The sequence below is a fragment of the Colletotrichum abscissum genome (assembly GCF_030869225.1).
Source record: "Colletotrichum abscissum strain IMI 504890 chromosome Unknown Scaffold_17.1, whole genome shotgun sequence".
In the NCBI taxonomy this organism is placed as follows: domain Eukaryota; kingdom Fungi; phylum Ascomycota; class Sordariomycetes; order Glomerellales; family Glomerellaceae; genus Colletotrichum; species Colletotrichum abscissum.
Genome location: NW_026850065.1, coordinates 1 through 984,605, shown reverse-complemented (window position 1 = coordinate 984,605; position 984,605 = coordinate 1). Strand labels below are relative to the sequence as shown.

Below are 984,605 nucleotides of genomic sequence, written 5' to 3'. Positions count from 1 at the left end.
AATCACGTGTCTATCTCAGACATCGTGTATATAGACCTTTTCCTTTTGTCTATTTCTACTTTAATATGTTAAGCCACTTTTACCACACTCCGTATGCCCATTGCTGCGTGCCATAACTCGTGACAGTATGACCGCCACATTGACGAGCCTTAACGCCGCATTTGATAAAAAGGTAGCTATGAATGAGCTCATGTAAGAAGGTAGAGATGAGAAGTCGTCGGTTGTACTGCTTGTCCTTCAAGATTGGATTCGATAAGACAATAAGAGTCTCGAAGCCTCCCATTTTAGAGCGTCGCAGGGCTGTAGTGCCGATGATGTGGTCCTTGTACTGGGCGCTAGATGCATGGGACCAATCCCAAGTGACGCGCTGTGATAGACTGTTGTGAAAGAAGATCTCGTTTGCGGCGGAGAAAATGCTTTCCAGCGCATCATTATCGATGGAGAACTCGGCATGCCGAGATCGTGGTCGGATGAGTGATCTCAGGATTCGTTCATGCTGAGAATCCTTGGTACGACGTCGGCCAAGCTGCAACCGATTTTCGACAAGTCTAGCCGCAACATCGTCGTCGAGTAGCCTTAGATCGTCCTCGATGGCGGCGCTGTAAATGTCTGTATCGGACGAGATGGACAAGCCAGAGGCGGTGCGCTCCATTTGCGATGAGGTGACATCGGCTTCAGCCGGCTCGGGCGTTGGCGATGTTTGTTCTCGGATTACTAAAAAGGACAGGTTCTGAACGGGAATCGATCCCCGCGGTGGACAAACAGGATCCAAGTCGGACGTGAAATGTGATACACGGGCCCTTTTCTGGAAGGGCATGTCGTCGTGTGCGTACTCAGAGTTGCCGTCGTAGATGTCGCGCTCATGAGCGTGACCAATCCTCCTTTTGCCACCCACAACGTAGAGATCGGAATCGAGGACGTGGCCCTCACCTTGGGAAAGTGGCCTTGCCTCCCCGCCGACCACCCAAAACGCCATTGAACATTCTTGAGATATTGCAAAATGGAAGGAAAGGGCGAAAATGGTGGGAAAGGGCAAACTTCGGGAGGTCGGAGGTGTGATGAAGTGTGGCAGGCCGGGGGGGGCTCAAGGTGAAATACGGGCGACCACTGTTGGTATGGGTGTCATGTGCGCCGGAACCGCATTAAAGAGGCCGGTGGAGAAGGATGCCCGGCGCCGGCGGCTGGAGGTTGCGTACGGCAACTAACGAGGAATGGATAGCTCGGGAGGACCATGTAAAAGAAACGAAACAAAGGTTCAGTTTCGAGGCACGACGAAGTGAGGCGAGGGACTGGCACAGCAGGACGATTTCTGAGAGCCAGTCTGTTCTGCTGGACAGACATAGCTGCATGGAGAGACCCAGCTCAGGGCAGGACAGCGTTGCATGGCCCGTCTAGGCCCCCCTTGGCTTGCTCATCTGCAGAATCCCAACCAGCGGGACGAGGGCGACTCGAAGCAACCGAGAGGTTTGGGTGGACGGGAGCCGGGCAGCGGACACCGTCGTACGAGCGGTGTGAGGGAGCTAAGACGGATATGCGTGTGCGGCGTTGCGCATCGCAGATTTAGTGCGAGGTCCATCGCTGCCATCCCCCGACCGGTGCAAGGAACGTGGCGTTTCCAGGCGGGTTGGCGTTGGAACTCGACGAACCTACACAGTAAGCTCTGGGTACGGATAGACTTCCCAACCTTGTCCACCGCTGCTATTGCCCGCCTCAACTGTGAGATGGTGCTTGTCAGGCAAGACATTGATAGTGCGTGCATGCATATGATGATATAGCGGGCAGGGTAAGGTTATGCTGCTGTCTCGAGTTGTGTGCAGCAACAATACCTAAACAGACGGTCAGCTCGACCGCTTCCTCTTTCTCGTCCAGTCTCACCCACGGTGCAAGGTATGAGGGTGTGGAAGTGTATGCACACGGAGTATAGGTATTGCCCTCTGCGTGCGTGTATGTATCCGTAGCCGCCAAACAATGGGAATTGCAAGTCCGCCCCAAGTCGATGGTTCGCCGACTGCACACGGGATTGGAAGAAAGATCCCAGGTTGAGGCATGCGAGGGCGGTGGGGTTCGTGACAGGTGGGCGAAGCCATCGGGGGAGGAGGCGAAAAGTCGAGGACGAGGGAGCGGGTGTTCATCAAGATCTGGATTCGGCAAAGGGGCTGGAATTTTGCCGCCCATGATTGGTTCTGCAGCCTCGGTCTCAGTCGCTCATTGGTTGCCTCATCTCCGTGCATCTGTCCCTCCCACGTCGACTGTCGTCGCCTCCTTTTAATGAGGCTTTCCAACCCTCGGTTTTTCAAGAAATTGCCATCCACTGAAGCAACCGCCCAGCCGCTCCTTTGCTGTTTTGTTGCTGTCGCCGACTTGACAACTTGTCCATCATCCATGACGGCTCGGCGAGACCCACGGAACATCCTCCGATGCAAACCCAGTCGGAAGGCAAGGGAGACCGTGACCGGGAATCTGACTCCTGCACCTCGTCCAGTCGGGCCTGCGTACTGCATCCAGACAACACTCCTTGGCTGCGCCGCGCTGCGCTGCGATGCTATGCTATGCGATGTGTTTGCGATGCACCAAGGATTCCGACAAAATATTGTTGATGCATCAAGCAACAAAACAGCGACCACCCAGGAAACGAGGGTCCAGTTGATTGACAGCGGCATTTGCTGGTGCATACGTGACACTCGGGGACGAAACAATGCTTTTCGCCCTGTCTTCGTCAGGGATGTGTCCCGGTTATTGAATTCGGTGCCGATCTTTGCTGTCTCAGCCGGTGTTTTTCAGGATCTTGCTTGTTCGCCTCTCCATGTCCACCAAGCAAAAGTCCAAGTCCAACCGAAGAACGATGTAATCTCGCAATGCTGGCTTATGAGGCCCGCAACACATTGACTACTTGCGCCTGTCAATCTTGATTTTTCGGTCTTCTAGGCTCGGACGAGACGAGCACAGACTGTGGGCAGGTCGAACTCTATCTGCTTGACTCTTCTCTGCGGCTTCGACGAGACTCCATGGAACCTATATCCCGACTTCCCCTCTTGGTAGAAGTGGAGAAATTGGAGGTCTTCGTCACTTTGGGGGATGATGCTGTGATGCCGTCCCAAGAACATTAATAATTCGATGAGGGGGTGCGTTTCGTCTGCCGTCGATCGGTTGCGCACTAGCAGCTCGATTTCCACGATCAGCAGAAATCGCAACGTACACTCCTCCGCCAAGTTGAAGCCGATGGGACGCACGCTTCGACTGGACATCGTGAGTTGGACTCGGAAACCCCCAAAATGGTAGATGATGGACGGAGGAATACCAAGGTCTCGGGTGCTGCGTTGCCGATGCACTAGATGGTCCCTGAAGGCTGACAGACCCTGAAAATATTGAGGCGCTCAGCTCGTCGCAGATATCCTGGAATACCTTCATCAATGCCAAGGTGTATGAGCTGGTAGCAGTGGATTCGGCCCAGACATGCCGACACACGGATGATAGAAGAAGGAATCAAAGCAATGGCCATCTGGAGGCTGGCTTGCCTTGTCAGAAGGAGGAAGTCCAACAGGGTCCATTGACAGGGGGTTCATCATGAGGTGCCTGGGCACTGTCTTATCGCTTATCTTTATCACCTATCACCGATTTTAGAACTAACGGTTTTGGGTCTAGGCCATCGGAAAATAAGTGGATCTGCGAACGATTCGGTCGTGCCTGCTTCATCTAACGACATCTCGTTCCTTCCTTACAGCATAAGAGTCCGCGTGCTTCACGTTGCCCGCACAACAGATGCTCGCACACTCGCCATCAAACCTCCCACATATCTTTTTTCGCTTCTCTGTCTGAATCTCTATTGAACTCCGTGGCTTCTGTCTATTTACGGTAGTCAAGCAAATGACTGGATAGCAGCACACGGTACATTTCTTTCTTGGAATTTTGTCCTCTCCATATGGGTACTTGTGAGTAGCCTGGCATCTACAAAATTGTTCAGATATAACATCCCTCTCGCCATATTTTTAAGCCAGAATATATGCGGCATTCATGTTCAAATGTCGTTTTTCCTTCCTCGATACCGTTCACACGCTGGTGGTTCAACTATCGGATAGTAGATACACTCGAGACCGTTTGTTACCCATGTTCGTGATGTGGACTCAACATTCTCATGAATTCTGAGTTCTCGGAATCCTCATCGTCATGCTAATGTTGCTCCTGGCTGAAAACGTAAGTACAAAATGGATCCGCGTAAACGATGTAGTAAACCTCGAGACCAACTTGTATGGGACCATGGGATGTACTATGCTGAACGGATGATAACCTGAAATATCTTATTGCCAATGCCAAATTATGAAAATTCAAAGCCTTGTCTTGAGGTTTGGGGAAGGAAAAAGATAAAGCATCCTCGTCGCCTGATTGCCTCTAAGGGCAGTTTACAGCTGAGAGGTGTAGGGACCCACATCCATTCTACACCTTGGGCTTTGTTGATATCTCGAGTTTGGCATCACGTCTGCCCAGCTGAACGGATTTTTGTTTTTTTTCTTAGAAAACAGAATCGCACCGCATTGAAAAATTCTTCCTCATTTCCCACTTCGCAGGAAGTCACGCTGCTGGATTTCTCTCTCACACAGCAGCAGCTATTTCACTAGCTTGCCTTGAATCCTTCTCCTCTCCCGTCTCCTTCTAACCCTTCTCATTGCACGATATCCATCTCACATGCAACCTTCTCGCATTCCTCACTCTTCTTTCTTGATACCAATCACTTTTGTCAATGAGCTACCCTTTTGTCTGCTTCTTGCAAAATTCCTCACCCTTCTCCCCCAGGAAATGCGCCTTTCTGGAATTATTCCAGAGATACTCATAACTATCCTCACCTTCACCTTGCTTATCCAACTTACTGAGCTTTTCAAGCATTCACTTGAGGACTTCCAAGATTTCAAGCACAAGCAACTTTTTCAGTACGTCAAAGGTCTCGGGGCGCGAGACAGTCAAGCAATCTACGGACTCGCCAGAGCACTTCTACATTGGGAGCGTCATTGAAACAATTCGCCCTAGGTATCAAGTTTGTACCGCCAGTTCGGCATACTCACGTCGCTTCACCTTGACCTTTGGGAAAAGTTGACATTCCATCACTTGTCCAACGACTATTTTTGACCGCTTTCCTTCTCCCTGTCTAGGCTTGAGTTTCCTGCGATACCACAGACGACAACAGAGGTTACTCGCGAATCGAATACTCTCGAACAGCAGCGATAACTGCCCTGCCTCATCGGCGATCTCTTTTGGAAGCACGATTCTACTGTTTCATCCCACTTCTTTCATCCTTGCCCAGAGACAATCCATCTCTTTCAGCAGAAAGCAGATCTCACGTCGCAAAAGATGTCTGACAATCAAGGGATCAAAGAGGTGAGATATCTTTGTCGCTCATTAATTTTAACATTGAGGGTATCATACTAACCTTGTCTAGCGACCTTCCAAGCGGTCTCTCACCCCGAACAAGGCCCTTTATGCTTCGTTCAATGAAGCTCATCGACACATTGCTCCTCCAACTCCCAAGATCCCCATTGAGTTCGATGGACAGCTAGGCAATGGAGAGCAGCTCACGGAGGAGCAAGTCGAAGACATTTTAAGTGCCTCGAACAATTCCTCTAGCCAGTTCCAAGACTCTAAGGGTCAGAAGGAGCCGAAGAGCCTCGAGCTACTTGCCGAGCCGAATGCATCTAGCCACCAGAGCAAGGTCGATAAGCAAACTTCGCCTTCTACTGTCGTGTCTCAAACTCAGACGACAGACCATGGTCCTCAAAGATCTTCCTCTCCATACCTGTCGGATGAAGAGAACGCCTTCATTGATTATTCGAATTTGTCCTTACATGAGTTCAAGGAGCAGCATGACCGACAAGATTCCATCGATGATCCTTTCGACAGCCAGCATGCCGCCACTGAGTACCCAGATGCCTCCTCATTCTACCCAGAGGATGGTGATGACTACAGTCTAGCTTCCATTGACCACGGTTCCATGAACAAAATCAAGGTCGAGCCAAGGTCCTCGCCTATTTTGGCCTCTTCTCCTATTCTCTCGCCCCCAGTCGCAGCAAGTCCCTCATGGCATACCGAGGAGGCAGACCAATCTTCCCACATTGACGACGTCGTCAAGAAAGAGACTCCTTCTGGTTATTTCAACACAACTCACCTTTCTGGCTTGAACGGAACTCAGTATCCCATCTTTCTTGATCACGAAGCCTTACAGCCTGGCAACCAGAGCAACCACTTACCTATCTTCATCGATCGTGGTGTTCTACCCCCTCCCTCGATCCCTGCTGACCAGCCTGTCCCTACAGTCGAGCAAACATCAGAGTCTGATTCCGAGTATGATGGAGACGCCTCTGGCTATTCCGAAGATGAGGTCACCACCCTGGACAAAGGAAAGGCTCCAGTCAAGTTGTTGAACCCCTTCCATGCTTTCTCCAACGCATCGTCCCATGCTTCGGAGCACAATGCCGAGCAGTCTGAGCCTGGCAAAGAGAAGGTCTTTCTACGCCCTCATGCTGAGAAAGAAGTTTCTCGTGCGCTTCACCACGTTACTGGTCTCAGCCAGCCATCTAGTGGTCTTATCGGGCGTGTTCGTCATTCCAATCTTCAGAATTCACGTCAGTCACCTTATCACAGCAGCTCTCATCAGCAAAAGAATGACTTCTACCATGCCCCAGCTATTCAGCCCGACTGGCAGATCACCCAATCCGGTATCAAGGTTCCCGTTCCTGTTCCAGCCCCATTCACCGGAGATGAGATTGGCATGCAAGCAACAGAGCCATACAACGCCATCGATCACACGCGCATGGCCACAGTCGCCTCAGAAGATGGAGAGGAGCGGACCGGCTTGGAGGGAGATGAAGACTGGCGAACTGTCACCGATGACCGCGAGTTCCCTACAGGCTTTATGGGCAGAGTCATGACTGGTAGCAGCATTGCCAACGTCTCAGATGCACTTCTGGTTCAGCATCAACAACAGCATCCTGTCGCTCACCACACTACTTCCCACAAAGGCCGGGAGCCCTCCACCACCCGGGCGAGAGCATGGTGGGAGACGTCGACCCCTCTACCGTCGATCCCCTCTCGTTCTGCCTCTCCTTCCTATCTATCGCCTCCTGCGCGCGCACTGCAGAATAGACAGCGAAGACAAGACGGCTGGGAGGAGATCGAGCTCGATCCCATGCCAGCTCCCTATCCAGACTTCTCTTGGGATCGCGTCCGGAACCATCGAGCACAGGTTCATGAAGAGGCAGCCGAGCCCAGCCGCAACGAGTATGCCAACCTGCCGTTTCCCCTGGTCCCCCGTGAGGACGCAGCCAAGCTTCAAGCTTTCCGTCGCGCAAGCGGCCTCGAGGACCATACTCTTTCAGGACACATCATCTCCCCCGGCCGGCCTTATTCCTCAAACGGCGGTAGCCACGTCTATCCTCGCCCCGCCTTGAGAAAGAACTCTACAAGATCATTCTTCTCCCGCACCGAGAACCAAGGCATCGATCGCCGTACCATCTTCATTGGTAAGTATCCAGTCTCCGCATTTCTATGCCTTACTACCCTCCCAATATCTACATAAAGCCCTCCCCTCCTCCCTCGCTCTATTGCCTTCTTTCCTCTTCTTCTTCCCATAAACAACACTGTCCAAACCGAGGGTTGGTCACCCAATCTATAAACAACCAAAAAAAAAGACCTCGGCTCCAAACCTCTCCCACCTCCTTCCAAGATCCCATTCGAATCTCTGTTCGAATTTTGTTCGAAGAAAAAAAGCTCGAAGATACTTCGGGGGGAGCAAACCCCCCTGCTCGAAGCAAGTCCTTTGTTTTTCATTTTAGGCTCGCAGGAACTCGCTGGCTAACCTCAACTGCTTCCAGATCGCCAACAACAGCCCTTTGGGCGGCCGAACCGCGAGTACTTCCCGACGCAGTACTCGTCGGTGTCGCGCCCCCAAACCACCACCGACCAGGCGAGGGCGAGGGAGAGGGTCTCCACCCCCAGCAAGATGGCAAGCATCAGCCACCAAGCTGCGGCGGAGGCCCTCGCCATCGACCAGTCTGCGGGCCGCCGGGCCTCTCCCCACCTCTACTCCTCCGAGGTGATGGAGAGGTACCGTGCTCTCCAGGCCGTTCGTCAACTCGGCGGCCGGGGCACGGATACCGAGCTCGCGGACATGGCGGCGACCGTCCGGGACCAGACCCCTCTCTCGCAGGGCGCGGTCCGTCGCCAGGCGGTCTTCTACTACGCGGTGATGGGGGCGACCCTGTTGCTGCCGTTCGTGGGGGCCGTCACCCTCGTCTGGTCGTGGGATCGGGCGTTGGCGGGCCTCACCGGCGGAGAGTGCACCGGCCTCTCCTTCCACCAGAGACGCAACCTGCGCATCATGCTGCTTGTCGGCATGGCGCTGTGGGTTGTGGCTTTCGTGGGGGGATTGGTCGCGTTCCTCTCTCTGCGCGGTTGAGCACCGAAGTGTGTCTACGGTCTTTTTTGTCGTTTGTACGAGGATGTAAGTTGCCCCTTTTCTTAGCACTCAATCTCCTCGTGAACAGGATTCTAATTTGGATAGCAGACTACGATACCACGAGAAGTGGGGGGTCCCTGCCTAAGGGCATACCTAGTTTTGCCAACGTCTTTTGCGGTTTTGTTTCTTTTTCTTTTGGGCGGGCGCGAGAAAAGATAAATGGAGGGCGGGGATTGTGTGGTGATGGCGATGGTGGGCGGCCGAGGGGGAGAAGAAGAACCCTGACTACAGGGGGGAAGGCGACACCATTAATACCATACGATCTCGTACCTCACCGAAGGCCTCGTAATACACATTCCGTCGATCCCATATCTCGTTTGACACCCTTCGTGACACATCTGCCCGTGAACAGCCTCATGAAGCGCCTCAACCAAGGAAGTTCGGTAACGTTAACAAGCCTGGTCAACAGCTGCGGCGCAACGAGCGATGAGATACAGCCTCTGGATCGTAACATCGATTAATCTTCGGTGGGCCTGTAGGCTATAGTATGCAAAGCGGCGCTCTGGCATACCATACACAACCTGCACGGCTAAGGGGCTCTTGTTCAATAGAAAGGCCGAGGCTCCGGGTCCTTGCTTGGGTTGGAACACAAATCTTGGACGCAGCTCTCTCTCTCTCTCTCTCTCTCATCACGGAAATTCCGAGGGTACCCGGTCTACTGGGGTTGGTAATGCTTCGGGCTGGCTGCACCAAGTCGAACAACATTGACGATACCTTGCTTAGTCCAGCCGTTTGAGCAAGGCTGTGGCAACCTCACGTGTCGAGTACATGCAAACGGCACAGAGCCCTCTGGAACCCGAGGTTAAGAACGTCAATAAAGAGGCTGTTCACGAAGGGTACGCAAGTGGAACAAGTTCTTAAATGTGCTCACTGTATTATAGAAGCAACAATATGGTATCTAAACGCTCTAGCCGCCTTCAAAGGGGAAAGCCTACCCCTTTCGAGAGAACCACGCACTCAACCGCGACGGCGGGTGCTGGGACCCCTCTTGGCGGGCGTCGAAGTAGCCGACGAGGAACCGGTGGAAGGGGCAGCGGGGATGGGAACTTTCTGCTTGCCCTTGGCCTTCTTGGAGGGCGCATTCCAATAGTACGCCATCTGGGACGCGAGGACGGCGTTGAGGAGGAAGCCGGCAATGAAGTTGTACAGGATGAGCTTGTCGTCGACCTCCTGGAGTGTGGTGAAAATGCGGGAGAGGGAGCCGGCGAGGTAGTTGAAGACCTGTTGATTACACGTATTAGCACCTGAATCCTTCGAGGCTTCCCACACGGGGCGAGGAGCAATCGACTTACAGCGAATGCACTAAGCTGCCCGGTGCCGCCCTCGGACCAAATCGCCAGGATCTGGGGAACCTTGCTAGCGACGCTCAACACGCCCGCGCCAGCCTGCAGGTATCCCAACGTCTGCATATCGACCAAGCTCCCGGCAAACAGCGTTCCCAGTGCAACAGCCAACGCCGTCACAAACACGGCAGCCAGGCTCGCGCGGCCGGTATAGTTGAGCACCAAGACGGTGATGATGACATTTTGACCCATGATGAGCGCCGTCTCGCCGTAGGTGCTAAAGGGGAACTGGTTGCGGTAGTTGTAGGCCAGCGAGACGAGGTAGGAGGCCGTCTCGAGGAGGTACGACAGCACCGAGATGCCCTCGCCCGACTGCGACGAGGTGAGCTTGCGGATCTGCGGCAGCTTGACAATGCTCGAGACGCCGACGATGCCGAGGCCGATGCCCTTGGATAGGCCGAGCTTGATGCAGTCTACATCCTCAACGTTGATGTCCAGCAAGAGTGACTTGTAGCAGTGCTCGCCGATGATGGAGACGCCGAGGTCGCGGATCGGGGCCGGGAGGTTATGGGTGACAGGCTGGAGGGCGGAGCGGACGGCGTCCATGATTGCGGCTGGGGTGTCTGACGACGGGGAACACGGGACAAGCTTGTACTTGGTATTGGCTCAATCTATGCGTCGGCCGTCTTCGGATGTCGCGTCGTCAGGCTATATGGCAGAAGTTGCGACAAATTCACTGGGGAGAGCAGGGCAGTGAAGTGAAGAAAAAAAAAAAGTCAGCAGATGTTGAGAGCCACCCGGCGGACACGTTGAAGGAAGGGTTGAGGTCACTGTGAACCCTGAGATGGAGGTAAGGGGGCAGTGAATTAAACCAGTCGGGGAATTTCAAGTGGAGAGCTTAGCTGCAGGAGCTGACCAATCTCAGGCCTGTGAAATCCTAGCTACACCACCCCACGTCATCCCTGCGCAGCACTGTCCGTCCGTCAAAGTCCCATTGAATCGCGAGTGAGCAGTTCCCAATTCGCCGTATGAACCAACTTGGGATACAATCGTCGGATTTTCGTTGGAAATTCCTCTGCATACCTTGTCGAAAGCTTCCTCTAAGCCGATGTCGTTTCCACTCAACGCCTAGAAACCATGAAACCCAAATGAACTCGAAATACCGATAAGTATCAGTAACGCCAGCAACAACCCGCCTATCTTGATGACGACAGAAAGCTGTTCACTTCTTTCTCTTCTCCTTCTTTTGAGAAGCATTGAAGCTCTTGATGAGAGCAGCGCACTTGCTTAAGTTTCCCTTTGGCTCCCATGTATTCTGGTTCGAGCCGTATCCCTTCCACTTCACCATGTACATCTGCACCTTGGTCTTGGGGTCAACGCGTGCGCCAACGATCCTCTCAACGACGTAGAACTCCTCAGAACAAGTAGGAGAACTCGAGGTGCCTTTTACAGGGCTCTTCCTCGTAGCCTTCTTGGGGCGAGCGACGCCTCGGCCGTATGTCGTCACGGCCTGTCAGGGTGTCAATCTTAATGCGGTCTTGAAGTTAGGCGTGAGGGTACTGCTACCTTTTTCTCAGTAACTGCCTTCTCTACGGTAGAAGCACGAGTAGACCGACTAAGAGCAGTGGCTAACGTATCAGAGAGGTTAGAACGGGTAAAAGTAGGCGAAGACGACCAGAACGCAAGTGAATCCACTTTTAGACTTACCTTTGGTGACTGGTCCAGCGGGAATCGGGTTACCAGTAGGTTTCTTGGACTTGATCGAGACAGCGTTGGTAGTCTTTCTGGGACGACCGCGCTTCTTAGGAGCTTGCACCGGCGGAGGGGAACCATCATCTCTCTCAGTATCACTAGGACCGTGATCGTCGGGACCGTCTTCCTCATCAGAGTCGGAAGCATCTAGAGGAAGTCCTTTCTTCGTAGCAGGCGCGGCTCTGTTCTTGATCGAGGCTCGGACACTCTGAGCAGACCCATCCAGAGGCTTTTGGCCTTCAAGCAACTTACGTCTCTTGCTAGCTTTGCTGGTGGCGGGTTGACTAGACTGGCGCTTTCTGCTGGCCGACTTCTCGGAGGCACCAACAGGCTCGACCAAGTCGGACTCGATCTTCGGGATCAGGTCATCTTCGTCCTGATTCTCGGCGCCGTTCGCTTTGCTGTATAAACCTTGGCGTTAGTGAGGGAAACAACAGAGGCGCCGAAAACTCACGCTGCAGCCGAGGAGGCGGCAAGCTCGTTCTGGGTCATTGCAACCTCTCGGCCCTTGAAGACCAGTGGCACCGACATCGTAAATGGGGACGGTCGTGACGAGATTCTTGAGTTGGATACCTTGTCTAGAAAGAAGGTGGAATATAGCGAAGCTGCCCGGAAGGATCAGAGTGAGAAATTCGTGCACCTTCGTCTATCTTGAGTTAGATAGCTTGGGTAGTGATGGAAGGAGGAGGAAGATCCTATCCACCCACCTATTCACCCAGTCTACTCAAGTTGGAAGTAGGGCGAGGTTGCCGAGTCGGAAAACCATTACCCAGGGAAAGAGCCTCAACGACCTGACTGAGCCGAGGAAGGTCCGAGGGGGGGGGGGGGGGGAAAACCAAAAAGGGAGGGGGTTTGTTGGGGAAAGGGACCCTCGGGGGGGGGTTTGTGGGGGGGGGGAGCGAGAGGCAAAAAGGCGCAGAGGGAAGGGCCCGAGGGCGCGGGGGGGGGGGGGGGGGGGGGGGGGGGGGGGGGGGGGGGCAATCCAGAAAAGGAAGGCAGTTGCTTGGGAAAGAGATCCTCTCGGGCGAGTTTGATGGAAGGTGGACGCATACCTACATCTCTTTCTTTCCCTCACACCAGGCCTGGGGTTCTAAGTTAATGTAAAGTGAGTCCGTCCGATGAGCTGACCAGTTGAGCCATCTGGTAAGTGCTCGAGTTGGAATTTAAATCAGTAAATTGGATAATTCAAGCCAAAAGCTAACTAGCCACGGCGAACGGGCATATCAGTAGTACCCCAGCCTCGAGACAATTCCACTCGTACCTACAATTGATTATTACCTCAATACCGTGCTTCAAAGGACCAGGATGCCAACAATGCACCGGAACCGTCCAGTCTTGATCAGGTGTTTATTACTAGAAGGTACCTTGCCTGCGGGAGCGAGATGCAAGGGCGAACAAGAAGTCTGGGATGGGAACAAAGAAACCATCTTGAGGGATCTTTGTGAAAATATACTGAGCACGAGCAACTGTTCACTACTCACTGTCGTCTGACTAACGGGCGAAAGCAACTGAGATGTGCTCACCTCTCTCTCAACGCAGGTCTGGAAAATCGGGATCAAGTACAGCTCGCGCCTTTACTTCTGAACTTTAATTCTACTAGGGGCGACCTTAACTTGACATGGCCAGGCCTGCTGGGGCGCAAATCGGTCTGGGAAAGCCTCAGGTAGGGTTGGATGGGAGTCACATCAGAAGGTAGAAATAAAGCCAGCCGGACCTTTGCTCATATCAATCCATCGCGGAATCAAGACCACCAAAAGTTGTTTTAAGCTAAGGTACCTTGAACGACTACGCCAATGCCTGATGCACGTATGCTATTCTTTGACAAGTTAAGCCTGTCCCTATGCTATGCTTCATCTTAATCGTCGAGCTCCTCCACTCGCTTATCTCCAAAATCATGAAGTTGTCCTGACCTCGCCGCCTGCTCCACGGGGTTCTGTATATCAACGACGCCTGTCTTCTTGAGCCTAATGATCTGTTAGCATGTGTCAGAGTTGTGGGGCAAGTGCCATCTTGCCTTTCAAACAGGACGTATAGTCTCTCTGCCTCTCTCTCTTTTTCTTCTTCTGTCATCTCCGGAAGTTCAACGTGTTTTTCCTTGTCAATGAACTGTCCCGTAATGGGATTGACAGGCCGCTGCTCCTCGCCCGTGCTGAACGCTTCAGCAGCACTGGCAGGAATGGGAATGTTTTTCTGGAACAGGAAGCCTGATGCAAAGCCGTAACCAACGTTCTCAACAAACTTTGAAGCATCCTGGTCTGACATGTCGAAGAGAAGATAGGAGATGGCCTCCCGAAGGTGGGGGGTCAGGGGGTTGGTAGAGTTGCGCAATAAGCGTGATGTCAATGAAGTACCGCGGCCAAGAACCTCCTTTCTATCCTGCTCAGTAGGAAGAAGCTTCTTCCTAATAGACGTCTTGGCAGCGTCAGGAGCGCCATCGTGCACACGCCGCAAGACACCTATCAGCGGCGTTACCAGCTGCTCCAGTTCATTATCGGGATATGCCTTCAGAGCCGCGTCTAGTATCTCAATAAAGCGATCCGCTACCTTTGCAGGTTCACTCTTCGGATAAAGAGCCCCCTGGACATCTTTGTCCTCTAACTTGAGATCCAGCAAAGCGTTGACAAGGGTATTGAATGGCGGGTCGAGCGGTTTGTTGGAGGGAATATCATGCTTCCAAAGTAGTGCAACGATGTGTGGAATGGCGCCTGTAAATGCCGCCACTTCGGAGGGGCAAAAATGCGAGACGTTGAAAAGTAGCTTCAAAGTCTCGTTGAGCGCCATGTCTTCCATGGGATCGGCTGATACATGGGTCTGGGAACTTCCCAGGCGCTTTTGGTGCTTGGAAAGATTCTCAATCACGATATCGGCCAACCTGTGTTTCTGAATCAGAGCAAGAAGATCGATTTTGGTTCCGTAGGTGGTGAGGAACAAGACCCTGGAGACAAGGAATTCATGGTCGAAGCTGTCATTCTTCAATCTCCTGCAAGCTTGGTCCTCGTAGCCAAGGTCAACAAATGTTTGGCGAGCCTGAGGATTCAATAGCATCGTGTTGGCCAAAACTCTCAAAGCTGCCCTTGCCGTAGAGTTTGACGGGCTTACGAAGGCATGTCTTGTGAGCATCTCGATACCCTGTAGTCTATTAGCATCAACAGCACTCGTAGGAGGCAGATGGGATGACCTCTGGTGTAAAGATAGGATCAGCGTTGGTAGGGTCCCGCCCATAGATCTTTAGCTCTTCAAGAGCAGCATCACGCTCTAAGATGTAATTTTAGCTGGATGACTGAGAGAAGTATTGCATCGTAGATCAAACTTACGATGAGGGAGCAGAGTGGGTTTTTTCAGGTCGTCTTCCAACTTCTTCATAAGAGCAGTGACAGCCTCAAGTTTTGCTGAAGAATTGTCAGCGAGACAACTTCATGGGCCTGGTCTGGTCGGGCAACCTACCAGGGCCGGCCAGGTTGGCCTGCATGGCGAGGGGCTGTGACATGGTACGGCGGGCGGAGCTGAGCTTGTAGTCGGGATCGGCAACGGAGCGGAGCTTGGGCGAGCCCGGCCGAGCAAAGCTAGGGGCACTTGATTTGCGGCAGACCCTACGTTCCTTGACGCTCAGCATTCTCTTCAACTTGGATGCCATGATGGGCAGCACACTTCAGAAAGGAGTGTGAGATGCAAAGACAAGATTGGATTACCTTTTGGGGATCACAAGATGGAAGGAAGATGTCCACTTCCTGCAGTGGCGAGAAAAGGATATGCGGTTCAACGGATGTGATTGTGGCACTCGATCTCGAATTCAAGTGGCTTGATGTCTGACCGACCTCGACGATTTCGGCCTACCTTAGGTTCGGTAGTGCATCCACCAAAAATAGCTGAATCTGTCCAGCTGCGATTCGTGTAGGTGATGTAAGTTTGCCAACACCCAGTCGACCTTGTTCAATGTGCAAAGTAGAAGATATTGTTGATTTGTTGGTGTTGTCGTTTGTTAAAGTGAAGATGTGGCTGTAGTGGAATGTCGAGGTATCTGGCTGAGAAAGGGGAATGAGCCAGATGGAAGACTGACCGTGAGACACCAGCAATCCTTCCTTCCGTTCCTCCACCGTCGTTACACAAGAAGAGGGGCACTCGGTGGCCCGCCAGGCAGTTGGCAGTTGACGCGAGCGAGCAGACCGTGCACTTACGCAGTACGGGGTGCGCAAGCCACACCTGTGGCAGGAGTGCCTGTCTGACCTTACGTTAGTAAGCATCATGCTCAAAGCTGTGGGGCACTTTCCGTGTTGCTATGGTGCGGAACGCTTCCATTTGGAGGGCACGGGGGAAACTACGATGGATGCGAATTTGGAGACTGCGGTGGATGCCATTCATTCCACTGCCCCACTCTTCGACGGTCGGCGGCCCAACCCCCGGGCAACCAGGCAGCGCCAACGACGGGGGTACACGACATGCACGGGCCACTTGTTTAAGTGGTTTTCGCGCTCAGCTCGCGTTTTTACGTGAAATCGTGGACGTGTTTAAGCATCCTCAAGCGCTAGCCAATTAACCAACCCGCTCCACCCTTATATCGAGAAGAGAAGGTCGTGCTGAGGTGCAAAAAGTCGTGTACTTGCGCGAACTGGCTACGGATACCTGACCAGACAACCCCGGCCCCGTGTCCCAAGTTACACTCCGTAGTCGTCCGTACACGGCTTCGCTCCTTCGACCGTCTCCATACCTCACTCTCGTTTCCGCCGGAAAGCCCACCTCCTCCCATCACTCTCTTCCATTTGCATAGTGAGCGAGATTTGTATATTGCCTTTGGTTTTACGCATACGCATCGTCATTTCCTTCGTTTTCCCTGCCTGGAGTCCGACGCACTTATGCGCCAGTCGCCATAGAGCAGAGCTTGCCCGAGTCTGGTAATCCCTTCCCACTCGACGGGAACCTCTTCGCAACCATGGGATCTGTTGAGGTTGTCTCGAGCCGACTAGAGTCGTTACCCCCTCGCCCACCGACACCACCTCGCGAGACCAGCCTGGCTGCCGATGCCACCACTTCGAAGCATCTCCTCGTCCTCCCTCCTTCCTCAGACCCTCGATCAAGTCTCCAGACTCCACCGAGCGTATACTCACCACTTTCCGGAGCTGACTCCACGAACCCGAGCGGACGAAGAGCAAGGAAACGTGTGGGCTTTTCTGCCCAGGCGCAATACAACGAAGCACCAAACTACCCAGGTCTAGCTGTTGCCAAATCCCGATCATCGCCCCTATCGGCGTCGGCCTCGACTCAGCCCAAACCTGTCAAGGGCATCCTCAAACAAACCTCTTCGCCGAGTCCCCTGAGTTCAAGTCTCAAGCCAGACAGCTTGACGACATCAGCAAACATATCAGACATGTTGGAGTCAACGGTGAAGCAGCTCGCCGGAGCAGACAGGGACTCGAAGCGGGATGCCTACACAACACTGGTCATGACGCTGAAGACGTCCAACAACCTCCCGGACCGAATCGCCCTTCAGTCTAAGATGAGCCTCTTCGTGCAGTTCATCCAACGAGACATCACCTCCAAGAATGCCACCAACGGAGGACCAGATGCGCCTCTTGTCAACAACGCTATTTCTCTTCTCGCTACTTTTTTGCATTTCCCCGCCATTGCCTCGACGATACCCAGCGATTTCGGCATTTTCTTTATAGATCACTGCATTCGATCCTTCGAGGATCCTGCAACACCGAAAGATGTGGCTCGGCATCTAATGCAAGCTGTCGCTACGCAAGACTTCTCCGCAAAGGTCTTGACCTCGGATCGCGTCCGCCGCCTCATGAATGCCCTCCGCAATATCGAAGACAACCTAAAGGGAAAGAGCATTGTGATGTCTCGAATTCTCATCTATAAACGCCTGGTTCAACAGTCACGCCAGTTGATGGTCCTTCACTCCGATTGGCTGAACGACCTTTTCACGGACATGCTGAGCAGGGTCAAAGAGCTGCGATCTGCTGCAATATCTCTTGGTCTGGAAGCGGTCTACATATTCGGGAAAGAAAAGTCACTGTCTCGGAAGGTGATGGAGCTCTTTGATACATCCATTGAAGAGATGAAGTTCGCAGAGTATTACCACCAGCAACTAAAAACCATGGCAAAGGACAAGGACGACAGGCAACTGACGGCTTCAGTCCCCAAGATCTGGAGCGTCATCATTGGTTTACTGCGCTGTCCTCTTGACAAATGGCAATTCTTCAACCAATGGCTGCAGCTCATTCAGATGGGCTTCAACAATAGCGATCACCCCCAAACTAAGCAGGAAGCGAATTTTGCATGGAACCGTTTCGTCTGGTCTATGCATACCGAAGGCCAGTCTTTCGTCAAGCTTCTCCCCATACTTTACCAGCCACTAGGCAGCCAGTTGAAGTCAAAGTACACAAACAAACACACACGAGAGGTCGTTTTTGGCAGTGTGTGCAACCTCCTTTACTACGCCTTCAAGCCGGGAACGAACAGTGCTCTTCTCGACACTTACTGGGACATTTGCGTCAAGCCCTTGATAGAGCCACCCAAAGCGCAAGCAAGGAACCCCGACGCTGTTGATGAGCATATGCGGCAGGTAACACTAATTCTCACCGGTCTTTTTGACTCGACAACACCTCGGATTTGGAGGGAGGAGCGTATTAGAGAGACAACTCTTGCCCGGCCGAACGAGCTGCCAGCTATCGATCCCAAGTGGCTCCGACGCAACGCTGCTCGTGTTTTTCAGACTATGGAACCTATCATGGATAGACACTTTCTCGAGCTCTCGGACAAAAACAGCCAAATCCATCGCTTGTGGCGCACTTTGGTGGGGGCCATTGTATCGGCCGCCTCCAAAGAGATCAAAGTTTCTGTCGACACCGCGGCGTTCATTTCCCAAGTGTGCGGCCTTTTGCTCAAGCATTGGGAGACTGGCTTGACGGAAATTGAAGATCCTACTCCTGAGATGGCGACCAAGTTCCTGGACAGCGCTCGCGAGCTCATCATAGTCGCTGTAGAGGCCCTGGGTCTTCGGCCTTTCACCGAGAAGATGATCTCTCTTAGTCGTCTTCATACCTTCACACCTGTGTCAACGCCGTCCCATAAGCCGGCGAAGAACGCTGGTGACGCCCGGACTCCGCTACAGCATTTGATCGGCTTGGTCTCTCGGCTTCCCCCGGGTGTCCCCGATGGGGAGGAGTACGTCGAGTTCTTCAAGACGCTCTTTGCACCTTTCTTAGTCCAGAAGTCAGCAAACTCTCGCTTGGAGCTGGCACAAGAGATGCTGTCGGCCACTCCAATCTGGTCGCCGCCGGTCAATCAACTTCCCTATGCACCATGGGTCTTCGCCGCGGAGTGCCTATCGGCGACCTTCAGCTCACCCCAAAACAGCACTCCAACAACTAGCTCAATAGCTGAGCCGTCACTCGGTCACGAATACCGCACCGTGGTGCGTTTCCTGGAACGAGGATGGAAAGAGACTTCCAATCTACCCTGGGAACCCTGGTGTTCGCTCTTCGCGAAGTTGTCGGCCCGGTCTTACCAGGAGACTGGCGAAGCTGGCCGCGCTTTAGGCACTATCGAGCCGCTTGCCAAAGTCGTCCGGGAGTCTATCCCTGCCGACCATGCCTTGCCGCTGTCGACAAAGACGCTTCTTGCAACAACTGAGCTTCTCTCCGTTGCTAGCCACCCATTGGACAGACAGGCATTGGAAGCTGCTCGACGCAGGTTATGGGGTACAGCAGTTGCGGGACCTAGGTCATCCTCTTTCGATCCGTTTGATAACTTTTACAAACTGGTCAACGAGGTGATGGAACGACTCTACGAGGCCGGCGAGCGTGGAGATCTGGACGAACTTGCCACCCAGCTTCTCAGGGCGAGCGGTTCATTCCTTTCTCGCTGCAACCCGGAGCTTGTTTGCAGAACTGTATCGAACTTGGAGAGTGGGCTTGCCGTGTGGATCCGGGACTCGCAGGGCATTTTGAATGCCCGACAGAGCCCTGCTGCATCTGAAGCTGTGAGTCTTACTACTAACAGGGAAATCTACTTTACTGACCAACAGCAGGTCAAGCTTCTCTGGGAGACCGTTTCCAAGATCATTTTGCCTAGCGGCAAGCCAGAAGAAGTGCAGCTCGAAACATTCGAGGAACTCATCTGCGCTGCCTTTGAAAGCAAACACCGCCATATTCTTAACTCTGTCGCAGAGGCGTGGAATCGGATTTACGAGAATGCGGAACAAATCCAGTACCCTGAACATCTCAAGGCCGTCTTACTGGGCATTCAACCGGTTGTGACCCTCGTTCTTCCAGGCTTGGAGATCGCCAGTGTGGCGTCTACGGACCAAAATCGCTCGTTCGTCGAATCGCAGGACGACATTGAGATGCTCACCGTATCCTCCACACGCTCATCTCGAAAGAAAGCTCAGAAGTCGGCCACGTCCAACCAATCATCGCCTCTCAGCTCTGTCAAGCTGTCGCTCTCTGCGAAGAAGCAGCTGGACAACACTACACCTATGAAGGGTCGTGAAAGGTCCCGGCGTAGCGCTGCAGCCAAGGCGCGGTTGAGACATGACGACTCTCAGATTCAGTTCGCGCCCATTGAGAAGTCTCCTTTGAACCCGGCAGTCAACGCCGAGTCTCAAGTTCTCACCGAACGCCAGAAAGAAATCAGGGAGAGGCAGAAGGATGCCGCGGCCCTTTACCCAGAAATGCGGTCAAGCCCTCAACAGCAACAACCACAGGTCATTGAGAAGTCGACCGCCCCTAAGATGGTTGTCGAGACCCCTAAGGATGTGACACCTAAGCGCAACGCTAGGTACGAGGAGTTTGTCAGCTCGACCCCGACACCTCGCCGAGGTCAGACGATGGCCATGGCAGACAATGATCAGGAGATGACGGATCCTCCTTCTTCACCTCTGGAGCCCCGACCTTTCCCTCTGCTGCCTCAGATCAAGTCACGCTCTAGCAGTCGCAGCGAGTTAGAGAACTGGCAGTTTAGTTCCTCTCCTGTGTCTGGCTCTCCATCTCCCGATGCCGCCGTCATGACCGATGAGCCTACAGATCTCAACTTGGCCGACAGCGCAACCTCCCAACGTGTCCCCCGAGCAGGTAGCCCGGATCTATCAGCCGTAGATGACTCGTTTCAGATGGTCCCCTCAAGTGCCGTGGAGGAGCCGGAGCTCCCACCGCCTGCCTTCGAGACCGCAAAAGAGACGCTGCAGCCCGATCAATCTCAGCATGATATTGCGGAATCGTCCGCAGAAACTCTTCCTGACCCTGCGCCATCAACCCCCAAGAACAACCGAGTGACTGGCGTAGAGGAGCCCAGATCTGGCCAGGAAGTCTTTGTCGACGCGCCCTCAAGCCCACAACCCACAGTACTTACCAGGTCTGCCTCGCGCGCAGCTGCCATCAAGGACCGCTCCTTTGAGATGAGTGACGGAGACGAAAACAGCATGTTGAGGCTTGTCGTCGAGCTCGACCGTAGGCGGTGCGAACTCCCGATCAACGATTGCCCTGCCATTTCTCCTCCAAAATCTAATAAGGGTCCCAGCAGCGCCAAGAAAGAAAAGGTTCCTGTGCTTGACTGCATCACAGTCCGAGGTGAAGATGACGAAGAGGAGGACGACGAAGAAGAGGAGGAAGACGAGCCAGCGGAGCTTGCTCTTTCACAGGTCCAGACAAGAGCCCGTAAGAGCAAGTCCCATTCGCCCGCACGACCCTCAACTCCTGTAACTCGTTCAGCTGCTTCATCCCCGGACAAGTCAGCTAGGAAGCGGAAGAGGGGCGGTGCTTCCAACGTCGATACCCGCCACAAGAAGAGGAAATCTACTGGTCCCTCAGAAATTATCGAGTCGTCCCAGATCACCATGTCTCCGGTGCTCGGGGAAGAAACCCCCCGCCGTCGTCGCAGCCAACGCATCAATGCTAACGACAGCCCTTCGAAACGCTCCGTGGATCTGGATGCCGAAGTCAACTCTCAACTGGTTAATGAGCAAGAGGAGGCGGACTTCCGGGCGAGTCAATCATTCGAGGAGCCGGAGCTGGAGCAGACAACAACCATGGCACACGAGACGGCAGAAGACTCCATGGATGTTGATGTCGCCGATGCCACCACTGTCGCTGAAGTAAACCCAGTCCCCGAAACTCCTGTCGAAGAAGCCGCCAAGGATGTCAACATGATTAATAATCTGAGCGGCGTTCTCGCCAGTCTTCGCTCAGCAGCACTATCACGGGAGGAGGTGTACAAGATGGAGGACATGCTCATGGATATCAAGAGAGAGCTCTACGCCGCCGAGGCTCGTGGGCGAGCTTAACCAGAGTTCTACTACCACTACCGGCACTGACGCGGAATGCCAAAATCCGACAACGACCCGCTACCGCTTGTCATCATTTCCCTTTTGTTTCTTGCTTACTGGCCTCGCGAGGACACTGTCAATACGCCTCCGCCACGCCATATATACATGTACATTCAGGACGACGATGGGTGTGTCAGCAACACCCGCCATGCATTGTTGGCGTAGATCTTTGGTTTTATGAGTTGAAGACGAAGAAAGCAGAAGAAGGAAAGGAAAAAAAAAACATTACTTGGTTTTGGTTTTTTTTCCTCGTTAACTTATTCTTGTATGGAAACTGGGTATAAGGGAAAATTCATGGCATGAAACTGGATTGAAGTTGGGGAGGAGGGGCAAGGGAACGAGGAGGGGAGGGAAGGGGGGGACATACCATCCTCGACTTTATCACGTATTAGATTGTCGCAAACGCATCTGGAGGTTCACCGCCGCCCAGAATAATGAAAAGAGACGAAAAGGAGAGCAAAAAGAGATAATGATGAGCTGTCATAGCACACTGGGTATCCTTTGCACCTGTGATCAAGGGTTGTATGTGTAAGAGCGTGTGTGGTTTTTTTGCCGCATCAAGCGCATCAAGCGTGATGTATTCAAAAGGGGTAGTTTCCGGGCCTGCTTTCCCTTAACGCGCGCGCCTGCTGGTTCATGATAACTTTCGGCCTTCACTGCTTCCACGTCTGGCCGTCTAAATATCCCCTTCTAAGCTCAGAATTCTTCCTTTGGTCAGGTTTGTCCCGAGATTCTTTTTTCCAGTTATTGCCTTGACCCCTCCCCGCCGCCTCTCTTTCTCGTTCCCTTTGGCACCCCACCTAGTCGACGTGACTTGGACCCTCTCTCCCTCTCTCTCTCTTTCTCACAGCTTTCCCCTCTCCATCGCCCCACCCCGCCCCTTCATCCCCTGGCATCAGTTCGAGCTCGCCGTAATGACCTGGGCGCCCTCGAAGGCGTCGCCGGGCTCGAGCTTCTGCCACTCCTTGACGGCGCCGGGCTCCACGCACAGCATGTTCTTGTAGCCGTCCTTGGGGGCGAAGTCGGCGATGCCTTGCGCCTTGTCGACCCAGGGGTTCCAGACGACGACGTTGTCGAGGTTGTCGCGGACGACGGAGAACACGGGCTTGCCGCTCTCGAGGACGGTGACGGGGGTCCGGGGGCCGCCGGTGGGGGTGTAGATGCGGTCCGTCTCTTGGGTGATGGTGACGTCGCCGGATTGGGACTTTGAGGCGCCGTTGTCGACTTTGTCGGTGTAGGCGGCGCCGTCGAGGCCTTGCACTGAGATCTTTGTGATGTCCTGTTTGGTTGGGGCACGTTGCTGTTAGTTTGTGGACTTTGGGGGGATAGAAGCTTGGTATAGAGGAAGGGAGGGGTGGGACGTACGTTGACGCGCAGGTAGGTGTGCATCAGGACCTGGCAGTCAAAGGCCTCGTCGCCCTCGTTCGTGATGACCAACGACGTCGACAGCGTCTCGCGGTCGAGCGACACGCTGTAGATGGCGCCGAACTTGTACCCCCACTTGGCCTGGGTCTCGGCGTCGAGGTTGGCCGAGGACAGGCCAAAGTCGAGCTTGACGGAGGACTCTGAGCCGGCGGACCCCTCGCTGGTGGATTTCCCGAGGAACTCCCAGCGCGAGCTGCGCGCGAAGCCGTGCTGGCTCAGCTTGGCGGTGGGCGGGTGGGCGTCGGAGGGGGGGCCGAAGACGGGGAAGACGAGGGGGATGCCGCCGCGGACGGGCTTGGAGCCGTCGAGGACGGTGGACTCGGAGAGCCAGAGGCGGTCTGCGCCGGCGGCGGATTTCCACGAGAGGACGGTGGCGCCGTGGAGGAGGACCTCGACGGACTCGCCGGTGGGGAGGGTGGCGGAGACGCGGGTGTTGTTGTGGGTGATGTCGACGGTGGCCTGGGGCGGGAGGCCGGGCGTGGTGGCCAGGGCGGTGGGCTTGTTGGGCCGGTCGACCATGTTTGCTGCTGTGTCGCGGAAGGTATGGAGGTTGAAGGTGGGCTTGGTGATTGGGAAGATGTAGAGAGGCGGGAGAGTCGTTGCTGTGTGTATGGGACGATGCTTCTTCTTCTGAGATATGTTCGCGCGGGGTAGGATTTCGAGGCGTTTGTTGGAATGAAGATTATGGGAGATGCGGGGGGCGGCTACTCTTGAGCAACGGGGTTGATGTGAGAGTTGTAGATATGCAAGAGGTTCTATCCGAGATGGGAGGAGAAGAGGTTGTGATCGGGAGGAACAGTTTGGGCGTTGGTGGAAAGTTGGGTACAATGCAACAAGCAACAATCGGATACAATGGCAACGGGTGGATGCCGGCTGCCAGTGACAAGGTCCCAGCAGATTCAGAAAAAGTCGTGTGTAAGCAGATGTCAACGGGGGGTCTGTGTCTCTAGGTAATGTTAGTCAGGCACGGAAAAGTACCTTACGATGCTTACATAGGTAGGTCAGTAACATACCTTAGCTAGCAGTCTTAGGTAGCGGAAGAGGAGGGGGAGGGGGAAGGTCGGTCAGCTTGCTGCGTTGGATGTCTGCGTTGTCTACCTTAGGTCTGAGGGGGGAACCTGTGAGAGAGGGAGGAGGGGGGCAACCCGGAGCTGGGTGAGGGGGAGGGGGAGGGGCAGCCCTGTCTAGCGTGTTGTAAGGCGTGAAAGGGTGCCCTGTGCTGGAGGGGACCTGGGAGTAAGGCAATTGTTGCTCATTCCGTCATGTCTTCCCCACTTGTCATCGTCAGCTCCCCCCCCCCCCCCCCCAAGAGGAGCTCTTCCCTCTCTTTTACCTTAGGTAAGGTACTCCGTACTACTTCACTGCTTCTGCTGGCATGAAGGATGAAGGTGTTCTTGCGAAGGAAAAAGCTGCAACCAGTCACAAACGAGGGATCTCCCCAAGCTGCGGCATCTCTGGAGCTCTCTTTTGTTTGTGAATCCGAGCCAGGGGTCAAATTTGCCCCCTTTCTTCTCTTTCTTTCACTCGTTCTTCACTCTTGAGCTCATAGTCGCGAGGCCACCACACCCCCATCTTGTCCCGCCTGTCATTCTGAAACGAGCTTCATCCTCAACCAAGCTCCCCTCGACCACCCCCCCTGTTTTGTCAAAGCCTCGGCAAACAACGACAAAACGAATATCTGCACACTTTCTGTATGAGTTATAGAGGTCGTGGAATAGGCAGCCCACTCGGGTTGTAGCCGAATCTGTCCCTCGCAATGATCCGAGAAGCGTGAATTTCAATCATGTTCAGCCCAGCCCGCTGCTTACGATCTACCTCTTGTAGGCCAACCCATATTGACTATCGGGCACCTCGCCTCAACAGAAAAGACCTACTTTTGAGAGAATAACACAAGATGAAATCCTGTATGTCCTCGATAACAAGATAACTGGAGACAAAAGGTTCTTCTCGGCCGAAACGCGTCAGGGGCCCCAGAGAAACTTGCACGAAGCAAATAGTGGAGGATCGAAGCTCCCGTTTGGTTTCTGTGGAGATGAAGAAGGAGGTAAGGGTATCACCGTATCAAGGATTCCCGACCGAAAGGGGCCCCGATGAATTGGGTTTCTAAGCTTCGGCTGCATATTGCCTTGCTGACCGACCAGCCGAGAATGCTAGGTTATCTCGCTCCCGGTTCAGGCCACCAAAAGATAAACACGATTCAAGGCCGGCACATCGAACGGATGAACACATGAACAGTGAGCGAGCGGCAATAGTCGTGTGAATAACCCCTTTCCCATATCTATCAACGAAATAACCCCCAACAGCGTACATGAATAATACATATAAAAAAACAAATCATGACTTTTGCACCTTGAACCCGATACTATCCCGATCGTCCCTCACCACCCGTCCCCATTCCAGGAGCAACCGAAACAGGTAAATCTCCATGTCCTCCCTTCGCAGAGCCTTGTCCACCCACCGCGCCCCCTGCGTCGCGATCCACTCGGCGTCCTCCCACCGCGCCTCAAAGTCCACCTCCCGCCCGTTGAGCTTGCCGCGGCCCTTGAGCCCGACAAAGTACGCCACCGTGCTGTGGAGGGCGTGGAACCGCGTGTCCACGGGCACAAAGTGCAGCCACGGGATCAGCCGCTCCGAGTACCACTCCCCAAACACCGAAGACATGAGCGGCACGCTGCCCGGCGACCGAAGCGTCCGGAGCATCTGCAGCGGCGGCGCCGTGTCCTCGTCCAGTAGCATGACGTAGCGGTGGTCCAGGGGATCTTCCCCGGAGGCGGCGACGGGCTTCTGTCCCAGCTCCGCCCTGGCCGCCCCGCAGCCCGGTGTCTTGACGTCGCACGCGTACTCTGCTATGCCTATATCGAACGGGAGGATGGCGTTGGCCTCCCGCGCGCGGACAATCTCGTACGCGTACCAGCTACCCTTGGACGGCGCGCCGAGCATCATCGTGACGTCTTCCGCAGCCGTCGCGTTGTTGACGAGGTGGACCAGCCGGTGCTTGTGGTTCCCGCGCAGCGCCTCGTCGCTGATGGGCTTCTCGCCAATCTTGCCCCGCCAGTACACGCTGTCCTTGCGCTGCCTAAAGTCCTTTTTGTGCTCCGGCTCGTCTTCCGTCAGGGGCATCAGCGGTAAGAGGATGTCGTTGAAGCCGTCGGCTTTGAATCGGCCAAAGATGGGCAGCAGCTCCTGCGCCGGCTTGATAGGGGGCGCCGACGTGTGGAAGCTGTGGAGACGGGTCAGGTCTTGCTGGTCGCAGAGGCTCTTGGACTGTGGATAATTCCACATGAACTGCTCGTCTTCGTGCCACTTTACGCACGAGGTGCAGAAGTCGCGGACGTTCCAGTGGAGCCCTGACCTTCCTGGGGTGTTGGTCGGGCACACGGAGGCTTCCATGTCCCGCCATGCTTTGGTCGATTCGTACATCGCCTGCTTGGACTGAGGAATCGCCGGTGAGCCTCCCACGGCCTTCGACTCTGCGTTTCTCTCAACGTTGCCTTCAGGGGATGCCATTTCACCAGAACCTCCGGCCGAAGCATCCTCCATCGAACGCGACGATAGAAGCTTGAACTTCTGCTTCATTCCCGTGAGTGTATATCTATTGAGCTCAGACCACGGTGTCAGGACCCGAGGCTGGTTGCTCAAGTTGATGGGCAACTTCATGTCGGACAGATGCTCGGCAAAGCCCCCGATCATGGCCACAAGCTCGTCCAGAACCTTCTTGTTTGCGTCATTGCCCTCGTAGTTGTGGGTAACCTGCTTGTTCTCGATCGTAACCATGGCGATATGAGGCTCTTTTGGTACCCTCTCATTGTAGGCTTGCCGGATCGCCTCTGGCTTAACGCCCCAAAAGGGCAGGATATCGCTCTCCATCTGCTCAAAGTGGTCGATGATGACAGATTTCCGAGCCTTTGCGAATTCGTACCATTTGTCAAAATTAGGAGGCGGGTCTCTCCCGTAATGCCGCTCGTGATACACGTCGACGGCAACGTTCAGGTTGTCGCTGGTCATGGCATGGCGCATCCATCGATCGGATTCGACTCGAACATCGTAGATGAGTCTATTCAGTGGGTGCTGTTTGACTGTTGCCGACTTGAGGAGCCCGTAGATCGTCATGCCGACGAACATGGAGACCATGAGCACGAGGATCAATGCTCTGGGTATGAAGAGGAGCGAGCGGACGTTGGTGCTGTACAGAAACATGCTGTAGCCGAGGACCAGAAGGTACAAAGGCCCGATGGCGCTCAGCCTGGATTCCATTTGCCATTTTCCAATGTGCATGATGTTTTGGGTGGCAGCAGTGAGGCCGCAAATGAAGGTGATGATACTAGTAGGGGTTACGGGATTTGTCTCATAGACAAGGATGCTCAGCGAGGTGACGAGAACCGCAAAAGCGAAGCTATCGATGAAAATGTCAAAGATGTACAGGGAGTTGATCCCGCTAAAGGAAGTGGGATATCCCTCGCTAGCGGAAACGAGGGGTGAGATGAGGATCTGGAAGACTTTAATAAAGACTCCCGAGAGGGCCAGAATGGTGCCAAGGGTCCTCAAACGCAGCTTCGTTGTCTTGGTCCAAGCCAGAATGCGCCAAAACAGGGAGACGATGACCGCGTCCAAGAACAGTCCGAGTAGTTGGGAAGCAAGAGTGGTCATCCGGCTGTCCGATAGAGCGGAACAGAAGAAGGTTGACCTGGGATCTTGCGAGATGGCGACAAAAGTGCCGTAGCTGAAGAGGCAGGCACTTCCAAGCGCCAGCGTTCGGGAGCCGTTTGCCCATACTGCAATGTCGTCGCCAATGCTTGCCCATGGGTCCTCCTCAGGGGGTGGTGGTCGGGCTCTTTGATAGTATAGAATGTGATAGAGGACTAGATAGATACACAAGAACGACTATTGGGCCGTGTCAGTCTCGTCATTCACCTGACGATGGAGGCATATCCGCAACTCACCTGCACTCCCGGCACAGAGCATTGTAGCTGGGCGGTCACACGATGAAAAACCTCGAGACGGAGAAAGATGCAAAAGATGAGCAACGGGGCAAAATATCGCCGCGGTCTAGCAGGGATTGTCTGCTCAAAGGTGCTCTTGGAGCCCGCACGCTCATCTGAAAGGTGATGTCAGCACCGGCTACAGGGAATCCTCCCACAAGGTATACGACGGAACATACCGAATCTTCCGTCCGCGCCAGGAAGCCATGCGGCGAGATAGCTCGCCAGCCATGTCAAACCTCCCGATAGCAGAAGTATTAGAACGGATGAGAGACGTGGATACTCTGGAATACCATTGCGTCAGCGGGAGAAGCTTCTTCCCGTTTCCCACGTGGTGAACGGGGATAAATAAAAGTCTTGGCAGACTCGGCCCGTACCGATCAGAGAATGTCCCTCAACGTTGGAAGATATCCAGAGAAAGGAACCAACAACACTGTAGTTGTGTCAGAATTGAAACTGCGTAGTATTGGGAAGAATTGAGGATCTTCTTACCACAGCGCCGTCAGATGTATTTGCGCATCGCGTGCCATTGAGGGAGACTTTCACCAGCCCAAGCCTGGGTGGTCGTTTCGCTTAACAACGCAGCCTCAAGGGTTCTCATGCGTTCAATGTGAACCAAGCGAATCGTCTTCAATTCAACCGATCAGGGGAATTTCAATACATTTCTCACCGTCGTTGAAGGAATTGATGGACAAAGCCTCCCGGCAGGCAGTCGTCGTCCTTCCTTCACAGGGGTTGCCAAGTTGTCGAATTCTTACATAATCCAATTAAACATCCCCCCCTAACAGGGCAAAAGACGCGTCCTTCCTGGCCCGTTACCCCCTAGCACCGCCCCCCTTGAACCGCGTCAAGCTCCCACCCTCCACTTCAATCCCGACCGCTCCGCCGCCGACCCAACTTTCCGCCGTCCGTCCCGGCACCGACATGTGCTGACATCCCACACCACCACCATCCTCCGCCCAATCTCAAATTCCGCAACGTCGATTGCCGAACAAACCACCCAACCACAGCTCCTAGCAACCCTCCCCCTCAATTCTAGAAACACTAACGACAACAACTCCCCCCCAGATGGCGCAACAATGGCCGGCATCAACGAAGCCCCCCTCATCAAACGCCTCGCCGTCCCCGGCTCCTGCGCGCTAATGGGCTTCCTCTCCGTCTCCTCCCAGATCCTCTTCTACGTCGCCGACGACTCCCTCGCGCCCGGGCGACTCACCCGCTCCGAGACGTACACCTTCAACGCCCTCCTCGCCTGCCTCTGGTACACATACTACAAGTCCTGCACCGTCGACCCGGGCCGCTACCCCTTTCCCGACGCCGCCGTCGTCGAGGTCCCCGAGCCGGACGAGTACGGCCTCGTGAGGCGCTGGTGCAAAAAGTGCGCCGCCCCGAAACCGCCTCGCGCGCACCACTGCCGGCACTGCGCGCGCTGCATCCCTCGTGAGCAACGACATCCCCTTTCTGGTCTCACTTAAGCAGAATGCAGCACACTAACAAGCGAAATCTTCCCGCTAGGCATGGACCACCACTGCCCCTGGACAGGAAACTGCGTCTCCCTCACGACATTCCCACACTTCCTCCGCTTCCTCGCCTATACAAACTTCTCCCTCTGGTACCTCGCCAGCCTCCTCTACGCCCGCTTCGCCGCCATCTGGGACAACCGCCTCCTCCCCTCCTACCTCGGCCCTTCCCTCCCCATCCTCGTCCTCCTGACCCTCGACACCTTGATATGCTTCTTCAGCTCCCTCGCCCTCGGCATCCTCTTCTTCTCCACCGTCCGCGGCTGGGTCCTCAACGAGACAATGATCGAAGGCTGGGAAGTCGACCGCCACGCCGCCGTCTGCGACCGGAACCGCAAGGACGCTGGCGAATTCTGGTCCATGACGGGACCGGACGGGAAGAAGCTTCGGCTCGAAAAGGTTGAATTTCCGTATGACGTGGGAATTTATGCGAATTTGTCGCAGGCCATGGGCACCAAGAACCCGCTGCTGTGGCTGTTCCCTTTTGCAAGCAACCCACACATAAGCAAGGACGGTCACGGCGTAGGATGGGAGTGGCCCGAGAACGGGCTGAATCGCAAAGAAGGGATGTGGCCGCCGCCGGACCCGGATAAAGTGCGGCGCGCCGCGCAGGGAGGCTGGCCATCGACTCGGGACGCCGAGGATATGGTGGTGCCGAGATACGGAAGCAAGGAGGAGGAACTCGATGCCTTTAGGACGCGGCAGGACGCGGATCGGCGGCGGTGGCAGGATAACCGCTCGCGAATGATGGAAGAGTTGGAGGAGGTGGAGGGCTACGATATGATTGACAGCGACTCTGAAGATGATGGCTATGAGGAGGGCGCGGATGGGGAGCCCGGCTGGACGAATGCGGACGGCGAGCGGCTACAGGATTTCGGCGTAGACGAGGATGAGGATATGACGGACGATGAAGATGTGCCTCTAGCGGAGTTATTACGTCGCAGAAAAGTCCTCCAAAAAGACGGAGAGGAATGAGCATCACTGATCATAGACAAGATCAAGAAAGAAGTAAACAGAAATTTTCTCTTTTTGGGGACTATTGCCCACGGTTCTATACTACCTTCAATCGCCCTAAAACCAACAAAGAGGGGGCATCCAAAGACGGCTTCTGCGCTGGCCATGAATCCCCTTGACTCCCGAATCTACCAAACAGAAAAAATGTGCACACAAGACAGGATCAAATCCGCCTTTCCATCCGGGGTTGCCCTGATCCTGTATGCTGAAAGAACTTCAAAACAGCTTTGTTGATCGTGAACCGCTTGCCACTCTAGAAAGCAATCCGCCGTCCTTCCTCCACCATCAGTCCAAAGAGCAATCGTGTCGTGCAATCATGAAGCATCATTCCAAGGGTCCAGATCTATCGACCCAACCTCATCCCTGACCCTTCCACACGAAAATTCGATTACCAATCGTCATCGTCGTCCTTCTTCTGCATCGCATTCTTGCGAGCGAGCAGAGCATCCGCCAAGCTGTTGCCCAGGCTGGGAGTCGGGGTGTTGCTGCGGCTGTTGTCGGAGCCGCTAGCTCCGTTGAGGCTCAAGCCCGAGTCGCGCGGCTGAGCAACGGCCGGCTTGCGTCCAGCAGCAGGTCGCTTCATGGGCGGCTGAGGAGGAGTCGGCTTGCCACGGGCGGCCGCTCCATTGGCCGAAGGAGGGGGAGGGGGCGGGCGAGGAGCCACGACGGGCGCGGGAGCCTGCTCCTCAACGTAGGCGGCAGGAACCCAGGCTTGGGCGCCACCGTTCTTCGCGAGCCACCAACCTGTCACAAATGTTAGTTTTTTTTCCGATGAATTTCAAGTGAGATAGTTGCTTACCGTTGTTCTCCTTCTGGACGACCTCGATCAAGTCACCGGCTCTGACCGTCAACTCGTTCTCCTTCTGGCCAGCGAAGTCGTACAGGACCTTGGCCATGATCTTCGCCTTGGCGGGGGGCGCAGCGGGCGGCGGGGGAGGAGGCATTCTGGTCGCTGCAGAAGTTGATGATTGCTGTCTGGTATGTGAAGGAATTGAAGTGGCGGCGGCGGCGGCGGCTTGTGGTTGTTGACGTCCAAAAGGTCCAGTCTTGGCTGAGCTGATGGCAGCAGGAGGTTGAGGAACCGATCTTGCAGAGGAAGCAGCAGGTCGGGGTTGAGGAGTCCGGTTGGTGTTTGTCAGCCGAGAGGGTCTACCGTTGGGGCCACCAGGCTTGATGAGCTTGCCACGGGTAATGGGTCGAGCGGCAACAGGCTTGCCCTTGGGTGTTGGCTTGGAGACAGACGATGGAGGCTCGCCCGGTTGAGTGTGTACACCTCCGCTCTTGTAGAAGTCCACGGCCTGTTGGGAGTCTTTGAGGACCTTGACCGTTTGCATCTTGCCGGGCTTCTTCGCGTACTCGATCACTTCGCCAATCTTGAGATTAAAGCCGCCAGGCATCACACGCTGCATTTGCGTGAACATTTCGGTCTTCAAGACACAGTTCAACAAAGGATCAGCCTCCTGGGGCGAGCCCACACCCAAAGAGAACCAGTCATCACGAGCTGAGGAAGCTCCAATGAACTTGATGGCACCAAGAGGCATCGAGCGTTCAACGGAGATTTGAGGCTGGCCATTGACAAGCATCTGAGCAACAATATAGAACTTGCTGCTGGTGACAATCAGGATACGGGGACTTGGCTTACTGGATCGGCCAAACTTGGCCTCCAGGATCTCTCCGCGGCAAGAGAAGACAACCTTCTCGTTGTTGGAGATGCCGATGGCGTTTCGAATCTGCGAGCCAGGTCCCATTGAAGCGTTGATTCCCATATAATCACCCAAGAATCTTCGGGAGCCGAGCAGACTGAATCTCCTTCTCTCCTTGCGGTTTTGGAGAACCCTGTGACCCTGGTCACGCAATTGCAGGTACTCGGCTCCGGTTCTCTTCTTACGCCAGAAACGCTGGATACGAGTAGCAGACTCAGCTCTATAGGCCAAGTACGCGCGCCACATGCGCTGAATACGGGTGGCCATGTTGTGCCAGTACCGGTCTCGCATGTGCTCGAGCGCAAAGAGGGTCTCGGGTGACTTGATAAAGGCCTTTGTCGTTCCCATCTGCCATTCTTCCTTGGGAATGCTGGTGTCCTTGAGAATCTGCTTGGCTGCATCCTGGTATGATCCTTGCCAGGTGTACTCGCCAGCGTATGAAGTCGCAGGAGAAAGCAAGAAGAAACGATCCACAAACTTCTCGAATGTCTGACGGTAGGCAAATCCAGCACGACGAATGCGAACGTTCTCCTGAAGACCAAGGTACTTGACTTGGTGAAGGACGTTGGGGACGTTGTACTCGGAGGGCGACTTGTTCTCGTTAGGCTTGATGGTTCGGATATAAGAAGGCTGGCACTTCATGAGAGTTTCAACCAGCGCATTCGCGGAGGCCCTAATACGGTCACCGGCGGAAGGGGGCTGCTTGCGGTTATCCTGGTCGACTTGGTTGGGGAAGATTGTGTGGACGAAGCGGTTGCTGCTACCAGAGAAGAGGTTGAGCAATCCCTTCAGGAGCAGATCCTTGTTCTTGTCCGTAATTCCGTCCACCGTGTAAGCTACGTCACCAGCATAGTGCTTGATGATGAAGCTGCCTTGACGAGGGGTCAAGTGAGGGTTGGACATGCCGTTGATGCTCTGCATGAAGGTTCGGTCAGATGCAGCAGGATCCGCATGGGCTGTCTTGGTAGCGTCTTTCATGGCGGAGAGGACGCCAGGAGGGCGGATACCCTCGATGAGGTCACACACGATCTTGTTGTCGAAGTACTTAATAGGTGTCCACTGAATCTGTTCGCGTGCGTACTCGTCCTGCTCGGCCTTCAGCGTCAACTGAATGAAGATCTGTTGCAGCTTCTCGTTGACGTAGTTGATGCAAAGCTGCTCGAAACTGTTTTTCTCGAAAATCTCGAAGCCGTAGATGTCGAGAATACCGATATTGTTGCTCGTGGCCTGCTTGGCTTTAAGGGACTTGTTGACACGCTCAACGATCCAGTCGAACAAGTTGCTGTAGATGGCCTTGGAAAGAGCGTCTCGAGTGGCGGCGGCCTGGGCTGGGTTCGTCGGTGACTCGATCACCTCGCCGTTTCGCGGAGTGAGAATGCGAATGGTGATAGCCTTGATGAGCTGCTCGGGCGTCACCTCCAACAGGTATGCCAGGAAGTCCACTACCGACTGGTCGCTAACTGCGGCGTATCCGTCCTGGCCTTCGTGGAACTGAATGTTGCCAGCCCATAGGATAGCAGACAGCATGCGGAAGATCTCATCTTGTTCGCCTTGGCTAAGACCAATAATCCTCATAGCCTCGAGCGTATCGTTGAACTCGGCCAAATCGTCGATTCCGTCGACCTCGAGGCACTTCGATCTGCTAGTATAGACGTACGTCTCGGGTGTCTGGATGCCGAACTGCTGTCGGTAGTTCTGGGAAGCTCCCTTGGTGAACTGGTAGAAAATGTGGAAGTTTCGCTCGTTGGTAATCTGGCCGACGACTCTCGACTTCTCGAGAAGGTAGTTGGTGATGTCTGCACCGACGGGTTCACCCTGCGCATTGAAGTGAATCTGCAAATACTTGCCGAAACGCGACGAGTTGTTATTCCTCAAAGTCTTTGCGTTGCCGAAAGACTCCAGTAGGGGGTTGGTTGCCAGCACCATGTCCTTGATCTGCTTGATGTCGCCCGATTCTCCTCCTGAAACGTTGGCGATGTACTGCATGATCCGCTTGGCGGCTTCCGTCTTGCCAGCACCAGACTCTCCGGAAATGATGACACACTGGTTATCTTGATACGCCTTCATGTTGTAGTACGCAGATTCGGCAATAGCGAAGACGTGCGGGGGCATCTCGAGACGGTTCTTGCCCTTGTAGCTGTCGAGTACCTGGTCGGTGTAGATACCTAGGTCCCGGAAGGGGTTGACTGACACCAACACATGGCCGATGTAGGTATAGATCTCCTGGCCCTCGAATCGCTTCTTGAGATTGTCGTTAATGGCTTCGTTGGACACCTTACTGAGCAACGTAAGATCCGAAACACCAATCTCCTTCTTTTTCGTGACCTCGTATGTGGCCTTCTTGGGCTTGCCGCCGCCAGCCCCTCCGGACGGTCCGGCGGGGCCAGTCTTTGCGGATTTGTCCTTGGGACGTCGTGAGATACCCTGTAAATAGTGAAAGCGCAAACAGTCAGTCCTCTTTCCTTCTCGTGGTCGTCGGTCGTGGATTTTTGGGGTCGCCGCAGCCGAATCGGAGCGGTGCGCGCGCGCGGGGCATGAAGCGTCTCACCATGCTGGGCAGTTCTCAATGGAGGGAATGCCGGTATCTGTTGATGGTTTGCGCAAGCAAGCTTTGGAAAATTCGTGAATGCGCGCTGGCGATGAAAGAGCGAAAGGTTTGCTTCTCTGCCTAGGTTTTTTTTCTCCGTCTGGCTTGTTGCTTGCTGAGTGAGAGACTGGAAAGAGCGCGCACCAAAGGTGACGTTGCGGTGCGGACGGAGGGATTACGCAGGTGCAGTGTGGCTGGTTCTTGCCCGAGATCCAAATCCAAACGTTGGCCGACTGCTCTGTCCAAGTGGTGCCTGACGACCAGTCTCCGTTAGTTCTAGAGGGGGCTTGGAAGGTACAATCAGCCAATCGCAAGCGGCATAACGACCAAGCACAGCCTCAGCCCGGAGAATCGGTGGCGCGAGGTTCCGCGTAATGCCCAACATTGCTTTAGCGCCCTTTAAGCGAATCTCCACTCCTCATATCCTCCACCTCAGTGAGCCGTCTCGCCCCCTGTCCATCCCGCAGAAGAGCGGGAGATTATCTTGGAACCTTCTGCCCAAAAAAAGACTGTCCGGATGTGTGTCCCTGTTCTGAATAACGGCTCTGAGGTCATAGCTTTTCTTACCCCTCCAGCCCATTGGCGAAAGAGGGGTCGCTTTGTGTGTGTGTGCCGTTCATAACCTGCCTGAAGATAAAATCTTCTCAGGTGCCCGCCATCTCAGAAATTTGGAGTCTATGTACAGCGCATAAGGTCAATTTAAGGCCTGGACATGGTTCGTCCCAGACTGTGCTCAATACTGCGCTGAAGTATTTGTTTCACGCTTAGAGTTTTCTAGCCGCCATCGAACCGACTACCTACTACCTACTCCGTACACTACCGGCACCTCGTGGAAATCATGACGATCCGCGCCGATGTCGGCTTAGTCGCTCTGCACGCTGTCCACTCACATATTCATCACTCTTGATCAAAAGTCTACTTTGCGGCTTGGTGGGTTAGGCGTTGCGCAACATCTTGAATAAAGTCTCTTGATGCCACTCTAACTGTCTTTGTCGTCAAGCCGCTACGGCTTATCAGAATGGATCTCATAACGGATCCTCATTAACCCATATCCCTATTGCCAGTCATGAAAACGCTCGTCATACGTGCCATCTTACATTGCCCACCATTACCCCATTAGCCCCATTCCTAAGCCTCGCACGAAACGAACGTCGTCGGCCTGTCGCTCCAGAGCCATCCTCATCCTCTCGCCATACTCTTTCTCGGCCTCTTCTACTCTTGCCTCTTCCTCCGATTTAGGCTCTGGCTGTTCAAAGTCGCTCGCGGTAAACCCGGGCTTGCCGGAGAAGCTGACGAGGCCCAACTTCTCGCCTGTCCAGAATAGTATGTCATCATCGTTAACATTATCTTGTCCACCACGCGTTTGCGTCGACAGGATCTTCCTCGCAAGGTCATCAGAACCAGGCATAGAGGCGAATAGAGATGGACGCTCATCCACCTCGCTGTGTCCGATCTTGTGCCGTCTCACCTCAGTGAAGCCATCGCGCTCGAACCACTTGAGAAGTCCCGACCCATCCGAAAATACGATGCGAGTACCCTGGTTGGCGACAGAGAGAATCTTGGACTGGGAGGACGTTTGACGATTCTTCATGGTGGAGTTCTGCATGAGATCTGCAGACGAACCTCCTGGCCGTGGGCACAAGCCGTACAACTCCAAAGAACCCTTGGTGTTATACTCGCCTCCGGCGATCAAAGTCCGGCCTCCTTCCCTCGTCTTCGACTCCATTACTTGTTCAACGGTCAAGTCGCTCCTACGACGTGTCTCGCTGTCGAGTGTGGAGAATGGGTACGGCAGAGACGCGAGACTAGCCAGTCGAGCTCCCGAATGAATCGAGCCCATGATTGAAGGGAATGTGCGTCTGTCGTAGTGCAGGATGTTGGAGAAGCGACCTGCGACATATATGTCGTCCGAGAAGGAGTATTCATCGCAAGCATTTGGCAGGTGCAGGATGCTCAATGGCGTAGGTTGTGATAAAGGAGCATAAGGCGGCAGCGGATCGTCGAAAACGCTGCCTCGCCTACGTTGGAAGAACCCACTTGGCGAATCGACGGCTAACACATCTATCCTGTCGATGATCTCACTCGGCGACCTGACTCGCGCCCTGTAGTCGTAGAGATGGATTCCCAAAGAGGTTCCTACGGTCAAGGGCAAGCCTGGAGCGGCGGAAGAAAGGGCTGTGATGGACCATTCGAATGTTTGTTCGCCAACGACCTCGAGACGGTTGAGATCCACCTCTAGCAGGTGGCCCTGTACTGCGACAAAGGCCTTGTCGGAGAAGTTGTCGACGCTGACGCATTCTGTCACTCCGGTATCGATCTTGCGTGATCTACCCATTGTCTGTGGTCCGTCGAGATATAAGATGCCCGCTGAGCTTTTGGCGATGGTGGCACCCTTCTGACCCCTAGTACCCTTTACGTCCCACAAGCACATGGAGCCGTCATCCAATGGCGACACCACAAGTAATTCGTCGGTTTCTCGACTCGGGGTGTACAGAGCCATCCCTCGGACATCCAGCGTATCCTCCTCGGTCCCGTCTCGGATTTTGGGCTGCTGTAGCCAACTTGTCGCAATCGGCGCATACCGCTGTATGTACTCATTATACCAAAAGACCGGCTCTGTCGGAAACGAGGGGTCCCAATTCGCCATGTCCTTGTACCGCTGTAGCTTGCGCTGTTCCTGTGTCTCCTCATCGTAGAAGAGGGGGTCCGGTTCTGTGTCACCATCTTCTTCCTGACTCAGTTGTACGGCACCGTTGCTGAAGAGAGGGTAGTCAGTGATGTCGTCGTCGCGAAAGGAAGTGATGCGCCGCCGTCTTTGCAAAGCCTCTAAAAATGGCGACTCGTCAAAGGTTCTCGATCGCCAGTGATTGTTGTCGAGAGAAATCTTCTGGAGCTTTCGGCATACGAGCTGCAAACCGGGGAAGTCGTAGGGCTCTAGGACTGAGGGGCACCGAGCCATCAGCTAGGAATTCCGGTAGCACGCCTGCCTCTTGGCAGAATAAGAAAGGCTTACTCACAGGAAAGAACGCGCAGCAGGATCTCGTCTGGAAGCTCGTCCAGCTTCTTCGGGGGCGCCGACGACACCATTGTGCCGTGGGGTTTTGTGAAAGAAACTCTCGAGTACTCTGTAGTCTCGTTGATTATACTTCTGGCTGGGTTTCGGGGAGATAGAGGGGAGCCCGGACGGGATCCATGGAGAAGAGGGTCGAAGGATGATCCTATCGTTATCGTTATCGGGTATTGCCTGTGCTCTAGCCTATCATGGACTAGTGCAGATCCGGGGGTGGGCCGGATAGAAACGCCTGGACTCTTGAGTGGGCTGACCTGTCAAAGCTCCAGGCCAGTCGGGTTGCTTGGGCTCTTTTTCTTTTGTTTCTCGCTTCCACCTACGCAGCTCCCAAAACATGTGGGGTGTTGTCCTGCTTCTGGCTTTCGTTTCCTGGCCGAAACGATTCCTTTAAGACTCCTGCTACTTGTTTGCTTCACGTAAGCGATTCAATAGCTGCAGGATCAAGGCGGTGACCAAGCAGGATTATACGCGGCACAGCCACGTCTCCGGTGAAACGGACTGTGACACTGGGACAATTGCAGACCCATCTCTTCCCGCTCTTGAGAGCCGTTCCCATGTTAACCATGACATGCTTGGCAATCAGCCGATGCCGCAAGCCGTCCTGGTGATTCAGAGTGCTTCTGAAAGTGATTGCCCAATTACCTCATAAGCACACACACAAAATTCCAGAACAGACAAATGAAGTATCGAAATCTCACCGTTCTATTCTCCCCATCGATATCCAGTATCGGGATACACAAAAGGTTTAGGTAAAACAAACCCAATCAATTGAATCGGTTTAAATGGTCAATCATGTTGATTTTTTTACGACACTTTTCTTTTCGATGTAATAGTCCTTGTTACACTATAAGCTCAACCGTAATCGTTGGCTCATTAGTAGGCCGTTGGAAAGATCCTGATATATTTGTCAAAGCATAACCACTACAAGACAAGGCGTGGGATTTCAGGAACGCAGGAAAAGAACTCGAATATGGCGAGACAAAATTATGCACATCTGCAACTCCACGAGCTGAAAGGGGCATAATAATCATAAGCTGTACAGAATCAGATGACTATTGAAGTGCTTCGAGATATAGTGATTGTCCACAGCCAACCCCTACCCCAAAAGACTAAAGCTTTGTGTTTAGACAGCCAGAGGTAATATAGGCGGATGCTGGCCTTTGTCTCGAGCTAGATGTTAATGTGCGTTCAAGGAGCCAAAAATAAGTCTGAGGCTTACGGTATCATTGTTCGGACACTTCGTTCTTCTTTATAGTGTGCAGTCGAGTTGCTAGCCTACGTTTATTCGAGGAAATACTTTATTTATCCTTTTTTCCTGGTGACAGCCTGATCCTGACCACCCTGCGTGTAGTCATGCGGCGCAGAACCAGAGCTGACTGCATGTAGATCGCACATAGCCGTAATACTACTGCCTACAAGAAGCCACAATTTCCTTTTTTTAGAGCCGAAATCCGGCCCACAACCTTCATGTCCTTCGTCGCTTCTTAGCCATGCCGAACTATAGTTGTAGCCAGATTCCCGAGCCCCTCAAAGCATACGGCGACATCACAGGACTCGGAGTAAGTGAATGATTTCAGATTAATATGAGTCTGTCAGCAGCTTCTTACGACTCCCTCAGGTTGTTCTTGCTTTCACGATTGCAGCATGGTCGACGATCCTAATATTAATCGCTTATTATCTGTTCGGATTTGATCCAAGCCTGAATCCGTATCGCAAGATGACGAATCAGGGCGAGGAAATAGTTCCAATAGCAACACGACAACCCAATCCTGCCGATCAAATGATCTACAAACACACAAAGCGTCTCAGGGGTTGGTTTGGATATCACCCAGACGAGACGAGTGGTGTTGAGCAAGCATTCCACAAAGTCCGTCACTGTCATGGTATCTTTTTGAAGGTCACTTGCTAATGCATTATTTTTCTTATGCTAGTGTATTCTTACACTTGCTGATACACAGTTGGTCACCGGCTTATCCATCATGTTGAGCGGGTATTTTGCCCTCACGCAAGGCCTCTCTGCCTACCACTGGCAGATGGTGCTTTGTCTCGCATGGTTCTCAACCATGACCCATCTCTCGGCGCTAACTTTCTTACGAACGTACCTTAACAATCATCCGGCCGCACGTTTATGGCGAATATTGCTCATGTCTCTACTCACTACCACACTGTCAGTTGGTTTAATCCCTACAGGTCACTTCACCTTCATCACTAGGTATACGTTCTCATCTTGGCTATCTCCCGATACACCAGATCGCATCGACCTGGGAACTATTATATACCCAGACGATTGCGATAATTTCAAGAATTCTACCCCGAAAGACTTACATTGCTGGCTGTCACACAGCCAAAACTTCCATAATGGCAGCAGCCCATGCGTGACGTCTGGGCTGAACACTTGTACCGTGGACGGTAAACCTGTTAATCAGTCTACACATACAGATCAGAAAGTAACACTTGACTTTCGGACTAAAAGAGACGGAAAACATAAATCAGGCTCACCTGGAGTTCTTCCCGAATCTCCGGCAATATGCTTCTTCCGTGGGGGTATGATCACTAGGAGTGAATCGTACTTTTCTCTAGTAGTGTCACTTACTTTACTCACTTATGGTTATACCATAAGGGTATTCAAGCTCTTTGAAAAGATCCCCGAAATATTTTCCTGGCTCGGAGAAGAAAGACTAGACCACGGATACCAAGCTCTTCTTCGTGCATTGAAGCGAAGATTATCAGCAAAACCCCCGTCAAACGCCGTTTTGATAGCTTCGTTGTGCGTACCACTACAAGCTTCCTTATACCACACATTGTGTATATCATTGCAGTTGTACACTTCCATGATAGCAGAGGTGAGTGACATTGCCTCTTTAGTACTTTCAACTTGCGAACGGAACGTCTAATTTGTAACCTCAAGGTCTTCTCAATCTCTATATCTGCGATTTGGGGCACCCTAAACATTTCTACCTAAGGTAGTACACGCGATATGGGAAACCCTGAGGATAATGATTGGGCCTTTGGGCAAGTGATTTCACTCGTTCTTTTGTCTAGTCCCTTAACCCAACTATTTGAGGTGGCGTACAAGACCGCTCGCCCCTGGAATTCCCGTCGACAAACACCATCGGGCATCCGCGTATCTCGTCCAGACACTCCTGGCTCGACCCCTGGTTCATGTAGGAATCCCTGCGAAATTCTTCTCGGGACGCTTAAAATAACAATGATAGCCATTGAAATGTTGGCATCATCAACTACAAGTCGTCCTAGTGGCCCACTGGCCTCCGATAGAATCCGCCATGGAGGTTCGCAGAGCAATGGTGTATACAACCAAACTGGTGAGATATCTCAGTCCGACCAACGTATGTTAAAGCGCATTCTTGAACTTGTCATAAGGTGTAATCAAAACTGAACAATCTTAGAACAAGCTGAAACAAATGCCGTGCCGCCGCCCTTCAATCAAACGTTTACTTTCCACATGCATGGGCAGAATGACCTTGACCAGGTCGAAAACGCTCAGTCGTACCTTACAGCGCAACTCATCATCACCCAACTACTTAACGAGGCCCATTTCGATCGTAAGGAAATATGGAACGATTCCTTACTATTCGTCATAGCAGCACCGATATTCTCCATACTTGCTTCATTCTTCATCAATATCTATACGCTCGAGGATGCGCCATTCATAGGGTTTGAGAATTACATTGCAAAAGTTCTGATCACTGCTGCTTTTCTACCACTTCAAATTCAAATGTACATCTTTTTCATTTTTCATGTACATCGTTTCGAATTTGAAAAAGGGATAAAGTGGCCGAGGATCACGGGGGCAACAATGTCAGTGCTATCGAGTTCTATGATTTCCGGATATTTGAACCACTACTTTGGGACGGTGGTGGCATGCTTAGCCATTGGTGCAATGTGCGGGCTGCAGTTAATGACAATCCTGGTAACCACATCGCTTAGGATGTGGTCCCTACGCGGCCGTTAAGTCCGCCATCATGAGAACAGAGGAAGTCTAGCAATCCGAAATACTCATCGAAAGGACATTCAGTGTGCGTGTTGCCTTTGTGATAGACACTAGGCAGTCGTGGGTCTAAGGCTTGATATATGTCCACCTGGCTGTCTCACTTTTGAACCTTTCGATGATTTTTAGCAAGGCGACAGTTGTAGTGAGGCGTGAATTGTAAGTCAGCAGGTCTTCGCTCTTCCTACAATCACCTTGATCACAATACTGCCTAGGGACGTGCCCCTTAATCACATGAAACTCCTCTACTTTTGAGTCACTACGTCACGTTGTCGAAGAGAGTTTCATAAGACAATCATTCATTTCCTCATACTCTTGGGCAATTGTCGTAGCTTACGCCACATCATACCGGACAATGTTGGAAAAGAAACCAGACCGCTGGCGCCGAGTGAGCGTGCTGCTGTTGAGCTTGTTCCGATAACCCGTGCGTTGACATTATGTTGGGCCACATAAGGTTGCCTCCCGATTCCTCAGATCTAGCAGTAGAGTCTAACCAGCAGCACAGTGCTCGGGTGGAGCGGAGATGCCGCATGGCATAATCCTGGAGTTCGGATCCGGACCAGAGCCGCTGACACAGTTCCGAGGAAGGACATCGGCAGGTATCAAGATTGAGGTGCAATTCAGCACTCACATACTCGCACCCTCACATTCTGAACGTAAGTACGCATCGGCTTCACGAGTAACACGATAGGGTCCTGCGACATTCATCCGCTTCCTGCGCATCTGTATGCAGGCGAAAACTTGGGTCTGCTTGGACACCGGTTTCATCTCTCTTCATCCAGGAACAGCACTCTCGCGGGAGGACGTAGTCCGAAGACAATCCAGACAGACGCGGGGCACTGGAGAAAATGAGATCAGACCAAGATGAGTGCTGCAACAGATGAATCTAGGTTCCGAGCCAGCCTCTCTAGGTCAGAGCGGAGCATCGTGGGGTCCTCTTTGCGACCCGGGCTGCAGGTGTCACATCTGATGAATCAGAGATATCCTGCTTCGACGGTGTACCATATCTCAGGCTTGACGTATCCCCAGATACATCTGGACCCCCCGTGACAGGGTAAGCCACATGCGTTTTTCTGCCAAACCTGTGCTTGATGCCTCGTTAGCTGGGGGTAGTTCGTTCTGACACGGTCCACACAGCGACCTAATTGTCAAGCTTAGTAGTGCGACACGAGTCGGTGATTCAGATGATAGAAAAAAGATCAGAAAGTGAGGGGATCCGCGACGACAAGAGCCATCAAGGCTCCTGAAAGCCCCTCGCGAACCCCTCCTCTTGTCGATCTCAAACTGCTTCAAGGCTGGCACTTTAGATCGCAAACTGAGTTTGAAGCAGTGTTTGCTAGGTACGATACCCGTTGCCGGCTGTTGCGAGCATCACACACAGGCGATCGACCTCTTCACTGGCTGGTCTTATTGATGTCAGTTAACCCCTGCTCGGCGAAGGAAGCTTAAACAATCCACTTGGCGTAAAGCTTGGCGTAAAATGTGGAGATTGACTCGAGATCCTTGAAGAGGCTGACTTGGGCGTTGTTGGAATGTCTGTGTCAGTGACGATCATGCAGGTGGGTAGGGTTGGTGCTTCATGCGGGCATGAAAGCCGTTTTGAGGGCGGAGACCCGTGCCAATGTCCAGCTTTGCTCGTTTCACTCGGACCTGGCATTGTAGTGTCAAACTCCGAGCGACAGCCACTGCAGCAAAGAGGAGGAGCAAAACAATTCGAATATGCTTGGCGACGCTACCGGTATCGTGAGACCCAGGCAAAGCGAGGGGGGTCGGGCGAGGCTGGCTGATAGCCCACGTCATTTCCGTCTCGCAATAGGCCCCATCGATACCAGACAGCGCTGACGGGCTTGGAGGGTTCAGACCGCCGATGATACTCGAAGCGGAACGAGTCGAACTGGGGGCGAGTCAATCCAAGTGTGAAAAGTAGATGCCGAGTCTGTCAGCATTGAGTGAGAAAAGGAGTAGAGTTGGAGATTGTGTGCCGAATGCCGAGAGTGCCGGAAGGCAAATGTTGGGCCAGGGGTCGGGAGCATCGAGGTGTGTGGGTGGTCCAGAGAGAACGAGAACGAGGCAGGAACTCAACCGTCAGCCTCGCTGGAAGGAGGACGTTGAGCCAAGATTTAGATGGGCTGATGACGGGAAGATAAATGCGAGATGCTTGAACTCTTTAAGCTTGAACTGGGGAGCGAAATATGGTTGATTAGGGATTTTGAGTATGATGAATCAAAGACAGGTGATCTGTAAACATAATCGTACGATTTTGACGCGCAAGACCGCATGGATGGGCTCATGGAATGCTTCTTTGCTGGGAGGTGTGAGCGTCTGACACGCTGCGCAGAAGGGAGGACATGGAAGCAGAGAGACTCTGGGCCAAGAACGCAGTGTCATTGGACTAGAGGGCTGCACATGGCTTAGACTTCCCGCTAGAGCAATCGACAGCCATCAAGCAGCCATGATCCATCTGAAGGATTCAGGGATAGACAGGGGAAGGGTGAGACGGGGGCGGATGGCAGGATAACGACGCTGCCTGGGTGCGAACCTTGCTCGGGCGACAGGTGGGTTGGGTCATGGATGGAATCAAGATACGTAGGCTGACAGGTATTGACACTGTTGAGTAGGGTTTGGGCGGGCTTGTGTATCAAGCTAGAGGTAGCATGGCGTTCTATGGTTCCTGGCGTAAGTTGTGAGGGAGAGAGTGAAGTGCGGGCTGGCAGAGAGCGAGCCGCGAACGTGCTGAAGGTTTCATGACGGGGATAAAGTGTGGATGAAGGGCCGATGTGCTGGGATGACAAGTTTGGAGATTTGCGGGTGATGCACGGGCCAAGACGACCAAAGGAGGAAAGAGAAGGGGGCTTGTCCCTGCTGCTTCGATCAACAGGCGTAGTGTACGGAGTACAAGTACGTACTGCGTACAAAAACGCAGGAGCGATGCTGATGGGGACCTGCCGCACCCTCAACGCATGTGTAACTCTTGTCCCATGCCGCCAAGCCCGAAAGAGACTAGTGGGAATGTGGGGGTGACCCCTGGGCCCTGACGCCCTCCGTTCCTCCCACCTGTCCTTCCGTCCTTTATTTTTTCTGTGCCTTCTGTTGCGGTGCGGTGACCGCTCTTACCTTACCTTACCGTGCTTGTCTCGTAGAGTGGTAGAGTGGGCAAGAGCTTAACCGGGGGAAGGCACGATGCATATTTTAGGTTGGAAAACGGAAAGGGTTCCCCGGATCATCTTTGAAGGGAGAAAAGAGAGTTAGGCGAGAGAGTCAGTCGATACCGTACGGAAGGAACCTTCAATCTGGCATGGAAGAGACGGTGAAGAGTGTTTGGACCTTTGAACTCAACTTTCGAAGGTGCCCTTGTGCCGTGGGTGCGTGATAGGTCAACTCCAGGGAAGCTTCGAGGGTGATGCTTTCTCATGAGGGTAGCTCTAATTATTCACGTAGCCAATGGCTTCCCGTCGTTGTGTTGCAAAGTTGCAATTCGCAGCAAAAGGGTAATGAGAACTATGTATCTGGCTTGGCCTCACATCATGGTTGAGCCTATTCAAAGCAACATTCCTATCGTCTTCCTTGCGAGATGGGGAAGCAATATCGAATATTCCCTGCTAGCCACATGCTGGGCAGCTGGGCAAAGACCCCCAGATAGAAAACAGCTCACCTTCAGTGGCCGGATCACTCTATAATTGCATCGGTAGTGCAGCGGCATGCAGCTGTAGCGCATCTCGGTAGCACGATGCCATCACATTGGAGTTTTTAATAGTGTCTTTTTTGCGGGTTGTCCTTGTGATGGTATTCAAGAATAGTTCCTCAATGCCCCATCGTTGTGCAACCAGCGAATCCTGTGTCACCAAAATCCAGCCACCGCAGCTCTCCCGTGAGGTGTGGTGTACGGAGGAAGGAGTGGTGCTCGCCTCACCTGGTGGTCGGCGACTTCCCTCAGCACCGTTAAGCGCCCAGCAACATGGGCCCGGCCGAAACGGGTCTGGCGTCCGTGTTCCAAAATTAAAATCAGCCAACCACCGGCCGCCGTTGCGTCTCCCGTCACCTTCCCATCTGTCCACTTTGAGATCCGTTCCTCTAGGCGGGCGGCAAGAAGGAGGCAGGTGGTGGCCAATTTGACCGTCAATCTGAGTTTCTGTGGTGCCCGACACAACGTCGCTGAGAGGAATTGGACAACGACCTCCCGACCGCAAATCATCATTCGTGCATACTGCTCCGTAGTCGTACAGCTGGCCAGGTAGCTAAAGTACCTTGCCAATGCCATGCCATGCTATCGAATGGCCCATCAGCGGAGAACCAGACGACAGGCCATCCAGCATGGAGAATGGGGGGATTGGATGGCGGATATGAGGACCTCGACTCGTCATCCTCGTTTGGTTGTTTTTCCTTTCTTCCCTTTGTTTTCCCATTCCCTCCATGATCCATCCACATTCCATCCTCCTCCCAGCAGTCTGGTAACCTATTGCCATTTTCGGTCTGAATGTCGTTGGTTCCAACAAACTTTCCAACAAGACAAAGCTAAGCGCAACCGCCATACCCAACTCTTGTTTAACAGACGCCAACCCGTACCGATCAAGAGAAACGACCCTTGTTCATCGCATTCACTGTGTAGCGTAGCGTAATAGCGCATACCCACACTTTGCATTCGAGCCGCATTGTCAAAGGGGAACAACACAGGCAACGCTGCACACAAAAGCGCAAGAGAAGGGGAAAACGGCCCCTCCCCTGTTGCAACCGAAACGTCAGAATAGCCTCGGGGCCCCCTCGTCAAAGCGCCTCTAACAGAAGTCGTCTCAACTCCGCCCACCACCTGTCGCACCTGGCCCTGCCGTCTGATCAGTCTCGCCTCTCGGATCGGACTGATACAGCTCCCTCCAACTGCGAAACCCCTCCAACGTCTGATCTACCGAATCGTCCAGTCCACCATCGTCAAACCCCTTGTCCCGTCCTCGACAGTCGACAGTTCGCCCCCCCGCCACCAAATCGCCCTTTTTTCATAATTCACATCGCTGCGCGGGACGAACACTAACACTGGTACCCTGTTCAACGGCTATTGACGAGGTTTCATGGACACCTGACATCCGAAAGATTAGTCCCGACATCATCACCCACCCCTCCATCCAATCCTGCACCAAACCGCACCATCGTCAAGCCCCCTCCACCACTTTTCGTCGCCGGATCCAAGTCTATCCATCCGACAGCACCAGGCTCCCCCGTTCATCCCGGGCATTTCTCTTTGCCAAAGAACCGATTCCCGCCCTGTGCAACCCCGGTCAATCGAACCTCACGCGGTGCCAAGTCCACAGACGCCATCGCTCGAACTTCGACTGCCGTCCCGACTCGCCTCATCTCTTTATGACTTTCCCCCCACCCGCCGAAAGCTTCGTCTCGTCTTCCTCCACCTCTTCTCCTTCACCCTCATTTCTCTCTTCTTCTTCTTCTTCGTTGAGTCTCGCTTAGGTCGAAGAGTCAAGAGTCAATTCCCGAGCCCTTGCGACCAACGAGATTCCTTCCTTTCCTTCGCTGCTGGCTCAGATCATTCTTTTTAACCTTTCCAACTTTGCTTGGCTGGAGTCTTTTATTTTCGCTTCTTTTGCTCGTCGACTGCACCACTTTAGGTATTATAAGAGACGTTTTTAATACGGGGACTGAGAAGTAAAGAGATTGGAAACAACAGACTTTGGCATCGATACGAACGTGGTTATTGGATTTGCTGGGATTATTTGCTACACCATCGCCCGACGCCCACACGAGCCACTACCGATACACCCAAGGCCCGACCCCAACCGCCAACTCGTCGGTATTGTCGCAGGTCGACACCCTAATACAGCTACGAATAGGAGGGCAATCGAAATCGAAGCAAAATGGCGGGTGACCTGACCTTCGGGGTTCTGGTCAAGAAGCAGTTTACTGCTCAGAAGTTGGCCTTCCACTTCCTCTTCTGGACCTTTCACTTTGGCATTTTCGCCTATGGATGGTAAGCCTCCATTCGCACGACGTATTCTGTCGACAACTAGACACTAACCCCTCTCTAGGTGGAAGCAGGCAATGGACGCGAGGCTGGCTGGTCTGAACACTTTGCAGTACTCGGTCTGGATTTCGAGAGGTGCTGGTTTGGTCCTTAGTGTCGATGGAATGCTTATCCTACTCCCGGTCTGCCGAACGGTCATGCGATGGATTCGACCTAAGCTTCGCTTCCTGCCTCTTGACGAGAACCTCTGGCTGCACAGACAATTGGCGTATTCCATGCTTGGTTTTACCATCTTGCACACTTCTGCGCATTACATCAAGTAGGTTCTAAACTCATACGGCACAGTACCCACTGACTGACATGTGCGCAGCTTCTTCAACGTCGAGAGAACTCAGATTCGTCCCGTCACGGCTATCCAGATTCACTACGCCCAGGCAGGTGGTGTTACCGGGCATGTCATGCTGCTGTGCATGCTTCTGATGTACACCACTGCACACGCTCGTATTCGCCAGCAGTCATTCGAGACGTTCTGGTACACCCACCACCTCTTCATCCCCTTTTTCTTGGGACTGTACACCCACACCACTGGCTGCTTCGTGCGCGATACCGCCTTGCCGTACTCTCCATTTGCCGGAAAGGATTACTGGGACCACTGCATCGGTTACCTCGGCTGGAGATGGGAGCTTTGGACTGGAGCTTTCTACCTCATGGAGCGTACCTACCGTGAGGTCCGCGCTCGCCGCCGCACCAAGATCACTCGTGTTGTTCGCCACCCTTACGGTTAGTCTTTGCTGTGCCACTCATACTACTCGTGATACTAAATGATTTTCAGACGTCGTTGAGCTGCAGTTCAATAAGCCCTCGTTCAAGTACAAGGCTGGCCAGTGGCTCTTCCTCCAAGTGCCTTCTCTTTCGAACTACCAATGGCACCCCTTCACTATTACCTCTTGCCCGTTCGATCCTTATGTCTCGGTCCACGTTCGCCAGGTCGGTGACTTCACTCGGGCTCTTGGTGACGCTGTTGGTGCTGGTTCCGCTCAGGCAAAGCTTTACGATGGCGTTGATCCCATGGGCATGTACGAGGTTGCTCTTCAGAACGGCCAGCAGATGCCTGATCTCCGCATTGATGGCCCGTACGGTGCTCCCGCCGAAGACGTTTTCGAAAACGAAATCGCTGTGCTCATCGGCACTGGTATTGGCGTTACTCCCTGGGCCTCCATTCTCAAGAACATCTGGCATTTGCGCAACAGCCCGAACCCGCCAACCCGTCTTCGCCGTGTCGAGTTCATCTGGGTCTGCAAGGACACTGGCTCTTTCGAGTGGTTCCAGACCCTACTGTCGTCACTTGAAGAGCAGTCCAATGAGGCAGCTCGCGTTCCTGGCAGCTCTGGCGTTGAGTTCCTGAAGATTCACACCTATCTTACTCAGAAGCTGGACATGGATACCACCCAGAACATTGTGCTCAACTCGGTTGGATCAGACCACGACCCTCTGACTGAGCTCAAGTCCCGCACGAACTTTGGTCGACCCAACTTCTCCAAGCTTTTCACAACCATGCGTGATGGTATTCTGGACAGAACATACCTCAACGGCTTGGAAGGCAGTATGCGCACGACTGTCGGTGTCTACTTTTGCGGTCCCTCAGTAGCTGGTAAGTATCATACTCTCATCTCTCTCAATACTCTTGCTAACGAATCATGTAGCTCGCGATATCAAGCAGGCTTGCAAGGATGCCGACGTCCGCGAAGTCAACTTCCGATTCTGGAAGGAGCACTTCTAAGCGTGGAGATGGCTGAGATAATGAAAAGTAAAAGTCAAAAAACGAGGAGCCTTGGCGAAAGCCTCGAGTTCTGTACGTGGAGGAGAGTCTCATACCAGGAGACGACGACATCTACAGCTACCAGAAGCTTCTCAGCAGTGGTACCGCGGGAAGCAGCGCTCCGAGAGGAGAGCTGGCCGAATAACGGCGAGCGGAAAGGCGTTGTCTGGAATGCATTAAGAAACCCCCTCAGCGATGTGCATCATCTCATTACTTTTTGCCGCCATCCGCGCCCTCACCTTATTATTTCTTATGATGGGCGGGGTTGGCAGGCGGTCAATGTTCTCTCATATATATACAAAGTCCATATATCACATTTTTTCAGCTATGGCAACTTGTTCTATTTTCCGGGTTCAAACTTTTTATCATGATCTGTAAGGAAAAAAGTGTTCATGTGGCCTAGGAATGGTAGATAGGATAAGTGATGACGATATCATTCGATCTTGCACAGCCACTGCCACTGACTGGTGCGAACCGCTGTCATAAGATGACGTGAACGCCGTTGGCAAGAAAAAGGTGCGATTACTGAGCGGTGACAACGTAGCAGGGGGCATGCTCGCAATGGGACGAGGATACAGATGGCATTAAGTAGCAGGGAAGAGCTAGGACGGAGAGATTCCATTCCAGCGAAGCTTCCCACCGGAGTGCGTCCGGTCCACGACTCGCCTCAGCGTTCACGGTGCCGGCTAAGCCGTACGCCGTCTTGTTGTTGTTGAGCGGGAGTCTAGACTCCTGGAGTCTTCGCTGGGCTGGTGCCGTTGAGTGATGTTTGCGTTGATGCATGAGCCTGATCGTGGTCTATGTGATCAAGTGAGAACTTGGGTCGCCCTCTCTGAGGATCGAGTGGAGACGCGTAAAGGGTAGGGGACTCGACCCAGGGGGGGGGAGAAGCTTGGGAGGGACGGAGGGACGGCAGCTTACCTTTTCCTGTGTTGTGGTAGGTGTGGTACGTGCAGGGCTTGGTGTGGACGGTTGTGGTTGCATTTCAAACCGTTGATGTTTTGAGTTTTTTTTCTCCCTCTTGGGCTGCTGGTGAGTGGTTGCGTGGCTTTGTTGTGGGACTGGACGACTAGCTACCTAGTGGAAAGTCCGACTTGTTGTCGGTGATAGTGTGTACCTTGCTGTTTATGTATGTGTGATGGTGGTGTGATATCGCAAGAGGTTCGAATGGTTGGGGTGCTGTCCTAATCTTGGGATGGATATGAGTGAAGTTCAATTGTACTTGGGCTGCTTTCGTCGCCTTTGGTCGTATGTTACGTCCCCCATGAGGTCACTTGCGTTGTAATCAGCTCCTGGTAGAGCGGGAATAGGGGGCTCATGAGAAGGTTTGGGAAATCTGGGGACGGCGGCTATGACGGGTTGAGACAGGATGTGACGGCACACTTTGGGTTGACGTTGACGTGTTTTCTTGACTGAAGCTCAGTCGTGGGCCGATGGGGTCGCCACCGGAAGGAGGTGGAGGGTTCGAGTGAGTCGCGTGGAAGGTTGGGTGCAGAGACTTGGCTGCGAGTTGAGGCGGGCGAGGTAGGCAGCGAGCGGAAGATGAGATGGATAGGATTAGAACTATTGCTGCCGCGAGTCGTTCGGGAGGATACGGTGGGGCGAGCGGACGGACGGGCGGAAGGACCGGGTGGACGTGAGGGTTATACGGATGGTGTCCGGGTTCAGGTGGAGTTCGGACGGGCTCCGTGTCGCTAGCCGTGTGCCTTACTCGTTCCTTTCCACTTTTGGTTTTTTGTTTATTACTTTCTTCCTTTGCCATGCTGTTGAGTAGTCAACGCCTCTTGGGTGAGAAGGCTCAGGATAAGTAAATGGCCTTTAGGGTTCGCTCTTGAGAGATACGGGTGGTTTCTATCATCCCATCGGCACAGAGTAGGTAGGCAGGTGGGCTCGTGCTAGTGCTCGTGCTCTCAAGATGTCTGCTTGGGACGGACGGATTTAGATCATGTAACCGTGCGAAGTCTTTCAGTCTCGGAATGTGGTTATGGAGAAAAGTTCGTCCCAAAATCGTGAGAAATTTGTTGGAAACAGCTTACGTGGTTGCGTTGGTTGGTATTTTTAGCCATTTTCCCGCTTTCATCTCGGACGGTCTGGTCTGCGTCGGCCAGGGGAGTAGCTTGCCCGATGATGAAATGAAGACTGAGTCTTGTTAAAATTTAGCGAAGGATGTAGATTGATATTTAATTTGTGTTTGTGGGAGATTGGGGCCGTGTGTGATGGTACGGACGACGCTTCGGGAGTGAGGTTATTATGCCTCCTGGCTGTGATTATGGTAAAATATGTTAATTCGATGGGGTTGTGTTTACAGCTCCGTGGGCGTAAAGGTGGTGACACCTACATTTGGACGACAATGAAATTGAGGCAAAGCTTGTTTTAAGAAAATGATATACCTTCTGGGAGATGGTAGGACTTCTTTGAGGAAGAAAGTTGTCTTGGTGTTCCATGTCCTTGTCTAAAGGCGGTCCTCCCAATTGACTTATTGAGCCCTGGCGGTGAAATCCATAACCTGGGCCGTATAGATCGTTTTGACTCCTGGACACAAAGACTTGATTCAAACGTAGAAATCATGAGGAGAGAGGGGAGAGAAAAGGAAGGGGGGGTGGTTAGTCACACCGAATGTTCCATGGGTTTTGACGAGGCTTCTTCTACCATGAATCTCACTTTCGTAAATCTTGCCGTGCCGATTGCCTCAACGCACAAGGGTAGACGACAATAATATGGCTTGGACCAAGTTGTTTCGTCTCTACAAAGGATCCATTGAGGTGAACAAGAACAAAGTGATTGATGGCCTGGCTGCTGAAGACTCTTCAGAGCCACATAGAGTCTTCTCTCTGATGTGACCCTGTCCCCAACATGAGGCCTATACGTTTTCCAATGTCTCCAAAGTAGTAAGGTGGAAGGGAGTAAGGCGACCGAGCTCAAGGTGTCCTGCCACCCCAGAAAGACTCCTTGTTTGGGGAGTAAGACTGAAGTCCAACGATGACTTTGGAATCTCAGGCTCTCAAGAGCCATATAGAGACTTGTCTTCTGCCGTGTTCTATCGCTCAAGCCAGACTATAACCTTTCTGATCTGCCTCGACGCACAAGTCTGGGAAGAGTTATGCCAACTCGGCTAAGGTCAAAAATGCCATTCTGACTTCTTAAACGTACTATGGAATGAGGGGAGTAAGAATAAGAAACATCGATAGGATGAGTGCCAAGTGTTCTTGAAAGTTCGAAAAGAGTCAGTGATGGAGAGGCCCACGTTGGTCATACTCAACTCCCGAAACGGGGACGGTGGGAGCAGCGGATGCTGGTGGACGTCGTGCGAATGAGCCAAGTGGATTAGATAGAGTATGTCTAAACCTTTGTCTCTTTTGCATCGTTCGACTTCCTCTCGCACGTATTTGTGGCGTCGATGTGTGGGATAGAGACTGGAGTTAGTGAACAGGGTATTGCATGCTGCCTTGGAATAGGTTAGATGGCTAAGGTTGAGAGGTAAGATATAAGGGCCGACTGCAACTAGTCACATACAGAATGAAGCCCCGAAAGACGAGCATAGACGCCTAGAACCAACTAGTGGTGCGGCCAGGCTAGAATTCCTGATTAAGACTGTTATGAGCCTACTTATGGTAATTAGTGATACATCTCTATCCTGGGGACTATAGCGAACACTTGCAATAGCGAGCTCTACTTAAACGTACCTGGATTTAATAAATTCGAGTCGAACGAAGCAGAACACATCGGAGTAATAAAGTACAACCGAGATGGGCTCGTGGTAGCTCAGCCACCGGCTCCTGTCGGAGGTCCCAATTCGAACCAGCAGGCACCGAGGCTGCCTTGGCACTATCGATGAAGGTACAAGCAAAAATCAACGTCCATACTACGTACCCTTACTTGGGCCGTGAATGTTCGTGGGGAATACGTTCGAGCCGAAGCGAGGTGACGCAAATGAGACTATAAAAGTTCTTTACTAAGCGGCTCTTATTAAGTCGCGATTATTCGTAATAAATACTTTTATATTAACTAATTACTTTTAACGACTTCCGTCCCTGTGGACGTATAAAACTGTGTCCTTAAGATATGCCCATATTTAAAGAACTATATCGCGTTTTCTGTATATAAGAGGGTGAGGAGACGAACTTATTATAAAAAGAAGAGGCCATACCTTAGTTAGTAATACGACGAACTGCGCTATATTTATTACGGCCAGCAAGGTTTCCGAATCTAGGTAGCACGTTCAAGCTAAAGCAAAGTCAAGTAAACAAGGTAGCAAGCGTCCTTAAGCAGCCTTAGTAAGTACCCCTCGTTAACGTCGTGGTTGTCAGTAACGAATACGTTCGAGCCAAAGCGTGGCAGAGCGAACGAGATGATGAGTGTTCTTAGACAGCTTTGATAACTGAAAGAGATGTTTGAGGTTAGCACCCTTGTCCCCTGGTCTCTTACCTTTGACGTCCTCTAAGACTGGCTCGGTTTGCAACCATTGCAAGTGGTCGCATGGGCTCCTGTTGTTATCATCTCTGAAGTGAATTGAACGCGTTTTATAGCTGGGGAAACGATTGCTATCAGCCATCTTATGAGTTGTAGATACTCGCTAGTCTCATCCTCTCACTAGCGACATTGGATGTCCTCCATCCGGCCTCTCGTCTAAAGCTTCCTCGCAAGACACCTCAACCTCACATAGCTAATCATCTCCCCATCCCCCGGAATCTTACAAACATGTCTCAACACCTCCACAATCTCCTTCACAGTCTCCTCCCTCTGTCCGCCTTCCTCCGGCACCGCATCCAACAGCTCCTTGCCCATCAACCTTACCCACCCTTCCACGCCGCCCTTATCAGCCGTCGTCGGCCTCCACTCCCGCTCAACTTTCAACACCTCCCACCCGCCGACCTCCTTCTCGAGCACCGTCTTCAACCACTCTTCGTCCGGAAAGAACCAGGGGTCTACGGCGGCGGCCTTCTCCATGCCCACGCGCCGCGCGACGGCCATGACGATGGCGGTGCGCATCTCGGCTACGTTGCCCAGCCCGCCCATTTCGAGGGCGAAGGTAGCGCCTGGGAGGAGAGCGTCGCGGATGGCGGTGAAGACGGGGATGTGGGAGCCTGGGGGGCGGAGGATCCAGTGGAGGGCTGCGTTGGAGAAGGCTTTTGTGAAGGTTGGGGTGTGTAGGGTTGGTGTTGAGGAGGTTGTGAATTTTGTTGCGTCGAGGACTGTATGGGTAATATGTTAGTCAACGTTCGAGTTGCTCCAGTATGTCTGGGCAGTATGATGAAGAGAGGAGGGAGTAAGTAGAGCTGTACCTTCGAATTCGCAGTTTGAGAGGCCAGCTGCTGACACGGCGTTTTTGGCGGCGGAGATCATGCCTGGGGAGGCGTCGATGCCGTGGAGGGAGCCTTTTCCTTGGGAGAGGACCTTACCGAACTCGACGTCGAGGACGCCGTCTATTTGATCATCAGTCTGATGTTCCATTACGCGGCCGTACTGGCATTGGGTCTGATGGATGGACGTCAAGTGGAAGGGACTTACCACCGCACCCGACGTCGAGGATGACATCGTCCTTTTGCACGTCGAGCCACTGCACCACCTTGGTCGCCAGCTTGGGGACGAAGGAGGCGGAGTGCTGGTAGGCCTGAACGTTTACGTTAGTCCCAGGTCGATTGAGGACGGTATGCTTGAGGCATTGATGGTGAGCAGGTAAGGGTTACCTCGGATGACCATTTATCCTCTTTTTGTTCAGCCATCGTTGATTTGCAAGATCGGTGTTGATGAGCTCCCCAAAAGCGTGTGTGCCTGAGATGAAACTGGTATCTGCGAGAGTGAGAAATGCTGGCTTATATAACTTTCGATGTCTCTATCGACTTACACGCAGTCTGAAGTTTAAGTGGGATGAGTGAAGTTGGGAGGATGCGACGACCGTCCGAGATCGGACCTGCTCGACGGTCGCACACTGCCCCGCATCTCCCTCCTACGACTAACCTTCACGGCACGGGGATCCGACGTTCAAGATTGCAGCTCACAAACATGACATGGAATTATATCCGGAATCCAATTTGGGGGCTCATGACTGGGTTCTGTCCAATGACCTGATTTACATTATACGTCGGTTGCGAAACCGGCGTAGGAAAATGACTTGTTCTTCTTGTCTTTAGTTGACACAATCATTAGCTACGATAACTTGTCTGCCTCATCACATTGGCTCCAATCTCACAAACTTAGTCAATGTCCAACAGCTTGTACTTTTCATCGCCCAAAGCATCCTCCACCCTCTGCATCAGTGACAGCACCTTCTCCTCCTCCAACCTCCTTCCTACAACCTGAACGCCGACGGGCAGGCCGTGCATGTCCTTGGCATCGTACAGCTTATACGCACCGTACGCCACGCCATTGAGCTTCTTAATGTTGAAGTCCGCGGGAAGCTGATCCAGGTCCTTGTCCACATGTGTCACGGGAAGAACGCCGGCGGTGTAGTCGAGCTAGATAGTTAATTAGCCACTCACAATCCCCCAAAAAGATGGAAAAGGAGCCACAGAAACTCACCAGGTTGAAGAGAAACGTGTATCCGCAGCTACTACACGCATCCTTCATCCCGTCATGCGGCACAGCAGGCGTAGCATTAGGCGGCGTGATCAAAAAGTCCACATCCGCCTTGTTCCACCACTCAAACCACTGGTTCCGGTACGCCTCCCGCCGCGCGACAAGCTTCCAGTTCTCAAACGCCGACTGCGGCCGCCAGTCTCGGACGAGGCCCGCCCAGATATCGTCGCGGCGAACGTACTTCACCCAGAGGTAGTAGAGATACCGCAAGGGACTGGCGAGGTTCATCAGGAACTTCATCTGCGCGGCGCCCGGGTCGTTCCACTCCCCCGTGCGGAAGAAGGTGCTGAACATCTGGCACCCGTCGGCGTTGAGCGCGAGGGCGGCGATCTTGAGACCCTCGTAGGGTGAGGGCGGGCTAATCTCGACGATCTCGTGGCCCTGCTTGCGCAGCGCATTCTCCACCATCTCCAGCGCGCGCCGGCATGCCGGGCTGGGGTCTACGACGCCGTCGGTGCGCATCACGCCGACGCGGAGCTTCTTCTTGTCGGACAGCCACGTCTTTTCCGTCTCGGAACGCCACGCCAGCGGGTGGACGCTGTAGTCGTACTCCCACGGCTTCATCCCCACCACAACGCGCGTGAAATACCGCAGGTCGTCGAGCGTCCTCGTCATGGGGCTGTACACGGAAGGCACGCCCTCCTGGCCCGGCATGCTCGTGCAGAAGCCCAGCTTCGGCCACCGGCCCGTGGAGCAGCGGAGGCTGTAGCACCCCGAAAAGTGCGCCGGCGCCCGCACGCTGCCCGCGACGTCGCTGCCGATGCCGATGCGTCCGCCCATGGCGAGGAGCGCGGACTCGCCGCCCGTGGAGCCGCCGGGTGAGTAGCGGCTGTTGTGCGGGTTCGTGCAGCGGCCCCAGACGTCGTTTGTGGACTCGAAGCTGAGAAGGGTGATGGGCAGGTTGGTCTTCACGTAGGGGACGGCGCCGGCGTCCTTGAGGAGGCGGACGACGGGCCCGTCGGCGGCCGTCTTGTTGCCCACGAAGCTGCTGAAGCCGACGGTGGTGTCGTAGCCGCCGACGACGATTGTGTCTTTGAGGCTGACGGGGATGCCGGCCAGCGGGCCCTTGAGGTTGACGGAGCCGTCGGCCACCCACTTCTCGGCGGACTCGAGCATGACCTCGGTGAGGCAGTTTGTGCGCTCGTGGGCCTTGAGGGCTACCTTACCGTAGGTTTTGAGAATGTCAATGGGTTGGAGGACGGTCTTGTGGACATCTTGGACGAGTTCCTCGATGGGTTTGTCCAAGATCTGGCGGTCTTGTTGTGAAAAGGGGCCTTTGTAGGCCGTGAGGCGGCGAATTCTGTCCGCGCGTTCGGATTGCTTGAAGTTGCTGTTTTCTTGGTGTTAGTTAAACCTCGGGGGTTTTGCGGTTCTAGGCACGGGTGGGATGACAGACCAGTCACGACGGTGTTGGAGATAGTCGAATGGATAGACCATCTTGTATGTTTGGAGCGTACTTAGTACTAGGTATGTGTTGCAAGGTTGTGACTACGACTGTGAGAGAAAGGTGAGGCTGGCTTTAACTCTATGAAAACCCACAATGTCGAGTGAGAAGAGTGTGGAGGTTTGTTGAAAGATGATGGATGCAAGATGAGAGCTTGGGACTTATCAAGGGAGAGGAGAGAAAGAGAAGAGCCCGGCGTTGGGGTCAAGGTACTTACACGCTCGGTCACGGGTAGCCGGCGGAGTCGCGGGGAAGCCCCGCTCCCCTTATCGGCCGCTGGGGTAAAAGGGCGTAAGGCGCGCTGTACAGACTCTAGAGCCTACTAAGGGTAGGGCACCTTAAGGTGAGGAGAGGTACCTCGCCTGCCACCTTATCTTTGGCCCGCTGATATCCGCCTGAAACTTCCCTGCTGGGCAAGTGAATGCGTCGGTGAGCCGGTGGACCACAACCAACAACACCAGGGCCTCCCCGCATGTTGGGTCCAAGGTGAGCCGAGACGCAGTCCAGCTGCGGTTGCATGTTTCATTATCAAATCGATTCCTCTTCCGTGGGTTCGTGGTATTTAGAGGTCCATGTGTCCCACGGGTTTCCGCAGGTATGTAAAAGAGTGGTGGTGCTTGTGGCTTACCCCGGGGTTTACGCCATGACTGTCAGGTCATTTAAGGCAAGCGTGCCTGGTATTAGTGGCATGAGCTACGTTGAATGTAAGATGAATTCATCTCAGGTGCGAAAGAAGAACTTTCCATGATCATTTTTTGTTCCCGAATGTCCAGATGCCGCTGCTAAATGTACTTCTGCTAACTCCAAGACCGCCGCTTTACAAAACCGGTCTTCTCTCGTTCCTGTAGTGATCCGCAATCAAGAACGCCAACTCGAGCGCCTGCTTCTCATTGAGTCTCGGGTCGCAGAAACTCGTGTAGTTGGTCGACAAATCATCCTCGTCCAGCCCTTCGCTACCACCCAGACATTCCGTCACGGCATCACCAGTGAGCTCGAGGTGGACGCCGCCGAGGTAACTCTTCTGCTCCTTGTGGATGCGCAGCGTCTCCTGCAGCTCCTCAAAGATGTCGCGGAAGCGCCGCGTCTTGATGCCGCCGCCCGTCGAGACCGTGTTGCCGTGCATGGGGTCACACTGCCAGACCACGCAGCGGTGGTACTCGCTGTCCTCGACGGCGCGGATGTGCGCCGGCAGCAGCGAGCGCACTTTCGAGGCGCCGTACCGCGTGATGAGGGTGATCTTGCCGGGCTCCTTGTCCGGGTTGAGGGCGCGCAGCAGGGCGAGGAGGTCGTCCACGGGCGTGGTGGGTCCGACTTTGATGCCGATCGGGTTGGCGATGCCGCGGAAGAACTCGACGTGGGCGCCGTCGATCTGCCGGGTGCGGTCGCCGATCCAGAGGAAATGGGCCGAGGTGTCGTAGTACTCCTTCTTAGTCTCGGTGGGGCCGCTGCTGCTGTCGTTCCGGGGGCCGTTGCCGTTTGCTGTGGGACGCGGGACGGGCGTCTCCAGGAGGCGGGTCAGCGGCTGCTCGTACTCGAGGAGGAGGCCCTCGTGGCTGGTGAAGAGGTCGACCGTGTCCAGCTTGTCGCTTCGGTCGGCGCCGATGGTGTGGAGGAAGCGGAGCATGTCTGTGAGGGAGAGGACGGCCTCGGAGTACTTCCTCTTGAGCTCCGGGTCCCGGACATGGCCCAGGCCCCAGTCCAGTGGCTTGTGGAGATCGGCGATGCCTGATGAGAGGCATGCTCTGATGTAGTTGAGGGTTGCCGAAGAATACTGGTAGGCCCTTTGGTGTTGGTTAGCTCTGGTGGTGACACATGATTTGTCTTCATTGCATGACTCACTTCACGAGTCTCTGCGGGTCAATTTCACGCTCATCAACGTGGAAGCCGTTGAGAATGTCGCCGCGGAATGAAGGCATCTCCACACCGTCAACCAGTTCTGTAGGGCTCGATCTGGGCTTGGCATACTGGCCAGCCATACGGCCAATGCGCACCACGCGCTTGTCGGCACCCCAGACGAGAACCAGACTCATCTGCAGCAGCAGCTTGATCTTTGACTCGATTGCATTGGGCTCGCAGTAGTCGAACAGCTCCGCACAGTCACCGCCCTGGAGCAGGAAAGCCTCGCCGAGTGCCACATCACGGAGGTGCTGCTTGAGTGCGACAATCTCCTTTGGGTGGACAATGGGGGGTAGCCGTCCCAATTCTTTGACGGACTTTTTCAAGCCGGCTTCGTCTGGGTAGGCGGGAGCCTGCTTGATGGGTTTTGAGCGCCAGGAGTCGGGCGACCATTCTGCGGAGGAAGACATGGTGTGATGTGTTGTGTTGGTGATTGTGTTGGTGACTCAAGATGGAGTTGTGGACAGTCAAGTGGTGCCGGGCTGGTTTGTCGCCAAAACTGACGTAGAGGGAAGCTGGAGAAATAGTAGGTAAGTCAACTTGGGGAAGAATTCGCACCGGCTTTCAAAATGATTCAACTTGAAAGTCATGACAAGAGGGCAAGAGTCCTGGCATATGTACCTTGGTGAGTCAACAGCAAACTGGATGACTGGTTCAAAGGCGCATGGTACAGTAAGTGATCGAATCTGGATACTCCGCTGTACCTACCTTACTAGGAAGTGAATTGGACCGGTGAGTGGGATGAATGCGAGCAGAAAAATCCTTAATAACGGGCAAGGGCCTGTTCACCTGCAACGGTGTGCTTGCTTTGCTTGAAATTGACCAATGGAAACGAGAGGGACGGAACCGAAGAGAGCAAAGCAAATTCAGGAACCAGACCATCCGTCAAACCCTGCGTGTTTGTGTGTCGAGTTTGTGGTGTGCGTCGCCGTCTGGTGCTAAACCTGAGAATTAAAGTTGTACATTGTCCTCCTCCAGGGCAACGCTATGCCGAGGCGTACCGACCTACCTCGAACGCTCACCATCGGTGTAAGCGGCACGCCGCACACCTCCCCTCACCTGCGGAAAGGAGTGGGAAGGTAAGGTACGTACCATAAGGTAGCTCCCCCTCCCCGCCCCCACCTAAACCTGCCCCACCACAAATTCGATTCCAACGGGAAAGAGCTGTCTCTGCGCCGCCGCGTGGTGCCCGACTGTCCACACAACGTCACAGCTCTTCAACCACACGATCATAGTCTCGCCCCTCGAATCCTGATCCAAAGGCCCCCGAATCGACCGAACATCCAATCGCCGGTATAATCCCTTGCACAAAATGTCTGAGAAGCAGCCCCCCACCGTCGTCGAGGGTGCCACCGCCGGCGATGTCGAGGAGGAGGTCCAGCCCGCAAAGTCAGCCGAGGACCGCAAGGCAGCGTCCGCCCTCGCCAGCCTCGATGCCGGCGGCGACGATTCGGGAAGCGGTCAGGTCGATGTCGATGCCGCCCAGAAGGCGATCAAGGGTCTTGGTGGCGCCACCGCTGCCAAGAAGGAGGTGAAGAACGTTAAGGTCGATGCCGCCGATGTTGCCCTGCTGGTTAGTCAACCTACCTACCTGATACGCGCGATGGAAGACGGTCGAGAGATGGGAGCCCCCATCATGAGAGGATGTTGAGACTTGACGAAAGTTGGGAATGAGACAAAGGAATACAAGCTGACAAGGACATAGGTTGACGAATTGGAGCTCACCAAGCCCAAGGCGACGGAGCTGCTCAAGGCCAACGACGGAGACGCTGTCAAGGCGATGAAAGCGTACTTGCGCTCATGAACGATTGAGGCGGCCGATGGCTGGCATGGTTATAGACTTCGGAGTAAAAGTTTTAGGTTATGTTTGTTGAGGCCCAGGATTACACATGTTATTCAATGGTTCGTCTCTGTCCGCTTTTCGACACAATTCCCTACTACGGCAAGGCTAACTTTTATGGTCTTTAGATCAGATGACCAAAGTCTCAAGCTTCAAATAGAATTGGACGCCCTTCCTCCCAAGTGGACTGCATGGGACATCCCTCGTTTCTACCAAGACTGCGTGCTCAGCGTGATTCGACTTGAACCAGACTACGCCCTTGACGGCTTTAACACCTCGATGAACGTCGGCTTCTTGCCGTCACTGACATTGATACACAAAGCTGAACCATGAACAGCACTCACATTGACTCACTGATGACACGAAATCTAGTCTCCCCTCGTCCTGGGCATGATATCCTCCATCTTGACGCACTTCGGCTCCCACAAATCCGTCTCATCGCCCATCCATATCGGACTCCGCCCCGGCATCCCACGCCCAGGCGGCCCGGTATGGTTCCCGCCGTACCCAGGTCCCCGACCCCGATACGGCGGCGGCGGCGGCCGACCATATCCAGGCTCCGTCCCGTTCCCTGGTCCACCCTCCGGCGGTGGCCTCGGTCTCCTGCCACCCCACATGGACCTCAACAACGGCCACATGGGGATATAGCACCGCTCATCCCACCCGCAAACATCCCGACACCGGATGAACTCCCCTTCCCAACCGACCCACGCCCGGAGTCGCCTCACCCCATCCGCCCACTCGCCGCTCGCAGCCTTCAGCTCCGACGTCTCGACTCGCTCGAGATCATACCACGCCCTCTCGATACCGAAACCAACTTCAAGCAACACCCCGCAGATCCCACCCATGACCTCCTCCACGGCGCCCCTCAGATCCCGCTCCCTCACGCTCAGCGGTAGATCAACCATCAACCTCGTATACCGGTACCGACACCGCGAATACGTCTCCGCAAACAGCGCGCCCTGGACATCCCACGTCTGCCGATCAATCTCGCGCGGGTACTCCAGAAACGAGACGAGGAACATGTGGCTCTGCCCACGCAACTTGTATAACCACTCTCTCACCGCCGTCACATTGCTCCAGTCACTGCCATCGCCGCCGAACCTTGCACCCTCCTCCATGACCATCAAATGCCCAGCCGTCCGCTGCACAATCTCCCCCATGGAACTCACCCACTCCATCCCACTACACCCCCCCTCGCCCACAAGCGCGTCCCTCAACATCACCTCCGTCTCCCACCTCATCCCCGCCGCCGCCTCCGCCGTCACATTCTCCAAATGATGCATCCTCCTCCGCCTCCCAAGCTTCGCCAACGCCTCACTCCGGTTGCCAACACTCTTTCTATCACTCCAATACCCTTCCGCAGTAAGATTCAACCTCGCCCGTTCCTCCTCCGCAACGGACCCCCAGAACCGATCCGCGTACCAGCTCGTGATCCCGCACCCCAGCACCCGCGCCCGCGTCTCCCCTTTACCCTGTCCGAGGCCGTTGGATCCGTAGTGCCACGTCGCCGAGGCGAACCATCCCCACCCTTGCGTCTGCAGGAACGGCTCCCGCTCGGCGGGACCCATGATTCCACGCCAGTTGGGCGGCATCGGTGGACGGGAAGGGCTCACGGGGCGGTCTGTTAGCGTAGGCTGGGGCGGGAGCGGATACACCGACGTCGGAACCCCTTCTTCTCCATGCAACCTCTCACCAGCCTTCTTCATGGATCCCTCAACCTCATCCCTCTCCGTCCTCTTCTCCCCATCATCATCGTCGTCCTCCTTCCTCAACTGCGGCGCAGTAACATTCCCCCTCCCAACCAACCTCAAACTCCCACCGCCCCCAAAATCACACCAAATCATCTCGAACCCCGTATTCATCCTCACAACCCCCTCAAACCCCCACCCGGGCCCCCGTAGCCCCTTCTCCAGCAACCAGTCGCAGAGCCCCATGGCCCTCTCGTACTCGGGCTCCAACCCGCGCCACGGACCTCCTCCATTACTCTCCGGGCCGGACACGTTGCCGTATAAATGCAGCATCTGGGTGTCGAGTTGTCCCAGCCCCATCAGCGCCGCGGACTCGCCGTCAAAGTAGAGCGCTTTCACGGGCCGCGTGGTTTGGTACGTGAGCATGAAGCTCTGGCGTGTGCTGCCCATGATGCCATAGGCCATTTCTCTGCAAGGATCCTCCCGTGTTAGCTCGCCGAGCCCAGGTTAAGGAGGTTACCTTCGCCCATGAGACTCTCATCATGACCACGCGAACACACTACACACCAATCCACATCACTCAAAATCACCACCCCCATGAGAGTCCACGCACGGACATGGGGAAAAGTGCTGCCGACAAAAAAAGAAAAAAATCTCACATATCAAAAGCAAGCCACTCCGGACTCGGCACATCCTCCTCGTCCATCCGCCCGTGATAAAACAGCGTAAACGCGGGAACCTCCACCGCCGCCATCGCGTGCCCGTTGGGGAACACGGTGTTGCTCCACTGCTGGAGCAGACCGTACGCCGAAGCGAACAGGTGCGGCGCCGGTGACGAGTAGTTCAGTCTGGCATACCATGACGATGGGCCACCATCATCGCTGCTCTCGGGCGATGAAGAGCCGGGTCCGTCTTGCGATGTCGGGTATGATGACGATGATACGCCCACGGGTTTCTGTACCTCATCGGCCGCGAAGGCGTCGGCGGCGGCGACGTACTGAGCCGCGAGCAGCGACGCCGTCAAGGCTCGCAGTGACCGCATCTTCTTCAGAGTAGATTCTGTAGAGTGCAAATAGAGATTTATGAGCAATCACAACAAAGAAAAAGAAGCAAAAAAGTCTAGACTATCATCTTCGCCACAATCCAAATGGGTATCAAAGCTCAGAGTCTCATGTGTGTCGGATGGATCTTCCTTATCAATCAATCAATGCCACCCTCGAGTCAAGTCAAGCGTGTGGTCTCTAGGACGTGGGACGTCGGGACTTTGGTTGGCCCAATCAAAAGAACGCGCGGCCAACATGCGTCACCTTGCCAGATACGGACAAGGGTCAGGGGACTTGAGATATCCTCTACTGCAAACAAGCATCACGTCAAGCTTGCCAGCGGGAGGGGATTTTAAATCTGAAATGAAAGACGAACAATCAAAGAGTCCTTTCAAATTGTGTTCCAAAGACAATCAACGCTGCCCTCGCAGCGCAGCGTATGTTCTGATGTACAACCAATCTAATAACCTAAACACCTTGATCCAGTCCCTTGGGAATCCGTATCCCATATCCGGTGTCAACGCCGTCTAAAACCAATCCCGTCGCATCTGGGCCGAGGCCTGAGTGGACAAAGAACCACAAACCAATTGCAAAATAATCAACATCTAGCGCCAGGCCTTGGCCAAGGGGCTTCCAATCTTGGGCGCAAACTGCAAGCTCTTTCTGCGAGCCGCCATCAGGCGCTGCATGACGCTCTCGTCCTTGTCTCTGTTGAGAATGCCCTCGCCCATCTGGACAAAGGTATTCTGCTTAGGAGGGCAGGTCTGCATGTGCAGGGTCTTGGTGGGAGAAGAGTCATACTCAGTCATCCCCGAAGGCGTCTCTGCAGCATACCGAGCAAGAGCCTCAGGCGCAGGCGTGACGGGAACCGGAGAGATCAGGCCCTGCCAGTCATCGTCGTCGTCCTCAGCCTCGTCTGAAGGGGTGTGCATCCACACCGTGCTATCACGTCGGTTCATGGGCGTGTTGGGCGCAGTTTTGGCATCGCGACCAGCCTTGACGGGCGTGGGGACAAGCATGCCGTCCTGGTTGGCGAGCGCTGTGGGCTCCATGCTCTTGCGACGGCGCGCGCCTCCGCGGGGAACCATGGAGGTGTCGATGTAGTATGGCGCCTCCTCGAGCCACTCGTTCTCACGCTCACAGCTGTGTCGATGGGTTAGCCAGACACCATTCAAAAGGACTTAGAAGACACTTACTCAAGAACCCAGCTCACGCCGACACACTGCACAACACCATTGGACTCTCTGACCTTCTCCATAGTGCGCTTGCCGCCATCCTTGTAGACGACGTGGGTGATGCCAATCTTTGAGGCATCCGAGTTGCCAGCAGCACTTGGGTTCCAGTTCCAGGTCTTGACGCATCGCGCTCCCATCTGACCGAGAAGCTCGACAAAGATACCGCTGGCGTCCGCACCCTCGGTGGTGTGCACATCCACAAAAACGACGGCACCACGGAGGAGACCTGGGTTGAGGTCCCGGCGGGGAGTACGCGCCGGTGTTCCGAGGCTCGACCAGACATCAGACTTGGCCGGAGTGACGGGGGCAGAGTCGAGCTCGTTATCGTTCTGCTCGTCCTCATCCTTGTGAGTCTTGCCAGGCGAGTAGGAGATGACGGTAGCACTCCTGTTCAGGCTTGGACGGCTGACTGGGAGTCGGGAAATGCTGGCAGCACGCTTCTTCTTGGGACGAGGGGTCGACTCATCGGCAGGTTTCAAAGGAACCTTGGAGACAGTGGAGAACTCGCGCGCCAGAATGCGGTTAGGAGTCACTGGGGGGACATACGCATCGCCGCCGAACATGGCGGGGTCAACGGGCATGTCGTTCTCGTCGCCGTACTCTTGGCTTGCCTCAGAGAGAGTGTCATCAAAGCTGTTGGACGTGTTGACAATCTCATCAATCTCCTCAGGCTCCATCAGAGACATTTCGTTGGCCTCAGCCGCAAGAGCCATGTCCTCCTCAGTGACCATGAGGTCGTCAAACTCGGGATCTTCGGCTTCAGCAGAGGCGGAAATCTCGGCCTCAATAGCAGCCTCAATCTCATTCTGAGCGTCCATATCGGCGCGCACAGTCATCTCATCCTCAAAGTACGTGCTTCGGAGGGGAGAATCCTCGGCGCGAGGAGTGGCAGCACCCGAGCGTCCAGGAGTGACGGGGCGTCTCGGTGTCTTGGAAGGGCTAGCAGCAGACCAAGCGTTGAGTTGGTCCGCCAAGGGAGTGAAGCCAACACTGGAAACCCGAGACTTGGCCATGCTTCGTCGAGAGTTCGCGGGGGTGGCAAGAACCATGTTGTGAGCTGAAGAAACTCTGGGGCTGTTGGCGAGCTCATCATCAGAGTCAGACTCCATGTTGCCGTACGGGTCCATATCCTTCTGGCGGAGGCCAAAAATGCCGCTGGGGGCATGAAGAGTGAGCTGAGGTGCAGCTGCGGCTTGAGGCTGGAAATAAGGCTCGTCGTCGACCATCATAGGCTCCCCGTCCGAAGTCAAACCCTCCTCAGTAGCCTCGTCAACAAAGACATCATCCTCTGCAGGTCCCTCTGACTGCTGAACATGGTCAACCTCTTTAGCCGGCTTCAGTTCTTCAGTGGGGGCTTCCAGAACAGGAATGTTTTTCTTGAGAACGGGGTCGGCATGCCTTGGCAAGACAGCTGAAAGGCGACCGGGGAACTGCATCGGCTCTTCCAAATGAATGGACTCGTTGAGCATGGCCTCGGCGACTTCATCGAGCTCCTCGTCATCCTCGGCATCGGCATGCGACTCTTCAGCCATGAGCTTCTCGGAAGATCGCTTGACAGGGCGCAGAGCAGTGGGTGTGGACAGCAACAGAGGCTTTGTGGCGGGAGATTGCATTTCTTCCAGTCGCTCCATGGGCTTTGCGGTCATACCCTTGATAGGAGACAAGGGTCGCTTGGCTGGTGACTGAAGCAGAGAAGCCTTGAAGTTGGAAACCTTCTTCTCGCCCTCATTGGTCGAGGGCAGAGCAAAGGGCTTGATGGCGGACTGCGGACGCTTGGCCGGCGACTGAAGCAGAGATGACTTGAATGAGGATGCGGCACCATTCTCGCCGCTCGCCTGTAGTGATGCTGCAGGCTTCAGAGACACTCCCTCAGCACGCTTAGCCGGGGACTTCATCGAGTCCCGGTAAGGCGAGTTGGGAAGTCTCTTGGCGGGAGAAGCAAGAGCATTTGTGACTTCATCCTCTTTCTCCGTAGGCTTGGTGGAGTTTTCGTCATCATGGAACTGCTCTGAGTCGGAAGTCTTATCGGCAGGCAGCAAGTTGAGCTTCTTGGAGGATCCGAGGGCACCAGTGGGCGGCTTTGTCGGGCTCTTCATCATTGGTCGCGGGGGTGTGTCCGGGCCGGCCAACTCGTCATCGGAGAAGTCGCGAGGCATTGGGACCTGAGTAACCTTCTTAGGGCTCAAAGGAGTCTTGTCCGTCTTCGTGGCGGTGGAGGCGGCGGCGGCGGCGGACTTGGTCGATCGAGGTGCCTTGGGAACGGGAGGCTTTCGTACTGGTCTGCCCCTGAGACCAGTGGTAGCTGCGGGCTTCTCGGTCGTCTTCTTGCTTGCGTCAGGAGCGATGTTTTCCTTTTCGGGTTCTTGGAATGTTACCGTCTTCTTGACGGCGGGCTTTGCTGCTGTGACTGGTGCGGCGCGAGTACGCGTCGTCGTCTTCTTCACCGGCTCCGCTGCCTTAGAGGCAGATTCTTCAGCTGCCACCTTTCTAGGCCGGCCACGGGTAGGCTTTACTGGCTCATCTTTGGGAGCTGAGGGAAGTGTGCCAGAAACCTGGCGCGCAGCAGCTCGTGCACGAGTTGCTCGGCCAGGAACACCACTTGATGATGAGGATACTGTTGCCGGTATAGCAGGCTCTTCTGTCTTCTTGGGGCGGCCTCTGGTAGCTCTTGTGGCACGAGGTGCGTCCTCGGATTGCTGTGCTTCTTCGGTGTGCTCTTCCTCCTCAGCATCATCGGCTCGTGTCTTTCTCTTCGCTGAGGTCGATCGCGTCGGGGCAGAAACGCTGGCTTTCGCCTTGGCCGCAGCGGTCACGATCTTGGTAGCTCTAGTGTTGGTCGTGGTATCGGCAGTCTTTGCAGCTCTGGAGCGCGTAATACGCTTAGGGGGTGATTGAGGCTCCATCTTGTGTGTGCGTGGGGTTTGAGGGCGAGTGCAAAAAAAACAAAGATGAGGTAGAACGGGTGTTGGTTGTGTTTGCTGGTTGGATTAGTACACTGTGGTTGTCGAGAGTATGTTGTCGTTTATTTACATGATGCTGCGATGGTTGAACTGGAAGCTCAAAGTCAGGGAAGAGCGGGCGGAGGGTTTTGTTGATATGGAGCTTCGCGTAATTGCCGTTGCCATGTCAACCTCCAAAAGGGGTCCACTTTCGGAACGCCGCAGCCCTTTCCCGGGAAAACTCCACAAAATGTCAGGTGCTCGACCCTGGAAACCCTTGACACCTGGCGACCCGGTATCTGCCAGCCGTCTACTACTTTTCTTCTGTTCGCTCGTCAAAACAACATCGCTAACAAGAAGAACACGCCCGATCCTAGTCTACACCGCGTCATCGAATAAGATGTTGGATCTCCCATCACGCCAGTGTGACCTCTAGCAAGCAGTGCATCAACACCTGATTGTGTTGTTGATAAACAACGATACAATTCATGCGTTTACCAACGGCATCTCCCACGCGACCTGTACCACATCCATCAAACGCGATGCATGTCTGCTACACCAAACAGCCAAGCCTAGACTGCCGAGAGAGCGCTCGCCGTGACATCCACAAGAAATGACATACTTTGCGAGTGACGATGACCTCAGGTCGCTAACCTCTTTGATAAGGCTCTAACGAATGGAATTTGGCTAGTCGCGACGTTAGAACCAGCATCGCTTTGTTACCTACACCTATCCAACGCTCACCATGCTTGCTCCTGGTTCAAGCAAACGGCGTGTCGACCGTCTGACGTCGAGGTGGCTCAAAGGGGATCTTGCTGTGGACTCTTCTGGGCCACGCTGAAACATTCCACCTCGCGCAGAATCATCAATCGCGCCTGGCCGAAGCACGGCGTACTCATCCTCGTCCCGTTTTGACGTATCCAAGAGATCTCAGGCAATAGAGAGCATCTCTCTCCCCGCACTCAATCTGCAACCTACTCTATTCCGGCCTGCCCCTTCTGACAAGGCACACCCTAGACACAGGCTTGTCTGCCCGCACCAGCACTCGCTAATGCGGTGCGGCGGCACCTTCTGACGCCATGGGGCCCTTAAGCAAAACTCCGGTAGTGGCTGGCTCGGGATCGACCCTTCATTGGACCCTCGGGAGGCTCATGCAGGCCATAGGGCAACCCGAGGCTCAAGGAACATGGCAAACTCAAGCACAGTTGCATACCTGGGGCTGTACGAAGCAGGTCGTCTCCTCACAAACTCCGTATATAGTGCGCGCTCCGCCTGGAAAGGGCTCGGACAGACTCAGAGGTCCGCATGAGTAGGATATCGTTCCATACTTCCCGACAGACTTCCATCGGGGTTACGTTGTCGTGTGTTCTCAGGGCTGGGCGGCGACCTCGGCGAGCAGCAGCAAAGACAGCCGCAGCAGAGCATGAGAGTCAGCAATGGGATGGCGCAGGCACGCACACACACACACACACACAGCAGGCCAACACATCGCACCAACACCAACCGTGTTAGCCTCCGCCTCTTCCGTTGCCGCCGATCGATTCCAGGCACCGTTCTTGGCCCTGCTGTGTCGACGCATGCCTCGTCTCACCCACACAAATCTGTCGCTGCCATTCGCCCACCACTCGATGGCGGGGGCTTTGAAAGGAGGCAGGAGGCAGGAGGCAGGAGGCAGGAGGCAGGAGGCAGAGTGCCGTATTGTATACGATGGCATGCCGAGGAATTGCGGTCAGCACGGATGGAAGACATGTCACATATTGTCCGGATTGGGGAAGACGATGGCAGGGGAATCAGCATCAAACGCCTCAGGAGGCTTGCGACTGATGGCTAACCACCTCAAGGAAGGGCTCAAGTCTGACAGTTCGGGCACGAGCACAACACTTGCACGAGCACACGACAGCAAGGCGACGTATCCGTACTTTTCCCTCTACGGATGCACATGATTTGTACGAACAGAGAATGCGGCATGCGAGATGCCACACCGAGTGACCAGGTTCCATCTCATAAAACGCCGCACCCGAGACCGTGGAACCCGCCGCTTCAGCACTGCGGCGCTTGACCTCATCGCGCCCTGGGCTACCGTGCTCTCTCGCCCTTCTCTCTCGTTTTGTACTAATCTCTCACAGGGTTTGTCATCTCCTTGCATCATCCGGATCCGGGCGCTCACTGTCTTCTCATCTCCCCGTCGGCATCTTGGACCGAATTCTGCCCTATCGTACTCTTTTACGGATCCTCTCTCATCTTCGGCACCCGCGTATCCCTAAGGCTCCACATTGTTTCCAATGAGCTTCTGATCGCCCCAGAAAAAGAGGCCGCCTTTTTTGCCTTTTACAAATTCCCTCTTTGGGGCACCAGACCACAACTCTGTACGGAGTACTAAGACTCCTTTGGATCCTGACCTCACATCATCACTAGCCAAGCCGGGTGATCCGGATCTTCCCATTCGCTCCATAGCCACAATTTCCGCGTACTCATCTCATCCCGCCTCAGCTGCCCAGCACGCCCAGCTTATTAGGCTCTGCGGGTTACACAGTACTCATCTCCCTCTTATTCGTCAGTCCATACATGAAACTTTACGGATACGGCACACAGGGTCAGATCAAAGATCACCTCAATCAAAGACCTTGTCCAGGTTCACGGACAGACTCAGACTCCACTGTCGTATCGTGGAATGCTCCGCCGTTGGTAATCCCTTTTAATAGCCGCTGGATCACGCTCTCTTTTCGCTTGAGTACCCTGAGATTGAATATCTGCCTGTCTCCCGAACCTTAAGTCCACTTCGTTCTCGCAGAACGTCGTCACGTCTGGGAACGGTCATTGGGAGCTCAGCTACTAATCCTAGCTCTCACCATTGACAACTCATCCCAACACCCACTTTGGATAACGCAGGAACTGATCCTCCCGTCAAATCGCATCGCTCCTCCATTAGCAACCAAGCATTGGCCAACAAGGGGCCCTCTTGTAGCAAAAAAAAAAAAAAAAGACCACGGCATCCCGACGTCTCAGTCCGATTAAAAAGAAGGACCGCGCTCACACTCAAAAACTCTCCAATTCGACGTCATACCGGCAGACACCAGGCGTAAACCTTCTTTAGCTCGACGGGTCCGTGAAAAAGGCCGAAGCTTCCTCATCCCCGTCAAAGTCGCCGCACCGCACAGCCGCTGGGCCATGCCCACAAGGTCGACAATCGCTGGATCCTATTACTAGTAGTGTCCATCCGTCGCCCATCTCTACCGTCCCTTCCGATCCATCCTTTTTCTATTTTGGAGTCTGGGTTATCCGTATATCTTTCACAACCCCATCCTCTTTTTGATACCCCCTTTCAAGCTTCCCTTCTGTTCGCCCACTTACAAACCCACCGCCTCTGGTTCGACTATTCCAATAGGCCTAGGACCAAAGGAGGATTCACATACAATGATGCTCTCATCCCTATTGGTAGTGGCAGCTGCCGTTGCCCCGGTGTGGGCGGTTGATCCCGTGAAGCCAATGGCGGCCGGGCTCATCATGGAGGCCCTGGACCCCCGCGCCCTCCCGAACTCGCCTTCGGGAGGCTACGCACCCGCGATCGTCGACTGCCCGTCCGCCCGTCCTACAATCCGGTCCGCATCGGCCCTGTCGCCGAACGAGACAGCATGGCTCCCCCTTCGCCGCAAAGCCACAGTCGAACCCATGCGCGAGTTCCTAACTCGCGTCAGCATTCCCAACTTTGATGCCGGTGCCTATATTGACCGTGTAAGCTCATCATCATCGCAATTGCCCAACATCGCCCTTGCCGTGTCAGGTGGTGGGTACCGGGCCCTCATGAACGGCGCCGGCTTCCTTGCTGCCGCAGACAGCCGGACCCCCAACTCGACATCATCTGGCCAGATCGGTGGCCTCCTCCAGTCCGCCACTTACGTTGCCGGTCTTTCTGGCGGTGGATGGCTCGTCGGCTCCATCTTCACGAACAACTTCTCCTCCGTGGTCGACCTGCAGCGCGGCTCAAAGGGATCCGCTGTCTGGAAATTCGATCGATCTATCTTCTCGGGCCCCAAAGAATCCGGCCTCTCCATCCTCAACACAGCCGAGTACTGGAGAGATGTTGCCAAGCAAGTCGATACCAAGGATCAAGGCTTCGAGGTTTCCATCACGGACTACTGGGGCCGCGCTCTCTCCTACCAGCTCATCAACGCCACTGACGGCGGGCCGGCCTACACCTTCTCGTCCATCGCCGACGAGCCCGACTTCCAGTCCGGCCAGCAGCCCTTCCCTATCCTCGTCGCCGACGGCCGCGCCCCCAACGAGCGCATCATCTCTCTCAACGCTACCGTCTACGAGTTCAACCCCTTTGAGCTCGGCACCTGGGACAACACGGCCTACGGCTTCGCTCCCCTCCGCTACCTCGCCTCCAACTTCTCCGCCGGCCGCATCCCGGACAACGGCTCCTGCGTCCGCGGCTTCGACCAGGCCGGCTTCGTCATGGGCACCTCTTCCTCCCTCTTCAACCAGTTCATGCTCCAGAACCTCTCCTCCGCCGGCCTGCCCGATTTCATCCAGTCCGCCCTGACCACCATCCTCAACGTCCTGGACCAGGACAACAACGACATCGCCCAATACGTGCCCAACCCCTTTTACGGCTACAACCCGCGCACAAACGTAAACGCAAACCAGACCCAGCTCTCCCTCGTCGACGGCGGCGAAGACCTCCAAAACATCCCCCTCCACCCCCTGATCCAACCCAACCGCGCCGTCGACGTCATCTTCGCCGTCGACTCCTCCGCCGACACAAACTACAACTGGCCCAACGGCACAGCCCTCCGCGCAACCTACGACCGCGTCGCCCAGCCCATCGCAAACGGCACCCTCTTCCCCCCCGTCCCGGACGCAAACACCTTCATTAACCTAGGCCTCAACCGCCGCCCGACGTTCTTTGGCTGCAACGCCTCAAACTTCACCCTCTCGGGCAACCAGCGCGTGCCTCCCTTGGTTGTTTACCTCCCCAACGCTCCCTACGTCGCACACTCCAACGTCTCGACTTTCGATCCCAGCTACGAGCTCGACCAGCGCGACGCAATCATCCAAAACGGCTACGACTCGGCCACCCAGGGCAACGCGACCCTCGACGCCCAGTGGCCCGTCTGCGTCGCCTGCGCCGTGCTCTCTCGCAGCATGGCGCGCTCCCGCGAGACCGTGCCCGACGCCTGCGCGCAGTGCTTCTCGCGGTACTGCTGGAACGGTACGCTCGATACCCGCGAGGTGGACTATAACCCCACCTTTGCGATTGGCAACATTGAGGCCAATAGTCCCGCCGCGAGGACCGGTGTCAGTTTTGCGACTGGGGTGTTGAGTGCGGCGGCGGCGGCGCTGGTGCTGGCGATCTAAGAGTTTGGTTTTTGTCATGAAATTTTGCGCATTAACGGCCTTTTCTTTGATACAACATTACGGAACATCACGGCTGGCATTGGATTCATTTTTTTCTGAAACTACGTTGTTCCTCTGAGGATAAGGAGGTCATGTTTGGACTCTTCTTCACCACCGTCGCTCCCTTGAGAGCAGGAAGACAGGATACTGCTCTGGAGTTGGTCAGCATTAGGATCACGGACATATTCACTACACCGGCCAGGGAGGGGGGGGGGGGGGGGGGGGGGGGAAAAGAGGGGGGGGGGGGGGGAAGAAGAAAACGTGGTGTGAAAGAGACATAAAAGAAGAGTAGGGGGGGACAAGGGGGGGGGTGGGCGTGGGGAGGGGGGCGGGGGGAGTGGGGATGGGGGGCGGGGGGGGGGGGGTGGGGGGGGGGGGGGTTAAAACCAGAGACGTTGGAGAAGAAGCAAGACCTCTGTTTGCAAGACTCATTAGAGAAATGCTAGTGTGTGTGAGAGAGAAGAGAGAGATGCGTAGTCTTTAAAAAGGCGAATTTGGGGATATCCACTAATGCAAACGTCCTTCCATGTAAAACATGACTGCATCAACAGGCTGCATGTAATGCCATTTGAAGAACCACGGCTCCTGTGCTCCTCCCCCTCCCGTTTTCCTGTGATATTTCCCACGCCGAGCATACCACACGCTCTACTCCTCGCTAGGCTGTGTGAAATCTCTCGCCCCCAATACCGGGCCTCCTCCCAAATCCTATGTAGATTGACCAGGACGCCCGGTTGTTTGCTGTGGAAAAATAATATGTATGACTCTCCCGACTCCGACCGTTCGCCTCCCAGACCTAACGAGGAGGTATGAATGATGCAATGTCGTGAAAATCAGTCATTAACGCGTAAAAGCAGGCCCAGCAAAGGGCTCTGAGAGGAACAGGAGTTTCGGCGGAGACAGGTCGGTTTGATCACTCATTGAGTAACTCAAACTGTGGCGCCTGACAGTGAAGTTTTAAACCTACGCAGCGTCTGGTCTGTTCCGTAGCCTCGTCGTTTCCCCCTGATGGTGTCCTTTGTCGAAGTAGGACTAAGAGAATTGATAAAACGTATAATGCGGCGTCAAAGCACCGTCAAGTTATTTCGACGCCCGTCTCGAGTGACCCAGCTTCCCGTCTCTTGGATGTCTCAATCCACCAGAAACCTATCTAGATGGTCGAAAAGGGCCGTCAACCCTCACATCCTTGACACCCTCGGGCATCATTCTCAGCCATTCGGTCCAGTTGTCAATGTCGATCGGTTCGTCTCCTATCCGGAATGACAGTACCAGTTGCTGACCTTCTGTACCGAACGGAAGGCTCGTCCTCAAGGGACCAATGTTAAGAGGTGCGAGAAGAATTGAGGGTAGTCGAGCGTTTCCCGACATTTGCATATGGAGCGGAGATGGAAAGCTGGTGATCGTTTCCTTTTCAGGGTTCCTATCCTGAACGAGAGAAGGATAATTGGACAGTAGTTTTGAGTGAAGCTCTGCGGCAGAGAAGGGGCTCGTGAATCGTTGTGAAGCGCGTGTTTTTAGGTGCTCGGTGAGGACTTTGGTAAACGTGCATCGATCCAGGGCATCGAAGTGCTCCTCGGATACAGCAGCAGCCACCAGTTCCAAGACACCTTGCTGGCGGTGCATCTTGGAAGATGGAAAGAATGCGGCGTCCATCACAATCAGAGTGTCTGAACAGGCCTCCTCAAGCACCTGCTGAATACCACTCCACCGGATAGTCTCGGCCTTGTCCTTGTCTTTTGAGCTGGCAAGACGTTAGGTTCCAAGCCTCCTGAGAAGGCTACTTGAGAAGTACTCACCTGGCGAGCACCATTTCCCGGTTGCCGTCTAAGTAGGAATGACCATTGTAGTAGACAATCTTTAGAACGTCCCGTTGATCACGGTCCTCCACAAAGTCGGTAATCTTGCGCGAGAGCCATCTCCAAGGGCTTTTGCAGGCCTCTGAAGCAGACGGAATAGTTGTGATCGAAAACGTATACCGGTAATACTGGTCGAAAACTTCTCCAAGTTCTTTGACGGAGCTTCCAACGCTGAAATCAGGGTCGTCCTGCCAGTACAGAAGCAAGGCCTGCGCACTTGAGTAGCGGCTCCGACTGGGAGTAGACAGAATTCTCGAAACATTGGTCTGTAAGTCAGATTTAAGACTATCAATACCAGGCAAAATTGGAGGCTTGTCGAGCCTGGGGCCGGTCGGGAGTGGCGTGCGAATGCGAGACTCGCTGAGCCGGTGACCACCAGGAGGCGTTGGGGAGTCTATCTCCATCTCCTCGGGGTCCTGCGTGAACATTGACTTCACATTGTTGTTGTTCAGGGCCGGCGCTGGGCTGAGGGGCCGCTGGCCAGCCATAGACGGGGCGATATCCTGGATGCTGGGACTGTGAGACCTATGATATTTCCTGACGGCATCCTCCCATGTCATGTTGTGATGGCTAGGATGGCACTTGGCAAGGGCAGGATTGTCAGCAGGGGTGAGCACTTTTTGATAATAAAGACGTGAAGGGGTCACGGGTGACTTACTGCAACTCTCCTTCTGCGGCAGTCATTACAGGCGCCCAGCTTTCTGATGAGTGCGGCTTTCTCTCTCTGTTGCTGGGACAAAGGACCGGTTCGCCTCCTGCTCGCGCGGACCCGGTTAGAGACGTCGGAGCCATCCTTTACATGGAATATGGATGTTAAGTTAGGAGAGGTGTCGGCACTGTACGATGTGTTGCTTGTGTCCACGGACATATTGGTGGCAGCGGATGCCGCCGTGGCCTGAGTTGATATGGACGAGTTGGTGTCCTTCCTCAGCGGAGGAGAAGCCGACTGACCGGGGGTGGGAGGAGGTTGCTGGGACTGGTGCTGAGGAGTCGTTTGCTGCTGCTGCGGTTGATGCTGCGCTGGCAATGACTGCTGTTGTTGGAGCGGAGACTGTTGCGATTGAGGCAGCTCATGATGAGACATTGAAGGTGAGCCAGTTTGGGGTCTGTTTCCAGACTCCTCGCTGCCATTCTTCGGAGGCGCCTCTAACAGACTCGGAGCCGGATGCATGCTTGCAAGTTGTGTTGTCTTATTCCCTTTGTCACAGCAGCAACTACCCTTGACCCATCCTCGGTGTACGTTGGTGTAATTGTATGTGGCGGAAAAGATGAGAGAGAAGAGAGAAGAAGAAAAGAGGTTCGAGAAGAAGAGAGGGTGGCTAGTGGAATTCCCGCGCCCCTTCTCTTCTCATACACACACGCACTTGACTCTGTCTGGCTGTCGCGCCTTTTCTTTGAAGTTGGGCAGATTGTGTGGTGGTGCCCCACCGAGATTCACCGACGCGAAAGAGCGACCAGAGAAAAGTGAGGGGTAAAAGAAACGGGTCCTCGGAGGCGGGGAGCAGCCAAACAGAGAATGCGCCGAGGGCAAATGATGCCAATTGAGACCCGGAAACCGGAAGAAACCACCGCAGGGACGGTCGAGAATAAAAGAAGGACAATCAGACTTGGTTTCGGTGGACGACCGTCTCAATTCGAGGTGTGTGAAGGTGGGAGGATGAGGGCCGAGGCCAAGGTGCACGAATAAAAATAAGGTCGGTCGGTCAGGATTTAAGGGTACGTGCACCGAGCACCGGAGAGGGAAAGAGCGAAGAAAGCACGGGCCAGGACCCCCGGCAAGGTACGGCGCTGGGAATTGAGATCGGGAGGTGAGGTGGTACTGAACCTCTGGTAGTGCCCGTACGCAGTAGTGTGGTGGTGGTGGGCTGGTTGTGGTGGAGGTAGTAGTGGACTATGGTTTGGTCGCTGGTGGTACCTCTGGCTGGTGCAAAACCTTCTCCAATATGTCGATTGCGTGGATTTGGATGTTGTTGTTGTGGTGGGAGAAGAGAAAAAGCGACGAGGTATGGATACTTCTGGCAAGGTACCGATCAGTTCAGGCCGGGATGGGGATGGGGATGGGAACGGGTGAAGGGGACGGGGCAAGTTGGGCCTACGTAGGTGGAAAGAGAGACATACATACTTACAGTCTGGATGGATCGATGGATGGATGGATGGAAATCTGTTGACCGGGCCGGTACAACTAAACCTCTCTCCGAGTTTCTTGCAGTCAGAGATACACGGAAAACAGATACGGCGGTTAAAAAGCCCTTATTGGTAGGTAACGAGCGAGTATCGTCGACTGAGGTGAACCGAGTGACTTGCAGAGGTGCAGCACAAGGCAAGGTAGGAGGGAGAGGGACGAGACTGAGAAACGAGACAACCCTGCGACAGGGATCGTGGATGTTGTGGATTTTGGGTTCACAGAGTTTCGATGCTTGGGCTTTGGTGCTGAGTGATTGATCCAGGTGAGGGTTGTGACTTTTATCGAGCGGGTCTGGGTCCGGGTTTCGGTCTGATGTTTTTCTTGTGTTGCTGCTGCTTGCCGACGCTGAGCGGTTTTACTCTGGTTCTTTGATGATGCTCTGTAGGTAGTCGGCCTTCTTTCTATGTTCCGTTCACCGGGTCTTATGGTTCAAGGTATCTGAAGATGTTTGCTGCTTCGTTTCCGTCCGTCTTTACTCTCTGCTTGCTAAGAAAGGGAGTTAGAGAGCGAGACACACAGAGAGACAGAGTACACAAGCCAAGACGCGTGGTAGGTAAGGTAAAGAAATCCCCGCAGAGTCGAGGCCCCCGGTCCTTTCCTCAAGTTTTCTGAGTCGTTGCACTGGCAGGTGTGGATATCTCAAGAACAAGAGGACCGGGTTCCTCTTCTTTTCCAGCATCACGCTTCACCAAAGTCTCCATTCGTGGATGAGTGTGAACATCATCATATTTTCTTCTTCGCACAAGGTTTTCGCTCACCTCAACTCTCCGTTGCACCTTAGGTGACTACGTCCATGCGAGATTCAATGCAAGGCAAGCTTTGAGGTCTGAATGGCTCAATCGTTTTTTCGGGGAGATGGATGTAGGATGATAGGCACTTGCAAGTTGAACAAGAAATGAATAAGAAACTATGGCAGAGCACGAGAGAGAGAGAAGAATGGGCTCAAGGAAGCAGTCGTCGGGTATTCATTCGTACGGAGCAGAGAAAGGCAGGTGCGCAGTAGTAAGTCGCACGACACAGCCCAGCCGAGCCTAGTCGTGCCAGTCTTAACCTCCAAGTCAGCTTCCATTCGATCTGGCCAGCCCACCTCACCTGCTACCCCATGGTGCACCTCAGGTTTGTCTACATCGCCATCTGCATCTGCATTCTGGGCTACCTACCTTAGGTAGAGAAAGGTATGTACTCATGAAGTACCTCGTCTCCGTGGTGGCTGCTGATATACCCAAGGCAGGTACTTTGCCTCATGCTATTTCTTTCAAGTCACTTGGACTCAGTCACTCAACCTAATGGAAGGAAGGAACTGAGGTGCACTCTTTCCAACTCACCTCAACTAACCCGACCTTGGAACATCTCGGAAAGGAAGCCGCACCCGCATTTGTACCAGCCACTGCATATTGAGGTAGTTATTGTTCCAGCGTTCTTTCCCATTACCTACCTACCTTACCTTACCTGACATCCAGGAATAGCTAAGGTAGCAAATGGAAAGTCGACAACCTCACTTGTCAGGCTTCGCGGAGCGCTTGACCCGGCACCGTTTTAATTTTTTTTCCTTAACCCTTGGAGGGGAAGGAGGGGGAAACAGCGCCTGGCACGTCAAAGGAAGGGTCCAGGGGGGCCACTGGGGGGTGGTGACCTTTCACCTCCACACGCGCACGCACCAGATTCTGCAAAAGGTGGGAAGGTGCGAGGTGTGAAGTGGGATGGAGCGATGGGCCACGGGCAGTTTGCTGCGCCGTGGCGGGGACACCTTCCCTATCCAAGACCTCAAGGTACTCCGTGCCGTCATTTTGGCAGGGAAGTGACTTTGCCCGACGGTGAGCTTCCATGGCACGCATGGAGGACGGGAGACCTGTCTCGGGTTGGCAGGTGAGAGAGGAAATACGACGGTTGCTCTTGCCGCCAAACCGCCAAACCGCTAAACCGCCGCTCTCTGCTCCGAACCTCTAGTCTTTTTTTTTTCTCCCATCGGCGTTTTCTCGTCTTGTCTCGTCCGCCTACCTTAATACCTGACCACCTCACCTAATCCAGTCTACCACCAACCGTCAGCCTAGGTATCACCACCACACAGAGCATCCGTACCTTGACCTGTTACCTTGGCCAGCCAGTTCTTGTCTGCTCACCCTTCTCCCCCGCGATCCACCTTAGATCTTAACGAGATGCTTGAATCGAGTAGAATTATGGGGTCATTGCTGAAGCGTCCCAGACTCCCAGCCATCACTGCGACAGTGTCCACACCTTCAGCTCCAAGTCAAAGGGCAAGGTAGAACTACCATTGCATGGGATCGGAGAGGGCAGGGCAGAAATGTCCAGGACACTGAAAGATCCGTTGTCTTGGGCATGCACACATATCCGTACGCACACATTCACAAGGACAACTTCTCGCATTACGATCTGGCATGGCCTCACTTAGACCCGAAGAGTCGACAGATGCGCCCGATATTCAAAGGCATCCAGGCGTTCGCGCAGGATTCGCAGCCCAGTCAATAAAGCCCAGCCCAGCCCAGCCCATCAATTGAGTCGCGCGGCCCGGCCGATGATCTTCAACGAGCCAATATGCTCACCGACCGAGGAATGGTGTGAACGTCTGTTCTCGGTGTCTCGGCTAGGGGGCGTCTAGCCATGTCCTGTCCGCTTGGCATGTGCGGCTTGACTACGGAGAAGCTCGGAAACCAAACAGCAGCTGAGACCCAAGTCAATGACCTCTGTCGCCGCAAAACTACACTTCACGAGATTCCATCCCCTTCCATACAGCCAGCCGTTTTGCGCGTATTGCCTAACCCTGCCTCTTCACTGCCTGACTGATGGAAGCGAGGAACGATATCAAAACACCCGCATCCATGGAGCAAATCATGACGAGAAGGACAATGGGGAAGCAACTCTGGCGATGCAACACCAACCGGGCCTGGCAGAGAAAGACATGTCATGCGCACCACGTGGACCCTGTCCTGTCCCTGTCACCGTCTCCTTCACTTTTCGCTGTACGGATACGCTGTGCCTCCTCGTCTCATGGTTAGGTCTCGTCCCGCCCGCCCGCTCCCTGCTCTTCCGCCCACCGAGTAACAAGATCGGCTAGCTGAGTCGCTGGTTCACCTTCAGGCTTCGGGCTCAAGCCTGCAACTGCAAGTCTCCAACAAGTTAACAACTGACCACCAAACCCTTTACTGCACCTCCAATGCATCCAAGCGGGGGCTGTCAACCCCCACAGCCCTGGGCCAATGGCTCGGTTCCTCTTCTAATTATCCGCGCTCTAGTCGGACATCAACAACAGCCCAATGCAGAGAGAACAATGAACAATATGATTCATTGGAGACCTACAGACTCGAGATCAGAGCACTATCTCGTTACGCAATACCTCAACAACCCATTGGTCTATCCTCAAGGATGTGCAAGATTGGACTTGAGGTCGGCATCTACCTTGCTTGGGCTCGCCAGGCTAACTTGCCCCAATCCAGCCTGAAGCTGTCTCTCGACAGAGTCGATACCTCTCCTACTCACTCACGATATCCCATCCGCTGCGCGCTGCCTGTGAGTCGGTCACATCCACCGATTTTTGCCCCACGAACAAGAACCGAATGCTGCGTCCATCCATCCTCTCACTTTCTCACTCCTTTCGCCCACCTGTTCAACCAATGAGTCTGACTTCACCGGAAAATACCGCCAGCCTCACCGCAACTCCCTTTCCGATAGGTCTCCGCTCATCCCCCCACACTAGCACTTGAGTCTTTCTTTCTTTTGGCCTGATTCACGAATCATCATCCACCTCACAATCCCGCTGCATCTGCACTTCCCCTCGAACGAGATGAAGGCCGCAACGTTTTGCTGCATGTTTTGCAATGCTTTTGTCTACTCAGATGGCCATGCGATGCAACGGCCCAAGTCAAAACATGCTTTCCCTTGTTAAGTTTGCCAGTTGCAAGGATCACGGGTGAAAGACGCTGTGTTCATCGCGTCGTTGCTTCTTGAGTTGCCTTGGCTGGCAAAGGCGGCAGTATTGAGAGTCGCATTTCGATTTGCCAGCCACCCTTTGCCAGTTACACCGTGGCTATGCCTCTATTGTGTGTATCAACGTTGCAACTCCGGCATTCCCATCGACAAAGGGCCGGCGTCAAAACACCACTGACCATCCAGCCGGCAAATATCCACTTCTACGGTATGCCTGTATTCGTCCTTCCAGACCTCTCCTGCCGTGTCGACGACCTGGCACAGTCAAGGTGTGTCTATGATTAGCGGCATATGCACGAAAGACGTGCGTACATACTGGTGGGATTCGCGCTTCAGATAGCCGTCGCGCCGTCTGTTCTTGTCGGCCTGCATGGCATGTGCAGGAAAAACAACATCAACATTTACAGCCGAACCTCTCTCAGCTATGGATTCTCTACCGCCCCAGACATTGAAATTCGCCTTCTCAAAATGTCGGTTTGGACTTTTGGAATAGTCCAACCAGCGCGACTGTTCAGCACATCATCAGGATCGGACCGAACCACCTTTGTCCATGGCGCCTGCCGTCCTTGCACAACATGAAAAAAGAGGTGGCGGGAGCGGGCAGCGGGTGCCACATCCATCTCATCGTCGGGACCCGGTGAGCTCAATGTCCCCACCCCTCCGAGCTCATCACTTATCTCGGTCTGCATTCCTCCGGCCATTGAATAGATGGGACCAGAGCCGGGGCCAGAAGCTCACTGGCTGACCTTGAGGCCCATCTGCCCATCGCCGACGATTGGGCAATGATGAAGTAAGAGGTCAAATCCCGCACGGTGAAGGAACGGCAGGCTGGCGGATGGCAGACGCCAGACGATGGTTCCACCAGCGGCCAGTGGGATTGGCCAGCCTCCGATATCGCCCCATTCCGCTTTAGGACTGACTCGGGAACCTCCCGCCGACCGAAGCCGCTTCAGCGAGGTGTGACAATGGGCGGCAACGCGGGCGCGAACGGCCTCTGAAGCGGTCGGCGCCCGGCGTCTAGCCGACTTGATGGACCACGCCCCCAGCCTCAGTCACCTGGCACATTTTGAATGGGGGTGGATGTTGAATGTTGCTTCAGAACGTAAGACAAGCCTCGGCAGTTGCTGCAAAATGCGGGACTTCTTATACTGGTTACCCGCCTTTGCTACCATTGCGGAGGTGACACACAGGCTCGCGTACCAAGTAGCCGGTGAATCGTTGTCACTAGCCCTAGTAAGTTTGCGGCTCAACTCTCACCTGACCGAGTCGCCTGCGGTCCCAGACCTTGGTGATTGCTCACCTAATTTAGAATGGACGCCACTCTTGACATTGACTCAGTCACAAGAGTATACCATCGGCTGGTTGTGATATACTGACTGACTCCTTCCAGAGTTACTCCTGAATATGGCTCAATTGTCCCTATTCACACGGTCATCATTTGTGGACATCAGCCTAATAGACCATGTGATCTCCTCGAGATACATCTTCACATGTGATTATCAACCACAGCCTCGAGAATGCCTTTGGTTATTTTCGTATTTCCCTGAGATTATTAGCATGTGAAACGGGCAAGGAATAATATGGAAATTTACAGCATGCTGCATATATCTCCCTCTTTAGGGTCCCTTGCCAAAACATGACATATCATATCGTATACCAACAGACTGATATACCCCTTACAGTAATCCTTGTTCGTCAGGTATCCACCGGCAGCTCAAAAATGACTACGGATAACCTGCTGTTCACAATAATTAGAGTTTCCAAGTGCCCCAAGGCAGTAGTGGACCATGAGATGGAATTGCTGATTCGAATGATGGACCAGATCAAGTGAGCAGTGAGCGAAGTACCAGGGTCCTTGAAGATACCATGTTGCCCGAGCTGAATGCGTCTCGGGTTGGTTCTACCTCGGATACTGCTTAACCAACGAAAGGTAAGAGACACTACAAATATCATGGTTCAACTTGATAATCAGGATGCAACCTTACCTTGGGTATCAACAATACAGCCGTGCGTTTCGACGTATCGGTCACTCAGTGGCCATAGCTGATGTAACATGGATGTAACACAGTAGTGGCAATGTAATCCCCATACTTGCTCCTTGGACAGGCGACGTCTACTCGCTATATCAGTGTACAGTAGTGGCAATCAGGGTTCGCTTCTACTCTTGATGATTGTCGCCCTACTCATCGTTGATGAAAGATCCAACCGCGTTCGTGCGCCAGTAGTTTGGACCTTTCTTGTATAATGCTGGCCACGGCGATTCTCCAGCACGGCATGAGTCGTTTGAGTCTCATGAGGCACTACGATTCGAAGGGGCGTGGATTTGAAGGGGCGTGAGATTGACGACGGGAGAGTATCTGAGATGGGGATATGAATGTTAGCGAGGTTGGAATAAGCCCCTCGCCCCCCCGCGCGAAGCTGCTCACTCGGATATCTGTCCAGATTCCATGCGAAGGCGATCTCGTCCGAGTACTCCGTGTGCAATGGCTCGCAGCTTTACTTGCTAGTTGGCTTGATATATGACATGATATCCTGTGACTTATTTCCTCGTGATGACTACTCCGGGTTTTCACGAGCGTATCTACCGTCGGAGGTTTGGAATGACCTGTCGTTTCCGGTAAAACTAACATAGGCTTGCCTAAGAAAATTCCGGCCATGGTTTTGGCATTTCATTACTGTGGGCGTGGAAAGACTGACCTGGCACAGGAGGGGGGGGGAGGGGGAGGAGAGGGAAAAGGGGGTTCATCCATGTGAAGTCGAAATCAAAGACGAAAACGTCAGATCAATGACAGAGGGGACTGAGATTCCACTCTGACTCTGTTGAGTCCCCTACAAACCCTTTGCACGAATCCCCCCCGAGTCGGCCTGTTAGTGGACGGCGAAGGATAATGGACAAAGTAGTAGGCAGACACCCTGATATGGCAGGTGTATACTCATCGAAGCCGCGGTGGCGTAGTAGCACAGGTCCAAGATACGTCACGCCAGCGAACCGTGATGTAGGACATTTGGTGGGTTATTCGTGCATCGTTATATACAAGGCTGAGCCTGAAGTAAAGAATCGTGAGTTTTTGTTTTTTACCGAAACGCTGTCTTCGCACACGCATGTAGGTCGACCTTGATTTCCGTCTGATTCTTCTCCGCCTTGGTGATTTGTTTGGCTTGTACGATACATTAGAGGGTCTTGTAATCCACCAAACGGTGGTGATGTGTACGACTTGAGGGTCGTCATGATCAAGTATCGCATGATGGACAGATAAGCAGGAGCGTCCTCTGTCTCCATCGAGCCCCCGTGCGCGTGGCACGGCTAGTTGGAGCAATTGCTTCCAAGTCCTACGGTCCGGATACCTTGACCCAAATGACCTATACAAGGGAGGAGAGCCGGGTGGGAGGCATCGAACGGCTAGAAGGGCGGCTGGGCGTGATGCTGAACATGGATAACCGATATACGATAGCCAAATACCCGTCTCCTTTGTCGGCTGAACAATGTACCCAGTTCTAGACACATAAATTACTATTACTTTCTCTCTTATAACAAACCGGAAGGATTGAGTGTCACGATTTTGGGAACGGCTTCTGTCTTCCGGTATTCAGTCGTCCTTCGAATGCTGGTGCTGGAGATCGGGACGAGTTTGTATCTAACCACTTCACCAGTAGTGCTCTCCATCATGATCTCGAACCGGAGTAGGAGGTAGGGACAAGACCCTATCGCTCATGAGATATCTCTCCCTTTGCGCAAGCATTCGGATATTTGGTCCACTTACTAGGGGAATATCAAGGTCATCTATAGGGCGAGTATACTTGGTCGAGGAAACGTAATGAGATGGGCATATGGTCCCCAGGCGCGAGAAGGCATCGCTTACATTCTAAATTCCAGATTTACCTGAAAGGTGGAATACACGAAAGTTGCTTGGCCATATTTCTCCTCGCCTTAGTCCTCAGATCTGTTCAAGGCAGGAGCGAAGTCGACATTGTTTACCTACCTACATCACACCCCGCGCGCCTTCCCTCGCAACCACCACAACAACCCAGTAAACAACAACACACCTCACCATCACCACCATCTTCATCAGCAACCTTTCTCGAACCACAAAAACAACTACATATATACCATCTCTATCCACTCCTAAATACCATGGACTCAAAATTCGACCACCCAAAAAGATAAAATCTCTAGAAAAGTTCTCCTAAAAGTTCGGAGAAGGGGTGTTGAACCCCGACCCTATGAAAACCCCACCCCCCTAGGGGAATTTTCTACTCGGTATTTTACCGCTCGGCTAATGCGTTCCCGGGGCGTCCCCCGGGGCAGGTATTCGTAGGAAGAAAAATGTTGTAGATGAAGGGTTGACCGTCCGGGTGAGGGTGGCTTGAATGTTGGGATGAGAAAAGGGGGGGGGGGGGGGGGGGGGGCGGGGGGGGGGGGGGGGGGGGGGGGGGCGGGAGGGGGGAGGGGGGGGGGGGGGAGGGGGGGGGGGGGGGGGGGGGGGGGGGGGGGGGGGGGGGGGGGGGGGGGGGGGGGGGGGGGGGGGGGGGGGGCGGCACTGGGAGTGGTGAATGTGTGGGTGGGGAGCCTGAAGTTCCAAGAAAGAGACGGCCGGATACCTTCTTGATGAGCAGGTTACTGGGATCGAGGCACCAAAGGATAGAAATTACTTTCTATTTTTCGAATCTGTTCTACCAAATAAGCAAATGAACATGCCGTCTATGATGGCCGCTGCTGGGAGCCATCCAGCCTTGCGCTACCTTTCACCTCAAGCATCATCACAAAAACAGATAACGTCCAGCGTCTGTCTACCTTTATTCATTAAAGGGGCTTATTCGCGAACCCCAACTCCTTATTCCCGCCATGAAACACCACAAACTGCGACTTTAGGAAAACGTCCCCGTAAATCGCAAAGGGCAAACCCGCAGAGCTCTGTATACCCCCAAAGCACGTCGTCGAAGTCTCAACCGTCTGCCCGTCGACGGGAGCAAACTTCATAAAGTCACCCGGGACGACGGCCTGGTACTTGCCCATGTCGACCGTGAAGGACGGTATCGTGTCCTTGCAGTTGAAGACGAAGCCTCCGTTGGTCGCGTCGTACTTTGCGCTCGCGATGCGTTGGTAGTACGCTGAGACGATGGCGTCGGGCAGCAGCATGAGCGTCGTGCCCGTGTCCGCGATGGCGGCGTGAGGGGCCGAGGTAGGCGCGCTGCCGTTGGAGCCGACGGCGAAGCCTTGGGCTGTGAATTGCCAGAAGCCTTGCGTCGTATTGGCGGGGACGAAGGTGATGTCGCCAGTGTACTCTGTCGAGTCGAGGAAGCCAAAGTTGTAGTTTCCAGCTTGTGATTGCGAAATTAGTGAATAGTTCCGAAGGGGCCTTGACGTGAGAATTTGAGACTTACCAGCTGCCTTCTTGAGGTTTGCTGTGAACAGTGGCATGGCGAGATTGTTCATTGCATTCTCGAAAAAGGTTTTCTGCTTGGCAGGCTTGACGGTGTTGATGTTGCCAAAGGCAAGTCCGACAAGACCAGACTGGTTCTTGTTTCGGGAAAATGACGAAGACACTTGAGTAGCAGACTCGACTGCTTGGCTCTCTACAGTCACGCCGCCGATCGTGACAGTGTCCATGAAAACATTACCTTGGGACGAGCTACCGTCGCCATAGGAGATCGACCAAGAAGCACCCTGGAGGACTTTGGCACTTGTACTGGCGTTGATGTTATACACTGTCTGCCCCGCGACTTGGGTTATGGGTGTCTCGCTACTGAAAACCCATAGATCCGAGGACCCGGTATCGAAGTTGAGCGGGATAGTCTGGGGCGGTGTGCCGATCTGGACAGGGCAGAGATACTGGCTGTCGAACTCGGCGGGAATCGCCGCAACCTCTCCTTCAGGACTGTAAGCTTAATCCCAAGAAGCCGACATATCAACTTACCACCTGGAGGTGTCTTCGTGCCATTGCCTTTGTTACCTCCACCTCCGGGAGTGGTGGTTGTACCATTGCCCTTGGAACCACCAGCACCAGCATTGCCTCCTTTCCCTCCCTTACCCTTTCCTTTGCCGCCACCCTTACCCCCTTTACGACCGCCATTGCCTTTGCCTCCGTTCAGCAACCCAAGCTCTCCGAGGATTTGATCGATGAGCCCCAGTAGATCGTCGGGAATCTGCTGCCCGAACTTGGAATAAGCTCTGGCCAGTGCGATGGGCCCTCGCCTGTTTCCATAGTAAAAGTCGGGATTGGGAGCCTGCTCGATTCGGAAGGCCGCGCCGCCTAGAGTGGAAATTTCTAATTTTCGAGGTGCCGCATCTACTAGATGAGAAGCAAAGGGAACGAATGCTGCCACTGCAGCTGGTTTGGTGAAACGCATGGCCACTTGGGGTAGATGAAAGGTCTGGCGAAGGAGTGAAGCCAGATGAGAAGCTCACAGAGCTTTCAGCAAATAACGATCTTAGAAGAAGAACAGTATGGAGATAGTGACACAAGGAAAACAAAAGGCTTGGAAGCGCGGAGCGTCCTGGAGAGATAAGCACACAAGCTTTTGCCAAGTTCGCTTCCCATTGTAGCAACGCATAGATCGACCTTCCCAGCCGTTTCGAAATGCTCGAATACCTAGTCACCAGTTGGATCGCCATCCAGGCAATGACGAATCGCGAGACAGAAGGAGGAAATTCCACTTTCCGGGCCTGGCGACGAGGACCTGATGTAGGCGCCAGGGGCTGAATCGTTCAAGTCTGCCTGCCATCAACGAGTCGACAGTCTCCCAAAGAGGCGCATCCGTAGATGACCTGCGACAGTCGATCATTCAGCTCAACTCAAAGCGTGGTTCCTCGCGGACACTGTACGCCGGACTCGTGAGGCGGCCTCTATGGCCGTATGCTTGGCTTCCGAAACACTGTAAGTCAGGCATGCGACCCCTGTCCGCAAGGTCAACCAAGTCGCGATGCCGAACTCCCGTGACGATTTGTTGGGTTCCCAGACCCCTGTTTGTAGCCGCAGCGCATCCAGCTAAGTCAAGGCTTTACTTGTGATGTTGAACGAGGGCATCCGTAACGTGGGAAAGCGAAAAATTAATGATCAATCATCTGAAGTTGCTCAGAGACATGCGATGAAAAGAGCGGGAGAAATAGATTGCGACGTATCTTGACAGTCAAAGTCTAATACGGAGACGAGAAGAACAAGGGAGTCGGAGAAGGTGTGGCATAGCTGTGACGAGATTTATGCAAAACTGAAACCGCTCTCCATCCTTCTGTTGACAGCTGTTGTGACTTGGACGACTCCACTTGAGTCGTCGGCCGAATCCCCGGACATGTGCGACGGTTGTGAGTATTTGACATCACGGAGAGACAATGCAAAAGCCGGTTGATGCAATACTGATCGGACAGTAGGAGAAGTTGTCCGTTCCTTGACGTCGGGACAGCGGGGTTCCGACGGCTTATAAGCCCGGCTTGAGTTTGCGACTAGAGATACTTGCAGAAGTCAGCCCGTTGATAAGGCGTATCAAAGAGGCATCGTCAAACATATTGGTATACCTAGGAACCGAGCGAAGGATAGCGCCATCACTTGGCGAGGTCGATCTCTGCAAGCTAATCTCTCCAAGGCGTCGCTGCCTTGATTTTCCGTCCGAGATCCTGTTGGGACACATTCATCTTGCCAGGTATTGGCCATCCATCATCAAGCTCTCGGCTGACTGGCCAATACCATTTCATCGGCCGATGATTCAGGGATCGAAGAAGCGATGAGAGAATGTGCATGTGTGTATGTGTTCATGGGTAAGGTGAAATGAATGGTGGCTTGACAGCTGCCCAAATCTTCAAAAGGTGGAAAGCTCAAGGTGGAAGTAGATTCCCGAGCCAGGCACTGCCAGGATGCTGCTTAGTCACCACAACATACCCCGCTACCCCACTTGCCTGCTTGAATTTCTGAAATTTGCCAAGAGGCAGTGACAGTCCAAAAACTCACAAAGACTCATCGCCCGACCATTGCCCCCCCTATCACCGAAAGGCATCAGGTCCCCTTACGCGTCTTCGTACGTGTCAGCCACTGCTTACGATGTGAATGACTTCCTTTCCACGTTGTTCTACCAAACTCCATCTATGAGTCGCTCCTACCTGCGATTTTCTTCAATACCCCGTCACTCGTTGACTTCCTGCCGTTTTTTCGTTTCTCTCATTTCCTTCCTAGTGATGATTTAGGGTCTTGATTACTTCCCTCTTTCGCATTTATTACCACGCAACGACTACATGACTACATACAACGATACACGACGATAAAATGCCAGAACACGATGCTCTTATTCTATCATTCTCACATTTACCGGATTTTCCGCGCGCTCCCGATGCTCTCCAAACGCTGAAGAAGGTGGCCTCCTTGGTCAAGCCCATCATGCGAGTTAGGGGGTGGAAGGTGCGAGAGCTAGCTGAGTTTTATCCGGATCAAGCAAACCTCCTCGGTATGTCAATCTCCTGAAAGTTCCATCAATCTACTAATTATGGTGTATTCAGGTTTGAATATCAACAGAGGTCAAAGAATCCTCGTCCGTTTACGTTATCCCAATGACCGATCACTCTTCCTACCTATAGAGCACGTAGTTGATACGATGCTTCACGAACTTTCACACATTGTATTTGGACCACACGATGGCAACTTCCATGCGCTATGGAACCAACTTCGAGACGAACACGAGTCGCTCATTCGAAAGGGATATACGGGTGAAGGATTTTTATCAGACGGACATCGCCTGGGAGGCGGCCGGATACCTATGCATGAAGCTAGACGACTTGCTAGAGCATCAGCTGAAAAGCGTCGCACCCTGACAAAGGGGTCAGGCCAGCGCCTTGGTGGCTCTGGACCCAGCATCGGTTCAGATATCCGGCGAACCATCGTGGGCGCAATAGAGCGCAGAAATACCACGCTGCAGGGATGCGGTAATACGAATCACAATGATAGGGAAATTCAACAAATCTCCGAGACAGCTACGAAGAACGGCTTCCGTACGCAGGCCGAAGAAGACGCGGCTAATGAAGCTGCAATTGCGCAAGCTCTCTGGGAACTGGTACAAGAAGAAGAGCGCCAACGGTACGGTGGTTACTTTATTCCGCCAACAGCGCAAAACCCTACTGGTAACGGTGGAGGATCCGTCATGGGAGATAACGAAAACAGGAGCAGTAGTGTTCCTCCGCCGATCCCAGGACCAGGAACGAAACCTCCATCGATACCAAGGCCAGAGACTCGGCCACCAGTTGTGTCTGCGCCGGTGCCCCAACCAGCTCCGCAACGGGGCTGGACATGCGGAGTCTGTACTCTCCATAATCCTTCAAGTTTTTTGTGCTGCGATGCGTGCGGCACAGAACGAGGTCAGGATCCTCAGCGTCAAGTGTGGACACCAAATGCTGAAAAGCGCGAACGCGAACGCCAAAGGGCATCAATGGCCGCAACGACGAAGAGCACGACACAGCCTGCCACTATCGATCTCACAAGTAGCCCGCCCAGAGCCAGTAGCAGTAGAAAGCCTGGTAGCACCAATCAACGCGCCGCCGAGCCAGTGAAACCCCTAACCTGGCAATGTTCGTATTGTGGGACGATGATGGAAAGGCAGTGGTGGACATGTTCGACGTGTGGAGTGATGAAAGACAATTCAGTCTGAGCGAGCGGGGAAGAGGCGAATTACATGGATGAACTCCGGCGGCAATGGAACGAGGAGGGCACATGAGCACGTGAAGGGGTCCTTTCTCTGGATCCTCAGGGTCCAAATGACGAAATGGCCGATGATACCCTTGCAAGCGAAGGGATTTTGCTATGCCTGTACTGCATCATGTCGTCTGTTGCTTTGAGCGACAGATGTAAGGCTGCGTTACGAAATCGAGACGCAATGACATAATATCCCGCGACATCGAAAAACGAGACGCAACCCACAACCTATTGTGACCCAGTGCTAGGTACGCTGTCATGGCTGACAACTTACAAGGAAAGTAAACGGGGAGGAATCGAGTCATTGTGTGGATTGCACACGGGTGGCATGCACCCAGCACATGTCAAGACAAAGGTGCGCCATGATATGGAATCTTTCAGTGGCACGAACGAGCTACCCTCGAGCTACACTCGAGCTACTCTGCTTCTGTCTACGAGGTTGAACGACGTTTGGTTGCGTTCTGAGGATTCGGGAGAGAGGCCGACGACCAATCAAGACTGCTTATGCCAGGATGACGTCAACAACGGGCAGGGCAAGCACGCAGACACGCTCGGGCAGCAAAGCTCTGTCAAAAACAAGGGTGGTGCTGCACCAGGATGATTGGTTCTCACCACCAAGGGCAGGGTCAGATGATCTGCGTTGTACCGCGCAGCTTAAGAGTCTCTGGTGGCACTGGAGGCGCACCGATATGGAGAAGACGACCAGGGCCCTGGTCGTGTCTGTGGCCATCCCGGTCTAGGCGTCTTGAGTGCCTGCGGGCTAGACCCGTTCGAGTTGTAGATCTACGATCGATGGGGAGACCGTGAGGTCTAGACGCAGGGCAAATTTGTCACCGACAACGCCAGTCGGAGATAGTCAAAGCCCAAGTCTTTGCGTTTATCCGAATCCAGCGTAGTAGACATCACTTCCAAGTATCGAGAGCTTATGAGTGGATGAGCCAATGCGGGAAAAAGACTCACCGAACGATGATCTGTGCCGCATCCACGGGGGACGAAGCGAGACCGAATGGCCTCGAATATGCAATTGGAGAGCATCGCCGGCTACACAGCATGATCGCTTCTCGACAGAGGACTCCCAACTACAGTCTACAGTTCGATGTATGGACGAGGACAGGCGAACGTCACACGCGTCAAACCGAACTGACGGGATCGCCCGGGTACGCGACGGGTATAGAGAGGGTTGAGGCAGTCAGCTCCTTGTCTGTCATTATGGCCTCATATTTCTGCGGCAGATGGGAACAGCGCAAGGAGTTTCAACGGCGCGACAGTCTCGACAATCGATCTGCCACCAGTCGATTATTGGCGAGAAAGAGATCAGCTTGCGACAAGGTTGATGAGCAAGACCACGCTTAACTGCAAGCTCGCTACCAAGCTGCGTCTCCCTCAGGGTCTACGAATTGGTACACGGACATGAATCCCCAGGCTTTAGCTAGCGCCAGACGTTTTCCATCAGCTGTCGATGCCTGTTCACCAACTGCTGGTCCCTGGTCGAACCCCAATGCGAAGGGACGAAGGGCCTGAAATACCTCGATTATGACCGTGGATCGGTTCTAGAAATCAGACTGAGACTGACAGGAACAAGCGCAACATTCTGTTTCGACAATTAAGAAAAGACTGAGACATTGGCGGAAGTAACCAGTGGCTGAACCAATTTCTCGACGGTTGGGGGTGCCGAGCGACACACCTGACGGACCCGGCCAGACACGCGGATCGTAGCAAGACAAAGAAGGGATCAGCACACGAGAATGTCGCTCACAGAAAAGAATGTCCCGAAGGTCGACCAGGAAGCAGGTGGTTGTGGTGGTGGTGGTGGTGGTGTGTGCTGTGCCTCTCTTACACAGTAGGTCAGGGTCCTTCTCTCCAGCGGCATGGGGCGCCTATCTTTACTTCACTTGGGGCAATATTCCATTCTTGCTAGCTCTTTCGAGTTGACCCATCCGGACCCCATCATGTCCCATATTCGAGGTTTGCCTCGTCCGTTGAGGGATCCTCTTCTGCCGTCATCGTTGTGGTTTTACGGCCCACGCAGCAGCAGCAAGGCGAATATTGGTCCGGCGCGTAGTTCTGTCGCATTTGGAGGCCTCGGTTTGGGAAGCACGACAGCAGAGCAGCAGTGGATTATGATATCCATCACAGTCCGATATTGGCCTCTCTCTCCACGGTGGAGAAGCAGCTGGACAACACATCGACGACGCCGTACACGAACCTGGCCGGAGCCTCAATCCGTCGTCCGGGCTTGATTAACATTGTGGATGCTTGTGGGCGTACGCCGGCAACAAGACGGGAGGAGATGGTGCCATGCGCATGGAAGGGGGAGGTGCAGAAGATGTGAGGCGGTTTAGTGCATAATGTGGGTGTACTCTGATGTTACACGAAAACCGACATTTGGCGAGTACTTGGAGGGCACGGAGTACCAAACCACGAAAAAAAAAATGACAATCTGCGGCCTCACTCAGATGAGGTATGTGATTGACGGACGAATGGCATGGATTGGGCCGCAGAGACGAACGGGAAGATCCCCACGCGGGAAGGGTCTGGACAGAGTTGAAACATGGAAGCAGGTCGGCGCTCGCGGTGCCTGGTGTCTCGAGCAGCTCCTTGTCCAAGGGGAATCCCTCACGGAGAGCAGTTGAATGTTGGAAATGTCGGGCGATTTTAATCAGCAAGAAGTGGGAAAAGAAGGCAGAGCGACAGGGCATGACGAGTTTGACGGGCTGGGCAGAAAGGAGCATCGCTGCCATGGCTGGTGCCTCAGCTGTGGGCAGACCGCAGGGCGAGCGAGCGATCCACTCTGTACCTGCGAAGTGCCTTGTCTACCCACTCGACTACTGCGTACTCCGTATGCGATGGATAGGTACCGCCATTTCCAGAATCCCAGCGGGCAGGTGTTGGGGACGGCCCACTGGAGGATAGTGGACATGGAGGGCGTCATGGGTGGGCAGACCGCTCAATGTGCCTGTCCCCGTTCATCGAGATGGCCTTGTACTGCGTATTGCGGTGGTGAGGTACCTAGCGGGTACTTGGTAGCCAGGATTAAGTAAGATACTTGGGGATACGTACCTGTTGTCGAAATCAGATTTCGATGGCTTCCTGATTGAACTTGTGCATCCGCCATCCACTTTCCCATCCACCTCATGGCCAACTAAAAAGCCTGCTGTAGGTCAGAAGTATCTTTGTACCTGGCAGGTCTGGATACAAGGATATCGAGCAAGCCGAGGGTGTGATGCTTGGATGCGTGACATGACATGTAGCAAAGAAGGGCACAAGCTCTCGTACCGTTCAAGTCCCGTCCGTACCTAAGGTAGGTAGGTATGTTAAGGTGCACCCCGTTTCACGCATCCAATCCCACAGTCCCGTTCGTTCCCCCCTCTGGCGTCTGGCCACCGCCGCTGTCACAGCATGACGATCGCCTTCTCTCCCTGAGCACCAGACTTGTCGCGCACGCTGTCTGGAACGCCGGCCAAGCGCATTGGAATCAGTCCAACAGAGGAACGGGCAGTGAGAGTTTTTTTCTGATTAGTCGCCTCCCGCTTCCCCGCCCGCCGGCACAGAACTCGCGAGACTTGGGATGCCCAACGGCAGCAGTCAGTAAGTACCTGGAAGACGAGAGCGAGGAAGAGGCGGCGGCGGGGGGGAGCTCCAAGGTAAGGTATGATTCGCATCCAGCAGAAACATTGCCCAGTCCGAATTTGCCTTCAGGTTTGTCCCCTCCCTGAACCTTTCCCCTCCTCTGTTTTGGTCTGCTCGTCTGTCCTCGTGTGCTCCTATCTGTACCTGTGTAAAGCAGGTGGTCACTACTTCATTGTCTAGAGTAGGTAGGTAGGTAGGTACTGTCCCGGTCCGTTCATGAACAAAACCCACGAGCTCAATCATCGATCCACACAACTCAGGTCCAGTCCGGTTCTGGCCCAATTTGTCCCACCGCTCATCCCACTGCTGCCACCTCTTGGGATAATGCTCCCCTTTCATCCCCCCCAGTCCCGGTCGCGGTCCCATCTTACTGTAGCTTACGGGCTTGTTCCCCCGGGCCTCAGCTTTGGTGCGTGCCCATGTTCCTCCATGTTCCTCCCCCCCGAGTTACCTTACGGATACCTGCCTAAGCAACTAAGCACTCTTAAGCTACCTACTGCGTATGCTACCTGCCTTACAAGCCCCCCCCCCCCCCCCCCCCCCCCCCCCCCCCCCCCCCCCCCCACCCCCCCCCCCCCCCCCCCCCCCCCCCCCCCCCCCCCCCCCCCACCACCCCCCCCCCCCCCCCCCCCCAGACGTTGCATGGGTTCGACCACCACTCCTCCTGCGTCTTGATGCTTGATCACCGACGACACCACTGGGCAGGGTAAGGGGAACCTTTCATATTCACTCAAACAAAGTTTGGACTATGACGGCCCCATCCCTTGTCCTTTCCTGCCAATCCTGACTACGAAGTACTACCTACGGGATACACACGCTTCCATACACTGCCCATGTCGTACCTTCAGTCAGCTCGGTTCCTGTCTTTTCCCATTGAATTCCCGTCTTCCATCCTACTGTACCGTTTGTTTGTCTATCCGATCTCTTCAGGTCTGTTTAGCCTGACTTCCATGACTTGACCACCCTTTGGTTTGTCTCTGCTCTACCTACCTACTCTGTCTCTCCGCATTTGTTCTCTCGGTCCAAGCAGTGTCCATCCATTGTGAGTGAGCTTGAATCCCCCCGTCCCTTCTTTAGTTGTTTCTCCTTCCCCAGAACCCCTCCCTCCGTCATCCAGATACCTACCCTAGATCCAGTATCTGCACCTACCTAAGGTACTACTCGCTTTTGCTCTTTCTCTCTCTCTTCCAATTCCGTGTGCCCCCTTCGGAGCCAAGACGACCCAGGGCGCACACGGCTCCTGCAAACTACTGCACACTGGCGTCTGTAGCTGACGAGCGGCAATTGTTCCCCTCGCTTCGCTTCCTCAACCTCAACTCGTCGTCACTTCGCACCTGCTTTTCTACATACTTTTGTTAATTACTTACATTTCGTATCTTCATTTGCCATTCCCATTCCCATCTCACTGTGGCGTTTCAAAGCAGCTTCCTTAGCCCTTTCTCACCAGCTTCTGTGCTATGTTCTAGACCTCCCCACACCACTTCCGGAATCCAAGCCGCCATCCGACCATCTCATTCTCTGTCTCTCTTGTCCGCTCATCTATCCATCCGAGACTACCTACCTTACTACACGAGACACACACACACACACACTCACGCACACACGTATGTACACTCAATCTCACACCCTCTATCTCAGGCCCCATCTTAGTAAGCCCCGGCCGCTATTGCTTGTTGTTGCACTTCCACCTTTCTTCCCCACCTCCGACCTTCATCTCTGCCGCCTCTTTTTCGAAGCCGCCGTTTGCAGTCGAATTCAAACCGAGCGGGAATCTCTACACCTGCGCCCCAATATCCTATTCTCCTTCGCCTTGCCCGGTGCCCCAGTTCCTCGTTATCTAGGTAGCTTCCTGGCCCTGTTTGCGCCTTGGTCAAGCCCGGCCAGCCCCAGCCGCCGTTGTCGCTTCTACCTCTTGCCACTGCCACTACTACTGCTTGTAGCTGCCGCTTTTCTTCCCGCACGAAATTGGGAAGGCTTGTAAGCTAACGGACAAGAAGAAGAAGAAGAAGCAGCAGGGCGCTTGAGCCTTTTCTTCATCGTCCCTCAGTGCCGAACTGCGCCTCGACTGCTCACAATTAGAGCACATTCCCAAGCGAAGCGTCCATCCGGAGACGGGTCCTTCCTCCGGCGGTCCAGAACGCACGCCCTCCACGCAGACAAGGCGCCGCGCCATGCTCTGCTCCGCCTTCTGATCCCCCACGATTCTCTAGCATTCTGCCGCCGCCGCCGTCGCCGCTTGTTACGTCCTTGTTACTGCCTGACTTGCTCACACCGACAAACCTGCTTCCAACTCCTCCGGCTCTGTGGGCACCTGAAGACGGGGGTTGCAACTTCATCACCCACCCGCGGTTCGATTTTCAACTCTGTAAACCTAACCTAACCTATACCACGCTTCTGCCCCCAGGTTCACCTGCGAGCCGCAGCTTCCCATGCGTGGGCCACCGCCGAAATGCCACCTCCCGAACCTGTTATCACCAGCAGTCATGCTCGAGACAGCGGTCCAGTAGTTTCACCTCTCAAAACTGCAGTACCATCCCACAAATCCAGTCCCCCGGAATCACGGCCTTCTACCGGAGAGAGCGGTTTCAACTTTGACGCATCACCGTCACCACCAGAAGATTCCGGACCTATACGCAGCGATGGCGCCCCGAGTACGACCAGCAGCGGCCGCTTCTTTCGCGAGAATTTCAAAATGGGGTCCGGTGAAGGCAAACGCTCACATTCAGCTAGTCCCTTTCGCATATCGATGCCTTTTATCACGCCCGGACAGCTCGCATTTTCCGCCATGCAGTATTTGCCAGTTCCGATACTGGTTTTGAATAATCTCAAGACTGTGGTTCTCGCCAACGAAGCTATGGGGAGGATGCTTGGAATGACAAACGATTCGGCCGAAGACAACTCATACATTGCCGAGAGATTGAGAGGGCAGTCCTTATCACAGGTTGGTATCGATATGATCCAGGAAGGTCGTCCAGTTTGGGTGGGATGGGAGGCGTTTCTGGATTCCCTCGTTCTCGAAATGGGCGCAAATCAGACATCAAAAGACGCCGCGGATATGTTCGGCCAAGGTCAGGGTGGCGAGGCGACGCCGACCCCGGATTCGCTCGCCCCGCCATTACCGGACCATCCAACGGGCCCATGCTTGGTTAAAGATGCTGTGGTGGATGTCATTATCTCCCGCAAGGAGTTGGGGAAGCCGGGATTCGATCCCCGGGCCAAGGGCTGGGGATCGGATCACCAAGTTTACGCCAAAATGATTGTTACAATATGGGAGATTGAGGATCACCAAGTCTACTTCACCCTGACTTTCACCAGTACAAGTTCTCCACCATCTCAGCCAGCACTGGGCCGCAAAGCGGTCGCGCGACCCAATATGCTGGAGCAAGCAGACCGCAAGACGATATCCAACTCGAACCCACCCTCCGTCAGTTCCAGCCACGACTCGAGCTCACCATCTTTCCGCGTTAGCCCGAGCGCTGTGTCGCTCTCATCGAGTCCGTTCCCGCCCATGGGTCCGCCTTCCACTGCCGTCCACGCGAGCTCGCCCTCGATTCTGCAGAAGATGATTCTTATGAAAGACGCCTTGCTCGACAATACGGAAATGCCCATCCTTGCGATGTGGAAGGATGGCAGCGTGACATTCCCGAATCGCGCCGCTCGAATACTATTACGGCAAGAAAGCGACCTGGAAAAATCATCAGACGGGTTCGATTTGCTACCGGGTTGGACAGTTTGGGACCAGGACTTTGAGAGAGAGTTGGATGTGAGCGAGTATCCCATTTCGGTACTGCTCAGAACAGAGACGCCTTTCACCAACATGCGCGTTGGTATGATTGACCATATGAATAACAAGATTGTCTACGACGCACTCGGGGAGGCCATCCGAGATGACAGCACCGGAGAATTCCTGGCCGGCGTCGTCACCTTTAGAGATATCACCAAGATGAAGGAAGAAATCGTCGAGATCAAGGAGAGAGACGAGGAACGCTTCAAGCTGATATGCGATACCATGCCCCAGCTTGTCTGGACGACTAAACCAGATGGTTATCACGACTTTTTCAACACTAGGTGGTACTCATACACGGGCCTCACTCCCGAGGAGTCAATGGGCTTGGGATGGAAGCATCCATTTCACCCGGACGATATACCGGAAAGTGCTAGGCGATGGAAGCATTCTTTGGAAACCGGCAACCCTTACGTGACGGAGTACCGATGCCGCAGCAAGACCGGCGAATGGAGGTGGATGTTGGGCAGAGCTATACCACAGAGGAACAAAGAGACAGGCGAGATAGAAAAGTGGTTTGGAACTTGCACCGACGTCAACGAAAGCATCGAGGCCAAACTCGCTGCTAGGAGTACCCGACAGCAGCTACTGAGCGTTCTTACGCATTCTCAGGTCACCATCTTTACTGTCGACACTAACCTGAAACTCACCATGTTGGAAGGTGCGTTGATGTGGGACAGCAATGGGGATGACAGCGCCGCAAACCAATCGACTTGGTTCCTCGGCCAAAACATGTACGAGGTCTTCAACCGACTCAACCCCCAGCTCAAGACTGGGGAACGCCCCAAATTCCTCCGCCCCGTCGAAGATATCTTGGCTGGCGGAAAGACGGAAGAGGTGGCGGAGCACGGCATGGATGGACACTGGTACCGGACGAGATTCTTGCCTATTCTCGGCAAAAAGACAAAGGATGCTATCGTGAGCAACGAGACACGCATCGAAGGCGTCATCGGAGTCATCATGGACGTGAGTGAGCTCAAGGAAAAGGCTGAAGATTTGGAAGAGGAATCTCGTGAGAAGAAACAGGCGATGGCGAACGAGGCGGCCGCAAAGGAAGCAAACAGGCTCAAGAGCCAGTTCCTCGCCAACGTAAGTAAAGTGTGGTATGGCAGTCCAAGAAAGCAGGGACTAATCAGTTGATAGATGTCACACGAGATCCGAACTCCCATTACTGGCGTCATCGGAATGGCCGAGTTGTTGAGGGATATGGAACTTGACGGCGAACAGACCGAATACGTCGAAAATATCCAGAGGTCGGCGAATGCTCTCTTGACGGTCATCAACGATATCCTCGATTTCTCAAAGGTCGAATCCGGACGTCTCGATATCGAAGAAGTCCAGTTTTCCCTCTCAGTCATTGTCACGGATGTCAGTAAGATGCTGAGTTTTGCTGCAGAGCGAAAGAATCTGGACTTCCGATCCGACATATCGAAAGAAATCGAGAGGGATCTGGTTGTCATTGGTGATCCCGGTCGTGTACGCCAGATCATTACGAATCTTTTGACCAACAGCATCAAATTCACCAATCAAGGTTATGTCAAGTTTTCGGTGCAGAAGGAGAAGGAGACGTCGGATAGCATTGTCGTCAAGTTCATCGTCGAAGACAGCGGTATCGGAATTGAGGAGGAGGTGCGGAAGAAGCTATTCCAGCCTTTCAGCCAGGGGGATGCTTCGACAGCGAGAAAATTTGGTGGCACGGGCTTGGGTCTGACGATTTGCAAGAACCTTCTCGAGTTGATGCATGGAGAAATGACGCTAGAATCCGCCCTGGGCAACGGAACAGTGGCAACATTCTGGGTTCCCTTCAGCAAGCCCCAAAACCAAAGGGCACCGCTTGTCGAGATTGGTTCTCTTCCGGACAGGCTGCAGTCTGAAATGAGCGTCTCTTGCCACAGTTCCGAGTTTGAACAGCTTCTGAACACGCCGCCCGCCTCTGGAGAGTCCTCGCAATTCCTAACCGACAAACACAAATCCCCATCACGACGACTCTCGGTGCGGACACCGCCGGCTTCGGACGAGGAGTTGTTGCCACATGCTGAACGTGCCAAAATCCGCGTTCTTGTCGTCGAGGATAAGTGAGTGTTGATTTCTATCGGCCACGTTACGGTCTATGCTAACCATTTCTCAGTGCGATTAACCAGCAAATCGCAACCAAGACGATTATGAAACTTGGCTTTACGGTGACAGCAGCATGGAACGGAAAAGACGCCCTCGAATACATGTCGGCAGCACAACAAGGCAAGCACAGCAAGCCAGATATCATATTGATGGACGTACAAATGCCAGTCATTGACGGCTACAAGTGTACACATCTCCTGCGCCACCACCTACCGTACAAGGCCTACGTACAAGATGTACCAATTGTGGCGATGACGGCATCGGCGATTCAAGGCGACAAGGAGAAGTGCACCCGAGCAGGAATGGACGATTATCTCGCCAAGCCAGTCAAGAGCAAGACGCTGGAAAGGATGCTTGTCCGATGGAGCTTGATGAAAAGGTCGCAACAAACAACATATAGGGAATCAGATGGGTCCATGTCTGATTGCTCAGACACCGCTGCGCACTGCAGCAACGCCGACATTCCTGGCGTAGCACATGACCACCCAGATCCTACGCCTCCCGACTCAACAGAAGCCGTGGCGCCTTCGAGTCGCAAACGAGAGCAAAGCCAGGAGACGGATCGTGAAAGTCGGGGCGATCCGGTGACACCCAGGCCTCTTACCAGGAACAACTCGTATGAGCCGTCACCATTCGACTCCCCAAACGTGGCGGAATCCATCAAGCCAATAAGGCGCTCCGAGACTGATGAGCTTGCTTTGCAAGCACAGCAAGGCAAGCTTATGGAGGCCGCCGGCGGAAAGAAGCTTCCGCGACGGGGAGAATCCTTCCAGACGGTGGTGGCCGGGGATTCCTTGACGGAGGAAAACGTGGAAAAGTTGGAAAAGGAGGAACACAAGCGGAGGTCATAGACATTGGAGAGTTCTCACAGCATCCTACTTTTTTTTTCAAGTGCTTTCCAAGGGGGAAGACACTCACTACCACACAGCGAGGTGCATGGCGCGCCCGGTCACTGTTTTTATGCTCACAAACGTAACACACAAGAGGATTGTACATATGGAAACAGAGAAATCAGGAAGGACGAAAGATCGGGGAGGGAGAGGGGAACGCGAACAGGTCACGTTGCATCTTGGCATTTCGATCGGCGTATAGGGGTGGGTTGGATTTTGACGAAGCAATGGGAAGAACCGGAACTGCTGAAAACACAAAAATGCGAGCGACGTGGGTTTTTGTGGTTATACATATTCGGAAACCGATAGAATTGGGGGGCACGGGAGTCGAGGGGTTTCTTGATGAGATTCTGTCTGCCTGCTGCTTACGAGCCCAGGCTTGTTCTTTTATTTTGGTACAATTCTAGTCGATAATGACAGGAAATCGAAATCGAAACTTTATACAAACGAAGTTCTTTGCTCCATGTCTTTTGTTGGTTTTGAGATATGTTACGGTGTTGAGGGGTTTGGTTGGTCCCCCCCCCCCCCCCTGGATTTGCTAGGTGTGAAGGTGTAGGGTCCTCGGGAGGCGCTGTCGTCATTTCTTTTGTCTCGATGTTTTTTTTTTCCCCATGGCATGTCTGATTGTCTGTCCACCCAGGGAAACGAAGCGACACCGAGTGAGAGTTTGTGTGTTTGATCAGATCTAGACTTTTTTAGTTGATGGTGGAGGGTTGGGTATCCGAGCGTGCCGTGGATGGGATGATGAATTTGGGAGGAGGGGGGGAAGTTCGGAGTCTGATCCGGTGAGCATGGATTAGGGGTTCTCGTCAACGCCTGCGGCAGGGGGAGGGGGGCAATTGGGCGTTGTATGGTGAACAGAGTATGGTGTACATATGTAGGTATGCGGGTGATTTTTTACTCTTTGTTTATTAGAGTTTCTGAGATCTGGGGCTTGGCGTGGGAGGTTTGGATGTTTGCAGGGCTGTGCTAGGGTGGATCGTGAAGGGTACTCTGGGATTGGGCCTGCCTTTTCGAGTCGGGGTGTGTGTGAGTGCGAATATGTAGGAGGGGGGGCGGGGGATTAGAGTTGGGGATAAACAGAATGGATTTGGTTTTCTGGGATGGAGGGTTCCGGAGGGTTGGGTCGGTGTGCTTTGTGTGGGCGGATGGGTGGATGGATGTGAGTGAGTGTGAGTGTGAGTGTGGATGGGGAGATGGGAGGTGGTGCGTGCCGTGGAGTGACTCGAGCGGGTTGTGTGGTTTATGGCGATGTATTCATCGATGTATCGTGAGGATGATATGTTCAGGTCTGATCTTGTTCTTCGCCCTCATCACGATCCATGAAGCCTCACAACCTCACTACTCCCGATCCTCACCGCCGGATCCCTCTCCAACATCCTCCCGAGCAATTCTTTCTCGGCATCCCCACTACCGCTCAACGACGTCCTCAACTCCTCGATCTCGTCCAACCACGCCTCCATTTCTTGCTTGACGGCTTCGTCTTCAAATACGTGGGGCAGGATCCAGGAGCCCGTGGGTAGAGGGACGTATCCGAAGCAGAAGAGGAGGGTGACGCCTAGTCCCCAGATATCGGAGGCGTGGGATTTGTGGCGGTGGAGGAATTCGGGGGGTGCGTAGGGGGGTGTGCCGGAGGGGGACCAGATGTTGAGGGAGGGGGAGGGGGAGGTTGATGACGAGGGGAGGGGGAGGGCGGCGCCGAAGTCGAGGAGGACGGCGTGGGGTTGTGGGTGTTCTTCTCGTTGAGTAGAGTGGAGAGGGGGGGAGAAGAAGATTATGTTTTCTGGTTTGACGTCGTCGTGGATTATGTTGCAGGTCGAGTGCAGGTGAGATAGGGCTGATGCGATTTGGGACCAGATTGCGAGGGCGTCGGAGTGGGAGAGGGTGCAGATTGAGGTTTTTGGGTTGATGTATTTTTCTAGGCTGAGGCCGGCTTCGTGGCGGAGGGTAATTGTTGGTGGAGAGGGGGAGGAGTGGAGGATTCGGGATATGTTTGGCTGTTTGGGAGTGTAAGTTGGAATGGAAGTGAGTTTGGGTGGAAGTAGGCTATGTTTTGAGGAGGTGGAAGCGGGAAGGTATGGGTGTATGGTAGGTAGGTAGGTAGGTAGGTAGGTGTAAATGGTACGTACGTGACCTCTGGCGAGGTTGAGAGCTTCGACTTCTTTGCGCCAGCAGTCGTGGGTTCTTGGGTTGTCGGGGAAGGTGAATTTTTTGATGACTGCTGGGAGGTTTTCGTATGTCGTGGACTCGATTACAGAGTGGTATGTTGTTGCGATTATATTTGAGGGCGTGTTGACTGGGTTGTCGATTTGGGAACTCTCTATGGCGGTTTCCATGGTTGGGGCTGGAACAGACATTAAATGTAATTCCGCCTGATTATCACAGGAACTGACTTCTGTATCAGTACTCGTTACAAGATGAGACTTCGGTATAGGACGGGATCGGATGTCAAATGCCAAGGTATTTGAGGAAAATGAACTGGCGCGGCAAGGCCGAAGAGATGCCGTTTTCGGGCCCAAGTGCGGGGTGACTCACACCGATAGCATCCTGCGGGGGGTGTCCACCCGGGCCGCTGTGGAGTACCCGAGTCCGGGGTACTTTCGGATGAAGCGGCACTCCACGGGGAGTCGGTCCGGACGCCAAAGGTAACGTCAACCTACCTGACCTTACATTGCCTACGGTAGACATATTCTTGGATTATCCGTACTGCAAGCGATTTCTCGTGCGCATAGCATGACAAGGTATGCTCTGCATGTATCCCGAACCACCGCCAGTCAGCTTTAGCCATCATGCAGGCAACCAACGGGCAAACCAACATGAGCAGCATCCCGACCAACCGGCCGCATAGGATAACCGCCCAGCTCCAACCAATAGTCACGGCACAGCCCCATAAACACGAAGAGCGTAGCCCCTCGGATGTTCCCCTCATTTCTTGCCATTGCGTTCTCACCCCCAGCCCAACTTTTTACCAATCTTTGTCTTTCTTCTCCTCTCACGACTCAGCAGCCAAACTCGCTACTGTTTCACACAACCAACAAATTTCTCAGAAACAGAGGCATCACTCGCGATGGCTGAAGCCCTCGGGGTAGCTTCAAGCGTCATCGCTGTCGTCGACTTGACAGCAAAGGTCGCAGGAGCCTCGATCAAGCTCATCAACCTATGGAAAGAGATCAAAAATGTCCCAGATGCGCTGCTTGAGAAGGCCGAGCGGCTCAGGGACTTTGAATACTTTCTTCTGGAGACAGAGAGCCAGGCTGCCGATAGTCCTATGCCCCAACGAGCTTGGAACAGTGCTCTCTTGCAAAAGTATATCTCCAGAACCCGGGCTGCGTTGAAGGACCTGCAGGAGATGGTCGATCAGCTGTACGCCCGGGTCACAGATCCACGAAAGTTCAAGAGAAATCTGGCGTCGGCAAAGGCCGTTCTTCGAAAGGAGGACCTTTCTGCTTTGGACTCGAAGCTCAATTTGGCGTTGGAGCTTTTCAAGCTGGCTCGCGAGCAGTATTTGACGCATGTGAATTCTTTCACCAATCACTCTACTAGGAAGCTGACTGTCTTTACCAAGATCACTGATGTCATACTCTGTGATGCTTCAATTACAGCAGTCGTCTGATATTAAGTCTATTCAGATGTCCCCTGGACAAGTCGCTAGTCGAGGTCAAGCTGAGGACACCTTGGTTGACTGCGGCACGAACACCAACCAATCCCTAGTTGTTAAAGCGCCAGCAATGGCGAGCTTTTCCCACAGACGAACCATGATTGGCAGAATCGGCCTATCTTGGAAATCAGACGTCGGCTACAAACTGCACGCGCAGCCACCTAGTTGGCTTACGGGATCAGTATATTCCGTCCTGGCGCAGAAAAGTTTATGGGGCTGGCAACTGAGCCTCAGATCTTACGAAGTCGTGGAACGTCTGGACAGCGAATTATACACAGACATCCGGAATGATGACTGTCCTGCATTGTTCAAACGATTGCATGATCAAACTATGTCACCGTTCGTTCGAGTAGGGAATGGATCAACTTTGCTCGAGGTATGCTTCTTGCTGCTTTCATCCTCCTGATTGAGACGAAGATTCTGACCCGAAATTCTTGGCAGTTTGCGTTTCAACAGGGTTCTTTGAGTATAATCAAAAAGCTACTAGAGTGCGGTCTAGGATCGTGTGTGCTAGAGTCTTCAAGATCCAATAGGAGGTGAAGACAACCTTCTCTTTTTCTCACTTCAATCGTCTGACAATTGATAGCTATCCATGGTTTATCGACTCGTTGGCATACCTCTGTATCTGTAAAAGAGTAAGCTGGGGGACAATACATACAGCGCTTGTCGAAATTTCAAAATATGGCCTGGATGATTTCCTAGAGGGCCCTGAAGTTTTTGACATCTATTCCGAAACGGTCCCAGCGATCACAGGGTTTCGAGTTTTGTTGGAATATGCGGGTCGCCGTCGTTACCAATCTTTTCCATTCAGAAAAAGGCTGCAACATTTCCGGACAATAGTCCGGATGGTCCCAGATGGTCAGTTATCTTTGGATGAGTTATATTTCCTACTGCCAGAGACTAAGAATCTCACCATTGATGATCTCGTGTCATCACGATCAACGGGTTATTGCTCCCTCTTTCACTCATTGGTTTGTGGCTTAGTCCGCCAGACTGCTAAGTCGTACGCGATCGACCGAGAACCGATGTCACAGATACAATGGTGCGGACTTCTCAGAACCTGCCTCCAACTTGACCCCGCTGGTCTTTATCATCTTGAAGAAGCCGAATTCTGCTGTCACACACCTGCCAGAATTCAAACCCCGTTCTCATTGCTATTTGAATATGCCCCGCATTCTATGATTGGTTTTGTATCAAGCGGTCGATGGCCCTCATTTCTCCAACGTAAAGAGAGGATAATGTCAGTTTGGCTGGATGTTTTGACCTTGAATGGCACTGATCTCTTAGAATATGGGCGCAAAGAAAGACGGCTTTATGATGAAGGCCTGATACTTCAGCATACGTATTACAAACTTTTTCACGTGTCGTATGGGCAACGTCTCCTTGGTATTACTTATGGAAAATCGAAAGATGATTGGAGGTTTTGGTGGGTTGCCGAATATGAGCATTATGTAGGCGACTTTTGGGAAATGGTTCATCAGGTGGATCTGGACGTGAAAGTCCCTGGCAGCTGGGTAGACGAGTGCGATTATGATCATTATAGTCCCTATCGAGAGGAGAGACCAAGAGGGTTATGGTTCCTCGAGGAGCACATGCCGTTGATATGGTCTGAACATCGTGAGGTAAAAGCACCGCTCTGAGTATGAGAATGGAAAACTCCCCGACTTTACTAGCTCAAGGAATCAAAACGAATGAGCCCGAGCTCCGAGTAGAAATCACATGGCACGGCATACACATGAGAGAGCCAAACGATACCATCATTGTCTATTGAGTTCGTGCCTGAACCGGGAGTGACTTGGACCAACACGCAAAATACCGCGGGATTGTAAGCAAGATGCGACGGGCTGAGCGACATATGGGACTGCCAACATGTCTAAGTACTAGTAGACACTTTTCAAGTTCAGAGAACGCTTCAGACTAGTTCGCTTCTGCATCACACGTTTCAGGCTCTTCTTTTCGTGTACTCGACAGCAATATCATACCTGAGGCTATTGTGATTTTATACAAGCAGTGATTTCTCCGTGTAAGAAAATCATTGACTAGATAAGTGTTGGTGTTTGACTTCCCATGCCTTCAGATCCTGTTGGTTGGGTCTTGAGCCCGGCCGGTTTGCGGATCTTAAGCCGGCTTTGAGTGGCCATCACCCCTGTCGACATATGCAGGTTTGCCGCCGAGGCAGCAGGGCCGTCCCGCACCCTTCACTGTGCCGCAGGGCTATGGCAGAGGCGTAGGATGGGAGCCCTCTCGATCCCCTGATCTCGGTTGATCAGTGTTGGATAGCCGATTCTTTTTCTCTTCCTCGAGCAGTTGCAGATACTTTCGAAAGGCTTTCCTTTCTTCATGTGTCCTTCGTCTTTCGTGTCATCCTTACTCGCAGCTGTCAATATTTGCATAGATAGAAAATTCCCCAGGTCACTTTCCTCATGTCTAATTGAAGAAGCTAGACAGTACATCCGGACGCTACATTCTGTGTCTTCATGGAGGCCATTGGTGCTGCTGCCAGCGGCATAGCCCTGGGCCAGCTGTGCATAGGCATCTCCAAGGCCGTCCACCTCTGGCACTCGATCGAAGATCTCCCCGTAGACATCCAAGATGCCGTCGACCGCCTCGAGGCCTTGGGTCCCGTCCTGGAAGACATGTTCACCATGATCTCTAGCTCCGAAGACGACTACGGCGGTCCGGATCCGAGTCTCCAAGTACCGGCTCGGCACGCGAGGGCATGCATTGCATACGCCACCAAGGCGCACCACGCGCTCAAGGATATGGTCGAGAAGCTAAAGACTGCTACGCATAAACCGCCGAAAGCGAGTGTCCATGGCCGTGCGAAGCGGAAGCTGAGACTTGCTTGGGCTGGGTTGAAGCGTGATGATGTGGTCAAGCTGGAACGGAGGCTGGATTCGGCTGTTGGGATGGTTCTTATGTGTGTTGGGTCTTACGAGAGGTTAGTCAACGGCGGCTGGAAGAAGTCGGATTCGAGATCCGAGAACATTTGCTCACTTTCTTCCTATTACAGGGCGATGATACAAGCATCTCATGGTAGAATAGCCGAAAATATGGCCGCGAAGGTAGTGAAAAGTCAGAGGAAGCTACATGAGGCGAGCGAGGAGAGAATTGCGCAAAAGGTATCGCACGATGTGTCGGAACAACTAGAGAGATTGGCGAAACAACTTCAAGCGCCGGAAAATAGCCGCGAGAAAGAGGAAGAAAGTCCAAAGTATGTCATTGTCAGGTCAAAAGCGGCCTGGATGGGAGCGAAACTACCGTCGTATCAACCCACTGCGAGGGGCCAGCTCGCGACCGTTTGCTCGAGAGAACAGAGCGAATGGGGCCTATCTGTCCAGTTCCCAGCTTGGATATCCCGAGCTGTGTGGCAGATACAGATCAGTTGGAGTATGACTGGCGGGTGGCAGCAGAGTCTGCGCTCATTCAGCGTCAGGCCGACAGATAGCGACATCTTTGTGGCCGTGGGGAGGGGCAATGTGACAAGCATGATGGCCATGTTCAGTAAAGGGGACGCATCGCCGCTCGATAGAGACGAAGACGGTGGGTCTCTACTATATGTTAGTTCTGAAGCCCCTGCCTTGAACGTCCTTTGGAAAGTTAACGTTGCGTTGCAGTATGCTACTTTCAGAGAGCAAGTCGAAGTATGCCGGACGCTTCTAGACCTTGGCCTCGAAGATCTTATAGATGATGGTGGCGGGTCAAACAAGTAAGCCCGATTGTCCCCCAAGTGTAGCTGCCTCTAATGAGCATTAGCTTAGACAGAAGTCCGCTCGGGAGTTTGGTCGAGTCCCGTAGAAACTTAGCATACCAGTCCAACGACAACCATCTCAGTCTCGTTTCTCTTTTTCAGTCCCGCAGCGCTAACGTACCGACCCTCAACATAGAGCGTATGTTTGACTTCAACAACGAAAACTCCTATAGCGACGACTGGCTGCGCATCTTCCAGAATAAGTTTCTCCCGGGCTATCACCAACTTCCGTTGCGAGACCGCGCAGAGGCCGTTCGATTGGGAGCGTTCATAGTGCTTAGCCTTGATACCTACAGGCACCTGCTGAGAGAAGACGAAAGAGTGCTTATAACAGCGGAGGAGATTAGCGGCTCGGCGGAGGTCGGATTTTCACTAGTTCACTCTGACGCCATCGCCATGGGGAAAAGGTTTGCGGACGAGGTGTCTTACGGCGAGCATCTTCGTTGTGAGGAAGAGAACGACCATGCATCAGAGGATGAAGATGACGAAGAAGAATCTAAGGAAAAGAGGAGAAGGGCCATGCCTCGTTTCCACCCGTACGACGACACATGGAGACACTCGGTCAGCGAGACCCTCAGAGCCGCGGATCGAATACACTTGCACAGAGTTGAGACCATCGTTCCTTGGGACGGGTACCGGGTTCCAGTCTGGACAGGCACGCCGTTACTCTCAGTCATCGGCGGGACCCTCTGCCGCATCTCGCCCATAGTTCCATGGGATGAGTGGGACGATGTCTTCCGAAGGGTCTTACGACAGTGGCTGAGGGCCATACGAGACGCCGGCATCGATCTGTTACAATACGGTATAGATGAGATGCGAACGCTGGATTCCGCCACCGCTGCTGACCTTAGAGGGGCGTTTGGCGCCGAAGCCATTGTGGCCTCGCGAAGACATGTGCGCAACCCACTCAAGAGGAGAGAGTCGTGGATGAGAGCGGCAGACCGAGAGCATTCGGGGAATGATCTTTACTGGATTCCCGTGCGCGTTATCGGCTTGAGTTATGGGTCGCGACTCGACGACTGGAGGCTTTGGTGGGCGCCAGAGTTCGAGGCATTCGCTGCCGATTTCTGGGCTCTTGTTGATCGGCCGAGACCAGTCATGCCAGGCAGCTGGGTTGAATCATGAACATTAAGTTCCCCACGATGAACTTATGTTGATGTAAGACGACTGTTAAAAGGAATAAATAAATAAATACGGGAAGGAAGCATGTTGTTTGCACCCGGCTCATTCTGACCCGGGTACCCGGGGGTACCCGTACGGACGCTAGAGATGGGGCCGGATCATGCACCAGGGTGGAGAAACCTACCCCTCGCCGGTCCCTCAGGAGCTGATTGCCGTTGCCCGTGGAGGTAGGTAGGCACGAAGCTCGCTGGAGCTACCATGAGTGCGGGGCAGTAGGCACGTCACCTTATCACCCTTAGCTCTTGAACTCTCTCTTATTTCCATGCTTACATTCTCAACCTGACAAGTAGCCTTGTCCAAAGATCTCTTGTTCTTACACTTTACGAAGATTCGCTCGCTCGTAGCTCTCAGCAGACATCGCATCGTGCAATGGAGTCGGGAGAAGCAGACATCCGCCCTCCTGGCAAGGCAGGCTCCTGGTACTTGGGCGACCCCAAGGAACTCAGGGAGCATCTCGATGGATTCCTTTCCGATGTGCCCGATCAAATCGACGGAACCGAACTACCGGTCCCTGGCGCTCGAGTCATCATTGCCCCGTGAGTTCAGCTTACACCGTCTTCTTCTTATAATGTCGACCGATAAGCAAGTACATATCTGCTAAACTAGTATTACTTGATAGCCACGCCGGGTACGATTACTCAGGTGCCACGGCAGCCTGGGCCTACAAGGCCCTCGACCTCAGCAAAGCGAAACGCGTATTCATTCTCGGGCCCTCTCATACCTTCTACTTAGTAGGCTGCGCTGTCAGCGAGTATGAGAAGTATGGTACACCTTGGGGGAGCCTCAAAGTGGACGAGAAGGTCACATCTCAACTCTTCGAAGACCTTGAAATCCCTGCGATTCCGAGAAAATACGACAACGCGGAACACTCGTTGGAGATGCACCTGCCGTACCTCTGGATCCGGCTGGAACAAACCTTTGGCTCGCCCGAGAACTTTCCGCCCGTCGTACCGATACTGATCGGCGACAACAACAAGGCAGAAGAGAAGGAGGTGGGCAAGTGGCTTGCCGAGTACGTCAAGGACCCGGAGAACGCATTCATCGTCAGCTCAGACTTTTGTCACTGGGGCTGGCGTTTCGATTATCAGCCCTACTGCCCGGACGGGACACTCAACAGCAAGAAGAAGCTCTCCAGATTCGACCCCACGCCCGACGGGCCGCCCATTCACGAGACAATCAAGATGGTGGATGACTTGGCGATCGAGGCCATCAAGACAGGGAAGCACAGCGAGTTCTGTGATAGCATCAAGCAGACCAAGAATACAGTGTGCGGAAGGCACCCGATCGGGGTGACAATGGCGGCACTTGAGGAATTGGGCGACCACCGGTTCACGTTCATCCAATACAACCGTAGCGAATTGATCCAGCGGCCAGGAGACAGTAGCGTAAGCTATGTTTCGGCCTATGCAGTGGTATGATGGAGGGTAATGGCGTTAGCAATGAGTTTATACCAGGGAAGAAGACGGAAAGGCTCTGTTCTGTATCGACTACATGGGTAGTAGCTGGACGAAAGGTCGGAAGATTCGGGCGTGACAAGAGGAGTTTTGATGGCTTAGACGCAGGTTTCATATCATTTCCCAAAGCAGAGGTAGAGATATTAAGCAAAGAAGCTTCTTCAGCTTCTGGTAGCTCTAGAATTGGAGATCATTGACAACACCGTCTCAAGTGCCGGAGGTCAAAGACATGGGCCTAGAAGCCAGGTGACCAGATGGCTTCAATGCTGGATGAGTAATGCCTGGGGAGGGGTGAACATCAGTAGGTAGGTATGCATAAATCCTCGAGGTCTGATGTTGCTGACGAGCAGGCCACGACTGAACTAACGGGCCTGTTGCGGACGAAAGCATGAACCCAAAGCGGACCGAAGAAGCGGAAGGGAGGGCCGCCGTTTGTCTCGATTCCCACTCCCCTTCCACCTCCACCTTCCTCCCCCCCGCCCGCTTCGGGATGATGTAGATGCGGATACTGAGATTCTAGCAAGGAGAGAAAGAGAAGAGGGTCAATCCTGGGGCCGTTCGGTAGCACAGCCCTACGGTCTTCCTGGAACCGGCTGGCGGTGCGGCACTAAGGGAGGCAGAGGCGGTGGATTTGTGGGTGTGTGTGTGCGGTGTCAGCTTCCGCCCAAAGCGGAACGCATTGCGGATCTTTTGGGCAGCCGTGGCAGCTTGTGTTACTTACCGTCAGTGCCAGCGCAGCGACTCTTCAGGCTAGGTCGGTGTTGCTGCAGGAATGTGAAGGGCTTAAAGCTTGTTGTTCAACTTGAGGAGGGGGTTTCTATTCCAAGCTGTCGTTCGGCAAGGTTGCCGAGTGATGTCCAGGTTTGTCTTTGGATATGAACCCCGCGCGATATGGTTATTTGCTTGTGAAGTTAAGAAATGACTGGAAGAAGTAATGGCTTTTTGACCTTAAGATAGTCTGGACGGCCCGTGATGGAGTGAGAAGGATATTCCCCGTTGATGACGGTGAGGAGAGTTTCTTGCGGAAGCCAGATCTCGACAAGACTCTAGTTGGGGGGGTTGATCAACCGAAAAAGGACCAAGGGAGGACGGAGTACGGTCATCCTGGGGCTGAAGGTGCTGTAGAATGCGGATTGGTCCAGAGAAAATGAGCCGGCGGCGGGATGGCTTACGGATCGCAGGAGAAGGCTGTGTTGATGGCAACACGATGGGGTTTGCCGAAAAGTGTAAACTAGGTAGATTGCTTGCTTGGGAGGGTTTTCTACAGCTGGGTTCCTTGGCGAGCTGAGTGAGGCTTGTTATTCCCCTCTTTCTCTGTGTCTATAACTCATGGATATCATGTCTCTGTTTGAAGCGGTGGATTGCGTCTTGGCACTTTGCCAAAGTTGTCCTTGCTGGAATTCTCCATAGTAAGCTGTTAGGCAGCTATGTTTTCCCTACTGCTCGACGGTAGTGGTTTTCCTTGATTCCTCGAAGGAATGAGAAGGCTTTGGGGAAAGTGGGTTGGCTGTAAGCTGAACTAACCAGCCTGCTGATAGCCTGATGGCGAGCTTACGGCTTGCATGGAACCGAGTCTAATTGGGGCGAAGGAAGATGAGGCCTTGTCGGGGGGATGGGCCAGCTTTGGGTTGAGTGAGTGTTCCTGACACGATTACACGCCGCAGATCCGCAAGCAAAAAATGAGGTGAATGAGTAGGTAGCCCGAGGCAGTCCGAAGCCCGTTTTCCTTTCTCCCTCGCTAGGCGAGACTAAACAGCTCAGCCGTAGACAGGAAGGGGAGAGGGAGGGGAAAGAGGCTTGCAGTTGCATGTGTTAGTTTCGCGCTTCCGAGACCGTAAGCTGAGAAGCGAGCGAGCGGGGTGGTGTTGAAAGTGGCCGGAAGGATCGATAATTCCCTAGAGTCGATGGGCGATGGGATGATTGGGGAGCTTGTATGGATTGGTTGTTTAAGAGGCTGAAGTCCCCGTTTACCGGTTCGCGGTCGTGGTCGTGAACTTTTCCTCGCAATTCTCCAATTCTGTTGCTTGGTGTTGCTTGTTTTTGATACCTCATCATCCGTACGAAAGGCGCATCGACCTCCTCACAGGCGTCATCGCACCAAAAAAGTACCTAAACACCACTAAACTCGATCATCGGCGTCATTGCTTCGACCAGCCGCAGACACAATTGCCTGTGACCCTAGCGACAGGTTCAGAACGGCTGCTGTGGAATTGATCGACATTGCTGCTCCAGCAGGTTCATTCGACTGCAACCCACAAGAAAATCCCGTGTTCGCGGAGACAGAACAGAAAAAGCGGGAAAACGAGAAACGGGAAGACGGCAGCGAAAGAAACACGAGGTGTCCGGTTCCCAAACGAGTGGAGAGATCTGGATCGTCGAACGATTGATTGGCATTTCGCAACCTTTGCGCTGCAACCTCACAACTGACGACGCCACGACGAAGAGCAGCGACTGTGAGGTTTAGCTACAGTAGCTAAGCCTGCCGCTACCCATCTGGCTTCGGCTGCTTCTATTCTTACCAGCCAACGAAACGCCGTCGAGCTGGGTGCAGTTGAAACCACTGCCACCACCACTACCAAGAGAAAGAGGAGACAAGAGACACATTTGCGTGGACTCTCTTGAACTTTGAGGGAACCATTTCGATTGGCTCACGATTCCCGTCGTCAACATCCCTGTCGACCTCTTCGCCTTCGACACCTCCATCGTAATCGCCTCTGAACGGGTCGTCACAAGCCACCAGGACGAGGCCCGCCGCATCATCAGAAGAGGCAGCCCTCTTCACTAAATCCAAGGTTAGCCTTTTTTGAAGAGTCCCGACAGTGGCACGAACGGACAGTCAGCGACACTTTGCAAGCATTAGGGAGCAAGTTGCACGTTGGAAGCCAATTCCAGAATAAGAAGGGTGAAAAAAAGGAGGTATTGCTTCAGTCAGCAGCACCGACCGGCCAGCGAACACTTGATCGAAGCATCCATCGAGCCAATACCACCAACATCAGACAATCTTGAAGAAAGTCGCAGTAATTTTAGGACGCCGGCATTGGACCATCTCCCGCCAGCGCCTCAAGTTTATTCGCCTCCATTCATCGCCCGCCGCTTGTTACAGTTACAGCGCACCCGAAGAAGAGAAGGCAAAAGTCCAAGCTTCAGGGTCCAGTCCTCGACCAATCACCTGCCACCGACCGCACCCGCCTGAGTCGAGACAGCCCAGGCTCACTCACGTTCTCACATTCTCACACGCCATTGAGGTAGTCTCACACAGCCCTGAAAACAGCGTTTTTTTTTTCCAGGTTTTCTCACCTCACCAGTGTCACCACAGCCAACAGTGGGTGAGAGAGTGACAGACAACGACGTCCCCCCTTTCCCTCGCGTTGCATCGTCGGCCCCTGCCTCGATTGGGACCTTTTTCGTCGCATGCAGGTACCTCGCCAAGCCCGCCCATCCACGAATACACTCACACTCAAATCTCATTCTCACTCTCACTCTCATCGCTCACTCATTCTTGCGGAAGAGTGTGTATTGTAGCTTACTCATCCGACTCTGAGTCGTCGACGCCGTTGACGAACGACGAAATTATAATCTCACAGACACACACTCACCCCAGGCGAGAAAAACACTAAAAAAAAAAAGGAACGGCCCTTTCGTCAACCTAGTTCAAATAAAAAAACAACTGAGCACACTCACGCACACAAGCTCTCTACTCCATAGAGTGGTTGTTGCCAATAAGCCGGGGCCCCTCCAATCATCTCTCCTACTGGAGCCAGAAAGCTACCTAAACGGCGATCGCTCCGCGAGCCAGGGGCACCCCAAGCATCGCGCCCCCGTCCCGAACAGACAATTCGAATTTCTGCTACAAAGAAGCGCTTCAAGCCACACGCTTAACGCCCACGTTCCTGCGTCCAAGGCCCTGTGCAATTGTGGATTGTGGCCCATTCGCCTCGTCTCGCTTCATCGCCCCCCCAGTCGACGACCATTGACCCAGAAAAAACGAGCCTGAGACTTCTGTCGTCCAAGCCTGAGAGCGACTCTGTGTGAAAGTCGTACCTGGACCTGGACTTGGACCTGGACCACACCGTCACTTTCGACGCTACAACCACAACGCCAATTCATCTCATCCGCCGCCGCCCCCCCTTCTTCTCCTTCGCCCTTTCTACCCGTACTCAACTTGCTTCTTTTTCTGCCACAATCAACAAAACATCAAATCAAAAGGCCTTACACATCTTCCTACCTACCAAAGCCATCGCGCGCGAGACCACGACGACGTTCATCCAACAAAGCAATACTACAACACATTGCATTCGCCCCTGAGCGTCTACCAAACTCGCATCATCGTCGCGCAAGGAAGAAGCCTTCGCGCTTCGCAGAAGCAACATGAGTGTCAGTGTTTCACCCCAACCCTCGCACTTCCGGTGTTTCGCCCGCCCGTCCTCGCCTTGTTCAACCCTCACTCTGCACGCTGCCCTGCCCTACCAACGTTGCATTACGTCCTGTCGTCCTCTTGTCAATCGCACGTTGCTGCGTTGCCCTTCCCTTCTCGAAGTCGAGAAAGTCCACCCGTTCCCGATCCCGTTCCCGTTGCCTTGTCCGCACACTCTTCGCAAAGCCGCAACATCGCAAACTTTGACTTCCTGCGATCACCAACCTTCTTTGCACATCATCATACTTGCTTCAGCCTGGTTGCGTTGCATTTGCCCATTTCGACTGCTCTTCCTTGTTGACGATTGACGTCTTTCTTTTTACCCTTTCATCCATCCTACCTCCCCTGACCTAATTGACCCGACCGTTCTTCCTGCCACCGATATCCGTCGAAGAAAACTAACATAATGGCGCAGTACGGGTATGTTTCTCTCTCCCATGGAGCCGACGGGACACACGCCTACGAGTACGACCTCTCCGAACGCGGAATACTGACAGACGAGCATAGATACGGTGGTCGTCAAAACCCCTTTGACCAGCGGGACGATGGTCCCGCTGGAGGATACGGAGGAGCTCCTGCCAGAGGTCCTCCTCAGCAGGGCTTCGGCTCGGGACCTTCTCCCTACGGCGGTGGTGGAAACAGAGGGTACAACCAGGGACCAGCTATGGGTAGGGACCAATATGGTACGACCTGACCGCGACGGTCGTACGCGCTCTTTTGCTGACATTTGTCTGTCCGACCAGGCGCCAACGTCGAGATGGAATCCCTCGCCCAGAACGCCAGCGGCTTCGGCCAGTCATCGGATCCTAACGCCATCCTGAATGAGTGCCGATCCATCGACCAAGGAATCGACGAGATTGAGGCCAACCTGAACCAGCTGCGCATGCTGCAGGAGCGTACCCTGACCGATGCCGACACATCAGCAAACTCATCGACGGTCCGCCAACTTGACGCCCTCTCCTCCGAGACGATGACCCTGTACCGCGGCCTTACCGATCGCGTGCGCCAAGTCAAGTCCTCGCCCGATGGCCAGTCTGCCCGAAACTCGCCGCAGGTCGGCCGTATTGATCGCCGCCTGAAGGGTGCTATTCAACAGTACCAGCAGGTCGAGTCGGCTTTCCGCAAGCGCACCCAGGACCAGATGGCCCGCCAGTACCGCATCGTTCGCCCCGATGCCGACGAGCGAGAGGTTCGCGAGGCGGTTGAGGATGCTGGTGCCGGTGCCCAGATCTTCCAGCAGGCCGTGATGCAGAGTGGTCGCCAGGCCCAGGCCAACGCCGTGCTCAACGCCGTGCAAGATCGCCAAGCCGCCCTGATGAAGATCGAGCAACAGCTGAACGAGCTCGCACAGCTGTTCCAGGATATGGACACATTGATTGTGCAGCAAGAAGCCGCCGTTACGCAGATCGAGCAGAAGGGCGAGGAGGTCGTTGAGAACCTTGATAAGGGCAACCAAGAAATCGGAACTGCAATTACCACCGCCAAGGCAACCAAGAGGAAGAAGTGGTGGTGCCTGGGTATCTGCGGTAAGTCTACGTTTGCTGCAGAGTGGTCGGGATATCTTGCTAATTGTCTACAGTCCTTATTATCATTATCATCGCTGTCATCGTTGCCATTTACTTCGCCATTATCAAGCCCGGTCAGGCTGCTCCGGCTCCCGCTACCACCGCCCGCGCGAAGCGCAACATTGGCATGCTCGAGCTGCCCGACTTCTCGAACACGGTCCCTGTCGATACTGGCGCCGCGCACCCTCAGATTCTGAAGACGACGAGCCGCATCATGCGCCGCATGGTTCAGCAGGGAGCTACCTGGGAGCCGACCGCCACTGTGCAAGACTCCGCCGTCGTCGCCCGCTTCGGTGGCAAGGTCGACATGCCTGCTGTCCGCAACTAGACGGCCCATCGTATTATTCCCGACTCTGTACAAAATACCCATCATACCATACCGCCTTTATCCACCGCCTCATAACACACTTGAGGCTTCTCCAACACCACCAGTATACCGTCCCTCCGACTCGACGTCTGGATTGATTTCTCACTAACATTACCCATTAAGAGCTTCTCGCCGCTTTTTATAGACGGACGGATTATATGGAAGGTTAATTTCATATCTCTTTTTGCTGCTGAGTAAGGGGCAAACCAAAAACGAAAAATGAGGGGGAAAAGAGTCCTGTGGAGCCCAAAGCAAAAAAGGACCACAAACTTATCTCGTAGGGTGTTTTTGTATACCCATAACCAGACTTTCTTTACTTGTTCAACCAAAACCATCCGTGCTTCCTCTTTTCTTGTGTTGCGTCTTGGATTCGAAAGGTTCTCCTTTTTTTTCGGATTCTTCGAGAGGAGGCAAAAACTATCGAACACACTTGTGCAGGCGTTTTCTAGCTAGCTTACCTTTTGCCTGCGACTCTGATCGTTGTTTGCTCCTTTTTGTTTTATTTGTTGCATCAGGGGCGTTGGCATGAGTGGTTCGTAAATATAGTCACCTTTTTAAACTTGACGCTTTTAATACTTGGGCAGCTCTTGATTTAGTGATGTCTTCACGGGATGTCGTTGTCGTAGCTCCGCAAAACTGTGGTCAACTATGAGTGTGCCATTTGTGAGGTTGCCTATACGTACGAGCTGAATGAGGATTTGATGCCCTTCTCGAGATGAGTCACCGCGACGGAGCGTCCGAGTTATGTGCACTTTCCAGAGGGCTTTGGTATTAGTTCTCGGTTTTTTGTCGCTAATGAGACACATGTGCTTGGGATGAAGTCATTTGACGTACTCATGGACCTCGATACGCGAACACTGTATACGAGGCAGGAAAAACCAGCTTTATGATTCCTTTTGTATCTAAACTAGACTATTGTTCCGACTTCCTCTATCTACCGTTATGTTTATTAGCGTTTGGTATTGAATAGATGAGTGGCTTTTGTCTTCTCACTTATTTTCTCAGTACTAATATTTTCAGCGCTTTTTTTAAATTTTATACCTCCATACCGAGAACCCAAATCGAGTCCATTACATAGCCCTTGGTCTTCACTGGAAACAGGCCTTTTTGAAAGCATTCACTGCTAAAGGGGGGCCCAAGGGCATTCATGTACAACCAGCGAGTCTCCATCTCATTTTTACAACGATTACAAAGGCACACGCTTTTGAAATGGATTTGATTTAACCACAGAACGCAATGCAAAAACTCCCAACTGTTCGTCCAACGCCGCTCGGTCAAGCTGTTAAATTCGACAGCCCTCGAAGAAAGTTTAGAAGGCGGGTGGAGGTTGAAGGCCCGGTGGGATAGTTTACAAAATGGCTTGCGCTGACTGGTCGACACTCGTCTCTGTTGGCCTGTGCGTGGTCAACTCTAAAGACAAACCGTAGCTAGCGCAGAACTAGGTGTATTTGTTCCTCCATAGTCAGAATAATTACCTCCAGAGTTGTTTGGTAATCCGTAGAGGTATCCGTATTCCCTGCCAATTTTCACGCCGCGCGGGTATTGTGTAAGTATTCAGGGCGTGTATTAGCTACAGATCCTTTAAGTTCATCGTGTTTTCGAAGTGTAAGTCAAGTGAGATGCTGTGATGCCGTAGTCGATGAAGGCTGTCCTCGACGCCCCACGCACCAGCAAGAGATGCCCGGATTGATTTCTCATTGACTAGGGCTACATGGGAAGTTTCTGAACACAGAGACGTACTTTATAGTCAAAAGACTTGGAATTTGAGACGATGGGGTTTTTGCCGTGCGTACAAGTAAGTGTACTACCTACTCAATCTGCGGTACGTATGAGATATCCCTTGTGATATAGGTTTTACCTGCAGTCTTTGTAGCGTATAACGTTAGTTTCCCATCAAAATGTCGTCCTTGGTCAACAATGAGATGGGGATAAGTCATGTTTCCGAAAACCCCAAAGAAAGTTCCGTCATTTCTCAATAACAACTATGGACTGTCGCATAACCGAGTTCAACTTTTTAAGACGTTGGCACTCATAAGACACTGGCCCATAGAAACACATTCTTAGACATTGCGTCACGCGCGCGGTTGCTTCGCCATGACTTTTAAGCCTCTACTTCCCTTGGGAGAGATCTGGAGGCCATGGAAACATTGCAATATTGTTCACTAGATACTGAACATAGATATTATCTTATAGCTAGATCGTTAATAGCCAAGCCACTTTTGTCAACTCTACTGTACCAGCCTACCTCGTAGACACGCCAAGACCAGAACGCGAAGCTCACGGCTGAATGGCATGAGAATACGTGATGGGGGTCACGATGTACGTTCACGCTAGAGACATATTGTCCCGTAATCACCTGCATTTCAAAGCAAAGTTGGTTCCTCTTTACTGGATTACAATCTGCTTACAAACTTGAACAAATTGCCAAGAGTTGAAGCTATCGTGACTTGTAGGCCTGTAAGTTGCAAAGAAGGCTTCAAATTATAAGCTCCATGATTCTCGCGTCTCGGAAGTCTCATTCTTCAGACCAACACCTTCACCGTGAATCCACAGTTCATCCCATCGCTCACCACATCTTCCTTCTCTCTATCCATAATCAAACTCCTAACTCAACCTCAATCCCAACCACCCAACATGCTCTTTACCAAGCTCTCCGCCCTCGCAGCCCTCCAGCTCCTCTCCCTCCCCGGTGCCCAAGCCCAAACCAACAACAACGTTTCCGCGCCCACCACCACCGTCCCATCCTTCACCTGCGACCCAGGCTACCCCGTCTCCTCCGCCGAGCAATCCATCATCTTTACAAACTTCCTCCGCAAATTCTACCTCGAAAAGGGCGTCTACCGCGCCGGGCGCGAACACACCCTGCCCAACGCAATCAACCACAACCCCAACGTCAACGGCGACCGCGACGCCAGCCTGGCCTGGGTTGCACCCCTCATTGCCGAGTGGGATGTGACTATTACCAACACCGGGTTCGCGGATAACGTCGGGTGGAGCCAGGTTAAGGTTGAGGGCCCCGGGATGGGGCGGTATACTGTTGCTGTTGATATTTGGCGGTTCGAGGGGAGGTGTGTTGCTGAGCATTGGGATGCGTTGCAGGTTGCGCCGCCGGCGAATAGGACGAATCCGTTGGAGTTGATTTGAGGTTGCCTGGCTGAGATGGCTGAGGCGGATGTGCCACAAGAACTAGAGGTTTGGCAGACTAGACTGTGTTCACGGCGAGATGGAATCCACATAGCTTGGTATTCGCACATAGGGCTAAGTCATAGGTATCAGAGGAGCAGACAATATACTGGTAATAAATGGAGTATCCGCTGTCTTCCATAAAATCATCAAAGAGACTGATCCTAGGGAATCAGATCGTTACCAGCAGATGTCGGCAACTTCTGTCTGGAGCATTAAACTGATGTTTATGACATTGATGACAAAATATCCGGGCTCCAATCACATAGTCGGAGCCAAGTAACTGATTGTGTCGGTAAGGTGGGTTGGAGGGCTGGGAAAGTGCCACCTTCTACTCCTGCACTACGTCTACAATTCAAAGTGCTCCTAGGGGGGTTTACCAAGACCTCAGCAATATGAAAATAGAAGACGACTTGCATGTCGGTAACTCTGGGCCAATCGGAGCTTGCTCCTTGAATTCAATTTTGATGTTCACTTGGCTACATGTCTCTAATCTCTTATACTACTTACCTAGACAAGCAGTTGGGGCTCTAGCCTTTGGCCCTCGAGCAGATCATCATAGCCAACTCGTCCTGGATGTCCTACAAACTGAGCATCGCTAAGTCGACTATACAATTATAGTAATTCGCTTTAAAAAGACTCAATTCATTCAGTGGCGACAAAGCTTTTATATGGTACAGGTCTTCGAAGCTGTCCTATTCCGAATCGTCAACGTCATTGCGAATGCCTCGTACTCTGTCGGGTGTAAGCGACACTATTGAAGAAAGCCGGTGGGATACCTCCAATTAAGTGCCGACCCAATGTCACACTGGGCAATCTTATATGCTGAACTCTATTCTAGCAAAGGAGTCTTTCTGGACGTCCGAGGCAGCCGGTGAAGATGTAGTACTTAAAAGCTTCTCGCCGTAGTCGCACAAACTGTAAACACATGTGAGCGATCAACTCACGTAATCTTCCTCGTCGCATACATACACACACACAACATTTGATTCGTGGTCATGCTGAATAGCTCTTACTCGATGCAGCAGTTCACCAGGGCCCTATTGGGCGGCCTCTTATCAATCTCCCCCCTCGCAGTAGAAGGCTACTCGTGCTCCTCGCCCGCCGAAGCATGCCTGATCCTCGCCTCCACGCTGCCGCCTGAAGTGTTCACGGCACCGAACACGACCGACTATCAGTCGGTTCGGGACGGCTACTGGAGCCAAACCGCCGGAGGCCTGAGCCCGGCCTGCATCACACGTCCTAGGACCACCGAGGAGGTGGCGTCCATCGTCAAAGTGCTCTCGACCTGCGGCAACGATGTCCGACTCGCCATCAAGAGCGGCGGCCACGGCTCGTCCCCGGGTTGGTCCAGCACCGACGGTGGCGTCCTCGTCGCCATGGACGCCATCAGCGAGACCCGAAACGTAGCAGACAAGGGCTACGCTCTCGTCGGCTCCGGAGCCCGCTGGGTCGACGTGTACAAGACTCTCGAACCCCAAGGCGTGACCGTCATCGGGGGCCGCTTCGCATCCATTGGCGTCGGCGGCCTGCTCCTCGGCGGCGGCATGAGCTACTTCAGCGGACTCCACGGCATGGCGTGCGACAACGTGCTCAACTACGAGGTCGTCCTCGCCGACGGCACGGTCGTCAACGCCAACCTGACCTCCGAGCCGGACCTCTTCCGCGCCCTCAAGGGCGGCGGGAACCAGTTCGGCATCGTCACGCGCTTCAGCCTCAAGACCTACCCGCACGCCAACCAGGTCTGGGCCGGCATCCTGACCTTCTCGCTCGACAAGGCCAAGGAAGTCTTTGCCGCCACGCAGGCCTTCAGCGCCAAATACGACCCCCAATCGCACATCTACCTCAGCATGGGAGGCGGCGCGAACCCGCAGCTGGACTTCCTCAACGTCTACGTCTTCTACAACGCCTCCTCGCCGCCCGCGGGCGACGCCAGCCCCTTTGCGGGCTTCTACGCCGCCAAACCCACGGCAGACAGCACAGCCACGCAGAACTTTTCCGCCCTCATCGCGTCCAACAACAATGGCAACCTACCGCTCAAGCGCTGGCTCATTGGCGGCCACACGTTTCCCAATCTCCAAGGGCAGCAGGGCGCGGATCTCTACCTGCAGCAGTGGCAGAACTTCCGCGACAAAGCCAACGCCACGGCAGCGGGCGACCAGGCGCGCATATTCTCCATGGCGCTGGTTCCCGTCCCCGCGGCCGTCACGCGCGCCGGCGACCGCGTGGCCTCTGGCGGCGGCGTCAAGAACGTGATGGGGCTCGATGCGGACGCTGGGGATGCCGCGTGGATCGACTACACGCTCGCCTGGGCGGAGGCCAAGGACGACGAGAGGATGTTCGGGTTCGTTGAGGGTATCAGCGCGGACGGGGACCGGCTGGCGACGTCGTTTGCGCCTGGGGTGAGGAGCTCGAATGCTGTTGAGGGCGACGGTGCGGTGTCTGCGGAGAAGGCGGCGTTTTATAGGACGAATCCGCGGTACATGAATTATGCGCTTTTGAATCAGCCTGTGCAGGCGAGTTATGGCGAGGAGAATGGGCGGTTTTTGCGGGAGGTGCAGAGGCGATATGATCCTACTGGGTTGTGGAGGAGGGATGGTGGGTTTCTCTGGGAGTAGGTAGCTCTTGAGCTACTGATAGCCAAGAGTTGAGGTATCAATAATAAGTACAGAAGCATAGTCCAAAGTCGAACAAACGAGCAATCATCATTTCAAAGACCGATGAGCACAGTGACGGCCTCGAGACAAGAGAGGTGGAGCTAGACCACTGAGCGGTGGGAGGGAGAAAGAGGGATCAAACCTCTGGTTTCTGCGCATTATTCACCCTAATGTGCATTGTTCTATTACTTTGGGTTCATCTTGGACCCTCAATCGTTCACTACTGGTCACATTCTCACGTTGGAGGATCCGTGGCGAATACAGAGACGACGAACGGCAATGCGTTACAGTGAGGGCTGAGTGCGGTGGTGCTTAACCTTGGAGGCTGATACCGTATAGCTAGCAAAAGATGTCTTTCTTAAAGGCGGTGATGTGGAGAACTTCGCGGGAGTTGCCAGCACCAGATATGGAAGAAGGTCCCACAATGGCCATGGGACTTCGGAAAGGCTGGTAATCTTTGCTACATTTATAGCTGCTTCTGCTGCTGATGATCCGTTGCCGTCTTCTTGGCTCGACCGAACATTCGAGCATATGCCGACAACCATGGCCGCTTACTCTAAGGGAAATTGCCATCAGTTTAAGCAGCTATTTAGCCTATGCAGCAAGTCTTTGGCAAGATTTCCGAAAGGATGATCGTCCTGTATCAGTGGCCATCTTGAGTCGCCTTTCCAAAGACCAGGAGCACGACTTACACATAGATGCGTTCCTTGCTTTCCGGCTAGCTGACGCTTTAATTCCTACGCCTTACTGTTTCCCTTCCATCACTTAGAATCGTGTTGAGAACCAGACTGAAGTGATTGCGCATGGACTTGGTGCGCAAGTAGAAGGAAATAGAAAAAGATGTGGAGAAATAACGGTGCCTCGAGAAAATCCATTGCAGTATCAATTGGGCAAGAACACGTGCAACGAAATTCACTTTCAAATACGTATCTCGTATTCGGGTCGCCTGTCAACGACATATTCCAAGCTATGGACTATCAAGGTCGCTTCAATCTCAAAGCAGAGCTACTTGCTGCCATCCTAAGGTAGTTGGTAGAGAAAAGCATCTATACTCCGGGTTTCCATCATGATTCGTGATTCGTGAATCGTACAAAGGGCCAGCTACTGGCCCCCCGCCGCCATGGTCTATGCTAGCAGTAGGCCAATCCTCTATCATTCTCTATAATCTATCAGCATCAATGGTTGGGACTCACATGATATTGGCTCTTACCCTTCACCTTGATATTAAAAGTCTCGAGTCCTCCGTGGACCATGTCGAAGGCCCAATTATGTAGCTGTCAAATGGCCGAAATTTAATGAAAAGGTGCACGCATGACAGCATCACTCCTCGGTCGGTTCAGCCTCGACATCAGAAGGCCTCGTCTCACGCGCCTTCTCAGCGCGACCCTCACCAGCCTTGACAACCCGCCGAAGGACGCTCATCTTGCGCTCGAAATCCTCGAGCAGCGGTCCGTACTCCTCGCTCACAGACTTCGCCACACCGCTATTAGAGCTCGGCAAGCTCTCTGCTCGATCCTTCTCCTTGTCACCCATCGTTGTGGCACCCTCGCTTTCGACGCCCTCAATCTTGAGCACCAGCCCGCCCTCCTTCTCGCCCTCCTGTCGAGATATGCTGGCGTCGGTCACGGCGAAGTCTGCACTGAGGCTGGCGACAGAGGACACCTTCCACTGGCCGTCTTCGCCGGGTAGCACATCGAGGAGGACGGCTCGGTTCGGGTTCGGGTTCGGGTTCTTCCCGGGCCCGGATTTGGAGGTCGAGGCCGAGGGGGTCGAGATTTGGTTCGAGGAGTGATGTGCTGCGAGGGCGGTTGTGAGGGTATCCGGGTCATCGTCTAGGAAGATGTACTTGACGGTCGGGTGATGGGTGGTGTTGGCCGTGGAGTTGGAGACGAGGGTAAAGAAACCGGCGGGATCGAGCTTGGGCAGAAGGGCTTCGTCGACGGCCTCGTTCTCAGCTGCGTCATCTGCTTCCAACGTGGGGATGATGGCCGTTGTTGTATCGGTGCCAAGCTTGTTGTCGGATGGCGAGCCGGCAAGGGCGGCCTTCTGGCCTTGTGAGAAGGACGAAGACAAAGGCGCCTGGGCGGGCTGTTCGGCCTCGGGGCGCGGGGACGTCGGGACGTCGGCCATCGTCAGACGGTATAGTTCCTCCGTGGTCGCGTGATCCTTTCGAGGGGGAATGTATTCCCAGGGTGGTCGGGGTCGGCGAGGCGGGCGGCGGGTAGTTGAGGTGTTGGTATCGACAGTGTCCCTCGCGTCGCGCTGACTGTCATCTTTTCCTGGGATAGTATGGGAGCTGCGGTCGGAGGTGGTCTCGAAGATGAGCTGCAGGGTGGCACGGGAGCTAGCTGGATAGCTGTTGGGCGCCATGGTGGAGCGGTTCCAGGCTGCTGGGGACGGCTTATCGCTATCTCCACGTGACAGCGGGGTGCCTGATCTGGCATGTGATTGCGAACCTCCAACTTTGAACATCAGTTCAACAAGTAGAGGTATAAGATCGGGAAACTGCATTGCCCTCAACAGTGATCTCGTGTCAGAGACATATATAGGAGAATATTCTACGACAATTCATGATCCTCTGACTTCTTCTTCGCATGCACAGTCAAGCTAAGGCCATGCTTTCCTCACCTCAGGCGTTGGTCTCAGGTCAATGGAACGAGACGTGATTGTTGAAAGCGTCTTTGCTTGTCAGTGCCACTAACACTATAATATTGATCAATCTTGATCCGAAGAATTCTGGACCCTAAGTGGGAATCTTTTTCTTTGGCTCGCGATGGGGCGGCTGACAGGACCAGAAAGTCTGTCCGCCAGTCCAAAAGAGCCTTCGTAAGGGTCTTGGGTATCGCTAAAAAACAGTTCGCCAAACGCCAACCATGTCAAATCATTTCCATGAGAAACCCCTAGCTCTCATTTGTCTCATTCTTTGGATCAGTGAACTCGAATTCTAGCATATGTCAGTTGGGTGTTGAGTCAAAGAGAATGTTGTCAAACATATGAGATGAAACTTACTTTGACGGCACATTGGGCATTGGCCCTTTGCTGAGTCCTGCTTGATCCACTCCAGGATGCAATGCTTTGACTTGTGTCAGCATAGGCAATACGGTGATAAGCAAAGACAAACACTTACCATATGGAAGTTGTGACCACACTTGCCGGACACTAGTGTTATTAGTTACGCAATGGTGTTATGGGAGGTTGGAAAGAACATACGGATGCTGCAGTCATCGCCAGGGTATTTGCAGGTTGGACATGTGCCGTCAAAGTGGACTTGGCAGATACCACAGACATCGTCTTCTGGGATATCCCACCGCCACGTCGCGACGGTGTTCCACCGGGTGATCTTGACCTTCATGAGGGATGTTGTTGTCGCTAGGGTTTGATATCTGGGGACTGTGATTCGTTTGTCGTCAGTGTTTTCAGACAAACACTGTTGCGAGAAAGAGCGATATGCTTGAATGAGACCCTCTGTTTCTTTGCATGAAGTGGTAATCTTGTTGTCGTGATTTTAGCCCTGGGGCTTTTGTTTGTTGGAGTTGGGAAGGCGGGACCACGGCGGACTGGCAACTGCCCATGGAAGGTGGGACTTGTGAAAACTGCGGGGCAAAAGGGCCCTGCAGCCAGTCAATCATGTCAGAACCAGATGGCGACATGGCCCAAGCTCCCCGCATTCACACCAACCGTTCCAACTTCCGGAGTACGTACAGCTAGTCGGCCACCGCACCTTGTCGCTTTTTGCTTCGTTTTCCCAGGCGGTTTGTCGCGATGCTCCACTTAAACGGAGTCACTGGTGACCGGCCGGACCCCGACCTCCTCTGTCTCCGCCCGCTTATCACTGACTGGGAACCAGTGGACGCCCCCCGAATTCCTGCGACTCTGACAATCCCTCCAAGGTAGAGGGTACCCCATTCCCATTCCATCCAATCCTTGCGGCCTGGCTACATTGCTCCTTCTCCAAAAAATCCCGTCCGACACCACCACCCATAACCACCAGTCCACCACCACCAGTAGTGACCACCGACCGCGGCGTCCAGAACAAACAACCCTCAGCAAAAGGGAAGAAAACGGTAGTGACGGCAAGCCTCATTTAGAGCTTTCCCCTCTTCCACATTACCTTCCAATTACCTTACCTCCAACCCCGCACTGAAAACCACCACATGCAATGCCTCTGCGGCTCAAGCATTTGTGGTGATTTTCCTCTTTCCCTCTGACCCTTCCGAAAGGTAAAGGGCCCAGCGTTCCGGGCTCCCGCCCACTGCCGTCGTCACCGACTAATATCGACCGACACCGCTCCTCCCGACCCGGCAATCCCTCCCAACCTGATCTGACATCACCCGCCCATACCAGAACCAGTTGATCCAGACACAGTCAAAATGGTTACCATCGCTATCCTACGACCCGCGCGCGGCACAAAGCTGTCGCAATTCACTGCGCGCTCTCTCCAGGCCACCGCCGCCTTCGCTGCCCGCCGCTCCTTCTCCTCCTACCTCGTCACCCCCAAGGAGCTCGACGAGGCCCTCAAGAAGAATCCCCCCTCCAAGATTAGCCCCGAACCGCGCACCATTCCCCTTTGCGCCTCCTGGTTCCTTCCCAACGATGGCCGCACCGGCATTGAGGTCTACCGTCAACAGCGGATTCCCAAGGCCCGTTTCTTCGACCTCGACAAGGTCATTGACCGCCGTAGCGAGTACCCCCATATGCTGCCTTCCGCCAAGGACTTTGCAGCGGCCATGAGCGAGCTGGGCATCCGCAAGGAGGACACCGTCGTCGTCTACGACACCAAGGAGCTGGGCATCTTCAGCGCCCCGCGCGTCGGCTGGACCCTCAAGATCTTTGGCCATCCCAAGGTCCACGTACTGAACAACTTCAAGCTCTGGGTCGAGCAAGGTCTTCCTACCGAGTCTGGCGAGCTCTATAATGTCGAGTGCTGTACCTACCCCATCCCCAAGTTGGATGAGGGTAAGGTCGCTGAGTTCGAGGAGGTGCGCGAGATTGCGCTGGACCACAACAAGGAGGGCGCAGAGGGTGTACAGATCCTTGATGCGCGGTCTCCCGGCCGTTTCGCGGGCACCGATCCGGAACCCAGGCCTGGTCTGTCGTCTGGCCACATGCCCGGCTCCATTAACATCCCGATGACCGCTGTCCTGGATCCCGAGACCAAGACGTTCTATCCCGCAGAGAAGCTCAAGCAGATTTTCCAGGAGAAGGGTGTCAACCCTGAGAAACCCATCGTCTCGAGCTGCGGAACCGGCGTAACTGCCTGTGTCATTGAGACCGCTCTCGAGGAGGCTGGATGGGGCTCTCCTGAGACGCGCAGAGTCTACGATGGAAGCTGGACGTAAGTTCTATTAATTCTTACCAATACCTGGACTTTTGATAAGCTGACATGTTTCATAGTGAATGGGCACAGCGGGTCAAGCCTTCTGACTCACTCATCAGGAAGAACGAGTAAGAGATGGAGCGAGAGAGTGCAGCGTCGAGTTGCGTCTAGTTGCGATACCCTCACTACCCCACTTCTGGTTTTCTCTGGTTTTCATGTACGATATCCGGCACATCACAGCTTTGGAGTTTGCATTGCGCATGGGAGAGGTTCGTCAGCCTTTTGGTCGTTTTGGGGAGGGACGCAGGTGGCTGGTGTACATAGCAGGCCACGCTAATGGATCACGATTATGGACAATTTGTGTGTTTGGATGCCTTGCAGTGCGCATATGAGTGAGGAGAGAGAATGTGTGTCGACAAGGTACGTTCCGGTACTATGGGTATGTTCATAACTGACAAAGCTGCAATTTCTCTCCAACTTGATGCCCGAGAACATCCTACCCAATTGAAGTGCGAGACCACCCAAACACAGTGAGCTTGCACGCGTGACACACTGTACTCTAACTCGGTGTGGTTCGGTGAGCAAACCACCTAGGTGGAGACCCCCACCCTTCACCTTGGATTCCTGCCTCGAAGCTCAGGCCACCCTCTTAGGGCTCGCCAAACCCGTCCAATGAGCCCGCCTTGAGCACAATCGCAAAATATTCAGCCGGCCCTGACAGCCACCACAGACCCCCGCAAAAAAAAGTTGTACCCGAATCGCGAAATAACTTCCTCCCCCTTCGAAACACCACGCAACCGGACTAACCGCAGCAGCAGTCTCTTTCACTCGCGCGCTCAACACACCTTACCCGACGACACAAAATGGCTGACCGTGGTGCAAGCGCCCCCGCCCGTGGAGGTGGTGGTTTCGGAGCTCGTGGCGGTGACCGTGGCCGTGGACGTGGCCGTGGTCGCGGACGTCGCGGCGGCAAGAGCGAGGAGAAGGAGTGGCAGCCCGTCACCAAGCTCGGTCGTCTCGTGAAGGCCGGCAAGATCAGCTCCATGGAGGAGATCTACCTTCACTCCCTGCCCATCAAGGAGTACCAGATTGTCGACTTCTTCCTGCCCAAGCTCAAGGATGAGGTCATGAAGGTGCGCACACACAACACTCCAATTCGACCGGGAACCGAGATCGATTTTCGCAGACGACGACGCAACAATCGCCAATGCAGATGAAGATTTGGGTTCTCGGGCGTCATTTGGGATATCAATGCTGGTTTTTGGAGAGGGAGGGAAATGCTAATTTGTGGTTTCTTTTCCCCAATTGCAGATCAAGCCCGTCCAGAAGCAGACCCGTGCCGGTCAGCGCACCCGTTTCAAGGCCATCGTCCTTATCGGTGACTCTGAGGGACACGTTGGTCTCGGAATCAAGACCTCCAAGGAAGTCGCTACCGCTATTCGCGCTGCCATCATCATCGCCAAGCTTAGCGTCATCCCCGTCCGTCGCGGTTACTGGGGAACCAACCTCGGTGCCCCCCACTCCCTGCCCACCAAGGAGTCTGGAAAGTGCGGTTCCGTCACCGTCCGTGTATGTACACCCCGAAATCGACTCTGCGTATAAAACGAAGATGGGAAGACTGACTAGATGGAATCCTACAGCTCATTCCCGCCCCCCGCGGTACCGGCCTTGTCGCCTCCCCCGCCGTCAAGCGTCTCCTCCAGCTCGCTGGTGTCGAGGACGCCTACACCTCCTCCGCCGGTTCCACCAAGACCCTCGAGAACACCCTCAAGGCCACCTTCACCGCCGTCTCCAACACCTACGGCTTCCTTACCCCCAACCTGTGGAAGGAGACCAAGCTCATCAGATCGCCTCTCGAGGAGTACGCGGACACCCTGCGTGAGGGCAAGAAGTACTAGAGGATGTGCGAATGATGGGGAGAACGTCGGCGGCGAGGAGATGAGAAGAACAAGTGTCGGCTTCGGGATTTCTTCATGGAGTTGCGTGTGTTACACTGCATCGTTGGTTGGCCAGGGCATGACATTAAGGCTAAGGGCAAACTAGCTCCGGATCTGAAAATAAAGATCAAACATTGAATGCAGCCGACGGGTTTTTCAAAAAATAAGTACGGGCATGAATTTTACGATACCTTCCAGACAACGTCCCCTCGGCCGAGTGATATCATGTTGAAGCGCCATTCTGCGGAGCAATTTGGGATTCGAAAAGGATGGGTCGAAGTAATGATTCGGCAGCAGCATCGCCGGCAACTAAACGTTTCAAAAATCCTTGATCAAGCGACATAGGGACGTCGACGGGCTACGGGACAGCGCATTAGATATTGACCATCATTCTACCTACTGCGCTGATACTTGGAGAGTTTCTCGACATACACCTACTTGGTCATGTTTTCTATCCTTGAGGATGTACGGCAAAATATAAGTTCTCGAGACAGAAGGTACAAGCCATACTAGGAGGGAAGGTAACGATAATCTGGCTCTGTTTATAGATCTAGGCCCTGCGTACATAATGCAGCATACGAACACTCGCTCGATACCTGATTCACATTGACACCACCCAATCACAAAGCGCACAGTTGAAACGTGCACATTTCAATGAAGTACGAGGGATATGTTCATGATAACCCGGATCTAAAAGTACGAAGCACACGTAACCAACTCCCGCCCAAAACGTCTCAAGCAAACAACGAACAAGAGATACCCTCTCGTCTTAACCCAACCAACGAGGCCTACTTCTCCGAATCGCTACCCTCCTGAGCCGCGACGTTAAATCGCACTCGTCTCTGCCGCGGTGGATGCCGTGGTGGGAACAGCGACTGCCGACCCGTCGCCGGCGTCGGCTGAGTTTCCTCCGCACTAGCCCCACCCGCTGCCGACGACGTCCTTCGCCCCGAGGGGACCCAGGCCGGAACGCTTCTCGGCACCAGGTCCGGATCAATTTCTATCAATTCAGGGGTTTCAGCGCCGGGCGTCTGGATCGCCTCACGACTGATCCACCCCGTTCCGCGAGGCGCAATGCCGTCGTTGGGAAATAGCTCTTCTGTGAGACAGAAGAATTAGTAAATCAAATCACACTTATGTGTCGGTGATGAGTGTGGGCGCAATTCGGAGGACTCACCATTAATCATCGCCTCCGCACGCCTCTCAAGATCCCGCCTCTGCGACTCGGTATCGCCACCCCAGTACTCCGTCACACCAGGGAAAAACTCGGTCCTCCGATCGTCGCCAACATGATACGGCACAGAAAGCATCTGCGCTATCTGCGTCTGCCGAATCTCGTCCGCAGTAGGCCTCACGCTCTCCGCGAGCCTCGCCATCTTCGTCCGCAGCTCGTCGGCCTCGGCCTGCTTCCGCAACCCCTCGTCCGTCACGCTCCGCCTGATCTCTTCCTGCCGCTCTCTGCTCTGCAGATGCACCGGCCACCGGTTCATCGAAAAGAACTGCCGCTTCTTCTTACCGCACACGCCGGGAGACGCCCAGTCCCAGATCCGCTCGCGGTGCAGCGTCATGAAGCGCTTGTCGTCCCGGCGCCTGTGGAACCACCGCGGCCGACTGGGCCACAGCGTCCCGTGGCCCCGCGAGAGCTCGTCTATGATGCCCCGCCGGACGACCTCGCGCGCTTCTTCCTCCGTCATCTCCTCCGTCCACGTCTGCGGCTCGCCTGCCTTTACGACGCTCTTGTACGACACCCGCGGCGTGACCGTGTCCTCCTCGCCGGGCCTGTCCCGCGAGAAGCTGCTGCCCCACATGCCCAGGACGTCCTGCAGCTGCGTCTTGCGGTACTCCCAGTCGTTGCCGTGATTGAGGCGCTGGTTGATGATGGGGAGGTTCACGACACACCTCGCGAGCTCGACGCCGAGGCGGTAGCCGAGGGTCCAGAGGAGCTCCTTTGTCAGCGTGCGCGTCAGGTTGATCTCGTCCAACTTTGCGAAAGCCGAGGGCCATTCCCACGTGACGAATGGGTTTGGAACGTTGAGGCGGTGGTACAAGAGCTTGTTCTGGTCCGTTTCTTGGGCCCAGTCGGTGCCGATGTCCCAGTTCATGCGGTGTTCTGGGTGCCAGTCGTTTTTGGGTCGGCTTATGGAGACCTCGCCAGTTTCTGAGCGTTCGTAGCTGAGAGGTTTCGTTTTGTTAGTATCATTTCTTTTACACTTTCATCAGATGAGGAACGGATTTACGTGAGTCTTCCATATTCGGCCAGCACCTTGCTGTACTTATTCACCAAATCATCAGTGAAGAAATAGTCGCCCGTTCGAATCCCGTCGTTAAGGGCACCGGCAACCCGCGGCAGCGTGTTCTTGCGATCCTGCCCCGCAAAGAGACACACCTGGCTCGGCTGGTTCAGCAGCGCCTGCATCCGCGCGACAAACACGTCAAAGTCGCGCCCCAGCTTCGGGAGCACCGACTGCTGGGCCTTGACCGTCGTGGACGGCCCGCAGACAAACTTTAGCCAATCCACCTCCCATGGTTTGAGGGGGCGACAGTGTCCGCCGTTCTTCTCCCGGTGGGCAGCCAGGACCTCCTCCACGTCCCACGAGGGCGCCCCCTTGAGCCCGTACTCGATGTTCTTGATCACGCCCTCGAGCATCTCCCGCGGATCTTTATTGTACGCACTCGTGAGTTTCTCGCGGAGGATGCGCAGGTGATGAAAGTCGATGAGCACCCTCCTCTCGCTCTTCCTCAAGAAATGCCAGGGTGTGACGGGACCGTACAGCTGCTCGGGGAGCCTCACCGTGTCCTTGTCGACCCCCATGTCCTCCAGCATCTTCTCGTTACTACGCACCGTTTTCTTCCACAATGTATACGCGCGGTCACGATGGGCAGCCTGCATCTGGTTATGCCAGTACGTGATACCGAGCGGGTCAAGCTTGGTCCCCGGCGGCGGCGCCTTGACAGAGTGAGGCTTGTACACGATATCCCGCCTCGCATCAGCCAGCGCAGCCGCCTTCTCCCTCTTGGTCAGCGGCAGCACCAATTTCCGAAAGGGACTCGCGAGCGCCACGTTCTCCTCGCTGTTGAAATGCGAGAGACACTGCTGCAGCGCCGCGCGCTTTGCTCCGCGAAAACGGGCGAAGCGCTGCTGCGTCTCGCCCTCGGGGTAGAACTTCTGCAACTTGCGCGTCTTGCCCTCGTCCTCGTACGTGTTGACCTCGCCGCCGACGTACTCGTCCATGAGGAGGTAAAAGTTGGCCTCGCCGTGGAGCTCGTCCGAGGTCGCCTCGGGCCCTCCCGTCATGCATTTTTCGAACCACTCGTCTTCCGTGAGCGCCATGTTGAAGTCTGGCTCGTACCCGAACCTCTGCCCGCGCTCTCCCGAGCCGGGCGCCTCGTCGCTGTTCGGGTCCGCGGCCCACACGAGGTTCCCGTCCTCGCGGAACCACTTGAGAAATGCCATTCGTAGCAGCGGTCCGGGGATCTGGTAGTCGACGTCCTGGACGGACTCGGGCACGCGGTGTAGGAGGTAACGAGGCCGCACGGGATCCCTAGCCCTCTTCTCGACGACGATGTCGCGCCCGTCGAGTAAGGGTGGCAGTCGCGTGCTGACGGCGCCCATTTTGGGGAAATCGACGACGAGCTTCTTCGTGCCGTAGTGGTGCTCTTCGAACAGCTTGTGGGTATGCAGCATGCTGATCGCCTCGCGGAGGTCGACGTACCAGTCCTTTTTGGTGACGCCGTCCATGCGGATGCAGTACTGCAAGAACTCGCCAATCTCGGCACACTTGCGCTTCCAGTCGAGGGTGCGGTCAGTGTCCTCGTCCGCGAGGAAGTTTTTGATGCGGACGAGCTGGAGTTTGGGTGCGGGGACGCGCCAGCCCTTGTAGTCGATCATGCGCAGGTCCTCTTCTGTGGTGGCGGGGTCTTGTTTGAACCAGTTGATGAGCCACTGGCTGTCGTAGGGTCCGCTGCGGAGGTCTTCAGAGATCTCGCCGTCGTTTCTGGTGGTAGTGGTAGCAGCAGCATCTGCATCTTCGGGTTCGGGGTCGACCATATCGACGTCGGATGCCTCTGATGCGGTGCTGGGCGATGCGGATTCGGAAACATAGATTTCTCTAACGGGAGTGAAGATACGAGGGGGTTGTGTCGATGGAGGGGCGAGGGCAGAGTTTCTCAAGAGACGACTGCCGCGTCCAGATCGGCTTGCGGGTAAACGATGCCCAGTGGATGATGATGTGTCGGCGACGGTGATATAGGGGGCAGTCGTATCATCGCGCGGAGGCGTTGCCCTGGTGTCCAAAACGAAAGGGGATTTCACAGGACCTTGAGGCTTTGGAGGCGACTCCGTAAATCCCGAGAAGCGAACAGAAGCTCGTCCATCTTCACTGCCTCTAGGCAGTCTTTCGGTGGTAGTCGGACGGCTCGTCTTTGGTGGCTGACCTCTCTACGTCAGCTTAATTCTCAAGGGCAACTCCTTGGGTCTATCTGACTTACACGTAACCGTGAACCTTTTCGGCCCTTGTCTTTTTGACTGCTGCGAGAGCCCTCGCCTCGAGTTGATGTTACTGTCTTTAATTTAGACTTTGTCCGAGTCCGACTAGTCGTGGCCAAGGCAGCTAACGCACTCGGGGGCATCCTTTCACCCTCAGAATCATCTCTTTCCCATTCCTGAGCTGAGTCATCCTCGTTATCTTCCTCCTCGTCTTCCTCTTCATCATCGTCATCGTCTGGTGGAGAGTTCCGTTCAGGATGCTTGTACTTCGTCGACCTCCTGATGAAATGGTTGCTGCTGTAATAGGGGTCAAGGGTCTGCGGCCACTTCCAGTTTCCGGGGTTATCGCGGGCACGCCACTCCGTCGTAAAGGGGTTCCTGGGTGCCTCTCCGCCCTCGGCAGGGGCTCGTGGCACTGTCTCAGGCTGGACCGGCTCTTCGTCGACGAGGAGGCTCGACTGACCTGCGTACGTCGAAGGACCGTACGTACCTTCGGGTCCGTCCAGACACCCAGTGGTATCCGGGCCGCCGGTGCCCTCTCTCTCCTCTCCCACACCATAAGCAGGACGGCCTTGGCCTTCCACCAACCCAGATTCGGTCCTCATCTTTGCTGCGACGGCTTCGATCTCGGCCCGGGAGAAGCTGGTGCCCTCGAAGCCCAGGACCTTGGCCCACCTTTCTAGATCGTCGCCGCCTTCGACAAGCTTCCTGAGCATGATATCTCTCTTCCGGTTTTCCAAACTCCGACCGTCGTCTTCGGCTGCCTTGGCTTGCGCGGCGAGATCCTCGACGCCCTCTTCTTGGGTCACCCCCCAACGAGCGTCTCCGAGGTCCGCATCTTGAAGCCACTCGTACCGTTGACCGTACAGACTTGCCATGAGCCCGCGGAAGTCCGCATTACTATGAAGAATCGCATCGATCTTGCGTGTGGAGATGAGTGTCTCTATGTGTTCGAAGAGGCGATGGGGTTCTGGGTTATCGAGTGCGAGACGTGTAGCTTCCCACGTATCGGAAGGGAACCTGTGATATTGCCTTCTGACCATATCGGCCAGTTCAGCTTCAGTACGGTTAGACTGTGGACATCACGATTTTGGCTTAAGGTGACACTCACGCATCCTTGCTTGCGCCATCCTGGCTGCTGTTGCTTGTGCTCAGAGGTCTCTTGTTAGACTTGCGAGATCAACAACGGTAAAGGCAAGGGAACAACCCAGGATGGGGAGAGAACAGAACGCCAGACTTGAGAGGGAAAAGCCCAAGCTCCCAGGTAAATAGGAGCTGTGACGCTGCAGGCAACTGTTTGAGAAGAATGGTCACCTTGCGCAAGATAGGGACATTGGGGAGCAAAACCTGACAAAAGGAACGGGGAAGTTTGAGAAAGCAGAAAGTTGAAGGGAACTCGAGTTTCCGCCCGACTTGCGAAACACTTCCATTTTACGATTTTCAAAGAGCCAGATAGATTCTCTCAATGACTTAATCTGTCGCATTATGGTCAATGTAAAGAGCGCATCACAAGGAGGCATTGCGGTCTTTCCATGCGACCACAAAGACCTCCAACAACGGCGACAACAAAGAAAGGTAGCTGACAGAGGGAGGAAAGGGATAGATGGTCAATGTTTCAACAATGCATTCGGGACGCGATATTGCATTGCCTGTTCCGGTCGTGCTCTCTCGCTAGAATAGCTTTTCTATTTGCGACAGAGCACACGGTCTGTTTCTTTGACGTGTGGTTTTGTGATTGTCGCAACAGCAGCTACCTGATGTTGGCGCGAAGCCGCGAACCCCAGCAACTATGACATGAGGTTTGAGACCAGACATTCGGATGTTGACAGGTCGCATGTACTAAGGATCGAACAGGAGAAACCTTGGTTCTCTCCTGTCATCTCCAAGCAATGGGCTTCCAGCAAAAGTAGAAAAGGCTTTCGCAGACTTCTGCAAGTAAATCAATGCAGCAAAGACTCGTTCCTTCTTCTGCCATAGGAACTTTCCCTTCACGGCAAGAACAATGTCTCGTCAGCAGAGTTCCGATGATTCTAGCTCCGACAGCATGGATGCTCACATTCGCGACTCGCCTGTTGCCGTTTCGCAATTCCCGTCACAGCCAGAGTCTAACTCAGCCCATGTCGAAGATGGCAGCCGCGAAGAGGCTGACGTGTGCAGCCCAGAAGAAGCTGCCCGTCGTCTAGAAGTTGAAGCTCACGAACGAGAGCTCGACGAGCAAATTCGCATAGAGATAGAGGCTCAAGAACGCGAGGCTCTATGGCGTCGCCGAATGCAAGCCGAGAGTCCCAGCAACAATCCCCAAACTTCTCAGGCATCATCCCAAACACCACCTCTCGTCATCGGCGCACCGCTGGGCAAGAATCTCACCGTCATAGAAGCCGCGCGTCGCCTCGTCGCTCAATGGGAAGCAATCCACGAGTCAACCCTCTCATCGACCCCAGACGCTGCCGGCCCCATCCTCAAAGAACTAATACAAGCCCGCGCCCAACTCGATGCTCTCACAGCCCACCAACGACAGCATCACGGAGAAGAAGACACACACGTCCCTCTCCTAGACAAAGACCCAGTAACGACACCCCTCAACTCGCTCCAAGCACACAAGGACCAAGCCATCGCCTCCAGAATCAAGTTCCTCACAGACTCCCTCCAAGACTCCTCCTATCCCCCGGAGCACGCCAACATCACCGCCGCAATCTCCCTCTACCGCGCCTCCCGCATCCCATACTCTGCCAACTGGACCCTCATCTACGCGGGCCACCTCGTCGACTTTGCGCCGACCTACGCCTCCTTCACCGCAGACCGCGCCACCCGCCTGGCACGCTACAGCCGCCTTCACGGCGAAGGATGGCTCTGGATCGAGCCGCCTCTGGCCCGTGACGCCGGCGGCGGCCCCTCGCCCTTCTTCTCCGCGCGCAAGAGTACTTTTCTCCCAGAGACGGACTCGACATACGACATGGGCCACTACAGCGTCACCATGTCGTTCCGCAGGATGAAGTCCCTCGCGTACTGCGGCGCGGAGCCGCTACTGAGAAGCATGGCCGTGTCCAAGAAAAGGAAGCACGAGGAGTGCAACGACAACGACGAGGAGGCGGCAATGGCAAACTTGAAAGACTGGCCAGTCGTCGCCGAGAACGAAGAATACGACGACCTCGACGCAGCTTCAGACTCGGACTTGCCTTGCTTCCCTCCTCGCTATACCAGAAATCCCAAATCGCGCACACCATCATCTTCCTCTCGAGCAGGTATAAAACCCCCATCCGCCCTCCGCCGAAACCGCCCGTCGCGCCACCCACACATGGCCCGCGACCCCTCGGCGCCAACCCTCCACTTCCGCACCCTCCTCGACAGCGGCGCGACGCTGCCGATGCTCTACAACCGCGACGCACGCGCCCTGGGCATCGAGCGCGGCTCCTACGCCGCCGTCTCCCGCATCTCGATCGAGACGGCCTCGGACACGGTGGCGACATGGCTGTATGAGATGGAAGTCGCCGTCGTTGACACGGTCACGTGCGAGCCCCTCGTCTCGGCGTCGTCGCCCGTCTGGCCGGCGGAGGAGCCCATGCTCGGCGGGATCACGCTCGTCATGGTACGCGGCTCACCCAAAGCTGGAAATGGTTCTTTCGCGTCGCCTCGTGGAGGCACGGACGCTGTGGCCAAGACGACGGCGGAGGCTGGGACGACGTTTCTTGAAAAGGCGACGAGTCTGGTTGATATGGCCGAGGGCCGCGATTACGGCCGGCTTTCCGGGCTTTTGCCGTTCAAGGTGTGTTATGTGCAGAGCACACCTGGGCTCCGGACTATCTGGATGGGCGAGGACCGGTGTGATGTGCTGGGTGCGCATCGGATGCCCGGCCAGATGCGGTGGGCGCCGGGAACGGGGAAGGTGTGTGACCCGGGTCATCCAAGGGAAGTGTGGAAGACAGTCTGTCGAGATGATGGCGGGAGGCCTGCGGTGCTTCGTATGGAACATGAAAAGGCGGCGGCGATCTCTGGTTATGGGGAGAAAGGGGCAAGCTTGGTTGATGTTGAGGAGAAGGGATGGAAGGGACGGAGTGAGGTCACAGTCACGGATGAGAATAGCGTCAGGGCGAGGCATGTCATTGAGCCTAGGACATTGGATTCGCAGCGAGAGAAGCAACGCAAGAAAGTTAGATTATTTCAGTAGGTGGTTAAAGAACAGCGCCATTATTCTGTGACCAAGAACCGACGCAGAACGCATCGAACAAGATGAGAGTTTCAAACGTCAAAAGAAAGCACGGGATGCTATAGTCAGTCTTCAGTCCCAATGCCAAAAGAGATACAAACAGTATCAAGACGACTACAACACTGCAGAGCCTCCCGTCGACCCTGCAATTTGGTTCGATTTAGCAACACCGAGCTCTTCGCAACCAGGCTCGTCAGGTTCGTCAGGTCATAGATCCTCACAATCCGGATCTTCGACGGGACAGTGAACGATGGATCAGATAGATGCTTATGGAGTATTAAATACTGAGTAATTGCTTTATGCCCACATGCCCTTCACTTCCCTCATGACAGTGCGTGCCAACTCTCTTTTCCCAAACCTTTTGCTTTCATCAAAAGACTTGGATGATTCCAGCCTCCCAAGGTAATGGCGTAAAAACATCCTACACCCGAGGAAGAAAAAGTCCACATTGAACTTCCATAAATAACACAGTTTGCGTGGATGCCCGTACTCTGTACCACGTCCGCAATCTGCTGATACCGATAGCATAAACTACTCTTCATACGCTCATATATCCATCATTACACATCGTCAACATCAACCAGCGGTGAAGCTGTCAGGACTCAGAAAAGGGGGGGGGGGGGGGTCCGCAAATCATTACCCCGAAAGCATTGTCGAGTGTCGACAACCCCCCTGATGCTGTTCTCATGCAAATCTCGGCAGCATCCGCCCTCAAGGGTCCCCGAATAGGTATTCCGTCATCTCGCCTCGCCCTGTTGCTGCACGGGGTTCGATTGTGACTCTGTGAGTTCCGCGTGTCATGAACAAAGTGGAAACGCAATGCCAAAAAATGACAAGTCTATCGATAATTCGATGTGTCCGTAAGGCAAAGAAAAGAAAACGAGGCTTCTGCGTGGCGGTCAAGAAATCAAGGGGACGGATGTTCCAGGGATATACGAATAGAGTTGGCAAAACGTGACTAGCCAGGCACTCGCTTCGTGTCATCTCTGCTATCAATAGCATCGATAATATCCGTAATCCACCGACAAACAGACGCAGTAAGCAGTGAAAGAAAGAAAAAAAACACTTTCTGCCATGCCTCCTTGCATCAACAAAGAACCAATTGCTTTTTGGGGCCGTCCGGCTGCCTTAGGCCTCTTGCTCGTGCGTGCGGGTGGCTGTTCGGAACGGGATTCCTAGTATAGGGCGACTCGGAAGGGGGAACGGAGATGACAGCCCGATTCGAGTCCGACGTTCTCTTTCTTTCGAGGCGGCGGGCTGGGCTTCGACATGGGAATATCGATGCCTCTGCGGCCTGCCCATCGCGATCTGCCGGGGGGGAGTACAGCAACGCCAACGGCCGAATTGAAAGGCGGCCTCGAAGGCTCGATTCGCTCGAAGCTCCCCCCAAGAAACCCACTTGCACACTGTTGGTCGAATACGAATCGCCCGCCTTGCTTGCTCCTGAGTCGTTCCCCGGTCTAGTGATCACAGAAAATCGAACAATGACTGAATAAGCCAGACGGACTCCAATCCACTCGAGTCCTGTCGCTCCGCCCAATTTCCCCAGTATCAGTAAATGCGTCTTTTGGTCTCTGGACCAGCCCGCCAACGCCGAAGTAACGAGCTGGAAGCCTAGGAACCTCACTCGCCGAGACCCGGCCACCCAAAGTATCGCGCAATCGGAGAATTAGGGCGGAGTCTTTTCCCCCAAGGGCCCCAGACGCAGGAGATTGTAGGCCGCGAAGAGGGATTGACGCGATTTGAGCTAGGCCTGGGGCTGGTTCTGAGTTCATGGCCCAGTGGCCAATAAGCGGCCTTGGACAATGCATTTCGCACCCGTCCCAGGCGTCCCTATGGGCGTATTTCCCAAACAACCAGGCATGCCGTTCGCGCGAAATCTTGTTTTGCGTGCAGGCTTACGGTGGGGGAGCCAGACGATGATGCGTGGTGGCTTGCAGATGCGAGAGTGCAAATCTGCCAATTCCAGCTCAAGGCCCCCGTCCAGTGTCAGTCCAAGGGGGCCGCCTAGTCGGCTTGTGGGAGCCGTGTCGCGCGGAGATGTGGAGGGGGAACGCGTAAAGTGGTTTTGTTGTTCTCTTGGTTCTCCCTATTGAGTCCTTTCCTGTGGCCCTGTGGGAGGGTGTTCGTCGCCAACTTAGCGTGTGGTTGGTGTGCAACTCGGGCGAGGAATGGAATGGGCTTTTTGGACTAGTTCTCATTTCCATCCGAGATCTCGAGGGGAGACCCCTGGGAATATTGAACAACTGGCAGACATAAGCAATCAAACTGTCTGCTTGCAGTAGAAGCATGAGCTAGTGTGAGTGTCTCTCAGACCCAGAGATAGCAAAGTCGCGATGTTTGCAACGGCATTGACTGGACACGTCCCCAGCCTCACAGGCTACAGAGCGATCTTTATCACTCTGTATGGATGCTCGTGAACATTACCATTTCGATAGATGCCGAAGTCGATGTCCCGGTTGTGCAGCGCAGCGCTGATATCACCGTAATGCCCCTAGTCTCAAGCGATGCCCGTGGTAGCCTTCTCTAGCAAACAAATCCGAGCAGTGTTCCATTGCCCCTTTGGTCTGTGCGATATGGCATCAGAATGTCTCAGCCCCGTGCACCGGAACATGGCTGGCTCAACGAACGAGTGGTGATTGACTTGCCACGGGTGAAGAAACATAATAAGACCTGACGAGAGGCCGTGTTTGTGTTTCGAGATGATATGCTTTCTGACAACAAGCAATCGACAACGCGATAGGGGGTTGCGCGGTTTGTTGGCTAGTGCCACAATCCGTGCCCTAGAGTTGAACCAGAACGAAGTCGTCAGCCGCGAATCTTATGCCCTTTCGAGGCCATTCAGCTGCTCAAGCACCCGCAATGCTCGGTGCTTTAGACTTGCTCTGAGCCCGCTGATTGCTCCTTGCAGCCGCCGAGGCAAATTCGCCTAGGCGATGACCCCAGCATGGGCTACACAATAGCGCTGTAGACCCGGCTGACACCCTCCTCAAGGACCCGGAATAGGCAGGCCGGTCGGCGCATCCGGTACCCCGTATGTGGGGATGCGACGGGGATGCAGCTTGTCTTCATTGCAGGATTCGGGCCCTTGAGAAATCCATCACGGACCGAGGGGTATGTAAAAATGCAACAACTCCTGCGTGATGCCTACAGGCAGGCAGGATCAAAGGGTAAGAGGGTCGTAGGAATTGGCGATCAGAGTCGGCAGCCAAATCAATGGTTCATATTCTTCCTGTATGCTGAGCAAGGCCGGAAACCAGCTGCTGAGGGCAGTCTCGGAGGACTCAAACCAGTTCGTAACTCCCGTGGAGTAAGTAGGGGTAGCCAACCTTCTATGTCGACGGACAGACTATATCTCGTGACTGGGCCGTGGTCCATAGCGAACGATGTGGTATCTGTTCGTGCCTACCTATCCGTACAGCCCGCTACGGAGCCTGAGACAGCGTAATCGTGTGCGACCAGACCAAGGCATAATTAGACAATAGTTTCTCCTAGAAAGGTGAGAGGTCCTGACTGTTCTACGGGGGCCCCATGCTGAACAATTTTGGAGATGTCACCGCACATGCCTTTTGGGCTGAGCTAGGTGCCAAGTGACATGTTCGTAGGAATTGACGATGAATGCACGTGTGTCAAAGTTGGTCTTTAGAGCCTCTGGAAGAGCACTGGCTACGGATGATTGGCTCAGTAGGTGTCAAGATTGATGACGGCGACTACCAAGTTTTGAGGCGGACGTCCGTTCTTCAAAAAGTAAGGTGGCTGGAGTCTCAAGGCTGAAGGAGATTTGAATCAGGCGCCGTTCGTTTGTGCGCTCGGCACCCGCACCTGGAGCGGCGCGCGAGCTTGATGCAGATCTCATCTACCGTTTCCGTGGTGAAGCGAGGAGCGATAACGAACCGTCAGAACTGCATCTTGAAATGCTGCAATTGATGGGTACGAAATAGTAGAGCTGCGCGCTACCGACGCCTCCGCTGGCACGGGGCAACGGTGTCGGCTATCAACGTTTGCCGGTCGGTCAAGAATCGGGTTGACGCCTCGCGTGGATGCAGGTGTCCCCGAGGAAACTCTCCACTGTGCGGGGATATAGCCCTTGGGAGCTTAAGGAGCTTCGCAATCGTCCCCGATTGAAGCCCATGGTTGGCCGTCCAGCAAGGAAGACCAAGTGGCTCAAGTGTACAATTGTGTCGCATCCCCAAAGGCAAAGGTGTCTCTCCTTCGAAACAAGTGTTCGACTGACTGTTGCCCTGTCTGGGTCAACAAGCCCAGTGTCATCCGTATCTGTATCCGCATGGCCGCATTCAAGAACTGCTTTGAAACCTCATTGTAGCTCTCTCAGAGCTTCGGCAGCTGGTCGTTGCTCGCGCAAATTCTATGCAGGCTCGCGTCATTACATGGACTTCGATGCAACTCGCCTGGCCCTATGTAGCCCGTCGTAGACCCTGGACGGCCCGATGTGAGGCTTTGCTACCGCTTGTGTGAGGAAAGGGAGGAATTTTGCAATCTGTTAAATTTGAGATAGCCAAGGAAACCGTGTCTGCCGGTGCTTGGTTCGTACTTTCGGAAGTAATCACGAGTTGTAGTTTGCAAGGGCGACTGATCATCCATCGCCGATGATATGTCACTGTGGCTGGAATGGCCAGTGACACGCGAGACAATCCGTGCTAGCCTACTCAAGAGTTTCTCTGGTGAAGCCCGAGCGCAATGTCTAGCCAATGATTCGAGGCATTCTTCGGAGGCTCGACAGGGTTCGTTGGTAAGTCGCAATTTGGGCGGTTGGTGATGGTCCCGTAAATTGAGATGCTTCACCCGAAGCAAAAGTAATGATTCAGACAAAGAAGCCACGCGAAATAGTTGCGAGATCTGTCTATTCATTTAGGCCCAAAGTCAATCAGAAGATGACGAACACTTGAGAGACCCGGCATTTCGGACAGCTCGCATTTCGCTGATGCTAACGATTTTGGTCCAAGCTTCTGGCTCCCTGCCATGGAATCAAGTCATGTTGAATTCCCGGATTGATTGATGTGGTGCCGAGCTCGACGGAGGGTTCCGCATGTGATATGGATGGGTCGATGAGCGAACTGATGCACCGATGGACACTAGATACGGCTTGGAAGAATCTGAAATGGGGAGGTGGTGCAACTCTTCGCTGTTAACGAAATCGTTTTGGAATGTCCATCAGACTTGAAACGCCACGGAGTCGTAATTGTGATTGTACGTAGTAGACAAGGCGTTGCAGCGGCGAATACGACCAAGGCACTTGGATGTGGATGGCAGGTGAATTAAGTTTGCACGGCTCTCCTTACAGGCTCGCGTGGGCGACCAGTGGTGGTGATTGCTGAGAAGCTTTGGGCATTTCCTCTTCCTGTTCCTGTTCCTGGCGACGATGCATACGCCGCTTGCTCCAAATGGGTAGCGTGCAATGAGATGGTTCCTACGTTGGGTTGACAACCTGACATTGGGTCGAATGGATGGGATGGCAGGTGGTCAAAGTGCAGCTGTTTCGTTGAACCCATTCCTAGTGGTAGCGTGTGACGCTTTGATTGTCGAAAGTGTTCTGCACGATGAGTTCATGGGCCAACCGTCGCTAGCATGGTAGATGCTTGCAAAAAGATTGAGACGAAGTCCATCTCGGCGGCCACGGTTACCTAGCCCAAACGAGTTCGCAATTGCGTGTTTCTGTATCCGTATGTCCTTGCTGCTTCCTCGTATCGATTGTCGTTCATTACGGAATAGTAGAAATCTGATTCCAAGTCTGACCACTTTGAAGTGCGGATTGTACAGCTAGACTTTTATTGAGTCTCCGTTAATGACAGGCCTGTCGATTGGTTGCTGAGAGGCCAGACGAAGGAGTAATGGTAGAGCGTTGGCAGTACGGAGTAATAGCTGCCGTATTAAGGATCCAAGCTTGCTGAGGCCCAAGCTGGAATACTACAAGTGTCTTTTCGCCGATGGTCGTTGCTTTTTCTCCTATCTTGTTGAGCCTAGCATGGCCCGGATAGACATGTCCGGCAGAGACGGGATGTGTGGGATATTGTGAGAGACGGTACGGCAGCAAGGGGAAGCTCGATGGGCAAAAATCTCTTCGTGACGGTGCCATCCGATTTGCTCTGATGGGGTCGCGAAGGGTCAACTGGATTAATGAAATGGAAGCTGTTCTTGGCCTGAGACGCAACTATCAATGTCAGAGCTCCGGCGAGAGGAGGCGCTACCGGGACAGGGTCCGCAGCAGAGCATAGGGGGAGAGGAGACGTCGGGTGTTCGGTGTTGCGTGTCATGGGATGAACCACAAGCTGTCAGTGACACCGTGCTGATCCTGCTCGGAGTAGACGTCCGTGGGCAGATGATGGTCAGTTGAGAATGGTTCAGAGTAGGGAAGTTGCTTGTCACGACGAGAGTTTCCGTAGCAATTGAAATTCTCACATTGGCGAGAACGTTCTTGACAACTGAATTCAATGGGATAGATGGACCGTATGGTTGCTTGGTATCCGTACTTTGTGGAGAACATTACTGTGCAGGTGCAGAGCTGTCTTATTTGCACAAGACACAGCTCCCTATGCAAAGGATAAGGTTTGCATTACTAAGACACGACATCCAGGGATCGAAGGACACAACGTGCACAAGATCTGGCGCTAGTCCGAAAGTAAACAGATGGCTCGGCCGATTGGACGGAACCGGGGACGGGAATCGGAACTTGTACCTTCCTTAGCGCGCCTGAGGCCTTAACGTTCAGCCTCGCGTCTTTTGTGCAGTTGTGGATCTGCGCCGGGGCACTTCCTCCACGGCTTACCTAATGGCAGCTCGAAGCCTCAAAGTGTGGCTGACGGGATGGCGGAAAATCAACGACATGGCTTCGTCTCTGTTTGACAGCTGCGTTCACTTGTCAGTCTTGATTCCATGCAAGTGCATTCCTGTCCATACACAATTCTTTCAATCCTTCCATAAACCTTCTAGCCGACTCCACGAGCAATACAACCCCTGTATCCAGACCTGTCAATTTCTCTCTTTTCGTCCGCCTCGCCATGTCCGAGACCCATCACCACCGCTCTCGTTTGTGGGCAAAAGGTCGAAACTCCAGACACTATCGAATGCAGCAACCTTGTCAATTCGACGACGCCCTGAGGCAAACCCATCATTTCGTTTTACTACGTACTACGGATACCCAGTACCTGCCTGTCCACAAGGGCGTAGTCTAAGGCACTTAGTCAAGACACCGGCTCCATCACGAATAAACCATGTGAGAATTCAACGTCAACAATCCCTTTGCTCCAAGTGGAATTAGGAGCCAGGGCCCGATACGGATCGCCCAACAAACCTCCTTGACAACTAAAGCCTTCCTCCGAGCAGCCGATACATATCCGTGACCGCCCAACGCCGAATTGCTAGCGAAAAGAAAACTGCAATTTCGGGCTGCGAGGCCGTCGCGCCACACGGCATTGAGCCGGTAAGCCACATTGCTGTGGTCTCAGCCCACTTTGGCCGGCAGCTTGAACGAGAGTTGCAGCCTGCCGCCAAACCTATCATTTACGATTTTAGGCGAAATACCTTGAAGCATCAGTGCACTTCAAGCCGCCAGCTAAGACCTGAATCCACCGAGAATCCTGTATTCTGCGAAACGTGCCACGGTATTGTCATTCAGCCAGCGAGCGGTACTAGAAGTGGACGTCTTAACACGGTATCGGGAAGTACCGTACCGTACCAAAACCAGAGGCCCTCATGACGTGACGTCTACGGATACACGGTTCTCTCCGCCATTCTGGGCCAGTCGCAGCGGTGTTCGAGGCAACCTCACGCATACCATTGCAGGAAATATTGGCTTACCAGACCCCACGGACTGACCGCTACGTTCCAGCCTTTTAAGACTTTTGCCTTTTCGCCGCCCAAGTGGACAAGTTTGCGGCAAAACCAGGGTCCAGGTGGTTGGGGAGGACCACCGAGTTACCGACAAGCCTCGGGCCTTCCAACACTTCCAAGAGTCACAACGGCGGTCAAACCGCCGCATATGCATGAGGCAAAGAAAATTTCGTTCCCGATCTCTGAGAGACTGTGCGGAGTGCTTGCATGTCGTTGCTGTCGAGACGGTGGAATGATGGGGTCAACACTGAGGAGAAAACTGCAGAAATTTTCTTCTGATATGGAAACTCGAGTGTACACTTGAGCCGCAGCTGCCGCAGGCCGTCAGCCATTGACAAATCATATTGAAGCAGATGGCGAGCAAGAAGCTAAAAAAGTGTCACGATGCGGGACTCGGTACGCGATCGCGGGGCGGACCAGGGTCGTGACGGCGGCACGGGTTGTCCCCAGTCTTTTTTGGCGTCGTGCAGCAGCGCACCGGTTCCTTTCTGGCACCTCCGAAGCTCCGGGCCACCATGGGGTGCACGCTCGCGTGAGGTCATTCCACGAGTCATCCCGCCGGTGTTCATCACAGATGATTATTGGTGGCATCCGGTCGTTGCGAGGTTAAGGCTGGGGATTGCCTGTTGGCGTCGAGATCATCGCCGAAGCTTGCGAAAGCACCAAGCAGAGCGAAGAGCCCATGAGGGGCTGGAGGGGTGGCTGAAAAAACGGAGTCTCTGAACAGATTCTTTCCATGGTCACCGACGACGTGCAGCCTACGGCAACCAGCGGTGATGGACATTGAAGCCAAAATGGCTCAGGGACTTCTGCACCAAGAGGGGTTTGAAGGGGTTGTTGCCCAACATTCGAATGGGGTCGCGATGATCGCAGCCTGCAAATCGGGGATCGGCGCCGAAGAAGGGATGTGTGGCTTATGAGCAACCGCGTTTGCTACCCCGAGTCGTGATAGTTTCGTTGGACACTTCGCTCAGACCATGACTTTCTCGACAAGACGACGCATGCTTCACATTGATACATTGATGGAGCTCTTTGGACAGAGCCTCAAAGTCAACATCATACTGGAACAACCCGCAAAAGTAAAATCCAGGGTCCAGGCCTTCCCGACGGGCCCATGGTCCTTGGCCCCGGTTTGAGGCTTCAAAAACTTGCAGTTCGTGATGGATACTGGCAGGCCCCACTGCGGGGACGCATTGTAGAAGAAACGCTCCCGGACAAGCGTTAGCAAACACCTTGGAACTTCGAACTTGATCCACACCTGCATGACCGTGGACGTGGAGTCGGGGAACCTTGGAGGCGGGCACACAGGGCGACAAGATTTTGACGCCAGTGAGGACGGTGCATGCAACCACTTGTACATGCATCGAAGGCTCGCATGCAAGCAAGGACGAGGGAGGAGAACAGAAAGCAAAAGCCCCATACGCGAGATATGGTGACGAGGCGAAGTGAGGGGGAACATTGGAGCAAGTTGCGAGATTTCTGCAAGACCAACTGCTGGGGCTGGAAACGCGGTCTTTTGCTGCAGTAGCAACGTCGGCGGTTCGAAACTATGTCGGTGCGAGATCACGGAGACCGACACGGGTGCGGGCACGTTCTGCAAACTGCAGATCAAAGGCTTGGATTCACCAACCAGCCCCAAAATGACGGCCCTGCTGATCACAAATGACACACTGGTCAATTGCGTGCCTTGATATCCACGGAGACTACATGTTAACCATGGGGCCAGCTCGCCTGTCAACTCTCCAGGCTGAAGACGTGCAGAAAACCGATGCTTGATTTACCTGCCCCTCCAGATTGGTAATGGGCGGCACCACAGCGTCACCACGTTGAATTGATTGAGGGGAGGGGTCGGGGGGTTCCACGGACCCGGTGCTCCGGCAACTTGCGAGGTCTCGTCCGAGGATCGCTGTCGCCCATCGCGTAGGGGTGGTTTGAATGTCGCGTATCGGCGCGTCTGCATCTGAGGACCCATTAACCTCGAACATGTCTTCACTCCGCGTTCAATCCGGGCCACACCCCGCGACGTTTTGCACAGAGTATCCTGTAGGGATCAACGAGAGACGGATCCAGCATCACGCAATCCACCACATCATCCTGTCTTGCTTTAGCCGCATGCAACAATCAAATAATCATCAAAGGCCAATAGACTCGAATTACCAAAGAGGCCATACAAGGAGCTCCCAGGCTCCCCAATGGCGCGAGGGGGGGAAGCTTGGGGAAGTCGAAGTGGTGGAGTGGGAACGGCAGAGCGAAGCGCATTATCTCTCGACCAACAAGACGCTATATCCCAGAGTTCGCGATAGACGAGCAGGTGGGATTCTTGCAGAATTCGGTCACGAAAGTTTGATCCAATTGTGGCGTATCGGGCTATCAGTTGGCCGGCCATGCCTCGGTGTGCGTGGCACCAGTTGCAGTGGACATGCTAGCATGTGGTGGTGGTGGTGAGCTGGTTCGGGGAAATAATTGCATGTTTTCCTTGATTTGCGGTTTCCTCGAGGTGGTGTACGGAGCTTGATGCTGGTTCGCGACGTTCCTGAGCTGAAGATGTGGAAGTGTGTGTGCCTCTCTTTAACAGGGTTGGGAGAGGTGCTGCGGGTGAGGGGTAAACGAGGACAGAGGCCCCCTTGTCGGACCGGGGTCCTTGTCGCCATCGTCTCTGGGGATTTGGAGTCTGCGCGCTTCTACTCGTCCAGCCACCTTACGCGAACTGACAAGGCCACGGTAGGGCCTGGCCGAATCGGGAGGACCTATTGCTACTTGATGCAACCGAATAGCTCGCTAACTGATGCCACTGCTGCTGCTGTGTTGGCAGAGAGCCCGGTCGAGTTGATAGAAGGCAGGTTTCAAGGGTGCAGTGCATGTGACGGCTCCATTGGCAGTTGGGCGATGGACCTGGAGGCGACGCAAACCGTATTTGGCGGCCATGGAACAGAACGGTTGCTCGTGTTTGAACGGTTCGAGAACGGCCAGAGTCTGGGGAACAGGACGACTGGATTGCGGCCGCGGTTGTGTGGCACGGCCTGGGGGCAAATGATTGGACACATGACTTTCTCTTCCTTTCAACTCTGAAAATAGGCTGCCAGAGAAATTGGGGGATCTTCAGGGCGCGGATGGTCTCTCAATCTGGCCAAAGGGGGAGGTCATTGCCGACGGGAAGGTTGCGTAGCCCACCTAGTGTGAATCTGGGGGATGGCGGATCGACATCTAGATTTGGTGACAATGGCGAAAGGGAGGGAAGGGGGAGGGGAACGCGGCCGATAGACATCGCGTCGAGGGGTATTTCGAGGACCGCGTAAAGTGGTCATTCGCCAACAGAGACCACGCCATGAGAAGCATCATCAACTTTTTCTTGGACGGGGCTAGGCTTAGGTGATTCAGACCTAGTTCGGGGAGGCATTGGGCACGGGTGAGAAGCAAGGGCCTTGCACTGACCTTTGTTCGTCTGATGTTACAGGTGGCTGTTGCTTTTCTTTGACATTTTGGGGGGCCTCTAAAGGGACAAAGCGGGTGTGAATACTGTGAGAGGGAGAGAACCGATCTAGAAGTATTTTCGGCATGGTTTGAAGCCAAAACGCTTTGAAGCCGATCTTGCTTACGTTCTTGATAGGTCTTTGATTCCAGCGGCCACTTGCATCATTGGAGATCATTTTTTGGTCACTGGGAGGTGCTTCGTAGATTGAGGAGCGGGCCCTGAGTCGCGGATGACGCTTGGCGCCTTTTCTGTGCGCTCTCCGTCTCCAACGGCGCCGGTAGAGCGGAACCGCGGCTCAGGGGGTGGTCAGGGGGGTTTTGCGGTTGGCGTTAGAGCTTGAACGAGAGTCGGGAAAGGGAGGATTGAGAGTAGATTTGAGATTTTGGAATCTCTTAGATCACGAGACACTGTCGAAGGGGGAATGCCACATGAAAGTGGTCTCGGACTTGAAGTCTTTTGCGGTCACGGCTTTGACGATGCTCATATCGGACGGATGCGAAAGTGGATATTGTTTTTCAGGTGTTGCAACTTTGCGAGACAGGCACGTTCGTCAGCCGCCGCCCCCCCTATTAGTAGACACGGAATATAGCACGGCCCGGGGCAGATTGCTCGATCATCAGCCGATTCTTTTCGTCTTCGCGGAGGTGAGGAGGGCTCCCACCTGGCCCTTCATGACCAGTATTAAGGATGAGAGAGGAATGTGTGTACCTTTGCCAACCAACATCAAATCAGCCGAATCAGCCAATGTAGGGGAAAGGAGGCGAGATAGGTATCATGATTCCATGTTTCTGGAATGCGAGGAAATCACCCCCGTAGAATTTGTATGGCTCTATAGGCGCGCGTCGGAACTGCCGCCGCAACCCGGCACATCTAGACGCCGGACACGCTTGCTGCATAAATCGGGGGTGGACGGGCGCCTGCTGGCTTTAGGGGAGCCGAGATGAGATAGGTATCCGTACTCAGTATATGGGGGGGGGAGGAGAAGACCGGGGATGAGACGCGGATCGGGATAGGGATGGGATGATGGAATATGCATTGGCTGTGCTGAGTCAGTAGAGGGGGCCGGGTTATGTGGTTTGGTGTGTCGGGCGACGCGGGTATAATATCCAGATGACGACGATGGTGTCCATTCACCGCGTTCTGGCTGTACGAATGCCTGACTGACTGACCATCTAGAGCATTTGGGATGCAAGCTAAGCGCGGAAATAGCTACTTTCCTGAGTACCTTATTATTAAAGAAAGTTAATTCTTTCTAAGTCACAAGTATAAGAATATAGTTTTAATAAAATAGTATAGTACTTACTTAGTATTTAAATTAAAATACTTTTTTAAGCTTATTATAAAAAAAAGATAATTATATTACTAACTACTTACTATCGAGGTCCGTAAGTAGTATTATAATTTTAATTATAATAGTTTTATTTATAATAAATAAAAAGTCTAATTATAAGTCTTTTAAAAGCTTTTAATTAAGAGCTATAAGAGCCTCTAAGTTAAGTTAAAATACTTATTAAAATATTAATAACTAAACTAACTTTATAATAACGATTTTAATAAAATACTTAGTAAATAATATTAGAATCCTCGCTAACGTTAAATATAATTTATAAAATATAATAACGTAGCTATAAAGTATTATTAATATATTTTATATTAAAAAGAGTATTATTAATATTAATAAAATAAATAAGGCCGTATTAATATAATATCTTAGCTTCTTTTTATAATTTAAAAATAATTATTTTAAATAGTATTAAAAATTTATTAAAAAGCTCTCTTAAGTACTCCGGTATATTTATTACTATTTTTATAATAATAAGATTTTTAATACTTATATATAAAAATAAATTATTTATTTTTAAATAATAATACTAGCTTATTAATAAGCTATTAAAACTACGATTCTAGCGATCCCTTAACGAGGGAGAGGGTAAAATAAAAAAAAAAATAAGTAAGAAAAGGGTTAAGGTTAAATAGTACGGAATTCGAGGGCAGGGTAGCGTCTACATATACTGCGGCAATCCTCTAGTAATGCAAAACGATAGAGTTAAACAGTGGGAAATGGCTGCTTGTCCCGGCCGCTCGCTCGCTGCTGCTGGTCTCGAATAGTTTGTTTCTGCTCGGTTGAGACATTGGGCGACGAGTGGCAGGGAAACCAAGCGGCTCCGGGTTTCTCTCTTTTCTTTTTACCGACTGCTCTCTATTCCACGAGTGGGAAATCTGATGGCCGATGGAGGACTGAGACCTGGAGCGGTGACGATCCCGCGTGGGGCGGTAGTTCTGATGGAGTGGTTAGGTATCTGAGAAGGATGGAAAAAAGCAACTTTATTGTACGTGTGCTCCATGGGCCAACGCTGGCCGCTGGAACGGGCTGCGATCGGGGTTTTGCAAAAAAAAGTTTCTTTTCATCAGTACCATTGGTTCGAGTCCCTGTCCCTTTGAATCGCCTTGGCACTTGGCTCTTCGTTTTCTGTACCATGAGCCGTGTGGTTGTCTCGCGCGGCATGCCGGAAGTTATAGCTTGTCTTTTTTTACGAAAGGGAACTGCATACATCTCACGGTCCGCTGGGTGGCCGGCTTATAGTGTCTGCATGTGTAGAACCGGTCTCCGCTGTTCTCAACTATCCACGGAGAGAAAGTGCAAAGTAAGAGAGAGGTTTGTTGAACGCTATCTAAGGATCCGCAACCACCACGTCTTGGACGGGAAAACGGGGAGAATAGCAGCGGGAGAGAGAGAGAGAGAAGCTATGGCTTTTTAGTTGACGACTAAGGGAACTTTCGCGGGTCAAGGCACTGGTCACTGCTTCCCTGGTGGTCACTGCTGCTTGTCCGGTGCCCTTGATCAGTCGAAGAAACGTCCATCTCAGAGACCGACTCGCGTGGGGAACGGCGGACCGACAGAGACGGTTGCTCAAAGAAAGGAACAGCGACGATCTCGTGGCATTTCAGGGGAAGCGCGGGAGGGGGGGGAAAGGGAAGATCAATGGATTGCTCTAAAAGAGGAACAATGAGAAGAAAGATTTTGTGGCGTCTTTCTTTCTTGCGGCTTGAGGGTTTTGAAACGGAGACAATCGCTACTCTACTGCGTAGGTGACGCCAAAGCTCAAAAGGATTGGCGATTTTTTGGGGTTCGTTTGGCGCTGAGCGCTTGTGCGGATCTGGTCTGGGAGCCTGTTGACGAACGAAGTTTCGCTCCTAGCCTCGATTGCTTACGGATGGCTGGCTGGCTGGTGTCGTGCCTATGTGGTTCCTGGAGGGTACCTAACCATAGGCTATCCGCGTAGGAAGGGCTGTTCCTGGCTTCCGAGATGCCACAGTCTTACGACTTTTAGTTGCCAAACCTGTCGAGACTCTGGCACTGGCCATTGTGTGAGTGGGGGGGGGGGGGGGGGGGGGGTTGTAAAGGGGGGGGGCAAGGAGGGGAGGGGACCAGCAGGGGGGGGGGGGGAGGGGGGGAGGGTGTGTTGGGCGGGGAAGGGTGGTGAGGGGGGGGGGGGGGGGGGGGGTGGGGTGGGGGGTGGGGGGGGGGGGGGGGGGGGGGGTGGGGGGGGGTTGTTTAATAAGGGGGAACCAAGGCTAAGTTGCGACTACGCCATGCGGCTGTGAAGAAGGGGAATAGGTTTTGTGCCAAGGCTGAATGGTGTACGGAGTACGGGTGTCTGTCAGTGTGAGAGGGGTTGAGATGGGGTAAAAGAGAACACGATGGTGACGTTGACGGTTGAGCGCGGGCTGTATGCAGGCAACTGAGTAAGAGGCTGAGTGGTTTTTTTTTTGTTTTTGGTGATATCCGCTGGTCTATATGGAGCCCCTTCGCGAGAAACGGGATCGAAACGCCATCGCCCGTCACCATCGGCGACACACGATCTTGACGCGCGGGGAAAGTCTAGGTTGATGAAGAAGAAAACCTGGAATGCTCAAACGCGATGCACGAGAGCGGGTTCTTTTCCTCGGTTTTGAGATTGTGTTCAGACCATTGAGTTCTGGGACGGGGCCTAGGAGGTGGTTAGGAGGTTAGGAACTCAATCATTCCAATGGTATCTTCGTCATTGACTTTGCGGAGCCAACCGGGCAATTAAGGAATCATGGCAATTTTTTAATCTTTTTTTTGGGCAGTTGTCTGGCCAGAATAGTTTCAGTAGCGTTATGGCGGGTACTATCTGCGAATTGAGACTTTCCCAGTCATGGAATTGGAGAATCACTCGCTGCAACGGTAACGTGTAAATTATTCCATATGGGCACATTCGGTTCCCATTCTCCATTTCCATCCATGATGAATTATTGTTCCATCTCGCTTGCAGTAATAAGTCTGACCGCCTAGGATCGTCAGGTCCCCTTTTCTGAGGCGAGATTTGCAACCCGCAGAAAGTCAGTGAGTTTGTATCATTAAAGGAAGGCACATAAAAAATAAAATAAAATAAAAGAGTCAGTGCCCACGCGCGTTCAACGGGCGATGCTAAGAAAAGATACAAGGCCGTTGACTGGACGGAAACACGACGCATTGATATTTAATAGAAAATCCCGTCTGCCCGTTCTTTTTCGTCTTTTTTGACGTTCGCGTGCTCCCGCGTTTCTGGCATGTCTGATTGGACTGTCGCGGTGTGGGGTAAAAGTCTTTTTTGGAGATTTGGATTCGGGGTGGGGGGCACTTGCTCGACTGGGGGTAGGGAAGGCGCGCTGTGACTGGTGGGCAAGTGCGAGAGCCACCGAGAGCTCGGGAAGCCCTTTCCTTCTTCCCCTTCCTTGGTTCGTGGTGGGGCTCAATTGGGGGGAGCTGATTGGACATCGAAAGACCTTCCCCTGTAAGGGCCAGGAAAGCGTGTCTTTTTTAGTTTAGTGGAAGCGTGGGGCAGGGCGTCTTTTGAGGCTTGGAGATTAGGTGAGAGTGGTACATGGCATATTGCACTGGGCTTTGGGAAGAGCCGAAGGAAGTGAGTGCCGTAAGGTATGGAAACTACCTCACGCTGTAGGAAAGCGATCGCGATGGACAATGGTAACGAAAGCGTGGTGGTGCCGAGTTTGGTTGAAGGCACTGGCGAGCTTGCAAGCGTGAGGATCCTCCGACGTGGAGACTTTTCGATACTCGAGAAGAGAAAAGAAACCAGAAGCAGAAAAAAGCAAAGTCGGGCGTTTCCTGTCCGTTCCCTCCGCGACGAGTCGTGTCTCTCCCTACGCAAAACCCCCTCCATGTGGGAAATATGATATTACTCTGATATACCATATATATACACATATAATTCTGAACGCATAGATCTTTGAGGGACTCTTCCAGGCCTCGAGGCATTGACGAACGACCAATATTCATCTCGAACATTTTCCACCTTTCTATTCGGCAGGAAAGGGACACATACTCACATTGAAGGACCAGGTGGAGAAGGTACCCGAAAACGTACCTAGCGCCGGGTGGATTTTCACGGCATAACTGCGCCGTGCTGTAGCAGCTGGAAGAACCAGGAACTATTCCACTCCGACGTAAGCGTGCCCAGCCCTAGGATTAGGATGTGTGGATTTCACAGGTCCGTGGACAGGGGATAGCCTCGCAAAAAGGATGGAGCGATGGACATGCCTACAACGTATGTACCTAACGGCCGGGAGGTTCCATGCTCTTAACTGGCAAGGAGAGGCGCGTAATGAGAGAATATGCACGATGCATCTGGTTTCTTGCTTTTTTGTACAGGCAATCGGTGCATTCAACTGCATCCGTAAAGGAAGAGGACCAGAGAGTTCCGGGACAACTTGGACAAGTATGACAAGTCACAAGAAGCCCTCAATTCGTGTAGCTGGATCTGGACCTGCAGAGCCAATCTCCAACGAAGAACCAATTGGCAACCTTCAAGGCGACCAATTGTGTTCTCACCCCCCGGTACGCCTTGAACCGTTCCCATCGTTGTGCATGCAACTTGGTAAAGTGGTTGCGCCTCTTGGGGCCATTAGGGAGGAACATAAAAACGCCCATTGCATCCGGATAACCCAAAGCACATCCAATTAATGAGGTAAGCCAACGCCTTGCTCCACACAACCGCGATTGAAAAAGTATCGAATTGGCGGCTCTAGGCGTTTGGTTGGGTTTCTGTCGGACGCGCGCTGCGGGAAGCTTCAGCTTTCCACGCCCCGAAGTCTGGAAGGCTGAAAGCGAGCGTGGTGAGATTGGATTGCGAAGACGCGCTCGCCGAAAATGGATACCGCGACGAGGATCAGACCGTACGATGGATCGATCAAAGGGTAGTTGGATGACACCGGACAAGTCTCCTGCTAGCCCTTTTTTCGGTTTCCAATCGTTGACATGAAGCAGGGGAAGCAGGATGGAAGCTTGGGAAAAAAAAAGGTCTCTTGCACAGTTGCAAAGTCTCAGCAATCCTTCCCCCCCCCTTTGCCCCCTTAGCGTCCGTTCCTGCAAAGGCCGGAAGTATCAAGTTTCCTGGGGGTGCGTAGGCCGGGCGCACGTGCCGAGAATGGGTAATTGAACTGTGAGAAAGACTGCAGCACTGGCACTTGCACTGGCTTTTCCCAGGTTTAGGTAGTCTTGAATCACACACACACAGCACACACACACAAGACAAGAAATCCCGTGCATCATTTAATCGAACCCCTACTCCATTTACGATGGGCCGTTTTCGAATCTCGATACGTCCGAGTGTCGTGACGGACGTGTGGTTTTCGCGTTTTTGTAGTAAGAGCATGCATGCACCTCAATGACTTGTGGTGGTGGACAGTCGGAGGTTGCGGTAGGTTTTACTTGAAGCTTGAGAGCCAAGCCCAAGACCGGGGACAAGGCAGGTGAAATTTACACAGTAGTCATCACGAGCCCGTTGGGAAGTGTTCCGTTACGGGGTACAGGTGTAGATGATTAGATTCGGCCGTGAGTTGCCATTGATCGTCTCTTCATCTGCGTTTCTGGTAAGTGATCTGAGGAAAAATGCTGGGTTGCCTGAGTGGATGGAGACAAGAGTATTGTGTGCGTCCGAAGCAGTCGAGGCGGTTCAATCCTACGCAATATGATTGCACAATCGCTGGTTTGGTTGGCGACGATATGTCAGCGTAATCCATTAAAAAAAGAAAAAAAGTGCAACAACCAAAGAAAAATACATCGTGACATCGTCATCCCTTCTTTCCCAGCCCGGCCGCGGCCGCCGTGGCCCGTCCTCCGTCCCGAAACCGCCAACCACTGGGAACTGTGGGAAGGTGCAAAAGTGTGGCTGGGGGTTGGGTGTTTCCTTCTAGAAGCTCGACCGCTGAGTGGATGACGGCCGGTGCGGGTGCTGTTGACATTTGACGACAACTGCAGCCTTGATTGGGTCTGCCTTCTCCGTTGTCCACCTCGCGTTTCTTACGGCAGACCACCTCACCTCACGTAACGGATACCTAGTTATGTCTTCAGTTCAATCGATTCCCATCAATTTCTCTCTGATGGAGGCCCGTCCCGACCAAGGCCCGCGCTTGAAATTTATGCGCACGATGCACAACGCACGAGGATTTGACAGACGTGCATAACAAACATACACACACCGCCTGGGTCTAATGTGGCTTTCTTTTCTCGCAATGTCCGAGATGTCGATAATAAATAATAAACAACAAACAGTCTCACGATCCACCAAGATAACAACAGCATGGCCGGCTCGACCACGACCCGGGCCCTGGGAAAGGAGGCCACGTTGAAGGGCTATGTGGAATGACGGACATTATATCAATCGCCGTCCAGGGCATCGGATCCAGACATGCCATGCGAATTATCCTCGAAAGCTTATGTCACCCATTTCATTATTGCACATTACCTACGAATACTGTATCCGTACTCCGTACCTTGCGCATCCCGTTGCACGACACGCCTGACACGATCCCGGATGCACGACCGAGACACACAAGCCACTCTTATTTCCGTTTCTCGTTTTCTCAGCTGCGTCTCCGTACCTCGTACCTCACTTTGTCGATTCCGAATAGTTCAACTAAACTAAACCCACCAAGTGATCCACGCCTGGTACTATTGCACAGTACTTCATACATACTGCGTACACCCGGGCTTCGACAAGTGGACCACATAGACGGCATATCGTCGTCATTTTCCAACGCTTCATATCGCCAAAAACCAGTGCTGGGGCGGTCCCACGAAGTATTCCCACCATTGCTGCGTGTTATCCACCGGCGACGCTGCAAAGTGTACGGATACCGTGGTACCTTGGTCCCAAGCCCACGGGTTACGCCGTGAAAGCAAATTCGAACGCCACACCACACTGAACACACGAACCAGGAAACCCTGCAAAAACCATCTGAATCCGTACCGCGTCGTGAGCCAATCCCAGCGGGGCGTTCTATCCTTCCCGTTAATCCCTGCTCCCAACACCACGCACACACGCCTCTGCGTGGTATCACTGGCTTTCCATCACCTATCCATGCCTCGCCTTGCCTAGCACAAACACGACCCATTACACGCAGAAGCTTGGTGTAGATAGAACCTGAGGAAGAAGCGGCTCCAATCTTGCTTTTCATATCCCAGGATTATCTCTTTCTACGCCAAGAAAGAGACTGAATTGGACCTGGTCCCGAGAGCCACCGTCCGTCCACTCGCCCGCAGTCCACACACACCATACACCGCTCACGTAACTCTCCCTGCTTGAGTGTACTTCATACGGGTCTTCATCGTACTACCTGACACCCGCTCGGCACGCATTGGCACAGTCCTCACTCCTCAACCTCCCACCTCATACCAACAACGGCACAGCACAACTCAATTCCGTCACGTCCACTGGTCCAGTGGGAACAACGCAGTAACCAACTACCTTGTTCAACAGGCGATCCCATACGCACCAATCATCCGTCCCGAGCGCGACTACCACCCTGCTGCCAGTCTGCCACTGCCTCAGCCTGGGCCAAGTCTGACTCTGACATCCAGCGAATTGGCCTTGTATGTACTCCGTTCGCTCTGGGTAATCCGTAAGCCCTGAAAGAGAACGTTACCGAAGCTCCATCTCGGGCTTCTAGAGTTCCTTCAACGGAACGGCCCCAGAACCGGCTTCTACGAAACGAACAAAGACGGGCGCTGGTTGTATTTGGCATGCTTCACTCCTGAGCTGCCGCAGCAATTAGCACTAGCATCAGCATCAGCATCGGTATTGCTTGGTGTTGGTTTTCTCGACCGGCCCAGTCCACCCCGTCCATCAGGCTGTTCCTTTGATCGAACTTGGTCGGCGCCGTCGAATGACATTGCCCCATTGCCTCCCAATCCCCTTCCCCTCTCTCTTCAGAACCTCGATCCGTTGGCTTTGTTCGTTTGAAGTCTTGACGCCTCCTGCCCAACCTTGTCCTGTACAAGCTACTGCTTCCTCTTGCGGGCCGTATCTTACGGGTGATACCTTACGTGGAAACGTACCATATTCTCGGACACACAAAGAAACAGAGGCAGAGACAGAAAAGACTCAAGTTGGGGATAAAGCAAAGGCACATTGGTACCGAGTTGCGCTAAGCCCAAGCATTATTCGAGAACAAGGAAAACGCGCGCGGAGCTGCTGCACAAAACCGGACATTTGATATTTCGGATTGGCATTGCTACCAGCCAGCCAGCCTACGGTTACGGATTACCACCACCACTGCCACTGGAACTCTGTATCTGTACGGTACCTAGCTTGCCCCTTCGCCCTGTATTATTCGGGGAAGAGAAAGGGTGTCAAAGGTCTCGCGGGGGTGGGCCAGGCCAAACTAGGACCAAAGCTCGTCAGGAGCTGCTGCTGCTGCGCACCACCACTACTTGGTGCGCACCACAAGCACCACCAGACGTATCCAATCGAAGGCCAGTTCGCTCATTTTCACACTTTCTGACGATCCACTTGAGCAAAAAGGTACTGCTCAGCGCTCACTCTTTCTCGGCGGGCGGCGCTGTCGACAGGCATTCGGCTTGCTGGGGGTGGCGCGCGCAGATGACCGGGAGACAAGACAGGAGACACGACGAAAGGCACGGCGAGCAGCAGGAGACCGTACCGTACTTGTTAAACGTGCTTGGACAAGGCAGACAAGACAATCAGACAATCGTCAGAGAAGAGGCAGTCGACAGAACAAGCAAAGCAGGCAGGCAGGCGAGCGGCGAGCGGTGTCGACAATTGGATTGTATACCTGCTGCGTCGACGCAGTCATCCTCATCCCTCGCTTCTTCCCTCGCTGCGGGCTTCATTATTAGGTACCCCGTACCAAGGCATCCATCACGGCGACAGGCAGACGAAGCAGAGACAGAAGAGAGACAGCATTGTGGTGCTACTGCTGGTCGGCAAGGAACCTACCTAGCTCACTCAGCCTGCTTCGCGCGCAGCTGCACTTGCAGGGCACATCTGCAAGGAAGAAAGAGGGTCGGCTCACTGCGAGTAAAGTGAGTCCAGCGTCTCCATCCAGTCCAGTCCGTTCCTCGGTATCCGTAACGTATGCGGATTCCATACAGGCAAGTAATACCACCCACTGCGCGGGCTACAGAACAGACGCATAGGGCAGCCTCAGTTTCGTGACTTTGTGCTTCGTATGGAGTGGTAGTTGCTGACCTGAGGTGTTTGTATAGTAGTCGTCTGCTGGATTTCCTGATTGTACCCATCAGCCAGCATCAAAAGTAACAAAAGGCGCATCAGCCCAACAGCAATAGTAACTTCAGCAGGCAGGAAGCTATCTACCTTACTACGTACAAAGTACCTATTTCTAAGGTAAGGTAGGACAGGCGGTCTTGGAGAAGAGGTACGTCGATTCCATGTATCTTTATGCTGTGCATTAGGTGCGGAACTACCTCTCGGTCATTCACGCTTCCCCCAGTCTCTCCCCTTCCCTGTGCCTAGCCTGGGCTCTTCCCTGTCGATATCACAACAAGATACTTTGGCTGTATATGCGAGAGCGGCGGCAATAGAAAGTACCGTGCCGTTTCTTGGGATCCACCTGGGGGAGGGGGGACTTTGCACTTGCACTTTGGTCGGCACCAAAACCAGCACCAGCGCCAGCACCAGCAGCAAGTATTTCGTACCTTTCCAAGTATTCGCACCAGAACCACCTGCTCATTCGCACCTGCTCTCTCACACACCCCTCCCCTCCCCTCCGTCCTCCCTCTCCACCTCACCCTTCCTTCCCGTTCCCCCTTCTCCTCTCGCTCTGTCTCTCTGTCTCTCTATCTCTCTCTTTCCTTCCCGTGCCTCCCTCGTTCATCCGCCCCACCCAACCTCTCTCCTGCTCCTTCTCTCTCACACATACTACGCAGTAGACAGGAAGGTAATAATCGTCAGGGAATACCTAGGCAGGCACGAAATACACACCTACCACAGCCAGACATTCGCACCTCCCGCCCACACACACACATCCTCAGAAAAAGGGCCAAAGCTGCACCTTTACGTAGGTACTTGGTCCTTGTACCCATCCAGCAGCGGGCCCCAAAGTACCTTTTTTCCCTCCCAACTTACTGCAAAGGAGGAGTCCCAGACGTACCGCAGTACTCGAGCCGGCCGGCCTGTTAAAACACCTTGGTTCTCTTCCAATCCTTTTTCATCTCCTCGGCCCTCCTCCAACCCTTTACCTACCCTCACCTCCCCCTTCTCTCCTCCTCCTCGTCCCTCCCCATCCATTCATTCCCTCCTCTTCCTCTCTCCCCGAAGACAGTCCTTCCTGACTCCTTTGCTCGCCGAAAACGAATAAAGGGTCTTTCCATTCTCTACTCCTCTACCCCCCAATTGAGAATAGGAAAAAAGAGGAAGGTAGGAGAAAGAGAGAAGACTTAATCTGGCGACGTCCCCTCCCTGACTGAACCGACTCGTCTCCCTCGACTCCCAACTCACCACCACCACCACCAACCACGCCCAAAGCTGTCAAGGTCGAACCAGCTTCATCTTGCACACGCCCCCCTTCTCCCATCAACTCCCCGACAATCCTCGACAGTTGGAAACGGTTCGCCAATTCCCAGCTTTTCGAGCTTGCAGAGTGTGACCGGAAAAGCCACAAGAGAGCAGGACCACCGCAACAAAGAGAAAGAGACTGGAACTCGATTTGAAGATATAGTGAAGAAGACCTTGATTGGTATTTTCTACACTGCTCTTTCATCAGACAAGACAAGAAAAAAAAGACTCCCACGTCCCTCCCGTTCCTTGCATCCCTCTCCCGACCGTCCGCCCTTCCCGCGACGACCAATCCGACCAACCCATCACCCCCTGAAGAATTCCTCGCCTCCACGACGACCAAAGGAACTCGACTCAGACGTGCAACTTCCACGACGCAACAAAACCCACACACCCATCCTCGGCCCTCCGACGACTACCACGAAAGCTCCCTTTCGTTCCGCCGGCCTGCCATCCCGCCCTCATTCCTTCCAAGAGCCCCTTTGCGATCTTGGATTGTGTCGGCCCCAAAGCTTCTCGAGCAACCCCGTTCTCCAGAAGCCCGATTCTTCATCCCCGTGGATTCCCAATCTCAGGTTCCCTCGACAAGGAAAGAAAACTACAGGAGAATCTTTTTTTTGGTTCACCATTGCTTTCTCTCAAGGCTTGTCAGACCATCGAGAATACCTCATACATGATCCCACCAGGATTATAGATCATCCCTTTTTGTCCTTCGGGCACCATCTGTGAAAAGGTACGTTTTTTCTTACTACAACAATGTAATTCAGATGAAGATGTGCGCCTGACCTACCTATTCACCACCGTCAATCCACCTGCCCTGACCAGTCCAGCCTGATGACGGGATGAACCTTGGTCTCCATCTTCCAAACCTTCCCCTACCCAGAGCTTTCTCCGTTCACCACCATCTCCACTACAAGCACTCATCATCCCCTTTACGTTACCGCATCTGTCAAGAGCCCGGTGTCTAAACTTCACATCTTCCCTCCCTCTACAGCTTTTGCGTGCCGTTGTGGTATTTCTACTCGGCGATCCACGTACACAAAGTTTCCCCCCACATTTTACCAAGAAACCAAAACCACCACCAGTCCGAGGTTAGGATAGCTCGAGGGGATACGTTCATTCGTCGCTCCCCCAATCCCATCCTCAGGAATTGTCTCAATTTCGTCTGTCTTGACAGTCAAAGTTGCACAACAACCGTGGCGGTAAGCCTCGCCATCACTTCACACTCCAGCCCTTTTCCCTTCCCAGTTCCTGAGCCTCTGCCCTCTACTCACTCCCTTCTGCCCCTACGGTCCTCTCACTGCCTAGCCCCCCAGTCAAGAGACGCCAGTCTAGATGATTCTCCATCTCCCCTCGTGCCAATCCGTCTCCTCACCACCCACTGGTCGAATCAGGGCGACTCTATCTGAGTTCGAGATCTCCCCCCTTTAGATCGGCACCAAGCGGTATTTACAGAAGCCGGTTGCTCCTTCATCGCGCCCGTCGTCAACCTTCAAACAGCTGCTTGTCTCACTTCGTCCACTACTCTAGGCTCCCTCGAGCGCCTGCAATCGTCTAAAAGAACCGCGAGCTAACCCAATCTTTTCTCTTCTTTTAGAGCCATCCACTCGACCTCTCTCATAAACGGCCAGTTTCCCGGCCACCTTTCCGTCCGTCAATCTCACACGAGGAACTCGGTCTCGCACCATTTCGGCTTCTCATCCAGCCACAGTCACTCTTTTGCCGGACCCTGTTCGCTTTCAACACGCTCCTTCTAATACTAATATTCTGATCTCTCGGTTGCACCATTCCACTCTTTCACAGCACCGATTCTGAAGACTTTTTTTTTACCGTTTCTTTTTTAACGTCCTTCCGTCTCCGACCACCAAAAAAAGCTTCCTGGAGAACTTAATCGTCATTCTTTCCCGTTTCGGAACTTCGACCCGTCAGCCAACCCCCCTCATACCCGCCTTCGACTCACTACATCACAATTCAAAATGGCGTACTACCAACAACAACAGCAGCACTCCGATCCTACCTTCTTCACAGAGGACCACGACGAACCCCAACGGCCGCGAATGGGCACTCGGGACGCCGCCAAGATGATTGCGAGGCAACGGCAGGAGATTATCGCCAGCGAGCTTTCCCGGATAGCTGGTGACGAGTACTTGGAGGATATCATGAAGCACATGAGGCACATGGAGGTAAGAATGAGAGGAAGGAGCAGCCACTGGCCTCAGTTGGATCGGCTTTACTGACACCCGACTTCAGGATGAGACGATGCCTGATGCCAATCTTATCGATATGCAAAGAGAGATCCAATGGTACATGAGACCCTACCTCATCGACTTTCTCATCGAAGCCCATGCCGCCTTCGCCCTCCTCCCCGAGACTCTTTTCCTCACCGTCAACCTCCTCGACCGGTACTGCTCAAAGCGTGTCGTCTACAAGCAACACTACCAGCTCGTCGGTTGTGCCGCTCTCCTGATCGCCGCCAAGTATGGTGACAAGAAGGACCGCGTGCCCCAGATCCACGAACTCAACAACATGTGCTGTGGCTTGTACGACGCCGGCATGTTCACCCAGATGGAGATGCACGTCCTCAACACCCTCGAGTGGACCATTGGGCACCCCACTGTCGACTTCTTCACCCAGCTCATCGTCGCTGAGGAGCACGACAAGGTTGAGGTTGAGCACATGGCTGCCTACATCTGCGAGATCGCCCTGTACCACCGCGACTTCGTCTCCACCAAGCCTTCCATCATGGCTCGCTCATCCCTCGCCTTGGCAAGAGCGATCCTTGGCGAGCCCGAGATCAACGATGGAGAGTGGGACCACGTTGAGAACGTCACCCTGCTGACTCTCTCTCAACACCTGCACAGCCCCTCCGTCGCCCTCGCAAGGAAGTACTCATCATCACACTTCTCCGGCGTCGCGAAGAAGCTTGCGTCTTTCATGGCTCACCAAGCTAGCATCGCGCGAGCCCAGTCGGGGGTCCCTCCGAGTCCGCCTTCTGAGTCCGCCTCAAAACACTCAAACATCTACAGCACCCCCCACAAAGGCCACGGAGCTGTCGCAGGAGTAGTAGAAGGATATATGACCCCGCCCATCACCCCTGATGGCGCCGCATATGGAACCGTGAACAAGGACGCATACCCCATGCCGCCGAGATGTCCGGTCACCCCGACACCGCAACCCAACACAGCGGCGTACGCGCAACAACAGGTGCAGCAGCAATACGCCCCCTTTGTACACCAACATACGACGGGTCACCACATGGCCTAAACGTCGACTAACACGGGTCGAACCCCCCGCGGAGTCCCACACAGCGAACCAACGCTACGATACGGGCAATCGAAGCTTTCCCCTCATTATACCCGTGGCAGGGCAATTGAGCGATCTCCCAGGAAGTGGATTAAAAAGGAAAAAAAGATTGTTTGCCGCATGCATACAGAATGGTTTTTTCATCAACACGTCATGGCATCGAGCGATTTGATTTTTATGCAACAAAGTCCATTTTCACTCAGCAGAAGTGTCCCAAAAAAAGGAATACGGATCATACCCCAAACAACCCCCGAGTTATTTTTTCTCAACAGCATTCAGCGGCTTTTTATTACATACACAACACACCTCAACGAAGAGTTTTTACGTTCGCGAGATGGTCACCCCAGGACGGGTGAAGGATTGGAATCACAGCGGTCATCCTTCACGGTAATTTGAAGTTGGGATCCAGGCGACGAGATATCGACACCCCCGACCCATCATTCACAACACACCAATGAAGGGACACCAGCGAAGGTCAGATTGTAGGGTCTCAGGATGAGATTCGACCCGAATGGGAATTCTTGAAGGAGGAAAAAAAAGAAGCACAGTGGATTTTTTTCGACGGATTGGTGGGACCTCGATGGACTTTAACCCGATGGGAAAAGGACTCTTGGACTCGCTCAAGGAAGGGAAACATGCGGCCACTGAGCACACGAACACCTCCTGGCCGGTTTACTTTTTTCGCACCTTGGAGCCAACCATTTCGAGAGTGGTGGACAGATTGTTTCCTTTTTCTTTGATCATTGAAGGCCGGATATCCCCTAATTGGCCGACAATGGATGCAAAGGGATACCAAAGGAATCGGTTTCTGGTCCGCACGTTACTTTTGGAGACAAGGCTGGATTCGTTCTCTTTCGATGACCAGAAGGAAATTTCTGGATGGAGAGAAGGAAATGGGGGGACGACCATGAGACGGTATCTCCCTACCCAGCCGGGGCGAGAGCCCTCGAGACTTTCGCATACCCGCATTTGGACTCCCTTACGTGTAAGGTAGTTGTACAAAGGCACAAAAAAAGAGTAAAAATTCTCTGCTACTTTTTCGTCATATCTTCTGGTCCCTCTATTATTGTGTGCCATGTCTTTGTGTTCGTGTCCTGTGATGAAGTCTCTCAATGATGAATATGGTTTGGCTGGTAGCCTGGTGCTGGGCCTCTGTGTGACATGGTCCGTGATGGTTACACACAAGGGGGGAGGGTCGAGCTCCTTGAAAGCCCACACGGGAAATGAATTGCCCACCCACGTCCATCCCCCTGCCCCCCTCCCTCCCCGGGCTAATCATAGCTGTTGCATTAGTGACGCGGGATGGAGCGGCGGGAGGCCTACCATTGGACTTTTTTTTTGTGATGATGTAGGTTTATGCGTTGGATAAGGTATGTCACTTCATTATGCGAGTGATTTTGAATGGGGGGGGGGGGGGGGGGGGGGGTGTTTTAGTTGTGTGTTGGGTGTGGGGGGGGGGTTCTTTGTTTTTTTTTTTTGTGTTGGGAGTTGTGTTTGTGTGTGGTTGAGGTGGGTTGTTATTCATGGTGGTGGTTGGTGGTGGGGGGGGGGGGGGGGGGGGGGTTCCTTGTCACTTGTGTGTTGGCTTTGTTGGAGTACGCATTCTTACGTAGCGGGTGCATCCCTCCTTGTGTAGATGCTTTTATCGTTTCTCTGCTTTCCTCACGAAAAAAAAGAGAAGAAAAAAGAATCGGTATGCGAAGAGCTCCTGGATCCCTTCCTCCCGAACCCGACGTGTTCTGGTTCATCTGAAGATGGGAAAGCTTACTTTTGATTGGATTGATTGATCTTCGTCTGAAAATGTGGGAGCGATACATTTTTTTTTCGCTTGGGAGTGACATTACTAGAGACGTGGAGGACGGGGCTGATCCTGTTTAGGGGGTGGATGCTTGTATTATTTTGGTGGATTATCTAAGGCGTTCGATGCAGGGAAACGGGAGGGTACGGAGGTACTTGTGGACTTGACCATTTGATGGGGGCCGGGGGTCGGGATGTGAGCTGTGCGTTTGGGCGTGGGGCATGGTTTTTGATGGCTTCTGATGTCTTGTGAGGTTGTTTTGCTGGATTGGCTTATTCTGGGGTCGGTATTTGAGGTAGAGATAAGGGGGGAGGTTGGAGATTTGGGATGCGTGGGATTCAGGCTTGGTTTGTTGTCAGGGTCGTTTTGGTAAGTGGTGGTGGTGGTGGTGGTGTTGTCTCTCTCCCTTTTGTGTAACGGTTGTAGGGTGCGCACGTCTCAGGGAGGACTTTTCTTTTCCGTCGGTGAGCGTTTTCTTTTTGAAAGGGGTTTGGTTGAGGCCTGCTGAAATAAAGATTGAATAGGCAGCATTAAGACCCTTGAGGGGATGTCCGCGGGGGGGGGATAAGAGTGATGATGGAAATATTTTCGAACGATTGAGAAGTTTTCACGGTTCTAGCATCACTGGAGACTGGTTTTTTTTTCCTTACCTTCTTGCCAGTGTTGGACTCAGATGAAGCCCTACTAGAGAATAGCGGTTCGATTACTGATACAGTTGATGGATTGCGGTATTCTAGCCTTCCAAGGTTTCCAACCTCCTCCCTTTTTGCCTTCACTTCATCTGGGCTTGCCTTGCGACGATGGAGGGAGGAGGGCGGGGTTGTGTTTGCGCATTGACGGGTTTTATGCAATGGGGGTTGGGGGTTTTGGGGGGGGGGAAGCAAGGGACAACTCTGAATGTTTGATGCGTTGGCCTTGTGGTGCGGGATGTTGCGCTTCGGGGAATCCCATGTCGTTCGGCCTGAACCTTTTCATTGACGACCGAGACTGGTTTTTTGGTTGTGAAGTAGAGCTTGGGTTTTTGCGTCTTGAATATGTGTGGCGATGTGGGTGGATTTGAACGGTGGTGGTGAGTCACGTTCGGGACATCGTAGGCATGATGCGAGATCCAGAAGTAAAAACCCGCCCGGGGCGGCTGGAGCGTAACGACGAGAAGGGTTGGGGGGATCCCCGGACGATAGTCTTTTTCAATGTAGTCGTTTTTTCTTCGGGCCTTGGATCTTGAGAGGTCGGGAGGCCTTTGCGGGACGGGGATATTCGTTGTTGGAGGAGAGCCGTGCTGAACCGTTTTACGGGTTGACGCGCGTGAGATGAGATGATCGATGTTGTATGCCGTGTTTCCCACATGGTTTCGGTCCCCGTTCGTCTGATCTCGTTGGAGTGCCTGCGCCTTCAGAGAGGGAACGGCATCTGTGGAAAGGCGTATGGTGACTGCGTTCAGGGGAGCCCATGGCTCGAATGGCGAGCCGGCATCAGGTTCTGGCGTTTTGTTATGAGCTGCAGACTCTTGTCCTTTTCGCTTTGGAGATGACTTTGCTGTTCGACGGGACGCTCTTCACGTTGTCCCGCGTTGTATCAGGGTGCCTGGCTGAGGCACGTTACCATGTACGGGTCTACCGTCGACATGGACCAGCGTCGCCTGTGATTGCTTTGGAAGGAAGCTGACCAGGTTCTACACTGTCTTTTCGCTCGTGGTGGTAGGTACTTGCTTGCATTCATATCCGTGGAATAGAAAACGGCCTGTGGTTAAGGGGCAATAAACCCATGGATCGTGTGAAGCTGGAGAGTTGAGGAGGCTTCAAAGTATTTGAGGAGGGTTTGGATGGGGGGGTTGCTTGTGCCGCCTTTCTTCGATTGGGGTATGGACCTGATCGAGTCCTGGCGCCGATTGTTTCCGTGTCCTCGGGCGGAGAAGAAGAGCATATCAATGCTTGGATGAGACGGTAGAACGGAGGATGTGTGGGTCAACGTCATGGCCTTCTTCTTGACGTCGAGACCGGGTTGGACCGCTTGAGCATTACTCCCACGTTGATAGTTGGTGAAATTCAGTTCAGACAAGTTGATAATATCAAGTTGATTATATATGGCGAAGCAATCTGTCTGGATGATTCTCGACTTGGGAAGATGTGCCGTTGGCCTCGTCGAGTTTGGCCTCCCATTTGTTGTGGTTCTCTCGAGTAGGCGGGATGGCACTCGGAGAAAGTGCTATGCCGTCGTTCCCGTTTGCCGTTGAGATCTTCACGTTACTAGAGAAAAACCTTTCAGACTCAACGCTCATACTCGGAATTGTCGGAGACGTTTGATTGTAAAAGGTCAAGGACCAGGAGACGTTGTTGATGTCCGCGGCAGACCCCGAAGGAAGACACCTTAATATCTGCGAGTAGGCAATGGTGTGCCGCTCTTGATTGCTAAATACTATCACGGAGCATTGACATTGCGCAAAGAAATGCAGAGTACAGGAAGGTGACTCGATAAATTGACTTCGCTGAGGCGCGACGACGTCTTTCTTTGCGTATTTAGATATCGGGACTGAACAGATACTACGTAGTAGCCAGATCATACCTAAAGAGACGTAAACTAGTCCTGATCGTCGTCTTGGAAGAATATGACACCAAGAAAGCTGCTTGGTGCAAAGGTGTGTCTTGGGAATGGCTTTTCCTTGAGGGTATTCGATGCTAGATATGGGGAGGCGAATGTCCGTGGAGGCATGAAAGCAGACTTCAGCAGATGATTAATTCCAGAGCGCTTGGTTCAGCGCAACTTCCTAAAACATACTTGAAAGGTACATGACCAAGCCACCGCTCCCATCTCCTGGCAATAGCCAGATGTCTGGTTCTGCCCATGCCCCTGGCCGCCAGATATGCGCCCAGATTTGGTGATGATTGCCCATGGCTGCATGTTTTGGTTAGATCATGAGTGATCTGCCGGCTTCTCTTGTGAGTTCGGATACGCGTGTCTGGAGAGAGTCTTTTGAGACAAACAAATGACGGCAGCCGCGTACCTACAAAGGTTCCATGGGGCATACCTTCGTACTAAGTGACAAATGCCACAGAAAGTAGCCATAGAGGCTTCTACGAGGCCAATCAACATAGTTAGCCGACATGATCATGTCAGCGTGATTGTAATGTACGGGTAGGCCTGAAGAGGTGCAATCCTATCCCCAGTATCACTGCACCGAACAATCTGCAAGTCTATGTCGTAGCACCTTGATCGGAAGCTCTGCGAGTGTTGCAACGACCGATTTGACGCTTCTTTGAGAATGCCCAATCCAGATTCTGGAGAATCAAGATGGCCCGAGGTCAACGTTTTGCTATGACCATACAAAGACAAATGAGAAAAATATTTACACGGAAGAGGCTCACTTGTGGAGATTTGATTAGAACTTATTAACTTCAAGCACACTACACCTCATGGACTCAGATATAAAGCTTAATGCTGGGTAGTTCATGTACAAATGTCGGTTCGTCGTTTCGCATCGAATAGAGACAAAGTTCAGGGCGAACTAGAACGGGTCTTAAGAGAGAAACTATCCAAGAGGCATGGAAGCAAACGAAGGTACATGTAAAAGGTGGGAGGTCATGAGAATTCAGGTGGTCAAGCTTTTGGGTATCAGACCACGCAAATTATTCGCAAGACGAGCTAGAGCAAATTGGAAGCCGACCCATACACCAAGCGAGGGGACCTAGATTTGTGAGAGATAAGAAGCCAGAATGTCTATACCCCTTTGCCACTTCACTAACATCTCATGTCCCTTCTAAGACGCTGGAATTCCCTCATTGACCTACTCCTACGGTGATTTACGAGTTGATAACTGATCTCGGAGTATCTGTCCAGAATAGTACCCCAAGTCGATCATTCGCCCATTCTCGGACCAGATAACATTACCCTTCTCGCAATTGAACTCAAAGGGCTTGGGTGTCTTGAGAATCTATGATTCGGCATCATTGACTACACGTCTAGGACAGGGCCTCGACTGGGTGTCGAGATCAAGGGACCACACTCAAGCCTGGAAGGGGTTTTCAGCCTGCCTCAAGTTTTCAGGCTTATGTAGAGAGAAGGGACCGTAGTCACGGTTGCTCTGACAGAGTTTTGTGAAGTAAACAAGACGAAGAAGAATGGATACAATGGCATTCTCGAGGAGCATGGAGACATGTAGCCACCTATCATCTCATTGCTTCGAACTCCTAGCCAGTAAACACCCAAGATACATCTGCTGGAAATAGCTTGCCCCTCGTCTTATTGTCTACTTAATTTATTATACGGATAAACGAAACCAAGAGCATCTCTCCGGTCCTGCGCTCAACAATCAGCTTGCCAACCTCGGACGTGGTGAATGCTGACATTATCGAAGGAGCGGGATCCCAGAGCACCAAATGATCAGATCACGCCACCTGGGCGGAACTACAAACCCCACGTTCCGAAGACGACCCGAAAATCTTGTGAATCAGTCAATAAATTTGGGATTTGGATTATTTTTTCGACATATCAAACATCGCTACATAGAGAGCAAAGATAGTAACTTCAGGTACTGGCGCCTTTAGGAGGCCTTCACCGGAAAGCAATACCGAATACACCGACCGGCACTCCCCAGAGGCAAAAACTCTTCAAGGCCGGCCTCAGGAAAGAGTGAGACTAGGAGATCGCTCTCTCGGACTTATCACGTAATGGGTGCCTACTAGAGGGAAGTATCACATTCGCTTGGAGCAGGACCCGCTGGCAGCCCATTCCTTATGAGCCCGTAATCTTCCGGCAAATTCTCTGCCGCCAACTCACGACTCACATGCCTGCTTCCTTTGAAGAGTTATCTCAGAGGAGGAATTCCTCGACGGTCATTGCTGCGCGTGGTCCTGGGTCTCCATCTGCCAAGAAGCTTTGACTTGCCATGCAAGAACTGGGGGCCAAAAGCTCGTAGGGCTGGGAAGCCAAGAGTTCATCAAGATGTGGCCGGGGCATGTTGGCGCTGCTTGGGAGAATCTCGTGCGAGTCAGAAATCAGATATCAATTATTCCCTCCCGAAACCTTTCTCCGGGGCCGACTTTGTTTCCCAGTCCCAAGTCGTGAGGCCGAGACCGGGTCGTCGGGCGCATCCTGGTGCGAGGGCAGCTGCTAAATCACTGAGAAGAAGAGATGTTATTGGGAGACGTCCGGTGAGCTAACCTCGGAAAAGACCCAGCAGTCAGGCTCCCTCTAGACTCTAGCTCGCCAAGCAACCGCGCAACTCAAAGATGAGACTTTAAAAAAATTCTGTTGCCTCCTGCTCGGATACCCTCTTACCAATAGCTCCCCGCGCCAGACCCCTTCCGCGATAGCGCCCCGGCCCGCAAAGCCAAGTCCGGCCAAGTCTGCAGTCTGGCCCATCTAATCTAATCAATCAGATAACACCATCCCGAGTATCCCTCACCCACCCATCCCACTGAAATGGTGTCGGGAACCCGGCACTACGGGTCTGCTCTCGCCAAGCCCGCAGCTGCTTTGTGCTTTTCGCAGGATCCTTCGCAAAAAGTCCCCTCCAGGGCTCTTCCGTCCCGTCTTGTCTTCCCACCCCAACGCCATCCGTCCTGTGATCTATCTGGCCCCTCATCCGCCGCCATCATGGGTCGCCTCCCGACCTCTCGGTTCCTGGGCGCAAGAAAGCACACTAGACGGCCCCGACTTCGGTCTCCTGCGCGCTGGTGGTGGTGTGTGTGTGCCTGTTATTCCACTCTGATCTCTGCAAGTATGGACGAGTAGCCGCATCTTATCAGATCACAGCCTGCTGTTGAAAGGGGGACGTGGTGTGCGTGGGTCAAAGGTGAATCCTTCCGGCCGCTAACTTCGTGATGGGATGGTGTAGAACTTAGCGAGGTCGCAAAAAGTGGCACGCTAGAAAGGCGGCACGTATTCGCGCCCTCCTCTGGAAGGGTCTTTAACTACAAGGCGAACCCCCCCAAACCACCGGCCGCTTTTCTCTTCTTACTCTGGATTTGGTCATTAATCTCTTCCTGCCGCTTTCCGCTTTGTTTGTCTTTGGTGTAAAGCGCATCATGGCAGTGATTTCGCAGCTTCGTGAGGCCCTCGGCCGCAAGCCGGCCCCGGTCGACGACGCACCCATGACCATCACCACGGCGCCGGAAACCGCCAACAACAATGACGACAAGGAACTGGGTGAGATCCCGCCCGACGACGAGAAGCCGGGCGAGGAGCAGAGGGTCAGCCAGGAGGTTCAGCATGGTGTCAAGTTGGCGCAGGCTTTGACCTTGACGTGGGGCAAGAACTCGCTGATTGCCATCTTCATCTTGTAAGGACTCTTTCCCTCGAACCTCTCGCATACCCTGGCGAGACTCGCATCATGAGGAATGGCATGACTGATATCAGGGTCATTTACTCCCCTGTGCAGCATGTGGTTTCTGTACCTCACCAACGGATTCCAGAGTTCCGTGCTGTCCAGCTTGACGCCGTATGCCGCCAGCGACTTTGAGTCGCACTCGCTCCTCCCCGTCATCGACATTGTGTCCAGCGCCATGACGGCTTCGGTGTACATCCCGCTGGCCAAGATTCTGGATCTTTGGGGCCGAGCGGAGGGGTTCTTGCTCATGGTGCTCTTCGCGACGCTGGGTATGATTATGTTGGCCGCCAGCCAGAACCTTGCCACGTACTGTGCCGCTACCGTAAGTTTCTAGACTTCTTCCCGCACTTTGATCGCCAAATTGGCGCAAAGAAAAGAGAAAACAACCAAAATACTCATGCAGGAAATCTTGAGGTCTTTTGGCAAGTGGGCTGGTCCGGTCTCACGTACAGCATCGACGTGATCACGGCGGACTCAACCCACGTCAAGAACCGAGGGCTGGCGTTCGCCTTCACCTCCTCGCCCTACATCATCACGGCGTTCGCCGGCCCCAAGGCCGCCGAGGGCTTCCTGAACAACGTCAACTGGCGTTGGGGCTTTGGCTGCTTCTCCATTGTCTTGCCCGTCGTCGCTGTGCCCATGTACAGCATCCTGAAGTGGAACATTCACAAGGCCAAGAAGCGCGGTACTCTGGTGCGCGAGCCTAGCGGCCGTAGCTTTGTGCAGAATGTCTGGTGGGGTCTGATCGAGTTTGATGGTATGCTTTTTTCTTCCCCTTTGAATGAGGGCTTCTTCTCCGCCATTGCTCAAGCCTCGAGGACATTGCTGATTAGCTTCACTCAGTCCTGGGAATTGTCCTCTTCGCCTGCGGTCTCGTCACCTTCCTGCTCCCCTTTTCCCTCGCAAGCACCGCCCCGGACGGCTGGAAATCAGCATACATCATCGCCATGATCGTCACAGGCTTCGTCGTCCTCGCCCTCTTCCTTCTCAACGAGCTCTACCTTGCGCCCAAGCCCTTCCTCAAGTTCGAGTTCTTCTCCGACAGGACCGTCATCGGCGTCTGCGTCCTCGACATCACGTACCAGGTCGCCTACTACTGCTGGAACAGCTACTTCACCTCCTTTTTGCAAGTCGTCAACGATCTCTCCGTCTCCAACGCGGGCTACGTCGGCAACACTTTCGACGTCGTCTCGGGCGTGCTCCTCTTCATCGTCGGCTTCTCCATCTCCAAGACGGGCCGCTTCCGCTGGCTCCTGATGGTCGGCGTGCCGCTGTATACCTTTGGCCAGGGGCTCATGATTTACTTCCGCCAGCCGGGTCAGAGCGTCGGATACCTGGTCATGTGCCAGATCTTCACGTCCATTGGTGGCAGCGTCTTTATCCTGTGCATGCAGGTCGCTATCCTGGCGGCCGTGGACCACCAGCACGTCGCCGCCGCGCTCGCGCTCCTGAGCGTCTGCGGCAACATTGGCGGCTCTGTGGGGAACACCATCTCTGCGGCCATCTGGACCAACACGTTTGAGAAGGCTCTGGAGCGGAACCTTCCCGAGTCTGCGCTGGGGAGTCTGGCGGACATCTATGCGGATCTCGATACGCAGCTGAGCTATCCCGTGGGAAGCGATGAGCGACTCGCCATCCAGAACGCATACGGATATGCTCAGACGCGGATGCTTGCCGCTGGAACTTCGGTGATGGTGTTTGGGTTCATTGCTATTTTCATGATTAAGAATTACAACTTGAAGGAGATGAAGCAGACCAAGGGTCTTGTGTTCTAAGAGCCGGCTGTATCTGGGCTCTGGCAGAAAGACCTGTCAGTTCATGAGCTGTGTATGACTTGATTGACTAAATCAAGTTGGTGAGCATCAAATGGGGGCTGAGGAGATAGATATATGAAGTATATGATGAATGCATAAATTGAAGTTGGTACAAAATATGGACAACTGTTGCAACTGCGAATCAATCTTCTCAGTACGGAGTAGGAATGATGGGCTATGTTGTTGTTATGCCCTGAAAACTGACATCGATGTGGAAAGGGGCGCAAAAGGGGGTTTGCTTGAAGATGGGTATTGATATTGAAATGGGATTTCATGCATCGGTGTGGACGGCATCGGCAGTGACGTTGCAAGCCGGCGGGAAACAAAACAAAGCTCGAGGTACGTACACGGTACACGGGCACCGGTCGATAACGGGTGGGCTCGGTGATGACGACGACCAATCACCGCTGACGGCCGGATCAAGCCCGGACCCTTCGGTGCTGCTGCAGCCAGTGAAACGCCAACGGGTGGATCCACACACGGCGGAGGCTTTTCCCCACGTCGTTTTTGGGTGGAAAGAAGCTGCACTGCTGTGCTGGTCTCGAGTGCTTTGCCTCTTTGCGGTCTGTCGCTGACCTTTTTTTCTTTGCCGCCGACGCGAGTCCACTTTCTGACCTACCTTACCTGACCTCGTCTTGAGAGTCGAGCTATCTGAACCCCCATCTCCCCAGAAGCTGTTGGACGTCAAAGATCAGGAATTTTCAACACTCCCCTCTCTCCAGCAGTACTTCTTGGCTTGTTAACTGGGTTGAAACCGACAAGATGTCAGCGGACGACCAGCAGTTTTTGGACGTTGTAAGCATCATCCGCCCCCACACCAAACACCTCCAAGCTTGTGATCACGAGAGCTCTCTACTGACACCGCCCTCTCGTTCCCACAGCTGTCCTCGCTGCCCAACAAGATCCGGGGCTACTCCGACGACCTCGCCAACCTCATCAACCCTACCGTCGATAAGGCTGCACAGGCCGTACGAGAGACGCTCTCCTCCTCAGAATGGCTGCCCGACTCGGTGCGGCCGAAGCCCCCCGTCCGCCATATTCCTATTGAGGTGATAGCTATGAGCCGGTACGAGAGGTTGCACGGTTGGGTAAAGGAACACAAGCTGCTGACCGGTGCCATCGTCGCCGTCGTGGGAGTCGTGGCATACCGATCATACAGGAGTAGCAGGTTCTGCAAGAAAACGCGCCGGGCGAAACGGGCTAGGAACGGCGGCCGTCTCGAGGTTGTCGTTATCGCTGGCTCACCGACACTACCCTTGACAAGGTCGCTATCACTCGATTTCGAGAGAAGGGGATTCATTGTTTACATCGTCTGCAACGCCGAGGAGGATGAGAGCATGGTGCACAGCTTGGCAAGGCCCGACATTCTGCCTTTGACCATTGACACAACGGATGTGAGTAGAGTCGGCATGCAGTGTAGGCCTTCACTGACGTATGTAATAGCCTCCCAGAGCTGGCGCTGCCATCGACAGCTTCGCGCAGTATCTTCAATCACCACACGCCCCGGTACCGCGAACGAGGCCCAACCATCTCCAGCTCAAGTCTGTCATACTCATCCCGTCGCTCAACTACCAAACGTCACCCATCGCCACTATCCCGCCCTCCAGCTTCGCAGACCTCTTCAACACCCACCTGCTCCACCCCATCTTGACCATCCAAGCCTTTCTGCCGCTCTTGACGACTCGCCTAAGCCCGCCCGGAGAGAAGTGGACGCCGCCAAAGGTCCTCGTCTTCACGCCGTCCATCATCTCCTCCATCAACCCCCCGTTCCACGCCCCCGAAGCAACCGTCTCCTCCGCCTTATCAGCCTTCACCGAGGTCTTGACGGCAGAGCTGCGACCCCTCGGCATCCCCGTGACCCACATGCAACTGGGCACCTTCGACTTCACCGGCTTCCAACCCGCCAAGCACACCCACCCTTCCCAGAGAGGTCTCCTCGAAGGCGGGCCCGGCATCGACGCCGACGCCACAGAAACCCTCATGTGGCCCGAGAACGCCCGCCACGCCTACGGACGCAACTTTGTTATGCAGAGCACCTCCGCCATCTCGGCCGGCCGCATCCGCGGTCTGAAGGGCAGCTCCCTCCGCCACCTCCACAACGCAGTCTTTGACGTCATTGACGGGTCCATCACCAGCGGCACCGTCCGCGTCGGTCTCGGCGCCGGCGTCTACGGCTTCGTCGGCCGCTGGGTGCCCCGCGGTCTCGTCTCGTGGATGATGGGCATCCGCCGCGTGGACGAGCTGTCGGCGTGGCAGACCAGCTCTTATGATGGGTCGCTCGACGGTAGTGATAACGACGAGGGCCAGGATTTCGTTGCTGTGCCTGATGAGAAGTTGGATAGCAACGTGTGGAAGTCGTCTTAGAAGGACTTGGTCTTGGCCAGCGTCTCTTGCATCACACCAGGATGTACTTTCACAGAGGGTGTACAAGCAACCGATGGAATGAACCCTAGGCAAGATGCTTAACTAGGCAAAGGGACTAACGGCCTTAGCCGGCTGATAATAGCCGACGACTCGGGCTACCGAGAGACGCGCTTAGGCGACAGGGTTATGAGCAATCTATCTAGCCTGCGTCAGCGAGCGAAACCGAGACTTTGCTCACAAAAGGCTTATGATTGACGAACTCCACTCGTATCCAAATGGAATGACATCCGTATCACTACTCGTTGGATTCAGCGTACATAATCATGATAGTAATTCAACGTTGTATCGTGGTTGAGCCTGCGGCTCTCTACACCCCTTCTCTCAAATTACTCCTATATCTTAGCCTCTGCGATTGTTTTCTGTGTCAACTGTGTTAGGAGGAACTTCGGCCTCCTAAGCTTGATTTCATCATGAATGTTATGCGTTGCTCAGGTTCCTTCTCGCTTGTTCCCGAATGGGCTGATGATGAAATGATTTATCTCTTAAATGTGCCATTCTTCCAGGAGGCGTTATCTAGTACTTCTTGCAAAGACGTGATAAGCTGGTTCCTAGGGAAGGGTAGCTGATCCTTCGGAAGCGTTTAAAGGAGCTTATTTCAGTATCTCTTACAAGTCTCTCATGACTCGCATACGCACAGCAGTTGAGTAAAGGGGATGGAAAGCTTTGATGAAAAACGTGCTATTCATGCTTTGTGACCCCGTCCATATTTGCTAATGTTGATCATGATGATAGACATACAGGACAGATAATGAGAGAAGCATTTGTATGTTGAAATAATAGAGGTGGTTTGCCTGAAGGAACCATAACACTTTTTCAAGCTTTGTGTTCTCATTCGTCACGCTTCGTACCCTCATTCGTTTCGCTTTATGTCCCCGTTCGTTATGCTTCACATCCCCATTCGTCATACTTTGTGTCCCCGTTTATCACGCTTTCCATTCTTATTTATCATGCTTTCTATTCTCGTTCGTCACACTTAGCATCCCTATTCATCAGGCTTTATATCCCCGCTCGTATTTGTCAACGATTGCTGAATTGATGAACGTGTCTGAAAGATGACGGTGGTTATCTTAAGATAAAGAGATAGTTGTTGCTAGAATGATCTCTGGGAACAGCGACATGAATATGGCAAATTCTCACTATCGGTCAGACAGGACATGGAATCACAAGGCTTGAGCAAAGGAGTTGATGGCATTAATCGTCGGTTTGCCTTGGGAATTCTTTGGAATGTTTACGTGAGGTTGGGCGGTATTTATATCAGTGCAGGTAGGTCTGGTAGATTCTGGACCAACAGGAGAAGGGGCAAAGGCTGACGGTCTTGTGCGAGCCATCGGGAAACGGCATGGGATAGTCAACAGTCGTACTCAACTGCCTCGTGATTATGAGAGACGGGACACAAGCAACCCGACAAAGGCCTCTCATCATCAGACAACGCGCCCGACATGACGCCACCTCAATTGAATTCCTATTGAGGAGTTCGAGAAGAGGGGGTTCGTCAGAGTGAGAGATCATTATCATCACGACCGGCTCATCAAGGCCGTCCACTAAACTCGAAATTGGAAGGATCATGTCCTCTGGACCATTTCCCGCCCGCTCGCTCGTATTCGTCAACGATATTTGCACGATGAACGTACGTCACGGAGAACAATGGGTGTTGACATATTATGGACCTTGAACCGTATATTAAGACAAAGAGCTGTTTGCTCGACGGGACTTCCTAGCTTTTAAACCCTTTTGCCAGAACATGCCAAGGGGTTGAGGGAGTCGATAGCATTAATCACCTTGGGGAATGTTCAAAACGGCTGCGTGAGGCTAGGCGTTTTTATACTACGTAGTGTCATGTACTTTCAAGACGAACCAGAGACAGGGAGATAAGCGACCTTATGCTTTGGAGGGCTAAGAAATGAAGGCATAAGGTAGAAGAGACTAGAATGGCTCATTGTCCGCCCGTTGCCTGCCACATAGTGGCAAAATTACAGGGCCGGGTGTTCACGTTCTTCACAACCTAAAGGCAGTTCTGTTCCTTAGAACCGCATGCTTGCCTACTCGTATTCGTTGACGATGTTTGCACGATGAACGTGCGTGACAGAGAACGGGGGCCGTTTGTGGGGTAATGGACCTTAGCTGACATAGTAAGACAAGGAGACGTTTGTTCGCTGGGTGAACCCCAGAGCCCAAGGGCTTCTTCCAGGTGCCGAGGGAGTCGATGGCATTAATCACCGTTGCCTTGAGAGGTATTCGGAGCTGCTGCGCGAGGTTGAGGAGGATTTATATGAGGTGGGTGGGTGGATTGAGGGCCATTGACAGGGGGGGAGAAAGGAACGAATGAGATGGGTTGTGATGATGACGAGAGTGGGATATATCAGGGGAACCAATGTCACGACGAAGAGGACCTCACAGTGGCTGTGGCAGTTGGGATCATTCTGTTCAACCATCTATCCGACTAGGATTGCTTATCCGTTGATCCTTAATCACATCACCGCTGGCCGTCAGCACTATCGTCCCTCTTCCCAAACCTGGCGCCGAAACCTCCAATGTCCCTGCGGAAGAATTTGCCAAAGTTCTTGAGATTCTCATTCATGGTCGCCTTCTCCGTACCCGCGATGCCGCCCGGACCGGTTCCCTGCCCCAGGTCCCTCGCCGCGCTCAGAAGCTTCTCACCCAACGAGGTCGCGTCAAACTTGCTCGGCAACCCCGGCATGGCGCTGCTGGCGCTCGTGAGAGCGGTACTCGCGTTGATGGCCCCAAGACCGGAACTGCCGAGTCCTGTGGTTGCCATCAACGGCGTGAGCAGCGGAGATTGCTGGACGAGTTTGTCGCTGAGGTTGCCCTCGCGGTGGATGCCGAATAGTTCCACAAGGTGGCCCTGATCGGCTTTGCGGACGCCCTTGAGGTCGAGAATCTTTCTAAAGTTGGTATCGGAGCGATCGGCAATGTGGATCAAGTATGCTTGAACCAAGCCCTCTGGTGGCGAAGGGCGGACTTGCAGCGTCTTGAGGAGGGGGTCTATGCGGTTCATTGTCTGGTTCACTCGTTTTACATAGCCCGCTGGAGCCGCGTGCGGTGTTGAAGAAGACTTGTTGTGATATGACAGCAGATTTTCGAATGCTTTTGTCAAAACGTACTTGTCGAGCAACATCTAAATGGGGGTCAGTATATGTGTGAGGACTCGTGTGTGGTGGGAGCATACCTGTTCAGCGCCGACCTCGGAAACTGGGCGACATTGTACAATGTTGCTAATGTAGGCGTTGACGAGATGGTCCACCAGATTATCGCAAAATGCCCTGGCGTATTGCTGCTTGACCAAAAGGCCCAGTATCTCCTCGGCTTTGCCGTTTACGGAAGATAGAAGCTCACCAACATATGAGCTTTGATCGCCCACAGTCTCCATGGTGCTCCAGCCTGTGTTACGCATCTCACGCCAAGATCCCTCGCAGGCGATCTCAACGTTACGTACTAACGTCAGCACAGCAGCGCTGGCCACGCCAAGAAAGGCGTCGGCTTGTGATGATAGGTCAACTTTTCCAACAAGGTCATTGTCGATGCGCTTTTTGATGTTTTCCTCCAACTGGGTAGTATTCGTAGACCAGAAATCTGCCGTGTTCAACACCAAAATGACGTCTTGAATTGGCGGACCTTGAGGTCCAGCCCTTTGCAAAATGTGCAGAAGAACTTGTTGTGCGTATTCGTCGAGGTACTTTGCCAGCGTTTTGGAAAGATCCAATAATCTGTCACTCGTAGACAATTTGGCGCATTGTGATAATGTGAGTTTGTAGAAGTGGAACAGTTCAATGGCTGAGGAAATGACGGCTTGCGTAGAAAATTCTTCGTCTTCCGGAAGCAGAGGCTGATTTCGGTATTTTGGTATCATTGTAGCAAGTTGCTTGTCTTGCGACTCCACCCACAAGCTCAAATACGGTTCGAAAGCAGTTGATATCGAACCATGGAAATTCGATGCTCTGTCGTCGGATGAGCTCAGGGTATCGATACTGGCGCGCGGTTCGTTGGCAAACCGCCTCTCTAGGCCATGCTCAAAGTCCAACGTCTCCTGTAAGCAGCTCAGAAGAAGGTTTACGTCAATCTTCTGCCCATCCGTCTTGCGCATGCTTCTTTCGAGGATGCCCTTGAAGTCGTCTCGAGTGCCGTCACAGAAAGCCATGGCCAGTAATTCGTTGGCGCGCCAATGGGCCGGGAAAATAACAGCGTGCTCATCCTCATGAGTCTTGAGCATGCGTTTAAACCATGCATACCTGCGACCGATATTGTCCAGGTTCCCGGCCTCGTCGTTGCCCCTGAACACCTGGCGGTACTCGCGTAGTTCCGTATTGACGTACCAGTTCATCAATCGCGTCCGAGCCATGTCGCCCAAGGCATCCATGACCAGACAGGCCTCTACCAGTGTACCCCTGCGCTGTGCGACCTCTCCCTTGGCAAACGCAATCTCGAAATCTTCGCAGACCTGCTCCAACAATTCCCGCTGCAGCTCCGAAACGCCTCGGCTCAGCGTGGCGATCTGTTCAATGCTCCGGTAGCTGTTGAAGTGCTTCATAAGCTGCAGCACAGCTTGTAGCAGGCTCGCGCAGTCTCGGTATTGCCTCGTCTTGGCCAAACCTCTCAGCTGTTCGTATGCCGTCGTCAACATTTGCAGTCGTTTCAGCGCGGTCATGCTCAATGTGAGGTTCCGTTTCGTGCCATCCAATCGTTTTATATCGGCCGTCATGGAAGTGATGTTCTGCTCGGTTTGGATTGCTCGGGATCGCACGGTCTCGATCTTGCGGAAGAGCTGGGCGAGTTCGGCTTGGGCAGACTGCATGCGCTCGAGGCTCGAATCGGGACCGTATGCCTGGGCGACCTCAAGGCTGGAGATTTCGACGGCGAGATCATTTTTATGGATCTGTAGTGTATCGGAAACGCGACTGATTGAGGTTACGGTTGAGGGATGTGGAAAGAGGTGGTTTAGGTGCTCGATAGGATCATAGTCGGCTGCCTCAGGGTCAGATATGAGCTGCGCCTAGCGAGAGCGGGAGTGGAATTCGTACCAGCATCGAGTGATGTTTTCCCGCTAATTGATGTCCCGTTCATGCTGAACACCCGTGTTGACTTGGTCTGCGTGAGAAGGTGGTGATCTGGCGGGATTGGACGGGACAGTTTGCTGCATGTGTCAGATTCCCTGAAGAGTTGAGCTGCGTGTCTTGGGAGCTCCGAGTCGAAATGGCGTCACGTGTTGGGACAGGACGCAGGGGGATCTGCGACGGGACCTACCGTGACCAATCGGAATGCGCTCCGAGAAGCTCCTCAGGTTCTGGAAGCAAGCGGCAGGCGCCAGACGCTGTGCAGTCCCTTTTTTTCTAGATCGGCCCACCTCGAAAAAGTCTGGGGAAAGAAAGGTCGAATTTTGTTCCCTTCTTCAAGCAAACCTAAAGACGACGTTCAGATGGAAAGGACCAAGGTCGGGTAGACATGGATCGCTCCTACCTACCTTACCCCTTGCATGATGCCTGCCTTCCTTTACCTAGGTACCTTACCTAAGAGTACCTGCCTAGTAGTACCTGACTGTGCAATCATTTTGGGATAACATCGGCCATTGGCGCATGCAATAGTGGCTGCAGCAACTTCTCATCTTTACTTCTGCATCACGCGCACTTCCTCTTACAATCTTTGACCTACGATGTTTCTCCTTCTTGTTTCTCGTGCACCGTTTCTTTGGCGATGAGCATGCATTGTTTGCTATCCTAGGCAGATGAGAACGAATTACTACGCACTCAGTCTACGGCTCCTTCTCGCCACCTCCACGCCGTTTCGAGGACGACATACACTGGTCTGCACACAGTTAGAACAAACGACTACGGAACATTTATCCACAATAAACTCGGCGTGCGACGAATTTCTGTACCACAAACCACCGGCCCAACCTTCAGGAACACGCCACATTGACGAATTGATATGGTTCTAGGGCTTTCCGTAATACGGTATCTCGTCAGACGGTAAATTGAACTACCTCCAAGCGGGCCATTGCGTTGGCTTAAAGTAGGAGGCAGTCGAACAGCTTTCCTTAGAGTGCATCAAGCTCATCTTGACTAGAGCCAGACTCATCCGCACTGTTTCGCTGCCACGTCGAAGAATTTGATCATGGGCTTATCGTCATTCCAGTCCAACTCTTACGGATAAGGTTCGACACGAGGAAAGAGATGCTTTCCGTAGACTGGGAAGCCAATATGAGCCGATATGGTAAATTTCTCGAATACATCCTGCAATCCATGTCGACTCCACTGCATGTACCTCCATGTCATCGCGACAAAGGGCAATTGGAACTCTATCGACCGAAATCCGCATTGCTGGAAGCAACGCCACAACCTATAGACTGGGGTGCGCCATGTCTTACAACTCATGTCATGGTGGGGGTTCCTGGGAGATGAGGTGCTACTCTGCCAACACATTGGAGCTCTCCAGCCACTTGCAAAGGCTCGTGTCGCATCAATCTCTACTCGCATGAATAGCCAACAGGAAAGACGATAAATCACAACACCCCTTCCTTGCTACACAAATCGGTTGGAGACCACAGCCAGCTGATAACGCGGCTCACCATTTGCCGTATTGCCTGGTGCTTGGATATCCCGACTCAAGCCACGGACCTCCAAACAACGGACCAACGCATGTTCCGATAGTCGAAGTTTCTGCCCACCATTTCAGGGATGTCTCGATCTGATAACTGACCAACCATGGCGGCTAACATCAGACGACGGATGACAGTCGAACACCACCACCTATTCAACGTCAACTTTGTCGCCTGGCTAGAGTCGTCAGCCAGGAAGGATGCTTGGGGACACTCGCTCATGCGGCCGCTTATGGCACCAGTCTAGAACGACTGGTGACGAACACATTTGTCTGACTTGTCAGAACTCTGTCAGGGCGAGGCGTTCACATGCACTCCGTTTCATTTCGACACCATCTCGGTCTTTGCGGCAAGCGTGTCTCCCGAGACCGAGCAGCCCAGCCTCCCGATATCCTCGAGAAGGGCCCCCACGCCCGGTTCTGCTCGGCACAACCCAACATCCCCGCCGCCCCCCGTGATCCCCGATCTTTCCGATCCGACCCTCCTGGTGTCGTCACTCCGGAGGCGAACGGGAGCCTAGAAACAGATCACACAGCAGTCAGCACACAGTACCTCGGTTACGAGGCATTTCACTGCACTTTCAGGCTTGCTTGCAAGCCGGCGCAAACATGGAAACAGACACTAGTTACCTTTGTTGCAGGCATCCAGCTCCTCACATCTGACAATGGACTTGTTGCTCCAACAGGTTCCATTGTGCCGCAAGTCAGCATTTCCCCTGTCCTATATCGCCCCATTATTGTCACCTGCCATATCACCTGCCACGTCCCCGTCACGCATACGTCGTTTTAAGCATTCCGGGTTGGTCTTCCCGAGGAAATTCTTCAGCAAAAAGCACATCATCCCGTCAAGGCTCAACCCCGATAACCGAGTCATGTAAATCTGGGCAAATCCGCCCCTCCTCGCCCCCCCTCCCATTCTTTCTTGGGCCTCTCATACCCTCGTAACCCCGAGAAGCACTGTAGATCCTGTGGTCTCCCCCCTCCTCCCATCCCTCATCCCCGCCATCCCGCAATCGGCCGGGGCGGCCAACGCCCGACGTGCAAAGATGCCCACTCAACCACTTTCTACAACACACCGCACTTTGCCTGCCGGGCGGCCATGACGGACGCGGACGCGGACGCTCTCCACTTCTACCACGATACTACCAAACCAAAAAAGCGCGCCGTTCATTCTCCAACACGGCGCCGTCGCATCTCGGGAAGAAAAAAGATGCCAGAGATTCTGCACCGCTGCCAGACCAAGGCGGCCCGCCCTTCTCCCACGTGGAAAAAAGCAAAACACAATCGAGGCCAGCTAACTTAACCCGCCTTCTCTCGAGTCAGTGCGCCGCATCGGCTTCCCGCTCTCGTGCTAGGCGGGCATGCTGGGTGCCTTCCATACCCTTGATGAATTCAAGGCGTTGCTTTCGTCGAGGCTAGTGAGGAGCCAGGCAGCCTCACGCAGAAGAAGAGCGTCAGGAGCTGAAGGAAGCCACCCTGGGCAGTACGGGTTGATGGGCCTGAAAAGCACGACGGACAGAAACGAGGCGTCCCTTGATCAAGTTTCCCGGGCGGAGGCGCGCGTCAGAGCCCGAGTGCTATATCGGGCCTCAAACATACCGTCGTCGTCACGGCTCCCCAATCCCCCTGGACCTAAGACGACGCCATCGACAAACTAGCACGTAAGACGATTGCGCCTGGGACCGGCCCAAAAGGCTAGAAACACCTCTGAAGATGGTAGCCGTGACTAAGAGCAGAAACCGAGCCACGAACAAATTTTCCCACGAGGCACACTAATTAGCACACACCGACACCCCAAGTGCCCCAGCGTCCCGACTACTCCGTCGCTGATACACCACACCACAACTCTGGACATGAAGCATGACCCAGACCGCAAAACACACCGCAACATTGATTCTCATCGAGGAATCTCACCTCATCTCACCTCATCCCTTCACCGACACCCATGTTATTCGGGACCATGAATTCACTAGGCGAGAGTCCATCGTCATCGACAGTGGACTGTCTGGTTCAGCACGACCCCGTACCTGTTCCCGTGATGTGAACCCACGTGTGCAGCACACCCACTTTCTGCCGTCATTTCTGCTACCCCCCCTTCGTTTCCAAGAATCCCATCCAGAGTCTGCTGTGCACCCAAAATCCGAACCTGAAAGTGAACCATGCCCCCTGTCAAGCCATTACACACCATCCCGATGCAGCAGCCCGCAGTCTTTGTATCACCCACCATGGTGTGTCTCTGGTCAGATTTCAACTGTTGCGTTGGAACAGCATTGGGATAAGTCACTTTTGAGAAAAAATACTGATGGAACTTTCTCTTCTAGTGTGTTGTAACCCAACCCCTGGTTGTGACTTTGGCGGCGACTACATGTGGTAAGGTACAACGCATACCTACTTGGTCGACGTCCTTAATCGGGCAAATAGAATAAGCACACCATCCTTACGGGCAAAATAGGACAGAAGTACGACAACAAGACGAAAACTTGGAAAAGAAAACCCCCAAATAGCAACCAATCTTATCAATCTCTTGTATTTCCGATCGACAGAGCAGCCTGGCTTGCGTTCTCCTATTGGGTACCACTCGACGCCCACACCCCTCTTCTCCCCCGAAATCCAACCTCTCACATTTAACCCCGTTTGGGTGATCCCGAATGGGAATTGCAGATTCATCACCGCGAAAGACACGCATGCGCACGCATTTAACATCCTAACACATCCTACAGCACAGCAGGGCTCTCTTGACACCCCGTCGAATGAAGAAGTGTTGATGCGCGCCTCATATGCAGGACCATGACTCTCTCCCACATATTTGTCCTGAATGTGCAGGAAAAATACGATTGATCTAATTCCCATCCAAATTCATGTCGAACCAACACAGCTGAATCAAGTAGAAAAGAAACTCAGCCATCTGTGACAGCAAGTCAAGCTAGGCCAACAAACAGGCCAGGGTGTGGGTGTGTGTATGTGGTCACAACACGACAAAAAGCCACATGAAGTCGGGAGCAAGAAATACCGAAGAATTACCAGCTCAGACACACCACCCACTTTTTTACTTGGTTCACATTCACCTTTCGGTATCACAATATCTGACTGACCTTTCTGTACTTCCATTGGATTGGATGTTACATGGAATGAATACGAAAGATCCCAAAAGAGTAAAACCCCTCTACCAAATAGACCTACTAAGTACCTTGGTTAGCAACACGCTGCATCTCAAAAAAGGGAAGTGAGCGTTCTTACAACGCCCGTAAACAACAAGAGGTCGCAGAAACGGGCACGGCGAACGGGCTGACAATGATGGAATCACATTCCGAATCGGTCGACCTGCATGGTTCTCCATCCCACCACCACCAACCCTCCATTGGATATACCTGCACGGTAGTCCCCCCACCCTAACGTACATCGCATGCCGTAGCACCCAGCTTGCCAGCGTCCTCCAATTCCATTACCTTAGAGCGAAATCCACGCTTAAACTCCAGAATAGCAATGGCTCTCACACTCTGTCAACCGTCACGGTCACACACACACATCCCGTACAATATCCCGGTTGTTGATCGACAAACAAGAAACCCTGGATTGGCCCTTGCACTCCCCCCCTCCCCCCTTCCCTCCCACCTCACCCGGTACGGTAACGGTACGCAGTATGCCTGCGGTCGCGCAGACCCCCAGCCCAGACACGGCTTACCGAATCGCTTCCGTCTCCCGTATCTCGGAGTGGGCTCCGATCCAGCGGGCTTTCCCCACCCCGGCTGTTTCCCTTTTGCGAAGTCTGCCCTGCTGCCCTGCTGCCGCCCCCCTTCACCCCCATCCATGATCCGACCCCCCTCCAAGTGGTACCGGTATGGGTATCGTATCCCTTGTTGCCCTTCCATTTTCCCACTTGGAGCAACTTCTCCCAATTCCCACTTGGAGGCATCGCAACAGTATGTACTGCGGACGTACGTACAGTAAGAATATCATTGCCCCGCGCCGATCTGCGTGGGTTGCCTCACTCGCACACCCACGCAAGAATGGTTGCCCGCAGAAGAAAATGATTACCCACACACCCACCTCACATCAAGACCCTCCACACCACTCCTTCTTGGCCCATCCGAGGGGGACTTCCCCTCGGTGCCCTTGTGCCCCTCAAAGACCCCTCCATGAGGGAGGACCGCCCACTGCTACAAGCCTACAATGCCGTGCGTGGGTGCAATACTGCAGCACTGCAACCCACAACCCACCACACACAAAAAGTCTCACGATGGTTAAAGGAGGGGCAGAAATTCTGAACCAAAAAAAGGTCTCTGTGTGCTCCATTGAGTTTGCTCCAGGCCTCCGGCTTTCTCGTCCTAAGAGCCCGTGAGAGACTGAGAGACCAGAGTCGCCCACGCGAGTCAACGGCGTCCCACGCGCCCAGACGCCTACCAAGAAATACAAATTGGTTTCCCATCCACCAGATATCTCCGCCCAATGCCACACCCCCCTCATCTCGCTCTCTTCTATAATGTGAGTCATGATGCAAAACCGTCGTGAGGGTAGAGAAATCGTGAGAAGCCATATGATGCCATGCAAAGTCAGCTACACCGCCACCCCTGGTCCACGCGTGGGATATCATCAGCCGCCCCAAATTTTTAAGTGTCCTTTCCCCGCCCCCAAAAATCCAGTCATGCCGCCGCCGCCTGGTGATGCGTCGATCAAAAAGATCCAAGGGGGAATCATTCGTAAAAACTGAGCAAATGTCGAAAATCGAGTAAGAAACAAGACCGTGATGCAGGTCGCCGAATTAAAAGGGAAAAAAAAGAACGCCATGTCGCCCCCCTTGTCAGATGCTGTCGATCCCCTTACTCCGCGCAAATGCAATTATCGTCTGTCTGTCACTGCCTTCCGGCCCGTGAGGCCGAGGTTTGCCGACACGTGTCGGCGGACTGTTGCTGAATGTCTTGGACGCACTCTAGGTGATCCATTCTGAGGAAAATTAGCCCATCAGGAACTATGCAGAGCTCTGAATCCGGTGGCTATGAGACTCCGTGAGCTCTCCTTTGCATCTGCTGGTCCGCTCCAGTAGAATAGTCCCTATCAACTCGTTAGCACATGTATCATTGCATGGTATGATTGGGGCAAAACATACTCCTAGGCTCTTCTGTTTGCAAAATGCAGCCTTCATCTTCACCGTATCCGGGTTATCGTAAGTGACGAAGCCGCCATCTGCTCCGACGCATTGGGCCCCGATAGACTTCTTGTCAATGACTTCCTTCGTCCCCCGACGGGGAAGTTGGTTGTACTCGAATGTCCCATTGCTCCCGCCACTTCCCTTGAACTTCTGTCCCGGCCCAGTGGCATGAAGAAAGCTGCGACCGTAGAGGGGAATGCCGAGGAGGATCTTTTGCGAGGGAAAGCCTTGCGAGACCAGATACTGCACGGTTGATGCACCCGAGGTTTCGTCCTTGCTCATTGCATACAATTGCGCGTGATGGCCGCTTCTGTGTGTCCACGTGCCGGCGAAGTCGTACGCCATGAGGTTGAGGTAGTCGACGTAGTCGGCCGTTCGTTGCAGATCGATGTATTGCAAGATCGCTCGGCTGGCAGGTAACGCAGCAGTAAGGAGATAATGACTTTCGGGCATATGAAGGCGAACAGCCGCCAACAGAGCCAGGAAATGGTGGCCCTGCTGAGAATCACAAGGATACTCCCACATAACTGATCGACGATGTGAGCTAACAAAACACTAATGCAGAGGCAGGAAGAATCGAGCAAACTCACTATCAATGCCATCCAAGCCCGACGCGTCGACCAGGCCTCTCGCAGACCGGGCAAAGTTGTCTCTGTAGAGTGTGTTCGCAGCTATCACGGGGAACACGGCACTGGAATTGCCGCCCCCGATGGATAGAATCACTTGCAAATGGGGATGCTTTTGCTTGAGGTGCATGAGAGACCCTAGGCCACCCTGGACGCCATCGACTGGTGCGCGGGCATCGGCCCACTCGTCGCTCAGCTTATCGAAGGGTTAGTTAGTCAACTCATACGAACAGCGGAACCGGGTATACTCACGAAAACACCTCCATCAGGCGAGATATTGGCAAAGGCGTAATACACATGGTTGATGCAGCCATAGTTCATGGCGCCCGGCGTGTCGCCTTGGTATATCCGTTCGTTGGGGAAGTAGACCGCGTTGGTGTACATGACGTTGGAGATGCTAGTTGTTCTGCGCGACTTGCGCGAAGACGATGAAGAACTCATCTTGACTCTGGTTGCCATAAGACTGTTCAAGAAAGAGAGGCAGGGTTCGAAAAGTCGGAAAGAAAAGCAACTCTGGCAGTCAATGTGACAAGGGAACGGTAGTAAGGACAGTATATGAAGAAAAGGACTTGAACCCAAAGCTGCATGTTTGAGCAATGAGCTGTTCGGTCAGGCAGCAAGCGCGAACCTCTGTGGCTCCAAACAGCATGGAGAAGTGTCTATATATCTAGCTAGACACCGCAGCACGGGAGTGACAAGCCAAATGCGACGGTGAGCGAACGCGGGACGGGCAAGGTAGTCTAAGGCCTTGTTCGAGGCGGTGGAGACCAAGGGACGGGTATCAAAATTACAAGAGGGTCCAGGATACTTTGAAGCCATGATGCATGACATAATTGGGTTGGGGGTGAAGGATGGATCATGGGGGGGTGCGAAGGGAGTGAGTACTTGGATGCATTTGCGCTTGCAGGGGGATGGATGGTGTTGAGACTTTTTGTCAAGTCATATATGAGAGATCTGGACGAGTGAGAGAAACGTCCATGTACCAGAGACGAAGAGGCGGAGAAGGATGAGGAGATGGCTGCCAAAGCCAAATTGCAAGGCATCGTAATAGTAGGGCGGCCATGCCCGGCCACTGGCGCCGTTGTTTTGATTAGTTCGCTCGCTCGTCGGCGTCCTGACTCTCTCTTCTCTATGTCTGTGAGTTAGCACCAGCGCGAGTCTGTTCCCTCAGTTCAAAGCCGGCCTTCGGCCACGACCACCGACCCTTGGCGGCAGTTGACGATCAGGGTTGCAACGAACAGGAATGATCCCTGCACATCGCACCGCTACTTTGGTCCTTCTTCCTCGTCCTCCTCGTTTTTGTTCGTCCACTTCTTCTGCGTCTTCCAGCTGGATTCTCCACGCTCGCCAGGCCTTGCATGCGGGTCTTAGCTGTGATGTACCTAGGTCCTAGGGAACCAGGCCAGCGCCCCAAAAGTTCTCGACGCCCATGTCCGTGCCTTGTTGTGTTATTGTTCAGGCGCGAGCAGAGTAGTGAACAGCCGCATTCCTGCCGTGGTTACTCTCGGTCGCCAATGCGAACATCGCCGTTGTGCCCATGGCAGGGCGGCAGGGCAATAGCGGGGGAGAGCTTTGGTCTAGCGAGCTGCAATGATGGGCTCAGCAGTTGTGGTGCCTGTTTCTCTGACAATCAGACGTCGGGCTGGTCGGCAAACTAGGTACGCTCTAGGAGGATCTTCAGTGCTCCACGGCCGGCCATCCAGCCTCGTTGCGTAGGAAGTTCGTTCGACTCTTGTACACGGACGTTGATATTGCCATAACCGGATCAGGTTGCCGAACCACGGAAAGAAGCGATGTGAATGAACACTTGCAGCAAGACTAATTTCGGCATGAAACTGGCAGAAGACTTGGAACCAGATTCGAGACATGCTTGTTATTTCCGACTAGCTCTGGAAAGCGCCACCGTCAGCCACGAAGCGACATTGGAACCCGATGGTCATTCGGTCATTTGATATTTCTGGTAACCTGGGGGAGATTGTCGCTTAAAGGTGAGAAGCCTTCGAAGCCAGGATGCCGAGGCTGGGGAAAATACCCCAGTCCCTGGATGTGGCTTCGAGCTGTAGGATTGATCGAATCCATGGTTAGGAGTACCGTATTAGTTGTAGGCAACTAAGCAGGGAAACCGGCCTGGAAAAAAGAAAGCATGGCTGGAGAATCCACGAGGCGTTGCTAGGCTAAGACGACGAGACGTGCGGCAAGACAGCGAGGCGGTATTTCTGCTGTGGTGTACCAAAACTCTAAAACAACCTGCTTCCCTGCGATGGGCCGAGTAGCATGCTGTGCCACGCTCCCACCGACGTTTCCGAGGAGTGTATCCCGCACTCGCTCCCGATCTCCCAGGGTCAGTTGCTGCCCGTGGCCGGATGAGCGAGGGCCGAATTCGCTATGGACTGAATTGAGCCATTACAGACAGTGGTCATCACACTGACGTGCAAAGAGTGGATCGACTGGCAAATCGATATGCACTGAAACCTTCGGGCGGCACGGCGGTGTCTGTTGTTTTTGAAGTGGGTAGATCCCAGCTCCTGCGCCGGTAGGCCGGGGGCTGGTCAGTGAATCACACACGGACACGCAAGGAGAATCAACTTCAGGCGGTGAAGTTGAGCGTCGAGCAAGCCGGGCTGGGCAGAGGGAGCGTCTGCGTCGAGGTTTGAGCATAAGTGACAAACTGGAATTGTGTCTCTCAGGACGGCCGTCTCTGTGTGCGATGTGACCAGTAGCATAGTTGCGAGAGTTGATGGGCAGGGGAGGGGTCGTCGAGGGGGACATGTAGCAGCAGCTTGGCTGCGTGATGTGCCCCACCAAACGATGGAAACAGCCGACAGAGTCGATGGGTTGAGGTGGAGGATGGGTGCAGAAGGACTGCATGCCACGCTGGCAGCACATGACGGAACATTGGAAGCGGCCCTGACTGTTGGGAAATCCGACGATTTGGATAAATGAGGTCATTGCATGAGGGATGGCCGAGTTGGGTATCGATGAATAGGTGACAGTTGCATGGTGTGACTGATATGCGAGGGCGGATTGTTGTCTTGTTTGCCCATTGTTGGTGCCATTCGGGGCCAATGGCAAGTCGACGACGAAGCGGACATGGAGGTGCTGTCTTTGATGTGCGTCCGGCGCACTGGTCGTGTCTTGTCGAGTTGCGTCGCCGGGCAAGTCGTATGGGGCCCACGAAAGACACAGTGCTATAAGAGGACGTCTGTATTGTGTGTGCCCATACTGTCTCTGGCATGCAGATCAAGAGTGAAATAGAGGTCTCAAACGTTGATCCGTGATGTGGTTCCCTACCGTAGGCATTTCGTGTGCCCACGCAGCACCCTGTCTTTGGTGTCTGTACGTACGAAGATATGCGGGCAGGGCTCCATATGTAAGTCAGTCGCAGTAGTCGGCTTCAGCCATTGGATGCCATGAGGGGACAAGTCGATGGATCCCGGGCAAACTCTAGTCAGGGCCTGAAGAAGGCATCGTATTGTGCGTTCTGTCTCCTCCGTATCGGAGCGAAGCATGTCAGAGACTCGAGGTTGAGAAGACGCCAAGACGATTCTGGCCTGGTTTAGACGATTGCAAGGCGCGCGCCTCTAAACTTGGCGGTATGGCAGATGAAAACATGGCAGAAGCGCGCTATAACAACTGGTGCCTGCGAGTGGAAATGAGGGGGTAAGGCGACGGGAGAAATGCTCTGAAGAGTGACTAGGTAAGCTATTGATTGGAATCGCCTTTGAAAGGAGGCAGAGGAGACGGGAGCGTGGCCGAAGGAAGCAAGAGAAGAGAGCGACAAAAACGATGTCGTTGGATTTGTGGCTTTGTTGGAGCAAACATTTCATCGGCCAAAGGGCAAAGGGGGCGGGGTCAGGATTTGCTCCCACTTCATTCCATGTCCCAAATGCCAGAACCTGGAGGCACAGTATTCCGTAGGCAAGTACGGAGTACTGTGAAAGGAGACCAAGGGTCCGGTTTGTCTCCGCCTGCCTGTAAGGTGTGACTTTCCACACCTGCAGCTGCAGGAAGGAGGAGGTTGGAGTTTGGATTTCGGAGGAAAGAAAGTTGGGAAGGTGTAAGTACCGCAGGCTGGGTCCATCTCTGTCTCGAGTTCTCAGACAGGTGGGCAGGTGGGCAGGTGGGCAGGACCGGCAGGTACCTGCCTCGCCTCGCCTTCCTCAACTTACCTTAGTTACCTAATGAAGATACTTGTATACTGAAGCAAGTCAAGCGATTGGGTGAAAGATGGAAAGAAACTCGATACACCTCACTGAAGGTACCTTACCTTTTGGATACAATGAGGAACCATCGGCAAGCAGAGCCCCTCCTCCATCTGGGACAGACTGGGACAGAGGAGCCGGCGATGGAGTCGAATGCAAGAGAAGAAAGAAAAGAAGAAGAAGAGAAAAAGGAAGGCGCATGTCATTATGCACGGGTCAACGTCCTGGAGCTAAGCCGTCCGTGATGGATCGATTTTGAACCCCGGCCTGGGAACATTTGGAGCTTTGGAGGAAAGGACGGCCGAAGAAGGTGGGTCCTCCCTACTTGACTAAATTGGAAGTGTTCCAAAGGTTGTTCGTTCCTTCCATCCCACTTCAAACTCTTTTTCTTCATCAGCATTTGGCAGGTCCTCACCAGGTTCCGATCTTTCCATGCCTATGTAGATTCCACCATTAAAACGGTCCATCCTTAGGTATCAATCCTACTGCCGTTTGCTGCCGTTTACCTCACTCAGCATCCGTTCCTTACCGTTGCTTTGCCGGCCGCTTCCATTCAAGCAGTAGGAGAAAACCTAATTCCTAAGGTTGCACCCATCTCATTGCGTGATCCCGCCGGGCCGGCTGCTGAAGAACAGGAGGGGTAATTTCAACATCCACGACAGCAATGCCGCCTCCCAATCGCATTATCCTCTGGCTCTGGCATGTCCTCGGGTAACGGCATATTTATTGTATTCTGGCCCTCCATTGCCTGCAGCCGATTAGATCTTGGCGATCTTTGTTGTCTCCTTGTCCTAGAACAATCGATTTCTTTCTGCTGAGCCACTGCACAACTCTCCGTCGCCAACACTGTCTCCGTAATGAGAACATGGCCAGTCAGACAGAAGTGGGTATTATGTTCCCTGCGGACCGCTTCACACATTTCCACGCTATCAAAATGCTGCTGATCGAAAGAGTTGGAACCTATGAAACCGTCGCCTTGTACACACTTTTTTCGTAAGGGAAGTTAGTATGCTGCTCTTCTCCAGCGCTGGAAGCTGCACCTCGCCGGATCGCCGCGAGCCCAACTCCATCTTATTCCTGGGCATGTAGCCCAGATGGATATCGGTTCGGGCCAACAGGCCTGTCAACTTGGGACAAACATTGAACTGTGCCGCTTTTCGAAGCGGAGCAAAGACCCCCTGCTATCGACTTGTTCCCCCTTCCAATCTGTGCTCTCGATTGGTCTCGAGGACCTCGGCCAGCAACCAATTGAGTTGTTTCGTCCGTTGGAGCATTGCCTGATATTGCTGTCTCCTCACGCAGTAAAATGGAGCACACCCGAGCGAAATGGAACCAACCGATCAAATGCAATTCTTCAGGATACTCTCGGCTCTCCCACCCTTCCGACGTCTCATTTTCTGTCACGTTGAGACGAGCGTTGGCACTTTGACCACGTGTGCTTGCTACAACAACTTTGATTTTGCGACGACGCCAAAATCCTACAAGAAATCTATGCTTTTGGCCACTGCAGTGAGATAGCCAAGAACTGATTGCTCTACGCCGTGCATTAGCGGTAAGATTTCGTGACGCCTTCTGACTCGCGACTGGGACCCCCTTGCTAACTCCCCTGTTTATCTAGCTTCCAGAAAAAAATCGTGGATCCGTGGAGGTACCTGAAGCCATGTCCAGCAACGACGATCCAGCTTCCCAGCACCCCGCTGCTGCTATTGAGGCGGCCGATGGACCAGCTGACGAGAGTGAATTCGAGCCTGTTAACTGGGATGCGTCCTCGGTCGACTCTGTCTCGCTCAGCTCCAGCGTCTACGCGCACGAGTACGAAAATGGTCGTCGCTACCACAGCTATCGCCATGGGCGCTATCCCATGCCCAATGACGAGACAGAGCAAAGTCGCGAGGACATGAAACATACCATGTTGCTCGAGCTGACCGTTAGTTACGCCCTGCCGCTCGTCTGGTGATCCTCCCATAGCTGACGATAGATACCCAGGATGGAAAGTTGATCTACGCACCCATTGGCGAGACCCCTCAGAGAATCATCGACATTGGAACTGGAACTGGTAAGCTCCACAAGTCACCACGGTCTCCGAATCCTGACTAATATGTTACTTAGGAACTTGGGCAATTCAAGGTATGCCGGAACCTTCTTATCTGAACTACCAATGATGGCCACTAATACGGGCTTTGGAGTTGCCGACCTTTTCCCTGCCGCTGAAGTTCTTGGGATCGATTTGTCTCCAATTCAACCTACTTGGATCCCCCCGAATGTAAAATTCCTTGTCGACGATGCCGAGGATGAATGGCTCAACGGGGATGACTTTGATTACGTCCACCTGCGTTCTGTAGCCCCCGCGCTCAGAAAGCTGGACCGTGTCTTGACCCAGGCATATGAGTAAGTCTAGTACCAAAACTCTTCCTGACATCATATTCACAGAAATGACAGGCACATGAAGCCCGGTGCTTGGATCGAGTTCCAAGAGCTTCACGGCCAAGTCCACTGCGACGACGGTACCATGCCTGAAGATGACAAGCTCGAGGAATTTTACGAGCTTACCGTCGAAGCCTTTGCTGGCCTCGGCATCATGTTTCACATTGCACGAGACCTGCGGCCCCATCTCGAGGCTGCAGGATTCAAGGATATCCACTGTGAGGTGAAGAAGATCCCTGTCGGGACCTGGCCCAAGGACAAGACCATGCGGCTCATTGGGCAATACATGAAGGGCGTCGTTGCCGATGCTATCCCGGCTTTCGCCGGTAAACCCTTTGAGGCTCACGGCATCTCGAATGTCGAGAGTCAAGTGTGGCAAGCGACGGCCAAGAAGGAGCTTGAGGACAGGACTAAGCACCGGTACCTCAACTTTTACTTCTGGTACGCGCAAAAGCCTGAAGACGCTCCCGAGCATGATGCTGGCGCAGGCTCTTCGGGTGAGGATGACACTTGAAAGGGTTGGGTGGCATGCATTGATGACATGTCTTTGATATATGTTATGCGTATCTGTTTGATTTTTTGAGGGCACCAGATGCCGATGTAGCAGCTCAACTTCTCTTAATTAGAAGAAGACTTCAAAGGAAACACTACTAGTCCTACAAATGAACCGTGGCCAGCTTGCATTCGGATCAATGTGACGAGGTGGATTGTAAACCTAAAGGAGGCCAGAGGTAATCGGCTTAAGCCAGATAGCGTAGGTATCGTTTTCATACATTTCTCCGAGACTCCGTATCTGCAGAATAGGCATAAGACTATCGCTGCAGTCACTTTCAAAAAAAAAACTAAAGCAGGCATAAATGATTGTTAACTTCCGAGGTTGTCAGAAGACGGAATGAGTCTACATGCGGGACGGGAAGCCGAGTTACCTCGCCGGAGGCCGGGCCCACTCGGACCCGAAAGACACATGCCCCACCACAGAGCCAGCTGACTAATTATATGGGTCCTCAATCGATTGAAGCTTCCAGCAAGCTTCCTCTTGATTGTGTCGCATTTCAATTCAAGCTATCAAGCACAACTCTTCCAAAGCTACTAACGCTCTTCGTCATTTATCCAATCACAACACCTACGCTACATCACCCAGCTGCGATAATTCCACGGAGCCCCCATACGACCCAGCACTTACAATTCAATTCGATTCTCAAACCACACCTAAACGACAACGCGATTTGAACGAACACCTTACTTTCTCGCGACTTTCCACAAGCCTAGACAGCGACACAATCCTCAAGCTCAACCACCGACCCTGCAGCTCTCCGGGGCGCCCAGCAACCCGCCCACCATGACAGCCGTCGCCCCCCGTCCAGAAACAAACCACATCCTCACCCACGCCGCGACAGCAACCTCCTTCGCCTTCACCCCCTTCCTCCGCCAAACCTACCGCCACGAGCTCTCCTCGGACCGCCCGCAATGCAAGCCCTTCCTCGCGGGCCACTGCCCCCTCGGCGCCGCCTGCCCGGACCGCCACGCCTCCTCCAGCTCCTCGAACCCCACGGGCGGGCCGTCCCTGGTCTGCAAGCACTGGCTCCGCGGCCTCTGCAAAAAGGGCGAGTCGTGCGAGTTCCTGCACGAGTACAACCTCCGCAAGATGCCCGAGTGCAACTTCTTCATGCGCAACGGCTACTGCTCCAACGGCGAGGAGTGCTTGTACCTGCACATTGACCCGCAGTCCAAGCTGCCGCCGTGCCCGCACTACGACAAGGGCTTCTGTCCGCTCGGTCCGCGGTGTAGCAAGAAGCACGTGAGGAGGAAGCTGTGCGTGTATTATCTGGTCGGGTTCTGTCCCGAGGGTCCCGGGTGCAAGTACGGTGCGCACCCGCGGTGGAGGACGGATTTGGAGAAGCCGAGTGCCAAGGTTGAGGGCGAGGAAGGGGAGATCAAGAAGGATGGGGAGAGGGAGGATGGCGAGATGTTTCAGCAGCATCGGGGGGACAGGCAGCGGGATATGCATGATGATCGGGGGCACGGTGGAGATCGGAGGCATGGTGGTCGTGGAGGCCGGTGGCGCGGCGGCGGGAATAAGAGATACCGTGGACGTGGTGGCCACTGAGAGAGGCTTTGATGGACGAGGTGATGGGGGCATGTCTGGACGTGCGACTTTGCTGCTTCGACTAGGACTGCGAGGTTGGGTGAAGTCTGCGAGGGCTTGGGGGCCGCTATGAGATAGCTGGCTGAACGTGGCACCATTGCTCGGATGCTGGGCTGTAACGTATTCAATGATACCAAATTCTATTATTCACATCGATAATACTGCTCTAGATTCGGGGATCTTAAGCATCGTTCACTCAATGCCGCTGAGTAGCAGTTGCATTTGCGCTGACCATGACTACCATGAGCGTACACGACTTGGTTCCATTTGATACTAAACAATACAGTAAATCTAGGACCTCTGAGCGTTGAGATGGTTTCATCTTGCTAAAGGGGCGAGTATCTCTTTTCTTCTTTTCGGCTACTTCTTGATATTTACAGTCTTCGGGTACAGTTAAACCCCCTTTTTTGGTGTGACATCCACTGCTCATTCGCTGCCACGCACCGCAACATTATCTAGATACTCTTCAACATACTAAAGATCCGAGCCCGAGGTGTGTTCTATTTTACCCCAAGGCTTCTAGGACCAAGTAAGCTCCCACGAAGATGACCATGCACCAGCAGATGTGAAAGACTGCAGACCAGTGACGTGGAGAACGCGAGAAGACGAGTCAAAGGACCAATTCGCTCCGTCCAGGGCCTTTCCATTAAGAGATACCGAAGAAACGTCGCTCTGGACTCCCAGAACGGTGACGTTTCCGAGCGGGTTCGAGTCCTTGAAGTCGCCAGATGGAGTGGCCTTGAGCGACTTGTCGGAAGAGGAGAGCTGTTTATCATGTTAGCGTCTACTTCGACCTCTTTGTTTTTGAACTGTGATGGAAGGGGGGGAAATCATTACCTCTACAGTCAGAGTAGCCTCTTGCTCCAAGCTCTCGCCGTCGTCAACATAGAGGCTACCCGCAGCAGCACCCTCGCCGTCCAGCGCAACCAGTAGACCCCAAGGGTTCGCCCGGCTCTCAGTTGTCGTCAAGGCGGGCTCTTGCGTCGGGATAACGTATCCGCCACGGAGGTAGACCGGAATATGACCCAGGGGCGCATCGATCGTCACGTTCTGTCCGGGTGAGACGCCGGTGACGGCGGACTGGTTATACCAGTCATACCAAACGGTGCCCTTACCGACGCCGGGGAATACACCGCCGACGGTGCTGGCGCCTTGCTCGAGGCAGGGGGTGACCATGACCGCCGGGCCGAGAAGGAACTGCCGATCCGCGCCCGCGAGCCAGGGCTCGTCGGAGAACTCCCACGCCAGCGCGCGCATGACGGTGTCGCCGAGGGTGTGCGCCTTGTAGAAGGCCGTGTACATGTACGGCAGCAGCGCGTAGCGGATGGCCATGGCGGAGCGCGAGGCCTCGGCGACGGCGGACCAGCGGTAGGGCTCCTGCGGGATGGCGGCGAGGACGTTGTGGTTGCGGTAAAAGGGGAAGAAGGCGCTGAGCTGCATCCAGCGGGCGCAGAGCTCCATGTCGGTGTTGCCGTTGAAGCCGCACGTGTCGACGCCGAACATGGGCACGCCGAAGATGCTGAAGGACAGGGCCTGCGGGATGGAGAAGAACATGTAGGCCCAGAGGGAGGCGTTGTCGCCGCCCCAGTGGCCGGCCCATTTGCCGGAGCCGGCGAAGGTGGAGCGGCCGATGATGAAGGGGCGTTTGCCGGGGAAGACGGAGAGGAGGGCGTTATAGGTGGCGTTGAGGATCTGGTGGCCGAAGAGATTGTGGAAGTCGTATTCTTGGGTGCCGCCATGGTGGGTTGCGTTGGGGGAGACGGCGTGGACGGCGAGGTCGCCTTGGATGTTGTCGATTACGTAGGGGGGGTGGTTCACGTTGCGGACGCCTGGCGTGGGCTTGGTGCGGAGGTATGAGGTTGTTGATGTCGTTGTGGGAGTGGCAGATGCTGCGGTTGCTGCGGTTGAGGAGGTGGATTGGGCGGCTGCCAGTGAGGCAGAGAGGGCGGAGACGGAGGCGGCCTCGGTGCCGTTGGTCTTGTTGAAGCCTTCGGGGTACTGGAGGACTTCGTTGCCCGGTTCGCCGGGGAGCGAGAAGGGAGGGTGGACGGGATTGAGGGTGAGGTTCCCACTGCCGCAGCTTCCGACGCAGAAGGAGGAGACTTCGGACATGTCGATCCAGATGCCATCAAAGGCGACCTTTTGGAACCAGGTCACCATTTCGGTGGTCCACCACTCAAACGTCTTACTGCGGCCAAAGACGGCGCCGACCCAGTCTGGGAAGACGGTGTAGCCGGGCCAGACAGCGCCGACGTAGAGAGATCCGTCTGGGTTGAGCATGAAGGCGTCGGCTTCGACGCCGCGGTCGTATGTTGGGTAGGCGTCGCTGGCATTTTCTGGGTTGGGGGCGTAGATGGCGGAATCGACGATGGGGACAAAGTGTTGGCCGTTCTTGTGCAGGTTACCGAGGACACGGGCAGCGTCTTCGTAGCCCCAGGAGTTTTGGTCGTCTTCGAAGTCGCGGTATTGGTTCATGTAGTCAATATCGGCTGGGAGCAGTTAGTTCTGAATTGTGGGCGACTTTGAGACGGGTCAACTCACCCCAGAGAGTTTCCAGAGGAATCTCAAACTTGGCAAAGTCATCTGCAATCTCCTGCAGGTTGTCCCAGCTGGTATAGCCCCATCTGCACTGGTGGAAGCCGAAAGTCCAGTACTGCTGCATGGCAGGCAAGCCGACGGTGGTCTTCTGGTAGGACTTCATCACGGCGTCAGCAGTCGGTCCAGCGTAGAAGTAGAGGTCAATGGTGCCACCCAGGCCTCTCCAGGTGATGTTCGACTCCCGAAGCAAGATTTCCTGGGCGTGAGCGTTACGGAGGAAAACCCCGTGGGTGTAGGATTTGTAGTCGGCATTCTTGTCCGTGGCATTGGCGACGTAGACGGCCGACTTGGTATCGGCATCGACTTGGTAGTAGCGGGTATCGAGATAGACCGGGTGAGAGCCATAGATGTTTCCATCGATTGGGTCACCGGCATCAGCCGCGTAGAGTGTGCCTATTCCTGTGAGTTTTGGTACGCCTTGGTCCTGTACAGCGGTTACTTACGAGTCAGATTGTTGTTCAGCTTGAAGCCATGGATAGCTTCACCAAGTCCATACAGGTTGTAATTCTCAGGAAGCGGCGAAGCAAACTCGAAGAATTGATCTTCAAATACAAGCTTAGTTCCTGTGGTCGTGAACAAAACATCTCCAGTACTCTTCCTGGACACGTTGAAGCCGAAAGTGGGCTCGTTTGCCCACTTGAACTCCAAATCGCTGTCTGAGCCATCAGAGCTCGCCTTCCCGTCTGCAGCGGGTTTCGGGACGAACTCTTCAGGAAGAATGAACCAAGTGTTGTTCTCAGCACCCAGGTACCGCGGCAGCACCTGTACGTGAAGACGGTCCGTTGCGAGGTAGTCGACAACGAGTGTCAAAGCCTCGACGTCGTTCCCGTACAAATTGCAAGCTGAGCCGGCGAGGTCGAGGTTGGCGGTGAATCCGTGTGATGTCGTCTGGACGTTGGAGGCCGTGTATCCCGGGCATACGCTCTGCGGGTCCTTGGCCTCCGAGTCCTCAACGTTGGGAATGAGGTGCGCTCCCTCGTCTGCCGACGCGGGGACGGTGAACTGCGAGTGGCCGCTACTGATCGTGGTAGAGGCCAGGTACTGCCGTGCAAACGGCTTCCCGAATTCCGCGACCCTCGCCATCGCGCAGAGCGCCATGATGGCGACTGCCGACAGGAGAAAGGGCACGCGGGTGAACATGTTGCCGTTGTTGCGCTGTGTGTCGTGTCGTTTCTCTCCTTTCTCGCTCGGGTATTGCTTTGAGCGGCGGGTGTAGAGCATCCAGAGACACTGAGAGAAGATGAGGAAGGCGGCGATCCAACAAAGTGTAGTCGTCGAGACAAAGGCGTTCGCCGCCGTTCTTATACCCCTCCATCCTCCCCAGTCCTTCCAGTTAATGAGCGTCATTTTTCTACCGATAGTGAGAGTATTGCAGCGTTGTAGTCGCAGTCAATTGATTACCAAACGAATACCTGCTTCAATTGGTCTTACAGGAAGAAAGAAAACGAATCATCATCGTGAGAAGAAAATCGTCGGCCAGACTGCGGTGTAGCTTAAGCTTCCCCGCACAGACTAATGCGGAGGGGAGAGACGAATGCCGGGGGGTAAAGATGGGGGAGAGAGATGGAATGACGGTTAGCCCCGAGGAAAGATCGTTCTCTGGGGTAAAGAGAGGAAGCTACGGTTGGCCGTAGGACCTAAGTTTGTGCGAACTTAATCGCGAAGCGGTTGATGTGGGATGGGAGAGGAAGCTAACGTGGTGGAATGTTGGTGTATGTGGTGACGGAATGGCGCCAGAAGTTGGGGAAATGTGCGGAGTCTTGCGGAGTTTACGCAGACGGCGCGGCTCTCCCCATCTCACATCGTCCCATGGGGTTGTCGATCGCCGAAGAAGCGCCCGGCAGCGTGTAAGTGAATTGCTTGTCGCGACCTCACGTTTATACCTGAATGTGCTGCCTCTACAGATACTGATTGGATAAAATAGTCGCTGAAATTGCCCTTGTGAGCTCCATCGCCTTGCAGCAAACCATTGGGGCTTCTAGCTGGCTAGGGATTCTTCTTCTTGGAGGTGAGTAGAAACTGCTGGGTTCACCGGCTTGTGGGGTACTCCCCGAGCTACTCATAGCTTCCTGGATACAATGACAAACCGTTGAAGTAATGTTGACTCAGGGAACTGACAGTAGTCTACGAGATGAGATGTGAGTCCGGCAAAAAGTGTTATGAGCTTCTTACAAGACCATGAATCTGGAGCCTAGCGACTGCCTTGGAAGACCTTTCTTCTTTTGCTATACAATGCGCCGGCGAATCGCGACTATGGGTTCGCCAGTCAATGGTATAGGGACATCAAGGTTGAAACCGCAGTTGTGAGGTCGAAATAGCTAGCTAGTTGTTCGGACATGAACCTTCGCTACCTCGAGAAGCAATGTCTGGGAATCTGTATCTCCAATGTCATTGAGGTATGAACATTCGTAGAGTTACCGGAGAAAGCATTGCGCAGTGGTTAAAGATCATCCGCTCTCGCAATGCTTCGTGCCAGATACTCCAGAATAGCAATCGAAAAGCAGTGAGATCTGTAGGAAAAACAACGGAAGCCATTACTTGAGTCATATCCTATTCTTTATCAAAAGAAATCCAGAAAAAATGGAAACAAAACCGAGCTCTTCGAAAACTTACTTGGAATTTCTCAACGAAATCGAGACGCGGGATATATACGAAGAGCCCAAGCACTACGTCTTCCTGGCCTGGCCACTCAAAACAATGCTCACCGATGCCGCTGTGGCGAAGTGCTTCGCTGACATTATTCAGCCATCCAAGCCGGACACATTTCTCTGTCACTGGGTGAATGAGGAGTATCTCAAGCATTTTGCGTGGAAAGAGAAGACCCTATTGCCATGGGAAGACAGCCCAAAGCTGGTAATGCTTCTCACACGCCTGGAAGCCGCTCGACTAGGGGGTTGGTGTCAGCATCAAAATGTCTCCAAGGCACCTGGATTCGAGGCGTACACTCCAAGATTAGTTAAAGAGTTCCAGGAGATGGCGGAGGCTAAATATGGCATAGCAGGTGGTAACAGGGCCCTGTACTTGGGTCTTGGCGTTCTCTCGTACGAAGTTGGAGGTGATCAGTACAAATGGCCACGACATTTCCTGGGATGCCCGCAGGAATTGGGCGTAACGTGGACATCATCGGGCTGTCAGTTCTGGAGAAAGGAGGCTCCCCAACAGACTCGACTGACGCAGATGTTACTCCAGGAGCACAACCTGAAGCCCTCAAATACGGGACTTTCGGCTGCGCAGCAGACTCAAGGCCAGGCCATCTCCGAGAACATACAATCTGACATGGCCAATTTAAGAAAAGGGCTTCCTTCGCCTTCGGCAGTCTTACCGAGGGTACTGGACCTCAACATCCACGGTGAAAACGGCCAAACACAGATGCCTATGCATCTTGGTATCATACAACACGGACTCCAGCAGATATTCCCCGCGATTTCAGTTGGCCAGCAAATCACCATCGATCAGCCAAGAGGCCTGAAGCGGGAGAGAGACAAGATGGTGACGGGGATCAAGGCAGAGCCTGATCATGAGGAAGCACAGGACCCTCCTCGAAAACGCCGTGAGATTTGAAGAGACCCCGTTTCGTTCGGGGTCGCAGAGGTGTTGGACTTGGTACTCTGGTCACGTAGATATCAACAACTTACGGAAAGTCTACTTCAAACCGTCCAAAGGAGGAGTATTGATACGTAAGGTACTTGGGAGATGTGATTCTCCTAACGCTAATTCGGTTTCGGTGTTGTTTTGGCTGAGTTCCTGTGGGGCGGTCGAGACGAGGAATACTGCTCTGTATCTCTTGAAGACCGGTCTCATGTCGTCGATTGGCTCGATTATCTGCTGTTAATAGTCATTCATGGCCAAAGTTGGGCCGAGTTATTAGATAATATCAGCAGTAGCCGACGCCGTGCAATAGGTACTTGGTAGTCAATTAAGCCTCATGAACGACTCTAAGCCTACAACTTTGTCTCAGTGGTAATACGCGGGTTCTTGTCACCCTGGACCATCTGTTGAAGAGAGAAGTGAAAGGCTGACGCGGAAAAGGTCGACTCGGTAGTATCAATAACTGTTGCCTGGAGAGAGTGCCGTCCGTATTCGGAGACTACTTACACAGTCCGGCTTCCGGCAGCCAACGGATGTTATGTCAACAGAGACATAATGTAAGAAAATAACATTGAAATTTCGGCAAAGTTTCAATAGAGGATGCATCACACAGCACGTTAGTAGGATGTCCCAAGAAGGATCTCCATTCTGGCCAAAGGCGGACATCGCTAGTGTCAGCTGAGGCACAGCGTTTGACCACAGCCGGTTATAAGTCACATCAACTGGACCAAACCGCAGGATCGTCTCACAATCATGCTTTCTTTTTTTTGGCCTAAATGGGCGTCATAAGCAGTGAGACTACTTTCGCCTGGAACCGAAGACTCTGTGTACTCCTGCAGTTTCAATTCTTGAGATAACTCCTCGCGCAATCTGGTGACTCGCTATCAACTATACCGACCAGCAATTTGGTCAAGCTGCTAATGACACCTACCTCAAACTGGAATTGAAATGAATCCTGACTACTCACGTAGCTTTCTTTTTCCATGCCGCTCCAGAGATAACAAATCGGAAAGAGGGATATCGAAGCATTGGGGCACAATAAGCTCGATCTTACCAACAATCAGCCCACTTTACAATGACTTCGTCGAGACATAGAAAAACGCTTTGCCGCCCAGAAGCTGTGTCTATTCAGAAACAGCATGAACTTCTCTATATATAAACGAAACAACATTCACAGTCATGTAACGACCAGACTGCTCCTTCAAGCGGTGTATCCTGCTATGCTCGACTGTCGGCGGGTTCACCCACGCCGCCCCGGTCCTCGAGCTCGGCGCTGTACTCGCAGCCCGCGGCCACGAAGTCCACTTCGGAACCAACTCCGGCCAGGAGCACTGGGAGTCAGACTATCCATCCATCACCCGCGTCCACAGCTTCGGTCCAGCCATGCCAAATGCCGACGCCGAAGCGCACTACGCGCACATGATACAGTGGCGGCTCAGCGACAGCGTCGGATCCATCATGGAATCCAAGTATCTCTTCGACTCCTACTGGCCGGACACTTGGTTCCATTTACGCGAACTCATGCTCGACACAGAAATCAAGCCTGACATGATTATCGCAGACTTTTTTGTCGAGGCCGCGGCCAAGGATATGATGATTGAGTTTGGCGTCCCCATTGCCGTCATGTGGCCGCAGATGCCGTATCTCCTGGCGCCTGTGAGCTATATTCCCGGCCAGCCGGGCTTCCAGGTCGATTTCACGCCCACGTCGGAGAAGGCTTCGATTTGGTTCCGTATCAGGAATGAGATGGTCTTGTTCTGGGCGCTGCCGCATGTTTTTGCGTGGACCAGCTGGACACGGGAGATGACGAAACGACAAGTCGTGAAGCATTCGGTTCCAGTGGCGCCTAAACCGAACCAGCTTGTGTTTGTCAACTCATTCTTTGGACTTGAGCCGGCCAAAGACTTGCCACCACTTATGCAAGTGGTTGGGCCGATCTTGGGGGATGAGTACCCTCCGCTCGATGAAAGCTACCGAGCGTTTCTAGAGTCTTATGATAAGACGGTGTATGTCGCTCTAGGCACTCATATTGTACTTCCACCAGCAGAGCTCCTGAAGATACTCACCGGTCTTGTCATGGCTATAGATGCAGGGCATATCAACGGCGTCATATGGTCCATTGGGAAGTCAGCAAGGCAGAATGTCGACAGATCAGCACATGTCAAATCACCCAACGGTGGCAAGCTTCCAGTCGGTGATATCATGGATGAGAAGCACGCCGATATCCGAGTCCCATCTTTCGCTCCCCAGCGAGCCGTTCTCGATCATCCCAACACCAGGCTCTATCTTACTCACGGAGGCGGTTCCAGCGCAAATGAGACCCTATCTCACGGAACTCCCACTCTGTTTCTGGGCTTCTTCTTCGACCAGCTCGCCAACAGCGCCCGCCTGGTCGAAGCAGGCGTCAGTCTCGCCCTGGACGAGTTTGACTTGACTACCACTGAGATCTCAGAAAAGATCGGCCGAATCGTATCCGACGTTGACGGATCCTTTGGCAGGATCGTTGAGCGTATGAAGAGGATAGCGCGCGTAGCATCCCGGCGTAAGAAACTTGCTGTCGACATAGTCGAGGAGGTCATCTTTGATCACGAGTTGCGCTTGGTAGGCGGAAGAGCGCTGCGACCGATGCACCTTCAGACGGCAGACATGCGGATGCCGGTGCGGAAGGCTAGGAACTGGGATCTGTGGCTCGTCTCCGTCTCTATGTTGGCGGTCGGGGGTGCAATCTACTTCATGGCCGCGAAGTATGCTCGGCGATTCGATTTAGGCATCTTTAGATTTGTCTCGGGTATCGTGTACGACGTGAATTGAACCAGAGACTTGGCGCGACAGCTTGATTTGCAAAATGATGCGATCCTCGAAAACAATGGGCGTCGAAGGAACGAGTGTACACATTCCACTGATCGGGGCTATTGGACTTGTCAAATTCGTGAGTTTCTTCGAGATGAATTCATTTGTGTCATGTGTAGAAAGAAGGAAGAAGATATGGTAGGCCGGTTTTAGTGCTTATTGATGGAAGACCAAGTGTTTACGGAGTCTACGCCACGAAGGATGCCTGCAGATCGATAAATCGGCTCTGCTTTGGCCTTGTCTTACACGGACGTAGACATTCCAGCTCATGTTGAACCTCCGGTCTGGAGCGGGGGCGGCGGAAAGCTACAGCCATGAGCAGATCCGGCCTTTTAATAGCAACCCTTCGATAAGTATATATGGGATGGGGAACCGCAAACTTTAAAAGAACTCATTCAAACAACTTTTATGGATTACTGAACAAAGTCAGCATTGGCTTCGAAAAGTCGATTAAGAGGGAAAGGTTGTCGATATTCCTGCACATCAACACCGGCTACCTTACAAGCCAGCTCTACACTGTGATGGGAATTTCAAACGAACTGATTGTCGTGCGGCTGGGCAACCCGGATGTGAAGACTCTCTTATCAGCATGCCTATTCCTCATACTTGCCTACGGAGCATTGAAGGTCCTCAAGGCATTATGGAATGGCCTCACAGGCCCGTTGGCCAAGATACCTGGGCCGTGGCTCAATAGGTTCACGGCTCTGCCCTGGATGGTGGCAGTCGTTAGAGGCAAGGCGTTTGAGAAGGGGATCAACTACAACCGTAAATACGGTGACATTGTCCGAGTCGGTGAGTTGTAACACGCGTCTCTTAAACATGATGACCTTTGCCGACACCTAATTGAAAAGCCCCCGATCTCGTTCTCGTCTCCGATGAAAAGTCCGTCCACCAGATTCTAGTAGGAATGGACCTCCGAAAGAGCGTCCTGTATGAAAAGTTCAGCCAAAACGAAGACGGCGTCACGCTCTTCACCATGCGAGATCGGGCGCAGTACCGCACCCGGCGAAGGCTCTTCTCTCATGGCTTCTCCATCAGTTACCTCAAGGGCCTTGAGCCGCTGAAGCTGAGTTGTATCGAGGCGCTCGAGGAGTTCATCGACAATCAGTGCGTCCGGGATGGAGGCGAAACCGTCATTGATGCTTGGAACCTCATGGGCCGCCTGGCGTCCGACATCATGAGCGCAACTGCGTTTGGGGGCTCGTTTGAGTTGGTGAAGAATGGAGAGCATCCTATCCGCAAGAAGTTCTCTGAGAGCTTTAAGAGGGGCACAATTGTAAGTGTCACTCTAGTTGGTGGCGAGACGAAATGGCTAACGATTGGCGGGGAAAAGTATCAACTCCTGCCCTTCTTGAAGTATATCCCCTTCCTACCCAAATTTCGGGATCCCGAACTTGCTCAACTCATCAGTGATATCATCGAAAAGAGACAAGCGTCGACCGACAAGCTGGCCAAGCCTGACCTGCTACAGCTCCTCCTCGACACGCATGAAGAGAACCCAGAGACATTGTCGCGTATCGAGGTGTTTTCCGAGATGCTCGTCTTTTGGCTAGCGGGCAGCGAGACGACCGCTAGCACGCTCACATTCGCAATGATGTTCTTGCTCAATGACCCCCCTTCCTACCAAAAACTTGTCAACGAGATTCGGGGGAGGTTTCCGTTATCGAATTCGCCGGTTTCAGACGACCAAACGACGGACTTGCCGTTCTTGCACGCTGTTTTGAAAGAGACAATGAGGCTTGCTCCTCCGGCAACTGGCGGTAGGATTCCTCTTTCCTAAAGTCTGAACGTATGATTTACTGACAGTTTATCAGGGCTTCAAAGACAGACTGATGAAGATGTGATTCTGTCTGATCACTTGATCCCAGCTGGGGTAAGCCGCCTTTCCTACGAGACACTTAAGTCAAAGTCCATCTTTCCCGGAGCTTGACTGACACCGAACAGACTAGAGTGACTGCAAACACCACCGTACTGCACTGGGATGAGAAGCAGTGGCCTGACGCAGAGAAGTTCGTTCCCGAGAGATGGCTGTCTGACTACAAGGGCACGGCCGCCAACGAAAGAACGGCATACTACCCCTTTTCTGCGGGATCGCGGAACTGTATTGGAAAACAGTAAGTCGCCCAATGGCTCTCACCTTCAGCCTGGTACTAATCAAGTGAGAAGATTCGCGTGGACGGAGCTGCGGCTCACCCTTGTGTCTCTACTTCGGCGGTACGACCTGTCTCTGATGCCCAATCAGTCTCATGAACTTGTTCATTTCACAGTCCTTCATCTGAAAGCGGGAAAGTACATGATTGGCATCAGACCTAGATCTTAGCATTCTGATTCGGAATACCAAAGCCTTCGATATGAATCGAAATGATGATATTATAGTCGTTTGATGTAACACATTTTCTTTATCTTAGTCCTTGGTATGAGTAGGCGCGAATCCATCCATTCATCATGAATGGCTCGAGCAGGTGAGAATGAAAGTCTGAACCTTTTGACTTCAATCTCGACCTTTTGGCGCGTTCACGGTATAACAAAGGCGAGGTTCTCCTATAGCTGAGCGTGTTGGTTTCATAAGAACTGAATACGTTAGTGAATCGTGAGGTATCTATCGCCGCCGAGTATCAACGGGTAACAGTGAAAGCTGCAGCACTGCCTTTTGCAGGGGAGGTGAGGCCCTATTCAAAGTACCTTACGGGTATGCGTATGTACAGGGGCGCGTTGCTGGAAAGCTAAGTGGGCCTTACGTAACAACCTGCACTTGAGAAGATTACCTAATTTTCTTAGAGCTCCAAACCCCTACCTTCCGACAGGGAATTTTTTTCCTTTTCCTCGTCTTGCTTCCGAGAACTTCTCAATTTCCCTTCTCTCCCCTTCTTTTTCCTTCACCATGGCAGCAGCCAGAGACAGTTTCCTGGACCTGGAAAAGCATCGCCTGCAGCTTGAAGACTCTGTTGCTAAGCTGCAGAAGGCTCTGCAGCACTGGCAGAAATGGGACGCTGAATACGAGTCCTTGAGAGAGGAAATCGAGTCGGTTCCCCAGCCTGCCAGTCGGGAGGCTCTTGCGCGCATTCGCAGAGACTTCGAGGGCGAGGTTGTCGACAAGAAAGAGATCAACGACCTTTTTGGGCGCATTGATCTGAAGCCTGCCGACCAGATTGTCAACCTACTTTCGCGTCGCATCGACTATGTTTCCAAGAACATCGCCACTCTTGAGAAGCAGCTCGAGACTGCGGAAGAGAAGCACGCTGCCGCCAGCGTTCTCAGCAATCCTGATGTGCGGGATGAGGATGGCTTGCCTATAACGGAGATCATTGAGGAGCTCGACGAAGAGGGTAATGTGCTCTCCAGCCGATTGCAGCAGCCTGGCGATTCGAGCGCTCAGATCAGGGAGATCCTGGAGAAGGCAGGCGTCAAGGACATCCCAACCAGCCAACCCTCGCAGACGGAGAAGACAGAGCCCATCGTGGAAGACGTCACCGACGAGCCTCTGGCTGAGGCATCCGAGTCAACATCACCAGCACCGGATCCCGCGCAATCTGTAAAGGAGTCGCTACCCGAAGCAGAGGTTGACGACTCTGTGCCAGCCAAGAAGTCCGTCTCATTCGCCCAAGACACCAAGCCCTCTGCAGAGCAACAGGTGTCGAGGAACGCTCAACGAGTTGAAGAGATCATGCAAACCGCCAGGAGCCAGGAAAACATCAGCCGCGAAGCGCCCGTCATTCCCGAAGACGAGTCTGAGGAAGACGCCTTTCTTCGCCGAGAGATGCTGAAGTACGGCATGGAAGAGGTGGGCCAAGTTGTGGCTGAACTCAACCTTGAGGATGACGATGGCTCTGCCGACGATGACGAGGACTGGGAGTATGAGTACTCTGATCTCGAGGACGACGATGAAGAAGACAAGTTTGGTCGGTCTACTTCCAGCGTCTTGGACGACGGGTATCATCAACGGATGTTGGAGCTCGAAAAGCGACTGGGGGTCAAGTCTCGCTTCACTCAGAAGTCAGAAGCAGATGGCCAGGAGTCAGACGAAGACCAACAGGGCATTGGTCGCATCATCGTTAACTCAGGTGACAAGGGCAAGACGGTCGAAGCTGCCAAGCCGTCGCCTGTACCTTCGACGTCTATCCTGAGGACCTCTTCCCCAACGGACGCGGACGAGAGCAAGAAGAGCGTCCGGTTCGCACAGAGCCTGGACGTCGCCCCAGATAGCGTTGCGGACACTGCTGCCACGCCGCCGACTGTTCCCCGACCACCGCCAGAGCCCATCGTGGAGCCTCTCAGCGACATTGTGGAGCGTACCGGCCCCGCCAAGCAAGCGGAAGCCAAGTCAACCCGCAAGGCGTCTCGGTTCAAGAAGCAGAAGGCAGCGCCGACGGTTGTTGATGACGGTTTCGTTCCCATGGGCCCGCGCGATGTGCCGTCACGCTTCATCGACCAGGATAGGCCCACAGCCCCGACGGGACCTGAGGGGAAGACACTGGCAGACGCAGTCGTCGAGAAGGAGAGCAAACCTCAGGACGAGAACGCTTTTGACGAGGACTTCATCGACCAGGACCTCGCCGACGAGTATCACCGACAACGTCGGAACTTCATCCAGAAACAGGGTGGCTTCCTCCAAGAGGATACGTCCGTGGTCCGGCCTCTTGATGAAGCTGATGGTGGTCAGCGTATCAGCAAGTTCAAAGCTGCACGTCTCTCTAAGCAGTGATCTGGTCGGACCCAGAAGAATAGGTATGTGGCTGATTGTTTTCCTAACCTCAACTCCCTCCCCAAAATGATGACCAAGACAATTATTTATACAGTTATCCCTATCTCAATAACATTATGTGGATACGGTTCTAATTTCTGATTTCCTTCTTTCTGCTACTCACGTTTGACGATCTTGTCCAAGGAATCTGGCTAACAAGACGCAAAGTTACCACAGGATACGCCAGCTTCACCATTCGTACCTCCTTGGATGTCCCAGGCTCAGCTCGCCGTGACACATCATGCTAGGTAAGACGACTATTTACTAGCTTTCATTTCCTCCCCCTCGACCTGATGACCAAGACAATTTTTTATACAGTTATCCCTATCTCAATTCCAATGTGTGGATATGGTTCTAATTTCTGATCTCGATGCTATTGCTACTTTGTTGTTTGCACTTCACTTCATCGTCAAGAGTCACGGCTAACAAACGAAACGTTGCAGTTCCCGAATCCAGTGATCACACTGACTGATTGTCCCCCAATCCATTGTTCCCGTCCAGATCTGACCCTGCAACGCCATCCATTCGGACGCGGAGAGGTGGATAGAACGGATAGCAAATTGGATTGATAGAGACCTTACTTTGGGCCTCCCCCACGCGGTCAGCGATTCTGTAGTTCATGAATCCTGTCGTGTCTTGCTTCTCATACTTTGCTACTGTCCACTAATTCTTACAGTGTTGGTTTCTTGTGATGTCGTGGGCAAACTTATTGCGCGTCTTCCCCCCAACTAGCGTGCATCGATTGGGAGGAAATTGGTCTAGTGTGCGAAACGGACCGCTTATCAATCTGACAATTGATGGGTCGCAGCAATCAATCTGCTTCACCATTACTAGCGGATCCAAGAGCAATGGTCTACGCATGGGCTCTCTGATGCCGTAACCTATGGCTTCTGCCATTGCAGTGGTTTTGGCTCTTCGTTTCACCCCTGACATAGCTTTTCAGCTCAGAAGAAGCATTTAGATATGATTCAATACAAGATCATGGCGGTTCAAAGCATAAATCTTTCCCTACATCAATCTGTCATGAACATGTGTGTACTTTTATTGATTTAGACTCATTTCTCGTGAAAAAGCGGGATCTCTTAATGTCTAGCTAATCTTGGCATTGCTGAAGTCCATCTCCGGGTGCTCGGCCTGGAACTTCTTGAGAATGTCAAACTTCTTCTGCTCGTCCGAGGTGGGCAGCCCTTGCTCCTTTTGGCGCTGGTCAAACATCATCTTCTCCACCATGCCGCGGGTCTCGCCATCGAGGTCGGACAGCTTGCTCGTGTCGGGGGTGATCTTGGAGACGTCGATCTTGGGCGCCGTGGTGACGACGTGCGCCCACCACTCCATCTTGTTGACCTTGTCGAGGTGGATCTCGACCGTCTTTGTGCCGTCGGGCGCCGAGGATAAGGTCCAGGTTGAGTCGTCGACGAGGATGGGGTGGGAGAGGTCGCCCTGTGATTTTATCGTTGTGTAAGCGAACTTATCTTTCATGCATCGTACTTGCTGTAGCTACGTAGGCACAAGGGAAGATGGAGAGAAGAAAGGACGAAGGAACTGCGGCGTACGCTGACGATGGGCTCTTGGCCCTTCACACCGGCAGAGAGCTTGGTCTTCTTGATGTCGATGACGAGGTCTCTGCTCTTGTAGTTACCGGGGACGCTGAAGGTGATGTCGACGTCGGCAATGGTCTGCTGCCACTTGTACGGCAGCGCATTCTGCTCCTCCGTCTCCTTGGCGCGGGCAGCGGCCTCCTCGGCGGGTGTGAGCTCTGTTTGAACAGCATTTGTCAGCACGGAATTCGTAACGATGATTTGTTTTCGAGTTTGAATATCTGATAAAATATGTTCTAGTAAGCAGAAACGTACCTGGCTTGTCGTTGTCAGCCATCTTGTTGCAATTCTTTGAAGTGGTGTTGACAGTCGAAGGCAGTGGAACGCAAGCGCAAGAAAGGCTGATGGAATATTTGGAGGGGTAGCTGCTAGCTGTGAGACCCCTGCCCCTCCCACCCCTGCTGTGGTCTACCTAGAAGCTCCAACCAATCACCTCGGCTTAATATATCCTTCCCCGTCAGCCTTGCACGTCAACTTGCCGTTCAGTTTTATCGCGGTTGCAGACAAAGCATCACCGTCTTTGCCCGAGCAAGAGGCTCCATTTCTCGACACCTGCCACATCTTCCTTCCTGCCGTTGAAAAGATCGGATTAATCGAACTTGATGTCCGATGCCACCTTGAGATAGGCCTCAATTGCCCGGACTCTCTTCTCCATCTCCTCCCCGGGAGACCACATCTCCCCGGCCACCGTTCACGAAGAACCCTCCTCCCAGACGACACATCAACACCGTCCTCCAAAAATGGCCACCCGCCGCGCCTCAACCTCCGCAACAGCGGCCCCAGCCCCCTCCTCGACAAACGACATCTGCCCCGTCTGCAAAACAATGCGCTACCTCAACAAAGACCTCGAGTTCCTCATCAACCCAGAATGCTACCACCCAATGTGCGCAAACTGCGTCGCCCGCATCTTCTCCGACGGCCCCAACCAGTGCCCCTACGCCGGCTGCCACAAAACCCTCCGCAAAAAGGGCTTCAAGTCGGCCTACTTCGGCGACCTCACCGTCGAGCGCGAGGTCGACATCCGCCGCCGCGTCGCCGCCGTCCTCAACAAGGTCGAAGACGATTTCGAGACGCTGGCCGACTACAACGAGTACCTGGAATGGGTCGAGACGCTCACGTTCGACCTCATCTCGGGAACCGACGTGGAGAAGAAGGCGGCCGAGGCGAGGTTGATGGAGTGGGAGCAGGCCCACCGCGCCGAGATCGAGCGGAACCGCAGACTCGCAAAAGAATCCGAAGCAGACCGCGTCGCGCGCTTCGAAGCCGAAAAAGAAGAGGCGCGTCTCCGCCGCGCCGAGGCGATGCAGGAAGACGCGGCCGAGAAGCGCAACGAGCAGCGGATGCGCGAGGACATGCTCAACGGCCTAGCGAGCAGCGACGCCGGCGAGGCCAAACAGACGCTCAATCGTGTCCTCCTGAAAAAACGCGGCCAGAACCGCCTCCAGTCCGCCGTGGGATCCCTCTCCGACGCCACCTCCACCGGCGCAGGCGGCCTGTCGATCCGCGGCCTCAAGCAGCAAAAGAAGCGCGTGGTCGAGGACAACAAGCCCTACGACCCCTTTGGCGGGCTCAGGCTCGACATGGAGAGGTACAAGATGGGGCCGTCGGAGGAGTACCGCAACCAGTGGGTCGACGAGGCGAGGAAAAAGGACGATATCGTGGTCGGCGGGTACAGCGCCGACGAGTACCTCGGTCGGGCCATGTTCGAAGCCTTTTCCGGGTTGGCTGTGTTTATTGAGGATGAAAAGGGGCCTGAAAAGGTGGCTACTGCCGAGGCGGCTCTGGTCGCGAGTCCGGGCCAGACGACACAGAAGATGGATGTGGACGACGTCTTTTGAAGAATACGAAGACAGCTTCTGCACTTTTCTTCTGTCATTTGACCTCTTATTCTACTTGCTTTGGAATGGATCGGAATGCATAGCGATGGCGTTTGGGGTTCATTGGGGCACTACATGCAAAAACAGGATAAATATCTGAGAAACAGACGGGTTAAAGGGGCAATAAATACCCAAAATCGGTAGCAAAGCAAGTTGTGTGGCCACGGGAAAGTGTGTACCTGTATGCAAGAATTACATCTAAGTTATGGCTCACTAAATAATACATCTTTTCAGACTCGTACTGCGACGGTTGCCGGCCTCCGCCGGTCCCACCATCCCAACTTTGGAGCTTTTAGTTTTCGTGTGATAACCCTGTTGCCCGTCTACCTTAAGCATCGTTCGATTGTACAAAGCAGAAAAAAAGACCCTTGTGAACGCCACGCTTTGATTTGAGATTTGAAGAAATAGTGACCCCGGGGTTGGACTGGGCTGGTGTATTTGGGAACAGTTGGTCAGAGCTTTTGGGAGAGCACTGCTATTATGTCTGCCAGGGGCTTTGCTGGATGGGTCGGGGGAAGACGGGCGTCGTCTCGAGATTATCCAGTCCGCCACCCATTGGCTGTTGATTATGTTGCCAGCCCATGCCGGTCTGATGGTTGACAAAGGAGCCCTGGCGGAAGGGGTTTGTGGTGCCTGTTGGTTGAGGCATGATGGCTCCAGAGCTGGTTGCAGGCCGCTGCTGCTGGAGTTGAGAGCCGGTGAAGTTCTTAGCGAATGGGTTGGTACCAGTCATCATCGGCTGCAACGGAGCAATCGTGGGAAGTTGCTGTGTTTGTTGCTGAGGTTGAGGCTGAGTCTGGAATGGTGAATTACTAGAAGCCGGTGAGAATGGCTGCTGGGCTTGAGGTGAGGATCTGGCAAAGGGGTTTGTAGACTGCCTCTGCATGTTGGGGCTCGCCGGGGTCGAAAATGCCGTGTTCGTAGACATGCCCGTTTGCTGGGCCATCAACATAGATGCCCGGAAAGGATTGGTGATTTGCTGGCCGGCCTGAGGGCTTAACATGCCTGCGTTGCCTGTCGGGAAGCTTGCCACAGAGTCTTGCGGTATTGAACCAAGTGTGCCTGGCTGATACGGCTGAGGCGAGAAGCCTCCGAACCCAGCTCCGGTGAAGCTGGGCTGTAATGGCTGAGCCGCTGGCTGCTGCTGTGGTTGCTGGGGCGGCTGCTGTTGCTGCTGAGGCTGGCCGAACGGATTTGTGCTCTGCGGCTGGTACGGGTTAGAAGCGAAGCCTGTCTGTTGCGGCACAAATCCTGTCGGCTGAGGCGCAAAGCCATTCTGCTGGAATCCAGTGGGTTGCGGTTGGAAGGGACTGTTGTTGGCGAAACCGGTCTGCATCGGCATTTGCTGCTGTTGCTGGTGCTGTTGTGCGTTCGGCGCCATCGTCGTCTGGTTCTGTTCGATAGACTCGAAGAAGTCGATAAGATCGGGAGCAGGACCCTTGGCGGTCTCGGTCTTCGGCTGCGACAGGCCATTCGTGCTCGGGAACGTGCTGCTCGGGAAAGGATTGTTTGCCGCAGGCTTTGAGTCGAATGCGCTAGTCGGCTTTGAGGCTCCTCCCACCTTGTTCTTCTTGCCCTGCTGCTCAGCAATGTATTGTCTCCGGTTGACTTCGAAATCCGGGTCGCTCAAGTACTCCTCCAGCTGGCGGCCCAAGTTAACCGGCGCATGCTTCAACTTAGGAACCTCGACCCTTGTTTGGTGCTCGTATTGGCGTGCGACGCTGAGGTATTGCACTACGAAATCGGTCTGCTTGGTGAAGGTGCGGTAGATTGCCATGGCTCTTTCGGCATCGACCTTGGACATTTCAAAGAAGGTGCCTTTTCATGTTAGTTACAAGGACATGCTACGGCGTATGGGTCGCCTTACCGAGAATGTTAATCATTCCCTGGTTTAATGCCTGGAAGAGAGCCAGCACATCGAGCACCAGCAGTCTGAAGACGGTGACTGTAATTTCGTTTTCGATTTCGCCTTCAAGAACCTGTGTGGCGTCAGCAACTGTCGCGCTTGGAGACGCTTCGCAAAACCGAGTCGGGGACTAACATCGCATTTCAAAAGGGCCGAAATCTGACTCTGAAGAATCTCCGTCTCTCGCAGGAGGCCCTTGTCGACCGAGAGCTTCTCCAGTCTAGATTCCTTCGTCCGCACCCAATCGCACTTGGTTTCTCGGTAGGCTTTGGATCTCGCGGCGAGGTAGCCGGCGTAATGCCGAATGTTCCGTCCTTGTGTCTGGGCTGTAGGGTAGTTTAGAAAATAAGTCCAACAAACCTCGGCCAGTACTTGATTTTTGCAGGAATGACTAACCGTCGGTGAAGCTGCTGATAGCAAGCGTGTTCGGGTGCCTCGACAGATAGGCAAGTGTGACATCGGGCGAGCCTTCACGGATCATCAGGTGGACGGTGATCAAGCTCTTGAAGACGACGGTCCATGTTGAGTCTCGTAGACGGAACTGCAGGGCGCGGAAGACCTCCCCCACGCCCGCTTCGCCGGCATGTGTCGCAACGAGAATGTGTTCGATATATTTCGTCTTGGGCGGCGCGGCCTAGGAGATGGGATTAGCACTATGACTGGGAGAGACGCGCTGAGCTGCCCGACGTGGGCTCCAGCATCCCTTTGACCTACCTTTATCTTGGTGGCCCCTTTGACGGATTTTTCGAATGAGCTCGACATTTTGTCGCTCGGTTAAACAGTTCAATCAAGTCGAAATTCTGTGATAATCAGGGTCGACAAGGTTGGCGACAGAGAGGAGGGTAGTCGTGGTTGGCGGATCGGATGAAAGTCACGCGAAAGTGGAAAGCGGCGATGGAAGAGTCCGGCCGTCACGGGCCTCGATCAAATGTCCTTGATAGAGCTGACCCCTTCAGTGGGTATTCCAACGAGCAGAGACCACGAGCTCGACAAAGGGTGATATTGGGTCGCTGGCGACAGCGAGGAGGATTGCGTGGGTGCGTCGGTGGTGACGGGGGCGCGACGACGTTTGGTTGCAGCCCAGGGAAACCCTCAACTGGGCGAAATTGGGTCCCAGCAAGCTTCAATGCGAGAGGGATAGTTCGGATCCGGAGTATGGACCTATGGCCATGACAAGGTGTTGGAGGGCCTGCGGATGGGGAAGCGGATTAAGGATACAGGATTGGATATCGTTTATCGTAATGTAGGCCTGATTTGGCTTCGTTGGGTAGGCCGGGAAATGAAGGACGCAGCGTCAGTATTGACGATGGCCACGTTGGTCGGGAAGTGGTGGGATAGATGGATGGGGTGGACCGCGAAGGAGGACGGGCCACGGTCTTGATTTGGAGAGGTCGGCTGGTCGGGCTTGGGCTGGGCTGAGCCTACGTAAGGTTGCTGGACAGTGGTCACTGGTGTCGTGGTAGTGGAGGTGGGCGGGAGGATGGAGAGACGGGGGGAGAGAGAGAAGAGGTGCCGCCGCTGGCTGTGCTGGCCGTGCTGCTGGCTCAACGTGCGCTTGTTCGGGTGTGAGTGGCCGGCGTTGTCTCTAGCGAGTTCCGTTTGACAGCCCGCGATGCTGATGAAGTTGTGCTGGGACACCTTCAGTTCTTGGGTACCTTAGTTCTGCTGGTCCAACGGGAAGCCACCTCAAGTGCAGGTGAAGGGTACGTACCTTCGGTTAGGCCGGTGATACCTCTTGGTTAATACCTTACTTTAGGAATCCTGGAACCTTGCGTTCGTACTGAAGCACGGATTGAAGTACGATGCTGCTGGCAACTCGGCAAACGTCCCCGTGGCAGCTTCTAGGTAGTTCCAACTCGCAACAATGAAATGTATAACTTGTACGTATCAAAGTGAGGTGGCCTTGGCGTTGATGGGTGCGATTGGGACTGCGACATGACCGCTAAAGAGATTCTCCAAGGGCAGATTCCATTCTCCCTAGGCAGTCTCCTGCATATCACTCAATCGATTCCATCACTCTTGCAGACGCCAGACAGCAGAAAGCGAGTTGATTCAGTTTAGCGCCTCTTTTGGCGTGTGTGAGGTGGATCGCAGAACGGGATCCCGAACACCATCTGCCTTGGCCCTTACCTAGGGGCCAAGCCATCTCACCCTTAAACCCTCCACCGGCGTCGAGGCTATGCAGCTGTAAGCCTGTGACTTATAGAAATGTGTGACCTGTGAGATGCATGCTGCCATTGTCCCGTCTTTCCCCCTTGATGCTCCATGCTTCGTGACACGGACGAACACTGGCAGTCCCAATGAGCCGGGATCTTCCAACGACCTGTAGGCTGTGGGTGTGTGTGGGGAACAGAGTCGGAGCCTGGTGAAGCAAGCATCGTTGTATTCTGCCATTGCTGATGATGGATCTGGTCTGATGAGGGCTTCACTGATCCGATCTTCTTGATAGCTTCATCAGTAAGCCTACCTTCAGCTGTGTACCTCAGTACGTTTCTATCCAACGGTTTATACTGAACGCTCTTGATTCAATCTTCACCCCTCGTGCTCGGCGTAACTTCAAAGCTTTGAACGGCACCATGAGTTATTGAAACACTTTGGGGAAACATGGGGTTCGCTGAATCATCAAACGGAGACATCCATCTCCTTCACATGTACGGAGTAGAGCGTAGCGGCACGATGGTCAGTTCTCGGACCCTTTATTTTCTTCTCTCGCCCGTCATCGGGGTCTTGATTGATTCATTCCAGTCTGGGAATGGCTGGCGAGCCGCTCAGGGCGCCATCCCCGTCAGTGTGTATGCACTGACGAGGTCAAAAAAAGTCTACCATACAAAAAGATGTCCAAGATTTGGTGTATCCCATCCGCCACCGACGGCGGCCAGTCGCGATTCAACTTCGTCCATTCTCATACCGCGCCTGCAAAGCCCCGAAAGCTTCACCGACGCGGGAGACCCATCCGATGTTTCTCGCTCCCAACCGACCGCAAAATCTCTGGCTGTAGCCGTGTCAGGAAGAACGTATCGACGTATCCGACCACGAGCTGCGCCATCACAATGGGAGAATATTGTTCGCGCCAAGGCAGAGAAACCCCCTAGGCCTCACTCGAAGCCTCGAGGCTCCCGGTTGTCGTCGAACAAACAAAAAGACGCCACGCCCACAAAATTCTTCCATTTCGTGAAAAATCAGATTTGCCTTTCATCGCGTCCGATACTAGTAACAAGGTCGTGTCGAACGCCTATGTCATGGCCCCCTCCGCCCTCGACACCTTTGCCCTGAAGCCACCAGAAGGGGAGAGCTTGGATGCTTCAGACGGAGGCAGCAGCATCATGTTATCCACGTGGCTATCATCACCTGCAAAATATCCAATTAGCATTCTCGTCGTTTTTTTTTTCGAGTATGCGCAGTTGCGCTGAGAGAGAGATTGGGGAGACCAAACATACACTTTTTTGAAATGGAGAAATCATAAAGAGGAAAGGAAGGAAATTTTTAGGAGCTCTCTGAAAGATTTTTATACGGACGCGAGGATCTGCCCCGCGCTAATCACTTTTTTGGTGGGGACCTTCTGCCTGAGGTGCCAGCAAGCGCCGGCTGGGGGATCTGAGGAAGGCGCCATGCTGCAGCAACCCACCTGTGTCGCATTGGATGGGTGGGCTCCGACATCGTTCCACCGTCTTGTTGCAGTGAGCTAGGGACTTTAAGCTGTGATAGCTTCAAATGTCACAAAATCATACCTGATCTCAACCCACTCATCATTCCTTCTGATCACGCCATTGTGCCCTGCCGGAGCTCCAATTTGATCGCCACACCTTCCACATTTTACCCCAAGCTTTTGCGCGGTCGCTTGTCTTCAATCAGCCCTGCTAGACCTTCCCGATGCTTCGCCAATGCTGTCGCAGTAGAGCGTTGGCTGCGCTGCGTCCGCGCACATCACAATCGCAACCCCTTAGCCGAAGTCTCTCTCTTCTTCAAAACTCAATATGTAGTCAGACAAGTCTTCCTGGCCGTCAGGCTCGTCACCTGTCAACGGCGAAACCTCAGCAGGCGCAAGACGAGTCAAAACACACACAGCTGTCAGAGGAGTTCAAGGAGTGCTGTGAGCAAGTTCAAGAATACCAGTGTAACTCCTGAAGCTTCTGCTAACTTTCGAAAACAACAGTCGCACTCCCTCAAATGTCGTCGCCCGATACATGGAGTAAACCAGGCTCCTCGATCATCGTCAGCGGACACATCGGCCGAACGAGAAAGGTCGGCAAGAACCTGGCATTCGCCCACCTGGAGCGCAACGGAGAACGAATTGGTCAAATCTGCGCCAAGGGCGACAATGCGGCTACACTAGCAAAGATTCGCCCCTTCAGCGCCGTTTTGGCAAAGGGCGTAACGACAGACGCATCGAGCGCGACACGATTCGAAATTGACATGGATTCGATACAATACCTCAACCCATTTCCGAAGGACATCATCGTTGGTCCCGATACCGTTTTCCCGCCAGAGCAACGTCATCTCCAGCTGCGCTTCCACAAGGAGCTGAAGGAGAGGCTGCGGTTCCGTGCGCAGCTCAAGTCGTCCATGGGGCAGGCGATGGTGGACAGGGAGTTCATGGACGTCGAGACGCCCATCCTCTTCAAGTCGACTTCAGAAGGCGCAAGAGAGTTCATTGTGCCGACGCGGCGACCCAGATACGCCTATGCGCTACCACAGAGCCCCCAGCAGTACAAACAGGTGCTTATGGCTTCTGGAATGGGGGGTTACTACCAATTTGCGCGGTGCTTCCGTGATGAAGATCATCGTGCAGACCGTCAACCCGAATTCACACAGGTGCGTGGCTCGTGCTGCTAATGAGTACAGGTAGCTAACATGATGACAGCTGGATATGGAAAAGTCCTTTGCTACGGGCAAGACCATCATGGAGGACGTAGAATATGTCGTCGGCCGTGCGTGGGATGCTGTGAGAGAGCAGTACGTCATGGAAGTGGGAGAAGACTCATTCGCGCCGGTCAGGAAGGCATCACTCGAGGTATGCGATCGCTTTCCATTCCTAATGCAGCAAAGTAGAGTTAAGAGCTGACAAAGAATAGGACTGGAAACAACGTGTTCGGGACAGTATGAAAGACGACGCCAAAGCACCTCTCTACCAAGAATACCCTGCCATTTCTGCGCCGTTCCTCAGAATGAAGTACACCGACTGCATGGACTTGTACGGATCCGACAAGCCGGATCTGCGCATTCCCAACAGGGTCAGTTGCGTCCCATAGACGCCTCTAAGCATCACAAGACTAACAGCGTCCAGATATGTCGCGTTGACGAAAGCCTCAACAAGGACTTTGTCAGCATGATCACAGATCTCGACGCACCAATCGTCGAAGTCTGGAAGATCAGCCCACACGAAGACGCTGATAGGCGAGACGTGTGGAAGTTTGTGACGGAGTTCATGGAGAATCTGCCCAAAAGCCTATCACAAAACCCAGACGGCGCTCCCACAGCCTTGATGTTCGACAGCAGCAAACCGCTCAACGGCTTCTCCGCCCTTGGACCCGAAGGCCTAGACAGCATTCTAGGCTCTCTCCCCGAGGAAGCCGGCTTTTCATCGCTCGAGAACGGAGACATCGTCCTCTTCCAGGCACGCAAGAACCAGCCCCAGCAAGGAGGCTCAACCAAACTCGGCGAAGCGAGAATCGCCCTATACCACGCTGCCGTGGAGGCCGGCCTCCTAGACAGGGACGACACCTTCAAGTTCCTCTGGGTGACCGACTTCCCCATGTTCACCCCGGAAGAAGAAGGCGACGTCGGTCAGGGCGGCACTTCGGGCTTCTCGGCCACCCACCACCCCTTCACGTCCCCGCACTCCGAGGAGGACTTTGAGCTGCTCTTCAAGGACCCGCTCCGGGCCAAGGCCGACCATTATGACCTCGTGCTCAACGGCGTGGAGCTCGGCGGCGGCAGCCGGCGTATCCACATTGCCGAGATCCAGGAGTTCATCTTCCGCGACATCCTCAAGATGAGCCAGGACAAGATTAAAGAGTTTTCGCACCTACTCAAGGCGCTAAGGGCGGGGTGTCCGCCGCACGCGGGCTTCGCCATCGGGTTCGACCGGTTCGTGGCCGTGTTGAGCGGCTCGTCTTCCGTCAGGGACGTGATTGCGTTCCCGAAGAATAATAACGGCGTGGACGAGTTTGCTGGCGGGCCGGGCAAGATGACGAAGGAGCAGTTGCTGACGTATAACCTGCAGTTCCGCAAGAAGGAATGAGCAGGTTGAGGACTCTCACTCTCCTCCATTTTGCGGGCGGTATCGCGTTCACTGTCATGTACTGTACTGTTTTGTAAAATCATCTCACTGTAACAATATTAACGGCCGTGGGCGCCTGGTGTGGATAGACGCGATAGAACACCACTTATAAGGATTTGGACAGTTGAAGCAGGGGATATTATTGTATTCCATATTCATCACGGTGACTCCATGGCGTGAACGCTCCTAATAACACAATCAAAAGAACCTCCCAAGTCATCATCATCCTAATTCAGTCTTCCTTTCCTTTCCATGATCACATCCCATCCAGATGCTATATCGTTCTTCAGGATCTCTTCCACTGCCCAGCATCCTCGGCGCCCTTGCCAACAGAGTTCAGCGCGCCCGACAATCCCTGTCCGAGGTTGGCAATCCCATCACCTACAGGGCGGCCAGCGGACCCGGTCGCGCTGGTGATGGTGTCGCCGACGCCCTGGGTCGCGGCGCCGGTGACGTTGCCGACGGTGCGGGTCACGCCGCCGACGGTGTTGCCTAGGGCCGAGGTGACGAACTTGGCGCCGCCCGTGACGCCTGCGTTCTGGTCGCTGTTTCCGACGGGCATTTTGGGGAAGATTGGTTTGTGTTGTTGGGAGGCGGGTGCGAGTTTGTTTAAGAGGGAGACGTCTTTTATTTTGGTTTGGTTGTGTTGTTTGTTGAAGGTTGGCATGCGGTTGGTTCGTCTGCCTTTGATTGTAAGAAGAAGTATCAGATACGATGGGGAACGAGGTTGAGGTGGTTGAGGCCCCTTCTTATGAATGATTTGATGGATTGCTTTGTGGTTAAGGAAGGTGATGTGAGCTCCCGTCTGGGCTGTTCCAGTGTGACGTCAGAGGTGCAGGTGCGGGATGGAAAGCTCAGGGACCACCCCCCTGTCCTAGGTACCGGTATCTGATCAGGCAGGCGGGGGTGTGAATCGCACCTATCAGAGCTTCCACCTTTCCACATTTTCGTCGTCAGATTTGACATCACACATCGCCGGCACCACGTCGTCTCAGACAGGGATGTGCGGCCGTCCGGGGCTGACGACATTGTTCTAGCTTGTTGGAGAACACATACCGAAGTTGAAGATCGGCTTTCTTGGAGCTATGATTCCTGGTGACGGAGGCATCGGTTTATGGGATTCGTGTGATTGGGGAGGGTAGTTTTGAGTTCGGGATCAGCTATGCAGGGCTTTTGGCGATGTGTTCTCCTGTGGCAGTGCTCTGGGATTCAAGGAGGGTGGCATGAGTAGATGGGATATGGTCTGGTCCTGACAGATGTAGCAGCCTCCCTCCATGCGCATGTGAATTTGTTCTCTGCCGGGCTTTCTATCTGATGTCATCCCCATCGCCCAGTGATATTCCGAGAGAGCCATGCATCGATACGTGATTTGCATGAGTGGTGGATGCGGAACAACATGGAGCTTTGGTCGCAATGTTGACCTCTTTCTTTACTTTGGCTTCATCAGAGACGACTTGCCTAGCACGCCTGGGCATCGGAGCGAAGGCTAGAAGGCCCTAGGCACGGATCAGGGACCAGCGGACTCGAGATATCTAGACGTGATGTCGATTCGCTGACAAGCTGCTTCTCTGATAGGTTCCCTAGCTACTTCGCCTTCGGAATGAACATGCCAAAGTGAATGCCGAGCCTGGACGAGTCTTCCAATGCCACGGTGGAGTGAGTCATATCGTCAACTCTTCATATGCCCAAACCCTCCCTAATGGGAAGACGTTTTCTTCAAGATTGCAATCCGCCGCTCGTCTTGGAGAACGTTTCGCACGTGGAAAGTTGATGGCCTTCACCAGGCTAACACGGGAACCCGTGGCGCCACGATCTGCCAGATCGACGCCGTTAAAGACAGGGCCAGCCGTGACACAGACTAGCTTTTGAGACCCGTTGCGTTCTCAGGCGCTAGCTGGACGCTCTGCAGCTGACGATGTCTCAGGCGCAGAGCCGCTAGCTCGCTTGCACACTAACGGCAGAGTAGCGAAGGCATCGAGCCAAATTTGTTCTCCGTCTTTGACACCATTCTTGGGCGCTGAGTGGACAAAGCCGGAAAGTCTTGCTGAAACGCCAAGTTGCGTATCATGCGACTGCTGATGAAACTTATGAGCAGAAACGTCTTGACCAAGTGGCATAGTACACGATTTCACAATGTGAAAGAGCGTCCATCAATGCAAAGAAATGTCTAATCTCCTCCAACATCGTGAAGTGTCTCGCATTGGATGAGGGCATATTGTTGATTGAAGCAATTGCACTATCTAAAGTATTCATCGGGGTCTCTGATAAGCTTTATCAGATGGGCAGAAGGACCGTCTCTTGCTGAATTTGATAATAGTTCAGAGGCGTCCTACCCAGCTTAGAGCGTCTTGTGTAGTATTCCGGGATGTATACTTGTTCCACGATGAAGACTAGTCAAGTCACGCTTCGTCTGGTCATGCCACGCTTCGTCGAGATTGGCAACAGCATATTCCGTACGAAGAGTTCCATCAACTTCTTTGTCGTCGATATTCGTGAAGGCAACGTAAGCTGGCTTCTCGAAGACCAACGATGCCAATGCGAACTGAATCTTATGGTTCACTTTCACAGCATTTGGCAAAGGCTTCCCTGCAATGGTACACGTAGGAGGAAGGAAAGCTCAGCTCGTCATCCTCGCTGGCTAGTTTCACCTGAAATGTTAAGAAAAAGTAGATTTGACGATGGCTTTAAATTATGTTGCCAACCGGAACGGAAACCACTTGAATACAAAGCGTGTGAGCTGGTAGCTTTTAAGGCATGCAGCACGTCTGTATTGTCGCTTCTTGATGTTTATAACGATGACTCCTCTCTCTTGGAAATAAATCCAAAGAGAAGGAGAAGGGTTGCTTATATATGCCACCAGAAGGGCCTTCGAAGTAATCTGCACTCCGATATTGCCCGCTCTTGCTTGTCCTATCTGTCCAAGTGAAATCCGACCTTAAGGCTACTATGACCAACAAAAGTCACTTCGATAGGCCAGAAGATTAGTCTCGACGTGTAATTGAGCATCTTGGAGGTCCCAAAGGCCTGATCGGGCGTTGAAACAGATCTATGGCTTTTCTTCGAGATCTCATCTTCGTACAGGGACGTACTACCAGTCCAAATAATAGCAGAGTTCGCAGCGCCTGTAGGCTATGCTCTCGAATTGTCTCCGAGGAGTTCGCTGATGGTGTCAGCATCATTAAGTCCCGATACATGAGTCAAGAAGAGATGATGCCGAGCATGGATATGAAGGATCGAGAAGGCGACGGCGATGCTGAACTGACTTGAAAGATGGCGGACGAGCACACAAGCTGCGAAGAAGCGTGATACTATAGTCTCTTCGAAAACACCGCCGCATGAGAATCATTCTGGATGATGAAAGCTCAATACTGAGTATTTATACGTAGAAATCGCGTGGTGAGAGTGGATGGATAGACCACCCCCCAACATTTGAAGGGGCGGGCCAATGATACAGGGGTTGAGTCGTCGAAACTGAAGAGACCTTGGATACAGGGTAGCAAGCAGATCCAGATAGTGAAGTGTCAGTTGGGTTGAGTCCGATATCATCATCTCTGTCTTAGAGCTGAAAACTCATGATAGCGTGAGAGAGATGTTCGTTGTTTCTTGTGAAGGGGTGTGCATACGAAGCGTTTCTTGAGACACTAGAGAGAGTCAGATGAACCAAGTTCCACTCGGATGAAAGAAAACCATGCAGGAACCATAAAGTATGCTAATCTGGACGCTGTTTCTCCGACACACTTTCGCAGTTCCCACCTCAACTGTAGCCATTATCGTAGAGGACCAGAGCTCAGAGCTAGGAGTTTTCCAACGTTTTCGTGCCAGCGGTTAAAGAGAGACAACTTTCCATCTTGAAGTGATGTCTTTGTTGAGATCCCATCAAGTGTACTGCTGAGTAAAGCAGAGTTGGCTTGAATGATGGCCGGTGACTTAACATAGGCCAACCGCTGGCAGTACCAATTCAACCTCCTTCTCAACGCTGTTCTCATCTGGCGTGTTAGCTATACCAACAAGGTCGTTTCCACTGGTTATTTTGCACCGCCCCTAGTGTCTGAAAGCGAGAAGCAAATACCATCTTTAACTTCAATAGAAAAAGCCTGATTCTGATGAGGGGTTAAAATCGGGTACACGCTAGAGGACCACGTAACGCCTCTCAAAGCTAAGGCATAACCCGTGTGGGATGTAAGCGAACCCAGGTATCAGACACGTCCGTCAAGGTCCGTCGTAGCTGCACGTAAAGCTGGGTACGAGCTTTCGGAGCATTGGTACCGAGCTGGCAAAAGCTTGGGTAGCTACGGGGAATGGACAATCTAATTGCGGCTCGCGCTCATCATGCATTGGGTACCCGCGAGGACCGTAAAGAAAAGAAATGCCGTCATAGGCTGGTGTGCTTAAAGCAATTGAGTTGGTGGTCTGAAACGGAGGCATCGAGATGGTCGAGCTTGGGGCGTAGAGCGGCGGCCCCATTTTCCCATGGTAAAGTCTTGGTCATGCATTGAGGTACTCATTCACATTAGCATAAATCGATTGCAATTCTTCTCCTTCTCTCTACGTGAGAATTTCTTTTCTTTCTTCAAGACTCTTCAAACTCTCTCCCCCAGTCATCATCATGTTTCCCGATAATCTCACCTCCAGCGGCAACATCTCCGGGTTTATGGTGGTGAAAGATGCATCCGCAGCGCTTCTCTCGCCATGGACGACATTCGACAAGGTCTACAAGTCGGTCATGGGCTACCCTGCCAGCGATTTCGAATTCGTTTACGGACAGACACCGCTCTCGACTTTCACTGAAGCCATGACTCTGGTGGTGCTGTATCTCGTTGTCGTTTTTGGCGGCCGGGAGGTGATGCGCAACCGCAAACCGCTGGAGCTGGACACGCTCTTCAAAATCCACAACTTTTTCCTGTCTCTCCTCAGCGGAGCTCTACTGGTTCTTTTCGTCGAACAAATCGCACCCAGCCTGTGGCAGAAGGGCATCTACGAATGCATCTGCGGACCCACAGGCTGGACACAGCAATTGGTCGTTCTCTACTACGTGAGTAGTATTTCAAACCACCTCTAACTAAGAACATGAGCTAACTCTTCCTGGAAGATCAACTACCTCACAAAGTACTACGAGCTCATTGATACCGTCTTCTTAATGCTCAAGAAGAAACCCCTTACCTTCCTCCACTGCTACCACCACCCGGCCACCGCGCTCCTCTGCTTCAGCCAGTTGATCGGAGGCACCCCGCTATCCTGGGTGCCCATCACGCTCAACCTGACAGTGCACGTTGTCATGTATTGGTATTACTTCCAGACCGCGCGGGGCGTCAAGGTGTGGTGGAAGCAGTGGATCACAGTCTTGCAGATTACCCAGTTCGTGCTGGACCTTGGTGAGTCAAACCGGTTTTCCCCAGCTCATTCGACATGCCATTGACGCAAATAATGATCATACCGATGCTAATCTGCGCCGACAGGTTTCGTCTATTTTGGCTTCTACGACGTCTTCGCAGACACGTACTTCAAGGAGATCCTTCCCCACGTCGGCCGGTGCGGCGGCGAGTTCTACTCAGCCGTGACCGGCGGTGCCATCCTGACGTCGTACCTGATCCTCTTCATCATGTTCTACATTTCGACTTACAAGAAGGGCGGTCGCAGCAAGGCGGCCGCATCTGCGTCGAAAAAGTCCAACCCGGCCGCCGTCTTCAACGAAAAGCAGACTTTGGCGGCGGCAGTGACCTTGGGAGGTAAAAACGCCACGGTTGAGCTCGAGACCTGATAAAGTTTCACAACTCAGCTCAACTTCTTTTTGCGTTTTTATTTTGGCCAAAGCATGAACCCATAGAATACCATAGACACGAAAGCATTGTTGGTCGGGTGGTCCTTGAATTGAGCCCGGTGCTCGGGCCAGAGTCTCCAAGGCGTGAGGGGGAGACGAGAGGAGACGAGATACCTTGTTGGTGCTATTGGTGGCGGTGACGGTGACGGTGATGTTGGTGGGCTTGAGTATTGGTTGAGGTTCGAAAGCAGGGCGGGAGTTTACTCCGGATTGTGGAACAAATGACATGAGTTTATTGCAAGAGTGTGCCCATGTCTGACTGTATGCAAAAGTGAAATGCCATGTCTGATGGTGAAAGATGGTGGGATGGGGTGAGATGGGGAGGAAACATCTGAAGTTGTGCGGCCTGCGGTCTGCCGGAGTGAGGCGGGTCGATGGATTTAGAATTACGGGCCTTCAAGGTGTGTGGTCGGATCGTCTGGGGAATCCTGGTCCGCAGATCACGCTAGTACGAATACGACCAAAATCCAACATGCTGACTCTCGAGGCCATTCTTCCTTTCCTCTCACTCAATAAGCGTTCTCGAGCACTTGAGTTGCTAGATTTCTGTCCATCAGTTTGGCTCATGCGTGGCACTAAGAATGAATGGAAAATATGTTACTGGCATGATCAATTGCCTCGTGCCTCCGGGACTATTGACATACTGCCATGATGCCACAGCCATGAAAGTGGTGTGCGCCTTAGTCCGGAGTGAGATAATTGACGGACATCACGTGCAATGAAAGCTGGAGGTATCTTCAGTTTTGCCAAGCATATGTTGTATTTGCGATGAGTTCAACCCATGAAGCTCTTGGCCTAAGTGCCGATAGCAGGACGACTTGCTCCAGGTGGGCAGCATCAAAGTGGCGAAGCGCGGGCAAGCCTCCCCTTGTTTCAACTCTGAACTTCTTTCAACCTCCCACACCAAGATCATGATCAATAATCCAGTAAACTGGCAGAAACAAGCAGGTGCCATGGCTTATGAGACATGGGCAATCGTGATAATACCAGCCACTAGTAAAGGGACGGCGTAGCAGAATCCCTTAGCTACCTGACTAGAGCAAGGTCAATGTCGACGATGAAGAAACAATGGAGTGATAAGAGAAAATGAGTTCAGAAAAGAAGAGATGCCTGTATGGGGACTTGGAGGCAAAAGTTACAGAAAACGGTAGCGCTGCACTTCAGGATTAGGGGTATAACCATCTTAAGCTTCTGAGCAGAAGTCCTTTTTGTTTCTGTAACTGACGAGAAGCTGGTTGATTGTTCCCTATAACCCACAAGGAACATGTTTGATATTTCGTTTAAACACCCACTGTCCTCGACTCTGATTCATCACCAAGACCGCATCGAAGTCTGCCCCCACTGCTGACCCGAAACGACAAACGGATACACAAGACTCCCATGATTCATCCCGTGGACGAAAAGCACTGCAACTGCACGGATAGGCCAAGCAAGCGATGAATTTGCAGAGTCCTATCTCTCTCCGATAATGACGAGGCCACCAACTGCCATCTCTGGACTCCATGTTTCAAGTTCCCATCCCAGTTCATTGTCTTCGGTCCCGACAAACAAAGACATCGGCCCCGGTATTCCGTCTAGTTTGGAATTCCACGGCGACGGCGCCGCGAATGGCACCCTCTTCCGCCACACTTCCCCTCACCATGTGCTAGCGCCCCTTCGGCTGCTGCTTTGTGCTTTGTTCGATCCTCAACAACAGCTCACCAGCCCCATGGTTCTATCGGGGGATCCCCGCGGTTCATAAAAAGACGATGGCTGTCAGAAATGGTGTGCTAGTAATGGCACTGAAACTTGGCCGATCTAGTCCTTGATCTGGCAAGCGGTGCCAGTCTTGCCCGTGAGCCACATGGCATGCTGCCTCCTGTCTCACAACCGATACTCTCTACAGACCCATACCTACCGACATCGGGCAGTCTTGCTTGCTAGTTCAGCCCATCACTTTGGGGTCTGACGTTCAGCGACTCCGTAGAACGCCTCGGTAGTAAGTACGTTCAACGCGAGGCTATTCCTAAATCGAGCTAATGAAAATTCGCGCGCAGCTGAGGATGTTCTACCAGTGTTTTCGGGCGCCGCCGATGATCTAGACAGTCAATCAACTGCAGGGTACGAACTAGTGATGAAGCTAAATCGAAATGTGAGTGGTTTCTGGCCCCTCCTCTTAAGCAGAAGGCGGTAGCTTTAAGATATGTGGTCGACCTGCGATGCCCAACAGCACCTCTTTTCTGAACTCGGAACCTACCCAAATATCAAGTACACAGATCATTGTGCCGTCCGATACACTAGCTTCCAAAGCTCTTCCAGGATGCGAGATGACAAGAAGATGGAAAACGATGCCGAAAAGCGAGAGCCCGTAGCTGGAAGCGGTGCACCCAAGACAAAAAGGCCCTCACTCGGATCTAGGCCATCCTCAGAGTTCCTCGGCGAGGAGCGCTCGCGAATCTCAGTCATACACTCCCACGCCACTCCACTACCTGGCCGCGACGACAATCTACGTTCATCCTACTCAGAGGAGAATGACAACGATGGGGAGGAAATTCTGCCACAATCCGTGACGGAAGAATGGGAAGAAAGGGCTCGCCTATCACAGGACCATTCCTCTGCCACTGGAACCGTGGCGAAGAGGGCGACGGATGTGACAGACGAAGAGACACGCAAGAGGAACAGCGAACTCTCGATGGCATATCAGAGCCTCTACAATGAAAACCAATGCCGCCGCCACGATTCCATCAGATCCTCAGTTACCCTAACCGACGGGCCACGACCGCCACCGATCCCGCGACGGATATCATCTCTGCGACAACCCGGTGCCGTACGCATGATCCCTAGCGAAGACTCGATCTCGCCCACGCAAATCCAAAGCGCGTCCCCCTTCGCCATAAAGAGAGTCCCGTCACACACCGTCTCAGACTCACGTATGCTCTCTAGAACAGACGACGTAGAACGAAACGCCTCCTCATCACCGCAATCCGAGTCCGTGTCAATCATCTCGTCCATCTTCGCCCCGCAGCTTCGGCACCTCGCGAGCCATCCATCTCTCCACGGGTCTACATCAAGTAGTGAGCCGCGGGGGATTGGGCAGCAGGGTCTCACGCCTGTCACGGAACAGAGACATCCTGGCAAGACTGATGCTCGGATTAGCCGTTTCACAAGACAATTTGAGCCGGGTATTGACGATGTTGATGGCGGGGACTACCAGCGCCAAGTGACGTATCTCGATATGGCGAGGGCGGAGAAGCAGGGCGCCGTGATGTCGCCGTCTTTGAGCGACCAGGTTGAAGGGGAGCAATGGGTAGAAGGATGGCGGCTTGCGGTTCTGGTAGTTGGGATTTGTCTCGCGGTGTTGTCCATCTCGGCAGATCGAACTCTTCTCACAACCGTAAGTGGCCATTTCGTTTGACGAACCTCCCAAACTGACAGTACCAGGCCATACCGCAGATCACATCAGATTTTCAATCCACCGCAGACATCGGCTGGTACGGCTCAGCTCAGCTCCTCACGATCTGCGCCTTCCAGCCTGTATTTGGCAGAGTCTTTTCGCTTTTCTCCGTGAAATGGGCATACGTCCTAGCCATAGTCATGTTCCTTGCTGGATCGCTCATCTGTGGCCTCGCCCCCGACTCTCTTGCGCTCATCGTTGGCCGTGCCGTGGCTGGCTTTGGAAGCGCTGGGGTCCTCACTGGGAGTTTTGTTATTATCGCAACGGCGGTCCCCGTGAGAGTGCGGCCGGTTTGTACGGCCATCGTCGGATTGATGTAAGAAACCTCCATCCAAAGAGAGGGAAGTTCAAGACGTATTGACGCTTATGCAACGACAGCTTCGGCCTCGGCGCCACGGTCGGTCCTCTGCTCGGAGGTACCTTCACTGACCTTGTCGTGAGTGATCCCGCAGTTCCGAATGTCCGCAAAAGAAAAAGGAAAAAAAAAAGAGAAAGTGACTGACCCCCTTCCCAGACGTGGCGATGGTGTTTCTTCATCAACCTCCCCATCGCAGGCTTCACCCTCATCGTCTTTCTCTTTTTCTTCCACCCTCGGCAGGAACCGCAACACCAAAAAACCTTCCTCAACAAGATTCTTGACCTAGACCTGATAGGCAACGTACTCCTCCTCGGAGCCTGCATAATGCTCTTCCTAGCCCTCCAGTACATCACCCAAGGCGAAGCCTTGTCAAGCACAAAAATCATCGGCCTCCTCTCAGGCACCGGCGCAACGGCCATCGTCTTCGTGGCATGGCAGTGGTGGAAACAGGAGGGCGCGCTCTTCCCACCAGCTATCATCACCCAACGAACTGTAGCCGCCTCCTGCGTCGCAGCCTTCGCCACGTACGGGGCTCTCCTCATCCACCTCTACTTCCTCCCAATCTGGTTCCAAGCGGTCCGCGGCGAGGGCGCCGTATCCTCCGGCGTGGACATGCTCCCCTACGTCGCGGCGATAGCCCTCTTCTCCCTCCTGGCAGGCATCTTCGTCTCCGTCGTGGGTCACCCCCCAGCCCCGGCCATAATCGGAGGCATGATCGCGACAGCCGGGTGCGGCAAGCTCCTTGCGCTCTCGTCCGACACGCCGACGCCGCACTGGATCGGCTTCGAGATCCTCGTCGCGGCGGGTTTCGGGATGGCTATACAGCAAGGGTTCACTGCCGTGCAGGCCGTGCTGCCGCCGGACGAGGTGCCCGTCGGGATGGCGGCGGTCGTGGCGTCGCAGGCGCTGGGCGGAGCCGTTTTTGTGTCTATCGGGAATGCGCTGTTTCAGGATCACTTGCTGCGGGCTTCGGCTCCCGGGGTAGATATCCCGGCAGTGATCGGGGCCGGGGTGACGGCGTTCCGCACGGTTGTGCCGGCTGAGGCGCTCCCGATGATGGTTTCTGTGTATAATGATGCTCTCCGCGTGGTATTTACTGCTGCGATTCCATTGGCTGCCATTTCGGCCATTGCGGCTTGTTTTATGGAATGGAAATCTGTAAACAGAGCGAGGGCTGTATGATAGTCCGGGCGACGAGACGGAGGAGGGGTTGATTATAATGAGCACGTCACTTAGCGTAGCGAGATGGTTGACTATGATTTGCAACAAGCTTATCTCTATGCTTTTTTTTTTTTTTTCCTTTTTGAGCTATTCCCAATTTGCGTTTCGTAAAAGACGACCCCTGTGAAAGCCGTCTCTTTCTGATGAGGGGATCGATGACGATCGCAGCCATTCCGGCAAGGGCCGCAAGGCAACAGAATTAACCCTTGGTATCCGTGGAGCTGGTGGAGAGGGACCTGCAGGTGTTTGCAGCAGACCTTTCACATAGCGCTCCTCTACGAAACAGTTTGGGCAGTCCTTACACCATATAAGTGAATGGCAGCTGCGCTGGGAGAGTCTTGTATTGCGGTCATTTCCATACGGCGCGAAACCCGTCTAGCCAAGCCCGTGTGCGGCGTGATTCGTTCAAGGCGTCTAAGGCTGGTCAGGGATTCGAATCCCTCGACCCCCAAAATCAGTCGCCAAGCGCTGCATGTCTCTAGAACCCTGGCTTCAAGGTGACCTTGAATGCCCAGCTTGGGGCATAGGAAATCGAAGCATAGCCGTTGTGCCTGCATGGAGTTGCGAGTTATTAATCGCAGCGTTCCGTCCCGCCCCAAACCAATGCTTTTCTCGCGTTCTCTTCCCCGTCGTGCCGAAAACTCTCTCTCACCTTTCTTCAGGATTGCTCGGGGCAGCACCCATCGTTGACAATGCATCTGCCGCTGCTACCATGGCGGCTTCTCCTCGCAACGGTGCCGCTGGTCACGGCGGTGGCGGGCCAGAGGTGTTACTGGCCCAACGGCGTCGAGGCGACGCAGGCGGTAGCCTGTCCCGTCGCCGGCGGTACCGAGGTCGCGGCGTGCTGCTTCCAGAATCATTATTGCATGAGCAACGGCCTCTGCTTCTCGCAGACGGAGCTGAGCTTCTACCGCGGCGCGTGTACGGATCAGAATTGGTCGAGGAGCGGGTGTCCGAAGTACTGCGACAAGGAGGAGATTACCGGCGGAGGTAAGATCCTCTTTTGTGAAGGGAGGAACTGAGAGTATCCTCTGTGTGGAGTTTCGGTACTTTCAGTTTCGTCATTGGGCTGACTTATAAAATAGTTCCCGGTCGGCATTGCGGTGTTGCGTTATGCGGCGACAAGAAATTCGCATGTCAAAACTCCGGCAACTGCGCAAACTACACCTTTGGCGTTCCCGCGGGCCGGATGCTGCTCAACGAGTATCTGAAATCAGACCTCGGCGACCTCGCGACGACGACGGTGACCGCGACCGCGGCAGTAGCAGGACAAAGCACCGGGGCCGCCGCCACGTGTTCCGCGACCGCGGCAGAGTCCAGTAGTAGCAACGGGATCTCGACGGGCGCGGCGGCGGGAATCGGGGTGGGCATCGGCACCTCGCTGGCGCTGGCGATCGCGGCGCTGACCGTCATGTTGTTGCGCGAGAAGAGGAAGACGAGGGCGGCGCTGTCGAGCCAGGTGGATTCTTCCGGGACGGGCCCGTCGTCGCCGTGGGCTAAGTCGGAGCGGACGGCATATGTGCCGGTTGAGGTTCACGAACAGCCTGTGCCGAACGAGATGTCTAGTAACCATGATAGGAGACATGAGCTTTCTTGATGTTCGAGGCTTGATGGTGGCTGGAGGGGTTGGTAGGGTGAATATTCGAGTAGAAATGGGTTCCGCAGGCCCTGAAACTGGAAGGTTATCTACGTAGCCATAGCTATGAAATCCATGACTCTGTAGTTCTTTTCAAGACTGTGCACTAGATCCTGTTGGCCGATAGGCCACCTCCCATGTTCCCAGATCACTATCGCTCAAGATACATGATTCAGTCTGTCACGTCATCCAATTTTGTCGAATCTGACACCTGGTAGGGTTCGGCGGATGGAAATTAAGATATGTTCTTGAGAGCCATGGTACATGGCGACTCTCAAGTTATACCAATATTAAGTAAGTCTGAAGCCGTTAAAGATCGCTGAGAAGATGCAAAAGACACTGTTGTGAAAGAGTTTCATCGTAAGCTTCAATCACATGTCCAAGGACATCGTTGGTTGCCAAATCGGCGCGGTCGTTGTAATCAGTCGTCTTGCTTCCATCTAGGGCGATGATTGTTCAAGGTAAGATACCTGTTCGGATCATTTTAACTCCCATGGAAAAGTTCAATCTCTTCCTCGTCGCCCGTTATTTCAACCTCGGAAATCCCGAATTACCGCGAATTACAACTCGACCACGAGAATCACTTCCAACCAAATCAGACTTCTATACAGCTGCAGTTGCGATTCAGCTCAGACACAGGCTAGACAAGAGTTATTTCGGTTGACGCGCCAACGAGGCGAAGCACACGCAGGCGCCCCGGCGGCTACGACCCCAAGGCCAGCCAACCACCGCTCACCCGCCCTCACCACCATCACCATCGGGCGCCGTTTCGAAAAGGGTTCGTTAGTATCCGTAGACGGATTCCTGCCGTCGCGACAGCTTGCACATGAAGCGTTCATCATACGCTTGGCCCCCCCTCCTCTCGTCCCCCTTCTCACTGTTCGCGCTTTAGGGCTGAGGCTAAATTGCATGGGATGGAACGTGGCGTCGCCGGGCGGTCGCGTTTGCGCTTGCCACGAGGGAGGCAGACAGAGAATTGTCTCAGGAGAAGGGAAGGTAAGGCTCGTGCTGTCCCCAATCCCCAAAACAAGCTTGTTCGTACATGGGTTTCTCTGCTCAATGAGGCATCGTGTGAAAAGCGAACCCCCCAGGTGGCGCGCTGCATGGTAAGCTCGGTTGCCGCCTACAGTACCATCGTAGCCGGGGTCTGACGGTGTGTTCACCCTTGCGAGCTGAGCTCTTATTCAAGTACTCGGCTGGCAGCCCAATCTCATTTTTTGCTCGTGTTTTCTTTTGACCTTGATGCCATTCTTTCCGTTCAATCTGTGATCGTCGTGCGCGTTCGCCTCGCCTTTTTCAACTCTCCTGGCAGGATATCGGAGCCAAAAAAAGAAAAAAAAAAGGAAAGAAGAGAAAAACGACAGAGGATTTAGGAATGGCCGATCAAATCCAATACCGTCCCCACGCGGAGGCGACGGCGCCAGACCAGCCGGGCCTCGAAGCGGCACCGAGCCGGTACTCCACCGCGCCGATCCCGTACGACCCTTCCGAGTTCCAGAGCCCGTTGGAAAAGTCGACGTGGACGACAATCACGCAGGCCCATCACCCGGCGTATGCTTCCGCCGCGGCGGCAGACGCGCCGCCGCCAGAGAGACGGCGCGTTCTCGGACTGACGGTGCCTGTCTTCTGGGGCCTGGTGATTGCGCTGGTGGTTGTTCTTGCGGGGGGTATCGCCGGCGGTGTGGCGGGGGGTTTGGCGGCGCAAAAGGCCAACAGTTCGGCGGTGTCAGCGTAAGTTCACCTGTTTCTTCCACTTACTAGAGCAAGACGAGAACATAGTTGACTGAATCTAATGTCCATATAGAGGCCCGTCTTCAACAGCCTCAGCAACAGCAGGCTCGCAATCGGCGCCTACAACCTCAAGCGCAAGCTCAGGCACAGAGTCCCAATCTTCCAGCTCGACAGCCACCTCATCCACCGCGCGCTCAATCCCGACGGGCATCCGCTCCGCGCCAACGGACGGAGGCTGCCCGAGTATCAACACGACGACCTACACGCCCACCGACGCCGGCGGCAACGCGATGAAGATCGGTTCTGGGTACTCGACGCAGACCTTCCGCCAGCTCTGCGAGGTGAATTACCCCTCGGGCGCGGCGTACGGAAATCCGGCTCTGTACGATATCCTCAAGGTGTACGTCTCGACGTTTGAGGAGTGTATGGCGCTGTGTGCGGCGCATAACCAGGCGTACGGGAGTAATCTCGCCAGCGGGGATGTCAAGGCGGGAGGGTATTGTCGGTCTGTTGCTATGATTAAGTTGCCGGGGGAGTATTGTTACCTGAAGAATGGTACTGGTAAGATGGATACGCAGGGGCACGCCAAGGATTTTGTCAGTGGTGTTGTAATTTCTGGGCTGCCAGATGCGTAGGGTATTGGGTGCGTGGAATATGGGTGCCTTTGGCCTTTGGGAAGGGGAAAGGCCGGAATAGCGACATTTATCCAACGGCGGCCGTATTTGTAGCCGACTCTTACTGTATACACTTTAAATCTTATGACAAGTGGTTAAAACATCGATCTGAGGTCGCTCTCGTGATGCTTGCCTAAGGTGCAAGTATATTGCAAGGCTGGATTTGATGTACCAAAGATTGTCACCAAGAGTTCGCCTACAGTTGCAGTTTCCTTGATTGACTTAGTGTTCTTCGTCGCAATGCAGAACTGTTGGTCAGATTGCAATAGTCGTTTCTGAAATTCGAAGATGTCGAGAATGATGGATGTGAATTAGTCGACGTGAAGGAGCATCTTCACTATCTGAAAGAAGATATTGAATACACGTTCTCGGAGGAGGTTGAGCATGCGTTGAGAGATCTTGGTAATTCTAATTCACTCGGCTTGAGTGATTAGTAAGTCAGAAATATTCCCGAGCAAGCGCACTTGCGAAACGTAAGACTCGTAGCTGTGAGGAAACAACTCAGAGAAGCATGTGGCGTGGTTGAGGTTATGAAGCAAATGAGTAAGGTATCTTCGGGGGAAAGAATTCATGGCGCAATATTGACTCATCCTTCTGATCGCGTGCGCGATAATTTTAAATACTTGAACGCAACGATTGGGGGAATATCGCCGACTACAACGGCCTTGACTCCAATCCAGACAGTAGTCTTATGAGGCAGGAGCTTCATTGACGTCAACAATTCCAAATTATTGCTGATGCGATTGATAAGATTCCCAGCAGCATGAGAACCCTTGTAGATATAAAGTTCCCGACACCGGTGACCACCTCAGTCCACAATTCACGAGAAGACGAAGAGAGAGAGGTACCTAAGGTAGGTACACGGCACACCGTGCAGCAGATTTGTGGCTCGGAGCCGAGTTGCGTCACTCGGAAGAGCCTCGGCAAGTGGGGGCTACCGACGGAACGGGGAGTCGGCGACTCGGTGCTTAGGTAATCCACACAATCACGACAGAGAAACAGCACTCCGATCACGCATCCAGACCACATGTGGTTTGGCTTGGCCGTCTGACAAGACGCTATCAAATGCACCCTGAATCGTGCGGCAGGCCCCGATTAAAAATTTCTGGAATTCTGGAATCCACCACCACCAGCAGCGCAACGCATCAAGTCTCCCAGATCCCGGCCACCACCATTAGAAATCATTTTAGCTGTGCTGTTGCTGCAGAACCACTGTCTGTACTCCGTGCTACCACTACCATCCCGCGTCTGCCGTCACGATAGCGGTCCACGAGTTTCCAAGCCTTGATTGGAAGCAAACCCCGTCGCCGTCGCCGTCCTGCCCCCTTCCATTCGTTTTGCCCCTCCACCCCTCCTCTCTCTCACACGCCCCCTGGCGTACTGTGAGTCTGTGGCACCCCCTCCTCCCCTCTTGCTGTACATATATCTCTCTTTTTCTGATACCCCGCCATTTTTTGGAGAGGATAGTGCGTGTTCCTGAACGCGCATATCACCGCCAAACTGTTCTCTTCAACCTTTAGACGAACAATCCTTCGCTCAAGCGCCACTGGTCTATCCTTTGCCGCAGCCACCACATCCCTCAAGAAGAACTCTACGAACCCTGTTGATTTAAAGTCAAGTGCCCGCAAAATGCACAACAAGGTTGTCAGTATGTCACGACTCTCCGCTCCTGCATTGTTGCCCCTCCTGCCGAACAGCAGAGACAAACATGCCTCTCAAGCCGTGATGGCTTCAAATCTTGCAATGCGCCTTGCTAACCTCATTCTACAGTCATTGGCTCTGGGCCTGCTGCCCACACCGCCGCCGTCTACCTGGCGCGCGCTGAGCTGAAGCGTAAGCCTCCTCCCACTTCCTCCCGTCCCCCCTACTCCAGGACCATCTCACTGACGATACTTCTCCCCTCCAGCCGTCCTTTACGAGGGCTTCATGGCCAACGGCATCGCCGCCGGCGGTCAGCTCACCACCACCACCGACGTCGAGAACTTCCCCGGTTTCCCCAAGGGCATCATGGGCGGCGAGCTCATGGACAACATGAAGGCCCAGTCCGAGCGCTTCGGCACCACAATCATCTCCGACACCGTCGCCAACCTCGACCTCTCCTCCCGCCCCTTCAAGTACTCGACCGAGTTCGAGCCCGAGACCACCCACACCGCCGATGCCGTCATCCTCGCCACCGGCGCCTCCGCCAAGCGCCTCAACCTCCCCGGCGAGGAGAAGTACTGGCAAAACGGCGTCTCCGCCTGCGCCGTCTGCGACGGCGCCGTCCCCATCTTCCGTGGCAAGCACCTCGTCGTCATCGGCGGCGGCGACTCGGCCGCCGAGGAGGCCCTCTACCTCACAAAGTACGGCTCCCACGTCACCGTCCTCGTCCGCCGCGACGTCCTCCGCGCCTCGCAGATCATGGCCAAGCGCCTCAAGGGCCACGAGAAGGTGACGATCCGCTGGAACTCGGCCGGTAAGGAGATCAAGGGCGGCGACGACGGCCTCATGAGCCACCTCGTCGTCAAGGACACCGTCACGGGCGAGGAGGAGACGCTCGAGGCCAACGGCCTCTTCTACGCCATCGGCCACGAGCCCGCGACCTCGCTCGTCAAGGGACAGCTCGAGACCGACGAGGAGGGCTACGTCGTCACCAAGCCCGGCACGCCGCTGACCAACATCGAGGGTGTCTTCGCCGCCGGTGACGTCCAGGACAAGAGATACAGACAGGCCATCACCAGTGCCGGTACCGGCTGCATGGCTGCCATGGACGCCGAGAAGTACCTCGCCGAGCTCGAGGACGGCGACCCCAAGGACCCTTCCAACTGACTAGATCATCACCTCTAAACTCAGGAAAAAAAAAGAAGAGTCGTGAATGGGCTATTTGTGAGCCGCATAATGATATAGAAGAGCCTCTAGACTAGATATGCCGGCAAAAAGCACGAAAAAATAGACTTTTGAATTCAAGCGTATTAAAATCATTGTAGACAAAAAAGGGTGGTATTCTCCCATCGCCTCGGAGTCAGATCCGAGTCGACCGAAGCAGATCTCGGAGATATATGCCCCTGACCGCGTCCGTCGGTCCCCTACATATGGCCGGGCTTTCCCGGATCTGCACTCCTTGCGGTCACAGCTGCTCTCTCTTAATGTCTTTCCTGTTCCTTGATATTTGTTACACTACCACCCCGAGCTAAGACGTCAGCGTGGAGGCAGTGTTATTATTCAAAGAGCCGCTGTTTCCCTCTTCAAAAACCGAGGAGTGCGAATGTGGTCGTGTGTCGTCCCAAGTTTCTATGAAGCTTCCTGAGCTCAGGTACCCCCGTGTTTTTCCCTGCCTAGTACCTAACTCAAGTAATCTTCGCTGCAGAATCCAAGTCATCCCTTCGCCCCCCTCCACATCTCGGACTCCTTCTCATCCAAAGAGTCTGCTCATGCAGAAACCAGACTCCTCCAACTCACCACTCCCCCCCAAAGGCCTCAAGCCCACCGACCCCCACATGAAGCTTAAAATACCCAACGACTGGTCCTACCGATACCTAATGCCCCAGAAAATCCAGCGCCCAAAGAAACGATGCAGAGACACTTCTGTTCGCCAGCGCATGAGTGTCGCCTCGCTCGACCCACGAGGAACCATGCGGTATGCGGCTCGAACGCTTGACGCCTTGCCCAAAGCATTCCTTTTCATCCACTCGTTGGTCCTTTTTTTTGCCGCATCGTCCGTTCCCACCCCCATCCCACCATCCATCCCATCCTAACTTGTCAATGGACCCGACTCGTAAAGGCACGGGAATTATTAGAGAGTGAAAAAAGTCTCACTATGGGCTTTCTCCAATGAGCTCCCGTGGGGCGGGGTAAGGTGAAGTAGCGCAGGCGTTTCAAGCCACGCATCGCCCATGATCAGCCCATTATGTACCTTGATCTGTATCTCGTACCATGTGCCGTGAAATGGAGAGAGAGTGAGAGTTTCTTCTTATACTTGAGTTCGCCTTCTTCGTCTGCTTCTTCCCATCTCCACTTTGTGTCAAAAGCGAAAACAGTAAACCAAGGCCCGACGACATCTTCCTCTTCCCCGGCCCAACTCCAACTCAGAAGCATTCGGAAAATAAGGAACAGAACCCACCGCCCCCCCTTCTCCCCAAGATCGACAATATGCCAAGCAGTAAGGGGTATTCGTACAAGAGCAACAGCCAGGTAATTTGAGAACCCAAAGCCAATCCGAGGTTCTCGTGAAAGTAGCAAAATACTCACTGCGGGGGGGAATAAATAGGGTAACTACTCCTGCGCTCGCGACTACGGAAACAGCAGCAGCAGCAGCTCTGCGAACCCGAATTCATACCAGTATCCCAGCGCGTGAGTATCAATCATTCTTACTGTTGATCATCCTCGCCCAGTCTTCGATCCAACATCTGGGGATGTACGTCTTGCGCGGGGCGTGAGAGGAGGCCAAAACCCGAGAGACTGACGGAATCCTGCTAAACGATGGATAGAAGCGGCTCAATTCACTACTCGACCCCCAAGAGTGAGAGGTATGAAAACGACGGCAACGGCGGTTCACCGTACACCTCGGCCAGCGGATACCGAACATGCTCCGGGTACGGCAAAAAGTAAGCTTTGAGGGAACCTTACCTTGAGTTGGGGGTGTTTACTCCGCACCTTGCGTGCTTTGTGACTGACTTGGTTCAAGTGTTGGAATGAAATAACGACAAGGGAGAACATTGTAATGCGTGACGACGGAGCGATTAGGTGATTATATTTGTTGGAATTGGGATGCTGGACTCTTTCTTCTTTGCCTCTAATGGGATGGGTACTATGTTGTTTAGGGGTTTACGCGCAATTGGGATACCTGTAGCGAGATGCGGTAGCATATGAAATCTGGTTTCGGTTCGGAAGTGTAGGAACGAGAGGCGCGTGAGTTCAACAAGTGAGTTGGTGCTTGAGGGATGTCATTTGCTTTTTCCATGCAAGCTGATCCCTGAAACGTGGGGGCTAGCTGTGCGAGTGAGGGGTTCTCTGGCTCTCATCCCACCTCACTCGACTACCGGTCACATCGATTCATCGACAACGCGCCTGGGAGTAGTCTACTGCTTATATGCTCTGCAAGCTAGAAGCCATTCCCAAGTTCTCAATCGCAGTCCCTCTGATTTTGTCTCTTTGGACATGATCACTAGGCTCTTCTGTCAACTAAGATGTTTGCCTATTTGATATGAGATCCACCCAAGCATCGACAAGGACCAGGATGATCCCAGACCAAGTCACCAAAAGTGGCAGCTTGGCTGGCAGCGGGGGAAAGTGGACAAACGCTTATCTTGTCGGGGAAAAGCAATACACCAACATCGTGCTGCCCTTCGTCGCTGCTTCTCTACGCTACAAACTTGGTTGTGTTCAGGTATGCGCATAACGGGCAATAAGAAGGAGAAACGATGCAATCACATGTCCTTGCCTGACTCGACTTTGGAGCTTTGACATGGGTCCTGCGGGAAGGCACATGAGAGCTTCTTGCAAGCCACAGGCAACACATAAAGTTAGATAGTCTTGCCCTTTCCTATTCGAGATATCAAGGAAAGAAAGCTGACCAGCACATCTCAAGTGACGGATCCTACTACTACTCCAACCCCAACGGCAGCACCTACTACAACGATGGCAACGGCGGCTCAACCTACACCTCTCCCGGCGGCGAGAGAAGCTCGTCCGGCTATGGCAGTGGAAGCTCCGGTAGCTCTGGCAAGAAGTAAAGTGCTGGCACCTGCACAGCTTCTGATGGTATCAAGAGAGTAAATGGGGACCCGTCGGAGGACCAGAATTGTATGGAGACATCGGGAGGTCTCAGTTCAGTAGCGACGCCGTCATTAAACCTTATGAATTCACATGCCGATATGACCTTTCATTCGCCCGCCTGTCCAGTCGTTTGAGAAGTGATATGCAGGAGGTTGAGGGAGACGTGGTCTTAGGGCCTGCTTTATCGGGATCTTCAGCAGAATGCCTCTTTGTCTTCCTGACCGGTCTAAAAGACAACGCCGCAACGACTATAAAATATTGAGATGGGAGCAAGGTCAGCGGCAGCACCCACACATGTGCGAGTGATGCACATGGGATGAGGCCAATGGTTCTGTGATCCTACTTCATAAAATCAGGATGAATATGTTTCTGGATCAAGATTGAAGCAGATCCCTGGATATCAAGGTACTACCGACCGTTTCCCGTGACTGACGTATTCGTCACTAATTATATATGTGACGACGACGGGGTAGCTCTTATAGGGATTAAGGGCCTCTGCTTTCGAAGCAAGTAGTATAAGATGAAGACAGTCTACTTGGATAGACGACAATCATGGCGTTCCCATACGCAACAATTGTCGAATTGGTACTCTTCCTCACCTGGCGGGTTCTTGTTGCCCCTGGCTGGAAAAGCGGTGTTTTCACAAGAATCTTCACAAGCAAGATGGTTCTGGACGAGCTACTCGCGTCTACTAGAGTCTCATTTTGCGCACGGAGGTTCAGTACGACCGCTGGTCCTGCTGTAGGTCATACTCTCGGATCCATGTTTATAGCTGTTACAGCGTTATCTTGGTATCTGGAGATTGCCTCAGATAATCAAGATGCTCATGCTTTTAAACCAAGCAATTGAGACAACGAGAAAGTGGTTCATGCGGATAGGATCCCGAGATACTGATTATTTTCCGTTACTGACGTATTCGTAACTGACGATGTGCTTGATAACGACGGGCTCCTATAAAAACTAAGATATCCAGGGCGTACCTCTGAACTCAAGCAAGACAGACCACATCCCTGGATGCCAAGGTACTGGTCAATTCCCGTGACTGACATATGTGTCACTAACGATTTAACAACAGCCCGGGTCCTTTGCAATCCAAGATGCCTATACCTCTAGACCAAAGACGATGCGTATAGTACTCGCAGGTTCTAGCAATAGTTACTATCTTTAACATATTCCATACGGCGTATGTGAGATATGGACAGTGATGAGATAAAGGAAAAAGGCATGATGTGGGCATTCTTGGAGTCCTCGTTATTAGCGCTATCTCTAGCGATAGCGCCCGAGTGTAAGGATAAGGAGAGGATAGAGAATCGAACTTGGCCTAGAATTGAATGTCCGCTTTACAACCTGAGATGAAAGAAAAAAAGATGTATGTTACAAGACTGCTAGATGTGAATGTGCGACCCTATCGTGCCCTTCGTTTGAAGATTCAGTAGGGCTTAGGAATGTATGAAAGCTCGCGCTTTGCTTCGAAAAGAACCTTCATCTCATGGCTTGGAAAAAAGAAGATTTTGTTGCAAGACTGCTAGACGTGAAAGAGCGACTCTATGATGTCTTTCACCGGTCCCCTCCTCAGGCGGTTGACTACATAAGCTGATTGTACTTCCCTAGTAGCAATATAGCACCTTATGACACCGGTCACAATCTCACTGGATCAAGCCACTGGCCTTGAGATTCTTCATGAGTTTCATTATTGTTACATATTACGTCGAAGGTGAGCTCCAAACCAGCTCATCTCTGAATCTTGCGTCGTCTATATCGTGATACTTATTCTCATGTTTTCCGTCATCGCCTACTACCTACCCCCTGTGGTAGCCTCGCCGGACAACACAGCTTCCTCTCGGCAGCACGCCAAATGGCATGCCTCTGAAAGTTCATGGTCCCTCTCAGTACCTCTCCCTCTCCTGCCTCCTCATCTCCTCCCGGAAAGCATTACCACCCTGGGGCTCATGGTGCGGGAACGTAGCCGAAACCGGGCTTCCCGCAAGACTTCCCAGGGCATCGCTATCCCTCCTCGCATGACCGAGACCACCGCCACCATTGGTGTTGAGTCCGCCAGTATGCTGCCTCTGCTGCTGATCAGGCAGCGGCTCGTCGCGGTACACATACCCATCGGGGCTAATCTCCCGCTGCCTCAACTGAATCCCGCGATCCTTGCGCCCGCCGTGGAACACGCTCTGCCTAACCTTGGCCCCCAGCCTCTGCGCCCGCGACTTACCGACACCGTACCCGTGTCTCGACCGGCTCATGATATTCCCCAGCCCGATCTTGCGCGTCCGCCGGTTCCAGATACACCCGCCAACGACGCAAATGATGATGAACCCAAACACGGTGGGGAGAGCGATGTACAGCTCCGCGCCCTTGGGCATCTTCGCGGCCTCGGGGTGCCACTCTGGCCGCTTGGCGACGAGGACCTGCGGGCCGGTGATGGCGTCCTGCGCGGTGCCGTCGACGGTGTAGGACATGAGGAGCTCGATTGTGGCGTTGTCTTGGCCTGAGGGGATGAGGCTGGAGGAGACGGTCCAGGCGTAGTAGCCGTAGGAGGCCGGGTTCGTGGTGTCTGTGTCGGCGTTGAGGACGATGTCGCCTACCGTTGTGCCGTTTACGGATTTGCCTTGGATTTTGACGTTGACGTTGGTCTTGTTGCCTTTGATGAGGACGGTGGGGTCCCAGGTTACTGGAAGATGGGATGGTCAGTTTGATATTCGATATGCTACTTTCATCGCCTGTACGGGGAGAGGCGAGTTTCAGAAGTCGGTGTTTGACTTACCATAGTAGGTCCCATCAGTATAAAGCGTGCTCCCCTTGTTCGGATCGCAAAAGGGCGAAAAGTCCCCCTTGGTGTTACTGCACGGCGCAAAGGCCCCCGCGCCGCTCTTGCTGTCGGCCGTGGCGACGGGCGGGGTGCCCGTGCTGGTGGTGACCTTGACGAGGTGCCAGTCGGTCAGGGTGAAGACGCTACCCGTCAAGGCGTTGGGGGCGGCGGAGGCGTAGGTCGCGGTGCCGGAGATTGTGGTTGGTACGGGGGTGACGGTCGTGGGGACGCCCTTGTTGTTGACGCTGATCCAGGCGGCGGTGGGAGCGATGACATCGGCGCGGGCGACGAGGGTTGGCTCGGGGGCGGCGACGGGGACGGGGACGGGAGCGGGGATGGCGGCGACGGGATTGAGGAGGAGGGAGAGGGCAGCGAAGGCCACCGGGGCGAGGTTGGACGTGTGCATGTTGAGGGTTTGGGAGAGAGGTTGGTGGATCGAGAGTTGGTGAGAGCGTCACGACCTTTCAAGGGACGAGCGAGTGGTTCGATTCCGGTGGGTTCAAGCAATCGAGCGCGTGGAGTTTCGTCAGAGCTCAGAAACGAAGGTGATGTCTAGTCGTCAAGGAAGAGACAGAGAGTCAATTGACAATCCTAAACTCTCGTCCAAATGAATGGATTCAACGACTCAACGTGTGGGAGAGAGGTGTTGAGTTGACAACCGAGAAGGAAGACGAGACGGGATGACAGGACGGGGAATGGTCCAATGTTTACACAGGAACCACAAATGGGACGAACGGGGCGGGATTTTAGCATAAAAAAGTTGGTTGATCCCCCAGGTCGCGCGGAGGCCAGACGTGAATCCTTCGAGCTTCTCAGTGGATGGTCGACCGTCGACAGGGGGAATGAACCCCACTGCCCAAGATTGGCTTCTCCAAAATACAAAGTTCAGGGGGGGAAGCGCGCGATGAAAACAGGCTTTGATTCGCGCTGTTTGGGGCCTGGGCTTACGGACTTGACTTGCCGGTTTGCCGCGATGCAGGAACCAACTTATCGAGTAGTTGGAAACATTCTTAGCGGTGGCCTTGGCTGTGATTGGACAATTCGGTTGATGTGCGGCGACGACCGTCTTACACGATACCACGACTCCATCAACACCTTTCACACCTTTAAGAGAACATCGTGATCTTGAGAAATCGGCGCTCATTATTAGAGTGAAGAGAAACTCTTCCGATCAGCGCTATAGTATAGACGCTTCCTCCCATTATCAGTCCCCGTTATCAGTCCCTCCCCAGTCCGTTTGGTCATGATTCATTTCCCATCCCTCGTAATTCGTAGTATCGTGCCGTCAAATCGATGAGCCCGCCATGTGTCTCAACAACACCCATCAATGCGGCCTCATCATCGGACCATGGAACGTCCTATGTCTCCTCACAGGCACCCTAGCAGCAGGACCCGGCGACAGAGCCCCCATAGCCCCCTCACCCTCCGTCTCCATCTCCGCCATCCCCATCCCCTCCACCCGCTTCCCCCGTCCTCTCACAACTCCCAGTCCCTCATCGGGCCTCCCATCCGTAATCACAACCGGCACCCGATTCTGATGCGGTCTCCCGACCTCCAACGGCTCCCGGAACGCCTGCACCGGCCCGGGTCGCCTCTTAAGCCCCATCTTGATCCTCTGCGCGTCAATCTTCTGCTCGTCCGTTCTTCTGTCCAACGTCCTGTCCGCGGCCGCCTGTGAGTCGAGGGCGTCTTTCAGCTTGTGGCCTGGACACGTCGCGTTGGGACACCTGCCCGGGAGGATCTCGGTCTTGACCTCGCCGTCGAGGAAGGGGCAGTTTTTGGGTTTCGGGGTCGAGGAGAGAGGGGTGGTGAAGGTCCATTTGATTTGGCGGTAGGACCAGAGCCACGCTGTGCAGCGGTGGTAGTGCATGTGTCTGTGGAGGCCGCAGCTTTCGCAGAGGGCAATGGTTTCGGTACACATGGTTTCTCGGTTCGAGTTTGGGGGGTTGTGATGGCGAGAGATGGTGTGGGTGACCTGCGACTTGGTGCTTCGGTGATGTGTATTAATTGTACGGCGGGGAAAAGAGCAGGCGAGTGGTTGATTTGCGGTCTCGAGGGTATGGAAAAGGAGGAAGCAATTTCCGGTCGAAGCCTTGAAATGGTGAGAATGGGAATCGTCGAGGTGTTGTCGTCAGATGACAATAGGTGGTTGCCACGAGTTTGTCGAGGTGGAAGGTACCTTCTCTGAGAAGAGGAAGAGCAGCAGACAACGCAGGAAAGAGCGACCTTGATGTTGAAGATGGAAGGAGGGCAGAGGAAGGGAAGGTGTCTATGTTTTCCATCATCTTCGTCCCTTCCTTCTTGGAAATCACAAGAATCACATCAGAGCCGGGTCATCACGACTGACCGGCCAGTCACTTGATCTAAGATGTCGTCCAGTCTCTGAACACTTCCATCCGGAAAGAGGAGGACATCACCGTCCATTTATGCTTGAATCAAGAAGTCTAAAATTTCTTAAAATTGTTAACAAAACAAAGCCAAGCCAACTCCGCATAGAGGCCGCCCAAGTAAGGACAAATACCCGTTTCACCCTGTAAGTAAAGATGCTTTTACACTTTTGTTTATGCCTCCTCTGTCACTTATTCCCCTCCTACCTGTATCTTTACTTAGTCCCTGTCTTTCTTGGACTTCTTGGCCTTCTTGTGCTTCTTCTCCCCAAGAGCCTCGTCGTAAATCTCGGCTGCCGTCGGGCCGGCTTTGCGCTTTGCCTTGGCCGACTTCACGCTGACCACGCCGGTCTTGCCGTCCTTGACGGCCTGCTCTGCTTCGGCCCAGGCAGGAGCGTCACCGTCAACCTCATAACTAAGAGTTTATGTCAGTATAGTGCTCTCAAAGCTACGCAATCAAGAAAAGGGGCCTTACTGGTCAAGCGGCAGGGAGTCGATGAGCTCGCGCTGCTTCCTGCGAAGCTTAGCCAAAGCCTCATCGCCTCCCTCCTCAAGCTCGTCCTCGAGAGATGTCTCGAGGGGAACGAACTTCTTGTCGACAACCTCATCGTCGTGTACCCCAGAAGCGTTCTCCCGGCTGACACCAATGGTGTTGTTACTAGGCAGCTCAGCCTCAACGGCGGCGTTGACCAGGGATCCAAAGTGCGTTGTGATCTTGCGGAGGATCTTGATGAACATAGCCAGCAACTGCGACGACGGCAGGGATAACTCAGTGGAGATGACGTCCATGTCCTTCCTCTGCAGACCGATGGCAAGAAGGATAGCCTGCTGGACACCAGTCAACTTGATGTCGCCCTTGAGCTTGCCAGTGAAGTACAGGCCAGCGAGTGTGGGAACGAGATCAAGGATGACGTGGTAGTCCAGCATGTTGTTGGCGTACGACTCGAGACGCTTCAAGTCGAATGGCGTCAGGAACCTGTCGAGCTCCACCTTTGTCAGGGCCGTGGGTTCAGTGCCGTCGAGCTTGGCGCCAATGCTGGCAGACTCGTCGATGCTCAGCGCAACGACTGACTGGAACTCCCTGAACTGGTACGACAGCAGAGACTGGAAACGACGCTGGAAGTCCCGGGAGAAGGCACCAAGCCATGACCGGTCGGCGCCGGTGTTCTCCAGAGGCCGAATCATAACGCACGTGTGCTCGCCCGTCAGGTCGTTGGCCGTCTGCCGGAGGTAAACGGGCGCAAATGAGGCGCGCTTCCAGAACTTGTGGAGTGGCTGCGTCAAACCATAGCTGACACCGACGTAGTCCAGGGCAGCGGGCCTAATCTCGGAGAATCTCGCAAACAGCGGCGGTAGCTTCTTGATATCTCTGATGTGGACGTCGTCCGCGAGCAAAGAGGTGTTTGACAGCTCTGCGTCCGTAACTCTGGGAAGGGTCTCCTCCATGGCGAGGTCGGCGTCCTCGGACAAGTTGGTGAACTTTTGCTCGTAAAAGTCGGTCAGGAGTTGCAGGGCCTTGGTGCCGTATCCCATGGACACGTACTCCGGGTTCGTCGCTATCCTCACGACGCGGGCGCCGGAGAGAGAGGCAAACTCATCGTCCTGGTATTGCTGGCTCACGAGCCAGGGGATCAAGTCACCGGAGGGGCGCTGTCCTCTGCTCAACTGGTTGATGACGCTTTGTCTGCTAATCTTTCCTTCCAGTGCGACCTGGATCACACACAGGGGCTCAGGCAGCTTGCCGTCAGATGTCGGGGCGATGAGGACGTAGAGCTCGTGGGCGGGGGCGTCACTCATCAGCTGGAGATCATCTGGAGAGTTCTTGTAGTGACTGGCGACGTAGAGGGCGACCATCTGCTGCAAGAACTTCTCAGGGATGGGGTGGAAGGAGAAGAGGGTATCTCTGTTGACCTTGAGCAGCTCGCACTGCGAAGGGTCGGGGCACCCCTGAGCGCTGGCCTTTGCCTTGGGGAGGGTGGCATCCAGGCAGAGAAGCTTGTTCAGCCACTTCTCGACCGAGTCGCCTTGGGCGTATCTGATGGGCTCAGACAGGGTGATCTCGCGGAGGGACCGGCTGGACTGGCTCGAGCCCTGATCCTTGGAGGCTCTGCCCGTCGTCCTGTCGGCAACCTCTGTGTCCTCACCGGTCTTGGCTCCAGGTCTTGACTGCTCTCTGAGCTGCTTGATCAACTTCAGCGACAGCGAGCGACCGGTACCCTCGTAACCGTTGATCGTGGAGGCCATGAAGACCAGGTAAGGGCCCATGAGCTTGCGCACCAAAGGCAGGGGAATAGCGGCAGCCTCATCGATGACGACCAACTCCGCCTGTCCGAGAACGTGGGCATCCTGAGGTCTGATGTACTGAATTGTCTGGCGATGCGCCCGGTGGATGTTGACTCTGACAATAGCCTTGTTGAAGTCGGGGTTCGTGGACTGAATGATGGAGTAGTCGGCGTGATCGGCGTATCCGAGCGCATCGAATCCCTTGAAGACGAACTCGAACAGCGTCTTCAAGTTCTCCGGGGACGGAGATGTGATGAAGATGTTGCTGTACCCGTGCGCGACAGCAGCCGCAACAGCGACACCCATGGCCGCCGACTTTCCGCGACCTCTGGCGGCCGTCAACGTGACGGTGCTCCGAAGAGTCTTCTCGGCAATGGCGTCGACAAACGTCAGCAGCGCCTTGGCCTGGTCGGTCGTCTTGGCGAGGGTAACCAGGGAGCCGACTGGTTGGGTATCTTGCAACGACTCCTTCATGTCCTCGAGCTCCTGCTCGGCCTCTGTCTTGTTGAGGTCCTTGTCGGTGGGCGGGAGTTTCACGACGCCCTTGCCGCCCGAGATGGGCAGGACGTTCATCTCGTCGTCGATGACGAGGCACGAGTCGCAGCCGCCCAGGGAGAGGATGAAGCGCTCGTTGAAGCGGGCGACGACGTCGTCGTGCGCCTCGGTGCGGTAGCGCGAGTGGATGTCCATGGACATTGTGTAGAGCTGCTTGAGCGAGGACATGCCCTTGAGCAGGAGGACCACCAGGCCGCCGCCCTCGACCGTCTCGATCGTCCTCGCGAGGATGTTTGGCGTCATGGCCTCAAAGTCTTGCAGAATGCACATGCCGAACGTCTGTCCGAGGACCTTTTCCGTCTCCTTGTAGTAGACGTAGCGGATGTTGTGGAGGGACACGAAGAGCTCGAAGGGGTCGGAGTCGTTGGCTTCGCGGGTGCCGCGCTTGATTTCCTTCTTGATCTTGTTCTCGCGCTTCTTTCGGTGACTGGATTTCGAGGAAGTGGTCGGCATGTTAGCTTCTCCGTGTCTACTGTGTAAGTGAGCCCTGCTCGAGCCGGAAGACGCACCTCGTGAAGCCCAAGAGCTTGGTCTTGTACGCCCACAACACAGACTTGTTCTGCTTGATGTTTCTAGCCATCAAGTAGTGGAGGTTGACAATGACATCCTTGGAGTGGTCACCGACCACCACGAAGAAGCTGCGCTTCTTCTCTTGGTACCCATTGCTAATGAGACTCGGGATCCGCTGGTCTCTGTATTGGATTAAAGTCAGCAATTAAATACATGTAGGGGTTCATATCATAACGAGAACTCACACTGCCTTGCGCGACATCTTGAACAGAGCTCGCAGGGGAGGAGGGACGAGGGGGAGTGAAGGCGGAAAATTGGCAGAAGGCGGGCTTGCTGAGAAGTCGGGTCGGCGCAAACCAGCTCTCAGACGTCGAGGAAATTCCCAAAAATTTGGCGGAGAGAACATTTTCTGCCGGGCGGTGGGCTTTCGAGGTGGGTGCGTCTTGGTGGGGTGCCGCAACTTTTTCGTTATAGTCACGCCCCCTGACTGGGAACGCCACACCCCCTCGGACGATCTTTAAAAATTAACGGCCTGCCAGTCACTCAGAAGATGGTTTGGTGTACGAATACTGTAGAATAGGTATGGTAGACGAATTTAAAAGGGGCTGTGAAGGCCTTGAGTTATTTCCGTTTGATGGAACTAGTAATACACTTTTTTGTTGTACATGATATCTCTCCGTCTCCGTTTTTTCCTTCTTCATGTTTCTAGCGTCCCCGGATCCTGCGTCTGTCTCGCTCTCAGTAGGTATCGCGGCACGGTCATGAGTGATGGCTCTGGATGCAAACAGTTGGATGATTGCTATCTGATGCAAAGCTATCCCCTCTCTTCTCTATATGAAGCCCGAGAAATGTGTGCACAGTCGCGAAAAGGAGATGAAATACCATCAGCGATGAATGCCCGGCCGAGAACACCAATTATGAGGAGAAAAAAACACCCGCGTCTTTCCCAGATATGCTCGAGTGGTAGAAGCCGAGTCCAAAGGAGGAAAAAACACAAGGACGTGAGAAAATAAGAGACCGACGGGGCTTTGCTTGTTTTATATACAAAACCAAACAACCGAACCCCCCCAAAGCCGAGCTTAGATTCTGTCCAGCTTGCGGCGCAGGTTGCGCGTGCGCTTCATCAGCTTCTTGTACTTCTTCTTCTTCATCTTGAGCTTGCGTTGGCGCTTGACGCTGAGGGCGTGCATGGTATCGTGGCCTTGCGCCTCGTCAAACTTCATCTGGCGCAGGGCCATGCGCTCGAGGAACGAGCGGGGCGCGTCGCCGCCGTCCTGCATGATCTTGGGGCTGTGGGCGAGAACCTGGACCTGGCCGTCGGCGTCGGTCGTCTCCTCGATGGTGAACATGGCCTTGTAGACGCGGTGGTGGGGGGTCTCGTCGAGGAGGTCCTCGACGGCGGACTCGGCGGCGGCGGCGTGGGATGTCGCGGCGTCGGCGGTCTCGCCCATGGCCTCGGGGGCCGGGGGAGGGCGGAAGGGGACGAACTGGCCGGCCATGCTGTTGAGCTGGACGTAGACGCTCGACTCGGTGCCGTCGGGGTTCTTGAAGTCGATCTTTTGGACGGGCTCGCCTGACGCATCCGTCTCCTGGTGGCCGATGGTCATCTTGGCCATGGCGCCCTCGAGGTCGTCGGTCGTCCGCGATAGTGTTGAGATGACGTCGGTGACCTTGTTCGCCCTGCTCCGGGGCTTAAAGATGGCGGCGAAGGCTTCTTCCGTCACTGACTTGGGCATGCTGTGGGTCACAGATATCGGCCGGTGCAGCGAGAAAAAGGTTGACAAGCCGAGAGCTGCGCATGGTTTAGTTAGCAAGTTTTACCACAACATCCAGATTCCGCATAGCTACACACCTTCTTGGGAAAGATGTTGTGTGCTGGGCACGCTGGGCAGCTTCTGCGCAGCCTCCCTATCGGCGCTGTCCTTGCTCTTTCGTTTCCGCTTCTCGCCGTTGGCCTTGCCGCTGCTGCTGGAGCTCGATGATGTCGAGGCATGGACGGACTGGCCCTGGGCAGGAATGTCCTTGGATCCGTTGTTATTCGGGTTCGAGGGGCTCGAGGAGGACCATCGTCTCTGGTGGCCACCGACGGGTCTCTGCTGAAGGGTGATGGTGGCCGTCGCCGCTCTCGGAGCGGAGGTGGTGAGGGAGGCGACGAGAGGGGACTGCGGCGCCGAAGCGACCACGCGCCGCACCGATGAGGGCAGCATTGTCGCCGGGTGCAGACCTTTGGGGGTATTGATCTGGACGGGTTCGAGAAGGAGGAGGAGGGGTGGTTTTGAAGGTGGTTGAGGCTGACGCAGATGTTGCCGACAGAGTCGGTTGATGGTTGGCAAACCCGGATTTGGCCGCAGGACGGGAAAAGCTCACGGGTTCCACTGACACCTTGTTACTTAGGCATCCAATGGTGCACAGACCACTGACACTCCTTCCCCAGAGCTTTCGAGATGGAAGACGGAAACTTGAGATGAAACAACCTTTCAGTGCAGGAAGTGTCAGTTGGCGTATTGTTATTCTTTTTTGAGAAATGACGTTGCTTGGGGCCTCAGAGCGATATAACGCCGGTAGCGCCTCTTAATTATCATCGAGATGGGATTCCAGTCTGATTCACTCCGCCCCGTCACGGGTACACACAGCTAAGCGCCCACCACACATGACCCGGGCAGAGTCCGGTCGAACTCGCCCAATTCACCGCCCGGCCTGTTACACACCGCTCGACTGGTCCAGAACAAAATCACCCAAGACTTCTTGTCCTCGGAAGTAAACTCGCGCATGTATTTGATTGTCTTTAGTAAGAAGATCCATAACGGCCTTATCTCACTACCCCTCGAGTGAATATCCCACTTCCCCCGCTTCCTCGCCCAGCTTAACCAGCATTCTCCGCATGTTCTCAGCCCTCGCCCTCTCCTTCTCATCCAACACGCCCAAATCAACCTTATCCACCCAGCCCTTGAGCCCATGTTGCAATACATTGCGGGCTCGGAGGGTGCTCCCGTTGACATGTCCCGCGCTCCCATGCAGTGTCATGCGTTCTTTATTCGCAACGTATGCGCCGCGGTGAAGGATATTGTTGTTGTAAAAGACAATGTCGCCTGCCTTGAGTTCCACGTATAGTTGCTCAGGGATCTCCTTCTCATAAGGATCAGCGTTGCGCTCAATGTCTGTCCTGGCTCTGGTATGCGAGCCTGGGACGACGATGAGACTGTTGTCATCGTAGAGAGCCAGGTTCCACTGCGCCGAATAAGCCGGCTTATTGAGCCGATCGAGCTCCTCTTCGGCGGTAGCAGTAGCGGGGATATCATCTCTATGCCACCGCAGCTCAAAGTCCTCATCAGGCCGTATGAGCAAATTGAACAGCTCCATGACAAGATCGTCATCGGTGCACTGCAGCAGCTGTTTCGTAGGCTCAATCACGGCATCCGAAAAGTACGTCTTGATGAAGGCGGCGTTATTGGGCATGTCGGGGTGCATCATCCCCTGGACGCCCCAGATGCCGTCCGGGGGCGCTTCCGGGGTGGCGACCGGCCACGGCGGGAACTGCTTGGGCAGCGTCCGCACGTTTGGCCATTTTCCGGCGCGGGCCAGTGCTGTAGCGTTTTGAGTGGCACTTCGGAGGTCTTTGAGTTGGTCTTCGGTGAGGATTGAAGGGATGACGACGAAGCCGTCTCGGTTGAGGCGATCAAGCAGGCCGGAGGCGGTCATCTTTGCGTGAGTGTCTTTGATCGAGTGCCTTCGAGCTGGAGGGAATTGCTTCGAATGCCTTGTCTCAAGAAGACCTTTATCTCAATTTGTCACTTTACAACAACACTTTCAGGTGCTTTTCAGCCGTTCGGCGCCAGGTTGACTTGCAACGTTGCAGCGGCCGACTCCGTCGCCGAAGGATCCCGGTTAAGGGTGGGGAGAATGAGGGGATGGCAGTAGCTCAGTTATCTATTGCTGCGAGTGGTGCGATGCCAGATAGCAAACGCGGAACTATGAGCTAAGTGTTTCCACTTGGTTGTCATGCAATGAGGATCCAGTCAGATATATGGTTGCCGACACATATGAGTACTAAGAAGAGATGAACGAGTACAAATTACAGCGTAGGAAACTTGAGGCTCCTCATCTTCCCCGCATCCATCGCTCATTGGCAGGGCTGAGCTTGTGGCCGTCTTTGAACCACGGCAATACCTCTGTTACTGTTCAATGTTAATACTTCACACTTTGTTTCCCAATGTGACTGTTCTACTGTATACCTTAGTCGATCTGAACTAGTAGGAACATTCGCTTCTTAACGGGCAACAATGGCAGGCCTATCATCATGCTTTGAGGCAACTCTTCACGTTGAGATAGAATAAGAATGGTGCAGTATATTCCCACCGGCCCTGCCCATGACCATCTTTTCCTCACTTCAATCTCGTCTATCCTGCTTCTAATGCTCGAAATCTGAAGCCATAAATCGCTATACGACGCTGGAATCACAGCGAATTCTCAGTTCCCCCGAGCCATCCTCTAGACTGCTTCCCTCAATTGGCGGTAACCACTTCAAGCTCATCTTACTACCCAGTCCCCAATAGCCATCTATTGGCTGTTCAAGAAACTGAGGTACGAGTTCCAGCCAATGCTGATGACGTTGACAAAGAGCACACGGTGGTGAAGCGGCACGAACTTGAAGTTCACTACCTGGACGAACGGCCAGAGCATGTAGTTGGACGTGAGCGCAGTCTTGTAGTTCTTGTCAAGCTTCTCCTTGATAGAGCCGCCCTCGAGCGTGGCCATGGAGGACAGGAAGACGCTGATCATAACGGGGGCAAAGACACCCTGGTCAACGGCGACACGGGCGAGCATCTCGGCGTTCTTGTTCTTCAGGACGATGTTGTTCTGCAGGAACTTGAACCAGGTTGTGGCGACGGGGCCAAAGATGACTGAAGGCATTTGGTTAGTGGAATCGAATTCATCGGCCAGAGCTCAGATCGACGATGAAGGCGTCGTCGCGCGTGAGTTCTCTTAGTGCAGGTGAGGTGAGGTGGAGCTTACCACCGCCGTAGAGGGCCATGCGGCCTGTGCGGGCCCATTCGTGCTTCTCGAGGCCGCGCTTATCGACGAGCTGCTGGGCAGTGATGTCACCGGTCGCGAAGAGGATGGCGGTGGTGATGCTCTGAGTGAGCAGCGGGCGAGCCGCGAGTCTTGCCTGATACCTAGAGATGAAGTGTTTAGCGATGCAAAGCTTGGCGATATCAAGAAATTTTGTCGGCAAAGCATACCAGCCGAGCATTGTGGATGTCTTCCGTCAGAGGGATAGAGAGAAGCTCAGGTAGAGAAGTCTGTGGGCTTGGATCTGCGCTTCGAATCCAGGGGCAATGATAAAATGAGCGGAATTGAATGACGGACGGCCGGTACAGGTCGGCGGGTATCGAGAAAGGAGGGAAAGAACGTGAGCGAGCGGATGGTGTTGTGAGTTTGTTGTATGAGACAATGTGAGAGGCGACAAGTCGATTCCAAGATTTGGCAGTGAGCTTAGCTCAGGGAAGGTACCTGAGGTGAGGTACCCAGCAAGGAAGGTGCGATCGTCAGGCCGACAAGCTGCACGTGACGCTAAATTGTCTCCAAATTTTGCCTTTTTAGACTGGTCCGACGCAGAAAAAAGTCAAGAAAGTCTGGAAGATGGTTGGAATAAGAAACAATCACAGCTATGATGAAAAGGCAACAGAGCTCAACCGGATCTTGGCCAACAATTTGAGGAACGCTGTCCTCAAATGGAGCGGAAGCTTGGGATTTAGGGGCTCCCGGTAGAGAGACTTTTCCTCCAGGTTGCATACCGCATACGGGTTTTCCAAACATAGCACTCCGACTAGCTATTGGATGCAATTATCGGGGTGATATTCACTCGGCGGCTACTCACTGAGATACTTTAAATTCTGCCCTGACCTAAGGTACACCACTACCTCTTAAGCTTGTGCACTGGATCCCGTTGATGCAATTGGAATAGATTTAGTGATAGCCTATTCGTGAACGGGAGAACGCTTTGAATGAGCAACATTCAAGTAACTTGAAGAGTGATGACTGTAGTAAGAGCCAGTTGTTTGTCTGACGACTGAATCATTGATTCCGGTATCAACTCAGACTGGCGGCCGAACTCTGCGATACTCGGACCAAATCAACGGAGGGGGCAGCTCCTTTTCCCATGCTTCCCACCTGTCCCACTCCTCATTAGCATAGTCATCTGGATCCCAAGCGTCATCAACCCAGGCACCAGGTACCTTGCTCGCCTCGTCCTGGACCATGTCCCAGAATTCTCCTGCATAATCTTCGTACTCATATGTCCACCACAGCTTCCAGTGGCTTGGACAAGAACCATAAGTGATGCCGATAACAGATAATCGAGTTATCCCGGAAGAGTTTGCTACCCAAGGGGCCCATCGCTGCCGGACATTCGTAAGACCTTGCTTGAACATGTGCTTTTCTTCACGCCCGTATTCCAGAAGGTCTACGTTGCTGGAAGATAGCATAGCGACCCACTCGAAAAGTACTCCTATCAGCGATTCACATACTTGTCTCGCAGTGCTTAGAATCAAGGGGTTTCCATCGATTGACGATGTGATGACTGCAAGCAAGGGTGAGCTCATGGACTTATATCCTGACCAACCAAAAGTTGTGTCGATGTGATGTAGACTTGGACGGTCCAGCCTGATGCCGTCATGGAGTAATCTGTTCCACCACTGTCTTGATATGGCCCACTGGTCAGGATCTGGGTGGCGGGTCTTTCTCGAAAAGTTGCCAGCCATCCCCATGACGAATGAATGAAAGAGGGAGTATCCTTCAATATTTCTGGAATATGCAAACATTCCGGAGTGTACATCAAGATGTTGAGCTTCCGGAATTAAGACACAAATTTCCCGCGCCTCCCAGCCGCATTTCGTTGCAGCTAGTCTGAGATGGAACAGCCGTGTTGGAAAGGAAAATGGTGTCTCGGTGAGATTGTTGCGTTCCAAAAGCAATTGAAGGAAAGATAAGCTAATGCCGAATTCAAGAAGAAGTGAGACTTGCTCCGAATATTCGAGGAAATCATCGAGGAAGTTATCTAGAAACAGCTTTCGTAGCGTAGGTTCCAAGTCATGATATCGATATGAATGGCTCAACCAACTAAGCTCGTAAAGTAAAAAGGGATATCTATGTATTGTCAAAGATGTTAATATGGTATTCTCGGTGTCACAGCCTAAGGAAGTAAGTTATTACCTATTCTTCACTCTGTTATCCCACGGGTCTTGCAGAAAACATGCAAGTCCTCTTTCTAGAAAAATATCTATTACTCTGAGAGATTTCTGTTCGACTGCGACCTGTGATTGACTCAGCCTTATCAGTGGCCAAATCTTCATGTCATTGCCAGAGCGAAAATTCTCACATGCAGTAGACTTCTTCCAAATTGATTTTTTGCGAAGGGAGTCATGTTGCTTTCAGACAACAAGTGGAGAGTTCCAGAGGGGTCGTCATTTTCGATGCAATCATATAATCCGTTGCTAAAGTTTCTCACAATTTCGTAAGCTCTCAGGTTGAGCTGCCAGCCCTGATAACTTTTCTGGGCCATGACTGAGTATACAGACCCAGAGAGCCAATAAGGTGCCTGGATAGAAAATTGGAAGCTGTCTTTGTCTCCAAAACCGAGTCGAAAGGTAGGCAATATCGAAGCTGGGGTAGAAATGTAGCAGAGAGCGGGTGTGGTTGATGCCCTTACTCTCTCTTTCTTTCTTGCCGCCGTCAGCGTGTTTGGAGCAGCTGGTCTTCTAGACCGCTCTTCGATGCTCATTGAGGTTCTAAATGTCGACATCGCCCTAGAATATGTATGGTTACAAAGCCGAACCTAAAAGAGTGGTATGTAAGGCAGTAGCTCACATAATCCACTGCATCTGTGCGATGGAAAATAAACCGAGAGCTGCATCAAGCTTCGTGTCCAAGGCTTTCAACTCGTCTTTCCGAAACACAACCTTGGTTGACAACAGCTTGCTTCTGAAGCCGTCTTTTCGGGCAGTCAACTTGGCTTGTAAATCGTCCACCATATCTTGAACCTCGTCAAGTGCACGGCGGACCTTTTCAATGTGTTGCCGCAAGCGGTAGTTCGTACTCCAGAAGGCTTGTGGCAGCGGGCTACTTTGTATGTGGTCTTCGGCATCAAGCAGGAAGTCCTCTAGATCTCTGACACGTTCCGCTTTCTGTAGAAGCATTGTTGGTACTTCCTTTACCTCGTTCCACAGTTTCATGAGCTTGAGCGTGGCGCTGCCGACTTTGGCGGTTACGTCGACCATGGCAATGACGCTGGCAGCTAGGCCAAGAGCTTCCGCCATATTGATAAGCTGAGTGTTGAGTTCCGCTTTTACCGATCCAGAGTTAGAGGTTGCCGAGGAGTCGAGCGCCGAGAATAAAACCGCAGGTGAGCAGGAAACGAGAAAGGAATGAATGCTTTGGGTCTTCGTAAAGCACAGTAAGATTCGAAGAGAAAAGAGGAGAAAGGTCAGACGAGAGCGGGAGGGGCAGAGTCCGTAGCCTTATGAACCTCAGTGTCATGAGGCGGTGCTGGGCTTATTGGTCCAGCATAGTGCGCCATGCATGTGGTTGCGTCTAGACTTTCCATCATTTGATTCGATCGCTTCGCCCGCAACACCATCTTATCCTGCCCATAGCTGACTGGCGTTTGCATGGGGTAGACACAAGGCAACTCATTACCTTGGCTGAGCCTCACGACTTTTCATGAGGATATATTTGATAAGCTAACTATAGTCTCTTTTCCCTTCTTTACAAATCTGCCTCTAGTTGGCGTCGATTCTGTCTTTGACACGTTTGACTCTATGCTTATACTCCAACTCATAGAGCGCATAAGAAGATAGAAGGGGCTGTAATGAGAGCTATCGAGAAAGAAGAGACTATTTGTTTTAAGCGTGGTCCATGCTTGAAATGTGTAGGAACTCGGATCTCTCGCCCTCAGTGTCGTGCTAAGCACTGCATAAGGGTTCTCAAGAGACAGTCTTGAGGCGGAACTAACGCCTCAGCAAAGTATCTCCACCTGCTCCCTGCTCACACATTCACTTAGTACTGATCAGTAGCACCATAGTCTACAACGCACAGTGGTATTAACTCCCTTGCATGATCAGAGAATTGCTGCTCCGTTGCGAGAAGTTCGGTGTCTTTGGTAACGTAACTCTTGTATGTCGTGAGGTCGTGAAATGTAAGCTCTAGTGAATGTCCTACGAAATAGAGGTGGGTTGGCAAAGACCGCTTCTAAGAAGAATATACTCTTATACAGGTGGCCTGATCTTGCGATATTCAGACCATATCAACGGGCGATTTTCTTCAAGTACCCACGATGGCAACATCTTCTCATCGTCAAAAACTCTATCATCCACCCAGCTACCTGGAATTTGGATGGCAGAATCCTCGAGCATTCTCCAACAATCACCCGCGTAACATTCATATTCAACCGCCCACCATATCTTCCAATGTTCCGGCAAGGAACCGTAAGTGATGCCGACGTATTCAGCCCGATAATATCGTTCACGTTTCTGATGACGCTTACGTGGCTCGGAGCGATACTGAACCATCCGAAACGTCCATCCAGGAAGCACACAACGCCTTCGCACGCTATAGGTCATTTGCGACTGACGGCCATGATCTATAAGATCCACCTTGTTGCGGTATAGTGTCGTCACCCAGACAAGTAAAGCCGATTGTATGATTTTGTCTGCTTGATCTGCCGAGCAAGGCTGCATGTTGGTAAGCATATACCACATGAACATGTGCATCGGACTGTTTCTCCTCTGGTCTCTGGTAGCTTTTATGAGACTCTCAGGATCCAGTGAAATGATTTGGTCGGCTAGTCGCGCATACCCAGTGACGGATTCCGACTGGGCGGGATCGCCACGGGGTGCTCGAGCAGACGAAGCCCCGATTCCCACTGCTGCCAAGGTCATCACAACTGGGTCTTGTCTTCCGAGTCGCCAGGACATTAGGAGCTCTCTAGTGAGGCTTCCGAGTTCCGTAAGCACGGAAGATGTTTGTTCCAAGGTCCAGATAGAGCCAAGGATTCCAGAATATGCAAATGAAACTCTGGCACCAAAAGAAAACCATTTTGGATCTGACACTGGAGACTTGGAATGAAGCAGTCTGCTGAAATTTTCAAAGTTTGCAAGGCCTGCTATGAAGGCCATAATGTCAACTGATATACCAGTGTCTCCATTCAGCGCGTGTGAGGCGAAAAGGAGAGCCAAGTCGGATGGAGAATCTGAGCGGGCAGTTGGAGGATGAGACCATTGATTGGTAGCGTTGTAAATGAGATGACTTGAATATGAGTTTCTGTAATGCATTAGCATTGAAGTGCCAATAAAATCATGGACTTTGAGGATGATGAACCTCAGCTCCTTGAAGTCACCGCTATAGGAACCAGCGCACAGCCCAAAGGTGAGAAGCCATTTCGCAATGTTGACCCATCGGTTTTGGGCGCAAAGCTTACATCGGATCAGTGCCAATTGCTCTTATCTCGTCGAGCTGGTAGTTGGATTCACGTACGGATAATAAGCTTTCCCCGCCCTCGTTTTGAACAAATGGTGTGAGCGATTTTGATCGCAAATGTTGCATGAGAGCCTGTGGATCGTCGGACTTCACGGCATCTTCAAAGCCGAAGAAGCTCTCGATCACCACATAAGTTCTAAGATTGATTTGCCACCCAAGTATGCTCTTGTGGCACATGGCGGAATAAACCTTGCTGCCGAGCCAACTGGGTGATCTGAGCGAAATCTGGAAGACGTCGTCTCCAAACCCAAGACGAAGCCTTCCAATAGCGGTTGTGCCTTGAGCCATATCAAGGTTGTCTTTGCCAGCTTTGTTGGCAACAGCTGGTTTATGTTGCTCAAAGAATTCTGCCACCTCGACTTTTTGGGATGATTTCTCTGTGACTTCCGAAGGACTCAAACAATTCGGGAGCCGTTCCAATATGATGGCCGTGGAAAGCATAGTCAATTTTCTGCTCACCTCAGATCAGCCAAGCTCTAGAAAGAATTCAGTACCTAAATATCCAGTATTCACTCACGTGCAATAGATTCCTTGAGCCACCTTGAAAAGTTCCAAAGCTCGATCGAGCTTTCGTTCCATGTCTTCTATTGTATCTTTCTGCAAGACAAATTTTGCAGCAGTCAATTTGCGTCGATGCTTCCGCGGATCAGACATCTGAAGACTGAGGTCATCGATGGTGTTCTGTATATCTGCCAACGCGGCGCGGGCTCGCCGGAGCGACTTCTGCATAATCCCATCGTTGATGACCGACTTGGATACAGGACTGCTCGCAGTCTGAGTTTCGGCGTCTTTGAGATAGTCGTCTAGATCTTGAAGTTCTTCGGCCTTTTCGAGAAGAACGGCTGGGACGTTCTTGACTTCGCACCAGAGCGATTTGATTTTGAGAGTCAGACCTATGGCCTTGCCTGTGACTTCGGCAACGGCGATAACGCTTGTCGCGAGACCGATTGCTTCGGCCATCTTGTGTTGGTATAAACTGAATATGAGCGACGGAGGCGCCTTGGGCGCAAGAGTAAGTAGGGCTCTGTCTGCTGGTTGCTTCACGAGGTCGAATAGCAAACGCCCGTCACTTATGTTGGAAACTTTGCAGGTTTAGGCCGCTTTCTAGGAGTTTTTCGGAAGAGGGGAAAGAACGGATCTCTGCGGCAAAGGTTGTTGCGATAGGCTGCTGCCGTCGTCTGTTGGTTCAGAACGTCGTATGCAGGCGGCTGCACCTAGCCACGCGCCTTGGCCGGGTTTTCTGGCCTTTCACTGGATATCATTGGACTGAACGACTCCGTTTCCACCTGAATAATACAGTGATTGGTTATCTGAGAACCTTCGTGCTGATCGATTTGGATCACGCTGCCAAAGTGCCACTCTTATGTGGCATCCCCTGAAGAGGCGCGGTCCATATCATGCATGGTGCTCTAGACGCAGTACGTAGCATCGTCAATTGCTCGCGCGGCTGAGTATGAGCTGATTATTGAGTGAATGCGCAGATTGAAATTGAATTGTGATGCACGATATCCTATGGTATCTCCTGAACGATCAAATACCCCAACGCCAATACCAGAGAATCATGTCACAGCAAGCCAGAAACGCCTTTTCCCAGAACCATACACGGCTGACTGCCATGGCGTGGCATGCCGTTGACGTGTAGAACCCAATGCGCCACCAAAAAGAATGATGCCCAGAAGCAGCCAGGCTAGGATACTTAGAAGATAGACATCGAAGAGGATGGCCATCCAGAGCCGTTTCGTGCCGCTCCCGCTGCAACTCCAACACACCTCAAGCATCGCCGCTGCTCGCCGAGGTTTGTAACGGAGCAATGCGAGCACACGTGCCTGCTGCACGCACCGCAAGAGTGATCAACACCGTAGCTGTAGCCATCGTCAATATCCATCCCGCCCGCCGCGCCATCAGAGACACCGAGACCAGAGCCGCAGTCGTCGCAGCTCATTGGCGACAGCGCGCTCTGGTCTACGGACGGAGCTGAGGCGGGGCACCTGGGCTCGGCCGATTTGATATTCCAGAAGCTGTGAAGGGACTTCTGGCTATTGCGGGCGGCAGGAACGGGTGTGGGTTCGGACTGATTCGTCTCGTGGCCTGCGTCGGCTGGGTACTGGTTGTGTTGCTGTGCGGAGTAAAGCATGTTCAGAGTACGTTCTGAGGTATGCTGTCAGCTATGTTGCCCTTCTTGATTGACGCCATGGACCAGACTTACGATGGATTTGCTCCTCCGAGGGCCTGTTGTCGCGGAAGCGCTTCATTGTGCGACTCGAGAGATGCGATGGCGTCGCATGTGCGCGAGGATAGATGGGGCTGGGAGAGATTGGTGACTCGAAGGATTCGATACTGGATTCGGAGCGAGCTGGCGAGGGGAAGAGGGTGACGAGTTCGGATTCGGAGCGCTTGCGCTTGTGAGCCATCTTTGTCTGGAGATCCAGGTAGAACTCTTGGAAAATAAAAGGCGGTAATTTCGGTGCTGTCTGAGATAACCGGGGCAGAATGATCGAATTGACGATGTTGTATTTGTATCAGAGTCGGGAAAGGATGGTACAGGCCGACGGGGATCAGATCGAATGGAATATCTCCATTTGCCTGTGACAAGTTGAGTATGCGAGATAGAATGATGCTAGGGAGTGCCGGGCGCGACGCGTCTTTTGATGGTCGAGGCGCGTTATGTACGTGATAGCCCCGCTGGACTTTAAGTGGTCTGGGCTTACCTAAGGCGATAAGGCAGTGGACTCAGCAACGATGCATGCATGATTTTAGCGAATACGGCAGCAACTTCATTTCCCAGACGCTTCTCAAACTATATCAGAGTAGCAAACGTATTCAGGAGGTTAGATGCTTGATGGAAGCAGATCAACAACTAACGTGATGTATGGATGCTTCCATCCCAACGGAAGCTGTGTTCACCTGCCGTTGCGGGTGCTCGCTCCGTCCCGCGCGTGCACGCGCCACGTCCGGCCCGGAGCCTGGTCAGCGGTCCCGATCCGCCAGTTTCAAACGGTAGCTAAAAAACAAATACAACCAGTGCCGAAACAATGCTGAATCCCACAGACATATCACCGATCAAAGCGTAGGAACTGCCATCATTGAAAATCTACATGAGCTCAATCATCTGTTTCTCTGCCTTTGCCTTGTCCCATCCCAAGCCAACTTCCTCCCCTGTACCGGGCCAGCCAGCTTCCCGCATGATCTTTTGCCTGAGACCATTGCCGTACGTCTCGTCAAGCTCTGTTTCTGCGGACCGGTATCTCTTCCCAATGTGGCCAGCCCATTCCATTTTTTGGCATCCAGTTCATAACCTTCCATTGCTCTTGACACATTTTGAAGAATGTATTGATGCGATAGGTCGGCAAATATCTCCAATTATGACCGAGTGTATATATGTCGACATCCTCCTCACTCTCTTCACTATCCTCTCCGTTACTTTTATCGTCTTTTTCATCTTCCGCCTCGTCTTCATCATCTCCGCCCCATTGGATATGATCCGCATCGGGAGGGATCGGTGCCTACCCGCGTGGGAATTCCTCTCTAACTCTGCCCACAATGACGATGTTGTGTTCCGTCTCAAGAAGGATATCATAGCCCTCTTCTTTTTCTTCGGCCAGCACTGCCAAGGTGAACATGCTGGATGTGATCGGCACTCCTCCGCCCTCAGGAGAGTAGCCAGGATTGGCACCAATCTTGTCTTGAGGGACAGGCCGCACTTCCTCATTATACGCGCGGCTTTCTTCATGGGTCCTTCTGCAGAAAGATACGTCTGCGAAGTTACAGGGTGTATTTGATTTCATGCAGCTGATCCGATCGCTAGTGAAATACCGGAATGTGCCGCATCAACTCAATGACGGTATCATTTCGGCCCAAGATGGAGAAGGATTCAGACGTAATCCGAGGCCATCCTCCGGAGGGAGGGTACTCGAGAGAACAGACACTGCCAGGGTGTACGCGGGCGAGAAGTTCATAGTAGGATGTGATGGCAGCCACAGTGGCCTTGAGAGAGTATTCTGCTTGAGAGGAGTCGGAAGAAGACTGAGCCATGATCGTGAAGAAAAGAGTTTTAGCTGGTGGTTGTGATGAAAGATGATGAGATGAGAGTAGATGATGGTCGTTAGCTCAGAATGCTACATGGAGGGTGCAACGAAGGAGCTATAACTGAAGTAGATGGTCATTGACGAAGGGAGAAAAGGGGAACAGAGCTTAGCCTCATTTTAGAATTCCGCTCTGAGATCCGGGCTTTGGGGTTCTTGAGCACCGATAAGGCTTAGTAATTTTTCGAGGTAGTTTGATGAAGCTGCGCTTAAATGCAGGAGCCCACGATCTGACGAATGAATTTCTGGAGAGATGGCTACTTTTCCTTTCACCTTCTCTATCCTCGAATAAATACTTGGGCGGCGACAATATATAAACGACAAGATTCTAGCTATGATCAATCAAGGTGATCAGATTCCACGAAGGAACATTCCATAGGAATAAGATAGCCAGAGGAAAAGGCGGTTCAGCTTCTTCCACTGCGGGTAGCAACCTTAATCTTTGATATCTACATATGCCAACATTAAGTCTGCACTTAATTATTATACATACGGACGAGGTAAGTCCTAAAATCTTACTCTCATACTATGATTTTATGGAGAATTATGGTGGCTGCTCTCGTCTATGGTGTCGAGCTCGCTCATTTGCTGCGACCCGCCCTTCTTGGGCGTGAGCATTGAGCCTCTATACTCAGCCGCAGCTGAACTCAAATGCTTCTTCTTTTCTGACTGTTGAAGGATGAACCGAACAAAGAACTGACGAAGAGTCGGTATGCAAGCTGTGAAAATTCCAACGTAAAGCTCAAGGTCCGTCCAAATGACGCTCGGCATCATGGCCACTGCGATGGAGTGAAATGCATCAGTACTCAGGCTTCATCGTGTGGAGCGAAGCAATCAGGAGCTTACCGGTAGGGTTGAGCGGATCTTTCCTAAAGTCCAAGATTGCTTTGATCCGGATGCAGCTTACAACTGTGAGACTGAAACGAATATGTCAGTAACCTGCGGTGCTTTATGAGATGGATATTAAGGCAAGGTACTCACAACAGACCGAGACTGAACATGAACATGATCGCAAACTTCTTGCGGCGAGCCAGATTCATGCCCCAAACTTGGGTCAGGGGTAAAATGAGCATCCAAACATCCAGCGCAATGTTTATCCCCGCGTGTGCCAGCGCGAGATATACAATGTTCATACACTTCCCAGTCGCATCCCCTGTCCAGAATGTCCATGCAAGACTCACAGGATTGCACTGGAACAGGCCAACGAAGATGAAGATGATGCCGTTCATGAGGTTGAGTACCTGCGTGACCCACAACGCAATGGTGATCTTTTCGCCAGGCAGATGAAAAATCCGAAGGTACATGAAGAGAATCGATGCCTTGATGATGTCGATGCAGGAATGATATAATGTTTGTAGTGCATAGAAGCCCTATAAGATTTGATGTTAGCAACAATAGCCCCGGGTGCAAGTCGTACAGACGATTTGACGTCCGCGAAGAAGTGGCAGGCGTTGAATACCTTGAAGAAATGGGTAATCTGTGAGTTACTGAGAGTCCATAGATCTCTCCCGGCACCGTTATCCTCGACTGTTCAATAATGTCAGCGCACTTTTGGAGTTGAGAATCCCTCGGTGGCTTACGAAAGACGTGCAATGACACGTACGCCACAAGTATAATCTTCAAACATCATATTAGTGTCTTGGTCAGGCCTTTCCGGACTGGTCGGCGACCTACGTATGCCACAATAATAGTGTAGTCATCCCAACCCCACGGCGATAACCGAGCAAACTTCGTTATCAGCCGAAGGATGATGGCGAGTGTTGGAAGCATCGCGAACAGAACGATCCGAGCTACTTTCGTGGCTGGTACCTCATTGTGCAGAGGGAAATCACACGCGGTCCAGGTGATATTTTGCGTGACTGAAGTAGACGTGAGACGGATAACTTCCGCACTGGGGCGGATTGAGACCTACTGATGGCGTATTTCAGCGGGCAACTCATAATAACACATCCTTCCACGAATTTGATGAAGTCGTCATCCTGACACAGACATGTTTGATCATTCGTGGGGCAGTTCGTTTGATTGAGGCCTCCGAGGAGGCAAGGCAGCTTCACTTCAAATTAACACCGCCGTATCTAGTTGCCGATGGGGTGGTTCCAGTCTTCTTACAGCGCATGGGGGATTATCGTCGAGTGAAAGACCGGGAACATCGGGTAGAGTTGGCTGTTGGGCGAAGATTGTCGTCACACCGACGAGAAGGGCCACCAAGGTTGTCCGCATGGTGTCAATCAACGGCGGTGGCTCTGATAAGCAATCTCGAAGTTGATCTCTGATGAACGCCAAGAAATCGAATATGGCGCGTCCTTGATGGTTTTTGTGACGACCGACAAACACTTTTAAGGGAAAGGATAGCAGCACTAGACAGGTTCGAGAAGGGGGTCTTCCATTGAAACCATCACCCGTTGCACTCTGGCAACGAGAACCACGCATTCCAGACAAAAGGCCCACGAGACATACCTGCAAGAGGGCCCATCTCGGCGGCGTGGCTGTTCAAAGAGCTACCTCTCCCAGGCTGACAGTCTCGCTTGATTCCGGCCACCATCATTCGGTTTCGGTGAGGTGTCTGGGGCGAGACTCTCGTCAAATAGCAACCAGGGCGTCGATGGCTTGGAGAATCAGCCCGGATGGATCGAACGGGAGCGGGCTTGAAGTCGCATCGGGCCTAGTTTGCCGTGGCGGGATCTTCATCGGTTCCATCCGGTACCTATAAATGAGGATCATGCCTCGAGATCCCGTTAGCAGATGTGATGTCTCACCCGGAATTGCCCTGGGCAGACGCTAGTTCACCCGCATTATGAGTTCGATCGCGCGCGATTCCAAGGCGATTATGCTCTGGCCATGACATGTGAGCCGCACTGTAGCACAAAATTGAGTTTCGCAATCATTATTGTTCTCAGAAAGACGATTCTAATGCATGCGCTGGAGCAGACTTGAGTGAAGTAAACCTCGGGAAAGCGATCAATCCCCCCATCGATATGTGTAATATTTGTGCCATCCACTTTCCTGCGATCAAGAGGTCTCCTCCACCTCCTCTTCATCTGGTTTTTGTGCATAAACCACGTGGCTATCAAAGACAGCGTCAGTCAACTCTCCCATAAATAAAGACTAGTCGAAGCAATTGAAAGGAGACTTACATCGCAGTATGGGCATGGAAGCTCCCGGCCTTTAGCTCCTTGCGTACCTCGGCTAGCAGTACCAAGACTTCCTCTCTGGTCCATCCATGGACGCCACAGAAGGTCCTCAAACTAAATGCTTCCAAGCCATCCATTAGCTGAATGAGGTTCATCATACCAATCTCTTTGTAGTGAGGATCTTTGGCCCATGGCCCGATGGGCATCTTGAACTTCTGGTGGACGACATCGACGAATCCTGTTTCCTTAACCCAGCCTTCGAGCAACGGTCCGATGCAGGGATCACGGCCAATCTTTCTGCAGGCCTCGATCAAGAGTTTACTCCACCGATCAGTGTGGTGCTCTTCAGTCAGTGTTCCGTCCTCCGAGACATAATTGATGTCGTAGTCTTGAAACTCGACCCAGCCTCCAGGCTTGAGATTTCTAGGACTTTGGTCAGTATTGGCCTATCGACCGTCTAGAGGAGGCATACGCGTAGATTTGTTTCATGAGCTTGGGCCAATCGACAATAGAACCGGCCATGTATCGACAAAAGATGAAGTCGAATTTCTGCTCGTTTACCCAGGAGCTTTCAACGTCGTCAATTTCAAACTTGACGTTCGGCGGAACCCTGAAAATTGGTCAATGGGAAGTACTGCCTCAAATCCACAACACTTACCAAGATGGCTGAATCGCGCTCAAATCGTTTCCTAAGATCTGTGAAGAGTAGACTTTTATGAGCAATTAGTTGGTTAAGGACACAAGCATAGCGGAGCGCGTACCTCTGCGTTGGGAAAGACGTCTGCTGCCTCGATGGCCCCTTCATACTCATCTGGTTAGCAACAATCAACCAACTTGATCTCGGGCGTTGCTTACAGATGCCAGTACCGGTGCCAATGTCAAGAATCCTATGGGTGGTCTCGGATGGAATTGGAGCCAAGAATAGCTTCCTGCCGAGGATCTTCACCATGTAGGTGTGATGAAAGTCCAGTCGGTCCATCTCTAACTGTATATACGAAGTAAATAGTCAATGATTGTTCTTGCTTTCTGGGCGCATATATTCTCAGGGTTTCGGAATACCTCGTCATTCGGTCCCAAATATGCTGGTTCTCTGTTAGTCACTGGTAGAGTCTCTTTGCCCTGAGCCCATGTTGGTGCGAAATTAGACCCAAGCAGGTGTATCGAGTCACTTACCTCCCGCACGAAATGCATGATACCGTCGGCCGTATTCGGTGGGATAGTCTATCGCGCTGGAGGTTAAAGACGCCGTGTAGGTCGAGCTAGTTACGGCGTTAGTGTTGCGTCACCAAAATCATGAGCAATATCTTCTACATTTGATCACTGATACTGGAGCCCGATCCGTTAATCTAGAGTAAGGCAGTTTCCAAGTCAGTTGACCCAACTTGATCGGCTCGAGAAACAAGGCTACGAACGCTAGCTGTATCATCGACCTCTAGAGTAGCAGCTTCGTTGGCCGAGGTCAGGGCCTGTTCACGATTAGGCGATGCTGTTTGTGACCTGTCATTCGCCGCCACCGGGCTGGGTGAAGAGTTGGTCATCTTCGATGTCAATTGCTGGTGCTATGTTTTGAGATGTCGGGCAAGGACAAGCGCAATTGGAGACTGGGATGCAAGTATCACCGGTCAATCCGTGACTTAAGTAGACGAGACCTGGGTAAAGAGGGGTTCTCAAGGGTTGCGAGTCCCTCGCCGGAGGATACACCGTTGTTGGTGCGAGCGCCTGGATTATGCATGCAACATCACTTATACGATGTTATCTCACTTGCCTGGTTCCATTTCCCTGCATGGAACAAGGATGAAGAGCAAATCAAAAACCTACCAGTTGCCTCGCAGTGGGACTCCTCAACGGCGCAGCCAACATGCAACGATGTGTGAATGCGGGCAGCCGGGACGCGACCAACAAGACCCAAGATGGGACCTCATCCCCGCATGTGGCAGAGCGAGAGAGAAAACAATCACTTGCAATAGCAATACCTAGCAATGGAGTTCGAAAGCTGATTGCGTGACTCGAAACTTAGCAACTTTGAACAGTTTAGATGAAACTCTAGACCATTACGACAAGTTTCAACTTCTATGTGCCCAGCATACCTGCGAGAGTGTCGACTACCTCACCAGTTCGACGTGAAATCAGACTGATGTGCGCCTCTTCTTGAACGACTCTGAGTTCCGCACCTCGAATCATCCCCGCTGCCTCCTGTGCCATCCGCAATGGGACGTTGACATCCTTGCCCGCATGCCAAATAACCAACTTCCCTTCCTGTACAACCAAATCCTTCAACTCGAACCCCCAAGGACTCCCAAATAGTTTCGCTTCCCATGCAAATCCGCAACTACTCTCACGAAATGCCTCGCGCGTGCTCTGCTCCAACACCCGCAAGATCTTACCATCATCGGCGTACAGTGCCTCCCGATCCTCAACCGGACGGCTCTTGAAGGCATCAGCCGTCGCTCGGGCGAGCCTTTCCGGGTGTTCAGCATCTCGAGCGAGATTCCCCACTTCCCAGTCGGCGATGCTCTCAATGAGACCCGGTGACCACGGCGCAATGCTGAAGAGCAGGCGGTTCATGAGCATCATGCCGCTCAGACCTAGCTCTGACGGAAACATCCCGGAGACGATTGCCACGCCAGAGAGCCGTGGTGGTGGAATAGAGTGCAGGCATGCGAGGGCGTACGGAGCACCGCCGGAGATACCCAGAACGGCGAAGCGCTGGATTTTGAGGTTGTCTGCTAGGTGAAGGACATCTTGCGGGAAGGAGAGAATTGTGCGGTTGGGTTGGAAGGTCGAACCGCCGTAGCCCGGGCGTGTTACGGCGACAACACAGATGTTGCGCCTGGTGGCTTCTTCATGGACGGGTTGGCCTTCGTGGTGTGAGCCTGGGAGGCCATGGAAGTGGAAGATTGTTGGTTGGTTCGGTTGTGGGGTGATGCCGAATGTGGTGTAGCTGAGGATGCGGCCATCTGGGAGGCGGAGGGATTGGTCTTTTGACATGAATGCGATTGCGGAAAGTCGTGTGATGAACCTCTCAAACTATTGACTGCCGTCCTGGTAAGTTGAATTGACGTTGGATCAATCTGAATGCTGATGCGCGCTACCTGGGCCAAATCAAGTGCGACACGATTACGTACACGAATCCTTCGATACCAAGCCAATGACAGTTTCTCATTCTGTCGACGGCCTTTGATTCCGAGTATGAGATATAGGTCTATTGAGGCGCAATCGAACGGATCCTATTGGAATGGGGTGGGGCGATCAGTCCTAGCGGTCCTTTTAAAGCTGATTAAGTCTGGGGATCTACGGGAGAGCTAATCGGAGTAAGATATAAGGAGAAGGGCCTCGATTAGAGATAGGAGCTTAGTAACATAGATTTTTATTTTAATTATATATATACTTTTTTAAGATCGAACTAGAGCCTTTTTAATGATTTATTTTTATATATAATAATATAAAATAATTAAGAAGTTTACCCTTCTAATTTAGTTAATATTATCCTCTTTCCCTTAGTTATAGCTCCGTCGATTAAGACCGTATTAACCCGATCGAAGGAGGCATCTTATATTACTTTTGTAAGTATTAGTAGTTCTTTTAAAGCACCGTACCGCGAGAGTCCCTTATACCCTACACGTTTTCACTATTACTTAGCAATGCTAAGAAACATAGTGAGATGAGATGTCGATTCCTTGATATATCTGCATTAAATTGTGTGCATGATGTTGATGAGAAAGTTTGTCACAAGCTTCGAATGAGACGGTTCTTCAAGACTCGACCCTTATTATGCATCTCCCAATCCCTCCCTTGCCACTGTTCACCTTCTCACACTCTTCCTTCACCGATTTCAAGTCCGCCAGGTCCACTACTCGAAAGACGCCCTTGACCTTGCCAGTAGCGATAAGCTCCCCAGCCTTCTCCAAGTCCTCTCTGTTCTCGGGATTGCCAGACACGAATTCATGCTTTATATTGGTGCCGCGTAACAAGAACGAATACCAAAGCTGGGCTAAGTGCAACACCCAGACAACCCAGAAGGGAACCAGTGCTGGCCCAAGGAGCTCTTTTGTCAAGGTTGGCGGGGGAATAGATGCGATAGACATGAGTATGCCCGTCTTGGGGTTGAGAAGAGGTATTCCGGGACCCATAGTATTCCACTGCGTGTTGAACATGAAGTCCACGCTTCCTTTGGGTATCACAGAGCCGACATCCGTAGTGGTGTAATCAATCAGTTCATCAACCATCCCCGGAAGATGCTGCTCAACGAGGCTCATCTTAGGAGTCGAAACCGTGGAAATAATCTTCCTGGCGCCAAAGACGTTTTTGGCAACTTGGATCGCGCTGAAGCCTCCACCGCTCAGGGCTCCGGGAATGAAGACGGTCTTGCCTTCCAGCGTTTCCTGTCCTGTGATGGCGAGTCCGCGTCTAATGGTCTGGTACGCCGTGACGGTGTATCCCAAAAGAGATGCAGCCTCTTCGAAGCTCATATGCGGCGGCTTGGGCAGGAAAAGTCTCTCCGGCCCAACGGCGTACTCGGAGCAGAAGCCTGGGTCGGGGATGCTGAAGGCTGGCCGCGTGAAGCACAGCCCGTAGACTGCGTCGCCTACTTTGAGGGTTTTTACGTCCGCGCCGACAGCTACGACGATCCCGGAGCCCTCGCAGCCAATCTTGATGGGAAAACTGAAGACAACAAGTTGTTAGCCCTACAGATGAGGTTTTGGCCCATGGGCCAGTACTCAACGTACCTTTCTTTGCGTAGCGCAACGATCGGAGAACCCTGAGATCTCTGGCAGTCGCCCTTCATGACAGCTCCAGCCTTTACTCGAATTATCACGTCCGTGGGGCTGGTAATGGTCGGCACCGGCACTTCAGCTACTTCCCAGCCGACAGGGCTGCCGTGCTTCGGCGCGACGAGAGAGCGCATCGTCTGAGGGAGGAGGACCATATTTGAAATTCGTCGTTCTGAAGTCGATGGTGTCTAAGATGAAATCATCACGAATCGAGGTTCTTTTAAGTTTGGATAAAGGCAGGCAGCAACAAGTGTGCGACGGAGTCTTCAGGTCTCGGTCGGCGGTTTCGGTGGGGCATTCGGCGGTCTCGGCGGCACGGCCCCACCGAAAGCCCCGAATGTTTCGGCCGTCCGGAAAGGCTCGATCGCGGGGTTACACGAAGCAGAGGAGTGATGGTCTTCGAACCATTCAAAATGACGCTGAAATCAACCTCGATAGTCAACCCAGTAGATCCCACACATTTCTGACGCGTCGCGTAGAGGATGGCTCCAACCCCCTCTTCACGCGATCTTGCCCTTTATCGGCTTTGGTGGCAGGATGAGTCAAGGGGTAGCGGTCGCCCTTGCAGAAAAGAGGGAACGTGACGGGGAAAGTTGGATTGACGACGCCATCGGACTCTGGCGCGGAATTCTGCATCGCAATAACGCCCAGCGGGGAGGGAGGACTATTCCCGCCGCATTTCTTTTCTGGACACTTTCCGCCCACGGCAGGACCGCAGGAGAGAAGGAGGAGCCGTGATGGAGGGGGTCCGCGCCTGGCTCTTGGAAGATGGAAGATGTAACTTGCGGGAGGTGCGATTGTCCCTTTACTTTCTAGATGTTATTTAGAGAAAGAACTACCCTCGAAAAGCGTTCATCATGGAGAAGCAGCCAGCAACTGCACCCGCCTTCCCAGTTTCCTAGACTTGGGCGCCGACGTCATCGTTACTGAAGTCCGCATTGCCTCCAGCATCACGAGGACTCCTGTGTTCAAGCCAATATTGGCTGTCAGAAACCTGTCGTCCTCTTCTGTCTCTTTCTTTCGCTTGTCTGCCCTTGATTCCCCATATACCACTTTGCTGCAATGGCGCTGCTCAGGATGTTCGTCTTGTTGAGCATAGCAGTCTCATGGTGTTCTGCAGCTTTCGACCCAACTTCGAAAAACAATGTTGTTGTCTATTACGTAAGAAGACTCATTTTCAAATCGTCTTCGTGACTCTGGGACTGACAATGTAACAGGGGCAAGGTCCGAATCAGGGCGACCTAATAAACCAATGCCAGCAGCCCGAGATTGATGTAATTGTCCTCTCGTTCGTGCATCTTTTCCCAGCCCAGGCAAACGGATACCCTGGAACAAACTTTGGCAATCGATGCGGCGGCCAAGTTTACCCAGGTCCTGGCTTCAACGGTGTCATCGACCCTTCCAAAGATCAGTTGCAGTCAAATTGCCCTAGTCTCAACGCTCAGATTCCAGTATGCCAGCAGCAGTATGGCAAGAAGATATTGCTGTCACTCGGAGGTGGCGTGGTATCATACCAGCTTACAGGCAGAAACGAGGGTGAACTCCTGGCAACTTACTTGTGGTACATGTTCGGACCGAAAGATCCCAACTGGACAGGGCCTCGTCCATTCGATTACAACGGGCAAGCGGTTGAGGTTGACGGATTCGATATGGATATAGAGCATCCATCCACAGGTGTGTTAACATCTTCGCCGTCCCCTGGTCGATGCGTTCCATGAATGGCAGCTGATGCTTAGCTACCTGCAGACAATTCGGAAGGCTACATTGCCCTAGTGACCCTTCTGCGTACATTCTATGCCACAGCTTCGAAGCAATACTACCTGACTGGCGCTCCTCAATGCGTCGTTCCAGATGCCAACATGGCTGCGATGATCTCCGCCGCCAAGTTCGACATGATCTTTGTCCAATTTTACAACACCCCTAGTTGCTCAGCTGCGACTTGGGCAGCTAGCAACCCATCCTACACCCCTGGTTCAACGTATCAGCAAGCCGGGTTCACGTTCGATGCCTGGGTTCAATGGCTATCGAACACCCCAAGCAGAGACGCAAAGGTGTTCATCACCCTACCTGGTTCTTCAGATGCCGCCAATGCTGGGAACTATATCACCCATCAGCAGGCAAATAATCTCATCAGCGCGTACTATTGCCGGCCATCTTTCGGAGGCGTGGCTGTTTGGGAGGCAACTCGCGGTGACGGCAACCCCTATAACGGCAAATCTTTCCAGGCCACCATGAAAATTTGGCTGCAGGGAGCTGCAGCAGACACGCGACTCGCGAGCTGCCAAGTAGGTGAACGAATTCCAGACAGAGTATCACCCCGCTGACAAACAAGTAGGCACCATCAACAACGACAGCATCTTCTATCCAACCGACGACATCGACAACACCGACACAGCCCAATCCCGGCGAGCCTGGTTCTTGCGGTCCCGGTGTTGGATCTTGCGGTAGCGGATACTGCTGCAGTGCATATGGATATTGCGGGACGACAAGTGCTTACTGCGGAACGGGTTGCCAGCCGGGCTTTGGCACATGTAGCGCGGGAAGCAGCTCCGGAGGCAGCTCCGGAGGCAGTTCAGGAGGCAATTCAGGAGGCAGCTCTGGTGGCAGCTCCGGTGGTAGTTCCGGCGGTAGCTCAGGCAGCGGTGGGAGCTCAGGGCTGCCGGTCGCAAGAGACGGTGCGTGTGGTGCAGGAATAGCTACTTGCCGAGGCAACGGTGACTACCAATGCTGCAGCAAGAATGGATGGTGTGGTAATTCGGATCTCTACTGTGGTGCTGGGTGCCAACCCGGTTATGGCATTTGCAGTTGATTTCGAGAGCAAAACTGGGGTCCGGTACATAGATATCTTTGGCGTGCTTGTACATGAAAAGGAATGACACCATAGTAATACAAGAGCTTAATCTTAGGTGATAAAGCTGGAGCTTGTAATTGACTGTGAATAATGTCCATGGTATGGACCGACCACACCTTTGAGAGGCTGTTACGTGAAATGGGAGGGTGATGTGCGCATCAAGCTCTTCCCTGGGCAGCGGGCAGCGAGCACAGATGCCATTCTCCACCTGCTGGGATCTTCCTCCACGACTCCACAGCCTCCCACCGTTCCACTCCATCCATCCTACTGCACATCGCCGATCCGATATTCCAACTTCACTGCCTTGCTACGCACGTATACACTTGCTCTCGAATTACAACTACCTCTTGTTAGATGACTTGGACCACAACATTGGATGACAACTTATTTCCTGGAGACGGCGAGCGAAGGCCTCGGATGGGACGTCGTCGAACCTTCAGATTCAAAGCCCGTTACTGAAACTCTCTAGTTGCCCGCGGCCCGAAGATTACTAACTAATTGTAGTAGATGCTGGCGACATGCATACTCGAAACACAGATGACAGATCCGGGCTCCTCGCCATACGGCAGTTGACAGACGCCGGAGTTTTCCCCGAATGTTACCTCATTCGCGTCTTACGACCAAACCTCTCGGCTCTCGGTGCGCCATTCGATAATGGTGGGGACACTTGGAAAACCTTCTGTGTTGTCGTTCTGTCCGTCCCATCTCGCCAGACCACTAGAAACCTCACAGGCGGCTAGACTGAGTCCAATGACTCGCCAACATCTGCTTACTCCTTCTTATTCCCACGCGTCCAGGACTACTGTGGTATGCCACCGGAACGTCAATAAGAAGCTTCTTGTAATTCGCCGAAAAGCTAATCGGCTGCCGGGCTGACGGACTGGCGTTCGACTAATCGGCCCCGAAGATGGCGGGAAAAGATGTTTCCTATTACCGGCCAGGTAATTGGACCTCTCTAAAATCGATACCCACCCCTTTGCACATCTGTCGCACATGTGTCGTCCATCGAACAAAATCATCACGACTTGATTCATGAAGTGGTGGTTCCCCCGCGTATGCACGACAACCCTACCGCTATTGCTGCCGACATCGCTGCCGGTCTCTCCGCTAGGTTGATGCGGCCAACGGCCGAGGAAGATGTCATCCCCATGCGTTGGGACCTCGAGCTAATCTTGGAGCCATTGGAGCCAAGATGGGAGAACTAGCCCCATCGTGAAACCCGGCTTCGAGAAGATTTGCGGACGGCCCGCTCCTCAGGGGCTCAATGCCGCAGCTTTCTTTCTTGTCAATCAGCCTCTAGCCGAACATATTGCGGGAAAGGAACCATAGCCTCGGTGCGACCTAGACTCACAACGACATCACAAACCATTACGTGATGTTCTGGCTCCAGTGCGCTGCTTGTCTTTTGCATGCCGCTAACCTTCGGATGCCCCGCAAACGATGACTCGAGTACCCTACGGATATGGACTTTTGGCAGGGGGGCTAATTATGCCGACAACTTTCGGTATGACTGCAGCATGCGATTGTATGCAGAGACATGTGTCTTTCGCCAACACTGTATTTGCGCCTTACTGCAACGCTGCGAGATACCGAACTCCACCGAATCTCCCCGCTCAAAAAGAAAAAGAAGGAAGGAGATGAGATCCGTGCCGGCTCGCTAATCCATGCATCCCGTCTTTTCGATGGAACGTTCCCAGAACGCGCGTTTAAATCCTTCCAACGAAAAGCCGACCTGCCACACCAATATGACCTCACGTCAAGGATGGGGGCGACGTGCTCCAAGATAACTGCCCGAAACCTCCAATATCCGATAGCTATTATGCGTAAGCGGAGCCAGGAGGACGGCAAATGCAATGGAAGCTTTCCATCTCTTCAAACCCCAAGCAGCCGCGGATTCCATCTTCCAATTACCAAGACGATAGTCGGCGCACGTTCCATGGGCTAGATTTGGGTCGAAACCTTCACAGTCACTTCCGACAAGCACATCCATGTATCCCGAAGCCTGAGGGAATACGAAGTCTTGTTAATATGAAATGGCCCTTACTTGGACAATTTCCAGTGCCCGGAGTGCAACATCCGGCACCGCTACTACGGCTCGTCCAGGAGGTCTTACGGGGTTTGATCAGGAAACCTCGAGACGGTTACACGGCGCCCGCGGCATTCCCGCCGTCTTCTTGCAGAACCAGATTAGCTCCTGAGAAGCATACGTTGCCAATCTTGGGTGGGAGTTTCGCGCGAAGCATCAAGAAACTCTGCTTTGTCCTCAAGATACAGGAGGTTGTCGGCCACCTCCGCCAGCTCAGGGCTAATCCGAGCAGCTTCTTGACTCCAGATGCACGAGCCACGTGCTCCCCATACTTCTTTTCAACTATCCGTACGGACTTTTGAAATAGAAGAAAAGGCCGGCTTGGGTGATCCCGGAGCCAACAGTAGCATCTCGTGTTCGATTCGTCCATGTACGTTTCTACGCTGACGAGAAGACAGTCCCCAAGCGCAGAATTCGCAGCGAAGATCAGATGCCAAGCTTTCTTCTTTCTGCCCACTCCCTCCCTTCGTTGGGCCTCTCATCCCTCAGCTTCGCAGCCACGAAAGTCTCTTTTGGGGTTAAGTCGCCCGCCCTAATGCCGACGACCAAGTCATGTCCCAATGGCACCTTGCCAGGGATCGACGCCTTAAGCAGCTGCAGACATGTCCCTCACCGCTTCCATGGCCGATCTTCTGCCGCTCTCGCATTCCATGTCGTTCAATATTTGGCTTCGCTCTCCACTGGCACCATCAGCAGAGTTTTGGCTGCTCCCTCCACGTTGTCAGCCAGCAAGGGCCATCTTCTTCCAGCAGGAGACTGGGGGACTGGAATTGCCCTTTGAAGGATGACCATTTTGCTCACATGCTTTGCGTTTTCGCGATTGGGGGGGGAAACAGCACCCACTAGCGAACGTTACTTCTGATCCTCATCTCCCATCGGAATGGCCGGGGCTGCATGGTTTCTTCTCTGGCGTTAACGCTTACCCCGACTGGGCTTCGCCTTGGAAGGATGAAGCCGCCGTTTACTTCCAGCGTGGGTTACCTGCGGAAGAAGGCTGGTTTTCTTCCATGCTGCAGTGAAAAAACGTTCTAGTGCTAGTTGTGTGTTGGCTCGTTGAAGGCGACGCCATCCGTACCGTTGTGCGTGTACCGTTCCCTGACTCGCCCATGAAACACGACGTCTTGGGTCCGATCGCAACGCTACTCTGAGTGTTTGCTGCTAGCCTAAAGTGCTCGCCTCAAAAACACCAGCCCTCTGCGCATTCTAACTCTCAGCCCCCTTCCTGTGCTCGTCCGCTCTCCGTTCTTGAACCGGCCACGAACGAGCCCAACTTTTCGAACAGTCAGATCGGGACCCTGCTAGACATTTTCCGAATTTTCACTTCCAATCGTGCATGACGTCGTGGAACCACTCTTTGTTGACCATGCTATCGGTAAGTTCTGTTGTTTAATCCCTTTTGTCAGTTCTTTTCCCTTCTCATCTCAACTATCCACTAACATCCACCTTCTCCGATCATGAAGCAAAATACGGAATAATATCTGTTAATGTCTCAGCCTCGCTGCTATGATGTTCAGGCTGGTCAATCATGATGACCCTCCTCTCCCCACACTTCAAGCTCGAAGAGGTCTCCGAAGATGACATGGTCATTGCATCTCTGGCCTGGGGCTTCACTCTCGGCTTCGGCTGGCTCACAGTATGGACGGCGATCAAGCAGACCACCGCCATGTACAGGCGGCAAGGCGATCGTATCTACCGGAACTCTTACATCTGGATGATTTGGCTAGAGATCCTCGTGTGTACCATCTTCAGCATTATATGTTGGCTGCATCTCAAGGGCATCATACCGCCAAGGTAAGTCATCAGTACTACTTCAAGATGTTGTCGATTTGATACTTACTGCCGACATGTTCAGCTTCGCATTCTACTTTTGCATCTGTAAGTTACTTTGTACGACCTTGTCTGCTGGGCCATCCACTGACCACCACAGTGACCACTTGGGCTCTCCAGGTTCAATTTCTTCTCCAAATTATCATTAATCGATGCGCCATTCTTCTTACCAACCAGAAGCGGGCATGGCGACTTAAAGTGGGCGTCGCCGTACTGATTACCGCCATCAATATTTCCGTCTACAACATTTGGGTGCCGGCTCGGTTACAGGTATCAGAACGATATATCGAAATCAACGAGTGGTGGGATCGCTGCGAAAAGGTCATTTACCTGATCGTCGATGGCGCGCTCAACATTTACTTCGTCCGCATCGTACAGAAGAACTTGGTCACCCACGGCCTGACGAAGTACAAGCGACTGACGCAGTTCAACATGTTCATCATTGGGTTTTCTTTGAGCATGGACGTGCTCATCATTGCGATGATGAGTCTCAACAACACATTTGTGTAGGTGGTCTTGCGCGAAACTCAAATTCTCATTGTGGACATGGCGATGGATTTTGGGTAAGTGTGTACCGCGTACTAACGTTGCTCTATAGTTATATGCAATTCCACCCTTTGGCATACATGGTCAAGCTCAAGATCGAGATGTCGATGGCCGAGCTGATTGGAAAGGTTGCTCGGAAACGCGATCTCGGCATTCTCTCTGCTGCCGACTTCAACGGCAACAACCGAGACTCGTACCAGCCATCCGAGTACAGCTTGCAGTTACCCACTTACGCGAGAGGTCGCCCCGTTGGTGGCATCGATGCTACGATCAGCAGCCAGCCTCCGAATCCCATCGAACTCAACAACGTTGCGAAGCCAAAGATACCCGCACTGCGAGGCGTTAACGTCGCTGCCGTCAGCTCCGGCCCAAGCAGTAGGAGACCTTCGATAGGTGCCGCGAACGCTACCGATGCAGATGGACAGCCCAAGATGGCGATTTACAGAACGCGGGAGGTAGTCGTCGAAATCGAAAGGGTCCCTCCCAATCAAGGCCACCAACCGAGTACGAGCCAGGCGAGTCAGCTTACCCTCGACGACTCTTTCGATATCACCAACTTTGAGGACGATTCATCGATCAAGGGTCTCTCGGCGGCTCAGAAATCACTGGCATTGCCAAACATCCAAGCCCCGTGGGCTACACAAGAATTTAGCACAAAGATATGGGACGGCACGAATTGCGACGAGGATCCCACCCTGCCGACAACGATCGCGAAGATTGGATCATGGCCAAAGGACACCTGAAAGAGGGGTTACAAATCAAGCGCACTACACTATCGAAACCACACAGCCGAGGCACATCGTCTGGCCAAGGTGGACCCCGACCACGCTCAGACTGAACCGAGCGGGTGATGCGGCGGGCGAAGCTTGGATGACGACTAAGGAACGCCACACATCACCCAATCGCTAGATCTATCGCTGAGTGGGATACCCTAAAAAGAAATCGGTTGAACGCCTCCTCTCCTCCCCCCTTTGTACGCCACATTCCCTCGTGCGGCTGTCTCAACCCTTTGAGTCTCGACGCTGTAGCGGAGGGAGGGGATGGAGGATTCGATATGCCTGAGACCCCCGTTCCTCGTAAGGCTCGATGGCGTTCAGTTTCAGCACTGCGGTTTCACAAAACGTTGCTGCAGAGAACTAGATCCGTAGATCCGATCTAGAGAGTCATCATTGTCGACTCGACGGGCTGAACTTTGTGGGATGAACGATTTAGTCGGGGACACCTATGGGCGTGCTGCCGAATCTGAGCCCAACACAGCACTCCATTCCCCTCCGACATCTCCACGAATACAATTACCAACATGTTATGAAATCAAAATTAGACGAAGGCGAGCATGGCAGGCAAGACCTCGAGCTAGGTATAACCAGTTGCCTCTGAAGTGCTACTTTCACCGGTTACGAGCGACGGAGTAATTACTTGGATCTTTGATTTGGGCTGCGTACACCAAAAAAAGCCACGGTCACCGAGCAAGGCGTTCTACGGCCGGAACAAACTTTTGCGAGATATTCTTTTTTGTGATTTTCATTTAATGATACATGGGCACAGGAGCGCGAGCTCCTATTGTTATCTTTCAGGAATACCCCCGAGCTAGGATAAAAATATGAAATTTGGTGTTGATGAGCCACTCGTGGCTTCATCGTTGATAAAAAAAAAAGATCTCCAACATGCTTCGCACATTGTGATGACTGAGGTTTTGTGAGTGAGTGGCATCCTGTGTGCGGCTCTTTGCTACCTCAAGGAAGGGAGTCGGAGAACAGGTACTGACACGTCCGCGGGGGAATATTCGGAGCCAGCGGGATGGCACGGGTATCCTGGCCGTTTGTTGCACCAGTGTTTTCCCTTGGTGAACGTTTCGACTATGTTGGATTTTATGGTGCTTCGTAGGCTGGGCGCGGCGGCTGGGTCCTGTACGGAACGGTAGCACCCGCTTCTCCCGTTCCCCCCTCACCACGGTTTTGTGAAAAAAGGCTTTGTAATGGGTGATGGTTTCATCGTTTGTTGGTTATCTGGTCTTGGTGGCTATATTTGCTTCGGGTACGGTACCTAGGCTGTAGGCTGTGTGTAACATGATGAGAGGTAGGAAGTCTCCGAGCTAAACGACTGTGGAACCTCAATGTGTAAGTTCTAGTGGTATGCTTATCTTACAAGCATATATGACTGAGTAGGACTGGATCTATAGCACGAATAGTTGAGACTCAGATCTTCGATTCCAAGCGGGCGGCAAGCATGGTCACGATGGGATATGCTACCTCGATTATACTAGCCTCCCTCAGCCTTCTAGATAAGCAAATCCAAGCGAATGGTAAATGATTTCTCCCAAACTGACTCTTCTACATTAAATCTGCCTAGTCTTGGCTATCTACTCTTACATCTGTCTTATTCTGCATGCAGGCTACCTCAAGTCAGGTCAAGAGCTTCCGATCGTTGGTTAGGTCACTTGGCCTGGAGCATCACAAGTCGTGGCAAGATCCTTGAACGCTTTCCTCTTCGTGCAAGCTTCGCTACTCTAGTTTTATCCCTGTTGTACGTGTTTCTTTAGAACTATGCGTACCGTGTTCTGATGAACGCAGACAGGCCACCTGAAGAGCCGGCGTCTGGGCGACCCACTTTCGCCGGCACTCGGATCCGGAAACAATGAACGGCTCCGAACGGAGAAGCATTCGCCGGCAGACTAGAAAAGAAGTCCCGCACCTCAGCCTCGCTTTTCCCACTGCTATTTGAAGATAGGGTAAGTGATTCGCTGGAGCAGGTTAACTGTGCCTCTTGTGGATGAGTTAAAAATGCAGTGCATGATGCAACGCCCAACATGTGATGCAACGCCCAACAAGTCAACTACAGTTTTCAAGCCGACCCCCTTCCCCCCACCTCCCACCTCTCTACTCATCTCCTCGCCTTGCCCAATAAGTGAGCAGAGGCCAGCACTCCAGCATTCCAAAAACCCTCTAAATTGGTTGAGAATGCTGTTCCGGACTTGATCTAAGACTGCATCGAAGATGTGAGTGCTGCGCGCAAATGGAGTGTAAAAACCACCAGCCTGCACCAGCGTCCAAGCCCTCACAGCTGGTGGACAAAAATGAGGTCGGAGTCGCAGCATGCCAAGCGTCCACAGCGACGCGCATCCAGCGTAACTCGCTTTGTTTGAAGAATTCGAACTACATTACCATCATCTGGAAAGTCCAGAGAAGATGGCCAACTTTGGAGAGGATCCGCCGCTAACGTTTGTCTTCAGCCTATTCGAGAAGGGTATTGAAGACCCTCCGCGTGAGTTAAGAATGCAGTGAACTACACCGCCTATTCATTGGTCACGCAGAAAGGAGCCGAGTAAGCATCCCCTTCGAGATCTCTTTGGGCGGGTTAAAGATGCAGTGAATGTGAGTGTGATGCAGCTGGGCTGAGTTGGCAACGCCATCACGATTGCCTTGGACGCCTTTTTTCGGTAATGACGGAGGGGCTGTGGTACGCGGATGACTTTGGCGGACATGTTCAGTCGCTCAGGTATGGTTGCGCCAAGGCTGGAGATTCGTTCGTGCAAACCTTTGGTTCACTTTGTCACTTTCTAAGTCTCGGTGCCCCGAATAGGTCACCAGTCTGACATCACGCCAGGCCCTGTAGCCGCCAGTCTTTGCTTTACTCGCATCGTAACGCAGCTAGGTTCTAGAGCCCTCTATACTCCTTTCGTTATTGCGGCATCGAGCTCGCTGTTCGGTTCTAAGATACTGTTTGATGTCATTCGGGTTTCCAGAGCTCCTCGGTGTGTGTTAAACTCCTACAATTTCTACTATAGCAGTGAGCCTAGTAGATGTCAGGCGGTGCCAAAGACCCACTTCCACCGGCGAGCGGCTCCGGTCGTCGTGTAACGGAGCGGGAGGCCTCTGCTGACAACTCGGGGGCAGAAAACCTGGGCCCCATTTACAGTGACCGACTTGCCTCCTTTCTCCGACGACACGGAAACAACAATCTCCTTTTCGTTAGCTATAAATGCAGTGCAATGAAGAGGATGGAGTGGCTGGCCCGTCACACGCCCTTTGCGTGAGTTAAGAATGCAGTGCAAGAGGGGAGCTGAAAATAAGTTCTGACAATCAGAATCAATTTGCCAATGCCCAAGTGTCTAGTAACGTCTGACTCGCGATGATGAGGTTCAATCGCCGAATTAAGCCCTTCAGATAAATAACATCCGCAGGTGAATCCTCTCTAGTTCACCACTGTGCAGCATCTTCTCGTGCCAAAAAGCCCTCAAATCATCGTTTCAAGGGGGGCCATCACAACGGGTACTCTCACCGTCGCTGCTGACTCCCCCCCCCCCCCCCCCCCCCCCCCCCCCCCCCCCCCCCGCTGCGGAGCCCCGGCGTGGGGCGGAGAAATGACAAAAAAAGAAAGAGGGGCGCGCGTCCGCCGGCGCCCCCCCCCCCGCCCCCCCCCCCCCCCCCCCCCCCTTCGTCTACGGAGTGCCTTAGCATGTGGAAGACCGTTCGAGTGAGTTAAAATCGCAGTGAAATATAGGGCTGCGGTCACAGTCTGCACCGCCGGCTTTTACCTTGCAGCCAGCTGAACTCTCAAGGCTTACTCTCTCCCATCTCTGCGCGTCTGCTCCCAAACAAGGTCTCAGATGACGACTCCTCCCTCGTATCGCAAACCCCTCTAATTGGTCACCCAATAAACTCGACAAATCCCGTCACGAAGCCCGGGCGACCTCGGTGCACGCGGGATACCGCACCGGCTCCCTCCCGGGAGCTCCGCTGAGGACCGGTGGGATAGTTATCGAACCAAGAGACTTCCCGATGGTGGCACAGATGGTGGCACAGCACCACCAGCATCCACCCAACAGGCCTCCCGACTTCCGAGTCCCTTGGATGCAACCATCTAATTCTTAGTGCCTTCCTTACCTCCCCGATTGCCGGTTGCCGGGCAGCGGCCAGTCCCCGTGGCTGCGGCCGATCCGACGCCAATGGTAGCCCAGCACATCAAACCATTCAGTAGACTACTGCACGTCGGACGGATGTAACGACGTGGGCTGGCAAGCTTCCGTAGCTTGAGGAGCCTCCAACCAACGGCTCAACGCGATGTTTCCTTCTCCCTTTTTTCCCTTACGATTTTTACCCATTCTCCACACAAAGGAGGCTCCTCCTAGGACTATAACCACGCCATTATGGACCATTACGGGGAGGATCGACTCCCACCAGACAACGGGACCAGTCTCCCAATCAACGGCCCAAATATTAATAGGATCGACCGCGGGGAAGAAAGAGAGAGAGCATGGTGGATGCACAACTAAACCTGCATTGCAGGCTTGCGGCTGGAGCACTGCCGGGATGCGCAGAAAGGCTTTCAGCTTTTTCGTTTGTTGTCACACGTCAGACTGGAGCCACCGCGCCCATCAGGATCCAGAGCAGGGAAACAATACACGACAAAAAGCAGGGAAACGAAGAAGAAAGAAAAGGGATGGGATTTTCTTGGACTCGCTAAAGACTTGGTAGAAAGAACAAGATCCATATTTACTTACCTCCCCGTCCCCCTTTATGTCCAGCTCCAGTGATTCTGCTCCTTTCTTTCTATTCTCAATCCGCAGCCGCCATCACCAGTGACTGAAGCATAAAAAAACGAACATCACGACACCTCAACTCCTAATACCAAATCACAACCACACCCACACACCAAACCACCCCAAACATAACCGCAAACATGTCTTCCACAGCAGTATCAACAGGCACAGCCGCCGCCCCCTCCGCAACCTCGACCTGCACCGCAAGCCTCTACGACACCCCCGAACACGACCGCGTCTGCGCGATGCCCTACGGCGGCAACCACACAGACATCATGTCCGCCTGCTGCAACGACGCAGACGTGGTCGCCTACTACGACAACTGCGGCCTCTACTGCCTCGCCCTCGACCAATCCGTCAAAGACCTCCAGGACTGCCTCTTCGAGCAGGGCGCGGGCTACACCGAGGTCTTCTGCCGCGACAACGGCAACGTGAACGCCTCCGCCACGGCGACGGGCAACGTCGACCCGCCCGCTTCGGCGCAGGCGAGCGTCGTTGCGTCGGGCGGTTCCGGGTCGGGAAGCGGTTCCGCTTCGGCGAGCGGGAGCGGGAGCGGCTCGAGTTCTACTTCGTCGGCGAATGCGGCGGCGGGGGTGCATGTCCCTGCTGGGGTGAACACGCTGGGACTTACAATTGGCGCTTTGCTTCTTTCTGCTGCGACGTTCGGCGCTCTTCAGATCTAAGAAGAAGATCAATTACTCGAGAAGGAAACAAAGCTTTGAAATTGGGGCGATGGAAATGAACATGGCTGGGCTATGGAGGGCCCGGATATGAAGTGACAAACGGCCGATCAACATAATGAGATCACATCACAACAGTACGATATTACTCGGTAAATACGGCCGAAGGCAGCTAGCTACCAAGCCCAGCATAATAGCAGCAGAGCACGGAGAAGAGCACGCGATATCCCGTCTGCGTTCACAGGAGGAAATTGTATTTAGCATGTTGTTTAAATCAAGTTAGTACCGAAACTTTTGGAAAACAAAACCGCCTGCGGCGTTCACCGTTCCGTGGAGCACTTGAAATCATTGTAAGCTGGCGAGTGTTCCTCGCGAATTCTCACCCGAGGCTCACAGCCCTGAGAGGCGCCCAAAGTGACCTGCAGTCGCATAAGCGGCACCCACCTTTTGTACATAGTAATTACCTTGGGAAATGCACCATCTCACAACCTGCGCGAACCTGCTAGCGCCCGTCTTTCCTCTGGGATTGGATACCTATTGGCCGGTCCTCCATTCCAGTCTAGTCAAAGCAATTTACGATGCAAGGTCTTCACTGCAATTTAAACTCACTCAAAGTGTCTGCGATGTGCTCACCTGAGATGGGAGGCAGGGAGCAAGAGTCAGCGGCGGTGGCGGCGAGAGTGGCGACTGCTCCCAACTTACTAGAAGGAAGCGGAGGAACGTTTGGCACGGGCAATGATCGAAAGGAGCAGATTCGACTGCGAATATGTCGCCTCATGGGCTGATTTGTTTCGTGATTGAACCTCACTATCGCAAGCCAGCACTACTACACTGTGAACTTGGACGCCGATCCGCATCTCCGCTCTCCCGGCATTCATGTCGCACAGCCTCTATATCCTGCAGCGTAAGCAACGCTATGGGAGTATACGAGTTCACTGCATTGATGATTACGGCGGAGAGCCCGGGAGTGCTGAGGCAGGTGACTCAGCTTTGCTGGGTGAGTTTCACCCATACGGGCGGTCCATCGAACGCCTTCTTTCGCTCATGACGAGAAGATATTCGTCTTCGTGGCCTTCAAGAAGGACGCGCTGCACTTGAAGGCTGCAAATGGGTCCAAGGTGTTTTGCCCCGACGAGCAAGCGAATGCCTCCCGGTCGGTGATTCCGGACCACCGCGACCGCCGGCTGCTGTTAGAAAGTGGGCCCCGGGCCGTCCCCCCGCACCCGCGAGACTGAATGGCTCGCTGCTCACCTTGTTCGTTCGACGCATACATTCATTCTTCTGGGAGGAAGTAAATCAACGCTCCCAGTGATTTTACTTCATTCGTGGACAAGGTAGGCGCACTTATCACACCAAGGAACGCCATGACCAGTGGAACCAGTCAACCAGGTAGATGCCACAGTACTAGGACTTAGAGGAGATAGAGGGACCTTTGGTTTATGGTATGAACCATACTGCCTGACGTTCTGTAAACAGACATATCCGGGAATTTATTCTGTCGTAACATGCACGATGGAGAACTTGGAGGAAAGCGTGAGAAGGTGCGAGGCTAGATTGCGGGTAGTGAAACTATCGACAATGTAGTAGCAAGGCCGTAGAGAGACTTTACCCAGTACCAGAGAACGAATCCCCCTGCTGGACTGACATGGCCTGGGATGATCCTGAAGCTTAATAGAGCCGTCATGCACCACTAACCACAAACTTGGATTCAGACGTCTCCAGACAGAAATGTTGCGTCAAAGATGCATTACCCTCGGCTACCATACACCCTCGGCTAGGACATGATGCCAGGCCCACACGAGCCCCGAGAGATGGCAGTTCGCCGCTGGGCCCTTCCCTATTGCGGGAGAATGCTAAACGATACGGATGACGACGGTCTACGGGCCCAGCACTCTGGTAACCATTGTGCGAGGGCGTCGGGGAAAAGCAATGACCCCCCTTGCGGGGAAACAATCTGGGGAAATCGCAGCGCACCCCAGAGAATCCCCACATTCTCCGCATTCCGAACAGCATCTAAGCATCTTTCTCGAGCTTCTTTCATCTCTACCCCATGTCGGCAGTTCATCTGATCTCGACTTCTGCTGAACATTCTTCCTGCCATCCTTGCCATGCCCATGTTCCCCCCCCCTCCGCGATCTCCAGCTTGGCTCCAGCCGGGCTGCCGGGCAGCCGGGCCTCTGCCGGCCACTTGGCTATAAAGATCCCATCGTGTCCTCCCGCCAAGACCTGATCTGAAGCTGGATCTCGGGCACGGCATCGCATCTCGAGAGGAAAGTCGAAACACCAAGCTCAATCAAACTTCCGTCATGCAGTTCGTCTTGACTGCCAGCGCGGCCGCGCTGCTGCTCGCGGCCTCGCCCGCTCTTGGTGCCGGCGTTCCACCGAGCGGTAATGCCACCAACCCTGTCGTCAACCTTGGCTCGGCTGGTTCTTACCTAGGCGTGGTTCAGAACAACGGAACGTATGTCGGAACTCTAACTCTAACCTTGCACCCTTGTCCTTCCTCGTCTTTGATCCTCCCGAGACAAACTACATAGCTGACTCTGAAACTTCTTGGGTTCGCGAAAAGTGTCGCCTCCTGGAAGGGAATCCCGTACGCCGAGCCCCCCGTCGGCTCGCTCCGCTTCATGCCCCCCAAGGCCCTCGCGGCTCGGGGCTCAGACGTAATCGACGTGACAGACAACGCCCTACGGTGCGTCCAATTCGCCGGCGCGCCGTACGGCGTCGTCAACAGCAACATCGTCGGTCCGCGCTCCGGCCCCGGCCAAGAAGACTGCCTCAAGCTGTGGATCTGGAAGCCCGCCAAGGCCAAAGCCGGCGACAAGCTCCCCGTCATGTTCTACATCCACGGCGGCGGCCTGCAGTACAGCGCGGCGCCCAACAACGACTTCAGCGACTGGGTCGGCCAGAGCCAGGACTTCGTCGCCGTCAACGTCGGCTACCGCCTGGGGGCCCTCGGCTTCATGGCCCACCCCGACCTGCCCTCCGCCAACGCCGGTCTGCTCGACCAGCGCCAGGCCCTCCGCTGGGTCAAGCAGAACATTGCGGCCTTTGGCGGCGACCCCGCCGACGTGACCGTCATGGGCCAGTCCGGCGGCGGCTACGCCGTCGTCTCGCAGATGGCGCTCTACGACGGGGACAACCAGGGCCTGTTCTCCAAGGCTGTGCCCCGTTCCGTGCAGAGGTCTCCCAGCTTCCGCGTCGACGAGCTCGCGGACCGCAACGCAGAGTACTTTAAGCTGCTCAACTGCACGGGCGGACAGGCTCAGTTGGACTGCTTCCAAGGTGCCTCTGTTCCTGCACTGGTGAACGCCTACAACGCCTTGCTCAAATACAAGGCTTCTTCAGGGTATGAAACCACCACCTTGAAACTCCGATATGCTGGCAAAAGAAAACAAGTCCCTCTGCTAACGTAATTCTCGGACCTGCCAGCGAATTCAACAACCTCACCTTTGGCAGCTCAGGCGCCTTCCTGCCCATGATCGACGGCGTCACCCTAACCGACTCAGTCTCACGGCTCTTCAAAAAGGGCAAAGTCGCAAAGGTCAAGACAGTCGTGGGCTTCGTCAACGACGAGGGCGCCAACACGGCGCCCCGCAACACGAGCGCCCTCGACCCGACCACGAACGGAATCTGGAACCTGACCGACAGCCAGGTCAAGCAGGCCGCAAGCTACTACCCCAACAACTCCACCTTTGGCTACGCCGGCCCAGACAACTTCTTCCTGACACTCTTCAAGTCGTACATCATGGCCCTCAGCCCGTTCGGGGAGCAAGGCATCACCGGCTCCGAGCGCCTCGTGGGACGATACATGTCCAACGCCGTCGGCGAGAACAAGGTCTGGGCGTTCCGCTTCAACGCCCCCGGCGTCGGCACGAATTACTCCAGCACCACCAACCCGTACCCGCTCAACTACGTCGCCCACTCCGCCGACAACAGCTACCTCCAGAACGCCACGGCCGTCATGACGCCCTTTGAAAAGAGCCTCGCGCTCGAGTGGCGCGCCTACATCGGCAGCTTCATCCGCCGCGGCGACCCGAACAAGGAGAAGCTCGCCACCTCGCCCACGTGGCACAGCTACGGCGCCCTGGGAGCAGGGGAGTCTGTCGAGTCCCCCGTGAGATTGGTCCCGCAGTTCGCGTACCAGAGTAACGCGAACGCGAGCTTGCCCACGAGCACGCAGCTCGAGGTGTCGCAAAAGGCTCAGCTCGAGAGGGTGGATTGGTGGTTGACGGATGCCATTTTGGATGCGACTCGCGTGTGAACAAGGAGGGAAGTAGTTAGTGCAGCCGTATTCAAATCCTGTCTCTGCCTGTTCCATCAAATGTGCTTAGACAATAGATAACTCCCTCAGTCTCGAGGTGTGAGGCGTCATAGCCTTCTATCACGAGCCCAAGGTCTACGTATAGTTAATGTTGAATGACTAGTACTTAGCTATCTCATATTCTCACTATCCTGTAGTGTATTCAACAGGTATGGAAATTTTAGGATGATCCAATTCAGCAAGCCAACCGCACACCACGGGAACGATAGCTCGGGGGAGCATTGAGGACGCGGACCGGAGGTGGGTGTATTCTCAAGTTCTAGACCTCGCGGTCTCATCTGATTTATTACAAAGTGGACAAGCTTGAAGATCAATCAAACAGTAATCTTCAAGATGGAACGTTCAAAGTCATGTTTCATTACATTATCTGAGGCCAGGCAATATTCATACGTCAAAGCCCGCCTCTTACCAAAAACTTTCAGTAACCGTAAGTGCAGAAACGAGAACCCAGCATCCGTGATCATAATTCATACATGATGATAACGTCGTGATAACATGAACTTCTTTCCTTCTAGACTTGAGCCTTCGCCAAGCAATCGCCATCGTTCCCATCTTCTCCAACGCAGACAATACCGTCAAACTTCGCGGCCGCTCGCCGCCCTATGATACTGCTGCGCTTCATGTTCCGGCTTGGCACCTCCTTCTTTTCGTCACCATAGCGGCTGAGTCCTTCCATAGGGTTGATAGGACCCGGACCCATCATCGGCGAACCTCCCGCACTGTTATCGGGAACCGCAGAGTTGGCGGGAAGCGCGAGTCCATTGCTGTCAGACGACCCAGAGTCCCTTGCTCCAAGACTGCTGCCGTATGCACCATCAGGGGGGGCCTTGGGCAGCGCATTGATGATACTCTGGATGAGAGAAGCAATGTCGATCTGAGGCTGTGGTGCAGGATTCGGAGACGCAGGAGGAGTGCTGCTGTCTTGAGGATTTCCTGCCGGGGGTGGTGGACGCTGACCTTGACCTGGTGTCTGAGGAGGTGATGCAGACGGTACGGAAGGAGGTCCCGCAGGAGGTCCCGGAGCAGGATTCTGAGGTGCAGAAGGTGGGCTGCCGGCACCTCCATTGTTTCCGGTGCCGGATCCACTGTTGCCGTTGCCATTGCCGTTACCGTTGCCACCGCCGGCGCCATTGGCAACGTCGTCATCGGACGGCAAGCTCAAAGCCCGGCCGCTTCGACTGTAAACGGTAACAGCCCAGTCACCTCCACAGATGTCGGTTGACTTGCCATCGCAGACTTCGTTGCACTGCTCTTCCGGGATGCGTACGGCCAGCTGGAACGCAGTGCCACACCAACACTCCTTGCCGTACTCCGTGCCGGCGAGCTGGAAACCCATCGAGCCACAATGTGCAATGCACTTCTCATTGGACATGCTCCCTGTGAAATAGATGGATGGGTCGCCATCGAGCGTTCGAACGGCAGAGTCCTTGAAACATCCAAGATACTCCCAGCCAGTAACCTCAGGAGCGGGTTGAGGTTCACGGTTATCCGGAGATTCATTGCCAGATTCTGCGCCTGCGTTGCCAGATCCTGCACCTGCGTTGCTGCCGGGTCCTGGAATTGAAGGGTCGGTGTTGCTAGGGGCTCCGTTGCCGCTTGGTGCACCTGAGCCTGAGCCGTTACCAGATCCATTGTTTGAGTTACCATTGGCAGGGTTCGCAGGGTAACTACCGTACCCAGCTGGAGGATCTCCGTTAGGTGCCGGGGAGACGGGACTGGGAGGTTGGTTAGGGCTAGCTGGAGGGTTTGGATTGGACGGAGGGGGAGCAGGAGATGCAGCCGGTGGTTCGGGGATGTTTGCAGGACCACTGTTTCCAGAAACATCTCCAGAGCCACCGTCAGACCCAGATGGATCCGTGGGTTGGCCACCGGTGGTTGTGCAAGGCGTTGATGCGGGGTTGCCAGGATTGCCGTTGCCTGCGTCCCCGTCGCCGCTGCCGTTGCCGCTACTGTTGCTATTACCATTTCCATTGCCATTGCCGCTGCCAGAGTTGTCCGGGCTGGAATTGGGGGCCGAGCCGGCACCATTTCCTAGAGGGCCGGTGTACTGACCATTGCTCGCCGTCGTGCAAGGCGTAGATGCAGCCGGAGAGCCGCCATTGCCAGCGCCAGGGTCGTCGTTGCCAGGCGCTCCATTGCCGTTGCCGTTGCCGTTGCCGTTGCCTCCGTTGCCCCCGTTGCCATTACCACTGTTGCCAGAACCGTTGGTGTTTCCACCGTCTCCAGTACCACCATTGCCGACTCCAGTAGGTTGGGGAGCGACAAAAGCTGTCACAGTCTTGATCACAACGACGGGAGGATCGTTTGCGGCAGCGGGTGCCATGTTGTTGCTGTCGGGAGCACAGTACCAGCCACCTTTGCAGTGGTAACAAGGCCATCCCATTCCGCAGGGCGCTGGCAGCATTGGAGTTTCCTCTGGGGGACAAAACCATCCATTGAGACACTCTGAACAAGAGTAGCCTCGACCAGGGCAAGGGCATGAGCCGGAAGGAGGCTTTGCTGGGGAAGCCGGGCATGCAGGGCATTGGACAACGGCAGGGCAATCGGAAATGGGGATGACTGGTGTGCCTGGTGGTATGTTGTTTCCAGAGGAAGGATCTTGTCCCTCGTCAACTCCGAAGACCGAGCCGCCTGCCTGAGGCGTCGGAGAAGGGCTCTGTCCGTTTCCGCTGTTGGCTGACACGCCGTTGGGATTGGAGACAGCTGTTCCGGCAGCGACAGTCAACGTGGTTAGGGGGCTGGCTGCGGGAGCTGATGCCGATGGCGAATGTCCTGCACCGCTACTTGCCTGGTTGGGGGCTTGAGTGGCAGCAGGTGAAGGGTTGGCTAGGGGAGCAAGTCAGTACACTGTGCAAATCGAGATAGACTGTCTCTTACCTGGCTTGGGATCCACCGGACTCGAAGATTGCACAGGTGATTGAGGCTGGCCTGCTGGAGCAGTATTCTGTGATTGGCCATTGTTGCCAGGACCTCCAGCTCCAGCTTGGGTCGTAGGATTGCTGGAAGGAGGAGTAGCGTTTGCGTCACCAGCCGGAGACGATGCTGTTGGAGGCGGCTGCGAAGGTCCAGCTGTCGGAGTTGCTGCAGGAGTGGAAAGGCCAGGTTGAGAAGATACAGGAGGCTTTGCTGGGACGACTGCAGAATTCGAAGCTGGGGCGTTAGACAAAGGCGCCGCCGACGTGGTGGGAGGAGAAGACTGCCTAGGGCAAGGAACAGCAATGAAAGTAGGAATTCCGCTCTCATACAGAACTCCAGTACAAAGATTTCCGTCGGTAGGCAAGTCTTCAGGGAGCTGAGGAGCTGTCGTTGGAAGCGGCATAATGACTGAAGCTGACTGCAGGACACTTGCAACTAAAGACGAAAGGCCCGGGACGACTGCGGTGGCACCGACGATGTCAGATACCGGAATCAGTGAGGGAAGGTTGTTAACAGCTGAGGGAATATGGCCGACAATGGAGGATACGACGCTGACAAGCACTTCTGGAATATTGGTGATAATGGAGGCGCCGTTGCCAATAGCCGCAGTGACCTCAGAAACCGGGATGCCGCCAACGACTTGTGTCGGAAGAGGCACGGGCAGTCCAGACCCGGCAGGCAGAGGTAGAGCGGAGCCACCAACATCGACGATGCTGTTGACTGCACTCTGGATCGGAGGCAGGAGTCCACCATTGGATCCTTCGACATTCGGGATGGCTGTTGGAATGACGGGGCCGCCGCCAGGCTGGAGTATGGACACAACCGGCGCGGGTGCAACATTGGTGACAACCGGTACGACATTTCCAGGGTTGAGGATAGATGGAACCGGAGTTACCACTGCTGCAAGTGCTGAAGTCAAAGAAGCGAGCAGACTGGGAATGATATGGCCAACTTGAGGAATGACACCGCCAAGAGGACCTTGCTGTTGTTGGTTGTTAGGGGTGGGTGGTGCAGCCGCAGGGAGAGGAGTAGTGATGGCGGGTTGAGCAGGATTCGCAATGGTGGTAGTTTGACCACCGCCAAAGATCCATGGAAGGAATTGCCTGGCCTGGACGATGTTGTCCCTCTGAGAGAGGGTGGACTCTTCCTGGAATGGTCGAACAGCCTGGGTCACGGCAAAGGCAGTGAAGAGGGCCAAGATGACGAGAGCGATGCCGGCTGCTGTCTGGCTTTGGCGTTGTGAGGGCATCGAGGGCCCAGGGAGCCGCATGATGATGGTGTTTTGTTGCTGAAAACGCCCGAGAATAGAATGAGGGGAATGACGAGACTGTGTTGTATGGACAGCACTGCCCGAGGAAATGAAGGTTCCAAAACTTGGGTTCCAAGAAAACGAGCCAAAATTGAAGCGAGAGTGTGATGTGTTGGAGAGAATGAAATCAAAACGAGGTGGATGGAAGAGAAGAAGAGGTTGAAGTTGGGATGGGATGGGGATACGGGGATTATATGCGGTTCGTCATGTTGGGCGCACCGCTACTGCTCATTTCACAAAGGGGCGAAAAGCAGGAAGCAAGTGGTGGAGAAAGAATGAGAGAGGGCCTTCCAGACCTCCAGTCAGACGCTCAACAGAGCAGGAGGGGATGGTCCTCTTCTATTCTATGCAGCTATGTGAGGGAAAGAATAGTACGCCTGTAGGTATTGACATTGAGCATCTTAACTAGTCTTGCCTGTATCTTTTCATGGTACGCTCACCATTTCCATTTGGGCAAGTCAAGAACCAGCCCCTAAGTGTGTGTGTGTACCTTTCCGTTGAGATTTTGGGACATCAGAAGCATTAACGTCCGGCCGCAAAAACACTGGAATGAAAATCAAAAAGGAAGAAAAGAAGTAAAAAGAAAAAAACAGGGATGGAGGGGGATACTGACCTTATAATTTACGCCCCTATTCGGATTCGAACAGCGCGCCCCTCGTTTCCAGCACGGAAGTCATTGGAGTATTTCATTTACTATCGACTCTGCGTCAGAGTCTAACCACCCGGCCAAATGGCCGGATGGGGTGCTGGTGACAGGAAAGGCGAATAGGCCCCCCTAAGTACCCTCTCATCCTTCTTGGAAGGAAGGAGACGCGTGGAGGCGGGAAGGTGCTGGTGGGGCCGCTCCTGGATGATATTCACCTGCCTCAGGTATCTTGTCAAGGGACCTTCCTGGCCTTGAACTCATTCATTGCAAGAAGGTGTCTCGCCTAGGAGTAACTTCCCTTGCTCCTGGATTTAAGGAGGAAGTAATACGTTCCCTTCCCGTAGTGAGGCTGGAGGCACTCTTCCCTCTCACGTCGACTTTCCGCTCTGAGTAGTACATCTTATTACTGTTAGTAGCAGGTGGCCGGATTTATCGAGACACAAACACCAGTAAGATGGCCAAGAAGTCAGACGATAGAGCTTGAACTTGAGTTTGCTTCCCCGAGGAATTCATGGCATCGGTCACACATGTCTATTGCTTTGCTCGTGGTCGACATATTCAAACACTCATCACAGAAGCGAGCAGGCCACAAAGATATCGAGCCATTGCTATTCCCAAGAAGCACACATCTGACGGAGAAGGAAGAAATGTCCAATGCCAATGCTGCTGGCCATATGCCACTGCTTCATGTATCCGATAGGTATCTCGCGAGGTCTACACCGGCTACCGTCATTATCAATGCGTTTCCAATCCCACCATGCCTTCCCACCATGCCTTCCCACCCTTGTCTCGTAATGCTCATCTAGGTACTTTCTTGCAATATCTTCCTCCCTCCTTGGCTCTTGCATAATCTGTCGCCAGACGAGCTCTAAGTGGCACTCGCCACATATCTATGCCTTGCTTTCGTCCTTGCCCCAACGCTGGGTCTCGTCACCGCCCTTCCACTCCTTCTCAACGTAACCAAGCTCGCCCTTGACCTTGTTCACCGTCGCCTTGTCACCGGTGTTCTTGCCAATGTTGTCGCTGGACAGTCTCCGTTAGCACACGGCACCAAAATTGCAGTAGGAGAAGCAACAAGGGATGGAACTGACCTGATCTTGATTGCCGGGTTTCCGTTGGCGGAGCTCAGCTTGATAACAATATTCAACGGCACCGACTTGGCACCCGTCTTCAAATGCTTGAAGTCATTCGTCAAAAACGTACCAACGCCAAACGTCGGCGTGAAGCCCGCCGCCTCCGAAATGGCCTGGTACTCCAGGCACTTTTCAATATCAAGCGAGTCCGAAAACACCATTGTCTTCTTATCCTTGATCCCCTGGCTGTCGTAGTACGTCCGCAACATCTTGACATAATCCGCCGGGTCGCCGCTATCCTGGCGCACGCCCTGGAACAGCTCGGCGTACGTCAACAGCCTGCTCCCGTCCGCCGTCTTGAACTTGCTCTCGTCGCCATCGAGAGCGTGTACCGGCTGACTGAACGACCTCAAAAACTCCTGCGTGCCAAAGGTATCCGTCAGCGCAATACCGAGCTTACCGCCGAAGCAGCCGACCCAGTACCGCAGCGCCAGCTCCGTCGCGGCCTTGTAATCGTTGTGAATGGCAGCGATGCCCATGAACCACTCGTGCGCGACGGTGCCCACGGGCGGGATCCCGAAGCGCATGGCCAGGTGCACGTTGCTCGTCCCCGTCAGCTTGCCCTTGAGGCCCTTCTTCTCCCCTTCCTTGCTCGCCTTGACGAGGCCGCGGAACACGAGGGCCTGGGTGTGGTAGTCGCGCCGGCGGCGGGTGCCAAACTCGGAAAAGGTGCAGCCGGCCTCGAGCAGGCGCATGCCTTTGGCGAAGGCCTGGTCCTCCTGGCCCTCGTAGCTCCAGTCCGTGTCCATGAAGCGGAAGTAGGCCTCGGAGGTGAGGGCGAGGAGGGGGATCTCGTAGAGGATGGTGTCGAGCCAGGCGCCCTTGATCTCGACGTGGAGGTCGCCAATGTCCGAGTCGGCTCCCGTGTCGTCGCCGACGGGGTGGAAGGTCGCGACGGCCTGCTCTCTCGGCCGCAGGCGGAATTCCTTGAGGAACTGGACGTATTCGTCGGTCAGGTAGGTGCAGTGCGTCTTGAGGAAGCGGTATTCTTCGTCGGAGAGGGAGATGTTGCCAAGTTCTGTTCAGGTGCAGCGCGAGGTGAGTCAGTCACAGGTATTTTGCGTCTCGATAGTCGTAGGTGGGGGTTTGGAGGGGCTTCTCTCTCTCTGTCGACTCACTTCGGATTTGCTCTTGGAGCCACTTAAAGGCAGCTCTCGAGAGTTTCTTCTCGGGGGTGCGGTTCGTGAATGCATAGGATACTGGGACGTCTTTGAAGTACTTGAAGACGGCGCATTGCATCGTCAGCTTATAGAGATCAGTATCCAAGAAGGATATGACGCCCTCGGGGAAAGGCGACGAGCTGTTGAAATCCATGATCGCGGATTGTAGTGGTGTGTCGATGGTGGTGGTGGTGGAGGTGGTGGCTGGATTCCGCGCAATCGCTGCAATGTGGGTGTCGCGGTTGCAATGCGATGCAATTAAAGAAGAAAAAAGGGCTGAGTTGGTTGCAACGCAAGATTGGCAGAAGAAAAAAAAAAGAGTCTGCAGGCGAGGTCGGAATGCGCGTGTCACAACGGCGCGATCGTGACAAAGCTCGGAACAAGGAGGAGGAGGGGGAGGGGGAGGGGTTGTGTACTTGTGAAAGAGGAGGATGACGAATCTGTGGGACTTTTGGCAGCTGCTGCACGACACTCCTAAAACCAGCAAGCTTTCATGCCCAGGAATGTGACGGGACGGAAGCTGATTGATAAGGCACACTCATGGACTTACCTTACGCAGTCGGTTTGCATTCACACTGTCAGATGGGCGAGCGGATGAGCAAGAGAGCAGGGGTTGCCAAAGTTCCCATGCGACTTTTAGTTGTCGCAGTTTCAACTCGGAGACAAGGAATGAGGGGCTGCAAAAAAGGGCCAAGGGATCCCTGAAAGTTCCAACTTCCATTGGGACCATCAAGGTAAGTGACTTCCCACTTGGCACGTCTACTAAGATACCTATGTTTACCATATTGAACATGTTGGGTATTCATTCATGACCATACTGACCAAGTACCAAATGATAGGTACGACACGAAACATATCCAGGTCGAGTGCAAAGCAAAGAGCGCAAGTACGACAACCATCGGAGTTGGCCGGCGCATCGGTTTCGACGGGTCCCGCGCTTCCCACGACTAAGGTAGAACAAGCAGCAACCATCGTTGCATTTTACTGGCGCGCAGTCATCACCTTAGCCTTTGCAGATGAAAAGGGTCCAGCCATGTTTGCAGCCAATAATGGGTGCTTCTCTGGACTGCCGCTGCGGAAGACGCCGTGGCTCGAATAGACCTCGATAGACTTATGTAAGCGAGAGTATGACATAAGCAGCAATAGCAGTGCATTCTTTGCGGAGTGAGGTGTAAGACCTTACATATGAAGCAACATAACAAATGTACCTCCTGTAGTCGGAAAGAAAGTAATTATAGATATATACCTTACTGAGCATCATGTAGGTAGAATTATCAGCATCATACTTTGCAACCAACTCCTCCAGGAATCAAGACTCAAGAGATGCGACTTGGCGCTCTCGTCCTCTCAGATGCGTGCCGCCAGCGGGGTGGAGGGGCACGACGCGCACAGACCACACCTTAATTATTTTTTTGCATCCTCCGACCGCCGACAAAACTTTTTGGCAGCCGTGGATTTTTTTTATTTTATTTTTGCCAAAGCAGGACGAGCAGAGGTCGCAGGAAAAAAAAGACAAGCTGCAACCCGCCAAACCTCGCCAGCCTCACCACCACCACCACGCCGAACCCCAAGAGCTTGCTTTCAACAGCTGCTCCTCGCGAGATCGATAGGGCCGATCAATCTTACTACCAATTGACCACCGGAACCCACGATCGCAAGGCCTCGAGGCCAACCCACGGTTCCCTTCGCAATGGACCTCCATCGCTGCCGCTTCGTCCCCTACCCGCCCTCCGCCATCAACGCCCTCGCCTTCTCCCACCCCTCCACCCGCTCAAAGGCCCAAGCGACCGCCACCCGTCTCGCAGTCGGTCGCGCAAATGGCGACATTGAGATCTGGAACCCGCTGAGCGGCTCCTGGCTCCAGGAGACCGTCCTCCGCTCCGGCTCAGACCGCTCCGTCGACGGCCTCGTCTGGGCCAACGATCCCGACGCCAACTCGACCTCGCGTCTCTTCAGCATCGGATACACCTCCGCCGTTACCGAATGGGACCTCGAGACCGGCCGCCCCATGCGCCACGCCAGCGGCCAGCACGGCGACATCTGGTGCCTCGCTGCCCAGCCTCCCGCCTCCCCTTCCGATCCCGTCAAGCGTCTCGTCGCTGGTACCATTGACGGCATGCTCGCCATATACTCCATCGAAGACAACGACCTGCGCTTCCAGCGTATGCTTGTCAAGTCTCCCAGCAAGAAGGTCCAGATGGTCAGCGTTGCCTTCCAGTCGCGCCACATCGTCGTTGTTGGCTGCTCCAACTCCACCATCTGCGCCTACGATACCCGCAACGGCAACAAGGTGCGGACCATGACCCTCGGCGCCGATCTGGCTGGAGGCGCCAAGGACATCATTGTCTGGAGCGTCAAGGTTCTGCCTTCCGGGGATATTGTCTCGGCCGACTCGACCGGCCAGGTCTGTATCTGGGACGGCAAGACGTACACGCAGATGCAGCGCATCCAGAGCCACAAGCAGGACGTTCTCAGCCTTGCCACCAGTGCTGACGGAAGCGCCATCATGAGCGGTGGCATGGACCGTCGTACCGTTTTGTACAAGAAGACCTCTGGTGCTTCAGGCGCCCGATGGGGCAAGGTTTGGAGCAGAAAGTACCACGAGCACGACGTCAAGGCCATGGCTTCTTTCGAGAGCAACAAGATGAGCGTTGTTATTTCAGGAGGTATGATATCCCATTCTCATAATGCGTTTTGCGCTTGCTAACTAGCTTCCCAAGGCCCTGACGCTTCCCCCGTCGTCCTTCCTTTCAAGGAGCTCGGCCGCGAGAACCACAGAACCCTCTCTAGTCTTCCCCAGTCACCGCCTCTCACCAGTGCCCCGGCAGCAAGATTAGTCGTGGGTTGGTGGGACAGAGAAATCCACATCTGGAAGCTGCAAAAGTCCTTCGACGGCCTCTACGGCGAGGACGGCGCCGAGGCCAACGCAGACGCGAACCTCGAGAACAACCGCAAGCTCCTCAAGACCATCCTCGTCAAGGGCGAGTCCAACATCACCTCGGCCGCAATCACCGCGGACGGTTCATTCCTCGTGGCCGCCACCGGCACCGACGTCAAGGCCTTCCACCTGCAGCACCAGAACCCCACAAAGCCCTCGGACGTGAAGCTCGCCTCCGTCGCCGTGCCCAAGACCTTTTCAAACGGCGCCAGCAAGATTATTCTGTCGCCCAACGGCAGCTACATCGCCGCCGTCCAAAAGGGATCCAAGGTCCTCATCGCCAAGGTCATCCGCAGCGACGACGACAACACCATCACCATCCAAAAGCCTCGCGTCGTCCGCCGCCTGGACCGCAAGACCTCCAAGCAGCAGCCCCAGGCCGGCCTCGGCAACTACGAGAGGACCATCACCCAGCTCGCCTTCTCGCCCGACAGCCGCATGCTCGCAGCCGCGGATCTGACCGGCTACATCGACACCTGGGTCCTCGGAAACCCGCAGGACACCACCTCAGACGAAGACGACGACGAAGCCGCGTCATCGGACTCTGACAGCGAGGACTCGTCAAACGAGGACGACACCTCCTCAACCGAGAGCTGGATTCGTAACCCCCGCGCAGCCCTCATCCCCAGACTCCCCGCGCCGCCCGTGGTGCTCTCCTTCTCAGACGAGACCGTCGCCGCCACCGACGGCGCCCCGACGACAGACTACACCCTCGTGGCCGTCACGACGGCGTGGCACATCCTCGCCTTCCACCCCGTCGCCGGCTCCCTCACCTCGTGGTCCCGCCGCAACCCCATCTCCAGACTCCCCGCCACCATCCGCGACACCCGCGACCTGGCAAAGGGTCTCCTCTGGCAGGGCCCCCGCATCTGGATCTACGGCGTCTCCTTCCTCTTCATGCTCGACCTCTCCCAAGACCTCGGCATCCCCTCGGGCTCAGCGGACCAGGACCCCACCAGCGCCCTCGTACCGCACGCGGCCGGCACGAAGCGCAAGCGCAGAGGCGGCCCCGAAAGCGGCGCCGGAGCCCGAATGGAAGTCGGCGCGATCGTCCCGCAGCAAGTCGACCGCTTCGTCGGCTCCAAGGCCGGCGGCAAGGAATGGCAGGACGACATTGAGAAAAACGCCCCTGCCAAGGACGAGGACGCCATGGACGTTGACGGCGCTGAATCCAGCGACTCCGACGACGAGAACGACCGGGAGAATGCCAGCGATAGCGAGGGCGGCGAGCTCGCGGCCCTGCGGAACCGGAACCGCGAGACGCAGACGGAGGCCGGCGCCGAGGGAAAGACGAGGTGGTGGTACACGTACAAGTACCGTCCCATCTTGGGCATAGCGCCCCTTGCCGGCGCTGCTGGCGCTGCGGGAGCCGGAGCCGACGGGGAGAAGGGCGAGACGCCCTCGCTTGAGGCTGTTCTTGTCGAGAGGCCTATTTGGGAGGTGGATCTCCCTGCGAGATACTTTGGTGCCAACGAGTGGGAGAGGTGAAAGGGGGATGGATGATTGTCTCTGTTTGAGGTACCTTGTGTTTAGTGGACGTTGAAAAAAAAAACGGTTAAGAGATGGAATTAGGCTTGGACGGACTAGGTCCGGTGGACGAAGGGGGAGAGTGGACGTTGACACGTTGGGCCGTGTGGTTCCCTCGAGCCACCACTGTTGGTCTGAAGATATTCAGTCAGGCAGTAGTTCGTCGTCTTACACCCATCTCCCGACTCACTCAGCGAGGGTACCGCCCAAGCTTCCAAGTTTAGTCTGCACATGTCGCATTAGGTACCTATCTCGGTTCTCTTTCGGCGCTACTTGTTCCTGGGATCTGAAAATCTTTCTTGTGTAAAGGGTACTTGAGGTAGACTTGAAAAAGTATAGCATCGAATGGATGTAGATGGGACTTTTTTATTTTTTTTACATTTTCTCTCTCATATTGCCTATGCCACTCGCTTCGACTAGTCTTCGTGGGTTGGTTTGCTCAATCCTGCTTCTTGCCTCTCTCTGTCTCTCTTCCATCTTACATAGACACCATGACGACCGGCCGATATGTCTTGATAGGTTCCCCGAATGATCTGGTGTTTGATATCAGAGGGGTCCTTGAGTTTGCCCCGGCGACGGAAGGGAGAGCAGCGAGGGATACGCGGTAGTTGAAGAGTCAAGGGTACTGCGTGTGCAGATACTCTACGTAACAAAGAAAAGGCAACATCAGAACGAGAATAAGGGCATGCAAGAAACGTATGGGTAGCTTCTTTGCAGCGTAAGCAGGAAGTCATATAGGCCGCGCAATTCCTTCGTCGTCAGTATGTCTTGGCAGTGAAGCAGCGACCAGATCGGATAGGACTGTACGGTATAAGCTTACGAGCCTAGCCTTGATTCGACATAGACTGCCAAGCCAAGGACTCGTCAGACAACGACAGGAATACACGTATTGTTTGGCGAACTAGTTGCTCTATTGGTTGAGTTCTTGTGTACCTGTCTTCTCTTCGCTTCTACTCAGGTTGCCCTTCTTCATGTGTATGTGGATAAGGACGGGGTACAGATACACAAGTCAAGTTTAGTTTCAATATTTCAGATGTTAGATTCACAAGTCTTTTGATAGACAAAGGGTGCGGGGGAAGTGAAGAGTTGAATATCTGGTGATTACATGCCAAACACTAAATACTAAACACCACATCCACACGCATCAAATATCACGATATCGAGATAGTGTTTCCGCGTAAACATAGACGCACGTCACAACACCAATGTAGATAAACTCAACACATCAATTCACCACATCACCCCTACAGAAACCTCCATGCTAGTCTCCGTGGATACCGACTCCATCAAACATAGAGAGATCCGAAACACTCTCCCACCTTTCCCTTCGCGCCGGAAAGTCAATCCGTATTTGCCATCCTCGGAATATGGGCACCACCACCTACCTCCCAAAACACCAAGCGAGAAAAAGCTTGTCTCGCACATCCGTAAATTGCCCACATCGCCTACTTCGCCTAACAACAAACGAAGAAACCTTCGCATTACCCATGCCGCACAGCCGTTGTCGTCTACCATCCAATATCTATTCGACGTCGACCTGGCAAGGCTGCCTACCTACCTAACCACGCTCAGGTCCAGGACCAGGGCAAGGATCCCCGTTTTACCGTTCCTCTCTCGGCGTCGCCTACATGACCGTGCGACCTTACGGATATTCGTCCCTCCACCTCCTAGCCTGCCTGCCTGCCTCTAGTCTCTCCACCCTTCGTGACGTGGGGTGTAGTAGCGAGACGACAAACGAGTGGCCCTCAGCATTAGTCCAACACGAGAGCGAGGTGGAAGCATCCGTACTTCCTACTCCATAGTCCATACTCCATAGCCCATATGATGTAGGTATCCGTATCCGTAGACGCTAGGCCTAGAGGACCCGAGTTTGGCAAGGATAGAGTAGCGAGAAGGTACGTGATGGCTTCACTCTCGGCCCATCTTCCTCCCGTACCGCGCGTCTAAGCCTCTAGAGAAGCAGAGCTCACCCGGAGAAAGTGCCCGCATACCCGCCGTGATAGGTGAACACACCGACCGGCTTGTAAGACGGACTAACAGTAAGGCTGTTCGGGTCCATCAGTCACTCGACTATGCTTGCTGAGTTGGCCACCTAAAGCGTCAAGAAGCTCACAAGTGAGGCCATCGAGGACACCTGGAGGAGCCGGCATATGGGTTGACCGTCCGCACTCCTTGGGCCTCATCCTCTGTTGCTCGTCTGCTTGATACTCGCCAGCAAAGCGTCATCCAGAATCCTTATCCGTCCCAAAAGGCAAAAGACAAGCCCAGTTTCCCTTGCTCTCCCACTTCCTACATGCCATCCGGTATTGAAAGCCAAAACTCATGTTATCGACGCCACGGGTATCGGGATCGAGGACACACCAGATGGGGCCAGAGTCGCGTAGCCCGACACCAAGTCAAAGCTAGAAACCAGAAACCAAACCAGGCTTACGTAGTTTAAGCTTCAACCTCGCCGTCGAGGCCAACCCTGTCGGGGAGTGCCAAAGCCTCTCCCTCCCTCTCTGTCTCCATCTGTTCACGCCATGCTGTCAAACGTCGGCCACTCGACCAACCTTGACGCCTTGATAGCCTCGCTTCTTGCCGTGTCTCTCTAACCCCCGCCAGCCGGAGTCTACTCCTGCGTCCAGCGTCGCCGGGTCATGAACCCCACGAAGCCTGAAGAGGGATATGACGATGGACAGGATAGATCATAGCGGCGACAGTCCGACAGGCAAGGGTAAGGGGGCCGTAGGACAAGGCACCGAGAAAGGAAGACAGACTTCGGTCTTCCTCCACGTTCCCCCACGACCCGTTGCCCACGAGTGTGCGTCATCTTCCAATCTCAAAACACCAGATCACTCTGCCCGTGACACGAGGCTTGTGTACGACTTACACGCGAAAGCCGCGCTGGACCTGACCACGCTGCTGCAGTGCTGACATTGACAAGAAGCAAGAGTCAGACGCAAAGAAAGAGCCTCACTCAATTTGACGTTGCTGTCGTCGGCCCTCTAACACGGGGGCGAGGGGGATGGAGGGTCCAATATCCGCTTGGCGTCGTGGCCTGAGTGGATTCCCATTCTTCCTCCAACAAAGTCCCCCCGAGCCCCGAACGGCACCGCCGTCCCGTACGAACACAGAGACATACTCTCGAAGTCTCTCGGTAAAGGACCAGGTGTAATATACGCCCAACCCCCGGACGAGGCCACAGGTAACTAACCTATCAACCAGCTTCAATTAGCATATTCGGCAAGATCAAAACCAAAAGACCGGATGAAAAAGAACTGGGGCTCTGGATAGAGGTTGGCCCAGATATCCCACCGGGATTCGTTGTATTGCCCTGCCCAGGGCACCCTCCTTTGTCCAAAGAGACCAATACCTTAATACCTCGCCTGCGGACAAGAGCGAGCAAGGCGATTGAGAAAGGTTTAGAGGGCGGGCATCGAATGACACTAGCCCAAATTGTCTAGACGGTCGCCGTCCTTCTCGAGTCTGATCTGCCTCCATGGGGGGAACGGCGAGGGACGGAAGGGGGTCCAGGGTACGCGCGTCCCGCTCGAGGTTTCTTTTGGCCGCCCCCCCTCCCTTGTGTACAAACGGCGATGGACCGGGTCAGACCACGCAAGTAGCCCCGGGAGCCTGGGTAGCAGGGCCGAGAGAAATACAGAGCAGTTCGACGACAACGGCATCTGTAGACAGAGCTTTGTCTCGCCGTTTGTTCCTCTCGTCGAGTCACGGAGGGTGATTGAGCGATAAGTGATGTGGCTTGACTATCCCGAGGCTGGTTTATCCGGAAAGGATCTGAAGCGCGGCTAACGTGTAATTGCGAATGCAAAAGGGCACCCGGAAACTTGGGGGCGGGGCGCCTGCGGGCAGCGGTGAAGGGGAAACGAAAAGGCAACGAATATTCAGAGGCACGAAACCTTGGACGAATCAATGGTTCGTCATCTCGACATTTGGGATCATGGCCAACCCGGTTTCACAGGTCAAGGGAAGGGGCAAAATGGGGGCCAAGAGGACGATCGAATACGCAGCCCGGGGCGGAGTCCAATATGATTTGAATGTGCTGGAACTGAGAGTGCTGGAAGTAAACCACACGTCTTGTGAGAGCATGAGTCGCGATCTTGCACACTCGTGACAAGGCCGGGTTGATGGGCAGGATGCTAGGAAGAGGGATTCGTAGCCCTTCTCATTTTGAAGTTCGCGTAAATCGGAGTCCGGCTCTCTCAGTCGGGATGAGGACGATCCAATCAGGTCCCCGGTTCCATCGGGTTATGCCGACTCTCGACCAGGTACAACTCGATGCCTATGTCTTCACAGGGTCGGGAGGGCCATAAGAGACTTTCGATGTCGTTAGCACTCGTTCGTCCCATTATGGAATGAAATGCCTTCATCGTGCAACCTTCCCGCTGGCGGCACGTTACAACAGCCTATCCAACTGGGTGTTTCCACTGAGACGTTTCGTTTCCATGTCTTCATGTCTTGAAGAGAGGTCGACCATCTGAGCAACTAAAAGCATTCCGCACACATTCAATTCCTCAAAACACCAACCAGCCCGAACGAAAATATGAAAGGTCCGAACTCTGCAGACGGGAGGTGGGAGAAGTGTAATTGGCTGGTCACGATGCAAGCCCCCTTGGCAACTCTGCCGAAAGCCGATGTGGACTGATGGAATGAGAGGTTTCCTGAGCCCCAGGAAGCTTTGGCACCTGTAGGTAAAGTGGCAGCCCAGTAGGTAATGAGGTGTTTCCGTGCCCACCCCTCGCTGGAAGCTCTGGTGTTTTGCTCTCTAATTTGTGAATAAGGCATTATGGAGAATTGCAGAGTCGCTTGTCTACGACCTTGTGGGAAGTTGTGGCAGACGAAAGGAGTGCAGTCTGATGTGGGGTGGCAACGGGTTTGGGAACAACACGCAAGCCACCATTGGAGCGCCGATGTGAGACAAGGTGGATGACGCGTCACTGAGCCGCTAAGGCCCACGCCCCCAGGGTCAAGGGGGGGGTCGCCGCATCGGGCACGCACCCAGAAGTTGTGTGCCAAAGAAAGCCATCGTGGATGTCGATCAGGTCCTCTGTTCCAGGCTCTGGGGAGTTTAACCTGGAGAACGGGTCCCCAAGAAGGACGACCGTGAGATTTGGAATCGTTGGGACGCAAACCGCAACAGATATCGATATCCTTGCTGCTGTTGGCGATAGTATCAATATGCCCAGCCGGAGAGGTCGCCAAGATTCGAGCATGGCCAGAATGGTAAGAATCGGGCTTGATGGCGCCGGGCGGGTACAATTTGCGGCGTACGGAGTCACGGACGCCATTTGGGCTTCTGCTCTAGCACGTCGCCCGTTGACTCGTCATCCATCTGCCTGAGGATGATTGTCTTCATCAAGATGCCGTCTGAGGAATACCAACTTGCTTGGTTCGTCTCATCAAAGTCAATCAATTCGTCCAGCCTGTGCGAGTCGAGTTAAAGGGGCGAGACGTTGGCATGCCGCAGACGATAGCAGCAGTCTGTACCGCTGCAGGCCTGTGAACATTTGAGTTTGCGAGAACGATTGACGAGCCCACCTGTTTACGCAAGCACACGTAACAGACAGGAGGATTTGACGTGGGATCAGACCTGGATCGGGCGAGGATCTCTTAGGATTGGAGAGTCTATCAATCATGGTTCAGGGCGGCCGCTAGAAGATTTCGGGAAGACCTGGCCCGCCGAAGAAGCTCCAAGAGGTTGTCGCCTATGAAGTTTGTCCGAAAGACGGGTGTCGATAAGGTAATACGGCTTGCCGCCTACAGACGAGGCTACAGTCGTTCATCAGGCCAACCACCTTGCCTCCGCCATGCACAATTCGTACGAGTCGAGTCCGTGAGAACAGGAACCACATGCGGGGATCGGGGGAAACGTGGCCAGCTAAATTGGATAGGCGAAGTGCCCTTCGTAGAGACCGGGACCAGGAGGGGAAAACGAGGCTGAGTGGGAGGCGAATGGGGCAGAACCTTGAGGCCGGGGTGTTTCTGACAACTGGGAGGACCCAAATACATCCGACTTCTCGAGCGCGTACCTGACTGAAATAGAGTGCAGATAGTCGTCAAGCCCCTGCGGCGCCTTTGCCGATGGGAGCTAAAGACCAATGGGAGCTTGGGTGGAAGAAAAGAGAGTACGAATTAAAGGTGCCGCACTCTGTTGAAGCTTTTTCTGGTTTTGCTGGAATTGAGTCGTCGTCGCCATGGGTGGGGGGGCCTGGGGGGTTTCTGGATGACACTAGCCACAGGCGAGAATTTGAGGTCAAGGACGACGACGAAACGGGACCAGGTCGGTTCACCCATAAGGACAACCTGGCTGCCCAGGTTCTCGAGACAAAGTTTTAGGGGTCCAGAAGGCCGAGAGAGACGCGAAAGGAGCGAGGCGAGATGGTGTGCCACAGCCGGCGACGAACCAGTCCTCCAGTAAGAAATTGGCATTACTGTGCAACTAGGCGATACTGGAGCAAACTCCCCTTATCACGGGATACTAAGTACAGGTTTGGCGGTTGGCGCCAGTCTGAAGTGACCGTTGGTTTGATGGTCGGAGCTGGTCTCACATGGCGAATCCTCGTGGACGGATGCAAATGTCGCGCTGCCTGTCGGGCAATTTAGCATGTCTTTGCAAAAAGACCGTGAGCGGGAGGGTCGTGGCGGCGTGGTTGATTTGATTAACCCCATCAAAGAACTTTTTGGCCTCTGAGGTGCATATGGGAGATTGGTTAGTGCGCAATGAGGGTAATGATGTGCAGCGGCGAAGATGATGAGGTGGACTGGCGAGTGATTGGCGACGAAGGATGCTGTTTCTGGACGTAGTTGCCGGGCGCGAGAGCGCAAAGTGGAAAATTAGAGTGACAGTCGGCCACTGTCATCGCCATCCTTTCTCAACCGTGTTGTACCGGTCCTTTGTGACATGATCGATCTCTCATGACATTATGGGTCCTCCATTGCTCGGGACTCGGATAGGTTGTACAATTAGAGTCGTAGCATGTAAGTCCTGCTTCATCGACGCATCCCCGGCTCCTCCGCGTAGGCTGGCGAGAAATCAATACCTAGTACGGATACTATGTACGGATGTAGATGCTGAAAGTGTCGACAACTGGCACGGATGGCAGCAAGTGCTCATCGTCGTCGTAATCATCCACGGCCGGCAGCCGCCTGGCGCCGGAGCTGCCGCCTTCCGTGGGCCTCTTCCCTCCCCAAGGTTCTGGTTCAGTTACAGACGGAAGAGAGCGTCGAGTCTTGCTGTCTCAGAGTGCCTAAAGAGGTGCCTGGGAGGGGGGAACAGAGCGGCGCCGTGCGTGTAGTAAGTGTCTATAGTGTACTAGGTAGACTATGGTTTGCTGCTGCTGCTGGTTGCTGCTGGCTGCCCACTACCACTGCCACAGGTGATTTGTGCTGCGGCGGGCAATCAACAAGAAAGCGGTGCTGAGAGTGAGGCTTTGAGGCTTTGGGGAGCCGGCTGAGCCACAGATCTGGGACGAGGGGGACCAATCTGGGGTCTTGTTTCCGCCGACACTTGCGTAAAAGTCTTGGCGGGCAGCCCAGATTGGTCTGGGGCAGATACTGGAAATAGACCTCAGCCACGCCTCGTCATCACAGTTTGGGGCTGCCAGAGACCCGTCAGAGTGAGAAAAGTGTGTGGGCGGGTGTGTGTGAGAGGTACTCCTTAGACCTCACGCCTCTGTCGTCCCTCTCCAAGAGTGCCAGGGTGAACCGTAAGAGCGAGGAATTGGAGGAGTGGAGGGCACGGAGGGGAGGGATGCGGTGCCCACTCGACTAAGGTTGAGAGGTGGGATCTGGCGCTGGCCAGTGACAGAACCTTTAATTAGGTACAAGCGAGAGGTACCGGTACATCGGGTGCGACAGTGAGGCTTGTCCCCTTTGAATGTCCGTCCTCGTTGCCGTGTGGTGTGGTCTGCATTCTCGAGGTGAATGGACTAGCTGGGAGTACTGTATCCGAGTGTAAGTGATGGTATTCGCGGATGCGGATGGGAATTCGGTGAAAATCTGGTCCGCACTTACAACGTGCTTGTCGTATGTATTCGTACCCTACTAGTAATCTCCAATGTTTGGTTTGCATTCATGGAGCTGCTGTGGACAGCAGACTGTGGGTGTTCTCAGGTTGGTGTTTGTTTCTTTGCTTGTTTCCGCTTCATCATGTCCATCTGATGAACCTCTCTCGCCCACAACCCGTAGAACGGGTGCCAAGAAGAAGAAACAATATTGCCATCGTCGTCGCAGGTCGTCAGCCTCGCTCGGATTCGCAATTGAGTTACGAGCAGGTAAACTATCGTAAATCGTCACCAGCAAACCGTGAGTGTAATTTCAGCGTCTCCAGAGTTCAAGTCGGTATATTGCGTAGGTTGGATACGGAAGGGGGGCTTCTCCGCCCCCAGGGACCGTTCGGCCGTCGTCACCGGGGAGGATTGCGTCGCCGTTGCCTGGCTTTTTCTCGAAATTGTTGCCTGCAGAGGGCACTCCGTCGAGGCTAGAGCAACGCAAGCCTTGGCACAAACGAGAGCAAAGGATGTGAAAGGACCGCAAAAGAGTCGCAGCTCGAAATTGTGCCCCTCTGAACAGCCCAAGAAGGGCTTGGCGCGAGAAAGGTATGTGGGAGGAGGACGGGAGGACGTTGGATAGGTAAGCTCGCGACGGCGACAGGGCAGTACGTAAGGTAGACCGGCTCTATTCAGGATTCGTCACTAGTAGCCGGACCAGGTGCTTGTCGAGGGTGAAGCCATAGGACACGGTGACTGGGAGTCTGGAGAGAAAGAGAGCCGTCTGACTGATGATTGAGTGTTGTCGTTGGCCAGTGGCGGGGGGGGGACGGGAGTACGGGAGTACGTGAGCGAGAGAATCCGCCAAAATGGAGAAAAGAGCAAGGAGTGAGATGGCTGTGATTGGCTCACGAGACTCGTGATCCCTTAGGTAAGATGGATACGGTACTTAGATACAAGGGTTAGAAAAGATACATGTCACGAGGTACAGTACATCCACGAGGTGCAGACAGGAAGGAGAGAGGGAAGGCACACTGCCCTCAGTCTCTGGATTGCTCTTGCTCACTTGGGACAGAAAAGACGGAGTCGTGGTACGTGCCGGGGCGGATTGAGCGGGATCCACTCTGGAGCGATCTGGCCCCTGCCATTGGCCCGAGTTGCACAGCTTACGCGTAAACCGCCCATGAGGAGCCAGCCAGAGAGCGGCGTGCGTACGCTTTCTGTTGCTTTTCGCACTCCTCCCGCTCCCACCGTACACTCCCCCCTCTGTTCTGTGCCTCTCTCACAGTCTCGCTCTCTCTCTCTCTCTCTGCCTCACACACTCACATCTCTTCCTTTCTCGCTACCATTCTCTGCCTCTTTTTCTGTCACCTTTGCGTGTCCAAAAGTCTACTCTTCTGAATACACACCCCTCCCCCCCTGGACCTGGACCTTGACCCCTTCCACTTCCCTTGCCTCTCTCTCACTCCTCACTCCTCTCTTCCACCTTACGCCTTACGCAGACGCAGCACACGCAACGCAACGCAACGCAACTTCTCTCCCACCTCTACCTACCTACGTACGCTTGCTCGCTACCTTACGGATACCGCTGGCGTACGTTACGTCCGCTCTTTTGCTCCCATCAATTCCCCTGGCGGCCCACTCCCCAATCGCACCCTCCTCTCCGCCCGCTACCAACCCTTTCAACACCCCCATCCCCCCCATCCCATCCCTTCCTTCTCGACACCGCACTTCACTCGCCTTCTGAAATTCGATTCTCGATTTCTACCGACGACAAGGCACGGAATCTTGCGAACCAACAAATACTCTCCCGTAGCGGCCACGATCGCTTCGCTGGGACTCGCATTCACCCTCATGACCGACGCCTGAAATACTCCCGACCGACCCGGAAGTCCAAGCTAGAAACTCTTGGCTCAGGAACTCTCGACAGTGCCGAGCCTCGACTCTTCCAACTAGCAGACGAGAAGCAACCCGGCTTTGGGAACAACACCATAGGCAGCTCCAAGCCCGACTGGAAGACACAGCAGTTGCGCAGCCTTCGACGACTAACAATTTCGACGACGACGACTTCCACTCTTTAAGTCAACCCATCTCGCCGACCTGATCTGACACCAATACGATTCAACTACCCGACGACCACCGGGAGAGTTCCGTCGAAGACTCTCTATCCGTTTCTTCTCCTCCCTTCTTCGACACTCTCAACATTAGCATCCACTTAACCACCGACGACTTTGAGATGGACGGCCACGGTTACCCCCCGGGCGAAGGCCCCCCGAACGGCGATGGAGAGTACGGCGAAGAGTGGGCTCGCGACCTAAGGGTAAAGTTCGAGTCACTTCTTCGTGACAAGCGTATGACCGAACTTCGAACTACCTCTCGCCAAGGCACTCCTCAACCCAGAGAGAGCGCAAGCAGTGCCAACCTCCGTGGTCTCGCATCACCCGGTCCCGGTCGACCTTCAACTTCACACAGCTCAACACCAATGCCGCCGACACCACCTGCTTACTCTCGCCACCTTCCCAAGATTCCCACACCACCCGCCGCCCACGACCGCGATTCACAAAAATTCCGCAACCTGATGATCAGTCTCTCTCTCACTCCGACAAAGTACGAAAACCCTGGTTTGTTGGACGAGGCTCTGCAGTGCATACCCCTCGACCGGATATACGGCGAGGCGGAAGAGGAGTGCCAAGTGATGCAGGCCGAGGCTGAGAGTATGGGAGATGGACGCAAAGCCACTTGGGGCTACCAAGATTGCGTTATCCGCGCACTACTGAGGTAAGCTGGATGTTTCCATTTGGATTCTTTGAACACAGTCTAATTGTCGATTCAGATGGTTCAAGCGATCATTCTTCACCTGGGTCAACAACCCCCCGTGCCCTGTATGCCTTTCGCCCACAATCGCCCAAGGCATGACGCCCCCGACGCCCGACGAGAGTGCATGCGGTGCCCTTCGAGTCGAGCTCTACAAATGCTCAGCCGGAGACTGCGGCGCTTACGAAAGATTCCCCAGGTACGGCGATGTTTGGAGACTACTGCATACCCGCAGAGGACGTGTTGGAGAGTGGGCGAACTGCTTCAGCATGCTTTGCCGTGCCATGGGAGGCAGAGTTCGTTGGATCTGGAACGCAGAGGACCACGTCTGGACTGAGGTGTACTCCGAGCACCAGAAGCGATGGGTCCACGTCGACGCCTGTGAGGAGGCATGGGACAACCCGCGCCTTTACACCGAGGGCTGGGGTAAGAAGATGTCCTACTGCATCGCTTTCTCTATCGATGGCGCCACCGATGTCACCCGCCGATACGTACGCAAGAGCGATTTCTGTGCAGAGCGCAACAGATGTCCCGAAGAGGTCCTGCTCTACATCCTGAACGAGATTAGAGGCCTGCGTCGCGGCAACATGAACAAGGATGAAAAGTTCAGACTCGAGAAGGAGGATAGCCGCGAGGACCGCGAGCTTCGGGGATATGTCATCAAGTCTATTGCCCAGGCCGTCACCGACCTCGTTCCTGGAATGCCCAGCCCTTCGGCGAGCAGCGCACCCCCTCCCCGTCAAGCAGCTCCTCAACGACGCGACGACACCAAGTTGCCTGCTGAGCAGCCCGGTCGCCAGACTGGATCCGCGGAGTACCTCGCGGCACAGGCCAACGCAAACGCAAGGCATCACCAGTTCCCCCCGCACGACCCGAGCCGCCGCCGCGACCTGCCTTGAAGCATGAGCGCAAGCTTTGCGACCACGATTTAACTCACACGATGGCATACCTGCCACACAACCTCCTGCCGACCCGAGGCCACTTCTTTTGCGGGCTGGCAATATCTGCTACTTTTTTCAAGATACCCAGTGGATGCCAGAACTCCCCACCTCCATGGCCCCGAGGTCGTCGCCGCTCACCCGCCATGATGAGCGGCTTTTTGCGCAAATGTGCAGCACCAATCAAGGCAATGATAATATTTTCTATGTCTAATCTACCTAAATCCGATACATTGAAAACAAAAAACAACGGCATCATAGACCGGCGCTCCGTTCCTATATATCAACTCGGTACCACTCTTCAGACGGCCGTACACATCTGATCGTCATCACACTCTGGATGTCGCGTCGATCTCATCAGGCAACGGGGCTCGAAATGTATCTATCACCACCTCATTTACTTCGCTTCATTTCCTTTGTCGAAAAATATCGCGCGTTGGACATCCGCTGGATGTCGGCGGTAACAGGCGCAACCATGGAATAGGCAGGGCTTGCCTGGTCACTTTTATAAACAAATCTGCCTCGCACGACACGAGGCAGAAGGGAGAGGAAGCCGGCGATCGAGGTTCGAAGCCAAGGGACAGCAATGGCTCACCATCGCGCCGAGGTTCTTCTGGAAGGGGCGTTTCGGGGACTTCCACACGTGTACGCTGGGTTGTGTTGCATCTTCGAGTCTTTTTTGCATGAGCGATGAAAGGCACCAGATACGCTTTCCATCTGGCCGAAATGGAGTTGACGATTGAAGAAGTTTTTTTTTATTTACTTATTTTTCTCAAAGAGAACTTTTTGTTTCTCTTGTCCCTCTGAGGAGAGGACGTAGATGGAGACATCCGGACCGCGAGCTTGAGAAGCCATGTCCGCAGGATTTAGAAAGCAAATTTACCAAAGTTTGAAACGTTCAATACTGTCCCCAACAATATGCAATGTGAACATGCACCTATCGATATTCCCAAGTTATCCTAATATAGTCATCGAGCTCATACTAAGCGGATACAGCTTCAAAGAAGCAAGGGAATCGTACCACCATGGCCATGCCTTCATGATAGAATTGCCTCAATGTCGGTGAGGTTGATGCAAGTTGACGGTGCGGTGCATCTCAAAAGTGGAGTTTTGTTGGTAGTCCACTATCCATCCCCCATTATTTTATCCAAACCCGACTTTGATCTATGATCTATTCCGATCCGCGCGCCCGCCCCGTTTCATACCTTGGCTTTTAGTGTGTCGATACCTAGAGCGCTGCTGTGGAATGGAAATGGTTCCCGTTGAAGATGGCGGCATTGGCATCCGGCATTGGGCTTCTGCCGCGCCGGGCTGCGGTTTCTTGGCTGGGGGTTGGCGCTACAGCGGGTTCACCACCCGCCTAGGCTTCCATGGCTTCTACGTAGGAAGTTTGGATCTCGGCCTGGATGTGTGACGCAGCCGCAGCCTGCGTGATTCAGCCCAGGCGAGGCGAGGTATGCATTCAAGGTTGGTTAGGCGAGACAAGGCAAGGCAAGGCAGGAGAGCACGTGTTGTGGGCGAGGCTCTTTCTGCCTCTGAGAGCCGTGACACCATATCGTAAGAGAGGGGGGGGTTCCGCCAAGAATTGGGATTTCGTGACACGGGCGGTCGGCTTCTCTTACTCTTTCAATGGGCCAGGGATGTGAATTGGTTTTTCCAAGATTTTCCTGGCGCATGTGGTTATGGCAAGGATATATTTGACGGGAAGGCTAGGAGGGGGGGGGGGGGGGGGCTTTTGGGGGTGGGTGGGGGGGAGGGGGGGGGGGGGGTTAGGGGGGGTTTATTTTTGGGTGTGGGGGGGTTGTTGGTGTTTTTGTGTTGTTTAGTGTGTGGGGGGGGGGGGTGTGGTGTGGGAGGGGAGGGGGGGGGGGGGGGGGGGGGGGGGGGGGGGGGGGGGGGGTTATTCTCGCTACAGTTAGTCGAACGGGCGGGGAAGGGGTTAGAGTCTCTGTATTTTAGAGGTGGCCGACGGGAAAAGGGACGACATGGGTTTGGGTCTTCATGAAGTAAACGGAGATTGGCATCAGACGAGGGGGGAGACGACGTTCAATCAACGGAACGGGCGTTTGGTGAATGGCACGGCATCCATCATCGGCTGCCCGGGGAGCTAAGGCACGTAGTACGGTTCTAGGCACGTAGTAGGCAAGTGAAGACGGATAGGCGGCAGGGCTGGAGGAACTGAGAGGGGAAAAATCGACAAAGGTTGAAAGGGCTTGATGGGAAGCCGGCCGCCGGGTTGGCGTCTTGGCAATCCGGCAGTGCAACTGCACGGAGGTGGGGTTTCCTCCCGGTGCCTACGGATACTTGACCTTCTCCTGTTGGTTGAGTAGGGAGTACACTGGAGACGGGGATATTCTTACTGTTCTTGGGGGAGTTTTGGATGCACTAGGGGAGGATGTGATGCAGACTGCAGTTGTGGATGGATTGCAGCAGTTGGAACTTGGAAGTAGAAGAAATAGTAGAGTCGGAAAATCGGGTTCGGTTCCCATGTCTTGTTTCTGAACTTTGGGAAGGTGTTGATGCATCTATCCGGATACCCGAGGTTTCCCTTTGCAACCTACTGCGCGGAGGTGGAGGGTTGTGGTAGGTATCCCGCCGGAACAAGCGCCCGCGCACGCGCGCTTGTACGTGTGTGTGTACTCCGTACAGTATGGTATGATCAAATAGAAGGAGGTTCAGGTTAGAGGGTACAGTGACGACGCAATTCCGCTCAACCACGTGATAACAAGACCGAGAGAGAAGTGGAAGAAAAAAGGGGGGAAACCTCGTGGTGGTGACCTTATTCGGACATAATGGTTCGGGTTCGAATGATTGAAATTCGAAAATTGCACGAGCTTGTCGGACTTTTTGAGTTGTCCGATGATTGGGACGGGTGAACCACACGGCTGGAGAGCAAAGGTCCGGACATGGACCGCTGGGTGGACCGTGAGGTTTCGATGATCAATGAAGCGGATACTGAGGGGAGAAAGAGAAACACTGAGATGTGATGGTGAGAGGCAAATCACAACAGAGGGAAAAGGGGAGAAGCCAGAGATCAAGAATCGGCTGCTGGCACTGGCAGCATGTACCCTTGCTCCGTCGTCGTCGGCGGGATGGGCACAGGGGTTTAGGTGGTGACGAAGACTTGGGTCGGAATGTGGGGGTGAGGGAGCTCGAGACCGAAAAAAAAAATCTGGCGTAATTCCCGAGCGGCTAGTGATTTAAGGCTTGCGCGTTGCGTCTGGCGCTTTTTTGGTATCTTGTCTTAAACCCGTTTTGGCTATAGTGTCCCGTTCGTCCTAAAGTAGATAAGGCACAAAAGGGGAAGAAGAAAAGGTAGGTTCGCTGCAAGTTGCTTCCTTGCGGAGTGCCGGTGCCGACGGAACGGGGAAGCCAGTGATTTTTAAGATGAAAGGGGGCATCGTCTTTTGAGACGGGATGGTGTGGGTATGGACCGTAGGGTGGTTGCACTGTTGCAGTAGGCAGACGGTTGGTGTTGTATAGATATTAAAATAATGACTGTACAGGAGGTGATAGAGCCATGGTACGGGAGGTATGGGGCTAGTCCGACTGTGGTGATTGGGTGTGTTAATACGAGGTACGAGGAGCAAGCGAAGTGGTAGCTGAGCACCCTTCAGCCTTGGGCCCTTGAGCAGTGTGGATTGGGAAAGTCAGGTGACGAAAGAGGCAAGTAAGGTAAATTGCTTCCGAGGTGCTAGGTTTGGGGGTATCGGAGGCGGAGCTTTGCTTACGAATTGGGATCAAGCTTTATGGATTCAAGTCTTGGAATGTAAACACCTCTGTTGTGGGTATGGCTATTGTTAGTATGGCTAAGGACGATTTCCGTGTTGTCGACCTGACGAGGCATCATTACTTTGTTACTAAGGTATTATTCAAAATCTACATTTCGATGAAATCATTGACCACTTTCGCCTTAAAGCTAGTAATTGACATATGACAGCTGGATTAAGAGTGAAAAGTTGACAAGGTTTGGATGCTATTACTATCGGAACTTGAAAGTGATGTTCATAATTGTTTGTTTATTTTCCATCGGAGAGTGCAAATAATGAACTTTCGCATGCGGACATGATGAAGGAAATTGAAGCCTGGATATTCTTTACCTATGCTGGGACAGATTTAATCATCGTCTTTCTCGAGTTAGATAAATGCCATGCAAACTCGTGTCGCAGATGTCTTTTTTACAAATGCCAGATGTCTACGTAAGATAATGAGACATCAAATGATAATTAGCAAAGAGAAGTTGAAAGTAGGCATTGTGGTTAGCAGGACAGTTGCGTCTTGAGATTCAAGCGAAGTTCTGGTTCCTTTTTTCTTACGTGAAATATCGTACTGATGGAATAGAAAAGAGGGACAAGGCACAAGACCTGTCTGAGCTGATTCTGCATAAGCTTTTTGACAAGTGTACATATCGACTACAAATATGATCTCTCAATGGAAATCCAGTGTATGGCTCCCCATGGAGACTAGATTTTTATCATGGAGATTGAATCTCAAGACCTTGCCTGTCTTGTGTAAATATAGCATAGTGAGTTTATTGACCGCTTTAGAACGTAACATAACATCAGCCAACCCATACGCTTGGGTTTTCCCGAGGTGTTCGGACCAAGAACTATGTCTCTATACAGGACGTGACGGCATCTTAAATCATCATTCACGGTAACCTCGCGCTTGTTTGATATGCCGTCTCCGCTTACAAACTCTCTCCAGCCGCGGACTTTGAGCTGGCGGCCCGGGGAGATAGGGCGGCTGGACGGGTTGGACCAATAGCAGCCTTGGCATTTGGCATAGCCAAGCCCGCAACAGCCAATTGATATCCAGTTTAAACACGGCAATTGAGAATTCTGCGCCTGGCATGTTACTGAATGATCATCAGTTCGCTATCATTAGGTATTTCACGACAGCGGGAAGCCTGTCGGGACGAAAAATAGTAGTCGTCGGAGTGCAGCCCGGGGTAAAGTGGGGCTCCCGGGCTCACGTGGCGGGGATATTGGCCATCCCACATTTGCCGCTTGCGGGTGATACGAAACTTGATACCAATCCCTCGTGGTCATCGTCTCAAATGATGGAATAGAATAAAGGTTTAAATATCTCCTCTCCGCATCGTAGCAAAGCAGGTTTTCATCCCTCGTCTCGAGGTTTCTAGTATCCTGCCCAACTTTGTATAATCCTTAAAACGTTCTTCTTGTCCCACCCACACCCACGCTCCTGCACGCGCCACCACCACCGACACCGTAAATTCGCAACCGCACCCGAAGAACCACAGCTCAGATCACACAATGGCGGGCCACTTCCGCGCCTCGCTCGCAGACCCACCCGCCAAATCCTTCCCGGATCGGCCCCAGTTCTCGGCCTTTATGAAGCCGTGCCGCTTCGAGGGCGAGGTTCGGAATCTAGAGGTCGTCGGCACCGTTCCCGCCGAGCTGGACGGCACGTTCTTCCGAGTGATGCCGGATCCTCAGTTTCCGCCGTTCATTGAGAATGACCCTGTATGTATTTGCGTCGCGATGCATCAATTTCTTTCTTTGCGATTACTTTCTGATTTGCCGTGAAACATTTCATGTTTGTTTTGAAAACTGGGAATATCATCTGATTCGATGTTAGTGGTTTAATGGCGATGGAAACGTATCAGCGTTCTGTTTTCACAACGGCAACGTCGATTTTCAACAGAAATACGTGCGAACAGAAAAGTTTGTCCGAGAACGAGAGGCAAATCGAGCTCTCGCAGGTTAGTTAATCACATTCGTCCCTCTCTCTACAAAGATCTTACGACTTCATACGACTCTGACACGTTGCTTCCCGACAACGATTACAGGCGCATATCGAAACAAATACACGGACGCAGTCGAATTCAAAGTACGCACCACAGCCAACACAAACATCTTTTACTTCGACAAGTCTCTCCTCGCCATCAAGGAGGACGCGCCGCCATATCTCATGGACCCGATCACACTCGAGACAAAGGGGCTCTGCGACTTTGACGGCCAGCTGCCGAGCTGTACTTTTACGGCGCACCCCAAGCTGGATCCCGCTACGGGCGAGCTTGTGTGTTTCGGGTACGAGGCAAAGGGTGACGGAACGCCTGATGTTTGTTATTTCAGTATCGCCCCTGACGGCAAGTTTCTCGAGACTGTTTGGCTTGTTGCGCCTGTTGTTGGCATGATTCATGATTGTGCCGTGACGGATAATTGGGTATGGGCTACTGGGAAAGCAGAAGACTTCGAATGTGTTTGTTTGCTGACTTTCGTTTTCAGGTGTTATTCCCGATGATTCCACAGATATGTGATATCGATCGGTTGAAGGCGGGCGGGGAGCACTGGCAATGGGATCCCAACGTGCCCTTCTATCTAGGCGTCCTACCCAGACGCGGCGCCAAAGGAACCGACGTAAAGGTAAAAACCATACCGCTATCCTCGTCATGCTCTGAGTTTCAAAGCTAACCACATCTCTCTCTACTTCAAAGTGGTTCCGCGCTCCAAACGCCTTTCCAGGCCACACCACAAACGCCTACGAGACCCCCTCAGGCAACATCGTCTTCGACCTGCCCCTCACAGACAAGAACGTCTTCTTCTGGTGGCCCGACGCCGAGGGCAACGCCCCAGACCCGCACGACATCCGCGCCGAGTACGTCCGCTTCGAATTCGACCCGCGCGCCAACTCGGACTCGGCCCTCGACCTCCCCGCGCCGACGCCCATCCTCCGCCACGACATGGAGTTCCCGCGCATCGACGAGCGCGTGCTGTCCAAGCCGCACCGGCACAGCTTCTTCGACATGATGGACCCCTCGCTGGGCACCGATTTCCCTGCCATCATGCCCGTGCTGGGCGGGGGGCATCCGCTGTATAATTCGCTGGGGCATCTTGATCATGAGAGTGGGAAGTTGGAGGTGTATTATCCTGGGTCGCGGCACATGGTGCAGGAGCCTGTGTTTGTGCCGAGGGGGGAGGATGCGGAGGAGGGGGATGGGTTCTTGATTGGGCTTGTGAATAATTATGGGACCATGTCGAGTGAGTTGCATGTTATTGATACCAAGAGGTTTACGGAGCCTGCGGCGGTGGTGAAGGTGCCTATGAGGTTGAGGGCTGGGTTGCATGGGAATTGGGTTGATGGGAAGGAGTTGCGGCAGTGCCAATGATGCGCCTGGCTTGGAGATACGGAACATATCATTTGTACGGTCAATGATGTTCATTCAGAGGAGATACCTATGTGCAGGATTAAACAAGCGCGTACTGTGGAACTTTACCATCGATACCGGTGTATCGACTGGTGCCAAAGATGTCAATGAAGGAGATTAGGTCTGTCTCCTGACTAGAGTCTAGATCTCCTTTCACTGCATCGTCGAACTCACCATCCCTTTCAACATTTTTCGACCGAAGTTACACTGTTGTCCCAATAGGTCCAAACCGAATGTTGGACCACGCAACTTTACTATCGAAATATTAGCTACCGAGAAAGTCTCTCGCACCGACTCCTCCACAGACTCACGCATTAGGATAATATCTCTCAACCTCTTGAGGTTCCGGTCCGTTACCCCATGAAGGACAAGGTCCTCGCTCCGCTCCTAAAAGACCCGCACGATCCGGCGGGAACGTAGAATCGAGCCAAAGGTTATTGGCCCAGTGCTGGTTGACAAAATTAGCTCCCCTTCAAGAAGGGCGAGGGCTCTTGTGACTGGTGATGGACTCACATCATTCGAGATGGACATTGTCAGAACCATGGGGCGTCGTAGGGCCTCATTGTGACGCGAGTAGCCGCCGACTTGAGCGAAATACTCGGGATCTTGGAAGTTCGTGGGCAGAGCTTTGCAGTAGTCGGGGCTCAGGCCACTGGTGATTGGAAATCCGGGATAAGATGCCGCGGGTGTTTCGATTCTCTTTCCATCTTGGACGAAGAATTGCCTGACATTCTCTTCAGAGAACTGTGTCACTACACTGTTCGTATCATTCGTATCAGCAGTCACTAATGGATCTTGTGCGACTCTGGAAAAGACAGTATGGTCGACGCCATCGGGAGAGTTTCTTACGTGAATTTCCTACTTGTATCCACGGTCTTGAACTTGCCGTAGAACTCCATCTCGTCAAGTCTGTATGTATTGTAGTCGCATCCGAACTTGTCGCATAGGACTTGACCCGAGCCCCCTGTGTTAGCAGCATCACAGTCCGTAGTTTGGCAGACCTCATAGCCAGTGTCGACGCAAGGTTTCGAGATCATGGAGTATGAGTGAGCATTGGAGTTCCTAGAAGTTTCGAGACATGCTCTTAGTCCTTTCTTCTGATAAAGCGTACCAAGATCCTTACCAGACGTCAAATTCAGCACAGCAAGCGCCGTTATTCCCTGTTCCACGGACCTGGTCTGTCTCTGAAGGCACCCAACCCTCGACGTTTGCCTGCATCAGTGAGCTCAGTCAGTTGAGACACAAAATGAAAGATGCCAAATAAACATGATAACGTAGATACTCACCTTCCCCCCGACGAACCGATTACTCCTCGGGCAACTCGCATCACAATATCCAGTCCCGTACTTCGCCCCCGCCTCATTAGTAGGATACCTCGCCATGCCACCATCAGGCTCCATAGCCACAAAGTACAACGCACTGTTGATAGCACACTCAACAGACGACAACTCAACATCAAAAGCGAGTTCACTCCCCATCAGCACAAAAGTCTGATACCGATCCGTCCCACCCGGCTCCAACAGAAAGATGCGCGAGTTGACGTTGGAAGAAAAGGCATATTGCGTCACAAACTTTTGCGACAGGCTGTTGCCCCCAGTGGTGATGCCGTACCCGTCTCTATAGCTCTGCGCGTCTGCTCCCTCGAGGGCGCAGGTTAATGTGCAGGAGGCGGTCGTGTTGCACTGCGCGAGGTCCCATTGGTTGCCGGTGTAGCAGTTGCTGATGCTGTTTGCGTTGCGGATCCAGCGCCATTCTGCGTCGAGGACGACTTCTGCGTCAACGGCGGCGCAGGCGGTGGTTCCGTTGGAAAATTTGCTGCAATTTTGCCAGGAGAGTTTTGGGTGTTGTTCTTGGACTAGGTTGCCTACTTTCTGAGCAGCCGCCACGGTTGCGAGGGCGAGGATGATGGTGGGTAGAGGATGCATGGTATTTCACTGGAAAAACCGGTATTGAATGCTTGTGGGACGATGAAGACAATTGTCAGATTGAAGGCAGCAAAGTAAACTTTCTACCAGTTAGCTAGAGATTCATGGGTATTTTATGTACTAGGTGGATATTTGGATAGTTTGTTTCGAAGTTGTACTATCATTGCAAAAGACATATAGGAAGAAGTATTTCTACAGCCACAGCAGAGACTTAAAGCAGATTGGAGTATCCATGTGGTCATCAGGAGGACCAGTGCAGCTCGTAAATGTAAGGTGCCGGAAGGTGCTCCTCCTTGCGGCCGACACCAACGGAAATACGTTCTCGGCAAAGCTCAATCTAACAAAATGGTGTGATGGCTGCTGACGGAGGATCCGGTTGAATATAGAAGAGAGCCGTTGCTGACGCATCATGATCTTGTAGAGGGCCCAAACTCATCGGGCGTCACAACCTGCAGGTCGGTCCTAACATGGTAGTATTTGGATTCGTGCTACATGAAGATGCTACTCGAGGAAAACTCCTGAATACGGTCTCAGAGGAGGGAGAAAACGGACAGATGATTTCGAAATGAGGTTGCTCTGCTACTGGTAATACAGTCGGGGATGACCCTGAGTTGGGGGGGGGGGGGGCCGGGCGACGCTGACCGGAAAAGTGGACCGCCTCAGCACCGGAGCCCGGTGAAGTGGAGTTTGGGTGATCGGCGAGCGGGAGTTGGCCGAGGCCGGAAAATACGTATCATTCCCGCACTGCAAAAGGTAGGGTATCTCCCGGTCCACTGAGCTTTGAAAGTGTGTGTCAACCGTTGGCTTGATCTCAATCCCCACTGAAATTCGCCTTTCGAGCGAGCGCGCTTGCCTCTAAGTTATTCTTGGGACTCGAAGCCAGTACCTGAGTATTCGAACTTTCTATTTAACTAGAGCATGTATTGCAATTGTTCCAATCTACCCAATCATGGGACCCCCCTCTGTCCTCTAGATACGCTCTCCCTTTTCATTAAACCTCTGAACCTCTCCTGTGAGAAGAGCGTCCTGCAAAGCGCGGCCAATCTCCATAACCTTGACACCCTTCTCAAGAGGCAGCGGAACTGGCTTGTTCCTGAGAACCGACTCAGTGAACTCATTCGCCTCCAGCGCAAAAGCGTCTTCAAAGCGCTGCCAGTACTCAGGCTGCACCTCATTCCGGATACCAAGCTTATCCGCGACAACGACATTATTGGCCCTCGGCACAACATTCACCGAGACTTTCCCCTCAGTGCCCGTAATCTCGGTACACACGTCGTGACCGTGGGCCTGCGTGCGCGAGCAATAAAAGTAGGCAATCTTGCCGCCCCAAAACTCAACGACGCCGACGCCGTTATCGACGTCGTTCATCTGCGCGAGCTCCGGGTGGTGCTGCAGCGTGCCCGTCGCCCAGCACGACTTTGGAATCGGGTCAGAGAGGTACCACAGTGAGAGGTCAATGTCGTGGATGGCGCAGTCGACAAAGATGCCGCCGTTGCGCGGGGCGTAGCGCACGAAGAAGCCGGTGTTGTCGAGGAGGTCGCACGTGTTGGAGCGAACGATGAAGGGGCTGCCGATGGCCTTGTTGTCGAAGATCTTGGTGGCGGCGTCGCGGTAGGAGGCATCGAAGCGGCGGGAGAAGCCGGCCATGACTTTGAGGTCTGGACGGGCTTTGGCGGCGTCGACGCAGGCTGCAATCTAATATGACGGAGAGAGATTAGCCCCAGGCCCGGGAATTATGTCTGTCAGGTCGCAATGGGATGAAAGCTGATCGTACCTCATCCATCTTCGTACTCAAGGGCTTCTCACACAGCACGTGGAGACCCTTCTTAATAGCTGCTAATGTTTGGCTTGCGTGGACATCGGTGCTGGTGGAGATCCACACAGCTTGAAGCCCCGGGTGGGAGAGCATCTCCTCATACGAGCCGTACACTGTGACGTTGAACTCCTTGTATTCCTCAAAGGAGCGCGCCCAATCCAGCTCGTGGGCTTCGGTACTACAAACTGCCACTACAGAGGCTCTCGGGACGCGGTAGATGAGGTTCTGAACATGGCGACGACCCTATGTTTGTTGTCAGCCGGGGCTCTTTTCTTCGTGTTATTGTGACGAATAAGAATTTCTGACCATTCGTCCTAATCCTGCCACTGCGATTCTGAGAGGTTCCATAGCTGCTGATGTGTTACGAATGCGACAGATTGTGGGTGTTTCGAGGGCGAAGGTCTGGCGAGTTGACTTCTTGATGGTGCGATCAAGCCTCTGGACTTCATCTCTGCAGATGCCATGCTATTTATCCTCCATGGACCCAATACCATCTACTGCTCACGGCGAGAGGAATATGAATTCCGTCGTGAACCCGCCAGGAAACATGTCGAGATGCCTTTGCGACGTATCAAGGCAACTGACCTCGCGTAGATATTTCCTCTCCTGACGAAAAGAGAGATTGAGACGCGAGTACAACTCTCGGTGGCGCATAAGGTGCGAGGGCCACAGCTCTCCTCAAAGCTCTCCCCCGCATCATGGGGCTACCTTCTTCCACGCCGTCCGAAGAAGACCGACGGGATGAATGAGTTTATCTGGGGAAATGGTTCAGTTGGCCCCTCTTGAGGGGCCAGCCTGGTCTGTCTGCCAGCGTGTAAGTCATTGGAGTTCCTTCGGCCATTACTCGGTGCAGCCGCCCCTTCCCCCGCGTACGGGGATGCATGATGGATGTGTGGAGGAGATTGGGGTGATGAGGGGAAAAGGGCGGGCCGGTCGTCGATCAGTCCAAGACCATCGCCGACGCCTACCAAAATAGGCAATTTCGTCTCTGTTCACTAGTGAAAACGAAGTCTGGCTAGAAAGTGTAGCGTTTCAGGAGCAACCCAATGACGAGGGGTGAAATGTAAGCGGCGTCTCCAGGATTTGTGCAGTCGGATATCTGCCGGATTGTGAGTGCCGTGTCTTCTCTGTCCTTGGCCGGTTCCTTCAAGTTCCTGTGGCTGAAAGGAAGAATTTCAGGTTGTGCCGCGATTCAAGTCAGTTAACGTGTTCCTGACATGTATGAACGTGCCAATTTCGGCCAGGAACCCGCATCCTGCTGAGACCACACAAGGGACAAATGGCTCAGTGTTGCCATAGCACGCCCTTCCGCTGGCCACTCAATAACGCCACATTAGTGCCATAGGCAATTCAAAGATTGTTCTGATCAGTGTAAATCACTTCAGGGGAGAATACTTGTGAGTTTGAAGTGGTATCTTGATATTCATATCCCATAGCCCGTAATCGTACTAGTAAATGTACAAACGTGATCAAAACAAAAGCCTGCCTAGAGTGATGCCATGAGAAACGCCTCCCGTAACTAGATGTTGCTATGCTTGATCAAACAGAGTACTTGGCTCCCCCAACACCAGCACCGCCTTGCGGTTGCGCACGCTGAGCAAGAATCTGCTGCCTGATGATATCCTTCTCCTCCTGCGCAGAAGTATCCTTGAAAACCTCGTCCATCTGCTCTAGCGTCCTGCCCTTGGTCTCCGGGACGAGGAAGAAGGCCCAGACGGAGGAGAGGAAGCACCAGGCTCCGAAGAAGACATAGGTGCCGAACCCGAGCTTGTCCATCATGGGCGGGGTCGCGACGCCGACGATGAAGTTGAAAAGCCAAACGGTTGCGGTAGCCAGGGCGACACCTTTGGAGCGGTGTGAGTTGGGATAGACTTCCGCCGGGAGGGCCCAGCCCAGGGGGGAGTAGGAAACTCCATAGAGGAGAACGAAGAGGAAGGCCATAGCGACGGCGGCCCAGCCCGCAGCGGTATTGGCGCTCCAGTTCTTGGAATATACACCTGTGAGGATTGCCATGATGCCCCATGAGGTGCCACCGCCCAGACCACCGAAGATTGCCAGCGGTCTGCGTCCCACTTTGTCGATAACGAAGAAGCACACGCACACGGCGACGAGCTGTAGGACGTTGAATACACCGGACATGACGAGCGCCATCTCCTCCGATTGTCCGAGGGACTGGAACAAGGTCGGGGCGTAGTAAATAAACGCGTTTATTCCGCTTAATTGTTGGAATACGGCCACGCCGACGGCGACCGCCGTACGACGCCAGAGACGCGGGGAGAAGAGGTCCAGCCAACCAGCGAGTTCGAGTCTCAGGCCACGCTTTCCGGGATGGTACTTCTCCTGCATGATCTTCTGCACTTCGACCTCACTGATGATGCCACGGTGCTCAGTCTGAACGCGGTGGTCGTCGGCGGGCAGTCGGCGGAGGCGGACGAGGGAGTCGAGAGCTTCCTGGGGCCTATTGACGAGGGCGAGCCAACGAGGAGAATAGGGGTAGAAGAGGATGCCGATGCCGAGGCCGGTCGCGCAGACCATCTGGAGACCGAGAGGGAGACGGAAGGCGATCTCACCGGTCATGTGACGGGTTCCGTAGGTAATGAAGAAGGAGACGACGACCCCGAGTACGATGGAGACAGATTCGAGCACAAGAAGAGTACCTCGAAGGTTAGGTGGTGCAATTTCGGAAATGTAGATTGGAGAACCCTGTCATCGAGATTCGTTAGCCAGCGTTCATTCTCACCATGAGACAAGACGGATTCAAGAGAGACTTCAACTCACCATTGCAAGTGTTCCGACGCCGATACCACCGATAGTCCGGCCAGTGACCAAAACTCCATAATTCGGCGCAGCGGTCTGCATGATAGCACCAATGTTGAAGATGACCACAACGGCCGCTAGCGCCCTCTTACGGGAAATTTTGTCGGCCAGCGTAGGCATGAACAAACATCCGAGGAACGCACCAAACTCGAGCATGCCCGTCATGAAGCCCTTGCCGAAGGGTGTTGCGGCTTGTGGGAAGACGTCGTGGAATTGCTTCATGACGTTGATGATGGAGATAACGCCCTGGTCGTAGCCAAAGGAGAAGCCGCCGAGCGAAGCCAGGAGAGCGGCGCCGCCGACGTATGGAGAATCGGCGAGGCCGCGGAAGCCACTGCGGCCGTAGGATACATCCTCGGCGGGGTTGAGGTTGATTTCGACATTGTCGATGAAGTCCTCGACGTGTTCAGGGTTGTCGAGGCTTTTGGCCTTTTTCAGGGAGTCTGAGCTGGTCGCCATGGCTGCGATCCGATGGGTGTTGATGCGTGCTCTAGGGAGGAATGAGGATGAGACCACGGAGATGAGGCAATCACAGCCGCGGAAGGTAGTATCTGAGAATGGATGATGGGGTCAGAATGGGACGAAGATCAGAAGTCAGCCGAGACGAAGAGGCTCTTATATACTAAATACTTTTCTGGGGGGCTTGGTGTTGAGAACTAGGTAGATGGACTACCAACGGGTAGCGCAGTATTAGACCGGGACACGACAAGAACCGGATTTCTGGGGAACCCCATCCGTTTACAGACTAGGGGGGCTCCTGCAATGTTGTGTGAGTGACTGAGGGCGTCGAGGGTTCGTGCCAGGACTATCTGTCAATTTCCCGGCGACGACAGACTGCGGGCAGCATTAACGCTCTCCACCGGCAGAGTGGAACACACGGCCCTCAGGTTGCATCTCTCCCCCACGGGGAAGTGTGGAGTCTCCCTCCATGTTGTGCAAACCTTCGAAGCCTTTTTCGGCGAAGGGCATGGAGAGGAGGGTAACGGTGGGTGGTGTGGGTGACTCGCACGCACTCGAGGCTTCGGTCTGAAAGTGGTGAGCAAAGAAGGCAAACAGTGGGCTGAGAGTCAGGACCAAGACCATCATCAAAGACAGCGAATATCTCATTGGTTAGACCTAGGCTTAGACTGCCTGCGGGCTGCGGCTGGGCGTCATGATAGCGGTCTTTTGGCCGAAGGGTTTCCTTTTCAGGAACCCGTCGGCGATGAGGCCTTGCCCGCCCCCCTCAGCCGCCCCGCGACGCTAATGTCCATTCTTAGTATAGTGCTATATTCTGACTTTCTGAGACATCAAAGGAGCCCGGACAGGGGTGCTTGGTTGGCTGGAGTCGGGGAGTCGGGCGCTGAGTTGATGAGACTTTGCCAAGGGGGATCAATAATGGTCCGCTGAGCACCCAACCAATGTTGTGGACTTGTTGTCAACTTGGAGGAAACTGGATTGAAGCGTTTGGTTGTTCTTAATCAACCTGCGATGACGACATGGGCTCCATCTTGCCAAATGTGTTTTTTTGCTAGGGCCGGGGTTAGTCGGGATATAATCCCGCGCCCGTCGAGAGAAACCGGAGCCTCTTGCCCCCCGGGGTTACATCCTTGGAGTTCATCGCTCTGCTTTAGGCCATTGGAGTACGGAGGTGCGTCTCAATAGTCCTTGCAGTTGCTACCAAGACTAACCCCTGCCACAGACAGGGGAGTCGACAAGGGGCTAGCTAGGGTATATATAAGCAGCAGAATTCGGCCACTATAATTATTATTAATTATCGTCGATTTTATAATAAAAAAGCGTTAATTAAGGTTAATTAGTAACTATTTAATAATATAATCTAGCCTATCGACCTTCTTTATATTTATTACTACCCTCTAGTATAATTATCTATTTAATATAATAAAATATCCTTTCTATTTATTTTTAAATTTCCTTTAATAATAATACGTATTAGCACTCTTACTAACGACGTATTATTTTTACTTAGGACCTAAGCGCCCCCTTTTTAATAATCTATTTTTTTATTTATAACTAATAAAGTTTAATAAGATTAAGGTTAGGTAAATTACCTAGCTAGAAAAGCTTTATAATTTTAAAAAAGCTATACGTATAATAAGTAAAGTAATAGTTATAAGTAGGCACCTTATCCTCTTATATAATTAGATTACTATATAATTTTTTAACCTAAGGGAATAATTTAAGTAATAAGATCTCTTTATAATATTTATATTAATTAATCCTACCCTTATTATTCCGTACTAACTTACTTAATTTCGTATTTTAATTAAATTAGGGCTTATAACTTAATAAATTCCGTAAGCTTATTCGCTCTATACTACTCTTAATATAAGAGATTAGGCTATAAGTACTTAACTAGCGAGGCTATAATATAGGTATAGGTATATTATAAGACTAAAGCTTATAAAGTCCTTCGTAAGGGCTCTACTTTTTAAAAAGTTCTTTTATAATACGAACCGTATACCGTTCGCTAAGTTATTAGCATTTTATTACTAGCTATATCCCGAATCTATTATAATTACTCCCCCTTTACGTAACTTTAGTCCCTAAAGTTATTACGTAATATCTTTTTTTAACGTTAATAATAAAGCTATTAACGTCGTTATTCGTAATAAATTCCGTAAAGCGTTAATAATATCCTTTTTTACTTAAGAATAAGGTATTGTTCCTATCTCCTTATCTAACGGATACCTTATTATTATTATTTAGTAATAGCGCGCTAACTAGTTACTAAGTTAGTAGTATATATTCGTAATAAAGTATTCTAACTATTATAATATATAAGAGCCCGCCTAGCCTCGTAGTTATTATTATTACTAGGCTATTAAGTATAGTAAAAGATTTTTTTCTTATTACTAGTCGCGTATTTATTTTTTCTTCCCCCCTTTTATTTAGCAACCGTTTTATAAATTCTTTCTTATATAACTATACTTTTTTTTTTACGATATTCTAATTCCGTATCGTTTCTTAATTATAACTCTCTTACTATACTATCGCTAAGTATTTACTAAAATATTTACTATTTTACATATCTAAAATATACTTAATATAAAGTATAATCCTAAAAAGGGCTTCTATAATCTCTATAATAGTACTCCTTATATATACTACTTAGCTAGTATATATTATAATATTAACGAGCTCGTTTATATTACCGGCACTTACGTTACTAAGTATATTATTTATTAAATTAATAAAAAGAAGTATTCTATTATAAATCGTCGAGTCCTCGCTAATCTATTACTAAAATATTAGCTAATAATATTTCTTAGGTTCTTAAAGAGCTATATAGCGCCGCTTAGTTTACTTAGAATACCCTTATAAAGTTTTATAATACTAAGGAATAAGGTAGCCTTAACTCCTATAAGCGCGGCTACGTTTTTTATACCTTTAGCTATATTATTAATACGTAAGAGAAGGTCGCTACCTATATTGCTAACCTATCGGTAGGTAATAAAATAAAAAAAGTCTATTTTAAATAAGCTACTTTTTAAGAGCTCGTTACTAATTGCGAATATCTAAACTTATTAATCTCAATTATAATAAGTTATTAGTAATCGTTTAGCGAATTTTCTTTTTATTAACTTAGATTTTTTTTTTAAGCTAGTATTTTTAATATTAATAATAAAACTAAAATTATCTCCCGCCTTAGTTACCTCTAGCTAGCTTATTTTTATAACAATAGCTATATAACCGCTTTATAAAATAACCTCGACGCTCTAGCTTAATACTATAAAAAGATTCCTAAGGGCGTTATTATTACGTATATCTAGGAGTTTTTTACTTTCCTTACTTTTTATAAACGTATTACTAAGTTCTTAGTAAATAAGGTACTTACTTATATTATTACTATATATAACGCTACCCCTATTTCCTATAGTCCCGAAACTTAGACTCTTATTAAAAAGCGTGCTTTTATTATTAACTATGTTTTTAATAATAATAACGAGTAGGACGATTTTAGATTTAAGTTTAATAAACCTTAGCGCGAGGATATTAAGTTTAAAGAGCTTGGTAGTAACTTAAAAAATTCTTTTTCTTAGTATTATAATAAGCGCCGCTACTTTAACGTTAATAACTTATTAATACCTACCCGTAACGCTCTTTTTAATATAAATAAGGGTACCCTAGCCCTTAGTTATATTATTTTAGATTTTAATAAGGCTAGTATTATGCTCTTCTTACTTTAAATAAAGGCTTTATAATAGCTTAACGAGGCTATTATTTATACTAAAGTTAAAGCCGCGGGTCGTAATAAGTAGTTTAATATTAATATATTCTTTACGAATATTAATATTACTAAGGCCCCTTAGCTTAATTAGGATTATAAGAGCGTTACCTCGGATAACGTCCCCCTTCCCTAACCTGTTACTAATAATAATAGTATTATGCCCCCTACTTTACCTCTTATTCCCGTTATACTTCTTATTATAGCTCCCGTTATACCTCTTATTATAGCTCCCGTTATACCTCTTATTATAGCTCTTATTATACCTCTTATTATAGCTCCCGTTATACCTCTTATTATAACTTTTAATAATAACTAAATAGTAAACGCTTTATAAACCGCTATTACTAATATATATAATACTTTATATAACTTTAACTACCTCCCTCTTACCCGTTATAATATTAATAAAGTTAACGGCCTTATTTTAAATAGTTAGCTAAGTATGCGCATAAAGCCTCCTCGCTTCTTACTTACTAAGCGGATTATTATCGCTAATTATTAAGCTTTAGAAATATATACTAGAGCTACCGCTACTATTACTAATATTATATAAGTTATTCCTTTTATATAACTAGATTTTAGCAATCTCTTAGCGACGTATTACTAAAGGTTATAATACTATATTTTTTTCTTAAAAATTGCGCTAGGCTAAATAAAAAAGGTTTTATAAAGTATTATTAATTAACTTATTTTTAGCGACTTTTTATTACGAACTTAACGTTTATTATCCTATTTTATATATACCCTTTTCTTATAGCGTTCAAATCTTTTAATTACTTTTACTACCCCTTTAAAATACTTAATAAGCTCTTATATATTATACTTAGTAAGCTACTTAGCCTATTTAACAAAATATCGTAAGTTTTCTCCCTCGCTTTATATTATAACGATTTCTTTAACTTCTTAAACGTCTTACTTAACCTCTAACTCTAAAAGATTTACTATTTAGTTACTAACTATTTAGTAATTTTCTTATAGCTTAAGCTAAGAAACTAAGAAAATATTATATATTCTCTAATACTATTCTGGTAAATATATTTAATAAGCCTATTTTCTTACCCTTTTAGCTATTACTACTTTAATATATCTCGGTACTAGTTTATTATTTTTAAATCGTATATTTTTTATTAATAAGCTAACGACCTCTCTATAATTAAACTCCTTTAGGGTATATCTTTTATTATAAGGAGCTACTTAGTTCTTAGAGGCTTATGCTTATGCTTATATAGCCTAGGCCCTAATTTCCCTAATTTTCTAGACCCTTTCCTAAACCCCTTAGATTATAGTCTTATAATTAGGTATATATTTAACGTATTTAAAGTAGTAGCTATATAGTATTATATACGGGGATATTTTTATAATAAAGTATTAGTTATTATTATATATAAACTCGGCCTCTTTTAACTACGCTACTTACTTATTTAGTAAGCCCTTAGTATAGATCCTTAAATACTTTTTTAATATTTAATAGGTCCGCTCTATTTAGCTATCTATTTATAAGTAATACGTAATAGATAGTTAGTAATATATTACCCGTTCCTTAGTAAACTCTTTTTAAAATACGCTTATAAAAAGCTTATTTTTATTTATAATAATATTTTTTAGTATACTGAACTTATATTTAACCTCTTAGTATAGGATATTTACTATTTATATTACGTTAAGTATTTTAATAATAAGTAAGAACTTTGCGAACTTTATTATGTAATAAATAATAACTAAAATATTATTATACTCTATACTATTATTATAAGCGCTCGGTAATAGCCCTATAATAAAGTCTATAAATATTTCTTAAAATAAATATAAGAGTAGTAGTAGTAATTATAGCTACCTATATAGCTTATATTTTAAGGTTATAACTCCTAAATAATACTTATAGTTCTTAATATATTTTTAAATATCTTATTAAATATCTTCTTAATAGAACTTCCTCTAAATTAGCTCGAGAGTTTTCGTAGTTCCTATATAACCTACCCTATAGTTATTATAGTATTAGTAAAGGATTTTTATTTAAAAAGACTTTACTTAAAGAATAATAAGTCTTTTTTTAAAAAATAATATACCCTATTTATTAAGTAAATATATTCTTAGCTCGCTAGTCGTAGCGCGAACTCTTATTAATTATAATATATAGAACTCGTTTTTAATTTATAATCCTTTAATAAGCTCTTTAATTTTTAGTAAGAGATAGGAAGCGAATACCGTTTTACCCTTTATAAGCTCCTTTATAATAGGATATAAGATATATTATTTTAATATAATAACCCTAGCTCTATCCGACTCCTTTTTATTTTTATAAGACCGTTAACGAGTATTTATTAATAACTCTTTTATTTTTTTATTTTAAGTTATTATAGTAATAGTTATTACTATTTTATTAGTGCGCCCTATAGTACGCTATTAATATAAGGGAGAGGGTTCTCTATTCTTAGAGCTAGTTAATATTTAGCTAGGATTATAAAAAGAGGCCTTAACTACTTAAACGTATATTTTAGTAATATTATTTTATCTTTTTAAGCTAATTATCTTTTACTAAACGTTAGGTAGTAGTTCGTTAATAAGATATAGCTTTTAGGCTAGCGTAAAGAGGACGTTTTTATAAAATACTTCCCCCTCTATATAGTCTAGCTTCTTAAATAGACCGTTTACTAAGTTCGTTTTCCTTAGTTAGTATTTTAAATTAAAGTTAAATATTAATAGTTTATATACTTATTTCGCGAGCCTTCCTTAAAGGTCCTATACCGGTATACTAATTATTCCCTTAAGTATTTAGTAATTTATTAGAATTATAAACTTTTATAAAAGGCCCTAGAAATAGTAAGCCTAGTACTCTAGCCTTTTTATTATAATAAGTAATTTTTATTAGCCCGTAGCCTATCGCTACTCCGTATTTAAGAGCTTCCGTAATTAATAAGTAACGGGTTACTATTCTTTATTAACCTATTACGATAAAATTATTATAATAGTTTTAACCAAAGCGTCGGTTTTTACTTATATAATATATTATAAGTTTTAGTATATAAATACGGTTACTAAAATAAAAGCGACCTTTAGCTAATTAAATACCTCGTTTACTTCTTTAGTTTATTAGAAATCCTTTATTTACCCCTTTTTTATTTTTAGTAATGCTATTATTAATATAACGATACCTAAGTATTTAGTAATAAACTTTTAATAGAAGTTATAAAACCCTAAGAATACTTAAATATCCTTAATAAACTCTAGCGCCTTTTAGTTAGCGATCGTTCGTACTCGTAATAAGTTAATCTCGATTCTTTTTAGTATAATAATATAACTTAAGAACTCGACCCTTTTTTAATAAAACGAGTATTTCGATAGTTTAGTAAAAAGCCTGTATAACTATAGATATTAGAGGACCTTTTTAATATCCTCCGTATACTACTCTTTTATTATTAAGTAGATTATTAAATCGTTTATATATACTATATAATAAGTATTTAGTAAATCGGCGAGCGCTTAGTAAATATATGCCTAGAACGTTACGGGTGCGTTTATTAATTTAAAAAGTATAATAGTATATTTAAAATAACCGTATTAGCTCCGGAACGCTATTTTCTATTAGTCTTTTTTTTTAATTTAAATATAGTAGTAAGTATCCCTAATATTTATTTTTAAGATCTATTTTATTTTACGAAGCTTATCTAAGAGCTTACTAATAAGCGGTAGTAAGTATCGATTTTTTATAGTTACCTTATTTAGCCCGCAGTAGTTTATATAAAAGTATAGCGTACCGTTTTTTTTTAATATAAAAAGGATTAGTACCCCTACTTTACTAACTAAAAGTATAATATAACTATTCGCTAAGTTTTTAGTAATATATACACGAAGCTTATTAAATTATTTCTTACTTAATAAATAAATAGGACTATATAGTAGTTTAGTACTTAGAACTAGGTTAATTAAGTATTCTACCCCGCTATATAGCTACGGTCCCTTTACTAACTACTTATTAAACGTCTCTACTTCTAATTAAAGTTCTAGTAATAGACCCCCTTATAGTTTAGTCTCCGTTACTTCTATAATACTTCCTATAATAATAATATATAGTACGTACGCCCTCTTATAATTCTTAATAATATTACAAGCTATCGCCTCTAGTTTAGTAACTAAAATAGGCTCGTATAACTATATATTTGTCGCTATATTAATATAAATACTCTCCTAGCCTATTAATAGTTATAATAATAAGAAGTCTACTATTCCTTTATTTTTATTAACTACGGCAAATAGTTACTAAATCTTCCTTAGCTACCTATAGTAGTTAATAAAGAAGAGTATTAACTAATAAGCTTTCCCCTAGCCTACGGTTTTACCCTAAAAGTCCTTTAATAAGGGAGCTATAGTAGTAGCTAGGGTTAACCCTAAGTAGGTTATAAGCCTAGTACTAATAATATCTATCTTAAAGTATATATTTATATTAACTTCTATTAGCTTTTTAGTAATACTTCGTAAAACTATTACCCTACCCTTTGTAATTATTCTTATTAATACCCTTTTAATACTTAGCGTAAGTATATAGGGTATATTACTTATACTTACTTATTTTCTAACGAGTTAACTTTTATAATTCTTAGCTTAGTAATAACCCGTTAGATAGTTACTAACGTTAGCTTTAATTAGGGGTACGTTAGCTTATCGTTACCCCTACTTCCTAACTTATTTTTTTAGTACTTACTAAATATATAGCCTATTTTATTATATATAAAGTACTTAATATTATTATTACGACGCTTTTATAATAGCTCGGTACGAATATTTTTATTATACAGCTTTTATAATATTACTCTTAGTAAATCCCTAAAGCCTAGCCCCTTAGAACTCTCCCTACTCTTTTTTTTATAAAAAGGGGATATTTAACGCAGTTATTTTAATAACGGATATAGCCTCTTTTTACTATCTTTTTATAACTAGTCGCCGCCCTTTTACTAATTTAATAATTATAGTTTATTAGCTTCGTAAACTATATTACGTACTTTTTTAATTAAAACCCTATAATAAATTAAATCGTTTTATAACTAAAATAGTAGTTTAAAAAAGAACTAGTATACTTCTATTTTTAAATTCTCTATATTTTTTATACCTAGGTTATAATAAATTGCTAATTACTTAGCGAGGAACTAAATAGGGGTTTAGCCCTTTTTTAGCCTCTTTATCCTTAGCTCTTTATAGTATTCTCGTTCTTAAGTCTCGGGGTTTACGTATTATTAATAAATAAATATTAAAAAGTCGCCTTAAGAGAGGGGATTTTAAAAGCTCTTTTTATAATTACGCTATTATGTTTATAATAATAGGGATATTTTAAATAGGGCCTATTCGATATACTATTTTATAGTACTTTTTATACGAAGCTTATTACTTACTTTTATAATAATAATCTAATCTATTACTTAGGTACTCGTAAACTTTTTTTTAATCGGTTTATAGTTATAAAAAAGAGGCTTTTTATATTTTTATTAACTTAGATACGTCGCTAACTACTTAATAAGCTATTAAATAAGCTCCTCGTATTAACGCCGTTTTTAGTTTTAATTTTTAATTATTATTTTTATCGTTTTATAAAAATAGGTTATTATTAAGCTTATAGGGTTTACTAAACTAGCTATCCTAATACTATCTACGCCTTTATATATACTTTAATTTTATATATTTAGTAATCGGTTATTAATAAACGCCCCGTTTATAACGAATAGGGTCCTCGGGGTATTAATAAAGTAATTAGTTTATAAGGGTAATCTACTCCGATTATCTTCTTTATTTAGCTCTTTTATAAATATTAGTATTTAAGTAGGACTTGCTTTATAATAAGCTCGTTCTCTTAAATAAAATAGGGTTAAGTAGTTAACTCTAGATAGCTATAGCTCGTTAGTACTAACGGCTCTTTATTAATAGCTAAGTATTATTTTATTAACGTTCCGTTCGTTTTTATAATCTATTATTACTTATACTAGTTATTCTATAGAAGTAAAAGCTTTAGAATTATAAAAAATTAGGCTATAAGTACTTAATTAGTAAGGCTATAATATAAATATAAGTATATTATAAAACTAAAGCTTATAGAGTCTTTTATAAGGGCTCTACTTCTTAAAAAGTTTTTTTATAATACGAACCGTATACCGTTTACTAAGTTATTAGCGTCTTATTACTAGCCGTATCCTAAATCCATTATACTTAAGCTCTTATTATTAATATTAAACGGGCTCGAGTTTAGTATTAAGCTAAGTAATCTCTATTTTAGTAACCTTTTTTTTAATAATAGTCTTAGGAATTTAATAATAATACGGCCTTTTTTTTTTTATATATATAAAAAAGTCCTAAAATATAAATTTAGAATAACCTTTTTACCTCTCTTATATATACTATTTAATATAGGCCTTATCTAAGTAGTACTAGAGTTTATAACTACTACGGTAATAATTAAAAGTAATTACGGTCTTATTTAACTATATAACCCGTTTTTAATTATTAAAGGTCTAGTACTAATAATCGAAGTATTACTTAAGTCGCTCTTATTATATTTTTTTTATTAAGCCTAGCTTATAAATTAGTTTAGTTTTATAAAAGCCGTAGTAATAAAGGATTTACTAAATAATTATTATTAATATATTAATACTATCGTTTTTTATAAAGTTTTTAATAATATTAGTATAGTTCTTTTTATAGCTATATTAATCGTAATAAACTTTATAAATAATAATATTATTAACCTCTTTAGTTTATTTAGTTAAGTAGCTACTTCGGGGGGTATTTTTATAATAAATAAGTTAAATTAAAAAAGTAGGAGTAGCTAAGTTAAATCCGTTCTTTTTTATATAAGTAAGAACGTTAAAAACGGTACGGATTAAAAATCTTAAAGCTTAAGATATTTATTTAGTAATTTACTTAATTATATAACTTTATAGAGCTAAAATTACTATCTTAATACTTAGATCTAGCTTCTTTTTTATTAGTATCTTAGGATCTATACTAAGGGAAAAAAAAGGGCTCTAGAAGTAGTAATTTAGCGAGTTTAGTAATTTTAATATTCTTATAAGCCTTATAATAATCGTAATAATAGTATATAAGTTAAAGTAGTTATTATAAGTAGTACTAAGGTAAAAAGTAACTAAAGTAGGTTAAAAATAATCCGTAGCCTCTGATTAGTCGAAATTAGTCGTAATTATGGGTCTAGGTCTTAGTAGTAACTATAAGGACTATTAAGACGTACCTCCGTAGGTGATCACCCTTGCGGACTACATAACCCGCGGGATTCGATTTCCGACAACACGCATACTAAATGGGACCTCTTAAGGAAGGGTTCATCCCCCAGCATTTCTATGGGCTCTGAATGCGATGAGAAGCTTCTACGAGGCGCCTTGGTCAACTTCCGACAAAGATCAACCAAATGTGAGTTTTGCTAGGAGTGAGTTGCCCTGTTGGAGAATCCCGCGGGTTTCTGTCCAATGCGGCGGTGTCAGACACCACCAACAACGAATCAGGGAATTTCAGGCACGAGGGTGCCAAGGACTATCCCTACTCCGATCCCTCTCGCTCCCGAATAAGTAATTTCCCGACTTGCTGCTTTCGATTTCGTAGGCCTTCCAACGTGGAATCATGGGTATACAATCTGTTCGAGTTACAATTGGTAGACGTGGGCGATGATGGGGTCGACTGGGGCTTTGAAGATGGATCATTCGGCCAAACGCCAACCAGCTGAGAGCTCAGGCTCTCGCTAATTGACATTTATGTGCTGACTGAAAAGGGAATTTGAAACTACGTCATTCATTAACCAGGGCGCATTTGATTGTGGATTGCGATACTGCGATTAGAACGCGCGTGAAGACCAAAGAAATAGATCGAAGCCGAGTCAATTATTAACTCACTGGCCCCGTGACCCCAGAACCCACCCGATATCATGACAAGGGCGAGATAATGACGAAGAACCACGTTTGTTTTCACTATCAAACGTGTCTAATTCGAGCACACATGCCCCCCACGCAACTATGAACATGCAAGATTTTGAAACATCGTCAATTCATCAAAGTAAAGTAGCTCTAATGTCGTCACCAAACATCAACGCGCCTACGTTCCCATCCACTACATAAGACGCACGATTCTATGCTCATTTTACTCCATCTCGATCTCTACAGCTTAGCACTATCAATGCGCTTGCCTGACTCATCGAAATCAATCTTCTTCCCAGTGATCAAACTCTCCTGCAGCGCGCAACCAATCTTGACGGCGTTGACAGCACCGGCGAGTTTCATGGGCGGCTCGGTGTTGTTCAAACAGCATGCCGTAAACTCGTTTGCTTCGGTGATGAAGGCCTCGCGGAAGCGGCCGTAGTAGTCGGGAGGGATCTCGCGACGGATACCTGTGGGCTCGTAGAGGTTGACGAGGTTTAGCTGGGGCTGTGTGTTGACGGCGACCTTGCCGCTTGTGCCAAAGATCTCGGTCGTGTCTTCTTGGCCGGCGGCCATCATGCGGGAGCAGAAGAGTTGCGCAATCTTTCCACCCTGTAGTCGCATATGATTAGCTTATGTTCCATCTACCGCAAAGTCTAAGATTATCGGGAGAACTTACGTAGAACTCAACGACAGCGACGGCGTTATCCCTATCATTATGCTTTCTCAGACCCTCTTGCACAGCTGTGATACCAATAGCAGACACGCTCTTGACGACGCTATCCTCGCCGAAGAACCAAAGCGCTAGGTCAATGTCGTGAATAGAGCAATCGACAAAGATACCACCGCTGAACTCGGCGTAGTCGACGAAGAAGCCGGAGGGGTCGAGCTTATCGCAGGTCTGTGAGCGGAAGACGGAGGGCGCACCAATGTCGCCGCGAGCCACTCGTGTGAAGGCGTCTCGGTAGGATGCATCGAACCGGCGTGAGAATCCGCAGATGACCTTTTGGCTGGGGTTCTTGATGAGGGACTTTTCGTACGCCGTGACGACGGATTGCGACTGTGTGACAGATGGCAATTAGTCTCCTGACTCTGCTACTTTCAAGGGGTGGCATGGAGTGGATTCTAAGTATGAACGTACGATATCGACGCTTGTGCTAAGAGGCTTCTCGCACAGAACGTGTAGGCCCTTCTCGATGGCCTTAATGGCCTGCTCGGCGTGTACCGTGGTGGCGCTGGCGACGATCACAGCTTGCAGTGTCGATTCCTTGCGCAACATCTCGTCGTAGTCGAGGTACGTTCGCAGAGGGCCAAACTCTGCGACGGCGGCATCGAGTTCAGCTTGCACCGGCGAGCTGACGGCGATGAGGTCGGCCTTTGGTGTCAGGGTCGCAAAGTGTCTGGCGTGTCGCAAACCTATTTGATTCAATTGTGGTCAGCCCATGTAGGAGTCGCTCGAGCTCAGCACTAGAGCTTGCTTCTTCGCTGAGGTAGCTATGAGAGCTACCCCTCGGTGGAATGAGGGGCGAGACATACCCATGCGCCCGAGTCCGGCGACGGCAACGTTGAGCTTTTCTCCGGCCATGTTGTTTTGATTGCGAATATTTCAAGAATTGATGTGTTTTTGGGGTTCAAGAGAGTCAATTGAGTTTCAAATCTCGCAATTCGTCAAGGTACAGTATGGATAAGAGGTAGAGAGACCACAGCAATACAGCTCAACTCTCAAAGTCGAGGAGCTGTGGGTGAATACGGTCTCTTTTATCATCGGCGACTCCTGCTCTTCTTGGTTCCTTCTGGAAAGTCCCTATCAAGCCAAATGGACACGTCTGAACGACTCGTTCCAAGACACCGAACGCCATCCCAACGCCGGCGGGCAAGAGTCTCGTAGAGTCCTCCAACACCTTCGAAACTCGGCATCTCCATCGGCGCCTCTTACCGGATACGGTAATCAATCACTGTCGTCCCCAGATTTAGATCGCCTCCCCAGAGTTGGCGGCAACTTTGTGGGGGAAGAGGGCTTGAGGGTGCGGGGTAGTTTGAACACATAAGACCGGTTGGTCCTATTTTCTATGAAGAGTTACACCGCATGTTTTTGGGTATTTGTCTTTTGTGCTCTCCGAAGACCGAGGGCGCTTAATGCACGTTCATCTTTGTGGACTTGAGTTGTCTGTTTGCGCCGGCCACGTTTCACGGGACCAGACGGATGCATCGGCGAAGCCAAGTTTCTCCACACGTCTGAGATTACTTCTTCCAGCAAGCGTCGCCGATGCTCCGCTTCTTTCTTTCCATCCTCCTACTCTCTGTCCGCCTATCTTGGCCGTCGCCGACGATTTCAACTCCCCACACCTCCTGAACCACGGACCACAAACCAGGCGAGACTTGCCCTTCCGAGTTCGAAGAGGAAAACGACATAATATCCCCATCCCACCGGCCGGCGACAACAAGCAGGTGTCACTTTGTCAGATCAATTTTGGAGGGCCAGCAAGCTGTATCCGTAGCCGTGGTCAATCTGCGTCAGCAGTGCCCCGCGCTCATCCCCGCGGGAGATGCCAAGCGCCACGAAGCCATGTGCAAGATGCAAAGGTATGTGCCCGGGCGCGCGCGTGCGCGTGTCTCCATACCCTCGTGACCTTGTTCAGGGTTCCACTGGTCTGACGTCAACTTATCTGGGGTAAAACAGAGCGACATGAGAAGTGTAAGTTGCGTAGAGTTTTATTATCTGAAGCAGTGTTGCCGGGGTTGAGACTGGGGTTGTGATTCTTAGTCGGAAATGATCACAGTTCGCAACCTTTGGCAACTCATCTGAAGTCTATCTGGGTATCTGACAATGATTCGATACTTTAGGCGATGACCAGCAACCCCGTTGTAGTAGATGCGAGAAGCGCAACGTCGAGTGCTTCCGTCCTGAGCGACGACCTTCCTTCCGCCAGGGTTCTACTGCCAACTATGACGGGGCCTTCTCCCGGGAGCAGCGCTGGGTGAACAGTCGGCCTCGAGCTTGTAAGTCTTAGCTACCTAGAAGAGAGTTACCCTGGGGCGATGCCATCGATCTCGACATTCTGACTGGCGTATAAGTCCGATTCGACAGTCGAGCCCCGAACAGCACTCCTACGCTGACTCAGGAGAAGGACAGCAGCAACGACTCTCCTGCCAGTCATGAGCCATCATTGCCAGATACTCGGGTTGCTGCGAGTGCCATCTTACACGAAACTAGTCGAAATCTTTCCGAGGCACCGGTGCTCGTGAACCATGATAGGGGGGTCGAAGACACTCTACCACCAATACCGACGCCTACTAAACGTCGAAGAACCGAGCCTGCGCCGCAAGATGGTGGACACTTTTTTCCTGCTTCGCCAGCTGGGTCAGGAGCATCAGGGGCCTCTCCCTGGTCAAACACAGCTTTGTCAACTGGGAGAGTGCGATTGAGAGAAGACGATATATCAATTCACAGTCCTCATGCCGTACCTCAAAGCGTCGACCACTTTTCTCCTTCCGCCGGAAGTTACCACACCACGACCCAAGACCATGATCTCGTGGGGAATATACCAAATGCTCCACTACCCGAGGGCATCCAAGAAGCTTGCCTACTGCGGTACTTCGTAGAAGAGCTATCTCAATGGGTTACGTGCCACACAGTTGCAACGGTACCTAAGAAAGTACAATCGTTAACCTTTTCTCGCGTGTAGTTCGACCTCTGCGACGAAGAGAGGCACTTCCAGCTCGTCGTTGTGAGACGCGCACGCTCGTGCCAACCCCTCCGCGACGCCATATTCGCCGTCGCGGCGCGCCATTTATGTCGACATCCCAAATTCCGATCAGAGCCAGGGGGTGGCGGTGTCGTCGTCTACCAGCGCCAGCTTCTCCCTGACCTCACGCCGCAGAGTGCCTTCGAGTATATGCTCCGCTGCATACCCGCACTGCACGAGGTCTCAAGCACGCAGGACGAGGAATACCGCGAGAATCTGGCCGCCGCAGCGCTCATTCTTCGCCAGTTTGAGGAGATGGATCCCGAAGAATCCCAAAGCGCGCCGAGTTCAGATTTTGGGACCGCAAACGGGGACGGGAATGGGACAAGTTATGGCAATGCGAATAGCAATGTCAACTTTATCGATATCACAAAGGCAATTTTGAGGGCCGCTCCATCATCGCGATGGTCTGGACTTTTGAGCGCCGTGTACTGGGTGGCGGTGAGGCAGGAGATTTACTTTGCGCTCACGCTGGGGCGATCGCCCCAGATCACGGCAAGGCCGGACCAGGGCCGTGAAGTGTCGTTTGCTAATCGGTTGATATGGTTTATGTCGGAGGTGGCCAAGTGGAAGATGGGAGACAGGATCGAAGGGGAGTGGGGTGAGTCTTTCACTTGTGCTTTTCTGAGAGACCGCAAAACGTCTGGGGCCGAGCTTTACTCCATTACGATGACTGACGTATACCGCCCAGAGAGACTGAGGGTTGAAGAGAGCATCCTTGCAGTCGAATGTACGCGGCAGTTTATACCCATAATGCAGAGGCCAGCGGACAGGTCTCAAGCCGAAATATTCCCCTTGGTCTGGTACGGTTCCGATGTGGAAGTTACTGCGCTACAGCATTTTATCTTGGCAAGGATGATTCTCCTAGCCGAAGATCCTAGTCTACAGTATGCAGACGCTTCCCTGCCTCTCAAAATAGATAGCTACTTTACACTACGCTTCTATGAATCCTTCATGCTTTTTGAGGATTATGCTGACAACTTTGGGCTTCCAGTGGACAAGTCTCCAACCGGCGAGCACATCGAGAGGCCGAACATCAAGTCCGAGAAATGACATTAGAGCTATGTGGTCTAGCTATGCATCATCTAAGAGCACCGCCAAACTTGACCACTGCAGGGATAGGGATCATGTTATACGGGGACTATTTCAACGACCAGTGGGAGAGAGCGGCATTGGTTGGAGTGCTGGAAGAGTGGAAGAGCCATCACGCTTGGCCTGTGAGAAAGGGGTACCAAGCACTCGGTGTGGACTACGTCCCATAAATGTTACAATCAAGAAACCTCTGCACGTATATCGTACACAGAGACAGCGACTGTATCTGTCGAGTGACTCTATGATACCTGTGTCGAATGAGTGAACGATAAGCTGAATTCGGCGTCCTACTTGTCTCATAGGTAGTTTAGCTGCATGAAAGCATCTATTCCAAGGTTGACATTTGCGTTGGATTGGTACTTCCGCGCCATTGACATCAAAATACAGGCGAGACTTTTCTAGATGCTGGGAACGACATCGACAGTCCTAATTAATCAGACAGAATTCGAAAGTCGAGTCAGTCATGGCCCAGGCTTTCAATGTCAGTGATCTTCACCTAGCGCATTCGTAAAGTTGCGGATCAAGCCAAGACAATAGCTTGAGGGCAACAAAGACTGGAAACATCGATTATTCGACCGGGTAAGCCCGAAAGATCTGCAATGCGCAGTTAGATCCAACATCACTCAAGGTACATAAGGTATGCGACTTCACGGTTGAAGCCACAGCGCCACTTGCGGACCTCGATGGCAGGCAGTCAGCAGTACAGTCATCTTTCTCTCATGGCAAGCTTGAAAAAGCATCTCAATTCAAGTGCTGGGTGGGCACTACACTGTTTTATTAAAACTGTATTCTTGTACTTGTGACTCAGAAAGAATTAACTTTCTTCGATAACAAGGTACTCAGAAGGTATGCGACTTCCACAGGGATGTTGACGATCGACGTGTTGACGATGTTTGGTGCCTGACGGAAGGAAAGCTGCCAAAAACCAACTGCACTGCGTTGTCCCGATACCTCGGCTCAAGAGTCTCGTTACCCCGGTCCGGACCTACCTACTCCTGTGGTGTGACGGGCATCGCATGATCCCAAGGGCGGCATCGTGAGGTTACGCCATTTGCGGGTCTGATTGCCAATTGGGCCCAAAGAGACACGTTTAAACGAATTTCTACCAAATCCTTCATGAAACCTTAGGCCTTGGAAGTTGCAGTTCAAGAACCCAAACTGTCAGTTGCACGTGTACTCCATACTTGTGAAGTTTTTCAATTTTGCTGATCCCCGGCAGGATCCGAAGAACAGTCGACCTCATTGGCGCGCGTCTTTAAGCTTCGGCAATCACCCATAAACATGGCTGGGATATCCCCACACAAATCCCCAGATCTCAACGGCAATGAACTAAGACGCGGGGAATGTAACACTGCCCTCGGCGAGCTTTTGACCGATGTGACGGCCTTTCTATGAGGTCACATTGCTGTCTGCGAAAACAAAACACACCATACGCGCCAATGATCACGGTGTCGGACCTGCATGTGCTGTCAGCTAACCCCAACACGGCCAACCTACCGTCTTGGGGGTGGATTACCATCACTCGTTTACGAGTCACGAAATCAAGGAAAGCTTTCCTCCGAGCTTGCGAAGCTATTGATGATGATCAGGTTGACATTGTCTTGGCGTTGACATCGTATCCCCTCACTCGAAGCTCAATGTGGGCGGCGTATATAACATACCCCGCTGCTCGAGCAATGCCGTCTCTCGTCCTCCTTCAAGGCACCTGACTCTCTCGCCGTCGGCCTCGTCATCTCTCAAATTTTCCACGAGATTAGTGTTCGGAAAAACACATCATGAAGTTCCTCGGAGCCGCCGTTGCTGGTATTGCCAGTCTGCTCTCCTACCAGGCTGTCGCGAGCCCCGTCCCAACCCCAGTCGAGGCCCGTCAAGCTACCGGAACCATCTCGAACAATGTCATCTTCTCCCCGCCGTCAAACGCTGGCTGGGTTGACCCCCGCGTCCTGTACGCTCGCACCATCCAGCTGGACTCGGGCGACCTGATCGCCACCTGGGAGAACTACTCCCCCGAGCCTCCCATCGTCTATTTCCCCGTCTACCGCTCTCAAGACGGCGGAGCCACCTGGGCTGAGATCGGCCGTGTTCAGGACACCGTCAATGGCTGGGGTCTGCGCTACCAGCCCTTCCTCTACGAGCTTCCGGAGGCGTTCGCTGGTTATCCCGCCGGCACTATCTTGCTCGCTGGTAACAGCATCCCGACGGATCTGAGCTTGACCAAGATCGATGTCTACGTCAGCACCGATGGCGGTGCCAACTGGGAGTTCCTCAGCAGTGTTGCCAGCGGAGGCGAGGCCCTGCCCAACAACGGCCTGACCCCCGTCTGGGAGCCTCACTTCTTGTAAGTCTGAGTCTAGCTTCACGAAACGTTCATCTTAGGGTAATTGCTAACCACTTCCTCCTCACGCAGGCTCCACAACGGCGAGCTCATCATCTACTACGCCGACCAGCGCGACACGAAGTACGGCCAGAAGCTGTCTCACCAGACCACCACCGACCTCAAGACCTGGAGCGCCATCGTCGACGATGTCCACGATGACAACGCCTACGAGGCACGCCCTGGCATGCCCGTCATCGCTAAGCTGCCCAACGACGACTTCATTTTCGCCTACGAGGTCTGCGGCACCGATGGCTGCCGCGTACACTACCGCCTCACGGCCGACCCGCTCAACATCCTCGCCGCCCCCAGCATCTCGCTTATCTCCACCTCCGGCACCCGCCCCGTTAGCTCCCCCTACGTTGTCTGGTCCCCTGTCGGTGGCGTCAACGGTACCATCGTGCTCAGCGGCGGCAGCCAGTCGAACATCTTCGTCAACCGGGCTCTGGGTGATGCTAGCGCTTGGGTCGAGTATGCTGTTCCTCAACCCAATGCTTACTCTCGTGCTCTGGCGGTGCTTGATGATGGTAGCAAGTTGGCTATTATTGGCGGTGGAAGATTGCCTCCTAGCAGCACCAACCAGGTTAGCATTAGTGTTGTTGATCTCAATGCATTGCTTGGATTGTAGACATATGTAGCCAAAGGAATGTGACAGTAATTCGAGAGACTTAAGATTGAAGATTGAAGATACAGATTAACAATAGCCATATCAACGCGCACAGCTTCCTACTCTCTGGGGATAGCTTCGATTACAGCCACACGTGCGGTCATCAGCTATGCACAAAGTCCTTGTTCCGTACCAAATTCATGTAGCACAATATTGAATGATCATACCAATGAGTGAGGCCATGGTCATAGCACGTACGACATTGCCCAGTGGCGCAGTTATCGCATGCGATAGACGCTAACCTCTCCCATTCAGGGCTGCATCAGGTGTCGATTTCCGCCCGGGATGTGAAGCGGGCAAACACAAGTGCGCAACCAAGAAGTACATACTAAAGTAGCACACAACCAGCTACTGTTCGCATAACTCCAGAGTTGGATGGCCCCCAACAGTCCTCACGACGTTGCTTGCCGTACAGTTCCACCAGAAACCGACGCCCTGATGGAATTTTACAACTCTTGGAGCATTATATAGCCAAGGTAGACTTCATGGAAGTTCAATACTAGTCTTTGATGAGCCAGGTTTTCCGCTCTTAGAGAAGAGACATTAGCCCTCGGTGCTTGATAAAAAGGCCGGGTTGCGTGTTAGATGTCTGAATGAGGCATCAGTGCAGTGAGAAAATTGGTTGCCTCGTCGTCTCAGTGCATGGTTGTTTCAAGAGTTCCGGGGTGTGTAAGGAGGCTAATGGCCTGACTTCAAGATATGAATTTTCGTAAGGTAGTGAAAGAAAACAAAAACCGTAGGAGGGTTTAAGAAGGATTTGAATGATTATTACAAAAGGTTGATGTTCCTTAAGGTCTATTTTCATCACAACAACTAATGAGACTACTTTGGCTAAAGAAGTGGCTATATATCAGTAGTTGCTGCTGATTGGACTCATCATTATTCTCCATAGGAGATGTTGTGTAGAATTACATGGCTACCAATGGCTATCATGTTTGGCCGGAGAAACTGGAAACAAGACTTAATCGAGACTTCGAAGAACTTCGATATAAGAAAAGCGATGATATCTAAAGCAGCGAAGTGCGAGGCATGATAATATGCACTTCGAGAAACAAAAGCGTCATATAGTTGCTGTCTTGAATTTGAAATGCGATCTCCAATATAACTACTTCGATGATGGGATACGCTGGCAAGGCAACGTGGCGCATGAAATACTGCCTCTCTAAGGATTTGCGCTCCATCTTAGTGCAGGAGGGTGTGTCACCCTCATCGGAACCGGGTGGTCAGCCTGCATCACATATGCGAGGCCGGCTGGCCTGCCTTCTGATAAATAAGTGCTTGGCCCAGACGCAGCGCTCTTTTGCGGCAAGCAACGTGACACTGAATATCCCCTTTAGCTCCATCCCGACACCCGCCCCAAACTGGCCTTTGGAAGGCATTTCACACGGCTGACAACATGACCTGCGAAAGCGGTTTCGAAGGAAATAGCGACATCTATGGCTTGGGCGTAAGGATCGGCGTTTACCTCCAATGGTGTACATCGATACTGGCTCAGAATTTCTATGAGCCTGCTGTCGAAGGGATGCAGGACGCCAACAGCACGTACCAGCTGGCCATGACATGCGGCTTCATGTTCATTACCAGTAGACCGAGCGAGGGGCTCAAAACAATTGAAGGTTACATTGCCCTGCTTTTTTGTTTTGCTGGTGCCTGCATTTCCTCCTTGCAGAATCGATCGGCCTTCTCCACCGTCCTGTCGAAAAATGGTGTCGGAGAACCTCCACGACGTCGTGTTCGAACCGCAGGCGATATGCTTCTCAACGCTATCATTTCTTCATACGGCATATGGTTTTTGTTCATCGGCATTGGGAAGCTCGAGCGCACCGTATGCCAGGAAAGGGCGTTCTTCTTCACGTCTGTGGCTTTATTTGGGTGGTTTCGGTTCTTCCTCAGCGCAGGCTTCATCTTGGGTCTTCTAGTGTCAACACTCTTGCTAGTCGCCCAGGCGATAATACTCATAAGCTGGGTTTCCAATAGTCTCGACAACAACATCAACATGAATCAACGTATCTTTGGCGGCGTGAACGACCCAACGCCTAATTCGACTCGCCAGAATCAGCGGGTAGATGTGACTATCTCTACAGGGCAGCTTTTTGGAAGCATGCTTGCGCTTGGACTGTTTATTGCGGCGGTGGAAGAGACTTTGGATTGGAACAACATTTCGGGTGTTCACCAGTGTGCTGATTTCAGCCAACTGTTTCCGCTGATGATAGGAGCCACAAACTTCGCTCGCGTCGCGGCACAGTTTCTCCTGGATCATGGGAAAGGAAAAATTGCATTGAAGTGGGCAAAATGAAGGTTTAGTGGTTGACAGAACAAGACCGTCAAAATTGACCGGCATGACTACGAACAATACCATGGAGCATTTGAAGCTGATGCCGGTGCGCTGTACGCGAAGTGCGTGAAAAAGTCTTGCGGTTCAGTCCTCTCTTTTGGTCAGATCTTCGGCCGTCATTTCCACCCGATAAGCTCAAGAAGTATTCCATTCTTATCTGCACTCCGGTTGTCTGCTTGTTCAACAGCGGCAAGGTTTCCAGCCATGTGGTCCTTGTCGGTAGTGCCATCGAGAACACAGATGTTCCAGCCGGATGCTGTTGTTTCTTCGACCATCTGCTGTAGTAGAGCTTCGTGGGCGCTGATGTGCTTTCTCTGGGCCCTGTACTGCACCGGCAGGCTGTCCAACAGCCATGAATTGCTAGCGTCAAAGATGCCAAATAATTGATAGACAATGCCTTCCTCCTTGCAGATGACGGCCACATCATGATCGTATCCTGTCTCTTTGCGAAACCAGTTCTGCACAAATGCTGGTTTTATACGCGAGTTCTTGAGTACTGAGCGCAGTTTTTGCGGCTTGACGTTCGAAAGGCCGAGATATCGGATGCCCCCCCGGTCCACAACTTGCTCCAGAGCGAGCCAGATTTCCATGATTGTTCTAGTGGGGGTCCTCGAGGCGTTGACGAAGTAACAGTCAATGCTATCTACTTTCAGTCGAGTCGAGCTTCCCATGACACTTTCCAAAGCGAGGATAGCAGGTGCCTCAGTGTTTGGCTGCTCCTGGCCTGTACTCCTCAGATGAGCAGACTTCGGGATTGGAATGTACTTTGATTGAAGGAAAAGATCACCTCGTCCGACCGAATCTTGCTCATTTGTCTGTGCAAGAAGGAAAGCCGATGTGGCCTGACCATCAAGTGTCTCGTCATGATGTATAGTGCCAGCTGCAGTATCGATGCCTCGATATCCCACGCTGAGTGCGGTCCCAATATCAGGACATGGTTTGTGTCGTCTTCTTGCCGTACCATACAATATTTGCGGTAACGGGTTTCCGTTGATTAAGGTCGGAGACATAGGAACTTGATCCAAATGTTGGAAAACTTCAATGTGAGTGGATCGTTTGTCGGATCCCTTAAAACGCTTTTGTACGTATCCACCGGGCCCGGATGGAGTGCCGTCAGTTAAAGATTGAACAAAATACGCAGCTGGTACAGAGGAGGGGCTCGGGTGTATTTTTCAAGGTCATATACATAGACAATGCCAACAAGAAACCCCTTGTGCTTAGCCTTGTACGGCGCACCAAGGCCCCCTGTAGCAGAACTGGGCGTTGGTTCAGTGCTGTGGTACCGGTACGTGTGAGTGACATGGGCCTACTGCTCACTCCTTGCTTACCCACCCCCTCCATCATGTAGAGTCAACATTTATGTCACTCACTTTGCATGAAATATTTGATTTAAGGGTGGGTGGACTAGGGTGACAGACGTTGTTGGGTCTTCAATATGATAACAGGAAACCTGGCTTTCCGCATGCATGGAAGGAAATAGAAATCAATAAGCACTACACCAGCGTCCACCAAGAGGGAGCTTGTTCTTCTCCAGAAGCTCGAGCCTAGCCTCATTCTTGCCGTCGTCTGCGTACTTTTCCTGAATCTCCTTCTCCAGCATCATCCAATCTGGTTCGTTGTCTTCCACCGTCGTTGTATCCGAAAGAGTGAGATCTCCTACAGCTAAGGTATCTGTGTCGCTTTCGGAGTTTTCCCAATCATCGACAAATCGAACCGTGATCTCATCGCTCTCGCCCTGCAAAATACTAGCGTCGGTTGTCCAGTGGAACAAGTCGCTGCCAGTATTGAGATGAGGCCCAAAACCGTTGAACTCGATGACCTTGGCATCCCACCTAATACTATCCTGACTCGGCGGGGTCACCAAAACATCCATGGTGCAGGTGTCAAAGGGAATGTGGCCTTTGACGTTATTCCATACATCAACCACGGCTTCCACGAGGCCATCCGAGTAGCGCTCACGCCATCCTTTCTTTTCCCACCAAATATCTTGACTGACAGCAGTGACTTTCCCCTTGTAGCAGAAGACACGGAGCTCATGTTCAAGCCTGATTTCCGGTGACCATCGCTCGACTACCAAGGCCTCACCTGGGTCTTCGCTCCAGACTCCGTCCGCAAGAGCCAGCAGTCGGCCAGCAACCCTACCACTTGTGAGAAGACGGCCGAGAACAACTTCAGCGGTGGGCGGAAGAGGATCCGGCTTGGCAGTAGGTGCTCCGTTTGCGAAGCTGTCCTTGGCTGATGTCGCACTGAGTCTGATGAAGATAGGGTCCTTGCACACCTTGGTAGCGTCGTCCAAAATAGACTGAATACTGGCAACAACGAACTTCCCTTCTGGCGTGCCGAGAGCAATCCTCATATTGGAGTTGAGCATCTTTTGTAACACATAGCCGAGTTTAGCCAAGAGCTCGGCTGAGAGTGTCTCGATTTTCAAGACTTCAGTCGCCATGAAAGGCGTCAGCTGATCAGAATACCAGAGATGGTAAAGGTACTTGTTGTTTCCTTCGGCATATAATGCATCGAACTCTTTGGTACCGACAGAAATCTCATCACCCCATGGGTGCATTGTATGATGGTTGTGAGAGTTAGCCCCAGCATGATGACGGAATGGGTCATCAGCCACAGGGAGTGCGAAGGAGTAGACATCGGATGTGACCCATTGAACCACAAATTTGGAAGCCATATCAGATATTGCGGTGGAAGGTTCGTATAAAAGTGACCGCAGAACGCAAAGAGGACCATAGTGAATGTGAGATAGGGCTAGAGCAGGGGCTGATTTCCAGTATATATACCACCCGCTCCTAGGGATTTGCCAGTTTAGAGCACTATCCATATTATGAGTTGTCCGTCCTTGCTCATGGCTACCACCAGGGTTACCCAGGCTCTTTTCCCCTCACATAGTGGTCCGCCATCGAGAATCCCGTCACGTCGGAATTCCAAAAGCTGTATGAGGTTATGCCGCTGCCTGATGTCACCGTGTCAGCAAATTAATACATGAGACGTCATTGGCCACCACAATCAGTAAGGGAAGGCAGTGTGTCAGCTTTCAAGTTGTGTGACTTATCATCTATCCTTTTTCGTCGAGACGTACCCTCTGGCACACCGGGCGTCGTGTGATCAGCCACATATTCAATAACCAACCAAGCAGCCATCAGCGTTCACAAGCCTGTATCGATCAGTCCATGCTCACATACCAAATTAACCGGAAGCCCGCATGGTAGCTTGGACTTGTGCCGTTCCGCTTCCATCCTCGTAGTCAGGCGGAGCTGTCGTACCATCTCACTGCATGCGCGGGACTTGTCGAATTGGTGTTTATCTTTGAATCTCTACTTGATTGCTGAGGTCGGGCACAAGGCAAAAGTCAGAAGATCTACTACAGTATTAGAAAGACGGTGCATAAGAATAACTCCACTGTGTCAATAAAATCAGCGCTTCCAGATTTTCCGATGCCTTTTCGACTTTCGCTCCTGCAAAGTTTACGACCACGGACGTAACGTGTTGTATCACGGAACCTAAAGCTATCTGATAGGACTTAATCAACGGGGCCTCCTAAGCAATTGCAGTCATGGCTTTCCTCTTATCAAGTTAAGCAACTAATTTGAGAGAATGCTACTCACTGTTGCATTGGATTCTCTTCTTTTCACGCTATTTGGCAGCCATTTATCCAGATCGAGTTCCTCTGCAAACCAGTACGCAAACGAACCCCGCACCAAGCCATGCAGTATTTCCATTCGGATTTATACGCAGGAAATACCAATTCTCCCTTCAACTTTTGGACACCGATTTCGCACAATAAATTGTTGCTCAGCCTTGTTCGCATACAATGACTCAAATCAATCAACGCCAGGACTGGGAAGGGCCATTGAAGCTACTGCAAAAGCAGCTCTACGAGGAAGAACTCTGCCGTTTGCGGGAATGTAGATCTCTCGCTGTTTTTCAAGACCAGCTAGAAACACTCAAAGAGGATCGGGGAGCTCTCCAATTCGAAGGATCATGGAAGTTTCTCCAAACCGTGGTCAAGCGGCTTAGCCCTATAGTAGCAGCTGTTGAGTACGTTGCCCCTAGTCTAGGCATTCCTTCATGCATGTGGGGGGCCATGATTCTACTTCTTGATGTTAGTTATCCCTTGGTTTTCATTGCGTCTGAATGAACGACATTGCTAAAGTGGTATCATCTAGGCCGTGAGCTTGAGAAAGCAATATTTGGACACCGTTCTCGGGTACTACGATGGCTTAATTTCGATTCTGCCATGCCGAGAAAATCTCAAGTCGATAATGGCAGATAATCCAGAGCTTGAAGGGGTTGTGTTGAATTTCTACAAACACTACCTCGATTGTAGTGGGCAGTTTCTCCAAATGTTCTCTCCAAGACGATCTGTCGCCAAGCGTTAGTGGCACAATGAAGCGAAAAACTGGCACGTATCTGACTCGACATCATTTGACAGGGTTTTACCGGAGGGTTCTTTTTCTTCGTAACCTTTATGGGCTCTCAGATTCCATGAATGCTCTCAAGTCAGCGGCAGAAAAAGCTACAAAAGCATACCGAATCACCTCGGAGCAACAACGTCAAAATATTATACAAGAGGATCTGAATCAGATCAAATCAGCCGTCGAACAAATGAACCGAGATCCACCCCAAGAGTCTCTCAGCCGGCTTGCGTATGTTCGATCTAGCAGCTTCAGGCATACACTCCCCCCCAGCGGCATCACATTCACTGGGCGATCGGCAGAGTTGAAAGCACTACATACCTACCTTGGTCCTCTTACTGAATCAGACCATGACCAAACTCCTGGTCTGCGTTCTGTCGTTTTATGGGGCCTTGGTGGGATGGGCAAATCGCAGCTCGCATTAGCCTACGCCCATCAGCATAAATCTTCATACAAGGCTTGTTTCTGGATACAATGTGAAGATTTGGTCAACATATGCAATGGATTCATGAAGATTGCGAGAAAACTTGGTTATGAGCCTGCGGGCTTAGAGGCAGACGTACTAAGCGTCAAAAACTGGCTGGAGAACGAAGGTACTCGCGCAACAGGTTCCAAATATCCCGTACTTTCATTTTAAATACTGGCGCTAATATCTAGTCTTTTCGGGGCAGGAAAACAGTGGCTTCTTGTGTTAGACGGTGCGGACATGGGGCCAACCCCTGAGTTTCTCCAGCAGTACTGGCCATCGGGAGACGAGGGCTCCGTTCTTGTGACAAGCCAAGATAAACAATGGCAGATTTCCGACTATGTCCGCCACAACCTTGAAGTTTCCAGTCTATCTGAAGATGATGGACTTCAGTACATTAATCAGTTTATGAGGAATCACGGAAGGAGTGTTGGACCAAGAGAGGCGGCGACGATTCTTGCAGAGTCAGGCAGGCTGCCCCTGGCATTACATCAAATGCTTTCCTTCATGGTGACCGAGAGCCTTAGTGCAGAAGAGTTTTTGGACCAATTTATGAATAGCAGATCAGTGGATGACTGGGACATGTCGACATCGCGCAATCTGGCAACTTTTCTCAACCTCGCCTTCAAGAACCTCAACGATCCGACGAAGAAGGTACTCGAGAATTTATCGTTACTCGATGTCAATCGAATTCCTGGTTTCCTGGTGAAGAAAACGAAAGAACTTTTGGCTAGGTAAGTCAGCACCTGGATTAAGGCACAGAACCCTCGAAATAACTCAAGGAGCCGTCTAACTTACAACAGCGATGGCGCACAATTCAATCATTTGACTCGATACTCCCTCATAAACAAATCAAAAGATGATGGCGATTTCTACGAGATGCATCCGCAGGTCAAGAGACAAGTCATCCTGCGTATGCCCCCAGAACACCTGAAAGAAAGGGCACAGTGGGTTACCGGCCAACTTCGAGAGTATTTCCCTCGCCAGTCAGTCTTTGGCGCTGAACTAGACGACACAAATCCAAATTGCCCATCATTGATAGCACATGTACTAGCTTTTAAGACGACCATAAATCGTTACAACTGCGATATTCAAGATATCGAGAACCTTGCTAGCTTGTATCTAGATGGCGGCATCTACTCTTGGGCCCGTGGGCTACTCGAGGTCGGACGAGACCTCACCGACGCAGCAAGGACGCTGTGCGGAACAGGCAAAGTTTCTCTGTTCACCAAAGCACAGATATTCTCCTTCCATGCTTCCATCATCTCCGACAGTGGGAGACTCAGGGAGGGCCTCCGCGAATTCGAGTACGCACTCATCTTCAGCATGCGCTACGTTTCCGAAACGGAAGACTCTGAGCCTTCGGAGCCCCTAGCACTACTTTCAAATGCCTATAACAATGTGGCGGCAGCCCATAACCGCCTCGGCAATTTTGAGGAGGCTTCAAGGTACAACAACCAGGCCTTGAGCTTAAAGATGAGTTTGGAAGAACGCGGTCTTCCTATGTCCCACTCCCTCTGTCTAACATACCAAACGATGGCCTATACAAAAGCACAGCAAGGGGACATTGCGGGTTCAGTTTCGTGCTTTGAGAAAGCCATCGAATACGGCTCTGTGTCTGAAGAATCCATTCCGAGATTGGCATTGGCGCAACATAACTTCGCACATCTTAGGCTATTGGAGGGCAATCTTAAAGATGCCTGTGATCTATTCTTTACAGCTTGGGGAACCAGAGCTGAGAAACATGGCGACCACCCAGATACGGGTATTTCACAACACATGCTAGCTCATTGCTATCATAAATTGGGGGGAAAGGAAAACTTGGAGTTTGCTAGGTTTGCTCTAATCTATTTGAAGCCTCAAACAAGGCAGGCTTGACTGACATCACTCACTAGATCGTTATTGCAACAGGCAGTCGTACTGTTCGAGGAGCGACTTTCGGAACCCGACAATAAGAGATTAGCCTGGTCTCTGTTTAAGCTTGCGCTGGTTCAAGATGAACTTGGAGATCTCAAGGCTGGAGAGAACCGTATAAGGGCAGAGGAACTGTATTTCCAGGAAACGGGACATTCCGAAGTCACATTGACCGAGGATCTACTCAATGATTTAGTGCCATATATCTAACGTACTTTAAGGTAGTTAGGGATAGATGATATCGCGCCCTGCGCCTCCACCCCTTTAAACTTAAGCACGAAAAGAAAGAAAAACTCGGCACAATTACGTATATATCGAAAGATCATACATCACTATTGCAAGATTTGCTTCACAGATGATGTCGCTATATAAAGTGTCGCCGATTTACCTTCGTCGTCGTCTGAATACGTTACTCTTCTTCTTTTCTCGAGAAAGTAGAAAATTATGCACAGAATCCATGTTGATCTACGAGTCAAGCAGTGGAAACGCGTTTTCTCAGCTGCATGCACCGTGAAAACCGGGGGAGGGGGGACGTCATAGGATTCCGGCGAAGCCCAGAGCCTACATGAACTCAACCCATCCCATGTCACTGATACGCGGCTTGATTTCCTCTGCAATTCAAAAGTCATTGACACCCTCCTTCCTCTTTCAGCAACACACCCGCATAAAGTCTAGTTGCTGCCACACCTGCTGCAGAGTCCCTTAGACCCGATGGTAGCCTCGCTAAGCCTCAATGTACAGGGTCATTTGGACTCCCAATACATTTCATTCCGAAGTGCACGCTGGAACTTTCTGAAGACCCTTCGCTTCTCCCTCCTACTTAAGAATGGTATCTTTTCGAAGACAGAATTCGGCAGCAACCGCCCAGTCTCTCAAAATTCGTTCGCAGTTTGTTCCGCAGGAGCACCTATCTATTTCCGTGAAATGGATACACAGGAAGACCATGAAACACTAGGGAAGATCGGATACCTGAAGCGGCTTGAACTCTATGGAACAGAAAAGCCGTATCAAATAACGGTCCGCCCGAAGTATGTCCAAGACTCGGACGCGCAGAAGACAAACATTGTTATCGATCCACAGGTCGTCAAGATTACTGATATCATTAATCGACGGGGTGAATTTAGCACGGATATTCAGGGTTTCGAGCTCGCCACTTTTCCCAGTTCATTATCCTCTGATGAACTCCAGGACTTAGACGAGATTGAGTCTCGTTACTATGCCGAAGCCAAGGAATTTCTCATGCGAAGATATAATGCTCACAGAGTGCTCATATTCGATACGACGGTATGCTCAGTCTGTCGTTCATCCAAGATATCAAGTGTAACGCAATATAGATTAGACGCTCGAAACCAGGTCGCAACACGGACACTACCCTCCTCAAGAACCAACAAATTCTAGGGCCATCCATTGACTGTCATGTCGGTAAGTCACCCTAGACTGTCTCCCAAACCTGCTCGAAAGATCTGACTTTAACGACGTGACTCTCCGTAGATCAAAGCCCCAATAGCGTTCGCAAGAGAGTGAGGAAGAACTTTCCTAATGACGCAGACCAGCTATTGGCTCAGCGCGTGCAAGTGGTCAAGTAAGCTGATCTAGACCAGCCCGCGTCTTTAGATCTGACAGACCCTATCACAGCATATGGCGAGCTCTCCGCTTCCCATGTCAAATCCGTCCTTTGGGCTTGTGCGACTACAGATCGACCAGACCTGGAGACTATACACCAGCTGATCTTGTCTCATCCGTTTGGGAAGGCGAGACATTGCAAATTTACCACAACCCTAACCACGAGTGGTGGTTCGCCAGCAAGATGGAAGCGGACGACGTGCTTCTCATCAAAATGTTTGACTCTGAGGGAGAAAGGGAGGGTAACGAAACGGCCATGTGTGAGTACCTTCTAGAATTCTTCTTTTCCATGAGTCAAGTTCTGCTTCTGGTATCGAGTCTTGCGGTCTTACCTAGCATGCACGTGGTTCGATATTTTCTAACAAGCACGCTTCGCAGGTACACCTCATTGCTCTTTCGACTGGGAAGACGCCCCTGAGGGATCGCATGGGCGAGAGAGCATGGAAATCAGAGCAATTATATTTTCTGAACTCTAGGAAGCTTGAGACTTTCAACTTTGGGTAATAATAGAAAGCTCCACACTCATTTGATTGAAACGAATTCACTGTGCAATTTCCAGAAGACTTTATGATATTAATGAGAGTTTTGATATCTTCCCCCTTTCCGCTGCTATCAAGTCATAACAATCTTCTTGGACAACACATGGATTAGAGTAAAGAGTGTTTCTCCATGAAAGAATGTCACGGATAAATTTCATTCCTATCAATATGCGACACGTCCTCGAACCAAGCTTCGTATGGTGCTGAGTATCTAATTTGATTAATCATTGATGGGATGCAGGGTAAGGTGTTAAAACTCACTTGAATCAGCCGGCCTTGTTGACGAAGTCATCGTCGTCGTCTTCATCATCGTCGTCGTCCTCATCAGGATTGGGCTGCTTCGGCTTCGCAGCATTACTCTCCTTCTTGGCGGCTATCTCCGCAGCCTTCCGACGAGCTTCGAGCTCATCCTTTACCCATTTCTTCCACGGCTGAGATCTCTGGTCTTCATTTGGGTTGCTAGATACCATGTTGCGTGATGATGTTGAAATATTCAAGCTGACAAAGTTTTAGGGGCGAAGTTTTGATGCAAGACCGCGAAACATTGGCGCTTGAGAGTTTCACAGCCTCGAAAACAGGCCCCGAGGCTTAAGTATCCCTCTGTGTGGTATCATGCTCATAAATAGATCAGAATGCCTTGAGAGCTCTCTTCCAGCATCTGGCCAACATCACGCTCCGAGCTGTTTGCCGATGGTATGCGTTAATGCATCCTGCTTTTGCCATCCTTCCGTATGCACGGGAAGATGTTGGAACACGTAGCCTGGTGGTTGTGGGTGTTGTGTCACCACACCGCTCGGCGAATCTGACACAAAGCTACATCGAGAAGGTCATCATATAATTTCATCGGGCGCGGGTGAAACAGACCACAGCTATCTTGTATGGCTGTTCTAGGTTCCTGCAATTGATCTCAATCAACCACACAGTCTCTGATTGGTGAAGCGTAACTGACAGTCTTCTTTCATTGACTGGAGCCCCGCACACCTTTTACGGCAGTAATGTCACACTGTGGATGCGTGTGCCTTCGGGCATTTGGGACAATTTGAGGGGATGGAATATTCGCAGCCTGCCTTGAATGTGCATCAGGACTGAGATATCATAACTGCAGCCAGCTGGTTGTCAGAAACTGTGATCCAAGCCTTGGAATAATTTCGTCTGATTGGATGGCTGACATACCCGAACTGCATGCTCCTTCCATTGGGGTCAAGTATAGGTACTTTTATGAACACACAGCAATCATTCCTCTGAAGCCAAGGTATGCACAGGCAGCCACGCAGCCTGATTATCTGGTGCCACCTGCCTGTCTTACAATTCACAACAAATATTCCTGTAAGAGGCAATACCTACCTACCCATCATTGGGACATTCCCCTCCTTCTCACGCAGACAATGATTTTCGACCGCACCAAACGCAAGGTTCTGAGTGGCAATCCCGACCCCGTCCAAATTCTCACCCTCTCCTGATCTTTCGTTAACAAGACTTCTTATGTGTGACCTTTTCGGCCGCCTCTTTCGTCCCCTGCAGGGCTCTAGCAGTAGCTACCCTCAGCGAGTTCCCGCAACCATGACCGCGAAAATCGAGGAAGTGATCCGGTCACGTCTTGGCGTAGTGGAGGAAATACTGGAAATCACACATCAGCCTGCTTTGTCGATGGGCGTCATCCATCATGGGAAAGAAGTCTTTAGACACAATCGGGGCATTATCAACAATGAGACTGGCCAAACACCAGACAGCGATACTCTGTACTGCATTGCATCCCTTTCGAAAGCGTTCGTTTCTGCCGCTATAGACATTCTCGTCCAACGTCAGGAGCTGAGTTGGGACACAACAGTGGCCCAAGTTCTTCCAGGGTATGGTCGATATGATCAAGATGCAATGCTCAATGGCATGACGCTTCGAGATATCTGCTCTCATCGGACTGGCCTTCATGGTCTAGACGAGATAATTCAGGGTATGGACGGGCGTATCCTCCTTCCGAAAAGCGAGGTTGTCAATGTCGTCAACGCCCTGCCCAAAAAGTTCGGATTTCGGACAGACTTCCACTACAACAACGCCCTATTCGAATTGGCCGGTGCAATAATTGAACGGATTTCTGGATCCCAGACCTGGGGACACTTTCTCAAGGAAGAGCTGTTCGACCCACTAGAGATGAAGCGGACAACGGCCTTTCGCAGCGTCCACAAGACCGACGACAACATTGCTACGCCATACATGTGTCTGACAGACGGCTCGCTATGCAAAATAGCCCCCACCGAGCTATCTGCGGATTCTATGAACGGTGGCTCTGGAGGACTCCGCAGCTCCGTGAATGATCTGCTCAAGTGGTGTTCCAGCCTGTTGGCATCCTTTGATGAGAAAAGCACCGCCAACCCCATTCGTCACAGATCACCAATCTTTGATCGCGCCAATATGGCCAATCCGAGCTCTGTTGAGGATGGCGACTACTGCACCGGGTGGTGCTATCACCAAACCCCCTCAAAGCTGGGATTAATCTCCCCTAATCGAAGCCTGCTCTCACCAGTTCTCGGGACCAATTCTGAATCCTTACTCGTCTACGGCCATCAAGGCGACGTTCCCGGGTATACGTGTTCCTTGTATCTTATCCCAAAGACTCAGTCTGCTATTGTCGTCCTATCCAACGGTACTGGCCTCTCTGACGCTACCGACTGGATTGCCCAGGATATCCTCCAGGCGATGTACAGCCTGAAGCCAACCGTGGATTTTGTCTTCACTGCGCATCAGGCATCCATTCTATACAAGACCACGTTCAAGAGGCTGTTTCAGTTGCCTCTCGAGGAACATAGAAAGATGGGTACGCCTACTCCGCCCTTGGACGACTTCACTGGGGAGTATGTAATGGAGAACCTGGACATCGCCACTCTCAACATCAAAGCTGGCCCGGAAACCTCATCAACTGGTCTTCGAATGAGAGTCAATGGTCTCGCGGACCAGGAGTACTACTTGTGGCATTATCATGCGGACGTATGGTGTTATCTTCCGGAGAGCGCTGACCAATGTTTGAGACGTGGTCTCGACAGAAGTGACTGGACCTCATACCTTATCTCATTTCAGAGGGATGCAGAAGGTCAAGTCGAGAAGTTGGGATGGGATATGTGTGGTGTGAGTGTTGTTTTCTACAAACGAAAAATGAGATTATGGGAGCACTGTTGAATCTTGATGGATGGTGAGAGAATGGAATATGAAGCTGGTGACGGGAAGCAAGGATGAAAAGGCGCAGCAAAGGCCGTAGTTACGTTAGTTAACTTCAATTGACAAGATAACCGCCCAAGCCGGGATATCGATCTATAGCTTCTATACACAACTCTCGCCAGAACAACTCCCATGACCCAAAACGCCATCTAAACCATCTTCTATCCTTTGATCTGAAGTGACCAAGTCTAAATTCGAAGAACAGCAATACCGGAGATAGTGCGATTATCATCAGAGAAGATCTTCTTCTTCTCAGATCCATCCACATTGCAGCGATAAATGCTGCCGCCAAGATCGCTGAAGTAAACATGTCCGTTCTCCTGGTCCAGCTTGACACCGATCGCCTCATTGAGATGTCTCACCAAGATCTCATACTTCTTGGACCCCTCAGACAGCAACAACAATCCCGTCATAGGATCGATATTCGCCCGGTTGAGCGTGTTGCCCTTGGGAATCTCTCCACGGTCAGTCCAGAAAATAGTATGTGTCTCCTCGTCAACTTCCAAGTCAATCGGCTCTGGCAAGTCGCTAAGGAAACACTCGATATCGTCTCTCGTCTCAGCCGTCTTGCCCGCCGGCATCTCAATGTTCGCGCAGAAGATGCGGCCCTGTCCGGACTTTGGCGCGCCCTTTTGGGTCCAGTAGAACTTGCCCAGCTTCGGCGCGACGGAGATACCGACGCACCAGGTCTTCAGATCCGAAGCGTCGTTGCCACCAATGACGAGTATCTCGAGGTCGCTTCCGTCGAGGTTGGAGCGGTAGACTTTCATACCCTCGCGGTCGCAGAAGTAAATCTTCTTCGAGGCCGGTTCGATGACGAGTTGTTTGGGCGTGTTGATGGTGCCGGGCTCGAAGAGGGACTTGACGTCTGTACCATCGATGTTCGAGGATAGGACGGCGCCGTCTTGCTTGCCTGGTGTACCCATGCACGTCCAGATCATGCGCTGAGTGTCGTTGGCGTCAATGTCGATGCCGTCGGGGACGTGTTGCCGGTCGACCAGGACGCGCTCTAGTTTGCCCTCCGACGAGAGCTGGAGGACTTGTCCGGAGGCTGAAGCGTCGTTTTCGTTCGCCAAGCCGAGGTCGAGGGCGACGATCTTGGGGAGATGGGGGTAAAGACCACCCTTTGCTGACTTGTTGCCGAGACGGCCCTTGGAGATGTACTCGCGTTGCAGGAAGTCGACTGTGTTCTCGGGAGACAGGCCGCGCTCCTTGACGTAGTGGTCTTCGATGAAGGCGACGGTGTCGAGACCGACCTCTGTGATTTCGTTAGCTGCTTGATCTGCGGAAAACTTGCGTATGAATGCAAACTTACCGTCCATCATCGTGCAAGGACCCTTGCCGTGTTTGCTGAGTTCGTAGAATAGCGTATCAATCTCCTCGGGACTCGACACGCCTTCAGCGAGAATCGACAATGTCTCTCTCTTAATCGCAGCCCACAACCGGTTGAAAACAAAGCCGGTAGACTCCTTGCGCGCAGTAAACGGTCTCGTTCCAACCTCCTTCTGCCTCTCCGTCATGAAGGGGAAGATCTCCGGGCTCGTGAAGCCGTCCGTCATCAGCTCGACGACCATGTTGTGTGGGGGCATGTAGTAATGTGTGTTCATGATGCGTGTCTTGGTCTCATCCCTCACTTTGCCGAGCATTTCTGAAGATCTGTACGACGAAGAGTTGCTGGCGAGGATGGCGTCTGCGGGGGCGTGAGCCTCCAAGTCGGCAAAGGTGTCTGTCTTGATTTGGATCCGCTCAGGGACGGCTTCGATTACGAGCCAGGCGTTCGCGACTGCAGTTTCGAGGTCGGTAAAGACTTGAACGGTTCCGGGGCGCTTGCGGCCTGATGCTGGGTATGTGTCGACATTTTGCTTAACGTAGTCCAGGCAGGGCTGGTATTGCTTGAGGTCGGGCTCGCGGACCTGGACGTTGTAGCCGCCGGATGCCCATGTGCAGGCTGATATGGTACGTCAGGATATCATTCAAGAAGTGTGCTCAGGAGTGAACCGAACTTACCAATGCGACGGCCGAGTACGCCGCCTCCCAGCACAGCAACCGGGCGGTCGCCGTAGTTTGATGGTAGTGAAGTCATTGATGTGTTGGAAACGTCAGAGTTGAGAATTAAAGTAAGGGTTCAGGGTCTAATGATGTAAGATCTACAGTGCAGAATGATACATCAGAAAAGCCAAGACGGCAGATGAACTTATATATGCATCAAAGACAGGGTTGCAGATCAGTCTAGAAGCTAGAGAAAGCTTTCGTCGAACATTTTGGCGGAGCACATCGTCATTCCCCTGAGCGCTCGCAAGTCGCCGAGGTTGCCGGAGACCCATCAAGTCGGTCATCGTGGGTCCCGATAACGAGCCTGCAATCCTTAGTAAGTGGTCTTGAGCGGTCTGGTTGGTGGCGCGAAGCAAACAGCAGAGGGATAAACGCATTGACGGCTGTGGGTATGACGCAAGTTTCGATGATGGGCCTTGGACTATGAATCGGGTTTCGGTGCCGATCGCGGGTCGGTGTCGCCGGTACAGGATCCACTTTAATATTGAAAACGTTGATTTCCCATATGGAAGTCAAAAGGCCCATTGAGGTGTCGAGAACAACCTGGATGATGATGGGACCAAGCTATGATAAGAACAACGTCAATTCCGTCTTATCATAATGAGCGCGAAACAGCGAGATTGAGCTGCTTTACGAGCAGACGCTACCTTTGGTTTGGGAAAAAGAGTTACATCTCAAATCCGTCACCTCGGCACTTGGTGGGGCGGGCCCGTTCTTTTAGTTCCGGCCTCGGCAGCCGCAAGCTTGTAAAGTGGGCCCGTCAGCTCCCGGCCTCGGCAATTCCAAGAATATCTGTCAGGGTCCGCATCGGTCTCGCTCTGGATGGAAGGGGTCTCTCTGAAAGTGCCGTGCGACGTGGGGGCAGTTTGAATTATTTCCGATCAGGTGCGGCCCTTATTCCGTTGCTTGCGGTCTGTCCCGATTCGAAATACATCCCTATCCTCCCCGGATTCCGTTTACTTCGGTGTTCAGCAGCATTTCTGCTTTTGACCTCCACACGGCTTGCCTTCGAATGAACTCAAGACACAGGGAACCTCAAGCGAAGTCATGGTCATCTTGCGCTGTGTCAAGCAATGGCCTGGGCTTAAAATCACGGTCGACCAATCTTAGCTGCTCATCAAGACATTTCCATCAACCGCAAGAAATCATCATGAATCCAGTTTTCAACGAAAGGCTCAATAAGGAACTCTTGATTTTCACTATAGCGTCATCTTCTGTAACCAGTGAATACAATGTCTCAACCATTTTCCGCACGCTTTAGTACTCTCAGACTTGCTCATCGTCATCCTTCGCAATAGGTCCCTTGGTGATGGATCCAGTCTCCCCCGCCTCAGCATTGAGCACACGCCGCTTTTCTTCCCTATGCGTGAGCAGGGTGAGCCCACTAGTCCAGACAATCAAGGCAATCGAGCTGGCGATCATGGCCCACATGCCCCTCTGCAGTCCCAAATATCAGCACACGTTTCATTCCCAGCAGTCTGGTTCTCGAACCCTCGCCGGGCAGAAAAAACAAGAGGGTTACTTACGGTAAACCATGGTGCCATTGAAGCGCCGTAGAAGATGATGCTCCACCACGCGTTGACGGCGTTACTGCCCAGATTCATACCCGCGAGAACGACGCCGCGGAAGATGCCCTCCTCGTACCTCATCGCATCATTGCACCATGCGAAGAACGTTGCCTGGCAAGCATACACAGCACCAGCCCAGTAGTACGCGCCAAACACGACCGATGTCGACGCCGCGCTCGTCGGGTCCCTGGCTGCAACCAGTACCATCGCAGACGTCGCCACACCAGTGATGCCGATGAAGTACGCGACGAGATACCGCTTCCCGCCTAGGAAATCCGTCAAAGTCGCCCAGAAGAGCGTCGAGACGATGCCGACGGCGGGTACGCCGGTGGGATAGTTGTTGAGCTGTGTGACAGTGTACTTGTGCGTCGGGTGGCTCTTCATGTACAGACCCAACAGGGAATTCGTGCTAAAGGACTCTGTTTCACCGGCAATGATCCAAAGCATGACGAAACCCCACCAGTACCACGACGTGAGCACTTTCTTAGCGAAACGGAACGTCAGCGGCGAACGCTCCTGGATCTCGGGCACGCGGGACCGCGCCAGGACCTTTTCCTCTTCCGTGAAATAGAAGGCCGTTGTCGTGTGCGGCGTATCGGGGAAGCACACGAAACCGTAGATCGCGACGGGTACAGTCATCAGTCCGTCAATGATGAAGAGCCAGCGCCAGCCGGAGAGGCCGTGCAGACCGTTCATGCTGCTGTGGATGCCCGTCTGAATGAAGCCGCCGAAGAAGGTGCCCGCGAGGCCGGAGGCCGTGAAGATGCCGCTGCGCTTGCCGAGCTCGCGCTCCGTGTACCACGCGCCTAGGATGTAGTGCGTTCCGACAAAAGTCGAGGCCTCTGCTATGCCTTGGAAGAAGCGGATGGCCATGATGGATTGCGGGCTGTGCACGCTAGCGGTGCACATTGTCAGGCCACCCCAGATGATCATCATGAGGGGAAACCAGATGCGCGGTTTGACGTAGTGCAGGGACAGGTTGGATGGGATTTGTCCGATAACGTAGCTAGTTGAGGTGTCAGTCGTTGTCAGGGAGCAGTGAGAGGTGCAGTCCGATGATATTCTCTTGGCTTACCCGACTGTGAAGCATGTATTGATCTCGTTGAGCTGGTTCCCCACGAAGCCCAGCTCCTCCTTCATACCGGAAACGTATGCATTGTTCAGATTGGTACGGTCAAGCTAAAAGGACCTATTAGAAAATTTGTGCTCATCACGAACACCAGCAGAAATCTGGGAAGAGGCATTGACTCACGTAGTTGACCAGGTAGCTCAAGCAACAAAACGTCAAGATGAAGAAGTCAATCTTGGAAACGAGCTTCTTCTCCCCTGGTTGATACTGCACATTCAGATATTGGCGGACTTTCTCGAAAGCCATGTTGGGCAATGGGTTCGGCAAGTTATACTGCAAGGAACCAAGCCTCTGTAAAATCAGCGAATCAACTGATGGATTGCCAATTGAAGGGATGCGGTGACAAGTCGAGCAGCTCAAGCACACCGTTCACCGTGATAGATGCACCCGAACGCTGACCGACGTGAAGTTCTTATGGGAATTGCAACCGTAGACTGTTTGCACCCCCTTGCCAGCAGTTCCCAAGCTGCCAAAGACCTAAGCTTGACACTTATCGCGGGCCGATATCTCCCAAGAGATAAGAAAATGGTCACAGGAATAAAGAGCAGGGATCTTGCGATAGGGCTGGTGTTGTTTTTCCCCCGTACGGTAATCGAGACCGGGGATAATCAGCGTCACAGGAACCGTTTAGGCGTTCTTTGACATCCTGTTTGAGTATGGTTTCTTATCTCAATGGCTTTCGCTGTGTAGGCGATCGGTGTTTACCCGACTCAGTTGAGCTATTGTCGGCTCCCTGTGTTGGTCGGCTCTTGTCGCAAAGCGTTGTGATTCGATGTCCCTGTTGCACTGTGAGCAACCAAGGTGCCGTTATCGAATGCTGGAGATCGCAGGCACCCCGCAACGAACCAGAATGGAACGATAAGCTCACAGCTCTCTCCGGAGACGTCGTCCGATGGTTGTCCGAGAGGTTTAGCCAGAAGCTAGGAGGCTATAGTTCAGCCTCTTCAAAACACGCTGGATACGCCCTGGATGTGGTCGCGATAGTTCAGACGCGACGATGTGGTGTTGCGTAGTGCTTCACGTCGTGGTGGCGAGCGTTTGCGATGGCGGCCGTGAAATTGAATGCGTCGATGGAAAGGCTCGGCGATATCGATTTGAGAGAATTTTACGTAGGGCTAAGGCTCTTTTAGACGCGTCCCACTTTGCTAGAGCGCGTTCTCAATTGACTTTTGAATACCTGATGAAGAGAAGTTCTAGAATTGAACTCCACCGTCTTATTCGAGAACGCCTTGAGCATCTACGATCGTACATGTACTATCCGTAGGTTTTACCAGTGCTGCGGGAAAAGAAACCCGGCAGCGATCCTCACGGTCACATGGCGGCGTTTATTCCGGTGCGACAGCGGAGCTAGCTCATTAGGTTCAATCTGAAGACACTGGCTGTCTGCGTCATGGACCATAATGAGCAGCACCCGAATCGCCCTCCCGCGTTACACGGGGCGTTAGCTCAACTAAGGTCACCACTGTTGGCGGTTTCTTTGATTGATTGTAGAGAGCTGGCACGCGCGGGGAGGACGACTTAGCGTCCTTTCCAAGACTAGGGGGCAGTCCACACTCTAGCATTGCCCCTCCATGAACGTGCTTCGAAGGATGTCTTTACCCATGGGGCCGTACTGGAAAAGTACCCGCTTCTACGCAGTAGAGCTCATCGAAACAAGTTGACTTTGTACAGGCTTGACAGCCTGTGGTCAAGCTTATCAAGGTGAATTGAGTTGGTGGTCGAAGTCTCCGCACGCCGTCTCAACATGAATGTTCCCCGGCTGTCTTATCTGTCGAGACAACAGCCCCCTCGCAACACCACAGTCCCCGCGGATCCGAACTGACACTGTGACCCGTCACTTTGGTCACTCTCCTCAGATCTCGGGCGATGCACCCCGAATCAAATCACCGATGACCGGCGGCGCTGGGCGGTTCGTTCGCGCCATATCGCTCCTAGACTACGAATGTAAGTAGTACTTAGGCCACCAGTAGCCGTTGCTGGTCTTATTTAACAGTTCCGGAGCCGAGCTTGATCTGTCTAAACTCAACTTGTGAAGAGGCTATCGTTTTCCCTGACCACCTGGTTATCTTATCGTACGCGGACCAAAGAGACATCCTCATACGAAACTATCTCAGCCAATAGGTATTTTACTATGGGAAGCATTAAGACCGAGACATGGGAATTGGCAGCCGCCAAAAAACGAGAGTCACTCGCGGCAGCACTCCCCTCAGAATGGCTTGTTCCCAAGAACCTACTTCCTCCGGATTCCCAGGACGACGTCACATCGTGGCCCGAGACTTCGGGCTGGTTCACAGAGAAAGAGCTCGCCATCACGAACAGTGACGCCGCCGATCTGATCCCCAAGCTCGCATCCGGAGAACTCAAGTCGGTAGAGGTCACAAACGCTTTCTGCAAGAGGGCCGTTGCCGCTCATCAATTGGTGAGTACCCCTCTCCTCTCCTCCGCCTGACTCTCTTCACTTGCAGGTGGGCTCTTCACTCACAAGTAAACTAGACAAACTGCCTCTCTGAAACGTGTTTTGACCGCGCACTCGCAACAGCAAAAGCCAGAGATGAGTACCTCGAGCGCACTGGAAAGCCCATCGGGCCCTTCCACGGCTTGCCCATCTCCCTCAAAGACAACTTCAATCTCAAGGGGCTTGATGCCACCGTAGGATTCGTTTCTCACATTGACAACCCCGCCGAGTACGACGCTGCCCTAGCCACGCTGCTGGAGGAGGCCGGCGCCGTCTTTTACGTCAAGACCAACGTGCCGACGGCGATGATGATCGCGGAATCGGTCAATAATGTCTTTGGCCGGACGGTGAACCCGAGAAACAGGAATCTTACTAGCGGTGGGAGCTCCGGTGGAGAATCTGCGCTTATTTCGTTCAAGGGCAGTCCGCTTGGTGTCGGAACGGATATCGGTGAGTCTTAGATCACTCCAACTCTGGCTGTTGCTTGAACGAAGGCCGGACGCTGATTCTCTCATTCGTGAAGGCGGTTCTCTCCGCATTCCCGCCGCTTGCACCGGCATCTTCACCCTCCGACCATCCTTCGGCCGCTTCCCCACCTTAGGTTGCCGCTCCGGCATGGGCGGCCAGGAAGCCGTCCAATCTGTCAACGGCCCCATGACCCGAACCATTACCGATCTCGAACTCTACAGCAAAACCGTCGTCAACCAAAAGACCTGGCTCCACGACCCGCGCTGCGTCCCGATTCCGTGGCGCGAGGTGCAACTTCCTTCGAAGCTGAAGATTGCAGTCATGTGGAACGACGGCATGGTCAGGCCCACTCCGCCCGTCACACGCGCGCTCAAGGCGACTGTCGAGAAGCTGAAGGCCGCTGGTGGCGAAATCGAAATTGTTGACTGGGAGCCCGTTGACCACAGGCAGGGGCTGACTCTGTTGGAGCGCATGTTTGTCGCTGACGGCGGTATCTCCATTCAGAAGGAGCTTGAGAAGTCCGGGGAGCCACTCAGGCCCGAAATGGCGGCGTACGGGACCGCGAAGGAGCTCGGGACGTACGATATGTGGCAGCTTCACCTTGAACGCACCGCGTTCCAGAAGCGATATCTCGACCGGTGGACCGCGGCTGGGATCGATGCGATTCTGTGCCCCACAACGCCATTTGCGAGTGTGAAGAGCGGAGGCTTCAAGCATGGTGAGTTTAAAGATCATAACTACCTCTATGTCTTGTCTTGAGGGATTGTTCTGACCCATGAACTTACAGTTGGATACACGGGTGTTTACAATGTCCTCGACTACTCTTGCGTTTCCTTCCCGACTGGCTTGACAGCAGACCAAAGCTTGGATACGCCTCTCGACTCCACAGAAAAGCCACTCAGCAAAGACTGTGAGGCTATCCACGCCGAATGTAAGTCACGTTTGTATTTCTATAATCAAGGACCAACATGGCTAATGTTTCCTACGCAGACGATGCCGCGACAGTACATGGCATGCCCATCAGCCTGCAATTGGTTGCTCGGCGGTTGGAAGAAGAGAAGGCGATAGCCATGGTCAAACATGTTCTTAGCGTGATCTGATACTATCAAGCAAGCTTTGAATAGAAATAATTTTAAGTATCACGGATTGTGTGTGTTCTAAATAGTGGTCCACACAAGCCACGAGACCTTCTAACGAGACGAAGTGCGTCCTTCTCTATTATGATACACCTGCAACGCTCATCATTCGTGTACCCAAGCCGTCTAAATCGTCTTTCACCTTTCTATTTCACCGCGTAGCTGACCTTTGACTTCCCTTTACTCCTCGAAATCTTCTTCACGACAGTTTCCCCGCACAAATCCGTCGTGTCGACATGCGTACCACCGCAAGGATACACCTCGGCGCCCACAATCTCCACAACGCGAAACTTCTCCCCGGGCGGCGCAAGACTCCGGTCCGGAATCAGCCTCTCGAGCCCCCGCGCCCGGAAATCGTCCTCGTCCCAGAAATCGACCTTGACCGGCATCTTGGCCGCCAAGAACTCATCCACCTTGCCCTGGATCGGCTCCTTCCATTTCCCATCAATGAGGCCCTGGAACTCGCATGATGCCGAGTCCGGGAAATGCGACGCCTTGAGCTCGTCGAAGCCCTCGACTTCCTTCTCGAGGAGGTGCCGTACCGCTGCGCCGAGGACGTGTCCTGCTGTGTGGAGGCGGGAGTACAGCAGTCTCTTCTCGACGTCGATGGCTTGCTCTACCTCGTCGCCCTCTTTAAATACCGCGTCTCCGTTGAAACGTCCGAAATGTAGGACTTGGCCGTCGCGTACGGCGTCCATGCGTACAGAGTTGACGGCGAAGGAGGAGCCTGCGGTGGCGGTCATGGAGCCGATGTCGGAGGGCTGGCCGCCGCCTTGGGGGTGGAAGATTGTTTGTTCCGTCACGACTACGTGATCTTGGTCGCTTCCATCTTTGAAGAGTCCGCGATTGGCTTCTTCGAGGTCTGCAAAGGGGCGGATGGCGGTGACGATGGTCTTGAGAGTGGTGAGTTTTGCGTTGTGTTGGAAGGCCAGGTATGTTCTGGCTGCTGCTGTCGATGCCATCGTTGTGTCTGTGTCTGTATCTATGTATGAGGCCTTTCTGTTCCGAAGGCGATCTGAGAATGAAACTGTATGAGACGATTTCAACGTCTGGATAAGCGCCTATGATAGCTCTATAGAACTGGTGAGTAATTGCGATGTCTCTTCTTCTTGGCTATTCTAACCGGTTCTATAGCCGGCGGGTTGACATGAAGGGCGCGAGTGATGATGAAATGTGGTCCGAAAGGCACTTTGGTAACATGAGATGGGGCCTCGGAGCGGCGCGTGCGCGCTCTTTCAAAGCAATTAACAGGGATTGATTTTCTCATCCCCCTAAGAGGGGCTTTAAGAGCCGCCGTCCACTTAACCTCTTTAAATATTGAGTCAGGTTATCAACTAATTGTACCTTACCGGGAGTAGCAGAGGGGTAAATACCGTAGCTAGCTAAATTACTATTGTACAACTATCGACTACTATTGCGGAGTTAGTAGGGGTAACTCGTAAAACAATCGTTATAGTAAATAATAACTATTATTAAGCGTTATTGAGCGTTACGGAGGGTTAGGGGTCTGTACGTATAGATTTAGCTAGCGGGACTAAGTTATATATATATATATATAGTTTTTAATATAAGTATATAATATATACTATTATATTCACTACTTATTATATACGGTCTAGCTCTAATATCCCCGTTAACTACTATACTAAATCCGCTAAGTTAAATTTACTAAGTTAAATTAACTACCTTAATTACTAAAGAAATTATTACTATATTAATTATACCTAAGTCTAATACCCTTATATTCTATTAATAAAAAAGAAGTCTAATACTATTAGGGTCTAATTATACTAATAGGCTTAGTAATATACTAATACCGGTCTATATAAGGTAGTATAATATTATTATATAGCGAGTAGTATAAGCTACTTACGTAGCGTACTAAGATCTATACTAATAATATTAGTTATACTAAGTATAAAAGTAAGGTTTTTAATAAGTATCTTATATTAAACTTAACTATTTTTTTATATAGGTAATACGCGGGTATATATTTATTATTAAATAATCGTAAACGGGTTAATAAATTATTTATATAAGTTTAGTAGTTATACTATTAGTATATAATAAAATATCCTATTATAAAAGAGTATAAACTAGGTTAAAATAATATTCTTAATATTATAATAATATCTACTTTAGTATTTTAATAAGTAACTAATAGTCGACTACTTTATAATACTTAATACTAACCTTATAATTATAGTAACGATTAAAATTCTCTTAGGAATACTTTTTTAAGAATACGATATAATTATTTAAAAAGTACTATAATATTTATATAAAGAGTTAGTTACGATATACTTTTTTATACTATACTTTAATTAGTAAATAAACCTAACTACTAACTAGCCCGACGATAATATTAAAGCTATTCTACTTACTAATCGACCTAGACGACTATATTATAGATAGGTATAATATAAAGCTTCTCGGCCTTTATAAAATTAATATTAATAATAATAAGGATATAGGTTTTATAAGCAACCTTATAAAAGCTAAGGATATTATTAACTTTATTTAATACTTTAACTAGCATAGTAATAATAAATATACGCTACTCTAAATATAATAGTTTATAAATAAAGATCTAGTTAATATAACTAATATAATTATTATTATTATTATAATACTTAATATCCGTGGTTGTGAACTTTGCAGGAGGGAAAGTTAAAAAGTTGGAAAATCTAAAAAAATAGTCTAGCGAGACAGTGTGAGTATCCACTGATACCGTGTATTAATACCGTGTAAACGACATCGAGAATCGCCCGAGCAGCCAGCAAAGGTAGAAATAAAAAACAAATAATACTTAATATAATTACTTCTCGTAAAAATATATTATTAAAAATCCTTAGTATTAAGTAACGTCGTTAGCGAATAATACTATTATTAAATATCGTAATATCTAAGCTCTATTATTTTACGATAATATTTTATTAATATACTATACGCGCAAGTCTTAGATAATTCTCTTATTATTAAAAAATAACGGAATAAGACTTAAGAATCTTTATCTATATATTATATCTCCTTATATAATATAATTAATAAATATTATTACTAATAAAATACTTATCGTATTAATAATATTATCTTTACTCTAATAGTATTTATTACTTAGCCTATCCTACGGCTTAAGAGTATTATTAAAAATATAAGAATATACTTATTTATAAAGCCGAAGCGGTTAGCTTATTAAATAGCCTATAATCTAAATACGTAATACTCCTCTTAAGTATATTATACGTATGCTTTATAAAGGGCCCTTTTAAATATATTAGTTATTATACGCTTTTTAAAGGGTAGTAATTAGCCCTTATTAATAAAGTATATTAAGCCCTTAGATTAAACTTAATTAATAACTATTATATATCTATAGTTAGTATCTATATTAGTAAAAATATCTAACTCGAAGTCTAGAGGGTTATCCTCTACTTAAATATCTTTTAAGTTAGTTCGTAAAAGGATACTATTAAAGAGCGTTAGGTATTTATTATATATATAATTAACTTATTTAGTTAAGTCGCTATTATTAATAAAAGTATTACGTAAAATTATTTAAATAGTAATTTATATATTAATCTTAGTTAGTAACGTTTTCTTAATATTAATACTATAATTAGTCTCATATACTTTTTATTTAAACTATTTATTAATAAGTTAATAATTAATAATAATAATATATAATATAGAGCTTACTTATACTAATTCTCTCTTATTAGCGTATTAACGTTAACTAGTAAAGTATACTTATTTATAATAGCTTTATAATATATACTTATATAAACGTTAAGTTATATTATATTATAAATATACTACGTAGCTCTCTTAGGGGTAGTAATATTAATTATATCTTTAATTAATAAAAGAGGTATATTATTAATAATAAATAATACTTAAGTAGCGTTATAACGAGGTACTAAAAATAGTATTATTAATATATAACTATTAGTAAACTAATTATTAGGACTAGTAGTACTCTAAGCTCTAGGGTTATTAAGGATAAATTACGAAGCGAACTAATAAACTTACTAATATATATAACGGGTATTAATAATAATATAAAATATATTATCCCTATCTAATTACGATAGCTTTAGCCTAACTAATACGCTATTTAACTTTGTAAATATTATAAATACTCTTATAATAAAATCGATAATAGTACTATTTATATTAGCGTCGAGCTTTTAATATACTATTATAAAGAACTTTAAGTAGATATAGCTAGGCTTAAGCTATTTATATAGTAATTTAAAAATAATAATAAACTATTAAGCGTCCGCTATAAGTAAATAGCTTTATAAGTAATAAATTAGGGATTATAAACGTTCTTAGCTAAGTAAGAATAGCTATATATAAAGTATATATATATACTCCTTCTTAGCGGTCTTAGTTAAAATACTATTAATTAATAAACTATATATTAGCTCTAATAAACCTTAGTATTTAAAATAAGCTAGATCTAGTAGTTTAAATATAATAAGGTTTAAAACTAATATAATAATAAATAATATTAGTTCCTTCTTATTAAACCCCTATATAATACTATATTATTTACGGTCTATTATTTTATAAAAAGTATTTATACTATTTTTTATAGCCTAATATTAATAATAATAGTAACTATACGTAATAATATCGAAGTTAAAAATAGTATTTAGATCGCTTAATTTAGTAACGTACTTACTAATATAATAGAACTAATAGAACTTATAAGCCCGGGGACTTCTAAAGCTATTATTCTTATTTTACTATAGTATATTATTAATATAGTAAATCGTTAGAATATATATAATATAAATCTTCTTATTAATATATACTTCTTTAATACTACCGTTAAGCTTATTTAGAGATTAAAAGGCTTTAATTATATTATTAAAGTTTAACTTATATAAACTAAGAATAACCCCCCCGACGGAGCAATCCGCCGGGGCCGTACTATGTATTACGTATTAGGGAAAACTGGGTATATTGCGCTCTATACCTAACTACTAATTAAAATTAATTAACTCGACCGTTATTTTCTTTTTATTAATAGCTCCTAACCTTCCCCCGTTTCTAGCTATCTAAAGGGCAAGCTATACTTATTTTAATATATATAAGACTTCCTAATACTAGCCCGTATAAGTAACTAGATCCTATATTATATACTCCTTTTTATTAAGGGTTAAGGAGCCCCTTATATATTCTTTTATATTTATAATATAACCTATATTAAAGGGATTTCTAGCTTTATAAAGTATAATTTCTAAGCTAATATTAATATACTAAATCTTAATATCTATACCGGCCCGGCTATTTATAACGTTCGTACTATTACTTAGCTAAATTCCGTACTATTAAAAAGTACTTTATTAATCCTTAAGTATATTTATATTAGTTATAATAGCTATAGCGTCGAGCTAGCTAAGGGTGCCTAGCCCGAGAGGGGTAAACTTATTAATAAGCATCTTTAGCCTACTAATTACTAACTATATACTAAGAGGTTCTCGTCGAGGTAGTATTTTAACTAGCTAACCTCTTAACTAGTTATTTAACTAGCTATTTAGGTAGTGGTTTATGTATTAATAAGTTTATTTAATAAATTTATTTAGTAAATTTATTTAGTTTAAATAGAGAGCAGCTTTAGGCAATATTAAAAGCGATGAGGATAAAAAGAATCTTTACGAGCTCTAGTACGGTAAGTATAATAAGAGTAGTAAATATTAGCCTATTTAGCCCTTTCTTTAGAAACCTCTACGTCGCTATTAAAGTTTAAAACCTCTATAGTTAAGGGCCGCCTCTAACTATTATAGCCGATTATTATAGCTAACTATTACGGCCGACCTCTATTATTAACCTTTTTAGCTAGCGCTACTATATAAGTATATTACTTAGCTTATCGTTAGTAAGTAGTAAGATAGCTTACCTATCCTAAATTATATAGTAGTTTTTATATTAAAATTACTATATTACGTTAAGCGCGTACTTAGGGGATATTACGCATATTATATAGTTAAAAAGTATACCGTATTATATAATTTCCTTTAAAAGCGTAATCCTATTAAGGTCGATCTTTTATGCTTATAAAGCCGGAAAAAAACCACTATATAAACTAAGAATAAAAAGGAAAATATTAGCTTAGTAAAAACGGTTTTAAGTAAATAAGGTTATTATAATAATATAAATACTAATTAAAGAATAATACGAGTTTTAATAAATACTAAAGTTATTAATAAAATATATAATCGGATAGCTAAGGATATTACCCTTATTTTATATTTTAAATATATCGTAGCCGTACGTCTTAATTTTAAGCTTAGTATGAATAGAGTATATATAATATAAAAGAATAAAGTTAACGGACTTATAATACTAAATACGACGGATAATAATATCGTATTTAAGTAGTAATAAGTACTAATTATATTTTTAAAAAATAGCCTTTAATATTATAATCTTCTTCTTAAGTTATAAGCTAAGATCTTATAATATTTTACTTAAAAAGTAATTATAAATAATAATATTTATTAATAAGGAAATTATATATTCCTTAGGGATATATATAACTTTATTAAATAAAATAAGCTTATTTAAATATTAAAGCGATACGATAGTAAGCTTAAGTTAATTAATAAGGGGGTACTTTAATAAAACTCTATTATAATACTAATTAATTAAGTAGAAAGCTTTTTAGATCTAAATAGTAATACCGCTACTTAACGTAATATAAAAGTCAGCCCTTATATTATAACTAATACTAAACACGCAACCTAAGTAGTACTTCTTAAGCTCTAACTGATATATAAATTAGTAAATATAGTTATTACGAGTATAATAATATAATATAAAGTCCGAAAGTAATACTATATTACGCTCTTTATTATTAATAATAATATAAGTAAATTTACTTAACGTTATTCGTATTAATAATACCTAGCTATATAACTTAAATAGGTTAATAAGTACGTTTATAAAATTAGTAAAGCCCTCGTATATAGTCTTAGTAATATTAAATATAAGAAAGTTTTTAAAGAGGGTAGTTAGGTTAAGAAAGTATAAGTTAGTAACGATTTTCTAACTTATTTACTCTCTTTTTTTAAGTTTTTTAAATACGTATATAATAAGTAGCTTCTCGAGCTTAAAAAGTATTTTAATACGTCGTATTAGTATTAAAAAGAACTAATAAGATATATAATCCTTTAGTATTAATAGTTAATTTAAAAGTATATTAATAGCTAGGGTAAGGCTATTATTATTATTCTTTAATAAGCTAAAGAACTTACGTATACTAGCGTATTAAGTACGATTAATACTAAATATATAAGTAAATAAGCTAAATCTAAGTTCGAAATTAAATAATTTAAAGAATTAATTTTATTAATAAGGGATAAAAATCGATAGATTATTATTATTAACCTCCTTCTTATCCTTATTAGTTACGATCTTATAACTACTTATTATTACGATAATTAACTTTACTATATTAGGAGTATATAATAATATTTTCGAGATATTACTATCGCTATTATTATTATCCTTATAAAAAGCTCTAGTTATTATAGCTTACTTAATATTTATAAAGCGCTTATTATAATTAATAACTATAATAAGTTCGGTATTATTAAATCTTATTAGTAATATACCGTCCGCTTTAGCTTTTAAAATACTAAGGTTATTAATATTTTCAAAATCTATTATACCTATCGTAGTTAGTTAATTTAATATATAAGGATATTAAATTACTTACCTCTAGTAGTATTATTTAATAAAATAGAGAGATTATTATTATTATTATCGGGTATATTAATATTTTCTACTTTAGTACCTTTTATTTTAATATTACCGCTAGCCTCGTCCCCTCTAGAGTAGCTAATATTTATATTAATATTATCGTTAATATATTAAATATCTTAAGTACCTTAAGTAGCGGGCTTATTATTTAGTAAGTTAACTCTTATATAATAACCTAGCCCAGTGCTTATATTACTTAAACTTAAAATAGCTAATACTTTATATCGTAATATATTATAATACCTCGTACTATAATACGCATTCTAATATTAATATAAAAGAATAATATTAATTAAGTTAATTAGTATAGAAAAATAAAAAGTCTATAATATAAAAAAATAAGAAGTCTATAATATGCCTAAAGTATGCTAGGTATTAGTAGTAGTAGCCCCCCGACGGAGTAATCCGCCGGGGCCGTACCGTATATTACGTATTAAGGAAAACTGGGTATATTACGCTCTATACCTAATTACTAATTAAAATAGCTCCTAACCTTTTGCCGTAGTCCTCCTAAGTTCTAGCTACTTATAGGGCGAGCTTTACTTATTCTAATGCGCATAGGACCTCTTAGTACTAGCCTGCGTAAGTAGCTAGGTTTAATATAATCTATTCTTTTATATAAGTATTATTATTACCCGGGGGGTCCTATAAGAGCTATTTAAAGCGCCGGCTTATTACCCTAACTTTATATACCTCCGGCCCGTTTATTATAGCTATTATAGCTAGGCCGGTATTAATATACTAGATCTTAATATCCGTACCGGCCTAGCTATTTATAGTACTTATAATATTACCTAGCCGAATTCCGCACTACCGGAAAGTACTTTGCTACTTCTTAGGCGTACTTACGTTAGCTACGATAGCTATAGCGTCGAGCTAGCCGAAGAGGGCGCTTAGTTTAAAAAGGGTAGACTTATTAATAGGTATTTTTAGAGAGTTCTAGCTTATTAATTACTAACTATATACTAGGAGTAAAGTAGTAGTTTATATATTAATAGGTTTATTTAGTAGATTTATTTAGTAAATTTATTTAGTAAATTTATTTAGTAAATTTATTTAGTTTAAATAGAGAGTAGCTTTGGGCGATATTAAAAGCGATAAGGATAAAAAGAATTTTTATAAGCTCTAGTATAAGTAATAAATATTAGCTTATTTAGCCCTTTTTTTAGAAACCTCTACGTCGCTATTAAAATTTAGAACCTCTATAGTTAAGGAAGGCTACTTCTAACTATTATGGCCGATTATAGTAGCTAACTATTATAGTTAACTATTACGGCCGACCTTTGCTATTGACCTTTTTAGCCGGCGCCGTTACCGAAAAGGGTAGCTTACTTATTCTAAATTAAATAGCAGTTTTCGTATTAAAATTACTATATTACGTTAAGCGCGTACTTAGGATATATTACGCGTATTATATAGTTAAAAAGTGTACTATATCGTGTAATTTCCTTTAAAAGCGTAATCCTATTAAGGTCGATCTTTTATACCTATAAAGCCGGAAAAAAAAACCACTATATTAGTAGTAGTAGTAATAAAGGTAGTAGTAAAAGGAAGGAAGGAAGGAAGGAGGTATATTACGTAACCCCACTTCCGGGGCACCTTATATCGCTAGAGCTTTACTTTTAATACCTTTAAGCCTTTAAGCCTTTAAAATTACTAAGATAATAGTATTTGCCTTAATATTTATATAAGGCTTTTTTATTAATTTTTTCTTCTACCTATTCTTTTTCTTACGGTATAAAATTATTATTTAAAGTACTTTATTTCCTCTTACCTCTTACTTATAAACTTTAACTTTTTTACTTATATATTTCTAATACTAATAATTAATAGTATAATTTATAGTATAATATATCGCGATATATAGCTATTAAAATAGCTATGTCTTCTAAGCTTTTTCGTATCCGTACTAGCCGTAGTAACCGTAGTAATAGTTCTACTCGTAGTAGTTTTACTCGTAATAGCTCTGCTCATAGCGGTTCTGCTCCTCGTAGTAGTAGTAATACTCCTCGTAATAATAATACTCCTCGTAGTAGTAATAGTCCCCCTATTTATAGCAGCTCTACTTCTCGTAGTAATAGCCCCCCTATTTATAATATTTAAAATAAGGTAACTTAAGGAGGTATTAAGTACTAAATATTAAAACGTAATTTCTATAAGACTCGTAATAATAGTAATAGCGAGGATATTAATAATAATAATAAAAATAAAAACGAAAATAAAGAGGGAGATAGTAGTAGTATTTAACGTACTTAAGTAAGTATAATAGCCCTGCTTTTTTATTATTAAGTAATATATTAATAATAACTCTAGGAAAATACTACTAGCCTTATACTAAACTTAAGTAATTTACTAATATAGACTCCGATTATATATATTACCTTTCCTTATTTTTTATAATATATAATATAATTAATAACGTCTAGGGACCTCTATTTTTATTTAATATTAAGGGCAACTATATTATTATATAGCTACTTTAGGCCTATCCTAAGTTCTTTTTCGAAGTATACTAAGTTAATATTCGTACCCTTTAGTTTATTCTTAACTAGCGCTTTATTTTTAATAAGAATATATATACCTTTTACTTATTATTAACTAAGTCTATACTTATATATACCCATAATAGTGCTAATAATCTAGCTTCCCTTATTACTACTCTTATTACTATCTATATATTTCTTTAAATATAAAAAAATAATAAGATCGATTTATAAAATAAGCTCGACTATAAATATTATAAGAACTAGTTCGTATTTTATATAAATAAGTTTTTAAATAATACGATTTTTAAAGTTTATATTAACTATAATATTATTTTATTAACTAAAGACTTCTAGGGTTTATATAAGACCGGTACGAACTAGTATTATAATCTTTAATATAAGTTCTTTTATAATTACCTCTTTAATTAGTATTATAAATATATTCTTAAGTATTTAGAAGTCTTTAAGCTCGTTAAAAAAGACTTAAAAACGGATGCTAATACTACTATTACTTTTTATAATATATTATTAAAATAATTAGGTCGTACTACTTTTTTTATTATTTAGTATATTATTATTAAGTATATTAATTACAATATTACTTTTACTAAGGATCGTATTACTAACTAGCGTCCCTTAATATATTATTATATCCGTATTATATTTACTATTTTTATACTTATAATATTTAAGCTTATTAATTAAGAGGTTACTATAAATAGCGAGCTATTTAATAATAAAAAAAAGAAAAAAAATACTAACTTCTATAAAAAAATTATTTAGACCTATAATAATCTCGCTTATTATTAGTACTTTACGAATATTAATAAAGAGCTATTCTCTTAGAATAATAAGATATTAAAAATTACCCCGTAGCGTCTAGCTCTTATCCTTACTAACCTCGTTAAGCGTACCTAGGATAATAAGCTCTCGCTACCCCCTCCTCTAAATATACTTAGTTACTTTATAATACTAAGCTATTACTTTACTTATATTATACTTAATAAATAAAATAATAATTAAAGTACCCCTCGTAATAGTTAATAATAATATAATAATCTATTTATATTTTAGTTTAATAAGCTTATCCGAGGCTAGCCCTTAGAGAATATTTTTAATAATAATAGTATTTTTAATAATTATTCTAATACTAACGTATTTAACTTAGATAATAATAGTACGGCTATATTTAGAATTAATAGCTTTTTAAACTTACTTTTTACTACCCGTAGTACTTAATATAATCGTATACGTTATAAGTATCGTTAAGTACCTTTACGTTTCTAATACGTATTTTAATAATTAACTAAAATACTATACTATATATAATTATTAACTTAGTTCTTTTTTACCTTACTTAAGATTACTTAGCTCTTAATTATTATTAACTTTTTAAAGTTATTAAGTAAATAGGTATTATATTTACGAGGGCTATAATAGAAAATATAAGTTAGCTAAAAGAGAGAGGAAGGGGCTATTATTTAAATATTACTATTATATTAAATAGTATTATAAAAATAGTTAGAATAAAGCTAGGTATATTAACTTTATAAATTATAAAAAAGCCCCTTATTTTAAAATAGATTTTAGTTACTTAGTTTTACTATCTTTTTATATTATAAAATAGAGGTCTAATATATTAATAAATACCTTATTTTTATACTTTTAATATTTTATAAAGTACTTTATAATACTATAATTAAATCTATTTATATTCCCTATTATATTACTTAACTTCTTTTATATTACTTATATACCTTATATTATATCGTATTATATTATATTAATAGTAGTTATAATAATTATAATTATATTACATATAAAGTAATTTACTCCTTCGTATTTTTATTAATTTATCTAGCTTATATTATTTTATATAGCTTAAATTTATTATATTAAACCCTCCTTCTCTTACGTAGCTTATGCACACTACTAATAAGCCGGCCCTAAATACTACTAGCGTCGCTACTATATTAATTATAATTATAAAAGTTATACTAAAACTATACGCTATATAAAGTATTAAAAGTACTAGTATAGGCTACCGTATTAAAAAAGCCCGCTGTATAGTATTAAAAAAGCTTATTAATAATAAAAATTCGGCTCTAGTAAATAATTATAATAATAGTACCGCTATTTATAGCGCTAAGAGTAGTACTAAGGATACTAACTACCCTAACTATACTAAAGTAGTAATAAATAGCGTAAGTTTACTTTATTATATTATATTACTTTATACTTACTTTATATACCGTATATAACTTTTTTTTTAATAATTATTAAGTATTAGGCTCGTAATAATAATATCGATTTAATAAGTACCTAGGTAGCCCTTTAGTAATAATAGTATAAGTAGTAGTACTAGTATTAGTAATATTAGAACTAGTAATATTAGTAATACTAGTAACAGCACTAGTAATATAATTTTAATAATAATATAATTAATAAGGGGGCTTAAAATAGATATAAATAGACGATTAGTAGTTTTTATTAATAAAAATATATTGCGCTAGGGGCCGTATTATATCTATATTATTAGGACCTTAGTAATACTTAGTAACGCTTAATAATGGTTGTTTGCTTAGTAACTAGTACATAATTAGCAATAGCTAGCGGGTGTGTAGTAACGGCTGATAGGCGCCCGCAATAGTATCTACCCCCCTACGATTCCCGGTAAGGTAGGTCAAGTAGAACCAACACAAGCTTTGCTGATGAGAAGTGGACGAGCAAACCGGGCACACACTGTACTCATACTCCAGAATAACCATTGCGTGATAATTTCTTTGTACATTTTCGGCGGTCGCCGCACCCACGCAGGAAGACACTAGAGACAGTGGCGAGGCACTCTATTCTTGCATCCGGCTGCTCACCTTTGAGTTGCTGACTTCGAGTGGTTAGATGAGACCTGGATGTTTTCAGCGTAAGCGGCATGAGCAGCGGTCTGACTTTGCCCCAGGAAACGCCTTGGCAGCTCAGGCTCCTTGACAATTCACTTACGCGTGATGCCCATTCAGCAATCGCACCAACTGAGCCATGCTAGAATCAGGCAACTATGAACAAAGCCTAGGTAGCTAGAAACGTTTCTTGTGTGAGTGAAAGCTATGCGCTGTGGAACACAGTCATAGATGAATGTAGCTCATACTTTCGGAAATCCTGCCCTGCATAAAGATCTTGGAGCGTTGCAAATGTAGTTCGGCGTGTCACTAGCATCTGGCCCGGCTGAAGGCGGATCGATCACAGAGGATTGCGACAACACTTCATTCGCTACAAAAACTATCTCAATGAATCTCTTGATCATGAAGTTCCCTGAGAATTGAATGAAACATTGACAGTTCGAACTTCCAGCCTGTTACAATCTGTGGTAAATAAGGCGTAATTGCTGGCCGGCAATTACGGTTCCGTTTTTGTACGACACAATCCGTATACGTGTTGTTGGTTCGAACCATTTTTAAGCTACTCAGCCATGATTGCCTCCTTTCGATGCCTTAGATGCCTTAGATGCCTTCGATGCCTTCGATGCCTTCGAATTGGCGGATTCGACTGAATGCCACGAGTTCAGGGAATTCTTACCGTTTTCACCTATGTCGCCTCTGTCCATACGCAGGTGATTCAAATCGTGCTGATAGTCATTCTCTTTACTATTGACTTCGCCTCGTGATGCCCTTGAGCCTGGGAGATTTGGCGCATTTCGCTGTTTTTCTTTTAGCTCCTTGCTCTGCTGGGAGCGGTGAGAGTTTAAGGAGTCCTGGCAACCTGTACCACATTGTTTGGCATTGGCTCTGTCGAGGTTGTTAATGTATTTTGCGTCGTCTGGTCGTAGTTGATCTCTATGAAACTTCTTGTCGTCGGCCTTTAATTCAGCTTTCGTCGGCTTCTTGTTTGCTCTTTGGACGATTGAGAGATCATTATTGGGAGAGACGTGAGTGATCTCCTTGTCATAGTGCTGGATGGGCAACCCGGCATCTTCGGTGTCTAAGCCGAGGACACCAACCACAGCCTCATCCCTAGTTTGAAGGTCGGGCTGATCTGTGACCAACATATCAGAATCAGTTGGAAAGGTCTTGAGGCTTCTTCAACTTTACCTTCTTCCCCTACTTTGATTTTAATATTGTTCGTGTGCATGCCATTTCTGAATGATGGCGCCGAGGCGTAGGAGAGATCGGAGGAGACGACGATGGGATGTGCGGCTACAGAGGCTGCAAGGGTCTCCAAGAGGACGATAATGACGAAGTACATGTTGTGCAACTGGCTTTCACCTGGTCGTAGGATAAGAATGTAAGGCAGCGGAGTGCTAAGGTGACTTGTAGAGATAAAGGATCAACACGATGTCTTCAAGTGGGCTTAATGCTGCTTAAATTTGTTACGCAGAACTTTCCTTCAGTCTGGGAAAAGATAGCTTCCAGTTGTGGCATGACTCGCTCTCATTCGAGCGTGGAAAGTATCGACTCAAAGAACAGTTAAACATCCGGTTAAGATTTATATTAGCGCCGATATTGAGTTAAGCTAGAGCTTTTGTGTTGTTCCTTACTAGATAGAGTTAAGCAATAGAAGTGAGGCTAACATGCGGCATTTCTAACGAGCGATACTTGCTAAACTAGAATTTTTAGAAAGGAAACTAATTTTCTAGCAAGCTTTCAGGGCAGTTGTGGTTGCGAGACTGGTCTGCGCTTTTCGAGATCGAAGCCTTGAGGGATGAGCTGTTTGAGAAATCCATAGAAGTTAAGATAGGCAAATTACCCCTCTCCAACCCATGGTTCACCAATGATCCTCGTTAACTCAATTCTTCGCAGTACACGTACGCTCCTAAGCAGTCGGCACCTTAAAATTCAGAAAATCCCTGCCCTCACTCCGCACGCCATCAATACCATCACAGACGAGCGAAGACACACCGCGTGAAGTGTGACGCAGCCGGCAACTTTGTAAATGGCCAGATAACGAGCCGATAAATCGCACTGTGTGCTCCTCAATGATATTTTGGAGCTTAGATGTCGCTGTGGCGGGGTGTTTGGATGTACTGGGAAGAGTGTGCGCTTAGATCTGCGATTTGAACCTCATACTTTCATCACGTCGCAAATAGGGACAGGATATTAAACTTATGCCTGTCTACAGATTCGTAAGTGCACCTGGAACTCTTGGTCGGCCGTCGAAAACCGGCCGTCGAAAATTCAGATCAGTATTTAGGCTCGAAATTTTATTTTAAGGCTTACAAGCCTTATTATGATATAAGCTATGGGCTTCTGATTCTTGCATGATGCTGAGTTTACGCGCACTTTTGCGGAAATGCCCCTAACAATGGCTGCTTCCCAAATACTGCATTTCAATGTATGCACCTAGTAAGGTCTCTGAAGTCCAAATGTCGCTGGTTCAATTCCAGTTACCGGCACACAAGATCCTTGGTTCATGAATCTGTGGCAAGTAAAGGGAGGCGGAAAATCTGGCCGAAGCTTAATGGGAGAGTGTCAGAAAGATTGAGACGATCATGATGCCAACCACCTCACCAATAACAACACCCTTGGTGAAGAATCCGACATGATTGTTCTTTTGGCTACATTCGTAACATGATCACCAAGCGACCCAATCTTACTCCGGCAGGACCTCACACGGACTAAATACAACGGCAAGCCCACCGTAGTACTGGCTGCAGCATACTTTAGGCAGAAGAGGAAACGCCGGAAACGTGGGAGCGGTGGATATCAAACTGGAGGACGACCAGAGATTTTGTTAAAGCGCCCAATCCCGTCTCGACGGAAATCGCGGATTTAGAACGAAAATCCACACCCACGGCCCCATTGATGGGGAGAAAAGAGGAAAGTTCGGGCATTCAATGACTTGTGTCCAATCTAACGGTACAGGGCTGCTCAAAGACCCTTTCAAAGGTGGGCACTAATCACTTTTGCTGGTGGACGTGACACAGCTAACCCAGCTTTGGTGTCCAATTGCCGGTGTTGGCCTCGCTGGTAGAAGCTACTGGAATGTTCTCAGTCAGCTTGAGCTCCTTCCTGATCATCACCGGCTTCGCATTTCCATGGAATGACCCATGACTGACTGTTGAGCCAGAATAAATCAGCAAGCAGATCATGATGGCCATACGTAGTTGGTCGAGCCAAGAATTGCCGCGGAGGCAGAGCGACAGGTTCCTTCAAGATTTGTGACCCCTTCCAGAGGAAGAGAAAGACACGCTCCGCCGATAAGCCCATGTATGTGCTTCCATATTCTACATCATCGAATCGCTTAACGCCCGAGTGACGTATGATTTGGTTTCGCGGAAAGGCGCGGGCTTGGCTACGCAAGTCCAATCGAAAGAGGAAATTGGATCTCAAACTACATGTACGTCTCAGCATGCGGAACTCATAATAAGATCAGGTTGATGCTTCGATGCTGAGAGTGGTCCTGTGTTTCTGTTCCACAACACATGTGGCCAACTTTTCATCGGCATGGGCCGAGTACAGCATTTGTTCCACCATCCAGGAAGTGGCTCATGAACCAAGGGACGACCGCCTTGAGTACATATACTGCAGACGTTGCCCGAGCATACTATTCACCACTATTGCCAGGAATCTCACAAGCACTTTCACCGCAAGAAAACGGCCGTTAAAATGCCACAATTCAAACAACCAGTACAATCAGATAAAGGTGATATTGTCTTCCCAAGCATTAAGCCTCACCAACGTTGACATTCCTTAAGTTTGGGATAGTCTCATCACAAATATGAGTTACCTCCCCGGACTTCTGACCTTACATCATTCCCTCCTGGTCTCGGATACAAATTACCCCTTCATCGCTCTTCACACAGACTGCTTTCCCGAGGAGGGCCGCGCCGCCATTGCTGCCAGAGGGATCCCCCTCCAACGGGTTCCACGGCTAAGCCCCTCGAACACAAGAGACTACTCAAGCGAGCCACGTTTTGAAGACACATGGATCAAACTGACCGTCTTCTCTCTCACCGCCTACAGCCGAGTCGTCCTCCTAGACTGCGACATGCTCGTGCGCAAGAACATGGGCGAGTTGATGCTGCTGCCACTGAATCCCGCCGGCACCACCATCACTACCGGCACAAAAGTCTTCGCTGCCGGTCACGCGTGCACCTGCAACCCCCTCAAGAAGCCTCACTACCCGGCCAGCTGGGTCCCGGCCAATTGTCCGTTTACGTCTCACCACGCCGACCCTGATGCAGCCCAGACCAACGGCAAGGATCTTACTCAGCAGCCACTTGGGCTTCTAAACAGCGGTCTTCTCGTCGTGATCCCCTCCAAAGGTCAGTACGAGGCGATAGTAGACTGTGTCAAGACCGCACCTGCAGAGTGGGTATTCCCTGACCAGGACCTCCTCGCCAATCTGTTTCGTGGACGATGGGTGGGGTTGCCCTACGTTTACAACGCACTGAAGACGCTGAGATGGAACGGCGTGCACGATGCTATTTGGAGGGACGAGGAGGTCAAGAACATTCACTACATCCTTAGCCCCAAACCTTGGGCTGATCGTGAATGTGATGCATCGGATCACGACGAGTCCCATCAGTGGTGGTGGGCGGCGGACAGGAAGCGCAGGGCACGGGAGGAAGCCGATGGGATTTCTGATGGGTATTGAAACATGCAAAAGAATAATTAATTGGAATTTTTGTGTATGCCATTGACAATAGATTGATATTATGGTCCTTCACAGATCTTCCACGCTGCGGATGGTGCTACGTAATCGGATACCTATGCAACCCGAACACAGACTAAGAAATGCCAGTACGTGAAAACACTAGGAAACTACATGGATACCTTGCAAGTGAACGGCATATGACTTTCTTCAACAGACACCAGGAGCCTTGATAGACAAACGATCCCTAGGTATCCTTATTGTTTACTCAGTGAGCCAATGGGCGGTGGCCCCAAGTACTCAAATGTTGTACGCCTGAGCCAATCATCTCTGTTTCTCTAGATAGTTACGAGAAGAAAAGTTTTCACTACTGTAGCTTGCTTGACCTATTGTAAGGCCTTTGGTTAGGTGCCGCAGTGTTCACATAATACGCCCAAGGTGTGTTCTGGGTTACTAGGTTTGAGTTAGACATCTACTTGAGTAGCCAAGCACTTGCTGCTGGCCTTCTTGATCACACGTGTGGTAACTACCCCTATTACTTGGGAAGGTTCTAGCGTTTCTGATCGCGAAACAGCCGTAAATTTGACAAGTGGTCCTCTGTATGGAATAGGCTTGGCGCACGCCAAGTCATTTCTTGTCGCTGTAAGCTTGTATGTCTTGTCCGTAGCTATCGTCTGCTCCCTCGGTGTTCTTATCAGATCAACTGTATTTACTTGTCTAAGCGCGGTCGGATTTCGCCCCACCGTTGCGGAACGCAACCAGATTTTCCAATGCCAGACGCAGCCAAGCCAAGGCTGGTGCCGTATACTTGGGAGGCCGATGCGTTGGAAGACCATTTGGAGTTGGGCATGCATGTATTTCGTATTCTTCATGGAAGCCTGAAAGTAAATGGAAGATTCAGACGATGACGGTCAGTATCGACTTGGATGCTATGGTGACGAGAGAGCACGAGAAGCTTTGTGGGCTAGGAGAGCAGGATCGAATAAAGCTTAAGGAGGTCGTTGCCAGAGCTGCTGGCTTCTCTTGATGTAGCAGCAATCGATTGTCATAACTGAAAACACTTGAATACCAGTGATTATAAGTGCCTTTCTGTTAATATTTGAAAAATAAACTCCTCTATCCGATGTGAACTTCAAAATGGGGTATTGATCACACCGGTAGAGATCTCTGGACAGTAAACTGGAGTCGGCGCTCGTGATAAAATTTAGAAATTAGCCTGAAGTCAACAAGGTGCTAAACAACAAAGATGGCGTCAAGAAATGGTATTCCTCTGTTGCCACACAACTACCATAATCTTTGCTTCAAGACCAGAGAATCTTTGTGGTTTTCGCTTGCCGCTGTCGGGTTTTATGACGGTCGAAATGCGATCGGTCTGAAATTCTTCACCCCATACACCCCTACGTTGCTGACTCAGAGGGGTCGTCCAGATTGGGCTCGTGAGTGGTTGCGGCAAAGTCTTTATGCGCCATATCAACCGCCAAGATCAAAAGAAGCGAGGCTTTTCCCGCCTTCAAACGGTCGAGAATGGATGCTAAATGCATCCGTTGGTAGTCGATGCGAGTGTAAAGAAGCACACTCTAAGTTCCTACATCGGGTGGATTTAAGCTTCATCTCCGCTGGCTGTCAGCAATGCCACCGGAAGAACTACCTACAGTCGGTCTCGGTTTGACAGAAGCTTCAAGCACGGACCGGCATCCGGCAACCGGCCGCTACAGGGGTTTATTTCAGAAGCTTGCATCCGTACTCCATTATAGCCGGCCTTTTTCCTCGTGGGGGTACAGGAGAAAGATTCAGGCGCAAATCTCGGCCGTTCGCCGAAGACATGCCGCTTCGATCCTTGGCGACTGGCAACCGCGCGGTCGGTTGTAGTCAGATCTCCAGACGGTAGTCTCCATGCCTACCTTGGAACCTGTAAACCTTGCCAATTCTAAAGCAGCAATGGCAATTAAAAGCTTAGACAGCAGCTTCCGAATCGCGTCTGATGGACTGCATGTTGGTACGCTCCTTCAGCTCGGTCTCTCCGTCCCCAATGCCTTTACCTGGTACAAGAATCGCGATAGATCACTGATCTTTGCGTCTGCGAGTCTTTGACACAGCCTCAGAGTAGCGAGGCCGGCAATGAGGCCCTGGAAGACATATTGATAATAATGAGGAATACGTCATCCTAGGTGACGATAGCATTGGCGGCCTATAGCTGACTTCGGTATATCGCCCGGCTTGGTGCGCTAGTCTTGCAACTTCGGGCCAGTTGGTGACGCGGTCTGTTAGGGTTACATCGCGGCCATTGTTCAATCGTCAATGTTGCCAATGCTCGTTTCTTTTTTTCTCAAAAAAAATCCCCGCTAGAGTGGAGCTGATGTCGGATGAACTATGGATTTACTGCGAGCTATGTAGTTGTGCTTCATGAAACAGGTTGCCGAAATGGAAATGTGATATTTTTTCTTGCACGTAAGGTAAGCAATGGTGAGGTCTAAACTTTCCTAAAGCACCTCGCGTACGCTTTTACTCTGCTATCAAGAATGGCTCAGGACTGTTAACCTATTAAAATCTTACAAAAGCATAGGTCAGCATAGTATGTAGTAAGGAGGAGGAAAGGGGGCGGAAGGGGTGAGCCTGGCAGGGGCGGAGCGGGGCGGATATGGGTCCGTGTTTGTCATGAAATGCGCGTATCCGCGGGGATGCCGTTCACAGCATGGACGAGGTAAGTAAGTCTTCAAAAGGCCTCCAGTGATTATTGAGTTGTAAAGTAAGAATAATAGCGATGTTCGTGTGGCAACTTCCCTTTGGAGAAACGCTCCTATCCAAGACGGAGCCTGATCATTGCCCTGGATTGGAAAATGCTAGATCTTGATTACTGATATCCCCGAAAAAAAACATTGTGTCCAGCGATATCCGTACTTTGTAGGAACATCGATGCCCCTGCATGTTCTTCGTGGAGACCACGGATATACTTAGTTAGAGTACGGCCCGATCATGGCCCACTACAAAAGGTGTGCTTGCATGCCTTCGGATGTACCCGTGGCCGCGGGAGAAGATCTCAGGCACCGCCTCCACGAAGAAAAGCTTAAAAGCCAAGAGTCGGAAACGGAGTAGGATATGACTCGCTCTACGTGCTCGAAGAACAGATATCGGAGGGATGACAAAGCTGACCGTGAAGATTAGATTAAGTTGTTCAGGGGTAAGGTAGTTATCACAACAGAGAATTGACCAGCGGACGGAGTGCGGCAAGTGCCACAGATTGCAACATCTTGAACCCACTCCGAGAACGCAATCTCCGCCACGGTGGCGGAGTACGTTCTTATTTTTAATGGTATGCCCGGACGTTAGCCGCGGTTAGTTTGACATCTTATGGTTATTGCGGCATGTTGACCAACCACCAGGTCACCTACCTACCTACACCAGAACTGCATGAGGGTTCCAATGTGTAAAGTAGACAAGGTTGCTCTAGTAGCAGTCCACACTTTCTCAACCAACATGACGAACCACATGTTGATTTCACCAGGAACATTGGGCCCACAACCTTGTGCTTGCCATATCGATCTAAACCTGAGCCGCACTAGTCTATACTCAGCATCGGACTACGCGTCCTAGACTTTAGATCAGGACAGCGACTCGTGTAATGTAGTAAGTGATGGAATAACATCCCCAGAAGGCCTTATCTCTGTCCCCTATTGGAATGCAGCTAGAAGCGCGGGTAAGGAGATGTGCCTCGGTGGGGGTAATGGATGCTCTACCTTATGCAGCACGGGGGTCTCGGTCGGCCTTAACCGACTTGGCGTATTACGCCATGCTCAGGTACGCAACCACAGCAAGTTCGAATGGAGGCTGACTGCCGGGCAGCTTATTCTTGGCCAGAAATGATCCAGGTAAACTGAATGCCTTCATAAAGTCTGTATACTAGAATCTGGTCTAGATAAATAGATGTTCATCTGTCCCAAGAAGTGGATGTCTCTTTTCCGGGCAAGTTCACAGTCTTTACTACGATTGCCACTAAGTAATTATCACTCGTTCTTTTACCACAAGTCATTCTCTACAGTCACTCTTTTTTATCTCTTTAAAGTCAGAAGATATTCGTCCACTAGCAAAGATGCCCTCCCTCTTGTCCACAGCCATCACCATTCTGGCTGCCTCTCAGGGGGTTCTAGCAGCCTGCACTAATCCTTCCGTCCGCAAATCTTGGTTGGTGCCGCCCTCTTCACCTGAGAGAACGAGGCTATGGAGAGGAAGTTCGCTAACACGAATCCAACAGGTCCGCCCTGACTGACGATGAGAAGACCTCGTACATTAGCGCGACCCTTTGCTTGATGGACTCTGCCCAGGCTCCTGCCAAGACCGGGTATGCTGGCTCCACGACTCGCTGGGAAGAACTCCAGGCTGCCCACGTCTCTCAGGCTCAGTTTGTTCACTCTGTCGTAAGTGTTAAGGCCCATTAAGCGTCGAGTGAATTAGGCGAGTACACGATCAAAAACGAAGGCTAATGCAGAGCTTGTTGTTTAGGGCGCCTTCTTCCCTTGGCACCGTTGGTACATGACAGTCCAGGAGAAGCTCCTCCGCGATGAGTGCGGCTACACTGGCCCCATGCCGTAAGTGACTCATTACAAGCCACTTCATCCCTTTTGCATTAAAGGCTCTTCTATGGGCTTGACATAGATGCATCATAACCATACCTGGGCGATACTGTTACTAACGAGTGGGCCACATACAGATACTGGGACGAACAGGCTGAGCAAGCCGTCCTGCCCTTGGAGAACGCGAGCATCCTGAACGCCAGCGCCACGGCCGGCTTTGGCTCCGCTTCCCTTGACGCGAACGGCTGCGTTGTTGATGGACCCTACACCAATGTCAGACTGACTCTCGACACCGAGCTCAACCGTGTCGCCCCTGTCTGCCTGAGCCGTGACTTCAAGCAGAAGGAGTACGATCAGGTCGCTCAGAAGATTATCGATGCATGCATGGCTCTGGAGGACTATGTGAACCTGAACAACTGCTTGGGTGCCTCCCCTCACACTGGTGGCCACTACGCCATCGGCGGTACTGTAAGCAACTGCTCCATTCTCACAATGCGCACCTTTTCTGCCATGAGACTAATGGCATCCCTCAGATGGACGACCCCTCGCTCTCACCCGGCGACCCGCTCTTTTTCCTCCACCACACCAACCTGGACCGTCTCTGGTGGCAGTGGCAGGCTCAGAACGAGTCCCGTCTGACTGATATTGGCGGTAATAACGTCGCTCAGGGTTTCTTCTGGTCTAGCGTGCAGCCCTCCTCCCTCGGTGTCAACGCATTCCTGCCCTACTTCAATGACAATGGCAATGAGACCACGCTCAACCATGTCATGTGGATGGCTGGTATTGCCGAGAACATCACCATTGCTGAGGTTATGGACATCAAGAGCGATGCCATCTGCATCGAGTACCAGTGAGATTACACGTAGTGAGGTCTGTATCGAGAGCAACTTGTCTTAGCTTCTCGTTTGGAGTTAGACTCTAATTAGACAGGTTCTATGGAGGTGTTGATGAGAGAATTGCGATAGTTTCCGCTTTGGGCTGAGCGAAAATTGCATCTACATTTAATATGGGCGGATGGATATTATATAGACTGCGTTGCTTCAAAGGAAAATTTTTATACCCAATTCCCATGCCAGACTATTATTACTGCTGAACGTTCGTTCTTTGATCGGTTGATCCTTAGAGGCTTTCGTCTGCTTTCGACCCTTGCGAGAGGAAAGAATCCAAGAATATTCATGGCGAGTGTCTCACGGCCGACATCCGTACCATGAGATGTTCCCCATGTCATAAACGCTGTACGTATCGATAAGGTATTATAAGAGTGATCGAGTACAATGGAGACAGCATTCCGGAATTCCCAAGCTTAAGTGTGATTATGCGATTGTTTGAGGCAGATCCTAGATAATAACCAACAATGACAGAACTTGCTTCTCAAGTCTTGTTGACATGAACGATAATCTTCCCCGTTGTACGTCCTTCCCTGAGCTTCGCATATGCTCTTGGTGCGTCACGCCACTCAAACTTTTCATCAATCAACACTCGTACTTTTCCCTCTACTATCAACCTGCTAATTGAGCTCAGATCCTCTTGGCTCGGCGTTACCCTCACGGATTGAAACTTCCTCTTACCACTACTGAAAAAACCTGGCAACAGGCTTCTCCGCAACATAACTACCATCGACTTTGACATACCAACCTGCACGAACACTCCCTCTGACTTGAGGAAATGCGAGCAGCTTTCGTACAAGCCCTCTGTGCTGCCAACATTGTCTACAGCGATATCGAAAACACTCCCCTTTCTCTTGAGTTCGGTAACAACGTTGAGTTTGCGGTAGTCGATAACTTCATCAGCCCCGAGACGTTTGCAAAGATCGACCTTTGCCGTCGAACAAGATGCGACCACATAGGCCCCGGCAGCCTTTGCGAACTGGATAGTGAAGGAACCAACACCGCCACTTCCACCGTTGATAAAGACTTTAGACCCTGGCTTCAACGACTCTTTTGGAAGAGATTGAAACGCCGTCAACCCAGCGGTGCCTATAGCAGCTGCGTCGTCGTGGTCGACGCCCATAGGGAGCGGCGCAATGTTGGAGGAGGGAGCGACGAGGAGCTGACCCAGACTACCAAACCGCGGGAGCTTGGTCCCGATGCTCAAGGCCCCGAAGACAACCTGACCCTCGGAGAATCCGTCGGCACCGTTTTTGGAACGGATTCGGCCACAAAAGTCTGAGCCTGGACTCGTGTCCGGCTGGAGCATGAACTTGCCAAAGACTGGGATCTCGGGCAGCTTGTACTCAACGGGGTTGATGCCCGCTGAGATGACTTCGATGAGGACATGGTCTTTGGAGAGCGATGATGCATCTGGTGGGATCGCGTTTTCGTTGAGAGTGAGGGAGTTTTCTAGTGTCTCCTTGATGGAGCTGTATTGCCAAGCTTGCATCTTCACTGGCAGAATCGAAGGGAGGTGTGCGGCGGAAGTTGTGCGTTATAACTTGGTTTCAAGTCAGATAACCCTGCAGGGAACGTAAAAAGGTAATGCTTGAGTGAAAGTCTCAACAGAAGATTGAAGATCGTCAACCAGCCTCAAGTGCCAGGTATTAATTCATATGTCATTGCAACTGATCTCGATACGGATGCTGTGAGCGTCAAAGGAAGTCCGCACCTAGTCCGTCGGATTACAGGGGTCATTTAAAGTTATCTCGGGTTCGGATTGACCCCTGGTTGGAAAGCTTGTACGCAGGGGCCTCACGCCCTCTGTGCCTGAACCACTAGACGAAATAGAATTGGGCATCTTTTGGTCTTCATGGACAACCGGCGGAGTTTTGAGAAAAGAGGAATGCGATTGATAGCTAGCTAAGAAACTGCCAACTTCCCCCGGCGAGTCTCCGACGAAGCGAGATCTACTTACTAATACCCCTGAAGGGAGGCTAAACCTGGTTAACACGCTTACTCCGACTTTATCTCCTCTACCAGCTAACTGTGTTGGGGTGAAGAACCTCCATGTTATCAACGATGCCAAAGTCGCGAATGCCACCACCGGGCGTGTAGACACTTCCATTGTACGCAACAGCCGCCATGCCGTGACGAGGGGTGTTCATCGGCTGAAGCTTCTCCCAGGAGTTGGTGCGCGCGTCGTACACCTCCGTTTCGTTGAATACAAAACCAGCCTCCGGATCCAGATTTCCTTCGCCCCCAAAGGTGTAGATTCGTTGCCCGACAATAGCCACTGAGACACCGCCTCGAGGGGTAGGCATTCGCGTTCGCTCGCTCCACTTGAGCGTCTTGAGGTCGAGGACGTAAACTGTGTCGCGGACTGCCGTCTGGCTGCGGAATCGGCCGCCGACGACGTAAAAGTTGTTTCCGATGACGCCACCCCCGGCGTGCTCGCGGCCTTCAGGTAGACTAGGTAGTGACTCCCATTCCTTTGTGATAAAATTGTAAGACGAGACAGTATCGACAGTCTCTTGGAGCCCATCTTCTCCGAGCTCGAGCAGACTGATGCCGCCGGCAACAATAATCCTATCGCCAGTGACACCAAGAATGGAACTGCCCCTCTCCGTGCCATTGGGCATGGAAGGGAGCTCAGTCCACGTGTTGGTCGCAGGATCATACTCGTAGCAGTTTGGAAGCGCGCGGAAGGCCGCACCGCCGGAGAGTCCGCCGAGAATGTAGATCTTGCCGTTGGCCGCAGCGGCATTGGCGTGGTTCATAGGGATTGGGAGGGGCGCGACGAAGGACCACTCGTCTTTGGGAACGTTGTACACCTCCACAGAGTCGATTGTGGAGACACCGGTCGGCTGGCTTGCGTCGGGTTCGATGCCGGCGACAACGTAGATACTATCGCCGAGAGCCACGGCGGCGTGCTCCTGGCGAGGACCGCCGACCAAGGGTTTGAGTACTTCCCACGTCTCGGTGGTTGCTAAGGTGCATTTGGAGGGCGCAGGGGCGGCAGCTGACTGTCCACTGAGTAGTGGCAGCAGAGCGAGACAAGAGGCGAGGTGCTTCGTCAACATGATGAAGTAATATGGTAGAGATAGGTTCAATGTGAATGATTAAAAAGTGATGTCTTCAAGTTAAGATGTCTGATGTGATGACGGTTTTGAAGAATGATCGAGATCAGCTCTCTGGCTTTATACATATTCGCCACCCCTTCCCCTGGGTATCAACATCATGAAATCCAACTCGTTTTCTCGTTATATTGTCGTAACGAGCGCCAAGGTGCTCCATCAGCCGTAAATGCCTGTCTTCAGCAGCACAGCCTCAAGGAACTACAGCAGACACGGTATTATTGAGAGCGAAAAAGCTGGCCCCCAAGCAAGATGATCAAATTATTGTGTTCTCGGGAAGTTTGAACTGTCCATGTGGCTGCAATGAAAGCCATGCGCAAAGAAGACTGCTGTCGTAGATGACATCTTCATGTAAGGTAAACGCCTTTTGTTTCGGGTTCGCATCGATACTGATTCTTGGCAACGGAGCACTTTGTAAGTCTCCATGAATTGCCACTCACACCAGCTTGCGCACGATGATTTCTATGTTCTTGGTCCCTTAAGTCTAGTACTATCCATTTTCGACATTTGTAATCATACCGTGTCTTGATTTAGGCAACCAGCGGAGTACGAGAAACAAGGTACGTAAAGCTTCTGTTTGAGAATATAGATTGCTTTCAAGGTCATGGTGAGAAATGAAATCAGCTGATATACCTTAATCGAAGAATGACCACGGATTGATTCGGTTCTCCGCCTCATTTAACACTCGCCAGAGGGATATCTCCGTTTTGACTAGCTAGCCTTGGGTTAACGTAGTCTTCTGGCCACTTTATCTCATTGCGCCAACTTGGCGGAAGAGATCTAGTTATTGCCGCAAGTAGGTGACGTCCCCATGCTTTCATGAACCAGAATTGAGATCCCGCTGCATGAAGGACGGTACAGTAATGCGCAAGAATGACTAAAGACGCAGGGTCTCTGACAACAAGTAAGGCCATGAAGTTTTCACGCAAAACCATGGGCCAAGACACGGCAACGTTCAACTCGGGAGTGATAGAAGAGGCCCGTTCAATGCTATCCCGGAAGTCCGAGATTGTCTCGCTGATGACATTCTTAATCTCCGGACTAACGTCTTGCTGATCCAATCCACACTCAATTCGCGAGATGTTCTCTTGCAGCAATGTTAGTAACTCGTTGCCGCCTAGATACGGATTGCATTGCATGAAGTCCTTCAATATGCCATGTCGCACATTCTCCCTAGCCGAGGCCATGACACTGCTGACACCGCGGATGAGGGTAAAGACCTCCAAGATGTCATCAACTTCTAGTTGCCGGAAGGGACTATGAAGCGTTGGACCAGAGGCAGCGAAGGCGCCAATAAAGAGTAATGACGAAGCAGCGAAGAGAGCGTCGCAGTTCGCAGGCGTGACGTGCGAAATCTCAGCCTGAACTCCACGAATTGCATGGTGTTGGTGCTGTAACGCCAAAGATAGTTTCTCCTGACGCTGTTGTTGTTGCTGCATATGAGCTCGCGTGAAGAAAGATCCAAGTGGTTCCATGGTTGCGAGGTGAAAGGCGGAGACTGCGAGGATCTGATGCATGAGGTAGGGCGAGTCCGCTGCCACTGCCGGAACCTTGTCGCGCCAGGTGTGAAGGTTGGCACCGGGTAAGGTTGCGGAGGTTACGGAGGTGAAGTGGTTCATCAAGCCGAGATCCATTATCCAGGGGTAGGCGTTTTCGGTCACGGGTCCGACGGGGAAGTCTGCCCCTAAAGAGGGCGGGGGTGTTTTCGATGAGGCTCCTCCTGGTGGGGTGCTCTTGGATGAGATGGTCGACGAGTCGTCTCCGTGGCCATCTAGTGCAGAGGCGCGGATTTGCGAGCCATCTTGAATTGAAGATGGCGCCAGGCTACACTCGATCTGTAGTCTGACGCATGCGCCACAAGGTCGATTCTCATCGCACTGAAGCTATGTTAGCCTTGGGTTGTCTTCTTGGTGGGAAGAGGTGGAACAAAGCGGAGACAAGACCATAGCCCGACGCACCTTGACCTTTCTCTGTTTACAGTTGGAACAACCGTTACGGGACTTCTTGTGTCCAATTCGCGGCATATTGGGCAGAGGCGAGGGACACAACTAACTGGGCCGGTTTCTTTCGATTATCGACTCGAGACTGCAGAGATAATGGACTGGGGCGCCCGAATCCGAAGCCGATCGACCGCTCATACATATTTATCTATCCTTAGTGTGCAGACTGGGTTGCGGAGATTTGATTTCTAAGAGCCGCGGACTTTCTAAGCTTAGACAGTGGGTGAATCAACACCCGCGACAAAACCTAGTCAGTGCTAAACTTACACGTATTCGACGCAAGGGCCACCAGTCATTCGAACATCAGCCAAGACTTAAGCCAAGAGATTGACAACTTCAAGACATGAGATATTAATATCGACAGAACAGCAAGCATAGCCTCAATGATGTTTACGAAGAGCCTGCGGGAAGAGATATCGATATCAGAAAAATCGTTGATAGGTCATCGAAGCCAAGGAAGGATATGCTACTAGCAACGCGATGTTTATATAACCATGAGGTGGAACATCATGCCAAATTTCCATTACTTTATCCAGGAAAATACCTATTATTGCAACTACTTCGGTTTCTCGTCAAAGACACCATAGAAGAGTGCTTCATTGTCTGAAAAAAAGTCTATACTTCATCTTCGAGGTCACCCAACCATGGACTCACCAACAGATAACAGCCCCGGCGAGTTCGTCTTCTACCACTACGACCCTTCTCTTCCGGCAGCATGCATCTTCATCGCCCTCTTCGGCATTTCATCCGCGCTGCACCTTTTTCAGATGATCAAACTGCGGGCCTGGTACTTTGTTCCATTCTTGATTGGCTGCTGCTGTAAGTGACGCTTATCGACACAGATCCATGCCTCCATGGGCGCATCTTGCGATAGAAATACCTTCCACTTACTGATATTCCAATTTCACAGTTGAAATCGTGGGCTACATAGGCCGTGCATTATCCGCAACAGAAACCCCGAACTGGTCGACGACCTCGTACACGATCCAGAGCCTGACGCTCCTTCTCGGGCCCGCGCTCCTTGCTGCGTCTATCTACATGGTCCTGGGCCGTCTCATTCGCTTCCTTGAGGCCGAGCACCTGGCTTTGATCAGAACAAAGTGGTTGACCAAACTCTTCGTCTTAGGCGACGTGATTTCTTTCGTGACGCAGGGCGCAGGTGTGTTCCTCTCTATCTCTTTAATAAGAGACTTCAGACCCGCGGGTAGTCGGGCTAATACATACCTTGAATAGGCGGTGCAATCCTGTCTAGAGCAAAATCCCTATCCGACGTCGACCTTGGGGAGAACATCATTATCGCCGGCCTCGCAGTTCAAATCCTCTTCTTCGGAGGCTTTATCGTCGTCACCTGTCTCTTCCACTATCGCATCAACCAAAACCCCACTGATCCCTGCAACTCTGCCTCCTTGCGCTGGAGACCGTTCCTCTGGATTTTGTATGGCGCAAGTCTTCTGATCATGATCCGTTCGGTGTTCAGGGTTGCCGAGTACGTAACTGGTAGCAACGGAGCGCTGATGGCAAGCGAGGTGTACATTTACGTCTTCGATGCGGCGCTGATGTTCCTTGTTGCTGCCGTGTTTAATGTGTTCCATCCGGGTACCATTATACAGACAGAGAACAAGTTGACGGCCATCTCAGAGAGTAGCGTGCCTCTTGATTTGCAGACGTTTACTTAGGTGCTGTAGTTACCTGCTCCCTGGCGCTGAGCTTGGGTCAACGGCGGAGACCATGATACTGAACGCTTGTGAAAGCGGGGGATTTTCGTGGACATCGAGCGGTTCAGCAAAAACGTTCAGAATCTTAGCAATTGGCATCACATGTGGTACTTGAGTTTGATAGACACGGATCATTACCTTCTACTTGGACCCTTGAACTGCAGTCTTGAGTTATTTTATGTTCATACAGTTTTCTCTCACGACCCGAAGAAGTCTCGTAGGCTCGTTAAGTCAATTCATTCCGTTTTGCTGTGTGGTTGCGGCACAGCAACAATCAGCCAGGGGTGGCTTGCCCCTCAAGGACCATACACCTCATCGATTGTTCCTCGCCCTTTCAGCGTGTTAATCCGTGTCGACTCCAACAAAGTCGTTCAAGATTGAGATTTCTCGTCCCAGAGACACCAGCATCCGAAATCCTCCCATCAGGGAGGCAATCCATCGAGTGACATATGTGAGCCTGACGCCATCTTGAAGTCCGTCTCTTCCCGATGTTATCGTCTGCTGACAGGGAACTCTTTTCGGGGGAGGGTCACTGTACGAGTGCCAATTAGGCTCCTTCAGGCAGGTGAACCGTCAGCCTAAAGCGCCGAGAAACATGCTTGGGGAACGTTAAGACCGGCTACTCCCGATTGTCCGGGGTCTTTGTCCTGGTCTTACAATTTCGAAACTGCCCTGCTGCGAATCCTTCGCCAAAAGGGACTTTTGTCGGGTCGTCGCGGTCTCGCGGTGGTCAGTCATTCTTGGGCGCGACATCTTACTGTCGAATGTGGTGAACTATCAGCGAGGCGGTAAACGTCGAAGCAAATCGAGCCGCAAGCGCTTCATAAGAATACTCAGCGACCGGCGATTCTGTCGCTTGAGCCTGCGATGAACTCTCTGATATTCACACCGTCCGCAACGACCACGGAGCTCAGACACAGCCAACAGGTCATCCCGAACGACGCATTTGCGTGTTCCGATGATTCACCGTGGAACTCCGTGCCGTGCTATCAAGGCTATGACCTCAGTCCTCTCCTTGAGGAAGTCATCTTCTCCATCATTCCTTGCTCAATCGCATTGGTTTCGGGGCTTCATCGTCGCCACCAGCTCCAGGCTAGAGCAGTGGTCTCACATGGACACATCCGCCCAGTGGCTAACCTGGTTAGCCACATCGTTTTAAGCTTCCTTTTACTTTTGATTGCACCCGCCTCAATCGCCATCGTACCAATTGCTGTTGTTTTGACTTCTGGCATCGTCAGATATGCTGGGCAGCAGAGCGACGCGTGGATGGGCCAAGGGTCAGGTCTTCTCACGCTCAAACAGGCATGTTCCGATAGATCTGAGTTGGTAGAGTCGACGAGGCTGATCTACGGCAATAGGTCCTATGGCAAGCTCTCATGGCATTCCAAATCATCTTATTAATGGGAGCCGCCCTTGAAAGAGACCGTCAGAGTCAATTTAGTGTCAATCTTGCGTCTTGGATCTTGTCGGTTACGACGAGCATTCTCTTCACATTGCTATCGGATCAAGAGCACCGCAAATCACTCGCTCCATCAGCCCTCCTCCAGCTTTTCCTACTAATGACCATATTTCTCGACGCAGCTCGCGTGAGAACGGCTTGGCATCTATCACCACAAAATAACGAGGGATATATCGCGCTGCTCTTGACAGTCCAAGTCATCCTCAAGGTACTCTTACTCGCGGCCGAATCTATGTCAAAGCCAGTCATCCTCGCCATACCTGCTCGTCGGGTCTCCCGAGAGGAGACATCGGGTATCTTTGGCAAGAGCTTCGCGACATGGGTCAACCCTCTGCTGCGGTTAGGGTGGAAGAGGAATCTCTTAGCAGAAGACCTTGATCCTCTTGATGGAGACCTTGATGGAGAAGCGGTGCTTGAGCGGCTTTCCTCAGCGTGGAAGAATGGTACGTAAATCTCCTCATCTCCTCCTGATAATTGTGCTGCTTCTTGAGTGACACATGGTACTAATTGATGATCCCATAGTCGATCAGGACAAGAATCACGCCTTGGTCATAGCGGTCCTCAAGGCCTTCCGAGCCGAGCTACTCTTCATCCATATCCCGCGCATCGGTATGGTGGTTTTTGGTCTAGCACAGCCCCTTCTCGTGCAAACCACAATTGGGTACATCCAAAATCACGATGACGAGCCGATTATCTACGGCCAAACCCTCGTCGCTGCCTTTGCCATCACATACCTCGGCCTAGCCGTACGTGCCACTATTCCGAACTTCGCCAGCTGAGAACACAGGACTAACCACACGCCTCTCGCATACTTACAGATCTCTACTAGATGGTCTGGCCAACTCACCCATCGCCTCATTACCCGCATCCGCGGCGCCCTCATTGGGATAATCTACCAGAACATGCTCACCCTCCGCGCGGAGACAGGTAATTCCCAAGCGGCAGTCGCGTTGATGAGCACCGAGGTTGAGCGGATCACGGTGGCGTCTCAGTGGTGCGTCGCCATCGTCCCTAATCTCATCCAGCTCGGGTTCGCCATATGGATCATGAGCGAGCAGCTTGGGGCTGTGAGCGTTGCTCCCATCATCATTGCGCTTCGTAAGTCAATCATTTGCCGACAGCTCTGATATCTTGGACCTCGTGTTTGTCTAACAGATTTGACAGTCAGTGTGTCGGCCGGCATCAGAACGGGCCAGTTGATCCCGCCGCGGCAGAGGAGGTGGATGCAGGCGATCCAGAAGCGTGTTGGCATCACCACAGAAATCATCGGCTCAATCAAGGGCGTCAAGATGAGCGGCCTGACTAGTACAGTCCAGGACCAGATTCAAGGTCTCCGAGACTTTGAGCTGGATGAGTCCAAGAGGTTCAGAAGAGTGCAGATTCTCAACGTTCTCATCGGTAAGTTAGGCAATCCGTTACCCCTGGTCGGCGGCATGTCTAAAACCACATGTACCAGGTCAATTCCCATCAATCATGACTCCGTCTATTACCTTCGCCGCCTTTGGCATCATCTCAAAGTTATCCGGCGGTCAGCCGCTCAACGTAGTCCAGGCTTTTACATCACTCAGCCTCCTCGGTATCCTGATCAACCCCGTCTCCGAGCTAGTCATGATCCCAAACAACCTCGGAGCCGCCATCGGATGCATAGACAGAATCCAGGAGTACCTCGTCAAAGAGAAGCGGGTGGATTATCGCCTCTTCAAGTCAAACACCTCTCCAGACACCGCGGCGCAGGAAAGCAACGGAAACAGCGAGCCGTCGCAAACTGACAGCCAGGTCCAACCCCTGATCAAAGTCTCGAACGGTTCCTTCGGCTGGCACAAAGACCAAGCCATTCTCAAGTCACTAAACCTCGAGATTCGCCGAGGGAGTCTCACAATTGTCGTCGGGCCCGTCGGCTCCGGCAAATCTACATTGCTCAAGTCCCTTGTGGGGGAAACCTACCGTACCTCAGGGTCGGTGGAGTATGCAAGCTCAACGGACGTGGCATACTGCGACCAAGACCCCTGGATCCTGAACCAGAGCATCAAGGAAAACATCATCGGTAGCGTTGCTACGCACGACACGACTGACTTTTACAGCACGGTTATTCGAGCATGCCAATTGGAAGAGGATCTTGATCTACTCCCGCAGGGCGACGAGACCATAGTTGGAAGCTCAGGCTCGGCTCTCAGTGGTGGTCAAAAGCATCGGATTGTACGTATACTAGCTCAAGCCTTTTTCGAGATCAGGTGCAACATAATATTGACGATTTTCGATAGGCACTTGCCAGAGCCGTTTACAGCGGAAAGCAAATCATCATCATGGACGATAACCTGAAAGGCCTCGACTCTAAGACGGCTTCGAAATGCTTCAGCGCCCTGTTTGGCACTGATGGAATCTTGCGTGGGGAGGGTAGAGCCGTGATCTTTGCGACGCACAATGGTGAATAACCCTCATATCTGCCCCAGTGCCCCTGATATTTTGCCATCAAGATGTATGAACGAGCAAACACTGACATAGTCAATGATGGCCACAGCCTCATGGCTTCGTGCTGCGGATAACATTATTTCCCTCAGCAGCGACGGAATCATCTCGGAGATGGGCTTATACGAAGACCTCTACAAGACCGGAGGCTACGTCAGTACACTTAAGGTCACCCAGAAGAGTGACCACGAGAATAGCGATTCAGAAGAAGCAGAAACAGAAATTCAAGAGCATGCCAACAAGAAGGACAAGGCTGCCGCGGTTCGCAAGCCAGATGACTCTCTCAACATAAAGACTCGTGGCGCAGCGAATACGAGTTCGCTCTTGTATTACATCAAGTCAATGGGAATCACACCCTTTGGGCTTTTTGTGGTGATGGTCGTTTTTCAGACAATCTGTAGGATCATGCAACGTAAGATCGCATCCAGCTTCTATTTCGCTCGGCTATTAGTCTCGCCTTGGAGCTTTCTCGAAGATTATTAATTCATTCTCAGGTCTCTGGGTCAAATTCTGGGTGGCTGCCAACGAGAAAGGAGGACAAGATAATCTAGGGTTGTGGGTTGGCGTCTACATCCTCTGGGGCACCTTAACGGAAATGGCTCTCGCCATCGAGTGCTAGTGAGTCCCATACCTCGTCAAATCCCTCCTACCTATTCCCACCTATATAGAGGCGGGACTTGAGTTACTGACAGAGTTGTGTTCCGCTCTCAAGCTACTTCCTCGTTATCATTGTTCCTCACTCGGCTAAGGGGCTTCACTTTAGCGTCCTCAAAGCCGCTCTCTCGTAAGATTTGTTCTGTTTTACCTCCTTGACTGGAATGAAGATGTCTGACGTCTGAACTGTTGCCAGAGCGCCCCTGTCTTTCTTCATCAAGACCGATACAGGCATTATTATTAACCGGTAAGCCTACCTATACTCTCCCTCCAGTACCATCTAGACCCTCAGCTGACCTTGATACTCCATCCAGATTCAGCCAAGACATGAATCTCGTCGACCTCCCCCTCCCTCTCGCCTTCATGCTAACCTTTGACAGTAAGCAGTCAACTTTCGTTCCTCCCATCTCCTCAAGTCCGGTAACTAACACCATAAACAGACCTCACCCTCGCAATAGCAGACATAACCCTAACAACCCTCGCCACACCAACCCTGTCCCTCTCCATCCCCATTCTCATCCTCCTTCTATACCTTCTCCAACGAGTCTATCTCCAAACATCCCGTCAAATCCGCCTGCTCGACCTCGAGACCAAATCCCCGCTCTTCTCGCACTTCATCGCGTCCGCCACCGGCCTCATCACCATCCGGGCCCTCGGACCCCACTGGACCTCCCGCGTGCAATCGCAGAACCTACAACGACTAGATCTCTCCCAGCGCGCCTTCTACGCCATGGGAAGTCTGCAAAAATGGCTTCTACTAGTACTGAACCTCGTCGTTGCGGCGTTGGCGGTGTTGTTGGTGGCGTCTGCTGTTGTGTTAAGGGACCGGATCGATGCGGGGTTGCTCGGTGTCGCGCTCGTGAGCGTCATGACGTTTGGACAGCTGTTGACGCTGTTGTTGAACTATTGGGCGCAGCTGGAGACTAGTTTGGGTGCTGTGGCGAGGATCAGGGAGTTCGAGGCGGAGACTCCATCCGAGGAGAACGAAGATCATGACGAGGATCCTGCGGTGAAGAAAGAGTGGCCTTCCAGGGGGCGGATCGACATGCGGGACGTGTCGGCAGCGTACGATGACCATCAGGTTCTCAGCGACGTCAATCTCACCATAGAGCCTGGCGAGAAGGTAGCCATCTGCGGACGAACGGGTAGCGGGAAGTCTACTCTTCTCGCGCTCCTGCTTCGACTTCACGAGCCATCTACTGGTGTGATTGAGGTAGACGGTGTAGATATCCGCAGCGTACCCGTCACACGGCTTCGAGAGACTCTCGTCGCGCTGCCACAGGATCCGCTCTTCCTACCCGGGACTGTTCGTCTCAACCTAGACCCGTTTAACTCTTGCAAAGACGATACCAATATCTGGAATGCTTTGGAGAAGACGGGGCTGAAGGCTCTATTCGAAGACAAAGGAGGTCTCGAGGCCGATCTGAACACTGACTGGCTGAGTGCAGGACAGAAGCAGCTATTTTGCATGACCAGGGCCATCTTGAGGGACAGTCGTGTCTTGCTGCTGGATGAAGCGACAAGCAGGTGAGTCTTTGCTCTCTATCTTCACTCCGAGGCGTCAAGCACGCTAACATTTACCAAAGTCTCGATCAAGCCACAGAACAGATCGTGCAAGATCTCATCGGCAGCGAGTTCCAAGGCTGGACAATCATCGTTATCGCGCACCGACTACGGGCTGTCGTGGACTTTGATAAGGTTGTTACGCTCCAGGATGGGAAGGTTGTCGAATTTGATAGTCCCAAGAAGTTGCTCGAGGGCGGAGGCACGTTTGCTGCGATGTGGAAGCTTCAAGAAGGTTGAATGATTACTGTCTTCATCGGGCTCTTGCACAAAGATGGTGGGTTGCAGCAGAGGAGCCAAGCGTTGTGTTCCAACTAGAATTATCGAAAAGGGGCTTGCAGTGTAAATCTGTGCATTCATCTCCATAGATGAGCAAGGGCTCTCATTACCAGAACATATATACCTATTTTCGTGTGTATCATTCTCTCCCCGGTTTCAGTCCATTTGTCTCCAAGACATGTTCATGATCCCTTCGCCCCTATTTAGTCTTCAGCTTTGCGGCAGCCTCCTTAGCGAGGGCGCGCACCTCCTCATCAGAAGCCGTCTTCGATATCGACGTAATGCTATCGGCCCAGACACCATACCTCGCCTCGTTCATTCCCTTCCACTCGCGATCCGCAAACTTGCTCCCCGGCTTGCCAGACTTGCCGTCAAAGTTGCGTCCCTTGAGACTCAAATCATGCAGCGCGTCCGGGGCGTACGACAGCCATTGGTAAGCCAGCCTAGTGGCAATAGAATTACGTTCTACACTCGCTGCAGCAAGGTCTTCCTCGAAGGCCTCACGCAGGGCCCAGAGGGCGTAGAGGGAGAAATCAAAGGGGTCTTGGGGGTTGGTAAGGTCGGCACAGGCGGTGAGCTGGGCGGCGAAGGCGGAGAGGTTTGTCCAGCTTGCCTTTTCTTCTGCTGATGCGGAGGCGTCGGAGGTGTCTAAGTGCGTTAGTGAGGGCTTTTCTCGTCTGACATAGCACAGTGGTATTCATATGGCACACCCGCTACTGCAAGTGGTGGATGTACTCACCAAAGTTCCACAGATCACGGGCAACCCATCCAAAGGTGGGGAAATCCTTCCAGACGACTTGGTTGTTCAATTTCAGGGGCTGACCATCCGAGGCTGTGACAGTGGTCTCGCGCAGGCGTTGCAGGAAATCGAGGAGCGGGGTTTGTTTCTCTGGAGGGGTCTGCTTCGCAACGGCAAAGATGGCGTTGTATGTGTCCCAGAGAAAATCTTCGATCTGAGATTCGGACTTCTTCGCCAAGTCCTTGAACTCGTCAACGGTGTTTTCGAGCGCCTGCTTGTCGGTTGCCCCTTCGGTCTTGAGGAAGGAGCTGAGGGACTTGTAGGCGGGCAACGCAGCAATGGCGTCGTTCACGCCCACCTTGGGCGCATCGGTTTTCGGCAATACGTTACTCATTTTGGGTATATGTGAGAAAGGATGAGGACGAGTAAAGAGAAATGGCTTTCTAGAGGTATTTGAACAAGAGGTGGAAGGGTTGCGATGTTGACAGGTTGACAGAAGGTGTGGCGGTGGTGGAGGTGCTAGTGTTGATAGCCGTTTTATGGCGATGTCACAACGGGAAGGTGGGAAGCCTGGACGAGGCCAATTTGGCCAATCTCGGCCCACGTGGAGGCAACGCAGCTTCACTGACGTCGTCAGCGGGGAGTCGCGCATACGGTACGTACTCACAGTCGTACCTGCCAGAGCCTGTGAGAACCTTAGGTAAGCGAGTAAACAAGGAAGGAAGCCCCGCTCTCGGCTGGTTTGCACCGTGCACGGAGAAGAGAGGCAGGAGCCGGCCGGGCAGCCACAGAAGGCACGGCGGGCAAGGACAAGACCAGACGCGCAAGCCATGCAATCTTTCTCGATACCTCCAAATGCATGTGGCTATGTCTTAAAACTGTTTGATAAAGCGTTCAAAGTGTGACACGTCCAGCTGAATTATGTGCATTTATTTCCATTGGACCTAACTGCATCTCGTCTCGGTTGATCGGCTCCTCCCGCCCTCCGGCCCAGGACCTGGCGCTGCAAAGAACCCAAAGCATCCAGCTAATCGCCCCCAAACAAGTGGAGACGGCGGCCTCTGGAAAACAGGCACGAGATTAAGCTTATGTTTTTTGTCAAGCTTTGATTGGTGCCAACTCTGATTTCACGTGACTTTTCCCTTTCGTTCCAGCACCGTCTCTGGACCCGGCTCACCTGAAAACGCCGTGGAAACACCTAAAGAATCTAAAGACCAATAAAGTTTTGAGCTGTTTGGGAGCGTTTGGGAGTTGGGAAGGAACCGCCTAGCCTGGCCTGGCCCCGGAGCAGGAAGGGACGATGTGAGCTGAAATTGACTGGATTTAATTTGCATTTTCCACACTTGGCACACGGGAATCGGGTTCCTCGCGCCGGCCAAGTTTCTCGGCAGCTTTGCTGTCCTTTCTTCGCTCGCCTTATTCTTTCAGTCAACTCAATAAAGCATTCGCAACTTTTAATCGCGGGCAGGCCCATCATCTCCTTGATTATTGACTTGATTCACGCCACACCTCGTCCTCATCCATTTCTCGTCACGTCTCGAAAAGACGTTGTAGGCCCGCATAAACACCACATCACCCAACGTCCTCGGACACATCGACATCAATCTCGTCTCACACACCATTCCAGTCCACTAAACGACGCCATCCAAAATGGTCTCCTTCAAATCCGCCCTGACCCTCGCCCTCTGCGCCGTCTCCGCCGCCGCGAGCCCCATCGCCAATCCCGAGCCCGAACAGGCCCTCGAGAAGCGCCAGGGCACAACTGACGTCGGCACCGTCACCTGCGGCAGCAACAAGTACTCTAAGAGACAAATCCAGGACGCCACTGCAGAAGGCTGCCGTCTCTATGCCGCCAACCAGCAAATCGGCACCAGCCAGTACCCCCACCGCTTCAACAACCGCGAGAGCCTCGTCTTCGCCACATCGGGCCCCTACCAGGAGTTCCCCATCATAACTTCTGGAAACTACAGCGGACGTAAGTCGCATTTGGATCCCCTAACATCTCATCATTCCCCAGGAACCGGTTTCTTGGCATTTCAACTGCCACCTTCGCCGCTCTTGGCACGTCATCGAACATGAGAACACGCACTGACATTGCTGCATTATGCAGGGGCGCCCGGAGCCGACCGTGTTGTGTTCGACCCGGCGTACCGGGGCAGCTGTGTCTATGTCGGCGCCATGACCCACACCGGCGCTGCATCGCGCAACGGCTTCGTCTCCTGCAACCAGACGAGGTCGTCGTCATCGGCCAATGGCACATCTGCTGCGTCGAGCTACCAGGGGCCCGGCTCAATTGGGGCTGTTGTCTCCATTCTCTCGCTTCTGGCACTCACTGCTTAATCGAACTCGGTACGCAACGCGAGAAAACAAACGCCGAGCGAGGGTAATGTGAGAGACGGGGACATGATGACGCCGCTGGCCGAGGAATAACGGATCGACCCAACTCTCGACGTATGGACTCTGGTCTGGCCCTCATCGGGTGCCGTCCCCGGATGAGAGAGAGTTCAGTAGGGGAAAACAACAGAAATGAGGCTGTCTGCGCCTGATGTTTATGGTATTTGAAAATCGCCTTTTCGAACATTACGGGTAAAAGGGGCTCGAGCTGGGGATTGAGTTCAGAGCTTAGCCGACCGCGGTATCTTGCCCGCCCAACTGAGTTGTTGCCGCACCAAAAGACAGGGGAACCCTCTTCATCGCAAGTTCGCAACACCATGCGAGAGCGAACTAGAGCTGGGAAACTTTCAACGAGTGTCCAGTCTCTTACATCTGGTTTGTGGCTCGACAGAGGGTGCCGCAGGAGGGATCTGCCTCTGGAGCTTTTGGGCTGGTGTTGAGGTAAACCAGTTAGGCCTCTACTCACTAATATGAGCCAAGCCAGTAATAATGAAACTTATCCGGACGCGTGTTGCACCCGGAACACAGTCACTTCAATTGCACTCATCTCATCGTCAATTCTCACTTCAAGCCCTACTAATTTCATCTCTGGTTTGATCCGCGTACTCACTCACAGCATCCAGCATCCAATCATGACCCCTGTCTGCGTGCTGTTCAATGACCCCACCACTTTCAAGATGATGGCTGCCTGCTCATCTCAGCCCAAAATCTCACTCAAGCATCGGGACAGCTCATTCTCAATCTCAGCCTCATAGATTTACATCTGATGAAATGAGAGTCAGAAATGAGAGTCCACATTTCAATCTGCACCAACAATGATCATCTGTAAATTTTGCCGGACTACAGTCCTTGAGTCTGGGAAACTATGGGACTATCACCACCAAGACTCCGACTCATTCAAGGGCTCACTGCGATCTCAATGCGTCTTTTGCAAGAGGCTGGCTGAAGGCCTCGGTGAGATCAATCCTTGGTTTGACCATAACCTCAAGACCAAATCCCTCTTTCGATGGAACATGCGGCAGGTCGCTCAGATCCGTGAGACAAAGAGCCATGTCTCTGTCACATTTCGACCGGTGCCAGGCCGCGCTTGTGGGGATGTGAAGAGCGATGATCTGCCAGAAGTCACATTTTATCTCTTCCCCGAAGAAGGTTGGTCGCTCTCATCGCAGATTCCACATTTGCATTCAGGAGTTCATGCACTTACTCACCCCCTCGTAGACTTGGGGGATATTCCCGAGCAGCACGAACTCGGAAACCGAACAGACTCGGATGCGTCCAAAGCCCAAATGATAGACTGGATGCAAGACTGCATCGCCAACCACCCAAAATGCATCCGAAGCCATAGCATCAAGTCCTTCATTCCAACCCGTGTCCTCGACGTCGGTCCACCAAATACCAATACCAACGACGCAACCCCACCTTCTCACATCCGCGTGGTCGATACCACCAAAGAACCCATCACCGGCCCCTACATGACCCTCTCCCACTGCTGGGGTACAGGATCCTTCATCCGCCTCACAGAAACGAATGTCGACGAGTACACCACTAACGGCATCCCCTGGGCAGAACTCGAGGCCAGCAACGCGAACTTTGCCGACGCGGTGCGCGTTGTTCGCACGCTGGGGATGAGGTATATCTGGATTGACTCGCTTTGTATCATCCAGGGACAGCAGCACGGCGAAGACTGGAACCATGAGGCGCCGCTTATGCATAAAGTCTACCGCAACTCATGGTGTAACCTCGCGGCGGCAGACTCAAAGCATCATACGCGTGGGTTGTTTAGGGAGAGGACGGCGGAGGTGGTGCCTGTGAGGTACGAGAGCCAAGAACCATCCGTGACGTTTGGGGACAAGGTGTGGAGGATTTTGCCTGCGGATTTATGGGACCGAGATCTCTTGGGGAGTCATCTGTACACTCGCGGCTGGGTATTTCAAGGTCAGGATCTACATCTCCTATCTTCGCCCTCGTCATCATCTCCAGCCGGTATACTAACACGCTAAGCAGAACGCATGCTCTCCCCCCGTCTGCTTCAATTCACTTCAACCCAACTCTTCTGGGACTGCGCAACTCTCACTGCAACCGAATCCCTCCCCGATGGCTTGCCCCCACCCCTGGACACCAAATCCGCCACCGACAGACACTGGCGCGAACGACTGCAATCCTCAGCCCTCTCCGTTCGACCCCTCGCCGGCACAGCCGAAGATTCGCTCGAAGAGTTCTGGAAGAGAGCCGTGGCGGCCTACACGAGCTGCGACCTCACCTACGGCAAGGATAAACTCGCCGCGCTGTGGGGTATCGCGAAGCTACTGCGGGACGCGCTGGGCGAGGAGTACGCTGCGGGGTTGTGGGGGATTAATCTCGCGGAGCAGCTCGCGTGGCGGGTCGTTGATTGTTCTACCGCGGAGAGGTACGGTGAGAAGGAGAGGGTCGTGGTTCCTGGGGGTCAGGCGGTCGGGAATCCGAGTTGGTCGTGGACTTCATTGAAGGGGGAGGTGGAGGTTGCGGGTAGGGTACCGAGGTTGCCTAGATTTTACACTGCTTGCGACCATGGGGGTGGGAACGCGAGGTTTCAAATCAAGAAGCCGCTTTTTGGGAGGTTTGAGGGGGAGCATTCGACGGTGTGGCGGGAAGAGGTTGTGAATATGACGAGGAAGCTGAATCGGGCTTCGGAGAGGGTGTCCGAGAAGGCTAGGGTGAGTGGTGTTACTATGATTACTCCCATTGTTGAGGATATCGCGGAAGAAGAGGTTGGGAAGGACGGGACGCCGAAGGTGGCGACGCAGCCGGAAACGAAGAGGGAATTTGCTATGGATAAGCCCTCGGAGCTTCTATCTGCTTCCCTACGTATTCAGGCGCATTTGTGCCGGGGGACGCTCGAGGCATCTGGGGCAGGTCACTGGACGTTCACGTTCCCGGGACTGAAGCAGAGCGACGCGCTCATCGAGGCCTATCCCGACATCCAGCCCACAGAGAACAGCATGTCTTACGAGATGTTCTTGCTCGCTGCGTCAAAGTTGCTGCAGAATAAATGGGGACATTGGTTCCTGGATGATGGATACGTCGAAGACGAGGATATTGCCGAAGTTAATTACTCCGGGACGGGGATTCTTGTGGAGAGGGTTGGGGAAGGACGGTATAAGCGGATTGGCTCTGTTGTGTTTCGGCAGATGAAGAGAGAGAGTTGGGCTTGTTTGCGGCGGGCTTGTGGGAGTGGTGGGATGATGTTGGAGGATGAGCTCCAGGCTGAGGATGGTGAGAAGATTTGGCTTGAATAGGAACCTGGGTCTGTATCCACCGGGGGTCTTATGGAATCAACGATGACAACCTTTGAAGCTTCAAGTACATTGCGATCATCGATGGGCGCTTAAGGTGAATAGAGGGTGACTTGCAACGGCCGTCAGATGTGATCAAGTGACATAGGATGGGTGGCTGATAGAACTTCTATGGGGAACAGCCTCTGCATGCTAAGGCAATGACAGTTGCCAGTTAGGTGGGCTAGAAATGGTCTACAGGCATCATTTAGTGAACATGGCTCCTTGGCTACTTACGCATAGTTTAACTAGGTAGGCGGTACTTCACACACCTTATGGTTGGACACAATTTGACAAATCCTGCAGTTCACCTCAATTCAAGCTATTGTGCAACCTCTGTCATGTCGTCATCATTTATTCCAGGCTGTAATGGTTCCCCTCACTATAACACGGAGCTAAATACCAACGCTATCAAAACGCTGTGAAAAACGCTCACAAACAAATCAGAAACACAATAGCCAATCCTACCAACCTCCCCTTGTTCCTCAGTTGGGCTTGGTAGGAGCAGGTCCAGGACCAACACCCGCACAACCAGTATAGCCTGCCACGGCCTTGGAGGTGCTGCAAAAACATTAGTCAAAGCCCTCGAGGAACTGGTCCAAGCCGTTCTGTGAACTTACCAATCCATGATACAACCCTTATCCTTGCCGCCCTTGCCTTTGTCGCCCTTGTCTCCGAGACCCTGGTCTGCTCTTCTCAACAGGGATCTCTTGGCGGCTCCGCAGGCGTCTATACACTTGACATGATCGGCGGCGGTTTGCACCTCGCAGGAAGCGATGGCACCTCCCTCTTTCTTGCCTCCTTTGTCCTTGCCGCCGTCGGCTTGTAGGTCGGCTGGCGCTGGTGCGGCGACGACGAGTGTGGCGGCAAAGAGGGTGAATACTGTTGAGAAACGCATATTGAAAGTGGTGTGAGATTGATAGAGTCTTGTTGAGACGTTTTGAGCTTGGCTGAGTTGGTAGGTTTGGCTCGACTGTGAGATGTTGAAGAGTCTGTATTCGTGATTGGTCGGCTGGATTGCACGTTATGACTTGGACCTGAAGCTGTGGTTTGAGCAGTGTCTTGTGGGTGTTGTTTGTAGTAGATGTGGTAGACAGTATTTGATGTTGGTCAACGTGGAAGATGTAGAGGGGAGTTTTCACTCGCTTTATAAAGATTCTGGTAATGATAAAAGCCCCTCTTGAACTTCTCCTTGGCTCTGCGAATGCGATCCCGCCATACCATGTCACGATGAACATTACCTCAGAGTTCAATCAACACCCAACGACCCACATGCACCATGGAGCCTATTTCGATCAGTCCCTGGAACGTCAGTGGATGACGTCCATTCATGCTCTCGCATTAAGCATCCGCTTTAGGCCGTGGGGCACAGATTTAGACTTTAAAGGGCCCGCTGGCCGTTGTGAATTTAGTAGATCAGCAGGGATGGTCTGTACGGTCTTTACCCATACAACATCGGACGACCAAATAATCCGAATACGCAAAGGGGGCAGCCGCAAGGCGCCAAGGCCAGTAAAGCAGCGGTGACTTAGTGGTGGCCTTGGGCGAGTTTGGTATAAGTGACGTGTCCGTGTGCCTTACTTCGGATGAGATGCCGAATAATTGACATGTAAGCTAGGATAATACTGTCAAAATATGGTTATAAGATCGGGGTTCCACCTCGTTGGAAGAACCTCGGAGGATTTTACGAGCCTCGGGACCAACACGTGAAGGCTGTCGTCTTGAACTTTGAATTGCATCAATTAAATTGTCAGTTGAAAGTTCTTAACCTCTGGAAGATTCAAGCATCATCAAGTCAGGAGATCGCATTCGATTGGGGTGATGATTGGTGGTTGAGGACCCTCTCACCCCTGACAAGGCGCCAGGGAAGGCTTCTTTCAGCGGCTGGTTCAGAGCCTCATTGTCTCGAATGCGATGGAACCTCGTCATCGTCGATCAATGATTCCGGGTACCTGGGAGAGTCGTCATAGCCCGGTGAGCGAGTGTTCGGATGGCCAGCTCAGTTTAGAGCCCCTAGTACCTGCATGCCGAGAAAGATCTAGATTGAGAAGCCACTTCGTCGGCCTGTTGCAGCCTCAATCTGAGTAAACTCTGGAGTCGGTAATTCTCTGGATCCATCGAATCATCGGACACTTACAGACGAGCTACTTGCATTACGGCCTTCATCGCACGCTTCTCGTTTAGACTTTGCGACCCCCTCTCCGGTTATGCAGACACAAACTTCATGCCATTCAGTAGCCTCAAGAATTGATTGTTTTTGGTTGCGAGTTAAAAAATCGGGACATATCCCCCCCCTCCTGGTGAGGAGTGACTTGTGTGATGGAATGACGCATTTCTACCCTCCAAGTCGGCAATTATGTTCACGCCGGCCGAAGTAGATGGAACAAGTGAGATTCCCTGGCGAGTCAATTGCATGTTATCCAGTGATAACGAGTCCGAATGCGCCAATTCCCTAATGGTTGCTCTAAATCAAATGAAACTCACATGCTCATTCCGACTTCAAAGGACGTAGCGTTCCGTAAGTCATGCTTCAAGCGGTTACGAGCCTGGCCGCCTGAATCTTGTGTTCCAAGAATACTTATGTCTTTTGGTTATGTACGCTTCTCCCTCTAACTCTCCATCTCTCTTACTATTAGTTAGCATCTTCTTTGACTCCCAAGGAACTCAAGTTGATGTTAGTATAAATCAAAGCGAAGTTATCTACCGACAATTATTACAACCTAGGCCGAACCTCAGTGGGGCCTGTGACTAAAGTATGCACGTTGTGATGGTCAATGGTTCAAAGCTGGCAGGTTATGAGGCTATTTGGAAGATGCCTTGATCGAAGAGCTGGTTGCAGCTTGTTGAAGCGTTTTGAGCCTTGCAGTCAGTCAAAGGCGATCATGTCCATTAAGACTGTGAGAGATTAACAGGTGATGGGGTCTGAGCTACGGCTTCGGGTTCAGAAACAATTCCTAACATTGAGTCGACTGCCATCTTTACGAATCCAAACAATCTGCATTGGGCAAGTTGAACAACAGTGTAGATGATGTATCTCGTGGTGGAAGAAAAGATGCACAGCCGGCTATGCCCCAGCCTTCAGCCATTCAGCCATACGAAGCTGAGTTTACTTGGCATTCGACTATTGAAATACCAATACGACGAACTGCAGGATCACGCGGACTGGTCGCGGCGTTCCCCTCAACCGATGCCCGTGGTCTTGGCCCTGTCGATCACCGCGTTGAGCAATCGCTTGAACCTGATGATCAGCAGGTTTTCCCGCCTTGGATGCGGGGTCACTGTGGAGGTTCCCATCGACAATCACCGTTACAGTGTGATGAAGAAGCTGGGGAAAGACGCTATGCTCGGCTCCGAGATCCCCACAGTGGTCGTTTGATCGGAAGACTAACCGAATTCAACCTGTCGAATGTGACGCTGTATGACCTGGAGATTCTGCTCATTCGCTTCATACTGACCCGAACCAGTGTTTGTATATGCGCAACAACCAGAGAAATTCCCAATGTCTGGGCAACTACGTAATGTGTTCTGGCATGTAAGTTGCCAAGACATTGGCATTGGACCTCGAGTGCGTATACAAACATCTTGATAGCCGCGCAACTTTGGCCCGACGTTTGAACAACTTCAAGTTCGCATCCCGAGTCTTCATACTTCAGCAAGAAGCTTCATTAAGACTCAGAGTCGCGATGCGTGCCTCACCGCTTGCTTTGGCCGCCGCCCTTACCGTGGGTGGCGTAAATGCTGCCCTGAGTGTTGTTCCAGGGGCAACATGGACTGCCGTGAGTGGACCCCAGTCGCTCGAAGAAGCTTATTCTGACTCGCCTAACCACAGACGAACACTGGAGAGCACGTCCAAGCTCATGGCGCAGGTATCATGTAAGTTGAACTCAGCCCTCGCGCTTGTTGAAATATGGCAATGGTTCGAGAGTATGAGATAGCTAACATGGAGCAGTGAGGAAAATGGTGTTTACTACATGATTGGCGAGGAGAAGACAGACGGTGCTGCGTTCCAAGCAGTCAACTGCTACTCTTCCACGAACTTGATTGAGTGGAGCTTCCAGGGGCGCCTCTTGACTCGAACCGAGGAAGCCGGTGACCTCGGCCCCAATCGCATCATTGAGCGACCCAAGGTGACCAAGAACGATGCCACTGGAAAATACGTTCTGCACCTCCATATCGACTCTTCCGACTATAAGGATGCCAAAGTCGGTGTTGCGACGGGCGATAGCGTCTGTGGCCAGTATGAGTATATCCGCAGCTTCCGCCCCTTCGATTTCCAGAGTCGCGATATTGGCATTTTCAAGGACGATGATGGAAGCGCCTACTTGTTGAGCGAGGACGTAAGTCTTAAGTCTGTCTCTTACTGCTAGAAGAGTTGGTCTAACCATCAGACAGCGGGAGTATGGTACTCGCATCATCAAGCTCACAGATGACTACCTCGATGTTGCTGAAGTGACATTTGGCTGGCAGTACTTCGCCGAGTCACCCGCGCTTGTCAAGCGCGATGGCACGTACTTCATCTTCGGCTCTCACCTTACGGGATGGAACCCCAACGACAACGTAAGACTCCCTTCACTAAGGTTTGAGTGAAACGTGCTGACATCTTCGCAGGTCTACAGCTACGCTACGTCTCTTTCCGGACCTTGGTCTAACTGGACGGAGTTTGCACCCGTCGGCTCAAAGACTTACAACAGCCAAGTCAGCTTCGTCCTCCCCCTTGGCACAGACAAGGCCATCTACATGGGTGACAGATGGCACTCGACTAACTTGGCAGCGAGCACCTACATCTGGCTGCCTCTTCAATTTGACGGTACTACCGTGACTCTCAACTGGCATGATTCCTGGAACCTCGACACTGCTGCAGGCACCTGGTCCGAGAGTACAATCACATCCGAGATCGAGGGCGAGACTGCCGCGCTTTCGAACGGTGCTCGCATCGTCGACTGTTCGCAGTGCAGTGGCTCTTCGGCCGCAGGGTATCTGGGCGGCGACGAAGATGGAACTGCTACCTTCAACTTCACCGTGGCTACAGCTGATCGGGTCACCCTCGTCGTCAACCACAAGAACGGCGATACCGCCTCTCGACATGCTGCAGTATCTGTCAATGGAGAAGAGCAGGCAGTTGCTTTCCTTTCGACTTCTCATCTCTCTACTACTGGGAGCAGCGCCATTCACGTCAACCTAAAGGAGGGAGAAAATGCAGTCACGTTCTCGAGGTCTGAGGGATGGGGTCCGGATGTTGACCAGCTGATAGTGCCTGGCATATAGAGAAACCAAGGTAGTAAACTCTCACTTGCGCTGGACTATAGATACCTCGGGGGTCATTACAAATTGTAGGATTACCGTGATGTTTGGCTCCAGTAAGGTAGAGGAAGCTAACTTTGATTGGAATATCTCCAGATTAAAAACGTTTCTCAGAGCCCCCGACAAAATTAATGAAACCACAGGTGCGATGCTGTAGCCAGGCGAACAATCGAGCTGGACCTGGTGAAAACATCTAGGCGTCCGAATTGCCCTTATCTAGTCTTCCAAAGTGGGCGCAGGTTCCTCGTCCGCTGGCACATCCTTCCCCTTCCCCCGGTTCAGTCCTCCGTTGACTCGCGCCGAAACTGCTTCGGACAGCTCGAAGCCCTGTTTGCTTTTGTCGAAGTCTGCATTGAGGTAACATTCTACCATGCTTAAGAGAGTGCATGGATGCTTTTCCCTTTGATAATATTGAGTACGCCATTCTGGGGAACGGAAACTCCTGACAATCTTCTCTGTGTCTTCGATAGAGTATCCTTGGTAAGGCTTGACTGGCTTGGGATCAAGTAGCTCGTATCTATCCATTTCTTTAGTCAGGGCCCCAAAGAGAGCGCTGCTACATGTAAAGTCGCAACCAGCTGTATCGTATCGAAACGCATCAAGGAGGTTTTGAAGCACTCCGAAGATGAACTCGACCGCGTCTTGTCTGCGCCAGTCCACCAAATCTTTCCAATAATTAGCGAGCGAGCTAGTGAAGCACATATAGAACACTTACCAACAACTGCCGAGGGAATAGGAAGTTCCATGGTTTGCATAGGTTCAGCACTTTGCAGCACGGCCAATCCTGTCATGTGTTTGAAGATGGCGTCTTGTCTAAAAACGTGCGATATGAGAAGCCAGAGAACCGACTCTCGACAGTAATGACTTGGGAGATCTTTTCTCAAAGGCTCGATCCACAAAGAATAGAAAACCTCGATGACTTCATGACAATCATAGTAGTCCACAAGGACCGCCAGCTTCGCTAGCATCTCGAGATCTACCTGACGGGGCACACTTCTCGTCTTTCCGTGGATGATTTGCATCAGAATGAGGAGCGCTTCGGGATCCCAATCTGTTGCCTCCATGTGGTAACAGCCATCAATGACCCTGACTGAAGCTTCAATCCACGGGCCAGAGAGCTTAGTCGAGAAGTACCGGGATGCTAGAGCGAGGTGTCTCGACGATACAAGATATCTCACCTCTAGGTCTTCGGATGTCTCTGGCTTCGTCTCTTCGTATGCCTCCGGCTCTGGGTGCAGCCTTGCATATGCCTCTGGATCTGGCTCTGGCTCGAGATATGCCTCCTGCTCTGGTTCTGGCTCAATATATGCCTCCTGCTCTGGTACTGGCTCGGAATATACCTCCGGTTCTGGTATCGGCTCTTCGTATGGCTTTGCTGCTTCGACGGTTTCAGCATCATCGAATTTGAATAAGATTGTCTTTATTTTCTTCTTTTTCTTTCTTATGCCAAAACCCCCCCAAGGATCAAGGGCATAATCTTCCGCTGGGGCTTCCTCCATTGGTGGTTCTGGAACCGATTCGGGTGCAGGAATTTCGTCGTAATTGGGAGAAGAACCGCAGGTGTCTTGTGCTACAGGGCTGCTTGTATGTCAGCATCATCCGAGCAGAAGGACGAAATCGACATAGCATTATGCTTACGGTTCCGTCGCCCTCTTTCTTGAGGATGACAGGTCAGCGTCCCATACAGCAAACGAAGCCCCGGGATTGCGAAGCAGAATGACGACGTCCCCATGAGGGTCGATCCGATGGAAATTCGCCTCAGACATACTGAGATGATGTAGGACTAAACTAGAAACGGTTGAGTCTGAACAATTTCCGATTTCCTTCGGACGGGGAAAACCTCTCTTCTTGTAGCTCGCTTTTGCCGTTGTTGGCTCGTCTGTTGGGCAAGGCAACTTGCAAGTGTGTGTGGAGTAGATTGACGGCCTCCGGCAGTAGCTGAACAAATCAGAAACTGAGCGGCAACAGCTTGCAGCATCGACAGCCAACAGACCAATCCAGGCTTCAGCTGTCATCTCATTGCTTCTAGCTGGAGGCCAGATGGACTGATGATGCATTGTTATTGACCTAGATGCAGCGACTTGCATGTCCAACGAACGTTGCCTGCCGTAATCGCCCTGGCTTGGCGTGAATATTGATGCCCAAAGCCATTGAGATTCTGATTCTGATGACCCCCCCCCCCCCCCCCCCCCCCCCCCCCCCTCTGTCTTGTTTTCTATGACGAGATGGTTGGGGTTGTTGGTTGAGAGTGTGTGTATGGTATCAGTTTATTATTTGCTTGTTGTTTTTTTTTTTTTTTTGCCCCCCCCCCCCCCCCTCAAGGTTGTTCTATGTAGTTTCACATAAGACGGGACTGATGATGGACTTTGGTGAATGAATAGATTATTGATCTGTCACCGAATGTTCTACTTTGCGTCCTTATCTTCCGCTATTGTTGATTGAAGAGGCTGGTCTCAAGCACGCCTACGATTGAGCAGAAAAGTCTGTTAAAACTTCCCATCCGGGTTTTAGAAGTGCTGCAAGTGTTCCAACTGGCAACCACCTTTTGTTACTTGCCCAAGTTATGGATGGGACTCTTGGAGAGAGTATCAACTCATTCAGACACGACAAAACTTTAGCAAGCGAATCAAAACCACTGTTAAAAATGGAAATACGGAGTCCAGTAAGATTGAATAGATCAAATGACTGTTGGAGTTTTCACCAGATGAATGTACTAGGGCCGTTTCAAAACTGCGCTGCTGCTGTCCGAGTGTTCACAGTAAGCCAAATTGAGAGCCTTAGTTGAAAGCCACAGACTGAGACCTGCGTCATCCATAACGTCATCACGGTCTGAGCAATGAATCCAGGTAAGCTGTTTTCATTCTATAGAACCTGTCTTGCATTCAACGTACATCGTAATGGTGCGTGACATGCACTGATTGATCTCATTGCTCATCTGAACCTGAGTACTTCAGTATGTCAGAAGTCGACGTCCTCATCGTTGGGGCAGGTCCTACAGGCCTAACGTTAGCCATTGAGTTAGCCGCGAGAAACGTCAGTTTCCGGATCGTGGAATCAAGGGTGGAGGTATCGGATAAATCAAGAGCGCTCGTGGTGCAGCCTCGGACACAGGAGTTACTCTATCGCTATGGAGACGTCCAGGAACTCATTTCACGGGCACGGCAACCGACCGGCATAGCGACGTGGATCAACCAGAAACCCGTCCTTGACATCACCTTCGGCAGCTCCGATGGAATTGCGCGCGAGTACGGAACAGACTTTCCTCGCCCCTTGTTGGCGTCACAAGCTGAGACGGAGCGCTTCTTGAGCAAACGCCTGGAGGAGGTTTCTGAGGTCTTCCCTGAACGTGGAATTACGGCACAATCAATTACCCAGGATGAGACCGGAGTTTCGGTGGCACTCAAGAAGGGATCGCAAGTCGGACGTCTCCGTTGCAAATATGTCGTCGGCGCAGACGGATCAAACAGCACCGTTCGGGAAGCTGGCAAAAGGTTTCAGTTCAAGGGCGCAGAGTATCCGCAGGAGTTCCTCCTATGCGACTGTCGCGTCAAGTGGAAGCAACCTCAAGCAGGGAAAGCGATGTTCATGCTGGGTCAGGGCTCACTTATTGTCATCCCGCTTGATGACGATGTTATTCGTCTTGCCGGGAGCAGCTGGCTGGGAAAGACGGAAAGAGACCCGACACTCCAGGACTTTCAAGACCAGCTCGACAAGATGGCACCAGACCAAGGAGAGCTCTTCGAACCGATCTGGCTGAGCAAGTTCCATCTGTCCAATCGCGGCGTCAACAGTTACCGGGATGGACGTTTGTTCTTGGCAGGTGATTCAGCTCACGTTCATAGCCCTGCTGGTGGTCAGGGCATGAATACTGGCATACAAGACTCGATTAACCTGGGCTGGAAATTGGCGGAAGTCCTGAAACGCAGAAGGGACCCTGACTTTCTCGATACGTATAATAACGAGAGGTCACCAGTCGGAAAGACAGTTCTCGCTAGGACCGACCGCATATTCACAGTCATGACATCACAGAATTTTGTTGCCACCTTCCTGCGCAACTATCTAGGGCCGATTATTCAACCTCTCATATTCAAAGACTCTGATCGATGGAAGATGGCTTACAGATTCTCATCGCAACTCCAAATCCGCTATAGAAAGAGCGACATCGTAGCTACTGGCAGCAGCTTCACCGGTCCAGTGCGCGGAGGGGACAGAGCGCCGAACGGTACCTTGATAGGCCCGGACGGGCAGGGGAAGCTGCATGATATCTTCCGTTCTTTGGACTATCAGCTCCTCTTATTTACTGGATTGGGTGAGAATTCCGCATCCGAGAAAGATCTGAATGCTTCCGCTGCTGATTGCGGACCTATTGATTTCCACATCATCTCCAGTCAAGAAGATCTGGGATATTTTGACGAAGACGGGAGCTTGCATAAGTTGTATGGGTTTGACAGCCCCGGATACGTCTACGTTCGTCCAGACGCCTATGTGGAACACATTGGGCTACTTGATAGAATTGGCGAGCTTGAAACATGGATGAAGGATAAGCAGGCCGATGTTTAGGCTTGCCAGCCTGAGATGCATACTGTCGCAGTTTCCGGATCAATACATGTAATAATTATTGAGAGTATAACAGTGGCCAACTTCCTCGGAAAACTGGACAGAATTGAGAGGCTTGTGCTCAAGAACAGGCGGGACTGTTAATATGCTCCGCGGGAAAGATGTCGCCCTCGGGCAAGCTGAGATGCCCCTCAGCCCCGCTACCCGCGGTAAACTCACACATGTTGTTATCATCCCAGATAAATACTCACGGTCCTGCAAGATCTAGACGCAAATAAGGTGAACCATCGTCGGCGATCTCTTTCTATTCTAACGAGCATTGTTATCTTTCAATCAATCATTTATCATGGCTACTGAGAGCACGACCGCCTTCTGGGCGAAAACCAACAAGTACCTGATGTCAACGGGCGTCCCTTACTCTCCCGTTATCATCACAAAAGCTAAGGGCACGAAGCTTTACGATGCTGAAGGTCGCCAAATCTTGGACTTCACGTCTGGTCAAATGAGCTCTCTGCTGGGCCACTCACATCCGGAAATCGTGGAGGTCGTTCAGAAATATGTCGCTGAGCTTGACCATCTGCTCAGTAACATGATCACTCAACCAGTTGCTGATCTCGCTGAGAGATTGGGCAAGCTGCTGCCCGCCCCTTTGGAAAAGGTAACGCCCCTGCCACGGTGCTCAGTCTGTCTGGATCATATTGACTAAGATCCGCCCAAAGTCCTTCTTCCTCAACACTGGTTCAGAAACCACAGAAGCCGCCATCAAGATGGCAAAGCTCCACACCGGCAAATTTGAAATCGTCGCCATGTCGGCAAGTTATCACGGCCTCACTTCAGGTTCCGGCTCCGCAACCTATTCCGCCGGCCGAAAGAACGGCGGCCCCGCAATGCCGGGCCAACTCGCATTCCCCGCACCATATGCCTACCGTTCCATCTTCCGCACTGCCGATGGTGCTTATGACTGGGAGAAGGAGATGGACTTTGGTTGGTCTATGATTGATAGGCAGAGCGTTGGTTCTCTGGCTGCGTTCATTATGGAGCCCATCCTCTCCACCGGCGGAATCCTTGACCTGCCCAAGGGGTATCTCAAGCGTCTGGGCGAGGAGTGCAAGAAGCGTGGCATGTTGCTTATTCTCGACGAGGCGCAGACAGGTGTAGGCCGTACTGGCCAAATGTTCGCGTTTGAGCACGACAATACCGTCCCAGACATTCTTTGCTTGTCCAAGACTCTGGGATGCGGCCTACCTCTGGCATCTGTCAGTACGACAGCCGCGGTCGCGCAAGGGTGCAAAGACGCCGGCTTCCTCTGGCTGACGACGCATCTCAACGACCCCCTTACAGCAGCAGTTGGCAACAAAGTCCTCGAGATTGTGGAGCGAGACAACATTTGCAAGCGCGCTACTGATCGCGGAGAACAGCTTCGGGCTGGTCTCTTGAAGCTTCAGGAGAAGTACTGGTGCATCGGCGATGTCCGCGGACGCGGCCTGCTTCAGGGTATCGAGATTATTTCTGATGCTAAGACGAAGGCACCTGGATCAGATCTTGGTCAGGCCGTGTCCGATAGGGCGATGTTCTTGGGACTGTCGTGTAACGTTGTTAATCTGCCGGGTATGGGTGGTGTTTTCCGGCTGGCGCCTCCTGTAACTGTGAACGCGGATGAGATTGAGGAGGGTCTGAGGATATTGGATGAGGCTTTCGGCTATGTTTTGGAGCAACGAGAGAAGGCTATTCCCGTAGCATGAAGGAGTAAGAGCTGTCAAAAATGACAAATTTGCATGCATTTGCATCCAGCCCTTAGTCTCGTGTCCTGATATCATAAGACAACTGCTTTCCATCAAGTCTGGAATCAACGAAATACATCCGCCTTGGTAAACGCCAATTCGAGTACTTCAAGTAAGTTGAACTTAGTCGTTATCAGCCCCAAAAAACCTTAGCTGGTTCAAGACCCAACCGGCTGGCTAACTGTAGGCGGCCTGGGTTGTCCCGGGTGCACGAGGTCTTCGGCTGCCGTGCCGGAATACATCTGACCCGGACCCGCAGGGCCTGAAGCCCTGACCCACGCTTCATGGCTGCTACTGCCTCCCACCCTTGACAACATTCAGCGGCGGACATAGCTCAGTTGGGAGAGCGTCAGACTGAAGTCAACTTCAATCACTTAATCTGAAGGTCGTGTGTTCAATCCACACTGGCCGCAAGAAATATCTTTTGCTCGATGGTATGATGTTCAGTCCGCTGTGCATTGCTTTGCGAACTGATCAGCCTTAATCTAGGAGAAGAGGGCCCATGTCAGCCGGCGGCTGGGCACGGCTCAATTTTGCCCTGAACTTAATTGGGTTCAGGGAAACCGCTAAAATTGCATCTGTACCTACCGCTAGCGCCATCATTTGCCAGGTTCCAATTTCATGTCCTGTTCAAGTAATAACTTGGCGACGAAGAAATTGTCTTCGCTTGAATTGTTGCAGCCTCGATGCTCTTAGCTTTCTGTGAATTTCGTAATTGAAGTAGATAAAGTTAGTACTTATTGACTTTGGGCACGCCAAGGTAACGCTCCAATGAACAAAAGATGACGCTAAGTCTATGAACCGGCGAGTTTCTGTGCTACAGATCTGATTAGAGGCAAACCTCGAAATGAGCTTGCGCAACTGCTCTCTTTTTCGGTCCGGTGTTTGTGTCGCGGTCGTGCCAGATCCACATTATGCTCCCTTGTGATTGAGGTTCAAGGACTTTCACAGTGCATGCATAGATGATTTCGATTAAACCCTGTGCTACCAGAATTGATCCAAAGGTGAGAAAGGCTGCCAAGTACTCAGAGTGGACAACTTCATAGCCCTTGCCTCAACTGGCTCGAAATCGAACCTCAGACGGCGGCTTGACGAGTTTCCATCTGTTGAAAAGACGATTTTGAGCGAATAGAAATTGAAAAGCAGAACGCGATACTTTTGGCCCTGCTATTATATCAATAGATCACGTTACTCCATCATTTTGATTGCACCAGTGGGACCAAATCCTTTTCCCTTTTTGATAGCTCCGCTTGGAGCTTTTCACACAACCGGTACTTCAATTTAGATCACCGAGGGTAACATAGAATGAAACAGACTCGTGTTTTTGGGGTGGATTTGAGCCCGCAGCCAAAGGGGCTAATTAACAAAGTTTCGATGGCTTAGCAGCTAGCTCACGGTTCGACCACGTTCGGAGGCATTTGATGTCAGGCTTTCAACAGAATTTCCGTGCTCGTGTGGGTTTTTTGGATCCTCTTATTCGAAATCAAATGCGGAAATTTTCGGTTGTCCCTCAGACCAGTAATCTCAATGATCAGGTGGCAGGGGTAGAGCGAGGATGGGCGGAAGCACAAAGATACGATCCCTTCGGACTCGTATCCCAAGTTGAGACACTCAACGTGAGGTTCGGCACTCTGATGCGCTCGCAACAAGATCCCAGTTATGCGGGATTAGTCGGCAGTCCCTTGCAGCTTAGAACCCTACTTTACTATATGAGCTCCAAAGTAGCTACAACTAGCGGTACACGTCAAGCCGACGTCATTGGCTTCTGTCTTTGTGTACCATGTTTGATCATTCGGTGACGCATATTTGCTGGTCCCTCTTGTCTTGCTCTAAGGCATCTATATTTTATATAAACAATGCATGCGCGAGCTGACCGCTTACTAATTCTCAATATTGTCGAGGAGTCAAGAGACCTCTGGTACTTCACGTGTGCAGCATTTCGACGGTTCTCGTAACAGGCCCGAATGACGAATCCGCTAACTTGCATGTAGCCAACCTCAATCTACTGGTTGCTAGTACTTTGAAAGTTAGTGCTCCTAGGTCCTTCGGCTTCTATGGAACCTTTTACGCCTGTAGTTGATTTCTCAACCGTCGTTTCTTGACCGCTGGATCGATTCACTTCGAAGCATGCTCTCATAACAAGCTTTCTATCACCCTTCAGCTAGCTTCTATCGAAGGCTTATTTGAGTGTTCTCGTCGCGAAGCTTTTCGACATGGGATGTGTTCGTGGTGTCGACTGAACTTTGAGGGGGAACGAGCCAGCATGGAGACATTGCGCCCCTGACAGCGGAGAGTTCGGATGAGCTGAGCGGTTCTTGATGGGGCTGTTCAGCAGATTTCACGAGATACTCAGCTTCCAGGTCACTACCGAAGTGCCCGAAACAGTGTCAACTCAATGAGATGAAGATAACTCTACGGCTGGAGGGAATAGATGTCTCCGGCTTCAGTGCAAAGCTCAACAACAACAATTGAACTCGCTTTGGGATTATAAAAAGATGGTCAACTTCCCGTGAACGACTTAAAATATCAAGCTCACCACACATTCTTTTCAGCTCCCTCTTCCAACACCAACATACTATCAACAATTGCTAAGTCTTGAAAATGGCACCCATTATGAAGTTCTTCTATGCTGGTCTGCTCGCAACTAGCACCCTTACCTCCGCTGCATTCGCCAGCCCTATTGACAACACAGGTGTCGCCATCGAGGCCAGAGGTGAGATACTGTTCCGAGTCATTCTACACAAATAGTGTCTTCTGATTCCAGGAGAGATATGTGAAGGATTCAAAGCTAATCTCGAGGCCATATAACAGATGTTAACTTCCTGGCCGAGGGTGTCGAATCCCCAGTCAGCGTTGAGGTCACCAACAGTATCGCCGTCCGTAGCGTCGATGAGGTTGACGCATCGCTCGAGAAGCGCGTCTTCACTTCTCCCCACGTTCGCAAGGCCTTCAAGGTCGTCGCCGGCAACATGATCTCTGCCGCCTCCTGGGCCTTCAACTTCTGGGTTGAGGAGGACTACACGGGCAAGTCCACGGTCTGGTACAGCGGAGTCACCGGCGGAGGTGTTTCGACCCCCAAGATTGGCGTTGAGGGCGCAACTTTCATCTCCAAGACTGGCACCGAGCTTGACTTGAAAGTTCCGTTCATTGTGAAGGGCTTCTACGCTGGAAAAGAGCTCATCGTCCACTTTGTCGTTCGCATTCTCAGCGATGCTGGAGAAACATCAGTTCAGTACTTCTATGACCGTCCCACGGCTACTATCGCCGGTCAGAACGCCCCCGTCACCAGCTGGGACTTTGTCAACACCAAGTAGGCCCCACCCGTAATCCAAGTTTTGGGAAGCTCTGGGAAAAGCAAATATGCAAGTCAGGTTCAACGAAATATCTTTTTCTTTGTACTTTACATGTAACCATTGTCGAGGGCACAATCTCGGCATAGTAAGATCCACCAGTACTTCTGTACTAAGTCGCATGCATCAGGTCTCTGTACAATGAAACAACCATGAACTTTGAATCTCAGACCCCGAACAACCCCTTGAAGACCGTTCATCTAAATGCATGCATATATGAACTATCTAGTGTTTCCCTTATTGACTCTTCCCTACCAGTCTTACCAGCTAAACTCAGCTTCAAAGTCGGCCATCCTTCCCAGCAGATGTCAATTTACCAAGATTTCCTTTCCCAGATGAATAAGCTGACCATTCCCGAGCCTTACAGCCTATAGCACTCGTTGAACTTCTACCATCTCGATCAAAGGCGAGGGGCTGTTCTAATTGTTGGACCCCGTCGTCTGGGTTCCAAACCCGGGTGTAACTTCTCCGTCTTGTGCATTCTTCTCCAATGACCCCTGACTATGTCTGGCCGGATGTGCTCGTACTCGCATCCAGGATATAGGCATGCTACTTTCGGGACGTTCTCTTGATGGCATCCTTTATCGTGCTTCCTAAGCCCAGAGAGCGTCGCGAAGGTTTTAGTGCAGGTTGGAACTTGGCATCTATGCACCTGTCTCGAAAGGGCCTGGCTATATCCAGTTTCCGATCTATCAGTTACGCAGCCTCAAACTGCGGACAAATGGGACTAGAACCTTACCTTTCATGCGTCTCCGACCTCGCTCGCCCTTGTCTTATCTCCTCGTGCGATTGGTTGGGGGCATTCGTGCTTGAGAGACGGACGCTGGAGAAATCGTGGATCCACTGACGAAACCTCACATTCTCACGGCCGGCCTCATTGACCTCCTATATGTATATGTCAGAATTGTATCGGGGGAAAACTTCCAATAGCAAGAGCAGATCTTACCCGAGAGACGGTGACCAAATATTCCTGCACATCTTCAACAGTCCCCAGGCTCCCTAGGACAACGAACTCCTTGGCCACTGACAACCAAGCCAAACAAACCTCGTCTCCTGTGCCGGACTTCTTCATCGGATCAAGCATCTCTTTGCGTAGTCTCCTTTCGACTTTTGATCTCTCACTGGCGTACGCGGAGCCTCGCCTGGCACCGTGCACGGTCTTGCCACAGCCTGACAGTCGATAGAAGAAGTCTCCGATATCTTGAGAGAATGCTAGTACAGCTGAGATCATGGAAGTGTATTGCATGTTGCAATCCACGTAGTTGCTCTCTCTGGTGATATTTGGAAAGGCGGTGTTGAGCCCTCCTATGTCAATATCGGGGCCGAGGTCAGCGCCGTGTTCAGCAGATGCCCATAACGTGGGCATGGGTGGTCCGTTGATGGCCGAGAAAGTTTCCAGAGGAACGTCATCCGGTGACAAATTGGTAGAAAAGTATCCAACCTCTCTTGGGTCGACACCAGATGGCTCAGGAGCTGAGGGAGCGCCATAGGGGCCTGATGCGAGTATCTCTTCGAACCCGCTAAAAGCTTCGAAAAAGTATGACGTTTCCTGAAAGTGATAGGCTTCGTCCATAGTATTCGTGGTGTCTGGCGACCCAAAGTACGGCTGGTTAGAACCACTGTGGCCATTCTCCGCATCGGCTGTCGTTGTTCTTGGATGATCTGAAGGCCACATTTCCAGCGCTACGGATACGAAAGCCTCCCGATTGTTGATATTCGGGATGCAATGTCCCCATCGCTGAAGATCGGAAAGGGGATTGGTCACAACGATCCGGTCTCGTTGCAACAAGATTTCCGAGATCACATAGGAAAATGAGGCGAAAGCAATGATCTCGGCAAGAGTGTCAGGGATAATTAAATCCAGAGCATCTCGGTGTGCCAGAATGCCCATCTTGCCTAATCCTCTGGAGTTGCCGTAAATCCCTGGAAGCTTCTGGACGATTTCGGAGGATGATTTAGAAGCTATCGCTCCAAGTCTTTCGTACTGGGCCTTCAATCCTTTCTGTAAGCTTTGGAGGTCCGTCCATGCCTGTCGAATATTCTCGGTTGAGCGTTGTGGATGTTGAACTTGGCCTGTCGAAGCGGAAGCCGTGAATTGGCTTGCGGATTGGTGGCCAATATCATTAAGAATTAAATTCTCTCTGAGTGGCTGTTCTGATTGCGGATTGGTATCGGCAGTGTCCAGGCTATCCCGCCGCTTGTCGAGGTATGCAAGGCCTGCAAAAATTCCATCAATGTCAGCTTGAGCTCGTTGTCTTCTCTCGCTGGTATCAAGAGGTTCCACGCTAATAGTGATGGGTCCGTCTTTGTCGCCAAAGAAGCGGCTCAATCTTTCGCGGCGTAAGCGCGGGGCTTCGGGGGTCGCTGCCAGGATGTTGTGTCGATCCGCCTCCATTTTTAGTATGCTCGAAGTCGAGACCCGGTGCCTCGAAGTTGTCTTTCGTGTTGCCTGAACAAAGCAGTGGCTAAACAATGTATTGGTCGCGGACAAACCTGTTGCCTTATCTCGTTCATAAGTAGGCGATCAAGAAAGAACATGGCCTCTTCAATTATGTTGGCAAGGAAGGCGGGCTTGGTTGATTGTTCCTCCACAGGCAGCATTTCGACGGAGGAACTCTTCACGGCTTGGTTGGGCATCAGGTTTGTTGGTCCTCGTTGGTCCGGTTCCCTTTGGTCCTGGTTGGTCCGGTTCCCTTTGGTCCTCGTTAGTCCCCTATGGACCTGTTTGGACCTGTTTGGACCTGTTTGGACCTCGGGGATCTGGAAAAACGCTAGACTGCTCCAGTGATACTGCAGGCTCAGCCTCTGAGTGCATCAATCAATATGCTCATTGGGCGCATCCGCCCCAAGTAGGTAAATGCGCCCGGCTAAGGTAGGTGTGTTTAAGCATCACGTGCTTTGTATTGGACTTCCATGTCTGCTGTTGTGGTGACCAGCTAGTTTTTGAAATAGCAACGAGATCAAGTCTATCACGCCTTCCCAGCGCTGCCGCAAATATCGATCCACCTCTCCGTCTCCTTCTGCAAGATGTTCATCCCGTCCTCCATCAATTGCGTCAGTGGCTTGTTGGCGTTCTCTCTCAGATGTACGTTCCAAACCTCCAGAAGCAGCTTATTGACATTCAACTTGATGGCGCCGTTGTCGATGCATTTTCTCATAATCTCTGGGCTGAAGTCATTGGTGCCATGCAAAGCCATGAGGACTCGGTTGTTGATTTGCTTATTGACATTTGTCAATCGCTGGTAATCGAGTTGAGGGCCCTTGGGGCCGTAGTCTCCGTGAATGTTGCCGATGCTGGGTGCCAAGAGATCAATCTCGGCATCGATGAAATCTTCGACCTCTTCAGGGCTCGTGAAAAGAGCTATTCAAGTCAGCGGATGAATTTCATGCTGCACAGGCTCCGAGCCTTACCTTCCAAGTCGCCGGTGTCTGCGATGCCGTCTTCTCCACCGTTGATGCGTCCACTTTCCGCCTCGACAGCAATGTTGTGGTCGTGACAGACTCTTGTCAAAACCTTGGTCTTGGCGAGATTCTCCTCATGATCGTAGTGGCTCATGTCGACCATGATTGAGTCGAATGGCAGCGTTCCTGCGATGTCGCGGATTTGCTGTTCGTCTTGGGCGTGGTCGAGGTGCAGGGCAAGTGGGACCTTTGCTGATTTGATGGCAGCGGCGACGGCCCATGGGAGAGTCGGGAGCTGCTTGACAGTAAGGGGGAACAAGAGAATCAACATAGGCGATTTCTTGGCCTCTGCTGCGCGAACAATGGCAGTGAGATGCTCAATATTGTAGCTGAAATATAAGATGTCAGTACCATACTCTCATAATACGTGTTATGGTAGCTGATAATACTTACATAACCACGGAGAGAACTCCATATTTGCCCTCAGTCGCGGCTTGGAGAATCTGTAGACTGCGATTTTGTGACTTGCTTTCCGCCCAGGACGACATTTTGATGATTACGTGAGGTGGATGATTCACTGAAGCTGAAAAATAGGTGGAAGATCAGCAGAGCGAACGAATTCTTTAGATCAAGCTTTTGACATGCAGACAACGATCACTACTTATCGTTAGACCTGGATAAGTTGTGTCGTTGTGAGCTCGGCGGAATGGCCGATGCCCCGCGTTCCATCGCTGAGAACCCCGCGACGAGAGTTTCGGGAGTGGGACTGGGGAGTACGTACCTAAAGACGCCCTTCGATTTCCGGAAATGCAGTGAGAACGCCGCAATTCTCACCTCCGCCATATCGAGACCGAGGATGGGAACTCGAAGATCATGAATGCTTCAGGTTCTCGAGGAAGAAATCCCACTCTTCTCAATTTTGCGCTGTTCAATTTGCGGCCACCTTGAGCTAAGCTAGATGCTGCCCTACAAGAATATCGACAGAAACTGACGCGAGTCGGTTGAATCCCGATCGCCAGCGAGCTGCTGTGCTCTCACGGAACTTCCGTACCGTCAATATTTGACTACTATCGTTAGGTACATGCAGCAAGGCCTGGTCGACTGACGAGAAAAGCCGTCGACTCCCACGTTCTCCTGCTTCATCTCAGAATGTCCCGCTTAGAGCAGATGACTGCGAGCGCTCACCATCCTCAATGTTGATGGTCGCGCGATTCACTTCGGATACGCGGCACACCTTACTTCAGGGCGATTTTAGCGGGCGAAGCCGCCAAGTCCTGAGTTGGCATTCGACTCATCCAACTCCTAGACACGCAACCTCTGAGTGTGTCACAAACCTTGTGGGATAGTCAACCATACAGACTTTATGAGTATGAGGCTCTTGTGAGACGTCTTAGCATTCTCCATCTCTTTATGTTGCATTCTCACAATGACCAAGTGTTCACACACAGTCGCACCTCAGGGCTGAGACCCCGATGCCTGTCTAAGCATAGCCGCCGTTGCCTGTGGCCTCTATTGTCCAGGTGATATCAGGTCGTAGCTGACCACGAGGAGTTAGCGTAGGCTGATCCTTCTGCACGCTACCCGCACACACCGCGCAACCTCCAATCTGAGGTGAAGGTCCGCTGAGGCTCGGTCCGCAGCTTGTCTTCGGGACTAGGGGAAATTGAGGCTGGCGAACAAGCCAGCCTGCCACCGTCAGCAATAATGATGCAGCCTGGTCACGCAGACTCACAGGGGTTCGGTCGCCTTGGTGGTTGCATAAGCAAACAGGCGTCCGGTATGATGACTGCGCTGTCGAGAATTGAAGACAAACAGAATGAGCTTGGCAAGGATCTCATTGTTCCTTAAGCGACAGTGTCCCAGGTCGCTTTTCGCAAGAAATCTCCATGTCATTTCCTCGGTAGATCAGAGTGATGAAGCACAATGTCAGAGTACAAGGACTGGACGCGCGAGACTGAGAACGCGGTCCTCGACGAAGTAGCCGCCGCTCAGAACGACAGCCCCGAGCGCACCGACCCGCCTCAGACGTTGCCGCCTGGCCAGCCATCGGAAGACACGCAAGTTGACAGAACCGAGTCGCCTCCACGACCTAGTACTTCATCACATTGGGAACCCAGACCAGGCTTCGCGCACATCGACGGCGATGTCAATGGACGTGGGTACAACGAGACTTTGGTCGACATCGTCTGTGTGCCGTGTCCCGGAGCCGACCCAGTCGAGACATGGGCCCGCGACCCACTGCCGGAGGGATACTTCGGACGGGCCGCTGATGTGCCGCCGACTGCGTTGAAAGAGCTCGCGGGAGCGAGTATTCTGTCACCGACGATCAACCGACATCTTCCCAAGGCGACCCATCTGTGGGTGAGGCAGGGGATTCGGAAGGAGGTTAGCGAGGCTCGCGTGCTTCTCTACCGTCATCGCGAGTTAATTGAGGGGGTTACCCTTGAAGAGCTTGCGAACGATTTGATTGAACAAGTTTGGAACACGAGATATGGCAACGTGAGTGTTTGACAACATTTCTTCTTGAGATCCACGGGATAACATAGCTTCAGCAACGGTCTCGTCCGTTGTTCTTCATCGCGCATAGTGTTGGCGGCTTAGTTGTCAAGCTGGCTCTTTTGAAAGCAACCAAGAGCGAGTATTTCAAACCATTTATGTATAACTGTCATGGAGTTACCTTTTTCGGTAAGTTCGACGTCCTATTTGAAGACATCGGGATACGTCTAGATGCTGATGCCGGTATAGCAACTCCGCACAAGGGCTCAAGTTACCTGTCAATGAACAACTTGGAGGACAGTATTCGCCACCTTCTTCGCCTCCAACGACCACTTCCACGCTCAATCTCCAACAATTTGAGACTAGGCCACAAGCCTCTTCTCAAGATGGACGAGGAATTCTCGACAATCGCAAGCGAGCTCAGGATATGGTCCTTCTATGAGACCATCGACTCCCAGCTTTCAGGCTCTGGGTCTACGAGTAGAGGCTTAGCGAAGGAAGTTCGATTCGGCGCCCCCATTGCCTCCATAAAGTCATCATTACTTGCCGTTAGGCAGGAGCGGGTCTTCTCGTTGGACAGCGAACATGCCAATTGCGCCTCTTTTGGTGAGGGGAACACAGAAACGATGAACACCTACCTACATGAACTCTCTGTAGCGGTTCAAAAAGCTACAGAACTGAGCTCCCAGTACATTCACACTCCGCTGAACCTCAAGAGACATATTAAGGTCGAGATAATTGGCTTCTATGAAGACCCAGATGCAGACATGGAGTCCGCCATTCGTCTTTACTTCACAAAGCTTCATCTCCAAGAGTTTCTGGACAAAGGTCCTGAACGATGCCTGGAAGAACGGCTGAGAAGAAGCACACTCCGGCCGCGGTCCGATCCCAATCCGCCCCATCCAAGCCAGGCAGACTCACAACACAGTTCTCATGGCCTGGGAATTATGGCTGGCTTCCAAGAGCTGGGGCAGAAGATATGGCGAGCTGGCTCGGACGCTGGGAGTCGGCCCAAGAGCTCCGACTCTGAAAGTCAGGGCTCGCCCGGCATCGTCGTCACTCGTCCATCCATGGCTGGAGGCTCTAATTCGATGCCTTTGGATACTCTACGGCGAATGCAAAGCCTCAAGGTCCCGGCCTTGTCTCCGCCGGGGTTCAATCGGCCATCCAGTCGAGGTAGCAACGCCGACAGCACGAGGTCAGATCCAACAGAACTTGAGCTGTCGCCGAAGGCGCCAGATCCCGAGCCTTTTGCATCAATAGGTGTAGAGAAGAGCTATTCAGAGCCACTTTCCAGACGACAAGACCGGTACTCGAGGGCTTCTGCCTTGGAGGATCTGACGGCTGGGTTTTCAAGGCCTGACCCGACCGGTAGAAAGTTTATGTGGATTCACACTCCATTCACCAATCCCTCTTGGGTCAAGGTAAGATCGGGACCGCAATTCCTCCCTCGGCCGAGCTAAAACCGCAATACAGGATGTTTTCAGTGTCCTAGCCAACCCTAACGACCCAAGTTTCGTGAAACTCTTCAACCATGATAACTGGGCATCGAAGCATGTCATCGGAAGACACTCTCAATCGCAAGCATCGTTCGTGAAACCGGCCTGCAACATCATTCCCCTCAACTCAGGTGAGCTTTCAAATTAAATGAGTCGGTGTAACGTAAGCTAATTATGTCGAAAGCTCCCTCACCTCATCCGTCCCCTAACCTTTCTGGCCGTGTCAGTCCAGCTGGGCCTTCGTCAGCGTATCTGTACATGTACCTTCCGTTCCTTCACTTCGACACGTATATCGACATCGTCCGCCGACGCAACTTCATCAAGCAGCGCATGCAGCATGGTAGGTCTCGTCCGGTCCCGCGAGAAATTGCACAGCTAGACTCCGCGGAGCTTCGAATGATCTGGGAGTACATAGGATATGACCCGCCACTCAACTACCGCCGGACTCTTGATCAGTTTGCATACCCCTCCTTGAGAGACACATGGGCTCGCGATGACGATCAGATGCTTTATAAGCTTACCAAAGATCGCGCGTCCGCTGGAGTTGACTTGGAACAGCTGGGACTTCAGAGACGACAAACCACAGGGTCGACATGGAGCCCGATGAACAAGCTCACGCCTTCGAGCACGGGACTGCTAGAGGATGAGGTTGATACAGATGATGAGAACCAGGATCTCGATGAGGTTATCAAGGATGGCAAGGTTCTCATGGTCGATGAGCTTTGGCTGTGGGCTATTGATACGAGTGGGTTCTCCCAGTTCGGTTCGATTGAAAGAATTCAGAACTGATAAATGCCTTAGAAACCTTAACCACATTCTTCAACAGAAGGGAATCAAAGCCAAAAGAGGGCCCCCTATTCCAGCAGGCAGACCTCAGGAACAGCGTATACAATGAGCTCAATGGAGATCTCACGGGCCGTTGTGAGAATGCACTGGATCTTGCAGCATTCATCGTACTTCATGCAATCACTGTTCTGCTCGATCGGGCTTCTCATCCTGACCTCGAGATTTTCAGAATATTTGAAGAAGCAATCAGCATGCTCGTAGGTCACCTCCGGCATCCTTCTGAGTTTTCAAGCCCTGAGACTAACGGGTATAGACCGAGCGCATGACTTCTTCCCTGAAGCACTTCCGCATGCAGACATTCAAAGACGTTGGCTTCGAATCTGACTCGGATAGCAATCGGCCGGAGTCCATCAAGAAGCGCCATAAGCGTGAGCTCGAAGAAGCCGAGCGGGAGAACCGCGAAAACACGTCAGCACTGATGGAACTTCGCGATCTGGAGGATGAACTCAAGTCCCTCGAAAGGCTATTTGAGACCCAGGATGGCGTAGTTCGAAACATGAAGGCGATCTTTGAGGGAGAAGACCTTAGAAGTGTCACGAGGAACGGGCAGATGTACCTCGAAGAAGCTCTAGCCAAGCTTGAAGAGTACAAGAGCCAGACGCTAGAGATGCTGAAGAGAGTCGACACGACGAGGAATGATGTGAGTGCTTTACATCTCAACCTGCACTGCTGAGTCTTAAAAGTCGGCTAACATGTCACAGTATGAGAAACTTTTGGAGATGGTCCAGCGTAAGGCTCAAGTGGATGAAGTTCGGTGGTCACGCCTTCAGACCGAGCTAGCCTCTTCGCAGAATCTCTCAGTCATGATTTTCACCACATTCACCGTCATCTTCCTCCCTTTGTCCTTCTTTACAAGCTTATTCGGCATGAACACAGTCGAATGGGATGCTCAGCTTCCAACTATCGGCTTCATCGGTGCCGTTTCGCTGCCCCTATCCGTGTTCATCATTGCAGCGGCGCTTATTGCGGCGTTCAGTAGTCGTGTGCAAGGATTCGTTCGGATGGGATACAAGGGTGGTAAAAAGGTCGTTGTGCTTGTGGCATCCAGCATCAAGAAGATTGTACCACGAAAGAAGAGGGAGAAGAGACGCGTCAACAAGGTGGAACGGGAAGAGAGGAGAACGAGGAGGAAAGATGGTGGGTATGACTTTTGGGAGAATGTAAGGAGGGAAAGGGCGAGTGAGTATCGTATCCCGGAAGTTAATCGCAACAAGGCGAAAACATAATATCAGTGAGGGGTCAGGGACAGTCACTCAATCAATGATATTCGTTAAAATTATTTACAAGAATTTAGATGACTTTAGAATACTGTTGCTGGTAGACTTTTGACGCCAACATACCTAGTTCAGCAGCTCGCCCTTCAATACAACGGGCATCCCAGCGACGGACTTCCAAATTTGGGTACACAGTAGCCCTGGGTCACCGTCCCACCCGTGAATGTGCTGGCAGCATTCTTCTTCGATGCTCCATACGTCGCCTGGTTCGTCGTTTGAACGTACTCAGTTTGGGGAACGCACTGCAAGTTGAGATCGCCGCATTTGTTCTCTGCAAGCGAGCACAACGGGAGACAGGCACACGGGATATTGCCTGCCGGGCTATTTGCACAGGAAACCGGGACATTTAGCCACGCTTTCCCGCCCAAAGGGCATCTCAAGTTAGGATTGGCGTCGCAAGCTTGGGGCGTCACCTTCTTTCCAATGTTGCCCTGCCCCGCTGGGAGTCCGTTAGGAGTCTCCGGGTCATAGTCAACAGTGAACTCGATCGCCGTCTTAAGTGTGGACAGCGGAACTGGAGTGGCTTTGGGCGGCGCTTTTGGTACCGCGCCGTTGCGGGCCGTGTACCCTGTCGAACCTTCAACGCACATGGTGTCATCCTCAAAAGCTGCGCGAGCAACGTCTCGCCATAGAGCAGTCATGTTATTGACATTGTCGAGAGTGTAGTACAAACGACAGTCAGCCGCAGAGTAGCGGAACTGGAGCGGGGTCGAGACGTCGTCCGCGCGAAGCTGGTCTCGGAGGTTGAAGGCCGCGTAACTGACGTACATGCCCGACTCGCGAACGTCCGGTAGTCTGGTCGCAGCAGTCTCGTCCTTTTCCCGTGCAAAGGCGAAGTCGGCGTCGAGAAAGTCGCCAGAGTAGATGCGGGCTCCACGAGTACCGCCCGCCGCTTGCATTGGGCCGGGCTTGGGCGCACCGCCTACAACGATGGTGCGGGCTTTGCCTTGAGTGGTAGCGACTTCGAGGAAGAGAGCGCAAGCGGATGAACAGGCACCATCGGTTAGCTGCGAGCCGTGTTAGTCAAGAGATTCTGTAGTATCGTGAACCAGCCGGTTTATGGCGATAGGTGTCTTGACTTACAATAACGATGTTTCCAGGCTCGAATGGCGGCGACTCGCCAACATCTTTGTTGTCAATATAGCGGGTCATCAGCCAGCCGTCAAAAGCAGCTTGGTGGAAGTACGGATTCGACAGATCGTAGCGTTCCTTGTGTTTATGTCAGCTAAGAGCTTTTCAGGATACTTAGATATTCTTTTGTTTCTGGGTCAACTCACCACCAAGCTGAAGTCGTCGTCCTTGTATCTTCTCGGGCCTTCATACTCCTGCCATGATGTGAAGTTCTCATTGGTCTCTGCGTTCAAGCGAGACGTGATAACCCACTCATCTGCCACGAGTTCGACCTTTGTCTTGAACTCTGTCAAATTACTGGTTGGAAGTCCCTCCCAGTAGTTCGTCGTTGCAGTGCCTAGAACATTGGCCATGTCAAAGCTGCGTCTCCGGCTTCCGGCGAAGGGGTCGATGCCAGGGAACAAGTCCCGTAGCAAGAGAAGCGCAAGACCAGTTGTGCCACCATAGTTATTCGTGAGATCAATCACGAGCTTAGAAAGGCTTCTGTTCTGGGCACCCTCGAGAATCGTGTCGACAGCCAAGCTGAAGTTGCCAATGTCCCACCCGTACTGGTCAAAGTGCGGAATACTGAGCACAGCCGTGGAGATGTCCTCATAGAAGTATCCGGTCACGACACCGCCGTTTCCAGTCGCGTCCAAGTTGTTCTGCACGACATCCGGGTTGGGCGGGAATGCTCCCAGACTCTCGTTGTAGAAGCTTCGGCGTTGTTGCTGCGGCACTGGGTTGAAGATGCCGCTTGACGTTTCACCGCCTCCAAATGCAGGCGGCAGCGGAACTTCACCATAGGATGCAGGCAACAGTCCGAGGACGAAGTAGTTGTAGAAGTCACCGCCGGTTGTCAGAGGACCAGTGAAATCTGGGTTGTTGTAGATTGCAACCCAGTAGGTCTCTTCGACAGCGACTGCGTTCAGATTGGGATCTTCGTAGGTGAAATTCAGCGAGTCCCCTGGGTAGAAGGTGCCGCTTCCAGCAAAAATGTTCAACGCCCCTATGATATCCTGTACAGGGTTGCCCATGATCTGGTTCCAGTCGGCGTGGGGTTCAAGCATGCCGACTGAGTTAAGAGCAGCGTAGCGAGTTAGGAAATCGACAATGGGTTCGTCATTAATGTGAGAGATGGCGGAAATCTTAGTTCCATTGTCTCGATAATCGCGGACCTGAGCTTGAGTTCAAAGTTAGTAATGCCTACACAAGGTTCCGGGCCAGAGCCACTCACATTCAAAGTACACCTTCGGGGTTTCCTTGCCGTCGATTGATGCAGTGACGAGTGACCAGGGACTGGAAAAGGAGAAGGCTGAGAGAATTCCAGCGGCAAGATCGACATGGGCATCATGAACTGAGTAGACCAAAAGCTGTAGATCGGCCTCAAACTGGTACTGGTTCTTATAGACACCCGAGGTTACGTTCGCCTTCAAGTATTCCAACCCTTGGTTAAGGTCAAACGCGGGTTGTTGATAACCTTCTGGAGGGTTCTTGAGGTATGCCAATGTGCTTTGAAACTGCATAGTCGTGTTGTAATATTCGATAAAGCGAAGTGCCACGGCATCGTTGAAAGGAACGCTAGTCAAGCAAAGATATACGTCCGAGGCATAGAAGATCCGATATCCTGCGTTTTGATCAACACCAAGGAGAAATCAACCCTGCATAAGCGATACTTACCATCATTGACGGCCTCAATGATCTCGCCACATATCGATTGTGGTGGAACAGGCGCATCCTGTCGTCGTGGCAAACTCTTCGGAGCCTCAGACGGGCGAGCAACCACGGCACTTAAGCAGTGGCTCAGCAGCAATAAAGGGACTTTGAACAGCATTTTGACTTGACTTCAACCAAACGGTGGTTGATTTGACTTGCAAAAAAGCTCTTGAACACAAAATTCAACAATGGCTGGCTGCAATCCTCTTATTAATCAGGTTCCATCAGTGAGGCAAAAAGCAAAGGTCTGCACCTGCGGGCGCCATTTCCCATCTAAGATTAGACATTCGGCCCCCATGACCCTGCTAGGCAATCGTAAATCCAGAGCCTGGGGACCAGACTGCTGGGCTGCATCGAGGCTGCATATAGTGCGGCCCGATGTAACCATTGCTTCTTCGAATGTGGAATACCAGACGTAGAGCCCGTCATTGACCAGTCCTCCAAGGCTACGCGAGACTAGGCAACACCATTCCCAACTTGAGGCACGCAACAGCCATGAAGTCACAACTATTTGACCAGTGCACATCGACGAGGTCAGGTATTCTCCTATCTACATCAAATTATGTGTAAGTCGCTTCAGAGAACTTCGAAGTACACCGTCAACCCTCTGTATCTGAAAATGAGCTCACGATGCGTCAATGTCGATAGAAAAGAATAGCTCCAAGGGATGTGCCAACGGCTTGTGGCTGCGGCCCGTCGTTGTAGCATGAGTGGGACCTGCTTCTAGGGCTGGGCTGCTTATCACGCGATAAGTCCAGTCAATAAGACATGTGGCTTGTCTGGGTCCCGTAGGATTCACGGCTGAGATGTAAGTCAGCACTTAAGCATATTGGTTTGATTAGTTTGGTAAGTAAGGGAAGATGATTTTGCGTGAGATTCCAGCAACTCGGTGAGGCGCAGCCCCTGCAGCTGCATGGGTAGCTTGATTTTCCCCTCTACAACCCCGGTAGTATCAACACACTCGATTTTACGAACCGCCAGAAACGGTAAGATTGTACGCCTGCTGGTAAGGCCCTACTAGGCAACCGTCAAATCTCTGCACCCGTTTTTTTGGTGACACAAGGCGCTTGCAGACCCGGAAGTGGGTGTGATGAAGTCGATGGTTCCGCTCACCACGTGCATCTTCGAGCACGGCGATTTTCTAGAGGTGGAACTGATTGAGTTTCTTGAACGGGTGGCCTTTTCGCGACTCACGCTGATCCGATATTTCTTTCCCGTTGAGGAGCCCTATCCGTAGCGTCCGGTGGCACGGTGAACGAAAGAAACTTAACCAACGTTTCTTGAATGTCGGAAGCCCGCCGGCTCCGTTGAAGATTTGAACTCTGCTGCTCTGCTGGGGCCAAGATACAGCCGTTGCGCCGTTTCGACCCTGAGCCTTCCAATACTAGTACCGAAACGGAGACCCTAAAACATGGACGCCGTTGAAGCAGAAGAAGTGCACCATCCCGCGGTGAGGGAACTGTTCGAGAGCAGGTCAGAAATGCACCCCGCATTGAGCGAGTCGCACGAACCGGGCGCGGATATCTGGCACCCACTGTGGGACTGGGTGTTCATGAACGACATCTTTCAATGCTGGCAACGGGATGACAACAAGTGGATGCTGCGCTGTGTTGGTAGACCAGGGTCAGGCAAGGTGCGTACAAGTTGTTTGTTGTTTTACGTTTTCCCTGGCATTTTCCTTTGCATCTCCTTCCTTTGTTTTGCAGGTCGCAGTTTGCAGTTTGCATGAAGGTCATGGGCCTCCAGATCGTCCCAAGGGTTGTTCGGATGCCAAGACGCTGGTTGGTGATGCATCACACTGATAGAATTCATGCGCTGATTACCTACTTGCTTACTTACAACTCGTGCCATTTCAGACGACCTTGTCCGCGCTGGCGACCAAGAGGTTGAGAGAACAGTACCATGGGGAGAGGGAAGCCGTCGCCTCAGTTTTTGTGCGGACGGACGTGGCCTCGGGCGGTACCGCCTTTGTGGAAGACGTTCTGACGAGCATATTCCACCAACTGTGCGTCAACCACACACAGGTCGACGAGGACGAAGCGTACGTCGCAAAGTATCGACTTTACCTCGACGCTAGGAAGCACGGTCATCGCGACATCTTCCGGATTAAGCTTATGCGAGAGGCGTTGCAGTCGCGACTTGGCATGCTCGATCGCGCGTTCCTTGTCGTCGACGACTTTGACAGGTGTAGTCCGGCCGTTGACCTGTTTCTCGAGAACGAGCTGGCCATCTTGGCGAACGACTCAAGGCTCAAGGTACTCATCACCTCCCGCGTCTCATGTCTCAAGACGATACCTACTTGGCAATATTGCGACTCTTGCGACGACGATGCGTCAAAGTTCCTCCATGTCTACTGGCGATGTGAGAGCTGTAAGAAGGGAAAGGTGAAACTGGATTCATACATTCTCTGCCAAGAATGCAGAGACAATGAGAAGACATGCACCAACTGGTAAGTTTGCCATGGCCGTGCCAAACTAAACACTCTCTTTGCATACTTCACCCATAGTTGTGATGCTTTCTCACTTCATGAAATGAACTTTCTTCTATTACGGGAAGACATGCGGCTCCTTTGGAACCAAGTTGAAGTTGAGACTATCGAGTGGAATAAGGCTAACATCCGAGGCGAATGCGAAGCGGAGACGCCGCAGACTTCGTCCAACCTTTTGATCATATTGAGCTTCAAGTCCATTCCGCCATGGAACCGGTCTCACGATTCATCGATTGGGACCTGGAGACAGAGCACGGAGACCTTGGCCTGGGCAGCCGCAGCAACAACAGCAGGGAGAACAAGCCCGACGAGCTACCACCACTATCCGCCTTTGGCAGACGGCTGGTTGACCCCCGAAACCATGAGGCCTTTGCCGACTTGCGACATCAAATTGAAAGTCAGGCCAGCGGTAACATCAGTCTCGCTCGTCTGCGACTGGACGACCTCCACCGAACCCAATCTCTCGACGCCGTTGCCGTTCAGGCAGATAAACTGCCTGCGAATGTCGTCTCCTTCTTTGACGCTGGCATTCGACGCATCGAGGAGCAGCCGCCTGCGCAGCGAGACCTCGGCTTGAAGGCGATTGCCGCCGTCGCGCATTATGATTTTTCGCAAGATGGTGTAGCGTATGAGATCGTAGAGAAAGTCCTTCATCGAGCTGCCAAGGCCTCCGCTCGAGCTTCCGCCAAGAGAGCAAATTCAACTCCGACGGTATCATCGTCAGTGAAGTCTCACAAGAATTCTACGGCACCCAAGAGGCCAGAAACAACGACATGGGTTCATGTGCCTCATCGCAGCCTCGAAGAGATGCTGCATGCCACGCGTGGGTTCCTGGAGTTCGGCAATCAGGAACATCGACCATTACGGGCCTATTGTCAGGCCTTCCACACGTACGCGCAGGAGAACTACAATGAGTCGCTCGTATGGGCGCACGCGCAGCTCGACTTTGAAGGGGAGGGCTTGGCGGAGTTCGGCAACAAAGGGATGAGGCGCTCGCGGACGGGCGTCGCGCATTTTGTGGAGAAGAGGGACCAAGCGATGACGCCGGGGCCTTTTCATCAGGAACCACCACCAATCTGGACTAACAGACAGATAGGCGAAGGAGGATGGGGGGCCAGTCTTGTTGGTGGTGGTGGCTCGGGTGCGAGCCGTGGTAACGCTCCCGATGCTACCGTTACTGCCGCCGCCGCTTCTGACGGCTCGGGAGCGCATGGGGAGGCCCCGTTACGATCTACTGCGGCTATGGCTGCTGCTAAGCGGAAAATGGTCAAGGCCTCCGACTTTGAACGGGACCAGAGCTTCAAAATGGCAAGGAGAGGCACGAGCTGGGCCTGATTCAGACACAGATACGTTCGACGTTTATCTTAATCGATGTTTGGTGTGACTCCATACGGGGACTGGGGTTTCGCTTCGGCAGTGACATACCGCTAGGGTTGGTCCATGTTACCTGAATAGGGTAGCGAAGAGAAACACACTGGGAGGCTTGGAGGGAGACAACGTTTGACGTATGGATACCTGTCGGACGGGGACGGCAAAATTCGAATACAGCGCCTAGAAGAGAGAAAAGCTCGAGCACGTGTCAGGTTCGTTCAATCGAGAGTGAAAGCCACTGACTGGTGGTGGACCGCGGGGAAAGACAAGTGAGAGATTGCGAGAGACAGACGAGAAAGAAAAATGATGTCTTGTTTGAGGACTCGGCTTGGCTGACAGGGCGTTAAAGGCTCGCCTTAGAGCTGGCATCGTCCTTGTTGATTCCCTGTCTTGGTAGACGATCCTTCGAAATCGAAGACCCAACAGTCTGTCCGTTCCCAGAGACGTCATCCAGCTACCCCCCTGTAACATGCCAGTTTGAGCAAGTTGAGCGGTGCAACTTCGTTCCGAAACCAGCCCTACCTGCGATTCCTGTGGGTGCCTTGGTGTGGTCCATTTCTGTCGGCCCAGGATCTTTCCGTAAGAGCGCTTGGGTATTCCTCTCCGAAAAATCTGATGTGCCTGTGTGTAAGTGTGTGGATGGTGTGTCGCGATGTGTGTACCTACGTCGTGGAAGAGTATGTGCGGTGCTCTTCTCCTCTACCCACCTAAAAGAGTTGCAAGTCCACGTGCGCCAAGCAACAAACAGGTTTCAAGATCATGTATCGAAACAAACTCCTCGAGAGTATAATAGTTCGTCCCGGTCGCTCCAACCATGTCAATGTAGCTCTCGAATCTAATGCCAAGTTGACCTGTTTCGTTTTAACCCGCCTACTTCAATTCGCTTCCCCTGTCTATCGTTCACCTCTTTTTCTTCGTGTAAATTATTGGGTATTTAACACACCTTTTCCGATACTGAAGGATATTTCTCTGCACAAACTTGAACTCGGTGGTACACAAACAAAAAACGTCAAGATGCAGCTCACAACAACTCTCGCGACCGCCGCGGTGATGCTCGCCGGCTTCTCGGCAGCGGCCCCACTCGAACGCCGGGCCTTCAGTGCCGAACTCCCGATCAGCCCGGAGCAGATCAAAGTTGTGGAGGAAGAGGCGCGAGGATCGCTCCCCAACTCTGCACCACCGCCCAAGTTGGAGCCGAGCAGTTTGACAGCTTTCCAGCTCATTCAGTTCAACGAACAATTCGAGGTCGCCTTCTTCTCATCCATGCTGGAAAACGTCACCAATGGAGGACCTGGCTGGGAAACAACCGAGAAGGATAAGATGGTCGACGCGCTTAAGGTTGTTGTTGCTGTAAGTTTCTCTTACCTTTGGTCAGCGAAGAAGCAAAAGAAGGTTGTCATCGGGACTCGTGGAACTGGCACTGACAGCTATGACAGCAAGAAAAGCTCCATGCGCTCGACGCTAAGGGTGTCTTGGACCACTTCAAGGCTTTTTCACCTCCGCCTTGCAAGTATCAGTTCCCGACAAACGACTTGAAATCAGCCGTGGCCCTCGCCGAAACCTTTACCTCTGTGGTGCTCGGCACTCTGCAAGATGCAAACCAGCTGCTGGCAAAGAATGGCGACGCCGGACCCGTCCGAGCCGTTAGTGCCGTCATCGGCCAAGAGGGCGAGCAAAATGGATTCTATCGCAGCATTCTCTCGCGCCCGCCATCGTCTCAGCCTTTCCTTACGACCTCTATCGCGCCATTCGCCTTCTCTGCGCTGCAGTCTTTCGTTGTCAAAGACTCTTGCCCGTTCAAGATGAACCAGATCGACATCCCCGTCTTTGCACCACTGAATGTTATGCAGATGGCAGGAGGAGAAATCGAGGCTAAGAACCAGATGCTCAACTTCGAAGTCGACTTGCGGGAGATCGTCACGGCAGGCCGTTTCCTCGGCAAGGACAAGGCACCTTTGTTCGTGACCTACCTGAGTGGACTCAACGTTCCCCTGAGCGTCCCAGTCATGAACCCACAGTGGGACGGCGCGAGGATCGCCTTCCAGGCCGAATTTCCCTTCGATAAGAACAGCATGTTTGGCCTGTCTATTGCTGCACTTACGTACGAGGGCAAGTTCACCAACCCTGACGACATTCCCAAGGCAACCCTGGCAGGTCCCGGATTGATCCAAGTCAACAAATAAAGGGTCGCAGACTGTAGAGTTGTAATTGTACAAATGGTGTGGCATGTTGGCGAGCGTTGTGTAGAAGATCTGGAAGATATCCCAAGCCAAGGCGTTTTTTTGGCGTTCAAATAATACAGCATAGACTAGCAATTTACTTTCAAGCGTTCATATCTCAGGTTCACATCCTAAACCACTCGCCATGACTACCTTACCTTACATGTACTCCAGTCTCTCCATCCATCATCTCGGAAAGATGAATGTGAATTCGCTCTTCACTCAGGGTCATATCTTGGACGCGGCGTCGCCTAGGAATATGATGCTGGAATAATGAATTGCTTTTAATGGCAATTCCAAGGACTACGAGGTTTCTCGACGGTCCATCACGTCAAATGGCTACTAATCCGTCAAATCTGCACCCCTCAATCCTAATCTGGCTTGGTCGCGTCATGACGAGAGAGCCCCTACTTGTGAAATCCACTATCGGGCTCCTTTAATGGCCGTACCTACTTCTTCTCGGCTTCTTCAGATAAGTCCGGGAACTCTCGTACAGTAGCCGATGACGCTAGTATGAGGCGTTGGAGAACATCAGACGATGAGCCCCTTGCCGAGCACAGAATGGTCTTCCGACCTCTCGACAACAGAGGGGAATATCGCCGGCCCGATTGGGAAATCTTACACATCTCTCTAGGTCACTTCTCACTGGCAACTAATACGAGCAATTTTAATTCCATACCGAGCGACTATTCCGTGTGGACAATGGTGTTGGACATTCCTGGATGCCATCTTGCTCATACTTCTCGTCGCCAGGGTCGACGATGTGCATGTGGTATAGGTACTATGCAGTAGATCAGTCCGAGGCAAACATGATCTCGACGATCCATTAAACACTCATTAAGATCTCCATAAATCTGTGTGTGCGACCAACGGTCAACGAGAAACAAAACGCGAGAGCGATTCCCTGTCGTGCCCCCCATTCCGGCCACGGGGCCGTGTGCCTGTGCACAGAGGAGGGTCTGGTACACGCTCCGTCTCAGACCACCACCAATACTTCGGATTCAAGGGTTGCCCTTTTGACAGTTCGGACGTTTGCCTAAGTGTTGCAGTCGATGCAGTGCCACGACACAGGATAGCCCGGCACGGCCGACTAATAAGCTCACCAGGGGTTCGGTACACAATGTTCCCGAACGGGAAAATCTGACTTACGGGCTACTCGAATACCCTAGAAGTCTAGATCTGTGACGAAAAGACCAGAATTTGCGAATCGGACTGAATGATTGACGGCAAGTCTCCCGACGCAGGTATGTCGGGTGATCAGTTGGCAGTTACTACTGTCGGTGTCCATTCCGTCACTATCCGGGGCTGCTCCCAGCCTGCCGGTGTGCTCAGCCCAACTATCTGTCACGGAATGCGAGGAAGAGGAATTGGAATGAATGATCATCGGGTGATACATCAGCTGGAAATCGAGGGCGAAGGGGGGAAGAATCGATTCGATCGCTGTAAGAAAACGGAAGGCGGGGGTGGTCGAGCTTGGCCTCGGGTAGATGGCAGGCTTCAGAGACATGTGTCCCTTACTCAGTTGCCGAATCCCGGGACCAATGATTGAATGCTCCTCAATGGCCAAGATGCCGAATGTCTAACTCAGATTCAATTCGTATCTAAAGGGTGTTCTGTGGAAGCTTCGATCAACCAACGGACCAAGGAACGGCGATTCGTAACTTACCCTTGGGCCGAGTCATTCCTCCCGGAACTCCATGTCGGGGCGTTAATTCGCAACGGCGATCAAATCTGCTTTGGCAGTAAGCTTATTTGCGCCCGACTGGGGCACTTACAATGACTAAGGAACTCTCATCGTCTTTTTCCCGCGGTCTAGGCTGGCGGATCACGGATTGTTTCCGACAAGTCAGGGGTACGGCTGAGCCAGGAGTTGGTCATAGTTCCTGATTTGGTTTCGGCAGAGGCTCCAGGCCCGTCAGTGTTCCACAGATTAAGTGATGGATGGAAGAAATAACAGTAAACTGGCACTTGGGCCTAAGTATCTACCAATTTTATTATTTTTCGCCCTGTGCAATTACAACGATATGTAGCTGTCCTTGAGGTTCCAACGTAATTGAAGTAGGTAGTTTAATGAATGAAAGAAGGTTGAGTTACAACAAAGGTGAGGTCTTGACCCATAGCATTTAACAGGAACTGACCTGAAGTCAAAGAAATTTCAATGCTTGCATTTCTTGCCTTTTCTGTGCAAATAATTATCCATCAATTATGAAGTTTACATCAAAAATCGGCTCATCGATAGATGATATGTGCTGGGGATACACGCTTCACCAGCCGCGGGCATGGGATAGGTCTGAGGATTACTGAATCAGCCGCTATATGCTGGTGAGTCCATCGCTCTCTGTTTGTCACTAAGAGTGACATGGCATGACTTGGCTGAAAGCGATTTTATTCTCAATCACTTTGCCTTTCTATAGCAGTTTCAGTGTACTATCACCGTGTCCATGACGCAGCTACGATTTGGGCTTCGCTGGTTTTGTATTTGCTCGCGCGAATCCGATAGAACACTACGCCTCTTTTAGCCCGCGTAGTATAGATTTGAGATAGAATAGTGCTACGGGCACTCTGATGCGTAGGATCAATTTACAATATGACATAGAACCTCCACATTGTGTTTTTCTAGGACTAATGTCTTCCTTGGTTGATCATAGACCTAGGCATTTCAGTGAGACAAGACACTTCTAACTGCATTTGCTATGTTCAATCGGTCCTTAATCGTCAAAGTAAAGCTGAAGCTAGACTTAAGATCAAAAGTATGCTTGCAGATTCTTGCAAGGCATCGTATGATATTGGCCCCTAAGCTCCGTTTCTCGACGGCTTCAAATAAGACGTTATCAGATCAAAACTGCGCTGAAGTGGAACGTAGTATTTGCAGAGAAAAAGACTATAGGTTTTTTATGTCGGTATGCGTATTGAATCATGTCTCGAGCTCTTATTTAATGACAATTATCATCGAATCCATTGATCTACCATGATCATCCGCAGAGCATAAAAACCTTGGATGACTGCAACGGTAAAAGAAATGGCATCGAACTTTGTCGAAACAATCCCCGCGCGATGGGAATTCTTGAGTTCACACATCTAATTTCTGAAATCCAGAGATAGTATTTATCGTTGAGGTCGAAATTTGCCTTCAAAGAAGGACTTACAGGTGGAGCAAACGGATAATGGTGTGATCTCGATGCAATGTGTTCAGAGACGGCAACGATGCATCCATAACGGCCTTTGACCTCGTACATGAGAACAATAAATCATGTTAGATGCCGTCAGGCGAGGATATCCTGCTTGTGGGCTACCGAGTTGTGGAGAGAACGGCCAACGACTAGGAACATGTCGTGTCAGTTTCATACTGGGAATTATACCACCTTGTTGCTTTAGATTCATCATGTAAAAGCGTGGCATGGGCTGGATCTGCTTTGCATTAATAAATGTCCCCCAGAAGAAAGCGGTACAAGTATTATCGAAAAGGCTTCAGGGGTTTTCTGCTTTAGTTCACTCTTCAAACCAAAATGATCTGTGCCCATCCTCGATCACTCTGATGGGCTTTAAGAATAGCGTCTATGACATCTTGGTTTTCTTTACCATGAGATCTTCCTCCCCAAAGGTACATCCATCCGATCTTACGATAGGTGGTTTTGGACGCGCCAACTTTCTCCAGGATGAGACAAGTAACGTCATTTGTATCACCAGACTGGTCCCTTTCAAGATCCTCCCAATTGACTTCCTGATTTCTTAAGGGCAGTAGTGATGTGTGACCGCTCTTGTTTAGATTGTCCTCAACTGCATCAAGGTAAGGCCATGTCGTAAATGGAGGCAAGGCCTTGTCTTTAGAGCCGAAATGGATGAGCCCATCGTTTGTAAGTGGGTATTCTCGCTCATAAGTTGCATCATACACCTTCGCTCGCAGTGTTATGCTACCACCGATTACATTGACCAAGTCGTTTCCCGCACTTGTCGTTGTCACACTTGCGTCCATTACCTCTGCTAGAAAGTGATATCCGTGAGCAGGGTGTGTTGGCTGTACTGGCCCATCAACAGATATCCATGACCAAGATGGAGCTCTGTGTTTGCTCATGATCCTCGGCTGTGGCATCAATGTATACCAATCTAGCTGATGTAGAAGACGTGAGCGCCACAAGCCAGCAAGATAGGTGTCACCTGTAACTTCCTGGAACAGCTTGGCAATGCCCCCTAGGGCGTAAAGCTTGTCCTCTTTGACGCTGAATTCGCACTTGGAGTAAGTAGCGACGATATCAATCCAAAGATCCAAAGCATCGAATGGCATGAGGCCTTCAACTTTGGTCTCATCGTCATTTCTTTGTGGTGGAAGGAGGCGTTTTATGCTTTTCGAGGATTCATGAAGTGGAATTCCTCGTGGAAATCCCTCGCATTTGTGTTCCTCTAAGCATTCCCGCATAACTTGACTTCTTGTGAAGTAGATTTGTCGCGGTGATAAGAACCGCTCCTGGAACACCCATCCCCTGGTGTGCAGAGCACCATACAGGAGGTGGCGATCCCAATATCCTTTATCAAACATGTAGAACTCCCCGGGTTCTTGGAAAGCGAGGTTTGACCTGACGATGCCCGGCCGGATGTCCTTTGTGACACGAGATCGGAACAATCCGCCAGCAGGGCTACTCGAAGCAGATGCTGCAACGTTGCACGCTGCATTAGTGTATACTTCTCTCATCGTGAGCGCTTCCTTCTCCCAGTCATTCCTGGAGTCTTGTATGATGCATAAACAATCTATCCAGACATACCGGATGCCAAGATGATGTGCAACTACAACCAAGTCCTGGAATGTTTGCGGTAGTTGCACAATGGGACTTCCACGACCCAGTAAATCCAGGTTGTGTGATGACAAAACCAACTTTTGAGGTTCGGTACCCCACCGGTAACTCAAGGCCATATACTGAGGCCGCGGTTGATAGCGCTTGAGTTTTGAATTCTCTGACGTTACAACAAGTCTCCAGGTTGTCTCCCCCCTGGAACCTATGTCGACCAGGCGAGTTGGCAGCCAGTTGGCAGCCGAAGTAGGCAGCCGCTTGCATTGATCATGGCCATGGAAACACTCCGAAAACCAGGAATAAGCTAAGTCAAGAGTTCCTGTGGAGCCAGTGCTTTCGTCAATCTTGTCGAACGAGAAAAGATCTTCGTATTCTCTCTCTGTCGGTAATGTTAGCAGTTGCTGTGCATTTTACTTGGAGTGTTGGATTGGGCATCGATATGTTGAGTAGTCGAACATACCAGATGAAGGAATTAGCCTGAATCGTAATTCTGTACTACGTTCGCTATGGGTCTGCGTGGGATCTCGGTACATGACTATCACTCTGATCTGGTGGAGAATATCATTACCCTCATAATATTCCTTGTCGACTCTGAACGACAATGGCCGCCATAATTGGGGATCTAAGGACTCCCAACCTATCCTGTGTAGCTCACTTAAGTTCCATAATTTTGAGCAGATGAAGCAGTCTCGTAATACTGCCTTTCGAAAGGCGTCGAGAGTTTGGTCTGGTGGCGTGATCCAAGGACTGGAGGTGGAGTGGCTCGATGTTGGCTGAACTACCTGCTTGCAAATAGAGCATAGAAACGTCGTGTCCGTAGACATGTTCGAGTCACAGTCAAGTGTACGTTCCGTTAGCGGATATGTCATGAAGTAATAGCCCATGTTCTTCAAAGGCATACTAGAATTAATTTGGTTATCGACAGGCTGCAAACCAATGTGAGGTAGAACTTGGCCCCGCTTCCAAGGCCAATCCGTCACATGACTGGATCTTACTCATCTACCCGCATTAGATCTCGCAGGAGCTCGTTCAGGTCAAGGCTAAATATACATGCGAGCTCGAGATACCTTACGGAGTAGCTTACCTTGAGAGCCGATCCCGCGAAGACACCTCGACTAAGGCGCGCGACAGTAAGTACAAGATATGAGGTTTAATCAATCTCGCTGACAGAAAACATCCTCCGACATTGTCTACTCTTCAACACCTTGGCAGGACAAGTTGAGTAATAAATTGCGCGACTTTGAGTCTCTCCGGACCAACATAATTGCCACGGAATTAGAGAGCAACGCGCCGCGACTGCTGACATACAAGCCATATCTTATTTGCAAAAATGAATATAGAGTATTTGAGCTGATTGATAAAACGATTGTAGAGTTCCATATGCCGGCCACGTGGGGCCAGCTGTGGACAAGGTCGGCCCTGGCAGCGGTGCGCGCGGGCTGCGAGACACCCCCCTCAATACGGCCCAGCCACTCGGCTCTCTCGTCCGAACGGGGCACTAGCATAGCGGGAGACATAACCATGTCAATCTGTCAACGTCTACTTGTAACAAATCCCAGCGGCTGAGCGTTTTGGCGGTGTTCCGGTAGGTGGCCTTTGTTGGTTCGGCTCAATCGCTCTTGGTTGCTGCAGTGTCCGCGTCACTCACGCCAGACTCTTGAATGGCGCATCAGGGGCGACAGCTCTGCTTTTTCTACTCAGCGGCTGAGTGAGCACGTGTTTTGAACAGCAAGACACATCACTGGCATTGGAACGCGTCGGCCGGTGTTCCAAATCCAGAGGAATGTTCGAGAGTCGGTTAAGATTACGAAAGCTTGGAGCATTCCCCAGGCCTAGAAACTCAGACTTGCGTGCTGGAAAAAGATTTCTGGGGCCGGTTGCCTGTGAACTGCGGACGGCGGCTTGCGCGGGTCCGCTTCAGGAGAGTTTAGACTTTAGACTCATCGGACAATCGCTAGGATCAAGACCTCAGCTTAGGCCCCATTAGGTATTCGGATCCACGCGAAAGGTCCCTAGTTTCTTGCCTCCTAGAAGAGCAAAGATGTCATCTCGGGCTGTCCGTTTTCGAGCTGGCAGGGCTGTCGGCCTGACTCTCAGCCCTGGAACCCCTGACGCGCATGAATCATCAATCGCGGCTGTGGTGGACCACTGTCGCGGGTTCTGCCGAGTCCTTGATATTTTTGGCGCATCGTCGCTGGAGGCGTTGTTGCTTTCTTCAAGTTTTAGACAATGACTTCTTCGACAGAATTTATTGTTGTAGAAATGTATCGTAAAGGTGGCTATTGCTTGGGGTCTTATACCGCCCATCAAGATCTTGCATGTTTCAGTTTGCGTGTTCGAAATTTCCCTTGAATACCATGGCCTCTTGGAGAGGACTCGGCGTGCCCTGTGGGGGCGCGTTCTCGACGAACGGCATTGCCCCGGTCGATGCAACCGGCCGGCAACAGGCCTGTTGTTTGACGTTCAGGAATTTAGAAGCCAGGCTAAGTGGGCTGGACTTGGTCTCCATCTTGGGGTTGTATCCACATCCACACGGGAGAGCTTTAAAGATGTCATTCCCTACGGTATCCTTCGTGACATTAACCTTGCATTTTTCGTTCGAGGTGTCTTGTGGACATTGTCGATTACCGCAGATGCCTTCATAGGCAATCGCTCACGTGCACGTGCATACCGCTTCAACCATTGGGAGGCCAGCCCTCTAGACGGCTCACACGATGCCTTACCCATTCAGAAGAGCGCAAAGTATGTCATCGAGGGTCCCGTCGCCATATGGAGACCGGTTGCTAACGTGAATGGCTTCCAGCGCTGCCAACTTTGACAGCCCAGGATGAACTGGAAAACGCCTCGATTCTCCGCAACGATGCCGACAATGGTCACTTCCGCGGCCTGCCCGCAAGCCGACAGTCGAAGATGAAGGTACTGGGGAAGGTTCTGTCACGATGGGCAATCACGATGGTCATTATTATTTCGATCTACGTCGTCATATGGACCTACTCCAACAAGACTGTCATGACACAAACAACGAAGCGACAGTACAACGCCCTCATCACCGGTCTCTCGATTGCGCTGGGTCTCGCAGTGGCGAGTAGTCTCAACCACATGGTGGCCGAGCTGAGGTGGTGGATCCTGAGCCGTCGGTACAGGTCGAAGAGAAAGGTGGAATTGATCTTGCAGGCCGACAACCTAAAGCACACCATTGCATTGGCAGCGAGGTCAAAAAGGTGGTCGATCCATCTTGCTGCCGTTGGATGGCTCATCTTGACAATCGTAAGGAAGTTTGAGGCCTCTTATGGAGCGATGTCACTAACCGGATCGTCAAGGGCTCTCAAGTAGGTCTCGCAGCAATCGGCCTCTGTTACTCGACAGATACAGCCGATAAGCGGGCTCTATTGGTACCAGGCAATGTGTCTATCGCCAACATGGCGTCCATCGAAACTGAGAAGGTCGTCAAGTCCAAGACTCAAGCTCTAGGTGCTCTACAGTACACAGCGAACAGGTCGGTCTTGTTTAGAGTCCCACGATCCTTCATATCTACGAGCTGACAGCTGACAATTTCCAAGCTACGGAACCATTTCTCTAGCTTACGACACGGCGGAAATATCAGCTGCCCCATTAGCCAGAGCGATTCACGTCCCGAGTGATCCCCTGATGTTCTGCACAGATACGGTGTGCAAATATGTCTTTTACGAAACCTCCACAGCCTCCATCAAAGATCCTGACGCCAACCCAGTCACCGTCGCCACAGACCGGAGCGTCAATTCCACGGCGAAATGCACAGCCTGGCCCGTCATAGGCGGCGGCAACGGCACGACTACCAACGTGACGGTAGCACTCGAAAACAACCGATCCTGGGATATCTTCATCCCGAACAGAGGCGGAACCGACCAGACGACCTTCATGACCTACAGCCAGTTCGACTGCGGGACAGGATGCTCCATGGTCATGGCATTCGAGGCATCGGATACCTCACCTTGGTACTACAGCTGCAATGTGACAATCGGTCAAGTCGCGAACGCCACCCGTGCCGAGCACCAGATCGGCGCCAACCTCACGTCTTTGGCCTCAGCCGGCATCGCTCTACAAGGATACGCTGCCTCGTCTTTCGTTAATGATACCAATTTTCAGTATCAGATGTATCCGTCCGAGTCGGTGTTTGGCACACCTATGAATGGGACAACCTCGGATATGGAGGCAATGCTATCGCGGTTTGCTATCGGGGTGGTCGCAATCAGCGCTGACAGTAATACGAATCTTGTTATCGAGGGGACCATGCCTATGAAGGGCACGAAGCTCAACGTCTCACACTGGGGGATGATCAACCTGATTTTGATCCTTACGGCCTCACTTCAGCTTCTTCTCGGCATTGTGGCTGCATTGGTGGCCAACCGGGTCGTGGTGCCCGATGGTGGTGCGGTTGAAATGGCACAGGTGATGAGGACGATGGCGATTCGGGATCGGACGACGAGCGCGCCTAGTGAGAAAGGGTTCACTGGTGAGCCACGGTATAAGTCATTATGGATCTATCGCGATACTCTGGTGTCTAAGGAAGGAGGGCTGTACGACCTGCATATGGAGGAGCGGCGATATCATGCGACAAGTGATTCTGGGATCATTGAGATGAGCCAACAGCGGCCAGGGACGGGCCGTGAGTCTACTGCGCCGTCAACGCCGACGAAGTGACCGGCGAAGTGATGGATGCTTGTGCTTTGATAGTAATCAACGTGGGGTCAACTCATTACTGTCACCAGTTCGTCAGCCCGCCGCTCTGAATTATCCAGATTTATGCAACGTATGCACTGTCATCGGCACTATTGTGCAACACAGTCAAAGCACGGCCAACATCGGCCTAAGCCGGCTCGGTGCGGGACCGGAGGTCTTGAAGGATCTATTCCATTCCCATCCCGGAGTAACCCGCCGCCCACGGTGGCAGACACGGATGCGCGGAGCAACCCCGAGAATGAGACATTTTGCTCATGTTCTATTACGTATCCAAAGCATGTTTTGTGGGTAGCTATTCAGCACACCCTATTAAGGGATTCGAGCGAGTGATCCTGTTGGGAAATCCTCTGACGAATTGCGGCTCCGTGGTCAGGTCCGTTTGATTTCTTGGGGCAGAATTGAGCCTACGAGACCACTTTTGTGATACATTCTGGTACCAAGAGGATCTTCACTTGAATGGAATGGCCAAACAATGATTGGGCAGATGTAGGATCAGGCCACTGTTTCTGCATCACGATCCATTTTAATTCACGAGCACACGTTTTTCGGCGCCAGCTCAAAGTCACTCACGATGAATGAAGAATGACGCAGTTCGACTGGTCCGGCAACCGGATGCCAGGCCGAAATGCATAATTAGCTTCGGCCAAGTGAGGGGATTATGCAAAGGTCTAAGCGATCAGGAACTTACCCCTCCCGACGAGCGATATATCACCCTCATGTCTCCCGCACTTTGCACCGTCTGGTGATTTTGTCTTCGTCAAAGTACTCACGATTGATAATCTCACTATCATCAACCACCAATAATCACACACCAAACCAAGACCTGGTACGACGCTCGCGTCAAAGAGCCATGGCATCTATCGCAATGGAAACATCTACAGATCGAGGTAAAGTAAGAGAAGAACGCATCCGGGTGTTCAACTCGTCTACTGTGCCCGGCACCCAAATCCTTCTCGATATCTTTCATCGACCGAGAAGCGCACTTGGGTGGGTTCGGGCCCAGGAAATGAGTTGATCTGAGAAATACCGGTGAACTTGATCTGGATAATACCAGCGAAAGGACATGCTTCTTTGGCAATCCCTGCCCCCATGCACGAGTGATGAGAACTTGAGTGTACTAACCCGTGCAGCATCACGCTTGATCTCTCAAAATGTCGACTGATAAGATCACTTTCCTCACCAACTGGTTAGGATTGCCCTGCGCGTGATGACTGTTACGAATGTAAGTTGACGAAGTCATCAGGCACGCTACGCCCTACCACGCCCCGCTGTATCTGGCTCAGGCCAAGGGATATTTCAAAGAAGAAGGCATCAAGGTCGCTCTTCTTGAGCCCAACGACCCTAGCGTATGGATTTCCTAACCGGGATACCTCAAGAGTGCCCGCTGATCGGATCGCAGGATGTCACCGAGATCATCGGTACCGGCAAAGTCGACCTCGGCTTCAAGGCCATGATTCACACCCTTGCCGTATGCTTTGTCCTCATGCGTCCTGTAACATTCCAAACTAATTCCATATTCAGGCCAAGGCTCGCGACTTCCCCGTCCTGTCGATCGGCAGTCTCCTCGACGAGCCCTTCACCGGCGTCGTCTACCTCAAGGACTCGGGCATCACCACCGACTTCCGCTCCCTCAAGGGCAAGCGCATCGGCTACGTCGGCGAATTCGGCAAGATTCAGATCGATGAGCTGACATCGCACTACGGTATGACACCCGATGAGTACACTGCCGTGCGCTGCGGCATGAACGTCTCCAAGGCCATCATCGAGGGCACCATTGACGCCGGAATCGGTCTGGAGAACGTCCAGATGGTCGAGCTTGAGGAGTGGCTCGCCGCTCAGGGCCGTCCCAAGACGGACGTGCAGATGCTTCGCATCGACGAGCTCGCCGAGCTTGGATGCTGCTGCTTCTGCACCATCCTGTACATCGGCAACGAGTCCTTCATCGCCGAGAACCCGGACAAGGTGCGCAAGTTCATGAAAGCTGTCAAGAAGGCGACGGACTTCGTGCTGGAGGACCCGGAGCAGGCTTGGAAGGAGTATGTCGACTTCAAGCCCGTCATGGGCTCCGACCTGAACCGCAAGATCTTTGAACGCAGCTTTGCCTACTTCTCGCACGATCTGAAGAATGTTCAGCGCGACTGGACCAAGGTTACCAAATACGGCAAGAGGCTTGGTGTCCTGGATGAGAGCTTCAAGCCCAACTACACCAACGAGTTCCTCGAGTGGACTCTTGATGAGGACTCTGCGGACCCTACTGGAGACCAGAAGAGAATGGTTGAGCTTCAGAATGAGGTTTCTTGCCGCGGTGGCTTCCGCCGCTTGAAGCTTCAGTCTGCTGTTAAGGCCTAAAGGTGCCATAATACAGATATCTTAGGTATCGTTTCGATGTGAGATTCCACTCAATCGAGCGCATGCTTGTACCCGCTCCAGGAACTGTCTGTCGTTCTAGATTAGTAGTTGTCATTCTTTAGAGTAAAATGAAAAGAATTCCTGGAAAACTTTGGGCAAATCGTGAAGTATCAACCATTCTTTCTACGCTCCCGGTGATCTTATGAGGGAAATCTGAGCACAGTTTGGAGGATCATGAGATTCGACGGAAATGCTCTAATCCGAACGTTGCGTAGGATGACAGCGGCAAGAAGAGTGGAAGTCGCCTCAACCAGCTCGATCTTGCTTTGGCTTCGTATCTTGTCTCACATGAATCTATCTGAATTGTGGTGTATCGACCGTGAGACAAAGCTTCGCCGGCTCCGGGCTCCGGGCATCACGGCCACCCACATCGTATTGGCCTTGTGTATGTACGTACAACATCGAGTCAGCACCGAACCGTCCAGTACTACCACGATTGGCAGGTCCGAACTAGAAACCCATGTGACTGAACCCAAAGCTCAGAGATGGATGGCATCGAGATGATATCAAGTGGGTTGGATGGTCCATCTCTCACCAAGATCCCCGTCGTAGCAAAAGTCCCCTCTGCTGGGAACAATCGCACCATCGACAAGTGCGACATGATTCTGCTTGGCAGACGTCTATCAAGTATTTCATCGAGAAACAAACAGAAATTTGGCGATACAATTGGCCGCGACCTAATTTCCACGTGATGCCAATCTACGGTTCGCGAGGATCCGCTTGGATCCCGTCAACCATCCGATAAGAAGACCTGTAACATGACGGAAGATTCGCAATAAGACAGACCCATCGACGGTCGGACGAAGCTACGCAAATCACCACCCGTAGACGTCCCAACAAACCCCAGCCGTTATACAAGCATCAGGTGACGACCTGGTCCCTACATGGCACCGCCTGATAAAGCTCACCCTAGGCTATGCTTCTTTTTCCCGCCGCAGACTTAACCGCACGACCTCCGTCAACCCGCACCATCTCTTACTTGAGAGAAAAGGAAACGTTGGTTGGCTACACAAAGAAGTGAGACACGAAGATCCGCATGTCGGGTCGTTTCTGGGCGGCGTCTGGCGCAGGGCGAATCAGAGCCTCAAGGACCCCTGGGGATCGCCTCTCCAAGTCTTGTGGGTAAAAGGTCATTGAAGCTATTCCCCGGCTGGGATTGGTTCCCTCCCCCATGTCCCAGAGACCCGCCAGCGTTGTGGCAGCTCATGCTTAATTTTGAGGCGATATAACCCAATCAACCACTCATGTGAGCGCAGCTAACATTTAGCATTAGGCTGTTCTGCTGCGAGATCAAGGGGAGAAGGGGGAATAAAGGCCGTACGATCATCAACAATGCCCCATCGCCGTAACCTGATAATAGCGACTTGTTGTTGCCTCCCCGTTTAAGTTGCTCTTAGGATTCGTTCTCGAAAATGGAACATGGGTCTCTAGCGCAGCTGCTACCTCGCCCGATCCGCAAAGCCACTGCCGTGTCGAGGAGGTGCAGAAGATGTTCCTGGACGGAAGAGGGGGATCGACGTCCCAACACCCCATGTCCGCAGCGCCCAACACGACATTGTAACCAACGCACACCAACGCATCACAGCGACCAGCTCACCAGCCCTGTTGGTCCGGTCTAGTACACCAGCAGTTTTCCCGCCCCTGGGCCCCGGCGGTGAACTTGCGTCTCGACTTGAGGCTCTCTGCGGCCTCCTGGTTGGTCCCCGGCACTTCTCACCGCGGGTCCCTTTAATTCAAACCGCTACAGGGGGCCCACGATGCGTCTCTTCCAACGAGAGCGTCGGGTCATGGATGCGGCTCGCTTGAAGGGCTTGGATTCGAGCTGTCATCGACTGCGGATCTGCCCACCTGCCCGACTTGGAAGGGTGAATGGCCACTCGATGCGGTCACTGCGGAAGGGAAATGGAATAGTTCGTAAACCAGCTCAGATAGCGTTGCTGCAGTGCGCTGGATCATGGTCCATGGGATCATGCAGATGGACGAAGGATGGTATAAGACCGGTCGGTCTGCTGCACCTTGGATATCGTGTTCATCAAGCATCGCCTTCAACACTCAGCCAGGCTTCTCAATCATATCACAGGTCACAGCCATTCGTTTAGACACCATCCACTCGCTCACTATACAACTCACTCGCTCATCTCAACGCCTCACTGACACCCAAACCCAACGTCACGATGCACGCCGCAACAATCCTCGCCCTCCTGCCCCTCGCCGCCGTCGCGGCTCCCTCACGCCGCGCTCAGCCCGCACCCCTCATCCAGCCGCGGGGCGCAACTCTCGTGGCGGACAAGTACATCGTCCGCCTCAAGAATGAGGCCCAGACCGGCGCTCTTCAAAGCGTCATGAAGACCTTCTCCGCTGACGCCGACCACGTCTACAACTTTGCCGGTAGCGAAAGTGGCAGCATCCCCTACCTCCGCGGATTCGCGTCTACGCTAAACGCGACCGAACTCGAGAGCCTCCAGAATGACCCGGACGTCGACTTTATCGAGCAGGACGCCATCGTGACGATCAAGGCTACGCAGAGGAGCGCGCCATGGGGTCTTGCCAGATTGTCCAGCACAGCGCCGGGTTCGACTACGTATAGCTACGATGAGAGCGCCGGAGAGGGCACCTGTGCTTACATTGTCGATACCGGCATTGATATCGAGCACCCAGTGAGTCTTCGTCCAACCTCATACCCAACAAGCGAGACCTGCAAAGCTGACCTCTTCACAGGACTTCGAAGGCCGCGCCACCTTCCTCGCAAACTTCGCCGACAGCTCAGACACGGACGGCCAGGGCCACGGCACCCACGTCGCCGGCACAGTCGGCTCCGCAACCTACGGCGTCGCCAAGAAGACCAAGCTCTTCGCCGTGAAGGTCCTTGACTCCAACGGCGAGGGCACCAACTCGGGCGTCATCGCCGGTATGGACTTTGTCGCGACCGACGCCGCCGGCCAGACGGGCTGCGCCAAGGGCGTCGTCGTCAACATGTCGCTCGGCGGGCAGACCTCAACAGCCGTGAACCAGGCCGCTGCGGCGATTGTGAAGGCGGGCCACTTCTTGGCTGTCGCTGCGGGTAACGAGGCGGCGGACGCGTCTACATCTTCGCCCGCGAGCGAGGAGAGCGTGTGTACTGTCGGGGCGACGACCAAGACTGACGCTTTGGCGGAGTACTCCAACTTTGGAGCTTCTGTTGATATCCTGGCGCCTGGCACCAACATTATGAGCACCTGGCCCGGTGGAAAGACTGTAAGCTTACCCCTTTTCACGTGATGTTTCCCATCTATGATGATCTCTCCGAGGAAAGCAGACTGACTCGTGAATGTGTAGAACACAATCTCCGGTACGTCCATGGCGAGCCCCCACATCGCCGGTCTCGCAGCCTACCTTCTCGGCCTCGGCTCGGCGCCTTCGGATCCCGTCCAGCTGTGCAGCTACATCGCCGAGACGGCGCTTGACGGTGCCATCAGCCAAGTGCCCCGCCAGACTGTCAACAAGCTCGCCAACAACGGCTTTGCTGGAAACGGCACCGCCAAGGCCACGGACGGTTCCGTGGTTGGCAGACAGCTGAACAGGAAGTTCGCCCCTCGTGCTTAGATGGACGGAAACGAAGCTGAAATAGCGGCGATGGTGTTCCCTCAGTCTGGCGTAAAGCCGTACAGACTGGACCGGTAGCACTGGGGATGCGGCGGACGTAACGACGACACGGCTTTGGGTTCTCGGGAAGGACCCGGCCTATGACATTCTATCATGTAGATTAGATTTCAATTTGAATCTGTACAGACCATCCTCTTCAACGAACCATGTGTGAATTGCCTCCGCCTCCATTAGACAACCCATGCACTTGCCTAGTCCACCATTCTAGGTACTTGGTGAATGAGGTGCTAATTGACGAACCGATCACTTGCATGTGTCGAAGTGGATGACTTTGAAAGCATTTGCTGAATAATTGTCCCGCGGCTAAACTCATTCGTCATTAGGGAAAGGCTATAAAATCATGAACCTGTCGCGGCCTTGGCGGCCTGTTGTCCTGCTATTCTTCCGTAGACCACGCATTCGAGCAGTGATGAACCTCCCAGGCGGTTGTCGCCATGGATGCCGCCAGTAATTTCTCCAGCAGCCCACAGGCCATCGACAGCTGTCTTGTCCTTCCTCAGCACTTGGGCATTTTCGTTGAAAGATGCGCCTCCCATCGTGAAATGAGTGATGGGCGTGACGCGGCCCACGCATACTTCCTCTTCGCGGTTGGCCTCGCCAGCCGGAAGTCTCCATCGGCCAAATGTCCGTCTTCCAAAGGCCGAATCGGTGCCTGACGCAACAGCCGCGGCGTACTCGTCTACCGCGGCAATGACAGCTGGACTCAAGTCCTTAACCTTCTTCTTCTCCATCAGGCCCTTCCACAGGTAGAAACCCAAATGACCCTCAGAGACCTCAATCGCACCGGGGTCCATGAGCAAGGTGATGTCCCACTGCTTGACGTCGCCGTCCTCCTTCGGTGGGAGGTTCATAATTGCTTTACTGACGTGTTCCCTCGTCTCCATCTCGTTCACGAATCTCTCGCCCTTGTTCGACAGCAGAATGCCGCCCTCTCCGCGTAGCATCTCGGCCGCAAGAATCTTGTACCAAACCTCGGGGTCTTTGGGGTCGACGAACCCTGTCGGGTGTACCTGTACGCTGTCCATGTCGACAAACTCTGCGCCGACCGCTTCCAATATACCATGAGAAGCCGGTCGTGCATCGTTCGTTGATGGAATGCCTGCTAGGTCCGGGCGGTACTTAGCGAGAAGTCCGTTAGCGTCACCGGCAAATCCACCGACGGCAAACACCACGGCACCATCCAAGCGGTGCTGCTCGCCGTCTTGTACGTATTGCACACCATTCACGACGCCATCGGTGACACTGAGCGATGTGACCTCAGCAGAATTTGTAAGTTGGAACTCGGGATTCTCCCCAAGCTTCTTGAGCAGGGTCGTCACGATGGCTGCTCCTGGCGGGGTCTTGCCGGCCCCTCGGTGGGTTCGAGCAAGGGAGTGTCCACCGAGAGGGGCAACAACGCTCAGATCAACACCAATTTCATCGACGAGCCAGGTGACAGCATCCGCAGAGCTCTCAGTCAAGAGCTGGACGAGCTTCGGGCGCTGAACCACACCCTCACCCTGGGCGAATCGCTTGCCGCCAGAACGGACGGTGTCGTCGTAAAAGAGGTTATCCTTGTCCACACCGGCGGCCTTTTGGAAGCGGGTCCCGGCGCCGTTGATGCCGGACGATGCCTTAATGCTGTTACCGCCAGGCTTCGGGGCACGGTCGAGCATCCGGACCGATGCACCGGCCTTGAGCGCCTCCTGTGCTGCGGACAGACCGGCTAGGCCGGAGCCGACGACAATGACTGGTCTGCGGGTTGACTGCGCCATATGAGCCAATGATGAGAATCTTGCGGTGTGTGAGAGTATGTTCAATGCGTTGGTGATGGGACGGTGGTATAGCATGCCCAGGATGGCTGCGAATATGCCAAAGACGAGAGCAATGATGTAGCGGCGGATCGGATGGATGAACATTGCAGGTTCAATGGGAGAAAAGTACCGGCCACCTAGTGAGTAAGATTGCAGCTATATAGTGATAAGTGCCAGGCATGTCTTCGGAGTACTGTGGGTAATTGGTGACATGTCAGACGATTTTGAGTCGTACGATGTCGTCTGGAGAGAAGGTGGCCAGATTCGGTAGCTTCGAGGTGGGCCTCGGTGAGACAGGTCAGGATACCTGGATGGGCGGGGTATCCTTCGGTGAAGGTCGGTAAGCCCAGCTCTTTCCATTTCCCTTCTCTCTCTCTTTCCTTCTCTTGTGACTTTTAAACCGCCTAGGGAAGGTGCCGCTTCTTGTATCAGTACCTAGGTACCTTATGGAAGAAGAACCTCAAATGCTAAAAACTGCAGGACCACCGAAGTGCCATGTGACTGCTTCTTCCCATCTTCCATGTCCCCCGCCAACGTCCAACATCCATTGTCCAACGTCACGACAGCCTTGCCGTCAGACATTCATGACATCTCATATCTTGATCACGCTCAAGGAGACTCAGAGGCCACTTGATAAGAGGCAAGTGATGTTCCTCTACTGCACCAGCGATCGCATGGCACGAATTCACCACGCCTGCTGGGGATGAACATTAAATAGACACACAGCCCAGTGTGCAGCCAAAGCAAGTGGCAATGAATCTCTAGTAGTAGGTTGATGTAGGAAGTGCTAACTGTTACTAGCCACATGCAGGCAACATGATAATGTCTCCTGGTGGTTGCAGCCACGCTTCTCAGTCATTTCAGCAACTTGACGCTCGCGTCTTCTAGAGCTGTTCTTTTGAGGCTTCACGATCTCCGAGGTTGTCGATGTCACAGATAGTTCTCATAACCAAATTTTCCGCATCTGACCACGGTAAATCATCAATCAACGTCACCATGACCGACTGATGGATGTGCCATGATGCCTGGTGCGCTCCGTCGTCGAGATCTTCCGGGCCCAGACGCAAGAGCGTGACAGCCCCTTAGAACAGTCGAGCGACCTTTATCACTTGATCCAAGGGGTCCTAAGTACCCATGGACGGATCTGCCAACGGAATGGCGAAAGAGCACGCAACTACAAGCCCCGCAGCCATCAGCGCTGCTTCGCAAGTCGAAGGCGTCAAATTCCGTACGAGTGCCGGACGGCACGATTCCAAAGCCAACACCCTACCTTATGATGAAGACCAGTCATCACACGTTTCGACATGGACATTCTGGGTGAGCCAGTCAAATTTCTACGATTGCGAGGTGTATTGCAGAAAACGCAAAAATAGTTCGATACACGATTTTTTGTGCCATCAAATGTCGCCCGATCACTTGCTGGTACACTGACAGAACCCCGGACTGGCTCGGCGGGCTTACAAGGAACACCGCCAAATGACCGAAGTAATGGCCGAATAGAAAGTCGGCTGCCGGGTCCGAGCCCGGCCAGTTCGGAGTTGGCGTATGTGGTAGAAACATATCCCGAAAGTCACCAATTCCAACTGCTCTATTCTCATCAGGGCGGCGTTGCTGCAGCGAAAGATCCGAGAATGTGTCTTGCGACTCTAGTAAATGTCGATACACACATTCACGTCCTCTCTTTCGGCAGCGACTGCATATGTTTTGTCTTCATTACACTGGGCAGCTTGTTAGCTGTAGACCTTTCGGCGTACTTTTCATCAACCCACAGAGCCTTACTCTGACACGGCGTTCCCTACACTGGAGACAGCCATGATGAGAGTTGACACGGGATCGCTGCGACGGCATTGCAACGGGCACAATTGCCACACACTTCCTCCGGTTACTGTCGCGGACTGACTGCTACAGGAGAGCTACAAGCCGTAGTAACCATTCGTCATGGTCAGACTTCCTCTTCAATGAGTTCCGTGAAGCAGCTCTGCTTCTCGCCGCTGCTTTGTGGCACCCAGCTGTGCAGGATGCATGCCCCTGTCGTGTTGACAGAGAGCCAGCCAATCTCCACTAGGTGTCGCTGCACAACATGGTCCCTCCAGCGCCCTGGAATCAATATCCAACAACAGTCAAGGTGCCAGAGTGGTTAATGGGCTGCCCTGCTATCGGATTTTCTGATTTCAGCTTAGGCAGTGGCTTCGGTCGCGCAGGTTCGAATCCTGTCCTTGACGCACAAGCAATACTAGTCGGCGATGTTTTTTGAAAATGACGACGGAGTTCGCGACAACATTTTGCTTCGCAGATATACGCGTACTGTGATAGTGGCTGACTCTGCTATAGGAAAACCTTCCTTGTCAAACTCGTGTGGGAGGGCTATCGAATTCATTCAAAATGCATGGAAGATGACACCAGGATACCTTGTTGGTTGGGACGCGCCTGGTGGGCCTCGTTCGGTGAAATTGACTGCGAAGCAATGACCTTTTTCAATTTTCCCGTCTATCATCTGCCGCGTCCTGGGGGCTGCCTGCAAGCCTGTCACCGAATTTACTCTTACAAGCGATACTACCATGGAGCGCAGCAAATGCGGCCGACCTCCTGGCTGGCTATCGACCGAAATACCTCGGTGCCAAATCAACACGACTCCCCCTCGCATCATCATTAGGGGCCGCTTGTCATTCGACCTACGACGGAGTGCTAGATTGCATCTGTTTTACTTTAGCTACACGAAGAAACGGCGGACGCCTCGCCAGGGAGTCAATTGGAGACGTGAGGGTTGCATCCGCGCCGTCAGCAACCCCAAAAAGGAATCTTATCAATTCCCTTCCAACCATCCTGCCAAACAATCAACACTGGTCGTCGAGATGCCACGGGCATGCATGGGTAGCCTGAATTTTGAGTGCTGCCGAGTTATCCGGTGGTGATCGTTGGCGCCTCCCTTCTTGGCATCGGCTTCCGCTCCTAGGCATGCAGGCAATAACGGCTAAATGCAACTGTTTGAACTTTGAAGTTTGTAGGCTAGGATCCCAAAACGCATCTAGCTTTGGGAAATGCAGTAAGTGCCTATCGAGGAGGAGACCTCTGACAGATTGTCCTAGCTTCTTTGGCTGCACATCACCCCAGACATTTGCATTCGAACGAGCCGACGGATGGAAAAGGAGGCCCGACGTCAAACTCCGGTCTGCCATCCCATTCTTTCTCGGCTCGACTCCAGGCTTGACGTGAAATCATTCCCTTTCTGCCAGGCCAGTGCACGGGGGCTGCACCTCAACAGCAGCGAAAAGGTTGGGAATCCACCTCTCAACGCCGCGTCGAAGTGGGACGATTCTTTCCAAAGGAGGACGCATCTCGGAGAAATGGAAGTTGCTTAGCAGCCTTCGCTCTCCCCTGCCACTGGACAGCCTAGGCTTCGTGCAACAGCGCGGCCCTGGAACGCCACGCCGCAGGCGGCTGCTGTGGGACGGGGTCCTGAACAACGTGCTGACGGAGCCCTATGAACCTTGGCATCGCACCATGGACCTTTTAGGAGGCGTCTTTGCGGTATTTCCAGCACAAGCCCTGGACGGAAACGCTGCGAGAGCGGCCTTGGCCATGCAAAAAGGGGGCTGCGAAAGACAGAATGAGTGACCGTCGTTGGCTTCTCGCCTTCTTGGCAGTTCGAATAGGTTGATGTGTCTGTCGTCTCCTGATCCATTCGGCTTTCGCTCGAGCCTCAATCATTGGCATTACGGACCAAGGGGCTGGGCATCGAAAATCGATCCGCGGCTACCGTTGAACGGCGGCTTGCTCGGGCCAAGGTGCTGGCCAGAGATTGAACAAAGACGACGGTATACGAATTCTCGCCAGTTTGTCGTTGTACGCCGCCTGGCTGAGCCGTTCGTCCAGTCCGTGGCATGGGGTGGGTCGAAGAAGTAGGCGTGGGCCTTTGCGCGATCTTTTGACAGACTTCCCAGGCAACAAAGGTCTAAGTGCATGGGTATTTGATTCACGCTGCAGTATTCGACTACGCCGCCCGTCAGACATTTGGAATCTACGAGCGCTGTAAACTATTCCGCTACTGTGATGGTCGTATTCGTGGCGTCTGTTGACTTCCTTCCCGCTGACTACTCGGGATCTCCTCGATTTCCCCAGTCCGTCGCTCACTAACAACTACTAGTTGCTGCTATCACCACGCAACCCCAGAGCAGAGTCGCTCGCACGGCTCGGTATGCTCCAATGCCATCTTTGGATTGCCAACTGGCTCAGCGGAGTGAAGAGCGATTTGCAGCTGGCCGACGAATTGAGAGCCAATGGGTATCTATCTGTTCAGGTGACATTTTGTTAGTGGACTGATGATCCCCCGGAGCCGGCAGTAGAAAAAGGCAGTGATGAGCGCCCTAGTGTGGTGTCACTGTCACCGCTGCGAGAAGAGACCGCAGAGCATCCCACGTCCAGGGTTGCATGACAGGGCACGGACAGGCGCGGCATTCGTCAGAACAGGTGACTTCCACTGTGGCATCTTGCCATGTCTTTGCTCTGGTTTGTCGGTGCCGGTTCGGAGCGAAGATGTCCAGTATGTCCGATACCCAGAATTCACGAATGCCCTCAGAGCGATCCAACATTCGAGGTCTGTCTGGAGTAGCTACTTTGAATCATCATCTGACATGATCAAGGTGCGAAGTTACAGGTCCTAGAATGGATAGACGCTTGTCAGTCAAACATCAATTGGGGCTGCCCACGTTCCGGACGAAGGGACGTAAGAACAGTGTATGGAGACAAGAACTCCCGCGTCGTGGCTTGCTTCCAAATTCCTAGGAAAAGTCGAACTACGTACAATGCCGGCGCAGTCTGGGGAAATAGGCTAGAGGCCACCAGATCTGGGGAAAAGGCAATTGCACGCCAACACGCATGATGGTTGTCCAGGGCAGGGAGGACCCCAAAGACTACAGCGGGAGCCCGAACACATGTCGTGGTTCGTCCAGCGCCTGGTGCCATCATCGGACCATTCGCACTAGAAGGTGTGTATTTCGACTCGGTATATGCATACATACACGGAAGCAATGGGACTTGGCCTTTTGTCGATCGAGTCCACGGCAAAGGGTGTGCAGCAATCGCCCAAGCTTTCCCCGCAGCCCAGCGCCATGTGGCCGTCGATTGCGCGCTTCTGATGGAGGCCATTGTTGGGGTTGATCAACCTGGCTACTCCAATACAGCACGGTCATGATGACGCTTTAGATCAACTTGGCTCGACTTTGCAGGCTTTCAGCATACGGACGATGGCTCAGAACCTGGGTAGACTGTATTGCGGTACAGAAGAGCTCTCAAACCATCCTCGAAGTGTTTCCCACACAGAAAGAGAGGAAATGCCTTGACGCTTGACACACACCTTGGAGAAACTCTTCGTCCCGGTATTGTATCCGCGTCAACATCTGAAGCCGGAGTCAACGGGGCTTGGGGTGTCTCGAATAGGCTGGGATATTGCCAGTCCACCCCCAGATTCCCCGCAACACCCATCTTTAGGGCACGGTTGATGTGGACAGTGACCGGCAGAATGTGACCAGATGACAGATGTATTGCGACAAAGACCGGCAAGAGGCAGAAAGATCTCGCCCAAAGAGCTGGATTGGTTGAAACGCGCGATGCGATGCAGGACCGAAACAGTGGTGCTATGTTCCCACCATACAGACTACAAACTGGGGGAGTGGAAACCTCCAATCTTGATGAAATTCGCCATTGACAAACAAGATCACTATAGTTGATCGGCCCCGAAGAGCCTTTTGGTGTAAGTCAAACCTCCTCTCTTGGACGCTCTCAAGAAGCCTACTAGCAGCAGCAGCAGCCGCAGCATCGCCAACCGGGCCAGTACTAATATCATACCGACTGCCGGCAGATTATGCCCGCCCACGATCCGTAGCCAAGACGGGGAAGAGCCGTGGCGGTAATTTGGCCAGTCCCCTGTTGCAGGAATGATTTTTTCATCCAGCACCGCCGAAGTGCTACCCTTGGTCCGCTAGGCCTTTTGGTTCAACCATATTCATGACACACGGTAATATCGATGTGCCGCTACAAGTTACAACTCAAAGGGACCTTTTTTGCCGTCCTCCTGTCTCGCCCAATGAGAGCGCGACCGCGAAGAGGGAACAATCTGGACGGAATTCGTGGAAGGCCGGGCGTCAGGGCAGAGCATAACGCCAGTCCGAAAACGTTCAGACGGGAGACGCACCTCTCAATTCCGCTGCAGTGATAGTTACATCAGGTGTTATCGCCACGCCCTCCCTGCATTTTGGGGCTCAATCTGGTCTTGGCCGGTCGCCCTGCTGCTGCTCAGCGATGTATCCGCAATCCCACGCATCGTGTCTGCGTCGGCGTTGGGCTGCTGGACAGCATGGTAAAGGGAACGAGCAGCGCCATCTAGAAACGTCGGGCTATACTCTGCAGATGCGGCCCTCGACGTCTTTGGGGACGGGATGAACGAGACTTCGGCCATATGGTTATTCAGTCGCTAATTAACTGTCCTTTGACAAACGTCAGAGGCTAGGCGCTTTGGGGGTAGCTTTCGACAACAGCAAGCCCAGGCCGCTTATGCAATAATGATTTGCCTTTCATCACCCACCCCCGCTACTTGCTAGTTGCAGACGGCGACCAGAGCAGCCACGCCTAGAAAAAATTGGAGAAGCTTTCTGGTGACGGAAAAGGTGGGAATGACATCAGCTCGTGGACTGATTTCCCAAGTGGCCCAAGGCAGGGAGCTATCCATCTCCATTGCTCCTTTGGTCGTCGCATGTTTTCTTGCTGGGTATTCTCAATTGTCATAATCTTCCGCACCTAGGTATCCCGAACACTGGAATTCGACAGTAGCTCAAACCAGCGGGGGTGGGCGAAAGGATGACCGTTCCAAGATGTCTCAGAGCTTGAGATGGCGAGACTCTTCTCTCAAATCGGCCTTCCTCCCCATCATTGGATACCAAGTTTACCAGGGCTGGGCAAGACCAAGTTACCTTCAACAACCCGAGATTTGTTCCCCCGCTACTTGCATCACTGACCGGATGGCCGGGATGTAAGCAAAGAGTTGCCGAACTGTTGATGGGGATGGATCGAGGAGCTGCTATTCTCACAGGGGCTGCAAGCTCACTAATGCGCCAGTCCGAGGGCTGGCCGTCTCCATACGATCTGGGCATGTCGTCGTTGAGCTGGCATGCTGGCTTCGAAGCATATGGCGATGGAAAACCCCTTTACCAGCAGACCCTTCCTTTTCGGCCCGTCTGGCCTCTGGGGAAGACGAGAGGAGGGTTTTATTCGCGCCATTGCGGATTTTCTTCCGTGTCATTTCCAGCAGATCTCCCCTTCCAATGGCGGGCTCCGACGCCGTGTCAGTGGTCACTCCACCACCACCCGACATCGCAACCTAAAATATTAAAAATAATGAATCTATTATGGAGCCTCCGTTGCACCCCATTCCCATTTCATCCCCCGGTTCATTCTTCTCTGGGCTTTAAAGATCGGCCCTTGGAAGCAGACGGCTCGCCTTTCGCCCTCACACCCTCTTAGTCTACCAACTACGCGATCTTACTCGACCCACTCCCTCCCTCTTCCTCCTGCAGACGACGCCTCCTCTCCTCACTTGTCCTCCACGCTGCTTCTCCTCCTCCTCCTCATCCATCTCCAGTTCTCCGCGTCAGTCGGGGCCCACGTATCTGTACATACCCCAGACGTTCACACACGTTCACGAAGCTACCGGCCCATCAGCATTCTGCATTTTGCGCTGACCCTCGACCCCGGCTTCCGTTCGTCCTGGCTTGATCGTTTCTTGCCTCGAACCCCGTTCTTCCCCCATTACTTAAAGACTGCTCCCCACCCATTCCCCGGAGTCGAAAGAAACCTTCCTTCATCAAAGTTGTGTGCCGTCTTCCGTGGAGTTTGCCTACTCTTGCTACAAGATACCCCCCTATACTCATTTTTCTATCTGGTTACATACTTGCCTTATTATCTCTTACACCCGGAAGACTACACACAATGGCCACACACGAGGCTCACCACAACGCCGTCCCTCCACAGGACGTGGAGAAGGATGTGCATACCTCTGGTGCCGACCACTACAATGGTGCCAATGGTGCTCAAGTAGGCCAAAACACATACTCACGACAAGCCGGGCCTTTCTCCCGCGTTGCCGACTACCGGAACATGACTGAAGGAGAAGCGCAGGCATTCGGTGGTTCGCTCCAACCCGGTGTATGGAAGCCGTACGAACACAGAAAGTTCGCCAACCCGGCACCACTCGGTCTCTCGGCCTTCGCCCTCACGACGTTCGTCCTTTCTTGCGTCAACCTCCACGCTCGCGGCGTGACTGCGCCCAACATTGCCGTCCCCCTCGCCTTTGGATACGGAGGTCTGGTCCAGCTCCTCGCTGGCATGTGGTATGTCCAGATTTTTCTTCCCATGTTTTCTTTTTTTCCCTTTTCCGTGCCAGGGTCCTCAAAACTTCCCCAACATCTCATCTCAACCGTCTCCACGATGTCTCCCGCAAGCGGAAGCTCCGGTGCGTTCATGTGGAGCATGGATGCGCTCCTTTGCGCCGGAGTGGACCTTGAGCTAGACACACAAGCATGGGGGACTCGGGGAAGTTTGGTCCACAGGATGCTTGCCTACGCCCGGGACCAGGGGAACCTGTGGAGAAGCTTGTGTAATACGAGCATCACAAACCAGTCATCACTTTGCATCCTTCATCCGCGCCAATGCTTACTGACGGTTGGTCGTTCACAGGGAGATGGCTGTCGGCAACACCTTTGGTGCCACTGCTCTCTCATCGTACGGCGGCTTCTGGATCGCATACGGCATCCTCTTGACCCCCAACTGGGGCATCATCGCCGCGGACGGCCCCTATGCTGCCAACTACTCTGATCACTACTCAGCTGTCGGCTTCTTCCTGACGGGCTGGTTCATCTTCACGACGCTGCTACTCCTCTGCACGCTGCGCTCGACCGTGGTCTTCTTCTCCCTCTTCTTCACCCTCGATTTAGCTTTCCTCTTCCTCGCCTGCGAGAACTACGCCGCCAACAATGGTGCGTTGACCGCATCGCGCAACCTGCAGATTTGCGGTGGTACTTTTGGTATGCTTGCCGCGTTTTTGGCGTGGTATTGCGCTCTGGCAGGTCTTCAGGACGATAGGTGAGTTTTTTGTGCATACTATCCACCCACCTTTCCGCTCGACCGGCGATCGGTTCAGGTCTACGCTAGACCGTGCCGTCATCGTCGCTGTTTCCCCCCTCTCCTCCCCGCCGCGCTATAGCGTAGAACAATGCGCGCGATGTGGATTCAGTTTGCTAATACTGAAATTTCTCTACAGCAACTCCTTCTTCCAGGTCCCTGTTTTCCACCTCCCGTGGTCCGACAAGGGCAAGGAGATTCGCCGGGCCAAGAGCAACGTCGCCTAAGTGTGAGCAGCATTTGCCACGAGAGCTTGGTGTGTTTTTGTTATTCGTTTAATGCGCGGAATATGATGGGATGTGTGCGGTCGGTGCGACTGCGATGATTTAGGATACCCATTTACGAGGGGTGCTATAGCCAAGCTATGTGAACGACGCGAGAGAGTACAGCGGTGCGGCGAAGGGCCGAGCAGATGCAAGGATTCTTGCGGTTATATATACTGTTAATATTATGGGTGAAATGGTCAATGGCGTCTATCAAGTGAACTTGGGGATTCGTCTCAATTGCAATGCATGTGGTATCTGCGGTAGTCCTCAATCGGGAGTTTTCAGCAACAGGCGCAATAACTTCATTTGCCCGTCCATCTCATGCCTAATTCATATTTCAATACTCTTCCGCAACACTGTCAAAGTCGGCGACCGTATCGAGTGTTCGGCACAGATTCGTCGCTCGCTCGACGTCAATACCAAGATGCAGTGACGTCGGCAAGCCACAGGGCCCCTGGGCGTTGCGGCGATTCGGGAGAGAGCGTCACTGGTGTCTTGGCGATGAAGCGAGTAAGCATCCGTATCCGAAGGTATGATTAATTGCGGGAGATGCGCCACCTCGCCGCGCTTTTCTTGGTGCTTCGCGGAGCGGCGGGAGGAACGGACGGGAAGAGGGGGAGGGATGGATTTGGGGGCGGCGCTTGAGGGCTTGGCGTACCTCATTTTTTGGGGGAGATGTGGAGGTGATGGTGAAGTTAAGCTTGGTTAGTTTTATACTCTAGATATTGGTTAGGAGTTTGAATCCAAGGATCTGTTGCGTGGTCTTAGTTAATGAGGATGGAGAGGTTTGAGTGTAGAGAGTTGTGAAATGGCAAAGATTGGTAGTAATTCGCTCGTCGTCGAGAATCAGTGGTTGAGAAGTAGAATTTGATGGGGGATGAGATTGTGGAGGAACAAAATATCGACGGCGGGTTTGTATGTAAAAGCAAATGTCATTGACTTCAATCGTGCGCAAGTATACTTAACCTTCACTGTTTGGACTTCACGGAAGAGGATCAGTGATGTAGTAGTGTTCAGCTCAATATAAATAGCCGCAACCCGACGAGGCGCGAGTTCGTCTTATCTGGATTGACCGCTGAATCGGCTTTAGGGAGAAGAGTCGAAGACTATAATCCATAAGGTAGACATTGAACCTTGAAGGATTTGACCACACTTTAATTGAGTTATCAGAAACTGGGTTATCGTTTCCGCGTATTCGAGTGTTACATGGCGTTTGATAGCTCACTTGAATGGCTTGAGAGACCCCAAGTCGTGATATCCGGGGAATCACCGCCAGAGCCTTCGGGTTCTTCAAGAAGCCCGACCCCACATTGCGGGAGGGTGAAACGATGCAAGTTCCTGGTACATAAACGAGCGCTGTGCATATCTCGCCAAAATTGATGGATTATAGCGCCATCATTGGTTCAAGTATCGAAGTGCATGACTTGTGCGTCCCCATGATCTGCACAACTCTGCATAACTTGATGCTGTGGTAGCTCTGCCGTCTATCGTGTCACTCTGGACGGCTTCTTCTGCGTCCGTGATCTGGTGGACGACTTATGCTTGGAAAGACAGTAGTATATCTGGAGCATGCGCTTCAGAAGCTGCGTTTTCCTTTTTGCTCTTCTCCCTCATTCTCACAGTCTCTATTGACTTGCGTTGGATTTCTGAAGTCCTTTTCATGTGCAATTGGAAACAACATGCAAAAATGTTTATCGCTTTCGAATCTGTAGCCATGTATCATGGGCTGTTGCTCATCCCGTGTGCTATCATTATCGTAAGTGTCGAATTAGCTTCACATACTATACGGAAACATAGCTAATCACTCACAAGACCATCTTCTATTACACTGCACTCGCCATCTACAACATCTACTTCCACCCCCTCTCCTCCTTCCCAGGCCCACGTCTCGCAGCGGCAACACCATGGTGGACAGCACTCTCCTACCTAAACGGTCGCACTCCCTACGACCTTCTCGAGCTACACAACACCTACGGCCCCGTCGTGCGCACATCTCCCGATTCCCTGTCGTACATCAAGGCGCCGCAGTGGAAGGAGATTTACGGGCACAAGGCGCCCGGTCAGCTCGAGTTCAGTAAGGACAGTAAGTATCATTCTGCGCTCAAGGGCGATGCAGTGATTATAAATGCGGACCGGGAGTATCATTCGTACATTCGTAGGTTGTTCGCGCATGGCTTCTCGGAGAAGGCTATGAGGGAGCAGGAGGAGGTGTTGAAGGGGTTTGTTGATGTCTTGTTTGCGAAGCTTGGGGAGGTGGGGGAGGGAGGACGGCCTGTTGATGTTGTGGAGTGGTATAATGTAAGTTTCCTTGATATCGGCGGTTTAACAGCGAGCGCGTCAGGAGAGGGATTGTGATACTGATGATATCTTGCAGTTTCTCACCTTCGACTTCATCGGATTCCTCAGTACGTTTGCCATCCCATCTTCCGTGTGTCATTAACTCTAGCTTCATATCTGACACTATTTCTTTGTAGCCTTTGGCGAGTCGTTTGACTGCTTGACAACGTCGACCCTTCACACTTGGGTCCAGATCTTTTTCGCTCTGGCGAAGTTCATGTCCTTCCACCAGGCCATCTCCCGTCTCCCCAAGTTGCTCCAGCTTCCCGCGACGCTGTTGACGATGCCGAAGACTATTTCTAAGGATGTGAAGACGCTGAATGAACTTCAGAGTGTAAGTGTACCACCGGTTGAAGCTCCTCGGTGTGGCTTGAGTGGTCCTGCCTCGTGAACTATGCTAATGTCTGGATTGAAACTATTCAGGAGAAGGTTCAGCACCGGCTCAAGACGGAAGCAACCGTCCCTGATTTCATGGAGAGGTTGATTTCGGCGTACAACGCGGGGAAAATGTCGTATAAACAACTCGAAGGGAACTCACAGATCCTCATCACTGCCGGGAGCGAGACCACGGCGACTTTGCTCGCAGGTAAGCCGACATGTTTCCAACCACCACAGTCACGCTTCATGGAAGAACAGGTAACCTATGACTGACAACATCACCTAGGACTCACATACCTCCTCACCCAGAACCCCCGCGTTCTCGCCAAACTCACAAGTGAAGTTCGCTCAACGTTTTCCCACCCAGACGAAATCACCTTCACGGGCGTCAATAGCTGCAAGTACCTCCTCGCCTGCATCGAAGAGGCTCTCCGCGTCTACCCGCCCTCCCCGCAACCGCACCACCGCATCGTGCCCGCCGGCGGCGCGACCGTCGACGGCGTTTTCTTGCCCGAGGGCACGGCAGTCAGCATTCCCATCTACGCTGCCTCGCACAGCCCCCTCAACTGGACGCTGCCGGAGGAGTTTATCCCTGAACGATGGATGACTACAAAGGATGATGGCAACAAGGACGGAGCAGCCGATGAGGATGTGGACGTGCGGCTGTTTGCTGGAGACCAGCGTGATGCGTCGCAGCCGTTCCAGGTTGGGCCGCGCAACTGTATTGGTAGGAATTTGGCTTATGCCGAGATTAAAATCATCATGGCGAGGTTGTTGTGGCAGTTTGATATTGAGAATGCTACAGAGGGGGATTGGATTGGGACGCAGAAGGTGTTCATGGTCTGGGAGAAGGCACCGTTGTGGGTGAAGTTGCATCCTGTGCAAAGAGATTGAGGATGAATGAGTTCTGGAGATTGGGTTGGCAAAGGAAGGCCAATTTCAAACGAGGAGGATTTCTTGAGTTTCCAAGTTCACGAGCTCCCATCGATTGGCATTCACCTTTACGCGTTCTTTAGAGCGTTTGTAAAAAACTCTCTGCAATGTTGCGGTTGTTGGATCCTGTCAGGTTTGGCAAAGATAGACACAATGTCACAATCAGCCGAATACAAACCCCGAATAAATGATGGCTTAGATTGGTCCTTGAAGCTCTCATCGGTGGTAACGACCGCGACGTAGTTGATAGAAGACGCGTCGAAACCTCACGATGATGCAACTTGGTCAGGGGAATTCGCGCAATTCGATGTGGATTCACCATTGATCCCCACAATTATCAAGCACAATAGCTCAGGGGTAGAGCGCTGGGCTCATAACCCAGAGGTCCCTGGATCGAAACCAGGTTGTGCTATCTTATTTTGTTTTGGTGAGCTTTCAATGTTGAAAGCCGTCGCTCTTTTGCGCCAGTTGGGGATTTGGACTCTGTTGCCATCAATTGGCCTCTGAATGCGTTATTTGGAGTTGGGGTTCCACGGATCCCACGGCTTCCCCAAATGCAAAAGACACTGTTGACTGCCGCTGTACGGAGTATTCTTCACAACCCCACCAATTGGATCGTCCACATGAGCTGTTCAGACTCTACAACTTGCCTCTTTTAGACGTACCGAGAATGTTCAATACCATTGCAGATTAAAATACGATATTTGTGCTGTAGGTGGCTGACAGTTGATGCAGTCCTCTATCACGCTATCTTCGACATATGCAGGCCGCTGCACCCTTGCCGACTCTGGGTCACCTAAGGCTAAATAAAGTCCACCAAAAGTTAAGGTAGATTAAGCTTATGAATGCGGACGAGGTTAAAAGTGCCACACCCGGCAGCTAAAACGAACAACGGACTCCGGCTTTGTCGGCTACGGCGGGGATGTTGGACATTGAGAGATACGGATATCAGAGCACATCGACAGCGTCCAGGATGAAGATTAATTTAAGCTCGTCTGCTCACTTTGTTGTAGTGACGTGCTCCAAGACTGTAGCGGCGTGCGCTCGGCCCACTGTGATCTTCGAATACGACCTGCGGCCCACAACCTTGAGTTCGGCTGTCGGCCGAGGGTGGTATTGCAGTGATGGTACAAAGTTGCGATTGCTTTTGTCGAGGTGTCTACCCTCTTCATCTCTGAAGCTCAAGACTGGTCTAGCGTCTCTGAATTCCATCTTGATCCATACTTCTCGGCCGAGTATGACAACTGGAAAAGCAGACAAGATGCGAAAGCGAGGATATCTTTGCCGGCTTGGCAACTATCAAGCAACTCAATTGTTACGGCAAGCATAGGCAAAGATCTCCACGAACCACAATGGGCCGGAAATTTCGCTACCCATTTGGGAAGGTCCCAATTTCTCGTGTTCACTCGCGATCCGTAGCCCGTCACTTGCAGGCTTGCACAATCCCTATCTCAGACCCAACTCGACGACATCAACGACAGGAAAAGCAGAGACACTTGCAGAGGATCATTATATATACGCTTACGATGTACCCACTCGTCTCTATTGAAGGAGCTTCCGTCGTTACCGCCGGTCATTCGTTTCATTTCCAGCGTCCACCGCCATCACCATGAGGTTCTCCTCCAACGCCTCCCTTTTGCTAGGGCTTCTCGCCTCTACATCGCATGCTGTCGTTGCCGCCGACGATACTGCCGCGCCCGCAGCACCCGCGGTCAACGAAGATGCCTTCGTCCAGGGCGCATACATCGTCGAGCTCAACGGCGAACAGGACCCCTCCGCTCTCTACGACGAGCTGCGTTCCGACGGTCTTGCCGTGAAGCCCCGCCTGGACCTCAAGTTCGGCCTCTTCAATGGTGCCTCCTTCAGCGTCGACGACGCCGGCGAGCCCGACATCACCACCGCCAAGATCGCAGATAAGCTCAGCGTCAAGAGCGTCTGGCCGGTCCGCAAGATCAAGATGCCCAAACCCGTGGGCACATCCATCGGCCGCAATGGGACCGCTTCCAGCGCTGCACTCCTGCGCTCCCTCAAGGACAGACGTGACGAGGCCGCCAAGGACACCTACAGCACCCACGTCATGACGCAGGTCGACAAGCTCCGCGAGGCCGGGTTCACGGGCAAGGGCATCAAGGTCGCCATCGTCGACACTGGCGTGGACTACAGACACCCTGCCCTAGGCGGCTGCTTTGGCGAGGGCTGCCACGTCGCGTACGGCTGGGACTTTACGGGGGACAACTACTACGAGAGCTCCGACGCGCCTACTCCTGACGCGGACCCCCTTGATACCTGCCAGGGCCACGGCACGCACGTCGCGGGTATCATCATGGCGCAGGAGAACGAACTCGGGTTCACAGGCGCTGCGCCAGATGTCACGCTCGGCGCGTACAAGGTCAGCGGTTGCGCTGGGTACACGACGAGCGAGATTCTGGTGTCTGCTTTCTACCGCGCCTACGAGGACGGGAGTGATGTCATCTCGTGCTCTGCGGGCGACGATTCGGGTTGGGCGAGCGATGCTGCTGGTGTCGCTGTCTCGCGCATTGCTGAGGCTGGTATTCCCGTTGTCGTTGCGGCTGGTAACTCTGGTAACTTGGGAGTCTGGGCTGTGGCCTCGCCGGCATCCGGAAAGGCTGTTGCTGGCATTGGGTCCGTTGACAATACCATTCTGCCTAACCTCATGAAGCGCGGCACGTTCGTTAACGAGACGGGCGAGTTTGCCTTTGGGTGGGCTGACAGCACCCCCGTCACCACTGCGAACGTGACTCTGCGTCTGTGGATTGCGAGTGCAAATGTCACGGCCTGCAACCCAATCCCTGCAGATATCGACTTGACTGATTCTATTCCCTTGATCTCCATGGACGCAGGGTGTCAATCCGACGTTCAGGCCGCGAACCTCCTCGCCAGAGGCGCGAAGTATATCCTTTTCTATCCTGCTAGCGAGTCGTAAGTCTATCTTTCCGCACACTTCAGATACCTTTGATAAGGAGGGTGGTGGCTAATGGGAGGTCAGTAGGTTATATCCCCCGTACGTCTACACCGAGGGCATCCTTGGCATCGGAATGGTCATGCCCCGCCAGGCCCAGGAGTGGAAAGCCCACGCCGAAAACGTCACCATCACCATCGGACCGCCCAAGACCTCCGGCCTCTTCGCCGAGCCCATCACAAATGGCCCGACCGCCGGGTACACCAGCCCCTTCTCTAGCTACGGCCCAACTTGGGAACTCGACGTGAAGCCCCAGTTCACCGCCCCCGGCGGCGGCATTCTTTCCACGTGGACCTGGGACCAGGGCGAGTACATGGTCAACCCCGGCACCTCCATGTCTACTCCCTTCGTCGCCGCCGTCTACGCTCTCGTTGGACAGGTCCGCGGTACCCTTGACCAGGAGACCCTACGCTCCGTCATTGCTGCCACTGCTCAGCCGAAGGCCTGGAACGATGGCACTGTTGCTCACGATGACATTCTCGCTCCTGTACCGCAGCAGGGCGCCGGCCTCGTACAGGCTTGGGACGCTGCGCACGCCACTACGATCCTCGGCTCGACGGGTATCTCCTTCAACGATACAGACCACTTCGTCGGCGAGCACACCTTCAGCGTGAAGAACACCGCCGCCGAAGAGGTCACCTACAAGCTCGGCCACGCCAAGTCCGTAACCGTATACACCTTCACCCCGGGCGAAGCCCAGCTTAACGTTGCCCGTGCCCCGCCCCCGACCGTCGACGAGTGGGCGACAATCAACTTCGAGACTGAATCCCTGATCGTCCCCGCCGGCGGCAGCGCTGACGTCAAGTTCACCGCCGTGCCTCCCTCCGGCCTGAACGCCACGCTCTTGCCCGTGTACAGCGGATACATAACCCTCGAAGGAAGCAACGGCGAGACCTTGTCCGTGCCGTACCTCGGCGTCGGCGGAAGTATGCGTGAAACCCCCGTCCTGGTCCCCGGCCTCGGCCTGAACGGTGTCTACCTCTCCTCCACGGACAACCACTTCCTCATTCCCGTCGCTGCGAACCGCACCTTCACCATCCCGCGCCCCGGATCTACGGGCAGTGCCATCTACCCCAAGATGGTCGTGACCCCGACCGTCGGCACAACCGATCTGCACGTAGAGCTCGTGGCCCTCGGCAGAAGCGGCAACTCTACGCTCAAGGTCACTGATGTGCTCGGGTACCCGACCCTCGGCGCGCTGCCACAGTCGCCTGTTGCGTATGCGCACAGGTTCGGGTACACGTGGAACTTTGGCGGCTTCTTGGCCGATCGGACTGTTGTGCCCGAGGGTAGCTACGCATTTATTGCACGCGCGTTGAGGATTTTTGGGGATGCGAGCAAGGAGGAGGATTGGGATGTTGTTGAGACTGTGCCGTTCATCTTGAAGTATCTTGCATAAATACATAGCTGCGGGTCTTATCTCGAAGAAGATATAATGCAAGCGTAATTGCGTACAGCAGAAGTTCCTTGTCACTAGATGGCTATTATTCGGGACTGTAGTCAATCTCACGATGTGACTGAGTAAACTTTTTGAGGGAACGCGGGCGGCTGAAGCCCTGAGCACGTTTATTTTGTGCACTGGAAACTTGGCGTTTCAACGGCAAACACTTCCAATGTGGCATGTCTATGGAGCATGAAGACCTCCCGTCGAAGCCTTAAAGAATTTGAACATTTCCCACGCTTTTTCTTGGTTGTGTCGAGTTCCATCAGATACAAATTGATAGGGCTCATCGCGTATGGTCGGTTTTTCGTCGTGAATCTCTACGACTTTGCCGTTGAGACTTGTATCATTTATAATCTGCGATACGCCCTTGATCAGGGTAGACATTGGCGTGACTACCATGTATTTGTACATTTCTGGATCGGGGATGATATTTGTGACTAACGGCGCATTAGTGATCTGATGATGACACTGTCCCTTGAGATTTGTTGAGACTCTTACCTAAAGCTGCTGGTGCCATCGAGTTGATCTGAATCTTGAGATCTTCAAGTATAGGAGCTGTCGACCGTACGAGACCGATCACACCAGCCTTCGCAGCTGCGTACATCGGTCCGACTGGGAACGGATAAAGAGCGGCATCTGACGCAGTGCAGATGATGGAGCCACGAGAGCCTTCGGATATTTCGTTCTTGCTGATGTAGTGAATGGCAAGCTTAACAGCTACGAAAGGCGATGTTAGCCTCGAAGTCATGCACAAACTGGAAGAAACTAGCAGCGAAATTCGAACTGGGGTTCACTTACAATAGATGACACCATTCAAATCCACGGCTACAACCTTTAGGTTCGGCTCTTGAGGAGCGTCGGGGTGGATAGTTGCAAGGGCGTTTGACATCCCTTCCGCTATACCAGCATTGGCAAAGACAATATCAATCCTGCCAAATGCATCATAGACACCCGAGAATGCCTGAGCCTGTTCCTTCCACGAAGAAACATCGCATTGGTGGAAGGTCACCGTAGATTGAGGATACTCTGAAGCAACGTTAGACGCAATTGACTTGCCAGAAGCTGCGTTGACATCGAAGATGGCGACCTTGCCGCCTTGCGAGGCAAAGTGGCGTACTATGGTAAGGCCGATGCCGCTGGCGCCGCCGGTGACGATGACCGATTTTGGGGTGTTACCAATTGCCATTGTGACTTATGTAGTAGCGTGATGTGAGAGATTCGAGTGAAGTTAGTGATAAGACAAGGAAGTCATTGCTGAGGAGCCGATTAGCATGGTATATCAGAAAGTAAATGAACGGAATGCTTTGCTCATACGTTTGTTTGCTTGGTGACTCTTGTATAGTGACACCCTCGCCGGAGTCCAAGATCGCAGTTCATGGATTCCAAACGCTGAGCTGAGGTTAAAACATGTGCCAGAAATAAAGCTAGGTTGACAGGCATGGACCGCGAAGTTTCCCTGGGATCTCGCTACAGTGGTCCTGTCCTTGTGAGACAGGGCCGATGGCACCTTGGGGAAGCCAGTTCTGATGCAGAAAGACACCGTCTCCGGCCCTTGTGAACGCATGGATATGGTATACCATCGAATTTGAAGACAATATTCAAAGTCGGAGTACAAACCAATCGTAATTTCCAAAGTTCATCTGTTCGGAGACTCCAACGTGTAGTATCATTGGGCAGAAGGCGGCTTTGACTTGGGATGCTTTGGCGAATCGGAATAGTAGACCTAGCGTAGTCGAAGAGGATGATCCCGGCTTTTTCGGAGTTGAGTAGACGAAACGCCAGCTCCGAGACATGCACTTTGAACTTACTCCCTCCGAACACGCTCTTCTACTACCACAGAGCAGTATTTGCCGCTGCACACTCAGTAACCTTGTGGGTGACCCCAGTCCAGACATGGGTATTCGATGGAATATTCGATCCAGGCCGCCGGTGTCCACCGGCGTCACCAAACACGGTCCATCGCCGGACCTACCGCCCTGCATCCACTCCGCACGGCAAAATTGCCGAAACAACGGGCAGCCGTCTGCCCCTCCGTGCAAGGCTGGAAGCGCCGACTCAGAGAATACCGCTCATGCTAACCTCAGGAAAGACGTTGCTATTGCTAGATTGTCAGATGTCTACCAAAAGTACATGTATCTATATGGAGTTGGTCTGGCGCTCTCCATGATCATCATCGAAGACCTGGCTCGCCTTTCACTTTGCCTAGAACACGTTAGACACGCCCACTCTCATAGATAATACCCAATACAAGGCGCGAGCGCTATAGACTAGTTTTCAACAACAGGCAAAATCTCCACGACATATCACTCAACATGGTTGCAGCCCGCAAAGATGAGCGCATCCCGATTGCGATCGTGGGAATGGGATGTCGCTTCCCAGGTGATGCGACATCGCCGTCCAAGTTCTGGGATCTCTTGAAAAATGGAAGAGGTAGGGATTTGGTCATTTTGGGACTAAGTATTGAAAACCTCTGCTAACTCAAGTTAAGACGCCTACTCCCCTAATACAGATAGATGGAACTCGGACGCCTTTCACCACCCCAACAGCAAAGATCGCGTCAATACTTTGGCCACGAAGGGAGGGCACTTCCTGAAGGAGGATCCCTATCTATGGGACGCATCCTTCTTCAACATCACAGCAGCCGAAGCTATGGCTCTCGATCCGAAGCAGCGTATCATGATGGAAGTCGCTTACGAGGCGCTCGAGAACGCCGGCATGCCCCTGCCAAGGGTCGCCGGCTCGCAGACTGCGTGTTACATCGGCTCCTCGACGAGCGACTATAGAGACATGGTCACGAGGGACTTCGCAAACTGGCCCAAGTATTACATCCTCGGCAACTGCGAGGAGATGGTCTCGAATCGTATTTCGCACTTTCTCGACATCCACGGCCCCAGCGCCACCATCCAGACGGCGTGCTCCTCGAGTCTGGTGGCTACGCATTTGGCCTGCCAGAGTCTCCACTCCGGAGAGTCGGAAATGGCCATCGCGGGTGGTGTCGGTTTGACGCTCACCCCCGACGGCAACATTCAGCTGGCCAACTTGACATTCCTCAACCCCGAGGGCCACTCTCGGTCGTTTGATGCAGATGCTGGTGGCTATGGTCGCGGTAAAGGTGCTGGCGCCCTCATCCTCAAGCGGCTGGACAAGGCGCTTGCTGATGGAGATTCTATCCGTGCTGTCATCCGGGCCACGGGCGCCAACTCGGACGGGTGGACACAAGGTGTGACGCTGCCTTCTGGCGAGGCACAGGCGGCGCTCATCAAATATGTCTACGAATCTAATGGTCTCGACTACTCTGCGACTCAATATGTAGAGGCTCACGTAAGTCACCTGCAAGATCCAGTGATTGAGCTTAAGTGATATCCACATCATATTAACATTACAATTGTCTTGTAGGGCACGGGGACAAAGGCTGGAGATCCTCTGGAAGCAGGAGCTATCTCGAGAACCATCGGATCAGGTGCGACGAAGTCACGAAAGCTCTGGATGGGAAGTCTTAAGCCAAATGTAAGGATTTTGGAGTTACTGGTCACTGTATCAATGGAAGACTAACTTCAAGCTCCTAGATCGGTCACTTAGAAGCTGCCGCTGGTGTAGCGGGAATCATTAAGGGCGTCCTGGCCATGGAGAACGGAATGATACCCCCCAACATCTACTTCAACAAGCCCAACCCCGCAATCCCATTCGATGAATGGAACATGGCCGTACCGACAAAGCTGACACCTTGGCCTGTCTGCAAGACCAAGCGGATGAGTGTCAGTGGCTTTGGCATGGGCGGCACAAACGGCCACGTAGTGTTGGAGTCTTTCAACTCGGACCAGTGGAAGTCACTGCTTCCCGCCAACGGTGTCGCCCACGAGACTCCGAACGTCAAGAAGAGACTATTTGTCTTCAGCAGTCACGACCAAGCTGGGTTCAAACGCATCGGCGATAAGTTGGTCGAGCACATGGACACCCTTGGCCCCGCTGCTTCGAGCCCAGAGTATCTCGCCAAGCTGGCACACACCCTCTCTGTCGCGAGATCGGGCTTGACTTGGAGATGGAGCTGTTCGGCTGAAAATGCCGCTGAGCTCCGTCACAAGCTTTCAACCACGGCTGGCGATAAGACTACGAGAACCCCGGACAGCAAGCCGAGGATTGGATTCGTCTTCACGGGTCAGGGAGCGCAGTGGGCCGGTATGGGCGTCGAGATGCTCAAGTCCCACCCGGTCTTTAAGGATTCCGTTGCGCGGTCTGCGGCCCTTCTCAAGTTCATGGGCTGCGACTGGGACCCTGTCGAAGAATTGGCGAGGTCAAAGCAAGAATCTCGTCTCAAGGCGCCCATGATCAGCCAGCCCATCTGTACTGTCTTGCAGATTGCCCTGGTTGACGAGCTGCGCTCTTGGGGCGTAACGCCCGAGAAAGTTGCCGGCCACTCAAGTGGAGAGATTGCAGCGGCGTACTGCGCCGGGGCGCTCACGCATCGTGATGCCATTGCCATCGCTTACTTCAGGGGCAAGGCTTCCTCCGGTCTGGTCGGCCTCAAGGGCGGCATGATGGCTGTCGGCTGCTCCTATGATCAAGCACGATCACTGCTCGCGCAGCACGGAGAGCACCTCGGCGGTGTCGCGACAGTGGCCTGTGTGAACTCTCCGAATAGCGTCACCATTTCGGGTGACTCAGCCGCTCTCGAGAGACTGCGAGCCATCCTCGAGAAGGAGAGCATGTTTGCTCGCATGCTTCAAGTTGATGTCGCCTACCATTCTAGCCACATGCAGGGTGCTGCAGCAGAATATGCCGCTTCTATCGCAGACGTTGAGCCGAACAGCTCGGAGGAAGACGAAACTAAGCGTGTGACCATGGTCTCGAGTGTCACTGGTAGTGAAGCTGCCCCTGAGTTGCTTGGGGGCTACTACTGGGTGCGCAACCTGGTATCTCCCGTTCTCTTTGAGCAAGCAATCAAGGAGATGGTTTCTCCAGCAGCAGAAGCAGATGGAAAGACTCTTGACCTGTTGATCGAACTTGGTCCTCACAGCGCTCTTGGTGGCCCTATCGAGCAGATATTGTCCCACCACGGGATCAGCGATGTCAGCTACAAGTCCGTTCTCACCAGACTTCAAAGCGCCGTCGACACGAGTTTGCAGCTGGCTTCCGAGCTTTTCGCTGAAGGTGTATCTCTGGAACTCCAGAAGGTTAATGGAGATTCTCACTGCCAGCTTCTCACCAACTTGCCGCCGTATCCCTGGAATCACTCGAAGGTTTTCCGCTGCGACTCGCGCATTGCAAAGGAACTTTTGGCACAGAAGTTCCCCACTCGAAGTCTGCTTGGAGCGCCTGTACCCATGATGGATGAGACGCAGAGGGTATGGCGCAGTTTCCTTCGACTTGAAGACGAGCCTTGGCTTCGTGGGCACATGGTTGGCAGCACCGTGCTTCTCCCTGGTGCTGGCATGACCAGTATCGTTCTCGAAGCTAGTCAACAGCTTGTTGCACCGGGAAAGACTGCTCGAGCTTTCCGTCTACGCGATGTGTCTCTCTTCGCTGCCATGGCTCTCCCGGAAGGAGTTGCAACAGAAGTCATTGTTCACATGAGGCCCTACCTCCAGTCCACGCTTGGATCAACCCCTGCAGCATGGTGGGAGTTTACCATGTCTTCATGCGTCGGAGGTGACCAGCTGAGGGACAACTGCCGTGGGCTGATGACCATCGATTACCATGAAGACACAACTCCGCAGATGGCAGAGGAGGATGCTATCATCGCATCCTCGAGAGTAGCGGAATATCATCGTGTTCACAAGGAGTCGAATCTCGAGTACGCCAAAGAGAACTTCTACAACCACATGAACAGTGCCTCTTGGAAGTATGGAGAAGCTTTCCAGGGCATTGAGGGATGCCATGTCGGCGACGGTCAGAGCACATTCAATATCAGAGTGACCGATATTGGGGAGACCTACAGTAAGGGGCAAATTGAGCGACCTTTTCTCATTCACGCTGGTACCTTGGATGCAGTCTTCCAAAGTTGGCTAAGCAGCACGTGGATAGGTGATAAGGACGGAGGCTTCGACTTCACGAGACCCTTCGTGCCTGTTCACTTTACCGAGCTCGAAATTTCTGCTGATATTCCTGGCGACGTGGGCTACGTCATGCCTGGGCTCTGTCTTTCGGAGCGATATGGCTTTACGGACTTGTCTGCGGATATGTTCATGTTCGACAAGGATGTTTCCAAGCCTTACCTCGTGGTGAAGGACTTCCGAGTCGCTGAGCTGAACATGGATGATGGCGGAGGTCGCGAAGAAAATGAGGTTGATCCGACCGACATCACATCAGAAGTTCGCTGGAACTATGCCTTGGATGTTATGGAGCCACAGGAAATCAGCCGAGTGGTCTCCGCCATCAAACCCAAGGATAGAATGGCTGAGGTATGCTTGTAATCCATGCCGGAGACTTCGTCCGGGGTGCTAACATTGACAATACAGATCATTCGGATGGCACTTCACTTGAACCCGGCAGCTACGCTCCTACAGCTCGTCCCGGACCACGATGCCGCGCGCAACTCAGTCATCGCTAGCCTACCCGGGGACATCGTACGCTCTAGTCAAGTTCGCTATGCGGTCATCAACGCCGCCAAGAGCCCGTCGACCGACAAGCCAGCCTTCGTCGGCGAGGCATTTGAACTCGGCGCAGTAGATAGCCCTTTGCCAGAGAATATTCCGAAGGCCGATCTCTTGATCATCTCCAGCGATGTGGAAAAGGTTGAAAAGCGCGACCAGTTCCTTGAACGGGTTCTCAACCTCACCAAGCCAGAGGCAACGGTTCTCATTGCTGCCAAACAACAGCCCACTCCTGGAGGACTGGAAGCTAGAGGCTATGACTTTGTCTTTGGAGTTGAGGGAGATGAGCGCCTTGCGCTGTACTGGGGTGCTAGGAACGCGAATGCGAAGCCCGTGACCAACGGCACTCCTGCTCGGCAGGCAGTAATCATGGAGCCGATGACTATGTCCAATGAGTCTCGGCAATTCTCCAAGTCTCTTCAGGAATCTCTTATCACTCAAAACTACGCGGTGTCAACGAGGACCTTGACCGACGAGCCGAAGTCTGATGTTGCAGAAAGCGAAGTTCTCATTTCTCTGTTAGAACTTGAAAAGCCGCTACTCGACGACCTGTCGGAGCAGGAGTACCAAGTTGTGAAGGCTCTATCTCTAGCATACCAGCGTCTTCTTTGGATCACCTGTGGAGACAACCCATCATTCGGCGTGATTGATGGTTTGTCACGCTGTGTTGAGAGCGAGATTGCAGGCACTCGGTTCCAGGTTCTGCATCTGAGTCAAGAGACGGGCCTGCAACATGGCCCGGCACTGGCATCTCGCATCTTGTCTTCGGAAACCACAAAAGATGATGAGTTCCATGAACGCGATGGTGTCTTGCAGGTGACCCGTATCTATCGGAGCTTAACGGAGAATGACTCCATCAAGCATCACTTGCACGATTCGACCCGGGTCACATCTGTTGGCGCCGACGAGGACCTGAGGCTTTCGATTGAGAGACCCGGTCTGTTGGACACACTGCAGTTTATTGAGGACGACCGGCTGAATGCCCCTCTTGCAGACCACGAGGTGGAAATCAAGGTAAAAGCCACGGGCATCAACTTCCGAGACATCATGGCTACTATGGGACTCATTCCCATGTCTGTCTTGGGACAGGAAGGCAGCGGTGTCGTTGTCAAGACTGGAAGTGAAGCAAGCCGCTTCAAACCCGGTGACCGCGTGAGCTTCTTGGGCGTCGGCACACACGCTACAAAGATCCGGGTTGACCATCGCATTGTTGCTCATATTCCCGACGCCATGTCCTTCGAGGAGGCCGCTGCATTGCCTGTCGTCCATACCACTGCGTACCATGCCCTTGTCAACCTCGCAAAGCTTACCAAGGGCAAGTCGGTTCTGATCCACGCTGCCGCTGGTGGTGTAGGCCAAGCGGCTGTCCAGATTGCTCTTCACCTGGGTTTGGTCGTCTATGTCACCGTTGGCTCCGAAGACAAGCGGAAGCTAGTGGTCAACACCTATGGCATTCCCGAGAAGCACATTTTCAATTCTCGCGATGCCAGCTTCGCAAAGAGCGTGATGCGCGTCACGAATGGTCGCGGTGTTGACTGCGTTCTCAACTCACTCTCAGGAGAGCTTCTTCGGACATCGTGGGAGTGTCTGGCCACCTTCGGCACTTTTGTCGAGATTGGTCTCCGCGACATTCTCGACAACACTCGGCTTGACATGAGACCATTCGGGAAGAGCACAACGTTCACATTCTTCAACCAGTTCACACTTTACGAGGAGGACCCAGCTGCGCTAGGACAGATCCTCGATGAAGCCTTCAAGTTGGTCCATATGGGTACGCTTCGTGCTCCGAGCCCCCTGACGGTGCATTCCATGGGTCAAGTGGGAGACGCCTTCCGCACCATCCAGCAAGGAAAGCACCGCGGCAAGATGGTTATGGCATTCACGGATAACGCAGAGGCGCCAATCCTGCGCAAGGCTAAGAACTCCCTCAAGCTCAACGCTGATGTCACTTACCTTCTTGTTGGTGGCCTGGGTGGTCTGGGCCGCAGTCTGGCGCGGCAATTCATCGCCTGTGGCGCTCGTAACCTTGCCTTCCTCTCAAGATCTGGAGACGGCTCCCCAGATGCCAAGGCTCTGATCAAAGAGCTATCCAACATGGGCGCCAACGTCAAGGCCTACCGCGGTGATGTGTCGGACCCTGCTTCCTTCCAGGCTGCTCTGGGTCAATGCGAACGAGAGCTTCCGCCCGTCAAGGGTGTGGTCCAGATGGCTATGGCTCTTCGCGACATCGTCTTCGAGAAGATGTCTTACGACTGGTGGAAGACTGGGTTGAGGCCCAAGGTGCAAGGTACATGGAACCTTCACGAGTACTTCAACCATGAACGCCCCCTAGAGTTCTTCATCATCTGCTCGTCCATTTCGGGTATGTACGGCTACCCTAGTCAGGCACAGTACTCCGCCGGCAACACATACCAAGACACTTTGGCGCACTACCGCCGTTCACAGGGGCTCAAGGCCGTGTCGGTCAACCTGGGTATCATGCGTGACGTTGGTGTGCTGGCAGAGCAAGGTGCGACGGGCAACTTCTTGCTGTGGGAAGAGACCCTGGGCATCCGAGAGCCAGCGTTTCATGCCCTCTTCAAGGGCCTCATCAATCGGCAGAAGAGCGAAAATCCGGCTTCATGGCCGCCAGCTCAAGTGACAACCGGCTTGGGCACTGCAGACATCATGGCAGCACACGGCCTCGATCAGCCGGGATACTTCAGCATCCCGCGTTTCGGACCTCTCGCGGTGACGAGCTTAGCGACAAGTGCTTCGGGTGCTGCAAAGTCAGACACCGTTTCTCTTTCTTCACGCTTATCTGAGGCGAGTAGCAAGCAGCAGGCGTTGGATATTATCACAGAGGCTCTGGTAAAGAAGGTGGCCGACATTTTGCAGATGCCCGTGTCGGAAGTTGATCCGGGCCGGCCTATGTACCGCTATGGTGTTGATTCTTTGGTTGCGCTCGAGGTCAGAAACTGGATCACTAGGGAGATGAAGGCAACTGTGGCTCTTTTGGAGGTCTTGGCTGCGGTTCCCATGGAGGTCTTTGCAGCTAGGATAGCCGACAAGAGCAAGTTGGTGGCGTTTGAGTGATAATTTCGTATGGGCACGGGACTGGGGGCCGGCGTTCAAAGGATGACAAGGGGTTTTGAAAATTCTTTCGGATTGGCGTTTAGTTTGCACTCGGGCTGGAGGTTGTTTTCATAGACTTTCATAGATCATCTGGAAAATTGTGTTCAAGCAATGATTAATTCCCGCTGGCACCTGGGTCACTCCAGCCTGTCAGCTCTGTCAGGTTTTTGCTCATCTCTGTTCAGTCCAGCTATGTTGTTAAAGTTCCACGAGGCATAGGTACTGATTAGAGTAAGGTGATGCCCACACCGACACAAAGCGATGGATCTGTTCAATTCTAGTTTGATTCGATGACCTTGGTACACAATCAACTCGTGAAAGCCCATCTGGAGATGTTTTCGTCGTGGCTATTTGGTGCTGGACAACGAAGCCCTGGTAAGGACAGACACCTTGGCCTGGAATTGATTGACCTAGAGTACCTTGACAGTACCGCCATTTGCGCAGATCACGCTCCCACTGACCCATCGACTCTTCTCAGATGACAGAAAGCCTACGATTTCAGCTATGTCATCGACTCTCCCCAACCTCTTTTCCACACTGCATGCGGTTTCCTTTGCCTCAAGGAACTGGCGGATCTCAGGGGTGTCCGGCATTTGTGAGGCCAATTCGGTTTGCGTAACTGATGGAAGATGGTCAGGTTTCGAGAAGGCTTTTGGCAATTTTCGGTTCAAGGTGGCTGCGAAAAACTTACTGCCAACAGCGACTGAGTTCACTGTAGTCCTCTCCATCCCAGGCCTTGTCCCACAAGCGTCAGCCCACACGCGAGTCATCGATTCAATAGCGCTCTTGCAACCACTGTAAACCACTGTAGTCCCGATGTATCAGAACCAAAACATCAGATGCAAGTAGGCTAGGAAGTAGGAGTAGAAAGAAGCAACGCTACGTACGAGCAACTGGAGAAGGATCTCGGCCTCCTTCGGAAGAGATGTTGATGATTCGGCTTTCCGGCCGAAAGTACGGGAGAAGTGCTTGCACGAGAAATACAGGTGCTTCAATATTGGCCGTAAGTAAGCGATCAATGTGGTCCTGGGTGATCGTGCCCACTGGCGCGACCTCCACGACCGCCGCGTTTTGCACAAGTATGTTCAAACTCCCATACTCTTTGACGGCATTGACGATGGCACTGCAGTACTCTCGAGGCTCCAGTAAAGGCGCAACCACGCCTTTAATCAGTGGTACAGAACTCTTGTTGGAATTTCTGTACAGGGAATCTATCTCGGCTCTCAAATCATCGATTTTGCCCAAGGACGATAGCACAGAGCATGTTCCGATGATATTCGCCCCACGGCTTGCGAGGTGAACGGCGATTCCTCGTCCAATGCCGCGCGAAGCACCACTGGGACACAAGCCGTACATTAGCAGAAGCCACAGAAGGAAAATGACCTGACGATTCAACGATAAGGGAAAATGACGAAACCTACGTCACGATTGCCACTTTGCCGACGAGGTCTTGCTCTGAGACCTTGACATTTGCACGGTCATGCTCCATGTTGCTAATGATTTAGTAATTGTTAATGTTGATGAAGACCGAATTGGTGATGGTCATGATCGCGGTACCTTATGTTCAAATATGGGCTTCGTCAAGTGCGACAGCGATCAGTCAACCTTCCGCGCAGTGGATGGGCAACTACAGTTGTTACCTTACTAGTTCCCTAGCTCTTACAATGGCCAGCGTTGAACGCTGAGATGCTCCGAGACTGTCCGGTTTAGCAGCAAAGGTCCAGTGCTGGTTCCGAAACGCCCTCCGGTGCTTAGACCAACTGATCCAAGTTCCACAGCGAATGCCAAGTGACAGCTCTTCAGATCATTGTCAAAATCAAGGGTTTGAACCTCAACTAAGCATTCACATCGAATAGCCGGTTCAAGATTCGTAAACTAGCTTCTCATCTGCTGTCTGAAAGCTTCCATATCCAACAATGTGATACTTGTATGCATTTTCCCCTCGTCGAACCATACAAATACATGCTCTGTAAACTTGACTCTTTTACCCGTTGGCTCTATTCCATTCCAAGCCTTAACTGGTGTCCACTCAAATACCACTCTGGCTGCAAGTTGCTGTTTCTCCTCGTCAACAATAAGCTTCTCGAGCGTGTTCTTGCAATCCGCCATGACATCGTGACACTCTTCCATGGCCCCTCTGTACTGTTCACGGGTTACAGAATGCTCATTGAACGTAATGTGGTCATGGGTGAATTTCGACAGGTTCTCTTCCATGGTCCTGGTGGAGACGCAGTTGAAGTATGCGCGGTACGCCTCAGTGAGACAGAACCCTGGAGGGGAAGCTTTAGCGCTCCAGCTTGGGGGCCGGACCGCCTGCGATTCGCTGTTGCGTAATGCATCGACATCGTCTATAATCATGATGTTGGAGATAGTGGTGCCCTGAACTTGACAGAAAACGTGTCGCCGGAATTCGATTACCGCAGTGGCGGTTGAAGCAGGAAAGACGCTTTTGGGCGAAATCCGCACGAGGAGAATCGCAGCCAAGTCGCCTGTAAAAGCATCGCCAATTTGGTGAAGGATGGTGATGTTCACGTCACTTGACACTTCTAGGTGCTCGAAGCCGGCTGGCAAATTCAAAAGTTGAGAGGATGAGTGTCCAGGAGACGAGAACTTCGCCATGTTCTCGCCGGGAAGTCGGCGGTTGAGGCGCTCTGCATACTCTTGGAAGATGGATTCGATGGCCGCCATTTTTTTGTTTCTTTAGGATGGTTATTCTGAGAGGATTCTTGACAGACACAAAGAGAAGTATGCACTTCACGAAGTACAAACTGAGGCAAATTTCTGGGTGCTAAAACTTGAACGAAGAAACCAGCCTTCACAATTCCAGACTCTACTAAATCGTCAATCTCCAGAAAACACAAGAGCGCTCAGAAACTGAAGGTGAACTCTGGTTGTTCTGGATCCATTTGACCTCCGCTCCTAGGTTCGACCTTGCAAGATATGCCCGGAGCTTTCGGAGGTCATGGTGGGAGCATGGGCCTCAGAGGCAGTTCGGACCTGGCTCCATTCTCCAGCGGTCGTAGGCTCATTCCGACTCGTCCCGTCTGCTGTCCGAGTGCTCTTCTCTGCGGTTGTTCGCCGATTGCTTAGGGTACGCCTCGGAGTCGTCGAACTTTCTTGAAACAGTCTTGAGGTACACCCTACAATGTCTCCAGTGGAAGTCTGACCAAAATTCAAGGAGCGAGGAGTCAAACCTAGGAACAGACCATCTCTAAGTGGAATAAGTCGGCGTGGTCACAGATGGGCTCAGCACTGATACAAATGCTCGAACTCGAGATTAGTATCTCAGGACCAGTCATCTGAAAGATTCCACTCTCATCAATTTCGGGAAACCAATATGCTCTACGCCCTGCCGCAAGACCTTCATTTCATAGACGGTCCACGAATTGCCAGTTTTCAAGCATTAGAGAAAATGTCACAAAACTCAACTCAGACTCAAACAAAAAAGCTGGACACAGCAAAAGGTGCAGATGCATACAATCCAAGCAACCTGAAAACCTACGACACTCTCGTCTTTGGTGTCGTTTCACCTTACGGTTGGAATTGCTCAGCCGAGAAACTCATCTCTTTCTTCAACCGCAATATAGCTCGCGCCGCAGAGCCGTACAAGTCCAACCCGGGCGGTCCCCCACCCACTCGAATCCTCGACATTGGCGTTGGCACAGGATACTTCCCCGCAAGAGCTCCTTTGCCTAAATGGACCGAGTACGTTCTTGTCGACCTCAACGAGACGTGCCTGGACGTTACTCTACCCGTCATTGAAAGGGCACATCCGGAGGTCGGCACCAACGCTACGAAGGTCGTTGGTGACTTCCTGGCTCAAGGTGACGAGCTGAAAAGTTTGTTTGCGAAGGGAAATAGTTTGCCGGAAGGCGGATTTGATGCTATATCTCTCATGTTCTTGCTGCATTGCCTGCCTGGCCCACCAGCACGCAAGGCGGAGGCTTTGGGACGCATGGGTCGCTTGTTGAGGCCTGGAGGGGTCGTGTTCGGGGCTACTATTTTGGGTAAGGGTGTGAACCGTAATCCGCTGGCGCGCCTTGTATTGTGGTTGAACAACTATTTGGGGGTCTTTGATAATCATGAGGACGATGCAGTGGGTATCTTGGTGCCTCTCCAAAAGATGTTCAATGAGGTACGATATGAGGTAGTCGGGTGTATGCTTCTTTTCGAAGCCAGCGATCCTCGCTATAATTAGAAAGCACACTAGAAGGAATCGAGACCAGACACAACTTTGAAGTTAACTCATGTCCTAGCAGATGAAGTAAGGTGCACAAGAAGAACAACTTCTTCTTGTGCATCTATCTCTTGTTATATCATGCTTTCAGGTTGGGTTGTGTAAAATATCAATCCACGGTGTCGCATCTCTTCATCTCGCATGAACTTGTACAATCAAATAATTTGCGCTCTTCAGATAATGACATGGCATGTCTGCCTGAACTTCGAAGAAGCAATATGTTCACAGGCAATATCCTAGGAACAAGTGTACTCTGTCTGATTGACTTGGACACTCTATCAAGGTTTTGGTCAACACTCTGCCAAGTGACTCTAACCGCAATTCGATTTTAGAGCAAGAGTGTTAGAAATAAAACTCCCCTCCCAAATGAGTGTTTAGCGTGCAAACATGTAAGCCAAGTCAAGCTCCAACAAACACCCCAGAAATCAAGGCACCGCCAGCGAATCCAATGCCCATAGCCCATGATGCTCGAAGACCTTCTGTGTACGCTGCAATTATTTGAGGAGCAATGTCCGCGGAGAAGAGTTTTTTCAGATCCGTAGATCCTGCGGCCAAGATCTGGGCAGCGGTGAGACTGGGGACGTTTCGCACAGCATTCTGCAACATGATGTTGTTGAAGAGGTTCTGAGTTGCTGATACCGCAAGTGCACCACTGAGAAGTTGGAAAACTGTGAGTATCCGTCTATTAGTACAATACTTTTTGATACTTATAGCAAGTTGAATGTTGGCCCCAGAGAAGACTTACGGAGGACAATACTTGTGGCCTGGGGCACGTCTTGCACATCGACTGTAGCCTGGACAGCTAGGACTGGAACTTGGGTTCCTAAGCCATAGCCAAAGGCTACTATAAGCTGGTATAGTAGGTACTGAGCTGGTGTAGAGTCCGGGCCAAGGGTGAGGATCAGTGTAGAGCCTAGCACCGTAAGAGCACCAGAGAGAACACAATATAGCCGGTCATTCCGATATTTGGAGTACGCCACACTGGATAATAGTGTGAGAAATGCTACGATGTAAATGTTAGACGTCATACGAGAAGAATGGATCAAAGGCAATATGACTCACCTCCACCAATTAACAGGGGAAGAACGTTGACACCACTCTGTGCGGGAGTAAACCCTTTGGTTGCCTGGAAGTAGACAGGCAGATTATACTGGATTGAGTAGGCAACCGAGCTAAGCCTACGATGGTGTCAAAAGAAAGTCCCAAGTATATATAGAGCTGGTGGTCCACTTACATGAATGCGAAAACGCAAAGGAAGCCGATCTTCATATTGGTCAAGAACCTTGCTTGCAAAAGAGCGTCCTCTTTCATGAAGTACTGCTCAAACCCGAAGAGCATGGCAACAGTGATCGATCCCATTAGCGTACCGACGACGAAGCCAGAGTCCCACTCGTGTTTGATCCCTCCGGACTCCATTGCGGTGACAAATAGAGCGATGATACCGGTGATAAGAACGACACCCATCAGGTCCATCTGACGCACAATGCTCTTCCATGGTGCCCTGACGGTTTTGACAGTATTTGGAATCTTGAAGAAAAACAGAACGATAATTCCGGCGAGAACGGAAAAGGGTATGTTGATCCAAAAGCTACGACGTGCAATTGTCAGCTCTCCTCTCTTTTGTGCATATTATACGCTGATTGGACTCACCACCACCTCCATGAGAACTTTTCTGTGAGGAAACCGCCGATGATAGGCCCAAGGGAACTCGCACCGGTAAAGATGGCACCGAATGCGCCCAGATAGATTGGCGTCTTGCTCCGAGGCGTGACGAGCGCCAGGATTACATAGACGCCGCCAGTTAAACCAGCAGCCCCAATGCCCTGAACCGCACGCCCGGCAATTAGGAAGGCACTATTGGGGGCAATGGCACAAAGTACACTCCCGACGGCGAAGATGATGAGCGCTGCCAGGAAGATCCACTTCGGAATGAAGAACTTGTACAGCTTGCCCCATGGCACTTGAAAACTCGCAATCGTCATCAAATATGCAGAGCCATACCAGCCGGCATCTGCGAGGGCTTTGAATTCGGTGGTAATGACGGGGATAGCAGTGGCAACGATGGTGGCATCGAGAGCGAACTAGCTCATTGAGTAAAACTGTTAGCTGGAGAAGTCTTCACTTTGCCATGATTCAAGAATCTTTGTCAGTTGCGACTGTTGCTTGTTGGGATTTTACCTCAAAAAGACCCAGTGCCAGTGCAAGTATGATTAGCACTAGTGTAATGCCCTCAGGGTATTTGCCTTCATCTTCATCAAGCTTAATAGGGTCCGTAAGCCTCTGTCCATCGTCAATATTGAACTGCAAACGATCCGAGAGTGTGTTATTTCCGGTCGAAATACGCCTCAAATAAGGCTCTGTGTTGTCATCCAGATTTTGGACGAACCAAGAATCCACCTTCGTAGATTGCCTCTTTGCGGCGTCCATCTTGCAGGTTTGGACTCTGTTCGTGAAAGGTATACAATGGTATGTTGATTCAACTGTTTACTCTGGCACCAGGCGAGCGTAAAATGCGTTCTCAGTTTTCAAGGCTTGAGCAAGGATTAAGATCTACAGACTGGAGATCGGTATGATCCAACAACCCATGCCAATGTACATGGCGAGCATCACAAGTGATCCAAATTCAGCACCTGCCACAACTTTCGCAGCGATATGCACGGAACGCTTTGCTATCTGACTACCCCGAGACGAACAAATCACACGGATTGTTTGGCTCTGCGGCACAACGCCGATCTCTGAATGTAGCATGTTGAGATATCGTATGGTACGAAAGGTGTGAAACCGGTACTGGGACTTGGCTCGGAGAGTTAATCTCGGGCCCACGACAAAGGTCCGGGCCGGTGGGGTTACCTCCGAAGCTCAGTCGGAGACATTTGCCTTGGCACAAGCGCCGGCGGACGCCCGCGGAAGCGCGAGGTTACATTTAAGAAGTTAGGACGACCTCCATTGCCCATCTTATCAACATCAAATATTCATTTTCAGAAATTCCACAGCGCGATTGAGGTTCTATAGGTTGAAGCTGGCGTGTGCCAGCCTTGCAAAACATGTTACAATAAGCTTGCGGGCCTTATGCAGGCCCTGTACACAAAATGGCTGTTATTCGATCTTCATACAACCGGCGGACCTCAGACCTAGGAGGAAGCCGCTCAGTGACAACAGATCATCTCGGAGTGTGAAATTAAGAAGTCTTTGAGACATCATCGTGACGCCGTAAGAAGCTGTTTGCACGATGAAACTTTGAGATCTCCTCCTTTCGAGATATCGCTCGTGAATAAAAACATAATAGGCGCCATCAATTGCCAAAGCTTCTGATGTCGTAGAGCTCAACCGAGCACCAACAAATTAACAAGACACATCCAAACATGCCTCTTGGTATTATTGACGCGAAACTTGGAAAGGATGCAGTTCTTACAGGGACCGTTCATCTTGTCAGAACATCTAGTACAAATGATTCAGACCACGACGCCCCAAGCCGGGGTAGCATTCTCGAAAGAACTATTTACATGGTAATACCTTGAGTATTCTCCATGATCATCCCAAACATCATATTGACATCCGGGTAGGGAGTTGACACGGTCTTGGTCCCTCAACCATCCTTGAACGATCCAAATGACCCATTGGTGAGTCAAACCTTCAACGTAAAGGACATGATTTCTCTGACGCACATGACGCGGGAAGCTCTGGACCAACTGGCAGAAGGAAGCGGCTTTTTGGGTTATCTTTTTCAACACCATCATCTTCGCTTCGCTTCCTGGTCCCATGCTTAGCCCGGCCACGTTTGCCCTTGCCCCCATCCTTGGCGTAAGCATCACAAAAGTTGCTGAGTTGTCTGGTTACCATCTCCTCGTTGTTGCGGCTATAGGGTTTGCAGTCCCTCGTTCCTACTAAAAGCCTTTTCTTTGCCTGAGCCTTGTTTTTAATATGCGCTCTACCACAGGCCCTTGGTTTCGATCCTTGCCCAGAAGTATGGAAAACGCCCGCAGTTTCTCTTCGCCGCCATTGCCGGAACCCTCGGCACCGCAGTCTGTATAGCAGGGTCTCAAAGGTCCCAGTATAACACAATATTCGCTGGTCGTATGATTCAAGGACTGGGTGCTACCGCTTGGGAGAGTTTAGCGCTTGCGGCAATTGGGGATTTATTCTATCTTCATGAGCGCGGCTGGAGGATTGCCATGGTGGTCGCCTCGTCAGCTTGCACTGTTTCGATGACATCAATTGTCAGCGGATTCATGGCAGAGCGCCTTGGTTACAAGGTCCTGTTCATCGCCGAACTGCCATTCAACCTCGCGGGGCTCATCATGACAGTTGCTTTGCTCCCTGAAATGCAGTTCAAACGACCAGCTGTTACCCAGCAAGATATAGCTTCGAGTTCTCAATCCAACAGCGACGCGGAGACTACGGCCGTCAAAGGGCATCTCGACATCGACATCACAGCAGCCAAGAACACCATCGCCGAGACTGGTGCGGTCATCGTCCCAAAGAAGACTTTGGCGCAGATGCTATCACCATAGTCTCGACAGACGTACACAGATAAGAACATCATTCGTTTGCTAGCTGAACTCTTCGTCAACTTCATTAACCCAGCTGTGCTTTGGATTCTGACCGTCAGTGCGGTTCTCAATGCTTGCTTTGTGGCATCCAGCTACATTCTATCTCAGATCTGGTCGATGCCACCTTACAACCTCAACATTGAGCAAAATGGCTTTTTCTGGGCTGGCGCACTGATTGGCGGTTTGTTTGCCATTCCTGTTGGCTCACTCTGCGACTGGTCTGCGATGATCATGTCGAAATGGAATGGCGGCGTCTATGAGGCAGAATTCCGGATCCCTGTCAACATACTTGGTGCCGCCCTGAGTGGGCTCGGTTGGTTCCTGCTCATGTGGGTGGTCGATCACCCCTCTACGAACGGGTACTTCCTAGGGGCTTTCTGCTTAGGTTGTATGGCTTTTAGTATTTCGGTCCCCTCGACTTCTGCTGGGCTTTATATCTTGTGAGCGTCATCTTTATCTTGGAAGATTGCGGGAATATCAAGCTAACGGCAGGGTGTTAGGGACACATTCACACAACGATCCAGCGAGATTTTCATTGTACAAATGATGCTTAAGAACTTCTTGTTTTATTCTTTTTCAATATTCATCAATACGTGGACTACTGAAGCTGGGCCTGGGACTGTCTTTATGGTCCTAGGAACTGTCTCCCTCGGGCTTTTCACCACCTGCATTCCTATGTGTGAGTAGCAACAGGCTTTTCCCGGATTTCATGAAGATTCTAACAGTCAATCTCAACAGACATATTTGGAAAGTTGAATAGAAGATGGATAACCAGTCTCTATGCCAAACACCACTTCCTCCGGGGACTTGCCGCATAGGAGAGCAAAGCAGTAGTACAAAGAATGATGAGACGCATTGAAGAAGGGCACATAGATATAGAAGACTGGAGGATATGTTTGTCCGTGCCTCCGCCTGAAGGTAGGTTGAGAGATGGCACCATGGAAGAGCTACCTAGAGGCTGCTTAGAACAGTTGCAAGGTGAATGACGACACATTTTGCCGGGAAGCTGGGTTCACGTTGTCTCAAATTGCTAGGTATTCAATATTCAGGAAGGCTTTGGCTCAATTTCTCTCCACACCGCTATGATGTGAGTGGTTATCCGTACGATTTGTTTTAAGGACTTAAATGAATTTTGCAAGCTCCAGTGGAATCTCAGTCTAGACTGCAGGAGGCATGTATGAGTACTTGTGCATGAAAGCATATCTACGATGATTACAACAACAAGATTTGTTACTCTCTTGTAAAAACACACTTCGATTCGTAACTATGTAGATCTCTTCTGGAAACGGACAACGACCTGGGGCAATTGGTTCATAGCGTATCTTCTTAGATCTCGTTCCCAGTCCATCTCGCCTTGATTGACGTGCTCCCAGTCCAAGGCCCACACCATCTTGGAGATCATCAGCTGCGCCTGCAAGAGCCCCGTCTTACGACCTATGCAGCCTCGGGTGCCGATACTGAAAGGCTGGAAAACAGAAAGCTTGTCATTTTCAAATTCTTTTCCATAATCTGGATGATCTTTCGGAAGCCATCTCTCCGGGTGAAATTCTCGTGGTTTCGCAAAGTAACGCTCCGAGTGGAAGACTGCCCAGAAGCTAGTTTGAACGCGGTACTAAATGCAGATGAGGGTTAGCAGAAATTGATCTACACAACTAGATGCCAAGGTCTTAATATTACCCCTTTCGGAATGTAGTGGCCATCAACGAAACCGCCAGGGCTGATGCGAGGTAAACCGGAAGTGCCCTGAGTGGCTAGTCGAAGACCCTCGTTGATGACAGCATTGAGCCATACAATATTCTGCACATTGTCGGATTTGATGTCCTCGTAGGAAGTAAATCGATCCCGAATATCCATCTTTAGCTTTTCGAGTTTGTCTTGATGCATGCCGAGAAAATGTACTGACACCGTGAACATGTTGGAAGTGGCTTCGGCGTTGCCTATGACCACGTTCATGCTCTGTGCAACAAGAAAGTCGACTTCGGGCGGTTCTCCACCCTCTTTAATAAGAGATGACATGAAGTCTTCGTGTTCGAGGGAATCTCTGAGGCGGATTCGATCGTTGATATACTTACTGTTGATGCGCTGGAGTTTCGGCGCCACTGTCGCTAAGCTAGGACTTAAGGCAAGCAGCACGAACGGGTAAAGAAGGGGGAAGCGTGTAGAGACCTGGTTCACGGTGCCCCAGAAGCTCAACTTTGAAAATGTCTCCAGGAACTCTCCGGCTTTACCTATTATAGTTCGATTGTTCAGTGATTAGAAATTGCCTGTCATCTTTGATTTCCATAACTTACCCTTTTCTATGTTGCCGTAGTCATGTCCAAATGTCAAGTCACCGGCAAGATCCATGCTTAGCCACTCATTCCACTGGAAGGTCAGCCTGAGTTTGACCTAACCTCAAATGCATCCCCCTGCACTGATGTATTGCCACTTACCTCCGTCAAGTTGATAGGACCCCTTCGGCAAGCCTCATCGACCTTCCGAATGAATCGGTCGTAATGCTTATGCAAGACGGGCTCCTGCCATCGCTTGATCGCATTCATGTTGAAGCTTGGTTCCATGGCCTTTCTGACATAACGATGGATTTTTGGATCTGTATCAGCAGCAAAACCCTTGTGCTTTCCTGCAAGAGCTCCAAGCTCTTCGGTCTTCAAGAAAGCCTGCGCATCATCCGTTTTTCCAGGCAACAAGACGTCTAGGATGAAGGGTATCTTGTGAGCGTCTGATAGATGCAAAAATGTTCACAGAATACAAACTTACCAACTATCGGCTTGTACCCAAATATGGCGATCTCATTAGGTGCGATTCGTACGACATCGCCATACTCTTCAAACCCCTTCTCAACTGCCCATGGCCAGCGACCGCGTAGCCTACGCATTGTCAGACACCGGAATTAATCTTTGGAGTGAAGTTTGTTACCAGTAATACGCAAACCACAATTCGGAGACTGCAGCAATTCTAGGGCCAGGATACTTTGCATATGGGTGTAGGGTTAGGCGGTATCCTATCAATAGGAGCCAATATGCTGTGAACTGGGTTATTCTTAGCGAAGTCCAAGCCGTGATTAGAGAGATCGTAGTCTTTGTTGACTAACCGATAGAGCGATGACTGAAAGCCATGAGCTGATTGATGCGTTTTTGAGGTGTTCCATGGTAAACTCGCTTATTCCTTTCCCTGATACAGCATGGAGCGTGTTGAAGTTCATTTCCCTTGTCATCTTATCCATCGCTTTGGTGGTGACTTGGTTCTCGCCTAAAATCGCGAACCTTCGCAAAATGGAGCTGAAAGCAGTTGAGCTTGCGGAGACTCTCAAATTTCTTCGAAGAACGATTTCTAAGACGCTGATAATTGTGTGGCTAGGTTGTAGATCATGGGGATCAAAGTTGACGTCGCGCCATCGAGGCGCTACTGACGACAATCCTCATTGCAGTAAAGGTCAATGCTTTAGGTCCTAATACTGTTTCTGCCCACCCATAGGGATGCAACACTTCTTGGCCCATACCTTTTGCTAGTGTAAATCCTGCGACCGAGTCATTTGGAAGTTTCGGCACGCGTGGTTGTGACCAGCTCGGAGGGCATCGGACGTCTCGGAGACAGCTCCGGCGTAGAGTCCGGCGTGAATGCACTGTTTCATATGACTTGAGCAGTAATTGCGTTGCAATCAGCAGACTGGATTGCTGCTGGAAGAATGGCCCTTGACTTCTAACCACAGGCCACAAGTACAGCCCTGTGCAAACCCAACTCCAGACTGCAGCCCTCGCCAAAGAGATGCCTCAATGTCAGTCTGACAGGGACCACTTGAATTTTGTAAAGGCCTCTTGCTTGGTGAGTTGAATGGCTAGCCATCTGGGGCTCTGGCCTTAATTGAGTTCCTATGGTCTAATCCGGGGGAGGGGGGTTAAGTGAATTGGTTATTCGTAGAGCTCATTGAATTACGATAGCCACGAAGTCCTACGCTCGCCCCCGATGTCGATGAGATGTTGAGCAGCCAAGTTTCAAAGAAGGAGACCAGACCGCAGTGACATTCCCGGATGTCATGTCCACAAAGTAACCAGACGCTTCCCTATCAGAAAGACAATGATAGAATTGCAATTCGTTCGCTGTGCCCTCAGTGCTAAGATCTCATCTTTCACAGTATTTTGACCGTTCCTCCGTTGGCGCATACGGCGCTCCCGGACACCCATCGACTCTTCTCACAGCAGAGCCAGCCAACAATTTCAGCGACATCATCTACTTCACCCAGCCTCCTATCCACGCTACAAGCTTCCATCTTAAACTTTATGAGTTGGCGGACAGGTTCGATATCAGGTAGTCCTTCGGGCAACCCATTGGCTGTATCACCGGTCTTCGTGACTCCGACAATTAGTGAATTAACGGTTGTCCTCTCCATGCCAGCCCGCGTCCCCAGAGCATCCGCCCAGACCCTTGTCATGGACTCTAACGCTGCCTTACAGGCCCCGTAGAGCAATGTTACTGGAGCTGGCTGACTCTGGCGCGCTCCCTCAGACGAAATATTGACGATGCGGCTGTCTGGAACAAAGTGCGGTAACAAGGCCTGGATAAGTTGAACAGCGGTCGAAATATTCCCTGTCAGCATGCGGCGCACATGTCCTTCATCAATGGCTTCAATTGGCATGGTCTCTTGCAGGGCAGCATTCTGTACCAAGATGTTGACAGCGCCACTGAAATGTTCCTTCACTGCAGCCACAATGTTGTCGCAACACTTGCTCGGCTCTGTGAGAGGTGCAACCACACCGAAAATTCGTGGAGTCGCGTGGTTCTGGGGATTTCTCTCTTGGTAGAGCAACCTAATTTCCTCCTGCAAGGAGACGACATTCTTGAGTGAAGTCTCGCTGGAGCATGTCGCTAATACGTTTGAGCCCCGGGAAGCGAGGTGGAAGGCTATGCCGCGCCCTAGACCTCTCGAGGCGCCACTAAATAAGATCAGCTACGGTAAAATTCAGTGGCCTCGAATCTTTGCTGGAGCACCCAGCTTATTAAGTTACAGGTTCGAACTCACGTAACGATGGCAAACTTTCCTGCCAAGTCTTGTTCTTGGACAGATGGATTCGGGAGAGTGTATTTCATATTGACCGAATCGAAGAGAGTGTCTCCTGACGATGTTGCGACGGCTGGCTTAAGCTACAGTATTCTTAATAGGGCGGAAACAGTGTGTTGTAAGCTTGAGTGCTGGAACAGCATCAGGTAGGTCGCGCATCCGCCCACGGGTCGAAAACCGAGTCTTTAGTACATAGAGCGAAGAGGACCGCTGTGTTCCAATGGAGTTGTGTTAACTTGGTGGTGTGTGCCTCACTGTTTGAGTCAAGTCGGAGAAGCGGAGGCGGGAGAAGATGCACTTTTACCTAATTCAGTCCGGTTCGGAGAGGTGAAACATCCTGCTGGTTCGAAGGGCAGCGCATTGTACTTGTAGCCAAGTTATGGCTCGAAAATGTAACCTTCAACATTAGGAACAGCGAGGCTTCTACGCTTCGACCAATTCTAGATATCTTTTGATCTTGTTTGTGTAGGATTCGTGTAGTCTTTGCGCGAAAACCTCTCCAAGCACAGAATCTTGTGTTAGGTACCTAATTTGAGAACGATTTACGTGGACAGCGGGAATGATGAAGAAGCTGAAAGACATCTTACTAAAAGGTCTATAACTCTAATAATACTATTTAATTCCTTTCCTGAAAGTAGGCGAGAGCCTCTTCAATTTTCTCCCTCATGAGGTGCACATGTCCCGGCATCGGCATCTCAAGATGGTCTGCATCAACAGACAAGCATTGTCCAACTTCTCCCACGTATTTGTCCCACCCATTAGGACCCAAAGCGCCCTCAGAGCCGCGCTTGTCAGGGAAGCCCCAGGCAAGAGCCCCTAAAGCTGGATCCTCCATGAACCCAGGATAGGCTTCTGCTGGAAATCCCATGCCCACCATCTCGTGCTTCAGTTCAGGCTTCCCCTCACAGCGGCCGCCCATACCCTTCTCTGCCCAAACAATGCTAGTCTTTTTGGGGCGCTGGTGGGAAGTCATGGGCTCCGGGTGGTAGGTTGCCACGGCTTTGAAAATCCCCAGCAGATGTTGCATCGGCGCAGATTCGGCCGTCGAATTCCAGAATGCGTCCTGTGCAGCCATCTTTTGGAACATTTGCCAGCCTATCTCAGGCTGGACTTTAACAAGACTAGTTTCGGTCTTGGTGCGTGGTGAGCAAATGTCAATGATCAGTAGGCCATCGACTTGACGACCGAGGTCACCTAATTGACGGCAGACCTCATACCCGAGCATGCCGCCACCGGAGAAACCGCCAATGTACAGTGCGCCTTGAGGCCGAGACTCAATCACGGCATCAACAATCAACTTCGCGGCTCCTTCAATGCCAACCTCGGCGTTCATCCGCTCTGGGCAGCGAATGAAGGGCGAGTCAACACCATAAATTGCCGTCTTAGTGTTAAAGGGTGGCAGATGAATGTAGCTAGCAATCGTACCAGTTCCGTCGGCGATCATGTACAACGGCGTCTGATCTGGTTTCGAACGGCCGTGAAGTAGGATTACTCGCGCCTTCGGTGGTGGAGAGATTGTTTGCTGCTTCTTCGTCACAGAAGGCGAAACCGATTTATTTGGCAATAGTGATTCACTCTCCGGTATCGAGATTGAAGTAACGACTGGCTTTTCAACATCTTTCTGATCGAGCAATACCCAGTGAGAGGGGATCTCGGGTGTCGGGCAGCTAGTAGACAGACTTTCATCCGACATCTCCTCCTCACTGACAGACGGCGGAGAGGTCGATGCCTGTGAGGATGACGAGGAGTGAATAGTCTCGGTCGTTCCAATTGCATCGCCAAACGCCTTCCGCAGGTCACCAATCGTCGGATAGTCGATGAGAGTGGACACCGGAAGATCGATGCCGGTCTGCTTCTTGACAGCAGCGGTAATCTCAATGGCCATGATGGAATCAACCCCAACATCTGCCGTAGCAGTGTCATCCGTGAGTTGCGCCGAGTCTGTGCCTGTCTCTCTTGAGATGCTCTCCAGAATAGAAGCAAAAACTTCATTCTGTGAGCTCAAACCCTCTTCAACTTTGGTCATCTCTGAGGCGTCTGAGCGACTGTAGGCATGCTTCTTGGCGGAAGGTTGTGGAGCCCTTACTGCCGCCACATTCGTGTTCGTCGGAAGTTGATAATCGCCAGGTGCTGCAACCGATACTCTTGTCTTTCCCAAAAGCCGGTCTAGAACAGTGTTGCTGACCTCGTGAAACCGCAAACCTGAACATTGCATCACCATTTCCGACGAGTCAGAGTCAAAGACCCAGACATCGCAAGTTGCAGAGTCCTCGGTTCTGCGTGAGACTCTGGCGAGAGTAAGGTATGATTTACCCGGCACTAGAGCTCCGAAATCTGGTAGCTCAACGCTCTCAAGATTGTCCATCATGAACGTGGTATCAGAGGCACGCGGTCGACTTGGATTGGCGTTAAGCACAAAACCCGCCAGGTGCACTAGGCTTTCGCCATGATATGGTGACGAGGTGAAGCAGGTTCCGATAGGATCAGAGCCCAGGACGATCTCTGCGGCAGCCTCCTGGAAATCATCGGAGACATATGCTCCCTTGACGCATTTGAAAGATGGAGAGTACCTGACTGTGTTTGAAAAGAGCGCGTAGAATATGTCTGGCTGGATCCTGTGGCCACGTCCCTCCTTGGCGCTCTTGATCACGTCATCCATCCTAGCCTGGATGAAGAATGATACCTTCTCCCAACCAGCTTTGATGGAGTCCGCCTCGCATATGGAGACTGTGCAGCTGCCCAGAGTTTGCTCAGATGAGTGAAAAGTTACTGTAGCAAGATCATTAGTGAGCTTCTTCACATTCGCAGTTGTGACAAGTTCCTCAGTCGATCCATTAACCTTCTTGCGCAGTGGACGCCGTAGTGAGAGATTGCGGATCGTCAGCGCAGGCTGCTTCATATCCCGCGTCATGCCCATGCCTTCGAACACGTGCTTGGCAACAGTAGAAGCAGCATCGCAGAACACGCTTCCGGGGCAAATTGCCATGTCGCGGATCCGATGGCCTTCGATGAGGGCATCCATCCCTGGATCGGCAATGAGGGCCCTGAAAGTAGCCTCGGACTCACTGCTCGTCGACCTCTCTGCAACAATGCTCTGCGCACAGGTAGATATTTGCTTCGGGCCGACCTGGGAATCAGCCGCGAGGCTTCCGCGTACCCCGTCGCCCTTCTCGGTGTAAGTGATCCAGAAATCTTGCAAGTCCCACGCGTACGTCGGGAGCGTCAACAGCTGGACGCTACTTGAGTAAGGGCGATATAGTCGGAGCCAGTCGATCTCTAAACCTTGATCGTAAAGCTTCGCAAGACATTTTGTGATAGACATCCAATTGTCAGCATACTTGTCGAGCGTCGACATGATGGAGCCGGAAGACACGGCAGAACCCAAGGTTGCCTGTACAAAGGAACCGCAGACTTGGCTTGGACCATGTTCGACCCACACCACATCACCTAGATGTTCCTTGACAACCGCAATAGTGTCTGTGAACTGCACTCTCTGACGAGTTTGCTGGCCCATATAGATTGCATCAAAGGTTCCGGAGGAATCAACAATCTTCGCAAGCAGAGTAGAAGCAACTGGGATCCTGGGCGGCGAGTACGTTACTCCTCGAGCGAGAGTGACGAATTGATCCAGAATGGGATCCATTTGGAAGGAATGAAAGGCGTATGGTACCGGTAGCAACTTAGGACGGAATTCTGCCATGTCCGCTGCAAGCTGCTCAACATCATCCTGCAATCCACCGACAACGGTGGTGCGTGGACTGTTAGAGCAAGATATCGAACAGATTCCGTCTTTTCTGGCATCAATATAGTCCTGAGTGACCTCAAAGGATGCAGCTACTGCTAACACTAGAGGCGCCAGCGAGTTAGTAGTTATCCTTCCGGCGTACTGCTTCGAGCTCGAGTCTACTTACTTGCACAAGCGCCAGTCTCGCATAATTCGCTGAGCAACTCTGCACGTTTCCCGACCAGATACAGCACATCGGTCAAAGAGAGTACGCCAGCAACGTGAAGAGCGGCATATTCGCCGAGGGAGTGGCCCATAACAACGGACGGCACAATGCCAGCTTCTGAACGCCACACAGAAGCCAAGGCAATCTCCAAAGTCAAGACGGCAAGCTGGATCTGGGCAGAGATCTTCGTGGATGTGTCAGTGGCACGCTTCGTGATGATGTCCAAGAACGATGGGAAGCCATAATCAGCGCAAATTTTGACGCAGTGATCAACCACTTCCCGGAAGACATGACTTGTCTTGTACAGCTCACTGCCCATGCCGCCATAATGGGAACCCTGACCAGTGAAAACGAAGACAACCTGCTTGGAAACGGAAGGCTTGATCTTTGTGACATCATTCTGGGCATCAATGTCTGATCTCAATTTGGCAATGAGTTCTAATGTCGATGATGCGGTGTATGTGGATCTGAGCGAGTGATGCGTTCGCCTTGCGGTAGTTGTGTAAGCAACGTCTTGAATACGGACGGTGGGATTCGCCTGAAGATATTGAAGAAGCCTGCGTTGGTTGGAACGCAGCGATACTTGCGTCTTAGCGGACGTGACAATGACGTGGTTCGACCACGGTACTTGCACGCCCTCGTCCACGGACCACGTAGGTCTATAGTCCTCGATAAGCAGACAAGCGTTACCACCCGCTGCGTCGAAGTTGTTCAGCATCACCCGTCTCGTGTTATTTCCCACAGGCTTGAAATCCCTCGCCTCGGAGAGGATCGACATCTTGGAGTCTTCAAGCGAAGGGAACTTGGGGTTCAGCTTCTGAGGCATGCCTGCTTGTGGCGGAATTGTATCGTTTTGGAACATCAGGACACACTTGAGCAACGATGATATTCCAGCAGCCTGTTTGAAATCTCATTAGCTCAAAGAATCCCTAATTGGCAACATTCGGGTGGTCTTACGGCTTCGCTGTGGCCAATATTGGCCTTGATAGATCCGACTATCAAAGGATCGCCACGACGACGTTTGAAGACGTTGGACACCGCACCTATCTCAGCGGGATCACCAATCTGGGTTCCAGTCCCGTGCATCTCGACATAAGATATCTCGTCTGGAAGGACGCCAGATCGCCTCAAGACCTGGCGGTAAAGCCGTTCTTGCGCGCCGGCATCCGAGGTCGTGATGGACGGAGAATTCCCGCTATGGTTTCTCCCTGAGCCCCCAATGACAGCAAGAATATTGTCATTGTGGGCGATGGCGTCGTCAAGTCTCTTGAGCACCACACTTCCGACGAAGTCAGCTCGACAATAGCCATCGGCGTCCTCGCGGAATGGCTTGCAATTGCCAGTGTTGGATAAGATACCAGATTTGCTGAGACTCGTCCAGGAATGAGGATATCCGACGACATTTGCAGCACCAGAGACAGCCATGTCGATATCGCCTGATATTAAGCTCATGCAGGCGAGATGGATGGAAGATGAAGTTGACGCGCATGCCGAATCTAAAGAATACGTTGGTCCCTCCCAGTTCATCTGGAAGGCAAGACGGCCAGCTCCGAATGCTCTCTGTGCTCCCTGCAGTGTATATGCATCACATCCCTTCAAATGATGTGCCATAGCATTCCAGTCATCATTGCTTTGTCCGTAAAAGACACCAATTCTATTCGGGTCAATATCCCTAGTCTTGCCGTCAGAATACCCAGCTGTCTCAAGAGCCTCATATGAACTCATGAGGAATTGTCGATGGCCAGGGTCCATAAACATTGCCTCTCTAGGAGAGATGCGGAAGAACCGAGCATCGAACTCTCCGGGCTTCTTCATGAAACAACCGTATCGAGCCGCCGTCGTGCATTTGACGCCATCGTGGCTATGCTCTGCTGCGAAGAACTCATCGAGGTCAAACCGATCCGGAGGGATTTCTTGATGGAGATCTTGACCAGTCATGAGAACGTTCCAGAACTCATCTAGGTCATCACTGCCAGGGCCTCTTCCAGCCATGCCAACAATTGCTATGCGATCAGACGGTCGATCTTGCTGATTCCTCTGGTTGGCGCCTATTTCATGCTGGACATTGATTGTTCTTCCCTGTTGTTTCAATGCTGTTGTAAGGTAGGAAGTGTGACTGCTGGTGCCGATGACTTTGATGTCGACTTGCTGGCAAGATCCAAGATGCTTATTCATTTCGGCAACGACCTCTACGATGTCCAGAGGCTGAGACACAGATTGCGAAACCGCGGTTCGTAGCAAATCGCCAAACGTCTCATATGTAGCTGACGGATCGTCGGTACCCCAGACTCTGTGTTGTGAGTCGAGTTGACTTTTGACAAGAGCAGACTCCCCAATCACATAGTCTAGGTCAGCTGAGGTCATTGGAATAGCGTGTTGAAGGGATCTGATATTAAGCTTGTTTCTTGGGAGGCCACTGACAGCTGGGCACTCGTTCAGAAATTGCTCCAGGATGGATGGTGGACCGATGATGCTAGCCCAGCGGTCTCCAGTGACACCAACTTGTGCCTTCTTCGCGGTTGGAATGCCCTTTCAAGCCAGTTAGAAGATCCATTCAAGGAGGTTTGTTTACAAGGAGGATTTAGAACTTACCAGGTTCGTCTGGAATTGCTCCAGAGCAGAGCGAAGGTCCTCGTTCGAGATCCCTAGGACGGCCCAACCCCATGTTCCAGAGCAATCTTCTGTAGCTCTTGACTGGATGTAGCAAAATTTGCAGACCCTACACAAGAGACCAGCTGCCTCAAGACAGCCGGCGTAGAGGGTATCAAAGTCCTTGGCAGCTGCCAATGGTGATAGGCTCATAAGACCTCCTGAAATGCCTAGCCACTCGGGCCCGTCATCAGACTTTGCTAAGAGATTGGGTTCACGCCTGATGCATCTGTTAAATCTATGTCAGTATATTGTGCTTGAATATCACTGAGGATTTGGGACATACTGGAGGAGCATTGCTGCTCTCATTGTATAGATGAGGATTGCATTAGCAACGCCAGTCTCGTCGACTGAGTGGCGGTATTTCTCAGCCAATTCGTAGATGCTTGAAAAGTCTCCGAGACTGTCTGTGATAACGCTTTCGAAGTTTTTGAGCTCCGATTTGACCTTCTTGCACAGATCACTCATAAAAACCTGAAGCCATGGCGCCAGGCCAGCCTGCTTCATGATGTAGTCGATGCCATCGACCCACGGATCGGTCTGATCACCAAAAAATAGAATAGTCTTCTGTGAGTCTGCCATCTTGGGCATCAATAATGGAAAGAAATTACTGGCGCTCCTGAAGTCATATGAGAGAAGCGTTTTTCATTTGCAGCGCCAAAAGAATCGCTGTGATGGGTGAAGTAGCTAGGACGACACAACCGGCCTTTTGCAACATCCGAGATAAGGAGCTACGATGATATTCATGTGTATCTGTAGTTTCTCTCAATTGCCGGAGACCTTAAGTTGTAGTTCAAGACAGCCATCTCATTATCGCCGACAGACTCACTTATCTGTCAACATCTAGTGACCCTGATACGTAAGAGTGTCCACGAGAAGTAGAGCCTGTACGGATACCGATGTCCCAATTAGGAAAGTGACCTGGAACTAGTAGGGAGTGTCATTCTGTTGTCTTCATGAAACCTCCGATTGGACCAAGGTTTCTAAGAATCATGGTTCAGGTTGAGACAGCCAGCCGGCGGCGATTCCCGAACGCCCGTATGTGGCTCAAGAGGTGGCCAAAGCCTGGCTCCGGACTCCTCCGCCGGGCACCAGCCAGGTTGGTGCTCGTACAGAGAAAGTGGTGACGCGGCGAAACTAGAATATCGATGCTTAACATGGCAAATATGATCTGCATCGGCCATAAGCAAAGTCAATGTTCCAGAATCCGAAGCGAGAGGCTGAATGGCGCCCGAGCCTGCGGAACGCCTCAGCTTCTGGGACGCCAAGACCTCCCGTCATCCGTACTTGGATCTTGATCCTCAGTCAAGCATTAGGTTTCCAATGAGAGTGAGGCATATGCGGGATCGCCAATGATTATTTGCTAGTGCAATGAAGACGAGTCATTCACTTACGAACATGCTACGTCTCCAAGCGCGCAACTATGATATGCGGCCAGCTAACCTAAAATGCCGGCTCATTATGCTTGTGGTTCGCTTTGGTGAGGCATCTCACGACTCGAATTACGTGCCGGAGACAGCTGATATGTTGCCGGAGGAGAAGTCCGTGAGATCGGAGACATATGTTTGTCCTGCTATGAATCAGAAATGCCTCTCTACGGTACCCTATCAGATCTCAGCCTATAGTTTCTGAGACAAGCCGTGGGCAGGTCATACCTAGGCTCCCATCATTCGGCTTCTGTTCGTCCTTGACCCTTGGCCACCAAGTTACGGTGCACCGACATCTTGGTTCAATATGCCGGTTAAGTTGGCTGGAAAGACGCCGGAGTCGATCGACACAACACTCTGGAGACGCGGTGCCAAGTTTCAGATCCGAAAAGCTCTCCCGCATGGCGTGCGGATTCAGTTGCTAATACTGGTACCAGAGCGATTAAAGATGAGAACGCGTGGCAAGAGAGCGAAAGCCTCCGTCAAGCATGAAGGACAGCGAATTTAGCCAGTTGAAACATATCCAACGTGTCCAAATGCAGCTTGATGTTATCTTGCGAAAGGGTCCTGTGCCATTTGTTCGTTTTGTTCGAGCTCACCTACCTCACCTCAACTGAATAAAATTGGCAATCCGCGGTTATCATCTTCAATCAATAAGTTCTACAGGGGCAAAGAACTTGCGACGTGTTGCATGCACGACCTTTTGTCTCTTGATCCTTATTCACAATGTCTTTCTTCTCATGCATTGCTGAACTTGAAGGGGTCAGCCGCTGGGCGGTCTTGATATCCGGTCTGGTGAGATACCGCAAGCACTCCAGGTCTATACTTGGCTGACAGAATTAGTTTGCGGCGTACTTGTCCTGTTTAGCGGTCTACAGGGCTTTCTTTCATCCGCTCAATAAATATCCAGGTCCAATTCTGAACCGCTTGACAAACCTTCCGTTTGTGATTGCAGGAGTGAAAGGGCAGCTGCCATTCTATGCAGAATCCTTGTTCAAGAAGTACGGCCCAGTCGTCAGAATGGGGCCCAATAACCTTGGCTTCATCGAAGGAAACGCCTGGAAGGACATCTACGGCATGCGTCGTCGCGGCCAATTTGAGAAAGCATACGAGTACTACCGTGAAGGACCGGAAGGACCCATTAGCTTGCTGAACGCTGGGCCCGAGGAACACGCGAGACTACGCAAGTGGGTTTCACCGTATTTTTCGGATCGTGGCATGAAGGAGCAAGAACCGATGATCGGCGGTTACGTTGACTTGCTTCTCAAGCGACTTCATGAGAACTGCGATGATGGTACCCGCGCGCTTGATCTCCGTGACTGGTGTGAGTGCTGGGATTACATCGAAGTTCCGTCTGATGCTAACATTAGGCTGTCAGTTAACTTCTGCACCTTCGACATCCTTGGCGAACTTGCTTTCTCCAGCTCTTTTGGATGCCTCGAGTCAGCAGAATATCATCCCTGGGTAAAGATCATTGCATTTCAGCAGAAAGAGATTGAGTGGATCGGTGAGCTGAACCGGCAGGGATTGAGGTTTATCACAGCTATTATCATGAAGATACTCGCCAAGAACAAGTTGGAATTTATGGGTTACACGATTCAGAAGTTACAAAGTCGCATTCAGTCGGGTAAACAAGCAGATATCATTGAGTCCCTGCTCAATAACAAAGAAGGAATGGTACGTTCGATCCTTTTCTCGCCCCTGATTTTCTCAGTGTTGGACGTGCGATCATATTGTCTCAGATACCAGAGCAGAGCGGGACTAATCAGAGAGAGCAGAAGCTTGACATGGATCGCCTTGTCCAGAATTCGACGCTTCTCATCGCGGCTGGGTCAGAGACCACAGCGACGCTGCTCACGGCAACTTCGTTCCTTCTGCTATCGAATCCTGAGGCATATCAGAAAGTTGTAGAAGAAGTCAGATCTTCATTTTCTGATCCGTCAGACATTACTCTTCTATCCGTCAACAAACTCCCTTACATGTTGGCCTGCCTGGACGAGGCGCTGCGTGTGTTCCCGGTAGTTCCTTCTTGGTTGCCCCGACGAGTCACGCATGGTACCGCTATCATTGATGGCAATATCGTACCCGAAGGTGTAAGTGACCCCTCTACTGAATAATGCCCTGCTTCATTCCCAGCAAAGTGCTGACTCTTTTCATTCTGACACAGTGTCTTGTCGCTACTTGGCAGTGGGCGATGTATCATAACGAACTGAACTTTACTAAACCCTTAGAATATCATCCCGAGCGTTTCCTCGGAGATCCGAGCTTCTCGAAGGATAGGCTGGACGCATTCCAACCTTTCAGCATGGGCCACGCAGACTGTGTCGGTCGCAACCTCGCATACTCTGAGATGCGTCTTATCCTAGCAAGGATTTTGTTCAGCTTCGATCTGAAGCTAGCGGACGAGGGCAGTGACTGGATAAAGGGTCAAAAAGTTTATATCGTGTGGCAAAAGCCGTCTCTAAATGTGTATCTCAAGCCAGTCAAGCGATGAGGCAAACCTTCATCCAGCCTTGAAGCTTGTGGCTAAACAAAGCCGTGCACGTAGTGGAGGCTTTCCGCACATTATGTATGTACTTCGCCTGCATATTGCAACCAAACACGGAAGGTGGGCAGCATGCACATAAGCCTGGCGTAACCATGCATACCCATCAGAGCATCTTGTCTCCTCATAATTTGTGCAAATACAATGCATCAGTCCGAGGTCCTAGGCTTGAAACGACCCTTCGTATAACGTTTACTGCGGGGAAGACCCTGACATTGTTGGAGTACCTTCCACTGAGACTTGTCCTAAGACTGAAGCAGGCCTTGTTCTGGCTATTGCTCAATGCTGCCGGTGGCAGACATTCTGCCAAGAAACTTTTGACCGTAGGAGACTTTACTTCTGCGACGCGGCTGGTGCATTATGTGAACTGCGTTGAGGCGAAGCGCGGAAGAGGGCCCTGCAGTGGGATGCCGCTGAAGGCTTGTGTTTGTCGAATATTATCCGCCGTCTTGTTTGTTCGCAAGAGCCCTCTATCCGAAGTTGATACTTTGCTGGATCATGTTAATTATGTTCTAATACCTCGCAACTGTATTCGGGATTGCTTTTTAGCCACCTAAGCTGTAAAGTATGCGATCAACCATCAAATTTCTACATTGCCCAGGATCTCATTGTCCTCACTATTCGCACCATGAAATTATATTCGTTGCTCTGAGATATGTTATAGAGACCAGGTCTAGCTACATCGCTTAATCCTGTCGCGTAGCAGCTTCTACGCGTCTATAAATCTGACTCGTCTCAAATTTTGTCATGTCAACTGAAAGTGGCCGGGCCAGAAACAATGACAGGCCCTGCCGTCAAAACTCCCCGGGATGCCAAGATTAAATCTCCGCATGTTCTAACTGCCCTATCGGCCAGTGGGGCATTCACCCGCCGCTCATGCTTTATTGGGCCATGCCAACAGACTTTAGAGGTTGAAACTATATTGACACACTACTAAGATGCCATTTTACCGACGAGACAGGTTCACGCTAATTTTCTGCCGCTTCTAGAATATTGCCGGCCCTCCATCCCTGACCGGTAGCCAGTCGTCGGTTCATCGGCGGATTGGCTTTGTCTAAAGCGATGTCTTGTTACCCAAAAAGACTAACACAAGCCGTCGCAATCTCGATTCGAATTCCATCGATCTTAGCCGCACTCTCAACTTCGACTCATTGAACAATGGCAACCGCAACTCAGTCTCTGCCTATTGAAGACTTTCCGTTTGACTTTGATATGCCTCGGACGACTTGTCATGAAGGCGACTCTAGGGAAGTGAAGAACTCAACAACCGCAACTAAGCGGCGCCGCGGCCCGCTTACCCGCAACGCCTGCAAACACTGTCGGATTAAAAAGGTGCGCGGAGTTCGGCTTTTCTTTCTGAATATATCGATCACAAAAAGTATGACAGATAACTAACGTTGCTTGTAAACTTGTAGCTGAAATGCAGCGGCGAGAAACAAGGATGCGGTCGGTGCAGAGCCAACGGCTTCGACTGCCATTATGAAACCTCGAATCCCAATTCAAAGAGGCGCTTGACGATTGCCGATTTTACACCTTCTATGTCCCCTTGGGAAAGGGAAGATAACTCGACCGCCGACAATGCCATAATCACGGAGGAAGACCAAGATCTGAATGACCCGGAAAACATTGATCACTTGGTCTTCCAGCCAAGATCCTTCTCTCCCTTTCAAGCCGAGACATTAGATGGCATGCTATCAACGAATGCCCTCGATAGCTTTATGAAAGCTAGTGGTGAGCTAATTTTCTATTTCGCTTGCCGTTAGTCGGCCAGCATTGAAGCCGTTCGAACATTAACGTTGCTGTCGTACAGGGAATCAGCCTTTCATGAAGACAACACTCAACAGCCCATCGAACTCACCTCGAATAGACCCGCTACTTTCCTGTCTCAATGCCTCAGACTGGCCCAGAGTGATTTCTTTAGGCTCAGATACAGAGAGGTCTATAGCCCATGTCGAAAGGCGGAGGAAGCACATACGGGAGTCTTCAAGTCATAATCAGGAGTGGCCTCGAAATAGCCAGCGTTCTCGACACAATCCATCGAAGCAACACCCGGAACAAGATAGTCTCTCATGTTCATGCTACGCGCGAGTCTTTCTGCAGCATGAGGACGTTAGTTCTAACCTTCTCTGGAGTATACGAAGCAAAGCTCCTGCGTCACCCGCAGAAATGCTGCGGTCCTTGAAGCGAACTATGGAGGGCCTCGACTCCTTCTTCGACTGCCACACACATTCCACACGTCCGGAGTTTGTCGCCTTGCTCGTATCAATGTGCGATATGATGCTTGGTGGTGTCGAGTATTTGGTCCCTAAGCTTTGCGTAGACGATGACATCATTTCTGCAGATGATGACTCGGATACATCCAGTTCCCATGGTGACTCGGGGAGACGCTCTAGCAGCAGGAGCGGCAGCGTCAATTTTACGTCGCACCCAGCATTTAGGTTGAGCCAAGGGACATTAGACAAAGAGGATGAGCTTCATGTGCTTCATAGTTTAGTACGAGTTCGGACGAAACGACTAGGCCTCCTGATTGACAGACTGTATCACGCGGTGGATGATAACGGAAGACCTATACATAGACGTACTGTCTGCAGTTTGCAGGACCGACTTAGATTTGTGTCATCAACATTAAAGAGAAGCCAGATATAGATAGCTGGGTACCGGCGGATCAAATGGATGGGGATTCGGACTCACATAGTTAAAGTTTTGACCCACCAAACGCATTCTAAGCACATGTGTATTTGTGATCAAGTCTTCTTGGTTTGAAATATCACAAAATCATGACTCGGGTCATGCAGAATTCTATTATGTCGAAGTCTCCTTGTCCTCGCAAGCGTGTCAAAGGTGAGGAATCATCTGGATCCAAGACGGCATCGAGTAGACACCGATAGGGACCTGCCTAAGACTGATGAAAGCCTCAACAACGATGAAAACTCGGGCAACAAAGTGAACTCCAGCAAGAAACGAAACTGTAAACCCCAGAATGCATATCCTCGCCATGCAAGAGCCTACTGACAAGGGTGATTTCTGAACTTCTTCCGTCCGTAAGTCATGGTCGATATAGCCCGCAATGGTCTTCCAACATATGCAAAGAACAAGAAATAAAGCCCGATCCAAGGTATAAACACGATGATGATGAGACAGGATACCTTCCACATAATCCCTTCCTGTCGCGAGGCAAAGTCATAGTTCCATGCCGAAAGATGGATACCTCCGCAGATTATAGAGAAAGCACCGATTCTTAGCAAATTGTACCCAGTGATCTCCTCGCCGATAGCGGAGAGAAGGAAGCGAAAAACCTCTGTGGTTGACCCCAGTCCTTCATGGGGGTCACCCTCTGCGAGATGGCTGAAACTATCTTGGAATGTCGAAAGAGTCTCGCGCATGTTGCCCCTTAACACAAAACATTGACTGTAAGTCTTGTCCCAGAATGGGTCAACATCAGGAGCTGCCAAGGAATTCTGTCGTTTCGATTCCAGGTGTAAGGGGCTATTTCAGTCCTCGTTATGTTTGAAGCATTGAGAAGAATGCTTCTCTCCTCTGCGAGTCAACTCGTTTCACGCCCGAAGACAAGACCTGCTTGGAGGCAGCCTACTCCACAGGGCAGAGCCTGGCCTTCACTAACGCGAACGCCATCCGTTGTCGGAGTGATCCATTCAACAGGTAGCTGTTCATCCTGTTGGTTGGTGGCGATGTTACATCGACTACTTCGAGGGTCTTGTTTCCCAAAGCTCCTCTTAGCCACTATGCTCGGAACTATGGCCCGGTCATCTCGTCGGTCAGGATAGAAATTGCAGTCTCGTTTTGCAAGTGGCAGAACTGGCACTGAATCATGAAAGAAAGGGCATTCTTGACCTTCTCGCTTTCCACTGTGATAGATTGCGTCTACTCGATACCTAAGGGCTTCTATTAGCTCCAGATTAGTAATCTACATGACTTTGTAAATCTCTTTGAGATCCGAAAGCAAGGCGGCAATAAGCACTTACGTAAAACCAGAATCCATAGAGTAACAGAGCGAAAATCACGTGTACCATAACATGAATTCCGAGCAACGCTATCGGCAACCTAAGTCTCTTCTTTACAATGCACTGTATCGCCATCCATATTACTTAGGTTGACACTAGGAACTTCTGTAAAAGGGTGGCTTTACTTCGATCTTCCAGACTAGCTATATCAACTTCGATGAAGTCACCAAGTTTTGCCAGTTCAAGGATGCCTCTTGTTGATAGCGTCAAATTCTGTGTCCAATCATAGTCATTGTCTCGTACAACTCCAGTTCCTGGCTCTATGTCGGCAATTAGAGCTTCGAAGCCTTCCATTACCGCGAAGAAGCAGGCCTTCAGGTCGTATGGCTTCTGAGAACAGGCGCCAAACTATTTATTAGCTTGAATCTCTCATCTTCTTCCGGGTTCGGTTGAGGATTGCGGTGCTCACTTTGGGAGTGCTGCTGTTGTTACGGACATTCTCTGACAGCAAGAGGTTGAGTTTCCGTTTAAGCAAGAATTCTTCGATGAATTGCCTGGAGGCAAGCAAGAGGATGAATTCTGGTGCGAATAAGGTTATAGCAACCCATTGCAGTTTGTTCCATGTCGAAGAGTGCTTGATATTCAAATGAAGCACCGTAAGAACGCAAATGGTCAGGGTGATAAAACAACCCCACAGAATGTCGGTGGTCCCTCGAACAGATGAGCCAGGCGCGAGCGTGTATGGTGTTCAACGCTTTTTGGTCATTCTCATTCGCCTCGATTTGGCTCTGGATTTTGGCACTGGTCTGCGTCTGTAAGCACCGCGCGAAGCCAATAACGACCAGAAGTGCAACCAAGTGAGACCTCAAAGCAGCCATGGCAAGAGAAAAGTGGAGAATCAATGATGCCCGGAAATTTGTTGATGCTCGCTTTTCGACTAGGTTGCAGCCTTTTTAAATCCATTCTCGTCTTCCTGTCGCAGCCTGATCACCCTGGCTACGTTGCAAGTGTGAGCGGATGATGCATGCTGCGGCATGTCTCCTTCACTGCAAGGCTCTGAGTGGAGGTTTCTTTTCATTACCGTACAGCTAACCTAATTGCTTATCTTACCGAGCTGCCTTTCATGTTGATCGGAATTGAGTCGGCGGCTGATCACTGCTGACAACTTGCAGGAGCCAGGAATCCAATCGGCCAGTTGTTGTTTCCGAATCAAGCCACTGTGCTCGGGGAGGTGGGGGCCCGAACCTCGAGTTGTCATTGGCGCGTCTTGGATGCGTCGTTATAACTGCCATAAATATACATAATTGTCGTTTGTGCATTCGAAAACCTTTGAACAATTGCTGTGCCTATAATGTTACCTTCTGTGCAAGAGAAACCAAAGTCGACTTACATGAAAATATTCGCCGAGTCAAGTTGCGATATTAAGCAGATAATGCGACGATAGGATGGCCATCTTCGAACGAGATCAACTTGAAGATTGAACAAGTGAAAATAGGTTACAGATGTTTGAAAAAGCCAACTTCGAAAAACCGTGTGTACATGTTTCTACCTTAGTAGAATGCCATGTAATAGACTTGGCACTAGCCTCAACTTGGTTGTCTCGTTCACTCTTTGAAGCTGGCGTCTAGGGATTTTCTCGGTGATAGGGACATTGCGCATGGTTGCTCCACATTCCTCTTCAAGACGTTGAGCGTCACTCCATTAGAATCCGTCTCCCACTGGCGGTACGTCTTTAAGCTTGCGTGTACAGAGCAAAGCAGAGACCGGGGAAACCTGCACATAGTTGACCACCAGGCGAGGTCGTCTCTAAGCTCTACATCATTCAATTAAGAATACCTCACAAGCTGTTGCATGCATTTCGAGCTGAGTGGACGGAAAGCTTCCGGTTAAGCCTTGGGTTAAGGAAGGATTTTCTTGTTTCCCCCCATGGATCCTTGGCGAACTTACCCCTCTGTGCTCACTGCTCAACCCACACCGGGAAATCTTTCGCGTCCAAGATTGTGGCCCCGGCCGTTGAAACTTTACTGCCCAGCACAGAGATGGATCCTTCGAACTCGATCTGCTGAGTACTGTAGTGAGACCACCAACTTTTGCTATTTGATCTTACTCCAACATCGCTCAGCCGTTCTGAATTGACCAAGATGCGAATGTAGGAACATAGGACATGTAGCATCTTAACCAATCAAGACTCTTTTGCGGTTCCCTGCAGCCTCCGTAACAAAGTTTTGGTACGCGAAGTCATCAGCTATCAAATCTTCATGGTCAATGCACTATGGGTCCAGAAGTTTCCCGCGGAAGTACCGGCAGGCATGGGGGAAACATTCAATAGGGGAATGATTGACGCATTGGCGAAAGGCCCAATGACGAGCCGGGTAAACAAATAGGCTTCGGCAATAATTAGCAGTGCAATTAGCTTGACTCATACGAAAATTAACGGCATATAAAGCGTCAGCGACGCCGGCAGCGGGGTTGAAGGGGAAAATAGGGCTTGATGCGTCTACCAGATCCCGAATTGTTCCCATTCGTGATCTATCGTACTCCTCAAGATGCGTCGTCACCTTACGATCTGGCCATTGGCCCTTTGCGGCTTGGCGACTGTCGCAAGTTGCGAAGACCGACGATACTCGACCTGGATGCTGGACAGCATCAAGGCGCGCAAGCAGGGCATCATCTCGTCTGGTGAATCAAGCAGTTTCCTGGAAACGGGCATTCTATCCATCGCCATGGAGGCTGCACTGAAGCAATACCCGGAGCTTAAGGACCAATATGTCCCTTACTTGGAGGAAGTTCTAAACGAGGGCACTCCCAATTTGGTCAACGCAACTTACGTCGCAACCCGACCTCTGGACCGCTTCTCGGTTGCAAACGCCATCAACGCTATTTCCAAGTCGGGAATCGCGACGATTTCGGACACGGCATCAGCAGCATCGAAAGCCATCAACGAATCTCTGTCGCTTCAAATCCGCAATCCTGTTGGAGGCTTCTGGTACTACGTCTACCCTCAATGGAGTTACCTGGATGGCATGTTCTCTGTACTTCCATTCATGGCTGCGCAACCCCAGCCTAACTACACCGACATCAGCTTGCAGGTTTCGCTGCTCTACGAACACTGCTTCCAGAAGAACACCTCCTTGGTCGCCCACGGGTACGATTACTCAAAGACTTCCGTCTGGGCAAACAAAGAGACGGGCGCGAGCCCGTATGTATGGGGCCGCGCCGTAGGCTGGTTCGTAGCAGGTTTGGTTCAGACGTGGGAAGCTCTCGATTGTCCCGCTGGCAAGCACGAGGCCAAGGCTGTGTGCAAGCAACTGCAACACATGACGACGCAATTGGCTACGTCTCTCATCCGCTACGCCGACCCCGAGACCGGCGTCTGGTGGCAATTAACAACGTTCCCGGGACGCAGCGGCAACTATCTGGAGAGCTCTAGCACGGCCTTATTTATGTTCTCTATGCTCAAGGGCGAGAGGCTTGGACTTCTGTCGAACTCGAAGGTAGACTTCAAGAAGGCAGCTTTGAAAGCTTACGACTATACCACCCGAAACTTTGTTGTCGATACTGGTAACGGTACGATCGGGTACAACAAGACAGTCGCTGTGTGCAGTCTCAACTCTACGGCGTCATACGAGTACTATACTCACCAACCGCTTTTGCCGAACAGTCTTCTCGGAGAGTCAGCTTTTATCTTGGCCTCTCTTGAGGTAGAAAGGAAGTAGTGAATGAAGGCCCTAGTTATTGCAGCACTGCTAGATAATATGATCATTTTCTGCACCTTTTAATCTCTTAAGGAAGTCATTCTGCAGGATCGTCGAGCATGCGTGATTTCCAATCTCTTTAGACTGGATTCGAGTTTTTTCGGAGCCTACTCGTTGGTTTCACGACAGATTAGCCGATATGTTCACATTGTAATCAGATCCCTAGACATGTAGAATTCCGGCGACCTGCAGATTAAGACATGGGATAACAATCCATCTGCTTGGCTTACGGAGACCGTTTTGAGGATAGTGCCTAGCGTACATGCAAGTATCGACTCAAGCTATCCCACGTCAGCATGGGCAAACACACTCTGATTGATAGTAGTGTAGCCTGCTAGTCAGAATTCAACAGCGGTACGCGAAAAGTCAAGTACATGTAGCTACAAAGCTCCTGCAATCGTCTTGCCCACGCTGCAACGCTCATGTACCTATATGTCCGAAATCCGATATGCCTCGTCGAGTCGCTGGTGAGACTGATGACTTGAACCGACGAGGTTGTCTCCAGCCACTCGTATTCTCGAGAGTATGGCAACCTCCGCACCTAACTCGGTAGTCGTAGGAAGGGAATCAAATCCAACACGCCTGACTCCGACGTGTTCAGCAAAAGCCCATGGCTCTTATCTTCAATACTACATTTTCCACGTTGATCTCTTTCATTGCTGGCACCAAGAAGTACAGGCCCCGCGCCTAAGTTGCGCAAATTAAGCGATCACACTAAGGTAAGATCGAGATACTTGGTAGGATTCCCGAACCCCCGGGTTTCGGCTCATCCATTGTACCTGCCCTGTACAGATGGATTGAAGTTCATCCGCATCTATGGGAATCAGACGCATACAAATAGTCCAGCCACCTTTCTCGACAATCACATTTATGAAGGCCTCATCAAGCCATTACTGCTACCTTCTGCCGATTAATTTTGCACTTCAAAAGCCTCTCAATGACAATTTCCAGGATAGCCTGCCTATGGCTTCTCGCGGTCGTTCTAGTCTATGTGAATGCCCTGCGAGTGGAAAAGAGTCAAGAGTTTCCGCTGGGATCTGAGATCGAAAACCTCGCCGTCAGGCCGTCGGGTTCCATTCTGGCAGTCGTTTACACATTCCCACGCGTCTACGAAGTGGCTCCTGTCGCGAATGCCGAGCCAAAGCTTGTGCACACTTTCGAGAATACCAATGGCGTTTCCAGTATTGCCAAATCACCAAACTCGGATGAATACTTCCTCATTACCGGCAACTTCTCTTTCCAGACTTTGAGTCCAACCCCTGGCTCGTACGCGATCCACAAATTGTCATTTGACAAGTGCGACAAGTCGGTCGTCAAGCAACTGGCATCGCTGGATGCTATTTCTCAGCCCAATGGGATGATTGCGGTTCCTGGAACGCCCTACGTTCTGATCGCAGATACGCGCGAGGGATTCATCTACCGTTTCGACACCCAAACCTTTCAATTGGGCGTCTACTACGATGATCCCTTACTAAAGCCTGGTACTACAAGCGGCGTGGTATTCGGCGTCAACGGCATCAAGCTCTCAAGAGGATACCTCTATTTCAGCAACACCAACCAACAGTTGGTCGCCCGTGTGAAAGCTTCAGGGAACGAAGATGTCCTCCATGGAACCCCGGAAATCGTGGCAACCCAGACCCCAATTGACGATTTGATTGTCAATAAATACAATGGCGACATCTATCTCGCCGAACTTAGCGGAAACGCTCTTGGCTTTGTGCCACGTGGGGCAAACACCACCGTCCCGGAGACTCTTCTCGGCGGCATTAACAGCACAGCTATTTTGGCGCCTACATCAGTCGTTTGGGCAAAGGGTGCGGAAGGCCGAACACTCATCGTCTCGGAGACTGGCGGTTTTGAGCAATTTGTGACACACAATTACACAGGTGGTGGCAGGATCAACATAATTCACTTGGAGTAATACCCTCAAGTGCCGTAGCTCAAGATGATTTGAGGAAATCGCAACCTCTTTAAGACTATGATTTGCGAATTATTGCAAGGACCTGGACAATCTGGGATTCTTAATGCTCTGGGTTCATGCGGCGTGTGCGTCAATACTAATTTCTTTACTTTCTCCAAGTTTCCACAAGTAGCATCCTACTAGTATGATGAATTTGATCAATACGCAATATGTTTGTTCGCACTCATAATCATGAATACTAAAGTTATCGATTGTGGGGGCCCCGCGATTTCTCATAGATTGGTGCCAAGCATCGAGTTGTGCCCTTCTCATTGACCATCCTCGCCTGCATCCCTCGAATGCCGGTGGGAGAGTTCAGTGAGAACACAGAGAACTGTAGATGATGCTGCCAAGAAACATGTGATGCTTGTTCTGCTGGTCCGAGGCATCCATACGAATAGACGACATTGCCAACTTTTTTCTGGCTCATTGTCTTGTGAGGCACAATACCACTTACTTTCCACGCAACTGTTTTGGCAACTGACTTAAGATACAGCAACCCCATTCACCATCGCAAGTGATGCGGCCCACATCATTGACAGTTTCCGTGTACGACTCCAAAGTGTGCGACGGACTCTCGGACGTTGAAACGTCGTCCACAGAGTGTTTGAAGACTGGTGATACACAGTCGCAAAGATGAATCTTTCAGAAAACTTACAGTTCAGCCCGTACAAATTGACCGACTTCTTGGCAATCCTATTGAAGATGAGTGTTGATTTATATCCAAGAGTAAGAAAGTGGCTGTTCAAGAAGCGCCGGTGGGATGAAGCCTTGGTGCAGCATCCGGCTGTCGTATCATTGGTGTGCATCAGTCAAAGCTTCAGTTCGTCTCTTGTTCCCCCTTGAGATCGAAAGTGCCAAGAGCATCCTTTCTCGAACCTTATCCGCAACCCCTGCCAAGAATTCAATCTACTCGCCGGCAAACGGCTTATTCCAACTCTACACGTGGGCTAGCGCGAATTTCCTTTTCCAAGGTAAAATCGATTTAACCACCAGCCATTTAGATTAATAGGTGGAATTTGCGCAGCACATTCAGGGATATCCCAACCCCGCACGGAAAACGATGCGGTACCCAGCTCGGTGATGTACAGGGGTTGCATTTCCGACTATGGCTTCGGAGGAGCTTTTAAAGACACTGAATCGCCGGCGGTATGGTAGTTGCTAGCATCGGTCTGTATCGGCCTTTATCGCTAACTGACTTATCCGCAATGTTGGGGTTCGACAAGTTCTCTGCCGCCTGGCTCATGGCCATTATGTCGGTCAAGCCAGTGACATCGACCCTCCTATACGCCGCTTCGCACGCCGGAACCGTCACCACTCTCGATCTTCAGACTTCGGAATCTGGAACGACTTTGAAGGCCATTGCCACGAACACTGATTGCGCGGCGAACCCCTCTTGGCTCACTCTCGATCAGTCAAAGTCCCTGCTCTACTGCGCCGATCGAGGACTTACAAACCCCAACGGCACGCTCGTCTCTTTCCAAAAGTCTGAGAATGGGACACTCGAGTTGCTTGGAAAGCTCCCTACTATCAAGGGGGCTGTGAGCTCCGTCGTCTATGGCAAGAATGGTGGAGGCATTGCCTTGGCTTCTTAGTAAGTCCCACTCACTGGCCCCGGACAGATTTCCACTTTCGTCACCGAAGAAGCTTGGTTTGGGGGGAATTTGCAGAAATCGCTACGCAAGTTAACGCGGAACTCCGCTGACAAAATTGACAGTCCGGCGTCGTCCTTTGAAGTCTTTTCCGTGGAGGACCCGACCGACATCAAAAGACTTCAGTCTTGGACGTACACGCTGAGCCAGCCAGGACCGAAGCCGGCACAGAATGCCCCGCATCCCCACGAGGCCATCCTTGACCCCACGGGGCAGTACGTGCTAGTGCCGGATTTGGGAGCGGATTTGGTTCGGGTTTTTGCAATCAACCAGGAATCCTACCAACTGACGCCGGTTACCCCGCTGAACGTTGCGGTTGGCAGTGGTCCCAGACACGCCAGATTCCTCGTCGCCAAGGAAAAGACTTACTTCTTTGTTCTAGCCGAGCTTGGGAACATTGTCACCACGTACGAAGTTCACTATGGTCGCAACAAGACCTTGAGCTTTACAGAAGTCTTCAGCGTCGGTACCCACGGCCCCGATAACACGGTACCTGTTGGGGCTGCCGCAGCTGAGATCCACATCTCGGTAAGTACTTTAGTCAAGCTGATTCCTTGACGAGGAAGATTCGCCACGAGACGTGTTATGTTGCTAATATTTCGTCAGCCTGACTCCGAGTATCTCATTGTCTCTTCACGAAACGTTAGCATCTTCAGCATTCCCAACTTTGACACCACCAACACCACCGAGATCAAGAGCGACGCCCTTGTTACTTTCAAGATCGATCACAAGACCGGTCACCTGGGTTTCACGCAGATCTTCCCGTCAGGCGGCATGATTCCCCGCCAGTTCTCGATCAATAAAGCTGGCACTCAAGTTGCTGTGGGTTTGCAGCAGGACGGACGGGCGGTCATTATTGATCGCGAAGTGAGCACCGGTCTTCTGAAGGGGTTCGCCGCGAACATTTCTATTGCGGGCGAAGTTGTTTGCGTTATCTTTGATGAGTGATCTTGCAAGCTACTCAGCAAATAGAATCATCATATCGAGAACTCACAGTCACGGAGAGAGACAAGCCCCTAGAGTGGTCACTTTCCCTCTATTTGCATCCTTTCTTTTTCCTGTTTCCAATGTCCTGCATCAAACTTCCAGACCCAAACCTCCTGCTTCTCGTCATAACTTGCTTTCTGCCAGCCCTCGAACTTGGCAAGACCTGCCGCTCGCATGAGAGCTCGCCATGGTTCATTGTCATCGCCCGTCTCTGAAAACTTGACATCCAAGCTCGTTTTTGGCGTACTCGATGAGGACGCTGATCAACACCAGGCCATAGCCCTTGCGCCAGTGTTTGTGATCGATTATGATGCCGATGTCCGTCATGTACGCTTTGCTTCCCTGTACGCTTTGCTTCCCTGTAGTGTTGTTTGGTCAAGGAACTCGGGCGGGTCGACAGATTCAGAAGTGTTGTACCCTCCATATCCAATCAATTCATCTGTATCGCGCGTTTCAACGACCAAGAATGCATTTTTGCCATCCGCTGACATTTTGGCAAATTTTGTATCCGAGCCGGAAGCTTCTCAAAAGTAAGACCTCCTTCAGGTTCCCCAAATGGGAAATTTTCTGGGACTGTCATGATGGCGTGAAAAGATTCAATGTCGAATTTTTGTGGCAGTCCTAACTACGAGTCGCGGTGACAACCGACAAAAATGAGACGAGGCCATCGCGGCGGATAGACGGTGATTCTATGATGTTCTGCGTTTGAGTTACAACTTTGCTAATGAAGTAACGGGCCATCAGCTATACAATAAGGTCTGCGCAGAAGACCTCGACTCAAATAAGAAATATTTCTACACATGTTGACTTTTTCCAGTCATCATGTTGGCGTCTGAGGATCCGCTACGCCGCGTCTCATGTGGGATGAGAGTTTGTTGACCTTCCCGATATGGATACAGCTCTTGACGCGCCCAGGACCAACAACTGGACGGGCACTCAGTCACACTTGGTGTGAGTCACTGATGAACGACAGGCAGACATTCCGAATCAGATTAATTCTGAATTTCAGCCTGTCTTTCTCGACAATCAGCAATTGATAGTTAAGCAATTATCGGGAACTTTCACCTTTTTGTAGTTGGGATGTAGCACTCAAGGTACCTATGTCAAGTGACTGTATTGTCAAGCATCTCAGTTCAGCATGGCCTTTTTCAAGTCGACACCAGTAGTGAAGCGTCTCATAGTATGAGTGCAATTAGATGCTTGAAGTGCGAACCGTTCTCTGGGTGTCGATGTGGCGGGACTTGGCGAAACCCGGACGTCGGAGACGGAATCCGGGCCAAGGGTGCTCGTCAACAGCAGCCCCAAACTCCGCATCTCTTCCCAATCAACTCCAAGTCCGGGGAAACGGCAAGCTTATATGCTGGGGATGTAGCTTAAACAGCTCATCAAAAGTGCTTGATTGCAACATCGGCGTTTCGTCCCAGCTTCAGCAAAGTGGTTGCCCCCGATGACCCCCTGCAAATGGTTCTCGGATGGACGCATGACCGATGCGACCCGCAAAGCCAAGCGCGCACGATCGACAGGCAACATCAGTACCCGGAAACACGGAAAGGGGAAGTGAGACAGAGCCTCGTGGCTATGTCGTCAGCCGTTGTCAATATTCTACGCTTTCCCTTCGCCTTTTCATGATCTTTCCTCTTTGAGGCTGTCCGGGAGTGAATGGACAACGAAAGCAGCGGGCAGCTGTGCGAGTCAGCGAAAGGTGGTTCTGCCCGTTCTTAATGAATTGGTGGGGTTCCTCGGACCGCTTGACCACTTATCAATGCCTGAATGAATGGATGCTATTCGACATTCAAAGCACCTTGCACGTTGCGAGTCGTGATGGTGGGACTCGCTCGAGGAGGATCGCCCTGTCAGAGATTGGACGATCAATATCCTACCCTTCCCGTGCTCCTAGCTCATAAAGATGGTAGGGAAGCTCCTTTCTCTGCCGTCTCTCTTCCATCTGGCGTTCGGTATTCACGCAAGCCAAAAATACCCCTAAGCTACACGATGTCGTCTTGGAATAAGTCTCATCAGTACGCGCGAGTTGACCAAGCCATTGATAATGGCGAGAGTGTCCAACATAGAGAATCGCGGCTGAGGGAGTACTGGCAGAAGGTCAGAGTCCACCTTTTTTACGCGATACTCCTCGTCTTAGTGGCGGGGCTCAGCAGACATACCGCGCCTAGCAAAGCTACGCCAGATTATTACGGCGTTGAGCCCGTTAAGTCTGAGATGCGATGTAAGAGACCACCCGGCGTCCACATGCACGTTCCTTTCTCACAACTCTAATCCCGCACAGTATCAACCATAAGCAGAACTTTTGAGTTAGATCTCAATTATGCTATGCCACCATCCGCACAAGTCGATGAAGCTTGGGCCTCGCTTCTTCCTAAGGAGGGTGGCTTCTTTCAACACTCCAAGCTTGCGCCGCAAAAAAGCTGCATAGCGGTGTTCCACCAACTTCACTGTCTCGACATGATCCGTCAAGCACTATATGAGGCGCGGCCTGACATCATGGAGCAAGTCAACAATGGGTCGCACCCTGCAGATCACAAGGCAGACCATAACACAGGCCACGACACTTCTCCCGATCATAATCACGTCAAAGATATGTATCATATAGGACACTGTTTGGACCTTGTCCGCCAGTCCATTCTTTGCAGACCTGACCTGACTGTGGAGGTTGGCGACCCTGCGGTGGGCGGTGTAACGGGGTTCGGTACTGAACATCAATGCGTGAACTGGCAGGAATTGATGGACTGGATGAAGGACCACGAATGAGGCATGGGATGCATAAACGACGACATGCGCTAGCCATGATCAACTAAGACAGATATAAATGTAATATGAGCCTTTATCGTGAGCTCTGCTCGGTCCAGCGGAGAGCAAGCGAGCGTGCAATTCCCAAACCGAGAATCGCGCTACGACGTGGAACAGAGACGGGATAAATGGACTTGCGAAATAATAGATGTTGGCAAAATAATCTACCGCCATACAGCAAGAAGACATGAACTCTTCTACGAAGCTCACCATAAACAATAAAAACCCGCGAGAAGGATGCAGAAGGTTGCCTAATTTGGTAATCAAATTTTGGAAGAAAAGCCAGCAAAATGAGACTATTACCGATGCACATGACAACGTTCAGGCTGGAAATAAACTCGCTCTCTAAGACAAGAATGGCAGCGGTGATTAACATGCTCACTTATCGAAATCAAATCACTAAAGCACATTCCTGATTGAGCCATAGCGCTGCTCAGCAAGCTTTACAGCGACATGATCTTCAGTTTTCCCGGAAATTACGGGCCGCCGGAAACCGGCACCCTAAGTACCTCAATCCGCACATACCAAGAAAGTCGAAGCCAAGCTGCCGTAATCGGTTGCGTCGGAAAGTTGAACAATGCACCACATCCGATCGTTCTTGGCAAGCGGGATGGAATGTTCATCCCATATTCATCAAGCTTAAATCATCTTCAGTCGACGTTCGTCGTCCAAACCCCATGCACGGGTGGTCAAATCAGTTTCGGATCTCAGAGGGTGTCCCTAGATCGGCCCCAATGGATCGCCCAACGGAAAGTTCGACTCGGCTCGTATAGACGGTTAAAGTTTTATTAATCATGCCCGTCCTCGGTCCCTCAAAATATCGCACTCTCACCGGATGATCCGGATGTAGGGTTGTTTGGAGTTTCCGTTTGTCTTGCGATTGAGATGCTGGAGTGGTTCCACGGGATAACCTACCGATGAGTTTAATTGAGGAGGGTTTCCTAGCCCAATTCCTCTTGGAAAGCTTAGCATTCAGGGGCATATCGACGATAGATTAGGGTTGATTGCGTTTGAGTTTCAGCGAGAAGAGTCGCCTATGATTCATCCATGCGTACCGTGCCAGCAATCGGTCCCTTATCTGACATGGTAAGACAGTCATCGGCTCGGATTACGAGAAGCTTAGCTTGCGGAAGCCAAATGTTATCCTAGTAGCTAAGCTTCCTGCTGTGCATTGGGCAAACTGAAATATATGATTTGAGGAACCTTTGGTAGCCGATGTTGCAGTGCTGTCAGTAGCTCATCGTCCAAAGCCATTGGCCCGTGTCGAAGCCAATTTGAGGTGTTTATCAAGATCAGTTCAACCCTCCTCTGAGGGAGGTTCTGGTCAGCCTCATTCAGCCCACCAACTCTGTGTCACCATGGTTTCCGCGATGTCCATCCGTCACCTGTTGCTGGCATTGTTGCCTTGCACCACCGTCTTGGCCGATTCTTGGCGAGTCGACGGCTTCAACCCGGTCAAGAAACTTGCGGAGGCCAAGCGGTTGCCTGTACGCCACCATCTTGAGCGTCGTCAAAACACCGAGAAGTACCAATACCTGAATGATAAGACTGAGAGTATGCCCACCCAACCTCGACTTCCCCCTTCCGTAGGCTGATATTACAAAGAGTACCTCGTGAATGGCACGTCTATTCCACTGGTTGACTGGGATCTGGGCGAATCATATGCTGGCCAAATCCCGATCTCGAAAGCATCCAACGAGACTCGTCAACTCTTCTTCTGGTAAGTATATATACCTGTCTAAGTCGCCATCTATCTTACGATATTGACACTCATTCCAACAGGTACTTCCCTAGCACCAATCCAGATGCATCTGAGGAGGTCACCATTTGGTGAGTTTCCTCGAACCCCAGGAGACATTTCCTTGGACCTAGTCGCATAATGACTCCTCTGCAAGGTTGAATGGAGGCCCGGGATGCAGTTCTTGCATCGGACTGGTCCAGGAGAACGGACCTTTCACCTGGTTCCCTTCAGCTTACCGCCCGGTTTACAACATTTTCAGCTGGTCCCAGCTCTCAAATGTGCTCTACGTCGACCAGCCCGCTGGCACTGGTTTCTCAGTCGGTAAACCTGGAGTCAATACGGAGGAGGAGACCGCCCAGCAGTTCCTCGGCTTCTACCACAACTGGATGGAGACCTTCGGAACCAAGGGCCGCAAGACTCATCTCACTGGCGAAAGCTATGCTGGCCACTACATCCCCTACATTGGTGACGCCATGATCAAGTCCAACCAGTCTGCCGACTACAATCTCTCCGGTGCCCTGATGTTTAGCCCGTACATCAGATCTGATCCTGGTGACTTCCAACAGCATGCGGTTTCCTTGCCCTTCGTCGAGGAGTACAACAATGTTATGGGCCTGTATCCTGGCGTTGGCAACTATTACGACCGGATCAGTGCTGCCGACAAAGAATGCGGCTACGCCGATATGCGCGAGAAATACTTCACCTTCCCTCCCAAGGGTCCCTTCCCACCCGGAAACAACAGCGATGACTGTGCAATCTCGTCTATTGTCTACGAAGGTCTCGGGGAAGTTAGCCCTTGTGCTAATATCTACCACATCTCTCAGGGCTGCCCCAATCCATCGGATCCCCTCAGTTGGGCCGCCGAGGGCGACAACGCCTCTGTACCCCTCAGCTTTGACAAGGCAGACTGGCACTCCTACCTCAACCTTCCGGAGATGCGTAAGGCCATCCACATTCCCACCGGGCAGAGAGACTGGAAGAAGTGCTCCGATGAGAACCCGTTTGGTCCCACTGGCGATATCAGTCTTGACCCCTTCGCCTCCGGCGCTCTGACCCGCGTCATTGAGCATACAAACAACTTCATAATCGCCAGTGGTAACCTTGACTTCCGTGTGCCTACCAATGGTACGCTCATGGTGCTTCAGAACATGACTTGGAACGGACAGCAAGGCTTCGATGAGTTCCCGTCCAAGACCTTCTTCCTCCCTACAGCCTACAGCGACCTATCTTCCCAGAGTGCGGCTGGAAAGATTGGTGATTGGGTTGCACAACGCGGCCTCACCTTCGCTCGTGTTTTTAATGCCGGACACGGTCAGTAACCAAATCAGCCAAGACGAACCCTACCAAGAATGTACTAACCTTCGGCTTCATAGAACTACCTCAATACGCTCAAGGAGCCGGATACCGTCTCTTAGAACAGCTTCTTGGCCGCGTTACGGACTTGACCAGCGATCTCATGTTTACTGCCCTTCCAGGTGACTTCACGGGGTCAAACACGACGCACGGGTCTACTTCTCACTAGAAGGCTTTAGCAGGTATATCAGTCGACATCTTCGAGGCTCTCGGGTACGATTTGGGGTCTATTTACGACCGGATTTCATCACGGTGCATATAGAAATCTCAAGTGGTTCAAGTGGCATCAAAGGCTTCCATGGCGCTTGAATACAAACTACCTGAACCTCGCATCCGAAAAGATTCTCCTTGTGACATAGAAGCGACTCTGACGAGGTAGTCATTCTGATGTCGTGCACTCGCGTAGCTAGCCGAGTTTCTTTTGATAATAGTGGACGGAGATTCGAACAATGACTGTTCTCTGCCTAAGTACGAGTATTTGGTCTGCCATCCATGATGCCATCTTACAAACTGTCACAATAGATAATTTCCAAAGAGCAATGCTGCGATGGAATATGACAAAGACTTTTGCACAGACATGGCGAATTGCAAAGTCTGAAGCACTTCACCAATTCCAATAGTAGGAGATGATCCGTGAGGCATCCATCTCTTTCCATTGGTGTGAAGCTTCTCGCAGACATCTTTCAGTCTATTTCCTGATCATACTTTGACGATGCCATCAGAGTTGACCTGAACATGGTTGAGATTCTTCACGTCAACTATGACAGCTCTATCATGGCCACCAATCCCTAGGTCTACAGTCAGAACACTAGTCTATTTGGAATTTCAGTCAAGAGAAAGCTGACTCTTGTTCGTGTAGCCGTGTCCTTCCCCTCTAGCTTGCACCTTGCGATCGTTTTGAGAAGCACAAACAATAATGACTGCAACCTCCGAGGGGCTGTGAGGGTGAAGGATGGCAAATGGCACGTATCATGTATCAAGGTTGTATGGTCGAGTGTGATCCATCTGGAATGTAGCGTCATTGGAGAACTTGGCCCTCGCGCTTTCGCCGCTAACAGACTCCAAAAGACAACCTTTCGGGTTCAAGGCAGCATGTGCCCCTGCTATGGCAAGAAGCCAAGTCAAAGACAGCATCAGAGAGGAGCAATATCGACCCATTACGAGTTCAAAGTATTTAATAGGTTGGAATTTAATGTTATAAGAAGTTAGCTTCAAAGGCTAGAAAGTTATTGAGCTTTGGTTTCAAGATATCCTTGGGAGGACCTTTTCGTGATGCTTTAAGTACCGTCGACACACCACACTATGTAGGTGCGGACTACCAGAGGAGCCGAAACTCCGACCGCGGGCTAGCATCCTTCCTGGTGATAGTCCAAGAGACTGTTTTGTGGAGGTTGGCCCGCGTATGTGCGGGCAATAGAGGCAACCAGCACGACTAACCAAATGGGTCACACGGCCCAACATTGAGACGGACAAAAGGCACACAACTATTCAGTACAAGTATCCCACTTATACCTTTGTTAACATTATCTGTCGTGGAATATGACATAGCCTTTTTCTATGCAGCCCATGGCGAGCGCTCTATATCACGTTGACATCAATGAGACGGAGAGAAAATACTACTTTCCGAAAAGCGGGTTCTTTCCACCTACAATAGCCCCTCACTGATTACTGGAGAAGAACATGATTCACCTCAGAATCCGTCTGACTATCTCGGGTAGGGACTTTTCAATGGCACTTTCCGGCAACTACATCTATTGGTTTGCCTGGACTCACGGATGAGCCTGATTCAACTGAAAATCTGGTACGACCCACGAGCAGCGATCCTGCGAATACCGCTCTTTCCAAACGGCCTCGGTCATGCACTACATGTAATCGCAGGAAAGTCAGATGCGACAAACAAAACCCTTGCAACCATTGCACCCGGCACGGAGTCGTTTGTGTCTTTCCGTCCTTCAAACGTGGCACATCGAGGCTGAGAAAAGGCTTGGGTGAGAGTACCCAGCGTAGCAAAGCGAGTTGCCTACATCACTCGTCAAGAAGCGCGTGCCCGGACCAGCCAAATGACAATATTCGAAGAGGTGCGCCCGAAGAATTGTGGATTGGCCGGTGCTGGTACCTTGGTGACAGCCCACCCAAGCTGCTTCGACAGATCGAAGACAACACTGTTCAATCGCCCCTCGATGTTGATAGCATACAAAGGCAGGAACTAGTTAGCTTGGATCAAATGGTATGTTGTTGTTGGCCGTGTTTGATCGTGTGTTCGGTGTATCCTTATTTGGGAGAAGTTAGTCTGACTACCTTATCATGCATTTAGTTCTTCGATATCAACGACTTAAATCCAGATGTTGACTGCCTAAATTTGATTACAGATCCAGCTTTTGAGAGTGCTTCGGTTGTAGAAGAACGCGGAAAAAATCAATCGACTTCCGCTAGCCTTTTGATTAGTTCCACGTTAGGGAGCAGGAGTTTGTCGACATTCCACCCGCCCATATCACAAATCCCGTTTTACTGGCAAACCTTTATGGAGAATGTTGACCCTGTCATTAAGATATTTCACATTCCAACCATCGGCAAGGTTGTTCGAGAAATACAAAATCGAATAACATCACTGGACGCCACTGAAGAAGCATTGATTTTTGTCATATTCTTTGCAGCTGTCACCTCCATGGCCCCCGACGAGGCAAGTGACATGGCGTGTTTTTGACCTTGAACTAACGCGTTTTAGGTGCGCGAGCTGCTAGGCGACGAGAAAACAACTCTTCTTTCGCATTATCGCGTTGCTGCAGAGCAAGCACTGGCAAAAGCAGAACTTCTGTCAGACACGAACTTGGTCGTTCTGCAGGCATTTGTGCTCTTCGTACATTGCTTGCGTCAGTCAGATCAAACTCGTTCCACATGGAACCTTGCTGGCCTTGCAGTCCGCATGGGCCAGGGCTTGAGGCTACATGATCCTGACAAAAGACTCGGGGTATCACCCTTCGATTTGGAAAACCGACGACGGCTATGGATGTCTATTTGGCTTTTGGACCTTAACCTATCTTTGGACTATGGTACAGAACCAGCGATATGTCACGAGATTGAGGACGCATGTCTTCCGTTGAACATAGACGATTCAAGCTTCGACGAAACATCCACCAAATTGATCAATCAAGGACAATGCGTAACAGTTATAACGTACACCCTGATCAGACACGAGCTCGGCGCGTTTATCAAAAGGCTCTTGCACCAGCGTAAACGTACCAGACTGGATCCTTCGCTAGGTATGGATCTGCAGACCATGGACCGCTTGTTGGCCGAATGCCAGAGCACAGTCCAGGGGAAATACCTTTGCCATAATGACAGCGAGAACTCACTACAGGTCGATATCTCTTCTTATAACTTTATGGCACTGATGTTACGGTGGATGTATCTCCGTTTTCATATATCACCCAAGGGTGATCTGCACACCTTCTAAGGCGACCCGTGCCCACGCAGCCTCCCAGACTCGCCCCAATGCCTTGCGGTATGCCAAGCCGTCCCTCCACTCAACCCACAGGACGTTGACAAACTTGTACTCCCCCCCGTGCCGCGCGAACTCAGCTTCCTCCCACCCGTCAAAGTCAACATCTTCTCTTGGTTGGTTCTCCGCAGATCCCGCCGAGATTTCGACCAGCCCGCACGTCTCGCCGACTGCTGCTCCGTAAAAGTCATCGGAATCTGAAGAGGCAGCGTTGAGTCTCAGCACGCCAGCCCAACGGCCATTCGAGTCGCACAGAGTCGCGCATACGCACTGCGAAGTGCGGTGATCGTGGAATAGTCTGCTAATCTGGAGGGATCCCCGTCGGGTGAGACCATGCAGGTAAGCGGGCTGGCACGACGGAGGACTATCGTTGATGCTGGCCATTGTGGCTAGAGGGATAGGAAACCAGAATTCCTGTGCTCCCGCCTGAGGATGAGTGAAGTATGGCTTCTGGGCCCTTTGGCAGTATTTCTCACACCACCCTTTTGATGCCGGATCATCCATGAACTCGGCGGTCTCATCTCCCACTGGAAATCGTTCCCCATCAACGGTCAACGAGTACGACCACACGACAGTCCGCCGGGTCTGCCAAGAATCAGGCTGCCAAAAGTCGTCCGAATCGCCGGGGTTTCCGCCGCGCAGATATCGATAACCACTGCGCCAGCTCTCGGACTGAAGATTCCCCTGCCACCCCATCCACGACCAACTCGGTAGAGCGGAGGAGAGATCGCTAGTGCGACGGACTAAAGGGTCGTAAGGCTGCCATAGCAGCGCGGCGTCGAAGAAGATGCGAGGCAGACCACAGATAAAACCGCCGGGAAATGATTGACCAAATGCGGATAGGACCCCAGCGAAAGCATCGTGGACGTCGTGGTCGTATGTTAGGACTCGTTTGTTATACAGCGCGACGAGCCTGGCGTACCGGTGGAAGTCAGGCCACGGGGAGACGCAAGGTAGAAGCTCAGTCGACGATGGGGCAGAGACTCTATTGTCGTTACCGTTCTCGATACCGTCGTCCTTGCTGTTGTCCTTGCTGTGCTGCTCATTCTCTTCAACGCCACTACAAGGCCCCGTCACTATGTGTTTTTGATTCTCATGCCAGGACGCGCAATGACACTGCCAGTTGACGGTGTCATTGTGAAAAACAAGTTGTCGTCGAGAAAACATGAGCTCTTGAAACGTCCAGCCTCTCTGACACCACGCCGTGTTGACCAAGTCCCGAGCATGCCCCTCCATAATCGCGCGATGCGCATCCACCTCTCGTTGACGGCGAACGTTCGGCATCTCCGTGGCGGAGAATGTGTCAGGCACGTCGGGCGGAGGATCTGTGCCCTCTTGAGGAATAGCTAGTGGCTCGTTGACAGGGGATGGAGGCGAGTTCCATTCGTTTACCACCGGCGACTCGACTTCAGTGTATGAGGGCGACGTGGGAAGAAAATTGGGTGACTCGATATCCATGGGGGAAGGTGAATCGTACGGTGAGCCGCACCCTATGTAGTGAGGTGAGCCGCCGTATCCCATAGTGAAAGGCAGGTATTGCTCGTTGGCTGCCATATGGTCATCATCAGCATCAGCTTGTTGACTTCGATCCGGTTGGTATCCATAGTACAAGGGTGAGCCGTAGTATTCATCCTCTGAAGACACTACTCTTCGGGGAGAACGCGGCAGCCCCTCCCTAGACTCTCGCAGACGTTGCGCCCATTCCTCGGGGGAGACCTCCTCCAGACAAGGCAGCGCGCCTTGGCCGCTTTCGGCCCCTTCTTCCTCGGTCTCATCGACCAGCCCATGATGTAAAGGCTCATCCGCACCGCGCCCCTGCGCAGCAACAATAGTCAGGGTGGCACCGCCGTAAATGTCCGCCATACCCAGCAGCTGAGCAGGCTTCGCATCCTTGTCATCTTGCACAATACAGAGCCTATCAACCCAGAGATATCGCTCACCAAGAAGCCGCGTCAGTTCCATAGCTTCCCATATCGTAGCTGGAATATCCTGACCATCAAGAGCCCCCGGGCTCTGAAGAGCGGCGATGTTGGCAAGCGTCGCGGTCGCGCTTGACGCCTGGCCCCAGACATAACTCAGCGCCACGTAGGGATACAGTGAAACAGAAGAGTTCTCCTCTTCACGGTCATCTTTCACTGCGACTAAGCAATAGGCACGTACGTCAATCAACCACAGCGGACGAGCAGCACCTGGCCGCGGGGGAGGAACACAGTGGTCGCCGTGGGAGCTGGCGCAGGCGCGCAGCCAGAAGGCCATGGTAGACAGGCGCAAAGCATGTTTTCCGGCGGGAATACGTTCTTCGCTGGCGTGGGAGGTATCCGGGCGGTCGAGGTACGGCAAAAATGGGATCAGATGCTTGGGTAGACGACGTAGAGGCGACGGCTGATCATCTGGGATGCGGAGCGAAAGCGACAGGCGCCGCACGCGCCCTGCGAAAGGCTCGACGCGATTCATACGGGGGTCTACGCGGTTGAAAGCGCCGAGGTGATGGACGACCAGTGGCCGCCATCGTGACCGGTGTCAGCTTTGGCGGGGGCTGGAGTTGTTGTGGAGCAGTCAGATTATGGGGCGGCTGAAGGGTTCCATCCGGGTCCGGCATCCGGCGGAGGTCGGAATATATGGGTCCATTTGGGAGGCCCACTCCGCGGGATGCGCGGCCTTGGAGTCTACGAGCGGCGCAACTATCGGACGAGCGTAGTCCAAATTAAGTAGGTTCGGCCCCGTCCACCAAGCTTCCTCCCCATACTAAGGCGCCGAAAAATGATCGCTGGTCCGTTCGGTGTCCGAACGCGATACCGAAGTCTCTACGAATACGGCGGGCGAGACGCAGTGCGGACAAAGTCATGGCGAAATGCGGCACCAAAAGACCATCTTCAGCTGTCAAAGTTCGGCTCAAGCTCCATTGACGTGATTGATGCAGTGGGTTTACCAATATCATAGTATGTTCTCAAGATACAGTGCCGATCTTGTCCGCCCGCTTCGGTGGAAGAACATGAACAAATCGAAGCATTAATACAGCTCATCCAACCCGTAAAAGACAGCTTAAATCCAAGACTGCATCAAAGAAGAGCTTGCAACTTCTCATACGACAGCCTCCGATCATTCATCTCCAAGCAAGAAACTACCATCATCTTACTCTCCATCAATCCAGACACCATCATTCCCCCTTCACAAATCCTTTACAATGTCCACCCAACCCGCCAAATACACCTTCAAACTCGCCAACAAACGCATCCTAATAATAGGAGGCTCCTCAGGCCTAGGCTACGCAGCAGCAGAAGCATCCCTCGAACACGCCGCCACCGTAATCCTAGCCTCCTCCAACCCCTCCAAACTCGCCGCTGCCGAAGCCCGCCTGCGTTCAACCTACCCCTCCACCAAGAACAACCAGCTCAGAACCCACACAATCGACCTCGCAGACCTCGAAAACCTGCACGCCAACCTCACACGCCTCCTCGACAAAGCAACATCAAACGGCTCCCTCAAGATTGACCACATCCTCTACACCGCAGACGCATCTTCTCCCCTTCCCTCCCTCCCGGACACGCGACCCTCCCACATCACCGCGTCCCTCTCCATGAGAGCCTACGCGCCCACGATTCTCGCCGGCCTCCTCTCCACGGAGAAATACATCACACGCGGACCAGACACCTCGCTGACCCTGACAAACGGCTCCAGCTCCCACAGACCCATGCCAGGCTGGGCCGTCGCCGACTGTGCCTCGGGCGCGATGGAAGGGCTGGTCAGGGGCCTGTCTTTTAACCTCGCCCCCGTGCGTGTGAACCTCGTCTCCTCGGGGCCTGTGACGACGGAGCTGTTCCAGACGCTGCCTGAGGCGGCCATCGAGAGGTTCCGAAGCAAGACGCTGACTAGGAGGCTTGGACGGCCCGAGGACGTAGCGGAGGCGTATCTGTATTTGATGAAGGATGGGAACATTACTGGTGCGACCATCTTTACTGAGGGTGGAAGAATCTTGTCATCGTAAGTGGAAGGCGTTCTAGTAGGGCTCTTCTCATTCATGGCAAAATCAGTGTCACTCTTTTCGCAAGAACAATCTCAAACACACAATAAAACTTTTGCTTGGCTGGCGGATCATTTGCAAGTGCCTAGTAATATACATTTTCCCCTGTTTTCAAAACTCCGGGTTGAGAGTAAACGCTCTAATGCAATACTCAAGACGATGTTGTTGACGCTGAAGCCTTTCAGCTTCTATCATGCAGGATACAGTCACCACACTGGTGCAAGGCAGCCCGAGCATCAACCCCATAGCCGTCTCTGATCTGCATCTACATCCGCGTCCACTGCAGCATGTCTCACCAAGCTTGAAAAACTCTGTACCATGCTCGAGGGGACATCGCTATCAGTGAAATGATCAGACGGGCTGTCACTATCAAAAGATCCCAATGAATCCTCCCATCCCAAGGATTCATCGCATTCCTCGTATTCCATGGGGCAATCTTCGGCAGCGTATGCTTCGAGAAACGGTGTCGGCCAGGGCCGTAATTGGTCAGCCTGTCTCCTGTTGTTTCCTTCGCGCTAGGGGATGCAAAAGTCGACCCAGCTACCAAGGTAGTCCAGACGATTACCAGCGTTCTCCTGGCTCTTGTAGATCTCCTCAAACTCATCGAAGCTGAGCTTGCCCCAGCCGCCGCGATCGGCAGCTTCCTTCTCGGCTAAATCAAGCCGTTTCCATTCCAGCAGCGTAAAGTGCGGAATGGTTTTTGACTCCTTGGAACACTTCGGTGTCTTTCCCTGCAAGGGCGACTTGAGTCCCTTAGTCGACAACGAGGAGTCGTCTGAAGTGGGCGGGGTGCTTCCAGGAGACATAGGCTCATCCGCCTCGCTGTTCGGACGGAACTGAGGCATAGTAGGGTCCCGATACTCGACTTCCTCCACGGTCGAGACGTCTTCCTCGTTGTCTTCATTCACCTCAACATCATCCTCATCCGAGTCAATGACTTCTTCCACCCTCTGACGCTCTTCTAAGATGGGAACGTTTTCCGTTTCGCCATTCTCCCCGATTCTGTAACCGCTAGTCATCAGAAGTTCTTCCAGGGTTCTTTCGGCAACAGGTTTATCCTCGTCTAGGGCCTTTCTCGGTTGTCGTGGCTCGACCACCTTGCGCTTCGGCTCAGCGACAGTCAAGTGCTCGAACAGAGGCCTGTTCTTATCTCGTTTTGCCTTGGTCGCAGCTGCCTTGACGGCCAAGTTCTCCTTGTCCTTGAATATAGCATCAAGGAGCTCGTTGAAGGCCTGCTGCGTGACCTGGTAGAGGATCTCCCTGCCTGCGTCGCGTTCCTCATCAGGAATCTCCATGCCTCCCCAACGCTCGGGCACGCTCCTAGAAGATGTCGAGGGATTGGATCGGATCTCGTAGTCATCCATATCTTCTGCGAAGCGAACCTTTGACGACGATCGAGATCGAGGAGGTAATGTCTGCTGTTGTGCCGCTTTTGAGCTTTCCGCAACACCATTGAGGTTCACCAAGACATCTTCATCGGATTGCCAGCCATCGGGGGCAAGGCCACCCTCTTCTTCGTCAAGGTAAAACTGCCTTCTCTTCCATCTGTCGTGCAACTGTTTTCTAGCAGCTTGCCGCCTTTTCCGCTCGATATCAGGGGCCGTCTGCCTCTTATGGTTGATAACCTGAGCTCTGAGCTGGCTCTCGGTAGGCATTGCGTTGGTGAACTGATCGGGATCAACTCTCTGATTGTGGTTTGTGGTGCCGTTGACTTGTGCCGGATCGTCACCTGGTTGACTCCTGTTTTCCGCATCCGAATTGTTGTTACCTCCTTCTTCACCATCTGAGCTGCCCATCTCGATCTCAAAGTCGAAATCAATGCCATTGCGTTCACGACGTTGCCCAGTAAGCAGAGCAGGAAGGTCGTCAATGGTGGTAGGCGGGTTTAGCAAAGCATCCCAGTATGGCGTGTCAGGCTCGCTATCAGGAGATCGCATTTGGAGAGACCAGGGACTTCCGATGTAAGGCGCGAACAGCCGAGTAAGCACATCTTCTCGTCCTGAGGTATCGACCCTATTGTCGCTCACGACACCACGCCTACCCGGTTCCAGCTCCACATCTCCATTTGGGTGGAAGATCTTGCCCTCACTGCGGTTATTGCCATCAGCGCGAGGCACTCTACCCTCTCGGCCAAACAGGCTACTCAGGGGTTGTCTACTGGTGACGAGCTGCTGTGCTTCGGTGCTGCCCATAAGCTGATCGTCGAGTCCGTCGAGAATGTCGCGGTGCATCTGCTTGTAGAGGACGTAGTATGCGCGGAACATACGTAGGAAGTCGCGGCGGTTGACAAAACCGTCTCCGTCTATATCATAGCCTTCGAAGATTTTGCGCAGCTTGTCCTTGCGTTTGCGGTATGCAAGACCGTGGAGAAACTCTGTGAAGCCAATGAGGTCGTCGTTGTTGGTGTCATAGAACGAGAACATGCGGTCGTGGATGAGGTTTGGTGTTGCGTGTCTAGAGCCACCCGATGGAACCAGACATCGCTCAAAGGTCTTCTTGTCCATGGCCAGCGCCAGCTCGTCGGGGTCCTCGCGCCATTCCGTGTTCGCCATGTACGTAAACTGTTCCCAGAAAGCTTCAATCTCGGGCCTTTCGAAGCCGGTTTCCCTGCTAAGTCTAGCCATCAAGCCTTTAGATAGATTCCGTATTTGTGTATCAGGGTCACCGGTGTACCAAACAGGCTGCATCTGGCGGGGTCCAAAGGGCGGGGCGGGCACTTTGATCTTGTAGAAGATGTGAGTCTTGATGTGGACGCCTTGGGATTCGCAGGTTTCGCAGAGGTCAAAGTCGGCACAATTGGCGCATCGGTATCGGACACCGCGGATGGGCACCATGCCGCAGGCATTGCATGCGCATCCTCTATGGACGCACGCGTTTCGCCTGGCATTGTCCTCCGATACCCTAAACAGAAGACTGACGATGTTGTGACCAGCTCGCGCTTGGGGTTGCATGCTATTAGGGTCGTTCCACCATTCGTCAACCGTTCCGCCGTCAACTATCGTATCGGCGTCGTTCGCAGGACGCTCTGCGTCGAGATCGACATTCTCGTCGCCATGGGAGCCTTCGGAGGAGAGTGAATTGCGACGCGATCTTCTGTGGTTCCGGCGGACGGCATTGCTTCGGTGAAGGCCTGGGCCTGGGACCTCATCGTACTGGTCTCTGTTGGCCTGGTAGGTGTAGTAGCCCAGAGACGCCGCAGCGACAGCAGAGAAGAGGACCACGGCGATGCGTGGCCGCGTCAGGGTGTCGGTTGATGGCAGCGGAAGCCACATGATGGTGCCTAGACGTAGCTATACGTGAAGCATGTTGAGTGTTATTTAAGGTTTCGCATTCGCGTATTCGAATGCTTGAAGATCTAGAGAGACGAATGTTTGGTGATGCTGGTTTCTCTGGATGATGCTAGCTGATGAGAGGTGTCGTTGGTGATCATCCAGCAAACGAAACGGCCAGCAGCAGCGTGCAGGGTAAGCAGCGTCGCAGTTGCGCCAGCTATCGATTCTGCCGCATTGGCCCACATTGGTAGAGAAGGCGGTCAACCACGTGGCAGATGTCCCTTGGCGTCTCCATCAGTCAGCAAGTGGCTCGAGCTCCAACTGTCCGTTTCCAGTATCGTCTGTGGCGGTACGTATCCCTCGAATACCACCACGGATGGCTCTCCGGAAAGTCAAAGGCTCAAGTCGTCTTACAATAGGTACGCCATCTTCAACTACAATGTGACTATTACACTTATCAGTGCACATGAAAACGAAGGACTAGCTCTCTCATATAGCAAACTACAATATCCCAGCTTCATCTGATATCCTTCTAGGTACCCAGAGATCATCAACTTGAAGGAACCAACAACATGCAACGTCCTTGTCAGCGCTGGAGCTCTGCCTGCGGTGAATGAGAGCTCCCCGATGCCGAGGCATAGTCCAAGTGGAACCCCCATGTCGCACGATTCTATGTTACCAGAGTACTTCCATTCCCACATATCTGCCCGTGTCACATCTGTACCTCTATAACCGTCGCCTTCGATGGACAACGTCACCAGCCGCCTATTGCGCACCGCATTGCCCTTGACACAATCCCATGATCGCATTTAGTCTCTTGAGAGCCCGCATGTTCTGCAGTTCTGTAATTTAGCCAAACTGATCCGATTGCACAGTTTCCCCCCTCCACAAGGACGCTAAAGCTGCAAGTCGTTATTAAGAAACGCTTGCTTCTTTCGTCGCATCTTTCTTCGGGCGCAGGGATCTATCGAGAATCGAGCTTCCCTCTCTCTCACTCTTCAGCTCACATACCTAGCTCATAGCTCTCATACACAGCCCCCCCTCGAGTTCGATCCAAACTCATCTGTAACATCTTTCAACGCCACTTATCCGGGGTTCTCCAAATGTTTCCAGATTTCTTGATCCCGAACACGAACAATACCTAGTATAACCACGCTGAACCCACGTGTAGGATTATCCTAAGATCCACAAAGCTCTCAACTTCACTATAATCCCTCCCGGAACAGCAGCCATGGCGACAAAGTAAGCTTCAGCCACTTAACTAAGCAACGGCCATGTATACTGACGATATCTCCAGAGTACCAGTCTTTCCCACGGCGGAAGAGACAATGAGGCATCCCTCATACTCCTCAACAATATGGAACCTCGAACCCGATCGCAAGGGAAAATGTCCCGTCGCCAAGGACCGAGGCGGCCCCTTCAACATCGCCTGGGAAATCCACGGCCACGGCCCCTCAAAGATCATAGTACGCAATCGTCACCCACTTCCATGTTTTCATTCCCGTCAGACCTTGAACTAACTCAAACCCCAAAAGTTCATAATGGGCCTGGCAGGCCTCAAAACCTCATGGCAGCGCCAAACAAAATACTTTGGCCACGACAACGCCTCCAAATACTCCGTCCTCATCCTCGACAACCGCGGCATGGGCGAGTCCGACGTCCCCTACATCCGCTACTCCACCTCCGAAATGGCCCACGACGCCCTCGAAGTCCTCACCCACGTAGGCTGGACCGCCTCCCGCTCCGTCCACCTCTTTGGCATCTCCATGGGCGGCATGATCTCCCAAGAACTCGCCTTCGCCGCCCCTAACCTCTTCGCCTCCGTGACGTTGCTCTGCACGGCCCCCTGGATCGAAAACACGAAATCTCTCCTCGAAAACATGCGCGACCGCGCCGCCATGCTCGTCCCCAAATCGGCGGACCGGAGTATCGCGGATACCTCGCTCAAGCTCTTCCCCGCCGACTGGCTCGTCATGCCCGACGAGGCGGCCGAGCTGCCCAACGACGCGACGTACAAGTGTGGCCCGGCGGACGGCGGGCAGGGGTACGGTCGGTTCGAGAGTAATTTCCAGCGGTTCCAGGCGCAGGAGCTGATCAAGAGGAACACGCCTGGGTTGTTCAGTATCCGTGGGTTTCTGCAGCAGCTCGTTGCGGCGGGGTGGCATCACAAGTCGCCTGCCCAACTAAAACAGCTCGCGGACCAGGTCGGCAGGGAGCGCATCGCCGTCGTTCACGGGCTAGGCGATGTCATGATCGACTCGCATCACGGGAGGTTACTGGCTGAGCATCTGCAGCCGGGTGTCGTAGAGTTCGTGGAGGGCATGGGGCATGCACCCATTATGGATAGGGTGCCGTGGATGAACAAGTGGTTGGAGGAAAGGATCGCAACGGTGGAAAAGATGAGTGCTTAGGATTGCGTGGATTTGGTGTAGCCGCTGGGCGGAAACCCAGAGATTAGAGCATGGCAGATTGTGACATGACACACGATGAAGAGTAGTCATAGCTCGTGATGGCTTGATTCATTTACTGTGATACCTCACATTCATCCCCTAACGCCGGTATGCATACAGCTATTCGCTGTGCTCACCACCCTTGGGTTTTCCTCCTCCGTCATCCGCTCATAATCTCATGCGACTTACAACATTACCAAGCCAATGCCACTCAGGTTCTCTTCGTCGAGCTTGTTTCTCCGGTCCACGCCGCCAGCAATAGGGGCCGCACGGTAGTTGAAGAGGTAGTAGTGGAGCTGGCCGTCACCGGGGCCGAACTTCTGCTGCTCCAGGAAGAGGCCGTTGTCGAGCAGCGACAGGCCGTTGAAGACATCGAACTTGTTCTTCTTGCCCAAGATCAGGGCGTCGCCAATAAGAGAGTTCAATCGTGTCTTCAGGGCGGCTTTGTCGAGGGGCGTGGTCAGGCCAACTTCGGAGGCGTAGTACCAGAGGTAGGCGGCACGAACGACTTGGTGCTTTGAGCTGTTGATCACGGTGGACTCGAGACAGTAGAAGGAGAAGAAGTCGGTGATCTTTCCGTTGGTCTAGCTGGATGTCAGTATACATTGGGCAGAGAAGGGATAGGGACATGCAACGAACCTCAACGACATATGTCCAGATGACCTGCTCGCCAGGGGCATTCTTGTCGTGCAGGAACCAGTGCCTGAACTCGTCCTTGGAGAACTCAGGGGCCATGTCGAAACGCTTCAAGTACTTGGCCAGAAGTTCGTTTGCGGCATCAAGGTCCTTCTCCTGGAGCTCGCGGAGGCCCTTGATCGACGTGTTATCCGGAAGCTGGTACTTGCGAATCTGGTACTGCGGCTTGCTATTGGGGGGCAGCGGGCTGAAACCGACCTCGTACAGCTTCTGCCAGTTGAGGGCGCGGTGGAAGTAACGGCATGTGCTGACGGGCTTGGGCAGCACCACACCACCCGTGTAGAGACCCTGCCAGATCTCGCGCAGGTTGCTGCGGCGCGTGATCTCCTTGATCAGCACGGGAGCGAGGCGCTTGCCACGGAGCTTCTTGTGAACAACCATGAAATTGACCTCAGAGCAAGTGACGACGTTCTTGCGCACGCGCAGGTTGACGGGGATGGCGGAAATGAAGGCAACGAGCTTTCTAGACTGCGTTGCGCGAACACCAACGTGCCACTCCTTGCGCCAGCCAGGAGCCATGAGGGCCCTGCGAAGATGGTTAGCTTAGGCCTGTCTGCATGTTACTTAAAGCAGAGTACTTACCATTTAAGCATGGCTGGTGAGTAATTGAAGCGGAACATGGCCTCGTCGTCCTCGACATAGTGGCCGTTGAGCAGCTCGTACACCTCCTTCATCTCCCCCTCGTCCTCGAGGTTCATTGTAACCCACTCGAAGCCAGCGACCATTGGCGACGCCTCCGTAGGAACCTCTTCCACCTTTTGAATGCGGATTGGACCATCCTCAACCTTAGCTTCCGCCTCACCAAACTTGGGCACGGGTTGCGTGGCCCAGAACTTGTAGCTCGCCATATCCTTGGCGTTCTTGCCAGCCGAGGCCAGACCCGTCATGATGTCCTGCAGGTTCAAGTTCTTCATCGCCGCAGCGGTCTCCTCGGCCGACTTGTTGCTAGAGCTTCCAACGCCGAGCTCGTTCGCCAACGCCGGGTTCAGGGCGAGAAGCTCAGTGAGCTGTTGGGGCGTCAGACCACCGATGGCCTCCTTGATGGCAGCCTCCGGGTCGCTGGGCTTGCCGGTGAGCGCATCCTTGACCTTCTTTCTCTTGGACTTCTTCTTCTTCTTCTTGGGAGCATCTGCAGTTGCGCCGGGTGCCGTCTCGGGCGCATCCTCCTCCTCATCGTCCTCGGACTCGACCTCGACTTCCTTGCCCTTGCCCTTGTCGCTCGCCTCGGCAAGGGTGTCGTTGGCGTCTTTGACGGCCGGGTCAAGGGGTTTGGACTCTTCGGCAGGCATCTTGTTGTCCTCTATTCGACGGTTTGTGGTGGGAGTGGTCGATTTTCGGGGGTGTTGGTGGGAGCTTCCTGGAGCTCTGTTCAAGCTTGCGCGGTGGGAGTGGCGGGGAAGAAGTTTTGGCGCGAGAGAGGACAGTTTCATGTGCCAGCTGTGCTCCTAGGCGGTACAGGCTTCAGCTGTGTTTGTGTGACTGCATCATGGCGGGGTCACCTGCTAGGGGCCATGGCACTGCGGGGCAGAAGGTGCCAACCCGCGGTGCGGCGATCAGTCCCCTCCTAACACCCTGGCGCTAAACTGCGAAAGACTAGTTATGACAACGCCTTCTGGACGACTTGTTCAAGAGTCACTATTCAAAGTTTAACGTGTTCACTAAGGTGAACGGGTCCATTTCAATTGAGTTATTCGTGTTTCAAGAATTCAACGATGAAAAATGAAATGTTCTTCATTCTCAACTTCTGCTTGTTGGCATTTATGGCTCCCTCCTGAGTGACTACTTAAACCCTTGATAAGTGTAAATACCTCATGAGTTGTTATCCTCGAGTGATGGAATATGAACAAAAGTGCGTCAAATGAAACAACAGTTTGCTGCATACTCTTCTGAGGCAATGAATCAATGAAAAGTCTGAGTAAGTCCCCTCAAGATTCATAACCCAGAGTATCACGCTATTCTGTTGGTATTGCGACTGAGTGGTCTACTCATTCATGCCCTAGAGGCAGCAGGAATGAAAACCGAGGAAATATGGATATCATGCCAGACTAAATCAATTCTATACCAGGAGACCGAAGCGCCAACGCAAAAGTCACAACTGCTCCTCCTTCCAAACAAGTAATTGCACCCTCGAATAGGTGCTATGAGGTACAACATCTAAACACCTTCCGCTCTACTCTAATGCTGGCGCTCTTGAGTTCTATGCAAAAGATACCGGCATGGAAAGCTCATAACCGCGATTATAACGTTCTACTGCTAGTATCCGATCCTGCCATGTCATAAGCCGTGCCTGCGAGGTCGAAGGAACGCATCACTGCAAGAATTACAGGCGCATATCCCATGATGTCGTTGTGTCCTGCGAGAGTTAGAAAGAATGCCCTTCACAAACTAGACTTATCGATTAAGTTTACTTACCACCGTGCGGGAAAAGCTCCTGGCGAATTATGATGTTTGGCTCAGCGTTCCATGTAGTCACAAAGGCGTTCTTGCCCTTGTGAATAGTACGCACGTCCTTCCACGCCTCGAATGAATGGTCACTCAGCCCCTCAGGGACAGTCGCATTCGCAGCCGCGCGGAAAAGCTTGTTGCTCTCCGTCCAGGGAATGTCCGCATCGTCCTTGGCCGAGATGAGCGTCAAGCGCAGACGTCTCTTCGTCAGCTTGACCAGGCTCTCCAGCCTATCGACCGACGGCCACTTGTCGTAGATGAAGCCCTCCATGTACTCCAAGAAGCCTGGCCAGACCTTCAAGGGTCCCAGCACGGGAAACAAGCCGCCAATCTTGTAGCCGCTCAGCATCTTAGGCAAGTTGCTGAAGCCCGCGACGAGAATGACACCGCCGAATTCGATTCCTTGCGAGGCGTAGAGCTCGGCAACACCGCTAGTCACGGCTGTGCCGAGACTCTGACCAAGAAGAACGATGCGGTCCGAGGGCACGCCGGCAACATTGATAACCCAGTCGATCAGAGTGGCGGCATCTTGGATCAGGCCGTATTCGGTTGGGCGACCTGTCGAGTGACCAAAGCCACGGTAATCGATTGCCAGGACATGGTATGATGAAGTATCAGTAATGACATGGTAGCTGTCCGGCCTATGGCCTTGCGCAATGTCACCAGCGTTCTGCACATGGTCAGTATGAGAGCATAGGAAATCACGAGTTGGACATTTCTTACACCGTGGACTACGACTAATTAGCGATTGGAAGCATATGTAATGATACTCAATGACTTACATGAAAGTACAACCCGAGCATCCGGATCCTCTTTCAAAGCCTTGAAAGACTCGGTTTCGGTGAAATCTTGGCAGAAGCCACCCTTCTGCACTGAGAATCTCTCCTCCTGCTTCAGATACTGAGGCAGAGGCATAACATGCCATGCATACAAGCTCACTCCATCTGGAGTGTCGAGCGAAAAAGGCGTGGCTTGGCCCTCTTTGGAGGGAGGTTGTCAGCAATGGCGCGTCTTACATGGGGGTTGGTGCGCAGACTTACTTGCAAAGCCCCATCTCTCAGGCTTGTCAACGTCACGCCACCAGAGGGTGTTGATCTTGTGGGCGTACAGAAAGCTTTAATAATTTCATTAGAAAATGCTAACCAGGAGCAAGAGATATATGACAACAAGTCTTACTGTCGTTGGAAGAAAGGTGTTGCGCCTAGGGCCAGGAAAGTGAAGTAGAGGCCCAGCGGAGCCGCCACGACCCAGACGGCCGTCCGCAGGATCGGCGAAAGCGGAACCGTCATTGTCGAAGTGCTGTGCTGATGCAAAGATGTAGAGGGATGTGAAAGACACCAGAGATGAGATTGAGAGACTTCCGAGTTATCTACACATGGCGGGTGGTGGTGATGTGGCCACCGTGAGTGATGCCTTGGCGAACTGGTTCTTTGCTTGAGGTTGGAATTGCCTGCGAATCCGCAAGGATGGTGACATGGAGGCCTTTAGCTGAGTGTACTTTCCTTTTGGGTACTTAAGCGGCCAACCCGAAGTACTTGCCGCTAGTAGGCGCAGTCCCCAGAATGCGGCGACCTTTCGCAACTCTGGTCTGAGCCGCACACCGACGACAACAGATCATCCGTCGGTATCAGATGAGTTTTTCTCCCCGCCACCACTGCCTATTTCTTGTAAATTGATTTTAGGACATAGGCAAACAGAAACGCTTCATTCAGTCCATTTGGTTTACTCAGATGACGACCATTGCTGAGATAATTAGGTATTTGTGCATGGGCTTGGCAGCGCGCCTATGGTCGGGTTAATTTGCTAAATGCGGAGAGATGGCTACAAAGTGCCGCGAGAGTAATTTGGTCTGGCCATTTCTCCAAGCTTCACAGCCACATTCACTCACACATCTGCAGTTTCCCCCACACATAGTGAGCTTACGCAAACACCAGCCAAAGTACGGCCGGTAAGCAACTTCGGTGGATCTGGTGACCTGCGCGACGCATTGGCAAGTGCTTTACCTTAGGATTCATACAGGAGAAAGCAATAGGAGATCCAAGGGAACTGGGTGGAGGAATAGGAGGCTCCCGTCTTGGTTGATGTGGCAGGAGAAGGAATGATCCGGAGTGCATTGCAGAACGAGGTACATGCGCCACGGTACCTACCGTGGTACATAGGTACATGAAAAAGCATGCGACGATTTTGGCGCGATGTGAATGGCGGGCGGGACCCTTCTATGGAACCGAAAACCCCATGTGCCCCGTGCGCTTCGTCCAGTCAGGGCGCGGCAAAGTGCCCAGTTTCTCCGGGTCCTATTTCAAGCCAATCAAATATGGCTGTTCCTGTTAAACTCGCAGCCCGCCTGCTCTTTCGTCCGCTGCGACTGGACGGCACGGCACCGCGGAAAGTCGACGTGCACCAAGTGGGAAGGACCTACCTGGACGTGGGACGTAATGGAGGGTGTACCTTGGTACCCGGCAAGCAGCAGCAGGAGCAGCAGCAGCGCAGCAGAATGGCAACCGCGCTCTTGCATCTCCGAAAGAAAAAAGAGGCGGCAACAGCCCAGCCGGAGCCTCAGGTACATCTCATTTTGTACCTTTTTTTTCCATGCCTCTTGCTGGTCGCCGCTGATGCATCCCATACAAAGCTCCCCATGCTAATATCCCGTCCCACCCAATTCAACTCACTCACACGAACCCTTCTCCGAGTCTCCAAATCCATTCATTCCTCCACAGGTATTCCCGACACAACCCACGCGCGAAGCCCACGCAGACTCCGCCCCGTGAGAACAAGTCCCGATATCCTGCGAACAGCTTAAAGCCGATATATTCACGACTCGACTTCACTGCCACCTCCCCTGCTCTCCCACGTGCAGCATATTCGTGCCCCCCTCCACACTCCTCCCAAGAGAGTACGACAACGGCGCCGCGCGCAGTCGGGGGCTGTGGCTTCTTCCGCTGATGATGAAAATACCGACACGCTCGGGAACCTACTCGTGATACCCTGAACTCTGCGACGGGGAAACGGCACATTCGACATGGAGAGGAAGAGGAAGTTGCCCGCCAGGGCTGCGGCGCGTGTCGAACACGTCGCAAAGAAGCGCACCGTCACCCCTCCCGAGCCCCGATCAGTTACGCCAGTCCCAGTACCAGTCGAGGAACCACCACCGCCGCCCCCTTCGCTTCCAAAGTCCATTCAGGCCGGGAAGCCGCTTCCGACCGTCGAGGATGCCCAACCCGATGACCTCCCCGCGAAGGAGTATCAGTCATTTCAAGAGAGGTAAGACCGTATGCCCTGAGATCTAGTCGTCGGCTTGGCCGTAGCTTGTGGATGCACATAACTGACCTTTGGCCCATAGTGGTGTTCTTGCCGAATCGCTGAGCCGGTCGCGACACAAATGGCTGGCCGAGGGACTATTCGAGAAGTACTGGACGAAACCTGGACGAAAGAAAAACGCAACCGAAGACCCCAAGAATCCACCCAAAGATACCATGAGCAAGATTGGGCCCTGCACAATCACGATCGAGCCACACGTTTTCGATGTTACCCTTTGGGCGATCAAAGACCCCAAACCTCCCGCACCCACCACGCAAGCTACCTTTCGGCCCATTTTGCAATATGGTCCTCCCAATGGAGCTATGCCCCCTCCACCTACACCAGCAAATCCGAACCCAAGTCCTGCACTCGGTCCCAACGAGTCGAAGCCGACGCCTTCCGCCCAGAGTCCGGCTCCTCCGTCACCTGCTCCTCAGCAGCCACCGTCCAGGCCGCCCTCGTCGGCTGCGAATGAGCCACCCAAAGTGATGCCCTCGCCGCGCACTTTGGAGCCTATGCGGACCGCCAGTGCGACGCCACCTCCGCCACGGCCGGTAGCTCCATTGGTCCCGGCGGTTGCGGCACCACTTCCAGCAGCAGCACCGGGGACGCCATCACATCCCGTTCCTCCTTTGGCTGCGGCACCTTCAGCACCAAACTCACGACCGTCGAGCTCAACGCCGACACCAGCTCCGGGGGCCGCAAAACCGCCGGCGGCAAAACCACAAGGGACCGATCCCATCATTATGACGCTGGCCGAGAAGGCATCTGAGGACCCCCATCTACGAGACTTGATGAAACGGGTCGCCGCTGGTGAAGCAAAGCCGGATGAACTAAGCAACTTTCAAAAGATCATTGATCAAATCACGGCGGAGTATAAGAAGAAAGGGGGGCAACAGGGTCCTTCAGCGGACAGGCTATTGGTTGACGGGAGGACAGTCAAGTATTTTGCCGACGAGGTACGGACAATTCTGGATATCGTACTCGCTACGAATCCGAAGCAAAAGTCATCAGAACTTCTGCCTCCGCGCGGAAGCGACCCTTTGGTTGTGGCCTTGGTGAGAGCGGCCCTGGACGCGAAACCGTTGCAGGATATGATCCGACGGATAGCCGACAACAAGCCTGGCTTCACCGACGCCACTGACCTCAAAGCATCTCTCGACAAGTTGCACAAGGAACTCAAGAGTGCGCAAAACACCCCGACGCCTCAAACCCCGACGACACAGGCTGCCATCAACGGCACCGCGAACGGCCATCCCGTCAAACCAGCGGCAGCTGCGCCTGCTGCTTCACCGGCCCCGACTCCAGCAGCCCCACAAATACAGCATCCCCCTCAGCAAGCCCTTCGGTCAAAGGGCCCTCCGCCACCTGCGAGGCCTGAGATCTCAGGCGTCTGCCTCGACTTTGCTGGTGGAAATGGCGATCGTTACCTGTTTCCAAAATACAGCATTCTCGAGTATCTGCCCGGCGGACAGCAGGCTATCGCATCGTTCCTCATTGTTCGCAAGGGCAGTCAGCTAGAGTATGGAGGCGATGCCAAGCTCGATTACTACCAGCCTGTCACCGTTCGGATGTGCGCTCAATCAGCTCGTCACCTCGAGTACTTGCAGAGAGCAGTGGCACCCCAGGAAGAAGTCATGAGGTACATGGACGATGTGATGGACAATATGACGAGGGCGGAATACGTCCTTCTCGCCATGCGCTTGCCACGTGGAGAGCAAGAACCCAACAGCGAGCAAAATGGCAAAGATACCCCTGGCCTGAGCGGCCAAATAGCGAGACCAGAGTCAACAGCACCAGAGCACCCGGCTCCCAAGCAGCAGTCAGTGCAATGGGGACCTGTGACGTCCAAATTCGTTCGGAGTTTCAACAAGAAATGGTTTGAAGAGTGGAAGAGAACCGAAAAGACAGCGGGCAAGAAGCCCTCTTCGGCAGATGAGGTGTTCCAAGAGTCCTGTGAGGCCGTTGGCCGCGATCCTCTGGACAAGGACATAGAATACGAGAAGATGATTGAGCTCTTGGCGGCTAAGGACTCCGAGTCATCATCTTCTTGAACTCGACGCAGCTAGAAAGCGCACCATGTATTACCTAGACGACACACCACAGCGAGCGACCGGCGGCCGGGGGCCTCGAGTGAGGAGAGTAGGTGTCGTACTGAGCATTTGGGTCAGGTCCGTTTGTTCGCGTTGCATAAGGCACGGGATGGCCATCTTTCTGCACTGCTATTGTTGCTACTTTGTTGTTCACGTTACTGTACAGAGCAAAGGATTGGGATCTGATTCTGTTTTTGATCGGGAAAAGGGAATTGGAGTGGTCTATCACAAGAGGGGAATGCCTCTCCCACATACTGTTTTTCCATATTTATTCCAATTTGGTGTTTGAGAGTGTTGAAAGGCCTCGGGCGTGAGGCTGGGATGTGGTGTGGCTCGACTCATTTTTATTATTACCCCCAAAACCCCCGCTTCGATGGAGTTGTGGGACGGAGGAGAGAGGCAGTGGTCAGAGATGTATGTGAGCATTGGCATGCCTGACTGCTGCTTATCTGATCAGAAAATAAAGATTATAACAAGTACACATGCTGTCCTGGGCTCGTATTGATGTTTCTTCTCGGTAGAGATATACCCCAGCCAACCCACCCAGGCATTTTCCAGCCAGTCAGGAATTGAGATTATGTGAATCCTGCTGAAGGTACCTTAGTTCTGAGCCTCGGAATGCCTTTTCCTTTTCCTGATCCTTCTTGCTTTTCTCATACAATACCTTATGCTAGTACCTTCCCACGGTCAGGCCTTCCCTTCCATTCATTCTTGGAGTGGAAGAAGGCGCACTTTCCTTCCATCTCAGTTCCTACTCACCCTCTTTCCGTGTCTACCTACTAGTAACTACCTTGCCATAGAGTTCCTTCCTTCCACTTCATTTCCCACCTCAAGCACCTTCCCTCTCAACCATCTCCTTATCTGTAGTCAAGCCTCCTCAACTCCCAGCAAACTCGGGTCTTTAAATCCGTTGGTTGGATGGTCCACCGAAGCTTCATCGCTGACCTTCGGGTGTAGGTGGGCTAGAGGTTCAATACTGGCTCGGGTTGCTTTTGTTTTTTCCGACTTTTGGCTATCTTGTGAAGAGTGATTTGGCCCTCTCACATGGAACGCCTTGTATGAAAGGACACGCACACATAGCTTACGTGGTAGGTAGGCATGAGAAGACAGATGACCTTCTCCTTTCTGCAGGCGCCGGACCTCGGCAGGAGACTTGACGATAGATGCATTGATGAATAGATGAATGAGATTCATCTCCAGCCTGCGACACCCTATCTATGCTTGACTCAAGAGAGTTGTGACACACTCTCAAAGTACACGTGGCAAGAGGAGGATTAGAGTCTACAAGAATACGTGCCAAGTATTACTGCGTTTATGCCAGAGACCTGGAAGTCATCCACTCAGGGGTTGCAGTCATCACTATGCCTTTCATGACTATATGATCGGACCACAAACACATTGCCACCGCATATTAGATAGAGTAGTCTAAAAAGGCACATCGGCTGTTCACGAGTTGTTTAGTGGACTCAATAGAGCCAGCTTCCCTTCGAGATTTCCAGACTCTATCTAAGCTGTTGAACACAAGTGGCTCCCTTGAAAACCCCCCGTCTTCTGTGACACAAGATCCCGAAAGCCGAAGGCGCGCCATCGATGAGGGAATATTTGTGATTCCATGTGATTCTCCCATATGGGTGATGATCTTTCCTCTCCGTATTGGTATTAGTCTGTTGGTTCTCCAAACTCGAACAAATCCATTCCACTCGGACTTCACCACATCGCATAGCAAAAGCGTAGAGACACGTTCGTTTCGCTCTGATGTATCATGGACAAGCAGGAAGAAATGCTCTCCAACGCCGGAAACGTGGTTACCCCGCGGAAAGAAAACGTTAGTTCTGACGACGACAGGAAATATCGAAACTCACAGTCACGGGCCGTCGACATATGGTCGATGGCTTAGGGGAGGCGTCTGAGGTTTTGGACAGCACACGCTTGACTTTGGACACTCAGAAGCCGTGTAGATTCGTATTTGATTATTCTCTGTTCCTCGAGGTGCCGCATCAGAGTAGGGCGACCCGGGAAGAAGCGCCATCTCTCGAGTAGAGTTTCATCATCAGCTTCTCTCGGTAAACTGTCCCTCCAGGTCAACGCACAACCGGACATCACGCACAATCCACTCCGGCCCGGAACTCAATCCACAAGACGACGTAGTCTGTAGATAATTCAGGATGTCTATCCAACAGAGATGCCATGATGATCTATATAACAAACGGGCCCCCTCATAATCCTCCTCTCCAATTCCCTCATCATCACACTCGTTTCCATATCCTCAACCCAATCCTTCAAGATGAAGTCCCAACTCCTCCTCCCAGCAGCACTGCTAACCCTCACCCACGCCGCCACAATCCCAGAATCCGCAAAACCAATCATAGTCCCAGACTCAACCCTCGACGCTGCCATCCGCGAACCCCTCAAAAACTTCATCACCGGCCCCGTCCACGGCATAGACCCCTCCGCCTTCTTCCCCGCCACCGTCCTCTCCGAGAACGACGAGTACAAGCTCGCCGCCGCGGGTGAGGTAGCCTGGGCCGCCATCGAACTCGAGGCCTCGGCCGCCCTCGCTGGTTCTGTTTCTGCCACTGATGAGGGTGAGAGCCTCCGCGATGCCGCGACGGTGGCGGTGAACTCCATTGCGAGGAGCGGTGTCGCCCCTCCTCCGCCGCCTCCTCATCCTCCTCACTCGGATCCCCCGCATCGGGAGCCCCATGGGCATCATGAGGGTATCTCCAGAGAGCAGCTTTGTGAATATTACAAGGGGATTGCGTGGAAGACTGGGGACTTGCAGACTGCAGTGTATCAGTGGCAGTACGAATATGTTCCTTGGCTCGTCCACAACAAGGGACCTTATATCGTAAGTTTTCTCTCTGCCGTCCTTCATGTTATGACCTTGACTACCTCCTCAACTCTCTCCCACTCCCTCGACCTCATCATTTCCTTTCTGAAGAACTCACTCATCCCCACCTCAGGTTGTTCTAGACGGCCTCCGTCACATCGAATGGGTCCTCTGGAAGATTGAACAAGCCCTCGTCAACGCACACTTCCACTACGAAGACGAATTCGACATCCTCAAATGCTACCAAGACGTAAGCCGCTTTCCGCCGTTCCCCCCTCCTAATCCATCCCCATCACAAGTATTCACGAAACGCAGTTCTCCGGCCGCGAACTCCAAATCACCCACGTCCCAACGACGGCCCCCGCCCTACCCACCCAAACAACAGCAAACATGACAATCGGCCTCCCAACAAACACAATGGCCCACCGTCCCCGCGCCATCGACGAGCAGCTCGTCACCACCACAGTCACAATCCAACCCGCCAGACCCACCACACCGCCGCCACCACCAGGACATCCCGAGAACAACGATAACAGACCCGAGGAGGCTGGCAACTCGTGGCCTCATCTCCCCTGGCGCCGCGACCACCCGTCCATGAAGAAGCTCCTTCGCCTCATCACGGCCAAGGCCCCCGTGTCAAAGTACCAGTCGTACGCGAACCACAGGATTTACAACGTCGTGAAGCAGCTCGAGTATACCGCGTTGGTGAGTGAGGCTCCTATTCCAGTTTCTGCTTTGAGTCACTACTGCGAAGTATCTGTGGAATGATGGGGACGCTGAGATGCTGACCACGTGTACCGTCATTACTAGGCCTCTGCCAGTGCCCTGCGCAGCAAGTTGAGAGATCCGCACCACCAGTCTCTGCTAGACTACGATATCTGGAAGGGGCAGGGCATCAACCACGCCTTCGAGGTGGCTATCGCAGCGTATGAGGTCAAATAATTGACGATTTAGACGCCATTCGTCCGCTCTCTCGAGGCTTGTCGTTTGATGGCCAGCAGGACGGCTTCACGGGCTTCGCGAGGACTCTTTAGGGGTGGTGGTGGTGGTGGTGGTGTATGGTGGCTGAAGGCAACATAACGCTCAAGTCTTGGACATGATTACAATTGGAAGGACTTATCATCAACAGGATTCGTGAAGGACTGAAAAATCATCGTTGTCGGGGATAGTCTGTGGGAATCCTATGCTACAAAACCAATAAACACCTAATCTAGAGCACCCTGAAACTTATGACTTGTTGTCCCAGTAGTAGCAATGCACATGAAGGGTAATTGGGAGAACAACTCGTGCGGGACTCAAATCATGGAGCCACCACTCTGGTTGTTGCCCACGAGACCAGCCATTTCAAGCAGCGCACGATCAGCCTCAATGTCACCAGAGCCCAAATTGATCTTCCGCCGAGCTTCCGCCTCACGATGCTCCCAAGCCCAGTGCTCCGCCTGCGCCTTGGCCTCCTCGTCCCCTCCGCAACCCCAGACTTCCAGGCTCTCAATCTCGAACCGATCTTGAAAGTCAAACTTTCGCGTCGTGCTCGTTTGGAATGCGCCGCCACCAGTGGTCCAGTCGTGGGTGAACACTCCAAACTCGAAAGAGTCGTCGAGTAGCAAGGAGACGGCGCCGAGAGACAGCATGGTTTGCCTCCGGTGAGCTTGCGTCTGTCGGGGATGGGGGCATCCGACGCCGAGCATAGGTCGATTAGTAGGCGCCTTGGTGAAGGTGACGTAGTCCGAGTTGTATTTGGAAGCTGGGAACACATCGTGGACGGGCTCCAGCTGGAAAAGCACGGTGTCTCGTTCGCCAAAGCATTCCTTGGCAGTGTGCTTCCACGGTTGACTAACATAAACGCCAAAGGTCAGGCGCTCTCCCTTGCCGCTGTTCGGGAAGCGACGTGGAGGGATGGAGGCAGCAAAATTTGACTCCTGACTGCCGTGAGGCGCGTCATTCAGCCGAGTGCCACGTACCAGAAGGATGGTGGGTGCTCGCCAATTGAAGACTTTGCTCTCGAAGCTTCCCGTGGAGAAGCCGTCTTCGTTGCCGGAGTACAGAAGCCGTAGTCTTCTGAACAGGTCGGATCCTGGGAGGAAGAAGGATAGTTGTGAGAGAACATTTAGGTTGAGAATTTCCGCAGTGTCTTGCAGCAAAGGTTGCACGACTTCCTCCGGCTGCTTTTCGGCGGCTACGGGGTCTTCGCCCTTGTGTTTTGTGAAATCCAAGTTCTTGGAGAAGAGGAAGTGCTCGAATAGGGGGCTGAACCCATTGAAGAGGTTCGGGAAGCATACAGGGAGCACTCGGTTGAAGTGGCCAAACTTGATACCGGGGGCTTTTTCGACATTCAAGAAGGCAGCCAGAATGTTCTCTGCGGTAGCGCGCAGGCTTTCCAGTTCGTCGCCCGTGACCCGAGTGGAGTACATTGACAGACTCTCCTGGGGACTCAGCGGTGCAATCAGGATCAGTAGCATCAGCAGCTTGCGGAAGTTATCCGCGGGTATCATGGCCCCTTGCATCTTTGGCGCATCACCCTGCCAAACGGCATCGTGGATATCGAGAAGCTCAAAGGCTGCAATCTCGAGATCGTCGTCGTCTTCCTCGGGTTCGTCCACAGGTTCGTCGACTGCGAAGCCAAGCGCATGACTTGCGGCCTGGGATTCGTTTGGCGGCGCCTCTTTAGAGTCCTCAGCAGCAGCAGCTGCTTCAGATGCCCTGCGATCGTGTACTGCGAGACTCTTGAAGAGGAGCTTGGCCCTATCCGTAGCTCCCTTGGCCAGAACCCGCTTGTGTCTCTGCGTCATGATAACGATGACCATGATCATCTGATCGATACCGAGAACCGCGGGAGCATCCTGCAAGAAGGGGAAGGCGCCGATGTAGGACACCATCTGAAATATTACAGGTGAGACGTGGAGGATATCGGGTATTTCGAGGAACCGTGCGAGTGTGTCTTCCTTCAAGTAACGGATATCGCCTTGGTTATCTGCCAAGCTCTTGAAGACATCTTTGAACGAATATAGCTCGAGCGAGGTGAAGCACTTTTCGGCAAACCGAGTGGCCTGTTGTAATCGATGGTCAGCGTAAGTACTATACAGATGATGGGTTGATCTGGTTCAAGGACGAAGGGTGCAGTGTGGTTTTGGTGGGTAGTGCATCCGGCGACTTACGAGTTCACGAGTGAGCTCCTCGTGCGTCGCCTGCCGCGAGTTCTCGTCAGACAGGGCTTGTCCCATGATGAGCTTTGTGTTTCGGTTCAAGAGGCATCGAAGTCAGGGGTCAGAGTTGTACAATTGGCTGTGGCGCAATCATCACCAGCCATGGCCATGTCGAAGTACCTTAGGAGGAGGGAAGAGAGAGAGAGAGAGGGAGGAGGAGGAGCAGCATGGATGGGAAGGTTGATGACGGAAGGCCCAATGTCTGGGGTGCATCCTCCATCAGGAGACAAAGCGACGGGCGGCCTTAGCACAGCTCAGCGCCTAGACTTTCAGCGGGTGTCAGACCAGTGCGGGTCTCCCGTCGTTCCCCAGCAGTGGAGGAACCCCGCTAACGTCACTGTCACTGGCCCGAGCTCCCTGCCCCTCCATGCGAGTTTTAGTCATCAAATGCAGCACACAGCTCACCTCAGTTGACTTACACTTGCGGATGCCTGCACTCTCACCTTGGCATATCAATAGTGTCGGTCGATGACTATCATAGGGAATGACAAAAGCCAAGTCCTCCTACAGGCTGCACTCAGGATTATAGTGTAACTATGTTCAGCTCCTGGGCAAATGTCCCGTCGCAACTGATGAGAGGAATGGGACAAAACCGATGCATATGCCTTGAGAATGGAATAGGCTGAAGAATACACAAATCTCGAAGTTTCTCAGTAATCGAATGAGTATTGCGAGACACAGCTCAAGTAGGCTGGATCTTTTTAATTCACCTATTCAACCTTGTCTCTGCAGCTCGAGCCCGCCCCCGTCGCGCCGGCAGCTTTGCTTCGTCGCCTAATGTCGCAATTTTCCAAAGCACTATAAGGAAAGAGATAATTCTTGGACTAGTTGCACTCATTTAATGTCGCGCACAATCCCGTAAGTGACTCCAGCTTCCCGGGGCATATAATGTTGGTGGCTCAGTCGCCGGGCATGCCGTTATCGTCGCAGCAATGGTAGAACATGTAGTCGGCGCATCCTTAGACTGGCCAAAAGAGCGACACTCATCTTCGCAGCCGCTTTGGCGTCGCTCTTTTGACCATGGAAGTGTATTTAATGCTGCAATAAGTTGTGCTATTCGTTCATCAAGGAACCAAATTGTGAGGAAGCACCCACTCGACTCGGTCTCTACCTATTTAGCTGGACAAGTTGGTGTTGCATGGCTGTATAGACTCAGGCACGGCAACCTGAATTACATTGGTTCTCTTACAAAAGAGGTGTATACTTTCTTGCGTACTTGTCCAGATCTCCAAGACCTGGCCGGCAGGTTCCGTCTTTAGACACTAAGGGAGTAGCGATGTGTTGTGACAATATATACCGAGGAGCCCTTGAGAAATGCGTTCAAATAACATCCCAAAGTTTATCAGAGTTTGGCCCTCTAACGAAATGCTCATCTTCGGTCCAGACATCCTCAGATTTCTAGACCGCCCACAAACGCACAGAGTCAAGTAGCCGGGTTGTGAGTCCACAACTAAGAGAGTTAGGTTCTGTTGCTCCCGCCTCACGGCCATGCTGTCGGTGCTGAGGCCGTCGTGGAGCTTGCACGGAATAAACCATGACCCCGCCGGAATGCCCCATAACAGCCGGTCAACTGCAGCGTGCGTGCTGATTTATGCCGCTCGTTTCTGAGGATAGGTATACGAGGATTGGCCTGCCAAGTGACAGGTCAGCTTCGCCAAGGCTGATCACATCTCCTGCCTCTGTCAAGATATTAGAAAACCAGTCAATTCAACCCAGATGCGCCGCCGGCCGCCCCCGGTTTTATATACGACGGAGCGGAGTCTTCAATGAGACAATGTGCTCGTCCTAAGCGTCGATGCCAATGCCAGTACTGTACAATGTAGCCGTGATGTGATACAAATCAGAGTGTCGATCTTGCCCTGGTCCATCCTTATTTCTTGGGCTCTTCTGATGACCCATCCGACGACGACGGCTTTCTGCCGTAAATCTCGCCAATGGCACCAAGCGAGCTCTTAGGGTTCTCCTTCTTCTGCGGCTTCTCCTCAACCGGCTTCTCACCCGCAGCAGCATCGCCCTCCTCAGACTTCTTCCACGCCGACAAGCCCAGCGCACCGAGCACGCCCCCGGTCTTGCCTTGCTCTCCCTCAGCTGGCGTATCTTCACCGGCGTTCTTGGCATCGAGCCTCGCCCTCCTCTGCAGCATCCTTGCCTTGAGCGCCTTCTCCTCCTCGTCGCGGGCCTCGAGCTCGCGGATCCAGCGCTGGCGCTGCTCCTCGGCGTCCTTGGCCTCCTTGATCTTGCGCAGCTCGGCGGTGCGTTCGCGATCCTTGTTGTAGTAGATGCTACCGGCGAGCATGGCGAAGACGGTGAAGCCCTGGGCGGCGACACGGGCGCGGAACATCTTGTTGGCTTGTCTGGCATCGCCGCGGCGGGTGGCGCGCCAAGCGTTGACGAAGGCGAATACGGTCAGACCACATCCTGTGGTTGCGACACTGGTTAGAATGGCTAGATGCAGCAGGTTTCCGGGGGAGAGAGGGGCAGTGGTGAGAGCAATTGCTTACCGAGGGGGATCAGAGGCTCCTCCTTGAGCTTGCGGAAGGCCTTGTGAAGAACGCGCTCATCGTAGAATTCGCTGCGGGTCGCGTGCGTGGGTTAGCAAACCTCCAATTCCTGGACTTTTGATGATGTGCAGCTCCCGTAGAGCCCGACAGTGGGGGGCGGGCTGGCTTACTTGTTCTCGTCAAAAGACGATGGCATAGGTTGATCGAGCAACGAGGGTTTTCCGTCTGGACCGGGCATTTTGGCGGTTTGCAATTGGCGTTATGGTGGTTGAAGAAGTCGCAATCGTGGAGTTGGGAATTGGTCGTGCGATTATTCCCCCAGGGTGCAGTAGTCGGCGATTTCGATGATGAAATGGACTCCGAGACCCTCCTAGCTTTCGGGGACTGGCTGCGCGGCGCCCAGAGCTTCGACCCTTGAGCAGATTTGCGGCAAATCCCGGCCGGCGCGGTGTGGCTTAACTTGCTCTCTCCTCAGCCACATTTTGTGCAGCTCGGATTCTTATCAAGACCTGTACCTTATGTATTTTCGAGCTGTTATCGGATAAGATAATTTGACGCACAGTCCATGCCTGATAAGACACCCCGGTCTGCAGTGTCAGCGATGTCGCCCTCAACTCCAGCGTGACGGACACTGACAGCAGGGGGAGCACGACGCCCTTGCTGACGCTACAGCAGGTACAAGGGTGCGTTAGCCAATCCACAGCGCCAGAGAAGCTGCTGACAGGGCGTGGATGGCAGCGCTGGCCAACACACCGCAAGAAAAACCGTCTGATGTTCTACCCCGCGAGCCCGACTTGCGCTCCGATATCTGCCCCACTATGAACAAATTTCCAGTTTAATTCAGGCCGGTCTGGTCCCGTTGATTAGGTTGTTGGGGCCCGCCGTTCGTGACTCTTTCTTGGACGATTCCTCTGCTTCTGTTCCGGTCTTGGTGACTCCTCTTCTTCTCACAAACACCTTTCCCAAGACATCAGGACAATGTCAGAGAACGCAGAGCCCCCCGTTGTCGCCGTCATGACCAACGGAACACTCAATGGCGTCAATGGCGACCACCCGCCGCGCCCAAGAACACCGCAGCCCGCCGGAATGTCCTTGACTGAGTACAGCGCCAACCCGTCCACGCCGCCAGAGGAGAGAAGGAGCCGCATCAAGGGTGTTGTTCCCGAGGACTTTCTGCTGCCTGATGGCCACCCAGACGTGAGAACAATCCCCAATGGCAATGCTAATGGCTCAATTGGGACCACGGCTAAACATTTGTGTGCGCGTCTAGTACCTCCGAATGATCGCCGCCGCGACGTCCCGCGTCTACGAAGCCTGCAAGGTCACACCGCTCCAGCCTGCCGTCAACCTCAGCAACCGACTCGAGTGCAATGTTCTACTCAAGCGCGAGGACCAGCAGCCCGTCTTCAGCTTCAAGCTGCGCGGCGCCTACAACAAGATGGCCCACCTCGACCCCGCCGTTAGCTGGAAGGGCGTCGTCTGTTGCTCCGCCGGTAACCACGCTCAGGGCGTCGCCTATTCGGCCCGCAAGCTCAAAATTCCCGCGACCATTGTCATGCCCGAAGCCACACCTAGCATCAAGCATCTGAACGTTGCGCGCCTGGGCGGACACGTTGTCTTGCACGGTGCCGACTTCGATGCTGCCAAGGAGGAGTGCGGCCGGAGAGCGGCGCAGGACGGCCTGATCAACATCCCGCCATTTGACGACCCGTACGTCATTGCGGGCCAGGGAACCATTGGTATGGAGCTGTTCGGCCAGATCAACATGTCCAAGCTCGATGCCATCTTTTGCTGTGTCGGAGGTGGTGGCCTCATCTCCGGAATCGGTGTCTACGTGAAGCGCATGGCGCCCCACGTTAAGATCATTGGTGTTGAGACCTACGACGCCAACGCTCTGGTCCAGTCCTTGGCCAAGGGAGAGCGAGTGGTGTTGGACAGCGTCGGCCTCTTTGCAGACGGTGCCGCCGTCAAGACCGTCGGCGAGGAGACGTTCCGCCTCTGCAAGGACGTTGTGGATGAGGTCATCCAAGTCACCACGGACGAGGTCTGCGCTGCCATCAAGGACATGTACGACGACACTCGCGCCGGTCTCGAGCCCGCCGGCGCCCTTTCCATTGCCGGCCTCAAGAAATACGTCGCTCAGAACCCGAGCGATCGCCGCAAGACCATGGTGGCTGTCACCTCTGGCGCCAACATGAACTTTGACAGGCTGCGTTTCGTCGCTGAGCGCGCCACCCTTGGTGAGGGTAAGGAGGCCCTGCTGGCGGTCAGCATTCCCGAGAAGCCCGGTGCCTTCTCCAACCTCATCACCAGCATCATGCCCCACTCCGTGACCGAGTTCTCATACCGCTACGCGACCGACGAAGTCGCCAACGTTCTTATTGGTATCTCCCTGACAGCCCCTGCATCGCAAAGAACGCAGGAGCTGCAGATGCTCTTGGAGCGCATTCGGTCGCACGACATGTCGGTGACGGATCTCTCGGGCGACGAGCTCGCCAAGAGCCACATCCGGTACCTCGTCGGTGGTCGCTCCAACGTGCCCAACGAGCGCCTGTACATGTTCAACTTCCCTGAGCGGCCCGGCGCTCTGGAGAAATTCCTTATGACCCTGCGTCCCAAGTTCAATATTAGTCTGTTCAACTACCGTAACTACGGTGGTGACACGGGTAAGATCTTGGCGGGCATTCTCTGCCCCGACAACGAGGTTGATCAATTGGAGACGTTCTTGACTGAGATTGGATACCCGTGGGAGGACTGCACCCAGTCGGCCGTCTTCAAGACTTTCCTCCGTAGTTAGAGGATTGAAGGCTTGGAAAACCCGTTTACGCGGTTGATTTTCGTACGGCGCTGGGCGTTTTTGCAAACATTTGGGTGACAGAAAACGGAACATTGGGAAATATCACGCATGCTGGTGCAACCTTGGGAAGAAGAAAAGCCGCCTCTTGTAGATAGACTATTCAAACTCAATTGAGGATATTTACATGACCTATTTTGTTTGCTTGCATGTCAACTGTACTTCGCTGCGCGCAACTTTCAAAATAATGTCATCCCATCGTCGATGCCTTTTCATCCGATACCGCAGCTGAGCGATAAGAGTTCTGGTGCCGATAAGCGCACGGATCTCAGCACCACGTGATGAACGCCAAGCCGTCGAAAATGCTCCAACTGAGGCCATCCAGGCCCCCTTCAACACCAGAGCAGTCGGCATCGCGAAGCTCCACGCCTCACCACGAAATACGGACCTCGTAGCTCCGGATAGCTCCCAATAGACAATTCTCGTGCTCTAGCACTCATCAGACTTCCTACTCACCAGAGGCCAAGCTCCCGACTCCCACCGTGTCCGACCTTTCCTCTCACAATCCGCCCGACGACGCATCGACCAGGAAAATCGAGAAAAGACTACACAATGGCTTCCTCCCTCGCCGCCTCCCTCAGGGCCCTGACCCTCAGCACCGCCCGCGCAACGATTCCCCGCGCCGCCAGCTCCGCTGCCACAACCACGGCGACGCGCGCCCTCTCGACGGCGATCCTGACGAAGCAGCCGGCGCAAAAGAGCGAGTCGATGCTCGCGCAGGTCGGAAAGAGCGCCTCGGGCGTGGCGAATGCCTTGGTGCAGCAGACGAGGGGGATGAAGGTGCACAGCTCCGTTAAGAAGAGGTGTGAGCACTGCAAGGTAAGCCTATACTTTTTCCATGTTCATGGGGGAGGGGGAAGGCCGTTGGGGGATGGGCTAGGTTGATTCGGGGAGGTGGAATTGAGGATATCCGGATGGACGACCAGAGGAGGATCCGCATTGTGAAGCTGAGCTTTGGTATGGACATTTTGCTAACTTCATGCGCCACAGATTGTTAGACGCAAGGCGGGCAAGAGACATAACGGATACTTGTACGTCATCTGCAAGGCGAACCCCAGACACAAGCAACGCCAATCTTGAGAGATTCTTCGGTTCTGGGTTCAGAGAGGGAGACTATCAACGAAGTGGTGTGTATGAAAACCTTGTACCATACAGAGAGGAGGGACCGGGGAAGCTCAGAGACATGGGGCATCGGGCGAGCGACAGCACGTGAGGATGTTGCGACTGTAGACAAGTTTTGAGAGACGTCCATGGGATCGATACCATTGCCCCACTGGAGTTTTTAGAAAGATCCCCCTCCATCACTGGGCACCTTGCAAGCTATAGAAGCAAATTGCAGCGAGGGTTAGACCTTTTGTGGTGTGTATTATACAAAGATCCTTTTTACTGGTTTTACAATGATGAGAACTTTACATTCCGTCGACGTATCGTTCCATGCCCTGCCACTCCGTCTTGCCTGTTGAGATGAGATAGCGGATGTGTCCCTGGAGCATAGTATTGTCAGTCCCGTAAGAAGGAGAGGTAAGGGGGCAGGGGACGTGGGAGCTTACAAGGTCCGTCACATCTCGGTGACGTTCGAACTCATCGCGGGCGTACCGTCTCGACTCAGCGCGGGTGTTTGGGTCGGCGATGCGCCGTGTGCCGCGGATGATTTCGCGGTAGAGGGATATGACGCGGGATCTCTGGAGGAACTATGGAAAGTGTGAGCATGTCCTCATACATTTTTCCACAGTCATTGATTGAAACTCTTGGTCGCTGTTCTCATGTGAAGAGCTGCAAAAGTGACATGAAGAGAGAGTATGATGGCAATGGTTCTTACATGATCCAGGCTCAAGGCCTTCTTCCCGAGCCGCGACCTCGCTGGCCGGGTAGAGTAGCGGCGGGCAATTGACCACAGGGGATTTTTGAAGGGCATTAGGGCCAAGGGATGGGAGGCTCCAACTACATCTGCGAATTGGGTGTGAGATTGAATACGTTTCGGCTCAATTCGACGTTGATCACCAATATCAAATGAGACTGCTGCGCTTTCATGCATTCAAAGCCAATTGGTGCTCTGGGCTGTAGTGTGGAAACTTTTTGGAGTGGATGAGGTCAGGACGGGGAAACTTCGGGACTTGAAGCCAGTGCCCAGCAAGGGTCTCGGTGACGGGAGACAGAGGTCTTTGGAGTTGGGTTGTCACTTTACACCGAGTTCTCATCCCCCAAATTAGGAGTTAAAGATTGCTTAGGTTAACTTTTCCTTCATTCTCTCTTCGCTTGAACTTGTAGATACGCCACGAGACTTTCATATTTTCCTCGTCTCCAACCGAAAGATGGCACCACCCCGCAAGCGCCGCAGGGCCCCAACGAACCCCATCGAGGCAGCGAACCGCAAATCCGATGCCGACTTTATCAGGGACCATCTCCAGCCCAGGTTCGTCTCACATCCACGCAGGCGTATCTCAAGATAGCCCCGAACCTCTCACGGGTGCTCACGTCTCACACAACGATGCCAGCCCCGAGTGGACGAAATGGACGCACCCCAAGAGCGGCACATCGTACACCCTCTCACTCAAGTCCCCGGCGCAGCTCGCACAGAGTGAGCTGAAAGCGTGCTTCGATCTCATCGACTACACCAGTGGAGCCGATTACCGCGCTTCGAAAGATGGGTGGCGGCCGGCGCATAAGATGAGGGAGATGAAGAGTGAAGGATTGCGATATATCCTCGTCAAAAAGTCGGGTTCATCAGCACCTGATGCAGCTACCGCTGGTAATGACGAGAGTGAGGTGTGCGGAAATGCTGCGGAGGACAAGATTTGTGGGTTCACGAGTCTTATGCCTACCTTTGAGGAGGGTGAGGCTGTGGTATACTGCTATGAGATCCACCTCCTAGAGGAATTACGAGGGTGAGTTTTAGGACGTTTCCTACGTGTTTTTTTGGTCGAAGGATGAGCCCGGGGGAGGGTAATCGGCGCGGGACCGGTAGGCGGGGGGCTCAGCCCATCGCGCTGTCAGCACCATCACGGAGGAGGATCGGGATCTCATGCCGGCAGCGCACACTTCCAACTGTCAATGCCGCGAAGAGAAGCTAACTAGAACACGATGCAGCACGGGCGTGGGTCGCACACTTATGGATTACCTCGTAAAAGTGGCGGAGAGCATTCCCATAATTGAAAAGGTGATGTTGACATGCTTCATCGCCAACGCAGATGCGCGCGCGTTCTATGAGAAGCTTGGCTTCGAGATTGATGCGCTGTCGCCTGTGGAGAGAAAGTTGAGATTCGGCAAGGTGTTTGTGCCGGATTATGTCATCATGAGCAAGAGGGTTCGTGATAAGAAGAAGGGTGAGGGGAAGGAAGATCTGGATGAGGTTGGTGCGGCGAATGAAGACGCGTGATGTGTATTTTGAGTCCATATGCCGGAGATTGCTCCGACATCAAGAACCATCCATCTTCGGTGACGGACTCCGTATCGCAAAAAGAGGGCCTGTGTACATGGGCAAACTCGATGTAGATTCCTAAGTACTAGACAGCATCGAGCGTTACACGATGGAGAGATGTTATATCGTCGCGTATCACTGACTGCCCATTTTGACAAGCAGTTTACCTAATGATCTAGCAGTGAAGCAAGTCAGCTTAGGGCAATGTCAGGCCATGAATAGAAGCTGAAGCCCGCTTGACAAAGCCTCATCGGAAGTCTCACTCCTTTCCTTGGGACCCTTCAAAATGGTAAGATGAGATGGAATGACAGGGGTTAGAGAGTGTAACCACAGGAACTTGCAAGGGGCTTAGAAAAGGGGACCACTGCAGGGACAGCCTGGAAATCCCAACCTAAAATCGGGGGACCGTTTCCACCCATTCGTCGGAATTATCGCAGCTATTGGATCCGAGTGCAGTGAGCTGGAGGAGCTGAGCTGAGCCTTGGCTTGGACAACTCACTCACCCTTCTGCTCAAGTTCTCACGCACCTTTCTCCACGACTCATGTTCGATCACCACGGTTAGGATCAACTCAGAGCTGTGTCTGCCTACGTTAGCTGTGCCGATCATTGTTGGCCCCGTCTTTGCCAGAGCCCGTTCACTGGAAACACGACGGAGTGAGGCCCGGCCCACACCACACCCGGCAGGCATTTCTTCCCAACTTGGAGGGAGGAAGCGAAGCGTTAAGACCACAGGCACTGCGATCAATGGCACTGTCTCTCATGTTGCACACTTTTCCACCACGTGCCAACAGTCAGCGGCTCCAAATCTCACAGTCTCGGGAAAATATACCTACACGAAAGAAGGTGAACTCAATACCCCTTACTTGGACAAGAAATGCCAAACACAGCCCTCAATCTGCCTCGCGAAATCCCCCTTGCCCGCCAAGCTCAGCCCTAGGACGCCAATCCAACATCGTCGGGCCTAGCGTCCCCGCCGTGATGCATGAGCCGGTTGCTGCCTCTGTTAGCAGAGTCTCCAATCACCGCTTCGACCAGCAAGCCACAGGGGGGGAACGAGAGGTCGAGGGGCATGCCGACTCGCCGAGTGTGTAATGGATTCACGGGTCATGGTCTGACATATTCTTCTTACGCCGGCGCTGATCGACTACAAAGTTCTTGCCATGGCTCGGACGCACAGGATTCAGGCAGCCGACAGGTGAGTAAAGGAGTTGTGGGGATGTTCATCTCTCCTTCCAAGACGCTACCAAGGCTACGAACTCCATGGGCCTGCCAGACTCCAGAGGAATGGTTAGAGAACCGGAGAAAAGTGCTTGACATGAGCAAAGCCTCATTCCCCCAAGCGAGAAGCACGTCCCTGTCTCAAAGTCATCAAAAACGCCTATTGGCGTTGTCTAGCAGCAGCCTACACTAGCGCATGTGTGGACTGGACTGGGGACGAGGTAATTTGTATTGAAGCTTGTTTTTATTCCCATATTTTTTTTCAGCTACGAGATCAAGGTACTTTTATTGTGTGACCACTGGTGACTTAAGCCACTACTTGGGCACCTCCCGTTAAACCAAATGCGGCCACTCTTGAGATGTGATCGGCCGTCTGCATTCGTCCAACCCGTATTGAGGCCTTCAGCCATCAGCCCGTTTGTCGAAGCGTTGCTCGCGCCTTGTCTTACATGAAGCCCACTGGCTGCTGTATATCAGACCACGGAATCCCTCACCCTCGCTCTTTGGCTTTTGGACGCTCTCTTCGACGTTTCTCTGTTTCTGGAACTTCTGCCCTCCAACGGTCACCTTCAGCACCCATTAGCACCAGTATCAAGCATCGCAACCCGCCAACATGGACTACTCACAGCAACCCAAGGCGGAGTACCAGCAGCCCCAGATGCAGCCTCAAATGCAACCGCAGCAGCAACAGCAGCAGTACTACGAGCAACAACAGCCTCAACAGCAGCAGCTCCAGCACCAGCCCCATCCCCAGCACCAGCAGACAATGCAGCAAGAATACGTTCAAGGCGCCAATGTCCAGACCCAAGAATGGCAGTCAAGCTTGATGGACTGCGGTCCTTGTGACACCTGTATCGTGGGAACCTGTCTCCCGTGCTTGCGTAAGTTCTCTCCTCCACGTTCTAAACCCAGGAGGCCTAACTAATACGCATCACCCAACAGTCCTCGGCAAGACCTCAGAGCGCATGCGCGACCCCACAATGCAGACGTACGAGGCCATCAACACAGACTGCCTGCTCATGTGCGGCATCACCTGGTTCACCGGCTGCGGCTGGATCTACGCCATGATGAAGCGCGGCGAGATCCGCGAGCGCTTCGGTATCAAGGGCTCCGGCGGCTCCGACTGCTGCGTGAGCTACTGGTGCGGGTGCTGCGCGCTCATCCAGCAGGACAAGGAGGTGCAGGCGCGGCTGTCGACGGGGCCTATTGTCCAGGGGTACCAACCGCAGAAGGAGGGCATGCACATGCCGCCACAGCAAGCTTGAGCAACGGCTCCGTGATGTTGGTTGCGAATGGGAAGGTGATGAGGGTAGATGAGGCTACGGCGTGGTTTTTGTCTTGGTAATGATGGTTATTGGTTATGGTATACCCGTGGGAATTGAAGGCAATGACACCGCCGACTCGGGTTGATGCGATTGTCATTCGACTGATAGTCTCGAGCACATGGGCTTGGTAATATTTCTTGCTAGTAATTGAGCTGGCTGAGCTTGATCAAACATGTTGATCATTCATCTGATACTTCTCGCCAAATCACTCGCTTCAGTGAATCACTGGAGTCACGACTGCTTGAAGCCCTTTTCGATCGAGCTCGCCTTGAACGGTGAATCATACCACGCTTGCCCACAACTACAAAACGGTTGTCGCGACATGCTTCTCTCTCCCCCTTGATTTCTCATCACTACCCCTCTCCAATGCAAAATTGACTTCTTCCTCATCTTTTCGCGAATATGGCCGCGATTGTTTCCCAGAATGTCGTTGCGCCAGCGGAAGAGATATGCGGTTGGATACCGCTCTCGAAGAATACTCTAGGGTAAAGCATCCCTTCCCCGAAGTGGCCCGTTCCGACGCCACGCAAGTAAGCAAGACAGACGAACGACATTAGCTAACAAGTCCACAGATTCTTACAAGAGCCCATCCCCTATGCCTGTATCAATCCACCCGCGGACTGTATCTCCTCCGGGTCCTACATGGGCTGCGGCAGCCCCATACCCACGACTTGCGTGCAGACAGCCAAAGCCCCGAGGGCATGTGAGCCCGGCCAGCTCTGCTGGTAAGTCGATCTTATATAGGATTTCCCAACTGAGATTTCATCGAAGCCACTAACAACGGACGGATAGTGGGCCATATCCTAACACGGACTGCTGGACTTGGCGTTCGATTGACAATACTGCAACTTACACACTCTTACAATGCAGCTCAGTCTCCGGTGTCGGGACTTTAATGGCAGAATCCTTCATACCAGGGGCCACAGTGACAGCCACCACGAAAGATGGTTCACCTCAAACCAGTGGCGACGCCAAGACGACCACAACGGCCGAACTATCACAACCCACAGCTGGAGTTACCATCGCCACAAAGACGAGTCTTCTGCTACCTGGAATCCCTTCGGAAACATCCGGTTCCTCTGGCGAAGCCTCGCCTGCTGCAATTACAGGGGCTATCGTCGGAGCACTTGCCTTTCTTGGCATCTTGTTAGGTGTGACCGTCTTCATCTGGAACCGGGCCAGGAAAAAGAAACGTCTGGCTCACGAGGCTGCGATTGGAGGGCCAGTGACGCCCATGAGAAAGAGAGATAGTATGATACCGTTCCATGCGGGGGCCATCAATGTTCCTGTGTCGTCTGTTTATGATTACGGCGGCCCATCGAAGAGCGGATCGAGAGGTGATTCTGGTGTTTTGGAAGGGGCGAGTAGGCCTCCTCCTCGACCACCTAGAAGTCCGGCCAGGGACATGAACGTCACTGAGGGTGGTTGGATTTAGTGGACGGGAAGACGGAAAGGGCTCTAAAGGTTGATCGCCTTTGAATACTGAGTTTTTTATGCCAAAGGGCTTGCCCTCAAATTTTCAGGAGCTCGCATAGCCTTAGATACTCCTCATGATAGCCCATGGCTTACACATGAAAGAAGCTAGAACTGTCTCTGCCAAGACGCTAGGTTACTTCAATGATACGACTTGAGCCAAATATCCAGAAAAGATGTGATAATCTCTTCCCGTAATAAAATCCTTCCAACCCCAGAGACATAGCTTACGCTTTAAACTCAACCTGTCTCAGTAGAGATCAACGGTTATTGGCGGGCTGATGGGATGCTCGAGTGCGAGGAAGTGCGAGCCAAGCCATTCGAGCCCGGCAGAACGTCGATGCCTAGAGCAGGAACAAGGAAATAGGATTGCGGGCCGCTGCCTGAGTCCCCACATCTAACCCGCAGAGAGATTGATAACTCTAAATGCTTGCACTAGCCTCCTTCACGGACTATCCACTCTTGTAAGCGCTACACTGCTTCGAGAGAATGAGCGAGGCGATGTCTAAGCTCCTTCCATCATGAGATTGGTGAAGTCGGATCAGGGCTTCGATTCTCTCAATCAGCCTCGGATAATCTGTCAATCGGCTTTAGAAAAAACGATTGGCTACATAGCAGACCTCGAAAGTTATCGACAGTCTAGAGGACATTATAAAAGGCAGGTGTCTTTGCGATGTTGAAGGAACTCGATTACAACATCAACAACCACAATTACAACATCATCACATTCAAACACACCCATAGCCATCCATCTACATCAACTCTTTCCTCACCAACCCCATAATCATCCTTTACAATGCAGTTCGCAAAGACCATCCTCCTCATCGCCGCAGCCATCGTCCCTGCCGTCATGGCCGGATGCAGTGGTGCCGCCCCTTACCAGGGAACTTGCGCGAGGTGCGCTGGCGAATGCCACAAAAGTAAGTAGCATCATCAAGTTGCTGGAAGACTCCCGCCGAGCGATCAAGTCCCAAGGTGCTAACTCAAAGTTTCTCTAAGACTTTGGCGGACCTGACCGCATGTCTTCCCTCCAGCGTGCTGGCTGCCAGACTAACTGCCTGTTGCACTGCAACGACTGCAACTAGACGGAATGGCTTGTTCCTTGGACTTCGATGGAGCGCAACTTCTAGGAGGTCAGGTGTCACATGGCAGGACGTTCACTTATTCTACCTATTTGGAGAAAAAGTCATGGTTTAGGCGACTCTGTCGATAGTCACATGTAGCTCACCAAGAGTTCGCAGTTAGATGAGAACAATTACATAAATTGCTCAAAACTGCGCCACCTCAGCCGCGGACGAATGTTGTCCAGTGATTGAATTGCCTTTCTTGTCCCCAGTCACGCAAGCACAGAGCATGACATATTGTCACTCTATACAATTTCTCCGATTGGGAGATACGTGTTGTCAATTAGAAGACCTATTCACTGCCTACCTCAGATGAGTCTTCCCTAAATCACGCTTCAAAAGGCCCAGTGAGCAAACCTGGATATGATAATCATATTTCCCAAAGACAGCGATTCCTGTTTCTGTATCCACAGAAAACCGAGATAAAAAAAAGTACCATTTGCAGCGATCCGAGTTTTCTATGAGTTTTCTATCAAAAAGCAACAAGCTGGGATGCAATGAAGTTGTTGGATTGGGACTGCGGACATTAGCAGAAATGTCACACAAAGAATACGATGGACTGAATGTTAGGGAAGGTTAGTGAGAGAGAGTGATGTTGACAATTGAATGATGTGTATGGAGCTAGCTGATATCCAGTTTGAGTGTCCTTCCGGCGGAGTCATGTAATCATATTGTTGACAGTGATGTAGACTCGACAAATCAGATATTTAGCCTTTTGCATCCTGATATTGGCCCATAGATTGCACAAGAGAAAAGGACAAAGGCCAAAAGTACATCAGAGCAATGTTGGCACACTTTTCTTTAGATCAAACCCCCGGATCGTTTTGAACAAATCTGACAACATGCATTCTAAAGTCTTTATCATCTCCCTCCTGGCAGCCGTGGCTTCTGCCACAATCACTTGCTCAGGCAACAATGCCTCGTCTGAGGTACTTACAGGATGATTGACACGTTGTACGTTACTGTTGAGCTTATACTGACATGAGTGTTCACTGCAGCCCAAGACATGCGTATACGACTCTCAGAAGAACGCCTGCGCCAAATTCTGTAGTGTACGTTCCCGTCGTAATCACAAAGAAGTCTTGACAAAGGCATTGACGTCTTGAATAGTCTGATTGCAATGGGTCATTGTCGTTTGTGTGCTTGCAGTAAGTCGTCAAACTCCTTCTACCTGGCTTTCATTTCCTAACAGCGTCAGAACCAAATATGGACAGGGAAACAACTTCGACTGCTGGTGCTACCCTCGGGTTTAAAGGCTGGTGTAAGATCGGCATCTGTCTGGTGATATAGATCTCCAGTCAATAGAAGTTGGGTTTATTTTCCCATGATGCAGCAGCTATAGTCTGGACCAAGCGAGTGTTATTTATACTACTTTTGTGCAGAGGAATGCAGGTTCGATACAACCCTTGGCATCATTGCCATTCTCAACGTCCAAGAACACTCCTCAGTGTTACGAGATTGATTGGCGGTTTGAGCGAGAATAATGGGATAGTGCTCTAGTCCTTGAGGTAGCGGCTCAAGTCCTAAGTTTTATCGTTCATAATTGTCGGATGACAACGACACGTATGAGAAGATGGAGTTGATCAATAACAATCGCCCACGGATAAAGGTCAAATTAGTAAGATTATGCTAGGGCTATTGGTTGAAAGTTAAATGGCTTAAGACTTCTAGGGTATGAATTCTTGCTCCAAATTGAGCAATTATATGCGCACGCGGCACTTTATCCTCCCGATACCCCAATTACGAAGAGAACATTCCACTTGTTGTATAAGAGATGTACTTGGATTTTAGCCGGAATACCTAGTATTAGTACAAGCTTTGTTGATTACCGATCTAAGCCGGGGAGAACGGGAAGGCCTAACAGAAATGAAGATCAGTGATTTTCTGCTCGGCACGGTCTACATAGCCGGTCAAAGTTCGGCCCAAGCACGAGTCATAGTCTCACGAACTCGGACCTCTGGTCTTTCCAGGGAAGGCAATTAGCCCGAATACAGCATACTAGAGTACATGTAACAACGACTTCCTTCATGTAAAGATAGGCTTCATGTACTTACTTGAGTAATTAGTTATCCAGTTGACTTCCATGGAAATGACTACAGCTTTATCTCGCAATGTTAACTCAACAAGTTGCGAGCGCAACTATCCTGAGAGTGCCGAATCCCATGTAAGGTGGGTCTCGCTCTCGCAACTCATTAAATTTGACTTTCTAGAAGTTATTGGATCCAAAAGCTACTAGGTATGACCGAGGCTCTTTCAATCCGCAATATCCGAAGTCGGTAGCGTAAGGGATTGAAGTTATGCTCGTATAAATATGGCTTCGGTTTGGTAGTAGCGAGTATCGGGAGTCTGACGTACACCGCACTCAACCCCTATATCCCAAAAACAATACGGATACGCAATTTTCACAGTAAAAACCAGAAGTATGCCATCTTGATTCACTCGATCTTTGTTTATTAGACACGAAGTGCCTTATCAACTAACAAAGACTAGAAAATGGTCAAGCTTTCCCTCCTCGCCCTCATCACCCCGGTGATGGCCGTCAATTGGGTCACCATCTCGGCCAAGGGAGACGGATCTTTCGACCAGTTCAACGCCTGGGCCAAGCGGACGTGCCAGAACGACCAGAAGGGACAGGTCTACAGCTCTTCTGACATTTACGGCGACCTGTCGCTCAACTGCTACAACGTCCCGCAGAGCTGGTGCGACTCGTACAAGGGAGGCAAGAACTACCACCCTAGTGGAGTGTCTTTTACCAGCCCCAAGGCTGGAGCTTGCTATCAGCAGTCATAGGGCGGTAGTTGAGACATTGGTCTTTCGTCTTTTGGATACTGCGTGATGGACGATGAGTGATTCTGGGCATGTGGACATACAGTCGTAACAGCGAATCACGTATCTTGCTCGATAGGTCTGGCTGAGAAAGATGGCGACTTGAGAATCGGAATTAAAGTTGGAAACAAAGCCTTGTATTGCCCGAAAGAACCTGATTCCTAATCCCTCTTCCATGAAGCATCTTTGTCACTAAGTGCCGCTGGACGCTAGACTTAAAGCCTCAATATGCCACCAGGTTAACAACCAGCTCAGGCTAAATGACTTAACATACATATATACTGCTATCGTCACGTGTTCGACGGGTGCCGGTCTCATCACACCCTCATCTCTGGATGAGCGGGCGGCCGTACCCTCCCAGATCTTGTTTCGGCATCTGCATAGATTTGAGAGTCTATACCACGGGGTGGGTACGTTTGGATACGACCACGTTCATCCGCGTGCCGCGCCATCTCTTGCCGACCTTCACGGCCAAGAGGCTCAAGTGGCGCTCGCACCAGTTTTCTTGGGTCCCCCGGCGGATGAGCCATGACACCAACGACAGCAATCTGCTCTTTGCCGTTGACTTGCGCCACGCGAACAGCAGCCCGAGTTTGCATGGGATCGTTCGGGCCTTGTCCGTTGGCAGGCCCCATTACGTTTGCTCGTTCATTGTGATGAAGTACTCGGTTTGCTTGAGCCGCTGGCTGGGTGCGGCGGTCGTACTGGAAATTAAATTGTTGGCCGGGTTGCGGGATGGGGTACTCCTGCATGGGGCCGGTTGGCCCCTGAGATCGACCTGGGCCCGTGACGTAGTCGTCAAAGGTCTTTGCTTCTGTGTTCCAGTCCTGTCTACCACGGAAGGGATGAGGGTATTGGGAACGAGTGCGTGTGCCGGGCGGAGGTACGCTCTGAAGATGTTCCGACAAGTCTTTTGCAGCAACTGGGCCGCGAGGTGTATGATATTGCTGTTTAGAGCCGACACGTTAGCTAATGAGCACTTAGACAATACAAAACCATCTGTCATATCGTCTCAAGTACAGTGCAGACTCCAAGCTGTCGGGTTGCGAGACCTACAAGTTGCTCCTCAGAGTTGTCCGTGTTGCGTCTTTGCGGTGTAGATTGCTTGTTGCCCATCCTGACGATTTGAAGGTCGTGATGCAATATAGAGACAAAATATAGAAGGGAAAAATGGTTACAAGGTTTGAAAAGATGCGGTCAATGCGATACGTCAACTCGACTAGAATCAGGAAAGAAAAGGCCACTTCTCCGGGATGTGGATGCTCTGAACAAAGAAGAAAGACCATGAGATGGGATATTTCTTATCTCTTAAGTACAGGTGAAGAACACTTTGAGCTTCTTGGCTCAAGATCTACAGGAAACACGGCGTTTGCCATAAATAGCAATGCGATGTTAATGGGCCGAGTAAAAGTGCTCTCTTCCAACATCAAATGATGAATCACAGCGTTTCACTCAAAGCAGTCCACAACTCAAACATCCAAGTAATCACACAGATAAGGTCAACTTTCGCAATCTCGTCAGCCGACCAATTGGCAATGAGCTTAGGGGTCAAAGTTGAGTTGAAAGCGTGGAGCGAAGCGCTGGTCAGTCGACCGAGAAGCGTGAGGGAGAACAACAACCCTGGTTCCAACATTGCCGCTGAAAAGCTGTGTGGATAAGTCGTTGACGATCCAATGACTGTTTCTAAGCTTAGCCTCCATGTTGGTTGGGCCGTTGCGAAAAAAGGGCCCCTTCCAACATCGACCGACTGATGAATTGACCAGGGTGAGAAAACAACCTGCTCACAAGACTGCCCCCGGAAATGCATGCTCAGAAGTTGCTGAGGATCCAATTATTGTTGGTCAATTTAGATTTTGTGTTGGTTTGGCCGGTGTGCTCGGTGACCCGGCAGGTTTCGGACCCTGGCTGTGACTGTTAGGCCGTGGTACCGGCACGGTGGTTCGGCGATGCGCTCGCAGGGTGGGCTGTGCAACGGTCGGCGCTTAATATGCGTGACCACTTGCAACCCCGGCCACGTGAGGATGTGACCTTTCCAACGGGTCAAAGTTGCGTGTATTTTCTCCTCACGAACTCACAGCCCCAGGCTGCCTCCCGTCTTATCTTTTAATCGTTGGCTCGTCCCATTCTTCAAAACTTCAAGTCATCAACTCTTCATCACCTCTCAATCAATTGCAACATCATATCATTTCACAAAGCATCAAGCATCACATATTGCGAGTTCTCATACTGCATTACACTTAGCATTATGGCGGTTGTCAGCATCACAACCAACACAGAGTCCAAGGCAACATCGCCCGTCGAGCCTTGGAAAGCCGCTCTAGATGAGGTAATTGCCATCCAGGAGAGTTGGGGAGACCAACAAGAATCGGAATATGCTTCAATCATTCTCAAAATGCTTCTCGCTTTTCCTGAAAAGGGTTACTTGGCCACACTTGAAGCTTCACTCCGCATAGGAGCAGATTACTGGGCCAAGTATCTCCCTTCCAGTGTGGATCCTCTCAACAAGCCTTATAGGTTGGCAGATAAAGGCTGGCGCATGTATCTTTATGGCTTTTACGAGACATTTCTTGAACAAGCGTGGCTGTTGCGTTATGACGACCCTCGGCAAGACTGCTTAGTGCACCTCTTGATGGACTTGCAAAATCTGCCCAAGGTTACATACCCGGACTATGGTGTACGTTATTGTTTTCTCTCTTTTTTTTCTTTCTTTTTCCATAGAAGTTGTCGCTTACTGTTTCTACAGAAAGAGTGGATTGCATACCACAATGATTCAGTTTGGGGGGAATTGACGGAAGATAAGTGGAATGCAAAGTTTGGTGAGTTAAGCCTCCACCATATTATTATGACTTCTTGACTCATCGTTGTTTCAAGCATCTGATCAAGCTGAACCGACAGAACCCGAGGCAAAGAAGGACTTCATTCTCACTTGTGATGAGTGGGTCAACTACTCCTGCTTCTTGGCTCGGTTTTCTGGCTCTGGAGCCCACATCGCGTATGAAGGTCAATCGAAATGGCCGAGCATCGATGTTGAGCTGGCACTTGAAAAGCCCATTCCTACTGGAAAGCTCGGCCAATGTAGACTGTTGGTGGCGTCGAATTGGTTGATTCATGCTGGCAAGTTCATCTACGAGGATATGAAGAAGACGGGCGCGGAGAGGTGGGGCCTAGGCAGATGGGGTCGATGGACGGAGGCAATTCGAGGTATCCTAAAGGCTGGAGGGCAGACTGACGAAGTGACCGCGAGACTCCAAGCGGCCTTGAACACGATCGTCTCGTTGACGTCAGATGCCAGTGAGGTTAAGGAGAGCACTGGAGCCGGAGAAAGCAGTGAGGGCGGTGAGGTGAAGGAGAGCATTGAGGTGAAGGAGAGCATTGAGGTGAAGGAGAGCATTGAGGTGAAGGAGAGCATTGAGGTGAAGGAGAGCATTGAGGTGAAGGAGAGCACTGAGGTAAAGGAGAGCGGTGAAGAAAGGAATAGTGGTGAGGTGAAGGAGGCCGGTGAGACGAGGTAGTTGTTGTAATTGTGAAATATATAGATCAGATATTCCAGGTTTTCTCCAAGCGCACAAAGATGTAATGCACTGGAATATTTAGCCTAGAGAGCTGTACAAATTGAACATAGACTTAGCATCCAACTCGTAATACTCCGGTCTGTTAGGACGAACGAGATATGTGTCACTTAAGATTTTGAACACGATTTTTGACATTGTTGGGGTAAGCTTTCAAACCGTTGCGATTTATGGGGCCTAGGTCGTGAGCTGTCATTGGGGAGCGGGAGGGGAGAAGGGAAGTTCCCTGAAGCCCAGTGGAGTGGTCTGTCGTGGATCAACGGGAGAGGTCACCTCCATCGCTGCCTTAGTTCGGAAATGGTTATAGGACATCAGCATTTGGTGTACGGGCCCCAAAAGCAGCGGAGCAGACGGGATGCACGCGAGGGATCCGTTGCTAGGACAAAAACGCAGTGTGGGCAGCATCAGCTGGACACGCCAAGCAACAAAGACAAATCAAGGCATGCACGGAGACAAGTAGACCACTTGTGGCGTGGACTTAGAGAGCAGGCATAGAGCATGACTCGCATAATCCCATCAAGTCGGTATGTTGCATGACGGCAAGGTTGCCGAGTGGTGATTTCTTTGGCGGGGAAATCGCGTCGAAAAGTGCGACAAGTATCTTGCTCCTGGGTTTGCTCCTCGCCAGCTTTGAACCTCGTAGGATCATGGTACTTGTCAATTAGTCTAGATCATTGAAAGTCAAAAGTACTAGTTTATATGACAAAGCGTCGGTGCTTCTCGCTCCTGACCGCGATTCTGTACGGAAAAGGTTTGACACGAGCAATCACACCTGGCAGCTGTTCGTATTTGACCTCAATCTCCCGTCCGTCTTCGTCCACCGCTCTTTGAATGTTGAAAACCGCCAAAAATTGCGCAATACATAAAAAGATTGTCTGGTCGGCAATATACCTTCCGGGACAAGCTCTGCGTCCGAATCCGTACACAACATCAGTTGGTGGAGGTTCACTGAACGGCTCGAAATACCGCTCAGGTTTGAACTTCATTGGGTCATGATATGTGTTGGGGTCGTGCATGAGCGACGCAGCTGCAGGAAACAAAAGCGTGTCCTTGGGTATGAAATAGCCGTTGTAAGTATCGTCTTCCGTAGTCAAGTGCGGGAAGCCCATGGGTGCAAGTGTGTGCCAGCGAAGTGCCTCTTGTGCTATAGCGTGAACGTATGGGAGGCTGTCTTTGTCAGAGAATGAAGGAAGACGTGAGTCGCCCACCACGCGGTCAATCTCATCCTGTGCTCTCTTTTGAACTTCTGGGTATACGACCAAGGCCGCAAAGATGGAGTACAGCATCGCGCCAGTCGTATCAGTGCCTGCATTTAGCATAGATGCAGCTGTCCAGCCGATAACGCTTTTCTCCTCGGGGTCAATCTTTCGATGAAGATCTTTGATCAAGCCAGCGACGTACGAAACATCATCGTTTCCGTTCGACATTTGCTCCTTAACGTAGTCGTAGGGAACCTCAATTCCCTGGAGCAGATGTTGTCGGAAGATTTCAGCCGTCTTTTTGAACCCCGCGCCAGGCATCCAAGTCGGGACGTATTTTAGCCATGGGATCAAGTCAACCATCCAGGCACCTGGGCTCGTGGCTTTGGAGAAATCCTCCATTACCTGCTTAGACATGTCCACGATGGGGTCGTTCTTCTTCGGGTCCGTTCTGTAATTGTAGAGAATTCGTAGCATGATAGAGCCCGCGAATCTGGATTACAAAGTCAGGTTTTATTCATCCCCCCACTCTTGAGTAAGGTATACAACAACAACTACTTACTGGTTCAAATGGCCTTGCAGGGTATCGCTGTTGGAGTCTTCATATATTTGCTTCAAGAACCGCAGAGTTTCACGCTCTTGGATCGGTTCGAATCGTATGATCGACTTCTTACTGACTTGAGTTGCCGTGAGTTTGCGATGCAATCGAAATTTCCTATTGTACGGCATCATGCCCATGATGTCTCCATAACCGACTCTAGGAAAATCACATTAGTTCAACGATCGATTCTCGTGGAAGTGAATCTCGTACAGCTCACCAGCAAAAACCAGCTTAGGCCGCGACGCACTCTTCAGAGCGCGTGTCTCCAACATCTCAAGCACGGCTTGTTTGTCATGGAGAATGACGAAACGTTGGCCAAGCACAGATACTGAGGTGATTGGGCCATATTGCTCCTTGTGTTTCTGCCAATGTACCCATTCAAGAGTTCCGGAAGGGGGAAGATCCAAAATGTTGCCGAGAAACGGCAAACCTCTGGGTCCAGGCGGCAATGGACCCCTATGTCGTTGTTGGATGCGGTTAAAGATAATGTAGCAGAGCAGCACTATGGCTACGGAGTAAATCAGTGGAGTGCCAAACATGACGACTCGAAGAAAGATTGCTGGTACATTTGAGAAGTTATTTGTCTACAAAAAGGAGGAATTCATCTCTATTTAGAGATATTTGCCTTAGAACCTGTGGATTAACTAGCCCAATGGCTTACACCTCGCTAAAGTCAAGCTCATACAGTCAGCAAGGAACAACATTCATTACGGTTAACCTCTTTATTCATTCCGCCAGTAGGAAACAAATGAGTATGAGCAGCTTATGTCAGATATGAGAGCTGACGCTGCACTAATCATCCTTGGGGGAGCTAAGTCACAATCGCGTGCACGTGAATGGCTCAGCATCATGGCCCAAGTCCACCGACCTGATTGGCATCATCGGACTGATCCCTGCAGCCCCCACTACTGCGGTACGTGCTAACTGCCTTAGTCGAATGGCTTCAGAACGAGAAACCTTTGTCACGTGCATTCACTCATGAGTGTCATCAATGAAGCCGACAACTGGTATTTACAACAAACGTCTTGAATACCGTAGCCCTCTGATAGACTTAACCTGCCGATGTTAGAGACTGTAACAATCTTCTTTCCGAAAGAGCTCGAAGCATGAGAAATGCCCCAGAGTTTCTTTTTCGTTCGAACTTGTGCCTCATCGTAAGTGGATTTCGAGTGGGCGGTCCGGGTCGAGTGATTCGGGACACGTTGACGAGTTTGCCAATCTATATCCATTTGACCACTGACGTCGTCTTTGGAGCTGCTAGGAGGACTTATGGGCATCTAGGGTCGAGAGTTCATATGGGAGCAATTGGTGTCAGGAGACAGTGATACCATCGTGACAGTTTATCGGTACCTCCAGCAGCATAGATACCTACCCTACTCTGGGATCAGTCTGGCAGTGTTGACCAGATCAATCCGCTGTGCCCGCAGTGGGGAACGCCCGTAAGCGGTGAGGTTGATCAAACGAGGTCATCCCTGGTTCTTTCGAATGGCATGCTTGCAGAACGACCTCGGAAGCACCCTGAGTCTGCGTGTCAGTTGCCATCCGCCAGCATCAAGCCCAGACTATCACATACAATCTGGCCCAGCGCAAAAGATATGTTCTTACAAGCGGTCGCAAAGTTCTCTTCTGGCAAGAATACGGAGGTCCTCATTCGGCTGCACCGATACCTGCGGCCGGTCCTGGCCGGGAGTGGGGCCTGCGGGCAGACGTTGATGGGATCCGCCACAGCTGCATTTGCCGCACTCGGGGCGGCGTCGGTTGCCCAGCTTCGGATCGCTGCCGAGCCAATCCCGGTCTGGGTCAGTCTGTCGAGGGTCTTGGTCACTCATGCAGTGGCTTCTTCCGCGATTTGCTTCCTGGAGCAGACTTGAGGTCCCCATAGGTACGAAGCACTTGCCCAGAGAAATACCTAAATCTTTCTAGTAGTGCGTAGAAGAGATTCCCAGAACATACTGAGTTCTATCCTATTCAGTTAGCATGAAGGAAGCCATTGAAGCTCAGGAAATCCCTCCTTCCGCTCTGTGTGCTGTTAAGATGACTGCGGAGTGTTGATCGTGGTATAGCCCACTCCATAGAGGCCTTGTGAACAGGGAGACTGTTGGCAATGCCTCACACGAAACGTGAATTATAAATGGATGGTCACGGTGGTGTCGGCCCACATCCAAGTGTGACGCTGCAGCCGCGGCGAGCCGATGCCGGTGGGTTCTCGCGATAACCTAAGCCAGTAAAGTGGGGCGATTGCTTAATCAGATGATCTGATAAGATCAAATTCTCCCACCTGCCCACCTGCCACCTGCCCCAAGCGCACTTTCTGCACTCAGCGAATTCCACCTTACTTTTTTGTCCTGAGTCTCCCCGCCCGGGCAACCTCAGCTTTTACCTCCTGCAATCTCACCTCTCGACGACATATCAACAGCATCATCGCGACCTTTTCGGGGACCCGTGCATCGGCATAACGCGCACCCCACGGTCGGCTTGCTTTGTCGATGCAAATACCCGCAACTCGGCCGTGAAAATGCGCGCTCCGCCGTCGGGGCTCCGGCTACTCCCGCCCACCCTCATCGCCGCACTGTGCCTCTTCGTCGCCTCCGCCTCGGCCCTCGCAGGCAGCGGCGGCGTCTGCTTCGACACATGTTCCAATACCCTCCGCCAACCGCAGTTTAACGACACACAGTCCTACAATGGGAGCTTGCCCTCAAGGTCGAGGCTGATCCCGCAGTGCGTGAGCCAGCTGCACATCAAGTCGCTCTACCTCTGCGCCGACCTGCACTGCGACTTGACGCACCGTGTCGCTGGCTTGAGCAATGTCAACCACACGTGCCAGGCCTACATGAACACCTCGCTACCACCCTTTGAGATCGTCGCTGGTTATTCTGATGAGGACATTGCTGGCTTGCGGAGGTTGACCAAGGCGGAAGGGTCCAACTCGTCGACTGTGCTGAATGAGGTGGTGTTGCCTGCGGACGCTTATTATCAGATCTGGTTCGACTCTCTCGTATGGGACCCAAGTATTTCCCCGGACTGGAACTCAAGGACTGACAACACATAGGAATCCGTCGAGTACACATACGGTAACCACTACAGATATGGGTACGTGCCCTCGATCTCGTCTATGCTTGGGTGGCGGTCGCTAATTTCTCATACCCAGGTTCTATGTGATTGTCTTCTGGTTCATCGTTGTCGCCATCGGGCTAGGATCTCGCCTCGTGTCGGCCATCGGAAACCTTCAAAAGCAGGAATGGGATTCACGAAAGTCGTCCAGCATCCTTCACTGGTCCGCCCTCTGGCTCAAGCGATACATCACCGTCCCCGCCACCTTCGGCTACCGCTGCTCTCAGAATCTCGGCTGGTGCACCATTCCGCCACGCATCCAGAGTCTCACCATCTTCACCTTCATTGCCGCGAACGTCTTCTTCTGTGTGCACGGGTACTGGATCTTCTCCGGTCACATGTAGTAAGTGTAGCTTGCTCTACTCTTCGCCTTACCTCACTAGCTCACGCCCCCCTAGTTGGCCGCAGAAATACCATTTGGTCTGGCGCTATGTAGCCGATAGAACCGGCATCATCTCTTTCGCCAACTTCCCCATCATCTGGCTATTTGGCATGAGGAACAACCTTCTCATGTGGCTGACCGGCTGGGACTTTGGGACGTACAACAACTTCCACCGTTGGGTTGCCCGCGTCTCGACGCTCCAAGCTGTCATCCACTCCGTCGGCTATGTTGTTCTGGTCTTTGATGGTAGGACGCACACCATCTCTTACGAAGTTCAAAGCTAACTTTTTTCAGACGGCGATTGGAATTACTGGATGTCGTATTGGCACCAGATGTGGTGGATTGAAGGATGGTTTGTGAGTAATGCCCTCTTGGGCTTTCAGTAGCATATGCTGACCTCAAACCAAAGGCTACCGTTGGCATGTGCGCCTTGCTCTTTGCCTCCGTCTTTTGGATGCGACGAAAGCAATACGAGCTCTTCCTCATTCTTCACATTTTACTGTCGATTCTTGTCCTCATCACCATGCTTGGGTAAGTTTCGACATTCTTCTCTCTTGACTTCCCAATACTCATGAACTCTAGCCACGTCTCCATCTTCCTTGGGCAGTTTGATATTCTCTTCTGGGTACCTTGCCTCATTTGGATTGGCGATCGTATTCTACGCATGTCGCGGACGCTGTCCTTCAACCTCAAGTTCTGGAATACGTTCGCCCTCGCCACGTATGACGCGAACTCGAACATCGTCCGCATCAATGTCCCATACTCGACTAGCTTCTACGAGCCCAAGGCTGGCACCTACTATTACCTCCATGTCCTTAGCGACAAGCGATTTTGGGAAAGCCACCCATTCACAATGGCCTGCACAACGACAAACATGAACGTTAGAAGAAAGTCATCTAGCGAGCAGACTCCCCTACTCGTAGCGGGAGAGCATGATATAGAACCTATCTCTGAGGTTGGGTACGAGCCGAGGAGAGGCGAGCCATCAATGACGTTCCTCATCCGCCCGTACGACAGCTTTACCGGTCGCCTACGTGAGGATGCAGCAGCGCAGTGGCCCCGCCCTGCACGCCTCCGCGTCCTCGTGGAAGGTCCCTACGGTCACAAGCAGCCCTTCAACCAGTTCGATGACCTCCTTTTCATCGTTGGAGGCAGTGGTATTGTAGTGCCGCTCGCCCACCTCGCAGAGCTCACCAAGGCATCTTCAAAAACTCGGTCGATTAAGATCGTCTGGGCAGTCCGCGAACTGAGCTTCGCGGTGGATGTGCTACGCCATGACTTTGAAGACGCCTTTGATTGTGGGAAGTTGTCGGTCGATATTTATGTTACACAACACAGTCTCGCATCGAATGCTGCGCGGCCAGAGGAGTGGCCGGAGCAGGTTCGTTTACTTCACGGGCGTCCCGACGTTCGTGAAGAGGTACAGGACGCGGCCACCGCAGCTGATAAGGCGAGTCTTGCCGTCATTGCGTGTGGGCCTGCTGTTATGGCCGACGATGCTCGAAAGTCAGTTGTTGAAATGCTTGGCCGTGGGTGGTCTAGAATCGAATACTTCCAAGAAAGCTTCAACTGGTAAGCGATGAGGGATCTTGAGACGATTTAGATTGTTATTTTGGATATAGAGCATTATCACGAGCATAAGATGGCGTCAAGCGTTTGGATTTACTGATTTACATATTACACAAATACATTTCATCTAGAGGCTCGACATATTAGTCGCCATTGGTATGCTCCGTCTTCCGCTTCTTGTGCTTCACATCTACAACCTCTTCCTCCATTAGCTCGCTCTTCTCATCTAGGCCGCTCCACTTGGGCTTTCCATCGGGAAGATCAACGACTCTCTGCCCGTAAAAGATGTGCTTCCTACTCAGCGATTAGCATCACGGCTTTCAGCCAAGCGTTTACCTTGACAACGAAGGAAGTACTCACTGAACATCAAACTTCTTCCTCTTCTCTTCCCCATCAAAATGCAACAGCCCAGGGAACAATAATACCATGTTCCTGCCCTCATCCATGATTCGACTGCCGCAGAACCCGCAGCTCACTTTACACGGCAAATCGTGGCCCTGCAAATTCTTCCCCGACGAGTAGAACGTCAACCCATCAACCCCGTTATCGAACGCCAGGTCTTCTTTATGGAAGATGGCGGCCCACTGGAAGGGCGCGCCGTGCATCTTTTGGCAATCTCTGCAGTGGCAGAACTTTGATGCTAGGGGCTCATCTTTTGAGAGCCAGTAGGTTACTTGGCCGCACTGGCAGGCGCCACGGATTTTCTTGTGGAAGGCCTCGCCGTGGGGGTGGGATTTCCCTGGGGCGATGTAGGGGGCTTGGGTTTTCCAGTGTTCGTCTTTGGAGTTTGTTGTGGTTTTGGCTTCGGTGATTTCGGGTTTCTTCATGTTGAAGGTTGGGTGGGAGGGAGCTCGAGGTGGTGGTCCGGCTGTGGTTAAGGTGGTGCGTAAAGGATGGAAGTCGTAGTGCTTGAGTCTCGCCCGGTGCTAGAATCGGTCTCGATGATTGTCGTAGAGTTTCTCTTTCTGTCTTATAAGCCAAATTGGACACCAAGGATGGAGCAGAATGTAAAGGTTTTGTCGAATTCTCGTGGATGCTGCGAGGGAGGACGAGCATAGGCCCCCAATGACGCGGTGATTGGTGACATCACTGGCGTAAACATCTATGATGCCTTTATTCTGGCGTGAAATAAGAAATGTCCCGCACTGGTAATTTTTTTGGTCTACTCTGGGTTAGAGAGGGAAAAGCCACGGTTTCGACGATCTATGGGGTAAGGTAGGGCGTTGAAATGTGTAACGGTCGAGCTAAGGGGCTTTGGTATGGGGGGTTGGTCTGATGACAAAAGTAGAAACATGACGTTTGGACTCCGGACGAACCGCGGTCTTTGTTAATATGTGGTAATCCTATTCACCACTGAATTGCTTCACGTTTGAGCTTTGATTGACTTGCAATGAGCAGATGCTTGTATGCACCTTGTTCACTCACATCTTATCAAGGGGTAAGGGGGATGAATTGGCGCTCGGACTGGCGTCGAGATGTCATCGGGTCATCATCGATCGGATCTATCTACACCACAGACTACGAGCGAATCGGGAAAAGACCATCCCCTGACGATCTCTTCTCCCAGAGTGCTTGCCATCAAGGATCCTCAATTGATACCCAGACCACCTCAGTTTCTCAACATAATGTACTAGATTTATGCGTTTGTGAGTGGCAAGCCCGCTTTCAGTAGACCACCGCGGAATTTGGACGTGCAAGTAGAAGCCGTCGTAAAGATTTTGATCATTACTCGGCATGTTCAGTCACCTCCCCTCTTCACTGGTACATACAAAGCGGTGGGAAATCGAGAACACTACTACGTTCAGAATCTCATTTGGTCGACTAGGTAGTCATAACAAATAGTTTACTGCGGCCAGCAACAAACCCGACGACTCAATTTCCTTCGCAACTAAGCATTCATGTAATTATTGCTATCTACGTCATCTCAGAGTTTCTTTATGACTTTTGTAAACTGGAATAAGGGGTATCAGCGCGCTCGAACGGGGTCCTCGAGGACGGGCACGAGTCACAGATATTACTCTTAGTGGTTGTCGAGACATTATAAGAACTAATACTTTATCATGAAGGTACAATGCTGCGACAGCACAAACGCATATGCGTCCATCGACTTAAGGTAAGTAAACCACTTAACCATTTTCTTTCCCAAAAACAACGAATCAATTTCACTAGCATTACTCCTGTGCTTGTTCTCGAAACAAAATTCGATGACTGATGGTAAGCATCGACGATATCATCGGTACGGATCCTAATGTCTGGTTCCATCCACCATGCCTTATAAGTACTCGACCTTGGGAAGAAAATAAGTCTGCATCACGTGTCAGTAACAGAAACATACATCTAACATTGCGATGCTACCATTTACATTACCCGATTCATTATTTGGCTGACTTCTGCACTAACGTAGTTTGTGACATTACGTCCCAAGAGGCTTGCCATTCAAGAAGATACTGTGATGTCTCCTTTATCTTGCTAGAAGGGGTAGATCTTCTACCATTCCAAATGTTTTGGTGCATTCTTTCTGTGATGTTCAGAGGACCCCCAAGTAATTCGTCAAGCATAACGGACGGCCCCTCCTTTTTGCTTCGCCAATCGTGTTAGCTGAATCATGGTCTCGAAGCTTGGCACGTTACCCATTGCTACCGGTGGACAATTTTGATATGTATGATCCAGTAGACATGATAAATAGTATATGGGGGTATATGGGGGGTATGTTGATAATGAATTGACACCGAGGGATCTTAGATCGAAGATTCACTTTACGACGGTCGGAAGTTAGTAAGAAAGAAAGATCAATTCGTTACTGTTGGCGTTCTTCTCAGCATCTGTTAGCATTTTGTAGTCCTTTGTTCGACTCTCTAATCTCAGAGCCAACTATTGTGCTCATGAGCCTTCGACGAGGCCATTGTCGGCGACCTCAAACTTCATCTCAGCACAGCGATGCAACTAGTCTCCTTCTCATAAAACGATAGCGGACGATACTTTCAGTGTATAGGGCACAGGAAACCACAGCTGTGCCTTTCGCGATGATTGGTTGATCAATCAAGGGAGTCTTGAGATATTGTCTAGCGAATGGCGTCGCAAAGCACAGCTGTGCCTTCGACCTCGCGCCGCCAGACCACAGCCTGACTTGGCAAGAATTACATTCCCGGCCCACCCCTAACCTTTTACCGAATTTCTAGTCCTCTTATTCCCTGTCTCTATGTTTCTCACACATTTCTCAATCGCAGGCCGCCTGAGAAAATGGTTGCGACTTGAAGCCGGGCTCACGACTCCAGGACTCAGATCTCGCAATTAAGCCTCAGCAATCAACTTCTACGACTCATATTTGACGTGCCGCATAGATTCGCTCCAGAATTATGGAAGGACTTTCGACTCCACTGTACTGCGACATTGAGCAGCGTTCCAGGACCCCGACTCGAGTTCCCACCTTTGCGTTATGTGGCTTTGGTCCCGTTGCTTCACCCATCGAACCTTTGCCAAAGAATGACCAGATGTCTTCTCCTACAACGACAGTTCGGTACGCGGATGACCCTGAAGCTAGCGGATCTCAACGCTGTGACGATTTTAAACAGCAGTCCAGGCCAAAGTTCGACTTGACAAGCAGAAGGGGCACCGAAGGAGACATTCGGTCAGCTTTTCAACATCTTCGAGACCTTTTTGGTGAATCCATGTATTATACACTGAGCCGTTCTAGCAGTGCGCCCTTTACCTCCAGCATGAGGGCTACGGAATACTTCATCTCCCCAGATGAAATTTCAACCTCGCTTCCATTTGGACCAGAGCTCTTTTCCAAGGATATGCTCGTTGAAAACGTCTATAATGAGAGATTTCAGCTGATGGCAGGCCCAAAGAATTTTCTATTGCACGATGTGGTTCCATCTGATTCCTCTCATAATTCAAACAGCAACCTCACACCATCTGGACCATCCGGTATCTTGGAGACAGGCCCTATTGGAGACTACAGAAGTGGACTATCCCCATCACCTTTCCACGCTGTTGAGAGCTCGCTCACAGATCATTTCGACTATGGAGTTGACGGAGAGAACACCTACCCTGTTCGAACGCAGCTATTGTGCAGTCGGTCGAGAAGCTTTTCTCCGCCTCATTCCTGCGAGCCTCTCGGTCAGTTCTCTGAACAGTTCCCGTATACAAACCAGCGAGACCTCTCCTTGACAGATGTTGCTTTCAATGCACCAAGATATCTTCAAAACGTGAACGATAACATGGAGGCACAGCTACATTCGGTCTCTTCTACGTGGCCGCTCGCTGCCGTTGCAGAGGATCCCTGTCAGAATCCCCCCCCTACTGATTCTGGCTATGAATCGTTCCGTCATCCTGATTCCTTCCTCAATTACCATCCCTGGGGCATAACAGGAGGCTCTTCTACACCAAGTAGGACTATCAGAAAGGACTTCGACGCGAAGACTTCATATTCTGCAGCAAGTACCGTCGGCAGAGGCCCAGCGGATCAATACGTTGCCGAATTAGCCAGCGACATTCGCCAACAATTATTCCATCGTTCAGACATCAAGGCTTGGCAATCGGTGCAGTCGATACTTCCAGAATTGATCAAGGCCTTTGCAATTCAAGTTGGACTCGATTCAACGTCCCAGAACCACAAAAGCATCATGTACTTCATACATAAACGCGGCCGGTGAGTGAATCCGTTTACATATGCCATTAGCACTCATAGATACTTGGATAATGCACTAAACAATGTAGTCAAATCGGGTCACGGCTTGTGTCTATGTCGGATGAGTTGATTATCGACGCTTCACGTGAAAGTGTAGCTGGCATGTCTGTAGAGGATAAGATTAGCCTTTGGAACAGCAAGGTGGGCGTGTCTTGTCCTTCACCGCCCCAGCAGGATCGATTCCAGGGGATTGAAGATACAGAAGAGGACGCTTTGGGGCCTGTCCCAATATCGGAATACCGCGATATTGTGTTGAAGGGCAATCCATTCAAGTGTCTGGTCGCACGTCTGAATAATGAAATGATCTTGCAGTGGGACCAAGACAACTCTAAGAACAATAACGTACGAAAAGAGATCCGACAGAAGATACTCGAGTGTCTTCCAACGGGCAGAATCAGCAAGAAGCATTCACCAAAGATTCATCAAGTCAGATTTCGGCTTCTTGGATGGCCGTTCACTCCTGCGTCTGTATGGCATCCAGCAAATTACGAAGCTGAGGTGCTCGCCCCTCAATCGATTTCAGAGTCTCTCATTGTTGCCTACTGCACAGAAGGAAGTCAAGCAACTACGATTACGAATTACTTGAAGCAAGTGTGGCCATCGAGTTGGAATAGTTTGTACGACGTGCTACAGATTCACCCAGTCATCAATGGATCGGGAGATTATGTTTCTGACAAAACTCACACTGGTACGTGGATTCGTTTTTAGCCTTTCAATAATGCATATTGATGGAGACTTAACCCTGCAACTTAACTCTTCTTAGTTGCCGTGCAAGATGACCCTAGTACGTTTCTGGGAGCTAGGCTTGAAGGCAAGCACTTGGTCATCACCGTAAAGGGGTCCTCCTACTTGATTGCCGAGTATGGCGAACAACTTGCGTGGCTCTCTGCGGCTATTCCCCGCCCTCTTGACGGCAACGTATCCAACCGGACTCCTTGCATTCATCATGAAAGTGCCGATGAGGCGAGATACCACGACCCCGGAACAGACGTGGTAAGCTTCGATATCACGGCACGGGAAGAGACCATAGACTATTCGTCTTCACAAGCATCACGATGGACGCAAGTCTTGCACGAAAGTTTTGTTATTGTTGCAGGGTTTCCTATCTTGAGACGTCCAGTGAGTTTTCATGGAATGGAGGTCTCGTGGAAGACTCTTCGAGATTTCATTGGAGAATGCACTTTTTCAAATCGAGACGGACGAATGATCTTAGATGGAACCTGCAGAACCATTATTTTGACGCAGTATGATGCCAGCAACGGCATTCATCTCTGGCAGGACGTTCCGAGTGGAAGGAACCCAAGTTGTTCTTCCGTGGGCGACTTGAAGAAAGATGAAGAAGAAAACTTGGGTTGGGAGCTCAATTTCATGGTCGGCCGCCATATCCTAGATTTTGTTGACCGCACAGCGATAATACCAGGTAGGCGTTCAACATACATCTTCGGCTACTTGGTTCTAATTGTGAGCCTTGCCTAGGCCTGTGTCTTCAAGACGATGAATCCAGACTGACACCAAGTTCTGGCGACTTATTGGCTTCGTGGGCCCCCAAGGCCAGGGGCAGAGTTTTTGCAAGATGCAATCAGCGTTTGAGAACAACGCGACGCACATCACACCCAACTAGTACGGGGCACGAAGATACACCATCCTTCTCAAATCTCACTCCAGAAGAATGTCGTCGAGACAGTGCAAGTCGCCACGATGATCTGGCCGATGAATCAGATAGTCTGTCGTACGACTCTGACTTCTTGTCGATGTCAGAGGTGTCAGACGAGGTTAACATTACTCCTCTCTCGAAAGACGATCCCTTGTACATTGTTCTCAAAAATGTCGGAGACACTCTTTTCAATGAGTGCCAACCCCAAACTCGTGGAGGTACTGCAGGGAGTGCAGACGGTCCTGCTTCGGCCTTCTTGTCGGCAAGTACCCGAATACAGGGTCCACCTTCAAGCAGCGGGCAGCAGTTTGGCAGGGAGAAACGCAAAGCTGAAGACCAACCTGGATCAGAGCAAGTGATCGCTAAGAGACAACGTCAAGAAAGAAAGCATGAAGTTTCGCTGGCTTGCCCCTTCTGGAAGTCGGATCCCATCAGTTACCATGAATGTTCCAGGCGAAAACTCACAAGAGTTCGCGACGTCAAACAACACCTAAACAGGTGTCACACACCCAAACACTATTGTCAGCGATGTCTGAGGCTCTTCACAAACGACAATGCCCTTCGTGAGCATGTTTCTGCCGAGGGAGGCTGGACATGTTCCCGCTCCGACTCAGATACACTGAATGGGATTTCACACGAACAGAGCAGGAGGCTTCATCAAAGGTCAACCCCTTCAACGTCAGATGAATGTCAGTGGTTCGCAATGTGGGAAATCATTTTTCCCGGGAAGCATAGGCCTCGATCTGCATATATGGATCATGAGATTTCCGAAGATCTTGCAGCCTTCCAAGAACATCTAGATTCCCGAGCGGGACCGGCCCTTCACGAAGCGTTGGAGTCGCGCGGATTTATTCCGGGTCTTACAACAGAGGAAGAAAGACAACTTGTACAAGGAGTCATTAGTGATGTACTTTACAGGCTGCGACAAGATTGGACGTCGAGCCGATCTGTCATTCCACAGGCACCACACTCAGCGCCTTCCTTGCCCCAGACTCCATACAGCAACATTCACGCCAGCAGTCTCGGGACGCCAGCTGCTGCTTCTTCAGTAGACAGTGCTATTGTGTTGGGATCGTACAATAGCTCAGTCAACCCTGCGACAGCCCATACATTCGGTCCATTGCTGTCAAACTTATTAGCCTCCAGAGGCGTGCTGAGCCCACCCACGAGCGCACCACCAGCTACGACAGGTACTGGAACACGGGTTGGTAGCAGGTTGGAACTCACCGGCTTGAATACCACGAGCCTCGGTGAGCTCCCCGTAGACAGTTTCGGTTGGGATGGAACAGCTGAGATGTTTGATGCAAGTTTAATGGGCGACTTTACCTTTTCAGTACCGCAGGACAACATGAACTTGGGGGCAGTAGACATCCCGTCATGCTTCAGTATGGGCGTCGGAGCCGAGGATCAAATTACGCTCCCTAGGATGGAAGGAAATGCAGAGGACATATGACGCGGCGGATGCTTGCGACTTAGGAATTGCAACTAGGCAGGAAGAGAATCAGTTGGACTTGCTGGGAAGATTGTAGAACTCTGAACGGCAGATGGCTTGGATTTCGAATACGAATCTATTGATGGACGATATCTATGGAAATGAGCAGCTAGTTTTATGCATGGCAACACTGAAATTTATGACCTTTCCGTATCGCGAACGGATATCAATAGTCGATTTTCCCTTCATCGACGCGAGAAACCAGCAAGCGTTCGTCACCCTACATCCGTCTGCGAGCTGCGACGTGGGCCTGCCGTGCCGGAGACTTCTGCATCATTGGATCGTCGTTGTTCCGGAGAGAGTTGTTGCCCCGGCGTCCGGGGTCCGACGTTGCCGGATTGGCACGATGGAGAGTCCCCTGCCAGGTTCCTACGACACCCACGGCTCCCCGCCCCAATGAACGAGTGAACAAGCAAGACGGGGATTTATGATTGCGGCTCCAGAGATCGGCGAACTGTTCAGTCGGTGAGGTTTTGCTGCTGGATAAGCTCATCTGATGCCACTCTGAAAGAGACGAGCGTCGATAAAAGCAATCTCGTCAGCAACGGTTGGCTGAGATGTGAGGAGTCGGGTGGCATGTGATCGACAGAGTGGTTGGGGACTTTTCACCACCAGTCGTTGATCCGGGGATGGCTGCCCGCGTGGTGCGACAAGCACATCTAGTCCGTACGATCAGTCTAGCTATTCACTAGGCTAAAAATAGACTATTCTCATTCTTCCATTTCCGAAGGTTGCAAATCGAAGGGCCGCAAGTTCACCGAGAGCTGCAGCGCGATGGTATCTGTTTATCCTGTAGTAGGCACACGCCATTGCCCGTATGCAGATGAACGCAAAGCCAGCAATGGCTGTACGCAGTGGCAACTGGCAACTGCAAATCGAAGACGTGACGGACGAAAAACCTGGATGCAGGCCCCTGGAAAACCTTAACGATTCAGGGGTGGCGCCAGGCGGGCTCTTCTCCTCTCACACCCCCTTGGCGCCGTTGGCGGGCAACATCAGGCTTGGTGGGTGCCTCTTTGCGGTCTAGCAAAAGTCAATTTCCTTGGCCGTCGTTCGTCTGAAAATACTTGGCACTTGTGTCTTGGCGACAATCCTGACATGGCCTTTCCGAGACTCGCAGAGTCCAAAGTCCCAAGGGCTGCAGCCGGTTGACTCGGTTGGGGAGGCACAGCAGAAACGCAGCGGAAGATCTTGTGGAAGATGAAAGGAGGAGGCGGTCGGACAAAGCAGAGGGTGACGGGTACTTGACACCTGGGCGCACACGTTGCGTCGTAGGACCGAGGACGACGTGGACTGGGGGTAGTCGGGGAGGGGGATGTGGAGGATTATTTCAATTAAATTGAACAGCGAGAGCGGCAGATGGGGAATGGAATGCCAGGCTGTCAGCTCATTCTGCAATCTGCACCGTGTTGTTTCTTTTCCACACTCTCTGAGTCTCATCATCCAATACTCATGCCCGCGGAGCGGTGCCGGGCACCGGGGGAGGGGTTGCACTGCTGGGGGAGAACCCCACCTGGCACCCGGCTGCCCACTGCACGGCAAAGCCGAACGTAAGCCTGTAGTGTGATAAGGGAGAGGAAGGGAGGGAGGCTCGGGAGCTTGGGAGTCGGGATTCGAACTGCAAGTCTGTTAGAGTCTGCATAGAGAGGGGGAGGTCCGAATCCGATGTTGGCGAGTGGCTTTTCGCGTCCGGATGGGAGCCGCGGTTGTTACTGCAACAAGCGATACGGATACGGTGCAACCATTACACGGCATGACAGCCGGGCAGATCATAGAACGACATCAGCCAAGCCGGTTTTCTTTTCGTGATACACAGTAACGGTCTGCAGGTGGCTGGTCGTTTCCTGGATCAGTGACTCGTAGCATGGCAACCTGATGTGACCATGCCAATCCCATTGTGATGCTTCTTGCGCGACAACCGCTGCAAAGAGAAACATCGGCGGGATAATCGATAACAGAAGGAAAGGAAAACGGGCTGTGCTGAGCCACCATTGTGCAAATTGGAACCTCACCGTGCCATCGAGTCGATTCGGCGTTTTGTCCGCATTCCTGAGTGCAGACTAGCACCAACTGAGGGCACATTCGCAGCGACTTCAGCGAGACATTCAACGAGGCGCGGGCTTTTAGCACGACGACGAACTGGTGTCCATGACGAATGAGAGGCTCGGCTAGTGGCAGCTTGTCTTAGCAGCCAGCCTTCCCGCACGCCACACGTAGGCAAAGCTGGACAAGCTCAGGCACAAGTTTGCACACATGCAGCCAGACTGTATAGTGTATGTAGGCTTTTGATAGCTCGGACCAATTCATTGGAAAACTGGACACTTGTGTGTTTTTCCCGAGGGATGTTTCTCCTTCGCGCGGGAAAAAGAGTAGCGCCTCTGAAACCAATGGCTGATTATGCCAAGAGTCCGAATTTGGTTTACGCATTCTATAGTCTTTTGAGGCATTTGGAACTTGTGGAGAAGCTTTTTATGAATGTTTTTATGTATTCTGATTTCGAACATGATGAGAAATATGTATAATGTTTGTTGACCCTGATTTCCCTTCCAGCAGGGGATGATGATGATGATGACATATTCCGCGCCCCCCTTATTGTTGCGTAATTCTATACTGATCTATGTGCAGTAGTTACAGGCATTACATTATCGTAACAGTCATCTTTGGTTTTGTACGTCTGTGATACGCGCACATTGTGCCGTGTGCAAATGTTAAGCGCGTCCCGTAGGCGCCGCCTGTCCCGCGCGTTATGTGTGTGTGATAAAACAACGATGCTATGAGTTGGTTTGAAGCAATCTAGTAGATGAAGGAGAGGACGAAGACGAGGATCGTGTAGGCCGAGGTGACGGTCAACTCGGTCTCGAACCACGCAGCCTGGCCGCCAAAGGCAATCTTCTTGCTCTGAGGTGTCGGGTGGGCGACAAAGGTCTTGGGGTCGCGCTCGAGGAGCTGCTCGCGGTCCGGCATGTTCGGCGGGTCAATGGCGTAGGCGATAGGCGTCCAGAGCGAGCTGCAGATGAAGATGAAAGTCAGGGGCGGCCAGAAGGCGTGGGTGATGAGACACATCAGGATATCGCGGAGCTCATCGTTGACGTAGAAGCAGCGGTACGAGGTCAGAACCACGCCGACAAGGGTGAGGTAGACGAAAGCCAGGTGGAAGATTGCCATGTAGTTGAACAGGATACCCCAAAGACGGCGGAACATGCCCTTGCGGGTCTTGGGGTCGCGCTCATTGAGGGCGGAGCCGAGGGATCCGGTGGGCTTGAAGGCCTGCGTCTGACCACCGAGCCAGGTGGGGAGGATGAATGAGCGGATGATGCAAAGCGCGATGTACGGAGACATCCAAAGCTGGTAACGAGAACCGCGCTGGCCGGTGTGGTAGCCCGCGGGGATGAAGAGAGCAAACTCGCACAAACGGTTGGTGAGCGTGGCGGCAAAACAGGCGCGGATGAGCCAGCGGAGCTGCTCATAATTGGCGTAGGCGACCAGGGGCTTGCCCATGACCAGGATAATCGGGATGGCGAACATGGAGAGGGTCAGGAGAATCGTGTACAGACTGAGTGTAGCGTAGAGGAAGCCGGAAAAACGCTGCGCGACCGTCATCTGCTTGACCTTCTCACCGTACAAGCAGAAGTTGAGCTTGAACGACGTGTCGACGGTACCAATGGCCCAGCGGGTACGCTGCTTGAGATGGCCGCCATAATCCTCGGGGACGGTGCCAAACTGGAGGGGCTCGTGAATGTAGGCCGTCTTCCAGCCCTTTCCGAGCATCAAAGTAGAAGTAGCAACATCCTCAGCCAGGGAGCCGAGGGGGAAGTTTCCTATCTCATCAAGAGCCTCACGACGTACGCAGTAGCCGGAACCGGTGCACCAGGCCACGCCGAGGGCGTCCTTGATGGGCTCAATGACGTGAACGAAGAAGTCGAGGGACTGGGCGAGAGGATCGGATGGCGGGGTGTTGTAGAACAGCTGCGGGGGGCAGGCGAGGGCCACCTTGGGGTCAATGAGCATGTGAGGCAGAATGGCACGGAGCCAGTCGCGCTCGGGGATCTGCAGGTTCAGAGTTAGCTGAGGTTGAACATTGGGCGAAACCTTAAAATCGCGGGAGACGGGGTCATCATTGAAGGGTATAGTGAGCTGTGGCTGGTTTGAACGTACCATATCAGCGTCGAGAGCAGCCATAAACTGACCAGCGCCGCCGGGCATCGTGTGGACAAAATCGAGGGCGTAGTTCAGGTTACCGGCCTTGAAATGGTGAGGCACACCGGGGTACTTGGGGCGGCAGAGGTAGTGAACATTGGGGTAAGTCATGGCCAAGGCTGCGATACCGCTCTCCAGGCCCTCGGATTTGCCGTCATCGCAGATAATGACGCGGAACCGGTCGCGGGGGTAATCGACGTCGCAGGCAGCGCGGGCGGTGTCAAGAACCAAATCATCCTCTTCACCGCAGCAAGTGAGCAGAACATCGACGGTGGGAACATCCTCGCCCATAAGTCTCAACTTAGGGCGCTGACGCTTCTTCATGGACCACATGGTCCAGATGTTGTGCATAATTGAGGGAATGGCAACAGTAATTTCGACGGCGATGAAGACCCAAGCCTGAGCATAGATTTCCTTGGCGAGTTGCTGAGCAGAGATGACGCAGTAGATACGAAGAGCGAGGTAGACGAGGTACATTCCGGTAGCGAGGATGGTGAGAATAGGAACCATGCGGAAGACGTGGCGCTTCCAGCCGCCCCAGATGTCGGAGTCGTCGCGCTTGTGAAGTCTCGCAATCTGGTCGCTGCCCTCAACCCACTCCTTGGCGAGGACCGGTGAGGCCTGTCCGGGGAGCAAGTTTTGCAAACTTTGGTGGCTCTGATTCTGTTCATCTTGTTAGCGGACTTCGAAACCATTGGAAAATCATCAAGAGTTGTTATACCATAGGGCTGTTAGGCGTCGAGTCGGTCGACCACGGATGCCTCGGGGCAGCCAAGTGATCAAACGGCGTGTTCGCGCCGCTCTTCAGCGTAGGCGTCGCTGAGCGGGACTCGACCGGCGTGTCCATCCCCGAGATCGAGGGCCCGATTGAAGGTGCGCCAGCCATGCCTATCGAGTGACGGTTTGCCCAACCGGGAGGTCCGTACAACTCGTCCCCGGAGACAGCGTGAGGCTGCTGGTACTGTTGTTGTTGGTTGTACGGCGGCTGGAACCCTTCCTGTTGCTGGTACGGAGAAGGTGCGTTATTCGTCAGGGCGCGTCCGAATTGCTCCTGGGACTGGGTCGGTTCGTTCTGGTACGGGCTACCATACGGGTTTTGAGAGTACTCCTGGTATTGCTCCTGGTACTGAGGTTGTTGGTATTGCTGGTTTTGCTGCATCTGCTGGTTGTTGTTCTGATACGGCGGCTGATATTGATTTTGGTGAGGGTGATGATGTCCTTGAAGAACATCAATTTCCACCATTTCCCCCTCCGGGTAATCCTGACCCTGCTGCGGTCTTCCGTGTCCCCCCATCATGATTGCGGTGTTGACCAACCGATGGCTGGAATGAACGAGTGAATAGCGTGTCTAGGGCGGAAACGTTGTGTGTGTGTGCCGAAACCAAAGGGACAGCCAGAGTGTGTGTAAGAGGCTGGGTCGCAGGTAAAACAGGAACAATAGTGAATCCCCGCGCGTCTCGCTCTCCCTGCTCTTTTCTCTTCCGCCAAGTTCAGTTCGAGACTTGGACGGACGTTTTGGTTGAAAAACGAATGTGGGTGGTGATGTAAAGGGAAGAAGTATTGGGATCGAAGGAAAAAAGAAGTCGACCCGCTTAGTACATGTAGGAGGAGTTGTAGCACAGGAGCATCGACCGATATGTCATCCAACAGGAGGAGCTTTTGCACAAGTGGCACCCAAACACAGACTTCCAAGAGCCTGGACTGACTTGACAGACAGGAATCAGAATGCCGGTCAGGTCTGGGGGAGGGAGTGTACAAGAAAAGAGACGGATTGACAAAAGGCCGGGCTTCTCTTCTCTTGTGCTTCTCGGGGGGTAAGGTCAACGGGAACGGGATCAGTCTGGGGGAAAGGAGCAATTGGCAAGCAAGACATGGGACTAGGAGCTTGCTTGGGAGGGCCCGCGGACACATCAGGGACATACATGACTTAACGGGAACCCACTCGGACTCCGCTAAGCCTCACTGCCCTGATTACGATCCGACGAGAGCCTGACGTGATTAAAATTGGGAGGTCCAGGTTGATGGAGCCCACATCATCGGCCTGTCCAGTCTGGGCGCGAGGATGGTGAATCTGTGATGGACTCGCCCCATTTCACATTTCGCCCCGGGTCAGGTCTGTGCCACCTTGGATTCGAGTGGCCTGCCTTGCCAAGCTGTCCTGGGTTATTGCCTCCCAATGCCTATTCGCTTTCGTACTCTTTGCTTTCTGAAGACAGTGTCGGAGTTGACTCTGATTCTCCTACATAGCCCTATGCATACATAGTCATAGTACTCCGTAGAGAGGTCGTGCCAGCCGGGTGGGATAGAGAGAATTGGCATTGGCAACAGATACCAAGCCAGCTGGACTGGGCATGGAGGGAGACAGCCAAGCGCTTGCTTCAGCAGTCATGGTCCTAAGGGAAGGGAAGGGGGGGGTGTGGGAGGTCTCCAGGAAGGGTGTGAGCGGCGCGCGGACGCCGGGGATCAGGTTAGCTTGTGTTGCCTAGCAAGTCCATCAAGCCACTCGCAACCCCGAAAGCCTACTGGCTGGGTTCGACCGCCGCGCCGTTGGTTTGTTGTTTTCTTTTCTATGTTATTTTGATCCTTGGGTCGAGTTAGTGGAGAGTCTGCCGCCTATGGGCACGTTCTCCCTCGTCCGCTCGCATATGCTCACTAAAGGATTGGATGTTTCGGTCAAAAAAGATGGACATAACCAGGGGCCAAGAGTCTCCACTTGAAAGACATTAGGGGAAGGAAAGTACGGCTAGTGGTCGTAGAAAAGGAAAACAAAAAAAAAAGCTGCCATGAATGGTGACTCGAGCCAAGTTCCTTGATCTTTTCCCACCTCTTCCGCGATGCTCTGTAGCAAGCAAGACAGGGACAACCGGGCAGCTGTCTCTCTTTCTCTCTCTTCTGAATCTTGACTCTTGAACCTTGATTTCGGGTAGTCTTTGCGCTCTCCTTTGCTGTGCTTCCTATTATTTTCTTTTTCCTCGAGGAGGGGCCGAGCCCACTGTTCGGATGACAAAGTTCGCCAATGAGGGCCATCCCAGGACCGTCCAATGACTTTCAGGGCCATCCCAGAGTCCGCGTCCAAGGCCGTCGATGGCAGTCTGGTTCTTATCCACTTGCAGGGCCGTTATCTTCACAAATCCCTGCTTTTTTCTCGTGTTCTAGAAATGCGGGTACCATTTTATGCAAGGATGACCGAAGGCAGCCGGCACATTGACTGGCGCTAGGCCAGGGGCCGGTCCGATTTAGAAGCAGGACCTGCAATCGTCGATTTTGTGATCTGAGATGTCCGGTCTAGCTGGCAAAAGTTTGCTTGGGCTTTGGGCCTTTTCGGAGGAGGGGGAACGACGGGATGATGGAATGGAATGGATGGACCACCACATATCCGCATACTATCCGTACACAAGTTAGGACTCAGCATTGGAAGGGGGTTTATTTTTGAGGAGGCAAAAAAAAAAAAAAGAACAGCCGGTCCCAGATAGATCCTCGCCGGTGTAAACGTCCCCAACGGACCAGGCTTTACACCGTCTGCTTGCTCCAGGACTTTGATCCTTTCGTTTCATTTTTTTTCTCTCTTGCCCATCGCGTTCCGCCCGGTTTGTTTGGGATTCAGACTGGCAGAGCAATTGGTGAACATAAGCACGAGCAAGGAGGACGAGGTAATTACAGTCTGCTGCACTGGCTGCAGGAAAGAGGACAAGCCTTTCCGGGGTGGCGTGCTGCGCCGCGGTTGAGGATAGGGGTTCTTATCCTCGTAGACTCTTTCTGGACGTTCGTTTGCCCGACGCGCCTCAGTTCTGCGTTTCCTTTTCCAATATCCTCACTTGGCTTGGCCTGTTCTTGCGCTCGAATCCCAGGCCCTGACGTACGTCGTACAGTTAACTGCTGCCGACTGAACAAGCCTCGTCTGGAGCCTTTCTGCTCGCCGACTGTCTACTTGTCTGACTCTGCTGTCTGCTGTGGCCTGTGACTGCATTTCTTACCACGCAGACAGCAAGCCTCACCCAACGGTGCTCGGATCATCCAGACACGCCCCCTTTCCACACCCCCTTTCCCTGTCCCCTGGATACCTGCACGAGTCGAGGCCCGCGCCCGCGTTCCCTGACATACCCTTACCTGAGCAGACAGACCTGGCTTGAACCTCTCCTTACCTGAACCTCCCACCCACCTAATCGATTACCTACCCTCCCATACCTAAACCAGAATCCGACCGTCACCGACGACACCACTTTCGCTCCTCTGCATGTGCTGCTGCGAATAGAAGTAGACGAATTGCGTCGGATTTCCGCCTGAGCCTGTCCGCATCGTCGTCTTTTGGAAGGGATCACTGCAGCAAAACAGCTCGAAGAGAGACGTAGAAAGCATTCACTTACGCTCGTTTTCCTTACTCTCTCTTTTCCTTATTCAAAATGCCTTTCCTCGGCTTCCGCTGGGTCGTCAACTTCGTGTTGCTGGCCGTCCCCATCGGAGCGACTCTCGGTATCCTCATTGGAATCGACGCTGGCAGGAGTTCAAACGGACAATCGCCAATTTTCACCGAGCCTGACAACCCGGGCACGACACCAAAGAACAATGGCATCACGGCAATGGTATCATGCGACAAGGCAATGGGTCTTCACCCTCTGTCCAAGGGTCAGGAGTACACACGTAAGTCAAGTCCTTCTCATCAGTCTTTCGCGATGTCTTCATCGTCGCCTGTCTCCTCCACGGGAACCTGCCTCTCCGCAACATGCGGCGGTACGGGCCGAACACCACGATGCAGTCAAGCCTCTCCCGTTGCGGATGCTCTGCGCGCTGTCTGTCTCTATGTCATCTGAACTATTTTGCGTTTTTCTTTGGGAACAACACGGACTCCCGTGTTTTGTTTGTGTGTTCTGGCCCGCGGACCTTGTCATGCTTCATGGCATGAGCCGTAGATTTGTTTTGACTTTTGCTCCCTTGAAATGCGAAACCTGGGTGGGCGGGCGCAACCTGGCCGTCCGGTCCAGTTGGCTGGCCTTCCTGATCTTGCAGATGCACGCGGGATCTTTTCTTTATTACAACAAGACAACAGCATGCTGACGATTTCTGTTTTGACGCAACAGTGAACCCGAACCAGTGGGGTTGGACAGAAGGCACAGATGGTCTCTTGTGTATGAATGTACGTTGACTCTTAACCCCTCCTCCGCCCATCTTCATCGCGGGGTTTGGTATCACCAGGGCCAAGCCTTCCACTGCAGCTTCAACGTTTGCATAGCTTGAAGCTGCAGTGTCGCCGAGCATGGCCATCAACCATGAGCAGCGCAGCTAACCCGTCGCTCCCCGCCTCAGGTTACCACATTCAACAACCAGACATACGATACCGACTTCAGCGCCCCCGAGTTCTACGTCACATGGCGCTACCCCCGTGGCCCCGAGACGCAGCCCGTCCACGCTTTCCCCAACATCAAGGTCGACGGCAGCTCTCTCCCGGTCTCCATTCCCAAGCTCTCAAACATTAACGTAGATGTCGAGTGGTCCTACTCTGTCGGCAACTATACCACCGATGGCGCAGCTGCGACGAACACCGACGAGACTGAGCTTACCGACAATGACACCAACACCAACGTCGCCATCGATATGTTCTTGGACGACGACAAGACCTCGGCGCAAGACAGTACCAAGGCGAAGTACGAAGTGATGGTGTGGTTTGGCACATTTGGCGCAGCGACACAGCCCATCGGTTACCAAAATGGCGCCGGCGCACTTACCACAGAGACGATCAACGGAACCACATTGTAAGTTGCTGCTTCCCCGATATCCTTGATTGGAATGTGGGATTCTGGGAGTCAAAGCTAATAGTACTTGCCTTGCAGCCAACTCTTCTTTGGACAAAATAGTTTGAGCCAATACGTCTTGACCTGGAAGGCCACGGCAACGATCGAGCACTTTGTCGGCGATCTCGCCCCCCTTCTGACGAAGCTTACCACCATGACCAACGCCAACTTCCCTACGACCTCGACATATCTCGGCTACATGGGTCTTGGTTCCGAAGCGCTCTCAGCCACCAACGTTGTCACGTTCCGCGTACCGACCCTATCGATGGAGATCAAGGCATCATCATAAGAGAATCAAAAACGAGAAACAGACCATACAATGGTAATGTGTACATTGGACATTGGCTATTTTTTGTTAGCGAGCATTGATATCTGCACCAACTAGAATAATGAATTTTTCAGGGACATTGGGATAATGATCACATCATATTTTGTATATACGCATATATCATCGGATGGCAGGGGCTTCAGGGTGGTTATCATTCATCAACGCGCACTTTGAATCAAGATAACCTACTATATTCAATTCCGACCCAATATTATGTGATCCTTGGAATGCTCTTTTGTTGCTGACATTTCGCTTCGCTATGGCCCCCCACCTCCATTGATGAGAATTGCGCACACGTTTACCATGGCAAAGTTATGCAACGAACCGGAGCTCGCGGTGATGAATCCACTTTACATCTCCAAGCGAGCAAAGGAGCTGTCCGCCGAGGCTCTTGGTATGGCCTATTAAGGACAGGGAACCGCCATTTCGGTGTGGATATGTGCCGACTCTCGACCCACTGATAATTCCGTACAAAAAATCCCTCCCAAATTCAGGTTCGTCGAAGGATTCGAAGGCGGCCTGAGGCCAGTAATAGGGGGCGTGAAAATTGCCTGGGCAAAACCTGGGCAGACGCAGGTACAGAACGCTTAGCGACAAGGGCTACCTGGTAGACTTGGCCAAGGTTTCTCTGCCCAGTTCCACCCCAGTCTATCCGTACACTCGCCAGAATTGGTCAGGGCCTCACGGGCTTTTTCCTGGAGGGATGGGACGGGAGGAGGGGGGATTGGAAGGGCAAAAAAAACGTCCCCCCACCAGACGACGTCAGAACGCCCAGCCGCGGGTGCGCAGCGCGTAGAAATTGGATCCCCCTCTCGGGATGGGCGGGCAAAGGGGGCGGCAGAGTTGCGGATGGTAAGGTAAGCCTTGGAGTTTAGTTGTCAGTTGTCAGCTTGACAACCCAGGCTGTGCCTGTTCAGCGCGGCAAGTTTCGAGCCGCGAGTCGCAATTGCTGCTGCCCAGCGGGTGGAAAACATTTGGGGGGAAAGTGTTGATTGCGTATTTCCCAAAGTTTTCGTGTTCACATTGCCGTTGTTGGTACGAAGAAGCAGATGGGCCCGAAACTATGATGGCCGCCGCCCCATCTCCATTCATTCGTAGGATTGACTCGAGTTCGTCATCAGTGTTCAGAATGCAACAAGACACTGTCTCGGTCGATCGCTGAAGTTGAATTCCTGGACTGCCCGTCGTTCAGCTCCCGTCGTCTGCTCCAGATCCGCTGCCAGATCTGCGCGGCACGGAGTGTGGCTGTACAACACGGATACGACCGGAGAGGAGGGGCATGAGTCGAGTCAACTAGCACCGTCGCATTCCAATCCTCGTGTTCAGTGGTACTGGCAGGTCTGGTCTGCCAATCGGCTCGGCCCTGCTGGGTTCATGTTCGATGAGCGATGCATTGTTCAGCAGTTGATGGCGGCCGCGCATTTGCTCCACGGCCTTTTCGCGTCTTGGCGGCTCCCTCTTCGATTGGGAATATGAGGCGCAGGCGACAGACGCGATCGTGGCGGTGGCGGCGACGGGAAAATGAAATGCCGTTGTCGCGATAGAACGTTCTTGGTGTTGCGAAAAATTGAGCTCAAACATTGAAGTCAACTCTCAAGGATAGGCGACTGTTTGAACGGTGCGCCACGAGACTCACACTCTTTTGACATTCCATTAATCTACGCACGAGAAGAAATTAGTAGAGAAGGATTCGGCACAGAGACTCCAAGCTCTGCTTTAGGTATCTTAAACATCATAACTTGAGAGTTGCTGCACGTGCTCTTGAATCCTAGGAAGATACAGATAATGCCGTCGTGCGAACTCTAAAAGAAAAAATACATCCGGGCAGTGTCGTTGAATTATAGTTGGTTTGCATGACGTTTCTGGTATTTGTAGATCGCGGGAAGGACGCAGTCACATCGTCGGTAGTGGTTCAATCAATTGTGTCTCGCTTAGTTCTCGTCGTCCTCTTAGGATTGAGGAGCGGCCTGTCACCTAGGCGCCATGCAAGCGATGGCTGCAACACCATCGCTCCGAACCCATGCGGTCTATATGCTGGTTCGCTTCCAGCCGTGGCGGGCGATCAATTGCTGGGTAGTGGGCGAGATCCTTTTCGGATCCTCTATGTCCTCAGACTCAAGACAGCGACGGAGCCCATCCTTCCGGTGTGCCCGCTTGGGTAAAGCCGCGATGAAGCTTAGACCAAGTCGTCGCACTATTCTAGTATTTCAATCAAAGGTACTTCATGAATTGAGCATTATCAGAGGGTCAAGAGCATTGTTCGTGCTCTTTGGCCAGGTTAATGCTTTGATCAACTGGGTGCAATAGTTTCAAACCTAGGAAGATAACCACCGTTACTAACCACATCAATTTCGCAAATTCTTGGCTTTCTCCTCGCTGTAGTGCAAACACGTAGAAGAAGGAATTTACAATCAATATTGATATAAGTTGTTCTTATGTGGTCAGACATTCGCTGTGCTGTGGTCGACCTTGAGAGGTATCAGTCAGTTGCTGAGACTATGTGAGAGCTTACACAGCATTACAGTTTATTGGTCTCTTTAAGGCGGAGAACAAAATTTCGAAAAGGTTCGACGAAGAACGACGGATGTAATTATTTAGAGAAAGAGTCGTAACCTGGAGGTTTCGGTGCGACTTAAGTTGCTACGATGGTACGAAATGGTGAGATTCTGCAAATACGGTCGTCCTGGAAGCCGATTCTCTAAGCAAGAAATATCTCCAAGAAAGGCGAATCTGATCGAGCACTCAGAGACTCTTTGAGAAGGCTCTCACAATCAGATGTCAAATTCGACTTCACATTTGGATTGGACATTTAATTTGTAGAAAGAACCAATATTGACCTGTCAAGTATGACACTAGACCATCAACTCGCAAAACCCTTCTCAGAAAATATTCTTAATTTTGGACTCTGGGATATTTTAGGACAGGCCGAGTCGGACATACTTCCAGCTTACAATACTCGTAAGTAATCCATATTATATGCGGCTTCGTCATGACTGCAATGAATCAAAGTAAGTGAGGCTGGGTCTCCATAACCCTAAGTCCGCTGTCTCATGGTCTTCAGTTCGCGAGTACAAATCAACAGGTTCAAAGTCTTAAAGCGTACTTGTTTTCATACCTCCTAGAACTCCAATCGCGATGTCTTTCGAGCTATCACTATGTCATGGTGTGATTTGACAAATTAGCTGTCGAGTCAGATGAAAGAATCACCTGAAAAGAGGATCTTTTTAAACCGCCGATTTGTGAGAAATTACTCACAATGTCGTAAGCGATTATGAGCAACCTCAATAGCAGGTTCTGTCGCTGATGGAAGCTTACTAGTACTCAACCACCGCAAATCGGGTGCGTAATGACATCAACTGAGATTGCACCGGTCTCTAAATCACTGAATTGGGGACATGATTGTAAAGAAAGAAGATGATCTGGCATCTTACACATAACTGCCACTGATAGCAGTTCGACTGGCCTTGTGATCGGGCAAACTAGACTAGGGAGAGGTCTGGAATGGTGTACTGAGACTTATCGGATGGCCGCCGAAGTAATAACGTTTAACGTGTCTTACAAGATCCGGAGCCACGTGTACAAAGTCCTGAGCAAGTTGCAAAGATACTGACGATAAGGAAACCAAATTTACGGTCCTCAATCAACTGGTAGGCATCTGGAAGATAACCATGCTGCCTAACACTCTATGATGGAGAGATTTAGGAGCTCAATTGGTGCCTAGTCCCCAAAGTTCGCGGCATTGCGATCATTCTCAAGGATGACTCGCTTTCATTGTTACTAATAAGGTTGCTAGGCCTTCAAAAGACTCAATAGAGCTGTGAGGGCACACATGTAGTCTGAGGTAAGTTAAGTAGTCTGAGGATATGAAACTCCTTGTGGGCATTGTTCTCTAGCCTGAATTACCGCACAATGACTTCTCAAATAGGTTCATTCATTTTGTGTTCGGTAAGAGATAACAGCCTTTATTTTGTGAACACAATGTTGCTACAAGAGCAAGCTAGGGAAACTCAATCGCGACTTTGTATGAAACACTCGACAACTCGCAAGATATTTCATTTTCTATGAGAAGTTCCTAAACTCAACCCAGAAGAGGCACTTGAGAGTCGAGACACTACGTTTAGCGAAGACCGACCAAAAGCTCGACTCTGTCACAGCCTCAAGAGAAACATGACTTTACTATGGCATATAACGAATCAAGACTTCGCGTAAAACGCGTGGTTCGGAGCTATGGACAGTATCCCAAGCCAACCACACTAAGTCCGCCAACTTCACCAACTTCGGAGGCCCGATTCCCAGCACTTCTCCGCCTTCTCAGAGAGTTGCGCGACATGATCTATGAGTACCTTACTCAGACACGGGTCCTCTACAAAAAAGGCTCTGGGTTAACCTCAGTTACATCTACAGCGAGCTTCACTGGAAAAGGGTGGTCAGTCGCGTTTGTTCAAAGACAGCAGAAACTTGCCTCTGTCTGAGACCAACTCTTCTCGTAACATAGGGAACAATACGAAACGAAGTCATGGACACATTCTTTGCCAAGAGCGACTTCCAATTTGCGCCGTCAACCTGGTTCTCCCTAGCCAACCTTAACAACCCAATATGAGACTGAGCCGGTCACGGACGCCATTGAGACTTCAGGACCTATGGAAGAAAAACATATCGCGTATCCGCAGGGTCAGCATCACTCTGAAGTGGGACGAGGCCTACCTTGCTGACGTCTCCTCAGCGCTTATACGAAATGCACATAAAGTAACTCAGCTTACCTTTTTCTTGCCGAAAATATATGTGACAACACAGGGCAAGGGAAAACAATCTATTGAGGGAAACGAGGAGAGTCTAAACTCAATTGAACATATATAAGAAACGTACTTAACTCTCCATCAGCAGCTGAAATCAAATGAGCTGACAGAGAAGATCTTGAATATTGAGCAGCAGAGGTGGTCCCGGCGACTAAATAACACTAGAGGTCGAGTAGTTGAGATACACTCAAGAATTGCCCGCAGGCCAAGTCAAAACTCTTCTCGAATGCCTGCACCAAGAATCATGACACGGGAGAAAGGAGTTGAGTGCAATCGGTCGATGAAGGAATCCCGGGACTGAATTGAAAGAAAGTGAAGCATGGCTTCATGTCGCCTTGGAGGAAGTGGCACGAAATCCGACATACCGAACTTTGATCTCGGAGAGAGGAAGTCATTTCTCTTGACACGCAATGCCGGCATGAGAGTCAAAAACCTCTATACCTTCCCATTCCCAAAGATCGGATGAGAATCAGGCCGAAATGTAAGTGGGTGGGAGCACAATGCGCCGAGAAAGCGAGCACGTAATGCCGTGAGATGGGGCTCCGGCTCTAGACCTTAGAGCTTCAGACGGAACCAGGGAGCGGCTATTGCAGCGACGGCAGATATGATTCTCCCTAGGTCTCGGGGAAGGGAAGAAGAGCGTAGTTAATAGAAGGAATTAAGAAAGCGACAGACCGACGGAAGAAATCTAGACTTCAGACGAGCAGGAAATGAGACATGAGACGGATCTGAATGAATCAGCTCTGTTCGGAAGTCCGGCGAGCCTCGGGGCTGGGGAGGCTTGAGGAGATCATGTCATGCGATGAGTAGAGGATGAGGAAGACGAGGTGGAAGGACTTGTAAGTTGCCTGACTCGATAGCAGGCTGAGTCAAAGACGAGGGAGGCCTTCTTAATACGGTTCCCGACCCTTCGCCGAGGCCAGATGTCGTGTGCATGGACGTAAGCCTCCGAGATCTGGCTGTCTGTCGCCAGCCGCGTCTTGGAGCGTCGAGAAATCTAAGCAATTTCGGTAGGACGATGACAGGGATACAATAGGCAGACGTATGGCTCACTGAAGATCCAGACCTATCGTTGTTTAACCTGTGTTAGGTTGACTTCAACTCTGGCTGAGGATGTATCGTTGGGTCGTGGTACGCCATTTCTGTGATCCGTTCCAGCCAAGACGGCTTGAATCTATTCCAAGATCACAGGAGTTGCAGCAGATTATTGATGTAGTCATCTCAAAAATAAACAGAATTTGGGAAAAGACTGGAGAGAAGCACAGATCAAACACAACTTCTTGGCACAGAAGCTGAAAAAAGAGAATTTCGCCCTGCCTCGGCTTGGCGGGCCTCGAACCGAAAGCTGGCAAGTGAAGCGTCTTGACTACGTTGGGAACCAAGCCTGGGATGTTCTCACCAGAGAGGAAAAAATGACCAGCTGGTTAGCTCCTTTGTAAGAGATGGACGGCACGTATTGCTCGGTCAAAAGGCTGACAAGCCCGAAAAGGCAAGTTCTTCAGTGTTGTTGTTTGGTTGGACCGGGTCGAGACCCATAAGGTTTTGGAGTCGTCTCAGGAACCCCTGATGAGGCTGTTTGATCGATGCGATCTCGAAATCTGGGATTACCCAAATGGGATGGACTGCGGGCCCAAGGATGGCACAGATCCCTGACAGACCCTGACCTTTTGTGACTGGACTGGACGTTGTCAATGGCGGTCAACCACTGACCTGCTGTTCTTGGTAGGCTAGAGAACCAATGCAATTTAGCCAGGGCTACGGCAAGTCTTTTGCCGAAGTCGAAGGGGGAGGGAGGAATCGAGAAATAGGCGCTTCCGAAGCGAACGTCGCCGGTCCGGGGTTCAGTTAGCTTGCCAGGTCTCGCGTCGCATTCTACGGTGGCACCCATGTGAGTTGTGTTGATCTCTAGCCCGAGCGTCGCTGGGCGTGCAGTGGCTAGAGAGCCAGGAATGAAGAGGAAATAAAGAGCGAGACTGGGAGCAGAGGCAATGGGTATGATGCAAGAGCCAAGTGAGACTGACAGCTGCCACTGAGCATAGAAAGTCAATCTGGATCGACGACAAGGGAAGACGCTATGAGCAAGCAAAAACACATAATGATTGATGAGTAATTCGGATCAGATTTCGTCAAGCCGCAGATCAACGAGATGTTTCTCGTTACAGTGAATTTGCAACATACTTTTCATCCCATTGAACATCATTTACGGGGAAACTGACATGTCTTAAGGACAAGCTCTAAATCTTTCGGGACTGGATGATCTGGGGAGGATATGTGAGGACCAGAGCCACGGGTTCAGTTAATTTATCGGACTTTTCGACCGGGAGGACTAACTCCCGCCCACAATACAAGCACTGGCGATAGATTACTTTTTAATTAAATGACCTACGTGCCACTGGGCCATGTGTGACACACAAAAGCGCTTGAGCATTTCAAACTCTCAGCCTCCCAGTAGCCACCCTCGGTGCCTGACGAGCTTAATGCTACGACTCGTACGAGGCAATGCAACCCAGCACCATTCTTTTTCGCACTGGTGCACCGCATGCTCTGACAGCTCTGTGCCGTAGGATGAGGTTGAGCTTGCCATCGGATGGCACTTGAGAAAAGACTCAACGTCGTCCCATCGCCCAAAGTCCTGGCTCTCTCGCGCGTCAGCATCATCAACCCAGCACAACTCTTCTTGAGCGTCGCAGAGCCCTCGAAACCAGCTCACTGTCGTCCTGTTCCCCTCTCACAGGATACAGTCCCTAAAACCCCGAGAGCATCATGTCGCAAGCCACTCTCTCGTGGTAGCCGAAGCTGGGGGAACAAGCTAGACAGAAAGGATCTGAATGGTGGACAATTGCCGGGTGCCCAAGTCAACCTCATGCCGCTTCCAAGTGGAGGCCCCATGATGGTGGATTCTATCTCACGATGCCGCGTTTTAGAGCGTGCCGGGGGGGTTTTAGGGTGCTGGAGAAGACTTCTTCCCTCGTCTTCCTCATCGCTTCGGCCCCGAAAGCAAAGAAAGATTGGAAAGCTACAGGGATGTGATGCGCTCGGCCCGGGGGACGTTAGGGGCACGTTGGGGGACGCTAATCCCTGAATGGCCCTCTGGCACATCACTGTTGCGCAGAGACCCCTTTCTTCGAATCCCTTCGCCTCCAGATGATCCATGCGGTTGGATTTTCTCCCCATTCAAACCATTCTTCTTTCGTCATTTTGGCTGCTTTTTGACCAGGGGCTCTAACTTAACTATCTCGCTTCAAGCCGTCATCGCCCTGGCCTGAACCACTTGCGGTCACCGCAATCCCTTCAAGAAGGCCGGTTGGGCGCATGCAGAATCCGAAGCAACCATGAGTTGGCAGCAGGGCACCTCCCTGTCAATTCGGCCGTGTTCCCGAATAGAAGAGACTGGATGGAGGCGGCCATCCGAACCCCCATGCTCCCTGAGTGAATCCTCGATCCAGGCGACATGAGACAAACTGTGCGTGTGAGGCCAGTTGGGACGGCACTTTGCAGCACGCGGACGACTTGGGCCACAATGATGGCCGTGACGTCCTTGCCGCACCATGGCTATTTCATCCCATTATTCTAGTATGATCGTCGCTAAGGGGGTGGTCGGGGCCATGAGTAGTACTTTGCGGCACGTTACGACCTCGACCTAGACACACTCTTCCACGAGGCGGCGTTTACTGATGGCTGAGCAAGACAGAAAGCAGGCAGAGCAGGCTTGCCTTCTCGGTTACGATCCCATGTGTGAGAGAAAGCGGGAACGGCATCTAGAAGGGATGGGAAGAAGCCCGTCATGGGTTGTCATCGTCGCAGACTGTCTCGTCTTGCCCCATTCTTGCCTATGCGCGCAGTAAAAGAGCCGTGAGATAATGGAAACGACTGATCTGACATCAGACACACTCAGATCTATATAATAGTGATGATCCCACCTGTCATCCCAACTCTCTTTCCTTTCCTCCTCATCCAGCAACCAACAAGCATCCTTCTCTACTCTTCAATCTTTCAGTTCTGTGAACTTTTTTACGTTCTCGACACTCTTTCTTGTCCTGATCCAACTACACACCGCTAGCCGGTCTATTACAATCTTTTTCAACTTTTAACTTCTAAACCCCGTTCGATTCTTCGACACTCAGTAAACGTTGCTTCAATCAACCCTTCACAGCCTTTAAATCAGCAAACATGTCTTACTCCAAGATCCTTCTCATCTCCGCCGCTCTGGCCGCTGTCGAAGCCCGCTTCGGTCAGGAGCAGGTCCCCGTTCAAGCCGTCTCTTCTCTGCAGGCTGGCAACCCCGGTGAAGCTGCCACCCTCGCCGGAGGTATCCCGGGCGTTCTCCTCGCCGCCGCCGACCCTTGCGACAAGCTGACTCTCGCCGACAAGATTGCCGCCCTCGGTACCGGCGCCGATGTTCTCGAGGCTGCCAAGGGTGTCGTTGCCGCCGAGCAGAACTTCAACCCCTTCGTCGTCAGCGTCCCCAGCATCTGCGGCGATGCCTCTCTCCCCGCTACCGAGGCCCTCCGTGGCATCGTGCCCCTCGTCGACCCGGCCGTCACCGGATCCGATGCCGAGAACGCCAACTCGGCCACTTCTCTGCAGACCCCCTTTGATGCCACTGGCCTGTCTGTCGCAGAGGTGATGCAGGCTCAGGGCTTCTCCAACTTCACCATCAAGGGCCAGGCCGCTGGTGGTGCTGCTGCCGGAGGCAATGCCAACGCCGGCAACAACAATGGCAATGCCAACACTGGTAACGCCAACAACAACCAGAACAACGGCAACCAGAACAACAACAACAACAACAATGCCGGCAATGCCAATGCCAACACCGGAAATGCCAACGCTGGAAGCTCCTGTGGCGGTGCCGCCAGCGGAAACGCCGGTGCGAGCAACAACACCGGTAACGCTAACACTGGCAACGCGAACAACAACAATAACAACCAGAACAACAACCAGAACCAGAACGCCGGCAACAACAATGCCAACAACGGCAATGCCAACACTGGAAACGCCGGCAACGCCAACAATGGTGGAGCTGCCACCGGTGCCGCTGACTTCGGAAAGTGCACTCCCACTATCGACTTCCAGCTTGGCCGTGCCGGCCGCAAGGCTGACGAGGGAACCTTCCTGCCTACCGACGCTCTCGTTGCCCAGGGTCAACAGGATGCCCTCAACCCCAACATCATCATCAACCGCGTCTGCGATCAGCTCACTAACGTCTGCGAGGCCAACGATGCTGCCAAGACCCAGTGCCTGGACGCCAAGGCTCAGATTCTGGCCTCCGGTGACAAGAGCGCAGCTGTTGCTACCACCTTCAACGGTCTCCTCGGATTCTAAGCGGAGAAGTAGCTGGCGGAATGGAGGAGTCCTCAAGGGATTTGTTTTCTTTTGTCTCTATAATTTTCATACCGGTCTAACAATACCGAGGAGCATGGCATATGTATCTTACGACAAAAGGGACTCTGGAGCTTGGTTTCACATGGCTGGGTTTGGCTGTCTTTGGACATGGTAGCTGGGTGTTCACGAGTAGGATGTTTGAATAAATTGGCTTGCCCGAACTAGTGTCCCACCTCATGAAATGTACTCGATTCGACATGCTTTCTGTGAAGCAACTTGATGCTTCTCGTTTACTCCTTAAGCCCATATATCTTGGCCTACCTTATGTAAGTTGTTGGCTGAAGGGCGCTCTCTGGACTCTAAAATCGTCGGTGAAGCTCGGTGAGATTAAGCTTCAACGGGCCCACGTGCCAAGCGAGATGAAGAAGCACCGGCTCTGCAGACGGTGCCCCTTTAGCGCAAAATTTTGTTGTCTCCTTTGACGAATGACTCGGCTTGGTCAAGTGGCTCTTACCCACCCCTGACCCCCTCTCACCGACAATTTGTGAGCTGTGAAGAGGTTGAAAGGTTCCAAATGTTGTGTTGACGGCAAAGTGTTTGACAGGCGTTTTGTGCGAATTTTTGCAACTGTTTCCTCTCGGGAAGTGGCCAAGGGATAGGTTGAGTGAGTAATTAAGAGTTGACGACAGCAAAAAAGTCGGCCTTGGCTGCGCAGATCTACTGAACTTGGCAATCGCGATTTGGAAAGTTTAATCTATTTGCCGGCTCGGCGTCCAAGGGTATCGACGACCTCCTGGTTGAGATGTCAACACTCACAATGCCACAATCTGCGACGAATTCTCGTCAACGCTACCAAGATGAAGAAAACTCATCCAAGAGCGGGCTCCGAGCACTTTTACCACCTCTCAACTTCATAACACTGCATTATGCATACTTTATCGGCACGACGCTCCTCGCATCGGCAATCTTCTACGCCTCGTCAAATCCACACGGCAGCATCAGCTATGTCGACTCGCTTTTTCTCGTCATCTCTGCCATGACGGAAGCCGGACTCAACACGGTCAACCTCAGCGAGATAACTATGTGGCAACAGGTAATGCTATGGCTGCTTATCATTATCGGCAGTTCTGTTTGGGTATCGATATGGACGGTCATGGCGAGGAAGCATGTCTTTGAAAAGAGCTTGCGGGTGGTCGCTCGTGCCCAGAAAGAAGGAAGCCGGCATGATTGTGGCCTACCAGCCTCCAATAACAGTGTTGCTGCGGCTCAGGAGAAAGGAGCTGCGAGTGGCACCGGCTTGATTGATGTAGATACATCATCTCAACCTCGAACCGTGGGTAATAACATTACTATCGGAACCACTGGAAATATCACCCACCGTTCAACACCTTCGACCCTCTCAGACAAGACACCCACTCGACCTTGGCTATCCTTTCTCAGCGCTTCCAAGGAGGGCCGCAACTCCCAGTTCCACTCCCTAACCGGGCCCGAACGCTCCCGTCTGGGAGGCCTTGAATACCGGGCCCTTCACCTCTTGTCCATCGTGGTCCCACTGTATTCGGTGCTCTGGCAATTACTAGGAAGTCTTGCTCTCGGAGCCTGGATTGCGAACAAGATGCCGACAGTCGCAACATCCAATGGTGCAAACCCGTGGTGGGCCGGCATATTCTTCGCCGTCTCAGCATTTAATAACTCGGGGATGTCATTGCTGGACGCCAACGTAGTGCCATTCCAACAGGCATATTTTGTGCTCATAACCATGGGCTTACTCATCCTCGCGGGCAACACGGCATATCCGCTGTTTCTGAGACTCATCTTTTGGGCAGCGTTGAAAACACTTCGTGCAACGACCACCGAGGAAAAGTTGGCCGAGCTGAAGAGCACATTGAAGTTCATCCTGAAGTACCCGCGTCGAGTTTACACCAATCTTTTCCCATCGCGACCGACGTGGTGGCTTTTATTCATGGTCCTCATGACGAATGGCATTGACTGGATGGCATTTGAGGTTCTCAATATCGGTAACCCGGTTATTGAAGCTATTCCTGCCGGGGCTAGAGTGCTGGACGGTTTATTCCAAGCTTTAGGTATGTCCCCCTTTCCCATCCACTACAAAAAAAGACAACTACTGACTGAGCCGTAGCTGTCCGCTCTGGAGGTTTCTACGTCATCCCAATAGCCTCCGCCTATCCAGGGCTGCAGGTACTGTATGTGATCATGATGTACATCTCCGTGTATCCTGTGGTGATCACTATGCGGCACTCCAACGTCTACGAAGAGCGGTCTCTAGGAATCTACGACGACGATGAACCATCTCTAGTCTCTTCCCACCCGGGCGCGAAAAAGGATCCAAGCAGTACCAGTATTTTGACACACTTTCTACGCGAGAATCTAAGCTTTGCTGGTGTTGGTGCTGCAAAAACCGAGAAGAGAGGCAGCGGATTTGAAACTCGAATGAGTTTCGTGAACCAGCAAATCCGTGGTCAACTAGCACACGATCTGTGGCTTCTCGCACTGGCTGTTCTCATCATCGTAACTATAGAGACGTCACACTTTCTGGAAGATCCGGTGCACTTTTCGGTTTTTAATGTCATATTTGAAGTGGTTTCTGGGTACGGCTGTGTTGGTATATCTGTTGGGCTTCCTAAAGATGCCATGAGTTTCTGTGGAGGATGGCATCCCGGGAGCAAACTAGTCTTATGTCTCGTTATGTTGAGAGGGCGTCATCGAGGTTTACCTGTGGCCCTGGACAGGGCTGTGCGATTGCCTGGACAGAGGCTGTTGGAGGAGGAAGAGGAAGATTGGAGACTGAGAGGGGCTAGGAACAGGTATGGAGTGGCGTGAAAGGCTGCAAAATGGAAAAGCTATACATGTTACACGCATACTTCATTTGCAGAGGAATAGTAAAGAATCGGAGAGTCCGTCGAAAGGACCAGACCTTTATCCCTGTCAGCCTTGCGCGGGCGTACTTGTACATTCAAACTTGCAAACGAACCTTTGCTACAGTGTTTCGAATACTTCTAAGGCCGTAATTCTATGAAACTTTGAGGCGAAGCACATAGTCATGAGCCGTTTATTTACAGTACTTCTAAAGGCTGGGTGAATGTACATGACTACCCACGTCTCCTAAGTACCGATTCTAAGGAATCCCCAATGGCCTTTCACCTCAACTTTGCGTGAATCAGTCCGAGTCTCCACGGTCGCATTTCCCTTGAAGTTGGAGGGATACACGAGGGGCTACCGGAGTGACACACTTCGGGATGTACGACGCCACAGAGCCCATGCATGCTGGGAACGGTTAAGCAAAGACGTAATGTCGCAGCCACATGATCATCACCAAGACACAGCTGAGATAACTGTCTAGGAAGGAAAGGTGGCCTGAAAAAGAACAACCTCGACTCACAAGGAGATCTTTGAGATGTACTGGGTAGAGCCGTTGACTTGGGACGCCTCTGTCAAACTGTTTCTTTGAGACCTGTCATCAGCCAACCAAATAATAAAAGTCAGAGAACTCAATGCATCTTAATGGACATAGATATAAGTTGCTGCCTAAGATGTATCATTGGGATGTTGGCACGCTAATGATCCCCTCGGGCGGCACTCGTCAGCGCCCCCATTTTCGTACCGGTCAAACGGCTCTGACCAGCGATGTTGGCTCACGCGGTGGCTGTGACGCCTTGAACGCCACGTGAGTCCTCAATTTTAGGTCTTTCTGGTCTGGAAAGCAGACCCAAGAACGTAGAATAGAGACTAAGGTATGGAATGAAAGAACTTCCATACTGCGACACAACTATCAAAACCTGACCGAGGCGATCAGATCATATAGCTTGTGTGACTTGCTTGTCATAGTGAGAAGCTTCCTTCTTCTTCTTCGAGATTTCGCCAAACCTACGGTTTTCAGTGCGATGTTGGCACATAAGTAGCTTCCACGAATATAACCATAGGGGTCATGGTTTGATGTAGAAACAACCAAAACCTCAAAGATTAAGCTTCTTAAGCATGAGAGAGAAGATTGACACGCGACGCTATACGTTTCTAATAGACTGTAACTGTCGCAAGCTACTATCATTCTCACTACTGTGAATGGACACCAGGCTGGGCATGCTATTGACCTTAGTCGCGTTAAATGCGTCTATCATTTTAGCAGTATACTGGCATGCGTACGCAAGAAAAAGCTACGTTACTTGCTCCTCATGGTTATCAAAGAAACTCATGATAGGCACCCACTCAGAAAATGCGCCTCTGAATCAAGACAAGCTATGCCATGAACCAATGAGAAACAGGGCGCTTCCCGAGAACAGCGGTCAGTCCGTTTTCGACGTTACACCATTCAGTTAGACACTACTGTTTTCAACGGCACAAGGCTCATAATTGGCTAGAGGTCAATAGATGTGGAGGCTAATGTCTTAAGGTGCCTCACGTTTGATGCAAAGGCGGACTGGTTAGACAGAGGGGACACTAGGAGGAGAGTGGCTTGGCATAAGGTCACTACCTCCCTCAGGAACAAAAGCTCGGACAAAGCAAAAAGCTTTTCAAAGAAATCGAAATGGATTTTCTGTTGTCTCTGTTGCTTGCGCACTGGCTTGAATACTGTGCAGACGGTGGTGTTTGGAAGCTCAATTACCTTACCTTACATTGCCAAGTTGTCTTAATATTAGAAACAGTAATAAATACTCTCAACTCCGCTTTAGTAGTTAGAGTTGATTCTCCACATATCAAGTTCTCAATTGAACCTCTATATCGAAAACAAGTGGACTCCATCATTCGGAACAGAATTACCACGCATATACCTGCAGCGGTCATCGTCCAAGAATATCGTAAGTCTTGTGCTCGTCCCCAAAGTTTTAGCTCACTCGAGAGTTCTTCTTCTATGAAGATAGAAGTTACAGATGCTTTTGGCTTGAATGGACCGAACTCTAACATACTCTTAACTCCAGGACCCAGTACTACCGTTTCAGAGCAGAACTCGATGGAAATACCTCGGAAAATCCTTGTCCATCGACAGTTGGATAACACTGTTTCTGCAGTAGTGAGGGCTGTGATATGTCTTATCGTTGTTCTCGATGGCCACGTCCTAACCTTGTCATCAACAATTCGCCGAGTAACTACCTTGATGTTGTGTATCGATATGATCACAGAGTTTCGGAACGGTTTTCGAAAGTCAAAAGGCGGCGATAGAACCCGGATTGATACTCAAACGGGGTTCTATTACGCTTCAGCTATATGGATCGCGGTCTTTGATAATGACAATTCTCTTTGGAATTTCAAAATCATCCAAATTTTGGTGGTTTTGGGCGACATGTGCCAGCAAAAGAAAACTGGGACCACTCATGGAGCGTCAATCATGGTACTGTTTCTATTTGTGAACCATCATATACCTTTTCAACTGGTAAGTATTCAAATTAGTGGAACGCTGCCATTATAAACAAGATGTTAACTTTTGAAGCAGGATGATATTCCTGGAGACTCATCCCTTTCGGACCTGCATCGAAGAGATGTCTTTCTCGAGTTATGCAAGTCCAATAACACAACACAAGAAGCTACTGGTGAGTGGCCTGCTTAATTTCCTTTCTATCTCCAACTGTGAACTTGATGTTTAACCCCTTTCATATTCCCGTTATGATGATGCTGCTATGCGTATTCAAACAAGCCGTCTTTGTTTCCCGCCTAGAGTCGTGCAATCAAGATAGACTGTGCTAACTGACTCCTTAGGTGAAAAGCGTGCAGGCGAGGGCTGGACTCGTTCAGAAATTACATCTCTGATGTCAACAATTGTAACGCCCCTTGTGGGACCGGCTGTGGGAGCGTTCTGGGGCTCAATCTTCGCCTTTGCAAGCCCCAAAATTTTGCAGAAGATATGTACAGCGTTGAAAGATTGGCAGATGTCTAGACCAGTGACATCAGGAGCCCGTTGGGCAATGGACTCCGCGCGACCCATCATTCCGTCTAGCCCTTCACAGATGGAAGCCGGCACTCGGATAATAGCCACGCAAAACGTTCATCCCAGCATACACGTCCTTCCACCGCCTGCAACGGCAAGTCGCTCACATCCCATAATGTGGCTCAGCAGCTAATCTCCGAGGGATCAGATCAGGGCTTCAAGGAGCCGCACATTCTTTGGCCGCTGGTGAGCGAGATTTATTACAGCTGAGCATCAGGGCGCGTCGATTTTGGTCATTCATCGGTTATTCTGTGCTGTAAATTAGTCCTTCTAACTGTTTTTCTTCTTAGACGATGTGATAGATCATTTGTACGTTCTTTGCTAATGTATCGCTTTCAATCTACGCGAACAATATCTTATCTGGGGTAGAACACATTCGCTGGCCACTCTCAGACTTATACCAAGGATGATGGTAACGGCCAAAAATGACATGGCTATCTGAAATGCTTCATATCTAACTAGAAAGTTCTCTCTTACTTATCATCTCCTTTCCTCCCGTAATTTGCAAGTCTCAATCTTGTGGCGGACGAGATTATCATCTCTTGTAAATCCCTCACCGCAGTCGGTGCACGTGTGCTTCTTCGGATTTTCCCTTTTCTTGTGCAAGGCGTCTCTATGTCGTTCTAGATCTTTCGGGGCAGCGAATCTCTCTGGACACAGTGTTGGAAATGCCCTGGGCATGGGGAAAAGACATTGATAAGGCCTCAGGTGTTTGTCTCGGTGTCTCCTGAATTAAGTTATTACATTTCCTGGACTGTTGGGGTCCATATGGATTACTCACGTAAGATCCCCAGGTTGTTCGAATACCTCTCCACAAGGCTCGCACACATGTTGGATCTCATATGCCATTTGAGCAGCCCGGGCCGTTGCCTCTTCATCAGTCATACCTAAACCCACCGGAACCTGCGAAAGCCGCTGATCAAATGGGGGGTTTCCCCATGGCGACAATCCACCCTCGGGAGCCTAGAGCCCTGAAGATGTGGTTCCAGAAGTACATGTATGGCCAAGGGAGGCGAGGTGATGAGCTTTGTTAGTCTGGGCAGGCCTGTGGAAAGCATTGGGGAGGCCGAGTGCGCCATGAGATGCCGAACCAAATTCGTACAAGTGTTGGTCGTCCTCAGAGAGAGCCTCCAACTGCCATGCCGTGTTCAAAGAATAGAACATGTCCTCTGTCTCGCCATCATCAATCTCCACGCGCTGCATTTTGGCGAACACAAGTCCTGTTGCACACATATGGGGATCAGTAGAGCCCCCGGTTCAGGATGGGCGAAGGTACATACATCCACGGCCTGATTTGGCCGCAGCTTAGGTCAGAGCAGCAATGCCGTTGGTGAACAAATGATTTAGTATCAATTTTTTCGGTTCCCTGGGTTAAATCAGTGGTCACTCTCGTGAGAAAGGCCTCCCGCAGTAGCTGATATTATAGGTTTGTGATACATACTAGTCCAATGATGCACAAGTGATTTGGAAAATTGATATGTGAGGTATTGGTGAAGATAACAAAGCCCCAAAACCCAAGGGAATCCGTATTTAAATGTACGCAATACGGTAGTTTTTCCAATGAAGTCCCCGTTCCCTACTGCGGACCGCAGTTAGCACGTGTAAGATCTGTCCTCACAAGCTGTTGTGTACCGTTTGCTCCTCGCTTACTGCAGGAGTGATGCCATGCACTGATATACCATCCAGCATAATCAATATTGGGGATTTGGGATCACTCGTAGTCTCCTTCAATACTTAGTAAGGTCGCTATTGATGGTGTTGTCAGCCTGCTTCGTGAAGGCAAGGAAATAAAGTCCCACAAGGACGCTCCGCCAACCATTGGTCGCTGCAGCACGAACGCGCATAGTTATTGTCATCTGCCTCTTTCTGTTAGGCTAGCTTAGAAAGCCTTGAAGTTGGCCTCCGGCATTAGCTTGAGAAATGTGCATGAATGTCAGCCAATTAGAGCAAGCCTTGCGCGGAAGGGGGGCGGTTTAGGGTGCATCCGAGTTGAATCCAGTGCGACTGACTTGTCAGTTCATTGACTGGAAGTCATTTTTGAACCCGATCAATGGTCTAGGTGTCCTTCTAAGTCAAGTTAAACAAAGTATGGTTTTGATTAACTCCAAGACGGGTTTGCTGGTGGGTGAGGACGTCAAGTGGGAGCTACTCAAGCAGAGAGAACAGCATCATTCTGACCGGGCTGACTATGTCCTGAACGCGCAACGGGATCAGAACTTGAAATCTAATGTGAATGAATGGATTACATAGGGGTATCGAGATTTCACGAAGTTTGGGAAAATATCTCAATGTGAATATTTATATTGCCTCATTACCAGCATCCAGGATATTCATAAAATGGCTTGGGAGAGCTGAAAATATTCAAGGCGAGTTTCAGGTAGCAACGTCATGGTCAACATATCAAATTTATGAACGCGCACTATAAGAAAATATTTAAAGCAATACGAACGCATTGCCTGAATAATGAATCCGTAGCAAAAGCAAAGCCGCTTTAACCCATGAATTGATGTTGCTTTTGCCGATGGCGGTACAGGTTATCGGCCCTTGTGAATGTTTCGGTGCACTCAGGACAATCAAATTCATCCCTTCCAATGCCATGAGTGGCCTTGTGTCGGTCCAAACCCTTCTTATCCGCAAATCTTGCAGTGCAATTCTCAACTGTACAAGCGCATGGCTTGCTATGCTTCCTCATGTGGCGACTGAAGATCTAATGTCAGCGACACCGTGCAGGCATGAAAGCAGTGAGGTGTATGAACCTACTTGAGCTCATGCTTCTTCTCATAGCTTCTAGTACAGTTTGGGTCCCCGGTACAAACGAAAGGAAGTTGATGCGGTTGTTGTGGAGGATTAGACTCAAGAGGGAGAGCGGCGGCGGTATGCAGGGAGGTCTGGACCGCCTCCTGAGCGTACATTTCGGCGTCCATACCGTTCCAGACGTCTAATCCCTGTGATGGTAGCTGGTGGGAACTGACCCCGTGCGAAGATCCACCCCGAAACGCCTAGAGCGCTTGAGATGCGGCTCCAGGAGACTGATAGTCAGATTGCGCGGCGTAATAATTGGGGCTGAACGAGCTCGTTTGCGTGTGAGATAACAGTGAAGGGTCGATGGGATCGTCAGAAGTAGGGGCGTAGGCGTCGTTTACGTAACCACCAGTGGTGGGCAGCCAACCCCATGGCTCATTGGCCCTAGAATAGTCGTGGGTTACCCGAGAGGTTCCGTTGTGTTGAGACTCTCGAGGCATGACAGTATTTGAACTTGATTTTGGGTCTTCGGGGCAGTATTCAGTACTCAGATGATTCTGCAGGCTCTCTCTTCCGTATCTCTGTACGTGACCTAGAGCAAACTTGGTTAAACAACCGCGGCAGCAGTGTCTTGACTTATCGAAGATTACATACCTCTGGGTGCCCCAAAGAAAGTCCAAAATAAGGTACCAAAACAATCAATCTTTGCCCGGCGGATAATATCGAACTCAAGCTGACGAGGTGTTATTAGCAAAAGCCTCCCGCAGTGTTTTCGCGGTTCCACAGCGATGAATACATGTATCCGCAACCAGAACCAAAGAGTTTGACACCCAATTCAGAGAAACGTTGTGAAAATGTGTCAGTCAGTACTCACAGATTTCCTATCACAGATTTATCTTCCGATACTTACAAGTCTTCTCAGACAAGTTGAGATGATACAGCGATGGATAGCGTGCATGAACTACTATGCCAGGAAAAGAAGACTGCGCTCAACTCATCGAATTCAACATGAAAGCGTGGATAGTGCCATCTGTGGTGGATTTGACCAGAAATAGAGGCCCCTTTTAAAGTATTTGCATCTTTCAGAGATCGAATATCTATGTAATTTTGAACAGCTTGATTAGAGGAATTCGGCTTTTACACTTCTTTCTTGTTCTTCCAACTTCTCTAGACATGCTCGTTACATGTTCCCTCCAGCAGCGAATCATTCATCGCCCGACGTTCGACCCAAGCGGCACTACTTGCGCATGCTGCCAAGATTGGCTAGAGTGTTGCCTATACGTCCAAAGCACGTCGTCTTAGTGGAGAAAGAATTCGGTGAACCTGTCGTATGCGGATGGCTCGATGAGATGGGACTAACGTACTTGCAGCCGGTTGCAGGTCAGGATGCGGGAGGCCAACCATCCTCACGATCACGTTGACCAATTAGCATGAAGTGGAAGGCTCTACTGAGGCCTCAAAGTTGTTGGAACATTCAGGCGACCGGTTTGCTGCCTAACTAGATAAGTAAGCCACAGAAGATATTCGGGGTGACATCAGGACGCCTTGCAATATGCCTCAAAGGATGTTACCAGCCTTGGGCATTAGCAGTCGCTTCTCCTGGCTCGAATGACACCATGGTTCAACAGCAAGACCCGACATGTGGTATGTGAACCTTAGGGCCAATCATTGCTCAGAAGCTCGATTGTTGGCCTCCGCGGCCTCCCACTTTTTATGCAATCAGCTGCACCCTAGTGACTCTTGATCAATGAGTGTGGCTGCAAAATGAACAGCTGGCTGTCAGCAAATCTGTGGGATATGTTGGTACGGCCAACAACCTAGGTTGCGAGTTGGCGACTAGCGCAAATGCGCGCGGGACTTTCTTTCCGACTATTACTTTGTCAAGTTTTGCGCTTATTCGGCGATGTTTGTCCCCCTTGGGCCGCTGTGAGCGTCCTGAATGATGCTTTGGGTGCCATGTGTGATCTCTTGCACACTTTGCTTAAACAATCAAGATCCCCTCGAATTTGAAAGAATTTTACGCGTTGTTCATGTTCAAGTAGTGCGGACAGCGCATATAGCCAGCTCCTCACTTGACGTATTGCCAAGTACCTACACTCTTGGCAACGTACTATTCGGATTGATCAGGTTCCTTTTCTTAGTTTAATTCCAATGGCCAAAGGGAAATCCACGATGCGAAGTCCTGCTAGGGGATCGGGGCGAAGTGGGATATCGTCATCCCAATTCTTGCGAAAGCTTCGACTAACCTGATACCAAATTAACAGAAATGGTGACGGCCGACGGCCTGGATCACCCCATCAGTCTAGAGCTTTGCAAAAGGCTGAACAGATTCTACGAAGCCTTGATACTGCTTTCAAGTCTGATGCAGGCTTGTTCGCGCAATGGACAACAGCCGAACAAAGCTCCGAGCGATGTTTCTGAACCAGGAGATGATTATAGAATGACCCAGGAATGCCTCATGAATAAGCTGGCGCAGATATGCGACAATCGACGAGGAGGCGAAACTGTCACATCTGTGGCCATCATACAGTTACCTGACTGTTTGGTCTATGCCTTTGCATCCAACCAGAGATCTCCCAAAGAGATCAAGGAAGCAGAGACATTTCTTCTGGATCTCTTCGAATACTTGAGTAACACAAGTGCAACTTCATCAGTTCTTATGGAAGAGGCCACTTCGAAATCGGCCACCTACGTACTAGAAAAGATTTTGGCCTTCAATCATGAGCGAGTCCAGTGCTACCGCATTGGTCTGGTCCAAGGGCTCACACAGTGCATTAAAGATTGCGATAGGCGTGGATCTGTCCATGGTGAGTCTTTAACTTCAAAGATGACTTGCTGTTCTAATACCCCTTGGAGATATTACGGTCAAACAAGCATTGCTGAGGCTTCAAAGCGTGGCCGACAGATCAATGACCTCATCTAGAAACACCTCTCCTCCAGGTAATGATAAAAACTCTCCGTAATCGGAGTCTTGGTGAATCTTGCCCAACTAATCGACCATTTGCAGAGAAAACCTCGCAAGACGACGAGGCACTTGTCCGGGCAGCTGCAGATCTACGACAATCACTGATCTATCATTCCATCGTCGACAGAGGGAAACTGGGAAGGTTTGACGAATCACCACATTGGGCTGAACTACAACATTTCATCGGTCGCCTTGTCTCTTACCTGAGAGCGACTCAGACTATCTTCGTGGCGCGAAGGCGTCACCCAGAGCTTTTCGACATTGACAGCATCAAGATCAAGTTTATCCCCTCAAGCAGGCCACTGCCCAACCCGATGAACGCATTCCAGGCCGGCCTCGACCCTTTACAGCGACAAACAGTCCGCTCCGCGCACGACTTAATACCGCGAATGACGGGAGATGCGGAGATGATTGAGACTTATAGTCAATACGCGGACGAGCTCCAAGTGTGCAAGCTCGATGAGCTGATCGCGACTCAGTGCTGCAAATCCAACCCCAGAGGTTTCCGACCGATTGTGCACAGTGAGGTCCTTCTTCTAGATTGGCTTCGCAAACAGTTTGCAGAGGACATGCACTCCGTCCCTTTCTACGAGGGCAACAAATATATCGGTTGCAGCAAGCCCACCTGTCGACTTTGCGAGTACTATTTCGCTGCTCACAGCAGCGGCGTCAGAGTTCGCTCACCTCACCGCAACGTATACCGAAACTGGGCTGTTCCCGATGCTTTGGTAGAGGGAGAAACCTCACGGTACAAAGACAAAATGATTGATGCGGTTTTGGTTAAGGTTCGCGAAGACGCTCTCACTGCACTCAGGGAGAAAGTATGTGTGAGGAAGAGATTCGACTCTAACACGTACTCGTCGATGCCGACATGTCAGTCGCTTACTGGCATCTCAGTCACCTTAGATGACCTGTCGTCCCGCATCGGAGGCTTGTCCATCTCGTCTCACGTGCACCCCCGTGTTTACCCTTCTGTCGCGACAAGAATACATGTATCTAGCAACGTTGAAGACACTTGTAGTGTCGCTGCTCAGGGGACAAACGGTGGTAGCGATGATGAAAGTGGTGGTGTACTAGTATTCTCTGGTCGTAATAGGCGTTCCTAGAATTCGTGTTATTGTGTCGCTGTCGCAACAGTATTCTTTGGCCTTCCGAAGCTCTAGTGGTAATAACATCGAAGGTTCACGTATCCAACAGTCTTGACCAAGGTAGTCTGTCGTATTTTATCCTGTTTCTTTTCAAAATGCTTCAAGTTACATGAGATACCTGATTTATCTTCATGCCAATACATGTGCCTAAGGGACCTTACGAATGAATGCCGTTGAAAACTTCAGGTTCCTGTTCACCCCCGCAGTGAACTAATATCAAATGCTGTTGGTTGGCATCGCCACCTTCCTGAAGAGGAAACTGCAAAACGTAACATGTGTCCGGGATGAATTTGCGCCTTGAAAGCCTGTTTACCTTCGTTTGACGAAAACGCGCCGTTTCAGTTTCTTTTCCAATTCTATACTCGATGAAGCATGAAGATTTTACTTGTCGCACAATCACGAATACATATCACATCACGCGTTGTTATGTCTCGCCTTTTCATCCCCGATGGCTTCATTCACCGGGTGGAAATCCCACCAGTTCTGGCTGCGCCAAGCATCGTATTGCGAGACTATTGCTTGCTAGCGCCCTGGCATGCTCACATAAGCTTGGAGGCTCACCGACTCCACATTGACAACAGTTTGATGAAACTGACCATTAACGCACAAGGTTGTGAGCGCGGATGGAGCTTTAAGAGGCAGTCAATACAACCTTGGACCGCCGGCCCGGGCTTCCAAAAAGAGAACGCACGACACCGATGGGTGGGAGCCCGGGGTATAATGCGGTGCCGCGGGGTCTGGAAAACGCCATCAACTCGACGTATACCTCTCCGTATTCAGCTCCCCCTGGCCCGGCCCGCGAGCGGGGGGGACATTGAACATTTGGCGACCGCCAAGTTCCGTTGTGAGAGGTCAACGTTTTCTAGCGGACCTGAGGAAAACGCATGAGTGACGCCACGGCCCGCATCTATGCTCCTGCACAGTGGCATCCTCTGTGCCCGAGTCGCATGAAATTTCAGCTGAGTGTAGTTGCATCGAACCACACGCAACCTGGGCTTCTGCGGCCAAGAGCCTGGCGCAACTCAACACGAAAATTCGACATGTTGACTGTAATATGAATGGCATATAGAATGGAGGTGCTCCGCCGGTCGTCGCAACTTCTGGTCGTTAGCTCATCTGGTGGACAGGGACACCCATTTTTACATTCGTTACCAAGAACTCGAGCCAGACGCTGATAGATTCGCACAAGATGGTGCAATTAAAGGCTCACAGTTTCTTGGCTGGTGCCTACGGTGTAGTAGCTGTTGTTGCCGCTGCCTGTACATCTGATCTCCTCGTGGACGACTTCTCCAGCTCATTCACAACGAACAGAAATAATCTCGGCTCATGGACTTCAGGTAAGATACCACAAATTCATCGGGTGCGTCCGATACTTCGGGTTGAATTGCCAATGGATCTCCACAAAACAGCTGTCCAAGAGTCTCAAATGACCAACATGATGTTCGATAGATGATGCAAGCATGACCAGCATTTCCGCGACTGGTGGTATTCTAAGCTTCACTCCGAAGAGCGGTGCGTACTACTACGAGACGTTCCCCTGCCAAGCATTACAGACCGACTTGTACACACACGTCCAGCTTGACATCAAAGCACCAGTGTCAGGCGCAGCCTTCACAACCGAGTTGAACTCCGCCTCAAGCTGCTCAGCGACGACTAGTTCAAAAACGTCTTTCCGAGTCACAGGTCTGACCGGCGGCTGGCAGACGCTGCGCATTCCATTGAGTAGCTTTGCTGCCGGAAATCTCAATGCCGCCTTGTCGTTTGTCGTTGGGTCGTTTTCGTCTACCCAGGAATGGCAGCTTGACAAGATATCGTTTGTCTGTGCTCAAGGGTCATCAGCAACTTCGACTTGTAAGTGATAACTAGTCGGGTTGGGATCAGTCCGGACATCATCCCGCCTATTGCTGACATCAATCTCACAGTCACTACGATTACTACGGTCACGCAGGCCCCTACAAGCTCGGTCCCATCTCCGACCCAGTCGAACAACCCATCATGCTCGGCGCTTCTAGTAGATGACTGGGCGTCACAATCACGCCTCGATTTCTTGCAGTACAACTCGCTTCTGCTGCCGACAGGAGATGACGGAACAATGCAGTCTAAGGTCGTTAGCAACCATCATATTATATTGACACCGAAGGACACTTCTTCGTATTTCTTCACTCAGGTCGGATGCTTGGATGCTTCGAAGTATGGTGGGATCTCACTTCGGATCAATGCTCCGGCTGGGACAACATTCAAGATCGAGTTGACTTCCAAGACGACGTGTGAGGGTGAGGTGACAGCGTATTCATCTCAGACAACTGCGCAACTGGGCTGGACCTTTGACGGAACCGAGAAGCTCTACAGCTTCCCCTGGTCAAAATTCAGCGGAGTCAACCTCAGCAAACTGCGATCCATCGTTATCGAAGCGCCGACACGCCCCATCACACTAGGCCCGCTGGCACTTTACTGCGGAAGCACCCCGACTGGTTGGGTAGTGCCCACGGCCACCACCCCAACAGGGCCAACTCAAACTGTCCCGGCACCAGCTGCTACGGTCTCTGGGCTTGTGATTGACACCTTTGCCAACGCAAACACGAACTCCCTTGGGTTCTGGCACGGTGGCGATGAGTTGGATCTTACTTGGGGTTCAAACCACGTCACAATTGTTGCCTCAGCTCCAGACTATGCCTTCACCAGCCTAATGAGCGGGGGATGTCGGGATTTGCGCAGTCAAAGTGGATCGTACTTACATATCACCTACTCCGGTCATACCAAATTCTCCATTTCATTGCAACAGCACAACTCGCAGTGCAATGATGGTGTGGCACCATACCCTGAAACGAGAGACAGCCTGGAAGCAAGTCGGTACGCGACCACGAGCAGCGACATCTACATCCCCATCTCGCACTTCAACATCAACCTTCAGCGTGTCGCTAGTATTGCTATTAGGGGCATTTACAGCACTGAGCCAGTGGTTCTCACGAAGGTTGAGATCGTTCCCTCCATCCCTTCAGGGGTGAGCATCCGCCAAAAGCTGCCCTCAGGAACCCTTGTCTTTGCCTGCACGCGGCCTAACTCTTTCGCGTTCGGCATCGACGACGGAAACCCAAAATATGCCGCCAGACTAGCTCAAATCATCCGCGACGCAGGGATAAAAGTGACCTTTTTTGCCGTCGGCGCTGTGCTGGAAAACCCCTCGACTGGGATGGCCAGCCTCTACCAACAGCTCAAGAGCGAGGGCCACCAGATCGCACTGCACTCCTACACTCATCCGAGAATGGAAGGGCTGCCCGACACTGAGAGCATCGACTGGGAGTACAACGAAGATTACAGGGTGATGACGAACCTCTTTGGGGAGAGATCAAATTACTTCCGCCCGCCGTACGGCGTCGAAGGCGCGCGCATGCGTCAACGCTGGGCGGCTGCCTCCGGATCAGACAAGGCCTACCTTATCAACTGGAGCGTCGATGTGCAGGACTGGTTGTGGGCCGAGACGAGCACGCCAGAGAAGCAGGTTGATTCATTCAACGCCGACGTTGCCAGGGGAGGAAACTTGGTGGTCATGCACTTCTCGTACAACACAACGGTCGAGTACTTCCCGGAGTTCATCAGGCAGGCCAAGGCTACTGGTAAGCAAATTATGAGAATTGATCAGTGTATGGAGGACCCGAACGCACCTCCGTTGTGATCGCGGAGGTGCCGGCGAGGGAGCGGGGACCAAGGGGGTTAAGGGAATATTGGATATTTTGACAACAGCCTTCTTATTTGTAAACTTCCTATCCATACACGTAGCATATGATTGAGAGGTGATTAAGACTGGCAGTTATATGAGTGCCTTTATTCCATCCGTTGGAGGAGCTGTCTATCTCGTGGAAATTCGCCCTCGCTAGTGTGCGGAAGGGTACAGTCGAGGCCTTTGTCATGTGGCGGTGATGCCGGTGGACCTGATCGACTCAACGAGCCATGACCGCCACTATTCAAGCGACCTATGAACCTGTCGGCTTGTCCTTCATCGCTAGTATGCAACTAAGAATAGATTTCTCCCATGTGCCAGGAATTGGATAATGCAAAAAATATCCTATGGCTGGATCGTTGGCCGAGTTTGCTACAAGTTCTACGGTGGGACTGGGAAACTTGAGGTCCGCACAAGAGCGAGGGAAAGGAGTGAGAATCCACACTCCAAGATGGAAACGCCGATGATATGACCTGGACAAGCAAAATCGAGGTTACGTGATTGTATCCTTGCAAACTTGGTATAACTTTCAATTGGTACATAGGTAAGGAAGGTTATAAGGTAGATTATGGTTGCAACAGATAGTTGATAACCTCGCCCTTTGTCGAAAAAGACGTAACCGTGCAAGGTGGCAGTGCTCTTTTGAGCACATCCCCACAATCAAACGACGCTAATGCAGCCGGATGACATTTAAGCTTGGCTGTGATACCCTGCCGTTCGGCAAGGATCTTGAGTTTAAATTTTGATGCAGCTTGATGACACTGACGGCATTCCGAACTTAGCCCGCCCCTGCTAGTGTTCTATTGCGCTCAAAGAATAGTCGTACCCCTTAGGCTACCCGAAATTGTTCGTCCCTCGTTCATCTGGCAAAGGGCATGTTTTCGGTGTATGAAGTCTATTGTCTGAATGATGAGACTCTGATGTGCCTTCTTCAGCGGTTAGTCTTCAGTTAACATCAAGGAAGACCAGTCCAGTGACCAAATCCAAAGAAGATTGTAGAGAAGTTTATCGATATGACGGCCCCGGCTTAGCGTATGCTCGCTGTTGGTGACTGACCCAGTCGTAAGTTGGCGACCAGGGGTAGCCTTGGTAGCATCTGGCGATGTCAGCCGAAAATGGGGCCTCTAGGTATATCGTAATTACTTTCTACTCGGACGCACACGGCATTACCAATCATGCTTAAGTGACTGAGACCTTAAGACTTGTGGTCTGGGGCTGACGCGTGGCACCTTGATGATATCGGCCCTTTCGGATGGTGAACTGCCTCATTCGAATATGACATCAACGGCAATCCATGATGGTAAATCGCAACAGAACAGTTTCCACAACGCTGACTATAAATCAGAGAAGGAGCACCGTGAAAAAGACTTAGTTTCAACCAGATCATAGTATCTTCATCACCAGCTTCTGTCACTACCTTACGCATCAATCCACCTTACATAAGGTAAACATCATGAAGATCTCTGGAAGTAGCACTGCTGCACTCGCCCTTGCGGGCACGAAGGTAGCGTCCGCTCAGAACCTGTCTTATGGGGCCGACAACTTCTACCGCAGCGACATCGTGACGGTGCAGCCAATCACCTTCCCAACTCAGAACCAGCTCGCCGTCGCTGGCAACCTCTTCATTCGCAACAACGCCAGCCGCTCACCCTCTGCCCCAGCCATCGTCGTCGGCCACCCCATGGGCGCGACCAAGGAGCAGAGCGCCAACCTCTACGCCACAAAGCTCGCCGAGCAAGGTTTTGTCACGGTCTCCATCGATGTCTCCTTCTGGGGCGGCAGCGAAGGCGAGCCACGCAACGCCGTCTCGCCAGACCTCTACTCAGAGGCCTTCAGCGCAGCAGTCGACTATCTCGGCCTCCAAGACTTCGTTGATCGTGAACGTATTGGTGGTCTGGGCATCTGCGGTAGCGGCAGCTTCGTCATCAGCGCTGCCAAGATTGACCCCCGTCTCAAGGCTATCGCGACCTCCAGCATGTACGACATGGGATCTGCCGCCCGCAACGGCTTGCGCCACGCAGTGAGCCTCGAGCAGCGCAAGGAGATCATTGCTGCTGCTGCCGCGCAGCGTTGGATCGAGGCGGCTGGCGGCGAAACTGTGTACACTGGCGGAACCCTCCACGTGCTGACCAACGCGTCGACGGCGGTTGATCGTGAGTTCTACGACTTTTATCGTACCCAGCGCGGCGAGTTTACTCCGGAGAACACGACAGCGAACCTCACTACCCACCCTACTCTTTCCAGCAACACCAAGTTTATGAACTTTTACCCATTCAACGATATCGAGACGATTTCGCCGCGCCCGTTGTTGTTTGTCTCGGGCGACCAGGCTCACTCCCGCGAGTTCAGTGAGGATGCCTACGCACGTGCTGCTGAGCCGAAGGAGCTCGTTTGGGTTCCTGGTGCGGGACATGTTGATCTCTACGATCGTGTGGAGCTTATCCCCTTCGATAAGCTCACCCAGTTCTTCCAGAAGAACCTGGCTGCCAACGCAACGAGCTTGAGGGCGCAATAGAATACAAAGTTCGGAAGTACAGGTTGAAGTCGCTCGCGCCTATGAGTCATAGGTTCTAATGAGATGTTCACTCGATGGAGTGGCAGAGTTGTAGAAAGGAGGGGGAAATCTTATGTCAGTGTGCCAGATGCTTGGTACGTAAGTCAACCTGACCTGCGGGATTTCTCTGCCATGGTATAGTAGGTTAGATTACAAGTAGATTACTTCAATTTCATCAAACCTAGGCTTACATAAGTTCTTTCACATGGAACCAAGAAGCGCATCATTCTCTGTGTCGTTGCTTCGCGTGCTGCTCGTGAATTTCATTCCCTGACACAATCCCCACTTATCCCGGCCGTGAGCCGGCACTCATTACCCACATTCGGTGTTGCTGTCCCGAAGCAAAAGTCCGGGCGTTATCGCGCATATCCCCAGTTCCTCAAGTCTTATTTACCAGGTATCTAGGAAGAGAACCAAACCTGGCTGATAAAAGTCCAACCTGAAATTTGCGACAAAGGCATTGTCTAGGTAGGGGGCTTAATCCTCTCTCTAATTCCTCCTTTTACCCTCATTACTGCTTCACTTACCCAAGGTCCCTTAAGGTAAGGTACTCACTTCTCATCGACGCCTTTCTGCACTGGTATATACAGCCAATCTAATATGTTTGGGTATTCACTGTCATTCGAGCGCTATTTGGGCCTCATCAAGTGATGATGTGCTGTTAACCTGGCGGCTGGAAGATCAATCAAAAGGTCACGTGGGGTACTTGGCCACTACTTGGAGGAGACAACGGAGAGACTGTTTTTGGGCCTCGGTAAGGTTTCTGCACAATTGACCATCTGTGGACAGAAAGAGCAAAGAGTAAATAGCTTCGTTGCCGGCAAAGCCTGACAATTTTCTCACGCGAATTTGTACCCTTCATCCGAATTAACCTGAGCAGTTCATCACAATGACGAGGAAGGCCCACGCTGGAGGAGAACTTCCCCGCAGCGATTGATCGCCGATCTCCCGCACATTTGGGGACATCCATGTCCCCCTCATGCGGGGTAGCTATCGTGATTGGGGAAGAAGCTGCCCCTGGCGACGAACGCCTTCGACGTCATCACCCGGTCATTGACGCCGGAGCTTTCATTCCAGCCCGGTCTGGTTCCTCCTTCTTCCTCCACTCTCCCAGGCCATTGGCACTTGCCATGTCACTTTTCAGCTCTTTGCAGATGGCAGGGGCGACAGGGGTATGGTTGGCGCGAGTCCGGCAGGCGGAAGGAGCTCCTTCGCCTTGGTCTTCAGCTGCACCTGCCGTCGTCATTTCGACTCCAATTGCGTTTGAAGCACGTGTGACGAGCTTCGCCCCTGCCCATTTGTCCTCCGTCGCCGGTCCGACGCTAGCCATAGGCGAGAGGGAGGAGGCAATTGAGAGTTCTTTCTCGTCCCTTCAAAATCTGCTATTTGCTCTCTTCTTTCCCAATTTTCCCATTGACTTACTACTTCCCGATACCATCTTCCAACCTTTCCTCCTTCAATTCTCCCAACTTTGAAGTCGTTGATCCTTCCAACTGTACACAACTTGCCATAATAATACCATCCTTTCACCAGACCGCCAAGATGATGTCCGCAAGACCCCTCGTTCGCTCGACGCTCCCCAGAGTTACCCGGGCTGTCCGCGCACCCCGCCAGCAGCTCCGTTTCCAGTCGACGACCGCCTCATCCTCAACAGGCGGAACCAGCTCTCACTTCGGAGCCGGTGTCGCTGGTGGCCTTGCTGGTGCTGGTATCTTCTACGCCCTCTACTCCTTCACCCCCGCTGGTCGCGCTGCCTCCAAGGTTAACAAGGCCGCCAAGGAGGCCGAGAAGAAGTACACAGCCGCCGCCCAGAAGCTGCAAGAAAACACACCCTCTACCGATGAAGCTATCGACTACATCAAGCAGTTCGCTTACTCCTACGTTGGCTGGATCCCTGGTGGCCGCTCCTACGTCGACTCTGCTTTCAATGACTTCGAGACTGTCCGCAAGAACCACAAGGAAGAGGCCGACAAGATTGTTGATGACGCCTACAAGCAGTTCCAGGAGGTTGCCAAGGCCGGCCTGAGCCTGGAGGCCGTCCACAAGGCATACGAGGTCCTCGCAGACATCACCCAGAAGCTCGCAAGCCTTGGAGGTGACGCCATTGGGGACATCGTCGACAACCACCCTCAACTGAAGGAGAAACTTGGAGGAAACATTGACCAGCTGAAGGACTTGGGAGACAAGTACGGCCCCGAGGCCAAGAAGCAGGTCGACGAGACATGGAAGCAAGTCAAGGACGTCTTGGCTGGCGGGTTCACTGCCAGCAACTTCGACAAGGTGCGGAAGCTCATCGAGGAGAAGATTCAGCAGGTTCAGAAGCTCGGCGATGAGGCTTGGAAGAAGGCGCTCGAGGAGGCCAAGCCCTACCTTGACAAGAACCCCAAGGTCAAGGAGCTGATTGAGAAGAATGCCGACGCGCTCAAGAAGGGCAACGCCAAGGAGCTCTTCGAGAAGGCGAAGAAGGCTACCGAATCCGGAGACCTTGGAGGCCTGGAGAGCTATGTCACCGATGCCGTCGACAAGGCCAAGTCAAAGGGCTCTCAAATCGGTGAGAGCTTTGGTCTCGATCAATACTTTAAGATGATCCCCGACGGAGACAAGATTATCCCCAAGCTGAAGCAGCTCCGCGAGGTCGCAGACAAGCACAAGGAGGAGGGAGAGAAGCTCTTCAAGGAGACTATTGAGGAGGTAAAGAAAGTCCTTGAGGCTAAGTCGAAGAAGGCGGAGGAGATTGCCGAAAAGGCCAAGAAGGACGCCAAATAAGGGACTCGTCTCCGGATCCATACAATTGATACCCCCATCAAGACGTCTCGGTGGACTACGACTTGTACCATAATACTTGAAGAGCATTTCCTGTGTAGCAAAAGATCAATGGCTGGGATCACCGCCATTTAATCGGCCATGGTTCTGTGAGGTGTGAATCTGTATTGAGACATTATCTGCTTAAGTATTACATGTGCTTCGCACCCGTTCTCATCCGAATTCAAACATCCTGTGGCTTGTACAACACCCGCTCTTTCAGCAATCGAGGTGTATCCGGGTCATGGCTAGGAAGAATAACCACATCACTCTGTTTCGCAAAGGCCTTGATCTTCCGCAAACTGTCCAACGCCGACATGGGGTCGTCATTGATACCATCCGGCTCTTCCTTATCCAGCAAATCGATACCATAGCTCGCGTCCCCAAGCAAGCAGTACGTCGATGTTGTTCCGTCCTCGTTATCGCCATACACGACTAGCGAAATGTGGCCGGGGACGTGACCGGGTGTATGCACCGCCACAACCTTCCCATCAGCCGTGATCCGGCCAGACGTCTCCCACGGCCCCACAGCCCCGGCCGAGAAATCCACAAGAGTAGGCTGGAATCCTTCCGGCCAGTGCTGTGGCACGCACCCCGCAAGCGTCGCGGTCATGGGGCTATTCCCAAAAGCGGCCCAGTGCTCCTTGCTCACGAACACAGGAACGTCCGGCGCAGCAATTTTCAGAGCCTTCAATCCGCCAGCGTGGTCGCCGTGGAGGTGACTCAGCACGATGGCCTGCAGATCGCTGGGCTCCACACCGAGACGCTGCAATTGCTGCACGATTCCGTCTTCAGGCTTGATGTCCACGCTGCTGAACATCTTTGTCGGGGATAGGTAGGGGAGGTAGCCCGGGTCGTTGAAGCAGGGAGACTCGCCCGTGTCGAAGAGGATTGGTCCGCCTGGGTGGGCGATGAGGAAGACGCCGATGGGGAGGGGTTCCGTCCATTGGCGGTTTGCGATGCAGCGGAAGCGGCGCAGGGTGACGAATTGGTCGAGGTAGGATTTTACCGGTTGGCTTTTCATGGGGAGTTTGATGCGGACTGAGCCGGTTGAGAGGAAGGTCAGGCTGACCCTCTTCTGTGCGTCTGTACCCATGTTGGAGGTTGTGTTGGAGGTGATTGATAGGTCTGATACACCACAGATTGTCAGAGGTAACGATTGAGCCGTGGACCGTCTGGACTTTATTCAAGAGGCTTCCCTTGATGTTTGACTTTGAGATTTGAAGCTTTCGATTCGTAAGCTGAACGGACGCCTTTGTGTGCCGAGATCCCACATGTACCGAATGCCGGTTGGCGCCCCTTTCAATCCCGGCTCTAAGCCAAAGTGGATCAGCTAGCGACACAAGGTTGCCGCGAGCAATTTCTAGACAATGGGATTTCTATTGAAGATCATTTGAACTGTACAAGGGACTCCTCATTCAAGTAATACCGTCTTTACTGATGGTGGTTGCAACAGTTGAAACGTAGAAGCTAAGGTAGAGAGAAGAAGGAAACCCAACTGATGTGCACGCATCGTCAAGATCTCACTCATATTACCTTACCTCTCATCACCATCAGGATCATTCAGATACCAAGTTGAATCAGACCCATCAAGCTCCTTCGTCGATATCCCATTCCCTAGATACGCAAACCGATTTCGTTTCTTCTCATACACATAATCCCAGTCCTCGCCTCTGAAGTTCTCCAACATGTGGAAAAAGTGGATTCTACTCCCGGGATGCAGCGCCGTGACGGGTCCATCCACAGCACCGCCTTTGAACCAGGACCTGCAGGACCCTGCCCACGCTGTTCGCGGCATGAAGGCTTGGGTATGTTCGTGAAGCTCATTGACTGCGTCGAGGCTGGGGCTGATGGATTTGATGCCCTCAGTTTGGCATTTCTTGATGATGCCGGCGATGTATTTTGCGAGCAGCTCGGTTATCGTGAAGACACTGCCATGGCCGATTGGGGCATTTGGACCGAGGAAGACTGGGTTGTCTGTTAGCAGAGTGAGGGGTATATGATGATACTACCGTATATGAACTTACCAAAGTAATTAGGCATCTCGGGAACCGCGCAAGACATGTAGGCTTTCGGGATATCCTTAGCCCAGATATCCTGGAGATTTATAGACCGCCGTCCAATAATGGGAAACCGCGGGCGAAACGAGACATCAAACCCGGTGGCACACACGATGGCATCAACTGCAATGTGTTCCCCGGATGCTGTAACCAGGCCATCCGAGACTACGCGAGCGATTCCTCCCGAGATGACTCTCGCATTGGGTTTCGTCAACGATTCTAGGTACCCCACACCTGGTGTCATCCGACGACAACTAATAGGAAACTTGGGGATCAGGATATCTATCAGTCTTTGGTCGTCGTTGAGTGCTGATTGCATGTATCGAGTGACACCCTCTGTTGCTTGTCGGTGAGTCTCCGAGTCTTTTAATACCTGGAGCCTCATAGTTAGTGGAGAGTTCAGAAAAGGGAAGATTTGGGTCACCAACGAGGAAGAAATTGTTGTTAACTTGCTCCTCTATGGCCTTTACGAACGACTTGTAGAGTGCAGGATCCGACTTGAACTTGTCAATCTGAGCTGGCGTGAAGTTCTCATCATCGTCCAACTCGATCTGCTCCATCGTTTGCTTTGCTTTGCCCAGTAGCAATGTCTGAACCCGAGGCGGCATAATCCAAGTTGGTCCCCGAATAAAATGAATCATTTCCTTTGCGTCTTTCCCTATTGGGTCAGTCTTTTCATGGCATGCAACTGAAACTTTCCAGAACTCACCTCTTTGTACAGCTGGAACGATCTGAACACCAGATGAGCCATTGCCTATGATGGCGACTCTTTTCCCTTTCCAGCCAAACTTATCATCCCAGTCGGCGCTATGAAGGAGGGAGCCGGAAAAGTCGTGCAAGCCGGGAATATCTGGCCACTTCCAGTTGCTGTACCAAGGTCAGCGTTAGCAGCAACAGCACTCGAATTAAAATCGTAGTGAGTTGACAAAAGGCGTTTGCGTACTTGAGAATACCACTCGCGTTCAGCAGAAACTCGCAATGATCCTCAAACTCCACACCGTCCTCCAAATTCTTCACCCTGACCGTCCATCGCCCAGCATCTTCATCCCAGAATGCTCCCGTCACGAGATGATTAGTCTTGATCTGGCGCCGTAGATCTTCACCGTCACACAAGCGGCACAAGTACGCCTGAATCTCTTCCGCCGGAGACAGAAAGCTGCTCCACTCCTTATTTGGCTTCCAGGAGAATTGGTAGTTGTGCGAGGGTATATCGCATTTGCATCCCGGATAGCGGTTTTCGTACCAAGTACCTCCAACTTCGGGGTTCTTCTCATAGACAATGTGTTCGAAGTTTGTGAGTTTCTGACGAAAGGTGCGGATCATGTTGAGGCCGCTTGCGCCGCTGCCGATTGTGATGATGCGGACCCTTTTTGCTGTTCCTAGGGGTTGTTCGACGACTATGTAAGGCTCAGCAGGCTTGGGATCTGGTGTTCGTGGGTTCCCAGGTCCGAGATGCTTGCTGATCTGAGTTATGCGCGAGGAAGCCATGTTGATTCTCGGTCAGATGGACAGTGGGATAGGGCGTTGGTTCAGTTAAAGCGCTTTGCCAATCGGGGGACCTGTAAGCAGCTTTCACGCACTAGGCTTCCAAGCAAATGGGAGTGGACTCAAAACTCTTTTATACGAGTATGCATGTCGCCTGAATGTGCTGGTATGATCACAGCAACAGGCCGTACTGCTTTGATTGCCAGCACGATGATGCCTCGGATTCGGCGTCGAATGCTCACCGTAGGCATAATCAACCCCAATCAACTTAGATGTCAATAGATCGCATCGCTTATTACCCAACATGAGTTGCCGAGCAATAGTGGGCCTTCATCTTCACGTCTAGGAGAGAAGCGCCGGCACTCTCGGTACTCGGCACATGGCATTCGGCACTCGATGCCCCGCAAAATCAGGGTCAACGCTCTACAAGATTCGGCAAATACAGAGTCTTGGAAAAAGAAAATACAAAGACCACGAAAGTCTTACACTCCGCCATACCTGAAGGCCCATGTAATCTCTTGCGGATGAAGCCGCTGTCACTACACCCGACCCTAAGCATGCTCGTCCTAGCGTAATCCCCGCATCTACTGTCTGTTTCCTCCCGTCTCGACGGCAGCGCAAATACTTGCGCTCTAACACCTATTCATCAAGTCGGGCGGTGTATGATCCACGGAAACACCCATGCTGGTCAGAGTCTGTATTTCTACGTGATGTCCTCGCACGAGATATACGGAATTCGGCCATGAATGATCCGAGATCCAAGACCTATCAGGAGTCAATCGCGTCATGTGTTTGGCAACACCTTGCTCCAGGAATTTGATAGATGACTTCCTCTCCTCGTGCCTCCTAGGCTGTATGAAGGCCAACTGAGATACGTCAGCCTTTTGTTCCTCAAAAGGAAACTTCACAATCTTCAAGTCGACCTTAGTCCCGAGAATAGCAGCAGGTACGGCACACCCTTATTCCCCAAACGCCAAGTGCGCATTAAGGCCAGCACCATGATCAACGAGAATCAATTCTCAAAGGACCCCGCTTCATCGCCTGATCCCAAGTAGAGTGCTTTGATGCATCTCTACAATCTTTCTGTCTAAAATAGACCTTTATTGGGTTTATTAATCATATGGTAAGGTAGGTCACATCCTGTTGTTCGGTGAGCAACCCAGGTCTGAGAGGCATTTTCTTCATTTGAGCTCGCGCCTAATTTGAAGCCATGTAAGACCAGACTTTTTTCCCCACCTTTGGAGAGGGGTGGAACGATGATGGCTGCATTGGTTGATTGACTACATGGGCAACAGCACACCGGAAATCAGCATGAGTATTCCTTTCCAGAGCCTTGGATTCGATGAGTCTCTGTCAAGTGTCCCTGCCATCGGATGGAAACTTGCATAATCTGCTCACGTTTGTTGTATCTTCGTGTACAATTAGGACATCTTTGCTCTTTCTTCCTTTGTGGTACCCCTGACTTTGGCAAAAATATCGCTTGCAACAGCCAAAGCTTCTCTGCCGGCCGGAACGCCGCAGTAAATCATCGCATGCCGGCAAGTCTCTACAATCTTCTCCTCAGAAATACCAAGGTTGAGTGCTGCCGCGATATGTATGCGTAGTTCTGGGGTCCTGTTGAGCGCTATCATCATGCCAATGTTGACCAGAGACCTCTCCTTAAACTCGAGTCCGGGACGAGCATAACTAGAGAAACACACTTCCGCAATGTATTCGGCACTGACTTTGCTTGGAAGATCGTCGCGCTATCACTCTTCTCTCAGCTTTATCCCTTGCACGGTATTGTAGTGTAATGGTTTACCTACTGCTTGCTCTTGAATGGCGCTAAGAAGTTTGGCCCCCAAGAAGGCTTGAGCCATTTGGGCACCCTGTACCAGCCTTTCGCTAGGTTCCGACATGATCTTGTTGCAGTCTTGAATTCGTGATGGTTTTCTTGAAAGCTAGTATGTGGTCTGAAGTATGTAGTTGTAACGGAAGCAGCAAATATTTCACCTTCAATCTTGAATCCGATCTGCTGGGGATCTTCTCTGCTAGGCGCCCTAAGTACAACAAGAGGGAAAGCTCGACTAGGTCTTAAATAGGGGGTAATACCTATATTAAAACTTGCTTCTATCTCTACCCGGAAACCGAACACAAGAGCGAACGGTGCAGTGCCGAGAGCCGAACTGCCGGAAGCTCAGAATTATCCTTTGGGGAACATGGCGCCGAGGTCGGTAAACTCATGCCGGCCTACGCATCAGCGAGACCTTAAGCAATATCGAGGCCGAAGTTATATTGAATCATGGTATAATACCCAGTGGTAACCGGTGTTCGCTGGCATGTGAAAGCCGGGGCGTTAGCCATTGGCGCCATCGAAATTTGTGAAGTCCATGCCAAGTACATCCATGAACGAGTTAATGTCGTCGAAATCCTCACCCATCTGCCCAAAATTTCCAAGAGCATCGTCCTGGAAAATAACTTCGTCTCCAGTGTCATTATTCTGTGATAGGATATCCATGTTCTCGCACATTTCTGATGGAAAGGCAAATAGGTCGCCCATATGGCGCTGCACAATCTTTGCTGTTGACAAAGTATGGGAGCCTGCCGTGTCGCTTCTCGTACACGAGGACTCATCGACCCGGTCACCCCCAAAGTCTCGTGGCGCGTCTTTAAACTTTTGCAAGATAGCGCGAGCCCCTCCATACTTGGGGCTCATACCCTCAAGAATGGAATGTATAACATCAAGATCTCTGCGGAGTAAGGTCTCTTTCTCTTGCGATTGAGGTTGATGAGATATTAAGACAACACCGACGGCTAATACAAGGAAGGCGTGGTAGTGTATCAGGTGTACAACTCTCTCTCTGCATCGGATCTCGTCATAAAGCCGAGCAGCACAGGATGCAGCAAGGACCGATGCCGGCGAAGTTCTCCACGTCGGCGATGCACTTCTGCTGGCCGTCTGAGTCAGGATGATGGCGACGAAGTAGAAGATGAAAGTTTCAGTGCGTTGTTGATTGAATGGCTTTCTGGTGCCGTCGGGGTTGAAAAGTCGTAAGTCTTCGGGCAAGTCAGCCAGCCAGCCGTAGAGTGATGCGACGACAGCTTCGACTTCTGCCGACGTTGGGCCACCTTTCCTGGATTTTAGGGTGGTGATGACCCCGACGATCTGAATGAGCTTCGTCATCCAAGTTGTAGCAATCGCGCCAAAGTTCTGCACTGAAAAGTCTTCCTCTGAGATCGGCGGTACATCAGTGTCTTCAGGCCTGAGGAGAAGAGGTCGACCCCAGCAGGCTGTCATGAGAATTTCACTCGTCTGCGTCAAGTCATTAATCACGTTTCTTTGAAAGCAATATTCTGGCCGGCGTTTGAGGAAGAGTAAATGCATGATGCTCACCTGAAGATGCCAGAATATGCGCCGCAAGCAACCAGCACCCTGGCGATTGGAATATGATGACTGTTTCTGAAGACCAAGTTGAAGCGCCATTCGCGAAGCCATGCCCGTCCAGTGCCATGGACCATCTAGCGTGACGAGGTAGGGGGAAGACGCGCTCCAGCATGACATCAGGCACAGAGATTTCAGCACCGTCAACTGGTCAGGCTCGAAGCCAATATGAATCAGCGTTTTGGCTTTCTCGTATTGCGAACCCGCGAGACCGACGCTATCCTCTCCGTGTCGCATTAGGCCGCCTGCTAAGCAAACTACTTGCTGGAGAAGCACAGATGCATTTGGGCCGGCAACATCACCGGGGTCGACCACGGAGTAGTAAAATACGACGTGCTCAAAGAACGAGTCCTTCAGAGCCTGTAGTAGGACGGGGTGCGGAAGAATGCTAGCCCCGGTGACTCTTAGAATCGCCTCATTTACACCAACGTTTCCAGTAGCAAGATTGTCTAGCACGACATTGGGTGGTGTCTTGACTGGGTCGTGCATGATGGAGCCTTTGTCAATAAAGCTGCTAGGTCTCCAAACAATATCTCGCTGGAGACTGCTGCTGGTCTCTGAAAGTTTGCTGACTGCCTCTCCTGTTGGGCTGTTCCTCGGGCTGGTCATCTGATCTGACACCGGCAACGAAACAGATGGCGTTCTGATGCCGGCCTCGCCCAAATCAGTCCCCCGCGGGCGCCTCTTCCGGACTCCATTACGGAGACTTATTCTCGCTAGTCAGCATCTCTGTTGCGAGAGCATGCCATGAAGGAGCGAACGTACACGCAGGGAACTTGGGCACGTCGACAATTTCGACACGTCTTATCTTGGCTTACTTGTAAGTCGCATTTTACCTAAGTACTTCGTGTTATCTCAGCTCCATGTCGAAATAGAGATATAGATACTTTTGGCTAGGAAGTAGCTTACTTTGCGTGAGTGACATTCAACACACACAATGTTCGCACGGTCCCTTAACGATCGCCGAGGTCTCTCCATACTCTCATTGCCGACTGCTCATAGAGCTTCTCCGTATTTGTTGTGGATGAGGTGAACTTCGACTGGATGCAGACGTGACCTGAGTTTTGATTCTTCAATCCAGGTTGAAAGCTCACGGTGCGGGGCGAAAAGCCTTTTCTATGGAGCCTGTGGGCTGCCGGGAAGCTAGCCGAGGCCCCGGAAGCTCCGGGTTTGCGGGGTGCATGGACCAAGAGTCCCATAAAGAGGGAGTCTGGACTGACCAAGCTGATCTGGTACAAGCAACGATGAGGATCTAAGACCATGAGTACGACACATCACATTTCATTGAGACGGCCATGTCATGTGACCATTAGGCTAAATTGACAGGAGAAACATAGGTGGTGTTCAACGTCCCTCTGAAAAATCAATTGCGTTCTATCTGCGGTCCAGGCTTGGGTGGCTAGAACCCATCTTAAAGGATGCATGCTTGCGCTGGTGACGGGTATTTAGACGTTCGGAGGATAGCTGTTGTCTCGGAAACGACACGCGACGGATAGCCGGGTGTGTCGGACCAGGAGTACACCTCCTTGAGCAAAAAGTCGGGTGACCGAGTTTCCCTTTTTTCGGGCTGAAAGGTCATCGGCTTATCTTGATTGATTGAGTTTTGGACTGGCTAGTTTTTCTTTTCCCGGCCCTTGATCGGATTCGATATTGTGCAAGGTGTGGGTGACACGATCCGTTACACCGTGGCTAGGGCAGTGTCTTACAGCGGTCCGCTTCCCGTCAAAAGAATCTAGGGGATGGCCGACGAGCCTCCCAGCCTCGAACCTACTCCCTTCCAAGAGCTTCTGAAGCCAATGTTTGCTCTCCAATCTTCGTCTCATCGTCATTGACTGGTGGTGAGGAAGCTATACGTGAGCCATCGCCCTGCGCCTCCGGCTCAAGGCAGCTCAGGTCATGTTTCATCGCGAGTTCTCAACGGGGTTTGGAGAAAAGGGATAAGGGATGGTGATGGTGATGGTGATGGTGATGGGGACGAAGATAAGGAACAAGGCCAGACCAGAAGTCTTAAAGTACGCAGCTGTCCACGCGCTCAGAAGGTACTAACACGTCTGCTGTTGTATTCAAATCGCTGCTTCTCACTCTCATTTCATGTCCTCTACCTTAAGCTGTCTCTCCCGGTTCTCTAGCTTCTTGGGTGTCTTTGAGAACTGTAGATTCGATTTACCGCTCCACACTCATTCCCTTCCATCAGACTTCCGATGCGGCTAGCTATGATATGGATTTTCACATTGTCGCTTCTCGCGGAGCTGACTTACGCCCAAATTAACTTCCCAGTCTCTGGCGTTATGGGCTACTTGGGATGTTATGTCATCACGAACATGGCACAATTTGAAACAATTCAAAATGACGCCAACGTGGAGCCCGAAAGCTGTCAAACTCAATGTTCTACTTTGGTACGCAGATTCGCTGCTTTGATGGGAACTACGTGTCTGTGCAGCCGGGCAGGCATCAATAACCCAGATGCTTATTATGACCCCGAGGAAATGTGCAGTACTCGCTGCAGTGGGAACAACAATGCTCGCTGTGGTGGGTTTGCAGATGGATTAGACCACTACAGCGTGTATTTTGGCTTCCGGGAGGTTCCACCTGTTCCGACTACTACGGAAACGACTGAATCAAGCACGTCGTCGACAGCGTCATCGAACTCGGAGTCCAGCACTGAAGTTTCGTCTTTCACCTTCTTTTCGAACTCATCCTCAACCACCTCAACTTCTTCTTCGACGATCGCATCAACGTCAGAGTCCACCACAGACCCATCCTCAATCTCCTCCCCCTCGACTTCCTCTTTAACTTCCCTGTCATCATCCTCGTCGGCCTCTGATTCAACCTCACCCTTGACTTTATCGTCGACCTCGTCTTCAGACTCTTCTTCGATTTCTTTAACAAGCTCAGAGTCCACAACAGACACATCCTCAACTTCCTCTTCAATCTTATCGACTTCATCGTCAACTTCATCCTCATCATCTCCCTCATCTCCCTCGCCGTCCACTCCATCATCTACCTCATCCACGTCGACCTTCTCATCAACTGCGTCAAGTTTCTTATCGACTTCAACCCCTTCGTCAGCCTCTTCTGCAAGCTCATCAAGCTCTTTCTTGTCCCTGTCGTCGACCGCAAGTCCGACGTCCTCTTTCACTTCTTCCGAATCTATCACGGCCTCGTCCCTCACAACTACCAGCATCGAAGTGACCAGCAATACACAGCTCTCTTCAACATCAACCGGGGGTCCATTTGCAAACACGACTAGCTCTTCTACATCTTCAATTTTCCTCACATCATCTACGTCTACGGCTGACACCACTACGTCAAGCACTGAGCCAGCAACGTTCAGTGTTCCAACAAATTCGTTTTCTCCTTCAATTTCTTCTTTAAGCCTGAGCTCAACGACTTCCACCCTTTCAACGACACTAGTATCGAGCAGCTCAACTTCCACAACTGCTCTTTCCACGATCTTTTCTGACTCCTCGACGTCCTCTATAAGCTCAATTTCGACAGGAACGACGTCTTCGACTTTTTTGTCATCTTCAATCAGTCTTGCCTCGTCTGTGAGCTCTCTATCGTCGACAAACTCTCAGTCATCAACGAGTCTCCCCTCAGTGACGTCTGTTTTACCAACGACCTCTCTTTCATCGACAGATATCCCCACGTTGAGTAGCAGCTCGACAACCGAACTGTTCTCTAGTACCGACACACTCGTCACCTTGACTTCTTCTGACTCAACAACGATCCTGACATTCACTTTGAGCGGCACGTCCTCGGATCTTACAAGTCTACTGTCAAGTAGCATAACGGACAGCGCCTTTTCTCTCAGTACAACATTCCTCGGTAGTACGACTGTTGCGGCCTCTGAAAGCACAGAGCCCACCAGCAGTTCTTCTATAAGTCCATCGTCAACAAGTGAGACAGTCTCTCTGACTGGTTCATTTGCGAACACGACGTTCACATCAATATCAGCATCTACTTCGAACCCATTGACAAGCAATGTGGATTCCGTCTCAAATCCAACCTCTTCAATCACGCAATCTCCGTCTTTAGACTTGATCACAAGCACGACGTCCGGGTCCCGTTCCATCCAAGCAAGCCAAGATACGAGTTCTTTGAGCTCGACTCCAATCTCGGACCTCACTTCACTATCCGTCGCAACGAACTTGCCAAACACACTGTCATCAACAGCCTCGGCATCGACAACGAATGCAGCAACCGTTACAGACAACTTGGCAACGGACGCAACGTTGGCATCACCCACTCCTACGCTTTCTTTTCCATCCGAAAGTCCATCGCCAACTATTTCGGTAGACGGTTCCGCCACATACGGCGTTACATCAATACTTGGACCAACCTTTAGCTCCTCCTTTATTACATCGACCCTTTCACCATCGCCAACTTCAGTGTCCATTGTTACAGACCAGCTTTTCCGATTGACCGTATTGCTGGTTGCTGCTGAATCAGCTTTGCCACAGTAACGGAGTTATATATGCCAAGCAGAGTTTTGTTGCTGATTTGTCTTTGAGGGTTGAATTTCGATCACTAGTGTGGGCAGAACTGTTATTAGACGGCCGTCGGCGTTTCGGATATTCCCCAGGGCTAGGCGTAGAGAGGAACACACGAAATGGTCTGCTTAGTTCAGTACAGACCGGGTTCATGTTAGGCGCGGAAATAGACTTGCTTTCGTCCAATGAGACAAATTACCAATTCAGGCCACGGACTCCCGGAAGTCATAGAATTGAGAGGTTCAGTCTCCTTAACTCAATATGGTGAAGTTTGATTGATCGCGGCAAGCTATCATACTAAACTAACAGTATGGGTAGTGTCTGAACTTCAACCATTGGACTTATTTCGACATCTTTGACACAAGGATCAAAAAATGCTGGTGAAGCCTCAAGACTTTTGCGGTGGATATGCGTAATTGGCATACCACCAATATCTCTCTGTGTGTATGTCTATTTCGTTCCAAAGCCATCATGAGAGCCTTTCGCTCACAATACTTTGTTTTTCCGTTACCTCCAGAGAAATATTGCTTAGAAGCTAAAGTCTCGGCATCACATCAGTGAAAACTCGTTAGTTACACGCGAATTGCAGAGCGGCTAGTCCAGTTAGATCAAGTGTTATTTATAGATCAATATTTTATGCTTTGCGAATATCTGACAGTTAAACAACGGATCCATGGTACAAAACAATTCGTGATGGAACAACCAAACGAGTGACTTCGCTGAATTACGCAACAGTACCTAATACTTGATCTCGTCCCACATCAATTCTCTTTCAAACTCTAACGCATTTCATTGCGATCTGAACGATGTTTAACACCAGCTCAACTGCTAGTTGGCCATGTTCAGGAAAGCGCCACAACGTTGCCCTCCAGAGCCTGGCTCACCGACACACTACTCGCTGCGCTACCCGCCTGTCCCTGACTGCCGCCCGCGGGCTGAGATCCGGTTTGAGGTGAGCTCATCTGAGGGGAGCCTCTCTGGCCAGACTGGGAGGAGTTCCCTGGAGAACCTGTCTGCGGCGAACCCGTCTGAGGGGCCCCAGTGGCTGGCATAGCTGCTGGAGGGGCGCCACCCATGGGAGGACCCATACCGGGAGGCATCGCCAAAGGGGGGTTGGCTAGCGATACAATTCCCATTCCAACTGAGCCACCAGCTCCGGCAAATGCGGCCATGGCGCTTTGGAGCCCCTCCGCAGGAAGTTTGGAAAGAACGACCTGGCCAAGTGCAGCCGACAACATGTTCTGGTTCATGAAAGATTGGAGAAGCATCGGCGTCATGTTGATCTGGTCGAGCGTCTGGCGCTGGAGCATTGCTGACATGACCATGATCTTCACGCTCTTCGTCAAAGTATCGGCGGCGTTCTGAAGAGCGATGCCGTCAGAGATTCCGATCGGTGAGGTCGGCGCAACATCAGTACGGGCTTGTGCAAGTGCACCTTCGAGTCCCATCATCGCCGGGCCGAGAGCAGAAGCGCTGTTGGGATCGGGTGTCAAAGCCTGATATCGTGTTAGTGAATTGGACCCCTCGATTAGTGTGTAAACAATTCAAAGCCTGTTGTTCGAAGCCAACTTACTCTAATGGCTGTATCCAAGTTCGATGATGCCACTGAAATGGACACGAACGCCCCCTGAATGGTTTGGAGGTCTCTCTTTTGGACATCATTTGCTGGCGCCGCAGCCACAGTGCTGAGCACCAATGAGCCCACGACAAAAAAGGCCCTCATCCTCACGACCTTCGCTGACCAGAGCGAGAGAGATTGAGGGAGAAATGAGTGAAACGAGATCGAAATCAAACAGAAGAGATGGACAGGTGCCAGACCGGATTAACAAGTCACTTGGTTCACGCTTACATTCACCAGGGGGAATCAAGGTCCTTTATGAAAATGCAATGAACGTTTAAGATGTTGGGATGTTTCCCACGCCGGACGACGTCCCAAAGATCTGGGTCTCACCGGCAGCCGGTTGGAGTGGACGTATCTGGTAGAGCTTGCTGTGAGCGCTCCAGATCTTGCGACGCTGCGGCATCCGTCCTCTGCAGGTAGACAATCGCGAAGATCCCGTCATACTAGCAAGGTCCACATCAAACCATCTGGAGCTGATCCAGACGCCCGGGTCAGGTTCTGGCCTTGAGCAACTCCCGTTTGAGGGAATAACGGAGCTCCGATCAACGTCGTAGATGGGATGAAACGCCGTCGCGGGTCACAGTTGCCTTGACAGCCTACCAATTCGGGGAACTGGCAGGAGAGTCTGAGGGCTTACTTGGAGACGGAAGTCTGTGCGATTTCTTTATACGGCTTAGAGCAAATAAAGATAGTGATGGCGAATGCGATCAGTAGACTGGCTTCTGTTGCGGGAAGCCTAGCTAAGTCATCGATTGTTAGCATGACCAGCCGGGCGGGCTGCCGAAGTTTATTGAACGTGCCACATCTTGAGGCTGAAGTTGAGATCACTTGATCGGAGAGGAGATTGCTGCCGACTTGCGACGGCCGTCGATGAAAAGCCGGCTCCGAATGGGCAGAGATCTTCTCTGGTAGGATGACCCGCTGTAGCGAGGGATTGGAAACCGGCTCCGAGAGGTAAGGATGAGAGTGGTCCGATTAGCAGTGTTCAACGCTATTTGACTCCCTCAGAACCGAGACCGAGCTACGCAGGCTTATTTGATGCTACCTCTCCCGCCAGTGGATTTCTGTGAGTCTGAGACGGTAATCCTTTAAGTCATGCCCTTCGAAGGAACTTAAGAAACCCGTTGCGCTCTCTCGATTCAGGGCATAATAACGCTCAAAAGCACTCACCCCAGGCTCGATATTTTGCTACAGATGTTTGCTTGCTTGCTTGCTTCGGGCAATGGGGTTCACACCCGTCCATTCACGCCCGTCCGTTCATACAATTACAATGGCAAAAGAGGCTGCACAACCTAAGCGGATGCTACAAAAGAGGACGACTCGCTTCTGGTCGTGCCTCAAGAAGTGTGGTATATGCATCGCATATCCAGCTGTTGACAGAAACCACGCAGCATATTTGAAAATGCTTCACATGTGAAGCAGGCAGCGGTTTCAAAAGGCATAAGTAGGAATGGACGATGTTTGAAAACTTATGAGTATCAAGCATGCTTACCACCTATAGCATTCCCTCGCACAAGAGAACGAACGGTAAGGCATGGGAAAAGAAAAAAGGGAGGGAAATATATATGTAGATAACAACCGAGGCCTTCCTCAACCCTGAAGAGACACGCCACCAGAATGTTCAGCATGGCCATAGCCTGCCCAATCATCTTCATCTGTCTCGTTTCCCTCTGCTTCTAAGAAGATGCTCCGGTTTTCTTCTGATAAGGATTGAAAATCGTCCATGTCGGCTGGGTTAACGAGAGTTAAGTCTCCCAATGCGGACGCTAGCCCATCCATGTTTGGCTGACCATTGGTTTCCAGCGACTGATGTGTTGGGTAAGATGAGTGAGTGTCTGAGTCAAATCTTTTGCCATCGGTTATTTTCTCTCTCAAAGCGCGAAGTGCATCCTCTCTAATCTTGCTGACGACCTTGTCGAGCAGGCTGTCTCTCTCATTCGCTTCTGCCAAGTCGTTGGCAAAAAGATTCGGGATAGTCCAATTTGAGTAGACATTCTTGTGTCCGGGACGAACTTGGATATCTGTATTATGAGCAGCGAAATAATATTCGCACAGCCGGCAGGTAGGTTTACTGCAGCCTATAAATTTGACGTCGTCGAAGAACGGGATGTGATAGCGATTTCGGCAATATTCTTGATCCAGATAATGCAATAACAAAATTTCGCAATGAACTATGGGTTTGAAAGACGTCCTTTGACACTGATGCATGATGGACTCATCCAAGCCACAGACCTGAAGAGTTTTGGCCTGTTCGAGAGTCGTATCACGGTCCGCCGAGTTTCCCATCATTTTCCTGATAATATTGTCCGCCGAACGCCTCTTTTGTTGCGTCTTCATACCCATATGGCTTTGAAGTGTGTCCATCGGATTGTTCATGGGTATACTTGACGGCAGCCATGTTATTTCGAAATTTTCGAACAGGTCCGGGTGAAGACGTCTGCGGCCGGAAATGATAGCCCGAATAGCACCGTGATACGAAGAAAGCCGTTCGATGAAGTGCTGTAGCTGACACCAGCGCTCGGACTCGTTGAAGCGTCCTTCCCGGGCTCTTTCAATGACCGATTCGTACATCAGACTTTTGCGAAAGTTGTTTGCGGCTAAAATCAGGTGTTCACCGTTGCTAGCGACTGCATTGTAATAAGGGGCCGGTTTAGCATTACTCTTCCAAACATCAAGGGAAGCCTAGACCAGACTTACACCCTTCACTGCCATCCAAAGGCACCTCGGTCTTGGTCAAAGCTTGGAGATATTCTAGCTCATCAAGTAGAGGGTCTCCTAGAGAAACAACTATTTGATCAACCAAGTTGAATAGTTGAACACCAAAGACGCCACTGACTTGGTCAAGGGAAACATACCCGCGTCCAAGGACCTAGCCTGCAATTCTTTGATGCATTGATTCAGTCATTGGTTAAGTCGCGACTTATACAGAGTAACTCGCTGCTTATGAAATAGGAGTATGTCGCGAAGAAGTTCGCGAAAGACCGGGGACCTATCATCGTCTCCAACGTCGACGCGATTCCGTGAACCCATTTTGTCAAGGAGGATTTGGATGGTCGTGGCTGCATATTGAGCATCTTCCGAGCTCCGCTGATTGGATGAAAAGATGTATTGCACCTTGTCAGGCTTCTGAATGATGGCAAGGGATGTGATCGTGGACCCGAATGGTCGGTTATCACAGATTTGAGCCACTTTGTTGATAAAGAACTCCAGAATTGTTCGAGAGCTGCCGTCGGGTACGCCCATTTCAGAAGCATGCCGATATTGTCCATTCTGCATCCTTCTACGGGCCTCATTAAGACCACATAGCAGGACCAAAGCCTCGTACAACCAAACCAACCTATCTCGAAGTTTGACAGCGATCACACCAATGCCTTCTACCGCCACGGTTCCTTTCGATTCAGGTATTAGTAAACTAGTTTCGGATCATGAGGGAGAGTCTCGTACGTTCTTGTCTACGGGGAACTGCCGGGTTCCCCGACATCGATTCCTTGCTTGCCATCGTAGACAAGCCCAGTACCTAGGCTGTATCATGTTCTAGTAATCAACGGAGAATCTACTTCGTAACACAGATTTCTTTCCCCAAAGATTTTGCGGAAATGAGTTTCAAAACCGTTGAGAACGAAAGCCCAAGCGCTTTCATTTATGGGAGCCTAACCCGCCAGAACTCCGCCAACACTCGGTTGCCTAAAGAAAGGCAGAGGAAGTCGGCAGCATTGAGTCCAATACAGCCGAGGACACATCCAATCGCACTTGATCCTTGATGCAACATGCCGGTTTGATGTATCAAAATGCAGAACGAGACCACCAACATTGGATGTGCGGTGTCTTCCAACCACTTAGCTTGTCTGCCGGCCACACTTGAGGTCGCCTTGCCTGCCCCCAAGCCGCATCTCACCGAAAACCCCATAACTCCACCGGCATTATGATTGGCTTCAGGTGTTTTGGCCAGAAGCTAGTTAACAGCTAAGGTCCGAGGCCGACCGCTCTAATGCACACTTCGACATGACCATTGGCCGATGGAAGCGCGAACAATGTGCTGAGGTTGGCGTCAGGCTTTAGGTACTATTCGACACGTAAGATTGGATCTCTACGCCTGGCTTCCAAGCCAGTGCCGGCGAGTTTATCCTCACCATTTCCAACACCATACTACGCCTTTCTACCAGTACCTCAACTTAATAGGTTATCTGATGCTATATGGCGTAAGTTGTTCGTCATGTTATCGAACCAACAGCGCTACCTTTCATAGTGAATGGAAATTGGAGAACTAACGTCAGGGCATTTCTCATCATTCGTACTCTGTGACTATATCATGTGAGACTTACGCCCTGCTTTGAAATTGTCCCATTCAGTCCTTCATATCCTTCCAGGACAAAGCAAGACCCCAGTACCGCCCTATGTCATTTTGAGCCGTTCGCCGAGCCTTTTCAATAACATGAATCAGCGCTTTACACACCCTGTCCATTCTGAGTTGTAAATGATCATTTTGGAACTCAGAGTGACCCCTTTAAGCCAGTGCAGGTGTGTAAGAAACGGAGTCGATGAAACTAATGTGCGAGGCTGCTGCAAAACTGGGCCTGAATGGCGGGGACAAGATTTTGCATTCCTCGAATTCTAAGGACGTCTCACTCGGTCGTGGTAGCTTACAACGCTGTGAGTTTCGTTTCGTTTCCTGGTTGCTTTATGTCGTCCAAACGGCACATGGAGGGGGGTGCATTGCTGATTAGGTTGTAGTCCATACTTTTGGCAGCGTCAGCTTGGATATTGGCGCAATGAACAACTACGCGCAAGAAGCCCCTCATGAGTACGAGCTCTTTGAACAAGTCGACCAAGGGGATTTCCATTTCGAAGACGGGAGCCATATGAATGCCGAGAATTTACCTTTTCAGGAAAGGGGCCATCACTTGGGCATCCCAATGTTCGGTGGATCAACCGATGATTCACACAACCCCATGCCCTTCGTCCCCATTTCCGGAACTGCACCCTCAGGATATTAGACTCCTGAGGGTGGATGGTCGCAGAACGAGAGTCACTGTCCCGACGTGCGACCATCGCAGGTTCCAGAAGAGTGGAAGTTACAAGACGAAGAAGCAATGATGTTGGCTGAACGTACAATGGAGGAAACCAAGTATGAATGTAGCAAATGTGGGAAAGGCTTCCCTAGACAACACAGGCTCAAGTAGGTCGTGGGGTTCCCAGTACTGCGTTTGGGATGGAAGTAGAGCTAATAATGATACAGCAAACATATGAAAACACATACAAAGCCATACAAGTGTCTATTTAGCATGCCGAGAGCCACTCCTGATCGATGCCCCGCCGAGTTTGCGGAGAAGAAAGACCTCCTTCGTCACCGAAACACCAACCATGTAAGAGTCGACGGACCATACAAGTGCCCTGACTGCGGGGAAGAACTAGGAAGGTCAGACTATGTATCGCGTCACCTCAATGAGTCTTGCCGCATGAGAAAAGGTGGTAAACAGGCGCCGTGTAGGTAAGGCAAGTCTTGGTGGTGGACTTCATACTTTTGGAGTTACCTTACTTCGCGATTCCTTGTTTCCGACTTCATTCTTTATTCTCGCCGGACCTGCGCTGCTCTTACATTCCTCGGTTGACATTCCCCGCAACGGTCTTGGCAATCTTTCCCAAATGAGTTTTCAGGAAGTCGCTCGATCAGTTGTTCGTGTGCTGGCCCCTACACTCTTTAGAACCCGTAGCATTGATTCAATGGCTCTTCCAACCTCCCTCAGGCATACGTCGTGTTCTTCTTGTTGATTCGTGATCTGAACAGTCAACCAGCCGACGCAGGTAGGAAGCAAGCCCCACCACCTCACTGCCTGCGGCAAGACGCAGTTTGACGAACATGCCCTCGATCCGGGCCTCTGGTAGCTCGTACTAGCAACAACTTTAATCTAGTTAATGTTAGCGCAGAGATAGCCGCGAGCGGAAAAACGCATGGCATGATGCGCATTATTTCGGGCAGTGATCATGATCATTCATTGGACGGAGCCGAGAGCGGAAAGAGGATGTCTCAGGACTGGCAAGTTCATTGGTCGTGCAGGAATGTCAACTTCCATCGTCAGATGAGCGCCGAGAGCCGGAGACGCCAGCCGCAAACAGAGGTGTAGAAGTAAACAGAGGCTGCTTTTGATGCGATGATATGTGGCAAAATGGAAGCATGGTCAACAAATCTTCAAAATCACTCATTCCAATGTTGCGGATCTTAAATAGCGGGGTTTGCCCGCGGAAGCCAAGGACTCTGTTGCTCCATCGTCGTAAGGATTCCTTGACCAAAGATCAAAGATGAAGTGGACTGCTTCCCTCACGATTGCGCTTGCCGCGTTGCGGCAGGTTGCTGCTACGAACTCAACATCATGCACCCCGAGGCTAATCAGCTACTGGATCAACGCCAACGCCTCCATCTCAACGGTCGAGTCGGTCGATGCGGGCAACGGCTTCTCCGAGGAGGGCAACGTCGCCTTCCCGGGTAATGTCACGAACTTGCCCAGTCTCTGCGCCGTGAGCTTCATCGCAAAGACATCGGAAGGAAATGAGTACAAGTTTGCCATGTTCCTGCCAGACGAGTGGAACAACAAGATCCTTACTGTTGGGAATGATGGCTTTTCGGGAGGCGTCAACGCTCCGGCCATGGCCGTCGGCGTCAAGTACGGCTTCGTCACACTTGGAACCGATGCCGGTCACAACTCTACCCAGAGCAACCTCACCTGGGCGCTGAACAACAATGGAGCCAAGCTCGACTACGGACACAGGGCGTTGCACAACTCTCTCGCACTGGCTCAGAGAGTTGTTGAGAAGTACTACGGTCTGGCTCCTACTGCGTCTTACTTCTCCGGCACGTCAGACGGCGGTCGACAGGGTCTCAAGGCTGCTGAGATGTACCCTCGTGACTACTCGGCGCTCTTGATCGGTGCCCCGGCTTGGTGGCAGAGCCATTTGCAAAGCTGGAGGATCGCGATTGGTATCACCAACCTGCCCACCGATAATGCGAAGCATATCCCAGCCGAGAAGTTCACCGTGATTGGCGATGCCGTTAGAAAGCAGTGCGACGCAGCGGACGGAGTCGAGGACAGCATCGTCAGCGACCCCGCCAACTGCACTATCAACTATGACCTCTTCACCTGCGGTAAAGATGGTGTGGACGCGACAGCTTGTCTGTCCGCTGAGCAAGTCACCGTCGCTCAGGCGCTGTACGCTGACTACAAGGTCAACGACGAAACTGTCTTCCCTGGCGTCAGCCCCTCCTCCGAGTACGGATGGGGTTCGCTGCTGGGTGGCGGTAATGGTTCTGAGCCGAACGAGGTGGCCGTCGGCTACATGAAGTATTTCCTCTTCAATGACGCGGAGTGGGCGTGGTCAAGCTACAACGAGACTGTCCCCGCGTACGCCAACGAAACGAACCCCGGTGAACTAGACGTCAACACCTTCAACCTAACCAAGTTCTCCAGCTTCGGCGGCAAGATCATCATGTACCACGGCCTATCCGATGCTGATGTTCCGGCTAAGGCATCGCAGGTCTACTACGACAAGGTTGTTGCGCAGTCCGGCGGCGACGTCGAGGCCGTTCGCGCTTGGTTCCGTCTCTTCTTCCTCCCAGGACTGGAGCACAAGACCACAACCGTCGACGCGCCTTGGTACATCGCTGGACCGGGACAGGCGGAACAGCTGCTCGGCGGTGGCAACTACTCGGTGCCAGGCTATTCCGACGCGACACACGATGCGCTTCTTGCGCTCCAGCAGTGGGTTGACGGCGGTGCCGCGCCGGACTCGCTCATCGCAACAACGTGGAAGAACGCGACTGATCCGACTACTGAAGTCCTAAGACAGAGGCCGATTTGCCCGTACCCGTCAACCCAAAAGTTCACCAGCGGTGGTGATCAGTCGAAGGCTGAGAGTTTCACGTGCTCAACTTAGAGTAACAGTGAGTTGATGGCATTGAGTCAAAAAGAATGGTCAAAAAAGACAGCGGCAGGCAATTGTGGCCAGCCGGAAGCGGCGTTAGGAGCTAGAGTACTGCATAATAGCAATAATGTTTAATGTGATACAAAATGGAGGAAAGACTCCAGTCAATGCATTTAGTGGTTAACTGAATAAGATCTCGTATCCGCGCCACGTGACCCCGCGCCAGTTTGCTGACAATGCAACCAGACGGATCCGACGCGTCGCCACTTTGCAACCATCAATGCCATGCGAGTGGAGGGGCATCATCAATCCTCACCCATGTGACGTGAAACTATCAGCACCGGCAATATACTCCACCAACACACACGGCATTGACTAAGGAGACATGCCTTTCACGATAGTTGCTCCGGCATCTCCATACGCTTCTCTCTCAACGTTGTTCATCATTTCACGATGACGGCATCGGCGACGTCCCCGCCGTCCCTCGACGAGGTGCCAGAAGATGCCCATGGGGATTCGGAGCATGACACCCTCAAATACTCCCTCTTGGGTCCATCTCTTACAAAAGCTGGTCAGGATGCTGTCGATCAGTCCAAGGTATATCTCCAGCCTGCCCTATGGCGGGGTGCCAATCTCCCTAACAGTGGCCTACCAGGTATCCGATATCATCTACAATGCCTCGAAAGGATCAAAATTCTTCAATCGTGAAGAAGAACGCGACAAAACCTTGACAAAAAAGATTGAACAGATCCTCGAAAAGAAACGCCACCTCGAGAAGCAAGACCTCAGTCGAGAACTTCGCCTCGCTGACCAGCTCATCACACAATCGGAGATGTCCCGAGACCTGACTCAATACATCGTGCATGTCGACTGCGATGCGTTTTATGCTGCCGTTGAACTCCTAGACCGGCCCGAACTCAAAGATATCCCCTTCGCTGTTGGCGGCGGTGTTCTGACAACGTGTAACTACGTTGCGCGAAAGTATGGATGTCGGAGCGGGATGGCTGGGTTCGTCGCCAAGAAGCTATGTCCCGAATTGGTTCTGCTCAAGCTCAACTTTGAGAAGTACACTGCAAAGGCACACGAGGTCCGCGAGATCCTAGTCGAATACGACCCTCGATTCGAGAGTGCGAGTATTGACGAGGCGTACTTGAATATCACGGAATACTGCACGAATAAGGGAATCGAGCCGGCCGAAGCCGTGGAGCAGATGCGGCGAGAGGTCCACGAGAGAACCAAGATCACAGTGTCAGCGGGTATCGCAGCAAATGCGAAGCTTGCCAAGATCTGTTCAAACATGAACAAGCCAAACGGCCAGTTTGTTCTGCCAAATGATCGAGGCGAAATCTTGCGTTTCATGGCGAAGCTTCCCCCCAGAAAAGTCAATGGTGTTGGTCGTGTGCTTGAGCGGCAATTGGCCGAAATTGGTATCAAGACTTGCGCAGGCATCTATCCTTATCGCCAATTTCTCCGACCGCTCTTTGGCGACAAGGCGTACGAATTCCTGATCAATGTCTATCTTGGCCTGGGGCGCACCAAAATCCAGCCGGCAGAGGAGTACGAGAGGAAGAGTGTCGGTACCGAGAGCACTTTCAAAGATATGTCTGATCCTCAGCTATTCAGAGAAAAGCTGAAGTGGACTGCGGAGGAGCTGGAGAAGGATATGAAGAGGGCAGAAGTCAAGGGTCGCACGCTGGTTCTCAAGGTGAAGCTTCACACGTACGAGGTCTTTACGCGACAAATCGTCTTACCAAGAGCAATATGTCTGGCTGGCGACCTTTATCATTTCTCCGTTCCCATCTTGGCGAAGTTGGAGGAGGAAATGCCGGGGATGATGCTGCGCCTAATGGGCCTACGATGCACCCACCTTGTCAGCACGAAGAAGCCAGATACGATGGCATTCTTTGGCTTCAGATCACGAAGACCTGACGCCCTGGCATCACCCGAGAAGGCTCCCAGGCTTGTGCACTCTGGAGCCAGCGGTGAACTTGACGATGACGGCTGGGAGCGGTGGCCTGAAGAATCACTTTTGGGGCTTGACAATCACGAGGGTTTCCGAGCGGTTGACATCGAGAGCGATGGTACGAACATCGACAGCGACCCAAGCCCAGCTAGGAGACACGGCAAGGAGATTCTACCCAATCCTGTGCGGGAATACGCACCCGTCAACGATGAGATGTGGGATTGCCCAATTTGCAATCGCCCACAAGCGCCGGATGAACGGCAGTTCAACGAGCACATCGACCTCTGCCTCTCAAGACAGACCATTCGCGAAGCCGTGCACGAGGACATGCCCCCTGCGCCGCTCTCGAGGTCGACGACGCCGGACGTAAAAAAGGTCAAGGTCGGTGGAGAAAAGAAACGCGGCAGACCACCCGCGAGACCGCCGAGTGACGACCCGCGGCAGAAGAAGCTTTGTTTTGGATGAGCTGTGATGACAACCCGCACTAGATGATACCCGTAATATTACATGATCTCAATAGCTTTGCCGGGCGTGGAGAGGCCTAGTCACCCCACCGTGCCTTTGTCTGCCACGAGTCAAACTCGGTACCCCGGACGGCGACTCACTTCTTCCTCCTGGGCATTTCTGTTACTCACACTATCCGCCATGATCACATACTGGCATCCTTGAACACGACAATTGCAGAAAAGTTCTCAAGTTGAGGTGGCAAAAGCCGGCGAACATTTCGCTCCGGGGACCTGCAGGTTCATGTCCGCGCTAGCTAGCGCGCGATGGGGACGCCACGGCTCCTTTAGCCTTCAGCGCTTGGGGCCTTCGTGATCCAATAAAGCAAGGCATCGAGAGATATCCTATGAAACTTTCCAACCCATGCGTTGGATTCCTCATAGATCGACAGGAGTGATCTCGCTTTCCAGATAGATCCATTGTCTTTCTGTGCGCCTCTTCGCGGATAAGCATTCAAGATCCGTGATATTTTTCTCCGTGCGTCTATCGTGGACCACAGTTCTTTCTTTGAACGCATGAGGCTTACGTTGGTCCGAAGGCATACCGTTGCAATTTACCAACCGGGCCAGAAAACGGCGCAACGCCGCGCCCTCTCACGATGGCTCACTTGCAGGATCCTCCTCTCAACTGGCTTATCATGGTGCCAACGTTGCAAGCAAGTGAATACCTAGTGACGCCTAACCAAAAAAGCAACATGACGTTGGAACTTTGGGCTGGCTGTTGTAAGGGAGAGTGATCCAGAGCCACGTGTGGAGGTTCGCGGATAGGATTCAGAGCAGCCACCTGTATCAGAATAGATGATTTCCTCCCTTTTTCTGGATTGGTCGGCCGATGGCTCTCACTTGCACGGTATCAGAAATCAGAAACAGAAGCTTCTATGTTGGCTGTGAGTCTCATGAAGTCTCCCTGCGCTCGTTCCTCGACATAGTCAGCACACATCGTGAGATTCGGACCATGGGCCAGACTTCACGCAGCTGGCCAGGGCCCTAACACTCATCACACCAATTCGTGTCTGCAGTCACTGTCTCATTCTCGTTCAGCAGTGACAAACTCGAGATCAAGAGAACCGTGCGCCGGCGTTATCTCAGATAAAGCAATGTTTTTCTCTTGACAGGTCCGATTCAGCGACTCATGGATCCTCACACTATCCAAGGCTCTAATGATCCGCTTAGAGATCTGCGATGACGCTTCGTCTTGCGGATCTTACGCTGGTCAACGGACCGTCTACTGGCTGAATCGCTAGGCGACATGGGCCCCAAGAAAAAACCGCGACGACGGCCAAACAGAACGTTAGCCATCATGGCTCAGCTCTACGAGAGTCCGGCTCCTGATTAGCGTCCGGAAGAGAGGCGTCCCTTGACACTAGCGCTAGCGACCTGCTTTTGCATATGCAACCGACGATCCACACTGGAAGCCATCGTCTAAAACCGCGACTATTGCTTGCACCCTCCCACTCCTACTGAGAGCGGCGCCTGTGAGGGGATGCAGCCGCGCTCCCTTGCGTTGCAGTTTCACTTCAACGGTCCCCAGCTCGGGGCCATGAAGGCTGGCCATTTCCTTTCAGAACAGCAACTGACAGGACTCGGCGTTCAACTCGTCTTCAAATCCTCCCTGCGTTGAAAAGACTTTCGAGATGTGATCGACATCGAGGGCCAGCGCTATTGTGGACGTAAACAGGGATCTGCACGACGGTGCGCCGGCCTCACCACCGCGTTTGGCTTACCTCGAAAAAGCACGATGGGTTCGCCCAAAGTCTTCTAGAGTGATTTCTGGCGGGTGAATCACGGGTGACTGGGAAAGCACTTTCGCATTCCTCGAGGAACCTTGTTTTCCAGCCCCATCTGCATTCCAGCATATAACCAAGACCATCCTCGGATTTTAAGCATGGAGAATATCTAAATAGCTCTATTCCCTACGCTCCTTTTCTGCTCGCCAGACGGCAGCTTCGCACATCACTATCAGATCTTGAGTCAACGAGACAGAGATCAGTCATTATGGAGTCAAGCGCAGAGGCCACGCCTACACCAACTGCCGCAGCAGCGGCGCCTTCGTTCAATACTGCGCCAGTTGCGGTCTTCTGGCTTGCCTGGGGTGGGTTTTGGACAGTGCTTTTGCTCTGTGGCATGGCATTTCTCTTTGTCAACCGCAAAATGCCTTTTCTGAGGATCCGCGGTCTGGCTTTGTCGTTTGGCGCTGTCACTATGCTCCACCTCTACTGGCTTTCGGTGCAGATCGGGCTTGCCATCGGCCAGTTCGTCCCCGATGGCGCCGAGTTTTGGGTGATGGGCCTCTACCTCCCCTTCGGCATTGCTCTTTTCCACGCTTCCAACAGCCGGTTCCTCCACATCGCCAAGGCGCAGCGGAAATATGCAGATAAGCCGCTCACACAGTCCAACTCACAGTTGGACACCGGCAACGGGCCGGACAAGACCCTGACGGGGAAGTTCCGGAAGCTCGATTACACCACCAAGATGCTAGCCGTCGTGTGCACGGGCATGCTTGTGCAAGTGAGTTGATGCAGGGTCAGATGGTGGGGCATGTTTGACAGTTGACACTTGATGGCTGACGTGCTTCATCATCAGCTTCTTCTAACAGTGGTCATGTATCTGGTCTCGCGCAAATATCACCCGTCGTTTGGTATCCCCGGCACTGAAGTGACGGGAACTCCAGCGCAGCAAAAAGTCGAGATGGGTAGGGGCTGGGAATGGTGGCCTTCTGTATTTTGGCAGTTCCTCTGGGCTTGGCTGGTCGCACCTGTGATTCTCTGGAAATCACGTGGAATCCAGGACACTCAAGGGTGGCGTCTGCAGACCATTGCATGTTCTATCGCAAGGTGAGTTGAAATCCAGGTTAGCGCTTTGTCGCTTCTCCGTGACAAACCCCCCGAGCCAACACTAACGAGTTCAGCCTTCACGCTACCCCTATGTGGCTTGTCGCCTTGTACGTCCCAGCGATGGCGCCCGTCAATGCCTACTTCATCCCCCCGCAGTGGTAAGTTATATGAAGCAACGCATAGACACGTTCTTCCTCCCGAGCTCGATGTTGACTTACTCCTAGGATCTGCCTCTCCATCACGTTCATTGAAATCTTTGCAATCTTCATTCCCTGCTGGCAAGTCGTCAAGCATAAGACTCTCAGACAGGAAACGCTCGAGTCCATCGCTGTTTGGGAAGCCAAGAACAAGTCCCGCGCCGGGAGAGACTCTGTCATCACCGGATCGACCAAAGTCGGAAGCCAAGCTTCCGTCAGTTGGAAATCACTTGCGCAGCTCGAAAAGGACACCAGCCAAGCAGAAAGTGTCTACACGATGGGCGCCCTCGAGTACGTCTTGGACAAGAACCCCGAGCCCCTCCGCAAGTTCTCTGCCCTCAGAGACTTCTCCGGCGAGAACATTGCATTCCTGTCAGCCGTTGCCGAATGGAAGTCATCAATCCCTCAGAGCCCCGGATCATCACATCGATCGGCCGAGATCTCACGGGAACGTTTCAACCGGGCCCTGCGCATCTACACCGAGTTCATCAGCCCTTACCACGCCGAGTTCCAGATCAACATCGCATCACAGGACTTGAAGCGGTTAGAAGGCGTCTTCGAAGGCGCAGCTAGAATATTATACGGCGACCGAACGGAGCGCTTCAGCGATCCTGTGGTACCATTTGAGGATAATAGCTGGGGTGGACCTGAGTCAACAGCGGGTGGCTCTGAGATGAGCTGCGTATCACGAGATGGCAGCGGAGACCCCATTGCGGACCGGGTGCAGTACTGGGGCGAGATCCCCGAGGCTTTCAACGCTGCTGTCTTCGACGACGCGGAGTCGAGCATCAAGTACCTCGTCCTCACCAACACGTGGCCCAAGTTCGTCAAGGAGAGGAGGTACTCACTGGACTCTGAGGACTCTGGGGAGACGGTTGAGACATTTCAATCATCGTCAACGCTGTCGTCACGGGTTAAGAAGTACTTCCGCACCATGAAGGTCGTGGTATGATTTTGGAAGACACGAAGCAGGACACGGCATTGGTTGTTTTCACTTTCCTTTTTCCTGCGATGATATCCCCAGTCTGCATGAGTTTCCCATACCAATTTGTAATTTACTATTACCATAAAAGCCACCATTAATGCCAAAGTCACTGCTATGCACCTCATTCTCCTATCGCAAGATGAATGCAGCGTGTTGTAGAATCTGAGACACAATCGACATCCATCCACGTGTGCTCTCTATCTCCGTAACCTTACAGCTTTGGAGTTCCAATCATCAAGCCAAACTCCGTGGAACCACACCTGAAGCGCCTCTGTCCTCTCCTTTGCGGCGGCCTACGCGTGCACAGCCATGTGGCGAACGTTTAGATCCGGGATCGCCACGCCACGGGCCGGGGCACAAACAAAGGCGGAGCGGGCGTTGGAGGCAGTCGACTTCGGCATGTCGTGGACACGAGGACAGGATCAATTATGATCTTGTCGCTGCGGGAGATGCCGCTGTGGAAGGAGAAGGAAGAATCATGGTAAAAGGCTTTAAGCTCTCAAGATCGGAGGCGCCAAGGTCAATGGATCGCGGAAGACGTTTACGTATTGGTGTCTATCGGTGTCGCCTTTCCCGCGTGTATCTTCGCTAAGCTGACTGGCTTCAGACTTGACTTTAGACTCAGATCAAGGTTTGCATCGTCGCCCATGTCTCACCCCAAATGCCAAAGGCGCGGACTTTTCCTTCGATGCTTCTTGAGCTATGGCTTTTCTTCTATAGCAATATCTAGAGGGGTACCTCTGCAATTGAAGGCTTATCTTTGCGTGCGTATCGTCATACTTGCGACTCCGCTTCCGGATGTTCGGAGTCTGTGAGACTGTAACACCAACTCAAAAGGTCTCGGTCTAACCGTGTGTAACTGTAACCATGATTCATGGATTCCAAGGATTCTTTTCCAAAATTTTGGTAACGTTCCCAGATTGGAAGACATGGGGAGTCTTCAGGGTTTGGCTTCCCAAGTCATGATGAATATCGGGTGGATGGGTGTTACCGACGGCCCGCCGGGCGGCTGTCGTCCACAATCCCGTACCGGCCGAGAGTGTGCTCAACCTGCATCATGACCGCTCGGGATGATTACATATCCCACCAGCTTATGCGTCATGTTTAAGTTTCAAGGTTGTCTAAGAGAATGGTTGTAAGTCTGTGGATGAACATGGTTCGAGGCGATGGTAGAAACGAGTCGGGCTTGTTCAATGTAAAGTAGGTACCCTTTCTTTCGGCGACGAATTGATAGACCTTTAGGTAGAAACAGCTGCGCAAGCTCACCGTAATTGTACTGATTAACCATAGATCAATCCATGTTGACTCTTAGAAATGCAGTTTATGAGTCTTTTGAATACCCTAGATGGAATTCAGTCGTTTGCTACTAACTCAGAGTTCCAGTCTACGGTGATTGGATCGGTTTTCAGTACACATCCTCAGCGCATCACAACATCAGAGACGCACGCGACGATCCAGGATCATCGTACCCCGTACAGATAGTCCAATGGCCAGAAAGAGAAATACTATGACAAGGAGAAAACGCCCAAACGGGAACCTCGCATGACACTCGAAACGTCCCCCTCGTGCCCCTCCCGGCCGTCGTCGCCAGCACCGGAGGCCGGTGAGGCCACGAGTGGATACCCCGCCAGTGCCGAGACCGAATCGGGTGCCGCGGCGACCGCTGTGCCGCTGTTCTACAGTGCTAGTGCTCACTCCCGTCCCTGTTCTTCAGCAGGGAAGGTGGCGCCAAGAGCATCAACTTTCATCCGAAGCTTACCTCCAATGGATGGCAGACTCCACGCGGCCCTCATGCACGTCAACTTTGGAGATACAAAACTGTCGCGATTCGACGTTGTTGAAGCAGTCCGTTGTGCCGCTGAGTCGTTATCTCATTCTGAGAAACTCATCCGCACAACTTAGACCAGACTGCCTATCCCAAAAGCATCTTGATAATCAAGGCCATGGCGGGTTTCGCCGTATATGCGGCCATTGTCGCTACTATCGCCATCTCCATTCGTCTCTTCTATCTTCGACTCTTACCTAGGCCGATCGCTGGTGGACCGCCGTTCAACCTCGATTCTGCAAAGCGAATCCTGGGAGATGCACCGTACTTCATCGAACTCGACAATGCGGGGGAATACTGGCTCAAGTTCTTCACGCAGCTGCTCTCCAAGCACAACACCCCCATTGCTCAATTCTTCCCTGGACCTCTCGATAGGACGCACATCGTCATTGCAGATTACCGCGAGGCCCGCGACTTGATGTCGAAGCGAGGCAAAGATCTCGGCCGTGGGGTTACCAACGATATCACCTGGAACAGTGTGATTCCTGGGCACTTCATCTCCATGGAAGATTCGCATCCTTCTTTCAAGGACACCAAATTCCTCACTAAAGACCTCATGACACCAAGCTTCTTACATGGGGTATGATACCGCTCGTAACTGGACAACTTGAACTTGTGGGGTGTGATGCTGACAGAATGCAGGTGTCGGCGCCAGCTTCACATAAGATGGTTCACAAATTCATAGAACTGTGGAAGACGAAAGCCGCCATCGCTAATGGCCGGCCCTTTGAGGCCGATGCCGACCTCGAGGCTTTTACCTACGACATCATGAACGCTGCGGCTTTTGGCACCTCTGTGGAAGATAGCTACACCAATGAGAGACTCGCGGTGCTTCCTTCACCTAACGGATCCGAATTGCCCAAGTTTGACGTCTCACAACTTGCAGAGTTCCCAAAACTCTTTCCACCACCGCTTCTATTCGCCCTGAATACTCTCAACGAAAGAATCAACGGTGCCTTCCGTGCACTCATCCCCAAGCTCTTCTTTCTCTACGATGATAATCGACCGACTATCCGCCGGGCATTCGGCTTGAAGAAAAGCATTCTCCAGTCTCATATCGACCGCTCCGTCGAGGATCTACCCCGCGGCGAAAGCTCTAAGGAGGAATTTGCCTCGGCAGTAGACTACATCGTCTCGCGTGAGATTTCAGCAGCAAACGCCGCCGGCCGAGAGCCGGTCTTTAATTCGGCAAGGATACACGACATGATTTGGGGCTACCTTGTCGGCGGGCAGGATTCTACACACAGCACGCTCTGCTTCACAGTCAAATACCTGGGTATTCACCAAGAAATTCAGTCCAAGCTTCGAGAAGCGTTGCGGCTTGCATACCCAGATGCAGTTTCAGAGAAGCGAGAGCCTACGGTTGACGAGATCACAAAGACTCACGTCCACTACCTCGATGCATTCATCGAAGAGACTCTGCGTCTGAGCAGTCCCGCCGGAGCCATCATGAAGGAGACGCTTGTCGACATGGACATGTTTGGGTACCGCATACCCAAGGGAACGCCCCTCGTCTTTCTCTTGGCGGGGCCAACGGTCTCAGAAGCCGGTGCCAAAGTCGACGAGGCGAAGCGTAGCGAAACATCACAAAAGGTCGCCAACGAGGGTGTCGGAGACTGGGCCTTGACCGAATACCCTCCCGAAGAACTCCATCCAGAACGCTGGTTGCAGCCCGACGAGAAGGGCGAAATCGTGTTCAACAACAGAGCTGGTCCATTTATGAGTTTTAGTTATGGCCCCCGAGGATGCTGGGGCAAGAGACTGGCGTATATGGAGTTGAAGCTGATCATTACGCTGTTAGTTTGGAACCTGGACTTTATGAGGTTGCCTGCTGAGTTGGAGGACGATGCACTCCTTGAAGGGATATTCACAAAGCCGAAGTCGTGTCTTGTGAAGTTGAGGAGCTGAGCACTAGAATGTCGAGAGCGACTCTAGAGGGAATCGAAGAGGTCACTGACCGAATGCTAATCACCAAAGGGGAGAGTCGGCTCAATTAGACTGGAGGATCAAGTTATATAGGCTCAACTGCAGCATCCCTCTACTCATTCATGCGCTGTGAGAATACACCCTTTACTACTGTTGTGGTTTGCGTTCGACATCTCAACTGGCTGGGCCCTGTTGTTCTCCCAACCTAACGCAACAGCATATACGTAGTCCAAATGATGCGATTCGATCACTGAATATAAGTTTATCAACGCTGTCTATAAGACTGGCTACATGCAATCAGGTCGCTCCCGTCCAAACGCCATCCCAGGTTCCCGTCTCCGGTATGACCTCATTCTGTTTAAAGATGATTTCCCGCTCGCAAGTAAATGTATGCTTCTGCCAGTGCTTTCCAAACTCAGCAAACAAATGAACTCACAATCGTTCACCTTCGTAATCTTTCCAAGCTACATAAAGTCTTCCTGTTCACCATGCAGCGCGAATTCATCAACTTGCTGGGCCTGCCTACCCAGTGCCTTGGATGTTGAGCAATTTTAATACAGCAATGTAGTAATCACATTCCTCCGCCGACAATCCGTGAATGAACTCCATAACCGTCGGATGCACGTCGATCGCCCCTGCTCCTTCAGAGTGTTCGACTTGTTGAGTTTGCGAAGCTGGATTGTTCCTCTGATCTGTCAAGTAGATTTCGTCGTCGATGAATGACGTCGAGGAGTTTTCTCCTTCGGGATCCAGTAAGAATGTCATGGCGTTTCGTATGCTCCTGTTGAGAATAGCCTTGTTTGCGTCACTAATGTCCGCTAAGGAATTCAAAAGATGTTCGTCAGTCACGAAGATTTACATAGTTACCTACTCGGATTGAAGACCACAGGATTGAGCGAGGAATTGTAAACTTACTCTGCATCCCGAAACCGGGACGATCGTTTCCATACTGCGAACGCCATAGGGTGGAAATGCATGTGATGCGGTGATTCCTGTGTTCATCCTCTGGTCGAGGTCGATTTTGATCAAGCATGCCGATGATGGTGACAAAATGATCCCAGCCCTGAATAGTAAGACGATAAGTTGGACGCTCTTCCAAAACTACTTTTGTCGCTCTAGACTGGTAAGGTTTCAATGCTCTAGACCTTGCGTTATGTCGGCTGCCGATAGGTCCCATGAGGCGTTGTTGAGCGGCCTCCTCATGGACAATAAGGTATTGATCGTTAATGTGGACGTGAGACTGCCAGTTGTGTTGTCTGTTAACCACTGTCAGCTACTAGTACATAAGTAGGTACCTCTTTCAATAACTCGAGGCAGGGTAGAACAATCCCATACTTTAGATCGCAAGGGCGCGTGAATATACGTTGACAACTTTTGGGGGCCGTGGTACCGTACATCAAAAACGACCCGCAGATCAAGAAGTCCGCCTGCTCGTTGTCTTGAGTTGTTGCATTAGTATTAGAGACGGCAGTGGTGGGAGTTGTGAGAGTTGTGAGAGTCTGTTGGCCGGCGCTAACCGAATCCCTCTGCGATTGCGCCGTGGACGGCGCTGTGGACGTGCTGGGGCCGACGACATGACCGGCGATACCGCCGGTGGTGGGAGACTCCTCGATTCCCCTGCGTCCAGAAGGCGGGGTTTGAGTCGGAGACTGGCTCGGGGCGAGGACATTCGTCTGATTCAGCGCGTCCTTAACTCGGGATCGTCGAACGTCTGATCTTTCGAAAGGGATGAAGTTGTCTCCACGGGGGATTAACTGCGAACAGTAGCATTAGCATCGGTGCTTCATGGAGTGGCGGACATGCTTCGCATGCTCTTCCCTGAAAGGATGGAGCAACCTTGCATTGAGAGCATCCGATCCCATGGGATGGGGCCGAGATGAGATGAGCGGGAGTGCCGCAAACTTCAGCGACGGTGTGGAGAAACATGGGATGATGGGCAGGGAAAGCTTGTGTTGCGAGCGGCCCAGATGCATGTAGGAAGGCATCTGAAAGGCATCCGACAACTTACCGGGTCTCTGCTGCCTTGCCCATTGTCTTCGGCAGACATGTTGGCAGCTCAGAGTCAACTTTGCGAGGTTCGTGATGCGGTTCGCCAGGAGGTTTCGATCTTTGGGTATATAATGAAAGGATGAATTTGGTTTCGACTTTGGATGGCGGCGCGGGAAGAGAGAGATCTTAGGCTGAGTTGCCAGCGTCCCTCCAGCACAACGGTGCTTTGGAGGTGGTGCGGGGGACGTTATCAGCCCGTTGGGTGGTGGCTTGACGTTCCTTGGCAGTACTTTTTTCTCCACGAACATTTCATCGGTAAGAATCCAGTCAAGGCACGGATATCTCCACGAGATTTCCCCTGCGCAAGCTGCTCTACTCCAGAGCTAGCTGCCCCGTACCGGAGCAGCGCCTGTACCGGAGGGTGTTCTGTACCTTGCATAAGGTAGGTATGGCACCCTTGAGCCGCTGTCACCATTGGTCGTGGACAAATTGTTGGTTGGGGCTAGTTAAGGCGACCTTATCCCCATTCTTCGTGGAGAAATCCAAGTTGGGGGCTAATTAGTGAGCAGAGGATGTTGCCCGACGTCATTGGCAAAGCTCCATGATGCGGTTTTCGCACCGCCTCTTTACAACCACAACAACTCGAAGCCTTTGCAAAACACCTCGACTTCGGAGGTACTCTCTACTCTGATCAAGCTTCGGGCACGAGGAAACCGAGTACGTACGTACGTATAGCTTGATCGTGTTCAGGGGCTCCGACATAGGGTACGGTACAGCACCACAATCCCGGCGGTCTCCGGCTCTCTAGCGTACACTACTCCGATGCAAGCCGTTACAAAGCCGACTAGAGAGTCGCGAATTCAACAACGGGCGGCGGCGCACGAATTGTCACCAGCACACCGTGGACTCACCGATTACGGATCTTGGCTGTTGTTTGTCATTCAATAGTAACAAGAGGCTCAGCACCGTATTTCCCGGCTTCGCAACACCATCTTCAGTAACGTCCATTAGTGTGATGGCTCTTGCTCACGTGCAACACCGCCTTTGGTCCTCTAGCGTAAGTTGTTGGCGCTCGCGGTGGACATACGGTCCTAGGAACACTTGTTGGCGTAGCTCGAGACACAACATGTGCTGGACTTGATGCGCGCCTTCGCGCTCTCGCAATTTTTCTACACAATTTGATCCCATCATGACGTATCACACAGTTACAAATCATGTCATCCTCGGTATCGGTGTCATGTGGTGGTTTCCTGCCCAGAATCACGGACTTACTCGTATTGTCAAGACTTGTTGTCCTCGATTCTGTAGATACGCTCACGAACCCGCTACTGTGGACATTTCCACACATCTACGTAGATGTCGTAATGGTATCCTCGGTAAGTCTGATCCAACCGCCGGTTGACGCATTGTTATAAAGTCTTTGATGCCACTCCTGGGGGGGCTTTAAGGGAACAAACAGACTACACACCAGACTACACACCAGACTACACACCAGACCACACCATAAATACAGCCTACTTTGCTCGTCAAGAACCACCAAATATCTCAAATCATGGCAACAAAATCCTGCCTCCTCCTCACCAAATCCTCCATTTCTACACGCCCTGGTGGCACCATCTTGGCAGCGGCCAGCTACGAAGATCCGCAAGGGCTCGTGGAAGCTATCGAAGGCACATTTGAGGCGAACACCAGCAAAGCCAAACGCTTCCTCAAGACCAACGTATTGTGTCTCAAGCCGACTGTATCGATCGCCACACTTCGCTCGGTAAGCTCTTGCTTGTCCCATCAAGAGTCTATTACCTTCACAAATACTAACAACCAGCAGATCGAAGTTCCCGACCTCACAGCACTGCCCCCCCTCAAGGCCTTGATCCGACACTCCGCTCTCGACGAAGCCTTTACTGAGGCGGTAAACAAGCCCCAGTCGATGGATCAGGGGTTTTACACACACCTGTTTGATCTCTATGATGATATCTTTGTGGACATCGACCAGCGCGAGGATCGCATCGTTCTACCCCGCCACGCGCTGCTCATTGAATACAAGATGTCGTCCAAAGCCAAGAAAGTCATTGGAGGGCTGGCTTCGGTGATTGGAGGCTTGACTGTCATTGCGGTCAAAGCTGGGGAGGGATCCCTCAACTGAAGGTCGTTTGCGCATCGCAGAGTTTACCATCAAGGATACAGCACATCCCGTCTCCCCTCCTCCCCCCTCTACCCGCTTTCTTATCCTCCTTTCTCTCCTTTTGATACACAGCACCAGTACATGTAACACCAGAACGGCATACCCTACTTTTCTTCCTGTTTCATTTCGTTCTCATTACATGTACCTTAGTCTACAATTAGATAGCAGAAGCAACCCAGTTCCTCCAAATACTTCAACCGCTTTCCTCCAATTGCCAGGCGAGGGCAGTCTTCTTCGCCCGGGGCACATACTCTATCAAACGAGTGCCCCTGCCGTCTTGAACAACCACTTTGTAGGTCTTCTGGATATCATCAATGCAATCACTGGCTCGAGACACGCTCACAATCTGAGCTCCTTCCCACAAGCCTGCCTTATCCGCAGTTGAGCCCGGAATAAGCCCCGTGACAACGCGAGAGTTCGTACTTCGTTTATCAAACCCGAATTCCATGATAGGAAGCTGAGCTGCCGTCAGTGTCTTGGATGGCTCGCCCAAGAAAAGGCCATCAAAGTTCATGACCGCCCTTCCCCGGAGCATGTCTTGGTAATGCTCCTCGATTGGGAACTCGTCGCCCACAAGAGACGTCTTTAGGGCGGCAAGCCAGTCACGGGCGCCCACAGCCTCTCCTTGCTTGTGCCTTGTTGTCAAGTCGAGAATGATGGAGTCGAGGGGCCCTGCCGTGGTAAAGTCGTACGAGCGGGTGTGTCGGCGCAGATAGAGATCCATGAAAAGGAGGTACGCGAAGCCGCGCTTGTAGGAAATCCACTCTGCGTACCAGTCGTTGAACATGGCCGCGGCCGCATCGCGTATGTCCATGTTAATGCGAGGGCTGGTGAAGTAGCCTTGGAGATGATCGTTGATGGTGCTGATCAAGAAGTCTTTCCCACGGAAGCCGAGGCGATAGGGCAGATATGACGAATACAACTCTGCAAGTCCTGCGTAGTGTCAGTTTCTAAATGCCAGACGATGGGCTTTATATCAGAGATCAGTACCTTCTTCAAACCAGTCATTCTCATTTGCCTCGCCTGAATCAATCGTGGCAAAGCTGTGCACCATTTCATGCGTAAACAATTGGATGAGGCGGTCATCTTCGACGTCGCTACTCCTGTCATCGTATTCCAGCATGTAACTTGCATCGAAGCCGGTACCACCAAAGCCGACGATGGATTTCCGCAGAAACATGCGATACGTTCCACCAGACGACCCAAAGAACTCCGCCATCTTCGGGAACAGGGCGGTGTTGTATCCCTTCACTCGGTCGAGGTTTGACGGAAGGTCACCGAACCAGTAACATGCAGACGACGACGCTCCGGAAGAGCTCTGAACGGGCCCGACCATGAAAATGGTGTTCCGAACGACTTCGGAGCGATCGACGCGGACCATGGGCTTGGTTCCCTCCCCGTAGCTCCACACGCATCGCGTAGAGGCCGGCGCGTCGGCCGGGATATTCCACTTGACTAGGACGGTGAAGAGCTGATCATTGATGAGCTGCGGCAGAAACCACATGCCGGCGCCGTGCAGGCCGCCCTGGTCGCGGCGGAGGTCGATGCGGGCGCCGAGCGGGGTCTTGATGTCTACTTTCCGGGGGAAGACATCGAAGCGGAGAAGGATGTCGCCCCGGGGTTCTCTGGTGAAGGACCAGTGCTGTTTCTTGTCCCGGCCCTCTGAAGGGAGGTCGTGGAATTGGAGCTCTAGGGGGCCGGCGTCGTCTGTTGCGTTGATGTCTTTTTCTTGATACGGATGCCCGGGAACGTTGCCGTAGAAGGTGTTGAACACAAACACAGGCTCGTGGGCCTTTGTGACCGGCAATTGCAGCCGGAGCAGCACCGATAAGCTGCTCGCGCCGTCGGCATCGAAGCGCGGCGTGAGCTCTAAGGAGTACAGGTGGTGCGGCGGGAGTTGCATCACGGCTCTGGTAAGTGAGTGAACGGATCAGTGAACTGGATTTTGACGTTGATGTAAGCTTTGAAGCTTGTGACAGCGTTATAAGCGCCAAGCCTTTTGACCGAAGAGTCAACGGTTGCGTGTTTTCTCGTAATTGAGTTCGCCCTTGAACGTTGACGTTGACGCGGCGCAACTCAAATAAGAAGGTGAGGTGTTAGCCTGCGGGGGCTACGGGAAAACGGCAGAAGGAGGCGCGCGGAATCCGCGTAGGCTTCGGTTTCGCTGAAGAACTCACCTTTGCCCAAATTGATCCTCTTCCATCACACCAACTCACACATCAGAACTCGCTGAGAGGTGGATGAGTGAACGAGCCCGGGAAGCAGTCAGTCTAAAATCTATGCATGAGACTCAACTAGGAAAGCTGATCTTAGTCTGCAGTCGCGTCTCATGCTGGGGCGTCCAACCTTGAGAAAGCTCTCCAGAGCCTAAGTCAGTTTAATGGGTCTCGGCAGCCTGCAAATTCCAACCCAAGTGTCAGGGCAGCGCACATGGCTGGCAATTTCGATGGGCATCTTGGTTCAGGGCATATCCCAGTCCGCAAATACCTAATGCACCACGGCGCTAGGCCCGAGGTTCAGTCTAGCACACATCTCCACCGCAATGAGAGGATTACCTTGGAGTTTAATCATGCCGGCTCTGACAGATCTTAGCCAGCTTGAGACCCGCGTTGAGGATCGTATATTTGCTCGCTGGTCCCTTGAACATTACGTAGTAAGGTCTGATACCCCAAAATGTCTCTTGGCCCCTGCTGTGGCTTAGCTGCATTTTCTTAGCCAAGATTGAAGGTGCTGAAGATTATCTTGTGATGGCCGCGATAACGCAACCACAAACATTTCCTCGAGTGTTTTGTAGTCACTTTACGTTATGTTCTTCTCTTCGTCAGTCCGAAGAACTGCATATCGTGTGGCGGGATGCAGCAGGCTCTCCGTCGTCCTCCATTTGAGGTTCAGGTGCATTCGAGGACGAGAAACCCTGTTGGTCCTCAGGATTACACAGTGGAGCCCCCTGAAGGAGCGGGAAGATCCTCCCCCGATCGGTTGACATTCCCTCCGCATTAAGTTGAGTTCCGGCTTGTTCAGATATCAAAATCAGGCTGAGGAGCGATACATAGTTATCTTGCATTGCATCCTTGTGCTGACGTGAGATTTTAGCACCCGATATGCAGTATTGAACTGACTGATAAATATAGAGACTATTCATACCAAGGTAACCACATCCACCTTGCATCCATCGAAGACGCTGTTCTCCGGCCTGCGAGAATCACTGCCTAACGAGCACTTCATCATCGGCTGTTTGAGCTACAGCCTCTTGCACACAGCACGAGCATGTCTAAAGAAAAGATCGCAGGTTCTGTGCGATAAATATCACGGGTCCTGCAACATCTAGTTGCTCTTTCATTCTTTTTCTATCCCTTATCGTCATAGAGGCACCACATACCTTTCGACAGCCTCCTACCAACAAGCGATCAAGGCAGCCGCCTCATGCCCACCCGTTACTTCGACGATGGACATAACACGACGATCTGTCGCCCCAAACGACAGGAATCATCCTGAGACTATTTCAGCTCAGGGTTCGTCTCCAAGCACTGTCGACGTGTGGTCTATCGCTTCCGCCTATGGTCTCTCTAGCGAAACCAGTTACGACCCAGGGTTCGACAATCGAGAGAATCCGCGATCTCAACTCCACGATCGTTCGACATCAACTCCGGCAACTTATTCAAAACACCAACGTAACGAAGTCTGGGGCTCAGACAATGATGGATCAGATGTTGCCTATCCGCTCATCGATATTCTGCGAGACCATAAGACCCATGCCGACATAAAGCCGACTTCTACAGCCTTCGATGGATGGTCGGACAGCGTAGAGGCGTTGAAAGGAGGCGTACCAGAGCCTTCAATACGTAGAGCGCTATGGACGCCTCCTTGGCTTCGGACGACCTCTTTACTCGGATTTGCCTTTCTGTTCACTGCCCTCTGGATTGCACTAGTGGTTCTAGTCCGATACGACATCGCAAACTCGGGTTTCATGATCACGGCAACATCAAGCAGGTTTTCCTGGACCTACGGTCCTACCGCTATTTTCGTGGCCATCACGGGCCTCTGGAGGCAAGTCGACTACCATAGCAAGATGCATCAGCCATGGCAGCAAATGGCCAGAGGCCCAAGCCCGGGACCCAAGAGTCTCCTGCTAGATTACGTCTCTCCGATCCTATCGACGGGGCTGGTCAGGTCATTCCGAAACGGACACTGGATAGCAGCAGCCACGATGACAGGTTCCGCTGTCCTCAAATTAGCTACTCTGTTATCCACGACGCTAATGGTACCCGTAGCCATCAAGATGTCGGGGCCGCTTCCGATACAAGTGAACTCAGCTTTTGACGGGTCGGCTTTCTGGCAAACCACAAATTGGTCTTTGAATAATAGAACAGACAGAACCATTCTCTCTGGAAATGTCACATACTCGAGCTATTCGTTTAGTAACATTTCTGCAGTCTCTGCAGTAAAGTATTTGCAGGTGCTCCAAGGGCAAATATCAGAACCTGTTGGAACGCAAGAGGGAATTGTCTTCCAAGACGCGTCCGTCACTGAAACACCAGGAATCAGCGATATCGAGCATGTCTCCGCCAATGTAGACTCTATCGTTCCACACGTGATCTGCGAAGAACCGGACATCACCGTTTTCGATAAGATAGATGGCAACATCACTGAATTCAGTGGGGCCTTGGAAGTACAGATACCTTCTTGTGGAAACACAAGGATCCTTCTTAGCACTTGTGCCGATGGCAGCGAGAGTTGCCTTGGGACTTTAACGACGTACAATATTTATAGGGCGTACTGCTCCGACAAGGGAAGATCCGATGGGGCTCAAGTCGATCTTCGCCTACTCCTCATAGCGAGTAACATCACACAAAGGACCAAGCCTGGAACCGAATATTACAGTTTCGACTACACAACATCGATGGCCAATATCACAGCAGTATCCTGCAAAGTCGCATATACCATGGGAAAGAGCATTCTTACTATGGGCACCAACAAGAACGAGACCCTGATTCACCCTAAAGAGCCACTCGACGCCGATAAACAACTCGACGAATTGACCGACCAACAGCTGTCTGAGTTGCTGTACTCTGTTCTCGTCGCCGCCGACTCAACTATGGATGGACCACGCAGAGACATTGGCAACTCCGCTCGAAAGTACACTTCGGGTAATGATACAGGAGGTTCTGCCGCCATGTTTGAACTTATGAGCCATACATCACAAGACCTTCCAGCTGGATATTACAAGTTCTTCGAAATCGACACCATGATTGCGTCCGCAACCTCTGTCATCACTCAGCTTGCTGTAAACTTTCTCAAAGAATCCTTCATGATCGAATCCCATGGAATAGCTTCTGCTGAAGGGACATACACCCAAGAGAGACTTCGATTCCGACCACTCTCTCTGTGGATCATGGTGGTCAGCCTGATGATGCTAGGCCTACTCGCACTGGGTATTATCTTTCAATTTACTCCTTCCGTCTCTCAGGATCCTAGTTTGCTTGCTTCGAATGCTGCAATTCTCGCTCGAAGTCCGTCTATCGATACCATCTTGGCCCCTCTTGGAGAATGTAGAACTAGCCAGATATCATACGAGCTATCCGGACACAGATTCTCTACAGACTTTGATGGCTCGAAATTCCGAATACAAGCCCGCGAGATACTTCTAGCTGATGAGAGTTTCATACGAAAGCCGAAACAGAAACAGCGCAGCTGGATTCCCATGACAGCGCGGTTGTATTTTGTGATAGCTACCTTCACGCTGCCACTTGTCACTATCATCGCGCTCGAAGTCACGTATCGTCAATCCATCAAGAGCAATGGGTTTACAGTTCAGGACATGTTCTGGGCGCTTTACGGAACACAATATAGCTCAGCCCTCATCGTGTTGGCCATCGCCAGTATTTTCAACAGCCTTGACTTCACTATCACCACATTTTCAATCTTCAGTGTCATGAGGGCTCGGGCTATACCATCATACCAAGGAATTACGAACAATCCGATGGGGGAAGTAACCCCTGTTGCGCTATGCAAGGCTCTCAGACGAGGTCATATTGGGCTATCCTCTTCCATCCTCGCGGCGTTGTTAGGCAGCGTTCTATCGATTGTCGTCTCTAATTTGTGGGCTGAAAAGCTGTTCACCACGAATATCAACTTCAATACTCAGCTCAAAAATACTTGGAACCTGGACTGGAGTGATAGTGCTGTCAACGATGGCGGTGCAGCGACGCTTCTGAATGATGTGCGGCTGAACAAGACAGAAAGCCCGGACTCAGCGACATGGAATGATCTAGTGTTTCCATCGTTCGACTCCGTAGGCTCACCCGATGATGAGTACCATATTTTGAAATTAGGTGGCTCGAATCAGAAGTTCAACTTCAGTATTGAGGTGCCTTCACTGCGACCAAGACTCTTCTGTCACCCAGCTACAGTTAGAGATAGAGGAGAATCCACCGCAGGAGGCGCAGTGTCGACAACGATAACCGCTATTGACTTGCTTCCAGAGACCTGTCGGGTAGGAGATGACAGTCAAGTCAGGAATGTGTCATTCAAAGCCACAGGAGATAAAACAGACGGGCTGGTGGGCTTATTTTTTGATCTCGATATTGGAGTTCTTGTTAGTAAACAATGCTCCCCTTGCAAAACGAATCCAGACTCGGCACGTCCATATAATCCGATGGGCTGCCCATCGATCGGGATATTCTTCGCAGAACGCCCTTTCGTATGTGCGCAGGTTGTTCAGCAGGTTCAGGTTGGGATGAAATTCACGTCCCTCATCGGGCCAAAAGGCGAAATCATCTTTCAAAGAAGTAGCCTCACATCCTCACCGACTCCTAATGAGTCAACTGCAAAGAACCTCACCCGCGATGATTCCGAGCTAGATCTTTTCCCCTATCGTATTCAACCTCACTTCGATAAAAGTGTTACGAACTCGATCTCAGATGACCCGGCCGATCCATTTTTCAGATACATACTTTCTGGAACCACGGGGGTCAGCAGGGACGATTTGACCAAGAATCCTGATCAACTGATCGATGTCGTAAACGGCCTCTACACCAAGTTCATGGTTCAGGTAATGGATTCGAGCATCTTTCGAACGCCTATCGTCGCTTCAACTCAGACGAAGGAGCAAAACGAAAAACAAAGTGTAAACGGTACGATCTCACGAGAAGAATCTCGCCTGATAATGAACTATACGCCGAAACTCATTCTTCAGATCTTGCTTGGTGCCATGATGATCCTTGGACTGACGGCCTACATCATGGTCGATCTCAAAGGCACTCTTCCTCGAAGCCCTCATTCAATAGCAAGCAGCATGGCCTTATTCGCAGGGAGCGAATTGTGTGCGAACCACATTCCCGAAGAGGCTGAATGGATGAATAAGCAGCAACTCGACCGAATATTTCAGGGATACACATTCGCCTTGGGGTGGTGGAGTCGCAGTGCGACCGAGGCAGATTCTCGCAGCATTGATAGCTTGTTGGATGCTCCAGTTGTGGATGAGAGGTTCGGGATTGACGTTGGAACGCCAGAGAGGTTGGGCTTTGAAGCTAAGGGAAACAGAGGTGGCAGACTATGGAGCAAATGGAGTGCGCTCTAGCCGATATTTCTCATTAAAAGTACATACACTCGGCTTGGTGGCCTCTACCCGATTCCTAGAGACCGCGGTATGCCTAACCTTCCCACACAAAGTCTTGCTCAATACCAGGAATCAGTGGTCGAAGAGCCATACCGTAGTCGCCAGCGTTGGGCGTCCTAAGAAGAGTGTGAATGTGAAACTTTGCGGGCTCCTTGTTTGTCAAGAAGACTCCTGAGTGGTGATCAAACTCCACGAGGATAACCGGGCTCTGGATGCGGTAGTAAAAGGGATCTTGGTCACCGAAGCCGCCAATCCAACTAAAGTACGTCTCCTGGAAGAAAGACTTGATATGGTTGACCCGGATCTCCCTGGACTTCTGAGGAAGATAGATGAGATATTGCTCGAGGATACCAAGAACCAGCTGCTGCTGCTCGGCTGTCATGTCCGACACCAAAATGCCCTCATACGGCACAATTCGGTTATCTCGGTAGGCGCCGCAGAGATGTCGCTGGTCGTCGTGATTCCACCGTCCTTTCGGCATTGCGGGGTCTTTGAGGAGTTTGTAGGTCTGCGCCTTTTGCTGCAAGTTTGCTGGGAGCGACTGCATAAGCTGCAAGCCTAGCCGTTCTTCGGTCTCAAGGATACGAGTGCCCTTGTATGGGCCATCATCAATCAGGTTCGGCTCTGCCCCAGTGAACCACGGCGATGCTACAATCTGACCCTGATACAGGAAAATGTTCAGGCACAGATGGTGACCGTAAAATGAGAAGCCCCATGGTCTCGTCGCCGAGGGCAGTCCGAAGAGGACAAAGTTGTAAGAGAATTCGTTGCAAATGGTGGGTGTCTGTACCAATTCGCCCAAAAAGCCGTTTACGCGCATGGCACCGAGCGCCTTCGCGTACCCCTCAGGGGATAGCGTCGTCTCGAGGACTTTCAGGATGCTGTCGCGGATTTGCGGATTTAACTCATCCAGCCGTAAACCCTTGTCGCTGAGGAGAAACTCGGGGTTCGACCATGATCGCCATTCCGGGGAATCGACATGGTATGAGAGGATTGTCTTCTGCTTGTCGTCTAGCTGTGACAGAACCGCGTTTGTAGCATCGACAATTTGCTGAATCGGCACGCCCTCGTCGGCGATTTTGAATAAGTCCCGTTTGACCGTGCCTAAATCCGGGTCAATTATGGTTTCTTGGCGGGAAAGTTAGTGGTTTTGGGTGTCACGGCAGATCTCACCATCTGTTGTGATGCCGGTGTATGGCTCTTTGAAAAGGCTACGCCAATGAAGGTACAGGGCATGTAGCCACGGCGGGTTGCCGCTCTCTTTGAACACCTTGGCATATTCGTGAGCATCCTGATTGCGCATCGTCGTGAAGCGAGGAATGCTAATGTCTGGAAGGTGCTGACGGTACTCGGCGCCATGAGGCGCCTGTTCCTGTGCTCCAGACATGTTCTGCTGGTGTTCTCCCACGAATGATATCTGTGAATCTCGCGGTGTAATCGTTGCAGCGATGGCTGTGAGTCTTCTGGCAGCTTGAGAGCTTCTCTGGTCGGTGTCCCTCATGCAAAGTGTCTGGATGTATGTGTTGTCAAAGCTGGACTACTTACACGCGACAGCGTGACAGGGAAAGCAAGTAATAATAGCTCCGACCGACAACGGATAGCTCTTGTCACAAGACGTCCACTCTGATCAGCCCATTTCTAAACAAACCGTCATCAAGTACCGGCGAATCCACAAAGCCACGACGTCGGCGATGGTCGGCGCATGTGCCGCCGACAGCGACCCCTCATTTCTCGGCCCCTCCATCCCACATCGCCATCATCCCTCATCCTCGCAACTCCCCCACAATTCCCCCAGCTGCGCCTTTGAGTTGCCCGGCTTTTCCGCAGGCGTCAATGTGTCAGCCGGCCATTGACCAATCACGGTGGATGGACTTACGATTGGCACGACGCGGCGTCAAGATCTGGGAGCGAACTCTCGAACTTCCCGGACCTCCGAGCCGACCACCCCCAACCATCGGCAATTGTGCGGGGGAGAACCCCAGCAGGGATAGCGGGCTTTCTCCAGTCGGATTTCACGATGCGGGAACGGCCCTTACTTCTACCCTCCTGCTGGTGAATATCATCCGAACTGCCACTCCAAGTCTGACTTGAGCTTCGAATCTTACGATACCACTGCACACCTGACTTTGAGGAACGCACCAGACAACACATACACCATGGCTTCACAAACACAAACGCCCTTCACCCGTAAGTTGTTCATCTCGCACGAATGGATGATAACACTAGAACGCCGCCGCTGACAAACTCAAGGCTTCGTGCGGTTTGTCCCCCGCTCTGATTCCAACAAAATCCTCATTGGTGAGCCTGAATCAGAGTCTGTTGATGTTGGTCTCGCTGTGCGCAAGGGCGAGGAAGTGAAGGTTGTGGTATGGTCCGGATCTAGCGTCATCAAGCCGGGTTCCAAGACCGAGGAGCGGGCCGTCATTGACCGCATCCTCTCACCCGTCTCTGCCGAGGAGGTCGGAACGATCCGATGCATCGGCTTGAACGTGAGTAGCCAATGATGTTTCTCTACTACTCTGGCCAGAGACATGAAGCTAACCTCAAACAGTATGTCCAACACGCAAAGGAGACTGGTCTGGCACTGCCTACGGTCCCGACTGTGTTCTTGTAAGATCGCCCGGATCGGTGTAAACCGCTGGAGAATCAGTGCTAACTCATTGTACAGGAAGCCAAGCACTGCACTAGGAGACCCATGGCCCGCGCCTACGGTACTTCCTTTGCTTACCCAGGCTGACGACTGCGGCGACTACGAGTCTGAGCTCGCCGTCGTGTTGGGCAAGACCGCTAAGAACGTCTCCGAGGCCAGCGCTCTGGACTATGTCTTGGGTTATACTGCCTGCAACGACGTCTCTTCCCGGACGTACCAACTGAACCAGTCGCAATGGTGCTTCGCTAAGGGATTCGATGGATCCTGTCCATTGGGTGAGTTATCCTAGGGTATTTGGGAAGACGGGATCATGAAACTAACAAGATGTTTTCCAACAGGCCCTACCTTGGTTTCCAAGGATCTCATTCCTGACCCAACCAAGTTGAAGATGCGTGGCTTGAAGAACGGCGAAGTTCTCCAGGACTCTCCCATTGAGTAAGTTCACTTGCTCTCATAACCTTTCATCAATACTGACAGGCCTTGCAGCGACCTCATCTTCAGCATCCCGAAGCTCATCAGCTTCCTGTCTCAAAGCACAACCCTACCCGCTGGAACAGTAATCATTACCGGAACTCCTGCTGGAGTTGGCCTGGGCCGGACACCAAAGGTCACCTTGAAGGACGCTGACGAGTTCCACGTTGAGATTCTTCCCCATATCGGCACGCTGGTCAACACCTTCCAGAATGAGGTTGGACGGTAGATGCGAGAGCACATGTAGGACAAGGCGATATGAAATGAATTGAGGTGCACGAAGACTTGGCGAAATCATTGAGTGAAAGGACACAAATGATGAGCTGCTCATCTGGATTAGACTAAATGATACATGAATTCCCAACATGAATGTCTTGCAAGATTCCAAGCTCCTATCGTTGATGGCACTTCACGCCCCCTGAATCCCGGATGACTATGTGCATTGTTTGTTCCTATCCCACGCCATGACGATTCATATTTCCATGGGATGGTTTGCATTTCCCTCGCCTCCCTTAACAAAAGTTGCATCACCTGGTACTCAGTCAAACAGTCCTTTCTTAGATTTACGATGAACTATCCAAAGCTAGATGCACAACATCACTCATCCAGAAGGTTTACTGCGATTAATACCCGATCAAGGTAGTGGATATAGCATTTCTCAAGGTTTCTGTTAGATGATTTTATTCATTCAATTCATTGCATCTTCAATGTGGTGGATGAACTAGCTCTCGAGCAGTTGAGGAACCTTCTCAAGGAGGTGCTCAACAATAGCATCTGGCCCCCTCTCAACCTGCAGCCCATGGGGGATCGCGTGGGTCTTAATGTTCGGGACAATTGACCTCGCAGTAGCCTGAATCTGCTCTGCCTCATCCGCTGTCCACATTGACGCACAGAACTGCGCAGGCTGATTAGTTGAAGAAGCTTCAGTTGGCTGGGGTTACTCATACCAGGACGTCTGGCTTGTGCTCTTTCACCTTGCCCTCGACCTCGGCGATTGCTGTCGATACCGTCAGCTTACAGAGTTTGCATTATGGATGAATTATTCAACTTACTCTCGCAGTTGGCGACATAGTCAATCGTGTACTGATCCTTGAGCGCCTCAGTCATGCGGCCGATAAGCCTCTTCGCACGCTCAGGTGCGGTGTTGACTGTGACAAGCTTGAAAGGACCCTTGGGCGCCATGATGCGGGGTTGTTGTGAGAATGAGGGGTGATGGAACAAGGCAAGTGATGACGTTGAAGATTGTGATGGTTGATCGCAATGGCTTGTTGTGAGGTGATTGAGCAAGGAGTATAGTTTTGGCTGTCTTCCGGTAGAATGAGCCGCGTAAGTACGTGCGTGATGTTGGTCCACGATGATGTGCCGCACCTTTCTCCCGATGGCCGCTGACAACTCCCATATATCCGGCAGATAGCGGCTTGAGCTCCGCCGAAGTCGCACCCGAAAGTCAACCCACAAAATGGTCTGGAAGCTGACTGTTCCATCGCTTCTGTGCCAGATTTGGAGACAGTTTGGTTCTCATGCCGGCTTTGCCGATTTCGCCTCCATCTGTCCAGTCCCACCAATCTAAAGCCTTTTTGGGTTATTCTCCCGTGACCTTTACCTTCGTCGTCGAACTGGCGCCGTTGGGGACACAACTTCGGCGGATAACCCGTGGATCTTCGGATATCCCGAGACTTCTGTCCACCTGTGACCACCGCCTTCAGCCACTGGCGTCCACCTAATTACTAGCAATTAGTTGTTCCCCATGGGACGCATCCCGTGCTTCCGGCTTGTGTGGGGGATCTCCGGGGATTGCATTAGGGACTTGCCGGCGCCCCTTGGTCCGCGAAAGTAAAGAACATGGGTTGAACTGCTGAACCCAGCTGCAACCACCTCTTGAAGATTTGAGGATTTGAGGGTAAGGGATTCCTGCCGTCGCGACGTGTTTTTCCAGATCTTGGTTCTGTATCTTTACCGACCTGCAGCTCATCGCCAAGCAATTTTGAAATGTTCCGTTGGCTCAACTCTTGGTTTTCGCCCAGGGCAAACGCATCTTCACCCAACAGCAACGGAAACATGGCGGTGAGTTCTCATTCCATGAAGACGGGTTTTCCGCACGTCAATGCTGACGATGAATATGAAGGTCACAGCGCATATCAGATCACCAGTCCAACTGGAAATTATTGTTGTCGGCGCCGGGCTGAGTGGTTTAGCCACCGCAGTGGCAGCCGCTTTGTCGGGACACAAGGTCACCGTGTTTGAGTCCGCGAAGGAGCTCCTCGAGGTGAGCCCCATCTCAAAGTTCGAGGGCCCCAAATGAGGTTTATTGACATTATTCCCCAGGTCGGTGCGGGCCTGCAAGTAACGCCCAACTCCACGCGCATTCTCCAGAAATGGGGTCTGCCAGACAGACTGTGGAAATCGGCATCTGAGCCGACGGATCTGGTGGTGCATCGCTACTCTGGAAAAGTGCTCGCGTTGGAGGAGAACTTCAACAAGAATATTCGCGCAAAGTATCAGGCACCATTCATCGACTTGCACCGCGTCGACCTGCAGCTGTCACTTTATGAGCGCGCCAAGGAACTCGGCGTTACATTTAACCTCGGCGAGAAGGTCGAGAACATCGACTTCGACATCCCCGAGCTTACGACGCAGTCTGGAATCAAGGCCAAGGCAGACCTCATCGTCGCTGCCGATGGACTCTGGTCGCGGTCGCGTGCGTGCTACCTGAAGAAGGACGACCCTCCCCTGGCAACGGGTGACCTTGCCTACCGTGTGGTTCTCAACCTCGATGAGGTCACGGATCCGGAGCTAAGAGAGTGGATTCAGAAGCCTCAGGTCCACTTCTGGGTCGGTCCCGGTGCTCACTGTGTTGGGTACTCGATGAGAGCGGAGAAGATGTACAACCTGGTGTTGCTTACACCCGATGATCTTCCCAAGGGTGTGAGCCGTCAAGCAGGATCAATCGAAGAGATGCAAAGCCGGTTTGATGAGTGGGACCCGATATTGAAGAAATTCCTCAGCTCGGTTGACAGTGTTGAGAAGTGGAAGCTGATGCACAGTAAGTTTTCGTGTTCAGACCCATCATCGTATGAGCTAACATGTTTCCAGGGGAGGAGATGACTTCTTGGGTCAACGAGAAGTCAAACTTTGTGTTTGTGTGAGTACCCTTTCCAAATATGAGATGTCGACCCTCACTGACGCTTGCCAAGCGGTGACGCATGCCACCCCATGCTACCTTACCTTGCACAGGGTGCCAACTCAGCTGTGGAGGATGGTGCTGTCCTCGGACTGCTCCTTGGTCACATCAAGTCTAAGTCGCAACTTCCTGCAGCATTAAAATCATACGAGAAGTTGCGCAAGGCTCGTGGCGAATCTATCGTCAGGGAAACATTCAAGCAGGTGAGTTTCTCTCGTTAGATCTCCGGGCATCCATCGTACGACAGTCTCTGACATTCTCTAGCGCCATGATTTCCATATGAATGACGGCCCTGAGCAAGAGGCCAGAGATCAAATCTTCTTGTCACAACTTGGAAAGGAGCTGAAGGGCGCGTTCCCTAGCAGGTGGACGTGCCCTGAGGTGCAGCCCTGGCTGTACGGGTACGACGCGTACAAGGAGGTCGAAGAAGCGATGAAGAGCGACCCCTTCGACAAGCCCCACGCCAACTTGTGAGCAACCAAGCTTTCAATTGAGTCAGGGAATTTGGGCAATTCGGCGTACTGGTGATAATATTACGGGCTTTGGAGCATGCCTCGGTAATCGGCATATTGTGTATACCTAACTCTTTGTTCCGCAGCGATAGCATAACGTCCTTTACTTCCATTTTCTCCCTGCCTGGACCCGCTGTAGAGTTAAGGATCACTATGAAATCTTAGCGCTGATCGTGCTAAGACCCCCCCGCCACCACTAACAATACCCAAGCCAAGCCCTGTAGCTCCCGCAAGGCCCTCTGAACGAATTTTGCCATGATGCCAAATATTTTTGACATGATGTTTGCAAATTGACATGGTGTTACATTTTGATACGTGGAAATCTTCACGTTCCTGATGTCACGAAGCCTATGGCAAGGGAGCTTATATATGCAGCAAGTGCGTATTCAACTTGGCAACATGAGAAAAATTAGATACATATTCAAATGACTAATTATTCTATGGGATAGTTATAACTCTTAATTAGTCGAGATAAGCATGGATCATTTGAGGTATCAAAGACCTCTCATGAAGCCGCGCTTTCTAATGGGTGGTTTCTGCCCTTCAGGCTTTTTATACTCCTTCTCACCATCCTCAGTCTCAACCACATATCGACCCTTTTCCTTTTCCGCCTTTCTCTTGTCGTGCTCCGTCTTCCATCGCATGAAGTAGCAACAGAATGGGAAGAGCACAGTGTTGACTGCTGTCCAGGCGAAAAGCACGCCAAAGTTTAATCCGATCCTGGAGTGCAAGTCGAAGAGCAACTGGCGACTGCCCTCAACAACCTGGTGGAGTGGCCAAGCATAGCCCCAGTGGTAGAATCCGGGTGATAGGTCGATGGCATAGAAGGATGTCGAAACATTCGATATGACCCAAAAAATGAGCCACAGAGCCGTCCATGGCTGCCCAATAATCATTGCGACGTTTTCGCAGGCGAGGCCTAGAGCGGACATGCCAACAAAGTTGAGCATCCAGTAGACTGGGAAGGTGCCGCGGCCATAAGCTGTAGCTCCAAATGTAGGGGCTGGCTCCGTTGGTGAAGCTGGGGGCGCGCTGAACGGTATCTGGAAGGCGAGAGATATTAAGCTATAGCTGAGGGAGATGATGAAGTAGGCGACGATCGTAGCTAGCCATCTCCAGATGATGAGCTGCCAGAAGTGTAAAGGTGGATGACCCTGCGGTTGTACGTATTTCTACGCAGGGTAGATTAGCAGCTGTATATCAACAGGATGCGATGACTATGCCAACTTACTGAGTGAATTGGCAAGAAGAAAGAGAAAGAGAAGAATGCCATGATGATCAAGTAAATTAGACCAATGCTCACTGCAGGTGTAGCAGTAGCAGGCTGGAAGGGGCGTAGATCAATCATCAGTGGCGCAATGCCGGGGTTGACAGCAGAAGATGCTCTCGCGAGGTTATCTCGACTCAAGGACGTGTTGGACATAACAGTCTGGCCCCATTGCTTTCCAAATTGTTGCGTAAATTGCTCCGTAAATTGGGTGATGTAAGGTGAAATGTCGCTCTGGTACGTTGTCGAATCTCTCGCGGTTTGTATAATGATCTGCACTGAGCCTGAGGGGTCGTAGTTTGCATCTCCAGTCGCAACGGCCTCTTGGAGAGCTGCTGTAGCATTGGGGTGAATTATCACAGCCGCCCAACTATCCCAGTCGTACACGGCCATTCTCACTGCTGTAGGATCGTTGTTGAAATATGAAGGCGGTAAGATAGTCCATCCCAGTGACGGGCCTGGCTTGTCCAGTGACTTCTGCGCGGTCTGTACAACTGCTGGCCCAACAATTGGCTGTACTGATTCGTACGGAGAAAACTGTCCATCAAAGTCGACGACATGGACGATGATTGATCTCAGGTTGTCCTCGGTACGGAAGAGAACAGCCCAGTACATTGATAAGACTGCGAGGATGAAAAGAAAGAGGATGCTGATCGTCTGAATCCATAACCGAATGACATGGGCGCGAACTTTTTTCATTGATGGGTGCCAGAATCCAACAGAGTGGTGAGGTTTTTGGTGACGATGGTGCACGCCGTTTTCCTCGTTGTCTTGGCCATCGTTCTTGGAGTGGTCGACTTCGGTACGGGCCGGTGAGGTCGGTGACTGAGACCTAGCCATTGTTCCTGGGTTGGGCGAATTGACTTCCTTTCTGCAGACTGAGAAGGATTTCCCCCGATTGACGGTCAGATTGCTGCAGTGGCTTGAAACACACTCAATCAAAAATACCGAAACAACTGCTGGAATACGCCTCTGCCGCTGTCAGTGTCTTGGCTTTATGTACATCCCATCGAATTTGGCAATTCCACGTCAAATCCTCCAGCGTGCAAGTCGATGATGCGTGGTGCAAAAGATCCAGTGAGACGACCAAGTCCCTGTTAACAATTTCGCTGGGATTGCTATGCCATACAGCCATTTGATTGGTTGAACACGTACTTGTCGCGACGAGGTACATTGGGCTTTCGACCCAGCTCCGAGATGACATCAGAGGTCATGGAGTTGCGCTAGAAAAGACACTACCCCTGTCCAAGGTAAGTCTGCAATCTGTGTAAGTAAGCAGGCGGGCGTCTCGGCCTTCGTGCTTTTTATCTAGTGTCGGCGGCTCTCGAACTTGTACTGAGCGTTTAGCACCCTCGATCTTATGTTAGCTTGAGAATCATGATGCATCTCTCGATTAGGTTGCGGAACCTCGATCCCAGCTTTGATGAAGAAGCCGGTGCAATGTCAAGACCAACCAAGGCATGTCGCAGTAGATTCTGCTAACACATGGCCCGGGACCCCACGTCAACAGAGAACAGAATTTGAAGTGATATCACGGCGTTCTGACTGTCTGATTAGTACCTGTCAGGGCCAGCCGTGTATTTGAAATACTTAGCTGAGACATATGTTTCTATTGTGCACCAGCAACTTCAAAACTATCAGACCAGTGCATCTAAAGTGGTTTGACTCTTTTCCATCGTAATCTTCCAGACCTTCGCAAATCGTGAAGAGTTCAGCTCAGCCGTGACTTTTCCCAATTTTCCCTCTCCTTCCAGGCGGCTTTCCGCTAGCGGACCAGCAACGATGAATGATGATGATTGTGGAATGGTTGGAGTTTCTCCGGCGGCCACGTCCATCAGAAGACACGCGTTATGCGGACCTGGAGCCTTGAACTTGAAGAACAAACAGAAGCCGTTTTCAGTTTCTGCGTTCTGAACATGTATATAAGGGACCTCTTCTTTGCCGCTAGTTTCAACGTCGTAAGAGAGCATGATGGAGTGGCTCCAGGGGCCACTACTGACCCAACGATCCGCCGGGGATGCCTTCACGTCGTAGTACCCATGATCCAGTTCTTGTGGCAACTCCACGACGATATGCTGCGCATCGGAATCTTTGCCCCACAGCGATTCCATATCTTCCGGATCTTCAGCCCTGACGAGGATGGTCTCAAGTCTTGCCTGCTTAACCCAATTATCTGGAACTGAGACAAAGCCAAGCTTGTGACTGCACCTGTAGAATGGCTCAAGATCGTTTTTTCTCTCGAGATAGAGCCCTATCTGACGGCCCGCTTTGTTACAGTTGAGTATAGCTATCGTGCTCGTTGGAGAGAAAGTGAATGAGATTCCTGCAGCGGAACCAATCTGCTCATTGTTATCTCCGGGGATGAATGAGAAGCCATATTTCGAGCTGCTCGGGTCTAGTATCGGCATCTCGATCTGGATGCCTCTATTTGTGAACGAATACGGTGCCACGCGATGGTCGGCATCGATCCTGGTGACGCTGCCAGACTGATCAAAACAAGAGGGGGACTTGGCGAGAAACCCAGTGTTGCGAGACGGCCTGTCTGAATGTCCAGGCAACAACCAGGCAAATATTGACTGGTCATCCGTTCGCCTCATGATCTCTTCCTGAAGTCTGATGAACGCCATTTCACCTTCGCCGTATAGTAGAGGCATGCTAACCCCGAATAACCCAAGCAGACAATACGCCTGATCTTCGACTCTGGTAGTCTTTCTCTTCGCAGCCCAGGACATTCTCTGGGCGATGCTGTATCGACCTAGGATTCCATATTCGAAGAACTTGTGGTCGATACCGGTAATCTTCCCCAGAGGTTCTCGCATCTGGTCTCGTGTGCCAATTTCGTACCAGTCATCTGAGTAGAATATGACGGTGGAAGGTGCAATGAGCTCCTGAAGCGTCCAGCCACGCGTGAACCACCGACTATTCATGAAGCTCTTAGAGTAGCCACCGAGAACATCAACATCTTCCTGGGTGACGTCTTCAAGGTATGCATAACAGACACGAGAGTTTTGATACCAGACCCACATGGAATTGATGGCCTCCGTCAACTCAGATGAGCTTGTCTTGTCGATGCAACAAGTGTCGATCCACTGCGAAGTCAATTAATGGGAACCTTGCTATTGTTGCGGGAGCTCAGGGTCAGGGACACTGGGCTGCCAGGCTCAACTTACTATGTAGTCGAACCCATCCGACGATGCCTGATTACAAGCCCCATCCAGTTTCGTATAACCTTTAAGACTAGACGCGTTTCCAGCGAGCAGGTCCTGAAGTGTGACTTCTTCCAAGCCCCAAGTATGAGACAGGATAGCATATGGAATGCGAGAGTGGGTGAAAACGCGCAGTTCCTTCGTTCGTGTGTTCAGGAGCCGCATCGTATCTGTAAGGATTGGTTTCAAGCCAATAAGAGCCTACCGTAAACATCAACTTGGGGCGTTCTGAAGCTGAACAGGACTGGTCAAACTAAATGCGGGGGAATATGCAACTAAATGAAGAACCAGATGGGTTTTCTCAATCAGGACGATAAATCTCACCTGCATAATCTATCACGTGTAACTACTGCGACGAGTAGGCTAGCTACATGCACTTATGCACGCCTCCGGTTTTGGGGTACCATCAGGAAGGCACCACAATGGCTCACTTGAAGGGCACAACTTTGTGCTGGATGGGATGAGTTTGGATTGAACACTCAGCTGCTAAACTACCTCGATTGATTACCCTATGACATGTAGCGGAATGATGGGTGCCTGTAACCAAGTTGACTCTGTTCAGCTTCTGTGCGTCCATCCAGGCGGTGATCTCTCTTTCCAGCAGCTCTGGCTTTGTTTTCATATAAGCAATAGAATATGCCGAACACTGCCAACAGAACTGTTAAACTTTGTCCGACAAGATTGATCGTGTGTCCAGTGAAGTACTTCGGGGCGTCTTTGAACGTGTAGGTCCACCTGTTGTAAACATCAGTAAAATTGCAGGCATGGCTTGATCAAAACCAAAGACTGATGTGCGTTGTCATAGCCTTTTGGCAGGCTTTTGGAGACCTCTACTTACGTCGCAACAATTCCACCCATGGTGCCAATGGAGACAACGTAGGCACTGGTTACTGCGCGTACGGAAGGGCCTGCCGAGTCTATTGTCGAGTGCGTCAGCTTGTTTCACTTTCTTCAGTCCGACCGAAGGTCATAGACTTACTATTCATCGCCCAACTCACTGCAACGATGTTAGCAAAAGAATCAGACAGCAAAAAGGTGTTGACTCACAAAATCCTGGACCACCTGGGAAAGCACCTGCAGTGACAAAAAATACCTAGGATCATTAGTGAATGTACGAAGGAGGCAGACAAAAGGACAGAGAGCTCTTACGCCCATATATCTGATGTTAGCCTCGGTCGCAAATCGCAAAATGGCGAAACCGATAACAGCAATCATCGAAAACACGGCAAGGTATATACCGCGTTGACGTGTTCGGTCGCTGAACCACGCGATGATGATGGCTGTGATAGCAGCCACAACGTACGGCGGTACAGAGTACAGCTGCGCTCGCGTCGCAGTCCAGCCCAAGTCAGCAAGAATGGTCGGCATGAATACCGAAATTCCCTGAACAGTTATGTTGATCAGGAAAAAGCCGAAGGCGCATGTATAGTTATGGATGCAAAACACGGCTCGCTTCACGTCGGAAAGAGTGACTTTCTGATCAACATCGGCCTTGTGCTGGCGCTGCAGACGCTCTGCCGCAATTGCTCGTTGTCTTTCGTCAAGGAAGTAAGCGGTAGCGGGACTTGTGGGCATCCAGAGAGGTGCGAAACCTCCGAAGAGCATTGTGACGAATCCCTCGAAGAAGAATATGTTCCTCCATGTATGGATAGGTGCACTGTCGAACCCCCATTCCGGAATGCGAGAAAGACCAGTGGCAAGCAGGCCACCGAATGCGCCAGCTAATGACGCTGCTGAAATGAAGATTCCCAGCCGGAACAAGAGTTCTTCTCTCTTGTAGAAGCTGCTCAGAAAGAAGGAGAACCCTGGCATGGCACCGCCTTCGAAGATTCCCAGGAAGGCGCGGGCAACGATGAGTCCTTCATATGAGCGTACGAAAGCCGTGCAGAGTGAGACTAAACCAAACCCAACGACAAGGAATGGCAGGTAGAATCGTGGGCCGACGCGTTTAAGAATAATGTTGCTTGGCACTTCGACGAGAAGGTAGATGATGTAGAATATTGACAGGGCCCAGTTGAACCGGTATCCTTCAAGGTTGATATCCTTAGCCATGCCCTGGATCCTGGCATTTCCGATATTCGCTCGATCCAAAAACTACCCCGAAGATAGGCAAGTCAGTGGCGGTGCGACAGCCAGCTAATTTTTGACGGGAGGAGAAAATCACATACGCAGAGAAGGTACAAGGTCGTCACCAGTGGGACAGTGTGCCAGTCGAGCTTACGCTTGATGACCTGTTCCTCCTCTTCCGTCCACTCCAACTGTACGGGTTCGTCCGCATACTGGATAGACTCGGACTTGACATCGACCGTCGTCGGCTCGTTATACTCTGTTTTAGACATTGTCAATCGTTAAGGCCTGGCTCTGTCACGAATACTGAGAATTACTCCTGCGCCAGCAAACAGAGAGGGGTAGGGAGGGAAGCTTACGTTTCTTATCAAACTCGATTGGTATCTCGTCTATTGTGGAGAGCACCATCTTGACAGCTGGGCCGAGACGATGCTCGGAATCCTTTGAACGCGACCTTCCGAAAATACTACGTTGACGGCTGGAAAATTTGCCTAGCAGCTTGTGGATGCGACGTTGAAAACGGCCAAGCCCATTTAGTGTAGCTTCAATGAGGGGTCAAGGTAGTGACCGGCCCCTATTATTATCTATCCAAAGCCACTAAGGAGCGGGAAGCAAGTTTGAATAGCTGGCACGGACAGTTTATCACTTTCAGACTTTCTTCGGCAGATGTCTTCTGCATTAAAGCCCAGCCCTGTCCCGGGTGGCCTTCGTCCAATGACCCTGACCCAGGTGCCCGTCAAGGGGGGCACGTTCGGCCCAAGAATGCGGGGTACGGGAGGAAGAACACTTGGATTTCTTGGGATTTTAGTCTTTTCCCACAGTTCAACACAGATTGAGTCGCATTGAGGTGGGCGGCCGTGGAACTGAGGGTTGGCATTTCGCTGGGGTTTGTGCTGAATATGGTTTGGAGTCTGCCACGCCCGCCCAGTGGGACCGCTTTCCCAACCTTGGGTCTACACTAACTTCACTCGACCATCTGAATTTCGAGGCAAAAGGCCTTTCCCCACGTCGCAAGCCGGAAAGGAAATCTGGTTACCCTTTGCGAGTTGGTATGTTACCTGTTACAGTCTATGTTTTCATCAAACGCTTGGGACAGTTGGTTTTCATCCGGACTCTTCGGAACCGAGTTGCTAACAACGGGTTTCACTACTTTGACGTCAAAGCCGTTACAGGATGACAGAGCACAATGATGAAGTCAGGTTATTGAAGTATGTCGTGTAACTGCAGGCTGCTTCTAGGCGTGCAAGCATGAGCGCCAGAATTCCGAGAGGGGTGATTACGAATACCACCTAGATCATGGTTGCCAGCATATCCACGCCGCACTCACGCCGCTCCGATGCCACCTTCAACTCTAACTTCGATAGCGAATCAGAACCAAAGACCCCCAGGATCACCAATGGTTATGTACAGACGGTGTACACTATGGCGTTCATGTGATCTCATACTTATTTGTTGCCAAGGCGAACGAGAGGCGCCCTGGGTGGTGGAATGGGGTCGTCAGATGTTTTCGCACGGCCAATAATTAGTGCTCCGCGAGGGATGCTTCGAGTGAAACGCGCCCCGAGAGAGTCAATCCTATCATCGGTTCCATAATCGGATACAGCTGCATGGTCAAAATCAACGGCTATCACTTGCATCTAAACGTAAGTTCAGCGAAGGGTCCTAAAGATGACCCATGGGCTTGTGGTCGCGTAAGGAGTTATGCCATAATCCGCCTTGCTATGCTATGACACGTCTTCACTGCGACACCCGCGTTTGCTACGTGTCTTGTATTGAGAGTTTTACAGTCACAGCGTTACTCAAGTGTGCCATCATGCAGCACATTGTTACATGCCATGTTCCAAGAGCTATCAACTATTTAGTCAAATCGCGACAATCTCACAAAGCCCGAAGAAACCCCCTTTTCCGTCTTGGCGGCTCAACTCCCGGTTGCTTGGGAATTTGCTTCTCGAAATCATACCTGTGCAAGTGAAAGTGTGGAAGTTTTGTCCCCTTTCGACGTATCTCTTTTTCATCTTTCCACCTCAAGATGTAACATGCGGGGACGAACAAAATCGTGTTAACCGACACCCACGTAATCAAAACGCCAAAGTTGAGGCCAATGCGCGAGTGCAAGTCGAACAAAATCTGTCGGCTGCCTTCAATCACATGATGATAAGGCCATGCATACGCCCACCGGTAAAACCCTGGGGCAATATCGGGAGGCCAGAATCCGGTCAACGTGTTCGTGAGAGTCCAAAACGTTAACCACAAACCAACCCATCGAGGGCCGATAACCATGGCCATGTTCTCACAGGCCATTCCGAGTGCTGCCATGCCGAAGAAGTTCAACAGCCAGAAGACGATGAACGAGGCTTTCCCATAAGCGTTCGGATTCTTAGCGACCTCCACTGCCGAAGCTGGCGGATTGGATAAGGGAACTTGGAAGACAAGCGATATCAAACAGTAGACCAGCGACAAGAAGAAGTAGGCTGCCATGAGTGATAAATATCTGCGTATGACGTAGTGCCAGTAGTGCACGGGAGGATGACCCTCAGGCACAATGCATTTCTACATAGCAACCTCGGTATCAGTTTTGTACCAAAGCATCAGAAGCTCGGACTTACCATGTCGTCTGCAAGGTAGTAGGTGAAACCGAGATGGGCGATGAGAAAGCTTAGCCCAAAGGTAACTGCCGGAATTGCCGCAGGCGGCCCGAACGGCCGCAGATCTAACATCAAAGGTGACACCCCGGGGTTGACGGCACTCGCGGCCTGCCGAAGAGTCTCCTTTGTCAGGGAGTCATTGGCCATTACCATGCCGCCCCATGTTTTGCCGAATGTTTCTGTCAAACTTGACGTGAAGGACGTGAGGCTTGGCAAGATGTAGCTATATGTCATAAATGAATCTCGGCCAGACATGGTGATGATTTGGATTGCGCCTGTTGGATCGTAGGAAGAGTTTCCGATCGAGACTGCCTCTTGCAATAAAGCTGTTGCGTTTGGATTTATGATGATTGCTGACCAGGCCTTGAAGTGATAGACCGCTTCGCGAACCTTCATGGGGTCGAATTCGAACTCGTTTGCATCGCGTATTTGATATCCGATTGATGGTATGGGGCTCCACAGCGTCTCATTCGCCAATTTTGTGACCGTCGGACCTACTAAAGGCGTGATATCGTTGTAGGGAGCAGATTTGCCATCAAAGTCGACAACAAAACAGACGAGAGAGGTGAGGTTTTCCTCGATGCGAAACACAATGCCCCAATAAAGGCAGAGGATGAGGAACATCGAGAAACAGATGATGAAAGCTGAAGATGGTGAGCTGTGGCTGCAAGTGAGCGCGTAGAGCGCGGATGAGACTTACTGTTTCTGCACCACATCATAGAGATATGCTTTCGTATTTAAGCAAGCACAAGGTAAATTCCATTAGGCACTGTGAAGATTTTCGAGGCTGAGCCTATGTTGGGCTGCACTTACTGCTGCCAACCCTGGGTCCCACCAGCTGACTGATTGCGATGGAAGGTTTTCGTGCTCAGGTAAGCGACTTTTCATCCAATTCCCGACAAGGTCTGCCCTTTGAGTATCGAGGCTATTCAGCACGCTGTTTGACTGGTCGTCTCGGGAGGCTTGCGCTGCTGCGCCGGGTTCTCGGTGACCGCCGTTGTCGACGTCGGTATCTATGTGCATTTCGGACGTTGCACAGTTGCGGTAGCCTGTAGGTAAATGAATGACTCTGGCCTACCTTATTCTTCGAAACTTTGAACTCAGTTACTGAACTGCATGTTTTGTACTTAAGAGCAAGGTCGACTTCCGTCGCAAAACCTCCGGCAGTGTGTTTTTGATGGCCTATGATTGACATAGTTACCCACAGTTATATGACCTCACCAGCACAAATTGTGGAGATCAGGGGCGGACATGTCAGTCCGGATGGATAATAATTCGTCATTTAAATGCTCTGATACATGTGTCCCTTGAGTCAATGTGGGCTTTGCTCGGTCGGCCAGAACTTGTAGTTTATCTAGTGGGTCATTCGGGTGATCGTCTTCTCAGCTGAAGTCCAGGCTCAGTTTAATCGGTTCTCAGTCAGGGATCAACTCGCCTTCTCAAGTAGAGTATCAATCTTGACAGTCTCTGCAGGCCATCGGACCTTTCCAACCAACAGACCAGACGCTCCACTTTGCATGCAGGAGTCACCAATAACTTGATCAATGAGCATCAGCTTGCCCTACCCATATTTCTCAAAGCGGGTTCATGATCAGTCTCATTCCCCTGCGTTAAGGCAAGCATCTTGACGTCAAAAAGATGTCAACTAGGCCAGGTGGGGTAAAGAGCCTACAAAGAGTCTCCTCAGTAACTCTAGTCTTTCCAGGAAATCCCACAACGCGCCCAATCTGTTTGTTTGTGGCAACCAGCCGGAGAACTTCGTCCGCGACTTCGTGTGCTATAGAATCTTGAGGGTTTTGACATGGCTTGACATGTCATAAGGCAGATCAGCTCCATCGTAGCCACTTCAACTTTGAAGTGGAGCTCGCCAAGATGCATATGAGGAAGTGGTGATTGACGAGGACGCCATTCACTACAATGGTTGAGGTAATACCAGTAGGACTGCGATAGTCTCTATTCCCGAGGAAGAGAAGTCTGTCTATTGATACCTTCATCTACTTACTCGAGTAGCCCACTCGAACCATTGACTTGCTTCTTTCCAGTCCCAACCACAAGTTAGACGCTCGGCAGAAAGGGCCAGTCTGTGTATAACCTGACTTGAGTAGGCTTCAAGGTTGTACAAGTGCATTTCCTATCAAGGAGATTTCTCCATGTGCCAGAAAGTAGTCAGTTACCTGAGTAATCAGATATCCAATATTACTATGCGCTGTGTTTCGACCTCTGAATGATTGTTCCGTGGATTGGAGGGGTCACAACATCATACCATCCTAGTACGTTGAAACGAATGTGGGGGAAACATTACGATAAGGGACTTATAAAGTCTAGATTTAAGAGCTCTCCGGGCCATTCAAATCATCTCTAGTCTTACAAGGCCGCAACGATAGCATTGCATAGCAAGCGGTGGCTAAAATCCAAGTAAGATCTTTCGCCAATTGATCTTCTTCTTTCCATTCTCAGTGGCAGTTGTTCCGTAACCCTCCTCTTGCACATTATGCTGCCCAACGATGGAAAGGAAGACGTCGTTCAACGTCGTGGGACTGACACTTTGATGCTCGATGCCCAAGATATCCTTGTTCTCCTCTAACATCACGATAAGTTGACCGATTGCACTCAACTGGCAGTTCTCACTACTCTGCATCTCTCTTCTGCTCTGTTGGCTCAGCTGAGATCTTTGCAGCACATCTGATGCCGTGACTGAGAACCGCAACTGGCCGTGAAATGTTTGAGACTCCACTTGGGCCGAGGGAAATTGCTGTAGAACCCAGTCTCGCATGCGATCCATCTCTTCCGATTTCGAGTGTGGAGCAGTGCGGCTGACCAAATGAACATATAGTGAGTCTCCGAAGCGGCTTTGGAGCTTCTCAACTTCACCTATGGCTAACATGCGTTGTGCGATAATGCCAGCTCGGTTAGCAAGTGCATCAGCCTCTTCCATGCTGTGGGTTGTCAAAAGTATAGAACGACCTGGCACAATTGTGCTGAGTGTTCGCCACATGATGCGCTTCGCAGCAGCGTCGAGGCCTAAAGATGGCTCGTCAAGCAGTATCACCGACGGGTTCCCTGTGAGGGAGATCCCGAGGGAGAGTTTACGCTTGTTGCCCCCTGATAAGTGTTGCGCCATGACATTGGCATGGGCATCGAGGCCGACGGCACGCACAACGGCTTGAACTTGCTCCTCAACATCGCCAATTCCACGCAGTCTGGCGTAATGCCGGAGATGTTCAATAACAGTCATGGACTCGACTGCGTCGAACTGTGGACACACTCCGAGATTTGCCCTGGCTCGTGCTCTCTGGTCGGTGACGGAGACTTGCTCGACGAAAACATCGCCGCCATTACGGCTCGGTTGGGTATCACCCCGGATCAGTGAGATGGTTGTCGATTTTCCGGCGCCGTTGGGACCGAGAAGCGCGAACACTTCTCCCTGGCGAACACCGAATGAGACATTGTCAACAGCAGTGAAGCTACCGAACTTCTTCGTCAGATGTTTGACCTGAAGCCCGTCGCTGTTCGCAGTCGACTCGACCCGCAATAGCTCGCTGGCAATCTCTGGGTCTTCGTGTGCTTGTTCAGCTCCGTCGCTGGAGTTCCTGCTGCGCTTGAATATCGCAGGTAGCTTGTTCTCACTGTCGTGGTAGAGAAGAATGCCAAACAGCAGCATCGCCTGCAGGACGAGGTAGAGGATTGGACCTCCATACGCCTTGGTCGCGCCTGGATATCCAAGACCAGTAGCGGAACATGCCAATGAGAAGGTATTGAGACCAATGAGAAGGGCTCGGAAGACGGATGTGACGGGAAAGAAGGCCGAGATAGTGTAATGTCCTATCAGAATGTTGCGATCTGTGACAATGGACGGCGAAAAGGTGACGATGTAGAGAAAGGCGATCAAATAGATCGCAAAACCGACACTATTGTAGGCCATTATTGCAGCAAAAGTCGCAACTTGGCTGTTGGTGAACAGCGAAACAACATAAGACAGCAGAATCGAGGCAATGCCGTATAACAAGAGCACTGGAAACAGGTAGCCAGGGGCGTACCAGATGTCTGAGGAGACGACCAATATGATAGCTGCAACTAGTAGAGGGAGAAAGAAGACCCCAAAGTCGAAGATGAGGTGCGACGTCCATGTAGATAGCGACCGCACTCCGCTGGAGTACTGCAAGCCACGAGCGTGGCTGTGTCTCTCAGCGTTGGGATACAGTCCAAAGAACGACGGAATAATCGAGCAAACGATGCTGAAAAATATGGCCAACTGAACTGTGGATGAGGTCGAAGAGGGGATGACGCTGTCAAATGGGGTGTATGTGGTCGCAATGCTGATATTTGTCTTGACGATACTGAGCAGGTTCTGCATGATGACCGCTGAGAGGACTGCCCCTGTTCCCTCATTATCTGCTCGGTAGGCAACTGTCGAGATTGTCTCTGGGCTGCCGGCCCAAAGCCCACCTGGAGTGACATTCTTACGATTGTCTTCCATGTATCGCGTAAGGTCGGCGTAGGTGGCACTTTGCGCAAGTTCGGTATTCGTGGAGCTATTGGGTCCCGGAAGCAAGAAGCCAAAAAGGTCGCCAAATGATGAGCTAGAGAAAGAGGAAGAAGGACCAGCAGCGATAAGAGCTCGGTCAAAGGCCTTCCTGTAGTCATCGAAGCCTTCTGCAGAAGCTTGACTAAAGTCTGCCACATCGCAGCTAGCAGGGCTCTCGTCGGCGATAAGGAGCTGCATAATTGCTGCTGCAACGATCGGAACAAGAAATACGATGGCGTATGGAACCCAGTTGGTCTTGAGTAACGTGAAGCGTTTGCGAATCAGAGTAGGGATTTGCTCAAAGATTCCCGTCTGACGGCCAGATTGAAGCCCCAACGAGTCTTGTCCACCATTAACAATAGACTTTTCTGTGAGGCCTTTGCCAGAGTCGACTGACCCATGGGCTCTACCCTGACTAAGGGGTTGAAGACCCTCCCCTTGCACCTCATCGGCCACATTGAGGAACACATCTTCAATATTTGGACTGGAGATGCGGTAGGAAATGCTTAAAGTCTCAAGATGACGGATTACATCGGCGGCGATGCTTGATGATGGAGCAGTGTAGATGATGGTATTTGATGCCACAGCTAATGTAGCGCCGTGTATTTCTGGAGGAGCTCTCAAATCCTTTGCATTGAGAACATGGATACGGTAGCCGTCTCCGAGAGCGTTCTTCAGGGCTACAGATGAGCCTTCGGCCTTCAGGCTGCCCTTAGATAGTATCGCAATGTTATCGGCAAGTAAGTCGGCTTCGTCGAGGAAATGCGTCGTCAGAATGATGGTCCTTTTGCCACGTTCCGAAAGAAGGATGTCCCAGATCTTCCGTCTTGAGAGCGCGTCAATGCCAGAAGACACTTCATCAATGCAACAGACGGCACTTCCACCAGTCAGCATCATGCCAAGCTGGAGTTTGCGCTTTTGCCCGCCAGACAGATGTCGTGATTGGGACTTTCGCTTTGTCAATAGGCCAATCGAGTCGATCAAGTGCTTGGAGTCCTCCTTGCTCGCAAGGCTCCACGGAGACTTGAGCTGATTAAAGATCGTGATGTGTTCGGCCACGGTGAGCTCATCCCAAAGAACGTTCTTCTGGGGCACGATACCAATCCCACCAGAGGCATCTAAAGAGACACCGCCATGGTTGAACCGGCTGATCCCAGCGATGGCATCGAGAGTCGTGCTCTTTCCACTTCCATTGGCACCGAGAAGTGCTAGGATCTGGCCCCTCTTTGCCGTCAGATTAAGACGATCAATGGCCACTGTAGGAGCACGAGGCTTAGATATGAAAGAGAACAGCCGTCGAAGAAAGCTCGGGCGATAAATTTTGGTCAAGCCGTCAATGACTATAGCTTCTTGTGGCCGGACACCGTCACCCTTGTAAATTTTACGACTCTCGGAGCCGACTCCATGAATTTGACGTTCAACGTAGGCGGCAAGCAGTGGGTAGAAAAGGAACTGCAGGATCAGGAAGATCCAGATTGCAATGCCTGGAAGGGTAGAATTGCTTCCTGGTGGCGTCTTGAGAAGATTCATCGGTTGTCCCTCGCCCTCAAATCGCGCCATGGATCTTACAAAGAAGACAAAGGCGCATGGGGTGAATAGCAGGCTCAAGACAGCGACGGCGACAGTGTTTGGGTTGGGGAGTGCCTGTGCCAAAACACCCAGAAGAATATAGACCAGAGAGTTGATGACACCGGAAAGTTGAGCCTTCTTGAAGAATGTCGCGCCGAGGATGGCTTGCGAAGTAAGAGCCAGGCCACCAAAGATGAAGAAGACTAGAACAATACCAATGCTAGTCTCTCTCCATATCATGCTCCTCGCTATGACTGATGCTACGACCCAGCCTGGAAAGTAGATTGTGGCGAAAGAGTAGAAATTTGACAACATGCGGATGACCTGGGGCTCCCAGTCATAGCGAGTGGACATCATTGAGTCAATGAGTTGAGAGAGCCCCTTTTCTCGCTCAGTTGCGACGTGACCGGGCAGATGGTAGCTAACGCCAATCAGCGCTAGGATGAAGGAGACTGCCAGATAATCGATGAAAGTCTTTTGGTATTTCCTCCGGACGCTGGCTTGTCTTTCGTCTTCGGTCTCGTCGGTGAAACCCCATTCCTGGACATTCTTGAGAGACGCTGAACTACCATTTGTCGAGTTCAGACTGGCAATTGCAGAGTCGACGGCATGTTGAAGAGGGAGCGTATACACTTGAACATCACTATCGTCGTTGTTGACCTTGAATGATGACCCAAAGACTCCATCCCCTCGCAACGTGTAATTCCAAAGGCCTCCATCACCTTCGGTGGGGGAAGAATGGAAAACGACGGCACCGTAGCAGGTAGTAGTCGCACGGAAAGATGAGCGGCAAATGGAGCCAAGATCGGAAGGATTTGTGATTGTTGTTGAAATTTTCCCGGCTGCAGAAACCTGAGCAGAGATTGCCGCTATTACGCGGTCTACATCGCCGCCTGATAGTCCGCTATTGACGAGAACCACAGTGTCACGAGAGCCATCAGAAGCGGCCAGGCCTTCCGCTAGTGATCTTATAGGTCGAGAATCTGCAATTCCAAACTCGTTCGATGGGCCGTTGAGATTCTTGCCAATGCCAAGATACACTGTGAGTATGATAGGTAAAAGGATTGCGGTGTAGATAGTTGAGACGGGGTGGCGGGCGAGAAGTATGATGAAGTTTTTATTCGAGAGCACACCGACTTGGCGCCATAATGCGGACTTTGGTGCCGCCATGGCAGTATTGAGCGGCCAGTCGGCGTCAGGCTGCCGATCGTGCGGTGATATAAGGAGGAGTATAGTCGTGGGAGTCGGTGACGTGGTCTTCTGCGATACTTATGGGAGGAAATTACTGGCAAATTGTTTTGAAAAGAAGAAGATGGAATCCTTGGATATGTCGAACTAATTCCCAGAAGAATCACTGGCATCTCACAAGATATTTGAAGGGCCATAGAGATCGATAAAGAGCCAGGAGTCAGGGACAACTTTATGCCAAGAATGGCACCTCCATGTCAGCATAGCTATAGGGCTAAGCGATACAGATATATCTGCCCAACGGTCATGGTGGTAAGCGAGGACGCCTTCCTGACATTTGCTCTTTTGGGACATTCAAGAGGCTTCGTCTGGCCAGGGAGCTGCACACGTCACAGGCTAGAGCAGGAAACTGGTGCAGAAAGGACATGATATGAGAAAACCTCAGCAGGGGCTAGATGAGGCAGACACGCTCTGAAATCGTGGCAGACAGGTCTCATTGGACAGGTCTCGATGTGTTGATGGATGGCGGAGGATTCCACGTGCGTCTTCGCGTCTTCGCTGGGCCAGCAACCCCTTCTGTAAAGTGCTAGACTATGTCTGAATGAACTTCCAATTGCCTAATGTGGTTAGCATATGACTGTCAGATCCATCAGCCACCGATGCCGCCAATGACGGCATTAGTTCCAAGCCCTGGAGAGGCACAGTTCCTGGATGCCTGAGATTGTTGGGGTCTTTATGCGACCTCTAATAGCCATTTTGGGAATCGCTCAGCTTTGCATACCGCCCGACTTGCCAGTCTCCTGATGGCTACATGTTCGACACGCCCAAAGCTTGTATGGATGTCGCTGATTCATATTCGAGCCATTGCCAAGAAAGTGCACCAAGGGCACGAGTGCAATCGATGCAACATTATTGATCTTTTGTTTCGATTGGCATTGCCTTTTACATTAGCACGTGGTGGCTAGCATCGCCAGTGCTCAAGTCCGTCAAACGGTTGCAACAAAGCTGACAGCATTGCCTAATCGGTGCTCACCATTTAGTTCTCTGCATCAACATTGTGACGTAGTAATTTCGCGATTAAATTCTGCACATCAGGGGATTTAAGAGTGTTTCTTTCCGCACTGCATAATGTATTGCCCTGTCAGGCGGAAGCCTTCAGGCCATCGCTCCCGTTTGATTTGAGGAGGTGGAAGAGTGGGATCGTTATATACTCAAAGTACTCGACCTGATTTTGCTTCCATTGGCATTCCGTGTGTGGTTTCTCTATTAATACCAGGCCCGCGAACACCAGTGTTCGAGGCTAGATCGCTTCAATTTACTTTCCCACCTGTGTCAGAGATAACCGCCCCCACACCGAAAACTCGGCATCCACAACACTCATCTCCGATGTGGGTATAGCTTCATCGGCCCTCTGGCGCAACGGTAGCGCGTTCGACTCCAGCTTGAGACTCCTCGAGATGTTATCGAAAGGTTATCTGTTCAAATCAGGTGGGGGTCAGTATATGCACACGCTGAGCGCAGGCTTTTTGCCTCGTCGTGTAACTTAGTTATCTACCAACCTATGAAGAAGAACATGAAGGAGCCATAGCAGCATGAAACGTTGGTAAGCCTTCATCATCTTGCAAGCAACATACAGTAACGACTCCAAAGTGAGTATACTGGAGTCTCAGCCATGTGGAAAATGTTCTTCAATGCTTATTGTGGATCAACTAGGGCTACGTTTTGTCTACCCTTGACCGATGTCACTGACCGAGATTGACCGAGACTCACCGAAAGGACCGAAAACTCACTCATCGTTACTGAGGTAAAGCAATGGCCTGTCGCCCCAAGGAGCACCACTCGCAATCGATTACACGGCCTTTGTAAGATGAGAATCTGATAACAATCATGTGAAGTCAGTCCCTTAGCTCATTCGTTCTTCCCTCCACTGCCCCTCATGCCGGGACTAGTGACCCCCAATAACAGAGGTCTCAAGCTACTGGCTGATAGTTAGATCTTGTTTCTTTTTATTCAACTCATTTCCAGCTAAGAATTTCTCTACATCTGGCCACTAAAAGCTGGCCCAGAAGACTTTGATGTTCTATCTTCCTTGCCCGTCACTACATCTGTGGCCGGATGTCTCCTTGGACCGAACCCAGGAAACGGAGTAATCCCGCCCTTGATGGCCTAGATAATGGTCCGAGCTTTCGGTGCTGGCCCGCAACCCCGCGTCTTCAAGGTCGGAGCTTCGCTCGGTACGCCGGCAGGCACTCGAATACACCCCGAACTTGCCTTATATATGTAATCGGTCATGAGAAGAACTTTGAATTGACAAGATTCAATCAGTGAAACATCTGGGCCTGAGCTGTTCAATTACTAGTCTTACACAAAACGCCATAATGTCCCCTCGCGCTCTGAAAGCTCTTCGCAAGTTCACCTCCTGTGACGTAAGTGCATCTCTGGCCAAGGTCGTCGATCGGCCGGCTTCAGCCATCAAATCTTATCAATATTGTATCAAAGTAGTCAATAACACTTGGGTCAGATTGGGGATGCTCTTGTCAAGCTCAAATACCCCCAAGGGGGGTTTCTTGATGGGATCCGCATGTTCTCGCCGGGCGCGTCAGGACGCATCTTCGGCCCCGCAGTGACCGTCGAGATGGTGGAGATGAGCAATACCGCGGCGCCCAAGCTAGACAAGCACTTCGTCGACCACAATCAGGAGGGCGGCATTATGTACGTCCAGCAACCCAAGGGCTTGCCTTCGGCTTGCTGGGGCGGGCTGATGTCTACGAGAGCAAAGTATCTCGGGGCGGAGGCTGTGGTTATTGATGGTCGCATGCGAGACGTTGGAGAGCACAACGAAATGGGATTCCCCGTGAGTTTTCTTCCTCTGACAGTAAAGGAGGGGATGAAAAAACCTGACTGCTTTGGTTAGGTGTTTGCGCAAGGCACTTCGATTCTCGGATCCAACACTTTCACACGGGCTTCAAGAATCAACGTGCCGCTCCAATTCAAGGGAGACCTTTGGATCAATCCCGGCGACATTCTGGTGGGCGATGCCGACGGCGTCGTGGTTACTCCTGTTTCTCTGGTCGAGAAGGTGGTAGCTCTATGCCAGGAAAGGGCCGAAGTTGATGAGAAGATGTTTGTCGAATTGAAGAAGGGGGCTTCCATGGGAGACCTCATCAAAAGCGTCCAGAAAGATAAATGACTGTTGTAAGGTGGGTAATATTTAGCAGCTTGCAGTGCAGCCAGAAGTTCTCACGCTTTATACAACGTCTTATCGCCACTGTAAAAGCTTGATCGCTAGACCATTCCCTTGATTTTGACTTTCACGACATGTTGCTTCTTCTCGAGCCCCGGTTCGACCGCGGCCAATCTCATCAAATTCTTCACCGTCCAAAGATATGGCTTGGATTCTGAACCATTAGCAGATCCCACTCCTCATCTGAGAGCCAAGACCTCAGGCTCTTGAGCCACGCCGCATCATCTACCTCGAGATACGGCGTCTCCCTCATGGCAGCCTCGTGTGTCCGGACCTTCATTCGCGGCGTATGCGGCCAATCGCTGCCCCACAGCACCCGGTGCTTGTTCGCATCGACAAATGCGCGCACTAGAAACTCCACATCCGAGTATCCTGGGCTGTCGTCGCTGATGCGATACGGTGCGCTCAGCTTTACCCACAGATGGCCGTCCCTCACTAGTCTCATCACGGCGTCAAATCCTGGCTGGGTCGTCGGGTCCTCGCGATGTTCACCGGGCAGCAGACTTGTCGCGTTCAGCAACGCAAAGTGATCTGTAACCAAGATGACGCCTTGCGAGACTATGACGTCTCGGACGAAGGGCTCCAGCGTGGTCCAGAACTCGGTGCGGGTCGTCGTCATCGTCAAGCTCCATGGGAGCGATAGGTCTGTAATCCTGTTCAGATGCGAACGCAGAGCAACTTTCTGTAGCTCGACATCTTCCATAGCTTTGTACCGATACAGGTTCACGCGAAGGCCGCGGACACCCGCTCTGTGCATCGCAAGTAACTCCTCGTCTGTCGTCGTTTCAGGATCGATAACGCCAACGGCCCGAGTCTTTTGGCTTCCGAGCCGGGGGATGAACGCCTTGAGAGACGTGCAGTCATTCCCGTAGGATAATCCATGTGTGAGTACAGATCTCGTGATGCCTAAGCTTCTTTTGAATTGTTCAAACGCGGCAATCGTCGCGGGCGGCGGAGTTAGATGCCTGTTTGGGCTGTAAGGGAAAGATTCGGCTTGACGACGACGAAAGTGCTTGAATTAGCGGGTTTTTCGTTGATGATCTGGCCGCCAGAAAGAAATTTTCGCATGACAGGTAGACCTACGTTCGAAGATATGGTGATGAGTATCCCATCCGCCGCGCGGGAGCAGAACGGGTTGTCTCTCCTCAGTCGATGTAGCAGAAGGAGGCATCGCAAAGGAATCAGTCAATGCGAGAACGTTTGCCAGTACTGGTGAACGACAATGCACTCGTGGCTTTGATCGGCGACGAGGGCTCTCCCAGCCAACGACGCCATCATTCATATAACAGTCATCTTCACTCGGGTTCCTCCGAGCGGTGGTAACAGTAGCACGGAGACGATGGTTTATGCCAGCACTACGGTAGTTAGAGAAAGCAGACACAAAAACGCATCTTCGACACGTTCACGCGACAAGATCATCAATTGTCTGCAGGTGAACAATCGAGGAAGTTCCTCCAAAGGAGCTATCCGTGTGAGAAGTATCCGGCTGGCGGATTGCTCCGTCAATATCCGTACGGGAAACGAGTACCCCGTACGGGTGCCAGGTGGTAACAAGACAAACCTGTTCCAAAGGAGACTGGTCAGAGCGTCTCCGTGGAATGCGTGGAAACCGTGGATTCCACGCGATGCGTGGAATGCTCCCCTTTTCCCCTCCCTGGCCTTGCCAGTCTGACGCTACGGTCTGGGGTTTGGATTCTAAGCTTTGGACTTTGCGTGTCAATTCATCCGCTCTACTCCGTAACGTACGTTAGAATAGCCACAAGGGGTGGCCTGTAAAGAGCGAATTGGGGCTAATCCGAGCTGTACATAAACTCTACATCGAGCTTCAGCGGTCTACGGATAGCCTACCGTACTACGGAGTAGTAGGCCAGTGTCCCTAATTCAACCAATAACCCACATGCTAGCCAGCAAAAATGGATAGCGAAGGCTTGCTAGTTCATGCATCATCGCTACACGAAGATGACCACTGGTATTGCCTTGACCTACGCCTAGGCCTCTTCAAATCGACATAGAGCCGCATAATTACACCTCCGGCCTCTTTTCATTCAATGATTATTCTGGTGCAGCCGCCACTGGCCCTGTGTTCCTGCTTAGAGACGTGATACATCAAGCTCACTTACATCCGGCGGAGCACTCATTCCCGTCACCGCGAGTCAGATTAAGTCACACTCCTGCGTGCCAAAAAAAGCCAAGCGAGCGTCCGACCGAGTACAAAGGTAAACCCGTAATGAACAATGCAGCTTTTGAGTTCATTCCACTCCCCACTGGGAATTTTCGTCCCAGCCATCCTTGGAATAAAATCAAGCCGCTCCGCGATGCTGTAGCCTACTATACGCCCATCGCCAGTGCGTTCTGCGTCTCAGATGTATCGACTTCGAGGCGGGAGGCGATTCATCAAGTGCGATTCCGCGAGAATAAAATTTGCCGAGGGGTTCCTAGGTGAAGGATTTCATCAAGGTTGACGGGAAGATCGTAAAGCTCACTTGGGCAGCATGGCAGCGAACTGACAAGTCCCAGCGGGAAGCTAGAACATCAAAATCACAGAAGTCTACCTATAACACCAAGGCCGGTAGTGCGATGACGGTGGATCAATCGTGCGACTAGGCTATCGGGAGGTGTTGTGCACGGAGGGCCTACGGCCAGCGTGCTCCCCGATGCCCCGAAGCACATTTTTTTACACGCTGATTTGCTCCACCATCTGCCGTGCCCTATCGAACGTTATCCGGCAGAATAAGGTAGTTCAAACTGTAAACAAAGTATAGACTATCTTGGGATGAGGTGGTAGAGTCTATTCAAGCATGAATAATCGTTGGTAACTCCAGCCTCCAGGCCGTATCGGGTCCACGGACCATGAACTAATAGATCTCCGACTCCCAGGGAATCCACCCGTCATTTGGAGCATGCAGTAGTGAGACCCGAGCGGTGAAACCTTCTGTTAACGGAAGAACAATTCTTCGTAAAGCTTCAACGAGAATACCGCCGGCGGGTTGACAAGGTTCGTCTTGTCAAGCAGAACATATTGCGAATGCTCTTGGCGAAGGAGCGACAGCGTCCAGACTCCAGCGTCCGCCAGCCCTGATTAGATTCAACAAAGTGTCCGATGCAAAAGTATGGAGTACAGGTACGCTTACCGATCCAGGTTTGCCAGTTGGGCACTAAGCCAGCTTCTCCACATACTACCGAGGTCTTCCAAGGAAACATAGGCGTTGTACCGTTCGCTTAGGACTTTCCCGAGTGTCCAAAGTGCAGTACCTATAGGTATCCGTTGCAAAGGGTAGCTATCGTTGCTTCCGGGTATGCTCCTCTGTATAAGGTCTTGATGAAGGCTCGAACAGTAGCTGGAACTCCTTGTAGCTCTTGTAAAAGCCCTTGTATGATTCTGTGTGATTCTCCCCCGGTATGCCTGATGTATGTTTCCCGCGAATTCTGTCTGTCTATCCCGAAAAAGCAGCCCAAGCCACATCCCGCCAGGGGTTGGGTGAAAGGCGGAAAGTGACGTGACAAGCCCCCTGAGAAACACCCCTCCCGGGATCCAGTAAATGTACTTGGTAAGTCAAAGCACCCACTTATGGGCCCCCCCCCCTTTTGGGCCCCCCAACAAACATAGCATCAAAACATCGCCACCAACTACAATCAATTAATTAACTATCTTCTACTACCACAATAATACAGTTATTATTATCCCTAGGTAATTCGACCCCTACGAGTCGATTAGGACTAACTAAACGGTCGCTAGAGTCCTCCTAAGCCTTCTATATATCCTAGATGCTCGCGAACCTAGTATTTAGGTTTATTAATATACTCTTCTTTTTCCTAGGCCTCATGCGCTCAACCCTTACCTCTAGAAGTCGAATTTAGTACCGAGATGTAGCTAAGTAGTAGGCCTGCTCGCTAAATACCTTTTTTACCTTTCTAAATAGTAGTCGTTAAGTATTATTATCTAGACTAAGCTCTATAAATAGCTTTAAGTGGTCGCTAAGCTCGCTAGCCTTCCTAGGAGTTAACTAGTTAACAACAGAGGTCGCTAATACCCAGTCAAGTAGTCTACTAATATTACTAGTCATCTACCCAGCTTCTATACCCCTTTTAAATAGTATAACTTATATAAGTAGGACTATTAAGTTAAGAAGTAGCTTAGTTATATTAAGTAGCTATAGTCTAGTTACTTTCTACCCACTTCGTATATTTAACGACGTTAAACTAGCTAAACGAGTAAGCTAGTAGCAGCTTAAGAAGTACCGCTTTCCAATAATAATAAAATTATCTACTATATCCTCCTTACTAAGCTCCTTTTTATAATAGGATTTAATAAGACTAAAAATAGCTATATCCAACGGCTAGAGGACATAAGAGGCATATAGTAACAAGAATAATAAGTAGACGTTATTTCTATAGCACTCCTATATAAATTCTATTATCATATAACTCCCATACCTATCCAGTACCAATAATCGAGGCTAGTTCAGCTTACTAAGCCCCCTAATAAGGGGGGTCTTAGTCTATAGCAAAAACACTTCTTTTAACTAGTAGAGGGTAGTCTCGTCAGTCGTCTAGCCATTATCTATTACTATAAACTTCTAACTATTATAAAAGTTAAGTTAAAATAGAAACCACTACTACTACACCGACTTTCCTTTATAAATAACCAGTAGTTTAATAAACCTACTATTAGTAAAAATATACTCAATAATCGTTACCTAAGTACGCGAACTAGGCTCTTTTTTTCGTACTACTATAGCCTCTACTATACTTAAGACTAGCCCATTAGCTCCCTTACCCTCTATTATACTAGTCTTATTCATATTATACCTATTAGCCTATTTAATACTACTAATCTCTAGTATATTAAGTAATCTAAACTATAATTTAATTATATTAGTCATAGCTCTATTAACACGGCGCGAATCTATTAAACGACTTCTCTAAACCCTTACTAATAAATTCCTTTTAATAAAAGCGTCAATCCATCTCTTTCTAAGTAGTTTAGTATCCCCCTAAGACGTCAGAACTCGCTTAGTAAATTCTCTAACCTACTAATAAGTTAGTATAACACCCAGGGCATACTAAATTCGAACCCACTAAGCTAGCTAGTCTTCCTACTATAAAAGAAGCCTCTAAAGGTCTGCAAATACCCTCGCCCTCGTCTAGTGGCCTTTCCTACGATTCTAAAGTATTACCCTAGGAATTCCGAACTCAACCGAGGCCCTCCTAATAAAGAGACCGTTCCCAATAGCATCAAGAGCCCGTTAGAGCTCATTTTCAGTATATAGGACTATTACATATCGATTGATAATTGTGCCAAAAAGAAATGCATTTAGACGATTTTTACAATTGTTATGGTGGTTTATATATTAAGGGTAGGGTTTTAATCGGGGGGCTGGGCGAGATTTTAGGGGGGGCCTAAAAGGGGGGGGGGCCCATAAGTGGGTACTTTGACTTACCTAACGTGAGTGCTAGCTTGTTTAGTAGCTACGTGCCTTGCCATTGTCGGGAGCTGCCCCGGGCTATGCCTTTTTTCCATTCATTTCCTCGCCAATTCATTCCAAGTCGCTTACCTTCACACCGTGGGACATAACCTTCAAAGAACGAGAGAAGATCGACAACTTCATATTTAGAGATGGCTACACGGGCAAATCCGCCCAAGAAGGTCCGGCTCGCCTGTCGTCGTTGTCGCACAAGGCGAATAAAGGTGAGACTCTCTCATAATCCCCGACCCGCGTTGCGGCTCCAGTCAGATCAAATCCCGCGCTGGGGTTTGGTCTTACTAGCCTGGACAATGACTGGGACCATCGCCGCGTTACTCCGGCTCAAACTGTTCGGGTTGCTCATTCTCAACTTTTCAGTGCGACGGAGAAGTCCCTGCCTGCACGAATTGCGCAAAAGCCGGCGAAACTTGCCTAGATGTTGATAGTCAGAACTCGCGTTTGTTGGTTCCTCGCAAGTAAGTGTGAATGCCATAATTGCCATGGCCCCTACTGCGCCCTCATTGGATCCATTCTGAGCGCTTCATACTGGAGTCCCATCTGCCCTGCAAGGTACTCAAAGACGGCTAGAGGAGTCCATGACTGATGATCCTTATCCACGTATAGCTTTGCGAGCGCGGCACGTGCTAGAATTCAATGGCTAGAGGAAATAATCAAACAGCGGCTACCTGACGTCGACATAGCAGGCGGTCCGCAAATAGACGCGTTTCCGGACCCGAAAGGATCGGGGGTCGTCGGAGGTGGAGACTACGATGAGGACAATATCTCGACATCGTCTCCCCGGTCCGGCCGCGGATGTAGTCAACCGGTGCCGGTGGGAGGGACTATAGTTCTGGGGTCGCAACGATCAGGCAGTCTCAAGCGTACCGCGGAGGCCGCGGGATCCAACGACCACGACGAAGAGTTCCCGGATCGTGCACACTCGGTCGCCAGGAATTTAGGGATGCTATCGCTCAACTCGGATTCGGATCAAAAGCACTATCTGGGATCGAGTTCCGGTGTTCTTTTCACAAATCTCATTGGGGCGTCTCCCTCAAGTGCAGGCTCAACACCGGTTGCTTTGATTGATGACGTCCAAGCCCAGGGACCAGCATCTGAATGGCACGACAGCACCATCCCAAGCAACGTCTCGCAAGAATATAATCGTGCCTTGCACGTGTGTCTACGGCAGGTTCGTATGCATCTCTTCTCTATGCAAAGGGGCTGCAGACTTCATTTTTGTTACGATAAAGCTGACGCTCGTCTACGCGCAGGAACTTCCAAGAAAAGAAGATGCCATCAAACTCGTACACACCTACATTCGTTGGATACATCCCGACTACCCAGTTTTAGAAGCGACATCTCTACTGAGTGCCATTGAGGCTCTTTATGCGACTTTTGAATGCTCGCTGGAAGAAGATCCCTTGCCAAATGGCTGGCCAAGTTCCGTTCAAGCGTTTAGGTGGAATGGATGGCAGGTCACCCCGAGCGATCAAGGTATGCAAGCGGTGCCTATGCCCGTTGTTGCTTTTACACTCTTCATGGTGTTCAATATCGCAGCTATCATGAAGATCAGGTCGCGGATCTACGAGTTTCCTCCCGAAAGGTTCTACCGTGCCGCTCTACATTTCTCGAAGGATTGTTTCTCGCAGATATCTCTGTCGTCGATTCAAGCTTTGGTAACTCTGATTATACACAGCATGTTGACCCCTGCAGAGGTCAATCTTTTCACGCTCATCCATATTGCATTGGCGCATTGCGTGGAACTAGGGATTCACAGGGAACCACCTGCAGCCATCCAGCCAAGTAGTGAATTTGAGAATCAGCAAATTAAGAGGTTGACTTTCTTCACCATATACTCTTTGGACAGGCAAGTTTCGAGTAGTGCTTGATTTATATGATTTACTAACAATGATAGATCCATATCATCTATTCAAGGCCGGCCCCTTGGCTTCCGCGACGAAACATTCGATATTATGATGCCTGAGCCCCAATTATCACGCACAGGCAATACGAACAGCCTCAACACGATTCCATCCTCCTTCTCGGAGGCTGTCCTGAGATATGCACGACACCAGTTCGAACTTGATAGACTGATTTCCGACGTCAAACAACAACTTTACCATCTGCCCGGCGACTCCTCCTGGTTTCCAATGCCTCGAAACCCGACTGACCAACAAGGAAGAATCAAACAAGAGCTCGTGAATTGGTGGCGAGAGGTGTCTGAAGAATCTTTTGATTTCCCCGGTGTTGACAACCGACAGCGTCGCATCTGGAAGCTGAAGCTGAAGATCAAGTATCACACCACGATGGTGATGCTGTACCAGCCTTCACAGGTCATTCGAAACCCTCCTCCCGAGTCTCTCCAGATCTGCTTCAACAATGCTTCGTCCATTCTGCAAGACTACCAAATGTTGCACGATATGCAAGGTCTTCATCATGGATGGCGAACGGTCCAGAACATTTTCGCGGCCGGGGCGACGCTGATCTATTCTTTCTGGACGTGCCCCATCATCCGTCAAAGCGCGTCCACGGCCGACCTTTCCAAAAGTTTGCGCGCTTGTTCAGGTCTCTTGGCAGTTGGTGGGGAATGGTGGCCGTCTGTCAAAAGGGGACAGAGAAGTTTCGGGGCTATTGTCGACCTCACAGTCCGCAAACTTTACACCGGCAATATGCCATCAAAGAACCCCAGACTCTTCATGCCTCTCAGCGCGGAAGACGGAGAGACTGCGATTGAGAACTCAGAAGGAGCACCTGTCTATGATGCAACTGGGCAGCAGTCCGACCTTTCCCACATAGCGCTCAACGGCGCAGACGCACCCTGGCACCAGATAGCGGGAGCCTCGATGGAGCTACCGAATGCCCACGACCCGGTACATTGGCAGGGAGTCTATCCCGCCCCTACATTCCATTCAACAACGAACGACTATGTTCCGGAAATTGAGACTTTTCTTGCCGATTTCGACAAGTCTGAGTTCAGCTGGAGCTTTCCTTTGACTAGCATTAGCGATCCCTACGACATAGCGAACTTCCCGAACCCGGGATATCGATGACGCAGGTAGGCACTCGTCAGCGCCGTCTTGGGATTTCCCGGGACTTGGAAGGATCCAGCTGCTTGAATGCGCTATCAATTGGGCCACGAGAGTGATCCATACGGATGGCTCCGGGGGTTGGGCTCGCATTTGGTGTTAGGCGGAGTAATCCGTTTTTGGATCTTGCTCAGCTCCCGGACTACTCCGTGTATGCCCCAATTTCGGAGCTCTAAACGGAGCTACCCAGGCCTCTCGACTGTCCGGACTTGAAGCAGGAGCTGCTACGAATTGTTCATGGCATCGCAATGACCAGCACGGTTTTGGTATCGCAGTACGAGTGGAAGGAGAATGAAAAAGATGCCGTGCCCTTGGAAGGTCTCTGGACTGGCCCTGAGGCATAGAAACCGCAGTCATGTCGTTAGCGCTGTTGAAGGCAACTAGGTCGAAAGGGAGCTCCTCATTCAAACAATCCTCTTACGTTGCATGGAGAAGACATTTTGCAACTCCAGCTGCATCTGTACAAGTTCCGTTAAGTCCTTTGGAGCCGGTAAGTCTTTTGTATAATTCCTGTCAAAACCAAAGCACTAAGTCTGACCGTGACCTACCTAGTACAACCCATTGGATTATGGATCGCGACTACAAGCCCTTCATGACCTGCGAAAGTCCAATAAACGACCCCTGACTCTCTCCGAAAAGATCCTATACAGCCACCTAGTCCCCGGCAACGATGGGTGGTCGCTCGACGAAATACATCGAGGCAAGACAATATTGCGCCTGCGACCCGACCGAGTAGCATGTCACGATGCCACAGCAACAATGGCCTTGCTTCAGTTCATTAGCGCTGGTCTTCCACGCGTCAAAGTTCCGACATCCGTACACAGTGACCACCTGATCGTTGCCGAGAAAGGTGACAAGGAGGATCTCGCCCGTGCCGCTAGCGACCACGAAGAGGTCTACGCCTTTCTCAGCAGTGCGACGAGGAAATACGGAATCGGGTACTGGAAGCCAGGAGCGGGGATCATACACACAACCATCTTCGAGAACTACGCATTTCCAGGCGGCCTGATGATTGGCACGGACTCGCACACACCGAATGCCGGAGGAATGGGCATGCTAGGCATCGGTGTCGGTGGAGCTGATGCTGTCGATGTAATGTCTGGTATGCCGTGGGAGCTCGTCTGTCCAAAGGTCTGCGGCGTGCGCCTGACCGGCAAACTCCAGGGATGGAGCTCGTCAAAGGACATAATCTGCAAGCTTGCAGGTATCCTCACTGTTTCTGGAGGTAAAGGCAAGGTCATTGAGTTCTTTGGTCCAGGCACCGAAACGCTGGGAGCTACGGCAATGGCAACCGTCTGCAACATGTCTGCCGAAATTGGGTCAACGACTTGCGTGTTCCCTTACTCTGAAGCCATGTCACGATACCTATCAGCCACGAATCGGAAGAATATCGCCAACTATGCCGATATTTTCAAACAGCCACTTCTTGTTGGAGACGAGGGCTGCGACCGCTATTACGACGAAATAATCGAGATAGACCTGTCTTCCCTTGAGCCTCACATTAATGGCCCCTTCACCCCAGATCTAGCACACCCACTATCTCAATTCAAACGACACGTCAGCGAGAGCTCATGGCCGTCAGACATCTCTTGCAGTCTTGTCGGGAGTTGCACCAATAGCTCGTACGAAGATCTAGAAAAGGTTCGCCATCTCGTCGTTCAAGCCAAGGAAGCTGGGCTAGAGAAGACAAAGACTCGGTTCCTGGTCAGCCCAGGAAGTGAGCAAATCCGTGCTACGGCAGAGGAGGAAGGGATTCTCGATACGCTCAGACAAGCTGGAGCAGTTGTTTTGAGTAATTCCTGTGGCCCATGTGTCGGACAATGGGATCGGGAAGACGTCGATGTGAAGAACGCCGAGAGGAACTCGGTCATTTCCAGCTTCAACCGCAACTTCACAGGTCGCCATGACAGCAATCCGGCCACTCATTCTTTTGTCACATCACCTGAGCTTGCCGCAGCATTTGCCTTCGCTGGCAATCTCACGTTCAACCCCATGACTGATGACATCCCCATACCTGGTCCTCATGGTGCTCCCAAGAAGTTCCGTTTCACGCCCCCTCAAGCTGCCGAGCTCCCGATGGCCTTCTCTCCAGGCGCCGACTGTTTTCAACCTCCTGTACTATCGGACACAACAGACTTGAAAGTCAACATCCTCCCTTCCAGCGATAGACTCCAACTCCTTACACCATTTGACGGATGGCAAGTCGGCAAAGCGCGTGACATGAACATCCTGATCAAGGTGCGTGGAAAATGTACGACAGATCATATCTCGCCCGCTGGTCCTTGGTATAAGTACCGGGGCCATCTGGAGAATATCAGCAACAACATGCTCCTCGGAGCCGCCAACGACTTCTTAGGCGACGCCAGCTCATTGAACATGGTTGGCAAAGCCATGGATCCGGTCGATGGCCAAATAAAACCCGTGCCTCAAGCTGCAAGAAGCATGAAGAGCGCTGGCATCAGGTGGTGCATCATCGGAGATGATAATCACGGCGAAGGAAGCTCGCGAGAACATGCTGCGCTGGAGCCGCGATATCTGGGTGGTGTTGCCGTCATTGCCAAGAGCTTTGCCAGAATTCACGAGACGAACTTGAAGAAGCAGGGCATGTTACCGCTTACGTTCAGTGATCCCGCAGACTACGGCAAAATACAGAAAGGGGACCAAATCACGCTTGCAGACGTCGAAGATGCTGATTTGCGGCCCGATAAGCAGGTAACCATGGAGGTCGTCACCCTACAAGGTTCCAGGTGGACGACCAAGTTGAATCACAGTTTCGAAATCAATCAGATTGGATGGTTGCGGGCGGGGAGTGCGCTTAACCACATCAAGCGCGTTGCACTTCGTGGCGAAGCATGATGATACATCGTCGGCGTTAGGCCCCGAGACCCCAGAGGGATCATATGATAAAATGCCAAATTCTGTTCTGCATAGCGTTCTTCTTGATATCATAAAAACACAGTAACCTTTACATAGGCTCGGACGTGTGCTGTTGTCATCATTATGATAACTCTTGCTCCTTACGGATGTCGTAGCCATGATAAGGTACTATTGAACGAGTGATTGTTGTGCGGAGTGTGTAAGTGGAGCAAATTATGAGGCGATGATGTCCCGCCTCAACATACCCTCAGCGTTATGGAACCCGTTATATGCGGCGAGATGTTGAAATGGAACGGGATGGATGTTCACGATTCATGTTGTCAAGCCAAACTCGCGAGACCGGTGGTCTATGGGGGACTTTTTCGCAACTTCATGATGGCGAATATCAATTTGCATTCTTAAGGAGTAGTCCGGGCAATGAGATTGGACTTCTCCATGTGACGGACAGTTCCGCTAGGACACGGACTACTCCACTACTCCACTAGGCAAGGGAGTGAAGGGTTGAAATAGTTCCGAGATGACCTTTACAAGCCTTAGCAGTGGCTGGAATAACCCGAGACAGGTACGGAGAAGCCCACTATCGAACGACTTGACTTCTCTATCTACACTGGCATGGCAGACACCTGAATCTTTCGATTCCGTGGCCACCTATTGGCTGGATGCTTGTATGAAGTAGAAGGATAGGCTGGGCGTGTACTCCGTAATCCTCATAGCTTCAGGTAGACCTTTGTACGGATACTCTACTAGCGGGTAAGAACCTGGGGTTAGATTGGGGGTATGCGGGGTAATTCTGGGGTTCCCGTCTTGTCGCTCGACAATCAGAACAGACTGACATCTGTGTCTCCCTTTGGTGTGTGTCTGAAAAGTAATGCTGATGTTCAGAAAGACATAACTTAAGACCCCTCGTCACCAAGCACCATGCCGCGTTATTTCAACTGGCATGCCTTCTCTTGTTCTTGCAGTAAGAGATATTGGAGAAATGTTTCATCTGCAAGAATTCTGATTGATCGTTTTAGCCTTCCCTTTCCTATTCACAAGCTTCAATACCAACAACAATGGCTGTTGATAAATCCAGGGAAAAGGGTGACACAATGCAAGCCAGCTCTGATCATATCGACGATTTACAAGCCTTTCAAGAGCAAGATATTTCCCTTGATAAAGATGTCACTGATGTCAACTTCAGCATGGCAGAAGAGGAATTCATTGCTCACGAGAAGAGTTTGGTGAGGAAACTCGACTACACACTCGTCCCTATGGTCAGTCGTCCGAAAACAGCAGCTTGAGATCCAGTACAAAGGTTAACAGCTTCTAGGTCTGGCTCTTGTATCTTTTCAACTATCTTGATCGAAACAACATTGCGTAAGATTCTTATAACGTTCAACTCGTGCAATATTGGTCAGTCTTTAATAGTAACTGGTCATAGTCAAGCCCGATTGAGCTCATTTGAGAAGGATCTCAATCTGACTGGAAATCAATTCAACGTTGCTGTTTCCATCCTGAACATAGGCTATATGTTGATGCAGCTTCCCAGGTAAGAGAGACGTGCTTGTAATTCTGCCCATCCACGCTGAAGTACTGACATTCATCAAGTAACATGCTCATAACTCGGACACGGCCCGGCATATACATCCCTGCTTGTACATCATTGTGGTCTATCGTCTCAGCTGCCACGGCTGGAGCTGGCAATTACACCCACCTTCTTGTTATACGATTCTTTCTTGGCATCGCGGAAGCCCCGTTCTTCCCCGGAGCCATGTATCTTCTATCATGCTGGTATCCACGCAAAGAGCTAGCATTGCGCACTGCCGTCTTATACTCTGGCGTCCTCCTTGCCACGGCATTCTCTGGACTTATTGCTGCTGGCGTGCTCTCGAGCCTCGAGGGCGCAAGGGGCATCGCTGGTTGGCAGTGGCTGTTCATCATCGAAGGAGCTGGAAGTTTCACCGCAGCGCTTCTAGGTTTCGCGCTGCTTCCTGACTTCCCCGGACAGAGGTCGGGTGTTGCCAAGTGGTTGCTCACAGATGCTGAGCAAAGAGTCGCGGTTGAGCGTATTCGAAGAGATCGGGTTTCTTTACCAGAGGCAGACTCGAGTGTCTGGAACGGGCTGAAACTTGCCATCAAAGACCCCCGTACTTGGGTATTCGTGAGTCACGCTGAAATTTGCAGAGAAAATATTACGCACAGAGATGCCGAACGGTACACTGACAAAGCAGTAAAACAGGTGGTAATGCTGACCGCGAATCATTCAGCCTATGGCTTCAACAATTTCTTTCCCACGATCGTCAAGGGCTTTAAGCTTGGTAGCAACACCTTGACCCTCATTCTGACGGCCCCGCCGTACCTTCTTGCCACTGCCGTCGCATTCATGACTGCCTGGTCTTCCGATCGACGTAAAGAGCGCGGCTTCCACATCTCCGTGCCACAGGGCGTTGCATGCGTTGGGTTCATCATTTCGGTCTCCACGGTCAACATAGTCGCTCGTTATTTTGCTGCATTCCTTTACATCTGCGGGTGAGTTGAGCATATCCGGTGGTCAAGGAAGTAAACTTTAGCTGATACAATGATCCAGATGCTTTTCTTCTAATGCCATGGTCTTCTCGTGGGCTAGCTCCACACTGAACCAAACTCCAGAGAAGAGGGCGTGTGCAACAGCCATCATCAACCTGCTCAGCCAATTAGGCAATATCTGGAGCCCCTACTTCTTTCCATCGAATGATGGGCCTCGATATGTTATGGCCAACTTGCTCATGATGGCATCGTCGGCCTTGAGTATTGTCACATGCGTGATCATGAAAATTATGCTTACCAGGGCCAACAAAAGCCTCAAGAGAGAAGGTAGAGACACAACACTGTATACATTGTAATTGATGATGGCACTTGGCAATGATTCCGGTGAAATCCTGGAAACCGGATGAGAAAAATGGGAAAGACGAAAGATTCGCACCATTACTTTAACCTTCAAAGCAGCGCGGTAATGATGAAGTTGATGTTGAAATTTAGCATTAGTATATGGTCATAATTTTCATTTGCCATCAAAGAAATGCAGCATAACCAGTGCTCATCCAACTAACTCATCGATGGAGTGGTCATCGAAAGTCCAACTCGGTAAGTTTCAGCAAAGTTCTAATGAGAGCACGATCCCACGCTACCAACAGGGGGTAGGGAACCTTAAGGAGAGGTGAAGAACTTTAGCTCTGCACTGCCACAGATTTCGTGACTGCATCAGCAATGCCGAAAGAGGATGACCCGGTCTGCTATTTGATGGGATATAAGTAGATACGCAAGTAAGAAATGTCAAAATTTTTATGTCCAAGCACTGATTGTCGTGATCTTGACGGTTATTGCCTTATCATAGGTTGAGAGACCATCTTACTATTGAAGCTACGTTTGAAGCACGATACCTCCAGCTCTGCATGACTGTATGGGTATGTCTCCCTTGACACAATTCGACTAAAGAATACGCACCTTATACTCCTCACAGCCAAAGACGATGATCTATGATAAATCTGAGGAGTGAGATATAACCGAATTGGCGAAGTTAGGGCCGACAGATGCGTGATTTACCTCGGGGACATTTTACTCGAAGTCCGTGTGACATCCGTTTGAACCTTAATAATGCTTCAACCACTCATGTAGATTCATGTCAAATTGACTCATCTCCTCTTTTCGATCCCAGTTCGTAGTCTCCCATATTCCTTCCAAAAAATCACATCATCATGGGAGGAGAAAAGAAACCATTCGAAATCGCCATCATTGGGGGAGGCATAGCTGGAATAATCCTCGCCATTTCGCTCGCTAAACGCAACGTACCCTGCATCATCTACGAGAAGGCCCATGCCTATACCGAGCTTGGAGTCGGCTTGGGAGTTTCGCCAAATGCTCTCAGGGCAATGATAACTTGTGATCCGGTGATTCTCGAGGCCCTCGAAAGCGTGGCCGAGCCTCCTTTCCGTTGGGAGGTGTTTGACGGTACGGATGAAGCAAACGAGGACACTGTTCTTTTCACACTTGGAAATTCTACTACAGGACTTAGGGGTTGTCACCGAGGCCAGTTCTTAACACACTTGCTCAAACATGTTCCCGATGACACGATACATTACAGTAAGGAACTGGAAAGCATTGAAGGGCCAGAAGAAACGGGCAAACGACTTCGAATGATCTTCCGAGACGGATCAACCGCTGAGGCTGATGGAATAATCGGATGCGATGGGATCAAATCGCACACAAGAGGCATCGTCATAGGTCACGATCACGCGGCTACGAAGTGCACCTATACCCATAAGTACACCTACCGCGGTTTGATACCGATGAGTCAAGCCGTACAGATCTTGGGCCCAGACAGAGCAAGAACCTCCGGGCTGTGGGTAAGTTTCATTCTTGATCACTCTCAAGACAGTCTATCGTGGAAATGTTACCTAACAATGGATTAGGTCTGCAACGATGCACACATAGTCACCTACCCGGTGGCTCATGGAAAAATGCTAAATTTGGTCGCTCACACCTCAACCACCGAGGAGTGGCCGAGCGAGACCCAATTCACACTTCCTGCTACAGTAGATGACTGCATCAAAGATCTCAAAGCTTTCAGTCCGCGAATGCAGAAGGCGATACAGCTTTTGAAAGTTCTGGATAGGGTATGTCTGCGATGAACTCGCGCCCAGTCCTCATTTGTACCTTCAGATATCGAGTTAACGACCTATTTAGTGGGCTTTATTCGATCTAGGTGATGGCTCGGTCCCTACATTTGCGAAGGGCCGTATATGCCTTCTTGGAGACGCAGCACACGCATCTACCCCGCATCAAGGTGCTGGAGCGGGCATATGCGTTGAAGACGCAGCAGTCATGGCATCGCTGTTGGCAGACCAAAAGGTTCGAGATAGTACAGCGATTGAGGCTGCGTTTGCTGCATTCGATGCCAGCCGTCGGGAAAGAGGTCAATGGCTTATTCGGGAGAGTCGAAGGGCTGGCGAACTGTACGATCTCCGGACGGAGCATGGGAAAGACTTTGATAAGCTACGCGAGGAAATCTTTTCGCAGGCAGAGGAGTTGTGGAATTTTGACCTCGACAGAAACATCAGAGATGCGTTGGAGGACATGAGACGTCGTCTAGCTGCAGAATAGTGATGGTATTGATCTTATCGCATCGCCTCTATTGAGGTCGTTTTGTGTCTATTCACGGGTGCTTAAGAACTGGAAGCCTTTTGACAGTGGACTAGAGGTTTAAAACTGGCAGTGACAAGAGCAAATGAACAATTCAATTGAAGGAGTTATCAACAAACAACATACTCAGGCTCCGCGCACTGTCCAAGCAGCGGAGCTACTTGATATTGTGTTCCAATAATATGATGTCAGATGGGGCTTCCAGTGTTACGTAAATGTGGGCATTTAAAATTCTTCGCCCAGATCTGGCGATAAGGGTAAATACACTCCAGCACTCCGAAGGTTATTTGTGAACAACGTCAACTTTTTGGGACTGTAGTGTCACCTACAAATCAACCCCCAGCTTTTAACGAGATTCTACGTTCCAAAAGAGAAATTATGCCCGCAGATTTCGACAAGCAAAGTTACTGGGGCGAGCGCTTCGCATCCGAGACCAATTTTGAGTGGTTAACCTCGTCTGCAACCTTCATGTCGATCGTGGACCCATGTCTCACCAATCTGGACGACTCGGCTCGCATCTTGCAGCTAGGTTTCGGAACGAGCGACCTGCAGAACCATATCCGGGCAAGAGGTTTTCAAAACATTACCAACGTTGACTTCGAGCCTCGAGCCATTGATCGCGGCCGTATGCTAGAAAAGCAAGTATTTGGTGACGTGAGAATGCGCTACCTCGTTGCAGATGCCACGCAGCTCCAGCTCGAAGAGACGTACGATCTGATCATCGACAAAAGCACTGTGGACGCAGTTTCCTGTGGAGGCGAAGAGTCGGTATTAAGAATGGCAGAAGGAGTGGGACGACACTTGACCGACGGGGGCTTCTGGATCTCGTTGAGTTATTCCTCCGGCCGCTTCGACGTTGAAAACCTACCTTTCGATGTTGAGGTTTTTGCGAAGATCCCTACGCCTAGGCTAAAGCCAACCGACCCCGATATCTACCATTGGTGTTATTTGCTAACGCCAAAGGCTTTGTAACGACGGTCAGTCATATCCGTAGGGTCCGTCGCAATTGAGGCGCATCGGAGACAGGGTCTATCACTTCTCAGCAACCATGAGATACCCAAACAAGGTTGTGGTGAAGGCTCAAGAAAGGGAGTTAAGAAGAACGGAGTGTTTCAATGTCTATGTTTAATCATCTATTTCTATCATGAATCGTCATGTCTCCATACCACTGCGCTCTATGCCAATGGTTTACCTGGCTTGAAAGAAGGGTGAAACGGGTAGTCTATGTAACCCTGCGGGATGGACGGCGTGTAGAAAGTGTCGCGGTCGTACTTGTTCAGTGGAAGGCTGTGCTTGATGCGGAATGGCAAATCCGGGTTTGCCAAGAAATGACGGCCGAAGACAACAGCGACATCCCACTTGGCATACTCCTCGTCGACAGCCTTCTGAGCCAGCTCGGGTGAGAATCCGCCTGCGACAAAAACGGGCGAAACGTTATCCCAAATCTCCAAGAGGTACTCGATACCCTCGATCTTCTCGACATCTTCCCAGTTGTTGACTCGAGACTCGATGATGTGCAGATAGGCAAGCTTGAGCTCCTTCAACTTCTGCGCGAGGTAAGAGAATTGAGGCACGGGATCCTGCATTCTCATCGCCTGAAACGTGCTGTACGGGCTGATACGGAATCCAACTTTATCGCTGCCAATCGCGTCGGCCAGCGCGGCTGCGACATCAACGGGAAATTTAGCCCGATTCTCGACGCTGCCACCCCACTGATCGGTGCGCTGATTGCAGGTATCTTGTAGAAATTGGTCAACGAGGTAGCCATTCGCGCCGTGGATCTCGACGCCGTCGAAACCAGCTGCGATCGCGTTCTTGCCAGCCTGCGCAAAGTCCTTGACAGCGGAAGCAATTTCTTCGGCTGTCATCTCGCGGGGCACCGGAGACTCAGGGCTAATGGGGACAGCGCTGGAGCTGAGCAGCGGGTGGCCGCCCTCTTTCTCTAAAACAGGGACGACGGCGGCGCGGCCCGGTGCGATAAGTTGGGCGTAAATGCTGCTACCTTTCTCGTGTACGGCATCCGTGACCTTTTTCCAACCAGCAATCTGGCGCTCATTCCAGATGCCCGGGGCGTTGGGGAAGCCACCATGCTCCGGGGAGATGAGCACGGCCTCGGCGATAATGAGTGTACCGGGAACCGTGGCGCGCTGGGTGTAGTACTGGAGGGCGATGTCAAGCGGGATGTGGTCTGCATCGAAGCGAAAACGGGTGAGAGGCGCCATCACCACGCGGTGAGACAACTGGGCCTGGCCGACCTTCAGCGGCTGGAAGAGCTTGGACGACATGATGTAGGCTGAGGTTCATCCCAGGTAGTCTAGGGAGAGAGTTTGCTAGTATCAAATGAGACAGTAGAGTTGAGCGTGATTAAGATGGCCACCAAGTTGATCTTATCCAGATGCCGCTTTGAAGAGGGCGGTCTGCCCCTCATAAGTAAGTACCTCCATTCCATTCTCACTGTTACTGTGGGTTCATAAAGATGGAGGTGAGCACCTATTTGGTAGGTCGCAATGTTCTGCCCCTTGGCGTAACGGCCCAGGACCAGGGGTTTGGGATGGAAGCCATCGGAGCTTTTGCAAAAAAGCGAATGGTGTTGGAGACTTTGGAAAGAGAGGGGCCAATAGCGTGTCACGGTCGCTCGAAGATACTCCAAGACCTGTTGGGGTCAAAACAGGGCCCGCCAGGGATACAGAGTCCGAGAATTTGCTTAGAAATGCCCAGCAGTGGAACGTCCAGTCAACTCCACTTGGGCCGTGTCGCAAAGCAAGAGCAGCCGTGTTTTTCCGTTGCCTTAAGATTTCATAGCCCAAGAGTACCAAGACCAAACCTTTGTGTTACTTACATCACGATTGTCATCTCCCAATGTGTCACCCCAACTTCACAACTCAGCAGTACGACTCCACCGAACAATCTTCGTGATTCGCTTGCAATGATTCTAGGCTGATCTATGAATGTTCTATTATGCTGCTTGTCTACCTGAATCTTGAACCCTGACGCCGATGCTATCAATGGATATGCTTGTTGATATACTCCAACACATAATTCGCAACCGTTTCCCATCCTTCTTGGAAGATAAGACCATGGCTCATGCCTCCGAACTCCTTGTATTTCACTGGCGCACGTCCCTTATATGCCTTAAACTCCTTCCTAACGGTTCTTGCTGTCACAATATGATCTTTCGAGGCTCCTATGAGTAATAAAGGTGCTCTATCCGGTTTGTCAAACTGGACGTAGTGAGGCGCCGCTTCTCCAGCTGTCACATTGGTCGCTAGTTGCCATAAGACCCGAGAATCTGCAGGTATGCAATACCGCTCCCATAATTTCTTGCTCTCCTCAGCGGTAACGAGGTTGCCGAAGCAGTAGTGGAAGTGACTCTCGGAGATCGGTACTGTCGCATCCGAATGCAGTGGGTGAGTGAAGATGGGCATCGCCGTTCTTATTGTGCTTGGTGAAATATAAATGATCCCCGCTGGTTGCGCAGGGCACACAGCGATTCCAAGTGCGCCAAGTCCTCGCGATAATAGTATTTGGGCGAACAGGCCGCCGAAAGAATGGCCAATGATGATAGGGGGTTCTGCAAGCTTCTTGATATATGTCTCGTAATGGTCTACAATGTCTTCGATTCGATGAAGGGATATCGGCTTCGGGTCCGCACAGATCTCTTCATGCGTTCGCCCGTCCACCCCCGGCCAACCCGGGGCGTGGACCTCGAATCCTTCTTTCTGGAAATATGGTATCCAATACTCCCATGAAAGAGGTGTCATCCACAAGCCGTGGATGAGCACGATGGGAGGCTTAAAAAAATCCATAAAAGTTTGGCTGAATTGCCAAGAAGCGTGTCTTTGAGATTAACATTGGGTCCATTCAGGGAGGTTGCTGGGAGTTTTATTGGTGATGCGCTTTGTGGCTGGCGTTGGTACATGACGTCAAGACTGTTGCGCAACGCGTCGTTGACAAAAGCCACGCTTTTGACGGCATGCCAAGCGCCCGCCCGTTATCCGAGGGTTCGGCGCAAACGGCTGCCTTCAAAAGTCCCTTAGTCGAAGTTTCCCGATCATCCAAACTATCTCGATCTGTTGGTTGTGTCTCTGATGTATTTCACGCTGAGCCGACGGGACCGGAGCATTTGCAATCGAGGATTCCCTGACCCAACCCAATCTACTCTTCAGCCACCAAACCGAACTTCGAATTCTTCCATTGACTGTGACTCTGTGAGAAGTTGTACGCATCCAAAGTGCAGATCTTGCGATCGGGTACCAATAAATATTCAAAAATAGCGACCGGCAATTTCCTCGTCAGCACTTTTACTCGTTACTGTACCGAAAGTGAGGCTTGGCCCTTGAGTTTCCTGTCATGCCGTCCGAACCAGTGCTGTCACATGAATTTGGGCACAAACACCAACGCTTGGCAGTGGCTCGTATCGGGAGGTTTCCAACTTTGTCGCTTTTCTCGGAAATAACACACGCTCCGACGACCCTTCGCAGCCAGTAACTCACATCACACAGTGACTATTGTAGCTCCGGCTGATAGTAGAATCAAGGCGAATCAAAACTCAAGGCGACTTACACCAGTCATTTTCGTAATGCCGGGCTACGGGCAGTCGGCAATCAATTACCGGCTTCAGCCAGGCGTACATCTGGCTGCCCTGCTTGTAGACTGCATGTAATATCTTCAAGGGCCCCAATTGTGAGCAATCCAGAACCACAGTCACCTTTAACCATATACACAAGTGACTACCTTATGGACTATTGGCTACCTCTAGGGCGAATGCTGTCTGAAAGGATTCTCAATCATTTAGCCCACGGTCTCTTCATGCAAATAAGTGGGCGTATGGCAGCCACGGCAGCGGTGGCCACGAGAGTTAATAATATGTTGATTTCAAATCAACCTCGTGGAGTAAAATCTCCAACTCGGATTAATTCTCGTTGGAGTCAGAATAGTATGTGCCTGATGTTGAAGTATGTGCCTTATAGATGTATGAGCCTGACTGTGGAAGTATGAGCCTGAATTGAAGTTTACGATGTTTGGCCCCACATGCATTTCCGGGCTACGGACTGTTGTTCCTCTACCCGTGGTCAATCGCTTTTCTTTTAGAGCGACCTTGACTGGTGTGACCTCTTAGGACCGATGAAAAGTGATCATAGAAATTGGTCTATGAGCCACTACGGATGGAATTGACAGTGAAGAGGACACAGAGGCTTTTAGATACTTTGATCGCAAGAAGTACTACATTCTGTTAACGCCATGTCTTTGGTTCGAAAACATTATTGTAATTCAACGAAAGTGCTTGTCGGTCGTAATCCCAACCCACTCTTTTCATATGCCATATCAATCATCTTCATCTGCTTGATCGAGTCTTCCTCAGTGATCCAGTAATGTGTCTCGCGCCCCTTGACCCGGTTGACAAACGCCTCGAGCTGATACCGGAATGACGACCACCAGTACTCGCCCAGATCCGGAAGCCCGTCCTCGACATCTTGAAACGTGTACGCTGTGTGCGAACTCGATTCTACCCACTTCTTGACTGTTTGACCGTTGACAACGTTGCGAATCTCATACGAGTCTTCAACATCAATCCGATGCCAGGCGACCGCGTGCATGAACCCATGGAGAGTGACCAACCGCGTGCGCGTCATCTCCTGAGTGTCCGGCAAATTCTTGTCGGGAACCACAACCTTCCTATGTGTAACTCTGGCTTCAGAAGGCTTCCAGAGAGCAGGGCCCTTCACAGTGGTGGTGGCATATCCAGTCCCGTTGGGAAATTGAAATCTGGCCTTGAAAGTGTAGTCGCACTGTTTGCAGTCGCCATCGTCAAAGACTGTAGTATCGCATTCGAGACACTCTTCAGGCTCTTGGCCAAAGATCATGCGCATGACTCCAAAGTTGTACGTTCCGAGTGCCATGATACTGCCGCCTCCAAGATGGTATTTGTGGTTTAGGTTATCCGCCGCAGTGAACCAGGCGGGTGCCATGCTGTCTGTGTGAACGTGAATGACGTCGGCAGGAGTAACAAAAGTCATGAATTTGTGCAGTGCGGGATGGAATTTGTTGTGCATAGCTTCCAGCAAGACCCTCGGGCTTGGGTGTGCTGACGACAGTTCTGGCATATTGAAAAGGATATCGGCCTCAATCGCGTTATCAACCGACGGCTTTTCGACCAAAACATGTTTTCCAGCTCGTATTGCTCGTGTAGACCACTCATAATGCAAGGCGTTTGGCAAGGGCACAAAAATGGCGTCGATATTTGGGTCATCGAGGATTTCTTCAAGAGTGGTTAGAGTCACTTGGCTCATAGGATATCGACATCGAGTGTCTGGAACTCGATATACCTTGATAAGTGTCCCTGACCTCGGGGATACCATGCTTCTTAGCAAATTCCTCAGCGCGAGAACGATCTCTGGCAGCAATGGCCTGGACGATGACTTCTGGGTGTGACAAAGCCGGTGTAATCAATGCCATAGACCTTGTAAATTTCAGATTATTACGAAATGTTCTTTGACATCGGGCTACCGATTATACTCACACGATTTTGGCAGCACTCAGAACTCCAACTTTCATTGCACCGTCTGTCTTCTTTACTACAGGCGGGTTGAATGCCTTGTAAACACGGATTGGAAGTAGTGCCATCTCAGCGACTCCGGTGATAGTTTCCAGTCATGAACCCGAAGGATGATGAACGTACGAATGGTTGAGAACATATAGGCCGAGTCAACGAAAGACATTGAACCAACTCACGTACTTAGTTACTTATGATCATTGAACCAATTTTATTTTTCTGCCTGGAGCCCAAGATTCGCCGCCAACTTCCGGGTGAGGACGGATGTATTCTTTAGCGCTGTCAGCAATGCACAGCCCCAAGGTCACATCGTTGGAGCACTCCTACATACAGTCAGCAGCATTCGGAACGAGGAGCGATCGGCAGATTGTCCCACATCATCTCCAAAAAAGAAGTTCAAAATGTGAGGGCTCCGCTCGATCTTCTCGAGTCTGCTTCCCGGCGTAGCTCTGACTGCAGCGGACGAGCGGTGCAGAGCTCGCGAACACTTTGCAATACAGACGATGGCAAGCTTCATGAGCCGGATTCGCGGAGGGGAGGCCGATGCCTTCTATTCCCTGCAAAGCAATCTGCAAGTCCCTCGTCGGACGTTGCTGAGGGAGTTTTGCATGATCAGGGCAATTCCGCTACCTCCCAGGATACTCTATACCCACCCTGCACGGGAAGCAATCTGAGACTTAACAATCTCTTCAGTAGGCACACATGAAGTATACGAGAATGTGCTGTATAAAAGTGTCCACATCCTACAATCTTGTTCCACATTGTTTTCATATCTTGGCCAAAGCTAAATCTTACTCATCCTAGCTTAAGAAAGCACGGAGAGTTACAGCACATTTACTTCGATAGGGCATCGCATATGGCAGTATCCTTGCGTATCATCAATCTACCAATACCAAGGCATAATAGCCCGTCTCTCTATTATGGGTGTCCTGTTCAGCCCGACCCTACGTAATCACTATCAATAATACCATCATATGGAAGATTGATCTCCCTTAGCATCGGAACCCGGGTCGGCCTGCCTTCACGCTGTCCTCCTATATTTGACCTAAAAGGTGTATTACAAGGGCGCACCCGAATATGAAGGTGAGAGGGATTTCATTCGAATTTCAGAAAGAGACTCTTCTCCTTTCGGAAGAAACGCTCTTTGCGTAGCACCGGAACTATTCCAGATATTTCATGCATTCGGTTCAAGGGAAGATGAAGAGTTCGACAAGGGATGTTTTCTGACTACCTTAACACAAAGATACAGGCAATATCACTAATGAAGGATGTAAAAGATCCAGTTTCCAAATTTACTCGTAGTCAATCACAATAGCTTTAGGCCTAGTAGTTAGAGCGAAGGATGAGCCGGGCATCCCAACCGGCTACAGGTACGTTAAGAGCGGCCTGGCACTTCATAACCTCCACGGTACTAGTAACCTGAGGTCCAGGTGTCCGCAGGTCAGGAGGTGAACGGGTCAGAAGTCAACCGGACATCCGAAGCATACCTCCCAGTTGGCGTAGAACTATGAGTCGGCAAATTGATTCGATGATTGCGAGCTACCCCTCATTTCCGTGGCAATGGCATCTAAGGTCCAGTCCCATTGCAGATGATTGAAACAAATCCAATGGGACGAACGAATCGGATAAGTTGGAGATGAACCTTCTTTCCCCAGGCTTTGCTGCCAGGCAGGCCAAGGTCCCTACCGTGTCTTTGTAATCGGACAACATAAAGACCGAGTTACCCCTCTTCTGGACATTGGTGATAGGATCGATCTTTCTTCGTACATGATAGATTCGACGTCCATTTACTGTAACTGACCCAATTCCTATACATTCAAAGTGCATTAAAGAGTTCTTCTGTACGACGACAACAATGGCACCTTCCGCGACTGAAAAGGCACAAGCCAAGTTCTTTGCCATCCTGGAAGATCCCCGACGTTATGACTCTTCAAGTTTGTCGCCCCAGCTTAGAATTGAGACCAACGCAGGATCAGAACTGACTTCGAGACTGAAGACTCTAAGAACAGGGTCATGATAACGCGAACACCGTCCAGTGGTTCCGATTTGACCAACAACATGACTGGTCGTCGTGGTAGCGCCAGCAGTCAAGGCTCTGCCACTGACCAACATCATCTTCGAAATAGACTCAAGACCTGGCTCTATCCCGGAGCGGTTTGATACAATTCGTCAAATCTTCCTATTTTCAAACGCGCTATAATTATTGGAGACGCCAGACTGGACATCCGTCTCTGCGTTGTCTGGTGTTGGCGTTTTGCGTCAACTTTCCCAAACCGTTTTCTGGGTCTCTCGGGGATACTGGAATGATCGCAGATTGCCTGGAGTATAACTTGTTTCAAGAATGGTATTATACTGTTTATGTCCTCTATTATTTTGGAATGTAACAATTTGTCTAGGATAAGAATTTATGAATGAGTTCTGATCGAAAGACCTCTCATTGTTTATCTGTTCACTATTTACCAAGTCTTCGTTGGGCTTGAGGAATGAAATGAAGGCATGATAAAATGAATGCCGTAACCATGATCGCTGACACGAGACACAAATCTTCTAAATCCGTGACGGCTTGCGAAATACTTCTTCAGATGTATACAGCCGAGCAAAACTTCCAGTAGTTTCCCATGTGGCCATGTATTATCCGTCTACAAGCTATTCCACACAGCGTGTAATCAAGGACGCAGTGAGCCGGCATGACGCAGGGGAACATTGCGTTGAGGAATTACCTAGCCCCATAAGCAAGCTTAAGAGAAAAATAAATAATCATGTATTTCTCTCGTGCAAGATTCAAACGAGGTGTTCTGACGGCGTGCAAAGACCAATCAAATCTGTTTGGTTTCATTCATCATCGCTTCTAACCAGACGGCTTTCTCGGTCCCAGCCTCGCAAGCAACTTCGATAGAATGTTCTCTTTGGAGTATTCAAGATCTCTTATATGCCACAGAAGCAGGAACACAAGTTCGATGGCAACCATTTCTCGTTGTGGGTCCCGACTATGAGGCAAAAGCAGAACTCACTCACTGTGGTCAACCGGATGGTGGGAATGACCTCCAGCGTGGTGATAGACTGCCATAATATGTGATTCCGTTTCTTCACCGTGGTTCCTTTGATTGGCCTCCGTCAAATGGTAGCAGAGTGAGCCGACATCTTGAGGTCGTAGCTGCCACTGCATTCCAGGGTGATCATCTGATGTCATGTTGAGGGCTGGGTATTGTCTAGACCTTGACAGAGAAGGCTCATTTCTCCCATTGAAAAAGGTGGAAGTAGGGATGCAAGAACATGAACGTTGCCCAGACCAGGTACTTCAAGTGCTGATTCTCCCTGCTGTTCATTGGGAAGAGTTCTCAAGACACTCATCAGTCCTTCAATTTGTTTACGTGAGAGTGAGCTGGATTTTCTCTTTCCATTGTGATGGCATAATTATTATCAAGAACCACGCTTCCTTGATGGACTGTAACGAGATTTTGATTAGGCGCCACGTCGAGGAAGAATTCGACATTGGAATCCATCCCGTCGCCTTCAGGTCGGCGCATGAACATCATGTTGATTTTGTACATGCTAGATCCCATGGAACCGCCTTAAACAGCCTCATTATAGATATTTTTGATATCGTAAACTGGTAGGTGTGTCACTGTGCTGGTATGTCTTGGGAAGAAGAGAATCCGAGAGAGCCCTGCCGCTGGAAGAGGAACTCTCCTCTCTCTAGTTTGGTCGAGACTTTGGGATGCAATTGGTTCGAGATTGTAAGGAAGAGGTTTGTACAGACTGTGGAGACTGTCGTTACTCTCCATGTGAGCCGGTATGTGCCAACAATAGGGATCGGTTGGTCGACACATTTCAAAACCGAACGACGGAGGTGAACGCGACTGGGTTCGGAGGACGTTAAAGTAGATATGACATTTCCAAATGAATTCACGAGGACACTGGACAACTGAATTTAAAGGATTGGGGACATATTTATTAGGACTTCGCTAAAATCCTCCTCTACTTCACTCGATTTGCGTGTTGCGACTAGCTTGAGCCTATGCCGTCGCAGATTGAGCCTTCCCACCTAACTTTGAGTCTTACCGGTATAGCATCCTCCAGCTGCGACGGTGGAGTCTCCGAATACGTGAACAAATCCGGACAACAATTCCCAGACGAGTGTATGTCGCACAATGGATATCAACGCCGGCGATCGAGCCCTAGCTTCAAGTCGTGCTCAAACTTTGTGCGACACTTGCATTGTCAAGATTCACGTGCGCCGAGAAGTTCGAGGATTATCAACCCGCTGGCTGGTTGTCTAACCTAAAAGGGTACATGCTTCAACCGCTCCCCTTGACCGCTACCTAGGCCCCGAACTGGGGTTATCTTAGTATCTTAGATACAGTCCAACTCGAGACTCATTTGTTGGACTTATTTTCATTGCATTAGTTCGGACGCAATCCCGCCTTGAACCTTAACTGTTGATGGTGTAATTCATAGGACCACGTCGTTGCGGCTGTGACCCCGACTCTGGGATTTGAAACCCTGTATGCAGCCACACTAGTCTAGTACGTGAAGGTAGACAGCTATCATTCATCGGATCCTGACCCAGCTCCATGGTCAGGAAGTAGGTACTTTTGTAGGGTACCACGACGGGAAGAACTCTGCGTTGGTTTTGGCTACAGACAAGATGGCCGCTCCGATCATCGATGAGCCACGTTCATTCTCATAGGGTTGCGTGCGGCATACATTAACCGGTACATCGGTCACAGATCTACAATTGCACAGGAATCCCTTTCTACGAGCGATTCCTCGGCAGTGTCCCAGCCGGTATCTGTTCCGATGCGGCACGGCGTTTGCACACCTTCACAGGAGGATTCGACTTTTTTAGACCTCGCTGCCTATTGTGCATGCAAGCATAGCAGATCTTACCACCCAGTTCTACATAAGACAAGCACATCATGCATCTTTGTCACTTCAAAGTACTTCACCCAAACGGAGGTCATGTCCGTATTAATACAGCACATCTGGAGGATTCGCATTTCCATAAGGATGGTGGCATCACACAGGGAGTATGGTTCGGGCTCCCATACACTAAGCAACCTTTCAACGATGATCATCTTTCGCATGGTAACAAATCGGCCTTTTGCCATGGCACATCCGGCATTCGTTTAGTCTACTGACTCCACTGCACCTTGAACTGGGCAAACTCGACTTTCAGCCCATCCTTGGCGTCCTTATCCGGTCTCGCAGCCAGCGGACTGACATCCAAGACCCAGTCACCCTCATTCTCGTCCGCAAAGATCCAACAAATTTTCCTCAGAGGGATTCTCTTTTTGATGTTTCCGTCTTTATCCAGCAACAGGTGGTGTACCCAAGCATTTTTACCTTGGGGACCTCCGTCCCGGAAGACCTCAATTGTCACGCTCTTATTGTCCTCGCCATCCCCTAGGGTCAAGGGATAGAGGCCCCAGTCGGCATACCGGTCACAGGTGACTGTGCTCAAGTGAGGCTGGCCATCATATAGCTCGATTCCGGTCTTGATCCATTTACTGTTTGGAGGCGCTGCCTCTGAGGCTAGTCTCGGCACAAGAAGCACACCAGATTGGTCGTATGAGTGGGCCCAGGGCGCCGAGAAACTGACGCGAACTGAAAGGAAGTTCTTCAGGGGGCCAGTGCTGGTATGGATATTTGGGACTATGAATCGTCAGTGCATGTGGCAAGTGTCACAATATGAAAAATAGCTAGTGGAGAGGTCCGAATTTGATTCTAGGCGGCAGGCCGAGACCCAAGAAATGAAGAGGTTGAGGTGGCATGTATGTTACATGTACTTACTGTTCCATGCGTTGTGTCCGGGCTTTCTCCAGATATCAGTCCCGGGATCCGCCTCAACGGTGAACAGCGTTGTATTATCCAGAGATGCCATATTCGGTAAAAGGACCAGGCTAGTAATTTGTGTGTTTTGGGTGAATGTGAGTGCAGGTGTGCATGGGGGTGAGTGAGCTGACCTCTATTTATTCTTTAAATGCCCTGCGTTGCACCGATTTCTTATCAAGCATAACAAGCCCCTTACACCATTTCCTAATGGCTCGAGGGTGGCCTAAATTAGCCCCGCGCGGGGCATGAGCTGATTGCGTTCTCGGTCAGCCCTACTGACCCCAGTCCAAGCCAAGGCCTTCAGCAGACACTAGCTAGGCTCAATGAGGCCGAATAAGGGTCGATCTGTAGCATCCTGGTCGTGGACTATTTGACCTGAAGAGCTCAATCAAAGTTTTGTTCTATCTAATCTATGTGGTTTTGTGCGTGGTGATCGTATCCGATTCAATGTGAGTTGGCTTGACAGACTGTCTTGACATGAAATGCAGGAGAAACGATAGAAAGGAAAGGAAAATAGAAAACTAGTGAGAGACCAGTACAACCATAGAACGTAACTCTTGATCGCCCATCATGCTCAAATCTGCCCTTTTGCTCTCATCTCGTCAAAAACACTGTCCACAACTCGCTTGGCACGACAAACGATCTCCTCCACATCCGTGGGGGTGACGGTGAAGGGCGGGGCAAGAAGAAAGTGATCTCCGTTCCAACCATCGGCGCAGCCCGTGGAGGAAAAGAGGCAAACATCGTAGCCCTTCTCAAGTCCACGAAGACGCATACGGCGAGCAAGATTCAAGGAAGGGTCCAGGGGCGCCTTTGTAGTCTTGTCTGCCACAAACTCAATGCACCAAAACATGCCGCGGCCGCGAACATCGCCAACGTGGGGATGGTCTTTGAATGCCTGACGAAGGAGGTGCCCAAATAGGATGCCCATGAGACGCGCGTTGCGAACAAGGTGCTTCTCCTTGATGATGCGCTGCACCTCGACGGCAGCGACAACGTTGAGCGGGTGACATTGGTACGTTTGTCCGTGCTGAAAGGAGGCGCTACCCTGCTTGAGGCCCTCGATGACGCGTTCATGAATGAGAATGGCAGAGATTGTGCCATATCCAGCTGCGAGTCCCTTGCCCACGGCCTGAATGTCAGGAACGACATTGTCATGTTGCCAGGCGTGCATGTAGCCAGTTCGCCCGAGACCGCACATGACCTCGTCAAAGATGATGAGAGCACCATGACGATGACAAACATCTTTCATAGCCTGCAGATATCCGGGCAAAGCTGTGACGCATCCGAGGGCCTGGGAAATTTAGCAAGAGAACTAAGAAGAAACAGACCAGGCTGAGTATAGCTTACAGTGCCTACCATCGGTTCGATAATGAAGGCGCACACATTGTCTGGGCCTAATCTCTGGAACTCGCCCTCCAGCTCAAGAGCCAATCGCTCTACATACTCCTCAACCGATTCAGCACTTTCTAGCTCTCTGTAGGGATGGCAAGGAGACACATGGGAAACATTGTCAGCCAGGACGTCCATGAAAGGCTCTTTACGGGCCTTCAAGTCGCCAACGGCCAAAGTGCCCAGAGTACAGCCGTGCCAGGAGCTCTCCCTGGCGATGAATTTGGTACGAGGAGCTTTGGGATCTTTCTCAAGGAAGTATTGCCGAGCAAGCTTCAAAGCTCCCTCGACCGCCTCGGAGCCTGCCCAAAGTATCAGTTTTCGGTCTTATGAACTCTGTCAAAGTCTTGTTCTTACCAGATCCTAGGAGGCACGCTCTCGACAACTGACCATTGGTCGACTTAACCAGAATATCGGCAAGCTCATGAGAAGGATCATTCTGGAAGTAGCCTGGGTGAGCATAAGTGAACTTGTTGAGCTGCTTGATGATGGCGCTCTTGACTCGCTCGTTGCCATGACCGATGGCAGAGACTGCTGCTCCACCAGTGGAGTCGAGAATCTTTTGGCCATTCTTCAGGGTGAAGTAGAGTCCATCGGCATATTCAACTGTAGGAGCTGAGGAAGGGTAAACGCTCTGATAAAAGAGCGAGTTCTCTGCGGGAACAAGGTCATCGGCGATTGCGAGGGAGCCCATGATAAGCTTTGGGGGTATGGTATTAAATCAAGGTAAAATTGATACGGATGCAGATGAAAGATTGTAATGTCTGGGTCGGTGGGAGAAAGAAAAAAACCGGCTTCGGAGATGCGATTTCTTGTGAACTAAATAGTCTGAAATGAAAATTTGAGAAGACGTATCCAGAGTAATCCCGAACTCCGTCTGTATTAGATATGCCAACCAATTTCTCGACCCCCGAGTCCGCTCCGAGCTGCTGTGATTGAAATGCCGCAAGCAGGGGATGTTCCATCTTCCATGAAACTTCGTACTGCATTTTAGGCAGCTGCCTACATCCAACCATGTTCCACTAACCATCTAGAGACATAGATGGTACTTTGATGGTGACTATCTGATTGTCGAAGAAGTCCTCCTCGTTTGACAATCACGAAAATTTGAAATCAATTTGTCATTTCATGGATGCCTCGTCTCCAACTCTCATGTCTGGAGTAGGCTGTTGCCGCTGTTGACTAAAGTAGTTGCTTATGACCTATACGAACTTGTGTAACAATGACAACTCTCATATTCTGGGCAAATGTCTCCAAATCCCATTAGTAGGGCTTAGCAAACTTACGTGGAAACAATATCTGACCTTAACCGCCAGTGTGAGATGACCAAGTAAGTAAGTACGTATACCTAACTCTCCACTATTGGCGCAAGTGCAAATGAGGAGCAAATTGATATTCTTTCTTGAAATTCGTCACCAAGTACCCTGGAATCTCTCAACCTTGGAAGCTTCGCAAACAAGTGAGAAAGCGGCGAATCTCCGTAAGCCATCCTACAGTCCCATTTGGGAAGGCAGGACAGCTATAGTGCTGACGCATTAGACACACACCCATTGCTCATCTCACAGGTGGAAAGCCCTTTTCGGAGACTTTTGATTCAAGATCAACTAGAAGGCTTTGAAACCACAGTTGAAGTAGGCATGGTGTCTTGCTCGAGCAGTGTTGAGGCATAATAGACCCTAGAGGAAGGTAACCCATCCGGGGGCGACATCAGTATCAACTGACAAGGCAGTAATACAGTGGATCAAATGTCTAGGATTCGATCCGCATGTACCTCCCAAGACCAAAACCAATACACACCGCAAAGCATGGCAGTAATTGTAGCAGGGCTACGATAGCCGCCAAGTATGCGGCTCACCTAATTTCGTAATGGCATTTCACCATGGTCAGTAATCAGCCACTAATGACGCGAGTTTCGGGCACATCCACGTGCCCGATGGTCCCGGGTTCCCCGTTGTGAACCTTGCATCCCACTCCCACGGGGATGGGTCTCCGGCGTTAAGGGTGGTCCTTGATGACAGTCAGACAGATATTACAACTCTTACTCAACTGGGAATCGGAACTCCCATTCAGGGTCCACACTTATACGCACTGTACCTGGAACTGATAGCAGGCATGCACGTCAGATGCAACGTGAAGATCGAAGTCATTAAGGATCCATGTTTGTGCAAGGAGCGGCCCAATGTCGAAGCGCGCTGTAGAAAGATAGCTTCTTGGAGGCTCTGCATCTGTGTTTCATTTAGGAATACTACATAGCCATCCGGATGCAACCCTCCTTCGGGTAATGAACACACGCAAGGTTACCGTGGATCTCATAGATCCTTCCTTTACAAAAGATCCTGCACAAGTATCATATCTGCCTCGAAAGCTTATCACGTTCGTTACCTTGTGACTGGGACTGGTTTTCTCTTACCTATTTAGGCAAATATCTTGACCTTGTTCCTCATACGAGCCACCCCAAAAGAGCCCCAGTTGTATACTTTTGATGCTAGACCATTCGAGGTCACTTTGAGCGAGTCATTCTCGATGAAGCACACCTCTCGAATTTAGGTGTGTTAAGCGGTCACATCTGGCCTTTGTCCTATCATATCTACGCTGACATAGCTTCGTCATCGCCATTCAGGTAGCACAACCAAGAAGGTTCTTCATCGTTGTTACTGTCTAACCACGTCTCCCACGTCTTGTTCTTCATTCACTTTCAATCAATCTCGTTTGCAAAACTTATCATACACTTGTTCAGAAATCTCTGTGCTGTCGTTTCCTCACAAGTCTTTACTAAGAGAGCTCTACAGAGTCATGGCAAGCATCATTGCGACCGCAGCTACGCCAGTCGGTGCCGCGGCTGAGATCCAGCCCGTGTCGAACTTTATTCAGCACGACGAAGAAAAGGCTCGTCGGGCTGCTGCAAATGGGGAGCATGGAACAAGTAATGACAGCCCATCTACCATTTCTGACAACGTTTACGCCGTGCAACGATGGAACTCACCCCCGATTAACACGTATCGAACCGCTGCAACGTTCTGGTCGTTTGTCGTGGTAGGAATGAACGATGGCTCTTATGGTGTAAGTCCGAGACTTCCATCTTTAATCCCTAAAATCTATGAAGATCAAATTACTCACAAATCAGGCTTTGGTTCCTCTGGTAATTCAAAAAGTCTATCCCTTCGCCCAGTAAAGCAAATCTCACTCACAATGGCTTTAGCTAGAAACTTACTATGATTTGAACCATACCGTGGTTTCCCTAATCTTTCTTTCTCCCTTTGTAGGATATGCCATTGCATCTGCAGTGAACAATCTCATGCATGTTCACTTTGGCCAAAGAGGTGTAGCATGTATTGCTCCCCTGTGCCATTTGATTCCGTATCTAACTTTCTCGTTTCACCCACCCTATCCTGTTCTCGTAAGTCAATGGATCTCTGCAACTACCAATTGACCAGCTAATGATTGGACTCGACATGTAGGTTGCCCTGTTTGTTCTCGTAGGCATGGGCAATGGATTAGCAGACGCTGCTTGGTGTTCCTTCATAGGGCAAATGGCGAACTCGCATGAAATGTCCGGCATTTTGCAAGCCTGCTACGCTCTTGGAGCAACCATAGCTCCCCTGATAGCTACTGCTCTCTCTGCGGAAGGTCAACCAGGCTGGTTTGCGTTCTACTACGTCATGGCTGCGGCCTCGGTGGTTGAGTTTGTCACTCTCACTGCTACATTCTGGACTCAGACAGGCGCTGTATACTTGTCCGAGAACCCGACCGAGTCTGGAGGCAAGTCAGGCCGGACCCGCCAAGCTTTGAAGAATAAACTATCGTGGATCTTCGCATTCTTTGTCTTCGGGTACTGCGGTGCTGAAGGTAAGTTTTCTGATCCTGTTCTCTCTGAGTCAATCATTGATATCCCTTGGTTGTCAACGTCAAACATAGCTGACCAAAACTTCTGGACTTTGTAGTTGCACTCGGCGGATGGATAGTTGTCTTCATGACTCGCATTCGCGGCGCCACCTCGGTCACTGGCGGAGCAGTAGCAACCGGCTTCTGGGGCGGCATGACGGCTGGCCGTCTCTTTTTGTCTTTGGTAACGATTCGCCTTGGAGAATTCTGGGCCATGTTTCTTTATCTCGGTGTGACTATTGTGCTAGAACTCATCTTCTGGCTGGTGCCCAATCTTGTCGTGAGCGCAGTGGCAGCAGCACTAATTGGTGTGGCCATGGGTAAGTCAACCTACAATAGTTCCAGGGCCATGTACAAAACGTGAAGATTACGGACTGACTGTAGTATTGTAGGCCCAATGTATCCGGTGGCAGTGGTTCTCATCACCAAAGTTATGCCTCGCTCGCTTCATGTCGGCACCATTGGGTTCGCCGCCGCTTTTGGTGGATCAGGAGGAGCTATCTTGCCATTTGCGGTTGGAGCTATAGCACAGGCAAAAGGTGTGCAAACTCTTCAGCCAATTGTGCTTGCCATCTGTGTCGTTCTCGGCCTTTTGTGGATATTACTTCCTCGACAGCCAAGACAAAACAAGGACACAAGCGGAGAAGAGAGTTCGGGCCCTGCGGGCGACAACTAGGAGGAGCCGGTATCCGCAGATAGACGCACAACCTTATTTGGGACTTCACATATAGCCTTGTTCACCGTAGGGGATCAACTTCAGATGAGGAAGGTGTACAATTTGACAGACTTTAGCGCTTGTCGAGTATGAAGGGCAAATAAAAATGGATCAAGATGGACATGTAGTCACTCATCCACTTTATCACCCAAAATCTAGGTGACGGTGCACACTCGCAGTAATTCCCCTCAAGGTAGCGTTTTCCTTGTTTATTGGGATTGGGTTTCCTTCTTGACTTGATGCTACCGTAACCGCCTTGATCATGCACCCACTTGTCTTCCTGTTTGCTTCACGACATCACGGCAAATTAGTCGCTCAAAGTCGGCTTTCTTTTTCGCACATGGGTAGCTTGATTTTCCTGCAGCAACAACGTCTTTGTGATACGTCACAAATCAAACATGGATAAAGAATAAAAGTTGTGGAACGCCACGCTTGGAGTTCAATTTGATACCGGAAAAGAATGTTTGATTCATGACACGCTGACAGATTCCCTTACAGCCGTTTATTTATCTCCGGGAACGTCTTGTGTTTCTACCGTGATGGAGTTGGTTGGGTATGCCTCATATCAACTCACTCTCTATACGATACAGCAGATTGGGAAACTCTGCCCAATTGCTCATAATCAACTTGCATCCGGCCTTCTCCAGCACCCCTCTTAGTGCCTCCGCTTCGTCAACATTCTCGCAAGCACCGGTGTATCCAATCGTGATGATACCTGCCCGATTTGCAGAAGTCGCACCAGACCGACTGTCCTCAACTGCAATGCACTCGCCGGAATCCTTCCCCATTACCTTGAGAGCGTGGATGTACACGGCTGGGTCAGGCTTGGACGCAGGTACAGACAGCGAGTCAGCAGCGCTAAAGACATCATCGGAATGGAAGAATTTGGCCTGCTCAGTCTTCTCCAGTGACGCACGCACACGGCGCAGTGCGGACGAAGACACGACGGCAAGTCGATGATTACCAGCAGCTGCCAGTCGCTCCAGCTCAGCATTGGCTCCCTCACATGGCTGAAGTTTCTCCACAAGCTTGGAGATGACACGATCGTCTTCCATGAGGGCGTAATGCCCCAGCTCAGAATCGGAGAGGTTGGCCGAGACTCCATATTTGACTTCCAGCGAGCGCATCTACAGATTCCGTTACTCAAAATCCAAATTCAGGGAAACAAATTTCATTTACCATGGCTGGAAAGCTCTGCCCGACAAATTCATGCTGTAGCTGGCGGCCTGTAAAATTTAGACCGATATTGCGAGCAGCGAGAATCTCGTTGGTGAGATCAGCGCATGCCTCGAATGCTAACGTCTCGGACTGGACGAGGGTGTTGTCGCAGTCGAGGAGCAGAGTGGTGACCTTCTAATGACACATATGAGTACAGCTGGCGACCAAATCAACGACATCAAGACCTTACATGTAGGTTTGTGCTGTGAGATCCCATTTTTTGCAAGATTTAGGCGATGTCGTTCTGTTACTTCGCTTCACCTTGTAATGTTAAGGATTGGGAATGAGAAATTCTTGAAAGTTTTCTGTTGTCTACAATTTCTTTGTAAATATCGGCTTCGTGGCACATTCCATGTAACGTAACTGGTCTTTCCTCAACGAGGCGTATTTTTCTAGGCCCCAACCAGACGGTTTCGGTAATTCCAGTCAACTGCAGACGCCCTAATCTGACAGGGTGACTATGCTGACATTACCAAGGCTTTCAGTAAACGAACCTCATGTTCCGATTTGGCCCCCGCCGCGATGAAGCCGAGAGAGACGCGAGGCTGGTCCACTTGTCTCCGTCATTACCAATCCGTCACATCTCGGGCTGACACGGACTTTAGCGCATCACGACATCTTTGCCACCTTTACAAATGACCTTGGACATTTGCGACTTCCTTTTTTGACGTTTTTGATCGTCCCAAGACTGTGAGAGAAGTACCTCATAGTGACTTGAGATCTACCTCTCACTGGTGTGGAGAAGACGATATGATTATAGGCTCGCCCTTGCCTAGTACCTTACGCAAGCTCGATTATGCTTAGTAGTCCCTCTATGTAGCTTATGATAAGTGATAGAGTTTGAACCGAGATCGGGTTCCCAAGTTCCAAAGCTGACTCGGATCCGTCATGCTCTGTCCAATCGGGGTTGTGCCCAACATGAATGTGGAAGTGAAGACTCTGAATAGATGAGGTTTTGTGCGTGCCCTGTTGCGCGTAATCATCGCAGGATCACGAACCTAGCGTCCATAAGGCGATGAATCAGAAGCGGTCTAAGATGCATATGCTGCGGGGTGTTCGTGGGGTGGGTTCCAATCGGGTGAATTTCCCCAGGACTTCTGCCTCACGCAGCTAGGCAGGCTGCCCTCCTAGCTACAGGATGTCATCCTTGCCAAGATCCTTCAGCCCGCCTTGCTGCGTGGCCCAAAAGCTTGGTGTTTAATTGGTTCCAGGTGCTGACATTCGACGGGCTGGCTGAATAGTGAGAACTTTTGCGGCACAAATGGGCTTTGGACGCGGCTTTAGAAGCATGAAGCCATGGAACAACATGATTATTGACATCGTTCTCCGCAATCGGTAAACTTCGGAACACCAGGGGACTCGAAACGCAGATTCAGATTCGTGCTACCCACTCTGGTAGTCTGCATGGAGAGGCTAACCGAGCTATGTCAGATTAGTCACTGAAGGTACTTTCAACTTCTCAGACAAGGCAGGGGAGATGGCATCAAACGGGAAGGATCTTTTGTCCGGTGTCCCCGACTTTTGGGCTGAGGTACTCAGCACATCTTTGCTGCGCCTCTCCGGTAGATGGGGCGATCAGCGATGGCCTTGAAGGAGGTTGGGACAAGATGAATTTTGGTCGCTTGTTGGACCAATATCCTTCTCCTCAGGAGCCCTATCTCGACTGGCAGATGGTAAGAATATCGGCATTAAGTCGCCCTTAACAACATGGCAAGCACACCATGCAAGCAGTCGAGTGGGTAAGGTACGATTGTACTGCTGACTGAAGATCACGAGTTCTCCAGTGGTACTAGTCAAATTTCGAAGACAGTGTTCAATGCACGGAGGAGGCTCTTTGTTCTTCTCATACTGTGAAACATGCTTCTGAGTAATCTTCCATCGTATATTGTGCCCGAATGGATGCCTGAAGTTCCCTTGCTTGACCACAGCTTAAAGCAGCATCTGTGAACTTGCATGACTCCTGAATCAGCGTGGATTCCAATCCCTCGTTTACTTCCGAAAGAAGGCAGGGGAGTCAGAAGATAATGACGCGTGAAAAGGGAGGAAACGAAGGTTTACTCAAAACTCCAGGTAAGGATCAAGCCTGGCGTGCTGAGAGATGAAATCTCTATAAGATGTCACAATCTCAAGGCTTGGATTTGCCAACTGAAATTTACAAGCTCACAAGACCACTCTTCTCATTGATCTCCCATATGCCAATTTCTCCAGAATGCGGTGTCTTCATCTTTCGGTGGCTCTCGGGTCTATTGCTCAGCTGTCTGTTGCCGTAAAGGCAGCCCAAAACAACGGATCTGCTCTTGGTCTTGAATATGACTTCATTATTGTCGGCGGTATGTAAGATCTTCCCAAATCATTCGTCAATTTCGAGACTGAATCTGAGATGAAGGCGGAACAACTGGTCTTGTTCTCGCGGATCGTCTGAGCGAGTCCGGCGATCAACGAGTACTGGTCCTGGAAGCTGGGCCTGACCCTCATGTCGTTGCTATGCATGAGGCACCCGGTGCTGTTGAATACATCGCGGGTAAGTGCCGTATTTATTGACATCTCTATCCAAGACCAGTATGCTCACAGCCTATCAAGGCACCGCGATCGATTGGAACTTTTACACTGAACCACAGGAGTACCTCGGTGGTCGAAAACTTGCCTACCACCGTAAGTTTGGAGACCCTTCGTGATACTATACTATCGACTCCTAACCTCTCAGGTGGCCGTGGTCTTGGTGGCAGCAGCATTCTCAATGGCTTGTACTATGGCCGCGGTTCGGCCCATGTCTATGATCATTGGGTTGAACTTGGAAACCCCGGTTGGAGTTGGGAAGAGGTGTTCCCCAAGTTCATAAAGGTTTATTCAAATCAGACCATAGGCTCAAATGATTTCTTTGACCTGACTTAGCTCGCAGGCTACTCACTTCAACCCGCCCAACAATGGAAGTGGTTACAATCAACGTTACCAAACCTGGGACCCCGCAGCCTACTCCGATGGCCCGTTAGAGATTGGTTTTCAGGGGTTCGTTCCACCTTCAAGTGTCGCTTTCATTGAGGCGTGCGAGGCTGTCAATATTCCCATTGTTGCGGACTTGAACACTGGCAAGAATGTGGGCGTCAAGCAAGGCTCTGCTACCATCAACTCCAAGTACAGACGTAGCTCAGCTTATGACTACTACAAGGCCATTACCAACCGCCCAAACTTACTAATCCTTCATGACTCACCAGTTCAGTCCATAGCCTTTACAAGGAATGCCACTGGAAGTCCGATAGCAAGTGGCGTTGTTTTCATCGACCACTCTCTTGGACGGCACCGTGTCATTTCAGCCTCTAAGGAAGTCATCGTGACTTTGGGCACCTTCCAGTCTCCCCAGATGTTGATGGTTTCGGTAAGATCACTTTTCCAGTGATGCTCTACTGGTCGCGCTCTTCGCTGATTTTGATGAAGGGAATTGGTCCGCAAGCCACACTGAAGGCCTTTGATATAGAGCCAGTGGTAATCAACGAAAACGTTGGCCAGCAGTAAGATTCAAACAAGTTCCCCGATCAGAGTCAAATTATCTGACATCTCACAGCATGATGGATCACAATGTTTACAGCATCTCGGCCACCGTGGTTCCTGAGGCCTCCACCCACTACCTCATGTTCAACACTACCAACGTTCAAGCTTCGCAAGATGAGTACTACTCAACTGGTAAGGGTGTCTACACGGCCCCTGGAGGCATCACGAACGGCTTCCAGGAGTTGTCCAGTGAGCAGCTTAAGTCAATCGGCGCCGGCGCGGTGATTGAGGCGGGTCTCACCAACCGCTCAACTGTCGAGTTTCTCTTTGAGTCCTTCTTCTATCCCAACAGCCCAGGCCCGACGTACGAACCTTCAGCAGATGGGTCGTACATTTCTATCACAGTATCAAGCATGGTCGCGTTATCCAAGGGCAATGTCACCATTCAGTCAAGCGGCATGTCGGATGCTCCCATCATCAACCCCAACGCAAGTTTATCACCTTTATGCAGCCTCTTAACCGGCTGCAGAGACCATGCCTCATCTTTGACCTGTGGTGATGGCTAACAGTTCATCAGTACTATTCACATCCCGCCGATCGTGCCATAGCGGTGAATGCCTTCCGCGACGCGAGGAAAATTCTTGCCCATGCGGCCTTCGCCAACATGACCGTTGGGCCGGACCACGGCGAAGTGGCGCCGGGCGTTGCGAACATCGCTTCTGACGATGATGATGCTATCTTTGATTACGTGAAAGCGACCACGGTCCCCAATTGGCACGCTAGTGGCACGAACCGCATGCTGCCCTTAGAGGACGGCGGCGTCGTTGACCCGCGTCTGCGCGTCTATGGCGTTCAGGGTCTGCGGGTTGTTGACAGCAGCATCATGCCCACTGTTCCGGACGTCAACATCGCGGGGCCGGTTTACATGCTAGGCGAGAATGGGGCAAGACTGATTCGGGAAGATTGGGGCTTTTGATCCACATCATCAATCACTGCACTTCACTTAAGTGTCCGGGTGTACTCATGTCAAGTAGATTTCATGGTACCAATATAGACGGCATCCAGCATCGCGATTGATTTGGTAGCCTACATTTGTATGATACAACTTGACAATCTCTTCTGCCAACTGGACTTGTGCTAGCAAAGCTGTATTTTGAGGCATTCTTCTGCTTGAGTCTCCGGAGTCTTGACGGATAGTGGGTAAGTCGGAGTCCCTACATTACCCTTGTCCGTTTCATGGGCTAGCCCTGCGTCCAGATCCGGGGGGGGACCCTTACGAAAACTGAAACTGATGGCTATGTAAAGCTCTCTTGGCGGAGCTACAGACCCTCACGGTCATCTCCGACTCATTCTACCCCAACGATTCCTGCGGCTGGTTGAGGCCAGCCGCTAGCACCGTGGTAGGGCGGGAGCTTCAACTTACCGTCTCAGACATTTGACGTCAGCTGGATAGCAAGTTTCCGTAGGTTAAAAATGGGTGTGATAATGAATTGGTTTTTGGGAGGTTTACCAATGTACCATAACGAAAGTCTTGACCACCAATAGGCTAGGCAAAATGCTATTCCGAGTCCCATCGTGAATTTGAGCGTATCTTAGTGGAGCGCAAGGTGGTGTTGGGCTTGGCTGTCTTTCCACCCGCCGGCAAGACAAGTCAACAAGTGACGAGGATTCCTTTCAAGCACGGTCATTTCCATTGCAAATACAAAAACAACAAACGGTGTCGCTGGGGGAACCCAGGAAAGAATGAGCATCCTTAGTTGCATATACTTCTAGATTTGTCCAGGACAACAAGAATACTTCTTAGCTAGGAAAAGCAGGCTCGGACGAGTCCGAATGTATCGATGCTCCTCGCGCAGCAGGATATACCTTGCTCAGAGCTTTAAGGCTGAACTACCAATTGGGTGCTCAACTATCTACACTGGAGCGAAGGACCTTCCTCCGTATCCTACCAGTTTTTACAAAGCTTCGCACTTCGTCCCATGGTGCTAGTTTTCCACTCAACCACGTGGGCCACCGTCGCGAGTTTGCTACAATGTCACATCAACGTCACAATTCATCCGGTAACTCTAGGTCCCAAGGCCAGGGTAGGAAATTCCAAAGGCGTGGTGTTTGACCTTTCTCTTCCTCTCGAGTTCCAGTTATCACTCGGATCCTGAGGAGCTTTTTATCCCTGGTTTGATCGTCTCAACTTTTAGTGCGTGGAAGAAGTATGATAGATTGGAAGGCCCTCTCGAGACTAGGGTCTACCTACAAGCCTCTCTATATTTAAAGAGGTTGTTCAGGGTTCACGACTCGCGGCTAGTCCGACTGCTTAACAACTGACTCGTCGGCCGGGGTAATCGCGATCAGCCCCGCAGGAGCTCTCCAGCAGGATGGAGTTCACTCTTCGGACAAGAAATGATTGTAGGTAATACCGCGTTTCTCAGAATCGCAAGAACCCATCTTTCGTTTTTTCTGACCACATACCTACGCTCTCTACATACTACGCTCGTTCATTGTTTGATTTCTTCCGATACCTAGCGCAAACGCAGGTCGTTGTGTATCCCAATACTTCTTTACCCCATCTGCCGCTCCGGCCGTCTTGGCCAGAGAGAGCCATATTTTGGGCTGTCGAGAACCCACGATGACGATGGCTTCTCCACAGCCGCGACATGAGACGATCGATCTCGACGATTTCAACGAACACGCCAGAGCTCCTCGAAATGTTCCACAACAAGGCATTTGGTCGAACCGCAAAAACACAGAAGATCATCGAAGGTGGAGCATCATCGAACTGGCAGGCGACAACCATAGTGACTGGCCGAAATACGCCAAAGTTGAAGAGGCTTGCTCAGCACACCCCTCACCTCTGAAGACCACAGTTTCCTTCAACCAGACAAACTTTCTTCATCCTCCTACGCCGGACAGAGAAGATTGTTCCTATAGTCATAAGGGCAATGATTTCAACGACACGATATCTCTTACGTCTAAATCCCACAAGAATGGAGACAAAAAGACGAGCCCATTCGTGTGGTGGACATTATGTTTGTGGCTTGTTGGGGTCCTGATGCTGACGCTAACGGCTGTGTACTCGACCGGATCGGCAAAGGCTCTGATGAGACAAAATTTCTTTGTCGCATCGCCTAGTAACTCGATCCTGATCCTTCGCGTGATGACTGAGCTTTGCGCTCTTGTCTTGGCTGCCCTTGTGGTTGTGGTTGTGGAAGACTTGCAGTGGGCACTAGCATCTCGCCCCGGTGGCGTCAGTCTGTTGCACTTTGTAGGACTTGACGCCGGTACGGGAGTATGGGGATTGCTTCGACTTCTGGCAACTGCCGAGTGGAGGCAGAAGTACTCCAGTCTGTTCCGGTGAGTTTGAGTCTACTTTTCTGCCAGATTAAGTGAAGACTTGTGAACGCGTTCTGATTCTCCAAAGTCTGTTGGTTATCTGCTCCATTCCTTTGCCGGGTATCATTCTCATGGGTAAGCTATCATCACATTTAAGACTGTAACTGTACGCCATGTTGACGGTCTTCAGGTGCTATTTCTATTGAACTGGTCACGTTCCCCGAAAAGACATACAGCGTGTCTGCCGGAATTGCCCCCTTCAACGCCTCTTACATCTACGAGATTCGTCAGTCTACGGCCACCGCCTTATTGGTGCAGATGGGCAGCCCGGCCTGGTCCGACAGAGATTCTTTCTCCCTGGATCCATTGCACCAGGGCGTAGGAAAGTGCACCGGAAATGACGGCGGATGGGCCCCGTGTGACGAATCGCATCTGCTGACCGGCGGTGTGGTCTCAATTGCGCCTCAAGCAGACAACCTGACGAGCTACCCGGACTCTGCGGCATACGTAGTCCCCAATACTCGAGTCGTTCAATTAGAGTATGGGAGAGTACATGATCTCGATGCTCTACGCACAAATGGAACTTGCTTCCTTATTGGTGCCGACAGCGCCGCCTCGTACTGGTGTGCCGCTGTTGGCAAACAGAAAGGCCTGCTTTTTGGTAAGAATAGCCATGAATGGCTCTGCACACTGCTTTGTATCTCGAAGCTGACAACTGTCTCTCAGGATCAGCATATTGCCCGATTGCACTTCAACTGACCAGTTCCTGTATCAACAACACCGCTTGGACAAACCCCTTGGAACTGTCATCATCACTATACGTATACTCACGTTATGCTACCGTCACATATGATCGCGGAAACTTCTCAATTCTCGACGTTTCGGATATGACACCACCAGAGCAGGACATCATCGGTCTCGATGAATACATGCTCTCGCTATCCGCTGTCGTCCCAGGCTTTAACAAGAGCGGCCCAGCTACAAAGGGCGACAACTCAGCACTAGCCATTTATGCAGTCACAGCGCTACCGATCAACGACAGCGAAGTGGCCAAGAAGCAGTCATTGAGAGCCGTCAGGAAGGCCCTCTCTGTGCCATTCAGCTACTTCCACGCAAATTACTTCTCATCTGGCCCGTCCATTTGGGAACTCAAGACTCCTCGCGAAGGTCTACCAGAGGACATGTACTCCACCCTGTCCATCTCCATCCTCAGTCATCAGGTTGTTGCAGGAATTGTTAGCAGGTGGCTTTTCGTCACAGTAGCCGGCATAATACTGTGCATATCATTAGCCATCATCATAGCGACGTCAAGGGTCTGTGTAAAGAGGCCAGAGAGATGCGGGTATCCGACGCTGGATTTTGCCGCCGTGTGTGCTGTAAGAGGAGGAATACCGTCCAACTCTCCCGAATGGGGTAATGCACAAGAGCCGGCCTCTCATGAGAGAGGTCATGCGAGTGGTCTGCACAGGAGTCTGACGCAACTCGGGCAAAAGCCACAACCATTCGGAGTTGCGAAGAATATTAAGAACGAAAGGGTAATATTAAGTTAATGAGACTTCAAGAATATGACGATCAACGAACATCATAATACCATAGAAAGCGCAGTTAAGATTATTTAAAGTAGCAATATTAAACCTTCTGCAGTAATCAAATTTTATTGCACATACATTCTTGTCGAACTGTCCTCATATCACTGCACCCTCAAATCATGCAACTTCGGTGCAGAAATTAGCTCAAATATCTCGCAACGACTTGCCATCATGGCCCATATGAGCCGGAATAGCGTGCTTTTGAAACCTCCTGGGCGTCAGTTCAGACTCATAAGCCTTGTCAATTTCCTCCGTCGTCATACCCGTGGTATCTGGGACAAGAAACCAAGCCCCTGCCAGCAAGAACACGGATGTTCCAGCGTAGATGAACCCGGTGCGGGCTCCGAGATTGCCAGAGTCAACGTTATACATGTAAGGGGTGATGAAGTTGAACAGCCAAGTCGTGAAGGTCTGCGCGCAAATGCCGATAGACAACGTTTTGGCACGAAGCGCGTACGATGGGATCTCGGCGGCGATAGGCCAACCAGCGCCTTGCAGGAACGCCGACTGTAGGGAGATGAGTAGGTTCATCAAAACAGCGATTGCCCAAAGGCCGCCCTTGATTGTGGCCCAGTAAAGCGTGCCAATGATAACCATGAAAAGAAGGTTGATCACGAGGCCTAGCAGCACGACGTTTCGCCGACTAATACGCTGCAGATATGCTCCACTAGCCATGATAATCAGCACAGCAAAAGCGAAGCCGCCGATACCAATGTCGAAAGAGTGAACGGCCTCAAGACCGGCAGTAATGAGGAAGTAGATGTTCTGAGCTAGAAAGGGGGCGCCGCCAATGTTGGCTGTCGAGTAAAGAAACGCGACGGTCAAAGACCTCTTCCGGTTATGGCCCTGAAGACATGCTGCGTATGTAGCGTTGTTGTTCATTTCGAGTTCTTGTTCCGCGCGGATAGCTTGTATCTCATACTCGAGGCGCTCATCGGGGTGGTTTGGACCGTAGATCTTATGCATGACCTTTCGCGCAGCTTCAATCTTGCCCTTCTTGATCAACCAAATAGGGGACCTAGAGATCAGGCGTTAGTACAAGAGCCATTCTTATCTGGGCAACTGACACTTACTCTGGTGCCACAGCCCAGGTGATAACAGCTAAGCCACCAACGGCCCACTGGATAGCAATGACCGTCCTGAACGCTTGCTCTCGAATATCAGGAACGAATATGCGGATCACGCCCAATGCCAGACCCTGGGTGAGAAGAACAAAGATGACGAAACAGGTCTGTAATGGAGCGCGAAGTTTCAGAGGCGACACCTTGTAAAGTTTGTTAGTTAGCTTATTAAAAAGGACCGGAATTCCAGTCTGCTCATACTTCACCGATGTACGTCGTAGCGGTGGCCATCACAGCACCAATACCCAGACCCGAAATCATCTTGCCGCCCATTAGAGTTGCACGCGGCACAGCGATATACTGCACCGCAGCGCCGACTAAAGTCAAAATAGCTGCAGCACAGGATGGCCACTTCCGCCCATATCGATCAGAAACGAAGCCAACCAAAATGGCACCAAGGGCCTGCGTAAGTGAAGACATTGCAGTCCACAACGAGGTCCAGATGGAAGGGAGATAGGGTCCTGTCGGTCCGATTTCGCCAAAGTATAGTAGAAACGAGGGCATCGAGATCGAGGCTCCATTGGTGACTGTGTCGTAGGCGAAGACGATGCCGGCGGAAAAGGCTACGGAAGCTTCATGACTGTTAGAGAAGTTTTTGGGTTGCATGGATTAAAGTATTTACCTATGAGCAGAGCTCGCCAATGCCTTTTTGCATTCTCAAGGACCGAGAGCTGCCTTTCTGCGTTGATGATGTCTTCACCAGTCCCAGCACCGACAGTTGCAATCCCGGTATCAGTCTTTGCTGTCTCAAAGTGATTGCACTCCGGGTCCTGCATCTTTGTGTCGTCAGCCTTTGGTGAAGTCATGTTTCTGTTTGTTTCGATGACTGAAGGGGCTACGGGACATTGTTCACAGATTTTCAGCAAGGATGGGCTCGACTTCCACTTGACATTAAATGCAAGCAGAACCACATTCCTTAGCTAATTGCACATGCAGGATATCCAATGAATTATGGATTGTCCGGGGAAGCTAATGGCGGGGGGAATCTGGGGTATCATTGATGTGTCTAGCTTGGGTGGACGTTTTGGGTGGACGTTGGTGTGGATTGGGGTAGGCCTGGGTGGACGGCGGGTGGACGTACTTTGGACATGCGAGTGGAACATCCGGGGAAACGGGGGAGTGGAAGATTCGGGAGAAGTGAGTCCGAGTCGGAAACTGACTACATACACCTCGGACTTCCCGACATGATAAGGTTATTCAATGTCGTGCCTGTGTTGTATGAGTTGTATTGTCTACGGATTTCTAGACCCCGGATCTAAGTCAGAAGACCCTATCCTCAACCACCTCAAGTAACACTTCAGCGAGCTTGAGCAACATTAGACAGCGTCCTAATGAAGGTTACCAACCCCATCATCCCTGGGTTCGCTCCTGATCCAACCATAGTCGTCCACAATGGCACTTACCTCCTCGTCAATTCTTCTTTCCACGTGTTCCCTGGGTTGCCCATCTATACTTCTACAAACCTTGTGGATTGGGAGTTGAAGGGCCATGCCTTATGTCGAACCACTCAGCTGTCTCTATCCAGCGCCTTTACCAAATTCATCCCTCTGCCTCATGGCATCCCACTCATAATCACCGGCGGTCTGTTCGCACCAACACTCCGTCATTTCAAAAACAAGTTCTATGTTGTGTGTACATATGCTTGGGAGAAGCCTGATGGAGCACACGAGTTCCAGAACTTCTTGCTTAGCTGTCACGAAGACATGATATTCTCAGAGAATGGATGGTCAGATGCAGTGCCATTCGAGTTCCCGGGTATTGATCCAGGATTATTCTTCGATGAGATATCCGGAAGGGCATATCTTCACGGCTCTTATCGAACTGGACCTCCATGGGCACCAGATTGCTCAATTCGCCAGTTCGAAATCGACGTTGAGACCGGTGCAGCCTTGTCAGACACGAGATATCTCTGGAAGGGTGCCGCCGGCAAAGATGATGCTGAGGGGCCGCACATTTACTTCAAAGACGGCTGGTACTATCTGTTGACCGCCGAATCTTCGACCTTTGAGGGTCACCAGATCAACATGGCGAGATCCAAAGATATGTGGGGACCTTACGAGGGTTGTCCGAACAACCCTTTATTGACTGCATTCGAGAAAGACGAAGCCGTTCGTTGGACTGGCCATGGTGATCTATTCCAAGACACTAGAGGAAATTGGTTCTGCGTTCACCTAGGAATACGACATGATGATGACAGTATTCAACGCCATCCACTAGGCCGCGAAACTTTTCTCACTTCGGTTGACTGGCCCAAGGATGCATGGCCCAGAATTTCTCAGACAAAGCTGAGCCTAGATCTTGACCTAAAAGATGGATCGAACGCGGGACAGCACGGTGTCTTCAAGGATCTGAATCGGCAAGTTGAAGACCTCTACATCCGGACTCCCATTCCTCAAAACTACTCGTACTCTGCCAAGGACAATACCCATTCTTTGTGCGCTCAGACCTCGACCCTAGCTAGCCCATCAGGCACATCCACGTTCGTTGGCCGCAGGCAAAGATCTCACTTAGGATCAGCTTCGACGACGATACGTCTGTCTTCCAAAGGGTCTGAAGGACTACCACTGGTCGGCTTAACGGTTTACAAGGATAGCCTGCGGCATGCAGTCATCCAGATTGATCCGCAAGAGCGCAAGATATCTTCCATTCTGGTGGCAATCCAAGATCAGAAGCCCAAGTCGATCGATTTAGGCTCGGCTGCCATACCCAAGTCTGCTAGGGAAATCGAGCTCCGCATTCAGACCATGCCCGACGAATACGGATTCCTCTGGAGAGTCAAGAGTTCTGGAGAAGGAACCCAGTGGCAAAGTCTAGGAAACGTTGACCCCGTCCTGCTTTCGGGTTACGACATGACGGGCACTTTGTACGGCATCTTCGCCATTTCGAACAGCACACCAGGCTCTACCGGAGATCAGTGGGCAGAATTTGAGGATTTCATGGTTGAATAGTGGTGATTGCATGCTTTCGGAATTTATCGGGGGGCTTACTGGGACTGCCTGAACTCTCTGAAGACCGGTCAAACATCATGTATTTACGTTGATCAAGAACTCATAAGTCTGGGCATGTCGAAAACTTCCGTTCTTTGTATACATCCCGCACGCTTTGTAAAAAAAAGTAAGTTTGGGAGAGACTGAACGTTGGCTAAAAGTCGTTGGTTGGATCAACTCGAACGGTGTAAACAGTAGCCACCGTTGAATTGGCCTCGGCCTTTTAGGCACCAGTCGCCATTGTTGCCTGGGCTTTGGCGATCAGATGCATTAAAACCGTCAATTCTCCCTGCGCCACTCAGCCACTTGCTCAGTTCTCTCACTCCATAAACACCACTCAACACTCGCGTTCCCACTTCAATCGTAGCTCCATCAAGCTCGCGATGTCTTCTCCACTCATTTATCATCAGCCATCAACAGCCCACACTCATACCGTCGTCTTCTTGCACGGGCGGGGCGACAATGCAAAGAACTTCATGCAGTCACTAAACTACTCCAGCGACTCACAAGATCGCACTCTGGTAGACGCTTTCCCATCTTTTCGCTGGGTCTTTCCTCAAGCAAAAACAGGAAAGGCGATGGCGCTCGGCGATAGGGTCTCGCAATGGTTTGACATCTGGAACGTAAACAACTTTGCCGATCACGAAGAGCATCAGGCTGAGGGGCTCCGAGACAGCGTTGCCGCCATCCGAGAGATCCTCACCACAGAGGCGGAGTTGCTAGGAGGCAAGTGGAACCGCATCATTCTGGCTGGAATAAGTCAAGGCGCAGCAGCCGGCGTCCATACTCTACTCAATTTACGACTCCCACCGGGGCATTCCAGACTCGGAGCCTTTGTCGGCTTTTCCTGCCGCATGCCGTTCCCTGGGAGAAATCTCAACGATACCCGGGCAATTCTCGGGCTTGAGGATGTCCCAGAAGGATGTGCGCTTCTGGAACATACTCCCATCTTACTAGAGCATTGTGTTGATGACCCCCTGGTGCTGGTTTCCAATGGCCGTATCTTGAGGGACACCCTGGGGAGGTTTGGTGCACAAGTTGAGTGGAAGGAGTATCAAGAAGGGGGGCATTGGTTTAATTCACCTTCAGGAATGGATGATGTTGTTCAATTCTTGAACTCCCATCTCTCTGAATGATACTGGGTAAACTCAATTCAAATGCTCGAGCCCACTAAACGCTTGGAAATCTGAAATTTTGTTAGATTCCATTGATAGTCTTCCTATAAAATAACAGGCCTTTGCCAACGTGGACAACACACAGCAACATCCAAGCTTATGAAGCTATATCAGCAATGCAGATGTTCCCGATACGCGGGCTCACTTGATGAGATGAGGGACCATGATAGGATATGTATTCTTGGTGTTGCACTTAGACCCTTCAGTAACAGCGCTTGAGGCGCCCCTTACATGTACTCATGGGGGTCAATACGTCATATCATCATCGCCATCCTTATTTTTCGAACCTTGCTAGAGTCGCGGCAACTGTGCCATAATATTGGCTTAGTTAATTGGTTACAACAAAGTTTATCAGATCGTGCCGTATATGTTCTCATTGACCGAGCGTGGGAAACTTGGTCGCGGGGGTCGTACATGTCCTCACCTGCCTTGCCCTAGGGCTTCGCTTTCAGAAAAGCTTGATTCCGGGGTGCCGGAGATACTCTTCAATCTCATTTTATCGTACGTACACTTGTCGGAATGCGGCTTTCTGTTCGATTCGGAGAAGCACTGCCATCTGCACGTTGTAGCCGGCATCGTCAGCCATTAAGAATTCCCATCTTACAACATTAATCAGGCAGAATCCACACCAGGAGACGCCCTCAGATGCGCTTCCTTGCCACTCTTTTGGCCGTTGCTGGCCTGGCAATCGGGACTCCTGCCAACCTCGTCGAGAGATCCGCGCCACCTCGGGTCAAGAATATCGACTTCAAAGAAATGAGATTGCGAATGCACCTGAAGCATCCGACTCACCTAATCTCTCAGTCTTTCGACTTGAACGATGTAAAGGGGATGTTGGTGTCTCGCGCTGGCACAGCAGATACAATCTACATTCGTAACTTCAACACCTTCATCCCAATGACCAGCTTCCGAAACGGACCGACTTCGGATGGAGAGACCACCGCAGAGAACCACTGCTTCATGTGGGACGAATGGGAGCTTCGCGATGTCAAGTCATACTGGAGTTCGTATACGGCAGCTTCCAAGATGCAGCATGTTGGGCTCGTCGGCGACCCCGAGACTGTGGCGATCCCCTGGGAGGAGAAAGTTTCCGTCAAGAGGAGGATCAGTCTTACTCCTGACTGGAGGCCCATTAAATCTGTGCTGAGCATTGCACTGGGCATGAATACAACGGACGAATGGACCCATGGGGGAACCTTCCAATGCACGACTGCTCCCAATAAGAGAATCCGTCTTTGGTTCCAGAAGTATGTCGGATCAGGTAAGCTTTGGAAGGAATCTTGCTACCTGCTTCGTGTTCGAGATACTGACTAGGATACAGCATATGCATTCAAGAAGATATGTAGAAGTTGCGGCGGTGAAAGACCGGTGTGTGAGCAAACGTGGACGCCACAGGGCCAGATCATCATTCCCTCTGATGGGTAAGTTGGTTTTTATTCGTCGTGATTATTGTTGGGCTGATTTCGAGCCCACCTAGCTCCGATCCAGACCTCAACTACAACATGCATTGTAGCTCTGATTAGATCGGGCGAGATAAGTTGAAACGGCGACGGCGATGCGCCCGGTTAGAGAACTATTCTTAAACCACAAGTCAAGTCCTGGTTTTTTTGGGTCATACTGCTTCGCCTCATCATCGACAATGGAACAGGTGCCTATTCGAAGGTTTCACCATCACGAAGATCTCGACCTCATCTACGGCAATAGGGTGTTGCCCGAAAGTATAATAGGCTCCAATCTATCCAATTCTTGAGTGATCGTCTTCCCATCTTCCAGCATGTGTATATGGCAAAGATCGATATCAGTAGTATCATGTCAGTACGACTACTTCTTACTGACATACATTTCATTGGCTCAGGTAAGATAATGGTCCTCTTAATATGTTGAACAGAAAGTTTGGTGCTGACCCCGCAGCCTAGTCGCAAGTGTAGCCTCACTACCTTACTTATCTTGAGCCAATCAGCCTCCGTATGTCAGCCGATCATGACTTTTAAGTCTTGATTTCCAACGTCATGTTGAATTTCTTCATTTGTGACTCACCCTGCCAAATGTTTTCGCGATTCTTTTAAGTACGCGCCCTCAGTTACCAGCATCACCATCATTCGGCGGCAGCAACCACACCACTGATGTCACTTAGCCATCATGAACCACCAACATCTGGACTTCGAGCCCGAGGCAATAAACTTGCGCGGTCGCACATTGACAGCCAGTCCAGCGGTAACACAGCAAGAAAGCGAGAATGAGATTGAACAGGCGCCATTGCCGCCCGCAGACAGGGGAAAGGAGGCATGGCTTGTCTTGCTCGGATGCAGTCTGATCCAGTTTCCCGTGTGGGGTAGGTGAACTCGTGTGCCCTTAACTCCAACCGCTAAAGAGAAGATAGCTGACTCCGGACTCTGTAGGGTACTCCCTCGCATTTGGTGTCTTCCAGGAATATTACGGCAGTCACCCTGGCAAGCTTGAGGGCGATACCAGCAATATTGCAGTGATTGGGACCACCTTGACGGTATGTTCATGAATCCACTCCCATATCATCACTTGGATGTGCTGACGAGGTCAGGGCATCATGTACCTCATCTCCCCTTTCACGTTCACGATCTTGAGTAGATGGCCCCGTCTACGCCGTTGGTTCGGCCCACTTGGGCTGCTCCTCACCGCGACCGGCTTCCTCTTATCCTCTTTTGCGACTACGGTGTGGCAGTTGATCGCAACGCAAGGTGTCATATGTGCCCTAGGCTGCGGGCTACTATTCACTCCAACGACTTTGTACCTGGATGAGTGGTTTGTCAAGCGAAAAGGCCTGGCTTACGGAGTCATGTGGGCTGGAAAATCTGCAGCTGGCGTCGGGCTACCCTTCGCCATGGAAACCTGTCTGCAGAAGTTCGGACCAGTAGTCACGCTCCGAGCTTGGAGTGTTGCAACGGTACTACTCGTCCATTTTCATGCAAGCGCTGAATATATTACTCACAAGCGCACAGGTTCTCATCTCGGCGCCCCTCCTCTACTTCCTCAAACCACGTATCCCCGTCTCCCAGTCCTCCGCCGTACGCCGAATCAACCTCAACTTCATCCAGCTCCCCTCCTTCTGGATGCTCCAAATCGGCAACGTCCTCCAATCACTCGGCTATTTCCTCCCCTACACCTACCTCTCCACCTACGCCGTCCAACAACTCCACGTCTCTACAACTGTAGCAACGACCCTGCTCGTCCTCATCAACGTCACCTCCATCCCCGGCGGCATCGTCATGGGCAGCCTGGGAGACCACCTCCGCGTCACCACCGTGATCCTCATATCGACCATCGGTTCCGCGCTCGCAGTATTTCTGTTCTGGGGATTTTCGAGTCAGACAGCGCTGCTGGCTGTCTTTAGCATCACATATGGCTTCTTCGCCGGCGGGTTCAGTTCTACCTGGTCTGGAGTGCTGTCTGAGTTGAAGGCTGAGAGCCCGGCGGTGGATACGGGGTTCATCTTTGGGTTGTTGGCTGGTGGGAGAGGAATCGGCAACGTGATTAGCGGGCCATTGAGCGTAGCTTTACTAACTGGGGATGGGTGGATAAGAGATGGCAAGGGCTGGGGGTATAGCGGACAATATGGCGGCATTATCTTGTTCACAGGCGTTACGGCAATGTTGGGTGGATGGGGTGCACTTGGTAGGGTCAAGTGCATTTGCGCCAGGTGAGCTCAATGCTTAGGCCTGATCCCATGCTAATGTCACTCCTCCACGCTTCGATCAATCGGACGTCGGCAGTCGGGGTAAGAGAAGTAAGGCAAATGCGTGGCTGATATCTGATTCTTAGTATCAAATTTGCGAAAAACACCCATGTCTAGAAGGCAACGTAGGATAGGGTCAAAAGTTTGATCATGGGTAGACATTATTACTATAAATCTCTCTAGTCTGGTTGTGGCATCATCCTCAACCTCCTAGATGAATCAATCATCATTATAACCATCCGTCTAGTGGTTTCTCTTGTAAATGGTACCATTTCCGGTAAAGTTACCAGTCTGGGTAGTGAAGTCATCAGTGTTGCTGAAGTTGTCAATCTTTCCGAGCAGAATCTCGAGCATGCGGTACGCGACACCAGGAGTGTATCCGGGCAGCTCATGGCCGGCAAGACGAGCAGTGTAGAAGGTCAATCCACGATCGGCGGTCCACACACCCTGAATACCGGCGCCGGCAAGCGCGCCAGCATTGTACTCGGGGTGGTAAGGAGCGATGAGAGGCGTAGTGGGGTACTCCGACAGACCCTGCGCGCCGTTCCAGGTCATGTTCTGGATCGCGAAAAGCGTACCGTTGGTGCTGAGAAGCATGTCGAGGTCACCAGAGCCGATGATGGTGTTGTTGGTGAACTCGATAACGCGCTGCAGGGCACCAGTGATGGCGGGGCCGTTAGACTGGTCAGAGCCGCGACGAGTTCCGTTTCCGAAAACGTTGACGTTGGTGCACTGCTGCCAATTGGAGTTGAGGGGTGCGTTGAGCGCCTTCTTGACGTCGGTGCGGTTGAAGTAGATCTCGGCCCCAGGCGGGGTGTAGTCGCCGCTGTTCACGATGCCGAGCTGGGAGTATGGGTGCGGGCAGGTCTCGGTGATGTGGTAGATGTTGAAGCAGGGGTTGACCTCGATGATGGCCTCGTAGAAGGTATCGAACATGTCGCAGGCGTAGACATCGCTGTTGTAGGGATCGGGCAGGACGGGGAAGGGCTCCTGGGGCGGCGGGAACTGGAAGTAGGTGTCGAGGTAGGAGGAGTAGTTGCACGAGTCCTGGCGGTCGCGGACTTGCTCCATGAAGGTCTCGTTGAGGTAGAAGAGGTTGTTCCAGAACTCGACGTAGGGGAGGATGACAACCTGCTGCTGAATGGTCTCGTCGCCGATGATGGGGTCGTTGATCGAGATACCGGCCAGGTTAAAGTAGTCGGTATCGTTGGCGGAAATGAAACCGTCAGCAATGTATGGGACATAGTATCCGGCGTACGACTCTCCAGTGATGTAGGTCTTCCAGGTCTTGAGGTCAAAGGTGTCGATGAAGCTCTTGTAGAAACCGCGGAACTCTGTCGCAAGCTGGACCTCATCGGTGATATTGGGTACTCCCTGGGAGTAGCCAACACCGACGGGCTGCTCGACCCACAGCATGTTGGTCAAGTTGGTCCATGAGTAGGGGTTCTGAACGGGGGCAAGCGTGCCCGCTTCCCAAGTGAATGGGCCGTTCTCCGTGAGGAAACCGGAAAGAGAGGAACATCCTGGTCCACCATTGAGCCTGTCGCACGTTAGCGGGTTGCTTCAGACCCGACTATTATTTTGCTATCTTACCAGATAACCACCTCTTCAGGGGTCTGCGCGGCTGATGAGGGGAAGAACCAGAAGAAAAGCTCGCGAGTCTCGTCGGGGCTGTCGGAGATGGGGAGCAATCCAGCGTAGGATTCGCCAATGTCGAAGGGCACTTCGGGAATACCAGTGCCATTGACAGCGAAGGCTTGGAGAGAAGTCAGCTTGGCGACCAAGAGCTTCAATGCCCGCCAATTACTCACCCTTAGTCTTCTCCGTCAAAAATTGGGAGGCGCGCTTCTGAATCTCAGGGTGAGAGAAGGGCTGGTTGGCCGCGCGCCTCTCGACAATGGACCTCGGAAGCGTAGGCTTGGTCGGCTTCTTGAAAGCAAGCGCAGAAGAGGCGCAAAGCAGCCCGCTGAAGAGGTTGAGAAGCTTCATCTTGAGTTTGACTGGGGAGAAACTACAAGCGAGTGAAGACTCCTACTCCGACCAGAGCTGGCCCGGCCGCGGTATTTGAACATTTTCGTATATGACGGCATCACTTCACAAAAGCCCTGACGCTTACCATAGGCAGAAGGAGAAGGTCCAAAGTGCCCAAAAGTCCCCTGATAGAATGGGTCACTTCTCGATGATTGAACGGCGGTGGGTCCAGGCAAATGTTGATCGTTGGTTCATGGTACGTTGGTCGGTTGTTCGGCATGCGAGAAAGCGTTGCTAGCCGGTCTCCTCCAAAGGTACCTTGGACTCATCTAGGCCTTTTGGAAAGCTCATATCGAGAAAAGCCGTGTTCAGATTACTTTGAACCATGAGGTCCTTTGGTAATGAGCTTGTACGGATACTGATAAGCCTGATTGGCCTTGGCCGAGTCTCGGTGTCATGTAAACTTCATGTGTCCTTCTTAGTGACCAACGGCGCAGAGGAACCTGGCACTTCTGGGTATTAATCGCGTGTTCGGCTCTTGAAGGCCGCATAAAAGTTGTAAGATGACGCAGCCGGGAACGAACTGTCACCTTCCTCTTAAGGTTAAGGCCGGTCCCGCAGATCGACAATGAAGCTCCAACGGCCCTCGCGGCGCATTCGTGATTCGATCACTGTGTCTTAGTGTCGTGGGAGCAGACAGGGCCCCGGATAGATCAAGCTTCGGGCGCACGATGCAGCCGAAGCTTGGGCTAGCTTGGCGAAGCTTGTCAAGCTTAGCGACTCTCGGGGCGGCGTTGGGCGGGTTGTTTGCCTGGAGCCTGGAGGATCGATACAAACGCGGCAGAGCGGGAGAGAAACAAAAAGTCCGACCTCCCCGGCATATCAACAGGGATCAAAGGCTCGCGAGCATTAGGACCTGCCTGGGAGGTACTACGGTGATATCGTATTGCAAAGTGCGGGATGTCGCGTAATCACGACCTTGAGTGATGCGATGCAAGGTAAGAAAGCTCGATAGATGCTAGGTTGCGAGACGAGTAATTCGCTCATGTGAATTGCACGGCTTAACTACTGCCCGCTACGTATGTCAAGGTTACTCAGAAGTTCCAGTTCATCTCATTCTTAGAAAGTTGAGTCCACCTCAATCTGCCTCCCCCAGAAATGTGTATGGAACCCCACGTTATCGCCCACTTCTCGCTTAGTAATTAGTCTTACTCCAAGACGCTCCAGCATTCCTCCAGCACGTGGAGGTCAAGAACCGTTACTATTTACGCCCCGTCTCCCCCTCCAACAATACCGTCGTTGAAGGCGAGAGGAACTTGATGCAAGAGCCCCATGCTCCCTCCATCGCCGGCATCGCGTGGTGCTCAGCGTTGATTTAGGACAGCTGGATGATGGTTATGACCAATGGAAGCTGACAGGCCCAAGAGAAGGATGACATCAGGCGCGTTGGCACTGCAGTCCGGTCCAGTGACTAACCTAGTGTGCGTCTTGAGCACTGCCCGCGCGTCGCACGGCCACACCGAGCCATCGTCCCCCTCAATTGCATGCAGCATTTGCGGCGTGATTGAAATGTAAAAACGGTTTCAGCCCTCTGTGCAGAAAAGAGGCGTAAATCGACCAATACAATGACCGGAATGCCGTGGCTGAAGATGCTGACGCGGCAGCCACACTGTTGGTTGGCCTCACAAGGCCCAACATCAATCCGTCTGACATCGCCAAAGTAGAGAACTATCATACTTGAACCTGACGCAAGGTAACGTTAAAATATCCACAAGTCGATCGCAAATCCATCATCACAAAGAGCCGCAAAGACGCAGCTGCAATGGGACCCTCAAAGACATCACCCTCCGAGGCGGCACCAGCCTACGACGAGCACGGCTTCCACGACGAGCATCCCGTAAACGCGTTTCCCCCATCAGGATCAGCCTCAGCCTACGCGACAATCCCGCAGAACGACGAGCGCGATATCGAGCTGGCACACGATCACTCGGGACCAGATCCGTCGGCCCCTTTCAACCCCTTCAAGCCGCACCAACACTGCGAGACGTGCGACAAGTTCACGTCGGCGCGCGAGGTCAGGGCCAACGAGAGGCACTGCTGCCTCTGGGTTGCCATAGTGTTCATAACAATTAGCGTCTCGATGGCGGTGATGGGAATCGTTGCTGTCGAGGCAAAGTTCAGGCATCACAAAGATTAGGCATCGAGAACACGGTTGTTTCTCCAAGTCGTCTGTCTACTAGATATGACTTTCTAGTAGTTGGGAGTTCCTTTGTCTGGGTTGGTGCGCAACAGTCGGGTGATCGATCCAGTCCAGAAGCCAAGCCTTGCTCCAAGCAAATGCCGACAAGACTGCGTTTCATCAAGGTCTGCGCTGCTTCCTCCAACCCGGTCCCTTCTTGCGAATGATCCAAGCCAAAGGCAACTCAGTGGCAAGGAACAATGCATAGATAGCAAAACACCAACCCAAACCCGCAGCATCGGCGAGTGGTTGTAGTGCTGCAATTGCCGCACCCGCTCCCAAGCATCTCACTATGCTGGACGCACCCTGTGCTGTAGCAGATCTTTCGCAGTTGAGGTCGGTTAAGAGTGTTCCTGTCATCTAGGTGTTTTGGTTAGAGCCTCGTTCATTCCATTTTAGATTTGTAATAAGCTTCGTACCGTGAACAGACTAGCAGTGGTGATTCCAGTGATAAACTGCATTATAATCATGACAGCCATGTGCTAGACCATATCAGCGCCATGTTGTGACTTGAGATTACGAGCAGTTTTACCGCTTTTGCCATGAGCGCGAGACCGTATCCAACAGTTCCTAACGCGCTTATAGTGACTAAAAAGTTGAAGCCCTTCAATCTGACTTGTTCAATCTGTACTTCAGAGGGCGCAATGCCATTTTGGTCACTACTTTCTGATAGCTTGCTTGTTGCTGTTCGGTAATTCCGATTGAGAATTCTCCCTATCTCATCCGTCAGCCCATACTACGTAGGTAGTCTAAGAATAGAGGGATGTCAAACCGGTTGTGAATGATCCTATACCTCCGGCGACCCCGGAAGGAATATATATCAATCCCGCAGTCAGGTAGTCTAGTTTGTAGATCTCCAAACACTGGGCACCCAGCGATGTTTGCAGCGTCATTTTCACGGAATATGTGATGCCGTACAGGAGTATCACTACGAGTGAGCTGCGGTCTTTCAAGATCGGCAGACAGGCGAACGGGTTTGGCCAGTGTCGCCTGGAATTTTGACTTCTCAATGCTCCTCCGTTCTTCCTTTGGGGGCTCTTGTTGATCAGAGTGAGAAAGCTCCAGTAAATGCCCCTGGCGTTGGCGCTGCCATTTCCCACAATGTTGCGCTGCGTCTCGGGGAAGAAAAACAGCATGGTAAGAGCTGTAATTGAAATAATAATTGTCAGGAACCAGAATATCCATCTCCATCCAAGCTCTTGAGTTATGCCGCCTCCAATCACAGGTCCAAGACTAGGGGCAATGTCTGTACTTGCGCACGCGTCAATGCAAGTATTCCTGTAGCCAGTATGTAAAGGCAGATGATGAACCTACAAGAGTAACAATACACCAACGAAACCTCCCCTATCTTTCGGCAATGTAATGTCCGATATAACACCGTAGGTAATGGCAGTCAACCCTACTCGGTGTCAGAGAGGATCTGGGCACATGATAGTCAGGCACTGATCCTCACCAGAAGCACCTGAGCTCTGAAGCATACGAAGCACCAGTAGGGCAGGAAATGAACTTTGGAGAGCAATCCCAACATTTGCTCCAATCATCAAGACGAACATCAAGAGGAATATTGGTCTCCGGCCACTTTGGTCAGCCATATCCCCCATAAAGGCAGGTGCAATCGCGGCGATAATCAAATACGAGGTTACTGTAAGATTGATCAGGGAGACCGACACCTTAAGGTTTCGAGAGATGGGAACAATGGCCGGGTAGTATATGTAACTGCTCATGGTAGAAAACATGGCCGAAAACGATGCGCTGAGGCTGATCCAGTGTTTCTGCCATTTGGTAAAAACCGTAAAAAGCTCGTCTTCGTTGACGTCCTCGTTCTCGAGCTCAGCGTCTTGATGGGATGTAAGGATAGGTTCCAGATGTACTATACCATCGGTACCTTCAAGATCGTTGACCCGGGCCATTTCGTCTCGGTAGAGTTGATGAAGCTTCAACCTTCAGTTAACTCAGAAAACGACTTTGGAGCGCGAGCTGTTGAGGATACGAGGTAGGTAAGCAACAAGACAGTTGCTCTGTCCTGGAAAAACGTCATTATTGTCACAAATTTGCTCTTCATGTCACGGAAAAGCCAGAGCCGTCATTTCTTGGGAGGCGGGGTAGCAACCAATCACACGAAATGAGCTCGTTGCACAGCAGATGACAGACAGTTGGTTGTTGACCCTCAGGCTTGTGGCTGCAACCGCAACATGGCAACATCACATGCAGGAATTGAATCTGACAACCTGAAAATTGATCACATCTCTTCAATTGAATGTCGGCGAAACGCTTCATCAGTTCAATTCCCTCAAACATCGATTTCTCAAATACTGAATGTTTACTACACCAAACCAACTGGAACTGGTGCAGCGATCTGGGACTCAAAGGAAACCTGAGCTCTCTCAACATCCTTTCTTTCTTGACTCTCGTCTTTAACCCTATCACCTAGAAGACGCATATTGCTGAGGAATCTATGGAATATTTGTAAGCACTTCGCGATTGTAACTCGTGGCCGAGGAGCAAATTCATATTCAACGTACGCATCTCTCAACTTCAGCTCAGTGGGGTATAGGCTGGCGAGGCAGACCTGATGGCGGATGAGGTAGATGATTATGCGGCTTTCGGCATCTTCTTCAGGTTCGGAAATTGGTACATGCTTCCAGTACTCTTGAAAGTATGCCTTCCCAAGTGGATATCTTGGGTTGCGGAATGGGGCCAACTCAACTTCACAAATGTCAGTTCCGGCAGTATCGCATTCGATAGCACTACAGATCTAATTTTCTCCCAACTCACTTTCGTTATGGGCCCATAGGGCGTTTGCGTCGTATACAATGATGGTTTCGTTGTCCAGCTTGTACTTGACGTTTCCAGGCCAGAGATCTGTGTGGCAGAGTGTTGGTTTGATAGAGCGGCCTTCTGTCTCCAAGGGACGCAAGTAACGAGGAAGCACTGTGTCCAGAAAGAAATTCAATGTTGTCTCATCTTCGGCGGCGTAGGCGCCGCGAATGACTCTTTCCCTTTGCAACAGGAACTTCATATGAGTCGTCCACCATACTTCCCAGGAAGATTCCCAGCCATTGGGTTGTGTCAGGTTACCAAAACGAGTATTCACTGGGAATCCAAACTTCCCTGTGGGAGATTTCCCTGCACTGCGGAGATGAAGCGCACTTGGGACCGCCATATATGTCTCTGGAGGTGGGATGTCATCGTCAATCATGTCCTCAAACTCCAGAAGGAGGAAATAAGTGTTCGGCTGAGATGCATACTCCCTGAACGCGACTGGTCGAGGGATGTACTCGGGGATGAACTTGTATACGCTGCTTTCGGAGTGCCAGTGTGCTCGAATCTGTTCTAAGCCCCCCTCGCCTCTTGCTTTCTGTGACACCAGTCAGGGAATGTTGAGCTTACGAGTACTGAGATAACTTGAAATCATGCCTTTTCAAAGAATCTCCGAATGCTCCCATCTGGAAGTTGAACGTTGTACTGTGTGGTATCGCACCAGTCGCTCAGTCCCAGAGATGTTGCCTCGATCACCTTGCCGTCCTTAGGAAGTTCTATGTCAAACCTCAGTATATTATCATTAGTCATGGATACAATAGGCTAACCCGCAAGAAGATTCTCATCCACGGCCACTTCTACACGGTCGCTGGCCATGGCCGCAAGTTCTCGGGGTCTCAATATCGCTGGTTGACTGTTTTGGAAATATCATCGGTGGTTTGCCTCGGTGGGCCTGAGAAAAGTTTTGTGCTTGCACCTTGAGACTCAGGCTACCAATTCTCGCGACGAAAAGAAATTACAGCTCACGTAGTACATCGGCTTCTGTCTGTCGTGATGAACCGCGAAGCAGGCTATGCTGCAAGTATGGGTCGATTTCGGTGTGATTGAGCCGCAAGGGGAAGATCAGGCAGTTTCCCCGCATCCAATTATTCACCCCAGCCGCCTCGGACTTTGAGAAAGGCGTCACTGCCTTCAAAGGACTGGTGATTCCTCCAGTAGGGTGGTTCGCCTGGTTAAATGTGGCACAGCTCGGTAACCAATGAGATACCCGCTGTAGTGTCTCGTGATCCTTCCAAGGACTGCAAGAGTCCGTCAAGGCGACATGACATTGATGGTATTTGGCAAAAGCAGATCAGAAGCACAGCGTTCTTCGTCTCTTTCAATGCCAACGACTCCAAAGTCTTTGTAACGTTGAAAGGGAATGTCAAGCAGGCAGTCCTTACTTTTTCGACCCGGGACGGAGAGCAGCTTGATTCGCTCTGCATTATCGAAGACAGATCTGACTCCGACTCCGACGATAATCACGAAAGTCTCGACAGATTTTGCCCAGAGGTTGTCCGCTTCTCCCCCGTTCTCGGCTACGCAGCTGTCACGTATCGCAGTTCCCACCTGACTCTCTTCGATCTTAACGAGGAAGACAAGCTCGAGAGATTATTTCGCATAGAGAAGAGGGGCTCCGAAAAGTTACGTCCACCCCAAATTCTGGATGTTGTCTTCAACCCCGCAATAGAATCTGGCCTGATGGCCGTCGCATATCAAGATGGGGATATCATTGTGATTCACTTTGATGAAGACCGGTGGTACCAGGTCGGCTCGGTCAGTCTGCACTCGCGAGTGCTCGCCAGCTCGCCGGATGGCATGATTCTGGCGGCCGGAGATACCGAAGGAGGGGTGTCGCTGTTCAACTTCGACTCTCTTCAGTTGTTACATCGACTTGAACTTCTTGAAGAGACTGTAGTTGGCATCATATTCTCCTCCAACACCCTCAGGCTCTACGATGTCCGGGGGCGTTCTTGCAATGTCTGGGAGCCTTCTGTTCTACTTAGGCAGAATGCGACCGACGATACGTCCAGCGACCAAGATGGCATCCCAGACGAAAGCAATCTTCAAAGATCTGTTACCAGGCCTTTTGATGAGGCCAAGTTTGTTACTGTATTGACATCCATGGGTGATGACAAACATGTTTTCTGTGGTAGAGAAGACGGGTCCGTCTCGGTTCACGATGTCAAAGACGGACAGAAGATTGTCGAGTTCAAGCATCACTCCGCAAGCATTCGCGTAGTCGAGTGGAACCCGAAGGTCAATCTCTTGGTAAGCGTTGATGCATCAACGAGATGCATTGGAATGCGCATATCTCCTCATCTTAAACACCACAATCCCTGGTATCAACAAGATGTTGTGTTCAACTCTCGGGCGTCTTCATCGGTGTCACAAGCAATTATTGAACCAAATGGTCTTGCTGTTTTATTCTCTACACAGAGAGGTGAAGAACTGTGGCAAAACAAGACTCCCCCGGAACCGTTTTCACCAAGTCAGCTCTCTACAGAAAGCGGTCAATGGATGCAGCATCCGACTGACAAGTCTCCTCTACTTCTTTTAGAACAGAGCACTGTACGCCCCTTCCGTTGGGATGATCTCAGACCGAATACTTCTTTCTCCTCTATCTCCATGCTTCTGCCACCAGGTTTCAAGGAAACAACACTGACGAACAAATGGTTTTCCCGTGTCGAGTTCGACACCATGGTGCAAGCATTCCATCTACAAGCAGAAAACAAGAACACATTCCTTCTACTCACTAGTAGCAATATTCATACTGCTTCCAAGCAAGTATCCGTCTCTTGCACCGTCAGCAGTCTTCTCGGGAGCGTGAAGGCTATTCTGGGGATCACTCGTTCCGCAGTCATATTCTTGACACGGGGCGGGTGGATCAGTTCTTTCAGTCTCAAAAGTTTTGAACGAGCGAAATCATATACACAGCACCTCTTCATTCCCTCTTTCTGGCGTACAGGCGATCTTTTGATACGGACGGTGTCCAAAGACAGTATGGCTATTGCATACAGGGATGAGATCATCATTTTTCAAGGCTTCTTGGACTTTGACAAGAAAGTCGAGTGGCAGTAAAGTTTTATGCGTGATTTTACATCGAATTCATTCTTACAGACGCAAAGGTAGCATTGGGATATTGCATATAGATGCATTGATGCTTTCTCGGAAAGGCCATTTATCTCCATGTCGGGTCAGCATGAGACAGGTCCATCCATCTAAGCTACTAATGAGGAGCTTTAAGAGCAATGAGGCAAAAGACTGATTCGAAGTGATGTCATGTCCACCGGTCCGTAAGACCAGCGAACCAACCCCTTCTCCAACTAACCCTCCAACTGATGAGCCACGTGGATCTCGCGAACATTGGTCATGTTCACACCCACAAGCTTCCAAGCCATAACACCCTTCTCGATATCACGATCCTCATGATCAAGCAGAACATAGCTCATCACAGGATCCGTAAAGTTCGCCTCCTGACGGAAATAGTAATCCTGCTTGTTCTCGATGAACGTCTGCTCGTTGGCGGCATAGCGCTCGTGCTTGCGGAAGGTATCGACGAGCTTCTGGTCGAGGAAGAGCTGGCCCGCGTGGGTAGCGACGTTGTCCTGGATGGTGCCGTTGGCGAGGCGCTCGGTGCCCGGGACGTGGGTCATAATGTGGATGTGCGGGGTGCGGCCGGAGTAGTGGCCGGGCAGGTTGGTGCCGAACCAGACGGCGCCGTTGGCGTTGGTCTTGCGAAGGCCGCGGTGGAAGGTCTTGTCTGCGTTGGAGGGGTCAGCTTCGCCTGCGCCGTTGGCCTTGGAGACGACGCCGGAGTAAATGCCGGTGGAGTTGGTGTCTGTTGTAGTGGGATTTAGTTGGATGTCCAAAATTTAGGGATAGGAGAGTGTATGGACTTACGCCAGACTTCAACCCAGATGTCGGGAACGGGCTGACAGGTCTCGGTGTCGATGATCTGGAGGTCGAGGTACATGGGAATGCCAGACTGGCCATCGGTCAGGTCGAAGCGGTCGAGCTCTCCCTCGACGTCTGTCGATGGTGTCAGCAAAGTCTGAGGGAAGGAACGAAACAGGTAAGTATGGGGAACATACAGAAAGGACCCTCAGTAGTCTCGATGCTGAGAACGCAACCATCATCACGAGTGGCGAAGATGTCAGCATCGGGAGTGTGCCAGTTGACGCTGTCATCAGTGATCTCATGGTCGGTGCTGAGAACAGAGTCGATGTCACGCATGGTAATGCCCGCATGACGAAGGGAGTTGGCAAGCTGAGCTCGGCGAAAGGCAGCCTCGTCAATGTAGCCGCGCTTCTCGAGCTGGATGTTGCAGTGAGCAAGATTCATGGTGTTGTCGAGGGAGTACTCCTGGCGAGCGGCGACCTCGAAGGCCGGGTTGACGGTTCCGTGAGCAGAGCAAGGGCGGATGATGCTGAGCATGCCGTAGCAGACCAGGAAGCCGAAAAAGTAGGCCACTATGACGTTGATGCAGAGCTGGAAGTAGCTGACGATGTGTCTGTTGAACATCATCTCACGGTGGTGGGTCTCCTCGGTAATGATGCGATAGTTGGAAGCAGGGTAAGGTACAACTCGGCCCTCTGCGTCCTCGTAGCAGACACGCACGCTGTGAGGAAGAGAATCCTCTCCAGCTAGAAATATCATGTCAGAATATTTCTTTGAGGTCTGTTCAGGTTGGGAAGGCAGGGTAGAGTGCTTGAAATATTCGCCAAGCCAGTGAAAGAAACGAGCTTGCGTTGTTCGAATTGAACATCGATAATTTCGTCAAAAAAATAAAGACATACCAGCAACGATGCGAATACTCTGCACGTTCATTGTGAGTAACTCTCTGGTCATCAGCAAAGAGCTTGGTTGTTGTCGCGGTGCAAAGGTTCTGCTGTGGAAGCAAAGGTTGTGAAGAGTGCCTTGCCAAAGAAGCAAGTGAGAGTGTGGGTGAGGAAAAGATCTCTTGTTTTCCAGGAGGAATTCGAGAGGGTAAGTAGGAGATGTCGAGGTATGGCTTGAAGATGGAATACTCGTCGTATTCGCCTTTGGCGAGAAGTGCCTGAGGTGGTTGAGCAGGTGAGCAGTGAATATCCACGGGATGCTTCACAGGTGAAGTGTGAAGATGCATGTCACGTGAGAGGGTCTTGAAGAGAAAGATCGTGTATAATGACTCCAGCAGCCTTTTCTCACAAGGTAGTATCTTCCAATCATCCGGCCTAAGTGTTTTGTTTTTTGTTACAAAGCATGAGCTCAGCAGACAGCAGGGCCCTTTCAGATCATTTCTGCCTGATATTTATCCGTCTTGCCATGGCATCTGTAAGCATCATTAATCCCAACTCCTCAAACGCCTTATTTTGTATCCAGCCAATCCAGTACCTCTTTAATTATCACTCCAGCCCAGTCTCCTTCCACCACTTAAACCGATAACACACAAGCCTCGCATCAACCTCCCTCTCAAACCTGTCCCTCCACCCCTCCGGCATCTCCCCATAAAACCTCACAACCTCCAACCCTTTCAACGCGGCCAACACCCCAAAGAACTCATCATGCTTCTTCTCCGTCAACTTGGCCTCCCACACTTTCGGGTTCGGCGGCCCCGGCCTCGGCTCCCAATCAACAACAAGCTCCGCCAAACCCTCCGCCCGCCGCGCTACTTCGGCGAAGATGGCCAGCCACCGATTCCAGTTGGGATACTCCATGGCGATAAGAACATAAAGCCGCCGCAGACGCTCGAAGCGCAGGGTCCCGTGGACAGCGAAGCCGATCCGCCGGTCGCCGTAGCCGTGGGAGTGCACGCGCATGATGGCGTCGGCGTGGACGGGCTGGTGGAGTTCGCGGTAGACGCGCTTGCAGGTTAACATGAGCGGCGGTAAGGGTTTCTTGTATTCCCCTTGCTCGAAGTAGACGTGCAGCGGCCGGACTGTGTCGCCAAAGTCGTCATGGTCGAATGAGAGGTAGTACTCGTAGATTTTCTCTCTGATTTCCCATGGTAGGCTGAACAGGCCTGAGCCGTTCTGTTCTAAGGGTGCGCTCATGATGATTCTGTTTGTCTAGTCGTGTGCATGTGATGTTGCTATCACCATGTTAGATGGGGCAAATCGGAAGGATTGGTAGACAGCGGCTGAGCGGAAGGGTGGCCCACATACATTCTTTGTTGGTCTGCACCGCAAACTGTAATACCAGATCACTAAGACCGCAATGGACTTTCCTTCAAATAGTCTGCAGCAACTGACATGGAATGTCGTTTCTTCAAATGCAAATGTCTGCCTGTTTGCACGCCGCTGCTGCCTGGTCGTTGGTGCATGTTGTTTCTGCGGGAACGTCTTACGACGTCGGCCCAGTGGGGTTTGGCTTATTTTGCCCCGCTTCCCGGCTGTTTAGACCGAAAAACATGCCCCTTCTTCGGGTTTAAGGTGCTGACAGGCGGGGTTCCCACCCTTCGGCTCCGTCGGCCGTCCTCCGGTGCGGGTCCCCCGGCTCTTGCCCTGTTCGTCCACCGAGAGCCGGATGAGATGTACCTGCCTTGGGAGCGCACTCACTCTTTGCATGATGTGGAATATTACACGAACTCGGCAAACCAACGCTCGCATGTCGATTTGATAACCAGGGTGGTGACTTTTGACTTCTTACACAACATCCGCAACAATACCCTCCGGCGCAATCTCCCCCCTCCCAGGCGGCCCCAACTTCATCTCCTCCACAGCCTTCACCCACTCCTCCATGGTATTCACATTCGTCAACCACCACTCACACCCAGCCGGCGCATCAACCATCAACCCGTCAAGCTCCCTCGCCGTCTCCTCGGGCCGCGGGTGCCCCCGCGCAACCCGCTCCGCCAAACGCGACAGCGCAGGCGGCGCCCAAATCGCCAGCAGCGGCTCGCATACCCCTTCGGCGGTGCGGAAACACGTCACGGGCACGGCGTCGCGCTTGACGAACAGGTGGAAGAAGGCTTCTGCGGGGATCAGAGGGTAGTCGCACGCCAACACTGCCCAGTACGCCCACGCGTCGTAGCGGTACGCTGCCAGGAGTCCAGCGGCGGGGCCACCGCCGTCGGCAGTAGCATGCTTTGCATCCGGGTTTGCGGGGTGATAGTCGCGCAGGATATGTATCCTCGGAGGTGGTGTCTTGCAGTCCTCCACTTCGGCAGACTGGTTGGCGGCCTGCGCCAGCAGCTCGTCGAGGAATTCGTCTGTCTCGGACTCCTGCGCCAGCGAGATGAAGATCGTCTGCGGCTCCGGGAAGATGGTGCGTAGCAGTTGCAGCTGCCGCCGGTACAGGGGTGTTCCGTCGGGCATCCGGAGGAGGTGTTTGGGTGTGCCCATCCGGGTCGACTTGCCGCCCGCTAGCAGGAGGGGTCTCATCGCCGGTAGTCCCATGGTTCTTTTTGTGATGATGACTTTTCTCCCTTGTTTCGCTTGACCTTCTATCTGAAGGGTTGGTGCGCGAACCGTTGATCTGGAATCCTACTGCCAAAGGCGATGTAACGCGATCAACATGAGGCAGGTGAACCGCGATAAGGATGGATGTACGACATTGAGCTCGAGGTGATACTTTTGGTGAGTAAGCCGCGCGTCTGAACGTTTCCCACATCGTGTACGACACGATTTTGTTCTAGAGCGTCATGATTACGGCATGGCGCAGCTGGGGGCTAGTGTAACAATCGACAAAAAACCGATCTACCCGTTGGCCTATCCGTCCTCTATCCGCTCAGGCGTTTCCCATCTGGGCGCCCTGCATATCATCTGGCCCAACCCAACATCTTCACATCCTATCCCCCCATGTTGCCATGTGCCATTATGCCATGGGGGAAGAGAGAGATCTTTACTTTGCCCCCCCCCCCCTGTCTCACCTCTTTTCTCGAAATCCTTCTGATGTGGAACATAATCATCACCAATAAGATCACTCATCGCAGCATCAACACCAAATTCCACGTCCAGAAATTCAATCAATGCCGTTGGTCCCCAAACCAACCAATATCCCACCACAGACACTACCACACCCACCCATCAACGAACTATCATGACCAATCCGAACCGCGATCCGCGACTTCTCCGAACAATGGTTCCTCATCCCCCCCCCCCCCAAAAAGCAACAACAGCCACAGCCCTCCACCAAGTAGACTTCCGCTTCCCAGGCCTCACACCAATATCCTATACCCTCTGGGTAACCTCCATCATCCTCCTACTCATACTACACGACAACGCAAAACTCGCAGGCATCTCCAGCATCTCCAATACTTCACCTCCGTAACCCAAACTGCCTCCCTCGCCCTCGCCGCCGGTTCCCACGAGTCGCCATGGACCGCAACAGTCCACATCGTATGGTGGATCCCCTTCTCGCCCTCGCCCTCGCAACAATCCTCATCCTCACCTTCAACTTCATCAAAGGCCACCCGCTAGGCATATCCGGGCGTCTTTCGCGCCTTCTTCGGAGGGGGATGAAAATCGAACAGGACACCGTCTACTTTTGCGGGTGGGCCATGGTCTTCCTTTGGGTGAGTTCCGCTGCCCGTTTGTTTTCCTTGGATCGGCTCAGAAGGGGACTTTTTGATGTTCCAGGGCGCCTACACCAACGCGGCACTCCAGCTTAGTGGGATTTTCAGATCCAGGGTCTCCAAGGTGTGGTTTACGTGCTTGGTCGGCATGTTGGTCTTGGTCTGGCTTTGGAATGTCGGGTTGACGGTGAAGTTGCTGTCTGGTAAATTAAAGCTAGGGGATGGAATACTTTCTTCTGCACTGCCGACTAATTTCAAACTTCTCAGCCGTAATCCGGAGATCAGAAATCGAAGGGAGCTGCTCTAATTTAAATCAGGAACCCTACACAAAACCCGAATAACTGTATATCCAGGATTTGGCTAGGTTATGGTCTAGCTCCAATAGATATCGCCCATGCTTGCCGTACTTTGGAAGGCTAAATCCTAAGCTTTGCTTCTCGCGTTTGCTATCACGATCAAGGCCATTTCTGAGTAGCGTCCCAGACGTAGTATCGGAGTCTTGATAAAACAAAAAACCCAACAAATTGACCATGGCATAAGATGCTTTCTCTAGGGTTTATTCACCGGTTTAAGAATGAGACGAAAACCATAGTCCATATCTCGAAGCATCATTATAGTCTGTACTCGCTTCGAGGCCAACCAAAACATAGACTGCAGAACAAGACAATCAATGGCAACCCCAAATGCGTGACTGCCCCATATCTTGTATTGACGTCGGCAGTCTGTCAAAAGAACCTGCGGGGCTTTGGTGCCTCAGCCGTCAGTGAACGGTACGTGTAGCCTCACCGGCACTAGACGTCTAGGAGATTCGCAGGAAAGGGTGACCTCAGTACTCGTGGAAATGATATGGAGCTGCGACTATGGCCGCTACAATTTTCCATCCACATCACGTTACTTGCGACTAGTATGGAACGATATCACGTAAACGTAACAAGGCCTGTTGTCTGGAAAAGAAACCTTTTTGTTAACCTTGTGTATGACTGGAGCAAAAGTAGACTTCCGCAACTCTTTTAGCATGCAAATGCAAGAGCCAAACGAACAGCATGCCGCAAATATAGAGGAGTACCAAGTCTTCCCGCCCTATAGACTCCGAATTACCCCCTCGTCCCACGTGCCAAGCCCAAACTCCGTCAAGGTAGCAAGAATCACAGACCCAGAACTTTCCCAAATCAAATTAGGGGTATGATGCTGTCCATCTATGGCGCGGAAACCTCAAATTAACGCCTCTCAAGTGAACCCCTTATTGCTGTGCTTGCATGTTCGTTGTGTGGTGTTGTCAAATTTCAAAATAGGGAACCCCGCCGTACGGATGTATCGCTGTGCGCTGTGCGCTGTGCGGGTGTGTCGCTATACGGGAGTGTACCAAGGCGTCTTGGTGTGGTGTTGCGGGTTCAACAAACCCTTTAGGGCAATGCAGCAACGCTGCCCGCCAAAAGTGCGTAGTTGGCGAGCTTGAGAGACAAGACTCGCGATCGAGGGTAATCGGGGCTGATAATCATGCGACCGTCTTTATTGAAACCAACCTCGCCGAACGACTCGCTCAACTGCTCAAACTTTGCGTTTGGCCGGACTCGATTCAGCTCTGCCAGGATGTTGTCGCTCCAGACACCGGAACACCAGCCGTCTCTCAAGACAAAGTAGGGATTCAAGGGAGGGACGGGAGAGTCTGGGACTAGTTAGCAAGAACGGAATGCAAGAAGAAGAAGAAAAGCGAGACGTGACTTACCCAAGTCCACGAAGCGAATCCGCAGGTAGTCCAGAGCCTTGAGAGTCGACATGGAGTGAATGCCTGCCAACACAAGCATCTCGAACGAGTGAATAAAGTTCATGTCCTGAATTCCGCTGCCAGAATCGTGGAACTGAGGTACAGGCCGACAGCAATTCTTGACCGTTAGGTCAATCGTCTTGAGTCGTGTCGTTCTCGAATCCGATCTGATCGCCGCCATATTGAAGAAATTCTTGCAAACGCGGCCGGTGTAAGCCAAATGCTCCAGCGCGGGAGTTGCCTCGGCCAGCTTCGAGCAGAAGTGAACCTGGTTGGAAACCTTCATGTAGAATGGAGGGCACGTGAGCTCCCGCCGGTAGTCGCTTTCCAGGCACAAGTTGAGGTATGTGAGATTTGTGGGTAGTTTGGGTAGAATGCTGGCCATGCTCAGGTAACTCTTCGACTTGGGCTTGCTGTAGGAGCCGTGCCACTCGTTGAGGTTGGGGAGAGCTGCGAGGAAGGCTGAGAAATCCGAGTCTTCGCGCATCAGGTTCCACTGGCCTTTGGTGACCAAGGTACGAACCGAATGAAGGGTCGGCAGATGCCAGCCAGGGGGTCGCTTATGCCAACTGTGCTGTACCTTTGGTGCCTTCTTTCTTTCCCCTCCCTCGATAGTCAGGACACAGACGTCAGGAAGAGCCATCGAGACAAAGGTGAAGGCCTCTTCGAGGCTGCAGTTGTTTGCGGGGAGTGTGTAGGTCGCGTTTGTCAATCCGTCCATTGTTACCGTGGGAAGAGCAAGAGTAGTGCTCAACGCCAACGGACCGTACTTGGGCTGGAAGACTGGGAACCAGATCTCAATGTGCTTGACGTAGTGCCGGAGGTGGTTGTGTTCGCTGAAGTACATCATGGCCAGCTCTAGCGATTCGATAGTGGCCTTTATTTTGATGTGACGGTATAGGCGCTCTTGGATGAGGATCCTCCAGACGGGACTGACGAGAGCAAGTTCCGACAACTCCCTGCGTCGAGAATGGCGAAGTGCGGTTCCCCAACTTTTGGTCACACTCTGCATGCCGACCGAGCTCTTGGAGTTTGTGGATACTCGGTATCCGAAAAGGTGGTCGAGAATGCATTCGTGAATTTCGGCCGGTAAGTCATTCAAATTCAGGGAGGGCGTGACCTCGGGGGTCTCGAGAGTATAGGAAGGAGTGGTGATGCCCGGGCCTCCGTAGCCGTAGGCATCAACGTCGTCGGCCATCGGAGTGCAGCAATCCGAGTTCCGTTGATCGGGGTGTAAGAAGGGCGTGCTGCTTGGACGAGTCGGGGGCACGAATTCATTGCTCTTTGCCTGCTCGAGGGGTGGGCTTGATGGGCCGGGTGATACTGGGTTGGATGAGGTGTTGAGTATGGTTGAAAGGATGGAGGCAGAGGCTGTCATAATCGAGGTCAACTCTTCAGTGGCGTTGGCGTTGGCATGATAGTCGTCTCGCGACTGTCGCCTATCGGTACCGGAGGGGTCTCGGTCTCGGGGGACGTTGTTCGTGACGTTGGCGTCGTCGTCGGTTGAAGGAAAGGACTGTTCGACGCAAACGGACATGGTCGTCGGGGTCGAAGTGGGCGATTCTTTGGGTCGAAAAACTAAGATTTTCGGAGAGGGGAGGGTTGAAGCCGTTCCTAGATCATGGCCAGACGGGCTCTCTCCAAGGGGGGAAACGGGGGAGCGGCGGCGACGGCGGCGATAGCGGGATTGCTGATCAAGCGGAAGGGAAAAAAGGCGAAGGGAGATTGGCTCTGGGCTGCTTTGACGATGGTGGGGGAAATGAAGTGCCAATAATTCAGAGACCCTGGATAACGCAGACCGGGGGGGTCACAACAATGCTGAGCAGCTGTTTTGGTCGGCTGGCGGCCGTATTCGTCAGGTTGGTCCCAGTGGAAAGTAGCGCTGCGCTGGGGTCTCTTCGCTTCGCCCAAGCCACTTTACGCGGTCGGTCGCGTGCGCAGCAACAGGGAAACGGCCCAATGAGTGGAAGCGCCGATAAGAAGGACGGCGGCGGGAGGAGAGGAGACGATGGAGAGGAGAGCAGAGGAGGGGGTGGAGGCCAAGGCGGAGGGAGAGAATCGTATGGCTACCTGGTAACCAGGTGGTGAGGTGGTGAGAGGGCGAGAGACAGCGATGGAGTGATTGGTGGTAGACACACACACACAAACACACACATACACACAGTACGAGGTAGGTCGGGGTCCGGCGAAAGAATGGAAGTGTCGACTATTGACGACTGAGAATGCGACCTGAGGAGAGAGCCTGAGCAGATGATTTGGAGAAGAAGAGAGGGGAGCCCAGCAGTGACACGGTGATGGAAAGAAATGGGAAGAAGTGTCGTCGATAGGTGTTCGTAGAGAGAGGTTGGACTACGACAGAACGTGTCGTCGTAAAAGTTCGCCTTACAAGACGGGACAAAGAGAACAACAAAACTAAGAGGAGACAGAGGCAGAAGCAGAAGCAAAAGGTAGAATCTGGATGTGGAAGTGGAAAAAGGGTTTGTTGGTGTGTTGAATGCTGTGTGTCTGGAAATGAAACGAGTACCGGACAATTGGAAAATGGTCGAGCGGCCGGGGAGGGAAGGCAGGAAGGAAAGTGCTGCGCCTGCTGCACCTGTGCCTGCGCCTGTGTTCTGCGTTGCGTTAGGTGAGGCAGCGGTGGTGCGGGAGCGGTGCGGCTTGCGGGTACCGGTGTGGCACGGTAAGCCTAAAAGGTACTTTAGGTCTGCAAGGTGAGGACGGTCAGATAAAATAATAATAGGGGAGGTGACCCCGATTGAGGCTTGTTGTTATGCCACCAAAGTATGCCGTAAGGTAAGGTAAAGGCAATTAGTTACTGCAGTTTCGGTCTGCTGCTGCTGCTGCGTTGGTGAGGCAGGCGAACTGGCGACGGGGGTGGCGTGGTTTGCTTTCGTGTTTCCGCAGTGGACAGGCAGGTAGGCAGTGAGTTGAGTGAGGTGTGGCACAATAGAAGATTGGACGGACAGAATGTGGTAACGACTCCGTGGCGAGGTCGATAGACTGCCGGAAATACCTGACAAAATCCTTTCAACTCTCGCGGAGCCAGAGGAATGTACTTGCCGAATGGTCAAAAAAGGTCAAGAGGGCGAGGAAATTAATTACAGTCAATAATGAAGTGGTTTACTTCTGATGGATGGATACTCATTCCGCAAGTTATATTTATTGGCCGAAAAGAGGGGAAAGTAACATCAACAAGACAACTTTTTCCAAGGAAGCATGACAGCACAATGAAAGATGACGGCACCAACAGGATACACGGAACGGCAGTCGGTAGCTTATTTTCTCATTTACTGTCAGTCTCTACATATCCGCATACCTTAACTTACTGCCCCGGCCCAGACTTTCTATCAAATGCATGGATACCTATTCAACTCAAGGGACCTTATTTCAATCCCTTCGAGTGCCAGGTAAATATACTCGTAAAGGCGATGTGCAAGACGGCTGGATGCAATGGAAACACAAGGTTGAATCAAGGAATGAGGGTAAACCCTTTCCTTCTTTGCTGGATTTCTCTTTGATTCTTCTTCATTCGCGAGCACCCGGGCGACAGTTGCCGCAGTAAACAACCTTTCGAGGCCAAGAATGTACACAATATAATAAGCCTGACAGTCTAATTACCCCCCACCTTGATGCACATCAACCGACGGGACATGCGCGTGCAAAACCATATGAATGTCCCGTTTGGCTGGCTGGCCTGACACCGAATACCACCTTCACAGCGCGTTCAACGTCAGGGTGCATTGCAGCCCAGGACGTCAGAGTCAAGACGGGCTCACTGCCCACCTCGTGGATGAGACGTGCACAGCCGTCCCTGCGTGACGAGCTTCGAGGGGTAGAGTCAGTCCCATCGCATCATCTTCTTAGTTGCAAGATCGGGAGTGTAAATTGAGCCACTTTCTCGAGGTGTCTTATCGGTTGACCTTATCGCACAATCTCGGCTTATCGCTTCCCTGACAGTCACATGGTCGGGAGTCCACTTGCAAAATGCCCGATTTCATTGCCTACTTACCTCAGCAGGTACTTACAGTGAACTCAAGCAACGGAAAGACCGACGAAGTAACGACGTCGAGCCATAAGGTACATCCCACCTTTGACCGATGCATGAACTTAGAACCTGACAACGAACTGTGGCTTCATCACGTCATGGAAGTTTTTTTTGATCAAATACCTGAAGTCCCGACTTCACAGATATTACCACGACCTTTGCCATGGACTCAAGGCAATACACACTACCGACAACGGGCTACGCCTCCATCCAGTGTTGTTATCGTACGCCGTACAGCCACGGATCCTTGAGATGCCAACGTTACATATTAGTAGACGTTTAGAATTCGTCCACAGGGCCCAGACCAAGGTTCGGCATAACGACGACACAGCTGCAATTGAGTTGCTCGGGTAGGCTTCGTCAACCTTCCACCGTTTCAACTCGTTCTACAGCAAGCATGGCTGTTGCTGCGATCAACCTATTTTCTGAGCAAGAGGTCATGCGGAGGCTTTGAGTCAGCTCGGGGGGTCGGCAGAGTTTAACCTTGATTCCATGTCATGGCAAGTTGCAGTTGTACCGTAAGCTTGCCACTGAGGGTTTGATCCAGGCAACTGGCTGACCAAGCTACTACCTCGCAGATAACCGCGATCCGAGTCGTGGTCATCAGCATACTTCCCGATGACTATCAGATCGAATCCGGACCGGTCGTGTTGACAGCAATTCTCGGCAGGACTACCGACCTCAGCAATGCTGCATAGGGTACGAGAAGAGAGTGAAAGTCAGTACGACAGGCCATCACGTTACGGGCAGACGATGCGGGAGACATCTCTTTATCATTGCCGCAGACTGACTTTTGCAGGCTTGGCTGCAACGTCCAAGCATTTGGAATTTGAAATCAGCTTCGACCATCGCCAAGTCTGGACGCCAACTCTCAAGCGTACCTGAGTCAAACATCGTCCCAGGCGCGGATTTTGCATTTCGCATTCTTGATTGATCGTCCTCTCGGCGTAAACGCCCAGCAAAGTCTAACAATGTTATTGAAACGACACGTGTTGAGCCGTCGCAAGATTTTGCCGACGCCCTCATGCCAACCGCCTCAGAGCCTCTCGTTCGGATCACAGATCGCCCTGAGATGAAGCACCAGACCCTGCATTTTCGGATTGTGGAGGATAGCACGTGTCTCGACTCTTTTAATAGCAAAAGAAAGATTGACTTTCCAAGGCGCACGACGGATGAGCCGAATTCAGGGATGCGATGTCGCGGGGCTCTGCCCGGTGGGGGAGAGCCGAGACATGGCCAATGGCCACACCCGCGCGGTCGGAATGGCGGCGGGCAACGGAGATGATTTGGTCTGGAACCTGCCGCGGAAGCAGCTTCTTCACCGGCAAACGGCAAACGGCATGGCGACCGACCAGGCCTTTGGCGGCGGCTCCGAGCTGTCGCCATATTCACGCACTGATATCGAATCACAAACATGATCTACAGCATCTGCAAACATCGAATTGCGTAATGTGCTGCACTTTGACACCAGTACAGTGGAAATACGCCCTTACTGCGGCACCAAACGTCGGATGTGCGGTACGAGCTGCTTGCATCCCCAGAATTCGGTAACGTTTCTCGTACTCGAACGCGCACGCAGTGGTTCACTTCGAAGTTTTGTCAGCAGGATTACAATAAGCGAGGTGCAATAAGTAATGGAAGCATCCCCGAGAGCGACGTCCCAAAAGTCTTGGCGGTGTTCGAGCAGGGGAGCATCAACATGCCTATTCAACATCTCGAGACGAACAAGCGGAGAGAGACGCGCCAACTCCGGGACACGACAGCCTGATGATGGAAGACCGATGACGACTGATGGAGTTTGGAGTATGATCTTATTGAAACCTGCCAGGGCATCGAGAAACCCGCGCTGGTGACCATCACATTCGTGCGGTCGGAAAACACTCGTACCACAGACCGGCCCCGATAACGTTGAGGTGGTCTCAACTGTACCTGGGACAAGCGAAGGAGAGATGTATGGACCATCTGGTACATCGCATTGTAGCCAAGTCACAATGTTGATTCGATATTGCCTGCGGCTCTGGGCAATTCGATCTACAAACGGGCCAGCTGACAACTTGAGCCCTCCGTCAGGGATCGACAGGTACACACACACACACAACTGGGGCTAGCTGCAAGCCTAGCCAAGGAAATTTGGAAGTCACGGTCGAGATTTCAAGATTTCCGAAGCGCTGATCAATGCAAGTTGTTATTCCTATACCCGCTGTTCGGAAGGTGAGGAGCAGCATCCTTTGATTCGGAGACAACGGGAGCCCTACATACGCCGCGGCTCATCCTCGTGGGCCGAGTTACTGGTCCAACTTCCGACAATAACATCTTCCGGATTCCAGATTACCTTATTTCGGGTCTGGGATGTCATGGCGGATACGATGAGCTCACAAAGACCGGACCCGAGTCTAGAAGCAATCGATAATTCGATATCATCGAAGCGAAGAGACAAGCGAGCGATGTTTGTCTGCAGAGTCGCATCGTGTCGGGGGATGCGCCCCTCCTCGAATTTCCAAGTTCACGGCGGTGTCGGGGGCCGAAGTGGACTGATGGAGGAGGAGCCTAGGAGGGGGCTTCGTCGAATATCGCTTACCAACATCAACAGGCCGAAAGGTCCTGAGCATCGCAGCAGTTTGACGCTTGTTGGCGGTTTGTCCCACCAGCGCATCGAAGCCAACGTTGAGCACAACCGCAGGTCCACCCTGACCTGTCAAGACTCGAGAGGACTACCACGGTCCACGGTTCACAGGCAGGCAGAGGAACAACCAGCAAATGCATGCCTGTCTACTGCCTGTCATTCAGGTCGATACAGGGCAAATAGGCTAGATGTCAGCCGTACTTTGTTATTATGGGATGGGATGGCGGCGCAGGGGACCACGGGCGGCTGTTGAAGCAGCATTCGTCACCTCATCCGTCTTTCGCGGCGTCTCCAAGTGGCCCCTGTTTGGCCGGGGCCTCCCAGGCCAACCACGACTTGGGCGAATCTAAGACTGGCCTCATCCCTGCATGTCTCGAGACGCACGACTTGTCAAGGGCCGTCGATGTTTCATCCGTTGTCATGTCCAAGTCTACAGCCAATCAAATACGAATACAACCTCCACGCCGCGCCGTTTCAAAGTTCCCGATTGGGTCGTCACTTTTTCTGCTCGACGACATCCTCGTCGATGGCTTCGCCCTTGGCCCACGCTGCACGCACCACGCCTTCTCTGCCTTGGTGGGGGCAGCAGTTGAACCCCCTTTCAGCCGCGCGAGAAAAAAAAGAAATCAGCCCTTCGCCTCCATCATCGGCCTTGTCAATGTATACCACCCATGGACCATGGCATAATTATTGCTATCTATTAATCTATCTCAATCACAGTACCCTCACCGCTGGGAACCTCTCGGTCACTATCCTGTCTCTAGCTTTGCCAGGTTCTTTCATCCATCGGCTCGGTTAAGACTCATTGGCAGGGACGTGCCAGTCATGCTCTAGGGCTGGCCACATGCAGAAGGTATCCCAAAGTATTCGTATCGAGAGTCTGAGCATTGTGACAATAACATTGAGGATCCAAGGGATTATGATAATGGCATATTCGCGTATGACAAGGCGATCAACTGATGCGATGCAAGTCAGTCTTGCACAGGCACTGATGCAGCGGGGCCAAGCCTGCCATTACTCACGCACATTGTCGTCGACTTTACGGAGTAGACCGACGTTGGTTGCTATCCCTTCCAGATGGCGTGGTACGGCCAAACATTCCACAGTATCCAAACGGACGGGAAACGAAGCTGAAGCGCGCCGTCGTCAGCTATACGGTCAAAAGGAAGGTTGAAAGCGTACAGAAAGCACAACGTGAGGCTGCGGAATGCCCTCCCGCATCCCGAAAAGGCCGTATCGCTGCATCTTCAGCAGTCGGACTACCTAACAGTGACACTCGGTGGACCGTGTATTGTCTGCCTGTCTCCTAGGAAGGGGCTGTTTGGAGTCTCTGACTGGTTTCTAATCGCACGCTGAAAAGGCTTGGCTGTTAGACAAACCATACAATGTACAACCACGGGCAGGCAATGGTGCAGTAGTACACCACAGCCGTTGTGTGCGACTACGCGGATACAACGTCGAGTAACTCAGCCTTGGCCTTGCATAATCCTCATACGCATGCACAATAACGCAGCGCATGTCCGCCAGCAAGCCACCGCTATTCGTGTGAACCTGGGATCTATGGATCCCGAGAGCGCATGGGAGATCGCTCCATTCCGAGATGGGAGGCTCCCGAGATTGAACGAACGTGCGCGGCCTTTTTGGCTCCTCTCTCGTGCGACATAGCCTAAAAGATTGGCAACGCTGTCGACGCACGCCAGATTACGAAAGACATGCGGGAAATAATTAGAGGGAGTGGACGGTGCTTTATTGAGCTAAACTCCAAGGGGAGTATCTCTCGTCCGAGTCGTCTCTCAATCTGCTCATCCTCCCAAAGCGGAGACAACCATTCGAACTTTGAATCACCAGCAGGCACTGAGACTCTGAGACAGGCCTCCCGAACGAACTATGAATGCCACGATAGGTGTCAGAGTTCATCGCAGCCGGGCCTCCAGATTGAGTGCTAGATACCCTATCGAGCCGCGTTGGCAACGGCGGATAGAGTCGAAGCCGTCATGCGGATCGTGCGGGCAGCCCGCCGCTCTCACTTTCGCCTCATTTCGGGTCAGCGGGGTGGTTTGACCTTAATCGGCCCAGCGAACGAGTATACGCAGCTTCATTGTCCCGCCGTCCGCGGGCATTTGGCGTCTGCCACCTGCCAATTCATCTGAGGTGACCTATCCAATGGAGGTGTGCGTGTTCCCCAGCTCCCAGCTTACCTGAGCGATAGCACCAGCACCCCGAATGCCCTGGATTGGCATGCCGCATCACTGATCAATGGAGGGCGCCTCCCGTACCTTAGTACTTAGCGTTCGTAAAGTGCCCGCCTGCGTAGCGAGCCAGAAACTGGAGACTGACGACGACTGGTCCTTTAGGTTCCAAACACTGGACTGGACTGAACAGACCTGGCCAAGTGCATCCCATCCGTCCCAATTCCCTTCACCCAACTCCCCCTTCTCAGCCCTATCTTTCTCACCTCAATTTTTACCCCTCGCATCGCATCGCAAAGCCTGGCCTCGTCTCTTGCCGTCTCGTGCCCAACGACCTCGCTCCACACCCAGCTCGCCTCTTTGCAGGCCCCCTTTTCCCATCGCGACTTGATCCAGAGCTGGTTCTCGCCTAACCGTTCCCCTTCACCGCTCTGTTTCTCTGCCATCCGAGTACCCTCGTATCCATCATAGATACCCCCCCGGCCGATTAGTACCCCCTTTCGATTTCGCCGCTTCAATCTTCACACACATCACCAGCAATCATGGACCCCGAGGGAGCCAGCACGCCTGGCGAGGGCAGCCGCACCCAGCAGCAGGTCGACAATGCCATCCGCGCCATTCGCGAGAAGAAGCCCCTGCCCGAGATTGATTTCACCATTCATACCATGGAAGATGGCACCCAGGTCAACACCATGGAGCGAGTCTGCAAAGGTACGCTTGATGCTCCCGCTATTGCTTTGCCTCCGCCAGCCTCGCCGTCATCGCTGCGAATGTCTTCGTCTGGACCTTGTCTCCACGCAACCCAGTGACCTCAGCGCTAACTTGACTTCTTGCCACAGACGTCCAGGCCCCCGCCATGTTCACGCCCTCTGACGAGCAGTTCTTCGAGGACGAAACCCACACAAAGCCCAACATCAACTTCCTCAAGCAGCACTTCTACCGCGAGGGTCGCTTGACCGAGGAGCAGGCTCTATGGATCCTCAAGACCTGTACCGAGGTCCTGCGCGCTGAGCCCAACCTGCTCGAGATGGATGCGCCCATCACCGTCTGCGGTGACGTCCACGGCCAGTACTACGACCTCATGAAGCTGTTCGAAGTCGGAGGCGACCCCTCCGAGACGCGCTATCTCTTCCTCGGCGACTACGTCGACAGAGGCTACTTCTCCATCGAGTGCGTCCTGTATCTCTGGTGCTTGAAGATTCACTACCCCAAGACTCTGTGGCTGCTTCGCGGCAACCACGAGTGTCGCCACTTGACCGACTACTTCACCTTCAAGCTCGAGTGCAAGCACAAGTACTCCGAGGCCATCTACGAGGCCTGCATGGAGTCCTTCTGCTGCCTGCCCCTGGCTGCCGTCATGAACAAGCAGTTCCTCTGCATTCACGGTGGCCTGAGCCCGGAGCTTCACACTCTCGACGACTTGCGCAGCGTGAGTATACACTCGCCTCTGTATGAGGCTTATAGCTAACGATGTACCTCGCAGATTGACCGTTTCCGCGAGCCCCCAACCCAGGGCCTCATGTGCGACATCCTCTGGGCCGACCCTCTCGAGGACTTTGGCCAAGAAAAGACGAGCGACTACTTTTTGCACAACCACGTCCGCGGATGCTCCTACTTCTTCTCATACCCCGCCGCATGCGCATTCCTCGAGAAGAACAACCTCCTTTCCGTCATTCGTGCCCACGAGGCGCAAGACGCCGGCTACCGCATGTACCGTAAGACTCGCACCACGGGTTTCCCCAGTGTCATGACCATCTTCTCCGCGCCGAATTACCTCGACGTCTACAACAACAAGGCTGCCGTGCTAAAGTACGAGAACAACGTCATGAACATTCGCCAGTTCAACTGCACGCCTCACCCCTACTGGCTGCCCAACTTCATGGACGTCTTCACCTGGTCGCTCCCCTTTGTCGGTGAAAAGATTACCGATATGCTCATCGCCATCCTCAGCACGTGCTCAGAGGAGGAGCTCAAGGAGGACGCCACCCCGTCGTCCACATCCCCCGGCCCCATGTCGCCGCCCCTCTCCGGCGCCTCGCAGGATCCCGAGTCGATCGAGTACAAGAGACGGGCTATCAAGAACAAGATTCTGGCCATTGGCCGTCTCTCGCGTGTATTCCAGGTGTTGCGCGAAGAGTCGGAGCGTGTCACTGAGTTGAAGACCGTCTCCGGTGGCAGATTGCCTGCCGGTACCCTGATGCTAGGCGCCGAGGGTATCAAGAACGCCATCAACACATTCGAGGATGCTCGCAAGGTTGATTTGCAGAACGAGAGACTTCCACCCAGCCACGACGAGGTTGTGAAGCAGCAAGATGAGGACCGGAAGCAGGCGTTGGAGAAGGCGGCCGAGGATGCGGCCAATGACAAGAAGCTGCAGCAACTTTCTAGGAGATTGAGCACGTGAGTTGTGGTGCACCGCCCCTTGAAGTTTCTTTGACTGACACATTAGCAGCGACCGTAAGAGTCACAAGGGATGAGACGGCGATTACTTGGGGTAGAGGTGTTGGCGATAGAAGGCCCGCGGCGGATGATAGCACACTAGGGCGTCAAGGCTTGGTTTGTTTCAACAAATTAGCTCAGCTAGGAAAGCTGGCATACGAATACAATTAAAGCATTTCAACTTCACGAGGGTCTCTGGGGGCGTGTTGGGGGCGTGTTCTTGATTATGTGCTAAACCGTAGGCTATCGTGTGTACAGTGTAGGTTACATGATGGAGGTTTGACAGCGTAAGTCTGGGGTTTCGGGAGACCATGTTGATTATTTTACCACAGACCCCTGGCAATCTTCTCCAAGCTGGTGATAGATACTAAACCTCATGTTCCTCGAAGTGTTTTACATTCGCTTGCATTTGGCAGTTTTGTATACGGTGTCTCAGAGGACCAGGGAAACTGGGGAAACCAGACTTTCAAAAGATGGCGAGAATATTGGGTGGGCTATACGATCCGTCAGCCAAGACGCAAACCAGACTTCGACAACTCCAAGTCAAACGGGGTACTCTTGATCTCACCTCGCGACACCGCCGGGGACATTGCACGGCTCGCTCACGACGAAGAAGCTCCACCTCTTTTCGCGCTTACACTGCGCCGCCAGCGCTTCCAGGTCGAAGAGCTCGCCGACGGGCATGCCCCAGCCGGCGAGGAGGACCTCGTGCATCCAGTGCTTCGGGTCGCGGTGGGGCCAGCACTCGAAGGACGGCTGGTCGCCTGCCACGGCGGAGAAGTTGGACCAGACCCAGCGGAGGGTCTCTTCGGATTGGGCTACGCCGGAGAAGGTCTGCGGGCTGGCGGCGAGGTGGTCGGACAGGGTTGAGGGGGGGAGGGAGGCGTGTGTTGCTGTGAAGCCTGTCGTTTTGTTGTTTAAGTCATGTTCTCGTGAGAGAGTTGTGATGTGGGGAGAGAGGGACGTGGTATGGGGACAGGGGGCGAGAGGAGACAAAACAGAAAAGAGAGAGAGAGAGAGGGAGAGAGGAGGGAGATACCTGTACGGGTGATGAGTATGTCACCAAATTTGATCTCGGTGCCCTGCGCCTTGAGGCAGGCCTGGAGATCCGCGACGGGGATGGAGTCGCGCGCAAAGGGGTCGTAAGGCATGTTTTGCTCGAGGCGCCAGGTGTGGTAGTCTACGAGGACGCCTCTGCCGACGATGCCGTGTTTCTGCCAGGCTTTTTCTGGGATGTCAGCACACTGTTGGAACCCAAGCACGCCGTGACAGGCGCACGGGGGTTAGACTCGACGCTCGACAGAGCTAAAATGAAGAAGCAATCGGGAGCGCAGGGGAAATCGAGAGAGATGGTTTTACCTTGGATCCCATTCACGGTCGACCGCCTCCCCTCCTCGTCCACGGCGTGGACCTCGTCCATGGAGACGCCGTTGTAGAACTTTTCTTCCTTTTGGTACCCGAAGTGCCGGAGGCCGTCCCACTGCGACGACGACTGCGAGTTGAAGGTCCACTCGTCGTCGTTTACGAAGCGCGGGTGCTTGCGGTAGAGGTCGTGGTGGAAGGCGCGGCGGTTGAAGAAGGGGGCGGATTGGGCTGTCAGGGGCCAGTTGAGGGAGACTCTGTGCGGTCCCGTCAGTTTTTATTTCCCCGAGATTCCATCATCTCGCATCTCATGAATCCCCTTTTCTTCACATGGTACAAGGTTTGGGTATCGTGGACTTCACGTGGAGGAGGACGACGATGGCGATGTGCTCAGATGGTCAGGTTTACCTCGCGCCCGTCTTGATCTCCTCCCTCGCGGCAGCAGCGACGCGCTCGTCGGTCAACCTGTTCAGCGTCCCCAGCTCGTCCTTGTCGCCGTAGAGGCCCCAGGCCGAGAAGCGCGGGTCGTCTTTGCCGAGGGGCAGCGACTCGAACGGCGGGATGCCGTTTTCGTCGAGGGCGAATTTGGAGTCTGCGGGGGCCATTGTCTCTTCGTCTGGTTTAGAAGAGGTCTGTGTGAGTTGGTTGCCGAGCTGTTGGAGGCGCTTCATTGCCATTTCTCTGGTCTTTTTTTTTTTTCTTTCTCTCTTCACCTATTTTTCGAGTCTGAAGTTCTGCAGGATTTGGAAGTGCTCCAAGCTTGGTTATGTTTGGTCTGCGACAGGTTCGTTGATTCGATGGGGTAGGTGATGTTATCTCGGCTTGGAGCTCATGCAGGTGTTGCTTCTCCGCACTTGTGTGAGGCAATCCGATTGTCATTGAGGAGTTGGCGTAGCAGACCGTCATCCGGTCTCTTATTCCCGGGGGCTGGACAACATCGTCCGGGAGAGGGGGTGCCGTAGCGCAACGCAGGATGCATGCCGGTGTTGGCCAAACGTTGCCCCTGCGATTGGCCAGCGGTGATGATGCGAGGAATTCGAAGTTCCTGTGAACGAAGTCTACGACAGCACCGGTGGGGCTTACGCGATGGTGGACGAAAGATGAGCAGCAGTCCTCTGGTGTGTACACTCGGTGCGGATGAAAACCGGCGCCGGAAACGAAACAGGGCGCGAACTGCAATGCCTTGCTTGCAATAACGTGTGATTCAAATTCTGATGCTGACCATATCACCTCTATCTACCCATCTATCCTAGTTTCCCTTCAACTTATCCCAAAACGAGCTGGGGGCCTTTTCGACCGGGGGTGACAGGATGATCGTGTTCCAAACGATCTCGCCGTCAATGTATAGGTTGTACTTGAGAGAGCTCTGCTCGCCCTCCGCTAGGTTCTCAATGGTCAAAGAGCCAAACTTGGAGTTGCCAGAGTGGATGTACCTATGCCTGTTAGTATCGTACCTTGAATGTTCTGCGACTGCACTTACTTGAGAGACACATCCTCGTTGTCGGTCTGTCTGTAGCTTGGCAACGGTGATGCAAATTGGTTCAGCGGACTGCACGAGAACTCGTATGCGGCGGCGCTCTCAGGCCATCTTCCATCGGCGGGAGGGGGAAACTTGGTGGCCGCAAACTCGTGGCGATCGCCAGAGACGACGACAACACCAACGCCCCTGGCGCCAGCATCCCACATGGCCTCCAAAATCTTGCGACGCTCCACCAGGAAACCTCCCCACGTATCCTTGCGGTTGATGGGCCAGTTCTTGGTCAGGGGAATCGACGAGGCAACAATCTTCCATTTGACCCCCTTGGGCTCAGGCCGGTTCAGCCAGGCGAGGAAGTCCTCCAGCTGCTCAGCACCCAGCATCGTCTTCTCCGGGCTGTCGGAAGGAACGTCATTGTCGGATCGGTACGAGCGCGTGTCGAGCATGAAGAAGCTCGCGGGGCCCTGGACAAACTCAAAGTAGGTGGCGCCCTGTCTGCGGAGGTTTGTGGTCCCGGCAACGCGAGCGGGAGGCGGGTTGGCCAGCTCCTGGTAGTGGTGCCACGGCTCGATTGCGGCCCGGTACACGCCAGTGGTGTTTGACGACCAGTCGTTGCCGATTTCATGGTCATCAAGAACGTGAATCCAGCTGAGATTCTGTCCTACGGGTGCCCAGTCCGGCGAGGCGTAGACGTGACGGTACTTTTGGCGGTAGTCCTCCTCATTCTTGCCCTGGCGTTTGGGTACGTCAATGTAGATGAAATCGCCCAAGAAGAGCATGAACTGCGCCTGCAGACTAGGTAAGACCCTCGCCAAATGGCGCATGCCGGGAATCGCCAGGGCGTGCTCCAAGGGGTTATACGGAAAGCGTGGCAGGATGCACGAAGTCGACAAGAAGGTGAACTTGTTGTCGTTAAAGGTCGACATCTGCCCAGCTCTAGGCGGGGCCACGAACTCGCCGCTGTGGTTGTTGGACGTGCGCCACTCATAAACTCTCTGCTGGGAGTGCTTCAGGGGCACGGTCAAGGTTGTCGCAAAGTCGGTCGTGTTGTCGGTGAATCTCAGCCCGCCACCAAGCTGCCACATGGGGTTGTCAAAGGGTGGCTGCGGGTCCTTGATGTGAATCTCGAGCGTAACGGGCATCTTGGCCTGGTCGGGTTCGCGAATGACGAATTTTGCCTCTGTCGGAGAGACATAGCCAAGACGCACAAAGGAGAGGTCGTCGACCGGATGGTACTGTCGAACGCGGAATAAGAAGTCGGCCGTCATTGCGACCAAGGCCAAGTTGATCAGGAAGGTCAAGATGGAAAGAATAGGGCTGGTCGAGCTCGGTGTTCCCGCCAGGAGCGTCTTTAGTGGACTGGACTTTTCTGTAACGACGATAGTCTCTTCGACCCGGATCTCTTCAGCAACGACATGGCCGTTGGTGGCGCCGCCGACATCCTCGGTAACAGTCTCTTTGACCGTCACGTCCACGTCGTCCTCCACGACATCGTACTTTGGCTCATTAATGTACCCAGATACGAAGGAAGGCACAAAGACTGCAAAGAGTGCGAATATGCTCATGGGCACAGCAGCCTAGACCAACCATGATCAGCACGATGCGCCAAGCCTGGACATTCAAACGCTCGGGAATAAGTGGAACTTACTGGGCCGGGGAACTAAAGTTGCATCCAATGATTAGCGACCAATTGTTAAAAGACAAAGTTGAAGAACCTACCCATCGCAGAAAGAGGTACGAGACCGCTCTCAACGCGATTGAGGATGTGGTGGCGATGCGCGTCTGAACCGCCATGACGCCGAGAGCTCCGTAGTGGGTAGATGTTGGAACTTGCAGGTTGTAGATGCGAAAGATTGAACTGGTGGAGGAATAGTGGAATTAAATAGTTTGCAGGGATCGTCTACGAAAGAAAAAAAAGGCAAGAGCTGCTCCCCTTGCAGCTGGGTATTGAAGAGAAAGGACGAGACAATGGAAGAAGGTTTGATAGAATGTGCAGGTGGTACTCCGTGGACCTGCCCTGCCAGAGGGAGGTGGAAGCTCTGCCAGACGTGACGTGACAGCTGAGCTGACTTCTGAAGAGATGAGGTCACTGATTGATGATATGCCCCGTAGGCGCTGAAACACCGATAACAAGCCACCTCCCGTTGCATGTGAGCGTGGCTGGTGAGGGAGCTGTTGCTGCTGTGGGGACAGTGGACTGGAGGTGCAAAGGTGCCACCTTGCTCTCCCGCAGCGCTGCCGCTGGCCCGTGCGTGCTCCCAAGGGGCGTAGCGGCGCCAATTTTCCGCGCCGAACTTTCAATCGTGGCCCGTTCTAAGTGACCCTTTTGGCGACAGCTTGTCCAGAATCCCCTGCTTCACGAGTCGACGAGAGATACCCTCACGCGCCCACCCAGGACTCTCCCCACGCAACAACACATCATGAGGGTGTCCGCCATTGCCTGCGGGCTTTTCGCCTGCTTCGTTTCCCAGGTCGCTGCCACGGCATTGACCTACAAGCTCCACGCCAACGAGAAGGCCTGCTTCTACGCCAAGACCCAGAAGGATAACGAGAAGATTGCCTTTTACTTTGCCGTGCGTTCACCACCACTTCAAAGTGCTGCATCAAGCTAACAGCGATGCGTAACAGGTCCAATCCGGTGGTTCTTTCGATGTCGACTACACCGTCACCGGCCCGGGCAACAAGATGATCCTCGATGGAGCCAAGGAGCGCCAGGGCGACTTTGTTTTCACGGCCCAGCAGATGGGCGACTACGAGTTCTGCTTCAACAACGAGATGAGTACCTTTGCCGAGAAGTTTGTCGACTTTGAGATTGCCGTACGCTCCCGAATAACTCCCAACCCAAGCTCTACTGACCCATGCCAATCCAGGTCGAGAACGAGGTTCGCGCTCAGCTTCCCGCCAAGCAGGGTGCCTCTCCCGAACAGCACTCCACCCTCGAGGAGACCATCTTCAAGCTCTCCGGCCAGCTCTCGACCATCTCGAGAGGCCAGAAATACTTCCGCACCAGAGAGAACCGCAACTTCAGCACCGTCCGCAGCACCGAAGGCCGCATCATCAACTTCAGCATGATCCAGTGCGCCCTCATCGTGCTTATGGGAGCTCTGCAGGTGTTTATCGTTCGCTTCTTCTTCCAGGGCGCGCGCAAGGGCTACGTATGAACGGCGCAACGAACCAAAAAAGTTTATTCTGGATTTCATCGCGGCGCGGGGTAAAAGGAGTCACCAGGGACTCGTGTATATCACAAGTAAAAAGAGACTTGATGTGGTTCACGGAATGAGATATCTACGACGATCAAAATTCAGCGCTGTTGTCATGAAGAAGGGAGTCTGCGGGTCGACTGGTCCGTAAATGGGAGCCTCGGAGCACATGTAGCACCGGTACCGCTAGTGGACTTGATGAATGGTTTAATGAGTGTTCTCCCTAGAGTCGAGGTTCTTTGTGACGAGGCTGTTGCCATGATGTGTTTGCCTGCAGGTGTCGGGGCCGAGAGCTTGAACGCTTTCAAGGCCCGACGGACCAACAGGTACTATATGCGACGTCCCGCCAGGCCACACTTTCCCAAATGCCAGCCATTGCCTTTCCTCGCACACTACTCTTCCACCAAACTTTCGGACCTACAGCTGTCGCAGTTGTGCTAGAGACATTGATAGACGGCGTCAACCACTGCCATCCTGAGTGAGCTGTCGGCGACATTTGATTGGCTGAATCTGTGGCTCGTGCACAAGCCACGGCAGGCTGCAGGTGGACCCGCAGTGGTCTGCCCAGCTTGGGCTTGAGCTTCACGAGCTGCGATAGCAACGGTAGCCTCGCGTGCGACCTGTGTAGGTCCTTTCTAGCGACTTTGCTCGGACATATCGCAACCTCACGCGCGCATCCTCCAAAGATCAGCGATACTTATGGACCCGAAACCGCATACGCCAGCCCAATCCGCCGCGCCAACGAGCACCTCCAAAACAACACACCACCTCTGCTGAGGTGGATCGCGACTCGTCAATGCCGAGGGACTCGCGCCGCAGCTCCAAAAACCCAAAAAAGCACAAGGAACAGCCAAAGGAGGAATGGTACATCATTAAGGATATCCTACAAGAAAGGCGAAACGGCTCGAATATTGAATATCTCGTCGATTGGGAAGACAACCCGGAAACCGGCGAGCGATACCGTCCCACGTGGGTAAGTCTAAGTGCCCCCCCCCTTGTTTATCGGAGCGATTGTTAACTCCAACCAGGCCCCAAGCAAGGACGTCACCTCGAAAGCGATATTCGATTGGAGAAGGAAACTCGATTTGGTCTATCAAGAGGACGGCACCGCGCCAGCAGGAGAGCCTGTATTGCGGGACGTCCGAGGTGTAGCACAGCAGGGCTCACCGGCGCGTACTCCGTCCACCAGGTCGATCGACAGTAGCCAGCCCGTGCAGACGGCAAACAGACGCAGGAGATCGCAGTCTAGGCAGTCAGAAGATCTGCAGAATCCGGACTCGGACAACGACTCGAACCCACCTCAGCAGAAGCGGTACCCTAGTGAGGTTCCTTCCCTGCTGTCGTCGGCATCAGAGGTTGATACCGACGCTGCCTCGGATGTTGTATACAACAACACCACGGCCAGCTTCTTCGTGGCGATTCCCTCCAAAGTAGATCGCGACTTTTCAGAATACATTAGTATATCCGACTCGCGAGGGTCAACGTCGCTCAGCTCACAGCCCATCTCGGCCCTTGAAGACGAAGACAGCCAAGTAGTCATCACCGAGGGCCTCAGTCAAAGGACGATCCCCGATTCTCAAGAGTACTCAGCATTCGATACCCAGGACTCGCCGTTCTCCAACAGACAAGGGGCCTCGACAAGCAACAAAGGGGACGCCTGTGTCGAGCGTGAGATTCCGGATTCGCAAAAGCAGTCTAGCCTGAGGACCTCCCTGAGTAAGTCTACGGATTCCCAGGCCCGATACCTCAGTCCAGCGGATCACCGTTCACACTTCTTTGTGCGTCGGACACCCTTGGAGTCGCCTCACCCGGCATCTCAGAATCACCCACCGGAGCCGGTGTCGTCGGGTTACATCCCTTTGACGCAGAACAGCCCTGAACCAAGCCAGGGCCCAAGCTTTGACCTCGACCAAGCCTCACCTTTTAATCGGCATTCCGCCGTAGAGCCTGCAGCATCGCACCCACCTCGACGCGCCTCACGTGAACACGACTCCCTTCCTTCAGTCTCTGATAGGTCAATTCCATCTCATCAGATCGACGACCTGCGCGCAGTCGAGCAGGCTGAAAACTCCGCCATTGGAGACTATCCCCAGGACTCGCAGCCTACCAGGACGCCCATTTTCCTCACCCAGCCTGCCTTTGATTTCGACACCTCGACTTCTCAAGCAACTTCATCAGCGAAGAGCGCCTCCAGTAAGTCGCAACAACAGACCGAAAATCAGGAGTGGGCGACTGAGCAAGTCATTGCTTGTTCTGATACACGCCCCAGCCAGAACACGCAAGCTGCTCAAGTCGTTCAACCTCTCCTGGATATTTCCGCAAGCCAGAGCTCCACGGAAGAGCCTGTGGTCCCTGATACCGTCCGTCGAAGACCTTCGCGCATACGCTTCAGTCCCACAGTCGCCAGTTCAGGCTCGCCTCCATCACAACGCGACGAGGACGAGGTTTCCGAGGCCGACAGTTTTCAGACTTGCTTCGAAAGACGGTCACTCCCCCCTCATCCCTCATCATCCAACAAGTCTCAGGGCTCTGACCGGCCGCTGAGTCTACCTCCAGCCATGGACACTTCGGGCGATGAACCACTCTCGGCGATAGAGGAGCTGATGAGGATCCAAGAAGCTGCGTTGCAAGGCACATTAGGCGAGGCAGGATTGACGAGTCCGACGACTGAGTCGGCTCAAATTCGTCACGATGACCCCTCTCTGGTCGCGGATCTTGCATTCTCAGCGCCCATGGATCATCCATCCATCCAAATCAACTCGCAGCCGCCTCTCACAGGAAACTGGACCATGGGAGAGCCAGTCACGTCGTCTACAGATATGCCTGGACTTGCCGGCGCCCCGGTCGAGCCGGCGATGGAGCCTCTGATCCACGAAGAGCACCAAACTGCTAGCATGGGAGACATCTTTCCCAGCAATCTCATGCCACCTGAAGCAGCCGAGCAGCTTCCCATCACCATATCCCCCTCAGACATTAGCAGATCAGTCGAGCCCGAGGAGGCATCGAACACACTTCCTCAGCCCGAGGACCATCCTATGGATATGCTGCCGGAAGACCAGACCACCGCAGGCGACCAAAGCACTGTCACTTCGCCGGACATTGAAGAGCCATACCTTTCAGGTCCCCCTACGACCGTGGACCAGAGCGAATACTTGGTTACGCTCTCGTTTCCGGCCAACATTCGCCCCCTGTATCGGAGCACCATCAAGTCCTATCGCAATATGATTGAGCAATTCACCAAGGATATGCAGTCCGAGGAAGACATCCCCGATAAAACCGCTATAGAGTCTATTGGCAAAATGTTCAGCCAGCTTCGCGACATTTGCGACATGCCCGCGCCTCTCGACGGTGACTCGATTGATGCCTTGTCCGCAGAAGACCTCAAGAAGCATGCCATGGGCACCAATAGCAAGTTTTTCTTTGTGGGCCGATTCCTCGAGCGACTCCAGACAAGCCACAAGAAGATACTCATTCTTGCGCGTGATATCAACGTCATCGGGTACCTCGAGGCTATCGTCGGCACCGGGGATATGGCATACTCGCGAAAGGGGTTGCATGAGCTGGAAAGCCAGGATGAGCATTCTCTGCTCGTCGTTCTCGTGCACTCCGAGCAGGCTCTCGTCGATGACCTAAGCGACTTTGACGTCGTCATTGGATTCGACAATGGCATTTTGCAGACAGACCTCCTTGATCAATGGGGCAAGATGAACGGGAAGAAGCCAATGTTGCTGAGGCTCACGACGACGTGCTCTATCGAGCACCTGGAGTTACTGTTGCCGGCGGATTTCACGGGCTTGGTACGACAGAATGCGCTATGCATCGCCGTGTGCCAGTCAAGAAAGATGAGCTATCTTGACGAAAGAGATAACCAGGGCGTCATGATTGATCACTACGCAGTTTCGTTTGCCAATCAGGCAATCCTTCCCGACCCCGGCTTCGACTGGGACCCTGAGCTTATCCCCTCCTCTGTTCTGGACTTGTACTCGAGCAGCCAGCCCGAGAGCCAGGCGGAGGAGCCGACCCGCAAGCGCAAGACTGTGAGTTGCCCTTTTGTGGTACAGAATCAGTGCTAATCAGGTGCGTAGGATGGCGAGCAGCAGCAAGCTGTCAAACGCCTTCGGGTCAGCCCGCTCCCTGGACAAGATCCAGGAGACATTGACGCAGCGGTTAGCAGTCAGTTGAATCCTCGACCGTCACAGCTGCACGTCCAGACGACCCAGGAGCATCTGGACACTCTAACGGATAAGGTAGGGAGCGTTGGCACGGCTCAACATTACAGATTGCTAACGGAGTATCAGGTGTCCGAACTCGAGCATCAGCTAGAGGAGAAGAACAGCATGGAGTCCAATCTCCGGAAACAGGTCATCAATCTCTCCAAGAGGGTCAAGAGCTACGACGAGACCACCAACTCCATTCAGGCGGCACACATGGCGTCGCTTCGGGAACGGGCCAAGTTCGAGGCTGAGCGCGATGAAGCAAAGAGAAAGGAGGAACAGGCCCTGGAAAAGAGCCGCGAGTGGCAAGAAAAGGCCCAGGCTTTCGAAGAGAAGTTAAAGGTCAAGAGCGCCACTCTCGAAGAAGCCCTCGTCAACGCCGGCTCCGTCGCGACGGAGACGTTTAAAGAGAAGACGGCAGAACTCGAAAAGGCCTTGGCCAAGGTGGCAGAGCTCGAGAAGAAGCTCGAGAGCCGGGACGGCGAGCTAAGCTACGCGAGAGACGCGTATCAGACGGCCAACCATTCCAACAGCGAGCTCTCTCGCGAGAACCGTGAGCTCAAGGAACAGGTGGCCGCGATGCAATCGTCAGTCCCGGGTAACCTCGCGCAGGTCCTCAACGTCACGGCCAACGCCGGACAGCAGGTCAAGGAGATGCAGAGGCAGATTGTCGAGACCAAGGCCATCACCAAGGACCGCGAAAAGGAGCTCGCACGCGTGGAGAAGGAGCTGCGGGCGCTCAAAAACGGACGCAGGGAGACGAGGCAGCAGAGCGTGCCCCGAAGCCCGCGGCTGAGCGTCATGAGCCCGCGAACGGGACGCGCTGCTGGCGGTGGTGGTAACGGTGGTTCGGCTAGTCGAGGGACGTCGCCTACGCCGCATGAATCTGGCGGCGGTACGCCCGTTGCGGGTCTGCAGTTTTTTAATAACTCGGCCAACAACAGGTGGCCCCATTTGCGGGATTGAAGACGTGGGTTTACGTGATGGCGGTCTTGGGGATTGAGAGATTGCGAGGAGAGTCTGGAGATGTCGGGGGAGGACATTGTACTGATTTGATGTGTACCGTTGTTACCGAGAGCTCGGTAATGGTTTCCTTACCCTTAGAGAGAAAGATACCATTGAGAGGGTTTCGCTGTGTTTTGATGCCTTGGCTCTGAGAGGTTGTGGTTGAGCTGGATAGTTATCAGATGGCTATATGCTACGAAAGACACGTCTTGCTATCTCGTTGGTGATGATCAGAAAGCTGTCGCTTGGCAACCTGTGACTAGATGCATCGAGGCGTTGCATTCCCGAGACGTTTGGAATGCAGGTCCCCCAGTTGTTCCCCACTGAATTGGCTCACTTGCTTGCTCAACGTCACGACTGCCCAGGAGAAGCACGGCAGGCTGGGTTCTGGTAGACAGACAGGTTGAACATATGACATTGAGAAGAGGCTCTAAGATGGTACATGGGACTTTGATTTGGGAAAATCACACTACCAAGAAAAAACTCCCCCTCCCGTTCTATCGGACTTCTCCTACAGACACAAACACACGCGGCAAGCAGACTTTGTCGGGTTTTGCTCCTTTCTTTCCTCTCTTCTTGGCTCCTGTAGAAATATACAAGTTGGTTTCGAGTTTGATATTGTTTTGGCCCTAGCCGGGGTAGTGTCGGTTCCAACGAATCTCGATATCCCCTTTCGTTTTGACCCTCGTTTTGAATTCGCTGAATTCGGAGGTCGAAAACTTAGTTCTTCTCCTCGGGGTAGATGTCCTCCTTGAGGGGGACGCCGAGCTCTTCCCTCAGGGGCTTGAGCTCCTCGAGGTACTGCTCGTACTGGCCCTTGTTCTCGACCTTGGCCTTGACGCCTGTTGGGTGTGTCAGTTGGGATTCAGTCAGTTGTGCAGGGCATCCGCAGCGTTGCTCGGGCCTGCGGAAGACGGGAACCCGGGTGCACGTTGCACGGCTGCAACAGCAACTGGGGGAGGGGGGGATGCATACCCTCAAAGATGCGGACGGCGGTAGCAAAGTCGTTGACGCGACGGGCGGCCTTGAGAGCGGCGGCGACGACGGAGGGAGAGGGGACCAAGTCGTAGGCGAAGGCGTTGTTGAGGTTACGCTGTTGTTGCGGTAAAAAAAGAGTCAGCCTCGCCCCATCAGACCACTTCTCTGCCGGGGGTACGGGTAGTAGGGGACTAGGTTCAGATCCCGAGGGCATAGTGTCAGAGGCCGTACCTGAAGCTCGAAAACGTCCTGGACGCCATCGAATTCCTTCTCGAATCTGTGGTGCAAAAGTTAGCGGTGCCAATTGAGAAGCGAGTCCGAGGGTCGACGAGGGTCAATGGCTTTGTCGCGCGGATGAAGAGGGATGGAGATGGTGGCATGATGGTGGTTGGCGGGCAAAAAAAGGCACCAATCCTTCCAACATCCCTATCGTCCCTCTCGCCCGAGAGTTTCCCTCCAACCCGCACGACCCCCCCTTCGAAACCACCCAATCGAACAATCCAATGCAATGTATAGCTCACCTCGCGCTGAACTCCTCGAAAGTCTCCTCGGCGTGGTCGCCGGAGCGGAGGCGGGCGCTGGTGCTGAAGTTGCTGGCGGCCGGGACACCCGCGACGATGGGCAGGAGCATGCCGGAGCGGGCGACGAGAGGCTGGCGGATGGGGTTCGCGCGGAAGAAGCTGGTCGAGCCGCGGGCGGCGACGCGGAGGATAGAGGCAGACATTTCGTTCGATTAGAGAGGGGAGTGGTAGCGGGTCGACCGAGAGGAGAGGCGAAGGCGGAGAGGTTGCTGCGTCGGTGACGATTATTTTTTTCGCGAAAGCTACGGGCGTTTCGTTCGGGATTGAGTCGGATGATGTGGTTGGAGTTTGGTAGGCACGAAAAAGGATTGGATTCTGCGAGATTTTGATTGGATGACTAAGCCGTAGCTTTGGGGTGTGCTTTGCTTTGGGGAGAGCCAATGGCTGTGAAGCTCCAGGCCGTGTGAATTGTGTCTGGGCTGCCGCTGCCTGACGTGTGAATCACCGGCGGATGAACACAGTGTTGGCGCTGTTCGCACGCGTGCTCATCATCAGGCCACTGTGGACGATTCTCCCCCGAATCTGGAAATGGTCATACTCATCCTCCAGGCTCTCACTGGTTCCCCAGGAACCCTGACAGAGTTGCGTGGTGTTTCGGGTGCATCTTCAACCTCCCCCCGGGAATATGACAGACCATTGGGACACGCGAACTACGGGGGTTTTGTTCGGATCTCGTAAGGCTCCCCCCGGGTTCCCGCAATGGACACAGAGCACCACTTCCCCGGGCCGGAGTTGGGAGCAAACTTGAGGCTCCGTTGCACCGGCCGTCCCATCCTCCCAAGTACGGATACACATATGCTGCACGGCTTCTCTTCAAGGGGGGAAGGCTGATTGGGACGGAAGGGGGAGAAGACACGGGGCCGAAGGTGGCCGGACCAAGAAGCCGGAGATTGTGACGGCATCCAGCACGTCCCCCATCGAGATTCGATGATCGTGGGAGACAATTGATTAGTACAAGGCCAATTGGGTGCCGGAGCCGAGGCACAATTCTTTTATTGACCCTCTTTCTGCTTGCATAGGCAATCTCGTATGGATACGGGATGCAGTCTACAGATAGTACAGACGAAAAGACCTGACTCTCTGTCTACTCCGTACGGCCTGCGCTGTGCAATTGGCAACGTAGCCTAAACTTCCGAGATTGCAATGTGCATCACGAGCAGTCGAGGTACTCGGTACATGCGGCCGTGACGGTTGTTTTGGGGCTAGGTCGAGTTGGCAGTGGGTTAGCCCGACGGCTAACTGGACCTTGTTCAGCGCAACCCAAGACTCCCGTCTCCGAGGAGTAAGACCTCTCCAACATGGAACGCATGGAACCAACCTGCAAGGTCTCCAAGACTGGGTTGCAACGGCCCGCGTCGTCTGGCAGCTGACGGTATGTTCGTTGTCTGTAGGATGGTTTGTGGTGTTGCCAAGGGTCGAACAGACCGCAGTATCCGAACGACGTAAGCCTACCGGAGCATCTGGCCAGTCAATCAGGACGGTGAATAATAAACAACGTCCGGCCTTTGACGGCATCTTGTTCCCCGTACTTTGCCTACCTCAAGGTTCCCTACGTCCACTGTACTTACTCAGGCGGTGACATAGCTGGGTCACGTGTTTGCGCGCTACAGGCAGTATCAGTGCCTTGGAAACCCAGGTACCTACGTCGAGTGGGTACGCTGGAGTCGCTGGACGACCAGGTACCCAAATGAGCATAGGCCCAGGCACGGCCCATGATTGGCTGCGCTAGGGTCTGACAGCGAATCACATGCTGCACGATCAAATGAAGGCCGCGAAAAAGGCTGCGCGACAAGTACAGGGTACCTTGACCTTCTGGATCGGAATTTTCCCCTTTTGACCATCTCAACAACTTTTCGCATCGCCGCCTGTTGCTGCTGCTGCTGCTTGCTCCATTGCTCGTGTCCTTCCCCGTCCGTCCTCCTTTTTTCCTCCTCCTCATAAACCAACTCGTGCCCGTGGCGTTTTTCCCGTTGTCTGATCACCTCCCTTCCGACCCCTCCCCGCGTCTCAATTCTCCAGACTCTCATCGGGTGTCTTGCGGCGGGTAGAGAGAGAGCGAGAGCGCGTTTTCTGCAATTCTTCTTTTCTTCCTCCATTATTAGTCGTCACTCCTTAGACTTCTGCCTCTTTTCTGGATCGTGTCCATCGAACCGCTTTGCCGCCGCCGCTGCTGCATTGCTGAGTAGAACACACTCTACCTCCTCCATCCCATCAATCCGCGTCTTCCGTGTCGAGTCCCCATCGAAAGACCCACGGTAACCGAACACCTTGTCGCAAATCTTCGCAAGTAGATAATCGCGCCACAACACCCGTCTTTCTTCTCCCACCGAGCTCGACGAAAAAAAAAACACCACCAACCATCAAGATGGCGGCCACACAAGCACCTTCCTCGTTCTACGAGCAACTGCCTCTCCCCACGCTCGATCGCCCCTTTGGCATCCACCTATGGCCTCTTCTCGACAAGGTCTGGACTCCCATCGTGGGCTACCCCGTGAGCGAGTTCAGATTCCAGCCTGGCGTCACGCCCATGTCGACCATCAAGTCGGCCGGCATCTTCGTCATCATCTACTACACCATCATCTTTGGAGGACGCGAGTGGATGCGCAACCGCGAGCCCTACAAGCTCAAGGGTCTCTTCCTCGCCCACAACTTGATCCTCACCCTCATCAGCGCCGGTCTCCTCGCTCTCTACATTGAGGAGCTCCTGCCCACCGTTGTTCGCAAGGGCATCTTCCACTCCATCTGCCACGCCGACGGCGGCTGGACCCAGCCTCTCGTTGTCCTCTACTACGTACGTTCCATCGACTGGCGCGCGATTGACATCAGCTGACCAGCCTAGATGACCTACCTCACCAAGTACATGGAGCTGCTCGACACCGTCTTCCTCTTCCTCAAGAAGAAGCCTCTGAGTATGCGCACCTCCCTGATTTGTGTAACCCTCGAGACTGACACTCTACAGCCTTCCTCCACTGCTACCACCACGGCGCGACTGCTCTCCTCTGCTACACCCAGCTGATTGGCTCCACTGCCGTCTCATGGGTTCCCATCACCCTCAACCTCGGCGTCCACGTCGTCATGTACTGGTACTACTTCCAGAGTGCCCGCGGCGTTCGCATCTGGTGGAAGGAGTGGGTCACTCGTTTCCAGATCATCCAGTTCATCATCGATCTCGGTAAGCTGCACTCAGTCCGTCTGTCAACAAAGTATTAACTGTCCCAGGCTTCGTCTACTTCGCCTCCTACACCTACTTCACCTCGACCTACTTCCCCTGGATGCCCAATGCGGGCGAGTGTGCCGGTGAGGAGTTTGCCGCCTTTGCTGGTATCGGTATCCTCAGCTCCTACCTCGTCCTCTTCATCTCCTTCTACCTCGCAACCTACAAGAAGGGCGGCAAGTCCCAGACCCGCAAGTCTCTCCGCCGCATGAGCCAGGCTCCCCTCCCCGACCCTCACGCCGTTGCCTCGGCTGTCGCCGGCCACTCCAACGGCAGCGCCAAGGCCAGCGGAGCCAAGGCCAACGGCTCCTCCACCCCTCGATCCCGCAAGGCGTAAACCCCTTGCCAATCTTGGTGCCGTCCACTCTGTGGAGTGTATATACGCAGGTGACCGCACAGGCATCTGAGGGTCTCTGTTTGCCGATATGTCAACGGCTTAACGCGTTTGGATGTGACGAGACACCTTATTCTTTGGCTTGACGGCATGCCAGGCCGCGCGACTACGACTTTTTCCAAGGCGTGGCCTTTTCTTCACAACTGTGTATTACTGCATCGTTCCCTCGCTACTGGCGAGGCAACACTTTGAAAAACGAAAAAAGGAGCCCTGCTGTGATAAGCAGTGGGGGTCTACAGTCGGACGTGTATGACGACCTGGGAGGCTGACGACGTTTGTATGTTTGTGCCTTTGGCGAACTGGGGTGGGGTTGGGCATCATTGCAGAAAAAGACGAAATGATCTTACCGGGCGATGGCAGCAAAGGGAGCCTCACGCTCTCTCGCCCGGAGGAGGAACAAACTTAGAACATTTGTAATTTTCCTTGTGTTTCTTTGTGTGTCATAGATGGGAGCGGGCCCGTCGCCTCAGCTTTTGGGGGGGGCGTGCTGGCTCAATGATACTAATAACTCTTTCACCACAATGCAGACCTGTCTCTGGCTGGTGTGAAGTCTGAGCTGTTGGTCAGCATCTGGCAAGATTTGCCCCTTGGAAGGACTTGGGACGGTGTGGTTACTCACGCCTGGCTGTACGGTCTTCCGCGATGGTATGTTCCTCTTTTTCTCTCTTCCCCTCTCCCCCTCCCCCAAAATGATGAGTCCTACACGTTACCCAGCTCACTCAGACGCACCAATGTGCGGTTGCTGAGAAAACGTTTGATCACGTCTGATTTTGTTGTCACGATACCTTTGTTTCTTTCAAGGACATCCTGGACGCACCAAGAAGCTGACTTTGTCTTTTCAGGGGTTAATTCGCCAAGGTGTACTGAACATGGGCTCGGCTTTGATGAATGGGATGTAATAGGTAGAAGAATACGATAAAGATTTTACTGAATTTTGTGCTGTTGTGCCCCGGTGATGTTGACTGAGGATGAGGTCGTGGAGAGTTTCTGTGGAAGAGGCCGTGACTTTGGTTGACATGAGGCTGGCTGACTCACTCTCGAGTTTTTAGCCGGCATCTCAACACTGACGAAGTCTTCTGACTATTGAATACCGGCCTATGGGTGAGCAGTATTCCAAACCCCCAACTCTCCCTTCTCCCTCAGCTTCTCCTCAAGTACCGAAGAATGACCGACCCGAAGCTCGCTTCAACCACTGATGCCTCGCCCTTGGAATTCAAGCCATCAGGATATCAGACCCCATTTGAGACCCATCTTCTCAATCCAGAGAGGGAAACATGTATGCCTCTTGGAGTGTCCTGAGGCTCTACATACCTTCCACGGCGTGGAACCCAAGGTGATACGCTTGCCACACAATACTGACATGGCCCAAAGTCGGTGGCTGATAAACAGTCTGTTTAGGGGTAAGAGGTTTTCCCACAAGAGCATACTACTATTGCAAAGACTTGTCTCTTGCTCACCTTAGAATCATGCGGCCCCGGGCAGACGGTCAGTCAGTCAGTCTACGGTCGGTTCGAGGTCTCCTACGGCTTGTCTTTGTCATGCTTTGAGGAAATCGGAACCGAGTTGCGAAGTAGTTGTGGCCGTTGGAGAATTGGACCAGTGACACGCTGACCACGACCGTTTCTTACGAGCCAACCAGCACGAGTCCCCCTTCTGGGGTTTCCCTCTCAAGAGTAAGCCAGTCCATCATGATGATCAAAGCAAGGTCCAATTCACGAATCTGGAGCGTTCAGAAGTCCATGTCACATCGAAAAAAGGCTATGGATGTTGGGTACTCAAAACTTTGAATGAATGTCCGGTATCTAGATCCAGAGAATGTGCGATCTCTCCAAAGCACAGCTAGCCTATTTGCTGCGACAACCCAGTCGAGCTGAAAAAGAGCGTAGGACTCAGACCCTTCATGGGGTGCTGAATTATGAAATACCCTATCCCGGTCATCGTTGACCCGCAACAAAGACGCGGAGGAAATACAATTAAGAAAATGGAGAGAATAGAGCCCCGACTACACATTCGTAGGACAACCCGAATAGCGACGGAGAGAGAACACTACGGCCGTCTCCTCCCAGCAGCAGGCGGCGCAGCCGGAACCGGCACAGGAACCGGCAACGCGTCAACGGGAGCAGGCGCAGCGGGAATGGCAGAAGCGCTAGCACTCGGCACCGACGGCGCGGCAGAAGCAGCGGGAGCGCATCCGAGGTTGCAGGGCGTCTCGCAGCGGCCGATGAAGTCGGGCTCGTCGTTCTTGCAGCGGCCCTGGCAGGGGCAGATGAGCTCGATGGCGGACCCCGTCTCCTGCCCGGGAGGACAGATGCAGACGAAGAGGGTGTTTTCGAGGGACTCGACGGCCGGGGCGGCGGCGGCGCAGTTCGTGCCCGGGGTTGCGCAGTAGCCTTGGCCTACTTGTTCGGTTGTGTAGCCTGCAGGGGTGTTAGGATCTCGTGGGAGAAGGGGAGATTTCTTTGTCTGGAGACGTGGAAGAAGCGATGTGAGAGGAGGACGAGTTGCGGACGGTACCTTGGAAGCCGACGAGGACCTTGCCGCAGTAGGTTGCGCCGCAGACGCAGTGGGCGCCGCCGGGGGCGGGTGCCGGCTGTGCTGGGCCTGAGGGGGCGGGCGCGGGGACGGGGTCCGGGCCGGGGTTGTTTGGGATGGGCTCGGTGGGCGCGGGCGGCTGGCCGTTGACGGTGATTGTCGTGATGGAGGTTGAGACTGGCGGCACTTGGGGGTCTTGTGGCGCGGCGGAGGCCCAGGCCAGGAGAGTGGCCAGTGGTAGGATGTTCAACTTCATGTCTGCGTGGCGGGAGGGCTGGGAGAGTTGGTGTCTTGGTTATGCGAAGAGATGATTGCCGCTACTCTGGCGTTGTTGGCGATGGGAAGGAAGGGATTGCGTGATTGACAGCTCGCTTTATACGCATTGTCGACGTCCAACTTCTTCGTCATGATGTGATGTTTGGGCGAGAGGACTCGAAGGACGTTGAACATTGTCTGACGTTTCTTCTCGTGGACTCGGCTGATGTAGCTTACACGTTGTCCGTTGCACCCGTGATGGGGGTGGTACCGTAGTGTGTATGGACGTGAAGACAAGTCAGTTCATAGTTCTAGTTGGATATGCTTGCACTTGATCTGGCCCAATTTGTCAGAGAAGAGCCATCGAAGACATGCTTGTTTCGATAGACACTTGATTCTATTACGACCGCAGACGTTGTCAACTCTGAAGACGACAAGACGATACTAGGCTTATGCCACTTTGGCAGCTGCATCTGTTCCGCGTCATCCAATTCCTCACTTGCCGCAATCCGATCTCGAGAGACACAGAGTAACCCGTCCACACGGGTGCAACAGGACTCGACGAGGCAGAGCATGCCGACCACGTCAAGACCCAAGGCGACGGGCTATCGTCACAATTTGAGGTAGCCCCAGAAGAAGAACACGAAGTCGGTGTTCCCCTGTGCCCCTCGATTCCTACCTAAGCTTGCACATATCGGGCATCACCGAGGTTCTTCCCCTGACCGTGACGGCCAGAGAACCACCTTACGTCGCAGCGTGTTGTCTCAAGGAGATTAGGGAAATAGGAGCAATTCAAAAATCATCAGCATCGTGGTTGTATCGTGTTCTGTGCCTCGACACGTCAGAGGTGTTTGCCCTGCACGATGGCGGATGCTCCCACGCACACCCAGAGCTCTGTGTGATTTCAGGCGTTGAGGAAAGGGGTCTGCAGAGATATCATCAGGTTCGACAAGCCGATGCCGACTTTGAAGCTGCCGAAGCCGAACTGATCAAGGAATCACCGCTTTGATGGGGACCATGCTATGACGTCTGATTCGAGAAAGACGAAAGTTCGGCTTGAAGCTGACGGGATGCAGTCGGAGGCTCGGAGATGCGGCGGCGGAGGTGGATCCCGGGGCCCTGCAGACACAGTGTCGGCTACAGTTCCGTCACAGTACCGAACTTGTGGTTGCTCTCGTGCTACCCCTCCATCCCCGCCATCGCCCCTACCTGCCTGCCAAGTACTCCAACTTGCCAAACTCCGAAGCCAAAATTCAATTCTCGAGTTCGACGACACACCTCACGCCAGCCCAACAACTCGCAATTGACCTCGCTCAAGCCGGCAAAGAACCGTCGATTGCACCGAGAGACGACACTTCAATTCCAAACACACACACACACACACACACACCCCACACCACCCGTCACAATGGCCGCCGCACCCGAGAACGGCACCCCCATCCACGTCGGCACGCGCAGGTCGGCGCTGGCGATGAAGCAGACCGAGATCGTCGTCGAAGGCCTCTCCAAAGCCCGCCCCGACGCCACGTTCGAGATCCACAGCATGCAGACCCTCGGCGACAAGGACCAGATCACGGCGCTCTACAACTTTGGCGGCAAGGGCCTGTGGACCAACGAGCTCGAGGCGAAGCTCGTGGCCAAGGAGCTCGACATCATCGTCCACTCCCTCAAGGACATGCCCACCACCCTACCCGACGGCTGCACCCTCGGCTGCGTCACCAAGCGCGAGGACCCGCGCGACGTCGTCGTCTTCAAGGCCGGGCTCGCCGAGCAGCACGGCTGGAAGACGCTGGGCGACCTCCCCGCGGGCAGCGTCATCGGCACCAGCAGCATCCGCCGCATCGCGCAGCTGAAGCGCCGCCACCCGGGTCTGAAATTCGCCGACGTCCGCGGCAACATCGAGACGCGCCTGCGCAAGTGCGACGACCCCGAGGGCCCCTTTTCGGCCATCATCCTCGCCGCCGCGGGCCTGCTGCGCATGGACTACGGCGCGCGCATCTCGCAGTACCTCGACTCGGAGAACGGCGGCACGCTGCACGCCGTCGGACAGGGCGCGCTGGGGATCGAGGCGAGGGCCGGCGACGAGAGGGTGCTGAGCGTGCTGAGGGAGCTCGAGGACGAGCCGACGATGCTGGCGTGCGTGGCGGAGCGGAGCGTCATGCGCACGCTCGAGGGCGGGTGCAGCGTGCCGATCGGTGTCGAGACGAGCTGGGTCGAGGTTGAAGGGAGCAAGAAGCTGCGCCTCAAGGCGACGGTGGTGCACGTTGACGGCACGCAGGGCGTGGACGCGGAGAGGACCGAGACGATTGCGACGCGCGAGGAGGCGGACGACTTTGGCAAGCTCGTGGCGCAGGACCTGGTGGACGGGGGCGCGCAGAAGATCCTTGATGACATCAACCAGGCGCGGCCGGGCGACCAGATTGCGACGGCGGAGACTGCGGCGGCGGCCAATGCTGCTGCGTGACGAACTTATGACACAATCGGATAAAACACACCAGACGGAAGAAAATAGACTGTTCCCGCTGGAACCATTTGATGACCATCATCTCTCATTGCTCTATGTTGGTGACTACCACGTTGTTGAACCGCAAACCCCGAAAGTGAATACCCGCTTGGCGTTGGCGTATAGTACAGACACACACTCTGCCCGGTTGAACTGCCGGCTACCTATATCTAACCGAACCATTGCTCTCTCCCTCTCTCCCTCTCTCTCTTCCCCCTTCTCACCATCCAATCTAGTGGTCCTCAGAAGCGGTGAAAGCCTTGTACTCCTCCTCACCCATGAGGGCCTCGAGCTCCTGGACGCCCGCCTCGTCGACCTCGACCTTTGCGATCCAGCCGCCGCCGTGGGAGTCGTCCTCGGGCACCTTGTTGATGGTGCCCGGCTTCTCCTCGAGGCCGAGGTTGACCTGGGTGACCCTGCAGCTGACGGGCGCGTTGATGTCGGCGGCGCTCTTGACGGACTCGACGGCGCCGATGGCGTCGCCCCGGGCGACCTCCGCGCCCTCCTCGGGGAGCTCGACGTAGACGACGTCGCCCAGGGCGTCGGCGGCGTACTGGGAGATGCCGACGACGCCCGTCTTCTTGTCGGCGTTGAGGTCGATCCACTCGTGGTCCTTTGTGTACTTGCGTATTAAGCCTGTCGATGATGGTTCGGAAGCAGGTCCGAGGGGTCAGTCTTTTGGTGTTTGATACCTTCGGGTGGGGAGCCGAAGCTTTGGGGGGGTATGGGGGAGAGCTCACTGCTGGGGGTTGTAGAGAAGCTGCGCTGCGCGGGACGGGGGAAAAAGGCGCGGGGAGCGGCCTTGGTGAGTTGGGAGAGGGCGGAGGGGCGGACTGCCCTCATGCTGCGTGCAATTGAGGCCATTTTGGGAGGTTTCTGGTTGTGTCGTGAGAGATGTGGAAGAGTGGTGGTAGGTTTTTGGAGTTTGAGAATGAGGTCAGAACGGCCGACTTTAGAGCTTCCGGGGGGATTTGGGGCCTGGGCGGCTGATAGGTTATCGGCAGGTACGTACCGCCCTACCGAGACCGGGAACTCTTCCATCAAACACCAGCGCTTGAGCCAATCAGGGAACAGGTTTCTCGAGCCGCCGTCGCCTTAGTCATGGCTGTTTGGGCGGACTGCCATCGGCCCGGGGCCGCAAGAGCCAGGTTGGGGTCATTGGATGCAGGGCGATAAGAGACCGCGCTGGGTTGGGGGGAGAGCGATAGGAGGGGAAGCCGAGAGCGCCCTCGCTGGAAGTCTCCAACCAGTCTCGGTCTGTCTGCTGCCAGTCTCTCTGCGCGCCTGAGGCAGTGTGTCGGTCACAAGTCACGGGGAAGCAACGCGAGTAGGAAGCAAGAGACGACGACGACGTAGACAGCCGGGCATGAGCCCAAGAGCTCGGACGGAGCGGGCCAGGAGTCCGTTGCGAGGCCATCCGGGAGTGTCCCGTCTCTTGGTCTGGGTATTTCGGGCGGGTGCCAGGTGAACGTGGTCGACCGTGGTGGACTATTACAACGGCCTCATGCCGTTTGCATGAATTCCCCATTTCGAGCCTGCGAAATTGCATGGCAGAAACGTTCTAGTCTCGATCTCATCGGTCTTTTCTACACCTGAAGTTTGGTTCCCTCTCCTTTTTTGTTTTTTTTTTCCCCCTTCCGGCTGATTTATCTTGAATTTTCTTTGGATCTGGTCTCTGCTCCGGAATGACGAAGCCTCTGTGGATATTCCTCGCGCGCCCTACAATTGAGGTCGGGATCTTATTCCAAGGCAGAGATAGAGTTGGCAATAGCCTCATTCTGGAATTGCGGTCAGAGGCCTGTTGTGTTTGCTGAGCGGGAGCCTGAGGTTCGAGCCCGGGCCCCGGGACTCTGTGCATCGTCCCATGTCGCGTACGCTTAAGTAATGGGAACCCGAGCGTGATGGGGGGTTGTTGACTTTGGGCAAGTTTTCTATTGACATTGGGCGCTGTGCTTTTCCCACTGCGCACCGGACAACGAGCTGCAGCTGCACGAATGAATCGGCCAATGTCACGTCGCAAACGACGGCGTTTCTACCTAGTTGTCAACATTGCAGGCGCTGTCAACAACAGTGGTGTTGTTCATGTCTGCAGAGGAACTCGATTGCAAGTCAGGCAGATGTGATTCCTGACGAGTGACGAGTGACGACTGACGACGTGAGGCTCACCGCCCTCGAAAGTTGTGCCTTGTTTGGTGAGGCTCGGGCGGTCCGTTTGAACGTTTTTGTCTCAGTGCCTTGCCCTCGCTACGGAAGCTCGTACGGTGCGTCCACCGTCGAATGTGTCCCTGTCGAGTCCCACTGACTTCAGGCGAAGCTGAAAGAAGCCCAAGAGCCCACCAGTCGGTGGACCTGGAAGGGATTAAAAAAAAACAGGAAGAAAAGAATGGAAGAAAATTGGCAAGTATGAATAAACGAGGAGTTGTGTGTGTGCGTCGATTCGATTCCATAAATGCCGCCGCCCGTGATGCATCATCCATAATCCTCGAAAGCAATAGCACCAAATCTCCCATCATAAGGTGCTAGGGGTGTTAGGTAGTGCACGAAAGGGAGATGCGCCTGTGGTGCGTGGGGCGGCTGAACAAACATTGCTTGCCAACCTACCACCTCAGGTACTGTGTAGTGCGTAGTGTGTAGTGTAGTGTGTAGTGTGTAGTGTGTACTGGAGGATTGTGTGCATAAAACGCGTCCGTCTCGCGTCTTCTCCACACAACCGTGGCCCAAGGTAGGTACTCCGTAGATACTTCGTACTTGCTCGACTTTGGCGTCATTGCCAGTGCACGAAATGTACCAAAGGATCCATCCCGGCCGTCTGACTGGCTGCTTTCTTTCCCCTGGGCCCCCTGTCGCACCTCCCTTCCTCGATCTGCCATAAGCGCCATGGCCTGGGGATGGCCCTGACTTGCCGTTTCCCTGGGCTTTCCTGCGCTGGCGTGCCTCACCAAGGTACCTAATGCTCCGCTAAATCAACCAAGCCAAAGAGTCGCTTGCTTCCCTTTGCTGGTTCGAGTTGTGCCTGTGCCTGTCCATGTTCGCACCATGCGAGGTACGTACTTCCTAATGTTATGTTGCACTGACATCCCCTCGTCCCCCCTCCCCTCTCTTGCACCAAAACACGACAACGGGGGGCAGCACAGCACAACAAAGTCGCACAAGCATCTCCTCAGCATTCCCGTTTATCCATACTCCGTACACAATCCGCCATCTCAAAGTGCACCCCGACGCGCACAACTTCCCCGGCGCTTGACATTGACATCCACGGGTGCTTAGTGCTTGGTGCTTGGTGCTTGGCCTTGCCTGGATCTCCGCTACTCCATCCCCATACCCTGACTCCTCCCCTGGGCCCGTTTCGGTACATTCCATGACCGTCACCTCCAGCTCCTCCTGCCATCGAGTATCCGTACCGCACCGCCGCATCTCATCGCCATCCCGTCCCGTCGTCGATACCTGACCCTTTCTGTCTTTTGCTCGTCTTGTCTTGTCTTGCCTCACCGTCTGCCGCAACTCGACACCTTTCAACCTCGTCTCTTCGCCAAACCCACCCACCAAATCGAGGGCTTCCTGTTGTCGTCAAGCCTAAGCCCGGCTCCTGCAACTCGGCCACTCGTCGCCTGTTGATACTACACACTGCCGGTACGTTCGTCTGGCCCATCCCCATTGCTCAGCTCGAGGTGGGCAACCCCTGCTTCAACTCGTCGTCCAATCCCCTCTCTTGTTCCCGCACCGCACCGTCTCAAGGTCCCGTACCGTCCACACCACGCTCCTGTCCCTCCTCTCTTCCTCTCGACTTGCGAGTGTGGAGAGGCTAGGTGAGACATCTTTGCCTGAACACTCATTCCCTCTCTCCCACCTCACCTGTTCACCTCCACGAGTTGCGTCGACGTCGCCAATCCTAATCAGTGACAGATACCATCTCGTATAGCCCGGTCTCAACTCAGCCCTTTGCTACCCCATCGATCGCCGCGCCGCCGCCCTGGCAAGTGCTCCATGAAGCCATCATCGGGCTTGAACTGAAACCTGCCGCCCTCTCCTCGACCTTCTTTTGGGACTCGGCGCCGACTGTCACTTGTCCTCGCTCATCGGCAAGCCGGTAAACTACAGCATCGTCATCTTTCCGGCCCCTTGCTCGACACGGAGCCTCCCGTCCCGCGCCCTCGAATCTCCACGCTGGATTCCTCAACACTGTCCGCGGGGTCACCGGCCCAGTTCCACGACGCAGTCGACACCATGGACCACGATCACTTGGCTGCGCAGCCTCACCCCGACGACACCATCGGTGCCTTCGATGCCTCTCCCCAGGTGGCCCAGAACAACGGCTACGACCACCCAGAGCCCCAGCGACACCACACAAGTCAGTCCCTCGATCATGGCCTCCCACAATCCCCGCGACCCGAAGAGCAGCACTCGGATCGGTACAACACACCACCACTTCCCATGAACGCCCCGTCCATCTCAAGGCCTGCTTCTGGACTCTCCGGCGCCGGCGCGCAACAAGGCTACGCCGACCATGCGTCGCGCAGCAGCGCCGGTGCGGAAGCCGCCGCCAGCAACGGTCGCAACCACGTCGTCATCAAGGTCGGCATGGTGGGCGATGCGCAAATCGGCAAGACCAGTCTCATGGTCAAGTACGTCGAAGGAAGCTGGGACGAGGACTACATCCAGACGCTAGGCGTCAACTTTATGGAGAAGACCATTTCCATCCGGAATACGGAAATCACCTTTTCCATTTGGGATTTGGGCGGCCAGCGCGAGTTTGTCAACATGCTTCCGCTGGTCTGCAACGACGCCGTCGCCATTCTCTTCATGTTTGATCTGACACGGAAGAGCACCCTCAACAGCATCAAGGAGTGGTACAGGCAAGGCAGGGGCTTCAACAAGACGGCCATCCCCATCTTGGTCGGCACCAAGTATGACCACTTTGTCAACTTTCCGCGAGAGGACCAAGAAGAGATCTCGAACCAGGTAGGTCGTCAAAGAGTCTCTCTCTCGTATCTCGGCGCTAACAGAACAGGCTCGCCGGTTCGCCAAGGCAATGCGCGCTGCGTTGATCTTCTCTAGCACGAGCCATAGTATCAACGTGCAAAAGGTGAGCCCCTCTTTCGCCGTGGTATCGCACTTGACTGACCATCTACAGATCTTCAAGATTGTGCTGTCCAAGGCCTTCGACCTCAAGTGCACCATTCCCGAAATCGAAAACGTCGGAGAGCCGCTACTCCTGTATCAGTCCTGCTGATCGCCGTCAGCGGTCTGATGTGGCCTCGCGCCAACTACAATCGTCTCGGCCGCCCATAACGAATGGATCATGACCCATTACGTCCTTACGACCTTCGATATCCATGCTGGCATCCATCAGCCGAGCTACCAAATCAGTCATCTCTGGCATTAGGCGACAACGAGTGACTTTACAGAGCACCCTACATGGCTCTCCCTGGCATAACCAGCCTCTTAAAACAAACCGACTCGCTTCTTTCTTTTGTTACCAACATGGCCTCCATGGCCCGATCACAGCGCTTTTCAGTGTCACCAGTCTGGTCAATCGCGCACACATCACACACAAACACATTCCTCACTCTCTGATTGCAACCGGCGTTGCATATCTCTTCAACCTTTACTTCTCAAGATTGGTAGGGACACGGCGGAATGGCTGGAGGGCGGGATGAGATGCATTTTAGGACTACGGTCTGGCGGTGGGCCTCGCTCGCTTGATCGATCCCTTCTCACCACGAAAAGGGGGATGGAGTGTTGAGACAGAGCAGTGCCCACCGTCTTGTTTCCAGGCGTAACGGCCGCTGCGAAACTGTTCCGGAGAGAAAATCTTGGGCAGCAAAACTTGCTTTTTTTCCATCAGAGATTTTTTTTGTCGAATTCTTGACACTACTAAACCACTGCCAACCACACCCACACAGTTGTTGTTGTTTTTTTCATCTGGGATGGTCTCTGGAGACGGATTGACCTGATACAAGAAAGAAAGAAACCACACCATGTAACAAGTAATTCCACCCACGCGTGCTTTTTACTTTGAGAGCCTCCCTATTTTTTTTCCCTCTCCACCATGCGGGCTATTTCCTCTTGGGGGAGACTTGGGCAAGGCGGCATATCAAACGGGGGATTGAGATGGAAGAGGAAGGGGAGAGGGGGGGAACAAACCATGTAATGAATATTGTGAAAGGGCCTTTTTTCGCCGTTTGAGGCAAGGAGGCCAACGGAATTGCAATTCCAGATGCCGTTTGAGGGATATCTGCTAGGGTTCCTATCTTTGTGATGTGTCGTGCTGTGATGTGGTTTTGATGTCTGCTGCCAGTGCTGTCGCAGCTGGACTGCCGTATTCGGGGCTGCGAGATGGGTGCTCGGCTGCTTGGAGAGTGTCTCTCGTCGTCGAGAGTATACTCGCGGCGGGTTTGTTGGGTTTTGCCTGGGGAACAGATGTGTTGACTATTTGGCTGTACGTGGAGAGAGGTCTGAAAGGTAGCGAGCAGGGAAGTAGGAAACCGTTGATCATGGCTTGGTTTTCTGGGATTTGTGAGGAGTACCAAGCTTGGTGTGTTGTCTTTGGTTCCGGCAGCTTGCTCTCTCTCTCTCTCTCTTCCCCTCCCCCAAGTCTATCACATGTCAAGTCACTTGAGCTCTTTGGCGCTTCTGTTTGATACATCATGTATTGCGATTCACTACCTTGGCGAACAGAAACTACCGCTACGTCCTTGGATCACAGTATATACAAAACGCGCTGAACTAGAAGAAGGAAAGAAGCGAAAAACGGGGGGGGGGGGGGGGGGGGGGGGAAAAGAAAAAAAAAAAAAAAATGGGGTGGGGGGGGGAGGTTCCTTTTTGGATTGGGGGCCCCAGGGGGAAAAAGAGAGGGGGTTCTTGTTGAAAAAAAAAGGGGGGGAGGGCGGGGGGGGTGGGGTGTGGCGTGGGAGTGAGGGAGAACCGAAATAGCTAAGAGATATGTGGTCATGATGAAGAGCTCCTTTGTAGATGCAGCGCCTCTAGGGGAAAGATCAGATGGATTCCTAGTCCAAAAAACATGGGGTGCCGGCCGGAGGTGTCTTATATTCTGCGCGATACGGAGATCTCTCTAGAATCTATGTTGCTCGAGTCTCGACGGCTGCTTTGATTGCTGTGAGGGGGGTATGATCAGTACACCGTGTCTGATACACGAAGGAGGAATGAAAAAAAAAAAAGGGCCACGAACCGTCGCAAGTCACTTTGGCGTCTCCGAACAACATGCGTGTTCCAGGCATGTAGAACATGGGGTTCGGTACGTCGGCTGTTTCCGCGGTCAGTCAGGCGCCTCTACGCAAACCTCGCAATGCCTTGCAAACACTCACCATATCCACTGGCCATGCCCCTCTTCATCACGATAACCTGCTTGCTCTTCCACGCCTGGAGCACAGGCATCCCCGCGATCGGGCTACCGGGCTCCAGAGCGATGGGGTTGACGGTGTCGTTGGCGCCAATCACGAGCGTCACGTCCGTCTCGCCGAAGTCGTCATTGATCTCGTCCATCTCGAGCACGATGTCGTACGGCACGCTCGCCTCGGCCAGGAGCACGTTGCACTGGCCCGGCATGCGGCCGGCGACGGGGTGGATGGCGAAGCGGACGTTGACGCCCTTGGCGCGGAGCATGCCCGTGATCTCGCTGATGGCGTACTGCGCCTTGGCGACGGCCATGCCGTAGCCGACGACGATGATTACGTTTTCCGCGTTGACGAGCGCCTCGGCCGTGTCTTCCACGCTCGTCTGCGTCACGACGCCTTCCATTTTGTAGTCTGTCTGGGCCGGGGCCGAGGCGATGCCGCCGAAGAGGACGTTTGTGAGGGAGCGGTTCATGGCGACGCACATTATGTACGAGAGGATGGAGCCGGACACGCCGATGAGGGCGCCGACGGTTGTGAGGAGGGGGTTGTCGAGCATGAAGCCTTCGGCGACGAGGGCGAAGCCCGAGTAGGCGTTGAGCACGGTGATGACGACGGGCATGTCTGCGCCGCCGATGGCGGCCGTGGTGGTGTAGCCTTTTGCGAAGGAGAGGATCGCGTTGGCGGAGAGGGCCACGGCGGCGATGGCGGGGGATCCGGGGGCGAGGGTGACGAAGGCGCCCATGGTGCCGATGTTGGCGGCCAGCATGCCCGAGTTGAGCAGGTGCTTGCCGGGGAGGACGAGGGGTTTGGAGGACATCCTGCCGGCGAGCTTGAGGAAGGCGACGATGGAGCCGGTGAAGGTGATGCCGCCGATGAGGACGCCGAGGTAGCCCGTGACGAGGTGCAGCGTGGAGATGTCGTCAATGTGCGCCATGACGCTGCCGATGGAGGTCAGCACGGCGGCGAGGCCGACGACGGAGTGTAAGGCCGCGACGGTCTGCGGGAGGTCGGTGGGCGTGATGCGCTTGCCGATGACGAGGCCCGCGACGCCGCCCAGGGCCGCGAGGCCGGCGAACTGCGCGAGCACTTCCGGGGAGAAGCCGACGGCCAGCAGGGAGGCCAGCACGCCGGAGCCGACGCCGAGCATGCCGAGCATGTTGCCCATGCGGGCGGTCGCCTGGGAGGCGAGGCTGGACAGGGAGCTGATGCAGAGGACGGAGGAGACGGCGTAGCCGGCCTGCACGAGACCCGCGGCGCCGGTGGCGGCGGCGGCGATGTAGCCTCCGCCGAAGAGGGCTGCCGGCACGGCGTAGAGCCAGGGGTATTCGGGCGGGTCGGTGGGGCGTTTGAACATGTCGAGCATGCGCTTTGTGAGGACGAAGCCGCCCGAGACGTTGACGAAGGCGAGGAGGACGGAGGCGGCGCCGAGGGCTTGGGGGATCGTTTGGGGGAGGTAGCCTCCGCCTAGGATGAAGAGGCCGCCGATGCCGACCATGCCTTGGGCTGTTAGCTATGGGATCCTACATTTTGCTAGGAGACTGCTGACCTGAGATGGCGTTGGTGACGCTCATGAGGGGCGAGTGAAGCGCGGGCGTGACGCCCCAGACGACGCGGTATCCGATCAACGAGGCCAGCGCGAACGTGAAGGCGTTGCCCATGAACAGCGGGCCCGTCATCTTGCCCAGGGCCAGCGCGGTGCCCATGCCGGCCGTGACGGTCGCGACCTCGCGGGAGGTTTTCTGGAAGGGGGTCAGGGCGACGGCCTCGGCTTCGGGCGCGACGGTGGGCGGTGGCGGCGGGGCCGGGGGCGGGGCCTTTCGGGGCGGCGGGGGCAGGACGTCGCCCTTGAGGGTGACGACGGCGCCGCGGACGACTTCGTCTGCGAGGTCGATGCCGAACTCCTTGTCCTTGGGAGCCATGGAGAGCAGGAACTTTGTCACGTTGTTGGAGTAGAGCGTCGAGGACTGCGTTGGCAGTCTGGAAGGGAGGTCGGTGTAGCCTGAGTGTGTAAGTCAATGGGATTTTCCTCGGGGGGGTTTCATTCAACTCACCAATGATCTTGACGTCCTTGTACACGTACAGCTCGCCCGGCTTCGTCTTCTCGCAGTTGCCACCCGCCTCGGCCGCCAGATCCACAACCACGGACCCGGGCTTCATGGCCTCGAGCATGGACTTGGTAATCAGCTTGGGCGCGGGCTTGCCCGGGATCAGGGCGGTGGTGACGATGATGTCGACCTCGCGCGCCTGCTCGTAAAACAGCTTCATCTCGGCCTCGATGAACTCCTTGGACATCTCCTTGGCGTACCCGCCGGCGCCGGACCCGTCCTCCTTGATGTCCACCTCGATGAACTCGGCGCCGAGCGACTGCACCTGCTCCCTCGCGGCAGGGCGCGTGTCGAAGCCGCGCACGATGGCACCTAACCGCCGCGCCGTCGCAATGGCGCTGAGACCGGCCACGCCGGCGCCGATGACGAGCACCTTGCAGGGCGGGATCTTGCCCGCGGCCGTCACCTGGCCCGTGAGGAAGCGGCCAAAGTTGTTGGAGGCCTCGAGTACGGCCTTGTAGCCGGCGATATTGGCCATGGAGCTGAGGGCGTCAAAGACCTGCGCGCGGGAGATGCGCGGGATGAGGTCCATGGCGAAGGAGGTGGCCTTTTGCGCGGCCAGCTTGTCGACGAGCGGCTTGTTCTGCGCGGGCTGCAGGAAAGAGATGACGGTCTGGTGCGCCTTCATGAGGTCGATCTCGGACGGGATCGGGCCGCGGACCTTGAGGACGACGTCGGCGCCGGACCAGACCTGTTGCGGGTGGTCGACGAGCGTCGCGCCGGCGCGGTCGTAGGCCTCGTCTGGGAAATCGGCGGAGGCGCCGGCGCCGCGCTCTACGAGGACCTTGCCGAAGCCCTTTTTGAGGAGGAGGGCCACGTTCTGCGGGGTCAGTGCGACGCGGCGCTCGTTGAGGTAGATTTCCTTTGGCACGCCGACGGTGAGCTGCGCGTAGGGGACGGACTGCGGTTCTGCGGCTGTTGAGTAGCTTGCTGCCGGTGTAGCAGTGGGGCCGGCGCTGGCACTGGAACCCGCCGAGACGACCGACGCATGGCGGATGAGCTGGAGAGGCCGGGGCGAGACGGCCGGGACGAGAGCTTTCGTCTGGCGGCGGGCTCGCGCGTGGGTGGATTGCCACTTGCCGGCGACGACGACGACAGATGCCGGTGCTACGGCTGCATGTAGGGAAACGAGTAGACTGCGTTAGCCGAAGCAATTGGGCGAGGTTCTTCTTCTTGGTTGCTCCTGCAAGAACCGAGACCTCGGTAGCTTACCTGCGAGACCATTCCGCCACGCGCGGGAGCCGACGAGCCGGCCGGGAGAAGCGCGGGAGGAGCACACGTTGTAGGCCAGAGTCGGCCGCAGGACGGAGAGATTCGCCATTGCAGCGGCGAGGCTTCGAGCATCCAGGCTAACGAAGCCGGGGCGACGAGGATGTCGGGCAGGGCCTTTTCATCTGCTCGCGACCACTGCCTGAGGTCGACGAGGTTGGGTGGCAGGGAAACGGGAACGGCTCCAAGCTACCGTGTCGACTTGTGACAAAGGGAAGGCGACGGTACGCAACAGGGAGAGGTGAAGATGGGAGGAAGAAGAGGGGAGGAGGAAGTTGGAAGATGTGAATTGGATAGAGTTGGGATTGACTTTTTGCAGCCAGAGAAGAGAACAACGAGACAACGAGCTTGTACTGTGTCACGTTTTGGTCGGCCGTTGGACTTGTTCCATGCTCGTCCTCGTCTTCGTCACTACTCTGAGGTGATGGCTGCTGCCCCCCCCCCCCCCTCCCTCGCCCATCACCCGCGCATCCGGATCCTTGTTCTCTCCCCCCAGGTTCGTTGCATCCCAAGACGGGAAGTGCAGAATCGGTTCAGGCGTGTCGCAGATGTCGCAGCGCGAGCTCCAAGCTCCTCCAATCACTACCCGAGCAGGATGTTGTTTGGAGTAGTCTGCGCGGTCTGCCAAGTTGGCTTTTACCCCCCTTCGCAGCCGTGTCCCAAGGTTCCCCTCATTGGCATGTGCGGTACGAAAGTGCGGTACTTTCTGGGAGGACAGCTGGTAGACAATTCAGGCAAGACAATGTCGCAGACGCTAAGTAGAGTACATCTTGTGTAGGAGTTCAAAGGCACTGGACAGGTACCTTTCGACGGATGTGGTCATTGGTGGTGTGAGGTGTTGGTGGAAGTGGTCTGGTGCATGCTTCCGTGCAGGGAAAGGAGCTGCAGCTTGGCCCCGTACCCCGTACTCCCTACGTAGTATGTACTCGCCCCCCTTTTTTCCCTTCTTCTCCAGTCGTCCAGTGCGGGGTGTGGGGCTGCGGGCACTAAAAACACGGCGCTAAAACACGGGGGATAGTCTTATCCCCCGCCATTTCGAGCTCGCGATAAGTCGATAAGGCCCGATAAGCCTGCAATGATCCAGCCCTGCTCTCCCCAAGCTGGAGGTGCCTTTTACCATTTTATCCATCGGGACCAGTTTTCCTTCTCGTCCGATGAGAGATTGTTAAAACACTGATAGACTTCATGGAGCGCTGATTAATGCTCTCCCAGACGGAGGCCGAGCACCCTTGGCCCATGTTCCTGTCCCGTGTTTGTTTCCCGCGTCTCAGTGACATGCAGCTGGCTTTTTCAAGATCCCGCCTCTTCCGGCTCTGATGTAGACGACTTTTGGCCAGCATCTTTAAAGTCTGGCAAATGTGATGTACCAAATCCTCTTTTAGCATCGTGGCAACCCAAGGCTGGAATATAGATCAATCTCCAAGTCTTGCTGTCATCACTTGATCCATAGCAAAGTGTCCAAAAAGTCAAGACGAACGTGTCACATGCACGAAACACGAGAACGCTATCCGCGACTTTGCATTGCATGGCATGCATGTAGCGCACAGAAGGGAAGGCAGCGCAGACAGACGTGCATCGGCTGGTTCGGAGCGACGAAGCAGAGAGGGAGCGAGTGCAGATGGAACAGACAGACAACCAATGAGGCCCGACGTTCCGAAGGGGGTAGATGATGTTTTGAACCGGTTGGTCATTGGTCAGTGGAGAGCTACCATACTCGACACCATTCGTACCAATGGCATCGTCTACAGGGGAGCGATCGTTCGGCAACCTTAGAAGAGAATTCCAATCAAGTTTGATTTAACTTCCGGTTGTCTTGACAACATCCCAATGCCATCTGATCCATGCAGCGTGTAGTTTCTCAATCGATAGAGTTGCTCTAGCACTCCAAATCCATAGTCTTTTATATCTCCTAGCCACAACCTAGCGTCAGCCAAAGTCTTCTCCAAGGACTTTTTGAGCCTTTTCCCATCATCTGAAGGGCTCAAATCGACTCGTCGTCAATTCCTCGGCGACGCCAAATGGTCAAAACTTCGTTGACAAGTAGGGAGTTCCAAGCTGACGATGGTTCACAACCAGATCAACCAGCTGACACAACCAACTCAGTTGCAACCCAAAACACAACAGAAAAGACTCGAAATGTGCCAAAAAAAAAAAGAGTACCCTGAAAGTGAAGTCGAACTCAAGAGGTCGAGGTCCATCTCCTTAGAGATTTGTGGAAATCCCCCGTCCCCAGCTGAGTGTTCCACTGGGCCACGGCGCCCGAGGGAGTTGGACCCCCGTTTGCTGGTGGTATGAGGAGTATGCGCTGGTCATAAGGCTGTGGTTGCTGGCCGTCGTTGGCCGTCGAGGTTGTGGTTGGCTTGGCTACTGAGCAAGATGAGGCTGACCTGGATGGTGATGAGGCTTGGGAGGGGGTGACCGGGACGGGTCGACGATGTATGTGTGTGGGCTGGGTCTACTCCCAGCCGCACTGTATGGTATTCTTCTGATTCCAGTCCAGAGTTCCTTTTCCCACTGTAGGCTTTTTAAACATGAACCTCGTCTTCCGTTGGCCATGATGCCCCGTCACAAACCCAGTGTCTATCGCCACGTCCAACCCCTTTCCATCGCCAAACAATGTCTACACCCAAAACCGCTCACTGCAAAAACGAGTCATCATCCTCAACAAGCCCCATCATCTGCTGGTTGCTATAAAACCAATCCTCCAACTGCGCCGCATTCCCCATCCACATCATCTGGTTCAGCGCACCCGACCCCGCGACGCCGGCACCGTTCATCCCGTCCTCTGCTCCTCCGCCCGTCATCCCCGACATCTGCTCCGACCCCACGTCCGACGACTGCTGCTGTGCATGCTGCTGCGGATGCCCAGATGCCGGCGGGAACCCGAGCGCCGTGAGGTACTTGTCCATCTCCTGGCCCTGTTCCTCCGACTGCTGCTGCTGCTGCTGCGTGCTGTTGTTGTTCCCGTTGCCGCCGCCCCCACTGCTGCCCTGGCTCCGCATCTCGACGTACCGGAACGCGACATTGTAAAGCACCTGAAAGAGGCGGCACAGCCGCGCCGAGGCCTCGGTGAACTCCTTTGCGCCCTGGATCGAGGCGACGAAGCCCTGGAGCCGGGCGAGGTCCGAGGTGTCGCTTGTTTCGATTACCTGGCAGAAGATTACGATGAAGGGGACAAAGGGGGAGAAGAGGATGGTCCTGGGCGTTGTTAGTGTGAACGCCCGAATCCGTGGAGAGTGGAATGTGAGAGAGGACGCACCAGTTCATGTACATGGGAAACAGGTAGTACGCATCCTTCGCCATGATGGCCATGCAATCCTCGTGCCGCTGCAGCGTCGCCCTCGCGGCGTTGATGCACTCTGTGCCAAACGTCGTCGCGGACCCGGGGGGCGAGGGGACGGCGCGATAGATGATTGTCATCAGCGATAGTCTCAGCACCTCGTCCGACACGTTGAAGAACTCCATCGTGTTCTCTCCCACCGCCTCGATGGCCGACTTCAAATACTGCGACTGTTGGCCACAATAGTCAGCAACCTCACAACAACTTCACGGGTTGAGCGATCACAGCAACTCACATGCGTCTCCTGCGTCCGGTCCGTGACCCTCCTCAGCTCCGCCGCCAATCCCCTCGCCCTCGCCTCCCGCACGGCGCTCGGCTGCGCAATCGCCTCGGGGCTGTACAGCTGCTCGTACGTCTTCCCCTGGATGCGCGAGACAACGACCCACAGGCAAAAGTAGCTCATGAGGGCGCCGTGCATCTTGCTGGCGCTCGAGGGGTAGGGGGCCGTGATGTCGTAGTCCTGGATCGTCGAGGGGCGGCCGAGGCGGAGGGAGAGGGACTTGTCGATGAAGTAGACGGACCAGAAGAGGAAGATTTTGTACTCCTCGTCGTCTGGGTTTGCGGCGGTTGGGCCTGTTGCCGTGCCTGTTGTAGTGGAAGTGGATGGGGGCGACGATGATGGGGATGCGCGGTGGTAGCCTAGGGTTTGGCAGAGTTGGGCCGAGGCTACGTTGAGGGTCCAGGCGAGGCTTGGTTTTGCTACTTCCATTGCGTGGTAGGCCTGACGATGTTAGCTACGGATGTAAGAAGAATGCGTGGGGGAGAACCTTACACCAAACAAGAGGGCAACAATCATGTCCATCGTGGCCGGGAGGTGCAGGGGCAGGTTGGCGAGGGCGGTCTGGAGGTTCCCCCGGCAGAGGGTGCCCATCTTGGCGCACTCCTCCCTGAGCTGCGCCGTCGCCGTCTTGGACTGCGTCATGTCGGTGTACAGGCTCTCGAGGCCGGCGTTGACGATGATGAACTCGGCCTCGTTGAACTCTGCCGGCGCAAAGTAGACCTTGAGGACCAGGTCGGTGAAGTGGTCCGGGTGGAGGAACGTCGTCACCCACTCGAGGCCCAGCGTCTTTTGGGCTATTTGAGACGTTAGTCTGACTTTCCTGAACTGCATAGTGACCTGAGACTACGCACCCTTTGCCTCGCGGATGATGTTGACGGCGGACTGCACGGGCGGCATCTCGCACTCGCCAAACGCCGGCCGGGCCACGGGCTTCGCCTGCGGGTACGTCAGCTCGTGCGACGCGGGCTGGTGCCGGAGCGCCTCGACGAGAGAGTGCAGGGCGTCGAGGGTCTCGCGCATCTCGAGCACCGAGGAGCCGTCGCCGACGGTCTTGCGGAGGAAGTCGTGGGCGAAGATGGACTGGGCCGTCATGGAGGACTCGCCCTCGACCAGGGGGTCCGTCGTGTGCTGCTGCTGCGTGGAAGTGCTGGCTGGTGTTGTTGAGATGGACGATGAAGCCACCGTCTTGAGCTGGATGGGCGCCGGCGGGCCCCCTGATACTGCCCCTCCTGCTCCCCCGCCGGGTGTGGCGGTTGATCCCGAGACCGATGGTGCGGTTGACGGTGCTGCTGATGGTGCTTGGAGGGGAAACTGGAGTTTTAGGTCCTCGAGGAGGCGGACTACGCCGTCGAGGCGGCGGTCTATTAGGTCGATCTTCTTCTCACTGGGATGTGTGAGTTGTGACCTGGTGCAAGGGAGCAAAGGCGAGACTAACTATTGAGGGGTGATGAGAATGCGAGTTCTCTTCTCTTTGGGCTTGAGCCCCGATGTGTTCTTACACTCGATGCCGGCGTGCTGGCAGTGAGCACATGGTTCTTCTCTATCACAGCGGATCTACGAAGCACACAGTCAGCCCTACGTCCAATGGATGGTGTCGAGTGACATGATGACATGGGCCAATGAAGGATGAGAGACAACGTACTTTACGGGCACGACAAGCATCACACTAAATGTGTAAGTTAGTTTCGGCGTGATTTACAACGACTGGGTAGTATGAGGGTCTACTTACCGCTCGTTTGATGGGGAGATTGGCGCCGCCCACGCCGCCAGCAGCGGAGAGACCCGCACCAGCCCCGGCAGAAGATCCGGTGTCCATTGCGGCTCGGTTAGATATTTCCAAATGCGATCAGATGGCTTCACTTTAAGGGTAGGTCGTACCCGAGGAGCAAGGGTCCAAGACTCTCGGAGGGGGATCCGGCGGGGCGGGATCGAAGAGATCCGAAATCTAGAATTGTCGTGTTGTACAGAGAGATGCCAAGCGAGACGTTGTGCCCGGGGCTGGGTGAATTCGGGGCCCGAACGAGGACGGGATCACGAGAAAGCAAGCGGGCGTAGATGGTTCGGAACCTCTTCCCAACTTTCGCGGCGGGATGAGGTCGCGGCCCGGGGGCAACTAAGAAGGACGGGAACGGCGTGCGCGGGTTCCGCTTCCGGTGGATTTTATGGAGCAAGAGGGCGGCCCCTGTGGCTGTGACTCAGCCGCTAGTTGTCCGCAGTTGAGGCTGGAGGCTTGCCCGTCTTTGAATTGATCACCTTGCGGGTACGATGTGCATGCGCGGTTAGGATATATTTTGGAAAGGGGAAAAGAGAGAGAAAAAAGAAGGGATTCTAGCACCCATATGAGGTGTGGGAGCAAAGGCACTTCGTTGCAGAATGCATGCACGATTTTTAGTAATTCAGATCTCCGTGCTCACCCCCTTGCCATGGACCCTTTCAGGGGTCCGGGTGACGGCACATCTCTGCGATTCAGGGCTCATCCAGGCGCAGACACGGTGGTTCGCACCGGATAGGCCGCTGTAGAGACGCATTTGAACTGGGGTAACTGGCTTTAGATAGAAACTAGCTAGGGAATTGTAGAGCTATGATTCGCCAATAGAAAGTGTGTCGATCACGGAATCGCAGTGTTGTCACGTTCTAGCGCCGCCGTTGTAGTCTATTCAAACGTATCCCACCGGCAACGCCAGGGCCACATCGCCGGCATGGACGCATTTGGATCTGTGAATGCCCGTGATAGGCAGGGAGAGGCATGGACCAGCATCTCTGACGGGGACGGAGTATGGGCGGCGCAAGTACGGAGTCTTTCCATTGTTCGGCGTCCGCTTGTCCTTTCGGCTTCCGGCGCCAAAGGTCAGAATGGCGCCGGGCAGGACTATATGGAGGGCATCTGCCGCTTGCTGTTTTGTTGGAATCGAGGATGCCATCTTCGAAATGGACCGAGACACATGACACGAAACCAACCTGTCTGCTCAACCTAGGGCACTGCTGGTCACGGCGACATGCCATCCATAGGTACGGTATTTGTGGTAGCTGTTCGGAGACTCGTGAGTAGCTCAACCCGGAGGAGAGAGCGCTTCCCACGTGTCGGCGCGGCGCCGTAGCGTCTCAGATGTCCACCGCGCCGTCCGGCGAAAGAGTCATCGGCATCATCGACGTCGGACTCGGTCAAACCAAAACATCCTGCTGACACGGTGACACCTCATCACACATCGATCGAGGGGGAACTCCTTTAGCCTTTAATGGTTTGGGATGAAGGGAAATCTGGACATTGTCTGACGTCTCGCGCCCCGAGAGCACCGCGCCCCGAGCAAAGCAGCGGAGTGGGCGTCCGGGCGCGATGAACCCGCGGCCCCCGCTGTGAGCCTGCCAAGCTGGAGTCGAACCAATCGCACTCGTTCCTGCACCGAAGCGGGGGGTCCACTATGCCGAAGAGTGGGGCGTTCTCGCTTCCATGACGGCGGTCCGCGGGAGAAGCCAAGGCCTCGCAGCAGCAGCTTCAATGACGGAGACTCTGCTATGTTGGCGATCAGTCAGCTCGAGTTTGCGTGTTCCATTATCCGAGCTTCAAATTTCAATATGCGCGTTTGAAAACATTCTTCTGGCTCGCCTTGAGGTGCACCGCATGATATAACCTGCATCGTCTGGTTTTCCCCATCTCATCTACAAGAGAAGCCAACCCGCCGGCTCACATTTCTTGATAGTACGAACACACCACGCGACACAGACGATCAGATCTTGGGGTGAACCACCCGTCAGCCGCACAATATGGGGGCCGAAAAGAAGGAGCACACTCCGGCTGAGGATACCGTCGCCGCCATTGCTTCGCCAAACGAAGCTGTCAAGGCAGAAGGCGGCGCGTTCAAGGCCTATTTGGTATGATCACTGTCGACTCTCACCTGTTGCAAACATGCTGACGCCTCCCAGAGAATCTTTTCCTTTGGGGGACCCTTTGAGAAGCTCCTGCAAACAATCGCGATAGTATGCGCCCTGGGCGCGGGCGCCGGCGTGGCCCTGCAAAACTTGATCTTTGGCAGCTTCGTCACCACCATCCAGGACTTCACCACCGGCCAGTCCACCCCTCAACACTTTCGCAATGAAGTCTCAAAGCTGGCGTACGTCTCTGCTCATTCCCACATCATCACTACAAGCTAACATCTCAGCCTCTACTTTGTCTACCTCGGCATCGCGCGCTTCGTCCTCGCCTACGGCTACATCTCCCTGACAACCTTCTCCGCCTACCGCATCACGCGCAACATCCGCCACGCCTACCTCCACGCCGCCCTGCGCCAGGAGGTTGCCTTCTACGACATCGGCTCCGGCGGCTCCATCGCCACCCAAGCCATCTCCAACGGCCGCCTCATCCAGGTCGGCATCGCCGAGAAGCTCGCCCTGACCTTCCAGGGGCTCGCCGTCTTCGTCACCGCCTTCATCATCGCTTTCGTCACGCAGTGGAAGCTCACGCTCATCGTGTGCTGCATCGCGCCCCTGATCCTGGTTGTGATGGGCGTCGTCTCTACCATTGAAGCCGGCCTCGAGACAAAGATCCTCGACATTTACGCCCAGGCGGGCTCCTTTTCCGAGGGCATCCTCTCGAGCGCGCGCACCGTTCACGCCTTTGAGATCCGCTCGCGGCTGGTGCAAAAGTTTGACAGGTTCCTCGAGGACGCCCACCGCATCGGCAACAAGAAGTCGGCCCTGTTTGGCGTGCTCTTTTCGTTTGAGTACTTTGTCATCTACGCCGGCTTCGCCCTGGCGTTCTGGCAGGGCATCCACATGTTGAACCGGGGCGAGATTACCGAGTCTGGAGACATTTTCACGTGAGTAGTCCGCAGCATCTTTCAGGAGCATCAGCTAACAGGCTTCAGGGTCCTCCTATCTGTGGTCATCGGCGCAACGAGCTTGACCATGCTAGCGCCCTACATCATCGAATTCACCCGCGCCGCCTCCGCCGCCGCCCAGCTCTTCAAGCTCATCGACCGCGTCTCCGAGATCGACCCCTTTGACAAGTCGGGCCACCAGCCCACCGAGACCGTCGGCGTCGTCGACCTCGAGAACGTCTCGTTCGAGTACCCGACGCGCCCCGGCGTCACGGTCCTCGATAACTACTCGCTCCACGTGCCCGCGGGCAAGGTGACGGCGCTCGTGGGCTCCAGCGGCTCCGGCAAGAGCACAATCATCGGGCTGATTGAGCGATGGTACAATCCAAAATCGGGCACCATCAAGCTCGACGGCCAGCCGATCGACCAGCTGAACCTCAACTGGCTCAGGAAGAATGTCCGGCTCGTGCAGCAGGTGAGATGAGAAGCACCTACATTTGAACCAACTCTGACAACCGCAGGAACCCGTCCTCTTCCAGGGAACAGTCTTTGACAACATTGCCAACGGCCTCGTCGGAACCCCGTGGGAGTCCTCGCCCCGCGAGGAGCAGCTCCGCCGCGTCCAGGACGCCGCCAAGATCGCCTTTGCCCACGACTTCGTCTCCCAGCTGCCCGAAGGCTACGACACGATGATTGGCGAGCGCGGCGGCCTCCTGTCAGGCGGCCAGAAGCAGCGCGTCGCTATCGCGCGTAGCATCATTTCGGAGCCCAAGGTGCTCCTTCTCGACGAAGCCACCAGCGCCCTGGACCCCCACGCCGAGGGCGTCGTGCAGCAGGCCCTAGACAAGGCCGCCGAGGGCCGTACGACGATTGTCATTGCCCACAAACTCGCCACCATCCGCAAGGCGGACAATATTGTAGTCATGAACAAGGGCGCCATTGTCGAGCAGGGGACGCACGAGGGCCTGTTGGCGCAGGGCGGCGCGTATACCCGTCTCGTGAGGGCGCAGAACTTGAACGTGGCCGAGGAAGGATCCATTACCGAGACGGAGGAGGATGACGACGAAGCGGTGACGGCGGCGGCTGCTGCTGGGAAGGAGAGCATTGAGCTCACGAAGACCATGAGCCGGTACCGGACGACAGACCAGACGCGGATGGAGGCGCAGAAGGAGCGCGACAACTTTGATCATTACAAGCCCATCGGCCTCATCAGCGTCGTCATCCGCATGGTGCGCGAGACGCCTGAGCTGAAGTGGGCGTACCTCGCAACCTTACTGGCCGTGATAGTCGCCGCCGGCGCATTCCCCGGCCAGTCCCTCGTCATCGCCAACCTCGTCGACGTCTTCACGATGACGGGCTCCGAGATGATCACCAAGGGCAACTTCTACTCCCTCATGTTCTTCGTCCTCGCCCTCGGCGTGCTCTGCTGCTACTTCGTCATGGGCTGGGCCACAAACGTCATCGCCCAGGGGCTCAATCACAAGCTGCGCCGGCAGTCCCTCAACGATTTCCTCCGCCAGGACCTGCAATTCTTTGACCGCGTCGAGAACAACACGGGCGCGCTTGCCAGTCGGCTCGAGTCGAACCCGCAGGCCATCCTCGAGCTCATGGGCTTCAACATTGGCCTCATCCTCATCTCGTCGCTGAACGTCATCGCGTGCGGTATCCTGGCTATCGCCACGACCTGGAAGCTGGGTCTCGTCGTCGTGCTCGCGGGTATGCCGCCACTGGTGTCCTCGGGCTACATCAAGGTCAGACTTGACTCGCGCCTGGATACCAAGACGTCGAAGCGGTACTCTGCGAGCGCGGCGATCGCGTCCGAATCCGTGACGGCGATCAGGACCGTTTCGTCTCTCGCTATCGAGGAGTCGGTGTTGAAGAGGTATACTGACGAGCTCGACAACGCCGTGAGGGCTTCGACTGGCCCCCTTTTCGTCATGACTGTTGCGTTTGGACTGACCCAGGCCATTGAGTACTTTTTCATGGCCCTCGGGTTCTGGTGAGTTTGGGTGCTGCGTCTTCCCAATCTAGTTGCTAACTTTTTAACAGGTACGGCTGCCGGCTGCTCTCGTTCAACGAGATCACAATGTACCAGTTCTTCGTCGCCTTCATGGGCACATTCTTCTCCGGACAGGCCGCGTCGCAGCTGTTCCAGTACTCGAGCAGTAAGTTGAATCTTCTCCGCTAGTGATGTCACACACTCTGACCCTCCCAGGCATGACCAAGGGCATCAACGCCGCAAACTACCTCTTCTGGCTGCACGACCTCCAGCCGTCCATCCAGGAGACGCCCCAGAACCGCGACGCCGCGCCAAAGGCCGGCGCCTCGGTCGACTTCCAGCAGCTCCGTTTCTCGTACCCCCTACGACCCGAAGCGCATGTCCTCCGCGCAGTCGATCTCGAAGTGAGTCCCCATTAAGTACCTGACAGAAATCATGCCTAACACATCTCCAGATCAAAAAGGGCCAGTTCGTCGCCCTGGTAGGCGCCTCAGGCTGCGGCAAATCCACAATGATCGCCATGCTCGAACGCTTCTACGACCCGACGACAGGCAGCATCGTCATCGACGGCGACGCGGCTCTATCGGACCTCAACCCCCGCCTCTACCGCCACATCGTCGCCCTCGTCCAGCAAGAGCCTACCCTCTTCCAGGGCTCCATCCGCGAGAACATTTCGTTGGGAATCGACGCAGAGTCCCTGGACGAAATCGTCCCGGACACCCAGATCGAAGCGGCCTGCCGCGCAGCCAACGCGTGGGACTTTGTCTCGTCGCTCCCTGAAGGCCTCGCGACCCCATGCGGCAGCAGCGGAATGCAGTTGTCCGGCGGACAGAGGCAGCGCATCGCCATCGCGCGGGCGCTGATCCGCCAGCCCAAGATCCTGCTGCTCGACGAGGCGACGAGCGCGCTCGACACCGAGTCGGAGAAGATTGTGCAGCGCGCGCTGGAGGAGGCTGCGCGGGACGGGGAGAGGATCACGGTTGCTGTTGCGCACCGGTTGTCGACTGTGAAAGATGCCGATGTTATTTGTGTGTTTTATGGCGGGAGGATTGTGGAGAAGGGCACGCATGCGCAGCTTGTGGCCAAGGGGGGCATGTATAAGCAGATGTGCGAGGCGCAGAATCTCGAGTGAGCAGGGGAAGCAGAAGAGCTTCGTCCATGCTGAGTTGTTGCATTTTCGGCCTGGGAGTTGAGCGCTTGACTCCTCCCATAGAGCACGGCGTTTGGGAAAGGGGGTTTCTGTACGATTATCTGACTCGCAACTGCGCAACTCAGTCGATCACGTTTGTCCTAGAGACACTTAGATTCGTAATGTTTAGACTCCAAGAGACCAATCTCATACTCTGTACTCAGTGTCCTGCAAAGTGACCCTCTTCCCTTGACAGAAATGATGATCATCCCAAACGGCGGAACCTGTCAAAAGTGTGCTGATTTCCGACCCCGCGGCTTTGGGTCCGTTCAATGTTACCATCTTCTCGACTTGCTGCCATGACTCTGGACTTGAGCCAAGACACCACGGCTCAGTCAACTATGCCGCTGGCGCAAACCTCGATTGGGGAAAACGCAGCTTGGAGCGAACTCGCTTTCTATGCTACTAGCAGAAAACGTGCTCCCCAACGTGGTCTCCGGAACAAGAAGCAGGTCCATTGGAAAGCCAAGGAAAGCTTCTTCACATCGTGGCGAAGTTCTGAGGGTCCATCGGAGCTCGTGCCGTCGTCGTTCTTGGCGTTTGCGTAGAACATTACCCACAACACGTTCCGTCAGCACACGCCCTTCTTCAAGGATCATCTTGGACTCTTGCAAGCAGCAGCGATTAACCAAAAGTCTGTAAAATGAGATGGTAAGCTTGTTCCCCCAAGGCACCAAAGACATCGACACCACCAAGACTGACACCCCCCCGCCGTCAACCCTGGTTCCCCGACTTACACCGGCAGCCAGCAGCCAATCAGAAGCGCCAATTCACCCACGGGGTCGGACCCAACGGCCACGGTCAACTCTCGTCTCGTCCCGGGAACACAAACCTCTCGACCGACTACAACCCGGCCGGGATTGACGAATAACAGCGAGGTTCTGAAATCAGGTTCGGGAAGCTCAGCAAGCTCAGAAAGCTCATGATCCCTTCTCGACCTGCAGCGCCAAGCCAACGCCACATGACGCCGTTCATCTCTTGTGCCTTCTGGCAACCCACCCCACGCAGCGTTCGCAGGCTTCATCCCCAATCCGCAGACCGAGCACGCCCAGCTTCCAGCGTCGGAGCTTCTTCCTTCTTTCTCGCTCTAGCATGATTAGCATCATCTCCGCTTCGCCGTCAAATAACAAGTGTCTTGGCGTTGGGAAGCCCGAGATGGCCCCGACTCACCACCTCAAAGTTCGCGCAGAGACACGTGCCTCTGTCGCTCAAAACGAGCCGTGAAGTTACATTCAGCTTCTTCCATCCGACCCAGCACGCCGTCATGATCTCGGTCTAGCCGTCCTTCTGCCCCTGTGCTGTCCAATCGTACATCGATATTGATGCTCTCGGTGCAGACGGAATCCTACCCATTACGTTGGGCTAACGTCCTGCGCAGGCTGGGATGATGCGCCGCGCAATCTGCAGCTCTCTCACCCGGAGCTGTCTTCAAAGTATGGGACCCGCGAACGAGAGGACCCGCGAACCGACAGAGTGTTTTTGTCATGCAGTAGATGGGGAACTTTTGGCGGGAGAGTAACACCCTCTGGGCTCTTGAAAGACATGGGATGACTTTTGGTCCCCTTGCTGAACTTATTGGTATATAAGCTCCCGAGCCGCAGGAAAGCTTCTGCTCCAACGTCCCGGTCAAGCTTGTTGTACCCTTCTTCTCATCCCAACGCTTCATTGTGCTCTTTTGGCTTCACTCTGCAGCCAATTCACCCCGAGGACACACAAAGATGGTCAAGCTCAACCCACTCGCCGCCGTCCTGGCCGCGGCCTCGCTGTCGTCCCTCGCCTCGGCGCAGACCTACCAGCGCCTCGGGACGTGCCCGGACCTCGGCTGCGTCCTCCCGCCCGACCAGTCCGACTTCCTCCCCGGCCAGACCTTTGACCTCCGCGTCGAGGTCCACGCGCCCGTCAACGGCTCCGAGGCCTTCAACAACGGCGTCCCCGATGAGGCCTTCAAGGCGACCATTGCCAAGGAGGGCGGCGCCGCAAAGAGCTTGACCGAGTTCTTCGGTCTCGAGGAGCCCAAGCTCGAGAAGTGGTCGTTTGGGTGGTACGAGGACCTCTTTGCTGAGGACGCCAAGCAGAAGAGCGTCGTCAACGTGGCGTCCAAGATTTGGCGCCGCCTCGCGCTGTACGAGCCCGGGAATTACGTCGTCACCCTCACGTACTACGACGGCAAGAAGACCACCGCCAACTGGGTCGTGCGACCTCTGGCGACGGAGAAGAAGGCCAAGAATGTCATCTTCTTCATTGGTATGTCTCTGTGGTTGTGGTGTTTGTGCCCATGCTAACTCTGGACTCAGGCGACGGAATGACCACCAACATGGTATTGAGATTTACCAAGCTCACATCTCTGAACTACATGCTGACACCCACAGGTCACTGCCGCCCGTCTTCTCGGCCATAAGAGCATCAATGGAAAGTACCAGACCAGCTTGGCTCTCGACAAGTTCCCCGTCATTGGTCACCAGATGACCCATTCCATTGACAGCTACATCACCGACTCTGCCAACTCTGCGTCGGCGCTGTACTCTGGCCACAAGAGCACCGTGAACGCCATGGGGTGAGTGGAGATGATGGACCGTCAAAGTGCTCACTGACATGCGCCAGTGTCTACGTCGACTCTTCCCCCGACGCCTTTGACGACCCCAAGGTCGAGACCATTGTCGAGCTGATCCACCGCATCTGGGTATGTCCAGTCCGTCTCTGCCCCCTGAACCAGTCTAACAAACGCAGGGCTCCGCCTGGGGCGCCGTCTCCACGGCCTTCATCGCCGACGCGACCCCCATCGCCCTGACGGCGCACACCCGCGCCCGGTCCCTGTACGGGCCCCTGATCGACCAGGCCCTCAACGGCATCACAAACTACACCTGGACGAAGATGACCGGCCCGGACGTCTACCTCGGCGGCGGCGCCGAGCAGTTCTATCCCGGCAAGGGCTCCTACCAGGGCAAGGACTACTACGCCGCCTTCGCCGACAAGGGCTACAGCGTCGCCCTCAACAAGACGTCGCTCGAAGCCGCCGACCCCAACGAGCGCATCCTCGGCATCTTTACCCAGGGCAACCTCCCCGTCTGGCTCGACCGCAATGTTTTGACGGAGAACCTGGCCAAGCTGAGCAACGATCCCACGGGCAACAAGAGCGCCGCCGCCGACGTTCCGGGGCTCAAGGAGATGACACTCAAGGCCGTCGAGACGCTGCACAACCGCGGCGGCGAGCGGGGATTCTTCTTGATGTCCGAGGCCGCGTCCATTGATAAGCAGATGCACGCGCTCGACTACGACCGCGCGCTGGGCGATTTGCTCGAGCTGGACGACACCGTCAAGGCTACGCTGGAGAAGCTCGAGGAGCTCGGCATTCTCGAGGAGACCCTCGTAGTCGTGTCATCCGACCACGGCCACGGCTTTGAGTGAGTACTCGTCAATATCTACTTGCGTTCCTATACTGACTTGAGCAGCGTCTTTGGCAACGCCGACACAAAGTACCTCGCCGAGCAAAAAGACGACCGCACAAAGCGCAAGGCCGTCGGCGTCTACGCGAACTCGGGCCTGTCGCAGTACACCGTCGAGCAGCCCGGCGTCTCGTACAACACGGGGCCCAACTTCCCGCTCAACTGGTCCCCGCGCTACGCCATCGCCGCGGGCTTCGGCGCCAACCCGGACCGCCGCGAGGACTACAAGGTCCACGCCGACGGTGCGCGCACGCCCGCTGTTGCGGCGACGAACACCACGGACTACTACGCCAACCCCAAGGACGCCGTCGATGGCTTCGTGGTGAATGGTACGCTGCCTACGAATGAGGCGCAGGGCGTGCACTCGTTGACGGATGTTGCTGTGTGGGCGAGGGGACCTTGCCAGGAGACGTTTGGCGGCACGTATAGCAACATTGATGTTTTCTACAAGATGGCGAACTGTCTTGGTCTCGCGCAGCCGAAGAATGCGACGGCGCCTGGGGCTGGGTGTGCGAGGAAGGCCAGGGCTCTTCATGCTTGAGTCGAAAGGGGTCGAATAGGTCTTGAACTTTGATTAAGCATGGCGAGTGGGTGTTGGGGCGGTTGATGTTTGGGTACAGAGGCTGGAGAGGCCCTCCCGTAATGAAACTCGGTGATGAAGTATAGAATTAATATCACGTTGGTCAAGAACACTCCCTATGACTATCGCCAGACTGAAGAGTCTGAACTACTGGTTGATGCTATGGTGTTTGTAGACATGGACAGCCAGATGGACGGACGGAAACGCTCCCTCTCCGCTCGCCGCCGTGTAAGTCACCCAGGAACTCGTTTCAAAACCAGCTTCAAGGCAATCTTCGTATACAAAGTTGCGCACCGTTCTCTGACATTGAAAGCACCGTAGAAGGCTCGTTCTACGTCGAGAGTATAGTCTTGTGAAGTTGTTCATGCCTCGCCGCCCCCAAAAATCAAGTCGACGAGATTGTGCACGATGCCTCCCGAGAAGCAGCACAAACATAAATCCCAAGATTCCTGATGTATGATTTCATTCAGCCTTCACGCAAGGAACTCTTGAACCTGCCCGAGTCAACATTGCGAGTCTAGGCCGCGGTGCCACTCGGCGATGTTACAACGGGACCCCGGGCCCCCATCCGCTCGGGCCCATCATCGGCCGATGAACTGACCATGATCCACTTTCCGTCGTCCGTTTTGTCCCTCTTCGTCAGCCCACGATGGACGGGATCAATTTACCCTTTTGGGTGTATTGTTCACGGGCAGAGGATCTCTTCGCTTTTCTCTAGGGAAGTAGATGGGGCTAGGACGAGGGTACCGGGAAAAAAGAACAGACAGATGGCCTCTGCCTTGGCCCAACCTAGGTGAGCCGCAAGCATGGTTACATCCCGGAAGACAGGCGGGCAAGCGAGGCAGAAAGATCAGACGCGCAGGTGTCAACTGATGTAGCTATGTCGTGCATTGTTCGTTTCTTGTTTAGATTGCTGCCCCCATTCGGATCTCTTGCGAGGGGGCATGGTTCGTGTGCTAAGCAGGGTCGATCTCCCGCGCGGTCCGACTCTGTGGGGGTTGACTCGCAACCCGAGTGGATGCAGAACGCCAGGATTCACCAAGATGCCACTCAGCCAAAAACCCGTGAGAAATTCATTGCTCTTCGATTCAATGCTTGTAACCTGATGTTGAGATCTGTTCGCGCTATCTACACTGACTCCCTCAACAATCTACCCCAAAAATCTAGAAAGATTCAAAAATCACCTCTCAGCAAGCCTCTCCAAGATCCCCATCGCCTCCTCATCATCAACCTCCCCCTCGGCACACTTGCCCGTTAAACAGCTCGAGTGCGCCCAGACACGAGCCCCCTCAAACCCGTCAACCAGCCCCTCAACATTCTCCTTCCTCACCCCGCCGCCAACAATAACCTCCAGGCCCTTCGTCTCCTTTTCCTTGCGGGCCATCATCTTCACCACACCCTCCGACGACGCCTCCCGCACGACAACCTCCAGCAGCGCCCGGTTCTCCGCCGCATTTCCCGGCCCGCCGGACGTAAGCACCCCCTCAAACCCGCAACCCACCAAATCCCTCACCCCCCTCGCAATCGTCTCCGTCTCCCCATCGCGAATAACCTCGTCAAAAGCCCGGTGAAACGAACACGCCAGCCCGCCAGCGGCCTTGACCAGCCTCCGATTCCTCTCAACGTCAACCACAACCGCACCATCACCACCCCCGCTCCTCTCCAGCACCCCAAACACGAACCCGTCCCCCCTCTCCCGCCTCAACACGCCCCGAAACGCCTCCACGTCCCTCGCCATGACCTCAAACTCCTCATCATCATACACAAAGTCAACTTCATCTTCCGGGCGCTTCCCCCGCGGCCGAATCATGATCCGCACGGGTACCATGAGCCAATTGTTCACGCCCTCGAGGTCCGCGAGCGTGGGCGTCGTGCCGCCGACGGCGTAGCTCCCGCGCGCGTTGAGCTCGATGCGCTGCGCGCCGATGGCCTGGGCGTGCAGCGCCGAGGACGGGGAGAAGACTGGTATCTCGAGGTGGGTTGGCATCGTGGGCGGCGCTTGCTTTGTGACTGTCATTTGGGTGGTTTGGTTGGTTGTGCTGATTTAAGAGAGTTGATAGAGTGCTCGGGGGTTAAGATAGATTGGATAGTCGATTGGATAACGCGTTGATGTGATAGGTTCAATCGAATTAAGGTAGCGGGAAAAAGTAACGACAACCCTGCAAGTTTCGCTCAACGTTGGTTTGACTTCAAAGAATCGAGGGTAAAAGACACAATCAAAGGATGAAAACCAAAAAGTCAATTGCAAGATGCCCACGTTTTAAAGACTCGAGAGTTCCTGCGATAGTTCTTTTTGTTCGCCTCTCGTCGCCCATTCTGTCCTTATCAGCCTTGCTTTTGCCCCTTCGCTCGCTCGGACGGCACTTTTAATATCAGATCATGCCACCTTTCCTTGCTTGCTGTTCGTGTCAGTTACCCCACCGGCGAACATGGAGTCTTGGAGACCTGGACTCGAGAAAGTCGTTCGAGTTTCCCCCCTCGGTTGGCTTAGTCATTATGCATATCTTATTAAATCTGAGACGTGGGATAGAGGGTGGCACAATCGAAGGATGGGGAAGCTATGGTTGGCTGATGCTCAATTCCTATGAAAGGGCTATGGGGAACTATCTCGTGGGGGCCTGGACGACTAGGGTCTATCCTTCTCCCACTGTCTGCATCCCGAAAGCCATGATGGGTATCTCTGCCATTAACCTCATCCCAACGCCTAAACCAAGGCCCGAATCCAGCCAGAATGCTCAACGCCGATGTCGACGTTCGACTGCTTCCTTTTGAATGCAGCTAGAATGCCCATGCCAATGTGAGAGCTTCCAGATCCATAATGGAGTGGCGATGCCCTTGTAATCACTGGGTCTGTGCTAGTCGCGGGTAAATCCAGCAACTGAAGACCAGTGTCGCCCTGATGAAAGTCGCAACATCCTGACCTGGAGAGCAAAGAATGTACATTGTTAGAGGCTCACTCCTTGCGCTGAGACGAGGCGGCCTCAAAGGCCTGGAACATCTCTGGCTCGTACTGAGGCACATGAGCATTCTTCGGGCCGCCGCCCTGATCGTTGCTGTACTCGCTGAGATGCTGACGAGGAGGGTAGGGAGAGACGTAGGGACGAGGGAATCGCTCGTCCTCGGTCTGTCCATGGTTGTGCATGTAACCGCTCTGGGGGGCGTACTCGGTAGGATTCTGAGGGAGAGGGGCAGAAGAGGCAGAGGGACGCTGGATCTGCTCATTCTGGGGCTCTTCGTGACGATCCATATGGGCTCCCTGGCGGCTGTAGTGCTCGGTGGCATGCTGACGAGCGACCGAAGAGAAAGATGGAGCCCGGAACGCTTCCTTCTCCTGGTAGGCTCCCTGACGGTGCTGATCCTCGTTGGCAGGCTGACGAACAGGGGCAGAAGAAGAGGGATGCTGCGACTGCTCATTCTGAGGCTCCTCGCGACTGTTGCTTTGAGCTCCCTGGCGATGATGATCCTCGTTGACCTGCTGATGAGCAGAAGGACGGCGAGAGCGCTGCTGGTGACCAGAGCTGGCAGTCGAGGGGCGCTGGATGTAGTCCGGAATGGTCGAGGAATAGCCAACGTAGCCGGGAGACGGCGCGGCACTGTGCTGCGCGGAGGTGTCGTGGCTGGACGTCATCGCAACTGAGCTGCGGCCAGAAGACATCGAGACTTGATGATCTGAGTAGCGAGGCATGACATGAGGCTCAACGCGCGCCGAGCTGGCTCGATTTCCAACACGGTCGTCAGAGTAGCCCATGCTCGACTGCTGCGACTGGGGGTACTGGAGTTCCTGGCCGTACTGGTGGGATCCCACGGCAGGCTGGTGACCGTTGTAGCTCGTGGAGTGAGCATTCTGGTGCTGACCAGTGTTGTACGCAGCATTCGCGTGGTATCCCTGGCTACCGGGGGCATGCTGGTTGCGGCTCTGATCGTAGCTCTGGTTGGCGTAGTTCTGATCGTAGCCACGGTTCTGGTCGAAGCTCTGGATGCTGCGGTCCTGGTTGTAGTAGCCGTGGTTGGCATGGTTCTGCTCGTAGCCGAGGTTCTCGTGGTCATGGGAAGAGCCCTGAACGCTATGGTTCTGGTCGTGATAGCCCTGAGTGGCCTGGCTCTGGTCGTAGCCACGATCGTGGCCCCGGTTCTCGTGGTTTTGTCCGGAACCATCGACGCTGCGGTTTTGATCGTAACCACGGCTGCTGGAAGTCTGACCCTGATAGCCCTGGCTATCGTCACTTCGACCATGGCACTGGTTGATATACTGTTGACTTTGAGCGGCGTACTCCCGCTCGTAGTATTCGCGGTTTTTGGCGCTCTGATCCCAGTAGGTCTCAGAGTTGGGGCCATTGTCGAATCCCTGGGGGATGGTGGTCTGGCCGTAGTAGTCGCGCGCCTGGTTATAGTGGCCCTGGTTGCCAGAGTTCTGACCGTAAGTTTGAGCTCTGGGGCCCTGATCATAGTAGCCGTGGCTACCAGAATCCTGTCCGTAGTGGCCCTGCATTCTGGGACCCTGATGGTAGAAAGACTGACGGCTGAGCTGCTGTCCGTAGTATGCCTGGGTTCTATGGCCTTGGTCATAGTAGGTATTGGTCTCGAGGGGGGTTGCCATTCGAGCGCGTTCCTGGGGCGGCTGCCGGCCACGCTGAGAGACCCTGGGACTGTCGTACGGGTGAGCACGGAAGTCGCGGTTCCGCGTGACAGCCTTGGGAGGGCGAGGGGGCAGCGACAAGTGCTCCTGCGACATGTTGCGCTGGGACACCAAGCCGGGGCCACGAGGGCTCATATCAGCCACAGGGGCTGAGAAAGTAGGTCGTCGACCCGCAGCACGGTCAACAGCGCGAGCGGCAGTCTCGATCTGCTGGTCCCGAGCAAAGGCGCGAAGATCGTTGTCAACATCGACAACATCGTCATCGTCTCCCTCGCCGTCTTCGTCACCTCCATCATCAACGTAATCTCCGTCGTTGTGGTCAGTTCCCTCAGAGAAGCTGGTTTCGTTCTCCTCATCAGTGGTCTCGCCGGTATGCTTGTCGAAGCTGTCCTGAGCCTGGGCATCCTGGGAAGGAACAGACGCCTCACCCTGCAACTGACTCTTCTTAAGCGCGGCCATGGCACTCTTCATCTCACGTACGTACGGAGCCGCAAAGGGCGAGAAATGCTCCTTGTCGTGATTCTGGAAATAATGCTCCACTGTCTGATTGTTAGCACGGCAAGTAAATCGATCGAATGCGCTGAACGTACCAAGACTGAGCTGGGTGTATTGGCGCTTGGCATTGGGGCCCATCTCCCGCTGCATGATGACGGCCAAATCTTCCCAAGATCTGGCCGAGCCAGCGCAAATCCCTTTCGCCGAAATAGGGACGATGGAACGCCAGAAGACGCGCTCTTCCTCTTTGCTCCACGCTTTGCCGGGCATGTTGGTGTGGTGCGGGATTGTCGCGGTGAGGGTGTCGTAGTTGCGATAGAAAGCTCTCGAGGCAATTCTTGTGAGATTCAAGGCTTCTCTTCGCCTCGTGTGTGCTGTTTGGGAAGGAACGGCTGCGAAGTCACAGATGTTGGCGGTCGGGAAGAAGAATATTGCTGTGGGTTCAGGAATTCGAAATTGTTTTTTTTGGAAGAATTTGTGCGGCGATCAGTGAAAGCGAGTTGAGTACGCGCTCGCGTCAAAAGTAGGAAGGAATAAGTATGCCCTGAGGAAGTAGGAGTGGCCGGACTCCTGTAGGCGGGTGGTAGGTTGATATTTATATTGTGGGTGGTTGAGGCGGCCGTGATGGGCCATGATGGGCCGTGATGGGCTGAGTGACCCCATGGCGGTGAATAGGTGGTGCAGTCGAACCATGATGCGGTCGAAGGGTGACGAGACGAAAAGTTGATGGGACGGAAGGTGATGGGACGGAAGGTGATGGGACGGAAGGGTGATGCGATGGAAGGCCACCTCTTCCGCCCAAAGCAAATCTTCTGGTTGTGATGCGACGGAATCCCAAGAGGTTGCGGTGAATTGGCGATGCGGTAGAAACATATTGTGGTGAATAGGTTATGTGACGGAGGGGCGATGCGGTTGAAAGGTGATGCAGTGGAAGAGTTTTCTGACGGAAAGGTGATGCGATAGAAGGGCTTTGTGACGGAAGACTGATGTGACGGAGTGGTGATGCGGTCAAGAGTCGATGTGGTGAATAGGTTGTGCGATGGATTGGTGATGCGACGAAAGGTCGATGCGATGAAAGATTGGACGAGTGATGGCCTGCTGGGAAGGAGCAACGGAGGCGAGGTCGGCATCATGGCCGTATTCGAGCAAGGTTACTCGGTCATGGATGACAGAGGGACGACGCAACCATGAACAGGTCTTCAGGAGACAGCAGCAAGCATCCATGTGGCTTCTCAGGATCGATGCCTTGCGTGTGAATGAATGTTGACGAGGATCGATATGGCCAAAGGCTGACCTTTGAAATGTGCAGCTGGAACAAGTGGGTGTGCTTCAAGTCACTCTGAGCAAGCAGAAGCTTGGGACTCCAACCACTTTTCGGCGATGTCAAAGACAGTCCAACAAACGACTTGCCCCTGACTTGACCGAAACTCCATCTGCTGCTGAGCCATCTGCTGGATCGTCTTCGACATGTCGATATTCGTCCACCCTCAGCAGAGCACAACGACAAGACTGCTCCACTGCTCACAGGCCTTTCGCACACCGACGTCGTCTGCAAAAGGCCTGTGGAGAGTTGAAGCTGAACTCTCTTTGACCTTGGAGAACTTCAACCGAGACGAGCAGCACAACGATGCACTGGGCCCTTTGATCCTAGGTCGAAAGCCCGGCTGAAAGACAGCCTACTCAAAAGGACTCTGGGGGTCGGCTGCTTTGTACCCCCTGGCAGTCAACGCTGCTGCCAGTCGCCATTCAAGTCTCGAGAGCTGTAACCAAGTTAGAAACCCATTGCTTGACTCTGGAGGGACGAACACTAACAATGCTCTTCTTTTCAGGAGCAACAACACCCTCTCTGATCCAAAATCCCCAGCCGCCCATCATGTTGGCCAGCATCATGTCGGTGGTCAAGCGATCGCCGACGACGGCAACCTGAGACGGATGGGAGACGCCCGTCTCGGGGTGCTTGCGAAAGTACTCCATAATCTCGGAGCCACAGCCGGGCTTCTTCGTCTTGTGAGGCAGGACGGTGATGCCGGTGGCCTCTTCGAGCTCCTTGGCCAGCTTAAGGGAGCTGTCATAGGACGTCGCTCCGGCCGTGTTGGAGACGATGACCAGCCGGCGGCCGGGATACGCGGCCTTGAGCTGCTCGAAGCGCTCCTTGATGATGATTTAGCGGACTATTTTACAAAAGCAAGCATGCAGTGACATACCTTGTAGGGCTTGTGGACCTCGTTGGTGTGGGGAACCGCGAAGCAGTCGTCCTTGTCAAGCACCACGGCCCTGATGTCGCATTTCCGATTCTGGCCCTCAAAGGCTTTTTCAAACGGGATGGGCAGGTCGTTGAACGTCGCGACCGTATGCTGCGGCAGACACAGCGTGGGCTTGAACAGAAGCTTGAACACATTTACCGTGCCGGAGAGGTTGAGATTCATCTTGGTGATGGGCCCGTGAGGATGGAATTTGGGGGGAAGGAGGTGAAGTTCTTGGTTGGATGGAGGATGGGCCGGAGAGATTTGGACCATGCGGGGAGCTTGGGCCACCTGCAGGATGCGCGACAGCTACCCCTGTTCGTCTGATAAGATAAGCACATGGGCCCCACTACAGTGACACCGGTCAACTCAATTAGACACCCGGACCCACTCGGCCGCCTCCCTGTCCGACTGCACATTTTCGCGTCCCCAGCGCGTCGTCTCCGGTTGCCGTGCCGTCGAAAGCCGCAAAATATTGACCACCACCCACGCCATCGAACTGTATGATCAACAAAATCAACGACAACAAATCAATAGAAGCAACAAAATGTCCAGGAAAAGACCACAAGAGGCGGACGTGGGCGATTCCCCAAGCAGCAGACTGAGCCAGAAGCGCTCCCGCCAGCAGCTGCATGACGGAGCCGACGACGAGCCCATCAACGGGACCCCCTCGAAGCGGAGACGCCAGGCAGCGGACCCTTATGAAGTGCCTTCTGACAGCGATGCCGCTGATGCCGCTGATGGTGAGGTTTCAGCAGCAGCAGCAGCAGCAGGAGACCCCGATTCCGAACCCGAAGAACAGACCCCGAGAAAGAAACGAGGCCGCCCGCCGAAACCAGCAACGCCGCAAGCCAGCGGCGCCGTCACGCCCTCGAAGCTGCGCCAGGTGAACACGCTGGTGACGCCCGTCAAGGCCGCCATCACACCGCGGAGGCGCCAGGCCGCTGACCGTTCCGCACGGAGGAAGAGCGCCAGGGCTCTGATCCAGAGCATCGTCGCCGACGAGGACAGCGACGGGGACGAGGGTCTCGCGCGCGAGATTTACGAGTCGAGCGAGGAGGAGGGAGACGAGGAAGCCGAGGAACAGAGGACACCAAGAGCAAAGGCGACGACATCGGCGACGAAACCACCCACAGCATCAGCACCAGCATCAGCATCACAACCCCCCGAACCAGACACACCATCAGCAGCAACCCCCCGCCGCCGCGGCCGTCCACGCAAACTCCCACCGCCCAAATCGCCAACCCCGCCCCGCGAGCTGCCCCCCCACGAAACCTACTTTGAGCAGAACAAGCCCGGCCGCGCAAAGACGTCCCACAACACCCTCGCCTCCCTCGACCTCCTCACGCACGAAGAGTACTTTGACCTCCGCCGCGAGGACGCCTTACAAAACAAAGACCCCCACGCAGACGACCTCGCCTACCTCGAGTCCCTGCACGAGTCCTCTTTTCCGCAGTGGCACTTCGAGCTCGCCCAGGGCTTCAGCCTCTGCCTCTACGGCCAGGGCTCCAAACGCAGCCTCGTCGCCAAGCTGGCGGCGCACCTCTACGCCGCGGACCCGGAGGCGCCCATCGTCGTGGTCAACGGCCACGTGCGCTCTCTGACGGCCCGAGAAGTCTTTTCCACCGTCGCCGCGGCGCTCGATCCGGCGCTGAAACTGCCCGCCCAGACGACGGCCATGGTCCAGGCCCTCTCCTCGGCCCTCGCCTCATCATCACACAGCCGACCGATAACGATCCTCCTCCACTCCATAGACGCCCACCCCCTCCGCAAACAAACAACCCAACAACTCCTCTCCCAACTCGCCGCCCTGCCCCAGATCCGCCTCGTCGCAACAGCAGACACGCCCTCCTTCCCCCTCCTCTGGGACGCCGCCCAGCGCACATCCTTCAACTTCTTATTCCACGACGCCACAACCCTCCAACCCCTACAGGACGTCGAGCTCGACCCCGTAGACGAGGTCCACGAACTCCTCGGCCGCAAAGCCCGGCGCGTCAACGGCAGAGAGGGCGTCGTCTTTGTGCTCCGCTCGTTGCCCGAGAACGCAAAGAAGCTGTTCGAGCTGCTCGTTATCGAGGTCCTGTCCGCCATGGACGATGACGGTGGACAACAGTATGGGGCGGAGAATACGGGTGTTGAATACCGGATGGTGTATAACAAGGCCGTGGAGGATTTCATCTGCAGTTCCGAGATGGCGTTCCGGACGCTGCTGAAGGAGTATGCCCCCCATTATACCCCCTTTTCTCTCATTCTATCGGGTGCACATTTGAAGCAGAGACTGACAAGACAGATTCCACGACCATCAAATCATTGAGAGCAGGAAAGACGCCCTCGGCACGGAGCTCTTGAGTATCCCCTTTAGGCGAGAAGAGCTCGAGGCCATCCTCGAGGACTTGATGTCCTGAGTCGACTTCGACATATCTATAAATCATTGTACATTTAGCGCATTCGGGAGGCGAAAGCATAGTGGCGAAACCTAGCATCTGTAGCTTCCCCGAACCGATTCACGAAAATCACACGGCACATAGACAGGCAAACCGAGGCGTTGCATTCATAATCATGATCACCCATGTTCTAGGAGTATTTTGTAAAAGAAAACCATCTCGTGAAACCCTGACCCCCCTGAAAACGCCAGTCCCATGTCACGCCCCTACACCCCGATGCTTTTAACACACGTCCAGAGGACCACCGGCACAATAACGTTATCGTTTCCGCCGGTCAAGACCGCCTCCGTCAAGCTTGCCATGCTGGCGCAAAAGCCGGCGTTCCGCGCCGACGTGGGCCACGCCACATGCTGCTCCGCCGCGACGGGCCACCTGCCAACCCGAAGCCAGGTCGTTGCCGCCATCAGCCCGAGGAACACGGCCACCGCGAACGCGACGCTGCCCTCGAGACTCTTGCCGCCGCCCCAGACCCATTTCCTATGCCCGTACCGCCTGCCAATAAGAGACGCGGCAGCATCGCCGAGACCGACGCAAATGACGCCCGCCACCATGCTGACTTCGCGCGTCGGCACCTCCCACCCGGTCAAGTAACCGCTGCCGGAGCGCGGAAGGGTGGCGAGGGACAGCCAGAGAGGGATGGCGCAGCCGATGAGCAGAAACAGATGGGAGATGACGACGGGCCCCTTGTGGTCTCTGCCATCCACGTACGGCGTGAGGAACGAGGCGATGGGCCGGGACAGCGGCGGGAGCTGACTCGCCCGCAGGAGGTCGAGAATGAGGAAGATGGCGAGGACAAGCGATAGTGCCAAAGCCGCAAAGACGGGGTCGATAAAGGTTGCAGGGAGGAACATGCCAACCATCATGAAGTGGAAGACCTTTCGCCTCGTGTCCACTTCGTACTTGGGGTCCAGGCGAATGACCACGGTCAAGCCGACAATGACAATGGCAAGCCAGTACGCTGCCATCAGGAGCCGCGTGTTGGCTTCGCCAAAGTCGGCCAGCCGAATGTGCTGCACCCACCCCTGGTGGCAGGACTCCTTTGCAACGTCCTCGCTCAGGCGTGCAGGCAGACAGATCCATCTCTCGAGGTTCGCTTCAACCACTTTGAACCTGAACCACGGCAGCTCGCCAAAGAGATATCCCAGTGCCCAGCCGACGGGCTCGTTACCCAGCAGCGCATGGCGACCAATGTATTCTCGCACAGGCACCAAGATGATGAGCACAATGCAAGTGTAGACATATGTTGCGTACGACCATTTCCTCATGGTGGCTTGCGCCTCCGTCAGCTTGAAGAAGGAGCGGACGGTGGTCGACGCGGTGCGTTTCCTTCGGCCTGCTGATGTGTGTGTCAGGGACCGCCGCGGCCGCTGCAAAGCATACGGAAACGTGTTGCGTCGCTCAGCGGCGAACCCGTTTGGTGATGCTGGGGCTTTGCCATCAGGAGAGGCGCTCATCTTGCGCTCTCCTCGGGAGGGCATATCGGCCATGCCAAACGTCCGGACTCTCGTGGGTTTCGCAAAGGGTCCGTTGATGATTTCCTCTTCGGAATCGCCCAGTTCAGATGCCGACTCCTCCAGTGATGAGCCCAGCAGCTCGTGCTTGAAGCGCCGCATAGAGAGCCCCTCGGAGAGAAACCCAAAGACGGATGACTTCTTTGACGGGGTCCCAACGCGCCTGAAGCGCAGCCTCGGAACCCTAGCCAAGGCGATGCCCCATCGAATCACCGGACCGCAGACGACGAGCACGCCCACGCCGCCTCCCCAGAGCAGCGCTTGGAGAATGGTGGCCTGTGGCGAGTGGGCGAGGAGGAGCACATTGATCAAGGCGATGGAGAGCAGCTGCAGCTCAGCCGTGAGCAGGCTCGTCGTAGTAAGATAGTGCAGCACTTCGAGCAGCGTCTGGTGCAGCGGGTACAGGAGAACAGCCGTCTCCGGGCTGATGCTCGGTCTAGATAGTGTCGCTTCCGGGTGTTGCTGCGAAAGCCACATGGGAACGCAGGATAGAACCCATTGCAGGGGGTTAATGGCTTCGTGAGCGCGAGCCGTCGGGATTAAGTATTTGGGTATCGAAGAAATGCTCAGAATAATGTTTGTAAGGATGACCGCCTGGTTGTCGGGGGATATTAATAACGCCACGAGGAGCGTCACAGACGGAGGATACAGAATGGGCGCAGGGTCAAAGACGGTGGGCACGGCAATGGCTGGCTTTTTTGACGAGGCCCTATGGCGGGTTGACCATGCGAAGAGTCGGACCGGGTAGAGGATCATGAGAGAGGTGATGAGCGTGGCTGGGAAGCGCAGTTCTGAACATGTGAGCTGCAGTTCCAACGTCGGACTGGACGTGACATACCTCTGATCCACGCGGTGAAGAGTGGCTTCACCAACGGATTTGAGCGAACCACAGCGAAGAGCGAGCCCACAATGATGAACTCTGACACGCGCCGGATGAGCTCCTTTGTGCGGCGGTAGTTGCGATCGTTGAGGAACCTGCGGGCCTCTTTCCGATCCTCCTTTTCCTTCTGCTTGCGCAAGGCATCTTCTTCCTGGTCTGGAGAGAAGAGGGGCGTCGACGAGCCCGAGAGCACCTCGTTTTGCCCCCTTAGTCCCTTGTGCAGGCGGACCTTGGGCGCCGGCAGCCCCTTGAGAAAGTGCTCATCGTCGGCTTCGGTGCCGCTGTCGCTACCCTGCGAAGAGTCCTTGGCGAACGATGGAAAGGGAGATGGGGTTCGGCTAGAGTCTGTTGATGATGTCCTCGGCGGCGTCGGTGCGGCATTGGGAGGCTTATAGACTAGACGGTGGGCGGGATGAGGGAGCTCGGTATTGAGGTGGTGATAGGGATGCGGGGAGCGGCTGAGAGATCGGATTTCATCGTTTGCTTCTGTATCGTGGCCGAAGAGAGCGTTCGGTTCGAGATGCGCGGGCATGGCGGAGCTATCGCATTGGTGACGAGTGCCAGCATTCGGTTACTGGGGATTGGGAATCACTGTGTTGGCGATGCTGGGTAACATGGAATGGAGCGAGACGGGTGCCGTGGGCTGTCGCAGGGTGATTGGGGCGTCGCTACGATGATGGTGTTTCTTTCACGTCAGGCCACGGGTGTCAGAGGCTGGGAAACAATGTGACGGCGAGGCGGCGGTTGTGGGGAGCTCCATCACATGAAAGATGCGAATTGGCAGCTGTGTTGTCATCTGCGAGACTGGGCTGGCTGGGTTAGTGGGCTGTCTGCTAGCAGTCTCTGTTGGGAAAGCGGTCCATCAGCCGCGCGGCGCCAGGGAGGAATGCGCCAACGCGAGTGGACAGCGGGTGACAACAGCGACAGTCAGCACGTAGTGGATGGCAGTGACAGACAGCAGACAGATCCCACCGGATTTCACAAGACGCACGAGCCACAGGGCCAAACAACACAGCCTGTCACCTCCTGTGGCTGAGCATGATGCCGCAGAGGTTCTCTTGGCGGGGCACTCGGGCGTTGTCTTCCGGGTACCGAACGGCAGCTTACCTAAGGTACTTGCAGCCATGTACTCGGCCTCTAAGGTAAGGAACCTCAGGATGTCTCCCGTCCGGGACCGAAGTCAAGAATCAGAAGCCATCGACCATCTTTCTTCCACAAGTCTGAAGAGGAGGCTGACGAGAGACACACCGCGATCAAGCTCGCCATCATCAAACACGCCCACCCCAGGGACGTTCCAGACGTGATCCCAGACGTCGGTGACCTTATTTCCCGACACTCAACCATGGTAGCCTCCATTCGAGAGCCTCTATGCGGCGGACATTGCCAGATTCCTGCAGGCATGGCCTGGCCTGACGCCTCGAGAAAAGAGCAATGTGGACGTCGCAGTGTCATTCTTAAGTAATCTCAACCACAAACAAGACACACGCGCGACACGGCACAGGCCAAGCCAGGGCGGAATCAGCCTTTAGCCCTTCACGAGATGAAAAAGTCAATTGGACCCGTCAGGCCAGCCGCCAGCCGTGCCAGCCGTGCCAGCCTGGTGCCCATCGACTCGGACATGCTGTGGTGGACTTGTGGTGACGCCAGGCTGTATCAATCTGGTGCTCGCGACCTCACGATGATGCACATGTAGTCCACCTGCGAGAGAAAGCCAGGTTGCGACGTTGCGATATGGTGGACTTCTGACATAATCGACGTCTCCAGTCTCCAGGCCAAAATTGGGGCATCCCAAGTGGGTGCCGTTCGCAGCTCAACGTCGGTCTGCAGCATCGCCAGGTCGTCGACATCGCATTTGATGCTCACACTTGTTGGGCGTCGCCAGCCTAGTGTACTGCTGAAGCACTGCTACTAAAACTGCCAAAAATAACAATCAATCGGAGAATCAACAGGCAAGCCACAAACCACCAGATCGTGGGGCACCGCTGACCGTTTCCCAATCCGGACGCCACCATCTTCATTTTGTCCCGTCAGTGCCCGTCAAACGTACGAATAGCGAGTTGGCACATCTGCCTCAGCCTCCTCGCCTCCCGCTAGCATCCGGATGCTCTAGCGGGCCACGAAGCCTGCATCGGCATCGACGAGTGCGAAAAAAAGGGTCGAGGCCCCGGCACTCGGCTGCCCGACCGCCCCAGCACCCGTCATTCGAGAGTCTCGAGGATGAGGGCCGCATCTCGTATTACCTGGTCCCTGCAGCGGGTCGAGGATTGGCTGGCAGGGACTGGGGACATGCTGGAGAGACAGCTGCACTGGGCCGCTCCCCCAAACCGGACGCTGGGCAGAAAAAAAGTCAAAATACGAGTCGATCAGTCACTCGATTGTGGACAGCGACTACGGAGTATTCACCGCGAATAGGACGAGCCCCATCTGTCGGTCTGATCAGTGATAGGTGATGGCTCGCTGTTTCAAACGCACGCAAACAGAACGTCAAACGGGTCAGACGGGCTAAGAAACCATACGGGCGGCTTCAGGTGCGCAACGCTCCAAACGGCGACCATCACAGCCACCTCCCGTACCAGCTAGGACAAAAGACCATCAAATCAGACGGATGCGTGAGCCCACACGTTGTACAGTTGCACCTCGCCGTTTGACGTGTTCCACACCAGATTCAGGCGCGACGAAGCTCAGGGGAGATGGCTCTCTTATGCAAAGAGGTTCTATCGACAGACGGACCACAGACAGACGCAGAGGGAGTGATAATGAGGCTCTATTGACGGGAGAGGCAAGCCAAAAGCAAAAATAGTCTTATCAGCTCCCTTGGGACATCATGCCTGCAAAGCTGACCGGACCGGCAGTGGGTTCGTAATCGACCTGCATGCAGTGCCAGCGCGGTGGATGTCGCAAAGATGCTGCAGCACACCGCACCGAGTTTCCAAGACCCCCCCCGGGCACTCGCTAGGGCGGCTGGGTGCAGGCCCCGACAGTCAGCTCCCCCTTCCCCTCCCACGAGCCAACGATGCGAGGATGGAGGCAATTGGACGAGAAACCCCCATGGTCTGACTGATCACCAAGAGTCTTGCATGTGTGGATGGCGCGAAAGTCACCGAGTGCGGCACCATCGCGGGGCATCTGAAGTTGGCAGACACCAGACGACTCGTATCGCGGCGTAGCGTAGCCCACGTACGTCTCTCTGCACTTCTGTACGCGGTATGTGCAAAGTGTGGGACAATGAATCAGACTGACGATGGGTTCGGAGACGATACGAGACGCCGCTGGTCTGATGCTATTGGTGATGTCACAATCCACTCGACGGCAGCACCGGGCGACTCCTGAGAGAAAAACATGAGCCAAGTGGCTTTGGGGCCAGTGGGTATCAGGGAACGGAAAGACATTGCCTAGCGCAGAGGCCACGCCCGGAGGAATTAATGGGCTTTTGACATTCCCGGCCAAAATTGGGACAGAATCAGCAAAATATTATTCAATATCGACTGGAGCCGAGGATGGACGCTGCGCCTGACGATCCCTGTGCGAGCTGCTGCAGACTCCAGTCTCCAGAGGCTGTCCCGGCACGCCGCAGACGCGATGGACACCAGTGACGAGCGATAGCGATGCAAGATGGGGACGGACTGATGAAATGGGAAGCTCGGTTTGGTTCACGGCGGAGAGGGTTACACTGAGCCTGTCGACCGGGGCTCGGTTCGTCACTCTATCCATACTGACAGAGAGCTACGCAGCTAGAACGGATCCATGGAAGCAATGGGACGGATAGCTCGAGTTGGGCCGACAGGACAGGGGTACGTCGTCGGGGCGGCGAAACAGGGAATCTTTATATGCACAAAGATGTGTTGCCCCCAGCCGACTGGGCGACGCCGATGTGCATTCTGCCTGGGACGATCTTCAACAGGTTTAAACGCCAATCCCCTTTGCTCGCTCGCTTTGCCAGTTCTCATCTGATCATCCTTCGGTCACTGTTCTGCTACGACGCTCGCTCGCCTTTGCTGTTGTCCATCGCCACCTACAACACGGTAGATTCTCGTCACCCCGACTGTTCAGAGTTTGTTCACATTCCAAGCCAAGTCTCAGGCTCGTGAAATTGGCGGGACTGCGCAACAATCTGCACACATACCTATCGCCCAGTGTCAGCTTCCACCCATTGGACGGGTACGCAGTAGTTCCCCGGTTCCGTCCATTCTCAAACGATAAACATTCAGCAGCAAGGTTTTTTCTTTGCTTTTGATACCGAACCCCGGGGACCGCAAAAGAAGCGCGCGGCGTGCCTCAAGCCGACCCTCACATCCCAAAAGCTGTTAGCTCGACGGGTCTCACTACGCAGAAAACTCCATCCTTGGCCTCACCCCCAACCACCCACCAGACAAGAGGGTTTCGGCCGGCCAGGTACCACCGCTCATCCAACCTTTTAGATCGCCTCTCGCCCCTCTTCCTCACATCAGAAACGGAGGCCGCTTGCGACCTATACAATACCTGCAAGCCTTCTCTTTGAACTTGTTGGGCCATTGGATCTTTTCCCCCCTCTCTTACATCTTTCGCCGCCTTTTGTGCTGCAGCCGGGACGCTAGACAGACCCTCACTCGCTGTGTGTAACTTCACACTTGGTCCCCTGCACACCTACTTCCGCGTCCATCCAACTGTCGTTTCCGTCCTGCCGTCTTGGGTGTTTGTAACCTTCCTGGCCTCTTGGTCCTGTCTATAAACAACCCGGGAGCATCTCTCACATCTCGCCACCATGACTTTCGACACAAAGTACGACCACCACCTTGAAGAGGGATTGCTGCCTGTTGTCAACCAGAAGGGGACCACGACGACATCACCATCATCCAGGACGCCAAACAAAATGACTGCTGCACGCCGTCTTCTGCTCACCGTCTTGGTGTGCGGCTTGATGACCCTCAGTCTCGCCTCGGCCATTGGTCACCGGGCACGACCTTGCACGAGAGATCATCAGGAACAGGTCCTGGTGGCAGAGGGCGAGGTCAAGGACGCCGCCAAAGTGGATCTCATTCACAGGCTCCTGCACGCCTACTTCCCCGACCGCTACCAGGATGGCGTCTATGCCTCGGACAAGGAAGCCATTGCTGCCTTCCAGGTGGACGACGCCGAGCTGGCTTCTGCTCTCGGTCAGCTAGAGAAGCGTCAGGACAATGGCACCTCGAGCGCTGCTCCTGCTGCCACTCCCACGCCCTCCGCCTCGGAAGCTTCCACGCCGTCTGCCTCGTCCGCGCCGCCGGCCAGTAACACCCCGACCCCGACTCCGACCCCAACGCCGTCTACTCCGGCCACCTCCTCCGCTGCTCCCCCGGCGTCCTCCTCCGCAGAGGTTCAGCAGTCCTCTAGCACGCCGCAACAGACTTCGGCAGCGCAGACCACGCCCCAGCAGTCATCGCAACAACCCGCCGCCTCGAGCACCCCCACGACGCAGCAGACTTCAGCAGCAGCCCCTTCTTCTGGTACGTCTCAATCGGAGTCGCAGCAAGCATCTCCCTCTTCTACTCCTGTTGGGCCGTCCACCGTCTCTACTGAGTCTCCTCCGACGACCAGTGGGTCTCCTTCCTCTTCTTCTCCCCCTCCCCCTTCTTCTGCCCCCTCGTCCGCTCCCACCACGGCCTCCCCGGGGTCTTCGAGTGCGTCCGCGCCGGGTACGTCTGCTTCCCCTTCTTCTGAGACTACTACGGTCGTGACCTCGTCCCCCACGGTGTCCTCCGCTTCGTCGACTGTGTCTGTATCTGGTATGTTGGTTTTGTAGCGCTCGATTCATGTTAGCCTGGAGTTGAGGGTTTGGCAGATGATCTTTTTGGCCTCGTGACTCGTCATTTCATCCATCCGATTGCATCAAGTTGCTAACAAAACATCAGGCACTACCCGCCAAGGCACCACCACTACGCGCAGCACGCCCCGGACCACCTCGTTCAGCGAGGTCAAGTCCACCTTTACGTCGACCGCCTCCAACGGCGACGTTGTCCTCGTGACCGCCACGTCCTTTGTCGCCGTCGACCCCGAACCCGCCGCCACCTCGGCCGGTTCCAGCGGCAGCGGTGGCAGTGGCGGTCTGCAAAACGTCGCCGTCCCCATCGGCAGCGTCTCCGTCCTGCCCATTGGTCTCGCCGCGTTTGTAGCCGGCGCCATGCTGTTGCTGTAGACTAGGACAGCATCCAGCACCACTCGAACGTATACAACGTTCACCGTCCACGTTGATGGACTTTCTGTTTAAATATTTAATCCATTCCTTTTTTTGGGCAGCGGGTTTTGGTTGGTCGGGCGGCACACACATACACATCAGCATCACAACTTACTTACGACATCTAACGGTCTATTCACTCCTTGCATACAAAACTGGTGGGCACAGCACAACAATCGACACAACGATACATAGACTACGCGCGGCCTTGGCGCCGACATTTGATTTTTGGATAGGAGGGGATAATAGAATGGGAGACACACTGAGAAACATCTTGGCCTAGGGGTGGCAGAGGAGGGGGAGCGAGGGGGAAGAATTCGGAAGCGGAAGAAAACAGGCCATCATCACGATGGGGAAACCTGAAATGTTAGTACAGTTCCTTGGCAGACCCAAAGGAACTCGAGAAACAAACAACACTGAAGAATTTTGTGCAAAAAAGAATGAAAACAAATCATTTGACACACACATCTTGGTTGAGACATGATGCCCGCATTCCTTGACACGTTCGAGAGCTAGATTGTTTTCGCCTACCGTGTTTGATTGCGGGACCGCCCGCATTCCAACGTAGTCTTGGGTAGGTGTCGGGCGTCAGGTGTTCAGATGGAACGTCTACCTTGTTTTGCTCGATGTCTTGCTTGTTTTTCGCGGTGTCATCTCTCTGCATCAAGGGAGGGGAGCTCCGTGGCAGAATGGCAGCACCAGCACCAGCACCAGCAACGCGAAGGTGATGAATATGTTTTCGATTTCCCAGACTTTGGAAAGGGTATACAATAACGCCGAAATCAAAAACTCCATTTCCTCTTTCCATCCAATCCATCCAGGAAGCGAAATGATCCCAACCGACAAAACAACCCCCTCCTCTTCCGCTTTGTTCGAGGGCCTCCTTGACGAGCCCTCTTGACGAGCCCTCTTGACGAGCCCTCTTGACGAGCCCTCTTGACGAGCCGTCTCCACGGAGCAAGTCTTAACCGGGCCCAATCTTGGGCATATCGTGATGCTCACTCAGCTTGGACAAGTAGGTATTCAGCTCCTCGACGCGTTCCTTGTGCGTCTTGAGGAGCTCGGGGCGGGAGCTTGACGATTCTGCGAGTTCGAGGAGCTGTGTTTGGGACAAGATGTCAGAGTGGCGATCGAAAGATGGCAACGAGGCGAATCCTGCCCTGCAAGAAACGGGGAGGAAGAAAGAAAAAGAAAAAAAGACATACCCTCTTGCGCTTCCTCTCCTCATACCGCCTCTCCGCCTCCGTCTTTTGCACGACCCGGCCGCTGCCCTCGTCGTCATCGTCGTTGTCCCGGTCCTCGTCAGGGTCCTCGCTCTTCTTTTTCGACTTGGATTTCAAGTCGCCGGCGGATTCTTCCCGGTGCTTCACCAGCGCAGTGCTGCTGCTGCCTTGGTCGCCCGTCTCGAGGTTCTTTTCGAGGTCGGTCTTGTCGCGTCTCTTCTTCTTTTTCGGTTTGGTCACTTTGGCGCCCTTGAGCTTGAGGCCGCCGCCTACCGCGGAGGCGTAGTCGTCGAGCGGCATCGTGGGCGGCGGTGGTGGGTGGTGTTGCCGTCGGACGTGGTGGTGATGGGTTTCCCGCGTATTGCAGGTGGGACGGCGACGCGGATCCGAGCTTCCTTTTTCCCTTGTGCTCCCGTCTGTCGGAGGCTTTCAGCTCTTCAAGGCCTCTTTGCCCCACTATCCCTTGAGCTTCCCTTCCCCCCTGGCGCTGCGGTCAGTGGGCTTTGGTGGCTTTTTCTTCGTCCTGGAGCGGCTCAAAGGATTTCGGCTTTGCTTGTTCACGCTTGCTAAAGGGAGGCCCCCTGTCCCAAAGTCTTTGCGCCCCACACTCTTAAACCGGTGGCAGGCGCCAAGATGTGATTCGCTCTGCCCGCGCCGCGGATCTCGATGGGGGGCCAATCAAGGGTTGATCCGCGTACTTTTTGCTCGTGGGCCCGTGCGGGTGCGAAACAGCTGCTGTGGTGCTGCACTGCTGGCTGTGGGAAAGTCAACAATCTGGAGGTCCAGCCAAATTGCAGTAAAACTGCCCCCTTTGAATCAAAAGATACATCTGCAGATACCGTACTCTCAAAGGCAAAAGTGACTTGGCTGATGCTTGACTTGACTCGATAGTTCGTCACTGGAACCCTTGAGTCTGCCGTCCACAACCCAGTCTTGCCAGTCCAGACACCCAGGGGCCATTGTTGCATCTGGATGCCACCTTGTTCTCGGCGCAACTCAATCTTTCTTTCTTCCCTCCTTTGTTCATCCGCCTCAACCTTAATCCGCACAACTCCCTTCGCCAGTGACCACACTTTCTACCGATACATACGACCCCGGCCACCACATCTCCTCACCCAGCCCCCATTTGTTCCGTTGGCCAAACTTATTCGGACATCAACCACAGTCAAGCATACAGCTACTAGTTGGATGTTTCCTTTCCTCTCCGCTTCTTTCCCCCTGGATCATTAGTCTGTTTCGGTTTCCGCGTGTAGGGAAGTGGGTATAGAGAGCCCTGGAGAGAGCGCGCAACAGACGGGCCCGGCGCAACTTTGTCACGACTCCTTTAAACGAAACGTATATGCCAACGACGTCACGAAATTCGAAAAAGACACCGCTACTCTAATACCCACAATCGAGGGCACTCGATCACGTACACTCCATTGCTTTTTCCACATTGGCCGCTGCAACATGCGATAGCCCCAGTGCCGAACCCCCGAACGCTCGAACGAAATCCAGGTCGAAAGTGTTCCCTCGACACCCCGATTCACAGACCACCATGCCACCATACGCTAATGTCCAATCCCACCGCGACTCCCTCGAGCTCGCCTCTCTCGCCTCGTCCTCCCGCGCCGACTCTGTCGTCTCAGACCTGCCCTCCTCGCGTCCCTCCATATCCTCCTCCCGCAAGCTCTCCTTTGACGCCGAAGACCCCCTAGACGCCGCGAACCCGGCCGCCGCCGCCTCCTCAGGGAGACCGAACCGCCATGACCGCTCCTACTCCGTCTCCTCGGGCTTCGACTTCGCCGCAAACCTCTTCCCCTTGAGCTCCACAGCCGGCGCCGGCGGCGCAGGCGGCTACGCACCCATTGGCGCGCCCACCTCCACCGCGATACAAAACGGCGGACTCGGCGGCGGCAGCTTGGAGAAGCACAAGACGCTCACGTACCTCAACGGCCTGAGTCTCATCGTGGGCCTCATCATAGGGAGCGGCATCTTTTCGAGCCCGAGCCAGGTGAGCTCAAAGGTCGGCTCGCCCGGCGCCGCGCTCGTCGTCTGGGTCATTGCCGGCGTGCTGGCCTGGACGGGCGCGGCTAGCTACGCGGAGCTCGGCGGCGCGATACCTTTGAATGGCGGCGCGCAGGTCTACCTCGCCAAGATCATGGGCGAGATGGCCGGCTTCCTCTTCACCTGGGTGGCCGTGCTGGTGCTGAAGCCGGGCAGCGCCGCCATCATCGCCATCATCATGGGCGAGTACCTCGTGCGCGCCGCCATTGGCGCCGAGGCCGAGAGCCTCAGCCCCTGGGTCAACAAGGCCGTCGCCATGGTCGCCCTCGTCTCCGTCACCCTGCTCAACTGCGTCTCCACCAAGCTCGGCACAAAAGTCAACGACTGGCTCATGTTTCTCAAGTTTATTGCGTTGCTGGGCGTTACTGTGACTGGCATCGTCGTCGCCATCACCGGCAAGACCGTCACGGGCAAGGCCAACATGGAGTGGAAATCGCACGAGTGGTTCGAGGGCACCTCCACCGACCTCTCCGCCTGGGCCGTCGCCCTGTACGCGGGACTCTGGGCCTACGACGGCTGGGACAATGTAAGTTTTTTCGTCTCGAGATTCTGAGCGCCGCTGACCATCCAGACAAACTACGTCGTCGGCGAGTTCCGCAACCCGAGCCGCGACCTCCCGCGCGTCATCCACACGGCCATGCCCCTCGTTATCCTCTCCTACGTCCTCGCCAACATTGCCTACTTTCTCGTCCTCCCCCTCGCGGCCGTCAACGCCTCCAACACGATCGCCGTCCAGTTCGGCGCAAAAGTCTTTGGCCCCGTCGGCTCCCTCGTCCTCGCCCTCGTTGTCTCGGCATCCTGCTTCGGCGCCCTCAACTCGTCGACCTTTACCTCGTCGCGGCTGGTGTACGTTGCCGGCAAAGAGGGCTACATCCCGTCCGTCTTTGGCAGCATCGGCCTGTCGCGCAACGACAACGGCGGCGGCGGCCACTCCGTCACCACGTCCCGCACCTCCCGCGGCCGTCTCGCGAATCTCCTGATCCGCGCCCTCGGCGACGACGACATGGGCCTCTTTTACACCCCCGTCTGGGCCCTCGTGCTCAACGGCCTGCTGACGGCGGCGTACATCGTCGTGGGCGAATTCGGCACCCTGCTGACGTTTTACGGCGTCGCGGGGTACACATTCTACTTTATCACGGTGCTGGGCCTCATTATCCTGCGCGTGCGCGAGCCGCAGCTCGACAGGCCGTACCGTACGTGGATCACGACGCCCATTATCTTTTGTTGCGTTTCGCTGTTTTTGCTGAGCCGCGCCGTGTTTGCGCAGCCGCTGCAGACGGTGACGGTGGTGCTGTTTGTGGTGGCGGGCGTGCCGGTGTACTTTTGGCGGATCCGCGGGCGGGATCAGCAGGTTGTCAAGAGGGAGGCGAGGCATCGTGGGTACGAAGAGGGGGAGGAGAGGGCGTGGTGGCAGTTTTGGAAGAGGTCATGATTGCGCCCGAACCCGGAGGGTGAGGGTTTGCGAGGTACAGAAAGAGAAAGAAAGAGAGAGAGAGAGAGGAGTCGCGGCTTGGGCGATTCGCGCCCCTGCTGCTTCTGGGTACCTGTCTGAGAGGTCATGTTTATTAATCTTGCATATCGCCGTCGTACGGTGAGTGGCGGCGCGCTGGGGATGGTCCGGGTTCCCATTCCGAGGAGTTTCTTTTTTTTTGGATTCGAAAAGTGAAAGAGACGTTTTGGCGTCGGCTGGGGCTGCTCGCACCGGAGCAAGGTGGCAGTCTTTTTTAAATTCACAATTCCAAGGCTTTCTGGCATGAAAAAAGATTTTATCTAGAGCGTGGAGGATTCATGGCAGCGAGCGAGCGTCGTACGAAATAGCGTTGCCGGCTCAAGCTCGCGGCGCCTTTTTTGCGGCGCCTTCTGAAATAGAAACAAAACGGTACAAGCACTCCCAGAAGATAACGTCTACGTATGACTATGACGGCTCACGATCACGCTCACGTGGCGGGGTCGAGTCGTCTTGAGCAGAATCGCCCGCGCTAGAAGTCGCCGCGAGAAGAAGACGTGCTGCCCGGCCCGACGATTCGGGTGAAGAGCAAGGTATACATACCGTGCGAGCGTGGCAGCAACAAGACAAAAGAGGCAGAGTTTAGCTCCGTATCTTGCTGCTTTGGCAGAGAGATGGCATGCTGAGAGCTGGACGGAAGCACGCCGCGAGCCTCGGGTCGACCCCCCCCCCCCCCCTTCTCCTTTCGCCCAACGACCACTCCCAACGGGTCTTGGATTGCCACCTAGGGGCGCGGCCAGACTCTGCGCCAGACAGTCCCGAGCGGCTGAAGCCGTCCAGACAAATCACCCAATCAATGCCAAGGGAGAGACGGAGTTGCATCGCATCAGGTTATATTCCTATGTACGGTAACCTAGACTTCGTTGGAAGTCTCAAATGCTCATGCTAATGCTCAAAAACTACTAAAAACAAACGCTAGATTTCCCTCACACACAACCTTTCATTGGGGTATGATTTCCACTCCAATCGACACATCCAGAGAAAACTCGCTCACTTCTTCTCGCGCTGGCCGTACGCCTTGGTGGCGTAGTCGCCCTTGTGCACGATGAGGTCCTCGGGCTTGTAGTCCTCGCGACCGCTCAGGTAGCTGTCGATGATGGCCTTTGTGCCGTCGGCGTAGCGCTTCTGCGCGTCGAGCGAGGTGCCGGACATGTGGGGCACCATGGCGTTGCCGCCGCCGAAGGGGTTCTTGGCGGTGCGGAGGGGGTGGTCGCCGGGCGCGGGCTGGGGGAACCAGACGTCGCCGCCGTAGCCGGCGAGGTGGCCCGACTTCAAGGCGTCGGCGACGTCCTCCTTGACGACGATGGCGCCGCGGGCGGTGTTGATGAGGTAGGAGCCCTTCTTCATCTTGGAGATGAGGTCCTTGTTGAAGAGGCCGCGGGTCTTCTCGTGCAGGGGCGCGTTGATGGTGACGACGTCGCACTGGGCGAGGAGCTCCTCGAGGTCCTCGACGCGGCGGCAGCCGATCTCGGCCTCCTTCTCGGCGGAGAGGGGCTGGTAGTCGTAGTAGAGGAGCTCCTTGCAGTCGAAGGCCTTGAGGCGGCGGAGGACGCGCTCGCCGATGCGGCCGATGGCGACGGTGCCGACGGTCTTGCCCTCGAGGTCGTACTCCTGCTTCGCGACGGCGGCGACGTCCCAGTCGCCGCGCTCGATCTGCTCGTGGGCGGGGACGAAGTTGCGGATGAGGACGAGGATGGTCATGACGACGTGCTCGGCGACGGAGACGACGTTGGAGCCGGTGACCTCGGCGACGGTGACGCCGCCGTTGGTCTTGTTGGCGGCGTTGAGGTCGACGTGGTCGGAGCCGATGCCGGCGGTGACGGCGAGCTTGAGGTTCTTTGCCTTTGCGAGGCGCTCGGCGGTGAGGTAGCCGGGGTGGAAGCTGCGATTGTTAGTCCTTCGTCCGTAATGCGTGACTCGATGCACTTACGGAGTGGTGATGATGATCTCGGCGTCGACGAGCTCCTGGTCAAACTTTGAGTTCTCGCCCTCCTTGTCCGAGGTGGTGACCAGAGTGTGGCCCTGATCCTCGAGCCATTTGCGGATGCCGAGCTCGTTCTCGGTGGTTCCCAAAAGGCCGGGGACCTATTGTGGTATCGTCAAGTCAGCGATCGTGGTCTTGCAGGATCGATGCCGTGTCTTCAGGGATTGATGCCATGCACCCCGCATTGGGAGTTTCGGAGCTTGCACATCGCCAAGAAGTTGGGGGAGGGGTGAGGATGGAGGGTGGATGACGGGAGGGGTCGAGAGGATGCCGACGTATCTGCGATCGACCTCCGAGCCCCGCACCTTCCCGTCATCCCCGCACTAAGCTCAGCCAAACGGCGAGGCAAAGCTCCGCCGGGAAGCTATCATGGTGACGTTCCTGGCGGGTGGGTGCCCGGAGCATGCGGCAATGGCAGACAGTAGGCAATAGACAGAAGACAGAAAGAACTCACGTCTTTGGCGTGTTGACCGCCGTCGTAGAGGACTGCAAGGACCTTGACCTGGTTTTGGCGAGTAGTTGTTAGTGTGCGGATCGAACTGAGTTGGCCAGGCAGTTTGCGAGGGAGAGTCGAGGATGCTGGGGAGGCCCGGCTGAATGCGGGTCGAGCAGCGAGGAAAGATGCCTTTGAGGGCGTGCAAAGTCCCCGAGAGGCCAGAGGGGCAACGGAGCGGATGTGACGAGAGAGCAATACCATTGTGACTGATTTAAGGGTTTGAGTTGTTGTTGATCGAGAGACTGAAGCTCGGAGGGAGGGAGGTTGTTATATAGAAGTAAATCGAGATGGGAAATCCGGAAGTTCGGAGATCTGTAGAAGAGGTAGATGAAGATGTTTGTTGTGTGTGATGGAGTGGAAAGGCAGGTCGACGGAAAACCGGCCAGGGGAGGTTGTATTTATGTCTTGTAAGAGCGTCGATGCATCGATACGATACATTGATACATCGCCGGCTGACCGGGACTTTCAGACTCGCAGCTAGGGTCAGGGCGGGGAACCAAAACCACAGCGAATGGAGTACATGGACGTCAGAAAGAGGCAAGAGAATCCGGCTGCCGCGAGTCTGCCGTTGTCTGGCCGTGCTGAGTCCTGGGTCTGGGCTGGTTCGATGGAATCGATTCATCGAATGTGATGGCTGCCTCCATCTCCTCTTTTCGTGCCTCTTTCCCGCGGCCTTTTGCCTCACCTCTCCCACTTCCTCCACCTCTCCGAGATACCATGCCCCTCCTTTCCAGAGTATCTCCTTGGGGCCAGTCAGATATCGGACAGGTATCGGCAAGGTTCGAGACGGCAGCGAGGCTGGGCGACAAAGGTGCGCAAAAGGGAGACTCGGGGAGCTCTGAAAGCTACCTCTGGCTCGGCATCTCCAAGTCGGTCTCAGTGGTCTTTTTTGCCTGGTACCTACACAGTAGATGTATGGGGAAAGCTGAAGACGTCCCATCATTGGCCGCGTGGTTCGTCTGCCCTCCACCCGAACGAGAGCTTCCCTTGCCCGCTTCAGTTGGCAGCACCGCCCATGGCACGATGAAACGCCGCGTCCAACCCGACCCCGGCAAATCTTCAACCCCAAGGCCGCAGACAGCACTCTTGCTGTGCAGCTAGACCAGGAGCTGCCATCCATCTCGTCTTTTTGGCGACCAGGTGGCTGAGCCAATTCGCGCTGATCAAGAATCCCCATGCAATGCAGAGCGTGCAGTCGCGACAATCAGCAACAGCGCGCATCCTATCAAGCATCACGGTCCTGAGTGAGGGGTAACAAACCACCTTCCAAGACCGCCATCATACGCGCGCCGCTCCATCATTCGAAGCGAAAGCGGCTTGGGTCGTGTGTACTATGTGTTCTCATCACCTAATCACTTCTACGACGCTCTCCAATCGTTATCCGCCGTCGACAGGCGATCGTCTGTTTCGGTTACACACGACCGGGCCTGGTAGTAGACGGACCGTAGCAGATCCGCAGACATTGAGCCTTTGAAGCTGCGGAGAAACAATGGGCATGGGCGCTTCTGGCTAGCCATCTACAGCATGCACGAACCAATCCCTCATGCGCCGTTGGGTTGGAACGCGGAGATTTGTCGTCAAGCTTTCGAGAGACCCCTCCGGAGGTGGTTCGGCGTTCTGTCGGGGTTTTTCCTTGCGTGCGCACTGCGTGAGGGGTGGTTGAACTTCGGCGTCAAGAAAACCATCGCACGACATTCCCGTCTGCTTGCTCTGCTTGGTTCCGCAACCCTGAGGGGCCTGGCTGACCTAGCAACGTAAGCAGTGCAAGGCATCGGCATCCGTCCCGGCGCCCAGCTGATGGTCGCCCATTGATGAGTGCACCTCTCGGGATCGATTGCGGCATTGGGAGGCGGATGCGGTACACTACGGCGAGCCGCTCGTCTTTGAGCTTACCTCCGAGCTGGCCTTACCCAGCCTGGCCACCATTTCTCGGCGTTTCGCTGTGCAGACGAAGGAAACATCGTGAGCCCCGTCGTGGAGTCTTCTATCGTCAGCTGTGGGAATCCGAGAATCGTCCACGGGAGCCAGGACACGTCGACAAGTCTTCTCGACACGATTCGACAATCGTGACGGAATATCAGATCGCAGCGTGCCGCGGTTTCCGGCCAGGGATTCCGTCATCGATGCCGCATCGTGGCCCCGCGCGATCCTCTTCTTTCCTTGCCTTGTTGTCTGGCCCCGTCAGGGAGCTCGCTCCGGTCCACTATCGGGAGAGCGGCTGGTTGGCGGAGGCGGGCGGGGGCGGGACCACATTGATAAGTTTGCTTTTGGGAGAGAATCTTCAATAACGGGCGCTTGGTCTAGGGGTATGATTTTCGCTTCGCACTTCCATCAGGAACGCGCCTTTGTGAAAGGTCGTGGGTTCAATTCCCACAGTGTCCATTTTTGCCTCCTGGAGACTTCCACGAGATGTGTTCTAATATTTTGCATCGTTAGTCGCTGTTTTGTTGTAGAACAAGATTCAGGAGCAGAGTTTAGCGTTGAAGATGCCAGCCAGGGTGTTGCAAAGTCTACCTCAAAGTTGGGCCATCTGAAGTTCGGCGCAACTAACTTTATGCCAACGGATCTGCCTACCCTCCCATTCCTACGCTTTCTCTCGCAACTGCACTTAAAGCCAAACTCAATTGAATGAGACTTTGAGACCGCCTTGGAAAGATGCCCCATTATGATGGAGTTCAAGGCCGATCCTTACTTGTCGCCGCTCGTGCACGCTAAAGCCTAACTCTACTGACGTTGACTCCTGGTGACGCTTTGTGCCGCCATTTCTGCACTGTCAACAGTCTGCGCCTCTGTTCTTAACACTGTCGTATTCTGCGAGGCATCGACTTATCAGGTGCAGAGAGTCTTGACTGCATGGATGGGGGGTTGGACTGGCCCCAGCAGGCGTTACGAGAGTCGACGATGGCGTACTAGATCAGTAACGATTCTTGGCGTCTCCGGGGAGAAGGTGGACGCTCAACTCTTTTTTTCCCTTGGGAATTCGCAGGTCCGAAATGATAGTCTTCTGCCCTCTGTCCTGTGTAGAGGCGTGTGGACGCGTTGGTTCACAGTGAGTATCTTTATCCGGGCCAGTCTTTCTGGGGAGGTCGTGGTAAACCACCAACTGAGCCTTTTGTGCAAAAGGACAGGCAGCGGGCTGGCCACTGACAGGGCGGTGGGCGAGACGGAGCATGGCTAGGTATTGGTCTAGCTGAACTCAGAGGCTCGACGGAGAGTATACCTGAATCAGCACTCGGTCCTTCGTCACCGTGGCTAGGTTTTGGATCGACGAGTCGTGACGCTTAATCTGGGGAATAGTCTCCCATGGCGAGCTGCGGAGACTTCGATCCGTATCTCGGCCGACCTGATGTCGGAAGACAGTGATGCCCCGCGGTCTTTCTCATCTGACTGTCGGCACCCCTTGCCGTACTCATGACAAGTTTGGCAAGTCCGTTCCCTCTGTCTGTTTCTATGGATGCTGTTTTCTACCCGGGGCTTCCTGGCGGCATTAAATCTTGCGTCGAAGCAAGGCGTGACGTGATTCTGTAGCGCTAAATCACGTCTTCTCGTATCAGTTGTTGAATGGGGCCATGCTGTTGGAATCGATGGTCTCATGGTGCTGGCTTTGGGCTTGCTCCTGGAGAGACAACAAGAAGAGTACGGCAGTGAACGCTTTGGCGACTGTCTTCAGCATCTGGACGTTTCAAAGGTATCGTAGTTCCTGTGGATGCATATCTCCCTCGGAGAGAACAACCTCGGAGGGAACAAAGGGACTGGCGTGCTCTTGAACGCCGTGCAAAAATTGAGGAGCCGCCCATGGTGTTTCGATCATCCGCATGACGGTCTTTTATTTCTGCAAGCTATCTGCCTTGTTGGAATGATTTGACTCGTCTTAGATGTGTATCCCTTGTCTTTCCAAAGGTCGTTCTCCGCTTTGAAATTGTGGCAGATAGGGGTAGCTAGCCTACAGTCATTTTGGGGGACGAGAGGATATATAAGCCACGAAGTACTCCTTGGTCAATAGATCCGCGGATGGTCGTGCCTAGCAACGAGCCTCGCGAGCGCCAGATACATTCAAATGATACTCCCGTCGTCTCTGCTACAATGACAAGACGACCTCGGTAGATGGTCCCAAAACGTGACCGACAACTAAGAGGGGGACTTCAGAATCCCACCGATGTACGGCTGCCACAACGACAGCAAAGGCGCCAGCCAGTTCAGACTTAGGAATTCCTTATTCATCACACGTGACCAAAAAACAAAAGAGTTCACCCCCCCGGTGGCGAATGGGGGCTACATCTCTGGTGCTCAAGCTGGGATTCGAACCTAGACCCTAGTGTAGGCTAAGCCAGTTGATCAAGCTCGCCCGTAACCATCCCGCCAAACGGCAGTTTGACCTGACCTCACAGGCCTGTGAGGCGCCTGCTGCCGTTGGTGACAGAATTGGACTTGAGGGGGGGTATATAGGCTTCCTCCCGTGTATACCACGTGAATACACACATGGTGATTCACTGACACCGGAAGCTGAGGTGGGCCCTCTTCCTGGTTCGGATGAACTGATAGTGGTATTGATATCGACATTTATATCGCCAGTGCCTGGCGCAGTTCAAGGCGAGAAGCTCAAGTTTATCGCGATCATCTCTGGTTCTTGTGTGTCCTGCTTATTAATTGTAGGGAGGTCTGCCTCCGACTTCCAGAACCAGCTTCCTCGCATCGATTTAGGATGCGGTGCCACCTGAGCCGGAGATAAGTGGATAGCTCATCACGTCCACGATGCTTTGCAGGATCAGATGTTGTCACCTCATGCACGAAGACGCATCTGAAATCAGAGTCATCGCTCCATCAGGGTCCTGTCTCGAGGTCCCGGAACCTAATCTGCGCCACCCGAGACGCCCACTCCCTGGTGAACTTTGGGATCCTGACATGATGACTGATGCCTTGCATTACACGGCTTCTACATCAAAGGCCGGATGACGGAGGCACGATCGATGTGCTCGATGAGCTGCAGACGGCTTCCTTAGCCAGTCGTGGCGTCTTGATGCTGTCATACACTTTCCAACCGGCATCAGGGTGCCCTTCACAGACCCTGCCGAGTCGACGACATGTTATAAGTGCATCATTCTCGCACGATGACAAGACGAAGAAGCAGACAACATCCATCACCCGCTCGCTCCATCAACCCTCACACTTACACTAAGCCCACCATGGTGTCCAGCAAGGCTCCCATCGCCGCAGCCGTAGCTCTGCTGGCACAGATCTGCCAGGCCAGGGACCACCTAGTCTTCCGCAATGTCTCGGACAGCCCGCCTCGGACGGTCACCGGCGAGCAGGGGTGCTACACGGACTTTGGCCGGGACTACCGTGGCAGCGTCCCGACTTTCTCCCGGCTGTACTCGTACACGTTCCCCGTCACCGCGTACAGCTACTTTATCCCTTCCACCAGCACCATCACCGTGACGCCCACCGTCTCCGGGGGTGGAGGAGGCGGCGGCGGTGGAGGAGGAGGAGGGTCAGTGACGGGTCCCATCACTTCAACATCGACCGTCACCACAACCACGCACGTCACCTCATTCGGCACCGCGACAACCATCACAGCCGGGCCTCGCTTCACACCCCTCGCCTCCGCCCTCAACCACAGGCGACCAGCAGGCGGCAGACCCCAGCTCCAAGACTCGAGCTACAGAGCCAACGACGACAGCCTCGTCCTCGGCGTCGACAAGGCCGGCGTCGCCAAAGCCGACCCGCCCCTCTTCCCACAAGCCGTCGTCTGCGAGAAGGTCATCCGCGTCTTCACGACCAGCACGTCAACCATCACGGCATCCTACGCAGCGACGACAACAATCACCCTCCCGGCGCCCAACGCCACCACCACCACCGCCACAGCACCAGTCCAAAACGCAACGACGGCAACGACAACGACGACGGTCACGTCCACCATCACCGACGAGGTGGCCAACCCCACGCAGACCGTCTACCAGGCCTGCCAGGCCAACAACCTGGTCTCGGGCCACGGCGCGCCGCAGACGTACTTTGTCGAGGCGATCCACAGCTGGCACGTCGTGCGGGAGCAGCGCATCGCCGAGACGGCGGAGAGCTGCTGTATTGCATGCCAGGGGGAGGCGGATTGCGGCGGGAGCCTGTATCACATGTTTTCGGGCATCTGCTACACGTTCAGGACCGGGGACGAAGGTCACGGGCACGGAAGGAACCCCGGGGGCCACGGGGGACAGTGTAGGGCGCCGGGCGAGTTGCGGTCCACCGCGAATGTTGCTGAAGGGGCGGTTTTCGTCGCGAGTAATGGGCAGTGCGGTGGGTGGTGGGTTTCGGATGAGGCGCCGATCTAAGCTGCAGATGTAATGCGTATGAAGTAGTCAATCTAAAGAACGTTGCGCTCTGCATCTGTTGATCCGGGAGATAGAAGAATGGCCCCACTCCCGCCGGGTCCATCCGAACAATGTCTCTCGGAGGAAGTTGAATTGTCCCGGGCCGGGCCGTCGTGGGTCTCCGACGGAAGGTCGGGTGGAGTGTGGAGGACGTGAGGAAGGAGCGATCGGATGACGCTTGCTGCACGCACTGTCCAGAGGCAAACAGTCCCAACAGCATCTCGGGCTTTCTTCACGCATCGCCAAGGTCACCCAACATCACTTTGACATCGCAGGTCCCGCGGAAGCCATTCCGAACATCCTTTCCGATATCTATCGGTGCAGCTTGAGGTCATCGGGGGAATGATACAGCCATCGTCACCGAGTCCGCAGTGGCCCGATGGCCAAGGAGAGTACGGACTTGCGATTCGCCAGCAACGTAGAGACCCGTCAAGGAAACACCCATCCATCTTCGGCTGCGTCGATTGACGAATCTCTACTGGCCATCTCATCGTCAGTCACAACTACTCGAAAAGTGCTGGCCCACGAGGTATCCCTCGGGCAAGCCCAGCAGCTTCATCAATTTCGCCAAGTCGATCTCGGCGAGACATCGTGGGAGACCTCACAGCTGGCAGCATGATGGTCTGTCAATGCCATCAGTCGATGCCAAAGATATGCCGCCCTGTCGTGATACCTGTTGACGGACCGCAGCTCGCTGTCCGCGCAGACCCTCCGAATCCTGCGACCGTCAGCTGGTCGGCTCAGTTTCCACCACATCAGGACACCGCAGTCAAATGCGCTGCGCAGCGTTGCGTCTGCGAAGAAGAGCACTGCCATGCCATTCGCCACCAATGTTCAAAACTCATGGCGAACGCATCAACTTAAGTAGAGCAGACGTGAGCTCGATGCCAGGGGTCGACCAACAGGCAGCCGTTTAGGAGAATTTCGTGCGGCTAAAATGACAGCAGGATGGATTTCGCCTTACCCGCCACCCCGTTCAACCTCATTCTTGGGACTAGAGACCGGTTTGCCGGGGCGCAATCGTGCAATCGTGCGGGTAGCTCGACGCTTGACATGGCGTCTTACCTCTCCCGCTCTCCACTGCCAGGGCGATCAACCAGCCTGCGCTTCCTTCGAGCTGTCCAGCCCCTGCGCCTACATTGTCCCATCGCCAACCCGTTGCGAGACTTGTTCCACAATGCGGCCACCTGAATGGACGGGTGCCATAGGTGCGTCCCGCCGAGTGGCTTGCGGCTGGAGTCTTGGGTCTACTTTCCCAAGAACACTTTGCGCTGGTGCCCGAAATAAGCGCCAAAAGTCAGCCCTGCTGCACCGCGCCAAACGATGGACGAATAACCATCACCCCCAACGGCAACGTCTTCGAACGCGAGCGAGCCTGCGTCTCTGAATCGATAGCGAGCAGTTGTCAGACCTTAGCAATGTCTCGTGTCGCCAAATGGGCAGCGAGAGATGGAACAGCCCCCCCAAAGCCCCTGGATTTGTGCAGTGATCCTTGTTCTTTGGCGGCTTTCTATAATTGCACTTTCAGCTTAGCCCATCGCCACGCGCTGGGCTGCGGGTCCAGACGTTGCATCGCCCGGTACATAGATTGCTCTTGGCGATCCTTCTGAGCAGTTATTGTCCTTTTCCGCGCAGAATGTCCCCACGGTGTGCGGCATCCGGGCCCGCTGCGACCACTGGCACCCCTGCGATGTCATTTCTCCCAGGCCCAGGGCAACCATGCGCTCGCAGACCGTCGATTGAACAAAAACATTCCCCGTCCTCTTTTGCTGCTTGCAGCGGTACCCGGCGTCATCTGCCCGCCGTGCTCACCCACACCCCCCTTCTTTCGGCCTTGTTTCGACGACGACGACGACGACGACGATTATCCTCTGGCGACGAGAGGAACAACCTTCGTCGCACGATCGCTTCCACGATGGCGGAACTGGACTCCAATGCGTGGTATCGCCTATCGGAAACGCGCGTCGACAACAGCACCGGACCATTCGCTCTCAACCTCCAGCTTCGAGATGTCGGCCTCCGAGTGCATCCCGTAACCGACGGCACCGCGGCGTGGCAGTTTCAACCTTTTGGCGACGTCAAAGGCCGCTACCTCATGCGCCTCGACCAGGCGGGAGTCAAGCAGCAGCTGGGAGTCTGCTACGATGCGAAGGAACCGGCGACCGGGAACACCGTGGCCTGTCTGCAGGAGTCGTCAGTGGACGAGTCTCAGATTTGGGAGGTTTCGGCATGGGACGGGAAGACGGGGGAATACAAATTTGTCAACGTGGCCAACGGGACCGCCTACGTGCTCGACGTGCATCCGAAATCGAATCTATTCATGAACAGCAACATCGAGGGCTCGGCGAGCGCGACAGACACACAACCGGCTCAGCACTGGGTCATGACGAGCGTCAGCGCCGTCAACGACGGAGCATACTCGACAATCTATTCAGGGAATGTGGCTGTCAGCACGAACTCGGCGACACTATCCTCGACCACGACGACTACAACGACTACGAAATCTACAACCACATCAGGGCCCACAGCCACGGCTGCATCACAAACGGCCTCGACAGCAACCAGCACAGCTGTGGCGATACCAACGACGACGGGAATATCACCAGGGGCCGGAGCGGGAATTGGCGTCGGCGTCGCCATCGGTGTTGTCGGCTTGATCGGAGCCATTGCGTTCTTCTGGTGGCGGCGCAAGCAACCGAAGACTGCGCAATATAGCGAGGTCGAGCCAAAGCACGGCGGGAGTCTCGAGAGAGGGTCATCATCCATCGCGGGGTCTCCGGCCGTCGGAGGGTACGCGGCGCCGTACGGGGCGCATCCGGGAACAGGGAGCTACCCGTCATATAATCAAGGGTCATACAATCAAGGATCACCGGCGACGATGAGCTATCCCGTACCCCTCGATAGGGGGTCTCCCAATACCATGACCTACCCGATCCCTATGCACACGTCGTCGCCGTCGTCTGAGCCTAACCTATCCTCCTGGCACTACCCACAAACCGTGTCAACAAGCGCACTTGCCGTGCCTGCTGCCGTGCCCCGTCACCAGTTCGACCATCCCGCTATCCACAACGAGTTCGCGCCGGCTGCGTCGAACCCTTCCTTTGAATCCACATCACGCTTCGGCTTTGCGTCAACTGCGGCGTCTTCCCAAGCCAACTCTACAACAAATCTAAACGACCCCGATCCGGTCCCTAGCGCACACGAGCTCGAGGTTGCCGTGCGAGACGTGCCGCGGCGACAGCACGAACTCGGCGAGTTTCACCACGGGCCCAATTTCGACCTTTCACAGCCGACGGCGACGACGACAGCGACGATAACGGCACCCTCGGCAGAGCTGAGCGCGTTCCAACACGGCCCGGATACCTTTACGCAGAGCCACGAGGCCAAGATGCTTGGGGTGCCCACCGCGGAGCTCGGCTCGCACCAGCACGGCCCCGATACCTTTGGCGACGGCCACGAAGACAAGATGCTCGGCGGCTTTCCGCCAGGGGCCGAGAAGTATCAGCCTGAGCGCGAGGACAAAGTGCTGGGTAACCTGCATGACCTGATGAGGCCGGTTGCGGGGCAGAGCGGTAGAGGTCGGCGGCCGGATGCCACAGAGGCCACGGAGTGGCAGTCGTACGAGATGCAGTCATTTCCGCCAAGGTGACGGCTGACAGTAGGAAGCGGCGATGAAGCATCGCCCGCAGCCACTCAACCGAATCAACACCGAGAGGGCCTCTAGGCGGAGCGGTCGACGTGGATGAACACAATGATACCCGAGTAACGAAAGGCCCGCCCTGCCTTTGCCTCACCCTTGCAGTTATCTTATGGCGGATCGCCAAACACATCTGCCGGTGCTATTTATCTGCACCTGGCCATTATATCCGGCCGGAAAGTCCTCGAGCCCGAGAGAGAGTTCCATGTGCAACGTCACCAACGGAAAAGCATAGATCCTGGATTTGGACCTCGGATGAAGCTCACGAAGCCTGGAGGACGTCGGAAAGGACCGCCCGATCCTCAGCCGCACTATGGAGCGCGGGAAGGACACCCAGGGTCCACCGAGATGATGCACAAAATCCAAAGAGGGCCCAACAGCACAAATCAGGAGCCGGAACCCTGGAGATGGTTCGTCCGAGAGGTCTTAGACCCCTGCGCCTAAACATTCCCCCCCCATCGGAAAGTGAATGTGAACCTGGGGAGAAGTACTCTGCCACCCTGGTGATGCCGGGACAGAGAGGCGTTGTTGAACGCCAAAATTCAATTGTACATAAAAAAGAATCAACAGACTTAGAGTAGACTTCTAATCCATGAATAACGACGGCCAGAGTGCCTAATCATTTGCAGATTTGTGTACTGGCGTCGTAGGACTGCCAACCATGGGTTGCTTCTTTCTGCCGCAGACAAATGTGGATGCTCGAAGAGAGTCAGTGCCAAGATTAACTATTCTTCCATTTTCTACCTTCGTATAAAAGAGAAAGCAAAGAAAGGTTCGTTAGATTCGTACCTCGACTCTGATCGTTGCCGGCGGCCATTTTCCTGTCGTGCCATACGTATGACAGTAGCCAGTCATCCGCTAGGCCTACTGAGAGTCTGATGCTGACATCAAACTCGAGTGGAAAGAGCCTTGCTAACACTTGCCTGCCTCTTTCAGTATTCTGCAGATCCAGCCAGCAAACCGCTCGGCTTCGTTATCACCTGTCTTCGCCCTCCCTTGGAGTAAGACAATCTAGCCGTACTTCGAACTTGAGCAACTTGCCCGAACATAGGACCGGTGAAGGACTGCTTGTTCGCCACTATTTCCTCTCGACGGCTCCTTGGAATATGGCCGCGCTGGTTCAAACGTACCCCCAGCAGACCACTACTGTTACCACTCTCCAGTCGAGACCCTCAGGCAACATGGTCCCAACACAAGCCCAGGCGAACCAGCAATACATGGCTGCTCAACAGTCGCAGAGGAACTTTTCAGGTTCCGCCGTGTATCGCGGTAGTAATGCCCCTATTCAGCCTTACGCTTTCACCAGCACACCGAGTTTGAACACCAACAACCAGTGGCAGCAATATGGCAACGGATATCGCACGGCATCTTCACCTGCGGTGCCGACGCAAGGCGCGCGTCACGGAGGAAGCTCTTCAGTATCAAACGTTGGCTACAACCACGGCATGGGTACTAGCAAAGGAGGTTCGAGGGACGATTCGGGCATTCCCACTGCTCGCACAAATTCACAGGCCCCGAGGCCTCAGTCGGCGTATCTGGCAGGCAACACGACACAGCAAATGACATTCGCTCAGACCGCTGGGACTAAGACGACGCCTGATAGGTACCGGCGCCCGGCTCTCCAGCAACAACAACCTCGCCAGACTAGCGCCCCGTCAGGCTCAGGCATGGCGACTGTTAGTCATTTGTACAATGATGAGCAAAAGAACGCGTCAGTGCGAGGCCGGAACCCGTCTTTCCAGAGCAGACCAAACAGTTATTATGGTGCGGTTGATGACATGCAATTAAGTCAACAACAAAGTGTGGAAGACAGCAAGCGGCTCAGGCGGCGCAGCATGCACTCGCTTGATTCTGCCGATTATCCCAAGCCGCTAACCCCACAGGAATTCTCTCAACCGGAAGATTCCTCCCGTTCCGACCGCGTGCCAACTCCCAAAAACAGCGAAAAGACACTTCGCATCGTCTCCAGTCTTGCACCTCCCGCCGACAACAACATGCATGTCCGCAATGGCAGCGCTGAAAGCCTTGCATCGAGCCGCAGCAGCCATTCCAGACCATCTTCGGTAAGTCGTCACTCCCGGTTTTTGCGGTGTCGCTGGAGGCGCTCTGTCTCCGCCTCATCCCTTCATTCGATTGCCCAATCACGCACTGGCCCAGCCATCCTCAAGTGTTCCATCGCTAACAAGGTTATTTCCACCAGTCTGCCAACCGCAGCGTACCCACCCCCACGGGCAACCCCTCTTCCTCTTCAACTCCTTCACACTTGGATGATGGCTCTTCGAAGCAAGATTATCCTAAAATCGTGAATATTCCTCCACGTAGCTCATCGTCAGATGCGGCCAAGAGGCAGTCTACTCCCTCTCCTCTCTCAAAGCCGGTGACCATGGCGACCGACTCGAGTCTCCAAAAACCACCTTCCTCTCTGGGCAATGCTCCGCAACAGGTCTTGTCTCAGAGCACGACTGCGTCCAACAGCAACAACGCTAGCAGCCCCGCAGCGCAGCATTTGGCTGCGATTAGCCAGAAGAGTACAAAATCCAAGAGCAAGACATCGCGATTGCGCAGAGCCTTCTCATTTGGTAGCGCGGCCGATTTCAAAAAGGCCTCCGGCCTCGAACCTACCATCGACGAAAATAGTGTGTCTGATCCCACCAGATTGCACAAGGAGCCGACAGCGGCCGAGATTTACGATGCAGAACAGGCCGCCATCGCGAAGAAGCAGGAGGAAGGGGGCATCGGGAACAACATCTATGGCGGAAGGCTATTCTCCAGTTCGACAGACAACCTCTCCATTTCGTCCACCGCATCATCTGCCTCAATCATGATCCGTAAGATGGGTCGTGGCATGAAAAAGAGTACTCGTAACCTCGTTGGCCTCTTCCGGCCAAAGTCCGTTATTGGCGTTCCGGCAGCAGATGCGCTGGCCCCAGAAGCCAGCCAGGCTGCCGTGTCCATGGTTACCGTTGAAGCCGAGAGAGTCAATGTCAACGCTGATCCTCATGCACAGAACGGCGGTGGCACTGGATTTCCTCATCTGGAACGTAACTCCTTGGATATTTCGAATACCCCTAGCATGGTTTCGGAACGTGCTGGAAGTTCAGGTACCGATAGCGCGAGGAGAAAGAGCATTGTCGATGGTGATAAGGAGCGTGCCGAAGTGCTTGCTGCTGTCAGGAAAGGCATTCTGAAGCACAACAGATCAGGCAGCCCTGCTCGCGACCCGCGATCCAACTTCGAGTTGCCCGCGATCCCGAACGTCGCCGATTCTCCCATCTCAACTGCACCCAGCACGCCAAATGACGAGGCTCAGGGCCATAAGCGTTCCGGATCTGTCGCCATCGGTAACGAAGACTATTTCATGACTGCTTTGAGGCTTCGCCAGGACACCAAGAGTGCCCCAGGTACGCCTTCGGGCTCCGCCAAGAGGAACGCAACTTTCTCGCCGAGAATCGTCTTCCACGACACTTGGCCCAGCGGCGAATATGATCGTAGGGGCGAAATTGCTACTTGCAATCGCCTGACGCCGATGCTAGCCCAGCAGATTAAGGAGGAGCTCAACACATTCAAGATGGTACGTGCTGATCTTGACATCACAGATGGATGCATCGCTAACTGCTCACAGGAAATGGAAGTTCACGAAAACTCCAAGATTTACACGCACTTCTTCTAACGATGGCTACGCCTCCAAGACGGAATCCCACCACTTTTGCTTCTTGATGACGGGCACCAAACCCTCAATCATGTATTTGAACTACATTTACCATTCGACGGCGTTCAGGAACAGCATCGTACGGTGTCAGGGCGTTTACTATCGTCACTCGACAGCATTTTTCTCGCCTGACTGAGAAGCCTTGCCCGGCCGCCCTTTGTCGATTAATTCTTTTTTTTATTTTACTTTTTTCACAATGGGCGGGAGGTATACGAAGACGGCGGCCGGATGGGACAGCCTTGCAGCAGGCCAGTCAGTGCAGATTACGGGCCGATGGCCTCTTTGCATTTGAGCAGCAATCACACGGACCTCGAGGACATGATGGCGATAATAGCGGTGACCTCTTACACTTTATCAGATGGGCCCAAGTCCTCTGACGACTTAGATGCGGATTTCTGAAAAGATGGCATCACTCACTCACACACATACACACACTTGACACTCAATCGAGGTTTAGTGTTTCGATATTTGTTTTGTAAGGGCTTAAAGGACTTTTCGTTACCTGTCGGTTCTCTTCGAGTTACGTCGCCTTCAAAGTTCGTCGGGTCATGAGGAGGCGGAATAGAGTGTGGCTTTTTTCTTCCAAAAGAACAGCTTAGTCTCAGCGAGGTCTCGATGCTGGTATCGACCGCTCCAGCGAATTGAATAGTTTAGAGCGGACTAGAGCGAGCGCGCATAGTGAAAAGTTTGCATGTGAAAAGCCCCGTCCTACGCAAGTAATCCTTTGTTGGGTTGCGTGTGTCATGAATGGTCTGACACACCGTCTCAGTGCTAGAGCTAAATGAGCCTTGAGAAGCCGCAGTGTCAAGTACTCGTCTCCGCAGAGCGTTTCTCCTTGATCGGCGGGACGACGTCATTTGCTGTAGATGACAGTTCCCCTTCCCTCGCAGTTCCTTAGGTTCCATGCGTGGGGGAAACACTGGGCCCAATGACCCCACCCAATCAGATAGAGTTTCCCATCTGGGGTTTCTCAGCCTCGCACTCTGTTAGTGTGCAAGGCTCAACCAAAAATTTCTGCCATCACAAGCCAAAGTAGAAAGATTCGTAATCGACGGCAAGGCGACATTCGGTCGAGCGTGCGATGTCAAACTGAACCCCCTAGTCATCAGTGATTTTTTTTTCTCTTTTCTACAATTACAGTCGAAATTCTGGAGGGGTTTCTCAAGCTCTGGAGGCTCCGGACGTCTCAGACAACCCGGTTCGCCCGATTCTTGACCTCGACGAGAAGCATGGCGACAACGACAGAGGCCCCGACCGCGGGGCTTGAGGCCGGAGCATCGACAGCGGCCGTGACCAGACCGAAGCTACACGGGCGGGCATTCTATGAGAGCATCGGAAGTCCAAAGTACATTCTCGCACCCATGGTGGATCAATCTGAATTTGTAGGTCTTTTTTTCTTTCTCTTCTCCCCAAAAAGCTCGTGGTGCGGAGAGGCACTGTCTGGGAGCGGGATTGCTAACGGCCTTCTATAGGCATGGCGAATGCTGAGCCGGTCGTTCATCCCAGCGTCCGAGCAGAAGAACCTGGTTGCCTACACACCCATGTTCCATGCGCGATTGTACAAAGACACGGAAAACTACCGCCAGTGCCATTTCCAGGCGGTCAGACCCGACGACTCGAACGATACGACTGGCACTGCTGCGACTCCGACGAACCCGACTCCCACAACCAAGCCCTGGCTCGACGGCAACCCCGCCATTGACAGACCTCTGTTTGTGCAATTCTGCGCAAACGACCCCGACGCCCTCCTCGGCGCCGCCCTCAAGGTCGCGCCCTACTGCGACGCCGTGGACCTGAACCTGGGATGCCCGCAAGGCATCGCCAAGAAGGGAAAATACGGCGCCTTCTTGCAGGAGGATCAGGACCTCATCTTCAAGCTCATCAACACCCTGCACAAGAACCTGCCCATACCCGTGACGGCCAAGATCAGGATCCTTGACACTAGGGCCGCGACGCTGGCGTACGCACGCAACGTGCTCGCGGCGGGCGCGTCCATCCTCACGGTCCACGGCCGGCTGCGCGAGCAAAAGGGACATCTGACGGGCCTGGCGGACTGGGAGACCATCCGGTGGTTGCGGGGTCAGCTGCCGCCCGAGACGGTGCTGTTCGCGAACGGAAATATACTGCAGCACAGTGACTTGCAGCGCGCGCTGGACGCCACGGGCGCGGATGGCGTGATGAGCGCCGAGGGGAACCTGAGTGACCCCGCCATCTTCAGCCGGCCGCCGGACCCGGGGACTGAGACGACGGAGTACTGGCGCGGCAAGGACGGGAAGGGAGGGTACCGCGTCGACGCGGTGATGAGGCGGTACATGGATATCCTACACAAGTACGCCGCGGGCCAGGACCCACCCTCGCGGCGTCCGTTGTTTGTACCCGGTGACGACACGGCGTGGATGGAGGAGATGGATCGCGCGGAGGCGGAGCAGGACGAGCCGGAGCGGAAGAAGAGGAGGCGAGACGTGACCAACGGGCCCAAATCTGCCAAGAGCCGGGCGCTGAGCCCGAACTACTCGGCGATGCAGCCGCACATGTTTCACCTGCTACGGCACTTCGTATCGAAGCACACTGACGTGCGGGACTTGTTGGCGCGGAGCCGGGCGGGCGATTTGGAGGCGTACGAGAGGATCTTGAGCATGGTTGAGCGCAAGGTTGCCGAGGGATTGATTGAGTATGAGGCCCGGGGCGCGGAGATGTTTGCGGGTGACGAGGTGCTGGGTCCGGAGGCCGATGCGGCAGAGGTTGTGGAGGAGGATGGGGAGAGTTCGAGGGGCGCGGTGAAGCGGTGTAAGAGGCCTTGGTGGGTTGTGCAGCCGATTATCCGGCCTTTGCCCAAGGAGGCTATGGCAAAGGGGGCGGTGTCATTGAGTAAGAAGGATAAGGCCAAGTTGAAGGCTGCTGGGAATGGGGAGGCGGCAAAGGAGGAGGGCAAGGAGGAGGAGGTGAAGCAGAATGGGGAGAAGGAGGATCAGAGTGTTCAGGAAAAGGTTCTTGAGACTGATGATAAGTTGCTTGCCGGTTAAGGGCGGCGTAGGGTTGGTCAAGCACAACGGGGAAAATAGACGATTAGAATAATATACCCCTCTCTCCTGAGAATGACATACTCCTTGAAATGACAGTCTTGCTCTGCCAGATTGTTGGACTGAAGCACACATCAAGATGTGTTATTTTGATGCCTTGCGCGTAAGCCACAAATGGGAGAGACCCCTTCGCCTCACCAGACCTTCTGCTATCTTATTTAAACCAGCTGCTCGCCTTTCGGTCCACGAATGACCCAGGCTAGGTGGTGGTTCTGGTCCATCATGGAGCTTTTGGGCTGCTGCTAAAACTCTGGGGGAGAAGATTCTCTGAGACACGTTGAGAGACACCTTCGCCTCGGCAAAATCGTAGAGCGAGAACCCGCTGACCATGCATGTCCCTTGTTGCGCCTATACGTATACCACACGGTATATGCTATGAAAGGTGGTCTTCGAGAGCGCAGGAGGTGCCAGGGTGTGGCTAGGTGTGACCTTTGGGTACCCTGATAGCTTATAGAAGGTATCTAGTCGTTTCGTATCAACGTTGTTTGCTCTTATGTCTTGCCCTGTGGAATCTCCTTGGTTTTCCAGTCCAAGTGAATTTCTCCCCATTGCTTTATATAGCAGGGAGAGATGGCTTTTGAGTGCGTCGAGAGAAGTTTATATTCTTGTTGAAGGCTTTTTTGGTCAAGAGCGCCACTTGTTAGTTTCAAGGGCGGGAGGATGGTGTCTCGTTTTGTATGGTTCTATCACCGCCCATGCCTTTGCAAGGCGTGGGAATATTGAGTCAGGCTACCGCTACGTTCATGAAGAGCCAATCTAGCACATGATGCTCGATGCCAGACGAATAGAACTGGGTCTTGGGGAAATCTGAAAATCTCAAGAAAGGTGTGCTCTATGGTTGTGTATGCCATGGAGATGCCTGACCACGATTAATGTGGTGTCTGCTCGTTGGTTTTATGCCAAATTTCGACCGAAGAAAATGAAGTTTTAGAATTACGATAAACCGAGTTCTATCTTCATTTTGGAACGGTAGCTATCCGTGGCTACCTATCATTTGTGCCACATTATTGACTATGAAAACGACCCGTTCCTCGATGCTTGTCTCCATCAGCCTCATCTACTGAATCCGTACTGTCGCATAAGGCTAGCTCCGGCCCCGACACGGAATCAATCATTCTGATCTTGATACGCTTAGCATGCTCTGAAATGTCTTCCGCTCCTCTGAGCTGCTCTCTTGCCTCTATATCCAGCCCATACGTCAACCCCGCGAGGGAGCTACCTTTCCAGACCGGGATTTGTAGCCTCCAAGTCTCAAACATCGAGAACATGCAAAAGAGACATCCGCCGTAAAGCACACCAAATGGCAATAACATAAACCCCCATCTGACACGTATATGAATGACTGCCTCACGCGTAAGTCCGAGATGGGGGTGATTTTTCAGCGAAACGTCACGCATCCATTTGGTCATTGCGAGGGCGGCTATCTCGAACGTGGCAGTTAGATTCTTTGACTTGCCGAGTTCGTTGATCACAGAAGGCTGTTCAGGCTCGAATGAATCAAAGGTTGGATAGACAAGCTGCTTCGATGCGAAGGGAGGGTAACGCCTGGCAAACCTCTCCGCAAATGCAGCCGTCAGTGTCGCGGCGGCGGCCTGAGATATGAGAAATGGCCCTTTGTATGCGCCCAATAGTGCTGTGACGTTATGGTACGCCGGTATGTCGAGCTGTAATGGCGTTCGCTGGAATTCTCCGAGCTGGTGAAAGTCAAGTGTGTGATTCGACATTTCGTTGAAGACCCTGGATGAGTTAGAATTATCCGCTTCCGAAACTGCTAAGTAGGATTCGAGGTTTCGAATGGAATGTGAGCCGAGAATCTCTTCGTGTAGAACACCCTTTTTGACACTCGAGCGGTATATGTTGGTGCAGAAGGATAAGGCACATTCAAGGGCAGTGGCGTCACCGGATGGCTTTCTGCTTTTCCGAGTGCTGGGGTTTAATCTCATCATGGCAAATGAGACAAGTAACAGCGTTGAGTTTTGGAATGATAGTGTACTCCCAGGCTGCGTAGTAGACTGGCTTGTGAGCTCGACCTGTGGCCCCCAACCGTCATCGAAGTTGGAAATGTTCATGTTCATCGTCGGAAGTTCGAATTTGGTGTAAGGGAACTTGGTAACAAATGTCTCTGTAGTATTTGGAACCGTAACGGCTTGGTCGAAAAGAACAGCATGGCCTGTAGACTTCACCAAGTGGCTTGAAATGTCATTGCAGACGCTGCAAACTGCCAAAGAGGCATGAGGATGCCAGGTACAGTTTCCAGTTACACAACTGAAAGAAGGTTGCTGGTTGCTGTAGGAGTTGAGATTGTTGAATGCCGTCCAGATGGCGGAGAGTGAGCCGAGATCGTATTCGAGGACGATTGGTTCGATCCTAAGCGATTCTAGTGGCTTCGGCATTGGGATGAACGACACCGGATCCTCACCACTAGTTGTTGCCTTACCGACGTCGAGTATCTTCAGGCTGCCAATTTTGGCCTCCACACCTTCCCTATACAATGGGACTTCTTTCTCGTAGAGATCGATGACTGCCTGGAGGAAAGGTTCGAACCCGAGCAAGACAATCGTTGCCAGAGCACCGAAACATACCCAATGCCTGTGGACAATGTTCAGCCGAGTACACTGCATCGTAACGGGCATCAAAGTAGGTACTTGTGCTTGATACGCCACAGAAGACGGGCGCTTCCCAGAGGGCCACGTCCCGCTTCCTCAAACCGGTCGTAACTTATCACGTAATCACCCTTACGCTTAAACCAGTTCCATTTTTCCTGGCTTAAACAAGCGCCAATGGCAAATGCGAGAGTAGCCCGAGATATCGTGCCCAGGATGGAGATGATTGTGTTGAAGGTGAGGAAGAAGGACCATGTCGACAACGGCTTTCCGTCGTACGCCAGTAGAAGGGCAGCGACTGTGACCAAAGCTGTAATGCTTAGAACCAGAGCGCAAATCTCTAGTATCCAGCCGCACCCGCTGGAGCTGCCCTTTGAATTTCGGCTCTTGGTCCTGTCCGAGGTGAGGCTGTTTGTCTCGGAGGTAGGCTCGTTGACGGCGTCGGTGTTCGAAGCCAAACATGAAGTCTGGGGTTGGTATAGAGCCCCATGGCCTACGCTGATTGAAGCCCGCGGTGACATTGAGGCATCTGTAATGTCTGGGACCGGCTTTCGTGGTATCGCCATCATGGCTGTTGGCTCGAAAACGTTGCAGACCGCTGTCGAGTGAAAGATACGCTCAGTATATATGTAGGCTGCCTCACTGGATAGGAGGCTGACCCAGTGCTACACCGAGAAATGTTGAGGGCAGCTTTCATGTTAGTGGAAGTATTTGTGCTCCCATAAGGCATCGCCGGTCACATGGTTGTGAGCTTCAGGTGGAACAGAATGCGGTAGCGAAAAGAAAATGATTGACTTCTCTGATTGTAACTCTGACATGGTAGGACTTGATATCGAGGTGGAGACTCGGTTTCTCACAGGTGGCACAGGTACTCACTATACGAATGGGCATCACTTCCTTCGGGCGGTTTCCTTCAACATTCGTGCTGTCGAGAGCAGGCAATAGGTAGCACCTACTTTGGCTGAGTGACCTGTCGGCCGAAGTAGCACGCTGACTTGGAAGCTGGCCTTTGCTACACGGAGCTCGGTAAGAACGCGCAGATAACAGGCCCGATGACTTGTTCATGGCATGCTTACTCACTGCCTATTTTTAAATTCTGACCCGTCCCAGCAAAGTAGCGCGGCCTGATACGGATAGATTCGTGGAATCATAGTTATCCCGGAGTCGAGCAAGATGGTTGATGACGGTTCCCTGGGTTTGGCGGATGGCAGCACCTCCAGCTTGCTATAAACATCGGAACATGTCAATTGTATGTTAAATGAAGGTTTCTAGCTTGGTATTGGGACAATCAATGTCGACTTGTCCAAAAATAAATGCAAAAGATTTAGATACTGTGACCGCGGCAGGGTTCGAACCTGCGACCTCCTCGGAGTTCAAGTGTTCACATTGTGAACGAGGAATCATAACCACTAGAACACACAGCCGGATTTGTTGAAGGTTGCCGCCGGATGAGAACTCTAGTATCGCTAGTGTCGCCTCTGCAGCGAAATCCAGTTGGTCCAGATACAGAGGGCTTCGCGTAACATCGAAAAGATCTCGGAAAAGCTGTCATCGTCGTAAAAGTCTGATGCTCTGTTTCAGTTTCAGAAAAGGAATGGTTTTCTGTTCTTCCTGTATTACCTCTAAGGCTTGAGTTTGGGATTGAATTTGGGCTAAGACGGGACTGAAGTATCGGCTTAACATATCCTGTGGACGTTCATGCGAATTTTCCTTCGCCGATCGAGGAAATGACATTGTAATGAGATGTAAATTGCAAGTCCGGTTTCAAGAAACAGGCGATCGAACGGGCCATTTCAATTGACTGGATTTAAGTTGTGTCAACTAGACTGAAACCTCACAACAAGAGAACGGCAGTTAGCCTTGCACCGACATCGCAACCCCACCATCCACACAAAATTGAACAGGAGGGGTCAAGCAGTGACGCAGCCGTGGAACTCGAGTTGATAGAACTTCTTCAAACCACCAGAGTATACACCAACACACATACAAAAATGACACGCTTTCGCCCCTGTATAGACCTGCACGCCGGCCAGGTGAAGCAGATCGTCGGCGGTACCCTCGACAGCACAACAGCCGAGCTCAAGACCAACTTTGTCTCGACGCACCCGCCGGCGCACTTTGCGCGGCTGTACAAAGACAATGAGCTCACGGGCGCCCATGTCATCATGCTGGGGCCGGGCAACACCGAGGCCGCGCGGGAGTCGCTAAAGGCGTGGCCCGGCGGGTTGCAGGTCGGAGGAGGCATCAACGACACGAACGCAAAGGAGTGGGTTGACGCCGGCGCGGAGAAGGTCATCATCACGTCCTACCTCTTCCCCGAGGGGCAGTTCAGCCAGCAGAGGCTGGATGCGGTGCTGCAGGCGTTGGGAGGCGATAGGGACAAGCTTGTCATTGACCTAAGCTGCCGGCGGCGCGGAGATGACAGGTGGTTTGTGGCCATGAACAAGTGGCAGACGATCACAGACATGGAGGTCAATCAAGGTATGTTTCTAGCGGCACAGTTTGATATACACGAAGTGCGTGGATGTCACATGGCTGGCTGACTGACTGTGTGTTGCAGAATCCATCAAGCAGCTGGAGCCCTATTGTTCAGAGTTCCTCATCCACGCAGCAGACAACGAGGGTCTGCAAAAGGGCATCGACGAGAAGCTGGTGGAGAGACTGGCCGAGTGGTGCAGTCTGCCCGTGACGTACGCCGGCGGCGGCAGGAACCTGGAGGATCTGGAAATGGTGAAGAAGCTGAGCAAGGGCAAGGTGGACCTGACGATTGGTAGCGCGCTGGACTGTTTCGGCGGCAACGGGGTCAAGTTGGAGGAGTGTGTTGAGTGGAATAAATCTCAGTAATCGTCGAAAAAAAAAAAAGAAAAAAGTCGAATGCCCACAACCAACAACCAAACCAACACTTGTTCCTGGATGACAGGCGTCACATCCGGCGCGGCGGCCGTGCAACTTAGCTGGAGGCGAGCGGCGATGTTGTTTCAGCCAGTGCGACGAAGCAACGGTGGGCAGATGCGCTAGAAGAAGCGAGTACAAAGAAACAAAACACGCATAATGGACTCATGGAGCTGGTGTAAAACGCATGAAGTCGGCGCAGACAGGCACTAGTCCCAACGTCTCCTCTTTCCTATCTAGTTTTGCAGGTACGAATAGGTAGGTTTTCCTCGCTCTCGCGTGCCGATGGGACCCGGGGGGCGCGGCTTTTCTTGCGAGATAAACTTACGTACATATGTACGTACATTGCATCGAATCGTACATGATGAAGAGATGCCCTGCGTGCCCTGCACGATGGTGTGCGTCGGACCGGAAAGTCTGTTGTTGTTTGGCCCCTCTTTCGTCTATCGCTCCTCCTCACCGTGGCTCCTCTCTTGGGGCTGAAGAGGAGGGAGGGGCTAGGATATTGCGCAGTGTTTGGGGGCCAGCAGGTGCTCCTGGCTCTTGTGGACTCGATCGGACGATGAGGAGGAGGAAGGAGGAGGAGGAGAAGCCTGGAGGGGGAGGATACGTGGATCACACTTGACAGGCAGGACCACCAGGAAGTCAATTGCGCTGCACGATGGGACGGCATTCTCGCAAAAAATGGCTTTGCGCCGGCGGGGGCGGGGACAAGACGGTGCAGCTCTTAGGAGCAAAGTCCGGGCGTGGCGGACGATCTTTCTCGTTTTTTTATACACGCACACATGCAAAGTACTTGTAGACTCGAGGAATTAGATACGAATCAATACAGACGAATCAGCAATCGAGAAAGAAGAGCACACATCAAAACAACAATAACAATGGGGAGAAAAAACCATGTCCAGATGCATGGACAAGCAATGGCAGCCAAAAAAGCCGAGTACAGGCCGCAAGCTCGATAACAACAACAGCTTTCTTTCTCTTCTCTTCCGTCTGTTGTGTTGGTAACCCAGAGTGACATTGGATGACGAGAAATCATAACACAGCCCACCCCTGGCGAGCACGGGCAGAGGGGGAACGTCTAAAGCAACAACGAGCTCCATATCGATATCCAGCCGACGGGCTAAAATGCTCAGAGCCCACTCAACCCACCATCTGATGGGATTGTGCGATGCGATGTGATGGAGAGAAGCACGACATGCGGGAACCAAGCGTGGGCTTCCCAGGTCTAGGTCAAGGGCAAGGTCTCGACTTCTCTGACGTTTGGTACGGAGTATTGGGTAAGTAAGCCATCACGATGACTTGACCATGGACTGCAACAGCTGCAAGAACCCATGTCCTCAGCTGCTGTTGGCCCGGAGAATTATCATGGTTCAACAACAACATTGACGAGGGGGAAGCCGGACAAGCATGAGATGGAGAGTAAGCCTGATGGTTTCGGGCAATAAGCAGCACACACTACTACTCCGTACGTGCAGTACTGTACAGTCCTTGCGCGCACAGAAACGAAAACCAAGTTGTTGTTGATGAATATTATTCTCCTCTCTTCTTTTATCCTTCCTTTTCTTGCTCGTGGCTCCCCTCTTTCGCCTCGGATACTTGCTTTTCTAGCTTGCCTTTAGTCTCTCTCCCTGCAGACGCCGTAGTAGTGGCTGACGATCAAGACTGGAAAGATAATTCTAGAGTAGGCATCTTGTTCCCTAGGTATCCGTAGTCCACAGTAACTCGTCGTCTTCGGCATCAAAGGCATAGACCATGAACAGCCATTGGCTATTGCTCGCTTGAATACGTCTTGAGATTGCATCGTAAACCGCTGAGCAGTGTCACAGAAAGAGTGGGCACGTGCAGCAGACACCCGCCCAAAGCCACCCCGGTCGTCGGCCGTTCCCCTCTCCCCAGTGGTCCATTTTCCCATTTCTTGCCATGCTGGATGCTGGATGCTGGCTGGATTGGTGGATGGAGTGGATGGCTGGCTGGATGCTGGGCTTCGAAAAGCCTGCCGCCGCCTGCGGCTTGCCAACAACCCCTCGTCCTAACTCTCCCGTCAAAGGTACGTACCCGGTCTTTTATCGACCCCTGTCACGCCAAAAATCACACTAAACACAAGGTCGCCAGGAGCAACGCCACCGACAAAGAGCTGCCTTCCTTGTTTGTTTACTTCTTCCCCTCCGCGCACCAATCATCGAGTCCCCGCCTCAACGTCAACTCATACCGCCCGCTGCCCTTAAACAACACTCGACCACATCGACGCATCACAACACAACGTCCCGTTCACCCTCTTGTTGTTTCTCACCACAACCGCCGTCAGGAACGCTATCCCATTACCTGTTGCTGCACTTTGGCGGCATCGCCCTTTTTTGATTTTTTTTTGTGTGTTGCTGTCGTTTTGCGCTGTTCCCTCCCCCCTTCAGCTTCATCACCCAGCATCCCCATACTTCGGCTCTGCCCATTCCAGTCATCAGCAACCCATACCGAATTACCCTTCGATTATGACCCGAATCGGCATCTGACAGCACACATCCCCGAGAGCCACCCAAGGAGAGAAAAGTCAAACATTCATTCTAGCAGACAAAAGTCTTTCTACCGCATTTTCCCCTTTGTGTATCTTTGCGAATCCGCTCTGAACCTCGCGGCAATCACCCCGGAACGCACCGCAGCAGAGTCTGCTTAACATCGGATTTTCTTTCGAGTATTGATCGCCATTACCACCACGTACTGCGATTGTCCCCCCCCAAATGCGCTTGCGCAGTCACAACAACATCACACAAAATGGCGTCTTCTGAGGATCCCGTAAGTTCTGACATACGCCGCTGCTATGATATCGCGTTGCCCGCGACTGACTCTCACTTTTCCAACAGGTACATCCTTTGCGCATTAGCAAAGGCAGCAGCACTCCGGGATCTCCCCCTCCTACCAAGGCCAGCACTGGCATCCCTCGCCCCCTTTCCGAGCTCTCTCCTTCAGACCTCAGGCGGAACTCACCGAGCTTCAAGCAGCCCTCCAAGGTAAGCGGACCGTGTCTGAGACACAATCCCCGTCTAGAATTTCCACTAACAGCTGTCGTATAGAAAATGACCCTCAACACCGACTCCTCTCCATTCCAGTCGTCCCCACTAGAGACTGCTACGTCTCCCAGACTGTTTTGGCAGAAGCGCAACCTGGACTCCATCAGCACCGAGAACAGCGGATTATACGGCGGCGCACGTCACGGCTCGCCTTCGCCAACCCGACGCACTTCTATCGAACGTCTCCAAAGAGCCTCTCGAGTCAAGAACAGCAACATTCTCGCTCTCGAGCAGAAGCAGGAATACGATCCCACAAGAGTCCCCCAAATTGAGCGTCCTCTCGCTAAGCATTCCGGGCCCTCATATGACGGAACGACAACAATCATCAATGGCCTACGATCTTCTGATTCTCTGAACAGAGGCATCGGCCACCAGCGCAACAACAGCAGCAGGTCGAGCATCCCCATCTTCAGCCCGACAACGAGCCCTACCAAGGGTTCTACACCAATGCAAATCAACCCTGCGAACCCGCCGCGCAGCCCGGGCAAGGACCAAGGGTCCCCTATCAAGTCTTCCCTTTCGAGAAGCAACTTCAAGAGCAGCTTCGACCCCGAGACTGGCACCTGGTCAGCCGACACTTCTTTCGACGATCGCGAGCTTCCTTCTGGAAAGTCGCTTCATCGCCACGCCAAGAGCGTCACCTTTGACGCGGCTCCTCCTCAAATCAACGAATATGAGATGGCCACGCCGGACATTTCTTCCATAGGATCCAACTCGCGCGAGGGCAGCTTCGACTCCATGGATGACGACGACGACGAGGACGGACACTACCACTTTGGAGATCACGATATGGAGGGTGACAGCTTCGATGCGTCGCTAGAGGATACAGACAAGACTCCCGTCGTCGGTCCTGACGATTGGAGACAGTCTGCTGAGCGTATGGAGGATCCCTTCGATGGAAGCCCCATGCCAGATGCACTTCCACCTCGTATCGGCCGCACAGAACACACTCGATCTGACTCGTCAACTTCGGATCACCGCCCCCTGCCTCCTCTTCCCGGCATGGGCTCACCCGCCCGTGGTTCGCCCGCCTTCAGTGACTCCCGGTCTTCTCCTGGCCTGTCCGCGACAGCAGAGAGAATGGTGGGCGCCCACCGTAGCTTGCCACCGCCCCCCCCGGCAGCTGCCAGCAAGAACGAGATCCAGAGCATCGGCAACGGCAAGATGACTCTCGAAGAGAGACTGAAGCTTATGATGCTCTCAGACGACCACAAGTCTGCCAACGAGCAGCAGAGAGAGCGTCGCCTTCGTCGCGGTGCTCAGCGCGATAGAATCCAGAGCCCCGCTTCCGACACTGAGACAGCCGAGTCCAGCATGCTTTCCGCTGATGCAGATGAGGCTGATGATACCATTGGAGATATATCTGCCCTCGAGGACTACGAGTTGCCTAGCCGTATCTCCCGTGAGTCCATCATGCGTCGCGTCAATGGTGGCGCCAATGACCAAGGAGGTGACTACTTCTCCTCGCCTGCGCCTAGCTCCAGCCCCGAGCGACCCAGCCCTGAGCGTCGTCTGCCCCTGCCCCTTGACCCGGATGTCCCAATTCCTTCAACTGAAGACTCCATCCTGGATGACATCTCCGAGCTTAGCGACGAGGGTAGTGTCATTATCCACAGAGATGAGGCCTCTGACGTCGACACCGAGTCAATCACAGACTTCTACGCGCGGTCTGACATTGACGAGAACGATGCCGATTCTGCTAGCCATTACTCTGACGGACCGGCTCGCCAGCCCGAGGTCACTCAGGTCGACGAGGACATCCTCACACCTCGTGCTGCTAGCCCCTTCCAGACATTTGACTTGGCCTCAGAGATAAGACCCCTGGAGCTCAAGTCCGACAAGGGTTTCAGCTCGCCCGAGCAACGCGCTGTCTCTCCGGCTGACCTCCCAGTCAGGGAGCTGACACCCGAGACAAAGGTTGAAGAGGATATCGAGCCTACAAGCGAGCCTCAGGATGAGGTTGTTGAACAGCCTCAGCTCGAACCCGAGGTCGAGAAGGAGCCGTCGCCAGAGATGATAGTCGATGCACCTGTCGACACTGCCTCTGATCGCAAGCACAGCCTCCCCGAATTCCACGACGAGGGCAGGGACAACGAGTTCTCCAAGGGCTTGCAGTCGTTCATGCTTCCTCCGCCTCCGGAGCCTTCTGCCGAGGAAGTCGAGGAGCTTCAGCCCCCGCCAAAGATGACGGAGCTTCAGGCTGAAATGCAGCGCCCCGTGACCCCGAAGCATCTCTCCAAGCCTGATTACGACGGCTCTGGCTGGGGTGATCCAGAGGATGAAGAGTATGAGGAGGAGCCCGGTACGCCCGAGTCTGTCATTCATCGACCCATGTCCGATTCTGAATCAGAAATCTTCGACGAGCTGCCCATGGAATCTCCTGCTATTCCGGAGAGGCAGGCGACAATCAAGGCATCTGGATCCAAGTTGAAGACCAGACCTTCCAACACACCCTCTGACATCATTGCCATGAGGGAAGCCCGGCGCCAAGTTAGTCGCGAGGTGCCCGACATTCCAGCCATTCCTGAACGCCACCGTAACAGGCTGTCAAGGGATCTGCAGGGAGAGCCAACTATCCACGACGACGAAGAATTCGTGGACCGCCGCTCGAGCTTCAAGAAGCGCAGTCTCACATTGGATCTTGACTTTGGCCTCAGCCTTGACCAAGATTTCGATCGTGTCATTGAACAACAAAAGGTTGCTTTTTCTCAACTAGTCCCCAAATCTCGCATCGCAAGTGGCAGCACCAGCAGACAAGTGTCCAAGCCGACCGCGACCACGAATAAAATCATTTCACCAGTCAGGAAAGAGTCACAGAATGCTAACCAGAAGAACCAGCGCGGATACCTCATGCGCCAGAACACCAAAGTTGTTACAGCGAGCGACAAAGAGTCTTCTGACATGTGGAAGACTCGATCTGCTGGCAACTCCCCCGTTAAGACAGACCGCCCTCAGTCATGGACCGTCGAGCCCTGGAACGGTAGGCCCAGACAGAAGAGCATCAGACGCCGCGCCAACACAAGTGGTCCTGTGCCGCCTATGCCTGGCCAGGAGAGCAATGCTCAAACTCTGAACCCCCTGGCTGAAGAGGACTTGAACCCGGAGCTTGCGACCGAGGAAAGCGGCGAACGTGGCCGCCTCTTCGTCAAGGTTCTTGGAGTCAAGGATCTCGACCTGCCCATTCCCCGAAGTATGTTCCACCCTCCCAAGCCTCATCTCCAGTTTACTGACAATTGTTTAGCTGAGCGTACCTGGTTCAGCCTGACGCTTGACAATGGTGTCCATTGTGTCACAACCGCCTGGCTTGAGCTTGCTCGCAACGCTCCCGTCGGCCAGGAGTTTGAACTTGTGGTTCCCAACGACCTGGAGTTCCAGCTGACCCTCAACGTGAAGCTGGAGAAGCCCGCGCCTGCCAAGAAGGTGATCGTGCAGTCTCCTACTAAGGCTAGCAAGCCCAAGACGTCTACCTTCAGCAGGGTGTTCGCGTCTCCCAAGAAGCGGAAGGAGATGGAGTTGCGCCAGCGCGAAGAGGAGGAGCGTGTAGCCGCCGAGCAGCAAAAGGCTGCTCAGGCCAGACAGATGAAGGTCGCGCCTACCGCCTGGGACTTGTTGTCTCCACTCGCGGCTGAGGATGGCAGCTTTGCTCGTTCGTACGTGTGCCTCAAAGAGCACGAGTCGCGCTGCTACGGTCGCCCCTATGTCGTTGACGTGGCTTGCTTCAACGAGTGGGCGACTGAAGAGGCTACCTTCGCCTCCAGCGTCAAGAGCAAGCGTGGTAATACTGCTGTTGTCCGCCGCGCCCCCTACAAGATTGGAAAGTTGGAGCTACAGTTGCTCTTTGTGCCCCGTCCCAAGGGATCCACCGAGGAGGACATGCCCAAGAGCATGAACTCTTGTATCCGAGAGCTTAAGGCTGCGGAGGAGCGCCTTGCTAAGAACTGGGAAGGTCACCTGAGCCAACAGGGTGGCGACTGCCCTGTAAGTCTCGTGTCATATCCGATTCATACCGAATACGTGCTAATCTCATCAAAGTACTGGCGTCGACGATACTTCAAGCTTGTTGGCCAGAAGCTCACGGCCTACCACGAGGCTACCCGTCAACCCCGAGCTACTATCAACCTGGCTAATGCCAAGAGGCTGATTGACGACCGGCGTGCCCTGACGGAGCGAGAGACGACCGGCAAGGGCGGCAGACGTCGGCGATCAGCCTTCGCCGAGGAAGAAGAAGGATACATGTTTGTCGAGGAGGGTTTCCGCATCCGCTTCAACAACGGCGAGACCATTGACTTCTACGCCGACACAGCCGAGGACAAGCAGGGCTGGCTGTTGGCTCTGACGGACCTCATTGGTACCGGTCGCGGCGACAGCGAGGACGATGTTGGTGGTTCTCGCAAGCAGGGCAAGTGGTGCGAGCTCATCCTCAAGAGAGAGGAGGCGCTGCGACGGCGGCAAGAGGGCCGACGGGTGCACTCGCGTACGAAGAGCACATTCAACTAATACCCCTTCTTTTCTTGATGATTTGGCATGATCGGCACGAGTAGGGGACACGAAGTAATGGGGAGGCACGGCATGATCTATGATTCTCTTGGACCTGGAGTTCGTGATCGGATCATCATGTTGTCTTTGGTCCGCTGTTGCGATGACTTGTGTCTTGTGGACTGCGCGCTTGCCTAAATATCTAATAATTTGGCAGACAGGATGGCGTTTGGGCATGGTTTGGATGGCGATGGCGATGGAGGAAATTCCGGAGATTGAGAGCTTGTTGTTTTAAATTCGCACTCGGCTTCTTTTGAGCATTGTTCTAGGAGTCGAGTAGCCCGTTTGGTTGTACGTATCATGTTGTACTAAAATGGGAGGTTTTTATCGTTAAATTATTTGGCATTGCATTTTCGTGCAGTGATATCTGTTGCCTTGTCTACTTGGGTCATAATCCGAGGGCAATTGAGTTCACCCTAGGTCCTGGTAAGTTCGTAGTCACCTAGGTGAGGAGCGCATGCATCACGTGCGTGGTGATGTGCATAAAGTTGCTGGACCCTTGCTCCATTGATGTTCTCGTCAGTGAAGGGAAGCCACGGGGGCGCAGCTGGCCGGGGGAGTTTCACCAAGGTATCCATCCGTACCGAAGGTAATGTGCAGCGGCACGAATTGCAGGTGGGTACGTACCCATCCAGAGCAATGGATTGCTGCTCGCTACCTGAATTGAAGTGGGCTGGCAGCAGTAGCAGGCGGGCGGCAGCACCCACTTCGTCTTCCCGTTAGTTCGTTATTTTGGAAGGGCCCGCCAGCAACAGCTCCCAGCTATCTTATTACACCGAATCCTCCCCTTTTGGATCACCAAGAGATCGCAGGTTACGTCGCTTTTCCCTACACAGCATTGCATATCGTCTGCCTCTTTCTTTACCGACCCCTTCCCCTCCTCCCTCCCGCCACCCGGGTCTTCCAAAACATAAATCATCCTCAATGGCGGGCCGCTTTGTGCGAGCGTCGAAATATCGTGGGTCTTCTTTTGTTTAAACTGTCGCATGCCACCGTGTTGCGCTGGGACGAGCTGACTACTGACGCCCGATTTCCTCTCGTCTAGGACACGTCTTTGGCAAGCCGACCCGGAAGGAGTTCTGCTACGATAATCTTCACATCAGCCGAAATGCCTGGGATACCAACTTGGTGAAGGTAAGTAAGGGGTTCGCTCCTTTGCTTCTTTTGCCCTCCTGCCGAGACAATTGATGGGGGGGCAAGACCGGGGTCGATAGGAGAACACAAGAGAAAGAGGCTGACCAGAAACTCGCAACCTTTAGGCCAACCCCGACTACCTCTCCGTCAATTGGGATGCCGGCGGTGGCGGCGCTTTCGCTGTCATCCCCCTTGGCGAGAAGGGAAAGGTGCCCGACCAGATCCCGCTGTTTCGAGGCCATACCGCCACCGTCTTGGATACCGACTGGTACGCCGATCCCCGCGACGCCGCGACCCGCGCGCACCATCCACCGACGACGGCGAGCGCACGCGACAATCATACTGATGACCACGTGCTAGGAACCCCTTCAACGACCGCGTGATTGCTTCTGGATCTGAGGATGGAAAGGTCTTCCTCTGGCAGGTTCCCGAGAACTTCACCCTCTACACCGATGCCGACGAGCCCGCCGATGTCTCCCCCGTCAGCAAGCTCGCTGGCCACTCGAGGTTCGTTGCCCGTGACCTCCTCTTCTCCCACTCCACTTTCTCGGCCATGATGCTGATATGTAACATACAGAAAGGTCGGCCAGGTCCAGTTCAACCCCGCTGCGGAAAACATTCTCGCGTCCGCATCCGGCGACTTTACGATCAAGCTCTGGGACATCACCACCGGCTCGCCCACCCACACCCTGAAGCACAACGACATCGTCCAGAGTCTGTCGTGGAACGCCAGCGGCTCCATGTTGGTCACGACATCTCGCGACAAGAAGATCCGCGTATGGGATGTGCGCGCCGAGAAGCCGGTCCACGAGGCCCCTGGCCACCCGGGCGCCAAGAACAGCAGAGCTGTCTGGATGGGCGAGCACAACCGTTTCGCCACGGCTGGTTTCTCGCGCATGAGCGAGCGTCAGCTTGCGCTGTGGGAGCCTGGCCGCAGTGAGCCGATTGGAGGTTTCAGCATGCTTGACTCCATCTCTGGTGTCATCATGCCTTTCTGGGGTCAGTGTTGGAGGTCCATCCTTCGTAAGGGATAGTTGCTAAACTACGGACAGATGACGGATCCAACTGCTTGTATCTTGCTGGCAAGGGGTAAGTAGTTCATTGAGCAGAGTATAGTCCTTGGCGTACTGACAGTTCTGACAGCGACGGCAACATCCGATACTACGAGTACGAGAACGACAAGTTCGAATACCTGAGCGAGTACAAGTCCGCCGAGCCCCAAAGAGGCATTGCTTTCGTTCCCCGTCGTGGCATTAACGTAGGTCGACTTCAGCGCGCGCATGGTGGAATATCTAGAGAGCCATATCTAACGCCGCGTAGGTGCACGAGAACGAGGTCATGAGAGCCTACAAGACGGTCAACGATAGCTACATCGAGCCCATCTCTTTCACCGTCCCCCGTAGAGCCGAAACCTTCCAGTCCGATATCTTCCCCCCTGCTACTGGCCTCAAGCCTGCCGTCAGCGCCAAGGATTGGCTCGATGGCAAGACTGGCATTCCCTCCAAGATCGACTTGGAGAGTGTGTACGAGGGTACCGCCCCGAAGGAGGTTGCCTCTGACTACAAGCCTCCCGTGATCGCCTCGGCTCCTCCTCCAGCTGCAAAGCCTGCGCCAAAGCCCGCCCCCGCTCCGGAGCCTACTCCGGTGGCACGCTCACCCCCTCCCTCAATGAAGGAGCAGCAGGCCTCCATGTCCAACATGGCCAACAAGTTCAAGGATGACGAGCCTGCTGAGCCTGAGGATGAGGACGACGACTCAAGCTTTGAGGAGGTACAAAGACCAGCTCAGCGCGCCGCGGCCCCTGCTGCAGCTCCTGCTCCTGTCCGTGCCGAGCCGGCTAAGATTCCCTCGCCTATCAAGGCCGCCTCCCCTGCTCAAGTCAAGTCGCCTCCCGCACAACAGTCCCCTGTCAAGCCCGCATCTGCCAACTCACCTGCATCCTCGACGCACATTGAGTCATCTCTGGATCAGATCAGACAGATGCTCGAGCAGCAGACCAAGCTCATTGGCAAGCAGAACGACAAGATTAGCAAGTTGTCGGACGAAGTCGAGGGGCTGAAGCGCAAGGTGAACGCTGGCGGGTCTCAGGATCAGAGCGAGAGGATCAGACAATTGGAGCTGGAACTTGAGGCCGCGCGGTCTTAGGGAATCTCCTCTGATATTTTTGTGTGACCTACAGCGTGTAAAAGAAATGGGGTCTAAGGGGGAGTGTGCATCTGGAGAAGGGAGAGATGTGATGAAAACTGGGTCTTTGGGATGGATAGCAAGCAGTGATTGTCACAAGCAGAGTTAGTTTGGTGTTATAAGTACCTATCTTGTTCTCTTTCCCCTCAGGTCGTTTCTTTGGTGCATGCTGTGTGAGCGCATGGCTGGCGGTGATGCGTCAACCTATGAACCACGTAGCCCACTTGTAAGTTTAGTTGGTATCTAGGTTACCAGCGTGTTCATGGAGGTGGTGAACGATAGGAAGGCTCTGATACATGTCAGTCCGCCCAGGTGATGGTTTCATCTGGTCCATTGGATGTGGGCTGTTCTTGGCACTTTGAGGGACTAGAAGATAGTTTCCTGTCGCAAGACGTGTCAGATCCAAGGAAACTTTCTTTTTCTTTCTCCTTGGAAACAGATCAACCTGCTGTGCGCATGTGTCTGGGGGATTCTCTTCATCTCATGTTGTTGTTTAGCTGTGGGAGATGAACTCTGATGCAAGATGCCTACTCGACATGTCTAGTTGTGCAGTCATTGTCGCATCCAAGAGATAACACTGGATGGTTGGTGAGCAGGGGGGGATTTGGGGGCTTTAGCATCCCACCAAGGCTGATGGGAGCTTTGACGTCTTTTGACGTCTTTGAACCCTCCCATCCTCATTGATGTAGTGGAGGCTGCAGCCAATGAGGATGTTCTCCAGCCACAGGTTGGGCGAGGCTGAGAAAGGGGACCTTCTCTCGGACCCGCTGAAATTTTCAAGATTGTCGCGATAAGATAGGTCGTCTGCATACCTACCGTGGAAGTTTCGGTTGCTGAAGGACTTTTTCCCCCCCAAACAATACTGCAACAATCGGAGTACGACAACGAAGCTACGGTCACTGCTTTCTGTCGCAGCAACGAATCGGGGACAATCGTCTCCTCTACTGTACATTCCACATTTCGCTTCCCCGAGCAAGAGCAACGACCGCAAACCTACAAGCTCAAAATCTCGATCTGAGACCGCGAACATGGCCTCGGTTCTCGGAAAGCGCAAGGCGCCCTCTGCGTCGACTGCCAAGACGAGCAAGCCCACTGCGGCGGCATCAAGCAAGACTGCTGCACCGGCATTGAGAAAGAAGAAGAGCGCCGAGGGCCTCAAGAAATCATCCGCCACCGCGACAGCGACGAAGAAGAGGACGACGGCCACCAAGATGACGAAGGCGAGAAAGGCCGAGGAAAAGGGCGAAGAGGAGGAGGATACGTCCATGCTAGACGCGCAAGAGATTTTCAGACGGCATTTTGAGGCGCAGTTCAAACCAATTGAGGAGAAGAGCGCGCCGAAGCGCAAGAAGAGCAAGGCCAAGGCCGAAGAGGAGGAGGAGGGGGACAGCGCGAGCGGAAGTGACGAGGAGGTTGACGAAGGCGAAGAGGACGTCTTTGAGGACGAGGGTGCTGACGGCGAGGAGGGGGAGGGGGAGGAGTGGAGTGGTCTCTCTGGCGACGAGGGTAAGTCAACCCGCTGGGCGTAACGTCCAGAAATGCTATGGAGAAGACCATTGACTAACGAGAGACTCAACAGAAGACGACTACGACGAGGACAGCGACATCCCTTACGACGACATCGACGAGAACCCCGTCATCGAGGTCGTAGACCACACCAAATCCAACGCCCCTCCCGTCGTCAGCATGAGCAAGCGCGAACTCAAGGCCTTCATGGTAACTCCCTCCTTCTCGTCCTCACGTCTCGATATCTCACTAACCTCCTCCTCCTCTTCATAGTCCTCCAAACCCCCCTCCCAAACAGACCCCTCCCCAACCTCCCTCACAGCAGCACAACCCCCCGACGACCCAGACGACGAAAACGACAAGTCCATGCTCGCAAACGACCTCGCCCTCCAACGCCTCCTCTCCGAATCCCACCTCCTCGCCCGCCACGCCGTCTCCCCCTTCTCCAACCCGTCCAACGCCGCCTCCAAGTCCTTTTCCGAGGGCAAACTCCGCCAGCGCCAGACGGACCTGCGCACGCGGTCCCTCGCCGGCGCGCAGGGGGTGTCCGGCGTCAAATCGATCTTTGTCCAGGAAAAGATGCCGATGGCGATGCGCAAGGGCATCGTCGCCAGCACGGCCAAGCGCGAGGAGAAGCGCAGGAAGACGGCGAGGGAGAACGGAATCGTGTTGGAGAGGGAGGCGCCCAAGAAGGCGACGAAGAAGGAGAGCGGCGGTGGGGGTAGGTTTGGACAGAGGGGCCTTGATGGGCTTGATGTTGGAAGGATGAGGGGCGCCGAGCTGAGGTTGAGCGAGAGGGATGTTCGGAATATCGAGGGCGGCGGCGGTGGACGTGGAGGTCGGGGCGGAAGGGGAGGGAGAGGTGGTGGTGGTGGTGGTAGAGGAGGCCGCGGGAGGAGGTAGACTGATCATCTACCATGCCGCAAGACTCCCGAGCCCTTATATACCTACAGTAATAGGTGCCTCACGTTCGCAGCGGCTCATAGTCTTTCTCAAGGCAGTAGATATGAAAGAGACAAGGCTTTACGCAAATTGTTTGTTCTCCGTCCATAATGCTCAAATGCTTACACGTGACTGGGTCTCAATACATGTCCACTTGCTGGCACGCACAAACCTGTTCATCTCAAGTCCGTCTTAGTCCTCACAATTTGAGAGCATAAGTCACATTCGAGAACACATCACTGGCAAGGAACCGGACTTGGAAAGGTGAATCAACATTCGAGACTCTGCTTATTGTTTCGTGGCAACCCCTGTCGAGCAATCAAAGGAATGCTCGGCAGTCTTCTCCCCCTGGTATCATCTGGCCTTCTGGCGAGTGTTCTTTTCTCAACTATGCCTCTCCAGCACAAAGGAAAAAGAAACAAACTATATATACATGTGCGAGTCGTTTCTCTTCTTCGCATATCGACCCTAAGCTCATGCATAAAAATCTCCCTTTTCGACGGGTACTTTCAAACGTCGAGATCTTCCCAGTCTCTCCGTACGTACCTCTATGTGTGCGAGTTTCCTTTTTGGTGTCTGAGACCGTCGGCCAGACTCGATGCTGAACACATGAAACTGAAAATGAAATAAAAAATTCGCCCGGAGCCAGAGGAGCAATTGTCCAGTCGCTAACGCGTGCCGAAATCCATCTTCTGGATGGATGAAGAAAAAAGAAAAAGCCCCTAACCCATTCCAAACCTTTGTCATAGCCATGCCGCCCTCTAAGTAACACCGTGTCGAAGGAAACGTAACTCCAGTCATAACGAGAGCCGAAGCTCGTGAGGTGTCGTCTCTCACATGATGGCGCTCGCGTTCACTGCCGGTTGGCTGATGGTCATCGGCATGCTGAGCGTCTGCAAGCTGTTGAACGATTGCGCCATGCCGTTCGATGTCGGCGGTGTCGAGCCGTTGGCAATACCGTTGAGCGAAGCGGTGACGTAGGCGTTCTCGGAGTTGGGCGATGCCTCCTCGAGGGAACCCAGCTGGTCCTCGCCAGAGTACTCTTCCTCCTCCTCGCCGGAGAAGTTGAGAGCAGCCTCGCCGTTCTCACCACGGTCATGAGTACGCTTGTGTCTGTTGAAACATCAAAGTCAGTCCATGCTATGCGACGAGGTGGGTTCCCCCCTAAAACTTGGTGGCTGCGTAGTGATGATGATGATGTCTGTGTTGTGGCGCGGCGGTTTGGACGTTGGTTTTCATCGCTTGGGGTCTCGCTCCACATTACATCTTTCTTGACAAAGGAAATGACAAAGGAAATGAGATGAAGGAAAGTTGGGGCATACTGTGCTAGGTTGTCTGATCTGGAGAATGCCTTGCTACAATAAGGGCAGATGTAGGGTCTTTCTTGTGTATGTGTTCTCACGTGTCTGGAGGTTTGGTCAGATTTCAGGCAGGTCGTTTTTTTTGGTTGATCACAAATAGAATCGAGTCTGGTTCTTACCTCTTGAGGTGCTCTAATCTCTTGAAGAGACGACCACACGTGGGAATAGGGCAGGAGTGGGACTTCTGGGGGTAGGGACCAAGTTCCATGACAGTCGCGGAGCGGGCTCTGCGAACGACACCGTTGGGGCCCTGCATGCCAGGCCGGGGAGCGCCGTTCATGGAACCATCACCGGACATATCATCGTGTTGGAGGTGGGAGTAGTCTTGCTGCTGGAGGGACATGGGGTTGAGAGCGGGGCTGCCCTCGACAGTGGACAGCGGAGTGCCGTGCCGGGACAGGTCCAGCATCTCCTTGTGCTGCTGGCTTACCATGGACATGGCGGAGCTGCTGTAGGCAAGGCCGGGCGGGGAGTTGTCTGCAGATTCGTCGCCTTCAGCCACAGGACCGACGGATGCAGAGACCGACCGCCGGAGATCCGAGGGTCTGTGCTGCTGTTGGTGTTGTTGGTGTTGCTGTTGCTGAGCGGCAGCCTGTGCCTGCGCTTGGGCAGTGGCAGCGGCAATGGCTGACATTGACGGCGGGATGGATGAACGCCGTCTCCTCTGCTTGTAGGTGGGGGATCCTTCAATGACGGAGTAGACGTTGTTTGAACCATAGGCTCTCGAGAACTGAGGGCCGGCGAGGTTGGAGGGGGGAAGCTGGATCATGCCGTTGAGACCGTTGACGTTGCCGCCCATGTGGTCGGGGATGGCGGTGTACAGGCCGGTCTCCTCGTTGGCGATGTAGGCGGGCTCGGCGGCCATGCCCAAGGCCTGCTGGGGAGGTGTAATGGGCTCGAAGGAGATTCCGCGGTTGCTGTAGTCCTCGTACTGAGAAGAGACGAATGACGGGGCGGGAGAGTACTCGAGGCCGTAGGCGGGCATCGAAGCGTGTCTCTGGTGACCCTGGGTGATGGGAACACCGTTCTGGTTGTACTGGACGCGAGCGAAATCGGGTTCCCTCTTGACCATCTGCTGGGGAGGCATCTGCTGAGGCATGCCCATCGCTCCGTAGGGCACCATTGACTCCATGCCATCCTGCATAGGAGCAACTGATTGAGGAATCATTTGCGGGGGCGGCATGTTGTCCATGGGTCTCATGATCGGCGAGGTGGACTGAGACTGAGAGAAGGTGACCTGCTGGGCGTTGAAAGACGAGGAGTTGGCCTGCTGGGCCTTGGTGAGCTGCTCATAGAGCGACTGGGACGAGTCGTACTGGAATGACAGAGCAGGCTCGCTAACGGCGACGGTGGTGGCCTCCTGACCCATCTTCTCGCGCTTCAGATCACGCTCGAGAGCGTCGAGAAAGAGTCTGTCGTGGGGTACGCTGTACCAGTAGAAGACCTTCTGCTTCTTTTGTGTGCGAATGCAGTTGTTCTTGTAGAGGAAGTCGAGGAAGGGGCTCTTGGGCTCCTCGAGCGATGCATCGGTTCCCGACTTCAGGTTTCTCAAGTCGGAGAAGATGCCTTCCTCGAACTTCTTGGAGTTCTTCACTGGCCGGCCGAAAGCCTGAAATCTGAAGGACAGGCATCTGACGATGTCGGTTCCGGAGATGTGGAAGAGGTTGTTCCAGAGAACGCAAGAGACGTACTCGCCCGTGGGAAGGAGAAATCTGCGGATGTACTGATCGGGTTGCCAATCAACAGGAGCAGAAATGAGGAAGTATTTCACTGGGAGACGAGTCAATTGAGATCTTTGAGAATTACGGATTCAATTTCGACTTACGGTTGTCAACCTGTTGCAAAGCGACCTGGGCGTCGTGAGGCAACGCCTGCTGGGCCTCGGTGCTCAGCATGAAGGTCTCTGGCTTTTGGGGGGCCATGCCCGCGGCGGCATGTTGTGAGTACATGCTGTCGAATTCGTTGTGATGGGGGTTGACGACGGGTGTCGGTCGCGTCTGACCGGTTCGAGAGCGAGGTCGCGCGGGTGATTCGCCTCGGCAGGATTGCGGAGGTGACGAAGAGTCAAAGAAATGGTGTGTTGGTTTGCGAGACGGAGATCCGCAAAGCTGATTGAAGGCGCTGCCCTGGTTGGATGAGCCCGGTAATGGGATCGTTGCTAGTTTTCTTTTTGATTGATTTTTTGAGACTTAAATCGAGTCCAGCCCGGGAGGAAATAACGTTTTGTGTTGGCACAACTGTAGACCACAGGACCCAAACTCGACCTCAAGCGAATGATGGGTGATTTCGGCTACGCAGATCAAGACCGTCAAGGTGCTGATATTGTTGATGATGGGTGATTTGGTGTTAATCGGCGCCTTCGGTCTCGGAGTGGAACCTTGGGGTCGAATGAATTAGGGGTCGTTGGTGGAAGACGGTGCGTCAATGGCAAAACAAGAAGGTAGAAAAAGCTCGACGAAGGGACCCTGCGCAGGAACTGGAACTGGTTGGCGACTAGACGTGCTTGGTGCTTGCTGGCACGATGCGATTCGCGATGATGAGCAAGCGTGCGACGGGCAATGTCTGAAGTGTCGATGGGCGGGATGATGTGCCTCGGGGGTGGTCAGTCCTGATGAGATGGCAAGAGAAACGGGGGGTGGGAGGTATGTGCGGCTCCGACGAGGAGAGAAGGGGAAGAAGGAGGAGGGAAGTAGAGGGAGAGAATGGAAAAGAGAGATGGGAAGAAAAGAAGAGTCTTGTAAAAAAGAGATATCAGAAGAGTTTGGGAATGGGAGGATGGTCTGGGGGTTTAATGATTTTGGACGGGGTGAGAAAGGGAGAAGGAAGAGAGAAGGTCAGGTCCCCAGCAGGCCAAGGTCAAGCGAAGTGGTTCTTGGGGACGGAGTATGCTGGGTGCTGGTGCGTGTGGTGGTGCGTGGTGTACGTGGTGTGCGTGGTGCGCGGTACCTTGGGCCTGGGGGGGAGGGGGGCATGGAAAGGAGGAGCAAGGTAGGTAGGAAGGAGGAGGAAGACGAGGAGGAAGTGGGTGAGAAGGTCTGGTCTGGTCTGGTCTGGGTCTGGCGCGGGATTGGACTTTTGGGGCCCTTGCCTTGGGTTTGGGTAGGTAGGTACCTTGGAGAAGGTACTTGGGAGTGGGAGTAAAGAGAGCGGCGGCAGCGGCAGTAGGTAGGTACCTGCACTAGGTACTAAGGTATGGTAGCAGCGCGCGTGGGCGTCGGGTAGGCGTGCGGCGGATGGGAGTGAACCAAATGGTGGCAGCCGATGGGTAGAAGGAAGGCCAAGGGGGCAAGAGGACGAGGAGGAGAGACTGAGAGCGCAGAAGGACCCGACTTACTTGGTACAGAGTGACTGAGTTGACTGACTGGTGACTGGACCGTCGAGCGGGTTCAGGGTGAGCAGAGCAGAGCGAAAGGAGGGCAGAGAGAGAGCAAAGACGCAGCCGGGTGGACGAGGGGGGAGGGTGTTTAAGAAAAAAAGGAAGGGGGAGGGGGGTGTGAAAGTTGGGTGGAGAGGGGAGAGAGAAGTCAAGGAGGAGGGAGGACGAGCGAGGAAGCAGGGCCCGGTACCTTGCTGCGGTACCTGGACCGGCGGGAAGAGAAACAGAGCAGCAGGACTGAGAGTGAGAATGAGAATGAGAGTGAGAGTGAGAGAATCCATGCCCACCCGTCCATTCATCCATCCACAACCACCACGAACCCAGCACCAGGCCCGGTTAGGTCAGACAAGGGTAGCGTGAGTGGAAAGACAACAAGTCAAGAAGTCAAGAGCGAAAGTGGGCTAGCACCCAGACCTTCTGACTGAGAGGAGGAGGCGGTCATGATGGTGGGATGGATACGGAGAGACCTTGGAACTGGGGACCTGATTGGGACTGTCCAAGTGGACATACTCCCAGGATTAGGACCATGGACGATGGCGGAACAGGGGTGTGGGAGTGGACGGGTGTGGATGAGATTTGTGGAGGATGAGAGAGAGAGAAAGAAGGCGAGAGACTAGGTCAGGTCTTGGACACACACACGCACACACGCTGGACCTGGACTAGGAGCACAAGGAAAAGCGGAGGAGAATGTCAATGAGGGCGAGAGACCGCGACGCCCGCGCACACACGCACACAATCGCTCTGTCTGCCTACCTGTCTACGGCACTGGTCAGGTACACCTTCACATACACGCGAGGCCAGAGTGTGAGAGTAAGAGAAAATGAGAGACAACGACAACGGGTCTAGGCTTAGCGGGCGAAAAGACGAGTGAAGGGGGCATGAGGATGCAGAAAGACTAGCAAAAAAGTAAGTCAAGCAAGCAAGGTACGGATACCATTACCTGCTTACCTATCCGATACCTGTCTTGCCATTGGGTTGTCTTTTTCTTGTCTCGGACTTGCTATGCGTGGGTGAAGTTGAGTTGGGACAAGCCAGGGGTGTCCCGCGGTTTAACATGCCTACACATGTATGTGTATCCCGCACGCCGGCACAACAATAACAACAACCGGGGACGGCTGGTGTTATTGTTGACATTCATCAGTCTCGTCCCTTCTCGTCTTGTACATAGTATACTGTGTAATGCGCGTGATCATGACAGTCGGAGTTGCAGGTTCCTGCATGTAATCCAGCAGTGTGGGACATTCTTTTTAATCAAGAGCAATAAAACTGCAGAAAAGTCAACTCGCCAGACTGACGGGAACTAGGGTATATGCTATAAGTCGGCATGAAGAGGCTGCTATTAACCGTTGCACTCCTTGCAAGCGATTAGTCACTTTGGGTGGCTCTCAGGCGTTCTCGTGTACTTTGTATGGAGTGCTAAGGTGGGATGAAGCGTGGCTGTGGGGAACAGCGCTAGGTGCTCGTCTTTTGGTGGATAGCTATCAACTGAGTGAGTCCGGTGTCTCTTGTCTATCCCGTACTCAACTCTCTCTACCATGCGTCGCGGCAAAGCTTTAGTATTGTACGACAGTAATCATGTGGTGCCGCTCATGGTTCCTGGTGGTTCCTGGCCCGGCCTTTCTAGTGCCTATTGCTTGTACAGATATCGCTGCTGACAAAAACTTGTCGGAACGGTACTTTACTACTAGCAGCCAACGACGGGAATCGTAGATAGACGTAAGCTAGACGCAGGTCCAGGTCATAGAATAGTCCGCTGCTGCCAACTAGAACAGGGAGTCCTCGTTGCCGTTCCTGTGTGCGTGATGAGTATATACATATTCCCATACAGAAGCATCATGAGATCATGTTCCTTTTGTTCCTGACATGCCGTCCCTGTTCCTGTCTGTCCCTGTTCTAGGAGGAGAAGTCAAAGTCGAAGCCCATACTGCTAGGGAAACTGTACCATACGGGGTGGCCACCACGGCACCACCAGATGGAGGGGAGAGAAAGCGTGCGGAAGTACCAACCGGGGGTGCCCAGGGAATCTTTGTGGATCGCCGATTGGCCGGACCTGGAATTAGCCTTTGCTCCCGAGACTTTAGAGTGAGAGTTGAGAGACAAGAGAAAGATGGCCGCTGCTAATCCGGACGGTTTTCTTTCTTTCCCGCTCCCAAGTGTCTGTCTCTTAGCCCCATCTGACGAAATTCCAGGCCCCGTCGTTCTCGCTTGGCCGCTGTAGGAAAAGAGTCTCTATCTGGAGCTCTGTACACTATCCGTAGTCACTTTTGAAATAGGGAGAAGAGAGATAGAGATAGAGTGTGAAAGAAGGACGGCGCGCCGCGCCAGGCCAGGCCCCCCGCGGGGGAGGCAGGTGTGATGGAGAAAAGGCAAAGGCTTTCGCAATCGGCATAGCTTTGGCTGATAGCCTGGTAGGTTGGTTCTTCTTCTTCTTTCATCTCTCTTCACCTCTTCTTCTCTTCCTTTGCGCACGGGGCATCTGGGCGGAAAGTGTATGTATGTAGGGTACAGAAAAAAGTAAGGGGTGGTGGATGAGAGGTGACGAGAGTTGAGTTGAGTTTAGTTGTACCAGGGGTGAACCACTTTCAAAGTCTCTCTCGCTTGCAACCGGTAAAGCGGCCCCGAGACAATGTATCTGCCAAATGTCTCTCTTCCGTCCCTCTGTACCTCTCGTTCTCTATTTGTCTATCTGACCCGTTCTAAGATCATGGATCTAGTTGAGTTGGTCCAGGATAGGGAATTGCATCTTGCAGAAACGAGAGAAGGACGATTCACTACGGACCACCTAGGTATGTAGACAAGAAGCCCCGGACAAGCAGGCCCCAGTTGCCGGCAAGCTCGTGTGTCCACAAAGCAATATCGCTACATACCGCTTACAAGACACAACGGCGCCCCCAAGCGAGTAAAAACTAAGGTGTCGTGTTAAGCACCTAGGATAATACGTATAGCGGGATGCAGAGCACCGCAGTCCGCACCGCGTAGCGAAGGGGGACATTACAGGAAACCCATCAACCGCCGACAGAGCGGACGGCAACAACACTGACTGGCTTTGGCAGCGACAGCGACACTGACACTGACATTGGCTCCCACTCGCGCTCGCTGTCTGTCCCTTGCCTGCGCTCGCGCCTTTTGCGGCTTTCTCGCGTTGACTAAAGAAAGAGGAGGAGGAGGAGAAAGTCTCGCGCTCTCACTCTCGCTCAACGCGCTGAGCCAAGTCAGTTAGATGGTCAGACAAGTCTCGCGCGGCCCTTCGCTCTAGGCCCTAGAGTCTTCGATGACTGTCTGCGTCTGGTGGTTCTCCATAGCCGCACAATGCACATGTAAAGTCACTGTCAGTGGCAGTCCCTGCGTAACAAGTCCCCCCTCCACCATCTCTCTCCCTCTCCCTCCAACGACCCAACCCAACCCACTAACATGCTGGACCTCGCATGTCATTGATGCCGACAACCTTGCTCTGCTTCCTGTCAGGGCTTCCCTTCCGCCAGGGGGGGCGACATGCGGACATCGTCCACGGCGCCCATGAACGGCAGTGGTCCATTTCGATGGGCATCAGTGGGTTTGGTTGCAGTTGGGGCCCTTGGCCTTGGCCAACAGGAAGACCGGATTCTTCTGTTGTCGTCAGGGATGGTGGACTGAGGACAACGCTCTTCTGTCTCTGTCTCTCTCTTGCACAAAAAAAACGAAGTCTGGTCTCTTTACTCCTTGTGCTGTGCTCTGCTCTCTCTGCTCAAGGGACCCGGCCAGAATTCTCTAGGATATTCATCAAAAACAGGCAGTCAACGGCCGGCGCAAGGCAAGGCTAACCATCTCCACTGCCCTTTCTCGGGATTAATATGCGCATCCCCCTCCTCCGTAAAAGGCCCCGAGATGTCTAGCAGTAGATCCCCCCTTAAGTCCCCATCGTGTTCCGCTGGGCCCCCCGTCGTGGTAGTGTATGTATGTACTGGGCGGATGGCGGCACGCCGTGACAGAACGCTCTCTAAGCTTGTTCTCCAAAGGTTAAAAAACCCGGGCGCCGGACCTAATCTCGATAGTCCAGGGGAATCTCATTTCCATCCCGGTGCCGATATGCCCATCATCGATTTCTGTGGCGGGATTCCGTGTGTGGTCATTACGCTTGCACCGTTGAACTTTACCATGGCCCGTTTTCCCCGTCCTTGACATTTTTCCCACGCAAGACCCAGAAAATGCAGTGAAGGGCATCAAATCTTGAAGAAAAAAATTATTCGTGCCATTGGGTCGCGCGCCCAAACCCTGGGCTGGGATGCAACTTTTGGCGCCATCCATGATCCCCACACCCCATCAAGAGGGTGTGCCGATAGAGTTTCCTGCTAACAATGCCAGGCACACAGGACCGGAGCAAGGATTCTGGTTTTCGGTGAACGGGCTTCCTTTGGAGGGGAACACCATCATCCATGGCATGGAATCGAAAAACTGGGGAATGAAGAAGGAGATAATGTACGGATACGCTCTAGAAGAAAAATCAGTCGACAGCGGCGAGCGGAGGTTTTTTTCTCGCATTTATTCTCTGGGAAGATCTTCTGCCTTTACGCGGGCAACTCTACCCTAGAAGAGGTCTAATTCGCATGTACTCCGTACTGCCGTTCTTTCGTCATTGCCTGTTGGAAAATTTCCGCCCGGCTTGCTTGCTGTCTGCTTTGGCAGTGTATTTCTTCCCCCAGCGGTGAATCTAACGGGACCGAAAAATGCAGTGCGAATTCAGAAAGCTTGGTTGCTCTGGGCCCTGGCCAAAATGCTTCTTCTCCCATCCCACCATTATCGATTAACTCCTGTTCAAGATCCAGTAGTGACAAGATTCTCGATTTGCTATGGTGATCCCGTTGAAGATGCTTGGCTAGCGGCGTCTGGCGGTTGATGAGACGGTCAACTTTCGTCGTTAGTCTCAGGCCACTGATTGGTGTCTTTTCCAGAGGTGGCTTGAATTGGGCTGGTTCATATCTTCATGCTACAACCACGAATACCGGTCCAAAGAACCCCCCAAGCAAAACCACAAGATACAATTCCCCTGATGGGTGGTCGCACTGGCTAGGATGGATCGTGCTGGGGAAGCATGTACTCAAGTCATTGTATTCTCACACAACGCGCAAGACGCTAGAGGAGGGGCAGCAAGAAGAAAAGATCCGGCCGCGTGCGAGACCTGAGCGTTGTGCGCTTCAGCATCGTTGGTTTTTTTAGAACGAAGTACCTACATCAGCGGGAGACAATTCTGGGCGACCGTCTGCTGCTGAAAGGCCGTCCGTGAGGCCCTGTCATGGATAACCCCATGTTCTACTATTGACAAGGTCTTTGGTTCTATCCTTCTGGGTATGGGTCGTTTGGCTGCGGGTGCAGGAAGGTAGACAAGGAACGGCACCAGAAAATTAAAATAAAAAATGGCAATACTTCAATATGTGCTCTCTATTAATGGGCAGCAACAACAAGTGGCCCGGAACTACAGTTACATTGACTCTCTTCCCATCGTACGTCTAGAACCGACCCGTCCGCACAAGTCGAAACAGACGCAGCTTGCTTGTTCTACTTACCACGCCGCAAGCAACCGGCTATTGAACGAGGATCTGACGAATCTCTGAATCATGATTGAGAGACCCATGCTGTTGGTCTAGGACACTTGTGCCCCCCCCCCCCCCCGTCCCCAGAAACAATCAATGGTTCGCCGCGGCGGACCTTGTCCGGATCGTATCCTTTTTCGTGATTGTTTGTGACGACGGCAACGGCCGTGTCTGTGTGTGTGTGTGACGAACCAGCAGTGCCAAAGACAATGGGCGAAGGGTTTGCCAGAAGGGAGCAAGACATGTGGATCCGGTCTCTCAGCCATGCAGGAACGGAAAATGAGGCGTCGTCGGAGACAGCGGAGAGAAAGCTGACGAAAAAGGCCGGCAACAATGTTGGGATAAGACTCTAGACTAAGAGAGACCTGGAGGTCAGGGCGTAGCCAAACTCTGGATAAGTCGACTTGTCGGGATTTGACATATTTTATGCACAGCTGTCTGACAGAGTATACTCATATACTGCAGGCCAACCAGACAAGTCATCGCATCTCGCGAACTCTCCCATTGTCTTCCGCGAACCGGAGCAGGCCAGGTCCTTGCAGCGGGGCCGTCCGGCTCCCAGATGGTCTTTGCAGAGCAAGATCCGGAGCCGTGTCTCTTACTTGCATGTTGCATTGGGTTGGATGTCCGGTGAAATGAAGCCTTCTTCTTCGGCACGATCAAAAGAGGAAGAGAGAAGCAAGACCAGAACCGGCCCAGGGGTGTTGACGGAGCAAAGGATGAAGAGGGAAAAGAAGGTTTAGGCAGGCCTGCTAGAGAACGGTAATGCATGTCCCATGGCTATCGTGCAGGTCATCAGCAACAAGACGTGAGGAGACTGCCCAATAATCTCCACATGCAATATCGCTTGTTTTGGGGGTCCAGCAGCAGCTCCAGCTCCACGAGTGACTTTTCGCGTTTTGCTCGGAATGCAATGGATGCAATGGCTGCAATAGTTGACACATCGCTGCCATTATTTTGTAAGATTGCCTTCTCCTGAGCACTTGCACGAGGACGGACGAATACGCCGCAGCGGCCGACGACAGCACCGGTGAGGTTCGCTCAGTCCGAGCACTCTGGTAGTTTAATGAGACAAGTCCACTACGAGTTGAAAGCTGTCTCTTGGAACAGCAAGACGCGCAGCTCGGACGGCCGTGGCTGACTGACTGCCAAAGCCATATACTTGCAGCAGGCAAGACCGTTGAGGCTGCGAGGAGGAGAACTACAATTCGTGAAAGTAGACGCCGCGACGCCAATAGTCAGTGGGTAAAAAAGGTCGTAGGGTCGTCGTCGAAAGCCTGTGCAACAACGTGGCTCTCGACTTGGGGCACATCGGATATGCTCCCTTTCTCGACAAGCGTCGATTTCGCGACGAAGGGTACTGGATAAGTTCGGCTCGTCATCTCATCAAGAGGCTCGTGTTGTGCCCCTGAAAGAATGCAGAGCGCGCCTTTTTCCGATGTGACGCTGTTGCCATCAGCTGAGGGTCGAAATGCAGGTCCGAGTCCCTGGGCAGTGAAGTCGGTGACAGTAGCGGCCGATGGATCGGCAGGCTTATCGAGTACGTTGATATGGCGTAGGAAAGTACCCGTAGACTCAGAGACTGTACAGATAGTGTAGGTATTCACGGTATTGTACGAAAGCAACTTGCTTTGCCTGCCAGCTGCCACAAGCACGCTCGGACCGTCACAGCTCCCGGTCGTGGAGAACATCAACCGTTGGAAGCGAGCCGTTGATGGGATGTGTCGTGGGCTTCAGACACGCTGCATTCCTCGTCAAGACTCAAGCTCCAGAGTCAAGACCCTATAACGTTGTTTCCAGCCTTGTCTTCTGGTCACACGGAGTGGTCCGCGGCCGCATTTGTCTGAGTGTGAGAGAGACAAAGGAGATTGATAAGTCCAAGACAGTGGAGGCCGTCACGCTTTAGCGTAGTTAGCCATCAACAGATTGCATTCAGAACAACGCACCTTTTCATCTCAGTCCATTCCCGGCCAGTATGATGGGATGCCATAGCACACATGCGACAATAGGCCAGCGAGGGACTGCGGCATCTCAGCAAATTTCGTACATAGCTCGCCAATGGTCGCCCTCTGAATGTGATCGTGCGCGTAGTCAGTGTCGTGCGGCCTGCCGCGGTTCTGGGTGAAAAAGGTACGAATCGACAGAGAAAGCGAGAGCCATGCAGGAAGGTCGGAACAAAGTGGATGACGCGAGAAAGAAGCTAGGGCCACTAGCCAAGCCAGAAGTTGACTGGCTAGCAAAGATGTGGAGTGGGGATCGGGTAGTTTTCTGCCCTAAATGTTAGGCAAAGGTCACCTACACGAAAAGCGCTGCAGTACGTACTCTGCTTATGTCCACTTTGGAAACTGCGTGTCGCTGCCGCAGAATTGCTGGCAGGGCCCTGCCAACTGTGAAACTTGCCTGGCGCATTGCTTCAGAAATCAGCTTTGGCTACCAAAATCAAGCGCTAATCCGCTTATAGTATCGTCCCTCTATCAAAGTTGCAACTGTAACCACTGCCCCCCTTTCGCTTATCTCACGCCCCTCCAACTCGCGTGCCTCTCTCGCCAGGAACGCTTGCTTTCATCGAGTCACGACGTCCCGCCAGCCCGACCTACCTATCACACTACACCGCGTACAGCGAAGATCAGAATCGCCCAACACGGGATGATTCGCTGCCGCGAGCTACGATGTAGACCAAAGAAGTGTCCGGCAACACTGGTGGTGGCTTTGGCCCTCCGTCGTGCCAGGATTCATTGGACGGCCTTACACCAATTAGGGCGATATGCCTTCAGGCTTTCCGAATAACCTCTCGACAATATCACAGGCTGACAGGCCAGGTTTTGCGGCCAAATGGCGCTCGTCCCCTCAGCAGCTTTCATGCACATCACTCTACACTTTCATACTGGTCCACGATTTTCGCTCCGCCTGCATGCTCTACGTTAGTCTCCCAACGACTGCACCTGCTGGTTACTGTTGAAATGGTCACCACTCACAATGACTGGGCAGTCAAAGTATGCTCCGACTGCGCCATCATTTATCCGCACGGTTCTCTGTGTTCTTCCCAGCATCTGCACGGTGTCGTCAATGGGGTCGCTTGAATCGTGTCTTGATATTGAACTGAGTGACTGACTAGGAACAGAACACGATTTCGGCCATGTGGAGAATATCGGGCTCCAGAGCCATCCCGTTTTCGACTCTTGCCATCCGATCCGGGCCAAGGCCTCAATACCTGACCGTTACGGTGGCCTTACGGAACACCGTCCTCACTTTCTGCTCAGTGCGGACATGAACTCGATAGAGTGGACCTTTCGGGGATTAAACCGACATCATCCTTCGTACGGGACCAACAAAAACAAGAACTCGGTAATGCGATACTCTTTGCTCGTTTTCTTTCAGAATCGCTGCAGTCGGTTCCACAAAGCTGCGATCCGCCGCGAAGGAGGGCAAAGGCCGCCTTCGATATGGATCCAGGATGGGCAGGTTCATGGCCCATGGGTCAAGTCGGGAGCAAGACACGACGTTGGAATGGAGGCGACGGCCGAACCTCGGACGGCAGCGCTGTACCTCTCTATGCAAGGTACGAGATCTCAAGCATCAGCCTGCGGTCCTGCACTGCTCTTGACAAGACGGCAAACCGGCCTTGTTGCGCGGTGGAGGGAGCCGTCGGCGGGATGTTGTTCATGGATGATGGACCATGGTTGTGGCTGTTTGATCATCCTGCCAGAATGCGACGCACGCTACCCCGAGCTTTCTGAAACTCCAAGCCAGCAGATGCCAGCTGCACGTCGCCTGCCTCACGCCTGAACACCCTCCCCCGCCGAGTACGCAGTATTCGTACACTAATCGCTGTGTAGACTCGTAGCTTTCGCCTTTGTCTTCGGCGTGGGCGAGGATAATGGTTGTATGGTTGCTAAGTTCCTGACAAGGCAAGCCCACGCTAGAACTAGGTCGAGGTCCGGGTCCGGGTCTTGAGAAGACGGCGACCAGCTTTCCCACCTCGCCTGATCGTCCCGCTACCCTGGCCGACTTCAGTGCGTTCGGTCAGGATGGGAGAGTTCATGTTGACCGCTGTCGACCTCCCGCACGGCCAGGCATCACCCGCTTGTCTGGGAACTGTCGTCTATCGCCCTCCCTTCCCTTCAGCACGAGTTGCACTCCATCCCTCTACCGCCCGTACCCGTACTCTGTACTCCGTACATGCCACGGTGAAGAGAGGTCGTTCAGGTGATGGAATTCACGGTTCGGGGTCCCGGACTGGGGTTGAACTCGGGCAAGCGATGAGGACGGAGACACGGCCTAAATAGGAAGCTCTTCCGCTGGGTCGAATGCCATGATACCATCTGCAAAGCCCCTCCGTAATCTTAAATGTTTACCGTCTTCTGCATTCTTGGTGGTAGCGGCAAACAAAAGAGGGGCATCGGGAAGCTTTGGAAGAATCAACGACGATCATTCTCCCCCTGACAGGTGCATCCTGTCCCGCGCGGACAGCATCGTGAGACTTTCGTCAACGGAGAATGCGGTGACGGGGATAAGGCAAGCCAGGCAAGGGAAGTTCGGCCGGGATGCGTGCCGCTTCTGGACTGCGCATAGGCCATTTCCTAAGCTGGCCGTCACATTCATGTCCTTGGGAAGCTGGGACGAAATGGACGAATCAGTCGAGTTATTCAGTCGAGTTACTGAGGCAATCGTTGCCTGCTGCTATTTTGAGTCTCCAAGCGGTCCCAAGTTTGTCGAAGCTCGGCCGTCGCAAGAAGCCCAAAACAAGCGCTCTCAAGTTCCAATGCTGGTGCGAACACGGGTAGAGCAACTTGTAAGCGATTCAGGTCCCCAGTAGCTGGGTATCCGTACGCTGCGCACGCGGCACAAGGTTGTTGATGTCCACTCTTTTTCGAAAAAAGACATCATGTGGGAAAAGAGAAGCAGAGACTCAGACTCGAGATTCAGAGACAAAGCGTAACGCCTGAGGAATGCGGTAAAATGGATTCGTCTCCACCAAACAAACCACTGACGGAGCTTTTTTTTGCTTCGGGCGTGGAGTACCATGCACTAAGCAACATCTATCCGTTGAGGAAAGAATGGTGATCAAGTCTAGACCCCTCGAGGCCGGGATGCTGGATTAGTATCATTCGTCATATCATGGGCCTGTTTGACCAGTGAGCGACCCAAGCATGCTCATGGATCACACACATACACACACACACACACACACACACAATGGGCCAAGCACCAGCAAGCGGAAAAAGGAAGAGGAGCGTGATGCCGTGGTCACTCAAAGTGAGGCCCTTGGGGCCCAGCGTCTGTCGGGATACTGCCAGTCGGGTTCTGCTGACTGATGCCGTGTGGGCAGCTGTGGGCAGTTTCAGAAATGGACCCTGGTGGATTCGGCCTAAGCTTAAGCCGCAGAAGCCAATGATATTCCTGAAGAGCTTGCCCTGTAGGCGCTAGGAGCATCTCAGCCTTTTCATTGGTTCCCTCAGATTCATTCCATGATGTTCAAGTGGGGCGTCCCGTTCTCGCTCCCACCTCACCTGCCCCTCCCCTGCCTGTCTGCTCTTGTCCTGTCCTGCCTGCCTGCGCTTGCTGCCAGCTGCCGCCCCTCTCCCAGCGTTTGGCCTGGTCTCCTTCCCGTCCCACCTCCAGACCACACCAAGCACCACACACCACACACACATATCCCGTCTACTCCGTACCCAACCACCAACGTACTCCATATACCACTTGCGCATGCACACGACCAATCCGCCCACGCTTACCCTTACTCGCATCACACTGGTCAACATGGGCCAGAAATAGCTTTTGCTTTTTTGAGATCACTGCCCATTCATCTGGGAATCGTTGCACGGCACATGCGGGAGTGAGATCGGGTCGCAGAACCTTCGGCCGCCTCGCCCCAGTACAGTGTGCGCCTGGCGGCTGCTGAGATTACCTGCGAGCCTTTCACCTCGACCATGGTCCATCTCGGCTTCACACCGCATCAGCAGATCTCCTATTTTATTCTCTCTCCTCATCATCCCGCCTAGCTCGCGCGGGGCTCCGGCCGCCAGCAGGTCGAGGTCCTTGCCGCCGGCACAGTATTCGTGGTCGAGGAAACAGGAATAGAAACATCCCAGCCGACCAAAGTGATGTGCTCGCCTGCCTGCATAGACTTGGGACATCATACATGGAAACATTGCCCTCCTTGCTGCCAGGCTTGCCTGTGATGGGGATGGCCATTCGTCTGGCAATGGCACGCTACGAGGAACGACTCCAGCCATGAGATGAAACTTGAACCTCCGAGAAGGAGCGTGAGAGACGAGGATCTGGGTATATCGGCAGTCGACCTCGCTGGGGCCTCGGCGACCTCGCGCTACCGCCGTCCATTATTTCTCCGGCGGCGGCTGGTCGACGGTAGCCGTCACTCGCCACCACCGGCCTACCTGCCGCTCACCTGTCAAATCTGCACAATAATTCCCGACCATTGTGGGCGAGTTCCACCAGCCTACAGGCTACTGCAAAGGAAAAAGAGACTTTTTTTTCGGACTTTTACCACAGGGCCCGATGCGTTGTTCATATCCTGGTTGACACCGGTCATGACGACTGACTGCAGTTCAAGGAAGCAGATACGAATACATCTGACCAACTCTACCCTTGAACTCAAAAAGCACGTCGAGTTCCCTGGATCCGGTTCAGTGGAGATGGGAAAGGCTGCCAAACCCAGAGCAACTCTGAAACAACAGGGAAGGGACGGCCGATCTTCCTCGCCTCGCTGAGTCGACGAAACATGACATTTTCGACGTCGACTTGTCCTCGACCCGCGTCGTGGCTGGTGGTAGTGGTGGTGGTGGTGGTGGTGGTGGTGGGCATACACGACAACCTCAGGGACACTGGCGCCCAGCAGCCGTGCCGGCCGCGCTCCCCCATGGCGAAGTATGATTCGTGCATGAACCAGCCTGTACGGTGTGGTTCTCTCTCCCTAATCCCTATCCGCACCAGCTGCGGTGACGGCGGAGAAGAAGTGTAAACAATGCGACAGCAGCATGCACCCAGCCATCTATTTCCACCGCGGTTTCCATCAACAAGTTTCCCCCACCCTCGATACGACAATGCCTAGTTCGCTTTGCGCAAACCACGGGCAGAAGCTCGTGTTGATGTCAACCCGCAGGCCTTCTCCAGTTTTCCCTGCAACCGGCGGGCTTGTTCACAGGGCTTCGCCGCTTTCCTAGCTTTTCTAGCTTTCCTGGGTGGTCTGGAAGGGTGCAAGTGTGCTTGGAGCCAATGTTGTGCAGCACCCGAAACACGGCGAGAGGGGCGGTTTTCAGGTACATGAAACACGGGCGACGACTTTCTAGGGACATGTCACATCGTCTTCCAGAACGACTTGAGGCAGCGATCGGCCGTTTATGTCAGCTTTGAACATGCTCGCTCAGCTCTTGGAGGTTGCTAAACGAAAGGGATCTCCCCAGCAAGGCTGGGCCTGGACAACCGCACTTGCGTTCAACTCACAGTCCCTTTGCAGGGTATCTGTCGTTGGTGCGTTCCGGTTGGCTCAACTGAGGTCCGACACCTCTCATGGGATCCATACTATCAACAACCAGAAGCTGCCAAAGTGGCTGTTCCAAGCATGCCTTCCTTCGACGGGCTCCGCTGTCACGGATCCTATGATGGGAACGGACGGTCGACCGGGAGATCTAGTGTACACGGACTGGTGCTTCTTTTTCCTATACTCGAGCCTCGCGAGCTTCGATAGACACGGAGACAAACAGCTAGACAGCTAGACAAGCATCTGTGGCTTGCCTGACTGCGCTTGATCCCGTATGAACTAGCTATGAAGTTCCGCTATATCTTCTTCTCGAATCATGCTAGTCGCCAGCCTTGTCCTCTCGTGTACATACGGTGTGCGGACGCCGTCGACCCCGTACTCGGAGCAAAGACCCGGAACAATATCACATCGCCGACCTCTAGATGCGGACGAGGCAACAACTGGCCAATGCCAGCTCCCAACTTGGATATACGGGACCTAGCTTACTAGGTGCTCTTTTTTTGGCCTTACCTCAAACTTGACGGCTTCTGCCATCGAGTCTTTTACCCATACCTCCTTCACCTCTACCGCCCACCGCTCTTGTTTCATATCGCCATGCTTGTTTCGCCGCCTAGCAGTCCCATGAACACAAAGATCTGTGCCAGGGCCAATCCGATTCCCACCTCCCGCCCACGCACCGTCCTTCTCTTTTCAGTCCTCGTCCGAAGCGATAAACACCAGAGTCTAGTCGGTTCCTGCACAGCATGGATGGCGCACGCCTTCACCCACTCTGGCGATGTGCTTTGACGCCGTGCCCGAGTTGCACAGGTACCACTCGGGCAGATGTCTGAAACATTGACAGACGAGATATCCAGTCTTTCTCGTAACTAACAGACGTTCTGCTTCTCTGTCTCTCTCTGGCGCCCATTGTCGTCCCCACCATCAGCCGCCACTGCGTCGCCTTCACTTGCCCTCGTGGGCATGCCATGCCACATGCCTCGACTGCTTTAGTCCGCGTCTGTGGACGAGGAAGCGCCGACATAGCCTCTCAAGCTGCATGGAATCCTTCCATCTCTCTTCATCTCGTAACCGAGCTTTGCCTCTGTAGCCGGTTGTTCCTACCCGTCTGCCCGTCGTCCGCCCTTCTCAGGTAAATCGTGAGATCCCGTCATGTCAGATCCTGCCTGCCACGGCCACACTAACCACAACTTTCCCAAACGAACTGCTGCGGCTACTGAACTGACAAGTCGGCATCAAGCCTGCTTGACCTTGCCAACTATCTGGGCAAACGTTCCTCCCGCTTTCCGCCACAGACCACAGGTGTGTCCCCTACCCGCCTCGAACAACCATGATCTTCCCAGATCCCCATCACAGCTGGACTGCTCTACCCTCCCTCGGCGTCGCCCCGCCGATGGACCCCTGGACGAAGAGATCGACTCCTGAAACTGCAGTCTTCGTCCGTCTGCGAATGCTATTGGTGTATGCCACCCTGAGGCATAAAGATCTGGTAGGCGCTCAGACTTGGGACACCGGCCGGAGGCAAGGAAGGGCCTCCCTCGCGTCGGGTTGACTCGTTGGTCCCCTGGAAAAAAGCAGAAAAAAGAACAAGAAGGCTACCTTGTTGGTCAGCGGCGGGCGTCTCCTCCGACTGGTTGATTGGAGGCGAGTGACTTCTTTCAACCCATGGTGTTGAAGAAGGAGAAGTCCACCAAGTCGCATTGCTACGGAGCTCTCTTCCCTGCACGTGGCGTTCCGTGAACTCTCGAGGGGAAGGTTTGCCGAGTCTTTCATGCCCTCGACGCTTGGCGCCGGCAAGGCTAGGTCGATCACCAGGGTTGAAGGGGTTGGAAACCAACTCTTTTGGGGGCGAAGGAACCTGGGAAAGCTGGGAAGCAGATAGAATAGATGGTACTCAGGCCATGGTAAGCTGTGCTACTTTGCCATTCGGTCTTGTGACCGAGGGATGATTTGGGAGTGGCCAGTGGCAACGGGGACAGGCGAAGGGGCAACCTATCTACGGATAGATACCCTTCGTTGTCTAAAGACGTCTAGCTGCAGTATTAGGACAGCCGTCGACGGCCCTGGTCCATGATGTTCAGCAGATCTATCCCGCCACCTCTTGTCTGTTCCTCTAGCCGGTACGGTCCTGCTCGCGGTGCCGATGACCTTGACTATACGTGGGCGTCGAGCTTCACTCCATTCCCTCGGTTCGGACGGGGGACCCTCCATCATCCCCGGGTATAGCTTCTCAGCATGACTCCAGAACGCATAATGAACCTGCCCTGTCTTTTGATATATGCTGGCTTCCGCTTTGCTCGATAGTGGGCCGCCTTCCCCCCAGCGGCTTTGCCTGCCGTTATGTGCGAGGGCCCCGGATGGTCCCAGATTCATGGGAAGAGCAGGTAGGTATGCTGCCGTACGGAGGGAATCAGATCACACGGCGAGTCGTGAACGCGTGGAAAAGCACCGCGTGGTGGTACGTGGGGTTTGATTGACGGGAAAGGGCGGCTGCGGGATGCCTTTGCCTGTTTCTGGCAAATGTACCGGGCGAGGAATATAGATAGAGAAAATGGAGTATCCGTGACGGGGTCGATATGCTGCCACTTGCGCGCCGGCAATGCTCTTTCCTCTTTGCTTGGCTTGACCCGAATCGGCGGGATTGTAAAAGAGTTCCAGTTTCCATATCATTGTCCGCAATGTGCCGTGTGTTCGCCCCTTGGCCTTGTGTGATCTACACGATTTAAAGTTTAAAATCTCGTGCTTCTAGAATCTCTTTTTTGCAAAAGCCAGCAAATGGCATTTCTCTCGGGACGAAAATGGGCGAGAGAGATTAGGCGAGAGTTGTGACTGACTCTTGTGCCTTCTTTCGGGTCCCCGTCCCGGGTGGTGTTGTTGTTGTTGTTTCCCCCCCTTGACTTGCCTTGGCTCGACAAAGTTTCTCGCACGCTCTGCTGACGGGACCACCGTGTGTGACCTGCCTCAAAGCTGGCCAGGCTCTCACCATCCTGTCATGCTGTTCTTGTTGTTGTTGTTTTTCAGCTGGAGTGAGGCGGACTGACCGAACTGACTGTCCCCGTGCGGAAGGAGATGGAGGGGAGGGAGGGTTGAGGAAAGGAGTGCAACTCGCCCCAAATCGGTTGCTCGATAAACTTTCTTTGTTGGGGTTGCGTGGTCGGATGGGGGGACCACGGATATGCGTGTGGGAAAAGCCCGGATCTCTCTTTCTTCTGCAGTGTAGACCATTTCCTTTCTTTTGGTTCCTTGTTTTTTTTTTCAGATGTCAAAAGTTGGGTTTGGTTTGGCTGAAGTGGGCAACGTAGTTTGAGCATTGGACATGTAGTACGTACGTACGTGTGTATGTGTTTGGTGAGTTTGACTCGGGGTTCTCCTTTGGTTGATCTGATGTTGGGCGGACCTTGGATCGGATTGTGGGCGGACGGGCACCCACGCGGTGCAGAGACGGACGGATGAGGGGACGGAGAGGAGAGTAGGAGAGAGATGTGTGTGTGCAAGAGTAAGATAGTTCGCGGGTCTGGGGTGGCCCGTCCGCCCGGATTGGATTTTTTGCCCACGCGGCTTCCGAGTCCGAGGTGAGCCGAGTTATCGACTGACTTGATGTGTTCCGCGTGGGTAACAACCTCGGGCCCGGGAAGGCGAGAAAGACGTCGTTTGTCCCCTTAGTCAGTTGAAGGGTGTTGCGGTTCGTTGAGAGGAAAAGGATATCTGCGTGGCGAATAGCTGTCAAGCAACTTAGAACAACGGAGAGAGGTGTTTGCTTGGCACGGGCAATTTCCTTTCCCGTCTCGGAGAGGACCCCCAGCAGTGAGCTGACACGCTGTTGGGTTGAATGACTCTTGTGTTGATATGCAGTATGACGTTTAATGTACTTCACGATGACGACGTTGGCAACGACGACGATGACTTCAATTGCCGAATAGTGTTCTGTGTCAGTTTGCGGCCTACTCTTGTGTTGTCAAATGTCGTGTTTTGGCATGTGTTAGCTGACTTGAGCTGAGGATTTGACTCGTGAAGAGCCTCTCGGTTTGTCGATCATGTTCCGTTGTGGTTGATGTAAGAAGACTCGATATCCTTGGAAGACTGCACTTGATATCGAAGAGGAAGCATTTACGTAGGTTCTACTTTGGGCACGAAGTCTTACTCCTGATTCATGGTGACCGTTATTGAATGGACTGACGGTTTCTTGTTGTGAATGTGGCTTTTGAAGCGGGAAGACATTTCGCTTCAGAGACGTTACCATACTTGTATCTGCCTGAGAGTTATCGAGAATATCTAGGTGTCTTTCAAAGGCGTAAAGTTTGTAGGAGAAAGTCTCCCGTGTGTAATTTCCATGATCATGTGTTGATGTTTATGATGTTAGAGGCATGCTAAGTTCCACCATCATCAAATGTGCCCTCTTGAAATATGGATGCGATAGCTAGACAACATGGTATCAATCTCTATTCCTCAGCTATCGCTATCGTTACTCAGTACTCTGCTCTGGCGGACACTTTGTGTGATGGCACCCTGACAATCTACTTCTTCCTCTATTCATGGTTCAACTTTGGCCAAACTTATAAAGCAATAAGCTAGCTCCATCTATTGAGTGTCAACTCGGCTTCAGAGAGCGATTGTTGTTCTATAATCAGACGAATGCGGGTCCAGACTCTTTTTCTCGCCCACATACACACATTCTCTCTCGCGCACCTAATGGTGGTGATTTCGACGAATGCTACGAGCTATATCGAACCTATGGGCAATGCAAGGCCCCTGCTTACCTTGAGCCCATGCCGCAAACGAAGACATGTGATTCGAAAACGCAAGTTTGTATGAGAAACAATATCGAGAAGAGACTTGACGTCTACATGTACTTACCCGCAGTCTCCTCCGACGGCACCGTTCGTTACTGGCTGGCCCGGGCAGGAGCGTCCGAGCCATGCGCGTCTCTATGTCACTACATCGAGACAAAGTGTAGGACAGAATGACATGTGGCTTGAGTCTTGTCAAAGGTCTGGAACGTCTCGGTCGTGTTTGTATGTCATTCGTCAGCAAGATGGGCGAGCAAAATGAGGCTTACATAGCAGACTCTTCTGACGGGTAGATTTTAGCTTATGGCGAATAAACTGATATGCAGCGGAATACCCCATAGTCATGACCTCTATCCATTGAAATTCACTATAGAGTCTTATGGTGGCCTTCATTGGGCAAACCAGGCTTCCTTGGAAGTTGATTCATCATGAATCAGAGGTCTATCAGCCAGACTTGGCTCAGATTTGGCATCAGGGTTTCGAGACCCCTCGTGTTGCCTCTTGTAAACGGGGATATTGGAGACAAATTTCGGATAGAACGGAAACTCGAAGGCTTTTCTTGCTGCGACTTTGCAGAACATAGACCTGTGGTCAAACGTGAGCTTGCCAGGTCACCCTCCAAGGGGACTCGTCTTTGCCGCACCTTTGTTGTATCTACTCCACACGAGGCCTAAGGGGCTTTCTTTAATGATTTTAAGTTCAGCAGTGACATATTGTATTGTCATGGAGATTCATAGCTGAGATCTTAACTCCAGACATCGGTATACGAGGCCTAAATAGCAACACTCGGGGTATGAACAATATATAGAGAAGCACAACCAGTAGATGCATAGAGACAGCAGCCTAATACTACCAGATATCGGTCTGAGTACTAACTTTCAGTTCAATCCGACCTACCTATGAAAGATCGCTATTCTCGAGGGAACGTCAGAAGCATCGATATCTCTTCCAATGCAATGTTGATGGCCGTGACAGCACGACTAACACAGGAAAAGCATTTCATGCATCTGAATCAATGTAAACATGAAGTGATCTCAATCAAAAGCGCCCGAGAGCCGTTGATAGAAGCTCTAAGACTTGCTGCTCCTAATAATGGACACACCGCAAACGATATCAACTAACGTCGCCTCGCGTCCACTCAAGGGGTCAGACCTTCCGGGACAACCAGCAGGCGTGATTATTTTTATAACATGCAAAGCCACATAGTGCTGCTACACGTCCAAATAGGGTCTCTTCTAGCCAAAGCATACGAGCAAGTCAAAACGTCGTCACCCCCGCCCCCGTCGCCCTGAACTCCACACAAACCCACACATCTAGCATGCTCGCGAATCCACCAAAACTTCAAAAACATACAACACCAGGTATTCGCTGGTCGTCACCGACCCAACTACTAATCCGGCCCTCATTGGCTTATCTATGGGAGAGCGGACGGGATCCCGAGTTTTCCAATGGGTATGGTCGTATGTGGTTGTATGAGGTTGTCAAGCTGTCCATAGATCCGGACTATTGCAATGAGACAAGAGCGCCACAGCTTTAGCGCAATGGAAACACCTCCAAACAGCTGTGAATACGTAGAAGTGTATTCTTATTTTCAATCTCTGATCGCTATTACTTTGTTTGCGGGTTGAGAACATAACGCACTTAACGCTTCTTTTGCAGTGTTAGACGCAGCATCCACCACTCATCAAGTTGTTCTTCGCATTTGCGAGAGCCATGGAAACCTCATTTGACCGATGAACTTCCTGACCATGCGGATATATGGCTTGAGAGCTCAAGTTTCCGTGTCTTACTCAAAGTCGATGAAATCCGGAAACATGCGTGGTTGAGAGTGAGTCCCTCGGCTTGGTACTTCGTCAGTGTTCCCCTCGGGTGTAGAAATGTCTAAGCCATGAACCAAAGGCCAAAAGTCCGAGATTGAATCAGACTGGAGATAACTTCAGAGAACTCTAGCCATTCAGTATGCCTACTCGTACTTTGATGAGCCCTAGAAAGAGAATTATGCCCTGACGCAGCTGGGCTCTCATGTGGTTCCTCCGCCCGCCTCCTGCCTTCCGTGGCATACTTGGCTGAAATAACATCTTTCTGCGGGTAACAGAACTTTTAGTACCACGACGTAAACGTAGATTCACATAGAGCACAATCGTCGATATAAGTCACTTGCTTTCTTACCCTCAGAAGTTTACACTGGAGGCGGCGCGATGTCTTTTTAAGTGTCCTAGGCCATCAATGTCCTGACACAAACAAAAACCAGCACCATTGATAATTCGATGAAAAGATTTGCTGGAAGTCTGCATGTCAACGCACCAGAACCTCTGAGTTGATTTTTGCGGGGCTAGACGAAGTCCCATGCTCAACACACACATGCCCTAGCGTGACCTTTGATAACACCGTAGAGGACAACGCCGATACTGAGAAACATATAGCCTCTAACTATGATTTTGTGATCATCGGGCCAAAATTTTGATAGGCAGGGGTTGGCAATCCTTCGGCTTCAGACATGCTGTTAAGAGCCGAAGAAGGCTCTCTGTATCATCTATCTACACTACTAAGAGCAGCTTTTCAAGCATGATTCAAGCAGCTTCATCCCGTTTATTGTTGTCTCCTCGTTGGCTACCGACAAATGGACGTACTCATCAAGGCACTCGTGGTGGCAAGCTTCACTATCGTACCCATCAACAACTCCAACAGCACCCTAAGTTTCCCTCTTCTTCCACATATTACCCATTCTAGCCGTTCTCGACCTGCGTGAACGTTCAAGACTATGCTTAACAGTGCCTCGTCACATCGACGGCGTGATTGAGTTCCTGTGACTGCCGAGGTGAGATAGTAGTGTCCAACGATGTGTGAAAGATCCCACCGCATCAACGGTAACTCGCATGCATACACTCTGTGGGGTCTGCTGATAGTGACACCGAGTGCCGCACCTCTTTCCGGGCCTGGCCGTGGTTTCAATGAGTCCGAAAGTAGCTTGGTGGTGACATGTTGCCACACCAAGGGAGTGTGGCACTTCATGACACTATGGGAGTCGGGTCTTAGGGACCTACTGGTTAAAGGCGCCGCGGCCAGTGTACACTTGCTTCATAGGAAATGGCAAGTAAGGCAACAAATCATCGACTCTGACAGCAAATCTGAATTTACTATGTCTAGGCAACTGACAAGGGTTGTCGGTGCGAATGCTAACGCTACCCTTGGCATTGGACAAGTCGGCGGTTCGAGTGTAGACTCAACAGGTTGGACCACGCTCCTTGCCATCCACAGAGGTCCATATAACTAGTAACAGGTTTTCTGGAACCAAGCTTTATATAAACGGAGTGGAAACTCCGCCGCTGACTTTCCGGGATCTCAATTTGCCTCCCAACAATGTACGTGTGTGCATGTTTGCTCAGCTTGCAGAGGGCCTCGAACATTTGGGTAAAAGAAGGCGGGCAAAACCATCAACCAGGGACAGAACTGGGACAATGAGTCTTTCTCGCGCGGCATACCGTAATGGTCGCGTTGCATAGACGCAACATCCAGATGGCTGCTCGTTCAGTAAGAACGCGGACTTTCTTGCATATACTGGAGCTAGCCTGAGACATGCAGCTGCAGCTGTATCAGCTGAAGATAAGAAATGCCTGCAAGGGGAATCCTCAGCCTACCTGCCCCAACCCTCTTCTGCCTTTCTTGCCTCTTCTCTCCCTTTGCTGTGGCGGGTCAAGATTTGAATCTGGGTGACAGGAAATGTTAGTATGTACGCAAAATGCAGGTGTTCTCCTTCACGTTATAAATCTGATTTTATAATGTCCAATATCAGTCGATGTATTCTTCAATACATAGTCACCAGATACTTCGGCGCGTATCAATGCCCATTGAATATAGTCTATGTATAAGTTTGCTGCCGCCCCTCAATTCCGAGGTCACAACTCAACTCAAGTCGTCAAACTTCTCGCAAAGTATAGTAGTAGAATATGATACATCGTTCAACCCCGTAGATCCAGCACCCATTCGGATTTCATTTCCTGCACGTCCCTTTCTGTGGCATCATGAGCAATTGTTGCCAATCACAGGAAGCCACGAGCTGGCGATCTGTTTGAGTGCGTGCTGCAGGCGTTATTCGCACATCCAATATATTTTCTTGGCTGCAGAATGCACATCAGTCGATAGTTTCGTCAGGCTGAAAAGTCCTCGACCCATAAGCCGGACACCGTATAGCTACATTACCTAGACTCATAGAATTATAGAAGCTCCCCATCCCCATCATCGACGGACCTCATCTGATCTGCTTTGTAGTCTTACTTTTGTCTTTAAGTGCTACAACTCAGTTGTCATCAAGATTCCAGGCAAGAGTTGCTTAGCTCTTAGAAACTTCAATCACACGTCAATATGTCGCCCTCAGAGGTTGCTGTGCCCGAGAACCCTGATATTCCCAAGGATCCAGACGACGAACTCGGGAAGATTTGGAAAGTCGTTGAAGACCGAGTGCGCAGTATGGCCGAGACAACAGGCGTAAAAGTCCCAAGGGGGGACCTGGCAGTCAAGAATGTCACGGATCTATTGGCTGCTCAAGCTCAGAGGTCTGTTGATGGCTCAGGAAGGTTTCAGGAGGTCCAGCAGACCTTTGACAAGACATTGACTTGCATCCGGACTCTCGGGGACATCGTGATTGGGCCTATATCACAGGTAAGATCTAGCGATGAGACGTATTAATTGTATTTTTCGTGATTCGTGTGCTTACTGGAATCTTAGGTTTTCGGCGGGCCTGCAAACACTTGCTTCAACGCGTTGACGTTTGTCATTCTTGCTTATCAAGGCTATAAGGGCATGTTTGAGGCTCTGGCCCAGCTTTTGCAAGGGTTCATTGAGTCGCTTGGCAGGCTTGATGATATCAAGAAATTGAATCCCACGCCAAAGCTGAGGCTTATTGCTTGCCAGCAGTTGATGCTGTTTGTCAACGTCTGCGACCTCACACTCAAGTTGCGTCAGAAAGTGCGCTTCAAAGCGCGCGCTTTCTTCAACTCGACCTTCCTAAACAATGACGAGGTGAAGAACCTTATAGAAGAAGCGAAGAAGCTCAACAAGAAGGAATTCCGGCAAATCCAGATGGACATCTTGGAAAGGCTGGATCGGGTTGATAGGAATGTCAATGGCTTTATGTTTGACTGGAAGACTGGGACTGATGAGAAGAAGTGGAAATCTACCGTGATAGACGAGCTTGGGTGGCCGAATGGCTCTGTGCTACAGAGTACGGAGGGCAAGATCCCAATCTTTTTCTGGAAGGAGCGTTTATTGAAACACTTGGCAAGGTCGTCCCATGATGACGGTCGCTGGCTTTGGAACCACGAACGCTTCCATAATTGGGCACGGGGGGAGAGTCATCATATGCCTGTCTTGGGGCTCGAGGGAGACGAAGGCACAGGAAAGACGCATCTGGCATCGAAGATCATCGAACATCTGAATCAGTTGGGCAAAGGGTCTTATGTGGCATACTACTTCGTGGAGGACAGCCGGAAGACCGAGTCAAACGCAGAAAGGGATACCGAGCCTGTTATCATACGAAGCCTTCTCTGGCAATTCGCCGACTCTTGCCGGCCCTTTCTCAAATCAACCGCAGCAGTTTGCGAAACGAAACGGCTGATGGTGAGATACGACGACATGTGGAATCTTCTGATCTCAAATGTGGCTTCTGGCAAGACGGAAGCCAGATTCTTCATCGTCATTGATGGACTGGCAACTGCACATACCAAGTTTGCCAAATCTCTTTTGGATGCGGTCGAGAGTCAAGTCAAAGCCTGTCAACGAATCCGTATTCTAATTACGGGCGTGCCGGCATTCTTCAGTGACCTGGAAGAAACACATGAACTCGGGATTGAAGTTATCAGGTTGAGGGATGAGAACCGCTCAGACATCGACAATTTTATCGACGATCGTATGAACCGGATGCCGGAATTGACGAATCGATCCAATGTACGGGCCGCACGAATGAGAAGAAGGATAAGCAACAAGTTGGTAGGGTCGGCAAGAGGAGACTACCGCAATATGGCCCATGTATTGGACAAGATTAAGAAGAAGCCCCTGGATCAAGACTGGGTTGAGAACTGTCTCACAGGCGCCAGCAGTACAGCAGCTAGCAAAATATCCGGAATGGTCCAATCCATCGACACGCAGAGTCCTCACAACATATTCGATATCAACGAGATGATTCTTTGGGTCATCGATGGACGGACATGGTTGAATCTGCGTCAGATGGCGGCAGCATTATCACTCGCGCATGCCGCAGAGAGCAAGTCGCAGCAGGACAATGAGCGGAATATGACAGCCCGAAAACTCAAGTCCAGAATTGAGGGCGGCACTTATTCGCTCTTCGAGCGCGATGAGGATAAAGAAATCAAATTCAAAGGCGGCCTGAGCATTGAAGAGGCCAAACAGGGCATTCCACACAAGAGATCAAACCCTGGCGTCGCCCGCGGTGGCATCACTACAGATTCGATGGCCATACAGCTAGCTGAGGTGAATCTGGTGAAACATTACCTGCAGACTGTCTGTCCTAAGAGTCTTTATGACAAGTTCGGTTTCACGGAATTCTTCGAACAGAAGCTCAGCAGCGAGGCAAGTTATACTTGTCAAGACCCGGCAAATGCAGAACTTGTTCTTTCTCTTCGCTGTCTCATGTGTCTCGTGGATGAGCGGAAACCCGAAACCAGGGCGCTTTACAGCTACGCAGCAGAAAATCTCCACGAACACTTATGCTCAGCTATTACTGAGCCCGGCGACACCCATGACGAGCGGTCTTCCCCGGATGATGAATACGGCGCTACAGACAAATCTGATTCGTCAGATGACGAGATGCATTCTCCTTATCGATCCCAGAGAGACCCTTTTCTTCAAGCTCAAGTGGCGGGCTATCTTGCAAGACTATTTCTCGAAGACTACGCCATGGACTCGTTGTTTGGATTTTGTTACCCCGTCAGTGATGACAGAAGGAGTGTCCTCGAGCTGAAAGAACTTCCGGCCAGCTGGAGTGCCTGGATCATGGATGACAAGGCACTTAATCTTCTGAAGACGTCGCTTTTCCGGGATACTGATGTTCTACGACACACCGGTGAGAGCGGCTTGGTGAAGTCTTTGACAGCGCCAAACCACGTCATTGAGAAGCAACCTTTCGAGCTACTGAAGTTTGCTGTGAAGAGGGCAGTCACGCACCTCTTAAACCCAGGTGCGACAACCTACGAGATCGAAACGTCATTCGCATTTCTTCTCGTTGCTGAGGCAAGGGTAAGCATGTCCTTCCCCAGATTCTGACAAAACGTAGCAACTGACTTTTCATTCCAGTCAAACGCTGAAGACAAAGTCATCGACGAAGACAATATATGGACGCCCACAGTTGAGCAGGTGAAAGCTGTGGAGGTTTGGGCGTTGAGAACGTCAGCAAGCGATCCTACCTCGGTTTGGACAGCACATGTTGCCGCCGTACTTCTCAATCTCAACAAGAATGGACACAAAGACATTCCTCTCAGATATGTTGAGAATCTAGCGCGTGAAGCATTGAACAAGGACCCATCCAACTGGAAGGCATCTTACGTCCTGGCTCGAGCTATTGAGAGGGACGAAGATGCTGCCGAGCTTCTTGAGGGTATCATCATCAGCTACATGTCTGGCGAGGAATGCCCCGGCCTTTCTCGAGACAAAAGGCTTCTGGCGGAATTGTACCTTGAGCAAGGCGACAGACTTTGGAACATGGGCGGTCAAGAGAATCAAGTCAAAGCTGCCGAAGCGTACAGTAAAAGTGTTGAGAAAGACGGCACGCATCACACACGATACGTCAGCATAGTAAAGCGATACGCAGAATCGAAGATGTGGAGACATATTGCTTCTCTGATGAAGCAGCTTGTCGCGGGCTTTCCCCAGAGGCACGGGAATGCTATTGGGAAGATCATGTGGGAGGGAATCTATTCCGATCCTTTCATGATCGCCCTCGTGCGGACTGCAGACGCCCTAGACGAATGGGATCTGTTGAGAGCCATCTATGAGCAGGGTGAGAAGGGAAATTCCTCGTTCTGGGTCACTTTTGAGCTGCGATCCAGTTACGGCATTTCCCTTTCAAGGTCTCCGAAGCATCAGGATGAAGCGCTCGCAGTGTTTGAGGAACTCATGGATAGAAAGATTGAACCCGGATTTGAGTACTTCGAGCGCATGATGCAAAACCAAGTACTGCGGTACATCATGCCAATGTACACAGCGCGAGTCGCGGCGTCGAAAATGACGAAGACGGAGCCGCCCGAGTTCGAAGAAAGAGTTGACCGGCTGCACAAGGATTTCATGAAATCTTACGAGAAGAGCGATTCCATGCCGCTGACCGTACTCTATTTCTCAAGATACTACCTTGCCCGTGGAAAATCTCAGAAAGCAAAGGAAGTAGCAAGGGATCTGGTATCACAGTCTCTTGAGATGATGCTGAATGACGACTCAAGCGACGACTATCAGTGCTTCTGGCAATTACAGGCACTTTTCTGGACCTTCAAAGACATTGACAACGCCATCGCAGCAGTGACTATGCTTGCAGCGGTGGAATACACGGAACATGTGAGGAATAAGGAACAATGGGAAGAGCAAATGATCGAGTGGAGGCGCCGCAATGAATCGAACAAAAACAATAGCAATGGTGAGGTTCACGACGGCGGAAATCACTTGCCTCATCCAAGTTGAAGCCACTCCCCCCGAGAGACCGTACTGTGTAGCTGACAGGTACTTAGGACACGGAGCGAACACCACACATAGTCAAGACGACTCCCCCGATGCACGGGCAGCACCACCTCCCTCAGTATCCGGTATCGAATTGGCGCCAGAAGAACACGACGATGATGGCCAGGAATCAGGGAAGCCTAAAGAGCCCATATACGGCATGAAAATACTTTGTGACGGCTGTGACAAGGAGTTTGATAATCCAAACGGTATGTGGACGTGCATAGATGAGTGCGGTCAAGTCCAATTCGACGAGGAATGCCTCAAGAAACTGCAAGAGGGCACCCTAGGAAATTTCGTTTGCAGCAAAGACCACCTCTTTGAGAAATTTCCGGAACAAAAATTCAGGGTCAAGGAATTGTCCAAGGACGAGGTCCGAATTAAAGGAAACATCCTTTCACTGAAAGCTTGGGGGAAAATTATAGAACAGCAGTATGCAACGAAAGCAAACAAGGTGTAGAAGTCACGAATTCGCATGGACCGTTTGGGCTCATTTGGGTCTTCAAGTATCTTGTCATCAGGTTCTCTATAATCCGAGTTTGCGTTTTTGTATACACTCATGACCTTCTGGTATAGGAGTAAGCCATCTCCATCGAAGGGCTCTATGATTTGACTTCCAATAGGGTAAAGGGCAAGCGGATAGGCAAGCGGCCGAGGAAGAGAAGTGTTCGAATTACTTGAATGATCCTACCAAGTTTGGTAGGTACTGCTAGCGCTACATATCAAGCCTTGGAAAACCTGTCAAAATTCCAGCACATTGCTAGGGAATTACACTCTTGTGTGCTATATGCCATACTTCAACAGACTTTCCTGCCCATGCCACCCTGACTCCCGGTGATCCACGCGTCCCGGCAAGACAGCTGTTCGGGAAGTCGACATGGCGACATGGTATCGGCAGCAGAGTCAGATAACTCAATCAAAGGCCAACGGGTAAGGTGTGAATGCGATCAGTTGATGTATTATCTTCCCACTCCTGGTAGGTATCATGCCGTGTGTGATCATTGACTCAGGAGGGTTAGAAGCGCGGGTGCTTCTAAGGGCTTACACGTACTCGCTTGCCCGGCTTCCATCGTCTACACGAGTCCAACACCGCTTGGGCTGGAAACTTCTGAGGAAAAGGTTGACCTGAAAGAGAAAGCGGTACTGTGCGAAGTATCCAAACAAGCAGCGATCTCATCCTTTGCGCCTCTCAAAGCAGAAGCGCAGAGACCAACTCCAAGGGGGCTAACAAAAACGTCTCAAGACATGTCGTGCATATCGTCTCGTGAAGAGAGTGAGCCCGCATAATCTTTCGTGCTCCGGCGTAGGGAGAAAACGAGAAGGCGAAGAGGAGACGAGAAAAAAATAGAAGGCTTCTTTTCAATCTTGACCAAGTGTTGGTCCATCCGCACCACCCCTTGGGCCCCCTCGGGCATCTCGCGTTATCGGTTGACCCGGGCAGGATTCAAGGGGTTGAGAAAGTGTCTGACTTGAGCGATCGACCCGTGAATCAGAAGAAGCGTGATTCAGAAAGAGCTGGGACACAGGGGAAAAAAAAAGAATGGTCTTCGTCATCCATCAGGAACATCCATCAGGACGTCGTAAGGCATACGCACTAGTAACGGCTAACAAACCGCACAGAGAGTGAGAAGGAGGGGGAAAGGGGGCAAGCCCGACGTCTCAATGCCATCATGCCTAAACTCTCATCCCGGGATTCCCGCTTCTCGCCTTTTCGCCTCTCTCTCGTCCTCGCCGCCTCGTGCCCACCCTCCAGATCCCTCCTCCTGCGTCGTCCCGACTCGAGGGAAGAAAAGATTGCCGGTGGACGGATCTTGGCCGTCGTCAAAGAGGGTGGGAACATGGGCCACCAACCACTCATCCTGCACGGCGTTCCCAACAACACGGGAGAAAGTCCGGAGGTCGGAGAGGTTACGGTGGGGAGAGAAGAGAGAGAAAAGAGGAAGAGAAGGACGGCTTACGCATGAAGCGGTCCGAGTGTCTGGTAGTCAGAAACAGCCGTAGTTGCGGAAAAGGTTGAACTGTGTAGGTTAGGCCCAATGGGGTGGTACTCCTCGGACGGGAAGCAAGGGTGTCCAGGGTCTCTCTTCAGGTCTAAGACTCTTGGGATTTGGGCTGTCTTTTTCTCGCCTTGTAATACAGATCGGGCCGAAGGATGTTGTCAGTCTCCCGAGGGAGCGATGTTGGGCTTTGAATCGTAGTGGGAATACATGACAATGTCATAGTGTGATATCAAGTTGAGAAGATTACATACATGTCACTATGAAGGAACTCGCAGATTTGTTTTAACTTGTTCAGATTTAATTGAATTAACCGACCGACCCTTGACCCGATCAACGCCACAACAATGAACATGATGGTCTTTTTGTTACATTATAGAAAACTGCTCGTGAAAATGGGTCATTAGTGACAGTCGTGTCGATGTCGCCAAATATTACCAAGCGCGTCATCTAGAGGTTGGTGTGTCCCTCGCCTTTCCCTTTTGGCTGGTCTTTCTCTCTTCCTCGCACCTAAGAAGTATCATCGCCTTCTTCTTTCTCTATAGTGGGATATGGAAAAAAAATGATTTCAGAAATGGATTTTTTGTTGTGAAACTCGATGCCGTTCAAAACACGCTTTGTTTGTGACTGCTCTGCCGCGCGCGCTCCTAATAACATGATGTCTAATTTTTGTGTTGATTTTTTTGATTTCTTTCATGTTTTGGTCGAAACTCTCTCCAGTTGCTCGACTCAGGACGCTTAGCCCTCCTCGACGACGGCGCGGTTGGCAATGTAGAAGCGCTCGCCCTTGTCGTCCTTCTCGTGCTCGAGGGCGACCTTGCTCAGCTGAGTGAGGACGTTCTCGATGAGGGTGTCGGTGACGCTGCGCTTCTTGCGGCCCATGTCGTTGAGGACCCGGAGGTTGGTCAGGACGTAGTAGACCAGGGCCATGACGATGGTGACGGCGACGGAGTAGACGAAGACGACGCAGACGGTGACGAAGTCGGTGCGGCCGTTCTCGGACAGGAACTTGTTGAGCGAGGGAGGGGAGGCGGGCTCGCCGCGGCCGCCAGAGAACCAGCCGAAGACGCAGAAGAGGATGGACAGGACGTCGACGGCGGCGATGGCACCGATGAGCTGGAAGGAGGGGAAGGTGTCGAAGCCACGGGTGACGAAGATGAGCCAGTTCTGGGTGAGGGAGATCTCGAGGAAGAGAATCTCCTGGACGGAACCGTAGTCGTGGATGACACCACCCTCGGTGATGTACATGGTACCGCGGAGAATCCAGGTGCCGGCAGCGAGGAGAGAGCCGAGAACGATGGAGATAATCCAGATCTTGGGCAATTGCCACTCGACGGGACGCTTCTCGAAGTGGGCGTTGTCGTACTATTGGTTTGATTAGTGACATGAAGTGAATGTGCTGAGTGAGGCAGATACTTACAGCGACGGCAATGGTGGCCAAATCAGCGAAGAGAGCGAGGAAGACAATCAGGTCGGCGCGGACAGTCTCGTTGATGATGATCATGGAGGTGACCAGGTAGATCTCCAAGTGCAAGCAAAGGGCGATACGGTACTGGATGTAGGCCTTCATGCGCTGGAAAATCTGGCGAGACAGCTTGATGGCGGAGACAATGGTGGAGAGACCGGGAGCAAGGAAGACGATATCGGCGGCGGCCTGGGCAGCCTCGGTGGCACCCTCGACGGCAATACCGCAGTCAGACTTCTTCAGGGAAGGAGCATCGTTGACACCGTCACCAGTCATGGCAGTCAAGTGACCACGCTGCTGAAGCATCTCGACGACCTGGTACTTGTGCTCGGGGAACACCTCGGCGAAACCGTCGGCACGCTCGCAAAGATCGTGGATGGAAGTGCCAGCCATGTCGGAGTGAAGAAGCTTGTCGGAGTTGTAAACCTTGGTACCGAGCTGAAGCATGCGGCAGGTCTCGACGGCGATGGCGTGGGCGTCACCAGTAAGCATCTTGACCTGGAGACCGAGAGCCTGGGCCTCGAGAATGGTCTGGCCGGTATCAGAACGAGGGGGGTCGAAGAGGGACAGCATGCCGAGCATCTCCCAGGGGCCATCCTCCTCCTTGACGGCGACGGCGAGGGAACGGAAACCACGGCGAGCGAACTCGGCCGCCTTCTCCTTGAAGAGGGCGGACTGCTCCTCGGTGCAGTCGGTGAGGGCGAGAACGGCCTTGGGGGCACCCTTGGCGCAAGTGTAACGGACACCACGGTGGGTGGCGATGGTGGTGATACGCTTGGAGACGGGGTCGAAGGGAGTGAACTTCTCGGTCTTCCAGCCGTCAGAGATGAGCTCCTTGGCCTTGGGGTAGCGCTTGAGGGTGAGAACGGTGATCTTGTCAATGGGGTCGAGAGCCTTGATGTTGTGGGAAGAGGCAAGGGCGGCAACGGCCATCATCCAGTTGATGTCGACTCCCTCCATGACGAAGGGCTCGCGGACGGACAGCTGGTTGGCAGTGAGGGTACCAGTCTTATCGGAGCAGAGAATGTCGACACCGGCAAGGGACTCAATGGCGGTAAGCTTCTGGACGATAGCCTTCTCCTCGGCGAGGTAGGCGGCACCGACGGCCAAGGTGGTGGTGGTAACGCAAGGCAGACCGATGGGGACACCGATAATGAGAAGAATCAAGGCGTAGTGGAGCAAGTTGACGGAAGTGCCCTCCTCAGAGACCTCAATGGAGCGGTAGAAACCACCGATCCAGGCGGCGAGGATGAAGATGATGACAAGGGCGAGAAGCGTAGTACCGATGGAGTTCATGATGGCCTTGAAGTGACCCTGGTCCTGGGCGCCCTGGACGAGGGAGGCGGTCTTTCCGACGAAAGAGGCCTGGGCGCCGTGGGTGACGATACAGAAAGCCTTGCCGCGCTTGCAACCGGTGGTGTAGTAGCAAGTGTCGGTCATGAACTTGTCGACAGCGAGGGACTCACCAGTCATGGCAGACTGGTCAACGGCGACGATGGAGTGTCCGAGGGCGGGGTTGGCGTTCTCCTCATCACCCTCCTCGAACTTCTCGCGGCGGGGGGACATGACATCCTGAGCCTCGAGCTCAGCCTTGTAGGCGCTGTAGCCGGCGGGGTTCTCGTAGTCGCAAATAAGCTGGCAATCGGCGGGGACGACGTGGCCTTCCTCGACAATGATCTAGAGAGTCCGTGTAAGTAAGATTGGCTTTCCCTGAATCGCCGATGCGATAATCGAGATGAGACGACTTACAATGTCACCGGGGACGAGTTCACGAGCGCGGATGTCTTCTTCTCTGCCCTGGCGGACGACACGAGCCTTCATGGCAATGTCACCCTTGAGGGAGGCGACGACGTCGGCAGCCTGCTTCTCTTGGTACCAACCGACAGCGGCGTTGAGCAACAAAATGGCGACAATCAGACCGGCGTCAAGCCAGTCCTGCAGGGCAAAGGCGAGGATAGCGGCACACTCCATGACTGCATTGAGAATTAGCGTTTTGGCCTTGGTGTTTCATGCAGTCCATGCCGCAGACTGCAGTGAAGTGGTTGTTGGCTTGTGCTTACCATAGAGAATGGGACCGCGGAAGAAACCGACGAACTTGAGGAACATGTTCTCCTTCTCGGTGGTGAGTTCGTTCCAGCCGGTGTACTTTCTGCGGCGCTCGACTTCCGTGGGGTCAAGACCTTGCCTCATGTCGGTCTTGAGCCAGTCGGCGGGAGTGACGAAGCCGCTGGCACCAGCGCCCTCCTGGGTGGCCTTCTTCCAGAATTGCCATGCTGGCACCTTCTTGGTTGTGGCCGCCTCGGTCTCTTCCACCTCAGCGTTGGGGTCCCGGTAGGTGTCGATGTACTTGATCAGACTGTGGTGAAAAGTGCGGTGTTAGTTGCCAGCGTTACATTGGAGGGAGAATTCTGAGCCATTGGCGCTTGGAGAAGAGCCAATGGCGTGTAAGACTGGTTTTCTGGGGGTGATGGTGAAGAAGATAGACTTACGATCTGTACTCCTCGTTGGTACCGCCTTCGCCAGCACCGCCATCAACCCGGTTGTTCCTGGCGCGCTCCTGGATGAAGTTGCCGGTCTCGAGGTCCTGGTCGTCATCCTCGGTGTTGATGGGTTGAGGGTAGTGCTTGTTGCCTCCTTTTCCTATTAAGCCCGCCATTTTGTATGGTGCCATAGAACAACGGAAAAGGAATACAGTCCAGCTGTAGGGGTAGTAGAGGCGAGCGCAGGACAGGTATATATAGGAAGGTAGAGGATGAGGGAGGAGAGAGGAAGGAGGGGCAGAGCAGGGTGAGGAAGAAGGCTAAACCAGAAGAGACATGAATCACGGTGGGAGAATGGGGCATATTATATTACATCTGTCAAACGGCGAGGCCGGACTGGTCGAAGAGGTTCCGCGGATGGGAACAAGAAGATGGGACCAAGGCAAGGCAAGGCAAGGTAAGGAAGGGCATGGGCCACGGCCCCCAGTGTGGAAGGGGGAAAAAAAAAAGGTAGACTGGCATTGTGGCATACTCCATACTCTCCGTAGTTTGGTACCTACCCTCGCGCGGTAATGGAGAGGCAAGAAACGAGACGAGAGGCAAGAGACCGCGGCGTCGGCGTGTGTGAGCTGTGTGGTAGGTGTGTGTGTGAACAAGGGACCGGCGTGTAGCTGCGTACCCCGTCTTGCTCGGATCAACGCCAAGAAGTTGCAAGCATCAAAACAGATGCGGGTGAGGGAAAAACCCACACACTGTGACCGGGCGAGCGACGTCGATGCTATTTCGAGCAAGGGTACGGATACAGAGCAGAGACGACGGGACATTTTTGCCGCTGGGCAAGCGTCTGGCGCGAGAAGTAGGAGCAGAAGGGAGCAGCAGCAGTACATACCTAGAGCAAAGAGCGAGATAAAAAAAAAACTGGACCGAGAAAGGCGTTGTCTGTCTATCTGTCTGTCTGTTACTGCCAGTATGTACCACTGTGTACACTATACAGCTTAGCTGCCGCTAGAAAGACACTGACAAGACAAGAGACGAGGACTTCGTGCCGAAGAACTGGGGAGCTACACTAGGACGAGCTGGCTGGCAGGGCAATCCAACCTACTACGGCGTTGGACGTGGGGACCTTTGGGACCCGCGTTCCTTTCCATTAGCTTTGCGGCTTGCGGCTGGCGGGCTTGCTTGCCTCGCTCTCTCTCTCGTGTACGTGTGAGTGTGCTCTGTGCCGTCACGCCGTGCTATCTCTCTCTCTTTCTCTTTCTCTCTGCCTCCCTCACTTCCATGTCTCGTGCCTTTTTTGGAGCCAAGCCTCTTTCTGTGTGGAAGAATATTGGCCAGCTTCTAGCGTGAATTTGGTCCCCCAGATGCCCCATTAGACGGGCCGACCTATCAAGACAGAGACAAGTCGCTGTCTCATCTGCCAGGATGCGAGGATGGATATCTGACAACAAGGGGAAGCCAGCGTGAGTCGTGCGTTTCGAGGAAGAAACTCTGCAGTGACTTGCCATTGTATGGGGGTTGAGGGTGAAGATGGGGGTCAAGTTCAAGTCTCTATGATACAAAAATAAAATGCCTCAGTAGTACTACACGGCGTGTCCTAGGGGGGGTGGTGGTTATGGCGGGATGGACTGGGCTGGGCTGGCCGCTTGCTGGGCACGTCAATAAAAAAGATTTGAGGGAAAAAAAGACAGACGAGGTCAGAAAGAAGAGGAGCTACTACCAGTACGGATACCGATACACTAGGTACGCTACGTACTTGACACAGACATAATTCCGAGATTTCGTCGAGCTCTCTGCACCGTACGGAGTATTCGTAGTTCACCTCTGTTCTCGGGCAACCCCCCGCGCGCCGCCGCAAAAAAGTCGAGCTCCAGTCTCCAGTCTGCAGTCTCCAGAGTTCCTTCGGTTGTGAGGAAGTGTCCCATCTGTCTAGTCCACGTTGAGCGCGGACCCGGACACACCCCCCTGCTAAAGGACATGTTCCGTGGGTTGAAAGAACAAGAGACGTTTGACTATCAGGGACTGGGACTGGGAGAGTTGGAGCAGAGAGAAGAGAGACCAGAGTCGGGAGTCGGGACTTGGAAGGGGGAGGGGGGGTCTGGAGGGGAGGATTTCCTTTCCATTGCCCCTCCAATTGGACGACCGCACCCCCCTTTGACCCCTCCAGAGTGAGAGACTTGAGAGTCGAGAGTCGAAAGAGAGAGAGAGTCCCGGGGCTACGTACCGTGTGAGGTATTCGCAATACGTACTCTTTGTCCTCCACTCCCCATCTCTTTTCGTCCGGCCCCTTGTCGTCGCGACAGTTTCAGCTCTGCTCCGAAACCCACATCACGTGACTTAACTCGCCGCCGCCTCGTTCCCCAATTCCACGTCCAAGACCTCTAAGCCGGTGAACCCTGGAAAGCCTTGGTCCACGCGCGATAAGCAACCCAGCACCAAACAGGTAGGTATCTTTGTACCTCTCCGAAGTCCCGCCATCAACCTTACCGCAGATGGCTTGCTCGACAATGGAGTCTCCGTACGGCGAACCCTTTCCGCTTGGCATCCACCCGCTTTCGCGTCCCGACTTTGCACTATGTACGGAGTACTTGCAGACCGTCGCTGCATTGTTGGACCTCTTTGCACATCTGCACCGGTACTGAGAACCGCTTTGCACAGCACTACTTACTTTTGCAGCATGCAGCGTGGTGGGGGTGGAAAACTTCCTTTTGGAGGAGCCGAGGCGGGAAGGGCAAAGGACCACCCACCACTGGCAACGTTCAACTCCCAACTCCCAACTCCGTCTTGCTTCCGCTGTACAGTGCGGACGGGCACTTGGACGGGCATCTAGGATAGAGCCTCTGCCAAGACTCCAATTGTCATGTCCTCGTCTTGCCCTCGACTGCGGTGATGCAAGTCTATGTCTGGCTATGGCTCTCAAGACTCCAGTAAGCAGCGCCAAGAAATCCCCGGAATAGACCGCGGCGAAGGGTGTTTGGTTGCGTGTGAAGAGGGTGGTCCATTCACGATTCGTAGGGTTTTGAATTACACGAAAGTGACAGGCGGCGGTCAAAGCCCTCTCTGTGTCTCTCTGTGTCTCTCTCTCTCTCCCTGAGCTCTCACTGTGACACTGCCTCTGCCCCTCCCCCAAGCATCGCCAAGTCTTTCCTTGGAAACACTGTCAAGCGATCTGCCTCGCGACGGGCCTTGAGTTGAGGCTATACGTGAACCATCCCATCCCTCAAGTGTTGCGCGTTTGCCTTGCCTCTCTGTCTCTTACACTACACACCTGTTAGCGTATTTCTTTTTTTAAGCTCTTCACCGCTGGCACTGCACTGCAGAGGAAATCTTTAACCCAAATTAAGAATAAAAAAACAAATCCGACCAACGAGATACTCCGGGGAGAAACCTGCCAAGCCTTTTTACCCCCGGCCAAGCCCAAAACCAAACCTCGATCAAAGAGTGCAACGGTATCGTAGTAGCATTAAGAGTATGGATTTCCTGGAATAGCAGTATGAGTGGTTTCTACTTGCCACGGTACGGAGACTTCAAGACAAGATAGTTTGACGCCATGTGCCGTGACTATCCAATTGCGTTCAGTATGTACACACACACACACAGACTGATTAATGTTGGGGCCTATGGATATGGGGAAATGGGGAAGAAATCACCGCAATATTGGATGGGGGTGGGAAATGAATCGGCGACGTTCAACCTGCAAAGTCACTCACGTTGCGGGCCAAGAAAAAAAAACGAGGCAGATTTTGTGCAGTGCGGGCAGCGCATACGATGCGGGATATTGGGGTCCCGTTCACGCGCCGTATGCGTGTGCAGCAATGTAGCTTGTGCGGTGTGCCCGCGGTGTATAATCCCTATGTCCTCATTTGCGCTTGAACCTGGCTTGACCGACCGGACTGGCTGGCGTCCATCAAATGCCTCACCCACGGAAGTCAAGAACGCCACTTGGCTCGTTCTGGCTGTATCCTGGGGGAGGGCCCGACTGGCCTTGCTCTTGGCTTGCGTGTGGTGAAAGTGGAAGCGCTACGGATACGTCAATCTGCCTAGTTCTCGCATCTCGGCACGCAAGGCAGCGTGTAATACAGAGTAGTCAAGTAGTCTCGACGAAAAGATAGGGACAGCATGGCAGTCGGAGGCGAGATGACGATGGATTATGGTTCCAGACGGAGCTGGATGGATGATTGCTGTTCAATGTGGCAAGTCGGCCGGCCCGTTGACCGGTCACTCCTGTCGACGAACCCCGTTCCAACGAAGTTTCCACGACTCCTCCTACGCGGGTACCCAGCTGTGAATTACTCTCCGACCTCCGACGACTCGACGAGCGAGCGGAAGTGAGGACTCGACTAGTCAGTGGGAAACCGGGAAGACGCCATTGGACCAACGTGGCCAAAAGCGAGATTTGCGCGAAAGAGACCCGTTGGATGATCCGTGTGCAATTTCTGGCGTAATACGCTGCAAAGAAGTCGCGCTCCGCTGTCGCTGGCCCTTTGCTGCTTGTCATGCTCGTCTGGCATTCGTGGGAGGAGCCACAAACGTCCCAAGCCAAGCCTGGAGGAGGAGGCGAGTCCTGACTTTTCCGACTCAGGGACATCGTGCATTGGTTTGTGCGGCATCGAAGGGAAACCGTTCGCGCAATGCATTGCTGGAGCCCATTTCTTTGCCATGGATGGGGGCACCACTGGCTCACTGGCACACTGGGTGGACACCGGTTCGGTTCCATGGAGATGCCTGCCACGATAGGAAAACACTAGCAGCAACGCTAGAATGAAAAGAAGAGGAGTTCCTGGGGCAGCAAGCTGACGAGGAGGGTCCCCTTGCTCCAATGGCAGGGCCCCTGCAGAGCCCCAGGGAACCCACTCGATCCCCATCAATCCTCTCGATCGAACAGGGGTTCTGGAGCTTCAGTTGCCGTGGGGTTTCTCTTTTGACGTGCTGCGAGCTGCAGATACGCGGGCTGTGGCCGAGCCTACGCGATTTCACTTTTTGCTCGCTCTTTTTTCGCCGTGTTGCCCTTCCCTCTCATCCTTCTCGTGTCTCTTTTCTCTCCCCATCGTTGCCAATTGGTGGCCAGTCCTCCCGCCTGGGAACTCAATCTTCGTCCGACCTTTGCTTCTTCCCTTTGTCGATTGCGGCTGTGAAAAAGTCCCATTCATGTGCTGGACCTGCATGGGAGAGGGTGGCCGGGAGAGTTTATGGAAATCGTCATTGCTTAGGTACACGCCAAAGTATGATAGTGGTGACAGAACTCCCAGCCGGGCCAGCCACGGGGCTTCGTGTGTCTGCTCAGAACTTGAGAACAGACAATCGGGGCCTACAGCAGTAAAAAGAGACCAGCTTCAGCTTCAGCCAAGCCTCCCCAACTAGAAGTCGCCAAGACATGGCGGGACTGGACCCCCGGAAGTCTGTCTCTCTCTCTCTCTCTCTCTCTCTATGGTTGGCCTAGCTGGACTCGCTCTCGGTGCCGTGTTCTACTGCCCGTCTTTCCTTTTTCGAGTGTTCTGCAGTCGTCCTGTCGCTGCATAAAGCGATGCTATTGCGCTTGCCAGACGAACCTGGAAAATCCCATCCAACCTTCGGTGCTTTGGGAGAAAAAGTCCCGCAGTCTCGGTGCAGCAGCCGTGTGGGCGGGAATTTTCGACACACGACAAACACGGCAATTTTGCGGATCCCTTGCAGACTAGCTAGCCCACCTTTGGCCTGCCAATGCATGTCAACGAATATCCGAGCCGTCATTGGCTGGGATCGATGAAGAAGAAGACGGGATGGGATTGGATTGGCAGCGCTGGGTTGAATGGATCGGTGGATCAATGTTCTGCAACTGTGGGAACTGCGGAATTGTCCAGGGCGTGGGTACAATCCAGGTACGGATACCCCTGCTATGTCGGCAATTCGACGTTTCTCCGTCATGGTCTCTTTCCCGTCTTTCTCTGTGGCTCTCTGTGTGTCTCTGTCTCTTCCTGATTCGAAGGGGTATGGATGGGATGGGACGGAACGGGGATGCTGTTCCTTTCCTTCTTCGCCTTGCCGTGTCGCGGGAATTGTCGTCGTCGTGGTTGAGTTGAAACAGTCAACACTGTGGAAGATCAAACATCCAAGGAATCTGAAGGGACGAATTGGGACTCTGCAAGCGTGCGTCTGTGTGTTTTCTCAACCTCTTTTCCAGGTTGCCTTGGGCCTCCTTCATGGTAACCGTAGCGTTGTGTGGCACAGGGATTGGTAGAAGCTTTGGTCAAGACCGACCCTCGCGTCGCACGACCAGGATGCATTCGGAAACAACCGCTTGGCGCGCGATCCGTGATCTGTATTCAACTCGGGAGGAAGATAAGAGAAGGACATATTTTATTTGGTGCTCGATTGCCTTGTCCTGTGACGAACGTGCCTTGTTGGCCCGGGCTTGGAAGTTGGGCCAAGATTAGTCGTTGGCGTGCCTGGATGAGGAATTTCCCAAAGTCGCTGGGTCATTTTGCCGAGGCCTGGGGAGGCATGTGTTCCATGGCCATGTTGGTAGCACTAACTTGGTATCTGCACTCCGTAGACATGTTTTGTATGATTGTATGCGTTGTTGCATCCATCGCTCGCACCGTCCGGGCTTCTCTCGGTTTGTTTTTTGGGGGGAAGGGTATTTTTCCTATCTTTCTCTCTCAATGTCGCGGCTCGCTTGACAAAGTAATTTGACGAGCAGCCAAGCCTAACCCGGACTCTTCCACTTGGCCTTGGGAATCTGGGGTGGATGAGTGGTCAGTGATGAGTGGTGGATGGATGGTGGGTGGATTTACCGCGGCTTCGGTTCTGACGAAAGAGAAGACGGGACCGAAATGGCATTGGCAACGGATTACGGGCCCCCAACTTTCCAATAAATCAAGGAAATCAGGCTGAAGGGAAATCAAAGGCTCAATGTTCGGGAAAGCTTGGGGGTGAGTCTCGCTCTCTCTTCGTTTAAACCCGGCCGGTCCTGCATCTCGCGTCATTACCGAGATGCGAACATTTGGGCCCTGGGCTCTCCTGCCGTGTCTGCCTACCAAAGGAAGCATAGCGCCCATCTCGGTTCACTCCTTCCTTTTGGTGCTTTGCAGCAGTTTTTTATGGGGAAAAAAGGCTGGAAGGGAATAGTGGGGCTGAGACATGACCATCTCACTTTCCAATCGCGACTTGTGACTTGGCCATTTGACCCAGGCCTCAACTTGCCAAGATTACTCTAATGAAATCAAAAGCTGGGGGAAATCGGAGTAGCAGGCCGAGTTTACGAAATGCAGGCACAAATGACAGGCAAGCCGCACAACACTGCGACAGGCAGGCAAGCATCCCGCGACATTTGATGATGGCAAGTCAGATATCACAAACTACGCAACGTCGTCCTGGAGTCCTGCTCTATGCCTACAAACATACATTGGGGCTTTCTTTCGGTTCCCCCCAACCCCTACCCAGGTCCCAAGTTCCCAATAATCCCAACCTCAAGGGCATTGACTTGTCTGATTTGAACATTTCGTCAATTGAGGCTTAGCAATTAGACTCCAGCCTCAAGTGAGAAACCTCTTACTTCTGCCGAGTCGTGAGCTTGGACCGTGACCGGTAAAGTAGCCACTTACATCGTCATAACCCAAGTCAATTGACCCGAGCCACCGATGGCGCCTATCAAGCGTCGGGTGGCTCTTCCGACTCTGGTCGTTCCCGTCGAGTTATCCGTACACTAGTTGTGAGCCTTGCACTCTCAACAAGGTGCCCTGCCACGCTGCCCTGCCTGCCCTGTTTTCGGATGGCTTGTGCGTGCGCAAGTATGCTCGAGGCTGTGGGATGCAAGATAAGAACCAACAACAAAACGATTTGTGCAACAAGGGGCCTCATTCATTGAGTGGGGGTCCCCTGTACCTGAGTTTCCGTCTCTTGTGCAGAACCACAGTCTGCCGCTTTGTTGGTTCGAGTCGTCTGTACCTCGACCCTGGTCCCGCGCGGCCGACGAAGATTGTCAGACAAAGAACGCCATATCCCAGGTACGATTAAACATGGAAGGACAAGGAGAGGAAAAAAAAAAGTTAACGTCCGGCGAAGGCGACGGAGGCGGTGGTGGCGGCGGAAAAAGTCAACGACGACGGTCTTGCATCTGCAGATATTTTGATATGCAATTGGACGACGGGACACCGCGGCCACAGCGGAGATTCCTGTCGTTATTCCTGCCGTTAAGGTTGGGAACATGAACGGCACTCTGAACGGCAAGCGCCAAGCATCGTCAAGTACCTACCTGCCTTGCCTTGATGCTTGGGTGACTTCGTGGTTCCTGTCAATCCTTTTCCTCATTCACCTGCCTTTCTCCTTCCCTGCCTCACCTTGCTCACCTGCCGCGCCTGCCTCACCTGTGGTGATCTGCGTAAGCTGTGGCAGGCGGGCAGGGCTGGACTTGGCTGCGTTTCGGAGAAAACTCCATCGCTTTCCCAGCCTGCCACCAACATCCAACCACAACACCATCACAGACTTCAAAGCCACGGCCGAAACGCAAGCTCTCAATCACAATGTCGTCAATGTCGAGTCGCACAGCCGATTGAGCCTCCTTTCTCTTGGCATTTCCTCTCTCTATCCCTCCCCCCGGTTTCGTCCAACCAAAACCCCTACACCACCAACGGCATATCACGACATAAACACACATGGCACACACCTATCGCACACCGCTCACCGCACGCACCGCATACTATCTGTACACACTACACACAAGCACGACGCCACCAGACGCCAACGCTGGCGGCGCACCACTGTCACTCTTCAACGACGGATGTGCCCGTCTACACGATGCCCGCCCTTAGTACAGCCGATATCTGCAGATCGGCCACTAGAGGCTTGTATCTCTTCGATGGCGTCTTGTGTTACCGTCACCCATCCACCACCACGTTCCCGGCCCCCCCAGCCACTCTGCACCCTTCCCATGGCTTTTGGGAGCGCAAATCGCGGGAAGCATACAGGAATCGTCTGTGCCTGGCCTGGCCCCGGCCTGTAGTCCCGGACGAGACTCGAGACTGAGAGTAAACGTCGTGGGAGCCGTGGGAGCGTACCTTAGTGCCGTGTCAAAAATGTGTCGCGCTTGTTCGTCCGTCGTCCAAGATCGCCAAATGTTGCCCCAATCCTCCCACACCCCACGTTCCCTTCTCAAAGTTGAAGGCTCCTAAGAATACGACGTCGAAAGATACGGACTGAGATACGACTCCCGCCGAGGTCGATGCCACCGTCTCGTTTCTGGCAGGGTTGCGCACACAAACAGTCAGGTACATACCCAAGGTGCTCCGTACACGCGCGCAAAGTTGCAGCCGATGAGCGAACCCCAGAGTTCCTGCATGTCACGACCAGTCAAGGGTTCAACAAGTCTCCTAGCGTCCGCAAAACGCACAGTTCGCCTCATCGACGTGTGTGGTCGGGTCGGGTTGGCGCACGACGGGTACGGTACTACGGATACACTGCGGCGGTAGGTGAATGTAACCCTCCACGTTGGAAACGCGGGCCCCTCGTTCAAAACAGAACGTAGCCGTCTCTACACCCGGGAATACGCCGTAGACTTGTGGAGTCTCCTAGGTGTATTAGGACGATACCACGGTGAGTTATTTGGCTCATACTGAAAGCTCTTCAGAGGGCCTTGATTCACCAGTGAGGCGTGCTGCGTGCATAGCACTGTGAAGGTGGCGGTCTGGGAGTCGGAAAAGGCCCGACGGCGTGGCGGACTCATCTCTCCCAACCAAACAAACTCTTCCTGTCAAGATAATGCAGCAACAAGCTGCCGCACCAGTATTAACGCCAACGCCAACAGATGGGATGTCAGGTCTCGAGCCGAACCATACTAGGCCAGACCAAGTCACAAATCGCTCAAGCTTCTATTTCCAACGTGGTATCCGTCGAGGACAGGGCAGATGCAACCGCGAGAGTTCCGTCGCGTTGCATTGTCCCATCTTATCATCAGAAGAAGAGAAAAGTCAACGAAAATGACCAGCTAGCAATCTTCACTTTGACTGAAACCAGGCGAACGACCTCGAACAGAAACAGCCCCCAGAGCTCCATCAGTCTGGCCGTCAGCCGTCCTACGGTCCTACGGCGGCGGAGGCGCTTACTATCCTCGTCCTCCGATCCTCGTCGTCGTCCTCAGCTTGAATCAGCCTTCGACTCCACTCCCAGCCACTAGAGACCCTGTTTTCTGCTCATAACGAGGATCCAGTTTTATTTTTATGTTATGCTCTTCGGTTCGTTTTGCCATGAATCTCTTTGTGCTTCGCTGATTCGTGACGTGGGGTTTCCCAGAAACGGCGCGTTGTCAAACAGGTTCCCATCAATTACCCAGTCCAAGTCTGAATCTGATGGAGGAGAGTCCAGGGGTCCCTCTGTGACGTGCCGTCGTTGTCGTAGCCGTCGTCGTCGTCCTCGTCGTCGTCGAGTGGCACCCGTCCGAGGGAAAGGCCCCTTCCCTAAAATTGGGCATGGGCCGAATCGTCTTAATGCAACAATGGGAACTCCATTCCATTCCTCAAATCCTCCTCGGTTCCTTATTGATACTACTACGTAGAGGCTAGTGGTTTCCTGTGGATACGGGGCTAATCGCGCCGATGGATATTTCACTCTCACTCTCTTCGTGTCCTCGGTATCCATTCCTGGCATTCCATGCTTTCCCAGGCTGTCCCGACCAATGAAAGGCCTTGAATCGGGGGGTATATCTCCTTGTCTCTTATGAACAAAAAAGATTAATACAAAGAAAATAAGGGCAAACCCGCCTACCCCATCGTCCCCATCTCCGTACCTCGGGACCGCACCGGCGTGGTCGAATTGATGTGGTTTGCGCGAATGACGACGTTCGTGCTATACCCGGACGGCGGTCGGCGCGAATTGAGCGCCGGGCTGGCCATGCCGCAGCGCAGAAATACCCGCTGCTAAACAAGTAGAGTCCGCGGATCTTGACCGCCTCATTATTTCGGAGAGATTGTGATTTGCCCACACGCACATCTCCGCGCAGGCGCGCACCATGGACGAGGCTTTCACGACTCACGAGGGCACGCTACCGTTCGCGAGGCTCCAGTTTCTCCTCCATCTCTTCTGCTTCCCCATCGTCCTTCCCCAGTATTTCTCAACTCCGGTCCCATTTGTTTGGCGCACCGACGACAACAAGGCCATCTCCGACCCGGGTTTCCAGGCACACCAGGCTTCCAGCAGGTTCTTGGTTCTCTCAAAGATCCTTCAATTCGACCAACCAAGGCCAACTCTTTAGTGGGCTCCCATGAGCTTGGTAGTGGGCGAGGCCGGTAGTGATCGGCCGTATTCCATTCTAAACACGGCCCCCAATGGCCGACCACTTACCTGTCATGCCTGTTACCAAAGAGAAAACCATGCCCTGTATTTTCTCCAAGCAGCAAAGAGGATACCCCAAGGGCAGGCCCCAAGAATGGAGTCGCTTTCCAAGTTGTGAACCAAGAAAGCCACCGGTCAATTGGCCGTCCCCATGGGGGTGGTTGATGGTTCAATCGGTGTAACTCGGTGATTTTTTTGGGGTTATGCGATGTTCGATGTAATCCCCATGCTCCTGCAGGCCAGCCTCGATTTCTTGTTTCCGTTGGAAGTCACTCGTCAGAACGCCCCTCGAAATTGTCTTGGCAAGACTGCAACTGATTCAGCGCAAGACTTTGCCAAGTCGCAGATTTGGTCATCCAAGTGCCGTAATAACTTGCGGCACGTATCAACTTTCGCCGTTTTGGAAACATGGCTCGTGCCTCCTGGGCCATACAGCCGTACACAAAAGTCCTGCAGGGTCCGTTTGACCAGTTTTGGTTCATGGCTGGATGAGCACGGAAGTTATACATAGTACTACCGCTGCGGCACCAGATCAACAACGTGATTGACTAAGGTAAGACACACGCAGACAAACTGCACTGCAGAAATGTGATGCTCGTACGGGGTGGAAAGGGGGGACCTTCTAACGGTCTTTCTGCAACCACCTCAAACGACGTAGAGACGACACACGTTCCTCGAGAGAGAAGAATCTGTAAGCCTGTGGCCTGTGGCGCTTGTAGAATTCATGCCTACACTCACTTCTGCATGCTTGGCACGCTCGACGCTTGGGGTTTGCCTGTCCCGTACGGAGAATCCCTCCGTAGAGGGAAGAGTGATCGCCCATCAATCCCGTCGGGCGGGAAGGGGGGGAGAGACGTCTGAACTCTCTTTCCCATTTTTTCGTCTCATCGCATCTTTTTTCTAAAAAAACACACAAGCAAAAAAAAAAAAAAGTTGCTCTCGACCAACAGATTCCTCCCCATCCAAAACACCTAGCGGACCTTTACAAACCCGCCAAGAGCACCCAAGAGTTTCCAAGAGGTTCTCAAGCCTTTTTTCCCACCCTGATCCGTCACCCCAAGAAGTCCCAAGACGATTTGCCGGCATTGAAGCTTTTTCGATGCTCACGAATATCGGTCTTGGCCCGGTTGAGGCTGGGGGCCAGATCGGCATTGGCGTTTCTTTTCCCGCATGTCGTCCTCTCTTCCTGTCACCCTCTCACGGGCATTGATGAAGTCTTGGTTCTCCAATCCCAAGCCGGGTACCAGATTTCTTGTCGAGATCCCCCCAAAGACCCCTTGGCCAAGAATTCTGTTGAAGCATTGATGGCCACCTTTCCTCCGTGTTTGTCTTCTGTCCTATCGTGGTAGTTACACTCGACAGCCAAGAAGTTTCAAGCAACATGCCATTTCTTGGCCTGTAAAACAATGGTCAAATTCCCATCTCCCCTACCCGTACCCGTACGGCTAGATATCTATTCTATTCTCAACCCAGCCCTGAGCTCCCCTTCTGCTCTGATTGGGGAGCATTGATGATCCCCGGATTCTTGGTTCCCCTTCGTGAAGAGCTCGGATCTTTCCTCCGGGTGGCTTTGTTTTGTCTGCCTCGCCGTTGCCGGTCTCCCCAGGAAATGTCACCGTCGGGCACCTATCAAAACTCCCCGCCATGCCAAATGTCAAACCAACCCCCCAAGGTTCCATCCTCCCACCCAAACCCCAACCCCCCGCGTAACTGGGGGGCGTTTTTTCAGAAACGACGATGGGGGAGAACCAAGTTCCAAAACTTGCAAGTGCCGAAGTGAAGGAGGATCGTGACATGGGGTGAACACGGATAATATGTCACATACAACTATGCAGAAAATATCCCAGTTGGAGATCATCCATTGAGTGACACACCTTCTTTTCACACACGCAGATCAGATACCATCCCGCAGGCATTCTCTGTCCAGGAATAGCACATCTCCAGAGTTCCATATTTGGCAATGGCGGCACGGCGGCCGGCGGGTACGGTCCGTACGGATAGAGTCGTCCCTGGCAAGGCTGAGTAGAAACTCACGAGAGCCAAGCAAAAAAAAAAAACCACTGCACTAGTAACAAGTCACCAACCAACCAACCTCCTCCTCCTCCTTCCCCTCGGCTAAAAGCCTCAGGGTATGGTTCATATGCAGGACCGTAGATCCCCCGGAGTAGGCCGTAGTCTAGAAGAAAGGGCGGTGGCCTGCTTTTCTTGGCGAAAGGACGAGGGGAAAAAAAAAAGAGGAAAGCCAATCGTCTCGGATGCTTTGCCCCTCCTTCCCCTCCCCCTCCCCCTCCTCCTCCGATAGAAAACTTCCTTTTCTTCCCGAAGTGCTCCAGCCACAGGTGGTGACGTGGGAACGGTTAACCAATGAGGCGGGATTCAACAGCCCTGCGGTCTTTAAGCAGAGACGCAGAGTCGTAATGTAGCAAGCAAGGTTCCGGGAGATCTACCCCTAAGCCGCATAGGCTTGTTGGCGACGTACCAGCCGAGTGTGTGATATGGTGAACCTGTTCTGCTTATTCGTTAGCGATGAAGATATGGGGGGTGATGAGTTGTTCGCCGGGCCGCGTAATGAGGGACGAGGAAAGGCCAAGAGTTTGATGATGATGTTGATGATGTTGATGATGTTGATCATTCATGAAGATGAAGGAGGTCTTCGTCGTCGTGGCAAGAGGTGGATTACACATCACAAGAGGGCAATGCCACACTTGGCAATGCAACAGGCAAGTAAGTCTATCTCTCTATGACGGGAATGAACAATCGTGATTGATGGTTTCGTAATAGAAGCTATGAATGGTGCCAAAATAAGAAACCCTAAGCTCATATTCTACCAGAACTCACTTACAGACAAGGCAAAGCCCCCCGTGATATCAAACAGTCAACCGCCACAAGTCGCCGCAACGCCATTGCCAAGAGACTCTCCCCTCTCGTCAACGGACGATGACGAGGGGAGCCCCAATCCTCAAGCCACCCCCCAGACCGAAAATCATGAACATGGTTCCCACAGAACACGTACACACCAATCATCCTCTCTTCACTTTACTTTCCTGCCGCGACACCCTCGACGAAGCTCAGCGCCTCTTCGGTAGGTACACAGTCAATGGAACTCGTCTTGCTGTGGAAAGTCACGCCGTAGCACTTGTCGGCGACGTGGACAATCTCGGGTCGGAAGGTGGTGCAGATGAACTGCGTTCCGGCCTCTTGGGAGATTGACTCCAAAAGGCTGGCAACAGCGGTACGGTACTGGGCGTCAAGGTTGGCGTCAACCTCGTCGAAGATGACCATGGGACTGCTCTCCGTTTGCTGAAGGGCAAAAATGAGACACAGTGCACACAAACCTGGGCGAGTTGTTAGCAAGACTGGTACGATCACATTAGGGAGAGAGCCTGGCTTACTCTTTTGACCACCACTGAGTTGCTGGATCCTCTGCTGCTCGTCCAAAGTCTTTGAGTTGAACGATACACTGATACCGACACCAGTGTAGTTCTCAACGCTGCGGTTCTGCTCCTCGTCGGACTCCTCAGGGTCGACGCGGCGATCTGTCCGGCGTTGGATAACCAGGCGCCCGTGTCCAGCCGGGACGAGCTTCTCAAAGATGGTGGCGAATTCCTTGGACACTTGCTTGAAGGTACGCTCAATGGCCTCGTCCTTGCGCTGGTCGAGATGGGCAACAAGCTCCTCGATGGACTCCTGCGAAGCATCCAGTTCTTTCCTGCGCTTCAGGAGCTGGTCCTGTTGCTGGGTGAAACTGTTGTACTGTTCAAACGCCTTCTTGTTGACGTGCTGGAACTTCTTGAGGGCATTGCGGACCTTCTTCAACCGTGAGTCGATTTGCCTGGGATCCATCCTCTCGTACTTGTCAAAGGCCTCCTCGGGCAAGACTCCAAGGTCTCTGATCGCCTTGGCAGCATCCGCAGCCTGCGCCGTGTAAACGGCCTTCTTGGACATGCTCTTCTCGATCGAGCTGCGTTGCTTGGCTTCTCTTGCGGCAACGGTGCTGCGGATCTCTTCTTGCTCTGCCTTCTTGGCCTCGCGGCGGTCGAGCTTGCCGCCCTGCTCCTCGAGCTTCTCCTCTATCTCCTGCATCTTGGCTTCGATGGCGGCGGTCTCTCGTTGGAGCTTCTTGAGTTCCCTCTGCGCCTCCTTAAGGCTGCCAGATTCTCCCGAAGAAGTGTTGTTCTCGAAGGCCTGACTGTTGAGTTGATCCAGACGCAACTGAAGGTTCTGATTGATGTCTGTCTCGAGGATCTGCTTCCGGCTTTCCGCTTCTCTCCGCTTCTTGCTGGCATCGTTCCACTCCTTTTGCAGGCGTTGCACTTGCGCGTCCAGCTCGACAAGCTGTCTCTCCTCAGCATTACTGAGCGACTTTTTGAAGTCTGACGCGAGTTCAGACTCGTTTGCAGCAAGACTTTCGGTAAAGATCTTCATGTCTCGCTCAACGGCATCGCGGTGCCTCATAGCGTCGTTGAGACGTCGCTTCTCGTGCTCGAGCTGTCCGTTCTTGTTGGCAAGTTCGTGCCTCAGAGGTTCAAAGCCGCTTTCTAACTGACGAAGTTTCTGCTCAGCCTTCTGAACTTCACCCATGGCACGAGTGATTTCCTGCTCCTTCTGTTCGATCTGGCTTCTAATCCGATCAGACTGCTGCAGGAGCCGCTCATACTCGTCTCTCCACTTGTTAACAGCCTGAACGCCTTCAAGCCTAGATCGCCTGGGGTCGATGTAGCCACCAGTCATCGCACCCCTCTTGTTTGTGGTATCACCATCCAGTGTAATGGCATCAACACCGTGACTCCTTGCGTACTGGCCTCCTATGCTCAGGTTGGGGCACACGACGACTTTGCCGAAAACTTGCTGGAAAGCCTTCTCGTACATGGGATCGTAGCGAATCTTGCTCAGAAGCGGTACGATTCCATCCTGAGATCTCGGCATGTTGATGTTTCTCGGATGGAGGCGGTTCAGCGGCATAAAGGTCAATCTACCTCCGTAATTAGACCGGAGGTGGTTGGTGAGGAATGTGGCTGTTTGATCGTTGTCGACAATGTAGTGGAACATGCTGTTACCAGCGATTTGCTCGACGGGAAGGCGGTATGTGTCGCTGACCTCGAGGAGCTCCGCCATAGTACCGTAGGCGCCGGGAATGTCTTGCTCATGCTTCAGGCGCCTAATCGTGGCAAGACCACGGGCAGTGTCGCCATCCATCATAGAGCTAAGCTCACGCTCGGCCCTGTCTCTCTCCTGGCGCGCATCTCGCAAGATGGTGTCGAGCTTTTCTTCCTCACGGCAGAGCAACTTCTTCTCGTCGTCGAGTTTGTCCAAAGTCTCCCTGGCCCTGCTGGCTTCCTCGAAAAGCTCGTGTCGAATCCCGCTCGAGCTTTGCAGCTGCTCTCTCAAGCTGGCGACATCAATCTCGAGCTGCTTAATGGAGTTCTCCGTTCCGGTGACGTCCTCATCAGCGTCCATCTTGTTCGCCTTGTGGCTCATGAGCCTTGAATGCAAATCCTCGATTTCTGCCCTCAAGTACTTATCGCGCTCAGCCTTGTTCTTAAACTGGGAGCCGCGACTTTGTTTGGTGAAAAGACGGTTGCGTGTAGCTTCGGCCGTGTCCAGCTGCTGCTTCTTCTCGATCTCTTGACTCCTTCGTCTGGTGTACTCCGGGACGACATTGTTCAGCTCCTGCTTCTTTGTCTGGAGCTCTTCAATGGTCGCCGCGAGATCGGCCTCGTGTTGTTGCTGGGCTTGAACAGCCGCTGACTGACCATCTGACAAGGTCTTGACCTTGAGCTCGGCCTTCGCCTTTGATTTTGCTGTTTCGCGGCGGTCCTCTTCGAGCTGCCGGCGCTCAACCTTGAGCAGGTCCATCTCCTTGGTCAGCTTGTGGATCTCGGCCTCCAACTTGGTCAACGTCTTTTCAGCATCCTTGAGTTCAGTTCGTATCGAGTCGGTGTTGTCCAAGCCGTTCTGCCGAATGTTTTCGATGCGCTCAAGCTGTTCCTGGATTTGCTGCTGCTCTTGATAGTACAAGGCGTACTCGAGGCATCTGCGTTCACGATCCTTGTCCTGGAAACCACGGAGCTCCTCCTTTTCCTCCTCCAGTTCAGCGAGACGCTCCTTGATGTAACCGAGAAGTTCGTCAATCTTTTCTCTCTTGTTGTTTGTTTCGTTCATGATCTTGAGCGACTCGGTTCGGCGCGCTTCGTAGACCTGGGTACCGGCGACCTCCTTCAAAAGGGTGAGTCGGTCAGACTCCTTCATGTTTGTCAGGGCCGTAACACGACCCTGAGGCACAATGTAGTAGGGATTTGACCTGGAGAAGCCGGCAGCCTCGAGCAGGTTGACAACATCGTTCTTGGTGACGACCTTGCGATCGACCGAATATTCGTCCTTTTTCGTTCCGATAGTGCGACGCAGAATGACCTCCTTTCCCCCTGTAGGGAAGCGCTCGTCGCTGTTGTCGAAGATGATCTCGACATAGGCGGACATGACAGCCGATCCTGATCCTTCGTGCAATAGAGCCTGGCGCTCTTCGCGGGTCATCTGCGTGTAGGCGTCACTCAGGACGAAGCGCATCGCCGCGAAGAAGTTACTCTTGCCGGATCCATTGCGACCGACAATGACATTCGTACCGGGGGAGAAGGGTTCGATGACGGTCTGTTCCTTGTAGCTATCGTCAAGTCAGTGGGGTGTCACTCTCTGCTGTCTTGTCGCAAGGGGGCACACACCTCTTGAAGCCTTGGATGATGCACTGTTTGATGTACATAGTGAGGGTGAGAGTCGCGGCCTCAAGGGCGGCTGTTTTGCGCGGGTGAAGTCGCTGATGGAGTTCGCTGCGAGTCGCGCAGTATTTTCATCGGTATATTGAGAAGTTGTGACAGTCGATTGTTGGTGGTGGGGATAGACGACGCGTCCAGGAATCGCGAGGTCCTCAAGCGTGGCAGGTCAGGGCGCGTCAAACCTGGGGTGCCGTCGCTCATCTGGTAGGCGGTGCGTGCCTGAGGACGAAATGGTCGAGGAGGCAGAATCGCACAGTTCAGGTTGCAGTGTGCGACGATTTTGGCACTCATTTTACACTGTACGCGACTTCCACTTAAACCTTCCACCCATTCTCATTCTCATCAACCCAGTCAACATTTTGTGCAAAGATGAGACTCTTTGGTATGCAGAGTATGGATTAATCTCTCTGACAAACTTCTCACTTAACCCAGAAGCGACTACTTTAGGTTTGCAATCTTGGCTGCGGGCTCTCTTCCAGTCTGTAGTGAAAATTCCATGTTTGTATGTTGTCTTCGCGGGATGAACAGCACAAAAAAAGCTTCATTGTTCCGATGCCCATGACTCGAGGAATGTCATCCGTCTGTTGTTTCTATAAGCTTATTGTAGGACTTAGCTGAACTTCCGATACAGCAGCGGCCGTTGAGCCCAACCTTAGACTATCTACTCAGGGACAGTGAAACTCGCCGATATGTGGTTGGATCTCTGCAAGATCCATCCATTACTTGATATACTTTGAAAGCTAGCAGTCCGACTCGGTCTCGCCATTTGCGCTCGGAGACTTCTTCCGCAACAAAGCATCTGTATCCGTGATCGCAGAAGAATTACATGCGAATCTCCGGCAATACCAAAACTTCGTCATAAACGGACACACCAGCCTGGACAGGCACATTCCCTTCGAGACAGCACCTGTCAAGCATTAGATGTGGAGGCATAAGACGTCAGCCCGTTTTTTCCTTGGGTCTTTCTTCTTTCACATCCCTCGAACGTTCCGACTCTTCCGCGCAGACCTTCAACTATTCGCAGGGCCTGCGCCTGTGTGCCTGAGCGTATGCAAAGCTGTCTGTGACTCTGTGGCTCTGTGTTTAAAGGAGGCCGGTGCAAAACTTTTCCTAGTGTGCAGCGACCGGGAGACTCGATTATTGGTCTGCGTGAGGCTTGAGCAGCATTCATGACACCGGGCGATCAGCAAGTAGTTTGAGCTTCAACATGGATAGAGCTGGGTCCATCCAATATGTACCCCAGTCAAGTCACCAGGAAGCTATGCGCACTGACCATACGGACGACACAGAGTACACGTACTCCCTCCAGCTTTTGACAGGACAGCCACGTTGCTGGATATTAAGGTGTCGGTGGGAGAGCAGGAACCAAGGCGATTCGCTGGTGTGCAGTCCGAAATTCAGAGGAAGAAGAGAAGAGAGAACGAGTTTGCAGGCCAACAGATGGAAAGCCAAGAAGACGATGAGTAGGATCGCATCCATCGATGGCTGCGTTTTGGCTTGCTCAGGCAGTCGTCAGGGGTAAGAAAAAACCAGGAAATAGCAGCAAAGCCAAGAGCCAGGGTGGTCGAAAAGACCGAGGCGGGTAAGACAAACACTCCAGCAGCTCGCCCTGGAACGGCCGGGGACGGACGGGACGAGCGGAGCACTACTGAGATGACATGAGGCCATCACAATCCAAAAGTCCGTAACGCTTTGTTTTCGATAGCAGAGCATGTGCTGTGTAAGTGGCTGCGACCAAAGTCAGCTCAGCCAGCCCTTCAAAGATCAAAAGGACAGACTGGTGGCTAAGACGAATCAGAGCAGCGTGCTGTTGGGAGCCAGATTCTCGGGACCCTGGGAGGGCGACGCCGAGATTCCCAAGCTTACCCCACGTCTTGTGGCAGCCGAAGCAGCTTGTTTCCCATTCGAGGCATCGGCCTAAACTGGCCGCAGCTGCACCAAGCATGCCTGTGATGATCCTCGCGCTGGCGTTGGTCTGCTGCATTCGCAATCCGCCTGCCACCATCGCCATCTATCTATGGTCCATCTCATCCCTTAGCCCATTGATCCATCCAAAGCACTGCGTAGACAGTCATCCAGTGATTCGTTACCGCAACAAGCCTAGTCGTCGGATTTCCTGGCGGCGCAAGGTCGTGAAAGGTTGCTTGGTGCCCAGTGCTGCGAATAGGGTGAGAGGAACAAGAGGTCGTCTTGTCTGTGTGTAGCGCAGGTCCGGCCTAGGCTCCAAGGGGCAGCCCGGCCTGCTCATCGCAGGGCCAGCTTGGAAGCCTTAGACCGATCTGTCTAGTCGGTTTAATCAGATGCGATTGATGACCAGAGTTTGGTGTGTTGCTGAAGAGCAGGCCCATACCACGGCAACATGGCAATTTGGTGCTTCGGTTTGGGAAAAAGCCACGCCCAGTCAGTCGGTGGCAAGGGGCAACGGTGGTGGCAGGTATCCAAGAGAAACCGCTAAAGATCTGCCGTCAATTCTTACAAGCCTTGGAAGAAACAAGAAATCACAAGGCAGGCCCGCCGGCCTTCTCACGCAAGGGAGAGAACATCGAATGCCGCATGCGAACCCTGAAGCATGTGTGCCTAGGTGTTCACTGGCTTTCACTATCATTTGATGATGCCACTGCAGATGATGAGACGCCATTCTGAAAAGTGCCGAGCGGAACTTTGCGTGTGGGGATGAATGCCAGTCTGTCAGAGACGGAAAGAAAACTCAAAAGTTGGAAGAGTTCCGAGGGTTCGCGACGCCATATGTATGTATGTGTGCATGGTATGGTGTGGTCAGCGAGACTGTTCCTGTCTCCTTGCGGTTGCACTCTTCAGGGTTGGTGAGTCTTCCATGACGAGGTTGAGTAAAGTTTTTTTCCTCCCCCATCTGCCCCATTTAGAGGTGCGCCTGAGAGAAATGGCGTCGCTGTGCTCGTGGCGTTGAAATGCATATATTGGATTGCAAAAGCCGTAGTGCATCGATGACACGGCTATCCGACTTTTCAGTCTGGTGAAATTATCGGGGGGTCATGATGGAATGGGCATGGTCGCAAGGTGAGATGGTGATGATTCGTGAGGCTAACACTACTGGCCAGGGTGATAACAGAGACGAGATATCGAAAGGGAGAGGTGGACGAAAAGGGACGATGCGATGGAAAAAGGCGGCCGGAGAAGACGACGACGACGACAGGATGCAGAGTGGCAGACAGGGTTTATTGTTTGCTGGGGAGTGGAGGTGGGCGCGGTGGACCAGGGACACTAGGTGACTAGATGACGCTAAGGAGATTAAGCGAGACGCCGTCGCTGCGTGAAGGAACGGCTGGCTTTCCTTCCATTTTTTTTCTCTCACGGGCCCACGGGTAATTATAAAAGTACTGCAGGCATACCTTTAAGACTGTCCGGGCCCTTCCACCCCAAAATTTCCCTTCCAGAGCGACGTCGAGGTGCTGCCCTTTTGACGCGACCCCATTAACCCTCGCATCTCATTGGTCCATTGCTCACAGGTTGGTCAGCACCATAGGCATCAACAGCACCCCAAGGCACCCAAACCACCAAAAGCCTCACCCAAAAGCCTCATCGCAGCACCTCAGTAAGTGTATCCTATCCGTACCTTCCCGCCTGTCCCATTAGGTTGGATCTGGATCTGGTACCTCAGGCAGGCACCATCCCCATCCCCCATCCACATCCACAACCACGCGCACCTTCCACGCACTGCACTGCATTCCCGCCTCGCACCTGGCAGGCACTGCGTTTGCCTTTCCCCAATCCAATCTTACCTTATTATTGAGGTGGTGTTGCTCATATCTACATATACGCGCCTCTTCCTTCCCACTTTAAGGCGTCATCTCTCCCATCGTTTCGAGCCTCACCTCACCTGCTTAATAGGCGCCTTTTTCTTTCTTCTCACGACTCGACGCTTATTTCTTGCAACAGCAGCTTTTGCGACCATTCGGCACCACACCCCAACGATCCACGACGCGCCTACGCATCACGCCTTGCATCGAGATTTTACGTGTTCACGCTGCTTTCTCGCACTCCATCTTTCATTACCGCAACTTGCAACAAGCTCCGAATCAACGCGGCGATTTCAACCTGCACCGTCCTACTTCTGATGCATGCATGGTAGTCGCATCCTTTGATTAAGACTCGGCTTGATCCGCAGTGGACGGGATCGCGATTTGCATCCGGCCCCATCGCCGTTACCCGCTTTCTCAATTTCGGTACGTACTGGCTTCGTACAGTCCGCGTTTCTTTCATTTCCCCGTTATGCTCATATCCACCCCAAACCTTGCACCATTTCTGCCAATCCTAACTTGCCATTGGGCGTTTCGGTCCGGCGCGTCCTCTATCGCATCTACCTGCACTTCACTTCACTATCGAGATCACCTCATCCAATATGTTACTCCACCAACTGCCATGATTCAGTTTCTACCCCAGACTGCATCATCTCTGTTTGGGCACGGGAAGGTAGCATCCATGTATCTATCTTCAAGCATTTATCATGTCATCTTTCCTTCACCCAACAGCTCCTGGACTCACATCATTGCTTGTTTTGAACTCATAGCTAATATCTCTCACAGAAGTTCAGTCTGATGATGAAACTCTCATCAAATACATCTTAATTCAAAATGGCGTCGAGGTATGAATCCTTCCTGGCAACCCTTGCGATCAGGCAGATCCGATCGTTTTTGAACCAGCACTAACCTTGCTTCAACAGACTTGACAGATTGGTCACGTGAGTCTAACCACATGACATCGCTCTTTAGTAGCAACCCTACAGAAATCTTGATGTCTGCCTCTTCTGGGTTCGGCTCAGCTGAGGATGCAGTTCTGATGATGCCCGTGTTGAGCGAGCTTAATATTCAGTCTAACAAGAGACTGTATCGTCGCGTCGTCAACCGCTTACTAACTGCTTCGCGTAGGATTCTCGAAACGGGCAGCACCCGTCTGATTCGTGACACCGCTGTCAACCAACTTGCCGACTGGCAGAAGCAGCATCCCGATGAACTTTTCAACCTTCTTTCCAGAGTAGTACCTTACCTTCGGCACAAGGACTGGGAGACACGCTCCACAGCAGCCAAAGCTATAGGCAAAATCACCGAGAATGCACCCCTGTACGACCCTAACGAGGATGAGGACTTTGCGCCAGTCAAGAAGGATGAGCCGGAAGAGAATGGTCACGTAAAAAAGGAGGAGGAAAAGGATGCTACCTCTTTCTCTTCCAGCGAGCTCCTCAAATTGGGGTCGCTCAATGTAGAGCACATCATCAAATTTGGTCGCCAACTTCTGAGAGGCGGCAATATCGAGTATGCTCTGGCATCATTGGATCCCCCAGCACGGCTGGCACACCAAAAGAAGACTCTCAATGGACGACTTGGCCTGTTGGGCAGGGTTTTCGAGGACGCCGAGATGCCCGTCCTTGTTGAAAAGGAACCCAGCCCTCTTACTCCGCAAGAGTCAGCAAATGGCCACAATGGCACCAAGGAGAGCACCACCTCCCACGGTCAAAGCCAGCCGGCAGAGGAAGCTGGCTTGAGCTCTCGGCAACTCAACGTCCTCAAGAGGAAGCGCAAGAGAGAGTTGCAAAAGGCTGCCCAGGGGAAAGGGGGATTTGGAGATTTGACCATGAGAAGGACAACCACAGCAGGGTCCGAAGGCTTCGACGAAACACCAGCAGCAGATGCCGACGCGAAGCAGAAGAACGGGAAGGTCAACGACTACTTCAACTTGGACAGACCGGCGGACGTCGATGAGGAATCAAAGGTTGTCAGCGAATTCAAGGGACAAGTAATACCGATCAAGTCTGAAATCGAGGTTGATGAGACCATGGAGGGTGCTGAGTGGCCCTACGACAGATTATGCGATTTCCTCAAGGTCGATCTTTTTGACCCTTCCTGGGAGACTCGCCATGGAGCTGCGATGGGTATTCGGGAGGTGATTCGTGTCCACGGAGGTGGAGCTGGCAGGGTTCGTTCAAAGTCACGGGCTGAAAATGATCGCTTGAACCAGGCTTGGTTGGATGATCTGGCCTGCCGGCTCTGCTGCGTCCTAATGCTGGATAGATTTACCGACTACAGTTCTGATACCTCGGTCGCGCCGATTCGCGAAACTATCGGTCAATCTCTCGGATCGGTCCTTCGCCATATCCCGGCAGAATCTGTTCACGGCATCTACAAGATTCTCTACCAAATGGTCATGCAGGATGATCTCCAGCTCGACATGCTTCAGTGGTCTGTCTGCCACGGTGGAATGGTTGGACTGAGATACGTCGTTGCGGTTAGGAAGGACCTGCTGTTGGAGGACAGTGAGATGATCGATGGCGTTGTTCGGCTGGTCATGAAGGGCCTGGAGGAGCATGACGACGACGTCAGAGCAGTGAGCGCTGCGACTTTGCTCCCCATGACCAAGGAGTTCGTCACATTACGACCTGGGTCTATCGATAGCCTCATCAACATCATGTGGGGCAGTTTGGCCGACCTTGGTGACGATCTCAGTGCTAGCACTGGTAAGATCATGGATTTACTTGCGACACTCTGCAGCTATCCCGAAGTCCTGCAGGCCATGGAGACGTCCGCCGCACAAGACGAGGAGCGTTCCTTCACCTTGCTGGTGCCGCGCTTGTACCCCTTCCTTCGACACACCATCACTTCCGTCCGCTTAGCTGTACTGAAGGCGTTGATGACATTCGCAAATTTGGGAGCTGAGAACTCTCGAGGCTGGCTCAATGGAAGAATTTTACGACTCATCTTCCAGAACGTCTTGGTTGAAAGGGACAGAGAAACACTGGCAATGTCTTTGGACGTTTGGACAGCTTTGGTTCGCTCACTTGCACAGACGCCCGAGATTCTTGCCGACGAGTTCGCCGCTCACGTCGAGCCTCTGATGAGACTCACGCTGCATCCCATTGGTGTGTCCCGGCATCCCTTGCCCATGCCCGCCCATCTATTCCAAAAGCCATCAGGCGGCACGTATGCACCTGTCGCCGTCACACCCGCCCGCAAGGCCTCATCCCCCGACGGGCCCGAGAGAGCAAACAAGCGTCGTCGCAAATCTGCTAAGACGGATGACGTTCCAGTCACTTCTCATACTCATGACGTCGACGGGCACATGATCCAGGGAGATGTGGACCTTGTTGGCATGGATACTCTGATTCGATCGAGAGTATCAGCTGCCAAAGCCATGGGCCTGATTATGTCCTTTATTCCGGTTGCCAGCCTCGCCGAGTACGACCAGCTACTTCTCGCCGGTATCTCAGACCGGGCTTCGTCCACACAGCTTTCAGCATGCATGATCATTGACGAGTACGCTACCAACGGCCCTGCAGAAGGAGCACAAAGATACGCGGCGCCTCTTCAGAAGATTATTGAGACTGAACGTCCTGCTCACTACGGCGACCTAGTCAGCTTCATGCACCGGGTCCGATCTCAGTGTCAACAGCTTCTCAACATGTTCCGCGACCACGGCAAAGTGTCTAGTGGTCGGCTCCCAACACTGGCTGTCCTGGTTCAGGGTGACGAGCAAGCAGGTCCAGGTGCCTTCTCCATTGCCGTTGCAGACAAGGTTGTCGGAGAGGATTTCGACAAGCTTAAGAAGGCCATGTCTCCAGGACAGCGTCTAGTTGCCAGCCAGATGCTGAGCGAGGCCAGAGAAGTTGCCGTGTCTGCGATTACCGACGCGAAGGCCGCCAAGGACTCACGAGACGTCCGTATCAAAGCAGGCGCAGCATGCGCATTGGTTGCGATCAAGGCCCTACCCAAGAAGCCCAGCCCACTGATCAAGGGCATCATGGACAGCATCAAGACAGAAGACAACCAAGTGCTTCAGAGCCGGTCATCAGCGACCATTGCAAGACTTGTGCAAGTGTTCAACGAGATGGGTCGTCGCGGACCGGCCGACAAGGTTGTTTCCAACCTGATCAAATTCTCTTGCGTGGAAGTTGCCGAGACTCCAGAGTTCCCTGTCCATGCAAGCAAGACAGATTGCGTGCTTTCAATGCAGAAAGAAGAAGATCGAGTCGATCATGCAGACGCTGCCAAGTGGGCAAAAGAAGTCAAGGCTGCTCGCATCACCCGTCGTGGCGCCAAAGAGGCGCTGGAAATCCTCTCCAAGACCTACGGCGCCGAGCTGCTCACGGCCGTGCCTACCATTAGGGTGTTCATGGAGGATCCTCTTGTCAAGGCATTCTCTGGCGCATTGCCGGCTGAGGCCAAGGACCCCGAGAATACCTTTGGCCAAGAGATCGTCGATGCTTTGTCCCTGATTCGAACGCTCATGCCCACTCTTGACAAGGCCATGCATCCATTTATCATGGAGAAGGTTCCTTTAGTCATTAAAGCCCTGCATTCTGAGCTTTCTGTCTTCCGCTACATGGCAGCGAAATGTATGGCTACTGTCTGTAGCGTCATCACAGTCGAGGGTATGACAGCCCTTGTGGAGAACGTCTTGCCATCCATCAGCAATCCTATCGACCTCAACTTCCGTCAAGGTGCGATCGAAGCCATTTACCACTTGATTGCCGTGATGGGCGATGCTATCCTTCCTTACGTTATCTTCCTCATTGTTCCCGTTCTGGGCCGCATGAGCGACTCAGATAACGAAATTCGTCTGATTGCGACAACGTCTTTTGCAACCCTCGTCAAACTCGTGCCACTGGAGGCAGGCATCCCAGACCCTCCTGGACTGTCTGAAGAGCTGCTCAAGGGCAGAGACCGCGAACGAACATTCATTTCCCAACTGCTGGACCCCAAGAAAGTGGAATCGTTCCCGATTCCCGTCGCTATCAAGGCAGAACTTCGTTCATACCAGCAAGATGGTGTCAATTGGCTTCACTTCCTCAACAAGTACCATTTGCACGGCATTCTTTGCGACGACATGGGTCTTGGAAAGACCTTGCAAACCATCTGCATGGTTGCCAGCGACCATCACCAGCGCGCCGAAGAGTACGCGAAGACAGGCGCACCCGATGTTCGCCGTCTCCCATCTCTGGTCGTCTGCCCTCCTACATTGTCCGGTCACTGGCAGCAGGAGATCAAGACTTACGCACCCTTCTTGAGCGTCACTGCCTACGTTGGCCCGCCAGCCGAGAGAAAGAGCATGAAGGATAACCTGGACAAGACTGATATCGTCGTTACCAGCTACGATGTCTGCCGAAACGACGCCGATGTTCTTGCAAAGTACAACTGGAATTACGTCATCTTGGATGAGGGACACTTGATTAAGAACCCGAAGGCCAAGATTACGATTTCTGTCAAGAAATTGGCCAGCAACCACCGACTGATTCTGACCGGAACACCTATCCAAAACAACGTATTGGAGCTCTGGTCCTTGTTCGATTTCTTGATGCCTGGCTTCCTTGGTGCTGAGAAGGTCTTCTTGGATCGGTTCGCCAAGCCCATCGCCGCAAGTCGCTTCAGCAAGGCATCTTCAAAGGAGCAAGAAGCGGGTGCTCTGGCTATCGAGGCTCTCCACAAGCAAGTCCTGCCATTCCTTCTGCGACGCCTCAAGGAGGAGGTTCTAGATGACCTCCCGCCCAAGATTTTGCAGAATTACTACTGCGACTTGAGCGACCTTCAGAAGAAGCTGTTTGACGATTTCACCAGAAAGCAAGGCAAGAAGCTGCAAGAAGAGGCCGGCCGTGAGGACAAGGACGCCAAGTCACACATCTTCCAGGCCCTGCAGTACATGCGAAAGCTCTGCAACTCTCCAGCCATGGTCATGAAGCCTGGACACGGCATGTACGAAGAGACCCAGCGCATCCTTAACAAGCAAGGCACCAGTCTCGAGGATCCGGTTCATGCACCCAAGTTGACCGCTTTGCGAGACCTACTTGTCGATTGCGGCATTGGTGTGGAAGAAGCCGAGTCGAATGACCCCCTGTATCAGCCAATCAAGCCTCATCGCGCCCTCATCTTCTGCCAAATGAAGGAGATGCTGGACATGGTCCAGAATACGGTGCTCAAGACCATGCTGCCAGGCGTCACCCACCTTCGTCTAGATGGTGGAGTCGAAGCCAACAAGCGTCAGGATATTGTCAACAAATTCAACAGTGACCCATCGTACGATGTCTTGCTCCTGACCACCAGTGTCGGAGGTTTGGGACTCAATCTGACGGGTGCCGACACAGTCATTTTCGTTGAACATGACTGGAACCCGCAAAAGGATATGCAGGCCATGGACAGAGCTCATCGTATCGGTCAGAAGAAGGTCGTCAACGTATACCGGCTGGTGACCAGAGGTACTTTGGAAGAGAAAATCCTAAGCTTGCAACGCTTCAAGATCGATGTCGCTTCCACTGTGGTCAATCAGCAGAACGCGGGCCTGGCTACGATGGATACAGATCAAATTCTTGATCTCTTCAATCTTGGGGACACAGGACCCAGTCTCATATCAGACAAGCCGCAAAACTCGATGGAGGGTAGAGAGGAAGACATGGTGGATATCGAAACGGGAGACGTCGTCACGGGCAAGCAACCCGGCAAGAAGGCTTGGCTTGATGATTTGGGTGACCTATGGGATAATCGCCAGTATGAGGAGAGTTTCGATCTGGATGGTTTCTTGAAGACCATGCAGTAATAATACCCCCGACCACGGTCGTATCAGTAGGAGGTCGGAGGGAGGCCGTTGAGGCCCTTTGTATGGAGTTTAGCCTGGCATCTGGTTTAGATAAGAGCGAGTTGGATGCCTTTTCGATAGGGAGGCTTGAGACCTCTCACGCAGTAGTGTACTCATAACGAAACGTGTGCGCGGAAACACCTGTACTATATGACACTAGCAATTTTTACGACTCAGACGACGCACGTTGGGGTGAAAGAAAACAACTGAGCATTCACACTATTTTGACCATTCATGATTTAACTTTTCACTGCATCTGACCTTGTCTCATAAGGGGTGACTGACGCTCCTGGCATGTGACTGTGATTGCCTTTGACGTTCTTGTTATTTGAGATGGTCTATAGGCTGCAGCAAACAACGTCAACGTGGATTCAATGTTAGCTTGACAATGGAGACGATCTGATTAAATAATACGCAGCAGTACACCTGCAATCGTGTTCTGAGAAGTTTGTGATAGGATGCCCCATCTGGCCTCCACATCAACAGTTTGGATGTGGCTGAGCAGCAAGACAGATCAACACCAGTACTGCAAGATCTCCCTCATTTATCCTGTCTCGCCCAGAAAAACAAGCCTCTGGGCCCATGGCCATGAATGGGGGATCGTCGGGCCTTGTACAATTCCTCTCGGATCTGCATCTCGAGGCCAGCAAAGACTACTCGACCTTTGACTTTCCCGTCACGGCACCCTTTCTTTTACTTTCCGGCGATGTCGGTAGCCTATCTGAATACGACAGCTATCTCGGGTTCATCCGGTGTCAGACGGATCGGTACGAGGGTGTTTTCCTAGTTTTTGGCAATCACGAGTTTCATGGCCTCACGTACGGCGGGACACTCGCAGAGGCGGCAAGGCTTGAAGCAGAGCCGTCGTTGAGAGGGAGGTTGCATGTGCTCCACCGCCGCGGGTTTGATATCCCCGGTTCCAACGTGAGCATCCTGGGATGCACCCTATGGACGATGGTCCCTGAGAAGGCGGGAGCTGCGGTCGTGGGAAGGGTCAAGGATTTCCAGCACATTGAGGGATGGAGTCTTGAGGCACACTGCGCGGCTCATAAGGCGGACTTGGGTTGGTTGAAGAGAGAGGCGAGGGAAGCGGTGGCGCGTGGGAGAGAGGTTGTTGTTGCGACTCACCATGCTCCTTCGCTGGAGGGGACGTCGGAGCCTAGGTTTGAGGGGAGCCCTTGGTCTTCGGCTTTCGCAACGGATTTGTTGGAGGAAGTAGGGAATTCTGTTCCGATGATCTGTTGGGTGTTTGGGCATACACACTTTTCGACAGATACGGTTGTGAAGGGTGTCAGGATTGTGAGCAACCAGAGGGGGTATGTTGGATCTGGGAGAGTTGCGAAGGAGGGGTTTGATCCTGCCAAAGTATTGTCTTATTAGGAGCAGTTATGGATGGTAGCTCCATATATGAGAAGAGTAGATTGCCATTGTTATGATGCCTACTTGATAGATGACAGCTTATAATCAGGAGAAGTTATTTGCTCGGTATCTCTGAGCAAGTTGTGCTACGCTGATTGAACAAGGAGTGAAAGCAAGAGTTGAAGTGCCTTACGGCTGATATCATAGCTGAGCTCAGCTACCGGGATAACAATACGGCGGCGGGGTAATGCCCCGCACCTGTGATGCACTGTGGCACCGTACTGGCTCTGCACCAAACTCCTTTCAACCCGCACCTATTGTCAAGCAAAATCCAGAACATTCCACTCAACAACATCGCTTTCAAAGTCAACAACCGATGCCCACATCAGCTGGAGGCAATCACGCACCTGCATCACATTGCTGAAACATTTCGCCAAGATGCCTGTCGACTACAGCAAATGGGTGTGTTTTACATCACCCACTCTCTCACGTCCATGCTCGTTGTGATGCCGACCTCAGTAGCTGACATGTAAATACGACAGGACGCGCTGGAGCTCAGCGACGACTCGGACGTCGAGGTCCACCCCAACGTCGATAAGCGCTCATTCATCCGCGCAAAGCAGAACCAAATCCACCAGGAGCGACTGCAGCGCAAGCATCAAATCGAGACGCTCAAGTACGAGCGCATCATCAACGATGGCCTGATGAAGCGCATCTCCAACCTCTTGGACGCCCTTAAGTCCCATGCCTCCGAGGCTGAGACCCGAAACCCCGGCGAGGTCGCCTTCCAAGCCGTCATGGAGTCCGCCGGCAAGCCCGAAGACGACCAGCCACCCCCGCGCCCCGAGGGGATCCACGCCGACTCGGAGCCGCTGCCCAGCTTCTCCAAGATGATGGCCGTGTTGTTGGACCAAGTTAACAAGGAGCTGGACGAGAAGAAGCCCGAGAACCGTTACAAGGCCATGCTCGAGGGCGTCGAGGGACACCTGACCAAGGTGCAGAATCTGCAAAAGGAGCTGTTTGCCAAGCTGGCCGAGCTGGAGAAGGAGGAGGGACGCAAGATCACGAGCGAGGGTATTCACACGGGCTTTGACAGCTCGCACGTCAACAAGTCCAAGGATACGGATAAGAAGGAGGAGCAGCGCAAGCCGGAGCTCCTGAACCCCAATTTTGACATGACACAGTCCCTTCCGGCCAAGTCGACCCAATCGTATGACGACGATGAGGAGATTGAGGCGTCGCCCGCCGCCAAGAAGTTCGCGCAGATCAAGGCCGACGACTACACATCCAGCGCCCAGTACTTGTCCAAGAACCCGCAGATCCTGACGGAGCGGGAGACAGACGGCCTCCTGGTCCTAGCCTTCGACGCCGCCCTCGAGAGCAAGGACGACTTTTGCCGGCAGTGCGTCCACCAGGCGCTGCTGCTGCAGTACTGCAGAGCGCTGGGCAAGGACGGCGTGGGCATGTTCTTCAAGCGCATCACGACCAAGGGCCACCAGGCGCAAGATGTGTTCTTCAAGGACGTGCAGGATACGTACGGCAAGATCAGGAACCGGGCGCGGGAGATTGTCAAGGAGCGCGCCAGCGAGCCCGAGGGCGTGGAGCAGATTCAGCTGCACGCGGTGGAGCCCGGCACGGAGATCAAGATTACGATTCCGCCCAAGGACAGCGAGGACCCCGCCGTGAAGGAGGGTCGGGATATCTTTGAGACATTCAGCGCCGACTTCCAAAAGGCTCTGGAGAGCGGAAGCCTGGATGAGGTCAACAAGGTGTTGGGCAAGATGAAGGTCGAAGAGGCTGAGGATATTGTCGGCAAGCTTGGAGACGTGAGTATTTCTTCTCCAGTGAAGATTTTCGATGAGCAGGTTCACTAACAACGTTGTGACATACAGGCCGGCATCTTGAGTCTGGAGGAGCAGATTATCGACGCCACGACCGAGGAGGGCCAAAAGGCGCTCAAGGACATGGAGGCGGCGCAGGCCGGTTCCGAGTCCGGATTCGCACCGGACCCTGAATAAATGAGGGGAAAAGGAAGCATTCGTAAGTCCAGGGGAGCCGGAACATGGGGTAAGGTCAAAGCACCTTGAGCAGACACCGCGGGAGGGAGAAGCGTTGGTTAGCGCAAGGGCACGATGAATGAACAAGCTGATGAGCACGGGAGGATGGCCCGTGGCGGTCACTGAGTAAGCAGATTAAAAGATTCAGAGACAGAAAGGATATCAATTCAAGAAGAATCCGAGCATTGACCACAATTTGAGCGTTGCATGAACTGCGGCTGCGCCCTTCCTCGGGGGTACACGCGTGACGAGAGGGGGGAAATGAAGCCTTGACAGTGGCATTGACGGCATTCGGTGAATTCGTCCAACAAATGGGAAGACGAACGACATGTCGCTCGTGTGGCTGCGGCCGACGTGGGTTTTTGCGCTCGGCGTGGCTTAGTTTTGACAGTCGAGCCCTTCTTTTTTTTTTTTTTCCGGGTGACGGTTCCTCCCCCACCATACCGTACCGTTCCTAATATCGTCCTTCCCGTCGCTTGACAGGCCCCGAGCCTGGGCCCCCAGCGAACGAACCACGGATGATTCTGATTAAGACTGGTGGCAGGGCAAGGTTACGTACGCCTCTCGGAATGAGCCGTACGAGTTTCTGTGCTCTCTTGATGAATTCTAGCCCACCAGGCTAACCAACATAAGGTGCTGGATCTCATGCCTTTTTGCCTTGCGGCTCGTTACGAACTGGAGCGCAGGGATGTGGGCGCATGGTGCCCGGTCGAGCGCCGAGGTGCCGGGTTCCCCTGTGGCCGGGGGGTTTACCTTCAAACTTCGATAGGGTGACATTTTCATAACTTGCGTGTTCGCCTTCGCCTTGTGAGGCTCGGATGAAAAGGGAGAGGACCGAGAGCGTGAGGCATAAGCGACTGGATGTGGTGTCGCTGCGGCATGTCCTATCCCCTCGGCCCTCGGATGGGGTTCAGTGTTCACGATGTTCTGGGCCAGGAGGCGACATTTGGCATCTACCTCAGCCCCTAGTGATGAAGAAGCTCGGTCTTGCAAGTCTTGGTACGCGCAAGTATGGCGTGACCTAGAGATTTTAAGCCTAGTGGAGACGTCCCAATGTCGTGGGCGACCTAAGAGTAGGTAGGTAGGTAGACTAAAAGTACGTGCTTGACGCGGCCACACATATCGCGGGCATGGTAAATTGCTTGGGTTGTCTAGGCATTGGGTTTGAGGTGGTCTTGGTGTCTTGGGAAGAGAGAGAGAGAGAGAGAGAGAGAGAGAGAGAGAGAGAGAGAGAGAGAGAGAGAGAGAGAGAGAGAGAGGCAAGAGAGGATGTGACGAACACAGAGTCCGCGCGGAGGCAAAAGGAAAAGAACGGCTTGTGCGCAAGTTTCTCAATCAAGCGCCTGGACCTGTCTAAACAGCTGGGGAAGACAGTTGTTCGGATAGAGCTACCGAGCAAGACAGACGTGGCTTTTCGCCATCCTCCCCCCCCCCCGCCCCCCGGGATCGGATTGACAGATGTCAAAACGCTCTGTCTCGGAGTTCGCTTTGATCTGCTCCCTTGACTGCCTCCGCCTGAACAACTCTCCAGGTGAATTTGAGGATGTTTGTGATGTTTCACAGAGGTTCTAAGACGGTAGCACAGCATCACGTGGACAGTTGTGAACAAAACTAACAATGTACCCTGTACGAGGTAACGAATAGTGTGGACTTTATTCTCCCGACTGCGCAGAGACGCAAGTGATCGGCAACGACGTAAAGAGGCAAAGGCAGAGAAAATTAAGCATGTCGTGGTCAAGCTATCGGTTAAACCACCATGTTGTCAGGTCCCGAAGAGGGAGGTTGAGGCTGAGCAAGAAAGAGAAGAAGAAGAAATGACATGAGCAGACGCGCACTACGCAGACTCCAGTGGTCAAAAATAGCAACGGGAGGCGATCTTGTGCTGGGTACCCCTGTGGAGACCCCTTTTTGACGGGAATACTGCGGTCTATTCGGCTGACCAGGCTAGTATCCGTACATTCCCTGCCTTGGATAGTTGTACTGTTGGGTGGGCTTTGTCAGCGATCTGCTACCCAGTGTCGTCCAGTGAGAATGCTCCTTGACGATGTTGCTCTTTGGTGGACAGGTGTTGATGATGATCATGGTGACGAGCTTTTCTGCCCTGTGGAGAGTTCATTGCTTGTTTACTCGATTTCCTGTTCCTGTTTCTTGTTGCTGTTCTCGTCCACTACATGTCTCCATTAAAATGCACCAAACGGCATCCCTTTGGATGGCAAAGTCAGTGGCGACCCTAGGAACCAAGACAGATTTTCCCGTGGCTTGGGAAGTTCTTTTCTTGGAACGACGCTGGAGAACCCGCCGGCAGATGGGAACTGGGGGGGAATTCTGGACCAGTCGAACCGTCTCGCTGGGCGGATGGACAGCCACACCTTTTTTTGTGGTGGCGGCGCTGGAATCTCTGGAGACGGAAGTGTAGATCTCTAGGGTGCAAGCCACTCGATTTTTTTTTTCTCTCTCACCTATCACCCGGCATCCAATCGGTGTGCCAGTATTCAGTGTTCTTGTATGGGCGAGTGATCAACAACAGAGAAAAAGTTGGAGGTGAGCTACCTATTCTTCTTGAAATTCCCCAATCTTTCGTATGAGCCCGCCTTGAAAAGTCAACAAATGCTCGGCTGGGCGGCTGGACAACCCTCATTCGAGTGTGTCGTAGTTTCGGTTGTCGGAACGGCATGTGCAAGGCAAATCGGTCGACATGCCAAAGTCGGTGAGGTGGTACGAAGATGTGAGGCGACAGGAAAAAGATGCAGAGCTAGCCGCAATCGCTATGCACTACGAGTCAGCCAGCCAGCCTCTGGTCAACCTTCTCAGCAACAACTCTTCAATGCGACTTTCTGGCCCAGGTGTTGTTGTCGGTTTGTGGTTGCGAGGTTAACCATTCAGCAGCTGTGCCAGAGAGATCTGCACACCGCATGAATAATACTGGAGCCCCGCGCGTTGCAGGTTTTCCAAGTCAGAAATGGCCGTGGCAGGAGAGTTGCAAGTTGCATATTCATTTGTTTACATCACTCGAATGGTGGGTGAAGATGGAAAGAAAACAAGAGGTTGACTTGGTTACCGACCTCATGAGTATCCAGTCTACTGGGCGAGTTCGGATGTATCTGTACAGAAGATCTGTACAAAGCGTGAGAGTACATCTTGCATGTTCTCCATCAAAACGGATCCTCACAGAATCCAACGTTCCTGTGGTGTAGATACGTCATTGGGCCGCAGAGAAACATTTCCATCTTTCAACTTCTCACACACGGATCGTCCTCGGGCGGTACAACGGCACCGAAAGCGAAAAGGGACGGGAAGTCTGTCTTGGACCAGGGTGGTTTTTTTGCAGAAAGTATCAAGCAATTAAGCAGTAAGCAGCGTAAAGCACGGGACAAGATGGTTTGTGCGATTGGGCAGAAGATCTCGGGTTGCGACTGCAACTGCGCAACTCACTCTGTCGCGCAATGCATCCCCATGCTTTTGAGCGTGGTGATGGCGTGCCGTGGAGGGAATAACGTGGCTCCAAGAGCGCAGAGAGCGTGTGAGAGGTAAGGGAGGCCCCCCAACACTCGACCAAGCCAAAGTCAGGGGCTTCCCTCCCCAGAGGTTTGGGAGGCGTGAGACTGAGACGTTCGAGCGACCATTGCGACTGTCCATTCTGTCGTTCTCTTTTCTCCTTCGGCTTGGGACTTGTCTCAAGTCCGTGGAGTAAGGTAGGCCCTCAACTTCTATATTGTACCACCAAGACATACACTAGTTGGATGGGCGGGAACCAGCAGAGTGGGAAAGATGGTGACAAGTAAAGGTGACACGACACGCACGCACACCACCTCTTGACACTGGTGTAAGTGAGAAATGGTCGCTGATGGCCAACGCTACCTTAATTCCTAGCTCCGTCTCGGGCTTACTACGCAACAGCTAAAGCACCTAAAGCACTCTGGATGAGGCCGCGCCCATTCCTTTGTACAGAGTACAGTACCTAGAGACTCGCAGAGTTCCGGCCTGGGTCTGCATGTAACGGGCATTGCTGGGGGAAAGGCTCCTATTGGCGAAATCAGGTGAGGGGATGAAGGGGAGGATGAGGGAATGGGAGTTCAATGGTGAAATGTGCTCGGTGATGGGTAAAACATCACGCATCACCCCCTTTGCGTCTTGCTGCACGTCTTTGCTGACGGACTTGGGCCTGATGCACAAATCGGAGAGGGAGGCTGTGTAAGTCTGAGAGGTGAGATGTACGTGTACATTTGGCAGTGCAAACCAGTTGTTCATGGCAGATATAGTGTATCCAGACCCGAAAACACACGACGCAAGCATAGTCGAAGTGAATTAAAAATCACCGTGGCTAGTGTTGGATTCTTCTTGGTGGTTTCCATCGCTCTTCTCTTGCACTTCTCGTATGTACGTACACTCACTATTCCATTGGGTACAAGGGGGTGAAGAGCGACTGGAGAAAAAAAAGTACGAGTACAACCGCGACTGCGCCATGCCGCCATGTAGCCCGCCCACACGCCCGGAGCCCCACCGGGAAACGGGGGACGGACTGGGGGCCGCGCAACCAACAGGGTCCAAGTCTCCCAGACTCTCTGCCAGAATGCCGCACCTCCTTCTTCAGCTTCGGTCTTGTCTGATATTTCTCCAGCCCCATCGGGGCTACGTAAGGTATGGATGGGTACAAGCGACAGGTATCCGTACCTACCTAGGTATGGGTATGGGTATGGGTACGGAGTACGGATACAGAGCATGGATTCCGAATGGGGGACAAGGAAACATCCCAAAGTGCTCCTTGGCCTGGCCTTGCGAGGATCCTCCCTTCATGTGTCCAACATATTAAGAACTGGGGATCCGGCACCGTCTTTTCCTTTGGCCTCCACGCTGACTACTAATACACCAAGTGACACTACGAATACGCTACCTCTACCTCGCCTTACATCAGACTCTCGAGGATTTTGCCTGTCTTGGATCTACCTTTAACCTACCTTGTCCAGTAACATCCCGTCTCTCGTTGCCCTGCCCATCTCAACCTCCTCGCTACTCGAGTCTCCGCCTTTTTCGACTGCCTCCCGTCACATCTCTCTCTTCCTCTACCTCGACTCCGACCTCGCGGGTTTTCCTGCTTCCTTGCAACTTGAGCCAGCCTCCTCATAGTTGCAGTGCGACATCCCCAAAACCGACGATCACTGTTTCGGACGTTTATTTAGTCGACTGCTTCCCGCTTTCGTCGATTCCCGCATCCGAGGTTTTTGGGTTCAGTCATACACGGACAACACCAACAAATTATACACACTCAAACACATCAACGATCAACATGGTCTTCTCACTCCGCAAGGCCTTCGCGGCCCTCCTCGCCACAACCGCAACAGTCTACGCACTCCCCTCAGACTCATCCTCATCAACAGAATCAACCGTGAACACAACCTCCCTTGCCGCCACCTCCTCAAACTCAACAGTCTGCAACAACTCCCCATCCCTCTGCAGCCGCAAGTACAATAACATCACCCACATGGGCGCCCACGACAGCGCCTTCCTCCGCGACGCCAGCACCTCAAACTCCATCGCCGGCAACCAGTACTACAACGCCACCGTCGCCCTCAACTCGGGTCTGCGCCTGCTCCAGGCCCAGGTCCACCTCGTCAACGGCACCTCGGGCAGCGTCCTCCAGCTCTGCCACACCACTTGCAGCCTGCTCGATGCCGGCACCCTCGAGAACTGGCTCTCCGCCATCAAGGACTGGATGGACAAGCACACCGACGATGTCGTCACCATCCTCCTCGTCAACTCGGACAACCAGGCTGCCTCGGCCTTTGGCAAGGTCTTTGAGTCCTCGGGCATCTCCAAGTACGGCTACAAGCCCTCCACCTCCTCCGCGACCTCGAGCTGGCCTACCCTCCAGACCATGATCGACGCAGACACCCGCCTCGTCACCTTTGTCGCCTCCATCACCGCCGACACGGACTACCCCTACCTACTCCCGGAATTTTCCTACGTCTTCGAGACGGCCTACGAGGTCACTTCCGCCGCCGGCTTCAACTGCACAATCGACCGGCCCTCTACCTACTCCACCGCCGCCGCCGCCGTCTCGGCCAACATGCTGCCCCTCATGAACCACTTCCAGTACCAGACCCTCGCCACCGACATCCTCATCCCGGATGTCAGCGACATTGACACGACCAATTCGGCCTCCACCAGCACGGCGGGCAACCTCGGCCTCCACGCGCAGACGTGCAAGAGCCAGTGGGGCACCAAACCCGTCTTCATCTTGGTGGACTTCTTCAACAAGGGCCCGGCCATTGACGCCGCCGACAACCTCAACGGGCTCTCTTCGTCCGATATCTCTGGCCGCAGCAGCAGTAACAGCGCCACCGCGAGCTCGAGCAGCGGCAAGTCTGCTGGTAGAGCACCCGGTGGTATGGAGACTGGCGCGCTCGTCGCGTTTCTCGCTGCCGCTGTGTTCTTGTTTTAAGGGGTCGTCTGTTTCTGAAAGTCCGGTCTCTCAGGGTCCGAGCCAAAGAAGGATGTGACACTTTTCATGCGACAATCTCATGAAAAAGAGTGTCTGTGTGTGTACGCTCAAAGGGACATATCTCGGATGAACACTATGATTCCCCCTCCTGTTTTTTTTTCCTTTTACCTCTTTTTTTCCTTCTCATTTTTCAAACAAAAAGATGCATAGCGACGGCGTTCTATCATGAGCCGAAATCATCGGCAGAAACGACTTTTTCATGGCTTTTTTTTTCACAGCTTTGTTCATGTACAACCCGGGGAAAACGGGACCCCCGCGAGTTTTGTTTGGAAGAGAGCCCTTTGGGACATAGGGCAACACTACTGATCCGGATTGGATCAGTGAGGTAGATAGATACCGGGCATTGAGTGGAATCATGCTCATATCAATATGAAAACCAACTTCATGAAACAAATCACAAATGGCCAGTGTTCTGAATCAGCGAGAATGAGCTGAGGTTGTCGGCTTATAAGTGATGAGGGAGAAAAACTCATTAGGAAGGTAGCAAGGACCCCTCGTATACGGTTAGGAACGGACCACCCCCCACCCCTCATTGCATCATTGGGAAAGGTACTCTGCACGACGACGGCATCTCAAAGTCAACGACATATGAACTTGTCTAGTAAATCTACGGTTTATCCATGAGATCCGTCACGATACGTATGTCAGTGCCTCTCGTTTCCTGAATTCAGACTTTGCATGAAAGTCGAGCCTCACCCTTCACCCAAAAACCGACCTCACAGCTCTCGACCCTCAACACGCCACAACCTCAGTAACCTAGAGCCGAAGTCGCGCAAATCTAACCCCACCACATACCACTCATTCAAACCCAACATCACCAAAACTTCAACTCTCTCACATACATTGTCTCTCTCTCTTTCTCTCTCACACACACACAACACCACACAACACAACGAAAAATGTCGAGCGAAGACTACTCCAACATTCCCACCCCCGAAGCCGCCTACGCAGACTTCTGCCTCATCCCCGTCGGCACAGGCAGCGTCTCCGTCGCCAACGAGGTCGCCCAGGTCCAGCGCCTGCTCAAGGCGAGCGGGCTAAAGTACACCATGCACTCGGCCGGCACCACCGTCGGTACGTTTTTTACGACTCTCATCTACCTAATTCTCTCCCCTCGCACTCCCCTCTTAGCTTTTGAACCATCGTCGTTGCGCGAGAGCGTGGAAGCTCATGAGATTCGTCCACCCCCTTGCCCCCCCTGCTTCGGTACGGGGTTTCAAACTACATCAAGAACCATATAGGACACTGCTGACATACACATCCGTTCCTTCTCCGCAGAGGGAAGCTGGGACGACGTCTTCCGCGTCATCGGACAAGCGCACTCTCTCGTCCACCAGAGCGGCGTCGTGCGGATCCAGTCTTCGATGCGCGTCGGCTCGAGGTTTGTCTACCTGAAATGAATTTTTTACTTCAAACGACAAAGAACGCAAAGTCGTTGTATGGATAAATGTTTGAGTGACTGATGATGGATATTCTCCTCTGCGCAGAACGGACAAGAAGCAGTCTGCCGCCGACAAGGTGGCGCGGGTGGAGGGCATCCTGGCGCAAGACAAGTAAATGTCCTTGTCTTTGAAAAGATGTGTTGGTGGTATGAGATGGGTCGCGGTGCATACACGAGACAGAAAGGTTGACAGCTTATTAGGTTATGATTTGACACGAGATATACTATTTGATTTACCCCGCCGCCGCCGCCGTCGCCGCCTTTCATGATGGTACATGTATACATCTCAGCCTTCGTAGATTGTAATATTGACACCGCCGACCCCTCCTTGGACCCCTTAGACCGCCCTCGGCCTTTTTTTTCCTCCAGGTTTAAAAGACATTGATGAAGGGTAGCAACTTTTTAAGAGCTTCCGCTAAGGAAAGCATTTCAAACACTGCTTTAACCACGCATGGTCTGCTTCTTCATGCTCTTCTTGAGGTCGCGCTCACGCTCCCTCTCGAGGTACTTCTTCTGGGCCTTGGCGTCCAGAGCGCTGAGCTCAGCGTCGCGCTTAGCCTTCTTCTGCTTCTCGCGCTCGAGGGTGCGCTCCTCGGCCTTTTCAGCCTCGGCAGCCTTCTTGAGCTGGGCGATGGTCTCCTCACGCACGCTGCGGACCTTGCGCAGGACCTCGGGGCGGAAGTGCGCACCCGAGACGAGGGCGTCGGGGATGCGGACAAAGTATTCGAAGAGGGGCAACAGGGATTCGTAATTGTTGCTTGAAGGGATGCGGTAGCGGAGGAAGACGCGCTTGCGGGGGGTGGTCTCCTCGATGCTATTACACTGTTAGTCATGAACGTGAACCACAAATTGCGGTTGAAACTCACGTGCTAGGGCGCTCAATGGGCTGGTCAGAGACGATAAGGTAGTCAAACGCGTCGCCGGCAGCCTCAACGGCCTTGATGAGCTCAGGGGTCAACAGCTGCTCGGTGATCTCGGCGCTCTCGCTCATGACGGTGACCCAGTTGGGAAGCTTGGCATTGTCCTTGGTGAAGGTGATGGAGACATCGTAGCGATCGTCGCGAACCTGCTTCATGCGCTCCTTGGAAACGATGGCCCAGACAAAGTTATCATACGTGCTCTTGTTCTCCTTGCTGCGCAGCTCGTGGGTGCCGGGGATCGCGGGAACAGTGAGGCTCTCCTTGCCGTCAAAGGGGTAGATGACAGCTTCGACAGAGTCGTGGGGGGCCTCAACGGTATCCATGAAGAAGCTGGTGACGGCCTCGATGATGCTGAGGAACGGGTTGAAGCGCTTGGTCAGCGTCAACTTGACGTCCATGAAGGCAACATTCTGGCGACCGGTTCCGTAGCTGGCAAACTCGAAGAGTGACTTCTCGCGCAGCAGACCCGTAGGATCCTTGGGGTCGGTGTCGGTCGTGGAACGCGGGGAGAAGCCGACAGAGGCGAACTCGGACTTGAGCACCGGCGCGTGGGCAGTGGCCCAGGACTTGGCCTTCTTGCGGTTGAGGCGCGATCCAATGATGTGCAGGAGGAAGATGACGGCGCTGACGGCGAGGATGGCGCCCTCGAGCTTGAACTCGCTGAGGGAGTGGCGCTCGTGGATGTTGTACCACTTCGTGAAGGGACGTCCCGTGGCCTCGGGCGCGCCGCCGAGCGTCGTGCCGCCAGGAGCAGCCGTGAAGGCGCTGGGCACGGGCGACGGATCAGCAGCACCGGCGAAGTCTGCAAAGTCTGTACGCGAGAGATGATTGCGTCAGTCTAGTGAGGTTGTGGATTTTGTGGGTGCTGAGGGGAAACTGGAAGCTTTGACAGCACGGGGGGTAGTTTAGGGGGCAGGGGAA

The 984,605-nt window shown here is 52.3% G+C and overlaps 330 protein-coding genes across 330 annotated transcripts; 175 read left to right on the top strand and 155 right to left on the bottom strand.

Moving 5' to 3' along the window:
- Positions 1-79: 79 nt before the first annotated feature.
- Positions 80-976, bottom strand: CABS01_07985 (uncharacterized protein; the record flags this gene model as incomplete). The annotated part of the gene is made up of 1 exon (XM_060541347.1): positions 80-976. The coding sequence occupies one exon, from the start codon at positions 974-976 to the stop codon at positions 80-82; it is 897 nt and encodes a 298-aa protein (XP_060402847.1).
- An 895-nt stretch (positions 977-1,871) lies between these two features.
- On the bottom strand, positions 1,872-2,660 carry CABS01_07984 (uncharacterized protein; the record flags this gene model as incomplete). Its single annotated transcript, XM_060541346.1, has 1 exon — positions 1,872-2,660. One exon carries the CDS (start codon positions 2,658-2,660, stop codon positions 1,872-1,874), a length of 789 nt encoding a protein of 262 aa, XP_060402846.1.
- Positions 2,661-5,340: 2,680 nt separating this feature from the next.
- CABS01_07983 (uncharacterized protein) lies at positions 5,341-8,440 on the top strand (the record flags this gene model as incomplete). Its single annotated transcript, XM_060541345.1, has 3 exons — positions 5,341-5,367; positions 5,429-7,505; positions 7,857-8,440. 3 exons carry the CDS (start codon positions 5,341-5,343, stop codon positions 8,438-8,440), a joined length of 2,688 nt encoding a protein of 895 aa, XP_060402845.1.
- A 1,017-nt stretch (positions 8,441-9,457) lies between these two features.
- CABS01_07982 (uncharacterized protein) lies at positions 9,458-10,389 on the bottom strand (the record flags this gene model as incomplete). Its single annotated transcript, XM_060541344.1, has 2 exons — positions 9,458-9,721; positions 9,793-10,389. 2 exons carry the CDS (start codon positions 10,387-10,389, stop codon positions 9,458-9,460), a joined length of 861 nt encoding a protein of 286 aa, XP_060402844.1.
- An 809-nt stretch (positions 10,390-11,198) lies between these two features.
- Positions 11,199-12,066, bottom strand: CABS01_07981 (chromo domain-containing protein; the record flags this gene model as incomplete). Its single annotated transcript, XM_060541343.1, has 3 exons — positions 11,199-11,293; positions 11,491-11,936; positions 11,990-12,066. The coding sequence occupies 3 exons, from the start codon at positions 12,064-12,066 to the stop codon at positions 11,199-11,201; spliced, it is 618 nt and encodes a 205-aa protein (XP_060402843.1).
- Positions 12,067-13,390: 1,324 nt separating this feature from the next.
- On the bottom strand, positions 13,391-15,169 carry CABS01_07980 (guanine nucleotide exchange factor synembryn; the record flags this gene model as incomplete). Its single annotated transcript, XM_060541342.1, has 5 exons — positions 13,391-13,499; positions 13,559-14,664; positions 14,714-14,790; positions 14,850-14,924; positions 14,980-15,169. The coding sequence occupies 5 exons, from the start codon at positions 15,167-15,169 to the stop codon at positions 13,391-13,393; spliced, it is 1,557 nt and encodes a 518-aa protein (XP_060402842.1).
- Positions 15,170-16,462: 1,293 nt separating this feature from the next.
- On the top strand, positions 16,463-21,817 carry CABS01_07979 (uncharacterized protein; the record flags this gene model as incomplete). The annotated part of the gene is made up of 1 exon (XM_060541341.1): positions 16,463-21,817. The coding sequence occupies one exon, from the start codon at positions 16,463-16,465 to the stop codon at positions 21,815-21,817; it is 5,355 nt and encodes a 1,784-aa protein (XP_060402841.1).
- A 937-nt stretch (positions 21,818-22,754) lies between these two features.
- Positions 22,755-23,803, bottom strand: CABS01_07978 (aldose 1-epimerase; the record flags this gene model as incomplete). The annotated part of the gene is made up of 2 exons (XM_060541340.1): positions 22,755-23,138; positions 23,225-23,803. The coding sequence occupies 2 exons, from the start codon at positions 23,801-23,803 to the stop codon at positions 22,755-22,757; spliced, it is 963 nt and encodes a 320-aa protein (XP_060402840.1).
- Positions 23,804-25,618: 1,815 nt separating this feature from the next.
- CABS01_07977 (capsular associated protein) lies at positions 25,619-28,793 on the bottom strand (the record flags this gene model as incomplete). The annotated part of the gene is made up of 5 exons (XM_060541339.1): positions 25,619-28,165; positions 28,225-28,379; positions 28,443-28,547; positions 28,641-28,696; positions 28,756-28,793. The coding sequence occupies 5 exons, from the start codon at positions 28,791-28,793 to the stop codon at positions 25,619-25,621; spliced, it is 2,901 nt and encodes a 966-aa protein (XP_060402839.1).
- A 549-nt stretch (positions 28,794-29,342) lies between these two features.
- On the top strand, positions 29,343-30,758 carry CABS01_07976 (DHHC zinc finger domain-containing protein; the record flags this gene model as incomplete). Its single annotated transcript, XM_060541338.1, has 2 exons — positions 29,343-29,703; positions 29,779-30,758. 2 exons carry the CDS (start codon positions 29,343-29,345, stop codon positions 30,756-30,758), a joined length of 1,341 nt encoding a protein of 446 aa, XP_060402838.1.
- A 427-nt stretch (positions 30,759-31,185) lies between these two features.
- Positions 31,186-35,051, bottom strand: CABS01_07975 (uncharacterized protein; the record flags this gene model as incomplete). Its single annotated transcript, XM_060541337.1, has 3 exons — positions 31,186-31,541; positions 31,597-34,924; positions 35,049-35,051. 3 exons carry the CDS (start codon positions 35,049-35,051, stop codon positions 31,186-31,188), a joined length of 3,687 nt encoding a protein of 1,228 aa, XP_060402837.1.
- Positions 35,052-36,195: 1,144 nt separating this feature from the next.
- Positions 36,196-38,174, bottom strand: CABS01_07974 (F-box domain-containing protein; the record flags this gene model as incomplete). The annotated part of the gene is made up of 2 exons (XM_060541336.1): positions 36,196-38,027; positions 38,105-38,174. 2 exons carry the CDS (start codon positions 38,172-38,174, stop codon positions 36,196-36,198), a joined length of 1,902 nt encoding a protein of 633 aa, XP_060402836.1.
- Positions 38,175-39,647: 1,473 nt separating this feature from the next.
- On the top strand, positions 39,648-41,051 carry CABS01_07973 (uncharacterized protein; the record flags this gene model as incomplete). The annotated part of the gene is made up of 3 exons (XM_060541335.1): positions 39,648-39,716; positions 39,776-40,024; positions 40,089-41,051. The coding sequence occupies 3 exons, from the start codon at positions 39,648-39,650 to the stop codon at positions 41,049-41,051; spliced, it is 1,281 nt and encodes a 426-aa protein (XP_060402835.1).
- Positions 41,052-46,004: 4,953 nt separating this feature from the next.
- Positions 46,005-46,424, bottom strand: CABS01_07972 (uncharacterized protein; the record flags this gene model as incomplete). The annotated part of the gene is made up of 1 exon (XM_060541334.1): positions 46,005-46,424. The coding sequence occupies one exon, from the start codon at positions 46,422-46,424 to the stop codon at positions 46,005-46,007; it is 420 nt and encodes a 139-aa protein (XP_060402834.1).
- Positions 46,425-48,024: 1,600 nt separating this feature from the next.
- On the top strand, positions 48,025-49,911 carry CABS01_07971 (ferric reductase like transmembrane component; the record flags this gene model as incomplete). Its single annotated transcript, XM_060541333.1, has 5 exons — positions 48,025-48,137; positions 48,196-48,450; positions 48,502-48,911; positions 48,964-49,782; positions 49,835-49,911. 5 exons carry the CDS (start codon positions 48,025-48,027, stop codon positions 49,909-49,911), a joined length of 1,674 nt encoding a protein of 557 aa, XP_060402833.1.
- An 8-nt stretch (positions 49,912-49,919) lies between these two features.
- CABS01_07970 (uncharacterized protein) lies at positions 49,920-50,321 on the top strand (the record flags this gene model as incomplete). The annotated part of the gene is made up of 1 exon (XM_060541332.1): positions 49,920-50,321. The coding sequence occupies one exon, from the start codon at positions 49,920-49,922 to the stop codon at positions 50,319-50,321; it is 402 nt and encodes a 133-aa protein (XP_060402832.1).
- A 4,255-nt stretch (positions 50,322-54,576) lies between these two features.
- On the bottom strand, positions 54,577-55,673 carry CABS01_07969 (methyltransferase; the record flags this gene model as incomplete). Its single annotated transcript, XM_060541331.1, has 4 exons — positions 54,577-55,142; positions 55,233-55,373; positions 55,459-55,561; positions 55,638-55,673. 4 exons carry the CDS (start codon positions 55,671-55,673, stop codon positions 54,577-54,579), a joined length of 846 nt encoding a protein of 281 aa, XP_060402831.1.
- A 471-nt stretch (positions 55,674-56,144) lies between these two features.
- On the bottom strand, positions 56,145-57,963 carry CABS01_07968 (amidase; the record flags this gene model as incomplete). The annotated part of the gene is made up of 3 exons (XM_060541330.1): positions 56,145-56,405; positions 56,470-57,856; positions 57,923-57,963. The coding sequence occupies 3 exons, from the start codon at positions 57,961-57,963 to the stop codon at positions 56,145-56,147; spliced, it is 1,689 nt and encodes a 562-aa protein (XP_060402830.1).
- An 824-nt stretch (positions 57,964-58,787) lies between these two features.
- Positions 58,788-60,809, bottom strand: CABS01_07967 (3-deoxy-7-phosphoheptulonate synthase; the record flags this gene model as incomplete). Its single annotated transcript, XM_060541329.1, has 3 exons — positions 58,788-59,751; positions 59,810-60,311; positions 60,656-60,809. Coding segments are annotated over 3 exons (1,620 nt in total), but the record flags the coding sequence as incomplete, so codon positions are not given.
- A 369-nt stretch (positions 60,810-61,178) lies between these two features.
- CABS01_07966 (uncharacterized protein) lies at positions 61,179-61,670 on the top strand (the record flags this gene model as incomplete). The annotated part of the gene is made up of 2 exons (XM_060541328.1): positions 61,179-61,439; positions 61,572-61,670. 2 exons carry the CDS (start codon positions 61,179-61,181, stop codon positions 61,668-61,670), a joined length of 360 nt encoding a protein of 119 aa, XP_060402828.1.
- A 404-nt stretch (positions 61,671-62,074) lies between these two features.
- Positions 62,075-64,439, bottom strand: CABS01_07965 (uncharacterized protein; the record flags this gene model as incomplete). Its single annotated transcript, XM_060541327.1, has 2 exons — positions 62,075-63,866; positions 64,057-64,439. The coding sequence occupies 2 exons, from the start codon at positions 64,437-64,439 to the stop codon at positions 62,075-62,077; spliced, it is 2,175 nt and encodes a 724-aa protein (XP_060402827.1).
- Positions 64,440-65,045: 606 nt separating this feature from the next.
- On the bottom strand, positions 65,046-68,578 carry CABS01_07964 (uncharacterized protein; the record flags this gene model as incomplete). Its single annotated transcript, XM_060541326.1, has 2 exons — positions 65,046-65,583; positions 65,637-68,578. The coding sequence occupies 2 exons, from the start codon at positions 68,576-68,578 to the stop codon at positions 65,046-65,048; spliced, it is 3,480 nt and encodes a 1,159-aa protein (XP_060402826.1).
- Positions 68,579-72,028: 3,450 nt separating this feature from the next.
- Positions 72,029-73,975, top strand: CABS01_07963 (lysophospholipase; the record flags this gene model as incomplete). Its single annotated transcript, XM_060541325.1, has 1 exon — positions 72,029-73,975. One exon carries the CDS (start codon positions 72,029-72,031, stop codon positions 73,973-73,975), a length of 1,947 nt encoding a protein of 648 aa, XP_060402825.1.
- A 1,182-nt stretch (positions 73,976-75,157) lies between these two features.
- On the bottom strand, positions 75,158-77,038 carry CABS01_07962 (uncharacterized protein; the record flags this gene model as incomplete). The annotated part of the gene is made up of 3 exons (XM_060541324.1): positions 75,158-75,752; positions 75,808-76,448; positions 76,526-77,038. The coding sequence occupies 3 exons, from the start codon at positions 77,036-77,038 to the stop codon at positions 75,158-75,160; spliced, it is 1,749 nt and encodes a 582-aa protein (XP_060402824.1).
- A 539-nt stretch (positions 77,039-77,577) lies between these two features.
- Positions 77,578-78,407, bottom strand: CABS01_07961 (uncharacterized protein; the record flags this gene model as incomplete). The annotated part of the gene is made up of 2 exons (XM_060541323.1): positions 77,578-77,882; positions 77,990-78,407. Coding segments are annotated over 2 exons (723 nt in total), but the record flags the coding sequence as incomplete, so codon positions are not given.
- Positions 78,408-79,295: 888 nt separating this feature from the next.
- Positions 79,296-79,505, top strand: CABS01_07960 (uncharacterized protein; the record flags this gene model as incomplete). Its single annotated transcript, XM_060541322.1, has 1 exon — positions 79,296-79,505. The coding sequence occupies one exon, from the start codon at positions 79,296-79,298 to the stop codon at positions 79,503-79,505; it is 210 nt and encodes a 69-aa protein (XP_060402822.1).
- Positions 79,506-80,747: 1,242 nt separating this feature from the next.
- On the top strand, positions 80,748-81,125 carry CABS01_07959 (uncharacterized protein; the record flags this gene model as incomplete). The annotated part of the gene is made up of 1 exon (XM_060541321.1): positions 80,748-81,125. The coding sequence occupies one exon, from the start codon at positions 80,748-80,750 to the stop codon at positions 81,123-81,125; it is 378 nt and encodes a 125-aa protein (XP_060402821.1).
- Positions 81,126-86,795: 5,670 nt separating this feature from the next.
- On the bottom strand, positions 86,796-88,342 carry CABS01_07958 (endothiapepsin; the record flags this gene model as incomplete). The annotated part of the gene is made up of 3 exons (XM_060541320.1): positions 86,796-87,313; positions 87,377-87,862; positions 87,910-88,342. 3 exons carry the CDS (start codon positions 88,340-88,342, stop codon positions 86,796-86,798), a joined length of 1,437 nt encoding a protein of 478 aa, XP_060402820.1.
- A 1,904-nt stretch (positions 88,343-90,246) lies between these two features.
- Positions 90,247-92,263, top strand: CABS01_07957 (WLM domain-containing protein; the record flags this gene model as incomplete). The annotated part of the gene is made up of 3 exons (XM_060541319.1): positions 90,247-90,424; positions 90,477-91,516; positions 91,940-92,263. The coding sequence occupies 3 exons, from the start codon at positions 90,247-90,249 to the stop codon at positions 92,261-92,263; spliced, it is 1,542 nt and encodes a 513-aa protein (XP_060402819.1).
- A 1,639-nt stretch (positions 92,264-93,902) lies between these two features.
- CABS01_07956 (uncharacterized protein) lies at positions 93,903-94,403 on the bottom strand (the record flags this gene model as incomplete). The annotated part of the gene is made up of 1 exon (XM_060541318.1): positions 93,903-94,403. One exon carries the CDS (start codon positions 94,401-94,403, stop codon positions 93,903-93,905), a length of 501 nt encoding a protein of 166 aa, XP_060402818.1.
- Positions 94,404-96,898: 2,495 nt separating this feature from the next.
- Positions 96,899-97,273, top strand: CABS01_07955 (uncharacterized protein; the record flags this gene model as incomplete). The annotated part of the gene is made up of 1 exon (XM_060541317.1): positions 96,899-97,273. One exon carries the CDS (start codon positions 96,899-96,901, stop codon positions 97,271-97,273), a length of 375 nt encoding a protein of 124 aa, XP_060402817.1.
- Positions 97,274-97,741: 468 nt separating this feature from the next.
- CABS01_07954 (hsp90-like protein) lies at positions 97,742-102,045 on the top strand (the record flags this gene model as incomplete). Its single annotated transcript, XM_060541316.1, has 3 exons — positions 97,742-100,165; positions 100,220-101,151; positions 101,205-102,045. The coding sequence occupies 3 exons, from the start codon at positions 97,742-97,744 to the stop codon at positions 102,043-102,045; spliced, it is 4,197 nt and encodes a 1,398-aa protein (XP_060402816.1).
- A 1,352-nt stretch (positions 102,046-103,397) lies between these two features.
- Positions 103,398-104,420, bottom strand: CABS01_07953 (uncharacterized protein; the record flags this gene model as incomplete). The annotated part of the gene is made up of 2 exons (XM_060541315.1): positions 103,398-104,081; positions 104,214-104,420. 2 exons carry the CDS (start codon positions 104,418-104,420, stop codon positions 103,398-103,400), a joined length of 891 nt encoding a protein of 296 aa, XP_060402815.1.
- Positions 104,421-105,151: 731 nt separating this feature from the next.
- On the top strand, positions 105,152-105,697 carry CABS01_07952 (uncharacterized protein; the record flags this gene model as incomplete). Its single annotated transcript, XM_060541314.1, has 1 exon — positions 105,152-105,697. The coding sequence occupies one exon, from the start codon at positions 105,152-105,154 to the stop codon at positions 105,695-105,697; it is 546 nt and encodes a 181-aa protein (XP_060402814.1).
- An 890-nt stretch (positions 105,698-106,587) lies between these two features.
- Positions 106,588-107,382, top strand: CABS01_07951 (uncharacterized protein; the record flags this gene model as incomplete). The annotated part of the gene is made up of 1 exon (XM_060541313.1): positions 106,588-107,382. One exon carries the CDS (start codon positions 106,588-106,590, stop codon positions 107,380-107,382), a length of 795 nt encoding a protein of 264 aa, XP_060402813.1.
- Positions 107,383-108,219: 837 nt separating this feature from the next.
- Positions 108,220-112,093, top strand: CABS01_07950 (memo-like protein; the record flags this gene model as incomplete). Its single annotated transcript, XM_060541312.1, has 6 exons — positions 108,220-108,683; positions 108,756-109,451; positions 109,577-110,606; positions 110,761-110,842; positions 111,004-111,211; positions 111,295-112,093. The coding sequence occupies 6 exons, from the start codon at positions 108,220-108,222 to the stop codon at positions 112,091-112,093; spliced, it is 3,279 nt and encodes a 1,092-aa protein (XP_060402812.1).
- A 4,856-nt stretch (positions 112,094-116,949) lies between these two features.
- CABS01_07949 (SNARE domain-containing protein) lies at positions 116,950-118,436 on the top strand (the record flags this gene model as incomplete). The annotated part of the gene is made up of 3 exons (XM_060541311.1): positions 116,950-117,226; positions 117,287-118,069; positions 118,123-118,436. 3 exons carry the CDS (start codon positions 116,950-116,952, stop codon positions 118,434-118,436), a joined length of 1,374 nt encoding a protein of 457 aa, XP_060402811.1.
- Positions 118,437-121,109: 2,673 nt separating this feature from the next.
- On the top strand, positions 121,110-121,619 carry CABS01_07948 (uncharacterized protein; the record flags this gene model as incomplete). Its single annotated transcript, XM_060541310.1, has 1 exon — positions 121,110-121,619. The coding sequence occupies one exon, from the start codon at positions 121,110-121,112 to the stop codon at positions 121,617-121,619; it is 510 nt and encodes a 169-aa protein (XP_060402810.1).
- A 1,037-nt stretch (positions 121,620-122,656) lies between these two features.
- On the top strand, positions 122,657-124,276 carry CABS01_07947 (uncharacterized protein; the record flags this gene model as incomplete). Its single annotated transcript, XM_060541309.1, has 1 exon — positions 122,657-124,276. One exon carries the CDS (start codon positions 122,657-122,659, stop codon positions 124,274-124,276), a length of 1,620 nt encoding a protein of 539 aa, XP_060402809.1.
- A 1,359-nt stretch (positions 124,277-125,635) lies between these two features.
- Positions 125,636-126,685, bottom strand: CABS01_07946 (uncharacterized protein; the record flags this gene model as incomplete). The annotated part of the gene is made up of 1 exon (XM_060541308.1): positions 125,636-126,685. One exon carries the CDS (start codon positions 126,683-126,685, stop codon positions 125,636-125,638), a length of 1,050 nt encoding a protein of 349 aa, XP_060402808.1.
- A 530-nt stretch (positions 126,686-127,215) lies between these two features.
- On the bottom strand, positions 127,216-127,667 carry CABS01_07945 (uncharacterized protein; the record flags this gene model as incomplete). The annotated part of the gene is made up of 4 exons (XM_060541307.1): positions 127,216-127,259; positions 127,325-127,388; positions 127,443-127,474; positions 127,526-127,667. 4 exons carry the CDS (start codon positions 127,665-127,667, stop codon positions 127,216-127,218), a joined length of 282 nt encoding a protein of 93 aa, XP_060402807.1.
- Positions 127,668-128,685: 1,018 nt separating this feature from the next.
- CABS01_07944 (rhodanese-like domain-containing protein) lies at positions 128,686-129,764 on the top strand (the record flags this gene model as incomplete). The annotated part of the gene is made up of 2 exons (XM_060541306.1): positions 128,686-129,650; positions 129,710-129,764. 2 exons carry the CDS (start codon positions 128,686-128,688, stop codon positions 129,762-129,764), a joined length of 1,020 nt encoding a protein of 339 aa, XP_060402806.1.
- Positions 129,765-130,495: 731 nt separating this feature from the next.
- On the top strand, positions 130,496-131,530 carry CABS01_07943 (40S ribosomal protein S2; the record flags this gene model as incomplete). The annotated part of the gene is made up of 3 exons (XM_060541305.1): positions 130,496-130,765; positions 130,944-131,201; positions 131,273-131,530. 3 exons carry the CDS (start codon positions 130,496-130,498, stop codon positions 131,528-131,530), a joined length of 786 nt encoding a protein of 261 aa, XP_060402805.1.
- Positions 131,531-132,357: 827 nt separating this feature from the next.
- On the bottom strand, positions 132,358-137,185 carry CABS01_07942 (uncharacterized protein; the record flags this gene model as incomplete). The annotated part of the gene is made up of 5 exons (XM_060541304.1): positions 132,358-132,668; positions 132,747-133,741; positions 133,807-136,007; positions 136,058-137,112; positions 137,167-137,185. The coding sequence occupies 5 exons, from the start codon at positions 137,183-137,185 to the stop codon at positions 132,358-132,360; spliced, it is 4,581 nt and encodes a 1,526-aa protein (XP_060402804.1).
- An 872-nt stretch (positions 137,186-138,057) lies between these two features.
- CABS01_07941 (uncharacterized protein) lies at positions 138,058-140,220 on the top strand (the record flags this gene model as incomplete). Its single annotated transcript, XM_060541303.1, has 1 exon — positions 138,058-140,220. The coding sequence occupies one exon, from the start codon at positions 138,058-138,060 to the stop codon at positions 140,218-140,220; it is 2,163 nt and encodes a 720-aa protein (XP_060402803.1).
- A 16,116-nt stretch (positions 140,221-156,336) lies between these two features.
- CABS01_07940 (uncharacterized protein) lies at positions 156,337-156,765 on the bottom strand (the record flags this gene model as incomplete). Its single annotated transcript, XM_060541302.1, has 1 exon — positions 156,337-156,765. One exon carries the CDS (start codon positions 156,763-156,765, stop codon positions 156,337-156,339), a length of 429 nt encoding a protein of 142 aa, XP_060402802.1.
- A 1,026-nt stretch (positions 156,766-157,791) lies between these two features.
- Positions 157,792-158,256, bottom strand: CABS01_07939 (uncharacterized protein; the record flags this gene model as incomplete). The annotated part of the gene is made up of 1 exon (XM_060541301.1): positions 157,792-158,256. One exon carries the CDS (start codon positions 158,254-158,256, stop codon positions 157,792-157,794), a length of 465 nt encoding a protein of 154 aa, XP_060402801.1.
- Positions 158,257-165,395: 7,139 nt separating this feature from the next.
- Positions 165,396-166,683, top strand: CABS01_07938 (cyclin domain-containing protein; the record flags this gene model as incomplete). Its single annotated transcript, XM_060541300.1, has 2 exons — positions 165,396-165,602; positions 165,670-166,683. 2 exons carry the CDS (start codon positions 165,396-165,398, stop codon positions 166,681-166,683), a joined length of 1,221 nt encoding a protein of 406 aa, XP_060402800.1.
- A 7,255-nt stretch (positions 166,684-173,938) lies between these two features.
- On the top strand, positions 173,939-174,250 carry CABS01_07937 (uncharacterized protein; the record flags this gene model as incomplete). The annotated part of the gene is made up of 1 exon (XM_060541299.1): positions 173,939-174,250. The coding sequence occupies one exon, from the start codon at positions 173,939-173,941 to the stop codon at positions 174,248-174,250; it is 312 nt and encodes a 103-aa protein (XP_060402799.1).
- A 293-nt stretch (positions 174,251-174,543) lies between these two features.
- CABS01_07936 (MFS siderochrome iron transporter MirB) lies at positions 174,544-176,620 on the top strand (the record flags this gene model as incomplete). Its single annotated transcript, XM_060541298.1, has 4 exons — positions 174,544-174,797; positions 174,897-175,171; positions 175,249-175,602; positions 175,689-176,620. 4 exons carry the CDS (start codon positions 174,544-174,546, stop codon positions 176,618-176,620), a joined length of 1,815 nt encoding a protein of 604 aa, XP_060402798.1.
- Positions 176,621-177,421: 801 nt separating this feature from the next.
- On the top strand, positions 177,422-179,023 carry CABS01_07935 (uncharacterized protein; the record flags this gene model as incomplete). Its single annotated transcript, XM_060541297.1, has 3 exons — positions 177,422-177,454; positions 177,541-178,053; positions 178,103-179,023. The coding sequence occupies 3 exons, from the start codon at positions 177,422-177,424 to the stop codon at positions 179,021-179,023; spliced, it is 1,467 nt and encodes a 488-aa protein (XP_060402797.1).
- A 2,533-nt stretch (positions 179,024-181,556) lies between these two features.
- On the bottom strand, positions 181,557-184,162 carry CABS01_07934 (uncharacterized protein; the record flags this gene model as incomplete). Its single annotated transcript, XM_060541296.1, has 3 exons — positions 181,557-182,219; positions 182,271-184,063; positions 184,120-184,162. The coding sequence occupies 3 exons, from the start codon at positions 184,160-184,162 to the stop codon at positions 181,557-181,559; spliced, it is 2,499 nt and encodes an 832-aa protein (XP_060402796.1).
- A 1,840-nt stretch (positions 184,163-186,002) lies between these two features.
- On the top strand, positions 186,003-186,482 carry CABS01_07933 (uncharacterized protein; the record flags this gene model as incomplete). The annotated part of the gene is made up of 1 exon (XM_060541295.1): positions 186,003-186,482. One exon carries the CDS (start codon positions 186,003-186,005, stop codon positions 186,480-186,482), a length of 480 nt encoding a protein of 159 aa, XP_060402795.1.
- Positions 186,483-190,651: 4,169 nt separating this feature from the next.
- CABS01_07932 (glycosyl hydrolase family 18) lies at positions 190,652-191,905 on the bottom strand (the record flags this gene model as incomplete). Its single annotated transcript, XM_060541294.1, has 4 exons — positions 190,652-190,741; positions 190,797-191,365; positions 191,429-191,660; positions 191,717-191,905. The coding sequence occupies 4 exons, from the start codon at positions 191,903-191,905 to the stop codon at positions 190,652-190,654; spliced, it is 1,080 nt and encodes a 359-aa protein (XP_060402794.1).
- Positions 191,906-197,326: 5,421 nt separating this feature from the next.
- Positions 197,327-198,604, top strand: CABS01_07931 (methyltransferase domain-containing protein; the record flags this gene model as incomplete). Its single annotated transcript, XM_060541293.1, has 5 exons — positions 197,327-197,593; positions 197,653-197,722; positions 197,776-197,793; positions 197,853-198,054; positions 198,106-198,604. 5 exons carry the CDS (start codon positions 197,327-197,329, stop codon positions 198,602-198,604), a joined length of 1,056 nt encoding a protein of 351 aa, XP_060402793.1.
- Positions 198,605-199,429: 825 nt separating this feature from the next.
- Positions 199,430-200,197, top strand: CABS01_07930 (uncharacterized protein; the record flags this gene model as incomplete). The annotated part of the gene is made up of 1 exon (XM_060541292.1): positions 199,430-200,197. The coding sequence occupies one exon, from the start codon at positions 199,430-199,432 to the stop codon at positions 200,195-200,197; it is 768 nt and encodes a 255-aa protein (XP_060402792.1).
- A 558-nt stretch (positions 200,198-200,755) lies between these two features.
- On the bottom strand, positions 200,756-204,181 carry CABS01_07929 (glycosyl hydrolase family 31; the record flags this gene model as incomplete). Its single annotated transcript, XM_060541291.1, has 4 exons — positions 200,756-201,001; positions 201,074-202,725; positions 202,778-203,227; positions 203,278-204,181. 4 exons carry the CDS (start codon positions 204,179-204,181, stop codon positions 200,756-200,758), a joined length of 3,252 nt encoding a protein of 1,083 aa, XP_060402791.1.
- A 1,233-nt stretch (positions 204,182-205,414) lies between these two features.
- Positions 205,415-206,395, top strand: CABS01_07928 (uncharacterized protein; the record flags this gene model as incomplete). Its single annotated transcript, XM_060541290.1, has 1 exon — positions 205,415-206,395. One exon carries the CDS (start codon positions 205,415-205,417, stop codon positions 206,393-206,395), a length of 981 nt encoding a protein of 326 aa, XP_060402790.1.
- Positions 206,396-207,628: 1,233 nt separating this feature from the next.
- Positions 207,629-209,233, top strand: CABS01_07927 (uncharacterized protein; the record flags this gene model as incomplete). Its single annotated transcript, XM_060541289.1, has 4 exons — positions 207,629-207,868; positions 207,914-208,171; positions 208,208-208,676; positions 208,722-209,233. Coding segments are annotated over 4 exons (1,479 nt in total), but the record flags the coding sequence as incomplete, so codon positions are not given.
- A 560-nt stretch (positions 209,234-209,793) lies between these two features.
- Positions 209,794-211,592, top strand: CABS01_07926 (uncharacterized protein; the record flags this gene model as incomplete). Its single annotated transcript, XM_060541288.1, has 6 exons — positions 209,794-210,064; positions 210,124-210,548; positions 210,606-211,032; positions 211,087-211,145; positions 211,217-211,386; positions 211,439-211,592. The coding sequence occupies 6 exons, from the start codon at positions 209,794-209,796 to the stop codon at positions 211,590-211,592; spliced, it is 1,506 nt and encodes a 501-aa protein (XP_060402788.1).
- A 561-nt stretch (positions 211,593-212,153) lies between these two features.
- On the top strand, positions 212,154-213,974 carry CABS01_07925 (uncharacterized protein; the record flags this gene model as incomplete). The annotated part of the gene is made up of 1 exon (XM_060541287.1): positions 212,154-213,974. One exon carries the CDS (start codon positions 212,154-212,156, stop codon positions 213,972-213,974), a length of 1,821 nt encoding a protein of 606 aa, XP_060402787.1.
- A 1,128-nt stretch (positions 213,975-215,102) lies between these two features.
- On the bottom strand, positions 215,103-215,888 carry CABS01_07924 (CS domain-containing protein; the record flags this gene model as incomplete). The annotated part of the gene is made up of 3 exons (XM_060541286.1): positions 215,103-215,453; positions 215,567-215,769; positions 215,867-215,888. The coding sequence occupies 3 exons, from the start codon at positions 215,886-215,888 to the stop codon at positions 215,103-215,105; spliced, it is 576 nt and encodes a 191-aa protein (XP_060402786.1).
- A 463-nt stretch (positions 215,889-216,351) lies between these two features.
- On the top strand, positions 216,352-217,449 carry CABS01_07923 (CDK-activating kinase assembly factor MAT1; the record flags this gene model as incomplete). Its single annotated transcript, XM_060541285.1, has 1 exon — positions 216,352-217,449. One exon carries the CDS (start codon positions 216,352-216,354, stop codon positions 217,447-217,449), a length of 1,098 nt encoding a protein of 365 aa, XP_060402785.1.
- A 517-nt stretch (positions 217,450-217,966) lies between these two features.
- CABS01_07922 (ANTH domain-containing protein) lies at positions 217,967-220,156 on the bottom strand (the record flags this gene model as incomplete). Its single annotated transcript, XM_060541284.1, has 5 exons — positions 217,967-219,306; positions 219,356-219,467; positions 219,530-219,720; positions 219,791-220,028; positions 220,109-220,156. The coding sequence occupies 5 exons, from the start codon at positions 220,154-220,156 to the stop codon at positions 217,967-217,969; spliced, it is 1,929 nt and encodes a 642-aa protein (XP_060402784.1).
- Positions 220,157-221,998: 1,842 nt separating this feature from the next.
- On the top strand, positions 221,999-222,667 carry CABS01_07921 (uncharacterized protein; the record flags this gene model as incomplete). Its single annotated transcript, XM_060541283.1, has 1 exon — positions 221,999-222,667. One exon carries the CDS (start codon positions 221,999-222,001, stop codon positions 222,665-222,667), a length of 669 nt encoding a protein of 222 aa, XP_060402783.1.
- An 894-nt stretch (positions 222,668-223,561) lies between these two features.
- Positions 223,562-225,635, top strand: CABS01_07920 (tRNA synthetase class II; the record flags this gene model as incomplete). Its single annotated transcript, XM_060541282.1, has 4 exons — positions 223,562-224,206; positions 224,256-224,405; positions 224,467-224,625; positions 224,679-225,635. 4 exons carry the CDS (start codon positions 223,562-223,564, stop codon positions 225,633-225,635), a joined length of 1,911 nt encoding a protein of 636 aa, XP_060402782.1.
- Positions 225,636-225,960: 325 nt separating this feature from the next.
- CABS01_07919 (uncharacterized protein) lies at positions 225,961-226,236 on the bottom strand (the record flags this gene model as incomplete). The annotated part of the gene is made up of 1 exon (XM_060541281.1): positions 225,961-226,236. One exon carries the CDS (start codon positions 226,234-226,236, stop codon positions 225,961-225,963), a length of 276 nt encoding a protein of 91 aa, XP_060402781.1.
- Positions 226,237-230,280: 4,044 nt separating this feature from the next.
- On the top strand, positions 230,281-231,432 carry CABS01_07918 (GNS1/SUR4 family protein; the record flags this gene model as incomplete). Its single annotated transcript, XM_060541280.1, has 3 exons — positions 230,281-230,706; positions 230,764-231,046; positions 231,131-231,432. 3 exons carry the CDS (start codon positions 230,281-230,283, stop codon positions 231,430-231,432), a joined length of 1,011 nt encoding a protein of 336 aa, XP_060402780.1.
- Positions 231,433-233,674: 2,242 nt separating this feature from the next.
- On the top strand, positions 233,675-236,465 carry CABS01_07917 (major facilitator superfamily transporter; the record flags this gene model as incomplete). The annotated part of the gene is made up of 4 exons (XM_060541279.1): positions 233,675-234,865; positions 234,907-235,241; positions 235,304-235,361; positions 235,440-236,465. The coding sequence occupies 4 exons, from the start codon at positions 233,675-233,677 to the stop codon at positions 236,463-236,465; spliced, it is 2,610 nt and encodes an 869-aa protein (XP_060402779.1).
- Positions 236,466-237,196: 731 nt separating this feature from the next.
- CABS01_07916 (uncharacterized protein) lies at positions 237,197-238,101 on the top strand (the record flags this gene model as incomplete). The annotated part of the gene is made up of 2 exons (XM_060541278.1): positions 237,197-237,494; positions 237,590-238,101. 2 exons carry the CDS (start codon positions 237,197-237,199, stop codon positions 238,099-238,101), a joined length of 810 nt encoding a protein of 269 aa, XP_060402778.1.
- A 1,414-nt stretch (positions 238,102-239,515) lies between these two features.
- On the top strand, positions 239,516-240,506 carry CABS01_07915 (uncharacterized protein; the record flags this gene model as incomplete). The annotated part of the gene is made up of 2 exons (XM_060541277.1): positions 239,516-239,871; positions 239,945-240,506. The coding sequence occupies 2 exons, from the start codon at positions 239,516-239,518 to the stop codon at positions 240,504-240,506; spliced, it is 918 nt and encodes a 305-aa protein (XP_060402777.1).
- Positions 240,507-242,174: 1,668 nt separating this feature from the next.
- CABS01_07914 (thioredoxin reductase) lies at positions 242,175-243,353 on the top strand (the record flags this gene model as incomplete). Its single annotated transcript, XM_060541276.1, has 3 exons — positions 242,175-242,193; positions 242,316-242,378; positions 242,452-243,353. The coding sequence occupies 3 exons, from the start codon at positions 242,175-242,177 to the stop codon at positions 243,351-243,353; spliced, it is 984 nt and encodes a 327-aa protein (XP_060402776.1).
- A 1,320-nt stretch (positions 243,354-244,673) lies between these two features.
- Positions 244,674-245,132, top strand: CABS01_07913 (uncharacterized protein; the record flags this gene model as incomplete). Its single annotated transcript, XM_060541275.1, has 3 exons — positions 244,674-244,715; positions 244,792-244,874; positions 245,012-245,132. The coding sequence occupies 3 exons, from the start codon at positions 244,674-244,676 to the stop codon at positions 245,130-245,132; spliced, it is 246 nt and encodes an 81-aa protein (XP_060402775.1).
- A 1,029-nt stretch (positions 245,133-246,161) lies between these two features.
- Positions 246,162-246,299, top strand: CABS01_07912 (uncharacterized protein; the record flags this gene model as incomplete). Its single annotated transcript, XM_060541274.1, has 1 exon — positions 246,162-246,299. One exon carries the CDS (start codon positions 246,162-246,164, stop codon positions 246,297-246,299), a length of 138 nt encoding a protein of 45 aa, XP_060402774.1.
- A 1,886-nt stretch (positions 246,300-248,185) lies between these two features.
- CABS01_07911 (uncharacterized protein) lies at positions 248,186-249,520 on the bottom strand (the record flags this gene model as incomplete). Its single annotated transcript, XM_060541273.1, has 2 exons — positions 248,186-248,976; positions 249,070-249,520. 2 exons carry the CDS (start codon positions 249,518-249,520, stop codon positions 248,186-248,188), a joined length of 1,242 nt encoding a protein of 413 aa, XP_060402773.1.
- A 918-nt stretch (positions 249,521-250,438) lies between these two features.
- Positions 250,439-251,035, bottom strand: CABS01_07910 (uncharacterized protein; the record flags this gene model as incomplete). Its single annotated transcript, XM_060541272.1, has 1 exon — positions 250,439-251,035. The coding sequence occupies one exon, from the start codon at positions 251,033-251,035 to the stop codon at positions 250,439-250,441; it is 597 nt and encodes a 198-aa protein (XP_060402772.1).
- A 685-nt stretch (positions 251,036-251,720) lies between these two features.
- Positions 251,721-255,255, bottom strand: CABS01_07909 (uncharacterized protein; the record flags this gene model as incomplete). The annotated part of the gene is made up of 4 exons (XM_060541271.1): positions 251,721-251,916; positions 251,977-254,766; positions 254,849-255,031; positions 255,095-255,255. The coding sequence occupies 4 exons, from the start codon at positions 255,253-255,255 to the stop codon at positions 251,721-251,723; spliced, it is 3,330 nt and encodes a 1,109-aa protein (XP_060402771.1).
- A 673-nt stretch (positions 255,256-255,928) lies between these two features.
- CABS01_07908 (uncharacterized protein) lies at positions 255,929-257,056 on the bottom strand (the record flags this gene model as incomplete). Its single annotated transcript, XM_060541270.1, has 2 exons — positions 255,929-256,641; positions 256,702-257,056. 2 exons carry the CDS (start codon positions 257,054-257,056, stop codon positions 255,929-255,931), a joined length of 1,068 nt encoding a protein of 355 aa, XP_060402770.1.
- A 610-nt stretch (positions 257,057-257,666) lies between these two features.
- CABS01_07907 (phytanoyl-CoA dioxygenase) lies at positions 257,667-258,548 on the bottom strand (the record flags this gene model as incomplete). The annotated part of the gene is made up of 1 exon (XM_060541269.1): positions 257,667-258,548. One exon carries the CDS (start codon positions 258,546-258,548, stop codon positions 257,667-257,669), a length of 882 nt encoding a protein of 293 aa, XP_060402769.1.
- An 858-nt stretch (positions 258,549-259,406) lies between these two features.
- On the bottom strand, positions 259,407-260,100 carry CABS01_07906 (sym-1; the record flags this gene model as incomplete). The annotated part of the gene is made up of 3 exons (XM_060541268.1): positions 259,407-259,750; positions 259,863-260,023; positions 260,090-260,100. The coding sequence occupies 3 exons, from the start codon at positions 260,098-260,100 to the stop codon at positions 259,407-259,409; spliced, it is 516 nt and encodes a 171-aa protein (XP_060402768.1).
- Positions 260,101-260,944: 844 nt separating this feature from the next.
- Positions 260,945-261,334, bottom strand: CABS01_07905 (uncharacterized protein; the record flags this gene model as incomplete). Its single annotated transcript, XM_060541267.1, has 1 exon — positions 260,945-261,334. The coding sequence occupies one exon, from the start codon at positions 261,332-261,334 to the stop codon at positions 260,945-260,947; it is 390 nt and encodes a 129-aa protein (XP_060402767.1).
- A 1,377-nt stretch (positions 261,335-262,711) lies between these two features.
- CABS01_07904 (uncharacterized protein) lies at positions 262,712-263,164 on the bottom strand (the record flags this gene model as incomplete). The annotated part of the gene is made up of 1 exon (XM_060541266.1): positions 262,712-263,164. One exon carries the CDS (start codon positions 263,162-263,164, stop codon positions 262,712-262,714), a length of 453 nt encoding a protein of 150 aa, XP_060402766.1.
- A 1,523-nt stretch (positions 263,165-264,687) lies between these two features.
- CABS01_07903 (uncharacterized protein) lies at positions 264,688-266,342 on the bottom strand (the record flags this gene model as incomplete). Its single annotated transcript, XM_060541265.1, has 4 exons — positions 264,688-264,768; positions 265,208-265,244; positions 265,324-265,833; positions 265,900-266,342. The coding sequence occupies 4 exons, from the start codon at positions 266,340-266,342 to the stop codon at positions 264,688-264,690; spliced, it is 1,071 nt and encodes a 356-aa protein (XP_060402765.1).
- Positions 266,343-267,078: 736 nt separating this feature from the next.
- On the bottom strand, positions 267,079-267,793 carry CABS01_07902 (uncharacterized protein; the record flags this gene model as incomplete). Its single annotated transcript, XM_060541264.1, has 2 exons — positions 267,079-267,530; positions 267,589-267,793. 2 exons carry the CDS (start codon positions 267,791-267,793, stop codon positions 267,079-267,081), a joined length of 657 nt encoding a protein of 218 aa, XP_060402764.1.
- Positions 267,794-269,209: 1,416 nt separating this feature from the next.
- CABS01_07901 (uncharacterized protein) lies at positions 269,210-269,338 on the bottom strand (the record flags this gene model as incomplete). The annotated part of the gene is made up of 1 exon (XM_060541263.1): positions 269,210-269,338. One exon carries the CDS (start codon positions 269,336-269,338, stop codon positions 269,210-269,212), a length of 129 nt encoding a protein of 42 aa, XP_060402763.1.
- Positions 269,339-269,998: 660 nt separating this feature from the next.
- Positions 269,999-271,684, bottom strand: CABS01_07900 (CFEM domain-containing protein; the record flags this gene model as incomplete). Its single annotated transcript, XM_060541262.1, has 8 exons — positions 269,999-270,243; positions 270,311-270,381; positions 270,446-270,834; positions 270,882-270,991; positions 271,045-271,081; positions 271,139-271,323; positions 271,377-271,512; positions 271,574-271,684. The coding sequence occupies 8 exons, from the start codon at positions 271,682-271,684 to the stop codon at positions 269,999-270,001; spliced, it is 1,284 nt and encodes a 427-aa protein (XP_060402762.1).
- A 789-nt stretch (positions 271,685-272,473) lies between these two features.
- On the bottom strand, positions 272,474-274,133 carry CABS01_07899 (methyltransferase domain-containing protein; the record flags this gene model as incomplete). Its single annotated transcript, XM_060541261.1, has 10 exons — positions 272,474-272,528; positions 272,599-273,018; positions 273,068-273,205; positions 273,254-273,291; positions 273,357-273,394; positions 273,451-273,580; positions 273,655-273,677; positions 273,769-273,854; positions 273,907-273,941; positions 274,008-274,133. 10 exons carry the CDS (start codon positions 274,131-274,133, stop codon positions 272,474-272,476), a joined length of 1,089 nt encoding a protein of 362 aa, XP_060402761.1.
- A 532-nt stretch (positions 274,134-274,665) lies between these two features.
- Positions 274,666-275,583, bottom strand: CABS01_07898 (uncharacterized protein; the record flags this gene model as incomplete). Its single annotated transcript, XM_060541260.1, has 1 exon — positions 274,666-275,583. One exon carries the CDS (start codon positions 275,581-275,583, stop codon positions 274,666-274,668), a length of 918 nt encoding a protein of 305 aa, XP_060402760.1.
- A 764-nt stretch (positions 275,584-276,347) lies between these two features.
- Positions 276,348-277,522, bottom strand: CABS01_07897 (alcohol dehydrogenase; the record flags this gene model as incomplete). Its single annotated transcript, XM_060541259.1, has 2 exons — positions 276,348-277,257; positions 277,323-277,522. 2 exons carry the CDS (start codon positions 277,520-277,522, stop codon positions 276,348-276,350), a joined length of 1,110 nt encoding a protein of 369 aa, XP_060402759.1.
- Positions 277,523-278,429: 907 nt separating this feature from the next.
- Positions 278,430-280,958, top strand: CABS01_07896 (chitin recognition protein; the record flags this gene model as incomplete). Its single annotated transcript, XM_060541258.1, has 5 exons — positions 278,430-278,528; positions 278,585-279,041; positions 279,114-279,652; positions 279,703-280,042; positions 280,726-280,958. The coding sequence occupies 5 exons, from the start codon at positions 278,430-278,432 to the stop codon at positions 280,956-280,958; spliced, it is 1,668 nt and encodes a 555-aa protein (XP_060402758.1).
- A 797-nt stretch (positions 280,959-281,755) lies between these two features.
- On the top strand, positions 281,756-282,163 carry CABS01_07895 (uncharacterized protein; the record flags this gene model as incomplete). Its single annotated transcript, XM_060541257.1, has 1 exon — positions 281,756-282,163. One exon carries the CDS (start codon positions 281,756-281,758, stop codon positions 282,161-282,163), a length of 408 nt encoding a protein of 135 aa, XP_060402757.1.
- A 1,666-nt stretch (positions 282,164-283,829) lies between these two features.
- CABS01_07894 (uncharacterized protein) lies at positions 283,830-285,420 on the top strand (the record flags this gene model as incomplete). The annotated part of the gene is made up of 4 exons (XM_060541256.1): positions 283,830-284,095; positions 284,157-284,179; positions 284,232-284,637; positions 284,730-285,420. 4 exons carry the CDS (start codon positions 283,830-283,832, stop codon positions 285,418-285,420), a joined length of 1,386 nt encoding a protein of 461 aa, XP_060402756.1.
- A 4,936-nt stretch (positions 285,421-290,356) lies between these two features.
- Positions 290,357-290,899, top strand: CABS01_07893 (uncharacterized protein; the record flags this gene model as incomplete). Its single annotated transcript, XM_060541255.1, has 1 exon — positions 290,357-290,899. One exon carries the CDS (start codon positions 290,357-290,359, stop codon positions 290,897-290,899), a length of 543 nt encoding a protein of 180 aa, XP_060402755.1.
- A 913-nt stretch (positions 290,900-291,812) lies between these two features.
- Positions 291,813-292,131, top strand: CABS01_07892 (uncharacterized protein; the record flags this gene model as incomplete). Its single annotated transcript, XM_060541254.1, has 2 exons — positions 291,813-291,893; positions 291,952-292,131. 2 exons carry the CDS (start codon positions 291,813-291,815, stop codon positions 292,129-292,131), a joined length of 261 nt encoding a protein of 86 aa, XP_060402754.1.
- A 1,071-nt stretch (positions 292,132-293,202) lies between these two features.
- Positions 293,203-295,160, top strand: CABS01_07891 (uncharacterized protein; the record flags this gene model as incomplete). The annotated part of the gene is made up of 3 exons (XM_060541253.1): positions 293,203-293,357; positions 293,466-294,245; positions 294,329-295,160. 3 exons carry the CDS (start codon positions 293,203-293,205, stop codon positions 295,158-295,160), a joined length of 1,767 nt encoding a protein of 588 aa, XP_060402753.1.
- A 571-nt stretch (positions 295,161-295,731) lies between these two features.
- On the bottom strand, positions 295,732-299,406 carry CABS01_07890 (WSC domain-containing protein; the record flags this gene model as incomplete). Its single annotated transcript, XM_060541252.1, has 2 exons — positions 295,732-298,046; positions 298,098-299,406. 2 exons carry the CDS (start codon positions 299,404-299,406, stop codon positions 295,732-295,734), a joined length of 3,624 nt encoding a protein of 1,207 aa, XP_060402752.1.
- A 1,575-nt stretch (positions 299,407-300,981) lies between these two features.
- CABS01_07889 (nicotinate phosphoribosyltransferase) lies at positions 300,982-302,538 on the bottom strand (the record flags this gene model as incomplete). Its single annotated transcript, XM_060541251.1, has 3 exons — positions 300,982-301,114; positions 301,183-302,242; positions 302,343-302,538. 3 exons carry the CDS (start codon positions 302,536-302,538, stop codon positions 300,982-300,984), a joined length of 1,389 nt encoding a protein of 462 aa, XP_060402751.1.
- Positions 302,539-304,074: 1,536 nt separating this feature from the next.
- On the top strand, positions 304,075-306,810 carry CABS01_07888 (U3 small nucleolar RNA-associated protein; the record flags this gene model as incomplete). The annotated part of the gene is made up of 2 exons (XM_060541250.1): positions 304,075-305,050; positions 305,105-306,810. 2 exons carry the CDS (start codon positions 304,075-304,077, stop codon positions 306,808-306,810), a joined length of 2,682 nt encoding a protein of 893 aa, XP_060402750.1.
- An 8,198-nt stretch (positions 306,811-315,008) lies between these two features.
- On the top strand, positions 315,009-315,332 carry CABS01_07887 (uncharacterized protein; the record flags this gene model as incomplete). The annotated part of the gene is made up of 1 exon (XM_060541249.1): positions 315,009-315,332. The coding sequence occupies one exon, from the start codon at positions 315,009-315,011 to the stop codon at positions 315,330-315,332; it is 324 nt and encodes a 107-aa protein (XP_060402749.1).
- Positions 315,333-316,689: 1,357 nt separating this feature from the next.
- On the bottom strand, positions 316,690-316,830 carry CABS01_07886 (uncharacterized protein; the record flags this gene model as incomplete). Its single annotated transcript, XM_060541248.1, has 1 exon — positions 316,690-316,830. One exon carries the CDS (start codon positions 316,828-316,830, stop codon positions 316,690-316,692), a length of 141 nt encoding a protein of 46 aa, XP_060402748.1.
- Positions 316,831-317,073: 243 nt separating this feature from the next.
- Positions 317,074-318,550, top strand: CABS01_07885 (PNG1; the record flags this gene model as incomplete). Its single annotated transcript, XM_060541247.1, has 2 exons — positions 317,074-317,615; positions 317,671-318,550. The coding sequence occupies 2 exons, from the start codon at positions 317,074-317,076 to the stop codon at positions 318,548-318,550; spliced, it is 1,422 nt and encodes a 473-aa protein (XP_060402747.1).
- Positions 318,551-323,865: 5,315 nt separating this feature from the next.
- CABS01_07884 (9-cis-epoxycarotenoid dioxygenase 1) lies at positions 323,866-325,721 on the top strand (the record flags this gene model as incomplete). Its single annotated transcript, XM_060541246.1, has 5 exons — positions 323,866-324,075; positions 324,191-324,314; positions 324,402-324,778; positions 324,841-324,978; positions 325,050-325,721. The coding sequence occupies 5 exons, from the start codon at positions 323,866-323,868 to the stop codon at positions 325,719-325,721; spliced, it is 1,521 nt and encodes a 506-aa protein (XP_060402746.1).
- A 241-nt stretch (positions 325,722-325,962) lies between these two features.
- Positions 325,963-327,685, bottom strand: CABS01_07883 (glycosyl hydrolase family 7; the record flags this gene model as incomplete). The annotated part of the gene is made up of 6 exons (XM_060541245.1): positions 325,963-326,014; positions 326,072-326,208; positions 326,274-326,517; positions 326,610-326,822; positions 326,884-326,972; positions 327,047-327,685. 6 exons carry the CDS (start codon positions 327,683-327,685, stop codon positions 325,963-325,965), a joined length of 1,374 nt encoding a protein of 457 aa, XP_060402745.1.
- Positions 327,686-328,654: 969 nt separating this feature from the next.
- CABS01_07882 (myo-inositol 2-dehydrogenase) lies at positions 328,655-329,849 on the bottom strand (the record flags this gene model as incomplete). Its single annotated transcript, XM_060541244.1, has 3 exons — positions 328,655-329,380; positions 329,460-329,744; positions 329,808-329,849. The coding sequence occupies 3 exons, from the start codon at positions 329,847-329,849 to the stop codon at positions 328,655-328,657; spliced, it is 1,053 nt and encodes a 350-aa protein (XP_060402744.1).
- A 1,191-nt stretch (positions 329,850-331,040) lies between these two features.
- On the bottom strand, positions 331,041-332,777 carry CABS01_07881 (hexose carrier protein; the record flags this gene model as incomplete). The annotated part of the gene is made up of 2 exons (XM_060541243.1): positions 331,041-332,204; positions 332,280-332,777. The coding sequence occupies 2 exons, from the start codon at positions 332,775-332,777 to the stop codon at positions 331,041-331,043; spliced, it is 1,662 nt and encodes a 553-aa protein (XP_060402743.1).
- An 11,916-nt stretch (positions 332,778-344,693) lies between these two features.
- CABS01_07880 (uncharacterized protein) lies at positions 344,694-346,038 on the bottom strand (the record flags this gene model as incomplete). The annotated part of the gene is made up of 4 exons (XM_060541242.1): positions 344,694-345,065; positions 345,133-345,513; positions 345,595-345,869; positions 345,990-346,038. 4 exons carry the CDS (start codon positions 346,036-346,038, stop codon positions 344,694-344,696), a joined length of 1,077 nt encoding a protein of 358 aa, XP_060402742.1.
- Positions 346,039-347,019: 981 nt separating this feature from the next.
- Positions 347,020-349,252, top strand: CABS01_07879 (uncharacterized protein; the record flags this gene model as incomplete). The annotated part of the gene is made up of 4 exons (XM_060541241.1): positions 347,020-347,036; positions 347,326-347,453; positions 347,710-347,783; positions 348,140-349,252. The coding sequence occupies 4 exons, from the start codon at positions 347,020-347,022 to the stop codon at positions 349,250-349,252; spliced, it is 1,332 nt and encodes a 443-aa protein (XP_060402741.1).
- Positions 349,253-351,066: 1,814 nt separating this feature from the next.
- Positions 351,067-352,293, top strand: CABS01_07878 (glycoside hydrolase family 93; the record flags this gene model as incomplete). The annotated part of the gene is made up of 2 exons (XM_060541240.1): positions 351,067-351,629; positions 351,699-352,293. The coding sequence occupies 2 exons, from the start codon at positions 351,067-351,069 to the stop codon at positions 352,291-352,293; spliced, it is 1,158 nt and encodes a 385-aa protein (XP_060402740.1).
- Positions 352,294-353,728: 1,435 nt separating this feature from the next.
- CABS01_07877 (uncharacterized protein) lies at positions 353,729-354,628 on the top strand (the record flags this gene model as incomplete). The annotated part of the gene is made up of 1 exon (XM_060541239.1): positions 353,729-354,628. One exon carries the CDS (start codon positions 353,729-353,731, stop codon positions 354,626-354,628), a length of 900 nt encoding a protein of 299 aa, XP_060402739.1.
- A 155-nt stretch (positions 354,629-354,783) lies between these two features.
- CABS01_07876 (uncharacterized protein) lies at positions 354,784-355,257 on the bottom strand (the record flags this gene model as incomplete). Its single annotated transcript, XM_060541238.1, has 1 exon — positions 354,784-355,257. The coding sequence occupies one exon, from the start codon at positions 355,255-355,257 to the stop codon at positions 354,784-354,786; it is 474 nt and encodes a 157-aa protein (XP_060402738.1).
- Positions 355,258-356,150: 893 nt separating this feature from the next.
- Positions 356,151-357,347, bottom strand: CABS01_07875 (uncharacterized protein; the record flags this gene model as incomplete). The annotated part of the gene is made up of 1 exon (XM_060541237.1): positions 356,151-357,347. One exon carries the CDS (start codon positions 357,345-357,347, stop codon positions 356,151-356,153), a length of 1,197 nt encoding a protein of 398 aa, XP_060402737.1.
- Positions 357,348-359,019: 1,672 nt separating this feature from the next.
- Positions 359,020-361,681, top strand: CABS01_07874 (uncharacterized protein; the record flags this gene model as incomplete). Its single annotated transcript, XM_060541236.1, has 5 exons — positions 359,020-359,050; positions 359,109-359,684; positions 359,763-360,291; positions 360,361-361,392; positions 361,453-361,681. The coding sequence occupies 5 exons, from the start codon at positions 359,020-359,022 to the stop codon at positions 361,679-361,681; spliced, it is 2,397 nt and encodes a 798-aa protein (XP_060402736.1).
- Positions 361,682-362,395: 714 nt separating this feature from the next.
- Positions 362,396-363,598, top strand: CABS01_07873 (methyltransferase CmcJ; the record flags this gene model as incomplete). Its single annotated transcript, XM_060541235.1, has 5 exons — positions 362,396-362,755; positions 362,806-362,893; positions 362,963-363,053; positions 363,107-363,392; positions 363,461-363,598. The coding sequence occupies 5 exons, from the start codon at positions 362,396-362,398 to the stop codon at positions 363,596-363,598; spliced, it is 963 nt and encodes a 320-aa protein (XP_060402735.1).
- Positions 363,599-365,193: 1,595 nt separating this feature from the next.
- CABS01_07872 (uncharacterized protein) lies at positions 365,194-366,801 on the top strand (the record flags this gene model as incomplete). Its single annotated transcript, XM_060541234.1, has 1 exon — positions 365,194-366,801. One exon carries the CDS (start codon positions 365,194-365,196, stop codon positions 366,799-366,801), a length of 1,608 nt encoding a protein of 535 aa, XP_060402734.1.
- A 227-nt stretch (positions 366,802-367,028) lies between these two features.
- CABS01_07871 (3-hydroxyacyl-CoA dehydrogenase) lies at positions 367,029-368,923 on the bottom strand (the record flags this gene model as incomplete). Its single annotated transcript, XM_060541233.1, has 3 exons — positions 367,029-368,098; positions 368,156-368,788; positions 368,848-368,923. The coding sequence occupies 3 exons, from the start codon at positions 368,921-368,923 to the stop codon at positions 367,029-367,031; spliced, it is 1,779 nt and encodes a 592-aa protein (XP_060402733.1).
- A 1,235-nt stretch (positions 368,924-370,158) lies between these two features.
- Positions 370,159-371,835, bottom strand: CABS01_07870 (major facilitator superfamily transporter; the record flags this gene model as incomplete). The annotated part of the gene is made up of 4 exons (XM_060541232.1): positions 370,159-370,329; positions 370,419-371,466; positions 371,536-371,639; positions 371,713-371,835. 4 exons carry the CDS (start codon positions 371,833-371,835, stop codon positions 370,159-370,161), a joined length of 1,446 nt encoding a protein of 481 aa, XP_060402732.1.
- Positions 371,836-373,720: 1,885 nt separating this feature from the next.
- Positions 373,721-375,612, top strand: CABS01_07869 (amidase; the record flags this gene model as incomplete). The annotated part of the gene is made up of 5 exons (XM_060541231.1): positions 373,721-374,008; positions 374,083-374,494; positions 374,568-375,230; positions 375,300-375,443; positions 375,503-375,612. 5 exons carry the CDS (start codon positions 373,721-373,723, stop codon positions 375,610-375,612), a joined length of 1,617 nt encoding a protein of 538 aa, XP_060402731.1.
- A 182-nt stretch (positions 375,613-375,794) lies between these two features.
- Positions 375,795-376,610, bottom strand: CABS01_07868 (alanyl-tRNA synthetase; the record flags this gene model as incomplete). Its single annotated transcript, XM_060541230.1, has 1 exon — positions 375,795-376,610. One exon carries the CDS (start codon positions 376,608-376,610, stop codon positions 375,795-375,797), a length of 816 nt encoding a protein of 271 aa, XP_060402730.1.
- A 12,757-nt stretch (positions 376,611-389,367) lies between these two features.
- Positions 389,368-390,146, bottom strand: CABS01_07867 (uncharacterized protein; the record flags this gene model as incomplete). Its single annotated transcript, XM_060541229.1, has 2 exons — positions 389,368-389,936; positions 389,993-390,146. The coding sequence occupies 2 exons, from the start codon at positions 390,144-390,146 to the stop codon at positions 389,368-389,370; spliced, it is 723 nt and encodes a 240-aa protein (XP_060402729.1).
- Positions 390,147-392,618: 2,472 nt separating this feature from the next.
- On the top strand, positions 392,619-393,497 carry CABS01_07866 (uncharacterized protein; the record flags this gene model as incomplete). Its single annotated transcript, XM_060541228.1, has 1 exon — positions 392,619-393,497. One exon carries the CDS (start codon positions 392,619-392,621, stop codon positions 393,495-393,497), a length of 879 nt encoding a protein of 292 aa, XP_060402728.1.
- Positions 393,498-397,581: 4,084 nt separating this feature from the next.
- CABS01_07865 (uncharacterized protein) lies at positions 397,582-398,916 on the top strand (the record flags this gene model as incomplete). Its single annotated transcript, XM_060541227.1, has 5 exons — positions 397,582-397,673; positions 397,744-397,906; positions 397,992-398,077; positions 398,200-398,530; positions 398,596-398,916. The coding sequence occupies 5 exons, from the start codon at positions 397,582-397,584 to the stop codon at positions 398,914-398,916; spliced, it is 993 nt and encodes a 330-aa protein (XP_060402727.1).
- A 653-nt stretch (positions 398,917-399,569) lies between these two features.
- Positions 399,570-400,441, bottom strand: CABS01_07864 (zinc-binding oxidoreductase; the record flags this gene model as incomplete). Its single annotated transcript, XM_060541226.1, has 2 exons — positions 399,570-399,625; positions 399,694-400,441. 2 exons carry the CDS (start codon positions 400,439-400,441, stop codon positions 399,570-399,572), a joined length of 804 nt encoding a protein of 267 aa, XP_060402726.1.
- Positions 400,442-400,967: 526 nt separating this feature from the next.
- CABS01_07863 (uncharacterized protein) lies at positions 400,968-402,014 on the bottom strand (the record flags this gene model as incomplete). The annotated part of the gene is made up of 1 exon (XM_060541225.1): positions 400,968-402,014. The coding sequence occupies one exon, from the start codon at positions 402,012-402,014 to the stop codon at positions 400,968-400,970; it is 1,047 nt and encodes a 348-aa protein (XP_060402725.1).
- Positions 402,015-402,742: 728 nt separating this feature from the next.
- Positions 402,743-404,092, bottom strand: CABS01_07862 (uncharacterized protein; the record flags this gene model as incomplete). Its single annotated transcript, XM_060541224.1, has 2 exons — positions 402,743-403,945; positions 404,027-404,092. 2 exons carry the CDS (start codon positions 404,090-404,092, stop codon positions 402,743-402,745), a joined length of 1,269 nt encoding a protein of 422 aa, XP_060402724.1.
- Positions 404,093-404,712: 620 nt separating this feature from the next.
- Positions 404,713-405,744, top strand: CABS01_07861 (uncharacterized protein; the record flags this gene model as incomplete). Its single annotated transcript, XM_060541223.1, has 3 exons — positions 404,713-404,887; positions 404,979-405,227; positions 405,302-405,744. The coding sequence occupies 3 exons, from the start codon at positions 404,713-404,715 to the stop codon at positions 405,742-405,744; spliced, it is 867 nt and encodes a 288-aa protein (XP_060402723.1).
- Positions 405,745-407,159: 1,415 nt separating this feature from the next.
- On the top strand, positions 407,160-412,165 carry CABS01_07860 (ABC transporter; the record flags this gene model as incomplete). The annotated part of the gene is made up of 13 exons (XM_060541222.1): positions 407,160-407,685; positions 407,765-407,988; positions 408,061-408,340; positions 408,407-408,640; positions 408,699-409,438; positions 409,504-409,666; positions 409,761-410,120; positions 410,203-410,326; positions 410,421-410,492; positions 410,559-410,609; positions 410,677-410,741; positions 410,803-411,889; positions 411,949-412,165. 13 exons carry the CDS (start codon positions 407,160-407,162, stop codon positions 412,163-412,165), a joined length of 4,143 nt encoding a protein of 1,380 aa, XP_060402722.1.
- A 238-nt stretch (positions 412,166-412,403) lies between these two features.
- On the bottom strand, positions 412,404-413,337 carry CABS01_07859 (uncharacterized protein; the record flags this gene model as incomplete). The annotated part of the gene is made up of 2 exons (XM_060541221.1): positions 412,404-412,852; positions 412,944-413,337. 2 exons carry the CDS (start codon positions 413,335-413,337, stop codon positions 412,404-412,406), a joined length of 843 nt encoding a protein of 280 aa, XP_060402721.1.
- A 1,256-nt stretch (positions 413,338-414,593) lies between these two features.
- CABS01_07858 (guanyl-specific ribonuclease N1) lies at positions 414,594-415,283 on the top strand (the record flags this gene model as incomplete). The annotated part of the gene is made up of 2 exons (XM_060541220.1): positions 414,594-414,918; positions 415,054-415,283. 2 exons carry the CDS (start codon positions 414,594-414,596, stop codon positions 415,281-415,283), a joined length of 555 nt encoding a protein of 184 aa, XP_060402720.1.
- An 869-nt stretch (positions 415,284-416,152) lies between these two features.
- On the top strand, positions 416,153-418,612 carry CABS01_07857 (heterokaryon incompatibility protein; the record flags this gene model as incomplete). The annotated part of the gene is made up of 3 exons (XM_060541219.1): positions 416,153-416,486; positions 416,556-417,272; positions 417,342-418,612. The coding sequence occupies 3 exons, from the start codon at positions 416,153-416,155 to the stop codon at positions 418,610-418,612; spliced, it is 2,322 nt and encodes a 773-aa protein (XP_060402719.1).
- Positions 418,613-419,133: 521 nt separating this feature from the next.
- On the bottom strand, positions 419,134-419,546 carry CABS01_07856 (uncharacterized protein; the record flags this gene model as incomplete). Its single annotated transcript, XM_060541218.1, has 2 exons — positions 419,134-419,209; positions 419,269-419,546. 2 exons carry the CDS (start codon positions 419,544-419,546, stop codon positions 419,134-419,136), a joined length of 354 nt encoding a protein of 117 aa, XP_060402718.1.
- A 2,620-nt stretch (positions 419,547-422,166) lies between these two features.
- CABS01_07855 (glycosyl hydrolase family 43 protein) lies at positions 422,167-423,913 on the top strand (the record flags this gene model as incomplete). The annotated part of the gene is made up of 6 exons (XM_060541217.1): positions 422,167-422,180; positions 422,238-422,424; positions 422,478-422,521; positions 422,598-422,985; positions 423,041-423,205; positions 423,257-423,913. 6 exons carry the CDS (start codon positions 422,167-422,169, stop codon positions 423,911-423,913), a joined length of 1,455 nt encoding a protein of 484 aa, XP_060402717.1.
- A 252-nt stretch (positions 423,914-424,165) lies between these two features.
- CABS01_07854 (uncharacterized protein) lies at positions 424,166-425,715 on the bottom strand (the record flags this gene model as incomplete). Its single annotated transcript, XM_060541216.1, has 3 exons — positions 424,166-424,614; positions 424,665-425,527; positions 425,588-425,715. 3 exons carry the CDS (start codon positions 425,713-425,715, stop codon positions 424,166-424,168), a joined length of 1,440 nt encoding a protein of 479 aa, XP_060402716.1.
- Positions 425,716-426,904: 1,189 nt separating this feature from the next.
- CABS01_07853 (FAD binding domain-containing protein) lies at positions 426,905-428,509 on the top strand (the record flags this gene model as incomplete). Its single annotated transcript, XM_060541215.1, has 1 exon — positions 426,905-428,509. The coding sequence occupies one exon, from the start codon at positions 426,905-426,907 to the stop codon at positions 428,507-428,509; it is 1,605 nt and encodes a 534-aa protein (XP_060402715.1).
- A 343-nt stretch (positions 428,510-428,852) lies between these two features.
- On the top strand, positions 428,853-430,248 carry CABS01_07852 (aminotransferase class-III; the record flags this gene model as incomplete). The annotated part of the gene is made up of 2 exons (XM_060541214.1): positions 428,853-429,164; positions 429,226-430,248. 2 exons carry the CDS (start codon positions 428,853-428,855, stop codon positions 430,246-430,248), a joined length of 1,335 nt encoding a protein of 444 aa, XP_060402714.1.
- Positions 430,249-432,888: 2,640 nt separating this feature from the next.
- CABS01_07851 (uncharacterized protein) lies at positions 432,889-433,601 on the top strand (the record flags this gene model as incomplete). The annotated part of the gene is made up of 2 exons (XM_060541213.1): positions 432,889-433,000; positions 433,099-433,601. 2 exons carry the CDS (start codon positions 432,889-432,891, stop codon positions 433,599-433,601), a joined length of 615 nt encoding a protein of 204 aa, XP_060402713.1.
- A 771-nt stretch (positions 433,602-434,372) lies between these two features.
- CABS01_07850 (uncharacterized protein) lies at positions 434,373-436,032 on the bottom strand (the record flags this gene model as incomplete). Its single annotated transcript, XM_060541212.1, has 2 exons — positions 434,373-434,522; positions 434,584-436,032. 2 exons carry the CDS (start codon positions 436,030-436,032, stop codon positions 434,373-434,375), a joined length of 1,599 nt encoding a protein of 532 aa, XP_060402712.1.
- Positions 436,033-436,606: 574 nt separating this feature from the next.
- Positions 436,607-437,587, bottom strand: CABS01_07849 (fructose-bisphosphate aldolase class-II; the record flags this gene model as incomplete). The annotated part of the gene is made up of 3 exons (XM_060541211.1): positions 436,607-436,998; positions 437,049-437,428; positions 437,493-437,587. The coding sequence occupies 3 exons, from the start codon at positions 437,585-437,587 to the stop codon at positions 436,607-436,609; spliced, it is 867 nt and encodes a 288-aa protein (XP_060402711.1).
- Positions 437,588-438,962: 1,375 nt separating this feature from the next.
- On the top strand, positions 438,963-443,106 carry CABS01_07848 (uncharacterized protein; the record flags this gene model as incomplete). The annotated part of the gene is made up of 8 exons (XM_060541210.1): positions 438,963-439,538; positions 439,586-439,724; positions 439,785-440,959; positions 441,012-441,165; positions 441,219-441,779; positions 441,836-442,077; positions 442,134-442,520; positions 442,582-443,106. The coding sequence occupies 8 exons, from the start codon at positions 438,963-438,965 to the stop codon at positions 443,104-443,106; spliced, it is 3,759 nt and encodes a 1,252-aa protein (XP_060402710.1).
- A 134-nt stretch (positions 443,107-443,240) lies between these two features.
- On the bottom strand, positions 443,241-446,098 carry CABS01_07847 (peptidase S41 family protein; the record flags this gene model as incomplete). The annotated part of the gene is made up of 5 exons (XM_060541209.1): positions 443,241-444,161; positions 444,238-444,363; positions 444,432-445,447; positions 445,502-445,891; positions 445,945-446,098. 5 exons carry the CDS (start codon positions 446,096-446,098, stop codon positions 443,241-443,243), a joined length of 2,607 nt encoding a protein of 868 aa, XP_060402709.1.
- Positions 446,099-446,194: 96 nt separating this feature from the next.
- On the bottom strand, positions 446,195-446,506 carry CABS01_07846 (uncharacterized protein; the record flags this gene model as incomplete). Its single annotated transcript, XM_060541208.1, has 1 exon — positions 446,195-446,506. The coding sequence occupies one exon, from the start codon at positions 446,504-446,506 to the stop codon at positions 446,195-446,197; it is 312 nt and encodes a 103-aa protein (XP_060402708.1).
- Positions 446,507-447,391: 885 nt separating this feature from the next.
- Positions 447,392-449,803, top strand: CABS01_07845 (uncharacterized protein; the record flags this gene model as incomplete). Its single annotated transcript, XM_060541207.1, has 3 exons — positions 447,392-447,613; positions 447,837-448,429; positions 448,615-449,803. 3 exons carry the CDS (start codon positions 447,392-447,394, stop codon positions 449,801-449,803), a joined length of 2,004 nt encoding a protein of 667 aa, XP_060402707.1.
- A 1,050-nt stretch (positions 449,804-450,853) lies between these two features.
- CABS01_07844 (late sexual development protein) lies at positions 450,854-452,022 on the top strand (the record flags this gene model as incomplete). The annotated part of the gene is made up of 2 exons (XM_060541206.1): positions 450,854-451,189; positions 451,276-452,022. The coding sequence occupies 2 exons, from the start codon at positions 450,854-450,856 to the stop codon at positions 452,020-452,022; spliced, it is 1,083 nt and encodes a 360-aa protein (XP_060402706.1).
- Positions 452,023-455,554: 3,532 nt separating this feature from the next.
- On the bottom strand, positions 455,555-457,741 carry CABS01_07843 (uncharacterized protein; the record flags this gene model as incomplete). Its single annotated transcript, XM_060541205.1, has 3 exons — positions 455,555-456,371; positions 456,816-457,221; positions 457,498-457,741. 3 exons carry the CDS (start codon positions 457,739-457,741, stop codon positions 455,555-455,557), a joined length of 1,467 nt encoding a protein of 488 aa, XP_060402705.1.
- Positions 457,742-459,556: 1,815 nt separating this feature from the next.
- Positions 459,557-461,522, top strand: CABS01_07842 (uncharacterized protein; the record flags this gene model as incomplete). Its single annotated transcript, XM_060541204.1, has 4 exons — positions 459,557-459,584; positions 459,646-460,109; positions 460,163-460,338; positions 460,403-461,522. The coding sequence occupies 4 exons, from the start codon at positions 459,557-459,559 to the stop codon at positions 461,520-461,522; spliced, it is 1,788 nt and encodes a 595-aa protein (XP_060402704.1).
- Positions 461,523-462,712: 1,190 nt separating this feature from the next.
- On the top strand, positions 462,713-463,910 carry CABS01_07841 (uncharacterized protein; the record flags this gene model as incomplete). The annotated part of the gene is made up of 4 exons (XM_060541203.1): positions 462,713-462,747; positions 462,805-462,907; positions 462,961-463,029; positions 463,083-463,910. 4 exons carry the CDS (start codon positions 462,713-462,715, stop codon positions 463,908-463,910), a joined length of 1,035 nt encoding a protein of 344 aa, XP_060402703.1.
- Positions 463,911-466,144: 2,234 nt separating this feature from the next.
- On the top strand, positions 466,145-467,552 carry CABS01_07840 (subtilase; the record flags this gene model as incomplete). The annotated part of the gene is made up of 3 exons (XM_060541202.1): positions 466,145-466,627; positions 466,689-467,204; positions 467,286-467,552. The coding sequence occupies 3 exons, from the start codon at positions 466,145-466,147 to the stop codon at positions 467,550-467,552; spliced, it is 1,266 nt and encodes a 421-aa protein (XP_060402702.1).
- Positions 467,553-467,950: 398 nt separating this feature from the next.
- CABS01_07839 (flavocytochrome c) lies at positions 467,951-469,510 on the bottom strand (the record flags this gene model as incomplete). Its single annotated transcript, XM_060541201.1, has 1 exon — positions 467,951-469,510. One exon carries the CDS (start codon positions 469,508-469,510, stop codon positions 467,951-467,953), a length of 1,560 nt encoding a protein of 519 aa, XP_060402701.1.
- A 6,121-nt stretch (positions 469,511-475,631) lies between these two features.
- CABS01_07838 (uncharacterized protein) lies at positions 475,632-475,859 on the bottom strand (the record flags this gene model as incomplete). The annotated part of the gene is made up of 1 exon (XM_060541200.1): positions 475,632-475,859. One exon carries the CDS (start codon positions 475,857-475,859, stop codon positions 475,632-475,634), a length of 228 nt encoding a protein of 75 aa, XP_060402700.1.
- Positions 475,860-477,385: 1,526 nt separating this feature from the next.
- Positions 477,386-478,803, top strand: CABS01_07837 (GPR1/FUN34/yaaH family protein; the record flags this gene model as incomplete). The annotated part of the gene is made up of 3 exons (XM_060541199.1): positions 477,386-477,786; positions 478,133-478,537; positions 478,716-478,803. 3 exons carry the CDS (start codon positions 477,386-477,388, stop codon positions 478,801-478,803), a joined length of 894 nt encoding a protein of 297 aa, XP_060402699.1.
- Positions 478,804-480,529: 1,726 nt separating this feature from the next.
- Positions 480,530-482,451, top strand: CABS01_07836 (averantin oxidoreductase; the record flags this gene model as incomplete). The annotated part of the gene is made up of 6 exons (XM_060541198.1): positions 480,530-480,598; positions 480,655-481,140; positions 481,217-481,247; positions 481,317-481,513; positions 481,603-481,765; positions 481,844-482,451. The coding sequence occupies 6 exons, from the start codon at positions 480,530-480,532 to the stop codon at positions 482,449-482,451; spliced, it is 1,554 nt and encodes a 517-aa protein (XP_060402698.1).
- Positions 482,452-484,099: 1,648 nt separating this feature from the next.
- CABS01_07835 (subtilisin Carlsberg) lies at positions 484,100-486,869 on the top strand (the record flags this gene model as incomplete). The annotated part of the gene is made up of 2 exons (XM_060541197.1): positions 484,100-485,430; positions 485,498-486,869. The coding sequence occupies 2 exons, from the start codon at positions 484,100-484,102 to the stop codon at positions 486,867-486,869; spliced, it is 2,703 nt and encodes a 900-aa protein (XP_060402697.1).
- Positions 486,870-487,094: 225 nt separating this feature from the next.
- On the bottom strand, positions 487,095-488,100 carry CABS01_07834 (uncharacterized protein; the record flags this gene model as incomplete). Its single annotated transcript, XM_060541196.1, has 3 exons — positions 487,095-487,351; positions 487,413-487,631; positions 487,713-488,100. The coding sequence occupies 3 exons, from the start codon at positions 488,098-488,100 to the stop codon at positions 487,095-487,097; spliced, it is 864 nt and encodes a 287-aa protein (XP_060402696.1).
- A 1,126-nt stretch (positions 488,101-489,226) lies between these two features.
- On the top strand, positions 489,227-496,579 carry CABS01_07833 (uncharacterized protein; the record flags this gene model as incomplete). Its single annotated transcript, XM_060541195.1, has 5 exons — positions 489,227-489,344; positions 489,403-490,235; positions 490,311-490,421; positions 490,481-493,312; positions 493,370-496,579. 5 exons carry the CDS (start codon positions 489,227-489,229, stop codon positions 496,577-496,579), a joined length of 7,104 nt encoding a protein of 2,367 aa, XP_060402695.1.
- A 449-nt stretch (positions 496,580-497,028) lies between these two features.
- Positions 497,029-499,306, bottom strand: CABS01_07832 (3-oxoacyl-(acyl-carrier-protein) reductase; the record flags this gene model as incomplete). Its single annotated transcript, XM_060541194.1, has 6 exons — positions 497,029-497,237; positions 497,310-497,423; positions 497,506-497,954; positions 498,040-498,111; positions 498,282-498,315; positions 498,607-499,306. The coding sequence occupies 6 exons, from the start codon at positions 499,304-499,306 to the stop codon at positions 497,029-497,031; spliced, it is 1,578 nt and encodes a 525-aa protein (XP_060402694.1).
- A 724-nt stretch (positions 499,307-500,030) lies between these two features.
- On the top strand, positions 500,031-500,886 carry CABS01_07831 (methyltransferase; the record flags this gene model as incomplete). The annotated part of the gene is made up of 2 exons (XM_060541193.1): positions 500,031-500,753; positions 500,878-500,886. The coding sequence occupies 2 exons, from the start codon at positions 500,031-500,033 to the stop codon at positions 500,884-500,886; spliced, it is 732 nt and encodes a 243-aa protein (XP_060402693.1).
- Positions 500,887-501,254: 368 nt separating this feature from the next.
- Positions 501,255-503,282, bottom strand: CABS01_07830 (GliA; the record flags this gene model as incomplete). The annotated part of the gene is made up of 6 exons (XM_060541192.1): positions 501,255-501,523; positions 501,601-501,858; positions 501,918-502,033; positions 502,090-502,443; positions 502,506-502,936; positions 503,034-503,282. The coding sequence occupies 6 exons, from the start codon at positions 503,280-503,282 to the stop codon at positions 501,255-501,257; spliced, it is 1,677 nt and encodes a 558-aa protein (XP_060402692.1).
- Positions 503,283-504,217: 935 nt separating this feature from the next.
- Positions 504,218-506,223, top strand: CABS01_07829 (uncharacterized protein; the record flags this gene model as incomplete). Its single annotated transcript, XM_060541191.1, has 7 exons — positions 504,218-504,361; positions 504,419-504,475; positions 504,534-504,718; positions 504,793-505,316; positions 505,386-505,845; positions 505,906-506,084; positions 506,144-506,223. 7 exons carry the CDS (start codon positions 504,218-504,220, stop codon positions 506,221-506,223), a joined length of 1,629 nt encoding a protein of 542 aa, XP_060402691.1.
- Positions 506,224-506,669: 446 nt separating this feature from the next.
- Positions 506,670-508,553, bottom strand: CABS01_07828 (cytochrome P450; the record flags this gene model as incomplete). The annotated part of the gene is made up of 7 exons (XM_060541190.1): positions 506,670-507,017; positions 507,083-507,633; positions 507,697-507,769; positions 507,838-508,097; positions 508,163-508,272; positions 508,322-508,434; positions 508,497-508,553. The coding sequence occupies 7 exons, from the start codon at positions 508,551-508,553 to the stop codon at positions 506,670-506,672; spliced, it is 1,512 nt and encodes a 503-aa protein (XP_060402690.1).
- A 978-nt stretch (positions 508,554-509,531) lies between these two features.
- Positions 509,532-510,490, bottom strand: CABS01_07827 (3-oxoacyl-(acyl-carrier-protein) reductase; the record flags this gene model as incomplete). Its single annotated transcript, XM_060541189.1, has 2 exons — positions 509,532-510,336; positions 510,423-510,490. 2 exons carry the CDS (start codon positions 510,488-510,490, stop codon positions 509,532-509,534), a joined length of 873 nt encoding a protein of 290 aa, XP_060402689.1.
- Positions 510,491-511,077: 587 nt separating this feature from the next.
- CABS01_07826 (beta-ketoacyl synthase domain-containing protein) lies at positions 511,078-517,642 on the bottom strand (the record flags this gene model as incomplete). The annotated part of the gene is made up of 5 exons (XM_060541188.1): positions 511,078-514,307; positions 514,373-515,309; positions 515,369-516,940; positions 517,004-517,289; positions 517,347-517,642. The coding sequence occupies 5 exons, from the start codon at positions 517,640-517,642 to the stop codon at positions 511,078-511,080; spliced, it is 6,321 nt and encodes a 2,106-aa protein (XP_060402688.1).
- Positions 517,643-519,507: 1,865 nt separating this feature from the next.
- On the top strand, positions 519,508-520,981 carry CABS01_07825 (cytochrome P450; the record flags this gene model as incomplete). The annotated part of the gene is made up of 4 exons (XM_060541187.1): positions 519,508-519,811; positions 519,866-520,164; positions 520,230-520,580; positions 520,655-520,981. 4 exons carry the CDS (start codon positions 519,508-519,510, stop codon positions 520,979-520,981), a joined length of 1,281 nt encoding a protein of 426 aa, XP_060402687.1.
- A 1,209-nt stretch (positions 520,982-522,190) lies between these two features.
- On the top strand, positions 522,191-523,678 carry CABS01_07824 (uncharacterized protein; the record flags this gene model as incomplete). The annotated part of the gene is made up of 3 exons (XM_060541186.1): positions 522,191-522,364; positions 522,448-522,763; positions 522,843-523,678. 3 exons carry the CDS (start codon positions 522,191-522,193, stop codon positions 523,676-523,678), a joined length of 1,326 nt encoding a protein of 441 aa, XP_060402686.1.
- A 189-nt stretch (positions 523,679-523,867) lies between these two features.
- CABS01_07823 (uncharacterized protein) lies at positions 523,868-524,187 on the bottom strand (the record flags this gene model as incomplete). Its single annotated transcript, XM_060541185.1, has 2 exons — positions 523,868-524,021; positions 524,063-524,187. The coding sequence occupies 2 exons, from the start codon at positions 524,185-524,187 to the stop codon at positions 523,868-523,870; spliced, it is 279 nt and encodes a 92-aa protein (XP_060402685.1).
- A 1,334-nt stretch (positions 524,188-525,521) lies between these two features.
- On the bottom strand, positions 525,522-525,872 carry CABS01_07822 (uncharacterized protein; the record flags this gene model as incomplete). Its single annotated transcript, XM_060541184.1, has 1 exon — positions 525,522-525,872. The coding sequence occupies one exon, from the start codon at positions 525,870-525,872 to the stop codon at positions 525,522-525,524; it is 351 nt and encodes a 116-aa protein (XP_060402684.1).
- Positions 525,873-527,540: 1,668 nt separating this feature from the next.
- On the top strand, positions 527,541-528,710 carry CABS01_07821 (glycosyl hydrolase family 88; the record flags this gene model as incomplete). The annotated part of the gene is made up of 1 exon (XM_060541183.1): positions 527,541-528,710. The coding sequence occupies one exon, from the start codon at positions 527,541-527,543 to the stop codon at positions 528,708-528,710; it is 1,170 nt and encodes a 389-aa protein (XP_060402683.1).
- Positions 528,711-529,686: 976 nt separating this feature from the next.
- Positions 529,687-530,670, top strand: CABS01_07820 (uncharacterized protein; the record flags this gene model as incomplete). Its single annotated transcript, XM_060541182.1, has 1 exon — positions 529,687-530,670. One exon carries the CDS (start codon positions 529,687-529,689, stop codon positions 530,668-530,670), a length of 984 nt encoding a protein of 327 aa, XP_060402682.1.
- A 1,247-nt stretch (positions 530,671-531,917) lies between these two features.
- Positions 531,918-533,309, top strand: CABS01_07819 (YkgB protein; the record flags this gene model as incomplete). Its single annotated transcript, XM_060541181.1, has 3 exons — positions 531,918-532,303; positions 532,427-532,889; positions 532,968-533,309. 3 exons carry the CDS (start codon positions 531,918-531,920, stop codon positions 533,307-533,309), a joined length of 1,191 nt encoding a protein of 396 aa, XP_060402681.1.
- Positions 533,310-533,546: 237 nt separating this feature from the next.
- Positions 533,547-533,839, bottom strand: CABS01_07818 (acetyltransferase; the record flags this gene model as incomplete). The annotated part of the gene is made up of 2 exons (XM_060541180.1): positions 533,547-533,697; positions 533,733-533,839. 2 exons carry the CDS (start codon positions 533,837-533,839, stop codon positions 533,547-533,549), a joined length of 258 nt encoding a protein of 85 aa, XP_060402680.1.
- Positions 533,840-535,340: 1,501 nt separating this feature from the next.
- On the top strand, positions 535,341-536,114 carry CABS01_07817 (uncharacterized protein; the record flags this gene model as incomplete). The annotated part of the gene is made up of 2 exons (XM_060541179.1): positions 535,341-535,572; positions 535,633-536,114. The coding sequence occupies 2 exons, from the start codon at positions 535,341-535,343 to the stop codon at positions 536,112-536,114; spliced, it is 714 nt and encodes a 237-aa protein (XP_060402679.1).
- A 1,397-nt stretch (positions 536,115-537,511) lies between these two features.
- Positions 537,512-539,416, top strand: CABS01_07816 (carboxypeptidase cpdS; the record flags this gene model as incomplete). Its single annotated transcript, XM_060541178.1, has 5 exons — positions 537,512-537,707; positions 537,759-537,873; positions 537,936-537,983; positions 538,049-539,205; positions 539,268-539,416. 5 exons carry the CDS (start codon positions 537,512-537,514, stop codon positions 539,414-539,416), a joined length of 1,665 nt encoding a protein of 554 aa, XP_060402678.1.
- A 1,606-nt stretch (positions 539,417-541,022) lies between these two features.
- CABS01_07815 (uncharacterized protein) lies at positions 541,023-541,223 on the top strand (the record flags this gene model as incomplete). Its single annotated transcript, XM_060541177.1, has 1 exon — positions 541,023-541,223. The coding sequence occupies one exon, from the start codon at positions 541,023-541,025 to the stop codon at positions 541,221-541,223; it is 201 nt and encodes a 66-aa protein (XP_060402677.1).
- Positions 541,224-542,671: 1,448 nt separating this feature from the next.
- Positions 542,672-545,200, bottom strand: CABS01_07814 (heterokaryon incompatibility protein; the record flags this gene model as incomplete). The annotated part of the gene is made up of 1 exon (XM_060541176.1): positions 542,672-545,200. One exon carries the CDS (start codon positions 545,198-545,200, stop codon positions 542,672-542,674), a length of 2,529 nt encoding a protein of 842 aa, XP_060402676.1.
- Positions 545,201-545,930: 730 nt separating this feature from the next.
- Positions 545,931-546,731, top strand: CABS01_07813 (short chain dehydrogenase; the record flags this gene model as incomplete). The annotated part of the gene is made up of 1 exon (XM_060541175.1): positions 545,931-546,731. The coding sequence occupies one exon, from the start codon at positions 545,931-545,933 to the stop codon at positions 546,729-546,731; it is 801 nt and encodes a 266-aa protein (XP_060402675.1).
- A 551-nt stretch (positions 546,732-547,282) lies between these two features.
- CABS01_07812 (uncharacterized protein) lies at positions 547,283-550,039 on the bottom strand (the record flags this gene model as incomplete). The annotated part of the gene is made up of 1 exon (XM_060541174.1): positions 547,283-550,039. One exon carries the CDS (start codon positions 550,037-550,039, stop codon positions 547,283-547,285), a length of 2,757 nt encoding a protein of 918 aa, XP_060402674.1.
- Positions 550,040-551,270: 1,231 nt separating this feature from the next.
- On the top strand, positions 551,271-552,450 carry CABS01_07811 (glycylpeptide N-tetradecanoyltransferase; the record flags this gene model as incomplete). Its single annotated transcript, XM_060541173.1, has 3 exons — positions 551,271-551,281; positions 551,337-551,505; positions 551,575-552,450. 3 exons carry the CDS (start codon positions 551,271-551,273, stop codon positions 552,448-552,450), a joined length of 1,056 nt encoding a protein of 351 aa, XP_060402673.1.
- A 131-nt stretch (positions 552,451-552,581) lies between these two features.
- CABS01_07810 (uncharacterized protein) lies at positions 552,582-554,474 on the bottom strand (the record flags this gene model as incomplete). The annotated part of the gene is made up of 4 exons (XM_060541172.1): positions 552,582-552,609; positions 552,679-553,073; positions 553,129-553,711; positions 553,768-554,474. 4 exons carry the CDS (start codon positions 554,472-554,474, stop codon positions 552,582-552,584), a joined length of 1,713 nt encoding a protein of 570 aa, XP_060402672.1.
- A 948-nt stretch (positions 554,475-555,422) lies between these two features.
- Positions 555,423-556,919, bottom strand: CABS01_07809 (abhydrolase; the record flags this gene model as incomplete). Its single annotated transcript, XM_060541171.1, has 6 exons — positions 555,423-555,538; positions 555,598-556,300; positions 556,354-556,361; positions 556,413-556,610; positions 556,671-556,744; positions 556,807-556,919. 6 exons carry the CDS (start codon positions 556,917-556,919, stop codon positions 555,423-555,425), a joined length of 1,212 nt encoding a protein of 403 aa, XP_060402671.1.
- A 1,730-nt stretch (positions 556,920-558,649) lies between these two features.
- Positions 558,650-560,981, top strand: CABS01_07808 (uncharacterized protein; the record flags this gene model as incomplete). Its single annotated transcript, XM_060541170.1, has 2 exons — positions 558,650-558,891; positions 558,971-560,981. 2 exons carry the CDS (start codon positions 558,650-558,652, stop codon positions 560,979-560,981), a joined length of 2,253 nt encoding a protein of 750 aa, XP_060402670.1.
- A 2,323-nt stretch (positions 560,982-563,304) lies between these two features.
- On the top strand, positions 563,305-564,792 carry CABS01_07807 (uncharacterized protein; the record flags this gene model as incomplete). The annotated part of the gene is made up of 4 exons (XM_060541169.1): positions 563,305-563,868; positions 563,984-564,100; positions 564,166-564,555; positions 564,661-564,792. The coding sequence occupies 4 exons, from the start codon at positions 563,305-563,307 to the stop codon at positions 564,790-564,792; spliced, it is 1,203 nt and encodes a 400-aa protein (XP_060402669.1).
- A 353-nt stretch (positions 564,793-565,145) lies between these two features.
- CABS01_07806 (uncharacterized protein) lies at positions 565,146-567,071 on the bottom strand (the record flags this gene model as incomplete). Its single annotated transcript, XM_060541168.1, has 2 exons — positions 565,146-566,897; positions 567,006-567,071. The coding sequence occupies 2 exons, from the start codon at positions 567,069-567,071 to the stop codon at positions 565,146-565,148; spliced, it is 1,818 nt and encodes a 605-aa protein (XP_060402668.1).
- Positions 567,072-568,923: 1,852 nt separating this feature from the next.
- Positions 568,924-569,792, bottom strand: CABS01_07805 (uncharacterized protein; the record flags this gene model as incomplete). Its single annotated transcript, XM_060541167.1, has 3 exons — positions 568,924-569,471; positions 569,555-569,625; positions 569,725-569,792. The coding sequence occupies 3 exons, from the start codon at positions 569,790-569,792 to the stop codon at positions 568,924-568,926; spliced, it is 687 nt and encodes a 228-aa protein (XP_060402667.1).
- A 740-nt stretch (positions 569,793-570,532) lies between these two features.
- CABS01_07804 (threonine ammonia-lyase) lies at positions 570,533-572,351 on the top strand (the record flags this gene model as incomplete). Its single annotated transcript, XM_060541166.1, has 2 exons — positions 570,533-570,751; positions 570,825-572,351. The coding sequence occupies 2 exons, from the start codon at positions 570,533-570,535 to the stop codon at positions 572,349-572,351; spliced, it is 1,746 nt and encodes a 581-aa protein (XP_060402666.1).
- A 189-nt stretch (positions 572,352-572,540) lies between these two features.
- On the bottom strand, positions 572,541-572,762 carry CABS01_07803 (uncharacterized protein; the record flags this gene model as incomplete). The annotated part of the gene is made up of 1 exon (XM_060541165.1): positions 572,541-572,762. One exon carries the CDS (start codon positions 572,760-572,762, stop codon positions 572,541-572,543), a length of 222 nt encoding a protein of 73 aa, XP_060402665.1.
- Positions 572,763-572,960: 198 nt separating this feature from the next.
- On the top strand, positions 572,961-573,488 carry CABS01_07802 (ribosomal protein L36; the record flags this gene model as incomplete). Its single annotated transcript, XM_060541164.1, has 2 exons — positions 572,961-573,227; positions 573,399-573,488. 2 exons carry the CDS (start codon positions 572,961-572,963, stop codon positions 573,486-573,488), a joined length of 357 nt encoding a protein of 118 aa, XP_060402664.1.
- A 329-nt stretch (positions 573,489-573,817) lies between these two features.
- CABS01_07801 (complex 1 protein) lies at positions 573,818-574,323 on the bottom strand (the record flags this gene model as incomplete). The annotated part of the gene is made up of 3 exons (XM_060541163.1): positions 573,818-573,892; positions 573,959-574,099; positions 574,228-574,323. The coding sequence occupies 3 exons, from the start codon at positions 574,321-574,323 to the stop codon at positions 573,818-573,820; spliced, it is 312 nt and encodes a 103-aa protein (XP_060402663.1).
- Positions 574,324-574,720: 397 nt separating this feature from the next.
- CABS01_07800 (acetyltransferase) lies at positions 574,721-575,784 on the top strand (the record flags this gene model as incomplete). The annotated part of the gene is made up of 3 exons (XM_060541162.1): positions 574,721-574,821; positions 574,904-575,293; positions 575,496-575,784. 3 exons carry the CDS (start codon positions 574,721-574,723, stop codon positions 575,782-575,784), a joined length of 780 nt encoding a protein of 259 aa, XP_060402662.1.
- Positions 575,785-577,658: 1,874 nt separating this feature from the next.
- CABS01_07799 (PLAC8 family protein) lies at positions 577,659-578,310 on the top strand (the record flags this gene model as incomplete). The annotated part of the gene is made up of 2 exons (XM_060541161.1): positions 577,659-577,926; positions 577,988-578,310. The coding sequence occupies 2 exons, from the start codon at positions 577,659-577,661 to the stop codon at positions 578,308-578,310; spliced, it is 591 nt and encodes a 196-aa protein (XP_060402661.1).
- A 462-nt stretch (positions 578,311-578,772) lies between these two features.
- On the top strand, positions 578,773-579,805 carry CABS01_07798 (uncharacterized protein; the record flags this gene model as incomplete). The annotated part of the gene is made up of 3 exons (XM_060541160.1): positions 578,773-578,855; positions 578,943-579,095; positions 579,163-579,805. The coding sequence occupies 3 exons, from the start codon at positions 578,773-578,775 to the stop codon at positions 579,803-579,805; spliced, it is 879 nt and encodes a 292-aa protein (XP_060402660.1).
- An 834-nt stretch (positions 579,806-580,639) lies between these two features.
- Positions 580,640-580,928, top strand: CABS01_07797 (uncharacterized protein; the record flags this gene model as incomplete). Its single annotated transcript, XM_060541159.1, has 2 exons — positions 580,640-580,763; positions 580,843-580,928. The coding sequence occupies 2 exons, from the start codon at positions 580,640-580,642 to the stop codon at positions 580,926-580,928; spliced, it is 210 nt and encodes a 69-aa protein (XP_060402659.1).
- Positions 580,929-583,460: 2,532 nt separating this feature from the next.
- On the top strand, positions 583,461-583,757 carry CABS01_07796 (uncharacterized protein; the record flags this gene model as incomplete). The annotated part of the gene is made up of 1 exon (XM_060541158.1): positions 583,461-583,757. The coding sequence occupies one exon, from the start codon at positions 583,461-583,463 to the stop codon at positions 583,755-583,757; it is 297 nt and encodes a 98-aa protein (XP_060402658.1).
- A 353-nt stretch (positions 583,758-584,110) lies between these two features.
- Positions 584,111-584,909, bottom strand: CABS01_07795 (uncharacterized protein; the record flags this gene model as incomplete). The annotated part of the gene is made up of 2 exons (XM_060541157.1): positions 584,111-584,740; positions 584,850-584,909. 2 exons carry the CDS (start codon positions 584,907-584,909, stop codon positions 584,111-584,113), a joined length of 690 nt encoding a protein of 229 aa, XP_060402657.1.
- A 1,129-nt stretch (positions 584,910-586,038) lies between these two features.
- CABS01_07794 (uncharacterized protein) lies at positions 586,039-587,305 on the top strand (the record flags this gene model as incomplete). Its single annotated transcript, XM_060541156.1, has 3 exons — positions 586,039-586,467; positions 586,537-586,609; positions 586,665-587,305. The coding sequence occupies 3 exons, from the start codon at positions 586,039-586,041 to the stop codon at positions 587,303-587,305; spliced, it is 1,143 nt and encodes a 380-aa protein (XP_060402656.1).
- Positions 587,306-588,057: 752 nt separating this feature from the next.
- CABS01_07793 (uncharacterized protein) lies at positions 588,058-589,701 on the bottom strand (the record flags this gene model as incomplete). Its single annotated transcript, XM_060541155.1, has 3 exons — positions 588,058-589,054; positions 589,124-589,318; positions 589,373-589,701. 3 exons carry the CDS (start codon positions 589,699-589,701, stop codon positions 588,058-588,060), a joined length of 1,521 nt encoding a protein of 506 aa, XP_060402655.1.
- Positions 589,702-591,677: 1,976 nt separating this feature from the next.
- On the top strand, positions 591,678-594,231 carry CABS01_07792 (ferric reductase like transmembrane component; the record flags this gene model as incomplete). Its single annotated transcript, XM_060541154.1, has 7 exons — positions 591,678-592,157; positions 592,212-592,252; positions 592,311-592,616; positions 592,672-592,901; positions 592,950-593,011; positions 593,065-593,186; positions 593,238-594,231. The coding sequence occupies 7 exons, from the start codon at positions 591,678-591,680 to the stop codon at positions 594,229-594,231; spliced, it is 2,235 nt and encodes a 744-aa protein (XP_060402654.1).
- Positions 594,232-594,367: 136 nt separating this feature from the next.
- CABS01_07791 (uncharacterized protein) lies at positions 594,368-595,051 on the bottom strand (the record flags this gene model as incomplete). The annotated part of the gene is made up of 2 exons (XM_060541153.1): positions 594,368-594,518; positions 594,585-595,051. The coding sequence occupies 2 exons, from the start codon at positions 595,049-595,051 to the stop codon at positions 594,368-594,370; spliced, it is 618 nt and encodes a 205-aa protein (XP_060402653.1).
- Positions 595,052-597,580: 2,529 nt separating this feature from the next.
- Positions 597,581-600,393, top strand: CABS01_07790 (uncharacterized protein; the record flags this gene model as incomplete). The annotated part of the gene is made up of 3 exons (XM_060541152.1): positions 597,581-598,878; positions 598,947-599,605; positions 599,681-600,393. The coding sequence occupies 3 exons, from the start codon at positions 597,581-597,583 to the stop codon at positions 600,391-600,393; spliced, it is 2,670 nt and encodes an 889-aa protein (XP_060402652.1).
- A 275-nt stretch (positions 600,394-600,668) lies between these two features.
- Positions 600,669-602,024, top strand: CABS01_07789 (uncharacterized protein; the record flags this gene model as incomplete). Its single annotated transcript, XM_060541151.1, has 1 exon — positions 600,669-602,024. One exon carries the CDS (start codon positions 600,669-600,671, stop codon positions 602,022-602,024), a length of 1,356 nt encoding a protein of 451 aa, XP_060402651.1.
- Positions 602,025-603,086: 1,062 nt separating this feature from the next.
- CABS01_07788 (uncharacterized protein) lies at positions 603,087-603,665 on the bottom strand (the record flags this gene model as incomplete). Its single annotated transcript, XM_060541150.1, has 1 exon — positions 603,087-603,665. A coding segment is annotated over one exon (579 nt), but the record flags the coding sequence as incomplete, so codon positions are not given.
- A 180-nt stretch (positions 603,666-603,845) lies between these two features.
- Positions 603,846-604,145, bottom strand: CABS01_07787 (uncharacterized protein; the record flags this gene model as incomplete). The annotated part of the gene is made up of 1 exon (XM_060541149.1): positions 603,846-604,145. One exon carries the CDS (start codon positions 604,143-604,145, stop codon positions 603,846-603,848), a length of 300 nt encoding a protein of 99 aa, XP_060402649.1.
- Positions 604,146-604,856: 711 nt separating this feature from the next.
- Positions 604,857-607,557, bottom strand: CABS01_07786 (glycosyltransferase family 2; the record flags this gene model as incomplete). Its single annotated transcript, XM_060541148.1, has 3 exons — positions 604,857-606,110; positions 606,219-606,923; positions 606,982-607,557. 3 exons carry the CDS (start codon positions 607,555-607,557, stop codon positions 604,857-604,859), a joined length of 2,535 nt encoding a protein of 844 aa, XP_060402648.1.
- Positions 607,558-610,660: 3,103 nt separating this feature from the next.
- Positions 610,661-612,335, top strand: CABS01_07785 (uncharacterized protein; the record flags this gene model as incomplete). The annotated part of the gene is made up of 4 exons (XM_060541147.1): positions 610,661-610,898; positions 611,336-611,391; positions 611,562-612,007; positions 612,086-612,335. 4 exons carry the CDS (start codon positions 610,661-610,663, stop codon positions 612,333-612,335), a joined length of 990 nt encoding a protein of 329 aa, XP_060402647.1.
- Positions 612,336-616,970: 4,635 nt separating this feature from the next.
- CABS01_07784 (uncharacterized protein) lies at positions 616,971-617,231 on the top strand (the record flags this gene model as incomplete). The annotated part of the gene is made up of 1 exon (XM_060541146.1): positions 616,971-617,231. One exon carries the CDS (start codon positions 616,971-616,973, stop codon positions 617,229-617,231), a length of 261 nt encoding a protein of 86 aa, XP_060402646.1.
- A 149-nt stretch (positions 617,232-617,380) lies between these two features.
- On the bottom strand, positions 617,381-617,590 carry CABS01_07783 (uncharacterized protein; the record flags this gene model as incomplete). The annotated part of the gene is made up of 1 exon (XM_060541145.1): positions 617,381-617,590. The coding sequence occupies one exon, from the start codon at positions 617,588-617,590 to the stop codon at positions 617,381-617,383; it is 210 nt and encodes a 69-aa protein (XP_060402645.1).
- Positions 617,591-620,447: 2,857 nt separating this feature from the next.
- Positions 620,448-620,720, bottom strand: CABS01_07782 (uncharacterized protein; the record flags this gene model as incomplete). The annotated part of the gene is made up of 1 exon (XM_060541144.1): positions 620,448-620,720. The coding sequence occupies one exon, from the start codon at positions 620,718-620,720 to the stop codon at positions 620,448-620,450; it is 273 nt and encodes a 90-aa protein (XP_060402644.1).
- A 620-nt stretch (positions 620,721-621,340) lies between these two features.
- CABS01_07781 (uncharacterized protein) lies at positions 621,341-622,492 on the top strand (the record flags this gene model as incomplete). Its single annotated transcript, XM_060541143.1, has 1 exon — positions 621,341-622,492. One exon carries the CDS (start codon positions 621,341-621,343, stop codon positions 622,490-622,492), a length of 1,152 nt encoding a protein of 383 aa, XP_060402643.1.
- Positions 622,493-623,294: 802 nt separating this feature from the next.
- Positions 623,295-625,333, top strand: CABS01_07780 (cation transporter; the record flags this gene model as incomplete). Its single annotated transcript, XM_060541142.1, has 2 exons — positions 623,295-624,576; positions 624,633-625,333. 2 exons carry the CDS (start codon positions 623,295-623,297, stop codon positions 625,331-625,333), a joined length of 1,983 nt encoding a protein of 660 aa, XP_060402642.1.
- A 1,702-nt stretch (positions 625,334-627,035) lies between these two features.
- On the top strand, positions 627,036-628,620 carry CABS01_07779 (uncharacterized protein; the record flags this gene model as incomplete). Its single annotated transcript, XM_060541141.1, has 5 exons — positions 627,036-627,306; positions 627,427-627,878; positions 627,936-628,035; positions 628,202-628,524; positions 628,579-628,620. The coding sequence occupies 5 exons, from the start codon at positions 627,036-627,038 to the stop codon at positions 628,618-628,620; spliced, it is 1,188 nt and encodes a 395-aa protein (XP_060402641.1).
- A 290-nt stretch (positions 628,621-628,910) lies between these two features.
- CABS01_07778 (uncharacterized protein) lies at positions 628,911-629,111 on the bottom strand (the record flags this gene model as incomplete). Its single annotated transcript, XM_060541140.1, has 1 exon — positions 628,911-629,111. One exon carries the CDS (start codon positions 629,109-629,111, stop codon positions 628,911-628,913), a length of 201 nt encoding a protein of 66 aa, XP_060402640.1.
- A 1,810-nt stretch (positions 629,112-630,921) lies between these two features.
- Positions 630,922-631,354, bottom strand: CABS01_07777 (uncharacterized protein; the record flags this gene model as incomplete). Its single annotated transcript, XM_060541139.1, has 2 exons — positions 630,922-631,129; positions 631,191-631,354. 2 exons carry the CDS (start codon positions 631,352-631,354, stop codon positions 630,922-630,924), a joined length of 372 nt encoding a protein of 123 aa, XP_060402639.1.
- Positions 631,355-633,323: 1,969 nt separating this feature from the next.
- On the top strand, positions 633,324-635,243 carry CABS01_07776 (uncharacterized protein; the record flags this gene model as incomplete). The annotated part of the gene is made up of 3 exons (XM_060541138.1): positions 633,324-633,375; positions 633,437-633,979; positions 634,180-635,243. 3 exons carry the CDS (start codon positions 633,324-633,326, stop codon positions 635,241-635,243), a joined length of 1,659 nt encoding a protein of 552 aa, XP_060402638.1.
- A 1,231-nt stretch (positions 635,244-636,474) lies between these two features.
- Positions 636,475-638,958, top strand: CABS01_07775 (polysaccharide deacetylase; the record flags this gene model as incomplete). Its single annotated transcript, XM_060541137.1, has 3 exons — positions 636,475-636,622; positions 636,735-637,136; positions 637,208-638,958. The coding sequence occupies 3 exons, from the start codon at positions 636,475-636,477 to the stop codon at positions 638,956-638,958; spliced, it is 2,301 nt and encodes a 766-aa protein (XP_060402637.1).
- A 1,498-nt stretch (positions 638,959-640,456) lies between these two features.
- CABS01_07774 (uncharacterized protein) lies at positions 640,457-641,518 on the top strand (the record flags this gene model as incomplete). Its single annotated transcript, XM_060541136.1, has 1 exon — positions 640,457-641,518. The coding sequence occupies one exon, from the start codon at positions 640,457-640,459 to the stop codon at positions 641,516-641,518; it is 1,062 nt and encodes a 353-aa protein (XP_060402636.1).
- A 1,081-nt stretch (positions 641,519-642,599) lies between these two features.
- Positions 642,600-642,887, bottom strand: CABS01_07773 (uncharacterized protein; the record flags this gene model as incomplete). Its single annotated transcript, XM_060541135.1, has 1 exon — positions 642,600-642,887. One exon carries the CDS (start codon positions 642,885-642,887, stop codon positions 642,600-642,602), a length of 288 nt encoding a protein of 95 aa, XP_060402635.1.
- A 212-nt stretch (positions 642,888-643,099) lies between these two features.
- On the top strand, positions 643,100-644,323 carry CABS01_07772 (uncharacterized protein; the record flags this gene model as incomplete). The annotated part of the gene is made up of 1 exon (XM_060541134.1): positions 643,100-644,323. The coding sequence occupies one exon, from the start codon at positions 643,100-643,102 to the stop codon at positions 644,321-644,323; it is 1,224 nt and encodes a 407-aa protein (XP_060402634.1).
- A 220-nt stretch (positions 644,324-644,543) lies between these two features.
- On the bottom strand, positions 644,544-645,455 carry CABS01_07771 (metallo-beta-lactamase superfamily protein; the record flags this gene model as incomplete). Its single annotated transcript, XM_060541133.1, has 1 exon — positions 644,544-645,455. One exon carries the CDS (start codon positions 645,453-645,455, stop codon positions 644,544-644,546), a length of 912 nt encoding a protein of 303 aa, XP_060402633.1.
- Positions 645,456-645,896: 441 nt separating this feature from the next.
- Positions 645,897-647,907, bottom strand: CABS01_07770 (monooxygenase; the record flags this gene model as incomplete). The annotated part of the gene is made up of 5 exons (XM_060541132.1): positions 645,897-646,327; positions 646,387-646,792; positions 646,848-647,077; positions 647,129-647,286; positions 647,363-647,907. The coding sequence occupies 5 exons, from the start codon at positions 647,905-647,907 to the stop codon at positions 645,897-645,899; spliced, it is 1,770 nt and encodes a 589-aa protein (XP_060402632.1).
- Positions 647,908-649,325: 1,418 nt separating this feature from the next.
- Positions 649,326-649,802, bottom strand: CABS01_07769 (4-carboxymuconolactone decarboxylase; the record flags this gene model as incomplete). Its single annotated transcript, XM_060541131.1, has 2 exons — positions 649,326-649,649; positions 649,710-649,802. 2 exons carry the CDS (start codon positions 649,800-649,802, stop codon positions 649,326-649,328), a joined length of 417 nt encoding a protein of 138 aa, XP_060402631.1.
- A 437-nt stretch (positions 649,803-650,239) lies between these two features.
- Positions 650,240-651,934, bottom strand: CABS01_07768 (uncharacterized protein; the record flags this gene model as incomplete). Its single annotated transcript, XM_060541130.1, has 1 exon — positions 650,240-651,934. One exon carries the CDS (start codon positions 651,932-651,934, stop codon positions 650,240-650,242), a length of 1,695 nt encoding a protein of 564 aa, XP_060402630.1.
- Positions 651,935-653,879: 1,945 nt separating this feature from the next.
- On the bottom strand, positions 653,880-655,724 carry CABS01_07767 (uncharacterized protein; the record flags this gene model as incomplete). Its single annotated transcript, XM_060541129.1, has 2 exons — positions 653,880-654,838; positions 654,941-655,724. The coding sequence occupies 2 exons, from the start codon at positions 655,722-655,724 to the stop codon at positions 653,880-653,882; spliced, it is 1,743 nt and encodes a 580-aa protein (XP_060402629.1).
- A 936-nt stretch (positions 655,725-656,660) lies between these two features.
- Positions 656,661-657,541, bottom strand: CABS01_07766 (uncharacterized protein; the record flags this gene model as incomplete). Its single annotated transcript, XM_060541128.1, has 2 exons — positions 656,661-657,314; positions 657,392-657,541. The coding sequence occupies 2 exons, from the start codon at positions 657,539-657,541 to the stop codon at positions 656,661-656,663; spliced, it is 804 nt and encodes a 267-aa protein (XP_060402628.1).
- A 1,488-nt stretch (positions 657,542-659,029) lies between these two features.
- Positions 659,030-660,221, bottom strand: CABS01_07765 (uncharacterized protein; the record flags this gene model as incomplete). The annotated part of the gene is made up of 2 exons (XM_060541127.1): positions 659,030-660,066; positions 660,137-660,221. Coding segments are annotated over 2 exons (1,122 nt in total), but the record flags the coding sequence as incomplete, so codon positions are not given.
- Positions 660,222-662,208: 1,987 nt separating this feature from the next.
- On the top strand, positions 662,209-662,433 carry CABS01_07764 (uncharacterized protein; the record flags this gene model as incomplete). The annotated part of the gene is made up of 1 exon (XM_060541126.1): positions 662,209-662,433. One exon carries the CDS (start codon positions 662,209-662,211, stop codon positions 662,431-662,433), a length of 225 nt encoding a protein of 74 aa, XP_060402626.1.
- Positions 662,434-662,529: 96 nt separating this feature from the next.
- CABS01_07763 (uncharacterized protein) lies at positions 662,530-662,931 on the top strand (the record flags this gene model as incomplete). Its single annotated transcript, XM_060541125.1, has 2 exons — positions 662,530-662,615; positions 662,676-662,931. 2 exons carry the CDS (start codon positions 662,530-662,532, stop codon positions 662,929-662,931), a joined length of 342 nt encoding a protein of 113 aa, XP_060402625.1.
- An 805-nt stretch (positions 662,932-663,736) lies between these two features.
- On the top strand, positions 663,737-667,781 carry CABS01_07762 (impB/mucB/samB family protein; the record flags this gene model as incomplete). The annotated part of the gene is made up of 3 exons (XM_060541124.1): positions 663,737-665,352; positions 665,737-665,950; positions 666,009-667,781. 3 exons carry the CDS (start codon positions 663,737-663,739, stop codon positions 667,779-667,781), a joined length of 3,603 nt encoding a protein of 1,200 aa, XP_060402624.1.
- A 2,033-nt stretch (positions 667,782-669,814) lies between these two features.
- On the top strand, positions 669,815-671,802 carry CABS01_07761 (uncharacterized protein; the record flags this gene model as incomplete). The annotated part of the gene is made up of 4 exons (XM_060541123.1): positions 669,815-670,327; positions 670,403-670,653; positions 670,728-670,811; positions 670,878-671,802. The coding sequence occupies 4 exons, from the start codon at positions 669,815-669,817 to the stop codon at positions 671,800-671,802; spliced, it is 1,773 nt and encodes a 590-aa protein (XP_060402623.1).
- A 1,976-nt stretch (positions 671,803-673,778) lies between these two features.
- On the top strand, positions 673,779-675,568 carry CABS01_07760 (cytochrome P450; the record flags this gene model as incomplete). Its single annotated transcript, XM_060541122.1, has 2 exons — positions 673,779-674,240; positions 674,303-675,568. 2 exons carry the CDS (start codon positions 673,779-673,781, stop codon positions 675,566-675,568), a joined length of 1,728 nt encoding a protein of 575 aa, XP_060402622.1.
- A 540-nt stretch (positions 675,569-676,108) lies between these two features.
- On the bottom strand, positions 676,109-677,633 carry CABS01_07759 (uncharacterized protein; the record flags this gene model as incomplete). The annotated part of the gene is made up of 4 exons (XM_060541121.1): positions 676,109-676,404; positions 676,502-676,842; positions 676,982-677,340; positions 677,595-677,633. The coding sequence occupies 4 exons, from the start codon at positions 677,631-677,633 to the stop codon at positions 676,109-676,111; spliced, it is 1,035 nt and encodes a 344-aa protein (XP_060402621.1).
- Positions 677,634-677,736: 103 nt separating this feature from the next.
- Positions 677,737-678,310, top strand: CABS01_07758 (uncharacterized protein; the record flags this gene model as incomplete). The annotated part of the gene is made up of 2 exons (XM_060541120.1): positions 677,737-678,017; positions 678,145-678,310. The coding sequence occupies 2 exons, from the start codon at positions 677,737-677,739 to the stop codon at positions 678,308-678,310; spliced, it is 447 nt and encodes a 148-aa protein (XP_060402620.1).
- An 817-nt stretch (positions 678,311-679,127) lies between these two features.
- On the top strand, positions 679,128-679,718 carry CABS01_07757 (metalloprotease 1; the record flags this gene model as incomplete). Its single annotated transcript, XM_060541119.1, has 2 exons — positions 679,128-679,340; positions 679,401-679,718. The coding sequence occupies 2 exons, from the start codon at positions 679,128-679,130 to the stop codon at positions 679,716-679,718; spliced, it is 531 nt and encodes a 176-aa protein (XP_060402619.1).
- Positions 679,719-679,950: 232 nt separating this feature from the next.
- On the bottom strand, positions 679,951-681,660 carry CABS01_07756 (uncharacterized protein; the record flags this gene model as incomplete). The annotated part of the gene is made up of 2 exons (XM_060541118.1): positions 679,951-680,690; positions 680,748-681,660. The coding sequence occupies 2 exons, from the start codon at positions 681,658-681,660 to the stop codon at positions 679,951-679,953; spliced, it is 1,653 nt and encodes a 550-aa protein (XP_060402618.1).
- Positions 681,661-683,202: 1,542 nt separating this feature from the next.
- On the top strand, positions 683,203-687,336 carry CABS01_07755 (uncharacterized protein; the record flags this gene model as incomplete). The annotated part of the gene is made up of 1 exon (XM_060541117.1): positions 683,203-687,336. One exon carries the CDS (start codon positions 683,203-683,205, stop codon positions 687,334-687,336), a length of 4,134 nt encoding a protein of 1,377 aa, XP_060402617.1.
- Positions 687,337-687,409: 73 nt separating this feature from the next.
- Positions 687,410-688,876, bottom strand: CABS01_07754 (uncharacterized protein; the record flags this gene model as incomplete). Its single annotated transcript, XM_060541116.1, has 2 exons — positions 687,410-688,503; positions 688,549-688,876. 2 exons carry the CDS (start codon positions 688,874-688,876, stop codon positions 687,410-687,412), a joined length of 1,422 nt encoding a protein of 473 aa, XP_060402616.1.
- Positions 688,877-689,531: 655 nt separating this feature from the next.
- CABS01_07753 (fumarylacetoacetate hydrolase) lies at positions 689,532-690,725 on the top strand (the record flags this gene model as incomplete). The annotated part of the gene is made up of 6 exons (XM_060541115.1): positions 689,532-689,562; positions 689,626-689,864; positions 689,927-689,985; positions 690,044-690,300; positions 690,364-690,460; positions 690,512-690,725. 6 exons carry the CDS (start codon positions 689,532-689,534, stop codon positions 690,723-690,725), a joined length of 897 nt encoding a protein of 298 aa, XP_060402615.1.
- A 492-nt stretch (positions 690,726-691,217) lies between these two features.
- Positions 691,218-691,678, bottom strand: CABS01_07752 (uncharacterized protein; the record flags this gene model as incomplete). Its single annotated transcript, XM_060541114.1, has 3 exons — positions 691,218-691,391; positions 691,444-691,493; positions 691,549-691,678. The coding sequence occupies 3 exons, from the start codon at positions 691,676-691,678 to the stop codon at positions 691,218-691,220; spliced, it is 354 nt and encodes a 117-aa protein (XP_060402614.1).
- An 807-nt stretch (positions 691,679-692,485) lies between these two features.
- CABS01_07751 (FAD binding domain-containing protein) lies at positions 692,486-694,151 on the top strand (the record flags this gene model as incomplete). The annotated part of the gene is made up of 6 exons (XM_060541113.1): positions 692,486-692,560; positions 692,622-692,762; positions 692,822-693,539; positions 693,590-693,638; positions 693,691-693,880; positions 693,942-694,151. The coding sequence occupies 6 exons, from the start codon at positions 692,486-692,488 to the stop codon at positions 694,149-694,151; spliced, it is 1,383 nt and encodes a 460-aa protein (XP_060402613.1).
- Positions 694,152-694,683: 532 nt separating this feature from the next.
- Positions 694,684-696,296, bottom strand: CABS01_07750 (MNNG and nitrosoguanidine resistance protein; the record flags this gene model as incomplete). Its single annotated transcript, XM_060541112.1, has 2 exons — positions 694,684-695,361; positions 695,421-696,296. The coding sequence occupies 2 exons, from the start codon at positions 696,294-696,296 to the stop codon at positions 694,684-694,686; spliced, it is 1,554 nt and encodes a 517-aa protein (XP_060402612.1).
- A 797-nt stretch (positions 696,297-697,093) lies between these two features.
- Positions 697,094-701,137, bottom strand: CABS01_07749 (major facilitator superfamily transporter; the record flags this gene model as incomplete). The annotated part of the gene is made up of 9 exons (XM_060541111.1): positions 697,094-698,545; positions 698,627-698,863; positions 699,340-699,397; positions 699,501-699,579; positions 699,642-699,659; positions 699,710-699,755; positions 699,812-700,756; positions 700,831-700,988; positions 701,089-701,137. 9 exons carry the CDS (start codon positions 701,135-701,137, stop codon positions 697,094-697,096), a joined length of 3,042 nt encoding a protein of 1,013 aa, XP_060402611.1.
- A 1,470-nt stretch (positions 701,138-702,607) lies between these two features.
- CABS01_07748 (MNNG and nitrosoguanidine resistance protein) lies at positions 702,608-703,998 on the bottom strand (the record flags this gene model as incomplete). The annotated part of the gene is made up of 2 exons (XM_060541110.1): positions 702,608-703,279; positions 703,336-703,998. 2 exons carry the CDS (start codon positions 703,996-703,998, stop codon positions 702,608-702,610), a joined length of 1,335 nt encoding a protein of 444 aa, XP_060402610.1.
- A 1,780-nt stretch (positions 703,999-705,778) lies between these two features.
- Positions 705,779-710,638, bottom strand: CABS01_07747 (ABC transporter; the record flags this gene model as incomplete). Its single annotated transcript, XM_060541109.1, has 1 exon — positions 705,779-710,638. The coding sequence occupies one exon, from the start codon at positions 710,636-710,638 to the stop codon at positions 705,779-705,781; it is 4,860 nt and encodes a 1,619-aa protein (XP_060402609.1).
- Positions 710,639-713,034: 2,396 nt separating this feature from the next.
- Positions 713,035-713,846, top strand: CABS01_07746 (uncharacterized protein; the record flags this gene model as incomplete). Its single annotated transcript, XM_060541108.1, has 3 exons — positions 713,035-713,082; positions 713,178-713,510; positions 713,571-713,846. The coding sequence occupies 3 exons, from the start codon at positions 713,035-713,037 to the stop codon at positions 713,844-713,846; spliced, it is 657 nt and encodes a 218-aa protein (XP_060402608.1).
- A 181-nt stretch (positions 713,847-714,027) lies between these two features.
- Positions 714,028-714,657, bottom strand: CABS01_07745 (uncharacterized protein; the record flags this gene model as incomplete). Its single annotated transcript, XM_060541107.1, has 1 exon — positions 714,028-714,657. The coding sequence occupies one exon, from the start codon at positions 714,655-714,657 to the stop codon at positions 714,028-714,030; it is 630 nt and encodes a 209-aa protein (XP_060402607.1).
- A 3,940-nt stretch (positions 714,658-718,597) lies between these two features.
- Positions 718,598-718,702, bottom strand: CABS01_07744 (transposase; the record flags this gene model as incomplete). Its single annotated transcript, XM_060541106.1, has 1 exon — positions 718,598-718,702. One exon carries the CDS (start codon positions 718,700-718,702, stop codon positions 718,598-718,600), a length of 105 nt encoding a protein of 34 aa, XP_060402606.1.
- A 974-nt stretch (positions 718,703-719,676) lies between these two features.
- CABS01_07743 (fungal specific transcription factor domain-containing protein) lies at positions 719,677-722,415 on the top strand (the record flags this gene model as incomplete). Its single annotated transcript, XM_060541105.1, has 4 exons — positions 719,677-719,714; positions 719,990-720,554; positions 720,637-720,976; positions 721,301-722,415. The coding sequence occupies 4 exons, from the start codon at positions 719,677-719,679 to the stop codon at positions 722,413-722,415; spliced, it is 2,058 nt and encodes a 685-aa protein (XP_060402605.1).
- A 391-nt stretch (positions 722,416-722,806) lies between these two features.
- On the top strand, positions 722,807-725,307 carry CABS01_07742 (aconitate hydratase 1; the record flags this gene model as incomplete). The annotated part of the gene is made up of 2 exons (XM_060541104.1): positions 722,807-722,941; positions 723,004-725,307. The coding sequence occupies 2 exons, from the start codon at positions 722,807-722,809 to the stop codon at positions 725,305-725,307; spliced, it is 2,439 nt and encodes an 812-aa protein (XP_060402604.1).
- Positions 725,308-726,383: 1,076 nt separating this feature from the next.
- On the top strand, positions 726,384-728,192 carry CABS01_07741 (uncharacterized protein; the record flags this gene model as incomplete). The annotated part of the gene is made up of 6 exons (XM_060541103.1): positions 726,384-726,584; positions 726,641-726,687; positions 726,752-726,859; positions 726,919-727,471; positions 727,550-727,839; positions 727,898-728,192. 6 exons carry the CDS (start codon positions 726,384-726,386, stop codon positions 728,190-728,192), a joined length of 1,494 nt encoding a protein of 497 aa, XP_060402603.1.
- An 852-nt stretch (positions 728,193-729,044) lies between these two features.
- CABS01_07740 (uncharacterized protein) lies at positions 729,045-731,460 on the top strand (the record flags this gene model as incomplete). The annotated part of the gene is made up of 4 exons (XM_060541102.1): positions 729,045-729,692; positions 729,759-729,962; positions 730,033-730,448; positions 730,761-731,460. 4 exons carry the CDS (start codon positions 729,045-729,047, stop codon positions 731,458-731,460), a joined length of 1,968 nt encoding a protein of 655 aa, XP_060402602.1.
- Positions 731,461-731,663: 203 nt separating this feature from the next.
- CABS01_07739 (NADH:flavin oxidoreductase/NADH oxidase) lies at positions 731,664-732,773 on the bottom strand (the record flags this gene model as incomplete). The annotated part of the gene is made up of 1 exon (XM_060541101.1): positions 731,664-732,773. The coding sequence occupies one exon, from the start codon at positions 732,771-732,773 to the stop codon at positions 731,664-731,666; it is 1,110 nt and encodes a 369-aa protein (XP_060402601.1).
- Positions 732,774-733,490: 717 nt separating this feature from the next.
- CABS01_07738 (arylesterase) lies at positions 733,491-733,913 on the bottom strand (the record flags this gene model as incomplete). The annotated part of the gene is made up of 1 exon (XM_060541100.1): positions 733,491-733,913. One exon carries the CDS (start codon positions 733,911-733,913, stop codon positions 733,491-733,493), a length of 423 nt encoding a protein of 140 aa, XP_060402600.1.
- A 1,836-nt stretch (positions 733,914-735,749) lies between these two features.
- On the bottom strand, positions 735,750-737,112 carry CABS01_07737 (uncharacterized protein; the record flags this gene model as incomplete). The annotated part of the gene is made up of 3 exons (XM_060541099.1): positions 735,750-736,747; positions 736,815-736,948; positions 737,009-737,112. The coding sequence occupies 3 exons, from the start codon at positions 737,110-737,112 to the stop codon at positions 735,750-735,752; spliced, it is 1,236 nt and encodes a 411-aa protein (XP_060402599.1).
- Positions 737,113-738,896: 1,784 nt separating this feature from the next.
- On the top strand, positions 738,897-739,201 carry CABS01_07736 (uncharacterized protein; the record flags this gene model as incomplete). Its single annotated transcript, XM_060541098.1, has 2 exons — positions 738,897-738,975; positions 739,038-739,201. 2 exons carry the CDS (start codon positions 738,897-738,899, stop codon positions 739,199-739,201), a joined length of 243 nt encoding a protein of 80 aa, XP_060402598.1.
- A 2,974-nt stretch (positions 739,202-742,175) lies between these two features.
- CABS01_07735 (uncharacterized protein) lies at positions 742,176-742,925 on the bottom strand (the record flags this gene model as incomplete). Its single annotated transcript, XM_060541097.1, has 2 exons — positions 742,176-742,696; positions 742,835-742,925. The coding sequence occupies 2 exons, from the start codon at positions 742,923-742,925 to the stop codon at positions 742,176-742,178; spliced, it is 612 nt and encodes a 203-aa protein (XP_060402597.1).
- Positions 742,926-743,450: 525 nt separating this feature from the next.
- On the bottom strand, positions 743,451-744,962 carry CABS01_07734 (uncharacterized protein; the record flags this gene model as incomplete). The annotated part of the gene is made up of 3 exons (XM_060541096.1): positions 743,451-744,170; positions 744,227-744,570; positions 744,626-744,962. The coding sequence occupies 3 exons, from the start codon at positions 744,960-744,962 to the stop codon at positions 743,451-743,453; spliced, it is 1,401 nt and encodes a 466-aa protein (XP_060402596.1).
- A 2,099-nt stretch (positions 744,963-747,061) lies between these two features.
- On the top strand, positions 747,062-748,826 carry CABS01_07733 (uncharacterized protein; the record flags this gene model as incomplete). Its single annotated transcript, XM_060541095.1, has 4 exons — positions 747,062-747,328; positions 747,727-748,114; positions 748,210-748,470; positions 748,543-748,826. The coding sequence occupies 4 exons, from the start codon at positions 747,062-747,064 to the stop codon at positions 748,824-748,826; spliced, it is 1,200 nt and encodes a 399-aa protein (XP_060402595.1).
- A 599-nt stretch (positions 748,827-749,425) lies between these two features.
- CABS01_07732 (uncharacterized protein) lies at positions 749,426-750,300 on the bottom strand (the record flags this gene model as incomplete). Its single annotated transcript, XM_060541094.1, has 3 exons — positions 749,426-749,992; positions 750,045-750,218; positions 750,274-750,300. 3 exons carry the CDS (start codon positions 750,298-750,300, stop codon positions 749,426-749,428), a joined length of 768 nt encoding a protein of 255 aa, XP_060402594.1.
- A 1,992-nt stretch (positions 750,301-752,292) lies between these two features.
- On the top strand, positions 752,293-754,545 carry CABS01_07731 (uncharacterized protein; the record flags this gene model as incomplete). The annotated part of the gene is made up of 8 exons (XM_060541093.1): positions 752,293-752,413; positions 752,470-752,604; positions 752,664-752,735; positions 752,788-752,924; positions 752,983-753,456; positions 753,516-753,589; positions 753,643-754,061; positions 754,139-754,545. The coding sequence occupies 8 exons, from the start codon at positions 752,293-752,295 to the stop codon at positions 754,543-754,545; spliced, it is 1,839 nt and encodes a 612-aa protein (XP_060402593.1).
- Positions 754,546-756,192: 1,647 nt separating this feature from the next.
- On the top strand, positions 756,193-758,446 carry CABS01_07730 (uncharacterized protein; the record flags this gene model as incomplete). The annotated part of the gene is made up of 4 exons (XM_060541092.1): positions 756,193-756,917; positions 756,985-757,031; positions 757,087-757,557; positions 757,623-758,446. 4 exons carry the CDS (start codon positions 756,193-756,195, stop codon positions 758,444-758,446), a joined length of 2,067 nt encoding a protein of 688 aa, XP_060402592.1.
- A 183-nt stretch (positions 758,447-758,629) lies between these two features.
- CABS01_07729 (maltose permease MAL61) lies at positions 758,630-760,412 on the bottom strand (the record flags this gene model as incomplete). Its single annotated transcript, XM_060541091.1, has 4 exons — positions 758,630-759,503; positions 759,559-759,749; positions 759,808-760,178; positions 760,229-760,412. The coding sequence occupies 4 exons, from the start codon at positions 760,410-760,412 to the stop codon at positions 758,630-758,632; spliced, it is 1,620 nt and encodes a 539-aa protein (XP_060402591.1).
- A 525-nt stretch (positions 760,413-760,937) lies between these two features.
- On the top strand, positions 760,938-762,554 carry CABS01_07728 (murein transglycosylase; the record flags this gene model as incomplete). Its single annotated transcript, XM_060541090.1, has 1 exon — positions 760,938-762,554. One exon carries the CDS (start codon positions 760,938-760,940, stop codon positions 762,552-762,554), a length of 1,617 nt encoding a protein of 538 aa, XP_060402590.1.
- Positions 762,555-762,976: 422 nt separating this feature from the next.
- Positions 762,977-763,729, top strand: CABS01_07727 (acyl-protein thioesterase; the record flags this gene model as incomplete). The annotated part of the gene is made up of 1 exon (XM_060541089.1): positions 762,977-763,729. The coding sequence occupies one exon, from the start codon at positions 762,977-762,979 to the stop codon at positions 763,727-763,729; it is 753 nt and encodes a 250-aa protein (XP_060402589.1).
- A 684-nt stretch (positions 763,730-764,413) lies between these two features.
- Positions 764,414-765,291, top strand: CABS01_07726 (uncharacterized protein; the record flags this gene model as incomplete). Its single annotated transcript, XM_060541088.1, has 3 exons — positions 764,414-765,029; positions 765,090-765,189; positions 765,246-765,291. 3 exons carry the CDS (start codon positions 764,414-764,416, stop codon positions 765,289-765,291), a joined length of 762 nt encoding a protein of 253 aa, XP_060402588.1.
- Positions 765,292-765,907: 616 nt separating this feature from the next.
- On the top strand, positions 765,908-767,445 carry CABS01_07725 (uncharacterized protein; the record flags this gene model as incomplete). Its single annotated transcript, XM_060541087.1, has 4 exons — positions 765,908-766,100; positions 766,168-766,271; positions 766,326-766,688; positions 766,744-767,445. The coding sequence occupies 4 exons, from the start codon at positions 765,908-765,910 to the stop codon at positions 767,443-767,445; spliced, it is 1,362 nt and encodes a 453-aa protein (XP_060402587.1).
- A 275-nt stretch (positions 767,446-767,720) lies between these two features.
- CABS01_07724 (serine carboxypeptidase) lies at positions 767,721-769,466 on the bottom strand (the record flags this gene model as incomplete). The annotated part of the gene is made up of 3 exons (XM_060541086.1): positions 767,721-769,017; positions 769,071-769,233; positions 769,289-769,466. The coding sequence occupies 3 exons, from the start codon at positions 769,464-769,466 to the stop codon at positions 767,721-767,723; spliced, it is 1,638 nt and encodes a 545-aa protein (XP_060402586.1).
- A 1,804-nt stretch (positions 769,467-771,270) lies between these two features.
- Positions 771,271-771,645, top strand: CABS01_07723 (uncharacterized protein; the record flags this gene model as incomplete). The annotated part of the gene is made up of 1 exon (XM_060541085.1): positions 771,271-771,645. The coding sequence occupies one exon, from the start codon at positions 771,271-771,273 to the stop codon at positions 771,643-771,645; it is 375 nt and encodes a 124-aa protein (XP_060402585.1).
- Positions 771,646-771,807: 162 nt separating this feature from the next.
- On the bottom strand, positions 771,808-773,597 carry CABS01_07722 (uncharacterized protein; the record flags this gene model as incomplete). The annotated part of the gene is made up of 6 exons (XM_060541084.1): positions 771,808-772,047; positions 772,107-772,169; positions 772,220-772,401; positions 772,481-772,938; positions 773,002-773,086; positions 773,141-773,597. The coding sequence occupies 6 exons, from the start codon at positions 773,595-773,597 to the stop codon at positions 771,808-771,810; spliced, it is 1,485 nt and encodes a 494-aa protein (XP_060402584.1).
- Positions 773,598-774,010: 413 nt separating this feature from the next.
- On the bottom strand, positions 774,011-775,323 carry CABS01_07721 (uncharacterized protein; the record flags this gene model as incomplete). Its single annotated transcript, XM_060541083.1, has 5 exons — positions 774,011-774,140; positions 774,210-774,393; positions 774,463-775,045; positions 775,147-775,223; positions 775,275-775,323. The coding sequence occupies 5 exons, from the start codon at positions 775,321-775,323 to the stop codon at positions 774,011-774,013; spliced, it is 1,023 nt and encodes a 340-aa protein (XP_060402583.1).
- A 360-nt stretch (positions 775,324-775,683) lies between these two features.
- On the top strand, positions 775,684-777,567 carry CABS01_07720 (uncharacterized protein; the record flags this gene model as incomplete). Its single annotated transcript, XM_060541082.1, has 1 exon — positions 775,684-777,567. The coding sequence occupies one exon, from the start codon at positions 775,684-775,686 to the stop codon at positions 777,565-777,567; it is 1,884 nt and encodes a 627-aa protein (XP_060402582.1).
- A 245-nt stretch (positions 777,568-777,812) lies between these two features.
- On the bottom strand, positions 777,813-779,316 carry CABS01_07719 (uncharacterized protein; the record flags this gene model as incomplete). The annotated part of the gene is made up of 4 exons (XM_060541081.1): positions 777,813-778,327; positions 778,390-778,518; positions 778,581-779,132; positions 779,286-779,316. 4 exons carry the CDS (start codon positions 779,314-779,316, stop codon positions 777,813-777,815), a joined length of 1,227 nt encoding a protein of 408 aa, XP_060402581.1.
- A 557-nt stretch (positions 779,317-779,873) lies between these two features.
- On the bottom strand, positions 779,874-780,521 carry CABS01_07718 (uncharacterized protein; the record flags this gene model as incomplete). Its single annotated transcript, XM_060541080.1, has 1 exon — positions 779,874-780,521. One exon carries the CDS (start codon positions 780,519-780,521, stop codon positions 779,874-779,876), a length of 648 nt encoding a protein of 215 aa, XP_060402580.1.
- A 591-nt stretch (positions 780,522-781,112) lies between these two features.
- Positions 781,113-781,865, bottom strand: CABS01_07717 (molybdenum cofactor biosynthesis protein C; the record flags this gene model as incomplete). The annotated part of the gene is made up of 1 exon (XM_060541079.1): positions 781,113-781,865. One exon carries the CDS (start codon positions 781,863-781,865, stop codon positions 781,113-781,115), a length of 753 nt encoding a protein of 250 aa, XP_060402579.1.
- A 643-nt stretch (positions 781,866-782,508) lies between these two features.
- On the top strand, positions 782,509-783,290 carry CABS01_07716 (uncharacterized protein; the record flags this gene model as incomplete). Its single annotated transcript, XM_060541078.1, has 3 exons — positions 782,509-782,550; positions 782,705-782,983; positions 783,048-783,290. 3 exons carry the CDS (start codon positions 782,509-782,511, stop codon positions 783,288-783,290), a joined length of 564 nt encoding a protein of 187 aa, XP_060402578.1.
- A 1,096-nt stretch (positions 783,291-784,386) lies between these two features.
- On the bottom strand, positions 784,387-786,285 carry CABS01_07715 (uncharacterized protein; the record flags this gene model as incomplete). Its single annotated transcript, XM_060541077.1, has 2 exons — positions 784,387-784,649; positions 784,710-786,285. 2 exons carry the CDS (start codon positions 786,283-786,285, stop codon positions 784,387-784,389), a joined length of 1,839 nt encoding a protein of 612 aa, XP_060402577.1.
- A 278-nt stretch (positions 786,286-786,563) lies between these two features.
- On the top strand, positions 786,564-786,836 carry CABS01_07714 (uncharacterized protein; the record flags this gene model as incomplete). The annotated part of the gene is made up of 1 exon (XM_060541076.1): positions 786,564-786,836. The coding sequence occupies one exon, from the start codon at positions 786,564-786,566 to the stop codon at positions 786,834-786,836; it is 273 nt and encodes a 90-aa protein (XP_060402576.1).
- A 3,129-nt stretch (positions 786,837-789,965) lies between these two features.
- On the top strand, positions 789,966-790,211 carry CABS01_07713 (uncharacterized protein; the record flags this gene model as incomplete). The annotated part of the gene is made up of 1 exon (XM_060541075.1): positions 789,966-790,211. The coding sequence occupies one exon, from the start codon at positions 789,966-789,968 to the stop codon at positions 790,209-790,211; it is 246 nt and encodes an 81-aa protein (XP_060402575.1).
- A 1,608-nt stretch (positions 790,212-791,819) lies between these two features.
- Positions 791,820-792,215, top strand: CABS01_07712 (uncharacterized protein; the record flags this gene model as incomplete). Its single annotated transcript, XM_060541074.1, has 1 exon — positions 791,820-792,215. One exon carries the CDS (start codon positions 791,820-791,822, stop codon positions 792,213-792,215), a length of 396 nt encoding a protein of 131 aa, XP_060402574.1.
- Positions 792,216-794,147: 1,932 nt separating this feature from the next.
- On the top strand, positions 794,148-796,082 carry CABS01_07711 (calcineurin-like phosphoesterase; the record flags this gene model as incomplete). The annotated part of the gene is made up of 4 exons (XM_060541073.1): positions 794,148-794,316; positions 794,445-795,034; positions 795,089-796,005; positions 796,058-796,082. The coding sequence occupies 4 exons, from the start codon at positions 794,148-794,150 to the stop codon at positions 796,080-796,082; spliced, it is 1,701 nt and encodes a 566-aa protein (XP_060402573.1).
- Positions 796,083-796,510: 428 nt separating this feature from the next.
- On the bottom strand, positions 796,511-798,083 carry CABS01_07710 (uncharacterized protein; the record flags this gene model as incomplete). The annotated part of the gene is made up of 5 exons (XM_060541072.1): positions 796,511-796,538; positions 796,613-796,946; positions 797,084-797,266; positions 797,323-797,663; positions 797,815-798,083. The coding sequence occupies 5 exons, from the start codon at positions 798,081-798,083 to the stop codon at positions 796,511-796,513; spliced, it is 1,155 nt and encodes a 384-aa protein (XP_060402572.1).
- Positions 798,084-798,655: 572 nt separating this feature from the next.
- On the bottom strand, positions 798,656-800,677 carry CABS01_07709 (PhoD-like phosphatase; the record flags this gene model as incomplete). Its single annotated transcript, XM_060541071.1, has 4 exons — positions 798,656-798,839; positions 798,887-800,460; positions 800,532-800,543; positions 800,603-800,677. The coding sequence occupies 4 exons, from the start codon at positions 800,675-800,677 to the stop codon at positions 798,656-798,658; spliced, it is 1,845 nt and encodes a 614-aa protein (XP_060402571.1).
- A 174-nt stretch (positions 800,678-800,851) lies between these two features.
- On the top strand, positions 800,852-802,044 carry CABS01_07708 (emp24/gp25L/p24 family/GOLD; the record flags this gene model as incomplete). Its single annotated transcript, XM_060541070.1, has 5 exons — positions 800,852-800,861; positions 800,996-801,131; positions 801,279-801,456; positions 801,512-801,700; positions 801,754-802,044. The coding sequence occupies 5 exons, from the start codon at positions 800,852-800,854 to the stop codon at positions 802,042-802,044; spliced, it is 804 nt and encodes a 267-aa protein (XP_060402570.1).
- An 835-nt stretch (positions 802,045-802,879) lies between these two features.
- Positions 802,880-807,263, top strand: CABS01_07707 (uncharacterized protein; the record flags this gene model as incomplete). The annotated part of the gene is made up of 4 exons (XM_060541069.1): positions 802,880-803,056; positions 803,112-806,120; positions 806,169-806,330; positions 806,382-807,263. 4 exons carry the CDS (start codon positions 802,880-802,882, stop codon positions 807,261-807,263), a joined length of 4,230 nt encoding a protein of 1,409 aa, XP_060402569.1.
- Positions 807,264-808,022: 759 nt separating this feature from the next.
- CABS01_07706 (cytochrome c oxidase subunit Va) lies at positions 808,023-809,004 on the bottom strand (the record flags this gene model as incomplete). The annotated part of the gene is made up of 4 exons (XM_060541068.1): positions 808,023-808,144; positions 808,278-808,395; positions 808,512-808,557; positions 808,802-809,004. The coding sequence occupies 4 exons, from the start codon at positions 809,002-809,004 to the stop codon at positions 808,023-808,025; spliced, it is 489 nt and encodes a 162-aa protein (XP_060402568.1).
- Positions 809,005-811,226: 2,222 nt separating this feature from the next.
- Positions 811,227-812,412, top strand: CABS01_07705 (GNS1/SUR4 family protein; the record flags this gene model as incomplete). The annotated part of the gene is made up of 4 exons (XM_060541067.1): positions 811,227-811,652; positions 811,701-811,770; positions 811,821-812,033; positions 812,081-812,412. 4 exons carry the CDS (start codon positions 811,227-811,229, stop codon positions 812,410-812,412), a joined length of 1,041 nt encoding a protein of 346 aa, XP_060402567.1.
- Positions 812,413-814,515: 2,103 nt separating this feature from the next.
- CABS01_07704 (uncharacterized protein) lies at positions 814,516-815,257 on the bottom strand (the record flags this gene model as incomplete). The annotated part of the gene is made up of 2 exons (XM_060541066.1): positions 814,516-814,886; positions 814,984-815,257. The coding sequence occupies 2 exons, from the start codon at positions 815,255-815,257 to the stop codon at positions 814,516-814,518; spliced, it is 645 nt and encodes a 214-aa protein (XP_060402566.1).
- A 1,407-nt stretch (positions 815,258-816,664) lies between these two features.
- On the top strand, positions 816,665-817,720 carry CABS01_07703 (porphobilinogen deaminase; the record flags this gene model as incomplete). Its single annotated transcript, XM_060541065.1, has 1 exon — positions 816,665-817,720. One exon carries the CDS (start codon positions 816,665-816,667, stop codon positions 817,718-817,720), a length of 1,056 nt encoding a protein of 351 aa, XP_060402565.1.
- A 271-nt stretch (positions 817,721-817,991) lies between these two features.
- Positions 817,992-818,623, bottom strand: CABS01_07702 (glycine cleavage system H protein; the record flags this gene model as incomplete). The annotated part of the gene is made up of 2 exons (XM_060541064.1): positions 817,992-818,395; positions 818,500-818,623. 2 exons carry the CDS (start codon positions 818,621-818,623, stop codon positions 817,992-817,994), a joined length of 528 nt encoding a protein of 175 aa, XP_060402564.1.
- Positions 818,624-821,983: 3,360 nt separating this feature from the next.
- Positions 821,984-822,989, top strand: CABS01_07701 (uncharacterized protein; the record flags this gene model as incomplete). Its single annotated transcript, XM_060541063.1, has 3 exons — positions 821,984-822,718; positions 822,768-822,842; positions 822,891-822,989. The coding sequence occupies 3 exons, from the start codon at positions 821,984-821,986 to the stop codon at positions 822,987-822,989; spliced, it is 909 nt and encodes a 302-aa protein (XP_060402563.1).
- Positions 822,990-824,838: 1,849 nt separating this feature from the next.
- CABS01_07700 (NAD(P) transhydrogenase beta subunit) lies at positions 824,839-828,540 on the bottom strand (the record flags this gene model as incomplete). Its single annotated transcript, XM_060541062.1, has 6 exons — positions 824,839-824,873; positions 824,949-825,023; positions 825,085-826,611; positions 826,661-827,113; positions 827,166-828,332; positions 828,432-828,540. 6 exons carry the CDS (start codon positions 828,538-828,540, stop codon positions 824,839-824,841), a joined length of 3,366 nt encoding a protein of 1,121 aa, XP_060402562.1.
- Positions 828,541-831,124: 2,584 nt separating this feature from the next.
- On the bottom strand, positions 831,125-833,924 carry CABS01_07699 (fungal specific transcription factor; the record flags this gene model as incomplete). The annotated part of the gene is made up of 8 exons (XM_060541061.1): positions 831,125-831,686; positions 831,760-831,998; positions 832,064-832,549; positions 832,601-832,902; positions 832,960-833,492; positions 833,544-833,662; positions 833,751-833,774; positions 833,838-833,924. The coding sequence occupies 8 exons, from the start codon at positions 833,922-833,924 to the stop codon at positions 831,125-831,127; spliced, it is 2,352 nt and encodes a 783-aa protein (XP_060402561.1).
- Positions 833,925-834,765: 841 nt separating this feature from the next.
- Positions 834,766-835,029, bottom strand: CABS01_07698 (uncharacterized protein; the record flags this gene model as incomplete). Its single annotated transcript, XM_060541060.1, has 1 exon — positions 834,766-835,029. The coding sequence occupies one exon, from the start codon at positions 835,027-835,029 to the stop codon at positions 834,766-834,768; it is 264 nt and encodes an 87-aa protein (XP_060402560.1).
- Positions 835,030-835,870: 841 nt separating this feature from the next.
- CABS01_07697 (ABC transporter) lies at positions 835,871-840,981 on the top strand (the record flags this gene model as incomplete). Its single annotated transcript, XM_060541059.1, has 9 exons — positions 835,871-835,978; positions 836,030-836,217; positions 836,266-836,922; positions 836,971-837,397; positions 837,444-838,921; positions 838,972-839,087; positions 839,138-839,325; positions 839,376-840,049; positions 840,807-840,981. The coding sequence occupies 9 exons, from the start codon at positions 835,871-835,873 to the stop codon at positions 840,979-840,981; spliced, it is 4,011 nt and encodes a 1,336-aa protein (XP_060402559.1).
- An 847-nt stretch (positions 840,982-841,828) lies between these two features.
- CABS01_07696 (alkaline phosphatase) lies at positions 841,829-844,094 on the top strand (the record flags this gene model as incomplete). Its single annotated transcript, XM_060541058.1, has 6 exons — positions 841,829-842,354; positions 842,405-842,427; positions 842,480-842,664; positions 842,712-842,790; positions 842,838-843,511; positions 843,560-844,094. The coding sequence occupies 6 exons, from the start codon at positions 841,829-841,831 to the stop codon at positions 844,092-844,094; spliced, it is 2,022 nt and encodes a 673-aa protein (XP_060402558.1).
- A 1,219-nt stretch (positions 844,095-845,313) lies between these two features.
- Positions 845,314-846,150, bottom strand: CABS01_07695 (CutC family protein; the record flags this gene model as incomplete). The annotated part of the gene is made up of 1 exon (XM_060541057.1): positions 845,314-846,150. One exon carries the CDS (start codon positions 846,148-846,150, stop codon positions 845,314-845,316), a length of 837 nt encoding a protein of 278 aa, XP_060402557.1.
- A 936-nt stretch (positions 846,151-847,086) lies between these two features.
- CABS01_07694 (uncharacterized protein) lies at positions 847,087-849,534 on the bottom strand (the record flags this gene model as incomplete). Its single annotated transcript, XM_060541056.1, has 2 exons — positions 847,087-849,308; positions 849,360-849,534. 2 exons carry the CDS (start codon positions 849,532-849,534, stop codon positions 847,087-847,089), a joined length of 2,397 nt encoding a protein of 798 aa, XP_060402556.1.
- Positions 849,535-850,940: 1,406 nt separating this feature from the next.
- CABS01_07693 (HAD superfamily phosphatase) lies at positions 850,941-851,690 on the bottom strand (the record flags this gene model as incomplete). Its single annotated transcript, XM_060541055.1, has 3 exons — positions 850,941-851,024; positions 851,077-851,415; positions 851,469-851,690. The coding sequence occupies 3 exons, from the start codon at positions 851,688-851,690 to the stop codon at positions 850,941-850,943; spliced, it is 645 nt and encodes a 214-aa protein (XP_060402555.1).
- A 364-nt stretch (positions 851,691-852,054) lies between these two features.
- CABS01_07692 (origin recognition complex subunit 2) lies at positions 852,055-853,912 on the top strand (the record flags this gene model as incomplete). Its single annotated transcript, XM_060541054.1, has 2 exons — positions 852,055-853,724; positions 853,798-853,912. The coding sequence occupies 2 exons, from the start codon at positions 852,055-852,057 to the stop codon at positions 853,910-853,912; spliced, it is 1,785 nt and encodes a 594-aa protein (XP_060402554.1).
- A 245-nt stretch (positions 853,913-854,157) lies between these two features.
- CABS01_07691 (cytidylyltransferase) lies at positions 854,158-856,874 on the bottom strand (the record flags this gene model as incomplete). The annotated part of the gene is made up of 2 exons (XM_060541053.1): positions 854,158-856,253; positions 856,301-856,874. The coding sequence occupies 2 exons, from the start codon at positions 856,872-856,874 to the stop codon at positions 854,158-854,160; spliced, it is 2,670 nt and encodes an 889-aa protein (XP_060402553.1).
- A 409-nt stretch (positions 856,875-857,283) lies between these two features.
- Positions 857,284-858,035, top strand: CABS01_07690 (uncharacterized protein; the record flags this gene model as incomplete). The annotated part of the gene is made up of 3 exons (XM_060541052.1): positions 857,284-857,484; positions 857,562-857,642; positions 857,844-858,035. 3 exons carry the CDS (start codon positions 857,284-857,286, stop codon positions 858,033-858,035), a joined length of 474 nt encoding a protein of 157 aa, XP_060402552.1.
- Positions 858,036-861,083: 3,048 nt separating this feature from the next.
- CABS01_07689 (uncharacterized protein) lies at positions 861,084-862,493 on the top strand (the record flags this gene model as incomplete). The annotated part of the gene is made up of 2 exons (XM_060541051.1): positions 861,084-862,083; positions 862,210-862,493. The coding sequence occupies 2 exons, from the start codon at positions 861,084-861,086 to the stop codon at positions 862,491-862,493; spliced, it is 1,284 nt and encodes a 427-aa protein (XP_060402551.1).
- Positions 862,494-863,496: 1,003 nt separating this feature from the next.
- Positions 863,497-864,055, bottom strand: CABS01_07688 (uncharacterized protein; the record flags this gene model as incomplete). The annotated part of the gene is made up of 2 exons (XM_060541050.1): positions 863,497-863,631; positions 863,738-864,055. 2 exons carry the CDS (start codon positions 864,053-864,055, stop codon positions 863,497-863,499), a joined length of 453 nt encoding a protein of 150 aa, XP_060402550.1.
- Positions 864,056-865,292: 1,237 nt separating this feature from the next.
- Positions 865,293-867,233, top strand: CABS01_07687 (amino acid permease; the record flags this gene model as incomplete). The annotated part of the gene is made up of 2 exons (XM_060541049.1): positions 865,293-866,327; positions 866,373-867,233. 2 exons carry the CDS (start codon positions 865,293-865,295, stop codon positions 867,231-867,233), a joined length of 1,896 nt encoding a protein of 631 aa, XP_060402549.1.
- Positions 867,234-868,298: 1,065 nt separating this feature from the next.
- On the bottom strand, positions 868,299-869,989 carry CABS01_07686 (D-isomer specific 2-hydroxyacid dehydrogenase; the record flags this gene model as incomplete). The annotated part of the gene is made up of 3 exons (XM_060541048.1): positions 868,299-869,190; positions 869,239-869,393; positions 869,747-869,989. 3 exons carry the CDS (start codon positions 869,987-869,989, stop codon positions 868,299-868,301), a joined length of 1,290 nt encoding a protein of 429 aa, XP_060402548.1.
- Positions 869,990-870,207: 218 nt separating this feature from the next.
- Positions 870,208-870,630, top strand: CABS01_07685 (uncharacterized protein; the record flags this gene model as incomplete). Its single annotated transcript, XM_060541047.1, has 1 exon — positions 870,208-870,630. The coding sequence occupies one exon, from the start codon at positions 870,208-870,210 to the stop codon at positions 870,628-870,630; it is 423 nt and encodes a 140-aa protein (XP_060402547.1).
- A 516-nt stretch (positions 870,631-871,146) lies between these two features.
- Positions 871,147-871,909, bottom strand: CABS01_07684 (uncharacterized protein; the record flags this gene model as incomplete). Its single annotated transcript, XM_060541046.1, has 3 exons — positions 871,147-871,264; positions 871,323-871,534; positions 871,682-871,909. 3 exons carry the CDS (start codon positions 871,907-871,909, stop codon positions 871,147-871,149), a joined length of 558 nt encoding a protein of 185 aa, XP_060402546.1.
- A 3,062-nt stretch (positions 871,910-874,971) lies between these two features.
- CABS01_07683 (uncharacterized protein) lies at positions 874,972-876,111 on the top strand (the record flags this gene model as incomplete). The annotated part of the gene is made up of 1 exon (XM_060541045.1): positions 874,972-876,111. One exon carries the CDS (start codon positions 874,972-874,974, stop codon positions 876,109-876,111), a length of 1,140 nt encoding a protein of 379 aa, XP_060402545.1.
- A 1,216-nt stretch (positions 876,112-877,327) lies between these two features.
- CABS01_07682 (uncharacterized protein) lies at positions 877,328-877,537 on the top strand (the record flags this gene model as incomplete). The annotated part of the gene is made up of 1 exon (XM_060541044.1): positions 877,328-877,537. The coding sequence occupies one exon, from the start codon at positions 877,328-877,330 to the stop codon at positions 877,535-877,537; it is 210 nt and encodes a 69-aa protein (XP_060402544.1).
- Positions 877,538-878,065: 528 nt separating this feature from the next.
- CABS01_07681 (uncharacterized protein) lies at positions 878,066-879,799 on the top strand (the record flags this gene model as incomplete). The annotated part of the gene is made up of 1 exon (XM_060541043.1): positions 878,066-879,799. The coding sequence occupies one exon, from the start codon at positions 878,066-878,068 to the stop codon at positions 879,797-879,799; it is 1,734 nt and encodes a 577-aa protein (XP_060402543.1).
- Positions 879,800-880,102: 303 nt separating this feature from the next.
- CABS01_07680 (uncharacterized protein) lies at positions 880,103-880,291 on the top strand (the record flags this gene model as incomplete). Its single annotated transcript, XM_060541042.1, has 1 exon — positions 880,103-880,291. One exon carries the CDS (start codon positions 880,103-880,105, stop codon positions 880,289-880,291), a length of 189 nt encoding a protein of 62 aa, XP_060402542.1.
- Positions 880,292-880,953: 662 nt separating this feature from the next.
- Positions 880,954-883,517, top strand: CABS01_07679 (uncharacterized protein; the record flags this gene model as incomplete). The annotated part of the gene is made up of 3 exons (XM_060541041.1): positions 880,954-881,910; positions 882,048-883,418; positions 883,470-883,517. 3 exons carry the CDS (start codon positions 880,954-880,956, stop codon positions 883,515-883,517), a joined length of 2,376 nt encoding a protein of 791 aa, XP_060402541.1.
- Positions 883,518-884,785: 1,268 nt separating this feature from the next.
- CABS01_07678 (dihydrouridine synthase) lies at positions 884,786-886,579 on the top strand (the record flags this gene model as incomplete). Its single annotated transcript, XM_060541040.1, has 2 exons — positions 884,786-884,938; positions 885,029-886,579. The coding sequence occupies 2 exons, from the start codon at positions 884,786-884,788 to the stop codon at positions 886,577-886,579; spliced, it is 1,704 nt and encodes a 567-aa protein (XP_060402540.1).
- A 1,061-nt stretch (positions 886,580-887,640) lies between these two features.
- On the bottom strand, positions 887,641-889,805 carry CABS01_07677 (uncharacterized protein; the record flags this gene model as incomplete). The annotated part of the gene is made up of 2 exons (XM_060541039.1): positions 887,641-889,225; positions 889,282-889,805. 2 exons carry the CDS (start codon positions 889,803-889,805, stop codon positions 887,641-887,643), a joined length of 2,109 nt encoding a protein of 702 aa, XP_060402539.1.
- A 1,425-nt stretch (positions 889,806-891,230) lies between these two features.
- Positions 891,231-892,083, top strand: CABS01_07676 (uncharacterized protein; the record flags this gene model as incomplete). Its single annotated transcript, XM_060541038.1, has 2 exons — positions 891,231-891,720; positions 891,800-892,083. 2 exons carry the CDS (start codon positions 891,231-891,233, stop codon positions 892,081-892,083), a joined length of 774 nt encoding a protein of 257 aa, XP_060402538.1.
- Positions 892,084-894,900: 2,817 nt separating this feature from the next.
- CABS01_07675 (PH domain-containing protein) lies at positions 894,901-899,693 on the top strand (the record flags this gene model as incomplete). Its single annotated transcript, XM_060541037.1, has 5 exons — positions 894,901-894,921; positions 894,990-895,136; positions 895,200-898,386; positions 898,438-899,174; positions 899,229-899,693. 5 exons carry the CDS (start codon positions 894,901-894,903, stop codon positions 899,691-899,693), a joined length of 4,557 nt encoding a protein of 1,518 aa, XP_060402537.1.
- A 963-nt stretch (positions 899,694-900,656) lies between these two features.
- CABS01_07674 (WD repeat domain-containing protein) lies at positions 900,657-903,011 on the top strand (the record flags this gene model as incomplete). The annotated part of the gene is made up of 8 exons (XM_060541036.1): positions 900,657-900,690; positions 900,778-900,866; positions 900,992-901,134; positions 901,227-901,373; positions 901,444-901,865; positions 901,919-901,955; positions 902,010-902,124; positions 902,187-903,011. 8 exons carry the CDS (start codon positions 900,657-900,659, stop codon positions 903,009-903,011), a joined length of 1,812 nt encoding a protein of 603 aa, XP_060402536.1.
- Positions 903,012-904,078: 1,067 nt separating this feature from the next.
- Positions 904,079-905,459, top strand: CABS01_07673 (uncharacterized protein; the record flags this gene model as incomplete). The annotated part of the gene is made up of 3 exons (XM_060541035.1): positions 904,079-904,556; positions 904,630-904,766; positions 904,830-905,459. The coding sequence occupies 3 exons, from the start codon at positions 904,079-904,081 to the stop codon at positions 905,457-905,459; spliced, it is 1,245 nt and encodes a 414-aa protein (XP_060402535.1).
- An 872-nt stretch (positions 905,460-906,331) lies between these two features.
- CABS01_07672 (STE like transcription factor) lies at positions 906,332-908,808 on the bottom strand (the record flags this gene model as incomplete). Its single annotated transcript, XM_060541034.1, has 3 exons — positions 906,332-906,611; positions 906,979-908,629; positions 908,685-908,808. The coding sequence occupies 3 exons, from the start codon at positions 908,806-908,808 to the stop codon at positions 906,332-906,334; spliced, it is 2,055 nt and encodes a 684-aa protein (XP_060402534.1).
- Positions 908,809-917,040: 8,232 nt separating this feature from the next.
- Positions 917,041-927,452, bottom strand: CABS01_07670 (uncharacterized protein; the record flags this gene model as incomplete). Its single annotated transcript, XM_060541032.1, has 3 exons — positions 917,041-917,384; positions 926,895-927,241; positions 927,442-927,452. The coding sequence occupies 3 exons, from the start codon at positions 927,450-927,452 to the stop codon at positions 917,041-917,043; spliced, it is 702 nt and encodes a 233-aa protein (XP_060402532.1).
- CABS01_07671 (uncharacterized protein) lies at positions 918,635-919,588 on the top strand (the record flags this gene model as incomplete). The annotated part of the gene is made up of 3 exons (XM_060541033.1): positions 918,635-918,722; positions 918,924-919,361; positions 919,509-919,588. 3 exons carry the CDS (start codon positions 918,635-918,637, stop codon positions 919,586-919,588), a joined length of 606 nt encoding a protein of 201 aa, XP_060402533.1.
- A 4,997-nt stretch (positions 927,453-932,449) lies between the features above and the next one.
- CABS01_07669 (uncharacterized protein) lies at positions 932,450-937,265 on the top strand (the record flags this gene model as incomplete). The annotated part of the gene is made up of 4 exons (XM_060541031.1): positions 932,450-932,746; positions 932,813-935,338; positions 935,396-936,725; positions 936,817-937,265. 4 exons carry the CDS (start codon positions 932,450-932,452, stop codon positions 937,263-937,265), a joined length of 4,602 nt encoding a protein of 1,533 aa, XP_060402531.1.
- Positions 937,266-939,540: 2,275 nt separating this feature from the next.
- On the bottom strand, positions 939,541-942,938 carry CABS01_07668 (plasma-membrane proton-efflux P-type ATPase; the record flags this gene model as incomplete). Its single annotated transcript, XM_060541030.1, has 5 exons — positions 939,541-940,167; positions 940,223-941,944; positions 942,017-942,240; positions 942,328-942,623; positions 942,757-942,938. The coding sequence occupies 5 exons, from the start codon at positions 942,936-942,938 to the stop codon at positions 939,541-939,543; spliced, it is 3,051 nt and encodes a 1,016-aa protein (XP_060402530.1).
- Positions 942,939-947,084: 4,146 nt separating this feature from the next.
- Positions 947,085-947,255, bottom strand: CABS01_07667 (uncharacterized protein; the record flags this gene model as incomplete). Its single annotated transcript, XM_060541029.1, has 1 exon — positions 947,085-947,255. One exon carries the CDS (start codon positions 947,253-947,255, stop codon positions 947,085-947,087), a length of 171 nt encoding a protein of 56 aa, XP_060402529.1.
- A 439-nt stretch (positions 947,256-947,694) lies between these two features.
- CABS01_07666 (uncharacterized protein) lies at positions 947,695-948,105 on the top strand (the record flags this gene model as incomplete). The annotated part of the gene is made up of 1 exon (XM_060541028.1): positions 947,695-948,105. A coding segment is annotated over one exon (411 nt), but the record flags the coding sequence as incomplete, so codon positions are not given.
- A 75-nt stretch (positions 948,106-948,180) lies between these two features.
- Positions 948,181-948,831, bottom strand: CABS01_07665 (uncharacterized protein; the record flags this gene model as incomplete). Its single annotated transcript, XM_060541027.1, has 1 exon — positions 948,181-948,831. A coding segment is annotated over one exon (651 nt), but the record flags the coding sequence as incomplete, so codon positions are not given.
- A 2,098-nt stretch (positions 948,832-950,929) lies between these two features.
- On the top strand, positions 950,930-951,724 carry CABS01_07664 (uncharacterized protein; the record flags this gene model as incomplete). The annotated part of the gene is made up of 1 exon (XM_060541026.1): positions 950,930-951,724. One exon carries the CDS (start codon positions 950,930-950,932, stop codon positions 951,722-951,724), a length of 795 nt encoding a protein of 264 aa, XP_060402526.1.
- Positions 951,725-953,725: 2,001 nt separating this feature from the next.
- Positions 953,726-953,968, top strand: CABS01_07663 (uncharacterized protein; the record flags this gene model as incomplete). The annotated part of the gene is made up of 1 exon (XM_060541025.1): positions 953,726-953,968. One exon carries the CDS (start codon positions 953,726-953,728, stop codon positions 953,966-953,968), a length of 243 nt encoding a protein of 80 aa, XP_060402525.1.
- A 1,525-nt stretch (positions 953,969-955,493) lies between these two features.
- Positions 955,494-955,844, bottom strand: CABS01_07662 (uncharacterized protein; the record flags this gene model as incomplete). The annotated part of the gene is made up of 1 exon (XM_060541024.1): positions 955,494-955,844. One exon carries the CDS (start codon positions 955,842-955,844, stop codon positions 955,494-955,496), a length of 351 nt encoding a protein of 116 aa, XP_060402524.1.
- Positions 955,845-957,084: 1,240 nt separating this feature from the next.
- Positions 957,085-960,802, bottom strand: CABS01_07661 (RecF/RecN/SMC N terminal domain-containing protein; the record flags this gene model as incomplete). The annotated part of the gene is made up of 3 exons (XM_060541023.1): positions 957,085-957,383; positions 957,441-960,706; positions 960,765-960,802. The coding sequence occupies 3 exons, from the start codon at positions 960,800-960,802 to the stop codon at positions 957,085-957,087; spliced, it is 3,603 nt and encodes a 1,200-aa protein (XP_060402523.1).
- A 4,623-nt stretch (positions 960,803-965,425) lies between these two features.
- On the top strand, positions 965,426-971,369 carry CABS01_07660 (SNF2 family domain-containing protein; the record flags this gene model as incomplete). The annotated part of the gene is made up of 3 exons (XM_060541022.1): positions 965,426-965,436; positions 965,515-965,532; positions 965,720-971,369. 3 exons carry the CDS (start codon positions 965,426-965,428, stop codon positions 971,367-971,369), a joined length of 5,679 nt encoding a protein of 1,892 aa, XP_060402522.1.
- A 621-nt stretch (positions 971,370-971,990) lies between these two features.
- CABS01_07659 (uncharacterized protein) lies at positions 971,991-974,785 on the top strand (the record flags this gene model as incomplete). The annotated part of the gene is made up of 4 exons (XM_060541021.1): positions 971,991-972,724; positions 973,157-973,229; positions 973,310-974,593; positions 974,660-974,785. The coding sequence occupies 4 exons, from the start codon at positions 971,991-971,993 to the stop codon at positions 974,783-974,785; spliced, it is 2,217 nt and encodes a 738-aa protein (XP_060402521.1).
- A 5,323-nt stretch (positions 974,786-980,108) lies between these two features.
- CABS01_07658 (uncharacterized protein) lies at positions 980,109-981,263 on the top strand (the record flags this gene model as incomplete). Its single annotated transcript, XM_060541020.1, has 1 exon — positions 980,109-981,263. One exon carries the CDS (start codon positions 980,109-980,111, stop codon positions 981,261-981,263), a length of 1,155 nt encoding a protein of 384 aa, XP_060402520.1.
- Positions 981,264-982,222: 959 nt separating this feature from the next.
- Positions 982,223-982,880, top strand: CABS01_07657 (uncharacterized protein; the record flags this gene model as incomplete). The annotated part of the gene is made up of 3 exons (XM_060541019.1): positions 982,223-982,397; positions 982,602-982,704; positions 982,811-982,880. The coding sequence occupies 3 exons, from the start codon at positions 982,223-982,225 to the stop codon at positions 982,878-982,880; spliced, it is 348 nt and encodes a 115-aa protein (XP_060402519.1).
- Positions 982,881-983,205: 325 nt separating this feature from the next.
- CABS01_07656 (uncharacterized protein) lies at positions 983,206-984,493 on the bottom strand (the record flags this gene model as incomplete). The annotated part of the gene is made up of 2 exons (XM_060541018.1): positions 983,206-983,578; positions 983,631-984,493. Coding segments are annotated over 2 exons (1,236 nt in total), but the record flags the coding sequence as incomplete, so codon positions are not given.
- Positions 984,494-984,605: the final 112 nt, after the last annotated feature.